Genomic DNA, 1,153,433 nt, shown 5'->3' on the forward strand with positions numbered 1-1,153,433 from the left:
TCTAGGACGCGTTTCGACTATGGTAGCCTTTTTCAACAGGCCAATTGGTCCTGGTCCCGTGCGGCGTGCATCCAAGCGAGTGCTGACCTGTTTATCTTCATAAGCTTTAACAGTAACATCCACAGTGCCCTCCTCTTTAACAGTGACCTTCACAGTGCCCTCCTCTTTAACAGTGACCTTCACAGTGCCTGCCCCTTTAATGGTATGGCTGCACGACGACATGTGTCGCGCAACATTTTGTCTCAACAACTCTTATAATTATAGGCTATGGCATCGCACTGCGACATGCTGGGAATGCGACACGACAGTCGCAAGAAATCCATCCAAGATGGATGCATGTAGCAGCGTAGTTGTGCCCTATGTATCGTGCGACTTATTGTCGTCCTGTAACCCTAGCCTAAATCTGACCTACAGCAGTGAAGAAAAATGGCTGGGTTGTTATGGAAACCTGGTGTAAAACTGTGTGTATGGCAGTTGGGATTTGAAGAGAAAGACTTGCATGCTTGTATTGGCTAATGCAGGTAATTTTTGGGGAATATCTCAGGAACGGTACGTCCTAGAGAGCTAAGACCCCGTCTAAAATCTCCCCGGACACCTGATGTACCTGTGTGCCAAATTTGGTGAAGATCGGTTCAGTCGTTTTGTTGAGCATAAAGAACAGTCAGACATAAAATATTTTTTTTTTTTATATACTAGCAGAAGGACCCAACTTTGCATGGGTATATTTAATCTATTTCATTTTATGTTTCAAAAAAGATATCAACAGTTTCCCCCATAACAGTGACCTCTACAATACCTGCCGCTTTAACAATGACCTCCACAGTGCCTGCCCCTTTAACAGTGATCTCCACAGTGCCTGCCCCTTTAACAGTAACCTCCACAGTGTCCGCCCCTTTAACAGTGACCGCATCTTGAACAGTGACCTGCACAGTGCCGACCCCTTTAACAGTGACCTCCACAGTGCCCGCCCCTTTAACAGTGACCTCCACAGTGCCCGCCCATTTAACAGTGACCTTCACAGTATGTGCCCCGTTAACAGTGACCTACACAGTGCCTGCCCCTTTAACATTGATCACCATTTTAACAGCGACCTTGATAGTGGCCGCCCCTTTAACTGTCACCTCCACAGTATCCGCCCTTTTAACAGTGACTTTCATAGTGCCCACCTCTTTAGAAGTGACCTACACAGTGCCCGCCCTGTTTAATAGTGAACTCCACAGCGCCTGTCAGTTTAATAGTGGCCCCTGCCCCGATGCATGTAGCAGTGTAGTTGTGCCGTCACACATCATATGACTGAATATTTAAGGACCTGCGAACTGCTAAAACCTGTGATCAGTTGTTATGGCAACCTGGAGTAGGACTTGCAAGCTTCTATTGGCTAATAAGGGACATGTGACCGTGTAAATGGCAGTTCGGATTTAAGTGAAAGGCTTGCAGGCTTCTATAGGCTAATGCAGCTCATTTTTTGGCAATATCTCAGGAACGGTACGCCCTAGAGAGCTGAGACCCGGTCTAAAACCTTCCCGGACAACTGATGTACCTGTGTGCCAAATTTGGTGAAGCTCAGTCCAGTCATTTGGTCGCGCATAAAGAACGTCCAGACAGACAGACAGACGTCTAGATAGACAGACAGAAACTAATTTTTATATATGTTGGTAAGGCTGATTAGTCAGCCTGCATTTGTGGGAGGGGCGGAGGCTCTTCATATACGAGCCACACCCTCACTTCCAGGCGTGTGTTCTCAGGTGCACAGCTGCCGCTGGGTGTCATTAGCAGACTAGCTTCTCTGGTGGTCGGAGTCTTTCTTTGCAGCATGGAGCTTGTTATTTTGCTCTCTGCTACCATGGTATGCACGCGCCATACTATGTAAGTAGGTTGGGCCGAGGCCGTCTCTCCTGGCCGGTCGGAACCGTCTTTGCCTCAGAATCTGCTACCTCAGGTTTGCTCGTTGGGCCTAAATACTTCTATTTCTTTTCAACTTTGTTTGTTGGTAATAGGAGTTAGTTCCTTTAAATCTTACAAGTTTCACTTTGCTTCGTTCGTCTCGTATGTAAAGTTACTTCAGCCGGTTTGCTGTAAAAATAGTTACCCGGGCTGCACGTGATGTCACGTTTGGAGATCGGACGCAGCTGTTATTGTTTAGGCCTCTTGCTGTAGCTGTTTCTTGCCATGTGTCTCCCCCCCCCTCCCCCGCTACCACCATCTTTAGACTTCATGTATTTCACTGCTCCATGTACTTAAAAACCCTGCCGCACTTTCATGCTCTGCTGTTATCCTGAGCGGCATTTACACTTTCGGCTTTTATTTCATGTCTTATGCTGCATCCGCACGTCCTTACTGTCCAGCACTTTCCTACTCTTGGTTCGTATTCACTCAGATTGGTCTCCCATTCAAGCTGCATTCACCTGTTGGCTGTTACATCTCATTCCGTCCCCAGCCGACAGCCGGATCCGTATTACACGCCTGTTATTACATGTTGTATACTCGGCTTACAGCCATAGCTGCTACTGTTACTCCGTTTTCATGCTCTGGACGCACCACCCTGGTGTTCCCACCTTGCTCCACTCACAACCAGAGCTGCGTTTATACCAAATTTCATGCTCTGCTTATACCCAAAGTTGTGTTCACACTTCTACTGCTACACCAGGTCGTATACCCCACCAAAGCCGCTTTCCATGTCTGCTGTCACATCAAGTTAATTTTCTGTTCACATCCAAGCTGCGTCCGCATGTCTGCTTTCACATCTTGTCCTATACTCCTTTCACTACTAGAGCTGCGTCCACGTGTCTGCTTTCGCATCACGTCAATACTCTGCTCACTTTCAGGTTGCATTTATATGTCTGCTTTATACTATGCTTTTCATGCGCTACCCATACTCAGAGCTGCACCCATACAATGTTTTTTAGGTACCACTCACATCCAAAGTTGCATTTACCCATTTGTTGTTACATCATGTGTTGTACTCTGCTCACACTCAAAGCTGCATTCTCCTGTTCATTGCTACGTCATTGTTTTGCTCAAATCTCATTGGGGCAGTCTGCACCCACCGCTCTGGTACCTCTCTCCCGACAAACATAACTGCGTTCTTTTCAGGCTTACGTTCCCTTCCTCGGTGGTCTGTTACATCCCATAGGCCTACTTTCTGTTTTAATCCTGGTTCATATTCACTCAGACTGGTCTCCTTTTACTTCTGGTTCGTATTCACTCAGCTTGGTCTCCTGTCCCAGTTCACCAAACAGCTCCTCAGCGGAGGTCAGTCGGCCAATAGGAGTAAGTTTCCTGCTATGTTTTCACAAGCTGTTCATTTGTTTGTCACGATAAGAGACTTCTCTTAGTGAACTTGCAATGCCTCAGGCTCTTGTTTTTTCTCCCATCACTGCTTCAATTTCATGTTTACCTTTATGGTTTGCGGTGGTTAGTGTTTTATGTATGCACGTGCTTCGGATTACTAATGTCTATATTTTTAACGCCTGTTGGCAGTCATCTTCCTTAGGCCACCTTCTAGCCAATCCAATCATTCAAGTCGCTTCATATGCCATCAGGTCCGGCTTACGTTTTAATTACTTATCGTCACTGCAACGTCATCCCTCTGTCTTCAGGGGCCCTTTGACTGATCCGGCCTCATGGCTCCGGGGGCCCCATGACCGTTTTTTTTATGTTTTGTTTGTTAGGGGTACGACATGGTTGTAGGCTGATTAGTGTTCCAGGTTTGCTGTTGGAGGGGGTCATGGTTATGCGAGTCCCCAGGCATTCTGGTGCTGCATAAGTGGTTTATTAAAAAAAAAAAAAAAATAAATTCAAAAGAGGCTCGCACGAGTGGCTCTTCGCTTATAGGACCTCACGACTGGCATCGTCATTCGTAGTTCGCATGGTCATCTGATACTTGTTCCGCCATAAGAGGCTCTCACGCATGGCTCCCGCCATAGGGGGACTCACTCTCACGCATGGCTCCCGCCATAGGGGGACTCACTCTCACGCATGGCTCCCGCCATAGGGGGACTCACTCTCACGCATGGCTCCCGCCATAGGGGGACTCACTCTCACGCATGGCTCCCGCCATAGTGGGACTCTCACGCATGGCTCCCGCCATAGGGGGACTCTCACGCATGGCTCCCGCCATAGGGGGACTTTCACGCATGGCTCTTGGCTTAGAGGATTTCACAATTGTCATCGACATTGGTAGGTCATACGGCCATCTGATACTATTTTCCATGGCACACCTTTCAGAAGTTTTCTTTTGTTCATTTATATTTTACTGATTGGTACTTGCGGTTCATTTCAGCCTCATTTCATTAAGAAGCTTTACCCCATGTCTTTGTCTTTCTAGGTTATCGAGTCCCGGTTAATTACTTAAGCCCCAATCTTTTCCCCAGCCGTCCTTAATTCTAAGGTTCGCATCCTGGCCCCATGGGCCCCTGGTGGTTGTTTCGGCCCCATGGCTTCAGGGGTCCGACCAACGGTTGTCAGTCCACCTGTGCAGCTATGCTTTTGAATGACATATCTTTACCTGCTTGCCAGCTTATGTTATTCAGGTTTAATTTTAGTTAATGTCCGTTATTATCTCCATTTTCTGTCACGTTTCCCTTCGTCTTTTCAGGTCATGCAGTTGAACTCATATTGGGGTCACCTTTCACGTCAGTCGGGTCTCGTTCCTAACTATATTTCGCCTTGCATGTTATTCATCGGGGGCCCGATGACAGCTTCGGCCCCATGGCTTCGGGGGCCCAATGACAGCTTCGGCCCCATGGCTTCGGGGGCCCAATGACAGCTTCGGCCCCATGGCTTCGGGGGCCCGATGACAGCTTTGGCCCCATGGCTTCGGGGGCCCGATGACAGCTTTGGCCCCATGGCTTCGGGGGCCCGATGACAGCTTTGGCCCCATGGCTTCGGGGGCCCGATGACAGCTTCGGCCCCATGGCTTCGGGGGCCCGATGACAGCTTCGGCCCCATGGCTTCGGGGGCCCGATGACAGCTTCGGCCCCATGGCTTCGGGGGCCCGATGACAGCTTCGGCCCCATGGCTTCGGGGGCCCCATGACAGCTTCGGGCCCCATGGCTTCGGGGGCCCCATGACAGCTTCGGGCCCCATGGCTTCGGGGGCCCCATGACAGCTTCGGCCCCATGGCTTCGGGGGCCCCATGACAGCTTCGGCCCCATGGCTTCGGGGGCCCCATGACAGCTTCGGCCCCATGGCTTCGGGGGCCCCATGACAGCTTCGGCCCCATGGCTTCGGGGGCCCCATGACAGCTTCGGCCCCATGGCTTCGGGGGCCCGATGACTGTTTTTAGTCCTGCTGGGCTGATTGCCTGGTTGGTTGTCCATATGTGCATCTGGGCTGATTTGGCCCCTATGTATCGCATACATACCTGCTTCCCTAATTTCCTAATAATCCATGTTGATTGCTAACTTTATGTTTTGACCGCAAACTGGTCCGGTTCGCCCTACAGCATAATTGTCATGTCTTAAGCAGATATTTCGTCTTTCTTTAATTGTTCATGCTTTCGTTCAGGTCCTGCCAGAGGAAGAACAAGTAGGGCAATTCCCTCTAACATTTCAGTCTCTGATCGTAGTCGATCATATCTTGTCAACCAGGTCCCCGCGCAAAGTCTTTGCCTTTTTACCACGACCAGGAATTCATTTTCAGATAGTAGGTCGGTCTTCACGTCTCAAGCGTAAAAACAATTCTCAGGGGCACACAGTAGAACAACGCGCGGACCACGGCTAGCAGTTAGCTGTTGTCTGGGGAACTATTCAAGGATTCTCTTCCTATCTACATGGTTCTTTTGGCCCTCATTCCTGCATAGTCTAGGCAGTTAGGTTTCGGTCCCATGATCTCCTGGGGCTAGGACATTGCCAGTACTCGCACTAGAACTAAACTTTACAAGTTTCAGTTGGTTTTTATGATCCATTTCACAACGTATTCCCGGTCCTCCATTCCGCTTTGGGACAGTATCCGCAATATTGAGCATCATGTCTCTGGCCTTGTCATCCACAAGATGGGTTGTAGGTCTCCTACTGGTCTTGCCTCATATACTCCGAATTTTCGCTCTAGATCCCTGACGCCTTGCAGTTGGCTTGGGGATTAGTTTGCACATGCCATTCAAATTCCTTGTCTACCCTACTTGGCTTGGTTTTTGCCCACTTATAGGCCTACCCACGATCATGGCTTAGGGCATACAACAAGCCATTTAGTCAGGTCAGCTAAGACACGCCTAGCTGGGTTAGGTTGTTCCCGTTGTTTCTCTCCCTAGGGTTCTTCGGATACCTCTTGGCCGTAGCCATGACCACAAATATATATATATATAAAGAGATATAAGTTAGTAAGGCTGATTAGTCAGCCTGCATTTGTGGGAGGGGCGGAGGCTCTTCATATACGAGCCACAGCCTCACTCACAGGCGTGGGTTCTCAGGTGCACAGCTGCCGCTGGGTGTCTTTAGCAAACTAGCTTCTCTGGTGGTAGGAGTCTTTCTTTGCAGCATGGAGCCAGAATAGAGCTTGTTATTTTGCTCTCTGCTACCGTAGCACGCACGCGCCATACTACGTAAGTAGGTTGGGCCGGGGCCGTCTCTCCTGGCTGGTTGGAACCGACTTTGCTAGCGAACGGCAGGCTTCGCCTCAGAATCTGCTACCTCAGGTTTGCTCGTTGGGGCTAAATACTTCTATTTCTTTTCAACTTTGTTTGTTGGTAATAGGAGTTAGTTCCTATAAATCTTACAAGTTTTACTTCACTTTGTTTGTCTCGTATGAAAAGTTACTTCAGCCGGTTTGCTGTAAAGGAAGAGTTACCCGGGCTGCACATGACGTCATGTTTGGAGATCGGACGCAGCGTTTATTGTTTAGGCCTCTTGCTGTAGCTGTTCCTTGCCACGTGTCTCCCCCTCCCCCCATCCTTAGACTTCACGTATTTCACTGCTCCATGTACTTAAAAACCCTGCCGCACTTTCATGCTCTGCTGTTATCCTGAGCGGCATTTACACTTTCGGCTTTTATTTCATGTCTTATGCTGCATCCGCACGTCTTTACTGTCCAGCACTTTCCTACTCTTGGTTCGTATTCACTCAGATTGGTCTCACATTCAAGCTGCGGTCACCTGTTGGCTGTTACATCTCATTCCGTACCCAGCCGACAGCCGGATCCGTATTACACGCCTGTTATTACATGTTGTATAGTCGGCTTACAGCCATAGCTGCTACTGTTACTCCATTTTATTCTCGGGACGCACCACCCTGGTGTTCACACCTTGCTCCACTCACAACCAGAGCTGCATTCACGCGTTGACTGGTATACCATGTTTGCTCTGCTCACTGTGAGAGCTGTGTTTACACGTCCGCTGTCACAACATGTTCATACTAGGCTTGTTTCAGAGCTGCATTGACTTTCACTGTTACATCATGTTTATGCTCCACTCACATTTAGAGCTTCTGTTCTACCAATTTCATTCTCTGCCACACCCAGAGGTGCATTCACACTAAACTGTCAAATCATTTTTTGCACTCCACCCTCGACCAGAGTTACATTCATTCGTCTATCGATATATTAGATTTACTCTACTCGCACCCAGAGCTGCGTTCACACGTCCTATGCTACTACAGGTTCTTTCCATATCTGCTGTCACATCAAGTTAATATTCCGTTCACATCCAAAGCTGCGTCCGCATGTCTGCTTTTACATCTTGTCCTATACTCCATTCCCATACTCAGAGCTGCGCCCATACCATGTTTTTTAGGTACCACTCACATCCAAAGCCCCATTTGTTGTTACATCATGCTTCCACTCAAAGCTGCATTCTCCTGTTCATTACTATGTCATGGTTTTACTCAATAATCTCACCGGGGAAGTCTGCACCCACCGCTCTGGTACCTCTCTCCCGACAAACATAACTGCGTTCTTTTCAGGCTTACGTTCCTTTCCTTGTGGTCTGTTACATTCCATAGGCCTACTTTTCTGTTCACATCAGGGAGAATTTTTTTTTTGGTCTTCTTTAATCCTGGTTCATATTCACTCAGACTGGTTTCCTTTAAAAAAAATAAAAAAAATAAAAAAAAAAATACTTGCTTTCACTACTGCAGTCCGAGTCGTCCGCCGCTTGTACACCGCCTGTACGTGTCTCCAGGATGGGTAATCTCCTTCCCTCAGTCCATCCCGTCCACAGGGCTCCTCCGATCAGCGCTCATGTGTTTCCCTGCTTCCGTACGCGGGGTCGGCTTGCGTTCCAGCGTGGAACGCATGTTGAGAACCACTGCCGGACTTGTGTGTTTTGGATTACAGGTGGTGTCCTGGTTAGTACTGTGTCATTGCTGCCCAAACTTACCGGTGCTCGCTCCTCCCGGTTCCTCTATGCTTCCTACAGCTGCATTTTGCAGATCAGGTTCACACACACTGACATCGCTCATGATAGGGGCTTGCAGCTAAACCAGCTCCTCTATTCCTTGTTGTGGTTGCTAGGAGCTGGTCATACAGTTCAAAATCCTCACGTTGGAGCGCATGGTGGGCTGTGTTTTACATGAATACGACTCAGCTGGGTTGGAAATACACAGCTTCAGCCTAGACACTATGCACAGTCATTGCACGCTGACCATTTGCCTGCCGTCATCTGTACTGATGTAGTGGTAGCAGGGCCGTTCTGTATGTGTATGTTTATTCATATTCTATGTTTTTTCCTGTTTCCCACTGGATCGCCCAGGCTCGTACCTACCTCTGTCTCCTGGATCGCCCAGGCTCGTACCTACCTCTGTCTCCTGGATCGCCCAGGCTCGTACCTACCTCTGTCTCCTGGATCGCCCAGGCTCATACCTACCCCTGTCTCCTGGATCGCCCAGGCTCATACCTACCTCTGTCTCCTGGATCGTCCAGGCTCATTCCTACCTCTGTCTCCTGGATCGTCCAGGCTCATACCTACCTCTGTCTCCTGGATCGCCCAGGCTCATACCTACCTCTGTCTCCTGGATCGTCCAGGCTCATACCTACCTCTGTCTCCTGGATCGCCCAGGCTCATACCTACCTCTGTCTCCTGGATCGCCCAGGCTCATACCTACCCCTGTCTCCTGGATCGCCCAGGCTCATACCTACCTCTGTCTCCTGGATCGTCCAGGCTCATTCCTACCTCTGTCTCCTGGATCGTCCAGGCTCATTCCTACCTCTGTCTCCTGGATCGCCCAGGCTCATACCTACCTCTGTCTCCTGGATCGTCCAGGCTCATACCTACCTCTGTCTCCTGGATCGCCCAGGCTCATACCTACCTCTGTCTCCTGGATCGCCCAGGCTGTCATCTCCTCAGTTATTCCTCCTTCTGACTCTACTAGATTTTGTTCTCCTGGGAACGGGCACGTTCGGTTTATTTTTTATGTATCATTACCCCAGGTCCGTCCAGGCCCTGTTCTTCCTTCTCTGCCTGGTACGTTCAGGTCTGGTCTCCCTGCATGTCTACTATTCCGGGTTTTTCCAGGGTCTCCCGCTGTCAGCGGATCCGTGCAGGCTTAGCCTCCTATCCATTACGATACTTCCCCATGATCCGCACAGGCCCACCTACTCTTTCACACTCGTCTCACCCATGCCTGTCCCTTCCTGGTTTACTTTTTCCTGGCACTGCCAGGGCGGTCCTTCACCGGGCTACGTGGTGCGGTATTTCTGAGTCACCCCCTTTTTTTTTCCACGTGATGCCAGAAGCAGAAAGCAGATCCGCGGGGTCCCCTCTCCCAGCCTTCAATTCCTGGGTGATGGATTAGAGTCCCTCCTTTCTCTCACGCCAGGAACCTGGTACAACATTCCCTCTCCTCCAACACGGCCAGGAATTATCAAGCCGGCTATAAAATATATGAAGAATTCTCGGCCCCATGGCTTTGGGGGCCCGATGACGGCTTCGGCTCCATGGCTTTGGGGGCCCGATCACTGTTTTCAGTCCTGCTGGGCTGATTGCCTGGTTGGTTGTCTATCTGTGCATCTGGGCTGATTTGGCCTGTATGTATCACATACATACCTGCTTCCCTAATTTCCTAATAATCCATGTTGATCGCTCACTTTATGTTTTGACCGCAAACTGGTCCTGTTCGCCCTACAGCATCATTGTCATGTCTTACGCAGATATTTCGTCTTGGTTTAATTGTTCATGCTTTCGTTCAGGTCCTGCCAGAGGAGGAACAAGTAGGGTAATTCCTTCTAGCATTTGAGTTTCTGATCGTAGTCGATCATATCTTGTCAACCAGGTCCCCGCGCAAAGTCTTTGCCTTTTTACCACGACCAGGAATTCATTTTCGCTGGTAGCTTCATTGCAATTGCATTCCCTCACTCATGGGAGGGCATAGACAGAATCTTGTATATTATGGCTTCGTAGCTTCTTTCCGCACTAACCTCAGACTCTCTAAAACCACGTTAAATCGTGTTTTGGACAAGGTTCAGCATTTCCACACAGTAGAAGATTCAGATAGTAGGTCGGTCTTCACGTCTCAAGCGTTAAAACAATTCTCAGGGGCACACAGTAGAACAACGCGCGGACCATGGCTAGCAGATAGCTGTTGTCTGGGGAACTATTCAAGGATTCTCTTCCTATCTACATAGTTCTTTTTGGCCCTCATTCCTGCATAGTCTAGGCAATTAGGGTTCAGTCCCATGATCTCCTGAGGCTAGGGCATTGCCAGTACTCCGTAGAACCAAAACTTTACAAGGTTCATTTGGTTTTATGATCCATTTCACAACGTATTCCCGGTCCTCCATTCCGCTTTGGGGCAGTATCCGCAATATTGAGCATCATGTCTCTGGCCTTGTCATCCACAAGATGGGTTGTAGGTCTCCTTCTGGCCTTGCCTCATACACCCCAAATTTTTCGCTCTAGATCCCTGACGCCTTGCAGTTGGCTTGGGGATTAGTTTGCACATGCCATTCGAGTTGCTTTTCTACCCTACTTGGCTTCATTTTTGCCCACTTATAGGCCTACCCACGATCATGGCTTAGGGCACACATCAAGCCATTTAGTCAGGTTAGCTAGGACACGCCTAGCTGGGTTAGGTTGTTCCCGTTGTTTCTCTCCCCAGGGTTCTTCGGATATCTCTTGGCCGTAGCCATGACCACAAGTTAGTAAGGCTGATTAGTCAGCCTGCATTTGTGGGAGGGGCGGAGGCTCTTCATATACGAGCCACAGCCTCACTCACAGGCGTGGGTTCTCAGGTGCCCCACCCTCCCTCCCTTATCTTCTCATTTCCACAGGGTATGCCCACTTATAGGCCTACCCACGATCATGGCTTAGGGCACACATCAAGCCATTTAGTCAGGTTAGCTAGGACACGCCTAGCTGGGTTAGGTTGTTCCCGTTGTTTCTCTCCCCAGGGTTCTTCGGATATCTCTTGGCCGTAGCCATGACCACAAGAGATATATGTAAGATTCTAAATCTTAAGAGGGTCGCAAATATTGTGGTTCACATTACCTATATGGGGCCTCAAGAACCACAGGGATATTGTCAGCATTGATGCTCCCTGTTTCTATGTTATCTATCACATTTTACTCATTCTAAAGGTATCTAACAATCTGACATTATCCAATCAGTGCTGCCAGTATCAGACTGTGCAGGATCACACCCCCAACTGATAACACTCAGCCGAACCTTTATTGCAAACTGCTAGAAATTCATTCATAACTTCCAGTAGTAATAATAAAGGTATAACACAAAAGTAAGTATTAAGAAAAGATGTTCCTAAATTGTTATTACAAGGGAGATGCAAGTAGTTACTAGAACAGACATGCCAAGAGAGGTGATAGGTCCTCTTCAAGGTATAGTAAGGACCAGCACTCGCTTCAGTAATAATTTCAAATAGATTTAATGGTCACATACAAATGATAAGTGACGCGTGCGTTTCGGCTACTGTGAGCCTTTGTCAAAACATAGTGTGTACAAGTTACAGACAATTTAAATAGACCGCGATAGAGCAGGAAATGACATCAGGTTACCATGGCAACATTGTAAACAAAGGACACAACAATGCAGAGATAGTGATAGAACAGGTGGATGAGCAGCTGACATTAATTGCTTGATAGGGCACCAGGCTAGGCACTGCTGTAAGCTGTGAATCATATAATGCTGAGGATATAATATAACATGCTGGATGCTAGTTATTATAACAAACTAATTCAGAGAAAAAAAGAGAAAAAAGAGCATAATTAATTCACAGTACACCATGCTTTACACTGCCACATTTTGCTAAACCTTGTTATATGATGCAAAATACTGAATGCAGCGGTGCTGCTATTATGCGTGGTAAACTTACGCTCTGATCAAGCACTGAATGATATATTTCCAAAGATATAATATAACATGCTGGATGCTAGTTACTATAGCAAACTAATTCAAAAGAAAAAAGAGGAAAAAGAACATAATTAATGCGCAGTACACCATGCTTTACACTGCCACATTTTGCTAAACCTTGTGATATAATGCAAAATACTGAATGCAGCGGTGCTGCTATTATGCGTGGTACACTTACGCCCTGATCAAGCACTAAATGATATAGATTGGAGTCAAGTTCTCTGTGGAAGAAAGAAAGAGGGAACATGTTGAGAGAGTCACTGCACAATAAAGTTTATAAAAAACTGTTTAAGTCATAATCACGATTTAATCCCTTTGGTTCTAGGGTTTGGAGGCGATGGATCCAGAAGGCTTCTCTTTTTTTGAGCATTTTACACCTGTCTCCTCCTCTCCTGGGCAGTGATACGTGCTCTATAATCTGGAAGCGTAGCTGGGAAATGGCATGTCGGTGTTCCTCAAAATGATGTGGGATGGGGAGTAGTAAATTTTTCTTTCTAATAGTAGATTTGTGTTTACAGAAACGGTCTTTCATCATCATGGAGGTCTCACCGACATACACAAGACCACAGGGACACTTCAGGAGATAGACAACGAAATTACTATTACAAGTAAAGAAACCATTTATTTTAAATTTTTCCCCTGTGTATGGGTGGGTGAAGTGTTCCCCTTTAATGACACTAGAGCAGTGTATACATTGAAGGCATGGGTATGTCCCATTCTTGGGTGTTGAGAGGGTGGCCTGGCGCTGGGTATGTCTGTCACTACCTACATCAGCCCTGACTAGGATGTCTCGGATGTTTTTGCACCTTTTGTAGCATATCATAGGGGGAGATTGAAATTCCGTGACATTGGGGTAGGCTCTGCTGAGAATACTCCAATGTTTGTTGAGGATAGTCCTGCATTTGTTGACCCAGGGGTGGTATTTCACCACAAAAGGGACCCGTGGCGGTTTAACACTAGTAGTGGTACTGTCTTTAGGCGGTTTCGCCTGTTGTGTATTTAACAGATCTCGCGGATAGCCTCTGTCACGGAATTTGTCTAACATTTCCTCCTGACGCGCCGTTCTCATGTCGGTGTCAGACACTATCCTATTCACTCTCTGTAGTTGTGAATAGGGAAGTGATTTTTTGACTGCAGGTGGATGGTTGCTGGTGAAGTGCAGCAGACTGTTGCGGTCAGTATCCTTGGTGTACAGGTCTGTATGTATCTGTCCCTTCTCATCTTTTATGACCCAAGTGTCAAGGAAATTAATTTTAGACATATCTGAATGCATGGTGAACTGCAGTTCCTTCCACACAGAGTTGATGTAATGCATGAATTGTTCGAGGGTTCGAATGTCGCCCCGCCACACGCAAAATATGTCATCGATAAATCGTCTCCAGAAAATGCAGTGGTCCTTATATAAAGTGTCATCATATATATATTCTTTTTCGAACCATGACATATAACAGTTTGCATAAGGCGGTGCGGCATTCGAACCCATCGCGGTCCCCCGCTGCTGGCGAAAAAAAGTGTCCTGAAATAGGAAGTAATTTTCATGCAGTATGGTGGTGAGCAAACTTAGGAAAAAGTTTTTTTCATTGTCATTATAGGTGGATAATGCCAACAACCATTCAACTGCCCTAATGCCTTTCACATGTTCAATGGATGTATAGAGGCTACACACATCGAATGTAGCCAATATATCACTTTCCAAGAGTTGGAGATCACGTATTTGTCTCAGGAAATCATTGGTGTCAAGTAGATATGATGGTGCTTTTTTGGTAAGTGGAGTAAGTGCTTTTTCTAGAATAATAGCTGGGGCTGACAAGATGGAATCTGTGAGTGCTACAATAGGGCGTCCTGGGGGGCTGGTGAGGGATTTGTGCACCTTTGGTAATGTGTAGAATACAGGTGTGGTGGGGTGTTGATGTATAATGTATTCCCCCATTTTCACATCAATGGTATTGTTTTTAATGTAGTCATTAGTGATTGCCTGTAGCTTAGCTTTAATAGTATATACAGGGTCAGAGGTCAATGACTGATATGTATCAACATCAGATAACTGTTGCAAAATCTCCCCCACATAGTACTCTCTATCCAGCACGACCAGGGCTCCCCCTTTGTCTGCAGGTTTCACTATTATAGATTTATCCTCCAACAATTGTACAAGAGCATCTCTTTCTAGAGGTGATAAATTTTGTGACATATGATAATCCCCTGTCCGGAGACCATGCATATTCTTGGAGATGTCACGTTGTACCAGAGATATAAACGTTTCAATGGGATGGTACGTTTTTGGTGGTTGAAATCTACTTTTGGTCCTTAAACCAAATTGTTGCAAGGATAGTTTTGAAACGTCCATTGTCTCATTGGTACACTGTGATCCTGTCTCAGTAGCAAAGTGCGCTTTGAGCCGCAGGTTACGAAAAAACCTTTGGCAGTCCATTTCCAGTTCAAATGTGTCTAAATGTCCAGTGGGGCTGAAGGATAAACCCTTCTGCAGCACTTGCATTTGAAGTGGACTTAAAATATTAGACGAAATGTTCAGGACTAAAGATGTGTCTGTACCTGTGAGCGCGTGGTCCTCGGTGCGTCGATTCCTCCTATGATGGCGTCCTGCCCTTCTGGTGTTCTTTTTGCTGCTTGGGTTTTCTTTCTCCCTAAAAAAGGAGCGCGGCGGGCACCAGGAGTATAGTCGCTGCCAGATCCAGAAGACTGGGAGTCCCATCGGCGTGTTGTATTCCTTGTAAGTGGTGTTGCGGTTCCAGATAAGTCCTGCCATCTGTAGACCCTTTTGGACTGATAATCTTCAAAGTCCCTGATGAACTTATTGCGTTTGGTCACCTCAATGTCGGGACGCGCGCACCGCACCGCTGAAAGCAGAAGTGCCGCTTGTATCTTCTCTTGGATCTATCGCTACTTTACTGAGCGAGCACCTGCAATACTAACCCGATGAATACCTCCAACTTCGCATACACCGAAGAACGGGCACGAGAAATAGTGTCCGGGATTACCGCGAATGCCGACTTTCTGAAGGTACCATCAGCTGAGTACAAGGGACGCGAGTGGGAGAAGGAAGCAAGGAAACAGACAGCTTGGGAGCTGCACACTACTACGCTGGCTGAATACTGCAGACTTCAACGCATCCCACGAGGCCTCAGAGTAAACCTCAGACCAACATTTTTTTGTGACAATATAAACTATTGCACCCAATTTGCGAACATTCTGAATAAATGTTCTGCGGACCTTATGGTCCTGACTATTGAATATCTGACCCAGGCTTTAGCGGAAAGCAGAGAGAAGATCTCCTCCATCGAATCCCAATTAAAGGACACCTTGTCCAATGATGAACTCACAGCCATCAAGTCCAAAGTGGATAAGGTCTGTGGCGACCTCAGGAAAGACATTGAGGTGACCAAACGCAATAAGTTCATCAGGGACTTTGAAGATTATCAGTCCAAAAGGGTCTACAGATGGCAGGACTTATCTGGAACCGCAACACCACTTACAAGGAATACAACACGCCGATGGGACTCCCAGTCTTCTGGATCTGGCAGCGACTATACTCCTGGTGCCCGCCGCGCTCCTTTTTTAGGGAGAAAGAAAACCCAAGCAGCAAAAAGAACACCAGAAGGGCAGGACGCCATCATAGGAGGAATCGACGCACCGAGGACCACGCGCTCACAGGTACAGACACATCTTTAGTCCTGAACATTTCGTCTAATATTTTAAGTCCACTTCAAATGCAAGTGCTGCAGAAGGGTTTATCCTTCAGCCCCACTGGACATTTAGACACATTTGAACTGGAAATGGACTGCCAAAGGTTTTTTCGTAACCTGCGGCTCAAAGCGCACTTTGCTACTGAGACAGGATCACAGTGTACCAATGAGACAATGGACGTTTCAAAACTATCCTTGCAACAATTTGGTTTAAGGACCAAAAGTAGATTTCAACCACCAAAAACGTACCATCCCATTGAAACGTTTATATCTCTGGTACAACGTGACATCTCCAAGAATATGCATGGTCTCCGGACAGGGGATTATCATATGTCACAAAATTTATCACCTCTAGAAAGAGATGCTCTTGTACAATTGTTGGAGGATAAATCTATAATAGTGAAACCTGCAGACAAAGGGGGAGCCCTGGTCGTGCTGGATAGAGAGTACTATGTGGGGGAGATTTTGCAACAGTTATCTGATGTTGATACATATCAGTCATTGACCTCTGACCCTGTATATACTATTAAAGCTAAGCTACAGGCAATCACTAATGACTACATTAAAAACAATACCATTGATGTGAAAATGGGGGAATACATTATACATCAACACCCCACCACACCTGTATTCTACACATTACCAAAGGTGCACAAATCCCTCACCAGCCCCCCAGGACGCCCTATTGTAGCACTCACAGATTCCATCTTGTCAGCCCCAGCTATTATTCTAGAAAAAGCACTTACTCCACTTACCAAAAAAGCACCATCATATCTACTTGACACCAATGATTTCCTGAGACAAATACGTGATCTCCAACTCTTGGAAAGTGATATATTGGCTACATTTGATGTATGTAGCCTCTATACATCCATTGAACATGTGAAAGGCATTAGGGCAGTTGAATGGTTGTTGGCATTATCCACCTATAATGACAATGAAAAAAACTTTTTCCTAAGTTTGCTCACCACCATACTGCATGAAAATTACTTCCTATTTCAGGACACTTTTTTTCGCCAGCAGCGGGGGACCGCGATGGGTTCGAATGCCGCACCGCCTTATGCAAACTGTTATATGTCATGGTTCGAAAAAGAATATATATATGATGACACTTTATATAAGGACCACTGCATTTTCTGGAGACGATTTATCGATGACATATTTTGCGTGTGGCGGGGCGACATTCGAACCCTCGAACAATTCATGCATTACATCAACTCTGTGTGGAAGGAACTGCAGTTCACCATGCATTCAGATATGTCTAAAATTAATTTCCTTGACACTTGGGTCATAAAAGATGAGAAGGGACAGATACATACAGACCTGTACACCAAGGATACTGACCGCAACAGTCTGCTGCACTTCACCAGCAACCATCCACCTGCAGTCAAAAAATCACTTCCCTATTCACAACTACAGAGAGTGAATAGGATAGTGTCTGACACCGACATGAGAACGGCGCGTCAGGAGGAAATGTTAGACAAATTCCGTGACAGAGGCTATCCGCGAGATCTGTTAAATACACAACAGGCGAAACCGCCTAAAGACAGTACCACTACTAGTGTTAAACCGCCACGGGTCCCTTTTGTGGTGAAATACCACCCCTGGGTCAACAAATGCAGGACTATCCTCAACAAACATTGGAGTATTCTCAGCAGAGCCTACCCCAATGTCACGGAATTTCAATCTCCCCCTATGATATGCTACAAAAGGTGCAAAAACATCCGAGACATCCTAGTCAGGGCTGATGTAGGTAGTGACAGACATACCCAGCGCCAGGCCACCCTCTCAACACCCAAGAATGGGACATACCCATGCCTTCAATGTATACACTGCTCTAGTGTCATTAAAGGGGAACACTTCACCCACCCATACACAGGGGAAAAATTTAAAATAAATGGTTTCTTTACTTGTAATAGTAATTTCGTTGTCTATCTCCTGAAGTGTCCCTGTGGTCTTGTGTATGTCGGTGAGACCTCCATGATGATGAAAGACCGTTTCTGTAAACACAAATCTACTATTAGAAAGAAAAATTTACTACTCCCCATCCCACATCATTTTGAGGAACACCGACATGCCATTTCCCAGCTACGCTTCCAGATTATAGAGCACGTATCACTGCCCAGGAGAGGAGGAGACAGGTGTAAAATGCTCAAAAAAAGAGAAGCCTTCTGGATCCATCGCCTCCAAACCCTAGAACCAAAGGGATTAAATCGTGATTATGACTTAAACAGTTTTTTATAAACTTTATTGTGCAGTGACTCTCTCAACATGTTCCCTCTTTCTTTCTTCCACAGAGAACTTGACTCCAATCTATATCATTTAGTGCTTGATCAGGGCGTAAGTGTACCACGCATAATAGCAGCACCGCTGCATTCAGTATTTTGCATTATATCACAAGGTTTAGCAAAATGTGGCAGTGTAAAGCATGGTGTACTGCGCATTAATTATGTTCTTTTTCCTCTTTTTTCTTTTGAATTAGTTTGCTATAGTAACTAGCATCCAGCATGTTATATTATATCTTTGGAAATATATCATTCAGTGCTTGATCAGGGCGTAAGTGTACCACGCATAATAGCAGCACCGCTGCATTCAGTATTTTGCATCATATAACAAGGTTTAGCAAAATGTGGCAGTGTAAAGCATGGTGTACTGTGAATTAATTATGCTCTTTTTTCTCTTTTTTTCTCTGAATTAGTTTGTTATAATAACTAGCATCCAGCATGTTATATTACATCCCCAGCATTATATGATTCACAGCTTACAGCAGTGCCTAGCCTGGTGCCCTATCAAGCAATTAATGTCAGCTGCTCATCCACCTGTTCTATCACTATCTCTGCATTGTTGTGTCCTTTGTTTACAATGTTGCCATGGTAACCTGATGTCATTTCCTGCTCTATCGCGGTCTATTTAAATTGTCTGTAACTTGTACACACTGTTTTGACAAAGGCTCACAGTAGCCGAAACGCACGCGTCACTTATCATTTGTATGTGACCATTAAATCTATTTGAAATTATTACTGAAGCGAGTGCTGGTCCTTACTATACCATTATCTGTGGATCTTCCTCCCGGGACGCGCGCACCGCATCGCTGAAAGCAGAAGTGCCGCTTGTATCTTCTCTTAGGTCCTCTTCAAGGACAGGACCATTTTTTCTTTTTTTTTTTTCTCCCGAGCTATAACTTTTTTACTTTTCCATTCACATGGAGGTATAAAAGCTAGTTTTTTGTTGAACAAGTTGTACTTTCTAAATGCACCATTTAATATTCCATACAATGTACACTGCCTGTCCCAAAAAAATAAGTCGCCACCTGGATTTAACTAAGCAAATAGTTATGAGCCTTCTATTGGATAATTACTGCATGAACGATTATCTTTCAGCTGTCAATAAGTTATTTAACCACCTCCGGACCGCTACACGCACAGACGCGTCCTGGAGGTGGTTGATTCATTCCGCCTGGACGCATATACGCGTCATCTCGAGAGACGCGAGATTTCCTGTGAACGCGCGCACACAGGCGCGCGCGCTCACAGGAACGGAAGGTAAGAGAGTTGATCTCCAGCCTGCCAGCGGCGATCGTTCGCTGGCAGGCTGGAGATGTGTTTTTTTTAACCCCTAACAGGTATATTAGACGCTGTTTTGATAACAGCGTCTAATATACCTGCTACCTGGTCCTCTGGTGGTCCCCTTTGTTTGGATCGACCACCAGAGGACACAGGTAGCTCAGTAAAGTCCCACCAAGCACCACTACACTACACTACACCCCCCCCCCCCCGTCACTTATTAACCCCTTATTAGCCCCTGATCACCCCTGATCACCCCATATAGACTCCCTGATCACCCCCCTGTCATTGATTTCCCCCCTGTCATTGATCACCCCCCTGTCATTGATCACCCCCCTGTAAAGCTCCATTCAGACGTCCGCATGATTTTTACGGATCCACTGATAGATGGATCGGATCCGCAAAACGCATCCGGACGTCTGAATGAAGCCTTACAGGGGCGTGATCAATGACTGTGGTGATCACCCCATATAGACTCCCTGATCACCCCCCTGTCATTGATCACCCCCCTGTCATTGATTACCCCCCTGTAAAGCTCCATTCAGACGTCCGCATGATTTTTACGGATCCACTGATAGATGGATCGGATCCGCAAAACGCATACGGACGTCTGAATGAAGCCTTACACGGGCGTGATCAATGACTGTGGTTATCACCCCATATAGACTCCCTGATCACCCCCCTGTCATAGATCACACCCCTGTCATTGATCACCCCCCCTGTCATTGATCACCCCCTGTCATTGATCACCCCCCTGTCATTGATCACCCCCCCTGTCATTGATCACCCCCCCTGTCATTGATCACCCCCTGTCATTGATCACCCCCCTGTCATTGATCACCCCCTGTCATTGATCAACCCCCCTGTCATTGATCACCCCCCCTGTCATTGATCACCCCCCTGTAAGGCTCCATTCAGACATTTTTTTGGCCCAAGTTAGCGGAATTATTATTTTTTTTTTCTTACAAAGTCTCATATTCCACTAACTTGTGTCAAAAAATAAAATCTCACATGAACTCACCATACCCCTCACGGAATCCAAATGCGTAAAATTTTTTAGACATTTATATTCCAGACTTCTTCTCACGCTTTAGGGCCCCTAGAATGCCAGGGCAGTATAAATACCCCACATGTGACCCCATTTCGGAAAGAAGACACCCCCAGGTATTCCGTGAGGGGCATATTGAGTCCATGAAAGTTTGAAATTTTTGTCCCAAGTTAGCGGAACGGGAGACTTTGTGAGAAAAAAATTAAAAATATCAATTTCCGCTAACTTGTGCCAAAAAAAAAAAAATTCTATGAACTCGCCATGCCCCTCATTGAATACCTTGGGGTGTCTTCTTTCCAAAATGGGGTCACATGTGGGGTATTTATACTGCCCTGGCATTCTAGGGGCCCCAAAGCGTGAGAAGAAGTCTGGGATCCAAATGTCTAAAAATGCCCTCCTAAAAGGAATTTGGGCACCTTTGCGCATCTAGGCTGCAAAAAAGTGTCACACATCTGGTATCGCCGTACTCAGGAGAAGTTGGGGAATGTGTTTTGGGGTGTCATTTTACATATACCCATGCTGGGTGAGAGAAATATCTTGGCAAAAGACAACTTTTCCCATTTTTTTATACAAAGTTGGCATTTGACCAAGATATTTATCTCACCCAGCATGGGTATATGTAAAAAGACACCCCAAAACACATTCCTCAACTTCTCCTGAATACAGAGATACCAGATGTGTGACACTTTTTTGCAGCCTAGGTGGGCAAAGGGGCCCACATTCCAAAGAGCACCTTTCGGATTTCACAGGTCATTTTTTACAGAATTTGATTTCAAACTCCTTACCACACATTTGGGCCCCTAGAATGCCAGGGCAGTATAACTACCCCACAAGTGACCCCATTTTGGAAAGAAGAGACCCCAAGGTATTCGCTGATGGGCATAGTGAGTTCATGGAAGTTTTTATTTTTTGTCACAAGTTAGTGGAATATGAGACTTTGTAAGAAAAAAAAAAAAATCATCATTTTCCGCTAACTTGTGACAAAAAATAAAAAGTTCTATGAACTCACTATGCCCATCAGCGAATACCTTAGGGTGTGTACTTTCCGAAATGGGGTCATTTGTGGGGTGTTTGTACTGTCTGGGCATTGTAGAACCTCAGGAAACATGACAGGTGCTCAGAAAGTCAGAGCTGCTTCAAAAAGCGGAAATTCACATTTTTGTACCATAGTTTGTAAACGCTATAACTTTTACCCAAACCATTTTTTTTTTACCCAAACATTTTTTTTTTATCAAAGACATGTAGAACAATAAATTTAGAGCAAAATTTATATATGGATGTCGTATTTTTTGCAAAATTTTACAACTGAAAGTGAAAAATGTCATTTTTTTGCAAAAAAATCGTTAAATTTCGATTAATAACAAAAAAAGTAAAAATGTCAGCAGCAATGAAATACCACCAAATGAAAGCTCTATTAGTGAGAAGAAAAGGAGGTAAAATTCATTTGGGTGGTAAGTTGCATGACCGAGCAATAAACGGTGAAAGTAGTGTAGGTCAGAAGTGTAAAAAGTGGCCTGGTCTTTCAGGGTGTTTAAGCACTGGGGGCTGAGGTGGTTAACCCCAACTGGTGCAATGAGTTGCTTCTCATTTCTTAAACAACCATGTCGAAAGACACATCTCGTGGTCGTGGAAAAGATGTTAGTCTGTTTGAGAAGGGTCAAATCATTGGCATGCATCAAGCAGAGAAAACATCTAAGAAGTTTGCAGAAACTACTAAAATTGGGTTAAGATAGAACTGTCCAACGCATTATTAAAAACTGGAAGGATAGTTGGGACCCATCGTATTTGAGGAAGAAATGTGGCGGAAAAAAAATCTTGAATGATCGTGATCGGCGATCACTTAAACATTTGGTGAAATCAAATCGAAAAAAGACAACAGTAGAACTCAGGGCTATGTTTAATAGTGAAAGTAAGAGCATTTCCACACACACAATGCGAAGGGAACTCAAGGGATTGGGACTGAACAGCTGTGTAGCCATGATAAAACCACTAATCAGTGAGGCAAACCAGAAAAAAAGGCTTCAATTTGCTAGGGAGCATAAAGATTGGACTCTGAAACAATGGAAGAAGGTCACGTGGTCTGATGAGTCAAGATTTACCCTGTTCCAGAGTGATGCTCGCATCAGGGTAAGAAGAGAGGCAGATGAAGTGATGCACCCATCATGCCTAGTGCCTACTGTACAAGCCGGTGGGGGCAGTGCTATGATCTGGGGTTGCTGCAGTTGGTCAGGTCTAGGTTCAGCAGCAGTATGTGCTCCAAGAATGAGGTCATCTGACTACCTGAACATACTAAATGACCAGCTTATTCCATCAATGGATTTTTTCTTCCCTGATGGCACGGGCATATTCCAAGATGACAATGCCAGGATTAATCGGACTCAAATTGTGAAAGAGTGGTTCAGGAAGTATGAGACATCAACTTCACACCTGGATTGGCCACCACAGTGTGCAGACCTTAACCCCATTGAGAATCTTTGGGATGTGCTGGAGAAGGCTTTGCGCAGCAGTCATACTCTACCATCATCAATGAAAGATCTTGGTGAAAAAGTCATGCAACACTGGATGGAAATAAATCTTGTGACATTGCAGAAGCTTATCGAAACAATGCCACAGCAATGCCACAGTAGTTTGGTCGGAGCTTGAGACCGAGACATTAATCTCTTAAACCAAGTGAGCGATGTAGCCTGTTGTCTAATAGAGATGTCCCGAACTATTCGCCGGCGAATAGTTCCCGGCGAACATCGCTTGTTCGCGCTCACAGCGGCGGGCGAACATATGCAATGTTCGGTCCGCCCCCTATACGTCATCATTGAGCAAACTTTGACCCTGTACCTCACAGTCAGCAGACACATTCCAGCCAAAAAGCATACCCTCCCTCCCAGACCCTCCCACCTTCTCTAAAAATGCAAGGACGGCAGCCCTCTTAGATTCATTCTGAAGCTGCAGTGTTAGTTAGAGCAGGGAGAGTGCTGCTGCTGCTGAATTAATAGGAAAATCGTTAGCTAGGCCAGTGTTCTGTGTCCACTCCAGTCCTCGAAGACTCATCTGCTGTAAGGACAGCGTCCTGACAGCAACCCCAAAAAGCCCTTTTTAGGGCTGGTACATCAGTCTGCTTTTATTTATTTATTTATTAATTTATATATATATATATATATATATATATATTGCAGTTGCCTGACCGTGTGTGAGAGGCCACAGGCCCACAGACTGTACTGTGTGCACACCACTCATATCGGGTGGCACAGTACCTTGCAGATAAAAAAGTCATTTAAAGGGAACCTGTCACCGGGATTTTATGTATAGAGCTGAGGACATGGGTTGCTAGATGGCCGCTAGCACATCCACAATACCCAGTCCCCATAGCTCTGTGTGCTTTTATTGTGTGAAAAAAACGATTTGATACATATGCAAATTAACCTGAGATGAGTCCTGTACGTGAGATGAGTCAGGGACAGGACTCATCTCAGGTTAATTTGCATATGTATCAAATCGTTTTTTTTCACACAATGAAAGCACACAGAGCTATGGAGACTGGGTATTGTGGATGTGCTACCGGCTATCTAGCAACCCATGTCCTCAGCTCTATACACAAAATCCTGGAGACAGGTTCCCTTTAATTTTTCCTCTGTAATATAATTGCAGTTGCCTGCCAGTGAGTGTCAGGCCCACAGACTGTACTGTGCCCACTGCCCACCACTCATATAGGGTGGCACAGTACCTTGCAGATAAAAAAGTCATTTAATAACCTTCAATGAGATCAGTGAGGACGAGGAACGGGACATGACGAGTAGCTCGGCATCCAACCTTGTGCAAATGGGGTCTTTCATGCTGTCATGTCTGTTGAGGGACCCTCGTATAAAAAGGCTGAAGGAGAACGACCTGTACTGGGTGGCCACGCTACTAGACCCCCGGTACAAGCAGAAAGTGGTTGAAATGTTACCGAATTACCGGAAGTCGGAAAGGATGCAGCAGTTCGAAAACAAGTTAAAAAGTATGATTTACACAGCGTATAAGGGTGATGTCACAGCACAACGGGAATCTAACAGGGGAAGAGGTGAAAGTAATCCTCCTCCTACCACGACCACGCCGGCAAGGACAGGGCGCTTTACAGACGTGTTGTTGATGGAGGACATGCAGAGCTTTTTAAGTCCTACGCATCGCCACAGCCCTTCGGGGTCCACCCTCAGAGAACGACTCGACCGACAGGTAGCAGACTACCTCGCCTTAACTGCAGATATCGACACTCTGAGGAGCGATGAACCCCTTGACTACTGAGTGTGCAGGCTTGACCTGTGGCCTGAGCTATCCCAATTTGCGATAGAACTTCTGGCCTGCCCCGCTTCAAGTGTCTTGTCAGAAAGGACCTTCAGCGCAGCAGGAGGTATTGTCACTGAGAAGAAAAGTCGCCTAGGTCAAAAATGTCTAGATTACCTCACCTTTATTAAGATGAATGAGGCATGGATCCCGAAGGGACTGACAGTGGGGGATGCATTTGACTACAAAAAAGGCCTGATGAGATGCCTTGGGCTAAAAATCGTCCCCACGCTGCTGTATTTAATCTCTGCATGCCGGATGACTTGCGTGACTTCTCCGCCACCAACTAGGGTTCAAGTCGCAATGTTTTAGTACACTTTCTGCCTGGAAAACATCAATTTTTGCGGCCGCTGCTACAGCAGCGGCTGCAACAATACCTAGTTTTTCAGGCATGTGTACATGCCTAATTTTTCTGGCCTCTGGTGCTGCACTGTGGCTGCAAAAACAAAACAAAAAAAAAAGGCACATACATGTGTCAATTACCCTTCGTAATCGTTACCTTGTTGTGGTGAAGGGGCTTGCGTATCACAATGAAGCGATCACCTCTATGAGTGTGTTGGCAATGTTGGCACACCCCAGATGATAAGGTTGTTGCTTCATTGTGAACAGACCAAAAGCGATCGGCTGGATAATTTTGCATAGAAAAAACATTAATTTTCTTTGTGATCATCTAAGGTGATCATTAAAGCCTACTAGGCCAACAATGGGCCCACACTGCAGAATCATTGTTTTCTGGGTCACTTAACTGTCACTGAACTACCTCAGCACGACCATAGGCTTTGGAAAACCCCCATCGCCTGCAATCTCCCGAACGTGCGCACGAGCACAGTCATCACTACACCAAGATTGACGCATAGAGGAATAAAATTTATGTCATGAGTGTGTCAACTATTGACAACTCTTTGCGGTTGTTTGCGGTGCGTTAAACGGGGAGCTTGGTCTGTCAGAGTTTGGTCTGTCACTGTGAAGCGGGCGTAACCCTTACACTACCTGATCGATACAACATCATACCTGATCGTATACACACAATGGTTTTAAAGCACGTTATTCCAAACAATTTAGGAATGTTAGGTGATTTATGCCCTTTATGGATTAAAACCGGACTCTGCGTCAACTACGTAATTTTCCATGGGAGTTTTGCCATGGATCCCCCTCCGGCATGCCACAGTCCAGGTGTTAGTCCCCTTAAAGCAACTTTTCCATCACTATTGTGGCCAGAAAGAGTCCCTGTGGGTTTTAAAATTCGCCTGCCTATTAAAGTCTATGGCGGTTCGCCCGGTTCGCCCATTCTCGAACATTTGCGTAAATTCGCTTTCGCCGTTCACGAATGGAAAATTTTATGTTTGCGACATCTCTATTGTCTAAGTGCTAGGACTTTCTTGATGGAGGAACGTATATAATCAAATTGTAATATGTTAAGGCTCGTAAGTTGGAACCTGGACAGTATGCCAGCCGAGTCCAAAAAGACTCCATCTTGGTCTAGCATTTCTTCAATCTGTGCTTTACTGTTTCTTAGCTGGGATGGTAACGATAGATATCCTCCAACAGGAGTACAAGCAGTCCATCACTGACAGTAGGAGTGAGGGGAACTTAGAACAAAGATCCCTAATATCTGTATTTTTCCAGACCGTTACGGTGGCCGATAACAAAGTGTTATCACTTGAGATCTAGGGCGTTTCTCGGGGATTGGAGAAAGCAATATAATGGATGTTTGGCTAAACATTCTTCTAAGATTAACCAATGTTTGTGAGATGGTTTCCTATTCCAGTCTACCACTCTTCCAAGGTGGACCGCTCTATAAAATCTTTTAATGGAAGGAAAACCTATACCTCCTCGAGTAAATCGGAGTTGAAGGATTTTATTGGAGATTCTAGGTTTCATATTTCCCCATTTGTAAAAAGAGCGTATCTTGCGGAGTAAGTTAAAAAATTTGTTGGGGAGTCGTATCAGTAAAACTTGTAGAAAATAAGTGATCTTAGGGATCACTAAAGAGTTAAACATATTACGTGTTTATCCTTGCCTTCCTGGCCAGGTATAAAACCTGTCTGGTCAGGTTGTACCAGGTCGCTCAGCAATGGTCTTATCCTTGATGGCAGTATTCTAGCAAATATTTTAATGTCTAGGTTCAACAGTGAGATGGGTCGATAACTTAAGCATAAGGTAGGGTCTTTCTGAGGTTTGTGTATCAATGTAATATGGGTATTCAGGGTTTGAGGTAAAAAGGGAGATCCCATCATACTGTAGATGCATTAAATGCCTGTAAGGTATGAGGTGTAAGAATATCTTTAAAGGTATTGTAATATAATAAAGGGAGACCATCAGGTCTGGGGGATTTCCCTTTGGCCATTGATTTCAGAGTTTCAGAGAGTTCTCGTGTACTGACGGGTTCACATAGACGAGCTACTTGTTCTGATGAGATAGACGGGAGATGAATTATTTCTAAAAAGGGCTTTGTAAGCTTTGTCTTCCTTAATCTAATAACTTCAGAGTCTGTATCGTTTATATTATATAAATTGGAGTAGAATCAATGGAAAGCCTCCTCTGCTATTTTAGTGTCATCTCTCAGTAATGAGTTATCATCATGTAAAATGGCCTAGATTCTAGATTTCTGTTTGCGTTGTGTTTTGGACAGCAGGCTTAGAGAATCATTACAGATCATATGTGCCTCAGTCTTGGAATTACTGAAGTGTTTAGTGGGGTTATAGCACCATCTAGCGGTGTTAAGTTGTAGCACACTTTATTTTTCCTGTTACAATACTAATGCATTGTGGGTGGAGCAATGCATTGTGGGAATGCAAAGCATTCTGGGAAAGAGAAGTCTCCAGTCTCCAGGACACAGTTCAGAGCTATCCTATGCATGTCTCCTTCTCAAACTCCACCATCCTTGTAAAATCATATCTTGTGAGAGATCTACCTTTGTTTCAGGAATATTGTGTGATGCAGAGCTGTTCAGTCAGTTGTAATTGTTATTCAGGGAATTATAACTGTTAGACATGTAATCCTTTGTATAGACAGCAATTTTATCATGTGCTTTCACTGTCAATGCAAATGTTATAGTACATGCTATGCTATGCTTTATACTTATACATGTTATTTGTATTCTTGTAGTTTTACAACACAATCCTGTTTTTCCAAGCAATCAATCGTATATAATCAATCAATCACATATGTACGACCTGTTGACCAATAAACAAGTTAGACTACAAAGAACAGTCCTATTATTTGAAAGACAGGAATGGTTTATGCTGAATGTCAGACTGCACACTGTGTGAACGTGTATGAAGACAGAACAGTGAAACAGATGCTAGTCACCAGCTATAGTGGATCTGACTATACAGAGCCGCCATCACACACGCGGTCCTGCGTACAAGATTGCAGCGGCTGCCAAACAGTCACAAGAAGTAAGAGTTCAACCCCCAGCAAGTGCAGTATGATCCAGACCACGCTGAAGTCCATTCCTACCTAGACTGAGTGTCACGGAGAGCCAAAGGCGCACTCGGTCTCCCATCAGCCGCAGACCTGCTGCTTAGCTTCGGGAGCGAGGATCTGTGTTTGGCCTCGTTCCCAGGGCGGCTTTGCTAGCTGGGAGGCTCCCTGCTCCTAGGTCTGCCTTGAGTACCAAGCTGATCACTCGGTGCTCGACTTGTCTGTCTGTCGGTCATGTGACGCTGGCCACGTCACATGACCCTCAGACCCCACTATAAATACAGGCAGCCTGCTGGCCACAGGTTGCCTGTTAATTCTACGTTCCTGGCTATTTGTTGGACTACTGATTACTCATCTGATCCTGTTCCCTGACGATCCTTTGCCTGCTCCTCCGGTACTGCGCTCCCCTCCTGACTCCGGTATTGTGACCTTGGCTCCCACCTGACTACTCTTTGCGGACTCCTCTGGTACTTCTCTACTCTCCTGGTATTTGACCCTGGCTTCTCCTGACAATTCTTTGCTTAACCCTTTGTACGGCGTAGCTCTGTTGGTTCTGACCCGGTCCATTCACATTCCGTTATTTGTCTTGTCTGTCTTCCCAGCACGTATCCTAAGTTAGGGAATGCCGTCTAGTTGTCCCCTGTCATTGTCCCCTGCACAAGAGATGCAGCTGAAGTTAAAGCAAGCAGATTAAGCGTCACTGCAAGTGTCACTAGGAAAAGAGAGAGCGTGCCTGCAAGCATCACTGGAAAAAGAGAGAGCATGCCTGCAAGCGTCACTGGAAAAACTCACTGCAGAGAAAGAAGCAGCAGCTGCAGTAGCCAAAGCAGAGTTCTTAGAAGCCATGGAGTTCCCTGAATCCGAGAAACACAGCAAGGTACTTGGTCCAAACCTATACCAACAAGATCCAGCCCAGCGCATTTCAGAATATGTCCATCAGCATCCCAGGACAGACAACAACTATTATCCAGTATATCAGCCAGACAACAAGAGAGCTGAGGGTCCGCGTGCGGGAACATGTAAAGGGACATTTTGAATGCACAGGAAATAAAGGAGGTTGAGGTCCTCAAACCAATTGCGAGGCACTTTAACCACTTCAGCCCCCATAGCTTAAACACCCTTAATGACCAGGCCACTTTTTACACTTCTGACCTATACTACTTTCAACGTTTATTGCTCGGTCATGCAACTTACCACCAAAATAAATTTTACCTCCTTTTCTTCTCACTAATAGAGCTTTCATTTGGTGGTATTTCTTTGCTGCTGACATTTTAACTTTTTTTGTTATTAATCGAAATTTAACGATTTTTTTGCAAAAAAATGACATTTTTCACTTTCAGTTGTAAAATTTTGCAAAAAAAACGACATCCATATATAAATTTTTCTCTAAATTTATTGTTCTACATGTCTTTGATCAAAAAAAAAATGTTTGGGTAACAAAAAAATGTTTTGGGTAAAGTTATAGTGTTTACAAACTATGGTACAAAAATGTGAATTTCCGCTTATTAAGCAGCTCTGACTTTCTGAGCACCTGTCATGTTTCCTGAGGTTCTACAATGCCCAGACAGTACAAACACCCCACAAATGACCCCATTTTGGAAAGTAGACACCCTAAGGTATTCGCTAATGGGCATAGTGAGTTCATAGAACTTTTTATTTTTTGTCACAAGTTAGCGGAAAATTATGATTTTTTTTTTCTTACAAAGTCTCATATTCCACTAACTTGTGACAAAAAATAAAAAGTTCTATGAACTCACTATGCCCATCAGCGAATACCTTGGGGTGTCTTCTTTCCAAAATGGGGTCACTTGTGGGGTAGTTATACTGCCCTGGCATTCTAGGGGCCCAAATGTGTGGTAAGGAGTTTGAAATCAAAATCTGTAAAAAATGGCCGGTGAAATCCGAAAGGTGCTCTTTGGAATGTGGGCCCCTTTGCCCACCTAGTCTGCAAAAAAGTGTCACACATGTGGTATCTCCGTACTCAGGAGAAGTTGGGCAATGTGTTTTGGGGTGTCATTTTACATATACCCATGCTGGGTGAGAGAAATATCTTGGCAAAAGACAACTTTTCCTATTTTTTTTATACAAAGTTGGCATTTGACCAAGATATTTATCTCACCCAGCATGGGTATATGTAAAATGACACCCCAAAACACATTCCCCAACTTCTCCTGAGTACGGCGATACCACACGTGTGACACTTTTTTGCAGCCTAGATGCGCAAAGGGGCCCACATTCCTTTTAGGAGGGCATTTTTAGACATTTGGATCCCAGACTTCTTCTCACGCTTTAGGGCCCCTAAAAAGCCAGGGCAGTATAAATACCCCACATGTGACCCAATTTTGGAAAGAAGACACCCCAAGCTATTCAATGAGGGGCATGGCGAGTTCATAGAATTTTTTTTTTTGCCACAAGTTAGCGGAAAAGGATTTTTTTTGTTTTTTTCTCACAAAGTCTCCCTTTCCGCTAACTTGGGACAAAGATTTCAATCTTTCATGGACTCAATATGCCCCTCAGTGAATACCTTGGGGTGTCTTCTTTCCAAAATGGGGTCATTTGTGGGGTGTTTGTACTGCCCTGGCATTTGAGGGTCTCCGCAATCATTACATGTATGCCCAGCATTAGGAGTTTCTGCTATTCTCCTTATATTGAGCATACGGGTAATGAGATTTTATTTTTTTTGTTCAGCCTCTGGGCTGAAAGAAAAAATGAACGGCACAGATTTCTTCATTCGCATCGATCAATGTGGATGAAAAAATCTCTGCCAAAAAAAAAAAAAAAAAGGGGAAAGGCATCTACCAGGACATAGGAGCTCCGCCCAACATCCATACCCACTTAGCTCGTATGCCCTGGCAAACCAGATTTCTCCATTCACATCAATCGATGTGAATGAATAAATCATTGCCGGGATTTTTTATTTTTATATATACAAAGTGTTTGCCAAAGTATATGAACACCGCCACCTCCTCAGCTCATATGCCTCGGCAAACGTATCTTTTACTGCAGAGGAGAAATCTCGTCTTGCAGCGCCGCATACACCGACTTTTGTGTAATCTGACAGCAGCGCAATGCTTCTGTCAGAATGCACATCAGTGCTGCAGCTAGTCGATCGGTTGGTCCACCTGGAAGGTAAAAAAAACAAAACAAAAAAGAAAAAACCAGGCCGCAACGCAATAAATTTATTAACTTTATAATAACTTTTAAACAGAACATATAAACTTTTTTTAACTTTTTTAACTAAACGTTAACTTTTTTACTTAACGGTAATTTTTTTTTTGTTTAGTTTTTTTTACCTTTATAGAACAAACCTCTCCTTCCCCATGGGGCAATGTGCAAAGCGCAAATCGCCCAAAGATGTGGCGAAGTACGTTATGCACTTTATCCCAGGTGAAAGGAGAGGTTTGCAGCAGCTGTGAGTAAAAGGGCCCTAATAGCCCTGTGTGCCTGTCCTGTGAGATGCAATCCCTATGCTAAGTGTACCTGGGTGTGGTACTTCCGGAAACACTCTCCAAAGCATAGGGCAGGGTGGTCAGGACAGTCAGGACAGAAATAGCGGGTGTCACGCCTTATTCCACTCCTGCTACAGACACAACATCTTTTTCGGGGTGACGGTTGGGTTGAGGTACCAGGAACGACACTGGGGAAATGTCGCTCGTGTAGATGGCTAACTACATTGGTGGATGGGGCCACGGAACCTCCTGGATACAGGAGGTTCTCGATGATCTCTTCCTGAAATTAGAGGAAGGATCCTGTTCTCCCAGCCTTACTGTAGAGAACAAAACTATTATAGGCAGCCAATTGAATCAAATATACAGACACCTTCTTATACCAGCGTCTGGTGCGTCGGGAAACCAAATAGGGAGCCAACATCTGGTCATTGAAGTCCACCCCTCCCATAAGCGCATTATAGTCGTGGACTGAGAGGGGCTTTTCAATGACACGGGTTGCCCTTTCAATTTGTATGGTCGTGTCAGCGTGAATGGAGGAGAGCATTTAAACGTCACGCTTGTCTCTCCATTTCACCGCGAGCAGTTCTTCGTTACACAAGGCAGCCCTCTCCCCCCTTGCAAGACGGGTGGTAACGAGCCGTTGGGGGAAGCCCACGCGACTAGTTCGCGCGGTGCCACAGGCGCAAATCTGTTCTAGAAACAAATGCCTAAAGAGGGCCACACTTGTGTAAAAATTGTCCACATAAAGATGGTACCACTTGCCAAATAAGGGTGACACCAAGTCCCAGACTATCTTCCTACTGCTCCCCAGGTAGTCAGGGCAACCGACCGGCTCCAGGGTCTGATCTTTTCCCTCATAGATCCGAAATTTGTGGGTATAGCCTGTGGCCCTTTCACAGAGCTTATACAATTTGACCCCATACCGGGCACGCTTGCTTGGGATGTATTGTTTGAAGCCAAGGCGCCCGGTAAAATTTATTAGGGACTCGTCTACGCAGATGTTTTGCTCGGGGGTATACAAATCTGCAAATTTCTGGTCGAAGTGGTCTATGAGGGGCCGAATTTTGTGGAGCCCGGTCAAAAGCTGGGTGGCATCTGGGACGAGAGGTGCTGTTGTCGCTAAAGTGCAGGAAACGCAGGATGGTCTCAAAATGTGCCCTGGACATAGCAGCAGAGAACATGGGCATGTGATGAATCGGGTTCATGGACCAATATGACCGCAATTCATGCTTTTTAGTTAGACCCATGTTTAGGAGAAGGCCCAGAAAAATTTTAAGTTCGGAAACTTGGACTGGTTTCCACCGGAAAGGCTGGGCATAATAGCTTCCCGGGTTGGCGGATATAAATTTCATGATTTTCCTATTACTTGACGTAAAGTCATGATTTTATTAAAGACACGGAGGCGAGTATTGCATAAACTTCCTTTACTGTTACCATAGCAGCAAAGAAATGAACATGTCAATCACAAAAGAAAACCATAGAAACAGACTCCTCCCCCTTATCCCAGTATATATGGACTCCACGCTCTGGGATCATCCTCTTTCTTTGAACAGCCACTTTAACCGCTGACTCCTTGGAAACTGGATCTTCCTGAACGAAAAACAACAGTCCTGAACCTTAGGACCAACTTGTCAACCGACTAGACAGCCGAACCCGAGCAGCATCGAAAAACGCCATCGAGTGTGTTTAGGCCAAAAACCCTGAGGAGGAGGAACTTCATCCTGCGAATGAGAAAACAAGAAACGAGGTAGCACCACAAGAATATTCCATGAAGGATAAGTAAAAATGTACAAACAAATTCAGACAACAAATAATTCATAAATAAATAATGTATAAATACATAAAATGAGCTGCAATAGACTCTTCATAAAACCCCAACAGGGTGGGTAAGGGAGGGCAATACTCGCCTCCGTGTCTTTAATAAAATCATGACTTTACGTCAAGTAATAGGAAAATCATGAAATTTTATCACAAGACACGGAGGCTTCGTATTGCAAGTTTAAAGCTGGGATATAACCGAGTCAAAAGCATGAGATTCCGGGCGAAAGTAAAACTCTCGGAAAGTGGAAACTCTAGACCAATCCGCTAGACGCATAACATCCTCCAGACGGGCCCCGGCGACCGACATAGAGGTAGCGGAAGCACTGCGGACGGAATGAGCCGTAAAGATATTAGTGTCAACACCAGCCTGACTCATAATTTCCTTAACCCAGCGAGACAATGTTACACTGGCGACTGGAGCATAAGGCCTCCGAAAAGATATAAACAGATTGGGGAACGTAGAGATACGTAAAGGTGCAGTACGAGATTCGTACTCTTGGAGGCACGCCACCGGGCACAGCTGAGGGGACTGGGGAAAAGCGGGGTAAGCCACTGAGCGAATGTTTGTCTTAGTGCGTCTCGAAATGTTAAACAAAACCCCTTGCGGTGTAAAGGACCGAGCATCGTGATCCAATGCCCGCACATCAGACACCCGCTTACACGAAATTAGGCAAAATAGTGTAACTAACTTAGCTGACAACTGGCGTAGTGACAATTGATCGTTGGAAGACCATGAAACCAGAAAACTTAAAACCAACCCCACATCCCAAGTTGCCGAGAAACGAGGTCTGGGAGGTCGAGACAAACGAGAGCCCTTCAGCAGACGACACACCAAAGGATGTTGACCCGCCGGAGAACCCTCGAAACCTGCGTGTCGGGAAGAAATGGCCGATCTGTAAAGATTAATAGTGCGATAGGCCTTACCTGAGTCATATAAAGAAGATAAGAAGGACAAAACCGACATTATAGGAGCCCGAAGGGGATCCAGGTCCCTTTCTCCGCACCAGCGAGCCCAAGCGTCCCAGGCGGAGCGATAAGCCCGTCTAGTTCCTGGGGCCCAAGCGTTTTCCAATAAGAAAAGAGTTGTGTGCGAAACTCCAGACAGCGAGCTGGGACACCCGAGATCCTGCAAGCGAGAAGACGAAGCCCGCCTGACTGAATGAGAGGATGCTGATCTCCTGAAGGATCCCGTAAGAGCCCGGGAAGGTCCGGGAGAAGGATTGGACGATCCACCAATAAGTCGAGAAGCAGTGGGAACCACGGTTGAGACTGCCACAGCGGGACGATCAGGATCAGATCCGCTAATTGGCGCTGTGCTTGGAGGAGAACACGGGGAATTAAAGCGAACGGCGGAAACGCATACATCAGCGCTCCCCCCCACTGTTGCAGAAAAGCATCCACTGCTTCCGCCAGCGGATCCGGACGCCAGCTGAAGAACCTGGAAGTCTGGGCGTTCAGACGGTTCGCGAATAGGTCTATCAACGGATGACCCCAGAGAGACGATAAAGTTAAGAACACCCCTTCGTCTAACTTCCAATCGCTGGAATCCGAAATATATCGAGAATTCCAGTCCGCTACCACATTGCGGAGGCCCGGAAGGTGTTCCGCTATAACTACAATACCTTTGGTAAGGCAGAACTCCCAAAAATCCTGAGCTAGGTAAGTCAGGACCGAAGACCGAGTACCGCCCATCCCGTTTACGTATCGGACCGCGGAGACATTGTCCATCCGCAATCTGATACAGGTCGTGACCGTGCCGTTGGCGAAACTGCGAATCGCCAACGACCCTGCCAGTAATTCCAAGCCGTTTATGTGGAGACGGGACTCCTCTGGGGACCAAGGACCTCCGGTGGATACCCCATTGCAATGTGCTCCCCAGCCGTGTAAGCTGGCGTCGGATTCTATAATTAGATCCGGTAAAGGACCGAACAGGGCCTTGCCATTCCAGACTGATAGATTGTGGATCCACCATAGAAGCTCGTCCCTCGTTTCTGAATCGAGTGTGACCATGTCGGAGTATGTGGCCCCTGTCCGGAGATGTGCAATTTTGAGTCTCTGAAGAGCTCGGTAGTGTAAGGGAGCCGGGAAAATGGCCTGGATGGACGCTGCTAGGAGACCTATAAGGCGTGCTAAGTGACGCAGAGATAGTTGGGGTCGAAGCAGCGCATGTCGCAGTTCTTTGCGAATAGCCCGGACCTTGGACAGAGGAAGGTGAAGGGTCAGAGAAGAGGAATCTATCCTGAATCCCAGGAACTCTATGGAAGTCGATGGAATGAGGCATGACTTCTCCTGGTTTATGATGAAACCTAACCTGGAAAGGAGGTTGGTGGTCATGGAAAGATGCAAGTGAAGAAGGGACGGATTCCGTGCCATGATAAGAATATCGTCCAGATAAATTATCATGCGCACTCCTCTGCTGCGGAGCCAAGACACTACGGGCTTCATTACCTTGGTGAAGCACCACGGGGCGGATGAGAGACCGAAAGGCAGGCAAGTGAACCGCCAAAGTTGGTCTCCCCAAGGAAAGCAAAGTAGGTTCCTGGAGGACGGAGCTACCGGGACCGTGAGATAGGCATCCTTGAGGTCCAGTTTGACCATCCAATCGCCCGGAAGGAGCATGTCTCTCAGAAGATGGATGCCCTCCATCTTGAAGTGGCGATATTGGACTATAGAGTTGAGGGATTTTAAGTTGATAACCGGACGCGACTGGCCGCCCTTCTTCTGCACCAGAAACATACTGCTGATTACCGCAGCTGAATGAGGTGAAGTGCGTTCTATCGCCTGCTTGAGGACGAGATCCTTGAGTTCTCTGTGCAGTTGTCGTTGCACCGACCCGGTAAATAGAATATGTCTGGGGATTGGTAGTAGGCCTGGACTAGCTACCAGGTCTATAGTGAAACCCATGATGGTGTCTAAAACCCACCGGTCTGAGGTGATCTCGGACCAGGCATTGGAAAAGTGACGGAGTCTGCCCCCGACACAAACTGTTGAAGAAAACAGCGGTAGGACGGGGAGAGCACTTACCGACTGGTCGACGATAGGATGGGGCTCCACGGTAGCTTCTGGACCTCCCTGGAAAACCCCTGGATGGGAAGAAGGAGGGTTGATGTCTGGCATCCTGGAGGGAGGACCTATAGTTGAAGGAGCCTCTTCCCGTTCCACGGGAATGGAAATCTGACCGGCCGGACAGACGGCCCCTAGAGCTGCCGGCCCTGTTGGAAAAACGGGTGTTAAAAACCCTCTTCATTGATGTCTGGGCTTTGTCTAAAGCCGTAAAGGCCCCGACATATCTGCCCAGCTCTTTAATAAATGAGTCTCCGAATAATAGACCCTGAGCATTCTTGCCTGCTTCGGACAGTGCAAGGTTGGAGAGCTTAGGCTCCACCTTCATCAAGATGGCTTTACGCCGTTCTATGGCTAAGGATGTGTTTACATTGCCTGCAATGCAAATGGCCCGCTGAGCCCATCCTCCTAACTCGACAGGGTCTACCTGTCTACCTTCCGCCTTGGCGGACTCGGCCATATCGAATATTTTTGCAAGAGGACCCGTGATGTCCAGCAGTTTATCCTGCACAGCCCGTAAGGCAGAGTCAAGCCCTTTTTTCGGGTTAAACTTTGTTTTTGAGAGGAATTGAACCATTTTAGGGTCCACAGTCGGTGTTTCACACACCTTATTGGGGATCAAAGGGCGGGGGCATTCCGCTCGCAACTTACTGCGGGACTCCTTGCTTAAGGGAGTACGGATTTTCTCCTCAAAATAATGTGCTACATGAGTGGCAGGAAGCCATTCCGCAGATCTGGGATGATGTAACTCATCCGGATTAAATAGGGGGGTGCCAAGCGGGTCCACCAAGAGACCGTCAGGTATAGGGAGGTCTTCCAGTAAGTCGACCGTAGGCGTAGGTGGGACAGGAGCTGATAACACATCTAGAGGATCGGTATCTACGTCCTCTAGTTCCTCCCCTGAGTCATAATGGGACTCGTTCTGAACCTCCTCAATAGATTCTCTGTCAGAATCAGACAAATGCTCAGGCATAGTCCTGGCTGATTTCCAAGCACGAGAGTGTTCTGCCTGCCGTGCACAGGCTCTTTTTCGCGGGACAACCGCGTGGTCGTGTGATGGATTACCATCGGTTCTCAGAGTTCTGGAGGCAGATGGCCCTTCAGTGCCCAATCTTGGACCCTGTGTGGCCCTAGGGGGCTGGGTACATAAGGCCTGAGATATGGACTGTGATAGTACTGAGGACATGGAGCCCATAGCCACCATGATCGCCTCAGAAATAGATTGCTGCAGTGCAGCATTCTGTCTTTCCAGAGTGGAGTCATTGATAAGGCTGACAGCATTAGGGGGGCTAAGAGGGGGGGCGGCAGGGTCCTGTCTAGTGGAAGAGGCACTACTGCGGCGAGACATTATGGGAAAAGAAAGGTGGAAGGAGTTAGTCACCCCAAGCCACCAAGGACAAAGACCTGGAAGAAAAAGAGAGAGAAAAGCAATGAGGGCCGGGGACACCCAAAATATAAAAGAGGGCGCATAGACAAGCACTCACCTAAGAGAATTCGTCACCGGGTATGGAGGTAGCTGCTGGAGCACAAGTGAAGGCAAAACGAGAGGAGGTAAAACGGCGCGAAACAATCTGAGGGCCAAGCCGAGATCTCGCGAGATCTCAGGAGGCCGCAATCCAGGCAGGAGCGCCGAATGCCGGAAGAGAAGAGAACGAAGTCTCGCGATCGCTAGACTTCGGCCGTCACCGCCAGAGACAGGAGAAATCAGGAAGCCGGAGGAAAATCTCGTGCAACGCGAGATTACGGCCGTGGAGGGCGCGAGGAGGCCTGAGGCTAACCGAGAAATACCGGTAAGGAAAGCAATAGATATGGAGGGGCCGAACCGGAAGGCAACAAAAAGAGGGCACACTGGGGAGAAAACAACCCAAAGGAGAAAAAAGGGAAAGAAAGGGGAAATAACTACCAAAACTAGGTAGAAGCGTAGCAGCAAGGTGGACAGGGGGGAGCCCCCCCACAGAAAAAACCTGTAACGATGTAGAAAATACAGCTAAACGCTATATAAGCAAAAGAAATGGCAAATAAGGATTCTATTAACACAGAGGATACTTATCTGCTATGGCAGCAGCAAAGAAAGAGGATGATCCCAGAGCGTGGAGTCCATATATACTGGGATAAGGGGGAGGAGTCTGTTTCTATGGTTTTCTTTTGTGATTGACATGTTCATTTCTTTGCTGCTATGGTAACAGTAAAGGAAGTTTATGCAATACGAAGCCTCCGTGTCTTGTGATAAAATTGTGTGGCATACCGGTTTGTCTCTGCCACGACTAAGTCCAAGAGCTCCGCAGTCAAGAACAGCTCAAAAAATCCCAGGGCCGAACCGATCTGAGCTGTCTCAACCCGAACTCCAGACTGGGCGGTGAAAGGGGGAACTACAGGTGCGGCTGAAGTTGGTGACTGCCAATCAGGGTTTGCCAGCACCTCAGGGACTCTAGGGGCTCTACGGGCCTGTCTTTGCGGTGGCTGCGACGGGGTAACTAGTGCACGTGCCACGGTACCAGCTTCAACTGCCCTTCTGGTGCTCGCCACTTCACCATGTTGTACGGCAGTGCTGGTACTAGGTCCAGGGAGGGCTGCGCTGCTGGTGTATGCCTCACCACGTGATCCGACAGCGCCAGCCCCACTCTGCTGCCCTTAAAACGAATCCTGCACAACCTGTGGTCTAGCGACACGGGGCCTGGTACGCCTGGTGCTATCAGGGACCTCAACCTCCTCGTCCGAACTTTGGGTCAGACTGCCACTGCTCTCTACAGGTTCATATTCTGACCCGCTAGATTCATCAGATGAGGGTTCCCACTCCTCATCCGACTGGGTCAGAATCCTGTAGGCCTCTTCAGAAGAATACCCCCTGTTTGACATTTGGACTACTAAATTTAGGGGTATTCCCTGAGACTACCCAAGAAAAAAAGCAAGCCTGTCTTACAAAGGTGAGGCTAGCGAAGTACCGGAGGCCGCTGCGGTTGATAAAAAATATCAAAACTGATTTTTTTATCGCCGCAGTGCGTGTGAAGTGATTGTGCAGTGATCAAAAAATATAATATTTTTTGTCACTGCGGTGGGGCGGGCATGGGTGAACGCACGTGTGGGCGACCGATCAGGCCTGATCGGGCAAACACTGCGTTTTGGGTGGAGGGCGAGCTAAGGTGACACTAATACAATTATAGATCTGACCGTGATCAGTTTTGATCACTTACAGATACTATAAAAGTACAAATGCTGATTAGCGATACGCTAATCAGCGAATCAGTGACTGCGGTGCGGTGGGCTGGGCACTAACCGATCGCTAACTACCTAACCAAGGGGCATAAACTATCCAAAAACCTAACAGCCAATACTAGTTTACACTGATCACTTTTTGTCTTTCACTAAGTGATTGACAGGAGCGATCAAAGGGGTGATCAAAGGGTTAATTGGGGTGCAGGGGGTGATCTGGGGCTAAAGTGTAGTGTTGGTGCTACTCACTGTGATCTCTGCTCCTGTGCTGGATCCAACCGACGAAAAGGACCAGCAGAGGAGCAGACAAGCCATATAACAGATCATATTTACTAATATAATCTGTTATATGGCTTGTGATTAGTTTTTTTGAAAATCGCCAGCCTGCCAGCCAATGATCGTTGCTGGCAGGCTGGTGACGAACTTGTCCTCTAACTTTTGCCGGCCCGCGATGCGCATGCGCGGGCCGGCTTTGAGCGAAATCTCGCGTCTCGCGAGATGACGCGCATATGCGTGACTCTGCGCAGCGCTGCCGCCTCCGGAACGCGATCCTGCGTTAGGCGGTCCGGAGGTGGTTAAGGGTGGGTTCACACGAGCGGATGCCGTGTGTGTCATCCGCTCCGTGAAAGAGTGCCAAGACCCGATGCAGACTGCAGAGGCACGGAGCATTAACATGACTGATAATGCTCCGTGCCTCTCTGTGATCTCTTTGTCACTGTGATTTCGTAGTAAAGAGATCACAGAGAGGCACGGAGCATTATCAGTCATGTTAATGCTCCGTGCCTCTGCAGTCTGCATCGGGTCTCGGCACTCTTGCACGGAGCGGATGCCACGCACGGCATCCGCTCCTGTGAACCCAGCCTAAGGAATTTCACTCGTGTAACTCGAGACTTCTCAAGGTTAGAGGGATTGACTGTGTCCAGGTTGACCTACATGCAGGCAATGTATCCAAGAGGCTAGCCCAAAAGGAGAGCTGTTGGATCTGGACCCTTGGGACCTTATGCCCCAGGGGCCTTAACGATAATCTGGGTTTCTCTTCTTTCTTGAAGCCGCTGGGCCCACGACTGTGGGTCCCACTATTTTTCTTTTAACTGTTTTTTGTTATTAATAAATTTTTATAAATTTTTTAATATATTTTGTCTTTCTCTCCAGCACCCCTTCTTTGCAGGACGCCACATTTCCTTGCCTCCCATTCACATATGGGAGGAACATCGTTAAGTTGGTGCCCTGGTTCTCCTCCTCTTGTGTGATGTGTGCGCGCGTCATCCAGCGCCGCCTCCGGCGCCTCGCGCCCGAGCGTCCTTGCGCCGCAGCCGTCCGGTCATGTGACTTTGTCACGTGATGGGGGCGTGTCGGCGGGATGCCGGCCGCGAGGCAGCCGGATGCGTATGTGCTGGATTCTTGCGCGCCAACCAACATACACACCTGGGGACGAGTGAGTATTTATCTCTTATTGGCTGAGAGAGGCCATAAATACGTAGCGCCATCCTGGGTTGTTTAGCACACGGTCCTTTTTAGGTGAGTCCTGGTCTTTGCTATCACTCCCACGGTAATTTGAGCTTGATGTCCCACCACACCGGGTCTCCATTTTTTGGTTTGTTGTGTATTGTTTATTTCTGCATTTGCTAAGCATACCATGCTCTATTGCCGTGTGGGGTCCCTTGCTGACCATTGACTAACCTATGCATTCCAACTTGTACCTGGTTCATAGGCTGGTCATTGTACTGAGTATTTTTCTATGATCCCCATGTAATGTTGCATTATTTGACCTGTGTGTTTACCCCAGGGTGGCGCTTTTTCTCTTCTTTCCTCTGCCCCTATTTGCTTTGTTTATGGCATCACATTTACTGGTTTCTATAATCATGTATTTTTAATCATGTCCCAATAAAATCTACTTTTTTATTCTTTGGTACTATGAGCTCTATTTCTTTGTTTTTCTGCTATTGTACTCGGGAGCTTGTGCCGAGTTACCCATCACGGGTTCCCCCTGTGGTTGTATTGGGTGGGCACTGTCCTCTCCCCTCCATTGGGACACCCTGGGTCGTCTTTTGTTTTCTATTATCCAGTATATCAGCCAGCCTATACAGAGTGCCAAAGATCCTACCTTGAACCGCAGTACCTCGAGCAGGACAGTATACAACAAAGCGATGCCAGCCACAACTACCGCCCTACAGAACGAAAGCTACAACCTTCGCTTCGACATAAAGGGACAACCTTCACGTCAGAACAGTATTATACAGACTTCCCTAAGCCAGAAACCCCTAAAAGGTATGGTGATTAGTGATGGACGAACATCTGCCGGGATGGTTCGCTAACGCCATCGCAAGAACACAATCAAATGTTTGCGAACTGCAAGCTCGCGGCGGGTCCCATTCATTTTAATGGCAGGCGAACCTGAAAAACCTTCAGCTCATAATTGCAGCCAAGAAAGAATTACTAGAAGTGCACAAATAGTCCCACAACATGGACAGTGACATACCAGATGTATTATTCGAATTTGTCATCTCCATTCATTTTATTTTCAATGCAAAATATCGGCAATTCGATTTTCGCGTACGCGCTTGCGCAAATGCACTATAAAGAAAGTATATTATTGGTATATAACACCCGCTTCAATTAGTTTTTTTGGGGGACGACTGGTATATCGCACCAGTAGAAATTATTTGTTTCAATAACGCTCGTCCCTCTATATACCTGCAGAACCGCACACAACTGCTGCACAATACAAATGCACTATAATATACTGTCTAACATAGAAAGTATAATATAACATTGTACAAGAAAGGCAATCCATTAGAATATACATGAAGATAAAACGTAACCTTTAATAATTTTACTATGAGGGTCCATTCACACGTCCGTAAGTGTTTTGCGGATCTGCAAGACACAGACACCGGCAATATGCATTCCGCAATTTGTGGACCGCACAACACCGGCACTATAATGGAAAATGCCTAATTTTGTCTGCAATTGCGGACAAGAATAGGACATGCTCTATTTTTTTGCGGAAACGGAAGCACAGATGCGGAAGTGCGGATCCGCAAATGCAGATGTGGATCCGCAAATGCGGACAGCACATTCCGGCCCTATTGAAAATTAATGAGTCTGCACCCATTCCGCAAAATTGCGGAACAGATGCGGACCCATTTTGCGGATGTGTGAATGGAAAAGATATCCCTCAAAATGAAAATATACAAAATTATTAAAGTTAACCAAAAAGCATAGATGTGGTCGGCAATAACAAGTTCTCGGGAGCACTAAATCAGAAACCATATGTCCTACCACAATCCGGGGGGTTCCAGTGCACATACATGAATCCCGGAGGGAAAGCAAAAAAACATCCATCCCTGGGCTAGATGATGTGGTATTGAAAGACAGGTTGGGCAAAGAACTGTCCCTGATATTGCCCTACAGGGGGGGCTATTCTGGCTGTGATAGCCTAACCACAGACCACCCGCCCTGATAAGAGCGACCCCGTCCGGAACCTTACCCTATATAAAAATGGCCCTAGTAAGCCCCTAACCCCTAGGCCCCTGGTTTCCAGGTGATCACTATATAGATCTATGTGTTTTTGACTCATTATAAAAGTATATTATAAGTATATCACACCCCTCTGTGTATCACACCTATCGATAGCACACCTATACTAGTGCTTAAAATGACTTTTGTGGCCCTATTAGCTAGCGTTTGGTGTCCCTAACAGCCTGTCCCTGCTCCACACAGCAACCTCTCCCTACACTGGCAAAACACTGAATGTAAAATGGCGGCCAGATAAGGTTTTTTATAAGGTAGGGGTATGTTCATGTGCTGAAATGTCTCAATTGGCTGTCCTGTACCACCTGATGGATGTGTCATGGGTCAAAGTTCTTCACAATGTAAAAGAATATGGCGGGCGCGAATATCTCCATATGTTCGCATGTTCGGCGAATTGCAAACATGCAAAGTTTGCCGCGAAACGAACGCCGGGCGAACTGCAAGGCCATCTCTAATGGTGATATACCACACATGTGACATAACAACAGCACACCGGGTAGTATTGGCTCTAACCAGGCCACCATGGACTTCGCTAAGTTCCAAAGGACTTATAAAGTTTACTGATCACCCCGAGAACTACAGGGCATGGCGAGCCTCCTTCCAGAACGCCATAGGGGACTTAGATCTTTCCTGTAGTGAGGAGTTAGATCTCTTAGTAAAGTGGATTGGAAGCGAGTCTGCTGAACACGGCAGAAGAATCAGAGACTTTAATCCGCCCCCTATACATCATCATTGAGTAAACTTTGACCCTGTACCTCACAGTCAGCAGACACATTTCAGCCAATCAGCAGCAGACCCTCCCTCCCAGGCCCTCCCACCTCCTGGACAGCATCCATTTTAGATTCATTCGGAAGCTGCAGTCTTAGTGAGAGGAGGGACAGTGCTGCTGCTGCTGATCTAATAGGGAAAGCGTTAGTTAGGGCAGTGTTCTGTGTCCACAGACTCATCTGCTGTAAGGACAGCGTCCTGACAGCACCCCAAAAAGCCCTTTTTAGAGCTGGTACATCAGTCTGCTTTTATTTTATTTTTTATATTTATATATATTGCAGTTGCCTGCCCGTGTGTGAGAGGCTGTAGGCTCAGTCACAGACAGTACTGTGTGCACACCATTCATACAGGGTGTGACAGAAAATACCTCGCAGATAAAAAAAAATCAATTTATTATTTCTCTGTGATATAATAGCAGTTGCAAGCCAGTGAGTGACTGTCTGGCCTACAGACAGTACTGTGTGCACACCATTCCTACAGGGTGTCACTCACACATACCTTTTAGATAAATAAAATTCTATTTAATATTTTTCTGTGATATAATCCCAGTTGCAAGCCAGTGTGTGTCTGGCCCACAGACTGTACTGTGGCCACTGGCTAGCCCACCACTCATACCGTTACAGGGTGTCACTCACTCACAAATACCTTGCAGATAAAAGAAATTAAATTTAATATTTTTCTGTGATATAATCCCAGTTGCAAGCCAGTGTGTGTCTGGCCCACACAGACTGTACTGTGCCCACTGCCAACCACTTATATAGGGTGGCACAGTACCTTGCACGCATAGTACCACTTATCTAAAAAAAAATGACAGGCAGAGGCAGGCCCGCAGGGGCCGTCGTGGTCGTGGTGCTGTGATTTCCACTAGCCCTGGAATAATGCCCAGTGTTCAGAGGCCACGTACCCTGAATCCAAAAAATTCAGAGAAAATAGTTGACTGGCTTACACAGGACACCCAATCTTCAACAGCTTCCGCTAAGAACCTTGTCGCACCATCCTCCTCCAGCTCAGCTTTGGTCACCTGCTCTCAAGTTACCACTCTCCCGGCCGTCGCCACCACCACAACCACTACCACCACAGCCACTACAGCCGCTTCAATGGATCGCTCAGAGGAGTTATTTACACATCAGTTGGATGAAATTAGTGATGCGCAACCATTATTGCCATAGGATGTAGATAACAGGGATATGTCTCAGTCAGGCAGCATTACACACATGGACGTACAGTGTGATGATGATGATGATGTTGTACCCGCTGCTGCTTCCTTTGCTGAGGTGTCAGATACAAGTGAAGTGGTTGATGATGACGATGTGTCCGTGGATGCCACGTGGGTGCCTGCTCGAAGAGAAGAAGAAGAGGGGGAAAGTTCAGAAGGGGAGACAGAGAGAAGGAGGAGACGAGTTGGAAGCAGGGGGAGGTCGTCGCAAGGAGCTAGTGGCACAGTCAGACAGCATGTATCGGCACCCGGGGTCAGCCAGACAGCACGCCAATCAACGCATGCTGTTGCCACCACCAGAATGCCGTCATTGCAAAGCTCAGCAGTGTGGCATTTTTTTTTGTGTGTCTGCCTCTGATAACAGCAATGCCATTTGCAACCTGTGCCAAAAGAAACTGAGTCGTGGGAAGTCCAACACCCACCTCGGTACAACTGCTTTGCGAAGGCACATGATCACACATCACAAACGCCTATGGGATCAACACATGAGTACAAGCAGCACACAACCTCCAAGCCACCATCCTCCTCCTGGTCCAGCATCTTCAGCCACGTCAACCACTGCTGTCCTCCTTGCCCCCTCTCAACCACCCGCCACTCCGCCTCTCACCTTCAGCAGTTCCATCTCATCTGCCCACAGTCAGGTGTCTGTCAAGGAAATGTTTGAGCGTAAGAAGCCAATGTCACAGAGTCACCCCCTTGCCCGGCGTCTGACAACTGGCTTGACGGAACTCTTAGCCCGCCAGCTTTTACCATACCAGCTGTTGGAGTCTGAGGCCTTCAAAAAATTTGTCGCTATTGGGACACCACAGTGGAAGGTACCCGGACAAATTTTTTTTTCACAAAAGGCAATCCCTGATATGGGACGTAACAGGGATTAAACTGATGAGAAGAGAGAACTACAGAAAATACCACTTATATCGGGTGTGACAGTAAATTGCACGGCGCAGACGCAGTGACCGTGGCGTGGATTCAAACAAAGGGGAGGGAGCCAGCGTTTTTTTAGCTATCTCCCCGTTCGAAAAATCTATTTAATAAATGGACCCCAGATTGGGGACGTAACAGGGATTAAACTGATGAGAAGAGAGAACTACAGAAAATACCACTCATATCGGGTGTGAGAGTAAATTGCAAGGCGCAGACGCAGTGACCGTGGCGTGGATTCAAACAAAGGGGAGGGAGCCAGCGTTTTTTTAGCCATCTCCCCGTTCGAAAAATCTATTTAATAATGGACCCCAGATTGGGGATGTAACAGGGATTAAACTGATGAGAAGAGAGAACTACAGAAAATACCACTCATATCGGGTGTGAGAGTAAATTGCACGGCGCAGACGCAGTGACCATGGCATGGATTCAAACAAAGGGGAGGGAGCCAGCGTTTTTTTAACCATCTCCCCATTCGAAAAATCAATTTAATAAATGGACCCCAGATTGGGGACGTAACAGGGATTGAACTGATGAGAAGAGAGAACTACAGAAAATACCACTCATATCGGGTGTGAGAGTAAATTGCACGGCGCAGACGCAGTGACCATGGCATGGATTCAAACAAAGGGGAGGGAGCCAGTGTTTTTTTAACCATCTCCCCATTCGAAAAATCAATTTAATAAATGGACCCCAGATTGGGGACGTAACAGGGATTAAACTGATGAGAAGAGAGAACTACAGAAAATACCACTCATATCGGGTGTGAGAGTAAATTGCAAGGCGCAGACGCAGTGACCGTGGATTCAAACAAAGGGGAGGGAGCCAGCGTTTTTTTTAACCATCTTCCCGTTCGAAAAATCAATTCAATTCACCTTTCGGGGACCCTTGGTGTTGTACGTGGCTGGGTGGAGGAAGAAACCTTCAATGACATCAACGGGACATGGCTAGCTTTGTATCCAACCTTGTGTAAATGGGGAGTTTGCGGTTGGGCAAATGGACTGTTTGCGGTTGTTCGCGGTGCATTAAAAGGGGAGTTTGGTCTGTCAATGTCTGTGAAGCGGGCGTAACTCTTACACTACCTGATCGATACAACATCATACCTGATCGTATACACACACTGGATGTTTTAAACCACGTTGTTCAAAAAAATTTAGGATTGTTAGGTGATTTATGCCCTTTATGGATTAAAACCCAACTCTGCGTCAACCATGTAATTTTCCATGGGAGTTTTGCCATGGATCCCCCTCCGGCATGCCACAGTCCAGGTGTTAGTCCCCTTGAAACAACTTTTCCATCACTACTGTGGCTAGAAAGAGTCCCTGTGGGTTTTAAAATTCGCCTGCCTATTGAAGTCTATGGCGGTTCGCCCGTTCGCGAACATTTGCAGAAATTCGCGTTCGCCATTCGCGAACGGAACATTTTATGTTCGCGACATCTCTAGTGACATGCACAGAATGCGGTAGCACAGAACACAACATTTTCTTTACACCCTGGACCACCCTCTTAGGTATCACCCCAAGCAGAGGAGCATGACGGAAAGCAGATAGACACTGACATAGACACCCCGGTAGTCACTTCTCAGTGTACAGAGATCTGTAAAGAACTCGCAGGAGGGAAGTGCTGTACAAAAATCTGCCTTGTCAGAGTTTATTTGGTCGGCCACCGAGATAAAGCAATCAAGGTATATGGTATGCAATCTTAGATGATCAAAGCAACAGGTCTTTAGCTGAATCCACCTTCTTTGACACCTTCAACATCATAGGGCCCAGTTCTCCCTACTCCTTAAGGACATGTGCTGGTACTGTTGAGATGGTGGGGAGGAAGACAACTGGATTCAATGTAGAGTGCATAGATGGTCAGATCTGCTTGTCCCTGCCAACCATACTGGAGTGCAATCACATTCCTGACAACCGGTCTGAGATACCTACACCAGAGGTACTGGCATACCACCCCCACCTGAGGCGTATAGCTTACCTGATACCGGAACTGGACCCAAAAGCCCCAATAGTCTTTCTCCTTGGAAGAGACATACTATGAGTTCACAAGGCTAGAGGACAGATTGATGGTCCCCAAAATGCTCCAAATGCCCTGAGACTTGACCATAGGAGACGTCTGTCTAGGAGGAGCACACAAGCCGACCTCAGTCAACAGTATGCTCACCAGCACACTTTAAAATGGACGTCCTTCCTTATTTCAGCCATGTCAGAGCAGTTTTCTTTTTTATTTATTTAACATCTTTATTACTATAAAAAGCAAATACACAACGTACAGTTAAAGCTTGTTAAAAATTTTCTCAACATTTTTCCCGCTTAACCCCATTATCCCCCCCCACCCTGCGATGCGTCCACCCCCCCCCCCCCCCCCCCCCCCGACCCCCCTCAAAAGGAAATAGGGAGAAGGGAAGAGGGAAGAGCGGGAAAAATAAATAAATAAATAGATAAATAAATAAATATATTCCAGATACTGTCCTATCAGAACTGCCAGCCGTTCCATATCTTAACCCATTTCTCTAAACCACCTCTCTGCTTATAAAGAATCCGTTCATAGTTTTTCACCTTATTAACCAGGTTTATCCAATTGTTTATCCAATTGTTTATCCAATTGTTTATCCAATTGTTTATCCAATTGTTTATCCAATTGTTTATCCAATTGTTTATCCAATTGTTTACCTCTGGGGCATGGCGTGCAAACCAGTTCCGACTAATCAGGAGCTTGGCCAATAGTAATGTTCTGCCTAGTAGAATATTTTGGGGTTTATGGCTACTTAATGTGGAAAGATCGTTCAGTAAAAACAATTGTGGCTCAAGAGGGATCTGTATTTTTAATTTGTGGGTGAGAAGATTGTTAATACCACTCCAGTATGCCCCGAGTTCTGGGCATGCCCAGATCATATATAGATAATCCGCACCATCAGTGTCACATCGAGGACACTTCGAGGTATCTCTTATTCCACACTTGTTTAACCAAACAGGAGTAACATATAATCTGTGATAAATGTTAAACTGTACTAGAACATGATTAAAGTTATAATAAAGTGCATCTGGATTAGTGAAAATGCTCCCCCACCCTACCTGTCACGGATGATATTACATATAGCTGGAAGTTATAGATAAACATCCGACTGGCTTGATCCCAAACTAAGGAGCATAAAGGTGACCCCTGGAAAACCCTAAGAGCTAACCCTGACTGCTAAGCTAATACAAAGGTCTCAGAGGTAGACGATTGCATGCCCTCGTACCTAGACTGTGTGACACCTGAAAACCCTATAATAGTGAGGGTCCCTGCACTAAATACAGAGGGAGTCAGGGTCATCTAGAATCAAGCCAGCAAGTAAACACAATACAAGAAAGGACTTATCAGAACAAGCAGTAACAGACATGTCCAGCAGTGAACACTTCAATCCAGGAAGTAGTATAAACCGCAAAGTGAGGCAGTATGGGAGGGAAAATAAAGGGAGGCAATTAGTGTGAAATAGGTGACAGCTGGGAGAAGGAGAGGAGATGACAAAGTGAAACCAAAACAAAGAAAATCATGCAAGAGGTACAGAAGAACGTCTGCCAGACCCTCTCAGAGAGCTGGCGGTGACAGTACCCCTCCCTCTACGAGTGGACTCCGGACACTCAGAGCCCACCTTCTCAGGATGGGACCTATGGAAAGCCCTGATGAGACAAGTGGCCTTAATGTCCATTACTGGGACCCACATCCTCTCCTCAGGACCATAACCCTCACAATGAGCGAGGTACTGGAGAGAACCACGGATAATGCGAGAATCCACAATCCTAGAGACCTGAAATTCAAGATTACCATTAACAACAATCGGAGGAGGAGGCAAAGAGGAGGGTACAGTGGGTTGGACATAAGGTTTTATTAGGGACCTGTGAAAAACATTATGGATCTTCCAAGTCTGAGGAAGATCAAGACGGAAGGCAACGGGATTGATGACGGACAAGATCTTGTAAGGCCCAATAAACTTAGGACCCAACTTCCAGGAGGGAACCTTCAGTTTGATATTCTTTGTAGACAACCACACCAGATCACCCATATTCAGGTCCGGACCAGGCACGCGTCTCTTATCCGCCACACGCTTATATCTCTCACTCATCCTCTTCAGATTACCCTGAATCTTTTGCCAAATAAATGACAAAGACGAGGAAAATCTCTCCTCATCAGGTAAACCAGAAGACCCCTCTCCAGAGAATGTCCCAAACTGCGGATGAAACCCATATGCACCAAAAAATGGTGACTTATCAGAGGACTCCTGGCGACGGTTATTTAAAGCAAACTCAGCAAGGGACAAAAAAGAACACCAATCCTCCTGATTCTCTGCCACAAAACAGCAAAGATATGTCTCCAGATTCTGATTGACGCGTTCGGTCTGACCATTCGACTGCGAGTGAAAAGCAGAAGAGAACGACAACCGAACCCCCAAGCGAGAACAGAAGGCCTTTCAGAATCTGGAAACAAATTGCGTGCCCCTATCAGAAACGATGTCTGAAGGAATGCTATGCAATTTGACAATGTGATCAACAAATGCTTGCGCCAGCGTCTTAGCATTGGGTAACCCAGGAAAGGGAATGAAATGCGCCATTTTGCTAAAACGGTCCACTACTACCAGAATCACAGTCTTCCCCGAGGAATGAGGCAGGTCCGTGATAAAGTCCATGGACAGATTCGTCCAAGGACGGGAAGGAATGGGTAACAGGCGGAGAGAACCCGATGGCTGTGAATGAGGGACCTTGGCACGAGCGCAGGTCTCGCAGGCTGCCACAAAACCCTCAACCGTCTTATGAAGAGCCGGCCACCAGAATCTCCGAACAATGAGATCCACTGTGGCTCTACTCCCCGGGTGCCCAGCAAGGACAGTATCGTGGTGCTCCTTAAAAACCTTGTGTTGTAAAGAGAGGCAGAAACAACCTCCCAGGAGGACAAAGATCAAGAGCCTCTGCCTGGGCTGCCTGAACCTCTGCCTCCAAATCAGGATAAAGAGCAGAGACGACCACCCCTTCAGCCAAAATGGGACCCGGGTCTTCAAAGTTCCCCCCTCCCGGAAAACAACATGACAGGGCATCAGCCTTCACATTTTTAACCCCAGGGCGGAACGTGACAACAAAATTAAATCTAGAAAAGAATAAAGACCATCTGGCCTGTCTCGGGTTCAGACGCTTGGCTGATTCCAAGTAGGCCAGATTCTTATGGTCGGTAAACACGGTAATAGGGTGTCTGGCTCCCTCTAGCCAATGGCGCCATTCCTCAAAAGCTAATTTGATGGCCAACAACTCCCTATCTCCCACATCGTAATTTCTCTCTGCGGAGGAGAGTTTCCTTGAGAAAATGGCACACGGTCGCCATTTGGCAGGAGAGGGACCCTGAGATAAGACCGCACCCACACCCATATCAGAAGCATCCACCTTAACAATAAAAGGTAGAGAGACATCAGGTTGTACCAAAATGGGAGCGGAAGCAAAACTCTCCTTGATACTAGAAAAGGCCTTAAGCGCATCTACCGAACAGGAGGAAAAATCTACCCCCTTTTTAGTCATATCAGTGAGTGGCTTAACAATAGAGGAATAATTCAAAATGAACTTTCTGTGATAATTGGCAAAACCCAAAAACCGCATCAGCGCCTTCTGATTCTCAGGGAGCTCCCAATCAAGCACAGCGCGGACCTTCTCAGGGTCCATGGGAAAACCAGAAGCGGAGAGAACAAAACCAATAAATTGAATCTCCGGAACTGCAAACACACATTTTTCCAGTTTAGCGTACAATTTATTCTCCCGCAGAATGAGCAAGACCTGACGTAGGTGGTCCCTATGAGTTTTGAAATCAGGAGAAAAAATCAAAATGTCATCTAGATACACCAGTACAAATTTCCCCATTACATGATAAAAAATGCTGTTCACAAAATGTTGGAAGACGGCCGGAGGATTCATCAAACCAAAGGGCATAACCAAATTCTCGAAATGACCCTCAGGGGTATTGAAGGCCGTCTTCCATTCGTCTCCTTCCCTGACCCTGACTAGATTGTATGCCCCTCTTAAATCCAACTTAGAAAAAACTTTAGCCCCAACAATCTGGTTAAACAGGTCTGGGATCAGAGGGAGAGGATATGGGTCACGAATTGTGTTACAGTTCAGCTCCCTGAAATCCAGACAAGGTCTTAAAGAACCATCTTTTTTCTTAACAAAAAAAAAAACAGCGGCAACAGGTGACTTCGAGGGTCGGATGTGTCCCTTTCTCAGGCTCTCAAAGATATAAGTACGCATAGCAAATCTTTCAGGTTGGGAGAGATTGTATAAACGAGATTTTGGCAGCTTGGCTCCTGGGATAAGATTAATAGGGCAATCGTACTCCCAGTGAGGGGGCAGCTCCTGGACACCACTCTCGGAAAAAACATCCAAAAATTCAGAGAGAAAAGATGGTACAGTCTTGGTAGAAACCTCTGAAAGAGACGCCGTGAGGCAATTCTCTCTGCAAAAGTCACTCCAACCATTTATTTGCCTTGCTTGCCAATCAATGGTGGGGTTATGTTTAGTGAGCCAGGGTAGCCCCAACACTAGAGGAGTAGGAAATCCGCTTAGGACAAAACATGACATATCCTCAACATGAGCATCACCCACAGTCAAACGGATATTGTGATCTATGCCTTTTAACGATTTTTGAGAAAGTAGAGCGGAATCGATAGCAAAAACAGGTATATCCTTTTCCAAAGTGCATACCTGGAAACCATGTGTTATAGCAAATTGATTATCAATGAGATTGACAGCTGCTCCACTATCTACAAAAATCTCACAAACAATGTTCTTGCTATCTAGCGCCACCCTGGCAGGTAGGACAAAACGGGTACAACAAGCAAACAGCAAAACTTAAATTTCCGTATCAACCTTGTCAATAGTAGAAAATGAAAAGTTTTTATAGCGTTTTTTTCTTTTTGTTTCTTTATTACCCTCAGAGAACTCCCTGAATCTCCTAGAGGGGCAAACATTAGCCAAATTATTTATTTTCCCCTACAAGAGAAACAAACCCTCCTCTGAGAGCTGAATCCTCTACTATCAGAGGCAAGCGAACTAGCTGCATGGCCTCCTGCTCAGAGGGGATTGAGAGAGACTGAGGCCCCTGCGCACTGAATGAGACCGCCCCACTGTCCTTGGACTGAATATGACAGGAAGGAGTGGTCTCTCCTCTCTCTCTAAGACGCCTGTCAATACAGACAGCTAGAGACATGGCAGAGTCCAACAAGGCAGGTCTCTCATGAAACGCAAATGCATCTTTCAATCTCTCCGAAAGACCATGGCAAAATTGACTTCGGAGTGCAGCATCATTCCAACGAGTATCAGCTGCCCATCTCCGAAATTCAGAACAATATATCTCTGCGGACTGTTTACCCTGGCATAAAAGACGCAGTTTAGATTCAGCCAGAGCAATACGATCCGGGTCATCATATATCTGCCCCAGGGCTACAAAAAATTCATCCACCGATCGGAGAGGCCGTGCCCCCACCGGCAGTGAAAAGGCCCAAGACTGAGCGTTATCCCTGAGCAGCGAGATGATGATCCCCACCCTCTGCTCCTCATCACCAGAGGAATGGGGAAGTAGGCGAAAATGGAGTTTACAAGCCTCTCTAAAGCGAACAAAATTCTCAATACCCCCGGAGAACGTATCCGGAAGCGAGATCTTAGGCTCTGAACAAACTCCATGATTGCAAGCATAACCGGTCACCTGAAACTGAGACACAGTTTTACGGAGATCTGCTACCTCCAGTGAAAGACCCTGCATGCAGTCAATCAAGGCTGAAATCGGATTCATGCTTAAGATGGTAAGGGCGGTTTATAATGTCATGGATGATATTGCAGATAGCTGGAAGTTATGGATAAACATCCGACTGATATTATTATGTACAGAGCTTCTTACTAGGCTGCTTAAGGAAGTACTATTTGGCCATTCATTACACATCCATAGCTGAGCAGCAATAAAATAGCCTTTAAAGCATGGGAGATTTAAACCCCCTGCTCCAGCGGCTTATATAAATATTCTAATTTGAGTCTCACTCGTTTTCTTCCCCAAATCAAATCATTGATTATTCTTTCCATTAGTTTGAAGTATTTATCCTCTACCCAAATAGGTATGTTCCTAAGGACATAGAGGAATTGGGGTAGAATTACCATTTTAACCAGTGAAACTCGGTCAGCTCTGAATAAGGGAAGCTTCAACCAAATCTCTATTTTTGTCAGATTAATATGTACAGAATTTTCAACCTTGGGGGATATCATCATACCCAAGTATTGAAAAGTATCAATACTTGTTTTTTTTTCTACCACTGGTCCTTGGATATATACTATGAGAAGTAAAAAATATGATTTATACTAAACTTTTATGTTGGAATGTGAGAGGCCTTGGGGAGAAATTTCATATTATTGGGAGATATCTTCCAGCGCTTGTTTGTCTGGTAGAGACTCATATGGTTAGAGACAGACTAAACTTGTTTAAAAGAAAATGGATAGCTCACCAATTCCACTTTGTGTTCAATGGGTATAGCAGGGGGGTTAGCATTATTATTCATAAGGATATTATGTGCTCTATAATCTCGACGAACATTGATGTGGAGGGACGGTATATATTTTTATACGGATACTTTGAAAATGTAAAATGTGTACTGGCTGGGGTATACATTCCCCCACCTTATAGACACGAGGTGCTCTTAAAACTATATGAGTTTCTGCTAGATAAAGGTGACTCTTTATTAATATTAATGGATGATTTCAACTGCACAATGAATAACGACTTAGATAGAGTAACAAAAAGTCAAAACCCCCCCAAAAGAACGGTAGTTACCCCGCTGAAAAAACTAATGCAAGAATTTGGGTGGGGGGACATATGGAGGATTCAGAATCCAGAAGCAAAACAGTACTCATGTTATAGTAAGAGCTATGATTCTTTGTCAAGAATAGACTTGATATTTGGTAATCAGTTAACATTACAAAAAAATATAAAGGTCTTGTAGGAACCGAGATGTATCTCAGATCACTCTCCAGTATTGGTAAAGGTGGGTTTGAAAGTTGAGAATCTGAAAGGGAAGCGTAAAAGCTACATGATAAATCCCATATGGCTCAATTTAATAGGCAAAGAAAATCAAATATTAAAGGACTTGACTTTCTTTTTCCAAATTAATAAGGATACAGCTGGAGTGAATGTGGTTTGGGACACTGCTAAGGCCTACATGAGAGGATTGATAAATAAAAAGATCATTGAGCTTAAAAAAGGATATAACAAAAAAGAGGAAGACCTAAGAACTAAGGTGATAAATAAGGAGGCACAGATGACAAGGAAAAAAACACAGGAAACCAAAGACGAGTGGATAAAAGCGGTTAATAATTATGATAACTACATCAAGGAAAGGGTGCAGAATAAAGAATTATTTGTCAAAACTAGAAATTACTGGGAGGGAGGTAAACCGGGTAAAGTCCTAGCCAAAATAATTAAGAACATGGAGGCGGTTGAGAATATCGCCGCAATTAGAGGAAAAGATGGCCTACTATATAATGATCAGGAAAAAATACGGGATATATTCAAGACCTTTTATAAAGAACTGTACTCAGTAAAAACCCAGTTACATGGAGAAGAGACGATAAAATATGTGCGAGAAATAAGAACCCCAAAACTCAATGATGATCAACAGACAGCATTAGACCGCCCTATATCCATAAACGAGATATTAGTAGCAATAAATAAAGCACCACTTGGTAAAACATCAGGCCCGGACAGTATTCCAAATGAATTATATAAAAGAGATAAAGAATTCTGGGCAAATAGACTTATGGAAGTATTTGAATACTCAAAAGGTACAGGATCCCTCCCAGAGTCTATGGGAGACGCAACGATTATTTTAATCCCAAAAAAAGATAAGGACTGATTGGATCCCATATCGTATCGCCCAATTTCACTTATGAATAATGACTGTCAAATTCTGGCTAGGATTTTGGCGAAAAGGTTGAGGAAGGTCATAGTACAGCTAATCCATGTGGACCAAAACGGATTCATTCCGGATAGGTCTACAACAATGGGCTTGCTTAGGGTCTTTGCAAATATCCAGTTTACAGAGAATAATAAAGAATTGTGCTCTATTCTATCATTAGATGCGCATAAAGCATTTGACTCTGTGAACTGGGACTTTGTATGGGAAGCTATGACAAAATTTGGTATTGGCCCAGGACTTTTAGACTGGATGAAGATTATATATAAAGACTCCAAAGCCAGAATATCAGTTAATGGTATATTATCTGATAGCTTCCGTATAAAACGAGGGGTGAGACAGGGTTGTCCTCTCTCCCCCTTGGTTTTTGCCCTGACAATAGAAATCCTGGCTATAAAGGTCAGGCAGGACGTGGATCTGCGGGGCTTTGGACTAAGGGGGAGTGAGGACAAAATCTCTCTATATGCAGATGATCTGCTCTTCTTCCTGGATGATACAAATAAGGATCTGCAACGTGTCATGTCGCTGGTGGAGGAGTTTGGTAGACAATCGGGCATTCTAATTAACTGGGATAAATCGATTCTGCTTCCTCTGAATGACAAGAATGTGATCTCAGAGGCAAAATTAAAGATTCTTAGCCCCCAAGACAGCTTCAAATACTTAGGCCTGGAAATATCTAAGGACCCTAATAAATTTATAGCACTGAACATTAAACCATTACTTGATAAGATGAAGGAGAGGATTAAAGTCTGGAATAAACTACCAATAAACAAAGCAGACCGAATTAGACTAATTAAAATGATACTGTTACCCCAGTTGCTCTACGTCATTAGAAACAGTCCCATTTACCTTGGGGAATCGGTTTTTCATGACATAGAGAAATTATTCAATGTATTAATCTGGTCAAACAAAAGGAAAAGATGTATTGGCTTACAAGATCTTACGAACAAGGAGGACTAGAGGTCCCAGATATCAGATTGTACTATATGGTAGCTAATATTGCAACAATGATGAATTGGACACCGGTGGACTTTCTGAGCTATTTGGTATATAAGAGTGAGGGTGGCTTACAAGATATATTTACATTACTCGAATCAGGACAACTGCAAAGTACGCACCTATATAAAATCCTATTGGTAAAATCATTGGTGAAGGTATGGAGTAAAGTCAAAAAATCACTGAATTTAGAGGGGCAGATTAAAGTCACACCATTATGGTATAATAGGAGGTTAGGTAATGCTACCTTTTTGAAAGAGGCCAAATACTGGACTGATAAGGGTTTATGGTATATTTCGCAATATTTTCAAAATGAAACACTGAAGGATAGGGACACATTATTATTGAATGTAAGGGAAGATAGACAAAGTTATTTTAGATATATTCAGATGGTGGATATTGTTAAAACGGTTATAAAAAAGGAAGATATAGTGATAAACTCACATGAGGTGATGAATTATATATTAGGCTGGAAAGGTAAGCACAAATTGGTGTCAAGCTTGTATAAAAAGATACGAAAAACTAGAAGTGAGGGATTTATTTGTAATAGTAAATTAAAATGGGAGAATGATATAGGGATAATAACAGACGATCAGTGGGGGAAATTTTGGTGTTTTAAACCATATCTGAGGAACCCCTCTCATAGGGTAACTCAGTTTATGATATTACACAGTTTATATATAACACCAAAATGGCTCAAGAAAGTTTCAGCTAAAACGCCCGGATTATGTCCTAGATGTATGAATGATAAAGCGGATATTATCCATATGTGGTGGAGGTGACCAAAGATTCAACCATTCTGGTGCAGTTTGATTGAATTAATCGGGGATATTTTTAGTTTCAAAATCCAATGGACGGCTTCTGTATGTATTTTGGGTGAAACTTCCCATGAGCTATCAAAGGAGAATGAAATTATGTTATACAAATCATGTTTTATAGCTCGCTTACTGATAGCAAGAAAATGGATGCGCCCTGAGGTACCAACAATAAAAGAATAGGAAAATTTATTGAACTCCAATTGTATAATAGAAAGAGTAGGATATATTAAGAGCAACATAGGTTATAGACATGAGAAAATTTGGACTCAGTGGTCAAAACATATAAACAAATAGATATGGATATATATATATATATATATATATATATATATATACACTGCTCAAAAAAATTAAGGGAACACAAAAATAACACATCCTAGATCTGAGTTAATTAAATATTCTTCTGAAATACTTTGTTCTTTACATAGTTGAATGTGCTGACAACAAAATCACACACAAAAAAAAAATGGAAATTAAATTTTTCAACCCATGGAGGTCTGGATTTGGAGTCACACTCAAAATTTAAGTGGAAAAACACACTACAGGCTGATCCAACTTTGATGTAATGTCCTTAAAACAAGTCCAAATGAGGCTCAGTAGTGTGTGTGGCCTCCACGTGCCTGTATGACCTCCCTACAACGCCTGTGCATGCTCCTGATGAGGTGGCGGACGGTCTCCTGAGGGATCTCCTCCCAGACCTGGACTAAAGCATCTGCCAACTCCTGGACAGTCTGTGGTGCAACGTGACGTTGGTGGATAGAGCGAGACATGATGTCCCAGAAGTGCTCAATTGGATTCAGGTCTGGGGAACGGGCGGGCCAGTCCATAGCATCAATGCCTTCGTCTTGCAGGAACTGCTGACACACTCCAGCCACATGAGGTCTAGCATTGTCTTGCATTAGGAGGAACCCAGGGCCAACCGCACCAGCATATGGTCTCATAAGGGGTCTGAGGATCTCATCTCGGTACCTAATGGCAGTCAGGCTACCTCTGGCGAGCACATGGAGGGCTGTGTGGCCCTCCAAAGAAATTCCACCCCACACCATTACTGACCCAATGCCAAACCGGTCATGCTGGAGGATGTTGCAGGCAGCAGAACGTTCTCCAAGGCGTCTCCAGACTCTGTCACGTCTGTCACATGTGCTCAGTGTGAACCTGATTTCATCTGTGAAGAGCACAGGACGCCAGTGGCTAATTTGCCAATCTTGGTGTTCTCTGGCAAATGCCAAACGTCTTGTAAGCACAACCCCCATCTGTGGATGTCGGGCCCTCATATCACTCTCATGGAGTCTGTTTCTGACCGCTTGAGCAGACACATGCACATTTGTGGCCTGCTGGAGGTCATTTTGCAGGGTTCTGGCAGTGCTCCTCCTGTTCCTCCTTGCACAAAGGCGGAGGTAGCGGTCCTGCTGCTGGGTTGTTGCCCTCCTACGGCCTCCTCCACGTCTCCTGATGTACTGGCCTGTCTCCTGGTAGCGCCTCCATGCTCTGGACACTACGCTGACAGACAAAGCAAACCTTCTTGCCACAGCTCCATCCTGGATAAGCTGCACTACCTGAGCCACTTGTGTGGGTTGTAGACTCCATCTCATGCTACCACTAGACTGAAAGCACTGCCAGCATTCAAAAGTGACCAAAACATCAGCCAGGAAGCATAGGAATTGAGAAGCGGTCTGTGGTCACCACCTGCAGAACCACTCCTTTATTGGGGGTGTCTGGCTAATTGCCTATAATTTCCACCTGTTGTCTATCCCATTTGCACAACAGCATGTGAAATTGATTGTCACTCAGTGTTGCTTCCTAAGTGGACAGTTTGATTTCACAGAAGTGTGATTGACTTGGAGTTACATTGTGTTGTTTAAGTGTTCCCTTTATTTTTTTGAGCAGTGTATATATATATTTATTTTTATTTTTTTACTTATTTGTTTTTTGTCCTCCCCTCCCCCCCCAATTCTCCCGGTGGATATAGGGTGGGGGATATGGGTTTGGGAGGGGTCCGAAGGGGGAAATAAGGTTTAAAGGTAATATAAGTGGTGTGCATTTACTGTAATGTATTGGATAGGTTAAGTATCTCCATGTAGGGGATGTTTTAGTGGTAGGGGAACAAATACCTTACTACATTTTATCGGTGCAATTGTATTAAGCACGCTTACTTCCTCTTGGTTGATACCTGATGTTTTTTTGTTTTGTTTTTTATTATGTAACTTTTAAATGTACTATTATTGTTCTTTTTGTACTTTATTGGATTAAATAAATAAAATAAAATAAAAATAAGAAAAGTATCAACAACATCTAACTGGGTTACCAAGGACTCCTCTTGAGACACCGAATCTATTGTCATCAGGATAGTCTTTGACCAGTTTATATCCAGGCCTGATACCTCACCAAATAGTTTAACCATCCGAATAATTCTTGGGACAGTTATCTCTGTATTATCTGCAAAAAAAAGGACATCATCCGCGTATAGAGAAATACGATCTTCCTCTCCCAGTGTTCCAAATCCTTTAATTTGGACATCCTGCCTAATAGCCAAGGCCAGGGGCTCAATATAAATATCTATTAGGAGTGGGGATAATGGGCAACCCTGACGAGTACCTCTATTTAGATCAATACTGTCAGTAAGACTCCCATTGATACTCAGCTTGGCCGTAGGGGATCTGTACAGTGTTTTGATCATGTTTATAAATCTCTCCCCAAAGCCCATCCTCGCCAAAACCCTCCATAGGAACCGCCATTCCACCCTGTCAAAGGCCTTAGAGGCATCTAAGGACAGGATGGAGCGAGCAGACCCCCCAGGAGCCTGTATATTGGCAAAAAGCCGGTGAAGATTATGTTGTGTGCCTTTGTTTGGAATGAAACCGTTCTGGTCCGGGTGGACAATGGAGGAAATAACCCCAGAAAGTCTTGTGGCCAGGATCCTCGCCAGGAGTTTTACATCCACGTTCAACAGCGAGATCGGTCTATAGGATCCCATATCCATGGGGTCCTTACCTTTTTTTGGAATTAATATTATTACGGCCTCCGTCATTGAACCCGACAGGTTCCCCTCCTCCACCGATTCTGCAAGGACCTCCAACAATCTAGGAAAAACATCCTCTTTATATCTACCATAGAATTCAAATGGGAGTCCGTCTGAACCGGGGGTGGAGTTACCCGAACATAGCTTGATTGCACCTTCCAGCTCCTGAATAGAGAGATCGGCCTCGAGTACCTTCCTTTGAGCCGGAGTTATAGTAGGAAAGACTATACCATCAAGAGTCCATTAATTCATCCGTAATCTTACAATCGGCTCTGTAGAGATCTGAAAAGTAATCAAGGAAGACCTTCTCTATGGAGTCTTGTCCCCTAACCATCCTCCCATTGGCCAATCGTATGTTATCTATATTCTTTTTGGATTCCTGACTCGAGATCACCCTAGATAGAAGTTTCCCCGGTCGCCCCGATTCAGTAAAATATTTTTGCCCTTTAAAGAATAGACTCTGTTGTGCCTTCTCCAACAAGAAGTCAGAGTATGCTTGTGCAGTCTTCTGCATATTTTCCCTATTTTCCTCTCTCCTATTTATATAGAAAGATTGTGTGGCTGAGGAGGCTTGTTCTTTTAAATTTTTCTCATTTTTCCCATACTCCTTTCTCAGATGTGCAATATGACTGACCATTATACCCCTCATATAGGCCTTGAAGGTATCCCATACCATTTGGATTTTAGTTGACCCATAATTAGTTACCCAAAATTGGTTTATTTCCTTTTGTATTATTTCATGATTCTTTATTAGTGATAGCCAGTAGGGATTTAATCTAAAAGGGGACCTCCCTATTTGTATGTCCTGGGATGGGCAGAACTCAATGAGTATCGGTAGATGGTCCGAAAGTGACCTAGTTTCGTACTTCATTTGTGTTACATATCGTACATATTTTTTATTAATCAATGCATGATCTATTCTGGACATGGATCTACCTAATTTACTAATACATGAGAAGACCCTTATCCCCTGACCCAGACCTCCCCAGACATCCTCGACCCGGCCTCGGAGCAGAAACGTGCCAGGGGGGACCCGTGAGCAGGGGCGTCTCCCTCCACCCCCATAGCAACCCTATCTACTGTTGGATTAATAACACAATTGAAATCCCCAATAATCAATGTGGGACATTCCGGCCATTTTTCAATGAATGTTAGCAAGGAATTAAGCACTGAGAAAGAAAATGGAGGTGGAATATAAACAAATGCCAGAATGCACATCTTCCCGGCCAACTTACAGTATAAGAAAACTAATCTACCCTGGTGGTCAACGGAGGACGCCTCGCAAAAAAATTCAATCGTTCTGTGAATGAAAACTGTCACTCCCCTAGAATGACTGGAGAAGGTCGAGTGATATGTGTGCGCAGCCCATCCCCTGGTGACCACCCCGTAAGTCTCCCCAGTAAGATGTGTTTCTATCAGGCATACAATTGCTGGAAGATGTATACGCGTCATATCAAAAAACGCTTGTCTCTTTCTTCTATCCCCCAAACCCCTGACATTCCAGGTAAGAGTTCTAATAGACATCATAAGCAATAGTTCGACGAAGGAGAAGAGAAAGAGAAAAAAAAAAAAAAAGAAGAAAAAGGAAACACGCATCGCAGGCCCAAACCCAACCCCCCCTACAAGTAATCCACCACATATTGCAGCAGATCTCTAAACTATTACCATCCCTCCCATACTCCCCCCCCCCCTGCTTGGCACCTCCCCGCTAAGAAAACGGAGAAAGCTGAAAAAAAAAACACCTTAAAGCATTATTATTCCCAACCAACCTGGCAACAATTAGATCACATATTGTTTCTTTCAAGCCAATCAGCGGCTTTATCCGGAGTGTCAAAAAACAAAGTTGTGCCTTTGAAAATGATCCAAAGTTTTGCTGGGAAAATAAGTGAGTATTTAATATCCCTTTCTCTTAGCCTCATTTTAACAGTCATAAACTAGCCTCTCTTTTCCTGGATATCCTTTGAGAAGTCAGGAAAAAAGGCCAATCTGTTCCCATTGTATAAAACGGGGAGCATTCCCTCGCTCTTCTTAGTACCATATCCCTGTCCCTTTAACCAGCATCTTAGCAAGGAGTGTCCGTGGTTCTTTCCCGGGGGCTAGCCTCCCACCTGGGACCCGATGGGCCCTTTCTACCATAAACATAGGTGAAAAAAGATCCCTCCCAAAATTCTCCAGGATTAGCGTCTGTGTAAATTGGGTAGGGTCCTTATCTTCCACACCCTCTGGAACCCCCAAAATTCTCACATTATATCTTCGTGATCTGTCTTCGAGGTCCGCCACCTTTCTTTTGAGTGAGTTAATATCTATCTTCAGGGTGGACACCATGGTATTTATTTTTTGGGATTCATTTTGCATTATAGCCATAGAGCTCTCCACATTGTTAACTCTATCTCGGATCTTTGACAAATCGTCTCTAATCAGTCCCACATCAGCTTGTATTGACCCGAGTTGGGTTGTAATGCCTTGTATTAAATCCCCATTCCGTTTTATTGCCAATAGTATTTCTTTTAGTGAGGTGGAGTCAACGTTAAACATATCTTCTCCCTCTGTTCCCCCCTCCCCCAAGGGGTACCCAGAAACTTTTTGTGCCTCCGCTTCCGTCCCCTCCGTATTGTCAATTTTTTTAGAACTAATGTCCTTTTGACCACCTCTGGTGTTAACCCTTGGAGACTTTAAAAATTGGTCTATTTTGGTTGCTTCAAAGGATTTTGTAGCCGGTTTCTGAGCAGAGAGATCTGCTGAGCGCCTACTAGCTTTTGGGGCCATTTCGTATTCTCTTTTTTTTTTTTTTTTCTCTCTCCTTTCTCCTTTTCCCCTTTTTCCTCCATTTTCCTTTTCCTTTCTTCTTCTCTTTCTTTTGATTTTGCTCTCTGCCCCCTCCTTTTGGAACCGTCTCACCACTTTCAGCATGAGGACCTGACAATCGTGGAACAGCTAGGCATCTGGAGGAGCAGCCGGATAACAGGAGGGAAGCCAGGAGGCACAGCGACACAGCCGAGAAGAATCACCAGTGGAAGCAGCCGACCAGACTCCAAAAACACCACCACAGGCAGCCTGGAAAGGAGCAGGAGACACCGGACACAGCCTGGAGAAGACCCTCAGGAGGAGCAGCAGACGGCCACCACACGCAGCCCAGGACACAGGCACGAGGAGGATCCAGCAGGAGGAGAGGAGCACCACAACCAGCGGGCACAAGGAAAACCAGAAGTCACCGGAGAGAGCACGGATCGAGCCGCACCGAGCACCCCGACCAAGAAAGCAAACAGGAACGGGCACAAGCACAGCAGAGGCGGACACACAGTCCGGGCGAAGCAAGGTAAGGAGACAATCGGGTAGGGAGGGAGAGGAGAGGACACGATCAGAGGCAGGGACAAAGCTAGAGCCGGAACCGGGAATACATCACTAGTCTCCGGATCTAGGGAGAGGAGGAGAGGCCACAGAGACGCTCAAGGAGAGCAAGGGAGCCGAGCCACGGGAGGGGGGGGGGCGACGTCCTACGTCGTCACGTCATCACTCCTGATCTGTCAGAGCAGTTTTCTGATAAAAGAATTGCCACACAGCGGTCCTGTGATGGTGAGCAAGATCACTTAGGGTGCACAGTTTTCCACAGGACAAGAGAAGACAACAGGGTCACAATGTCCATAGAAGACAGGCTGTTCTTGGAGATCAAGGAATAGCAAAAGACAAGTCAAAAGCTGGGTCACACCTTTACCGTTTAAACCCCAGAGACAACACTTACCTAACAACAAAGAACTTGTCTATAGCCTATTTATCTCCCTCAAACACAAACTTTAGAGGACACCAGAGACTAAAAAGCTTTTTTTTCTTCTTCATGGAAAGATCATTCCAGAACAACCATGCAGAAAAGGCAACCGTACTCCACGACTCTGAGGAGTGTTGGTACTTACCCATATTCGGCATTTACCATCCTAAAAAACCAGGGCAGATAACAGAAGTAGTCGACTGGAGCACCAGGTGTGAAGGCGTATCGCTAAACAATGTCTTACTGTCTGGTCCAGACCTCAACAACAGACTTCTGGAGGTGCTTCTCCGCTTCCGCAGAGATTCCGTAGCATTTATGGCCGACATACAACAGATGTTCCACTGCTTTCTTGTCAAGGAAGAATATAGAAAATACTTGAGGTTCTCCTGGTACAGCAACAACGACCCCAATGAAGACATTGTAGAGTACCAAATGAGAGTGCATATCTTCGGAAACAGTCCATCCCCTGCAGTCGCTATCTACGGTCTCAGACATTCAGCCCAAGAGGGTGAAGCAAAGTATGGGTCGGATGTCAGATTCTTTGTAGAAAAGGATTTCTATGTGGATGACTGCTTGAAATCCACACCCACGAACGAGAGCGAAATCAGTCTCTTGAAAAGGGCCCAAGAAATGCTCGCTCTAATTTGAGGTTGCACAAAATTGCACAATTCACAGTAATGATTTGAGATACAAATGTTGTAGGAACAATTAACTGTATCACTGATCGGTGATCATAATAAGTGGTCAAACTACATTCTCATCCACACCCAGTGTGTTGTATTGTTGATATATATGCGTAGTCAGACCTTTTTTCATATGCAGTCATCTATTACTACAAATTTGGGACATATTTTTTATAAATTATCTGATAAAAGTTAAGTTTTAGTTGCACAAAATTGCCTCCAACAGACGTGAGTTAATGGAGGCCTTCTCACCCCAAGACCATTTAAGTGATCTAAAGAACTTGGATCTTAGCACCAACTCCCTTCCCATGCAGCAGAGCCTTGGTTTGCTGTGGGACTTAAAGGCAGATACATTCACCTTCCAAATCAGCAGGAAGAAAAGCCCTTCACACACATAGGAGTCCTGTCCACCATAAACAGCTTATATGATACTCTGGGATTCGTAGCACCTGTTACCATCCAAGGTAAAATTATGTTAAGAGACTTCATCACAGAGATGTCTGATTGGGATGATCCGCTTCCCATGGAGAAAAAGGACCTGTGGACCAGTTGGAAGAAGTCTCTCAAAGCTTTGACCAGCCTTCACGTGGCACGACCCTATGCTTCCGTGCCATCAACTGAAGTCAAGATGTAAAGACTGTATATCTTCTGCAATGCTTCAGTCAAGGAAATTGCAGCTGTAGCATACCTAAAGACTATAGACATTAAAGAACAATGCCATATAGGATTATTATGGGTTATGAGCTGGACCAAACTGGCACCACTCAGCGAACACACGATGCCCAGACTGGAACTCTGTGCTGCTGTTCTTGCAGTAGAGTTGGCTGACCTTATAACGCCAGGAATGAACCTGGAAATCAAAGAAGTCGAGTTTTACCGAACAGCAAGGTAGTCCAAGGATATATTTGCAATGAAACCAGACGCTTTTACGTCTATGTCAGCAATCGGGTGCTAAGGATCAAGAGATCCACCTGTCCTAAATAATGGCACTACGTGCCTACACAGCATAATCCTGTGGACCACGCAACTAGATGCATCACACTAATCCACCTTAAGGACACAACATTGTTTACAGGGCCTGCATTCCTGTACTGTTCAAATTCTTGCAGCATCGGATTCGACACATTTAAATTGGTAGACCCAGATGCCCATGAAGAAATATGACCTGAAGTATTTGTTCTACGCAGAGTGACTTTGAACCACCAACTCAAAGCCCATCGTTTCAACAGGTTCTCCAACTGGATGTTACTCGTTTGTGCTATAGCCTTTGTAGTTCATATAGCTCAGTCTTACAAGTCGACATTACCTATGAGCCAGAATTCTTGCAAAGGTTGGCATCACTGCAAACACGCCTTTACCGCTCCTAATCTGGAAAGGTCCAAGAACATAATAATTTGCACGATGCAACGTAAATGTTATGCTAAATAAATAGACTACCTCAGCAAACGCCAAACAGTTTCCAAGGATGGCGCTTTGAAAAAGCTTGATCCCACCATTGACTAAAATAGGTAGCTAAGAATGAAGGATCTAGTAGTGGCGTCTGTTGACGCCAGACGTGGAGTGTTCTGCCCAGCAGGGTTAGAGAATTATTACCTGCCTCAGTCTTGCTATTCCTGAAGTGTTTAGTGTGGTTATGGCACCATCTAGCGGTGTTAAGTTATATTACACTTAGCTATTCCTGTTAGAATACTACTGCATTTAGGGTGGAGCAATGCATTGTAGAAGTGCAAAGCATTCTGGAAAAAAAAGTCTCCAGTCTCCAGGACACAGTTCAGAGCTAGCCTATGCATGTCTCATTCTCAAACTCCACCATCCTTGTAAAAACATATCTGGTGAGAGATCTACCTTTGTTTCAGGGATATTGTGTGATACAGTACCGTTCAGTTAGTTGTAATTGTTATTCAGGGAGTTATATCTGTTGGATGTTAGAGATCAAATCCTATGTATATGCAGCCATTTTATCATATGCTTTCACTGTCAATGCAAATGTTATAGTACATGCTATCCATGCTTAATACTTATACATGTTATTTGAATTCTTGCAGTTTTACCAAACAATCAATTGTATATAATCAATAAATCACATATGTACGACCTGTTGACCAATAAACAAGTTAGACTACAAAGAGCAGTCCTCTTATTTGGAAGACAGGAATGGTTTATGCTGTATGTCAGACTGCACACTGTGGGAAGCATAAACTTAGTTGGTTTATTGCCATGCGCAAAGAACTTTTATTTCAGAGATAGATAAAGTTTTGCTGACTTGATATTTAGAATCTCTCTAAGTTCTTCCCTGGTCCTTTGACAATTCCGATAAACGTTGATCGTTTAAAGTACGTTTATGAACAAACTCTAATTTAGAGATCCTATAATAAAGTATTTTTTCACATCTTTATTTACGTAGGAAGCTATAGATATGAACTCTCCTCAAAATACGGATTTGTGAGCCTCCCAAACCATATGTGGGGAGATAATTGTGGTAAAGGATGTGGCTGGAGGGGGAAAATGCAGCTGGAGGGGGGAGTGACAGTCTGTGAACTAGACCGGGGTGAACTCAATGAGCAACAAGTCAAAAATGCCCAGAGGCTGCACGTTATCTGAAATGCTCAATGGGGATTGCCCTCTGAAATACTCCTGCATTGTTGCAGGCCTAAACCGGGCAAGGCTGTGTGGTGCCGTCTAAGATGTCGGCGAGTGGACACACTAGGCCTTCCAGACAAGTGAGTGTGCTGGTAAAACTTGCTGACCTGTATTATGCAAAGCCGTCCGGGCGTCTTCTCTGTATGCCACTTCACCAGGAGGAGGTCTGGTGCTTTAAAAAGGAGACGCACCACTCCCGGATCAATGTCCGCCTCAGTACTTGAGGCCGGGGATCTGTTTGCTCGGCTAGGCCACAATAATAACTCTGGTCCTGACGGGCCGAGAACCACCAGACGCAGCTCAAACTGTAGTGGGTGATGTCGTAAACTAAATTGATACTAAATCAAGCCAGTTGTGTCAAATTAATAGGGCAGATGTCGTGGGCTCTTTCTCTTTTGCCGAGAGCTGCAGAGATGGCCGTCCGCACTGCTCGGCTGCAATCCACGCCTCCCCATGAATGACACTTTCTAATAATGAAACTATATTAAAAATCTGTCATTTTTAAAACTGTTTGACCCAAGCTAATTCTTCAATGGGTTGTCAACCTTTGATATATTGATGACCTATCCATTGGCGGGGGTCGGACAGTCTGAACCTCTCATGATCTGCTGTTTGCTGCAGCCACCATCACATTATAACAGGGGCATTCCATAATAAACAATGTATTTGAGGTAATAAGATCAATTTGTGACGCCAAGCTCTTGTTCCAAGCATGATTAAGATGTGTTGCCATATTGAAAGTTTTCCCTAGTCATTTATAGCAAAGGGAGCACATTCAGAGCAACATACTGTCTAACATCTCTGAATATTATTATGCCTAGTTATTTAATCTGTTTGAGCTCATCTATTCTCCATGTCTGCTCCTTAGACAGTGAGCAAACCAGGAGGACATGAGGCAAATTTACCAAACTTGTCTACTCACTATTATCCTGTAGCAAGACTCAGAGTCATCTCCTAATGATTCAAGCATATGACCTGCATAGAGTAAAACATTCTCCTCCCTGCAGCCATACGTAAATTCCACAATGTCCATTCTAGAACAAACAGATTGTACCCTGCCGCGGGTACCTTAATAACAGTAAGGAACAATGGAGAGGTCGACATCAATGCCTATTTCCTCTTTAAAAGAGAAAAAGGAGGAGTTGCCTCCCCGATTATACTTGCCTTAGCCCTGTTATAGAGTATCTAAACCCAATTCTAAAAGCCAGGGGGTGGTCCACGTGATCATGACTGCCTACACAAAACTTAATTCAGTGTGATCAAATGCTTTGCATAGAGAGATAATATTGCAGTCTCACATATATTTTCAGGGTGACTCTCTATATTCCTGAATAACCTACATATATGTTAGATGTTGATTCCACTGTGAATCAATTTGATCAAGATGGACTAAGTGAGAACCTACTGCTTCAAACCACACTGCAAAAACTTTTGCTAACAATTTAAATGTAATAAATGATATGTACCGATAAAAACAAAAATATAAAGGATCCTTATCCTTCTTTAATATCAATACGATAAGGGTTTCCTACATTGATATAGGAAATTCACCTTCATATGAATATTTCAGGACCTCCAAGAAAGTCAACAGCAATGTGTTGCGCTGGCCCACCAACAGCTCAGTGGGTATTCCATCTGTTCTTAGAGATTTCTCGTCTGATCCTGGAGATTTTCAGTTGCAGGTAGTCCCAGATCTTCAGCCTGTACAGATGACAATTTAGGCAAATCAATTTTCTTCAAGCATACCTGAGTTTCCCCTAAAAAGTTTGCATAATGGCTGTGCTTCGTTGTAGAATCAGAACTATTAAGGAACAGGTCTTTTTTTTTTCTTTTTTTAATGTCTTCCTCTGCCATATTATTTACTGTTTCAACTGCACAGCTAGATGCTTTTCTCTCAGAAGCAGGGGGGGTCTTCATTCTATGGAATCTGCCAGTACTCTATGCAGTGACCTCTCTTCCCTCACTTCCCACTATATTTGGTTTCTTCTAAGGCGATCAGAAAGCTGATAAGGAGGTAGAGATCCTACCTACAGACACACAGGAGCTTCTCTGCTCTTCAGAAGCTGATAAGGAGGGAGAGATCCTACCTACAGACACACAGGAGGTTCTCTGCTCTTCAAAAGCAGTTCTTCTATCAGACTCAGGATCTCAGATAGTTCTGATACGCCCCCGTTTCCTGCAAACCTTCTTCTCTGTTACTAGGGATGGATCTCATCTAACAACAGGCAGTGGACTGCAAGTTAGGTGGTGGTGAGACCGCTAATGGCCAGGACTTTAAAGCTTTTTGCAGGTGGATGCAGGCAGATCCTTTAAATGAAGTGATTTGGAAATTCGCTAACTACACCATTCTCTAACAAATTAAACTGTGTGAAAGTACTCAAAACCCCAAACCTCAGACACAACAATCTCAAAGGCTTATTGCTGACATTCTTAGTGATCTGTGGGGGCACTTGTCAGGAAGTGTTTAATTTTTTTTCTGGAAAGGACTAATTATCCCAAGTGAGAGATGCTTTTTGTAACTGCTCTCTATTCTGAGGATCCTGAACAGAGAAGATTAAAGGACTTTTCTGGGACTTAGATATTGATGAGCTACCCTTAGGTTAGGTCTTTATTATGAAATTGGTGGGAGTCTAACATCTAGCATCCAACTCATCAGCTGTTTGGAGTAGCTGCCAGCATCAGGAACTATACAGTGTATGGAGTCAGGAGAAGAAGACTCTGTCCACTGTGTACTGGAAATGCCAGGTAGCCCCCATTCAAGTGAATAAGGAGCTAGGTTTCTGTACGCTGGCAACTGAAACTACACAGTGGATGCTTCTGCGTCATCTTCCATACACTGTATAGTTCCCCAAACAGCTGATCAGTGGTGGTGCCAGGTGTTGGACCCCCACCAATCTGATATTGATGAGTTATCCTTTTCCTACTCCAAGAAAACCAATTTCAAATGGGTTTCCTAAACTGGAAAATCCTCTTTAAATTCTGTTCATTTCCCTTGTAACAGCAAAATCCCAATTTTTACCAGACGTCAAGTTCACATTCTCTGTTCTGATGAACGGTAATAACATTAGCCATTTCCCCAGCACATTTTGTATCAAACAGTGAACATAAATATATTTGATGCTATTATTTGGCCACAAAACTATTCTTTTCATTTTTACTCCTAGCGGTTACCTCTTATCACAGCGAGACCAGAAATGATGCTCAGAGGTAGAATATTTACTGAAAACAGAAGCATCGGGGGATTGGGGACATTTGAAAGGCAAAAAAGTTGAGCGTTAATGTTCCTGATGCTAATGCTTTGTGGGAGCCGCATCCGTAGTTTCCTCTATCTAGGGCCATTAAAATCAAGTTTGGCGATGAAATAAGAAGCCAAGCACTCGATACATAGTGGACCCCTCTTGATAGAGTAGCACTTCTTGTTTAATAAGATTGAGCTAACTTACTCATTCCTTTCTGCATCCTCAAAAATAAAGCAGCTGTAAAGTCATCGTCCTAGTCTCCTTCCTAAAAGCTTTTCTGAATGAATATATCAATATATTATAGTCCTTGAAGCTTCTAATCATTGTGGCGTCTTTCGAACCAAGTTAACATATGGTCCATTCATTTTATTGAAAGAGACAGTTTCTGGCTGAGAAGTGAAAAAGAGCGAGGAAGGAAGCCCAATTTTCTAAATCTAATCTGATGGGTTAGTAAATGTTTATATGAGAAAAGTATCTGGATCAGGAAAACGGAGGGGAGAGAGGGAAAAACTTTCTTTGGAAGTAATACTGAAGTTTTGTCATTTAAAGGAACAGTCCAGGCAAAACTGAGCACAAACGCAACAGGGAAGGTACAACGAAGGTGTTGCTGAAACACGCGTTGGGGTTAGCATCGTCGACAATATATGGCTAAACCCTGACACTGATATTAAAATGAGACTTTTGCCAATATATTCTTATATCAAGAACATACCGGAGCCCGCACACCTCGTCAAGGTCTCTCAAGTGGCACGGGACCTAACGCTAACCTACCTATGCCATTTGGGCAATTATATATAGGCGCATAGAGTCCGACACACAGCAAACTAACCCCCAGTTACTGCCCCTATCAATAATTGCCCAAATACATTGGTAGGTTAGCGTTAAGTCACGTGCCACTTGAGAGACTTTAACGGGGTGCTCGGGCTCCGGTATGTTCTTGATATAAGAATATATTGGCAAAAGTCTCATTTTAATATCAGTATGAAGGTTTAGCCATATATTGTCAATTGCATTCACTATTTTCTTGTCCACTCTTTTTTTTTGATTTAAGTAAATTACATCCGCACGTTAGGCTATCCTGTTCAGGATGTCCTTGTGGTAAATGTGGTCTGCTGCGGACATCCCCCATTGTATAAAGAAAAAAATGCTGTGGATTGCTGTTAGCAACGGACCACATGTGCAGGATTTGCTTCCCCGGTTAAGAATGTGCAACAGCATTTGGGGTCTCAGCATTTTTCTGGCTTTCTAGACCACTTTTCTGTGTAGGATGTTTTTGTGGCACATGTGATCCCTTGCGGGCATCCTCCAAATGGGGATTGCCGTTAGCAACGGATCACCTGTGCAGGATGTGCTCTCCCGGATAGAAGTGCGCTACAGCATAGGGGGTTTGGAGCATCTCCTGCCTTGTAAGACCACTTTATCCTGTGAATTGGTTAGCGTCGTCCCCAGAGTAATCAACACTCTGAGGATGGGTATGTGTTTTTGATCTATGGATGTGTATTTTCCTGTTGGTTTAATACTTTGTGGGCTCTTATAGTAAACTGTCGATGTTGTTACAATATATTTATGTGTTATAACCACAAATGTGCCTTTAACTAATGGTTGAGCAATTCTATATTTGTTTGTTACTCTTCTACTTATTTGTTACTTATATTTTATAGGCTAGTTTTAGTGCTAACATTTTTGTCACAACAGTAGAAGACACTAAACCACCGGAGGGACCTTTTACAGGCAATATTTCCATATGCTGGTTTATTGAACCTTAATTTGTAATAACCCCTAGAGAATACATTTCTGCTTCCCAGCTTTACAGTCGATAGAGTTATTTATATCCTCAATATATTGCATTTGTGTGGGTTCCTGGGCCGCCACTTTGCTTCTGGTGGGACTCAATTTTATGATTTTATATATTTTTTATATTTATGTGTCTTAATAAAGTAATTATTAAATCATTTGGAATTTTGGCTGGAATTATTTCATGTTTTCTTTTTGATATCCATGTCTTTATTCAGTCAGGCCATATACTAGAGTAATACTGGATGGCAGTATATTGCTTGTATATTTTGCTTAGACCTCCTTTTTTCTGTATACAATATAACATTCTAAACACATTGTATTTTTATTTATTTTTTTCTAGACTGTCCCTTTAAGGCTACTTTCACACCTGCGTTAGGTGCGGATCCGTCTGGTATCTGCACAGACGGATCCGCACCTATAATGCAAACGCTTAGATCCGTTCAGAACGGATCCGTTTGCATTACCATGAAAAAAAAAAAAAATGTTTTTTTTGTTTTTTTTGTTCATGATAATGCAAACGGATCCGTTTTGACTTTACATTGAAAGTCAATGGGGGACGGATCCGTTTGAAAATTGAGCCATACTGTGTCAAATTCAAACGGATCCGTCCCCATTGACTTACATTGTAAGTCTGGACGGATCCGTTTGCCTCCGCACGGCCAGGCGGACACCCGAACGCTGCAAGCTGCGTTCAGATGTCCGCCTGCTGAGCGGAGCGGAGGCCAAGCGGAGCCAGACTGATGCATTCTGAGCGGATCCGCATCCACTCAGAATGCATTAGGGCTGGACGGATCCGTTCGGGGCCGCTTGTGAGAGCCTTCAAACGGAACTCACAAGCGGAGCCCCGAACGCTAGTGTGAAAGTAGCCTAACTCTCTTAAAGGGTAAATGTTATCAGAAAATGACCTATGGTTTAAATTATGTTTTATGTTAAAGGGGTTTTCCCAAGACTTTAATACTCATCAGTATCTTCTCAGTTTAAGAAGGCAGCAACACTCGCAATAGTGTTGTGACCTTTTCTCAGCTTTCCTTAGACCATGTAACATTACGTGGCCTAGTCACAGATCAGTCCCATAGAAACGAATGGGGCAGAGTGCAATGCCAAGCACAGCCGCTATAAAATGTACAACTTTGTGCTTGGTGGGCAGGGAGAAGGCTGGAGTGCTCACAGAAACACAGTGCCTTCTCAAACAGCTGATTGCCAGGGGTAGTTGTTGTGGGCCCCCACCAATCATATACTGATCTCCTACTCTGAGGACAGCCTGGGGCCTGCTAATGATTCCCATGCCTGTCATGGTAAACTACCTACAAAACCATGCGCTAGGCATGGCTCAGCAGGCAGAGAGACAGAATCCTATATACCATAATAATTCTCTAATATGGCGTATGTGACAAGAGATCAGCTTATCCCAGCTTCTAGCTCCCCTAGGGGGCTAAAATTTACTATGAAAAACAATAAAAACATTAAAAATTTTAATCACCCCCCTTTTTCAATTTTACGGTTAATAATAAATAAATAGTAAAAAATTCAAAGTAACAGGTATCGCTGTGTCCGAAAATGTCAGAACTATTAAAATAGTTTCTCCCACTTCAAGACCTCAGCCTTAGCTTCTTCGGCCTTTGTTTCTTTGGCGCCTCCATTCACATTATTAGCCTTTTTATCCTTCACGGACATGGCATCATATCCTTGCCTTCTCAACTCCTCCTCCTCTTTCTCATCAAGGTTGGAGGCACTGGGGACATCGGGATCTTCACTAGACTCGTCGCCTTCCGGCAATCCCTCTAGAGGTTTACCCAGGATATTGTTCCTCAATCGTTTAGGCTCTAGGAGAGCCAACTAACAGTAGTAGACAGGCTCCACATACTGGTCGCCCATCTCCTCGTATTCCTTCCCCAGCAGGCTGCTGCCCACTTGGATGACTTTGCAGGCGGAGGGGACGTCTTTCGGGACCAGGTCCTGGCTACCCCCTGCCATATGTCTCTTGGCCTCTGCATTCACATCAGCCCCATCAACGGGCTCAGCAGAAAGATCTTCCGTCTTCTCTTCCTCGGTTGGCACCACAGCGCCACCCTCTCCAGATCCCTTCTTAACAGACCCTGGCCTAGGCTTCTCCAACTCATAGACATTACTTCCAACGTCATCCTTTGAGCTCATAAGATCCTCCATCTCTGCTCTGAGTTGCCTGTTCAGCCCCTCAAACTCATCTCTCTCCTCTTGCGCTTCTCCAAGGGATCTAGCCAAGGAGAGGGCCATGGTCTCTCTTTCCCGAGCATCCTCCTTTGCTTGGTCATGTTCTTCGGTATATCGGGCCAAGATGTATTTCTTTTCAGCCCGGGGCCGGTCAAACTTTTCAGTTTTTTCTTATTTTTTCGCACCGTTTGTTGGAAGAGCCCCGCTCTTGGGCCTCCTGGTCAAACTGCTCCTCGTTGGGTTCTGCGGCAGCAGATATAGGAGTATTACGATTCTTTTCCAGAGACCCTGTGGGAGTTCCACCCCGAGTTCCTCCTGGCTGTACAGAGCACCGTTCACACACAGTCTCAAGTCCAGTACTTATACGGGGGAGTGTGGCCCAGTAGTCCTCCCGACTCCGGCCTCGTGATCCTTGTGCCCAGGCGTCACGGCGTCCCCCAATGTTCTGGCTAGCACCTAGCCCCATGGCCCCTCAGCCAGCCCAGCTGAGACTACCCGTACATAGCCTCCAGCAGGACTCTGTTTCACAAAGACTCTGTCTCCTTCCCATAGACTGGAAACCACACCCAAGTCCAGCAACAGGATTAAATAGCATCCCTGGACATAGGCATATTCCAAAATCTCGGACTGGAGCATGGGGAACAGGCGCACACCCAACACATTGCCTGTTCCCAGTAAAAGCCCCTCCTGGACTAGCTGAAACAATATTGGTTTCCACCAACTAACTTGGTGGCCACCTATATCTAGGGCCTTTACTCCACCAAGACCGGGCACCTTGGTGACACGCTTCTGGTGCAAATAACAGCCCTTTTTCCTGCTTCCCCGCGACTTTACTGCACCCATCACTATTCACATTGCCACACTCCCTAGTGCTTTTTTTTCAACCAACACATGCACTAAAATAGTGCTAAATGCCATTTTGTGAAAAGAACACTGAAGGATTCGGGTTTGTCTGCTATCTAAAAAATAGCAAAGTTCTGGTTCACTCATCCTTACTCCAAGCTTTTGAAAATCACAAAGAGGGACAATAGCGGTGGAATGCTGGAAATGCATATCTGTGCATGCCCAATCCCGCTCAGCCCTCTTAGTGCCCCCATGCAAAATTTATATCTATATTGTGCCCCCTCACAGTATTTATGCCCGACATAGTGCCCAATTACAGTAGTTATGCCTACATTGTGCCCACACAGTAGATATGTCCACATTGTGTCCCCACAGTAGTTATACCCACATTGTTCCCCCACAGTAGTATGCCCACATTGTGTCCTCACATTAGATACGCCGACATTGTGCCCCCACTGTAAATATGCCCACATTGTGCTCCATTGTAGATATGTCCTCATTGTGCCCTCACTGTGAATTTGCCCACACTGTTCCCCCACAGTAGTTAAGTGCGCATTAAATCCCCACTATAGATATGCCCACATTGTGCTTTCACAGTAGTTATGCCCACATTGTTCCACCACAATAGAATGCCTGCATTGTGCCCACACAGTAGATATGCCCACATTGTGCCCACACTGTTTCTATGCTTCCCTTTTAGTAGCGGGACCTTCCATTAAAAAAAAAAAAAAAAACACTAAATACCCACCTAGGTCATTCTACCGATGATCACAGCACATCCTGTACTCTCTAGCAGGCATGATGCGACCACACATCATGCTTGCTGGGCTGTGTAGGAGAAGGAGAACACATGGTGATTCCCGGGCCTGCACACTTCTACACAGCCCGGCAGTGTGATCTTTTGTAGTGTCCCCAATAGCTAAGCGTGGGCACTACACGAGGGTCAATTGGGGTGTGCGTTACTTCTCCTCACTAGGGACAGGGATGTTATCTCTTATTGTGCATTTTATGTAAATTGTAAAGTATTGTTTTTTATATGTAATGTTTTTCCCTGTATTATGAAGTATCAGGCCTAGTCTCTGTCGTTAGTCATCCTAGACACTAGAGGGAGCTAGAGTAGCCCTGGTATAAGTATTCAGGCCCAGACAGGAGTTGGTGGTTCAGAGTCAGGAGTCTGCAGAGACAAGTGGTAAGGCACCAGCTAGTGATAAGCTGTGGGCCTTCTCCTGACTGTCACGGAACCATGAACCAGACGTACAACAAGAGATAAGTGAAAATAAGAAGGCTTTATTGAAAATAAAGCTGTAAAGCAAAAGTCCAAACGGATGGTGAAACCGAGCAGAGTCTTTGCGAAGCCAGAGGTCAGGAACCAGAAGGGTAGTCAGACGAAGCCAGGATCAGGAACCAGCAGGGTAGTCAGACAAAGCCAGGATCAGGAACCAGCAGGGTAGTCAGACGAAGCCAGGATCAGGAACCAGCAGGGTAGTCAGACGAAGCCAGGATCAGGAACCAGAAGCAGCAGCAGTCTTAGAAGCATGTGAACACAAGAGGACCAAGCAAGGAACTGAAGCCACAGACCTCCTATATATATGAGCTAGGCATCCAGCTCCTCCCAGGGGAAGGAGGAGCCGCAGGGTGGAAGGCTACAAGAAACCCAGGACCCAAGATGGCCGCCAGCACATGTCAAACGAAGGAGAGCAGCAAGCAGGTAAGACCATGACAGTACCTCCCCCTCAAGGGCCCCTCCTCCGCGGAGCACAAAACGGTTTCTGAGGGAAGCGTGCGTGGAAGGCTCGGAGCAAGGCAGGAGCATGGACATCTGCGGAGGGAACCCAGGAACGCTCCTCTGGACCATAACCACGCCAATGGACCAAAAACTGCAACCGACCGCGGACCAGGCGTGAGTCCAGGATATTGCTCACCTCATATTCCTCACGATTGCCCACTTGGACCGGACGAGGCCGAGGAACCGAGGAAGTGAAACGATTACACACCAGTGGCTTCAACAGGGAGACATGAAACACGTTGGAGATCCGCATGCCAGGAGGAAGCGCAAGGGCATAGGCTACCGGGTTTACCCTGCGAAGCACTCGGAAGGGACCAACAAAGCGAGGCGCCAGCTTGGGAGTGGGCACTCGAAGGTTGAGGTTGCGGGTGGACAACCATACACGGTCTCCGACCTGGTAGGAAGGAGCAGGCGCTCGTCTGCGATCAGCCTGGAATCTCTGGCGCTGCGCAGAGACCTCAAGGGACTTCTGGATCTGTACCCAAGAAGCACGTAGGACGGAAAGGTGATCCTCCACAGCCGGAATATCCTGGGGAGAGAATACCTCCGGTAACACGGCAGGTTGGAACCCATAATTGGCCATGAAGGGAGACGTCCCAGAGGAAGAGTTCACCGCCGTGTTCCTGGCAAACTCAGCCCAAGGCAGGAGGTCAACCCAATTGTCTTGGTGATCGGAGACATAGCAACGAAGGAATTGCTCCAAGGCCTGATTGGATCGTTCTGCGGCCCCATTGGACTGAGGGTGGTAGGCCGAGGAGAAGGAGAGATGAATCCCCAACTGGGAGCAAAAGGCGCGCCAGAACCTGGACACAAACTGACTCCCCCGATCCGACACAATCTCCTTAGGCAAACCGTGCAACCGGAAGACCTCCCTGGCAAAAATCGTGGCCAACTCTTGTGCAGAGGGTAACTTCTTGAGAGGAACACAGTGGCACATTTTGGAAAACCGATCCACAATCATGAGAATGACCGTATGGCCTCGGGATGCAGGGAGGTCCACAATGAAATCCATCCCCAGGTGTGACCATGGGCGCTCCCCGGTGGCTATGGGTTGCAGAAGGCCCAACGGAAGGTGCCGAGGGGACTTACTCTGGGCACAAACGGAGCATGCCGCTACATATGCGGCGATGTCGGAACGTAGGGAAGGCCACCAGAACAGACGTGAAACAGCCCAGGACAGCTGATTCTTTCCAGGATGCCCCGCGGTCTTGGAGTTATGGTAGGTTCGCAACAACCGAGTGCGCAACTCCTCAGGCACAAAACATCTGCTGTTGGGTCTCCCAGAGGGAGCACCAGATTGAGCCGCCAAAATCTGCTCACCCAGGGGAGAGGTCAGGCTGGTGCGAATGGCGGCCAGGATCTGATTCGGAGGTATGACCGAAGTCGGAATCGACTCCTCCCTGGACAGCTCGGAGTACTGCCGTGATAAGGCATCCGCCCTGATGTTCTTGGAACCGGGTAGGTAGGAGACCACGTAATTAAAACGTGACAAGAACAGAGCCCATCTGGCCTGACGTGGTGTCAATCTCTTGGCCTCAGAAAGGTAGGTCAGATTCTTGTGGTCCGTCAGGATGAGAACCGGAACCACCGAACCCTCGAGCAAGTGCCTCCATTCTTTAAGGGCCTGCACGATGGCCAATAACTCCCTGTCACCAATCTGATAGTTGCACTCCGCGGAAGACAGTTTCCGGGAGTAAAACCCACAAGGAAGCAGAGGACCCTCTGGTGTTCTATGCTGAGACAGAAGGGCGCCTACTCCCGTCTCAGACGCGTCCACCTCGAGGACAAAGGGCAACCCAGGGTTGGGATGCGACAGAATCGGAGCCGACACAAAGGCGGACTTTAGGGCCTCAAAAGCTCGGATGGCCTCGAGCGGCCAGACCTGGGAATTACTGCCCTTCCTGGTCAGATCCGTGAGAGGCTTGGCCAGCATGGAAAAGTCCCTGATGAACTTCCGATAATAATTGGCGAAGCCCAAAAAGCGCTGCAGGGAACGAAGACCACTGGGCTGGGGCCACTGTAAGACAGCCGAAACCTTCTCAGGATCCATGGAGAACCCCTCAGCGGAAATGATGTAACCTAAGAAGGTTACCTGGGATCGGTGAAATTCGCATTTCTCAAGCTTACCGAACAGCTTGTTCTCTCGTAACCGTTGCAACACTCGTCTGACATCCAGAATGTGGGCCTCCATGGATTCAGAATATACCAAGATGTCATCCAAATAGACTACCACACACTGCTGCAACAGGTCACGGAAAACATCGTTGATGAATTCCTGAAAGACTGCGGGCGCATTGCACAACCCAAAGGGCATAACCAAGGATTCGTAATGACCGGTCCTGGTGTTAAACGCGGTCTTCCACTCATCGCCCGCCTTGATCCTTACCAGGTTATATGCCGCCCTCAGGTCGAGTTTGGTAAAGACCGTGGCCCCTTTAAGGCGATCGAACAGCTCGGAAATCAAGGGTATCGGGTAAGCGTTCTTGATCGTGATGCGATTGAGACCCCTGTAATCGATGCAAGGCCTCAACTCACCGCCCTTCTTTTTCACAAAGAAAAATCCAGCCCCTGCCGGGGACGAAGATTTGCGAATGTGTCCGCGTGAAAGCGCCTCCCTCACGTACTCCTCCATGGCCTCATTCTCCGCTACCGACAGTGGATAGACTTTGCCACGAGGAGGAACGGCACCAGATTGTAACTCTATGGCACAATCGTATGGGCGGTGCGGAGGTAGGGCAACCGCGCGCACCTTATCGAATACATCCCGGTACTCCTCGTATTCAGGAGGCAACAGAGAGTCCGAGGAAGTACACAGCAACTTGACAGACCCATGGATGCAACTAGCCCCACACTGCGGTGACCACGAGAGGATCTCGACCGATCTCCAATCGAAAGTCGGATTATGCTTCTGGAGCCAGGGGTACCCCAAGACCACCGAGTAGTGTGGAGACGAAATAACCTGGAGGCAGACCGACTCTCTGTGAACGGCACCAATGGCTATCCCCACTGGAAGGGTCTCATGAGTCACGTGTGGCGGCAGAAGGGGTCTGCCGTCTATCGCCTCAAGAGCCAGTGGGGAACCTCGAGCCTGCAGAGGAATGGAATTGGCGGCAGCGAACACACTATCAATGAACAAACCACCAGCACCAGAGTCCACCAACGCCTGGGTCGTCACCGAGCCCCCGACCCAGGAGAGGACAACAGTGATCAGCGGTTTGTCAACACGGGAAACCGGGGACGAGGAGACTCCACCCAAGATCTGCCCCCGACAGGATCTCAGGGTACGAGCGTTTCCCGGACGGTTCGGACATGCCAACCGAAAATGCCCACCGAGACCACAGTACATGCATCGGCCCTCGCGTCTCCGGAGTGCCCTCTCCCCCTCGGACAGGCGAGCAAACCCCAGCTGCATGGGTTCACCCCCAGACAAGTCATCCCCAGGAGGCGTGGGAGGAGAGGGAGGCACGGGTGGGACAGCAAACGTAGGCACCAATCTGTTAGAAGACCTCCGCAGGTTCTCCTTAAAGGAAGGTCTCTCCCTGAGTCTGGTGTCAATCAAAATCAGGAAAGAAATAAGAGACTCGAGCTCAACTGGTAGGTCCTTAGCTGCAACCTCATCCTTCAAGGCATCCGAGAGACCATGAGAGAAAGCAGCGACCAGAGCCTCATTATTCCAGCCCACCTCTGCTGCCAGGGTACGAAACTCAATGGCGTATTCAGCTACGGATCGTGAACCCTGTCTGATGGACATAAGGAGCTTCGCAGCAGAGGCAGCACGAGCCGGCACATCGAATACCTTCCGAAGAGAAGCAACAAAACCGGAAAACTCGGCAACCACCGGATTGTTGTTCTCCCATAAAGGGCTGGCCCAGGCCAAGGCCTTGTCCGAGAGCAGCGAGATCAAGAAGCCCACCTTTGATCTCTCAGTAGGAAAGGCATGTGGCAGCAACTCGAAATAAATGCCCACCTGGTTAAGGAAACCTCGGCACTGAGTTGGCTCTCCCCCAAAGCGCTGTGGAAGAGGGGCAGAACCGGTCATACCCCGAAACACCGCAGGCGCAACAACAGGTGTCGGGGTAGACTCTGGCGCAACAACCGGAGCGGCAGTAGGAGCGAGCCCAGGAGCGACAACCGACCCATCGGCAACGGGAGCGAAATGAGCCGTGCGTTCAAGCAGGGTTTGCAACGCCACAGCGAACCGACCCAACAGGTGATCCTGCTGATCAAGTCTGGCAACCAGCGTGGGTAGCGAGGATGGCCCTGTACCGTCAGAATTCATGGCTTGGTCCTAATGTCACGGAACCATGAACCAGACGTACAACAAGAGATAAGTGAAAATAAGAAGGCTTTATTGAAAATAAAGCTGTAAACCAAAAGTCCAAACGGATGGTGAAACCGAGCAGAGTCTTTGCGAAGCCAGAGGTCAGGAACCAGAAGGGGAGTCAGACGAAGCCAGGATCAGGAACCAGCAGGGTAGTCAGACAAAGCCAGGATCAGGAACCAGCAGGGTAGTCAGACGAAGCCAGGATCAGGAACCAGCAGGGTAGTCAGACGAAGCCAGGATCAGGAACCAGAAGCAGCAGCAGTCTTAGAAGCATGTGAACACAAGAGGACCAAGCAAGGAACTGAAGCCACAGACCTCCTATATATATGAGCTAGGCATCCAGCTCCTCCCAGGGGAAGGAGGAGCCGCAGGGTGGAAGGCTACAAGAAACCCAGGACCCAAGATGGCCGCCAGCACATGTCAAACGAAGGAGAGCAGCAAGCAGGTAAGACCATGACACTGACATGCAGCTAGACAGCCCAGGCTGTTAGTTGTTACCAGGGGGCTAGCAGAGGGATCCTAGCCTACCTGTGGATCAAGAGAGCCTTAGTTAGCTCTGAAGACGCCCCAGTAGCAGGATAGCACCTCCTGGGAGAAAACCAGCAGTTACCCTCCAGTCAAGTCAGGACAATACCAGGTCAGATAAGTACCATGATGGACAGAGGTTATATAGAATACAGCAAGTGCCGATATTGGAGAAAGAACCGATATACCAAGGATAAAAGCCAGCATTTAGGCATCCGGGCCTTGGCATCCAGCCAGCTAGAATAGCTGAAGGGGATAGAGCAGGGTTGCACTGTAAAGCAATCATCATTGTGTTCCTCCAAGTATCTTGCCTGTTTATTTCCTGCCGCCATCTGGAGTCTACCTGTTTGTGAAGTATTGTCTGAGGAACTGCATTACAATCATTTATCAACTGAACTGTATGTACAAAGTTTGAACCGTGTTCTTCAAGTAAAAAGACGTTTGGTTTATCTACTGATTCCTCAATTATTCCACCTGTCACTACACGGTGTGCCACCGTCCAATTGGCACTGGCGTCACGTACCTCAAAGGGACCTTGCCCCAGGCACATAAAACACCTGCAACATCCAGGGCACCTCATCCACCACCAGGCCTGGTCCCTAAATACAGAGTGTGCCCCAGAGGACTCCTGTGCCAGCCTCTCCTTCACTGCTGTATGCCTGCCCAGGGTTTCCCTACAGAACTGTGAGTAACCCTCGCTTGCCATTAACCGTGACCTCACAATCGCAATACCCTGCAGGTCTGGCGTACCGCACTTTGACCACATTGTGCCTGCAGGGGAGCACAAGCAGTTGAATGGTGAAGCAAGGAACAGACAGCTACCTGGTTCACCATTGCAATCAACTGTCTTGGCATCCTAAAGAGGCTGAGAGATTTGAGAAAGGGACATACCTTTGCCATCCCAGGACAGTGGGACAGCCAACAAAATCAGGGACTGTCCCAGCAAATCCAAACTCAACCAAACACACTGGACAGGGTGAGGCAAATTTAAGGCTAGTTTCACACTAGCGGCAGGGGACTCCGGCAGGCTGTTCCGGCGGGTGAACAGCCTGTCGGATCTGTCCTGCCGTTAGTTTGCGTGTGCCCCCGGACTTCCGCTTCATCCCCATTGACTATAATGGGGGCAGAGTTCCAGCGGCAGCATGGCAGCGCACGCCAAGAGGCAGCCGCCCCCACCCCTATTATAGTCAATAGGGGCAGAGTGGCAGTCCGGGGGCACATGAGAACTACGGGCAGGACGGATCCGACAGGTTGTTCACGCGCCGGAACAGCCTGCTGGAGTCCCCTGCCGCTAGTGTGAAAGTACCCTAAACTAGTTTATCTCTGCTTTCCTAAAAGAAGCATTCACAGAGGCTGAAAATTAAAGGTCAGGCATCTGCTCCAGTCACAGAAATAAATGTCCAAAACAAATTTAAAAGCTAATTTAACAGCTTTACTCAAAAAAAGAAATGCAAACAGAGCAAAGAAAAGTTCAAACAATGGAGCCTTGGCTGATAAATTTTATAAAAAGTATACTCCTGTGAATCTAGAAATATGTTGACATATAAAACAGTATAAAATATTAACCATTTATCCACTAGTAGTGTCCAAGTGAGAGACTGCAAATAGCTTTTCCCAGGATGGGTTGCTTGCAAGACTCCTACACTGCTGGATCTCCACAAGGAGACCAAGTAAAGATGAGATAATTGATTCTACTGATTCAGAATTAGTCTTGGATTTCTTATTTGTTTTGTGCGAATCACACACAGAGAGAAATATCTACACATAATAATTCTCTGAGTGAGACATGGAAGCCAGTTCTCCTTCCTAAAGGACAAGAATATTGAGTGTCTCAAGAGAAAATGGACTTGGTTAGCTGAGTGGCCTTGGGGTGCTCTTGGGGTGCTCTTACTCAGAAGGGAGACCACCATCATTAGGCATCAGATAGGCTTAGTGTTCTTTTCTTTTTGGAAGCCTAGAAATTCAAAGCTAGGAAAATTTGCTTTTCTTCTAAAAGTAAAAGATTAATCCTATCTGATGCCAGCAGATGTAAAATATGCTAACCTGCATATGTGTTTCCCAGATGACATTTTTTCTGCACCATTTTTTTGCACATTAAGCTCAAAAATAGTGTTGAGCGAACCAGAATTGTAAAGTTTGAGTCCGTACCGAACTTTGCGAGTTTGGGTACCCGGAACCGAACACGAACTTTGCAGCAAAAGTTCGGGTTCGAGTTCTGTGTTCGGGCATTAAATAAAGCTTCTTGAAAGGCTGCAGGGCAGCCAATAAACAAGCTTTTAAGCTGTGGGCACTTAGAAGTCATCACAGCCATGCTTAGTAATGGCATGGCTGTGATTGGCTGGTGCATCATGTGACCCAGCCTCTATACAAGTTGGATCACGTGTAGCACCGCCCATCAGCTCTGAGTAGTGCAGGGACAGGAAGCAGGCAGCTGAAGTGAGGGAAAGTGTTAGGAATCTCATCTGACTATTTATTCTGTAGGTGACCTATAATGATTTTTGTGGGTGCAATACACCAGTTTTGCACCCCTGACACAAAAATATAATAATTAATCTGGCTGTTAATTCTGTGGGTGACCTATAGTAATTTTTTGGGGGTGCAATGCACCATTTTTGTACCCCTGACATAAAACTATAATAGTTAATCCGTCTGTTAGTTCGATGGGTGACATATACCCATCTTTGGTGTGAGATACATGTGCACTTTATATGTGACAGGGAAATTAATATAGTTAATCTGACTGTTAGTTCGGCCGGTGACATATACCCATTTTTGGTGTCAGACAAACATGCACTACATACGTGACAGGGAAATTATGATTGTTAATCTGACTGTTAGTTCGGGGGGTGACATATTCCTATTTTTGGTGTGAGATACACGTGCACTTTATATGTGACAGGGAAATTAATATAGTCAATAGTGATGAGCGGCAGGGGCAATATTCAAATTCGCGATATTTCGCGAATATTTGGGCGAATATTCGAGAATTTGCGAATTCATTATCTCCAGGCATTATTTTCTATTGCACACTCAGCTTTTCTATATCTCTATATATCTATCTACTGTAGAGCAATACTTAGAGATATATAGATGTAGCAGAGCTGGGTGTGCTGGGGCAGCTGTCATATATAGAGATATAGCAGAGCTGAGTGTGCTGGTGCAGCTGTCATGTGTATTAGATGTAGCAGAGCTGGATGTGCTGGGGCAGCTATCATATATAGAGATATAGCAGAGCTGAGTGTGCTGGGACAGCTGTCATATAGAGATATAGCAGTGCTGGGTGTGTTGGGGCAGCTGTCATGTGTATAGATGTACACTTAGCCAGCTATAACAGTAGAAGTCTCATATTTTTTCAGTCATTGGCAAGGCTGCTCTTATGGTTGTGTGGTTAAGTGCTTTGCCTCTGATACAGAAGGTCGTGGGTTCGAATCCCAGCAGAAACTTTTCTGAAATACAAGCACTGACTCCAGATATGGACATAAAGGCAGGAAGAGGCTGCATCGCATCGCTGATATGGAGGTAAGTAGAAGTGTTTATTTATTTTTTTAATACCCGACTGTTACTGCCATGGGGGGAGGGGGGTTGGCACCTGATACTGGCACATGGGGGGGAGGCACCTGATACTGGCACATGGGGGGGAGAGGGGTTGGCACCTGATACTGGCACATGGGGGGGAGAGAGGCACTTGATACTGGCACTTTTTTTTGGGGGGGGGGGTTGCACTATGATACTGGGACATGGGGGGGAGGAGAGAGGCACTTGATACTGGCACGTGGGGGGGGTTGTCACTTGATACTGGCACATGGGTGGGTTTGGCACTATGATACTGGCACATGGGGGGGAGAGGCACTTGATACTGCCACTTTTTTTGGGGGGGGAGATGGCACTATGATACTGGGACATGGGGGGGAAGATAGAGGCACTTGATACTGGCACATGGGGGGGTTTGGCACTATGACACTGGCACATGGGGGGTGGGAAGGAGAGAGGCACATTGGGGGGGAGATGGCACTTTGATACTGGGACATGTGGGGGGGAGGAGAGAGGCACTTGATACTGGCACATGATGGGGGGCATCTATGGGGACACTTACTGGCACATTATTGGGGGGCATTATGGGGGACACTAGGCCGGCAGCCTATCAGAGGCCGGACACTGAGGGGCATCTACTGGGGCACTATATATGGGGCATTTTATACTGGTACATTATGGGGGGCACTAGCAGGAAGGGGGGAGGAGAGCACTATGGGGGAATTTACTGGGGGCACTATATAGGGGTATTTTATACTGGCACATTATGGGGACATTAGCTCAACTGGAGGCATTACAAGGGAGTATTTTTTGCATTGTCACATTATAAGGAGAATTATTTCTACTGGGGGGGCATTATGGTGGGCTTTTTTACTCCCCCGTGGTATGACCCCCTAGTAGTAGCACCAGCCTCTCCCTGCTCTGCTATCCCTCTGCCCTTTCTCCAAATCCTTATTATGAAATCTTTCTCATTAGGATAAAGCATAACATCAGCTCCGCCGAGCCCCCCGGCCAAAGTGTTGAAGTGGTGTCCGAGATCCCCAAGGGCCAAGCCAAGTAACTGTAAGTTTTCATATGAAATATGTTTGTTATACACATATAGCCTACACTGTGCCCCACAATATACAGTATACTGCTACACTGTGCCCCACAATATACAGTATACTGCTACACTGTGCCCCACAATATACAGTATACCGCTACACTGTGCCAAAGGAGGAGGGATGTGCCAAGCGCGCTGGGGGGGCCCTTACAAATATTTTCTGTGGGGCCCAGTCACTTCTAGTTACGCCCCTGATGCCAGCTAACTGTTCTCTCACTGCTTAGGAGTAGTGATGGACGAATATTGACTGGGATGATTCCGGAACGTGCGTTCGCGAACAAATATTTGCGAACCACGCATTTGCGGCAGACCCCATTGACTTTAATGGCAGGCAAACCTGAAAAACCTTGAGGTCATATTTGCAGCCACCAAATACTTGCTAGAAGTTCACAAATAGTCCCACAACATGGACAGTGACATACCAGAGGGGGATCATTGGCAAAAATTCCCATAAAAAATATGTATTTTATTCAGGGTCCATTTTTATGCGTCTTAAAAGGAAACTCTCAAAAATGTGCCCTGCTGGAGCCTAGGAGAAATTTTATTTTAGGCCACGGGAATAAAGGCCCCAAAAATTAGGCATTCACCTGACAGAAAAGAACAAGTGAATATGTGGCTAGAGGAACATAAGGCGGTCACTGAATAACAATTTTACTTTAGGCCAGTGGAGTACAGGCCCCAAAAATTAGGCATTCACCGGACAGAAAAGAACAAGTGATTATGTGGCTGCAGGTAGATTGGGCGGTCACTGGATAACAATTTTACTGTAGGCCAATACAGGCCCCAAATATTAGGTATTCACCTGACAGAAAAGAACAAGTGATTATGTGGCTGGAGGTACATTAGGCGGTCACTGAATAACAATTCTACTGTAGGCCAGTGGAGTACAGGCCCCAAAAATTAGGCATTTACCTGACAGAAAAGGCCTTTTATGCCACTGTATATACATAAGACAAGGACCATACTTTGTTCTTTGTGGTGGCGAATATGTGTGGCCTGGCATGAGGAAATTCAATTTCACGTGATGGTCACAGGTGTTGAATTCCTCCGAGATCAATGCCTCATTCATTTTTAGAAATGTGAGGTAGTCCAGATTGTCGTGAGCTAGGCGAGTGCGCTTATCGGTCACGATCCCCCCCTGCTGCGCCGAACTTCCTTTCGGACAGAACGCTCGACGAGGGGCAAGCCAAGAGTTCCATGGCAAATTTTGCCAGCTCTGGCCACAGGTCAAGCCTGCACACCCAGTAGTCCATGGGTTCCTCGCTTCTCAGAGCATCCACATCGGCTGTTAACCCGATGTAGTCGGACACCTGTCGGTCTAGGCGTTCCCTAAGGCTGGATCTGGTGGGTGGCTGTCGATGGGTTGGATGCAAGAATGATCTCATATCCGAAGTGACAAACACATCTTCAAACCGCCCTCTTGTTGCAGGCGCGGTAGGTTTGGTACCTGTACCGATTTCGCTGTGGGTGGAAATTCCTCTGCCAGCGCCCACAACAGCAGAATGCAGCATCTCTCTCAGCAAGGTCTGGAAATGCTGCGTTCTGCCAGACCTCTGTGATGCTGGTAACATGTCTGCCATTTTGTGTTTGTACCGGGGGTCTAAGTATGTTGTCACCCAGTGCTGGTCCTTGCCCTTTATGCTTTTTATACGGGGGTCCCTCTTTAAACATTGGAGTATGAAGGCTCCCATTTGCACTAAATTGGAAGCATTGGAGCGCCATGGCTCCTGCTCATCGCCCAGAAGAATCTGGTCCCAGGTCTCCTCCCCCCAGCCACGGACAACACCAAGGATCCCCGAAAAGTTTAAGCCCCCTCAAAGCCTGCTATTCTTGCTCCTCCTCCCCCCAGCCACCATCCTCCTCTGACTCCTCTTCAGACTCCTGCTGACTTGTCTCAGATGAGTAGACCCCCCCTGGGAAATCATTCAGCATTGCGACATCCTCATCTTCCAGCTCCTGCTCCTCGACGGCTTGATCAATGACACGATGCAATGCATGCTCCAGAAAGAAGGAGTAAGGTATGATGTCACTGATAGTGCCCTGGCGGTGACTGACCAGTTTGGTGATCTCATCAAATGTCCGCAGAAGTCTGCATGCGTCGCGCATGATCAGCCACTGGCGCGGTGAAAAGAAACCAAGCTCCCCAAAACCTGTCGTTCTGCACAGTTCATACAGGTAGTCGCTAACGGCATGTTGCTGCGGAAGCAACCTATCAAGCATATACAAGGTGGAGTTCCAACGCATCGGGCTGTCACAAATCAGATGTCTGACGGGCAGGTGGTGTTGCCGCTGAACGTCAGCAAGGTGAGTCATGGCCGTGTAAGATCTTCTAAAATGGCCAGAGATTTTCCAGGCCTGCCGCAAGACATCCTGGAACCCGGGGTATTTGGCAATGAATCGCTGCACGACTAAGTTCAGAACGTGTGTCATGCATGGCATGTGTGTCATTTTGCCCTGTTTCAGCGCGCTCAGCAGATTGGAACCGTTGTAGCACTCCCACACCAACTGTCAAATTGATCGGGTTTAGCCACTGATCGATTTGTGACCGCAGAGCTGAAAGCAGTGCAGGACCGGTGTGGCTTTTGGCTTCCAGGAACAACAGCAGCAGCACAGCATGGCAACATCTCACCACCTGGCACATCGAATAGGTTCTGGTGAGCTTAGGGGGGGCAGTGGAAGAGGCAGTAGCAATGGAAAAGGAGGAGTCAGCCGAGGATGAGACGGAGGATGGAGTAGGAGGAGGAAAAGAAGAAGCAGGCCTGCATGCAATCTGTGGTGGTAACACCAAATCCACACGGGTGCCACTGGTTACATGCTTGACGCCCGTCAGAAGGTTGACGCAGTGGGCATTAAAAGTAAAGTACCTTTCCTGCCCGTGTTTGCTAGACCATGTGTCTGTGGTCAGATGTATCTTGGCACCGACACTGTGTGCCAGAGATATATTTAATTGCCGCTAAACATGGCCATATAGCTCAGGGATGCCCTTCTGGGAGAAATATTTCCTTCCGGGGACCTTCCATTGTGGTGTGCCAATGGCCACAAATAAAGGCATTTGGGCCACGGAAGCCTGCCTTCTGCCAGATAAACCCGACGACGGCACGGTGGAAGGTGGAGTGAAGGACAAATGGGAGGAGAGAGAAGAAGGAGAAGAGGCAGGACGTGGAGTGCTGGGAGTGTGGCTTTGTGGGTTCTGATGGCGTTGCTCCCTAGGTGAGTGTTGGGCTTACTGCGACTTATGCATTGACAGAACAGGCTGCAGATGGAAACACTATTGTCAGCAGCTGACACGTTAAAAAAAGCCCACACTGCGGAGCCATATGCCGGCGTCCTGGGAGCGCAAGATGTGACTGTGCATGGTGAATTGTTCGCTCCAGATACATTTGCAGTCTGCTTTTTGCCTCTTGTTCACTGTGAGTTCTGCCTGCTTCTCCTCCTTCTCCTCCCTATCTGTTGCACCATCTCTCCCTCTGAACTCCCCTCTCTTCCTTTCTTGTGGGCACCCACGTGACATCCATCGGCACGTCATCATTGTCACCTTTACCACCACTGACATTAGAGATCTCGGAGTAGGCAGCAACAGCGTGGTCCACCCTTCTTGGGCTGATCTGGGTACTGTCGTCAGACCACTGGGTGGCAGCCATTGCTACCTCCTCTTCCTGATCCGATGCCAAGAATGGCTGTACATCGATAAGGTCTGGGAATGGATGGGAAAATAATTCCTCTGACTCGAGTGGAGGGGTGGTGGTTTTATCTTTGAGGGTGCACACAGCAGAGAGTGAGGAGGGTGCGATACAGAGAATAAGGAGGGTGCAGAAGTGGAAGGCTGAATGAGCCACTCAACCAATTCTGGTGAGTCCTGTGATGTAATCGCACACACTTTTTCCAACTTCCCACTTAGGCTCCGGCCTGGTGCACCTGCCTAACCCCTATCACCCCTGCAGAATGGCCTGCCTCTTCCTCTGCCTGTCATTTTCCAAATGACCCTGTGCCAAAGTCCCTAGAGAAGAGCAGTATTTGGGGAAGCAGGTGTATCGCAGGCCTCAATGGGAGTTGAGCGGACACCTGGAAGTTCGGGTTCGATGGGTTTGGCCGAACTCCACAAAAAAGTTTGAGTTCGGGACTCGAACTTGACCCCGAACCCGAACCCCATTGAAGTCAATGGGGACCTGAACTTTTGAGCACTAAAATGGCTGTAAAAAAGTAATGGAAAGGGCTAGACGGCTGCAAATGGCATTAAAATGTGATTAAGAGCATGGCAAGTGCTCTGCAAACAAATGTGGATAGGAAAATGACTTTAAATAACATAAAATAAGTAAAAATAAAAATTAATAATCTTGATCTAGGAGGACGAGGTCCATATGGAGTAGGAGGTTGAGGAGGTAGTTGATGTGGCGGTGTAGGTGGAAGCGGCGGTGGAGGAGGAGGAGGTAGCCTACACAGTTTTTTTGTTTAAATTTTTATTTTTATTTTTTATTAGGGTACACCCCAAAACAATGGGAAATATAACCTGTAATAACCCCCTCCAGCCGTGCTAAACAAACGTTCAGACAATACACTGGCTGCAGGGCAGGCCAGCACCTCCAAGGCGTAAAGGGCAAGCTCAGGTCATGTGCCCAATTTGGAGAACCATCAGTCAGTGCGTGTGCACACATACTGTCCCACCATGTCGCACGTCCCTGTAATGTTCACGATCCAATTGGATATCTTCTCTATAAACGTTCAATGTTCTTTACTGCGCCTACCATGTTGATCACGGTTAGCAGCGAATCAGGGTTCCACGCCAGAGAGGGAGCGTGGGAAAGGGATACCACATCCAAGGGAGGTCAATGGATGAAATTAAATGTGATCGAGCAGAAATGTGGGAGAAGTTAATAAATTGGAAGAATCAAAGGAAAGGAGAGGGCGCGCGGCAATTACTCACTCCCGACTCGGGAGGTAGTGATGATAAATAACAATACAGGACTCTTAAAATGCCCTGTTGTTGGAATAATTACTAAAAAATTATAGGGAATGTCACTGGGGTATTTTGGATTTTGAAACGTTAGACAGGAGAGGCCCTGCTGCCGCTTTGTTGACTCTAGATAACTACTGCCTGATTGCACGTCCCCGTGATGTTAACAATCCATTTGGATATCAGCTCTATCAACTTTCGATGTTCTTTTCTGAGCCGACCATGTTGATCACGGTTATCGGCGAATCAGGGTTCCACGCCGGAGAGGAAGCATGAGAAAGAGATACTACATCCAAGGGAGGTCAATGGATGAAATTAAATGTTGATCGAGCGGAAAAGTCGGACAAATTATTGAAGCCGAAGCTTACAAGTAAAGGAGGTGGCGCGCGTCAATAAAAGAAGAATTTTTGAAATTTTATTGCCTGTCACCTATGCAGAGCAGGGGTTTGTATACGGCAAAATTGGTAAAATGTCACCTGACAATGTAACAGACAATTTTTTAAAATTTATGTCCCTGTCACCTATGCAGAGCAGGGGTTTAATCACGGCAAAAATTGTCAAATATCACCCAAGAATGTAACAGACAAATTAGTGAAATGTTTTTACCTGTCTACTAGGTATAGCAGTGGTATATCACAGCCAAAAATTGGTGAATTTCACTCGAGAATGTAACAGACAAATTTGTGAAATGTTTTTATCTGTCGACTAGGTATAGCAGGGGTATATCACAGGCAAAAATTGTGAATTTCACCCGAGAATGTAACAGACAAATTAGTGAAATGTTTTTGTTTATCTACTAGGTAGAGCAGGGGTATATCACACCCAAAAATTTTGTGAATTTCACCCGAATATGTAACAGACAAATTAGTAAATTTTTTACCTGTCTACTAGGTATTGTAGTGGTATATCACAGCCAAAAATTTATGAATTTCACCCAAAAATGTAACAGACAAATTAGTGAAATTTCTTAACCTGTCTACTAGGCATAGCAGTGGTATATCACAGCCAAAAATTGATGAATGTTACTCGAATATGTAACAGACAAATTAGTGAAATGTTTTTACCTGTCTACTAGGTATAGCAAGGGTATATCACAGCCAAAAATTGGTGAATTTCACCCGAATATGTAACAGACAAATTAGTGATTTTTTTTTTACCTGTCTACTAGGTATGGCAGTGGTATATCACAGCCAAAAATTTGAGAATTTTTGAGGAAGCAGAGTAGGGGGTGGAAGCAACAGGAGGCAAACTGAAGCGCCCTGCAATCCTCGGTGGTGGAAGGACATGCGCCAAACTGCTATCCGCCTCAGGCCCAGCCACCACTGCATTTATCCAGTGTGCTGTTATGGAGATATAATGACCCTGACTGTGCTTACTGGTCCACGTATCCGTAGTCAGGTGCACCTTGCCCCAGATGGCGTTGCTCAGTGCACACCTGATTTTGTCCCCTACTTGGTTGTGCAGGGAAGGGATGGCTCACCTTGAAAAGTAGTGGCGGCTGGGCACGACGTACTGTGGGACAGCCACCGCCATAAGGCCTTTAAAACTATCCGTCTCCACCAGACGGAATGACAGCATTTCAAAGGCCAGTAATTTAGAAATGCTGGCATTCAGGGCTAGGGATCACGGGTGCGTAGGGGAAAACTTCCTCTTCCTCTCCAGCGTTTGGGAGATGGAGAGCTGAACGCTTCCGTGGGATATTGTGTAGAAGCTTGGTGACCCAGGTGCAGGTGCCACTGTCACTCCAGTGGTGGAGGAAGAGGCCGAGACTGCAGCAGAAGAGGAAGCAGGAAGAACCAGAGACCTTTCTTGGTTTTTGAGGTGTCTACTCGACTGCAGCTCGTGCTTTTCACTTAGATACCTGGTCATGCAAGTTGTGCTCAGGTTGAGAACGTTTATGCCTCGCTTCAGGCTCTGATTGCACAGCATGCAAACCACTCGTGTCTTGTCATCAGCACATTGTCTGAAGAACTGCCATGCCAGGGTACTTCTTGGAGCTGGCTTTGGTGTGCTCGGTCCCTTGCTGCAGTGGGCAGTAGCAGGCGTACTGTCTAGAGGACGGGGGCTCCGCTTTTGCACCCTGCTCCCTCTTCTGCTGTGCTGGTGGCTCTGTGCGACCACCGCCTCTTTCTCCGAACTACAAAGGTCACTCTCATGACCTTGATTCCATGTGGGGTCGAGAACCTCATCGTCCTCCACATCATCTTCCACCCAGTCTTCACCCCTGCCCTCCTTGTCGGTCTGCACACTTTCGAAAGCCACAGCAGTTGGCACCTGTGTTTCGTCATCATCCGAGACGTGCTGCTGTTGTTCTCCCATGTACTCATCTTTAGACTTGAGCGAACACCTGGATGTTCGGGTTCGAGAAGTTCGGCCGAACTTCCCGGAAATGTTCGGGTTCGGGATCCGAACCCGACCCGAACTTCGTCCCGAACCCGAACCCCATTGAAGTCAATGGGGACCCGAACTTTTGGGCACTAAAAAGGCTGTAAAACAGCCCAGGAAAGAGCTAGAGGGCTGCAAAAGGCAGCAACATGTAGGTAAATCCCCTGCAAACAAATGTGGATAGGGAAATGAATTAAAATAAAAATAAAATAAATAAAAATGACCCAATATCAATTGGACAGAGGTCCCATAGCAGAGAATCTGGCTTCAGGTCAGCAGAGAATCAGTCTCTTCATGCCATAGCAAAGAATCTGGCTTCATGTCAGCAGAGAATCAGTCTCTTCATGCCATAGCAGAGAATCTGGCTTCATGTCAGCGCAGAATCAGTCTTCATGTCATAGCAGAGAATCAGGCTTCACGTCACCCACCACTGGAACAGGCCACTGTCACATATTTAGGCCCCGGCACCCAGACAGAGGAGAGAGGTCCCGTAACAGAGAATCTGGCCTTATGTCAGCACAGAATCTGTCTTCATGTCATAGCAGAGAATCAGGCTTCACGTCACCCACCACTGGAACAGGCCACTGTCACATATTTAGGCCCCGGCACCCAGACAGAGGAGAGAGGTCCCGTAACAGAGAATCTGGCCTTATGTCAGCACAGAATCAGTCTTCATGTCATAGCAGAGAATCAGGCTTCACGTCACCCACCACTGGAACAGGCCACTGTCACATATTTAGGCCCCGGCACCCAGACAGAGGAGAGAGGCCCCGTAACAGAGAATCTGGCCTTATGTCAGCACAGAATCTGTCTTCATGTCATAGCAGAGAATCAGGCTTCACGTCACCCACCACTGGAACAGGCCACTGTCACATATTTAGGCCCCGGCACCCAGACAGAGGAGAGAGGTCCCGTAACAGAGAATCTGGCCTTATGTCAGCACAGAATCTGTCTTCATGTCATAGCAGAGAATCAGGCTTCACGTCACCCACCACTGGAACAGGCCACTGTCACATATTTAGGCCCCGGCACCCAGACAGAGGAGAGAGGTCCCGTAACAGAGAATCTGGCCTTATGTCAGCACAGAATCTGTCTTCATGTCATAGCAGAGAATCAGGCTTCACGTCACCCACCACTGGAACAGGCCACTGTCACATATTTAGGCCCCGGCACCCAGACAGAGGAGAGAGGTCCCGTAACAGAGAATCTGGCCTTATGTCAGCACAGAATCAGTCTTCATGTCATTGCAGAGAATCAGGCTTCACGTCACCCACCACTGGAACAGGCCACTGTCACATATTTAGGCCCCGGCACCCAGACAAAGGAGAGAGGTCCCGTAACAGAGAATCTGGCCTTATGTCAGCACAGAATCTGTCTTCATGTCATAGCAGAGAATCAGGCTTCACGTCACCCACCACTGGAACAGGCCACTGTCACATATTTAGGCCCCGGCACCAAGACAGAGGAGAGAGGTCCCGTAACAGAGAATCTGGCCTTATGTCAGCACAGAATCAGTCTTCATGTCATAGCAGAGAATCAGGCTTCACGTCACCCACCACTGGAACAGGCCACTGTCACACATTTAGGCCCAGGCACCCAGGCAGAGGAGAGAGGTCCCGTAACAGAGAATCTGGCCTTATGTCAGCACAGAATCTGTCTTCATGTCATAGCAGAGAATCAGGCTTCACGTCACCCACCACTGGAACAGGCCACTGTCACACATTTAGGCCCCGGCACCCAGACAGAGGTTCATTCAACTTTGGGTTGCCCCGCAATATAATGGTAAAATGAAAATAAAAATAGTATTGAATGAGGAAGTGCCCTGGAGTAGAATAATATATTGTTAAGGGGAGGTAGTTAATATCTAATCTGCACAAGGGATGGACAGGTCCTGTGGGATCCATGCCTGGTTCATTTTTATGAACATCAGCTTGTCCACATTGGCTGTAGACAGGCGGCTGCGTTTGTCTGTAATGACGCCCCCTGCCCTTCTGAATACACGTTCAGACAAAACGCTGGCCGCCGGGCAGGCCAGCACCTCCAAGGCATAAAAGGCTAGCTCTGGCCACGTGGACAATTTGGAGACCCAGAAGTTGAATGGGGCCGAACCATCAGTCAGTACGTGGAGGGGTGTGCACAGGTACTGTTCCACCATGTTAGTGAAATGTTGCCTCCTGCTAACACGTTCCGTATCAGGTGGTGGTGCAGTTAGCTGTGGCGTGGTGACAAAACTTTTCCACATCTCTGCCATACTATCCCTGCCCTCAGAGGAGCTGGCCGTGACACAGCTGCGTTGGCGACCTCTTGCTCCTCCTCTTCCTTCGCCTTGGGCTTCCACTGGTTCCCCTGTGACATTTGGGAATGCTCTCAGTAGCGCGTCTACCAACGTGCGCTTGTACTCGCGCATCTTCCTATCACGCTCCAGTGTAGGAAGTAAGGTGGGCACATTGTCTTTGTACCGGGGATCCAGCAGGGTGGCAACCCAGTAGTCCGCACACGTTAAAATGTGGTCAACTCTGCTGTCGTTGCGCAGGCACTGCAGCATGTAGTCGCTCATGTGTGCCAGGCTGCCCAGAGGTAAGGACAAGCTGTCCTCTGTGGGAGGCGTATCGTAATCGTCCTGTGTTTCCCCCCAGCCACGCACCAGTGATGGGCCGGAGCTGCTTTGGGTGCCACCCCGCTGTGAACATGCTTCATCCTCATCCTCCTCCACCTCCTCCTCATCCTCGTCCTCCTCGTCCTCCAGTAGTGGGCCCTGTCTGGCCACATTTGTACCTGGCCTCTGGTGTTGCAAAAAACCTCCCTCTGAGTCACTTCGAAGAGACTGGCCTGAAAGTGCTAAAAATGACCCCTCTTCCTCCTCTTCCTCCTGGGCCACCTCCTCTTCCATCATCGCCCTAAGTGTTTTCTCAAGGAGACATAGAAGTGGTATTGTAACGCTGATAACGGCGTCATCGCCACTGGCCATGTTGGTGGAGTACTCGAAACAGCGCAACAGGGCACACAGGTCTCGCATGGAGGCCCAGTCATTGGTGGTGAAGTGGGGCTGATCAGCAGTGCGACTGACCCGTTCGTGGTGCAACTGAAACTCCACTATGGCCTGCTGCTGCTCGCACAGTCTGTCCAGCATGTGCAAGGTGGAGTTCCACCTGGTGGGCACATCGCATATGAGGCGGTGAGCGGGAAGGCCGAAGTTACGCTGTAGCGCAGACAGGCGTGCAGCAGCAGGGTGTGAACGCCGGAAGCACGAACAGACGGCCCGCACTTTATGCAGCAGCTCTGACATATCGGGGTAGTTGCGAATGAACTTCTGCACCACCAAATTCAGCACATGCGCCAGGCAAGGGATGTGCGTCAAACCGGCTAGTCCCAGAGCTGCAACGAGATTTCGCCCATTATTGCACACCACCATGCCGGGCTTGAGGCTCACCGGCAGCAACCACGCGTCGGTCTGTTGTTCTATACCCCGCCACAACTCCTGTGCGGTGTGGGGCCTGTCCCCCAAACATATGAGTTTCAGAACGGCCTGCTGACGTTTACCCCGGGCTGTGCTGAAGTTGGTGGTGAAGGTGTGTGGCTGACTGGATGAGCAGGTGGAAGAAGAGGAGGAGGAAGCTGAGTAGGAGGAGGAGGAGACAGGAGGCAAAGAATGTTGCCCTGCGATCCTTGGCGGCGGAAGGACGTGCCCCAAACAGCTCTCCGCCTGGGGCCCAGCCGCCACTACATTTACCCAGTGTGCAGTTAGGGAGATATAGCGTCCCTGGCCGTGCTTACTGGTCCACGTATCTGTGGTTAGGTGGACCTTGCCACAGATGGCGTTGCGCAGTGCACACTTGATTTTATCGGACACTTGGAGAAGTAGTGGCGGCTGGGAACAACATACTGTGGGACAGCAAGTGACATGAGCTGTTTGAAGCTGTGTGTGTCCACCAGCCTAAATGACAGCATTTCATAGGCCAGTAGTTTAGAAATGCTGGCATTCAGGGCCAGGGATCGAGGGTGGCTAGGTGGGAATTTACGCTTTCTCTCAAATGTTTGTGAGATGGAGAGCTGAACGCTGCCGTGTGACATGGTTGAGATGCTTGGTGACGCAGGTGGTGGTGTTGGTGGTACATCCCATGTTTGCTGGGCGGCAGGTGCCAACGTTCCTCCAGAGGCGGAGGAAGAGGCCGAGGCTGCAGCAGCAGAAGAGGCCGAGGCGCCAGCAGCAGAAGAGGTAGCAGGGGGAGCCTGAGTGACTTCCTTGTTTTTAAGGTGTTTACTCCACTGCAGTTCATGCTTTGCATGCAGGTGCCTGGTCATGCAGGTTGTGCTAAGGTTCAGAACGTTAATGCCTCGCTTCAGGCTCTGATGGCACAGCGTGCAAACCACTCGGGTCTTGTCGTCAGCACATTGTTTGAAGAAGTGCCATGCCAGGGAACTCCTTGAAGCTGCCTTTGGGGTGCTCGGTCCCAGATGGCGGCGGTCAGTAGCAGGCGGAGTTTCTTGGCGGCGGGTGTTCTGATTTTGCCCACTGCTCCCTCTTTTGCTACGCTGTTGGCTCGGTCTCACCACTGCCTCTTCCTCCGAACTGTGAAAGTCAGTGGCACGACCTTCATTCCATGTGGGGTCTAGGACCTCATCGTCCCCTGCATCGTCTTCCACCCAGTCTTGATCCCTGACCTCCTGTTCAGTCTGCACACTGCAGAAAGACGCAGCAGTTGGCACCTGTGTTTCGTCATCATCAGAGACGTGCTGAGGTGGTATTTCCATGTCCTCATCATCAGGAAACATAAGTGGTTGTGCGTTAGTGCATTCTATCTCTTCCACCCCTAGGGAAGGGCTAGGTGGATGCCCTTGGGAAACCCTGGCAGCAGAGTCTTTAAACAGCATAAGAGACTGCTGCATAACTTGAGGCTCAGACAGTTTCCCTGATATGCATGGGGCTGATGTGACAGACCGATGGGCTTGGTTTTCATGCGCCATCTGTGCGCTTTCTGCAGAAGACTGGGTGGGAGATAATGTGAACGTGCTGGATCCACTGTCGGCCACCCAATTGATAAATGCCTGTACCTGCTCAGGCCTTACCATTCTTAGAACGGCATTGGGCCCCACCAAATATCGCTGTAAATTCTGCTGGCTACTGGGACCTGAGGTAGTTGGTTCACTAGGACGTGTGGCTGTGGCAGAACGGCCACGTCCTCTCCCAGCACCAGAGGGTCCACTAACACCACCACGACCATGTCCACGTCCGCGTCCCTTATTAGATGTTTTCCTCATTGTTCCCGTTCACCACGATTTTGAGAATGGCAAATTTGGCAATAGTTTTTCAACCCAGAACAAAAACTGTGCTTTTACGGTCACTACAAATAACTTGACCAGCTAAAACAGTACAGATTTGGTTGAATAGAAATGTGAGGCCTGTTTTTTTTTGCGCTGTGTGACAGGTATAGGTTTAATCACAGAATTAGACTTGTATCTGCACGGTAGCGTGTGTGTTAAGTTTTTCTGAATGACACTATCAGCACCTTGAATCTAAGATATCCTTTTGGGGATAGATTTCAAGTAGGCCTGATATAGCAGAAACTACTTATTTTGAGAATGGCAAATTTGGGAATAGTTTTTCAACCCAGAACAAAAACTGTGCTTTTACGGTCACTACAAATAACTTGACCAGCTAAAACAGTACAGATTTGGTTGAATAGAAATGTCAGGTCTATTTTTTAGGCGCTGGGTGACAGGCTCAACTTGCCCCTGATGTAGTATATGGCCAAAGAATAACCACACTATTGATGGTTAAATGCACTTGGGTGACACAGGCTCAGCCTGCACCAGATGTAGTATATGGCCAAAAAATAACCAGACTGTTGATGGTTAAATGCACTTCGGTGACACAGGCTCAGCCTGCAGCTGATGTAGGATATAGCAAAAAATAGCCACACTATTGATGGTTAAATACACTTGGTGATAGCTTGTGCTGGCGCACCACAAGCCACAAAATGGCCGCCGATCACCCCAGAAAAAAGTGATATAAAAACGCTCTGGGCAGCCTAAAAAAAGTGAGCAAGTCGATATTAGCACTTCAATGATCCACAGCTGGAGATCGATCACAGAATGAAGTCTTTTGGAGGAGTTAATCTGCCTAATCTCGCCCTAACGTCGCAGCAGCAACCTCTCCCTATGCTTGAATCAGCAGAGTGACGTGCAGCGCTACGTGACCCAAGCTTATAGAGAGGCTGGGTCACATGCTGCACTGGCCAATCACAGCCATGCCAATAGTAGGCAAGGCTGTGATGGCCTCTTGGGGCAAGTAGTATGATGCTTGTTGATTGGCTGCTTTGCAGCCTTTCAAAAAGCGCCAGGAAAGCGCCGAACACCGAACCCGGACTTTTACGAAAATGTTCGGGTTCGGGTCCGTGTCACGGACACCCCAAAATTCGGTACGAACCCGAACTATACAGTTCGGGTTCGCTCATCCCTACTCATCTTGAAACATAAGTGGTTGGGCATCGGTGCACTCAATCTCTTCCACTTCTGGGGCAGGGCTAGGTGGATGGCCCTGGGAAACCCTGCTAGCAGACTCATCAAAAAGCAGAAGAGACTGCTGCATAACTTGGGGCTCAGACTGCTTGGCTGATTTGCAAGGGGGTGATGTGAAAGACTGATGGACATCGGCTGCAGGTGCAACCTGTGATCTTTCAGCAGGAGACTGGGTGGGAGACAATGTGAAGGAACTGGAGGCACTGTCAGCAGCCCAATCTACTTTTGCCTGTACTTGTTCTGGCCTCACCATTCGTAGAGCCGCATTACGCACGACCAAATAACGCTGAAGATTCTGTCGCCTACTCGCACCTGAGGAAGGTGTTTCACTTGTGCGTGTAGCTGGCACAGATCGATCACGTCCTCTCCCTGCAACAGGAGCTCCACCAGTAGCACCACGACCGTGGCCACGTCCCTTATTTGACGCTCTCCTCATATTTCTCAAATTTAGGATCTTGCCCAAAATGGGTGTTTTAATAATAACAGAATATAACACCAGTATCTAACGCGAGTATCTTACACTGACAGATGCAGCAAAGCCTGCAAATTTAGTTTTTTGCCCAAAATTGGTGTTTTTTTAAGCCATGAATATTATTGCAGTATTTCGAGCTTGTATCTCACACTGACAGATGCAGCCAAGGCCGAAAATTTACTATTTTGCCCAAAATGGGTGTTTTTTAATAACAGAATAGAACATCAGTATCTAACACGTGTATCTCACACTGACAGATGCAGCAAAGCCTGAAAATTTACTATTTTGCCCAAAATGGGTATTTTTTTAATAACAGAATAGAACAACAGTATCTATCGTGTGTATCTCACACTGACAGATACAGCAAAGGCTGCAAATTTAGTTTTTTTGCCCAAAATGGGTGTTTTTTTAAATACAGAATATTATTGCAGTATTTCTAGCTTGTATCTCGCACTGACAGATGCAGCAAAGGCTGAAAATTACGTATTTTGCCCAAAATGGGTGTTTTTTTAAAAACAGAATAGAGCAGCAGTATCTAACGCGTGTATCTCACAATGACAGATGCAGTAAATGCAGCAAATTTAGTTTTTTGCTCAAAATGGGTGTTTTTTTTAAACCCAGAATATTTTGCAGTATTTCTAGCTTGTATCTCACACTAACAAATGCCGCATAGGCCCCAGATGTAGGGTATTACCAAAAATTGATGTTTTTTTTAAACCCTGAATATTTTTGCAGTATTTCAAGCTTGTATCTCACACTGACAGATGCAGCCAAGGCCGCAAATTTACTATTTTCCCCAAAATGAGTGTTTTTTTTAATAACAGAATAGAACACCAGTATCTAACACGTGTATCTCACATTGACAGATGCAGCAAAGCCTGCAAATTTATTTTTTGGTCTAAAATGGGTGTTTTTTTTAATAACAGAATAGAACACCAGTATCTAACGCGTGTATCTCACACTGACAGATGCAGCAAAGGCTGCAAATTTATTTTTTTTACCAAAATGGGTGTTTTTTTTTAATAACAGAATATAAAACCAGTATCTAACTTGTGTATTTCACACTGACAGATGCAGCAAAGGCTGAAAATTAAGTATTTTTCCCAAAATGTGTGTTTTTTTAATAACAGAATAGAACACCAGTATCTAACGCGTGTATCTCACACTGACAGATGCAGCAAAGGCTGCAAATTTATTTTTTTGACCAAAATGGGTGTTTTTTTTAATAACAGAATATAACACCAGTATCTAACGCGTGTATTTCACACTGACAGATGCAGCAAAGGCTGCAAATTTAGTTTTTTGCCCAAAATGGGAGTTTTTTTTAAAACACAGAATATTATTGCAGTATTTCTAGCTTGTATCTCACACTAACAAATGCAGCATAGGCCCCATATGTAGGGTATTGCCAAAAATGAGTGTTTTTTTAAACCAAGAAAATTATAGAAGTATTGCAAGCTTGTATTTCACACTGACAAATGCTGCAAATGCACCAGATGTAGGATATTGCCAAAAATGGGTGTTTTTTTAAACCCAGATTTGTATTGCAATATTTCAAACTTGTTTTTCACACAATAAAAAGCAGCATAGGCCCCAGATGTAGGGTATTGCACAAAATAGGTGTTTTTTTAAACCCAGATTATTATTGCAGTATTTCTAGCTTGTATCTCACACTAATAAATGCAGCACAGGCCCCATATGTAGAGTATTTCAAAAATGGGTGATTTTTTAAACCCAGAAAATTATTGAAGCATTGCAAGCTTGTATTTCACACTGACAAATGCTGCAAAGGCACCAGATGTAGGATATTGGCAAAAATTTGTGTTTTTTTAAACCCAGATTATTTTTGCAGTATTTCAAGCTTGGATTTGAATGTCACAAATGCACATATGCTGTGCTGGTGCACTGAGCTTGCATAAAATGGCTGCCGCTGCCCACCTAACTAACAGACGGATAAAACTTCTTTTTCTGTATCACTGGGCTCAGGGCAGGCTAAAAAGATTGTGCCCTGCACCCACAAAACTAAATCTAGGTAGATTGCTGAGTTAATCCCTACACTAGTAACAGCAGAGTGACGTGCAGCGCTACGTGACTCCAGCTTATATAGAGGCTGGGTCACATGCTGCAGTGACCAATCACAGCCATGCCAATAGTAGGCATTGCTGTGATGGCTTCTAAGGGCACAGAGTTAAACGCTTGTTGGTTGGCTGCTCTGCAGCCTTTCAAAAAGCGCCATTAAGTCGCCGAACACTGAACCCGAACCCAAACTTTTACTGAATAGTTCGGGTTCGGGTCCGGGGTCCAAAAATCCAAAAGTTCGGTATGAACCCGAACTTTACAGTTCGGGTTCGCTCAACCCTAGCCTCAATCAATATTTTGTGGAAGCAGGTATATCACACCCCTCAATCAGTATTATGCGGAAGCAGGTCTATTGCAGGCCTCAATCAGTAACATAGTAACATAGTAACATAGTACATAAGGCCGAAAAAAGACATTTGTCCATCCAGTTCGGCCTGTTATCCTGCAAGTTGATCCAGAGGAAGGCAAAAAACCCTGTGAGGTAGAAGCCAATTTTCTCCACTTTAGGGGAATAAAAAATTTCTTCCCGACTCCAATCAGAATAACTCCCTGGATCAACGACCCTTCTCTAGTAGCTATAGCCTGTAATATTATTACGCTCTAGAAACACATCCAGGCCCCTCTTAAATTCCTTTATTGTACTCACTATCACCACCTCCTCAGGCAGAGAGTTCCATAGTCTCACTGCTCTTACCGTAAAGAATCCTCTTCTATGTTTGTGTACAAACCTTCTTTCCTCCAGACGCAGAGGATGTCCCCTCGTCACAGTCACAGTCCTGGGGATAAATAGCTGATGGGATAGATCTCTGTACTGACCCCTGATATATTTATACATATTAATTAGATCTCCCCTCAGTCGTCTTTTTTCTAAAGTGAATAACCCTAATTTTAATAATCTTTCAGGGTACTGTAGTTGCCCCATTCCAGTTATTACTTTAGTTGCCCTCCTCTGGACCCTCTCTAGCTCTGCTATGTCTGCCTTGTTTACAGGAGCCCAGAACTGTACACAGTACTCCATGTGTGGTCTGACTAGCGATTTGTAAAGTGGTAGGACTATGTTCATATCACGGGAATCTATGCCCTTTTTGATGCAACCCATTATCTTGTTGGCCTTGGCAGCAGCTGCCTGACACTGGTTTTTGCTGTTTAGTTTGCTGTTTATTAAAATTCCTAGATCCTTTTCCATGTCAGTGTTACCCAGTGTTTTACCATTTAGTATGTACGGGTGACTTGCATTTTTCCTTCCCATGTGCATAACCTTACATTTATCAGTGTTAAACCTCATCTGCCACTTATCTGCCCAAGCCTCCAATCTATCCAGATCCCTCTGTAGTAGTATACTGTCCTCTGTAGTATATACACAGTATACTGTCCTCTGTAGTATATATACAGTATACTGTCCTCTGTAGTATATATACAGTATACTGTCCTCTGTAGTATATATATACAGTATACTGTCCTCTGTAGTATATATACAGTATACTGTCCTCTGTAGTATATACACAGTATACTGTCCTCTTCAGTGTAAATTACTTTACACAGTTTAGTGTCATCTGCGAAAATTGATACTTTACTATGCAAGCCTTCTACAAGATCATTAATAAATATATTGAAGAGAATAGGGCCCAATACTGACCCCTGAGGTACCCCACTAGTGACAGTGACCCAATCTGAGTATGTACCGTTAATAACCACCCTCTGTTTTCTATCACTCAGCCAGTTACTTCCCCACATACAGACGTTTTCTCCCAGTCCGAGCATTCTCATTTTATATACTAACCTTTTATGCGGTACAGTGTCAAATGCTTTGGAGAAGTCCAGATATACGACATCCATTGATTCGCCGCTGTCAAGTCTAGAACTTACCTCCTCATAGAAACTGATTAAATTAGTTTGACATGACCGATCCCTCACGAAGCCATGCTGATATGGCGTTATTTGCTTATTTCCGTTGAGATGCTCTAATATAGCATCTCTCAGAAAACCTTCAAACAGTTTACCCACAACAGATGTTAAACTTACCGGCCTATAGTTTCCAGGCTCTGTTTTTGGCCCCTTTTTGAATATTGCACCACATATGCCACGCGCCAATCCTGTGGGACATTCCCTGTCAGTATAGAGTCTGCAAATATCAGAAATAAGGGTCTGGCTATGACATTACTTAATTCCTTTAGGATACGGGGGTGTATGCCATCCGGTCCTGGCGATTTGTCTATTTTAATCTTTTTAAGCCGCTGATGTACTTCTTCCTGGGTCAGACAGGACACTTTTAATGGGGAATTTATTTTTGCATTCTGCATGTCATCTGACAGTTTATTTTCCTCAGTGAATACATTGGAGAAAAAAATATTTAACAGCTTTGCTTTCTCCTCGTCGCTCTCTGCGACTCCCCCCTCATTACTCTTTAAAGGGCCAACACCTTCAGCTTTATACTTTTTAACATTTATATAATTGAAGAACATTTTAGGGTTGGTTTTACTCTCTTTGGCAATTAATCTCTCGGTCTCTAGTTTGGCCGCTTTTATTTGTTTTTTACATGTTCTATTTTTTTCCTTATAGTTTTTCAGTGCTTCCATGCTACCCTCCTGTTTTAGTGTTTTATATGCTTTCTTTTTGTCATTTATTGCTTTCTTTACAGTTCTATATTTTTTTTTCATAAAAAAATAAATATACAATATGCCCGAGCGCTCAATGCAGCCACACTTGACCCGCTACACTACCTAGCTTATGATTCCAAGATTAAAACAAATGGCCAGCAATTAATACAATAATTCAATACAATTTATTATGCACATGTGCAATACCCACAAAAACATAAAAACAGGCAAATAACGTCACCATATATATTTGTATTTAGTCACAGTCCCCCTCTTCTTACATGTGCGGAGCTCACGCACTATTAGTAAGAGAATAGTCCCGTAGCTGCTTGATGTCAAGAATCACTCCCCCGAATGGGGTTTACACAGGTTTATATAAAATCAATTGAAGAGTCTCTCAAGCTGATTTGTATTAGTTTGATCCGGTTACTGCAATTGGGATATTATACTAACTTGCAGCCATGCAATTCTCATATAAATGTCACTGGATCCTCAAGAGCTTGGATAGTGAATCCACAGTAAGTATTAAGTTGCTGCTTACCAGTCTGGTGTCTCAGGTTTGGTGTGTGTGAAGATCTACTTACACACACTTTACATACGTGCTGAAATTTTACAGCTGATGAGATCTGTGCTCGTGTTCAGACCTCCCGCCAGTGTCGGCACTACAGTATCCTGCGCATGCGGACGAATGCTCACCAGATGCCAAGTGTGTTCCGTGGATATATGGCAAAAATAGTCGCCAGCCGCCCAATCTACTCCGTGATAATATGGGATAAATACCCAAGGTAGCTCTTCTTATTTCACTCTTGTGTCACTTTATATCAGTATACCACACCTATCGATAGCACACCTATACCAGTCCTTAAAAGGACTTTTTTGGCCCTATTAGCTAGCGTTTGGTGTCGCTAACAGTCTTTCCCTGCTCCACACAGCAACCTCCCCCTACACTGGCAAAACAGAGAATGTAAAATGGCTGCCAGATCGGGTTCTGTTATAGGGTGGGGGTGTGTCTATGTGCTGAAATGTCTCAATTGGCTGTCCTGTCCCACCTGAAGTGTGTGTCATGGGTCAAAGTTCGGCACAATGAAAAATAATATGGCGCTGGCAGACATCGCCATATGTTTGAATGTTCAGCGAATCGCGAACGCGCAAAGTTCGCAGCGAAACGACCCCGGGCAAACTGCAAGGCCATCTCTACTTAGGATGGCTGCAAAAAAAATTACAGTTTTCTAATTGTCTTAATATTATATTCAATAACCTTTCTATACTGCTTTGTCATGTAAACTCATTTGCATAAACTTAAACATGAGAAAGGCACGCAAATAGTGTTTCAGCTGAAAAACAAGGTAGAGTCTTCTAATTTAAAATGTATTTAGAGAAGGCTCATCTCCTAGACAAAAAATGGAGTGGGTGCACCTACAGAGAAGATTACACCCAGTCTTTAGAAGGAATGTGTAAATAAATAAAAAGAGTAGGTCACACCTACATTCAGATACACATAGGAGAGTTTTCTAGACAGTAAATTTAATTTATTTATACCAGAAAAATATATATAGTAATATATAAAATATTATTAAAAATATATTTGCATGCTATATAGACTTATAATCGTTTTAAAATTATAAAAATTGCACACATCCATAAAAAGCAACACTAAAATATAAAATCTTGTTGACAATCCTGGGGAATAAGTGTCCTAATAGAGTCTCAAATTTTTGCTCCTTTCTATAGCTCTGAGTGTCCCGTATTATATTATTTGTCCAGTGGACACAGTCCGTAGTAATCAGGTTTTTAGACAGTTCACAGGTTAATTTCAATTTATCCGAGTTATGGGAAAAAAAAATAAAACCTAACAAAATTAATCAGGATATACATATACATTAGTCAAGCTTGATTTTTTGAAAAAAGAACGATCCTTACACCTTTTCCAGGTTCTGTTATTGCTGTGTTTACATGCAGCAGTAACAACAATGACTCATCTCTCCCTCATGAATATTTGTGGGAGGGGTTGATCTGTGGATGGCACTGTTTAGGGGGGAGATCTGTGGATGGCACTGTTTAGGGGGGAGATCTGTGGATGGCACTGTTTAGGGGGGGGGGGATCTGTGGATGGCACTGTAGGGGGATCTGTGGATGGCACTACCTGCCATCCACAGACCACAGATCCCCCTACAGTGCCATCCACAGATACCCCTCCCCGACGCTCACAGCAGCAGTATATTAATAAACTAATCAGTAAATACTTTAATCATTGCTCATTGCTGAGCTCTTTACTTATTATTTGGATATCTCTGAGTCTCTGACTCTTACTTTGTCTTAGCTCCGGTAACAACAGCAGGCAGTGCAGGCGGCGTTCACTCACTGACGTCACGCACCTGCGCCGCCTAGTGGGAGGAGCAGGCGCGTGACGTCAGTGACAGTGAGTGAGCGCCGCCCCCCGCACTGCCTGCTCTGCTATTACCGGAGTCCGGAGCTAAGACAAAGTAAGAGATATGCAAATAATGCAAGTAAAGAGCTCACTCAGCAATGCCAATGAGCAATGCGGCGCCCTGTATATTCTTACCTCCAGGCAAGCGTCCCTGTCACCATGGGAACGCTTGGGGGTTAGAATATACCATCGGATCTGAGTTTTTCGAGCTCAGTGAGATCGTAAAAAACTCAGATCCGATGGTATATTCTAACCAGGCAAGCGTCCCCGTCACCATGGGAACGCCTGGGGGTTAGAATATTTTATACCATTGGATCTTCTGACTGTTACTCTGCTTGGCCAGCTCGGGGCCCCAACCAGTTCGGGGCCCCAAGCAATTGATTGTTTTGCCTGGCCTGAGGATCGCGCATATGCGATCAGCTATTAGCCGCAGGGAGGAACTTGGAGGTAGCCGCGGCACAAGTGAGGATCGCGCATGCGCGATCAACTCACAGCCGCACGGACTGTAATGCAGAGAGGTGGGGGCGTGGCCAAGGCTGATGACGTTCCGTTTACATGGCTTAGTCACTCCGACAAGCAGAGAGCTCCATGTCAACGGAACGTCACAGCTGATGACGTGGGCGGTCACATGACTGTTTAGTGTAGCAGAGAAACGGCACAAGATAGGTACAGTAAGTGATTTAGGAAAACTAATGTATAGGAGAAATAAAGCCATAGAGATAAGGTTAAGTTAACTCGGATAACCCCTTTAACCTCCTCAGGACCGCCGTACGCAGGATTGCGTCTTTGCGGCGGTCGTGTTACTCTGGGTGGACGCATATACGCGTCCTCTCGCAATAGCCGAGATTTCCTGTGAACGCGCGCACACAGGCGCGCGCGTTCACAGGAACGGAAGGTAAGCGAGTGGATCTCCAGCATGCCAGCGCTGGCAGGCTGGAGATGTGATTTTTTTAACCCCTAACAGGTATATTAGACGCTGTTTTGATAACAGCGTCTAATATACCTGCTACCTGGTCCTCTGGTGGTCCCTTTTGCTTGGATCGACCACCAGAGGACACAGGCAGCTCAGTAAAGTAGCACCAAACACCACTACACCCCCCCCGTCACTTATTAACCCCCTATGAACCACTGATCACCCCTGATCACCCCATATAGACTCCCTGATCACCCCGTCATTGATCACCCCCCTGTAAGGCTCCATTCAAACGTCCGTATGATTTTTACGGATCCACGGATACATGGATCGGATCCGCAAAACACATACGGACATCTGAATGGAGCCTTACAGGGGGGTGATCAATGACAGGGGGGTGATCACCTCATATACACTCCCTGATCACCCCGTCATTGATCACCCCCCTGTAAGGCTCCAGACGTCCGTATGATTTTTACGGATCCACGGATACATGGATCGGATCCGTAAAACACATACGGACGTCTGAATGGAGCCTTACAGGGGGGTGATCACCCATATAGACTCCCTGATCACCCCCCTGTCATTGATCACCCCCCTGTAAGGCTGCATTCAGATGTCCGTATGATTTTTACGGATCCACCGATACATGGATCGGATCCGCAAAACACATACGGACATCTGAATGGAGCCTTATAGGGGGGTGATCAATGACAGGGGGGTGATCACCCCATATAGACTCCCTGATCACACCCCTGTCATTGATCACCCCCCTGTCATTGATCACCCCCCTGTAAGGCTGCATTCAGACATTTTTTTGGCCCAAGTTAGCGGAAATTATAATTTTTTTTTCTTACAAAGTCTCATATTCCACTAACTTGTGTCAAAAATAAAATCTCACATGAACTCACCATACCCCTCACGGAATCCAAATGCGTAAAAATTTTTAGAACATTTATATTCCAGACTTCCTTCTCACGCTTTAGGGCCCCCTAGAATGCCAGGGCAGTATAAATACCCCACATGTGACCTCATTTCGGAAAGAAGACACCCCAAGGTATTCCGTGAGGGGCATATTGAGTCCATGAAAGATGAATTTTTTGTCCCAAGTTAGCGGAAAGGGAGACTTTGTGAGAAAAAAATAAAAAATATCAATTTCCGCTAACTTGTGCCAAAAAAAAAAAATTTCATGGACTCAATATGCCCCTCACGGAATACCTGGGGGTGTCTTCCTTCCGAAATGGGGTCACATGTGGGGTATTTATACTGCCCTGGCATTCTAGGGGCCCTAAAGCGTGAGAAGAAGTCTGGGATCCAAATGTCTAAAAATGCCCTCATAAAGGAATGTGGGCCCCTTTGCGCATCTAGGCTGCAAAAAAATGTCACACATCTGGTATCTCCATACTCAGGAGAAGTTGGGGAATGTGTTTTGGGGTGTCATTTTACATATACCCATGCTGGGTGAGATAAATATCTTGGTCAAATGCCAACTTTGTATAAAAAAATGGGAAAAGTTGTCTTTTGCCGAGATATTTCTCTCACCCAGCATGAGTATATGTACAAAGACACCCCAAAACACATTGCCCAACTTCTCCTGAATACGGCGATACCACATGTGTGACACTTTTTTTGCAGCCTAGGTGGGCAAAGGGGCCCACATTCCAAAGAGCACCTTCGGATTTCACAGGGTCATTTACCTACTTACCACACATTAGGGCCCCTAGAATGCCAGGGCAGTATAACTACCCCACAAGTGACCCCATTTTGGAAAGAAGACACCCCAAGGTATTCCGTGAGGGGCATGGCGAGTTCCTAGAATTTTTTTATTTTTTGTCACAAGTTAGCGGAAAATGATGATTTATTTTTATTTATTTTTTTTCTTCCTTACAAAGTCTCATATTCCACTAACTTGTGACAAAAAATAAAAACTTCCATGAACTCACTATGCCCATCACGAAATACCTTGGGGTGTCTTCTTTCCAAAATGGGGTCACTTGTGGGGTAGTTATACTGCCCTGGCATTTTAGGGGCCGAATGCGTGAGAAGTGGTTTGAAATCAAAATCTGTAAAAAAAAAATGGCCGGTGAAATCCGAAAGGTGCTCTTTGGAATGTGGGCCCCTTTGCCCACCTAGGCTGCAAAAAAGTGTCACACATCTGGTATCCCCGTACTCAGGAGAAGTTGGGCAATGTGTTTTGGGTGTCTTTTTACATATACCATGCTGGGTGAGAGAATATCTTGGCAAAAGACAACTTTTCCCATTTTTTTATACAAAGTTGGCATTTGACCGAGATATTTATCTCACCCAGCATGGGTATATGTAAAAGACACCCCAAAACACATTGCCCAACTTCTCCTGAGTACGGGGATCCAGATGTGTGACACTTTTTTGCAGCCTAGGTGGGCAAAGGGGCCTACATTCCAAAGAGCACCTTTTGGATTTTCACCGGCCATTTTTTACAGATTTTGATTTCAAACTACTTACCACCCATTAGGGCCCCTAGAATCCCAGGGCAGTCATAACCTACCCCCACAAGTGACCCCATTTTGGAAAGAAGACACCCCAGGTATTCGCTGATGGGCATAGTGAGTTCATAGAAGTTTTTAATTTTTGTCACAAGTTAGTGGAATATGAGACTTTGTAAGAAAAAAAAAAAAAAAGAAAAAAAAATCATCATTTTCCGCTAACTTGTGACAAAAAATAAAAATTCTATGAACTCACTATGCCCATCAGCTAATACCTTAGGGTGTCTACCTTTCCGAAATGGGGTCATTTGTGGGGTGTTTGTACTGTCTGGCCATTGTAGAACCTCAGGAAACATGACAGGTGCTCAGAAAGTCAGAGCTGCCTTCAAAAAGCGGAAATTCACATTTTTGTACCATAGTTTGTAAACCGCTATAACTTTTACCCAAACCATTTTTTTTTTACCCAAACATTTTTTTTTTTATCAAAGACATGTAGAACAATAAATTTAGAGAAAAATTTATATATGGATGTCGTTTTTTTTGCAAAATTTTACAACTGAAAGTGAAAAATGTCATTTTTTTTGCAAAAAAAATCGTTAAATTTCGATTAATAACAAAAAAAGTAAAAATGTCAGCAGCAATGAAATACCACCAAATGAAAGCTCTATTAGTGAGAAGAAAAGGGAGGTAAAATTCATTTGGGTGGTAAGTTGCATGACGAGCAATAAACGGTGAAAGTAGGGTAGGTTCAGAAGTGTAAAAGTGGCCTGGTCATTAAGGGTGTTTAAGCTATGGGGGCTGAAGTGGTTAAGTCACTCACATTTCTTTTGCTACAAGTTAGCAATGTATCCGATCACTTTGCCTGTATGTACATTCATTCGGCATTAGTTTTACTTACAGTTCTGTAGGTTTGTTCCGGCTGTACTGCAGTTAACGTGGCGTCCCACGTATAGTCGCTTACAGGCTGCGATGTAGGTTCAGGGATCTGCGGTAATCAATTGTAGAGTGGCGTCTCAGTGGTTTTGTATAGTTTGGTTCCTGCACAGGTGCTCAATCAAGCAAGCAGGTCAGATGTCACTGCGGCTGTTGATTTCAGGTTTTTTTCCACCAAATTTTTAGATACCGATCCCACTACTTCTGGTCGATTTGAAGCGCTTCAATGTATATTTAGTCTCATGGGGTTATCCTACATTGAAGCGCTTCAAATCGACCAGAAGTAGTGGGATCGGTATCTAAAAATTTGGTGGAAAAAAAACCTGAAATCAACAGCCGCAGTGACATCTGACCTGCTTGCTTGATTGAACACCTGTGCAGGAACCAAACTATACAAAACCACTGAGACGGCACTCCTACAATTGATTACCGCAGATCCCTGGAACCTACATCGCAGCCTGTAAGCGTTACTATACGTGGGACGCCCGTTAACTGCAGTACAGCCGGAACAAACCTACAGAACTGTAAGTAAAACTAATGCCGAATGAATGTACATACAGGCAAAGTGATCGGATACATTGCTAACTTGTAGCAAAAGAAATGTGAGTGACTTAACTACATGTCCTCACTTCGGCTACATTGAAATTAACCTGTGAAACTGTCTAAAAACCTGATTACTACGGACTGTGTCCACTGGACAAATAATATAATACGGACACTCAGAGCTATAGAAAGGAGCAAAAATTTGAGACTCTATTAGGACACTTCTTCCCCAGGATTGTCAACAAGATTTTATATTTTAGTGTTGCTTTTTATGGATGTGTGCAATTTTTATAATTTTAAAGCGATTATAAGTCTACATAGCATGAAAATATATGTTTAATAATATTTTATATATTACTATATATATTTTTCTGGTATAAATAAATTAAATTTACTGTCTAGAAAACTCTCTATGTGTATCTGAATGTAGGTGTGCCCTACTCTTTTTATTTATTTACAGAGTCCTTCTAATTTGCATGTTTTTCCCATATTCAAGTTTATGCAAATGAGTTTACATGACAAAACAGTATAGAAAGGTTATTGAATATAATATTAGGACAATGAAAAAACTGAAAATTGTTAGGCAGCCTTCCTAAGCAGTGAGAGAAGAGTTACCTGGCATCCAAAAGAAAAAAATTCAATTTTTGTCACCCTAATGATAATGATCTAGGTCCCCCCCCCGTCCCCCCCCAAGCATCCAACTTAAATCAAGCAACTTGAAGCTTACTGGCTCTCAGTCAGATGAGAGCTGGATTTGAATGTTCATAGTGCACAAGGCTGCCTTTGTAAGGTATGCTGACTGTATCTGTCTTATGGATAGGTTATTGGTCAGCACATACCTGGCTTTTATCATACAGCCTTTATATAATTGTCTGTTTATTATATGTTATAAGTAATGAAATTGCGCGTGCAGAATGCGCATAATACATTACTGATTTTCACAATATCAAGTTTGGTAAATATGTGGCCAAAAATATCATGAACTATTGCGAATTATGCAGCTCATCACTATTGAGCATCAATGGAGCGTTGCTGGGGGGATACAGAGGACAAGCCTGGCACACATGAGCGACTACATGCTGCAGTGCCTGCGCAGTGACCGCTGAGTTGCCCACATTCTAACCAGTGCTGATTTACTGGGTGGCCACCCTGCTGGATCCCCGCTACAAGGACAATGTGCTGTCATTTAATTCCATCACTGAAGTGTGATCAGAAGATGCGCGCTGCTGATTGCATTCACACTGACAGCGGGGCACAGTGGAAGCACAAGGTGAAGGCAGAGGAGGAGGAATGAAGTCGCCAACACAGCTGGGGCACTTCCAGCACCTCAGAAGGGAGGGGTTAGCATGGCCGAAATGTGGAAAACGCTTTGTAACCTCGCCGCAACAACCAGCACACCAGCTGATACGGAACGTTTTAGCAGGAGGCAGCATTTTCAGCATCATGGGTGGAGCAGTATGTGTGAACACGTCTACACGTACTGAATGACGGGTCTGCCCCCTTCCACTTCTGGGTCTCCAAATTGGGCACATGGCCTGAGCTTGGCCTTTATCACTTGGAGGTGCTGGCCTGCCTTTCAGCAAGTGTATTGTCCGAACGTGTGTTTAGCACGGCTGGTGGGGTAATCATAGACAAGTGTAGCCGCCTGTCCACAGCCAACGTGAACAAGCTCAGGCATGGATTCCACAGGACTTGACCGTACCTTGTGCTGAGTATACCAGCCGCACCCAGCCATTGTTATACTCCAGCGCACTTTCTCTTTGCTATTTCCCAATGTTTTGGGATCTTCCCAAATTATTAAATAAATAAATAAAGGGAAAAAAAAACCTGTGTTGCCTTCCTCCTCCACCGCCACGTCCACCTACACCGCCACATCCACCTACACCACCACATCCACCGCCTCCTCAACCTCGTACTCCACCTTGACCTCCGAATCCTAGTTCAAGATTATTATTATTCTTTTTTTTTATTCTATGTTATTCTATGTTATTTTAAGTCATTTCCCTATCCACATTTGTTTGCAGGGCAACTGTCCTGCTCTTACCCCCATTTTGCAACACACTCATTTTATTGCAAGTGAGCCAGGATCCAGGAGTCCAGTCGTACCAAGGTAGGAGACACCGTTGACACTATTGCCATTACCACACAGAGACATTACACCAGGTAGGCTCCTGCGAAGCGGGTGGTCTACCCGAGGCACGTTTGGCTCCCGAACTCCAACTGCTGCCACCCTACTGACTCCCGGCCACGCTAGTGACTTGCTGGCTCTGCCATTGCCTCACGGGCAAGCTGCCACCCTCTTCTCCCGATGATGATGAAGCCCCTAATTCACCTAGCTCCCAAGTGCGATCTGCTACATCATCATCATCGAGTACTGTCTACACGTCACTGATGTCCTCCTTAATAGTCTCTGGGTCAGGAGCCTGACTGCTCGCAACACCAGCCCCCACGCCACTCTCCTCATTACTACTTGCCCGCCTACTGGAGGATGTGGCGGATGTCTCCTTCACATCTTGGCTGGTCAGTAGCTGCTAACTGTCCTCTAGTAGCTCGTCCTCGCTGTATAGTGGACCTGAGCCAATAGCATATAATACTTCTCTGGCTAAAGGAACAGAAAAAGACAGAGGCAGGTTGAGGACAGGTGAGGGCACAGGGCCTGCTCCCAGGCCACGCCAACTAAGGTTTGTGTCTGACAAACCCATCGACTCTTAGCTGGGGGTGTCTGATGTCACTTGGGACGAAGTGGATGACCGAGTCAACCATTCAAGAATTGCTGGGTTGCTGGTCAAGACACGACCGCTAGATGACACCGGGAGCTCAGGCCTCTCGCTGTGACTCCCTGCTGTCACGACCTCTTACTCTGCTGCGACCTGTGGCTACGTCAGAAACATTTTAGGCGTCTGCCACTGCCCTGTGCATGGCCTGTTACTTCTCTGTCTGACTACTGTTAGATCAAATAAGTAAATAAAAAGGAAATGAAAACACCCCAAAAGTCTGTTTATTTTCTCACTTTAGCACACAACGGCTAATAAGTCCTTTTTTTTTTCACACTAATACATGCATAAAAGGGCTTTTTAACCTATAACTGCACCTCTGAACGGCAAATATATATTTTTTTTGCCACTAATAGAAGTCCAAAAAGGGCTGTAATTTTCTCACTTCACCACACAACGGCAATTACATTTTTTGTGCCACTAATACACGGCAAAAATGGCTTTAGAACATATAACTGCATCGAAGAACGGTAAATATATATATTTTTTGCCACTAATACACGCCAAATAGGGTTTTAGTACATTATACTGTACCGCACAAGGGCAAATAAGACGTAGAAATATTTCCTTGTAATAAACCTTTTAATGGCTGTAACACCCCAACAAGAACCATTTGGTGGAATTGCAGAGCTGTAAAATGGCATTTTGGATCCGCAGTAGTGTTGATCGCGAATATTCTAATCACAATTTTTTTCGCGAATATCGCCAACGAAGAATTCGCGAAGATGTAGAATATAGTGCTATATCTTCATACTCGCAAATATTCTAGATTTTTTTTCATCAGCACCCTCACTGCTTCTTGCTTTTGGGCCAATGAGAAGGCTGCAATATCGTTGTCTGAGCATAGCAACCAATAGTAAAGTTGCCTACCCCTTACTATATAAAAAAAACTCCCCAGCAGCCATTTTCTGCTGTTTTTTGCTGCCATTGCTGTGCTCTGTGCTTTGCTGAGTCATCTGGATCCTTATTCAATTACATTAGATAGTGATATAGTGTAACTGATAGGTTCCAGTGCAGGGTGTTAGGTAGTGTGATAGGAATTACTGTGCTGTGCATTTTCTCAGTCTTAGGAAACTTCTAGCAGCTTGAAAAATGTAGCAAAAGTGAGCCATTGCCTGTATTGCGGCTGCAATATGCACATATTACATTGGCCGATTTTCGCAATCAAGAAAATAATGACTGGAGATCGCAAATTCCAGAATTTTGGGGAAAATTGTAGTGGGTTTTTGCAAATTTATGGCGATATTTGGCCAAAAATTTGTGAAATATCACGAAAACTAATATTGCCTATGCTGCTCATCACTAATCCGCAGTAGAGTGCAGCAAGGTGTAATAGGATTGTTCCTATTACCCAGGCTGCAACCTCCCCTACTGAACCCTGTTCTGCTTCAATACTGTAGAATGATTCCTCCCTATCCTTTCCCTGAACTTCTATTCAGCATAATAAAAGTTTTAAAGTCTTGCCTAGCACTTTCCCTAGCGCCTGCTGATCCTCTCCCCGCACTAATCACACTGGAAAATGGCTGAATCCAAGGTGGCTGAGCTAATTTATAGGGCTGTGACTTCACAGGACTGGCTGGCTGCTGATTGGCTGCATGCATGGCATTGTGGGTGATCCATCGTTCCCAGAGTTCCTTGTTCCATGTCTTAAACTCGTGCAGCAGCCATTTTCGGAGAAAAAATTTGATTCTTTACCACGAAGCGTGAGGAATATTCAGATTCGGTGCGAATCAATTTTTTCCTGAAATTCGGATCCGAATTCCACTTCGTCAACTTTGACTCACTCATCTCTAGGTCTAACCCCTATATCATTAATACAGTTTCAGGTGCCTCCAATGTGACGATTTTGTTGCAGAAATTTCTGCAACTGAAAATCAGTTCCGCACATACCTTGGTGGAAAAGCACATGGATTTCTACAAGTCCCATTCAGGTGAGTGGAGATGATTTCAGTTGCAGAAAATTTAAGCAACAGAAAATGCTGCATGTGAAGGCATCCTAATGGGCTTTCCCAGTCACAAATACAGACCCTAGTCCCTAGTGGCAAAGTGATTGGCTCCAAGGGTCAGACAATGTCTTTTTAACTCCAGGATTTTTGGGAGCCATTATGGAATTCGAGCTTGGACCCACTAGAGGAACCTCTGGTATCCAGGTGGGCCCGTAAGACATTGTTGATATATGAAGCCTACAGGATTGAAATTCTAATGCCCAACTGCAGTCTCTTACTTCACAATGTTTTTCATGGTTATATTTATCACTACAGCAAAATTCAGCTCTTCTAGCTATAAAAAACATTAGACTTCCTTTGCTGACACAGAGGAGCTGGAACCATCTGGCTAAGAAGAATTTCTTAATTGAATGATCCCAATAACTGTATTTAATTGCATCAATTAGTTGTAATGATAGCAAGCATAGGAATTCAGGATTGTGTGAATCTACAGAAACGTTTTCAGAAAATAAAAATTTGAAAATTCCGGTAGCGTAGAATTTTACCAGTCTATGGCCAAGGGACGATCGAGCTCAGTTAATATTTGACTGTGAAGTAATTAGATTTTGACCCAAACATTAATTTCATAATTTCCTTTAATTCAAACGGACAAATGTTAGATGACGTCCAAAGCCATTTAAGCAAACTCTCAATGTATTTTAGGGAAGACACTATGGGGGTCATTTACTATCAGAAATACGTCTACAGTATATTAGGCGTATTTTTGATGCAGATGAGGCTCAAACGATTATTTGTGCTGCAATCTGCGACTTTTCCAGCTCCCACGCTAGGTCTAATAAAAATGGACGTAGCATCAGTGGGGGAAGGCGGCGGGCCATCAGGCCCTTTCAGTCCTCATTTCTATGCCTGTCTTTAGGCCTTAGAAAATGGTCTAAATATTACCCAGAAAGGAAGCTGTCTTACATTTAGGACCGGCGGTGGATATGCCAAAGTTATCTATAGGCCGGCTCTCTTACGTAACTTCGGCGGATCCACCGCCAGCTAAAGGGTTTATTAAGAGGGACGTCTAAAATACCAGTCTTAATAAATGACCCCCTATGTTTTAGCTTGTAATATCATAATATGTTAGAACTAATAAATGGGTTGAATAGTGCCCTTAGGCTAGGGCTCAATTGCATAATTTCCATAGAGGAAGCTGCACAGCTACTATAGACGCTCAATGAGCAGGAAATGTTGGAGGTTTATGCTATGAAGCCAAGTGTGAATGTAGCTCAGGAAAATAATACAGAATTGTAATACAGAAAATAGCACAGAATAAGTATTGTAATGTACACAGTGACTCCATCAGCAGAATAGTGATGTGCAGCTCTGGAGTATAATACAGGATGTAACTGAGGATCAGTACATGGATAAGTAATGTATATGTATGTGCACAGTGACTACACCAGCAGATTAGTGAGTGCAGCTCTGGAGTATAATACAGGATGTAACTCAGGATCAGTACAGGATAAGTAATGTAATGTATGTACACTGTGACTCCACCAGCAGAATAGTGAGTGCAGCTCTGAGTATAATACAGGATGGAACTCAGGATCAGTACAGGATAAGTAATGTAATGTATGTACACAGAGACTGCACCAGCAGAATAGTGAGTGCAGCTCTGGAGTATAATACAGGATGTAACTCAGGATCAGTACAGTGCAGATAGTCTAATTTGCAACCAGGCCCTCAAATACCAGGGACACACAGCACAGTCCTACCCCCACCACCCACTGACTCTCTGCTTATTAATCTGGCATCCTTGAATTGCTGTCTGATCCGTACAGAGAAATTATTTGGCTGTACAGAAACAGATGCCCACCTCCCTCTCTTCAGCTTGAACTATTTTAACAACATGTTGTCCAGAAAACTGGTGTACATTAACTAGAGACCTACTGTTATTGGGCTTTTACCTCTCTGATCCTTCCATTTCATATTATGTGTTATTTCTTGATAGTGCAGTGATAAAAAACAGGACTTCTTGGATGTGGGTCAGCACTGAAGGCAGCTCCGCAGCTTGACAAGTCTGAAAAACCTTCATTAGCCTAAATCACACATGTAGACCCAGTAGGCTCACCGTAGATGGTGCCTACTGGAGTCCAGTATGTGTTCACATTTTGCAGGTAGTCTCCTACTGTACATATCCACCTGGTTTCAAACTTCTCAAAATGCACCATCTTCTCCTTGATGGTCCAGGGGATGTTACAGTTCTTTCAGTAAACAATTATGAAGAATGGGACTTCTTCAATGTGGGTCAGCACAGGTGGGTGGCTCAGCATCTTGACATGCCCAAGGAGTACCTTCATTTGCATCCATCACACGCACTGAACCACCAGAGATTAGACAGCCATGGTTCATGATAACCTACACGATGCCCAAGAGGTCACACCTTTTGAGGGAGTCTCTTATGCCTGTCTGATTCTTTGTTCCCTATAACCTTTTAAGGTGTTTCTTCCTGTCCTCCATGTGTGTCAGATACAATAATTTTTTTAGTAGTTTAATTGTTTTTAAGATGGAAGATCCAAAATCTTACAAAAATATCAAATGAAAATCACTGAATATGCAAGTCATCCTTTTCTATAAAGGTAAAATAGGTTTCTAAATTATTCTATCACCCAATTGTCGGGTCTATTCTTCTCCAATTTTCTTGGATCAGCAGGAAATAAACAAAGCCGTCAAGGCTTTTGTGATGTATTGAGGAGAGATGCAAAGAAAACAATTCACACTATATAAGGTTAAGCACAGAGAGTGATGGAAAATTAAGCCAGATGATGACATTTGGCAATTATTTTAATGTAATCTCCCAAGGATCCGTCTACTAGAGATATCATCAAACAATGACTTGAAGGTTTCTTTGTTTTACAAAAACTAGATGTATTGACATTTTCCTGTTTGACAAAGAGTGCAATTCCGGTGATAGAGCAGGGCTGACCGAATGTGAAAAGGTAGAATGCTGATCCGGCACCTGCTATTATCATTGCTGATTTGCAGCAAACTTTAAGTGTGTCGTTAACAGAGACTTGACAGAAGGTGACCCGGGCCTTTCGCGTAAGGATGTCTGCTTGACAAGGATGCATTTCTTTAGAGAGCACAAAAGGCACGTTGAAGGCATCAGTATTCTCTAGGTGAAAGTATCCTGAAGATAAACATATTTAATTTAAAGGAGCCTTATATTATGTAGATTTTAGGGAAATGTTATGGCATAGATCATACAAAAGAAACATCTGAACATAGATCAGCAATTATGTAGAACAGGGTTCAGTAGGGGAGGTTACAGCCTGGGTAAAGAACAATCCTATTACACCTTGCTGCACTGACTGCGGATCCATATTGCCATTATCAGCTCTGTAATTCCAGCAAACCGTTCTTGGTATTGGGGAGCAAGTGCTGTTTGATACAGCCATTAACAGGGTTTATTACAAGGAAATATTTCTACGTCTTATTTGCCTTGTGCTGTGCAGTATATGTTCTAAAGCCTTTTTTGGCTTGTATTAGTGGGGAAAAAAAGGGCTTATTTGCCGTTGTGTGGTGAAGTGCGAAAATGACAGCCCTTTTTGATGTGTAATTGTGGTAAAGAAAATTATATATGCCGTTCAGCCGTCGTGCAGTTATATGTTCTAAAGCCCCTTTTTTGCGTTTTTTAGTGGCATCAAAAAAATGTATTAGCCGTTGTGTGGTGAAGTGAGAAAATTACAGACTTTTGTGGGGTGTTTTAATTTCCTTTTATTTATTTATCTGATCTAACAGTATGTCAGACAGAGAAGTGCTGGGCCCTGCACAGGGGAGGGGCAGAGGCCTAAATGTTTCTGGCACAAGCAGAGGTCGCAGCAGAGAAAGGGGTCGAGGCAGCAGGAGTCGCAGCGAGAGGCCTGAGCTTCCGGTGTCATCTAGCGGTCATGTCTTGACCAACAACCCAGCGGTTCTTGAATGGTTGACTCGGTCATCTCTGTTTTGGATCCACTCCTGTTTTTTTTGGAATTTGCAATACTGATAGATTACTGAGTGAAGACGGATGCTCAACAGACAGGATCCGTTTTTTTGGGGGTTATTGTTCTGATGGATCAAAGGAAGGGCAAAATAATCAGTGACGTCAACACAAACTTACTGCTGACACCCTCTCCGCTCTGTCGGGGGGGACTCTACTTGTATAAGCGTTTAATAGAACAGGTTCTGTAGACCACTATCTGGAATTAGCCGATGACGGTGTAAAAGGAGTGCGCTTCTTCTTGGCCCTAACATCGAGCTGTAAAGGCTGAGTTCACACATAGAGTTATGTTGGTCAGTTTTGGCCCCGTGACTGCCCAAATAAGTGAAGTGTGCAGTGATTCTAAGAGCGACGCCTGTCATCTGCATGTCATACGGACTCACAGTATTATTTCACTACCACAGCAGACTCCCTATGTGTGTTACTGCAAGACCCAATGTTCTACACCGCTATAAAGGCTCTCTGCAGCAAGGAAATAGCAATTTTTTTACCCGATTCTCCGCTAATAAATTCGTATTGAACCAATTTTTTAAAAAAAAAAAAAACGGCAAACCGTCCGAATCAAATTTTTTAAAATTCGCTCATCTCTACTAGCCAGTGCTTGGCAATTTTAGGCAGTCCCATAGAAATGAATTAAGGGCAACCACACATGCTGAGCTGCTCTCCTCTTCACTTCCATTATGGAGTTAGGTGTGGGTCCCATAGGTGGTACCCGCCACAGCACCTAACTGACTTGGTGGCATATTCTACTGATAGTGCCACAAAGGTCTCAGATAAGACAACCCCTTTAATCATAAGGTGCCCAGAAACATACTTCTGATTGATAGTCTGTCCCTTGTTAAGCAAGGAGCAAAATGTGGCACTAACACATTTTAAAAAATGTGGTGCATGGCTTCTTCTTTCTTATTGTAAGAACTCACACATTGGAAAAACTTCGCGATTCACGGCGTGCATTTACAAGAACATAAGTGAGAACAGTATTTGTCATGTTACGAGTGCGCTATGTTATAGCACTGCAGCCGAAAACCACATTAGTCATTGCAATGCATAAGTCATTATCTGGTGTAACTTTCTAAGTCCCATTAGTGCATTGCGTTAGTGACCTATAAACAGAGAATAAATAATACATTGGCTCTTTCGTATGATAGTATCAGCCATCATTACTTAGCACTTGCGAAACATTGCCAACAGCACTTGGACAAGGCGACCTTGTTTTTAATATTTGGGATTCTATGCAATGAATTGCAAACAACGCATTCTCTACACATCTCTAATGCAACAGATGAAATTCATATACTAAATACAAAAGGCTTATGCTTAATCCATGATGGAATACAGTCCTTATACACACAAGCGCCGACTGCCAAACTTTTCCCTCTTTTTATTTTTTTCTCTTGTTTTTTGAGTTTTGTGTTTTTGTTGATTTATTTTGTTTTTCCACCTTTATCATATGTAATAAAAAGGCATGACCCGAGATCCCGTGAAACAATAGCTTCTAATTGTAGCCGACAGATGGGCCGGGGAATGTACTAAAATCATAAACTGTGGTCTCGATGAAATATGAATTGTGATATGCTTCGAACAATACATAATGCATTACTTCTTTATCGAGTGGTTACCATTGTAAGCAGTCATTTAATATCTAGACATACCGAGCAATAATTATTATGTACATAAGAGTTCCGTCTCAGAGCGCTCCATTGAATTGTTTTGACAGTTGCATCGTGATTTTGTTCTTTCACCTAGTCGCACTGAATATTAACTGTAATATACTTTGGATTATTCGACAGTTCATCCTTATAGCGGAAAGTAGGCCACGTCTGTTTACATTAATATAGAAATCCACCACGTTGAGAGTTTCATTTTATTTTTGTATCTCGTTTGCATAGATCTGGTCATACACTCGCTCAATAGATGACATCCCCTCATTAGAGAACATTAAACATAAGAGAAGGAGCGGTCTCCGAAGTTGACAGTGCTTTAAGATGAATATGATTGAGTTTTAACTGCAATCTTGAGTAAAGGGGTATTCCCATCTCAGACAACGCTAGCGATATGCCCGAATTGTCTGATAGGTGCGGGTCCACCTATAACGAGAACGGAGCGGGGAGAGCTGTGGCTGGAGGACCCCGGATTTCCTGGGGTCCATCCACCACCAAGCGCTGAACTCATAGAAGTAAATGAGAGCACACCGCTCATGCGCGGCCCAAGCGCGGCCCAAGCTCCCATTCATTTCTATGGGGCTAACGGAAATAGCCGAGACAGACCTCGGCTATTTTTGGCGGCCCCATAGAAATGAATGGAGGACGGCTGCTCATGCGCAGTGCGCCCTCTTTCACTTGCGGGGCCCAGTTCTCGATATAGGTGCGGATCTCAGCGGTGGGACCCGCACCTATCAGGCAATGGGGGCATATCCTAGCGATATGCCCCCATTGTCTGAGATGGGACAACCCCTCTAATTCACAAAAAAATGCTTGAACAGTTATGTTGTAGGCGATGGTTGAGAAACCAGGGATCTGGACTTTGCTGCAGGGAAGGAAGCCACCAGGCCTCTACTGCTTGGAATATTCCCCAGTGTTGGCTGGCTGCTGATAAGAGACACCAGTGCATGGCACCGAGAAAACAGGCCAAAACACATTATCAGAAAGAGACAGAGGCCAGGGCTGGTGAGTTTTTTCAAATTGTGAAACACTCCAAAGGTCAGGCAGGCAGCACAGGTACAGGATCCAGGAGACAGGCAGAAGTCGGTCCAAAGGAACACAAACAGAATGTAGTACTTTTATAGGCTCCATCTAAGTCAGGTCACAGGAATAGCTATAAAGGTAAGTTGATTAGCTCATTAGTCAAGCAGCTGAAAACAGAATCAAAAAGGGCATTAACTCCGGCAGTGCTGCAAGGAAAAGTCTGCACACACAGCAAGAGACCTTGCAGCCAGGCTTCGGCCTGCAGCATGGGACCCAGGGGTTGTACAGCAGGCAGAAGCTAGGTGACTTAGATGGCGAGACGACGGTGGGCACAGAGTGCCATCATAACAGGTAAAGACAACTAAATCATCAGGAATAATGGTTAAGTGATTCATTTTGACTATGACAACTCCTCCTTCTATGGATATAGTTGTGATCATAGTTACTTGACTGCTCAGTTCCGTCCCCAAAAAAAAGAATTACTTTAGTGAATGTATCCTTAAAGGGGTTTGTTACCTTTTTTCTTATTAATGATCTAGCCTTTTGGTAGGTCATCAGCATCTGATCAGTGGCGGTCCGACACCAGGGAACGCCATCAATATCCCAGGCCAATGACGTCATGAACATGTCATATGACCTCAGCTCCGTTCACTTCAATGCCAATTATATTGATATGGCCATTTTGAATACTGACTTCATAGAGGAGCTCTTCCATTCAATGCTACTTCTATGAGACCGCATAGTGAATGGTTCCTGCTCAATATAGCCATCTGCCACACAGTTGCCCATCCATTTGAAAAGGGTGACATTTAAATACTGTCACACCAGCAGTCCGTGTACACCACCTTTTAGCTGTCCCAGGCAGGTGCAAGTGTTGTTCCTCTCTCCCTGTGTCTATTAGGACTAGTGCTCAGAGAATTTTCATTTCCTCTTGCTCCCTGTCCAGCGACTGATTAAGGTGCTGATCAACCTCCCTGTTTAGCTGGGCTGTTCCACCTCCTCACCTGAGCTTTGATATTTTCTATGGTCAGTAACCAGGTGAAGGTGTTACCTGATCTCTAACTACCCATATACTGTACCTTGCATGTCTACCAATTATGCTCCTTTCTGCTTGTTGTCACCTTGGAACTGCTACCTGGACTACGCATGTACTAAGGTTGTGTAAACTGTCAGGGATTGCTCTCTGAAGCAGGGCGGCGGTGACAGATTCTGGTGCAGACAACAGGATAAAGTTCAAATCAGGTTCCAATTTATTGTTGCACAAACAGCAGAAATAAAGAGCCTTTACACTTTCGGCAAGAAAAACGTAAAACAAATCCTGCTCGTCTGAGCACTAACTAATTCAGATAGTATCTGGTTCACCTATAAAACACAGGTCACACAGGGCATCAGGTTTTTCTTTAGTCAGGACAGCAGCCAGCCTCCTGGACTTATCTCCAGACATCACTTCCCCCAGACTGACAGCCTGGGGCAGGTTTTTATTTCCCCTTAATGATTGCAGATGGCTACACCTGGAGATCCCTGGGCCATAAACTACTAAAGAAAATAGCTTCAGCCACTATATTTGCTGAAGCCAGCACCATTCTGGATCTTACTTACCTCACCCAGTTGAGGAACCTGGGTGAGATATACACCACTTCCAGGCCTTTACCATATACTTTCCTGTTCACATTACCACATATTCCCCCCCATTCTCCAGACTGGAGGTCTGTGTATTTTCAGCCAACAAACAGTGTCTCCTGGACAACACATTCCCTGCAATTTCCCCGGCCTATGCTCAACCTTGAAATTCAAATTTTGCAGGGAGAGAAACCACCTGGTCACTCATTTTTCTCCCTGTTTTGTTTCATCCAGGCTAACGGAGCGTGATCTGTCACCAACACAAATTTCCTACCCAGCAGATAATATTTAAGTGACTTCAGTGCCCATTTAATGGCCAGACACTCTCGTTCCACTATGGCATAATTTTTTTCTGCTAGGGTCAGTTTTCTGCTTAGGTACATCAATGGGTGCTCCTCCCCATTTACTACTTGTGACAGGACCGCTCCGAAGACTGTGTCAGTCACATCCGTCTGGACCAGAAACTCTTTTTCAAAATACGGGGAAATGAGCACTGGTTGTTGACAGAGGGCAGACTTTCGGCTCTGAAAGGCCTATTCTGCCTCTGGGGTCCATTTTACCATTACTGACTCAGGGCCTTTAGTTAAGTCAGTCAACTAAGGTGACCAGTCCGGTTTTTAGACTCCTAGTCCTCCATCCGGCACAAGGCCAGGACGTATGGCCAGAAGTCACAGGATCACTAGTCAGAAGTGCAGAGCGCTCAGCGCACTGACGTCACACGTGACGTCCGGCAGCGCTGCCTGCAGATTCGCGCCTGTCAATTCTGGTTCAGGCGTGGGTGCAGCAGGAAGTGGAAGGAAGACAAACTCTGAGGAGCACAGCTGTGCTGAGGTAATCGTAGTTTACTGATCTGAAAGACTGTGCTCTTGCTGTGGCCGGGCCGGGGATTGCTGAAACTAAAAGGGTGTGAAGTCTGTGAATGGGGGACTGTAATAACTGCTGTGAAAGGGGGGAAAATAAGTTATACAAAAGTCTTTGAATGGCTAATGGGATGGCGCTGCTGATTTTAAAAGGGGTTAATAACTACTGTGGGAGCTGAAAGAAGGGAATAAATAAATACTGTGAAGAGGGGACCGAAAAGGGTTAATAAATACTGTGAATGGGGGACTGCTAAAAGGGGTTAATAATTACTGTGAAGGGGGGACTGGCTGTCCAACCGGCCTCTCCACAAGTTCTTCCCTCTCCTCCTCTCGCTTTTTTCCTCCAGCCGGCGATGGGGGCATGGCTTCACATAGATGGGCGTGGTTTATCGGGTTGTGGGAGTGGCCAGTGAGGTCCGGCTTTCTGGGGTGAAGCCAGTGGCCACCCTACAGTCAACGGTGCTGCAATTGAGGCAAAATTCGGTACGAATCGGCAGTAGTACCCAGTTATGCCAAGGAAGGCCCTGACTTGTTTTTTTGTTAAGGGCTTAGGCCAGTTCTGTATTGCCTCTACTTTATTGACCTGGGGTTTAAGTAACCCTTTACCAATAATGTAGACAAGGTATTTTGCTTCCTCTAGACCTACCGCACACTTCTCAGGGTTTATGGTTAAGCCAGGATCACTAATAAAGTCTATCACAGCCTGTACTTTCCAGAGGTGACTTTTCCAATCAGGTGAACAAATGACCACATCATCAAGGTAGGCAGTGGCATAGTCATGATGTGACCTCAAGAGTAGGTCCATCAACCTCTGAAATCTAGCAGGGGCTCCATGTAACCTGAACGGCATCACTGTGTACTGGAACAGCCCCTTTGGAGTGGAGAATGCCGTCTATTCTTTAGCCTCATCTGAAAATGGTATCTGCCAATAACCCTTTGTAAGGTCAAGGGTCGTGATGTACCTTGCTTTCCCAAGCCTGTCAATCAATTCATCTACTCTGGGCATGGGGTACGCGTCCAATTTTGACACCTCATTTAACTTCCGGAAATTATTGCAGAACCTTCAAGTCCCATTGGGCTTTGGGATAATAGAATAGGGCTCGACCACTTACTGGTAGATTCCTCAATGACCCCTAACTCAAGCATGCACCTGACCTAAGAGGATACCATTTTTCTGGGCGCTTCTGGTATCCTATAGGGCTTTTGATTTACCTTACTGTGGGGCTCAGTTCTCACGTAATGTTTTATCAGGTGGGTACAGCCTGGTAGGTCAGAAAACCTTCTTCTATTTTTCTGCAGAAACTCTTTAACTTCTTGTTTTTGATGTACTGACAGGGCCTCACTAATTTTTACCAGGGGAATTGGTTGCGACCCATCCTTAACTACGGTCTTTGTGGCCACCAATGACTCCCGATCTTTCCATGACTTGATCAGATTTACGTGGTAAATCTGGAAGGGATTTCTCCTTCCTGGTTGGTGCACCTTATAGTTCACCTCGCCTACTTTTTCCACAATCTTGTAGGGACCCTGCCACTTTGCCAGAAACTTACTCTCCACTAGTGTTGATTGCGAATATTCTAATCGCATATTGTTATCGCGAATATTGGCACTTCGAGAATTCGCAAATATGTAGAATATAGTGCTATATCTTCATAACCGCGAATATTGTAGACTTTTTTTCATCAGTACCCATGATCCCTCACTGCTTGTGGGCCAATGAGAAGGCTACAATATTTATCTTTGACTTTAGGAGCAGTGTTGATCGCAAATTTTCGTCTCGTGAATTTGTATCACAAATTTTCCGATTGCCGATTTTCGCAATCAAGAAAATAATGACTGGAGATAACAAATTCTCGAATTCGCAAATATATGACAAATATTCACCCAAATATTTGTGAAATATTGCGATTTCGAATATTTCCCCTGCCGCTCATCACTGCTCTCCAGGGTGGGAACTAAAATCAGGACCCTGTCCCATGGATTAAACCCCCTTACCCTTGCCGATCTGTTAAACCTTGCTTTGAGCCTCCTGAGCTCTTTGAAGATGTTCTTTAACGATGGGCATCACGGTCGCTATCCGCTCTTGCATTTGAGCGACATGTTCGATGACGCTTTTATAGGGCGTAGCCTCGGTCTCCCAGGTTTCCTTGGCCACATCTAATAAGCCCCTTGGGTGACGGCCATATACCAACTCAAAGGGTGAAAACCCGGTAGAAGCCTGGGGTACCTCACTGATCGAAAACATAAGGTAGGGTAGGAGGCAGTCCCAGTCACGTCCATCTTTTTCTACCACTTTCCTTAACATCTGCTTCAGGGTTTTGTTGAATCTCTCAACTAAACCGTCCATTTGGGGGTGGTATACTGATGTACGTATTTGGGTGATTTTAAACAATTTGTATAACTCTTTCATGACCTTCGACATAAAGGGTGTACCCTGGTTAGGGTGTTTCATTTTGTAATGGAAAGAAAAATAAAATGAAAATTTTTTGCAGACTTTGCTTACGTCGTGAGTCTCAGTGATGTAAAAGATATATATATACCAAATTTCAAGAAGATTGTATAATATTTAGAGGTTGCACGCTGATCAGTTTTTGTAAAAGTAGGCAAAAAATATGATTTTTCAATGTTAATTACTTTTATTGGGAAAACTAGAAATCACAAACTTAAAATATTAAAACTAGATACTAAGATTAATAGGTAGTATGATAGGCAAAACATGTGTTTTTATTAATCTACTATGAACGATGCAATCCCTTCTTTTGTTAGCTTGGTGCCGACTTTTCTGTGATGCTCGACTTCCCTCAACAAGAATTGTTTTTGTTGTTCGTCCCTGACCGATTAGATTTTTTATCAGAGCAATTCCGCTTTCTGCGCTATCATTGACCACCTTAAGAGCGTTCACATGGCTTCTTAGAGAATCGCAGTAGTATTCTGTCACGTCGTGGATCCCAAACAATTCAAAGAACGTCTTTGTTTTATTAGTGACGAAAATGGCTCAGGTTTTTTTCTTCAAAAACTAGGTTTTTACCCTCTAATCGTTTCATTTCCTTTTTCTTTGCAGGTTTGGTTTCAACATTTTTAGTCATATTTTCCTTAACAGCCTGAGTAATACGTTCGTCCAAAAAAGCCAATCCTACGTTTGTTTCTGACAGATACCAAAGGTGTCTCTTAGCAACTGTGAGAGCACTTTTTTTATGTCTGCATCTGGTTAAGTGCTCAGAAGCTGTAGCATATCCAAATCATTATTTGCAGCCCATCGACTTACAATTGCCTCGTGCAAAAAGCGAACATATATGAGGCTGACAAAATGTCCAACCCATTTCATTCCTTTCAATTCTCGTTGAGAAGTAATAAACTGTTTAGTGAAGAGGACAATTTTAAGTGCATATATTGCCTTTGCCATCCACCTTGCTTGATGCAGAGCCCCTGGGATCCTAAAACTGAAGTAGTTTTTAGACCAACCTCCTAGGTACAGGAGTGAGAGTAGTAATAAAAGTGATCAATGTGTGCAACCCCTAAATATTATCTAATCTTCTTGAAATTTGGCATACATATCTTTTATATCACTGAGACTCGGGGTGTAAGCTAAGTCATATGAAAATCAAATCTTTGGAAAAATGAAACACCCTAATACTGGTCTGTGAGAATTTCCTTAGGGATCCCTGTGCGGGAGAACATGTAAAATAACTCCCGGGCAATATTTTTGGCCACCATGTTTCCCAGGGGGCACCGCTTCCGGGTACCGAGTGACATAGTCCAACACAACCAAAATATACTGGTGTCCCCTAGCTGACTTAACAATGGGACCCACCAAATCCATGGCAATTCTTTCAAAAGGTACCTCAAGGATGGCAAGAGGCACCAAGGCACTCCGGAAGTGGGATGCTGGGGCACTTATCTGACAGGTGGGGCACGAACCGCAGTACCATTTTACTTCCTCATATCCTCCAGGCCAGTAAAACCTTTGTAGTACCCTCTCCTGTGTTTTGCTAGTCCCTAAGTGACCTCAAGTACATGGCTATGTGCTAGGTCTAATACCATATGTCTATAGGGTTTTGGTACCAGGAGCTGCTCCACAATTTTGTTGTTGCATCTGATAACACAATACACTAAGTTTTTATTCATGGCAAAATGAGGAAATTTCTGGTCAGCTTCTGGTTCCTGTGGTACACCATCTATGACGGTATCATTCACTCGAGCATTCACGAGATTGGGGTCTCTCAATTTCTCTGTACCAAAGTTACCTCGGGACACGTCTAAGTCCAATACATTTTGCTCAGATGGGGAAGTTTCCTCTTCCCCCGCTAACACCTGCAAGGGAAAGGGCGTGTCGCCACCATCATCATCATATGGCGCCACATTTTCATTAGACATTTCAACATGATTTGTTAATTTTTCAACTTATCGACACCTTTGTTTTAATGGTCACTTCCTTTAAACCATTGTGTTCAATGGGCAACTCACAGCAAAGTGAGGCCGGACAAGAGCGTAGCTAAAGGGAGGCCAGCATGACGCTGGTTTGGTTGGCGAGGAGTCGGGCAGTGGAAGGGTTAATAGGCTGGCAGCCGGGAGGTGGAGGGTGTTGCCGGGGTAACTAAAGGGGTGTGGTGGGGGGTTATATAAAGTGGAGGTGAAGAGGGGTTGGGGTGCCATTTTGTTTGGGCGGTTAGCCAACTCCCCCCCCCCCGCCCTTATATTGCAGGGGATGGGGGGGACGGTATTTAGTTAAAAAAAAAAAAAAAAAAAAAAAAAAAAAACAAGGGGGATAGTGGACAAGGGATCACAGAGATGAATGTGGGCATGGAGATGGGTGGAATTGTCGCGGCAGTCGTGGCGGTGGGAGGTCCTAGAAGTTGGTGGATATGGTGTTAGTGGAGAATGGGAGGGCCCCCACGGGTGGGGCTGGACTCTCATCGGTTATCAGGAATCAAGGATTAGGCGCCCATCACCTGGTGCCTCCGAGCTGGCGTTAATCGGCTGGGGGCAAGATGGAGTTGCCAGTTGGTTTGGTAGTTTATCTTATGTGGGCTTCTAGGACTTCCCTCGTCATTTACTTGGTATATTGGGAGTTAATGTTAAATTATTCATGTGCTGTTAGGTTATGTAATAAAACGGCTGCTGTGGCCGAATTTAATCCGATTCTTGAGTCTGGCTCTTATTTGTAAACTGGGGGGTTAAGAGGGGTAAGGATAGGAAGACCCGAGCAGTCTAACCAATACCCTAGTCATGACTATTTAAAGGGGAAGACACAGCTTCTGACAGAATTTCTTCACTGGATGCAGAAGAGTTTTTCTTCCGCCACAACTTCCAAAATAATGGGAAGTCCCAGCCCAGTATTACGTCATGCATTAGTATTTTGACAACCCCGACTTCATAGAGTACAGTCCCAGCCGGAGTCTCCAGCTTAACCCGAGCCACCAGGTATGATTTTGCATCCCCATGGATGCACAGCACATTTATGCTTTTGTCCGGCACATAATTCCCAGCCACGAAACTGGCATGCACCAAGGTGACCAGACTACCGGAGTCCAACAGAGCCTTGACGGAGCAGTCATTTACAGTCAGGTCCATAAATATTGGGACATCGACACAATTCTAACATTTTTGGCTCTATACACCACCACAATGGATTTGAAATGAAACAAACAAGATGTGCTTTAACTGCAGACTGTCAGCTTTAATTTGAGGGTAAGTACATCCAAATCAGGTGAACGGTGCAGGAATTACAACAGTTTACATATGTGCCTCCCACTTGTTACGGGACCAAAAGTAACGGGACAGAATAATAATCATAATTTAAACTTTCACTTTTTAATACTTGGTTGCAAATCATTTGCAGTCAATTACAGACTGAAGTCTGGAATGCATAGACATCACCAGACGCTGGATTTCATCCCTGGTGATGCTCTGCCAGGCCTCTACTGTAACTGTCTTTAGTTCCTGCTTGTTCTTGGAGCATTTTACCTTCAGTTTGGTCTTCAGCAAGTTAAACACATGCTCAATCGTATTCAGGTCAGGTGATTGACTTGGTCATTGCATAGCATTCCACTTCTTTCCCTTAAAAAACTCTTTGGTTGCTTTTGCAGTATGCTTTGGGTCATTGTCCATTTGCACTGTGAAGCGCCGTCCAATGCATTCTGAAGCATTTGGCTGAATATGAGCAGATAGTATTACCCGAAACACTTCAGAATTCATCCTGCTGCTTTTGTCAGCAGTCACATCATCAATAAATACAAGAGAACCAGTTCCATTGGCAGCCATACATGCCCACGTCATGACACTACCACCACCATGTTTCACTGATGAGCTAGGATCATGAGCAGTTCCTTTCCTTCTCCATACTCTTCTCTTCCCATCACTCTGGTACAAGTTCATCTTGGTCTCATCTGTCCATAGGATGTTGTTCCAGAACTGTGAAGGTTTTTTTTAGATGTTGTTTGGCAAACTCTAATCTGGCCTTCCTGTTTTTGAGGCTCACCTATGGTTTACATCTTGTGGTGAACCCTCTGTATTCACTCTGGTGAAGTCTTCTCTTGATTGTTGACTTTGACACACATACACCTACCTCCTGGAGAGTGTTCTTGATCTGACCATCTGTTGTGAAGGGTGTTTTCTTCACCAGGGAAAGAATTCTTTGGTCATCCACCACAGTTGTTTTCCGTGGTCTTCCGGGTCTTTTGGTGTTGCTGAGCTCACCGGTGCATTCCTTCTTTTTAAGAATGTTCCAAACTGTTATTTTGGCCATGCCTAATGTATTTGCTATCTCTATGATGGGTTTGTTTAGTTTTTTTTTCAGCCTAACGATGGCTTCCTTCACTGATAGTGACAGCTCATATTGAGAGTTGAGTTGACAGCAACAGATTCCAAATGCAAATAGTACACTTGAAATGAACTCGGGACCTTTTATCTGCTCATTGTAATTGGGATAATGAGGGAATAACACACACCTGGACATGGAACATCTGAGAAGCCAATTGTCCCATTACTTTTGGTCCCTTAATAAGTGGGAGGCACATATGCAAACTGTTGTATTTCCTACATCGTTCACCTAATTTGGATGTAAATACCCTCAAATTAAAGCTTACAGTCTGCAGTTAAAGCACATCTTGTTCATTTCATTTCAAATCCATTGTGGTGGTGTAAGAGGCCAAAAATTTTAGACTTGTGTCAATGTCCCAATATTTATGGACCTGACTATATCACCAGGGTACATATCTGCTCCTCAGTCTCTAGTCCTGGTGAGGCCGCACACACTGGCACCGCATACAGCGACTGTCTCCGGGTACATGCACACTCCATGGGCTCTAAGGTAAGAGGGCAATGGGCAGCAATGTGTCCCCACTCACAGCACCTCCAGCACTGGAGCATCCCAAGTCTCCTCGGTGGAGAGACCTCTCCGGGACCTTACTGCCCGTGGGACTCAGTCCATGCCCAACCTCTAGAGCCTTGTTCCCTCTTGCACCCTTCCACACCCCCCCAACAGCCGGAACTCTCTTACCCACAGATGACACAGGTCTGGTACTCCGGGGAGGCGTTGGTGCGGCAGGGACATCACAGAGATAGTCCTCAGTCGCCAGGAACCTTTCCACCAGATTGACAAGATCATCCGCAGTTTTGGGGTCTCCATGTCCGACCCAACGTTGTAGCTCCGCAGGGAGGGCTCTGAAGTAGTGGTCCACCACTACTTTCTCCACAATCTGGGCTGGCATAGAAGCCTCAGGTTCCAGCCACTTCCGCACGAGATGGAGGAGGTCAAACATCTGAGAGCTGGCAGGCTTGTCCATGATGTAGCTCCACGTGTGTACCCTCCAGGCACGAACAGCCGGCGTAACGCCTAGGCGAGCAAGGACCTCAATTTTTTATTTAGCATTTATTTAGCATAGTCCCGGACATCCTGTTCCCTGAGGTCATAGTAGGCCTTTTGTGGTTCGGCGGACAAAAAGGGCGCCAGAACCTCTGCCCACTTGGCTACTGGCTGTCTCTCTCTCTCTCTGCCACCGGCTCAAACACGGTCAGGTAGGCCTCAATGTCGTCATCGGGCATCAGTTTTTGCAAGGCCCACTGCACAGCCCTCCTCACATTAAAAGTCTTTGGGGAAGGGGGGGGCTTACCCCAACTTGTGGGGCTGGAGTTACAGCAGTCTCCCTTATTGCAGCAATATGCAAACGATTTGTTTCCTGTCGCTGGGCCTCTGCCTGAGCCTGCTAATGGGCATATAAGGCCTATTCATGCCTCTTCTGTTGCTTTGCCGTGGCCTGTTCATGCCTTATGTTAGCCTGCACCAGCTGCTTTATCACTTCCTCCATTGTATTCGAGGGACTTAGCACAGCTGCAGAAGCTTTCACCCAGGACATAAAGCACCAAACTGCCACGCCGTTGCCCTTAGCAACTTGTCATCCTCCACTAATTGTCATGGATTGCTCTCTGAAGCAGGGCGGCGGTGACAGATTCTGGTGCAGACAACAGCATAACGTTCAAATCAGGTTCCAATTTATTGTGGCACAAATAGCAGAAATAAAGAGCCTTTACACTTTCGGCAACAAAAACGTAAAACAAATCCTGCTCATCTGAGCTCTAACTAATACAGATAGTATCTGCCTCACCTATAAAACAGAGGTCACACGGGGCATCAGGTTTTTCTTTAGTCAGGACAGCAGCCAGCCTCCTGGACTTATCTCCAGACATCACTTCCCCCAGACTGACAGCCTGGGGCAGGTTTTTTATTTCCCCTTAAAGGGGTTCTCCGGCCTCTACTTGAAAATTGGCCATCTTCATAACCTGTGAAGGGAAGGTTATTACACCAATACTTACCCTCCACAGCGCAGCCCTTCCTATGATTCTCTTCACGTTCACGTGACCTGATCGCTATGCTGTGGAGGTCTGCAGTACACGGGTAGGTTACCCGACACTGCTAGTTTGTACTGTGTATTTCCCTTTAAGCCAGTTAGGCCTGGTGCAGGCAATCTTTATTCCAGCCAGCAGAGGGAGCCCCCAGTTCAATATAAATAGGCTAGGGCCTAGCCTAGGAAGTGGAGAAGTTTCCAGAGTCAGTGCTGGGAGAGACAGAGGCAAGTCCAGAAAAGCAAGAGGTATTAAAGACAACAGAGGAGGTACTTGATAATTATAAAACCAAGGATATAAGCCAGAGCTAGGGCATCAGGCCTTGGAGAAGAGTTTCTATGTTCCAGGATCAGTCAGGAATAGAGTGCAAGCCGCCTGTACTGCAAGTCCTGTGTTTAACACTCTGAAGTCACCTTGCTATATATATTGCCTGCATCAAATGTACTGCAACCAACTGTCTGCAAAGGAACTGCGCTTCCATCTCTGTCCATGCATGATGACTACTAAAGTTTGAATTCTGTTTTAACATCACGTGGTTCCTCAGTTATTCCTGCTATCAGCAAACGGCGTGCCACCGTTTAATTGGCACTGGCGTCACGAACATTACCTATCATTACCTGCCCTTGCAGAGAGTCAGCTGTCTCAGGTTAGTGGTCACAATTGCACTACAACACCCAGGAACACTATTAACCCTAACTTGAGTACGCTGCACCTCTCTTTTGGTGTCACGAACAGGATACGCACGCTTTCTAGTGCAAGGAGCGTGAACTTTGTGCCTTATACAGTTGCCCTGTGACCAAAGTGACAAATTGCCTGTTTTATTAAAGTGGACTTTGTGGACTGAAAAACATACCAAAAGTGTCCCTAAAACCTCCAAAAAGCGCTGTGCAGTGTTGCGCTATCAAGAGGAAGGAAATCGCCACATCGGAGTGTGGTTTTATGGACTTTTTACAACCCTGCTTGCTGTCAGGGAATGGTGACCAAGATGGCCACCGGCCGCCTGGAGTAAAGTTTCCCGCGCTGCTGAGGACCTTCGTGGGCGGATCCCTTCAAAGACACAGAAAATCCCGCCCCTCGTCATCATCGCACCGCCGCGGCCCGGTTTCTTCTACGTCACCGCGTACTCAGGACGTCCGGAATCTCTCGAGACTTGGCCTGCGCAAGCCCGGCGATACCGGTAAGAACTTGTAACCGGAGGGAAGGGGATTGTTCCGGCCCCTTTAGTCACCAGCGGCCACATCGCAATAAGCTAACATGTCAGAACCGGGAGTTCCCGAGCAGCCGGCCCCGGGAGATCTTGCGGCTCCTAATCATTCTATAGCCCCCAGCATGATGCCCTTTACCATGCCTTACTATTTCGGGGCCCCATGGTTTCCCCGCTATAAAGGAGAGACCCATACCCTAAGAGACTTTAAAGAAAAGTTGCTGGCATGATTCAAACTGTACCCCATAAATGCCGATCAGCAAATGGAAATCCTGCTAGCGCAACTGGAGGGAGCTGCCCGCAGGGAGGTATTATCCTGGCCTGCTACTGAGCGGAGTACTCTAGAACAGATATTCACCCGCCTCAGGGCCACTTTTGAAACCAGGACTGCCTCAGAGATAAAGATGCACTTCTTTGGCAAGAAACAGAATCCCGGTGAGTCCCTCCGTGACTATGCCCTATCACTTCAGGAGGCTTTAGGGGCTGTAATTCAGATAGATCCCAAAGAGGCTGATAATCAGGACCAGACCTTGAGGGAACAATTTATCAACGGGGTGTCTAGTGAGCAAATAAGGACCCAACTAAAGATGCTGTCCGCCCAGCACCCTAACAGTACCTTTCTGGACTTTAAAGAACTGGCTATAAAAATTCTGGGGTCAGCAGTATCTCCGGAGTTGAGCATCCTACCTGAATCACCAGCCTGCAGGCCAAAACCGCTTATCACTAACCAAGCTCAGGCCGGTCAAGCTGTTCAAGCTTCAGCTACCGATACTATCGCCATGCTGACAGAGCAAGTAAATCACCTCACTAAAAGTCTAGAGAGAGTGTGCAGAAAAATAGAGGAATGGGAAAAACCCATAATGTCAGAAGAAGAGTTCCTGTCACCTCCTAGGCCGTTCCCACCTCCATACCAAGAGACTCACCCCAGGGATCCTGGGAGGCGTAATAGAGGTCGCAAGAGGCCCGTGTGTACATACTGCAAAAAGCTGGGACACACAGAATCCACGTGCTGGCAGTTAAACGGGCAACCCCTGAGGCTGAGGACCACCCCTCGGGAGGTAGAACACTAGGTCCAAAGGATCCAAATTGGATGCCACGGTATGTAGGATCCCATCCTAAAATCAACATAGAGATCAACGGGGTCTCCTTTGAAGCACTATTAGACACTGGGTCTCAGGTCACTACTATTCAGCTGCCCGCCTTTGAAAGATTCTGGGACACCAACCAATTGACCCAGCCGCCTGAATCCTGGGTGGAGATTATCGCCAGCAATGGCAAACCAGTAAAGATTCATGGATACTGGGAACCCACCCTGCAGGTGGGAGAAGTAACCTTACCGCAACAGGGGGTGATAGTAGTACAGGCCGGCGACAGAGGAGGACATCCTGTCATTCTAGGCACCAATGTCTTCAAAAACTGTTATTCAGAAATACTTGCCGTATTACACCAGACTTTGCCCACTGCTTCCTCTGCATCCAAGAGGGTGATTCAAAAGACTATTACTGTGTTAAGTGCCCAGCAGAGGTTTGCTAATGGGAAAGGAGAAATTTGTACTGCCAGATTATGTTATAAGCCTGTGAACTTTGCCTCCTAATTCTCAAACTCTTTTATGTGTCGTGCTGTCCTGGGAGTCCAAGGCCGAGATTATCCAGTCCCTGGTGGAACCAATCCAGATTGGAGGATTACCCTTATGTGAGACTGCCAAGTGCCTGGTGAACGTCTCCCAAGGTAAAGTACCTGTCCGTCTGATTAACCTGAGTGATCATCCTGTTCGCTTACTAAGCATTGCCGTGTTGCCAGCTGTCCCAGGTGTCCCTTCCAAGACATCATTCATCTTCCAGTACAGATAAGCCGCCCAGCTGCAGTCACGGATGTTCGCTGGTGACCCAGCCACAAGTGCCCTGGTGGGGAAGAGCTCCATGTAGGGGACGAGACTACCCCCAACATCAACAAGAAGGGATTCTACAGCTTGTCAAGGAGCACCACCAGCCTTCAGTAGCATGCTACTGACTATGGAGAGGTTAGTGCCATACAACACACCATACCTACTGCTCTCACCCTCCTATCAAGGAGAGATACAGACCCTTACCGCCTACTTCATATCAGACTGTAAAAGAAATATCCAAGATGAAAGACTCTAATGTAATCCGGGACAGCCTAGTCCGTGGGCTGCACCCCTGGTCCTTGTAAAGAAAAAGGATGGTGGTATCCGTTTCTGTGTGGATTATAGAAAAATTAACCAAATAAACCCACAAGGATGCATACCCACTGCCCCGCATTGAGAGTCACTAACTGCTCTGGGCTCCTCTGCCTATTTCTCTCCACCTTGACTTGACCAGTGCTACTGGCAAGTACCCATGGCACCCGACAGATAGGGAATAGACTGCTTTCACCACTCCCATGGGCCTGTATGAATTCAATTGTATGCCGTTCGGGCTATGTAATGCCCCAGGAACTTCCAGAGACTAGATGGAGCGGTGTTTGGGTCACAAAAAACTTCGAAACAGTGCTGCTGTATCTAGATGACGTCATTGTGTACTCAAAAACATATGAAGACCATCTGAAACATTTGGCAGAAGTATTTGAAATCCTTATCAATATGGCTTGAAGGTAAAGCCATCCAAGTGTCACCTGCTCAAACCTGCAGTAAGATACCTGGGGCATGTGGTAAGCGGAGAGGGCGTGCAACCTGACCCTGATAAGTTAGCGGCTGTCCGTAATTGGGCCGGTCCCCACTACCGTCAAAGAGGTGAGGGGTTTCCTTGGTTTTGCCGGCTACTATAGATGTTTTTTCCCCCATTTTGCTCAAATAGCTGATCCTATCCAGGAGCTCTTGAGGGGCAACCCAAGAAAAGTCTAGAACTCCTGTGCCCATTGAGTGGAATGAGGAAAGAGAGATAGCGTTCCAATTGTTAAAAAAGAAACTGACCGAGCCTCCTGTGTTAGGTTATCCAGACTACAGCAAGCCTTTCCATCTGTATACTGATGCTAGCAAGCGAGGCCTGGGAGCTTGTTAGCCCAGATCCAAGAGGGAAAAGAAAGAGAGATAGCTTATGCAAGCCGCCTCCTGAAAGGAGCTGAGAAAAATGACCAGAATTATAGTTCCTTCAAACTAGAGTTCCTGGCCTTAGTGTGGGCAGTGACGGAAAAATTCAAAGATTATCTAGCCGCCACCCCGTTCATTGCATTCACTGACAATAACCCTCTGGCACATCTAAATACAGCTAAATTAGGGGCCTTGGAGCAGAGATGGGCCTCTCGCCTCGCCAACTATGATTTCTCTGTAAAATATCGTGCTGGACGTACTAATGAATAATGCTGATGCTTTATCCAGGCTTCCCACAGAGACAGCTCCTGATGATGTGCGAGATGCTTGGGAAGATGTAGAGATGCCGCTTTCTATAACAAATTTGCTCAACAGATCAGGCTCGAGCTACCAATGACAGAGCTGCAGTTCCTTCACCTCCAGTAGGCCTGATCCTAAAGAAGAAAGGTGGTGAAACTACAGTCTGAAAGTAGAGTGCTGGAGTAGTTGTTGGACTTCATTACTAGTGGCAGAGCCCCTGAGAGGATTCGGCGTAAGAGTGCAAATCTAAGCTCATCAAACTGTGGAGCAGCGCCATCAACTCTTCATACAAAAGGGCCTATTGCTACGGAGAAGCCTAGACCCAGTGTCCAACGAGAGAGTGCACCAGATTCTCATACCCCGACGAGATGCAGGTATGGTGTTTGAGAGTACCACAATCAATCCGGTCACTTTGGGGTCCAAAAGACTGAGGCTACTATCCGCCAGCGGTTTTACTGGGTGGGCATGAGAGAAGACATGGAGAAGTGGTGTCGGGAGTGTGTAGCCTGTGCCTTAAAACGAAGTGAGCACCATGATCAGAGGGCACCACTGAGACCCATTGTAAGTACCCCGTCCTCTTGAACTTGTCGCCATCGACCATGTGAAGCTGGAGCCTAGTCGCTCAGGGTATGCATATGCCATGACTATTATTGACCATTCACTATGTTTGTTGTAGCGGTGCCTGTGAGAGACCAGACAGCCAAGACTACAGCCGAACTGTTCTGGAAACACTTCCTCCTGCCCTACGGATGTCCAGAAAAGATTCTCACCGATCAAGGACCTGCCTTTGAGTCCCCTCTGTTCCATGAACTGTGCCGCTTTACACAACTGTAAGAAGATCCGGACAACGGCCTACCATCCTCAAGGTAATGGATTATGTGAAAAAATGAATCAGACCTTGATAGAGATGCTGAGGGCCGTGCCTCCTGAAAACCAGAGGAGATTGGCCTAATCTGTTGCCACAGCTCATGTTCACGTACAATCATACCATACATTGTTCCACCGGGTATACCCCCTTTTATTTGATGTTTGGGCGCCAAGGGACATTGCCTGCTGATCATTCATTGGACATACACTACCTGATTGCATTAACCCATTACCTAACACCGACTGGGTTGCTGAACATCAAAGGCGATTGAATACAGCCAAAGCCATTGTTCAGGAACGTATGGACTATGCTAGGGACCGACAGCAGAGAGACTATGATCAAGCAGCCCATGCAGAACCCTTGACAATAGGGGCTGTGGTATGGTTAAAAAATAACCGCCGTACCAGTAAACTGACAGTAAATGGGAGCGAAGTCCCTATGTTGTCACTGCAATCCCAAATGTTGGAACTCACACTTATGAGATCACCCGGGAAGGCAAGGGATCCCAAATTGTACACCGAAACCGGTTAAAAGTTCTGCCTGACACCAGAACCTAGTGCCGAGAGTCTGGATCTGATCCCCTGTGTCAGAGTCATCAATACCGCCCGAGGATCCTATGCAGGCTGTCAGTAATCTGAGGTATGACGCTGATCCCATGCATTGGCTTCTGACACCATGGTTGAACTTGCTGGTGCCCTGCTCTGGCACCTACTGTATCTTCACCTCCAGAAGAGCCGGTTCAAGATGCCCCGGATCCAGTCCCCCTTCTAAGGGATATTGTTGTTCTTGTTGTTCCTGTTGTTCCTGTTGTTCCTGTTGTTCCTGACCAAGGTCTCACTGATGGAGACCCTCCTGTTGCTCCTCTCTCTTCTACCTCGTTGCTAAGGGAAGAGGAGACCCCTGTGTTGAGAAGGTCCACCCGATGACCAGGGGACGTCCGCCTGTCCGTTTAGGGGACTTTGACTATACTGGTGGTGTCTCCTCCCGAGCAGTTGCTACTGGTAATACTTTACCTTGACATTTGTGCGCAAGAATGGACTCCTCCACGTGAGCCCTTGCCTGTGATACACCCACAGGATACTCCTGGGTAGTTCCGTTATTATACTGCCACCAAAGAAAGATGGACTAACCTGGTTTCACCCTAAGTCCGCTGTGCCAGGTCCAGCGGGCCGTGCCTAAGAAGCAAGAAGACGCCCCTTTCCCTTGCGTCATTTATTCATGAAGTTACCATTGTTATGTTTTCTGTGTGAAACCATTATTTATTATATTTATAATGAATGCTTATGTTATGTACCATGTTTATGCCGGTTCAGGAAGGTGTGTGTGAGTACGAGGCCTTACTCACGTTAAAGTCTGGGGGGTGTGCAGCATACGGGTAGGTTACACACACTGCTAGTTGTACTGTGTATTTCCCTTTAAGCCAGTTAGGCCTGGTGCAGGCAATCTTTATTCCAGCCAGCAGAGGGAGCCCCCAGTTCAATATAAATAGGCTAGGGGCCTAGCCTAGGAAGTGGAGAAGTTTCTAGAGTCAGTGCTGGGGGAGACAGAGGCAAGTCCATAAAAGCAAGAGGTACTAAAGACAACAGAGGAGATACTTGATAATTATAAAACCAAGGATATAAGCCAGAGCTAGGGCATTGGGCCTTGGAGAAGAGTTTCTATGTTCCAGGATCAGTCAGGAATAGATTGCAAGCCGCCTGTACTGCAAGTCCTGTGTTAACACTCTGAGTCACCTTGCTATATATATTGCCTGCATCAACTGTACTGCAACCAACTGTCTGCAAAGGAACTGCGCTTCCATCTCTGTCCATGCATGATGACTACTAAAGTTTGAATTCTGTTTTAACATCACGTGGTTCCTCAGTTATTCCTGCTATCAGCAAACGGCGTGCCACCGTTTAATTGGCACTGGCGTCACGAACATTACCTATCATTACCTGCCCTTGCAGAGAGTCAGCTGTCTCAGGTTAGTGTCACGATTGCACTACAACACCCAGGAACACTATTAACCCTAACTTGAGTACGCTGCAGGTCATTGGGGGAGCTGTGCATGGCACATGGGGGACACTTTGGATGGCACATGGGGGCACTGTGGCTTGCACTGTGGGGGCACATTGGGGCACTGTAGATAACATCTAGAGTGACCCCATAACAGTGATATCCACAGTGCTCACATAACAGTGACATTGTTATGGGGGCGCTGTTGATGTCACTGTTATGGGGGCGCTGTGGATGTCACTGTTATGGGGGCGCTGTGGATGTCACTTTTATAGTGGTGCTCTAGATGTCACTATAATAGGGGCACTGTGGATATTACTGTTATGGGGGCACTGTGGATGTCTCTGTTATGGGGCACTGTCGATGTCTCTGTTATGGGGACACTGAGGATGTCACTGTTATGGGGGCACTGTGGATGTCACTGTTATAGGGACACTGTGGATGTCACTGTTATGAGGCACTGTGGATGTCACTGTTATGGAGGCGCTGTGGATGTCAGTTATGGGGGTGCTGTGGATGTCACTGTTATGGGGGCCCTGTGGATGTCACTGTTATGGGTGCACTGTGGATGTCACTGTTATGGGGGAACTGTGGATGTCACTGTTATGGGGGCACTGTGGATGTTACTGTTATGGGGGCACTGTGGATGTCACTGTTATAGGGTCACTGTGGATGTCACTGTTATGGGGGCACTGTGGATGTTAATGTTATGGGGCACTGTGGATGGCACTGTTATGGGGGTACTGTGGATGGCACTGTTATGGGGCACTGTGGATGCCAGTTATGGGGGCGCTGTGGATGTCACTGTTATGGGGGTACTGTGGATGTCAATGTTATGGGGACACTGTCGATGTCACTGCTATGGGTGCACTGTGGATGTCTCTGTTTTGGGGACACTGAGGATATCACTGTTATGGAGGCGCTGTGGATGTCTCTGTTTTGGGGGCACTGTGGATGTCACTGTTATAGGGTCACTGTGGAAGTCACTGTTATGGGGGCCTGAGGATGTCACTGTTATGGGGGCACTGTGGATGTCACTGTTATGGGGGTACTGTGGATGTCACTGTTATGGGGCACTGTGGATGCCAGTTATGGGGGCACTGTGGATGTCACTGTTATGGGGGTACTGTGGATGTTAATGTTATGGGGACACTGTGGATGTCAGTGCTATGGGTGCACGGTGGATGTCACTGTTATAGGGACACTGTGGATGTCACTGTTATGGAGGCACTGTGGATGTCTCTGTTTTGGGGACACTGAGGATGTCACTGTTATGGAGGCGCTGTGGATGTCTCTGTTTTGGGGACACTGAGGATGTCACTGTTATGGGGGCACTGTGGATGTCACTGTTATAGGGACACTGTGGATGTCACTGTTATGGAGGCACTGTTTGACGTCTTCCGGTCCAGCGCCGTCCTCTTCTTTTCCTACCTGAGGCAGGAGACGGAACGTCATCACTGACGTCACCGACTCCTGCCAGCCTTCTTCGGTCACGTCGCTTGCACACTACTGTGCATGCGCCGGGACCGCTGGCCATCTTCTGAGTGTACAGGATTCTATGAGAAGCCTGAACTAACTCATGTACAGCACGATGTCAGCGCTGTACATGAGTTACAGAATAGCGATCAGCCACAGAGACTGATCGCTATGCTGTTGAGGTCATTGGGGGAGCTGTGCATGGCACATGGGGGACACTTTGGATGGCACATGGGGGCACTGTGGCTTGCACTGTGGGGGCACATTGGGGCACTGTAGATAACATCTAGAGTGACCCCATAACAGTGATATCCACAGTGCTCACATAACAGTGACATTGTTATGGGGGCGCTGTCGATGTCACTGTTATGGGGGCGCTGTGGATGTCACTTTTATAGTGGGTGCCTCTAGATGTCACTATAATAGGGGCACTGTGGATATTACTGTTATGGGGGCACTGTGGATGTCTCTGTTATGGGGGCACTGTGGATGTCTCTGTTATGGGGACACTGAGGATGTCATTGTTATGGGGGCACTGTGGATGTCACTGTTATAGGGACACTGTGGATGTCACTGGTTATGGAGGCACTGTGGGATGTCAGTTATGGAGGTGCTGTGGGTGTCACTGTTATGGGGGCCCTGTGGATGTCACTGTTATGGGTGCACTGTGGATGTCACTGTTATGGGGACACTGTGGATGTCACTGTTATGGGGGAACTGTGGAATGTCACTGTTATGGGGGGCACTGTGGATGTCACTGTTATGGGGGCACTGTGGATGTCACTGTTATAGGGTCACTGTGGATGTCACTGTTATGGGGGCACTGTGGATGTCACTCTTATGGGGGCACTGTGGATGTCACTGTTATGGGGCACTGTGGATGTCACTGTTATGGGGCACTGTGGATGGCACTGTTATGGGGGTACTGTGGATGTCACTGTTATGGGGCACTGTGGATGCCAGTTATGGGGGCGCTGTGGATGTCACTGTTATGGGGGCACTGTGGATGTCACTGTTATGGGGGTACTGTGGATGTCACTGGTATGGGGCACTGTGGATGCCAGTTATGGGGGCACTGTGGATGTCACTGTTATGGGGGTACTGTGGATGTCAATGTTATGGGGACACTGTGGATGTCAGTGCTATGGGTGCACGGTGGATGTCACTGTTATAGGGACACTGTGGATGTCACTGTTATGGAGGCACTGTGGATGTCTCTGTTTGGGGACACTGAGGATGTCACTGTTATGGAGGCGCTGTGGATGTCTCTGTTTTGGGACACTGAGGATGTCACTGTTATGGGGGCACTGTGGATGTCACTGTTATAGGACACTGTGGATGTCACTGTTATGGAGGCACTGTTTGACGTCTTCCGGTCCAGCGCCGTCCTCTTCTTTTCCTACCTGAGGCAGGAGACGGAACGTCATCACTGACGTCACCGACTCCTGCCAGCCTTCTCGGTCCCGTCGCTTGCACACTACTGCGCATGCGCCGGGACCGCTGGCCATCTTCTGAGTGTACAGATTCTATGAGAAGCCTGAACTAACTCATGTACAGCACGATGTAAGCGCTGTACATGAGTTACAGAATAGCGATCAGCCACAGAGACTGATCGCTATGCTGTTGAGGTCATTGGGGGAGCTGTGCATGGCACATGGGGGACACTTTGGATGGCACATGGGGGGCACTGTGGCTTGCACTGTGGGGGCACATTGGGCACTGTAGATAACATCTAGAGTGACCCCATAACAGTGATATCCACAGTGCTCACATAACAGTGACATTGTTATGGGGGCGCTGTCGATGTCACTGTTATGGGGGCGCTGTCGATGTCACTGTTATGGGGGTGCTGTCGATGTCACTGTTATGGGGGCGCTGTCGATGTCACTGTTATGGGGGTGCTGTCGATGTCACTGTTATGGGGGGCGCTGTCGATGTCACTTTTATAGTGGTGCTCTAGATGTCACTATAATGGGGGCACTGTGGATATTACTGTTATGGGGGCACTGTAGATGTCTCTGTTATGGGGGCACTGTGGATGTCTCTGTTTTGGGGACACTGAGGATGTCACTGTTATGGGGGCACTGTGGATGTCACTGTTATAGGGTCACTGTGGATGTCACTGTTATGGGGGCCTGTTGATGTCACTGTTATGGGGGCACTGTGGATGTCACTGTTATGGGGGTACTGTGGATGTCACTGTTATGGGCAGTGTGGATGCCAGTTATGGGGGCACTGTGGATGTCACTGTTATGGGGGTACTGTGGATGTCAATGTTATGGGGACACTGTGGATGTCAGTGCTATGGGTGCACTGTGGATGTCACTGTTATGGGGGGCACTGTGGATGTCACTGTTATAGGGACACTGTGGATGTCACTGTTATGGGGGCACTGTGGATGTCTCTGTTTGGGGATACTGAGGATGTCCACTGTTATGCAGGCGCTGTGGATGTCTCTGTTTTGGGGACACTGAGGATGTCACTGTTATGGAGGCGCTGTGGATGTCTCTGTTTTGGGACACTGAGGATGTCACTGTTATGGAGCGCTGTGGATGTCTTTTTTTTTGGGGACACTGAGGATGTCACTGTTATGGGGGCACTGTGGATGTCACTGTTATAGGGACACTGTGGATGTCACTGTTATGGGGGCACTGTGGATGTCACTGTCATGGGTGCACTGTGGATGTCACTGTTCTGGGGGCACTGTGGATGTCACTGTTATGGTGACACAGTATGAGTGATAGGGATCATGCAAACTACTGTGATCGACCCAGAAATTCATGTCTCAGTCCATGTGTCAGCCACAATTTCCAGGCCAACCTCGCTCCCCCGACCAGATAAGAGACTGGCTGTATCATACATTACTGTCATATCATCAGTTCGGTCAGGAGAGTGCGGTCGGCCTAAGAGATTTGGCGACACGCGGACCGTGTTTCCCAGGCTGATCATGGTCTTAGCTCATGTGTATCACATATGATGGCTCAAGATAAACCCTTCAGCAGTCAGGACCAAAAAAGATAAAATTAGGCCTCATGCACAGGACCGTATCCATTCTGCTCTCTCCAAGTAGCAGATCTTCTAAATAATTATACTGCCTGTGTGAGATGTGCATTTTTTTCCAGAGCCATTGAGTTCCATGGGTTTTAGATCGGCATTATGAGGACCAGAATAAGACATGTTCTATCTTTTGCTGTACTGATATACGGATGTGGAAAGCACAGTGTCAGTTCTGCAAAAAAAAAGAACATGTCCTATTTTGGTCCTCATAATGCAGAGTGACCCCATAACAGTGATATCCACAGTGCTCACATAACAGTCCCATAGGGGGAAACATGCCCTGGAATGGGGTGGACTGGGGAGGTCCCTCTACCAAGCCTACCTTCCCCAGTCCAATAAAATCCAACTGATAAACTACTAAAGAAAATAGCTTCAGCAACTATATTTGCTGAAGCCAGCACCATTCTGGATCTTACTTACCTCACCCAGTTGAGGAACCTGGGTAAGATATATACCTCTTCCAGGACTTTACCATATACTTTACTGTTCACATTACCACAAAACCTTGAATTCACTGTTTGAAATATGCATGCATTCAGCATGCCCTGTCCTTAGACTGTGTTCAGACTATGCCTTTTGCCTGATCTCTTGGTGCTTTGCACCGGTGTCTCTAACCACTGTGGGTCAGCTATCATCTACACCAGGACTACTCCAGGAGGTATCTGCCAGGTTGGTTCCCTGCAGCAAAGTCTACTCCTTGTACTGGGACTAAATGGTGACTACCAGGGAATCACAATGACAATGTCCTTAGGTTTAGCTCAAAGTCAAACTGGTTAGAACAATGGGTTCACACCCACTGTCAGTGGCGAATACTATATTTCCATTGCATTAAATGTTTGGCCACCCAGGTAACAGCTGATATCTGAAGTTTAGAGAAGCCATTATCACAGCTAAATTCTAAAATGTAATTACCTTCAAAAATTCTTTACAAAAACAGTGATAGAATGGGCAAAGCTGACGGGGCTTGCAGGAGGTAGGCTGTAGGGAAGAAGGGTTTACATTGCTAATTTGATAGAGGTTTGGACAGTTGGACGAAAGAAAGGGTTCTGTTGATCTGGATATGGGGTTCCCTAGAAGATCACCTTGTTCAGTGATAATTTTAAAGGTTAATAAGGGGGTCAAATCTAAAGTTTGATGGCTTCTTTTTGAGGACACCAGATTCTAAGTACTCTTTGACAGATTTGTCACCCTGAGTCGGCACAGCATAATCGAGAATTGTGCCTCAAAGCACTGCTGGAATAATGACCTACAGAAACCTCCTTCATGGTTATCAAATAATGTTTTTCGAATAATGTCTTTGGAAAGATTTTCCAAAACCGGCTAATGTTCTTTGCAATGCATTATAAGAGCTGTTAATTCACACTTAATAATGAGACAACTGTGGCCATTGTTGTTTATCATCACTTAGCGTGCCTGTCTTTTTAGTTGGTAAAGAGTGACTAAACACCTTAAAGGAACAGAAAACATAGACTATGCAAAAACATCTCAACACTTCCTCTCTTAATATTCTTGTTAATTTGATCCGACTTTCATTTTATGTTACAATTAAAACTGAGAAATATGTAAAGAAATGTGTCCAAGAAGATCAGTCATGCTCCCCTCTCCCTCCTTCTTACTGTCCTATGTCTCTAAGACAACTGGCTGCAGCCGGAGCCTACCCCCTCCATTTGCTCAGTCTTCAACTGAGCAAAAATATACTGTAGTTAAGCCTCCAGCACTACATAGCCAAAACTGAAATAGAGTAACTCCTAGGTTCTCGGAAGGATTTCTACAAGACTGTTTGTTTCAGAAACATGCAGATAATCCTACAGACCGACAAGGATAGGCCATACTTGAAATAGGCCATCAGTATTTGATTGGCTGTTTTGAGGTAGGTCCCGCTCCGGAAATGCCCAACCAACTCCATCCATTGTGTAGCTAAAAGAACTGGTTACAGCTCATTTCAATGGGAGCAGTGCTGCAGTAACCAGCTCTTTCTACTTCAAAGTGGACTGAGTTGTGTACAGTAGTTCTAGCACCAGAGCTACCCAGAAACAGTTGATCAGTGGGTTGAAGGATCTTGTACCCTGGCCAAACAACAACTTTAAGTGGGTTTTCAAAAATTTGATTAATATGGCATCAAGGAATAAAGAAAAGTGAGACTAAGTGTTGACAAACCTCATTGTCCCAGCTCTGTCCTTCAATTGATTGCCTGAGTGCCACAGTTTGGCTGCTAGAGATTAGCAAATCTGTTAAAATGAGAGTTGTCTGCATTGCAATGATGGGGAATTTGGTATTATAGTATAGAGTTGCATGTTTTACATAGAATAGAACAGAGGCCGCCATACTGGACTACTAGAGATGAACAAAATGATCAAAATTGAGTTTGGGTTAGATTCGGCCAAATCATTTGACCGATTTAATTCAATAAATTCTACCAAAATTGAAGGTGCTACAATTGGCCTGAAAATGTGTGTCACTCTCTGATGTCTCCTAGGAAATTTTCTCCCTAGTCTCTAATTTTTTAAATATTTTATTACTTTTTTTCTCTCCTTTTCTCATTCTTTTCAAAATTCACACAAATTGAATCATCTAAAATTTTAATTTGGATGCAACCTAGTTTACAATTGAGTTGCTCACCTCTATGGAATGCAGACTAGTATTTTATCCTCCACTGTATTTTATGAAAGATAAAATGGCTCTGTAGCAAATTTTTGCAGATTCACTTGTTTCTATTTGGAATTCATTATAAATTCCTGTACTCTCAGAAACGTCTTTTTTAGATGAGTTGAGAGTGTACTGATTCAATAAATGCGTATTTCCTATTTAAGGCAAATCAGAACTCAGAGACCAACTGTAAGTGCCAAAATGGTACAGCCTTTCTTAGCCCAACAATCCTTTTACAGCTACACCATCTCTATGCATAACGCGGGGGGGGGGGGGGGGGGGGGGATTTATTTCACATCAGTCTTTGATATCCCTTGTGCTGCCAGAAGATGCACCTCATCATATATTATGTGTATCCTCTGAAAATCTGTGCGCTGGACTGAAATCTATGACAGCTTGGTGCCACCATAGATTTCTGTCTTGATTTACACCAGAAAACTGGCGTAAATGAAGATAAATGTGATGGGTCTGTTAGCCCCGCTACCGCCTTATCCTCTCATTTTTGGGAAATGGCAAGGGTGGTGTAGAAACGCCACTTGCAACAATATTTTGTAGCAATGGCATTTTAAAAAGTTGCAAACATGTTGTTTTAGGAAGAAGGAGATATCATTAACAGTGGGTTTACTGAGACAAAAATGGAGTACAAAGTTATTAAAAATTATTTCTAAATTTCCTCCTTTTTTTATCACATCCTGTCTGCTCTCCTGGTGATAAACCCTGGCTCCGTATCTGACCACGCCACAGCTCTGACAACTCTACGAATACCTATTAGTGACTATTCGGGGGCATGGGAATCCGATTGCAGCAAAGTACACACTTCCATGTGGGGGTTAAGGCATTAAACTTTAGATTTGACCCCCTTATTAACCTTTAAAATTATCAGTTGGCTACTGAACAAGGTGATCTTCTAGGGATCCCCATATCCAGATCAACGGAACCCTTTCTTTCGTCCACCTGTCCAAACCTCTATCAAATTAGCAATGTAAACCCTTCTTCCCTACAGCCTACCTCCTGCAAGCCCAATCATGCACTAGTAACCCATTTTTGTAAAGAATTTTTGAAGGTAATCCTTACTCGGGGATAGTTAATTCTCTTGAGCTTTTCACATCTCTTGAGCCTTTGTCAAAGAGATGGTGATGTAACGGGGAGCCGGCAACGCACTTCCCCTCTGCAGCACCACCGGCATCCCGCTAGTGAAGAGGAGCGAGGACGCAGCCGGTGTCCTCATCTCCATAGCACCTAGAGGGCGGAGAGGACCTGGCCACACACTCTTCCTCGGCATGGCCGGAGTCCTCCATCCCCAAGGAAATGAGCACGTGGGGAACTGAGCACCGATATTGATGAGTCGGCGCTCAGCTGTTCTGAGTTGCGGGGGATGGGTCATGTGACGCAGGCTACGTCACATGACCCATCAGGAGGACCTATTTAAACACATAACCTGCTGGACACAGGTTGCCTGTGATTAGTCTTGCTACCCTCACCAGCAGTTTTCTATTGTGCATTTCTGTGTTCTTGGACATCGGTTTGTTTTTGACCTCGAACCTCAGTGGCGTTGCGAGGGGGGTGCGGTGGGTGTGGGCCACACCGGGTGACACCAGTCTGATGGGGTGTCACCCGCTGGCTGCCGGAGTTCTCCTTACTTACTCATAAGCACTTTGGCCCGGCCGTCACGTGGTGAAGGGGGTGTGACTGCCTGGTGAGTGGCGCCGCGGCAGCTGCACTGCAGGAGCAGCCCGCAGGCCCAGGACTCGAGTCTGGAGCTAATGGATTGGGTGGTGAGTCACGTGACAGCAATGACTCACTCACACAGCCAGCCAGACCTGCCACTGCCGCGCCTGAGGGAGGAGGAGGTGTGGTAAGTAGCGCTGAGAGCGCATATTGACTTTATATTTAGATGATTTCATTTAATACCCCATTATAGTATTTATTATATTTAGGGGGGGTTGGGGCCTCCAGGTCCAGCCAGGTTAAAGCTTGAACAGAAGGTGGAAATGCACTTTAATGCTCCATGACTCATGGAGCATTAAAGTGCATTTCCTGGTAATGCCGCAAACTACATAATGGAGGGCAGTGTGGGGGCAAATTACTTAGTGGGGGGCAGTGTGGGGGGGGCATATTACTTAAAGGGGTTCTGCACTTTGTTTTAACTGATGATCTATCCTCTGGATAGATCATCAGCATCTGATCGGCGGGGGTCCGACACCCGGGACCCCCACCGATCAGCTGTTTGAGAAGGCTTCGGCGCTATAGCAGCGCCGCGGCCTTCTCACTGTTTACCGCTGGCCCAGTGACATCACAACAAGTATCAACTGGCCTGGGTGCATCTAAGCTCCATTCAAGTGAACAGAGCTTAGCCCCGCCCAGGCCAGTTGATACTAGTCATGATGTCACTGGGCCAGCGGAAAACAGTGAGAAGGCCGCGGCATTGCTATAGCGCCGCTGCCTTCTCAAACAGCTGAACGACGGGGGTCCCGCGTGTCGGACCCCCGCTGATCAGATGCTGATGATCTATCCAGATGATAGATCATCAGTTAAAACAAAGTGCAGAACCCCTTTAATGTGGGGCAGTGTGGGGGTGCATATTACTTAATGTGGGGCAGTGTAGGGGGGCATATTATTTAATGTGAGGCAGTGTAGGGGGCAGTATTACTAATTATGGAACTTTAGAAGGGAATTACTATTGGTGGGACTATGAGGAGCACTATTACTATGGGGGCACTATTATTTCTTCAGGATAGTATTTGGGGGTATTGGGGAGCACAGCGGCTCGCAGGATAACACTGTGAGGACTCTAGGTTGGGGGATGATGATAGAAAAGTGAGGACACTAAGATGTCCGTGTGTCACACTCTGCAAAGACGAGACACGGTTGAAAGAAGTGTCTGGACCAAATGGATTGACCACTGAGGAAGGAGTCATCCTAATAACCCTGAAACGCGTATGGTCTATACCTTGCACCGGCATGCTGGGACAGTAGTATTCCTGGATTCTGAAGTTGAAACGGCTGTGTTAAAGGCCAGCGATTACTAGAGGAAGCTCCGATTTATACGAAGCTCCAACAAGCTACGTGAGCACATATCCAGCTGACATCTGGTTCACTGTGAACATTCCAAGCCCCCACAAGGACAAGAGGACACCGGCTGGATTTAGGTAAAATCGACACAGTTGCGTGAATAGGTGGGACGCCACCTCGGTATGATACCGCACTGTGTCCATTGTCCTTTTTGTCTTTCCGAGGGCTTGTGACACCTATTTATGCTCTGCTGAAAGCCAGTAGTAGCGGTATACAGAACTGATCACCCATTAGAGGCGTATGCGATTATTTAAGAGTGTTATCCACTAAAAACATACGAATTGCGGTTTCCCATATTTTGTATCTTGATGATTATCAATTGACTGTGGTCTTATACACTGCTGCTATCAATCAAACATATGAATTGCAGACATCCACATTTTCACACCTTGATGAGTATCAACTGACTGTGGTCTTATACCTATTGTTGCTATTAAAGTTGATTTATATGTGATTTATATGCTTCTGTTGTGTAATTATTGATTTTATCTATTTATCACTGCCATTTTAGGGAGATAAATCTCCATTAAATATTTCTCATTTTGATTGCATATCTGAGTGCCTGGTCTTATTGTTTTTTCATTGATTTCTGTTTTGTGACTGGGTGGGTCACACAGACCAAGAGCACCTTATCCCAATTACCCAGCTGTAGTGATCCACAGACACTTTGCTTGCTTCAAATGGAGAACATGATGACAGAGAAGATCTACATCGGAGGAGATGTCACCTGGGAGGCCCTATATGTGACATGTATGTGCTGCTGTATAGTATAGTGTATTTATGTACGTGTACCATGCATATGGTGTATTTATGTGTACAGTCGTGGCCAAAAGTTTTGAGAATTAGATAAATATTGGAAATTGGAAAAGTTGCTGCTTAAGTTTTTATAATAGCAATTTGCATATACTCCAGAATGTTATGAAGAGTGATCAGATGAATTGCATAGTCCTTCTTTGCCATGAAAATTAACTTAATCCCAAAAAAAACTTTCCACTGCATTTCATTGCTGTCATTAAAGGACCTGCTGAGATCATTTCAGTAATCGTCTTATTAACTCAGGTGAGAATGTTGACGAGCACAAGGCTGGAGATCATTATGTCAGGCTGATTGGGTTAAAATGGCAGACTTGACATGTTAAAAGGAGGGTGATGCTTGAAATCATTGTTCTTCCATTGTTAACCATGGTGACCTGCAAAGAAATGCGTGCAGCCATCATTGCGTTGCATAAAAATGGCTTCACAGGCAAGGATATTGTGGCTACTAAGATTGCACCTCAATCAACAATTTATAGGATCATCAAGAACTTCAAGGAAAGAGGTTAAATTCTTGTTAAGAAGGCTTCAGGGCATCCAAGAAAGTCCAGCAAGTGCCAGGATCATCTCCTAAAGAGGATTCAGCTGCGTGATCGGAGGCAAACTTTTATGTGAATGGTGAAGTTAACAAACAAAACCACCGCTATTGGTCTGACACTAACCCACATTGGATAGATCCCTCCAAGACTGTTAGAACCAAAAAATTGATGGTATGGTGTGGAATATGGGGTACAAAGATAGTGGGTCCATTCTTCATCAATGGAAACCTCAAGGCCACTGGATATGCAAAATTGCTACATGATGATGTGTTTCCCTCTTTATGCACTGTAGCTGGCACGTTCCCTGAGTTTTTCCAGGGATCATCTGAAGGCAATTGTCTATGCTGTGAAGATACGAGGTGTGCAGCACCTGAAACTACGGATACTGGAAGCCTGTGCTAGCATTTCTCCTGCAGTGTTGCTATCTGTGTGAAGAGTGGGAGAAGAGGGTTGCATTGACAATCCAACACAATGGGCAGCACATTGAACACATTTTATAAGTGGTCAGAAACTTGTAAATAACTCATGAAAGAATAAAGTTACGTTAAAACCAAGCTGTGAAATTCCCAATAAGTATGATGTGTCACATGACCCTCTTCCTATTGAAAAAACAAAAGTTGGATTCAAAATGCTGACTTCAAAATGGCCGCCATGGTCACCACCCATCTTGAAAAGTTTCCCCCCTCACATATACTAATGTGCCACAAACAGGAAGTTAATATCACCAACCATTCCCATTTTATTACGGTGTATCCATATAAATGGCCCACCCTGTACTTGCCCCAAGAGGCCATCACAGCCATGCCTACTAATGGCATGGCTGTGATTGGCCAGAGCAGCATGTGACCCAGGCTCTATATAAGCTTGAGTCACGTAGGGCTGCACGTCACTCTGCTGTTACTAGTGTAGGGAGAGGATGCTGCTGGACTTGTGATTTCAAGGAGAGAATAGGAGAGAATCTAACTCAGCGATCTACAGAGAAATAGTTGTGTGGGTGCAGGACACAATCGTTTTACCCTGCCCTGAGGCCATTGACCATTTTATGCATGCTCAATGCGCCAGCACTGCATCTGAACTTTTGGGACATTGCAAATCACAATTTTTTGGGGGCAAACTACAACATCTGGATTAGTCAGTATGCAATTTAAGGTAGAAATACACCCATCATTTTCTGGGGTTTTAAAAACACACATTTTTTAAAAAAAAAACTGTATTTTCCAGATCTGCAAGTGTTAAATTCAAGTTTAATATATACAGATTTCATATTCTGTTAGCAAAAAAAGACTTTTTTGGCAATCTACAACATCTGTATTAGGCCTCATGCACACAACAGTGTTTTTTCACTGTCAGTGATTTGGGCTTCAGTGGTCCATGTCCGATTTAGTTTCAGTTGTGTTTCCTTGTGTCTTCCTTTTTTTTTGGCTGACAAGGGGGGAAAAGGAAGGTTAATGAAAAGTGTAATTTTATTGCACCAAGGTCTTGTAGAAAAAAAGGGATTTGAAATACAGCCATTTTGTGCAAAGATATATTTACTTCAGGCCTACAGTGGTTCGGACCGTGTGAGATACCCCCCTACATACTGTCGTTCTATTCTACTATTAATTTAACACCCATTTAGGGCAAGATCCTAAATTTGAAAAATATGAGGAGAGCGTCAAATAAGGGACGTGGCCCAGGTCGTGGTGCTGCTGGTGGAGCTCCTGTTGCAGGGAGAGGACAAGGTCGATCTGTACCAGGTCCACGCACAAGTGAAAGTCCTTCCTCAGGTGCGAGTAGGCGACAAAACCTGCAGCAGTATTTGGTTGGGCCTAATGCTGCTCTACGAATGGTGAGGCCTGAACAAGTACAGGCGATAGTAGATTGAGTTGCTGACAGTGGATCCAGTTCCTTCACATTGTCTCCCACCCAGTCTCCTGCTGAAAGACCACAGTTGGCACCTGCAGCCGATGGCCATCAGTCTTTCACCTCACCCCCTTGCAAATCAGCCAAGCAGTCTGAGCCCCAAGTTATGCAGCAGTCTCTTCTGCTTTTTGATGACTCTGTTAGCAGGGTTTCCCAGAGCCAACCCCCTAGCACTGCCCCAGAAGTGGAAGAGATTGAGTGCACTGATGCCCAACCACTTATCTTTGAAGATGAGTACTTGGGAGGACCATCGCAGCACGTCTCGGATGATGACGAAACACAGGTGCCAACTGCTGTGGCTTTCGAAAGTGTGCAGACGGACAAGGAAGTCAGGGGTGAAGACTGGGTGGAAGATGATGTGGAGGATGATGAGGTCCTCGACCTCACATGGAATCAAGGTCATGCGAGTGACCGATGTAGTTCGGAGGAAGAGGCGGTGGTCACACAGAGCCACCAGCACAGCAGAAGAGGGAGCATGGTGCAAAAGCGGAGCGGCTGTCCTCTAGACAGTATGCCTCCTACTGCCCACCGCAGCAAGGGACCAAGCACACCAAAGCCAGCTCCAAGGAGTTCCCTGGCGTGGCAGTTCTTCAGACAATGTGCTGACGACAAGACATGAGTGGTTTGCACGCTGTGCAATCAGAGCCTGAAGCGAGGCATAAATGTTCTCAACCTGAGCACAACCTGCATGACCAGGCATTTAAGTGCAAAGCACGAGCTGCAGTGGAGTAGACACCTCAAAAACCAAGAAAGGTCTCTGGCTCCTCCTGCTTCCTCTTCTGCTGCAGTCGCGGCCTCTTCATCCACTTCTGGAGTGACAGTGCCACCTGGCATCCCACAAACAGAGGATCTGCCAGCAACACCAACACCTGGGTCACCAAGCATCTCCACAATGTCCCACGGAAACGTTCAGCTCTCCATATCCCAAATGCTGGAGAGGAAGAGGAAGTACCCCCCTACCCACCCACGACCCCTAACCCTGAATGCCAGCATTTCTAAATTACTTGCCTTTGAAATTCTGTCATTCCGTCTGGTGGAGATGAATAGTTTTAAAGGCCTTATGGCGGTGGCTGTCCCACAGTACGTCGTGCCCAGCCGCCACTACTTTTCAAGGCGAGCTATCGCTTCCCTTCACAACCAAGTAGGGGACAAAATCAGGTGTGCACTGCGCAACACCATCTGTGGCAAGGTGCACCTGACTACGGATACGTGGACCAGTAAGGACGGTCAGGGCCGTTATATCTCCATAACAGGACACTGGATAAATGCAGTGGCGGCTGGGCCTGAGGCGGATAGAAGTTTGGCGCATGTCCGTCCACCACCGAGGATTGCAGCTTCCTCATCCTCTACCAGCTCCTCATCCGGTCAGCGTAACACCTTCACCACCAACCTATCTGTTTGGGGGACAAACCCCACACCGTGCAGGAGCTGTGGACGGGCATGGAACAACAGACCGATGAGTGGTTTGTGCCAGTCAGCCTCAAGCCCGGCCTGGTGGTGTGCAATAATGGGCAAAATCTCGTAGCAGCTCCGGGACTAACCGGTTTGACGCACATCCCTTGCCTGGCGCATGTGCTGAATTTGGTGGTGCAGAGATTCCTTAAAAATTACCCTGGCATGTCCGAGCTGCTGCATAAAGTGCGGACCGTCTGTGCGCGCTTTTGGCGTTCTCACCCTGCTTCTGCTCGCCTGTCAGCGCTGAAGCGTAACTTCGGACTTCCCGCTCACCGCCTCATATGCGACGTACCCACAAGGTGGAACTCCACCTTGCACATGCTGGCCAGACTGTGCAAGCAGCAGCAGGCAATAGTGGAGTTTCAGCTGCAGCACGCACGGGTGAGTCGCTCGGCGGAACAGCACCACTTCACCACCAATGACTGGGCCTCCATGCGAGACCTGTGTTCCTTGTTGCACTGTTTTGAGTACTCCACCAACATGGCCAGTGCCGATAACGCCGTTCTCAGCGTTACTATCCCACTTCTATGCCTCCTTGAAAAAACGCTCCTGGCAATGATGGAAGAGGCACAGGAGAAGGAGGAGGAAGAGGGATCATTTCGTAGGGTTTCCGGCCAGTCATTCCCAAGTGTCTCCGAGGGTGGGTTCCTGCACCCACAAACCCAAGGTACACAATTGTCCAGCCAGGGCACAGTTCTGGAGGATGAGGCGGTGGAGGATGAGGAGGAGGAGATGGAGGAAGAGGAACTACGTTCACAGCAGGGTGTCACCCAGACCAGCTCATGGCCATCACTGGTGCGTGGATGGGGGGATACAGAGGACGCAGACGATACACCTCCCACAGAGGACAGCTTTTCGTTGCCTCTGGGCAGCCTGGCACACATAAGCGATTACATGCTGCAGTGTCTGCGCAACGACCGCCGAGTTGCCCACATTCTAAATTGTGCTGATAACTGGGTGGCCACGCTGCTGGATCCCTGTTACAAGGACAACGTATCATCCTTAATTCCATCACTGGAGTGTGATCGTAAGATGCGCGAGTACAAGCGCACGCTGGTAGACGCGCTGCTGGTGGCATTCCCACCTGACAGCGGGGGCACAGTGGAAGCACAAGGCAAAGGCAGAGGACGAGGAAGAGGTCGCCAACACAGCTGGGGCACCGCCAGCACCTCAGAAGGCAGGGTTAGCATGGCCGAAATGTGGAAAAACTTTGTCAGCACACCACAACAACCAGCACCACCAGCTGATATGGAGCGTCTTAGCAGGAGGCAGCATTTCACCAACATGGTGGAGCAGTATGTGTGCACACGCCTACACGTACTGAATGACGGGTCTGCCCCCTTCAACTTCTTGGTCTCCAAATTGGGCACATGGCCTGAGCTTGCCCTTTACGCCTTGGAGGTGTTGGCCTGCCCTGCAGCCAGTGTATTATCTGAACGTGTGTTTAGCACGGCAGGGGGCGTCATCACAGACAAGCGCAGCCGCCTGTCCACAGCCAATGTGGACAAGCTCACGTTCATTAAAATGAACCAGGCATGGATCCCTCAGGACTTGTCCATACCTTGTCCAGAATAGACATGTATACCGGCACTAAGCAGCCATTGTTATACTGCAGCGCAATTGCTCATGTTTGTATTTTGGATGTTTCACACTCTTTTGGAGTGTACCTTAATTTTACAAAATTAAATTAAAACCAAAAACCTGTGTTGGCTATCTCGTCCTCCTCCACCGCCGCTTCCACCAAAAGGTCACCAAAGACTGCAATGAGAGTCCACACACTATCTCTCTCCTGGTGCCAGATGGCTTTAGTGAGTGAGGGGGAGCAGGCCAAGCTATATACTAACACTAATTAAAATCAGCCAATGGGGCAGGCGAGCTGGTCAGGAGTGCACGACTATGGAGGCAGCCACACCTCCAGCACAAGCTGCAAAGAAAAAGGGGGTCAGTCAGCACATCCCAAAGCGCAGGGGTGGTGTGGAGTGGGCCCGGCATGCATGCTGGTAACTGCTTTCCGTGGATATAATGGAGGCCATTTTGGCACCAAAAATTACAGAAATTCAGGCGGATCCAGCATGCATGTGGAACCTGCACTTTCTGAATTATATGGTAGCCGTCATGGCACATGACAGGTAAAATTTAGTGTTAGGAACCCGTCTAACTAGAGATCGCCTTGACGTGTACAAAACGATTTGCCAAGCATCTCTAACTTATTAGTATAGCATTTGCAATTATGATGCAATTTTGTACTTTATTTGGTTTGCAGTGAGCTGTTGCATTGCACGTTTTGTTTAACAGTCTTGTTCTCAGCCATAGCAACGTGCCCCTGCGCTTTGGGATGTGCTGACTGACCCCCCTTTTCCTACTCCATATGGACCTGGTCCTCCTAGATCAAGATTATTATTTTTCATTTTTACGTATTTTATGTTATTTAAAGTCATTTCCCTATCCACATTTCATGCTCTTAACCACATTTTGACGCCATTTTCAGCCCTCTAGCCCTTTCCATGACATTTTCACAGCCATTTTAGTGCTCAAAAGTTGGGGTCCCCATTGACTTCAATGGGGTTCGGGTTCGGGGTCAAGTTCGTTTCCCGAATTCAAACTTTTTTTTGGAAGTTTGGCCGAACCCGTCGAACCCGAACATCCAGGTGTCCGCTCAACTCTAGTGTCCAGTAAGCAGTTCCTGAGAACCGGGGAGGGGAAAGGGGGTTATGTTTGGTCATAGAAGTTCTGAGGCTGTGCCCCAACGTGGGCTCAGAAGGGAAGCCTCATTCCTCATTCCTCCACCCTCACTCAAATGTAAAGGGCTATATTCTCTTATCCATAAAGTCTACCCAGGGAGTCCACATGTGGAGGTACTTTTTTTTTTTTTTTTTTTTTTTTTTTTAATTTTAAAATTTTTATTTAGCACATAAGAAAGTTTACAGTGTAACATTACACCAAACAGTGGTGTGAATCGGTACCATACACAAAATCATACATGAGCATTGTTATATTTCATGGAAGATTAAGGAAAAGGAACCTTGCAGAGAGATACAGGAGATATTCAGTATATATGGGTTATAGACAATAGACAATAGACTAGGGCCGTAGAGGGGAAAACCCCTGTAGTCTAGCCTGTCTCAGTGACAGGATATACACTCTCAGACCCTGTATTGTGTACATAGTTCGCTTAGGGATTGGGGATGAAGGTGGGGGTTGAAAATACCCAAGCTCTATTTCTCAATCTCGATCCCATCCCTCCAACCCTGCTCCCATTCCGTCGGCATAGCTCATAAAGCTTAGATATAATAATCCATAAGGTGGTCAGAGGGTTGATTAGGGATAGTTAATGCTGTTGAAATCTGTATTTAGTCCAGGGGGCCCATTTTTTTAGGTGGGTTAAATGGGACCGTGACTCCCAAGAGGCCATTTCCTCAAAACGGTGGATTTGGTCCACTTTGAGTCTCCATTGCTCTAGTGTGGGAAGGCTAGTTTGTAGCCAATGCTTAGGAACCAGAAGACGGGCTGCTATCAAGAGCTGCTTAAAAAGGTAGGAGGGGGGCAATGATGTTTTGTTGTTGAAGAAGGTAAGCAGTGCTCCATATGGGGAGATGGCTATATTGGAGGAGCATATTTGATTGCAAATCCGAAAGATTTCTGTCCACCATTTGTTGATAGCTGGACATGCCCACCAAATGTGTAAAAAGGTGCCTAACTCACTTTGACATCTCCAACATAACTTGGAAGTGGGTCTAGTAAAGTGTGAGGACTTGATTGGGGTAATGTACCACTGCGAAAGGATCTTATATCCGTTCTCCTGAATTCTAACACATCTAGATGACTTGTGTGGAATTTCAAATAACGTAGGTAACATTTGGAGAGGGAGATCCACGCCAGTTTCTAGTTCCCAGGAGCGGATAAATGCTGGTTTTATAGTTAATGGAGGGGTTCTGAGTTTGTTATATATTAGGGAGATAGGTTTTTTAGGGGGAATGGGGTTAATTATTAAAGCTTCAAGCCATGTGAGGGGGCGAAGGAGTTCACCATTCATGTTACTTTTATGAACAAATGATTTGACAAGTGGGATGAGGTTGAAATCACATGGTTGTGGATTTAGGATACTTCTGATGGTGTCATTCGTTGGCACTAATCCCTGTGGTTCCAGGAGATGGGAGATTGGTGTGGAAGAGGAGCTAATTGAGCTAGAGGAGGAATATCTAGGACCGCTGGAGGATGAGCCAAGGATATCACTAACTGTGACCAGAGGAGAAGGGAAGGGAATAGAGCAATGATTAAGATTCCACCACTTCCAGGCTTCAACTGTGGCTTTAATAATTGGGTAAGGTTGTAGGTTTGTTGGGGGGGGAGAGGGATGGCCCAGGCATAAAGCTCGAGTTGGCATTCCAATAATACTTTGTTCCATGGCCACCCAAGATTTGCTGTCTGTGCTTCTCAGCCAGTCAATAACACGTGACATAAGTATAGCTTTTCCGTATAGTTCCGGATCTGGGAGCCCTATTCCGCCCGATGAACGTGACCGGGATAGGAGAGAGTAGGCAAGTCTCGCTTTTTTACCATTCCATATGAAGGTTCTAAATCTTTGCTTTAAGGCAGAGTAGTATGATCTAGGGATGGGGATTGGGAGAACCTGTTGGAGGTATGTGAGGCGTGGAATAATAAGAGCAGATAAGATGTTTTTTCTTCCAAACCATGAAAGGGTTGGAGCTGATTTGGCGAGTTTGTCTAGGGCTGTAAATAATGCGGTCTTTAAGGGAATGTAGTTTAGTGTATACAAGTCTGAGATAGAAGGACTAAGTTTCACCCCTAGGTAAGTAATGGTAGGTGAAGACCAATTGAAAGGGGAGTTTTTCATTAAGGAAAGTCTACGCTGCGGTGTAATTCCTATACTAATGATAGTGGACTTGCTCTCATTGATCTTAAAATCTGACACTATGCTATAATTCTTTAGGTGTTCCTGAATAATGGGGAGGGAGGTATTGGGGTTGGAAGTCATTATCATAACATCATCTGCAAATGCCGCAATTTTGTGGGATCTACCCCCTAGGAATATACCTTTAATCTCGGGATCTATTCTAAGTCTAGATAGAAGCGGCTCCATTGCTAAAATGAATAAGAGGGGGGAAAGGGGACAACCTTGACGGGTTCCATTTTGGATTCGGAAGGGGGAGGAGAGGTCGCCATTGACCATTACTCTGGCGGTGGCCTGGTTATACATAGCAAATACAGCCTTGACATATGGATCAGGCAGGCCGAAGAATGCTAAGACATGTCGCAAGTAATTCCAATTTATGCGATCAAACGCTTTTTCAGCGTCAGTGCTGAGAAGAACAAGAGGAGTAGAGGTATGTCTGGCAAAACATAAAGCATTAATAACTCTAGTAGTATTGTCTCTACCTTCCCTATTACGCACAAAGCCTACCTGATCCATATGTACCAGCTGAGGGAGAAGGACAGCTAGGCGATTGGCCAGCAATTTCGCTAAGATTTTAAGGTCAGTATTTAGGAGGGATATTGGCCTGTAGTTTGCGCATATCTTAGGGTCTTTCCCCTCTTTTGGAATCAGGGCTATGTGGGCAGACACCATATCTCTTGATAATGGGATACCTTGCATAGATTGGTTGCATACCTTCAATAGGTGGGGTAGAAGATGTTTTTTGAAAGTTTTATAATAGAACGCAGGGAGTCCATCTGGACCTGGGCTTTTTCCTTGCGGCATTTGGGCCAAGGCTATGTTTATTTCATCCATGGTGAATGGAGCTTCCAGCGATTCTTTTTGTTTGACAGATAAAGTCGGACAGGACGTTGAGTTGAGAAATGTATCGACTAGTGAGGGGTGAGATGCTAAGGGGATGGAGGTTGGGAGGTTATATAGGTTTTCATAAAAGTCCCTGAATTGTTTAGCTATCTTAGATGAAGCAAATACCGGATCGCCCGTAGGGGAGGACAATTGGTGAATGTAATTGTCAGCTCTTCTAGCTTTTATTCTATTTATGAGGAATTTGGTGGCTTTGTCCCCATGTGCGAAGAACTTGTATTGAGAGTTAAGGTAATACTTAGCCGAATTGGTTTGCATTAGGGCTTTTAATTCAGCTCTTGTTTTAGAAAGCTCTTGTAATTGGAATTCCGAGTGGGTATTCTTGTGGGTAGATTCCAGCTTGTTTATTTTAGATAGGAGGTTATTAATGTTACTTTCTCTAGTTTTTTTAAGATGCGACCCTAGGCTAATAAACTCGCCCCTTATGAAGGGTTTGTGGGCGTCCCATATGGTTTGTGGTGAAAGTTCCGGCAGAGAATTCAAGGCAAAGTATTCTTCCAAAAGTAACCCAATTTTCTTTATGGAATCTGAGTTCCCGAGGATAAACTCATTGAGTCGCCAGTTAAAGTTTCTAGGTTTGTGGGTAGGAGAGAACACCTTTATAAAGATTGGAGCATGATCCGACAGATGTATCGAACCGATCTTGGCCGACTGGCATAGTTGGAGATGCTCTTTTGAGATAAAAAGGTAATCTATGCGGTGGTAGCTGTTGTGTAGGTGGGAGTAGAATGTAAAGTCTAGGGTGTTGGGATTATGGGTACGCCAAACATCTATCAAATGGAGATCCCATAGGGTATTTCTGATAAATTTTAGGGAGCGCTTGGAGTGGGAGGTTTTGTGTGTTGATGAATCCAATTGGGGGTCAAGGGCTATATTTAGGTCCCCACCCAAAACCACAATACCTTCCTTAAATGACATTATTAATGGGGATATGGAAGAAAGCCATGCGGCTTGCTTAGTGTTTGGTACATATAAGTTTATGAAGGTATACTTTTGAATCCCTATATTCCCTTTGACCATAATGAATCTACCCTCTGGGTCCAGCAATTGGTCGATATATTTGAAGGGAATTTTCCTTTTAAATCCTATACTTACTCCCCCGGATGAGGCAGAGCACCCCCCACAGTGGAACCAGAGTGGGTAGTGGGAGAATTCCATATTGGGATAATGGTTGAACCTGAAATGCGTCTCCTGGAGAAGCAGCACATCCGAGCCCTCTTTGCGTAATATAGAGAAGATCTGGCTTCTTTTAGAGGGTGAATTGAAACCCTTTACATTATATGAAGCTATGTGTATATCAGCCATGGATGTGGGTTATTGTGGCTAGAGTGATGCTAGGTGTGCTGGTCCCCCAGGAGAGGACACTCACGGTTTCAGGCGTCTCCACCCCATCCAGGAGAGAAGCCGGATCTCTCAAGTCCCGTCCGTCTCCCACCATGTTCAAGTATATGTGTATCAGGTACCTAGAACTAAACAAAGGGGAAAGGGAAAAAGTGAGAACATAACATAAAACCAAAAGAACAACCAGTCTGCGGGGTGACCCACTGGTATAAAGCATGGGGGAAAGGTTGGTCAGTGACCGGTTAACATACCGTTTTGCACTTAAATTGCAATCAGGTGAAAAACTAATGTTAATTTAAACTATCATCGGGAATTCAGTGAAGGGGAGAAGCTATTAAAGCCCTCCTCAAGAAGTAATAAGAAGAATGGACAATAGAATAGGGGGGAGTGGGGGAAGAGGTTAGACAGGTGAAGCATATAATATAATATTAGGCATAAAAGTAGTATCCTAACAAGCTGGTCTCATTCCTGGTTTCACTAGCAGTAAATAAAGCTATATGGGTAGACTTTATCGAAAGTCCCCATATTAAGATAAAGCAGATTATCTGGATGAATCCAGGTGAGACCAGAGCTGTAATAGCAATGAAAGGATAAAGAAAAGGAACAAGGAGAGGAAAAAGAAAAAGAAAAAGAAAAGAAAAATACTGTCTCTGTGATGGAGACTTGTATCAGAATGGATCCCGGGTTAATCTTGAGACAGTCTCTTTGGAGTAAGTTGTCGACCTCTCTTCCCCGTCTTGTGGATCTTTGGGGTATGCTGTAAGGTGAAAGCTTCCACGGAAGGGACTTCAGGGAGAGCACCGAGGTCTTGGAATAAGTCCCAATTTTCTATCTGCATTGGTGGAATTTGCAGGTGGTCGTACACAGCATCCAGGTCAGCAAAAGCAGTAATATTAATGCGACGGCCTCCTTGAAGAAAGGAAAGTCCAAATGGAAAGTTCCATTTATATAGGATCCTGTTTGCTCTTAGCCAATCTGTCAGAGGCTTGAGGAATTTTCGTTTTCTTAAAGTGGAAGGGGCTAAATCTTGGTATATTGCGATCTGGGCCCCTTCAAATAACAGATCTTGTTTATTTCTAGCGGCTTCTTGTACAGCGGATTTTACTTGAAAGTTTAAAAACTTGCAAATGATATCTCTTGGGGGTTCCTCCGCCTTGGGTTTTGGGCGCAGTGCCCTATGTGCCCTTTCCAACACGATCTCTGAAGTGAAATCTGGGCCTAGGAGCGATTTGCACAAAGAGATTACTGCAGCCGGGATGTCACCAGGAAGTAACGCTTCAGGGATCCCTCTTATGCGCAGGTTGTTTCTTCGGCCTCTATTTTCTTGATCTTCTAAGGCGTTTTGTAACTGGTTCAGGTAGGTCCCACATTTCTGGAGCGAGTTGGAGGTGGCCCTCTGGTGATCTGTGATCTGTACTTGCTGATTCTCAAGGGCTTCCACTCTATCCCCTATATGGCGCATGTCTTGGCGCATGGCTGCAACTTCGCTCAACAGGGGTTCAAGGGCTTTACCCAGGGTGTTTTTTAAGTAATTTCTGGTAATAGGGAGGGACCCCTTACCTTGCGGTTCTTCACCATCACTCTCTTCTTCCGATCTAGCCCTTTGAGACTGAGCGGGCGCCATTTTGGAGTCGCGAGCCACATATGAAACGGCCGCTTTCTTCAGGAACTTTTCCATATCACCCCCTGCGATCTGATTTTTATTGGTATTGGGGTGCTCCCCGGCTTTGGGGTTCCCGATTTTTACCATTTTGTAGATTTTTCGCTAAAGATAGCTAGTGCATAGGACGGTCTGTAGAGCAGAGCTCCGGATCAAGCTGCCATCTCAGTCCGGCGCTAGCTCCGCCCCCATGTGGAGGTACTTTGATCTAGTATGAGAATCCCAGCCTGCCAACTCCTCCAATCTGCAAATCTGGCGCACTTTGTTGATCCATTGATCTAGGGTCGGGGGCGAGGTTGATCGCCAGTGCAAGGGGATGAGTGAGGCAGTGATGAGTGAGGTTCGAGGTCATGTTTGGAGGGCTGAAACAGGCCCTTTGTAAGCCAAAGGAGAACCAACTCCTTGTCCAAGGTGACCTGGGCACTGAGGCAGATCTGATGTAATGCTCCCCCCAGGTCCTCCCAATATTATTTGAGCAATTTACACTGTGTGAAAGTGTGCCCACCTCTTCACCACATCTCCATCACATATTATCTGGGAAAACCCCCAATTCTGAAAAGATAATCCGGTGTTCTGTACCAATGGGTAAAGGTTTTAAATGTATTCTCCTGTATTTTTACGCATCTAGAAAACCTATGAAAGCGTGGGAGTATACTGGATATCTCCTTCTGTGTAAATGTATGGTTGAGCTCCCTCTCCCATAGTGCGATGAAGGCAGGTTTGGGAATAGTGCGGTCCCTAAGGAGGGATGAGTAGGTCTTGGAGAGGAGTTTAGGAGGAGGGGAGTCAAGAAGAGTATACAGTTGTGGCCAAAAGTTTTGAGAATGACACAAATATTAGTTTTCACAAAGTTTGATGCTAAACTGCTTTTAGATCTTTGTTTCAGTTGTTTCTCTGATGTAGTGAAATATAATTACACGCACTTCATACGTTTCAAAGGCTTTTATCGACAATTACATGACATTTATGCAAAGAGTCAGTATTTGCAGTGTTGGCCCTTCTTTTTCAGGACCTCTGCAATTCGACTGGGCATGCTCTCAATCAACTTCTGGGCAAATTCCTGACTGATAGCAACCCATTCTTTCATAATCACTTCTTGACCTCAAGTTCTCAATGGGATTAAGATCTGGAAAGTTTCCAGGCCATGGACCCAAATGTCAACGTTTTGGTCCCCGAGCCACTTAGTTATCACATTTGCCTTATGGCACGGTGCTCCATCGTGCTGGAAAATGCATTGTCCTTCACCAAACTGTTGTTGGATTGTTGGAAGAAGTTGCTGTTGGAGGGTGTTTTGGTACCATTCTTTATTCATGGCTGTGTTTTTGGGCAAAATTGTGAGTTAGCCCACTCCCTAGGATGAGAAGCAACCCCACACATGAATGGTCTCAGGATGCTTTACTGTTGGCATGACACAGGACTGATGGTAGCGCTCACCTTTTCTTCTCCGGACAAGCCTTTTTCCAGATGCCCCAAACAATCGGAAAGAGGCTTCATCGGAGAATATGACTTTGCCCCAGTCCTCAGCAGTCCATTCACCATACTTTCTGCAGAAGATCAATCTGTCCCTGATGTTTTTTTTGGAGAGAAGTGGCTTCTTTGCTGGCCTTCTTGACACCAGGCCATCTTCCAAAAGTCTTCGCCTCACTGTGCGTGCAGATGCGCTCACACCTGCCTGCTGCCATTCCTGAGCAAGCTCTGCACTGGTGGCACTCCGATCCCGCAGCTGAATCCTCTTTAGGAGACGATCCTGGCGCTTGCTGGACTTTCTTGGACGCCCTGAAGCCTTCTTAACAAGAATTGAACCTCTTTCCTTGAAGTTCTTGATGATCCTATAAATTGTAGATTGAGGTGCAATCTTAGTAGCCACAATATCCTTGCCTGTGAAGCCATTTTTATGCAACGCAATGATGGCTGCACGCATTTCTTTGCAGGTCACCATGGTTAACAATGGAAGAACAATGATTTCAAGCATCACCCTCCTTTTAACATGTCAAGTCTGCCATTTTAACCCAATCAGCCTGACATAATGATCTCCAGCCTTGTGCTCGTCAACATTCTCACCTGAGTTAACAAGACGATTACTGAAATGATCTCAGCAGGTCCTTTAATGACAGCAATGAAATGCAGTGGAAAGTTTTTTTTGGGATTAAGTTAATTTTCATGGCAAAGAAGGACTATGCAATTCTTCTGATCACTCTTCATAACATTCTGGAGTATATGCAAATTGCTATTATAAAAACTTAAGCAGCAACTTTTCCAATTTCCAATATTTATCTAATTCTCAAAACTTTTGGCCACGACTGTAGTTCTCTAACCAGGTTGGATCAAGTTTATGATCACTGCTTTTAAGCTTAAATTTGCGAAGAGATGAGAAGAGAGCAAATGAGTGTAAGCTAGTGAGTGAGGGAATGAATATTGGTTAATCAGGGACATCAAAGACACCTTTGTGGATTCTCTGACGGCTTCTGAAATTCGTATGTCTGGTAATGTGTCCCACCATGCGGTGTATCTTTATTTGCAATAGCTAAAGATATAGTATTCAAGGGTGCTAGGGAAGCGAGCATACCCTTAGACAATAATAGAGTGGGGTAGGCCCTGCAGACCTTCAACATGTGCCGTGTCATATCACTGGACACGAGGGTAGGGCTCAGGGGTAGATCCCTAAGCCACAACCAGACTCGGTATCTAGTTGATAAGACCTCTCTCTCGATCTCTAGGTATGGATATTTTAATTGGGGGTTAGCTAGTAGAGTCCAGTATGCCAATTGAGTAGCTTGGAAGTATAGCGATAAGTTAGGTAGGGAGATGCCACCATTGGATGGTTTTTGAGTGAGATGAAGATAGTGTAGCCCAGATCTTTTGTTGTTTCACAAAAATCTTCTAAATAGTATTTGGACTCTTGAGAAAAAGGAAGCTTATATATCTATAGGCAACACTTGTATCATATACAATTGCTGGGGAAGAACAAACGTGGAAAGAATGTTCTTCCTTCCAAACCAGGGAACATATAGGACTTTCCAGTCTTAGAGGGTTTTGCTTATTTTCTGGAGTAACGGAGGATAGTTAAAACGAAACAAGGAGGTCAGGTCGGCTGGGATATGGACACCCTGGTATTTGATAGCATCTGAAGGCCATCAGAACGGGGAGATTTCCTTGACTAGGGCCAGCTGGGAACTCGAAAGGGAGACATTCAGGGCTTCAGACTTGTCCAAATTAATTTTGAAGTTGAACACTCTGCCGAAGTCAGCAAATATCTGTAATATAATTGGGAAGGCTTCCAAAGGGTTTGTGATGAGTAGTAAAAGAGTTTTTTCTAAGACTACTGGAAATTGTATTGAGAGAAAATTATTTCTTATTTCAGGATACACTTTACCAACAAAGGTGGGGAACAGCGATGGGTTCAAATGCCGCACCGCCATATGCAAATTGTTATATGTCTTGGTTTGAACATACACATATATACAATAATGAACTTTACAAAGAACATTGTGTTTTATGGTGACAATTTATCAATTACATTTTTTGCTTATGGCGGAGCGGCATCCGATCCCTGTCGGATTTCTCCGCCTTCCTCAATTCTGTGTGGGAGGAGTTACAATTTACTGTACATTGGTACGATATAAGAATCAATTATCTTGATACCTAGGTTATTAAAGGTGATGAAGGTCATTTACAGACTGATCTATATGTTAAGGAGACTGACCGCAATAGTCTTCTACATTTTATCAGTAATCATCCACTTGCGACAAAAAAATACTTACGTTATTCACAATATCAGCATGTAAATAGTATAGTCTCTGAGCCCACAAATAAGGAAACAAGAATTAGAGACATGACACAGAAATTTCGGGCGAGAGGGTATCCAGAATCCCTTTTGCGAAAAGAATGTGACAAATTGCAATATGTGAGCTCCACAACAATTCAATCTGAATCCCCCCAAAAAACGCTTATTCAATTCGCAGTAAAATTCCATCCATGGGTTAATAAATTTAGGAATATAATCAATAAATAGAGTTGAGCGAACACCTGGATGTTCGGGTTCGAGAAGTTTGGCCGAACTTCCCGGAAATGTTCGGGTTCGGGATCCGAACCCGACCCGAACTTCGTCCCGAAACCGAACCCCATTGAAGTCAATGGGGACCCGAACTTTTCGGCACTAAAAAGGCTGTAAAACAGCCCAGGAAAGATCTAGAGGGCTGCAAAAGGCAGCAAAATGTAGGTAAATCCCCTGCAAACAAATGTTTATAGGGAAATGAATTAAAATAAAAATAAAATAAATAAAAATTAACCAATATCAATTGGAGAGAGGTCCCATAGCAGAGAATCAGGCTTCATGTCATAGCAGAGAATCATGCTTAACGTCAAACAAAACTGGAACAGTCCATTGTCATATATTTAGGCCCCGGCACCCAGACAGAGGAGAGAGGTCCCATAACAGAGATTCCGGCTTCATGTCAGCAGAGAATCAGTCTTCATGTCATAGCAGAGAATCAGGCTTCACGTCACCCACCACTGGAACAGTCCATTGTCAGATATTTAGGCCCCGGCACCCAGAAAGAGGAGAGAGAACCCATAGCAGAGATTCAGGCTTCATGTCATAGCAGAGAATCATGCTTAACGTCAAACAAAACTGGAACAGTCCATTGTCAGATATTTAGGCCCTGGCAACCAGACAGAGGAGAGGGGTCCCATAGCAGAGACTCAGGCTTCATGTCATAGCAGAGAATCATGCTTCACGTCACCCAAAACTGGAACAGTCCATTGTCAGATATGTAGGCCCCGGCACACAGACAGAGGAGAGAGGTCCCATAGCGGAGATTCAGGCTTCATGTCATAGCAGAGAATCATGCTTCACGTCACCCAACACTGGAACAGGCCACTGTCAGATATTTTTAGGCCCCGGCACCCAGACAGAGGAGAGGTTCATTCAACTTTGGGTTGCCCTGCAATATAATGGTAAAATGAAAATAAAAATAGGATTGAATGAGGAAGTGCCCTGGAGTACAATAATATATGGTTAAGGGGAGGTAGTTAATGTCTAATCTGCACAAGGGATGGACAGGTCCTGTGGGATCCATGCCTGGTTCATTTTTATGAACGTCAGCTTGTCCACATTGGCTGTAGACAGGCGGCTGCGTTTGTCTGTAATGACGCCCCCTGCCGTGCTGAATACACGTTCAGACAAAACGCTGGCCGCCGGGCAGGCCAGCACCTCCAAGGCATAAAAGGCTAGCTCTGGCCACGTGGACAATTTGGAGACCCAGAGTTGAATGGGGCCGAACCATCAGTCAGTACGTGGAGGGGTGTGCACACGTACTGTTCCACCATGTTAGTGAAATGTTGCCTCCTGCTAACACGTTCCGTATCAGGTGGTGGTGCAGTTAGCTGTGGCGTGTTCACAAAACTTTTCGACATCTCTGCCATGCTAACCCTGCCCTCAGAGGAGCTGGCCGTGACACAGCTGCGTTGGCGACCTCTTGCTCCTCCTCTGCCTTCGCCTTGGGCTTCCACTTGTTCCCCTGTGACATTTGGGAATGCTCTCAGTAGCGCGTCTACCAATGTGCGCTTGTACTCGCGCATCTTCCTATCACGCTCCAGTGCAGGAAGTAAGGTGGGCACATTGTCTTTGTACCGGGGATCCAGAAGGGTAGCAACCCAGTAGTCCGCACACGTTAAAATGTGGGCAACTCTGCTGTCGCAACGTAGCATGTAGTCGCTCATGTGTGCCAGGCTGCCCAGAGGTAAGGACAAGTTGTCCTCTGTGGGAGGCGTATCGTCATCGTCCTGCGTTTCCCCCCAGCCACGCACCAGTGATGGGCCCGAGCTGCGTTGGGTGCCACCCCGCTGTGAACATGCTTCATCCTCATCCTCCTCCACCTCCTCCTCATCTTCGTCCTCCTCGTCCTCCAGTAGTGGGCCCTGTCTGGCCACATTTGTACCTGGCCTCTGCTGTTGCAAAAAACCTCCCTCTGAGTCACTTCGAAGAGACCGGCCTGAAAGTGCTAAAAATGACCCCTCTTCCTCCTCCTCCCTCTGGGCCACCTCCTCTTCCATCATCGCCCTAAGTGTTTTCTCAAGGAGACATAGAAGTGGTATTGTAACGCTGATAACGGCGTCATCGCCACTGGCCATGTTGGTGGAGTACTCGAAACAGCGCAACAGGGCACACAGGTCTCGCATGGAGGCCCAGTCATTGGTCGTGAAGTGGTGCTGTTCCGCAGTGCGACTGACCCGTGCGTGCTGCAGCTGAAACTCCACTATGGCCTGCTGCTGCTTGCACAGTCTGTCCAGCATGTGCAAGGTGAAGTTTCACCTGGTGGGCACGTCGCATATGAGGCGGTGAGCGGGAAGGCCGAAGTTACGCTGTAGCGCAGACAGCCGAGCAGCGGCAGGATGTGAACGCCGGAAGCGCGCACAGACGGCCCGCACTTTATGCAGCAGCTCTGACATGTCAGGGTAGTTGTGAATGAACTTCTGCACCACCAAATTCAGCACATGCGCCAGGCAAGGGATGTGCGTCAAACCGGCTAGTCCCAGAGCTGCAACGAGATTTCGCCCATTATCGCACACCACCAGGCCAGGCTTGAGGCTCACCGGCAGCAACCACTCGTCGGTCTGTTGTTCTATACCCCGCCACAACTCCTGTGCGGTGTGGGGCCTGTCCCCCAAACATATAAGTTTCAGAATGGCCTGCTGACGTTTACCCCGGGCTGTGCTGAAGTTGGTGGTGAAGGTGTGTGGCTGACTGGATGAGCAGGTGGAAGAAGAGGAGGAGGAAGCAGAGTCGGAAGAGGAGGCAACAGGAGGCAAAGAATGTTGCCCTGCGATCCTTGGCGGCGGAAGGACGTGTGCCAAACAGCTCTTCGCCTGGGGCCCAGCCGCCACTACATCTACCCAGTGTGCAGTTAGGGAGATATAGCGTCCCTGGCCGTTCTTACTGGTCCACGTATTTGTGGTTAGGTGGACCTTGCCACAGATGGCGTTGCGCAGTGCACACTTGATTTTATCGGATACTTGGTTGTGCAGGGAAGGCACGGCTCTCTTGGAGAAGTAGTGGCGGATGGGAACAACATACTGTGGGACAGCAAGCGACATGAGCTGTTTGAAGCTGTCTGTGTCCACCAGCCTGAATGACAGCATTTCATAGGCCAGTAGTTTAGAAATGCTGGCATTCAGGGCCAGGGATCGAGGGTGGCTAGGTTGGAATTTACGCTTTCTCTCAAATGTTTGTGAGATGGAGAGCTGAACGCTGCCGTGTGACATGGTTGAGATGCTTGGTGACGGAGGTGGTGGTGGTGTTGGTGGTACATCCTCTGTTTGCTGGGCGGCAGGTGCCAACGTTCCTCCAGAGGCGGAGGAAGAGGCCGAGGCGGCGGCAGCAGCAGAAGAGGTAGCAGGGGGAGCCTGAGTGAGTTCCTTGTTTTTAAGGTGTTTACTCCACTGCAGTTCATGTTTTGCATGCAGGTGCCTATTCATGCAGGTTGTGCTAAGGTTCAGAACGTTAATGCCTCGCTTCAGGCTCTGATGGCACAGCGTGCAAACCACTCTGGTCTTGTCGTCAGCACATTGTTTGAAGAACTGCCACGCCAGGGAACTCCTTGAAGCTGCCTTTGGGGTGCTGGGTCACAGATGGCGTTGGCCAATAGCAGACGGACTCTCTTGGCGGCGGGTGTTCTGCTTTTGCCCATTGCTCCCTCTTTTGCTACGCTGTTGGCTCGGTCTCACCACTGCCTCTTCCTCCGAATTCTGAAAGTCAGTGGCACGACCTTCATTCCATGTGGGGTCTAGGACCTCATCGTCCCCTGCATCGTCTTCCACCCACTCTTCTCTTCCTCCCTGACCTTCTGTTCAGTCTGCACACTGCAGAAGGACGCAGCAGTTGGCACCTGTGTTTTGTCATCATCAGAGACGTGCTGAGGTGGTATTCCCATGTCCTCATAATCAGGAAACATAAGTGGTTGTGCGTTAGTGCATTATATCTCTTCCACGCCTGGGGAAGGGCAAGGTGGATGCCCTTGGGAAACCCTGGCAGCAGAGTCTTCAAACAGCATAAGAGACTGCTGCATAACTTGAGGCTCAGACAGTTTCCCTGATATGCATGGGGGTGATGTGACAGACTGATGGGCTTGGTTTTCATGCGCCATCTGTGCGCTTTCTGCAGAAGACTGGGTGGGAGATAATGTGAACGTGCTGGATCCACTGTCGGCCACCCAATTGACTAATGCCTGTACCTGCTCAGGTCTTACCATCCTTAGAACGGCATTGGGCCCCACCAAATATCGCTGTAAATTCTGGCTGCTACTGGGACCTGAGGTAGTTGGTTCACTAGGACGTGTGGCTGTGGCAGAACGGCCATGTCCTCTCCCAGCACCAGAGGGTCCACTAACACCACCACGACCATGTCCGCGTCCCTTACTAGATGTTTTCCTCATTGTTACCGTTCACCACAATAAGAAAAAAATTATTTGGCCCAATGTATTGAATTCAAATTCAGGCCTTTTTTTACAGGCACCTAACACTATCTGGCTATCTATTTAGGTACCGTATTACACTAATACAGGCACAGCAGTAACGACAGATTTAGCTGAATATAAATTGTAGGCCTAGTATTTAGGCGCTGGATGACAGGTATCCCTTTTACGGACAGAATTAGACTTGGAAATGCACTGTAGCGTGTGAAGTTATTGAGGATGACCCTATCTGCACCTTCAATCTAATATACCCTTTTATGGATAAATTTAAAGTTGGCCTGATACAGCAGAAACCACTGATTTAGGGAATTGCTAAGTTGGGAATTGTATTTCAACAAAGAACAAAAACTGTGCTTTGGCGGACACTAAATGAATTGACCAGCCTCAGCAATAAACACAGATTTAGCTGAATATAAATTTTAGGCCTATTATTTAGGCGCTGGGTGACAGGTATGCGTTTAAGGACAGAATTATTTAAACTTGGAAATGCACGGTAGCGTGTGAAGTTATTAAGGATGACACTATCCGCACCTTAAATCAAATATACCCTTTTATGGATCAATTTAAACTTGGCCTGATACAGCAGAAAAAATATATTTAGGGGATTGCTAAGTTGGGAATTGTATTCAACCCAGAACAAAAACTGTGCTTCGGCGGACAGCAGACAGTATTACAATTGGCTAGCCACAGCTGAAACACCATATTTAGGGTACTGCTATTTTGGCCAATTGTATTTTACCCCTCAATAAAATAGCAAGCACAGCCAAGCCCCTGATGTAGGATATAGCAAAAAAATAACCACACTATTGATGGTTAAATGGACTTGGTGGCAGCTTGTGCTGGCGCACCACAAGACGCAAAATGGCCGCCGATCACCCAAGAGAAAAGTGACATAAAAACGCTCTGGGCAGACTAAAAACAGTGAGCAATTAAATAGCAGCAGTTTAATGATCCACAGCTGTAGATCGATCACTGAATTAAGTGTTTTTGCTGAGTTAATCACTGTCTAATCTCGCCCTAACAGCAGCTGCATCCTCTCCCTACACTGATCAGAGCAGAGTGACGTGCGGCGCTACGTGACTCCAGCTTAAATAGAGGCTGAGTCACATGCTGCACTGGCCAATCACAGCTATGCCAATAGTAGGCATGGCTGTGATGTCCTCTTGGGGCAAGTATTATGATGCTTGTTGATTGGCTGCTTTGCAGCCTTTCAAAAAGCGCCAAGAAAGCGCCGAACACCGAACCCGAACCCGGACTTTTACGAAAATGTTCGGGTTCGGGTCCGTGTCACGGACACCCCAAAATTCGGTACGAACCAGAACTATACAGTTCGGGTTCGCTCATCCCTATCAATAAACACTGGGATATCATCAGAGAAGCCTACCCATCAATCGTAGAGCTCCAAAATTTGCCAATGGTGTGTTACAAGAGGTCCAAAAACATTAATTAGGGCGGACATAGCTAGTGAAAAGACCGCGTTGAGACAAAAGACATTGTCCACACCTAAAAAGGGCACATTTCCCTGTTTACAATGTATTCATTGCTCTAGCGTTATTAGAGGTGAATATCTCACTTATCCATACACCGGTGAAAAATTTCCTATAAAAGTTTTTTTTTTACCTGTGGATTGTTGTACGTTAGGGAGACATCGACCAGGATGAAAGACAGGTTTTGTAAACACAAATCGACAATACGGAAAAAAAACAAAATGACTATTACCTGTACCCTTTCACTTTGATCGATGCCGCCACAACGTGTCTCAATTGTGATTCCAGATTATAGATCAAGTATTACCACTACGCAGGGGTGATGACATAATTCAGGTTTTAAAAAAACGTGAGGCCTTTTGAATCCATAGGTTGCGGACCCTGGAGCCAAAGGGCATGAATCATGAATATGAACTCATTTTATATCTATAAAGTTATACTGTTTTGGAATATGAATCATTAGTATTAGTTTTGTAACCCATTTATTACATTTAGTTTCTTTCTAGAAAACATGAGGATTGATGAGATTACTTCTCCAGGTCTTTATTATCACTACTTGTGTAATGTCACTTCCCTACTAATTCTTTGTATACATTGTCATTAATTTCTAGTGTTTCATTACACTAACATACGTTAGATTATCCTAAGTGTGTATATAATTGTTATATGTGTGCGTTGCCACCTAGCCACCCTCGATCCCTGGCCCTGAATGCCAGCATTTCTAAACTACTGGCCTTTGAAATGCTGTCATTCAGGCTGGTGGAGACGGACAGCTGAATTCAAACAGCTCATGTCGCTTGCTGTCCCACAGTACGTCGTTCCCAGCCGCCACTACTTCTCCAAGAGAGCCGTGCCTTCCCTGCACAAACAAGTGTCCGATAAAATCAAGCGTGCACTGCGCAACGCCATCTGTGGCAAGGTCCACCTAACCACAGATACGTGGACCAATAAGCACGGCCAGGGACGCTATATCTCCCTAACTGGACACTGGGTAAATGTAGTGGCGGCTGGGCCCCAGGCGGAGAGCTCTTTGGCGCATGTCCTTCCGCCGCCAAGGATTGCAGGGCATCATTCTATGCATCCTGTTGCCTCCTCTTCCTACTCGGCTTCCTCCTCCTCTTCTACCACCTCCTCATCCGGTCAGCGACAGACCTTCACCACCAACTTCAGCACAGCCAGAGGTAAACGTCAGCAGGCCGTTCTGAAACTGATGTGTTTGGGGGACAGGCCCCACAACGCGCAGGAGTTGTGGCAGGGTATAGAACAACAGACCGACGAGTGGTTGCTTCCCGTGAGCCTCAAGCCCGGCCTGGTGGTGTGCGATAATGGGCGAAATCTCGTTGCAGCTCTGCGACTAGCCGGTTTGACGCACATCCCTTGCCTGGCGCATGTGCTGAATTTGGTGGTGCAGAAATTCATTCACAACTACCCCGATATGTCAGAGCTGCTGCGTAAAGTGCGGGCCGTCTGTGCGCGCTTCCGGCGTTCTCATCCTGCCGCCGCTCGGCTGTCTGCTCTACAGCGTAACTTTGGCCTTCCTGCCCACCGCCTCATATGCGACGTGCCCACCAGGTGGAACTCCACCTTGCACATGCTGGACAGACTGTGCGAGCAGCAGCAGGCCATAGTGGAGTTTCAGCTGCAGCACGCACGGGTCAGTCGCACTGCGGAACAGCACCACTTCACCACCAATGACTGGGTTTCCATGCGAGACCTGTGTGCCCTGTTGCACTGTTTCGAGTACTCTACCAACATGGCCAGTGGCGATGACGCCGTTATCAGCATTACAATACCACTTCTATGTCTCCTTGAGAAAACACTTAGGGCGATGATGGAAGAGGATGTGGACCAGGACGAGGAGGAGGAAAAGGGGTCATCGCTAACACTTTCAGCCCAGTCTTTTAGAAGTGGCTCAGAAAGAGGATTTTTGCAACAGCAGAGGCCAGGTACAAATGTGGCCAGACAGGGCCCACTACTGGAGGATGCGGAGGAGGAGGATGAGGAGGAGGAGGATGGGGATGAAGCATGTTCACAGCGGGGTGGCATCTAACGCAGCTCGGGCCTATCACTGGTGCGTGGCTGGGGGGATACGGAGGACGCAGACGATACGCCTCCCACAGAGGACAGCTTGTCCTTACTTCTGGGCAGCCTGGCACACATGAGCGACTACATGCTGCAGTGCCTGCGCAACGACAGCACAGTTGCCCACATTTTAACGTGTGCTGACTACTGGGTGGCCACCCTGCTGGATCCCCGTTACAAAGACAATGTGCCGTCCTTAATTCCCTCACTGGAGAGTGATCGGAAGATGCGCGACTACAGGCACACACTGGTAGACGCGCTCCTGAAAGAATTCCCGACTGATGCCGGGGGACAAGTGGAAGCACAAGGTGAAGGCAGGGGAGGAGGAAGAGGTCGCCAACGCAGCTGTGTCAGCTCCAGCACCTCAGAAGGCAGGGTTAGCATGGCCGACATGTGGAAAAGCTTTGTCACCTCGCATCAACAACCGGCCCCAACTGCTGATATGGAGTGTGTTAGCAGGAGGCAGAATTTGAACAACATGGTGGAACAGTACCTGTGCACACGCCTACACGTACTGACTGATGGTTCTGCCCCATTCAACTTCTGGGTCTCCAAATTGTCCACATGGCCAGAGCTTGCCCTTTATGCCTTGGAGGTGCTGGCCTGCCCTGCATCCAGTGTACTCTCTAAACGTGTATTTAGCACGGCAGGAGGCGTCTTTACAGACAGACGCAGCCGCCTGTCCACAGCCAACGCGGACAAGCTCACGCTGATTAAAATGAACCAGGCTTGGATCCCACAAGACTTGTCTGTACCTTGTGCAGAATAGACATTTATACCACCATCAAACATACATTCTTGTACTCAAGTCAAGTGCAATGATTCTTTGTTTTCTTTTTTTTTATTTGTCCCAATATTTTGGGGGCTACCTACCCCAATAAAAAATAAAAAAAACATTGTTGCCTTCCTCCTCCTCCTCCATTGCTGCCTCCACCTACAACACCACATTCACTGCCTCCTCAACCTCCGACTCCATATCCACCTCCTTCTCTGAGTTGCAGGTTAATAATTTGTAATTTTTTGTTATTTTATTTTAAGTTATTTCCCTATCCACATTTGTTTGCAGAGCAGTTGCCATGCTCTTAAGCACATTTTACTGCCTTTTATATCCCTCTAGCCTTTTCAAGGACTTTTTTAGAGCCATTTTAATGCAAAAAAGTGCAAATATTAGTGCCCTAAATTGAAAAAAATCTTATTTTCAATTGTCGGGTGACATTTTACCATTTTTGGCGTATACAAACCCCTGCTGTGCCTGGGTGACAGGGGCCTAAATCTCTCAAAATCGTCTGTTCTACTGCTGGGTGACATGAACCCCCTTTTGCCGTGAATGAACCCCTGCTGTGCCTGGGTGACAGGGGCCTAAATCTCTCAAAATCGTCTGTTCTATTGCTGGGTGACATGAACCCCCTTTTGCCGTGAATGAACCCCTGCTCTGCATTGCTGACAGGGGCCTAAATCTCTCAAAATCCTCTGTTGTATTGCTGGGTGACATGAACCCCCTTTTGCCGTGAATGAACCCCTACTGTGCCTGGGTGACAGGGGCCTAAATCTCTCAAAATCCTCTGTTCTATTGCCGGGTGAAATGAACACCCTTTTGCCGTGAATGAACACCTGCTGTGCCTGGGTGACAGGGGCCTAAGTCTCTCAAAATCCTCTGTTCTATTGCTGGGTGACATGAACCCCCTTTTGCCGTGAATGAATCCCTGCTGTGCCTGGGTGAAAGGGGCCTCGTTCTCTCAAAATCCTCTGTTCTATTGTTGGGTGACATGAACCCCCTTTTGCCGTGAATGAACCCCTGCTCTGCATTGCTGACAGGGAACAAAATTTAGTGAAAACATCTGTTACTGATCGGAAGATGCGCGACTACAAGCGCATGCTGATGGCATTCCCACCTGACAGCGGGGGCACAGTGGAAGCACAAGGCGAAGGCAGAGGAGGAGGAAGAGGTCGCCAACGCAGGGGCACCGCCAGCACCTGAGAAGGCAGGGTTATCATGGCCCAAATGTGGAAAAGCTTTGTCAGCCTTGGAGGTGCTGACCTGCCCTGCAGCCAGTGTATAGTGTGAACGTGTGTTTAGCACGGCAGAGAGCATTATAACAGGCCGCAGCCAATGTGGACAAGCTTACGTTTATTATAATGAACCAGGCATGGATCCCACAGGACTTGTCCGTACCTTGTGCAGAATAGACATTTATACCAGCCTCAACTATCCATTCTTGTACTCAAGTGCACTTATTCTTTGTTTTATTTTGTTATATGTCCCAATATTTTGGGGGATACCCTAATTTAAAAATAAAAAAACAACACAAATCAGTGTTGGCTACCTATACCTCCTTCACCGCCGCTTCCACCTACACCGCTACGTTAACCTACACCGCCACATCCACCCATCCATCGCCTCCTCAACCTCCTACTCATAGATCCAGATTTTTTTTTTTTTTTTTTTTTTGTATTTTATGTTATTTTAAGTCATTTTGCTATCCACATTTGTTTGCAGAACAATTGCCATGCTCTTAAGCACATTTTGCCTTTTGCAGCCCTCTAGCCCTTTCCAGGACTATTTTAGAGCCATTTTAGTGGCCAAAAGTTCGGGTCCCCTTTGACTTCAATGGGGTTCAGGTTCTGGGTCATGTTCGGGTCAAGTTCGAGTCCCGAACCCGAACTTTTTTTTCAAATTCGGCTGAACCTGCCGAACCCGAACATCCAGGTGTCCGCTCAACTCTATAAAGAAGCCATCTGGTCCCGGGCTTTTCCCAAGTAGGATGGTGCCAAGGACCTTCTCGGCCTCCTCCTCTGATATGGAGCGACCTGGTGGCTCTGGTCTTCGTTCAACAATATGGGGGTATCTATGTTGTGTAGGAAGGAAGCTATCATGTTGTCTATGGCAGACGGTCAGAGGCATCAGAGGTGTCTCTAGTGAGTGGATTTAGGTTATAAAGTTCTGTGTAGAAATATTGGAACTGTTGGGCTGTCAGGGAGGTGTAAGTAACTCTTGAGGTGTAAGAACCAGGAGATAAAGGTTCTGGTTCTCTGTTTCTTCAACAAAGAGGACATTACGCTAGTTCCCTTGTCCCTATGAGTATAATACTTATAACGTAGAGATTGGAGGGTCTTTGCGGATTGGCATCTGAGAGAAACAAATTTCTCAAGGTGCAGGGCTGAGTCAGAGATTTTGTGAGTGTTCTCCAGATTGGTAATTTGGCTTAGTAGGATGTAAGCTCTTTTTTCCTCAGTTTTATGAGCCGACTACCCAGTGCAACAAATTCTCCCCTGATAAAGGCCTTTTGGGCTTTCCACAGAATAGGGTTTGAAATAGCTGGGTCTTTATTAGTTCGAAAGTAAGATTCTAGCTTTTGAGTTAGGGATTGTATGTGGGTTGGGGTATCTAGGATTGTAGTATTAAGTTTCCACGCGCAGGCTCTAGGAGGTAGGCCGGGAAGATGAGGTTTTACAGAGACGTGGGCATGATAAGAGATAGTTATCTGAGCTATTTGGGCAGAGACAATGTGAGGTAGACAATTTACTGGAACAGATATGTAGTCTAGATGGTGATACCTGTAGGTGCCATGTGTATTAGAATAGAATGCAAAGTCTTTGTCATCTATATGTATTGTGCGCCATGCGTCTACCAGAGCCATATCTGAGAGCAACATTTTTTGTCGGATAAGGAGTTTCCTAGATAGCGATTGAGAAGTGGAGGTTGAGTCCATATAGGGATCCAAATCTATGTTGAAGTACCCTCCAAGTAATAATGTGCCTACTGTATGAGTTTTAATAAAGCCAAGGGTCTTCAAGAGCCATGAAATCTGGCGGGTGTTAGGGGCGTAAACATTGGCTATAGTTACTGTTTGGCCACCTAAAGTTCCTATCACAATTTGGTTTCTGCCCTCAGGGTCTGTGATGAGGGTTGTCATTTGAAAAGGTGTGGAGCAATGGACAGCAATCAATACACCTCTAGATGCTGAGGAATGTGTCCTGTTGTACCATTGGGAGTACAATCTGGCAGGCAATGTGGGAATGTGTCTATGGCGAAAATATGTCTCTTGCAGCAGTAGGAAATCTGCCCTCTCCCCTCAGAGGAGTCTAAACATCTGGTTTCACTTTTTGAGCGTGTTTAAGCCCCTAGCGTTAAAGGACACAATATTCAGAGCTGCCATAATAAATGGAGTAAGGGGGGATGTTGGCATAGCCCTCTCACTAGACACCTGGAGCATTTAACAAAAGTACAAAACAAAGTAACCCAAAAGAACATAAAGGATCTCAGTGAATGAGTATGAGGAAGAGGAGCGTCTCCGAAACCCGCAGGCCACCAGTAGCGGCCCAGGGAGCCCCATGGGGGAACCCTTGTGGAATGGGAGGTGGGTGCCTAATGAGGTGACTGTCATGCACCTCCTCCTCTACATGTGCAATAACAGGTACTTATCAGAAAGAGTCCACAAAGTAAGTTGTCCAAATGTGCAGGTCATCGACAGTCATTCCCGAGACTTAGGCTCCAAATGGAAAAGGGGGTAAGCAGCATATTCCAGACTGCCTACAATATAAATGAGGAAAGGAAGAGAGAAAAAGAGAAAAAAGGCAAACAGCCAACCAGGCTCTCAGGTTGGAGTGTAGGCTGCAGCTGTAGATGTTCTTCTGGGCAGCTTGTTCTTTCCGACCACTGACCAGAACTGTGACTGAGGTATCTTCAGGAAATCAGTTGGAGAGGATATGGGGAGCCAGGATGGAATGTTCATAGGAGGAATTTCTAGCTTTTCCCAAGCCTTTTCGAGGTCCTCATGAGAACGGATGATGATCTGACTGCCTCCCTTCATAACAGCAAGTCCAAATGGATAGAGCCAGCGTATTGTGAGGCGTTGTGCTCTGAGGGCTTCTGTGAGGGGCTTCAGGTGTCAGGGCCTCTGTTGTGTTCGCCGTGACACGGTTTCCGTGCATGCTCTTGCCAGCAGCGATGTGTGTTTGTTGCAGCATGTAGGTGCCTGCCCCTTTTATCCTGCTTCCCTTCCCTGTTTGGTGCTGGAGGGGTTAACTATCTGGCTGGTTGGGCTCTAGGTGAGTCCTGGGTGTGGCCTCTTGGCTCTTTATATCTTGTCCTTATATCTATGTCTAGCTGGGAGGCCCTTCCACTGGACAGATGGTATATCAATATAAGGAGCAACACTCCAGCTCACACAAAGGCTGGATGGCAACTAACCTCATATTCACAACACCAAGATATGAGCCAAGAGGCCACTCCAAGGACACACCTATATCCCTACCAGCCAGCTAGTTAACCTCTCCAGCACCAAACAGGGAAGGGAAGCAGGATAAAAGGGGCAGCCATCTACATGCTGCAACAAACACACATTGCTGCTGGCAACAGCATGCACGGAAACTGTGTCACGGCGAACACAACAGTGCGTCTTTTCTCCAGAGTGCTGGTTGCTAGATCTTGGAATAATAAAATGCGTACCCCCTCATAGGAGATTTCTTTTGCTTCTCGGGTAGTCCGCAGTATAGCAGCTGTATCCAAATAGCTGAGAAGTCCACATATAATGTCCCTAGTGGGGTTGTCAGATACCGGCTGGGGCCTAAGGGTTCTATGTACATGCTCAATGACAACCTGTTGGGCCCTCTCTTTCCCTATTAGCTTAGCGAGTATTGAGGAGAGGGACACTGCTTGTGGAATGTCCTCTGTGTCAAATGTCTCATATAGGCCTCGGAGCCTAATGTTCTTCCGTCTACTACGGTTCTCCTGGTCCTCAATCTGCAGGAGAGCATGGTTTATATGATCTCGATAGGAGAGGGTGACCGTCTCCAGCATCTCGCTGTGTTGTATAAGCTCCGACTGGGAGTTATCCAGTGAGGACACTCTGTGTCCCAGGTGTTTCATGTCGGCCTTTATGTCCACTAGGTCTCTCATCACTAGGACAATAGCCTATTTGAGGGTCTTGGTTAGGAATGACTTAGAGATATGTGAAGGGTCCGACTGAGCTTTCCTCATGTGAGTCTCCCCTCGTGGAAGGTGGAGGAGCGCCTTTCGGCACCATCTTAGGTCTCCCGGCTTGGGAAGCATGATTCTTTTGAAGGTATCTATTTCAGACTGCGTTTTTTCCGGCTTAGGGTAGAGGGTACGATCCCTTGCTTCTCCTTTCTGATTTTGACCATCTTGTGGTTTATGTGGGCTCAAATTGCATGAGGTGGAGGTGATTCAGCCAGGAGCGCTGCAGTTAAGCGGCCATTACACAGCACGGCAAGCTCCGCCGGCTCCCTTTAATTTTGTACAGGTTAGTATTCCACATTTCCTTCCTTTGAAATCTAGAATAGCTCATCAGTGCAATTGATTGCCGGTTTATAGGTGTTTTCCTATTTAATTATTGCTGCCGAAAAAGCCAGGTTGGTATTAATCACGTGGAAAACAGTGATTTGTGAGGATGAGCTGCAAATGTTTGTACTCTTCCTCTCGCTGTTATGAAATGCAGAGAGCGCTGGCTTCAAGATCTCGGATGATAATGACTACTTAATCATCAATTTGTATTCAAAACACTTTTCGTAAATGTCTGTATATAATTCACCTCCAGCGTTAGGTTTCATAAAAATTCTCAGCTTGAACTCGACAGTTTGTTCTTGATGGTTTTAAAGAGACACCATAGGCAAACAACCATGATGGAAAAAAGGTCAAACCAGAGAAGGACTATTTATAACGAGGTCATGATGCTCTACATATGCTCTGACGTAGACCAGCCACATCTTCCAGGATTGAATAATGATGGCCTATCCTTTAGACAAGTCAATATTACATGATAGGCAGGGTCCTACTCTCAAAATCCCACCTGTCAGCAGAGTGAAGAGTTTTTGTCTGCATCTCTGGTGGCTGCACAGCTCAGCCTCGTTCACATGAATGGACACTGCCATAGTGTGCATGTATGGCGATATGTTGGGCACTGCAATAAAAAGAAGTGGAGATCCATGGCCTCTTTATTCTGCTGATTCACGTGGGACCTGAATTTGGACTACCACCTCATTGATGGTCTCTGCAGGAAATAAATCATGTGTGCTTCTTAGGTCTAGAGGACAGGTGGAATGTGGTTTTCAATTCACTTGGTTTGGTTTTGTCTTAAACACATGAACCAGTCAATCTTTCTTTGCAGAAGAGTTGGGTCAACTGACATATTTTTTTAATTCATTGTCCATCAACTCATGCTTAAAACGGTTAACATTTGTTAAAAGGTTCAGAAATATGGAAAATAAAATGAGTGATGCTCAACTCACCAATTTACTGCCATTCCGATACTTCTGGGTGCCCCCTGGTGTCTACTTGCTTGTCCCTCTCAACACACAGGAAATAACCATTCGGCCAGTGATTGGCTGAGCAGTCATTTCCTGTGTGGATCAAGAAGGACCACGATTTGAAAACCGGGGAGAAAGTTGCAAGAGATGCACCCTTCAAATAAGAAATAGACTCCAGTGGCAATTGATGGGCTCCAAAGTCACCTACAATGTCTCCTGGACATTACATTTTTTCTTTGAGGCATTCTTAAATACAGCAAGGAACCATATATTGACACATGTGCTATATGTGCCTTAGCATCCATAGAGATGGTGGTTCCATGTCCATAAATACTTTTAACGTCCTAACTTTGTAATCCTAATCCAACTTTAGACTGAATGCTTATACTTGGTGAGTTATCCTGCCATGTAATGGACTATAATAGCATGCTTTTATTTAAACCTTCATATTCCCTCTGGTTCACTATTCTGTCTGATAATGATCGTCAGGATTTATGCCATTGAAATGCAGAACAGAAAATGCATTTCTCAAGGTGGTTCACACTTACAACAAACTGTGTCCAAAGTACAGTATCCCCCCCCCCCCCCCCCCCCCCCTCCATGTCATTAGAACAAATGAAGTCATTATATGTACGGGGAAAAAAAAGAAGTGGAGATTATGATAAGTTGAATAATGTGTTTTTTGTACTGCCCACCAGGATATCTCTTACACACAGTCAGTGTTCTTAATTGAAATGTAAATGAATGCTAAATAATGGCAAAAAGCATTGGGGAAGGGAAAACATGAAACGGCAAAGTGGAATATTTTATTAACTACGAGGGGAAAAAAAGGGACATTGATAAAATGAAAAAAACATAATACATAAGAAGTTAATGACGGCTGCGCAAAATGCTAGGAGAGTGCCATTTAAATATAGGCTGACGCAGCATCATCGTTATTTGTAGATAAAGTGTAGTAGAGGTAGAAGGAGTCAGCACAATGGAAGTTCTCATGTAAGCCTTTTATGTAACTTCACATGACGATTTCTGCAAAGTCAACTGTTCTCTGCTTCTATCTCGGTGTATTGTATATAAGGATATACTTTGTTGAGAGAACGTAAAGCCTGATAATGAGTAGAAAGCACACATCTTCTGTAACGTGACCCGTCTATGGAAATAGCTGGCTACAGAGATGAGAAAATCAATTCTATATGAATCAAATTGGCTATGAATGTCCCAAAATCTTTGGCTCCCATCAAATCAAAGGTTTTGGAACCCATCCAACATGAATCCCCAAAAATGGTGTTCACAATTTTAGATATCAGACCAGAGAAAAGATGAGGAGGGACACATGACCACATTCGTACAGGTTTGCCCATAATGCCTTGAAGTCAGCCTCAGTCAATCATAAGGAACATCACACTGTGGACATCACACAGGCAATATATAAGATCCCAGCCTAGATCAGCCATATTTTCCTGGGCTTGGGGTGATAGCACATCTGTTAGAAAGAGGAAAGAGATCTTAAAGCACAGAATAGAGCTAGTTTAGGGTCAGAAAAGTTCTTTCACAGTGAGGAGAAGACAATAGTTAGTTATATCTGTAATTGTTTCACAGAGAGAGAGGTTTGAGAGGCAGGAGACAGTGTGTCATATTGTGTATATTCATGGATAGCATCTAGGGGTGCACCGCCAATGAGGCCAGGTGTGGTGGCTGCCTCAGGTGGTGAGACTTATATAGTCACCTGTATCACAGTATGCCTTTAACAGTAGAGCTGGAGGATGGGCGCGGTTTCAATTTTTGCCTCAGGCAGCAGAAAGGCTAGGTGCACTCCTGATCTACCACCCACTATCATCCATTTAAAGATATTCATATAGGTCACTGTCACTCTGACATCCTGTCACAGTCTTCACATTAAAGAGTATGAAAGCCTCAAAAAATAAATCTGATGATCGAATCAATCGAATTGGAACTACAACGAAATTCAGGAAATTCGCTTATCTCTAGCCAGCAACACAGTTTAAAGCAAAATGTATAATACATACAGTACAGACCAAAAGTTTGGACACACCTTCTCATTCAAAGAGTTTTCTTTATTTTCATGACTATGAAAATTGTAGATTCACACTAAAGGCATCAAAACTATGAATTAACACATATGGAATTATATACATAACAAACAAGTGTGAAACTGAAAATATGTCTAGGTTCTTCAAAGTAGCCACCTTTTGCTTTGATTACTGCTTTGCACACTCTTGGCATTCTCTTGATGAGCTTCAGAAGGTAGTCCCCTGAAATGGTTTTCACTTCATAGGTGTGCCCTGTTAGGTTTAATAAGTGGGATTTCTTCCCTTATAAATGGGGTTGGGACCATCAGTGGCGTTGAGGAGAAGTCAGGTGGATACACAGCTGATAGTCCTACTGAATAGACTGTTAGAATTTGTATTATGGCAAGAAAAAAGCAGCTAAGTAAAGGAAAACGAGTGGCCATCATTACTTTAAGAAATGAAGGTCAGTGAGTCAGCCGAAAAATTGGGAAAACTTTGAAAGTAAGGGCTATTTGACCATGAAGGAGAGTGATGGGGTGCTGCGCCAGATGACCTGGCCTCCACAGTCACCGGACCTGAACCCAATCGAGATGGTTTGGGGTGAGCTGGACCGCAGAGTGAAGGCAAAAGGGCCAACAAGTGCTAAGCATCTCTGGGAACTCCTTCAAGACTGTTAGAAGACCATTTCAGGGGACTACCTCTTGAAGCTCATCAAGAGAATGCCAAGAGTGTGCAAAGCAGTAATCAAAGCAAAAGGTGGCTACTTTGAAGAACCTAGAATATGACATATTTTCAGTTGTTTCACACTTGTTTGTTATGTATATAATTCCACATGTGTTGATTCATAGTTTTGATGCCTTCATAGTCATGAAAATAAAGAAAACTCTTTGAATGAGAAGGTGTGTCCAAACTTTTGGTCTGTACTGTACTTAACCATATTTTAAGCATTAAAGGGGTTATCCCATGACTAATGTAAAAAATGAAAATCAGACATCATGAAAATCTCTTTCTAACCAAGCTAGAACAAGCCCTGTACCTCACATGGTTCCAGAGATCTCCCCATTCATTGCTCTAATTGTTCTGTTTATATTAATATCAAGCTGACAGCTCAAGGGGGGGGGGGTCTTTTCTGCTGCCGCTAAAGGAGTGTGTCCATGCTCTCTCTATCACAACTCAGGAGGCAATTGAAGGATGAAACTGAGCATGTCCGACCAGTGGCATAGCATGGGTCGCCAGCACCTGGGCACACCTGGGCAAGCCATGTATTGTGCCCCCCCAACCTGTGGACACACCCCTTTTTAAAGATAATGTAGTAGATGTCACCTGCAGTCCTATGTAGCACCACAGAAAACTGCCACGCTGGATGGGATACAAGATACAATAGACAAACAGAAAACCACAAAACAAGTTTCTAGGCCAGAAGCTGGGGATAAAAGTCACCTCCTGACTAATCCCTACCAGCTCTCCCTAGACTTCTGTGCCCACATTCAGACGCTAAAGGTGGGAATAAATGTGCCCCCGTGCCTAAGGCTGAAGATTCCCTAAAATCCCTAAGATGGTGAAAGGGGGAAAGAGACAGCCTGCTTCCTCATGACCTGGAGGGGGCAGGCGTCTCTAAAACTGCCTAGACAGAAAACAAAAGAAAACAAAACCAACTGATCTTGTTACTGAGCAGAAACAGCAAATCCTTCCTTCCTTCCTCTGATCAAGATAGAAGCTATAACCCGCACAGGACACTGGGAAGGGGCGCAATTTAAACTCATACAAACGACCCCACCCAGTGCACCTTGAGGGAGGCGGATACAGCTCAACTCCAAGCCTAAAACAAAAAACCACTACACGTGCTGCTAACCTGGCAAACCTCCGCACATAACTTGAACAGGGCATGACAATACCCCCTCTTCTACTGGTGACCTCTGGACACCCCTGCCCAACTTTATCCGGGTGGGCCCTGTGAAAAGTCCTCACCAGTCGGCTGGCACTAACATCCAGAGCCGAAACCCACATCCTCTCCTCGGGGCCGTATCCCCTCCAGTTTACCAGGTACTGAAGGGAAACCCGAAGAACACGTGAGTCGAGAACCCTAGAGATCTCAAACTCTAAATTTCCATCAACCAGAACAGGGGGAGGAGGCAATGGCGATGGTTCCACCGGTCTCACATATTTCTTCAGTAAAGACCTGTGGAACACATCATGGATCCTCCAGATCTGCGGAAGATCCAGACAAAACGCTACAGGATTGACCAGCGCAGATATTTTGTAAGGTCCAATAAATCTTGGACACAGTTTCCAAGATGGTACTCTCAGTTTAATATTTTTAGTAGATAACCACACCAGATCACCCACACACAGGTCCAGACCAGTCATACGTCTCTTGTCAGCCATTCGCTTATACCTCTCACCCATCCTCTCCAAATTCACTTGAATCTTCCGCCAGATAGAAGACAAGGCCGAAGAAAATCTCTCCTCCTCTGGCATCCCAGAGGAACTAGTCCCAGGAAAGGTACCAAACTGAGGATGAAAATCGTATGCGCCAAAAAATGCAGACTTACCCGTGGACTCCTGCCTACGGTTATTTAAAGCAAATTCTGCTAGGGATAAGAATGAGGACCAGTCCTCCTGGTTTTCAGCCACAAAGCCCCTCAAGTAGGTCTCCAGGTTTTGATTAGTATGCTCTGTCTGTCCATTCGACTGCGAATGAAAAGCCGAAGCGAACGAAAGTTAGATACCAAGATGAGAGCAGAACACCCTCCAAAACATGGAAACAAACTGCGTGCCCCTATCATAAACCACATCCGAGGGAATGCCATGTAATTTCATGATGTTATCCACAAAAACCTGAGCAAGAGTCTTAGCATCCGGCAGACTAGCTACTGATACACAGTGAGCCATTTTACTGAAACGGTCATCAACCACCAAAACCACAGTGTTCCCGGAGCAACTCAACAGATCAGTAATAAAGTCCATAGACAAGTGCGTCCAAGGACGAGATGGAATAGACAAAGGAAGAAGTGAACCAGAAGGTTGAGTGTGAGCAACCTTTGACCGTGCACAGGACTCACAAGCTGCTACGTAATCCTCAACACTCTTACGTAACCCTGGCCACCAGAACCTCTAGGAAATCAGATCAAAGATGGACTTGCCACCAGGATGTCCCGCAAGGACAGTATCGTGATGTTCCTTGAATTCCTTGTATCGCAATCCAGAACAAACAACCTACCTGGGGGGCAAGAATCAAGAGCCTCCTCCTGGGCTCCCAACACCTCCAACTCCAACTCGGAGCAGGATCCTCTGAATCACCTCTCCCAGGAAAACTGCGAGACAATGCATCCGCCTTGACGTTTTTAACCCCCGGGCAAAAAGTAACCACAAAGTTGAACCTAGTAAAGAACAGTGACCATCTAGCCTGTCTAGGATTCAGACGCTTGGCAGATTGCAGGTAAGCCAAGTTCTTATGATCAGTATAAACCTTAACGGAGGAGACGTCCCCTCTAACCAGTGACGCCATTCATCAAAAGCCAATTTCCTACATCATAATTCCTCTCAGCGACTGAGAGCCTCTTGGAAAAAAAAAACACACGGACGCCACTTACCAGGAGATGAACCCTGCGACAATACTGCTCCAACCCCCACCTCTGATGCATCCACCTCCACCACGAATGGCTGAGACACATCGGGCTGTATCAGAATGGGAGCAGACGCAAAACATTCCTTAATAGCCAAAAAGGCCTGCAATGCCTCATCCGACCAGACAGAGAAGTCGACGCCTTTCTTAGTCATATTGGTCAGGGGTTTTACAATGGTAGAGTAGTTAAAGATAAATTTTCTATAATAATTGGTAAATCCCAAAAACCGCATCAAAGCTTTCTGATTCTCCGGTCGGTCCCATTCCAAAACCGCCCGGACATTTTTGGGGTCTATACGAAAACCAGAGTCAGTAAGCAGATAACCCAGAAACGGAAGCTTCTGAACAGAAAACACACATTTCTCCAATTTAGCATATAATTTATTCTCCCGAAATATCAACAAAACCTGTCTCACGTGATCCTGATGGGTCTTCAGATCAGGAGAGTAAATTAGAATTTAATCCAAGTAAATTACAACGAACATTCCCACAAAATGATGGAAAATGTCATTGACAAATCGCTGAAACATTGCTGCCGCGTTATTAACCCAAAAGGCATAACCAGATTCTCAAAATGACCCTCGTGCGTGTTGAAGGCCGTTTTCCACTCATCCCCCTCCTTGATTCTGATCAGATTGTAGGCCCCTCTTAAAGAACACAATTTGATCAAAAAGGTCATAGATCAAAGTAAGGGGATATGGATCACGGACCGTAATGCGGTTCAATTCCTGGAAATCCAAACAGGGTCTAAGCGATCCATCCTTTTTCTTAACCACTTCCCATCTGGGCCCTTTGCCCCCTTCCTGACCAGGCCAAATTTTGCAAAACGGACATATCTCACTTTATGTGGTAACAACTTTGGAACGCCTTTATTTATCCAAGTCATTCAGAGATTGTTTTCTCGTGACACATTGTACTTCATGATAGTCATAAATTTGAGTAAAAATATTTCACCTTTATTTATGAAAAAATCCCAAATTTACCCAAAAATTTAAAAAAATCGCAATTTTCTAAATTTCAATTTCTCTGCTTTTAAAACAGAAAGTGATACCTCATAAAATATTTATTATTTAACATTCCCCATATGTCTACTTTATGTTGGCATCATTTTGGAAATGTCATTTTATTTTTTTAGGACGTTAGAAGGCTTAGAAGTTTAGAAGCAATTCTTCAAATTTTTAAGAAAATTGCCAAAACCCACTTTATAAGGACCAGTTCAGGTCTGAAGTCACTTTGTGGGGCCTACATAGTGGATACCCCCATAAATGACCCTATTGTAGAAACTACACCCCTCAAGGTATTCAAAACCGATTTTACAAACTTTGTTAACCCTTTAGGCGTTCCACAAGAATTAAAGGAAAATGGAGATCAAATTTTTAAATTTCACTTTTTTGGCAGATTTTCCATTTTAATCAATTTTTTTCTCTAACACATCGATGGTTAACAGCCAAACAAAACTCAATATTTATTACCCAGATTCTGCGGTTTACAGAAACACCCCACATGTGGTAGTAAACTGCTGTATGGGCACACGGCAGGGCGCAGAAGGAAAGGAACTCCACATGGTTTTTAGATGCCATGTCCCATTTGAAGCCCCCTGATGCACCCTTACAGTAGAAACTCCCAAGAAGTGACCCCATTTTGGAAACTAGGGGATAAGGTGCCAGTTTTATTAGTACTACTTTTGGGTACATATGATTTTTTGATCATTCAATATAACACTTTATGGGGCAAGGTGACCAAAAAATTGGTTGTTTTAGCACAGTTTCTATTTATTTATTTTTACAGCGTTCACCTGAGGGGTTCAGTCAAGTGACATTTTTATAGAGCAGATTGTTACGGACGTGGCGATACCTAATATGTATACTTTTTCTCATTTATTAAAGTTTTACACAATAATAGCATTTTTGAAACCAAAAAATTATGTTTTAATGTGTCCATGTTCTGAGAGCTATAGTTTTTTTATTTTTTGAGAGATTTTCTTATGTAGGGGCTCATTTTTTGCGGGATGAGGTGACGGTTTTATTGGTACCATTTTGTGGGACATACGCGTTTTTGATCACTTGGTGTTGCACCTTTTGTGATGCAAGGTGACAAAAATTGCTTGTTTTGACACAGTTTTTTTTTTTTTTTTTTTTACGGTGTTCACCCGAGGGGTTAGGTCATGTGATATTTTTATAGAGCTGGTTTTTACGGACGCGGCAATACCTAATATGTATACTTTTTTTTATTTGTTTCACTTTAACACAATAATAGCATTTTTGAAACCAAAAAAATTATGTTTTAGTGTCTCCATGTTCTAAGAGCTATAGTTTTTTTATTTTTTGAGAGATTTTCTTATGTAGGGGCTCATTTTTTGCGGGATGAGGTGACGGTTTTATTGGTACCATTTTGTGGGACATACGCGTTTTTGATCACTTGGTGTTGCACCTTTTGTGATGCAAGGTGACAAAAATTGCTTGTTTTGACACAGTTTTTTTTATTTATTTTTTACGGTGTTCATCCGAGGGGTTAGGTCATGTGATATTTTTATAGAGCTGGTTTTTACGGACGCGGCAATACTAAATATGTCTATTTTACTTTATTTTTTCTATTTTAATTTTTTTTTTTTTATTCCTAACTTGGGAACTTTTTTTTTTTTACATGTGAAACTTTATTTTATTTTATTTTTTCAACCCTTTATTATTATTTTTTTTTTTTTACACTTTTCGTCCCCCATAAGGTCATACAAGACCTCTGGGGGACATTTGCTTCACTTTTTCATTTTTTTTTCACAGTTGATTTCTCCTGTAACTGGCGCTGAGATAGTAGCCCCAGTTACAGGACAAATGCACCCCTATAGAGGCTGTACAGCAGCAATCCTGCGCTGTACAGCCTCACAGCAGGGCTGATCGAGGTCTCTGAGAGACCTCACACAGCTCCTGCACACTCCGGTCACGGCGGTCACATGACCGCCGGGCCGGAACAGGAAGCGCACAGCGCTTCCTGCTCTGCAGACACAGCGCTCGGTGAGCGCTGTGTCTGCAGCGATCGTGAAGGCAGGGACACCTGGGCACTGTCCCTGCCTTGTCTTAGGGTTGCCCTGCTGTCACTGACAGCGGGCAACCCGATCAGCAGCTGCACGATTAGCGTGCAGCTGCTATTTCTGACAGGACGTTTTAAAACGTGCTGTCAGAAATAGACGTCCACCCATAGGACGTTTATATCCTATGGGCGGACGTGAGGCGGTTAACAAAGAATAAACCAACTGCGACTGGAGATTTAGATGGCCTAATATGACCCTTTGCCAAACTCTCGGCAATATACACTGCTCAAAAAAATAAAGGGAACACAAAAATAACACATCTTAGATCTGAATTAATTAAATATTCTTCTGAAATACTTTGTTCTTTACATAGTTGAATGTGCTGACAACAAAATCCCACAAAAATAAAAAAATGGAAATCAAAATTTTCAACCCATGGAGGTCTGGATTTAGAGTCACACTCAAAATTAAAGTGGAAAAACACACTACAGGCTGATCCAACTTTGATGTAATGTCCTTAAAACAAGTCAAAATGAGGTTCAGTAGTGTGTGTGGCCTCCACGTGCCTGTATGACCTCCCTACAACGCCTGTGCATGCTCCTGATGAGGTGGCGGATGGTCTCCTGAGGGATCTCCTCCCAGACCTGGACTAAAGCATCTGCCAACTCCTGGACAGTCTGTGGTGCAACGTGACGTTGGTGGATAGAGCGAGACATGATGTCCCAGATGTGCTCAATTGGATTCAGGTGTGGGGAACGGGCGGGCCAGTCCATAGCATCAATGCCTTCATCTTGCAGGAACTGCTGACACACTCCAGCCACATGAGGTCTAGCATTGTCTTGCATTAGGAGGAACCCAGGGCCAACCGCACCAGCATATGGTCTCACAAGGGGTCTGAGGATCTCATCTCGGCACCTAATGGCAGTCAGGCTACCTCTGGCGAGCACATGGAGGGCTGTGCGGCCCTCCAAAGAAATGCCACCCCACACCATTACTGACCCAATGCCAAACCGGTCATGCTGGAGGATGTTGCAGGCAGCAAAACGTTCTCCACGGCGTCTCAAGACTTTGTCACGTCTGTCACATGTGCTCAGTGTGAACCTGCTTTCATCTGTGAAGAGCACAGGGCGCCAGTGGTGAATTTGCCAATCTTGGTGTTCTCTGGCAAATGCCAAACGTCCTGCACGGTGTAGGGCTGTAAGCACAACCCCCACCTGTGGATGTCGGGCCCTCATATCACCCTCATGGAGTCTGTTTCTGACCGTTTGAGCAGACACATGCACATTTGTGGCCTGCTGGAGGTCATTTTGCAGGGCTCTGGCAGTGCTCCTCCTGTTCCTCCTTGCACAAAGGCGGAGGTAGCGGTCCTGCTGCTGGGTTGTTGCCCTCCTACAGCCTCCTCCACATCTCCTGATATACTGGCCTGTCTCCTGGTAGCGCCTCCATGCTCTGGACACTACGCTGACAGACACAGCAAACCTTCTTGTCATAGCTCGCATTGATTTGCCATCCTGGATAAGCTGCACTACCTGAGCCACTTGTGTGGGTTGTAGACTCCATCTCATGCTACCACTAGAGTGAAAGCACCGCCAGCATTCAAAAGTGACCAAAACATCAGCCAGGAAGCATAGGAACTGAGAAGTGGTCTGTGGTCACCACCTGCAGAACCACTCCTTTATTGGGGGTGTCTTGCTAATTGCCTATCATTTCCACCTGTTTTCTATCCCATTTGCACAACAGCATGTGAAATTGATTGTCACTCAGTGTTGCTTCCTAAGTGGACAGTTTGATTTCACAGAAGTGTGATTGACTTGGAGTTACATTGTGTTGTTTAAGTGTTCCCTTTATTTTTTTGAGCAGTGTACTTCCGCATGACCTCTCTTTCGGGTTGAGAAAAATTGTATAGCCAAGACTTTGGCACCTTAGCCCCTGGGATGAGATTAACCGGACAATCATATTCACGATGAAGAGCCAATTCCTTTGCCCCACCCTCCGAAAATACATCCGCAAAATCTGAGAGATAATAGGTTATGTTTTGTCAACCATGGTAAACCTAAGACCATAGGAGCGGGCAAGTCCTTCATGACAAAACAAGAAATGATCTGAACATGTGAATCACCCACCCAGAATACCATGAGCAATATGAGTGAGACTCCTTTGAGAAAGAGGGGAAGAATCGATTGCGAACACTGGAATCTCTCTTTCAAGTACTTAGGCCCAGATTTTGAAGAAAAAGATAATGAATAAGGTTTACCCCAGCACCATAGTCAATGAATACTTCAAAATTAAATTTTCTTGAGTCTAGCGCCACCATAGCTGGAAGTAAACGAGTATTGCAGAGAGATAAGACCACCATGAAACCTTATTTCAGCCACGTTTCTACAGAGTTACACAGAAAACATTTTTAGATTCCTCACTTTACTATCATCCTCTTCTCCTGGTGCCTGAACAGTGTCATCCTGCTGCCCCCCAATACTGTGGTAGAGCCAGACAGATAGGAGGACCAGAGTTGAAGCATACTAATATATACTAATAATACTGAGGGGCCATTATATATTATAATAATACAGAGTGGCCATTATATATAATAATAATAATAATAATAATAATAATAATAATACAGAGGGGGCTATTATATATACTAATAATACAGAGGCGGACATTATATATTATGCTAAAACAGAGGGGCCATTATATACACTAATAATACAGAGGGGGATATTATATATACTAATAATACAGAGGGGGCTATTATATATACTAATAATACAAGGGGGGGGGGGGGCGTGGCTAGCCGCTGACTGAGGAAGACGTCTCTCTCCCCAGCTCTGCTGAGAGTGACACAATCCTAGCTCATCCACAGACTTACAAGCTTAAAAAGATCCCATTTCAAACATTCTGGGATTGCAGACACTGCTATCTTCAATTTAAGATCTTTCTCGGGCCGCGATTCAGCTCCGGGCCTGAACTACGGCTGCGGCCTAGTTGTGAAGAGCATCCACGGCCTAGATTTGCGCTGGACGCGGCCGATTGCTGAGCTCTACCTGCTAATACAAATCGGAGCAATACCTGCACAGTCGCCGGCTGAGCGAAGTCTTACAGCCCGGAATCTGAAGCAGCTCTGGCAGGTTGTTAAGGTCGGTGTGATACCGCTCCGGAAAACATCAAGCGGGCGCCATTTTGTGGATCCGAACACCGGACCAACCGGCATCAGATAAGCTTTTACCTGACACCGGAACCCAAGAATCAAGGTACTCCACTAGCCTTCTACATTCCGGTTTACCGAGGGGCTACAAGAACTTACCTCATAGGCCCCCGTTGCACCGCGCAGGGCCTTAGCTGCAACATCAGCGCTGTGTTCCAGTGCATCGGTACTGGATTTGGCCCTGGTACTTCTCAGAGTGCCAGACAGTAGTGGCATACTTCCCCATAACTCCTCTGTTTGTTTTTTGCCGAATTCTGAACACAAGGATTCCACCCATGTAAATCGGCAGATTTAAAGGGACAGTAACCCATTGTGACAAAGTGCTAATTTATACAGCAGCAGTATCTCACATTCATAAAATGATCTAAAAGCCTGAACCTGGGCTTAGACTTTCCTTCCTTATATGATGTGAAGTTTACTTAACTTGTGATGAAGAAGTGAGCATATTTCGCTACAGGGGCAAGTTCAAACGCACCTATGGTAAAAGTCGGCAGATATAGGGGGGTGGAACAGGACTCTCAGAAACAGGCAAAGATCCCATCTCTGTCTCAATCCGATTTAGACAGATTTATGATGAAGAAGAACACTATAACCCAAGGGGTCCCTTCCTCTACACCCAAAGGCAATCCACAAAATAAGCTAACTTCTCAGCATGACAGGGAAAGTGAGGAAGAGGAATCTTTGGAAGCAGTCTCAGATCTACCCATTTCCACAACTTTCATCTCACAAGCTTTATCTAAAGCATTAAATCTTGTCTTAGAGGATTTTCTGAAATAAAACGAAAAATGAGACAAGTGGGTCACAGAGTGCAAGCTTTAGAGTCCACCCAATCAGCTGTTGCAGAATACACAAATAAAAATTCTACTGCTCTCTCTGTCTACCCAAACCACATAAATTACCTTTATGACTACATTGAAGATCAGGACAATAGATGCAGGAGGAATAATATACGTATCAGAGGAGTCCCAGAGTCTGTCGCGAATGAGGCTATCCCTAATGCTGTTAAAGAAATTTGCAAAGCGCTACTGGGTGAAGCACATCCTGACCCAATCATAATTGAAAGAGCCCACTGCGCCCTTCGCCCTAGGCCCAAACAGGGTGACCCCCCTAGAGACATCATCCTCAAACTGCTAAATTTTGTGCAGAAGGATCTTGTTATGAAAAAAGCCAGAGAAAGTGATAATATTATCTACAAAGGCGCTCAAATACTCCTTTTTCAAGATCTTGCCCCTGCTACTCTTAATAAGAGATGTGCCCTGAAACCCCTCACAGACGCATCACCTTTAGATGGCTTTTCCCATTCGGAATGCTTATATCCTGGAAGGAGAAGAAACTCATCCTGAGATCACCAAAAGACCTCCCAGATATTCTAGAAACACTGGAGATACAAGATGTGGACATCCCAGATTGGTCTACTACAAACGACATTCTTATTCCACAAGATATCTTGCCTCCTACCTCATAGGAATTAGTAGGAGGTGGCAAATCTTCAAAGTCCAAGAAAAAGCATGGGAAACTAACTCCTAGACGCATCATTCCTGAAGAGGACTGAATTTGCTGGGAATCTGTCACCTCTCATAACACAAATTCAGATTTTAAACCAGTCATGCTCCACAGCTTACCTTGAATCGGCTGTGCTGTTCTATATTGTAATCCGTCCAGTAGTTTTGCAGAAAAACAACTTTTATAATTATGCAAATTAACCCTGAAGGTGCCCAGAGGGGCGTTATGCTCCCCTTTGTGTGCCCAGTAACGCCCCTCTTACAGTGCCCAAAACGCCTTCTCCAGAATCCCTAACCGCCCACAGCGTCTCATCCCTCTCCTCCCCCTCCCTGACGGCCGAGCGAAGTCTCGCGCAGACGCAGTACCCACTGAGGGCTGCGCCAGTGCGATTTGCTGGAGACTGAGGGCAGGAGCTTTATCGTCGTCACTGGGCATGCACCGAGCCCAGTGACGTCCGATGCTCGGTCTTCCCTCAGTCTCCAGAAAATCGCACTGGCGCAGCCCTCAGTGGGTACTGCGTCTGCGCGAGACTTCGCTCGGCCGTCAGGGAGGGGGAGGAGAGGGATGAGACGCTGTGGGCGGTTAGGGATTCTGGAGAAGGCATTTTGGGCACTGTAAGAAGCGCGTTACTGGGCACACAAAGGGGAACATAGCGCCCCTCTGGGCACCTTCAGGGTTAATTAGCATAATTATACAAGTCGGATTACAATATAGAACAGCACAGCCGATTCAAGGTAAGCTGTGGAACATGACTGGTTTAAAATCTGAATTTGTGTTATGAGAGGTGACAGAATCCCTTTAACGTTTAGAGATGTTCTGATCATAAATTTCCATACACTGTGGACTGGGGTGGCGACTGGATTGCTGACTGTGTAGACCCCTTTTCCTTTGACCTCTAAACCCCTATATTCGTAATTAGTATACCTGACTCACATACAGGTGATGGTCTGGGGTCTGGGCGGTCAGCGATTTATGCTCGTTACACCTTTGTTATAATGCGCAGATTTGATGCTCTCTATTGTTTTCATGCATTGTTCAGGGTAATCGGTTATCTCCCTATATTATTTCTATAGATAACTCTCACTTCTTTATCTCACTCATGAGTTAAATGTTAATGCCTCTCATGCTGGCCCTGTACTGTTTCCAGGGCTTAGTACTTCTGTCCTTTGCTAGAGGTACGGACCTAAAGAGGTCCCACTTTGGGATAAAGAAATCCCTAGTTTCCTTATTCAGCAGAGGATTGTTAATACAATGTTTATTATATGTGTTGACGTTCTTTCTCTTATATTCTAGTCCTTCCCCACCCCCTCAAAATTGCAAACTACCAACTACCTCTTCACCAGATAGCAGCATCGGAGATGACTCGGGCATCCAGTGGTATGTAAGTACTGCTCCCTCACTTCTCAGACACCAACATGGCTGACATTCACATAACCACTTACAATGTCAAAGGTTTTAAAAACCCTGCCAAGAGAAGTCAGATTTTACATTATTTACACAAAGAAAAAACTAAGGTAATCCTATTACAAGAAACACACAACAATCGGGTCCCTAATCTAACATAGTAACATAGTAACATAGTACATAAGGCCGAAAAAAGACATTTGTCCATCCAGTTCGGCCTGTTATCCTGCAAGTTGATCCAGAGGAAGGCAAAAAACCCTGTGAGGTAGAAGCCAATTTTCTCCACTTTAGGGGAATAAAAAATTTCTTCCCGACTCCAATCAGAATAACTCCCTGGATCAACGACCCCTCTCTAGTAGCTATAGCCTGTAATATTATTACGCTCTAGAAACACATCCAGGCCCCTCTTGAATTCCTTTATTGTACTCACCATCACCACCTCCTCAGGCAGAGAGCTCCATAGTCTCACTGCTCTTACCGTAAAGAATCCTCTTCTATGTTTGTGTACAAACCTTCTTTCCTCCAGACGCAGAGGATGTCCCCTCGTCACAGTCACAGTCCTGGGGATAAATAGATGATGGGATAGATCTCTGTACTGACCCCTGATATATTTATACATAGTAATTAGATCTCCCCTCAGTCGTCTTTTTTCTAAAGTGAATAACCCTAATTTTGATAATCTTTCAGGGTACTGTAGTTGCCCCATTCCAGTTATTACTTTAGTTGCCCTCCTCTGGACCCTCTCCAGCTCTGCTATGTCTGCCTTGTTTACAGGAGCCCAGAACTGTACACAGTACTCCATGTGTGGTCTGACTAGCGATTTGTAAAGTGGTAGGACTATGTTCTTATCACGGGCATCTATGCCCCTTTTGATGCAACCCATTATCTTATTGGCCTTGGCAGCAGCTGCCTGACACTGGTTTTTGCTGTTTAGTTTGCTGTTTATTAAAATTCCTAGATCCTTTTCCATGTCAGTGTTACCGAGTGTTTTACCATTTAGTATGTACGGGTGACTTGCATTATTCCTTCCCATGTGCATAACCTTACATTTGTCAGTGATAAACCTCATCTGCCACTTATCTGCCCAAGCCTCCAATCTATCCAGATCCCTCTGTAGTAGTATACTGTCCTCTTCAGTGTAAATTACTTTACACAGTTTAGTGTCATCTGCGAAAATTGATACTTTACTATGCAAGCCTTCTACAAGATCATTAATAAATATATTGAAGAGAATAGGGCCCAATACTGACCCCTGAGGTACCCCACTAGTGACAGTGACCCAATCTGAGTGTGTACCGTTAATAACCACCCTCTGTTTTCTATCACTCAGCCAGTTACTTACCCACATACAGACGTTTTCTCCGAGTCCGAGCATTCTCATTTTATATACTAACCTTTTATGTGGTACAGTGTCAAATGCTTTGGAGAAGTCCAGATATACGACATCCATTGATTCGCCGCTGTCAAGTCTAGAACTTACCTCCTCATAGAAACTGATTAAATTAGTTTGACATGACCGATCCCTCACGAAGCCATGCTGATATGGCGTTATTTGCTTATTTCCGTTGAGATGCTCTAATATAGCATCTCTCAGAAAACCTTCAAACAGTTTACCCACAACAGATGTTAAACTTACCGGCCTATAGTTTCCAGGCTCTGTTTTTGGCCCCTTTTTGAATATTGGCATCACATTTGCCATGCGCCAATCCTGTGGGACATTCCCTGTCAGTATAGAGTCTGCAAATATCAGAAATAAGGGTCTGGCTATGACATTACTTAATTCCTTTAGGATACGGGGGTGTATGCCATCCGGTCCTGGCGATTTGTCTATTTTAATCTTTTTAAGCCGCTGATGTACTTCTTCCTGGGTCAGACAGGACACTTTTAATGGGGAATTTATTTTTGCATTCTGCATGTCATCTGACAATTTATTTTCCTCAGTGAATACATTGGAGAAAAAAATATTTAACAGCTTTGCTTTCTCCTCGTCGCTCTCTGCGACTCCCCCCTCATTACTCTTTAAAGGGCCAACACCTTCAGCTTTATACTTTTTAACATTTATATAATTGAAGAACATTTTAGGGTTGGTTTTACTCTCTTTGGCAATTAATCTCTCGGTCTCTAGTTTGGCCGCTTTTATTTGTTTTTTACATGTTCTATTTTTTTCCTTATAGTTTTTCAGTGCTTCCGTGCAACCCTCCTGTTTTAGTGTTTTATATGCTTTCTTTTTGTCATTTATTGCTTTCTTTACAGTTCTATTTATCCACATTGGTTTCTTTTTGTTCCTTAACCTTTTATTACCATACGGTATGTACCTCTGACAATGAGTTTTTAGGATGTTTTTAAAGATATCCCATTTTGTGTCTGTATTTGTGAGGACTTTGTCCCAGTTAGTTTGGCCTATGGCCTCTCTTAGTTGGCTAAATTTAGCTTTTTTGAAGTTTGGTATTTTTGTTCCTCCCTGTAGAAACGCTCTTTTGAATGATAATTGGAAGGTTATTACTTTATGGTCACTATTTCCCAGGTGTCCCCCGACCTGCACGTCTGTTGTTCAGTCAGGTCTATTGGTTAATACTAAGTCCAGTATGGCCGTCCCTCTAGTCGGGTCCTGAACCAGTTGGGAGAGGTAATTGTCTTTGGTTATAGCCACGAACCTGTTTCCCTTATGAGATATACAAGTTTCAGTTTCCCAGTCTATATCTGGGTAGTTGAAGTCCCCCATAATAACCACCTCATTATGATTTGCCGCCTCGTCTATCTCGTTTAGTAGTAGATTTTCTGTGGACTCTGGTATATTAGGTGGTTTATAGTAAACTCCTATTAGTAATTTATTGTTGTTTTTAGCTCCATGTATCTCTACCCATAGTGACTCCACATGTTCATGTCCCTCACTTATATCTTCTCGGACTGTGGGCTTTAGACAGGACTTTATATAAAGGCAGACCACTCCCCCTCTCCGGTTTTGACGATCCTTTCTAAACAGACTGTAACCTTGTACATTAACTGCCCAGTCATAGCTATCATCCAGCCATGTCTCAGTTATTCCCACTATGTCATAGTCCTCCTCACACATCACTAATTCCAGTTCACCAGTTTTATTAGTCAGGCTTCTGGCATTAGTATACATACATTTGAGAGGTTTATGTATATTTTTTACCCTACACCTTTCCTTCTGAATTGTTCTAGTCCCTCCTTCCATTCCTCCCCCATTCTTATTACCTTGCCCCCGGTCTCTATCTGCACTATCTTCCCCTCCTATAACGTAATTACCCTCCCCCCCAGTCCCTAGTTTAAACACTCCTCCAACCTTCTAGCCATCTTTCTCCCCAGCACAGCTGCCCCTTCCCCATTGAGGTGCAGCCCGTCCCTACGATAGAGCCTGTTGTCGATAGAAAAATCGGCCCAGTTCTCCAGGAACCCAAACCCCTCCATCCTACACCAGTTCTTGAGCCACTTGTTAATCTCCCTAATCTCCCATTGCCTTTCTTGTGTGGCTCGTGGTACAGGCAGTATTTCGGAAAATACTACCTTAGAGGTCCTTGCCCTCAGCTTTTGACCTAAATCCCTGAAATCATTTTTAAGGACTCTCCACCTACCTCTAACTTTGTCATTGGTTCCGATATGGACCATGACCGCTGGATCGTCTCCAGCCCCTCCCAGTAATCTGTCAACCCGATCCGCGATGTGTCGAACTCTAGCGCCAGGAAGACAGCACACTGTTCGGCGATCACGGTCTTTGTGACAGATTTCCCTATCTGTTCCCCTAATAATGGAGTCTCCCACTACCAGCACCTGTCTGGCCTGCCCTGCTCTCCTGGTTCCCTGCTTACTGGAGCTGACATTCCCCTGACTGGCAGAGGAAGTGTCTGGCTGCAGCAGTGCCGTCCCCGGACTGACATCCCCCTCATCTGCCAAACGTGCAAACTTGTTGGGGTGTGTCAGATCAGGGCTAGCCTCCCTGGCACTCTTTCCTCTACCCCGCTTTCTAACTTTTACCCAGCTAGCTACCTCACTTTCCTCAGCCTCCTCTCTGTCACCCTCCCCCTTATCTACCCCAAAGAGTGCTTGCTCGGTGAGAAGCAAACTCTTTTGCAAATTATCAATGCCTCTCAGTGTTGCAACTTGCCCATTTAGAGACTCTATCTGCGATTCCAAACGGGTAATTTGCTTACATCTAGAACAAAGATATACACCCTCGAACGGCTGTTCCAGGACTGCATACTTCATGCAAGATGTGCACTGGACTGCGTTGTAAATTGTGCAACACATACTAAATGGGGATTACAACAGTAAAAAAGTAAAACAGTATAAATGATTTAGATTTAGACCCTGTCTGCTGTAGTTGAAGGACCACGTAAAATTAAGCCAACAACACACAAGGAAATTATATCCAACCTTAGTTTCCAAACTCCTTTTCTTAAACTCCTTATTTTTTAACTCCACTTAATAAGAAGCCACTTAGTAGAGCAAGCCTCAGAAAGAGCAGGCTCTGAAGAGTATAAGTGGCTTAATTTATAGCACCTGGTTGCCCCAGGCACTCGCCTTAATTAAGCAGAGAAAAGAAAAAAAAAAAAAAAAAAGATTTTAAATGCAAGTACAAAAATACAAACACTTAACTTTCAATGATCTCTGCTGCAATCCACACTCAGCCACCTGCAATCACTCCCACAAAACCACACACAGCTCTAGAACTCCTTATTTTTTAACTCCACTTAATAAGAAGCCACTTAGTAGAGCAAGCCTCAGAAAGAGCAGGCTCTGAAGAGTATAAGTGGCTCAATTTATAGCACCTGGTTGCCCCAGGCACTCGCCTTAATTAAGCAGAGAAAAAAAAAAAAAAAAAACGACTTTAAATGCAAGTACAAAAATACAAACACTTAACTTTCAATGATCTCTCCTACTATAACCAGTGGTTTCACAGTTCTTCCACACACTCAAATAGACTCGGCACTAGTATTGGTTTCCATAAGCATCTCGACTTTAATATGACTGACACTTTAACAGACCCCAATGGATGTTTTGTTTTGGTGAAAGGGACTATAAACTCCCAAATATACACATTCGCTAATTTTTATGCCCCTAATGTAGCTCAAAAAAATTGGTTTGAAAACACGTGGCGAACGTTTGAGGATTTTAGAGAAGGCACAGTGATACTAGCAGGTGATTTCAACGTCGCCCTTAACCCACAACTTGACACTCCATCAGGGAAGTCCTCAGTCTCTTTCAAAACCCTTAACTGCATAAAGAAACTTATACACAACAGCAACCTTATAGATGTATGGAGAGCGAATAATCCAGGGGAAAAGGATTTTTCCTTCTTTTCCGCTCCTCACAATTCCTACCATAGATTAGATTACATACTGGTTCCCATACCTCAATTACATCTATGCACTGAAACATTTATCGGCAATATGGTCGACTCTGATCATGCTCCAATTTTTATCACATGGAAATTAACAAATTCCCACCCCAAATCTTTCATCTGAAGACTAAATGAGACACTGTTGGACAATATACAGGTCAAAGATAAAATAGAAAAGAAACTGAAAGAATATTTTGCCCTGAATGAATCAGTTACGATATCTCCACATATAATATGGGAAGCCCACAAATCTGTCATCAGGGGTGACTTTACAGGGAGTGCAGAATTATTAGGAAAGTTGTATTTTTGAGGATTAATTTTATTATTGAACAACAACCATGTTCTCAATGAACCCAAAAAACTCATTAATATCAAAGCTGAATATTTTTGGAAGTAGTTTTTAGTTTGTTTTTAGTTTTAGCTATTTTAGGGGGATATCTGTGTGTGCAGGTGACTATTACTGTGCATAATTATTACGCAACTTAACAAAAAACATATATATACCCATTTCAATTATTTATTTTTACCAGTGAAACCAATATAACATCTCAACATTCACAAATATACATTTCTGACATTCAAAAACAAAACAAAAACAAATCAGTGACCAATATAGCCACCTTTCTTTGCAAGGACACTCAAAAGCCTGCCATCCATGGATTCTGTCAGTGTTTTGATCTGTTCACCATCAACGTTGCGTGCAGCAGCAACCACAGCCTCCCAGACACTGTTCAGAGAGGTGTACTGTTTTCCCTCCTTGTAAATCTCACATTTGATGATGGACCACAGGTTCTCAATGGGGTTCAGATCAGGTGAACAAGGAGGCCATGTCATTAGATTTTCTTCTTTTATACCCTTTCTTGCCAGCCACGCTGTGGAGTACTTGGACGCGTGTGATGGAGCATTGTCCTGCATGAAAATCATGTTTTTCTTGAAGCATGCAGACTTCTTCCTGTACCACTGCTTGAAGAAGGTGTCTTCCAGAAACTGGCAGTAGGACTGGGAGTTGAGCTTGACTCCATCCTCAACCCGAAAAGGCCCCACAAGGTCATCTTTGATGATACCAGCCCAAACCAGTACTCCACCTCCACCTTGCTGGCGTCTGAGTCGGACTGGAGCTCTCTGCCCTTTACCAATCCAGCCATGGGCCCATCAAGACTCACTTTCATTTCATCAGTCCATAAAACCTTAGAAAAATCAGTCTTGAGATATTTCTTGGCCCAGTCTTGACGTTTCAGCTTGTGTGTCTTGTTCAGTGGTGGTCATCTTTCAGCCTTTCTTACCTTGGCCATGTCTCTGAGTATTGCACACCTTGTGCTTTTGGGCACTCCAGTGATGTTGCAGCTCTGAAATATGGCCAAACTGGTGGCAAGTGGCATCTTGGCAGCTGCACGCTTGACTTTTCTCAGTTCATGGGCAGTTATTTTGCACCTTGGTTTTTCCACACGCTTCTTGCGACCCTGTTGACTATTTCGAATGAAACGCTTGATTGTTCGATGATCACGCTTCAGAAGCTTTGCAATTTTAAGAGTGCTGCATCCCTCTGCAAGATATCTCACTATTTTTGACTTTTCTGAGCCTGTCAAGTCCTTCTTTTGACCCATTTTGCCAAAGGAAAGGAAGTTGCCTAATAATTATGTACACCTGATATAGGGTGTTGATGTCATTAGACCACACCCCTTCTCATTACAGAGATGCACATAACCTAATATGCTTAATTGGTAGTAGGCTTTCGAGCCTATACAGCTTGGAGTAAGACAACATGCATAAAGAGGATGATGTGGTCAAAATACTCATTTGCCTAATAATTCTGTACAGGGTGTATATCTATAGGCTCTCATATAAACAAGCTAAGACATGCCAGAAAAGCCAAGCTCTACGACAAAATATCTATGTTAGAGACTGCTCATAAACACTCACAAACAAATCATCATCTGGTAGAACTTTCTTCAACCAGAGATGAGCTTAAGGGACTTCTAAATAAACAATCAGCAAAGCTATATCTCGCCCTTAAACAGAAGTTTTTTGCTCATGGCAACAAACCTACCAAATTTATGCTGGCCCTAATAAGACACCGTAAACGGAAGTCTAGGATCTCTGCTATTCTGAACGTCAAGAAAGAATTGGTAAAAGATGATGTAGAGATTGCGGACGCCTTCCAAGGCTTCTACTCTGCTCTTTATACTATAGACAAATCTGACCCTGAAAGCACTTGCGCAGAAAAAGCAGCACGGACCAAAGCATTTTTAAGTAATCTTCTACTTCCTTCGCTGACTCCCGAACAAGCCTTAGGTCTTGGCACACCAATTAAGTCCTCTGAACTCTCTGACACTATAAAACAAATGGCAAAAGGTAAATCCCCAGGACCGGATGGTCTCCCTTTGTTATATTATCTCTCATTCAAAGAGACGCTGATGCCCCACTTACTCAACTCCTTTAATGCTGCACTTTCAGGCAAGGCGTTTTCACCACAAACTGATAATGCCCACATCACTCTGATCCCCAAGCCACAAAAGGACCCTAGCTATGCTCTAGCTACAGACCTATTTCTTTACTAAACCTTGATGTAAAGATTTACGCAAGGATTTTGGCTAATAGAATAAAACCTTTACTGAAAGATCTGGTGCACCCTGATCAAACTGGTTTTATCCCCAACCGCAAAGGCAAAGATAATACCTATAAAATCATCAATACTATCGCCTTAGCAAAAAAGATTGGGTCCCCTTTGGTGGTTTTGGGAACAGACGCTGAGAAAGCCTTCGATCGTGTGGCCTGGGCCTTTATCAAAAGCACCTTGTCTAAGTTTAGTTTTCCCGAATCCTTCATACAGGCCATCTTCTCTATGTATGGCTCCCCTAGTGCAAATATAAAAGTAAATGACATCCTCTCTCACCCGGTCCAGATTAACAATGGGACGAGACAAGGCTGCCGACTCTCACCAATACTCTTTATCCTTACAATAGAACCCCTATTACAGTTTATTAGACAGTCCAAAGAGATTAAGGGGTTGGACTGTGGAGGCTTGGAGATCAAACAAGCAGCATATGCTGATGACCTACTATTAATGGTCTCCAACCCTCTTCAGGCCTTCCCTGAGATTATTAAGGTGTTTACCGAATTCGGATTTTATCGCAAACTTCAAAATCAATCTGCCAAAGTCTGTGGCAATGAACATTAGTCTCCCACCCAGTCTTTAAAAATAAGCTCAAGGAAAACTCCCCATTTGAATGAACGCAGTCATCTATAAAATTCCTAAGTATAAATATCGCATCTGACCTAGCTAAACTTTATCCCCCCTCTGTTAAAATCCATACCAGCAATTTTAAGCTCGTGGTCTCCCTCCTTCATCTCATGGTTAGGTAGGTGCAATATTTTGAATTCCCTTATAGTCCCTAAGATTACCTGCCTATAAAATTGCCTAGTAGCTTTTTTAACTCTTTCAGGAAGATCTGCTCTTCTTATGTTTGGGGGAATAAAAAAAACTAGAATCTCTAACAAGATCCTTCTTCTCCCCTTTATAAAAGGAGGAATTGGTTTTCCCTCAATTATAAGATATCACAGAGCGGTACACATCAATAGAATCATAGACCTGTTGAAGCAACTTAAACACAAACTCTGGATCCCTCTAGAAGAGAGACTGATCGGATGCCCGGTCAGACCTCTGTTACTATCTGAGGCAGGGAAAGCCCCTTCCCCGATTAAAGATGACCCACTTGTGTCAACCACTTTGTCAATATGAAATAACCCAGACGTAAGGAACATTTGTATGTCTTTTCCTTCCCCCCTCATGAATATCAAAGATTGCCTTTGCCTTAACTTAGAGAGCTTTAACATTCTACCCTCACAATTACGGAACTCCACTCTTCCATTAGACGAACTCCTGGATAGTGATGGAACCCTTCTTAGTTCCACGAATGTAATAAAGAAATTCCATTTAAACAATCTGAACCAGGTGCAATACTCCTGTCTGAAAAATGCTGTAAACCCCATTTGTAAGAAACTTAGAGATAACACATCACTATCCTGGTTTGAAAAATTAGTTTCACAAACCCTATACCCCACGAGGATTATCTCCATAGTCTCTAAGAACCTATTGCATTCGGAACTCCCATCCTCCCTGTATTTCATAAAGGAATGGGAAAGAGATCTAAACGTAAAATTTACAGAAAAAAAAACGCAAACCATATTGAGCGCGCCAATATTGTCCTCTAGATGTGTGTCAATACAAGAGAACGCATACAAAGTTCTCACCAGGTGGTATTTAACCCCAGTGAGACTGAGCTTGATGTACGGCAGCACTTCTGACAGATGTTGGAGATGCCTCATAGGGAAAGGTTCCTTCCTACACATTTGGCGGTCATGCCCTCAAATCAAATTGTACTGGGAGAGGGTTTTTAATCTAATGAGAGACATCCTGGTAATAAAAGAGGATTTACTCCCTACATGCCCAAAGACAGCCCTCCTGTCCTTATTATCGCATCCTTTAGCTAACCGTAAAAGATCTCTACTGCATATTCTACTGGCAGCAGCTAGACTGTTAATTTCATTGAATTGGAAGTCTACTTCACCCCCCGTCAATCTCCCAATGGAGAGGGAAGGTCGAAGCTTTAGCTAGATTAGAGGAATTATCACACTTGGATGACAAGAAAGGATAACATCACCACACACCAGATCAAAGAACTGGACTTCCCCTCTTCTAGCTCTTAACTCACTGATTGCTATGATATAACTTTCCCCCTGCCTATAACTTTAACTTTTCAGAGTAGACTGTTACCAAATTCTAGCGCAGCAATACGGCTGAATGCCTGGTCACTTCGGATCGCTCTCAGAAAGCGACCTAATATTTCCTAGTCCTGAAGATCGTGTTCTCCCTTATTACTGGTAGATATTGCGTGTCAGCTTCACCTTCACCCCTTCATCCCCACCCTCAAACCTCCCCTTTTTCCCTCCATCCCTCCTCCCCCTCCCCTCACTTCCACCCCCCCTTTTTCCTCCCCCCACCTACTGTTTTTATGTTATGTTAAGTTTATCTCTACTTACCTTCCAACTTGGAAGTCATTAGATCCGAATTTATGGTGCTAACTCTTAGACTCTTCCTTCAGCCTAATAGAAGGTACTTATATCATTGGACCGATAATAGATTAGATGGAGTCTTCACATTTATACTGGCCACCCACAATAGTTAGCGTTCCGTGTATGCACGGGCCTTGGGGCGACCCGTTTCTTCAGGTTTTTCCCTTAATAGCTAATAGTACCAGTTTGCAGGTCTCAAGGTCTGTGTTCTTACCGATTTTGTACTACATAGAATGTGTCGGCAGATAAGAACCATTTGGCCCATCTAGTCTGCCCAATATACTGAATACTATGGATAGCCCCCGGCCCTATCTTATATGAAGGATGGCCTTATGCCTATCCCATGCATGCTTAAACTCCTCCACTGTATTTGCAGCTACCACTTCTGCAGGACGGCTATTCCATGCATCCACTACTCTCTCAGTAAAGTAATACTTCCTGATATTACTTTTAAACCTTTGCCCCTCTAATTTAAAACTATGTTCTCTTGTAGCAGTTTTTCTTCTTTTAAATATTCTCTCCTCTTTTACCTTGTTGATTTCCTTTATGTATTTAAAAGTTTCTATCATATCCCCTCTGTCTCTTCTTTCTTCCAAGCTATACATGTTAAGGTCCTTTAATCTTTCCTGGTAAGTTTTATCCTGCAATCCATGTACCAGTTTAGTAGCTCTTCTCTGAACTCTCTCCAAAGTATCAATATCCTTCTGGAGATATGGTCTCCAGTACTGAGCACAATACTCCAAATGAGGTCTCACTAGTGCTCTGTAGAGCGGCATGAGCACCTCCATCTGTCTACTGGTAATTCCTCCCTCTTTCTACTGGTAATGCCTCTCCCTATACACCCAAGCATTCTGCTAGCATTTCCTGCTGCTCTATGACATGGTCTGCCTACCTTTAAAGGGAACCTGTCACCTGGATTTTGTGTATAGAGCTGAGGACAGGGGTTGCTAGATGCCCACTAGTACGTCCGCAATACCCAGTCCCCATAGCTCTGTGTGCTTTTATTGTGTAAAAAAAACGATTTGATACATATGCAAATTAACATAAAAGAGTCATATCTTACTTGTGTGATCAGAGAAGAGTCAAATTTTCAAGCTCTGACTCATCTCAGGTTAATTTGCATATGTATCAAATCGTTTTTTTTTTTACACAATAAAAGCACACAGAGCTATGGGGACTGGATATTGAGGATGTGCTAGTGGCCACCTAGCAACCCATGTCCTCAGCTCTGTACACAAAATCCCGGTGACAGGTTCCCTTTAAGTCTTCTGAAATAATGACCCCTAAGGCCTCTTTCACACGGGCGCTGCGGAAAAATGTGCGTTGCGGGAACACCCGCGATTTTTCCGCGCGAGTGCAAAACATTGTAATGCGTTTTGCACTTGCGTGAGAAAAATCGCGCGTGTTTGGTACCCAAACCCGAACTTCTTCACAGAAGTTCGGGCTTGGGATCGGTGTTCTGTAAATAGTATTATTTTCCCTTATAACATGGTTATAAGGGAAAATAATAGCATTCTGAATACAGAATGCATAGTACAATAGCGCTGGAGGGGTTAAAAAAAAATAAAAAATCATTTAACTCACCTTAATCCACTTGCTCGCGATGCCCGGCATCTCCGTCTGACTCTTTTACTGTATAGGACCTGTGGAGAGCATTAACTATAGTTTAAGGACCTGGGATGACGTCACTCTGGTCATCACATGGTACGTCACATGATCTTTTACTATGGTGAATCACCATGGTAAAAGATCATGTGACGTACCATGTGATGACCGGAGTGACGTCATCCCAGGTCCTTAAACTATAGTTAATGCTCTCCACAGGTCCTAGACAGTAAAAGAGTCAGACGGAGATGCCGGGCATCGCGAGCAAGTGGATTAAGGTGAGTTAAATTACTTTTTATTTTTTTTTAACCCCTCCAGCCCTGTTTTACTACGCATTCTGTATTCAGAATGCTATTATTTTCCCTTATAACCATGTTATAAGGGAAAATAATAAGGTTCGGGTCTCCATCCCGATCGTCTCCTAGCAACCGTGCGTGAAAATCGCACCGCATCCGCACTTGCTTGCGGATGCTTGCGATTTTCACGCAACCCCATTCATTTCTATGGGGCCTGCGTTACGTGAAAAACGCACAAAGAGGAGCATGCTGCGATTTTCACGCAACGCAAAAGTGATGCGTGAAAATCACCGCTCGTGTGCACAGCCCCATAGAAATGAATGGGTCAGTATTCAGTGCGGGTGCAATGCGTTCACCTCCCGCATCGCATCCGCGCGGAATACTCGCTCGTGTGAAAGGGGCCTAAACCCCTTTCCTCAGATACTGAGGTTAGGACTGTATCACTGATTTTATATTCTGCTCTTGGGTTTTTACGTCCCAGGTGCATTATCTTGCACTTATCAACATTAAATTTTAGTTGTGATAAATGAACTGGTCACTCTCAGGATATAGGGATCAAACAGATATTTATTGATGTATAAGGCAATAAAAACGACAATAAAAGAGAGAATATGGCCCTCCTGTAGGAAAGCTATGTATAAAACAGCACTTGCTCACTGTAGCTGGCACTCTGAATCTAGATGGGTACTATAACCTACAGTACATATGGCATATTCCTGCAATAAAACGACAATAAAAAGGTACATCACAAATTATTCACACAATAAAAAATCGCACAGTAAAAACGCATACATATCGCAGATGCTGAATGTTCACTGGGAAAACTACAAATGCGAGTTGTTCCCCAACTCACTGACAAAGAGTTGGGGAACAACTCGCATTTGTAGTTTTCCCAGTGAACATTCAGCATCTGCGATATGTATGCGTTTTTACTGTGCGATTTTTTATTGTGTGAATAATTTGTGATGTACCTTTTTATTGTCGTTTTATTGCAGGAATATGCCATGTGTAGGTTATAATACCCATCTAGATTCAGAGTGCCAGCTACAGTGAGCAAGTGCTGTTTTATACATAGCTTTCCTACAGGAGGGCCATATTCTCTCTTTTATTGTCGTTTTTATTGCCTTATACATCAATAAATATCTGTTTGATCCCTATATCCTGAGAGTGCCCAGTTCATTTATCACAAGTTTCACGTTATTTTAGTGGACTGGGTGAGTCCACTTTACTGAGTGCACCTCTGCTTGGTCCTTGCGTGTTCCTGTGCGCCTCATTTACCTTTTTTATTAAATTTTAGTTGCCAGATTTTTGACCATTCCTCTAGTTTTCCTAAGTCCTTTTCCATTTGGTGTATCCCTCCAGGAACATCAACCCTGTTACAAATCTTTGTGTCATCAGCAAAAAGACACACCTTACCATCGAGGCCTTCTGCAATTTCGCTGATAAAGATATTAAACAATATGGGTCCCAGAACAGATCCCGGAGGTACCCCACTGGTAACAAGACCTTGGTCTGAATATACTCCATTGACTACAACCCTCTGTTGCCTGTCCCTCAGCCACTGCCTAATCCATTCAACAATATGGGAGTCCAAGCCCAAAGACTGCACTTTATTGATAAGCCTTCTATGTGGAACAGTATCAAAAGCCTTACTAAAGTCTAGATAAGCGATGTCTACTGCACCTCCTCCATCTATTATTTTAGTCACCCAATCAAAAAAATCTATAAGATTAGTTTGACATGATCTCCCTGAAGTAAACCCATGCTGTTTTTCATCTTTCAATCCATGGGATTTTAGATGTTCCACAATCCTCTCCTTAAGTATGGTTTCCATTAATTTCCCCACTATTGATGTCAGGCTTACTGGCCTGTAGTTGCACGATTCCTCCCTACTACCTTTCTTGTGAATGGGCACAACATTTGCTCATTTCCAATCTTCTGGGACGACTCCTGTTGCCAGTGATTGGTTAAATAAATCTGTTAATGGTTTTGCTAGTTCACAGCTGAGCTCTTTTAATAGCTTTGGGTGTATCCCATCAGGCCCCTGTGACTTATTTGTATTCATTTTAGACAGCTGACTTCGAACCTCTTCCTCTGTAAAGACACATGCATCAAAAGATTTATTAGTCTTCTTTCCTAACTGAGGTCCTTCTCCTTAATTTTCCTTTGTAAAAACTGAACAGAAGTATTTATTGAGGCAGTCAGCTAGTTCTTTATCTTCTTCCATATACCTTCCTTCTTTTGTTTTTAATTTGGTAATTCCTTGTTTTAGTTTCCTTTTTTCATTTATGTATCTGAAGAATGCCTTCTTGCCTTTTTTCCCTGACTGAGCTAATTTCTCTTCTGCCTGTGCTTTAGAAGCTCTTATAACTTGTTTGGCCTCTCTCTGCCTAATCTTATAAATTTGTCTGTCATCCTCGTTTTGTTTTTTTTTATAATTCCTAAATGCTATCTTTTTGTTTTTAATGATTTTGGCCACTTCTGCTGAGTACCACAGTGGTCTCTCAAATTAGATTTTATGCTATCTTTCACATAAAGGGCCACCCCTCCCCCCTTCTTGCCTTCTCTGTCTTTCCTGTATAGAGAGAACCCTGGTATTGATATATCCCAGTCATTACTAAACTGAATTATCATACAAATTCTGACTTGTTTTACCCTGTAACAAGCTAGCATTGTACTCACAACTTGTAATTGCTCTACATCATATTGTACAAAGTCGCTTGTATAACACTGTACATTCTTGCTTTACTGCACGAATGTCTGTATACTTTCATTTTTGTTACAAAATCAATAAAAAGATAAAAAAAAAAAAAGAATAATACAAAGGGGGCCATTATATATTATAATAATACAGAGGGGACTATTATATATACTAATAATAAAGAGGCGGCCATTATATATCCTAATCCGTGTAGAGAGGGCACAGAGGAGGCAAAACCACTGTATGGAGGGGGCACAGAGGAGGCAAAACCCACAGTGTTGAGGGGGCACAGAGGAGGCAAAACCACTGTGTGGAGGGGTCACAGAGGAGACAAAACCCATCATCTGAAGGGGGTACTAAGAAAACAAAACCCACAGTGTGGAGGGCGCACAGAGGAGGCAAAAACCACCGTGTGGAGGGGGCACAGAGGAGGCAAAACCACTGTGTGGAGTGGGCACAGAGGAGACAAAACCCATTGTCTGGAGGGGGGTACTAAGGAGACAAAACCCACAGTGTGGAGGGCGCACAGAGGAGGCAAAACCACTGTGTGGAGGGGGCACAGAGGAGGCAGATCCACCTCATGGGATGTACTGTATGGTGAGCAATGTAACTGTGGGTGACTTTATAAAAGCTTCTAGCAGCTCTCACACCCCTAAAATACTCCACTACAAACTACATAAAAATACAGCTCCCAGACCCCTCACTAGAAATCACTGACCAAAGCATAAGTGCCTGCACTTTCCCTGCTGTGGACGCTGCTCTGCTTCTCCCTTTTCCTGCATCTGGCACAGTCTGTAAGAGGCGGGAGGAAGCAGTCACATAATCTCATGACTTCATGCCCTCAAAGAAGCCAATACATTCTAGGCTTGCCCTCCTTGAAATGTTTGCTGCCTGGTGCCCCCTGCAATTTGGCGCCCGGGGAAACGGCCCCCCACGCTATGCCACTGTGTGCAACCATCTCAGTGAGCAGGACAAAGAAATAACAAAAAAACAAACAGCAGGTGGCGCTATACAGATACATTTTATTGAATAAGTCAGTGACTATGCTAAATTTTTAATGCATTGAAATGATAAAAGTATTCAGATCCAAGTGCTGGTTTGAAAACTGTAGAATATTTTTTGTGGGACAACCCCTTTGAGATACACCCCATTTATCAGATAAATACTAGTGTTGAGCTAATCGAACTCCACAAAGTGAAATTCGCTCCGAATTTCAGGGAAAATTAGATTTGCCGCAAAGGCGAATTTCCTTGTGCTTCGTCGTAACGAATCGATTTTCCCTGAATGTCGGTAAAAATGAAAAAATGAAACATACTTACCTCATCCGTTTGAGCATGAGGAGCCAGCTGCTGCCATCTTGATTGAAGATACCACGCAAAATCCCATTTGCGGTGACGTATGACGTACGCGCTGGATCAACAATCAAGATGGCAGCAGCCGGCTCTTTGTGATCAAATGGATGAGGGTAAGTATGATTTTATAATTTTTATTTTATTTTACACTGTAATATTGCTGTCAGCTATGAATGTGGCATCTGTGGGGTACAATGACTAGGGGGGAAGAGCAAGCATCGCTCTCTGTCATTGCACCCACTGGTTAAAAAGAAATGTGCTTCATAATGAAGTAATTCATCACGAATCCAATTTTTTTTTGTAAAATTCTGCAAAGCAGCTGAATCGATTTTTTTCAATACTTTACTCATCTCTAGTAAATACAACCAAAAATACCAATTAAATTATAAAATCGCCCCCTTTGCCGTCTCGGTTGTTGGACTGTCCTGTGAAAATCGGTACTGGTAAGGAAGGACACATCTGTATATATATATATATACAGTACAGACCAATTTTTTTTTATTTTCATGACTATGAAAATTGTAGATTCACACTGAAGGCATCAAAACTATGAATTAACACATGTGGAATTATATACATAACAAACAAGTGTGAAACAACAGAAAATATGTCATATTCTAGGTCAGGCATGCTCAACCTGCGGCCCTCCAGCTGTTGTAAAACTACAACTCCCACAATTCCCTGCTGTAGACTGTTCGGGCACGCTGGGAGTTGTAGTTTTGCAACAGCTGGAGGGCCGCAGGTTGAGCATGCCTGTTCTAGGTTCTTCAAAGTAGCCACCTTTTGCTTTGATTACTGCTTTGCACACTCTTGGCATTCTCTTGATGAGCTTCAAGAGGTAGTCCCCTGAAATGGTTTTCACTTCACAGTTGTGCCCCGTCAGGTTTAATAAGTGGGATTTCTTGCCTTATAAATGGGGTTGGGACCATCAGTTGCGTTGAGGAGAAGTCAGGTGGATACACAGCTGATAGTCCTACTGAATAGACTGTTAGAATTTGTATTATGGCAAGAAAAAAGCAGCTAAGTAAAGAAAAACGAGTGGCCATCATTACTTTAAGAAATGAAGGATAGTCAGTCAGCCGAAAAATTGTGAAAACTTTGAAAATAAGGGCTATTTGACCATGAAGGAGAGTGATGGGGTGCTGCGCCAGATGACCTGGCCTCCACAGTCACCGGACCTGAACCCAATCGAGATGGTTTGGGGTGAGCTGGACCACAGAGTGAAGGCAAAAGGGCCAACAAGTGCTAAGCATCTCTGGGAACTCCTTCAAGACTGTTGGAAGACCATTTCAGGGGACTACCTCTTGAAGCTCATCAAGAGAATGCCAAGAGTGTGCAAAGCAGTAATCAAAGCAAAAGGTGGCTACTTTGAAGAACCTAGAATATGACATATTTTCAGTTGTTTCACACTTGTTTGTTATGTATATAATTCCACATGTGTTAATTCATAGTTTTGATGCCTTCATAGTCATGAAAATAAAGAAAACTCTTTGAATGAGAAGGTGTGTCCAAACTTTTGGTCTGTACTGTATATATATAGTGAAACGTAATATATATATACATGTGTGCACATAGTACTGATAAATGGGTGTCTAAGCAATCTCTCTGCAAAATTTAGTATATGTGCAGTGCAATGAAGTATATGGGCAGTGCTATTGAGGTATTCTGACTGATGGAGGCCAGCACAATGTAGTGGCACTCCATCCACTTCTTATACCCCGCACACATGGAACTGCGTGAGGCTTTATGGTCATTGGCTTTTAATTATCATGTTAGATGTAATATATTTGAAATTAGTGTTGAATGAATAAATTAGTGTTGAATGAAGAATACGGCTTTTAATTATCATGTTTGAAGTCGGTTTTTGCTGGAGGTGATCCCGGGATTCTTTATTCTTAGGCTCATAGTAATACATCTGACGGCTGGGAGGAAGCAATATGCATTAATTGTGTTATGAATGTGCAAGGTGCCAAAGGCAAAGGACGGCAGGAGTTAAAAGTGGTCTATTAGTGTAGCAACAGTTATTATTGCTTTATCCATACCGAGCTAAGCACTCTCTGGCACTGCCATACACATGTATAGAGATACACTAGAAGTAATGCCGCCTTATACTACCTACATACCTTGTCCAATTGAATGTGAATCCCTATGCTGGGATTGTTAATAGTATTGCACTATTTTATAATGTTAACACTTTAAAGGGCAAATGTCAGCAGGATTTATTTAAAATTTTGCCTGGTGTGGTTTATCCTGCTGATAAAAATGATACCTGTCTTGTGAAAATCGGCTGCAGTGTTCCCAAGAAAAAATACTTCTATTCTTTATGCAGATGTGTTCCTCAGGGGTGTGGCCTAGCCCATCGATGCTTCTTAGCTCTTCAGCTGGCCACACCCCTTGGTACACTGAAGCCTTCATTAATTTTCAGAAAAAATAAAAGTATTTTTTTTTGGGAACACTGCAGCCGATTTTCACAAGAAAGGCATCATTTTAATTAGCCGGATCAACCTTGCCAGGCAGTACGCCTGGTTTTATAGGGTAAATCCTGCTGATATATGCCCTTCAAACCATTCCCAACTGATCCTGCTGTGCTTGAGAGCGGCGCCATATGTAAATATCCGACATTTGCCGTAACTTCATTTTTCCATCTCATTTTACTCTGCTTGTTTCCATGGATTATGACCACCCTGCAATCCAGCAGCAGTGGCCATGCTTGCACACTATAAAAAAAAGTGTGATATTCTGTCACAGGATGTCTATCCTATAGGTGTTAAATTGTAAATTGCAGCCTGAGTCTTGCTAGCATGTTCATGTTTCATGAGGTCACCTGTATGAGGTTACCTCTGGCGTCAGAAGGGCACAGCTCCGTCCACTGTGTACTTTAGCGCTGCTTCATTTCAATGGGATCAGCTCTGCTGTAACCAGCTCTGTCCACTATACAATGGACGAAGGTATTTAGTTCCGGTGCAGGAGCTATCTCGAAGCAGCTGATCTGTGCGGTTGTGGGGTGACAAACCCTTGCTGATCAGATATTGACAGTGGATTACAGATGTATCCTTCCTTTCATTTCGTCTTGGCTCGAGATATTGTCTGTGGCACGACATGACCAGTTATGTTGAGCTAAGAGAACTTAGAATCATAGATCCAAAGTCACTTCGGTCAAAACTTAATTTGAATGCTTTACGGAGATCCGTCTCCAAATGTGTGGGCTCCGCGGAGGTAAAATTCGTTATCTACAAAGTTTTGCGAGACTTCATTGAATAACTTCTGCATTCGATTCTTCCACTTGAAAACCATTTGAAAACTGGGATCCGAAGTCGGCTTCGGTACCCAAGTACCAGTAGATACCAAAGCCGAATTCGGATCCCAGTTTTAAAATTGTTTTGAAGTTGAAAAATCGAAGTCCGAAGTTATTAACCGAAGTCTCGCAAGACTTCGTAGATAACGAATTTCACCTTGGCAGAGTCTCTACATTTGAATGCTGTACGGAGACGGATCTATGACCCGGAGTGCACTGCGCTGAACTCTAACGACCAGTTTTGAAACACCACGATTTTGTGATACTCTGTCACGAGATGTAAATGTGTCTATTTGTGGCCACCCAGTGGTTGTAATATGAATTTCAACCTTGAAATTGTTTTGTAAGATCAATCCATGGTAAGGGTTGGCAACGTCTGTATGAAAAAAAAATTCTGCAAAATGGTTTGCTATGTGCATAGTATTTATTTTGGATAGAGACCTATATGGGTTGGGGGGGGGGAAGGTGTTAAAGGAGCTGATTGCCACTGGGTACCAATTAGTCGCTTTGCTCAAGGTAGGGCGGCCAATAGAACCATTTTGAAGAAGAGCCTGATCTATAGCTCTGCTCGGGAAGATCTGTACTTAGGGAGCAGAATATATTCTCTATCACTCAACTTCCCACATAAACATTCATAGAGCGGAGGCGATTCAGTCCCTCCAGCGGCAGGCCGTGTACTCATACACTATAACTCTTCTTTACGTGAAGCATCCTTCCTCCATTGTACGCCATTTGTTCACTTCCTAAGCATCTGTCACTGCCGGGGTGATAGCGTCATAAAACAATGCTCATTTACATTAGACGCTATTGAAATGAATAAAGAAGTAAAAACTAATTGCAAACACGATAGAAATGGATCGGTGGCCGTAGATAAGTGCTGGATTAAATGGCAGTGGCTGGCATCTAATATGCGCGGCACATGTAATGTCATTGCTCTTGTAGCTGATGACATCTGTGATAGACTCGGCAATAAAGCAGAATCAGGCTGCCGGAGAGTTACCGGGGAAGAGGCAGCTACTTGGCAATTATAGTCTGTTCAAGTAATACTTAAAACTGATAAAAAATAATGAATGTGTGATGAGCACTGCGCCGTGCTAAAAATCTGTGAAAAGATTTGGAATTCTATTTAAAAGACCCGCTCACAAAGTATCTTTACGGCAGATTGCTTATGATCCAGACTTAATGATACAAGGTAATTTAACATTATTGGTGTTATTGATTATGTCATTTATTGGGGGGCAGAATAAAAGCAAAAAAAAAAAAAAAACATGTAAAACAGATAAAAAGCACCACCCCTAAAAAAAAAACAAAAAAAAAAAACATGTAAAACAGATAAAAAGCACCACCCCTAACTTCAGGGGATACATAGTATTGCACCTCCGATCTATTCACTTAAATGGAGCGGAGATGCAATACAAGACACAACCCATGGAGTGGTGAGGCGCTGTTCATTTAAGAAAACCAGGGGCGTAGCTATAGGGGATGCGACTCAGAAGGGGCCCACCCCGGACGAGGACTAAAAGATTTTGTTGTCAGGGCCCCCTCAACAGTATTATAAAATGATATTATATACAGAGACACTGTATGAAACAGATGGAGCAGCTTCCTGGTCTGGTCTGAGAACGCGATCTTGACTAGCCACAAGAGTAGGGGTTGCGCGGGAGGAGGGGCTTTGTGAAGAAGTTGCTGGGGGGGAGGAAGGGGGCTGCTCAAAAATTTGCTCTGGGACCCAGTGACGCCACTGAAGAAAGCATATTAAAGGAACGAGACACTCACCAGCTGTCACGAGGGTGTCAAGAGCCACGCCTGACTCCGTTGTACCCGGGGTCAGGAGGTCGCAGTGGGTGGCTGCGCGCTCTATGTCTAAAGACAGTGCTGTTTATTAATGGTAGCTTTCTGGGTTTGCCTTGCAATCCTTTTTGGCTCACTCAGGGATCCGTAGCTTCTCCTCCTCAGCTGTTTCTTGTCCAGCACTCCCAACCTCCTTATATTCTCCCTCCCACTTCTCTGGTTGCCAGATATAGAGCTTCCTGCCTGGACTTCTATACTGACCCTCTGGAGCTGTGTTGCTGCGTTCTCTGGTTGTTGTTCCAGAACATTACCCTCCGGATCCCTGTTGGGCCTTGGTGGTCTGCTGTTGTCGCCCACCTGGGATTATATGTTTGTCTGTATTGTCTGTCCTCTCCTTGGTGTTTTCCTCTTAGTGTCAGTGGTGCGGACTAGTGATCCCACCGCCCCGTTCACTACATAGGGCTCATCTTAGGGAAAGCCAGGGTTTAGGCACGTGATCGGCGTACGGGTGAGGAACCCGTCTAGGGACGTCAGGGCAGTCAGGTGCCAGCCGCAAGGTGAGTCAGGGGTCACCACCTTTCCCTCTCCCTTGGACAGGGCCTTCCCATTTCCCTCCCTTTGCGTGACGCCGGTCATTACACCAGCATTCCCCAGGCTAACCGGTGTGGTGTGCCATTGAAGGAATTGCCCCATCTCAGAAATTGCTGGCATATTGCTAGGACCCACACCAATCTCTAGAATTGAAACCGCAAATAGAAGGAGAGTGCACTGCGCATGCATGTTGTGCTATCCATTCACTTCTATGGGAGTTCCAAAAAGAGCAGAGCAAGCACCATAGATGCTCAAGCGCAGCCACGCCTCCATTCACCTCTATCGGAGCCCCAGAAATAGCCACGCTGGCATTCTGCTATTTTCAGCACTCCCATAGAAGTGAATGCAAGGTGGCCTCACTTGAGTGTTGCGCCCTTTCTAGAGATAATCTCTGGGACCCACAACTATCTGACATTGGTGGCATTTCCTAGAAATATGCGACCATTGTGTCAGATGGAACAAGCTTTTTAATGTACCACACCTAGGCAATTAATGCCGTTAGTTGCTCATTGCATTTTGCAAGTAGGTTAGAGTGCCAGGGTGTGCTACACTCATAGTGTAGCATGCCAGCTGTTAACTTGGAAATTGCTATATCTGCACATGCCAACTTCTGATTAGAGATGAGCAAATTTCAAAAAAATTTGGTTTGCCGAAATTCCAGAAAATATTTGATTCGATCCGAATTTATTTGCTGTAAATCACGTTAAAAAACTGCTATTTTCTGGCTGCAGAGAGCCTGTATAGTGGTGTAGAACACTGTGCCTTGCAGTAACACACATAGGGAGTCTGCTGTGATAGTGAAACAATACTGTCAGTCAGTATGACATGCAGATGACGGGCGTCGCTCTTAGAATCACTGCACACTTCATTTACTTAGGCACTTACGGGGCCAAAACTGACCAAATAACTCAAGTGTGAACTCAGCCTTAGGCCTCTTTCACACGAGCAAGTATTCCACGCGGGTGCAATGCGTGACGTGAACTGAATCCGGACCCATTCATTTCTATGGGGCTGTGCACACGAGTAGTGATTTTCACGCATCACTTGTGCGTTGCGTGAAAATCGCAGCATGTTCTACATTCTGTTTTTTACGCAATGCAGGCCCCATAGAAGTGAATGGGGCTGTGTGAAAATCGCAAGCATCCTCAAGCAAGTGCGGATGTGGTGCGATTTTCACGCACGGTTGCTAGGAGATGATCGGGATGGGGACCCGATCTTTATTATTTTTCCTTATAACATGGTTATAAGGGAAAATAATAGCATTCTGAATACAGAATGCATAGTACAATAGGGCTGGAGGGGTTAAAAATAAATAAAAAAATAATTTAACTCACCTTAATCCACTTGTTCGCGCAGCCGGCATCTCTTCTGTCTTCTTCTTTGAAGAATAGGACCTTTGATGACGTTACTACGCTCATCACATGGTCCGTCACATGATCATGTGATGGACCATGTGATGAGCGTAGTGACGTCATCAAAGGTCCTATTCCTCAAAGAAGAAGACAGAAGAGATGCCCGCTGCACAAACAAGTGGATTAAGGTGAGTTAAAAAAATATATATATTATTTTTAACCCCTCCAGCCCTATTGTACTATGCATTCTGTATTCAGAATGCTATCATTTTCCCTTATAACCATGTTACCATGTTATAAGTGAAAATAATACAATCTACACAACACCTAACCCAAACCCGAACTTCTGTGAAGAAGTCCGGGTTCGGGTCTGGGTACCAAACATGCCGATTTTTTTCACGCGCGTGCAAAATGCTTTACAATGTTTTGCACCCGCGCGGAAAAAACGCAAACATGGAACGCATTCACAGTGAAAACTGACTTGTTTTAGTGTTAAAATCGCACCATTTTCCCTGAACGCATCTGGCCCCAATCCGCAACGCCCGTGTGAAAGAAGCCTTACAGGTCGATGTTAGCGACAAGTATAAAGAACCGTGCAGAGGCCCAAGATCCTACTGTATCATAAAAGAGCACACTCCTTTTACACCGTCGTCAGCTGATTCCACATAGATGTCTACAGAACCTGTTCTATTAAACGCTTAAACAAGTAGAGCCCCCCTGACAGAGTGGAGAGGGTGTCAGCAGTAAGTTTGTGTTGACGTCACTGATTATTTTGTCTTTCCTCTGATCCGTCAGAACAATAACCCCCCCTAAAAAATGGAGCCTGTCAGTGGAGCATCCGCTTTCACTCAGTCTGCATTTGGTCAATAATCCATCAGTATTGCTAAAGCCAAAAAAAAACAGGAGTGGATCCAAAACACAGATGACACGTGAATGGAATCTTTGCATGTCTTCTGTGTTTTGTACCCACTCCAGCTTTTGTCTACCAAATCATAATCCAATTCGGATGGGAACATACAGGCCTTACAGCTGCTACACAGACAGGATCCGTTGTGTGTCTAATTTTTCCTTCCTTATGACAGATCAGAAGAAGGGTCAAATAAACGATTATGTCAACCGGGCCAAAAAGGCAAAATAGTGGCCCAGTTATGGAGTGGGGCGGGTGGGAGAACAGCTTGCGAAGTCCACAGAGTGGCCCGATGACATAGTATTGAGGTAGCAGCTGCATGAGGAGACCACAGAAAGGAACAGTGACATAGTGGGGAGGTGGCAGCAGCAGCAGCATGAGGTGACCACAGAGTGGCCCATTTACATTGTGTTGAGGTGGCAGCAGCATGAGGAGGCCACAGACTGACAAGGTCACATAGTGTGGTGGTGACAGCAGCATGAGGAGGCCACAGAGTGGCCCAGTGACATAGTGTTGAGTTAGCAGCAGCATGAGGAGGCCACAGAGTGACCCAGTGACATAGTGTTGAGTTAGCAGCAGCATGAGGAGACCACAGAGTGGCCAGGTGACATAGTGTGGAAGTGGCAGCAGCAGCATGAGGAGGCCACAGAGTGGCCCAGTGACATAGTGTTGAGTTAGCAGCAGCATAAGGAGACCACAGAGTGGAACAAAGACAGAGTGTGGAGGTGGCAGCAGCAGTATGAGGAGGCCACAGAGTGGCCCAGTGACATAGTGTTGAGTTAGCAGCAGCATGAGGAGGACACAGACTGGCAAGGTGACATAGAGTGGAGGTGGCAGCAGCAGCATGAGGAGGCCACAGAGTGGCACAATGACAGAGTGTGGAGGTGGCAGCAGCATGAGGAGGCCACAGAGTGGCCCAGTGACATAATGTTGAGTTATCAGCATCATTAGGAGACCACAGACTGGCAAGGTGACATAGTGTGGCGGTGGGAGCAGCAGCATTAGCATGAGGAAGCCACAGAGTGGCCCAGTGATATAGTGTTGAGTTAGCAGCAGCATGAGGAGGCCAACAACAGACAAGGTGACATAGTGTTGATTTGGCAGCAGCAGCAACATCAGGAGGCCACAAAGTGGCCCAGTTACAGAGTGGGGAGGTGGGTGGCAATAACAGTACACTCTGACGATGGTGGGTGTAAGAAGGAGCACTTGGCATCAGATGTGTGGTATCAGGTGGTTGGCAGCATCAAAATAGTAGCTGACGCAGGTGGCCAGAAGAAAACTGTCTTTTTTGTCAAGGTTTGGGTGAAGCAGCATGGATGATCTAATCTGATACATTAGGCATTGGTGGGTCTAAATCCTGGCTGATCCACGCCTGATTCATCTTGACAAAGGTCAGTCTCTCCACATTTTGGGTGGACAGGTGAGTTCTCCTTGGGGTAACTATGGCGCCCGCTGCACTAAGCACCTGCTCTGATGTCACACCACTGGCTGGGCAGTATAGCTTTTCCAGGGAAAACTCGGCCAGTTGCGGCCACAAATCCAGTTTGGCTGCCTAGTAGTCCAGTGGATCTTCAAGGCATACTTGGCAGGGTGCTGTCCAAGTATGCCACCACCTGCTGGTTCAGGTTATGCTCCAGGTCTAGCTGCTGCTGCTGGTGAGTAGTTTATTCACTAGGTGGGTTAAGAAATCTGCTCATCATCGACTCTAGACTCAAGCTGCTGATGATGGAGCTGGTACTGCTCCTCCCCCTACCCCACCACAGCAGCCATGGTAGTGGAACGAGAGTGCAGAGGGCTCAGACCTTCGAGAGGATGGCGGAGATAGGCAGCGGCCAACTGACGACATAGGATGTCTCTATATTAGTTTGGTTTGCCCTTCGTCTCAGAAGGTGTAAAAAAGGCCCCAATTTTTGAGCGGTAGCGAGGGTCCAACAAGGTGGAGATCCAGAAGTCATCCCTCTGCCGAATGGTGACAATTCGGCTGTCACTACGCAAGCAAGTGAGCATGCATCGGGCCATTTGTGCAAGTGACTCGGAGGGACTCCCTGCCTCCATCTCCACTGCATACTGCCACGGTGTGTCTGGGTCATCTGCCTCATCTTTCTCATCTCCTTCTTGCTCCTCCGGCTGCTCCTGCTCCTCCTCTTCTGTCACCTGTGTAGAAAAACCACCCATTTCTCTACACATTGCTTGTGCTCCAATGTCCTTTTCCTCCTCCTCCTCCTCCTCCTCCAGTTCAGCCCCCACAGGGCTCATGTGGCCATAAGATCTACTGTAGGTGCCACGTCTCCAGTCCCCTGACCAGCAAGATTTACTAGCATCTGTTCCAGGATATGAATCATTTGGAATGATATTGTTTATCCCGTAGTCCTGGGGACTGACAAATAAAGTGGCATCCTCAAAGGCTCTGAGCAAACGACAGGTGTCACGCATGAGCTGCCACTGGCTGACATCGAAGTTACACAGGAGAGTACTCCTGTCTGCTGGGATCATCAAGAAATCGTCTATGAACTTTCTCTGTTCGTATAGTTGGTCCAACATATGGAGGGTGGAATTCCAACGGGTGGAAACGTCACATATCAGCCTATTTTGGGGGATGCCGTTCTGCCGCTGCAGCTCAAGGATAGTGTGCTTGGTGGTGAATGATTGACTGAAGTGCATGCAAAGTTTCCTGGCCATTTTTAGGATGTCTTGCAGATGGGTGAAAGACTTCAGGAACTGGTTCACAACAAGATTGAAAACGTGTGCCATGCAGGGCGCATGGCTCAGCCCTCCTTGATGCAGCGCCGACACCATGTTCTTCCCGTTGTCGGTCACCATGGTTCCAATTTTGAATTGTCGCAGAGAAAGCCAGGATTCGATTTCTGGATGAAGGACACGGAGAAGTTCCTCCCCTATTCCCCCAGGCAAACGAGGTGTAGAACAGCATGACATCACCGTACACTGCACATGTGGTATGCTGGAGGAGCACTGTGAATTGTCCCTGCAGTGGAGGCTGAGGACACGGCAGTGGATGAGAAGGTATAGGCGGACATTGTTGCTGGACCAACGGCGTGAGAACGTGGAGGCAGAAGCGGCGTCACCTGGCCAAGCTGCCTGTTTAGCTGGGCAGGAACCACATTCATCCAGTGGGTCGTAAAGGACATATATTGTCCTTGACCGTAGTTACAGCTCCACACGTCGGCGCTGCTGTGCACTTTGGCAGACATCAAAAGGCTCTAGGACTGGCCCACCCTCTGTTCTACATATTTGTGCAGGGCTGGTACTGCCTTTTTTGCAAAGAAATTACAGCTTGGGACTCTCCACCTCTGCTCGGCACAAGCCATCAGTTCTTTCAAATGTGCAGAGTCTGCCACTTGGAAAGGGAGGGACTGCAGCACCAGCATCTTAGCCAGGAGCACGTTCAACTTCTGCGCCGTTGGATGAGTGCAAGCATGCTGTTGTCTCTTGGCAATCACTTCAGTGATCAATTGCTGACAGAATCACTCACAAGGAGTAGGAGGGCAAGGAGCAGGAGCATTAGGACCAGTAGATGATGGGAAGGACAGACCGCTCCCTTCAGCTGAGGTGGTGGAGCCTTGACTGCCTGAAATCGGGTGCATGCCACTGGGTAATGCACCGGTTGCTGCGGCAGGCTGGACAACCACATTGGAGCCACGGTTCTCCCAGGCCACTTTATGGTGACTCTGCATATGTTGAATCAGGGCCGTGGTGCCAACATTGGCATCCTGGCCACGCTTCACCTTCTGCCCACATATTCGGCAAATGGCGATGTTCACCGTCTGTGGCGGCTTAACAATAAACTGCTACACTGCCGAGTAGCTGATTTTACCCCCAACACTCCACACTGACTAACTGCTACCGCTGCTGCCCCTGTGAACCCCTGCACCACTTCTTTCAGGGCAGGTAGGCTCCTGCGAAGCTGGTGGTCTAACCTTGGCAAGTTTGGCTCCCGACCTCCCACTGCTGCCACCCTGCTGACTCCCGGCCACGCTACCTCATGCACAAGCTGCCACCCTCTTCTCCCGATGATGATAAAGCCCCTTCGTCACCTGGCTCCCAAATGCGATCGGCTATATCATCATCGAGTACTGTCTGCACGTCACTGATTTCCTTCTCAGCAGTCTCTGAGCCAGGAGTTGGACCGCTCACAACACCAGCTCCCACTCCACTCTCCTCATTACTACTTGCCCACCTACCGGAGGAAGCGGCGGATGTCTCCTCTAGATCTTGGCTGGGCAGTAGCTGCTGACTGTCTTCTAGTAGCTCGTCCTCACTGTATAGTGGAGCTGAGCCCACAGCATATAATACTTCTCTGGCTGAGGGAACAGAAAAGGACAGAGGTAGGTTGATGACAGGTGAGGGCACAGGGCCTGCTCCCAGACCATGCCAACTAAGGGTTGTGTCTGACGAACCCACCGACTCTTGGCTGGGGGTGTCTGATGTCACTTAGGACAAAGTGAATGACTGAGTCAACCATTCAAGAACAGCTGGGTTGGTGGTCAAGACACGACCGCTGGATGACACCGGGAGCTAAGGCCTCTCGAAGTGACCCCTGCTACCATGCCCCCTTACTCTGCTGCGACCTGTGCATGCGCCAGAAACATTTAGGCCTCTGCCCCTGCCCTGTACTGGTAGATCAAATAAATAAATAAAAAGGAAATTAATACACCCCAAAAAAGGTGTCATTTTCTCACTTCACCACACAAAGGCTTATAAGCCCTTTTTTTCTACTAATACACCCCAAAAAAGGCTTTAGAACATATAACTGCACCGCTGAACGGCAAATAATACTTATTCTTATCCACTAATACACACCAAAAAAAGGCTGTAATTTTCTCACTTCACCAAACATCTGCTAATATGCCATTTTTTACCACTAATACATGCCAAAAAAAGCTTTAGAACATATAACTGCACAACTGAACGGTAAATAAGCCCTTATTTTTTTAAATAATACTTTTCGTTTTCCACTAATACATGCCAAAAAAGGCTGTAATTTTCTCACTTCACCACACAACGGCTAATAAGCCCTTTTTTTTGCACTAATACACCCCAAAATAGGCTTTACAACATAACTGCACCGCTGGACGGCAAATAAGCCCTTATTTTTTTCCACCACCCCAAAAAAGGCTTTTGAACATATAACTGCACCGCACAAGGGCTAATAAGACGTCAAAATATTTCCTAGTAATACGCCCTGTTAATGGCTGTATCACACATGAACGGTTTGCTGGAATTACAGAGGTATCATCTATTGCAAACCTGAAAGCAGCAGCATAATGGCAATTTGGATCTGCAGTCAGTGCAGCAAGGTGTAATAGGATTGTTTCGATTACCCAGTCTGTACACTCCCCTATTGGACCCTGTTCTGCTTTAATACTGTGGAATATTTCCTCGCTATCCTTTCCCTACACTTCTAATGATCTTTCCCTGAACTTCTATTCAGCAAAATAAAAGTTCTTCAAGTCTTTCCTAGCACTTTCCCTAGCGTCTACTAACATCTCCCCCTGCAATAAGTACACTGGAAAATGGCTGAATCCAAGATGGCTGAGGCCATTGACATCTCAGGGCTGGCTGGTGATTGGCTGCATGCATGGCATTGTGGGTAATCCCTCAATCCCAGAGTTCTTTGCGCCATATCCTAACATGTGCAACAGCCATTTCAGGTAAAAATGCAATTTGTTACCACGAAGCATCAAGAAATTCGGATTCGGTTAAAATCAAATTTTTCCTGAAATTCGGATTGAATGCCACTTCGTCAACTTCAATTAGCTCATCTCTATTTCTGATCATAGCACGAGGGACAAACGGGGGCAACGATAAGAGAAACGGTGGTTGAACCTGTGCATAAGGGGACTTTCTGATCCAAGATTATGAAGTAAAAAGCGATTGGGCTTGTTAATTTGGCTGCAGCTTTCCCCCCTCTCCAATTCAAATAAACATGCATGCTTGGCAGACAGTTATTTCATTGGTATGGCCAGCCCACTAAACCTAGAAATAAGTAATAAGAGTAATTGGGAGATAAACGCGCCTGTACTGTTTTTTAGTTTGAAGGATTTTGTGCTAAAAAAAACAGCCTATTAGAAATCATACAGAGAACACAGAAGTTCATCTCCTTCTGAGCTCTACAATTTTTGCCTAGTAAAGTACGAGGAGGTAGGGCTTAAAAGGGCTCTCTGGTCCCATAATGATTTTTCTTTTTTATTAGCCCAGACTACCCCATACACTGCATATTTTACATACAGACTACTCCATACACTTCATATATTTTGTACTTGGTTTTCATGTCAGCACTTTCCTTCCTTGTTCTCTGCATCACTGCACCCTGGCAGGATGTGCACATACAGAACTTCCCGTTCTCATCAGCTTCCTGCTGGGTTTTCTAACCAATCTCAGCATGTTTTGCTCTGTAAAGTTTACGAGAACTTGTTATGCTTGCCACACTGTTCCCTCTGCATTAGTGATCCCACTACACCTCCCCTCTCTATGTTAGCAAAGTGGAGCAAGCCCTGAGAAACATTACAGAGCAAAGCATGTTGGGTTTTGTTAGCAAACCCAATGGAAAGCTGATGAAAATAGAAAGTTTAACATGTAAACATCCAGCCAGGATGCAGTGATGCCCCGAGAACAGGGGAATGAAAGAGCATGAAAACATGAAAACCATGTGTATGGGACTAAAATATGCAGTGTATGGGAAAGTCTGGGCAGAGAAAAAAAGTTCCTTATGGGACTGGAGAACCCTTTTAAGGCCCACCTCCTTGGACTTTACCAGGCAAAAACGGTAGAGATCAGAAGGAGATGAATGTCTGTGTTATCTGCATGTAAAAAAAGGTATATGGGTCAAAAATATGCAATGTTTGGGGTACTCTGTGCAGACACAAAAAAATCATTATAGGACCAGGAAACCCTTTAACTGTCTTTTTCTCCTGTTGCAAACAGAGAAGGGGAAGGTTCCTGCTGCAGTCAGTTGTATTATTGCCAGATACAGGATAGTGAAGAATAGAAGAGGGGAAGGGCTGATTTCAGAGACCAATAGAGAAGATGTCTTTATAAATTTAGCATTTCTATTTGCAACATGCCATCACCCAGGGTTGATCGTGTCCCAGGTTTTAGGAATGCCAAGTTGTGATGCGGCCATTTTAGTTTTGTGTGTGTCACCGTGCTCCTACCTGGATACCATCGTTCCTCGGGGTAAGCTCCGTAGCAATAAAGGGGAGAGTGATAGTTGGTGGAGTAAAACTCCAGACTTGGTAAAAGTTCAACAGCTTTACTTGAATAAACTTGTATCCAGACAATCTTTGGTCTTTCTCTTGGTTCCAGCAGCTTTTGGGGTAAACTGGCAGGCAAAATTATATACCTTGCTCTATATTTCTCTGCTGTGCTAGAAAGATACTTTCTCTGCTGTGCTAGAAAGATACCAGAACATGCCTAACTTCCAGCTACCAGACGAAAGTCGGAGTGGCTGGAATTTAGGCATGTTCTGGTACCTTTTCAATGGGGTGCCTTTGGCTGTTGACCCCCTATTGATACTCTGTCTGTATCTGTAAGGAGTCATGGTGCTGTATGAGCTGCTTCCCTTTAGGGACTCCTGCTTCAAAAGGGACGGCCATTCTTGTCACTGCACCATCTTGAACTGTCTGCTTCCAACTCTAGACTCTACTCTCACTAAAACTGCAACTCAATTGGCTATCACTTCATGCATGCAACCCTTCCCTTGGTAGGAAACTGGAATAGCCCGCTTCTGCCCAAAAGGGGGAGAATAGAATGGTAGGAAGTCTTGGGAAATTATTTGTGAATTTTCTACATTTAATGTCCCTTAACTTTTTTTTTTATATATCTGGTTATGTGATACATGAATTTCCCTTGCCTATGGCATCAAGTATGGTTTTCAATGTGTTACTGAGAAGATGCACCTACAATATCTATGATGCAGGTAACACTTTTTTAGAGAGTTCAAATTATTTTCAATATTGCCTCTTCAAAATCAAATTTTGTGGCATTTTAAAATAATTGCACATTACAGTTCTATTCCACTCCAGGCAGTAAAATAACTTCACCTGCTTTTAATTAAATGTGCATATTTCTAATTCCACATGTAACCATCTTGTTTAGAGATATAGAGTAAATAAATTGACTCACGAATCAGGAAATTCAAGTTGTTAGCGGAACCTTGTAGCCTGCCAATAACGCAGCGGAAAATAAATGGATGTTCTACCTTGTATCGAACATCGTTAAAAAGATTTCTTCGAGCGTCTCTGTACTCTACAGCTTAATCCAATTAGTTCCAATTAAAGAGCTGTACTTTTCTTAAAACAGAGTTGGAACTATTTGGCACAGCATGTTCCAGTCTTGTTCCCTCGGGAGAGTCCTTCAAATCAAAGTTAAGCCTATCTGATACATATTATGATATTTTTTTCTTCCTTGACATCAAAGAGTTTTATTTAATATAAGCCAATTTTCTATTAAGATTTCACGATTTCAATCAGGACTGGAGGAAATAGTGGCTTTATGTTATATGTTTTTTTTCCAGGTATATTTTCATTAAAAAAAGCATGCTATTTGGAAGTCAAGTGAACTTGAGACATGAGACAATAAGGGAGAAGTCAAGGTACTAGAAACTTTTTTTGTTACAAGGTTTCATTGAAAATTTAGTTTGCACATTTTTTACAGCTTTTTGGAATATTTTAGATACCAAATTAAATGGAATCTGTCACAGTAGACAGACTTTATTTGATCGGAAATTCTGTCTGCTTTTCATGCCAAAAATTTTGTTACATTTTCCACTGTCGATGCCAGTTTGGGGATAAAGTCAAACTTTCTACTTTTCCTTTTAAAAAAAAAAATCTGAATTTATTTATTTGATTTATTTTAATTTAACTTATTTGACCACCTAGATCAGCTCTGTCTTAAATGTACTTTCCCATTAAAAGTGTTGTCTGGGTTATTTTTTATTTTTTTAAACACAGAGAAGGAAATAGCATAATAAAGTAAGTTATACTCTCCATCCCAAACATATTACAGCACCACTCTAATCCTCCCTACAGCTGCAGCCATGATGTTATGTGTTGGTTGCCTGACCACACATGACAGCTGCAGCCAATCAATGGCCTCAGTAATATAGGGCATGAGACAGCTGAGGCCAGTGATTGGCTATAGCGGTCACATCTGTCATAAAGTGTACCTCACCTTTCGGCAAACTCTTCATTACTCAATAGTACAGTGTATCTACATGAGCAATAGCATTATTTCTGGACAATAAATCACTTGTATCTGGCATTTTATTCTCTCCATGTGCTGAAAATAAAGTTTGCAAATCTTTCAGACATGGTGGGTGGAAACTAGAAGCAATCCACTGCACAAAGTAGAGGAGAATCTCCTTCCTAACCACACTCACAGTCACTCAGAAATAAGCCCCAGGATCATGACGGACATTATAGAGGGGTACTGACCTGTATTGGTTGTTAGATTAGCACTTATACTGAGATATAAATCTCCTATGTAGCTGTACAGTCTCTCTAGTATCTTTGAGTCCTGTCCTACTTATTTGTATTGACATGTGGTCTTTCTGTTGGTCTTTCCAAATGTAACATCTTTCAAGTGCAACTCTTTAAGTGCACATACCGAATTATACAAGAATGTAATATTATGGATATGGGATCCACTTTGTCATTACTGCCTACTGACCATCACCCAATTCTCTCCTCTCCAGGTATGTCAACATTGAAGCTAACTGCTGCACCCAGATTTTCCACGATCTGATATTGTCCACACCTCTCATCTTTCCTTCTCGTCCCTGGTATATCTACATTGAACTTTAATGTCTCTTTCCCTGCTAGATTTATTGAGCACTTTTCCAAAACCTCCTGAAATATTCCCCACATCTATTCACCCAGCAAAGAACTATTCATCTCTCCCTCAATCGTACCTTCTCATCTGACCGCTTGCACAAACCTGTTTGGCAACATAAAAGACTTCTTTCCCAAACACAGACAGAAACCTCCTGCCCTCTCCTATTCTCATCTATTAACACTTTCTCTGCTTCTCCTTACTGCTGGTGATATCTCTCCAAATCCTAATAACTAGAGTTGAGCGGACACCTGGATGTTCGGGTTCGACGAGTTCGGCCGAACTTGAAAAAAAAGTTCGGGTTCGGGACCCGAATTCAACCCGAACTTGACCCCGAACCCGAACCCCATTGAAGTCAATGGGGACCTGAACTTATGGGCACTAAAATGGCTCTAAAATAGTCCTGGATAGGGCTAGAGGGCTGCAAAAGGAATCAAAATGTGCTTAAGAGCATGGCAACTGTTCTGCAAACAAATGTGGATAGGGAAATTACTTAAAATACAGAAAAATTTAAAATAACAATCTGGATCTAGGAGTAGGAGGTTAAGGAGGTGGTGGATGGGTGGATGTGGCGGTGTAGGTTGACGTGGCAGTGTAGGTGGAAGCGGCGGTGAAGGAGGAATAGGTAGCCAACACCGATTTGTGTTATTTTTTATTTTTAAATTGGGGTATCCCCCAAAATATTGGGACATATAACAAAATGAAACAAAGAATAAGTGCACTTGAGTACAAGAATGGATAGTTGAGGCTGGTATGAATGTCTATTCTGCACAAGGTACGGACAAGTCCTGTGGGATCCATGCCTGGTTCATTTTAATAAACGTAAGCTTGTCCACATTGGCTGCGGCCTGTGATAATGCTCTCTGCCGTGCTAAACACACGTTCACACTATACACTGGCTGCAGGGCAGGTCAGCACCTCCAAGGCTGACAATGCGTTTCCACAATTTGGCCATGCTAACCTTGCCTTCTCATGTGCTGGCGGTGCCCCAGCTGCGTTGGCGACCTCTTCCTCCTCCTCTGCCTTCGCCTTGTGCTTCCACTGTGCCCCCGCTGTCAGGTGGGAATGCCACCAGCAGCGTGCGCTTGTAGTCGCGCATCTTCCGATCAGTAACAGATGTTTTCACTAAATTTAGTTCCCTGTCAGCAATGCACAGCAGGGGTTCATTCACGGCAAAAGGGGGTTCATGTCACCCAGCAATACAACAGAGGATTTTGAGAGATTTAGGCCCCTGTCACCCAGGCACAGCAGGGGTTCATTCACGGCAAAAGGGGGATCATGTCACCCAGCAATAGAACAGAGTATTTTGAGAGATCTAGGTCCCTGTCACCCAGGCACAGCAGGGGTTCATTTACGGCAAAAGGGGGTTCATGTAACTCAGCAATAGAATAGAAGATTTTGAGAGATTTAGGCCCATGTCACCCAGGCACAGCAGGGGTTCATTCACGGCAAAAGGTGGTTCATGTCACCCAGCAATACAACAGAGGATTTTGAGAGATTTAGGCCCCTGTCACCCAGGCACAGCAGGGGTTTGTATACGCCAAAAATGGTAAAATGTCACCCGACAATTGAAAATAAGATTTTTTTCAATTTAGGGCACTAAAATTTGCATTTTTGCATTAAAATGGCTCTAAAATAGTCATTGAAAAGGCTAGAGGGATGTAAAAGGCAGTAAAATGTGCTTAAGAGCATGGCAACTGCTGTGCAAACAAATGTGGATAGGGAAATAACTTAAAATAAAATAAAATAACTAAAAATTATAAATTATTAACCTGCAACTCAGAGAAGGAGGTGGATATGGAGTCGGAGGTTGAGGAGGCGGTGAATGTGGTGTTGTAGGTGAAGGCAGCAATAGAGGAGGAGGAGGTAGCCAACAATGTTTTTATTTATTTTTTTATTAGGTAGATAGCCCCCAAAATATTGTGACAAATAAAAAAACAAAAAACAAAGAATCATTGCACTTGACTTGAGAACAAGAATGTATGTTTGATGGTGGTATAAATGTCTATTCTGCACAAGGTACAGACAAGTCCTGAGGGATCCAAGCCTGGTTCATTTTAATGAACATGAGCTTGTCCACGTTGGCTGTGGACAGACGGCTGCGCCTGTCTGTAATGACGCCCCCTGCCGTGCTAAACACACGTTCAGATAATACACTGGCTGCAGGGCAGGCCACTACCTCCAAGGCGTAAAGGGCAAACTCAGGCCATGTGCCCAATTTGGAGACCCAGGCGTTGAAGGGGGCAGACCCGTGATTCAGTACGTGTAGGCGTGTGCACACATGCTGCCTCCTGCTAAGACGTTCCATATCAGCTGGTGGTGCTGGTTGTTGTGGTGTGCTGACAAAGCTTTTCCACATTTCGGCCATGCTAACCCTGCCTTCTGACGGTGCCCCAGCTGTGTTGGCAACCTCTTCCTCGTCCTCTGCCTTCGCCTTGTGCTTCCACTGTGCCCCCGCTGTCAGGTGGGAATGCCACCAGCAGCGCGTCTACCAGCGTGCGCTTGTACTCGCATATCTTACGATCACGCTCCAGTGACGGAATTAAGGACGGTACGTTGTCCTTGTAACGGGGATCCAGCAGCGTGGCCATCCAGTAATCAGCACAAGTTAGAATGTGGGCAACTCGGCGGTCGTTGCGGAGACACTGCAGCATGTAATCACTCATGTGTGCCAGGCTGCCCAGAGGCAACAAAAAGGCTGTCCTCTGTGGGAGGTGTATCGTCTGTGTCCTCTGTATCCCCCCATACACGCACCAGTGATGGCCATGAGCTGGTCTGGGTGCCACCCTGCTGTGAACATCGTTCCTCCTCCTGCATCTCCTCCTCCTCATCCTCCACCTCGTCATCCTCCTGAACTGTGCCCTGGCCGGACAATTGTGTACCTTGGGTTTGTGGGTGCAGGAACCCACCCTCAGAGCCACTTGGGAATGACTGGCTGGAAACCCTACGAAATGATCCCTCTTCCTCCTCCTCCTGTGCCATCATCGTCAGGAGCGTTTTTTCAAGGAGGCATAGAAGTGGGATAGTAACGCTGAGAACGGCGTTATCGGCACTGGCCGTGTTGGTGGAGTACTCGAAACAGCGCAACAAGGAACACAGGTCTCGCATGGAGGCCCAGTCATTGGTGGTGAAGTGGTTCTGTTCCGCAGAGCGACTCACCCGTGCGTGCTGCAGCTGACACTCCACTATCGCCTGCTGCTGCTCGCACAGTCTGGCCAGAATGTGCAAGGTGGAGTTCCACCTTGTGGGCACATCGCATATGAGGTGGTGAGCGGGAAGGCCGAAGTTCTGCTGCAGCGCTGACAGGCTTGCAGCAGCAGGGTGAGAATGCCGAAAGCGCGCAGAGACGGCCCGCACTTTATGCAGGAGCTTTGACATGGGTTAATTTTTAAGGAATCTCTGCACCACCAAATTCAGCACATGCGCCAGGCAAGGGATGTGCGTCAAACCGGCTAGTTCAAACCCCTGTATGTAGAGGGGGTATCTCACAGGGCCTAAACCAGTGTAGGCCTGAATTTAACATTGGTGCACCAAATGGCGGTATTTAAAGTCTCTGAATGTAACCCAAATGTATTAAGGGTGTATCTCACAATGACATCTGCATCAAAGGCTGCCAACAAAATTTTTTGTGCCCAAATGAGTGTTTGTTTAAAAACGGAATTTGACAGCAGTATATAAGCCTGTAATTTCACACGTGCTGATGCTGCAAGGCCTGAAAATAGTGTTTTTTGTCAAGAGTCTGTTTTTCAAACCCCAGAAAATGATGAGTGTATTTCTACCTTAAATTGCACACTAATACATACCGTATTTTTCGCCCCATAAGACGCACTTTTTCCCCCCCAAAAGTGGGGGGAAAATGCCCCTGCGTCTTATGGGGCGAATGCTTCCATTTTACATCGCAGTCTGCGACGCTGCAGCATCGCGGACTGTGATGTATGAGCGGAGAGAGAGGAGGGGCTGTAGTCCGGAACTAGGGGCGGGGCCCGGTGCAGTCACTGTACTCTTACACCGGCCCCGCCGCTCACCACAGTATTTATAAACATGAATCCTCATCCTGTAACTAACGCTGCGCTCTCCCATGTTCCCATGTCCCCTGTATCTCCACAGCACTTACGAACAAGCTCCCATAGCAGGCAGAGCGGCTGGCAGCGTTACGTCACTCACTGACTTTAAGCGTCTGCTCCGCCCACTTTATGAATGAAGCAGGCGGAGCAGGCGCGCGACGTCAGTGAGTGACGTAACGCTGCCAGCCGCTCTGCCTGCTATGGGAGCTTGTTCGTAAGTGCTGTGGGGATACAGGGGACATGGGAACATGGGAGAGCGCAGCGTTAGTTACAGGATGAGGATTCATGTTTATAAATACTGCGGTGAGCGGAGGGCCGGTGTATTTTGGGGTACACTGTTAGGAGGGGGATCTGAGGATGACATATAGCAGTGTCATCCACAGATCCCCCCATAACAGTTCCATCCACAGATCCCCCACCCCATTCAATGCCATCCACAGATCCCCCACCCCATAACAATGCCATCCACAGATCCCCCACCCCATTCAATGCCATCCACAGATCCCCCACCCCATAACAATGCCATCCACAGATCCCCCACTCCATAACAATGCCATCCACAGATCCCCCACCCCATAACAATGCCATCCACAGATCCCCCGCTCCATAACAATGCCATCCACAGATCTCCCACCCCATAGCAGTACCATCCACAGATCCCCCATAACAGCGCCATCCACAGATCCCCATAACAGTGCCATCCAGAGATCCCCCATAACAGTGCCATCCACAGGTCCCCCATAACAGTGCCATCCACAGATCCCCCACATGACAGTACGTCATCCACAGATCCCCCATAATAGTGTCATGCACAGACCACCATTAATTCAAAACCCACCAAAAGCACACCTTTTGGTTAAAAATATATTTTTTCTTATTTTTGTCCTCAAAAACCTAGGTGCGTCTTATAGGCCGGTGCGTCTTATAGGGCGAAAAATACGGTATGTTGTAGATTGCCAAAAAAGTCTTTTTTTGCTAAAAGAATATGAAAGCTGTATATATTAAACTTAAATTTAACACTTGCAGATCTGGAAAATACTGCTTTTTGAAAAAAAAAAAAGTGTGCTTTTCAAACCCCAGAAAATGATGGGTGTATTTCTACCTTAAATTGCACACTGACTGATACAGATGTTGTAGATTGCCAAAAAGTATTTTTTGCTAACAGAATATGAAAGCTGTAGATGTTAAACTTGAATGTAACACTTGCAGATCTGTGTTTTTCAAAGCTTTTTAATTCACCTCTCCCCCTATCCGACCACAACCTACTCACCTTCTCTTCATTGGTCTCTTCGCAGGAACCTTAAAAATCTCGACTTTCGCTTGCTTTCTGACTCTCTTCTGCCATTCTCTAGCATCTGTTCCCTCCATGACCCAGATGCTGCCACCACCCTATATAACACCACAATAAGTTCAGCTCTGGACACTGTTGCTCCCTCACACACAATAAAACGCCAAAAAATCAACAGACAACCCTGGCACACCAACCTGACCAAAAAACTCAGACAAGCTTCCAGGGCGATGGAAGAAATCCCATTCTAAAGATTAATTCACTGCATACAAGCAATCCCTCCTTATATTCAAATCCTCACTCGCTGATGCAAAACAGGCCTACTTCTCATCTCTCATATCTTCCCTGGCCAACAGCCCTAAACAACTTTTTAACACTTTTAACTCCCTTCTCCATCCCCCAGCGCCCCCCACCCCCTCCTCTCATCTCAGGTGAGGACTTTGCCACATACTTCAAACAAAAGATAGTCAACATCAGAGAAAGCTTCAGTGCACAGTCCCCACAGATCCTCTACACAACTGCTCAGTCCTCTTCTCCCACAACCCGCTTCTCCACCATTACAGAAGAAAAACTTTCCACTCTACTCTCCAGATCAAATCTTACCACCTGTGCACTTGACCCAATCCCATCCCACCTCATCCCTAACCTCACCACAGTGTTTATCCCAGCCCTAACTCATCTCTTCAACCTATCACTAACCTCTGGTGTCTTCCCCTCTGCTTTTAAACATGCTACCATTACACCCATCCTCAAAAAGCCTTCACTTGACCCATCTTCTTTGTCCAGTTATCGCCCCATATCACTTCTTCCGTATGCCTCAAAGCAAATTGAACAACATGTACATTCTGAACTGTCCTTTCACCTCTCCTCCCGCTCCCTCTTTGACCGGCTACAATCTGGCTTCTGACCCCACCACTCGACTTAGACTGCCCTTACTAAAGTCACCAATGACCTACTAACAGCCAAAACCAAAAAACATTACTCTGTCCTCCTTCTCCTTGACCTGTCCTCTGCCTTTGACACTGTCGACCACTCTCTTCTGTTGTAAACTCTCTTATCTCTTGGCATCATTGACCTGGCCCTCTCCTGGATCACATCATTAATACCTCACAGACCGGACATTTAGCGTCTCCCACTCTCACACCACACCCTCGTCTCATTCCCTCTCTGTTGGTGTCCTGCAAGGCTCTATCCTAGGATCCCTGCTCTTCTCTATTTACACTTTTGACCTGGGGCATCTCATAGAGTCCCATGGATTTCAGTATCACTCTTATGCTGACGACACACAAATCTACCTCTCTGGCCAAGACATCGCAATCTTACTATCCAGAATCCCACAATGTCTATCTGCTATATCATCCTTCTTTTTCTCTCGCTTTCTAAAACTTAACATGGATAAAACAGAATTCATCATCTTTCCCCCATCTTGCTCAACCTCCCCAACAGACCTATCTATCACGATCAATGGCTGTACACTCTCCAAGGTCAACCAAGTCCGCTGCCTTGGAGTGACCTTGGATTCTGCCCTCTTCTTCCGACCGCACATCCAAGCCCTTTTCACTACCTGCCGCCTCCTACTCAAAAACATCTCCCGCATCAGCGTGTTCCTTAACTTTGAATCTTCGAAAATGCTTGTACATGCCCTCATCATCTCCCGCCTAGACTACTGCAACACTCTTCTCTGTGGCCTTCCATCTAGGACTCTCGCACCCCTCCAATCTATCCTCATCTCTGCTGCCCGACTAATACACCTCTCACCCTGTTACTCCTCTGCCTCTCCCCTCTGTCAATCCCTTCACTGGCTCCCCATTGTCCAGGGAATTCAGTTCAAAATACTAACAAATACATACAAGGCCGTCCACAACCTTTATCCTCCCTACATCTCTGAGCAACTTTCCCGATACATCCCCACACGCAATCTCTGATCCTCACAAGATCTCCTCTCCTCTCTTCTTATCATTTCTTCCCACAATCGCCTCCAAGATTTCTCCCGTGCATCCCCCACACTCTGTAATTAGCTAACCCAACATATCAGACTCTCACCTACAGTGGAATCCTTCAAAAGAAACCTGAAAACCCACCTCTTCAGACAAGCCTACAACCAGTGACCCTGCGGCCTCTATACCGCCATGACCAGCTTCACTCTCACCTTCTGTGACCCTCTCCCATACTATGTAGATTGTAAGCCCTCACGGGCAGGGCCCTGTCTTCTTTTGTACCAGTTTGTAACTGTATTGTTTATGCTTAGTGCAATTGTCTGTATTATGTATGTGCACCGCTTATCATATGTACAGCGCTATGGAATGAATGGCGCTTTAATAATAAATAATAATAATAATGTGTAATATGATCCTCTTGTAAAGCTGCTACATCTTGAGATGGAATCCAAAGCATTTTTCAAATTGAAAAGCAATTAGGAGAAGGGGAGAGAGGCAAGCAGCTGATAACATGACAACTAGACATTTGTCACTTGTGAAACATATTGCAAAGTTTCTTATGGTCTCTTGTAAGATTGATTTACATAACGTTGTATGAAAGTACAGTGACTTTTAGGAGCACATCAGGTGGTCAGTAAAACAAAGCCCAATGGAGGGCATAAAGCAGATGTGCTGGAAGGGAGGGTGTTCAGGATGGTAAATTTAACTTTTTTTTATTATTCTAATAATGTCTCAGACAACCCCTTTACGAACACTGATCACTTTTCCACAGGATACATGGTAAATATATGATCACAAGGGGCCCAATTTCTTGGACTCTCAGCAATCTCGAGATCCCTGTGTACAGGTGAAACTCGAAAAATTTGAATATTGTGCAAAAGTCCATTTATTTCAGTAATGCAAATTAAAAGGAATTGCATTAATGCAGCTTAAAATTAGAATTTTGTGAAAAGGTTCAATAGTCTACTCTCAAAGTGTCGCACTCTAGTCAGCTAATTAATCCATTCCCCCTGAGCAAAGGGTACCTCAAAATTGTGACTTTGGGGTTTCCTAAAAGGTAAGCCGTAATCATCCAAATTATAACAAATAAAGGTTTGAAATATCTCGCTTTGCATGTAATGAGTCTCATGTGTTAGTTTCCCCTTTTAAGTTGCATTACTGAAATAAATGAACTTTGCCCGATATTCAAATTTTTCGAGTTTCACCTGTATATTGAGTGGTAGTGCACATTTGTCTACACTGCTCCATTCAATGATGCAGCTGGCCAAGTGTTGTCATCACACATGCACACAGCTGTATTTCATCTTTGTGAAATTTGAGATTTGTACTCTTCAATGCAGGTTAGATCAGCTGGAAAACAGCACAGAGCAAGCCTGGGGAATTCGTATTTGTCAGGCATTTGGGACCCACTGCTGCTGTGTGGTCATTTCAAAGATTTTTTTACTGGTGCTGTATCATTTTACAATTCATAAACCTGCTGGGCATAGATTGTTGCGATACCATTACCTCAACAGCACACCCAGAGGTCTGGAGTGGTACTGTTTTTAATTTAATTTTTTTTATTTTTTATTATGGAATCTTTTTACCTATGCACCTCTTTTTACACATAAGGTACATTATAAAAATATCACAAATATTTCTGGATTTGTGAAGCTGCTGCATTGTGTATGGGTGGCATGACGGGTATTTTGTTGCTCATGCACACGACACAGAGACATCTTTGCTTTATTTCTATTACAAACAAAAAGCCTGTTTAGATCTGCTTCTCCAGTAATGCATTTAAAAACCCTAATTTACTTTTTTCCATTTTAACTAAAACTTCATAGAAAAGAGCAGCCGTGGTAAAAATGCAAATCAGGAGGCATCAGAAATCACAGACCCTCCTCCTCTCAGAATCCACTAGTCATGAATACATTTACAAAGGTACATGTAATTGCATTCTTTCAATTTAGCAAACCAGTGCTGCAGAAAATTAGACACAGGCTTTTTATGAAAATCGCTCTGCAAGCAAATGATGAAATCCTGTCTCTAAATACAACACCTCTTTACAATAATATTTCCAAATGAAGTCTAAGCAATGCTTAAAAACAGACATTCATCTCCCCGGTGTGTACTATGTCACAATGTAATCCAGTTATTTCCATGCTTCTACTTCTCTAATACATTAGTGGGGATTATAATAACCACAGAAAAGTGTTTACCACAAAGGCAACTTCTGTTTTCAGTTAACTATGATTAAATTATTTTTATGAAATATAATGGGATAGATTAGAAAGATAGCTGCATGAAAAATAGATAGATAGATACAAAATACAGATAGATTGATGAATTTAGATGGATAGATGAATAGATATATAGATGTGTTCTGCCCAGCAGAGTTTCAGAATCATTACAGATCACGTCTGTGGAATCCGCTGCGTGAAAGAGAACCAAGCCCCGTTCTGGACAGCAGAGACACGGAGCAGTAACATGATTGATAATGTTCTTTGCCTCTCTGTGATCTTTTTACTACAAAATCACAGTGAGATAAAGTTGTCACCGTGATTTTGTAGTAAAAAGATCACAGAGAGGCACAGAGCATTATCAATCATGTTAATGCTCCGTGTCTCTGCTGTCCGGAACGGGACTTGGCTCTCTTTCACGCAGCGGATTCCACGCACAGGATCCGCTCGTGTGAAAGAGCCCTAAGAGATTTAGTATTTCCATGGTAATTAATGTGTTAATAGCACAATCTAGCAGTGTTTAATTGTATTGAACCTTGTTTTTATTGTTTCAAAGACTGCTGTATTGTGGGGGGTGCAAAGCATTGTGAGAGGGCAAAGCATGCTGGGAAAGAGAAGTCTCCAGGAAACAGTACAGAGCTGTCCTCCTGCATATTTCCTTCTTAAACTCCACCATCCTGGTAAAAGCCTATTTGGTGAGAGATCTATCTTTGTTTCAGGGACATTATGTTATTCAGAGCTGTTCAGCTAGTTTCTGATCCAAATACTTTTGTTTTGCCAATAAACAAGTTAGACTACGAAGAACAGTCCTCTTATTTGGAACACAGGAATGGTTTATGCTGAATGTCAGACTGCACACTGTGTGAACGTGTATGAAGACAGAACAAGATAGATAGATAGATAGATAGATAGACAGGCCCTGAATGACCGCTTGCCTTACTGAGCACATGCCCGGTCATCTATGGCATTTTGCAATTACAGTTGCAATGAAAAGTATGTGAATCCTTTGGAATGATATGGATTTCTGCACAAATTGGTGATAAAATGTGATCTGACCTTCATCTAAGTCACAACAATAGACAATCACAGTCGGCTTAAACTAATAACACACAAAGAATTAAATGTTACCATGTTTTTATTGAACACACCATGTAAACATGGTGGAAAAAGTATGTGAACCCCTAGACTAATGACATCTCCAAGAGCTAATTGGAGTGAGGTGTCAGCCAACTGGAGTCCAATCAATGAGATGAGATTGGAGGTGTTGGTTACAGCTGCCCTGCCCTATAAAACACACACCAGTACTGGGTTTGCTTTTCACAAGAAGCATTGCCTGATGTGAATGATACCTCGCACAAAAGAGCTCTCAGAAGACCAGGGCACTGGGAGGAGGAGCACAGCCCTGAGTGCCTGGGCCCCAGCAGAAAGTGGAGGGGTGAGGGCTGCTTTAAATGCTGCTATCTCCTGAATGGTAGCAGCTAGAAACATGCAACTTGTTTGAAAGCTGACATTCCAAGACCAGAATGAAAGCTACAGTCCAAGCAACCGAGGAAAAAATCACTGTTAGAAATTGAGTCGGGAATAATCACGGGTAAAATCTGCTTTTACTTTTACTTTCAGCTGCATTCACTGTATCCCCTATCAGTGATACCTTCCCCTGTAATGAACAGATTGCTGTCATTCTGGTATTGTCTGAAAGCTTGGAATGTCAGCTTTCAAACAATGCAAAGCTGGTACCAAACCAGAGATGTGAGCAGATAATGCACCCCCCCCCCCTGTCAGTGTGGAGGAGAAAGAAGGAGCAGCTGCAGAGCCGACAGGTGGAAAGATAGTAAATATATATAGAAATGTAGAAATGTGACATTATCTTCAGCGTAGTGACCCACATAATAAAATAACGTTATTTTTACCACACAGTAAATGTCATAACAAAATTCCACAAAATAATGTAAAAATTGCTGTTTTTTATATTTCCCCTAAAAATAAATTACTTAACCCGTAGAGGACCTGCGCTGTACATGTAGGTCACAGATGTCTGTGACTTAAGGACCAGCGCCGTACATGTACGGTGCTGTGATTGGGCGGGTGCAGGAGAAGCGCCCGCCCGATCCGCGGCATGGGCTCAGCAGTTAATGATAATCGGACCCCTGCTGCATGTGCCGGCATCGGTGAAATCACTGATGCCAACGCTATAACCCTTAATGTGCCGCGGTCAGCGCTGACCGCGGCACGTGCGATGTACTTGCAGGGATCGGAGCTTCCATCGGGTCCCCGCACAGCTGTGACGGGGACCCGATGGAAGAGAAGGCAGCCCGATGCCTTCCTTAGGCATCGTGGATGCCTTCCGGGAGAGTCTGTGAGATCCAGCCCCCTGGATCTCACAGGCAGGAAGGCTGTAAGTGTATTACAGTGTGTAATACACTTACAGCCAATGAATCACAATACAGAAGTATTGTGCTACATTTTAAAGGGGATCAGATCCAGAGTGGGACAAAAAAAAGTAAAAAAATAAGTTAAAAAAAATAAAGTTTTACAAAAAATGCTTTAGTTTTAAGTAAAAAAAAGTGTCCTTTTCCCAAAATAAAGTAAATTTTTTTTTTTTTTTAAATAGGGAAAAAAAAGTAGACGTATTAGGTATCGCCACGTCAGTATTGACTGGCTCTATAAAACTATCATATGACCTAACCCCTAAAATGAACACCGTCAAAAAAATAAAATAAAAACTGTGCTAAAAAAAACATTTTATTTGTCACCTTACATCACAAAAAAAAGGCAAATGCCCACCAAAGAAGTACCAATTTAACCATCACCTCATCCCACAAAAAATAATACCCTAGCTAAGACAAATCGCCCAAAAAATAAAGAAACTATGGCTCTCAGACTATGGAGACACTAAAACATGATTTTTTGGGTTTAAAAAATGCTGTTATTGTGTAAAACTTAAGTATATAAAAAAGTATATATATTAATTATCGCTGCATCTGTAACAACCTGCTCTATAAAAATGGCACATGACCTAACCCCTCAAGTGAACACCATAAAAAAAAAAAATATATTTAAACTGTGTAAAAAAATCCATTTACTGTCACCTTACATCACAAACAGTGTAATAGGCAAGCAATCAAAAAGTCATATGCCCCCCAAAATAGTGCCAATCAAACTATCATCTCATCCCAGAAAAATGATACCCTAACTAAGACGATCTCCCAAAAACTGAAAAAACTATGGCTCTCAGAATATGGAGACACTAAAACATTATATATTTTTTTGTTTCAAAAATGATATTATTGTGTAAAACTTACATAAATAAGAAAAAGTAGTCATATTAGATATTTCCGCGTCCGTAAGAACCTGCTGTATAAAAATATCACATTGCCTAACCCCTCAGGTGAACACCCTAAAAAATAAAATAAAAAAAGGTGTCAAAAAAGCCATTTTTTATCACCTTACATCACAAAAAGTGTAATAGCAAGCGATCAAAAAGTCATATACACCCTAAAATAGTACCAATCAAACCGTCATATCATCCCGAAAAAAATGAGCTCCTACACAAAAAAAAAACTACGGCTTTCAGAAATGCTTTATGTAAAACTGAAACAAACAACCAAAAAAGTTGTCATATTTGGTATTGTTAGATCCGTAACAACCTGCTCTATAAAAATACCACATGAATGATCTAACCTGTCAGATGAACGTTGTACATAACAAAAAATGAAAACGGTGCAATTTTATGTTACTTTGCCTCACAAAAAGTGTAATTTAGAGCAAAAATCATATGTACCCTAAAATAGTACCAACAAAACTGCCACCTTATCCTGTAGTTTCCAAAATGGAGTCACTTTTTTGGAGTTTCTACTCTAGGGTCTTCAAATGGGACGTGGTGTCAAAAAACGAGTCCAGCAAAATCTGCCTTCCAAAAACCACATGGCATTTCTTTCCTTCTGCGCAATGCCATGTGCCCGTACAGCAGTTTACGACCACATATGGGGTGTTTCAGAAAACTACAGAATCAGGGCCATAAATATTGAGGTTTTTTTGGCTGTTAACCCTTGCTTTGCAACTGGAAAAAATGGATTCAAATGGAAAATCTGTCAAAAAAGTGAAATTCTGAAATGTCATCTCAATTTTCCATTAATTCTTGTGGAACACATAAAGGGTTAACAAAGTTTATAAAATCAGTTTTGTATACCTTGAGGGGTGTAGTTTCTAAAATTGGGTCACTATTTTGGAGTTTCTACTTTAGGGGTGCATCAGGGGGTCTTTAAATGTGACATGGCAGCTTAAAATTATCCCAGTGAATTCTGCTTTTCAAAAACCATATGGCGTTCCATTCCTTCTGCTCCCTGCCGTGTGCCCGTACAGCAGTTTATGACCACATATGGGGTGTTTCTAAAAACTACAGAATCAGGACCATAAATATTGAGTTTTGTTTGGCTGTTAACCCTTGCTTTGTAACTTGAAAAAATTGATAAAAATGGGAAATCTGCCAAAAAAGTGAAATTCTGAAATTTCATCTCTATTTTTCATAAATTTTTGTGGAATATCGAAAGGGTTAACAAAGTTTGTAAAATCTGTTTTGTATACCTTAAAGTGAAATTTAGAAATTTCCAAAAAAAGTAAAATTCCCAATTTTCCATTAATTCTTGTGCAACACCTAAAGGGCAAACAAAGTTTGTAAAATCACCTTGAGGGGTGTAGTAGGTGGGTTGTTTCTATTATGTAAGCCTCACAAAGTGACTTCAGACCTAAACTGCATAAAAATAGAAGATGACAGCAGCATATCCAAAGGAGGATCCTTTATTCACCGAACATCCATGAAACAATGCACAAAAAGTGCAACGTTTCGGCTATATAGTAGCCTTTATCAAGCATAATATCAAGCATTGGTTCCAAACATATATATAGTGCAAATGATACTACCCCTAATCAATACCATAGTCCTGTACAACCCACTAATTTGTTATTATCTAATAGGACACATCACCCACCAATGATTAACCATCAAAATTAGTGACATATGTATTACCTCGTGGTGATAGGTGGTTGCCAGGACATTCACTACATGCACCTGATTTCATGTCGGCATTAGTTCCACGTCCATGCGCATAACAGCGCGTCATTACTCTTCCACCAATTGCGGATAACGGACGTCACATTTCCATGTGACTATCTCCACCCCACATGACCTATCACATGACTATATCAAACCCTCCCACATGAGAAAAGCGTCCCCATATCCATGGAGACCTGCTCCGTCATGCGGTATAATACAGTGTGGCAGATCATTCTATTCATCTCACTCATCCAGGGCACCTTCAGCTAATCGGTTAATATAATATATTAATTCATATACTGTCCATATTTATAATTGCTCTATTTAGACTATGCATCAATTACGCCGAGTTTAGTAGCCGACTCTTCACCAGGATGCATGATCTGAATCCCGAATCCACCATACATCACCTAAAAAATAAAAACAAATAAGTTAAAAAACTAAATATTTAATATTAAAACCAATCAATACTACCGAGAAGACATACGTCTAGACATATGAGGCTATTCAATACCACTTACATTAAATTCTATATTCAATCTATAGAGTTGTAATGATATCAAGGTAAATATCCATCTCAGTTCTTTCTTTCTCAACATTGCTTCCTTGTCACCTCCCCTCCTCAATACACCAACAGAATCATTTATTCGGAATCTCAACTGATTGATTGAATGGCCACAATCTACAAAATGTTTCGCAACTGGTTTATCCATCATCTTTTTTCTGATAGTACTTTTATCTTTATTAATTCTCTTTCTAATTCCCATAGTAGTCTCCCCAATGTAAATTAAATGGGCACTGAATCATGTATATCACATCTCGCGATCTGCACGTATAATAACCTTTAATGTTGTAAACCTGTCCAGTGTATGGGTGTGCAAATGTATCACCTTTTATCATATTACCACAGTTGCAACATCCCAAACATGGAAAATTTCCCATCTTACGTGTGGCCAAATAACAGTGTTTATCAGTATATGTATTGCTCACATCTGCTTTCACCAATTTATCTTGCAGGTTGGTATTTCTCCTATAGGCCATAAGTGGAGGTGTTTCAAATTCCTGTAAAATGTGCCATTCTTTCCTTAAAATATCAGCAATTTTGGCACTATGTGCACCAAAAGTAGACACAAATGGAATCCGTATCCTTTTTTCGCCTGAGTTTTTTGTAAGCTATCCTGTCTGTCAGTTGTCAGTATCTTATTACAAAATCTCTTTAACAATTTGTGTGGATAACCTCTCTTTAAAAATTTCTCACACATTTCATCCAACCTGTCACCAAATTTGCTATCATCTGATACCACTCTTCTCACTCTAAGTAGTTGACTCCATGGGAGTGATTCAATTATTCGTGAGGGATGATTGCTGTCGTATCTCAACAGGTTAATTTTGTCATTTGGTTTTTGGAAAAGATTTGTTTTAATATTTTCCTGTTCTACGTAGATCATCTAGAAATTGTATTTCACTATCGGACACAGTTCTCGTAAACTGTAGTCCAGAGATCCCCCTGTTAGGATGTTGGTGGAAATTATTCAATTCATCCAATGACCCCTTCCAAATAAAATAAAAATGTCAACGATATAGCGCCACCAGCACAGGATTCTCTCCATAAATGCAGATTGATACACCAGCCTGTCCTCCACCTCCGCCATGTAGATGTTACCGTACGTCGGGGCCACATTGGACCCCAACGCAGTTCCATGCTTCTGTTGGTGAAAGGTGTCCCCAAAAAGGAAATAATTCCTCCTGAGGACAACCCCTAGGAGCTGGAGGACAAACTGGGCAGCATCCGGAGAGATGGCCCTTAGTCCCTCATCATGTTCAATGGAAGTATAAAGTGAAACAACGTCAAAACTAGCCAAATAAAATTGTTCCGGTAACTCAATGTCACACAATTTATTGAGAAAATGACCCGTATCCATAATATAAGAGGGGACACTAGTAGCATATGTATGAAGTAGCTTATCAAAAAATATTGCTGTGGTGCAAAATACAGACCCTCTCCCCGGTACTATTGGCCTACCAGGGGATCATTCAAGCCCTTTTAGGTGGTGTATGGTGGATGCGGGATTCAGATCATGCATGCTAGTGAAGAGTCGGCTACTAAACTCGGCGTAATTGATACATAGTCTAAATAGAACTTTTATAAATATGGACAGTATATAAATTAATATATTATATTAACCGATTAGCTGAAGGTGCCCTGGATGAGTGAGATGAATAGAATGATCTGCCACACTGTATTATAACGCATGACGGAGCGGGTCGGGGACGCTTTTCTCATGTGGGAGGGTTTGATATAGTCATGCGATAGGTCATGTGGGGTAGAGATGGTAATGTGACGTCCGTTATCCGCAATTGGTGGAAGAGTGATGACGTGCTGTTATGCGCATGGACGAGGAACTAATGCCGACATGAAATCAGGTGCATGTTGTGAATGTCAACCACCTATCACCACGAGGTAATACACATGTCACTAATTTTGATTGTTAATCATTGATGGGTGATGTGTCCTATTGGATAATAACAAATTAATGGGCGGTATAGGAACATGGTATTGAATGTTATTGGTCCCCCCTGATAGGGGTGGTATCATTTGCACTACATATGTTTGGAACCAATGCTTAATATTATGCTTGATAAAGGCTACTATATAGCTGAAAAGTTGCACTTTTCGTACATTGTTTCATGGATGTTCAGTGAATAAAGGACCCTTGTTTGGATATGCTGTTTTCATATTCTAATTTTACCCTGATCTGCTGACCATTGAGGATTGGTGGTTTGGACAAGCTGTTGCATTCGGAGGGAGTCACACAAGGTTCATTGGTGCTGCTTTGAACTATTTATTACTTCAGACCTGAACTGGTCCTTAAAAAGTGGGTTTTGGAAATTTTCTGAAACATTTCAAGATTTGCTTCTAAACTTCTAAGCCTTCTAAAGTCCCCAAAAAATAAAATGGCATTCACAAAATGATCCAAACATATAGTAGACATATGGGGAATGTAAAGTAATAATTATTTTTGGAGGTAATACTATCTATTATAAAAGTAGAGAAATTGAAATTTGGAAATTTGATAATTTTTTATTTTTTTTGTAAATTTGGTAATTTTTTTATAAATACATTTTTTTAAACTCAATTTTACCACTCTTATGAAGTACAATATGGGACGAGAAAACAATCTCAGAATGGCCTGGATAAGTAAAAGCGTTTTAAAGTTATCACCACATAAAATGACACGTCAGATTTGCAAAAAATGGCCTGGTCCTTAAGGTGAAATATGGCACGGTCCTTAAGGGGTTAATACACAATATATACAACAAAATTGTTCCTAAATAACATGTAATGTGACTATTAAAAAGCTAAAACAAATGCTTACTGATTTCATGTAATTGCAGGGCTTGTCTCTGGTTAGCTGTATATGAGAGGATACACACTGCTCTGGGGTAGTGGGGGAGGTTATATGTGTTCTGATTGCTCTTGTCTGTCTTTGGTTAGTTGTATATGAGAGTATACACATTGCTCTGAGATAGTAGGGGAGGTTATCTGTGTTGTGATTGCTCTTGTTTGTCTCTGGTTAGCTGTATGTGAGATGATACACACTGCTCAGGGATAGTGGGGGAAGTTATCTGCATTCTGATTGGTCTTGCTAGTTCATGTGAGGAGAGCAAGGGCTTATGGGAAGTGAGGGGGAATACAGGATGGCCTTAAATTACATGGCAAAGATCACCACAGGAAGTGTAGCAGAGGCCATTTTAGGAAGATGCTGAAAAAGAGGCACAGAGAAATAGGGTTGCTAAGGACTGAATACAGACATCAGAAAGGTAAAATTAACTGAAAAATAAAGCTTTTTGAATACCTTCCATTCAGCATCACATATGTTAGGAATTTCATTTTTGGTAGTGAAATGGCAGTTACACTTTAACAATATAAAACAGTATAAGTGCAAACAACAGCATAAATCACAGTGTAAGTTAACTCTTCAAAGTGCACTAAAGTAGTGAACTGATGGCTTTGTATATCAGCAATAGGGTCAAATGTCCACAAACATCCAGACTCCAAAGTATCCTTGCTTCACGGTACTACACTTTTCCCTAGTTTAACTGTAGCATCTCCGAGAGAGAATAGTGGGGCAACAGACACAAACCTCTCTCAAGGGTGCAGGCTCAAATATGTTATGGACAGGATTAAGCATGGGCTTAGTAGCCAACAAGGCCCTATCTCACAGGCTGTTGGAAGCTCTTAAGATGAGGTGTAGTAAGACAGTTCTGTAGATAGTAGCAACACAAAGTCAAATCACATTGGCTTCCTTCGGCCTCTAGACTCCACTGGGAACTGGGGCCCAGATCAAGGAATGACTTTTTCCTCCTCTTCTGATTGGCTTGCTGTTGATGCTATAGTTTGCTTGGCAACTGATGATGCATCTTGGGAGCTGGTTCTGGATGATGATTGGCTGTCATTGCGTTGTTTTGTTGGACATGCTGGATGCATGTGGACAGTATACAAGCAGCTAGTCAAGAATATGAACATCAGAATGCTAGCTAGCAGATATCAGGTTGGATGTCAGGATTTTTATTGCTGACCCCTACTGCGGTTATTAAGCTGGAAGTTGACTGCTTTGATAAGGTGATCAAAATGGTCATGGCTGATCACTGCTAAGGCAGAACAGGATATAGTAGGTACTGTGGTCAGGTTGCAGATCTCAGATAGTTTGCAGTACAGTCCTTAGTACCTGTAGCATTCTGGTTTCACATTGTAACTGGATCCAATCCATTCTGGATGCTTTTGGGTGGACAGGATTTTGTTGACTGTCTTCTCAGCTAGTGATGGAGTTGGCATACCTGTAGGAACTGGTTGCAGACACTCTTATCTGACTGGTTCAACTCATATATTGACTGGGGCATTCTGCTAGTCGCCACTAGCTGCCTTGATCCACTGAGGCTCGATTCGTAATGACTTGCGCTGCATTTGCTGGATCGTATTTTGTCCAAGATACCAAATTGCAGTGGTTCGGTTTGAGGGGGCCTCAACATTATGCTGGGTGTAGACAACGTCAGGGTGTCACCACATGTTGCTGCTCAACAAAGGAGATGGTAAGTCTTGGTGTACCCCCTGGAAAAAAGTCCAATGGGTCTAGGTATGAAATAAAACACTGTACTTCTTTACTAAAGGAACTCAAGTGCAAAACAATACAGACAAGGCACTGAGCTGGCTTCTCCAGTCTCCTCCATGGCAGAAGAAGGTTCTATGTTGAGGAAAGACCTAAGCTAGCTGTAACTCTCTCTTTCTCTCAGAAGGTTTCATTCAGTGACATCATTCAGCTAGCAATCGTTTATTGAAAATGTATTGTCAGTGTCTTCGGCATCATCTTCATATCAGCATCGTCCCATTAAACAAACCTCATCATAGAGCTTAAACAGAAGAGTGTTATTTGTTGCAGCACGGCTAGCTTGTAATGGCAGTGACGATACTCACAGTCCTTAAAGTGTGGTGAGATATTTGGAGTGTTGTGCAGGTGCAGTATACGTATTAGAACATCAGAATATCTCATTATAAGACCACCCCATCTCCCCTCACTATTTCTCCCACCATCTCATCATCATCATGTCATCTTGCTGCTACTGTAAAGTATGTTATAATGTTGAATCACTTCATTGTGGAATCTAACAAAATGTTAGAGGAGAATAGAGAGAGGTGAAAAAGTATGTGCCCCCTTTTATATGTCCTTTATCATGGTAAATCATACAGTGGCACCTATTTATTAGACAAAATGTATGGCCCACAAGAGGATCCTCCAATGATTCCAGGCTCTGATACTATGGTGGAGAAAAGAAAAAAACAGGCATGGGAATGGAGTTGGGCGAGTCTTCGGCCGTCTTTGCTGAACAGCCAAAAACTATCGGCTGTAAATCAGAGGCGAAGGGGCAGGGAAAGGGGCCATGGTTATCCTGACTTAAAGCAAGGAGGCCGCTGTCTCCTTGACTCTGCTGTTACATAGAGCATGCAGGGAATTAAATTATGTTTTTCAAAAAAAATTCTCATCTGACTTGAGGAAGAAAAGTATCATACTGCTTGCTTCTTTAAAGTAATGCTGGCAACTTGGGAGGCATTTTTTAGGTAACAGGTTCCCTTTAAAGAGAAATCTTACATCCCTGGCCCGGATGCTTAGGCAAGTTTCAACTAGAGAAGTGGGATGTGAGAATAATTGTTTTTAGGATACATTTTGGCCTATTAATCACCCGTGCAGCCATATAACCTGTAACATCTGTGGAAAGTGCATTTTATGTACCAACTACAGTCCATCCATACAAGCTAAGTATTACACCTCATGCCTGGATGCTTAGGCAAGTTTCAGCTAGAGAAGTGCAGTGTGAAGATTAGATATGAGCGAAGTATTGCAAAATTAGATTTGGCTGCATCGGCGAATTTCTTTTTTTTTTTTTGCTTTGTGACAAACTACTTTGTTACGAAGCACATTTCTTTGTAAGTAGCGGGTGCAATGACAGGGAGAGGCAATTGCGCTGCTCTCCGTCATTGTACCCCTCAGATGCCGCGTTTATCGCTGAATGCGGCATCTGACATTAATATTAAAGGGGTTATCCCACCTTCTGCTTTCCATGCCGTTGCTGCTCTGTCCTCTTCAAGAAACTGCTCAGTCAGCGAGCGTTGTCCTTTCTATTGATTGACAGCGGGATCAGCGCGCTGCTTATCTACTGACTCTGCCTCCTTTCTTTACGTGCGCGCTCCCATGTGAGCCAGAATTCATTCCAGCAGACGCCTCCGTGCTCCTACTTCCCTATCCCTTCCTGCAACTAGATACCCATGGTAAGTGGACTGAGAAGCGCAGGAGAAATAACTAGCGCGCAGGCGCAGAGATTTCTATGAAAAAAAAAAGTACGGAGGAAAGTTATTGATCGCGCATGCGCGAAAATGCACAAGCCCGTGAGTCAGGTCGAGCTGTGTAGAATAAAAAAACAGGAGGATAGCGCGCAAGCGCGGCCATCGCGCCAGTATCACTGGGGTGGTCGTAACTACTAACTACCAGATATAAATTATGCTGCAAAAGAAGGTTATTTATCGAGGAAAGGAGGAGGAATTGCTAATAACATGTATTGGGTAAATTGCTGGTGGTGGCATAAACAATAGATTTAAGCATACTTGAAAACATGGAATAACCCCTTTAAATAAGTCTAAAATAAAAAATAAAGAAAATAAAATCATACTTACCTCATCCATTTGATTGGGAAGAGCCGGCCGCTGCTATCTTGATTGAAGATCCAGCGCAAAATGTCACTCAGGCCATGAAGACGTCATCACGACGGTTTGCGTGGTGACATCATTTGTCACCGTGCACAGGATTTCATGCAAGATCTTCTACCAAGATGACAGCGGTCGGCTCTTCGCGCTCAAACAGATGAGGTATGTATGTTTTTTTTGTTATTTTTTTGCCGCCATTTCAAGGAAAATCTATTCGTTACCACGAAGCACAAGCAAATTTGGCTTCACGGTGAATCAAATTTTCCCTGAAATTCGGATCGCTCATCACATCAAGATAGTTGCTCTGAGGATACACCTTGGCCTATTAGTCATCTGTAGAGCCATGAAGCCTGTAACATCTGTGGAAAGCACATTTTGTGTGCCAACTGCCAGTCTGTGGATGCTAAGAACTGTCCTGATCAGGGTGATCCAAGCTATCTATTACTCCCGCCACATTAAAACTCCTTTGGTCCTCCTTGGCACTGATGCCGAAAAGGCCTTTGATAGATTTGACTGGCTATACATGACATTGGTAAAAGATATACTGGGCACACTCACTTATGTAGAATCATATATTTATTTATGGACATATAAGGTAAAATACAGTCAATAATTCTAAAAACACATATAAAATATAGTCAGGCAATATAAGAACACATTAGTACAATAAATAATAAAACACATAGATATAGAATAAATAGTTGGATTGAATGATACCAGCCGTGGGTAGACTGGGGATGATAAGGATCAGTCCATATAATGAAAAAAATGAGGAAGAATAAATATGGATAAATAATAACCCAACTGATGGCTTGAGCTAGTAAGGTGACTAGCTTCACAAAGTCCTGTAAGGTTCACAGTCCTGATTCGCTAGAAGAGGATAATATAACTGAGATCAAAAGCACTTCACCTGAGTGAATACTCACTGTGCTGTGCAGTTCTTTGTGCTGATACACTTGGAGACAAATGTCGTTTTCGGCTACTCCTGTAGCAACTAAAGGATACTGTGTCTTCTCTCCGTGCCCTTGCGATCCTCTGGCTACCGCTCCGTAGTGGCAGGAAGCCGGTCAGCGCTGGGACTCACAAGTACTTTTCCCCTCGTCGGTTTGATATGCGACACACTCCTCGTGTGTTTGCGCTTGTAAATCCCGGCGTATCAGGGGTTGGTAAGAACGGAGTTCTCAAAGGCTTTTCATTACTGCACGGCTCTGGATAATTCAAGCACGTACTTCTTAGGGTTGCTCCGGGGGGCTCCTCACCAAACGCGTTTCGGGGTACTTGCCCCTTCTTCAGTGGCGTTTCGGGGCAAGTACCCCGAAACGCGTTTGGTGAGGAGCCCCCCGGAGCAACCCTAAGAAGTACGTGCTTGAATTATCCAGAGCCGTGCAGTAATGAAAAGCCTTTGAGAACTCCGTTCTTACCAACCCCTGATACGCCGGGATTTACAAGCGCAAACACACGAGGAGTGTGTCGCATATCAAACCGACGAGGGGAAAAGTACTTGTGAGTCCCAGCGCTGACCGGCTTCCTGCCACTACGGAGCGGTAGCCAGAGGATCGCAAGGGCACGGAGAGAAGACACAGTATCCTTTAGTTGCTACAGGAGTAGCCGAAAACGACATTTGTCTCCAAGTGTATCAGCACAAAGAACTGCACAGCACAGTGAGTATTCAGCGGGACGCCGCAAGTGTACTCACTCAGGTGAAGTGCTTTTGATCTCAGTTATATTATCCTCTTCTAGCGAATCAGGACTGTGAACCTTACAGGACTTTGTGAAGCTAGTCACCTTACTAGCTCAAGCCATCAGTTGGGTTATTATTTATCCATATTTATTCTTCCTCATTTTTTTCATTATATGGACTGATCCTTATCATCCCCAGTCTACCCACGGCTGGTATCATTCAATCCAACTATTTATTCTATATCTATGTGTTTTATTATTTATTGTACTAATGTGTTCTTATATTGCCTGACTATATTTTATATGTGTTTTTAGAATTATTGACTGTATTTTACCTTATATGTCCATAAATAAATATATGATTCTACATAAGTGAGTGTGCCCAGTATATCTTTTACCATTATTTATTCACTTTAGAGGAAGGGCGGATCCTCTTTTACTGGCAGCACCTCGTCCTATTTTTTCTCCAGTCCTGTGCGTCTCTTTAACCTGTGTTGTATACATGACATTGGCTTTCTCTAAGTTTTGCTATCCCCTCACATTTTCTGGCTCCTTTTTGTCCTATAAGCCACCCCAACAGATAAAATTAAAGTCAATGCCTGCTTGTCGGCTACTTTTGTCATCAGATATCGGCACCAGACAGGGGTAACACCTCTCACCCACTTTATTCATTTTAGCCCTTGGACCCTTTACACAAGCAATACACCAGGGCCCCCAAATTAAAGGCCTGTCCATTCTGTATGTGAAGTAGACCACCATGTTGCTGCCTTCACAGACGATATGCTTTTATTTATACCTAACCCCTCTCAGGATTTCCCAGTAGTTATCTCAATATATGCAAATTACAGACCTCTTACCCTTTTGCATGGTCTTCTCAATATATTACCTAGTTAGAAATTAAGCTTTCAGCCAACCTCCTTACTTACCAATCTTCTTACTTGACAATGTCTCCTCCTCACAACTACATTCTTTATATATCCCTATGATTTCCTGGATTAGAAGGAATCTATTGCAAACCTTCATTCTCCTGAAACTTCTTTATGTTATTGATGTATCTACATCCTTTTTTTCTGAAAACTAAAGGGATTTTCTCCCGTTTTATGTGGAAAGCGTCCAGGCCAGGGTTCAGCAATCTTCGGCACTCCAGCTGCTGTGAAACTACAACTCCCAGCATGCACAGTTTCTTGGCCGTTCTTGTAACTCCCATCGAAGTAAAAGGAGAATTCTGGTAGTAATAGTTGGAGTGCTGGAGTAACAGCTGGAGTGCCGGAGGTTGCAGATCCCTGATCTAGGCCCAATGTTGCCTATAATGTCCTTGTCTATGCTAAAGCATTAGGTGGCTTCAGCCTTCCAGATATCTCTCTACATCTTGGGGCTGCACAGTTATGCATATTTATAGAGTTACTATCTCCCCAACATATCAGACTGGGCATTCATATTGCAAATTCTTATCTTTGTTTACCTGAATTTGCGAACCTCTAGTTTGGCAATAGAGCTAACTTGTGGCAATACACTACCCACCCAGTTTATCGCTCTATAGGGAGTTCACTTACACAGATTTGGAACTCAGGCCTGCTGTGGGAGTCTCCATCCCTTTTCATGCCAGCTAATCTCTTATCTTATGTTTTAGATCCACTTTATTATGATGCAGATCCACTTTATCCTCAACCCTTACAGGTGACCTTTTAAGTAATCAGACCCTGCCTTCCCTGTCCCAACCTTTAAACTACGCTTGGTCTGCGTTCTTGGTCTCCCTTCTCATTACTCCCATTTTTCCAATATTTGCAAGTCTTTTTTGAAAATCTATGGGAAGCAAGATTGATCCTGGCTGGAGTACATGGTGGGTCTTCTGGTAGTTTCTAGACATCTGTTATCTACACTATATAATAAACTAGTGACTGTTATTTCTCCAATTAAATCTGCATACCTAAAAGCTTGAGAAAAGGTTTTATGTTTCTCTCTTTCAGACTCATAGGTTAAATCAATCCTCAGTAAATCACATAACTTCTCTAGGTGTGTTTGCACACAAAATAACTAATATAAGATTATTACCAGGTAGTACAGATCTCCAGAAATAGTCACCAATATTTACCCTACTTCACCTAACATATGTTGGAGGTGTGGACACAACCCAGACTCGCTGCTACACATTTGGTGAGAGTGCCCCCCGCATTATGTCTTTCTGGAAAAGAGTGAAAAAACTTGTTCAATTCCATTTGCTTGACAAAAGTCTCCTTAACAAGTCAGTTGGTCCTTTAAAATTTACCTATCTCCGAGTGTCATCTATCCAAAAAATCTGTACCCACTCACTTCATGGAGGTCAAATTATTTATACCACTTCACTGGCAATGCCCTGATCCCCCGACACTTCATATGTGGTTGGACAAGATTCAGAAGATTTGTAAGTTGGGAGAACTGGACCCATAACTAGAGTTGAGAGAACACCTGGATGTTCGGGTTCGAGAAGTTCGGCCGAACTTCCCGGAAATGTTCGGGTTCGGGATCCGAACCCGACCCGAACTTCGTCCCGAACCCGAACCCCATTGAAGTCAATGGGGACCCGAACTTTTCGGCACTAAAAAGGCTGTAAAACAGCCCAGGAAAGGGCTAGAGGGTTGCAAAAGGCAGCAAAATGTAGTTAAATCCCCTGCAAACAAATGTGGATAGGGAAATGAATTAAAATAAAAATCAAATAAATAAAAATTAACCAATATCAATTGGACAGAGGTCCCATAGCAGAGAATCAGGCTTCATGTCATAGCAGAGAATCAGGCTTCACGTCAGCCAAAACTGGAACAGTCCATTGTCATATATTTAGGCCCCGGCACCCAGACAGAGGAGAGAGGTCCCATAGCAGAGATTCAGGCTTCATGTCATAGCAGAGAATCAGTCTTCATGTCATAGCAGAGAATCAGGCATCACGTCACCCACCACTGGAACAGGCCACTGTCAGATATTTTTAGGCCCCGGCACCCAGACAGAGGAGAGGTTCATTCAACTTTGGGTTGCCCCGCAATATAATGGTAAAATGAAAATAAAAATAGTATTGAATGAGGAAGTGCCCTGGAGTACAATAATATATTGTTAAGGGGAGGTAGTTAATGTCTAATCTGCACAAGGGATGGACAGGTCCTGTGGGATCCATGCCTGGTTCATTTTTATGAACGTCAGCTTGTCCACATTGGCTGTAGACAGGCGGCTGCGTTTGTCTGTAATGACGCCCCCTGCCGTGCTGAATACACGTTCAGACAAAATGCCGGCCGCCAGGCAGGCCAGCACCTCCAAGGCATAAAAGGCTAGCTCTGGCCACGTGGACAATTTGGAGACCCAGAAGTTGAATGGGGCCGAACCATCAGTCAGTACGTGGAGGGGTGTGCACAGGTACTGTTCCACCATGTTAGTGAAATGTTGCCTCCTGCTAACACTATCTGGCTATCTATTTAGGTACCGTATTACACTAATACAGGCACAGCAGTAACAACAGATTTAGCTGAATATAAATTGTAGGCCTATTATTTAGGCGCTGGATGACAGGTATACGTTTACGGACAGAATTAAACTTGGAAATGCACGGTAGCGTGTGAAGTTATTGAGGATGACACTATCCGCACCTTCAATCTAATATACCCTTTTATGGATCAATTTAAACTTGGCCTGATACAGCAGAAAAAAAATATTTAGGGAATTACTAAGTTGGGAATTGTATTCAACCCAGAACAAAAACTGTGCTTTGGCGGACAGCAGACAGTATTACAATTGGCTAGCCACAGCTGAAACACCAGATTTAGGGTACTGCTATTTTGGCCAATTGTATTTTAACCCTCAATAAAATAGCAAGCACAGCCAAGACCCTGATGTAGGATATAGCAAAAAAATAACCACACTATTGATGGTTAAATGGACTTGGTGGCAGCTTGTGCTGGCGCACCACAAGACACAAAATGGTCGCCGATCACCCAAGAAAAATGTGACATAAAAACGTTCTGGGCAGCCTATAAACAGTGAGCAATTAAATAGCAGCAGTTCAATGATCCACAGCTGTAGATCGATCACTGAATGAAGTCTTTTGGAGGAGTTAATCACTGCCTAATCTCGCCCTAACGTCGCAGCTGCAACCTCTCCCTACACTTGTATCAGCAGAGTGACATGCAGCGCTACGTGACCCAAGCTTATATAGAGGCTGGGTCACATGCTGCACTGGCCAATCACAGCCATGCCAATAGTAGGCATGGCTGTGATGTCCTCTTGGGGCAAGTAGTATGACGCTTGTTGATTGGCTGCTTTGCAGCCTTTCAAAAAGCGCCAAGAAAGCGCCGAACACCGAACCCGAACCCGGACTTTTACGAAAATGTTCGGGTTCGGGTCCGTGTCACGGACACCCCAAAATTCGGTACGAACCCGAACTATAATTAGTGGTTTCTGCTGTATCAGGCCTACTTTAACCACCTCCGGACTGCCTAACGCAGGATCGCGTTCCGGAGGTGGCAGCCCTGCGCAGAGTCACGCATATATGCGTCATCTCGCGAGACGCGAGATTTCCTGTGAACGCGCGCACACAGGATCGGAAGGTAAGCGAGTGGATCTCCAGCCTGCCAGCGGCGATCGTTCACTGGCAGGCTGGAGATGTGATTTTTTTAACCCCTAACAGGTATATTAGACGCTGTTTTGATAACAGCGTCTAATATACCTGCTACCTGGTCCTCTGGTGGTCCCTTTTGTTTGGATCGACCACCAGAGGACACAGGTAGCTCAGCAATATGTAGCACCAAGCACCACACTACACTACACCCCCCCTGTCACTTATTAACCCCTTATTAGCCTCTGATCACCCCTGATCACCCCATATAGACTCCCTGATCACCCCCCTGTCATTGATCACCTCCCTGTCATTGATCACCCCCCTGTAAAGCTCCATTCAGACGTCCGTATGATTTTTACGGATCCACTGATACATGGATCGGATCCGCAAAACACATACGGACGTCTGAATGGAGCCTTACAGGGGGGTGATCAATGACGGGGGTGATCACCCCATATAGACTTCCTGATCACCCCCCCGTCATTGATCACCCCCCTGTCATTGATCACCCCCCTGTAAGGCTGCATTCAGATGTCCGTATGTTTTTTACGGATCCACGGATACATGGATCGGATCCGCAAAACACATACAGACGTCTGAATGGAGCCTTACAGGGGGGTGATCACCCCATATAGACTCCCTGATCACCCCCCTGTCATTGATCACCCCCTTGTAAGGCTCCATTCAGACGTCCGTATGATTTTTATGGATCCACTGATACATGGATCGGATCCACAAAACACATACGGACGTCTGAATGGAGCCTTACAGGGGGTGATCACCCCATATAGACTCCCTGATCACCCCCCTGTCATTGATCATTCCCTTGTAAGGCTCCATTCAGACGTCCGTATGATTTTTACGGATCCACTGATACATGGATCGGATCCGCAAAACACATACGGACGTCTGAATGGAGCCTTACAGGGGGGTGATCAATGACGGGGGGGTGATCACCCAATATAGACTCCATGATCACCCCCCTGTCATTGATCACCCCCCTGTCATTGATCACCCCCCTGTAAGGCTGCATTCAGATGTCCGTATGTTTTTTACGGATCCACGGATACATGGATCGGATCCGCAAAACACATACGGACATCTGAATGGAGCCTGACAGGGGGGTGATCAATGACAGGGGGGTGATCACCCCATATAGACTCCCTGATCTCCCCCCTGTCATTGATCACCCCCCTGTCATTGATCACCCCCCTGTCATTGATCACCCCCCTGTCATTGATCACCCCCCTGTAAGGCTGCATTCAGTTGTCCGTATGTTTTTTACGGATCCACGGATACATGGATCGGATCCGCAAAACACATACGGACATCTGAATGGAGCCTTATAGGGGGGTGATCATTGACAGGGGGGTGATCAATGACAGGGGGGTGATCACCCCATATAGACTCCCTGATCACCCCCCTGTCATTGATCACCCCCCGTCATTGATCACCCCCCTGTAAGGCTCCATTCAGACATTTTTTTGGCCCAAGTTAGCGGAATATTTTTTTTTTTCTTACAAAGTCTCATATTCCACTAACTTGTGTCAAAAAATAAAATCTCACATGAACTCACCATACCCCTCACAAAATCCAAATGCGTAAAATTTTTTAGACATTTATATTCCAGACTTCTCACGCTTTAGGGCCCCTAGAATGCCAGGGTAGTATAAATACCCCACATGTGACCCCATTTCGGAAAAGAAGACACCCCAAGGTATTCGCTGAGGGGCATATTGAGTCCATAAAAGATTTAAATTTTTGTCCCAAGTTAGCGGAAAGGGAGACTTTGTGAGAGAAAAAAATAAAAATCAATTTCCGCTAACTTGTGCCAAAAAATTCTATGAACTCGCCATGCCGCTCATTAAATACCTTGGGGTGTCTTATTTCCAAAATAGGGTCACATGTGGGTTATTTATACTGCCCTGGCATTTTAGGGGCCCTAAAGCGTGAGAAGAAGTCTGGGATCCAAATGTCTAAAAATGCCCTCATAAAAGGAATGTGGGCCCCTTTGCGCATCTAGGCTGCAAAAAAGTGTCACACATCTGGTATCGCCGTACTCAGGAGAAGTTGGGCAATGTGTTTTGGGGTGTCATTTTACATATACCCATGCTGGGTGAGATAAATATCTTGGTCAAATGCCAACTTTGTATAAAAAATAGGAAAAGTTGTCTTTTGCCAAGATATTTATCTCACCCAGCATGAGTAGATGTAAAAAGACACCCCAAAATACATTGCCCAACTTCTCCTGAATACGGGGATACCACATGTGTGACACTTTTTTGCAGCCTAGGTGGGCAAAGGGGCCCATATTCCAAAGAGCACCTTTCGGATTTCACCGGCCATTTTTTACAGATTTTGTTTCAAACTACTTCGCACGCATTTGGGCATTTTCCGCTAACTTGTGACAAAAAAATAAAAAGTTCTATGAACTCACTATGCCCATCAGCGAATACCTTAGGGTGTCTACTTTCCGAAATGGGGTCATTTGTGGGGTGTTTGTACTGTCTAGCCATTGTAGAACCTCAGGAAACATGACAGGTGCTCAGAAAGTCAGAGCTGCTTCAAAAAGCGGAAATTCACATTTTTGTACCATAGTTTGTAAACGCTATAACTTTTACCCAAACCATTTTTTTTTTACCCAAACATTTTTTTTTTATCAAAGACATGTAGAACAATAAATTTAGAGAAAAATTTATATATGGATGTTGTTTTTTTCGCAAAATTTTACAACTGAAAGTGAAAAATGTCATTTTTTTGCAAAAAAATCGTTAAATTTCGATTAATAACAAAAAAAGTTAAAATGTCGGCAGCAATGAAATACTACCAAATGAAAGCTCTATTAGTGAGAAGAAAAGGAGGTAAAATTCATTTGGGTGGTAAGTTGCATGACCGAGCAATAAACGGTGAAAGTAGGGTAGGTCAGAAGTGTAAAAAGTGGCCTGGTCATTAAGGGTGTTTAAGCTAGGGGGCTGAAGTGGTTAAATCTATCCCTAAAAGGGTATATTAGATTCAAGGTGCTGATAGGGTAATTCTCAAGAACTTCACACACACGCTACAGTGCAGATCAAAGTCTAATTCTGTGATTAAACGTATACCTGTCACCCAGCGCCTAAAAAATAGGCCTCACATTTATATTCATCCAAATCTGTCATTACTGTTTTAGCTGGTCAAGTTATTTAGTGTCCGTCAAAGCACAGTTTTTGTTCTGGGTTGAAAAACAATTCCCAATTTTGCAATTCTCAAAATTAGTGGTTTCTGCTGTATCATGACTACTTTAAATCTATCCCTAAAAGGGTATATTAGATTCAAGGTGCTGATAGGGTCATTCTCAAGAACTTCACACACACGCTACAGTGCAGATCCAAGTCTAATTCTGTCCGTAAACGTATACCTGTCACCCAGCGCCTAAATAATAGGCCTCAAATTTATATTTAGCTAAATCTGTCATTACTTGTGTGCCTGTATTAGTGTAATACGGTACCTAAATAGATAGCCAGATAGTGTTAGGTGTCTGTAAAAAAAAGGCCTGAATTTGAATTCAATACATTGGCCCGAATAATATTTTTCTTATTGTGGTGAACGGTAACAATGAGGAAAACATCTAGTAAGGGACGCGGATGCGGACGCGGACATGGTCGTGGTGGTGTTAGTGGACCCTCTGGTGCTGGTAGAGGACGTGGCCGTTCTGCCACAGCCACACGTCCTAGTGAACCAACTACATCAGGTCCCAGTAGCCGCCAGAATTTACAGCCATATTTGGTGGGGCCCAATGCCGTTCTAAGGATGGTAAGGCCTAAGCAGGTACAGATATTAGTCAATTGGGTGGCCGACAGTGCATCCAGCACGTTCACATTATCTCCCACCCAGTCTTCTGCAGAAAGCGCACAGATGGCGCATGAAAACCAAGCCCATCAGTCTGTCACATCACCCCCATGCATATCAGGGAAACTGTCTGAGCCTCAAGTTATGCAGCAGTCTCTTATGCTGTTTGAAGACTCTGCTGACAGGGTTTCCCAAGGGCATCCACCTAGCCCTTCCCCAGCGGTGGAAGACATAGAATGCACTAACGCACAACCACTTATGTTTCCTGATGATGAGGACATGGGAATACCACCTCAGCATGTCTCTGATGATGACGAAACACAGGTGCCAACTGCTGCGTCTTTCTGCAGTGTGCAGACTGAACAGGAGGTCAGGGATCAAGACTGGGTGGAAGACGATTCAGGGGACGATGAGGTCCTAGACCCCACATGGAATGAAGGTCGTGCCACGACTTTCACAGTTCAGAGGAAGAGGCAGTGGTGAGACCGAGCCAACAGCGTAGCAAAAGACAAAGAGGGAGCAGTGGGCAAAAGCAGAACACCCGCCGCCAAGAGACTCCGCCTGCTACTGACCGCCGCCATCTGGGACCGAGCACCCCAAAGGCAGCTTCAAGGAGTTCCCTGGCATGGCACTTCTTCAAACAATGTGCTGACGACAAGACCCGAGTGGTTTGCACGCTGTGCCATCAGAGCCTGAAGCGAGGCATTAACGTTCTGAACCTTAGCACAACCTGCACGACCAGGCACCTGCATGCAAAGCATGAACTGCAGTGGAGTAAACACCTTAAAAACAAGGAAGTCACTCAGGCTCCCCCTGCTACCTCTTCTGCTGCTGCCGCCTCGGCCTCTTCTGCTGCTGCCGCCGACTCGGCCTCTTCCTCCGCCTCAGGAGGAACGTTGGCACCTGCCGCCCAGCAAACATGGGATGTACCACCAACACCACCACCTGCGTCACCAAGCATCTCAACCATGTCACACGGCAGCGTTCAGCTCTCCATCTCACAAACATTTGAGAGAAAGCGTAAATTCCCACCTAGCCACCCTCGATCCCTGGCCCTGAATGCCAGCATTTCTAAACTACTGGCCTATGAAATGCTGTCATTTAGGCTGGTGAACACAGATAGCTTCAAACAGCTCATGTCGCTTGCTGTCCCACAGTATGTTGTTCCCTGCCGGCACTACTTCTCCAAGAGAGCCGTGCCTTCCCTGCACAACCAAGTATCCGATAAAATCAAGTGTGCACTGCGCAACGCCATCTGTGGCAAGGTCCACCTAACCACAGATACGTGGACCAGTAAGCACGGCCAGGGACGCTATATCTCCCTAACTGCACACTGGGTAAATGTAGTGGCGGCTGGGCCCCAGGCGGAGAGCTGTTTGGCGCACGTCCTTCCGCCGCCAAGGATCGCAGGGCAACATTCTTTGCCTCCTGTCTCCTCCTCCTCCTACTCAGCTTCCTCCTCCTCTTCTTCCACCTCCTCATCCAGTCAGCCACGCACCTTCACCACCAACTTCAGCACAGCCCGGGGTAAACGTCAGCAGGCCATTCTGAAACTCATATGTTTGGGGGACAGGCCCCACACCGCACAGGAGTTGTGGCGGGGTATAGAACAACAGACCGACGAGTGGTTGCTGCCGGTGAGCCTCAAGCCCGGCCTGGTGGTGTGCGATAATGGGCGAAATCTCGTTGCAGCTCTGGGACTAGCCGGTTTGATGCACATCCCTTGCCTGGCGCATGTGCTGAATTTGGTGGTGCAGAAGTTCATTCGCAACTACCACGACATGTCAGAGCTGCTGCATAAAGTGCGGGCCATCTGTTCGCGCTTCCGGCGTTCACATCCTGTCACTGTTCGCCTGTCTGTGCTACAGCGTAACTTCGGCCTTCCCGCTCACCGCCTCATATGCGACGTGCCCACCAGGTGGAACTCCACCTTGCACATGCTGGACAGACTGTGCGAGCAGCAGCAGGCCATAGTGGAGTTTCAGCTGCAGCACGCACGGGTCAGTCGCACTGCGAAACAGCACCACTTCACCACCAATGACTGGGCCTCAATGCGAGAACTGTGTGCCCTGTTGCGCTGTTTCGAGTACTCCACCAACATGGCCAGTGGCGATGACGCCATTATCAGCGTTACAATACCACTTCTATGTCTCCTTGAGAAAACACTTAGGGCGATGATGGAAGAGGAGGTGGCCCAGGAGGAGGAGGAAGAGGGGTCATTTTTAGCACTTTCAGGCCAGTCTCTTTGAAGTGACTCAGAGGGAGGTTTTTTGCAACAGCAGAGGCCAGGTACAAATGTGGCCAGACAGGGCCCACTACTGGAGGACGAGGAGGACGAGGATGAGGAGGAGGTGGAGGAGGAGGAGGATGAAGCATGTTCACAGCGGGGTGGCACCCAACGCAGCTCGGGCCCATCACTGGTGCGTGGCTGGGGGAAAACGCAGGACGATGACGATACGCCTCCCACAGAGGACAGCTTGTCCTTACCTCTGGGCAGCCTGGCACACATGAGCGACTACATGCTGCAGTGCCTGCGCAACGACAGCAGAGTTGCCCACATTTTAACGTGTGCGGACTACTGGGTTGCCACCCTGCTGGATCCACGGTACAAAGACAATGTGCCCACCTTATTTCCTACACTGGAGCGTGATAGGAAGATGCGCGAGTACAAGCGCACGTTGGTAGACGCGCTACGGAGAGCATTCCCAAATGTCACAGGGGAAGAAGTGGAAGCCCAAGGCGAAGGCAGAGGAGGAGCAAGAGGTCGCCAACGCAGCTGTGTCACGGCCAGCTCCTCTGAGGGCAGGGTTAGCATGGCAGAGATGTGGAAAAGTTTTGTCACCATGCCACAGCTAACTGCACCACCACCTGATACGGAACGTGTTAGCAGGAGGCAACATTTCACTATCATGGTGGAACAGTACCTGTGCACACCCCTCCACGTACTGACTGATGGTTCGGCCCCATTCAACTTCTGGGTCTCCAAATTGTCCACGTGGCCAGAGCTAGCCTTTTATGCCTTGGAGGTGCTGGCCTGCCCGGCGGCCAGCGTTTTGTCTGAACGAGTATTCAGCACGGCAGGCGGCGTCATTACAGACAAACGCAGCCGCCTGTCTACAGCCAATGTGGACAAGCTGACGTTCATAAAAATGAACCAGGCATGGATCCCACAGGACCTGTCCATCCCTTGTGCAGATTAAACATTAACTACCTCCCCTTAACAATATATTATTGTACTCCAGGGCACTTCCTCATTCTATCCTATTTTTATTTTCATTTTACCATTATATTGAGGGGCAACCCAAAGTTGAATGAACCTCTCCTCTGTCTGGGTGCCGGGGCCTAAAAATATCTGACAGTGGCCTGTTCCAGTGGTGGGTGACATGAAGCCTGATTCTCTGCTATGACATGAAGACTGATTCTCTGCTGACATGAAGCCTGAATCTCTGCTATGGGACCTCTCTCCTCTGCCTGGGTGCCGGGGCCTAAAAATATCTGACAGTGGCCTGTTCCAGTGGTGGGTGACGTGAATCCTGATTCTCTGCTATGACATGAAGACTGATTCTCTGCTGACATGAAGCCTGAATCTCTGTTATGGGACCTCTCTCCTCTGTCTGGGTGCCGGGGCCTAAAAATATCTGACAGTGGCCTGTTCCAGTGGTGGGTGACATGAAGCCTGATTCTCTGATATGACATGAAGACTGATTCTCTGCTGACATGAAGCCTGAATCTCTGTTATGGGACCTTTCTCCTCTGTCTGGGTGCCGGGGCCTAAATATATGACAATGGACTGTTCCAGTGGTGGGTGACATGAAGCCTGATTCTATGCTATGACATGAAGACTGATTCTCTGCTGACATGAAGCCAGATTCTCTGCTATGGGACCTCTCTCCTCTGCCTGGGTGCCTGGGCCTAAATATGTGACAAAGGACTGTTCCAGTGGTGGGTGACGTGAAGCCTGATTCTCTGCTATGACATGAAGACTGATTCTCTGCTGACATGAAGCCTGAATCTCTGTTATGGGACCTCTCTCCTCTGTCTGGGAGCCGGGGCCTAAAAATATCTGACAGTGGCCTGTTCCAGTGGTGGGTGACATGAAGCCTGATTCTATGCTATGACATGAAGACTGATTCTCTGCTGACATGAAGCCAGATTCTCTGCTATGGGACCTCTCTCCTCTGCCTGGGTGCCTGGGCCTAAATATGTGACAATGGACTGTTCCAGTGGTGGGTGACGTGAAGCCTGATTCTCTGCTATGACATGAAGACTGATTCTCTGCTGACATGAAGCCAGATTCTCTGTTACGGGACCTCTCTCCTCTGTCTGGGTGCCGGGGCCTAAATATATGACAATGGACTGTTCCAGTTTTGGGTGACGTGAAGCCTGATTCTCTGCTATGGGACCTCTCTCCAATTGATATTGGTTAATTTTTATTTATTTTATTTTTATTTTAATTCATTTCCCTATCCACATTTGTTTGCAGGGGATTTAACTACATTTTGCTGCCTTTTGCAGCCCTCTAGCCCTTTCCTGGGCTGTTTTACAGCCTTTTTAGTGCCGAAAAGTTCGGGTCCCCATTGACTTCAATGGGGTTCAGGTTCGGGACGAAGTTCGGGTCGGGTTCGGATCCCAAACCCGAACATTTCCGGGAAGTTCGGCAGAACTTCTCGAACCCGAACATCCAGGTGTTCGCTCAACTCTACTGTAGACACACCCAAATAACTGTCCCACGGCTAATGACATATTGCTTCCTGACTGCACTGACATCCACAGTTGCACCGGGAGACCCTACCTTGCACCTCAAAGATTTATCTGTGACTACAAAATTTGAATAGGACATCAAAATCAGATCAGTGGGAGTCTGACATCCTTTCCAATCCACACATATCCATAACTAATATAATAATATTGTTTCCCTTTTTTTGATTGTCACATTCAGAAAACCATAACTTGTTTCTTTTCCTGTCTGATTGATGACTTGCTTTTTAGATGGACAAGTTTTTTTTTTAACTAGCAGTATTTTTGAGCCTATAATATAATATCTTTGTGTGGCTATCATGGCCCATAAACAGGTAGGAACTAGTGTTAGGGACCACTCATAGAGGCGACCTTGACGTGGTGAGTGGCTTATTAAACTTTGGCCAAAATGTACACCAATGCCTCATTCAACATCCAGCATAGAGGCAGGGCAGAGTGCTGGTTGCAGAGTGCTATTGCATTTGTTTTTGCGTTTGTATATGTATTTCGCCATAGCGATGTGCACCTGCATACAGGGTTGTGCTGACTGAATCCCCCACATTTTTTCTTTGTAGTATATATTGGAGGCGTGGCGATCTCCATGCAGTCATGCACACCTGACCAGTTAGTCTGCCCTGGAGGCTGGTTTTAAAGTCAGTATAAAACTGAGTCTACTTCTATAGCGCCTACCAGTAGCCATTTGGCTCCAGGAGAAGTATATAGTGGGCTCAGCATGCATGTTGGTACTTGCATCCCTGGATACGATGAAAGCTGTCACGGCACCGGACAGGGTTAAAAGCAGAGTGTGCCTTGCATGCATGCTGTACCTGCGCTCCCTGGACTTTGTGTGGCTATCATGGCCCCTAAAGAGGTAGGAACTAGTGTTAGGGACCAATCATAGAGGCGACCTAGACGTGGTGAGTGGCTTGTTACGCTTTGGCCAAAATGTACAGTCGTGGCCAAAAGTTTTGAGAATGACAAAAATATTAGTTTTCACAATGTTTGCTGCTAAACTGCTTTTAGATCTTTGTTTCAGTTGTTTCTGTGATGTAGTGAAATATAATTACACGCACTTCATACTTTTCAAAGGCTTTTATCGACAATTACATGACATTTATGCAAAGAGTCAGTATTTGCAGTGTTGGCCCTTCTTTTTCAGGACCTCTGCAATTCGACTGGGCATGCTCTCAATCAACTTCTGGGCCAATTCCTGACTGATAGCAACCCATTCTTTCATAATCACTTCTTGGAGTTTGTCAGAATTAGTGGGTTTTTGTTTGTCCATCCGCCTCTTGAGGATTGACAACAAGTTCTCAATGGGATTAAGATCTGGCGAGTTTCCAGGCCATGGACCCAAAATGTCAACGTTTTGGTCCCCGAGCCACTTAGTTATCACTTTTGCCTTATGGCACGGTGCTCCATCGTGCTGGAAAATGCATTGTTCTTCACCAAACTGTTGTTGGATTGTTGGAAGAAGTTGCTGTTGGAGGGTGTTTTGGTACCATTCTTTATTCATTGCTGTGTTTATGGGCAAAATTGTGAGTGAGCCCACTCCCTTGCATGAGAAGCAACCCCACACATGAATGGTCTCAGGATGCTTTACTGTTGGCATGACACAGGACTGATGGTGGCGCTCACCTTTACTTCTCCGGACAAGCCTTTTTCCAGATGCCCCAAACAATCGGAAAGAGGCTTCATCGGAGAATATGACTTTGCCCCAGTCCTCAGCAGTCCATTCACCATACTTTCTGCAGAAGATCAATCTGTCCCTGATGGGTTTTTTTTGGAGAGAAGTGGCTACTTTGCTGCCCTTCTTGACACTAGGCCATCTTCCAAAAGTCTTTGCCTCACTGTGCGTGCAGATGCGCTCACACCTGCCTGCTGCCATTCCTGAGCAAGCTCTGCACTGGTGGCACTCCGATCCCGCAGCTGAATCCTCTTTAGGAGACGATCCTGGCGCTTGCTGGACTTTCTTGGACGCCCTGAAGCCTTCTTAACAAGAATTGAACCTCTTTCCTTGAAGTTCTTGATGATCCTATAAATTGTTGATTGAGGTGCAATCTTAGTAGCCACAATATCCTTGCCTGTGAAGCCATTTTTATGCAACGCAATGATGGCTGCATGCGTTTCTTTGCAGGTCACCATGTTTAACAATGGAAGAACAATGATTTCAAGCATCACCCTCCTTTTAACATGTCAAGTCTGCCATTTTAACCCAATCAGCCTGACATAATGATCTCCAGCCTTGTGCTCGTCAACATTCTCACCTGATTTAACAAGACGATTACTGAAATGATCTCAGCAGGTCCTTTAATGACAGCAATGAAACGCAGTGGAAAGTTTTTTGGGGGATTAAGTTAATTCTCATGGCAAAGAAGGACTATGCAATTCATCTAATCACTCTTCATAACATTCTGGAGTATATGCAAATTGCTATTATAAAAACTTAAGCAGCAACTTTTCCAATTTCCAATATTTATGTAATTCTCAAAACTTTTGGCCACGACTGTACACCAATGCCTCATTCAACATCCAGCATGGAGGCAGGGCAGAGTGCTGGTTGCAGAGTGCTATAGCATTTGTTTTTGCGTTTGTATAATATAATATCGATTAAATTTATTTGGGATATAAATAAAGATAACATCTCTGCCATTGTTTTACCAGCAGTTTTATGTTATTGCTGTATAGTGTAAATCATTATAGATGAGCGAACTTTTAAAAAATTTGATTCGCCTGTGCAACAATTTTTTTTTTTAAACTTTAGTTCGATCTGAATATATTTGCGGCGAATTACACTAAAAAACTGCTATTTCCTGCCTTGCAGTAACACGTATAGGGAGTCTGCTGTGGTAGTAAAATAATACTGTGAGTCAGTATGACATGCAGATGACAGGCGTCACTCTTAGAATCACTGCACACTTCACTTATTTGGGTGGTCATGGGGCCAAAACTGACCAATTACCTCAAATTTGAACTCAGCCTTACAGGTCGATGTTAGCGCCAAGAAGAAGCGCACTCCTTTTACACCTTTGTTAGTGTTGATCGAGCACCAAAGTCGAGTAGAACCCTTTGGGATTCTCGGGTGCTCTGCAGAGCACTCGAGTACAATGGAAGTCAATAGGAGAACCCAAGCATTAAACCAGGCACCCCCTGCTCTGAAGAGGGGATGGTGTCTTGCTCACAGGAAAAGGTCAGAAATTGCTGGAAACACCACCGAAATGGTTCGGGAACAGCATGGGGAGGATGTCTGGATGCATCTTGGACTCCCAGGTCGCTGCTGGGAACGATGTTGTCCGAGTAGTACGCCACTTTTACAGACTGACAATAATATGCACAAAACCGAAGATAAAATCGATTTTAGAGAAAAAATTGTTAGGAAACATTCTTTCCTAACGATTTACTTGTATATAAAGTGAAAGGGCTGCCAAAAATTACAAGGAACCCGCACTCCAATACAACCTTTATTACACATATAGGAGGGCATCATAAACACCCTTGAAAAATGATGATTGATGGCCTGCTGGTGACCCTGAAAAACATTAGAAGCAAGGGCCTGCTGGTGACCCTCTAAACCATTAGAGGCGAGGGCCTGCTGCTGACCTGACCCTCTAAAACATTAGGGGTGAGGGTCTGCTGCTGACCTGACCCTCTAAAACATTAGGGGCGAGGGCCTGCTGCTGATCTGACCATCTAAAATATTATGGGCGAGGCCTGCTTGTGACCCTCTAAAACATTAGGGGTGAGGGTCTGCTGCTGAGCTGACCCTCTAAAACATTAGGAACGAGGGCAGACTAATAAGCAAGTTGATATGATAAAGGAGGAGGACGAAAAAAGGAAGATTGAACCATATACCCTTTTTTGTTGTGGAAGGGGTGCATGGGAATACAGTGCATTCAAAACACCATAAAAGCCACATTTAAAGTGCCTTTATGTTCAGCCGCTTTCCTCTAGTGGAGTAGAGAAGTCAGGGGCAATCCAGGCCTTGTTAATTTTGATAAGAGTCTACCTGTCAGCATTTTCAGTTGACAGGCGGATGCACTTATCAGTTATTATGCCCCCAGCAGCACTAAATACCCGCTCTGACAAAATGCTGGTGGCAGGGCATGCCAGCACCTCCAAGGCATAGAGCGCCAGTTCATGCCACGTGTCCAACTTAGATACCCAATAGTTGTAAGGCACTGACGGATCACTGAGGATGTTGACACGGTCTGCTATGTATTCCTTCACCATCTTCCAAAACTTCTTGCAAAAATTGTAAAATGTCACTTGAGAATGTAACAAACGATTTTTAGAAATTTAGTTCCCTGTCAACTATGCAGAGCAGGGGTTTATTCACGGCAAAACTGGGTTCATGTCACCCAAGAATGTAACAGACGCTTTTGCACCCTGCTCCCTCTTTTGCTGTGCTGGTACCTCTGTGTGACCACCGCCTCTTCCTCCAAACTGCGCACGTCACTTGCATGACCTTGATTCCATGTGGGGTCTAGTACCTCATCATCCTCCACATCATCTTCCACCCAATCTTTACCCCTGTCCTCCTTGTCGGTCTAAAGACTGAAGAAAGCCACAGCAGTTGGCACCTATGTTTCGACATCATCCGAGACGTGCTGCAGTGGTCTTCCCATGTCCTCATCCTCAAACATAAGTGGTTGGGCATCGGTGCACTCAATCTCTTCCACTTCTAGGGCAGGGCTATGTGGATGGCCCACGGAAACCCTGCCAGCACAGTCATCAAAAAGCATAAGAGACTGCTGCATGACTTGGGGCTCAGACTGCTTGCCTTATTTGCAAGGAGGTGAGTTGAAAGACAGATGGCCATGGGCTGTAGGTGCCAACTCTGATCTTTCAGCAGGGGACTGGGTGGGAGGCAATGTGAAGGAACTGGAGGCACTATCAGCAACCCAATCTACTATCTCCTGCACTTGTCCTAAATGCAGTGTAGGCCGCAAATGTACTTTCTAGCGAAAAAGATGAGAATTTGTCACCCAACAATGTAACAGACGCATTTGTGAAATTTATTTCCCTGTCCTCTATGTAGAGCAGGGATATATCACAGCCAAAAATTGGTCAATGTCACCCAACAATGTAACAGATAAAGGGGCCTTAGATGAAATAACCAAATATTAGATCAAATATATTAGTATTTTGCCACTAATACACGGCAAACAGGCCCTAATTATTTTCTACTTTTACACGACACAAAAGGCTTTTCAACAAATAAGTGCAACGCTAAAAGGGGAATATACAGAGGCATGGACTATAGCATCTAAGGATTTAATCAGTCAAGTCTCCATTTTAGGTCATTCCAGCAGGATGTGTACTGTGTATTAGAGCTGACGGCAGTTTTCTGATGGTGCGTGCATAGTTCCAGTGCCTTTATGGTACAGTGTGGGAGGCGCATCACGATACAGAAAGGGGATAAAGGAGTTTTTGTGCTTTTTAAGAAAATCCTTGAGTCTTTTCACCTGTGGACTAGAATATTTGCGATTACGAGGATATCCCTAGAATTCAGAACACGCACAGTGTGACCTGAAGTCTGGGTCCAGGATGCTGCAGAGTGGGCCAAATTCTCAATCCACCTTCCAACCCTACCATGAAACAGATATGTGCTTGGACATTACATACATCACTACAAAATATACAGTAGAATACAGCACCACATACCTTATCCATCCAGTGACATCTCCTGTGATGTAGACATTCCTCAAAGTATTCATTCGGAGATGAGACCACCATGATACCTTCTTTCAGCAGCGTCTAGTCTCTGCAGAGTTTTATTATTAGTTATTATTATTACAAACCGGATTCCAAAAAAGTTAAGACACTAAACAAATTGTGAATAAAAACTGAATGCAATGATGTGGAGATGGCAAATGTCAATATTTTATTTGTAATAGAACGTAGATGACAGATCAAACGTTTAATCCGAGTAAATGTATCATTTTAAAGGAAAAATATGTTGATTCAAAATTTCACGGTGTCAACAAATCCCCAAAGAATTGGGACAAGTAGCAATAAGAGGCTGGAAAAAGTAAGTTTGATCATAACGAAGAGCTGGAAGACCAATTAACACTAATTAGGTCAATTGGCAACATGATTGGGTATAAAAAGAGCTTCTCAGAGTGGCAGTGTCTCTCAGAAGCCAAGATGGGTAGAGGATCGCCCATTCCCACAATGTTGCGCAGAAAGATAGTGGAGCAATATCAGAAAGGTGTTACCCAGCGAAAAATTGCAAAGACTTTGCATCTATCATCATCAACTGTGCATAACATCATCCGAAGATTCAGAGAATCTGGAACAATCTCTGTGCGTAAGGGTCAAGGCCATAAAACCATACTAGATGTCCGTGATCTCCGGGCCCTTAAACGACACTGCACCACAAACAGGAATGCTACTGTAAAGGAAATCACAGAATGGGCTCAGGAATACTTCCAGAAACCATTGTCAGTGAACACAATCCACCGTGCCATCGGCCGTTGCCAACTGAAACTCTACAGTGCAAAGAAGAAGCCATTTCTAAGCAAGATCCACAAGCTCAGGCGTCTTCACTGGGCCAGGGATCTTTTAAAATGGAGTGTGGCAAAATGGAAGACTGTTCTGTGGTCAGACGAGTCACGATTCAAAGTTCTTTTTGGAAAAAAGGGGCGCCATGTCATCCGGACCAAAGAGGACAAGGACAACCCAAGTTGTTATCAACGCTCAGTTCAGAAGCCTGCATCTCTGATGGTATGGGGTTGCATGAGTGTGTGTGGCATGGGCAGCTTGCATGTCTGGAAAGGCACCATCAATGCAGAAAAATATATTCAGGTTCTAGAACAACATATGCTCCCATCCAGACGTCATCTCTTTCAGGGAAGACCCTGCATTTTTTAACAAGATAATGCCAGACCACATTCTGCATCAATCACAACATCATGGCTGCGTAGGAGAAGGATCCGGGTACTGAAATGGCCAGTCTGCAGTCCAGATTTTTCACCTACAGGGAGTGCAGAATTATTAGGCAAGTTGTATTTTTGAGGATTAATTTTATTATTGAACAACAACCATGTTCTCAATGAACCCAAAAAACTCATTAATATCAAAGCTGAATATTTTTGGAAGTAGTTTTTAGTTTGTTTTTAGTTTTAGCTATTTTAGGGGGATATCTGTGTGTGCAGGTGACTATTACTGTGCATAATTATTAGGCAACTTAACAAAAAACAAATATATACCCATTTCAATTATTTATTTTTACCAGTGAAACCAATATAACATCTCAACATTCACAAATATACATTTCTGACATTCAAAAACAAAACAAAAACAAATCAGTGACCAATATAGCCACCTTTCTTTGCAAGGACACTCAAAAGCCTGCCATCCATGGATTCTGTCAGTGTTTTGATCTGTTCACCATCAACATTGCGTGCAGCAGCAACCACAGCCTCCCAGACACTGTTCAGAGAGGTGTACTGTTTTCCCTCCTTGTAAATCTCACATTTGATGATGGACCACAGGTTCTCAATGGGGTTCAGATCAGGTGAACAAGGAGGCCATGTCATTAGATTTTCTTCTTTTATACCCTTTCTTGCCAGCAACGCTGTGGAGTACTTGGACGCGTGTGATGGAGCATTGTCCTGCATGAAAATCATGTTTTTCTTGAAGGATGCAGACTTCTTCCTGTACCACTGCTTGAAGAAGGTGTCTTCCAGAAACTGGCAGTAGGACTGGGAGTTGAGCTTGACTCCATCCTCAACCCGAAAAGGCCCCACAAGCTCATCTTTGATGATACCAGCCCAAACCAGTACTCCACCTCCACCTTGCTGGCGTCTGAGTCGGACTGGAGCTCTCTGCCCTTTACCAATCCAGCCACGGGCCCATCCATCTGGCCCATCAAGACTCACTCTCATTTCATCAGTCCATAAAACCTTAGAAAAATCAGTCTTGAGATAATTCTTGGCCCAGTCTTGACGTTTCAGCTTGTGTGTCTTGTTCAGTGGTGGTCGTCTTTCAGCCTTTCTTACCTTGGCCATGTCTCTGAGTATTGCACACCTTGTGCTTTTGGGCACTCCAGTGATGTTGCAGCTCTGAAATATGGCCAAACTGGTGGCAAGTGGCATCTTGGCAGCTGCACGCTTGACTTTTCTCAGTTCATGGGCAGTTATTTTGCACCTTGGTTTTTCCACACGCTTCTTGCGACCCTGTTGACTATTTTGAATGAAACGCTTGATTGTTCGATGATCACGCTTGAGAAGCTTTGCAATTTTAAGAGTGCTGCATCCCTCTGCAAGATATCTCACTATTTTTGACTTTTCTGAGCCTGTCAAGTCCTTCTTTTGACCCATTTTGCCAAAGGAAAGGAAGTTGCCTAATAATTATGCACACCTAATATAGGGTGTTGATGTCATTAGACCACACCCCTTCTCATTACAGAGATGCACATCACCTAATATGCTTAATTGGTAGTAGGCTTTCGAGCCTATACAGCTTGGAGTAAGACAACATGCATAAAGAGGATGATGTGGTCAAAATACTCATTTGCCTAATAATTCTGCACGCAGTGTATAGAGAACATTTGGCGCATCATAAAGAGGAAGGTACAAAAAAGAAGGCCCAAGACGATTGAACAGTTAGAGGCCTGTATTAGACAAGAATGGGAGAGCATTCCTATTTCTAAACTTGAGAAACTGGTCTCCTCGGTCCCCAGATGTCTGTTGAGTGTTGTAAGAAGAAGGGGAGATGCCACACAGTGGTGAAAATGGCCTTGTCCCAACTTTTTGGGGATTTGTTGACACCATGATATTCTGATTCAACATATTTTTCCCTTAAAATGGTACATTTTCTCAGTTTAAACTTTTGTTCCGTGATTTATGTTCTATTCTGAATAAAATATTAGAAGTTGGCACCTCCATATCATTGCATTCAGTTTTTATTCACGATTTGTATAGTGTCCCAACTTTTTTGGAATCCGGTTTGTATATATAATGGCCCCTCGGTATAATATATAATGGCCCCTCTGTAATATTAGGATATATAATGGGCCATTATGTATCCTAATAATACAGAGGGGGCCATTATATATTATAATACTACAGGGGGTCATTATATATAGTAATTTTACAGAGGGGCCATTATATATAATAATTACAGTCAGGTCCATAAATATTGGGACATCGACACAATTCTAACATTTTTGGCTCTATACACCACCACAATGGATTTGTAATGAAACAAACTAGATGTGCTTTACCTGCATACTGTCAGCTTTAATTTCAGGGTATTTACATCCAAAGCAGGTGAACGGTGTAGGAATTACAACAGTTTGCATATGTGCCTCCCACTTGTTAAGGGACCAAAAGTAATGGGACAATTGGCTTCTCAGCTGTTCCATGGCCAGGTGTGTGTTATTCCCTCATTATCCCAATTACAGTGAGCAGATAAAAGGTCCAGAGGTCATTTCAAGTGTGCTATTTGCATTTGGAATCTGTTGCTGTCAACTCTCAAGATGAGATCCAAAGAGCTGTCACTATCAGTGAAGCAAGCCATCATTAGGCTGAAAAAACAAAACAAACCCATCAGAAAGATAGCAAAAACATTAGGCGTGGCCAAAACAACAGTTTGGAACATTCTTAAAAAGAAGGAACGCACCAGTGAGCTCAGCAACACCAAAAGACCCGGAAGACCACGGAAAACAGCTGTGGTGGATGACCGAAGAATTCTTTCCCTGGTGAAGAAAACACCAGGGAGTGTTTGCCAAATGACATCTAAAAAAGCCTTCACAGTTCTGGAACAACATCCTATGGACAGATGAGACCAAGATCAACTTGTACCAGAGTGATGGGAAGAGAAGAGTATTGAGAAGGAAAGGAACTGCTCATTACTTTTGGTCCCTAAAGAAGTGGGAGGCACATATTAAAACTGTTGTAATTCCTACACCATTCACCTGATTTGGATGTAAATACCATTAAATTAAAGCTGACAGTCTGCAGTTAAAGCACATCTTGTTCATTTCATTTCAAATCTAGTGTGGTGGTGTATAGAGCCAAAAATCTTAGAATTGTGCCAATGTCCCAATATTTATGGACCTGACTGTATACAGAGGAGTCATTATATATAATAAAAATGCAAAGGGGCCATTATATACAGTACAGACCAAAAGTTTGGACACACCTTCTCATTCAAAGAGTTTTCTTTATTTTCATGACTATGAAGGCATCAAAACTATGAATTAACACATGTGGAATTATATACATAACAAACAAGTGTGAAACAACTGAAAATATGTCATATTCTAGGTTCTTCAAAGTAGCCACCTTTTGCTTTGATTACTGCTTTGCACACTCTTGGCGTTCTCTTGATGAGCTTCAAGAGGTAGTCCCCTGAAATGGTCTTCTAACAGTCTTGAAGGAGTTCCCAGAGATGCTTAGCACTTGTTGGCCATTTTGCCTTCACTCTGCGGTCCAGCTCACCCCAAACCATCTCGATTGGGTTCAGGTCCGGTGACTGTGGAGGCCAGGTCATCTGGCGCAGCACCCCATCACTCTCCTTCATGGTCAAATAGCCCTTACTTTCAAAGTTTTCCCAATTTTTCGGCTGACTGACTGACCTTCATTTCTTAAAGTAATGATGGCCACTCGTTTTTCTTTACTTTGCAGCTTTTTTCTTGCCATAATACAAATTCTAACAGTCTATTCAGTAGGACTATCAGCTGTGTATCCACCTGACTTCTCCTCAATGCCACTGATGGTCCCAACCCCATTTATAAGGCAAGAAATCCCACTTATTAAACCTGACAGGGCACACCTGTGAAGTGAAAACCATTTCAGGGGACTACCTCTTGAAGCTCATCAAGAGAATGCCAAGAGTGTGCAAAGCAGTAATCAAAGCAAAAGGTGGCTACTTTGAAGAACCTAGAATATGACATATTTTCAGTTGTTTCACACTTGTTTGTTATGTATATAATTCCACATGTGTTAATTCATAGTTTTGATGCCTTCATAGTCATGAAAATACAGAAAACTCTTTGAATGAGAAGGTGTGTCCAAACTTTTGGTCTGTACTGTATATGTAATAATAATACAGAGGGGGCCATTATATATCCTAATATTACAGAGGAGTTTATTTTTCATTTTTGCATATACAGTATATGCAGCTGAACAGGAAGACTCGTTACTAGTGTTGATCGTGAATTTTTGTCACGAATATCGGCACTTTAAGAATTCACAAAGATCTAGGATATAGTGTTCAGTGGCGTAGCCACCAAGGAATAAAATTTAGGCATTGAATTTAGAAAAAAAACGCAATATAGTAATAAAACCAGCGGATAAAGGGGGTGGGCTGGTGATAATGGATATACAAAAATATGAGGCGGAATTATTTAGATTACTAGCGGATAGGGAAACCTATCTCCCCCTAAAAAAAGATCCAGTGATAGAATATAAATTAGATCTAGATAAGTTGCTACAAAAAGGCTTTAAAGAGGGAGTAATTAATTAAAAAGAATACCAATACTTGACCATAAAATCCCCAGTGACACCTGTGATTTATCACTTACCGAAGATTCATAAAAGCCTGACGGATCCCCCAGGGAGACCTATAGTCTCTGGGATCAATTCCCTTACCAGCAGGTTAATAGAATACATTGATTTCTTTCTACAGCGATATGTGGTAAAAAAAAACATCATCCTATTTAAAAGACACGGAAAGTGTAATTCAACTAGTCAACAGCTTGGGACCATGGGGTGATAATATGTGGCTGGCAACAGTGGATGTCACCTCTTTGTACACTGTTATCCCTAAGGAGTTGGGTTTAGATGCCATCCGGGAGGTGTTAAACAATGATCCGAATATGTTAAAATCGCAGGGAGACTTTATAATTGATTGCATAGAATATTGCCTGACCCATAATTATTTCTGGTTCAATAACAACTTCTACCTGCAGATAATCGTGAAGGCGATGGGGGCGAAATTCGCCCCCAGTTTTGCAAATATATTCATGTCTGCATGGGAGAAGGAGAAAATTAACCCTATCCTCTCTAAATATACACAGTTGGGGACTTTAAAAACATGGCGAAGGTACATCGATGATTACCTGCTGGTTTGGGAAGGGGAGAAAAAGGGGTTGGATGCATTCATCGAAGATTTGAATAAAAATAGTTGGAACCTAAAGTTCACTAGTAGTACCAGTAATGTGGCGGCAAAGTTTCTGGATCTGACCATTTATGTAGAGGAAGGAAGATTAAAAACAAAAACATATTTTAAAGATACAGACGTGAATAGATACATAGATATGAAAATTTGCCATTATAAATATTGGCTAACAAATATCCCAAAGGGTCAGATAAAAAGAATTTACCGCAACAGTACGGATATTGCTGTATTTCGAGATCAGAGTCAAGCCATACAGGATAAGTTTGTTGAAAATGGATATAAGAAGGAAGATCTGTTGGCCTGTAGTCAAGAAATAGAATTAAAAGGGAATAAAGAGAAAGAAGAGGTAGGTAGGAAAGAGAAAGATTTTTGGTTTTCCTTTTTAACACTAAACATGAAATAAAAAATTGGGGGGTCCTCGTGTTGGGTAAGATAATACCGGACCGACCTGACATAATTTTAAAAAAAAGCCTCCAACCTTCTTAATTGTCTGGTACGTCGCGCTATCCCCACAGAAAGCAAGAAGAAGGAACCAAGTAAATTCTCATGGTGTGGGTTCTGCCTTTCCTGTAAGAATAGGAGTAGGGATAACAAAGAGAGACAGGAATCTGTACATTCCAAAAGAAGAGATAAGGATTTTAAAGTTATGGGGGAAATAACATGCAAAACTACAGGAGTAGTCTACATGCTGGAGTGCCCATGTGGCCTCCAGTATGTAGGCAGAACAACAAGGAAGTTGAAAATTTGCGTGCAGGAACACATAAGAAACATAAAGAAAGGTTTAGAAACACATAGGGTGTCCCTGCACTTTAAAATTGCCCATCAGAAAAATCCAAAAGGATTAAAGTTCATGGGAATAGAAGCAGTGAAGGGGTGTAAGCCGTGTACCGGGGTGGGCTCCCCAGAATACAGCGAAGTCACAGACAAGGAAAGCGACACTGACACTAGCTTAATATGCAAGAACAGAAAACTTTACTTAGACAACAAGTAATAACATAAGCATCACCAAAGCAATACAAACATGCATAGAAACGCTATATCCCGGACCCACAGTCAATGTCCCTGCCCAGGGCCGGTGCAAGGATTTTTGCATACACAAGTGAAGCTACATTTTGGCGCCCCCCCACAACTCGGTGGGGGTGATGTAAAAAGGAGGGCGTGATGTGACATGGAGGGGGTTGAAATGTGACATGGAGGGGGGAGAAATGTGACATGGAGGGGGGAGAAATGTGACATGGAGGGGGGAGAAATGTGACATAGGGGGGTGATGTGACATGGAGGGGGAGAAATGTGACATAGGGGGTGATGTAACATGGAGGGGGAGAAATGTGACATTTCTCCCCCTCCATGTCACATCACCCCCTGCTTTTTACATCACCCCCTTTGTGTCACATTTCTCCCCTCCATGTCACATTTTTCCCCCCCATCCTCCATGGCACATTTCTCCCCTCTATTAATGTTGTGTAAAAAAAAAAAAATATGCTCCTCATCTGGGCCTGGGCCCGTCTGCAGCAGCTCCCCTTCTCTTCTGTGTCCTGGTATCTTCTCTCTGTGCTCCTGACAAGACTTTGAGGACCTTTCCCACTCAGCCAATCAGTGGCTGCAGCTGTGTCATGTGTCAGAACAGTGATTGGCTCAGCAGGAAATCACTGCCCTGACACGTGACACAGCTGCGGCCACTGATTGGCAGAGTGGGAAAGGTCCTCAAACAACTTGTCAGCACTCGGGAGCCCAGAGAGAAGATATGAGGACCACCACACAGAGGAGAACAGCCGCAGGAGGCCGGCGGCATGCAAGTGATTAATGGGAAAAAAAAAAGAGTTTCATTTTTCCGCCCCCCCCTTCTCAGCGCCCTAAGGCGGCCGCTTGGTCTGCCTTATTATAGCACCGGGCCTGTCCCTGCCTACTAAACAGGCCTAGCTGATGGTGGACACAGCAGAGCCTGCAAGTCGTGCTGTGCCGCTGCAGAGAACACCCCTAGCCGGTGGCAAACGCAGCAGAGCCTGCAAGTCAATAACTGCGCTGCAGTCCAGTACAGTACAGCCTAGCAAAACGATATAACCCTAACTAGCTAACTAATGTGAGGCCTAGGCTAGTCTCTGCAACTTCAGGCGCCACACAATATATTACAATCAGTAACCAGGTGTACTGACCTGCGTCCGTTCTAGGCCCAAAGATGCAGCCTACCAGAGATGGCAACCAACTTCTCAGCAACCGTGCGGACTTGCTTGATGATGAGGCCTTCTGTCCACACACTGAACTGGTCTTCCTGGTGCAACCTCTCTTTCAAAAGAGCTGGATACAGAAAGGATATAACAGTGTCCATTAACTGACGGACATCTGCAAACCAGGATGGAATCGGATTCAGTCCCTCACAGCACAATCCTTCCACCATGCCAGATCAACACTTCCTGGTTCACTCACAGGCTGCAGCATGAGTCATCATCTGTGGCCTCTAGTGCCCGGAATGCCAAATGACAGTTTAGGTACATACATTATGCAGAAATAGCTGTTTCACAATCTCACAGGGTAATTGGCGGGGAGGGGATATGGTGGCAAAGAGACCGTCAGGAAGTAAGGTGGATTTATGAGCTGGACACGATCAATCCGAAAGGTCTAAATGTGGAATTTGACCTAACACCGTGTTTGGTAGAATAAATCTGCATGCGGTGATGCCTCCTACAAGAAAATAAACCATAGTATGGATCCACCTACCAGTGGAGGAAGGAACAAGAAGGATCTGATGCCCTGTGCAGTAAAGTCTGTGGTGTGTGGTTTTTATGAATGATTATGAAGAGAGTAAAAGAAGGTGTGGGTGTGTATATATGCAGGATAGGCTAAGGAGAAACATGTGACCATGAAGGTGTGTAAGTCAGAACTTTGGTGGAGGGAGAATCAGAAAAAAGCGGGGACTATGAATAAATGTATGGTGGTGGGTGGGAATTCCACCTGAAATAAGAAATATGGTCCAGTTATGTTATATGGAAAGCTTTTAGAGACGAGATGTTATATAGAAGGTTTTTAGAGACGAGAGGGGAGTGGGTGGGGTAAGCATGAGGATATTTAAGACTTAAGTGAAAATTGAAGGTTACGCCCCTGATGAAGCTTGGAGCGAAACCCAGGTCGGGCAGGAGCACATTGCTGTGAATTGTTTTATGGTTTTATATCAACTTATCCTTGTGAGTATATTAAAAGAATTTCCAAAAAAGTAAACAGCGGTTCTTTACTATTTGAGTGTTATGCTACAGAGAATAACCACTGAAGAAAAATACTTGGAAGAATCTTAAATGAACAAACTGGTTTTGATGTGCTGACTCCCACCTGCGCTTGTGAGTATACCAGCTATAAGCGCGTGTGAGAAGCATTTACAGTGCTTCACTATTAGTGCATTTGTTTTCGCCGGAGCTGTTGTGGGAGGAGGATTATTGGAAAATCTGATGCTCTATTTGTATTTATATGAGTGAATGGTTAGTCTCAGAAGAAACTGAATTAGTCGCGCGGTCCTATAAAAATGCATATTGACTTTGTGAACTGAGCCCACTTTTCTGGGACCTGCAGCAGTAAAATCACAGATAGGGGCTACCCCACTAGTCTACTAGAAGAAGAACTGACCCTAGCTCAACAGACTTCAACACGCCCTACCAGACCTACAGCTTCTGCACGCATTCCCTTCGTAACCACCTATCATCCCTTTGTATCAATATAATGAAAAAACATTGGTCCATACTAGAACGATCATACCCTAAAGTATCTGAATTCAGAAACCCGATCCGTATGTGCTACAAACGTCCCACCAATCTCAAAGATCAATTAGTACACGCTGATATTGGTTCAGCCACACCGCAAATAAGACAAACCACCTTGGCCCCTCGCAAGACAGGCACCTACCCATGCCTGCACTGTGCCCAGTGCACTAACGTCATTAAGGGAAACAGGATTACACATCCCCATTCGGGCAAAATCTATCAAGCAAGAGATTTCTATACGTGTAACTCGTCCTTCGTGGTTTACCTTATCAAATGCCCATGTGGCCTGGCTTACGTAGGTGAAACAACTCAATGCGTCCGCGACCGTATATCAAAACACAAGTCCGACATCCGATGCAATAGAACAGAACTTCTGGTCCCACATCACTTCTTATCCAATAAACATCAAATCAACCAGCTCCAATTCCAGGTGTTAGAACATGTGCCGCAAACACGACGAGGAGGCAATCGGATTGCTCGCCTCAAAGAACGGGAGGCCTTCTGGATCTTTGAGTTAAGGACTCTTTCCCCCAATGGAATGAACAGAGACTTCGATTTTCGAATTTAATGACTTTCACTCTAAAGGAATAAATAGGAACCACACTTCGTACATTTTGATCAATATATGTTACTTCCTATCACCTCTAACCAGTATTCGTATTGTTATGCTGTATGTAGAGATATGAATGTGTGTGTGTGTATGTATATGTATACATATACATGTATGTGTGTGTATATATATATATATATATATATATATGTGAATGGGTTTACATATGTATATATGTGTTTATCTATATGTCTAGATTTTATATAGGTTTGCATACCATTATCTTTTCGAACTTCCTTTTTCTCCTATTTTCACAGACAAAATGACCCCCATAGTCTCATCAATACAGGTAGTATACCACCACATAATTATAGAGTCATATAGAGTCATTAAGATTAGTTGTCTATGTAGATCTCCATATATAATTTATATCATAGAGACGGTAGCAGTACATTGTTTATTTATATAACACATGGAACAGTATTTATGCCTCTAATAATCTTCACAATGCAGCGATTGTCAAAATACTAGCTGTTTTAGCCCAGAGCGCCTGCGCATTGGGCCGTGAGCTCCTTACTCCCTAAGTCCGATGCAGTACACCAGTGCGCATGCGCGGGTGACGTCACCGCTCTCGCGATACCTCGGCAACGGCCGAGAGATGCCAACACAAGTACAGACCTGCCCCAGCTCTCTATATAAAGCCGCAAACACCGCGGACACAGCGAGTCCTCCCGGCGCCTCCGATCTCCTGCATCCAGGTCTGTAATCATCACGCTCATTATGTACACCATCCACAGCTCTCTTGTCGCACAAGCCTGCCAGAAATCCCTGCCTCTCATCTGTGCACTACCTACAGCTTTGTTTGCCGCATATGCATGCTACTAGAAACTCCTGTCTCTTACCTGCGCACTACTTACAGCTTTGTTGGCCGCATATGCCTGCCAATAGAAACTCCTGTTTTTTACCTGTGCACTGTCTACAGCTTTTTTTTTGCCTGCTACCTGAAACTCTTGTCTTTTACCTATATATTTCATTTACAACTTCGACTCCTCCTTTTATTATCTACAACTTTGACTCTATTCATGGTCTATTATCTGGATTTACTACTTATTAACTGAGACCGCGATAACAATGCAATTATGGCTTGGCTCACCTTCTGCCCCAATATAATATACACATTCTCTATTCTATAGACACGATTGCTTCATGTGTAAAATGACCCTCTACTTAGATAGTGCTTGCATAGTGTTAATATATGGGACCAAGCTAGGGGATCACTACAACTCCATTGTCACTATTACTTTTTTAACTATGTCCCACTGTCCTTACCATACACTATCTCATAGGTTAGCTAACAGCCATATTCTGTGACTATGCTACAGCCAAAAGATGGTAACCTGTACTCATAACATATCTTATTATAATATATCCTATGATAATTCTCCTATATACAGGTTTTCATACCGACCTTACTAGAATATACGAAGATAATGATCACGAAATTACCTAACATCCATATTATGCCAAGTGTTATCCAACTTGCCTTCATAAGATGCACCACCAATCTATCCACATGTGATAGACATCGATTGAAATTATAATATTTTGCTTTATTTATTGACAATTTTCTCAATTCATTATTGTCCTGTGATACTGTACCTTTGATGTACTAAAATATGATGTACCTATTTTCAGGCCGTGATCAAGGTCCTAGTTGACCGAAACGTTGGCCACTTGCAACTAAAAAAGATCCTAATTGGGATGGACAATAAATAAATGAATTAACATTGAAAAATGATATGTCGAGTGCCGTGGTTTCTATATATATTCTGACTGACTTTCTCTACTGAGCACCGACAACTACACACCAGGAGTGCCATCCACTACAACCAGTAAAATCATTGTAGACACGTGTTGGAGTTTGATTTTTGTTTTACATCATACCGTGACCTCCTGTGCCGGGTCTCTCGAGATGACGTGATGACGCGGCACAGGAGGGCACGGTGATGTGTTCCTGACTGCCTGCGCCGGGACACCCGAGCATAGGCTACAAGAGGCGATGAAGAGAGGTGAGTATTTTTTTTTTTTTATGTAAGTACTGGGGGCACTATGGAGGGGGAAGGTGACAGAAGAGATACAAAGGAGGCTGGTATAGGCGCGGCAGACGCCGCATTTGTGTGAGGGGAGGCTCCAGCTGCGGCTATATAAGGTGGGGGCCGCGATCTCCCAAGCAATGCGATCTCACGGAACGACATATCCGGTTGTTCTTCTGCGCATGCGTCGGCGTGGAGCGCGATTTTCAAAACTCAGTAGTCTGACCCCACAGGGAACGCATGTACGTTTCACGCACGCACGCAAGTCCGTCACGTCTTCGGATACGAATCAAGTCCTGTCACGACTTCAGGCAAACCGTAAGTCCGTTACGCAGTCAGGACACGATTTAAGCCCTGTCACGACTTCAGGCAAACGTTAGTCCTACACGTTTTGGACACGATTTAAGTCCTGTCACGTCTACAGGCAAACACGGTCCTTCACGATTTAAGGACTCGATTTAAGTCCTGCCATGACTACAGGCGTACGAAATCCCTTGGAAATGCGGACCGATTCACATCCGGTCACATATAAAAAAAAAAAATAAATATTCAGCTCACCAAAGTTACATCCAAACCTTCAGTTCATGCACCAATTCATTATCATATCGCACACATTTCGTTCCGACAGCAAGGGTCACTCCACTCACTTTGTTCTGGGGGACAGGCGCACATACTGTATTTCATGTCATCACCAGGCACGGGCGCACGGGTAATGTACAACTTCACAGGTGATTTAGTCCAGGGCACATTAGTGCATGCGCATTCAGGGGCACATTCGGGAAACAGGGCCTTCATGTCTCATCCTATTTTTAGATGGAACTATCACAGGATCAAGGGAGCCAGGGCACGGTCGATTCCCAAAGAATCCGATTGGGATCACACCCATTCCATGAGATCCTGGACCATTCCCAAATTGGCAGCAGAACTCCTGCGGAGAGGCATCCCTTTTCCCGCATCTGCCAGGAAGGCCGAACTGTATCGTCTTCTTCAGGCGGATTCGGGCCCCAGCCAAGACATTGTCTCCATGAATACAATACAAACTTCCATCACTCAGCTGCATGCAGCTATTAACAACAAGTCCTCTTCCATGTCCAACTTTCAGGCCAGACTCGAGGTCATTAAAAGCAGGGCATCCACTTCCACTGGCGACAGTCAGGGTCCGGTGGTTCCATCCACATCCGCCGGCACAGGCATCAATGGCCCGCCCAATTTTCCAAACATATCCCCGTCTCACTTTATTCCTGCAAATCTGAGGAAAGATATCTTAGAGGGTAAGGATATTAACTTAGCCTCATTATTGATAGCCACCCACGAGGTGCCGGACAACAAAACGATTGCATGTGGCGAAGTGTCAGTCATATTAAAATCCAGGGACACCAGACTGAACAGAAAGCTCAGTGTCACCCAATTTGTACTAGCTTTCAGCTTATACACAGACGTGATCTGCTCAGTGTCCCCGATGCTCAGAGAAGAATTAGACCTTTACCTTTACAAGGTGGTAGACCTAGGCCACAAGTATGGGGGTACGGCATTTTACGAATATTACCGCTCGTTCTCCGCCAAAACCGCAGCATTATAAGCCCAATTCCAGCATACCGTTGATTGGGCGGTAATGGATACTGAGCTGTTCTGTCGACACTTCGCCGGGATCAAAACACCGGCATGTGTCAATTGCGGGTCCTATTCCCATTCAGAAGAATGGTGTACAAACGTGTAATAATTTCAACGCAGGGAGATGCTTTTATAATCAGTGCCGCTTATTGCATCTTTGCGCCAATTGTTTCAGGGCACCCCCCCGCATCGCTTGCCCACAAAAAGGGCATAATCCCACATGACTAAGCGTGGTAAATATCGATACTCTTGCGGTTTACATGTTGGGTCATCCTGACACAGCATGGGTCGATTTTGTTGTTTCAGGATGTTCATCAGGTTTCCACACAGGACAGGTTGCCATACCCCAGGCTTCCTTTGAATGTAGGAATTTACAATTTGCCTCAAGCAACCCTGAAGTAGTATCTCAGTTGATCCAGGCCGAGTTAGGGACGGGATACCTCATTGGACCATTTGTCAAACCCCCGTTTGAATCCTTCAGGATCAACCCCATAGGGGTGGTCTCCGGGAAATTCTCAAATAAAAAAAGACTGATTTATAACTTGTCAGCTCCCCATTCTTTATCCATACCCAGTCTCAACTCGCTCATTCCAGCCGAGGAATTCTCAATGAAATATTTCTCTATAGACAAAGCCATCCAGGTCATTCTGTCCTTAGGTAAACAGGCATGGCTATCCAAAGCTGACATCACGGATGCCTTCAAACTCCTCCCCATCTTACCTCAGTTATGGCAGTGGCACGGAATCAAATGGGAGGGTAGTTATTATTTCACCAACAAGTTAATGTTTGGGTCCAGATCTAGTCCATGGCTATTTGATCAATTCGCCAAGTGCCTGCACTGGATCTTGGAGCACAAATTCAACGCATGCCACGTCATACATTACCTAGACGATTTTCTGTTAATGAAACCCCCTTCCCGGTCGCCAGGTGACCTCAATACACTGATGCAGGTTTTCAGGGATCTCCACGTACCCGTTGCAGACAATAAAACAGATGGGCCCGGCACCAGGATAACCTTTTTAGGCATCCAGTTAGACACTGCTACTTTTCAGGCCAGTCTACCTGAAGATAAGTTGTTGAGAATCAGAGATTCGGTATGCAGCTTGGTTCAGGGGGGGTCACGTCTAGAGTTGATCCACAGAGCGTCTTAGGGATGCTCAATTTTGCTATGAGAATTATCCCCCAGGGTAGATCGTTCATCTCTAGGCTCCTTCGTTTGTTGCCTGAGGCGGCAGATCAAGATTCTCTCATCTATCTTGATCACCAGGCCAGGGCAGATCTGTTGATGTGGGACCAGTTTCTGACGCACTGGAACGGAGTCTCGTTATTTATACCCATGGTCTCCAACAACTCCCCCGTCATACACACAGACGCCTCGTCATCAGTAGGGTTTGCTGCGATTTATGGTGAACACTGGATGGCTAGTGCTTGGCCGGCAGAGGTATCCAGCATCCCGGGGTTTTCCAGATCGTCACCGCTTTTTGAGATTTACCCCATAGTCGCAGCAGCGCAGGCTTGGGATAGTTGTTGGGCTAACAAGACGGTGCTTTCCATTTCAGACAATATGGTCGTGGTGGATCTGGTCAACAAAAGGAGATCAGCATCCGGGCAGATCATGGCGTTTTTAAGGTGCTTCGTGTGGTTAGCGTTACAGCATCACTTTAATTATGAAGTTGCGCACATTGCTGGCGAGGCAAATTTGGCCGCAGATGCCTTGTCCAGACTTAACATGCAGTCTTTTTTCCAGGTTTCTCCAGACGCAGATCCATTCCCGACTCCAACACCAGCTCACAACCTCCTCTACATGGATTGAGGCAGCACTTGGAAGTGGCTAGGTCCCTTATTAATCAGTCACTCTCCAAAAACACACAGAGGAATTACAATACAGCCTGGGGACACTTCACCACGTTCCAACGCTTATTTCCGCAATCTGACTTAGACCATATTTCTTACATCTTAGCATTCATAGCATACTGCCACAAGACTCTGAAACTATCCCATAGCACGATCAAATTATATTTAACCGGCATCCAGCATTTCTGGTATAGTATATACCCCGATAGACCATCGTTATTTTTGGCACACCCCATCAAAGCCATCTTGAAGGGGATACTATGTACAACAGTGAGACCTAAGACATCACGGGAACGAGTCACAGGGGAGATGTTCAAATCCCTGTCTCACATGTTAGACAACGAGCCTTTCGGGCACCATACCAGTCTACTCATCAAGACGGCGATATATCTCAGCTTCTACGGTTTCCTACGCCCAGGTGAATTCACATGCGCAGGTTCCTTCCCCGAGTACCTTCAGAAGGGACATCTTGTGCAGGTTGGTTCCCTGTTCTCACTCTCATTGCAGCATTCAAAAACGGCGCGGCCGGGGGAAACCGTACAAGTGAGATATTTTCCCACAGGGAATGCCTGGTGCCCGGTAGCGGTCCTGGTGGATTGGTCAGACGCCATCATACAGGCCCCAGCACAATCTCCCCTATTAGCACATGGCTCCGTTTCCCTCAGCATTCAAGTTTTCTTGAAACACGTACGGATCCTCCTCTCCAACCTAAAGGTAAATCCACGGTCAATCACTGGACATTCATTCAGGATAGGCGCTGCCTCAGTGGCATCGAAAAATGGTACTCCGACGCACATCATCAAGAAACTAGGTCGATGGCAGTCCTCCTGTTATACCAGGTACATTCCCAATCCTCGCTCAGAAATGTCCAATGCTTTCCAGAAACTATTGCTGTAATTCTCTAACATGAGTCATTCGAACCATCCGTGTCTAGTGTTTCCTTTTTGGCCCCTTTAGGCTATCCTTACGTAAGCAGTTCCGCCACACCTCCACTGCTAGTGTTAGGGGTCGCTATCTGCTAGCCGATCCGATCACAAGTATAGGCGCGGCAGACGCCGCATTTGTGTGAGGGGAGGCTCCAGCTGTGGCTATATAAGGTGGGGGCCGCGATCTCCCAAGCAATGAGATCTCACGGATCGACATACCCTCCCACCCATAGCCCTCAGCTCTCATCTCCTCCATCCTAAGGTGGCCCCCTTTAGGCTATCCTTATGTAAGCAGTTCCACCACACCTCCACTGCTAGTGTTAGGGGTCACTATCTGCTAGCCGATCCGATCACAATTATAATTAGAAAGAATGGGCACTGTTTTATATTATACAGAGGGGTCATTATATATTATAGTTATACAGAGGGGCCATAATATATAATAATTATACAGGGGGGCCATTATATATTATACAGAGGGGCCATTATATATATCATACAGAGGGCCCATTATTAATGGCCTCTCTGTATAATTATAAGATATAATGGCCCCTCCGTATAATATGTAATGGCCCCCTGTATAATTATTATATATTATGGTCCCCCTGTATAACTATAATATATAATGGCCCCCCTGTATAATATATAATGGCCCCTCTGTATAATTTATAATGGCCCCCCTGTATAATTTTTATATATTATGGCCCCTCTGTATAATATATAATGGCCCCCCTGTATAATTATTATATATTATGGCCCCTCTGTATTACTATAATATATAATGGCCCCCTGTATAATATATAATGGCCCCTCTGTATAATATAAAAATGGTGCCCATTCTTTCTAAATATAACAGCCTCCTTTGTATCTCTTTTGCCCCCCCTCCATAGTGCCCCCAGTACTTACATAAAAAAAAAAAATACTCACCTCTCTTCATCGCCTCTTGTATCCTTTGCTCGGGTGTCCCGACGCAGGAGGTCAGGAACACATCACCATACCCTCCTGTGCTGCGTCATCACGTCATCTCGCGAGACCCGGCGCAGGAGGTCACGGTGTGATGCAATCGGAATCTCCTGCGCTATTCTACTGCTTCATAGGCTTCAGGCCTGGCCTGAAGCTTATGAGGCAGAATGGAGGGGATGGGAGCCATAGGCTTCCATCACCCTCATTATACTGCCTGCTGCCTGGCGCCCCCTACAATTTGGTGCCCGGGGCAACGGCCCCCCTGTCCCCCCCCCCCCCACACACGCACGCTACACTGAGTACTATATCCTAGATCTTTGTGAATTCATATTCGTGACAAAAATTCACGATCAACACTATTAACGAGTCTTCCTGTTCAGCTGCATATGCTTTATATGCAAAAGTAAAAAATAAATAAAATTTGAAGGTGTGGTCTGCTATGGGTAATCCCATCTTGTGCTGGCTACCGAAATATACAATGATCAAAGCGTCTCCCTTTAGCATGCAGAGGAACCCAGCAACAAGTGTTAAATTTTCCTTTAGCACCACCACATGAGAAATAGAGAAGTACATAGTGGCCAACAAAATCAATAGACTATCAATGTAATGCATGGACAAGCTGGGCCTTCCAGAAAAAGAGGTATACTCTTTATATCATTGGGCAGGTCCTAAAAATGCTGAAACACCCAGATCTCAATGGGACTGTCCCACTATCCTAAGTGTACAGTATTAGGATGTCTCCACTTACCCACAGCAGCACATGTAGGGGGAAAATAGTACTGGGCATGTTGGACTTTGTTTATGGTGAGAGTAGTCTGGCATTGGCTCCTTCCCTAAAAACATATGTGAACATAGCCAACCTGAGCATGCATGTTTACCGTTGACCTGGGAGGTGTTCCTGTTAAACTGACAGATATCTAAGGTGTATTACCATGAAATAGGCTCACAAACAAGCCATATCTTGCTAAGCCCCATCTGCCATGGCAAACCATTGCTCATTAACAACCTGCAATCATGCCATGGTGGCTTCACATCACAGTTGACACCTGCTGCTTATGGCATAGACACATTGCTGTGGCATGCCAAAGTCATACATTTACATGGCGGTACAGGAAATAAAAGGCTAAGAAAAAAGGAGAAACTTCTTGTGCGGTCTTTTTCTATGCAATGTAGAGGTGGAATTGAAAGACATTCCTAAAACTTCATAATATTTCGATAAGTAGTAAAAACACAAAGGTTAGTGTCGATGAATAAAAATTCTGTCATATTTGTCACGGTTATGTAGAAGACAAGGATAATAATGATGATAATGAGAAGGAGGAGGAGGATGACGATGATGATGATGAGGAGGATAACGATCATTGTTTAATAAAATGTTAATGCAGTGCGTTTCAAGCATAATTTGTTTAATCTCAGAAAAGAAGTTATATGCATAAAGCATGGCAGATGCCATCAAGATCATCGCCACCACAACTTCATGTTTGCTCAGCTGCTTCAGAGGATAATGCTTCTTTTTTTATTGCAATTTGTGAAATTATTATGGGAACGTTTCTCTCTGCAAATTCAGTAAAAAAAAAAACTCAGTACTTAACATAAAGGCCTCTTGATCTTACGGAATTTTGCAAATACTACCACAGCATAAAAAGTATAGGTTGACCTCGATGTTATTGTTTAATGTGAAATTTTTGCAACTAACTCACTAACTACATATGTAGCAGAGCTTGATATGTCATTAAATGCTTCATTAGTGAATTGCCATAATTCAGCAAAGATAATGTCATAGATTTACCTGCAGTCAAGGGTAAATACAAGTTACTTTCAGATTACCATTACAGTTGAGCGGACACCTTGATGTTCGGGTTCGATGGGTTCGGCCGAACTTCACAAAAAAGTTAGAGTTCGGGACCCGAACTTGACCCCGAACCCCATTGAAGTCAATGCGGACCCGAACTTGGGAGCCCTAAAATGGCTCTAAAAAAGTATGGAAAAAAATCATTTTGCCAAGTATCTCTCACTTATAGTGTAGCACTTGTAATTATTATGCAATTTTGCACTCTATATTGCAGTTAGTTGTCGCATTGCATGTTTTTGTCTTTTAATGTTGTTCCCTGCCATAGCAATGTGCTCCTGCGGGTTGGTATGTGCTGACTGACCCCCTTTTTTGGCTCTCTTTGCAGTTTGTACTGGAGGTGTGGCTGCCTCCTCAGTCATGCACTCCTGACCACCCTGTCTGCCTTATAGGCTGATTTTAATTAGTGTGAGTATATAGTCAGGCCTGCTCCCCCTCACTCATTGAAGCCATTGGGCACCAGGAGTGAGATAGTTTGTGGACCCTCACTGCAGTCTTTGGTGGCCATTTGGCGCCAGGGGTGTTGTGGAGTGGGCCTGCATGCATGTGGGTACCTGCACTCATTGGATACAGTGGAGGCCATTTTGGCACCTAAAATCACAGTTATTGAAGTAGACCCAGCATGCATGTGGAACCTACACTCCCTGAAGTGTATGTTAGCCGTCATGGCACCTAACAGGTAGAATTTAGAGTAGGAACCCGTCTAACAGAGATCGCCTTGACGTGCGGCAGACGGGCTCAAATAATTTTGTACAAAACGATTTGCCAAGTATCTCTTACTTATAGTGTAGCACTTGTAATTATTATGCAATTTTGTACTCTATATTGCAGTGAGTTGTCGCATTGCATGTTTTTGTCTTTTAATGTTGTTCCCTGCCATAGCAATGTGCTCCTGCGGTTTGGTATGTGCTGACTGACCCCCTTTTTTGTCCCCCATACGGCAAAATTGGTAAAATGGCACCTGACAATGTAACAGAGGATTTTTTGCAATTTAGGTCCCTGTCACCTATGCAGAGCAGGGGTTTATTCACTGCAAAAATGGTAAATTGTCATCCAAGAATGTAAAATACGAATTAATGAAATGTATTTCCTTGTCCACTAGGTAGAGCAGGGGTATATCACATCCAAAAATTGGTGAATATCACCCGACAATGTAAAAAAAAAATTGGTGAATGTCACCTAAATATGTAACAGAAAAATTAGAGAAATTTATTAACCTGTCTACTAGGTAGAGCAGGGGTATATCGCAGCCAAAAATTAATGAATGTCACCCGACAATGTAACAGACAAATTAGTAAAATTTATTAACCTGTCCACTAGGTAGAGCAGCGGTATATCACAGCCAAAAATTGGTGAATTTCACCCGACAAGGTAACAGACAAATAAGTGAAATTTATTAACCTGTCCACTAGGTAGAGCAGGGGTATATCACAGCCAAAAATTGGTGAATTTCACCCGACAAGGTAACAGACAAATTAGTGAAATTTATTAACCTGTCCACTAGGTAGAGCAGCGGTATATCACAGCCAAAAATTGGTGAATTTCACCCGACAAGGTAACAGACAAATTAGTGAAATTTATTAACCTGTCCACTAGGTAGAGCAAGGGTATATCACAACCAAGAACTGGTGAATGTCACCCAACTATGTAACAGAAAAAGTAGTGAAATTTATTAACCTGTCTACTAGGTAGAGCAGGGGTATATTACAGCCAAAAATTTGTGAATTTCACCCGACAATTAATAGACAAATTAGTGAAATTTATTAACCTGTCCACTAGGTAGAGCAGGGGTATATCACAGCCGAAAATTGGTGAATTTCACCCGACAATTAACAGACAAATTAACGACATTTATTAATAGCCAAAAATTGGTGAATGTCACCCGACATTGTAATAGAAAAATTACTGAAACTTATTAACCTGTCCACTAGGTAGAGCAAGGGTATATCACAGCCAAAAACTGGTGAATGTCACCCAACTATGTAACAGAAAAATTTGTGAAATTTATTAACCTGTCTACTAGGTAGAGCAGGGGTATATTACAGCCAAAAATTGGTGAATTTCACCCGACAATTAATAGACAAATTAGTGAAATTTATTAACCTGTCCACTAGGTAGAGCAGGGGTATATCACAGCCGAAAATTGGTGAATTTCACCCGACAATTAACAGACAAATTAACGACATTTATTAACCTGTCCACTAGGTAGAGCAGGGGTATATCACAGCCAAAAATTTGGGATGTGTAACCCAACAATGTATCAGAAAAATGAGTGAAATGACTGAAAATTTAATAAATACGTAAAAATTTACAAAAAATAATCTTTATGTATGAGGTGGAGGTCCATATGGAGTAGGAGGTTGAGGAGGCGGTGGACGTAGCGGTGTAAGTGGAAGCGGCGGTGGAGGAGGATGAGGTAACCAACACTGTTCTTTGGTTTCAATTTTTATTTTATTTTTTAAATTAGGGTACACCCCAAAAGAGTGGGAAATATCAAAAATATAACAATGAGCAATTGCGCTGTAGTATAACAATGGCTGGGTAAGTCCGGTATACATGTCTATTCTGCGCAAGGTACGGACAAGTCCTGTGGTATCCATGCCTAGTTCATTTTAATGAACGTCAGCTTGTCCACATTGGCTGTCAACCAGACAGAATGACAACATTTCAAAGGACAGTAATTTTGAAATGCTGGCATTCAGGGCCAGGGATCGCGGGTAGGTAGGGGCGTACTTCCTCTTTTGCTCCAGTGTTTGGGAGATAGAGAGTTGAAGGCTTCCAAGGGACATTGTGGAGATGCTTGGTGACCCAGGTTGTGGCGTTGCTTGCACATCCTCTGTTTGTGGGGTGGCAGGTGCCACTGTCACTCCAGAGGGGGATGAAGAGGCCGAGACTGCAGCAGAAGAGGAACCAGGAGGAGCCAGAGAACTTTCTTTGTTTTTGAGGTGTCTACTCCACTGCAGCTCATGCTTTGCACTCAGATGCCTGGTTTATGCCTCGCTTCAGGCTTTGATTGCACAGTGTGCAAACCACTTGTGTCTTGTCGTCAGCACATTGTCTGAAGAACTGCCATGCCAGGGAACTCCTTGGAGCTGGCTCTTGTTGCTGGCTTTAGTGTGCTCCGTCCCTTGCTGCGGTGAGCAGTAGCAGGCGTACTGTCTAGGGGACGGCCGCTCCACTTTTGCACCCTGCCCCCTGTTCTGCTGTGCTGGTTGCTCTGTTGCACCACCGCCTCTTCCTCCGAACTACACAGGTCACTCGCATGACCTTGATTCCATGTTGGGTCGAGGACCTCATCGTCCTGCTCATCATCTTCCACCCAGTCTTCACCCCTGCCCTCCTTGTCGGTCTGCACACTGCAGAAAGCCACAGCAGTTGGCACCTGTGTTTCGTCATCATCCGAGACGTGCTGCGGTGGTCCTCCCATGTACTCATCCTGAAACATAAGTGGTTGGGTATCGGTGCACTCAATCTCTTTCACTTCTGGGGCAGGGCTATAGGGATGGCCCTGGGAAACCCTGCTAGCAGAGTCATCAAAAAGCAGAAGAGACGGCTCCATGACTTGGGGCTCAGACTGCTTGGCTGATTTGCAAGGGGGTTTAGGTGAAGGACTGATGGACATAAGCTGCAGGTGCCAACTCTGATCTTTCAGCCGGAGAAAGGGTGGAGGCACTGTCAGCCACCCAATCTATTATCGCCTGTACTTGTTCTGGCCTCACCATTCATAGAGACGCATTCGGCTCTACCAAATAACGCTGAAGGTTCTGTCGCCTACTCACACCTGAGGAAGGTGTTTCACGTGTTTGTGTAGCTGGCACAGATCGACCACGTCCTCTCTCTGCAACAGGAGCTCCACCAGCAGCACCACGACCGGGTCCACGTCCCTTATTTGACGCTTTCCTCATTCTTTGCATTCTCCAACCAAACTAACAGATGGTTTTTGTCAGGCGACAATGTAGCCGCCAATAGTCAACAATTAAGTTCACTGAGAGTAAGGTAGTGCCAGTGTCATAAAGATGAAAAATTTCTTGAGGTCGCACAACAGTGTGACAGGCGAATTTTATACAATTACTTCACGGTCCCAAAAAAATGTAATTTGTCAACCAACAATGTAACTGCATTATTGACTGGTTGTATTTGACTGTGACAAATGCAGCAAAGGCACCAGATGTACAGTATGGTATTGCAAAAAATGGGTGTTTTTTTTACAATCAGAATATAAATAAAGTATTTCAAGCTTGTATTTCACTGTGACAAATGCAACAAAGGCTGCAAATTTATTAACTTGCCCAAAATGCATGTTTTTTATAACAAAATATAACAGCAGTATCTAACGCTTGTATTTCACTGTGACAAATGCAGCAAAGGCCACAGATGTAGGGTATTGCCAAAAATGGGTGTTATTTTTAAACCCAGAATATTATTGCAGTATTTTAATTTTGTATTTCACTGTGACAAATGCAGCAAAGAACCCAGATGTAGGGTATTGTCAAAAATGGGTGTTTTCTTTAAACCAAGAATATTATTGCTGCATTTCAAGCTTGTATTTCACTGTGACAAATGCAGCAAAGGCTGCAAATTTATTAACTTGCCCAAAATGGGTGTTTTTTTTATAACAGAATATAACAGCAGTATCTAACGCTTGTATTTCACTGTGACAAATGCAGCAAAGTCCCCAGATGTAGGGTATTGTCAAAAATTGGTGTTTTTTTAAACCCTGAATATTATTGCAGTATTTGAAGCATGGATTTCACTGTGACAAATGCAGCAAAGTCCTCAGATGTAGGGTATTGTCAAAAATTGGTGTTTTTTTAAACCCTGAATATTATTGCAGTATTTGAAGCTTGAATTTCACTGTGACAAATGCAGCAAAGGACCCAGATGTAGGGTCTTGCAAAAACCCAGAATATTAGCAGGGTAGCCAATCAACAAGCCTTTAACTAGTGTGCCCTTAGAAGCCATCACTGCCATGTCTACTAATGGCATGGCTGTGATTGTCCAGTGCAGCATGTGACCCAGCCTCTATTTAAGCTGGAGTCATGTAGCACCGCATGTCACTCTGCTCTTACTAGTTGTAGGGATAGGATGCTGCTGCTGTGAGGGAGAGATAAGGAAAGACTCTGATATCTGTACTTGGTGTGAAGTCAGCGATCTACAGCGTTTTTTGTTTTGGGGGTGCAATGCAACATTTTTGTACCCTGCCCTGGGCCCAGTGAGACTGAAAAAAAGTTTTAATCCGTCTGTTAGTTAGGTGGGCGTCGGCGGGCATTTTGTGCAACAGCACTGCACATGTGCCAGGGACAATCATTTAATCCTGTTCCTGTAGTTCAGTGGCCGACATATACCCATTTTTAAAGTGCACCTGCACTGCATATGTGCCAGGGTAAGGGAAAATAATACCGTCTGTGAGTTCAGGGACCCAGGGGGTGACATATCTCCATTTTTTTCTGTAAAGTGCCCCAGTGCTGCATTTCTGAGAGTGAAATGTAATCAGTTAAATCCATCTGTTCCATTGTGGGGTGACATATTTAAATTTTTTGTTGTAAAGTACCTCTGAGGCCTGCACTACATATGTGACAGGCAGGCACATAAATTCAGCAAATCCATCTGTTCCATTGTAGGGGTGACATATCCACCATTTTTTATGTTAAAAGCACCTGTGCTTCATTGTGAGAGTGAAATATAATCACAGTTAAATCCATCTGTTTCATTTAGGGTTAAAAAAATTTGTATTTATTTTTTGGAGCAATAAAGTACCATTTTGCCTTGTGCTGCATTTCTGACAGTCCAATAAAACCGCCAAATACTGCAGTTAAATTTTTTGGTGAAAAATTTCATTTTTTGTTGCTATAAAGTACATTTGCGACCTACGTTCCTGTCAGTCAAATAAAACCATTAAATACCGCTGTTACATTTTTGGACTTCAAATTCCTATTTTTGGGTGTAAAGTACCTCTGAGACCTGCACATGTGACAGGCAGTCACATAAATTCAGCAAATCTATCTGTTCCATTGTAGGGGTGACATATCCACCATTTTTTATGTTAAAAACCCCTGTGCTTCATTTGTAAGAGTGAAATATAATCTCAGTTAAATCCATCTGTTTCATTTAGGGTTAAAAGAAAACTTATTTGGTGGCAATAAAGTACCTTTTTGCCCTGTGTTGCATTTCTGGTAGTTAAAGAAATGCAGTTAAATCCATCTGTTTCATTGTGTGTGAGAATTTTTTAATTTTTTTGCAATAAAGTACCTTTGCTGCCTGCACTGCATAGCAGACCGGGCAAAAAGTTTTAAAAATTTGGCTGTTCCATTGTTGGGAGACATTAACCCATTTTGGCCGTCAAAACACCCCTGCTCTGCATTGTTCACAAGGAACTTAATTTAGTAAAAATGTGAGTTACTTTGGTGGATAACCGCAAAAAATGAGGAGAGCGTCAAACGAGGGATGTGGCCCTGGTCGTGGTGCTGCTGGTGTTGGTGGAGCTCCTGATGCAGGGAGAGGACGTGGTCGATTTTTGCCAGCTACACGACCAATTGAAACACCTTCCTCAGGAGCAAGTAGGTGACAGAACCTTCAGTGTTATTTGGTAGGGCCGAATGCGGCTCTACGAATGGTGAGGGCAGAACAAGTACAGGCGATTGTAGATTGGGTTGCTGACAGTGCCTCCAGTTCCTTCACATTGTCTCACACCCAGTCCCTTGCTGAAAGATCAGAGTTGGCACCTACAGCCCATGGCCATCTGTCTTTCACCTCACCCCCTTGCAAGTCAGCCAAGCAGTCTGAGCCCCAAGTCAAGCAGCAGTCTTTTCTGCTTTTCGATGACTCTGCTAGCAGGGTTTCCCAGGGCCATCCACATAGCCCTGCCCCAGAAGTGGAAGAGATTGAGTGCACCGATGCCCAACCACTTATGTTTCAGGATGAGTACATGGGAGGACAACCGCAGCACGTCTTGGATGATGACGAAACACAGTTGCCAACTGGGGCTTTTCTGCAGTGTGCAGACCGACAAGGAGGGCAGGGGTGAAGACTGGGTGGAAGATGATGAGCAGGACGATGAGGTCCTCGACCCCACATGGTATCAAGGTCATGAAAGGGACCTGTGTAGTTCAAAGGAAAGCGGTGGTCGCACAGAGCCACCAGCAAAGCAAAAGAGGGAGCAGGGTGCAAAAGCAGAGCGGCCGTCCCCTAAACAGTACGCCTGCTACTGCCCACCGCAGCAAGGAACCGAGCACACCAAAGCCAGCTCCAAGGAGTTTTGTGGCGTAGCAGTTCTTTAGACAATGTGCTGACGACAAGACACGAGTGGTTTGCACGCTGTGCAATTAGAGCCTGAAGCGAGGCATAAACATTCTAAACCTGAGCACAACCTGCATGACCAGGCATCTAAGTGCAAAGCACGAGCTGCAGTGGAGTAGACACCTCAAAAACCAAAAAGGGTCACTGGCTCCTCCTGCTTCCTCTTCTGCTGCAGTCTCGACCTCTTCATCCCCCTCTGGAGTGACAGTGGCACCTGCCACCCCGCAAACAGAGGATGTGCCAGCAACGGCACCACCTCGGTCACCAAGCCTCTCCACAATGTCCCATGGAAGCTATCAGCTGTCTATCTTCCAAACACTGGAGCGAAAGAGGAAGTACCCCGCTACCCACCCGCGATCCCTGGCCTGAATGCCAGCATTTCAAAATTCCTGGCCTTTGAAATGCTGTCATTCCACCTGGTGGACACGGACAGTTTTAGGAATCTGATGGCAGTGGCTGTCCCACAGTACGTTGTGCCCAGCCGCCACTACTTTTCGAAGCGAGTCATCCCTTCCCTGCATAACAAAGTGGGGGACAAAATCAGGTGTGCACTGCGCAACGTCCATCTGTGGACCAGTAAGCATGGTCTGGGACGTTATATCTCCCTAACAGAACACTGGGTAAATGCAGTGGCGGTTGGGCCTTAGGTGGATAGCAGTTTGGCGCATGTCCTTCCACACCGAGGATTGAAGGGCATTTCTCTTTGCCTCCTGTTGCTTCATCCTCCTACTCCGCTTCCTCATTCTCTACTGCCTCCTCATTTGTTCAGCGTAACACCTTCTCCACCAACTTCAGCACAGCCATAGGTAATCGACAGCAGGCAGTTTTAAAACTTATCTGTTTGGGGGACAAACCTCATACTGCGCAGGAGCTGTGGACAGGCATGGAACAACAGACCTATCAGTGGTTGGTGCCAGTGAGCCTCAAGCCCGGGCTGGTGCTGTGCAAAAATGGGCGAAATCCTGTAGCAGCTATAGGCCTAGCCGGTTTGACGCACATCCCTTGCCTGACGCATGTGCTGAATTTGGTGGTGCAGAAATTCTTGAAAAATTTCCCCAATATGACAGAGCTGCTGCAGAAAGTGCAGGCCGTCTGTGCGCGCTTTCGGCGCTCTCACGCTGCTGCTGCTTGCCTGTCAGCGCTGCAGCGTAACTTCGGCCTTCCCGCTCACCGCCTCATATGCGACGTGCCCACAAAGTGGAACTCAAACTTGCACATGCTGGCCAGACTGTGCGAGCAGAAGAAGGCGATAGTGGAGTTTCAGATGCAGCACGCATGGGTGAGTCCCTCTGCGGAACAGCACCACTTCACCACCATTGATTCGGCCTCCATGCCAGACCTGTGTGCCTTGTTGTGCTGTTTCAAATACTCTACCAACATGGCTAGTGCCGATGACGCCATTCTCAGCGTTACTATCCCACTTCTATGCCTCCTTGAAAAAATGCTTCGGGCGATGATGGAAGAGGATGTGGCATAGGAGGAGAAAGAAGAGGGATCATTTACAAGGGTTTCAGGCCAGTCATTCACAAGTTGCTCCGAGGGTGTGTTCCTGCCTCAACATATGCCAGGTACACAATTGTCCAGCCAGTGCACAGTTCTGGAGTATGACGAGGTGGAGGATGAGATGGAGGAGGAGGACCATGTTCACAGCAAGGTGGCACCCAAATCAGCTCATGGGTATTACTGGTGCGTGGCTGGGGGGATCCAGAGGACACAGACGATACACTTCCCTTAGAGAACAGCTTGTCGTTGCCTCTGGGCATCCTGGCACACATGAGCGAATACATGCTGCAGTGTCTCTGCAACGACCGCCGAGTTGCTCACATTCTAACTTGTGCTGATTACTGGGTGGCCACGCTGCTGGATCTCTGTTACATGGACAACGTACCGTCCTTAATTCCGTCACTGGAGCGTGATCGGAAGATGCGCGAATGCAAGCGCACGCTGGTAGACGCGCTGCTGATGGCATTCCAACCTGACAGCGGGGGCACAGTGGAAGCCCAAGGCGAAGGCAGAGGAGGTAGAAGAGTTCGCCAACGCAGCTGGGGTACCGCCAGCACCTCAGAAGGCAGGGTTAGCATGGCCGAAATGTGGAAAAGCTTTGTCAGCACGCCACAACAACCAGCACCACCAGCTGATATGCAACGTCTTAGCAGGAGGCAGCATTTCAGCAACATGGTGGAGCAGTATGTGTGCACATACGTACACTTACTGACTGATGGGTCTGCCCCCTTCAACTTCTGGGTCTCCAAATCGGGCACATGGCCTGAGCTTGCCCTTTACGCCTTGGAGGTGCTGGCCTGCCCTGCAACCAGTGTATTGTCTGAACGTTTGTTTAGCACGGCAGGAGGGGGTTATCACAGACAAGCACAGCCGCCTGTCCACAGCCAATGTGGACAAGCTCACGTTCATTAAAATGAACCAGGCATGGACCCCTCAGGACTTGTTCGTACCTTGTGCTGAATAGACATGTATACCGGCCTCACCCAGCCATTGTTGTACTCCAGCGCACATTCTCTTTGTTTTATTTTTTATATTTCCCAATGTTTTGGGGTCTTCCCAAATTTTAACAAAAATTTATAAATAATAAAATAAAATAAAAAACATAGCAAAAAACTGTGTTGGCTACCTCCTCCTCCTACACCCACCTACACCGCAACATCCACAGCCTCCTCAACCTCCTACTCCATATGGACCTCCTCCTCCTAGATCAAGATTATTATTTTTACGTATTTTATGTTATTTAAAGTAATTTCCCTATCCACATTTGTTTGCAGGGCACTTGCCATGCTCTTAACCACATTTTGCTGCCTTTTGCAGCCCTCTAGCCCTTTCCATGACTTTTTTAGAGCCATTTTAGTGCTCCAAAGTTCGGGTCCCCATTGAGTTTTATGGTGTTCGGTTTCAGATTCAAGTTTAGGTCAAGTTCGTGTCCCGAAGGCGAACTTTTTTGCAAAGTTCGGCCGAACCCGTCGAACTCGAACTTCCAGTTGTCCGCTCAACTCTAAAAGTGATGTGTTTGTGCATCATTTAGGCAGGTGAAACACCACATCCACATGATGTCAGGACCCAAGGTTTACCAGAAGAGACATTGACCAGAGCACCAGACTGTCTCCCTTGGCTTGTCTTCTTCCCCTAGTGCATCTTTGTGCCATTTCTTGCAGATGTACCATCCACATGATGATGTGGTTCATCAGACCAGAATGCCTTTTTGTATTGTTTCACAGCCCAGATGTCCCAGACTTTTTGAGTCATCTATGCTACAGTAGCTCTTTTGTGACACTGGACCAGAAGGGCTTTGACTTCTCATGCACATGAATGCATGGCCCTATCGTCCTTTAACTGATTGCTCATCTATGATTCCGTTTTTATAGGTTCATCCCACAGGACCTGCTACTTCAGAGACTTTTCCAATCATCTAGCCATCACAATTTGGTCCTTGTCAATCAATATTGTATACTTGTAGATTTTTCTTGCTTTCAGAATATCAACTTCAAGACTTAATGGTTCACTTTCTTCCTTAGACATCTTGTAGATAGCCTTGACAGTTGCCACTTTAATCAATGTAATCAATGAATCAATATTATTCACTTCTGTGGTTTTGCTGCTGTGATATACTTGGTGCTCTTTCTAACGGTCTCACTTTTGTTTCTTATATAATCATTCATCACAGGAGCATAGCTATATGGGGTGATTGGGTAGTAGTCTCACCTAGGCCGAGATGTCTGAAGGACCCACTGTTGTCTAAGAAAACACCAGTATCCTAAATGACCAGTAACAGAGAAGAAGAGAGCTCAAAACTGGAAAAGGTGATTTCTTTTTTTTTTCATACCTGCACCTTGCCTATCGATATTAAAAAGGGCTCCTGGTCTTAGAGAAATCCTTTCAACTGTTACGACAGTAGATGTGAAACCACTGTGTTAACCAACAGATTTGGCTTTGGGCTAATCCTAAGAGCATTTTCCTGGTATTCCTGTATTAACTTCGGGAAGCTTCATAAATATAGCATTTATTTTGACCACTATATTTCTCAATGTGTTTTACACCAGAAAACTGCCATAAATACATTGATAAATCTCTTGCTTCCCTTCAATTACAAATCTGGTTACCTGCAGCCATCACTAGGGGGAGCTCAGTGCAAAATAATGTATTTGTTTACTATTCAGCTTGCCATTTACTGAAAGTTGAAATAATCTCTTTTCATTGAGCACCCCCTAGTGGCGGCTACATGGCAATGCAGAGTTTACTTGTAAGAAGAAGACCAAGGAGTTCAGTGCTGGGATACCACCACCACCCCACCAGCATACCAGCATCTAGTGAAGGTATGTCACTATAGACATCATTGCAAGGAAGTAAACATAGAATGGTGGAGATCAATGGAGACCAACGAAGACCAGCAAAGACCATAGGAGTAGTGTTGAGTGCGAATATTCGAATTAAGAATATTTATCGTGAATATCGCAACTTCGAGAATTTGCGAATATTTAAAATATAGTGCTATATATTTATTTTTTGAATATTCGTAATTAATTTTTTTTACTCGAAAAATCGGCAAGGTAATGATCGCGTAATATGCGAATATTACGCGATCAATACAGGCGTGGGTCAAAAACGAATATATAGCAATATATTCGATATAGTGCTATATATACGTTTTTTAGAATATTCGTTATTTTTTTCCATCTGAAGTCATGATTCCTCCCTGCTTAAGTTGCTTGACAAGCAACTTAAGCAGGGAGGAATCATAACTTCAGATGGAAAAAAATGACGAATATTCTTAAAAACGAACATATAGCACTATATCGAATATATTGCTATATATTCGTTTTTGACCCACGCCTGTATTGATCGCTTAATATTCGCATATTCCGCGATCATTACCTTGCCGATTTCCGAGTAATTTTTTTTTAGAATATAACAAATATTCGAATTCGCGAATATTCAACGAATATTCTACAAAATATTTGCGAAATATCGTGAATTCGTATATGACCCTTGCATCGCTACACAGGAGCAGCCACTCTTGAGTGCAAGGGGACTTAAAATTTAACTTATAGTCATTTTTTAATCACTTTTGATGCTATTAGGGAACTTTTTCAAATCTCAGACATGGCCTTTAACTTGACATCAGTTATAGACCTATCATATTGTTCTGGCCATATTTTCAGAAAACTTTTCCCATCTCTATAAAAACATGTCACCAACGCTATAAGTCTATATTACTGCTCCAGTATAACATCAGAAGCAATTTTCAATACCTTTAAAGGTAGGTAAAGCTTTCAATGCCTTGAAGGTTTGATGTGAGTTAAGAAAATAAATATATCTGGTAAGATAGAAAAAAAAAGGAAAAGTAAAGAAAAAAATAAAGTAATAGAAAGGTAGAAAGTTTTGATTTATTTCTGTTGCAGATGACTGCCACTCTCCATGACTGCTTAGGGATACAGAAATGTAAACCATTAAAGCCGTTAACGCTCTATTTTTTGGACTGTAATTTACCAAAAATTTGAAAATATTTATTAGCACATTTTGAGTTTTGACTATTGAATATTTCGATTTTTTTACATAACAAAATGTAACATAAAAAAAATTAGAGGGCAAATATATCAATTTACAGATAGCTCACAGGCAGTAATAAGGTTCCCTGCTGTTTCGAGCCGCCAGTTTGTGAGATTTCAGCATTTTAACAGCATTTTTGTGGCCGTTTCAGAATAGTGTTTTTGTGATGAAAGAATTTCCGGTATTAGCTTTATTTAGACAGTAATAGCTTTCATTCTAGGTAGACAGCCATTCCGCACATAACAGCCTAGATTGCCGAATCCGTCCCTGTTCTAAAGCAGATTAAGTTAAATAGTTTATTAACAGATGGGAATGTTCCGAGTGAAATGGAGGCAATCACGTTGTTGCTACATTACTGCTCAACTACGTGCTGAACGGTAAAATGGGGGGGGGGGGAGATTCAGACCTGCAAGCAGTGACATAATCTTTTGATTGAGCCCTTCATTTCAAGATTATGATTTTATTTTTTTTCCCATTCACTTTGTACTTGTGTTTTATTCTTTTTTTATGTTATTTTGTGCCTCAGGAAGGATTTTTTATTTTTTTTTATTCCAAACTAATCCTTTTTTCATGAAGAGTATTTTGTCTAGAGATAAGAGAAAGCATGTACTGTACAGTCTGTTCTGCGCGCACTTCAGCAGAATTTGATTTTCCCAGGTAGAAAGAAACATTTTTTAACATCCCATGTGAATAGCAGCGTGAAGATGAAAAAGCATCTTAACACAAGGTCTTGTGTGTAATACTGAAGGGTGTTTTTATTGTGTGTGGCTCGTAGAGAGAGAATTGGGTATAAATAGAAATTGTGTGCAATCTAGAGAAAAATTATATTTTAGGCTAAGTATGGATAATAATTCAAGTCAAATGAAACATTGAAATTCCACGCTGGTGATGTGAAAGCTATTGTCTGCTTCTATGAAGTAAAATATAAACCGGGAAACAAAAATGATGTACTGTATTTTAAATTTATTGCATTTTTCCTTGTTGGTTTATGCAGAAGATTGTGGGCCTAATTTTACTGTTATGAAATGTGAATTGGGAGTCTAGAAATGTCTAGCTATTCTCAGTGGAAGAGGGGCAATAGGGTTACCAATGAGAACCTCATTACATAGCAACTAATTAAAAAGGAACTAGCCAAACCAGACTATAAACCTACAAAAAATGCACTAATAGCCCCTATTAATAAAAAGAATAACATAACATGTAAAAATATAATTGTTTATAGGAATAATTAAACAAATTACATATAAGATATAAGTGAAACAGGAGGGGTAAGATGGACAACTAGGAAGCATTACTGAGTGAAAAGCAAGGACTGAAAAGATATAAATCAGACGCCTATCGATACTCAATTCACACAAGAATGTCTCACTAAATGTCAAAACATGTAAAAAAAAAACAAACAAAAAAAACCACACACATATATATATATATATAATAGATTAGTAATCTTAACACCAATTGCACAAAGGAGTACTTTGGAAAATAAATGAAAGAACGGGTCAAAATACCATGTCCCCATATAAGGAAATATCCCCACAATACTCAAGGACTGGATTAAAATAACAAGATAAGGCCAAGTTCACACTTCAGATATTTGATCAGTTATTTAAATCATTTATTGTTAGTGTTGAGCGCAAATATTCGAATCGCAAATTTTAATCGTGAATATCACCACTTCGAGAATTCGCAAATATTTAGAATATAGTGCTATATATTTGTATTCGCGAATAGTGTTGATCGCGAATATTCTAATCGCGAATTTATTGCGAATTTATTGCGAATACCGGCACTTAGCAACATCCATAGCAACCAATAGGAAAGTTGCCTACCCCTTAGTGTTGATCGCGAATATTCTAATCGCAAATTTTTATCGCAAATATATTACATTGCCGATTTTCGCAATCAAGAAAATAATGACGAGATCACAAATTCTCTAATTTGCAAGTTTATGGCGAATATTTGGCCAAAAATTTGCAAAATATCGCAAATTCGAATATTGCCTATGCTGCTCCTCACTAGTTATTACGAGCCAAAACCAGTAGTGAAACCTACTCAGAAATAAGGTACAACTGACCGATTTTCTCCTGTTCTCTGTTTTTGATCCACACCTGGTTTTGGCTCATAATAACTGATGGAAATAACTGACCAAATAACTGAAGTTAATTTGGCAAAAGAAGTGGGGAAAAAGGCGCTTATAGGGTAATAAGTTTTAGGTACCAGTTCTTGAGAGTACGCTGTGTCAATTGTTATGCTCACCTTCTGGTGTTGTGCATACGTAGGCACAACACTCGTAAGAGTGAGGGGTCAGTGCTGCCGGTATCTTCTCTGTCCTTGGAGTTGCCAGTTCTCCAAAGGAGTGATATGAAGTGCAATAGGAAGCTGTGTACTGATGTAGTACACAATGTGTTACCTCTTCGCGCAAAACCACAACCGCGAATGAAGTCTTATAAAACGTTTTTTATTTTTGATCCGGTGACAACGCGTTTCGGAGTGAGAGTACTCCTTTTTCAAGTCTTTGGAACTGGGCACATGCAGATAGCGCGACCAGTCAAGAAGCTTTGGTTCGGGATGCTGTGTGTGGCATGGCTTCACACAGCAGCCCGAACCAAAGCTTCTTGACTGGTCGCGCTATCTGCATGTGCCCGGTTCCAAAGACTTGAAAAAGGAGTACTCTCACTCCAAAATGCGTTGTCACCTAATCCAAAAAAAAATCCTTCATTCAAAAAAAAAAAACCTTCATTCGCGGTTGTGGTTTTGCGCAAGAGGTATTACATTTTGTACAACCTCAGTACACAGCTTCCTATTGCACTTCAAATAACTGAAGTGTGAACTTGGCCTAATACCGCCTCGCTTTGTGTGGTAACAGGTGCAATAATAACGCCGGAAAAATAAAGTAATACAGAATAGATGCAAATATACAAATGTACTAGCACCACACAAAACACGGCCCACTTAAAACAGAGATCAAATAACCAATGTGCAAAAAAGTATGGATAGGACAGACAATGAGACAGACAATGTATGCCCATGATGAAGATGGTCCGGTCCACTTAGTAGAAGGAAAAAACCCTTGATGAGCATTTCGCCACCGAGCAGGCCTTGTCAGGAGGCAGCAAGTGAATTATGTAGGTAGCTTAATACATCCCACCTGGGGCAGATAATGGGCGCTCACCTGGCATGATGTGGTTCATTCCATCACCGCGGTGCTCCCACCCGCACCAGGCTGACATTTTGTGAAATGTGCCTCAAGTGACAACGTAACTACATCATCACGCCGGCACGTGTATCCTGACGATGCTTAGGCAAGCGAACACAGACGTCGAGTTGTTCTCTGGCCATCTTGGACACACATCCCCCTGATCATGTCTTTAGGTGGGTTATTTGGTTGGAAGTCCTGATATTATTACATATATATAGCCTGGTTATTCTGACAGTATTTTTAAGTAAATTTTTTGGACGTCCCCTTCTTATATTATAGAACTGTGACCTATTGTAGGCTACTATTAAGGGCTTATCAATATCTTTTCCTACCCTTTTGATATTTGGCAGGCTTTACATTCTTTTTGGGGGATTCTGTGATCTGAAGGCCAGTGATTCGGTACAGCATTTGTGGTCATAATTACCATTATTTGTTGTTTTTTGCCCCTTTTGTGTTTCTAATTATGTGCTTTTTGTTTTGTTTTTTTGTGAATAAACTTTACATTGTTATGATATATTGTGTTTGGGCATTGCTTTTTTGTTCCCTTTGGGAGCATTTCATGGGTTAATAGTATAGGTAATGTGCACAATACCTCTTATCAAGTGCAATACCACTGGTCAAATTGCATATCGCCATTATCCCATGGTTCTTCAAATGAGGCACTGCTCATTTGAAGAACCAGCTGTACACCAACAGATCTCCCTGTTAGATATATGGCCCCATCTCTTTAGGCCTGTCTCAACCCTGATACCTAATGGAACCCTTATCATGGGTTTACCATTTATAAGTGTCCCCATTGTGTCACACTTGAATATCCTTAGTGTGAACATTTGAATCATTTGGACCAACATCTCCTGTGATTTATGCCCTGCTCGACTGCACAACAGTTCCCCTGATGATTTGTACATTAAACATGCATGTAGGGATTAGCTGCACTAGGGCACAACAGGGCCAAGTAGCGTTAGGGTAAGGTTCCGGACGGGGTCGTTCTTTTCAGGAAGGGTGCTCCGTGGTTAGGATGCCAGGGACAAGGTAGTATCCCTATCCTAGGATGTAATAGGGACTTAGAGCCCACCATCATCTACGTCTGGTTCCTACCATAAGAATTATTTCTTTCAGCAAGACCAACATCTTCTGAATATCTGCAAAGACCGGAAGACACCTGGGTTACGGTAGGACAACCAGTTAAACTCTGAGGTGCCGCCGCGTACCAATAATTCAATGTGTAATTGTGCACTAGTTTTTGTTTGTTTAAATTTAGGGACTTTTTTCTATTTTTGCATCAATTAAAAGTTACGTTTTAATAAGATCACCACTTCAACCTTCCTTTGTATTGATTAATATTGGTGACCTACAAACTCCGGATTATCTAGAAGCCTTCTTCCAGCTTAATAGAACAAAAATTTAGGCGGCAGGGCTTGGATGCAGCTGCAAGCTCATCGATCGCCTATAGCTATACCTATGTTCTATATTTTTCAGTTCACTTTTGAAGTTTTATTCAACAAACATTGGAGCATTTTTCTTACAGTGTCAGCTTGCAGCCAGATCTGCCTCCGGCTATCTACCTGCAGGCTGGCCTGGCCTCCAGGTCAACTTCTTCCCCCATGCAGGCTGTGACCTGCTTGCTGCCAATGCCTCTTCTCCTCTGCCCATAGGGCATGTGCCCACTCCCTCCAGCTCTTAAAGGGCCAGCAGATGTACCCTAGTGTTCTCCAGTTAATGGCAGGCAACCTTGGTTTACTCAAGCACCTTCCCCAGTAGGAGTGTGCCCAGAGCAAAAGTTTCCTAAACTTGCTAATTTCCCTGCAAGGGTGTGCTGATCTGTTGTCTGTCTGTATATCATACTCTGCCTCTGCTCTTCTCTAACCATTCTCTGCCCGACCTGACATATGCCTGTTACCTGAATTGCCTCTATGCTCCTGGCCCTGACTTCTGACTCATTCCTGTATTGCACATAGTTCTCCAGCCCTGACCTCATCCTGTCCCTGATTGCCACTTTTCCCAACCCCTTGGTGTCCTGCAAGGGTTTGTGGCCCCAGTGGGTTAACTGTCAACCACACAGAGGTTGTCAACTCCAGGAGGTTGCAGCCTGGTGGCTTCCCTGGAGTGAAGTCCAAATCTCTGTTATAGGGGTTAAAAAGTGAATACCTGGAACTGCCAGGATAATGCCCTTAGGATTAGCCATAAACCAAATCTATTGGTTAACACAGTGGTTCCACACCCATTGCCATAACAGCATTTCCTTCATAACCAAACTTGCTGTGCCTCATTTTTCAATTTGGCCATTCGGATATATTTTTGAAAATGGTTGAAAATTTTTAAAAAGGAAAGATTATTTCCATTTTGCTCATTTCCTTTTGCCTAATCCTGCACACACAGACACAATTGAGGGCATCTACTCTACCATGGTGAGATTGGGAACCTAACAACATTCTGGTTGATAAATCCAGATGACTTGCTATGAATTAAAAATGTAACCTGACTTGCTATGAATTAAAAATGTAAAATGTAATAAAGGTTGGCCGAATTGAAGCTTGTTTACTGTGGTTTAACCATTTGGGATCCAGATCACTTTGAAAGAGAACCTGCTTGTGGGCAGAACAAATTTCTTGCCTGCTGCAGATGTTTGAGTAGCTCTTCAAGAATAACTGATAACTCTGTCTCCCTAGCACCGCTATTAATTTTCCAGTATCCTTTGTGTTTTTTCAGCAATGACATTCATGCTTCAAGAAAGAATTATTATCAAATTCCAATCATATACCTGAATGATCATAACGCTTTAGATGGTGGAGAATGATAGGATTTTGTGATACAATATTGAGTGACAGAATACTCAAAGCCTCAGTAACTCCCTAATCTACATTATTAGGCAGGTCAATGCATTCTGGCTATGCTCCTAATGATTAGTTTTTCTGAAACTAATTTGAAGTGACAACATTTCGTGCTAGGAGAGGAACAAGCGGAAAAAGCTACCGGAGATTAGATGTTACTTAAAATGTAATTTTAAATGAGATTATTTATTAAGATTGGATGTGCAGATATTATTACTGGATGAGAATCATGCTGCTATATTTATATTGTTGTTTATGTCCATAAATTGGCAAGTTTAATAGAGGTCATTCATCATTTCCTTTGAAGAATTTTTAAGGTTTTATTCATAGGTGTGGCACATACAGCAAGTCCATCTAGTTAAACTTTTTTTACTGCCATGTTGATCCAGATTAAGACAAAATTCCTACAAGGCAGCAATACAATTTCTTCCTCCTTTCCGACTCCACATGGCAATCGAGATATATTCCTAGATCAAGAAATCTTTTAACCATTACTGTCAATATTGTTACTCTGAAGAAAGATATCCAAGTCTCCATTAAACATTTTCAATAATGTAATCATCAAAACTTCTGTAGAAAAAAGTTCCATAGTTTCACCATCTTACAATAAGAACACAATAGGATACAGTTACTAAAATAAAGACATCATGAAAACAGAATATAAGTAAGGACAACATTACTACATAAAAAAATGCCTAGGAGTTAAAGGGTTGGCCACTTTCTGGGTACTGTTGACCAGTGTTTATGTAAGATGACTATATGGCACTTACATATACAGCCTTTGTTGATATACTCTGCCATTCTCTATATTTCATAAGCCATGCCCTTGTTAGGCAGATCTTCTATGCTATTGTAATAAGGTAACAAATTTGTCAATGGTTATAGGGATGATAATAATGGGCAACCCGGGAATCAATATAAGCAAGATAATGGTAGATAATACTTAACTTTTGATACATACATTAAAATAAAAGCCCATTAGATAATTAGTGAAAGCGCGCTTGTTCAATGGTGAACAGTTCTGAAATTGGAACAGTCTTACCACTTCGTAGGTCCGTGGTTTCCGGGGGGGTTCCCCGATGTCAGGGTGCTGGGTCTCTGCCCCCTTTTGCCCCTACTTGGCCTGAGCTAATCTTTATGCCCAGGTGGCAGAGCACTGGACAAGGGCAACCCCTCTGAGTGGTCTCTCACAGCTTACTGGGATTCCCTGCTTTGCCCTGTTAGTCTTGTGACTGCCCAGCTTAGTCAGGTCAGATCTTTCATGCTATCCACATATGGGATCCTGTCTACAATATGGCTGCTGATGGTGCACGCCAAGCACACTCTGCTTTTAACCCCGTCCGGTGCCATTACAGCTTTTATCGGATCCAGGGATGCAAGTACCAACATGCACGCTGAGCCCACCATATACTTCTCCTGGAGCCAAATGGCTACTGGTAGGTTCCGATGAAAGCTGTAATGGCACCGGACGGGGTTAAAAGCAGAGTTTGCTTGGCGTGCACGCTGACCTACATTCCCTGGACTTTGTGTGGCTGTCATGGCCCATAAACAGGTAGGAACTAGTGTTAGGGACCACTCAAATAGAGGCGACCTTGACGTGGTGAGTGGCTTATTACGCTTTGGTCAAAATGTACACCAATGCCTCATCCAGCATGGAGGCAGGGCAGAATGCTGGATATAGAGTGCTATCACATTTGTATTCTCCGTTTGTATATGTATTTCGCCATAGTGATGTGCACCTATATACAGGTTGTGCTGACTCAATTCCCCAAATTTTTTCTTTGTAGTATGTATTGGAGGCGTGGCGATCTCCTTTTAGTCATGCACACCTGACCAGTCAATCTGTCCTGGAGGCTGGTTTTAAAGTCAGTATAAAACTGAGTCTGCTTATATAGAACCTACCAGTAGCCATTTGGCTCCAGGAGAAGTATATGGTGGGCTCAGCGTGCATGTTGGTACTTGCATCCCTGTATCCGATGAAAGCTGTAATGGCACCGGACAGGGTTAAAAGCAGAGTGTGCTTGGCCTGCACGCTGACCTGCATTCCCTGGACTTTGTGTGGCTGTCATGGCCCATAAACAGGTAGGAACTAGTGTTAGGGACCACTCCATAGAGGCGACCTTGACGTGGTTAGTGGCTTATTACGCTTTGGCCAAAATGTACACCAATGCCTCATCCAGCATGGAGGCAGGGCAGAATGCTGGATATAGAGTGCTATCACATTTGTATTCTTCATTTAAGAAGGAGTTCACCTCATCGTTATTTTTCTGTTTTCTGATCCATCAGAAGAAAAATAAAGAAAAAAAAAAACTAATCCTATAAAAAAAAACAGATCCTGTGCATTAATTAGGCACATTTGGCATCCGTTTGAGCCATTTCCATCAGAGATCAGTTGTTGCAGATGGAAAAAAAGTCCTTCATACACAACTTTTTTAAAAATCTGAAATAACAGATATCTGACTGAAATGGCTCAAATGGATGCCAAATATGCATAACTGATGCACAGGATTAGTTTTTTTTTTTATCGGATCCTTTTTTTTTTTACATAATCTGTTGTTCTCTTTTATTTTTCAGTAGAATGGAAAAATAATGGTGACGTGATCTTCCCCTATTTCAAACACTACTGTGACATCACTATGCGACAAATCCTAAGAAAAAGGACAAACACCATTATGACATATGCAATGTCCTACTGCTACAGCATGCTCCACTGCAAAAAGGGTTAACAATGTGCTATTGTATACATATGTATGTAACTTGCACGAGAAGTTAACAGGCCTTAGTAACTATAACTAGGTGGGGCTGTTTTCACCCTTCCCATAGTGAGTGATAAGAACTTATTTTAGATAGGCGTCTAACCTGAGAAGATGAAGAGAGCAGATGCCATCTGAGAACAGCTCTGGATGCAGAACAGCCAGACAGAAGCAAAGATATAGAGAAAGAGAAAAAAAAGACAAAACATATCTGCTGGAGGAGCATACCAGTGTTAAAAGATGGTGCATGTAGAAGCTCTGTGTAGGTAATCTGTCTTATGGACTTTTAGACTCGCTAACTTGTCCAGGATATGAAAGGTTTTGGGGGTCTAGACATACTTTACAGGCAAAATGCAGATCTGCTAAGGTCCATATCCCACTGAAGACACTGTGAATCTGTTTATTGGGGGTAAAGGTACAGAACTTAGTCTGTCATAGAGAGGGGGCCGCCCATGGTTGAATTGCATAGAGAAAGTGAGACATGTCCCACCCCTATTTCTGGATGCTTAGGTTTATTATAGAGAAGTGCAGAGTGAGGAAACTTGCCAAAAAAAGGATCCTGGCATCTTACCTACATTTGAGAACTGTAAGATCTAAGAAACTGCAAAACTGTGGAAGATCTCCCTGTCCATACAAAGTCTGAATTGTGAATTCTGCATTGAAACTGTTCTACTGTTAAATCTGCCTCATTATTGTCTCCATGCTTCAGGGAACCCTGTACCTTGCACCTCAAAATCTATTACCATCAAGGGCACCCAAAAAACATCAGGCAGGAGAAACCCCAGAACCAGGGTGTTCCCTAGAGGTGCATGCTTTCTATCTCTGCATTGCCAAGGAGTGTCAGAGTGAGTAACTACTACCTCTATTATTGCTAAGGGTACTTTCACACTTGCGGCAGGACGGATCCGACAGGCTGTTCACCCTGTCGGATCCGTCCTTCCGCTATTTCACCGTGCTGCCGGACCGCCGCGCCGTCCCCATTGACTATAATCAGGACGGGGCGGAGCTCCGGCGCAGTACGGCAAGTCGGACATGCAGGACTTTTAGTCCGGCGGCCTTTCGCGTGCACTGCGGTGCTGCGCCGGAGATCCGCCCCATCCCCATTATAGTCAAAGGGGACGGAGCAGTATTCTGGCGTTCTGGCGGCACGGCGAAATAGTGGAAGGACGGATCCGACAGGGTGAACAGCCTGTCGGATCCGTCCTGCCGCAAGTGTGAAAGTAGCCTTATACCGCTCATATCCTTTTCTCTCCTATGGGCTCACTGCAATACCAAAACTGTGTTACAATCATCACAATAGAACTCACCCTAAAAATTAAGTGAAACACTTGCAAAATCATCAATGTAGAACATAGCCATCCACTGACATACAGTATCACTAATCTATTTTGTCCACTGAACACAGGACATACCAGCTTCAGAGATGAAGGGGGTGTTGCTGTAAATTGACTTAACCTCTTTGGCAATACTTCTAATTAAGAAAACCCTATGTTTAGAATGCTATGTCAGTGAATTCCAGAACTGGAGATTTCTGGGCATGGAATAAGAGGTTTGATAGATTTATAATTGTATAAAATGTTTGAGGTCTCAGTTCACAGATCATTTTAGGGTGGATTTAATAGGTCTAAAGCATTAGGGGAAAGGTTCAAATTCATGGACTCAACAATTGTGATTTCTCAGACATTACTTTTGGCGCAAGTTTTTTCTACAGAACACATTTTAGTTAATAAGTATCTGTAAAAGAAACACAGCCTCACAGCAGTTGATGCCTTCAAGAAGATTTCTTGAAACCAAATAACATTAATATGTACAGTATGTACTGTAGAATAAACGAAATCCGCAGCACATCCAAGTAGTAAAGAAGTAAAAAGAAGCTTTAATCACCAGGCATGCGACGTTTCAATCCTCTCAATGGGATTTTTCTCAAGCAGTGACATAGTGGGCAGTGCATTGTACATATTTAAACACATTGACATAGTTAAACAATCAATGGGTAAATTACATTCATTACAGATAATACATTTAAAAATCGTAATACCAACAGTGCTATCGATATGCTGATATAATCATCTCATGTCTCAGAACTACGTGCAGTGTTACAGTGCAAATAATACCCATAACCGATCCGACATACAATGTACAAAGAAAAATACTTTAATGACAATCATAATTAATTCAGGTGTCTATCATCCAAATAACCAAAGTATGCAGGTGTACCTCAGTAGAATGATGAACTGGATCACAGGAGTGTGCGATGGAGTCAATGCACATGGGTCCCGGCGTCTCAGACATACCAATGCGCATGTCAAAGGACCTTCTTGGGGATTCCGGTCACATGATCACCCATTTCGGCCGTTCATTGAGATGCGCATGTCCAAGGACCTTCGAGCATGTGATCACAGCTTGTGATCACTCCTCCGGTCATGTGCTCAAGTGTATCACATGATCGGAATAGACAGCGTAAAGATCCAGGTGCTCAGTAATGTTCCAAACACATAGAAGAACATGATTCTATGTTTAAATTCCAAATGTAATTATATGGGACATGTATTTGATACCTAGGATAAGTAGTAAGTATCAAAAATGTATAAAAATATAAAGTCTTCAAAGAGTAAGATTGTGAATGCAGGCATGAGAGTAACAGAATACACATGTTAGCAGTGGCACTTGGTAGAGGCTCATCGTACCCCATAATGCATCGAACCACACGGAAGGCAACATAAGTGAGTCAACGATCGGTCAGGGAGAAGAGAATGACTGTATATAACTGGAAGTACCATTGTTATATAAAGAGAAACAATATGTAATAAGCGGAAGTACCGCCGCTTCTCTTATGCTATGTTAGGCTTAGTATATTGATAATTTGATGGCCCCCTAGTCTAAGCGAGGAGTTCAGTACATGTGACTTATGTTGTCATCATAAAGTCCCAACCTGAATTATCCCCCCTGTCCGTTGGGTACCATTCCTGGAAATCCAACATGGCAGACCCGGGATCATCCTCTAGATTCCGGGGGCCCCCCTATGTGTATCCATAAAAGATGTCACCTCTCTCCCCGAGAGCGATGGCTCAAACGGCCTATCCATATGTGAATCCGAACACGTGGGTATAGCAACCAGACACCCCCAGTGTCTCATAGCTATATCATGTGTAACCATATGCATGCATACAAATCAACAAACAAAAAATATCAATAAAATCTATTATTTGTGCATCTGCAAGAAAATCTTGCTATGCACAAATCCTGATCATATATCATGCTATGCATAAGACATGATCATATGTCTTGCTATGCACAAAACATGATCACATCAATATTCGTAAGGAAAATTTTAGTTCTAAAAAAGAAGTAGAAAAAATATATGTATATACATCCCATAATAATCCAGTGGATAGACCTTCCATCGCTCACCCCTACTGTGAGTACGCACAATGTTCACCATAATCCTGAGGATAATAAAAACAAAACAAAATATAAGATCACCCTGTTATATAAACAAGGGGCACAACCACATATAACTCCACATAAGAGCAGACGAGCAGAATCGTGAGCGCAATAACCAGGGCCTATAGTCCACATTTAATCCCTGTGGTCGTAGAGTATTCAGTTTAGCAATCCATCGCATCTCACATTTTTTAAGAAGGGCGTGTCTGTTACCACCCCTCCGTGGTGTGGGAATATGATCAACCAGCATGCATTTTAGGTCCCTCTCCTTGTGGTCCATGTCAGTAAAATGTTTTGGGACTGGAAGGTCCATCCGTTTTTTACGGATAGTATATCGGTGCTGATTGATTCTACTTTTGAAATCCAATGAAGTCTCACCAATATATAATAACTGACATGGGCACCAAAGGATGTATATAACAAATGAGGATTCACATGTCAAAAAGTGTTTAATGTAGTATTTTTTCTGCGTCTGTGGATGCAGAAAAAAACTCCCTTTTTGCATGTATCGACAGTTAATGCAATTTAAGCATGGAAAACTTCCCAGTTTGGGACTGCGTAGGAAGGTTTGGCCCGACTCTTTTTGTGTACCTATGTCAGTGAGAATTAGTCTGTCTTTGAGGTTCTTAGCTCTTTTGTAAGACATGAGGGGAGGAAGATGAAACTCTTCAATTCCCCCATGTCCACTTTTCAAGACCGGCCAGTGTTTCAAAATAATTCGCCGAATGTGTGTACTGTCTTCTGTGTATACAGTCACTAGAGGAATTCTCTTATTTTGTTTGCTATTATTTTTGTCTCTCTTGGTAAGGAGATCAGTACGTGATTTATCCTGTATAGAAGTGAGATGTTGTTTGAGTAAGGTTACGGGATAATCCCTATCTATAAAGGACTGTGTCATGCATTTAAGGGTACCAGATAATTCATCATTATTGCTTACTATGCGCTTTGCGCGGTAGAATTGACTCAAAGGAAGGGATTTGACCATGGCCCTAGGGTGTGCACTGTTGTACCTTAATAATGTGTTACGATCGGTGGGCTTAGAATACAAGCCTGTCGATAGCACACGATCATGTAAGGTCACAACAGTGTCCAAGAAATGTAATTGTTCACGCGAGTGTTCCAACGTAAATTTAATGTCAGAATCAATGGTGTTCAGAAATTGGAAGAACTCCATACAGTATGTACTGTATATTTATTAAATTCTAGTCAGAATCTAGGCTGCTCATCACTTGGGATCAGGAATAAATGTTTCTCTCTGATGGCAAATTGTCTCATGTCTTATAGGAAGGGGGAATTCTAGATTTATGTCTCTTCTTTTCCTTTCAACCCTTTCCAAATTCCAGGATGAACTTGATAGAAATACTGTATACGTGTATCTTTTTTTTAATGATACTAGTTATGCAAATATGATTTTTTTCACTTCATGAGGAAAATATGGCCTATACTAGATGTTCCAATGAGCAACTTGTAAAAAATTTACCTGAAGTTAGCAACTACAGCAAAAATGTCTTATTCCAAGAATACCGGTAGTTTTGAAACCTAAGAAAGCAGTCACTGACTAGTAGTTTTTGACCAGACACTCGTTTGGACAACAGCTATCTATTCTAACTTCCCCATACACATTCAGTTTGGTTGATTATATATGCATTTTCAGTGGGGAAAGAGGGGAAAGCTGCTACTAGAAACCTCTGGCAATTCTTGAACGGACTGGCCCTCAACAAGCCCAATCCATGTCTCCCTCATTAGGAAATTTGGTAGCTCCCCATATCCATTGGATTGCTGGCAGGTCCTGTGGGCTCAATTGCCATTTTTTTTTTAATGGGTATGAGGCCTTAATGCTTTATCTCTTCTGTTTTTATCTTTCTCCTATGGTTGTTGTGAGAGATGAGCAAATTTCTTGAAAATTCGATTTGGCTAATTTGCCGAATTTCCCCCAAAAATTTGCTTTGTGACGAATAACTTTGACACGAAGCGCATTTTTTTGTAAGTAGCGGGTGCAATGACAGGGAGCTGCGATAGCGCTGCTCCATCATTATACCCCTCAGATGCCGCGTTCATACATGATCGCGGCATCTGAGTGTACAAACAGTGTGAAATTAACATTAAAAAAAACATTACATCAAACTTACTGTGTCCATTTGCGCGCAACGGGCCGACTGCCGCCATCTTGCTTGAGGATCTCGGCCGAAATCACGAGCGGCGTGATATTACGTCATCACGCCTGCCAGCGTGATGATGTAATCTCGTGCCGCACTGGATTTTGGCCGAGCTCTTCAAGCAAGATGGAGGCTGGCGGCCCTTCGCGCGCAAATTAGGGATTAATCGATTGGCTGACATGAAGCACGAGGAAATTCGGCTTCTAGGCGAATAGAATAATTCCTAAAATTCGGATCGAATTCCACTTCGTGGGATTCGATTCGCTCATCTCTAGTTGTCGTACATCGAACTCTAATTGACATGACAAATGAATCTTGAGAAAACGGCTGATGAACCATTTTCATTAAAGTGGTTGTCCGAGTTATTTTATCGTTCTTTCTATGTTCCTAACTAGGCAAATATAACAACTTTACAATTAACTCACTTTATCTGCAGTGCCTGGTTTATCAGATTTGACTGAGGGTCACATGACCTGTGATGTCAGCTTCTCTCCCTGCTCTGATAGAGTTTGTCTACAACCCTGTAAATAAGACATCACTGTGCTGGCCACGCCCCCCTTCACTGCCGTCTGCTCTCTCCTAGGGTTCTTAACACCTTCAGCTGCACAGACTAAGTAGCTGCAGCAGTGAGGAGACAATGCTGGGCACTGGAGCTGACAGACTAGAGAGAGCATTGCAAAAGATGGTAGGGGGGATATCCTGTGTGTATTAGCAGTGTCATTATACAGCTGGGACTTGTAGTTCTACACTTACAAGTTGCTGCTGATTCTCCCAGCACTCAGGGCAGCTCTTGTATCCACTCCCTTAGCAGTGTCATTTTACAGCTGGGACTTGTAGTCTTACACATACAAGATGCTGCTGATTCTCCCAGCACTCAGGGCAGCTCTTGTATCCACTTCCTTAGCAGTGTCATTATACAGCTGGGACTTGTAGTTCTACACATACAAGATGCTGCTGATTCTCCCAGCACTCAGGGCAGCTCTTGTATCCACTTCCTTAGCAAAGCAGGGGGAGGGGCAGAGATTGTTTTTATTGCATGTAAACAAAGGGCCAGAAAAGAATCAGGGAAATGAGGAAATATATATATTTTCTTGCATAAAACTCGCTTAGCTTAGTTATATATTGCTGACCATCAGAATTTCAGTGCTATATATTTTTGTTTCATAACTCGGACAACCCCTTTAAATCTTTAAAGACATGAATAAAAGGAACGATCCATTTCTGTATCTCTACCACACAACACATATGCCTTGGTAAATATGTTGGCATCAGATTTATGAACCTTGTTATGGCTTGTAAGAGCTCCTAAATAAAATATAATAGTAATAATAGCAAACAGCAGTAAAAAAGTCAAGATGACTGTTCCATCATCTCAGGGACGTCAGTGGTGATCGCCCAAGCAAGAGGTTTGTCAACAATAATTTGATTAAGTTGTGTTAACTTAGAGACTTCATCTGTCACTTTGTTGTCACTTTATTTCCTGGTGTCCCCTGACTATGTCATGTTTTACATATTGTACAAGATGTTTTAGCTTTTTTTAATGTTTAAATGGTGATGCTCAAAGGATCCTCAACAGTCCTCAATAATAAAGAAGCATGCCCAAAAAATAGATTCTTTCATCCATTACTAAGTTACATAAAGTAATTAGAAGGATTAGCAGTCTTCTTAGGCTACTCTCACACTAGCGTCTTTGCTGGATCCTGCAGGGTTCAGCAAAAATGCTTCCGTTGCTGATAATACAACCGTCCGCATCCGTTAAGAACGGATCCGGTTGTATTATCTTTAACATAGCTTAGACGAATCGGTCATGAACTCCATTGAAAGTCAATGGAGGACGAATCAGTTTTCTATTGTGTCAGATAGTGTCAGAGTTAAACAGATCCATCCCCATTGAGACTGCGGTTTGTGGATCCATCCCCATGCTGCGGTTTCCTCTCCGGTATAAGACCGCAACCAAAGGGAATGCATTTTGGAGCATTCAGTGCCATTTTTTCCCCATTGACAATGAGTGGGGACAAAACAGAAGCATTTTTCCCGGTATTGAGCCCCTATGACAGAAAATAGAAACACTAGTGTGAAAGTAGCATTACCGGTGACTTTATTCAGGAGATAGGAGCACTGTTCCAGTCCTCCACTGAACCATGTGACCGGCACTCTGACTCACCAAATCATGCAGCTTTTTTTGTATTGACCAGAGAGTCAATTTCTCTATTTATTCCTATATAAATGAGATTAATGGGGATTTCCAATACTTTGGGATGAGTTTTCCTCAGGATTGGTCATCAGTATCAGATGAGTAGGGGGTCTAATACCACACACCTTCACCGATCAGCTGTTTTGGACAGCTGTCAATGCCAGAAACTATGCAGTGGATGGAGCCTAAAGCACAATGTTTCATCCACTGTGTAATGGCCATGTCAAAGTACTGCAGCTCAGCTCCCATTCAAGTGAATGGAAACTGATCTGTATATGCAGGTGCTGAAAACTACACAGTGGATGGGCCCTACTCTCAGCTGACCGGTGAAGGTGCTGTCTGCCGGACCCCCACCAATCTAATATTGATTATATTAAGAAAAGGTCATGAGAGGGGGGCGTGGCTAACAGCCGAACAGGGAGGAAGCGCCTAGCCTCAGCTCCTGCGATCTAAAGTTTATCTCAAGACATCCTGACTCCTGAAAAGGTTACAGGACTCTATAACTCGCCCAGTCGGACCAACATCGTCACCTGGATCATCTTGAGCCTTTTATTAGACCTTTCCGGCCCTAGCAGCCGTTATTTCATCTGCGGCCTAGACCGTGCTGATCCTTGGACTCAATTGCAGACAGTGTCTGCTCGGCATTTTGCGCCAAATCCTCTTCCGAGACCAGCTGCAGCGAGGAATACTCCGATACGAGGGAGAACGTTGTGCCGGTAAGAAGAGCTTGCCCTCCCCTGCTCCATTAGCCCAGACACCGCGCTACCCTTTGGGTCACCCCGGACACAAGGGATAATATCCCACGCTAGCAGCTTGTTACGGCTATCCAAAATCACAGGGCAGGACCGGACTCCCTTGGCCTCCTCCTTAACTAAAGACTGGGTGACACCCGATAGCACAGATTCTTACCTGGCCTGACCAGACTGGCGAGACGAGCAGGCTCGGACTGGCCCACAGGGGTACAGGGGAATCCCCCGGTGGGCCCCAGAGCAAGGTGGGCCCCTAGTCTCCCACCCACTGCACAAGTGGCATATAATACAGTAGACTTACTGTACTACATACATATATTCAATGTACAGCACCTCAACGAGCCTATGTTCATATAAGAAACGTGTTAGATTATTTATTATATTTGAATGTATCTGTACGGTGGGCCCCCAAAATAAATTTTACTGGTGGGCCCTAGGTACCCCAGTCCGACACTGGAGACGAGCATTGTACCATCAGTGAGATCGCATCACAGCCGTGTATACTGATAGACGCGACACGGCAGTGGTCGGAGTAAGCACGCTTCCATATACACTCCCTTAGTGCTTCACTGCAAAGGCTACCTGAGAGACTCTGTCCAAACTTTGATTTAACCGGTATATCTGACCTTGTCAGGACATTATATCCTCAGAACTATCCCCGATTAAACCGGCCCTTTTACATCAATTGGACTTTACAAGACCAGATCTCCACTCTCCTTTGCCACCCCCCTCACCTTAACCTTACAACTTTGCAGCTTTCAAAGTAGGTCACCTACAATTTTTCAGACCTTCATAAGAGGGGCCTGTAACGGATCTCCTGGCACCCCGACTTCGTTGATAAATGCTCCCAGTGCCTCCCGAAGGACTCCAAGCACTCCGCTCGACACCGATACCACCACAGGAACCAGGAACAGGAACAGCTCTTACAAGATGTAGGAGTAATAGCCAGGGGAGTATACACGTATAGCAATCCCCACACACATGAGACGAGTCTCTATGTTGAGTGTAAAACAGGAACTCTTTATTGAGGGCTACCCGCCCGTATTTATGCAGGTCCCCACCTGGTGGACACTCCCCTAGGGGACCAGATGGAAGACTGTGACACAGGACAGATATGCAGCAATTCAGGATACACAGACACAATACATCATGGTTTCCTCCTCTCTGCCCTGGAGACACCCGAGGAGTAATTCAATTATCTCTCAGGACAAAGGGAAATCGCCAATACACATGTGGGGACAACAGGACAGAAATCACCATTTAAACATACAATGTCACAACCCTTACAGTAAACACAGACATTTAACATATCCCCAGATAGCTCAAGTCTGAGTGCATATTATTAGGTGAATGGCACTCAGACTACACAAATACAATAAAATTAGCTATCTGGGTACCCTCACATAACACACAATACAATTCCAAAGACAGATGGTTCTGTCACACAACTCAAAACCCCACATATCCCCATAATGTATACATCCATGGATAGCTCTGATCTGGGTGAACAACATATCCAAAAATCACCCAGATCCGAGCAGGGGTTCCCAAATTCCATGGAAGTCACATTTGGCCGACCGCAAGCATGGCTTTCCTGCCCAAAACAGTTCCACAGATTTAAGCTGTGCGGCCGGTCTGTCTTCTCCTTTAAGGTTAGTATGGGCCATAATCCTGAGGCAGGAGGCTGGTAAACAGGCCCCTCCAAAACCCAGTGGCGAGGTTATTTTCGCCACAGGGCCAGTGACCCAATTTTTACATGTAGACAGCAATGCTATAATACAACCTGAAAGGTTTAAGCGATTATCTACAAAGCTCTCCATAATTTTTTTTTTTTTTTTACCTTCACTGGCCACCAATTTAGAAGTCACATCCCAGTCACCCACCAACTTTTAAATCTTCCAGCCAGCGAAGGCTCCGATATGCAATAATCCGTAATCTACCTGCATGCTATAGACACAGGTGACACATCACTACATAGTGGTTTCAGATCCAAAGCACCTATGGTAAAAGTAGGAAGATACAGAGGCACCTGCCAAAAATATCAAAGCCATTCAAAACTCTCCCATCTGTCTCAATCAGGTCTAGATAAATTCATAATGAAGAAATCCCATGCCTCTACACGTGCACAAGTCTCTACTCCTAAAGGAGCAGTACCAAAAGCAACAGCACGATCACAAGAAGGAGATAGTGACAATGAAGACGCCACAGAACTAATGGCTGAACTCCCACTATCCAGATCCTTCATTTCTAGAGCTCTGTCAGATGCATTAAACCCAGTATTAGAGGAACTGTCTGAGATTAAAAGAGAAATGAGACAGATTGGCAGCAGAGTTGAATCTCTTGAAACCACCCAAAACAGCTTTTACTAAGTATACTAGACAAGCATCTGATGCCTTCTCAAAATACCAACAGCACATTAACCATCTTCATGACTACATAGAAGACCAAGATAACAGAGGCAGAAGGAATAATATCTGCTTCAGAGGAATCCCTGAGACCGTCGCTAATGAAGCAGTACCAAAAGCAGTAGAGGATATATGCAAATCTCTGTTAGATTATAATACGTCAGGCTCCATAACTATAGAAAGAGCACTACGCCCCAAACCGAAACCTGGTGAACCCCCATGAGATGTAATCTGTAAATTTCTGAACTTTGCACAAAAAGAGGCAATAATGAAAAAAGCAAGAGAAATGGAACGTATTGAATATGAAGACTCGATAATCCTACTCTTTCAAGATTTAGCGGCAGCAACCCTAAATAAAAGGCGCATGCTAAAACCTCTAACAGATTACCTAAGACATAAGAGAATTGCCTTCCGCTGGCTTTTCCCCTTCGGTATGCTGATAACCTGGAGGGAAAAAAGATATATCATTAGAACACCAAAAGATTTGCCAGATGTTCTTGCTGTCTTAGAAATAGAGGGCATAGATATCCCAGACTGGTCCATTGCTACTGATGTCCTCATCCCTTCAGAGATCCCACCTCCTACCACCTGGGAAACTGTGCTCTCAAGCAAAGCTCAGAAGATCAAGAAAAAGCAAGGGAAGATGACACCAAGACGTCTGATCGCTGATGATGACTGAAGGCGTTTAGACTGGTGGTCCTGGGTCTTTTCCTCCTCTTAAAGGGGATCTCTAGGAGAACCAGATTTCTCCACCTCCTTCTCACTGTGAAGGCGGAATTTGGGTACTCTGTCTCGGTTCTGCAGCATGGGCCCCCATCCCTCCCCCTCTCCCTCCCTCTCCCCTCCTTCCTTTCCCTTCCCTCCCCTCCCTCTTTCCCCCCCCCTTTTCTCCCTCCTACCCTAGCTCCAATCCAACGTATTAACTTAGTCAACTTTATCTGAAGATTTGGGTTGGACACTTATGCTGCACGCTTAGACTAGCCCTCATTGGGAACCCACTGATGGCTCATTATTCTTGTAATTATCACTACGTTTTAGATTACAAGCTTAGTATAGAAATATTTTAACATCACCGGTGTCGTACATTTCATGTACGAACTAAATTTGAAATATAGTATGTTATACTGTTGCATGTTCAGGTCTCTCTTGCAGACCTTTATAATGTCCTATGTTCTTATTCATTCCCACACTAAGGTCACGAAATTTGAGGAACTGTTGTCAGTTACACTGATTTTTGATAATCTTTGTTTTGTCTTTTACTTATTTAGATTGATCTTATCTCACCCCCCTCCTTTATCTCCTCCTTCACCAAAAGTACCACTACATGAAGTCAGACGCCTCAACACAATCTCTGTGATATACTGGAACATCCCTCCAGTGAGTAAGTTAGCAGGACAGGTCCATACACATAACCCTCCTCATGGCAGAACTTAAAATAGCTACTTACAACGTTAGAGAGTTCAAATCCCCTGTAAAGAGAAGCCAAATCATTAACCAACTTAACAGAGACAACGTCTATATAATACTTTTGCAAGAAACCCATTTCAAGCATGATAAAACCCCAGAGCTATCTAAAACCAAATACAACCTTTGGTTTCACAGCAGGTCGGCCTCCTCTAATAAATCTGGTACTAGTATAGGGATCCATAGAAATACAGACTTCCTACATATAAATACCATGTCAGACAAAGAAGGGAGATTTGTTATGGTGAAAGGCAGAATTAATTCCCAATTATATACTCTAGTCAATATTTATGCCCCCAATACAGCACAAAAAAAAGATTTGACAAATTTTGGCTGGAGTTCGAATCTTTCAGAGAGGGGATAGTCATAGTAGCAGGTGACTTTAACCTTACCCTTAATCCCTGAGCAGACTCTTCAACAGGAAAATCGGCGGTCCCAAATAAAGCTTTAAATTCCATAAAAAGATCCTTACATAAAAGTTCTCTGGTTGATGTGTGGAGAGCACTTAACCCGAAAGAAAGAGATTTCACCCATTTTTCAGCCCCACATAATTCATACCAAAGACTGGACTATATATTTTTCCCCACCACTAATTTACACCTATGTTCAGAAGTAAAAATAGGCTACCTTATACATTCAGACCATGCACCAGTGTTTCTCACGTTCAAACCCCCTAACACATCTCCCAAATGTTTCAGTTGGCATTTAAATGAGACACTTCTTAGCTCCACGAATGTCCAAATGGCCAAAAATAAAAAAAATTAAGGAATTTTTCATATGTAATAACCAAGGAGGCACCGCCTCACAATTCGTGTGGGAAGTTCATAAAGCAGTAATTTGGGGTGAATTTATTTCGCTCGCTTCCAATTTAAACAAAGAAAGGCAAAAAAGAACAGATGAAATACTCGCCAAGATCTCTAAGCTAGAGTGTTCACATAAACGCCTAAAAAAAAGAGATATCCTAGATAAACATAATGCAGCCAGAGAAGAATTGAAAACTCATCTTAATGCACAGTCGGAAAAACTATATCTGGCAATAAAGCAAAAGTTTTTTGCTCATGGCAATAGGCCTACTAAATTCATGCTGGCACTATTGCGCATACGCAATCCCAAATTTAGAATCTCGACCATTAGGTCAGGTGGAAAATAACTCTATAGAGATGACACTTCGATAGCTCAGGCTTTCCATGACTTCTACTCGGATCTCTACAACATTAATGCAGTAGAACCTGAAGAGGTAAAACGCAAAAAAACTGATCTCACCTCTGAGTTTCTACGGAAGCTAAATCTACCATCTATTAATGCAGAACAGGCACACCGATTATGTTCACCAATATCTGAGAATGAGGTCATGGATACCCTGAAATCAATTGCCAAAGGGAAGTCACCAGGTCCTGACAGCCTCCCAGCCATATACTACACAACCTTCAAGGATGTACTTGCTCCTCACATGGCCCAAGTCGATAATACTGCATTAGAAGGAACTCCTTTCACTCCGCAAACACTGAGTGCTCATATTACACTGATCCCCAAAAAGACCCAACTCTCTGCTCAAGCTATAGGCCCATCTCTTTATTAAATCTGGATCTTAAAATCTATGCCAGAATCCTGTCAGCTAGGATAAAACCCCTGCTTCAAGATTTGAACCACCCAGACCAATCAGGATTCGTTCCAGGTAGGGAAGGGAAAGATGGTATGTACAAAATTATTAACACTATCGCTCTAGCCAAATGTCGTAAGACCCCCATTGTACTGCTCGGGACAGATGCAGAAAAAGCATTTGACAGAGTGGCCTGGCCCTTTATCATTAACACTTTACAAAAATTCGGTTTTCCAGATCCCTTTATTAAGGCAACCTTTTCAATGTACGCTTCTCCTTGCGCCTACATAAAAGCTAATGATACTCTGTCACGAGCAGTACATATTAGCAACGGAACTAGACAGGGCTGCCCGTTATCCCCGATTTTATTTATTTTGTCGATAGAACCTCTGCTACAATCTATTAGGCAGAACCCTGAGATTAATGGTCTAAGATGCTGTGACTTGGAGATAAAACAAGCTGCATATGCAGATGACCTTCTGCTGGTCGTCTCAAATCCTAAACAGGCATTTTGCCATGTCATCGAAACTTTTGAGAGATTTGGTGAGATATCCCATCTTAAAATCAATGTCTCCAAGTCACAAGCAATGGGCATACATTACTCTCCCAGGGCCCTTAAGTATCTAGAAAATAGTTCTTCTTTTCAATGGACCAGAAGCTCCTTGAAATTCCTGGGTGTTAATATCCCACCTGATCTCAATAAGTTATATAGCCTAAACTTCACACCACTTCTAAATTCTCTACCAGATTTATTGAGTTCCTGGTCGCCCACCTTTATCTCATGGCTGGGACGCAAAAATATGTTTCATTCTTTAATTCTCCCTAAACTCACTTACCTTATACAGGTGCTCCCAATTAAACTTCCAAAACATTTCCTAAAGACCTTTAGGAAATTATGCTCCAAATATGTTTGGGGTAAAATAAAACCAAGGATCTCCCATAAAATCCTTCAATTAGCTCTTACAAAAGGAGAGATAGGCCTCCCATGACTAACCAGATACATTACAGCTGTTCACCTTAGCCGGATTATTGATTGGGTGAGACGCCCAAAACATAAACTTTAGATTCATTTAGAAGAAAAAATAACCAGATACCCGCTAAGAAGTCTAGTCTTCACAGATCCACAAACAGACCCCACCATAAATAAAGATAACATGTTAGTTCATGCGACGCTGTCTTTATGTAGTTTAAAGTCCCTGAGAGACACTTGTTCAAAATATCCCTCCTACCTTCTAAATTTTGGTGATTGTCTTCTCACAGCAGGCGAAGGCTTTAAAACCTTGCCAATACAAGTAGAAATGACAATTCCTCCCCTGCAGACTTATTAGACTCAGATGGGAGCATTCCAGATCTACAAACTATGAAAGAGAGGTTTGGGACCTCACAATTCAATAGTCTTCACCACAACATTATATCAAAAGCTTTAAAAAAAGTTATGTCCCCAGATTACCAGACACGGGAACCCTCATGGTTTGAGAAATTTATCTCACAGACACAGACCCCCAAAAAGCTTATACACAACATATGCCAAAATCTACTCCAAAATGAGACCCCTAGCTCGCTATACTTTCTGAGAGAATGGGAGAGAGATTTAAACGTCAAATTCACAAAAGAAGACATTAAAGTGATACTAATGTCACCGAAACTGTCCTCAAGGTGCTCCAACATTCAGGAAAATACATTTAAAGTGATCTCCAGATGGTATCTTACACCGGTCATATAGTACCACATCAGACATATGCTGGAGATGCCTCAAAGAACGAGGGACTTTCCTACACATTTGGTGGACATGTCCATTAATACAAACGTTCTGGTCCCAGATTTTTAACAAAATCACCAGGCCGGGCTTGAGGCTGACTGGCACAAACCACTCATCGGTCTGTTGTTACATGCCCGTCCACAGCCCCTGCGCTGTGTGGGGTTTGTCCCCCAAACAGATAAGTTTTAAAACTCCCTGCTGTCGTTTACCCCTAGCTGTGCTGAAGTTGTTGGTGAAGGTGTTACGCTGAACGTATGAGGAGCTGGTAGAGGATGAGGAACAGAGTAGGAGGAGGAAGCAACAGGAGGCAAACTGAAGCGCCCTGAAATCCTCGGTGGTGGAAGGACATGCGCCAAACTGCTATCCGCCTCAGGCCCAGCCGCCACTGCATTTACCCAGTGTGCTGTTATGGAGATATAACGGCCCTGACCGTGCTTACTGGTCCACGTATCCCTAGTGAGGTGCACCTTGCCACAGATGGCGTTGCGCAGTGCAAACCTGATTTTGTCCCCTACTTGGTTGTGCAGGGAAGTGATGGCTCGCCTTGAAAAGTAGTGGCGACTGGGCACGACGTACTGTGGGACAGCCACCACCATAAGGCCTTTGAAACTATCCGTCTCCGCCAGACAGTATGACAGCATTTCAAAGACCAGTAATTTAGAAATGCTGGCATTCAGGGCTAGGGATCGTGGGTGGGTAGGGGGGTACTCCCTCTTCCTCTTCAGCGTTTGGGAGATGGAGAGCTGAACGCTTCCGTGGTACATTGTGGAGATGCTTGGTAACCCAGGTGTTGGTGTTGCTGGCAGATCCTCTGTTTGCGGGGTGCCAGGTGGCACTGTCACTCCAGAGGTGGATAAAGAGGCCGAGACTGCAGCAGAAGAGGAAGCAGGAGAAGCTAGAGATCTTTCTTGGTTTTTTAGGTGTCTACTCCACTGCAGCTCGTGCTTTGCACTTAAATGCCTGGTCATGCAGGTTGTGCTCAGGTTGAGACTGTTTATGCCTTGCTTCAGGCTCTGATTGCACAGCGTGCAAACCACTCGTGTCTTGTCGTCAGCACATTGTCTGAAGAACTGCCACGCCAGGGAACTCCTTGGAGCTGGCTTTGGTGTGCTTGGTCCCTTGCTGCGGTGGGCAGTAGCAGGCGTACTGTCTAGAGGACGGCCGCTCTGCTTTTGCACCCTGCTCCCTCTTCTGCTGTGCTGGTGGCTCTGTGCGACCACAGGTCACTCGCATGACCTTGATTCCATGTGGGGTCGAGGACCTCATCGTCCTCCACATCATATTCCGCCCAGTCTTCACCCCTGCCTTCCTTGTCGGTATGCACACTTTCGAAAGCCCCAGCAGTTGGCACCTGTGTTTCGTCATCATCCGAGACGTGCTGCGATGGTCCTCCCATGTACTTATCTTGAAAGGTAAGTGGTTGGACATCGGTGCACTCAATCTCTTCCACTTCTGGGGCAGGGCTAGGTGGATGGCCCTGGGAAACCCTGCTAACAGAGTCATCAAAAAGCAGAAGAGACTGCTGCATGACTTGGGGCTCAGACTGCTTGGCTGATTTGCAAGGGGGTGAGGTGAAAGACTGATGGACATCGGCTGCAGGAGCCAACTGTGGTCTTTCAGCATGAGACTGGCTGGGAGACAATGTGAAGGAACTGAATCCACTGTCAGCAACCCAATCTACTATCGCCTGTACTTGTTTAGGCCTCACCATTCGTAGAGCCGCATTAGGCCCGACCAAATACCGCTGCAGGTTCTGTTGCCTACTCGCACCTGAGGAAGGGGTTTCACTTGTGAGTGTAGCTGGCACAGATCGACCATGTCCTCTCCCTGCAACAGGAGCTCCACCAGCAACACCATGACCTGGGCCACGTCCCTTATTTGACGCTCTCCTCATATTTCTCGAAATTAGGATCTTGCCCTAAATGGGTGTTTAATTAATAGTAGAATAGAATGACAGTATGTAAACGGTGTATCTCACACGGCCTGAACCAGACTAGGCTTCAATTTAAAATTTGTTTGGCCAAAATGGCTGTATTTCAAATACCTGAATCAAACCCCTCTATGTAAAGGGTGTATCTCACATGGCCTGAACCAGATTAGGCCTCAATTAAAGATTTGTTTGGCCAAAATGGCTGTATTTCAAATACCTGAATCAAACCCCTGTATGTAGAGGGTGTATCTCACACGGCCTGAATCAGTGTAGACCTGAATTAAAGATTTCTTTGCCCAAACTGGCTGTATTTCAAATGGCTGTATTTCAAATGCTTGAATCAAACCCCTGTATGTAGAGGGTGTATCTCACACGGCCTGAACCAGCGTAGGCCTGAATTAAAGATTTCTTTGCCCAAAATGGCTGTATTTCAAATGCCTGAATCAAACCCCTGTATGTAGAGGGTGTATCTCACAGGGCCTGAACCAGTGTAGGCCTGAATTCAATATTGGTGCACCAAATGGCGGTATTTAAAATCTCTAAGTGTAACCCAAATGTATTAAGGGTGTATCTCACAATGACATCTGCATTAAAGGCTGCCAACTAAATTTTTTTTTGCCCAAAAACAACTGAATTTGACAGCAGTATATAAGCCTGTAATTTCACACGTGCTGATGCTGCAAGGCCTGAAAATAGTGTTTTTTGGCAAAAAAGTGTGTTTTTAAAACCCCTGAAAATGATGGGTGTATTTCTAGCTTAAATTGCACACTGACTAATCCAGATGTTTTTAGATTGCCAAGAAAGTGTTTTTTTTTAAAAAGCCTCATGCACACGACAGTGTTTTTTCACTGTCAGTGATTTGGCTTCAGTTGTGTTTCCTTGTGTCTTCCTTTTGTTTTGTCTGACAGGGGGAAAAAAAGGAAGGTTAATGAAAAGTGTAATTTTATTGCACCACGGTCTTGTAGAAAAAAACGGACAAGGACCCGGACGCGGATGACATGCCAGTTGTGCATCCGTTTTTTTTTACGGACCCATTGACTTGAATGGGTCCGTCCTCTGTTTTCCACTGACAAGAATAGGACAGGTTATATTTTTTTGACGGACTGGAATCACGGATCACGGACGCGGGGAAAAAACGGAGGACTATCAGTTTTTTTTCACAGCTCCATAGAAATGAATGGGACCTCCGCTAAACTGTGAAAAATGACGGAGCGGATGCACACAACGGTCGTGTGCATGAGGCCTAATCCAGATGTAGATTGCCAAAAAAGTGTTTTTTTGGTAACAGAATATGAAAGCTGTATATATTAAACTTGAATTTAACACTTGCAGATCAGGAAAATACTGTTTTTTGGCAAAAAAAGTGTGTTTTTAAAACCCCAGAAAATGATGGGTGATTTTCTAGCTTAAATTGCACACTGACTAATACAGATGTTGTATTTTGCCAAAAAATGGTGATTTACAATGTCCCAAAAGCTCAGATGCAGTGCTAGTGCACTAAGCCTGCATAAAATGGCCGCCGCTGCCGCCCACCTAGCAGACGGATAAAAGTTACTATTTTTTTGGTCAATGGCCTCAGGGCAGGGTAAAACGATGGTGCCCTGCACCCACACAACTATTTCTCTGTAGATCGTTGAGTTAGATTCTCTCCTATTCTCTCCATTAAATCACAAGTCCAGCAGCATCCTGCTGTGCAGCCTTTCAAAAAGCGCAAAGAAAGCGCCGAACACCGAACCTGAACCCAAACTTTTACTGAAATCTTCGGGTTCGAGTCCGGGGTCCAAAAATCCTAAAGTTCGGTATGAACCCGAACTTTACAGTTCGGGTTCGCTCAACCCTATTTAGGACCTTTCTGGGGTGGTCATGTTGGAAATATCCAGCTGTATAAAAAAAAAAAAGAGCTGATATTTTCTGTGATATGAAGCTTTGAGTCAGATCACCTTGGGTATAATATGTTGCCCTTCAGAAATGTCTCGAGACACCAATGTTGCAGTGGGTATATTTGAAATGGCTTTCACTGATACAAAGTAGTGTTGAATTAATTTGATTTTGTTTGCTCAGATTTTGCCGTATGTCTAGTAAAACATATACATGTCTATAATCTGTTTGACAATATCGGGGAATTGAATGTTTGCAATGTATTTTCTTGAGTTTGCCCTTCAGCCTTGTCACAGATTTCTCTCCAATTCTACTGTCATTGTTCTTTTTGCCAGTCGACACGGCAAATACATTTTTCACGAAAAAAGATATTTTCTTTCAGTCTTTCGAAATGTAATTACAGGGATGGTAAATAGTGGAGGAAGACGAACACTGCTACTGCTACATGACGTTGTAAGTGACAACACTTAGACTCCAGTCTAACTGCTTTAGGGCTTTCTTATTAATAACTTTGATATTATATCCTAGAAATGTGACTTATAAAACTGATTTAGTGAGCATTACAGATTGTATTTTCTATCGGTCTGTTGAATGATATCTTGGCCAAATGGAAGATCATTTCTGTGCTTTTTGGCGCAATACATAGAATCATGTTTTATTTTACTTTTTTATATGTAGAATAATCTCCAAAAATACTTTATTCGCACTTGCTTCCGACCAGTACCTAAAGCCATAATAATGAGGTGCATACTGATGTAGTAGAGCGAATCAGGTTCTGGGTTATCATTGGATTTTCATAGAACTTCTCAGATACCATGATGAAACTCAATGGGTAATGGTTCATCATCAGCTGTTCTCTATTGTGTTCTTACAATGTAGAAGAATGTGTCTCCAACCTGACCAATATACATTCTGGTGAGGTGGCTTCATACATGGCATTAAAGAATGAGTGGAACGATGGCTGCCCATATGAAAAAACATTAGGCAGGTAGGAAAAATTCCTGAAAAGTAAGAATGCTTTCAAAAATATAAATTTATGTTTAGCAATTAACAAAATGCAAAGTGAATGAAGAAAATAGAAATGTAAGTCAAATCAATGTTCGTTGTGGACACCCTTTGCCTTCAGAAGAGCAATATTCTTCTAGGTTCAGTAAGAATAGAGACATTGACCGGCACTGCAACACTGTAACGCAAGAATCTGCACAGCAACCAATTTTCATTGGCAGGTATTGGCTCTGTTACAGATCCTCTGTCAAAATATGAATGTTATGATGATTATAAACTGGCCCCAATAGATGTAGAAAGCCTCTACACCCGTATTCCACAGGATTTAGGGGTGCACTCTATTTGTAGGGTATTATAAACTACAGAGAACAGCGGGCGGGGGGGAATCATAGAACTTATTAAGCACTGACCTTTGTTTTGACCCATAATGCATTTACCTTTGACAAAAAGTGGTACCATCAAAATGGGCATGCCCGCCGTATGTACTTTTGCCATCATATTTCTCACCGTGTTTGACGACACCTTCATCTTTTCAGTTCAGAATGCATGTGTCCAGCACATCAAGTTATTCCTTCATTATGTGGATGATATATTTATCATCTGGTCAGGTGATGATATTGTGTTTCACAAATTTGTGAGCAGTGATGAGCGGCAGGGGCAATATTCGAATTTGCGATATTTGGCGAATATTTGGGCGAATATTCGCCATATATTCGAGAATTCGTGAATTCATGACCTCTAAGCATTATTTTCTTGATTGCGAAAGAATTCGCATAAAAATTAGCATGAACTGGAATTGAAAAAAAAAATCGAATATTCGCGACTACGAATATATTTTGCGATATTCTAAATATTCGCGAATTCTCAAAGTGCCGATATTCGCGATTAAAATTCGCAATTCGAATATTCGTGATCAACACTATTTGTGAGCCACCTTAATCATTCTAACAACATGAATATGAGATTTACCTCACATTTTAGTAACGTTTGGAATTTCTTTATGTGCAGGCGAGGAGGATACATAATTAAAATATTGTAACTGAAGGATACAGGAAAACGACTGCCACCAGCTCTGCTACATTTTGATAGTTTCCACTAGCGTAAAAAAAAGCCATACCATTCCTCTGTAATGAAAAGCAGGCACATGAATTGTCTGCTCGAGTATTAGAATGAGGGTATACCTATGCATTGTTAGATGAGGCACTCAATCAGGTATCACAAATATAAAGAGGTACAAAAAGAACTATATTCTCTCTTAAACACAGCACAATGGTATCAGCAACACGTTCTGCTATACATACAGGTGAAACGTGAAAAATTTGAATATCGTGCAAAGTTCATTTATTTCAGTAATGCAACTTAAAAGGTGAAACTAACAGATGAGACTCATTTCAGGCAAAGTGAGATATTTAAAGCCTTTATTTGTTATAATTTGGATGATTATGGCTTATAGCTTATGAAACCCCAAAAACACAATTTTGAGGTCCCCTTTGCTCAGGGGGTATGGATTAATTATCTGACTAGAGTGTGACACTTTGAGCCGAGAATATTCAACCTTTTCACAATATTCTAATTTCAAGCTGCATTAATGCAATTCCTTTTAATTTGCATTACTGAAATAAATGGACTTGTGCACGATATTCGAATTTTTTGAGTTTCACCTGTAATAATTGTTACTTAGGAGATGCGGGGTTGGGTGAATCTGTAGAAAGACAACCGATCATCTCTTTCAGGAAAAATAAAATCATTAAAGATGTACTAGCTAGGAGCAGATATACCAGACCACGTAATACCTGGTCGGATAGAATGGTTCCTCGAGGCAGCTTCAAATGGAGGCATTGTTCATACTGTCACTTTAATTGTGGCTTGAGGCAGATGGATATAGGAGGTGTTGATTGAGGGGTAAATGACTTCATAAACTGCAGAACAAAGTATTTGGTATATGCTATTTTTTGCCCAAGCAGTTATTTAGACAATTTGCGTTCTTCACAAAAGATTTAGGCTCAGTTCAGACCTGAGCGTTTTACAGCGCGTTCCTACGCGCTGTAAAACGCTCAACAAGGAGAAACCAATGCTTCTCTATGGGAATGGTTCTCACCTGGGCGTTTTACAGCGCGTACGATCGCGCTGTAAAACGCCCGACGCTCAAACAAGTACAGGAGCGTTTTTCTGGGCGCTTGTCACGCGTTCCCGTACATAGACTTTCGGGAACACGCGACACTGTGTGTACGCTTGTCTCTGTATGCGCGCTTGTAAACGCCCGTACAATTGCGCATACAGAGCGCTCCTTTCAGAACGCTCAGGTCTGAACTGAGCCTTAGAGAACATCTGAGATCAATCTGTGTGTGACCAGGCGGACCTCGCCTTATTGAACATGTAAAAAAGAGCCTAATGGAGATGCACACATACTGCGGTTTGTAGGCCTGCAGATCTTACATCCTTTGGGCGCATGGGATAGTGGACACAAATAATTTCTTAGGAAGGAAGCAATGTTAATTATGGAAATGAATGTGATGGGCCCTTTACATCTTAATGATAGAAATTACGTCTGAATTCCTGTAAATGTCTCTCCTTTGAACAAATTGCATTGCTGTTTTTAGTGTAATGGTAATGAAACAGTTAACAGCATGACGTGGGCGCAGTCCAGGTATAAATCATCTGATGGTATCCATCCCCAGCATGCAAGGCCCAGAGGAAGCGCAAGTTCGCGAAACGGCCATCAGCTTTCCATGTATCCTGCATCCTATACTGCAATGGTGCTTTTAATCATTATATTAGAATAAAGAAGTTTCTTTGTGGTGAGTGCCGCAATCTTTTTGCTGTATCTATTGCCATTCATCTAGGTTTACTTGCTCAAAGTAATGAATTTTGTAGGATTATAGTCAAGTGTATGAGTAATTAATTATACCAAATGGGATAAATTGGTTGAGGAACAGCCAAATTCTGCTACAAATGTGAGGTTGTAGAAGACAGATTCATGTCACAGGTGATACACAGTACCATAGCAAGAGTGAGCAACAAGGCACAAGGTAATTATACTGTTTCAGTAAGATCTCTCCCCGGCAAAGATTTCAAAGCAGACATGAGTTTCAAGATGTGCTATTCAATCTCTTTTGTGGGAGCATGAAGAAATGGGCAATGTTGAAGACTAGTGATGAGCAAAGCATTCGAAACAGAATTCAGTCCAAAGTTTAAAAAAAACTTTGATTTGCAATGAACCCGAATTTCCTTGTGCTTCGTGGTAACGAATCAGTTTTTCCTAAAATGGCAGCTGTGCTTGTTACACAGTGAAAGTAAGAAACCAGGGAACGTGAGATCACCCATAATGCCATGCAGCCAGGCAATCCACAGATAGCTATCCCCTGTGATGTCAAAGCACTATAAAACCCTCATCCCACATGGTCTCTGCCATTTCATTGTGAGCTGAGCATAGGCAGAGATCTGGCAAGCGCTCATGCACTAGAGACAGTGTTGATGAAAATTGATTAATAGAAGAATATTGGGGAGGAAGAGAGCAGGAGGCTGCAGGGACAGTGCAGGGAGATAGCAGGGAGAGTGCAAGAAGGCTGCAGAGACAGTGCAAGGAGATAGCAGGGAGAGTGCAGGAAGGCTGCAGGGACAGTGCAGGGAGAGTGTAAAGCCATGTGCAACATGTTTTAGTGCATCAACATTCAGAGTTAATCTGTTATTTTAGTGATAGTTAGTGTACCTCAGTATTAAAGGCAGGTATAATATATTGCCGTGTGCTTCATGTTCTAGAGCACCAACATTCAGAGTTAATATTATTTTAGTGATACTGTTACTGTACACTATGGCCAACAGACAGTTGCCTGGGCAGTGGCAAAAATGATGCTTTAGCCAGCATAAGTAGCAGCAGAAGAAGGGTTGGTGGTACAATAAACAGCTACAGTAACAGGCCAGAGCAGTCACTTTCATCCAGTGATCATGTTTTGACCAACCATCCAGCTGTACTGGAATGGTTGACTCACTCTTCAACATCATCTCAAGTGACAACAGATACACACAGCCAATAATCGGTGGGTTCCTCTGACACCACACATAGTTGGCATGGCCCAGGAACTGCCTCTAAGCCCTCGCCTGTCCTGAACCTGCCTCTTACTTTTGCTGCTCCTTCTGCTAGCCAAATAATGTATGCCGCCAACTCAGCTCCGCTTTTCAGCGAGGATGAGTTTTGTGAGAACAGTCAGCAGTTATAGGCCAGCCTAGATTTGGAGGAGAGGTCTGCTGCTTCCTCCTTAAGGCATGCCACTACAGATGATGACAGTCGGTTGGGAGCACATGTTGCGAGAGGTCAGGGACGTCCACAGTAGACAGGTGAGGGCGACACAAATGACCAGAAAATATATGTAGATGATGATGTAGTTGATTAGACGTGGAAGATGGGTAAAGCGGGGTTATCATCATCATCATCAGGGGGTGAGGTGGCAACGTGCCCATGAGACAGCAGGGTAGAAGCAGTCAGAGATCTTGTACCAAACATGGGAAGGGTACACTGTCTGCTACTCGGGAGACTACCTATGAGGAACACACTAACAGTGCATGGGTTCATAAAAGCAGCGGAAAGCATGCATCACGCAGTGGTGGAGGGAAGATGCCATACTCGGCAGTGTGGGAATTTTTCACCAAGTCATTGGGGGATGTAATTATGTTGGTATGCAGGATGTGTGGGCAGAAGGTGCGGCACAGCCAGGGTGCTAATGTTAGCATGACAGCCCTGCGTCAACACATGGAGCATCACATCGCCTGATATGTGACATTTCCACCTGTTGGACATAAACTCCCAGGAATTTTATACACAACTGGGTGGTTTATTTGCCTAAGTGACAGGAGAGGAGGAGGAGCTGAAGGGTGACGACAAAGATGGCACAGATGACCCCAATAGACTGTGGTAGTATACAGTGGAGATAGAGGCAGGGAGACCCTCTGAGTCCCTTGCACAAATGGCCAGATGCATGCTTTCTTGTTTGTGTAGTGACAGCCGCATTCTCAGGATTCGGCAGAGGGATGACTATTGGCTATCCATACTGTTAGACCCTCACTACCAGGCAAAAATGGAGGCATTTTTTAGACCTTCTGAGAGGGATGCAAAATGGACTACTATAGAGACATGCTGTGTAGTCGTTTGGTCGCTGCCTACGAACGCCATTGCCAGTCCTCAGGAAGGTCTGAACGGGGTGACCCTATGTTCCACTGCCATGACTGTTGGGGGGGGGGGGGGGGGCAGAATCAACACCAGCTCCATATGCAGCAACTTAAGTCTGGAATCTCTGATGAGAAGTTTTCTTCAGGCACCTTCTGAAGAAACACCCATCAGCAGCAGCAGTGTTACTTGCAGGAGAACCTCAACCAGCAGGTGGTGGCATACTTGAACTGCACCCTGTCACCCATGATCCAAGATCCCCTGGACTACTGGCCATGCAAACTTCAAGTGTGGCCGCAACTGGCCAAGTTTGCCATAGGCATGTATTCCTGCCTGGCCAGTAGTGTAGCATCAGTGTAGGTGTTCAGTGCTGTGGGGGGCATAGCTACCCCTAAGAGAACTCTCCTTTCCTCCCAAAATGTTGAGAAACTATCCATCATAAAGATTAATCAAGCGTGGATCAAACTGTATTTCCAGACACCGGTGCCTGATACAACAGAATAGATCATTCTGCCACTAATGATCATACTGTAGTGTGCTGGCACACTGGAATATTGTGCAAAATGGGCCATTTCTTCTGGCCACTTGCTGCTGCCACCTGCCTGATGCCACCCACCTCCTGCCTCTACTGACATTGCTACAAAGAGGCTCTTGGCCTGCTGATATGTACATGTTACATTTTTACAAGGATATGCATACCACTGGCTTTTGCTATGACACTTCTTTTGTTGGGTTCTGTTACTACTGTGAACTGCCGCCATATTGTGCTGTATGCCAATACTGCTGCCACCCTCCCCACTCTGTCATGTGGCCACTATTGCACTGCGAAGTTATGTACATGGCGATAAATTATAGCAGAGTCTGTAGATCAGAGGTCTCCTACGCTCTCCCTGCAGTTTATCTTCCAAGCCTTCACACTGGGATTGGGCCACCAAGTAGTAACGATATGATTAGTCAGATTAGGCTGGGCATATAAGATTTATAGTGATGAATTAATTCAGGACGAATCAAAATCCCTAGCGAACTTCAGCAAAGCTGCTGAATCAAATTCTCAAAACGTCGTTCATCTCTATTGAAGACCGTAGACACAGTTGTTGGCCAAAATGAAAGACACATTACTTCCTTCAAAATTGGAACTTGTTCAGCAGCATCCTCAACTAAAAACTGGTAGTAACCAGTGGTGTCCAGGTATACCCATCTACTGTTCTGGCTAGAAGTAGTCTTCATAGAATAATTGCTGCCAAAAACCCATTCCATTGACATGGAAACAAGGCCAAGTGACTCACCTATTTACAAAAACATAGAATGACAGCAGGTACTCTGGACTGATAAGTCAAAATGTGAAATATTTGGCTGTAACAGAAGGAAGTTTGTTCCCCAAAGGCCTGGAGAGTGGTCTAATAATGAGCGTATGCATGCAACAGTGAACCATGGTAGAGGTTCCCTTGTTTTTAATTTCTTTCTTTCTCCCGCCTCCTTTTATTCATTCTTCCAGTTCCATATCCTTCTTTTCTTAAGCTATTCCTTCTTTTTTCTTCTCTTCCTTTTTTCATCCATAAAATGCTTTATATGAGTTTCAAATGCTTAGTTTACAAAAATATATGTAAAACGTGTGGCTTTGTGTAATCAGATAGTTGTTCTATATTCACCAGAGATGTCTGTTGACTGGATATGTTGTTCAGATAAGCTGCTATTTTCAATTTGAGAATAAACTTTTGATTCATATGGAAAGAAGCAGATACTGTAGGTCAATAATGGAAATGAAAGGGCGGGTGTAACGATGTATCAGAAAGTGGAACAGAGTACATTAAAAGATAAGGGAAATGGGATGAAGCGGGGATGGTGAAGGCTGATTTCAAGTGACAGCTAATTGGAAGAGAAGGGTCTTATAATTCAAAAAGGAACATTTCACATAAGGAAATGACAGGATCTTCCTTTAGATGTACCTCCACCCCCTCCTTCCTATTCCCCTTCCATTCTCACATGTCTATTGCCTTTTTTGAATGACTGTTGACGCTTTATATAAAATGTTCGAGTGGTGATGTGTATAATTTATATTGAAGGGGCTATTTCCAGGATTTTATGTTCTTCTTGTGTGCTGCAATGTAGGTAAGTGATATTTTTTGTGCTGCTGTCCAACCTGTTCTTTGTCACTCTATTATTGTATGTATGTTTATGGCCACAATTGGTTAATAAAACTATTAGCACTCAGTGAGAAAATCAGTATGGACAACTCACTGGATTAGCAGGGTACACTCGAACAAGCATTTCTTCTTTTACTCTTTTGACCGTTTGCTTCTATTATACCGAAGGCTTTCTAGTGGTGGCTGAGCCCAGAGCATCACAGCGGATGAGCAGAGCAGCGGGGGTCATGGGTCACTGCTGTAACACTTTGGACTTTATTTTGTAGGGCTTGTGTGACAGAATTATTTGAATTTCAATAAAACGAAAAAGAGGTATGCAAATAAATTAATGTCAATCAAACCAAAGACCAATAGGAAGAGAGAGAGACATTGGTGGATATCTGTTTCAGGGTTCTTGTACTCAGGGGCAGACTAGTCATAGTCCCTACAGGGAAATTTCCCAGTGGGCTAATGCCCACCTGAGCTTTGTACATAATTATTTTATGCGCTTACAATTAATAGTAGGATAATCAGATACCTATGCCCCTGGTCGACACCCATAGGTGCCCTCCAAAATTTTACTGTATCACCTTCCTCAGGACAGTGATACAGTTAAATACTATGATGCAGACAGCAGTATTTTATGCACTGTGGTATTTAGTTCTGCTGGGGTGGTATTTTTGCCACACAAGGAACTGCTGGCCCACACCTATTTCTGTTGTCCCTACCTACTTGTGTTGCTCCACCTTCTGTAAATCTGGATCCTATATTATTATTATTTTTTTTATGGCCACTTTAAGTTCCCAATCTGCCCCTGCCTCTCCCCCATCAGGGTACTGATAGACCAAAGGGGATGCCTTAGAAAATGTACCATAAAGTCATTAGGTTATAGTCACTAAATGATCAGAAGATCATCATGATGCCTAGGCCTTAATGGCATTCATAAGCATTGTACCCTACAAATGCTTGGCCAGAGATAGTTATAAGACTACATGAAAGACTGCATAAGAAGAAAATTATATCACTTCTCTACAAGGGCAAACAGGAGATTTGGCATCTCTGATGGATTGGTCTCAAAGGAGAGGTCAAAATAAAGAACACAAATGGATGAACGGGCTTAATACTTGGAATTCACATTATTAAGTACTCAGTTGGCAGCTGAGCCAAGATCAGAGATGTCATGCCAACCACTCATGTGCTTATGTGGTTTATGAAATTACAGTCAATTGACTTCTTGTTAAGACAGCTTTCTTTTCTTAAATATAGGTCACTTTTTACCAAGACGTGTGCCTTCCCTTCTCAGCGTGTTGAAAGCTTCCTCCATCTCAACATGCTGATAATAAAATAACCACGTCAATCAGTAATTTTCTTCATTTTTCTCTAATTCTTGAAAAGGCTGATATTATTTTCAGACCCTGGTGTTAAAGAGACATTGAAGTCAAGATGAAAGTCAGGAATATAAGTTTTCCATTAAAGGGGTATTCTGTCTTTTTATGTGTTTATATAATAGGAAATTATACTATTTTCAAGCATACATGTATTTACATTTTTGTTTACATAGCTTTTTATATCGGTTGCTGACCCTTAGGGCCCATGCACATGATCGTTGACTGTTTTACGGTCAGCTAATTGTGGAACCGCAAAACACGGATACCAGCCGTGTGCATTTCGCATTTCGTGGAACAGAAGGGTCGGTCCCTAATAGAACAGTCCTATTCTTGTCCATAATGCAGAGGAATGAGAAGTTCTCTTTGTAGCGGGGGTCGAGAAGGGTGAACAACTAGTAATCCATCTTGTCTAAAATGCGTATAACGCGCGGGTCGCGGTAAAGGCAGCCTAACATGAAGTCAGCCATGTGTGCCAGAGTACCAACAGGCAAGACTTCGCTGTCGTCATCAGAAGGTGAGCTGACCCTGTAAAAGATTGTAGGTGAGGGCCTGCAGGTGAGCTGACCCTGTAAAACAATATATGCGAGCAGTGATGGATGAACATCAGCCGGGACGGTTAGCAAACGCAATCGCAATCAAATGTTCGCGAACCGCAAGTTCGCGGCGGGCCCTATTCACTTTAATGGCAGGCAAACTTGAAAAACCTTCAGCTAATATTTGCAGCCACCAAAGGGGACATTTTAATGCTTCTTAAAGGGAAATTCTCTGAAATGTGCCCTGTTGGAGCCTAGAAATTTTTTATTTTAGGCCACAGGAGTATGGGCCTTAAAAATTAGGAATTCACCTGACATAACAGAAATTTTGATTATGTGGCTCGAGGAGGTACATTATGCGGTCATTGAATACAAATTTTACTGTAGGCCACTGGAGTACAGGCCCCAAACATTAGGCATTCACATGACAGAAAAGATCAAGTGATTATGTGGCCGGAGGTATATTACACGGTTAATTGATATCAATTTTACTGCAGGCCAGTACAAATACAGGTCACATACATATTTAAAAAAAAATATATATATATAAAATTGGATTAGAAACATGGCTAACAAAATCCCCCCTCTTGATAAAAACACTAATGATAATAGTTGAAATTTGATAACACGTGGTCGTCACTGGTGTTAAATTCCTCCGAGGCCGCAACAATTATTTATTCAGCGTACATAAAAGAACAAGTAAGTATGTGGCTGAAGGTAGATTATACGGTCATTGAATATCAATTTTCCAGCAGGCCAGTGTACTACAGGCTCCAAAAGTTATGCATTCAGAGTACATAAAAGAACAAGTAAGTGGCTGAAGGTAGATTACATGGTCATTGGATATCTATTTTCCAGCAGGCCAGTGTACTACAGGCCCCAAAAATTATGCATTCAGCGTAAATAAAGAACAAGTAAGTAAGTGGCTGAAGGTAGATTACATGGTCATTGGATATCAATTTTACAGCAGGCCAGTGTACTACAGGCCCCAAAAATTATGCATTCAGTGTACATAAAAGAACAAGTAAGTATGTGGCTGGAGGTCTATTAGATGGTCAAAGGATATCAATTTTACTGAAGGCCAGTACAAGTACAGGTCAAATACATACGTTTAAAAGAACTAAAAGTATAAAATTGGATTAAAAACATGGCTAACAAAATCCCCCCTCTTGAAAAAAAAACTAATGATTATAGTTGAAACACGTGGTCGTCACAGGTGTTAAATTACTCAGAGGCCCTAAATATTAGGCATTCAACGGACAGAAGAGGCCTTTTATGCCACTGTATTAACCTAAGAGAGGGACGATGATTTGTTCTGGGTGGTGGCGGATATTTGTGGGCTGGCATGAGGAAATTCAATTAAACGTGGTTGTCACAGGTGTTGAATTCCTCCAAGATCCATGCCTCATTCATTTTTAGAAATGTGAGGTAGTCCACACTGTCATGAGCTAGGCAAGTACTCTTATCGGTCACGATCCCCCTGCTGCGCTGAACGTCCTTTCGGACAGGACACTGGACGAGGGTCAAGCCAACAGTTCCATGCCAAATTGTGCCAGCTCTGGCCACAGGTCAAGCCTGCACACCCAGTAGTCCAGGGGTTCCTCGCTTCTCAGAGCATCCACATCGGCCGTTAACCCGATGTAGTAGGACACCTGTCGGTCTAGGCGTTCCCTGAGGCTGGATACTGAGGGCGGCTGTCGATGGGTTGGATGCAAGAATGATCTCATATCCGAAGTCACCAACACATCTTCAAACCGCCCTCTTCTTGCATGCGCTGTTAGATTGGTACCTGCAACTGTTTCTCTGTGAGTGGAAATTCCTCTGCCAGCGCCCACAAATGCAGCATTTTTCAAAGCAAGGCCTGGGGAAATGTTACCACCATCACAGAGGGCTATCAGAATGAGATCATTCTTGCAGCCAACCCATCGACAGCCGTCCTCAGGATCCAGCCTCAGGGAACGCCTAGACCGACAGGTGTCCTACTACATCGGGCCTGGAAGTGCTGCATTCTGATAGCCCTCTGTGATGGTGGTAACATTTCCCCATTTTGTGTTTTTACCGGGATGGGAAAATAACACACTGTTATAGGGGCATCTGTGGAGGACACACTGTTATAGGGGCATCTGTGGAGGACACTGTTATGGGGATCTGTGGATGACACTGTCATGGGCATCAGTGGATGACACTGTAATGTGCATCAGTGGAAGACACTGTTATGGGCTTCAATGGAATACACTGTTATGGGCATCAGTGGATGACACTCTTATGGAGGATCTATGATTTACACACTGTTATAGGGGATTTGTCGATGACACACTGTTATGGGGCATTAGTGGATGACACTGTTATGGGGATCTGTGGATGACACACCGTTATGGGGCATCTGTGGATGACACTGTTATGGTGGATCTGTGGATGACACTGTTATGGGGCCATATGTGGATGACACACTTTTATGGGGGCATATGTAGATGACACTGTTATGGGCATCAGTGGATGACACTGTTATGGGCATCTGTGGATGACACTGTTATGGGTGATCTGTGGATGACACACTGTTATGGGGGCATCAGTGGATGACACTGTTATAGGCATCAGTGAATGACACTCAACCACAACCACGCTCAAACCCAACTGGTCAAACTTGTTAAATGGCTCCCAAACACAATATGCACAATAACTTCCCCCCTCCAACACTTAATTAACCCCTTCATGGACTAAAAAAAAGTTCAAAGAATAACACACAGCAATGGAGCTGGGTGGGCTGGCAAGGGAGGGATTTAATAATTGATGGATAGCCCTGTGTTTACTAGGCAAGCACCTGTTGTGACAGGTGCAAAGTGATCTCCTAACTGTATCCCCCCCAGTCCTGCAAGACACAATGCAATTAATTGCACCCCCTCCCCTTCACAATGATAATGCACTCTTCTCAGCAGCAGGCCACCAGGAATCCTGCAAGCTGCAATCAGGGCTGTCATATCTCCTCTACTTTTTCTCTGGAGGCCTGGGTTCAGTAGCCAAGAGCAACCTTGATTACCTCAGCGCAGATGCCGTGCTGTGCTCCTGTGTACTCTGTTCCTCCTAGTCCTGGCTTCCACTTCCCGTCGCCGTGTCTGCAAACCAGAATTGACTGGCGGCACGCAAATTTGCAGGCAGCGTGCGCTCTGCTCAGTGACTGGCAATGTGATGATTCGGATCGGCGGCGGCCTGGCCACGGGGCGTTATGTTATAAAGGGAAAGGAAGGTGAATCAGCGGAGGGGCAAGGAATAACCTAGGGGGGGGCAATTGCCCCCCTTTCCCCCCTATAGCGACGCCTATGTTTGGCGGAAACAGGTATATGGCACCCCTCAATCAGTATTTAGTGGAAAAAGTATATGGCCCCCCTCAGTCAGTATTTGGTGGAAACAGGTATATAGCACCCTTCAATCAGTATTTGGCGGAAATGGGTATATGGCACCCCTCAATCAGTATTTTGTGGAAGCAGGTGTATCGCAGCCCTCAATCAGTATTTGGTGGAAGAAGGCATATAGCAATACCACCCCTCAATCAATATTTTGTGGAAGAAGGTATATAGCACCCCTCAATCAGTATTTGACGGAAACAGGTATATATAGCACCCCTCAATCAGTATTTGGCGGAAACAGGTATATAGAACTCCTCAATCAGTATTTTCTGGAAGAAGGTATATAGAACCCCTCAATCAGAATTTTGTGGACGAAGGTATATCGCAGCCCTCAATCAGTATTTTGTGGAAACAGGTACAGAGGATATAAAAAGTCTACACACCCCTGTTAAAATGTTTGGTTTCTGTGCTGTAAAAAAAATTAGACAAAGATAAATGATTTCAGAACTTTTTCCACCTTTAATGTGACCTATAAACTGTACAACTCAATTAAAAAAACAAACTGAAATCTTTTAGGTGGAGGGAAGAAAAAATATAAAAATAAAATAATATGGTTGCATAAGTGTGCACACCCTTAAACTAATACTTTGTTGAAGCACCTTTTGCTTTTATTACAGCACTCAGTCTTTTTGGGTATGAGTCTATCAGCATGGCACATTTTGACTTGGCAAGATTTGCCCACTGTTCTTTGCAAAAACACTCCAAATCTGTCAGATTGCGAGGGCATCTCCTGGGCACAGCTCTCTTCAGATCACCCCACAGATTTTCGATCGGATTCAGGTCTGGGCTCTGGCTGGGCCATTCCAAAACTTTAATCTTCTTCTGGTGAAGCCATTCCTTTGTTGATTTGGATGCAGTGGCATTACGAGGGGGGTGCGGTCGGTGCGGGCCACACCGGGTTAAACCAGTCTAATGGGGTGTCACCCGCCAAGTTCTCCTTATTCACTAGCAAGCACGTCGGTCCGGCCATCACGTGGAGAAGGGGGTGTGACTACCTGGTGGATGTATGCTTTGGGTCGTTGTCATGATGAAAGATGAAGTTCCTCTTCATGTTCAACTTTCTAGCAGAAGCCTGAAGGTTTTGTGCCAATATTGACTGGTATTTGGAGCTGTTCATAATTCCCTCTAGCTTAACTAAGGCCCCAGTTCCAGCTGAAGAAAAACAGCCCCTTGGCATGATGCTGCCACCACCATGCTTCACTGTGGGTATGGTGTTCTTTTGGTGATGCGCAGTGTTATTTTTGCGCCAAACTTGGAATTATGGTCAAAAAGTTCAACCTTGGTTTCATCAGACCATAACACCTTTTCCCACATGCTTTTGGGAGACTTCAGATGTGTTTTTGAAAAATGTAGCCTGGCTTGGATGTTTTTCTTCGTAAGAAAAGGCTTTCATCTTGCCACTCTACCCCATAGTCCAGACATATGAAGAATATGGGAGATTGTTGTCACATGTATCACACAGCCAGTACAGTACTTGCCAGATATTCCTCCAGCTCCATTAATGTTGCAGTTTTCTTCTCGTCTTTTCATCAATTTTGGAGGAACGTCCAGTTCTTGGTAATGTCACTGTTGTGCCACATTTTCTCCACTTGATGATGACTATCTTCACTTTGTTCCATGGTATATCTAATGCCTTGGAAATTATTTTGTACCCTTCTTCTGGCTGATACCTTCTAACAATGAGATCTGATGCTTTGGAAGCTCTCTGTGGACCATGGCTTTTGCTGTGGGATGCGACTACTAAAATGTTAGGAAAGACAAACTAGAGCAGCTGAACTTTATTTGGGGTTAATCAGAGGTACTTTAAATAATGGCAGGTGTATGCTGACTCCTATTTAACATGATTTTGAATGTGATTGCTTAATTCTGAACACAGCTACATTCCCAGTTATTATTTTGTTTTCTTCCCTCCAGCTAAAATATTTCAGTTTGTTTTTCAATTGAGTTGTACAGTTTATAGGTCACATTAAAGGTGGAAAAAGTTCTGAAATGATTTTTCTTTGTCTCATTTTTTTACAGCACAGAAACCTGACATTTTAACAAGGTTTTTGTAGACTTTTTATATCCACTGTATATAAAAAGGATGTATGTATGTATGTTCCATGAAAACTCAAAAACGCAACCATCTATTTCAATGAAACTTGGTCTCAGTGGGGGTCTCAGCTATCTAGGACGTACCGTTCCCGAGATATTCTTAAAAAATTTACCTGCATTATCCAATACAAGCCTGCCAGCCTTTCATTTAAATCCTAACTGCCATACACACGGTCACATGTCCCTTATCAGCCAATAGAATCTCGCAGAGCCTACTCCAGGTTGCCATAACAACTGATCACAGGTTTTAGCAGTTCGCAGGTCCTGAAATATTCAGTCACATGACATATGATGGCACAACTATACCGCTACATGTATGGGGGGCGGGGGCCACTGTTAAAGGGGAAGTCACTGTTAAAGGGGCGATCACCGTTAAAGGGGCGGTCATTGTGAAAGTCACTGTTAAAGGGGCGGTCACCGTGGAGGTCACTGTTTAAGGGGCAGTCACTGTAAAAGTCACTGTTAAAGAGGCGGTCACTGTTAAAGGGCATCCACTGTGAAAGTCACTGTTAAAGGAGCAGTCACTGTTAATGGGGAGGTCACTGTGAAAGTCATTGTTAAAGGGGCGGTCACCGTGGAGGTCATTGTTAAAGGGGTGGTCACTGTTAAAGGGGCGGTCACTATGAAAGTCACTGTTAAAGGGTTGGTCACTGTGAAAGTCACTGTTAAAGGGGCGGTAACTGTGAAAGTCACTGTTAAAGGTGCAATCACTGTGAAAGTCACTGTTAAAGGGGCAATCACTGTGAAAGTCACTGTTAAAGGGGCGTCACCGTTAAAGGGGCGGCCATTTTGAAAGTCACTGTTATTTAATATAAAATTGCAATAAATAAATACCCGAGCAACGCCGGGTCATCAGCTAGTTAACTATATAAGTATCTAACCTGGAAAGAAAAATATATATACAGAATGGATCATGAACATTGATTAATAATATCTTGATTAAGTTGTTTTTTACTATTTTTTCACATTTTTTATGCTTACAATCATGATTATTGATTTCTGAATAAATTTGAATTACGGTAGCTACAACATCATTAATATTTTGAAAAGTATATAATGGTCCATCATGAACATTGATTCATAAATCAAACCATATATAATACCTGGAACAAGCAACTATTCATTATGCATAATCATGAACACCGATTAGAGAATGAAATTGAATCATGAAGAAATGACATTATTTTTCAATTAATGAACATTGAGTCTCTGTTGGATACAAAGAGGACGTTGCAATCAAATAGCATGATTATTGTATGAATTAGGTATATCAGGATCATATTCAGTTGATTTCATGTATCAAATAGTGTTTTTGGTTGGATTTGATTATATTATGTATATCATGTACTGTATATCGATTCAGGATGTGTCCCTGCTGTGCTTGAGTCACATATATAGTGCCAGTCTATAGATAATTACAAATCACAGCAGGTTACCATCAATTAGAAGTGCTTTTATTGCTGAGTACATTAATGTTTAACGTTTTCGGCACACAGGCCTTCATCAGACACTATAATTACAATAAAACTAAATTGATCAAAAAATTGAAAAATAACTAATGACTATTACAAGGACTGACGTAACATAGAAATGGCTGTATGCATCGGAGAAATGTTGTTCCGGGGTAGTCACAATGTAATAACAAGTTGTTTGTCCTCAACTATATTACTTAAGTAGTTCTGATAATCTCCCATATTCAATCATAGATCAATGTAGATGTGTACAACAAGCTGAATACAGAGCAGGAGAAGATTGTTGCAAGTCCAAGTGCTGAGTACATAAATAGGGTTGAGCGAACCCGAACTGTGAAGTTCGGGTTCGTACCGAACTTTAGGATTTTTGGCCCCCGGACACGAACCCGAACTTTTCAGTAAACGTTCGGGTTCGGGTTCAGGGTTCGGCGAGTTAATGACGCTTTTTGAAAGGCTGCAGAGCAGCAAATCAACAAGCGTTTAACTCTGTGCCCTTAGAAGCCATCACAGCCATGCCTACTAATGGCATGGCTGTGATTGGCCAGAGCAGCATGTGACCCAGCCTCTATATAAGCTGGAGTCACGTAGCGCTGCACGTCACTCTGCTGAGCTTAGTGTAGGGAGAGGATGCTGCTGCTGTGAGGGAGAGAATAGGACAGAATCTTTAATCTGAAGTGCTTGTTAACTCAGCGATCTACCTAGATTTTGTTTTGTGGGTGCAGTGCACAATCATTTTACCCTGCCCTGAGCCCAGGCAGACGCACAAGTCTGCATTATAAACCCTAGAGCAGCCTATACAATTTTTTTTATCCTTCACACCCCACTCTTACCATCCTCTGGCGTCTCAAGTTTTTCAGATCTTCTGGTTCTTTTCCACTAGATCCGATTAACCCTCAAACCCTTTCTTCTCTTTGCAGCATTTGTCAGTGTGAAACACAATCTTGAAATACTATATATTTTTCTGGGTTTAAAAAAGCACCCATTTTTGGCAATATCCTACATTCGGGGCCTATGCTGCATTTGTTAGTGTGAAATACAAGCTTGAAATACTGCAATCATTTTCTGGGTTTTGAAAAACACCCTTTGTGGGCAAAATATTAAATTTGCGGCCTTTACTGCATCTGTTAGTGTGAAATACACGAGTTAGATACTGCTGTTATATTCTGCTATTTAAAAAAAAACACCCATTTTAGGCAAAATTCTAAATTTGCGGCGTTTGCTGAATCTGTCAGTGTAAAATACAAGCTTGAAATACTTCAATAATTTTCTAGATTTTAAAAAAGCACCCATTTTTAGCAATACCGTACATCTGGGGCCTATGCTGCAATTGTCAGTGTGAAATATAAGTTTGAAATACTGCAATAATTTTCTGGATTAAAAAAAAAATAACTTTTTGGGCAAAATACTAAATTTGCAGCCTTTACTGCATCTCTCAGTGTGAAATACAAGCGTTATATACTACTGTTATAGTCTGCTATTAAAAAAACACCCATTTTGGGCAAAATAATACATTTGCAGTGTTTGCTGCATCTGTCAGTGTTAAATACAAGCTTGAACTACTGCAATAATTTTCTGGGTTTTAAAAAACACCCTTTTTGGGCAAAATACTAAATTTAAAGCCTTTGCTGCATCTGTCAGTGTAAAATACATGCGTTAGATACTGTTGTTATATTCTGTTATTAAAAAAATACCCATTTTGGGCAATTTGCGGATAATGAGGAGAGCGTCGAATAAGGGACGTGGCCCCGGTCGTTGTGCTGCTGGTGGAGCTCCTGTTACAGGGAAAGGACATGGTCGATCTGTGACAGCTACACGCACAAGTGAAACACATTTCTCAGGTGCGAGTAGGCGCCAGAACAAGTACAGGCTATAATAGATTGGGTTGCTCCAGTTCCTTCACATTGTCTCCCACCCAGTCTCCTGCTGAAAGATCAGAGTTAGCACCTGTAGCCAATGTTCATCAGTCTTTCACTTCACCCTCTTGCAAATCAGCCAAGCAGTCTGAGCCCCAAGTTATGCAGCAGTCTCTTCTGCTTTTCGATGACTCTGCTAGCAGGTTTTCCCAGGGCCATCCACATAGCCCTGCCCCAGAAGTGGAAGAGATTGAGTGCACCGATGCCCAACCACTTATGTTTCAAGATGAGTACATGGGAGGACCACCTCAGCATGTCTCGGATGATGACGAAACACAGGTGCCAACTGCTGTGGCTTTCTGCGGTGTGCAGACCGACAAGGAGAGCAGGGGTGAAGACTGGGTGGAAGATGATGTGGAGGACGATGAGATCCTCGACACAACATGGAATCAAGTTGATGCGAGTGACCTGTGTAGTTCGGAGGAACAGGCGGTGGTCGCACAGAGCCACCAGCACAACAGAAGAGGGAGCAGGGTCCAAAAGCGGAGTGGCCGTCCCCTAGACAGTACGCCTGCTACTGCCCAAAGCAGCAAGGGACCGAGCACACCAAAGCCAGCTCCAAGGAGTTCCCTGGCGTAGCAGTTCTTCAAACAATGTGCTGACAACAAGACACGAGTGGTTTGCACGCTGTGCAATCAGAGCCTGAAGCGAGGCATAAACGTTCTCAACCTGAGCACAAACTGCATGACCAGACATCTAAGTGCAAAGCACGAGCTGCAGTGGAGTAGACACCTCAAAAACAAAGAATGGTCTCTGGCTACGCCTGCTTCCTCTTCTGCTGCAATCTCGGCCTCTTCATCCACCTCTGGAGTGACAGTGCCACCTGCCACCCCGCAAACAGAGGATTTGCCAGCAACACCAACACCTGGGTCACCAAGCATCTCCACAATGTCCCACGGAAGTGTTCAGCTCTCCATCTCCCAAACACTGGAGCAGAAGAGGAAGTACACCCCTACCCACCCGCGATCCCTGGCCCTGAATGCCAGCATTTCAATATTACTGACCTTTGAAATGCTGTCATTCCGTCTGGTGGAGACAGAGAATTCATGGCGGTGGCTGTCCCACAGTACGTTGTGCAAAGCCGCCACTACTTTTCCAGGCGAGCCATCCCTTCCCTGCACAACTAAGTGGGGGGCAAAATCAGGTGTGCACTGCGCAATACCATCTGTGGCAAGGTCCACCTAACCACGGATACGTGGACCAGTAAGCATCGTCAGGGATGTTATATCTCAGGGATGTTTACCCAGCACACTGGGTAAATGCAGTGGCAGCTGGGCCTGAGGCGGATAGCAGTTTGGCGCATGTCCTTCCACCACCGAGGATTTCAGGGCGCTTCAGTTTGCCTCCTGTTGCTTCCTCCTCCTACTCCGCTTCCTCATCCTCTACCGCCTGCTCATCCGGTCAGCGTAACACCTTCACCACCAACTTCAGCACAGCCAGGGGTAAACGACAGCAGGCAGTATTAAAACATATCTGTTTGGGGGACAAACCCCACACCACACAGGAGCTGTGGACGGACATGGAACAACAGACCAATGAGTGGTTGGTGCCAGTGAGCGTCAAGCCTGGCCTGGTGGTGTGCGATAATGTGCGAAATCTCGTAGCAGCTCGGGAACTAGCCAGTTTGACGCACATCCCTTGCCTGGCGCAGAGGTTCTTTAAAAATTACTCCGATATGTCAGAACTGCTGCAGAAAGTGCGGGCCGTCTGTGCGCGCTTTCGACTTTTTCATGCTGCTGCTGCTCGCCTGTCAACGCTGCAGCGTAACTTCGGCCTTCCCGCTCACCGCATCATATGCGACGTGCCCACAAGGTGGAATTCCAGCTTGCACATGCTGGTCAGACTGTGCGAGCAGCAGTAAGCGACAGTGGAGTTTCAGCTGCAGCATGCACGGGTGAGTCGCTCTGCGGAACAGCACCACTTCACTACCAATGACTGGGCCTCCATGCAAGACCTGTGTTCCTTGTTGCGCTGTTTCGAGTACTCCACCAACATGGCCAGTGCCGCTAATGTCGTTCTCAACGTTACTATCCCACTTCTATGCCTCCTTGAAAATACGCTTCTGGCAATGATGGAAGAGGATGTGGCATAGGAGGAGGAGGAAGAGGGATCATTTGATAGGGTTTCCAGCCAGTCATTCACAAGTGGCTCCGAGGGTGGGTTCCTTCACCCACAAACGCCAGGTACACAATTGTCCAGCCAGGGCACAGTTCTGGAGGATGACGAGGTGGAGGATGAGGAGGAGGACATGGAAGAGGAGGAACCGTGTTCACAGCAGGGTGGCACCCAAACAAGCTCATGGCCATCACTGGTGTGTGGCTGGGGGGATACAGAGGACACAGACGATACACCTCCCACCGAGGACAGCTTGTCTTTGCCTCTGGGCAGCCTGGCACACATGAGACATTACATGCTGCAGTGTCCCGCAACGACCGCCGAGTGGCCCACATTCTAACTTGTGCTGATTACTGGGTGGCCACGCTGCTGAATCCCCATTACAAGGACAATGTACCGTCCTTAATTCCGTCACTGGAGCGTGATCGTAAGATGCGCGAGTACAAGCGCACGCTGGTAGATGCGCTGCTGGTGGCATTCCCAAAGTAAGAGGTTGCAAACGCAGCTGGGGCACCGCCAGCACCTCAGAAGGCAGGGTTAGCATGGCCAAAATGTGGAAAAGCTTTGTCAGCACGCCACAACAGCCAGCATTACCAGCTAATATGAAACGTCTTAGCAGGAGGCAGCATTTCACTAACATGGTGGAGCAGTATGTGTGCACACGCCTACACGTACTAAATGACGGGTCTGCCCCTTCAACTTCTGGGTCTCTAAATTGGGCACATGGCCTGAGCTTGCCCTTTACGCCTTGGAGGTGCTGGCTTGCCCTGCAGCCAGTGTATTATCTGTATTGTCATTATCACAGACAAGCGCAGCTGCCTGTCCACAGCCAATTTGGACAAACTTACGTTCATTAAAATGAACCAGGCATGGATCCCACAGGACTTGTCCATAACTTGTGCAGAATAAACATGTATACCGGCCTTACCCAGCCATTGTTATACTACAGCACAATTGCTCATTGTTGTATTTTTGATATTTCCCACTCTTTTGGAGTTTACCCTAATAATAAAAAAATGAAAAATAAATTAAACAAAAAAAACTGTGTTTGCTACCTTGCTCTCCTCCACCGCCGCTTCCACCTACACCACTATGTCCACCGCCTCCTCAACCTCCTACTCCATATAGACCTCCACCTCATACATCGAGATTTTTTTTTTTAATTTGTACGTATTTATTTTATTTTATTTCAGTAATTTGTCTGTTACATTTTCGGGTGGAATTCACCAATTTTTGGCTGTGATATACCCCTGCTCTACCTAGTAGACAGGTAAACAAATGTAACTAATTTTTCGGTTACATTGTCGGGTGACATTCACCAATTGTTGGCTGTGATATACCCCTGCTCTACCTAGTGGACAGGTTAATAAATTTCACTAATTTGTCCTTTACATTGTCGGGTGAAATTCACCAGTTTTTGGCTGTGATATTCCCCTGCTCTACCTAGTAGACAGGTAAACAAAAAATTTAACTAATTTGTCTGCTACATTTTCGGCTGAAATTCGGCAATTTTTGGCTGTGATATACCTCTGCTCTAACTAGTGGACAAGGAAATACTTTTCACTAATTTATCTGTTACATTCTTGGGTGACATTTTACCATTTTTGCCGTGAATGAACCCCTGCTCTCCATAGGTGACAGGGCCCAAATTTTTTTTAAATCATCTGTTCCATTGGTGGGTGACATTAACCCATTTCTGGCGATGAAAAACCTCTGCTCTGCATAGTTGACAGGGAATTAAGTTTCTAAAATTGTTTTTAATTTACGCGAACCTCATCCTTTCAGTCGATGCTTCAACTTTAACAACTTGTCCCACATTTCCGCTCAATTACATTGGAGCCATTGACTTCCCTTGGATGTGGTCTCTCTTTCTCACGCTCCCTCTCTGGCGTGGAACCCTGATTCGCCGTTAACCGTGATCAACATGGTAGGCGCAGAAAAGAACATCGAAAGTTGATAGAGAAGATATCCAAATGGATCGTGGACGTCACGGGGACATGCTAGCGGCAACATGGCCTCTTCTTTCTAACGTTTCCAAATCCAAAATACCCCAGTGACATTCTCTATAATTTTTTATTAATCATTCCAATAACAGGGCATCTTAAGAGTCCTGTATTGTTATTTATCGTCACTACCTCCCCGAGTCCGGAGTGGGTAATTGCCGCGCGCCCCCTCCTTTACTTGGAAGCTTCGGCTTCAATATTTTGTCCGACATTTCAGCTTGATCACATTGCAGCCATTGACCTCCCTTTGATGTGGTCTCCTTTTCTCACGCTCCCTCTCCGGCATGGAACCCTGATTCGCCGCTAACCGTGATCAACATGGTAGGCGCAGAAAAGAACATCAAAAGTTGATAGAGCAGATATCAATTTGGATCGTGGACATCACGGGACGTGCGACATGGTGGAGCAGTATGTGTGCACATGCCTACACATACTGACTGATGGGTCTGCCCCCTTTAGCTTCTGGGTCTCCAAATTGGGCATATGGCCTGAGCTCGCCCGTTTACGCCTTGGAGATGCTGGCCTGCCCTGCAGCCAGTGTACAGTCGTGGCCAAAATTTTTGAGAATTACATAAATATTGGAAATTGGAAAAGTTGCTGCTTAAGTTTTTATAATAGCAATTTGCATATACTCCAGAATGTTATAAAGAGTGATCCGATGAATTGCATAGTCCTTCTTTGCCATGAAAATTAACTTAATCCCAAAAAAACTTTCCACTGCATTTCATTGCTGTCATTAAAGGACCTGCTGAGATCATTTCAGTAATCGTCTTGTTAACTCAGGTGAGAATGTTGACGAGCACAAGGCTGGAGATCATTATGTCAGGCTGATTGGGTTAAAATGGCAGACTTGACATGTTAAAAGGACGGTGATGCTTGAAATCATTGTTCTTCCATTGTTAACCATGGTGACCTGCAAAGAAACGCGTGCAGCCATCATTGCGTTGCATAAAAATGGCTTCACAGGCAAGGATATTATGGCTACTAAGATTGCACCTCAATCAACAATTTATAGGATCATCAAGAACTTCAAGGAAAGAGTCTTCAATTCTTGTTAAGAAGGCTTCAGGGCATCCAAGAAAGTCCAGCAAGCGCCAGGATCGTCTCCTAAAGAGGATTCAGCTGCGGGATCGGAGTGCCACCAGTGCAGAGCTTGCTCAGGAATGGCAGCAGGCAGGTGTGAGCGCATCTGCACGCACAGTGAGGCGAAGACTTTTGGAAGATGGCCTGGTGTCAAGAAGGCCATCAAAGAAGCCACTTCTCTCCAAAAAAAACATCAGGGACAGATTGATCTTCTGCAGAAAGTTTGGTGAATGGACTGCTGAGGACTGGGGCAAAGTCATATTCTCTGATGAAGCTTCTTTCCGATTGTTTGGGGCATCTGGAAAAAGGCTTGTCCATAGAAGAAAAGGTGAGCGCTACCATCCAGTCCTGTGTCACGCCAACAGTAAAGCATCCTGAGACCATTCATGTGTGGGGTTGCTTCTCATCCAAGGGAGTGGACTCACTCACAATTTTGCCCAAACACACAGCCATGAATAAAGAATGGAACCAAAACACCCTCCAACAGCAACTTCTTCCAACAATCCAACAACAGTTTGGTGAAGAACAATGCATTTTCCAGCACAATGGAGCACCGTGCCATAAGGCAAAAGTGATAACTAAGTGGCTCGGGGACCAAAACGTTGACATTTTGGGTCCATGGCCTGGAAACTCCCCAGATCTTAATCCCATTGAGAACTTGTGGTCAATCCTCAAGAGGCGGGTGGACAAACAAAAACCCACTAATTCTGATAAACTCCAAGAATTGATTATGAAAAAATTGGGTTGCTATCAGTCAGGAATTGGCCCAGAAGTTGATTGAGAGCATGCCCAGTCGGATTGCAGAGGTCCTGAAAAAGAAGGGCCAACACAGCAAATACTGACTCTTTGCATAAATGTCATGTAATTGTCGATAAAAGCCTTTGAAACGTATGAATTATATTTCACTACATCACAGAAACAACTGAAACAAAAATCTAAAAGCAGTTTAGCAGCAAACTTTGTGAAAACTAATATTTGTGTCATTCTCAAAACTTTTGGCCACGACTGTATTGTCTGAACTTTTGTTAAGCACCGTTGGAGGGGTTTATCAAAGGTATATTTCCCAATGTTTTGGGGTGTAAGCTAATTTAAACAAAAAAAATTAAATAAATGAAACCAAAAAGCAGTATAGGCTACCTCCTCCTCCTCCTTCCACCTACACCGCCACATCCACCGCCTCCTTAACCTCCTACTCCATATGGGCCTCGTCCTCCAAGATCAAGATTATAATTTTTTATTTTTTATGTTATTTTAAGTCATTTTCCTATCCACATTTGTTTGCAGAGCACTTGCCATGCTCTTAACCACATTTTGCTGCCATTTGCAGCCCTCTAGCCCTTTCCATTACTTTTTAGAGCCATTTTAGTGCTCAAAATTTTGGGTCCCCATTGACTTTAATGGGGTTCGGGGTCAAGTTCGGGTCAAGTTCGGGTCCCTGAACATCCAGGTGTCCGCTAAACTCTATACATAATAAAAGGCAAAGTCAGAATACTGAGTACATAATACAAGGCGGAATCAGGGTACTGAGTACATACTATGAGGCTAAGACAGGGTGCTGAATACATAATTTGAGGTGCCGTAATGGTGCTGGATACATCATGGTATTCCCATGTTAATATTGGGTACAAAGTTCATGATGTCTGCTAGGGATCCGTGGTGAGGGCATGGTGGAGGCAGCTTGACCAGCGCGTAGCCGAAATCAATTAAGGAAGAGGACCATGCCTTAATAGTATACTGTAATGTATATGGGCCAGCTCAGTATTTGTATACGGATCAACAGGGACAGAACTTAGATGGCAGTGATACCTCTGCATAAAGTCTTGCGAGGTAGTATGCAAATAGGACGATCTGCGTCCTGCTGTGTCCGTATGCAAAAGGTGTCTGACGCAGGAAGACATACAAAAACTTTGCGTATAGGCCATGTTCTCCATGGATGGGACTTACCTGTGCCGCAGTAGGTAGCAAGAATTGAAAGAGTATTCACACCAAGCGGAACAGTAAGATGTAAGGTAGGAAGGTGTGTGTAGCACTCGCCTGGTGCCTGCTTTATATACTGAAGATAAGTGCATGTCGCTCCGGGGGCAGTGTCCACCTGAGCGCATGCAGGACACAGTGTGTTCCACCTACTGGAAGTGAGTTGGGCAGTGGAACGCATCCGGACCGGAAGTTGTGTTCCACTGGTCGGAAGAGGACCGTCTGTGGAGCGCAAACGGAAGCTATGCGGCAGGCTGGGCTGGAAGGGAGAGAAAAGTGGGAGGGGAACAGTTATAGAATACGGTTCCAGGGCGTGTAGATTAAAATAAGTATGAATGGTAGATGTGAGAATATAACCAGACGTAAGAACGGGCGGAGCCCAAGGGGAGGAAACGAAGATACATATAGAAGGATGATAGTAAACCTAGAGTATGGAAAAAGATAATCAACTTTGAGTATAATATGAGGGAAATGGCAGAGACATAAAACAATGTGATAGGGGGATATGAGAATCCAGAAAGAAGGGAGGGTGCATAAAGGAAAGTGGAACCAAATAGTACGCACAAAGGATACTGATATGCAGCACGTGGTCCCGAAGGAGATCAGGGGGCCTGTAAACAAGGAGAAACATGTGTCAATATAATACCAATAACTCAATACACATCACCTGGTCACGTAGTTGTATCTCTGTACAGCCCTCTATACTGGGTCGATCCATTGCGACCTTATGTCATCATATAATATTTGAAGAAAACTCTGTACATCATATTCCCCATTCATGCCTTTAGGAGTCAAGGTGTGAAGCGTGTGTATCCAATAGGCTTCCCTAAGTTTGAGTGTTTCGATCCTATTTCCTCCCCTTCTGGGTGGTGGAACTTGCTCCATCACCTGGAATCTCAACTGGGCTATGGTGTGGCTAGCCTCATAAAAATAGCCTATGTTTTAATCAATTTTGTTTTATTGTAATTATAGTGTCTGACGAAGGCCTGTGTGCCGAAAACTTTAACACACGAACTGCCACAAGTTTTCTAATGTACTCAGCAATAAAAGCACTTCTAATTGATGGTAACCTGCTGTGATTCGTAATTATCTGTAACTGGGATGGGAACCCTATACACAGCGATACCCGTACAGAGAGCGACAAAGCTTATTGCCAGTCTATATTCAGTCCATCTCTGGCAGTCAGCTTGTATCTGGCATAGTAGAACACTACTGATAATTTATGATGTGTGCTCGTTTTTAGATTTCTTATTTTTATTTCATTTTTATATATTTTTAATACTTGCATTGACTTATCTATATTTGGTACAATAAAATATTGGCTTTCGGTACAGTTCCCGATGATTGAGTGCCTGTTGACATTTTAAAATATAGTTATGTAATTTACCATTTTGGCAGCTTATCGGCGCCCCCACCACACCCCGACCTTACCTTCTGCACTCTTGTGTAGTAGTTGTATTTTCCCTTCCCTTCCCAGCAGAATAGTATTGCCTGAATCAGTCAGTCCTGTGTAATGCATCCATGGCCTTTCTGAAAAATGAAATCAGGCATGTCAAACCCTATTGACAATTAGTAAGCAGCAGTTACATGACTTGTACTATAAAACAGCAGTAAGGCATAGAATCAACAGTGACACTCTAAAACAAGTCCAAGTAAGTCCCTGGGAACCAGACCACCAAACAAGCAGCTTAATAAAATCTTGGACTTGAACCGATAGTCCTTATTACTTCTTACACATCCAAATTATAGTATTGTTATATTGTTTCTAGTTATATAAAGTCACCAGATCTTCAATCGGTGTTCCAGTGTGTTTCCAGAAACCCGTACGCAGTCCACATAGCCGGCTATACAGGACAGGTTAAATACTTTTCTTCCTCTAGACCCGTTCACTCGCAGACGCTCTATAATACCCATTATGGGATATTAGGGATTCTATATACTGAACCTCAAGTTTTTATCTTGTAGGTAGAATTTTAGTGTGTTTTTAAAAGTGCCATCAGATCCTACCCAGCAGTGGCGTAACTACCGGGGAAGCAGGGCCCGGGCTGACAAGGGGCCCGTCCGTCTGGGAGCAGTGTCTCAGTGTCAGACAACCTGAGGATCATCTCAGGCCGGGCCCTTCACTTACAGTGCGGTCACATCACCATCAGTCCCTGACCGCCGACAGCCAATCCCCCCCGCTGATTTCCCTTACTGCCTGTCTCTGCCAGCATAGTGCGCGGAGCCGTCCACTAGCGCGCTATGCTAATTAAGCCCGCCTACTAAGTTCTTGTCCTGACTGGAGAGTGTGGCAGGAGAGAGAGGAAGCGCAGCAGGCAAGAGGAGTAGCACGGCAGCGGCAGAGCAGCAAGCGCACATCACTCACTTCTCGGCTTTTAAGGTATGTGCGTGCTGCCTGTGCCCCCCTGGCCCTTTCAGTGCAGCCCCTGACCCTTATCTGCGCCCCCTGGCCTGTGCTCCCCCTGGCCCTTGTCTGTGCCCACCCTGGCCCTGTCTGCACCTCCCCGGACCTGGTCTGTTTAACCCTGGCTCCTGTCTGCACCCCCATGGCCCCTGTCTGTGCCCCCTTGGCCCTTATCTGCACCCCCTGGCCCCTGTCTGTGTCCCCCTCCCCCAGCCCCTGTCTGCATCTTCCTGGTTCTTGTCTGTGCCCTCTCTGGCCCTTATCAGAACCTCCCTGGCCCTGGCCTGTGCCCCCCTGGCCCCTGTCTGCACACCCTGGCCCCTGTCTGTGCCCCCTTGGCCCTTATCTGCACTCCCCTGGCCCCTATCTGTGCCCCCTTGACCCTTATATGCACCCTCCTGGCCCCAGTCTGCATCTCCCTGGCCCTTGTTTGTTCCCCCCCTGGCCCTATCTGCACCTCCCTGGCTGTGGTCTGTGTCCCCTGGCTCCTGTCTGCACCCCCATGGCCCCTGTCTGTGCCCCTTGGCCCTTATCTGCACCCCCCTGGCCCCTGTCTGTGCCCCATCCCCCAGCCCCTGACTGCATCTCCCTAGTTCTTGTCTGTGCCCCCTTTGGCCCTTATCTGCACCACCCTTGCCCTGGCCTGTGCCCACCTGGCCCCTGTCAGTGCCCCCCTGACACTGGCCAGTCCCCCCCTGGCCCCTGTCTGCACCTCCACCGCCCTTGTTTGTGCCCCCCTGGCCCTTATCTGCACCACCCTGGCCCTGGCCTGTGCCCCTCCTGGCCCTGGCCTGTGCCTCCCGATCCCTGTCTGCACCTCCCTGGCCCTTGTCTGTGTCCCCCTGGCCCTTGTCTGTGCCCATCTCTGGTCCCTTGTCTATGCCCCGCCCCTGGTCCCTTGTCTATGCCCCCCTGGTCCCTTTTCTGTGCCCCCCTTGGCCCTTGTCTGTGCCCCCTGGCCCTTGTATGCGCCCCTTTCCCTTTTCTGCCCCCTGGCCCTTGTTTGTGCACCTGGCTCTTATCTGCACCCCCCTGGTCCTGGCCTGTGCCCCCCTGGCCTGTGCCCCACTGGCCCTAATATGTGCCCTCCCTGGCCCTTGTATGTGCCCCACCTTGCCCTTGTTTGTGCCCCTAGCCCATGTCTGCACCCCCCGGCCTTTGCCTGCGCCCCCCGGCCCCTGTCTGCACCCCCCTGAGCCTGGCCCCTGTCTTGCATCTTGACTAGCCAAAGGAGTGGGGTTTGCATGTAAGGATGGATTTGCGAAGTGCGGCTTGGGTTGGGGGGCCCGTACAAAAATTTGCTGTGGGGCCCAGTCACTTCTAGCTATGCTCCTGCTCCCCAGGGTGCGCGTTTTTCTGTTTCCAGTTTCTATACAGAGAACTCCAGTGTCCGATGAAGCAACCTGACACCTGCAGCGGTATACATGTGCAGTGTCTGCGAGTGAACGGATCTAGAGGAAGAAAACAAAATGGATTTAATGGCTATGTACACCTTTGGAGGCAATTTTTGTTTATAATTGCATTTTACTCATTTTTGAGTAAAAAACATATTTTCAATTGACCTTTATTAAAAATATTGAGTCATTCTGTCACAAAGGGTTAACTGTTTTTCTAACTGTGTGACTGGTACTTTCACTTTTTGCTGGTCATCTCAAAACTCTTATCTCTAAACTACTAAGATGTCATAAACTCTTATTTAAGGCACACTCTTATCAGTAAGATGAGAACTGAGCTAAAGTGAGTGTTTATAATGTCAGAGAGCAGAGATAAGGAGCCAGTCTGCTCCTGTTCTGATGGAAAAGAGAGAAGATCCACAGACTGCTAGAAGAGCATTTCAGCTCTGTACAAAAAAAAGGATTCCATATTTTTAATAAAGACCAATTGAAAATATTATTTTTATGTGGACTGCGTATGGCTTACTGAAAACACACTGCAACACCCAATAGAAGGATCTGTTGAGAGCTGGACAATTATTTTGCTCAACTAGAAACAATATAACAATACTATAATTTTAATTTGTAAGAAGTAATAAGGACTATTGTTCCAAGTCCATGACATATACTGTATGGACTATGCCAAATAAAAAATGGAGGTCATTGCTCGCTTGGGTGTTTCACCAGCTGTTCGTGCCCAGAGGGTCTACACGTGGAGCTACACCTTGAACAAGCCTGCCCGATCTCTGATGTATGACCTCGTCCATCTCGTACAGAGGTGGCTGGAACCTGAGTCCGCTATACCGGCTCAGATCGTAGAGAAAGTGGAGTATCAGACCCATGCCATCTATGGGTAAGAGAGTTCCGGCTGTTGGGGGTGTGTGGAAGAGTGCAAGAGGGAGCAAGGCTCTAGAGGTTGGGAGTAAGCAAAAATCTGGTTATGAGTCCCAGGGGCAGTCGGGTCCCAGAGAGGACTTTCCACCGAGCAGACCCGGGATGCTCCAGTGCTGGAGGTGCCGTGAGTGGCGACACATTGCTGCCCATTGGCGTTTTACCTCAGAGCCCATGGAGTGTGAGACTAGCTGGAGACCATTGCTGTATGCAGTGCCTGTTTGTGTGGCCTCCCCAGGACTAAAGACTGAGCCGCAGATATGTACCATGGTGGTAAATGACTGCTCCGTCAGGGCTCTTTTGGACTCGACTAGTCTGGTCACCTTGGTGCATTGCAGCTTCGTGGCTGGGGACTATGTTAAATGCATAAATGTGCTGTGCATCCACGGGGATGCCAAGTCTTACCCAGTGGCTCGCATTAAGTTGGTGATGTGACGGACCCCCAGTACTCAGGAAGAGTATGTCCACTTCTGTATTCTTCCTTACTCAGTAGATATTGCAAACTGCTGATCTGTGGCTCCCAGTTTCACCAGTCACTGGTCGAGACTCAGTGTAGGTGAAATAAAGTCTGCTTTATTGAGCAACTGCACAAACTTATAAACAGAAAGTGATAAGATGAAACTGTAATCTCATCACATCCCCCTTCCCCTCCCCAGACATTCTGTCCGCACCACACCACAGGGGTCCACCTGCTAAAATAGCTCCAGACAGCCCTAGCAGGAGCCTGGCCAAAATGTCATTGTCCTGAGCTCTTTCAGAGTACAATGGAAGATAATGAAGTGGGGGTGCTGACAGTCTTTTGATAACACACAGTATAACATAATTACACATATCCAACACCAATACATATTTAACTCAAACTGATGACCATGTCGTCACATAGCTCCCCCAAGTTAAAGGATGGCAGACTCGGGAAGACCCTCTATGGGTCCACTTGGGGATGTCCATGTTAGTCACCCTTCCAGTTCTGTTTGGCGAGATAGTCCACCAGCATTCGCATTGTGTTTCCCAGGCCGGTATTAGATTGTGAAAGTGAACGGCTGTAGGGATAAGCTCCACTGCAACAGCCGTCCATGTGCCCCTGACACCCGAATCAACCAAACAAGGGGGATCTCCAAAATCCTAGGTCCGTAGTCGCTCGGAAGGAGGCTGGCCCTCAGGCTTTTCCAGCATTCCCAGTGACGGTTCAGTGCGTCACATTTCTCCCATCCAAACTGTAGACTAACCAGGTACCAGACCCCCAACTGGTCTGGACCTGTGTTAGTCGGACAAGATAAATCCAAAACCTCTTCCAACTGGTCCGCTTGACTCTGCTGCAGGAGAGTGATGTCACCCACATCATCTCCTGAGTAGACACACTGCCGCTGGGGAGAGAGGTCAGCTACCTCTTCTCCCTGGGTCTCCATCTGCCGCTGGGGGGAGAGGTCGGCTACCTCTTCTCCCTGGAACGCCTTCTGCCGCTGGGGAGAGAGGTCAGCTAACTCTTCTTCCTTGGTCTCCATCTGCCACTAGGGAGAGAGGTTGGCATACCGCCGTCATCCGGGTGGGTGTATTCTGAATGTACAACTGCGCGCCCGATATCTGCGCCTGGACTTACGTTATCCAAGCGCCAGTGTGTTAGACTGCGACTGCGCAAGAACTTTGGGGTACCACCGGAGCCTCTGATCACAGTGCGCCTGCGTCAACACTTAGTCTGAAAGCGCACTGCTCCGCCTTAGTGCGGCTGTGCACAGACTTAGTCTCGCAAAAAAATAACGGGTACAACCACACCACAATAATGGGTTGCGGCTGCGTGAGGACTTAGAAATTTAAATGAGCTTTGTTACAAATTAGCTCAACTAATTGCTGCTGTAATTTCGCATCAGCACTGTGTCCTTGATTGACAGATCATCCTTTGGACATCAAACCTTAATAAATATGGCATTGGGGATACATTTCCTGTAGTACCCCTACCACAAGGGGAAATATCCATCAGCCGTCCATGTGCCCCAGACACCCGGTTCAACCAAACAAGGAAGATCTCCAAAATCCTAGGTCCGTAGTTGCTAGAAAGGAGGTTGCCCCTCAGGCTTCTCCAGCAGCCCCAGTGACGGTTCAGTGCGTCACAGGTGATTCCGGCTGGAATTGTGACATATGAAGTCGGGGTGGTCAAAAGACTTATGCATGATGTGATATTGGGACAGGACTTCCCATTGTTTTGGAAGCTTTGGGAGAAGAAAAACTCTTCTGCAACTGATGAAGAAACTCCTGCAGAATCTGTGCCTTCTCCTTTAAATGGTCATTTCAGTGAACTGTCCATTGAAATCAATGGTTCCAATGAAATGCAAAGTGAAAATGTAGGTTTATGTGAAATGCATGATGGTGATGACACTTTTCTGTTGCAGGTGTTAGTTGGGGAAGAAGAAGCTGGGCAAAATGTGTTATACTTAGAAGTGTCTCGAGGTAACTTTGGTACTGAGCAATTGAGAGACCCCACTCTTGTGAATGCTCAAGGAAACGTTACCGTGTTAGATGGTGTACCACAGGAACCAGAAGCTGACCAGAAATCTCTGCATTTTGCCATGAATGGAAACCTAGTGTACTGAGTTACCAAATGCATCAACTAAATTGTGGAGCAGCTTCTGGTACCAAAACCCTACCAACGTATGGTACTAGACCTAGCACATAACCACGTACCTATACTTGGGGGTCATTTGGGGATTAGAAAAACACAGGGGAGGGTACTACAAAGGTTTTACTGGCCTGGAGTGTGAGGAAGTAAAATAATACTGCGAGTCATGCCCCACTTGTCAGATAAGAGCACCAGCATCACATTTCTATATTCCCTTGGTACCTCTTCCCATCATTGAGGTACCATTCAAAAGAATTGCTATGGATCTGGTGGGTCCCATTGTCAAGCCGACTAGGAGACACCAATACATTTTGGTCGCATTGGACTATGTCACTCGGTACCCGGAAATGGTGCCCCTATGAAATATGGGGTCCAAAAATATTGCCCGGGAATAATTTCACATGTTTACCTGTACAGGGATACCTAAGGAGATTCTTACTGACCAGGGTACACCCTTTATGTTTAAGGTGATGAAGGAACTATGTAAATTGTTCAAAATCGCCCACATTTGTACATCTGTGTATCACCCCCAGACAGAGGGGTTGGTCGAGAGATTCAACAAGACCCTGAAGCAGATGTTGAAAAAAGTGGTAGAAAAGGATGGTTGGGACTGGGACTGCCTCCTACCCTACCTTATGTTTTCAATCAGAGAGGTTCCCCAGGCTTCTACAGGGTTTTCATTATTTGAGTTAGTATACGGCTGTCACCCAAGGGGTTTACTAAATGTGGCCAAAGAAACCTGGGAGACCAAGGCTACTCCCTATAAAAGCATCATCGAGCATGTGGCTCAAATACAAGACCGGATAGCGACCGTGATGCCCACAGTTAAAGAGCATCTGCAAAGAGCTCATGAGGCTCAAAGCAGAGTTAATAACAGATCTGCCAGGGTAAGGGACTTAAATCCCGCGGGACAGGATCTGGATTTTAGTTCCCACTGTAGAAAGTACGTTTCAGGCAAAGTGGAAGGGTCCCTACGAGATTGTGGGAAAAGTGGGGGTGAATTATAAGGTGCACCAACCAGGTAGGGGAAAACCATTCCATTTACTACGTAAATCTGATCAAGCAGTGGAAAGATCGGGAATAGGGATGAGCGAACCCGAACTGTATAGTTCGGGTTCGTACCGAATTTTGGGGTGTCCATGACACGGACCCGAACATTTTCGTAAAAGTCCGGGTTCGGGTTCGGTGTTCGGCGCTTTCTTGGCGCTTTTTGAAAGGCTGCAAAGCAGCCAATCAACAAGCGTCATACTACTTTCCCCAAGAGGCCATCACAGCCATGCCTACTATTGGCATGGCTGTGATTGGCCAGTGCAGCATGTGACCCAGCCTCTATTTAAGCTGGAGTCACGTAGCGCCGCACGTCACTCTGCTATGATCAGTATAGGGAGAGGTTGCAGCTGCGACGTTAGGGCGAGATTAGGCAGATTAACTCCTCCAAAAGACTTCATTCTGTGATCGATCTGCAGCGGTGGATCATTGAAGTGCTATTATTGACTTGCTCACTTTTTTGAGGCTGCCCAGAGCGTTTTTAGATCACTTTTTTTCTGGGGTGATCGGCGGCCATTTTGTGACTTGTGGTGCGCCAGCACAAGCTATCACCAAGTGTATTTAACCATCGATAGTGTGGTTATTTTGTGCTATATCCTACATCAGCTGCAGGCTGAGCCTGTGTCACCGAAGTGCATTTAACCATCAACAGTCTGGTTATTTTTTGGCCATATACTACATCAGCTGCAGGCTGAGCCTGTGTCACCGAAGTGCATTTAACCATCGACAGTCTGATTATTTTTTGGCCATATACTACATCTGGTGCAGGCTGAGCCTGTGTCACCCAAGTGCATTTAACCATCAACAGTGTGGTTATTTTTTGGCCATATATTACATCAGGGGCAAGTTGAGCCTGTCACCCAGCGCCTAAAAAATAGACCTGACATTTCTATTCAACCAAATCTGTACTGTTTTAGCTGGTCAAGTTATTTGTAGTGACCGTAAAAGCACACTTTTTTTTCTGGGTTGAAAAACCATTCCCAAATTTGCCATTCTCAAAATAACTAGTTTCTGGTATTTGAGGCCTACTTGAAATCTATCCCAAAAGGAATATCTTACATTGAAGGTACTGATAGTGTCATTCAGAAAAACCTAAGACACACGCTAGCGTGCTGATAGAAATCTGATTCTGTGATTAAACCTATACCTGTCACACAGCGCAAAAAAAAAACAGGCCTCACATCTCTATTTAACCAAATCTGTACTGTTTTAGCTGGTCAAGTTATTTGTAGTGACCGTAAAAGCACACTTTTTTTTCTGGGTTGAAAAACCATTCCCAAATTTGCCATTCTCAAAATAACTAGTTTCTGGTATTTGAGGCCTACTTGAAATCTATCCCAAAAGGAATATCTTACATTGAAGGTACTGATAGTGTCATTCAGAAAAACCTAAGACACACGCTAGCGTGCTGATAGAAGTCTGATTCTGTGATTAAACCTATACCTGTCACACAGCGCAAAAAAAAACAGGCCTCACATCTCTATTTAACCAAATCTGTACTGTTTTAGCTGGTCAAGTTATTTGTAGTGACCGTAAAAGCACACTTTTTTTTCTGGGTTGAAAAACCATTCCCAAATTTGCCATTCTCAAAATAACTAGTTTCTGGTATTTGAGGCCTACTTGAAATCTATCCCAAAAGGAATATCTTACATTGAAGGTACTGATAGTGTCATTCAGAAAAACCTAAGACACACGCTAGCGTGCTGATAGAAATCTGATTCTGTGATTAAACCTATAACTGTCACACAGCGCAAAAAAAAACAGGCCTCACATCTCTATTTAACCAAATCTGTACTGTTTTAGCTGGTCAAGTTATTTGTAGTGACCGTAAAAGCACACTTTTTTTTCTGGGTTGAAAAACTATTCCCAAATTTGCCATTCTCAAAATTGTGGTGAACGGGAACAATGAGGAAAACATCTAATAAGGGACGCGGACGTGGACATGGTCGTGGTGGTGTTACTGGACCCTCTGGTGCTGGGAGAGGACGTGGCCGTTCTGCCACAGCCACACGTCCTAGTGAACCAACTACCTCAGGTCCCAGTAGCCTGCAGAATTTACAGCGATATTTGGTGGGGCCCAATGCCGTTCTAAGGATGGTAAGGCCTGAGCAGGTGCAGGCATTAGTCAATTGGGTGGCCGACAGTGGATCCAGCACGTTCACATTATCTCCCACCCAGTCTTCTGCAGAAAGCGCACAGATGGCGCATGAAAACCAAGCCCATCGGTCTGTCACATCACCCCCATGCATATCAGGGAAACTGTCTGAGCCTCAAGTTATGCAGCAGTCTCTTATGCTGTTTGAAGACTCTGCTGCCAGGGTTTCCCAAGGGCATCCACCTAGCCCTTCCCCAGGGGTGGAAGAGATAGAATGCACTAACGCACAACCACTTATTTTTCCTGATGATGAGGACATGGGAATACCACCTCAGCACGTCTCTGATGATGACGAAACACAGGTGCCAACTGCTGCGTCTTTCTGCAGTGTGCAGACTGAACAGGAGGTCAGGGATCAAGACTGGGTGGAAGACGATGCAGGGGACGATGAGGTCCTAGACCCCACATGGAATGAAGGTCGTGCCACTGACTTTCACAGTTCAGAGGAAGAGGCAGTGGTGAGACAGAGCCAACAGTGTAGCAAAAGAGGGAGCAGTGGGCAAAATCAGAACACCCGCCGCCAAGAGACTCCGCCTGCTACTGACCGCCGCCATCTGGGACCGAGCACCCCAAAGGCAGCTTCAAGGAGTTCCCTGGCATGGCACTTCTTCAAACAATGTGCTGACGACAAGACCCGAGTGGTTTGCACGCTGTGCCATCAGAGCCTGAAGCGAGGCATTAACGTTCTGAACCTTAGCACAACCTGCATGACCAGGCACCTGCATGCAAAGCATGAACTGCAGTGGAGTAAACACCTTAAAAACAAAGAAGTCACTCAGGCTCCCCCTGCTACCTCTTCTGCTGCTGCTGCCTCGGCCTCTTCTGCTGCTGCCGCCGCCTCGGCCTCTTCCTCCGCCTCTGGAGGAACGTTGGCACCTGCCGCCCAGCAAACATGGGATGTACCACCAACACCACCACCTGCGTCACCAAGCATCTCAACCATGTCACACGGCAGCGTTCAGCTCTCCATCTCACAAACATTTGAGAGAAAGCGTAAATTCCCACCTAGCCACCCTCGATCCCTGGCCCTGAATGCCAGCATTTCTAAATTACTGGCCTATGAAATGCTTTCATTTAGGCTGGTGGACACACACAGCTTAAAACAGCTCATGTCTCTTGCTGTCCCACAGTATGTTGTTCCCAGCCGCCACTACTTCTCCAAGAGAACCGTGCCTTCCCTGCACAAACAAGTGTCCGATAAAATCAAGTGTGCACTGCGCAACGCCATCTGTGGCAAGGTCCACCTAACCACAGATACGTGGACCAGTAAGCACGGCCAGGGACGCTATATCTCCCTAACTGCACACTGGGTAAATGTAGTGGCGGCTGGGCCCCAGGCGGAGAGCTGTTTGGCGCACGTCCTTCCGCCGCCAAGGATCGCAGGGCAACATTCTTTGCCTCCTGTCTCCTCCTCCTCCTACTCAGCTTCCTTCTCTTCTTCTTCCACCTGCTCATCCAGTCAGCCACACACCTTCACCACCAACTTCAGCACAGCACGGGGTAAACGTCAGCAGGCCATTCTGAAACTCATATGTTTGGGGGACAGGCCCCACACCGCACAGGAGTTGTGGCGGGGTATAGAACAACAGACCGATGAGTGGTTGCTGCCGGTGAGCCTCAAGCCCGGCCTGGTGGTGTGCAATAATGGGCGAAATCTCGTTGCAGCTCTGGGACTAGCCGGTTTGACGCACATCCCTTGCCTGGCGCATGTGCTGAATTTGGTGGTGCAGAAGTTCATTCGCAACTACCCCGACATGTCAGAGCTGCTGCATAAAGTGCGGGCCGTCTGTTCGCGCTTCCGGCGTTCACACCCTGCCGCTGCTCGCCTGTCTGCGCTACAGCGTAACTTCGGCATTCCCGCTCACCGCCTCATATGCGACGTACCCACCAGGTGGAACTCCACCTTGCATATGCTGGACAGACTGTGCGAGCAGCAGCAGGCCATAGTGGAGTTTCAGCTGCAGCACGCACGGGTCAGTCGCACTGCGGATCAGACACACTTCACCACCAATGACTGGGCCTCCATGCGAGACCTGTGTGCCCTGTTGCGCTGTTTCGAGTACTCCACCAACATGGCCAGTGGCGATGACGCCGTTATCAGCGTTACAATACCACTTCTATGTCTCCTTGAGAAAACACTTAGGGCGATGATGGAAGAGGAGGTGGTCCAGGAGGAAGAGGAGGAAGAGGGGTCATTTTTAGCACTTTCAGGCCAGTCTCTTCAAAGTGACTCAGAGGGAGGTTTTTTGCAACACCAGAGGCCAGGTACAAATGTAGCCAGACAGGGCCCACTACTGGAGGACGAGGAGGATGAGGATGAGGAGGAGGTGGAAGAGGATGAGGATGAAGCATGTTCACAGCGGGGTGGCACCCAAAGCAGCTCGGGCCCATCACTGGTGCGTGGCTGGGGGGAAACACAGGACGATGACGATACGCCTCCCACAGAGGACAGCTTGTACTTACCTCTGGGCAGCCTGGCACACATGAGCGACTACATGCTGCAGTGCCTGTGCAACGACAGCAGAGTTGCCCACATTTTAACGTGTGCGGAATACTGGGTTGCCACCCTGCTGGATCCCCGGTACAAAGACAATGTGCCCACCTTACTTCTTACACTGGAGCGTGATAGGAAGATGCGCGAGTACAAGCGCACGTTGGTAGACGCGCTACTGAGAGCATTCCCAAATGTCACAGGGGAACCAGTGGAAGCCCAAGGCGAAGGCAGAGGAGGAGCAAGAGGTCGCCAACGCAGCTGTGTCACGGCCAGCTCCTCTGAGGGCAGGGTTAGCATGGCAGAGATGTGGAAAAGTTTTGTCACCACGCCACAGCTAACTGCACCACCACCTGATACGGAACGTGTTAGCAGGAGGCAACATTTCACTAACATGGTGGAACAGTACCTGTGCACACCCCTCCACGTACTGACTGATGGTTCGGCCCCATTCAACTTCTGGGTCTAAAAATTGGCCACGTGGCCAGAGCTAGCCTTTTATGCCTTGGAGGTGCTGGCCTGCCCGGCGGCCAGCGTTTTGTCTGAAGGTGTATTCAGCACAGCAGGGGGCGTCATTACAGACAAACGCAGCCGCCTGTCTACAGCCAATGTGACAAGCTGACGTTCATAAAAATGAACCAGGCATGGATCCCACAGGACCTGTCCATCCCTTGTGCAGATTAGATATTAACTACCTCCCCTTAACAATATATTATTCTACTCCAGGGCACTTCCTTATTCAATCCTATTTTTAATTTCATTTTACCATTATATTGCGGGGCAACCCAAAGTTGAATGAACCTCTCCTCTGTCTGGGTGCCGGGGCCTAAATGTGTGACAGTGGCCTGTTCTAGTGGTGGGTGACGTGAAGCCTGATTCTCTGCTATGACATGAATACAGATTCTGCGCTGACATAAGGCCAGATTCTCTGTTACGGGACCTCTCTCCTCTGCCTGGGTGCCTGGGCCTAAATGTGTGACAGTGGCCTGTTCCAGTGGTGGGTGACGTGAAGCCTGATTCTCTGCTATGACATGAATACAGATTCTGCGCTGACATAAGGCCAGATTCTCTGTTACGGGACCTCTCTCCTCTGCCTGGGTGCCTGGGCCTAAATGTGTGACAGTGGCCTGTTCCAGTGGTGGGTGACGTGAAGCCTGATTCTCTGCTATGACATGAAGACAGATTCTGTGCTGACATAAGGCCAGATTCTCTGTTACGGGACCGCTCTCCTCTGTCTGGGTGCCGGGGCCTAAATGTGTGACAGTGGCCTGTTCCAGTGGTGGGTGACGTGAAGCCTGATTCTCTGCTATGACATGAAGACAGATTCTGCGCTGACATAAGGCCAGATTCTCTGTTACGGGACCGCTCTCCTCTGTCTGGGTGCCGGGGCCTAAATGTGTGACAGTGGCCTGTTCCAGTGGTGGGTGACGTGAAGCCTGATTCTCTGCTATGACATGAAGACAGATTCTGCGCTGACATGAAGCCAGATTCTCTGCTATGGCATGAAGAGACTGATTCTCTGCTGACATGAAGCCAGATTCTTTGCTATGGCATGAAGAGACTGATTCTCTGCTGACGTGAAGCCAGATTCTCTGCTATGGGACCTCTGTCCAATTGATATTGGTTCATTTTTATTTTTTTTATTTTTATTTTAATTCATTTCCCTATCTACATTTGTTTGCAGGGGATTTACCTACATGTTGCTGCCTTTTGCAGCCCTCTAGCTCTTTCCTGGGCTGTTTTACAGCCTTTTTAGTGCCCAAAAGTTCGGGTCCCCATTGACTTCCATGGGGTTCGGGTTCGGGACGAAGTTCGGATCGGGTTCGGATCCCGAACATTTCCGGGAAGTTCGGCCAAACTTCTCGAACCCGAACATCCAGGTGTTCGCTCAACTCTAATCGGGAATCCTCAGTGGCTGCACAAACCATGATTAAGGAGGTGTTGCAACCAATTCACCCGCTAAAAGTTTGTGAGTGCACCAGAAACAAGAAGTAAAGGTGTTTCTACAGAAAAATAGAAGGAGGTTTTCTAATCTATCAGGCCGAACCCACATGATAAAACATCTTGTGAGACCTGAGCCATACAGGATACCAGAAGCACGCAGAAATGCCGTATCCTCTGAGGTCAGGCGCATGCTCGAATTAGGGGTCATTGAGGAATCTACCAGTGAGTTGTCAAGCCCCATTGTACTAATCCCGAAGCCCAATGGGACTTGAAGATTCTGTAATGATTTTCGGAAGCTAAATGAGGTGTCAAAATTTGACGCGTACCCCATGCCCAGAGTAGATGAACTGACTGACCGGCTTGGGAAAGCAAGATATATCACAACCCTTGACCTTACAAAGGACTATTGGCAGATACCGTTGTCAGATGAGGCTAAAGAAAAAACGGCATTTTCCACTCCAGAGGGGCTGTTCCAGTACACAATGATGCCGTTCGGGTTACATGAACCCCCTGCTACATTTCAGAGGTTGATTGACTTAATCTTGAGGCCACATTGTGACTACTTACCTTGATGATTTGGTCATTTTTTCACCTGATTTGAAAATCCACCCCTAGAAGGTACAGGCCGTGATAGACTCCATTAGTGATGCGGGCCTAAGCATAAACCCTGAGAAGTGTGCGGTGGATCTAGAGGAAACAAAATACCTTGGCTACATTATTGGTAAAAGGCTGGTTAAACCCCAGGTCAATAAAGTAGAGGCAATACAGAACTGGCCTAAGCCCTTAATGAAAAAACAATCCAGGGCCTTCCGTGGCATAACTGGGAACTACCATTTGTTCGTACCGAATTTTGCCTCGATTACAGCACCATTGACTGACTAAATGAAAGGCACTAAGTCAGTAATGGTCAAGTGGACCCCAGAGGCAGAAAAGGCTTTTCGGAGCCTGAAGTCTGCCCCCTGTCAACAACCAGTTCTCATTTCCCCAGATTTCGGAAAATAGTTTCTAGTCCAGACTGATGTGTCTGATACAAGCTTGGGAGCGGTCCTGTCACAAGTGGTAAATGGGGAGGAGCACCCAGTGATATAAGTAAGCAGAAAATTGACCCCAGCAGAAAAATATTACACCATAGTGGAACGAGAATATCTGTGGAACGAGAATATTAAATGGGCACTGGAGTCACTTGAATATTACCTGCTGGGTAGAAAACTTGTGTTGGTGACAGACCATGTTCCTTTAGCCTGGATAAAGCAAAACAAGGAGAAAAATGCAAGAGTGACCAGGTGGTGTCAAGGTAGAACTCAGGCTGGGGAAATTGCAGGGAAACGCGGATGCTTTGTCCAGGATATATTGTATGTTTGCTGAAAGTGCCCAGACCTCCGGTCTGGAGAAGAGGGGGGGGGGATATGTGGTAAAGAGTACGGTAAAGTCCTGGAAGGGGTCTATGTCCCACCCAGGTTCCTCAACTGGGTGTGGTAAGTCAAATCTAGAAAGATGGTGCTGGGTCCAGCTGGGATCGTTAATGGGAAATAAAACACATTCCAGTCTGTCAGTCTGGGAGTTATGCCTGGAAAGCCTAGGAAGCTGGCTGACTTACTGGCTATTGAAGCCTGGCTCCCTGTATGTGATCTGCGCTCAATAGGTGAGCTAGAGACAACTTTGTTAGTTAGAGCCCAGATTGGCAGGAGTTTATTTTGCTGTGCTGTGACAATATAACTGGGTGATCATCTGTGTTACTTAAGTGCCAAAATAAAGCACCAATTGGACTTGAATCTGAAATTGCAGCTTTGCTTGAGAGAGAGATCCCTTACACCCTACACAGTAGTTATACCCCTACCAGTAGTCATGCCTCCTTTGTGCCCCCCCCCACACCTTTAAAGTAGTTCTACCCCCATACAGTATTTATGCCCCATTACAGTAGTGATGCCTCCACACAATAATGTTGCCTGCAGTGTTATTAACAAAAAAAATAATAATTATACTAGTAAGAAAATCTGTTACATCCAGAAACATTACATCATATGTGACTGATATCAGCCGCTCCTCTCATAACGCTCCAGCACTGATATAACCTCCAAAGACATTACATCACGTTTATTTTGGAGAAAGGAACATGCGCTTCAAGGTATTGTGCTGTCCCTTTCACCAAAGTAAAACTAGATGGGTGCCTGTGCTGCGGTCTTGCACCTGATAGCAGTGGGTGGTGGCAGCTGTGAGCCGGCCCTTGCTTCCTTGCAGCCAGGCCCCTATCAGCTGTAGTGCTGCCCTGCTGGTGGCCCTGGCTGCGCTGACACTTTATGCTTTATGATAATGAGCCTATGGGCTTGCAGCGTGAGAAGTTTGTGACATTGCAAGCTGCCTGCCCTGCTGCACTTTCTTTTTGTCTACTATTATAGTGAGAGAGCAGCAGGGCCGGCATTTTGCGATGTTGCATCTGGCACACATGATCTGCTCATTATTATACAGAACAAAGTGTCAGGCAACACAGCGGGGCAGAGGCCCAGTGATGTGTATTAGCGTCGGGCTGCCGAACACAATGTGTGAACAGTGAGGCTGGGTGCCTCCAGCCCACTGCAAAGTAAAAGTCAAGTGGCCCACTGGAAATTTCCCAATCCATCCCCGGCGTCAGCGCACAGGACACTTCCATGTATTAACTACATAGGCATAATGGTGGGAACCATTATGGGTATTGCAGCAACTACTTCACTGTGTATGTTTATATGACTGCTTGTTTCTAGGTGATTTGTAAAAATGACCGCTTGTCTCTAGTTGATGTCATCATGCTGTTAATAAAGTTATTTGTAAAAAAGATTCCAAACACAACTCATACAGGGAAGACTGAGAGCAATGTCATATGTGCCTCTACACAGACACAAGCAGACATGATGAGAAGCTGCTGCAGGCAGTAATGCTGTATGTACTGTATTCATATGTTCTTCATCTCAATAAACTGTTATCAATCTGTTAGATATTTGAACAGTTGAGTGAATGCCAAAGGTCACATGACAGGCTTGAAGGTAACATGACTGAAACCATCTTTAGTTCTATTCAGATCTCCTATGGATGCATTTTACAGGACTAAAATGTACAATTTGTTTTCTTTAAAGAGGACCTTTCACTTGTATAAACTATGTGAACTGAGTTTGCTGCCATATAGAGCGGCGCCCGGGGATCTCACTGCACTTACTATTATCCCCGGGCGCCGCTCCGTTCTCCCGTTATAGGCTCCGGTACCTTTGCTCCTTAAGTTATAGTAGGCGGGTCTTCCCTTGTCCTGTGTGGCGTCTTCTTCTCCTAGGCTGCAGCGCTGGCCAATCGCAGCGCACAGCTCACAGCCTGGGAGAAAAAAACCTCGACAAGCAAAATGTTTAATACAAGTATCTTAGAACATAGTATAACTGCCTACTCTGTGAACAAATACATGTAATCATGAAAACTGGAATACCTCTTTAAGCATCATGTGCTTTTTTGCAGTAGCATACCTTCCATTGAGGAAGACCATGTACCTGTCATGGGGCAAAGGGAAAGGTAGACCTAAGGCTGAACATCTTCTGAATCTGACATGAAAACACAGCATTTTCATGCAGCTGTCACTCTAGTGCATAGAGAATTTTACAGCATCCATTTCATTCAATGGTAACTGTCTAAATTCCTTTGCACTGATCTCCCACTAAGCAAAGCAAGGTTTGTAATTGGTTCTTCCTTTTAACGTCATGTAACTACATAAACATTTCTGCAATATAAGGTAACTGTATGAGTACTAACCTTTAGGTGTGGCTAGGAAGGGCCAGGAGAGTAGAAAGCACTTAGCTCCATTGAAGACAGAGAGCTTAGCTCCATTGAAGACATCATCAGGGTAAGGCTAGGGCTACACGACATGTGTCACGTGACAATATGTCACGCGACACATAGGGCACAACTACACTGCAACATGTGTCGCGTGACATTAAAGTCACACCAATGTTGCGCAACAATTTTGATAACAATAGTCTATGGTGTTGCACTGTAACATGCGACATGCTGCAACTGCGACGCGACAGTCACAGAAAAATCCATCTTGGATGGATTTTGTGCTACTGTCATGTCGCAGTCGCAGCATGTCGTATGTTGCAGTGCTACACCATAGACTATCATTCTAAAAATTTTCGCATGACATTGGTGCAACATCAATGTTGCGCAACAAATGTCGTTGTGTAGCCCTAGCCTAAGATGTGTCTTGCTACCATTATCTCTCTTTGTATCATCTGGGCGCTGGCCAAGTGCCATTTTGGGCACAGGTCGATGGAGCTGACCCATTTGTCGATGACTCTTAGTGACTGTTACTTTACTTAATCTTTCTCTTTGTATATCATTATATATATTTTATCATAGTTTAGTAAACTGTTTATGCACCTATCGTAAGTCATGTTAAGTCTATTTTTTCCTGAACTTTTGATCACACGATAATACACCATAGTAGTGGCTGCCGGCCTATGTACACTATGAAGGGAATCAGAGGATTTTGTATGGGGGGATTTTTATCAATTGTATATATATGCCAGTTGTCTGTTGTAAATAGATTGAGAAGTATGGTGTTCAGAATGTGTGCCATATTTATTAAAGACCTGTACCACTTTTACCAATGTATTAATTAAGTAAAATTGGCTAAGTTGGACGTTACTTTGGACAATGGGCGTGGGCCCACTGTGCCAACTAACTTGTTTGACTTTTTTCCTGAGAGTGTTGTCCTGGCAGTTGCCCTGGTTTTCATCCTTTTATCCCTACACAAGGATCTGGTCTTTATTGCAATGCAGTCACCAGGCCACTATTTTTTTGAGTGGTCTTTGTGTGACAGCTGACCAATGTGATTTAGAGACAATGGTGGAGAACACCAAGGTATCACGCAATATGCATAGTCAGGAAACAGGCTGAGGTCAGGGAAGGCAGAGTACGTGCAAATTAGAATAAAGTCTAGATGTCAGGGCTGATGGTGGAGAACACCAAGGTATCACGCAATATGCATAGTCAGGAAGCAGGCTGAGGTCAGGGAAGGCAGAGTACGTGCAAATTAGAATAAAGTCTAGATGTCAGGGCTGATGGTTCAGGGTCAGCACGGGGAACAGAGAAAGGTCAGGTCAGGCAGCAGAGAATCAGATATAAATGGATATAGCTTTTTTACAGGGTTAAGCAAACCTGATCTGTAGAGACCTATTGCGCAGGCAACCACTGAAGGACATAGCCAGGTATATAGTGTATAGGAGAAGCAGATTTCAAATTGGACACAGTCATGGAGCTCCTCACAGTGCAGGAAAAGATTATCCCTGCTGCAAGTAATGAAACTGGGACACACACACAGGGTTACTGGAGCCGTACTTGTGCTTGCCTGGGAGATCAGGACAGCAGCAGACATGGACAGGAGTCATATTAAGTTTTCATATGGGGCACTATGATATCTGTTTACACCCTTGGCTGTCTGGCATAGTTTGTATAGCAATATATGTGTTCTGAGTGGCATATGGGATATAAAAGAACACTGCCACCATACAGACCAGAGCTGAGTTTGAGTTGAGTTTGATATTTGGTAGAACTTATGGTAATATCACAATGTGCTGCAAACCGTGAAACTGCGTGCAACGTGAATCACCTTTTGCCTTAATACTCACAGTTACGCAGACCGCAGCCTCTCCTGTGCCTTAGATCTGCATCTCTCCAGCATTTGGCACTGATTTATAAACTATAGCTTCTGATAGATGTGATCTAGCAAGGACCAGAAGAAAAGTTAGGCAGAGTTGATGACCTCCTATTGCACAGTTAGGGGAGCAATGATCACAAAGTAAGAAGACTGGGGACTGGTGAGAAACAAAGGAGAGGAGACAAATAAATTGTAGTTGATCTGTCAGCTATCATGGTACACTTTAGAGACTGAGGTTGGTGGGACACACCCTGAAGCACCAAAACAACTTGTCATATGATGGCATCTATTGTAGCCATACATCCTGATTTGATACTTGAAGAAGACATCAAAGGACATGCACAGTGCGTATTGGAGCGACTGCCTGCTGATGGAGTTTAGCGGCCATATGTTTTTTCTATATAAAGCAAGTTAGAGGTGGCATGTGAAATATAGAAGAACTGTAACGGTCGCGTACACACACACACAGGGGGGAGGGAAGTGACCACTGCGCTCCACCCTTACCCCTGGCCCTGCCTACTTGCCTCGCGAGTCCTAATGACAGGGGACAACTGGACGGCAATCCCTAACTTGGAATAAGTGCAGGGATGACAGACAGACAAACAACAGGACATGAACGGACCGAGTCAATACCAGGAAAGCTACAAAGTACAAATGGAGCAAGCAGAGAATTGTCAGGAGAAGTCGGGGTCATAAATACCAGGAGAGACGTGAAGTACCAAAGGAGTCAGCAGAGGAACGTCAGGAGGAGGCCGGGGTCAGAATACCAGGATAGCAGCAAAGTACACAAGGAGCAGGCAGAGGATCGTCAGGAATTCAGCAGGAGGTAAGTACGCCAGGAAAGACTAAATCACAGGTGGAACCTAAATTAACAGGCAACCTGTGGCCAGCAGGCTGACTGTATTTATAGTGGGGAGTGAGGGTCATGTGACGTGGCCAGCGTCACATGACCGACAGACCAACCAGTCGAGCGCCGAGTGATCAGCTCGGCGCTCAAGGCAGACTAGGAGCAGGGAGCCACCCAGCTAGTAAAGCCACCCTGGGAATGAGGTCAAACACAGATCCTCATTCCCAAAGCTAAGCAACAGGTCTGCGGGTAATGGGGGACCGAGTGCACCTTCGGAACCCCGTTACAAGAACACTGTTATAATATGGTCCAAATGCAATTTTATTTTTAACTTTATTTCAATGAAAAATATGGAAAGAACCCATAGAGTCAGGCAGATGTTAATTTCAGTGCAGAGCTCAGAAAACCAAAGAAACATTCCAGCGACTGAGGGAGGCGAACATTTTTTTAGTCTGTGTACTTTCCATTTTCAACTAATTGAGCAAATACCTGCCAAGTGGAGCAGAACTGTTCATTTGCCTGAAATGGTAAAATATTGTAAGAAGTCAGCCGTCGGAGAACAGAATAATGCGCTGGGTTCTACATGAACAGCCAATGTAAATGGAAAGCTATTTCCCTAGTAAATATTTTCTGTTCCCAGTGTACGGTGCAGGTGATTGCTTTTATTTCATGTACAGGATAGCCGATTAGTTGCATTGATGGAAAAGTTAATCAGAACGTTATGGAACCTAGATCCATGGATCAGATCACAAGAATCTAACAAGCTCATGAAAACAAAAATCATTTCATTAAGCACCCAAACATGCATTGGGATGTCAGACAATGGCCCCAGCAACACTAAAAAGTTCTGCAACTTCTCGCAGTACATCACTAGTCACACAATCAAGAGATTTACCACCTTCTATCTCATTATATGAATGTCTCTGGTCATACCACTCCACCATTGTAGTTTTGGTTAATTTGAAATTGAAGGGTACATTTACAGCAGGCACTAAGACCCAAGAAAACAAGGATAGGGAATAATCTGTTGACTTCTTATAGAATATATAGTGAACACGGTGAGGGTAGAAGAGTTGACAGTGGATGAGGGCAGAGGTGAGGGTAGAGTAGTTGACAGTGGATATCCATCATCTAATGATCCATGGTAATCTTCCTCCAGTTTCATGGTGCCCATACACTTTGTATGTTGACTAGTAGCTATTCTTTATGACTCCCTCCATGAACATTAACTTGGTCAAGCATATACGTGTTGTCAGTGGGGAGAGGGTTGTAAGCTGCCTTCAACTTCTTGGGGTGAGTTCACACTTTGGTCAGTTATTCCCATCAGTTTTTGTCAGCCAAAACCAGTAGTGAAGCCTACACAGAGAAAAGGTGAAATAGAAAGATTTGCACATGTTCTGTGTTTTGACCCAGATCTGGTTTGGGCTCACAATAATTGATGGAAATACAGTAACTGACCAAATAACTGAAGTGTGAACTTACCCTTAGCCAATCAGGACAACCCATACGGTATGTCATATATGGTCTTCTGACTAGTGTTGAGCAAGTCCTTACTGAACTTTACGATTTTTGGTACCCAAACCCGAACTTTGCCGGAAAAGTTCGGGTTCGAGTTCGGTGTTTGGGCATTTAATAGAGCTTGTTGAAAGGCTGCAGGGCAGCCAATCAACAAGCTTTTAAGCTGTGTACACATAGAAGCCATCACAGCCATGCCTACTAATGGCATGGCTGTGATTGGCCAGTGCAGCATGTGACCGAGCCTCTATATAAGCTGGAGTCACGTGTAGCATCGCCCATCAACTCTGAGTAGTGCAGGGACAGGAAGCAGGCAGCTGAAGTGCGGGAAAGTGTTAGGGATCTCATCTGGCTGTTAATTCTGTGGGTGACCTACAGTGATTTTTTGGTGGGTACAATGCAACATCTTTGTACCCCAGACACAGAAATATAATAGTTAATCTGTCTGTAAGTTCGGTGGGTTACATATACTCATTTTTGGTGTGAGGTACACCTGCACTGCATCCGTGACAGAAATTAATATAGTTAATCAGTCTGTTAGTTAGGTGGGCGACATATACCCATTTTTGGTGTGAGGTACACCTGCACTGCATACATGACAGGGAAATTAATATAGTTAATCCATCTGTTAGTTCAGTGTGTGACATATTCCCATTTTTGGTGTGAGGTACACCTGCACTGCATACAAGACAGGGAAATTAATATAGTTAATCTGTCTGTTTGTTCAGTCGGTAACCTCGAAGAATGAGGAGAGCATCAAATAAGGGACGTGGCCCTTGTCGTGGTGCTGCTGGTGTTGGTGGAGCTCCTGTTGCAGGAAAAGGACGTGGTCGATCTGTGCCACCTACACGCCCAAATAAAACACCTTCCTCAGGTGCACATAGGCGACTGAACATTCAGCATTATTTTGTAGGCCCGAATACCGGTGTACGAATGGTGAGGCCAGAACAAGTAGAGGCGGTAGTATATTGGGTGGCTGATAGTGCCTCCAGGTTCTTCACATTGTCTCCCACCCAGTCCCTTGCTGAAAGTGCAGAGTTGGCACCTTCAGCCCATGGGCTTCAGTCTTTCACCTCACCCCCTTACAAATCAGCCAAGCAGTCTGAGCCCCAAGTCATGCAGCAGTCTCTAATGATTTTTGATGATTCTGCTGGCGGGGTTTCCACATAGCCCTGCACCAGAACTGGAAGAGATTGAGTACACCGATGCCCAACCACCTATGCTTCAGGATGTGGACATGGGAGGACCACCTCAGCACTTCTCTGATCATGACGAAACACAGGTGCCAACCACTACAGCTTTCTGCCATGCAGACCGGCAAGGAGGGCAGGGGTGAAAAGGGTGGAAGATGATGTGGAGGATGATGAGGTCCCAGATCCCACATGGAATCAAGGTCATGCGAGTGACGTGTGCAGTTCGGAGGAAGAGGTGGTGGTCATACAGTAGCAGCCGCACAGCAAAAGAGGGAGCAGTGTGCAAAAACAGAGTGGCCGTCCCCTAGTCAGTATGTATGCTACTGCCCACCGCACCCAGGGACTCAGCACACCAAAGCCAGCTCCAAGGAGTTCCCTGACGTGGCAGTTCTTCAGACAATGTGCTGACTACAAGACGCGAGTGGTTTGAACGCTGTGCGATCAAAACCTGAAGCGAGGCATAAATGTTCTAAACCTGACTACCACCTATATGACCAGGCATCTACATGCAAAGCACTAGCTGCAGTGGAGTAAACACCTCAAAAACCACAAAAGATCTCAGGCTCCTCCTGCTCCCTCTTCTGCTGCAGTCTCGGCCTCTTCCTCCCCCTCTGGAGTGATAGTGGCACCTTCCACCCAGCAAACAGAGGATGTGGCACAGCATCAAAACCACCACCTCCACCACCGTCACCAAGCATGTCCACACTGTCCCATGGAAGCGTTCAGATGTCCATCTCCCAAACACTGGATAGAAAGAGGAAGTACCCCCCTACCCACACACAATCCCTGGCCCTGAATGCCAACATTTCAAAATTCCTTGACTTTGAAATGCTGTCATTCTGTCTGGTGGAGACAGAAACTTTTAAAAACCTTATGGCGGTGGCTGTCCCACAGTACATGGTTCCCAGCCACCACTACTTTTCCAGGCGAGCCATCCCTGCCCTGCACAACCAAGTGGCAGACAAAATTAGGTGTTCACTCCGCAACGCCATCTGTGGCAAGGTCCACATAACCACCAATACGTGGACCAGTAAGCACAGGCAGGGACGTTATATCTCCCTAACTGCACACTGGGTAAATGCAGTGGCGGCTGGGCCTAAGACGGATAGCAGTTTGGCGCATGTCTATCCACCACCGAGGATTGCAGGACGTTTCTCGTTGCCTCCTGCTGCCGCCTCCTCATACTCCGCTTCCTCCTCTACCGACCTACTCATCCGGTCAGCGTAACACCTTCACCACCAACTTCAGCACAGCCAGGGGGAAACCACAGCAGGCTGTTTTGAAACGTATCTGTTTGGGGGACAAACCCCACACCGCACAGGAGCTGTGGACGGGCATCGAACAACAGACTGATGAGCGGTTGGTGCCAGTGAGCCTCAAGCCCGGCCTGGTGGTGTGCGATAATGGGCGAAATCTTGTAGCAGCTCTGGGCCTAGCCGGTTTGACGCACATCCCTTGCCTGGCGCATGTGCTGAATTTGGTGGCGCAGAGGTTTCTGGAAAATTACCCCGATAAGTCAGAGCTGCTGCATAAAGTGCGGGCCGTCTGTGTGCACTTTTGGTGTTCTCACCCTGCTGCTGCTCGCTTGTCTGCGCTGCAGCGTAACTTGGGCCTTCCCGCTTACCGCCTCATATGCGACGTGCCCACAAGGTGGAACTCCACCTTGCACATGCTGGAGAGACTGTGCGAGCAGCAGCAGGCGATAGTGGAGTTTCAGCTGCAGCACGCATAAGTGAGTCGCTCTGCGGAACAGCACCACTTCACTACCAATGACTGGGCCTCCATGCGGGACGTGTGTGCCTTGTTGCGCAGTTTCAAGTACTCCACCAACATGGCCAGTGCCGCTGATGCTGTCCTCAGCGTTATTATCCCACTGCTATGTCTCCTTGAAAAAAAGCTTTGGGCGATAATGGAAGAGGATGTGGCACAGGATGAAGAGGAGGAGGAAGATGGATCATTTCCACTGTTATCAGGCCATTCATTTACAAGTGGCTTGGAGGATGGGTTCCTGCACCAACAGGTACACAACTGTCCAGCCAGGACACAGTTCTGGAGGAGGAGGAGGAGGATGATGATGAGGAACTGTGTTCACAGCAGGGTGGCACCCAAAGCAGTTCATGGGCATCACTGTTGCGTGGCTGGGGGGATACAGAGGACACAGACGATACACCTCCCAGAGGATAGCTTGTGATTGCCTCTGGGCAGCCTTGCACACATGAGTGACTACATCCAGTAGTGCCTGCACAACGACTGCTGAGTTGCCCACATTCTAACCAGTGCTGATTATTGGGTGGCCACCCTGCTGGATCCCCGCTACAAGGACAACGTACTGTCCTTAATTCCGTCACTGGAGCATTATCGGAAGATGTGCGAGTATAAGCGCACGCTGGTAGACACACTGCTGATGGCATTCCCACCTGACAGCGGGGGCTCAGTGGAAGAACAAGGCGAAGGCAGAGGAGGAGGAAGAAGTCACCAACGCAGCTGAGGCACCGCCAGCACCTCAGAAGGGAGGGTTAGCATGGCCAAAATGTGGAAAAGCTTTGTCAGCACACCACAACAACCAGCGCCACCAGCTGATATGAAACATCTTAGTATGAGGCAGCATTTCAGCAACATGGTGGAGCAGTATGTGTGCACACGCCTACACGTACTGACTGATGGGTTTGCTCCATTCCACTTCTGGGTCTCCAAATTGGGCGCATGGCCTGAGCTTGCCCTTTACAGCTTGGAGGTGCTGGTCTGCCCTGTGGCCAGTGAAATGTCCAAACGTGTGTTTAGCACAGCAGGGGGGGGTAATCACAGACAGAGCTAATGTGGACAAGCTCACGTTCATTAAAATGAACCAGGCATGGATCCCACAGGACTTGTCTGTACCTTGTTCAAAATAGACAAGTATACCGGCCGCACTCAGTCATTGTTTTACTCCAGCGCACTTTCTCTTTGTATTCTCTTTTCTATTTCCAAATGTTTTGAGGTCTTCCCAAATTTATAATAAATAAAATATAAAAATAAAAAAAAATACAAAAACAGTGGTGGCCTCCTCTTCCTCCACCTACACCGCCACATCCACCGCCTCCTTAACCTCCTACTCCACTTTAACCTCTGCCTCCTAGTTCAAGATCATTATTTTTAACTTTTTTTATATTCTATGTTATTTTAAGTCATTTCCCTATCCACATTTGTTTGCAGGGCAATGTTCCTGTTCTTACCCCCATTTTGCTTCCTTTTTCAGCCCTCTAGCCCTTTCTATGACTTTTTTAGAGCCATTTAGAGCCATTGGGTCCCCATTGACTTCAATAGGGTTCGGGGTCAAGTTCGGGTCCCGAACCCGAACTTTGCGGCGAAGTTCGGCCGAACCCGGCGAACCCGAACTTCCAGGTGTTCGCTCAACCCTACCTCTGACCTAGTTGAAATCAGAGAGTTCCAGGATTACAGTACCAGGCATGTGGATGAGAGTTTAACTACTCACTAGAGATTAACACATTTCTTGAAATCTGTTTCTGGTCTGATTCATGAATTTTATTTCATTTTTAAAGTTTGATTCAGGTATGAATCGATTCTACCCAAATCAAATATGCTCCAATTGCCCTGAAAGTTGCTATACAACATTCTCTCTCTGTCGCATTCACCCAAAATGAATCTCAAATATTTAGGTTCATTAGAACCAGAACTTTTTGGAAAATTCAAGACAAATTCCGAACCTGTAGAACTGATTTGCTCATCCTTACTACACAATGCACAATTCTTCTACACAGATATTGATTTGCGGATTTAGATCCACTTCGTGAGCCAATGATATGTAGAGGTGGGGTCCCAGCTCACCTACACTGTCCCATGAACCCTGTATATTGATTCATGCCTCCTGCTTTCATCATAGTGCAATCTCCTCTCCTCTCATTGTGTCCTGTTATAGATAAGGATTTACAGCTTCTCGCAGCTTTAGAAACATTTTCTATACAGTTAGTGTCTCAAGTTACTATACTTTCAACTATGAATCATTGACAAGATGACCTACTTAAAATAAATACATTATTTTGTGATACTCTGTCTCAAGATGCTTATCCTATATGGGTATAGAAAAAAGAAGAGGAAGAAGAACCCTTTATTGTCTCTCAGTGGGGAAATTTTGGCATAACAGCAGCAATCACATTCACAACAGGAGTAAAATAAGAGTAATTAGAAATTAAAGAGTAAAATACAAGAAAAACATAACACAGAATTTACTTAAAAAATTCACTACTGGGTTTCTGGGAACAGTGGTGGTTATAAATCCTAACCGCTGCTTGGAGGAAGGACCTCCGATAACGTTCCTTCGTGCACCTAGGATGCGGCAGTCTGTCACTGAAGGAGCTCTCCAGCTCCACAACAGCTTCGTGCATGGGGTGGGAGACATTGTCTAACAATCCTGTTAATTTTGCTAGAGTTCTTCTGTCACCCACCTCCTGCACTGGATCAAGGGGACAACCTAGGACAGAGCTGGCCTTCTTAATGAGCTTATCTAATCTCTGTCTCTCAGCGACAGATAAGCTGCTCCCCAAACAAACCAAACCACACCATAGAATATGGCTGATGCCACCACTGAGTCCAAGAAGGTCTTTAGGAGCGTCTCCTGCACTCCAAAGGACCTCAGTCTCCTCAACAGATAGAGATGACCCTTTTTGAAAAGAGCATAAGTGTTATGGCTCCTGTCCAGTTTGTTGTTCAGGTGAACAACCAGGTACTTATAAGAGTCCACCACCTCAATGTCCATTCCCTGTATGTTCATCGGAACCAAAGCAGAGGGTCTGTGCCTGCAGAAATCCACCACCAGCTCCTTGGTTTTTCCCACGTTGATCTGGAGCTGGTTCCACTAACACCAGTCCACAAAATCCTGTGTCCCCTGACTGTACTCACCTGTGATAAGGCCGACTATGGCAGAGTCATCAGAGAACTTCTGTAGGTGGCAGCCCGGGGAGTTGATGGAGAAGTCTGCAGTATAGAGGTTAAAGAGGAACAGTGCCAGCACAGTTCCCTGTGGTGCCCCCGTAGTGCAGATCAGCTTGTCAGAGACACAACCCTGACATTTAACAAATTGTGAGAGAGATCACCAGAATTGCATCCACAGCTTTTCAAGGAATTTAAAGCATTTTCAATTCACATAGAATAACTTTAGGTCTAAATTGAACTGGACACCAAATTCAGTTGAATCAGACTGAAATCGAATTTCTGGAAATCTGCTCATCACTACTCTAGAGCCACAGAATTGGGTGCTACATGTGAAAGGGAGTTTGCAGTTTGATGTTTTTAATTTACTAGGAACCAAGAAGAAAGACACAATGTAGATGGCGGAGTTTATTGAACTGAGCGTAGAGACTTCACAGTACAGTATTCAACCCTGTGGGAGAAGATGTGTCCTACTGAGATCGACATTCTTCTGCCATCTGCTTATCAAAATAATTTAAAAAAAATCTTGAGTTACTGTATTTGTGATATTTAACCATTGTGCCAACATCTGAATAAAACAAGTGATCCACATCAATAATAATGCAGAGTGATTTCTCCAGCGACTGTAAGATTTAACATGTTATAACTATCTGTCCAAGAACAAAAAAGGACAAACATATCTGACATTTATCACCAACGCTGTGTTAAAAATTACAATAACCTTTTCCAGGCAGTAGGAAACTGATCTTCTTTAACAATTGTTTCTTTAGAACAATACCGTATCTGGAAAATGCAAGTAAATTAAAAATAAAGGGTAAATCTGCATAAATTATATACTGCCTTAATATTTGTATTTTTCTAAGCCTTTTTTGCTCTTTTGAAATTCTGTTATTCTGTCACTCATTAAATTGTATATTTTAAGATTATAATAAATAGAGATGAGGAATTTTGGAATTTTCCGAAACGATTCGGTCCGAATGTATTTGCGTCAAATCGCGTTAAAAAACAGCTATTTCCTGGCTGCAGAGAGCCTGTATAGTGCTGTAGAACAGTGTGCCTTGCAGTAACACGCATAGGGAGTCTGCTGTGGGAGTGAAATAATACTGTGAGTCAGTATGACATGCATATGACAGGCGTTGCTCTTAGAATCACTGCTCACTTCACTTATTTGGGCAGTCACGGGGCCAAAACCGACCAAATAACTCAAGTATCAACTCAGCCTTACAGGTCGATGTTAGCGTCAAGAAGAAGCGCACTCCTTTTACACCGTCCTCAGCTGATTTCACATAGATGTCTACAGAACCTGTTCTATTAAAAGCTTACACAAGTAGAGCCCCCCGACAGAGTGGAGAGGGTGTCAACAGTAAGTTTGTGTTGACGTCACTGATTATTTTGCCCTTCCTCTGATCCGTCAGAACAATAACCCCCAAAAATCGGATCCTGTCTGTTGAGCATCCCCATTCACTCGGTAAGCATTTGGTCAGTAATCCATCAGTATTGCTAATGCCAAAAAAAAGGAGTGGATCCAAAACAGAGATGACACGTGAATGAAATATTTGCATGTCTTCTGTGTTTTGTACCTACTCCTGCTTTTGGCTACCAAATCATAAGCTAATTTTGATGGAACCATACAGCTGCTACACAGACAGGATCCGTTGTGTGTCTCATTTTTCCTTCCTTTTGACAGATCAGAAGAAAAGTCAAATAAATGGTGATGTTATCCAGGCCAAGAAAGCTAAATAGTGGCCCAGTTATAGAGTTGGTAGGGTGGGAGAACAGCTTGAGAAGTCCACAGAGTGGCCAATTGACATAGTGGTGAGGCGGCAGCAGCAGCATGAGGAGGCCACAGAGTGGTACAATGACATAGTGTGGAGGTGGCAGCAGAAGCATGAGGAGGCCAGGTGGCAAGGTGACATAGTGTGGAGGTGGCAGCAGCATGAGGAAACCACAAAGTGGCCTAGTGATATAGTGGTGAGGTGGCAGCAGCAGCATGAGGAGGCCACAGAGTGGCACAATGACAGAGTGTGGAGGTGGCAGCAGAAGCATGAGGAGGCCAGGTGGCAAGGTGACATAGTGTGGAGGTGGCAGCAGCATGAGGAAACCACAGAGTGGCAAGGTGACATAGTGTGGAGGTGGCAGCAGCAGCAGCAGCATGAGGAGACCACAGAGTGACCAGGTGACAGAGTGGGGAGGTGGGTGGCAATAACAGTACTCGCTGATTATGGTGGGTGTAAGAAGGAGCACTTGGCATCAGATGTGTGGCATCAGGCGGGTGGCAGCAGCAGAATAGTAGCTGAGGCAGGTAGCATGAAGAAACCGGTGTCTTTTGTCAAGGCTTGGGTGAGGCAGCATGGATGATCTAATCTGATGCATCAGGAATTGGTGGGTGGAAACCTGGCTGATCAATGCCTGATTCATCTTGACAAAAGGTCAGTCTCTCCACATTTTGGGTGGACAGGCGAGTTCTTTTTGGGGTAACTATGGCCCCCGCCGCACTAAACACCCGCTCTGATGCCACATTACTGGCCGGGAAGGACAGCTTTTCTAGGGAAAACTCTGCCAGTTTCGGCCACACATCCAGCTTGGCTGCCCGGTAGTCCAACGGATCTTTGATGACGGGTGGCAGGGTGCTGTCCAAGTATGCCACCACCTGCTGGTTCAGGTTCTGCTCTATGTCTGAAAAAAGTCCAAATCGATCCAGTGAGCAAAATCAATGATTATTTATTTCTTCATTTAATAAAATGTATAAACAAGTAATCCTCCTGCATAAAATCAACGCGTTTATGCTCTATCTCAAGCTGCTGGTGAGTAGTTTCTTTACTATTCGGGTGAAGAAAGCTTCTCATCAGCGACTCTAGACTCAGGCTCCTGCTGATAGAGCTGGTACTGCTCCTGCCACCCGCCCCCCCAGCAGCCATGGCAGTGGAACATGAGTGCAGAGGGCCCCCCCCCCCAGGTCAGACTTGCGAGAGGATGGACGATGGCGCAGATAGGCAGCGGCCAACTGACTACATAGGATGTCTCTATAGTAGTTCAGCTTGTCTTCCCTCTCAATGGGAGTAAAAAAAGCCATTTTGGAGCAGCAGTGAGGGTTTAACATGGTGGAGAGCCAGTAGTCATGCATGTGGCAAATGGTGACAATTCGGCTGTCACTACGCAAGCAAGTTAGCATGCATTGGGCCATTTGCGCAAGTGACACGGAGGGACTCCCTGCCTTCATCTCCACTGCATACTGCCACAGTGTGCCTGGGTCATCTGCCTCGTCTTCCTCATCTCTCCCTTTCTCCTGCGGCTGCTCGTGCTCCTCCTCTCCTGTCACCTGTGTAGAAAAATTACCCATTTCTCTACACATTGCTTGTACTCCAATGTTCTTCTCCTCCTCCTCCTCCTTCAGTTCAGCCCTCACAGGGCTCTTGTAGCCGTGAGATGTAGACGCCACATCTTTAGTCCCCTGACCAGCCAGATTTACCAGCATATTTTCCAGAATATGAATCAGTGGAATGAGGTTGGTCATCCCATAGTCCTGGCAACTGAAAAATAAAGTGGCCTCCTCATAGGGCATGAACAAGCGGCAGGTGTCACGCATGAGCTGCCACTGGCTGACATCAAAGTTACACAGGGGAGTTCCTCTGTCCGCTTGGATTATCAAGAAATTGTTTATGGCCTGTTCGTATAGTCGGTCCAACATATGGAGGGTGGAATTCCAATGGGTGTACACTTCACATATTAGCCTATGTTGGGGGATGCCGTTCTGCTGCTGCAGCTCAAGGAGGATGTGCTTGGTGGTGTACAAATGGCTGAAGTGCATGCAAAGTTTTCTGGCCATTTTTAGAATGTCTTGCAGAGGGGGGGGGAAGACTTCAGGAACCACTTTACAACCAGATTGAACACGTGCGCCATGCAGGGCACATGGCTCAGCCCTCATTGATGCAGCACCGACACCATATTCTTCCCGTTTTCGTTCACCATGGTTCCGATTTTGAGTTGGGGTTCAGTACAGCGTGACACCGCCATGCCCTGCACATGTGCTATGCTGGAGGAGCACTGTGAATTGTCCCTGAAGTGGAGGCTGAGGACACGGTGGAGGATGAGGAGGCAGAGGCGGACAGTGTCGCAGGACCAATGGCATGAGAACATAGAGGCAGAAGCGGCATCACCTGGCCAAGTTCCTGGTGTGGCTGTGCAGGAACCACATTCACCCAATGGGTCGTAAATGACATGTATTGTCCCTGACCTTAGTTACATCTCCACACGTTGGCGCTATCGTGCACTTTTGCAAACAGCGATAGGCTCAAGGACTGGCCCACCTTCTGTTCTACATATGTGTGCAGGGCTGTTACTGCCTTTTTGGCAAAGAAATGACGAGCTTGGGACTCTCCACCTCTGCTCAGCACAAGCCATCAGTTCTCTGAAAGGTGCAGAGTCCACCACTTGGAAAGGGAAGGACTTCAGTACCAGCAACTTGGCCAGGAGCACGTTCAGCTTCTGCGCCGTTGGATGAGTGCACGCATACTGTTGTATCTTGACAATTGCTTTGGTGGTCGATTGCTGATGGAATGACTGACTGAAATATGGTGCTTGCCACTGGGTGAAGCAGCTGTTGTGGCAGGCTGGACTACCACATCGGAGCCACGGTTCTCCCAGGCCAGTTTATGGTGACACTGCATATGTTCACGCAGGGCAGTGGTACAAACATTGGCACCATGGCCATGCTTCACTTTTTGCCCACAGATTCTACAAATGTCCATGTTCCCCTCCTCCTCCTCCGGAGGCTTAACAAAAAACTGCCAGACAGCCGAGTAGGTGATTTTACCCCCAACACTTCGCACTGACAGACTGCTACCACTGCTGCTTCCGTGAACTACTGCACCACTACTTTCCAGGCAGATAGGCTCCTGTGAAGTGGGTGGTCTACCCCGGGCATGTTTTTCCCAACTTTCCACTGCTGCCAACCTGCTGACTTCCGGCCACGCTAGCAACTTGCTCACGGGCAAGCTGCCACCCTCTTCTCCCAATGAAGATGAAGCCCCTAATTCACCCGGCTCCCAAGTGTGATCAGCTACATCATCATCATCGAGTTATGTCTGCACGTCACTGATGTCCTCCTTAACGGTCTCTGGGTCAAGAGCCTGACCGCTCGCAACACCAGCTCACACACCACTCTCTTCATCACTACTTGCCCGCCTACCAGGCTTTAAGGACCTTTGGATTCAAGGTGAATAGGGTTGAGCGAACACAAACTGTAAAGTTTGGGTTCGTATCGAACTTTAGGATTTTTGGACCCCAGAGCCGAACCTGTGTTTGTGTCTTGTTTTATATGTAGTGTATGTGCCTTTACCTGGCATTCAAACACTCTCTTTTGCACCTGGTAACCTCCATCACATGGTCTGATATGGGTGTGGCTTCCAGTCTTGCTTTGTTCACATTGCATTTGTTGTCCTGCTATGCGGTTGTGTGGAAACTTGGCTGTGAGCTGGATTACATCACCTTCAGACCTTGTTCACACCATAGGTAGCTTAGTGGTAGGACCCCTTGCCATGCTGAGTGACCGTGACGTGGTGCATGATGGGCTCTGATATTTTCCTGACAGGAATATATTGGCAAAAGTCTCAGCTTTTAATATCTGCATTTATGACTAGCCAGTATAGTCAGTGGCATATCCGTTTGGTGCATTTTTTCTGTGATTTATATGATTAGATTTTCATCCGCACAATGCTCCGTTTTGTGTAGGATGCCTTTGTGGTGCATGTGGACCGCGCCGACATCTTCCACTGTATGCATTTTTTTGCTGGGGATAGTTGTTTGCTGTGGTCCACATGCGGTGGGGCTGCTCCCCCAATGAGAAACACGCTACAGTGTTAGGAGTTGAGCAGCTCCCCCAGATTTGCCACTATATTTCTGTGTTTGTGACCCCAGAGCCGAACCTGACCCAAACTTTTCAGTAAAAGTTTGGGTTCGAGTTTGGTGTTTGGCGATTTAATGTCACTTTTTGAAAGGCTGCAGGGCTGCCAATCAACAATCGTTTAACTAGTGTGCCCTTAGAATCCATCACAGCCTTGCCTACTAATGGCTTGGCTGTGATTGGCCAGTGCAGCCTGTGACCCAGCCTCTATATAAGCTGGAGTCACGTAGTGCCGCACGTCACTCTGATCTTACTAGTGTAGGGGGAGTATCCTGCTGTGAGTGAGAGAATAGGAAATAAATAATCTATCTTACTTTTTTCCACATACACTTCACAAAAGGCTTTGGAACATATAACTGCACCTCTGAATGGCAAATAATATATATTTTTTTTGCCACTAATACACGCCAAAAAGGGCTTTAGAACATATAACAGCACCGCTGAATGGCAAATATATATTTTTTTGCCACTAATAAACGCAAAAAATGGCTGTTATTTTCTCACTTCACCACACAACGTCAAATACTTTTTTTTGTGCCACTTATACACACCAAAAAAGGCTTTAAAACATATAACTGCCCCGCTGAACGGCAAATAATATATATTTTTTGCTACTAATACATGCCAAAAAGGGCTTTAGAACATATAACTGCACCGCTTAACTGCAAATAAGCCTTTTTTTTCTACTTATACACTCCATAAAAGGCTTTAGAACATATAACTGCACCGCTGAACGGAAAATATATCGTTTTTGACCACTAATACACGCCAAAAAGGGCTTTAGAACATGTAAGTGCACTGCTGAACCACAAATAATATATATTTTTTTGCCACTACTACACTCCAAAAAGGGCTGTAATTTTAGCACTTCACCACACAACGGCTAATAAGCCCTTCTATTCCCACTAATACACGCCAAAAATGGTTTAGAACATATAACTGCACAGCACAAGGGCAAATAAGACTTAGAAATATTTCCTTGTAATAAACCCTGTTAATGACTGTATCAAACAGCACTTGCACCCCAATAGCAAGAATGGTTTGCTGGAATTACAGATCTGTATAATGGCAATTTGGATCCCCAGTCAGTGCAGCAAATATATTTGCCGTTCAGCGGTGCAGTTATATTTTCTAAAGCCTTTTTTGTCTTGTATTAGTGGCAAAAGTAAAAATATATTTGCCATTCAGCTGTGCAGTTATATGTTTTAAAGCCTTTTGTGCAGTATATACTGTAAGTGGAAAAAAGAAAAATATATTTGCCGTTTAGCGGTGCAGTTATATGTTCTAAAGCCTTTTATGGAGTAAATAAGTGAAAAAAGAAAAATATATTTGCAGTCCAGCAGTGCAGTTAGATGTTCTAAAGCCCTTTTTGTTGTGTATTAGTGGCAAAAGAAAAATATATTTGCCGTTCAGCAAAGCAGTTAAATGTTCTGAAACCTTTTGTGGAGTGTATAAGTGAAAAATATTAAAATGTATTTGTCGTTCAGTGGTGCAGTTATATGTTCTAAACGCTTTTGTGGAATATATAAGTGAAAAAAATAAAAATATATTTGCCGTTTAGCAATGCAGCTATATGTTCTAAAGCCCTTTTTGTCGTGTATTAGTGGCAAAAGAAAAATATATTTGCCGTTCAGCAAAGCAGTTATATGTTCTGAAACCTTTTGTGGAGTGTATAAGTGAAAAATATTAAAATGTATTTGTCGTTCAGTGGTGCAGTTATATGTTCTAAACGCTTTTGTGGAATATATAAGTGAAAAAAATAAAAATATATTTGCCGTTTAGCAATGCAGCTATATGTTCTAAAGCCCTTTTTGTCGTGTATTAGTGGCAAAAGAAAAATATATTTGCCGTTCAGCAAAGCAGTTATATGTTCTGAAACCTTTTGTGGAGTGTATAAGTGAAAAATATTAAAATGTATTTGTCGTTCAGTGGTGCAGTTATATGTTCTAAACGCTTTTGTGGAATATATAAGTGAAAAAAATAAAAATATATTTGCCGTTTAGCAATGCAGCTATATGTTCTAAAGCCCTTTTTGTCGTGTATTAGTGGCAAAAGAAAAATATATTTGCCGTTCAGCAAAGCAGTTATATGTTCTGAAACCTTTTGTGGAGTGTATAAGTGAAAAATATTAAAATGTATTTGTCGTTCAGTGGTGCAGTTATATGTTCTAAACGCTTTTGTGGAATATATAAGTGAAAAAAATAAAAATATATTTGCCGTTTAGCAATGCAGCTATATGTTCTAAAGCCCTTTTTGTCGTGTATTAGTGGCAAAAGAAAAATATATTTGCCGTTCAGCAAAGCAGTTATATGTTCTGAAACCTTTTGTGGAGTGTATAAGTGAAAAATATTAAAATGTATTTGTCGTTCAGTGGTGCAGTTATATGATCTAAAGTCTTTAGTGGAGTGTATTAGTGGAAAAAATAATATATTTGCCGTTCAGCGGTGCAGTTATTTGTTCTAAAGCCCTTTTTGTCTTGTATTAGTGGCAAAAGAAAAATATTTTTGCCATTCAGCTGTGCAGTTATATGTTTTAAAGCCTTTTGTGGAGTATATACTGTAAGTCAAAAAAAGAAAAATATATTTGCCGTTCAGCGGTGCAGTTATATGTTCAAAATCATTATGTGGAGTATATAAGTGGAAAAAAGAAAAATATGTTTGCCGTTCAGTGGTGCAGGTATACACTCCTCAAAAAGCTTTAGAACATATAAGTGGAAAAACGAAAAATATATTTGCCGTTCAGCGGTGCAGTTATGCACTCCACAAAAAGCTTTAGAACATATAAGTGGAAAAAATAAAAATATATTTGCCATTTAGCGGTGCAGTTATACACTCCACAAAAAGCTTTAGAACATATAAGTGGAAAAAAATATATATATTTGCCGTTCAGCGGTGCAGTTATATGTTCTAAAGCCTTTTTTTTAGAATGTATAAGTAGAAAAAGAAAAATTTATTTGCCGTTCAGCGGTGCAGTTATATGTTCTAAAGCCTTTTGTGGAGTGTATAAGTGGAAAAAAATAAGGGCCTATTTGCCGTTCGGTTATACGTTCTAAAGCCCTTTTTGTCGTGTATTAGTGGCAAAAGAAAAATATATTTGCAGTTCAGCGATGTATTTAAATGTTCTAAAGCCCTTTTTTGCATGTATTAAAGTAGTGGCACAAAAAAGTATTTTGCTGTTGTGTGGTGAAGTGAGAAAATTACAGCCCTTTTTAGGGGGTATTAGTGGGGGGAAAAGGGCTTATTAGCCATTGTGTAGTGAAGTAAGAAAATTACAGACTTTTTTGTGGTGTTTTAATTATAATTTTTATTTATTTATCTGATCTAACAGTATGTCAGACAGAAAAGTGCCAGGCCCTGCACAGGGGAGTGGCAGAGGCCTAAATGTTTCTGGCGCAGAAATAGGTCGCAGCAGAGTAGCGGGGCGTGGCAGCAGGAGTCACAACGAGAGGCCTGAGCTTCCGGTGTCATCTATCGGTCGTGTCTTGACCAGCAACTCAGCGGTTCTTGAATGGTTGACTCGGTCATCTCTGTTTTGGATCCACTCCTGTTTTTTTGGGCATTAGCAATACTGATGGATTACTGACCAAATGCTGACCAAGTGAAGGTGGATGCTCAATGGACAGGATCCATTTTTTGTGGGTTATTGTTCTGATGGATCAGAAGAAGGGCAAAATAATCAGTGACGTCAACACAAACTTACTGCTGACACCTTCTCCACTCTGTCAGGGGGTTCTACTTGTATAAGCATTTAATAGAACAGGTTCTGTAGACATCTATGTGGAATCAGCTCATGACGGTGTAAAAGGAGTGCACTTCTTCTTGACACTAACATCAACCTCTGATGCTGAGTTCATAGTTTTTTGGTCAGTTTTGGCCTCATGATTGTCCAAATAAGTGAAGTGTACAGTGATTCTAAGAGCGACGCCTGTCATCTGCATGTCATACGGACTCACAGTATTGTTCCACTACCATAGCAGACTCCCTATGTGGGTTACTGCAAGGCACAGTGTTCTACACCACTATAAAGGCTCTATACAGCCAGGAATATACTTTTTTTACGCGATTCGACTCAAATAAATTCGGATTGAACCACATTTTTTCGAAAAATTTAGCGAACGCACTTGTGGCTTTTTTCTATAACTGCCTACAAGTGAAGCCTAGATGTTCCTTATTCTTGTGCCGTATTCTCTATCTTGTATACCCACTAATATCCACTGTATATGCTACTAATAAAAGATCTCTATCATATATAGCATCCGGCACCTAATACATCGATACTGTCTTCATATCCCAATCTATATTCATGCCTGCAGGTTGTAAAGTTTTTATTTTATATATCTAAACCTCTTCTTTTTTGTTAATGTATTTAACCAGGTCCCCACCCCGCCATCTGTTACGTACAGTGTCGGACTGGGATGCCTAGGGCCCACCAGTAAAAGGTATTTTGGGGGCCCACCGTACGGATACATTCAAATATGACCTGCTCACACAGCAGCAAGATGCTAGCAGATGATTGAATATGGGGCCCCTGCAGCATCTTTGAGGAGGTAGGTCCTGGGGAGAAGAGGACACCAGCGGCTATCCTCTGTACCTGGAGGTCGTCTCTGCTCTGACCGTGTGTATAATAATACTCTAGGAGTTTCTTTAATAATCGATAACTTTTTTTAGATGAACATCGGCTGGTGGAGGAAGTGTACTGTGCTCTGTGCCACTTGTGCAAGGGGTGGGAGACTAGGGGCCCACCGGGGGATTCACCTGTAACCCTGTGGGCCAGTCCGAGCCTGGTTACGTACTAATTCCACGCCCATAAGCTTAAGTCCCGTCGTATTGTGCTGATGACAGTTTTTAAAATGGGCTGATACACTATGGGTTTCTAACCTTTTCTTTATGTTTCTAATATGTTCTCCAATCCTTAATTTTTTGAAAGTAACATATTGAAGGTGACAGGGACATTTTAGGACATACAGGTTCTTCTCAGAAAATTTGCATATTGTGATAAAGTTCATTATTTTCTGTAATGTACTGATAAACATTAGACTTTCATATATTTTAGATTCATTACACACAACTGAAGTAGTTCAAGCCTTTTCTTGTTTTAATATTGATGATTTTGGCATACAGCTCATGAAAACCCAAAATTCCTATCTAAAAAAATTAGCATATCATGAAAAGGTTCTCTAAACGAGCTATTAACCTAATCATCTGAATCAACTAATTAACTCTAAACACCTGCAAAAGATTCCTGAGGCTTTTAAAAACTCCCAGCCTGGTTCATTACTCAAAACCGCAATCATGGGTAAGACTGTCGACCTGACTGCTATCCAGAAGGCCATCATTGACACCCTCAAGCAAGAGGGTAAGACACAGAAAGAAATTTCTGAACGAATAGGCTGTTCCCAGAGTGCTGTATCAAGGCACCTCAGTGGGAAGTCTGTGGGAAGGAAAAAGTGTGGCAGAAAACGCTGCACAACGAGAAGAGGTGACCGGACCCTGAGGAAGATTGTGGAGAAGGACCGATTCCAGACCTTGGGGGACCTGCGGAAGCAGTGGACTGAGTCTGGAGTAGAAACATCCAGAGCCACCGTGTACAGGCGTGTGCAGGAAATGGGCTACAGGTGCCGCATTCCCCAGGTCAAGCCACTTTTGAACCAGAAACAGCGGCAGAAGCGCCTGACCTGGGCTACAGAGAAGAAGCACTGGACTGTTGCTCAGTGGTCCAAAGTACTTTTTTCGGATGAAAGCAAATTTTGCATGTCATTCGGAAATCAAGGTGCCAGAGTCTGGAGGAAGATTGGGGAGAGGGAAATGCCAAAATGCCTGAAGTCCAGTGTCAAGTACCCACAGTCAGTGATGGTCTGGGGTGCCATGTCAGCTGCTGGTGTTGGTCCACTGTGTTTTATCAAGGGCAGGGTCAATGCAGCTAGCTATCAGGAGATTTTGGAGCACTTCATGCTTCCATCTGCTGAAAAGCTTTATGGAGATGAAGATTTCATTTTTCAGCACGACCTGGCACCTGCTCACAGTGCCAAAACCACTGGTAAATGGTTTACTGACCATGGTATTACTGTGCTCAATTGGCCTGCCAACTCTCCTGACCTGAACCCCATAGAGAATCTGTGGGATATTGGGAAGAGAAAGTTGAGAGACGCAAGACCCAACACTCTGGATGAGCTTAAGGCCGCTATCGAAGCATCCTGGGCCTCCATAACACCTCAGCAGTGCCACAGGCTGATTGCCTCCATACCACGCCGCATTAAAGCAGTCATTTCTGCAAAAGGATTCCCGACCAAGTATTGAGAGCATAACTGAACTTAATTATTTGAAGGTTGACTTTTTTTGTATTAAAAACACTTTTCTTTTATTGGTCGGATGAAATATGCAAATTTTTTGAGATAGGAATTTTGGGTTTTCATGAGCTGTATGCCAAAATCATCAATATTAAAACAAGAAAAGGCTTGAACTACTTCAGTTGTGTGTAATGAATCTAAAATATATGAAAGTCTAATGTTTATCAGTACATTACAGAAAATAATGAACTTTATCACAATATGCTAATTTTCTGAGAAGAAGCTGTATATTACTCCTGAATGTTCGCATGTTATTTATCCCTTTATTTTATAATCCTTCTCTTCGACATTGCTCCTTATTGTTTCTCTCTTGTAGCCTTTCTTTTATTCCTTGGACCTATTTTTGCATGCTGTACAAAAACCGCACCATGTGAACGCTCCATAAGGTACATAAAGGTCTTTTCGTAATCAACTATGCACCGTTTTATCTTTAATAGTGGGCGCTTTTTTGAAGATGTAAATTGGGTTAGCGGAAAAGCGGGTAGTGTCCTGCTCAAAATTGGGTCATTATGTAGTATATTCAAATTTTTTCAAATCACCTGTTTGAAAAGAGAGCAAAACGTTATTACTGGTATTACTTTTTAAGGGGTTCGATAAACCTGTTTACACCAAATACTGATTAAGGGATTCGATATACCTATTTCCAGCAAATATTGATTGAGACCTGCGATATACCTTCTTCCACAAAATACGGATTAAGGGGTTCGATATACCTGCTTCCACAAAATACTGATTGAGGGCTACAATATACCTGCTTCCACAAAATACTGAATAAGGCGTTCGATATACCTGTTTACACCAAAGATTTATTGAGGGGTGCGACATACCTTTTTCCACAAAAAACTGATTAAGGGGTTTGATATACCTGATTAACCAAAAAAATTGATTGAGGGGTGCGATATACCTGCATCCACAAAATAATAATTAAGGGGTTTGATATACCAGCTTCCACCAAGTATTGATTGAGGCCTGCAATATACCTGCTTCCAGAAAATATTAATTAACCACCTCCGGACCGCCTAACGCAGGATCGCGTTCCGGAGGTGGCAGCGCTGCGCACAGTCACGCATATACGCGTCATCTCGCGAGACGCGAGATTTCCTGTGAACGCGCGCACACAGGCGCGCGCGCTCACAGGAACGGAAGGTAAGAGAGTTGATCTCCAGCCTGCCAGCGGCGATCGTTCGCTGGCAGGCTGGAGATGTGTTTTTTTTAACCCCTAACAGGTATATTAGACGCTGTTTTGATAACAGCGTCTAATATACCTGCTACCTGGTCCTCTGGTGGTCCCCTTTGTTTGGATCGACCACCAGAGGACACAGGTAGCTCAGTAAAGTAGCACCAAGCACCACTACACTACACTACACCCCCCCCCCATCACTTATTAACCCCTTATTAGCCCCTGATCACCCCTAATCACCCCTGATCACCCCATATAGACTCCCTGATCACCCCCCTGTCATTGATTACCCCCCTGTCATTGATCAACCCCCTGTAAAGCTCCATTCAGACGTCCGCATGATTTTTACGGATCCACTGATAGATGGATCGGATCCGCAAAACGCATCCGGACGTCTGAATGAAGCCTTACAGGGGCATGATCAATGACTGTGGTGATCACCCCATATAGACTCCCTGATCGCCCCCCTGTCATTGATTACCCCCCTGTCATTGATTACCCCCCTGTAAAGCTCCATTCAGATGTCCGCATGATTTTTACGGATGCACTGATACATGGATCGGATCCGCAAAACGCATCCGGTCGTCTGAATGAAGCCTTACAGGGGCATGATCAATGACTGTGGTGATCACCCCCCTGTCATTGATTACCCCCCTGTAAAGCTCCATTCAGATGTCCGCATGATTTTTACGGATGCACTGATAGATGGATCGGATCCGCAAAACGCATCCGGACGTCTGAATGAAGCCTTACAGGGGCATGATCAATGACTGTGGTGATCACCCCATATAGACTCCCTGATCACCCCCCTGTCATTGATTACCCCCCTGTCATTGATTACCCCCCTGTAAAGCTCCATTCAGATGTCCGCATGATTTTTACGGATGCACTGATAGATGGATCGGATCCGCAAAACGCATCCGGACGTCTGAATGAAGCCTTACAGGGGCATGATCAATGACTGTGGTTATCACCCCATATAGACTCCCTGATCACCCCCCTGTAAAGCTCCATTCAGATGTCCGCATGATTTTTACGGATGCACTGATACATGGATCGGATCCGCAAAACGCATCCGGTCGTCTGAATGAAGCCTTACAGGGGCATGATCAATGACTGTGGTGATCACCCCCCTGTCATTGATTACCCCCCTGTAAAGCTCCATTCAGATGTCCGCATGATTTTTACGGATGCACTGATAGATGGATCCGATCCGCAAAACGCATCCGGACGTCTGAATGAAGCCTTACAAGGGCATGATCAATGACTGTGGTGATCACCCCATATAGACTCCCTGATCACCCCCCTGTCATTGATCACCCCCCTGTCATTGATTACCCCCCTGTAAAGCTCCATTCAGATGTCCGCATGATTTTTACGGATGCACTGATAGATGGATCCGATCCGCAAAACGCATCCGGACGTCTGAATGAAGCCTTACAGGGGCATGATCAATGACTGTGGTGATCACCCCATATAGACTCCCTGATCACCCCCCTGTCATTGATTACCCCCCTGTAAAGCTCCATTCAGATGTCCGCATGATTTTTACGGATGCACTGATAGATGGATCGGATCCGCAAAACGCATCCGGACGTCTGAATGAAGCCTTACACGGGCGTGATCAATGACTGTGGTTATCACCCCATATAGACTCCCTGATCACCCCCCTGTCATTGATCACCCCCCTGTCATTGATCACCCCCCTGTCATTGATCACCCCCCTGTCATTGATCACCCCCCTGTCATTTATCACCCCCCTGTCATTGATCACCCCCCCTGTCATTGATCACCCCTCTGTAAGGCTCCATTCAGATATTTTTTTGGCCCAAGTTAGCAGAATTTTTATTTTTTTTTCTTACAAAGTCTCATATTCCACTAACTTGTGTCAAAAAATTAAATCTCACATGAACTCACCATACCCCTCACGGAATCCAAATGCGTAAAATTTTTTAGACATTTATATTCCAGACTTCTTCTCACGCTTTAGGGCCCCTAGAATGCCAGGGCAGTATAAATACCCCACATGTGACCCCATTTCGGAAAGAAGACACCCCCAGGTATTCCGTGAGGGGCATATTGAGTCCATGAAAGATTGAAATTTTTGTCCCAAGTTAGCGGAACGGGAGACTTTGTGAGAAAAAAATTAAAAATATCAATTTCTGCTAACTTGTGCCAAAAAAAAAAAATTTCTATGAACTCGCCATGCCCCTCATTGAATACCTTGGGGTGTCTTCTTTCCAAAATGGGGTCACATGTGGGGTATTTATACTGCCCTGGCATTCTAGGGGCCCCAAAGCGTGAGAAGAAGTCTGGTATCCAAATGTCTAAAAATGCCCTCCTAAAAGGAATTTGGGCACCTTTGCGCATCTAGGCTGCAAAAAAGTGTCACACATCTGGTATCGCCGTACTCAGGAGAAGTTGGGGAATGTGTTTTGGGGTGTCATTTTACATATACCCATGCTGGGTGAGAGAAATATCTTGGTCAAATGCCAACTTTGTATAAAAAAATGGGAAAAGTTGTCTTTTGCCAAGATATTTCTCTCACCCAGCATGGGTATATGTAAAATGACACCCCAAAACACATTCCCCAACTTCTCCTGAATACGGCGATACCACATGTGTGACACTTTTTTGCAGCCTAGGTGGGCAAAGGGGCCCATATTCCAAAGAGCACCTTTAGGATTTCACAGGTCATTTACCTACTTACCACACATTAGGGCCCCTGGAAAATGCCAGGGCAGTATAACTACCCCACAAGTGACCCCATTTTGGAAAGAAGACACCCCAAGGTATTCTGTGAGGGGCATGGCGAGTTCCTAGAATTTTTTATTTTTTGTCACAAGTTAGTGGAAAATGCTTATTTTTTTTTTTTTTTTTTTTTTCATACAAAGTCTCATATTCCACTAACTTGTGACAAAAAATAAAAACTTCCATGAACTCACTTTGCCCATCAGCGAATACCTTGGGGTCTCTTCTTTCCAAAATGGGGTCACTTGTGGGGTAGTTATACTGCCCTGGCATTCTAGGGGCCCAAATGTGTGGTAAGGAGTTTGAAATCAAATTCTGTAAAAAATGACCTGTGAAATCCGAAAGGTGCTCTTTTGAATATGGGCCCCTTTGCCCACCTCGGCTGCAAAAAAGTGTCACACATCTGGTATCTCCGTAATCGGGAGAAGTTGGGGAATGTGTTTTGGGGTGTCATTTTACATATACCCATGCTGGGTGAGAGAAATATCTTGGCAAAAGACAACTTTTCCCATTTTTTTATACAAAGTTGGCATTTGACCAAGATATTTATCTCACCCAGCATGGGTATATGTAAAAAGACACCCCAAAACACATTCCTCAACTTCTCCTGAATACGGGGATACCAGATGTGTGACACTTTTTTGCAGCCTAGGTGGGCAAAGGGGCCCACATTCCAAAGAGCACCTTTCGGATTTCACAGGTCATTTACCTACTTACCACACATTTGGGCCCCTAGAATGCCAGGGCAGTATAACTACCACACAAGTGACCCCATTTTGGAAAGAAGAGACCCCAAGGTATTCGCTGATGGGCATAGTGAGTTCATGGAAGTTTTTATTTTTTGTCACAAGTTTGTGGAATATGAGACTTTGTATGAAAAAAAAAAAAAAAAATCATCATTTTCCACTAACTTGTGACAAAAAATAAAAAATTCTAGGAACTCGCCATGCCCCTCACGGAATACCTTGGGGTGTCTTCTTTCCAAAATGGGGTCACTTGTGGGGTAGTTATACTGCCCTGGTATTCTAGGGGCCCAAATGTGTGGTAAGGAGTTTGAAATCAAATTCAGGAAAAAATGAGGAGTGAAATCCGAAAGGTGCTCTTTGGAATATGGGCCCCTTTGCCCACCTAGGCTGCAAAAAAGTGTCACACATCTGGTATCCCCGTACTCAGGAGAAGTTGAGGAATGTGTTTTGGGGTGTCTTTTTACATATACCCATGCTGGGTGAGATAAATATCTTGGTCAAATGACAACTTTGTATAAAAAAATGGGAAAAGTTGTCTTTTGCCAAGATATTTCTCTCACCTAGCATGGGTATATATAAAATGACACCCCAAAACACATTCCCCACCTTCTCCTGAGTACGGAGATACCAGATGTGTGACACTTTTTTGCAGCCTAGGTGGGCAAAGGGGCCCATATTCCAAAGAGCACCTTTCGGATTTCACAGGTCATTTTTTACAGAATTTGATTTCAAACTCCTTACCACACATTTGGGCCCCTAGAATGCCAGGGCAGTATAACTACCCCACAAGTGACCCCATTTTGGAAAGAAGAGACCCCAAGGTATTCGCTGATGGGCATAGTGAGTTCATAGAAGTTTTTATTTTTTGTCACAAGTTAGTGGAATATGAGACTTTGTAAGGAAAAAAAAAAAAAAAAAAAAAAATCATCATTTTCCGCTAACTTGTGACAAAAAATAAAAAGTTCTATGAACTCACTATGCCCATCAGCGAATACCTTAGGGTGTGTACTTTCAGAAATGGGGTCATTTGTGGGGTGTTTGTACTGTCTGGGCATTGTAGAACCTCAGGAAACATGACAGGTGCTCAGAAAGTCAGAGCTGCTTCAAAAAGCGGAAATTCACATTTTTGTACCATAGTTTGTAAACGCTATAACTTTTACCCAAACCATTTTTTTTTTACCCAAACATTTTTTTTTTATCAAAGACATGTAGAACTATAAATTTAGAGCAAAATTTCTATATGGATGTCGTTTTTTTTGCAAAATTTTACAACTGAAAGTGAAAAATGTCATTTTTTTGCAAAAAAATCGTTAAATTTCGATTAATAACAAAAAAAGTAAAAATGTCAGCAGCAATGAAATACCACCAAATGAAAGCTCTATTAGTGAGAAGAAAAGGAGGTAAAATTCATTTGGGTGGTAAGTTGCATGACCGAGCAATAAACGGTGAAAGTAGTGTAGGTCAGAAGTGTAAAAAGTGGCCTGGTCTTTCAGGGTGTTTAAGCACTGGGGGCTGAGGTGGTTAAGGGGTTTGATATACCTGCTTCCACCAAATATTGATTGAGGCATGCGATATACCTTCTTCCACAAAATACTGATTAAATGGTTCGTTATACCTGGTTCCAACAAATATTGATTGAGGCCTGCGATATACCTGCTTTCACAAAATACCTATTAAGAGGTTCGATATACCTGTTTCCAGCAAATATTGATTGAGGTCTGCGATATACCTGTTTCCACAAAATACTGATTAAGCAGTTTAATATACCTGCTTCCACCAAATATTGATTGAGGACTGCAATATACCTGCTTCCACAAAATACTGATTAAGGGGTTCGATATACTTGTTTACACCAATAATTGATTGAGGGGTGCGACATACATTCTTTCACAAAATACAGATTAAGGGGTTCAATATACCTGTTTCCAACAAATATTGATTGAGGACTGCGATATACCTGCTTCCACAAAATACTGATTAAGGTGTTCAATATACCTGTTTCTAGCAAATATTGATTGAGGTCTGTGATATACCTGTTTCCACTAAATATTGATTGAGGCCTGCAATATACCTGCTTCCACAAAATACAGATTATTGGGTTCAAGATACCTGTTTCCACCAAAAATTGATTGAGGCATGCGATATACCTGCTTCCACAAAATACTGATTAATGTGTTTGATATACCTGCTTTCAGAAAATACTGATTGAGGGCTGCGATATACCTGCTTCCACAAAATACTGATTAAGGGGATCGATATACCTGTTTCTACCAAATATTGATTGAGGCCTGCGATATACCTGCTTTCACAAAATACAGATTGAGGGGTTTGATATACTAGTTTCCAGCAAATATTGATTGAGGTCTGCGATATACCTGTTTCCACAAAATACTGATTAAGGGGTTCGATATACCTGTTTCCAACAAATATTGATTGAGGACTGCGATATATATACCTGCTTCCACAAAATTCCGATTAAGGGGTTCAATATACCTGTTTCTAGCAAATATTGATTGAGGCCTGCGATATACCTGCTTCCACAAAATACAGATTGTTGGGTTTAAGATACCTGTTTTCACCAAATATTGATTGAGGCATGCGATATACCTTCTTCCACAAAATACTGATTAAGGTGTTTGATATACCTGCTTTCAGAAAATACCGATTGAGGGCTGCGATATACCTGCTTCCACAAAATAGTGATTAAGGGGTTCGATATACCTGTTTACACCAAAAATTGATTATGGGGTGCAACATACCTTCTTCCACAAAATACTGATTAAGGGGTTTGAAATAACTGCTTCCACAATATACTGATTGAGGGCTGCGATATACCTGCTTCCACAAAATAATGATTAAGGGGTTCAATATACCTGTTTCTACCAAATATTGATTGAGGCCTATGATATACTAGCTTCCAAAAAATACTGATTAAGGGGTTTAATATACCTGCTTCCACAAAATACCGATTAAGAGGTTCCATATACCTGTTTCCAGCAAATATTGATTGAGGCCTGCAATATACCTGTTTCCACCAAATATTGATTAAGGCCTGCGATATACCTGCTTCCACAAAATACTGGAAGTTCAGATTGGAAAAAAATTTTAACTATTGAAAAAAAAGATTCTAGCACTATATTAGCTAATTTGCTCTATATTCGTTTGTTTTTTTTCGAATATTCGCTATATTTCTATATAATTCTTGTTTTAGAATATTCTGAATATTCGAAAAAACAAATATATTCGATATAGTGCTATAAGTCATTGGCCCATACCTTTTTGCTTGTGGGCCAATGACTCATAGCACTATATCGAATATATTCTTGTTTTAGAATATTACGAATATTCAAAAAAACTAATATATAGAAATATAGCGAATATTCGAGAAAAAACGAATTTAGAGCAATTTAGCTAATTTAGTGCTATAATCTTTTTTTCAATAGTTGAATTTTTTTTCCAATCTGAACTTCAGATGATTAGACAAAGAAGATTATAGCACTATATTAGCTAAATTGCTCTACATTAGTTTTTTTCAAATATTCACTATATTGCTATATATTCTTGTTTTAGAATATTACGAATATTCGAAAAAACAAATATATTCGATATGGTGCTATATATTTGTTTTTTAGAATATTCATCATTTTTCCCCATTTAAAGTCATGATTCCTCCCTGCTTTTCGCTTGTGGGCCAATGAGTCATTGGCCCACAAGCAAGAAGCAGGGAGGAATCATGTTTTTACTTGGCAGTTGGAAAATTTGCGATAAAAATTAGCATTCCGAAAATTCGCAATTAAAAAAATCTAAATATTTGCGAATTTTCAAAGTACCTATATTCGCGATAAAAATTTGCAATTCGAATATTTGTGATCAACACTAATAATAACTGATAAGCGCATCCGCCTATCAACTGAAATTGCTGACCGGTTGACTCTTATAAAAATGAACAAGGCCTGGATTGCCCCGGACTTCTCTACTCCACCAGAGGAAAGTGGCTGAACATAAAGGCACTTTAAATGTGGCTTTTATAGTGTATTGAATACACTGTATTCCAATGCACTCTTCCACCACAAAAAAGGGTACATGGTTCAATCTTCCTTTTCTCGTCCTCCTCCTCCTCCATCATATCAACATGCTTATGAGGCTGCCCTCGCTCCTAATGTTTTAGCTGAGCAGCAGGGCCTCAACAATAATTTTTTCCATGGTCAGATCAGCTGTAGGCACTCGCCCCTAATGTTTTAGAGAGTCAGCTCACCAGCAGACCCTCAACCATAATTTTTTCGATGGTCAGCTCTGCATCAGGCCCTCAGCCATAATTTTTTCGATGGTCAGCTCAGCAGCAGGCACTTGCCCCTAATGTTTTAGAGAGTCAGCTCATCAGCATACCCTCACCCCTAATGTTTTAGATGGTCAGTTCAGCATCAGGCCCTCGGCCATAATTTTTTCCATAGTCATATCAGCAGCAGGCACTCGCCCCTAATGTTTCAGAGAGTCAGGTCAGCAGCAGACCCTCACCCCTAATGATCTCCATGGTCAGATCAGCAGCAGGCCCTCACCCCTAATGTTTTAGATGGTCAGCTCAGCAGCAGGCCCTCACCCATAATGTTTTAGATGGTCAGCTCAGCAGCAGACCCTCACTCCTAATGTTTTAGAAGGTCAGATAAGCCGCAGACCCTTACCCCTAATGTTTTAGGTAAGATCAGCAGAAGACCCTCATCCCTAATTTTTTAGATGGTCAGCTCAGCAGCAGACCCTCACCCCTAATTTTTTAGATGTCAGCTCAGCAGCAGACCCTCACCCCTAATGTTTTAGAAGGTCAGATTAGCAGCAGACCCTCACCCCTAATTTTGTAGATGGTCAGCTCAGCAGCAGACACTCACCCCTAATGTTTTAGAAGGTCAGATCAGCAGCATACCCACACTCCTATTGTTTTAGAAGGTCAGATCAGCAGCAGACCCTCACCCCTAATTTTTTAGATGGTTAGCTCAGCAGCAGACCCTCACCCCTAATGTTTTAGAAGGTCAGATCAGCAGCAGACCCTCACCCTGAATGTTTTAGATGGTCATATCAGCAAAGAACCCTCACCCCTAATGTTTTAGAAGGTCAGATCAGCATCAGACCCTCACCACTAATTTTTTAGATGGTCAGCTTAGCAGCAGCCCCTCACCCCTAATTTTTCAGATGGTCAGATCAGCAGCAGGCCCTCGCTCCAAATGTTTTAGATGTCACCAGCAGGCCCTTGCTCCTAATGTTTTTGAGGGTCACCAGCAGGCCATCAATAATAATTTTTCAAGGGTGTGTATGATGCCCTCCTTTATGTGTAATAAAGGGTGTATTGGAGTGGCGGTTCCTTGTAATTTTTGGCAGCCCTTTCACTTAGTGCATAGGCTTTATAAGTGTAGGAGCCCCACTACCTGAACAATTGTACCACAATGTGAAAGAGACCCTCCTTTATGTGATATACAGGTTGTATCGGAGTGCCTCTTCCTTGTAATTTTTGGCAGCACTTGCAGTTTATATAAAAGTAAATATACAGTAAAGAATGTTTCCTAACAATTTTTCCTCTAAAATCAATTTTATCTTCGGTTTGGTGCATATTATTGTCAGTCTGTAAAAGTGGCGTACTACTCGGACAACATCATTCCCAACAGCGACCTGGGTGTTCAAGATGCATCTAGACATCCTTTCCATGCTTTTCCCAAACCATTTTGGTGGTGTTTCCATCAACTTCTGACCTTTTCATGTGAACCAGACACCCTCCCCTCTTCAGAGCAGGGGGTGCCTTGTTTAATGCTAGGGTTCTCCCATTGACTTCCATTGTGCTCGAGTGCTCGGTAGAGCACCCGAGCATCCTGATGTGTTCTACTCGAGCACCTGAGCACTTTGGTGCTCGATCAACACTAAACAGTATTATATTGATCCCTTATAAAACCAGAAAGAGATGAAGAGGAACTTATGGATGTGGCGAAGATATATTGATAACTGCCTGTACATCTGGAAGGGAGAAGAAGAGACATTGGAAATTTCATCCAAAATATAAATCCAATAATCCAAAAGGTTTTCTGGGAGAATTTAAAAAGCTCCAATTCTACATGTAGAAAAAAGATCCTTGTCTAATTATTCCTTCCCCCCCAAGGTCATTGATAAATTAATTTCTGATACAGTAATGTGACATACCTAGTTTTCTTTTCTGAACTTCTGCTTGTGTCTCGTTCGAGAATCAGAAAGGTCTCTTCCAGTCCTGGCCATGTACAGGCGTCATAACTGAAATGGGGTTGGTAGGAAATAAGTGCTAGAAACAACCAAACCAGGAAGTACAGACTGTAAACATCAAGCTGGTTTGCAGTAGTTTCTGGAAGTCCGCACCGGAACTGCACAACTACACATTCATCATGCCTGGTGCCTACCAGACCTGGTAATTTCAGTGGGAGCAGTGCTGCAGTTACCACAGCTCCTTCACTGCACTTCTGGCCCAAGAAATACAAAGTAACAGCTGATCGGCGGGGCCTCCAATCTGATATTGATGGCTTATCCTGGGGAATATCAAAATCTTGAAAACCCTTTTAAGGGCACACCGTTGCAGTAAGGTGAATATCAACATTTTGAAGGATACATTTTGTATGAGGGGGAAGGATCCTTGCTCATCGGAGCACCCCCTTACATGTTACATACCTAAGTAACCCAGGTATCGTCTGTCCAACCTCACTCGCTACAATAACAACAACAAAGTAACAATTCAATAAGGCAGAAATAATTCATCCAGTACAACATGGGATTTATTTGATTTCTTTGAAGCTGCAGAAATCATTCCATGTCATTTCCCGGAGGCGCAATTTGTATTTGAAGCAAACTATATTCTTGATGTGAGCTTGTTTGATATGTGCAAGAGGCAAATATGGTGAATTACAATTTAGATTATCATCTCAATTAATATTCATGTAGATACGGTAAGCAAGGACACAAAGAAGACACATGGAAAACAACTTCCTTATTTTCACAAATAAAAATAAAACCCGAAGCGGTGATGCCATCTGACCTTCTGGAAATTTACTAACTTTGTCTGCAGTGTCGGAGCTCAGATATGGAGACAAAAGTGGAAGCTCTGCATTTAAAATCCTCATTTGAATCGTATGGCTGTAGGCCTTGTATATTCACTTTATCATCTCTCCAGAATGTCAAGCTCTTTCTCATTCTTCTTGACCTTTATTTTCCAAAATGTGTGTTCTTCTGAAAGATTTGTTAGAGAATAGCAGAATGAAGTAGCTACAGGGGTTGCAAAAGGTAGCTGGTGCCACCAGGACTTAGTGGTGCCCTGTAGTGCCATCTGCAACAGGAGCAAACATCAGTCCTATAAAGTGACCTTGCAAAAACCTATTACATAGGTGGTATAACTGCATGCAACCTACTCTCCCTGCTTTACAATCATTATATGAGCCTATCAGAAAAATGTTTATTACTGTATTTTTGCTAAGCTATGCTTTAGTAACCTCACAGATTCTGTGCCTCTGTAAAGGGACCAATGAGGCAAATCATCCAGCAAGATTGCCATACCCTGCCAGAATAGTTGGCATCAGGAATGAGGTTTTCTGGTTGCAACTTTGCAGGAGGGGTAGATGTTAGTTGGGGGTGACTGTTGTGCTAAAAGTCCTGCACTGATGAGACGGTGAGCATTGTGACGTTCCTCACTACAATGTGGTTGAGGAGCATCTACAAGAGAGTGTTTGGCTCCAGAGCTGTTTTTGTGCTTTGAGAATGGGCCATGCAGAGGGAAGCGAGAGTATAACCACAAAGGGGGAAATAGGTGGACTAAGTAATAACTGTGAAAGACAGATATTCTGAGAGAAGCTGTGAGGAGTTGAGACCCAGAATATCAGCTGCGGGAAGGCCTAATGTATGCCAGCATTGGGAACAGTGAATCTACGGAGCTTGCGCACAGCACCATGACACTTAGGAGAGAATATGGAGGGAGATCAGGATACAGAAAATGCACCAAAACCAAGAGCAGTTTGAACAGTCACTAAGGCTTAAATGCAGGTTACTACATTCGGACTGCACACTGGTAGTGTACATGAATAAACACACATGACAAACCAGAAGGCTTGGTGGTATTGAGGACAACGGCGGGCAGACAGGCTGAGTACTTGATAAAAACATGAACAGGGCAGACAGGGTTAACTTAACCACAAAAAGAACTGAAATTTAAACTGGAAGTGCAGGAGAACATAGGCAGGGCAGGTACAGGCCTAGATCCCAAACAGGATCGACCAGGCAAAATGCAGGAGAATGACAGAAACACTAGATGTCAACACCTTTGCTGGTCACCAGGAGTCTTAAATTGAGATGGTGCCTTAAATACCCAGGGACCCCAAGCCATTGACTGGGGAAGGATTTGGAAGCATGTACACTATACTGGCCCTTTAAGAGGCGGGAAGTGAGTTCATGCGCGCACTAAGGGGACAAAGGCTGGAATTCTTAAGCAGAAGCATGGAGGCAGCAGAATGGTGAGTATCGTGGCATCCGTGCCTTCAGGGGAAAGCAGGGCAGCTGTGCCCATTTGATAGAATGCTCTCCTATTGGAAATTAGAAAGTCCAACTATGAAGACGAGATCATGTGCATTAGGTTTGTGGAAACATATGTAATTTGTAAGCTAAGTTCAAGTTAAATGGAGGAAATGTATTGCAAAGCGCAAAATGTTGGGTAGTCTGAAGGTGATTTCATGTAGAATCATTGCCTATTAGTCACAAGGATCCACAGTGCTTAATGCAGTGCTGTGAGTAATGCCTAAGTGGAGTAGGATGTGGCAGAGAGTAACCTCCAAGACACCTATAAAGGCATGAAAGACTTAGGTGAAAGCTGTCAGCTTTAGTGGATAAAAGGAGTTCTCGGGGCTTTTAATATATCATGAATAATTTTCTCAGGATAGGTCATCAATATCAGATTTATCGGGGTCCGACACCCGGCACCTGCGCTGTTCAGCTGTATGAAGGGAAGGCGCGCTCAGTGTGCACATGCCATCTCTCTTCCTGCTCAATGCTGCTTTGCCATAGACATAGGCATTGTGGGGTGGTGTTATGTGTGCTTTGTTTAGTTCTGAATGCAAGCCCAAATATTGAATGGGGGATTTGCATTTTCTCAGGAGTCAGGATTTTTAAGGCTTAATGTAGGGAGAAAATAAGGTGTCAGTACTAAGTGTGGTGAGCTTAGAAGGTGATGGGCAGCCCCTGATTTAATAGTATGGATGTGACAAACAGGGATTCTTTACTGTAAGAGCAGTGAGACTATGAAGTTCTCTGCCACAAGATGGTTAATTCATTGAACAAGCTCAATAAGGTCCTTGGATGCCGTTCTTGAAAGTAAAATATCACAAGTTATATGTATTGGATGGATTGGTAATACATGGATTTATTCTCATTGCCAGATTTGAAGTTGGAGTGGGTACCGTTCGATTACATCTTTTGACTTTACTGCACGTAGTGAGGGTTAATTGCTTCTGGTGCCCTAGAAAAGATCTAGGACTTCATGCTCCAGTTGGGAAACATACTCCTTTGGTCATTAGGTAGGATTGCATGTAACTATAGAAAAAGACTCAGGGATGACCATCACCATAGCTATCCCTATACACAGCCTTTAGATATAATTTGTTATCAAGGTACTCCCACGCTCTTATCAAGGTTTCTAGTGGTGCTGCAGTAATGCAGCAATACCACAACTACTGCACACAAAGTTACTATTAATTGTTACAGGCTATAGCTACTAGAGAGAGGTCATTGATCCAGTGAGTTATTCTGATTGCCTGATTGGAGTCGGGAAGGAATTTTTTCCCCTTTAAATGGGGAAAATTAGCTTCATCTATTCCCTGTTACTTCTATATCTCACCCGGTAAATAGCGCAATATTTGGGTATCCACAGTACAAATGGGTCAACAATTCAGCTGCTCTTACCTATCTCTCTGCAGCTGTCTTCTTGCGTGCATATCTGGCTGGGCGCTCTTATCTGGTACTTGCTTTCCAGGGGCTCTTTAACTTACTCTGGAGTCCTCGGTATAATGTCAGAGTTGTGCCCTGGCCGGTTGCACTTTTCCTAGTATAATGCTGTTCGCGCTCTCCAAACGCACAGTGACATCACTGTTGCAGGTAACGGATACTGACTGAGGCCAAAATTACAATCCAACGCGTTTTGGAAAGAAGTGCTTTCCTTCATCAGGAAACCGTCTCCTAACTTTATTTTACTGTAACCAAGCTGGCCTTGTCATTGGGTCCCACATCAGTTCAAGACCTGCCCCTCACTTCCTTACCGATTCACCCAACATCATGGGCACCCCAGCCACCACCAGGCAGAAAACCTCAAAGTCCAGTGTATGCCCCAAGGATAAGAAGTGTTGTACCCCTCAAAGAACTGCATGCTTGACCTGGAGGAGCGCTGGAACAGGGATTAGTCATGGTGAGGACTGCAACCATCATCTTTGCCACCACCACCACTCCCATGCTTTCCACCTCCCCCCAGGTGCTCATCCTTCCTGCAGGACAGTGTGTTGAATTATTAGATAGGATAATGGAATCATATACTACCTTTTGGCTAGATTAATAATCAAATAAGTGCATAGTGCATGCTTCTCTGTCCATCTGGTATATGTGAAATGACTAAATGGAGTCTTGACAGGGAGGGGAATCACATAAATGTCACTGTTAATGTCCTGTCCCTTTCCAATTGCCATTAGTCTAGTCTGTGATTAACGGCTAGGTGCATAATGTTTTTTTTTTCTCTCTCTTTTAATAGATGCATTTCGAACTTTTGCAAACATTGATCTTCATTATGCAAATACGCTCTATGGGCTTTGTGTTTGTTTATATTTGAGCTAAATGAAGGAAAATTTTGGCAGGAACGGCATGTCTTCTAGAAATCTTATGCTGTTGATTAATCACACATAATGGGCAGGCAGCATGTGGGGTAAAGTAATTTCATACCAATCACAACCCATTATTTAAGATTGCTTTGACAGCCCGTCTTGTCTTTCTCGTCATCATTACGGATTCTAAAAGGCAGATGGAAAAATGAAAAGTGAGCTGGAGAGATGGATTCATGCTGATCTCGAAGACAGAAATACTGTGTTACCTTTTTCAGCACGTGACATAACCAGAAGAAATCAGCTTTTTTTTTCGAATGTCCAATCTAGTAGATTGGAAAAAGAAACGCCAATTGCATGTTTACGTAGGGGGCCGTAAGATCATGCCTAGGACATTTCCATAAAAAAAAAAATATGGAATATTCTATTCAGCCATTTCTGATTCATCTTGATATCTAACATAAGTTGGGTGACGACCACAATGCCAGCAGATAAGGTCCTATAATGGTTATCATTCTGTTACTCACCTTATGAGTTCAGGTGAGAGTCCTCAGCTCTTCCTCCAATCCAATTTTCTGTTCAGTTGTGACCCTGCTGGATCCCGACAGGCTCTCTTCCTCTTCACAGCTTCCCAGGAGTAAAATATTCATGATCTATCCTCAGGATAGGTCATCAATATTAGATTCTGGGGGTACGAGCCCTGGCACCCACCAAACAGCTGTTGGAAGAGGTCGCATTGCTCTTGTGAGCACTTTGGTCTCCTCACAGCATACTAAGCACAGCTCCGTACATTGTGTAGTGGTTGTGTTTGGTAATACAGCTCAGGCCCATTTTCTTGAATGTGACTAATCTGCACATAGGCCATGTGACCATTGGAAACAGCTGGGGGATATTGATGAACTAGGTCCGCTAGGTCCTAAGGATAGATCATTAATACAGTACTCCCCAAATACTCATTTAAGGTATTTATGGTAACTTTGTTTGGCTCCTGCTCCTGTGCATTTTGACTCTGTTCCTGACTCCTGATCTGATTGACCCTGACCCTGGCTTTTTTCTCCCAGGATGTCCCTGATTCCTTGCTGTTTGGATTATTCACCTGGCACCTGTTGTTCTGCACCTGAACTTTAACTCTGGTCTTAACCTTCTGTTTCATATTTTGATCTGTCAAACTGTACCACTCTCCTGGAAACAATTAATGGCTCCATTAAGGAAGAGGAACAAGGAGATTCTTTAAAGGGGAAGTGTCCCCAAAATGACCGGAGCGGCCGGTCGCACATGCGCGCAGCTGCTCCATTCATTCCTATGGGAGTTCTGGAGAAAGCCAAGTGCTGTACTCAGCTATCTCCAGAACTCCCATAGAAATTAATGGAGTGGCTGTGCACATGTGCCACCAGCGCTCCAGTTATTTCAGGGGAGCTGCAGCGGGTATAGGGCCCTCATTCTCGTGATCGGTGGGGTCTCAGCTGTAGGACCCCCACCGATCTTAAACGTATCCCCCTATTTTATGGAATACCCCTAAGTTTAGATGAGAATAAATAAGCAATATGGTGCAATACATAAGAAGAGCAGGAACAGTCCTCAATTCCCAATATTAGAATAATAAAAAAAGATCCGAAGCTTCATACATGAGTTATTGGCTGACCAAAACTATCGCAGTCACCACAGGTCTATGGTGTATGCAAGTCATAACTCCTCTATGTATCCACAGTGTCCAGCAACTCAAAGGTTGAGCTTCGACCTTGGATCACCGCAGAACTTTATGGTGTTATGACTTTCATTGAATAGTGGAGGGGGGGGTCCAACAATCTGAAGGCTTTAGTTCTAGCTCACTTTCCAAATATGACAATTTTTCTACCATTTACTTAGAGCAAGTGAGGCCAACACTAACGGTAAAGCAGATCCGGCAGGCTGTTCCGGCCGGGAACAGTCTGTCGCATCCATCCTTGCCGGGCGCAGCCATGCACTGCCGGCAATCTGTCGGGCCCCATTGACTATAATGGGGTCCAGCGGAGATCCAGCCACAACCTTCCAAATATGCCAAGGAGAGGCCGGAAAAAACTGCTGCGTGCAGTGGTAGTTGTCCAGCCGCTCCTCTACATATTTGCTGGGTTGCGGCTCGATCTCCGCCGAACCCCATTATAGTCAGTGGGGCCGGACGAATTGCAGGCAGTGCAAAGCTACGCCCGGCAAGGACAGATCCAACAGGCTGTTCCCAGCCGGAACAGCCTGCTAGATCCGTTTTACCGTTAGTATTAAACAGCCCTAAGGGGGTTTAGGTCGGAGATCACATAAAAGGAGCACAAATTATTCTCAGTTTCAGAATCAGTATATAACAATGCACTTTTCACTGCGCGGTCACCTCTCCATTAATGGCAGGCCCTGTTCTTGAGAAGGGAATGGGTTCCAGAGGTGAGACTTGCATCTGGCATGTCCTATTTACACTCATTGACAAAAAAAATATATTAAAAAAATAACACATTCCAAAAAAATGACACAATCCATTGCTGCAAAGCTTGCCATGCAGATATGTCTCAGGCAAATAGAAAAGTGTTTCCCTCTCTGCTCTATAAAAAGGCTCTCAGAGGTTATTTTGGGATAGTGTACCTCTTGGTGACAGTTTGTTAGCTAGACATGCCTCTATGACACATTTGAAGTTATTTTTCCCAGTTTCCAGACTTTGAGATGGGGCGCATCATTAGACTGGTCATTACGACAAATTTCCGCCCTCTACGCTTTTCTGACCTTTGTAGGTGTCAGGAGGAGTTGGGAACAGTGGTTACATGACGACACACACACATGGCATACAAACTGCAGACCACCAGTAGAGAGGATTGTTTTATCTGATGACAAGCATGCGCAGTTCCCAAAGTTTTGTTGTCCACCATGCAGATACAGGTGTCACCTTCATTACACACCCTGGACTCTGCAAAGACCATTTCCAGGTGCTAAACAGAAGGAAATTTGGTGTCCTGCCATTTACAGTAAGTCCAGAAAATTGCACTGCTATGGACTACCGTATTTTTCGCCCTATAAGACGCACTGGCCCATAAGACGCACCTAGGTTTTTAAGGAAGAAAAAATATTTTGAACCAAAAGGTGTGCTTTTGGTGGGTTTTGAACTAATGGTGGTCTGTGGATGACACTATTATGGGGGATCTGTGGATGATGCACTGTTATGGGGGTCTGTGGATGGCGCACTGTTATGGGGGATCTGTGGGTGACACTGTTATGGGGGATCTGTGGGTGAGACTGTTATGGGGGATCTGTGGGTGACACTGTTATGGGGGATCTGTGGGTGACACTGTTATGGGGGATCTGTGGGTGACACTGTTATGAGGGATCTGTGGGTGACACTGTTATGGGGGATCTCTGGGTGACACTGTTATGGGGGATCTCTGAATGGCTCTTATTGGGGTCTCTGGATGGCACTGTTATGGGGGGGATCTGTGGATGACACATTTATAGCATCTTATGCTATGTGTCATCCACAGATCCCCTCCATAACAGTGTCCCTGTAGTGTCAATGACCCCCAATACAGGGGGTGGAGGTCACATCTGCTTTTATGACAGCGGGGCCCGTGCAGTGACTGTATTCTACTACACGGGCCCCGCTCACTGTATTTAATCGTATCTGTAATTGTTAATTGTTATGTATATAATCGGGTAATCAGCTCCTGTATACTTACAACTACAAGCGCTCGGTAGCAGAGAGGAGGGAGGAGGCAGGCCGGGAGGACGGGCGCTGGCAGCGTGAGTCATTACGTCATGCGCCCGCGCTGCCTGCTTCATTCATAAAGTGGGCGACGCAGGCGCGTTACGTAGTGACTCATGCTGCCAGCGCCCGTCCTCCCGGCCTGCCTCCTCCCTCCTCTCTGCTACCGAGCGCTTGTAAGTATACAGGCGCTGATTACCCGATTATATACATAACAATTAACAATTACAGACACGATTATATACAGTGAGCGGGGCCCGTGTAGTAGAATACAGTCACTGCACAGGCCCCGCTGTCATTATAAAACCATTTGCCGGCCCCCAGCCCCTCCTCCCTCTCAGCTGATACACCCGCAGCGCGGCATCGCGGCCCGGCGTATCATTGAAAATTCTGCAAAATGCAGCATTCGCCCCATAAGACGCACTGCTTTTTTCCCCCCACTTTTTTTGGGGGGGGGGAAAGTGCGTCTTATAGGGCGAAAAATACGGTAGAACTGTACCATTTTTAGCAACAAATTCTGGTTCTGTTTGGGATTCGCATATGGAGGCCTCATAGTGAGAGCTACAATCCTGCCTTTGCTGTGGAGCAACATACTGCCCCAACTGCTGGTGGTATGATCTGGGAGCCATCATATACGACAGTCGGTCAACCACAGTAGTGATACGAGGGGCACTAATAGCTCAGCGATATGTGCAGGACTTCCTGCCGCCACATGTGTTCATCTCACGGCAGGGCTTCCAACTGGCATTTTTTAGCAGGATTATGGTCGCCCTCACACAGCAAGGGTTTCTCAGAAATGTTTCTGCCATTTTATAACACTTCCTTCATTGTCTGGTCCCAAGATTTATTGTCAATCCAGCATTTATGGGACCAGCTGGGACACCAGCTTCAGCAACCTACGAGCGTGTAGAATTTACAGGCCCAGCTGTGACATCTGTGGGCAAATGTGCCGCAGGATACCAGGAACCTGTATGTCTGACTGTATCTCCCCTTGTATGTAGGCTAGAGGAGGCCCAAAAGTGGCCTAGCGCCTCCTTTAAATTGTAGTTTCCTTAATTAACTTCTCTTTTGGCTCTAATATTGTGGTCACTTACATATCTCATCATTACATTGACACATAGAAGTTTTCATTTTTTGGCTGGAAAAAACGCCTTAATGCTTTTGTGTTATTTTTGGACCATTGTTTGGCCATGAATACATTTTTAAGAGTTACAGCAAAGGCTATAACTACCCAGACAAAATAAATTGGGCAATAATAATGGTAAAGGACAAGAAAAAGCAAACCAACATATAAAACAACCTAAAAAAGAAATGCTTTATATAAAAAGTGCTTCTGCAAAACTGTAATGAATCATTGAATAGAGTTTTTGCCCTCAAATGTGATTTAAACTAAAAGTCAACCAAGAACAAAACTTAGTACATACATAGTTAATTTTATCCAATGCTGAAAAGTGGCAATGGATTTATATGAAGGGAGGGGATAATAATTAGCAACACAAATCCACCGGTGATGAAAACTAAGTCATAAAATGCTATAGTTACCTTCGGGGCCCTGAGAAGAAAATTGCACAATTAAAGGAAAATTACAGAGTATAAAAATGGCTGCACAGTGGTACATTGTATCTGAGGAAGCTGAGGAGTAGCATTGTAACTATGGAGATATTTCTGGGAAAAAGAGGGGATAAAATGAGTTTCTTGACAGCTAATAATGCCGGTTTTATGCAACTAGATTAAACACATAATGTGAGGGATGCTGAGAGCCATTCCAGTGATCCTAGTGGAGAATGGACTACTAAAATAACCCACACAATTATTGACTTGGTCATCGGTGCAGCTGGTATAAAAGAGAAAAGTCATTTACTGGAAATGTAAAAATGAAACACACCGCTAAAAGCAAGTATTATATAGTTAATACATCCCACAGGCAGTAAGTCACCCTCAAGGCGCCTGCATCAATGTGTCTCCTAATACACCACATTTTCGCCTATTCGGGACAGAATTTTCTATTTGCATTATGCAGAGCAGAAATAGTTCCACTAGGTGGAGCTCTAAAACATTGAACGATGTAAAGATCTTCTGTATTAGGCGTATTTCTGGCGCAGATTGGCGACTTTTCTCCACTCGTGCCACATCTAAAAAAGTGGGCATTGCACGGGTGGGGAAGGGGACGGGGTCAGCAGGTCCGTCTCATTCATCATTTTCTAAGCCATTTTTAGGCGTAAAAGTGGTCTAAATGTAAGACAGTCTTACATTTAGACCGGCGCTGGATACGCTGAAGAGGCGCCGTCCTATACATAACTTCAGAGGATCCACCGCTAGCTAAAGGGCTTATTAAGACCGGCGCTTAAAATACTGGTCTTAATAAATGACCCCCTTGGTGTTCTTTCTTGCTCATGGAGATGTTTCTCTTTCACAGCACACCATGTGGTGATTCCCGGTACTACAAGTAAAGTTCATTAGTAAATAGGGATAGGCGAATCGACTTTGAATGAAACATCGGAAATCGATTTGCATGTTTGAATACTGTACGGAGCGAGTGAGATACCACTTGGAACTGAAGCTGAGTTTGGGAAATATTTTTTTACAGTAGAAATTAATTTATAAAAGTTATTATGTGAAGTCTCGTGAGACTTCGCGAAGTAATACCCTCGGCTCATCCGAGCCAATACATTCTAATACTGTACTTAGCGCTTGCTCCGTATAGTATTCAAACAAAGTATTTTGCGAAACGACTTTGGATATTTCATCCGAAGTCGATTTGCTCCTACCTATTAGTAAATACCTCCACCCCCTTCCATATAGTCTCCATATTTAGACTCTTATGTATGTTTTACTTACCTGCAATTGAGGACTGCTTCTAATCATATAGAAGATTCAGCTTTAGATTTCACTTTTTCTTTCCAAATATGGAAACCACACCCACTCCATGAAAACCACACCCACTCCATGAAAACCACACCCACTTCATGAAAACACAACCCATTTTTTAAATTTGTTGAGTGCTGAAAAAAAGGCACAAACTTTTGCCTGTTTGATCATAAAACAATAGAAATAATACATTTGTTTAACATGTTCTGTTGATTTTATCTCCTGTATATTAAAGACAATTGTTGTTCACAAATGGAGTTTCCCTTAAAATCCCCTTTCAGTAGGAAAAACGTGCTTCTTTGAAAGGGGTTATCACAAGATTGTTGAAAATAATGAAAATCCAACATCATATAGTACAACACAATCTCGTTATTTGCAAAGATCCAGAAATCTCCCCAGTTATTGCTCCAACTGCTGTTAGATTCCCTTCTGGCCAGCAGGGGGCGTGCATTTTCTGCTGCAGCTCGGAGGACATGTCTTTCCCTCTCTGCTGCAGTCCTATCCCAGCTCAGGGGGTGTGCACTTTCTGTTGCAGCTCTCTCCCTGTAAATGCGGCAGCTTCTAACAGTAGACAAGGCTGGTGGCAGTTGAAGGATAGAACTGAGCGTGTGCGACCACCTCATTAGGTGGACATCAGTGGTGTAGCCAGAAATGACTGGGTCCCACAGCAAATATTTGAATGAGGCCGCCTCTCAGCAACTTCTTCACAACTCCCTCCTCCCATTCAACCCCCAATCCTGTGGCTAGTCAAGATCGCTCTCTCGGACCAAGACCATCAGCAGCTCTGTCAGTTTCTTACACTTATATACTGTATGTCATGTCACTGCATATACTGTCACTGTATAATACTGTTGAATGTGCCCAGACAATAAAATATTTAGTCCTCCTCCTGGGTGGGCCCCTTCTGAGTTTGGGCCCCGAAGCAGCCACTTATTCTGCTTCCTTCATAAATATGCCCCTGGTGGACATTCAGATTACTAAAGATCATATCATGAGATAATATCTTACAACTGAAACATTTTTGTAACAGAAATAATTTACGAAAATAAATATTTTAAAAACGTAAAAAAACCAAAGTAATTTACAAAAGTATTTTTTTTTTCACGTTAAATTAAATTTAAAAAAAAAATAATAAATATTGGTTTCACAACTATTTAAGTTATCTAGCGTCTATGCGGAGAAATCAAAGCTATTGTGAGAAGAGCTTCCGTGTCCCTATCTCAACCCTTCCTATCTGTATGTGGTGGCATCTCACAGTAGTACTGAGCTACCAGGATGTAGTAGTACTGAGGAGTAGTACTGAGGTACCAGGATGTAGTAGTACTGAGGAGTAGTACTGAGCTACCAGAATGTAGTAGTACTGAGGAGTAGTACTGAGCTACCAGGATGTAGTAGTACTGAGGAGTAATACTGGGATACCAGGATGTAGTAGTACTGAGGAGTAGTACTGAGCTACCAGGATGTAGCAGTACTGAGGAGTAGTACTGAGCTACCAGAATGTAGTAGTACTGATCTACCAGAATGTAGTAGTACTGATCTACCAGGATGTAGTAGTACTAAGCTACCAAGATGTAGTAGTACTTGGCTACCAGGATGTAGTAGTACTGAGCTACCAGGATGTAGTAGTACTGAGCTACCAGGATGTAGTAGTACTGAGCTACCAGAATCTAGAAGAACTTGGCTATCAGGATGTAGTAGTACTGAGCTGCCAGGATGTAGTAGTACTGAGCTACCAGGATGTAGTAGTACTGAGCTACCAGGATGTAGTAGTAATGAGCTACCAGGATGTAGTAGTACTGAGCTACCAGGATGTAGTAGTACTGAGCTACCAGGATGTAGTAGTACTAAGCTACCAGGATGTAGTAGTACTGAGCTACCAGGATGTAGTAGTAATGAGCTACCAGGATGTAGTGGTACTGAGCTACCAGGATGTAGTGGTACTGATCTACCCGGATGTAGTAGCACTGATCTACCAGGATGTAGTAGTACTGAGCTACCAGGATGTAGTAGTACTGATCTACCAGGATGTAGTAGTACTGATCTACCAGGATGTAGTAGTACTGATCTACCAGGATGTAGTAGTACTGAGCTACCAGGATGTAGTAGTACTGAGCTACCAGGATGTAGTAGTACTGAGCTACCAGGATGTAGTAGTACTGAGCTACCAGGATGTAGTAGTACTGAGCTACCAGGATGTAGTAGTACTGATCTACCAGGATGTAGTAGTACTGATCTACCAGGCTGTAGTAGTACTGAGCTACCAGGATGTAGTAGTACTGATCTACCAGGATGTAGTAGTACTTGGCTACCAGGATGTAGTAGTACTGATCTACCAGGATGTAGTAGTACTGATCTACCAGGATGTAGTAGTACTGATCTACCAGGATGTAGTAGTACTGATCTACCAGGATGTAGTAGTACTGATCTACCAGGATGTAGTAGTACTGATCTACCAGGATGTAGTAGTACTGATCTACCAGGATGTAGTAGTACTGATCTACCAGGATGTAGTAGTACTGATCTACCAGGATGTAGTAGTACTGATCTACCAGGATGTAGTAGTACTGAGCTACCAGGATGTAGTAGTACTGATCTACCAGGATGTAGTAGTACTGATCTACCAGGATGTAGTAGTACTGATCTACCAGGATGTAGTAGTACTGATCTACCAGGATGTAGTAGTACTGATCTACCAGGATGTAGTAGTACTTGGCTACCAGGATGTAGTAGTACTGATCTACCAGGATGTAGTAGTACTGATCTACCAGGATGTAGTAGTACTGATCTACCAGGATGTAGTAGTACTTGGCTACCAGGATGTAGTAGTACTGATCTACCAGGATGTAGTAGTACTGATCTACCAGGATGTAGTAGTACTGATCTACCAGGATGTAGTAGTACTGATCTACCAGGATGTAGTAGTACTGATCTACCAGGATGTAGTAGTACTTGGCTACCAGGATGTAGTAGTACTGATTTACCAGGATGTAGTAGTACTGATCTACCAGGATGTAGTAGTACTGATCTACCAGGATGTAGTAGTACTTGGCTACCAGGATGTAGTAGTACTGATCTACCAGGATGTAGTAGTACTTGGCTACCAGGATGTAGTAGTACTGATCTACCAGGATGTAGTAGTACTTGGCTACCAGGATGTAGTAGTACTGATCTACCAGGATGTAGTAGTACTTGGCTACCAGGATGTAGTAGTACTGATCTACCAGGATGTAGTGTGGTATGAAAGCAAAGTTTTTAAACTGAACTTCAATATAAATAAACAAAAAGATCCTGAACATCTGAATAGTATATTTAATAGATACATCTAAAGCTGAGTGCCTTTTATCTGCATTCAAGTGTGACCTTATCTGCACGGCCTTGTTTTTTTTTGTTTTTTTTGTTCCATCTATTATTTTATGCGCAAATAAGCGTTAAGTGAACTTTTAAGCCGGCATTGAAAGAACATCCAGACATTAATGTTTCTGGCTCTCCTCAGCCACAAAGAGAAAGTAAATGAGAAAGAAAAAGACAGTTTATGTAGAAGTATTCTTTTATGATTTGCCATTAAATATATATATATATAGAGTTAAAGAAGCAAATTGTAACTTTGTTGGTAGAAATGATAATTATTCTTTAGCAGTAATATTTTTGCAATGAATACAGTAAAATTAATTTCATTTCAAATGAACAGAAATCAGTTTTAGTCTGGGAAGGATGGTATTTTGGAGGTCCACCCTCCACACAAGCCACGTACGTGTCCACTCTGAATTATGTCATAAACTTTTCACTTATTAAGAATATTCTTTTAATGGGATTTAATAGGTTATTTGTGATTATTAAAAAAAAAAAAATTTGACATTTGGGACAAGAGAGCAGCTGAAAGGTCATCTCTAGTGTTGATCGAACAAGCTCGGCAGAACACCAGTTCGGCTCTAGCATCTCGGTGCTCGGCACATGGCGGTATTCGGCCAAATACCGCATGTACTCGAGCGCAATGCTCGAGTCTCCTCCCCGCATGTTTCTAGGCTGTTACACAGCCAATAAACGTGCAGGTAAGTACTGCCCTCACTGTGATGCCGTAGCCATGTTGGCTGCCGGGTCGCGTCATTGGGTGCTATATAGCGTGTTTGGCTCAGTGTTAGTCAGGGAGAGCTGTGCTGAGGAAGGGACAGACAGTGTAGGGAGTGATTTTAGAATATTTTTACCACCAAAACTTTTCAGAGACCAAAAGTCCTTTTAAGGACTGTTGTGTGTAGCAGCAATATCTATTTTTAGCGCATCCTGCGCTAAATAACATACAATACTTAGGCCGCTGCAGACAGTGACATTAGCTGTGCCACATCTCCAGTGTAAAGTGTGCGCATCCAAAAAAATATCTGTGACATCCAGTGTACTTTTTCCGTAGACGGTGTCCGCTGCGGACAGTGACATAACCAGTGCCACATCTTCAGTGCAACGTGTGCGCTGATAAAATTTATCTGTGACATACAGTGTATTTTTTCCGTAGATGGTGTCCACTGCGGACAGTGACATTATCCGTGCCACATCTCCAGTGCAAAGTGTGCGCATCCCTAAAATATCTGTGACATCCAGTACACTTTTTCAATAGACGGTGTCCGCTACGGACAGTGACATTACCAGGGGAACATCTCATGTGTAAAGTGTACGCATCCAAAAACTATCAGTGACATCCAGTGTACCTTTTCCGTAGACGGCGTCCGCTGCGGACAGGGACATTAGCTGCGCCACATCTCCTGTGCAAAGTGTTCGCATCCCAAAAATATCTGTGACATCCATTGTACTTTGTCAATAGACGGTGTCCGCTTCTGGCAGTGACATTACCAGTGCCACATCTGCAGTGTAACGTGTGCACTTCAAAAATGTTATCTGTGACATACAGTGTACTTTTTTGCGTAGACGCTGCGGACAGTGACATTACCAGTGGTACCTCTCCTGTATAACGTTTCCTGATCCCAAATACCTGTGACAATCCCTGTAATTTTTCATTAGCCACTGGTGACAGCATTGACAATATCTGTGGTCTATCTCCTGTGTGACGTTTCCACATCCCAAATACCTTTTTAAATTTCTCTGCGCATACACTTCCAAATCCTACACTACTGTACGTGTGACAGACTTTCAAGCATATATCACATTTAATATGAAGAAGGCGAGCAGTAAGGGACGTGGCAGTGGCCGTGATGCTGATGGTGCACGCAGAGGCCGTGGAATTCCCCTGTTACGTGCGCAACATTCCCAACCTCCTGATGGGAATTATCTATGATGTTTTACCTGACATCTGAACCCTTAGATGGATCGTACCAACAAATGTTTCTGCAGTGAATATATAACTACCTATTATGAGCCGCCAATAGGTTCCCCCATCCGTGTGGTTGCTATTAACAGCAACACTTCTCAGCACCGCTACACTATACCTTCTTTGGGTGCCGCACAGCGGGAGGAATTGTGTAATTGCCTATTCTCTGGGACCGTGTCTGCTGGGGGAGAAGTTATAGCGCCGATACACTGCTATCCTGCACACCACTCTGTGCGGGAATCTGATCACACTACATGCACTTATCTACTTCCTGTACCTGCTCCTAATAAAGTGTGGGTTTACCACCGCACAGAAATGTGTAGAGCGGGGGTAGTGAGACATAGGGCTGCATTCAGGGAGAGTGTTACAACGAGAGGTGTCCAGATTAATCAGTTGTGTCCACATGCTGATCTGTTTAGACACACTCCAGTGCTATCCCTGTAGTGAGCTCCCCTATGTCAGTGATAGGATACTAGACAGTATACATACCTTGTGATTTTAACATTACAATCAGGCAGTAATTTTCTAGTGTATAATTTTAGGTACGTCTACACAGCAACAACCATCTATGATTATAGTAACGCAGTGAAACTGTGCCTGCTGCCAGAACACAAGAAAGACAATCATCCATGATACCTAGCTTCATGTCCCAGTTTGTAGGGCAGCGCAGGACACCACTCTTGAAATCAAACCAGTGCAACCAAGTGGTCGGTTGGATTGCAGCAGATAATGCTTCCAGTCAGTTAAGCACCACCCTGTCTTCCACCAAGTCCAGTCTCAGTAGCCAGTAGTAGTCTGCCCAACCCAATCCTCACTCTGATCCTCCTTCTTTCCACCATGGAGAGTCTGGGCAAACAAGTGATCCCACACTCGGATATTCCGAGGAGCTCTTTTCAGCGCCATTCCTTTATTTGGCCCTCTCGCCAAGCACGCTTGAAGAGGGACAGATCGTGTGCCCTGATTTCCAAACTCTTGAGCATCCACAATCACAAGAAGATGATGGTGGGAAACAGCAATTACTGTTTAATAAGGTGGATGATGATGAGACACAGTTGCAAATAACTCAACGGCAATTACTGTCTCAAGAGGTTGATGAAGAGGATGAGACACAGTTGTCAATCACTGAGGTAGTGGTTAGGTCAATAAGTCAGGAGTATGAGCAGAGTGAGGAAGTGGAAGAGGAGGTGGTGGACGATGAAGTTACTGACCCAACCTGGGAAGGTGGAAAGCCAAGCGAGGACAGCAGTACAAAGGGGGAGGGATCTGCTGCACCGCAACAGGCTGGAAGAGGCAGTGTGGTGGCAAAAAGGAGAAGGCAGGCCACACCAAACAGGCCCGCAACTGTTCCACAGAGCACCCCATTGTAGAAATCTCCCTTGCCAAGGGGTAGGTGTTCCGCAGTCTGGCGCTTTTTTGAGGAAAGTGCGGACAACAAAAGAATAGTAGTTTGCACCTGTGCCGTACAAAAAAGAGCTGGGGCATGAACACTAGCAACCTCACCACCAACAGCATGATCCGCTACATGGCATCCAAGCACCGTAATAAGTGGGACAAATGCCTGGGTCCACAATCTGTGTCTGTGGGTCATACCACTGCCTCCTCTTCCCCTGTGTTATGTGCTGGCCAATCCCCTGTCAAACGCGCAGGCCCGGATGCCTCCCACCCTTCACCTGGATCTTCGCAAGCAACATCAGCGACCAGATCCACTTCCGTCTCCCAGTGCAGCGTCCAAATATCCTTACCCCAGGCATTTGAACGCAAGTGCAAATACCCAGCCACCCACCCACAGGTCATAGCACTAAATGCACAGCTTTCCAAATGATTGGTCCTGGAAATGTTGCCATTTAGGCTTGTGGACACTGAGGCCTTCCGCAGCCTAATGTCGGCGGCCGTCTCGCGTTACGCAGTCCCCAGCCGCCACTATTTTTCAAGGTGTGCCGTGCCTGCCTTACACCAACATGTGTCCCGTAGCATCACACGTGCCTTGACCAACGCAGTTACTGGGAAGGCCCACTTAACCACACACACATGGACAAGTGCATTTCCCTGACGGCACACTGGGTGAATGTTGTGGAAGCCGGGAGCGAGTCGTATCCTGGCATAGCACAGGTGCTACCGACGCCAAGGATTGCAGGCCCCACGTCGATCAAGGTTTCTGCCAGCAACTACGTTAGTGGCTCCAACCCCCACTTCTTCTCCTCTGACCGCGTACAGCACCAGTCAGTCATCAGTCGGTAGCTGGAAGCAGTGTAGCACTGCAGTAGGGAAGCGGCAACAGACTGTGCTAAAGCTGATATGCTTAGGGGACCAACAGCACACAGCCGCAGATCTGTGGCAGGGGATAAGAGACCAGACTGAGCTGTGGATCTCGCCACTCAACCTAGAACCAGACATGGTTGTGTCTGGTAATGACCTAAACTTGGTGGCTGCTTTGGTGCTCGGCAAGCTCAGACACATCCCATGCCTAGCCCACGTCTTAAACTTAGTGGTTCAGCGGTTTCTCAACACCTACCCCAATTTGCCTGAGCTACTGGTGAAGGTGCACCGAATGTGTGCACATTTCCGCAAGTCATAGACAGCTTTAGCCTGTCTGTCAATGCTGCAGCAGCGCTTGAAATTGCCAGCTCACCAGCTGTTGTGCGACGTGAGTACGCGCTGGAACTCCACGTTCCACATGTTGGCCAGGCTTTGTGAGCAGCAGAGGGCAGTAGTGGAATGCCAGCTGCAACATGGTCGTCGCCTTTCCAGTCAGCTTCCGCTATTCACAAGCGAGGAGTGGGCATGGATGTCTGACCTCTGTGAGGTTTTAAGAAGCTTTGAGGACTCAACACAGATGGTGAGAGGCGATAACGCTATTATCAGCGTAACCATCCCACTTCTGTGTCTACTCAAAAGCTCGCTGCTCACAATTAAGGACGACACTTTGCATGTAGAAGAGGTGGAAATGGGGGAAGACATTACACAGGGTGATAGCCAGACCACCCTCAGTTCGTCTTCTCAGCGCAAATTAGACGATGAAGAGGAGGAGGAGCAGGAGACGGTTGCCTGCGCTACAGAGGATAGTACCCTTGGAAGTTTAATTCCACCTGTTCTGCTTGAATGGGCAGAAGAAGAGGATGAGGAGATTGAGAGTGATCCTCCCTATGACGACAGCAAAATCATGCCTGTTGGTACTCTGGCACACATGGCTGACTTCATGTTAGGCTGTCTTTCCCGCGCCCCGCGCGTTATACTCATTTTAGACAACATGGATTACTGGTTGTTCACCCTTCTCGACCCCCGCTATAAAAAGAACTTCTCATCTCTCATTCCTCTGGTGGAGAGGGCAAGCAAAATGGTGCAATACCAGAAGACCCTTGTTGAAAAATTGCTCCAAAAATTTCCATCTGACAATGCTGGCGGCAAAGTCCGTACTTCCTTGGCCAACTGAGAAGGGGCGACAAGGGGAACACATAGCAGTTCCAACAGAGACAGGGCAACACTCTCCAAAGCCTGGGACAGTTTCATGACACCCCGCCATCACCCTCACCCTGATGCGAGGCCTAGTGTCACAAGGAAGGAAACATTTTGGAAGATGGTGAAGGAGTACATAGCAAACCGTGTCATCGTCCTCCATGATCCCTCAGTGCTTACAACTACTGGGTGTCCAAGCTGGACACGTGGCACGAACTGGCGCTCTATGCCTTGGATGTGCTGGCCTACCCCGCCGCCAGCGTTTTGTCTGAGTGTGTATTTAATGCTGCTGGTGGCATTATAACGGATAAGCGTATCCGCCTGTCAACTAAAAATGCTGACAGGTTGACTCTTATAAAAATGAACAAGGCCTGGATTGACCATGACTTCTCGACTCCACCAGAGGAAAGATGATGAACATAAAGGCACTTTGTGTTGTTTATAATGTACTGAATAAACTGTATTTCCATGCACCCCTTCCACTACATAAAGGGTATATGGTTAAATCTTCCTTTTCTCATCCTCCTTTATTCTCTTCCATCATATCAGCATGCTTATTCGTCGCATATAAGGCCTTCGCATATAATGTTTTACAGGGTCAGCTCAGCTGCAGGCCCTTGTATATAATTTTTTACAGGGTCAGCTCACCAGCAGACCCTCGTATATAATGTTTTACAGGGTCAGCTCACCAGCAGACCCTCACATACAAGGTTTTACATGGACAGCTCACTAGCAGGCCCTCGCATATATTTTTTTACAGGGTCAGCTCACCAGCAGTCTTTCACCCAGCTCACCCAGCAGGCACTTTGTGTTGTTTATAATGTACTGAATACACTGTATTCCCATGCACCCCTTCCACCACATAAAGGGTATATGGTTGAATCTTCCTTTTCTCATCCTCCTTTCTCCTCTTCCATGATATCAACATTCTTATTCGTCGCATATAATGCCCTTGCATATACGCCCTTCGCATAAAATTTCTAGAGGGTCAGCTCACCAGCAGGCCCTCGTATATAATTTTTTAGAGGGTCAGCTCACCTGCAGGCCCTCACCTACAATCTTTTACAGGGTCAGCTCACCAGCAGGCCTGCACCTAAAATCTTTTACAGGGTCAGCTGACCAGCAGGCCTGCACCTCAAATCTTTTACAGACCCTCGCATATAATGTTTTACAGGGTCAGCTCACCAGCAGGCCTTCACCTACAATCTTTTACAGGGTCATATCATCTGCAGGCCCTCGCATATAATGTTTTAGAGGGTCAGCTCACCTGCAGGCCCTCACCTACAACCTTTTAGAGAGTCAGCTCACCAGCAGGCCCGCACCTACAATCTTTTACAGGGTCAGCTCACCAGCAGGCCTGCACCTTATTTTTTTTACAAGGTCAGCTCACCTGCAGGCCCTCACCTAATTATACCTAATAGGTAATTTGCACACATGCTGCCTTGTTTGGATGTGGTAGCTGTAGCCGTTTCTCAGGCTCCCTCCCTGGAATCAAACACTGATTCACCATTACCCGTGGTCACCATGAAAATAACATCGAAAGTTGATAGGGCAGACATCCGAATGGATCGTCGCCGCCACGGGGACGTGCGATCGGCCCCAGGTTGTCTAGAGTCACCAAAGCGGCAGCAGGCCCTCACCCATAATGTTTTAGATGGTCAGATCAACAGGCCCTTGCTCCAAATGTTTTTGAGGGTCACCAGCAGGCCATCAATCACAATTTTTCAAGGCTGTGTATGATGCTCTCCTTTATGTGTAATAAAGGGTGTATTAAAGTGACAGTTCCTTGTAATTTGTGACAGCCCTTTCCCTTAGTGCATAGGCTTTATGAGTGTAGGAGTCTCACTACATAAACAATTGTACCACAATGTGAATGAGGCCCTCCTTTATGTCACATACAGGTTGTATCAGAGTGCCTCTTCTTTGTAATTTTTGGCAGCACTTGCAGTTTATATACAAGTAAATATACAGGAAAGAATGTCTCCTAACAATTTTTCCTCTAAAATCGATTTTATCTTTGGTTTTGTGCATATTATTGTCAGTCTGCAAAAGTGGCGTACTACTCGGACAACATCGTTCCCAGCAGCAACCTGGGAGTCCAAGATGAACCATTTTGGTGGTGTTTCCATAAATCTATGACGTTTTCCTATGAACCAGGCACCCTCCCCTCTCTAGAGAAGGGGGTGCCTGGTTCAATGGTCGTGTTCTCCTATTGACTTCCATTATACTCGGGTGCTCAGTAGAGCATCTGAGCATCCTGATGTGTTAGGCCAGAACACCCGAGCACCCGAGCACTTTTGTGCTCGATCAACACTAGTCATCTCCTAATAGGGCAATCCAGTGGTGTTGGGAATTACTGTATCACAGCTGAAGCCCACCCGATTATCCCTTGGTAAGGCTACTCTGTGCTTTCCCTTTCCGCTATTGAGATCCGTCATAGGATCTCAGTAGCGGGGGAAAACGCTTCTGTTTTGTCCCCATTCATTGTCAATGGGGACAAAACTGAACTGAATGAAACAGAATTGCCAAGAATGCATTCTCTTCTGTTTGATTGCGTCCCCATCGCACACAGAATAACACAGCAGGCAGCGTTTTTCTGTCCGCGATGTGGTGCGGAGCAAGACGGATCGGTCCTGACACACAATGTAAGTCAATGGGGATGGATAAATTTTTCCCAGACACAAAAGAAAACTGATCTGTCCCCATTGACTTACAATGGTTCTAGAGACGGATCCGTCCTGTTTTTTTTAGAGATAATACAACCAGATCTGTTCGGAATGGATGTAGACGGTTATATTATCGTGACGGAAGCGTTTTTGCTGATCCATGACAGAGCCAGCAAAAATACTGGTGTTAAAGTAGCCTAAACTGGCCTGCGCTCCATTCCTGATGAGACCTGTTACCTACCAGTATTTCAAATAATTGGCATCCATTAGTGGTCACTCAAAACGGTTAAAACATTGGGGGACATCTGCTAAAGATTTTACAGTGGAGTTTAAAAGTCACAAATTATGACACACATCATATTTGCATCAATAATTTGTGACTTCTACAGCTTCTTGACACCCACCAGATTTACTATAACTTGTCTAGACTTCAGTTTCTAGTTCACAGAGTGCCAGAGATGTGACTAATTTATTAAGACTCATCTGCCTCTTAATAAATTAGGCACATCTTACTCCAGCGCAAGGGAGATCAAAACTGAAGTACTAGAATACCAGTCTTGATAAATGTCCCCGCCGCCATTATGTTCACAGAATCTTGTGTATGAATGATAAGTATAGATTCTGAGAGAAAATTTGTGGTCAATGTTGAACCAGGATGCCTTGCGTCCACCGGAGATGATCCACCCTGATCTGTACAGCGTCTTCTGCTGGTCACTCATGCAAACTGGTAGAGTCTCCTCTTATAAGCACTGTTCCCTAACTGCAGAACACTAGGGGCTCTGGCTGTTCTCCTTATATACAATTCTGGCTGAAGTAGAACCTTGTAGTAGGAGGGATAGAGAAACTCAGCACCAACAGATACATTGTTACACTTTCCGACTCTCATAGATATTGCATAAACATTGCATTACAGCTTAAATGATACTCTATGGCAACGACATAGCAGTATTTCCAGACACAAACAAGTTTCCTGGTTTTGGTGATAAACCACACTTTTTCCCTCCAAAACATGACTTTTTTCGGCCAAAACATGCTCTTCTTTAAACCCTATGACAGCTTCTTATTCAAAGTCCCAAAAGTCTCTCAGTATTCATTAACTCTTTCCACAGAGCCTCACAAATACAGTGATAATGAACAGGATATATATCACAACATATAAAATGTAGTTGCACAGTATTAAACAGTACAAGTAAACCCTTTCAAGTGAAGTGAAGTAAGAAATAGGAAATAGGCAAATGTTCACAAATTTCCAGACTTCAAAGTATGCTCCAGGGCGCTACACAGTTTGATAGATTACTTGTGAATAATTCCATAGGCAAGTGGTTGGTTCCAGATGGGGTTTCTTTCTACAGCGCAATTAAAACATTACTTTTAGATGTGCAGTGACTCATAGATGAGGTGGAGAGGATGAGGGTAATAGTAGTGGTATAGATATGGGTTATAGTTTTAAAGGTGGTAGTTCTCTAGTGTTGATCGTGAATATTCTAATTGCGAATTTTTATCGCGAATATTGGCACTTTGAGAATTCGCAAATATCTAGAATATAGTGCTATATCTTCTTAATCGTGAATATTCTATATTTTTTTCATCAGTACCCATGATCCCTCACTGCTTCTTGCTTGTGGGCCAATATCTTTGACTTTAGGAGTAGTGTTGATCGCGAATTTTCGTATCGCTAATTTTTATTGCAAATTTTCCGATTGCTGATTTTTGCAATCAAGAAAATAATGCCTAGAGATCACAAATTCGCAAATATATGATGAATATTCGCCCAAATATTAGCAAAATTTCGTGAATTTGAATATTGCCCCTGCTGTTCATCACTGTTGTTCTCCCCAGAGCTTCCTAAGGAAATGCTGTGAAACCATGATCTAAACTGTAGTGCAGAGCAGTAAAAGGATGAAACTGGGTTTTGGTGCAACTAATCCACTGTACTTTACTGAAGCAGGTCAATAAGTGATTCACACAAGCACTGTATACATGAAATGCATTCTTTACATTTGCTATTTTCAAGAATGTACATGGGAGGCTGCTCTTTCTCTTTTGGATTTATCAGGAAACCTTAGAACCATGAGTACGACTACTACTAAACCCATCTGGCCACTCACTGAAAGACATACCCCTGCAGCCTGGTTACAATGCAATACAAAAAATACAATCTATTAAAAACTTTAAAAATGATGACACAGATGCTGAAGATTGGGTTAGTATTGGGTGTGCTGGTGCAGGGGGTTGTGTGCTGGTGCAGGGGTGTGTTCTGGTGCATGGGGGGGTGCTGGTGCAGGAGGGGGGTGCTGGTGCAGGGGGGTTTGCTGGTGCAGGGGGTGTGCTGGTGCAGGGTCATGTAATTAGAATCACCATTATGCCCCTGGCAGAAGTTATGAAGTTGCTTTTGACAGATAAAAGTTTAATTTCACAGTTTTTGTGGTCGGTTTTAATTGTAGTAGAAATCTTAGATATTTATTTCATCGTTGAAGACATCTCTACAGCCTTAGATTCAAATTTACAAGAAAGAAAGAAATGAAATTGGTCACTGCACTACAGGAAAACCTGACAGTAAGAGGTTATCACTGAAGTCAATTTATGGCTTACATTTACTGTAAAATTCTCCGAAAAGATGACTTTGGAGATGTGCGATGTCACCGCGGTGAGACAAGCGCTCGGCTTAGACGGGATCTGGAGAGTAGTCTCTCGGCTTCATTAATACTTATTGCTCGAGTTGCTTACAGTGAAAGATAATGAACTACTTTATGAATAAATAAATTGAGGTTTCATATTTATTTACAGATTTCTGGTCTTAATAAGGTGTCCGGCTCTGAACACCATCCGGTTATTTCACATTAACTGAGATGAAAGTTTTTTTGTTTGTTTGTTTTTTAATCTATCAAATATAAATTGCCAACTGGAGCTAATGCATAATCTTGTTAGTGTAGAAGTAGATTGGTTTTGTCTTAAATTGTAATATTGTAAATTGTATTTTCTTAACCCCTTCGCTACCAGTAATGTACATGTACGGCGCTGGTGGGGTCTTTAAATATGGCGCCCTATCACGCGGCCCGCGGCAAATGTCCAAAACCAGCAATAATGCGATATGCGCCATTTTTTTTATCGCTTCTCTTATAATTTTTTGTGGGATGATTAAAAAAAAAACACACACACTCCAAAATAGTATCAATAAAAACTACAGATCATCCCACAAAAAATTAGCCCCCACAAAGCTCAGAAGACATTACTATAAAAAAAAAACAGGGGGTCTGAATATGATGATGGTTTTCATTTAGTTTTTCAATATTTAAGCATAAAAAAAATCGATACATATGTGGTATCGTTGTAATCGTACAACTGACCCAAAGAATGAAGGGCACAGGTTAGTTTTGCCCCATAGGGAATGCCGTAAAGACAAAACCACCTTATTTGGAATTTTTCCCCCGCTTCCCAGTAGATTCTATGCCATATTAAATGGTGGTATTTTAAAGTACAACTTGTTCTGCAAAAAACAAGCCCTAATATATGGATATGTGAATGGAAAAATAAGAAAGTTATGGCCCCCAGGAAGATAAGGAAGAAATGTAAAAAAGCAAAAGCAAAAAAAAAACGACTTGTATCGTAAGGGTTAATAGCTGAAACTATTTTTAAAGGGCTTGTTTAGTTTGGGCAATCCCATTTTGTTAGATGATAAGATGGCTACAGGTTGCCCTGTCTCAAAATTCAGCTGTAATTGTGGGAAATCGGCAGAAAAGTGCTCAGTTTCCCTTTAGCACCACCACAGGAGAAACTAAGAATTACACAGTCCCAATCAAAGGATAAGTGATGTGATGTATGGACACGATGGGTCCTTCAGTGAGAGACACTTTTTGTAGCCGCTCTCTGGAGATGGATAATGGGTGAAGATACTGTCACAGGCTTATCAGAGATAGTGTGGTTCCAATGGCTTACTACTGATTTGGTGTCAGGCTAAGGCCTCATGCACAATAACGTATTTTGTTTCCGTGTTAGTTCCGTTCCGGAACGTATAAGGAACCATTCATTTCAATGCGTCAGCAGAAAAAACGAAAGTCAATCCATCTGCGTTCTGTTTTCGTATTTCCGTATATCCGTTCCGCAAAAAAATTGAACGTGTCCTATTATTGCCTGCAAATAACGTTCAGCGGCTCCATTCAAGTCAATGGGTACGCAAAAATTATGGAACACATCCGTATCTCATCCGTATTTTGCAGGTCCATGCTGTAGAAATGCTTTGCCCATGTGTTTGGTGCTTACAAACATAAGCTGAGCACATGTGAAGGTGCGGAAACAGGCCCAGGCGTGTCTACCTTGGCTGAGAAGACAGGCAGAGACAGAATGGATGTTGAGAGACAGATTTTACACATTGAAAAGCGTCCCCAGCTGTGGGACACCCGCAGCAATGCCTATTATGAGCGGCCGGCATGGGAGGAGGTCACTCGAGAGATGCTGGCCAGAGAGTAGAGTGGGAGACGGGGAATTTTTCCAAGCAGCGGAAATTAGGTAAGCCAACTCATGTGGATGTTTTTTTGCTCTGAAAATGTTTATTGTTTATGTCTACCTTTGAAGCACTGGCGTATATATAGGGGAAGCAGGGAAATTAGGTTATTTTTTTGGGAAGGGGCACCCTGAGGATGTTCCAAAATAGTTATATTCCTTTTCAACTTCAACAGCACTATACAGTTGCAAGAAAAAGTATGTGAACCCTTTGGAATGATATGGATTTCTGCACAAATTGGTCTTAAAATGTGATCTGATCTTCATCTAAGTCACAACAATAGACAATCACAGTCTGCTTAAACTAATAACACACAAACAATTAAATGTTACCACGTTTTTATTGAACATGCCATGTAAACATTCACAGTGCAGGAGGAAAAAGTATGTGAACCCCTAGACTAATGACCTCTCCAAGAGCTAATTGGAGTGAGGTGTTAGCCAACTGGAGTCCAATCAATGAGATGAGATTGGAGGTGTTGGTTACAGCTGCCCTGCCATATAAAAAACACACACCAGTTCTGGGTTTGCTTTTCACAAGAAGCATTGCTTGCTGTGAATGATGCCTCGTACAAAAGAGCTCTCAGAAGACCTACGATTAAGAATTGTTGACTTGCATAAACCTGGAAAGGGTTATAAAAGTATCTCCAAAAGCCTTGCTGTTCATCAGTCCACGGTAAGACAAATTATCTATAAATGGAGAAAGTTCAGCACTGCTGCTACTCTCCCTAGGAGTGGCCGTCCTGTAAAGATGACTGCAAGAGCACAGCGCAGACTGCTCAATGAGGTGAAGAAGAATCCGAGAGTGTCAGCTAAAGACTTACAAAAGTCTCTGGCATATGCTAACATCCCTGTTAGCGAATCTACGATATGTAAAACACTAAACAAGAATGGATTTAATGAGAGGATACCACAGAGGAAGCCACTGCTGTCCAAAAAAAAAAACACATTGCTGCACGTTTACAGTTTTCACAAGAGCACCTGGATGTTCCACAGCAGTACTGGCAAAATATTCTGTGGACAGATGAAACTAAAGTTGAGTTGTTTGGAAGAAACACACAACACTATGTGTGGGGAAGAAGAGGCACAGCACACAAACATCAAAACCTCATCCCAACTGTGAAGTATGGTGGTGCGGACATCATGGTTTGGGGCTGCTTTGCTGTGTCAGGGCCTGGACGGATTGCTATCATTGAAGGAAAAATAAATTCCCAAGTTTAGCAAGACATTTTGCAGGAGAACTTAAGGCCATCTGTCCACCAGCTGAAGCTCAACAGAAGATGGGTGTTGCAACAGGACAACGAACCAAAGCATAGAAGTTAATTAACAACCGGAATGGCTTAAACAGAAGAAAATACGCCTTCTGGAGTCAACCCGATTGAGATGCTGTGGCATGACCTCAAGAAAGCGATTCACACCAGACATCCCAAGAATATTGCTGAACTGAAACAGTTCTGTAAAGAGGAATGGTCAAGAATTACTCCTGACCGTTGTGCACGTCTGATCTGCAACTACAGGAAACGTTTGGTTGAAGTTATTGCTGCCAAAGGAGGTTCAACAAGTTATTAAATCCAAGGGTTCACATACTTTTTGTACCTGCACTGTGAATGTTTACATGGTGTGTTCAATAAAAACATAGTAACATTTAATTCCTTGTGTGTTATTAGTTTAAGCAGACTGTGATTGTCTACTGTTGTGACTTACAGTCGTGGCCAAAAGTTTTGAGAATGACACAAATATTAGTTTTCACAAAGTTTGCTGCTAAACTGCTTTTAGATCCTTGTTTCAGTTTTTTCTGTGATGTAGTGAAATATAATTACAAGCACTTCATACGTTTCAAAGGCTTTTATCGACAATTACATGACATTTATGCTTTTTCAGGACCTCTGCAATTCGACTGGGCATGCTCTCAATCAACTTCTGGGCCAATTCCTGACTGATAGAAACCCATTCTTTCATAATCACTTCTTGGATTTTGTCAGAATTAGTGGGTTTTTTTTTGTCCACCCGCCTCTTGAGGATTGACCACAAGTTCTCAATGGGATTAAGATCTGGGGAGTTTCCAGGCCATGGACCCAAAATGTCAACGTTTTGGTCCCCGAGCCACTTAGTTATCACTTTTGCCTTATGGCATGGTGCTCCATCGTGCTGGAAAATGCATTGTTCTTCACCAAACTGTTGTTGGATTGTTGGAAGAAGTTGCGGTTGGAGGGTGTTTTGGTACCATTCTTTATTCATGGCTGTGTTTTTGGGCAAAATTGTAAGTGAGCCCACTCCCTTGGATAAGAAGCAACCCCACACATGAATGGTCTCAGGATGCTTTACTGTTGGCATGACACAGGACTGATGGTAGCGCTCACCTTTTCTTCTCCGGACAAGCCTTTTTCCAGATGCCCCAAACAATCGGAAAGAGGCTTCATCGGAGAATATGACTTTGTCCCAGTCCTCAGCAGTCCATTCACCATACTTTCTGCAGAAGATCAATCTGTCCCTGATGTTTTTTTTGGAGAGAAGTCGCTTCTTTGCTAGCCTTCTTGACACCAGGCCATCTTCCAAAAGTCTTCGCCTCACTGTGCGTGCAGATGCGCTCACACCTGCCTGCTGCCATTCCTGAGCAAGCTCTGCACTGGTGGCACTCCGATCCCACAGCTGAATCCTCTTTAGGAGACGATCCTAGCGCTTGCTGGACTTTCTTGGATGCCCTGAAGCCTTCTTAACAAGAATTGAACCTCTTTCCTTGAAGTTCTTGATGATCCTATAAATTGTTGATTGAGGTGCAATCTTAGTAGCCACAATATCCTTGCCTGTGAAGCCATTTTTATGCAACGCAATGATGGCTGCACGCGTTTCTTTGCAGGTCACCATGGTTAACAATGGAAGAACAATGATTTCAAGCATCACCCTCCTTTGTCAAGTCTGCCATTTTAACCCAATCAGCCTGACATAATGATCTCCAGCCTTGTGCTCGTCAACATTCTCACCTGAGTTAACAAGACGATTACTGAAATGATCTCAGCAGGTCCTTTAATGACAGCAATGAAATGCAGTGGAAAGGTTTTTTTGGGATTAAGTTCATTTTCATGGCAAAGAAGGACTATGCAATTCATCTGATCACTCTTCATAACATTCTGGAGTATATGCAAATTGCTATTATAAAAACTTAAGCAGCAACTTTTCCAATTTCCAATATTTATGTAATTCTCAAAACTATTGGCCACGACTGTAGATGAAGATCATCTCACATGTTATGACCAATTTGTGCAGAAATCCATATCATTCCAAAGGGTTCACATACTTTTTCTTGCAACTGTGTACATTGATATATTACATCAGGGGTGGCCATCTGTGGCTCTCCATCTGTAGTAAAACTATAATTCCCACCATGCCCTGCTGTAGGCTAATTGCTTTATTAAGTCTGGACATGTTGGGAGTTGTAGTTTTGAAACAGCTGTAGAGCTGCATATTGTCCATCCCTGTATTTTAACTATATAATGTTTTGCAACTGTTTGAGCACTGGCACTTTTCCCTCGTTACAACAACCCTACTATCCAGCAGCGGTGGCCATGCTTACACAGTATATGAAAATGTGCAACCCTCTCTGGTGGCTGGGACCATTGGAGCTGGGATAGTCCTGCTCTTTTCCCTGTACTGTGCAAGCGCGGTCACTGCAGCTGGATTTCATAATGTTCATAGCCATGGAAACGAGAAGTGTAGAAAATGATTTTAAAATGAAGCCAGCCAGCGTAGGAAGTAATGGGGGTAACAAAAATATATTATAAAATGGCTTGTATTCATGTTTTCAACATTATAAATGCTATCTGTTGAGGTGACCCAACCCATTTAGAATCAAATAGACTGAAATGTGTGTTTAGAGGGCCATTGAATGTATATGCCCCAACTAATTTGTAAAAAAAAACTAACACAATTTTAGTGCAATACACGTTACTGTATATGGTATCAAAATAGAAAATGTTTCTTTCATATATACATTTTGTTTAACCATTTGTACACACATGCATTTATACGTGTGTGTGTGTACATTTACATTTAGAATGGTTGTTATGTTATATTTCTACAGCGCAACAAGTGAAGACCCGCTGGAAATCATCCTGAGACCAGTTTCGGCGGGAACTAGTCATGTCACAGGGACACAGTGGTGATGGGGGGCTTAGAAAGAAGCCCTATCTCTATATTAAACATCTACAGTTTTTGCGACCTGTGCTGGATCTCAGGCCGTGAGTACCAATTGTATTTAGTGGTTGTTATAATTTTATACATGCAAATAAAAGCTTGATTTTGGCTTTTATTTTGTATGAATGATAACAGCATCAAAGTAATTTTTCACTCAATGCTCTCCATTGGCCTGAATTGCACATGCCTGGTACAATTGGCCGGTAATATACTGCGCTTGTCCAAACCATGCTAGAAAAAGACTTTCATCTAGCATTGTTTCTCCTGACTAGGGTTGAGTGAACCTGAACTGTAAAGTTCAGGTTCGTACCGAACTTTAGGATTTTTGGACACCGGACCCGAACCCGAACATTTCAGTAAAAGTTTGGTTTCGGTTTCGGTGTTCGGCAATTTATTGGCGCTTTTTGAATGATCAAAAATCAACAAGCGTTTAACTCTGTGCCATTAGAAGCCATCACAGCCATGCCTACTAATGGCATGGCTGTGATTGGCCAGTGCAGCATGTGACCCAGCCTCTATATAAGCTGGAGTCACATAGCGCTGCACGTCACTCTGCTGTTACTAGTGTAGGGAGAGGATGCTGCTGGTGTGAGGGAGAGAATAGGACGGAATCCGTCTGTTAGTTAGGTGGGTGGCAGCGGCGACCATTTTATGCAAGTTCTGTACAACAGCACAGCATATGTGCATTTATGACAGTCAAATAGAAGCTTGAACTACTGCAATTATATTCAGGGTTTAAAACAATCACCCATTTTTGGTAAGACCCTACATCTGGGGCAAAATAAATACTGCTGTCATATTCTGTTATTGAAAAAACACCCTTTTTGGGCAAAAAACGTAATTTGTGGCCTTTGCTGCATCTGTGATTGTTAAAAACAAGCTTGAAAAACATTAGTCAATGTACAATTTAAGCTAGAAATACAGCTATAATTTTCTTGGTTTTAAAAAAACACAAATTTTGGGCAAAATACAAAATTTTACAGCCCTTCCTGCATCTATCAGTGTGAGATACATGCTTTAGATACCGCTGTCATATCCTGTTATTGAAAAAACACCCTTTTTGGGCAAAAAACTTAATTTTGCAGCCTTTGCAGCATCTGTCATTGTGAGATACACCCTTTAGATATTGTTGTTATATTCTGTTATTAAAAAAACACCCATTTTGAGCAAGATCCTAAATTTGAGAAATATGAGGAGAGCTTCAAATAAGGGACGTGGCCCCAGTCGTGGTGCTGCTGGTGGAGCTCCTGTTGCAGGGAGAGGACGTGGCCGATCTGTGCCAGCTACACGCACAAGTGAAACCCCTTCCTCAGGTGCGAGTAGGCCACAGAACTTTCAGCGGTATTTGGTCGGGCCTAACGCGGCTCTACGAATGGTGAGGCCTGAGCAAATACAGGCGATAGTAGATTGGGTTGCTGACAGTGGATCCAGTTCCTTCACATTGTCTCCCACCCAATCTCATGCTGAAAGACCACAGTTGGCACGTGCAGCCGATGTCCCTCAGTCTTTCACCTCACCCCCTTGCAAATCAGCCAAGCAGTCTGAGTCCCAAGTTATGCAGCAGTCTCTTCTGTATTTTGATGACTCTGTTAGCAGGGTTTCCCAGGGCCATCCACCTAGCCCTGCCCCAGAAGTGGAAGAGATTGAGTGCACCGATGCCCAACCACTTATGTTTCAAGATGAGTACATGGGAGGACCACCGCAGCACATCTCGGATGATGACAAAACATAGGTGCCAAATGCTGTGGCTTTTGAGAGGGCAGGAGTGAAAACTGGTTGGAAAATGATGTAGAGGACGATGAGGTCCTCGACCCCACATGGAATCATGGTTATGCGAGGGACCTATGTAGTTCAGAGGAAGAGGTGGTGGTCGCACAGAGCCACCAGCAGAGCAGAAGAGGGAGCAGGGTGCAAAAGCGGAGCAGCCGTCCCCTAGACAGTACGCCTGCTACTTCCCACCGCAGCAAGGGACCGAGCACACCAAAGCCAGCTCCAAGGAGTTCCCTGGCGTGTCAGTTCTTCAGACAGCGTGCTGACGATATGTGCACACTTGATGGTTAGGCACTCTCTCTCCACTATTATCTGTTGGGGAGAAAGTTCAGTCTGGTGACCGACCACTCCCCTCTCAAGTGGATGAGCCGCGCCAAAGAGAGGAATGATTGGGTCACCAGATGGATCTTGTCCTTGCAAAACTTTAAGTTTACAGTACAACACAGGGCAGGCCGGTTACAGGGAAACACGGATGCCCTGTCCCGGGTACACTGTATGGCATGTGTTTACCCCCTCAGGGTTGAACAAAGGGGGGAGGTATGTAGGAGGGCGCAAGGGTCCGTCTTTGACGGAAGGTACGTGTCGCCAAGATTTCTGGTCTCGGCGAGATAAGAACTGGTAATTTCGTGTGTCAGCAGCAGCTAGTGCTGGCTGACACTGTTGTTTTACTTAGTATGGCTGTAAAGCTGATCCGGGCCGGTTCATATTGGGAGCAGCCAAAGAGCAGGGTGGGTGGCTGTTCCCCACGATCCAGGCCAGGTTTTGGCTCAGTCCAAAAGACCACGGGGATGTCTGCCATAAAGCAATTCGAAGGGCGAGAACCCAGTAGAAGCCTAGGGCACCTCTCACACAGCAAACATAAGATAGTGCAGAAGAAGGTCCCAATCCTTCCCATCTTTATACACCACCCTATTTAACATGGTTTTTATTTAGAGTTTTATTAAACCTTTCAACCAGGCCGTCCGTTTGCGGATGGTATACGGACGTCCGTAACTGTCTGATATGCAGTAGCTTACAGAGTTCCCTCATCACCTTGGACATTAAAGGGGTCCCCTGGTCAGTCAGAACCTCTTTAGGTAGCCCCACTCGGGAGAACATCTCCATTAGCTCCTTAGCTATAAGTTTTGCTGATGTATGTCGCAGTGGCACCGCCTCTGGGTACCGAGTGGCGTAATCAAGAACAAACAAGATGTGTTGGTGTCCCCTAGCGGACTTCGGTACTGGCTCTACTCAGGCGATAGTTAAAGATACGTCTGCTGTCATCCAGGTTGCGTCTGGGGAAGGGGCGCATGACATGTGGTGCCGAAGCAAACCCTTCATCAGCCACTATTACAAATGGAGCTGGTGGTCCTGCAGAACCTGGCAGTCTTCTGGGTTCTGGGAGGGCTAGTTGATTGGCTTGAAGTCTCTCACACATTCTAGAAGAACTGAAAATGTGCGCATCTGCAGTGCTCCCATAGGCCCCAATATCCACAACTATAAACTTGTAGGTCCTGTCAGCCAAGGCCAAAAGCACTAAAGAAAAATATTGTTTATAATCGTAGTACTGGGACCCTGATTGAGGTGGCTTCTGAACACATATGTGTTTGCCATCCAGTGCTCCAATGCAGTTTGGAAACTGCGCATCGACATAAAAACCCTCAGCAATTCGGATCCAATCCTCCTCCTTGGGCCCTGGCATCACCGTTTCCCGGAGTCGCTGCCAAATCAAATCATAGGTTTGACGAACTATCCAAGAAATAGTTGAGACTCCCAGCAGGAACTCAAAATGCAGAGATGCAAATGAATTCCCAGTTGCCAAATATCTTTAAAAAAAACAAAAAAAAACAATTACAGTTTCACAGAAATACTCTCACACCAAAAATACATACGAAATATACATATGCACATTATCACATTGTAGCTACACTATCACACTTATTACAAATAGCAAAAATAGTAAGATTTTATAGTTTGCACATTCACCAAAAATAATTAAAAAAAATACATACCTCAACGTCACAATGAGCCGTTCCTCAGGAGAAATGCAGCACCTCATATTTGTGTCCTGGCGTGTGAGACCAGGGCGCAGACCACAGATCCATCTACAGCTAGTGGAAGTGACCCTTCCTGCACCGCTGAGAGAAAATTGGGTGAACCCAATGCCTCCTCCTCCTTGGTTCCTTGTTCAGCATAGTTGGCTGCTGTTCCTGTTGCCTGAAAGCAGCCAGCACAAGAGAACCAGTTCCTCGGAATCGTCAGCCATGATACAACAGATAGCATTAGCCAGAAACCAATGTCTGCCAAACACAGGATTCCAACCAAGCTCTCAAGGCTGCATAAAATGGAGTAACAACAATGACCAAGTTATATAGGGGGAGTGAAAAAGGCAATGTGTCCAAAAATGATTACCAAGTTCCTGTTTCCGTTTGCGATCCGCAAAAAACGGATAGCATACGGAAACCATACAGAGATTTTTTGAGGAAATACGGAAACAATACGGAAACACTATGGATACAAAAAATGGAACAACGGATCCTTGAAATACGAACCGCAAAAACACATACGGTCATGTGCATGAGGCCTAAATCACATAGCAGAGGATAAACAAAGTAGGTGGGGCGCCTTGTCTATATACTCCTGATGAAGGGGACCTTTATGTAATCCCCGAAACGCGTTGAGCTCTTATTTAACAATAATAAAATAAAGCATCCTTTTATGTGAAAGTCCTCAAGCTCATCTGTTCAAGAAGGACGGGGTGTATATCCATCTTACAGACGATATCAGTGGGGGAGGTTAGAGGGACAGGTGTCTTGAGTTTATCGTGTCCGCCCTCCTCCCCAGTGAAGTAAGTCCTTGGACTCACCTGGCTTTCTTTTATTTCATTCATATAATTTATCATGTAATGTTTTTTAATATATTTATATTTACTATTATATGTGATTTCTTCTTAGTTTCGCTTCATATTCCATACGGCTTGCCCATTATCTAGGGTGTAATTCTCCTCACTAGGCTCTTACCTTATTTACCACCTTAGCCTCTCACACCAAACTCTTGTTAGATCCTCTTCCATCACCTTATTCCTTCCTTTCCTTCACAATCTGGTATCAGTTTTGGCGCCCCACCTACTTTGTTTTTCGCCTACTTGCGGTACACTTGTTAAGTGTCCCTGTTTTCTGTCTTTTTGAGTGGGTAGCTGCCTACTGCTGAAACTGGTTTCTCACCACCTGGTTGTTCTCCCTGGATCATCTAGTTCTCCTCTGGTGCTCATTTTCCTTCCTTGCCTCTCCCCTCTCCCTTCCCACAATACTTGTCCTACCTATTTACTCCATTTTTTTTCTCCTTATATAGCAGAGGATAAGGGATTGGAAGTTCTTCCTCTTAAAGGGAACCTGTCATCAACTTTATGCTGACCTCACTGAGGGAAACATAAAATAGTGACAGAAATGCTGATTTGAGCGGTGTGTCACTTATGAGCTAAAAGTAAGTGGTTGCTGAGAACCAGCATCATAATTATTGCAGCCCAGCTCTTGAAAAGAGTCAAATCTACTGGAGAAGAGTCATGGTTATTCATAATCTCCTGCTCTCCCCGCCCATCTGCTGATGATTGGCCGTTCTCTTCTAGAAAGAAAGAGAGAAAACTAGGTAGAAGACTGTCAGGGAGAGCAGGAATTTATGAATAACCAGGACTCTTCTCAGGTGGACGTGACTCTTTTCCACACCTAGTCTGCAATGATTGTGATATTGATTGTTGGCAACCACTTACTTTTAACTTTTAAATGGCAGACCGCTAAAAACAACTCACCTGTCTCTACTTTATGCTGCCGTTAGTATGGGCAGCATAAAGGTGATAACAGGTTCCCTTTAAAACTCTAAGAGGAGGTACAGTATGTATTTTCCCCACAGGGAATATTTCTCTTCATGGAGTAGACTCTATTAGCAATGGCTAACATGTATTAGGACTGAAGACACAAATTCATGGAACCAAGGTACTTTCAAAACAGAGCACAGAAAAAATGTCAGCAACAAGTTAGGTCAATATCAGAGTATCTTGATAAAAACACACCTTTAAGCCCATCCACCAGCAGATCTGTCCTTATGACACTGGCTGACCTGTTACATGAGAAAAATGTTTAAATATATGCAAATGAGGCTCTAGGAGCAACGGGGGCGTTACCATTACACCTAGAGGCTCTGCTCTCTCTGCGGCGTCCTCTGCTCTTTGACAGGACCAGGTGTTATGATTTTTTCCCTGCCTGGTCCTGTCAATAAAAGAATTAAAATGCAATGAGCGTGGCAGTTATAGAGAGAGAACAGACTCTAGGTTTAATGACAGCGCCCCCATCACTCCTAGAGGGTCATTTGCATATATTAAAACATCTTTTATTGATGTAAAAATGAAAATCAGACATAATATAGTACATGACAACATCTTTCTAACAGAGCTAAAACCAGCCCTGTACCTCAAATGGGTCCAGAGATCTCCCCATTTATTGCTCCGATTGCTCTTCTAGACTATATTCAGCCTGGCAGCTCAGTGGGCGTGTCCTTTCTGCCGCAGCTCTCCCCCTGTAACTTCCACAGCTGCAGCAGAAAGGGCATGCCCCATGAGCTGCACAGAACACATGGCTGGTGCCAGCCGAAGATTTAAAGTGAGCATGTTCGACAAGGTCAGTGAGATGGACAAAAAAAAGATAAGGAAAAGAACAAACAGCAGGTGATGCTAGATCGCTGGCTATAATTATTTTTTTAACAAAATACATATGGTGGAGGGCACTCACTTATCCGGTGTTATATAGAAGTACAAGATTGTTGGTTCAAAAACAGTTATTTATTATTAACAAACAGAAGACACAGTATATGGTATGAATGTGACTGCATCCAAATTGTCCATATCGCTGTGAATTACTATTAAACCTATAGATCAACACGCATTACATTCTAAATCACACAAGGTAAAATAAATGATATATAAAATAAAAAAAGTAAAAAAAAACTAAATAAATCGGAATGGGTTCTGATGAAATATCTAGGGCATTTGATTGTTGTGGTACTACAGTTGGACCGATAATATATCAGCCGTTGCCCCTGTCAGGGACAGGACTCATCTCAGGTTAATTTGCGTATGTATCAAATCAGGTTTTTTACACAATACAAGCACACAGAGCTATGGGGACTGGGTATTGCGGATGTGCTAGCGGCCATCTAGCAACCCATGTCCTCAGCTCCATACACAAAATCCCGGTGACAGGTTCCCTTTAAACGGGCATCATGTTCACCATAAAAAAACATAGTAATAAATCTATTTGATTATAACTTTCATATATACAGTGGATATAAAAAGTCTACACATCTCTGTTAAAATGTCAGGTTTCTGTGCTGTAAAAAAATGAGACAAAGATAAATCATTTCAGAACTTTTTCCACCTTTAATGTGACCTATAAACTGTACAACTCAATTGAAAAACAAACTGAAATATTTTAGGTGGAGGGAAGAAAACAAAAAAATAAATAAAATAATGTGGTTGCATAAGTGTGCACACCCTCTTATAACTGGGGATGTAGCTGTGTTCAGAATTAAGCAATTACATTAACAAAATCCTGTAAATTGGAGTCAGCATACACCGGCCATCACCTCCCGACCGCCTAACGCACGGATGCGTCCTGAAGGCAGTTGATTCAGAGCCGGCCCGCGCATGCGCATCGCGGGCCGGCAAAAGTTCAAGGAGTATTTCGTCAGCAACCTGCCAGCCAATGATCGTCGCTGGCAGGTTGCTGATTTTTAAAAAATTGAATCACAAGCCATCTAACACCTTATATTTATAAATATAAGGTGTTAAATGGCTTCTCTGCTCCTCTGCTGGTCCTTTTCGTCGGTTGGTTCCAGCAGAGGAGCACACATCACAGTGAGTACACCCAACACCACACTTAGCCCCAGATCACCCCCATCACCCCAATTAACCCCTAAATCGCCCCCTGTCAATCACTAGTGAAAGGGAAAAAAGTGATCAGTGTAAACTGTCACTTTTTTTTTCCACTGGTATTGACTGATAGTTTTAGGATAGTTTATGCCCCTTTGTTAGGTAGTTAGCGTCGGTTAGCGCCCAGCCCACCGCACCACAGTCACTGATTCGCTGATTAGCGTATCGCTAATCAGCATTTGTACTTTTATAGTATCTGTAAGTGATCAAAACTGATCACGGTCAGATCTATAATTGTATTAGTGTCACCTTAGCTCGCCCTCCACCCAAAACGCAGTGTTTGCCCGATCAGGCCTGATCGGTCGCCCACACGTGCGTTCACCCACGCCCGCCCCGCCGCAGTGACAAAAAAAATATATATTTTTTTGATCACTGCACAATCACTTTACAAGCGCTGCGGCAATAAAAAAATCAGTTTTGATATTTTTTATCATTTGCAGCGGCCTCCGGTACTTCGCTAGCCTCCCCTTTGTAAGACAGGTTTGCTTTTTTTCTTGGGTGGTCTCAGGGAATACCCCTAAATTTAGTAGTCCAAATGTCAAACAGGGGGTATTCTTCTGAAGAGGCCTACAGGATTCTGACCCAGTCGGATGAGGAATGGGAATCCTCATCTGACGAATCTAGCGGGTCAGAATATGAACCTGTAGAGAGCAGTGGCTCTCTGACCCAAAGTTCGGACGAGGAGGTTGAGGTCCCTGATAGCACCAGGCGCGCCCGGCCCCGTGTCGCTAGACCACAGGTTGTGCAGGATCCGTTTCAAGGGCAGCAGAGTGGGGCTGGCGCTGTCGGATTACATGGTGAGGCATACACCAGCAGCGCAGCCCATCCTGGACCTAGTACCAGCACTGCCGTACAACATGGTGACGTGGCGAGCACCAGAAGGGCAGTTGAAGCTGGTACGGTGGCACGTGCAATAGTTACCCCGTCGCAGCCACCGCACAGACAGGCCCGTAGAGCCCCTAGAGTCCCTGAGGTGCTGGCAAACCCTGATTGGCAGTCCCCAACTTCAGCCGCACCAGTAGTTCCCCCTTTCACCGCCCAGTCTGGAGTTCGGGTTGAGACAGCTCAGATCGGTTCGGCCCTGGGATTTTTTGAGCTGTTCTTGACTGCGGAGCTCTTGGACTTAGTTGTGGCAGAAACAAATCGGTATGCCACTCAATTTATAGCCGCCAACCCGGGAAGCTTTTATGTCCAGCCTTTCCGGTGGAAACCAGTCCAAGTTTCTGAAATTAAAAATTTTCTGGGCCTTCTCCTCAACATGGGTCTAACCAAAAAGCATGAATTGCGGTCATATTGGTCCACGAACCCGATTCATCACATGCCCATGTTCTCTGCTGCTATGTCCAGGACACGTTTTGAGACCATCCTGCGTTTCCTGCACTTTAGCGACAACACCACCTCCCGTCCCAGAGGCCACCCAGCTTTTGACCGGCTCCACAAAATTCGGCCCCTCATAGACCACTTCAACCAGAAATTTGCAGATTTGTATACCCCTGAGCAAAACATCTGCATAGACGAGTCCCTTATACATTTTACCGGGCGCCTTGGCTTCAAACAATACATCCCAAGCAAGCGCGCCCGGTATGGGGTCAAATTGTATAAGCTCTGTGAAAGGGCCACAGGCTATACCCACAAATTTCGGATCTATGAGGGAAAAGATCAGACCCTGGAGCCGGTCGGTTGCCCTGACTACCTGGGGAGCAGTGGGAAGACAGTCTGGGACTTGGTGTCACCCTTATTTGGCAAGGGGTACCATTTTTATGTGGACAATTTTTACACAAGTGTGCCCCTCTTCAGGCATTTGTTCCTAGAACAGATTGTGGCACTGTGCGACCTAGTCGCCGGGGCTTCCCCCAATGGCTCGTTACCACCCGTCTTGCAAGGGGGGAGAGGGCTGCCTTGTGTAACCAAGAACTGCTCGCGGTGAAATGGAGAGACAAGCGTGACGTTTACATGCTCTCCTCCATTCACGCAGACACGACAATACAAATAGAACGGGCAACCCGTGTCATTGAAAAGCCCCTCTCAGTCCACGACTATAATGCGATCATGGGAGGGGTGGACTTCAATGACCAGATGTTGGCTCCCTATTTAGTTTCCCGACGCACCAGACGCTGGTATAAGAAGGTGTCTGTATATTTGATTCAATTGGCTGCCTATAATAGTTTTGTTCTCTATAGTAAGGCTGGGAGAACAGGATCCTTCCTCAAATTTCAGGAAGAGATCATCGAGAACCTCCTGTATCCAGAAGGTTCCGTGGCCCCATCCACCAGTGTAGTGAGCCATCTACACGAGCGACATTTCCCCAATGTCGTTGCTGGTACCTCAACCCAACCGTCACCCCGAAAAAGATGTCGTGTCTGTAGCAGGAGTGGAATAAGGCGTGACACCCGCTATTTCTGTCCTGACTGTGTTTCCGGAAGTACCATACACAGGTACAATTAGCATAGGGATTGCATCTCACAGGACAGGCACACAGGGCTATTAGGGCCCTTACACTCACAGCTACTGCAAACCTCTCCTTTCACCTGGGATAAAGTGCATAATGTACTTCGCCACATCTTTGGGCGATTTGCGCTTTGCACATTGTCCCATGGGGAAGGAGAGGTTTGTCCTATAAAGGTAAAAAAACAAACAAAAAAAATAATCACCGGTAAGCAAAAAAGTTAACGTTCAGTTGAAAAAGTTAAATAAAGTTTATATGTTCCGTTCAAATTTTATTATAAAGTTAATAAATTTATTGCGTTGCGGCCTGGTTTTTTCTTTTTTCTTTTGTTTTTTTTACCTTCCAGGTGGACCAACCGATCGACCAGCTGCAGCACTGATGTGCATTCTGACAGAAGCATTGCGCTGCTGTCAGATTACACGCAAGTCGGTGTATGCGGCGCTGCAAGACGAGATTTCTCCTCTGCAGTAAAAGATATGTTTGCCGAGGCATATGAGCTGAGGAGGCGGCGGTGTTCATATACTTTGGCAAACACTTTGTATATAAAAAAATATATAAAAAATCCCGGCAATGATTTATTCATTCACATCAATTGATGTGAATGGAGAAATCTGGTTTGCCAGGGCATACGGGCTAAGTGGGTATGGATGTTGGGCGGAGCTCCTATGTCCTGGCAGACGCCTTTCCCCTCCTTTTTTTTTTGGGCAGAGATTTTTTCATCTACATTGATCGATGCGAATGAAGAAATCTGTGCCGTTCATTTTTTCTTTCAGCCCGGAGGCTGAACGGAAAAAAAAAATCTCATTACCCGTATGCTCAATATAAGGAGAATAGCAGAAACTCCTAATGCTGGGCATACATGTAATGACTGCGGAGACCCTCAAATGCCAGGGCAGTACAAACACCCCACAAATGACCCCATTTTGGAAAGAAGACACCCCAAGGTATTCACTGAGGGGCATATTCAGTCCATGAAAAATTGAAATTTTTGTCCCAAGTTAGCGGAAAGGGAGACTTTGTGAGAAAAAAATATATATATATCAATTTCCGCTAACTTATGCCAAAAATAAATAAATCTATGAACTCGCCATGCCCCTCATTGAATACCTTGGGGTGTCTTCTTTCCAAAATGGGGTCACATAAGGGGTATTTATACTGCCCTGGCATTTTAGGGGCCCAAATGCGTGAGAAGAAGTCTGGGATCCAAATGTCTAAAAATGCCCTCCTAAAAGGAATGTGGGCCCCTTTGCGCATCTAGGCTGCAAAAAAGTGTCACACATGTGGTATTGCCGTACTCAGGAGAAGTTGGGCAATGTGTTTTGGGGTGTATTTTTACATATACCCATGCTGGGTGAGATAAATATCTCGGTCCAATGCCAACTTTGTATAAAAAAATGGGAAAAGTTGTGATGGCGAGTGTCACGAACTATGGATCCGATCGCTCCGGATCCCACAGCTCTGACGTAGTGGTCTGTGACGGAGTCTGCGCACACACAGAGACCTCACGTGACCGGGGTATTACCATTCGGCTAACACCCCCACACTACACTTCGGTAACTGCCACCACGTGGGTTCCCGGTCCACGAGCCGACTATCCGGGTCATTCACTATCACACAGATCAGTGGATGAACCGGATATCACTTACTGACCAACCGCAGTCAATCACCCCCAGCTACAATTCCTAAATGCAATTTAACTAACTACCTGGTAACGTCTCTTCAAAGGCAAGGTACGTTGTTCAGCAGCTTAGAATATGGAAGACTTGGCCACTTAGATTTTATAATCTTTAATAAGAGGTAAAAAGCAGTGCATACAAATCTAATGAAAATGACTATAAATCTACAGAATAATAATAACAATATAAATAATCACGACAGTTCAAATGAAAGGGAAAAAAGGTGAAAGAATACTTAGTTTCTCTGGAGGGTTTCAGATGGTCGTTCATATGTCCTTTTTGAATCGTTGTAAACCCAGTTCAGTATGTATCAGGGGAGACCCTCAAAGTTCTTCTGATACAGGGATATGCCATCAATGTCCAATTAAGTGTCTGGTGATGTTCCATGGGTCTCTCTCCTCTGTCCTTGTGCACAGGTTTTTATGAACTCTCCCATGGGCAGGAGACTTACTCCTGTCAGCCAATGGCAGCAGAGTGACTGTGAAGCCTAAGGATTGTTTTATGACCCCATCAAAGTTCAGTTCCTACAATGAGGATTATACTTAAGCCCGTATCTCCCCGATACATCGGCATATTTTTATACAGAATACATATTTGCGATCCTTATTTATTTAAATACAGAATGAGACCACACACGGTAATGCTGGGACCTGTAGTTCTTCTACCACCCATAGGTGAGCTACAGAATCACATCCTCTGGTCATATTTGATACCCAATTAACCACAATACTCTGTAGGGCCTGGATCTGGTGTCAGAAAGGGCATAAGTTGATTCATAACTGAAATATGAAAGTGGACTGGTTTTATGCCCAGAGCTAATTAAGGGCTATTAGCTCTCCTCAAACCAGACCTGGAAATTAATGACGTCACGCTCCAGCCAGGCTTGACAGCGAGCTGATCTTTATCTTATAGGACAGAATGAGCTGGGCCTGGTATAGCCTTTATGACCTTTTATAGCCGGCCTCACAGAGTAGTGGTAATAAAAGTGTCCATCTATATCATACTTGACCCAGGCTTCAGGAAGATGAGAGTTCACTGTTCTTTTACATAGGCCAGAAGCATACAAAATGGCTACCCAGAGGAATTATGTATGTATGCCGGCACACCTCCCTCTTTTAAAAGGTTGCCTGGGGAAATGGCCACAAGCCTATTCTACAGCAACCCAGCCGTCTCCGGCCGATTCTCCCTGCCGCGACAACCCGTCGGCATTTCCATGTAAACTACCTTTTCTGTGCTGCACGGTGAAGTTGTACTGCTGCAAAATCAGGCTCCATCTCAGCAGTTTCGCATTGTCTCCTGCGAGACGTGCCAACCAGCTGAGGGGATTGTGATCGGTGATCACTGTGAAATTGCGTCCATACAGGTAGTGTTGTAGCTTTTGCAGGGACCACACAATAGCTAAACACTCCTTCTCTATTGTGGAGTAGCTGGTCTCCCTGGCCAGTAACTTACGGCTCAGGTATAGTACAGGATGCTCCTCCCCGGCCTGGTTCACCTGACTCAGGACTGCACCCAGACCAAAGGCGGAAGCATCCGTGTGGACCACAAACTTCCGAGTGAAATCTGGGGCCTGAAGCACAGGAGAACTGGCTAGTGCATCCTTCAGGGCCTGGAAGCCTTGCTCGCATTCCGGCGTCCATGACACCATCCTGGGCAGCTTCTTCTTGGTCAAGTCTGTCAGAGGCTTGGCCAGGGTGCTATAGTTCGGGATGAACTTCCTATAGTACCCGGCCGTTCCCAAGAAAGACATGACCTGTTTCTTGGTGAGGGGTGTTGGCCATCTCGTAATGGCTTCCACCTTCTCTATTTCAGGCCTCAGTGTGCCTCCTCCTACTCTGTGGCCTAAGTAAGTGACCTCATTCATGCCCAGCTGGCACTTGCTAGGCTTAACAGTTAGTCCAGCCGCAGCAAGTTTGTCCAGTACTTGCGACAGGTGCACCAGGTGCTCCTTCCACGTGGGGCTATACACGGCAATGTCGTCTAAATAGGCGACAGCACATTCTTCTAGTCCTTCCAGCAAGTCATTCACAAGCCTTTGAAAGGTGGCTGGCGCATTCTTCATCCCAAACGGCATTACAGTAAATTCGTGTAAGCCGAAAGGGGTGATGAAGGCCGACTTCTCCTGAGCCTCCGAGGTCAGGGGAATCTGCCAATACCCCCTGCTCAGGTCCATGATTGTCAGGTAGCTGGCTCCTGCCAACTTATCTAACAGTTCATCAATCCTGGGCATGGGGTAAGCATCCGAGGTTGTGATGGCATTCAGTTTCCGATAATCCACACAGAACCTGGTTGTCTGATCTTTCTTCGGGACCAGAACCACCGGTGAGGCCCAAGCACTGTGGGATTTCTGAATGACCCCGAGCTGCTTCATCTCCTCGATCTCCCTCCTGAGGTCTGCCTGGACCTCCATTGAGACTCGGTAGGCAGACTGCTTTGTGGGAGCATGTGTACCTGTGTCTACATGATGGACTGCAAGGTGTGTTCTCCCGGGTTTCCCTGTAAAAGTGTCACGGTGAGCCGTCAACACTTCTAAGAGCTGAGATCTCTGCTGGGACGAGAGTTGAGGGTTGAGGGTTAAGTCCACCTCCAACTCTCGAGTGTCAGCTAGCAGATCTAGTAGGGGGTCGGCCTCCTCCCTTTCGGGCAGGCTGCAAACCGGCATAACATGTGGCGTTCTCTCGTGATGCTCCTTGAGCATGTTGACGTGAAACGTCTTCTGTCTCCTACCTCCCTCTCCAAGGCCCACCACATAATTTACCTTACTCAGACTTTTGACAATGGGGTACGGCCCTTCCCATGCAGCTTGAAGTTTGTTTTGCCGCATCGGCAGCAGGACATAGACCTTATGCCCCTCCTGGTAGATTCTCTCTCGGGCAGTGCGGTTATACCACTGCTTCTGTTTGCTTTGGGCCTGCACCATATTCTCCTGTACCAGACCTACAAGCGACTCCATTTTGTCTCGGAACCTGAGGACATAGTCTACTACAGAGACTTCTGTTCCGGCAACCTTGCCTTCCCAAGACTCTCTGATTAGGTCCAGGGGACCTCTTACTCGTCGACCATACAGGAGTTCGAAGGGCGAAAACCCGGTTGACTCCTGGGGAACCTCTCTGTAGGCAAATAGCAGGTGAGGTAGATATCGTTCCCAGTCCGTCCCTTGTGCCTCCACGAACGTCTTCAGCATCTGCTTCAACGTCCCGTTGAAGCGCTCACAGAGGCCGTTTGTTTGTGGGTGGTAAGGGCTGGCTACGATATGGTTCACCTGTATTTTCCTACAGAGTCCCTGCATTAGTTCAGACATGAACTGAGGTCCTTGGTCACTGAGAAGCTCAGCTGGGAACCCCACTCTCGTGAAGATCCCCAGCAGGGCGTCCGCAACCTTGTCCGCCCTAATGGAGGATAACGCCACTGCTTCTGGGTAGCGCGTCGCGTAATCCACCAGGGTTAATATGAACCGTTTACCCGAACTGCTGGGGATGGCCAGTCGACCAATGATGTCCACGGCCACCCTCCTGAAGGGTTCATCAATTATCGGTAAGGGATTCAATGGAGCTCGGTGACGGTCTCCTGCTTTGCCAACTCGCTGACAGGTGTCGCAGGACCTGCAGTACTTGGCGACATCTGCCCCGAGGCCAGGCCAGAAAAAATTCTGCATCACCCGGGACTTTGTTTTGGTTACTCCCAGGTGACCAGCTAAGGGGATCCCATGAGCCACTTGCAGTAATTGTTCCCTGAACTGCACAGGTACAATAAGCTGCCTCTTGAGTGGCCCCACCCTACTGTCACTGTGGGAGATGTCCTCCTTATACAGTTTCCCATTGTCCCAACACACTCGGTATTTGTCTCCCTCAGTGTGAGGGCTAGCAGCTAACCCTCTTAGCTGCTCCAAGGTAGGGTCATCTCGCAGGGCCTGCTCAAAGGCGGCACTACAAGTCCCAGCCAGCTGTCCTGTGGCGAACAGGGACAGTGGCTGAGGCTCTGACGCGGTTAAGTCCACGGGGTCCGAACCAGTGGAAGGGGACACTTCCACTTGCTCTTCCCCAATGGAGCGTTCCGCTGCGGCTTTTGCAGCCCTGCGAGTGACGGGCAACACAGGCACAATAATGTCATCACATTTAACATTTGCACAACTTGAATCAGTTAAACACATGTCAGCTACCTGTGTACATACACCCGCCATCCCCTCTACATCTCCTGACGTAGGAGAACTGCTCCCACACACCCCACCTCCCACCTCCCGCGGTCCATCCCCAAGGTTTTCTGATGTTACGCAAACATCCTTGCACAGTACCTCGGTATGTCCAGGGACCTTCATAGGGACGGGTGAGTCCTGTGTGCTTCCAGGGGGCACGTAGCACGAGACCAATCGTCCTAGGTCAGTGCCTAATAAAACATTTGTGGGGATCTCCGCAGAGACTCCCACCTCCCTTACTCCACTCCCAGCCCCCCAATCAAGGAAAACACGAGCTAGGGGAACATTAGGGCTCACCCCCCCAACTCCCGTGATGGTGAGGCTTTTGCCGGGAATAAGGTCGGCGTCATCCACTAGTTCAGGCCGAACTAGTGTGACTTCGGCTCCTGTATCGCGGAAGCCTGTGGTGCACCGGTTGCCCACCGTAACCGACTGTAGGTTGTCTGCGGTGTGTCTTGCAGCTCCATTCACCAACAGCACAGATGATGGGTTGCGGGCAAGCTTGCCAGGGGGTGCTGCCTTCTTCTCCGGGCACGAGTGGCTGAGGTGTCCTGGCTTGCCGCACGCATAGCACTTGCGCACGTCTGTCGGTGCTGGCTTGACTCCTTCGGGTCTTTGTGCAGGCCTGTGAAAGGGTCGCTGGACCGGAACCGACAAAGCTGGCCGGGAGGAAGAAGCAGATGAAGAGGTTACTCCCAGGCGGGACAGAGTGTCTTTGAATGCCCGAGTGCTGGGCATGGCGACGTATTCATCGGCTAGCTCGGCCGCCTCTCGCGCACTCTTCGGCTTGTGCTCACATACATATTTTTGCACATCCGTGGGGCAATTGGAGACAAACTGTTCTCGGACCATCAGATCCGCCAGGGACTGCTTGGTGTCCTCTGTGAGGGGATCAGACCACTGTTGGAAGGTGGACTGCAACTTGCCCAGATGGTCCATAAAAGTATCTCCGGGCCCTCTCTGCAGGGACCGGAACCGTAAACGGTAAGTCTCTGGAGTCAGCTGGTACTTGACCAGAATAGCCTTTTTGATGACCGCGTAACTGGTACGCTCTGCTAATGGTAGTCCGACCAGGGCCTCCATAGCTTTGCCCTTCAGTGCGGACATTAGATGTCCCGCCCACTGCGGCTCTGGTACCTGGTACTGCTGGCATGAGGTTTCAAAAGCATGCAGGAAAAGATCAATGTCACAGTTCTCAGACTCCATCACAGGCAGTTTTGGCTTGACCATCAGGGATGGGCCTGTGGATGTAGCATGATGGTCGGACCCCTGAAGCTGTACTCGGGCCAGGTCCAGTTCATGCCTGCGGACAGCTTCCCGTTCTGCAGCCTCGCGCTCAGCCTTGCGCTCTGCAGCCTCGAGCTCAGCCTTGCGCTCTGCCCGACGTGCCTCCAGCAGCCGAAAATATAAGTCCGGGTTACTGAGCATTAGTTGGTCCAGACCATTTTGGGATGGCATAGAGACAGAGTTATGTCCAGCTAGAGGACTGCAAGCCCCAGCAGGCTGTCCTCCTCCCAGTTCATCATCCTCATTCTGGAAGGGGTCACCTGGCTCAGGGGCCCCTGAGTGTCCTCCATTCTCTGAATCCTGCAGGGATGACTCTTGACTCCTCCGTGCACATAACTCCTGGATAAGGACAGTCTTATTTTTCCCATATACTTGGATGCCTTTGTGCTCACACAGAGCTGTGATATCAGACACGCTCATGGCGTCATAATTCACGGATTCGGACATTATTGCCAAATAAAAGATAGGACAGAAAACAAGAGAGAGGGGAGGGTACTGTCGTGAATTATTATTCTATCAAAACTAATGCACTGTGCTTCGTCTTCCAGAATTTTTCAATCCTTTAGTACAGAGTTATGGACATAACTTCATGCACTAATATTCTAAGCATACAGAATCCCGTAAGCTGCCACCAGAAAATGTCACGAACTATGGATCCGATCGCTCCGGATCCCACAGCTCTGACGTAGTGGTCTGTGACGGAGTCTGCGCACACACAGAGACCTCACGTGACCGGGGTATTACCATTCGGCTAACACCCCCACACTACACTTCGGTAACTGCCACCACGTGGGTTCCCGTTCCACGAGCCGACTATCCGGGTCATTCACTATCACACAGATCAGTGGATGAACCGGATATCACTTACTGACCAACCGCAGTCAATCACCCCCAGCTACAATTCCTAAATGCAATTTAACTAACTACCTGGTAACGTCTCTTCAAAGGCAAGGTACGTTGTTCAGCAGCTTAGAATATGGAAGACTTGGCCACTTAGATTTTATAATCTTTAATAAGAGGTAAAAAGCAGTGCATACAAATCTAATGAAAATGACTATAAATCTACAGAATAATAATAACAATATAAATAATCACGACAGTTCAAATGAAAGGGAAAAAAGATGAAAGAATACTTAGTTTCTCTGGAGGGTTTCAGATGGTCGTTCATATGTCCTTTTTGAATCCTTGCAAACCCAGTTCAGTATGTATCAGGGGAGACCCTCAAAGTTCTTCTGATACAGGGATATGCCATCAATGTCCAATTAAGTGTCTGGTGATGTTCCATGGGTCTCTCTCCTCTGTCCTTGTGCACAGGTTTTTATGAACTCTCCCATGGGCAGGAGACTTACTCCTGTCAGCCAATGGCAGCAGAGTGACTGTGAAGCCTAAGGATTGTTTTATGACCCCATCAAAGTTCAGTTCCTACAATGAGGATTATACTTAAGCCCGTATCTCCCCGATACATCGGCATATTTTTATACAGAATACATATTTGCGATCCTTATTTATTTAAATACAGAATGAGACCACACACGGTAATGCTGGGACCTGTAGTTCTTCTACCACCCATAGGTGAGCTACAGAATCACATCCTCGGGTCATATTTGATACCCAATTAATCACAATACTCTGTAGAGCCTGGATCTGGTGTCAGAAAGGGCATAAGTTGATTCATAACTGAAATATGAAAGTGGACTGGTTTTATGCCCAGAGCTAATTAAGGGCTATTAGCTCTCCTCAAACCAGACCTGGAAATTAATGACGTCACACTCCAGCCAGGCTTGACAGCGAGCTGATCTTTATCTTATAGGACAAGATGAGCTGGGCCTGGTATAGCCTTTATGACCTTTTATAGCCGGCCTCACAGAGTAGTGGTAATAAAAGTGTCCATCTATATCATACTTGACCCAGGCTTCAGGAAGATGAGAGTTCACTGTTCTTTTACATAGGCCAGAAGCATACAAAATGGCTACCCAGAGGAATTATGTATGTATGCCGGCACAGCGAGTTCCTAGAATTTTCTATTTTTTGTCACAAGTTAGCGGAAAATGATGATTTTTTAATATATTTTTTTTTTCTTACAAAGTCTCATATTCCACTAACTTGTGACAAAAAATAAAAACTTCCATGAACTCACTATGCCCATCACGAAATACCTTGGGGTGTCTTCTTTCCAAAATGGGGTCACTTGTGGGGTAGTTATACTGCCCTGGCATTTTAGGGGCCCAAATGCGTGAGAAGTGGTTTGAAATCAAAATCTGTAAAAAATGGCCGGTGAAATCCGAAAGGTGCTCTTTGGAATGTGGGCCGCTTTGCCCACCTAGGCTGCAAAAAATTGTCACACATGTGGTATTGCCGTACTCAGGAGAAGTTGGGCAATGTGTTTTGGGGTGTCTTTTTACATATACCCATGCTGGGTGAGAGAAATATCTTGGCAAACAACAACTTTTCCAATTTTTCTATACAAAGTTGGCATTTGACCGAGATATTTATCTCACCCAGCATGGGTATATGTAAAAAGACACCCCACATTCCCCAACTTCTCCTGAGTACGGCAATACCACATGTGTGACACTTTTTTGCAGCCTAGGTGGGCAAAGGGGCCCACATTCCAAAGAGCACCTTTCGCATTTCACCGGCCATTTTTTACAGATTTTGATTCCAGACTTCTCACGCATTTGGGCCCCTAAAATGCCAGGGCAGTCTAACTACCCCACAAGTGACCCCATTTTGGAAAGAAGACACCCCAAGGTATTTCGTGAGGGGCATGGCGAGTTCCTAGAATTTTCTATTTTTTGTCACAAGTTAGCGGAAAATGATGATTTTTTTATATTTTTTTTCTTCTTGCAAAGTCTCATATTCCACTAACTTGTGACAAAAAATAAAAACTTCCATGAACTCACTATGCCCATCACGAAATACCTTGGGGTGTCTTCTTTCCAAAATGGGGTCACTTATGGGGTAGTTATACTGCCCTGGCATTTTAGGGGCCCAAATGCGTGAGAAGTGGTTTGAAAAGAAGACACCCCAAGGTATTTTGTGAGGGGCATGGCGAGTTCCTAGAATTTTTTTTTTTTTGTCACAAGTTTGTGGAATATGAGACTTTGTAAAAAAAAAAAAATCATCATTTTCCGCTAACTTGTGACAAAAAATTTAAAAGTTCTATGAACTCACTATGCCCATCAGCGAATACCTTAGGGTGTCTACTTTCCGAAATGGGGTCATTTGTGGGGTTTTTCTACTGTCTGGTCATTGTAGAACCTCAGGAAACATGACAGGTGCTCAGAAAGTCAGAGCTGCTTCAAAAAGCGGAAATTCACATTTTTGTACCATAGTTTGTAAACGCTATAACTTTTACCCAAACCATTTTTTTTTTACCCAAACATTTTTTTTAATCAAAGACATGTAGAACAATAAATTTAGAGAAAAATGTATATATGGATGTCGTTTTTTTTGCAAAATTTTACAACTGAAAGTGAAAAATATCATTTTTTTGCAAAAAAAACGTTAAATTTCGATTAATAACAAAAAAAGTAAAAATGTCAGCAGCAATGAAATACCACCAAATGAAAGCTCTATTAGTGAGAAGAAAAGGAGGTAAAATTCATTTGGGTGGTAAGTTGCATGACCGAGCAATAAACGGTGAAAGTAGAGTAGTGCAGAAGTGTAAAAAGTGGCCTGGTCATTAAGGGTGTTTAAGGTAGGGGGGCTGAGGTGGTTAAAGTGCCTCTGATTAACCCCAAATAAAGTTCAGCTGCTCTAGTTGGTCTTTCCTGAAATTTTCTTAGTCGCATCCCACAGCAAAAGCCATGGTCCACAGAGAGGTTCCAAAGCATCAGAGGGATCTCATTGTTAGAAGGTATCAGTCAGGAGAAGGGTACAAAAGAATTTCTAAGGCATTAGATATACCATGGAACACAGTGAAGACAGTCATCATCAAGTGGAGAAAATATGGCCCAACAGTGACATTACCAAGAACTGGACGTCCCTCCAACATTGATGAAAAGACAAGAAGAAAACTGGTCTGGGAGGCTACCAAGAGGCCTACAGCAACATTAAAGGAGCTGCAGGATTATCTGGCAAGTACTGGCTGTGTGGTACATGTGACAACAATCTCCCGTATTCTTCATATGTCTGGGCTATGGGGTAGAGTGGCAAGACTAAAGCCTTTTCTTACGAAGAAAAACATCCAAGCCATGCTACATTTTGCAAAAACACATCTGAAGTCTCCCAAAAGCATGTGGGAAAAGGTGTTATGGTCTGATGAAACCAAGGTTGAACTTTTTGGCCATAATTCCAAAAGATTTGTTTGGCCCAAAAACAACACTGAACATCACCAAAAGAACACCATCCCCACAGTGAAGCCTGGTGGTGGCAGCATCATGCCAAGGGGCTGTTTTTCTTCAGCTGGAACTGGGGCCTTAGTTAAGCTAGAGGGAATTCTGAACAGTTCCAAATACCAGTCAATAATGGCACAAAACCTTCAGGCTTCTGCTAAAAAGCTGAACATGAAGAGGAACTTCATCTTTCAGCATGACAACGACCCAAAGCATACATCCAAATCAACAAAGGAATGGCTTAACCAGAAGAAGATTCAAGTTTTGAAATGACCCAGCCAGAGCCCAGACCTGAATCCGATTAAATATCTGTGAGGTGATCTGAAGAGGGCTGTGCACAGGAGATGCCCTCACAATCTGACAGATTTGGAGTGTTTTTGCAAAGAAGAGTGGGCAAATCTTGCCAAGTCAAAATGTGCCATGCTGATAGACTCATACTCAAAAAGACTGAGTGCTGTAATAAAATCAAAAGATGCTTCAACAAAGTATTAGTTTAAGAGTGTGCACACTTATGCAACCATATTATTGTATTTTTATATTTTTTCTTCCCTCTACCTAAAAGATTTCTGTTTGTTTTTCAATTGAGTTGTACAGTTTATAGGTCACAATAAAGGTGGAAAAAGTTCTGAAATGATTTATCTTTGTCTAATTTTTTTACATCACAGAAACCTGACATTTTAACAGGGGTGTGTAGACATTTTATATCCACTGTAGTTGATGCGTGGACCGGCTCGTTTGTCCAGAGAAATGTATATAATGTACAAAGTCTCTCTTAGAATAACATTGGCCAAACTGTTCAGTATTAAATATATCCTCTTGGTATACAAGGACTAGAGTATATGGATTATAATCCAGCTCCTGCTGTATCTCATCTGTAGTTACGTTTTAATGCCGATATTAATAAGGCATATGCAGAGTATTCATATATGATAATAAAAATATTGGTTACTTAACACTCTTGGAACAGCAGAGATCTCATTGTATCATATTTTAGCGGAGTGGCAGCGGCTGCTTGGTTTAGCTAGCTTGTTATCGCAGCGTTCCACGTGGCGTCCCACGTGATCGAGGAACAGCTGCTTTGATCTAGCCGCATTGTGCTGAGATATATCGAGCGCTTGGATCGCACAGTGCAGGTATACGGCTGGAAGCTGATGACCGAATTGTTGTGAATTAATTCGCTGAAGACTCAATATAAATGGGTATAGCGCTACTGTATGTGTGACATACTTGCAAGCATGTATACAATTTAATATGCGCAAGGCGAGCAGTAAGGGACGGGGAAGTGGCCTTGATGCTGATGGTGCACGCAGAGGCCATGGCCCTGGGCGCAGTGAAACTGTGCCTGCTGCCAGAGCACAAGAAACACACTCATCCATGATACCTAGCTTCATGTCCCAGTTTGCAAATTGCAGGGCGGTACAAGACACCACTCTCGAAGTGAGATCAGTGCGACCAGGTAGTCGGTTGGATTGCTGCAGATATTGCTTCCAGTCGGATAAGCACCACCCTGTCTTCCACCAATTCCAGTCTCAGTAGCCAAGAGTCTGCTCAACAGAATCCTCACCCTGATACTCCTTCCACCCACCATGGAGAGTCTTGGCAAACAAGTGATCCAACACTCGGATATTCCGAGGAGCTGTTTTCATCGCCATTCCTTAATTTGGACCTCTCGCCAAGCACGCTTGAAGAGGGACATGAGGAGAACTTATGCCCTGATTCCAAAATTCTGGAGCATCCACATTCAGAAGAAGATGACGAAGGTGAACGGCAATTAGTGTTTCACGAATTGGATGATGATGATGAGACACAGTTGCCAATAAGTCAACCGCAATTAGTGTCTCAAAAGGTTCATGATGAGGATGAGACAGCAACAGCAACTGCACAGCAACAGGCTGGAAGAGGCAGTGGGGTGGCAAAAGGGAGAAGGCAGGCCACACCGAACTGTTCCCCGGAGCACCCCCTTGCGGAAATCTCCCTTGCCAAGGGCTGGGTGTTCCGCAGTCTGGCACTTTTTTGAGGAAAGTGCGGACGATAAAAGAATTGTCACTTGTAACTTGTGCCGGTCCAAAATGAGCAGGGGGGCTAACACTAGCAACCTCACCACCACCATTATGATCCGCCACATGGCATCAAAGCACCCTAATAGGTGGGCCGAACGCCTAGGTCCACAACCAGTGTCTGCGGGTCACACCACTGCCTCCTCTACTCCTGTGTTACATGCTGGCCAATCCCCTGTCCAAGACGCAGCAGGCCCTCGCCCACAAAAATTTTTAGATGGTCAGATCGGCAGCAGGCCCTCGCCTACAAACTTTTTAAGATGGACAGCTCAGCAGCAGGCCCTCACCCCTAATGTTTTAGAGGGTCACCAGCAGACCATCAATCATAATTTTTCAAGGGTGTGTATGATGCCCTCCTTTAAGTATAATAAAGGGTGTATTGGAGTGCCGTGTTCCTGGTAATTTTTGGCAGCCCTTTCACTTAGTGCATAGGCTTTATGAGTGTAGGAGTCCTACTACATGAACAATCGTACCACAATGTGAATGAGGCCTTCATTATGTGATATACAGGTTGTATCGGAGTGCCTCTTCCTTGCAATTTTTGGCAGCACTTGCACTTTATATACAAGTAAATATACAGGAAAGAATGTTTCCTAACAATTTTTCCTCTAAAATCGATTTTATCTTCGGTTTGGTGCGTATTATTGTCAGTCTGTAAAAGTGGCGTCCTACTCAGACAACTTTGTTCCCAGCAGCGACCTGGGAGTCCAAGATGCATCCAGGCATCCTCCTCATGCTGTTCCAGAACCATTTTGGTGGTGTTTCCATAAATTTCTGACCTTTTCATGTGAACCAGACACCCTCCCCTCTTCAGAGCAGGGGGTGCCTGGTATAATGCTCGGGTTCTCCCATTGACTTCCATTGTGCTCGGGTGCATCCCAAGGTGTTTTACTCGAGTGCCCGAGCACCCGAGCACTTTGGTGCTCGACCAACATTAGTGTTCACATAATGACCCTTGGTGACCACACATAGAGACATGTAGCATAGACATCTTGTGACACAATATCATGTAATTAGGAATTTTTTTTTTTTTTTTTTTTAAAGAGGACCTTTCACCGGTCCTGACATTACAATATAAGTAACTGGTATTGAACTCATTATCATTAGATGCCATCGCTGTAAAAAAATAAATAAATTACTGGCTGCTCTGTTGCCCCACTGTACCCCCTGTTCTGGTTTCGGGCAATGTATGCTTATAGCATAGGTAGGAGATGCCAGCTTTTCTCAGGAGTCGTCTCCTTCTCCCTGGCTGCGCCGCAGTCCAACGTCACAGCCATGGAGAAGGTGACCTTTTTTTCTACCTGGCTTTCACACGCTCCACTGCGATTGTGCAGCTCACAGCCAGGATAATATAGCTTAAGTAAGTGTTTATGAACTCTTAGTAAATTAAAGATAAGGGTTATTAGATGACAAGCACAAAGTGAAAGTGAAAGTACCAGTCACACAGCTAGACAAAGAATTAACCTTTTGTGACAATATTTTTAATGAAGACTTATTGAATTAAATATTTTTATCTCAAAATGAGTAAAATGCAATCATAAAATAATGTGTTTGCGAAGGTGTAGATAGCATTTAAGTCCTTTCTATGGGAGTTATGAAATCAGCTTGCTGAGTTGTTTGAAACTCCCATAGACCTGAAAGAAGAGAATGTGAGCAACATGGGTTCCCACTTGCCCATTCATTCAATCTGAGTGAGACACTCGTCGTGCCTAACTCCTGACAGTTGAGAGTTCCAGCAGTGGGACTCCAATTTCTTAGACATTTATACCACATCCTGTGGATATGCCATAAATGAATGATTTAGGAAAACCTCTTTGTATTTCCAAACTACCCATCTTGGCTTTCCCAAATAAAATATAATTCTATGCTATACTAGGGATATCTTTTACCATGAAGATGAGTAGAGTGTTACAGTATATTCATGGGCTTAAGGGTTTGCCACATTTGCAACAAAGTTGCAGTAGTGACGCCAAAATTGAGAGTAGCATAACTTGATGAAATTGTGGGCTATGCCCACAACTGCAAGAACATGACAAGCTGCTGCCCTATTGAAATATTTTGGTTTCCTTTCAGTGACCAGTTCTCCATATAATCCTAGACTTAAATGAATTTTGGACATAAAATTGCAAAAAGAATTTCCAATCCATATAAAATCAAAGGTTATATGTTTATATTTACATATGGTCAGGATAGTGTCACGGCTGAGGATGGGGGAAATCCTCAGCCGTGTGCAGCCAGGTGATGGTATGGCTGCTTGACCAGGACAAACAGGATTAGGGAGCAGGTCACCTCCTAAACGCATCCCTAACCTGACCCTGGCTCCTAGCTACATGAGCCAACCTTGATGGTAGGAGGGCTCATGCTCTGGAACCTAGAAGTCCCTGCTAGCCCTCAAGATGGCCCTAAGCTAGGAGCTGAGTAAGACGACCCACTCCTCCTAGGCACGGAGGAGCAGGAGTCTCAACGGCCAAGCTGTTGGGAAAAAGGGGAAACATAAACAGACTAATGGAAATGGCAGGTGAACTCAGTAGCTCAACCAACCTGCCACAGCCCTGCTGACTGGATCCCTGACACAGAGAAACCAGAACCATTAGCTGCACAAAGCAACATAGGAAAATCCCAACTGACCATCACCCAGACATGACACATACAGCTAAGCATAAACTTAATAAGACATAAAACCTGAACTTAAACCTATGACCACAGTGGTGGCTCTCACAGAGGAATGGAAAACACAGGAGGCTGCCTCAGCTAGCAAGACTGAAGCAACCTACTGAGCCCTGCTAGAGACAGGGTATATATAGGCCAAAGTGGCCACACCCAAAGGTTGGACACACCCAGTGACATCACACACACACTGGGAAGGAAGTTAACCCTTCCAATGCCACAGAAGGGAAAACACACATACATAAAGGGAAAGTGCACACAATAACATACCACACGGTGCACACAACACACACACCTAACAAAAAGGTTGCTAGGTGTGACCGCATGCCAGGGCAGCAAGCTGCCTAAGAACCCTCAGGCTGCTCTGCTGCAAAATGCAACACTGGTTGCCCGCGGCAACCACAAGTGAGGCCACAGACAAGCGGCCCTCACCCGTGGTTGAACGCCCATACAAAACCGCAGGCAACCGCATGCGGTAAAGGAGTCACGGTCATGGGCATGGCCGTGACAGATAGGTTAATAAAAAAAAAGCATTACAGTTCACATGTTTAGCGGGTCCCCGGGTCTACATTTAGAGCTCAGTCAATCACCAGCTGAGGCAGATCACCACTGAGCCGATGATAGCATTTCCTGAATTTCCAGTGTATCGAGTACAGACCAGGAAGTAGAGAATGGAATGGCAGTGACAGGGGGATTCACTGAGGTGAGTAATGCTTCTTTTTTTTTAATCGATTCAAAATGTAATCCCTCCGGGCAACCACTTTAATTATTTGAACCTAAAAAATATATAGCTACTGTATATTTAAGTCATCCTAAATATTGAGATCACGCTGACACTTCCAATTCAATTCATGTCAAACATCCATTTTCTATACCCTCTAATTATATAAAATGGACATATTGTAGGAGCTGTAGGTGCTAACATGGAGAAAATCAGTCATCTTCATTTATTCGAGCCCTTGTTTCATTTCCACTTACAGAAAACTCATCCGAGCGGCCGGATCATTTTTTTCCTCTCCAACACTCAGAAGGCACTTACAAATATCCTTCATGCACATGGTCCATTTCTCTGCAACACCATGATCGTGTAACTGAAGCGCAGAGCTGGAAAAAAAGAAATCAGAGGCTAAATATGATATCTGAAATGCATTACCTTTACAGCTCATTACCACTTTATATTACAACTCCCACATACATAGAGTAATAGACAATCCATAAAATTCTTGTAAATTTTGATTGGCTGAGCGCAAGATTAATGTTTTCTTTTAACCTTCATTACATCTATCCTGCTCTTTAAAAGGACACTTCCTTCTTGCTAAAGTCATTACTGGTAATGTATAAAAGGAGACATATTGAGGTATAGCTGATTGCCTGGGTCTTAACTTAAATATTCTTTCCAATGTTACCTTAATAGTGGGGCATACAATGCAAGAGACACACTGCTGGTGTAACTAGCATAGAGTTGTTTCAGTGCATGTTATGGTCATGCTATGGAGTAGAGCTATAAGTTAGCACAAGCAGTTACTATAACACAAAGGGAGATATGTACCTGTTGTACCTTTGCCTAAACCATCACAGTGCTTCACCCTAGGAATAGTTATTAACCGTGTACAATTCCAGCGTCAGGGGCTTTGATTGCCACTGTAAATGTATCCTCTTCCACAGTACATTGTGCTGTGACTTCCTTCCAAGAGAGGGAAGTGAGAGCTGATATACTTATAGTCTTGACACATAGCATAAACATTCTGAAGATAGTACACAATGTAAATGGCCATAAAACTTTTATGTTAGCTCCGCCGATAATTATGCCAAGGGTGGTACTTAAAACTACTTCGAGAACATGTAAAACTTATATAGGTTGCACATATACCATTAAAAATTCAAAACATATCTAAATATATACAGAAGATAACCAGGTTATACCAGCATGCTCCATATTACTATATACAAGAAGATGTATAACTTATACCAGCTGTACATATATAATTATATACAGGAGATACACGGGTTATACCAGCATGGTCCATATCAGTAGAGATGGCATTGCGGTTCGCCCCGCGGTTGTAATGCTGTGAAGGTTGCGCCTTCGCGATTCGCCAAACATGCGAACATATGACGATATTCGCATGCGCCATTTTTTTTTATTGCGCCGAACTTTGACCCATGACACATCCATCAGGTGGGAGAGGACAGCCAATTGAGATGTTTCAGCACATGGACACAGCCTTACCTTATAACAGAACCCGATCTGGCAGCCATTTTACATTCTGTGTTTTGCCAGTGTGGGGGAGGTTGCTTTGTGGAGCAGGGACAGACTGTTAGGGACACCAAACACTAGCTAATAGGGCCACTACAGTCCTCTTATGGACTGGTATATGTGTGCTATCGATAGGTGTGATATACTGAGGGGTGTTATATAGTTATACTTTCTAACATAGAAAGTATATTATAGTGCATTTGTATTGTGCAGCAGTTGTGTGCGGTTTGCTGCGATACAGCAGGTATATAGAGGGACAAACGCTATTGGAACAACCATTTTTAACGGGTGTGATATACCTGTTGCCCCAAAAAATCTGATTGAGGGAAGCAATATACCTGCTTTCACAAAATACTGATTGAGGGGTGCAATATACCTGCTTCCACCAAATATTGATTAAGGGGTTCTAAATACCTGCTTCCACAAAATACTGATTAAGTGGATTGATATACAGTACCTGCTTCCACAAAATATTTGATGAGGCCTGCAATACACCTGCTTCCACAAAATACTGATTAAGGGGATTGATATTCCTGCTTCCACCAAATATTTATTGAGGCCTGCGATACACCTGCTTCCACAAAATACTAATTAAGGGGTGTGATATACCTGCTTCCACAAAATACTAATTAAGGGGTTTGATATACCTGCTTCCACCAAATACTGATTGAGGCCTGCGATACACCTGCTTCCACAAAATACTGAATGAGGGGTGCAATATACCTGCTTCCACCAAATATTGATTGAGGCCTGCGATACACCTGCTTCCACAAAATACTAATTAAGGGGATTTATATACCTGCTTCCACCAAATATTGATTGAGGCCTACGATACACCTTCTTCCACAAATTACTGATTAAGGTGTTTAATATACCAGCTTCCACCAAATACTAATTGAGGCCTGCGATATACCTGCTTCCACAAATACTGCTCTTCTCTAGGGACTTTGGCACAGGGTCATTTTGAAAATGACAGGCAGAGAAAGAGACAGGCCATTCCGCAGGGGTGGTAGGGGTCGGGCAGGTTTACCAGGCCAGGGATTAAATGGGAAGTTGGAGAAGGTGCGTGCAATTACATCAAAGGATGCACAGAGTTGGTTGAGTGGCTCACTCAGCCTTCCGCTTCTGCACCCTCCTCATCCACTGTATCTGCACACTCCTCACTCTCTGCTGTGTGCACCCCCAAAGACACCACCACAACCATCACCATAGCCCATCCACTTGAGTCAGAGGAATTATTTTCCCATCTATTCCCAGACCTTACTGATGCGCAGCCATTCTTGGCATCGGATGAGGAAGAGGAGGTAGCAACGGCTGCCACCCATCAGTCTGACGACAGTATCAGCCCGAGGAGTGTTGTCCCCGCTGTTGCTGCCTACTCTGAGATCTCTAATGTCAGTGGTGTTGAAGGTGACGATGATGACGTGTCGATAGACGTCACGTGGGTGCCCACAAGAGAGGAAGAGGAGGGGAGTTCATAGGGAGAGACGGAGCAGCAGAGAAGGAGGAGAAGCAGGCAGAGCTCGCATTGCACAGGAGGCAAAAAGCAGACTGCAAATGTATCTGGAGCGAGACATCCACCATGCACGGTCACATCTTGCGTTCCCAGGAAGCTAGCACATGGCTCTACAGTGTGGGCTTTTTTTTTTAACATTTAAGCTGCTGACAATACTGTTGCCATCTGCAGCCTGAGCTGTCAACGCATAAGTCGCGGTAAGTCCAACACTCACCTAGGGATGACCGCCATAAGAAGGCACCTGGCCTCCCATCACCGAGCCCAGTGGGATCAACGCAGTCAGAACCCCCAAAGCCACACTCCTGGCGCTCCATGTCCTGCCTCTTCTCCTTCTCCTCTCTCCTCCTATTTGTCCTCCACTCGACCTTTCACCGTGCCGTCGTCACGTTCATCTGGCACAAGGCTGGCTTCCATGGCCCAAATGTTCGAGCGTAAAAAATTGATGACGCTGGATAACCCTCTTGCCCAACGGCTGACCGCTGGCTTGTCGGAACTGCTAGCCTGCCAACTACTGCCAAATAAACTGGTGGACATTGGCACACCGCAATGGAAGGTCCCCGGAAGGAAATATTTCTCCCAGAAGGGCATCCCAGAGCTATATAGGCCAATTTCATCGGTAAGTTAATATATCTCTGGCACACAGTTTCGGTGCCAAGATACATCTGACCACAGACACGTGGTCTAGCAAACACGGGCAGGGAAGGTACATAAATTTTACTGTCCACTGGGTGAAGCTTCTGAAGGTCGTCAAGCATGTAAACCGTGACACCTGTGCGGATTTGGTGTTAACACCAGGGTCTGCATGCAGGCCTGCCTCTTCTTCTCCTCCTACTCCATCTTCCGTCTCATTGTCGGCTGACTCCTAATTTTCCAATGCTACCTCCTCTTCTGCTGCACCCCAAGCTCCTCAGAACCAATTCGACGTGCCAGGTGAGACGTTGCCATGCTGTGCTGCGATGTTGATCCTGGAAGCCAAGAGCCACACCGGTCCTGCACTGCTTTCAGCTCTGCGGTCACAGGCCGATCAGTGGCTAACCCCGCTCAATTTGACAGTTGGTAAAGTGGTGTGTGACAACGGTGCCAATCTGCTGAGCGCACTAAAACAGGGCAAAATGACACATATGCCATGCATGGCACACATCCTGAACTTAGTCATGCAGCGATTCGTTGCCAAATACCCTGGGGTCCAGGAAAATCTCTAGCCATTTTAGGAGATCTTACACGGCCATGGCTCGCCTTGCTGACTTTCAGCGGCGACACCGCCTGCCCGTCAGACGTCTGATTTGTAACAGCCCAAAGTGCTGGAACTCCACCTTGTATATGCTTGATAGGCTGCTCCAGCAGCAACGCGCCGTTAACGACTACCTGTACGAACTCTGTAGCATGACAGGTTCTGGGGAACTTGGTTTCTTTTCACCGTGCCAGTGGCTGCTCATGCGCAACTCATGCATACTTCTGTGGCCATTTGATGAGATTACCAAACTGGTCAGTCGCAGCCGGGGCACCATCAGTGATATCGTACCTTACACCTTCGTTCTGAAGCGTGCATTGCGTCGTGTCATTGATCAATTTATCGAGGAGCAGGAGCTGGAAGATGAGGAAGTGGCAATGTTGAATGAATTCCCAGTGGGGGATACTCCATCTGAGACAAGTCAGCAGGAGTCTGAAGAGGAGTCAGAGGAGGATGGTGGCTGGGGGGAGGAGGAGGAGTGAGAAGAGTAGGCTTTGAGGGGTACTTTTCGGGGATCCCTGGTGTTGTCCGTGGCTGGGGGGAGAAGACCGAGGATGACATTCTCCTGGCGATGAGCAGGATTAAGGACGCTCCACCGCTTCCAGTTTAGTGCAAATGGGAGCCTTCATGCTCCAGTGTTTGAAGAGGGACCCCCGTATAAAAAGCATAAATTGCAAGGACCAGTACTGGGTGGCAGCATTTCCAGGCCTTGCTGCGAGAGATGCTGCATTCTGCTGTTGCGGGCGCTGGCAGAGGAATTTCCAGCCACAGCGAAACAAGTGCGGGTACCAATACTACCGCGTCTGCAAGAAGAGGGCGGTTTGAAGATGTGTTGGTCACTTCAGATATGAGATCATTCTTGCAGCCAACCCATGGAGAGCCTCCCTTCGGATCCAGCCTCAGGGAACTCCTAGACCGACAATGTAGACACTCTGCGAAGCAAGGAACCCCTTGACTACTGGGAGTGCAGGCTTGACCTGTGGCCAGAGCTGGCACAATTTGCCATGGAACTCTTGGCTTGCCCCTCATCGAGTGTCCTGTCCGAAAGGACGTTCAGTGCAGCAGGGTGGAACGTGACCGATAAGCGTACTCGCCTAGCTCACGACAGCGTGGACTACCTCAAATTTCTGAAAAATTTAACACCTCTGACAACCACGTGTAACTAAATTTCCTCATGCCAGCCCACATATATTCACCAACACTCAGAATAAAGAGTGGTCTTTGTCTTATGTATATACAGCGGCATAAAAGGCCTTTTCTGTCAGGTGAATGCCTAATTCATGGGTCCTCTACTCCAGTGGCCTACAGTGCAATTTTTATCCAGTGACCGCCTAATGTACCTCCAACCACATAATTACTTGTTCTTTTGTGTCAGGTGAATGACTAATTTTTGGGGCCTGTACTGGCCTACAGTAAAATTGTTATCCAGTGACCGTCTAATATGCCTCCAGCCACATAATCACTTGTTCTTTTCTGTTCGGTGAATGCCTAATGATTGGGGCCTGTACTCCCCTGGCCTACAGTAAAATTGTTATTCAGTGACCGATTAATGTACCTCCAGCCACATAATCACTTGTTTTTTTCTGTCAGGTGAATGCCTAATTTTCGGGGCCTGTACTCTCGTGGCCTAAAATAAAAAAAATTCTAGGTTCCAGCAGGGCACATTTTTGAGAGTTTCCCTTTAAGACACATAAAAATGGCCCCTGATTAAAATACATATTTTTTGTGGGAATTTATGCCAATGATCCCCCTCTGGTATATCACTGTCCATGTTGTGGAACTACTTGTGCACTTCTAGTAAGTATTTGGTGGCTGCAAATATTACCTTAAGGATTTTTAGGTTCGCCTGCCAGTAAAGTCAATGGGGTCCGCTGCGAACCCATCACTACATATCACTATATGCAAGAAGATGTATAACTTATACCAGCTGGACATATATAATTATATACAGGAGATCCCAAGGTTATACCTGCATGGTCCATATCACTATATACAAGAAGATGTATAACTTATACCTGCTGGACATATATATTTATATACAGGAGATACCCAGGTTATACATCCATGGTCCATATCACTATATACAAGAAGAGATATAACTTATACTAGCTGGACATATATAATTATATACAGGAGATACCCAGGTTATACATCCATGGTCCAGATCACTATATACAAGAAGATGTATAACTTATACCAGCTGTACATATATAATTATATACAGGAGATCCCCAGGTTATGCCAGCTGTACATATATAATTATATACAGGAGATGCCCAGGTTATACCAGCATGCTCCATATCACTATATACAAGAAGATGTATAACTTATACCAGCTGTACATATATAATTCTATACAGGAAATGCCTAGGTTATACCAGCATGGTCCATATCACTATATACAAGAAGATGTATAACTTATACCAGCTGGACATATATAATTATATACAGGAGATGCCCAAGTTATACCTGCATGGTCCCTTGTGGCTCAGATTGCAAATAGAGATGAGTGAAGATCTTTGAGAATTCACCGCCCTTGTATTATGACAACAGGTCCATTTTCTGAGCCATAGTTGTTTCATATAAGACAGATCCACATTTCTCCATCTCACACTGCAGTCTTGCATACTTGAAAAGTCATCTGTTGCACAAAATGCAATTGAGCAGTTTTACGCGGCTTACAAAATGTCAGAGCTGTGCTCTCTCACAGCATGAGTCTCACACTCCCGCTGATGAGGGTTGACTCGTCGCACAACCTCCTTCCTCCCTCTCCACTTCACTTTGTCTTCAATTACTGAAGAAGAGTGTTTGCTGACTGAGAAAGTTTACGAGGTGGACACAGGCAAGGAAACAGGAATTACAGACTGTCACAAGTTGAGGAAGATGCCACTAAACCTAACACTCTGTCTTTGTTTAGTAAAGGGGTATTTCAGTTTTGCAGTTTTCAGCATCAATTAACAGGAAACAACAAATAGTATCACTTACTAATAGTGATTGAGCATCTATAATGTCCCATTTCCTGCAATTCATACTGGTCATGTGTCATATTTTACTGTGTTGGTTCCATAAAACAATGACATCATGTATACATCTTAGGCATGGAAGACTTTGCCCCATAAACACAACGTTGTCATTGATCTTGCCTCTCAGGGGGGGGGGGGTGGTGTTCTGCTCATTCTCCTGGACCCTTTCCTGTAGACGTGATGTCTGGAATGATGCCGTGTCTTGGGGTGGGGGTTTTCCAGTAGGGATTCAAGCAGGCTTTAATCCAGGGCTGCCATCAGAAATTTCAATTTTAGTTATGCTGTTTACCATTAGTGTTGATCACGAATATTCGAATTTCAAATTTTTATCGCGAATATAGGTACTTCGAAAATTCCCGAAAATTTTGAATATAGTTATATATATTCGAAATTTCAAATATTCAAATTTTTTCCTTTTTTTTTTTTTCGATATATATATATATATTTTTTTTTCAGTACACATGATCCCTCACTGCTTCTAGCTTGTGGGCCAATAAGAAGGCTGCAATATACTTGACTTTAGGAGTAGTAGTGTTTGCGAATTTTGCTCTATATTTGTTTTTTTTGAAAATTCGCTATATTGCTATATATTCTTGTTTTAGAATATTACGAATATTCGAAAAAACTTGTAAGTTATAGCAATATAGAAAATATTCGAAAAAAATCGAATAGAGCAATTTAGCTAATATAGTGATATAATCTTCTTTGTCTAATAGTTGTAAGTTGAAAAATTCGCAAGAAAAAATTTGAATCCGAAAATTCGAATTCCGAAAATTCGCATATTACACAATCATTACCTTTCCGATTTTTTGAGTAAAAAAAAAAAAATCGCGAATTTTCGAATTTGCGAATTTTCGACGAATATTCTACAAAATGTCGCGAATTCGAATATGACCCCTGCCGCTCATCACTATTTACCATTCACCATAAATGGTATGTTCACTACATTGGACAGGTTATTATGGTTATGTGGATACCAACTACTGTTTTGTGATAATAAAAAAAACTAATACTAAAAAAATGCAATAATAAAAAATCCCATCTTTACAGAAGAGCTTTTCCATAGACCAGTGGGTAAGGCAGCTCTTTACTGTATGGGTGGTCTGGGATTGAAATCTCCTTAAGACCTGTAACATTACCTTTATATTAAAAATTATGGCAGAAAAACTGTTTTTTTTTCTGTCCAGCTATGGTAAAAAATACTTTTTTTTTGTTGCAGTTATTGTTACTAAAAAAATAACAAAGTAAAAACCATTTAAGTTTTTGTAACATATTTAGTATAAAATATTACAATAGAGTATTTGGTATCCCCGTAATCATAATAAGACATAAAATACAGTGAAGACATTTTTACCCCCCCCCCCCCCCGCTTCATTTCAGTAATATACTATTTATTTAGTGTTGTGCCTGTGAAGAAAATAGATTTTTAACAAAATTTAGCCCTTCTAACAGGTCTGTAATCTAATGGTAAATCTTCTGCCTGCTATACAGAAGGTCTGACGTTCAAATCCTGATGAAGATCTGTTGAATAGTTTATTTTCTAAAATTGTATGTGCTGGAAGAGGAAACCACCCTCCAACCCATATCCACTGAAGTGAATAAAAATGTCTTCCAGGCCCTGCTTGCATCTGTGATGTTCCAGTTGGAATGGAAAGGAAAGGCAGAGACCTGATGCTACAAACATTCCCCGTGAATCTTGCACTGGGATGTAAACACAAGGTGTGAGTCACAGATTTCAATTATGCTGGATGAGTCAAAATGCATTCAGAACTTCATCATCTGAATTATACAGGTGCATCTTAATAAATTACAATATCATTGAAAAGTTTATTTAATTCAAAAAGTCTACCTTATATATTCTATACATTATTTACACGCAGAATGATATTTTTCAAGTGTTTATTTATTTTAATGTTGATGATTATGGCTTAAAGTTAATGAAAACCCCAAAAACTGTATCGCTGAAAATTAAAATATTATGTAAGACCAATCAAAAAATGATTTTAATACAGAAAGAAGATTAGGCCTACTGAAAAGTCTGTCAGCCTCTCTTTGGACTTACCTAAGCCTACAATATTCTGTCCAAGAGAGGCGGTATATTAGTGTTAGGGAGCCGACTGAGCATGGTGGAAGACGTGTGCGTCTGAGCTCCTCGCCATAAACCCGGTCTTTTAGCCTATTTCAAAGCTACTCGACGAGATTATGGGGAAAATTGGCAGAGAAAGAAGAGGGGAGGTGGAAAGCACCTCGAAACTGAAAAGTTCGCAAAGCGACATGAATAAATACCTCAGTAAGAGGGTTTCTTCTCAGCCGGAGCGGGAAAGACGGCGCGAAACACGCCAACAGTGGAGACAAGGGAAGATGACTCTGATAGTGATTCCTCAGAAGCCGGCTCTGAGCTTCAAGGTGAGAGAGACGCCCTGCCGATCACTAGAGCCTTCCTGCAGCAGTCATTAGCCCAATCACTAGATAAAGCTCTATCGCCAGTCCTGAAGGAGCTGTCGGACATTAAAACAGAGGTCCTACATATGGGCCACAGAGTAGAGGCCCTGGAGGATTCACACTCCCTCATGTCGCAGCATAGTGCCGGGATACAAAGCCAACTTGCCTCGGTCTGTAAACAGGTAAACAATGCATTCCTGTATTTAGAAGACCAGGAGAACAGGGGCCGACGAAAGAATATCCGCCTGAGAGGCATACCAGAGTCAGTCCCCACTGAAGAGCTAACACCCACAGTGCGACATTTGTTCGAAATGCTCATAGGCAAAGAGCGTGCAGACGCCACTGTTATTGAACGGGCGCATAGGGCCCTGAGACCAAAGCCGCCAGCCACAGAACCACCGAGAGATGTGGTGTGTGCTTTATTGAATTATTTGGACACTGCAGCTTTGCTCAAGGCTGCAAGAGAAGCGGGTGACCTTTTATTAGATGAGCATAAAATCCTGCTGTTCCAGGACTTGTCGGCTAGTACACTAGCTAAAAGGAGAGCCTTCCACCCACTTACTAACGCTTTAACCCCTTAAGGACCGGGCTAATTTTCACCTTAAGGACCAGGCCATTTTTTGCAAATCTGACCAGTGTCACTTTAAGTGCTCATAACTTTAAAACGCTTTGACTTATCCAGGCCGTTCTGAGATTGTTTTTTCGACACATATTGTACTTCATGACACTGGTAAAATGAAGTCAAAAAAATTATTTTTTTTGCACAAAAAAAATACCTAATTTACCAAAAATTTGGAAAAATTTGCAAATTTCAAAGTTTCAGTTTCTCTACTTCTGTAATACATAGTAATACCCCAAAAAATTGTGATGACTTTACATTCCCCATATGTCTACTTCATGTTTGAATTGTTTTGGGAATGATATTTTATTTTTTGGGGATGTTACAAGGCTTAGAAGTTTAGAAGCAAATCTTGAAATTTTTCAGAAATTTACAAAAACTCAATTTTTAGGGACCACTACAGCTCTGAAGTCACTTTGCGAGGCTTACATAATAGAAACCACCCAAAAATGACCCCATCTAAGAAACTACACCCCTCAAGGTATTCAAAACTGATTTTACATACATTGTTAACCCTTTAGGTGTTGCGCAAGAGTTATTGGCAAATGGGGAGGAAATTTGAGAATTTCATTTTTTTGTCTAATTTTTCATTTTAACCCATTTTTTCCACTAACAAAGCAAGGGTTAACAGCCAAACAAGACTGTATCTTTATTGCCCTGACTCTGCCGTTTACAGAAACACCCAATATGTGGCCGTAAACTACTGTACGGCCACACAGCAGGGCGTAGAGTGAAAGGTGCGCCGTATGGTTTTTGGAAGGCTGATTTTTATGGACTGGTTTTTTGACACCATGTTCCATTTGAAGCCCCCTGATGCACCCCTAGAGGAGAAACTCCCTAAAAGTGACCACATCTAAGAAACTGCACCCCTCAAGGTATTCAAAACATATTTTACATACGTCGTTAACCCTTTAGGTGTTGCACAAGAGTTATTGGCAAATGGGGATGAAATTTGAGAATTTCATTTTTTTGCCTAATTTTCAATTTTAAACCATTTTTTACACTAACAAAGCAAGGGTTAACAGCCAAACAAGACTGTATCTTTATTGCCCTGACTCTGCTGTTTACATAAACACCCCATATGTGGCCGTAAACTACTGTACGGCCACACAGTAGGGCGTAGAGTGAAAGGTGCGCGGTTTGGTTTTTGGAAGGCAGGTTTTGCGGACTGGTTTTTTGACACCATGTCCCATTTGAAGCCCCCTGATGCACCCCTAGAGTAGAAATTCCATAAAAGTGACCCCATCTAAGAAACTACACCCCTCAAGCTATTCAAAACTGATTTTACAAACGTTGTTAACCCTTTAGGTATTGCACAAGATTTAATGGAAAATAGAGACACAATTTCAAAATTTCACATTTTTGGCAGATTTTCCATTTTAATATTTATTTCCAGTTACAAAGCAAGGGTTAACAGCCAAACAAAACTCATTATTTATGGCCCTTATTCTTTAGTTTACAGAAACACCCCATATGTGGTCGTAAACCGCTGTACGGGCACACGGCAGGGCGCAGAAGGAAAGGAATGCCATACGGTTTTTGGAAGGCAGATTTTGCTGGACTGGTTTTTTGACACCATGTCCCATTTGAAGCCCCCTGATGCACCCCTAGAGTAGAAACTCCAAAAAAGTGACTCCATTTTAGAAACTATGGGATAGGGTGGCAGTTTTGCTGGTACTAGTTTAGGGTACATATGATTTTTGGTTGCTCTATATTACACTTTTTGTGCAGCAAGGTAACAAGAAATAGCTTTTTTGGCATTTTTTTTTTCTGTTATTTACAACATTCATCTGACAGGTTTTATCATGTGGTAATTTTATAGAGCAGGTTGTCACGGACGTGGCGATACCTAATATGTATACTATTTTTTTTATTTATGTAAGTTTTATACAATAACTTCATTTTTAAAACCAAAAAATGTTTTAGTGTCTCCATAGTCTAAGAGCCATAGTTTTTTCAGTTTTTGAGCGATTATCTTGAGTAGGGTCTCATTTTTTGCGGGATGAGATGACGGTTTGATTGGTACTATTTTGGCGTACATGCAACTTTTTTGATCACTTTTATTACCTTTTTTGGGAAGTAAGGTGGGCAAAATTTCAATTTTCTCATAGTTTTTATTTTTTTATTTTTATGGCGTTCACCGTGCGGGGAAAGTAACATGACCGTTTTATAGATCAGGTCGTTACGGACGCGGCGATACCTAATATGTGTAGTGTATTTTTTAATTTTTTTTTTATTCAGTGATAAATGTTTTTTTTTTTTATCTTAACTTTTTTCACTTTTTTTTACATTTTTGTGACCCAGACCCACTTGGCTCTTGAAGATCCAGTGGGTCTGATGTCTGTATAATACAGTACAGTACAATATATATTGTTCTGTACTGTATTTTACTTACACTGAACAGATCTATGCTTTTAGCACAGATCTGTTCAGCACCATGGACAGCAGGACGCATGAGCAGGCGTCCTGTTGCCATGGGAACCTTCCCCGTCTGCTCAGAACTTCGCAGACGGGTAGGGTGAGCACAGGGCTGAGGGGGGCTCTCTGGGGGCTCTCTCCCTCTCCATCGGGGGGCTGCAAAGGCACAGCAGCCCCCCGATGGAGAGGGAGGGAGTTCCCTGACCGATGACAGTTAACTTTTTCCATACAGCGGTCCGTACGGACCGCGGTATGGAAAGGGTTAAACGGCTGACATCTACACATATGTCAGCCGTTTATACCAGGGTGCCAGTGTGCTGGCACCCTGGTATAACCACTAGAAGCCAACGATCATTCATGGGGAGGCCGCCTCCCGCAACGCCCCCACCGCATGCGACAAATAATGATTTTAGGCACTCAAAAGTTTCTGATCCCCGCGGTCAGGGCCCGCGGGGATCAGAAACTGCAAAAAGCGCAGCAAACCGCAGGTCTGAATTGACCTGCGGTTTGCTGCGATCGCCGATACGGGGGGGGGGGTCAAATGACCCCCCCCTGCATTGTTACGGGATGCCGGCTGAATGATTTCAGCCGAAATCCCGTTCCGATTAACCCCTGGGGCGCCGGAATACAGATTTTAAGTCAGGACGTACCGGTACGTCCTGGGTCCTTAAGGACTCGGGAAATAGGGCGTACCGGTACGTCCTGGGTCCTTAAGGGGTTAAGGGAGAGGAAGCTCCCGATGGAATGGCTCTTTCCCTTTGGCTTAACAACCACTATTGAGGGCCGACAATTTACTGTGCGAACACCAGAAGATTTGCCTAAGATGTGGGACGCACTGCAGATGGAGCCACTGGAAATCCCATCATGGCTGCCGACATCGTTCCCGCCAGATCTACCTCAGCTACCCCAGAATCTGCACTGGCAAACAGCTGGTAAAAGCCGTTCGCCGAGGAAGAGGATCGCCTGAGGAGTGAGACTTTGATTCCACAAGAGAAGTTTATTCTGCTAATGCTCTCACTTTTGGTATATTCATAGTGTGTCACTTTCACATGGATATGTTTTCTTCATTGAGGTAGTAGAGTTACCTCCCCCTGTTGGGGAATTGTCACTAACCCATATGTTTTTTCCCTTGTACTTATGTGCAGTTTAATAACTGGGTCTCACTTTCTAGCCTGATAGACCGGGTGGTTGGAGATGAGTCCTGGTGGCTTCTCCACACATGTTTCCCCCCACTGGCCTTGTTTATATGATCAGTGTGTGCGTTATAGCGTCTAGAGACGCAGTTGGGCCCTGCAGCCCATTTGTTTTGTTCATAGTTATTTTTGATTGTCTCTATCTGTGCCCTGTCTTGCCTGACATCTACAATACTGCTGGTCACCTAAGGGATTATATGTTTGACTATGGCTGAAGTGAAGGTTTACTCCCTCAATGTTAATGGCGCTAATATCCCTCAAAAGAGGAGCCAGTTGTACCACACTTTAAGGAAGGAACAGGCTGATATAGCTTTTATACAAGAGACTCATTTCAGACATATGCATATTCCTAATGTGGTCAGCAAGCACTTCCCCTTATGGTTTCATGCGTCCCACTCATCTGCCTCAAGGGGCGTATCGATTGGCATTGGGAAAAATATCCCGTTTAAAGTGTTAGCGAAAATTGCAGACCCAGAGGGCAGGTACCTCTTGGTTAAAGGTAAAATTCTTAATTTAACCGTTACTATGGCGAACCTGTACGCTCCCAATAATAATCAAATTAGGTGGATCTTGAGGACGCTTGAGACCCTGAGACCCTTTGCTGAGGGCTTGCTGATCATAGGGGGGGATTTGAACATGATATTTGATCCTACGAAAGACACAACGCCTAGGTCCAGGAGCTCGTCAGTTAAACAACTCTGCAAACTTCACCTTGCATTATCAGATCTAGGAGTATCGGATGTCTGGAGGTTGTTACATCCAGAAGATAAAGATTATACGTTCCATTCCAGGGTACATGATTCGTACCAGAGATTGGATTATATATTCTTATCTAATCATGCGCTCCCAGTAGTTACAGAAGCCAGAATAGGTAACGTGGTTATTTCTGACCATGCTCCCATTTGTGTGAAGGTGAAGTTTGCGGACCTCCCACGTAGATCCTGGACTTGGTGATTGAACACCACACAAATAGACGACGTACAGCATGCACAGTCAATCTCGCAGAAGCTGAAAGATTATTTTATGAATAATGACTCCGGTCAGGTTTCAAGCTCAATCCTGTGGGAGGCCCACAAAGAGGTAATTAGGGGTGAGCTCATTAGTTTAGGTACCAGGTTAAAGAGACAGAAACTAAAAGAGCTGAACTCTTTATTGCTGCAAATATCAGGGCTTGAGAGCCTTCACAAAAAATCGCAGTCTGATGAGGTGTATATTACCCTTACCTCCCTACGTAAGCAGGTGAAAGATCTTCTTAATGTTAGAACAGCCAAAATATTACAGGCCCTACGTTTTAAACACTACCTCCATGGTAATTAAAGCACCAAATTGATGTCTGCTCTTTTAAAACACCAGAGAGATAAGTCCTTTATTCAAGCGATAAAATCTTCGGAAGGAAACAGACTCACAAATACGGCTGCCATTGCCAGGGAGTTCCGTAAGTTCTATGAATCCCTATACAACCTAGGGGATAAAAACACTGGTCCTGATGTGGCCTTGCAGATTAAGGAATTCCTTAAATCCATCAAGATCCCTTCCATCTCAGAGGCGAACAGCTTAGATTTGCTTAAACCCTTTACAGCAGAGGAGGTGATGCAAGTTCTGGATACCATACCACTGGGGAAGAGCCCTGGCCCAGATGGGTTTCCCATCGCTTATTACAAAAAGTTCAGAGATATACTCGTCGCTTATTTTGTCTGTTTATGTAACTCTCTACTCCAAGGTGAGACTCTTCCCCCCCAAGCTCAGGCAGCGCATATTACAGTAATTCATAAGGAGGGGAAAGATCAGGAAGCTTGTGGAAGTTACAGGCCAATTTCCCTGCTCAACACCGATTTAAAGTGGTGGGCTAAGTTGCTTAGCGCAAGGATCTCTAAGCTGTTGCCTGGGCTTGTGGGGGAAGAACAAGTGGGATTCGTCCCGGGAAGGGAGGGGAGGCATAATGTTAGTAGAGTAGTCCATGCTGTCTGCTACGCTAAACAGAATCGGACCCCGTTGGTACTGCTGGGTACTGACGCGGAGAAGGCGTTCGACAGAGTCAGCTGGCTATATATGCGCAACGCATTGGAAGCATTCGGGTTTCCTGACCAGTTTATTAGCGCCATATTCTCACTTTACTCCTCTCCATCAGCGCGAATTATGGTAAACGGGACTCTGTCGGACGCCTTCTCGATATGCAATGGCACGCGCCAGGGTTGCCCATTATCCCCCACACTTTTTATTCTCACCCTGGAGACCTTGCTTCTAAAATTTAGACAAAATCCTGCTATCCAGGGATTGCAATTAGGTGCATATACTCACAAAATGGCAGCGTTCGCTGATGATTTGCTTCTCATACTAACCGATCCACTAGTTGCTATGCCTGAGGTTTTGAGTACCTTCCAACAGTTTGGGACATTGTCCAATTTTAAGATTAACCTAGACAAATCCGAAGCATTAGGGATCTCTCTCTCATACACACAACAAGCTAGGCTTAAAGGTATGACACCCTTTAAGTGGCCCCCGATTTCCATTAGTATTTGGGTGTTAATATATTGAGTGACCCGGGTCTGCTGTTCAGGCTAAACTTCCCTCCTCTGCTGAAAAGGATTGAAACCTTCTTATTCAAAAGTTCTCTGCCATTCTTATCCTGGCTAGGGAGGAAGAACGTAGTTACGGCCTATGTATTACCCCAGCTGTTATATACTCTTAGATCTCTGCCTCTACATTTACCAGCTAATTTCATAGCCAAGAATAGATTGGTGATTGGGAGATATATTTGGGCAAACAGAAAGGCTAGACTTCCCTTTGAGTTACTTACTAGAAGAAGGAAGCAAGGAGGTATATCACTCCCTGAGATAGAGCAATATATTCAGGCTATTCACCTGGAGAGGTGGATTGCCTTGACGAGACCTACACCCTCATCCATGCATATAGAAATGGAACTTGCCCTAATGGGTCATTCAGCGGATTATATGCTGTGGTTCCCATTTAAAAAGCCAGATAAAAATGCACTACTTAGTGTCATCACACAAGGTACTGTCATGGCATGTAACAAGGCAAGAGCACTTAATATGGGAAAAGGGAAACTGTGACCCCTGACACCACTCAGAATGTTGCCCCAGATTCTGAACATATCTCATGTGTAGACAAGCCCCATTTGGAAGTCTTTACCGGGGGTAGTAGTAGGGGACCTGGTGAAAACTACTGACCAGCAAGGGTATTATGCCTCCTTCAGTGGAGAAAATAGTACAAAGTGGGATTTCCTTCAAATACGGGATTTTGAGACCACGTGTGCCAAGTTCAAAAAGTCCAAGTTTATCCCACTTGAGGAACCTACCTGGCTAGAAACATAAACATTGCTCCCCAAAATCCCCCCAAAATACATCTCGCTTATTTATACACAACTGTTGAGGGATAGGGGTGACAGCTTTCCTTCTTATGTTGAAGCTTGGGAGAAAGAGTTGAATTGTGTGCTGGACGATACGGACAGGAGATATGTTTTGACTCACTCACATGGTTTCTCCAAGTGTATCTTGACCCAAGAAAATTCCCTGAAAATACTCACTAGATGGTACAGAACACCTGAATGGTTATTCCGAGTGGGGTTAGTGCCGGATGATCTTTGTTGGAGATGTGGGGAAGATAAAAGATCTCTGTCACATATCTGGTGGTTCTGCCCGAGTCTGAGGAAATTCTGGGATGACAAAAGCGATCAACCAGATTTGTTCAGTGAATCTGAAGCTCACACCAAAACTAGTCCTACTATGGCTACCCTCGAGTGACTTCAGACCGGGCAGAACGAATTTACCCACGCACATGATAGCGGCAGCTAAGTTATTGGTCCCTGTAAAATGGAGGGATAAAGAGCCACCGTCCCTAAAGATGTGGCATGAAAAAATGGCAGACATATGCAGAATGGAGGAATTAGTGGGCTGGACGTATCATACTAGAGATAGATATTTGCAAGTATGGGAACCATGGATAAAATATATAAAAGAGAAGGAAAGGGACAAATCTAGATAAAGCTAGGAGTACCGAGCGAGCCAGCTCATCTTGGAGACCCGATCCAAGGTGCTGGAGACTATGAGGGACCAGTAAGTCTGAACTTGACAAGATATGTCATTTTAGTTCAACCTATCGACTAGTCCTTTATCCGAATAGGTGACAAACAGTAGTGAATTTTGGTAAAGAGTCACAGAAGACAGGATTCTTATGCTTTTGAGTTGTTCTCTTCTGTTCTTATTTTTCCTTTTCTTTTCTTTTCTTTCGTTTTCTCCAAATCACTTAAGTATGCATTTAGTGAATAGCAGATATGTTTTGCATGATTGCACTTGTTCACCTACCTGTATTGTTGGGTTGATACCCTGGAAGCCAAGATTGGCCTAGAATATGTTAATGTGAATATCTGTAATCTGTCATCTGATTTAGGCTGCGTTCACACGGGCGAGATTTCCGCGCGGGTGCAATGCGGTAGGTGAACGCATTGCACCCGCACTGAATCTGGACCCATTCATTTCTATGGGGCTGTTCAGATGAGCGATGATTTTCACGCATCACTTATGCGTTGTGTGAAAATCGCAGCATGCTCTATATTCTGCGTTTTTCACGCAACGCAGGCCCCATAGAAGTGAATGGGGTTGCGTGAAAATCGCAAGCATCCGCAAGCAAGTGCGGATGCAGTGCGATTTTCACGCATGGTTGCTAGGTGACAGTCTATAAACTGTATTACTTTCCCTTATAACATGGTTATAAGGGAAAATATTAGCATTCTGAATACAGAATGCATAGTACAATAGGGCTGGAGGGGTTTAAAAAAATAAACTCATTAACTCACCTTCTCCTCTTGATCTCGAAGTTCCCGGTCTCTTCTTTACTTGAGTTGTGGGCTAAAGGACCTTTGAGTTGAGTTTACTGATGAGTTGTGGGCTAAAGGACCTTTGGTGACGTCAGATCTCATGCTCCAATCACATGGTACATCACCACGGTGATGGACCATGTGATTGGAGCATGAGATCTGACGTCACCAAAGGTCCTTTAGCCCACAACTCAAGTAAAGAAGAGACCGGGAACTTCGAGATCAAGAGGAGAAGGTGAGTTAATGAATTTATTTTTTTAAACCCCTCCAGCCCTATTGTACTATGCATTCTGTATTCAGAATGCTATTATTTTCCCTTATAACCATGTTATAAGGGAAAGTAATACAATCTACACTACAACTAACCCAAACCTGAACTTCTGTGAAGAAGTTCGGGTCTGGGTACCAGTGTCGGTTTTTTATCACGCGCGTGCAAAAAACATTGCACCCGCGCGATAAAAACTGAACATCGGAACGCAATTGCAGTCAAAACTGACTGCAATTGCATTCCTACTCGCGCGGTTTTGCCGCAACACACCAGGACGCATCCGGACCTAATCCGGACACGCTCGTGTGAACCCAGCCTTAATGTTATTGTACATGATCTGCATTTACTTTGTGTAAGCTGAATATATTACCTTTCAATAAAAACAGATTTGACTATTAGTGTCAGGGACCCATCTGCGGAAGCCACTTTGACGCCTGGTAGATGGGCGCGACACACGTTTGATCAAATATGTGCGCTAAGAGCTTCAATTGACTCATTTATAGTATTGTTTATTTAGAACAATCCCCATTTCTTAGCTCTATTGTTTGTATGTATAATGGTGTGCAGCCATTTTCTCTTTTATAATCATGTTTGCTTCATGGATATGCACCTGTGATTCTGAAGGTTCTAGTCTAAATTTTCTTGTAGTATTAATTGAGGGTAGAGCCTCTTTTAGACTGAACACACCCATCTACCAGGGACTTCTGAGCAGAGTACTTATGTAGCTAGTTCCTACACTGCCCTGAATATTGTAGGCTTAGGTAAGTCCAAAGAGAGGCGGTATATTAGTGTTAGGGACCTATCTGCGGAAGCCACCTTGACGCCTGGTAGATGGGCCTGACACAGGTTTGATCAAATATGTGTGCTAAGAGCTATCATTAACTCATTTATAGTAGGTATGATACCACTTTTATTTAGAATGATCCCCATTTCTTGGCTCTATTGTTTGTATGTATAATGGTGTGCAGCCATTTTATTTTTTATAATCATGTTTGCTTCATGGATATGCACCTGTGATTTTTTAGGTTCTAGTCTAAATTTTCTTGTAGCATTAAAGCCTTTTGTGCAGTGTATTAGTGACAAAAAAAAATATATTATTTGCCGTTCAGCCGTGCAGTTATATGTTCTAAAGCTCTTTTTGGCGTGTCTTAGTGGCGCAAAAAAAAGTATTTGCCGCTGTGTGCTGAAGTGAGAAAATTACAGCCCTTTTTGGCATGTATTAGTGGCAAAAACAAATCAAAAAATTTGCCGTTCAGCAGTGCAGTTATATGTTCTAAAGCCTCTTTTGGCGTTTATAAGTGGCAAAAAAAATAATTATTATTTGCCGTTTAGCGGTGCAGTTATATGTTCTAAAGCTTTTTGTAGCGTGTATTAGAGGGAAAAAAGGACTTATTAGCCGTTGTGTGGTGAAGAGAAAAAATTACAGACTTTTTTGGGGTGTTTTAATTTCCTTTTTTATTTATTTATTTTCTCTAACAGTATGTCAGATAGAGAAGTGTCAGGCCCTGCACAGGGGATTGGCAGAGGCCTAAATGTTTCTGGCGCAAGCACAGAGTAAGGGGGCGTGGCAGCAGAAGTCGCAGCAAGAGGCCTGAGCTCCCAGTGTCATCTAGCGGCCGTGTCCTGACCAGTTGACTCGGTCTTCCACTTCGTATAAAGTGACATCAGACACCCCCAGCCAAGAGTCGGTGGGTTTGTCAGACACAACCCTTAGTTGGCAGGCCCTGTTCCCTCACCTGTGCACAACCTGCCTCTGTCCTTTTCTGTTCCCTCAGCCAGACAAGTATTATATGATGTGGGTTCAGCTCCACTATACAGTGAGGATGAGCTACTAGAGCACAGTTAGCAGCTACTGGCCAGCCAAGATGTGGAGGAGACATCCGCCGCTTCCTCCATTAGGCAGGCAAGTAGTGATGAGGAGAGTGGTGTTGGAGCTGGTGTTGCGAGCGATCAGGCTCCTGACCCAGAGACCGTTGAGGAGGACATCAATGACGTGTAGACAGTACTCGATGATGATGTAGCTGATCGCTCTTGGTAGCTGGGTAAATTAGGGGCTTCATCATCATTAGGAGAAGAGGGTGGCCGCTTGCCCGTGAGGCAGTTGCAGAGCCAGCAAGCCGCTAGTGTGGCAGGGAGTCAGCAGGCTGGCAGCAGTGGGAGGTCGAGAGCCAAAGGTGCCTGGGGTAGACCACTCTATTCACAGGAGCCTACCTGCCTGGAAAGTAGTGGTGCCGGGGTACACGGAGGCAGCGGTGGTAGCAGTCAGTCAGAGCGGAGTGTTGGGGGTAAAATCACCTACTCGGCAGTGTGTCAGTTTTTTGTTAAGCCGCCGGAGGAGGTGAACATGGCCATTTGTAGAATCTGTTGGCAGAAAGTGAAGCATGGCCTGGCCAGGGTGCCAATGTTTGCACCACGGCCCTGCATCAACATATGCAGCGTCACCATGAAGTGGCCTGGGAGAACTGTGGCTCCGATGTGGCGGTCCAGCCTACCGCAGAAACCTCTGCATCACCCAGTGACATGCACCCTACTTCAGGAAGTCAAGGCTTCACCACCTCAAATGAAGGGAGCTGTCTGTCCTTCCCATCATCTGCTGGTCCTGATGCTCCTGCTCCTCCTCTTACACTTCGTCAGTCATTCCGTCAGCAATCGATCACCGAAGCGATTGCCAAGAAACAACAGTATGCGCGTATTCATCCAATGGCGCAGAAGCTGAATGTGCTCTTGGCTAAGTTGCTGGTGCTGCAGTCCCTCCCTTTCCAAGTGGTGGACTCTGCACCTGTCACAGTGTAGGGGGATGGGAGGTACATAGAATGACAACATAAGGAAAATGACCAGAAACTAGGCCTCACGACTAGTGAAAGGGAAAAGGTCACTCCGTAGGGAAACCTAAACCTAGCCCTGACTCCTGTCAGTATGAATAGACCCTGAAGGTGGGAATATTCATACACTGGAAACCTAGGCCCTAGTAACCCTGAATATCCCTAGGTGTAGTGACAGGGTCTGAAACCACTGGTCCCTTCCCAGATGAACAAACCAGTGTCTCCCTGAGGCCTAGTAAACAACAAGCAAATGGGAACAACAAAATACAAAGGGAAGTACACTTATCTTCAATAGAATATGGATGAGCAAGAACTCAGATGAGGACCACACACCAGCTCTTCCAAACCCAGGCAGATAATATCAACCGCATGGTATGAAGTGTGAGTCCAGACTAAATAGAGGAGCAGTCATGACGACAAGCTACACCTAAGTCAAGAGGTGTGGTCATTACCAACAACAACACTACAAGTTAAAACAGATAGGCTGTCAGATAACCTAACGTGCAGCCAGTCTCTCAGATTTTCTAACCTCTGTCACAGGAGGGACCGTGACAGTACCCCCCCCTTCTACATGTGACCTCCGGACACCCAGGATCGACCTTATCTGGATGAGCCCTGTGAAAGGCTTTCACAAGGCGACTGGCATTAACATCGGTCACTGGAATCCACATTCTCTCCTTTGGACCGTAACCCTTCCAGTGAACAAGATACTGGAGGGATCTACGGAGAATTCGTAAGTCCACTATCCTGCCGATCTGAAATTCAAGATTACTGTCCACCATGACAGGAGCGGGAGGCAGGGAGGATGGTTCAGCAGGTTCGACATATCTCATCAGCAATGTTTTGTGGAAAACATAAATTTTTAAAGCCTGCGGAAGTTCAAGACAGGTTAATAATGGCAGAGATCTTATATAGACAAATAAACCTTGGACCCAACTTCCAAGAAGGTACCTTCAACTTAATGTTTCTTGTGGACAGCCACACAGAATTACCCACTCTCAGGTCCGGACCACTCATCGTCTCTTGTCAGCCATCAGTTTATACTTGTTGCCCCTTTTTTTTTTTTTATTATTTAGAATTTTCCGCCAAATAGATGATAAAGAAGAGAAAAATCTTTCCTCTTCAGGTATACCAGAAGTCTCAGTACCAGAAAATGTGCCAAACTGCGGATGGAACCCATATACAGTACCATAAAAAACGCAGATTTATCAGTGGACTCCTGCCTACGGTTATTTATGGCAAACTCGGCCAGATAATTGTAGAAGTTTTGCATGATAAGTTGTTTGATAATTGTATAAGTTTTGCATGACAAGTTGTTTTGTCTAACACAGTTATATAAGGGGAAGTGACAGGCTGGGTCGTAAGTGTACAGCTGTCGTCCCAAGACTAACATTCTGTTTTGTTTTTTGCTATTACTGTTTTGAATTCTTTTTGTAAGAAAATAAGTTTTAATAATGGGTAGTCAAAAATCTAAGACAGAATACCCTAAACCAGAACCAGGAGAAACATGTAAACAATATGTTGCCTGAGTCAGTCCTACAAAGTATTACCTTGTTAACCCATGGGTAGATGATTTGGCAGGGTGGACAGAGGCAATGGAAGCAATAGACCCCTTTCCCAGGGAAGGAGACAATAGCATATATCACATGGACATGGTCAAGGGTCTATGCTTAGGCGACACTGCCGCCTGACCGTATTTTGAACCTGACCCTTCATGGGATATGGATTATATGCAGAAAGGAGATAGAAGAACACATGATAGAGGTATTTAAACAAAAGTCTTCACTCCCAGTAGCCGTAGCATGTAAGCAAAAACCCTCAGAAAGCGTTAATGATTTCTGGAGGAGATTTATGGATTGCTGGAAATTGGAGGCAGGGCTACCGGTTCTCCCGAATGACAGTCTAATTATTTCCACATTTATTAACAATCTATCTGATAGGCTAATGCTTACAGTAAAACAGAACATCTCCACGTGGACTTCAGACAGCATAGATCAATTTGAAAAACACCTTTATGAAAAGGAAGCCGCAGGGTGTTTCGACATTAGCAAATCCACTGCCCCCACACATGCGTATGCAGGAAACAGAATGTTATAGAGAAAGTGTGGCCCCGGACAGCAGGTTACCCGGCTGGCAACAGGGATAAAAATCTGTAAGAATCTGTGAAGTTAGAGCTTACAGACTGTGTACATCAGAACCCCTGTGATGGTGAAGGGGGGGCTCTGGTGAGTGAGAAAACAGAGCAGTGTCAGGAAGTTAATTGATGGCAAGAAAGAAAGTGCCCCAGTGTCTGCAATTAGAAAGGGCTTGTGTTAAATGTTCAGAAATGAACTGGTTAAGGTTTGTTACCCTAATGATATGTGTGTGTTTAAATAAGGAAATAGGGAAGACCCATAGCCTGGTCAGTTAATGGATAAGTATTGTACCTAGTGCAAGAAAACACAGTATTGTCTGGTGCAGTATCTGTAAGAGTTGAGGAACATTCCTGAGATAAGAGAAACGCAGTGACACAGGGAAGAGGGGGCAGGGAATTATATAGAGTAAGTGACGATGTGTGCAACACTAAACTAAGACCACATGGTATATAAGATGATATGGGTTTCACAAAATTACTGTATGATTATAACATGTATATTGTCTTCTTATAAGAGTTGATTAATCACAGAGTGAAGACCAGAAGATATTGGAAAAAGCAGCACAAACAGTGACAGACCATTAGCAATTCTGGGTGTGGTGTGGATATCTGTTTCCAGGAAAGCTGTGATTGTCTGTGCTACAAGTTTTGGAATGTAACAAAGAAATTGTTTGACTGGGTTGGAAGATACATGATTCAGTGGAATGTGAATGGGTGTGGCTCTGAGTTGTAGTGGAGTTGAAAATGTAAGAAGACTGAGAGATGTTTTTAGCAGAGCTGTGTGTGCAATTCAGTTTTTATGTATGAGGGCGAGGTTATGAGCTGTTTGTGAAAATGAGTACATGAAAATGTGAATGCGTATGGAATACGGTATTTGTTTTCATATAATATGCGCATTGAAAATTTTATTTTATTTTTATTGGAAGTTTTTGGCATTGATCAAGCTGTACATTTTTTTATTGAAGTCAATGAAAAGTTTTTATGGGCCCTTTGTGTGTTCATGTCTGTATTGTCAGATCTGTTTGTTTCAATGTTTGCAGTTACGTGTTACATGTTAAGTGTTGTGCTTAACATCTGAGCTCTGTTCCTATGGGCAGCTGGGAAACTAATGACAGACAGAAGGAGGACCACAGCGTCCGACTAAAAGGGGTGGACTTAGATGACTAAGAGTGGGAGGAAGGAAGTGTGAGCTTTCTATGTGAATTAATGGGGTTTTGACAAAACCTTTCAAAGATGACTCACTACCACTCGAGACCATGGACAGGGAATACATCACAGATCATGTATTTAGCATTATACTAGATTGCCCCCAGTGCTTAAACACCCTGAAAGACCAGGCCACTTTTTACACTTCTGACCTACACTACTTTCACCATTTATTGCTCGGTCATGCAAATTACCACCCAAATGAATTTTACCTCCTTTTCTTCTCACTAATAGAGCTTTCATTTGGTGGTATTTCATTGCTGCTGACATTTTTACTTTTTTTGTTATTAATCAAAATTTAACAATTTTTTTGCAAAAAAATGACATTTTTCACTTTCAGTTGTAAAATTTTGCAAAAAAAACTACATCCATATATAAATTTTGCTCTAAATTTATTGTTCTACATGTCTTTGATAAAAAAAAAATGTTTGGGTAAAAAAAAAAATGGTTTGGGTAAAAATTATAGCGTTTACAAACTATGGTACAAAAATGTGAATTTCCGCTTTTTGAAGCAGCTCTGACTTTCTGAGCACCTGTCATGTTTCCTGAGGTTCTACAATGCCCAGACAGTACAAACACCCCACAAATGACCCCATTTCGGAAAGTACACACCCTAAGGTATTCGCTGATGGGCATAGTGAGTTCATAGAACTTTTTATTTTTTGTCACAAGTTAGCGGAAAATGATGATTTTTATTTATTTTTTTTCTTACAAAGTCTCATATTCCACTAACTTGTGACAAAAAATAAAAAGTTCTATGAACTCACTATGCCCATCAGCGAATACCTTGGGGTTATACTGCCCTGGCATTCTAGGGGCCCAAATGTGTGGTAAGGAGTTTGAAATCAAATTCTGTAAAAAATGACGAGTGAAATCCGAAAGGTGCTCTTTGGAATATGGGCCCCTTTGCCCACCTAGGCTGCAAAAAAGTGTCACACATCTGGTATCTCCGTATTCAGTAGAAGTTGAGGAATGTGTTTTGGGGTGTCTTTTTACATATATCCATGCTGGGTGAGATAAATATCTTGGTCAAATGCCAACTTTGTATAAAAAAATGGGAAAAGTTGTCTTTTGCCAAGATATTTATCTCACCCAGCATGGGTATATGTAAAAAGACACCCCAAAACACATTCCCCAACTTCTACTGAATACGGAGATACCAGATGTGTGACACTTTTTTGCAGCCTAGGTGGGCAAAGGGGCCCATATTCCAAAGAGCACCTTTCGGATTTCACTCGTCATTTTTTACAGAATTTGATTTCAAACACTTACCACACATTTGGGCCCCTAGAATGCCAGGGCAGTATAACTACCCCACAAGCGACCCCATTTTGGAAAGAAGACACCCCAAGGTATTCCGTGAGGGGCATGGCGAGTTCCTAGAATTTTTTATTTTTTGTCACAAGTTAGTAGAAAATGATGATTTTTTTTTCATACAAAGTCTCATATTCCACTAACTTGTGACAAAAAATAAAAACTTCCATGAACTCGCCATGCCCATCAGCGAATACCTTGGGGTCTCTTCTTTCCAAAATGGGGTCACTTGTGGGGTAGTTATACTGCCCTGGCATTCTAGGGGCCCAAATGTGTGGTAAGGGGTTTGAAATCAAATTCTGTAAAAAATGACGAGTGAAATCCGAAAGGTGCTCTTTGGAATATGGGCCCCTTTGCCCACCTAGGCTGCAAAAAAGTGTCACACATCTGGTATCTCCGTATTCAGTAGAAGTTGGGGAATGTGTTTTGGGGTGTCTTTTTACATATACCCATGCTGGGTGAGATAAATATCTTGGTCAAATGCCAACTTTGTATAAAAAAATGGGAAAAGTTGTCTTTTGCCAAGATATTTATCTCACCCAGCATGGGTATATGTAAAAAGACACCCCAAAACACATTCCCCAACTTCTCCTGAATACGGAGATACCAGATGTGTGACACTTTTTTGCAGCCTAGGTGGGCAAAGGGGCCCATATTCCAAAGAGCACCTTTCGGATTTCACTCGTCATTTTTTACAGAATTTGATTTCAAACTCCATACCACACATTTGGGCCCCTAGAATGCCAGGGCAGTATAACTACCCCACAAGTGACCCCATTTTGGAAAGAAGAGACCCCAAGGTATTCGCTGATGGGCATGGCAAGTTCATGGAAGTTTTTATTTTTTGTCACAAGTTAGTGGAATATGAGACTTTGTATGAAAAAAAAAAATCATCATTTTCCACTAACTTGTGACAAAAAAAAAAAATTCTAGGAACTCGCCATGCCCCTCACGGAATACCTTGGGGTGTCTTCTTTCCAAAATAGGGTCACTTGTGGGGTAGTTATACTGCCCTGGCATTTTCCAGGGGCCCTAATGTGTGGCAAGTAGGTAAATGACCTGTGAAATCCGAAAGGTGCTCTTTGGAATGTGGGCCCCTTTGCCCACCTAGGCTGCAAAAAAGTGTCACACATCTGGTATCGCCGTACTCGGGAGAAGTTGGGGAATGTGTTTTGTGGTGTCATTTTACATATACCCATGCTGGGTGAGAGAAATATCTTGGCAAAAGACAACTTTTCCCATTTTTTTATACAAAGTTGGCATTTGACCAAGATATTTATCTCACCCAGCATGGGTATATGTAAAATGACACCCCAAAACACATTCACCAACTTCTACTGAATACGGAGATACCACATGTGTGACACTTTTTTGCAGCCTAGGTGGGCAAAGGGGCCCAAATTTCTTTTAGGTGGGCATTTTTAGACATTTGGATACCAGACTTCTTCTCACGCTTTGGGGCCCCTAAAATTCCAGGGCAGTATAAATACCCCACATGTGACCCCATTTTGGAAAGAAGACACCCCAAGGTATTCAATGAGGGGCATGGCGAGTTCATAGAAAAAAAAAAATTTTGGCACAAGTTAGCGGAAATTGATTTTTTTATTTTTTTTCTCACAAAGTCTCCCTTTCTGCTAACTTGGGACAAAAATTTCAATCTTTCATGGACTCAATATGCCCCTCAGCGAATACCTTGGGGTGTCTTCTTTCCAAAATGGTGTTATTTGTGGGGTGTTTGTACTGCCCTGGCATTTGAGGGTCTCCGCAATCATTACATGTATGCCCAGCATTAGGAGTTTCTGCTATTCTCCTTATATTGAGCATACAGGTAATGAGATTTTTTTTTTTCGTTCAGCCGCTGGGCTGAAAGAAAAAAATGAACGGCACAGATTTCTTCATTCGCATCGATCAATGTGGATGAAAAAATCTCTGCCAAAAAAAGAAAAAGGAGGGGAAAGGCGTCTGCCAGGACATAGGAGCTCCGCCCAACATCCATGCCCACTTAGCTCGTATGCCCTGGCAAACCAGATTTCTCCATTCACATCAATCGATGTGGATGAATAAATCATTGCCGGGATTTTTTTTTTTTATATATACAAAGTGTTTGCCAAAGTATATGAACACCGCCACCTCCTCAGCTCATATGCCTCAGCAAACGTATCTTTTACTGCAGAGGAGAAATCTCGTCTTGCAGCGCCGCATACACCGACTTGCGTGTAATCTGACAGCAGCGCAATGCTTCTGTCCGAATGCACATCAGTGCTGCAGCTAGTCGATCGGTTGGTCCACCTGAAAGGTAAAAAAAACAAAACAAAAAAGAAAAAAACAGGCCGCAACGCAATAAATTTATTAACTGTTGAACAGAACATAGAAACTTTTTTTAAACTTTTTTAACTGAACGTTTAACTTTTTTACTTACCGGTATTTTTTTTTTTGTTTAGTTTTTTTTACCTTTATAGAACAAACCTCTCCTTCCCCATGGGACAATGTGCAAAGCGCAAATCGCCCAAAGATGTGGCGAAGTACGTTATGCACTTTATCCCAGGTGAAAGGAGAGGTTTGCAGCAGCTGTGAGTGAATGGGCCCTAATAGCCCTGTGTGCCTGTCCTGGTGAGATGTGATCCCTATGCTAGGTGAACCTGTGTGTGGTACTTCCGGAAACACTCTCCATAGCATAGGGCAGGGTGGTCAGCACAGTCAGGACAGAAATAGCGGGTGTCACGCCTTATTCCACTCCTGCTACAGACACGACATCTTTTTCGGGGTGACGGTTGGGTTGAGGTACCAGGAACGACACTGGGGAAATGTCACTCGTGTAGACGGCTAACTACACTGGTGGATGGGGCCACGGAACCTCCTGGGTAAAGGAGGTTCTCGATGATCTCTTCCTGGAATTTGAGGAAGGATCCTGTTCTCCCAGCCTTACTGTAGAGAACAAAACTATTGTACAGCACCAATTGAATCAAATATACAGACACCTTCTTATACCAGCGTCTGGTTCTGCGGGAAACTAAATATGGAGACAACATCTGGTCATTGAAGTTCACCCCTCCCATGAGCGCATTATAGTCGTGGACACAGAGGGGCTTTTCAATGACACGGGTTGCTCGCTCAATTTGGATTGTCGTGTCTGCGTGAATGGAGGAGAGCATGTAAACGTCACGCTTGTCTCTCCATTTCACCGCGAGCAGTTCTTTGTTACACAAGGCAGCCCTCTGCCCCCTTGCAAGACGGGTGGTTACAAGCCGTTGGGGGAAGCCCACGCGACTAGTTCGCGCGGTGCCACAGGCGCAAATCCGTTCTAGAAACAAATGCCTAAAGAGGGCCACACTTGTGTAGAAATTGTCCACATAAAGATGGTACCCCTTGCTGAATAAGGGTGACACCAAGTCCCAGACTGTCTTCCCACTGCTCCCCAGGTAGTCAGGGCAACCGACCGGCTCCAGGGTCTGATCTTTTCCCTCATAGATCCGAAATTTGTGGGTATAGCCTGTGGCCCTTTCACAGAGCTTATACAATTTGACCCCATACCGGGCACGCTTGCTTGGGATGTATTGTTTGAAGCCAAGGCGCCCGGTAAAATGTATTAGGGACTCGTCTACGCAGATGTTTTGCTCAGGGGTATACAAATCTGCAAATTTCAGGTTGAAATGGTCTATGAGGGGCCGAATTTTGTGGAGCCGGTCAAAAGCAGGGTGGCCTCTGGGACGGGAGGTGGTGTTGTCGCTAAAATGCAGAAAACGCAGGATGGTCTCAAATCGTGTCCTGGACATAGCAGCAGAGAACATGGGCATGTGATGAATTGGGTGCGTTGACCAATATGACCGCAATTCATGCTTTTTTGTCAGGCCCATGTTGAGGAGAAGGCCCAGAAAAATTTTAAGTTCGGAAACTTGGACTGGTTTCCACCGGAAAGGCTGGGCATAATAGCTTCCCGGGTTTGCGGTTATAAATTGTGTGGCATACTGGTTGGTCTCTGCCACGACTAAGTCCAAGAGCTCCGCAGTCAAGAACAGCTCAAAAAATCCCAGGGCCGAACCGATTTGAGCCGTCTCAACCCGAACTCCAGACTGGGCGGTGAAAGGGGGAACTACTGGTGCGGCTGAAGTTGGTGACTGCCAATCAGGATTTGCCAGCACCTCAGGGACTCTAGGGGCTCTACGGGCCTGTCTGTGCGGTGGCTGCGACGGGGTAACTATTGCACGTGCCACCGTACCAGCTTCAACTGCCCTTCTGGTGCTCGCTACTTCACCAGGTTGTACGGCAGTGCTGGTACTAGGTCCAGGAAGGGCTGCGCTGCTGGTGTATGCCTCACCACGTGATCCGGCAGCGCCAGCCCCACTCTGCTGCTCTTGAAGCGGATCCTGCGTAACCTGTGGTCTAGCGACATGGGGCCGGGTGCGCCTGGTGCTGCCAGGGACCCCAACCTCCTCGTCCGAACTTTGGGTCAGAGAGCCACTGCTTTCTACAGGTTCATATTCTGACCTGCTAGATTCGTCAGATGAGGGTTCCCACTCCTCATCCGACTGGGTCAGAATCCTGTAGGCCTCTTCAGAAGAATACCCCCTGTTTGACATTTTGGACTTCTAAATTTAGGGGTATTCCCTGAGACTACCCAAGAAAAAAAGCAAGCCTGTCTTACAAAGGGGAGGCTAGCGAAGTACCGGAGGCTGCTGCGGTTGATAAAAAATATCAAAACTGATTTTTTTATCGCCGCAGTGCGTGTAAAATGAATGTGCAGTGATCAAAAAATATATATTTTTTGTCACTGCGGTGGGGCGGGCGTGGGTGAACGCACGTGTGGGCGACCGATCAGGCCTGATCGGGCAAACACTGCGTTTTGGGTGGAGGGCGAGCTAAGGTGACACTAATACTATTATAGATCTGACCGTGATCAGTTTTGATCACTTACAGATACTATAAAAGTACAAATGCTGATTAGCGATACGCTAAACAGCGAATAAAAGTGACTGCGGTGCGGTGGGGTGGGCGCTAACTGACGCTAACTACCTAACCAAGGGGCCTAAACTATCCCTAAAACCTAACAGCCAATACCAGTGAAAAAAAAAAAGTGACAGTTTACACTGATCACTTTTTTTCCTTTCACTAGTGATTGACAGGGGCGATCAAAGGGGTGATCAAAGGGTTAATTGGGGTGCAGGTGGGTGATCTGGGGCTAAGGTGTAGTGTTTGGTGTACTCACAGTTCAGTCTGCTCCTGTGCTGGATCCAACCGACGAAAAGGACCAGCACAGGAGCAGACAAGCCATATAACAGATCATATTTACTAATATGATCTGTTATATGACTTTTGATTGGATTTTTTGAAAATCGCCAGCCTGCCAGCCAATGATCGTGGCTGGCAGGCTGGTGACGAAATACTTCTTTTAATTTTGCCGGCCCGCGATGCGCATGCGCGGGCCGGCTTTGAGCGAAATCTCGCGTCTCGCGAGATGACGCGTATATGCGTGACTCTGCGCAGCGCTGCCACCTCCGGAACGCGATCCTGCGTTAGGCGGTCCGGAGGTGGTTAAGCTTGACTTGCAAGTATCAGCAAAGAATCAGGGCATAAGAGTACACTCAGATTTCATTCCAATCTCTACACTGATTCTTGCAAACATACAGGACCACCCAGAACTTAATAACATTAACCCTGCATTATGGTCTTCAAATGAATATGACACAGGATTCATAGATTGCACACCTTACAAAGCTACTGCGAAACCAGGTGTCATCTCAGTGTTCCAGAAACAATACCCGCTGTCAAAAGAGAAACTTGATGGACTTAGACGAATGATAGAAGAATTCCTACAAAAGGGAATCCTGGAAGAGGTGATTTCACCCGACAGCACGCCCGTGAATCCAGTGACAAAGGCAGATGGTGCTACCCACTTTGTACAGGATTTAAGGGCCATCAAAAACATCATTGTGCCTATAGCCCCTGTTGTACCTGATGTCACTTAATTATTATCTGCCATTCCAGCAGACGCTGTTTGGTTCAGTGTGATAGATCTGAAAAATGCATTCTTTTCTATCCCAGTTGATAAGATAACCAGACTACTTTTTGCTTTTTCCTTTGACGGACGTCAACTGACCTGGTACAGACCCCAGGGATATGCTGATTCACCTGTAGTGTACAGCATAGTCCTCCAAGCCACGTTAAAACCATGGTACCCCCCCCCCCCAAGGTTCCGTGCTGCTGCAATATGTTGATGATCTGTTACTGTGTAGCATGTCAGCGGAGGCCAGCATTCAGGATGGTTTACAATGGTTGTCGGGATGTGGTCACAAAGTGACACTTAAGAAAATGCAATGGTGTACAAACCGGATTCCAAAAAAGTTGGACACTAAACAAAATGTGAATAAAACTGAATGCAGTGATGTGGAGATGGCAAATGTCAATATTTTATTTGTAATAGAACGTAGATGACAGATCAAACGTTTAATCCGAGTAAATGTATAATTTTAAAGGAAAAATACGTTGATTCCAATTTTCACGGTGTCAACAAATCCCAAAAAAGTTAGGACAAGTAGCAATAAGAGGCTGGAAAAAGTAAATTTGAGCATAACGAAGAGCTGGAAGACCAATTAACACTAATTAGGTCAATTGGCAACATGATTGGGTATAAAAAGAGCTTCTCAGAATGGCAGTGTCTCTCAGAAGCCAAGATGGGTAGAGGATCACCAATTTCCACAATGTTGCTCAGAAAGATAGTGGAGCAATATCAGAAAGGTGGTACCCAGCGAAAAATTGCAAAGACTTTGCATCTATCATCATCAACTGTGCATAACATCATCTGAAGATTCAGAGAATCTGGAACAATCTCTGTGCGTAAGGGTCAAGGCCGTAAAACCATACTGGATGCCCGTGATCTCCGGGCCCTTAAACGACACTGCACCACAAACAGGAATGCTACTGTAAAGGAAATCACAGAATGGGCTCAGAAATACTTCCAGAAACCATTGTCAGTGAACACAATCCACCGTGCCATCCGCAGTTGCCAGCTGAAACTCTACAGTGCAAAGAAGAAGCCATTTCTAAGCAAGATCCAGAAGCTCAGGCGTTTTCACTGGGCCAGGGATCATTTAAAATGGAGTGTGGCAAAATGGAAGAATGTTCTGTGGTCAGACGAGTCACGATTCGAAGTTCTTTTTGGAAATCTGGGACGCCATGTCATCCGGACCAAAGAGGACAAGGACAACCCAAGTTGTTATCAACGCTCAGTTCAGAAGCCTGCATCTCTGATGATATGGGGTTGCATGAGTGCGTGTGGCATGGGCAGCTTGCATGTCTGGAAAGGCACCATCAATGCAGAAAAATATATTCCGGTTCTAGAACAACATATGCTCCCATCCAGACATCATCTCTTTCAGGGAAGACCCTGCATTTTTCAACAAGATAATGCCAGACCACATTCTGCATCAATCACAACATCATGGCTGCGTAGGAGAAGGATCCAGGTACTGAAATGGCCAGTCTGCAGTCCAGATCTTTCACCTATAGAGAACATTTGGCTCATCATAGAGAGGAAGGTGCAACAAAGAAGGCCCAAGACGATTGAACAGTTAGAGGCCTGTATTAGACAAGAATGGGAGAGCATTCCTATTTCTAAACTTGAGAAACTGGTCTCCTCGGTCCCCAGACGTCTGTTGAGTGTTGTAAGAAGAAGGGGAGATGCCACACAGTGGTGAAAATGGCCTTGTCCCAACTTTTTGGGGATTTGTTGACACCATGAAATTATGATTCAACATATTTTTCCCTTAAAATGGTACATTTTCTCAGTTTAAACTTTTGTTCCGTGATTTATGTTCTATTCTGAATAAAATATTAGAAGTTGGCACCTCCACATCATTGCATTCAGTTTTTATTCACGATTTATATAGTGTCCCAACTTTTTTGGAATCCGGTTTGTAAAATGTAGGTTGAATACTTGGGCTTTGTCCTCACAAAAGGTGAAAGGAGAATCAGCATAGAAAGAGTCCAGTCTATTGCGGGTCTGGTCACCCCGCACACCAAGAAAGAAATGTTATCTTTCCTTGGTATGATAAACTACTGTAGACAATGGATTCCTGATTGCTCCTATTATGACAATGTTTTGAGGCAAGCCACTCTGGACGGAAATCCAGATTTGATTAAATGGTCTTCTGAAATGTACAATGCATTTGATTATCTGAAATGTTTACTCATGTCGAGGGCTGGGCCTCCCTGACTATAATATGCCCTTCCATATGTTTGCACGCCAAAATTGTAAAACCATGGCGGGTGTACTGACACAAGAAAACGGAGGCAAGTTGCGTCCTTGTGTATTTTTCTCAAAGGTAATGCCTACCCCTGTTCAAGGGATGCCAGCATGTCTGTGTTCTCTTGCAGCCTGTGCTATGATGGTAGAGTTGGCAACTCCTTTCACAATGTGACATTACACCATTTTGCACACTACTCATGATGTTGTAGGCCTACCCAAGGGCATCCACACTCAGCACAGCAGGCAGCTGAGCTCATTGCACTCACTAGAGCATGCATTCTACATGCTGACAGACCTGTCACCATCTATACTGAGAGTAGGTACGCACATGGGGTAGTGTGGGACCATGGTATGATTTGGCAGAGGAGAGTATTCACGGCAGCAGATGGTAAGGATCATGTCTCACAGGGCAATGGCAGATAGGGTGGCAAAATGAGTGGCCAAATGCAACCCCACAGGTTTGTGTAACCATTGGGAGATGCCATGTCTGGCACCTCCAACCCCTGAGATGTTGCAAATGTTTAATGATCTTCATAGGTATGCCACTGAACAGGAACAGTAAGACTGGTGTTATCCAGTATTGCAGAAAAATCCTAAGACAGGATTAGTCTGCGAAGAGGGGAAGCTATACATTCCCCAACACAGTGCTTCCATCTTAATAGCACATTTCCCCAACACAGTGCTTCCATCTTATTAGCACATTTCCACGGAGTAGGACATAACAGCATTGAGATACTCATGGGGAGGCCTTTCCCCACCCCTTGGGCCCAATGATAGTGCAGGGAGGAGACCTTGATTTAATAAGTGAAGACTATGTCACCAAATTGATACAGGTACTTAACAAAACTGAGGAAAAAAGTTGCTTGTAAGTCTCCCTCTCTTCCACAGGAACCCACCCACCCATATAGGGTGGGGGATGAGGTGGTGGTCGAAACACTGAAGAAAGGAAGAGCTCAAGGTGATTTCGTATATGGCCCACCTACTACCGTGGTTGCAGTAACCAGAACAGCTGTACTGACTGAACAATCTCCAATTTGGATCCACGCCACCCGAGTGAAGCTTGTGAGAAAAAGAGAGGAGGCAGGAACGGAGGCAGACAGCCTTGGCCTTGAAGAAGGACAGGAGGTACTAACGGGGGCAGACAGCCCTGACCTCCAACGAGGCCCGGAGGTACTAACAGAGGCAGACAGCCTTGACCTCGAAGAAGATACAGAAGGGGTACTAACGAAGGCAGACAGCCTTGACCCCCAACGAGATGTCGCAGTCAGGAAATTCCTCGAGATGGCTGAGATGCAGTGCCTTAATAATTGCAAATTTGTGTCTCCTACTTACTGTCCCATGGCTGTGGAACAGACAGACATACCTGAAAACGGAATGCAGGGGGGAACACAATCTGTGGAAGACAAAGGAGAACTTATGGCTGTACCTGGCCAAAACTCTGAACTTAACTGATTTCTGTCTCCGAACCACTTTATCTGCATCTAACATTTTGGAGACATGTCTGGTAGCAGTCCCCACCCCAGTAGATGTATGGACGGGGCTCCTACGTTCCCAATCGAATGACACAGATTTGCAGGATCATGATGTTAAATATGGATATGTAAATCCTTATCATGCTTGTTATAACTGTCCTACATATGAGACTCTGCAAAGTAATATGATAGAAATCTAGAAAGTTATAAAAAGATAGTATCAGGAAAGAATATGCAATGTAATATTACAAAAACAGTACCATCCCTAGACAAACATGTACCTCTACCAACAGGATGGGTATTGGCCTGTGGAAATACTAGTTACACGTACATACCAGCCAATATTACAGAGGGACCCTGTACAATAGCTAGGTTGACATTAGCAATGATACCACTATTCCCAGCAATGCAGACTTGACACACGAGAGACACTTCCCTACAGCTACCAGAAAATTGTGACTATAATGTGAATCTCCTCTCTATTTTTATTTTTTAAAATTGACAATTTTTATTGTTTTTTATATTCATTGGATCAAGCATTGTCAGATACATAATATATAGGCTTTTTTTTTTTTTTACAGTAAATGCCTGAGAATGACTGACATAAGCACAAAAAACAATTGAAAGTGCAAAAGAAGGCCTACAAGGCCTCAGATAGACAATTGTCCATAAACAGTGAACATAAATACTCGATTGAGTAAACAGTAGTATGACAGGTACACTGAAATGAGGATGTTATGGCATGGGATGAAACGCCAATAGAGCAGGAAAATCTTAAGTTCTAGGAGCCAATGAGCGGAAATTGAAGTTGAGGAAAGGGGGTTAGGTAAAGTTTCTAAAGGATTTCAAGTGGGACAAAATTTGAAGAAAAGTAGATCTGGAGCGCAACACCCAATGCGAGATCTCCTCCATTTGTAAATCTGGTCAACTCTGTTGATCCAATGCTCAGTACTAGGGACCACAGGGGATAACCAATGGGTCGGGAGAAGCAGTCTGGCTGCTGCTAGTAGGAGAGAGAAGAGCGTGGATTTAAAGGGTGATACTCCACTCATGTCTAGTGATAGTAAAATTAGATCGGGGAGCAAGGGAAGGAAGTTTGGCAAATCTGGTTACTCATGTCAATTATGGTGTGCCACCAGGGGTTAATTAATTCACAAGACCACCAGATATGCAAGAAGGAGCCTTTAGCCTTATTACATCTCCAGCAGATATCACGTATATTAGGATAATATAGACATGTCTTGTCTGGGGTCCTGTACCATCTCATGAGGACCTTATAGCTATTTTCTTGAATACGTATACATCTAGAGGTCTTGTGCGGAGAGATCAACGTTTTAGCTATCTCACGGGGTGTCAGGGTTCGTTGGAGATCTTTTTCCCATATAGCAATTATTGCAGGTTTGACATTTGAAGGAGGGGCTATCAGGTGTTTGTATATTATGGAGATGGTTTTATGGGGATATTTCCTGCTGTTTAGCAGTTCTTCAAACCAGTTAGATACATTAGCAGGGGGAGTTTTCTTTATGAGACGGAGGGATTCTGTCTTTATGAATCGCAAGAGTATAGGATTAAGAGTCTGAATACCAAGCGTTTTGCAGATTTCAATGTCTGAGAATAAACAACCGTCTTTGTCTAGAATCTGTGAAATGGCGGTCTCAGAGGACCTCAAGGCGATAGGGCAACTATCTCTCAGGTCTCTGGGGGCCAAATTGATCACATCTTTTATCCGCAATAAAGGGGAGGGTAGGGCCAGAGCCCCGGAGCTGGACGAGAACCACCTCCAGACCTTTAAAGTGTTTCGAATGAGAGGATTAGGGATAGAGCTTGGTACAGTAGGTGGTCTGTCAGCCAGCAGGAGGGCCCTAGTGGAAGAGGGAAGAAAGGCATTCTCAACTATTAGCCAGGTTTTGTGAGATGGATTCCTGATCCAATCAACAATTCTAGTGAGTTGTATGGCCTTCAAATATGTCTCTGGGTCAGGGAGCCCAATTCCCCCTTTAGCTTTAGGTCTAGTCAGAGTGCTAAATGAAATGCAAGCATGTTTGCCTTGCCAGATAAACTTGCGTATTAGTTTATTCAGGGAAATTAAATAGGCTTTGGGGATAATTTAGGACATAAGTAAGTTTTTTCTCCCAAACCAGGACAGGAATGGGAAATCCAATGAGTCTAGTTGAGTCTGTATAGATGCTAGGAGGGGTTTATAGTTTAGTCTAAATAGGTCTGGTAAGTGAGGGGAGATTTTAATTCCTAGGTATGTTAGTTGTTGGGTATGCCAATTAAATGGGGAGTTTGTTTGGAGAGAAGTGAGACTTGTGGGAGAGAGACCAACATGTAGGATTTGGGACTTTGAAGTTGGATAGAGAGCCAAATAGATTAAGTTTTGAAACTATTTTGGGCATAGATTTAAGGGGGTTAGTAGTCAGGATCAGAAGATCATCAGCAAAGGCTGCCAGTTTAAGCTCATGACCTTCGATCATCAATCCACCAATTTCTTTGTCTTGTCTAAGAGACTGCAGTAGGGACTCCATCACTAAGACAAATATGAGGGGTGACAGCGGGCAACCTTGTCTCGTACCATTTCTTATTGGGAAGTGGGAGGACATAAGGCCATTGACTGACATGGATGCTGAAGAATGTGTATACATAGAGAACATAGCATTAATGAACTGTTCAGGAAGCTGGAATTTGGAGAGAACCTGCCTAATGTATGACCAGTCCACTCTATCAAATGCTTTTTCAGCATCCGTGGCAATCATAACTAGGGGGGTGGCTCTATGTGACGCATAATATAGAGCATCTAATATCTTGGTAGTATTGTCTTTCCCTTCACGTCCCCTGACAAAACCCACTTGATCAGGGTGGATCAAGTCGGGAAGTAAATTCTGCAATCTTGTGGCCAACATTTTTGCTAAAAGTTTAAGGTCCACGTTAAGCAAGGATATGGGTTGATAGTTGGAACAGGATGAGAGGTCCTTTCCTTCTTTAGGGATAATTGTGATTGTAGCTTTTGTCATGTCTGAGGAGAGCGGATGGCCAGATAAAGCACGATTACAAATAGGGAGCATATATGGTAATAGTAGTTCTCCAAAGGCTGAATAATAAGTTATAGGAAGGCCGTCAGGACCAGGGCTTTTCCCTTTAGGGGTTGATTTAATGGCCGTATCCAATTCTAGTGGGGTAAACGGTTTGGACAAAGATTCCTGTTTTGATGGGGTTAGGGACGGAAGGTTGAGGGTGTCTAAGAAGGATTTGATGTTGGCCTCTCTTCCCAGGAGAGGGTTTGGAAGAGCAGAAGGTGGAAGGTTATATAAGGACTCATAGAACTGTCTAAATTGTTCCGCAATCTCCTCCGATTTAAAAAGATGAGTGCCCTGAGAGGATTTGATGCTCTGTACATATCGGGAGTCTCTTCTCTGTTTTATCCTACGCATCATGTATTTTGAAGCTTTATTTCCATGAGCGAAGGTTTTTTGTTGAGCAGATAGAAAAAACTTAGCTGAACGCTCATTCAATAAGTTTTTCAATTGAGTTCTAAGAGAAGAGAGTTCCAATAATTGGTGGGCGAGCAAGGACTGTTTATGGGCCTTTTCTGCAACATTTTTTTCAGATTCTTTCTTTAGGAAAGAACAAAGACCTATCAGACGGCCCCTAATGTATGGTTTATGTGCATCCCAGAGAGTCTGGGGGGATATCTCTGGGGTATTATTAATTAAAAAATACTCCTCTAGAAAGGAGGCTATTTGTGCTTTATGCTTGGCATTGCCCAGCAGGGATTCATTAAACCTCCAAACTGAGTGTCTGTTGGATTTGTGTTCTGGGCGTATAGTACAATATATGGGAGAGTGATCGGATAGGGTGATGTCCCCTATATGTGAGGACGAACAGAATTGTATCTTATCTTTTGGAAGTAGAATATAGTCTATCCTACTATAAGAGGTATTAGCCGCAGAAAAGAAGGAGTAGTCCAATGTCTCAGGATTAAGGCATCGCCATATGTCTACCAAACCCAAGTTGAAGAGCTTGATATGAAGCAATTTAAGTGCTCTCATTGATATAAGAGATTTCCTAGATGAAGTGTCAATGAGTGGGTTGAAAGCCAAGTTTAAGTCCCCTGCAGATATCATGAAACCTTCCCTATGGGTTTCAACTAGGGAGAGGACGTTAGTAAGCCAGTTAACTTGGTCTAAGTTAGGGGCATATATATTTACAAATGTGTATAGGGATTGTCCCACATGGCCTTTGAGAATGAGATATCTACCCTCTGGGTCCTGAGTATGAGAAATATATTTGAAGGGAAGATTTCTGTGGAAGCCTATACTAACTCCTCTCGAGGCAGCACCCCCAGCCCCACAGTGATACCAAGTGGGAAATTTAGAGTAGGAGAGATTGGGATATTTATCATGCTTAAAATGGGTTTCTTGGAGGAAAACCACTGAGCATTTTTCTTTATTTAACATAGAAAAAATATGACATCTTTTGGAGGGGGATCTCATACCCTTCACGTTGTAGGATACCAATTTGAGATCAGACATATTGGGTTATGTGGGAGGGTGTATCGGGGTTTCTAAATACCGTATTAAAAGAGGGCTGACCAGCCGGCATAGGGAGGAGAAGGAGGGTGCCACCTCGAGGTGAGTATTCCACAGACCATTTCCCCAGATCGTCCCAGAACCTCTGGAAAAATACCCGAAAAGATTGTGAGTACCTGTCAAAACAATAAAAATAAGACAAAAAGAACAAAACATAATACAATAATAATGAACGGATATTTAGTCGCCATATATGGCGGGGCCTAGTAATTATATTGCCCTGAGTAAGTGGCATAAGAGGGGGGGGAAAGGTAAAAGTACCTAGGAGTAGCAACTCCCTCTAAGGAGTAAATATTACTGGAGGAAATTAGTAATAATAGTGTACCCTGGGAATTGTAATAGGTCAGCAAACCTTTGCTTATTTTTAACTGTATTAGTGGAGACTGGAGGGGGAGGGAAGAAACATGGGGGGGGGTGGCGGAGAAGAGGGGATCAGAATATGAGCGATATCGTTGGTATCATATAGACTACTATTGAGATATAGAATTAACTCATTCTGCATACAGATGGGAATAAAATCCCTACTGTCTCGTCCTCCAATACTGAGTGGAGCAGAGGCACAAAAAAGTATGGAGAAAATGTGGGAAGTCTATATCACCATTCAGTATAGAAAGCAGATAGTCATATAATAAATCAAGATAACATAGTAGTAACTGCAAAAAATAACAGTAGAATCAGCCTTGTAAGTCCCCATTCACATGAAGGAAGGCAGAAAGTGGATTACTTATCCACTAGAGCCAAACGCTTAGGAGTAGTAGAAAAGTTCCCCCTTCTGAACCTTTGGGATTTTGGGTTATGAGGAGGTTCCCAGGGGATCACTGAAGGTAGATCAGGTAAGTTGGTCATGCTCTGGATCACGTCCCAGTTTTCAATGGGTAACGGCAAAATCCGGAGTAGGTCATATGCTTTATCCGGGTCGCAGAAAGTAGTAATATGAAGACGGCGACCATCATGAAGAAAGGAGAGACCGAACGGAAATGTCCATCTATAGATGATCTTGTGCTGGCGCAGGAAATCTGTAAGAGGTTTCATAGCTTTTCTTTTCCTGAGGGTTGATTGGGCTAAGTCCTGATAGATGGATATGCAATTTCCCTCCCATTCCACAGAATTAGAGTTCCTGGAGCTAGCCAATATGGCTTCCTTCACCGGGAAATGTAAGAATTTGCAGATAACGTCTCTAGGTGGCTCATTGGGCTGCGGCTTAGGATAAAGTGCTCTATGAGCCCTTTCTATTAAAACCTCATGCACCGAGTCCGGGCCTAGTAATTTGAGACAGATCTGAATGACTGTTTCTGGAATATCCACTGCCATTATCGTTTCAGGGATGCCTCTGAAGCGGAGGTTATTCCGTCTGCTCCTATTCTCTTGATCCTCCATAGCGGTGTATAAAGAGTTAATATGGCACTGGGCTACAGAAAGGCTGGTAGACACCTCGTTTTGATGTTGTAGCATTGCGGCCTGTGTATCTTCCAGTGCCTCCACTCTCCGGCCTATGTGGCGTACATCCTCTTTTATTGAGGAGAGATCTAGGCTAAGGGGACCCATGGCGTCTGCCAGAGCTTCTTTGAGGAAAGCCCTGGAGATAGGTTGGCAATCTGTATCGCTGGGTTCATCCCCTACCTTATCAGAGCCTGCAGCTGCAGCTTGCTTGTGGCTGGAGCGAGGTGTGCCGGGCGCCATCTTGGATTCTCTGCTAACAGCCGTCACCGCCGCTTTCCTCATAAATTTCTCTATTTCACCGGCTTGGCTTAAAGATCTGTTGTGACCTGTCTGATCAGCAGGCTTTTGGCCACCGATTTTGACCATTTTGTATTCCAGTGAGCTAATGATAAGGAGCTGTGAGGGATAAGCTAGCAGGAGAGCTGTGCCTCACACAACCATCCGGCTCAGGCGCAAGCTCCGTGAATCTCCTCTCTAGATCAGAATACATGAGTTTAGGGATGTCTTTGATAGGGGTACCAGGGTTGGCCATATATAACCACAGGACAATATCAAAACTTGCCTGTTTTATAGTAAAACAAATAAATGTCACTAGTGCAATTCTGCAAGATATGCTGCTGGATATACAATCATATAAAAAGGCTATCTTGCAGAATAGGGCAACTATTGACTATTTATTGCTTCAACATGGTATAGGATGCTCAGCGTTCGCAGGGATGTGTTGTTTCAATTTATCAGACCAGTCCCGTGGAATTAAAGATAAAATAGGCCAACTAGAAGAGATAATTAAACATATAAAACAAGATGTTGACCAAGATTGGTGGGACTGGCTTTTTGGCTGGATACCTGACTTTGGTCAAATAAGGTATGTTTTAGGAGTGGCACTCTCCGTGGTCGCTGCAATAGTGTGTCTCTGCTGTTGTCTACAGTGTGTGCCCTCCCTTCTTACCATATGTAAAAATGTGGCCGAAAGAGGGGTACACTCAACATTCCTCTATACTCCGGTAGAGGTAGAAGAGGCAAACACAACCTCAACAAAGCCTGAGGATTATACTCCTGAAGGGTATATGGAATATCTAAAGGCTTACAAGCAAACCAAGGAAGAGCAGAGAAAGGAACAAAATGAAAAAAACACACATTCTATAGAAATATGTAAATGGTTTTTAAGAGGGCATTGAAGGGTTATATTACAGTCCAAAGTCTATTTCTTATATAAGCTTATATTTCATCACTATCTATACATTAATACATCATCACGTAACACATAGGGGATAAAGAGTTCTTGGAAAACTATTTCATAAGAGCTAAGTGTTTTTGCTCACATATAGCCTTGGACTCTGATAAAAGATAAGATAACTGAAATGTGTAGTTGGCTAAGACGTGTGTTACTTTGTAATTGGTTAACTTAAACATCATGTCATTAGATTAGGACTATACAGTCATGGCCAAATGTTTTGAGAATGACACAAATATTAGTTTTCACAAAGTTTGCTGCTAAACTGCTTTTAGATCTTTGTTTCAGTTGTTTCTGTGATGTAGTGAAATATAATTACATGCACTTCAAACGTTTCAAAGGCTTTTATCGACAATTACATGACATTTATGCAAAGAGTCAGTATTTGCAGTGTTGGCCCTTCTTTTTCAGGACCTCTGCAATTCGACTGGGCATGCTCTCAATTAACTTCTGGGCCAATTCCTGACTGATAGCAACCCATTCTTTCATAATCATTTCTTGGAGTTTGTCATTAGTGGGTTTTTGTTTGTCCACCCGCCTCTTGAGGATTGACCACAAGTTCTCAATGGGATTAATATCTGGGGAGTTTTCAGGCCATGGACCCAAAATGTCAACGTTTTGGTCCCCGAGCCACTTGGTTATCACTTTTGCCTTATGGCACGGTGCTCCATCGTGCTGGAAAATGCATTGTTCTTCACCAAGCTGTTGTTGGATTGTTGGAAGAAGTTGCTGTTGGAGGGTGTTTTGGTACCATTCTTTATTCATGGCTGTGTTTTTGGGCAAAATTGTGAGTGAGCCCACTCCCTTGGATGAGAAGCAACCCCACACATGAATGGTCTCGGGATGCTTTACTGTTGGCATGACACAGGACTGATGGTAGTGCTCACCTTTTCTTCTCTGGACAAGCCTTTTTCCAGATGCCCCAAACAATCGAAAAGATGCTTCATCGGAGAATATGACTTTGCCCCAGTCCTCAGCAGTCTATTCACCAAACTTTCTGCAGAAGATCCATCTGTCCCTGAGGTTTATTTTGGAGAGAAGTGGCTTCTTTGCTGCCCTTCTTGACACCAGGCAATCTTCCAAAAGTCTTCGCCTCACTGTGCGTGCAGATGCGCTCACACCTGCCTGCTGCCATTCCTGAGCAAGCTCTGCACTGGTGGCACTCTAATCCCGCAGCTGAATCCTCTTTAGGAGACAATCCTGGCGCTTGCTGGACTTTCTTGGATGCCCTGAAGCCTTCTTAACAAGAATGGAACCTCTTTCCTTGAAGTTCTTGATGATCCTATAAATTGTTGATTGAGGTGCAATCTTAGTAGCCACAATATCCTTGCCTGTGAAGCCATTTTTATGCAACGCAATGATGGCTGCACGCATTTCTTTGCAGGTCACCATGGTTAACAATGGAAGAACAATGATTTAAAGCATCACCCTCCTTTTAACATGTCAAGTCTGCCATTTTAACCCACTCAGCCTGACATAATGATCTCCAGCCTTGTGCTCATCAACATTCTCACCTCAGTTAACAAGAAGATTACTCAAATGATCTCAGCAGGTCCTTTAATGACAGCAATGAAATGCAGTGGAAAAGTTTTTTGGGGATTAAGTTAATTTTTATGGCAAAGAAGGACTATGCAAGTCATCTGATCACTCTTCATAACATTCTGGAGTATATGCAAATTGCTATTACAAAAACTTAAGCAGCAACTTTTTCAATTTCCAATAATTATGTAATTCTCAAAACTTTTGGCCACGACTGTATATGTTTCACAAGATCAATAAAAACTTAGAGTGACTTTGAACAACACTAGAAGTGTGTCTTGTGTCAACGTTGCTCTCTCTGGCGCCAGATAAGAATCAAATCAAGCTAAATACTGAAGTCTTGTACCAGGGGTACAAATAAGAGGGAAAGAAAAGAATATTCCTTACACCCACCACTGGAACAGGCCACTGTGAGATATTTAGGCCCCGTCACCCAGACAGAGGAGAGAGGTCCCATAGCAGAGATTCAGGCTTCATGTCATAGCAGAGATTAAGGCTTCATGTCACCCACCACTGGAACAGGCCACTGTCAGATATTTTTAGGCCCCGGCACCCAGACAGAGGAGAGAGGTTCGATTGCAGAGATTCAGGCTTTATGTCAAAACAGAGAATCAGGCTTCACGTCACCCACCATTGGAACAGGCCATTGTCAGATATTTTTAGGCCACGGCACCCAGACAGAGGAGAGAGGTCCCATAGCAGATATTCAGGCTTCATGTCATAGCAGAGAATCAGGCTTCATGTCACCCACCACTGAAACAGGCCATTGTTAGATATTTTTAGGCCCCGGCACCCAGACAGAGGAGAGAGGTCCCATAGCAGAGATTCAAGCTTCATGTCATAGCAGAGAATCAGGCTTCACGTCACCCACCACTGGAACAGGCCATTGTCGGATATTTTTAGGCCCCGGCACCCAGACAGAGGAGAGAGGTCCCATAGCAGAGATTCAGGCTTCATGTCATAGCAGAGAATCAGGCTTCATGTCACCCACCACTGAAACAGGCCATTGTCAGATATTTTTAGGCCCCGGCACCCAGACAGAGGAGAGAGGTCCCATAGCAGAGATTCAAGCTTCATGTCATAGCAGAGAATCAGGCTTCACGTCACCCACCACTGGAACAGGCCATTGTCAGATATTTTTAGGCCCCGGCACTCAGACAGAGGAGAGGTTCATTCAACTTTGGGTTGCCCCGCAATATAATGGTAAAATTAAAAAAAGAGGATTGAATGAGGATGTGCCCTGGAGTACAATAATATATGGTTAAGGGGAGGTAGTTATAAATGTCTAATCTGCACAAGGGATGGACAGGTCCTGTGGGATCCATGCCTGGTTAATTTTTATGAACGTCAGCTTGTCCACATTGGCTGTAGACAGGCGTCTGCATTTGTCTGTAATGACGCCCCCTGCCGTGCTGAATACAGTTCAGACAAAACGCTGGCCGCCGGGCAGGCCAGCACCTCCAAGGCATAAAAGGCTAGCTCTGGCCACGTGGACAATTTGGAGACCCAGAAGTTGAATGGGGCCGAACCATCAGTCAGTACGTGGAGGGGTGTGCACACGTACTGTTCCACCATGTTAGTGAAATGTTGCCTCTGCTAACACGTTTCGTATCAGGTGGTGGTGCAGTTAGCTGTGGCGTGGTGACAAAACTTTTCCACATCTCTGCCATGCTAATCCTGCCCTCAGAGGAGCTGGCCGTGACACAGCTGCGTTGGCGACCTCTTGCTCCTTCTCTGCCTTCGCCTTGGGCTTCCACTTGTTCCCCTGTGAAATTTGGGAATGCTCTCAGTAGCGCGTCTACCAACGTGCGCTTGTACTCACGCATCTTCCTATCATGCTCCAGTACAGGAAGTAAGGTGGGCACATTGTCTTTGTACCGGGGATCCAGCAGGGTGGCAACCCAGTAGTCCCCACACGTTAAAATGTGGGCAACTCTGCTTTCGTTGCGCAGGCACTGCAGCATGTAGTCGCTCATGAGTGCCAGGCTGCCCAGAGGTAAGGACAAGCTGTCCTCTGTGGAAGGCGTATCGTCATCGTCCTGCGTTTCCCCCCAGCCAGGCACCAGTGATGGGCCCCAGCTGCGTTGGGTGCCACCCCGCTGTGAAAATGCTTCATCCTCCCCCTCCTCCACCTCCTCCTCATCCTCGTCCTCCTCGTCCTCCAGTAGTGGGCCCTGTCTGGCCACATTTGTACCTGGCCTCTGCTGTTGCAAAAAACCTCCCTCTGAGTCACTTCTAAGAGACTGGCCTTAAAGTGGTAGAAATTACCCCTCTTCCTCCTTCTCCTCCTTCTCCTCCTCCTCCTCCTGGTCCACCTCCTCTTCCATCATCGCCATAAGTGTTTTCTCAAGGAGACATAGAAGTGGTATTGTAACGCTGATAACGGCGTCATTGCCACTGGCCATGTTGGTGGAGTACTCGAAACAGCGCAACAGGGCACACAGGTCTCGCATGGAGGTTCGGTCATTGGTGGTGAAGTGGTGCTGTTCCGCAGTGCGACTGACCCGTGTGTGCTGCAGCTGAAACTCCACTATGGCCTGCTGCTGCTCGCACAGTCTGTCCAGCATGTGCAAGGTGGAGTTCCACCTGGTGGGCACGTCGCATATAAGGCAGTGAGCAGGAAGGTCAAAGTTACGCTGTAGCGCAGACAGGCGAGCAGCGGCAGGATGTGAACGCTGGAAGCGCGCACAGACGGCACGCACTTTATGCAGCAGCTCTGACATGTCGGGGTAGTTGTGAATTAACTTCTGCACCACCAAATTCAACACATGCGCCAGGCAAGGGATGTGCGTCAAACCGGCTAGTCCGAGAGCTGCGACGAGATTTCGCCCATTATCATACACCACCAGGCCGGGCTTGAGGCTCACCGGCGGCAACCACTCGTCGGTCTGTTTTTCTATACCCCGCCACAACTCCTGTGCGGTGTGGGGCCTGTCCCCCAAACATATGAGTTTCAGAATGGCCTGCTGACGTTTACCCCGTGCTGTGCTGCAGTTGGTGGTGAAGGTGTGTGGCTGACTGGATGAGCAGGTGGAAGAAGAGGAGGAGGAAGCCGAGTAGGAGGAGGAGGCTACAGGAGGCAAAGAATGTTGCCCTGCGATCCTTGGCGGCAGAAGGACGTGCGCCAAAGAGCTCTCCGTCTGGGGTCCAGCCGCCACTACATTTGCCCAGTGTGCAGTTAGGGAGATATAGCGTCTCTGGCCGTGCTTACTGGTCCACGTATCTGTGGTTAGGTGGACCTTGCCACAGATGGCGTTGCGCGGTGCACACTTGATTTTATCGGATACTTGGTTGTGCAGGGAAGGCACGGCTCTCTTGGAGAAGTAGTGGCGGCTGGGAACAACATACTGTGGGACAGCAAGCGACATGAGCTGTTTGAAGCTGTCTGTGTCGACCAGCCTGAATGACAGCATTTCATAGGCCAGTAGTTTAGAAATGCTGGCATTCAGGGCCAGGGATCAAGGGTGGCTAGGTGGGAATTTACGCTTTCTCTCAAATGTTTGTGAGATGGAGAGCTGAACGCTGCCGTGTGACATGGTGGAGATGCTTGGTCACGGAGGTGGTGGTGTTGGTGGTACATCCTCTGTTTGCTGGGCGGCAGGTGCCAAACGTTCCTCCAGAGGCGGAGGAAGAGGCCGAGGCGGCAGCAACAGAAGAGGTAGCAGGGGGAGCCTGAGTGAGTTCCTTGTTTTTAAGGTGTTTACTCCACTGCAGTTCATGCTTTGCATGCAGATGCCTGGTCATGCAGGTTGTGCTAAGGTTCAGAACGTTAATGCCTCGCTTCAGGCTCTGATGGCACAGCGTGCAAACCACTCGGGTCTTGTCGTCAGCACATTGTTTGAAGAACTGCCACGCCAGTGAACTCCTTGAAGCTGCCTTTGGGGTGCTCGGTCCCAGGTGGCGGTGGCCAGTAGCAGGCGAACTCTCTTGGCGGCGGGTGTTCTGCTTTTGCCCACTGCTCCCTCTTTCGCTACTCTGTTGGCTCGGTCTCACCACTGCCTCTTCCTCCGAACTCTGAAAGTCAGTGGCACGACCTTCATTCCATGTGGGGTCTAGGACCTCATCGTCCCCTGCATCGTCTTCCACCCAGTGTTCCTCCCTAACCTCCTGTTCGGTCTGCACACTGCACAAGACGCAGCATTTGGCACCTGTGTTTCATCATCATCAGAGACGTTCTGAGGTGGTATTCCCATGTCCTCATCATCAGGAAACATAAGTGGTTGTGCGTCAGTGCATTCTATGTCTTCCACCGCTGGGGAAGGGCTAGGTGGATGCCTTTGGGAAACCCTGCCAGCAGAGTCTTCAAACAGCATAAGAGACTGCTGCATAAGTTGAGGCTCAGACAGTTTCCCTGATATGCATGGGGGTGATGTGACAGACTGATGGGCTTGGTTTTTTCTGCGCCATCTGTGCGCTTTCTGCTAATGTGAACGTGCTGGATCCACTGTCGGCCACCCAATTGACTAATGCCTGTACCTGCTCAGGCCTTACTATCCTTAGAACGGCATTGGGCCCCACCAAATATCGCTGTAAATTCTGGCGGCTACTGGGACCTGAGTTAGTTGGTTCACTAGGACGTGTGGCTGTGGCAGAACGGCCACGTCCTCTCCCAGCACCAGAGGGTCCACTAACACCATTACGACCATGTCCGCGCCCCTTACTAGATGTTTTCCATTATTTGGCGGTTGTGTAGCTCCTGGAACTGAACTTTGTAGCTCCGGGTTGAAGGCTCCAATGCAGGCCGCGCTCCGTTTCAAATCTAGGCCGTGGATTTTCTCTTCTGCTAGGCCTCAGTTGTGGATTGGGACAGGAGCAGTCTTATGGCCTTTAGATGGTCTTGATCTGGAGCAGATGGTGTTAGTTGTCCCAATAAATCTAATTTGAGAACTTTTACCAACGTAATTAGGGCGGATGGCGTAGGATTGTGTCGACTATGACAGAGCAGAGGAGAGAGACGTCTTCCTCAGTCAGCGCCCCGGAAATAGCTGTGTTTTAACGCGATTCTCCACAAATAAATTTGGATCGAACCAAATTTTTTCTGAAAATTTTTGAGAAATTTGCTCATCTCAAGTGTCAATGTATCATGTTGACAAATCATTGTAGGAGCAGGATGAGCAGATACCGGAAGAGACCAAGGACGTATCAGCACAGGAGCAACAGTCGATTACCAAGATTATACAACTGTATTCTGTGGGGGGGGTTTTATTTAATGTTATGGTGTTGGACGTTCCCTTTGCTGCAAACCTCATTTGTGTAAGGCCCTAATTTCACCCCAATTTTGTACTAACTACAGTTGTGCAGGAATAGTACTGCAGATAATGAGTCCACATCACTATTTTTTATATTCCTACTGCCCCTGGTGCCCTCGTTGTCATCCCTCAAAGCTGCAATGAAATACATGGTCCAGACAGCTGTGCTGTTCTAACATAGGTGAGATGACTTATGTGTTCATGAGGCAATTAAGAATATCACTGGGCACATGAGGAGCAGAATGGTCATGTTTTCCTGTTAATTTAGGGACAATATCTAGCTGATTTTCCAGTTTCCTGATATTGATGGCCTACTATATCCTCAGGATAGGTCATCAATATGAGATTAGTGGGGATCCACCATGTAACAGCACACCTTCAGATTAGCTGATTTTGGTGGAACTGGGAGCAAAAAAAGTGGACAATTCTGAAAGAAGAAGGTGTAGTGACTGTGCTGGTGTACTGCATCTCAGTTCCCACAAGTAGAATTACAGGTGAATGGGGGCGGAGCTGAGGAATACTGCAACGGCCACTGCTCAGTTAATGCAGCCAAAAACAGCTGATTGGTTGGGGTTCCTAGCAGGGTTGCCAATGAGATTTCTTTCTTTTTTCTTGACAACATATCCCAAAATCATGAACAGACAAATGAATAATAATCATAATGAATGATAAAGATTCTAAGTGGAGATGGGCGAAGTTATGAAATATTTGATTTGGCTGCTTTGCCAAATTTTACAAAGAAATTAAATTCATGACAAATTACTTCATCCCAAAGTGCATTCCTTTGTATGTAGCTAGCACAATGACGGGGAATGGCGATCGAACTTCCCCCCATCATTGAACCCCTCAGATGCCGCGTTCATTGCTGATCACAGCATCTGATGATAAAATTAAGGCCTTTCAGGGGTTAATCAGGTTAAAAAAAAACTAAAAAAATAATCACCTTATCCATTTGCTCACGGAGAGGCTGTCTTCGCCATCCTGATTGAATACTTTGCGCAAAATCTCACTAGTCATGAAGTCATCATGCCGGCTGGGAGTTGTGACGTCACCATGCCTGGACAGCACGCTGGCTTGGTGACGTCACTTGTCACTCCGCGCAAGATTTCATGCAATATCTTCAATCAAGATGGCCTCGACAGCCTGTCCGAGAGCAAGTAGATGAGGTGACTATGTATTTTTTTACCAGCATTTCAGGAAAAATGTATTTGTTACCACTAAGCGTGAACAAATTTGGTTTTGCGGCAAATTAAATTTTTCCTGAAAGCTGGATCGAAGTCAATTCGTTTGGCTTTGATTCGCCCAACACTAATTATAAGTAATACATGTTTTTAGTTCAAATGTAAGATAACATTACTAGCAATTACTGAGAGCTGTACAATTATGCTAATTGCCACCAAAATAATCTAGTCAAGTACCACCAGCAGAAAGAAAAATCATGGGCAACTCTATTGTTTTCATAGACACAGGAAATAAGTTGCCTATTTTTATGGACTGTCCAGAAATGTATAGACGGATGGTAACCCTGGTGCCTAGTGTCAGTCCCCCATCGATACGATATGGATGACCTGTCCTGAGGATTGGTCCTCAGAAGCTTTAAACCAGTGAACAGCAACCTGTTGCTCTAGCTTCTGCAGAAAATGCTGCCAATCATAGGGTCATGAGGGTATACTGAGCTTGACCTGGACCTCACCACCAACTCTTGGTCGTATTCCAATATAAAAGAATGTCAATATAAGCCATCAATAAACACGGTGATCCTATAGAGTCTTGATATTTTAGAGGTGATGAAATGAAAAGTCCCAATAATAGCAGTAAATCTTACGAAGGACAATATAGATATACATTCAGCAAGTTCTGATTCCAGGGGTCTAGATTGACAATTTGTCAGCACTGCTTTCCAAGCCATTGTTTCCTAACAGTGATACCGAAAAAAATCTATAAATAATTATCTGATAAGATGGGATTGCAGGTCTATAGTGGTAATAAGCAGCTATTGATTGGAACAAGGCCGAATGCATAAAGTCTGGCATTAGAAGGATTACGCCATCGTTTCTGAGGGTGCAGGCGATGGAGGGGATATAGGTTAATAGAAATTACAATTATTGTCGTCTCTGTTGTCATTGTGGAGAAAGCTTGTGAGCAGTTCCTATGCTTGGGTCGCAGGAAAGGGAGGAGGTTAAAGCCAGCGTCTTTCTTATACAGGACCAGCAGCACTATATATAGAAAAAAAACTTTTTTCTTCTACTCCCCTTTCATCATAATCTGTCTTATCAAACTGGTGAAAATGCAATAAAAATGTTTCTCCCTATGACCCAAAAGATGTCTCACAAAAGTCTGGCTGTATGGCAACTGGCTGTAGCAGGAGCCCTCCTCCACTGGCCTGCTTGTGCAGCACAAAAGACCATCGTGCTGTGTAAACACGATCTACTGCCGAGAATCAACAAGACAGCATGGGGAAGAGCGATAGCATTAGTGATCACTCCACCCACTATATTTTGTATAAAAAAAAATATACAAAAAATGCGTGGGGTGAAATTGTTTTACAGTGTTCACTGTGCACTAGCAAAGACATGATGAATAACTTATTATGCAGGTCCTTATGGTTATGACTTAAAAAATAAAAAACTTTGTAAGAAAAAGTTCTTTGCATTGCCATTTTCTGTCACCTATAACTTTTATATATTTCCATCAACAGAGCTGAATTAGGGTTTTCCATAGGGCAAGCTGTTGCCTTTAAAATGACTATTTTGGGGTACATACAGCTTTTTTTTCCATCACTTTTTATTATTTTTTTGGCGGGTGACTATAAATGGTGAATCAGGTATTTTATCTCCATTACGGTGTTCACTAAGCAGGATACATTTTTTTTGTTATTTTGACAGATTATGCATTTTCAAATGTGGGTGACACCATTTTAAATTTATTATTGAATGCATTTTTAAAAAAAAATTTTTACAACTTTAAATTTTTGCCCTCTTACGGTAGGTGACTTGAACTTGCGATTGTCTGATCACATACTATAGATTGCAATAGTTTTCTACTGCAGTCTATGGGATTTCTGCTGGCTGCTTCAGCAACAAAAAGCACGCTAGTTTTAAAAAGCAACAAAACTCTAAAAGTAATTTTTTTTGAGAATATCTAGATTCATGTAATCAGCCAGATCTCCTCTCCTGACATGTCTCTTTTAGTAAATGATTCTACTGTATTCCACATTACATGACCATTGTGGAGCAGCCATTTTTCTATAGTGTGTTGTTCCTCTGGTATCTCTATTGAAGTTTACAGGTGAAATGCCATCCGGGTTTTACTAGTTGAGGGCGTGCCCCTGCACAGTTTGACCTTGTCCAATCAGTGCTGCCAGTGGGAGAGAGAGCGGGGATAAACCCTCAACATCCTTTTGGTTATTCATCCATAAATTTCTAACAGGAATAACAGAGGAACGGCACAATACAGATTTACATAAAAACACGCTTCAGAATTGTTATTTTTTATGTGGAATGCAAGTAGTTACCAAAACAGACATGTGAGGAGAGGTGACAGGTCATGGTCATGTATATAATATACAGTCACCTAAAGAATTATTAGGAACACTTGTTCTATTTCTCATTAATGCAATTATCTAGTCAACCAATCACATGAGAGTTGCTTCAATGCATTTAGGGGTGTGGTCCTGGTCAAGACAATCTCCTGAACTCCAAACTGAATGTCAGAATGGGAAAGAAAGGTGATTGAAGCAATTTTGAGCGTGGCATGGTTGTTGGTGCCAGACGGGCCGGTCTGAGTATTTCACAATCTGCTCAGTTACTGGGATTTTCACGCACAACCATTTCTAGGGTTTACAAAGAATGGTGTGAAAAGGGAAAAACATCCAGTATGCGGCAGTCCTGTGGGCAAAAATGCCTTGTGGATGCTAGAGGTCAGAGGAGAATGGGCCGACTGATTCAAGCTGATAGAAGAGCAACGTTGACTGAAATAACCACTCGTTACAACCGAGGTATGCAGCAAAGCATTTGTGAAGCCACAACACGCACAACCTTGAGGCGGATGGGCTACAACAGCAGAAGACCCCACCGGGTACCACTCATCTCCACTACAAATAGGAAAAAGAGGCTACAATTTGCACGAGCTCACCAAAATTGGACTGTTGAAGACTGGAAAAATGTTGCCTGGTCTGATGAGTCTCGATTTCTGCTGAGACATTCAAATGGTAGAGTCCGAATTTGGCGTAAACAGAATGAGAACATGTATCCATCCTCTGATGGCTACTTCCAGCAGGATAATGCACCATGTCACAAAGCTCGAATCATTTCAAATTGGTTTCTTGAACATGACAATGAGTTCACTGTACTAAAATGGCCCCCACAGTCACCAGATCTCAACCCAATAGAGCATCCTTGGGATGTGGTGGAACGGGAGCTTCGTGCCCTGGATGTGCATCCCTCAAATCTCCATCAACTGCAAGAGGCTATCCTATCAATATGGGTCAACATTTCTAAAGAATGCTATCAGCACCTTGTGGAATCAATGCCACGTAGAATTAAGGCAGTTCTGAAGGCAAAAGGGGGGTCCAACACCGTATTAGTATGGTGGCACTAATAATTCGTTAGGTGAGTGTATATATATATATATATATATATATATATAGGCTTTATGTTTATTTCTATCAGAATTTTTATGTTTGTGTATCTACATTTCTGATAGTTTGGAATCTCGTTGCAGCAGGATAACCGGATTAATTTTCATTAGATGAAAATTTTTGCCCTGGCTCTGATCTGTCTTGATCTGTATATAAAATGGCGATTCTTTTTTTTTAGCCTGCATAAAAATATCTAAATTCTGTGAGTTCTATAAATGAGGTCTATTCTGACTCCATAAAAATGAATATGTTCCATTTTGGATCCAATCATACTACACTTTGCATGCATCATTACCCGTCCACACTTAACTACAGAATGTAATCACGCCACGGAACAAAAAAAAAAAAAAAAAAGTCCCGAATTGCCTGAACATCATACGGCATACCGCTAAATCTTTCTCGATGACTCTCGCCCTGGAAGAGCTTCTTCCAGATTTATATAGTATCGGAGTGCCCACACAGGAGATCCATCAGCCGAACTTTACTTCAGCTTAATATCTAGTTACCGAGATTAATGACAACGTGTTGAGCAGCGATTGGTCTACAACTTCTATAAATTGAAGAAAATGCGTTTTACATTATAGACTCTAAATTTCCCTTTCAAACTTGATTTACAGGATGTAGAGATTAAATGTAACAGAAAATGCTGAAATATATTCTGCGGCTTGACAAGCCTTCTTATCTGTGATATTAGCCGGATAGATCCCTCGCATTCATTCCGCTGTTTTATGACTAGTAAATGCCGAACTGTGCGGGACGTGTTGTCACATTCCCACCATGGAAGTTAGGTTATTATGGGAAAAAGCGAGATTGTAAAAAACACAATATCAGAGTGGAGCTCGCTGCTTTATTATCCTCTCGACCAGCCTGGTTTCTTGTATTGAAATATTTATAGTTCTGGATAGTTTATTACAAGTGTTATGTTAGGCTTAAAGGGCTCCTACAAAAATAAAGAAACATACGGCATGAACCCCTTGAGGACCAGGAAGACAATCCCCATCCATATGACCTTTTAGTTCCTTCACTGGGCAACAGTGTCAGGAGTTTACTGAGCCAAGATACTGTGCATGGCTGTGCTGAGAGGGTTGCCATGCTGGTTGGTTCACCTATCAATGAGGCTGGATGCCAGGCCACTCAGGTTCCTCACTCAGTACTGCGACTCACTGATTGCCGCTGACTGTAATTTTGTTGTATCCTGCCTTCTGCTCTGTGTGCTACTCACAAGCAGTGATAAGTGGCAGGGGCAATATTCAAATTCGCGATATTTCGTGAATATTTGGGCGAATATAGAAACATAGAAACATAGAATGTGTCGGCAGATAAGAACCATTTGGCCCATCTAGTCTGCCCAATATACTGAATACTATGAATAGCCCCTGGCCCTATCTTATATTCGTCATATATTCGAGAATTCGTGATTTCCAGTCATTATTTTCTTGATTGCGAAAATCGGCAATCGGACAATTCACAATAAAAATTTGCAATCCGAAAATTTGCGATCAACACTACTCCTAAAGTCAAAGATATTGCAGCTTTCTCATTAGCCCACAAGCAAGAAGCAGTGAGGGATCATGGGTACTGATGAAAAAAAAACTAGAATTTACGCGATTATGAAGATATAGCACTATAGTCTAGATATTCGTGAATTCTCGAAGTTCCAATATTCGCGATAAAAATTTGCGATTAGAATATTCGCGATCAACACTACTCACTAGTACTACAATTAAACTTCTGGCAATCTGACTGTGGCTTGTTTTCCGGATTATACTCTCTTCTGCTGATTTGGATTCTACTGAATTTCGTGGTTTCTGATTGTGCACCCTTGTCTGTTGATTTGAGTTCTATGGAATTTCCTGGTATTCTGAATGTGGTTTGTTTTCTAGATTACACCCTTGTCTGCTGATTTCACTCCATTGGATTTCTTGGTATTCTGACTGTTGCTTGTTCCTGGACCTCCCCACCCAACCACTTGCTGTTTTGGCACTATCTCTCCTGGTTTTGCTTGACAACAAGTATCAGTTTAAGAATAATTTTTTTTTATACTCTTGTCATTCTGTATGAGGTGTTGTTTTTAAAGCAATAGGTTTACTAGCATGCTAGCATCCTGCAAAGGTGTCTGTTCTGTTGTATGCTTATGCACCTACTTTCTGCCTGTTTTCTGGATTCTTACCCTTTGCTGCCTGACATGTGCCTTACCTCTGCATAGACTCTTTGCTGCCTGTTCTGACTTCAGTCCATTTACTATATAACACATACCCTATCAGTCCTGACCTTGGCTTGTCCCTGACCATGGCTGTGGTTTGCACCAGTGTTCCGTCCCCCATGGGTCACCTGTCAAACACAGAGCCTACTCCAGGAGGTAGCAGCCTGGTCGTTCCCCTGCAGCAAAGTCCAGTTCCCTGTACAGGGGTAAAGGGTGAATATCAGGGGACTGCCAGGATAACTCCCTTATTAGTACAAAGTAAAATCTGTTGGTTGACACAGTAGTTCCACACCCACTGCCATAGCAGCACCACTATTGATTAGCGGTTTAGAGCAGCCACCAGCACAGGAAACTATACTACAGATGGAAGGCTCAATCCACAGAGTAGTTTCCAGCACTAGCGATCTGCAGTTCAGGTCCCATTCACTACACATTGGATGGAGGCTTCTGCTTCTGGCTCAGTTCATTATATAAATTCCAGAACCGGTAGATTACCAAAACAGCTGATCTGGGAGTGTTCTGGTTGTTAGAAACCCTGATTTTGATGACCTGTTTTGAGGATAGCTTACTAATATCTAAGTCTCAGAAAACACCTTTATAGGGAAACAGACATGGGAACTTTAATCATATGTTCGCAAACACAAGATAATGTAGTACAAAATACAGCTATAACTCTACAATAGCCATAAGATACATACATATATACTCAGTTCAATATCAACGTGTACGTCAGTTTCTCCAGCATCCAACTCTTATATCTCCTTTTTGTAATCTATTCTTGAGGTTGTTGTACTGTATATGTAAAACATTATTTTCTGAGCAAGATCTTTTGGTTCTGATGTATTCCCCTCAGTAGTCTGTTGTTTTCCACTTGATCACTAGAGGCTGCTGTTTTACACTTTGAAGAATGGCGCTGCACTTCCACTCCTTACCACTGAAGGGTGCTTGTTTGCTCTTTTACTTGCCCTTAAAGGATAACTGTCGTCTTTTTTTTTTTGAGTATTGGATTGTGGTTATTAATATCACCTTGGTGGCCCTATTTCAACTTTTCACTGTGTATTAAATTTCCCCTTAATTCCACATTTTTGTTCCCTGTACTAACTACTTTTACCTGTGCTTAAAATAGGGTTGCTAGGCATGGTCCGTCTATCTGTTGAAGGACGGAGCAGCAGCGTGCAAGGTCACATTACTGACAGCCAGGGACTGTAAGTAAATGATTAAAGCCAGGTCCTCCCCAGCAGCTGATAACAGTGCCTGCGCTGTGTGCACTTCTCCCTGTCCCTGCACTTGGCAGACGCTCCCTCACTCAGCAGAGCAGGAGAATGCAGAGTTGGAGCAGCGCACAACAGGGAAGGGAGATCTGCCGTCTGCTCAGTGTATAAATGAAAGCAACATGTGGTAAGAGGACCTCTTTGTGCTGCAGGAGATTAACCCTTTAGGGGGGAGGGCTCTGGTTACTGACACTTTTGGGGGGCTATTGTTACTGGCTAGTGAGGGCATGCGGGATTAGCCTCAGGGTGAGGGCAGTGGCGGCCATCTTAACTGAATAGTGAGATTGTAGTTTTATGCAGACTGGTTGCTAAGGGCTGAATCTTATTAAATATGGGGTAAGTCAGTCTAATAGTAACTGATTCTGGAATATCATGTTATTAGTAACTACATATATGAAAATTGAAATTAGGGTCTAAATGTGACAGTTATCCTTTAATCAAGCTGCTTAATGTTGCTAATGGGAATCATCTTATTTCCTGTTTAGGTCTAATTCAGTCCATGTGGGTTATCCAAACATTGCTTGAGTATTGTTACTTGTTTCAGTCTCCTATCTTGGCCAGATGGTCCTTACTCATTGTATCTCATCTTCTCTTCAAGGAGTTCTGCTGAGGATATCTACCATCAGTTCTCTACTGTGCTCTGTTCATTCCTTTTGCCCTAGATTCCAGCAGTGAACCTGTACCATAACATCCCTTTGCCAAAATCAAATTTTGGGAGGGAGTATGGATGACAGTATTATATCCCCAGCTTGGTGCTTGGTCACCATGACTCAATGGCTTGCATATAATACTTAATTTTCCCTGTAGTGGCCACTGTAGGAGAATTTGGTTCCCATGAGTAGAATGACTTGCATACAATACCTTGTTTTTCTTGTTATCGGAGAGTTGTACAGCTGATCACAGATTTCTTCTCTATCTGAACTTTCTCCGATGATCTGATGATCAGGCTGATGTTAATTTAAAAAGAGGGAGTTAAAGAGAAGCAACCTCTTTAAGAAGTTTTAATTCATGTGAAGTTCCTTTCCATCTTGTGTGTATTGTTGGGTTTTCTATTAGAGCTTTGATATCAGTTCTCAGGGTTCATTTCAGAGGATGCCGTTTCGGGAAGACTTGGTCAACAATAGTTTTGTATTCCTTTTAGTTAGAGCAGAATAAATATTTTGTTTCATTATCCATCTCCTTCATTGGAGATGTATCCGGCACAGCTGTCTTTTTTGTTTTTCTGCTCGTCAATAATTCTGTTGTGGTGAAGATGAAAGTATGACAGCTGTGCACAACCTTTACTAGAAATTCTCTCTATTGATCCAGGGGAAGATAATATAACAAATTCTAATGAGGACAAGAATATGAGCTGAGAAAAACAAATATTTTGGACAATCCCTAGAGAGATTTATATAGCAGATGTGTCCAGAATGTCATTGTTCTGCCAATTTTCAGCAAATTTTAGGAAAAGTTCTGCAACTTGTCTAATTGCTGTCGGCGAATGGAAACATGTTTGCTTGCACCTTTAAACTGAAAACTTGCTCAGACTTAATACATCTTAAAGGGGTTATCCAGGGCCTAGAATAGGCCATCCTCAGAATAGATCATCAACATCAGCTGTTTCAGGCAGCCACTGGGGCCAGAAAATATACAATGGGCATACATGGAAGCAGAAGGTTCCATCTATGGGAGTTGCTGTGCTGGGGTCCAGAAGTTTAGTCTCAATTCAAGTGAATGGTAGTTAAGATGTAGTCCACTGGCACTGGAACTTATACAGTGGACAAAGACTTGCATCAATTGTATAGTTTACAGAACTGATGTCTGACCAAAAGCTGATCAGCAGGGGTGCAGGGTGTCAAAACCGCACTGAATTGATATTGATGACCTATCCTGAGGATAGGCCAGCAATATCTAAGTAGTGGAAAACCAAGTGTATCCAGTCTACATACCCCTTTCCCCCCTTTGGGCCTGGTTCCCTATAGGGAGCTCAAAATATATTGACTCATTCAACACTTGTCACATCCCACTGTCAAATCAGTGACTGATGGGGTTAGCCTGATCTCTACATGTTATATACCCTATACCTTCTTCTGCTTTAGCTTGGGTGGGGAAGTTTGGAAAAGGGACTTTGCTTGCCAAAACGGACATCAAAGCTGCTTCATGTTTTACTTTAGTATACCATATCCATTTTCACTGGTTAGAGTTTTGCTGGCAGGGGCAAGAAACTTTTTAAATTATTGTCTCCCAATGGTCTGCTCAGTTTCTTGCACCTATTTTGTGACTTTTAGTAGTGTACCTTTTTGTAATGGGTAGTGCAGCGCAGGGGAAGCAAGTTGCAACCATAGTGCAATGCCAGGACAATTTTTTTGTTTTTTTGCCATCTGGAGACATAAAATGCATGGCATATAGTTTCTGGGGACAGAACTTGACATGGAGTTGATGGAATGCTGGTTCCCAGAGTACCAGTAAGCTGAATTAAAGGGGTTGGTGTAAGTGCAACTAGGACCAAAATCAGGGGCGTAGCTAAAGGATTATGGGCCCTGGTGCAAGATTTCAGCTTGGGCCCCCCTTCCTTCAGTGCTTTGTGACAAAGGGCAGGGGTGCACCTAACCTTTCTGCTTTGGCAAAAATGGAAATTGCACCCCCATGCCAAATTCTCAAACGTAACCCTTCCTTCCAGCCCTACTGGTAAAGACATACTTGGAAAACATTATGTACAGTGCTGCAAAACTTACAGGGTTATACAGCACCACATACCTCTTGCATCCAGTGACATCTCCTCTGATGTAGACATTCTCTTTCCTCATCTTCTCCTTCCAGACCAGACTTTCATGATGATTTCTTTAAGCCACATCTTGTTTCTGCGGACTTTGACAAGCAGACATCTTAGTAATAGGAAAATGAGCGAGCACTCATACACTTGGCAACCAAATTGACATGTGCAGAAAATATTTATTATATCCCCATAAAATACAAGTAATAAAATTTATAAGAACAATGTAGCAATAATATACAACATTCCAGTCACATATATTGTGGTAGATATGATCGACACTATATTCATATGACTCAATAGTGTCGATAAATTCAATAATATATATCACACCAAGAAACTTCAAGTATATGCTGTTATTTGGGAAGAGGGGGTATTATCTTCTAGAGCTCTATCCCAATTTGGGAAACTGAATGTCACTGAAAATGTTGTAGGTGTATTCACTGGGAGCGCAATATGTTCATAAAGTGTCCACAGGAATCCTGATAATGTGAAAAGTCTCTTATAGCATATCCTTTTAAGCTCGATATGAGCTTTGGATTGGAGAAAACTTTAAATCGATGTTTGGCTTACCGTCTAGCGTCTGCTGTCTCCCTATTGCTTCAATGGAGCTTTAAATATTTGCCGGCTTATTCAGTCGCTCCATACAGCAAGCTGGTTTAAATTTCGCGGGAGTTCCAAAGATCGCGGGAGTTGCCACTCTGTTCCGCAATTTCCTTTGGTGCAGCTTTCGACGATAAGAATAGTTAATCCTTTACTGTAGAGATTTTCTTCTGTATGGCCATACAGTATTATCGGAGGCTTTTCAATGCAGGTACATCACTTGTTTCACCATACGCGTTACGGGTAGATTCACTCTCCCTTCCTCAGTGGTCAAGTGTCTGCCTGCTCTGCCTCCATTTTTATCCATTCCTTTGATTGCTTCCCAAATCTCGGACACCTGTTGTTCATGCTACTCCCAGTTTGCAAGGGAATCCTCCCACATAATCAAGGGATAATTCTATACAGCCTTGATTTAAAAAAAAAAAAAAAAAAAAAAATTTTTTTTTTTTTTTTTTTTTCCCTCTTGCAGTTTCCATGCGTTTTTATGCGTTTTTTGGGGACACATGCGTTTTTTGGCCCAGATGTCCCAATTGGTGTGATATATCATTATGTGAAATATAAACTTGATATCTGATTGCCAACACTTATAAAATGACTTTTTATAATAAAATATTATTAAACAAATTTTCAAGATTAAAATATCAATATAAAAATATAAAACAATAAATAATAAATGTGAGGAATCTTGAAAGTTTCATAGGAATCCTAGAGTTTGATACAATTATTCGGATTTGATAGAGAAAGAAGGGTGGGTATCTCAGAGCCAAGGACACGTCGCAGCGCCGATAGACGGCCTAGCATGCGACGTGCCGTCGGCCTCGAGACATCCAACCTACATAAATCCAAATATTTCCAACTCCGAATTAAGGCCTTTCGGTTGTAGAGATCCAAATTCATAAATGCGTCTGGATTCTATCCTAGACATTTGTCTGATAAAATCACCGCCTCTCCAGTGTTTCTCCACCTTCTCCAGTGCCGTAAACACCAGACTTGATGGATCCTGATTATGCATCTCTTTATAATGTTTAGATAGGGAATGTTTATCGTACCCCTTCCTGATGTTGGCAATATGTTCGGCCACTCTTTTTTTGAATGGCCTCTTGGTACGTCCTATATATTGTCTGTTACAGGGGCACTGGAGAAGGTAGATAACTCCACTGGAGTCACATGTAAGACAATCTTCTATCTCCCAATTATAGTTGTTCTGAGTCGAGGGGACATTAGTCGTCAGGCGGGGTTTTTTATTCATTCTACAACCCATACACCTTCCACATTTATAAAAACCCTTCAAACTCAGCCAAGTTCCTGAAAAACTCAACTTATTCTGTTTCCACGGTTTTACGGTAGGGGCCACCTTGATACCTAGATTGGGTGCCCTAGTGAAGGTAATCGTCGGAACAGTCGGGAGTAAGTGTCCCACAATTTTGTCATTCAACACATGGTGCCAATGGGTTTTAATAATTTTCTGAATCTTCCTATAATTCTCATTAAATGGAAGAACAACTCTCATGGCTTCTTTATTTAGTGTTTTATCTTCCTCATTATCCATCTCATTTTTATCTTTATTGTCCTCCTTATTAAAGAACTCTCTTCTATCTAATTTCCTAATTTGGTTGAGTGACTCCTCCACTAAGTTTTCAGGATATTCCTTCTCAATAAATTGTCTTTTCATCTCAATGGCTTCCATCTCAAAAGTATGTCCCTCTGTGCAGTTCCGCTTAATCCTACGGAACTGACCAGAGGGAACATTTGTCAGCCATTTCGGCAGGTGACAGCTAGAAAAATCGATATAACTATTTCTAGCTGTGGATTTACAAAATGTCTCACATATATATTTATTATCAGATTGTGTGATTAATAAATCCAAGAATTCGGTACTCTCCTGTATGTTTGAGGTAAAGACCAGATTTAAATTATTAATATTGATTGTTTCTAGGAATTTTTCCAATTCTTCTTTACTCTTTTTCCAGATGAAGATCACATCATCTATATAACGGCGCCACAGGGCCAGATCCGTCCCCAGCCTTGGCTTGATGTGGTTATATTCCCACTCGGCCAAGAATAAATTAGCATAGCTGGGGGCGAATCTGGTCCCCATGGCGGTACCCCGCTTCTGCAGGAAGAATTCCCCCTCAAAAAAGAAGTAGTTGTGGCTCAGGATATACTCTATTCCTTTCGTTATAAACTCTTTTTTTATTGCTCCATACGAGCCATCTCTTATTAATTGCATTTTTACAGCATCAATTCCTTGCTGATGTTCAATCACAGTATAAAGTGACTGAACATCAAGTGTACCCATAATCCATCCAGTCTGGACATCTAAGTTTTCCAGAATCTGTATGATTTGGGTCGTATCTTTAATATAGGAATTGGTTTTCTTGACTATTGGCTGTAACTGTACGTCTATATATTTGGACAGGTTGGATGTGATAGATCCAATCCCTGAGACGATAGGGCGTCCTGGGGGATCATTCGGATTTTTGTGCACTTTGGGCAGACAGTAGAAGCATGGTAGCCTCCTCTGTGTGCCCAAAATGAAATCCAGTTCCTGCTGTGATATCGTACCATTATCCAATCCGTCCATACTGTATCTCCTGAGCTCCAACTCAAATCTCTCAAGGGGGTCTCCCCCCAATTTTTGATAGGTCTCCCCATCTGAGAGTTGTCGGAGACATTCCCTATTATAATTAATTGTGTCCATCACCACTACCGCACCTCCCTTATCCGCGGGGCGTATAGTGATGGAGTGTTTTTTTTGTAGTAGTTTCAATGCCTCACCCACCCTTCTTTCTCTATCAAATCCGAATAATTGTATCAAACTCTAGGATTCCTATGAAACTTTCAAGATTCCTCACATTTATTATTTATTGTTTTATATTTTTATATTGATATTTTAATCTTGAAAATTTGTTTAATAATATTTTATTATAAAAAGTCATTTTATAAGTGTTGGCAATCAGATATCAAGTTTATATTTCACATAATGATATATCACACCAATTGGGACATCTGGGCCAAAAAACGCATGTGTCCCCAAAAAACGCATAAAAAACGCATGGAAACTGCAAGAGGGAAAAAAAAAAAAAAATTTTTTTTTTTTTTTTAAATCAAGGCTGTATCCCTTGATTATGTGGGAGGATTCCCTTGCAAACTGGGAGTAGCATGAACAACAGGTGTCCGAGATTTGGGAAGCAATCAAAGGAATGGATAAAAATGGAGGCAGAGCAGGCAGACACTTGACCACTGAGGAAGGGAGAGTGAATCTACCCGTAACGCGTATGGTGAAACAAGTGATGTACCTGCATTGAAAAGCCTCCGATAATATTGTATGGCCATACAGAAGAAAATCTCTACAGTAAAGGATTAACTATTCTTATCGTCGAAAGCTGCACCAAAGGAAATTGCGGAACAGAGTGGCAACTCCTGCGATCTTTGGAACTCCTGCGAAATTTAAACCAGCTTGCTGTATGGAGCGACTGAATAAGCCGGCAAATATTTAAAGCTCCATTGAAGCAATAGGGAGACAGCAGACGCTAGACGGTAAGCCAAACATCGATTTAAAGTTTTCTCCAATCCAAAGCTCATATCGAGCTTAAAAGGATATGCTATAAGAGACTTTTCACATTATCAGGATTCCTGTGGACACTTTATGAACATATTGCGCTCCCAGTGAATACACCTACAACATTTTCAGTGACATTCAGTTTCCCAAATTGGGATAGAGCTCTAGAAGATAATACCCCCTCTTTCCCAAATAACAGCATATACTTGAAGTTTCTTGGTGTGATATATATTATTGAATTTATCGACACTATTGAGTCATATGAATATAGTGTCGATCATATCTACCACAATATATGTGACTGTAATGTTGTATATTATTGCTACATTGTTCTTATAAATTTTATTACTTGTATTTTATGGGGATATAATAAATATTTTCTGCACATGTCAATTTGGTTGCCAAGTGTATGAGTGCTCGCTCATTTTCCTATTACTACATTTGCCTTTAAGAGAGGGTGGGGTGATTCCCTCTATATGAGCTTGCAGCACCATACCTTAACTACTTGCTAGTGAGCCACCACAACCTACCACTATTTTTTGTAAGCAGACATCTTAGTTTCCTACTTTTCCATCATCCTGCCCAACTTCTCCACACCCCACCCTGCCACCCCCAATACTGTGGCCACTGTGCTCCCCAATGCTTTACTGCAGAAACAGTCCCACTGAAAATACCAGTACCACAAAGATAGTGTCACCTTCAATGATTATTGGCACACAGTGCTCTAAAAGATAAGAATACCCTTCTAATGTGCACCAGTACAAAAATACCCTTGCACAATGTGAGCCAGTACAAAATTTACCCCCTTACAATGTGTGCTAATACAAAAAATACCTCCTTCTAATGTGCACCATTGCAAAAATACCCCCTTTACAATGTTCTTTACCAGTACAAAAAATACTCCCTTACAATGCACACCAGTACAAAAAATAATATCTTATAACATGTGCCAGAACACAAATACCCCCTTATAATGTGTACCAGTACAGAAAATACCCTATTACCTTTCAGATCAGACCCCCATATCACATCTCAGATCAGACCCCCATATCAGACCTCAAATAAGACCCCATATCATATCCTTAGACCCCATATCAGATCCCCAGACATTGTTATCAGATCCTCAGACCTCCATATCAGATCCTCAGACACCTTATCAGATCAACAAACCCCTATATCAGACCTCAGATCAGACCCTCATATCAGATCCTCAGACCCCCATATCAGACCTCCATATCAGGTCCTCAGATCCCCATATCAGATCCTTAAATCAGACCTCCACATCAGATCCTCAGATCCCCATAGCAGATCCTTAGACCTTCATATCAGATCCTCAGACCCTCATATCAGTCCCTTAACTCCCATATCAGACCTCAGATCAGAGTCAGACCCCCATATCAGACCTCATATCAGAGTCAGACCCCCATATCAACCCTCAGATCAGAGTTAAACCCATATATCAGATCCTCAGATCCCCATATCAGACCTCAAATCAGACCTTCAAATCAGATCCTCAGACCCCCATATTAGACTTCAGAGTTGAGTCAGACTTCCATCTCAGACCTCAAATTAGAGTTAGACCCCCATATCAGACCTCAGATCTGTTCACCAGATCCTTTGACCCTCAAATCAGAGCTTCAGACCCCATATCAGACCTCAGCTCAGGTGCCCATATCAGATCCTCAGACACCCAGATCATACCTCAGATCCCAAAATAAATTTATTTATCCCTCCTGCTCCGCCACTGGTTTCCACATCTGGTATCCTCTCCTGCAGTGCCTGCTCACTGGTCTTCTCTTGGCCTGAGCTGCACTGTCACCTGACTGCATGCAGTGTCAGGTCATAGCTTCTGATACTGTCCCTCGTAGACATTTAGCAGGTAAATTAAGGTCTATAGGATTGGAAAGTATAGTTTATAATTGAATTGAAAACTGTCCAGAGAGTTCCAGATCAACAAACCCCTATATCAGACCTCAGATCAGACCCTCATATCAGATCCTCAGACCCCCATATCAGACCTTAGATCAGACCTCCATATCAGGTCCTCAGATCCTCAAATCAGACCTCCATATCAGATCCTCAGACCCTCATATCAGACCCTCAGACTCCCATATCAGACCTCAGATCAGAGTCAGAGCCCCATTTAAGACCTCAGATCAGAGTCAGACCCTCATATCAGATTCTCAGACCCCTAAATCAGACCTCAGATCAGACCCCATATCAGATCCTCACACCCCCATATTAGATCTCATATCAGAGTCAGACACCCATATCAGACCACAGATCAGAGTCATAATCAGATCCTCAGACCCTCATAATAGATCCCCAGACTCCCATATCAGAACTCAGATCAGAGTCAGACCCCCATATCAGATTTCAAATCAGTCAGACCCCATATAAGACCTCAGATCAGTGTCAGACCCCCATATCAGACCACAGATCAGATTCAGACCCCCATATCAGATCCTCAGACCCCCATATCAGACCTCAGATCAGACCCCCATATCAGATCCTCAGTCCCCAATATCAGACCCCAGATCAAAGTCAGACCCCCATATCAACCCTCAGAAGAGAATCAGATCCTCATATCAGATCCTCAGACCCCCACATCAGACCTCATATCAGAGTCAGACCCCCATATCATACAACCATATCAGAGTCAGACCCCGTATCAGACCTCAGAACAGAGTTAGATCCCCATATCAGACCACAGATCAGAGTCAGACCCACATATCATTTCCTCAGTCCCCCATATCAGACCTCAGATCAGAGTCAGACCCCCATATCAACTTTTAAATGAAAGTTAGACCCCCATATCAGATCCATAGACCCCCATATTAGACCTCGGATCAAAGTCACACCCACATATCAGACCTCATTTCAGAGTCAGACCCCCATATCAACCATCAGATCAGAGTTAGACCCATATATCAGATCCCAGGATTCCCATATCAGACCTCAAATCAGACCTCCATATCAGATCCTCAGACCCCCATATTAGACTTCAAATACAAGTCAGACTCCCATCTCAGACCTCAAATCAGAGTTAGACCCCCATATCAGACCTCAGATCAGAGCCAGACTCCCTCACCAGATCCTCTGACCCCATATTAGATCCTCAGACCCCATATCAGACCTCAGCTCAGATGCCCATAGCAGATCCTCAGACCCCCAGATCAGACCTCAGATCAGACCCAAAATAAATAAATTTATCTCTCCTGCTCCACCACTGCTTTCCGCATCTGGTATCCTCTCTTGCAGTCCCTGCTCACTGGTCTTCTCTGGGCCCAAGCTGCACTGTCACCTGACTGCATGCAGCGTCAGGTCATAGCTTTTGATACTGTCCCTCATAGACATTTCTGGTCAATGATTCCTATTCAGAATGGTTCCGGGTTATAAGTGGTGTTCAGTGCTGGGTTCTCTATTATTTAATTTGTTTATTAATGATATCGATTAGAGATGAGCGAATCGAAGTTGATGAAGTGCAATTCGATCAGAATTTCAGGAAAAATTTGATTTGAACCAAATCCTAATTTCCTCACGCTTCGTGGTAAAGAATCAAATTTTTTCCTAAAATAGCTGCTGCACGTGTGAGGACATGGAGCAAGGAACTCTGGGAACGAGGAATCACCCACAATGCCATGCATGTAGCCAATCAGCAGCAAGCCAGCCCTGTGATGTCACAGCCCTATAAATAGCCTCAGCCATCTTGGATTCTGCCATTTCTGCCAGACGTCAGCAGGCGCTAGGGACAGTGCTAGAAAATACTTAATTGTGCTAAAAAAACGATTTACAAGTGTAGGGAAAAATTATTCAAGGTAGAGGGAAAGGGTAGGGGAGGTGCAGTAAGGGAGGTTACAGCCTGGGTAATAGGAACCATCCTATTAGGCCTCATGCACACGACCGTTGTGTGCATCCGTGGCCGTTGTGCCGTTTTCCGTTTTTTTTCGCGGACCCATTGACTTTCAATGGGTCCGTGGAAAAATCGGAAAATGCACCGTTTTGCAGCCGCATCCGTGATCCGTGTTTCCTGGCCGTGAAAAAAATATGACCTGTCCTATTTTTTTCACGGCCAACGGTTCACGGACCCATTCAAGTCAATGGGTCCGTGAAAGAACACGGATGCACACAAGATTGGCATCCGTGTCCGTGATCCGTGGCCGTAGGTTACTTTCATACAGACGGATCCGTCTGCATAAAAGCATTTTCAGAGCTGAGTTTTCACTTCGTGAAAACTCAGATCCGACAGTATATTCTAACACAGAGGCGTTCCCATGGTGATGGAGACGCTTCAGGTTAGAATATACTAAAAGAACTGTGTACATGACTGCCCCCTGCTGCCTGGCAGGTGCTGCCAGGCAGCAGGGGGCAGGCCCCCCCCTGTAGTTAACACATTGGTGGCCAGTGGGCCCCCCTCCCTCCCCTGTAGTTAACTCTTTGTTGTCCAGTGCGGCCGGCTCCCCCTCCCTCCCCTGTAGTTAACTCGTTGGTGGCCAGTGGGCCCCCCCTCCCTCCCCTGTAGTTAACTCTTTGTTGTCCAGTGCGGCCGGCCCCCCTCCCTCCCCTGTAGTTAACTCTTTGTTGTCCAGTGCGGCTGGCCCCCACTCCCTCCCCTGTAGTTAACTCATTGGTGGCCAGTGGGCCCTCCCCCCCCCCTCCCTCCCTCTCCTAATTAAAATATCCCCCCCCCTATCATTGGTGGCAGCGGAGAGTGCCGATCGGAGTCCCAGTTTAATCGCTGGGGCTCCGATCGGTAACCATGGCAACCAGGACGCTACTGCAATTTGTGGAAGCATTATACTTACCTGTGAGCTGCGATGTCTGCGTCCGGCCGGGAGCTCCTCCTACTGGTAAGTGACAGGTCTGTGCGGCGCATTGCTTAATGACCTGTCACTTACCAGTAGGAGGAGCTAAGTAACCATGGCATCCGGGACTGCAGTAGCGTCCTGGTTGCCATGGTTACCGATCGGAGCCCCAGCGATTAAACTGGGACTCCGATCGGTACTCTCCGCTGCCACCAATGATAGGGGGGAGATTTTAATTAGGAGGGGGAGGGAGGGGGGAAGGGCCACTGGCCACCAACGAGTTAACTACAGGGGAGGGGGGGGGGGGGCGGCCGCACTGGACAACAAAGAGTTAACTACAGGGGAGGGAGGGAGGGAGGGGGGCCAACTGGCCACCAATGAGTTAACTACAGGGAAAGGAGGGGGGCCAACTGGCCACCAATAAGTTAACTACAGGGGAGGGAGGGGGGCCAACTGGCCACCAATGAGTTAACTACAGGGGAGGGAGGGGGGAGGTCCCAATGGCCACCAACGAGTTAACTACAGGGGAGGGAGGGGGGGGGCGGCCGCACTGGACAACAAAGAGTTAACTACAGGGGAGGGAGGGGGGGCCAACTGGTCACCAATGAGTTAACTACAGGGGAGGGAGGGGGACCAACTGGCCACCAATGAGTTAACTACAGGGGAAGGAGGGGGGAGGTCCCACTGGCCACCAACGAGTTAACTACAGGGGAGGGAGGGGGGGCCGGCCGCACTGGACAACAAAGAGTTAACTACAGGGGAGGGAGGGGGGGCCAACTGGCCACCAATGAGTTAACTACAGGGGAGGGGGGCCGGCCGCACTTGACAACAAAGAGTTAACTACAGGGGGCAGGGGGGGCGGCCGCACTGGCCACCAATGAGTTAAAAACAGGGGGGGTGGTCTGCCCCCTGCTGCCTGGCAGCACCTGCCAGGCAGCAGGGGGCAGTCATGTACACAGTTCTTTTAGTATATTCTAACCTGAAGCGTCCCCATCACCATGGGAACGCCTCTGTGTTAGAATATACTGTCGGATTTGAGTTTCACAATGTAACTCAAATCCGATGGTATATTCTAACATAGAGGCGTTCCCATGGTGATGGGGACGCTTCAAGTTAAAATATACCATCGGATTGGAGAAAACTCCGATCCGATGGTATAAAAGGGACTCCTGACTTTACATTGAAAGTCAATGGGGGACGGATCCGTTTGCAATTGCACCATATTGTGTCAACGTCAAACGGATCCGTCCCCATTGAGTTGCATTGTAATTCAGGACGGATCCGTTTGGCTCTGCACGGCCAGGCAGACACCAAAACGACTTTTTTTTCATGTCCGTGGATCCTCCAAAAATCAAGGAAGACCCACGGACAAAAAAACGGTCACGGATCATGGACCTACGGACCCCGGTTTTGCGCTGTCGTGTGCAGGAGGCCTTACACCGTGCTGCACTGACTGGGGACCTACATTTCCATTATACAGCTCTGTAATTCCAGCAAACCGATCTTTTTATTGGGGTGTTACAGCCATTCACAGGGTTTATTACAAGGAATTATTTCTATGTCTTATTTGCCCTTGTGCGGTGCAGTTATATGTTCTAAAGCATTTATTGGCTTGTATTAGTGAGAAAAAAGGGTTTATTAGCCAATGCGTGGTGAAGTCCTAAAATTACAGCACTTTTGTGGCGTGTATTAGTGGCAAAAGTAAAATACACTGTTCAAAAAAATAAAGGGAACACTTAAACATCACAATGTAACTCCAAGTCAATCACACTTCTGTGAAATCAAACTGTTCACTTAGGAAGCAACACTGAGTGACAATCAATTTCACATGCTGTTGTGCAAATGGGATAGACAACAGGTGCAAATTATAGGCAATTAGCAAGACACCCCCAATAAAGGAGTGGTTCTGCAGGTGGTGACCACAGACCACTTCTCAGTTCCTATGCTTCCTGGCTGATGTTTTGGTCACTTTTGAATGCTGGCGGTGCTTTCACTCTAGTGGTAGCATGAGACGGAGTCTACAACCCACACAAGTGGCTCAGGTAGTGCAGCTTATCCAGGATGGCACATCAATGCGAGCTGTGGCAAGAAGGTTTGCTGTGTCTGTCAGCGTAGTGTCCAGAGCATGGAGGCGCAACCAGGAGACAGGCCAGTACATCAGGAGAAGTGGAGGAGGCCGTAGGAGGGCAACAACCCAGCAGCAGGACCGCTACCTCCGCCTTTGTACAAGAAGGAACAGGAGGAGCACTGCCAGAGCCCTGCAAAATGACCTCCAGCAGGCCACAAATGTGCATGTGTCTGCTCAAACGGTCAGAAACAGACTCCATGAGGGTGATATGAGGGCCCGACGTCCACAGGTGGGGGTTGTGCTTACAGCCCAACACCGTGCAGGACGTTTGGCATTTGCCAGATAACACCAAGATTGGCAAATTAGCCACTGGCGCCCTGTGCTCTTCACAGATCAAAGCAGGTTCACACTGAGCACATGTGACAGACGTGACAGAGACTAGAGACGCCATGGAGAACGTTCTGCTGCCTGCAACATCCTCCAGCATGACCGGTTTGGCATTGGGTCAGTAATGGTGTGGGGTGGCATTTCTTTGGAGGGCCGCACAGCCCTCCATGTGCTCGCCAGAGGTAGCCTGACTGCCATTAGGTACCGAGATGAGATCCTCAGACCCCTTGTGAGACCATATGCTGGTGCGGTTGGCCCTGGGTTCCTCCTAATGCAAGAAAATGCTAGACCTCATGTGGCTGGAGTGTGTCAGCAGTTCCTGCAAGACGAAGGCATTGATGCTATGGACTGGCCCGCCCGTTCCCCAGACCTGAATCCAATTGAGCAGATCTGGGACATCATGTCTCGCTCTATCCACCAACAGACTGTCCAGGAGTTGGCAGATGCTTTAGTCCAGGTCTGGGAGGAGATCCCTCAGGAGACTGTCCGCCACCTCATCAGGAGCATGCACAGGCATTGTAGGGAGGTCATACAGGCACGTGGAGGCCACACACACTACTGAGCCTCATTTTGACTTGTTTTAAGGACATTACATCAAAGTTGGATCAGCCTGTAGTGTGTTTTTCCACTTTAATTTTGAGTGTGACTCCAAATCCAGACCTCCATCGGTTGAAAAATTTGATTTAATTTTTGTGTGATTTTGTTGTCAGCACTAGTGATGAGCGGCAGGGGTCATATTCGAATTTGCAATATTTCGCGAATATTTTTTCGAATATTCGCAAATTCGAATATTCGTCATATTCTACGATTTTTTTTTACTCGAAAAATCGGCAAGGTAATGATCGTGTAATATGCGAATTTTCGTAATGCGAAATTCAATTTTTCAACTTACAACTATTAGACAAAGAAGATTATAGCACTATATTAGCTAAATTGCTCTATATTATTATTAATTTTTTTGAATATTCACTATATTGCTATAACTATTCGTAATATTCTAAAACAAGAATATATAGCAATATAGCGAATATTCGGAAAAAAAAACAAAATAGAGCAATTTAGCTAATATAGTGCTATAATCTTTTTTTTTATAGTTGTAATTTTTTTCCAATCTGAACTTCAGATGAGAAAAAAATTTCAACTATTAGACAAAGAATATTATAGCACTATATTAGCTAAATTGCGAAGTTATAGCAATATAGCGAATATTCGGGGGAAAAAAACGAATATAGAGCAATTTAGCTAATATAGTGCTTTACGAAAATTCGCATTATGAAAAAGTCTAATATACTGCAGCCTTCTCATTGGCCCGCAAGCTAGAAGCAGGGAGGGATCATGTGTACTGATTTTAAAAAAAATTGAATATTCAAAATTTCGAATATATATCACTATATTCGAAATATTTGCAAATTTTCGAAGTACCTATATTCGCAATAAAAATTCGAAATTCGAATATTCGTGATCAACACTAGTCAGCACATTCAACTATATAAAGAACAAAGTATTTCAGAAGAATATTTTATTAATTCAGATCTAGGATGTGTTATTTTTGTGTTCCCTTTATTTTTCTGAGCAGTGTATATTTGCCGTTCAGCGGTGCAGTTAAATGTTCTAAAGCCTTTTGTAGCATGTATTAGTGGCAAAAGTAAAAAAATATTTGCCGTTCAGCGGTGCAGTTATATGTTCTAAAGCCTTTTGTGGCGTGTATTAGCGGCAAAAGAAATATATATTTGCCGTTCAGCGGTGCAGTTATACTGTATGTTATAAAGCCCTATTTGTTGTGTAATCGTGGCAAAATAAAAATATATTTGCCGTTCAGCGGTGCAGTTATATGTTCTAAAGTCTTTTGTGGCGTGTATTAGTGGCAAAAGTAAAATAAATTTGCTATTCAGCGGCACAGTTATATGTTCTAAAGCCTTTTGTGGCGTGTATTAGTGTCAAAAGAAATATATATTTGCCATTCAGCGGTGCAGTTATATGTTATAAAGCCCTTTTTGTTTGTATTAGTGTGAAAAAAGGGCTTATTAGCCATTGTGTGGTGAAGTGATAAAATTACAGACTTTTTTGGGGGTGTTTTAATTTCCTTTTTATTTATTTATTTGATCTAACAGTATGTCAGACAGAGAAGTGCCAGGCCCTGCGCAGGGAAGTGGAAGAGGCCTAAATGTTTCTGGCACAGGCAGAGGTTACAGCAGAGTAAGGGGCAATGGCATCAGGGTTCACTTCCAGAGGCCTGAGCTCCTAGTGTCAGCTAGCAGTTGTGACTTGACCAGCAACCCAGCTGTTCTTGAATGGTTGACTCGATGCTGCTGACACCTCCACACTATGTCACCTTGCCACTCTGTCGCATCCTGATGCTGCTGCCACATCCACACTATGTCACCTTGCCACTCTGTGGTCTTTTCATGCTGCTGTCACCTCCACACTATGTCACCTTGCCACTCTGTGGCCGCCTCATGCTGCTGCCACCTTCACACTATGTCACCTTGTCACTCTGTGGCCTACTGATGCTGCCGCTACCTACACACTGTCATTGTGCCACTCTGTGGCCTCCTCCTCCTGATGCTGCCGCCACCTCCAAACTCTGTCATTGGCCACTCTGTGGTCTCCTCATGCTGCTTCCACCTCACCACTATGTCATAGGGCCACTCTGTGGACTTCTTATGCTGTTCCCACCCTCCCCTCTTCCTTCATGACTGGGCCACTATTCTGCCTTTCGGCCTGGATGACATCATCATTTATTTGACCCTTCTTCTAATCTGTCAGAAGGAATTAAAAATGAGACACACAACGGATCCTGTTTGTGTAGCAGCCGTAAGGCCTGTATAGTTCCATCAGAATTGGCTTGCGATTTGGTAGCTAAAAGCAGGAGTGGGTATATAACACAGAAGACATGCAAATATTCCATTCACGTGTCATCTCTGTTTTGGATCCACTCCTGTTTTTTTTTTGGCATTAGCAAAACTGATGGATTACTGACCAAATGCTGACCGAGTGAAGGCGTATGCTCCAGGGACAGGATCCGTTTTTTGTGGGTTTTTGTTCTGACAGATCAGAGGAAGGGCAAAATAATGAGTGACGTCAACACAAACTTACTGCTGACACCCTCTACAGTCTGTCGGGGGGCTCTGCTTGTATAAGCGTTTAATAGAACAGATTCTGTAGACATCTATGTGGAATCAGCTGCCGATGGTGTAAAAGGAGTGCGCTTCTTCTTGGCGCTAACATCGACCTGTAAGGCCGAGTTCATACTTAAGTTAATTAGTCAGTTTTTGGCACCGTGACTGCGCAAAAAAGTGAAGTGTGCAGTGTTTCTAAGAGCGACACCTGTCATCTGCATGTCTCACTGACTCACAGTATTATTTCACTACCACAGCAGACTCCCTATGCGTGTTACTGCAAGGCACAGTGTTCTATACCACTATACAGGCTCTCTGCAGCCAGGAAATAGCCGTTTTTTTTATTGTAATTCGCCGCAAATAAATTTAGATCGAACCGAAAATTTTAAAAAAATTCGGCAAACCAGCCGAAAAAAATTTGGGAAAAATTCACTCATCTCTAATATCGAGGATGGAATTAATAGCACCATTTCTATATTTGCAGAGAACACTAAGCTATGAAGTACTGTGCAGTCTATCGAAGATGTCCATAAAATATCAGCTGCTTCTAAGGCCACCAGGATATTGTCATGCGTTAAATGAGGCATGGACTTGCGGGACAGGGATGTAATACTCCCACTTTACAAAGTGTTGGTGCGGCCTCATCTGGAAATTCCAGTTCAGTTCTGAGCAGCAGTCCATAGAAAGGTCGCACTGCGGCTGGAGAGAGTACAAATGAAAGCATCTAAACTGATAAGGGGCATGGAGGGTCTTAGGTATGAAGAAAGATTAAAACATTTATTAAGTCTTCAGAAGAGATGTCTAAGGGGGGACATTATTAACCTATACAAATATATAAATGGCCCTTACAAAAAAATAGGGGGAAAAATTGTTCCATATAAAATGCCCTCAAAAGGCGAGGGGCACTTCCTTTGACTGGAGAAGAAAAAGTTCTCCAGAAGTGTCGCAGTTTGTTTACTATAAGAACAGTGAATCTGTGGAACAGACTTCCTCAGGACGTGGTCACAGTAGGAACAGTGGACAGTCCTAAAAAGAGTTTAGATGAATTCTTAAAAGTAAATGACATTAATGCTTATGAAAATGTGTAGAAATCTGAGTCTCACTACCTTTTGGGATTCACATCCCCACCTATCCCTTGGTTGAACTTAATGGACTTGTCTTTTTTCAACCATATTAACTATGTAACTATAGTGCGCGTTGTACGTCCTGATGGTGTTCGCAGTCAGGACACAACAGTGCGGCCCGGAGAAGACCAGGGAGGAGTGGTGAGCACAATGCTTACAGTGTTTCACTCCCCACTCCTATTGCATGGTTGTGAGCGCTTCTATAATAGAAGAACTCTCTACTATTCGCTTTTAAGACACTGTGTCTTATAAAGTGAAAGATACCGCAACTGGAAGTGTGTTTCTGGCAAGGGGCTCGGTTGCAATTGCAACTGATTAAACCCCTATAGCTACACCACTGGCCAAAAGTATCAGGCCAGGAATGTTGCAAACCATGTCAGATCATGCCCATGGGGCATATTTTTTTCAGACCCCTAGCTATGGTTATCCACATGATTTTGTATGGTTGTCAGGAGAGATACATGAAGATTTATTATGGCAGCAATTTTTGCAAATTTACAATGGGACATAAGTAGTCATGGGAGGAGCAGTCAAGGGCTGAGTTTGAGCTTTTCATGATGACCCAGGGGATCCTGGTTTTGGGGCGTATCTATGTACATGGTCAGCGGTGAAGGTGGTGAAGACCCAGAAGATAAGTGGAGACAAGCTTCATGACAAATAGGTGTGTTTTCAGTAACAGAACAGGATGAAAGTTGTAATTGCTGATCAAATTATTGAGTTCAATAAGCATCTGCCAGTCAAAATGGCAAAAGATAGGACATGTCCTATTTTTTTGACACCCACTATTCACTAGGTTATAAAAAAATTGGCAATGTGGTTCTAAAAATGGTCGTCTGACGGCTGTTACAAAAAAGGTCATCACATGGCCATTTTTCACTGTCATGTGCATGTAGCATAAGTGTGCAACGTTGATTAAAGGCATCGGTAGTAACTGTTGGTATATTGAGCAGGTCTGCAATACCAAGATTGCAGGAAAACACCTCTGTACTCCATTTGAATAGAGTCCTCCAAAACTTCCACTCCCCCGGAGATCATCAATATCTTTCGAAGCAAGCCTCAATCTAGTCACAAAGTGAACAGACCAATAGTGCATAGTAACGGCTTCACTAAATCATAACCAAAGGTGGTTTTACTGGTGGTTTCACATTTTGAAACAAGAAATAATCCTCAAAAAAAAACAAGCATTTGAAAACATGTTGCTTTGTCCACCACTTTCAGAAAGTGGAATAGCTCCTCAAGACTTAAATGGTTTTTCCAAGATTTTATTACTGATGATCTATTCTCTGGATAGGTCATTAGTATCTGATCAGTGGGGGTTCGACACCCGGGACCCCTGACGATCAGCTGTTTAAGAGGGAACCACACTCCTGGCCTTCTCCGTGCTTACTAAGCACAGCGCTGTACATGGTATAGCGGCTGTGCTTGGTATTGAAGCTCAGCCCCATTCAATGGAGTTGAGCTGCGCCTAGGTCACATGACCGATAAACGTGTGGTCACTGGCTTAGGAAAAGCTGTGAGAAGGCCGCGACGCTCACTGGCGCACCGGTGCCTTCTCAAACAGCTGATCAGTGGGAGTCCCTATCCTGAGGATAGGTTATTAGTATATAAGCCTTGGAAAATTCCTTTTAAGATGCACCAAATGTATCAAATATCAAACTGACTTAAAATTCCCCTCTTTATAATTCCCCTCCTTAGTCTTTATCTACAGTATATCCCTGCCGATGAATTAAGTTGAAGATTCACTTTAAGGTAAGATGAAACAAGGAGAATTCTAAGGTAGCTTTGTGTGTAAATGGAGAAGAAAAAATGTGTCATAATCAGAAAAATAAAAAATAAAGCGGAAATGTATCAACAAAATGTTGCAGTAAAAAGGATTGTTTAATATAGTATCTGGAAGCATATAATACTGTCTACAAGGGCATAAGAACGAGTTGCTGAGGGCGACCTTGCCTGGATATTGAATAACTGGTGGAGAAATTGTTGAGCAATTTTTCGACATGAAACCAGGATGGAGCCATTTTCTTCCCACTGTTCAACAGAAGTCTTACACATTACAGCTTAATCTCCCTGTGTACACTTGAGAGGCCTTTTGCAGCTGTGTAATGACTTTCCAACTGGGAGGCTATAGATGTTTATTTTTGAGAAGGTGCGAGAGATAAGACGGAACTCAGTGGTGGCACCAGGAGCAGGAGCTTTGCCAAATGGTTTGTTTAAGTGGAAACAGTTTTACTGACAGTACATCCAAAAATGAGAAGTAAATCTTCAACAATCAGTGACGATCAGTTTCTGTTCTGCAAAATAGAAAGAAAATTGCTCAGGCACATGTTTCCCTGTCAAAAATGGCTTTATATACATGTAATTAAAATAAAAAAAAGTGAAGTCGCTATGTACATGCATTACTTATCCTGTACTAATCTTGCGAGATAGCCTTATTATACTAACTATTCTGCTGGTTGAGTCACTGTGTGCAAATATTACATTACTTATCTTGTTTCCTGTACTGATCCTGAGATTTATCCTGTATTATACTCCAGAGCTGCACTCACTATTCTGCTGGTGCAGTCACTGTGTACATACATTACATTACTTATCCTGTACTGATCCTGAGTTACATCCTGCATTATACTCCAGAGCTGCACTCACTATTCTGCTGGTGCAGTCACTGTGTACATACATTACTTATCCTGTACTGATCCTGAGTTACATCCTGTATTATACTCCAGAGCTGCACTCACTATTCCGCTGGTGGAGTCACTGTGTACATACATTACTTATCCTGTACTGATCCTGAGTTACATCCTGTATTATACTCCAAAGCTGCACTCACTATTCTGCTGGTGCAGTCACTGTGTACATACATTACATTACTTATCCTGTACTGATCCTGAGTTACATCCTGTATTATACTCCAGAGCTGCACTCACTATTCTGCCGGTGCAGTCACTGTGTACATACATTACTTATCCTGTACTGATCCTGAGTTACATCCTGTATTATACTCCAGAGCTGCACTCACTATTCTGCTGGTGCAGTCACTGTGTACATACATTACATTACTTATCCTGTACTGATCCTGAGTTACATCCTGTATTATACTCCAGAGCTGCACTCACTATTCTGCTGGTGCGGTCACTGTGTACATACTATACATTACTTATCCTTTATTGATCCTGAGTTACATCCTGTATTACACTCCAGAGCTGCACTCACTATTCTGCTGGTAGAGTCACTTTGTGCAAATATTACATCATTTATATTATACTGATCATGAGTTACATCCTGTATTATACTCCAGAGCTGCATTCACTATTCTGCTGATGGAATCAATGTCTACATACATTACATTACTTATCCTGTAATAATCCTGAGTTACATCCTGTATTATACTCCAGAGCTGCACTTGCTATTCTGCTGGCACTATTTTCAGCTATTTTTATTCTTAATTTGACTTCTCCTGAAGAAGGGGGGATTTTGAAAATCCCCGAAACGCGTTGAGCTCACCTGTGATTCTAATAAAAGGAAACCATTTCGGATACTGCCGTGATTTTTCCTGTCAAACTACGAGCGATCCTGGCGGGGGAGGTTGCCTCTATTGGATGTCTTGAGCTAATCCCATAGACCTCCTCTTCAGTGAAGTGAGTCATTTTTTTTTTTTTTTTTTTATTTACCTTATTTTATTTGATCTCACCAAGAGCTTTGTTTTAGCCTTTACAAATGGTTCTCCACTACTGTTCTTTCGATTCTTTTGGACTAAATAGCCTCTACATAGTGAACAACAGAGGATTTGGCGCCGTTCAGGTGGCTGTTTTTACTTTCTTTGTCTCCTCATTTTTTTGTAGTAGTAGTTTATCTTCTTATCCAGCCACCATAGGCAGCCGTTCCTCAAATTCTCTTCTCCGTACAAATTAATCCCTTTCTTCTTCTCCCTGTGGAGCCCTACTTGTGGTCTTAAGACCTTTTTGGGGACACCCCAAGAAGGTTTTATCGACCGACACTCTCTTTTTTTCGCTGGAAACTTTTGTTTTTCTCATTTGTCTTTTCCGTAGTGGGGTACCTCAGGGGTCAGTATTGGGCCCTATTCTCTTCCATATATTTATTAAAGATCTTGTAGAAGGCTTGCATAGTAAAGTATCAATTTTCGCAGATGACACTAAACTGTGTAAAGAAATTTAAACGGAAGAGGACAGTATACTGTATATATACTACAGAGGACAGTATACTGTATATATACTACAGAGGACAGTATACTGTATATATACTACAGAGGACAGTATACTGTATATATACTACAGAGGACAGTATACTACTACAGAGGGATCTGGATAGACTGGAGGCTTGGACAGAGAAGTGGCAGATGAGGTTTAACACTGACAAATGTAAGGTTATGCACATGGGAAGGAATAATGCAAGTCACCCGTACATACTAAATGGTAAAACACTCGGTAACACTGACATGGAAAAGGACCTAGAAATTTTACTGAACAGCAGCTGTAAAAAACAGTGTCAGGCAGCTGCTGTCAAGGCCATAGATGCCCGTAACATAGTAACATAGTAACACAGTACATAAGGCCGAAAAAAGACATTTGTCCATCCAGTTCGGCCTGTTATCCTGCAAGTTGATCCAGAGGAAGGAAAAAAAAAACTGTGAGGTAGAAGTCAATTTTCCCCACTTTAGGGAAATAAAAAATTCCTTCCTGACTCCAATCAGGCAATCAGAATAACTCCCTGGATCAACGACCCCTCTCTAGTAGCTATAGCCTGTAATATTATTACACTCCAGAAACACATCCAGGCCCCTCTTGAATTCCTTTATTGTACTCACCATCACCACCTCCTCAGGCAGAGAGCTCCATAGTCTCACTGCTCTTACCGTAAAGAATCCTCTTCTATGTTTGTGTACAAACCTTCTTTCCTCCAGACGCAGAGGATGTCCCCTCGTCACAGTCACAGTCCTGGGGACAAATAAATGATGGGAGAGATCTCTGTACTGCCCCCTGATATATTTATACATATTAATTAGATCTCCCCTCAGTCTTTTTTCTAAAGTGAATAACTCTAATTTTGATAATCTTTCAGGGTACTGTAGTCACCCCATTCCAGTTATTACTTTAGTTGCCCTCCTCTGAACCCTCTCCAGTATTGCTATGTCTGCCTTGTTCACAGGAGCCCAGAACTGTACACAGTACTCCATGTGTGGTCTTTCACACCCTGATCCTCCTTCCTCCCACCATGGAGTCTTGGCAAACAAGTGATCCCACACTGGAATATTCCGAGGAGCTCTTTTCAGCGCCATTCCTTCATTTGGGCCTCTCGACAAGCCCGCTTGAAGAGGGACATAAAATATTGTGCCCTGATTCCCAAACTCTTGAGCATCCACAGTCACAAGAATGTCAATCTGGTGGGACCGCGCTGCTCCTCATTCACATAGAGCTTTTTTCCTCGAATGCAGGTATTCGCTTAATCCGGCTCAAGACAGACACCTCTAGATTAAATCGCAGTATACTTCCACGCAGGTTGGAAAGCTCAGCATGTCATCTCTGTATGGTTCAGAACCTCCCACACCTCTATGCTGAGCCGTCGTGGGCTATCTGCAAGATGTCATAAACCGCACAATAGTGAGAGTACCACCAGCACAGTTAAAATCCTCCGTTTTATTATACTCACAGAAAGAAAGTAATTTTTCAGCATGTCATTACAACAATGGTCTTTCGCACAGCCCGACCCGGGTTTCGCATGTAGCTTCATCAGAGATTCTCGCCCCTGACGAAGCTACATGCGAAACCCGGGTCGGGCTGTGCGAAAGACCATTCTTGTAATGACATGCTGAAAAATTACTTTCTTTCTGTAAGTATAATAAAACTGAGGATTTTAACTGTGCTGGTGGTACTCTCACTATTGTGCGGTTTATGACATCTTGCAGATAGCCCACGACGGCTCAGCATAGAGGTGTGGGTGGTTCTGAACCATACAGAGATGACATGCTGAGCTTTCCAACCTGCGTGGAAGTATACTGCAATTTAATCTAGAGGTGTCTGTCTTGAGCCGGATTAAGTGAATACCTGCATTCGAGGAAAAAAGCTCTGTGTGAATGAGGAGCAGCGCGGTCCCACCAGATTGCAGATTGACATTTTATAATTGTGAAGAACCCACTTCATTCAAGGAGACCAGCAGAGCAAGTACCATTGAAACCTAGCGACTTATTTTACTATTTTTTTAAATTATACAATGTACAACCCTGTGCTTTGTGAGCTGAGATGGAGATACAGAGGATAGATAGATCATTAGTATCAAAGGGAAAAAACCTTCAACTCGCCTTGCATCATTGTCACCAAACACACTTGTCAACCTTAGGTTGTTGCCACACTTGGGGCTGTGCTGCATTTTTGGTATGGAAAAAAAAAAACACACCAAAAAATGCATGCAGACTCAAATTACATTAATGTAACCTAATTAGTAATAACTATAGTTCAGTTTTGTCTCAGTGTTTCCCTTTGCTGGAAGAAAACTCACCATAAATGCAGGTATGTAGTTGCAAAAACTGCATATTGCATACATTATTTTTCGTGTGTTTTTTTTTCTGCCACACCAAAAAAGCAGCAAAGCTGTGCTGTGTGGACGCACCCTTATAACACCACACTCACAAATTTAGGAGGAAGAGATCAAGGATATAGTATACCTGAACACCTGAAGAAGTGTATGGCAGATATGCAGAACTCATGAGAAAGGTGGAATTCTGAAACTGGTTGGGATATGCTGGAATTGATGTGACTTTCATTTTTTGAATGCTTGAAACATCCACTGTTAGTAGAATAAACCTCATTTTAGCCACTTTAATCAAAGGTGTACTATAAGGATGAGTGAATCGATTCTGACGATTCAGAATTTGTTCATAATTTCCCAAAAAGTATTTTTTATTCATTTCAAGTGAGAGACCAGTATGATATTCTGTGTTTCCAGATAATATACATGCGTTGTCTGAGGGGTACTCTTTCTCATTATGGAGAGCGCCTAGTATGCAGAGTACATGTGTGCAGTATTTTAGGAAATGCAATGCCTATCTGGGTTTCTGGGAAAGATATTCAAATTAGCCATCCTAAACCAATCTGATCCGAGCAGATGTTAGACATGATAATTTGCATACCTTTTCCCCAGAAATAAAGTGGAGTGTTGTCTAGCCTACAATTAGTCATCACTTATATTAACTGGTCTGCATGAAAGAAATAGTACCCACCTAGAGGTCCCCCCAAGACCTTGCAGCTAGAAATTTCCATTAGCTGTTTCTATTAGCTTTGCTCTGATAAAGGGCTTTTGTCCTGGCTTAAGTATTTTCCCATTTTTGCTAAACAAGTGCGCTTAAAAGACTGGAATTTATCCCTGCCAGTCAACTATATTAATATATTGCAGCACTAATATGATTGCTGGGTTCTCCTCACTGTTTACCTGCTTGTAATAAAGCAGCGAATAGGTGTAATAGTAACTCCACTGTCTCAACTCACTTCAATGGGAAAGCTTCTTCCTATTAATCTGAGAATAAGTCACCAGTATAGCAAAAGTAGACAACCCATTTAAGAATGAAAAATTCTATTTTACCATTTTGGGATTAATCTCAGATGAACCGGACAGAGGTCCCTGAAGTAACATTCAACTGAAAGTGAGACAAGAGAACTAGAACATACCACCAATCTTACACTTCTCTCACTGAAACTATACAAGCTAGTTCTCTTTCTAGAAGAACAAGAGAACCAGAACATCTCAAGAGATATGTTCCTTGCTTGGTTGATGGGCCTTGTGGGGTACTCTTCTTGGTGCTCTTTATCATTAGGGAGACACAAATATATGCATGAGTATTGTAAGCCAGTGTGCGCTACTCTTGGTTTTTAGGAAGAGTATATGCAAATTCTTGAAAGGTTCATTCATCCCTAATGTATTAGATTTTATGTGCTGCCGTGTAATTCAGCAGATGTGGTATGGTTGGCAATGGTTGACAGGAACAGGGCTAACCACCCTGTTCCTCCCATCTTGGTAGCAATGGGCTGGTACTACTTCCCACTAGGAGGAGAAGTTTGAGTCTATACCTTCACTCTAGGAAGAGTATCAGAATCGAGAACACTGCTTCAAAGAAAACAAAGCTTTATTGTGCCTAGACAATAGCGTGATTTACAAAACCACAGCTTTGCAGACCCTGCTGCAGGTGAGGGGCTATGGCTCAGACACCCATCACCCAGACCTCTTCGAGGCCAGACAAGCACCAAGCCTGTATCACATCGTGAACACCCATATCCAAAAATGCCTGCTAGGGCCATTTAATTGCCACCGAACCATTCCTCAAACCTGCACTTTGTACCTTCTATTACTGAATGTCCCAAAAGTTATATTTTGCCATTAAAGATAGACTTTTATTCTTAAAATCATCTTTACACTGCACCGATCCCCAGGGAACAACGGCCTGAGGGAGTACATCATTACACAATATCTCATTTGGGCCACTACCACTCACATCCTCTGCATTGACTCCTCAGGGGCTCGTTGCACAGTTTTCAGTATTTATCCTCCTGTAGATAGGGAATCTGTATACAGAGCAAGTATACAGAAGGTTGGTGGACAGAGGTACCACTGATTCCACATAAAGAAACACTATCATCCTAATTGTTCCAGGGGGAGGGCAGTGTACAACAGAAAAACATACACTACAGAGATAGGACTGCTGTTTTCTCGTGACCAGCAATAAGGGGAAAGTCTTTAGAGCAATGTCCTTCTATCTGTATGCGTAGAACAGTGTGGAAATGAGTTTTTGTCAATTTGCTTTCATTTATTCACCTCTGCAATTAGTTTTCTTATATTGCTTATTATAATATTAATACTGCAGTTGCAACAGATGCTGATTATTATTTTTGTAATTATGATACAGAATAAATATTATATGAACATGCTCTTCTGAGCATCTAATCTTATGTTTGAATTAGCATTCTATCCAGGCCTTAATTTAATATTAATATTTATTATTAATACAGTAAGTCTGTTTTTAAAAAATGCCTTAAAAATCATGTTTTCTTTACTCTTTAAGTAACTTGTTTAAATATGTATTTAATTTTGATTGTTTATATCTACTGATCTATTTATTCAGATTTTATTCTTGGCATATTTGTGTCTGGAGATTGAGCTTTGACAGCCCACGGAATTTGCTGTTGAGACTCTACTAACCGCTGCTGGTGTGGACAAGAATTATAACAGTCCTGAAGAATTTGTACTTAACAGATTAGTTATACATACTGCTTTCTCTTATGAATCACTGAATAATTTAAATGGGAGATAATGATATATGCTCCAATAAAAATGCATTTGGTATAATTACAATTTTATTTACAGGCCACTTAACTCATGCTCAGCGAAGCTTCCTATTCTAAATTGCTAGTGACTTCTCCAGCTATAAAATGCTTAATTATTTTGTCTTCCATTATGCTGAACCAGATTTTTATTTAATATAAAAAAATAAAATACCTTTGTATTCCCTTCTGTTTATTGGATTCTGCTTGAAAGCCTAACTAATAACTAATATTTTCTTGAAGGTAAAATTACATTTACTGCTTTATAACCAATAACAAGCATGCTGGTGATGAGCAGATGATAAGAAACTTTAACATAAATCCCTGTTCTAATAAATTATACCATTTGTCATCTCCCTATGTTTAATTATTTGTATGCGTCAATCAACGCTGATCACTATTTCATGCCTCACTCAACACTAATCACAGCATACAGGCAGAAACTGTGAAGGACCCCTGTTGTTTGCTATTGGAGCCCATACCTTGTGATAGTAGACCACCTATGGTCTGTTGAAGGACATTGGTGTAATAAATGTTTGACACTCACACAATGATCCTAACTCCTAAGACAAAACAAAATGGGGCATTCAAAAAGGGTAAAACGGCCAAGAAGTAGAGCAACTCCAAGTCCTAAAAACATATTACTGAACTCACCAAGGATAAACCCTTATGGCAGAATCTGTTGGGCATTGATAAACATCCACATCGCCACATCATGTCACCTGGTGAGCCACCTTTGCAGTGAGCCTGACAGTTTATGTACAGAGTGTGTGGCCAATCAGTAAAAAATTATAAGTAAAGCACAGACTGCTTGACTTCCCTTACAAAATTTTGACTTGGCAAACTATACTCATGTTTAAAATAGTACAACATACCTGTTGCCGGCTTCCAGACCTCCTAGCCACAATAGTCACTCCATCTTTTCGTACCAACCTTCCCAGTACATTGCGAGAAATGCTTACGCATATTGTTGCCCAGACCACCTAGAGATATGCAAGACCTCGGGCCAGTTGAATATCTTGACCTTAATCTCTCTCTCTTCCCCTCTCTAAAAAACTCTGCCTAAATGAATCTGAATAAATTCTTACACTGAATCAGAATAAAAAATAAAAAAAATGTTGAATTTCAATACTAACCAAATGATTCACTCATCTCTACAGGCAATGATGAAACTAGGGGTACAAAGTGTAATAAACCTACCCCTCATGGAAGTATAAACTTTCTTGGTTGGACCCCCAGGTTGTGACCCCACAACATGCAGATGAATGTGCTGTAGAAGACATTAGACAGAAAAGTTGTGTTGAGTGGATACAAAGGTCGCTCTAGTAAAATACTGAGAAGGCAGTTGTCATGCCACGCTCTGACAATGTGCGGAGGTCGGCCAGGATAGCAGCACGAGTTTAGTATTTGTTTTAGAGCCGTGCTGGATCCGCCTCTCATCAGGTGCACTGAGTGGGGTCATTAGTTTAAATAGCATACCAGCCCAGTGCTCTGAGCGGATTATAGGAATCATTGTGGTCTTGGAAGCTAGGAAGGAAGGTTGTCTGTTCCAGCTCAGAAAGATAAGTGTGATTTCTAGTTTGGTTGTTTTGTGTCATCTCTCCCATCCAGGTTCTGTGCGAGCAGGCTGCTCCTATTTCCCCTCTTCACCATCTCAGGGAATTTAGGGTGAATTCAGCTCAGGCACAGGGACACATCATACCTACCATTAAGGTCTGCATGTGGGCTGAGCAGTGCAGGGAAAGAGGTCAGGGATTACAGTAGCTAGGAGGTGACCCTTCCCCTGTCTCTCGCCCAGAGCCTGGTTGGTGGGTTATCTGTGAGTCTGAGTGCACGCCCGCCGTGACATTATAATCCGCCATACTGTGACTGCCATTACTCAGCGGTTTTTGATGGCGTCAATTGAAGCACTGGTTGACCGCTTGCAAGGGCTATCCCTGGAGGTTGTGGAGCTACGTGGTTCGGTCACACGGTGTCAGAATGCTCTGGCAGCTGGTGCAGGTCAAATTTGTGTGGAGCCTAAAGTGGCTCTTCCTGATCGATTTTCAGGAGGTATGGACGACTTTATCCGTTTTAGAGAATCCTGAAAATTGTACTTTCGGCTGCATCCATCGTCGTCAGGTGATGAGAGTCAGAGGATAGGTATAGTTATTTCTCTGCTTAAAGGGGACGCGCAATCCTGGGCCTTTTCTCTGCCACCTGGTTCTCGGGCCCTCCGGTCGGTGGAGGAATTTTTTAAGGCTCTGGGATTAATCTACGATGACCCAGATCGGGTCTCGATGGCAGAGTCAAGATTACGTAATTTGTTTCAGGGGGAACATACTGCAGAGGCTTACTGTGTTGAGTTTAGGAGGTGGGCTACTGAATCAGAGTGGAATGATCCCGCGTTACGTAGTCAGTTTTGTCAGGGGTTATCTGAAAGATTGAAGGATGCCATTGCTTTTCACAAATACCCAGACTCTTTGGAGAACGCCATGTCTTTAGCAGTACGGCTAGATAGACGTATCAGAGAGAGGTATAGGGCTCCCTCCGTGCAAGGTACCCCTTCTGTGAGTGGTTTCGTCTCTACTGCCATCCCGAGTGATGTTACAGGTAACTCTGGGGTAGCGGAGGAGCCCATGCAGTTGGGTCAGGTTTCTTGCCATTCTGATAGTAGAGACTTTAGGAAAGTGCACAAACTAAGTTACTATTGTGGAAAGAGGGATCATTTTATTTTTGCTTGTCCTTATGTTAAACCACAGGTGGAAGAGAAAAAGAAAAAAAGAAAAAAAACTTCCCTGACACTTGGTAGTATGAATGGTGTGGTGGAGCAGGCAGGTATGCAAGTTCCCTGCAGTTCCCGTTTTCTCCTTCCAGCCATGGTGACGCGAGAGTCAAAAAATGTTTTTGTTGATGTATTCCTTGATTGTGGTGCTGGGGTAAACCTAATTGACTTTCTTTTCTTTCAAAACCTAGGACTAAGTACTTGCACTTTAGAGAACGAGATTCGTGTTTTTGCAATTGATTTTTCCCCTCTTTCTCAAAGGAGCCTTACTCACATTGTTCATGGTATTCACTTAAGGGTGGGTGATTCACATGTGGAAATTATTTCTTGTTTTGTCATGAAGGATTTGCCAGCTCCTATAGTTTTGGGGTTGCCATGGTTGACTAGACATAACCCAATTATAGACTGGCAAGCGAGACAAATCATTGGTTGGAGTGAGTTTTGTTCGGATAATTGTCTTGGCACATCTATCTCTGGTGTGTCCATTACGGCTTTACCTCAGTATCTCTCGGATTTTGCGGATGTCTTTTCGGAGGGTGGGGCTCAGGAATTGCCCCTTCATCGAGACTATGATTGTCCAGTTAATCTCATTCCGGGGGCTAAGTTGCCAAAGTCTCGGCTTTACAACCTCTCTCAACCCGAAAGAAAGGTCATGCGAAAGTATGTCGCCGAGAGTTTGGCAAAGGGCCATATTAGACCATCTAAGTCTCCAGTGGCAGTAGGTTTGTTCTTTGTGAAGAAAAAGGATGGATCACTGAGACCGTGTTTGGATTTCCAGGAATTGAACCGTATTACAGTCCGGGATCCATATCCCCTGCCTTTGATCTCTGATCTTTTTGATCAGATTGTTGGAGCCAAGGTGTTCTCCAAGTTGGATTTGAGAGGGGCCTACAATCTGATCAGAATCAAGGAGGGGGATGAGTGGAAAACGGCCTTCAAAACGCACGAGGATCATTTTGAGTACCTGGTTATGCCTTTTGGGTTGACGAACGTGCCAGCAGTATTTCAGCGATTCGTCAATGACATTTTTCATCACTTGGTGGGGAGGTTCGTAGTAGTTTACCTGGATGACATTTTAATTTATTCTCCTGATCTGAAGACCCATCAGGATCATGTGAGACAGGTTTTGACGATCCTTCGGGAGAATAAATTATATGCCAATTGGAGAAATGTTTGTTTGCGGTGCAAGAGCTTCCGTTCTTGGGATACATGCTTTCTGATTCTGTTTTTCATATGGACCCCGAAAAGGTCCGGGCAGTTCTGGAGTGGGACCGACCAGAGAATCAGAAAGCTTTGATGCGGTTCTTGGGGTTTACAAATTATTATAGAAAATTTATTTCGAACTATTCTACCATAGTAAAACCTCTCACTGATATGACCAAGAAGGGCGCCGACGTTTCTGTCTGGTCGGATGAGGCATTGCAGGCCTTTTCGGCTATTAAGGAGCGTTTTGCGTCTGCTCCCATTCTGGTGCAGCCGGATGTGTCTCAGCCATTCGTAGTGGAGGTTGATGCATCAGAGGTGGGGGTTGGAGCAGTGCTGTCACAGGGTTCATCCCCTGGCAAGTGGGTCCCGTGTGCCTTTTTCTCCAAGAAGCTCTCGGTCGCCGAGAGGAATTATGATGTTGGAGATAGAGAGTTGTTGGCTATCAAGTTGACTTTTGAGGAATGGCGTCACTGGTTAGAGGGGGCGTCTCACCCCGTTACGGTGTATACAAACCATAAGAATTTGGCTTACCTGCAATCTGCCAAGCGTCTGAACCCTAGACAGGCCAGATGGTCACTGTTTTTTACCAGGTTCAATTTTGTGGTTACCTTTCACCCAGGGGTCAAGAACGTCAAGGTAGATGCCTTGTCTCGCAGCTTTCCTGGGGGAGGTGATTCAGAGGATCCTGCGCCGATTTTGGCGGATGGGGTGGTGGTCTCCGCTCTGTACCCTGAATTGGAGATGGAGGTGTTGGGAGCCCAGGAGGGGGCTCCTGGTTCTTGTCCCCCAGGGAGGTTGTTTGTTCCTGAGGGCCTGCAATACAAGGTGTTCAAGGAACATCACAATACTGTCCTCGCTGGACATCCTGGTGGTAAGTCCACCTGTGATCTAGTTTCCCGGAGGTTCTGGTGGCCAGGTTTACGTAAGAGCATTGAGAATTACGTGACAGCTTTTGAAACCTGCGCTCGGTCGAAGGTTGCTCATACTCGACCGGCTGGTTCACTTCTTCCATTGTCTATTCCGTCTCGTCCTTGGACGCATTTGTCGATGGACTTTATTAAGGATCTGCCGGGTTCCTCCGGGAGAACAGTGATTTTGGTGGTAGTTGACCGCTTCAGTAAAATGGCTCACTTTATACCACTAACTAGTCTGCCTAACGCTAAGACTCTTGCGCAGATTTTTGTGGATAATATTGTGAAATTGCATGGTATTCCTTCGGATGTGGTCTCTGATAGGGGCACGCAGTTTGTCTCCAGGTTTTGGAGGGCGTTCTGCTCTCGGCTTGGTATTCAACTTTCATTCTCTTCGGCTTTTCATCCGCAGTCGAATGGTCAGACGGAGCGTACTAATCAAAACCTGGAGACCTACTTGAGGTGCTTTGTGGCTGAGAATCAGGAGGACTGGTCCTCATTCTTGTCCTTAGCAGAATTTGCGTTGAATAACCGTAGGCAGGAGTCCACAGGTAAGTCGCCATTTTTTGGCGCATACGGTTTCCATCCTCAGTTTGGTACCTTTTCTGGGACTGGTTCCTCTGGGATGCCAGAGGAGGAGAGATTCTCTTCTGCCTTATCCTCTATCTGGCGGAGGATTCAAGGGAATTTGAAGAAGATGGGTGAGAGGTATAAACGAATGGCTGACAAGAGACGTGTGACTGGTCCGGACCTGTGTGTGGGTGATCTGGTGTGGTTGTCCACTAAGAATATCAAGTTGAGAGTGCCATCTTGGAAACTGGGTCCAAGATTTATTGGTCCGTATAAAATTTCTGCAGGGATCAATCCTGTGGCGTTTCGGCTGGATCTTCCGCAGACTTGGAGGATCCATGATGTGTTCCACAGGTCTTTACTAAAAAAATACGTGAGACCGGCGGAACCATCGCCATTGCCTCCTCCTCCTGTTCTAGTCGAGGGAAACTTGGAGTTTGAGATCTCCAGGATTCTCGACTCTAGAGTTCTTCGAGGTTCCCTTCAGTACCTGGTGCACTGGAGGGGATACGGCCCTGAGGAGAGGATGTGGGTTCCGGCGTTGGATGTCAACGCCAGCCGACTGGTGAGGGCTTTTCATAGGTCCCATCTGGATAAGGTTAGTCCGGGGTGTCCGGAGGTCACCCGTAGAAGGGGAGGTACTGTCATGCCACGCTCTGACGATAAGCGGAGGTCGGCCAGGATAGCAGCACGAGTTTAGTATTTGTTTTAGAGCCGTGCTGGATCCGCCTCTCATCAGGTGCACTGGGTGGGGTCATTAGTTTAAATAGCATACCAGCCCAGTGCTCTGAGCGGATTATAGGAATCATTGTGGTCTTGGAAGCTAGGAAGGAAGGTTGTCTGTTCCAGCTCAGAAAGATAAGTGTGATTTTTAGTTTGGTTGTTTTGTGTCATCTCTCCCATCCAGGTTCTGTGCGAGCAGGCTGCTCCTATTTCCCCTCTTCACCATCTCAGGGAATTTAGGGTGAATTCAGCCCAGGCACGGGGACACATCATACCTACCAATAAGGTCTGCATGTGGGCTGAGCAGTGCAGGGAAAGAGGTCAGGGATTAGCTAGGAGGTGACCCTTCCCCTGTCTCTCGCCCAGAGCCTGGTTGGTGGGTTATCTGTGAGTCTGAGTGCACGCCCGCCGTGACAGCAGTCCAAGTCAGACAGAAATATCAAGGATGAGCAAGTTGTAATTGTGCAGACCAGCCCAGAAGAGGGGAGAATGGGAGTGGTAGTGACACTGGCTGTAATAGTCAATCACAGTGCCAATCCTCAGATCTATGCTCCCAAGGGCCAGGGCAGTGAAAGGAGGGCACACCCTTATTTAGCTCGGAACAGACTCTGATGTTTTGACTCCTACCTGATAGCAGTTGGGGTGCCATTGATTTTTTAGGTTTTGCGTGGTTGCCAGGCAGGAGGTGTATAGTGCGATAGTAGGTGCCATGTAGGGGACACAGAAAACATGTGGAAGAAGGTGTTTATGAGACCAAAGTTGAACTATTTGGCCTAATTGCATAACGCTCTGTGTGGCAGAAAACTAACACTGCACATCACTCCGAACACACTGTCCCTACTATGAAAAATGGTGGTGGCAGCATCATGCTGTGGGGATGCTTTTCTTCAGCAGAAACAGGGAAGCTGGTCAGAGTTGATGGGCAATCTTGGAGAAGGTGGTGGCTACAAAAGACTTGAGACAATGGCGGAGGTTCACCTTCCAGCAGGATGACGACACTAAACCTAGGTTAAAGAGACTGACCTGCTGACTGTTGTTATGGCTTAGGAGGATCTTATTGAGCAGATGTAGGAGTTCAACTGGAAAGAGAATCACAAAAAGCTCATGGAGGAGTTACACAGACAAAAGAAAGACTGGACCTAAAGCCAAGGAGTTTCCCTTGGTGATCGTTGCATCAATGAATCAGGCCATGATCTCATGATCAGGAGACATGGGCTGGAGGTTCCCAGGATCCAGATAAAGGATGAATACCACCACAGAGATATCCCTACAGTACTCTCATCTCCCAGGGATGCCAGTCCCATGACTCCACTAGCTAAGAAAGGCCCCGGTATGGACTTGTCAAGGAGACTAGGGTGTTCCAATGCTGGAGATGCCACGAGTGGGGACATATTGCTGCTCAGTTCCCGTGTACCTCTGAAGCTGTGGACTGTGGTTTGAGCTAGTGACAATCGCTATATGCCGGGAAAGTTGGTGTTGAGTCACCTTGACTAGATACTGAGCCACAAATGTGTGACATCATGGTAAATGACAGTCCGGTCACGACATTGTTGAACTTTGGAGTCGTGTAAGCCTGGCATATGCAAGCTGGGTAGCTGAGGACTATGTAATGAACAAACATCTGAGTGTGATGTGCATACATGAATATAGCAGGGTCTATGCTATGGCTCTCACTACTTGTGAAACTGTGGTTGGAACTGTGACTTATGAGGTCGGTGTGGTAAATAGGCTCATGTATTATGCACTATTGGGCTGTGATTTTCGATTATTCTGGGCACTATTGGGAAGTGGAAACTCCTCTTCAGCAAGTGAAGAAATTCCTGCAGAACCCATACCCTCCCCTTTAAATAATGGTTTAAGTGAAATACACAATGAAAATAATGGTTTAAATGAAATGCATAATGAAAATGTGGAGTTACTTGAAATGTATAATAAAAATGTAGGGTTAGGTCAAAGATGTAATCATGATGGGGAAGATCATGGTAAGGATGATAACGATGACCCCATCTTTCCTTTGCAGTCAATAACTGGGGAAGAAGCACCCCACCCCCATTGGTAAAAATGTGCATGATTTAAAAATGTCTACATTTTCCTGTGTATATAATTATCAAAAGTGACAGTGGAATTGTGGAGCAGATTCTGGTACCAAAGCCATACCATAAATACATACATGTTGTATGGTGCTTGACATGGCACATCATTATGTACTTGGGGAAAATTTGGGAACTAGCAAGACACAAGAGAGAGTTCTTAAAAGGTTTTTCTGGCCTGGGGTGTGTCAGGATGTAAAGACCTATTGTGAGTCGTGTCTCACATGCCAGATAAGTGCCCCAACATACATGCATTCATAGCCCTACAGGCAGGGGAGGGCTGGCAGCCTTAGTCCTGGGGGGCAAATCCAGTCAAATGGCCCATTTTAGCCCCGCCCATTATTAAAAGCCCCTCCTACATATAATAGGCCACTCCCAACACACACTGTACAGCTGACATTCTATAGTTGAGGCCTGTCTACACATCATACGGAGAGGGGAGGTCTGTCCTGGCTGCACTGCCTGCTTATACAACAAGCTACAGCCAGGAAGCTCCTCCGCTCTCCTCCCTCCCCTGATCCTGCTCAAGGCTTGTGGTTCCCCCACCATCTGCCACCCGCCCGTGGCCTGCTGCCCCCTTTCGTCGTCCTCACCCAGCTCTGAATCCTCCTTTTGCAAATGGCAGGAGGAGGACCCGGAGCATCTCCTCTCCTACATAGCACCACATACCTCTTACATCCAGTGATGTCACTTTTGATGTAGACGTTCTCTTTCCTCATCTTCTCCATTCAGACCAGAACGCCATGATGATTTTTCAGCCATCTCCCATCTCTGCAGAGATTGAGAAACAGACATTAGTTTCCCACATTTCCATCATCTTTACATCTTCTGAACACCCTTTCCTGCTGCCCCCAATACTATACTGCAGAAACAGTCCCCCTGGAAATACTACTACCACACAGATAGTGCCCCCAATACTGTACCCGCTATGTCCCCAATACTATACTGCAGAAACAGTACCCCTGGGAATACTACTACCACACAGATAGTGCCCCCTTAAACAATTATTGGCACACAGTGCTCTAAAAAATAACTGCGCCCAGACACTAATAGTATAAAGATAATGTCCCCCAAAAATAATTGTGCTGATACTATGCCAGGGTGCCCCCAAAGTAACAGTGCTCCCCAAAATCCCACCAATAGAAATAATTCTCTGCCAGAGCACACTTATTAGTAATAATGCCCCTATAGTGCCCTAGTAATCATGTTCCTCATAACCCCCCAGTAGTAGTAAAGCTCCCCATAATACCCCCTAGTAGTACTAATTTTCCCTATAATATGACAGTACATGAAATACCCCCGCTTAGTGCCCGCAGTTGAGCTAATGTCCCCATAATGTATGGCAGTATAAAATACCCCTATATAGTGCCCCAGTAAATGCCCTCATACTGCTCCTCTCCCCCTCCCCATAGTGTCCCCCATAATATGCCAGTAAAAAAATGACCCTTAGTGCCCCCAGCAGATTCCCCTATAGTGCTCCTCTCCCCCACAATGTGCCAGTAAAAAAATGCCTCTTCTTAGTGCCACCATATGCCCCAATAGTGCTCCACTCCCCCATAGTGCCGCTCTCCCCTATAGTGCCTCCCATAATGTGCCAGTAAAAAATGCCCCCTTAGTGCCACCAAATGCCATAGTGCCCCCATAATGTTCCAATACAAAAGGCCCCTTTAGAGCACCCACCTCCCCATAGTGCCCCCAAATAATGCCCCTATAGTAACACCAGATGCCCCATAGTGCTGCTCTCCCCTATAGTGCCCCCAGAATGTGCCAATAATTAAAAAAAAAGCCCCTTTAGAGCCCCCAGATACCCCCATAGTGCTCCTCTCCCCCATGGTGCCCCCACATAATGTGCCAGTAAGAAATTCCCCCATAGTGCCAGCTCCTCCTATAGTGCCAGCTCACCTCATAGTGCCAGCTCCCCCCCATAGTGCCAGCCCGCCCATAGTGCCAGCTCCCCATAGTGCCAGCCCCCCCATAGTGCCAGCCCCCCATAGTGCCAGCCCCCTTATAGTGCCAGCTCCCCCATAGTGCCAGCCCCCCCATAGTGCTAGCTCCCCCATAGTGCCAGCCCCCCCTATAGTGCCAGCTCCCCCTATAGTGCCAGTTCCCCCATAGTGCCAGCCCCCTTATAGTGCCAGCTCCCCCATAGTGCCAGCCCCCCCATAGTGCTAGCTCCCCCATAGTGCCAGCCCCCCTATAGTGCCAGCTCCCCCATAGTGCCAGCCCCCCATAGTGCCAGCCCCCCCATAGTGTCAGCGCCCTATAGTGCCAGCTCCCCCCTAGTGCCAGCTCCCCGATAGTGCCAGCCCCCCCTATAGAGCCAGTTCCCCCTATAGTGCCAGCTCCCCCTATAGTGCTCCCCCATAGTGCTAGCTCCCCCATAGTGCCAGATCCCCCCCATAGTGCCAGCTCCCCCTATAGTGCCAGATCCCCCCCCCATAGTGCCAAATCCCCCCCCCATAGTGCCAGCCCCCCCTATAGTGCCAGCTCCCCCTATAGTGCCAGCTCCCCCATAGTGCCAGCCCCCCATAGTGCCAGCCCCCTTATAGTGCCAGCTCCCCCATAGTGCCAGCCCCCCCATAGTGCTAGCTCCCCCATAGTGCCAGCCCCCCTATAGTGCCAGCTCCCCCATAGTGCCAGCCCCCCATAGTGCCAGCCCCCCCATAGTGCCAGCGCCCTATAGTGCCAGCTCCCCCATAGTGCCAGCTCCCCGATAGTGCCAGCCCCCCCTATAGAGCCAGTTCCCCCTATAGTGCCAGCTCCCCCTATAGTGCTCCCCCATAGTGCTAGCTCCCCCATAGTGCCAGATCCCCCCCATAGTGCCAGCTCCCCCTATAGTGCCAGATCCCCCCCCCCCCATAGTGCCAGATCCCCCCCCCATAGTGCCAGCCCCCCGCAAAGAAGAAAAAAAAATAAAAACACTAATACTTACCTCCATCAGCCTCTTCCGGCCTGTGTCCCTGCTGTCCCGGCCTGTGTCCCGTGTGCTGCCCGACTCAGGCGTCGCGATGATAATGACGTCATCGCGCTGCCTGAGCCGGCCTCTGATAGGCTGCAGGCATTAGTGCCTGCGGCCTATCAGAAGAACAGGGGAGGGACACGCCTCTCCCTCCCCTGCCCGGCCACAGCACACAGCACGGCCACAATTACATCCAGGGCCGCGCCGCCTGTGGTGATCGGCGGTGCGGCCCTGAAGTATAAAAAATATATATATATATTTTTTTTTAAAGACGACGGCCCAGCGGCTGTTTATTTAGGGCGGCCTGGGGGGAAATTGCCTCCCGGCCCGGCCCGCCCCTGCCTACAGGTCCACTTTCAATCCTGGAAGTACCATTTAAGAGACTTGCAATAGACTTCATGGGTCGCAAAGTCAGCCAGGGGACATCAGTACTGTATGTTGTGGTGGTAGTAGTTTGTGCTACCTGTTACCCAGAGGCAGTGCAATTTAGAAGCTTGGTGTTGAGAAATGTTGCACAAGTTGTTTTACATGTAGCTGCGGTCATCCCTATTGTAAAGAAGCATCAGCAGGATATACAGAAGGTCCAAGGCATGATGTAAAATCAGCCTGTAAAAGTAAGGAGCTTTAGTCCAGATTGCGACGCAAAAGGTATTTGTGTTGCAAATAATTTGATGGACAACATTAAAAAAGGGGAGAGTGGCGGGGAAGGGCTGACAGGCCAGTCTCATTTATCATTTTCTATGCATTTTTGGTTTAGAAAATGGTCTACGCCAGCAAGGGAGCTGTCAGAAATTTAGACAGGCGGTGGATAGGCCGAAGTTATGTAGAGGCTGATGCCTCTACATAAATTTGGCACATCCACTGCCAACTAACGGGGTGTTAAGACTGACGTTTAATAAATGACCCCCAATGTCCTTATGTTAGTACCCACGGTGGAAAGGGAATTTTTGGCAAACTCCCCATAATATTGTGGGAAAGGTGGGAGTCGTAAGGTACAAAGTGCCCCAACCAAATAAAAGAGAGCCTGGGCAGGTTTATCATGTGAACCTGATCAAGTCCCGGAAGGACCGGAAATCATATAATGTGATTAAGTACGTGTTGCAACCAATTCCCCCATGTGAAAATCAGAGAAGCACTGTCAGTGCACAAAAAATAAGAAGTGAAGGAATTCCTTCAGAAGATTAAGGGTAATTTTTCTGATCATCCAGACTGTACCAACCTAATAAAACAGGATAAAGAGACTAAGCCAGGTTGTAAAGTGAACTGTAAACCTTGCAGAAGCACACAGAGAGGTAGTGTCCTCTGAGGTCAAGTGCAAGGCTTAATTAGAACTTAGCAATTTTGTAACCAGGATCAAAACACAAAATACATAAAATGTAGTTCTAGGCTCAAGGCAAATGTTAGGCTCAAGGATTGGTATGGAGGGCAAGAACTCAACTTCATCAAGCAATGCAAGTAGGCTTGGTGGCAATGTCAGACAGGGGTGCCTAGGGCCCACCAGTAAAATTAATTCTAGAGGCCCACTGTATAGCTACAAAACATGCAAATACTACCTTCTCACATAGTGGCAGGCAGCCATAAGACACTGAGGATGAACTCAGGATGATTGATTAAAAGGGTTATCCCACTTCGCATTTTCATACTTACCTGCTGCCAGCGCGCTGTTCACTTCCTGGATTCTGGCTGGGGCGGGCTTCATCTCGATTGAAGTCTTCTCCCGGCCGGGCCACGCACTGGACTGAATGCGCATGCCGCCGCTCATGCGCCATGGTGACTTATTCCTGGCCAGTATAGTACAGAGCCGGTGTGCGCTTTCGCAGCTCTGTACTATTCTGGCCAGAAAAAAAGTCACCATCGCACATGCGCGGTGGCGTGCGCGTTCAAGACAGCGAGCGGCTCGGCCGGGAGAAAAGGAGTCTTCTGCGCAAGCGCGGCCACCGGGATTCCGGAGAAGAGCAGTGGCCGTAACCAGGGGAGACCGAATGACAACAATGAGGTAGGTGGGGATGAATTTTCTCCTAAACGGTGGTAATTGGCTAATCGAATATATTTACAAAAATGATCACTGTTAAATCATTAACAGATTTAACAGTGATCATTATGATGGGATAACCCCTTTAAGGGGGTCCATGCAGCCACTTTAAGAAAGTGTCTCAGTGGGGGAAGAAAATACTAGCTGGTCTGCTTTTGTGCCTAGAAGTGATCTTAGCCATCTGATGCATCTATAATAATAAACTGGGAAGTCTGCTTAACAATCTACCTATTTTTTATGGATAGAGGCCGGTTAAGATGCTGTTCTGGGGGGCTGGGGGCTCACTTCTGTCAGGGGCCCTCCGGGGGATTCACCTCTTCCCCTGTGGGTCAGTCCAAACCTGCTTGGAGTTACTTCTAATAGAGGACACCAGACTGGTGCAGGAACATAGAAGAGGGAGGAACTCACCGATTCATGTGATCCAAAGGGCTTTTCAGGTACACTAAATTATCTCTGCAAATTTTCTAACATAAATTTTTTTTTTTATAAAAACATCTGCAATCTATAAATTAATCGTACTTGTCAGGTTTGCTCCTCTGTTCCTCCGAGACTCTTCTCCTAGATACAGTACATATCTGAAAATTTTGACCTTTGGGTTTCTTGGCAAATAGTTTGCAATATGATAGTCAATCAATCATTCTGTTTGGTCTATGTTTGGAAAAGTAGCAGAAGTGATTCTCGTTGAGCTTGCAAAATGTTACTTCAATTTGTTGAATATTATTCCATGTAGGATTTAGGTCAAGAGGGGTAATGCTAGCTCCAAAGCACACAGAATGTGTCTGCAATAAAACTCCCATCTTGAATTATTCATACATAACAGCATAGGTGACTCTTCAAGCTTTTTGAATTAAATAGAATTGATTTCTCACTTTTTTTTAATGCTCGGCCTTACAAGCTTTTTTCTACTTTTACTTCTCCCAAACAAATAAAATATTGATTGGGTCTCATTGAACATATGTTTTATTTAAACTTTGACCTTATGTCTCCACGTGAAAATGCTACCATATTTTTGACTCTGGTTAAATTGTCTTCTTCTATTAAAGGTGAGATTAAATTGAACGTTCAATATATTTTAACTGCCTGGAATGGAAAAATAAAAAATCTACAGTTCAGAGTTTAAAGGGAACATTGTGTTGATTCCTCAAAGTTTCTTAAAACCTCACAGAGGTCAGACATCCATGCCCACTCCTCGCTTGTGAATAGTGGAAGCTGACTGGAAAGGCAACGACCATGTTGCAGCTGGTATTCCACTACTGCCCTCTGCTGCTCACAAAGCCTGGCCAACATGTGGAACGTGGAGTTCCAGGGCGTGCTCAAGTCGCACAACAGCCGCTGAGCTGGCAATTTCAAGCGCTGCTGCAGCGTTGACAGACCGGCTGAAGCTGTTGATGACTTGCAGAAATGTGCACACATGCGGTGCACCTTCACCATTAGCTCAGGCAAATTGAGGTAGGTTTTGAAAAAGACGCTGAACCACTAAGTTGAAGACGTGGGCTAGGCATGGGATGTTTGTGAGCTTGCCGAGCTCCAAAGCCGCCACCAAGTTACGGCCATTATCAGACACAACCATGCCTGGTTCTAGGTTGAGTGGCGAGAGCCACAGCTCAGTCTGGTCTCTAATCCCCTGCCACAGGTCTGCGGCGGTGTGCTGTTTGTCCCCTAAGCATATCATCTTCAGCACTGCCTGTTGCCGCTTCCCCACTGCAGTGCTACACTGCTTCCAGCTACCGACTGATGGCTGACTGGTGCTGCAAGAGGATAATTCTGAGGTGGAAGTGGAGGAGAAGGCGGAGGAGGAGAAGTTGGGGTTGGAGCAACTAACGTAGGTGGTGGCGGAAACCCTGATGGAAATAGGGCCCGTAATCCTTGGTGTGGGTAGCACCTGTGCCATCCCAGTGTACGACTCGCTCATGGTGGTGAGGTTGCTAGTGTTCACGCCCCTGCTCCTTTTTGTATGGCACAGGATGCAAATTACTAATCTTCTTCTTGGCAAGGGAGAGTGCTCCGGGGAACAGTTGCGGGCCTGTTTGGTGTGGCCCGCCTTCTCCCTTTTGGCACCCCACTGCCTCCTCCAGATTGTTGCGGTGCAGCAGAGCCCTCCCCCTCTATACTGCTGTCCTCGCTCGGCTCTTCACCTTCCCAGATTGGGTCAGTGACTTCATAGTCCACCACCTCCTCTTTCACTTCCTCACTCTGTTCATCCTCCTGACTTGTTGACCTAACCACTACCTCAGTGATTGACAACTGTGTCTCATCCACTTCCTCAACCTCTTGAGACAGTAATTGCTGTTGAGTTATTGGCATTTGGCAACTGTGTCTCATCATCATCCACCTCATTAAACAGTAATTGCTGTTCCCCACAGTCATCTACTTGTGACTCTGGATGCTCAAGAGTTTGGGAATCAGGGCACAAGATCTGTCCCTCTTTAAGCGTGCTTGGCGGGAGGGCCAAATCAAGGAATGGCACTGAAAAGAGGTCCTTGGAATATCCGAGTGTGGGATAACTTTTTTTGCCCAGACTCTCCATGGTGGGTGGAAGGAGAATCAGGGTGAGGATTGTGTTGAGCAGACTCTTGGCTACTGAGACTGGACTTGGTGGAAGACAGGGTGGTGCTTAACCGACTGGAAGCATTGACTTCAAGAGTAGTGTCCTGCGCCGCCCTGTAAACTGGGACATGAAGCTAGGTATCGTGGATGACTGTTTTTCTTGTGCTCTGGCATCAGGCACAGTTTCACCGTGCCCAGGGCTACGGCCTCTGCGTTCACTATCAGCATCACGGACACTGCCCCATCCTTTACTGCTCACTTTCTTCATGTTAAATGTTATATATGATTGAAAGTCTGTCACACGTACAGTAGTGTAGGATTTGGAAGTGTATGCGCAAGCAAATTTAAAAAGGTATTTGGGATGCAGAAACGACACACAGGAGATAGACCACAGAAAATGTCAATGCTGTCTACGGAAAAAGTACACTGGATGTCAGATATTTTTGGGATTCACACACTTTACACTGGAGATGTGGCGCAGCTAATGTCACTGTCCGCAGCGGACACTGTCTACGGAAAAAGTACACTGTATGTGAGATATTTTTTGGATGCACACACATTACACAGGAGATGTGATGCAGCTAATGTCACTGTCTGCAGAAGACACCATCTACGTAAAAAGTACACTGTATGTCACAATATTTTTTGGATGCACACACTTTATAATGGAGATGTGGCGCAGCTAATGTTACTGTCTGCAGCGGACACCGTCTACGGCAAAGTACACTTGATGTTAGATATTTTTGGGATTCACACACTTTACTCTGGAGAAGTGGGGCAGCTAATGTCACCGTCTAAGGAAAAAGTACACTGTATGTCACAGACATTTTTTGGATGCGCACACTTTACACTGGAGATTAGTGATGAGCGGGAGGTGCCATATTCGATTTTGCGATATTTCGCGAATATTCAAATGAATATTCGTATTATTTTAGTCGAAATCGAATATTCGTAATTATTTTATTTTTTGCGAATAATATGCGATTAAATTAATCGTACGATTTTATTTTATTTTTTTCCCTGTATAAGGCAACGTTCCTATGACTATTGCTAGGCTAATATGTGTATTTTACGAAATTTCTTAATATTGCTCTAACTTCGTCTTTTAGAATATTCGTAATATTCTAAAAGACGGAGTTAGAGCAATATTACGAATATTCTAAAAGACGAAGTTAGAGCAATATTAAGAAAATTCGTAAAATACACATATAGATTGTAATTCAGCTAATATAGTGCTATAATTTATTTTTTTTTGCCTAATTTTTTTTTGCCTCTTCTGCACTTTAGTTTTGGGAAATATGTACACTATTAAAAAAAATGAATATAGCACTATATTAGCTAAATTGCAGTCTATATGTGTATTTTACGAATATTCTTAATATTGCTCTAACTTAGTCTTTTAGAATATTCGTAATATTCTAAAAGACAGAGTTAGAGCAATATTACGAATATTCTAATAGACGAAGTTAGAGAAATATTATGAAATTTCGTGAAATACACATATAGATTGTAATTTAGCTAATATACTGCTAAAGTAATTTTTTTAATAGTGTACATATTTTCCAAAACTGAAGTTCAGAAGAGGCAAAAAAAATTTGACAAAAAAAAAAGGATTATAGCACTATATTAGCTAAATTACAATCTATGTGTATTAAACGAAATTTCTTAATATTGCTCTAACTTCGTCTTTTAGAATATTCGTAATATTGCTCTAACTCCGTCTTTTAGAATATTACGAATATTCTAAAGGACGAAGTTAGAGCAATATTAAGAATATTCTAAAATACGAAGTTAGAGCAATAATATTCCACTTTGGCATACTGCTCCCCGACAAGCTTCCCCGCCACCATGGGAACGCCTGTGGGTTAGAATATACCATCGGATCTGAGGTTTTACGATTTCAGGGAAAACTCAAATCCGATGGTATTTTCTAACCCACAGGCGTTCCCATGGTGACGGGGACGCTTGTCGGGGTGTTTGTTGTATGCTGAAGTTGATTAAATAACGATTTTGTCATGCGCTCGGGCACACATATTAACCATTACGATTTTTCTGTTGTAATATTCGTGAACTCGAATATTATAACCGAGATTATTGGTTTCGATTAGAATAGGACGGATATTCTAAAATTGAATATACAGCAATATATTCTTTATTTCGAATATTCCAGTCCATCTGAAAACGTGATTCCTTCCAGCTTCAATTCAGTTGCTTGTGGGCCAATGGCTCATTGACCCACAAGCAAGAAGCAGAGAGGAATCATATAATTTCAGATGAAAAAAAAAATATATATATATACGAATATTCTATTTCGCGAATATATGGAACTATATTCTAAATATTCGCGAAATCTCTAAATTGCGATATTCGAGAAAAAAATTCGAAATTCGAATATTCACGCTCAACACTACTGGAGATGTGGCGCAGCTAATGTCACTGTCCACAGCGGACACCATCTATGGAAAAAGTACACTGGATGTCAGATATTTTTGGGATTCACACACTTTACACTGGAGATGTGGCGCAGCTAATGTCACTGTCTGCAGTGGACACCGTCTACGAAAAAAGTACACTGGATGTCACAGATTTTTTGGGATGCGCACACTTTACACTGGAGATGTAGCGCAGCCAATGTTGCTATCTGCAGCAGACACCGTCTATGGAAAAAGTACACTGGATGTCACAGATTTTTTTGGGATGCTCACACTTTACACTGGAGATGTAGCGCAGCTAATGTCGCTATCTGCAGCGGCCTAGCAATTGTACGCTATTTAGCGCAGGATGTGCTAAAATTAGATATTACTGCCAAACACAATAGTCCTTAGAAGGAGTTTTGGGTCTCTGAAAAGTTTTGGTGGTAATAATATTCTTAAATCACTCCGTACACTGTCTTTCCCTTCCTCAGCACAGCTCTCCCTGACTAAGAATGAGCCAAACATGCGTCATCGGGTGCTATATAACACCCGATGACACATTCCGGCCAGCCAATCACTGTAATGCCATCAGCCAACATGGCTACGGCATTACAGTGAGGGCAGTACTTATCTGCACATCTATTGGCTGCGTAACAGCCAAGAAACGTGCGGGGCGGAGACTCGAGCATTGCGCTCCAGCACATGCAGTATTCGGCCGAATACCACCAAAAACAAATATATAGCATTATATTCTATAGTGCTGTATATTCGTTTTTGACCCACGCCTGTATTGAGCGTGCAATATTCGCATATTACGCGATCATTACATTGATGTAAGAATGTAGAATATAACGAATACACGAATTCGCGAATATATGACGAATATTCTACAAATATTCGCAAAATATCACAAATTCGAATATGACCCCTGCCACTCATCACTACTCCTGAGCTGTGATAGAGAGTGCAGTGGCTGGATCTGGGGTGGTCCCAACAATACGCTGTGGCCCCTGGACACCATTGCGTTGTCACCACGTGTTGCAACCAAATGGAAATTAAGTTCAGAGAGTCAGGGTCTGTAGTAAACCAGGGTGCATTTTACTGGAGGAATTCAGGTGCAAAACAATACAGGTGAGGCAAAGGGCTGGCTTCTCTAGTCTCCTCCCTGGCAGAAGAAGGGTTTGATACTGAGGAAAGGCCTGAGCTAGCTGTCCCTCTTTTTCTCAGAAGGCTGGTGCCCTGGTCAAAGGCTGGTGGCTCAGGGTCTGTGGCAGAGTATCCCCGTCTCAGTGTCTTCTTTTAGTCACAAATAGTCTTGCAGAGTCTCCTCTTCTAAGCACTGATCCATAACTGCAGAACACTAGGAGCTCTGACTACTCTCCTTATATACAGTTTCTGACTAAGCTAGAACCTTCTAGTGGGAGGGGAGGAGTGGAGAAACTCAGCACAAACAATTACAAAGTTACAACTTTCATCTCTCATAGACTTGCATTATAGCTTCAATGATACTCAATGGCAATGACCCAGCATTTTTTCCCAGACAAAAAACAGGTATTTCAGACATAATAACATAGTTAAAGGAGACAATCAAATGGTCTATCTGTCTGCTTTTGGTGGTAAACAGGCATGGTGTTTTCCCTCCAAAACATTATCTTCTTTAAACCTTATGGTAGCTTTGGAAAATTACCAGCTTCTCATTATTAGCTAGAAAGTCCAAAAAGTCTCTCAGTATTCATTAACCCTTCCCACAGTACTGTGCAAACCCAGTGCAAATGAACAGGATATACAGTATATTATAGCAAATATATAAAATGCAGTTACACAGTATTAAACAGTACAAGCTAACCCTTTAAAGTGAAATAAAGTGAGGATTTGATTACTTTACAAAGGGAAAACAGGCAAATATTCACAACTATCTAGACTTCAAAGTACCCTTGCTCCAGGGAACTAGAAGAGCTGCAGCAGAAAGAACATGCCCCCTGAGATGTCATAGGAAGAGAGATGCAGCAGAAAGGACATGCCTCCTGACAGCTATATCATAAAGGGCACATCCCCTCAGCTGCCAGCCTGAAATAAATCTAGCAGGGTAATTGGGGCAATGGATTGGAAGGTACAGGTCTGGATCTAGCTTTGTTAAAAAGTGACTGTCATGTACTATATGATGTCATAATCAGGGGACAACCCTTTTAACAGAAACCACAAGGGGAACGGTTAGAGGAGATTGGACACTATGCATAACATGTTATTATATGAAATACATTAAGAGAATCATAAATAGGACACTTCAATCCACTAATAGGAAACCAAATTAAGAAATGAGGATAATTGAGTATATTCTATGCAATAAGGTTTCAGTCACACTCACGGCGTGCTCCGTTTCGTAGAGGAAGAATAGCATAGTCTACGACAGTATTCTTGCCATCAACAAAACTGGAATTGGATACAAAGCAAAGCCAAAGGAATAAATAAAAATAAATAATATTTCCACGTTTCAGTTCCCGTAGCTGAAATGTTATCAGCATGAAGATAATCCTGTCTAGAACGCTCTAGAAAAACTGATCCAAGCAGGAACAATAACCACCCTAAACAGTTGTCATCTTCTTCTACGACGGCTATAAAACTATATTGACATTAAGTAGATGCAGTGAATCCCGGTTATTATCACCACTGCCTGGATGGTGGCTGTCCTGGAATAATATGTATCACATTCTGTCTATTCAGATTATTTGTAAGGAAATATGACAGCTAAATACAGCCAGGCTTATGTTTCTCTTCAATCCTTGTTTATAGCAATATAATGGTAATGCATTAGATATGATAATACAGCTTATGTAGTAGTAGAGCAGGGTCCGCGTCTGCAGTGATGGTATACGTGTGCTACTAAAGCAAGGTATCGTCATTTTTGTTATTTTTGGTTTGCATGGTATCTTTTTAGCATTTTTGGTATACCGTCGTTGTATGTGAGTCTTTATCAGGATACACTATGGAGATGAAGACAATATGACAAACCTCCTCTAGCGGAATGTTGCAAATTGGTAATTAGTCAATTTTGAAACCTGCAATTCCCCCTCCCATCTTTAGTCCTAATATTTTTTCATAATAGGGATTCATGCCCCATGGTAAGTATTAAAGGCAAAGAAAACCATGACTTGATGCATACAGTGTGGATATATTTTGAAAATCCACTCTTTGGCAAATTGGCACTGGGCCTATGGTAGCCTATGGACACATTCGACATATACATTGGGTTTTCCTCATGTATGGAGGGAGATTTTTCTGGCATGTCCATCTATAACCACTACCATAGTCTCACCAAACTAAACACAAACAAGTTTAAAAAAGAACTAAACTTCAAACTAACGGAGTCATTTATTAAGACCGGCGTTTAAAACGTCAGTTTTAATAACCTCTATATCTGGCGGCAGATCCGCCTAAGTTATGAAGAGGCACCAGCCTCTATATAACTTTGACGCATCCAGCTTCAGTTTAAATGTAAGCCAGATTCCTTGCTGTCATTTATATTTAGACCATTTACTACGCCAAAAACAGGTGTAGAAAATGATGAAAGAGATGGGCCTGCTGGGCCACCCCCTTCTCTGCCCAGTTCATGCCTACTTTTTTAGACCTGGCGTGAGCGTGGAAAAGTTGCAGATTGTGGCACAAATAACCTTTGCACTGCAATCTAATATAGATGTATTTCTAGATAATAAATAACTAGGTTATAACTGCCAAATAGGTTAAATGCTGACTTCCTACAGATGCCACTAAAGGGAGACTGTATACTACTGTAATAACACATTAAATGTACCCCTTCATGCACATTGACATACATGTACATAGCAGGTATTTGGAGGTGAGCAGTTGTGCCTGCTTCATATGTAGCAGATGTAGGCTGTGTTACAGAGATGACACCCACCTACAGGGGCCAGGATCAGAAATGATTCGGCTATTTGGTCTTGCCCATGGTAGTAGTTGGCGTCTGACTGACTGTGGGGTGAACAGGTGTCTTTAAAAAGCTCAGACAGGTGCTACTAAGTTAGATTAATGAGTGGAGTAGAGGCAAACTTTTTAAAGGCACAGTAACAGATCTTTGAGGGCCAGAATTCTTGCTGTTTCTCAGGTGTTCAAATACTTATGTTCAGCAGTGCAAGACAAATAAATTCTTTAAAATTCATACAATGTGATTTCCTGAATCTTTTCTTTAATTCTGTCTCTCAGAGTGGGAATGCACCTACATTGTGAATTTCAGACCCCTCCATGATTTCTAAGTGGGAGAACTTGCAAAATCGCAGGGTGTTCAAATACTTCCATTCCTCACTGTAACTCCCTCTTTCCCGTGATTGGCCATTTTCTTAGGGTGTAATAAGATGTCGGGAAAACGGCAATACACTGCAATACAGAAGTTGTGCAGTATATTGTGAAAGCATGTAAGATGAGGGGTGTGGCATCAAAAACTGCCCATCTTCAAGACACAAGTTTCTGCTGTAAAATGCGATTTTTATGTTGCAAATTTTTATCGCGAATATCGGCACTTCAAGAATTTCAAATGGTGCTGTATTTCCGTAATCGCGAATATTCAAGATTTTTTTTTTCATTAGTAACCTCCCTTCTTGCTTGTGGGCCAATGAGAAATGCAATATCTTTGTCAGAGCTTAGCAACATCCCTAGCAACCAATAGGGAAGTTGCCCACCCCCTTACTATATAAGAACCTCCCCAGCAGCCATTTTCTGCAGTTTTTTTGCAGTTCTGAGCAGTGACATTGCTGTGCTCTGTGCTTTCATCTGGATCCTATTCCTTATTCAATTACATTAGATAGTTAGTTAGCTTATATATATAATACAGATAGTTATTGGGAGATAGTCAGTGTAGGTTAGATAGTGATATAGTGTAGCTGATAGGTTCCAGTGCAGGGTGTTAGGTAGTGTGATAGGAATTACTGTTTCTCTGCTGTCCATACATACATGCTACAGACATAGTGCTGTGATGTCACAACAATACTTAGTGCACCAATCAGTAATATCTACTAAGACCTAGTAAAATGTGAAGTTGCATGTATTGCGCAAAAAATGTGCGCATCATTAGTGCCGATTTGCGCAATCGCGAAAATAATGACTGGAGATCACGAATTCTAGAATTCGCAAATTTATTGTGAATATTATGCGAAAATGCAGCGAAATATCTCGAAAACGAGTTTTACTAGTATTTAAACAACACATCCTGAATTAGCATTTACCAAGCACATGAGTAGGGCTGAGATTAGCTTCTTTGATACATTAATCCATGTAAACACAGATAATATCGATCAACTTGATCAACTGATAGGAATAGTCTGTTGCATTACATCATTTGCTATCCATCTGAATTCATTAACCAGATCTCAATACCCCGAAGTTAGATCTACAGACCCAAAGACACTAGAACAGAGACAATCCAAAGTGATGCAAAGATTTGAACAACACGGTCATTCTACCACTTTACTTGAACAGAAGAAATGCAGGACCCCTGAGGGATATAGTAAGAATAGACCTGAACAACAACGTTTGGCCTGTGTTATAACGCATCATCCTATATTACCTAAGATAACACAATCCATATGGAAACACTGGTACATATGAGGCCATGTTTATCTTTCGGCCATATAGGGACCAATTGGTAAAGGCAGACATTGGTAGTTTAACACCCAAACAACAGTTTTGTCACATACGCTAACAGGGTATATACCCCTGTCTACACTGTGCCCAGTGCTCAAACGTCATGTACGTCCACACTCGGGCAGAAACATACAGATGAGTAATTATTACAACTGTGATTCCTCCCACGCAGTATATTTGGTTAAATGTCGTTGTGGTCTGGTCTTTGTTGGACAGGCCACTCAGTAAGTTAGAGAAAGGGTTTCCAAGCACAAATTTGACAATAGTTTGAGAAAACTTTATTGCCAGCACCATATTATAACAGGTCCCATAGTGTATCTCAATTAAGATTTCAAGTAATAGATCACGTGTCCCCCATCCTATCTTAAAGCGGTATGTTTAAACAAAAAGAATCAACATTGTTCCACAAGTTATGAAATTTTGATGAAGCATTGATGTTAGGAATGTATTGTATCTGATTTTATTGTCATTATTTTTGTGATAATGTTTTCTCTTTTTTTTCCTAGACTCTTTTAACTTCCTTTCTTTGGGCTTGGATATCTCCTGGAGGGCAGGGGAAGGGTGAGAAAAATTTGTATTTATACTTCAAGCTTCTCTCTCTATTCCAAAATGAGACTTTCTGACCTCAATTCTAAGTGTCCTTTCTAAAGGAAATCAGGTGCTGCTCATCACCTATCCATTATCATCCCTACAGTGAAGAATGGTGGAAGCACCATGCTGTGGGGGTGTTTTTCAGTGGCTCGGACAGCAAGATTGGTCAAGGTTTAGGGAAAGCTGAAGCAGATCAAAGTGCAGAGATATTCCTAATGAAAACCTTATCCGGAGCACTCTGGACCTCAGACTGGACCAAATGGTCACCCTCCAACAAGACAATGACACTAAACACACAGTTAGGAAAACACAGTAGTGGCTTAAGGGCAACTCTGTAAAGGTCCTTGAGTGTCCAGACAGAGCCCTAATCAAACATCTCTGGAGATACCTGAAAACTACTATCCACCAACAGTCCCGTCCAACCTGACAGGGCTTGTGAGGATCTGCAAAGAAGAATGGCAGAAAATCTCCAAATCCAGGTGTGCAAACCTTGTAGTATCATACCCAGGAAGACTGGAGGCTGTAATAGCTGCAAAAGGGGCTTCGAGTCCCGAGTAAAGCATCTGATTAGTTGCCAAAAATTTCTAACATTCTGTTTTCACTTTTCCATTTTGAAGTGTTATTTATCCTTGATTATTGGGTACTGGAATATGCTACTGTGTATTTACGTATGTCACTTTTAGCCTTTCACAGCTTACAGACATATCATATAGATGTTGTCTAGGTGTATCAATTTTTCTTAGGGTGACATCACTTCTATTTTGTTTTACAATTATATTATTCCTTTAGTAGGCCAATCTCTGTGGAAGACCTAAGAGACCAAAACGTCCAACATGCTGGCCCTACACATGTAATATTTATTTATTTCTACTGAGTCTGGATAAATAAAGCTCAAATAATTTTTCACTTAATAATTTTTCAATCTTCAGCGAGTGATTTAAACCTACTTTGGCACATTCTCTTCTGGCACCCTTACCTGCTTTCACGGTGTGCAGGGTTCAAATTCCTCCTGCTGATTGTAGCACATTTACATGGGGCAATTATAGGGAACGAGCATTCATACCCATTACCAAAAATTCTCCCGATCCTGTAAAAGAGCTTTATGGTAACTCTGCATGTTTCTTTGGTAGAAAAGTGTCATTGGATTGAATATACAAAGGTTACATTTCACTTTGTCACCAATAGTTTTAGAGACTTTATTCAAAATGCAAATGAGAGTAAAATGATTAGCTGAAATAATTTTGAATACATTAACTAATAATAGCGGATCGTTAATGGCATGTTATGACTCTCATTTGGAAGGCACCAGAAAAGTTTCAGGGTAAAATCATTTATACATTTTGTGCTTCTTAAAACAGATGACAATTTGACCTTTTGCAAAACTTGCCCAAAAAAAAAGACAAATTAATTTACTGCAACAGGAACACTTCTAAACCAATGGGGGAAGGGGAGATTTATCATGAGGGGAAATGATACAGTCAGTTTTGCAGGTCAGAGTCAGAGCAACTGGACTCTTAAAGACGGTTTAGTAGTCATCTGACTAGCTTTCTCAGTTAGAATGGCTTGTACATGGATTCTCCCACAATAAATATGGCTGACTTCATTTGCATGACTGAAGCTATTAGGTGTGGCTAAACTGCTTTGGGAGAGGTATTAATCGAGCATTGTAAGTGGAAGACAATAGATGCTGCAACCCTCCACCTCTATTCAATCTTGGCTTCTCCAAGCTAACATAAATAGCTTCTTTCATACCTCTTTTGAACCATTTCTCCTTTGGGTCTAAGATGTCAACCTCATCATCAAGCAAGTGTCCTTTGTCCTTAAATGTAGGTATACAGCTGAGTCCTGCCCACAGGTGTTGGCTTTTCTGTTCTAGACCATACATTGGTGTAGCTGTTTTTTTGTTTCCACAATGTACAATTTCTGGCACTCCTCACTGCACTGAACTGCATACACAATATTTCTCTTTTTTTTGTTTTGGCGTACGGTCTTTTGGATAAACCAGTTGCTGCCTCAGTGTGTTGTCAGGTATAAAGCAGATAGGGACGTGATGTTTAAAAATGCTAATGAAACGTCTTCAAGAAAATATACAAGTACAGCTGCTCTAACTTATTACTACTGATATACCATGACTTGGATGAATCAGAACTTTTACAGACATTTGCTCCCAATTTATCAAGTGTTGCACGATGCTGGTTATCGTTGGTGTAGCTTTAAATCTAACACTTTGTATTGAGCTGTTACTCCACTAGCTATAATTTTTGTAACTTCACAGTCACAATTAATAAATCTGGCATAAATGAGCCTAAAGAACTAACCAAGCCCACTTTCCAACCCGGTTTTAAAAAATGGAGTGAGAGGTGTAAAATGTTGCAAATAAGCACAAAAAAATAAAAAAGCGTTATTTTGCTACTTTTTAAGCTAGAATTCTAGAGTGCAGGACATGATAAATACCCCCTCCCCATAGCACTGTCTTAGTAAATATCCTCATTGGGGCTCACTATCCAATGTTCCTTAAGTTACCTATACACATTCCATATATCTGTCAAACCCATTCATGTTGGTGAGACCAACTGGTCATTGGGTCCACCTGACTTTCACCTAACAGAAAATGTCTGGGTAGACAATTATTGAACAGTTTGATCTCAACTGACCAAGGTTTTCTTCTTTGTGGAAGTTAATATTCTCCAGAGGTGTTACTCCCCATTTCCTACTAATGTCAATGTCCCTCCAGTTATTCTTTTAGTTTGTCTCACAAGAACACATATAGACATTGGTTTTAGTCACATTCTAACCCAGAACCCCAGTGCTATTCTTAACATCTTGAAGGCCAAGCCAATTTTGGCTTTGAGGACATTTACTTTTTTGTTATTATTTTGTCCCCTTGTATTCTTACAATAATACTGTAACTTTTTCTTGATAAATGTAACTGTACGTGGCCTTGGTTTACATTATGTATGTGCCATTTGTAGTACATATAGATTAGCTTTTTAATCTACAAATGTTACATCTCTGACTATAAAGTGGGTCCACTAAGCTACAATTGTTTTGGTGCTGTCAGCTTCCTTGACTGACTTTTACTAATAGATTGGACATCCATTTTAAGGATTTTCAAGCCACTGTCTTTTGAACAAATACTAAAACTGAAATGATGTCAGTGGAATACTCTATTTGGGCTAAAAAATGTCCAAAAAGTGGAATAGTGCAGAATGTTCTCAGGAGTGGCTTAGTGGGCAGATAGTCAGTGGGCAGAGGTGTGTGAGGGGCTGGAACAACAGGGACACAAGATGTGCAGGGGAAGCAGTTTCAGAACTCTAACTTCCCTCCCAGAACTTTATACTGGAGGCACAGTGATACAGGAGGCCTTCTATGCACTCCGGGCCCGCCCCCCTCCTACGGGCCCCATAGCAGCTGCGTGGTCTGCTTATATTGGTGGTACGCCACTAATAGACATATAGCATAAACATCTCCATCAGTGCTTTAAAGCTGGACATCTTGCATCAGGTATCTCTGGTTAGGTCAAATTAAGGGGGAGTAAGACTTTGTTCACATTTCCGTGTCCGTGGCAAATCTGTCCATTTTTCATCTTCAAAGATGTCTGTAAAGAATGTGTGTTGGGTCCCCTTTTCATTTTTTATCTCCCTCCATGTGTTATCCATATTCCACGGACACTGCTCAGCTGAAACTTTCTAGAGCATCTCCTCACAATGGTCCATGTAAAACCACTGACAGAAAATGGCTAAAATCCTTGTAGTGTCAGTGTTTTTTCACGAACAGATAGACTTCAGTGGGTATTTGGGCCACATGAAAGACCAAAACTAGTGCAAGTCTCCATGATTTTTCCACTGACCCACAATCAGTAGAAAACCATTAGTGTGAACAAACACATTAAACTCAACGACTATGTGTGCTGTCCGTGGAAAATGTGGATAGCACATGTCGGTGTTAAACGGAAATGTGAACGAGGCCTAAGGAAGGACATATCTATAAATAAAAGGAACAAAAAATATGAAGTCATTTTTTTTCTTGCTTATACCCCCGCAAATTACATGTACACATAGCCCAAATAGGTAAAACCAGAAAGTACAACACATCCTGTAGAAAAAAAATGGCATATCATATATAGGTGGCATATCAATATAAAATGTGTTTTGACAACCAAGATGAAAAAAAAAAAGCTAAAAAAAGGGTCTGGTCTTAAAGGAGTCAACATCACAGTAATATTTATTTATTTTGATGTTTTATATTTTTTATAGTCAGTTGGCAAAACTGAAATTAATTTTAGTTTTTTATTCAGAACACCGGAAAAAAATTAGAAAAAGGAAATTGTCTTCCAGTCAAGCAGCAGACTATCCGAAGCTTGTGGGGAATAGTAGGAGACCCGAGGAATATATTCTTAGAAGACAATGAGTTTCTTTCTGCCAGTATCCTCTGCCTGAGAAGTGCCTTCTTGCAACTCATAAAAGTTCAATCTTGTGCAATGTAATAGGCTATATACTACAGACTGTAAACAAATAAAAGCACTAACTGGCAACCGGTACCAGTCCCTCGGTGACACACACAGAAATGTCAGGTTACTTCTAGGGGAAAGCAGATTGTTAGTAAGAAATGAAATCAAAATAGAGAGCTTCCTCTAAAGGATACATGGACCATAATCTCAAATGTAAGTTACTGTTGAGGTTGGCCAATATCAATAATTAAAAAATATATATACTTTTCCGCATTTTTCACATTACACTAACAAACTTAAATGTATTTTATTGGGATTTTATGTGATATACCAACACAAAGTATGTGTGAAGAGAAAAGAAAATGATACATGGTTTTAAAAATTTTAATAAATACAAATCTGGAAAGTGTGGTGTGCATTTGTATTACGCCCCTTGAGTCAATATTTTGTAGGAGCACCTTTTGCTGAAAATCCAGCTGCAAGTCTTTTGGGGTATGTCTCTACCAGCTTTGCACATTTAGAGGTTGAAATTTTTGTCCATTTTTTTTTCTAAATAGCCCAAGCTCAGTCAGATTGGGTGGAGAGCGTCTTGCCATAGATTCTCAAGAGGATTTAGGTCAGGACTGTGACTGAGCCATTCTAACACATGAATATGGTTTGATCTAAACCTTTCCATTGTAGCTCTGGCTGGATGTTTAGAGATGTTGTCCTGCTGGAAGGTGCACCTCCGCTCCAGTCTCAAGTCTTTTGCAGTCTCTACCTAGTTTCCCCCAGGATTGCCCTGTATTTAGCTCCATCCATCTTCCCATCAACTCTGACCAGCTTCCCAGACCCTACTGAAGAAAAGCATCCCCACAGCATGATGCTACCACCGCCACCATGTTTCACAGTGGGGGTGGTGTGTTCATGGTGATGTGCAGTGTTAGTTTTAAGCCACACATAACGTTCCACTTTGGTCTTATCTGACCGGAGTACCTTCTTCTACATGTTTACTGTGGCCCCTACATGGCTTCTGGCGAACTGCAAATGGAACTTCTTATAGTTTTCTTTCAAAAATGGCTTTCTTCTTGCAGATTTGTGGAGTACATGACTAATAGAGATGAGCAAATCGAAGTTTGATTTACACCAAAGCTGAATTTCCTCGCGCTTCATGGCAAAGATTAAATTTTTTTCCTAAAATGGCTGTTGCATGTGTGAGGACATGGAGTAAGGAACTCTGGGAACGAGGGATCACCCATAATGCCATGCATGCAGCCAATCAGCAGCCAGCCAGTCCTGTGATGTCACAGCCCTATAAATAGCCTCAGCCATCTTAGATGCTGCCATTTTTCAGTGTGCTTAGTGCAGGGAGAGACATCAGCAGGCGCTAGGGAAAGTGCTAAGAAAGACTTCATTGTGCAAAAAACAAAAACATTTTCAAGTGCAGAGAAAGATTATTCAAGGTGTAGGGAAAGGATAGGGGAGGAATCATTCCACAGCATTTATGTTGAAAAGGGTTCAGTAGGGGAGGTTATAGCCTGGGTAATAGGATTAATCCTATTACACCTTACAACACTGCTGTGTGAGTAAAAACAACCGTGTGTTTTGTTGATGGAGCTGGGCACAAGGCTCAGTTTCATGTAGTTAGGGACTACTGCCTATTTAGACGTATTTCATTTGTTTTGAACAGTTTTTTTTCTGCAAAAGCAAATAAAACTGGCTGAGGCCAGTTGCACCATACTTGCTTGGACTGCACTGTCTTTCATGTGCCTATAGCGCCCGTCTATTCCAGGAGACGGCGGTCCCATGAGTTAATCCCGTTACATATGGTGGAGGCTGCGCTGGCACAAAAATCCAGCAAGTTTTATGTCCTGGGTTAAGTCTGCTGTTCTGAAAAAAAAAACCAGTACAGATATGGAGGAAGTGCTGAAACAGCTGATCCAGGCTGACATACAGCTCCAAAAGGCGAATGCTAACCAGCAGGAAACCAATCGGTTGTTCATGGAGACTATGCAAGCTGGTTTCAGAGAACAGCAATCACTTAATAAAACTCTGGTGGAGCAGATAGCGGTGCTGGCTGAAAGGCCCCATGTCTGGGAGGAATCCATCTCTGCAGGGAGGAGAGTGCAAGCTTCCCTTCAAAAAATGGTCGCAGGGGATGATGTGGAGACCTACCTCACCATTTTTTAAAGAGCCGCTGAAAGAGAGAAACTCCCAGCAGAACAGTGGGCAGACACCCTTGCTCCATTTCTGAGTGGGGAGCCACAGAAAGCCTAGTAAGATTTCAGTGAGCAGGATGCCAGACAGTACCCAAAACTGAAAGCATAAATTCTCGCTCGCTTAGGTGTAACATCTGCGGTCACAAATGTATGATCTTTTTCACCTGGCTAAAAAATTGCTACAGCCAGAGGTATCTACAGTCACTCAGGTGGTGGAAAGAGCAGTCCTGGACCGGTTTGTTCGTGCTCTACCAGTTCGGATACAACGCTGTGTGGGACAAGCGGACCCCAGGGATGTGGGTCAGCTCGTCGCTCTAGTGGAGCGGTATCTGAACACTGAGGAGTATCTCCAAGACCTCTCTCCTAATTGGCTGGCCCCAAGGAGCCAGAAGTCTACTGATCGTGGTAAGACTGTTCCTAATCTAAAGGGGGCGAGGGAGGGCCGTAAAGTAGGAACTGAGACTGATCTATTAGCCAGACCTCTTAAGCCAGTTAGCCCTAGACAGCCTTGGGCGGTCAAAAACATTGTTTGCTGGTGATGTCAAGGACTGGGCCACGTGGCTTCCAACTGTCCTTTGGCTGATGAGCCTATGGAGTGTGACAGTGGGCGGAGGAGGTCAATGTTTGCGGGACCTTCCTACTCTGCCTTGCCGACCCCAGATATGAAGCGACAAACTTGCAGCTTGGTGATTGAAGGACACTAAGTTCAAGCTCTGTTGGACTCTGGTAGTCTAGTGACTCTTGTGCATGGCAGCCTGGTGGACACTAGGAAGCTGCAAAAGAGACAGATGGGGGTCATCCTCATACATAGGGATACAAAAGAGTACCCCATTGCTATAGTCTCTTTTGAAACCCTGTGCGGGAAAGTAACCCACCCATTAAGTGGGGTGTGATTTTCCTCTATTTTGGCAAATGTGGAATATGCTTGATAAGTTTAAGTGGGTCTGCTGTAGATCCTATTCCCCTGGCTAAACATGAAAATGTGCAAACAGTAGGGGTGACCCAGAGTGAAACCGAGAATTGCCTTAGCAGTGCTTGCAGGTGATACTGATGATGTCCCGGAAATTGGTCTCCCTGATGTAACGGTCACGTCCACACACACACAGGGGGAAGGATAGTGACCACTGCGCTCCACCCTCACCCCTGGCCCTGCCTACTTTCCTCACGAGTCCTGATGACAGGGGACAACTGGACGACAGTCCCTAACTTAGGATACGTGCAGGGAAGACAGACAAGACAAAATACGGAACATGAACGGACCAGGTCAGAACCAAGAGAGCTACGCAGTACAAAGGGTTAAGCAAAGAATAGTCAGGAGAAGCCGGGGTAAAATACCAGGAGAGTAGAGAAGTACAAGAGGAGACCTAAGAGAGTAGTCAGATGGGACCCGAGGTCACAATACCAGGACGGATGCGCAGTACAGGAGGAGCAGGCAAAGGATCGTGAGGGAACGGAATCAGGTGAGTATTCAGTAGTCCAACAAATAGCCAGGAACCTAGAAATTAACAGGCAACCTGTGGCTAGCAGGCTACCTGTATTTATAGTGGGGAGTGAGGGTCATGTGACTTGGCCAGCGTCACATGACCGACAGACCAACCAGTTGAGCACCGAGTGATCATCTCGGCGCTCAAGGCAGACTTAGGAGCAGGGAGCCACCCAGCAGTAAAGTCGCCCTGGGAATGAGGTCGAACACAGATCCTCATTCCCAAAGCTAAGCAACAGTTCTGCGGGCAATGGGGGACCGAGTGCACCTTCGGAACCCCGTTACACCTGACTTGCCAGTCTCCAATGATAACTTTAGGACAGCTCAACTCAGGGACCCTACATTAACCCATGCACGGCAAAGTGTGAAAGTAGTCAATGGGGTGCCTCAAGAAACTGGGGTAGAGAAAATATTTCCCCATTTTTCTATAGAGAATGAACTCTTAAATAGAGTTGATGAGCAAAATGGACAAGTTGTGGAGAAACTTGTGGTCCCAAAATCGCATCGCCAAAAGGTGATGGATGTAGCCCATTCACATGTGCTAGGAGGGCACTTGGCTTATGAAAAAACAAAAGACCGGATTTTGCTGAGGTTTTATTGGCCCGGGGTACATAAAGAGATAAAAGAATACTGTGATTCATGCCCAGAGTGCCAATTACACAACCCGGTAGCGACTTTTAGGAGTCCGTTAGTGCCACTCCCGATTATTGAAACTCACTTTGAGAGGATTGCAATGGATTTGGTGGGACCTCTTGTTAAGTCTGCCAGAGGTCACCAATACATTTTGGTTGTCCTCGATTATGCTACCCGCTATCCTGAAGCAATACCTCTAAGGAAAACCTCTGCAAAGGTAGCCAAGGAGTTTACTAGAGTGGGCATACCTAAAGAAGTACTCACTGACCAGGGGACACCCTTTATGTCAAAGGTTACAAAAGAGTTGTGTAAACTGTTGAAAATAACTCACTTGTAAACTCACAGTCAATAAACTGGCTGAGGCCAGTTGCACCATACTTGCTTGGACTGGACTGTGTTTTATGTGCCTATAGCGCCCGTCTATCCCAGGAGATGACGGTCCCATGAGCTAATCCCGTTACAACATCTATGTGGAATTAGCTGATGACGGTGTAAAAGGAGTGTTCTTCTTCTTGGCGCTAACATGGACCTGTAAGGCTGAGTTCATACTTGAGTTATTTGGTCAGTTTTGGCCCCGTAAATAAGTGAAGTGAGCAGTGATTCTAAGAGCGACCCCTGTCATCTGCATGTCATACTGACTCACAGTATAATTTCACTACCACAGCAGACTCCCTATGCATGTTACTGCAAGGCACAGTGTTCTACACCACTATACAGGCTCTCTGCAGCCGGGAAATAGCTGTTTTTAATGCAATTTGACACAAATAAATTCGGATCAAACAAATAAAAATCAAAAATTAGACGAACCGGCCAAATTGAATTTTTGAAAAATTCGCTCATCTCTAATGACTAATAGTTTACCTGTGTAAAAATTCTCCCACCTGAGCTGTGGATCTCTGCAGCTCTTCCAGGGTGACCATATGTCTCTTGACTGCCTCTCTAATTAGTGCTCTCCTTGCCTGGGCTGACAGTTTAGGTGGACAGCCATGTCTTGGTAGGTTTGCAGTTGTGCCATAGTCCTTCCATTTTAGGATGATGGATTGAACAGTGCTCCGTGAAGTGTTCAGAACATTTTTTTTTATAAATAAACCCTGCTTTACACTTCTCCACAACTTTATCCCTGACCTATCTTGTGTGTTCCTTGGTGTTCATGATGCTGTTTGATCACTAATGTTCTTTGACAAACATCTGAGGCCTTCACAGAACAGTTGTAGTTATACTGAGAATAAATAACACACGGATCAACACAATATACTAATTAGGTGACTTCTGAAAACAATTGGTCACACTGGATTTTATTTAGGGGTATTAGAGTATAGGGGTTGAATACAAATGCACACCACACTTTAAATGCATGCCGCAGATATTTATTCAAAGTGGCGAATCAATGGATGTCGTATATCTGGACTTCTCCAAAGCATTTGACACTGTACAGCATAAAAGGTTAGTATATAAAATGAGAATGCTCGGACTGGGAGAAAATGTCTGAATGTGGGTAAGTAACTGGCTCAATGATAGAAAACAGAGGGTGGTTATTAACGGTACACACTCAGATTGGGTCACTGTCAATAGTGGGGTACCTCAGGGGTCAGTATTGGGCCCTATTGTCTTCAATATATTTATTAATGATCTTTTAGAAGGTTTGCACAGTAAAATATCAATTTTTGCAGATGACACTAAAGTAATTAACACTGAAGAGGACAGTATACTACTACAGAGGGATCTGGATAGATTGGAGGCTTGGGCAGATAAGTGTCAGATGAAATTTAACACTGACAAATATAAGGTCCTGCACATGGGAAGGAATAATGCAAGTCACCCGTACATACTAAATGGTAAAACACTCGGTAACACTGACATGGAAAAGGATCTAGGAATTTTAATAAACAGCAAACTAAGCTGCAAAAACCAATGTCAGGCAGCTGCTGCCAAGGTCAATAAGATAATGGGTTGCATCAAAAGGGGCATAGATTTACTTTCTAAATAAAAAAAATTAAAAAAGGGGGCATAGATGCCGTGATAAGAACATGGTCCTACCACATTACAAATCACTAGTCAGACCACACATGGAGTACTGTGTACAGTTCTGGGCTCCTGTGAACAAGGCAGACATAGCAGAGCTGGAGAGGGTTCAGAGGAGGGCAACTAAAGTAATAACTGGAATGGGGCAACTACAGTACCCTGAAAGATTATCAAAATTAGGGTTATTCACTTTAGAAAAAAGATGACTGAGGGGAGATCTAATTACTATGTATAAATATATCAGGGGTCAGTACAGAGATCTCTCCCATCATCTATTTATCCCTAGGACTGTGACTATGACGAGGGGACATCCTCTGCATCTGGAGGAAAGAAGGTTTGTACACAAACATAGAAGAGGATTCTTTACGGTAAGAGCAGTGAGACTATGGAACTCTCTGCCTGAGGAGGTGGTGATGGTGAGTACAATAAAGGAATTCAGGAGGGGCCTGGACGTATTTCTGGAGTGTAATAATATTACAGGCTATAGCTACTAGAGAGGGGTCGTTGATCCAGGGAGTTATTCTGATTGCCTGATTGGAGTCGGGAAGGAATTTTTTATTCCCCTAAAGTGAGGAAAAAAGGCTTCTACCTCACAGTTTTTTTTTGCCTTCCTCTGGATCAACTTGCAGGATAACAGGCCGAACTGGATGGACAAATGTCTTTTTTCGGCCTTATGTACTATGTTACTATGTTACTATGTTACAAAAGATATTTATCCAGACAAAGCTGTAGCTCATAATCAGTTTTTTTTTACCTGGGTCAAAGGTGCAGTTTGTTGCTCTAGTTCTACTGTATGTCTAAATTCCCTTGAAAAGCCTAAGTGCCTTTTTGGTACCCAATATCCAGAGAACATGTCTTGGTAGTCTACCATCTTGGATAAGTGGCACAGTAAAAGTTGCACTTAAACTACTGGGACCTCCAGCAATCCCTAGAATGGGGTTTCTGATTCACCTATTCCTCCTAACTCCCATGACTGTGTTGGAGGAGTTGAAAAGATGCGATAGTCAAGCAAGCATGTGCGTGTCAAACTCTATGAGAGCAACAGCCAAATTGGGAACTCAGAGTCTCAATCTTGTAATCAGTTGGGGTCCCATTGGTTGAGCCTCCAGTGGTGAGCTTCTCCTGCGGAAGGATGTCACACACATGTATTCAACAGGTCCAGCAGGGGAAGTATGTGGTGGAGAGAAGTATAGGATGAGTGGTAGCAGTAACAAATGATAAAGGCAATGGCGGCGGCCCTGGTCTAGCACTCCACTGGAAAATGTGCATTAAAGAGGGGGCAGACATATATACCCCAGGAGAACACCCTGGTGGAGGTCTCCTATCCTATGGAAGGTGGGGTGTTTTTGGTTTTAAAGTTGTAAGGTGCAGGGAACCAAGTACAATGATAAGAATGGGAAGGCCTGTGTCATTTAACATGTAATCAGCTTTTACTGATGACCCAGCAGTTCTCCACATTCATTCACATTTACGCACTCAATAATATTCCTTTCTGAATAAGGATACATTTACACATATGTTTTAAAGGGTTTCTATCACCAGAATTAACCCTATTAAACTGTCTGACATTAGCGATGTGCTAATGTCAGCAGACCCTAACTCTCCTAATCTCATGCTTATGGATGCCCCCGTTACTGCACAATTTCAACTTTGATGATATGCTAATTAGCCTCAAGGAGCAGGAAGGGGGGGGCGTTGCTCCTGCTCCTAGAGGCTCCGTTCGCCCACCTCTAATCACGCCCTGCTGCCCATGATTGACAGGGCCATGCATCGTTCGTCTTCTCCTGCCGGCCCTGTGTACTTGGACTGCGCAGGCGCGAGATTTATCCAGCACACAGGGCCGGCAAGAGAAGACGAACGCTGGCCCTGTCAATCAAGGACGGAAGGTCGTGACTTGAGTTGGGCAAACGGATTCTCTAGGAGCAGGAGCAACGCCCCCCCCCCCTCCCTGCTCCTAGAGGCTAATTAGCATATCATCAAAGTTAAAATTGTGCAGTAATGGGGGCATCCATAAGCATAAGATTAGGAAATTTAGGGTCGACTGACATCGCTAATGTCAGCCAGTGTAATAGGGTTAATTCTGGAGACAGAAACCCTTTGAATTCAAACCCCTGAAAGACTTTTTTCTTACCTAGGGCACCAGTTTTTTTAACAGCTGTTAGATTGGTGCACTTCTGTCTAAATTGCTGTTAAAAACGGTCCCATTGATGGGGGTCCATCTACATAGAAACATAGAAACATAGAATGTGTCGGCAGATAAGAACCATTTGGCCCATCTAGTCTGCACAATATATCGGAATCCTATTAATAGTCCCTGGCCCTATCTTATATGAAGGATAGCCTTATGCCTATCCCATGCATGCTTAAACCCCTTCACTGTATTTGCAGCTACCACTTCTGCAGGAAGACTATTCCATGCATCCACTACTCTCTCAGTAAAGTAATACTTCCTTATATTACTTTTAAACCTATGCCCCTCTAATTTAAAACTGTGTCCTCTTGTGGTAATTTTTATTCTTTTAAATATGCTCTCCTCCTTTACCGAGTTGATTGCCTTTATGTATTTAAAAGTTTCTATCATATCCCCTCTGTCTCTTCTTTCTTTCAAGCTATACATATTAAGGTCCTTTAACCTTTCCTGGTAAGTTTTATACTGCAATCCATGTACTAGTTTAGTAGCTCTTCCCTGAACTCTCTCTAGAGTATCTATATCCTTCTGGAGATATGGCCTCCAGTACTGCGCACAATACTCCAAGTGAGGTCTCACCAGTGTTCTGTACAGCGGCATAAGCACTTCACTCTTTCTACTGCTTATACCTCTCCCTATACATCCAAGCATTCTGCTGGCATTTCGTGCTGCCCTATTACATTGTCTTCCCACCTTTAAGTCTTCTGAAATAATTACTCCTAAATCCCTTTCCTCAGATACTGAGGTCAGGACTGTGTCAAATATTCTATATTCTGTCCTTGGGTTTTTACGCCCCAGGTGCATTATCTTGCACTTATCCACATTAAATTTCAGTTGCCAGAGTTCTGACCATTCTTCTAGTTTTCCTAAATCCTTTTCCATTTGGCGTTTCCCTCCAGGAACATCAACCCTGTTACATATCTTTGTGTCATCAGCAAAAAGACAAACCTTACCATCGAGGCCTTTTGCAATATCACTTATGAAGATATTAAACAAAATTGGTCCCAGTACAGATCCCTGTGGAACCCCACTGGTAACATGACCTTGTTTTGAATGTTCTCCATTGACTACAACCCTCTGCTGTCTGTCACTCAGCCACTGCCTAATCCACCCAACAATATGGGAGTCCATGCTCAATGACTGCAGTTTATTGATAAGTCTTCTATGTGGCACAGTGTCAAAAGCCTTACTAAAATCTAGATATGCGATGTCTACTGCACCTCCACCGTCCATTATTTTAGTCACCCAGTCAAAAAAATCTATAAGATTTGTTTGACATGATCTCCCTGAAGTAAACCCATGTTGTTTTTCATCTTGCAATCCATGGGATTTTAGATGTTCCACAATCCTATCCTTTAATAGGGTTTCCATTAATTTGCCTGCTATTGATGTCAGACTCACTGGTCTATAGTTGCTCAATTCCTCCCTACTACCTTTCTTGTGAATGGGCACGACATTTGCCAATTTCCAATCTTCCGGGACGACTCCTGTTACTAATGATTGGTTAAATAAATCTGTTAACGGTTTTGCCAGCTCACCACTAAGCTCTTTTAATAATTTTGGGTGTATCTCATCAGGCCCCTGTGACTTATTTGTCATCACTTTAGACAGCAAACTTAGAACATCTTCCTCTGTAAAGACACATGCATCAAACGATTTATTAGTCATCCTTTCTAGTGGAGGTCCTTCTTCTTTTTCTTTTGTAAAAACTGAACAGAAGTATTCATTAAGGCAGTCGGCTAGCCCTTTACTCTCTTCTACATACCTTCCGTCCTTTGTTTTTAATTTAGTTATTCCTTGTTTTAATTTCCTTTTTTCATTTATATATCTGAAGAATGTCTTATCCCCTTTTTTCATAGACTGAGCTAGTTTTTCTTCTGCCTGCGCTTTAGAAGTTCTTATAACTTGCTTGGCCTCTTTCTGCCTAATCTTGTAGATTTCCTTATCTTCATTGCTCTGGGTTTTTTTATAATTACAAAATGCTAGCTTTTTATTTTTAATGATTTGGGCCACTTCTGCTGAGTACCACAGTGGTCTCTTCCTTTTTTTGCTTTTACTGACAAGTCTAATGCAATTTTCTGTTGCCTTCAATAATGCACCTTTTAAGTAGTCCCATTTCTCCTGGACTCCATGTAATCCGTTCCAGTCTGATAAGGACTCATTTATGACTAATTTCATTTTTGAAAAGTCTGTTTTTCTAAAATCTAAAACTTTTGTTTTTGTGTGGTGGGACTCTTTCACAGTTCTTATATTAAACCACACTGACTGGTGATCACTAGATCCCAAGGTTTCGCCTACAATGACATCATATACCGAATCCCCATTTGTGAATACCAAATCCAAAATGGCCTCCCTCCGGGTTGGCTCCTCATCCACTTGTTGTAGAGATAACCCCAGTAGGGAATTTAGAATATCTGTACTCCTGGTAGAACTTGCTATTTTGGTTTTCCAGTTTATATCTGGAAGATTGAAATCTCCCATAATGATAACTTCTCCTTTCATTGTCATTTTAGCTATTTCTTCAACTAGTAGATCATCTAGTTCTTTAACTTGACCAGGTGGTCTATATATCACACCTACACGAGTTACTGCATGGTTAGCAAACTGCAACGTAACCCAAACTGACTCTATGTTGGCCTCACCAACTTGTATTAGGTTAGATTTAATGCTATCTTTCACATACAGGGCCACTCCTCCTCCTTTCTTGCCTTCTCTGTCTCTTCTGTATAAAGAGTACCCTGGTATGGTTATGTCCCAGTCATTTCTTTCATTAAACCATGTCTCCGTAACAGTCACTAAATCTACATTCTCAGATGCCATTATTGACCCAAGTTCATTGATTTTTTTACCTAAACTGCGAGCATTTGTAGACAGGACTCTGAGCTTATCATTTCTTAACCTCTGTGCTTCTGACCTGTACTGGCATTCTTTCGGGGGGCAATTGGACTCTTTTATTTTCACTCTTTTGCCCCCCCTTCCTAGTTTAAATACTCTTCCGCAAATTCTTGGAGTTGTTCACTAAGTACATTTGTTCCTTTGAGAGAAGGATGCAAACCATCTTTTTTGTACAGTTCCTTTCTATTCCAAGTAGAGCTATCATGAGAAACAAAGCCAAATCCTTGCTCTTGACACCATTTACCAAGCCATATGTTGAACTCCTTTATGCGCCTCTGCCTATCATTCTGAACATTATGCACAGGCAGAACTTCAGAAAATGAAATGGTGGATGCAAAATCCTGTACGTCATTACCAAGTGTGATAAAAGATTTTTTCACCTCTGACACTTCATTGCAAGCCAGGTCATTTGTCCCTAGATGGACAAGAACATCCACGTCCCCTTCCTGCTTTGCTTGCTTAACAATATTTATAATACGTCTTCTATCTCTTCTAGCAGTAGCCCCAGGGAGACATCTCACAAAACCATTTTCTTTAAGCTCCACACTTCTTATGATTGAATCACCCAGCAACAGCTGCTTCCTTTGAGACTTCACTTTATCTTTTTTGTCCTTGGCTGCAGTCTTGCATACATTAGACATAGGAGTCGATGGTTTCTCACCCTCTGTGCTTGAGTCCATATCCATGTTGTCCTTACATTCTGAGAGTGCTGCAAATGAATTATGGAGAACCACCGACTGTGGGACATGTCTTCTATCCACCACTCTAAGTCTTTTAGAATCTACAGTACCCCATCTGCCATTTCTGGGGGTCCTCTGTGGCAGTGGCATTGCAGCAGTCCTAGCTGGAGTTTGTTTAACAGATAATTTAAATATCTCAGATTTCAAAAATGCAATTTCCTGCTGCAGTAAGGAGAACTGTCTACAGATCTGACAGCATCCGAATCTCCAAAGAGTGTAACATGAAATAAATGCACAACAATTCCTGCACTGAACCAAGTCTGCCATTTTAAAGAGGAGAAAAAAAAAAATAAATTAAAATTTATCTAGCCATGAAAATGGGCAAAAACAGGACATGTCCTATTTTTTGATAGCTGCTATTTACTGGACGTTTATAAAGGCCATGTGAATAGCCCATTGACTTCAATTGATTCTAAAAATGTCAGTGTGTCAGCCGATACTTAAATGGTCATCACATGGCTATTTTTCCCATTTGTGTGAATGTAGCCTAAAGAGAAAGAGCTCCGTACAAGAATACCTCATCTAGATGCACCTTTTTATACACCGCTATGCTTCACTCTAGTCCAGCCCAGGCATGTAGTATTCTCCACAATATGTCTCTACAATGCGCACTGTGAGGTGTAAACCTTAAAGGGGTATTCCAGTAAATGAACTTAATTTTTGAAAAACTGTATTAAGGCTGCAAGCTGTGACCCAACCAGAACCCATACCTATACATACTGTATAACTAGAACTTCAGTTTACCTTGCAATCTATTTGTCTGTGTCCTGTGTGAGCCTGCAACACACGCGGAGGGTATCATGGCATCTGATCTTCCCTCACAAAACTGCAATCCCCACAATCCCTAGCTTTCCTGCTGTGAGTGTTGATGTTTACTCATTGGCTGATTGATATAAAGTCCAGTCACGCCCCCTCTACTCAAAGATCACCAGCACACTAGCACGCCCCTTTGTTTCACAAGACACACTGAGCATGCTCGACCTGACAAAGGCTCAGAACTACAGGTTGACGCCATGGTAATTTATGAGGATACACAGTGGGAAGCAGAGGAAGAAAACTACTTTTATAACTACTGAATGGTAAATATGTGAAATTTACATTATATTAGGTAATTATTGATGAAGAATTAGTCTAAAACAAAAGTTATATTTATGGTAATCGGAATACCCCTTTAAACAAACCTGAGGCCTTTAAACCCAGCCCAGGAGCTGTGGAGTTCGTTAGCCAAAACGCAAGTTTCCTCGCACCCTCCAATTTGGCTGCTTCACCTTCCATAAGTTATTCCTTTGCTGCACTTTGGTAGGTTTTCTCTACTATTAGGAGTGGCGTCTGGATCACTGCATATTTTTCTGGGAAACCCAAGTACAGTACGTGTCTGTTTTATAATGATGGGTCTCAACTCTCAGTCCCAACAGAAGACCCTCCTAACAAAGCACAATATTTGTTCAGACTGTTGATAAACCGGTGTGTAGAGCTTCTCGGCTGAAAATGGTATCAGAATCACACTGCAGCATTTTTTTTTTGTGATCCAGCATCAGGAAAAAACTCCTGATTGGCTGATATCTTCATGGTGTGATGTCAGACCTGTGCTGTGTGTTCTGAGCCAATCAGATGTCCAGCCTATGCTGCTCCTCCTCTTCCCTTCTCCTTATTTGCTATTTCGCTGAAACTGCAGCTACATCACCCTCCTCTCCCTCCTCTGTGTCCTACAGTTGATGGATTGTTGAGACCAAATTCTTAGGTCATGAGCTGTTTTCTCTGGTACATTGCAACCTATCAGTAATGATGAGTGATGGGAATAATGAACACAGGTTCCTACATATACTTAAAGGGGTTGTCCAAGTTATATTTATTGATGACCTATCCTCAGAATAAGTCATCAATATCAGATTGGCTGGGGTCCAACACCCGGCACCCCTGCCGATCAGCTGTTTGAAGAGAAGGCGCGCGCCGTACCAGCGCTGCCTCCTCTTCACTGTTTACCTTCTAGCCGTTACATCTGCAGTGGTGAGCAGGTGTAACTACACCCAAGCCGTTTCATGTATGGGAGCTGTAAGGACACCGGGTATATATCCAACATACCGATACCGCCCACAATTATAACGATCCAATCAACCATGTTGTTCAATGTTACACCTACCTAGATAGTATTCACCATGCTGTTGTATAACATTAATTAGCTGTTTCAAACATATATCAACTGTATTCACACATTCACCTGTGTGGGATGATGGCGTGCAGGCATCCTCATAGCGGCTGGCGTCTCAAGGTAGGAAGTGCGCATGCCCGTGAGCATCATCAAAAGATGACACAAACCGAGCAGCGCCGCAACCACTTATGACGAAGGCATCAACGTGGTGGCTAGCATCCCAATATTCACACTGCGCATGTCCGCAAATGTCATCAGAGGGCGGCCGGCTTGCGTCACAATGCCGCACCTACTAGTGACGCGGCAGGCAGAGTGACCGGGGAGGCAACATAACTACCAATGAGAAGTATCCGCATCGCTAAAATGAAAAGCAGCGTGCAAGAACAACTACTAGATACACTGGCACATAGTAAGAATACGATGTGCAGCGTACCTCATTTAAAGAAAAAGTCGCCATGTAAATGAATAGATGCGACCCCCACACAAGTGTTCACATACAATAGTACACAAAAATACAAAAACATAAACGTATGAAACTGAGATATAGCATTGTAATGATAAAGATCATCATAACTGGTGACCTATCAATTGAGACTGGTGATCAAATGGTTGTCAATCAATAATCATGGGGCTATTCATTGTGGTATATTCAAATGGTTTTCAAATACATAAAACATAACATAAAGAGATACATATAACAGAGGAGAGTCTAGCTGATTCCTGCCACATTGAACTCAAGATTGAGTCCAAATGGCTGTAAGGACCTCAGCGTGTAGATCCATTTGAGTTCCTTTTTTCTCAATATCGCATCCTTATCACCACCTCTCCGTAGAAAACGCACACTGTCCCATACATGAAACGGCTTGGGTGTAATTACACCTGCTCACCGCTGCAGATGTAACGGCTAGAAGGTAAACAGTGAAGAGGAGGCGGCGCTGGCACGGCGCGCGCCTCCTCTTTAAACAGCTGATCGGCGGAGGTGCCGGGTGACGGACCCCAGCCAATCTGATATTGATGACCTATCCTGAGGATAGGTCATCAATAAATATAACTTGGACAACCCCTTTAAATAAAAAGCTACAAAGCCCAGTTATGGTTACATAAAGGTACTTTTGGACAGGGCTCCTGAGTAAAGCTGCAGGGACTATGCATTTCATTCCCAGCCATTCAGCAGTTCGATTGAGTTGAATCAAAGAGTGGTGAGCATGCGTGACCATTAGTGTTGAGCGCGAATATTCAAATATCAATATTTTTTTGAGAATATCGGCACTTCGCTAATTCGCAAATATTTCGAATATAGTGCTATAAATTTGATATTTTGAATATTTTTTTTTATTTTTTTATTGTTATATTTTTTTCTTTCCCACTTCCCAAAAGTAATTCTTACCTGTCCTTAGGATTCCTGGCTTCCTGGCTGCTCCAGTCAGTGCCCGTTGCCGCTTCTGATGACTTCCGTGCTCATGGAGCGTCCCCATCACCATGGGAACGTCTCCATACTAGAATGTACTGTCGGATTTGAGAATTACGTTGAAATCGCAATTCGATTAATTCAAGTTATAATAATCACTGCTATATTCCATATTCGGTAATTCTAGCCTAATATGGAATATAGCAGTGCTAAGTTGAAATCGCAATTCGATTATTATAACTTGAATTAATCGCATTGCTATTTCAACTTGGACCTGGTTTACTATGGTTGGCTTGGTAGAATTAGCGAATATGACAAATGTATTCGTCATATTCCTCAAAACGGAGATAACAAAATATTCTCCATCTTCGTTTTAGCTCCATATTCGTCAACTTCGCTAATTCTAACAATCAAATAGGAAAGTTGACTATAGAGACAGCTGTGTTTAATTCGCTATGCGATTATATTACTTTGCTTTTTATAAATAGAATCATTATAATAATCAAGTATTTAACTATTCAATTTTTTAAAAAAAAGCAAAGTAATATAATCGCATAGCGAATTAAACACAGCTGTCTCTATAGTCAACTTTCCTATTTGATTGCTAGAATTAGCGAAGTTGACGAATAGGTAGCTAAAACGAAGATGGAGAATATTTCGTTATCTTCGTTTTGAGGAATATGACGAATACATTCGTCATATTCATCATCTTCGCTAATTCTAGATATCAAACCAATAGGAAAGTAGCCTTAACGTAAAATCGCAATACGCGATTATTTAAATCGCATATTCATCGCGATAACTAGAATAATGACGAATATTCGATTTCGACGAATATGAAACGAATATTCTATCGAATATTCGCGAATTTCGGCAAAATCGAATATGGCACCTCCCGCTCATCAGTTTCAGCAGACAGACCTCTACCAATCAGATCCTTAGCAGGTAGGTTTCCTAAATAATGGTAAAGGGCGGTTAGTCACTGAAGATAAGGAAAAGGCAGTTACTAAATGTTTTTTTTTTTTAACTCTGTTTATAGTGTTGGGCGTGAATATTCGAATTGAGAATTTTAATTGCGAATATCGCCACTTTGAGAATTTGCGAAGATTTAGAATATAGTGCTATATATTCATATTCTCAAATATTCTAGATTCTTTTTTCCCTCAGTAACCTCCCTTCTTGCTTGTGGGCCAATGAGAAGGCTGCAATATCTTTGTCAAAGCTTAGCAACATCCCTAGCAACCAATAGGAAAGTTGCCTACCCCTTACTATATAAGGACCTCCCCAGCAGCCATTTTCTGTAGTTTTATTGAGTTCTGAGAGAGAGAGCAGTGTCATTGCTGTGCTCTGTGCTTTACTGTTTAATTACATTAGATAGTTAGCTTATACTGTATATATAACTAGCTGAAGGACCCGGCTTTGCTCGGGTATATTTAATCTATTTCATTTAATGATTGTGTGTGTCTTTAAAAGATATCAACACTATCCACTATAACAGTAACCTCTATAGCACCCCGCCCCCAAAACAGTGACCTCCACAGCCCCCCACCCCTTAACACTGACCCTCCCCCACAGTGCCCCGTCCCTTAAAATTGGACCTTAACTTTGACCTTTACAGCAGCCTTACCCTTTAACAGTGACTTTCACAGCATCCCACCCCCTTGACAGTGACCTCCACAGGGGCCCGCCCCCTTAACAGTGTCCTTTACTGGATCGGGGGCGTGTCCTTTTGAACAGCTCACTCTAAGACACCAGCATTTTACTGTCTGAGTGTGAGCTGCAGGGAGAAAGTCACCCTCCCTCCCACCCCTGCAGCTGACTGAAGTTGATTTTTACCTTCATTTTTTCAATCCCCCTCGGCTCAGGAGTGGGTAGGGGCATGGCCTAACCTGCTCAGTGGCGTGGTTTAGTGAGACCTGGAAGCGGGGTTTTAAGTTTTTTGAGGGTGGACACATTGTGACAGGGGGCGTGTCTGGGCTCCTTCCTGCAAGAGTGACGCCCCTCTGGACACCTTACTGGCTAATTTGCATATCAAATAAACTGGAATTTTAGAGGATAAAAACATCTATTGCGAGAACAAGGGGACAACTTGAAATAAGGTACTAGGTGCTATTAAGCTATAAATTTAATTCAATAGCGATTATTCTTGTGACAGATTTCCTTTAAAGCTCTCCTACAGCAGTGAAGATAAATGGCTGGGTTGTTATGGAAACCTGGAGTAAAACTGTGTATATGGAGGCTGGAGGACCTGCAAGCTTCTATTGGCTGATAAGGGTCATGTGACCAAGCTTCGATGGGCAAATGAATTTTTGGGGAATATCTCAGGAACGGTTACGTCCTAGAGAGCTGAGACCTGGTCTAAAACCTTCCCGGACACCTGATGTACCTGTGTGCCGAATTTTGTTAGTTGTAAATGCGATGGTGCGGATTCCTTTAGCGGACATACACACACACACACACATACACTCAGCTTTATATATATATATAATACAGATAGTTAGTGGGAGATAGTCAGTGTAGGTTATCCTGATATAGTGTAGCTGATAGGTTCCAGTGCAGGGTGTTAGGTAGTGTGATAGGTTCTGCTGTCCATACATACATGCTACAGACATAGTGCTGTGATGTTACAGCAATACAATCAGTAATATGTAGTCAGACCTGTTAAAATGTGATGCATTGCGCAAAAATAGGCGCATCGGTAATTGCCGATTTGCGCAGTCGCGAATATATTGGAGCACTCTAACTGCATATAAATATGTTGTAATTTTCTGCCTTGCTAACCATTTTCTTCAGTCTCAGGAAACTTCAGTTAGTTTAACTTTTGTTGTGGGAAAAATGTTTGAAGGACTCTTAAGGGACTATATACAGAAGTATGTGACTGTAAATAATATCATAAGTGATAACCAGCATGGGTTTACCAAGGACAGAAGTTGTCAGACGAATCTGATTTGTTTTTATGAGGAGGTGAGTAGTAGCCTGGACAGAGGGGCGTCTGTGGATGTAAAGTTTCTGGATTTTGCAAAGGCTTTTTATACTGTCCCTCATAGACATTTAATAGGTAAAGTAAGGTCTATATAGGCTTGGAAAGTATAGTTTGTAATTGGATTGTAAACTGGCTGAAGGACCGTGTCCAGAAACATAGAAACATAGAATGTGTCGGCAGATAAGAACCATTTGGCCCATCTAGTCTGCCCAATATACTGAATACTATGGATAGCCCCCGGCCCTATCTTATATGAAGGATGGCCTTATGCCTATCCCATGCATGCTAAAACCCCTTCACTGTATTTGCAGCTACCACTTCTGCAGGAAGGCTATTCCATGCATCCACTACTCTCTCAGTAAAGTAATACTTCCTTATATTACTTTTAAACCTTTGCCCCTCTAATTTAAAACTGTGTCCTCTTGTGGTAGTTTTTCTTCTTTTAAATATGCTCTCTTCCTTGATTCCCTTTATGTATTTAAAAGTTTCTATCATATCCCCTCTGTCTCTTCTTTCTTCCAAGCTATACATATTAAGGTCCTTTAACCTTTCCTGGTAAGTTTTATCCTGCAATCCATGTACTAGTTTAGTAGCTCTTCTCTGAACTCTCTCTAGAGTATCTATATCCTTCTGGAGATATGGCCTCCAGTACTGCGCACAATACTCCAAGTGAGGTCTCACCAGTGTTCTGTACAGCGGCATAAGCACTTCACTCTTTCTACTGCTTATACCTCTCCCTATACATCCAAGCATTCTGCTGGCATTTCGTGCTGCTCTATTACATTGTCTTCCCACCTTTAAGTCTTCTGAAATAATTACTCCTAAATCCCTTTCCTCAGATACTGAGGTCAGGACTGTGTCAAATATTCTATATTCTGCCCTTGGGTTTTTACGCCCCAGGTGCATTATCTTGCACTTATCCACATTAAATTTCAGTTGCCAGAGTTCTGACCATTCTTCTAGTTTTCCTAAATCCTTTTCCATTTGGCGTTTCCCTCCAGGAACATCAACCCTGTTACCTATCTTTGTGTCATCAGCAAAAAGACAAACCTTACCAGCGAGGCCTTTTGCAATATCACTTATGAAGATATTAAACAAAATTGGTCCCAGTACAGATCCCTGTGGAACCCCACTGGTAACATGACCTTGTTTTGAATGTTCTCCATTGACTACCACCCTCTGTTGTCTGTCACTCAGCCACCGCCTAATCCACTCAGCAATATGGGAGTCCATGCTCAATGACTGCAGTTTATTGATAAGTCTTCTATGTGGGACAGTGTCAAAAGCCTTACTAAAATCTAGATATGCGATGTCTACTGCACCTCCACCGTCTATTATTTTATTCACCCAGTCGAAAAAATCTATAAGATTTGTTTGACATGATCTCCCTGAAGTAAACCCATGTTGTTTTTTATCTTGCAATCCATGGGATTTTAGATGTTCCACAATCCTATCCTTTAATAGGGTTTCCATTAATTTGCCTACTATTGATGTCAGACTCACTGGTCTATAGTTGCTCGATTCCTCCCTACTACCTTTCTTGTGAATGGGCACGACATTAGCCAATTTCCAATCTTCCGGGACGACTCCTGTTACTAATGATTGGTTAAATAAATCTGTTAACGGTTTTGCCAGCTCACCACTAAGCTCTTTTAATAATTTTGGGTGTATCTCATCAGGCCCCTGTGACTTATTTGTCTTCACCTTAGACAGCAAACTTAGAACATCTTCCTCTGTAAAGATACATGCATCAAACGATTTATTAGTCATTCTTTCAAGTGGAGGTCCTTCTCCTTTTTCTTTTGTAAAAACTGAACAGAAGTATTCATTAAGACAGTCGGCTAGCCCTTTATTCTCTTCTACATACCTTCCGTCCTTTGTTTTTAATTTAGTTATTCCTTGTTTTAATTTCCTTTTTTCATTTATATATCTGAAGAATGTCTTATCCCCTTTTTTCATAGACTGAGCTAGTTTTTCTTCTGCCTGCGCTTTAGAAGTTCTTATAACTTGCTTGGCCTCTCTCTTGTGGTCAATGATTCCTATTCAGAATGGTCCCGGGTTATAAGTGGTAACCCCAAGGTTCAGTGCTGGGCCCTCCATTATTTAATTTATTTATTAATGATATCGAGGACGGGATTAATAGCACCATTTCTATTTTTGCAGATGACACTAAGCTGTGGATAACTGTGCAGTCCATGGAAGATGTCCATAAAATAGAAGTTGACTTGAACACTCTGAGTGATTGGCAAATGAGCTTCAATGTGGAGAAATGTAAGGCTACGTCTACATGACGACATTTGTCACGCAAAATTTTGTTGCACCAATGTCGCGCAACAATTTTTATAATGGCAGTCTATGGTGTCGCACTGCAACATGCAACATGCTGCGACTGCGACGCAACAGTCGCAGAAAATCCATTCGAGATGGATTAAACTGCGACTGTTGCATCGCAGTCTCAGCATGTTGCATGTTGCAGTGCGACACCATAGACTGCCATTATAAAAATTGTTGCGCGACATTGGTGCATCAAAATGTTGCGCTACAAATGTTGCAGTGTAGTTGTGCCCTATCTGTCGCTCGACAAATGTCGTCATGTAGACGTAGCCTAAAGTTCTGCATCTTGGTAGTAATAATCTCTGTGCTTCATATGTCCTAGGTCAGTGGTCCCCAACCTTTTTTGCACCAAGGACCAGTTTCATGTAAGACAATTTTTCCAGGGACTGGGTGGGGTGGGGGTGGGGGGGTGGGTCTGGGGTGGGGCTTAGGGGGTGGGCCGGGTTTATGGTGGTGCTGGTCGGCGCTGACTGATTCACACGCACGACAAAACACAAGGTGCATATTAAAATATATAACACTATATACTCACCTAAATAATTATTAGGAACACCATACTAATACGGTGTTGGACCCCCTTTTGCATTCAGAACTGCCTTAATTCTACGTGGCATTGATTCAACAAGGTGCTGATAGCATTATTTAGAAATGTTGGCCCATATTGATAGGATAGCATCTTGCAGTTGATGGAGATTTGAGGGATGCACATCCAGGGCACGAAGCTCCCGTTTCACCACATCCCAAAGATGCTCTATTGGGTTGAGATCTGGTGACTGTGGGGGCCATTTTAGCACAGTGAACTCATTGTCATGTTCAAGAAACCAAATTGAAATGATTCGAGCTTTGTGACATGGTGCATTATCCTGCTGGAAGTAGCCATCAGAGGATGGATACATGTTCTCATTCTTTTTACGCCAAATTCGGACGCCAAATTGAATGTCTCAACAGAAATCGAGACTCATCAGACCAGGCAACATTTTTCCAGTCTTCAACAGTCCAATTTTGGTGGGCTCGTGCAAATTGTAGCCTCTTTTTCCTATTTGTAGTGGAGATGAGTGGTACCCGGTGGGGTCTTCTGCTGTTGTAGCCTATCCGCCTCAAGGTTGTGCGTGTTGTGGCTTCACAAATGCTTTGCTGCATACCTCGGTTGTAACGAGTGGTTATTTCAGTCAACGTTGCTCTTCTATCAGCTTGAATCAGTCGGCACATTCTCCTCTGACCTCTAGCATCCACAAGGCATCTTTGCCCACAGGACTGCCGCATACTGGATGTTTTTCCCTTTTCACACCATTCTTTGTAAACCCTAGAAATGGTTGTGCGTGAAAATCCCAGTAACTGAGCAGATTGTGAAATACTCAGACCGGCCCGTCTGGCACCAACAACCATGCCACGCTCAAAATTGCTTAAATCACCTTTCTTTCCCATTCTGACATTCAGTTTGGAGTTCTGGAGATTGTTTTGACCAGGACCATCCCCCTAAATGCATTGAAGCAACTGCCATGTGATTGGTTGACTAGATAATTGCATTAATGAAAAATAGAACAGGTGTTCCTAATAATTCTTTAGGTGAGTGTATAACGATTACATTTATTATTTAAATGTGACTCCAAAAAAAAAGTATTGCAACACCAATTCGATACCATGAAAAAAAAAATACTCACACGTTAACCACATGTTGCATGCGGTTAACATGTGAGTATTTTTTAATTTTTACTTTTTGCAAAGTATCAATTGCCCATTATGTGAGGAGGTACTTGATGGGGTCACTTACTATTAATGTGAAGCAAATAGAGGTCTAAATTGATAAAGCCATGTGCCTCATATTAATAGTAACACCAGCAAGTACTTCCTAACATAATGGACATTGAGCAGCATGGGGTTAATGTGTAGGCTGGTGTTGGGTGCTACAGTATGATAAGGTTACTGGCTATTAATGTGAGGCACATGGAGTCTAAATTGATGAAACCATATGCAACATCTTAATAGCAACCTCGTCAAGTACCCCGCTTAACATAATGGACAACATGGGGTTAATGCCATCAGATAAATGCTGTTAATATGAGGCACATTGTTTTATCAATTTGGACCAGCATGTGCCTCACATTAATAGTAAGAAACCCCATTATGTGTACCTCATATTAATGGTTAACCCAATGTTGCCCATTATTTGATGATGTGCTTGGGGGCCACATACTTTTAATCTGAGGTACATGGGGGTACTAATGTAATAGCACCATGTACATCAGATTAATAATAGGTGACCCCATCTGTGGGACAGTGTGTGGGTACCTGCGCTTTCCAGATCACTACTGGCTGGGGACTGGTCTGAGAACAGTCAGGAGGAGGAGGAGGCCGCCACTGCTGCCGTTCGCCGAGCACAAGCTGAGACGGTGCAGTGGTAAACCCTCCCGCATCACTCCTCCTACTTATTAGACACATTCATTGGTGGCAGTGGTGCGGCGCCTTAGAGCCCGCTCATTGTATTGGGCTCTGCAGCGGCCGCGTCATGGGAGGGAGGGATTCCCTCCCCTCCCCTCCCTCCGTCTCCACTAATGTTGGCAAGATGAATGCGTCGGGCGCGCATGCGCCTGGCGTCTACGCTCCTCTCTCCTCTGCGGCCCGGCAAACTATCTCCCAGGGCCCGGTCCTGGGCCGCGGCCCGGCGGTTGGGGACCGCTGTCCTAGGTGATGTATCATTGGGAGAGTCCCTTATAGAGAAGGATTTTTGTGTCCTTGTAGATGGTAGATTAAATAACAGCATACAATGTCAATCAGCTGCTTCTAAGGCCACCAGGATATTGTCATGCATTAAACGAGGCGTGGACTCGCTGGGCAGGGATTTAATATCGCCACTTTACAAAGCGCTGGTGCGGCCTCATCTGGAATATACAGTTTAGTTCTGGGCACCAGTCCATAGAAAGCATGCACTGCAGCTGGAGAGAGTACAGAGGAGAGCGACTAAACTGATGAGGGGCATGGAGGGTCTTAGTTATGAAGAAAGATTAAAAGAATTGAATTGATTACAGGGACAGTCGCACTCTTGTTGAGGCTGTCTCTACTATGGCAGTTCATCCCCATTAAAATGAAAGGAGCTGAGCTGTAAGGCTAGGGCTACATGATGACATGTGTCGCGTGACAATTAGGACGGGTTCACATCGACGTTATGAAGTCCGTTATTTCTTTCCATTATAACCCTGTTATAATAATAGAAATCGTAAGATGGAATTTAAAACGGAAACATGTAGAGGCATTCCATTTTGATCCGTCATAACAGAGGTCTATGGACAAGCATAACGGATCCGTCTGGTTTCCATAATGCAGGACGGAAAAGAAAGTCCTGTCGACAAGATCATGTTATAACGGAAAGCAATAACAGAATTCATAACATTGATGTGAACCCGCCCTAAGTTGCGTGACAAAAAGGTTAAAAGTACATGGCGACATTCATGTCGCGCCATCGCACAATTTTTTTTTATAATGATTGATCAATGGTGTCACACTGCGACATGCTGAGACTGTGGCACGACAGTCGCACAGAAATTCAACTTGACAGTTGCAGTTGAAGCATGTCGCAGTGCGACACCATTGATCAATCATTATAACAAATGTTGTGCGACTTTGGTCGCCGTGAAGCACTAGCCTAATATCGGACACACTACATGGACAAGAATGGTGCTGTTTCCTAAAGCGAGGCAGAGCTTTTATTTGATTTATTACTTGTTTTAGCATGAATTTTGCATTTCTCTTCTTTTTGTAATTTTTTTTTAAAAACTCCACCTTCAGATTCCTTCACAAGAACCCAAGCTGACACTGTAATCACCGGCTTTGTACCGCATCCTGTTGTCCTAGACGTTGAAGACATCTGTAGAGTTCAGGAAACAACAAATAAACACCAGCGGTGGAAGTAGCTGACCACTTTCTTCTGTGGAGTGATTATCCTCAGCCGACAGCTCGAACTGCTCAGCGAGATTCACATTTCTCACTCATCAACATTGAGGGCTGGAACATTGCAAGAAACCATCAAGAAGGAATTGTTAGCTGCTGAAACTTCTCAAATCTCAATGCCAAGAAATTTGCAAGATTTTCTCCTGCTTCTGATGTGTTTTGTTTTGTAGGTTGTCAACAGCATGGCACAGGTGTTACATAATGGCTGCAAATTGCCACTGTGGAAATCAAGCCGCTGACAGCCGTACATTATCACCTGGGGAAAAATATCAAAATTTAAAATGAAAGGGCCTCAGAAATGGTGAGCTCTTTATAGCAGCATGGAAACAGAAGCCAGAAAGATAGATGACCTCTGAAACCAGTCATTCTGTCTATTTATCTATCTATCTATCTATCTATCTATGAAAAAGAATTCCATGTGTTTATTTCACCAGACGCAACATTTCGGTTCTCCCTTTGGAACCTTTTTCAAGCAGTCACTGCTTGAAAAAGTTTCCAAAGGGAGAACCGAAGCGTTGCATCTGGTGAAATAAACACGTATCTATTTTTGAGAAGTACCATGGAATTTCCTTTTTCATTCATGGTTTGACGGGTGGATCACCGCCACCCCTTTTTTTCTACTTTGTTCAACTATTGTTTGCATTGCTGCCCAGCCGCTTTTATCTATCTATCTATCTATCTATCTATCTGCAGTGTCCCAATGTACAGTCGTGGCCAAAAGTTTTGAGAATTACATAAATATTGGAAATTGGAAAAGTTGCTGCTTAAGTTTTTATAATAGCAATTTGCATATACTCCAGAATGTTATAAAGAGTGATCAGATGAATTGCATAGTCCTTCTTTGCCATGAAAATTAACTTAATCCCCAAAAAAACTTTCCACTGCATTTCATTGCTGTCATTAAAGGACCTGCTGAGATCATTTCAGTAATCGTCTTGTTAACTCAGGTGAGAATGTTGACGAGCACAAGGCTGGAGATCATTATGTCAGGCTGATTGGGTTAAAATGGCAGACTTGACATGTTAAAAGGAGGGTGATGCTTGAAATCATTGTTCTTCCATTGTTAACCATGGTGACTGAAAGGAATCCACGTTCTTTGTTATGTCAAAATCAATTCTGCTTTTTGCTGAAGTTTCATTTCTATGTTAGGTACTAACTCTGATTGCTGTGAAACTAATATACTGTAAGGTTTCTATTCTCTGTAACCCTGAATCTTATCTCTTTGGCACTACTCCCGGACAATATTCCTTATATGGAAGTTCCGTTTTTGTTTCTCTTTCTGTAAACGTAGAATGAAACGTGTTAATATGATAGGTTAAATACATAACATACGATGATGCTAATAAAGAGGGTAAAGCCCCCTCTATATAACCTGTGTGCATTAAAAATAAACCTTAGAGTGTTCATTCAGTACATCACTGTTGTGTCTTTTATTACCTACTGAGTGAAGCGCTCTCCTGACGTCAGAAAAGGACTCAAACCAAGCCGATACTAGAAGTTTGGTGCCAGGGGTACCAAGTGGGACTCAGAGATTCCTATCAGTTTGGGGGCTCTCGTCCGGGGATCGGGAAGGTTTTCCTCGTGTTCGGTAAGAAAGACATCTGTTATTGTCCTCTGGCCGATCCGAGAACCACGTCTCGATCTAGTAAGTAGAACCTACAACTTCTAGTATAATTACTGTATCAGGGATACAGGGTACAGACTCCGGGAGTCTGGGGGAGTGACCCGGGGACTCCGGGAGTCCGCCGTGAGGATCACTCAGAGAAAATATAGTGCGCACTACATAATATTGTCTCAGGGAAACAAGGATGGAGCTTGGTTTGACTCTTTTAACGTTGTTTTAAAGTATAAGATTATTAGAGTTGAGATAAGGATACTGATGTCCGGGTGGTAAGTGTACGGACTGAAGTTCACTATTTGCATAGAGTTTTAAGGACATTGCATTGTTGTTTTACTGTGTTGCGGAGGTCTGCAATACGCCCCACCCCCGGCTGGGAGCAATCCATTAACCCGCAGATAGGTGAACACAAGCGGCAGACCAATGCAACAAATTATATGTTTGATGAGACACTCTGATATTTTCTGATCAGACCTGAGTCCTTTGCCTAGTTGACAGCATTAATTTGTCGAATCCTTAACGCTTCAGTGCAGCCAGTCCTAGGAAAGTAGCATCATTAAAATATCAGACGGAATGGGGTCACAAGGGTCTAAAACAAATCATCCCAAACCTGAGACGGGAGAAACATGCAAAGTTTATGTTGCACGGTGTAGTCCCACAAATTACTTCCTATTTAACCCATGGGTGGATAACTTAGCTGGATGGACTGAGTTCATGCAAGCTGCTAGCCCCTTTTTCCCAGGGACGGCGATAATAGCCCGTACCACATGGACATGATAAAGGGTCTTTGTCTGGGAGACAAAGAAGCATGGCCACATTTTGACCATGACCCGTCCTAGGATATGGATTACATGATACAAAGGAGTAGGGAATCCTGCAGAGTAAGTGATGTTATATGTGTAATATTATTATAGAAGACAAAAATTGTTCAATAATTTTCTTTCCCCAGCAGTGTAATGTGAGAATCCAGTTTTTAACAAGAATTATTATATATGTACAACATTAACTAAGAACACCTGACATATAAAATGATTTGGGTTTAACAAAATGACTTTATGATTATAACATGTATATTGTCTTACAGCGACAGACCATCAGCAATTCTGGGTGTGGTGTGGAAAGCTGTGTTTGTCTGTGCTGCAAGTTTTGGGATGAAACAAAGACAATTGTGTGATTAGGTTGGAAGACAAATGATTCAGTGGAATGTGAATGGGTGTGGCTCTGAGTTGTAGTGGAGTTGAAAGTGTGAAAGAGCCCTAATGGATGCTTTAGCAGAGCTGTGTGTGCAATTCAGTTTTTATTTCTAAGGGCGTGGTTATGAGCTGTTTTGTGAAGATGAGTACATGAAATGTATATGAATGTGTATGGAGTACGATATTTGTTTTCATATAATATGCGCATTGAGAATTTTATTTTATTTTTCTTGGAAGTTTTTGGTTTTTATTGGTGCCAACAGCATTGATCAAGCTGTAATTTTTTTTATTATTGAAGTCAATGAAAAGTTTTTATGGGCCTTTTGTGCGTTTATGTCTGTATTGTCAGATCTGTTTGTTTCAATGTTTGAAGTTATGTGTTACATGTTAAGTGTTGTGCTTCACATCAGAGCTCTGTTCTCACGGACAGAAGATGGACCACAGCGTCCGACTAAAAGGGGTGGACTTAGATGACTCAGAGTAGGATTCATGGTAGATAGCAGTGCAACCTCAAGTGTGTTAAGTAAAGATTTGTTCATTAAGCTTGACTTTACAAGTGTCAGCCAAAAATCAGGGCATAAGAGTACACTCAGATCTCATTCCAGTCTCTACACCAGTGCCACTGATTCTTGCAAACATATAGAACCACCCCAGAACTTAACAACATTAACCCTGCATTATGGTCTTCAAATGAATATGACACAGGATTCATAGATTGCACACCTTACAAAGCTACTGTAAAACCAGGTGTCATTTCAGTGTTCCAGAAACAATACCTACTGCCAAAAGAGAAACTTGATGGACTTAGGCCAATGATAAAAGAATTCCTACAAAAGGGAATCCTGGAAGAGGTGATTTCACCCTACAGCACGCCCGTGAATCCAGTGACAAAGGCAGATGGTACTACCCGCTTTGTACAGGATTTAAGGGCCATCAACAACATCATTGTGCCTATAGCCCCTGTTGTACCTGACATCACTCAATTACTATCTGCCATTCCAGCAGACGCTGTTTGGTTCAGTGTGATAGATCTGAAAAATGCATTCTTTTCTATCCCAGCTGACAAGAAGACCAGACTAATTTTTGCTTTTTCCTTTGACAGATGTCAACTGACCTGGGGCAGAAATGCCCTAGGGATGTGCTGATTCACCTGTAGTGTACAGCATAGTCCTCCAAGCCACGTTAAAACCATGGCACCCCCCCAAGGTTCCGTGTTGTTGCAATACGTGGATGATTTACTGTTGTGCAGTATGTCAGTGGAGGCCAACATTGAGGATGGTATATCACTGTTACAGTGGTTGTTTGAATGTGGACACAAAGTGTCATTAGGGAAAATGCAATGGTGTAAACAGCAAGTCGAAAACTTGGGGTTTGTCCTGACAAAGGGGGAAAGGAGGATCAGTCCAGGGAGAGTTCAGTCTGTAGCGGGATTGGTCACCCCGCACTCCAAGAAGGAAATGCTATCCTTCCTTGGAATGATAAACTACTGCAGACAATGGATCCCAGACTGTTCCTACTATGATAATATCTTGAGACAGGCAACACTGCAGGACAAACCTGATTTAATAAGATGGTCTTCAGAAATGTACAATGCATTTGATTATCTGAAATGTTCATTAATGTCAAGTCCAGGATTGGGCCTCCCTGACTACAAACTTCCACATGTTTGCACGACAAAATTGTAAAACCATGGCGGGTGTACTGACACAAGAACACGGAGGCAAGTTGCGTCCTTGTGTATTTTTCTCAAAGGTAATGCCCACCCCTGTTCAAGGGATGCCGGCATGTCTGTGTTCTCTTGCAGCCTGTGCTATGATGGTAGAGTTGGCAACTCCTTTCACAATGTGACGTTACACCATTTTTGCACACTACACATGATGTTATAGGCCTACTCAAGGACATCCACACTCAACACAGCAGGCAGCTGAGCTCATTGCACTCACTAGAGCATGTATTCTACATACTGATAGATCTGTCACCATTTATACTGATAGTAGGTACGCACATGGGGTAGTGTGGGACCATGGTATGATTTGACAGAGGAGAGGATTCACGGCAGCAGATGGTAAGGATCATGTCTCACAGGGCAATGCGCTGGCAGATAAGGTGGCGAAATGAGTGGCCAAATGCAACCCCACAGGTCCATGTAACCATTGGGAGATGCCATGTTTGGCACCTCCAACCCCTGAGATGTCACAAATGCTTAATAATCTTCAAAGGTATGCCACTGAACAGGAACAGTAAGACTGGTGTTATCCAATATTGCAGAAAAATCCTAAGACAGGATTAGTCTGCAAAGAGGGGGTAGGATATAACAGCATTGAGAATCCTTACAGATACTCATGGGAAGGCCTTTCCCCACCCCCTGGGCAAGACGCCCAATGATAGTGCAGGAAGGTGATCTTGATTTAATAAGGGAAGAATATGTCACCAAATTGATACAGGTTCTTAATAAAACTGAGGAAAAAGTTGCTTGTAAGTCTCCCTCTCTTCCACAGGAACCCACCCACCCATACAGGGTGGGGGATGAGGTAGTGATCAAAACACTGAAGAAAGGAAAATCCCAAGGTGACTTCGCATATGGCCAACCCACTACCGTGGTCGCAGTAACCAGAACAGCCGTGCTGACTGAACAGTCTCCAACTTGGATCCACGCCACCCGAGTGAAGCTTGTGAGAACAAGAGAGGAGGCAGGAACGGAGGCAGACAGCCTTGGCCTTGAAGAAGGACAAGAGGTACTAACGGGGGCAGACAGCCCTGACCTCCAACAAGGCCCAGAGGTACTAACGGGGGCAGACAGCCCTGACCTCCAACATGATGAGCTCCTCACTCTTTTCTGGGAAATGGTTGAATGTACTGACTAAGATTGTTTCAATAATCTTTTTGATTTTACCAATTCGTAGTAAGGGAGAAGTAGCCGCAACTAGCAAGGGCGGCGTCATCACTTTTTGGTATAATTCATCTAACACTCACGTAGCTACCTACACCTTTTGCCTTTGTGATATATTGAAAACATGTTCATATTATAACTATTGTTCCAACGACTATGTAGAAGGACAGGCATATATATGTGTAACAGACTCATACTGGGGAAAAGGTTGTGGATACTGGGGATCAGTGGGATGGAATACAGGGACAGAATGGGGATATAAACCAGAAAGTGCCCTCAAAAGGAGGGATAAAAATTCTAAGTCCCTTTTGACTAGAATGACACTCCTTGAGAGAGGGACGTGTTATGTGGACACCTCCTCATTGAATTATTGCAAAAAAAGGTCAGCGGAAATGAAGATTGTATTGACAATAGACAACCCTGGTAAATATGATGAAGGAGATTATGTATTGGGATGGTACTTCCATAAAATGTGGGGAGCTGCGACTTCCCGGGTAACATAAATGTTCAGACTTAGAGATATGTAGAAGTCTAAGGAATACCAGCCCATCACAGGTGTCCCAAAAAACCCACTAGCCCCACATATAGTTTCTCTAAAAAACCTAAGGGCCATATCTAATCCCACATATGAGGATACTTTGGCCATGGGGACGGGTTTTTCTGATGTTAATTTATGGCTGGAGTGGATGAAGTATAGTGCAGCCTCTGTGAATAAAAGTAACTGTTACATATGCGGTGCTGCCAAGCCACACCTAGGTACCGTACCCCTAGTGTTACCAGAAAGTGTTGAAGAATGTTTTTTGACTCTTTTTGTTAATATGTCTTATAACCACAGTGCATGTACAGAATGGAAATCAAAATACCCTTTTTTGTTAAAAAATCCTCGCCCAGGGACAGGTATCCAGGTATATCCAGGTAACTACACATGTTACAAAGGGAGTACACATGGGAGGAATGTACAGAATTTCACCAAAGGTTATTGCCACAAATACAGCAATCTGAATATATCCCTCACTCAGAACCAAGTGTACTCCATAGGAGATGTGTACTGGATCTGTGGAGATGGAAAGATAAGATCCAGATTGGAAGGTGCCTGGAAAGGTGAATGTGCGCTTGCCAAAGCTATAATGAACATGCACATTTTTACTGAATCAGATATTATAGACAAAGGGGTGCTAAAGATAAACAAAAGAAGCAGCCCCCTTTCAAGTTTTGACCCCCATGTGTATATAGATGCAATAGGTGTTCCAAGAGGGGTCCCAGATGAGTTCAAAGCTAGAGATCAAGTAGCCGCCGGATTTGAATCAATATTTCCCATTATTACTGTGAATAAAAATGTTGATTGGATAAATTACATATACTTCAATCAGCAAAGGTTTGTAAACTATACCAGAGATGCATTTCTAGGGGTAGCAGAAGAACTACAAGCAGACTCAATCATGACATTCCAGAATCGAATGGTGTTGGATATGATTCTTGCAGAGAAGGGCGGAGTGTGCCGAGTATTGACTGATCCAACCTCCTGTTGCACATACATACCAAATAATACTGGCCCCACTGGTAAGGTCACAATAGCTATAAAAAAGCTTGAAGATCTGTCAGTAGAACTGAAAAAGAACTCAGGTATAAATGATACATGGGATCAATACTTTGGGTGGTTCACAAGTTGGAAACAAGGTCTCATGCAACTAGGGATTGTCATACTAATAGTAATTGTAGTAATAGGTGTAGTAGCATTATGTGTTATTCCCTGTGTGAGACGAATGCTAGAAAAAGGGCTCTCTAATATATCATTATATCAGACTACTGTACCCCAGGAGGATCGAAGCCCAGATAGGTATAAGAATTACCTAATATCATATAGAGAGAAAAAGGACAAGAAAGGAAAGAACCATGTAGTGTGATCCACTAAAGGTTCTTAAGAGGGGATTTGAAAGGAATCCACGTTCTTTGTTATGTCAAAATCAATTCTGCTTTTTGCTGAAGTTTCATTTCTATGTTAGGTACTAACTCTGATTGCTGTGAAACTAATATACTGTAAGGTTTCTATTCTCTGTAACCCTGAATCTTATCTCTTTGGCACTACTCCCGGACAATATTCCTTATATGGAAGTTCCGTTTTTGTTTCTCTTTCTGTAAACGTAGAATGAAACGTGTTAATATGATAGGTTAAATACATAACATACGATGATGCTAATAAAGAGGGTAAAGCCCCCTCTATATAACCTGTGTGCATTAAAAATAAACCTTAGAGTGTTCATTCAGTACATCACTGTTGTGTCTTTTATTACCTACTGAGTGAAGCGCTCTCCTGACGTCAGAAAAGGACTCAAACCAAGCCGATACTAGAAGTTTGGTGCCAGGGGTACCAAGTGGGACTCAGAGATTCCTATCAGTGACCTGCAAAGAAACGCATACAGCCATCATTGCGTTGCATAAAAATGGCTTCACAGGCAAGGATATTGTGGCTACTAAAATTGCACCTCAATCAACAATTTATAGGATCATCAAGAACTTCAAGGAAAGAGGTTCAATTCTTGTTAAGAAGGCTTCAGGGCGTCCAAGAAAGTCCAGCAAGCGCCAGGATCGTCTCCTAAAGAGGATTCAGCTGCGGGATCGGAGTGCCACCAGTGCAGAGCTTGCTCAGGAATGGCAGCAGACAGGTGTGAGCGCATCTGCACGCACAGTGAGGCGAAGACTTTTGGAAGATGGCCTGGTGTCAAGAAGGGCAGCAAAGAAGCCACTTCTCTCCAAAAAACCATCAAGGACAGATTGATCTTCTGCAGAAAGTATGGTGAATGGACTGCTGAGGACTGGGGCAAAGTCATATTCTCCGATGAAGCCTCTTTCCGATTGTTTGGGGCATCTGGAAAAAGGCTTGTCCGGAGAAGAAAAGGTGAGCGCTACCATCAGTCCTGTATCATGCCAACAGTAAAGCATCCTGAGACCATTCATGTGTGGGGTTGCTTCTCATCCAAGGGAGTGGGCTCACTCACAATTTTGCCCAAAAACACAGCCATGAATAAAAAATTGGTACCAAAACACCCTCCAACAGCAACTTCTTCCAACAATCCAACAACAGTTTGGTGAAGAACAATGCATTTTCCAGCACGATGGAGCACCGTGCCATAAGGCAAAAGTGATAACTAAGTGGCTCGGGGACCAAATCGTTGACATTTTGGGTCCATGGCCTGGAAACTCCCCAAATCTTAATCCCATTGAGAACTTGTGGTCAATCCTCAAGAGGCGGGTGGACAAATAAAATAAAAACCTACTAATTCTGACAAACTCCAAGAAGTGATTATGAAAGAATGGGTTGCTATCAGTCAGGAATTGACCCAGAAGTTGATTGAGAGCATGCCCAGTCGAATTGCAGAGGTCCTGAAAAAGAAGGGCCAACACTGCAAATACTGACTCTTTCCATAAATGTCATGTAATTGCCGATAAAAGCCTTTGAAACGTATGAAGCGCGTGTAATTATATTTCACTACATCACAGAAACAACTGAAACAAAGATCTAAAAGCAGTTTAGCAGCAAACTTTGTGAAAACTAATATTTGTGTCATTCTCAAAACTTTTGGCCACGACTGTACAATTGCTGGTAAACCACCACTTCACTAGGTGGTGCGAGCACTATATATATATATATATATATATATATATATACAGTACAGACCAAAATTTTGGACACACCTTCTCATTCAAAGAGTTTTCTTTATTTTCATGACTATGAAAATTGTAGATTCACACTGAAGGCATCAAAACTATGAATTAACACATGTGGAATTATATACATAACAAACAAGTGTGAAACAACTGAAAATATGTCATATTCTAGGTTCTTCAAAGTGGCCACCTTTTGCTTTGATTACTGCTTTGCACACTCTTGGCATTCTCTTGATGAGCTTCAAGAGGTAGTCCCCTGAAATGGTTTTCACTTCATATGTGTGCCCTGTCAGGTTTAATAAGTGGGATTTCTTGCCTTATAAATGTGGTTGGGACCATCAGTTGCGTTGAGGAGAAGTCAGGTGGATACACAGCTGATAGTCCTACTGAATAGACTGTTAGAATTTGTATTATGGCAAGAAAAAAGCAGCTAAGTAAAGAAAAACGAGTAGCCATCATTACTTTAAGAAATGAAGGTCAGTCAGTCAGCCGAAAAATTGGGAAAACTTTGAAAGTAAGGGCTATTTGACCATGAAGGAGAGTGATGGGGTGCTGCGCCAGATGACATGTGGCGCAATCGAGATGGTTTGGGGTGAGCTGGACCGCAGAGTGAAGGTAAAAGGGCCAACAAGTGCTAAGCATCTCTGGGAACTCCTTCAAGACTGTTGGAAGACCATTTCAGGGGACTACCTCTTGAAGCTCATCAAGAGAATGCCAAGAGTGTGCAAAGCAGTAATCAAAGCAAAAGGTGGCTACTTTGAAGAACCTAGAATATGACATATTTTCAGTTGTTTCACACTTGTTTGTTATTTATATAATTCCACGTGTGTGAATTCATAGTTTTGATGCCTTCATAGTCATGGAACTAAAGAAAACTCTTTGAATGAGAAGGTGTGTCCAAACTTTTGGTCTGTACTGTATATAGAACAGGATATAGTAAATGCAATGCAGGGGCAACGTCCCAGGGTCCCTTTTGTAATTGGTGGTGGTACACAGGTGTAGGAATGGCCGAGTGGTATAGGGTGGCCTAAATTTCCCTTTATGTTGTATGAGTGTCACGGTGCTCCTACCTGGATACAGTTGGACCACAGGCGTTGGCTCCGAAGCAGACGAATAGGGGTGAATTATTAAGGAATCGAATAAATAATTGAGTCGGGACCTTGTGATACAGTTGAATAGCAGCTTTACTTTGGTAAACGTTCATCCAAGACAATCTTCAAACTTTATCTTGGTCCCAGCAGGCTTTAGCATTAAAACTCTGGCAGGCAAACTCAACTCTGCTACATCTGTTGCACTCTGGCTCTGCTGAGCTGACAGGCTTGCTGTATAACTTAGCTTCTTCTTTATGCTGCAACTTCTCTCTTTGTAGTCTGTCTCTTAATTATACCAGGGAACTCTCCTCCTGGCTCCTGAGGCTCTAAGCAGTGGCCTCCAGATCCAGCAGAGCTGAAGGTTCTCTGGCTGGCTTGGCTTGGCTTGGGTTGGGCACGTCCAGCAGAGACATGCCCAGCACACTCTCCTTCCCCTAACAGGAGATAAGCTAGACTAACTAGAAACTGGCACCCATCCTTCCTGCAAGAAGTGGTACTCACCCACTCCTCCACAGAAGGGGGTTAGAATTGAGTGTTGTATTCAATTTCACAATATTTCGCAAATATATGGTAGAATATTCGCCATATATTCATGAATTCGCGAATTTGCTATCTTCGTTCACATTTTTTTTTCAATACTAAAATTGCAATGTACGATTCGCTTAATGCGCAAAAAGGGGCGTGGCCTAGCAACTGTTTTCAAACTGCCCGAAGTTCGAGGCTATTGGAAAAGTTGGTTGGCAGCAATTTTCGAGACAGTGAGGAAGAACTCCTGATCACTGTAAGTAATTTCATATTACACCAGTGTATTTGATTACATTTCACATGCATGTCAGACCAATCGCTTTATATGTAGATTGTCATAAAATATTCGTGATTGCGAAAATCGACACTTATGATCCGAATTATTTTTTGCAATACATACAACTTCACTTTTTATCAGGTCTAAGTAGATATTACTGATTGGCGCACTAAGTATTGTTGTGACATCACAGCACTATGGGCCAGATTTATCATTACTCTGACAGCTCACTCCACTTTCACATATGGCTAAAGTCAGTTTTAGCCAAGTCAGATTTATGATCGGCCCTTTAATACTGTAATAAATGTGGTTTGACGGTAGCAGTTTATCCGTCAGTAAGCAGCTTTACAAAAGTCGCACATCTTTACGAAAAAGTCGCATGTTCTATTAAAAAGTCTAATAAGATAAGCATGGTCCTCACTGGAGTGAAATTGCGAAAAAAAAATTAAACTTTTTTTACGACTTTTTAAATAGTCGCAATAGTAAATCTGTCTAGAGATTCATTTACATAAGAAAACACGCCCACTTTCAGAAAACTGGCGAGCATATTTCAGAGCTGAAAAAAGTCGCAAATTTGTGCGCAGTTTTAGTGATTGTGCAAAAATTTGCGACTTTTTCACTCCATTATTCTGACTTGAGCTAATGATAAATCTGGCCCTATGTCTGTAGCATGTATGTATGTATGGACAGCAGATAAATATCTCTCATGCACATTGTATATTTCCTGCCGAACACTATATACCCCCCCCCCCCGCCCACACACACAATTCTAGCATTTTTGGCTCTATACACCACCACAATGGATTTAAAATGAAACAAACAAGATGTGCTTTACCTGCAGACTGTCAGCTTTACTTTGTGGGTATTTACATCCAAATCAGGTGAACGGTGCAGGAATTACAACAGTTTGCATATGTGCCTCCCACTTGTTAAGGGACCAAAAGTAATGGGACAGAATAATAATCATAAATCAAACTTTCACTTTTTAATACTTGGTTGCAAATCCTTTGCAGTCAATTACAGCCTGAAGTCTGGAACGGATAGACATCACCAGACGCTGGGTTTCATCCCTGGTGATGCTCTGCCAGGCCTCTACTGCAACTGTCTTCAGTTCCTGCTTGTTCTTGGGGAATTTTCCCTTCAGTTTTGTCTTCAGCAAGTGAAATGCATGCTCAATCGGATTCAGGTCAGGTGATTGACTTGGTCATTGCATAACATTCCACTTCTTACCCTTAAAAAACTCTTTGGTTGCTTTTGCAGTATGCTTTGGGTCATTGTCCATCTGCACTGTGAAGCGCCGTCCAATGAGTTCTGAAGCATTTGGCTGAATATGAGCAGATAATATTGCCCGAAACACTTCAGAATTCATCCTGCTGCTTTTGTCAGCAGTCACATCATCAATAAATACAAGAGAACCAGTTCCATTGGCAGCCATACATGCCCACGCCATGACACTACCACCACCATGCTTCACTGATGAGGTGGTATGCTTAGGATCATGAGCAGTTCCTTTCCTTCTCCATACTCTTCTCTTCTCATCCCTCTGCTACAAGTTGATCTTGGTCTCATCTGTCCATAGGATGTTGTTCCAGAACTGTGAAGGCTTTTTTAGATGTCGTTTGGCAAACTCTAATCTGGCCTTCCTGTTTTTGAGGCTCACCAATGGTTTACATCTTGTGGTGAACCCTCTGTATTCACTCTGGTAAAGTAATCTGAATAGTGCATGTGTAATAGTGCAAGGTTGCCTCTATGAGTGGGTCCTAACCTAACATTTGGCGCGGCGCTGCACGGGGGCCACTGTGCTGTTTTTCTGGCAGGTTTGTGGGGCCCAGTGCTAGGTACGGCATGGTCAGGCAGTAGGGGTGCTGTTTGGCCGCTGGGCCCTGCCGCCGACCGGAATAACGCCGCAGCGTCGGTGGTCGCCGGGCAGCACCGCGCCAAATGTTAGGTTAGGACCCACTCATAGAGGCAACTTTGGCGTCGTGAGTGGGCTTATGCCTTTTGATCAAAATGTACACTAATGCCTCATTTAGCATGTAGCACAGGAGGTAGTACACATGCACTATTTAGTGCTGTCTCCTGCAGAAATGCAGGGATGAGATCATAGCATTTGCAGTGGATGTGTGATTCATTTCTTCTTTTCTCCCATTGATTATTGTATAGAGATTCTGTCCCTGGATCAGCATTGCTTCCATTCGGCCAGGTGATTTTAATTAGCCTAGTATCCCGCAGCAGGGGTTAAATTAGCCTAGCATGCTCTCAGTTGGAGTTCCTGTGAGCTTCAGAGGAGGCAGGGGCGGACTGAGAAGCCTCAGGGCCCCCGGGCAAAATAAATCAAGGGCCCCCTTACAGGCCCCACCCATGTTCTTCTGCAAACCCCACCCACGTGTACAGGACCAGGCCCCTCCTGAGTCCTATCCTATACAGGTAAGTATTACGATTCGCGACTAGGGAGGCCACTTGCTTCACCCCAAAAAGGAGGACATTCTAGGCCACACCCTCAACCTGATAAACCACGCCCCTCTCCCAGTAAGTGCCCGGCAAAAGAAAAAAAATACGTCACTATAGCGCTTTTGCTTTACTGGACTCTGCGGGATGGAAAAGCGCTGTATTATTAACTTAGTTCAGCAGTCCTGAGTCCCCCATTTACAGTAGTTATTAACCCCTTTCACTAGTCCCCTCTTCAGTGAAGAGGGGACTGCTGAAGGGGTTAATAAATACTGTGAACAGGGGACATTTGAAAGGGGTTAATAATTACTGTGAAGGGCCTTGAATATTTATTAACCCCTTTTAGCAGTCCCCCATTCACAGTATTTATTAACCACTTCAGCAGTCCCCCATTCACAGTATTTATTAACCCCTTCAGCAGTCCCCCCTTCACTGAAGAGGGGACTAGTGAAAGGGGTTAATAAATACTGTGAATGGGGGACTGCTGAAATGGGTTAATAACTACTGTGATGGGCCTTCAGTAGTTATTAACCCCTTTCAACAGTCCTTCATTCACACTGGTATTTATCAGACTTTTTTATAACTTATTTTTCTCCCCTTTTCACCCCGGCCCTGCCACAGCCCACAGCAACAGCAGCGCCGCCAGCCCAGCACAGTCTTTCAATTTCTTTCAGACCAGACACAGCTGAGACGTAAAGCTGCCTAGGCTACCACTTAACCCAAAACCACTACCTCAGCGAACTCTGTGCCCACGCTCCTCAGAGTTCCCTTCCTTCTCCTACGAATCCTGCAGCGCCAATGAGTGCGCGAACAGCGCTGCGGTGCGACGTCAGTGCGGTGCAGAATGAACACAGTGACGACTGACATTATGTACACTGCTGCGGCGGGCCCCCATCCCGGCCGGGCCCTCGGACCACGTCCAAAGTGCCCGACCGCTCAGTCCGCCCCTGAGAGGAGGTGAGCTTTGACAACTGTTCACATGGTGTGGTGCTGCACGGGGGCCACTGTGCTGTTTTTCTGGCAGGTTGGTGGGGCTCAGTGCTAGGTACGGCATGGTCAGGCAGCAGGGGTGCTGTTTGGCCGCTGGGCCCCGCCGCCCGCCGGGATGACGCCGCAGCGTCGGTGGTCGCTGGGCAGCGCCGCGCCAAATGTTAGGTTAGGACCCACTTATAGAGGCAACCTTGGCGTGGTGAGTGGGCTTATGCCTTTTGATCAAAATGTACACTAATGCCTCATTTAGCATGTAGCACAGGAGGTAGTGTCTCCTGCAGAAATGCAGGGATGAGATCATAGCATTTGCAGTGGATGTGCGATTCATTTCTTCTTTTCTCCCATTGATTATTTCACTCTGGTGAAGTCTTCTCTTGATTGTTGACTTTGACACACATGCACCTACCTCCTGGAGAGTGTTCTTGATCTGGCCAACTGTTGTGAAGGGTGTTTTCTTTACCAGGTAAGAATTCTTCGGTCATTCACCACAGTTGTTTTCCGTGGTCTTCCGGGTCTTTTGGTGTTGCTGAGCTCACCGGTGCGTTGCTTCTTTTTAGGAATGTTCCAAACAGTTGTTTTGGCCGCGCCTAATGTTTTTTCTATCTCTCTGATGGGTTTGTTTTGTTTTTTCAGCCTAATGATGGCTTGCTTCACTGATAGTGACAGCTCTTTGGATCTCATCTTGAGAGTTGACAGCAACAGATTCCAAATGCAAATAGCAGACGTGAAATGACCTCTGGACCTTTTATCTGCTCATTGTAATTGGGATAACACACACCTGGCTATGGAACAGCTGAGAAGCCAATTGTCCCATTACTTTTGGTCCCTTAACAAGTGGGAGGCACATATGCAAACTGTTGTAATTCCTACATCGTTCACCTGATTTGGATGTAAATACCCTCAAATTACAGCTGACAGTCTGCAGGTAAAGCACATCCTGTTCGTTTCATTTCAAATTCATTGTGGTGAAGTATAGAACTAAAAATGTTAGAATTGTGTAGATGTCCCAATATTTATGGACCTGACTGTATATATACAGTTATGAAAATAAGTATTTCATCCTTTTACAAATGATTACGTATTAACTGGTGTGACATATCTCTACCTCGCCATCAGTATATATATTTATACACACAGCGAGGTACAGATGTATGATGTAACCAGCTGATTTAGTGCATTTTACACACACAGAAATATACAGTATATATGTGTGTTTGTGTGTATATGCATAAACTGCAATCATCATTCTGTATTCCAGTAAAAGGCCCCGTACATCATTACATTAGATACATCACACACTTAACTCCTTAACGCCCGATGACATACATGTACGTCAGATCTGGACGTGACTTAAATCCCAGTGACGTAAATGTACTGCATGGTGATCGAGCGGGTGCAGGAGTCCGGCAGTCACTGATATCCGGACCACTGCTGTATGCGCTGGCATCGGTGAAATCACAGATGCCAGCACATTAACCCCTGCACGGCCGCGGTCAGCGCTGACTGCAGCACGTGCAAGCTTCAAACATGTGTGTAGTGTCCATCGGGTCCCCAAGCTGCTGTGACGGGTACCCGATGGCAGGGAAGGTAGCCTGATGCCATCCTTAGGCATCGTGGCTGCCTTCCGGGAGGGCCTGTGATATCCAGCCCCCTGTATTACACTGGTAATACACGTACAGCCAATGCATTACAATACAGAATTATTTGAATGCATTGTAAAGGGGATCAGACCCCCAAAAGTCCCAGAGGGGGAAAAAAAAATAAACTGAAAAAAAATATAGGTTTCAAAACAAAAAAATATATATTTTCCAAAATAAAGTTAAATAAATAAAAATAGAAAAAAATAGTGAAAAAAAGAAAAGTAGACATATTATGTATCGCCGCGTCCGTATCGACCGGCTCTATAAAAATATCACATGACCTAACCCCTTAGGTGAACACCGTGAAAAAAATAAAATAAAAACTGTGCTAAATATATCTATTTTTTTGTCACATTACATCACAAAAAGTGGAACATGAAGCAATCAAAACGGCGTATGACCCCCAAAATAGTACAAATGTAATGTCACCTCATCCCGCAAAAAAATGAGCCCCTACCTAAGTCAATCGCCCAAAAAATAAAACAAATATGGCTCTCAGAATATGGAGACATTAAAACATGATTTATTTTGGTTCCAAAATGCTATTATTGTGTAATAATAAAATACAAAAAATATATATATACATATTAGGTATCACCATGTCCGTAATAACCAGCAGTATAAAAAATATCACATGACCTAACCCCTCAGATGAACACCATAAAAAAAGAAAATAGAAATCAGATCCTGTAGGTTTCAGAAAAAGTTACAGTAATCCGTTCCTCTACAATGCAGATGTCTGGAGGGGGAGAACATTTAAGGGCTTCCAGGGAGAGATGGGGTAGATACATAGATTATAGCATGATGGACAACATGTATATATCTATCTACCCCATCTCTACCTGGAAGCCCTGCATTCTTCTTCCCCTCCAGACATCTGAGTTTTATAGGACCGGATTAGTGTATGTTTTTCTTAAACCTACAGATTCAGATTTTCTATGTCAAGTCCGCAAAGATGAAGCAAAGCTGCATTTGTTTTGTGGGGTAAGTTTACCGGCTGTGCAGTGTAGGTGCTCCCCTGTGCCTGTCAGCCCCTTCCTGGTGAAGTCTGCCCCGGGGTGTGTAGCCAATGCTCACAGCTAAAGACTTATACAGCAGCATGACCTGCGATCGATGATCCGGGCTGCGCACTAGAGGCAGCCGCTGAGGACCCCGACAGCAGCCGGGGACCGTGACAAAGTCAGCACCGAGGGGAAGGAAACCGATCCCGGTGGCAGAGCCAGGGACACTTCCACTCCCGGGCCGCTGGTTCCTCACTGGATTCTGTGCTCTGAGGGGCAGAGGATGGCTGGGTGCTGTCGATGGCTGGAGCACGGCATGTGTGTGGCACTGATCATATATAGGTTGTAAGACCATCGGTAACCATGACTCTTCACAGACAAAAGGAGGAATAGAGAGCCGCTGCTAAACCACGCCAGTCCTGCTGCTCTCTGCCTTGGAGGAATCTGCACACGGCGCGGCAGGCTGCGTTACCCCAGTGTTCTTCTCTAGACTCAATGAGCCCGATTGGGAAACTGAGAGCAGACCGGTGTGGGCAGCATGTGGAGCGCTGTGTGACAATTGGTATCTGAGAGGTCTATTTTCCAGTATGGTTTATGTATGGAGGGCAGTGTCAAGAGATCACACAGAGGACTAAGGGTTACAGTGTGCTAGGGCTGAAACAATTAATCAATTGAATCAAGTTATTTGACACAAAAAGCCAATGTGGTAAAGTTCCCTTGACATTTAAGATATAATGTTCCTATTAATGTTTATGCAGTACTGTTCTAGTGCCCGTTATTCAAACGGGCTAAATGATGTGTAATATATATATATATATATATATATATATATATATATACAGTACAGACCAAAAGTTTGGACACACTTTCTCATTGAAAGAGTTTTCTTTATTTTCATGACTATGAAAATTGTAGATTCACACTGAAGGCATCAAAACTATGAATTAACACATGTGGAATTATATACATATCAAACAAGTGTGAAACAACTGAAAATATGTCATATTCTAGGTTCTTCAAAGTAGTCACCTTTTGCTTTGATTACTGCTTTGCACACTCTTCGCATTCTCTTGATGAGCTTCAAGAGGTAGTCCCCTGAAATGGTTTTCACTTCACAGGTGTGCCCTGTCAGGTTTAATAAGTGGGATTTCTTGCCTTATAAATGGGGTTGGGACCATCAGTGGCGTTGAGGAGAAGTCAGGTGGATACACAGCTGATAGTCCTACTGAATAGACTGTTAGAAAATTGTATTATGGCAAGAAAAAAGCAGCTAAGTAAAGAAAAACTAGTGGCCATCATTACTTTAAGAAATGAAGGTCAGTCAGTCAGCCTAAAAATTGGGAAAACTTTGAAAGTAAGTGCTATTTGATCATGAAGGAGAGTGATGGGGTGCTGCGCCAGATGACCTGGCCTCCACAGTCACCGAACCTGAACCCAATCGAGATGGTTTGGGGTGAGCTGGACCGCAGAGTGAAGGCAAAAGGGCCAACAAGTGCTAAGCATCTCTGGGAACTCCTTCAAGACTGTTGGAAGACCATTTCAGGGGACTACCTCTTGAAGCTCATCAAGAGAATGCCAAGAGTGTGCAAAGCAGTAATCAAAGCAAAAGGTGGCTACTTTGAAGAACCTAGAATATGACATATTTTCAGTTGTTTCACACTTGTTTGTTATGTATATAATTCCACATGTGTTAATTCATAGTTTTGATGCCTTCATAGTCATGAAAATATAGAAAACTCTTTGAATGAGAAGGTGTGTCCAAAATTTTGGTCTGTACTGTATATATATATATATGTTTCAACAATTAATTAAATGAACGAATAAATAAATAAATAAGAGGTTAAATTAATTATGAAAAAAAAATAAACTGAAAGATAAAAAAAAAAAAATTGGTCAGCAAAAAAATATGTAAAGAAATTGAACAATAGAGAAATATATAAATAAAGTAATCAATAAATAAATACATTTATCAATAAATACATAAAAATGCGTCAATATAGAACTATATAAATAAAGTTATCAATAATTAAATATATATATATAAAAAAATGCATCCATAATTAAATAATTACATAAATAAAATAATCAATAAATACATAAATAAATACATCAATACAGAAATATATAAATAAAGTTATAAATAAATAAATATATTAAAAATTTCATCCATAAATAATTAAAATCATCAAGAAATATATACAGAAGTTAAAAAAACTGCGAAGTTTGGGAGGGAGAGCCAAGGAGAGAGATTGACAAGGGGCCCTTCGGTACCCGGAACCGACGTCGGGGCCAAGAAATCGCTGCCGATCCAGGACTCATTCATTTTGATAAATGTTAATCTGTCCACGGAGTCAGTGGACAGACGGGTCCGCTTGTCGGTGACCACCCCACCTGCCGCGCTAAATGTCCGCTCAGACAGTACGCTGGAGGGGGGGGCAAGACAGTGCTTCCAGCGCATACTGAGCGAGCTCACGGCAGGTGTCAAGCCTGGCAACCCAGTACTCCATGGGGTCGTTGGTGCTCATGCTGTCGGAAGCACCGACGGACCTCATGTAGTCTGCCACCATGCAGGCCAGCCGCTGGTGGTAACTGCTGCTGCTACTGGATCGCGCAGACTGGTAGAACAACCTCATCTCACCCATAAGATCACCTACACGGCTGGAACTGCTTGGGCTAGCATCCTTCTGGGTGAGATGGGCGGGGAGAACTGGAGCGTGAGGCTGAGGGTTTGCTCCAGGCGGAGGATCAGACAGGCCCGCAGGTTATTCATACGGCCATCCCTCCGATTGGCTGGGATGAACTGCTCCAGTTTCGCCTTGCAGCAAAGATATAAAAGGGTGGCCAACCAAAAATCATGCCTCTCCTTAATTTCCGCTGCTGCTACCTGTGGAAACCGCCCCACACCCGGATTAACAGTGCCCCCCGCACCGGCTCTCCCTCCTGACCAGACCTAGACTCCTGGACGTCTGAAAACTCCTCAACAAATTCTTCCTCCTTCAGCAGGTATTCATTCACCGCCCGTCACTGCTCCCACAACCTTTCCAGCATGTGGAGGGTGGAGTTCCACTGTGTCACACTGTCCACAATCAGCCTGTGAGGTGGCAGACTGTTGTCCTTCTGCAGTTTGGACAGAGACGCAGTGGCGGTTGGGGAGCGTCGAAAGTGGCTGAAAATCCTACGTACCCTTGGCACGATGTCACTCAACCTTGGGTATGTGCGTAGGAACTTCTGTACCACAAGGTTGAGGACATGTGCCATGCAGGGCACGTGTGTGAGACTGTCAGCATGGAGGGCGGCGAGGAGGTTGCTGCCATTGTCACAGACAACCATACCTGCCTGGAGCCATCGGGGTATCAGCCACTTGTGGACCTGAGCCTGGAGGGTGGCCAGAACATCAGGTCCAGTGTGTCTCCATTCCCCTAAGCTCACAGGCTTGAGCACGGCCTGGAAGCAGACGTGCCCCACACTTGCATAGCTACGGGGAAGTTTTCTGGGGGCTCAGCAGCGGTGAACACAGCGGCTTGAGGGAGAGCAGCAGTTCTCCCCTTGACACCCCAGGGCGGCACCACAAACTGAGATGCCGCCACATTTGTTGATCCCTCCCCGGTGCCTTGGAGGGAAACCCAATCGGCAATAAAGCTTATGTATCGTTCCTGCCCATGTCTGCTGGTCCAGGCATCCATTTTCAGATGTACCCTATCACTGACAGCGTGATCCAGCGACAGGGATACATTCTGCAGAATGTGCTGGTGTAGGGCAGGGACGCCGATCCCGGCAAAGAAATGTTGGCTGGGGACACGCCATCTGGGTTGGGCCTGCTCCAACATCTGCTGGAATGGCTTGCAGTCCACAATATTGAAGGGCAGCAGATGAGTGAACGCACACGTTGGTGCCCTGGGGCGTAGGGCGCGGTGCGTTCAAATACGTTGGCTACTGATGGCTGGCGCGTTTGGCAGTGGAGGCGATAGAGGAGGGTTCAGAGGAGGCAGAGGTCTGGCTGCCGGTTCCAGTACCTCTAGGAGAGGGAATAGGCGAGTGGGAATGCATTGTTGGAAGGTGGTGGGGTGGCTGCAGGAGAGTGGCAGGAGCTGCTGTCCCCTGTGCACTGCTGCTGGTGCTGCTATGACCACCCTGCATCTGTTGCCACTCCCGCCAATGGTTGACTCTCAGGTGCTGAGTAAGGGCATTGGTACGCAGCCGAGCAACATACCTCCCTCTCCAAACAGGCAACTAAGGCACCGACCTCCTGTCAGATGAGGCGGTGCTGGCTAGCGCTTAGGTGGAGCCGGCACCTGCTGCTGCTGCTGCCGCTTCCCTCTGCCATTACTAGTGGAGCCCCTGCCACTGGGCTCCCTGGTGACCTGGCTCACCGTTTGCCTCGGGTGCCTACCTTCATCATCAGTGCTGCTATCACCTGACAAGGGAGGTGGCACTCATTCAAAATCACACTCCTCTTCATCGCCTGTAATGTCAGACCCAAGGTCGACCAGTGGTTGACTGAGGGGAACAGCAGACATGGAGCCCCTGACCTGGCTCCATTGTCCCCTCGCTGATGCCTGGGTCTGACTAGGTGCGGGGGTTCTGTCGCTGAAACCACCCACACCAGTTAGAAGGGATGTCACTGACGGGCAGTACCCCCTCCTCCTCCTCCTCCATCCTTTCCAAAAGGTCATGAGTAGAGATGGCCTTGCGGTTCGCCCAGCGGTCGTTTCGCGGCAAACTTCGCGGCAAGTCTTAATGACTGTTATAGGTGTGCTATCGATATGTGTGATACACAGAGGGGTGTGATATACTTATAATATACTTTTATAATGATTTAAAAACACATAGATCTATATAGTAATCACCTGGAAGTCAGGGGCCTAGGGGCTAGGGGCTTACTAGGGCCATTTTTATATAGGGTAAGGTTCCGGACGGAGTAGCTCTTATCAGGGCGGGTGGTCTGTGGTTAGACTATCAGGGCCAGAATAGCACCCCTTTGTAGGGCAATATCAGGGACAGTTCTTTGCCCAACCTGTCCTTCAATACCACATCATCATCTAGCCCAGGGATGGATGTTTTTTTGCTTTCCCTCCTGAATTCATCGATGTGCACTGGAACTCCCCGGATTTTGGTAGGACATATGGTTTCTGATTTAGTGCCGCCGAGCACCTGATTTAGTGCCGCCGAGCACTTGTTATTGCCTATTACATCTATTCTTTTTGCTTATTGCAGACAAGATTGGGCATTTTCTATTATAGTGCCGGCGTTGTGCGGTCCGCAAATTGCGGAATGCACATTGCCGGTGTCCATGTTTTGCGGATCCGCAAGACACTTACGGACGTGTGAATGGACCCTCATAGTAACATTATTAAAGGTTATGTTTTATCTTCATGTATCTTCTAATGGATTGCCTTTCTTGTACAATGTTATAATATACTTTCTATGTTAGACAGTATATTATAGTGCATTTGTATTGTGCGGCAGTTGTGTGCGGTTCTGCTGCGATACTGCAGGTATATAGAGGGACGAGCGTTATTGGAACAAATCATTTCTACTGGTGCGATATACCAGTCGTCCCCACAAAAAACTGATTGAAGCGGGGTATTATATACCAATAATATACTTTCTTTATAGTGCATTTGGGTATTAAAATGAATGGCACCCGCAGCGAACTTGCGGTTCGCAAACATTTGATCGTGTTTGCAAACCGTCCCGGCAGATGTTCGTCCATCACTAGTCCTGAGCATCCGGACCAAGCTCTAGCTCACTCTCCTGCATTACCGCCCCCAAGATGTCCCTCTCACTGTCGCTGTCAAACAGCATCAGGGTGAATTCTTGGAGGCTGGGGGCTGGTCCTGCAGGAAGTGGAGAGCTGCTGCTTCTCAAAGCCTGGGCAGAGGACTCCATGCCACTGGCTTGGGTCACGAATGACACCACTGCCTCGGCATTCTGAGATGAAATTGGGAGGCTGCCACGCCCAAATAAATCATGGATCAGGCGGACGCCCCTGCCCCTCCGTGGGTAGAGGAGCGGCCCCGTGGTGGCAGCGGTCCAGCACTGGAACTAACTCCCCTTCCATGACCACGGCTGCCGGCACGCCCACGTGCACTCATGATTTTGACTAATAATTTACAATAAACCAAAAAGGTTTTAAACAACACAAAAGAAATAGAGAAAGAAAATAATAAGGGAGTTTGGGCAAACTTTATTGGGTTGGGGACAATGGTGCAAAAGCTAAATAAAATACTGTAGACACAAAACCCTAAATCACAGGCAAAATTTCATTTTTTTGTTTTTTTTAATATTTTTTTTTCAATGCCAAAACACGCAGACAATAATCCCTCCCTAGTACAAGAAACCCTAAACAGTAACACTAAAACACAATGCCTTTTTTTTCACAGACAAAAGATGCAGACAATAATCCCTCCCTAACAAACAAAACACTAAAACTGTTCCACTAAAACACAGGCAAAGACTTTTTTTTGTTTGATTTTTTCACAGACAAAAGACGCAGACATCAAAATTCGATTAGAATTTTTAAAAAATTTGATTCGCACCGAATCCGAATTTCTGCACTCTTCATGTTGACAAATCATATTTTTTCCTAAAATGGCTGCTGCACATGTTAGGACATGGAGCAAAGAACTCTGGGAAAGAGGGATCACCCACGATGCCATGCATGCAGCCAATCAGCAGCCAGCCCTGTGATGTCACAGTCCTATAAATAGCCTCAGACGTTTTTGATTCTGCCATTTTCCAGTGTACTTAGTGCAGGAAGAGATAGAAACATAGAAACATAGAAACATGGAATGTGTCGGCAGATAAGAACCATTTGGTCCATCTAGTCTGCCCAATATACTGAATACTATGGATAGCCCCCGGCCCTATCTTATATGAAGGATGGCCTTATGCCTATCCCATGCATGCTTAAACCCCTTCACTGTATTTGCAGCTACCACTTCTGCAGGAAGGCTATTCCATGCATCCACTACTCTCTCAGTAAAGTAATACTTCCTGATATTACTTTTAAACCTTTGCCCCTCTAATTTAAAACTATGTCCTCTTGTAGCAGTTTTTCTTCTTTTAAATATTCTCTCCTCTTTTACCTTGTTGATTCCCTTTATGTATTTAAAAGTTTCTATCATATCCCCTCTGTCTCGTCTTTCTTCCAAGCTATACATATTAAGGTCCTTTAACCTTTCCCTAGGAGGCGCTAGGGACAGTGATAGAAAATACTTTTTTTGGCTGAATAGAAGTTCAGGGAAAGAGCATTAGAAGTGTAGGGAAAGGATAGGGAGGAATTATTCCACACTATAAAAGCAGAACAGGGTTCAGTAGGGGAGGTTACAGCCTGGGTAATAGGAACAATCCTATTACACCTTGCTGCACTGACTGCGGATACAAATTGCCATTATACTGCTGCTTTTAGGTTTGCAATAGATGATTTCTCTGTAACTCCAGCAAACCTTTCTTGTTATTGGGGTGCAAGTTCTGTGTGATACAGTCATATTTTTACGCCTTACAGAAATATTTCTACATCTTATTAGCCCTTGTGCGGTGCAGTTACATGTTCTAAAGCATTTTTGCGGGTGTATAAGTGGAAAAAAAGGGCTTATTGTTGGGGTGTATTAAGCCTCATTCCCACGTCCGTTTTCGTGCTCAAATCCATGAGCAGGTGGTCAGTGATGAATCCATGAAGCTGTCCGTGAAGGATCCATGTTGGGTCCGTGTGTCCGTTTTTTGATGTCCGTGTTGCATCCGTGTTTCACTGACACTAAACAGCTGAAAAATAAATTTCAAAACTTCTCTTCTTAATGATCCGTGAAACATGGATGCAACATGGATGGTATCCGTGTTGCATCTGTGGTTTTCACGGACCCATAAACTACAGGGTGGGCCATTTATATGGATATACCTTAATAAAATGGGAATGGTTGGTGATATTAACTTCCTGTTTGTGGCACATTAGTATATGTGAGGGGGGAAACTTTTCAAGATGGGTGGTGACCATGGCGGCCATATTGAAGTCGGCCATTTTGAATCCAACTTTTGTTTTTTCAATAGGAAGAGGGTCATGTGAAACATCAAACTTATTGGGAATTTCACAAGAAAAGCAATGGTGTGCTTGGTTTTAACGTAACTTTATTCATTCCCATTTAATTAAGGTGTATCCATATAAATGGCCCACCTTGTATAATAGACCTGATGGACGGACATATTAGAGCATGCATCCGTGCTAAAAACACTGACCCACGGACCGTACTAAAACACTGATGTCTGAATACACACATTAAAATGAACGGGGTCGTGTGCTGTCCATGGAGAACAGAAAATGGTGTCGGTGTCTGCCAAAGTGCACAGCAGCGCCAACGTGTCGAGCTGTAACTACGGTCAGGGACAATACATGTCCTTTGCGGCCCACTGGGTGAATGTGGTTCCTGCCCAGCCACACCAGCAACTTGGCCAGATGACGCCGCTTCCGCCTCCACGTTCTCATGCAGGGCCGGACTGGGGAAAAAAAACACCCCTTGAAAAAGTTGCATACCAGCCCCACAGCATTGCGTCATTATTTACTTGTTTATAATAGGGGAAAGCATTCATTTTAAAACACGAGTGCAAACACAAATATGAACTTTGCCCCACGATAGCTCTTTTGTAGAACCCCCATTGTTCATATTATCACAGTGTTTTCCCAACCAGGATGCCTCCAACTGTTGCAAAACTACAACTCTCAGCATGCTCAGACAGTGTTTTACCATGCCCTTTGACCCGCCCCTTTTTTGTTAGCCACCTATTTAATGATTGTTGCATGCAACATCTTACTTGACCAGCTATTTTAGATATTCTACGGCAGTCCTGTTACAATCCCTCCTCCCCCCAATGAGTCTTTCGACCAAAGAATAAAAATATTTATAAAATCTCACCCGTATGCTGCAAAAAAAATAAAAATCTGCAATGTAAAATCGATAATAAAGATCAACTACAAACATAAACATATTTCACATGAAAACTTACAATTACTTGGCTTGGCCCTTGGGGATCTCGGACACCACTTCAACACTTGGCCGGGGGCTCGGCGGAGCTGATGTGTTTTATCCTAATGATTAAAATGATTAACACAAACCTCGTCGCAAACCTTTCAGGAGGTTATCTTTTATCCTAATGAGAAAGATTTCATAATAAGTATTTGGAGAAGGGGCAGAGGGATAGCAGAGCAGGGAGAGGCTGGTGCTGCTACTAGGGGGTCATACCATGGGGGAGTAATAAAGCCCACCATAATGCCCCCCCCCAAGTAGAAATAATTCTCCTTATAATGTGCAAAACATACCCCTTTGTAATGCCCCCAGTTGAGCTAATGTTCCCATAATGTGCCAATATAAAATACCCCTTCTTAGTGCCCCCGTAGATGACCCCATAGTGCTCCCCCCTTCCCCCACCATAATATGGCCCAGTATAAAATGCCCCTATACAGAGCCCCCCATATAAAATACCCCTTCTTTTTAGCCTCAGTAGATGCCCCTATAGTGCCCCCAATCATGTGCCAGTAAGATGTGCCCCAATAGATGCCCCCAAATCATGTGCCAGTAAGATGTGCCCCCATACATCCCCCGAATCATGTGCCAGTAAGATGTGCCAGTAAGATGCCCCCCAATCATGTGCCAGTAATAAGAGCCCCCCCCCACCATCATGCGCCGGCAGCCAGAGCCCCCTCATATCATGTGCCAGTAACCCCCCCTTATGTGCCAGTAGCCGCCCCTTATCATGTGCCAGTAGCCCCCAAATCATGTGCCAATTGCACCCATATCATGTGCCAATAGCCCCCATATCATGTGCCATTAGCCCCCATATCATGTGCCAATAGCCCTATATCATGTGCCAATAGCCCCCATATCATGTGCCAATAGCCCCCTTATGTGCCAGTAGCTGCCTTATGTGCCAGTAGCCGCCCCTTATCATGTGCCAGTAGCCCCCCTTATGTGCCAGTAGCCCCCATATTATGTGCCAGTAGCCCCCATATCATGTGCCAGTAGCCCCCATATCATGTGCCAGTAGCCCCCATATCATGTGCCAGTAGGCCCCCCTTTTCATGATCCAGTATTGTACCTATATATAAAAAAATAATAATAATAAACACTTATACTTACCTCCAGCGATGCGATGCAGACCTCTTCCAGCCTGTGTCCCTCGCTATACGGCTCAGGCGGCGCGATGACGTCATCGCGCCGCCTGCACCGGCCTCTGTTAGGCTGCCGGCCTAGTGCTGGCAGCTTATCAGAAGAACAGGAGGGGACACACCTCTCCCCTGCCGCAGCATAGACATAGATGACTATGGAGATGAGCACTTCCACAATGGAAGCGCTCATCTCCTGCTGCTGTGCCCTGCCGCCCCCACTTGCTACCAGGGCCGCGGCCTTGTGGCACTCAGGAAATTACCAGGTGTCCCGGCAGGCCGGTCCGGCCCTGTTCTCATGCCGTTGGTCCTGCGACAATGTCCGCCTCTGCCTCCTCATCCTCCACCGTGTCCTCAGCCTCCACTGCAGGGACAATTCACTGTGCTCCTCTAGCATACCACATGTGCAGGGCACGGCGGTGTCACACTGTTCTACATCTCGTTTGGCTGGGCGAACTGACTCACACAGGGGAGGAACTGCTCCGTGTCCTTCATCAAGAAATCAAATCCTGGCTTTCTCCGCGGCAACTCAAAATCGGAACCATGGTGTCGGTGCTGCGTAAAGGAGGGCTGAGCCATGTGCCCTGCATGGTACACGTGTTCAATCTGGTTGTCAAGGGGTTCCTGATGTCTTCCACCCATCTGCAAGACATCCTAAAAATGGTAGGAACCTTTGCATGCACTTCAGCCACTCGTACACACCACCAAGCACACCCTCCTTGAGCTGCAGTGGCCGAACAACATCCCCCAACATAGGCTGATATGCAAAGTTTCCACACGTTGAAATTCCACTCTACATATGTTGGACCGACTATATACTAACAGACAAAGGCCATAAACGATTTCTTAATGATCCAAGCGGACAGGAGTTCTCCTCTGTGTAACTTCGATGTCAGCCAGTGGCAGCTCATGCGTGACACCTGCCGTTTGCTCAGGCCCTTTGAGGATTCCACATTATTTGTCAGTTGCCAGGACAATGTCATTCCACTGGGTCATATCCTGGAACAGATGCTGGTAAATCTGAATGGTCAGGGGCCTGGAGACGTGGTGCCCAGATCTCATGGCCACATGAGCCCTGTGGGGGCTGAACTGGAGCAGGAGGAGGACATTGGAGCACAAGCAATGTGTAGCGAAATGGGTGGTTTTTCTACACAGGTGACAGGAGGGGAGGAGCAGGAGAAGCCGGAGGAGCAAGAGGGAGATGAGGAAGACAAGGTAGATGACCCAGGCACACCGTGGCAGTATGCAGTGGAGGTGGAGGCAGGGAGTCACTTGCGCAAATAGCCCGCTGCATGCTAACTTGCTGGGTAGTGACAACCAAATTTTCACCATTCGGCAGAGGGATGACTTGTTGGATCATCGCTACCGGTCCAAAATGGGGGCCTTTTTTACACCCGCTGAGAGGGAGGACAAACTGAACTACTATAGAGACATCCTATGTAGTCAGTTGGCCGCTGCCTATCTGCACCATTGTCCATCCTCTTGTAGTTCTGATCTCTGCGCTCTCATACCACTGCCATGGCTTCAATGGCAGGGTGGGGGGGTGGGGTAGGAGCAGTACCAGCTCCATCAGCAGCAGCTTGAGTCTGGAATTGCTTATGAGCAGCTTTCTTCACCCACCTAGTGAAGAAACTACTCACCAGCAGCAGCAGCTAGACCTGGAGCAGAACTTGATCCAGCAGGTGGGTGGCATACTTGGACAGCACCCTGTCACCCCAAATTGAAGCTCTGCTGGACTACTGGGCAGCAAACTGGATTTGTGATGGCAACTGGCAGAGTTTGCCCTGGAAAAGCTGTCCTGCCCGGCCAGTAGTGTGGCATTAGAGAGTTTTTTTAGTGCGGCGGGGGCCATAGTTACCCCAATGAGAACTCGCCTGTCTACCCAAAATGTGGAGAGACTGACCTTTGTCAAGAAGAATCAGGTGTGGATCAGCCAGGTTTTCCACCCACCAATGCCTGATGCATCAGATTAGATCATCCATGCTGCCTCACCCAAACCTTGACAAAAGAGACCGGTTTCTTCTGTCTAACTGTCTCATATACTTTTGTGATGCTGCCACTTCCTGATGCCACACATCTGATGCCAAGTGTTCCTTCTTACACCCACCATCGTCAGCGGGTAATGTTATTGCCACCCACCACCCCACTCTGTCACTCGGACAGTCTGTGGTCTCCTGATGCTGCTGCCACCTCACCACTCAGGTCTCATCATGCTGCAGTTGCCACCTCCACACTATGTCACCTTGCCTCTCTGTGGTCCCCTCATGCTGTTGCTGCTGCCACCTCCACACTATGTCACCTTGAGAGTCTGTGGCCTCCTCATGCTGCTGCCAACTCACAACTCTGTCTCTGGACCACTCTGTGGTCTTCTCATGCTGCTGCTGCCTACACACTATATCACCTTACCACTCTGTGGTCTCCTCATGCTGCTGCCGACTCACCACTGTGCCCCTGGGCCACTCTGTGGTCTCCTCATGCTGCTGCTGCCACCTCCAAACTATTTCACCTTGCCAATCTGTGGTCTCCTCATGCTGCTGCTAACTCACAACTGTGTCTCTGGGCCACTCTGTGGCCTCCTCATGCTGCTGCCACCTCCTCACTTTGTCAACTTGCCAGTTTGTGGCCTCCTCAGGCTGCTGCTGCCACCTGCACACTCAGTCATTGTGTCACTCTGTTGTCTCCTCATGCTGTTGCCACATCACCACTCTGTGGTCTCCTCATGCTGTTGCCACATCACCTCTCTGTGGTCTCCTCATGCTGCTGCTACCTCACCACTATGTCACTGGGCCACTCTGTGGTCTCCTCATGCTGCTGCCACCTGATCACTATGTCACTGGACCACTCTGTGGTCTTCTCATGCTTCTTGCACCTCATTACTATGTCATTGGGCCACAATGTGGACTTCTCATGCTCTTCCCACCCTCGATGACAAGGCCACTATTTTGCCTTTTTGGCCTGGTTAAGATCGTCATTTATTTGACCCTTCTTCTGATCTGTCAAAAGGAAAGAAAAATTAGATGCACAATGAATCCTGTCTATGTATCAGCTGTAAGGCCTGTATGGTTCCATCAGAATTGGCATATGATCTTGTAGCCAAAAGCAGGAGTGGGTACAAAACACAGAAGACATGCAAATATTCCATTCACGTGTCATCTCTGTTTTAGATCCACTCCTGTTTTTTTTTTGGCTTTAACAATACTGATGGATTACTGACCGAGTGAAGGCAGATGCTTAGCAGACAGGATCCGTTTTTTAGAATTTAGTGTTAGATTCCCTTCTTACAGAGATCGCCTTGACGTGTGGCAGACGGGCCTAAATAATTTTGTGCAAAATGTATTTGCCAAGCATCTCTAATTTACATAATAAGCATAGCACTGGAATACTTTTTTGTACTTTATTTGGTTTGCAAAGAGCTGTTGCATTGCATTTTTTACTTTGTGTTTTCAGCCACAGCAACGTGCATCTTTTCTTTGGGATATGCTGACTGACCCGCTTTTTTTTCTTTGCAGTTTGTGCCCCGAAGGAATCAGGTGCTGTGCTCCCTGTCACTGCACGCTGGCCCAGGGAGCTTCAGAAACGTACCTACCTTATCTACCCATCAAAATAAACCTTTTCAGTACCATTCATTGAATCCCATTTAAGGCCTCATTCACATGACTGTATTTGTGGTCCATATCCGATCCGCATTTTCTGCGCATCGGATGTGGACCTATTCACTTCAATGGGGCCGCAATAAAAATGCAAACAGCACAACATGTACTTTCCTATTCCTTACATCCTTTCCCATCCCCGCAAAAAAGATAGAACATGTCTTATTCTTGTCCGTTTTGCCGACAAGAATAGGTATTGTTACAATGGGGCATGAGAAAAGTGCAGGATGCGCAAGTACCACGCATGTATTTTGCAGATCTGCAATTTGCAGACCACAAAATGGGTATGGTCCTGTGAATGGGGTCTGCAGTTTGTTTAAACTGATGATCTATCCTCTGGATAGATCATCAGTAGAGTTGAGCGAACCCGAACTGTAAAGTTCGGAATCGTACCGAACTTTAGGTTTTTCAGCACCCGAACCTGAACATTTACGTAAAAGTTCGGGTTCAGGTTCAGTGTTCGGCGATTTTTATGGCGCTTTTTGAAAGGCTGCAAAGCAGCCAATCAACAAGCGTCATACTACTTGCCCCAAAAGGCCATCACAGCCATGCCTACTATTGGCATGGCTGTGATTGGCCAACTGCAGCATGTGACCCAGCCGCTATTTAAGCTGGAGTCACGTAGCCCATCACTCTGCTCGGATTAGTGTAGGGATAGGCTGCAGCTGCTGTGAGGGAGAGATCAGGGAGAAATCTTATGAAGAACTGCTTCTTTACTCAGCGGTCTACAGCAAATGTGTTTTGTTGGGGCAGTGCACAATTGTTTTAAACCTGCCCTGAGCCAACAACTGCTGAAAATGAACTTTTCCTTCAGTTAGTCAATATCAATACATAATCGGCAGCCATTTTATGCAACGATAGTGCACCAGCACAGGATATCTGCATGTCTGCAAGTCCAGAAATACTGCTTTGAGAGACTGGGGTTAAAAAAAACACCTTTTTTTCATATAGTGCACATCTAGGATTTTCGTTGCATAAGTGACTGTGAAATTTAGGCCAGAAATACGGCTTTCTCAAACTGGGGCATACTGGGGTGAAAAAAAAAACATCTGTTTCATATAGTGCACATCTAGGATTATAGGTGCATAAGTGACTGTCACATTTAGGCCAGAAATACGGCTTTTTGCTTACTGGGGTTAAAAAACTCTGATATACTGCACATCTGGGATTAGACGTGCATAAGTTACTGTGAAATTTAGGCCACAAATACAGCTTTTTGCTTACTGGGGTTAAAAAACCCTCTGATATACTGCACATCTGGGATTAGACGTGCATAAGTGACTGTGAAATTTAGGCCACAAATACGGCTTTTTGGTTACTGGGGCATACTGGGGTGAAAAAAAAACCTTCTGTTTCATATAGTGCAGTGAGTGTCACATTTTGGCCAGAAATACAGCTTTTTGCTTACTGGGGTTAAAAAACCCTCTGATATACTGCACATTTGGGATTAGACGTCCATAAGTGTATTTGTGGCCTAAAAAGCTGTTACATCACCCCCGTGCATATCGGGGAACCTGTCTGAGCCTCAAGTCATGCAGCAGTCTCTTATGCTGTTTGAAGACTCTGCTGGCAGGGTTTCCCAAGGGAATCCACCTAGCCCTTCCCCAGGGTTGGAAGACATAGAATGCACTGACGCACAACCACTTATGTTTCCTGATGAGGACATGGGAATACCACCTCAGCACGTCTCTGATGATGACGAAACACAGATGCCAACTGCGTCGTCTTTCTGCAGTGTGCAGACCGAAAAGGAGGTCAGGGAGGAAGACTGGGTGGAAGACGATGCAGGGGACGATGAGGTCCTAGACCCCACAAAACTTAAATAAATAAAAATAAGTATACATATTAGGTATTGCCGCGTCCGTATCAACCTTCTCTATAAAAATATCACATTATTTAACCCCTCAGGTGAACACCGTAAAAAAATAAAAATAAAAACAGTGTAAAAAAGCCATTTTGTCAACTTACATCACAAAAAGTATAATAGCAAGCGATCAAAAAGTCATATGCACCCCAAAATTGTACCAATCAAACCGTCATCTCATACTGAAAAAAATGAGCCCCTACATAAGACATTCGCCCAAAAAATAATAAAAATATGAAGACACTTAAAAATCCTTTTTTTTAAAAATGCTTTATTATGTAAAACTGAAACAAACAACACAAAAAAGTAGTCATATTTGGTATTGTCGCGTCCATAACAACATGCTCTATAAAAATAGCTCATGATCTAACCTGTCAGATGAACGTTGTAAATAACAAAACATCTAAACAGTGGCAAAACAGCAATTTTTTTGTTACCTTGCCTCACAAAAAGTGTAATATAGAGCAACCAAAAATCATCTGTACCCTAAAATAGTACTAACAAAACAGCCAGCTTATCCCGCAGTTTCCAAAATGGGGTCACTTTTTTGTAGTTTTTACTCTAGGGGTGCATCAGGGGGTCTTCAAATGTGACATATCAAGTTAAAATTATCCCAGTTAAATCTGCCCTCCAAAACTTTATGGCGTTCCTTTCCTTCTGCGCCCTGCCGTGTGGCCATACAGCAGTTTTTGACCACATATGGGAAGTTTCTGTAAACTACAGAATCAGGTAAATAAATATTGAGTTTTGTTTTGCTGTTAACCTTTGCTTTGTTAGCGGAAAAAAATTATTAAAATGGAAAATCTGCCAAAAAAGTGAAATTCTGAAATTTCATCTCCATTTTTCATTAATTCTTGTGGAACACCTAAAAGGTTAACAAAGTTTGTAAATTCTGTTTTGAATACCTTGAGGGTGTAGTTTCTAAAATGGGGTAATTTTTGCGTGGTTTCTATTATGTAAGCCGCACAAAGTGACTTAAGACCTGAACTGGTCCTTAAAAAGTGGGTTTTGGAAATTTTCTGAAAAACTTCAAGATTTGCTTCTAAACTTATAAGCTTTCTAACTTCCCCAAAAAATAAAATGGCATTCCCAAAATGATCCAAATATGAAGTAGACATATGGGGAATGTAAAGTAATAACTATTTTAGAAGGTATCACTATATGTTATAAAAGCAGAGAAATTGAAATTTGGAAAGTTGCGAATTTTTCCAAATTTTTGGGTAAATTTGGTATTTTTGAAGAAATAAAAATAAAATATTTTGGTTCAAATTTACCACTGTCATGAAGTACAATATGTGATGTGAGAAAACAATCTCAGAATGGCTTGCATAAGTTAAAGCGTTTTAAAGTTATCACCACATAAAGTGAAATATGTCAGATTTGCAAAAATCTGTCTGGTCCTTAAGGTGAAAAATAGCCTGGTCCTTAAGGGGTTAAAGGGAACTTGTCATCAACTTTATGCTGACCCCACTGTGGGCAGCATAAAATAGTGTCAGAAATGCTGATTTCAGTGGTGTGTTATTTATGAGCTAAAAGTCAGTGATTGCCGAGAACCAGCATCATAATCATTTCAGCCCAGGCCTTGAAAAGAGTCAAATCTACTGGAGAAATAGTTATTCATAATCTCCTGCTCTCCCGCCCATCTGCTGACGATTGGCAGTTCGCTTCTAGAGAGAAAGGGAGAAAACTAGGTAGAAGACTGTCAGCCATCAGCAGGTGCACAGAGAGACCAAGAATTCAAGAATTCATGACTCTTCTCAGGTGGCCGGGACTCTTTTCCAGCCTCAGTCTGCAATGATTGTGATGTTGGTTCTCGGCAACCACTTACTTTTAACTTATAAATGACAGACCTCTGAAATCAACTCATCTGTCACTACTTTATGCTGATGTTAGTATGGGCAGCATAAAGTTGATGACAGGTTCCCTTTAAGTCCCTATCAAGCACTCTCCACTAACATGGCGCACCCCAGCCAACCCATTAATTTTACGACTTCTTAGTCCTTCGTTGTGCTTCTACTTAATACATAAAAGCCTAGCTCGATTATTTGTCTTTTATGGTAAATTGCTGCGCTCCATCTTGTGCTCGTTCAGCGGCAGTGCATTACGTAAATGCATATATTAGAGCGAGTAGTTTCTCACACAATTTGCTTAATTGTGGCCATAAATCTGATTTGTGATGCTTCCTTTCCAATTACAATTCTCATTTTGTCATTTTTGCTTTTTTTGTAAATGTTCCCTCTGCTAATAAACATGCCTTCAGACCCGAGCGCCATCATAAAAAGCAGCCTGCAAAATCAAATGCGAGCAGAAGAGCTGGTTCAGCAAGGTAAAGGTTGCTGCAATGTTTGGTCTAGTCAGACTGTCAGGAATAGCCTGCGGGGCATTTCATCTGGAGATCATTGATATCAGGTTCTCCTAGGTGGCACAGTATGAGTTGACTTGATTTGCGCACGACTTTCAATTGACCTTTAAATAAATGAAAAGTTAAAGCTCCATTTAAATATTCTTTTTTATTCTCCGGCACTTTCAAAGCCTTAATAATAAATTAGGTCCTTGGCAATAAGCGATTTGCTTTTTAATCTCCGCAAAAACATTGGGCCGTTGGCTTTGACCCTAATTGCCAAATCAAAATACCCTGTGAAGCTCTTCTGAGGTTCCACGCCATTAGAAAAAATATGACATTGTTCTTTATTTCTAGCAAGAAGGCTCCTCTAGCAGGAGAATGGCGCAGGGGAGGGCAATTATATCATATATCTTTCCATTAAGAGGAACGTTCATGCTGCCAAAATGAAAACATTGAAATGAGAGGGAATAAAACGCCCCATTCATTTCATTGCCCGATTCCTCACCGGATTATTTGTAAGAATTTGTCATATCAAATTCCAGGGGAGATCTATTGGCGTCCCAGGAGGAAAATATATGAGAACCATCAGCGTGATGGGAGTTAAAAACTCTAATTGCTACCATGACTGAGTGACCTGATAACTGACAACGAACAAAAGACTGCCGACAACATTTTGTACATTTGAAACATTTCTACATAGAGTATTTTTGTATTTTGTTTATTTTAAAGGAGGTCACTCATAATTAGGGTTGAGCGAATCAAAGTATCTGAAGTGGACTTCGATCCGTATTTCAGGGAAAATTTGATTTGCCGTGAAACCGAGTTTCCTTGTGTTTCGTGGTAATGAAATGATGTTAAATAAAAAAAAAAAAATACTCACCGTATTTTTCGCCCTATAAGACGCACTCCCCCCCCCCAAAAGTGGGGGAAAAATAGCAGTGCGTCTTATGGTGCGAATGCTGCTGATTTTGCCAAATTTTCAATGATACACTCGCCGCGATGCCGTATCAGCTGTGAGGGAGGAGGGGCTGGGGGCCGGCATATGTTTTTATAATGACAGCGGGGCCCGTGCAGTGACTGTATTCTACTACACGGGCCCCGCTCACTGTATAATCGTATCTGTAATAGTTAATTGTTATGTATATAATCACATAATCAGCGCCTGTATACTTACAACTACAAGCGCTCGGTAGCAGAGAGGAGGGAGGAGGCAGCCCGGGAGGACGGGCGCTGGCAGCGTGAGTCACTACGTCACGCACCTGCGCCGCCCACTTTATGAATGAAGCAGGCGGCGTGGGCACATGACGTAACGACTCACGCTGCCAGCGCCCGTCCTCCCGGCCTGCCTCCTCCCTCCTCTCTGCTACCGAGCGCTTGTAGTTGTAAGTATACAGTCGCTGATTACCCGATTATATACATAACAATTAACTATTACAGATACGATAATATACAGTGAGCGGGGCCCGTGTAGTAGAATACAGTCACTGCACGGGCCCCGCTGTCATTATAAAAGCAGATGTGACCCCCACCCCCTGTATTGAGGGTCATTCACTACAGGGACACTGTTATGTAGGGGATCTGTGGATGACACATAGCATAAGATGCTATATACACTCACCTAAAGAATTATTAGGAACACCTGTTCTATTTCTCATTAATGCAATTATCTAGTCAACCAATCACATGACAGTTGCTTCAATGCATTTAGGGGGGTGGTCCTGGTCAAGACAATCTCCTGAACTCCAAACTGAATGTCAGAATGTGAAAGAAAGGTGATTTAGGCAATTTTGAGCGTGGCATGGTTGTTGGTGCCAGACGGGCCGGTCTGAGTATTTCACAATCTGCTCAGTTACTGGGATTTTCACGCACAACCATTTCTAGGGTTTACAAACAATGGTGTGAAAAGGGAAAAACATCCAGTATGCGGCAGTCCTGTGGGCAAAAATGCCTTGTGGATGCTAGAGGTCAGAGGAGAATGGGCCGACTGATTCAAGCTGATAGAAGAGCAACGTTGACTAAAATAACCACTCGTTACAACCGAAGTATGCAGCAAAGAATTAGTGAAGCCACAACATGCACAACCTTGAGGCGGATGGGCTACAACAGCAGAAGACCCCACCGGGTACCACTCATCTCCACTACAAATAAGAAAAAGAGGCTACAATTTGCACGAGCTCACCAAAATTGGACTGTTGAAGACTGGAAAAATATTGCCTGGTCTGATGAGTCTCGATTTCTGTTGAGACATTCAAATGGTAGAGTCCGAATTTGGCGTCAACAGAATGAGAACATGTATCCATCCTCTGATGGCTACTTCCAGCAGGATAATGCACCATGTCACAAAGCTCGAATCATTTCAAATTGGTTTCTTGAACATGACAATGAGTTCACTGTACTAAAATGGCCCCACAGTCACCAGATCTCAACCCAATAAAGCATCTTTGGGATGTGGTGGAACGGGAGCTTCGTGCCCTGGATGTGCATCCCTCAAATCTCTATCAACTGCAAGATGCTATCCTATCAATATGGGCCAACATTTCTAAAGAATGCTATCAGCACCTTGTTGAATCAATGCCACGTAGAATTAAGGCAGTTCTGAAGGCAAAAGAGGGTCCAACACCATATTAGTATGGTGTTCCTAATAATTCTTTAGGTGAGTGTATGTGTCATCCACAGGTCCCCCCCATAACTGTCATACACAGATCCCCATAACAATGCCATCCAGAGACCCCAATAAGAGCCACCCACAGATCCCCAATGAGTGTCACCCACAGATCCCCCATAAGTGTCACCCACAGATCCCCCATAAGTGTCAACCACAGATCCCCCATAACAGTGCATCACCCACAGATCCCCCATAACAGTGCGTCACCCACAGATCCCCCATAACAGTGCGCCATCCACAGATCCCCCATAACAGTGCGCCATCCACAGACCACAATTAGTTCAAAACCCACCAAAAGCACACCTTTTGGTTCAAAATATTTGTTTTCTTATTTTCCTTCTCAAAAACCTAGGTGCGTCTTATGGGCTGGTGCGTCTTATAGGGCGAAAAATACGGTACCTTATCCATTTAAGCGCGAAGAGGCCGCCGCGGCTATCTTGATTGAAGATCCTGCACAAAATCTTGTGTGCGGTGATGTATGACGTCACCACACCAGCCAGCGTGATTACATCATGTCCTACCACATGGTATCTTTAATCAAGATAGCAGCAGCGGCCTCTTCGTGCTCAAATGGATTAGGTAAGTATTATTATTTTTTTTTTACTGACTAACTCCTGAAAGTCTTCATTTTTCATCTCAAATGTCGATATGAGAGACTAAAGAGGTTATCCAACCCCTATAATGCCCCTCAAAATGCCCAGGCACCTCATACAGGTTATACTTACCCCACTCCCCGGCACCAGCATCGCCCCTGATGCCCGCGCGCTCACTGCTGCATCCCCGGGATGGTGAATGGAAGAGAATTAGATCGGGGGATGTAATAGTCTAATTTAAAAAGATGTAGGAGCGCCTAAAACTGTGGATGTTGGGTATTAACATAATTGCTTGGGGTAGTGCGTTTTAGAGTACTGGTGCAGCTCAGTAGAAGTATTGGAGATGGAAATGAGAGGTTCCGAGATTTCAGTCGCAAGTCATTAGTCATCCAGCAAGGGGGGAAGCCAGTAGCAGGGCACGATGGGGAAGAGCGAGCCTCCCTAGCGTCACCCACAATTCTAGCGAGGTTCATCCCTATTGCAGCTTGCTACTGATCTGCGCAATGGAGAGATGCAGCAGCAGCCGTGCGTGGAGCAGGGTAAGTATAACCTGTATGAGGTGCTCGGGCATTTATAGGTGTTGTATAACCCCATTAATGTGCCACCTGAGGGGTTCAATGATGGGGGGCAGCACAATTGCCATTCCCCATCAATCCGCCCTTTACTCTCAAAGAAATGAACTTCATGACAAAGTAATTAATCACGAAGTAAATTTCTTTGTGTAGTTCGGCGAAGCAACCAAATCAAATTTTTGAAAACTTCTCTCATCTCTACTGATAATATTCTGAATAATAATAATGATCTTTATTTATATGGCGCCAACATATTCCACAGTGCTTTACAATCAGGGGGCTCAAACAGAGTCATAACTAACATAGCAAATAACAATTCAACAATTAAAACAAGAGGAGTGAGGGCACTGCTCGTAAGAGCTTACAATCTATGAAGAGATAGGGGTGAGACAAAAGGTAAAAGTGCTCGTTTTGTATGATGGTCCACCATCTTAACTCAATAGGGTAGTAGATATAAAGCTGCATGAGCCGTCACTAGCCGATATCCCTAGCGCTTGGGGTGTGGTGGATATCTGACAATGGATCAGGTTCACCAGAATGATTCTGAAGAGGGTCGTGGGACGTTGAATGAAGGAGAGTTAGATCGAGGGATGTGATAGGCTAACTTAAAAAGATGTGTTTTTAGGGAGCACCTCAAATTGTTGATGTTGGGTATTAACATAATTGCTTGGGGTAGTGTGTTTTTAGAGAACTGGGCAGCTTAGGAGAAGTCTTTGAGATGGAAATGAGAGGTTCAGGGATTTCAGTCGTAAGTCATTAGCTGAATGGAGAGGACGGGGAGGATGGTAGACAGAAATGAAGGAAGAGATATAGGAGGTGCAGCACTGTGGAGAGCTTTGTGGGTGAGAATGAGGACTTCAAATTGAATCCTGTACTGTAGGGGTAACCTGTGCAATGACTGGCACAGGGAGGAGGCATCGGAGTACTGGTTAGACAGACAGATGAGCCTGGATGCTGCATTCAGGATAGATTAGAGAGTCTGGTGAGGGAGAGGCCAATTAGTAATTAGTTACAGTAATCAAGGCGGGAATGGATCAGGGCAACAATGAGAGTTTTTGTTGTTTCCACAGTAAGAAAGAGGCGGATTCTAGAGTATGTTTTTGAGGTGCAGATGGCATGAGTGGGCAAGAGATTGAATGTAAGGGTAGTGAAAAGATCAATGTCAAACATAACACTGAGATAAAAGGCATGCTGCTCTGGAGTTATGATAGTGCCACGCCCTGAAAGGGAGCTATCAGGGTTAGGTAGTTATTTTTAAGGAGAAAACACAAGTAGTTCAGAATTTGAAAAATTCAGGTTCAGATAAAGAGAGGACAAGATGTTAGAGACAGTGGATAGACAGTCACTGGTGTGACTGCAGAACAACCGGGTTGATAACCGGGAAGCAAGAGAATTGTGGCCCCAGAATGGACTTCATATAGACACCTTACTGTGCGATAACACTCACCCTAGAATTAAAGTCAATTGAACAGAAAATCTGGTGGAAATACGGAATTTTTAAATTGGGCCAGGTATGGAAAGGGGGGAATATAATTCCATATCAAGACCTCAAAAATTAGTTCAGAATGGGTAATAAAGATCTGAGGCTCTTTTATCTACAACTGAAACAAGCTCTGCGAGCGACCTTAGGAAAAGGAACACAAATTGCCACCCTTCCGCGACCATTAGCTAATATTTCCAAACTAACAGTAGGGGGAAAACTGGTTTTCAAAATATATGAATGTTTGTTACATCAAAAAGCTAAAAAAAAAAGAGCAGTTAATAGCTTAATGCATAAATGGCAAGATGTTTTAAATCCCCAACGGGAAGGCTTTTGGGAACTGGCTATACAGGCAAAAAATAGGGTTTCAAATAACTTCTCCCATAGAATTACTCATTTTAATATATATATTATACTTATATATATTTATACTACTCCCCTAAGATTTTAATAAAATGTTACAAATCCAAAGAATTTAGTTGTCAAAAATTGTGGGGAGGTAGGTGTCACAGATGTAGTAGGGGAGAACACCAAAAGACAACAAGACGGAAGGGAAAATACACTAGGCCTCACCGCTAGGGAAGGAAAATGGTCACCACCTATAAAACCCTGCTCCTGGCCGTAACTCCTATCCGTATGGGCACCTCTCGATGGTAGAGATACCCATACACAGGAACCTAGAAAACCCTGGTGGCCCTCGGATGCCCTAGACTTAATGACAGGGCAGAGACAACCCGCTCCTTCCCTGGTGAAGGAACCAGCGTCTCACTGAGGCCTAGTAAACAACAGAGGGGGGGGGGGGGAATACAAAACACAACAAGCGGAACACTTAACTTCTAAGGATGATGGATGATCAGGAATTCAACTAGAACCACACTCCAGCTCTTCCAACACCAAATAAAGCTATCCAGAGCAAGGAGTGATGGGTGAAGTCAAACTAAATAGGAGGGGGTAAAGGTCACATGATCCACACCTGAACAGGAGGTGTGGACATACAAGCAACACAGACAAAGTGAAACCAAAAGAGGCTGTCAGAACACTAATGAGCAGATAATCTTTCAAACCTTCTCAAACCTGTCACCGGTGTGACAGTAGGTGTGGCCGATGTTCATATATTTTGGACATGCATAAATATTCAAGAGTTTTGGGAAAAGGTAAATGAAAGAATAGAGAAATACCATTTGTTCAAAGTCCCTAGGTATTTTAAAACATGTATTTTGGGGGCGATGGATAAAATAGATACTTTCCAGGGGGTGAGCAGGCAGCGGGTAAAGGGTGGGCGGGAAGTAATATGCAAGTTGTATATATACTGTCTATAGTGTAAAACAAAATCAAATGATTGTTGAAGAGTACCGTATTTTTCGCCCCATAAGACGCACTTTCCCCCCCCCACAAAATAATGGGGGGAAATGCCCCTGCGTCTTATGGGGCGAATACTGACATTTTTACATCGCAGGCTACGATGTATGAGCGAGCGGGGAGGGACTGGGAGGAGGAGCTAGGAGCCGGCAATTGAGGCGGGGCCGGTGCAGTCACTGTACTCCGGCCCTGCCGCTCCAGTGCTGCATTATACAAATATAAAATGTCTCATTCAATTAAAAGTGATTAAACATGCCCCCCCACTTTTAATATTACCGTACACCCTAACAGCTTCTGTAGAATGCAGGCAGGCAGGCCGGGCAGCAGCGTAACTCCCTGATGTCACATGCCTGCGCCGCCTACTTTATGAATGAAGCAGGTGGCGCAGGCACGTGACGTCAGTGAGTGACGCGCCGCCCGGCTGCACGGCCGCCCGGCCTGCCTGCCTGCGTTGTACAGAAGCTGTTAGGGTGTACGGTAATATTAGGAGAGAGGGGGCATGTTTAATCACTTTTAATTGAATAAGACATTTTATATTTGTATACTGCAGCACTGGAGCGGTGGGGGGGGAAATCTGTGGATGACAGTTTTATGGGGGACATCATTGGATGGCACTGTTAAAGGGAGGGGGGTCTGTGGATGGCACTGTTATGGGCTAAGGGGGTCTGTGGATAGCACTGTTATGGGGTGGGGGGTCTGTGGATGGCACATATATAACAGTGCCATCCACAGATCCCCCATAATAGTGCCATCCACAGAGCCCCCCCTGTAACAGTATCCTTCACAGATCCCCCCCATAACAGTGTCCGTCACAGATCCCCCATAACAGTGTGTCATCCACAGATCCCCCCATAACAGTGGGTCATCCACAGATCCCCCATAACAGTGGGTCATCCACAGATCCCCCCATAACAGTGGGTCATCCACAGATCCCCCCATAACAGTGGGTCATCCACAGATCCCCCCATAACAGTGGGTCATCCACAGATCCCCCCATAACAGTGTCCTTCACAGATCCCCCCATAACAGTGTCCTTCACAGATCCCCCCATAACAGTGCCATACACAGACCACCATTAGTTCCAAACCCACCAAAAGCACACCTTTTGGTTAAAACATTTTTTTTTCCTATTTTCCTCCCCAAAAACCTAGGTGCGTCTTATGGGCCGGTGCGTCTTATAGGGCGAAAAATACGCTATGTAAGAATTTTGTAAAAATAATAGAAAATATAATTAAAAAAATATGTTCTGTTTTAGATAGTAAGGGGTAGGGATTAATAGCTACTGTCCCTAAAACCTACTGTCAAGGTACATAGTGTAAAGGGGAGTGACCTTAATTAGCATTTAATACACAAGGGGGGTATTATAATCGTTAAGTTATAACCATGTACTGTATATAGGAGATACTATTATAGTAGTTATATTCCTGTACATAGGAAAAAGTATTATATCAGTTATATTCTTGCATATAGGAGCAGTATTATAGTAGTTATATTCTTGTACATAGGAGCAGTATTATAGTAGTTATATTCTTAACCATATTTCTTTTTATTGAAAGAGAAAGAATCAGGGCCATGACCCACACAAGACAGTACATTGACAACAATATAATACAAAATAGTTATCCAGCATACATGTCAAGTGTAAGCAATACAAAACAGTCATTATCATTGATCTCAGAGTGATATCCAAGAAAAGAAAAGAAGGGGTAGGGGGGGGGATCAGGAAGGGAAGGAGGGGAGGGAAACAAGGAAGTGATAAACTTCTGCTCTATTATGTAAAGTTTCTATAGACTTTCCATGGAGACCACAATTTTAAGAAGCGAGGGCGTGAGTTATTTTCCCAGTGCGCTAGCTCCTCAAAACGGTAGATCTGGTCTACTTTATCAGTCCACATAAGGAGAGTAGGTGGGGAGTCATTCTTCCACAAAAAGGGGATAAGTAATTTAGCTGCTGTGAGCAGCATCGTTGGAAGGTCATGTTTGGTGGGTGTGAGGGATTTGTTCGGACACCATAGCAAGATAAGCTTTGCATCCAGTGATATTTTAGTATTACATATTTGATTAACTAAAGTCTCAATTAAGGTCCAGAAAGGTTGAATCTTTTGGCAGAGCCACCAAATATGTGACAAGGAGCCAGTGTCCAGGCCACATCTCCAACATTTTTCGGAAATTTCTGGGTTCAGTTTATGCAAGAACTCAGGTGTTTTGTACCATCTACACAGGAGTTTAAAGGAATTCTCCTGAATCCTCACACAACGATTAAAGCCGTGTGAGTGAGCTAGTATGAACGCTTTCTCTGGCTCTGTAAGGGATATGGAGAGCTCCCGTTCCCATGAGACCACAAAACGAAGCTCCGGGGGCAGGGAGGAAAGCATTTCTTTATACATCTGAGATAATGGTCTAAGGGGGGGGTTGGTAGCCAAGACCTTCTTTTCAAGCCAGGAGGGCGAGCTACTATCAGAAAATGGCCCGGTACACAATTTGGTATCTCTCTGGAAATTTGCAAGGTGAAAAAAGGGTGCTGTTTTGACCTCAGGGAGGTCCATTACTGAATCCCATTTTAAACAGCCAACCGGGAGAAGGACATCCCGCAGAGGAATATCAGCGAGCTTAGACCAAATCCCGGAGGGGTTTAACACAGTTGGATGGATGTGGCTTTGTAGTAGTCTAAGCGGCATACGAGTGTTAGGGAAGTTAAAGATACGGGACTGAACCATTTTGGACCATTCCACCAACATGCCTTTCCAAATCGGGGACGTATAACAATGATTAGCAGAGATAGGCCTAATACCCCATAAAGTAAGCAATTCTTGGTTGGACAATAGTGCATATTCAAGACGAGAGCATAGAGAGCTAGATTGACCAGACATAATAGTTACACATCTGCCTAGTTGTACAGCAGTATAATAAAGCTTCACATCTGGCATCCCAAAGCCTCCGAACCTTCTATCCCTTGTGAGGACAGAGTAAGCAATACGTGGTGACTTGCCATTCCAAAGAAAGCGTGTGAATACCCTACGTATTTCAGTAAAATATGAATTTGGAAGCCAAATAGGGAGGGATTGTAGCAAATACAGAAATTTGGGAAGGATAAAGGTCTTAATGTAATTTTTCCGTCCCACCCAGGAGACAAATGGGAGTTTCAGGTTTTGAAGATGTGTCCGTACCGTTTGAAGGAGCGGCATGTAGTTAAGGGAAGCCAGATCCTGGACATTAGCCGAAACATGAGTCCCCAAATACACAATGTCTCTGGAGGCCCAAGTGAATGGAGTAGCACGCTTAAGATCATTAATCACTGCTTGTGGACAAGAGATATTGAGAGCCATGGATTTCCCATAGTTAATTTTAAAATTTGATATAAACCCAAAATCTTCAAATATGAACAGCAATCTGGGCAAGGCTTCTCTAGGGTTTGAGGTCATGATTAAAAGGTCATCCGCGAATGCTGCAGCAACGTGTGTACAAGATCCTATTTGTAAGCCCTTTATCTCTGGGTCCATTCTTATTTTACATAAAAGAGTCTCCATCACTAAGATGAATAGTGCAGGAGATAAAGGGCATCCCTGCCTTGTCCCGTTAGTGATGCGAAATGGTGGTGACAGTGTTCCATTAACTTTGACCATGGCAGAGGGGGTCGAGTATAACGTATAAATGGCAGTAATGAATTGGTCAGGTAGGCCAAACCTCGACAGGGCCCGCGACATATAGTGCCAACTGACCCTGTCGAAGGCCTTTTCCGCGTCAGTACTTACTAGCACCAAGGGCTTAGATGATCTTTTAGCCCAATTTACAAGATGAAGAAGCCTTATTGTATTTTCTGACCCCTGTCTGCCATGGACAAAACCCACCTGTTCCTCATGGACGATGTCAGGCAGCACATCCTGAAGCCTAGTGGCCAAGATCTTCGCCCACCACTTCACATCACAGTTTAGCAGAGAGATCGGCCTATAGTTGCTGCAGCATGTCGGATCCTTATTCTCCTTATGTAGGACAGTAATGTGTGCCAATAAGGAATGAGGGGCAAGGGAGCCACCAGTGAGAAGATAATTGCACAGATCCCTGAAACGGGGAATTAGAACATCTTTGAAGGATTTATAATAAGTGATGGGGAACCCATCTGGTCCTGGACTTTTGCCCGAGGGAATGGACATGAGTACTTTGTGAATCTCTAGATCAGTGACAGGTCTAGTCAGATGAGATGCCTTGGCGGGGTTATAGAGGGAAGATCTAGATTCTGTAGGAATTTATCAGTAGCTTCTGAGAGATCACTAACAGATGCACCATCTGGGGGGGGGTAGATTGTATAGGGTCTCATAAAAAGCACAGAATGCCTTAGCTATATCTGGGGTAGATTTATGTATTTTGCCTTTGGGGTCTTTAATAGAGGAAACAAAGGAGTCAGAGAACTGCTTCTTGGCAATCGCCGACATCAGTCTGTTTCCTCTATCCCCATGTGCATAGGCTTTAAATCGTGAGCGTAGGATCAGCTTTGCAGAGGTTATATTTAATAAGTTTTTTAAGTGCACTCTAGCTTCAGTAAGTTCGGTCAGGGTGCGTTTAGCCTGTGATTCCTTGTGAGAGGATTCAAGGCAAGCAATCTTCACTAGCAAAGCGTCTAATGCCTGCGTTCTTTGCTTTTTTACATAGGCCCCTAGTGCAATTAGTTCCCCCCTTATAACTACCTTATGGGATTCCCATAGTATGGAAGGAGAAGGCTGGGAATCTGGTGTATCGTTTAGCGCAAAAAATTCGGAAAGCGAGGCCTTGATTTTGCACGCGTGGGTGGGGTCCAAAATCAAGGTGTCGTTCAAACGCCATAGGCGTTCTTTTCTCTGTGGTCCGGACAGGGAGAAGTTAATGATAACAGGGGCATGATCGGATAACGTAATACTACCAATCCGGGCTCCAGAGACATTGCGAATATGTGAGTCAGACAAGAACAAATAATCTAATCTGTGGAATGACATCTTGGCATGTGAATAAAATGTGTAGTCTCGGCCATTGGGGTTTATAGTACGCCAAACATCAAGGACCTTTAATTTTCTCAGGGAAGTTTTAAGCCTTTTCAAAAGCTTATAGGACACAGATGGTCTACCCACTGACGTGTCCACTGCCGGTTCCAGAGCAACATTGAAGTCGCCTCCCAAAACTAACAGTCCATCAGAAAAAGATGACAATAGAGCGAGGGTCTGAACGAGCCATGGTACTTGGCCTCTATTAGGCGCATATAGATTGGCGAATGTAACTGGAGAGTCACCAACTACCCCCTTTACAAAAATATACCTGCCCTCAAGATCCGCTGAAGTAGCGATATGCTTAAAGGGAAGGTTTTTGTGTATAGCTACACTGACACCTCTACTGGCGGAATCATGAGTACTATGAAACCACTGAGCAAACTTCCTAGGAGGAAGATTAGGAATTTTATTTGTCCTGAAATGTGTCTCTTGCAGGAAGGCTACCGAGACTTTATCCCTCAGAAGGAGAGAGATGGTTTGAGACCTTTTGCATGGCTCGTTCAGCCCATGTGCGTTCAGAGAGGCGACTACAATCGAGGACATGACAGTATACGTACTAGAGAGAAATGGCACAAATTACCCATGAAAATATCTAAGAGAGCATAGCATATATGAGCAGGATGAGGGAAGGAGGGAAAAAGGGAACATGTAAAATAAAATAAATTAAGGAACATAACCATCAACATGTTGGACTGGTAAAAAACCAGCTCAAAAGAAATATTCATCTAGAAAAAAGGTAGGTGTTTACTTATCACCAACCAAGACAGGATTGGATTGGCGAGGGGGCAAGTAAAACACCTTACGGTCTACCACAAAAAAGGAGACCAATAACATAAAATGCTTCCAGCACCGGAATCTATCCGGACATTCCCCTGCAATTGGGGAGAGAAAAAATTGCCTATTTGGAGGCAGAGTTCCAAAACATCAGAAAAGTGTCCCGGTTAAAGCGTGACTTCTTGTAAAAACTCTGAACCATATATGTAAAGTATGCCACAAAACAGGACGATCAGAGAAAAGGCCACTACCTTCTATGTAAACAATAAACTCTGAACCTAAGAGACAGTCATCTCTAATGTAGAAAAATAAGGTAGGCGATATTATTAGCAGCTCATGCTAACAGGAGAGAACAACCAAAGTCACCTTGGTTTGGGCTCAAGTGAGGGCCCTGTCCATCTTGCTGCGACCCAGGCGATCTGGCTTACTTGCGGATGCCGTCTGCCAAGAAGACATACGTGGCGGGATAGGTAGGGGGCCATCTTGATCGGCTGGTAGCCACGAGGGGATCTCCACAGGAGGGACATCCAAGGACCTCCAGACAGACTCCAGGTCTCCCGGTGAGCGCACTGTTAGCAGCTTTCCATTCCTGGAGATCGCCAGCCCAAAAGGGTATAACCATCTAAACGGGGTCGACGTCTTCCTGAGGACTTCCAGGAGAGGCTTAAATAAGCGCCGCTTAGCCAGAGTAGAAGGCGCTAGGTCCTGGAACATCTGGATCGGCGTATTTTCATATTCTAGCACCTCCATTTCTCGCTGCCTTTTCAGTAGTGCCGCGGTGTCTACATAACTTAGTAGGCCGCAAATCACGTCTCGTGGTGGTTCTTGAGGTTTAGGCCTAGGGCGCAGCGCCCTGTGTATGCGCTCCACCACTATTCCCTCTGCTCTACCCGGTTCAAGCATTTTGGAAAATAACTCACGCGCCACTGTCGGCAAGGCCTCTGCCGCAATAGATTCAGGTAGGCCGCGTATGCGGATGTTGCGCCGGCGACTCCGGTTTTCTTGGTCTTCTAGCTTCAGGAAGGCGTCATTTAGTAAGGCTTTGTGTGACGCTAGCACCTCTGAGGCTTTGCCTTCATAGGCCATGATGTCTTCCTGCTTGCTTTCTAGCGTAATCACTCTCTGGCCTAGTTGCTTCATATCGTCCTTTATGTCTGCTAGATCCTGTTTGAGAGGCGTAAGGGCAGATTCAAGAACCCGTCGAAGGGTCCGTTCAGAGAGAGGCGGGTCCCTGGGCCTTCCATCCGAAACATCGGAGCCGCTGCCTGCATCTGAAAGTTCTCCTGTGTCGGAGTCATTAGCAATAGACGCCGCCATATTGGCGCCTTTCTGCACGGCAGCTTTTGATGTTCTCCGGAGAAACTTCTCCATCTCTGGTTGTTTAGAATGCCTCGGGGTCGGTTCTGTGCTTCTTCTGGTCTTGTCTTTGCCAGGTTTCCCCATAATAAGGCAATTTATAAGCTTAAATAGGGTAAATGAGCCGGAATGCTGGAGGAGCTCAAGCTCGTGCGGCCATTCAGCAGCGTCTATAGTAGTTATATTCTTATACATAGGAGCAGTATTATAGTAGTTATATTCTTGTACATAGGAGCAGTATTATAGTAGTTATATTCTTGTACATAGGAGCAGTATTATAGTAGTTATATTCTTGTACATAGGAGCAGTATTATAGTGTTTATAGTCTTGTGTATAGGAGGCAGTATTATAGCAGTTATATTCTTGTACATAGGAGCAGTATTATAGTAGTTATATTCATGTCCATAGGAGGCAGTATTATAGTAGTTATAGTCTTGTACATAGGAGCAGTATTATAGTAGTTATATTCTTTGAAAATTCTCTTTTTATTGAAAAGTATATTGAAAATACATACTACAACATTATGCAGTGACATATACAAAGTGGTTGATATCGTACATTGCTTTGAGTATACATAACAGCTTGAAGGACTGTAGATATGGACCTAAACAGAATTCCGTATATAAATAACAGGACAATACTAATTTCCCATTTTTCACATATAGACAGAATAATCCTATCCCATTATACAAGTATTATGCAAAGGTTACAGATGCATCTTACCAGTATATAAAGGTCTTGTAGTATGACTGGTGAACATAATGACGCAGAAATAGAGGAAAAAGGGGAGGGGAAGGATATGGGGATAGGGACAAGGAATAGGGGGGAGGGAAGGATAAAGAGGAATAACCAAAAACAACAATCCATCCATGACACTCGTTCGTATGCAGCATATTAGATATCTAAAGTGCATATTGAATGTATTCATATTCACAGGTATTATTTTGTCAGTGACTCAGACATGGTCTAGAACGCGTACCATTAATGCGCATATATACCCTCTACCCGTGAGCTCATAATGTACCACTACTAGCAGACCCGTGTGCCGTCTGACTATTCGGAGGGTCATCCCTAAACATGAGCCAGGGTGTCCAAAGCTTCACATATTTATTGTGATTCCTGTCCTCCCAACTCGCCAGTTCCTCCATACGACAGATATGGTCCACCTTGTTCAGCCATGCCTCCACAGTGGGGGGTTCTGTACTCAACCAGTGCTGCGGGATGAGCAGCCTTGCCGCCTGGAGTAATTGGGTGGTTAAGCATCTTTTTGAGGGAGAGAAAGAGGGAGTCGGGAGCCACAGGAGCACAAGAGTAGGGGGCACTTCCACAACTACATGTGTTATTTTCTGAATAGTGGATAAGACACCTTCCCAGAATGGACGGATCCTAGGACAAGACCAGAAGATGTGAGACAGAGTACCTGTATCGTCCATACACCTCCAGCATTTATCGTCCTGTCTCATACCCCTGATAAACATCTGCTTTGGAGTCATATACCACTGGGTGAGGACTTTGTATGTGTGTTCCTGTATCCTGGTACACCTTGAGAAACCGTGGGAGTGCGCATGTATCCTCATAATGTCAGTCTCATTCAGATCCATCTCAAGTTCAGCAGCCCAATGCCTCAGGTATTGCGGTGTTCCAGGGGAGCGGGGAGTAACCAAAGCCAAGTAACACAAAGAGATCAGTTTACGTGGGATGGACTCAAATGTTAAAAGTTTCTCAAACCAAGACTGTGTAGGTTTATGTCTATTACTCTCTATTAGTGGTCTGGATACTGAGTTAAGTTCAATCAGTTCTAGAAAATTACACTTTTTTATAAGGTTGTGTAGTGGGTGTTGATCAGATAAGTCCCCCGAGGTCGCCCCCAGGAATTCCTCTGTTGTAAACTTATGTAGTTTATGCCAGGTCGTTGCTATTTGTTTGGTATTCGGTCGTATAGTGAAAGGAAGAAGATCCGCTGGCATAGATGGAGAGGGGTTATTTAGGAGGTTAAGTTTGCCATTTAACTGTTGAATTACTGAGGCGGTTCCCCTAAGCAGAACTTGCGACCTAAGATTAGAAGTAGTAAGACCCCAGAGGCCCGCCCTCTGGACAGATGAAAGTTGGGCAAGTTCTAAGTCGCATCCCCAAGTCTGGTATTTAGTAGCGTGTAGCTGAATCCATCTTTTTAAATGAATCGCCTGATAGTATAGGTGTGCGTCTGGTAACCCAAACCCCCCCGTGCTCCTCCCCTGTATCAGCCTGCTATGGGCCAATCTAGCGGATTTCCCACCCCAAAGGAACGTTCTAAATAACCTCCTGACCTGGCAAAAGAAGGACATAGGGATAAAAACGGGCAACATTTGCATCACATACAGGAGCCTGGGCATGATGAAGGCCTTCAGAAGGTTCTTTCTACCCATCCAAGAGACATATGGGATTTTAAGCGAGTGAAGCTGCTTCTGTATATCATTTAAGAGGGGTTTAAAGTTCAAACTGAAAGTTTGGTCCAAATCTGCTGGTAATTTAATTCCTAAGTAGGAAAGATGAGAACCCTGCCAGATAAACGGGGTTGTGCCTTTTAAAGAGGAAATCATTTTGCTTGGCGCTGAGACGTTCATCGCCTCTGACTTTGTATAATTAACTTTAAAGTTAGAGATCCTCCCATATAATTCGAAAAGGGATAGAAGATGCGGAAAGGCCTCGACAGGGTTTGTGAGCATAACCAGTAGGTCATCCGCATAAGCGGCATTTATAAATTCAACAGAACTATCCCTAATTTTGAGACCCTTTATACCGGGGTGTTCTCTTATAGCTTGCAGTAATGTCTCCATTACCATGACGTACAGTGTAGGTGACAGAGGACAGCCCTGACGAGTCCCGTTTGTAATCGGGAACGATTGGGATAATGTACCATTTACCCTTATACGTGCACTAGGTTCATGGTAGAGGGACATGATGGCAGTTTGGAATTGCTCTGGAATGCCAAGTTTATGTAGGGTTTTCCTCATGTAGCTCCAGCTCACTCTGTCAAAGGCCTTTTCCGCATCCACACCCAAAAGGACCAGTGAGGCCTTCTCTTTCTTAGCTAATTGCATTGCTGAGAGAACCCTACAGGAGTTTTGATTTCCCTCTCGTCCAGGCACAAACCCGGCTTGGTCCGGGTGAATTAGTTTCGGCAGAAGGGGAGCAAGGCGGGAAGCCAGCAACTTTGCCCATACTTTAACGTCTACGTTGAGAAGCGATATCGGCCTATAACTGCCGCATTGGTTAGGATCTTTACCTGCTTTTGGGAGAATTGTGACCGTCGCTTCCAGGGATTGCCTATGGAGAACAGAACCATTTAATAGGGAATTACACCAAGTGGCCATACGAGGGGTTAGGACAGATGATAATTTTTTATAATACCCCACAGAAAACCCATCAGGTCCAGGGCATTTCCCCATTGGCATGGAGCTCAGAATATTTGATATTTCCTCTATTGTGACTGGGGCAAGGAGTTTTTCCCTATCTTTGGTCTCCAGTTTGGGCAGATTGAGGTTCCCCAAGAACTTGTCAGCAGCCTCTTCTATATTAGCTTCTGTGTCGTCATCTGGGCATTTGAGCCCATAAAGCTGACTATAGAACTTATGGAATTCTTTCGCAATATCTGAAGTTTTATGTAATAGCCTGCCATCTTTATCTTTAATTCCAGCTATATAGGAAGCATCTTTTTTCTGCTTAAGGAGCGAAGCCATAAGCCTCGTCCCTTTGTCTCCATGAGCATAGAAACGGAACTGGGCATATTGGTAGGATTTGGCCTGGTGATAGTTAAGGTGATCTTTTAATTTTTTCCTAGTTAGTGTTAGTTCTTGTTGGGCCTCTGTGGTTCTGGATTTTTTGTGCAGAGATTCTAAAGCTGAGATCTTCTCTAGTAATTTATGAAATATTTTTTGTCTTTCCTTTTTTTTCCGACTACCCAGGGCAATCAGCTCCCCTCTGATGACCGCCTTATGCGTCTCCCAGACAGTAGTGACAGAGACGTCATCCGTGGTGTTCTCCCTAAAGAAGTGTTGTAATTTAGCTTCTATGTCTCTCATTCCCTCCACATCATCCAGCAGAGTCTCATTTAACCTCCATTGTCGAGATTGCTGAGGTAATTCAGAGAACACCACGGATGTCGTGACAGGAGCATGATCTGATACTGTCATAGGATCAATGGTGGAGCTACTCACCAGTTCAGCGTGAGCGTCAGAGATGAAAATATAGTCTAGCCTGGAATAGACCTTGTGCGCAGCTGAGAAGAATGTGTAATCCAAGTCAGTGGGATGAGTCAGGCGCCAAGTGTCCAGTAAATGGGCCCCTGCTAGATGCTTATTAATCCTGCCAATAGCCGCTTGAGTCAACTGTGAGGAATGATCTGAAGCGTCTACTAGTGGGTTTAAGGCCACATTAAGATCCCCCCCTATTAAACAAATGCCCTCTGCAAAGGAAGTAAATTTAGTCAATGTAGTCTTCAACCATAGGCCCTGACCCCGGTTAGGACTGTATAGACTTGCCAGTGTCACCAACACGGTCCCAATTTTACCTTTTACGAACATAAAGCGTCCCTCTGGGTCAGTCAAGGATGAGATAAGGGAGAAGGGAACCCTCCTGGATATGGCAATCCCCGCGCCCCTGGAAGCCTTGGCATGAGAGCTGATGAACCACTGATTAAAGTAGGACTGGGAGAGTTTAGGAACATGGCCGAGCTTAAGGTGCAGCTCTTGGAAAAAACAGACATCTGTGCGTCTCTTCTTTAGAAGTCTGATCACCTGTGAGCGCTTTTGGGGGGTATTAAATCCCCGTACATTGAATGTAGTGCAGTTAACTGCAGCCATCAGTGTAATGGTATACACATGTGCTTGCATATAATAACATACGTGAGCATGGACGGGGAAACAGGGGGAACAAACAGGGGAACGCCTTGTCCTGGACAAGGTCCTTTGATCCCTTTAGCCAGAATTCTGTTAATAAAAGCAAAATATGTAATCCTGCAAGCAAAAGGGGGTCAAAGGAAATAAGAGAACTCCGTGCGGGAGCACAGGAACCACCGGTGACAAGGTGGGAGCAGGCCGACATACTCAGTGTCAGACAGTACTGCTCCTGGCCACAAATCAGGGTTCCCCACCCCCACAAAGTGTGCTGACATTAGTATACATATGTGAACATAGCCACTCCTATAACCGCCTGAGAGAATCTGGCTATACATATCAGGGAATCCCAGTATACTGTGTGCACCTACTAACTGACAACCTGAGAGAATGCATTACTTATATAACCTCTATGGTAGTCGCCCATAACAACATGAAGTGAATGCAGCTTCCACCCTCCACATAGGGAGCAATGACGTCCTCCATCTTAAATGTGCTCCTATAACATATTGAACATTAACTGAGGAGCTTGCAATCTAACAGCCCACATACAACCTGTGGAGAATGTTCAGGTGATTCTTTGCTTGGCTCCTTTTCTTGATGGCACCTTCGACCATCTGGAACTATCAGGGAGTTCTGGGAGCGGGACGCCAGTGTCCGCCGAGGGCAGCCATGATGGGATATCTTGTGGCGTGGTGTTGAGCAGCTCCCATGCCGCCGGCAGATCACTGGGGGTCCGGATCGTGCACCTCTTTCCTTCCCTGGAAAATGTGAGGCCAAATGGAAAAAGCCACTTAAAGGGGATCTTTCTCTGGCGCAGAATCTCGGTGACAGGGCGCAGGATTCTTCTTTTATTCAGGGTTGAAGGTGCGAGATCCTGGAATAGCAGAATCTTGGCTCCATCATGCTTTAGATCTCCCTTCTCCCTGGCCGCTTTAAAAATCGCAGCGGTATCTACGTACCGCAAGAGTCCGCAGACCACATCACGAGGGGGTTCTCCCTCCCTGGGTTTAGGCCGCAGAGAGCGATGGATGCGCTCAATTGTGACTGCAGATGCACCTTCAGGGCCCAGCAGGGATGTGAAAATGGCTGCCGCTGCTGCAGGAAGCTCCTCATGTGACACTGCTTCTGGCAAGCCTCTGAAGCGCACGTTTTTGCGCCTGCTTCTATTTTCCTGATCTTCAATCAGGGCATATGCATGATCCAGAGAAGACAGGTAAGCAGAGCTGTTATCTCCAATCGCACGGGTGTAATTCAGGATGGCCCCCTGTGTATCTTCAAGCCTCTCCACCCTATGGCCGATGTGCTTAATGTCCTCCTTTATCTCAGTGAGCTCCTGCATCACCGGCTGTATCACTGACAGGAGGGCCTGCTGCAAGAACCGCTTTGAGATAGGTTCAGCAGCTTCAGCCTGCGATCCCTGGGAGCTCTCAGTAGCCGGGCTGTCTGCTCTCTCAGCCTCCTCCATGCTGTCATCAGGGTCAGGAGGGGCCATCTTAGGTCTCTCTGTTACTGGAGCTGCAGACCGCTTGTTAAGGTATTTCTCCATCTCAGAGGGACCCCGATCTTGCTTGAGGGGTTCAGGTCTTTCTTTGGGCAGGTATTTGCCGATTTTCCCCATATTTGTGCAGTTAAGAAGCGAAATAAACCACTTTGTGAGGCAAAGAAGAGGAGAGCTCTCCTCACATGCAGCCGGTCAGGAAGCTGGTCAAGCTCCGCCCCCTATAGTAGTTATATTCTTGTACATAGGAGCAGTATTATAGTAGTTATATTATTGTACATAGGAGCAGTATTATAGTAGTTATATTCTTGTACATAGGAGCAGTATTATAGTAGTTATATTCTTGAACATAGGAGGCAGTATTACAGTAGTTATATTCTTGTACATAGGAGCAGTATTATAGCAGTTATATTCTTGTACATAGGATCAGTATTATAGTAGTTATATTCTTAACCATATTTCTTTTTATTGGAAGAAAAATCAGGGCCATGACCCACACAAGACAGTACATTGATGACAATATGGTACAAAATAGTTATCCAGCATACATGTCAAGTGTAAGCAATACAAAACAGTCATTATCATTGATCCTAGAGTGATATCCAAGAAAAGAAGGGGGAGGGGGAGATCAGGAAGGGAAGGAGGGGAGGGAAACAAGGAAGTGATAAACTTCTGCTCTATTATGTAAAGTTTCTATAGACTTTCCATGGAGACCACAATTTTAAGAAGCGAGGGCGTGAGTTATTTTCCCAGTGCGCTAGCTCCTCAAAACGGTAGATCTGGTCTACTTTATCAGTCCACATAAGGAGAGTAGGTGGGGAGTCATTCTTCCACAAAAAGGGGATAAGTAATTTAGCTGCTGTGAGCAGCATCGTTGGAAGGTCATGTTTGGTGGGTGTGAGGGATTTGTTCGGACACCATAGCAAGATAAGCTTTGCATCCAGTGATATCTTAGTATTACATATTTGATTAACTAAAGCCTCAATTAAGGTCCAGAACGGTTGAATCTTTTGGCAGAGCCACCAAATATGTGACAAGGATTAAAGATACGGGACTGAACCATTTTGGACCATTCCACCAACATGCCTTTCCAAACCGGGGACGTATAACAATGATTAGCAGAGATAGGCCTAATACCCCATAAAGTAAGCAATTCTTGGTTAGACAATAGTGCATTTTCAAGACGAGAGCATAGAGAGCTAGATTGGCGAGACATAATAGTTACACATCTGCCTAGTTGTACAGCAGTATAATAAAGCTTCACATCTGGCATCCCAAAGCCTCCGAACCTTCTATCCCTTGTGAGGACAGAGTAAGCAATACGTGGTGACTTGCCATTCCAAAGAAAGCGTGTGAATACCCTACGTATTTCAGTAAAATATGAATTTGGAAGCCAAATAGGGAGGGATTGTAGCAAATACAGAAATTTGGGAAGGATAAAGGTCTTAATGTAATTTTTCCGTCCCACCCAGGAGACAAATGGGAGTTTCAGGTTTTGAAGATGTGTCCGGACCGTTTGAAGGAGCGGCATGTAGTTAAGGGAAGCCAGATTCTGGACATTAGCCGAAACATGAGTACCTAAATACACAATGTCTCTGGAGGCCCAAGTGAATGGAGTAGCACGCTTAAGATCATTAATCACTGCTTGTGGACAAGAGATATTGAGAGCCATGGATTTCCCATAGTTAATTTTAAAATTTGATATAAACCCAAAATCTTCAAATATGAACAGCAATCTGGGCAAGGCTTCTCTGGGGTTTGAGGTCATGATTAAAAGGTCATCCGCGAATGCTGCAGCAACGTGTGTACAGGAACCTATTTGTAAGCCCTTTATCTCTGGGTCCAATCTTATTCTACATAAAAGAGTCTCCATCACTAAGATGAATAGTGCAGGAGATAAAGGGCATCCCTGCCTTGTCCCGTTAGTGATGCGAAATGGTGGTGACAGTGTTCCATTAACTTTGACCATGGCAGAGGGGGTCGAGTATAACGTATAAATGGCAGTAATGAATTGGTCAGGTAGGCCAAACCTCGACAGGGCCCGCGACATATAATGCCAACTGACCCTGTCGAAGGCCTTTTCCGCGTCAGTACTTACTAGCACCAAGGGCTTAGATGATCTTTTAGCCCAATTTACAAGATGGAGAAGCCTTATTGTATTTTCTGACCCCTGTCTGCCATGGACAAAACCCACCTGTTCCTCATGGACGATGTCAGGCACCACATCCTGAAGCCTAGTGGCCAAGATCTTCGCCCACCACTTCACATCACAGTTTAGCAGAGAGATCGGCCTATAGTTGCTGCAGCATGTCGGATCCTTATTCTCCTTATGTAGGACAGTAATGTGTGCCAATAAGGAATGAGGGGCAAGGGAGCCACCAGTGAGAAGATAATTGCACAGGTTCCTGAAGCGGGGAATTAGAACATCTTTAAAGGATTTATAATAAGTGATGGGGAACCCATCTGGTCCTGGACTTTTGCCCGAGGGAATGGACATGAGTACTTTGTGAATCTCTAGATCAGTGACAGGTCTAGTCAGATGAGATGCCTTGGCAGGGGTTATAGAGGGAAGATCTAAATTCTGTAGGAATTTATCAGTAGCTTCTGAGAGATCACTAACAGATGCACCATCTGGGGGGGGGGGGGGGGTAGATTGTATAGGGTCTCATAAAAAGCACAGAATGCCTTAGCTATATCTGGGGTAGATTTATGTATTTTGCCTTTGGGGTCCTTAATAGAGGAAACAAAGGAGTCAGAGAACTGCTTCTTGGCAATCGCCGACATCAGTCTGTTTCCTCTATCCCCATGTGCATAGGCTTTAAATCGTGAGCGTAGGATCAGCTTTGCAGAGGTAATATTTAATAGGTTTTTTAAGTGCACTCTAGCTTCAGTAAGTTCGGTCAGGGTGCGCTTAGCCTGTGATTCCTTGTGAGAGGATTCAAGGCGAGCAATCTTCGCTAGCAAAGCGTCTAATGCCTGCATTCTCTGCTTTTTTACATAGGCCCCTAGTGCAATTAGTTCCCCCCTTATAACTACCTTATGGGATTCCCATAGTATGGAAGGAGAAGGCGGGGAATCTGGTGTATCGTTTAGCGCAAAAAATTCGGAAAGCGAGGCCCTGATTTTGCACGCGTGGGTGGGGTCCAAAATCAAGGTATCGTTCAAACGCCATAGGCGTTCTTTTCTCTGTGGTCCGGACAGGGAGAAGTTAATGATAACAGGGGCATGATCGGATAACGTAATACTACCAATCCGGGCTCCAGAGACATTGCGAATATGTGAGTCAGACAAGAACAAATAATCTAATCTGTGGAATGACATCTTGGCATGTGAATAAAATGTATAGTCTCGGCCATTGGGGTTTATAGTACGCCAAACATCAAGAACCTTTAATTTTCTCAGGGAAGTTTTAAGCCTTTTCAAAAGCTTATAGGACACAGATGGTCTACCTACTGACGTGTCTACTGCCGGTTCCAGAGCAACATTGAAGTCGCCTCCCAAAACTAACTGTCCATCAGAAAAAGATGACAATAAAGCAAGGGTCTGAACGAGCCATGGTACTTGGCCTCTATTAGGCGCATATAGATTGGCGAATGTAACTGGAGAGTCACCAACTACCCCCTTTACAAAAATATACCTGCCCTCAAGATCCGCTGAAGTAGCGGTATGCTTAAAGGGAAGGTTTTTGTGTATAGCTACACTGACACCTCTACTGGCGGAATCATGAGTACTATGAAACCACTGAGCAAACTTCCTAGGAGGAAGATTAGGAATTTTATTTGTCCTGAAATGTGTCTCTTGCCGGAAGGCTACCGAGACTTTATCCCTCAGAAGGAGAGAGATGGTTTGAGACCTTTTGCATGGCTCGTTCAGCCCGTGTGCGTTCAGAGAGGCGACTACAATCGAGGACATGACAGTATACGTACTAGAGAGAAATGGCACAAATTACCCATGAAAATATCTAAGAGAGCATAGCATATATGAGCAGGATGAGGGAAGGAGGGAAAAAGGGAACGTGTAAAATAAAATAAATTAAGGAACATAACCATCAACATGTTGGACTGGTAAAAGACCAGCTCAAAAGAAATATTCATCTAGAAAAAAGTAGGTGTTTACTTATCACCAACCAAGACAGGATTGGATTGGCGAGGGGGCAAGTAAAACACCTTTCGGTCTACCACAAAAAAGGAGACCAATAACATAAAATGCTTCCAGCACCGGAATCTATCCGGACATTCCCCTGCAATTGGGGAGAGAAAGAATTGCCTACTTGGAGGCAGAGTTCCAAAACATCAGAAAAGTGTCCCGGTTAAAGCGTGACTTCTTGTAAAATCTCTGAGCCATATATGTAATGTATGCCACAAAACAGGACGATCAGAGAAAAGGCCACTACCTTCTATGTAAACAATAAACTCTGAACCTAAGAGACAGTCATCTCTAATGTAGAAAAATAAGGTAGGCCATATTATTAGCAGCTCATGCTAACAGGAGAAAACAACCAAAGTCACCTTGGTTTGGGCTCAAGTGAGGGCCCTGTCCATCTTGCTGCGACCCAGGCGATCTGGCTTACTTGCGGATGTCGTCTGCCAAGAAGACACACTCGGCGGGGTAGGTAGGGGGCCATCTTGGTCGGCTGGTAGCCACGAGGGGATCTCCACAGGGGGGACATCCAGGGACCTCCAGACGGACTCCATGTCTGCCGCAAATCACGTCTCGTGGTGGTTCTTGAGGTTTAGGCCTAGGGCGCAGCGCCCTGTGTATGCGCTCCACCACTATTCCCTCTGCTCTTCCCGGTTCAAGCATTTTGGAAAATAACTCACGCGCCACTGTCGGCAAGGCCTCTGCCGCAATAGATTCAGGTAGGCCACGTATGCGGATGTTGCGCCGGCGACTCCGGTTTTCTTGGTCTTCTAGCTTCAGGAAGGCGTCATTTAGTAAGGCTTTGTGTGACGCTAGCACCTCTGAGGCTTTGCCTTCATAGGCCTTGATGTCTTCCTACTTGCTTTCTAGCGTAATCACTCTCTGGCCTAGTTGCTTCATGTCATCCTTTATGTCTGCTAGATCCTGTTTGAGAGGCGTAAGGGCAGATTCAAGAACCCGTCGAAGGGTCCGTTCAGAGAGAGGCGGGTCTCTGGGCCTTCCATCCGAAACATCGGAGCCGCTGCCTGCATCTGAAAGTTCTCCTGCGTCGGAGTCATTAGCAATAGACGCCGCCATATTGGCGCCTTTCTGCACGGCAGCTTTTGATGTTCTCCGGAGAAACTTCTCCATCTCTGGTTGTTTAGAATGCCTCGGGGTCGATTCTGTGCTTCTTCTGGTCTTGTCTTTGCCAGGTTTCCCCATAATAAGGCAATTTATAAGCTTAAATAGGGTAAATGAGCCGGAATGCTGGAGGAGCTCAAGCTCGTGCGGCCATTCAGCAGCGTGGCTCGGCTCCGCCCCCCTATAGTAGTTATATTCTTGTACATAGGAGCAGTATTATAGTAGTTATATTCTTGTACATATGAGCAGTATTATAGTAGTTATATTCTTGTGCATAGGAGCAGTATTATAGTAGTTATATTCTTGTACATAGTAGGCAGTATTATAGTAGTTATATTCTTGTACATATGAGCAGTATTATAGTAGTAATATTCTTGTACATAGGAGGCAGTATTATAGTAGTTATATTCTTGTATATAGGAGGTAGTATTCTAGTAATTATATTATTGTACATAGGAGAAGAATTATAGTAGTTATATTTTTGTACATAGGAGGCAGTATTATAGTAGTTATATTTTTGTACATAGGAGCAGTATTATAGTAGTTATATTCTTGTACATAGGAGCAGTATTATAGTAGTTATATTCTTGTACATAGGAGCAGTATTATAGTAGTTATATTCTTGTACATAGGAGCAATATTATAGTATTTATATTCTTGTATATAGGAGCAGTATTATAGTATTTATATTCTTGTACATAGGAGCAGTATTATAGTAGTTATATTCTTCTACATAGGAGGAGTATTATAGTAGTTATATTATTGAGGTATTTATTATGTAGTTCAAACACAATCACTGCAAAAACTGAAATTGCAATTGCATTATTACCATTATAAATCCTCAGTACCAGTGTGCAGTGTGTTTTTGAAAGGGGAGGGCTTTCGGAACGGTAATTGTATCTCTGTGTCACGGTGGGGAGTGGGGAAAACTCCCCACTGTATAATGGGAACTGTTACTAGGCCAGACAACAATGAAGGGAGCAGGCCACAACCTACAGCCTCCCTAATCCTGACCCTAATCTCCTGACTGCATGAGCAAACCCTGAAGGTGGGAGGGCTCATGCACTGGAACCTGGATCCTGCTGACCCTGACGGTCCCTGGCATAGGGATCAGGAATAGGAGACAACTGGTTCCTCAGGGACTCAGACGAACCGGAGTCTCCAGCTGCCTAGTAACAGGTGGAAAGGAAATGACCATATGCAGCATCTGGATCTGCAGGTAAGAACACCGGAAAACTCACTTACCTGCCACTACCACTACGACTGGAACCCGTGCAAAAGTACAGGTGCCCACACACCAAAAGGACACCATACAAACAACACCACACACAGGAATACAGCATACCTGATACTGCCTGGGCCCAATACAGCAAGGTGCACGACAGCCCGAGGCAGCACTGCATCCAGACATATGGTTAACCCCTCCGGGAAACCAGCCCCCTTTTGGAGGTATCAACATACAGGGTAACGTATAGCATACATGCAGGGACCAACACCAACAACAGCCCAGACATGTAACAACCAACAAAATGCTACACACACCCAGAACATAAACCCACACCACACATACACAAGTGAGGATAAAGGTACAAGGAGGGTACATAAGGGAGGACAATTTATGTTCCATAAGGTGGCCCTCAAGGACTGGGCTGGAACACCCAGGCAAGGAGCAAAGCTCCAACACCAAGCAAGGCTGTAGTACAACTGCACCCAGCCAGCAAGCCACAGGTTTATATCGAGCTTGCGGCCATACCCAGGAAACACCTTAATCCCCACTAGCCAGAAGTCTTAATCCCCACATATCCCAGTCTGATTAAAATCATGGGGAGGGTGAGGACAATGATGAAGATTATTTGTTGGATAAGCCATAGGAGCCAGATCGGTGTGTTGAGAAGGAGGTGGCATCTGAGAAGATGGGTGTTGGCCGCAGCAGCAATAAAGAGACAATGTAGGCCAAAACCTCACACAAATCTAGCAGGGCCAGATCTACTTCTATTGTGGTCAGGTTTGGAACTGGTGATCCTGCTGATACTGTGGGCGAAAGCTCAAAAGTGCCAAGGCTAAGCTCGGCCGCCTCTAGCTCTGTGCGAGCAACTCCAGTATAATGTTTTTTCTTCACAAGGCAGGCACACAAAACCACAGCCATGTGCAAGATCTGCATGATAGGTACCATGGCTCTGAGGCAGCACATGAGGAAACATCCCCACATCTTGTGGGGAAAAAAAAAATGGGCAGTATTCTCAATCAGAACAAGTCTGTCCTCCTTCTCCTGGTCTTCTTTGTGGAATCCCCAAGCAATACAGTGTCCTCACCATCATCATCTTCTTCTCCTGCTCATACTCCTTCTCCTTGTCCTCCGCTCCATCGTGAGACATTCATAAGGGAACGTGGGGCCATGAAAAAACTCTTCTCAACCCGCAATTAGCTTATGTGCAATCTAATCCCCCACCTGGCCAAGTTGCTGGCGGTTCAGTTGCTGCCGTACTACTTAGTTGTGGGAATTTTGCACCCAAATTTAATGTCAATTATATTCTTGCACTGTACATAGGGTACACCAAATCTTGGTAAAGTGACTATCCTGGCACACCTGGAGTCAAGATATCACTTGCGGCAACTGTATAGAAGGCAATATTATATCTGCTATATAGCTGTATATAAGTACAGTGTTACAGTAGTCTTGTTCTTGTCTACAGCATGCAGCACTGTAGATCTTAGCTTGTAAATTGGAATAATTCTTGCTCCCCTAATAAAATCCTTAATGACTGAACCTTCTATCTCCTTTATAACCCCCTATGTAATATCGCCCCCATCGACTTTCCCTGATAACAGTGCAACTAACGTCTTGTGTATTTTATTTTGAACTTCTACAAACTACCGTACATGGCCATTACTAAATCGCATCTCATCACTTTCCACATGGTTAACACAATCTTGATCTTCGAAAAAGCCACAGGGAAACACATCTTTAGATTAAATATTTCATTTTCGCACATTAATGACTGGCGACATATGCTTATCCACTGTGAATTTTGAAGGGTATTGTACATTGGATTCTGCCCCCAAACTACAATTACAGCTTTTTGCAAATGAAGATCATTCTGGGCAGTGGACGTATATATTTTGTACATCGAATTGTAAATGTGGCAGAAGTTGGATCTCTGGAGATATTTGGTATTTTAAGATTTAATTGCTACATTAATTATTAAATCTCTCAGTGCTGCGGGCTCACAGTCTGTTTATTAAAATGTCTCATCAGAAATTAGTGGGAAACCATCTGCAATTCTGTATTTGAAGTTTTTCTGCATCTGTTTTTTTTTTTACTCTTTTTCATTAAACAAAGGGAAGAAAACTGTAAATTGGAGTAAAAAATATCAACTAACAGCTTTTCATGTTGGATCTCTCTGTAGATCATTTACAGTATATTAAAAGCTGAGTATGCAAATCTTGATGATATATATATCTTTTTTTTTTTAATTGAGCATATTCGGATCAATGCTTACATTAATAAAGCTGGTTAGTTCCTTTTAGGCACATTTGGAATTGCATTGATCTGATATTTTCAATATGTTTGTTGTAATATGTCTCTTCTTACAATAATATAAATAATATACAGTATTTTTCGCCCTATAAGACGCACCGGCCCATAAGACGCACCTAGGTTTTTGGGGAGGAAAATAAGAAAAAAAAATTTTTTAACCAAAAGGTGTGCTTTTGGTGGGTTTGGAACTAATGGTGGTCTGTGGATGGTACTATTACTGGGGATCTGTGGATGACGGACACTGTTACAGGGGGGATCTGTGGATGATGGACACTGTTACAGGGGGGATCTGTGGATGACAGACACTGTTACAGGGGGGATCTGTGGACGACGGACAGTGTTATGGGGGGATCTGTGGATGACAGACACTGTTACAAAGGGGATCTGTGGCTGGCACTGTTACAGGGGAGATCTGTGGATGACGGACACTGTTACAGGGGGGATCTGTGGCTGGCACTGTTACAGGGGGGATCTGTGGCTGGCACTGTTACAGGGGGGATCTGTGGCTGGCACTGTTACAGGGGGATCTGTGGCTGGCACTGTTACAGGGGGATCTGTGGCTAGCACTGTTACAGGGGGGATCTGTGGATGGCACTGCTACAGGGGGGATCTGTGGATGGCACTGTTACAGGGGGGATCTGTGGATGGCACTGTTACAGGGGGGATCTGTGGATAGCACTGTTACAGGGGTGATCTGTGGATGGCACTGTTACAGGGGGAATCTGTGGCTGGCACTGTTACAGGGGTGATCTTTGGATGGCACTGTTACAGGGGAATCTGTGAATGGCACTGTTATATATGTGCCATCCACAGACCCCCCACCCCATAACAGTGCCATCCACAGACCCTCCAGCCCATAACAGTGCCATCCACAGACCCCCCCACCCCTTAACTGTGCCATCCACGGATGTTATCCAAAGATCAGCCCCCCCGCCGCTGCCCCCCCCAGTATACAAATATAAAATGTCTTATTCAATTAAAAATGATTACACATGCCCCCTCACTCCTAATAGTACCTTACATCCTATTCCTAATAGCTTCTGTACAATGCCGGCAGGCAGGCCGGGCGGCCGGCGCGTCACTCACTGACGTCACTTGCCTGCGCTGCCTGCTTCATTCATAAAGAAGGCGGCGCAGGCACGTGACATCAGGGAGTTACGCTGCCGCCCGCCCGGCCTGCCTACCGGCATTGTACAGAAGCTATTAGGAATAGGATGTAAGGTACTATTAGGAGTGAGGGGGCATGTGTAATCATTTTTAATTGAATAAGACATTTTATATTAGTATACCGGAGCGGCGGGCGGGGCTATAGTACACTGACTGCACCGCCCCACCGCTATTGCCGGCCCCCAGCTCCCCCTCCCAGTCCCTCCCCCAGCCCCTGCTCGTACATCGCATCCAGCGATGTTAAACTGTCAGCATACGCCCCATAAGACGCAGGGGCATTTCCCCCCCCCCCCCCATTTTTTTGGGGGGGAAGTGCGTCTTATGTGGCGAAAAATACGGTAAACTAGATGCAATGATGAAAAGTAACATAGTTTATAAGGCTGACAAAAGACATTTGTCCATCCAGTTCGGCCTGTTATCCTGCAAGTTTATCCAGAAGAAGGCAAAAAGACCCCTGTGAGGTAGAAGCCAATTTTCCCCCACTTAAGGGGGAAAAAAAATCAGGCAATCCGAATAACTCCCTGGATCAACGACCCCTCTCTAGTAGCTATAGCCTGTAATATTATTACACTCCAGAAATACATCCAGGCCCCTCCTGAATTCCTTTATTGTACTCACCATCACCACCTCCTCAGGCAGAGAGTTCCATAGTCTCACTGCTCTTACCGTAAAGAATCCTCTTCTATGTTTGTGTACAAACCTTCTTCCCTCCAGACGCAGAGGATGTCCCCTCGTCACAGTCCTGGGGATAAATAGATGATGGGAGAGATCTCTGTACTGACCCCTGATATATTTATACATAGTAATTCGATCTCCCCTCAGTCGTCTTTTTTCTAAAGTGAATAACCCAAATTTTGATAATCTTTCAGGGTACTGTAGTCCCCCCATTCCAGTTATTACTTTAGTTGCCCTCCTCTGGACCCTCTCCAGTAGTGTTGGGCGCAAATATTCGAATAGCGAATATCAATCGTGAATATTGGCACTTCGAGAATTCGAGAATATTTAGAATATACTGATCGTAATCACGAATATTCTAGATTTTTTATTTTCATCAATAACCTCCCTTCTTGCTTGTGAGCCAATGAGAAGGCTGCAATATCTTTGTCTGAGCTTAGCAACATCCCTAGCAACCAATAGGGAAGTTGCCCACCCCTTAGTATATAAGGACCTCCCCAGCATCACATTTTCTACAGTTTTTTTATGTTATGAGAGAGAGCAGTGACATTGCTGTGCTCTGTGCTTTCCTGTGCAATCACTATACAGATAGTCAGTGAGAGATAGTCAGTGTAGGGTATTAGATAGTGATATAGTGTAGCTGATAGGTTCTGCAGTCCGTACATATATACAGACATAGTGCTGTGATGTCACAAGTTCACAACAATACTTAGTGCACCAATCAGTAATAAGTAGTCAGACCTGTTAAAATGTGAAGTTGCACGTATTGCGGCAAAATATCCACATCATTAGTGCCGATTTCGCAATCGAGAATATATTTGCATATAAAGCTATTGTAACGTTCTGCCGTGCCAACCATTTTCTCCAGTCTCAGGAAACCTCTAGCAGCTTGAAAAATGTAGCAACAGTGATCCGCGCCTGTATTTCGCGTGCATTAAGTGAATATTACATTGCCGATTTTTCGCGATTAAGAAAATAATCTCGAATTTGCGAATACATGACGAATATTCTACCAAATATTTGCAAAATATCGCAAATTAGAATATTGCCCCTGCCGCTCATCACTACTCTCCAGCTCTGCTATGTCTGCCTTGTTCACAGGAGCCCAGAACTGTACACAGTACTCCATGCGTGGTCTGACTAGTGATTTGTAAAGTGGCAGGACTATGTTCTCATCATCTATGCCCTAATCTTATTGGCCTTGGCAGCAGCTGCCTGACACTGTTTTCTACAGTTAAAGGATAACTGTCATATTTTGACTCAAAATTCTATTTTCATATATGTTGTTGCTGCTGTGGTTATAATCCATAATCATTAATTACTGTGTTCTCATACCACTTGTTTAATAAGATTCCGTCCATGGCAACCGCTCCTCACAAAACTTCTCTCTGACTATCTTCTCAAGATGGCCGCCGATGCCCTTGCTAAGACCTCCCTTTCTAACTACCCAGAATTAATTCGGCTCATCTCGGGAACGCGCAGCCTCACCCCAACCAATCGGATTTCTCCAGACTTAAACACGCCCTCTTTCTCCTGAGTAGTTGATTGCGAAAATTTTAGCGCGAATATCGGCACTATCCCCGTCCAATGGGAGTGCGCACGCAGCGTTCAGGACTGCCCACTACTACGTCCTTCTTCTCCTGTATATAGAAGATAGGAGACGGATGACACCTAGCAACGATGTTTTAGCCGCACCTGGGGGAGGAAAGAACATGCTGCAATTACTCAACAGCTATACAAAAGTATTAACTCGGGAACTAAGGTAAACTTAGTCAGACCAATCCAATTACATAATAAAACTAATATGACAGTTACCCTTTAAGTGCTTCAGCTGACGATCTATATCCATACTTAAAACACACTGTTATGGACCTAAAATAATGCAGTTGTCTACACATTTCCCTTATGTTTCTTTATATGAACCCTCATGGTACTGTAACCAAGAAATTATACAATGGTATACTGTAATCGGCATTAGTTGTGAGAGACTCAATGAGAATCCTTTTCTTTATGTGAGTCCTCACTATTTTGTACAGTATAAGTGGATCTACAGTATAGATGTAAATCCCTATATAATCAAAGCCCTGTGTGCGTGCACTGTTTTCGTGCGTGTGTGCCGATTTTTAAACTGGGCATGTGCGGCGGGGCGACCAATCAGGACATAGCGCTCCACGCGCGGCCGGACCACCCACACTACTCACAAAACCCGTCTGCCATGGCACTCACAGTCCAGCAACTTCCATTCCCTGCGGGCTCTGTGAGGAGATGAGTGGCAGCTGGGGGAGGCTCCGTGGTCCTGCACTGGGGCGGCTGCATGGCACTCACTGTCACACACGATGGGCTCCTGTCTTCCTCTCCGCTCTCCGGAGATGCAGGTGCTCCGCTGCAGCAGCTCTGCTAGCCGGCGACATGGGAAGGAAAGCCGGTGTCTTCCAGATCCATCATCCCTTCCATATGACACCCCGCTCCTCCCATATCGCTCCAACAATGGGGTGCACAGAAAATCACCCCTATTACCAGCCCACCAGCAGCACCTCCCTGGCACCCAGGCACCACCCTCTGAGATTTGATAGACAGCTGACGCAGCCAATTACGCCTCCATAGAGACTAGACACTGCCTCAAACACCTACAGAGGCGTGGCTACAGGGTTTCAATGACATAGACCTGGACCAATCGCTGGAGAGGTGTGTAGGGAGTGCCGGTGATCCAATCAGAGGCCAGGAGAGGAGGGATGAAATTTAAGGGATGATGTCATCCCGAGTGTGGTGAGGTTGCTTAAAGGGAAGGTGTATCAGTGGGTGGGGGGTGATGCCGGGCAGACAGGGGGGATTATTCAGAGAAAAATGAATGATATCCTCTATTCAAGTCATCTTAGCCTCCAGAGGGAGCTGTGTCATTGATAAAGCTCTATACACAGACATCAATGAAACAGCACCCTCTGGAAGCTAAGATGACATGAAAATAGGATATCATAAATTTTTCTCTGAATCTATGATATTGACCATGTTCCATTTCATTTTAGAGGAAAGGATAGCTGAGACCTCACCGTGTGATTGGTCGGTGCGCTGGTGTGGGCGGTGGTGATTGTGAAGCTCGCTGGTGTGGGCCGCGGTGATTGGGCAGAGCACTGGTGTGGGCGGTGCGGGCGGCGTGTGGAGTATCATGTTCTGATTAGTCGGCGCGCAGACACGGAGCATGCACACAGGGCTTTTATTATTATAGATTGTGTTTGAGGGAATCAATGGTGCAATCTGTCTTTTATAATAAATGCTGTGTGCGTGCTCAGGGCTGCATGTCTGTGCTGATAATCATCGCCAATCATCACATGGCGCTCCACACGCCACCCTCACCTCCCACACCACCCACACCTGTGAGCAGCCCAATCACCACCACTGCTCGCAGGTTATGGTGTGCTCTCCACGTCAATGCCACGAGCCACAACCACCAGTCACAGTGCCAGCAGTTTCAGACACCAGTCAGTGCCACCATCCACAGCCACCAGTCACAGTGCCAGTAGTCTCATCCACCAGTCATTGCCACCAGCCACAGCCACCAGTCACAGTGCAAGCCATTTCAGCCACCAGTCAGTGCCACCAGTCACAGTGCCAGCAGTCTCAGCCATCAGTCAGTGCCACCAGTCACAGTGCCAGCAGTCTCAGCCAGCAGTCAGTGCCAACCATCTCAGTCAGCAGTCAGTGCCACTAGCTACAGCCACCAGTCAAAGTGACAGCAGTCTCAGCCACTAGTAAGTGCCACCAGCCACAGCCACCAGTCACAGTGCCAGCAGTCTCAACCACCAGTCAGTGCCACCAGCCACAGCTACCAGTCACAGTGCCAACAGTCTCAGCCACCAGTCGCTGCGAGCAGTCTCTGCACCACCAGTCAGTGCCACCAGTCAGTGCAAGCCATCCCCTTGCCATTTAATATAGACTGTCCCTATTAATGTTTAAGCACTACTATTCCAGTGCCCGTTATTGTAACGTGCTTAATGTCTAGTTTATAAAAAAGGCACTGATCCTGAGTTACATCCTGTATTATACTCCAGAGCTGCACTCACTATTCTGCTGGTGGAATCACTGTGTACATACATTACATTACTTATCCTGTACTGATCCTGAGTTATATCCTGTATTATACTCCAAAGCTGCACTCACTATTCTGCTGGTGGAGTCACTGTGTACATACATTACATTACTTATCCTGTACTGATCCTGAGTTACATCCTGTATTATACTTCAGAGCTGCACTCACTATTCTGCTGGTGGACTCACTGTGTACATACATTACATTACTTATCCTGTACTGATTCTGAGTTACATCCTGCATTATACTCCAGAGCTGCACTCACTATTCTGCTGGTGGAGTCACTGTGTACATACATTACATTACTTATCCTGTATTGATCCTGAGTTATATCCTGTATTATACTCCAAAGCTGCACTCACTATTCTGCTGGTGGAGTCACTGTGTACATACATTACATTACTTACCTTGTACTGATCCTGAGTTACATCCTGTATTATACTTCAGAGCTGCACTCACTATTCTGCTGGTGGACTCACTGTGTACATACATTGCATTACTTATCCTGCACTAATCCTGAGTTACATCCTGTATTTCTTTTATTAAAATTTTAAAAACATAAATACAGAAATTACACTGAAACATAACACAAAACTAGTATTGGTCGAGCACCAAAGTGCTCGAGTGCTCGTGTGCTCAAGTAGAACACTTTCTGATGCTCGGGTGCTCTACAGAGCACAATGGAAGTCGATGGGAGAACCAAAGCATTAAACCAGGCACCCCCTGCTCTGAAGAGGGGAGGGTGTTTGGACTCTAGTTCGGCTTAGGAGTCCCTGCTCTGACTCTATATATAAAGTCAGTGCTTGGGGACACCCAGTGTATTTAAATCTAATTTAGCCTCTATTTCTGAAAAGTTTCTGGCGGGATTTGAATTCACAATCTTCTACATTACAGCCAAGACTTTTAACCACTACACTATACAGCTATATGGGCCGAAACCATCCTCAACAGGAGACTACCCACGGAGGAGCCCTCTCTTTCCAGAGGCTTGCGAGATTAATCTTAATAAAGGTGTTCACCAGGAACACCCCAGGGTTGACCATACCCAACCCTCCTAGTCTCCTCGTACGGTAAGAAACCTCCCTCCTGACAATGTTCCATCTATTTCTCCATAACATCTGGAAGAACAGACTGTAGACCCAAGTCCAGAAAGGTTCTGGCAAGACGCACACACTGCCCAGGTATAACATCAAAGAGATCAGGTAGGTTTTGATAATGTTCACCCTTTCCCTGAGGGTCAAAGATCAACCCATCCACTGGTCCACCCTGAGCGGCAATATTAAGTCTGCTGTTTAAATTTTGATGGGGGTAATCCCCCTGGCCAAATTCAATGCTGAGGTATTTTATAGACTCCTGAGGCTCTGGAAGGGTGTCCGGAAGATCAAAACCAGAGTCTCACACTTTTCCCGGTTGACCTTGGACCCAGATGACTCTGAGTAGCGTTCTACCTCCGACAGCACCCACTCTGCCTCCCCTCTCGAAGACACAAAGATACAGACAGGTTCATAAATATTGGGACATTGAGACAATTCTAGCATTTTTGGCTCTATACACTACAAGAATGGATTTGAAATGAAACAAACAAGATGTGCTTTAACTGCAGACTGTCAGCTTTAATTTGAGGGTATTTACATCCAAATCAGGTGAACGGTGTAGGAATTACAACAGTTTGCATATGTGCCTCCCAATTGTTAAGGGACCAAAAGTAATGGGACATAATAATAATAATCATAAATCAAACTTTCACTTTTTAATACTTGGTTGCAAATCCTTTGCAGTCAATTACAGCCTGAAGTCTGGAACGCATAGACATCACCAGACGCTGGGTTTCATCCCTGGTGATGCTCTGCCAGGCCTCTACTGCAACTGTCTTCAGTTCCTGCTTGTTCTTGGGGCATTTTCCATTCAGTTTTGTCTTCAGCAAGTGAAATGCATGCTCAATCGGATTCAGGTCCGGTGATTAACTTGGCCATTGCATAACATTCCACTTCTTTCCCTTAAAAAATTCTTTGGTTGCTTTTGCAGTATGCTTTAGGTCATTGTCCATCTGCACTGTGAAGCGCCGTCCAATGAGTTCTGAAGCATTTGGCTGAATATGAGCAGATAATATTGCCGGAAACACTTCAGAATTCATCCTGCTGCTTTTGTCAGCAGTCACATCATCAATAAATACAAGAGAACCAGTTCCATTGCCCACGCCATGACACTTGCACCACCATGCTTCACTGATGAGGTGGTATGCTTAGGATCATGAGCAGTTCCTTTCCTTCTCCATACTCTTCTCTTCCCATCACTCTGGTACAAGTTGATCTTGGTCTCATCTGTCCATAGGATGTTGTTCCAGAACTGTGAAGGCTTCTCTATATGTAGTTTGGCAAACTCTAATCTGGCCTTCCTGTTTTTGAGGCTCACCAATGGTTTACATCTTGTGGTGAACCTTCTGTATTCACTCTGGTGAAGTCTTCTCTTGATTGTTGACTTTGACACACATACACCTACCTCCTGGAGAGTGTTCTTCATCTGGCCAACTTTTATGAAGGGTGTTTTCTTCACCAGGGAAATAATTCTTTGGTCATCCACCACATTTGTTTTCTGTGGTCTTCCGGGTCTTTTGGGGAGGCTGAGCTCACCGTTGCGTTCCTTCTTTTTAAGAATGTTCCAACCAGTTGTTTTGGCCACGCCTAATGTTTTTACTATCTCTCTGATGGGTTTGTTTTGTTTTTTCAGCCTAATGATGACTTGCTTCACTGATAGTAACAGCTCTTTGGATCTCATCTTGAGAGTTGACAGCAACAGATGCCAAATGCAAATAACACACTTGAAATGAACTCTGGACCTTTTATCTGCTCATTGTAATTGGGATAATGAGGGAATAACACACACCTGGCCATGGAACAGCTGAGAAGCCAATTATCCCATTACTTTTGGTCCCTTAACAAGTGGGAGGCACATATGCAAACTGTTGTAATTCCTACACCGTTCACCTGATTTGGATGTAAATACCCTCAAATTAAAGCTGACAGTCTGCAGGTAAAGCACATCTTGTTCATTTCATTTCAAATCCATTGTGGTGGTGTATAGAGCGAAAAATGTTAGAATTGTGTTGATGTCCCAATATTTATGGACCTGACTGTAGTTTTGTCGTCAGCATACGCCACCACCAGTGTGGTCTCCGGAGCTGCCTGGTCCATCCCGACACCCGCCAACGACCCACGATCAACCCCTCTAAGGAATGGATCAATCGCGAACAATAGCAGGCTCAATGGACAACCAGATCCCACCTCAAAAGGGCAGCAATCCAACCGTTCACAAGTGGGAAACTCTGTCCTCCTGCATACAAGGTCTTAAGCCAATCAACAACCCCCCCCCCCCCCCCCCCGTCAGGCCATATATCAGAGGTACTCGTGGTCAACGCGATCAAACACTTTTGCCTGATCCAAGGACAGCATGTACCCATTCCAGTGACCTGCCCTGCCCTGCCCTGTGTTCACGTTCAAATATTTGCGAACAGCATGTTTGTGGCGGGGCTTATTGACTTTAATGGCAGGCGAACCTGAATAACCTTCAGGTCATATTTGCATCCACCAAATACTTACTAGAAGTGCACAAATAGTCAAACAACATGGACAGTGACACATCAGAGGGGGATCATTGGCAAAAATTCCCACAAAAAATATATATTTTAATCAGGGGCCATTTTTATGCGTCTTAATGTGCCCTGCTGGAGTCTAGAAATTTTTTATTTTAGGCCACGGGAGTACAGGCCCCAAAAATTAGGCATTCACCTGACAGAAAAGAACTTCTGATGATGTGACTGGAGGTACATTAGGCGGTCACTGGATAACAATTTTACTGTATGGGCCACTGGAGTACAGGCCCCAAAAATGAGGCATTCATCTGACAAAAAAGAACATGTGATTAAGTGTCTGGAGGTACATTAGGCGGTCACTGGCAAAAAATTTTACTGTAGGACAGTACAGGCCCCAAAAATTAGGCATTCATCTGACAAAAAAGAACTCGTAATTAAGTGGCTGGAGGTACATTAGGGGTCTATGGATAAAAATGTTACTGTAGGCCAGTACAGGCCCCAAAATTAGGCATTCATCTGACAAAAAAGAACTTGTGATTAAGTGGCTGGAGGTACATAAGGCCGTCACTGGCTAAAAATTTTACTGTATGCCAGTACATGCCCCAAAAATTTGGCATTCACCTGACAGAAAAAAACATGTGATGATGTGGCTGGAGGTACATTAGGCGGTCACTGGATACAAATTTTACTGTAGGCCACTGGAGTACAGGCCCCAAAAATTAGGCATTCACTTAATATAAAAGGCATTTTATGCCGCTGTATATACATAAGACAAGGACCATTCTTTGTCCTTTGTGGTAGCGGATATGTGTGGGCTGGCATGAGGAAATTAAATTACACGTGATCATCACAGGTGTTAAATTCCTCATTCATTTTTTGAAATGTGAGGTAGTCCACACTGTTGTGAGCTAGGTGAGTGCGCTTATCAGTCATGACCCCCCCTGATGCGCTGAACGTCCTTTCGGACAGGACACTCGACAAGGGGCAAGCCAAGAGTTCCATGGCAAATTGTGCCAGCTCTGGCCACAGGTAAAGCCGGCACACCCAGTAGTCCAGGGGTTCCTCGCTTCTCAGAGCGTCCACATCGGCCGTTGACCAGATGTAGTCCGTCACCTGCCGGTCTAGGCGTTCCCTGAGGCTGGATCTGGAATGCGGCTGTTGATGGGTTGGTTGCAAGAATAATCTCATATCCGAAGTGACCAACACATCTTCAAACCGCCCTCTTCTTTCAGGCACGGTAGGATTGGTACCCGCACCTGTTTCACTGTGGGTGGAAATTCCTTTGCCAGCGCCCAAAACAGCAAAATGCAGCATCTCTTGCAGCAAGGCCTGGAAATGCTGTATTCTGACAGCCCTCTGTGATGCTGGTAACATGTCAGCCATTTTGTGTTTGTACCGGGGGTCTAAGTACATTACCACCCAGTACAGGTCCTTGACCTTTATGCTTTTTATACAGGGGTGATTCTTCAAACACTGGATCATGAAGGCCCCCAATTGCACTAAATTGGAAGTGGTGGAGTGCCCTGGATCCTGCTTATCGCCCACGAGAATGTCGCCCTCAGTCTCCTCCCCCCAGCCATGAACAACACCATGGATCCCTGAAAAGTTTGAAGTCCTCCTCAAAGCCTGCTCTTCTCCTCCTCCCCCCCCGAGCAACCATCCTCATCTGACTCCTCTTCAGACTCCTGCTGACTTGTCACAGATGGAGTAGCCCCCCTGGGAATTTATTCAGCATTGCGACTGCCTCATGGGGACCTTCCATTGCGGTGTGCCAATGGCCACAAAATTTTTAAAGGCCTCTGAGTCCACCAGTTTAAATGGCAGTAGTTGACTGGCTAGCAGTTCCGACAAGCCATCAGTCAGCCGTTGGGCAAGAGGGTTATCCGGCATCATCAACTTTTTACGTTCGAACATTTGGGCCACAGAAGCTTGCCTTTTGCCAGATGAACGCGACGACGGCACGGTGGAAGGTGGAGTGGAGGACAAATGGGAGGAGAGAGGAGAAGAGGCAGGACGTGGAGTGCCAGGAGTGTGGCTTTGTGGGTTCTGATGGTGTTGCTCCCACTGGACTCGGTGATGGGAGGCCAGGTGCCTTCTTAAGGCCGTCGTCCCTAGGTGAGTGTTGGGCTTACCGCGATTTATGCGTTGACAGCACAGGCTGCAGGTGGCAACACTATTATCAGCAGCTGACACGTTAAAAAAAGCCCACACTGCGGAGCCATGTGCCGGCGTCCTGGGAGTGCAAGATGTGACTCTGCATGGTGGATGGCTCGCTCCAGATACATTTGCAGTCTGCTTTTTGCCTCCTGTGCACTGCAAGCTCTGCCTGCTTCTCCTCCTTCTCCTATCAATCTGCAGCTCCATCTCTCCCTCTGAACTCCACTCCTCTTCCTCTCTTGTGGGCACCCACGTGACGTCCATCGACACATCATCATCATCACCTTCACTACCACTGACATTAGAGATCTCGGAGTATGCAGCAACAGCGGGGACCATCCTCCTTGGCCTGATCTGGGTACTATCGTCAGACTGCTGGGTGGCGGCAGTTGCTACCTCCTCTTCCTCATTTAATGCCAAGAATGGCTGCGCATCGGTAAGGTCTGTGAATAGATGGGGAAATAATTCCTCTGACTCGAGTGGAGGGGCTATGGTGGTGGTGGTGTCTTTGGGGGTGCACACAGCAGAGAGTGAGGAGGGTGCTGATACAGAGGATGATGAGGGTGCAGAAGCGGAAGACTGAGTGAGCCACTCAACCACTCAACGTAATCGCACTCACCTTCTCCAACTTCCCACTTAGTTTCCGGCCTGGTGCACCTGCCCGACCCCTACCACCCCTGCGGAATGGCCTGCCTCTTACTCTGCCTGTCATTTTCAAAATGACCCTATAGAAGAACAGTATGTGTGGAAGCAGATATATAGAACCCCTTAATGATTATTTGCTGGAAGTAGGTATATCAATCTCCTTAATCCGTTTTTTTTGGGGCAACAGGTATATCACACCAGTTTCAATTAGTTGTTCCAATAGTGTTTGTCCCTCTGTGTAGCTGCAGTATCACAGCAGAACCGCACACAACTGCTGCACAATACAAATGCACTATATAGAAAGTATATGATAGGTATATCACACCCCTGCCTCAATAAAATTTTTTTTAGGGCAACTGGTATATCAAACCAGTTGCAATTAGTGGTTCCAATTGCGTTTATCCCTCTGTATAGCTGCGGTATCGCAGCAGAAGCGCACACAACTGCTGCACGATACAAATGCACTATATAGAACGTATATTATAGGTATATCACACCCCTGCCTCAATCTGTTTTTTTTGGTGGCAACTGGTATATCACACCAGTTGCAATTAGTTGTTCCAATAGCGTTTGTCCCTCTGTATAGCTGCGGTATCACAGCAGAACCGCACACAACTGCTGAACAATAGAAATGCACTATATAGAAAGTATATTAAAGGTATATCACACCCCTGCCTCAATATTATTATTTTTTTAGGGCAACTGGTATATCACACCAGTTGCAATTAGTTGTTCCAATAGTGTTTGTCCCTCTGTATAGCTGCGGTATCTCAGCAGAAGCGCACACAACTGCTGCACAATGCAAATTAACTATATAGAAAGTATAGTATAGGTATATTACACCCCTGCATCAATCAGTTTTTTTGGGGGGGCAACTGGTATTGCACACCAGTTGCAATTAGTTATTCCAATAGTGCTTGTCCCTCTATATAGCTGCAGTATCGCAGCAGAACTACACAACTGCTGAACAATACAAATGCACTATATACTTTCTATGTTAGAAAGTATATTATAGGTATATCACACCCCTCAATCAGTTTTTTGGGGGGCAACAGGTATATCACACCCATTGTAATTAGTTGTTCCAATAGCGTTTGTCCCTCTGTATAGCTGCGGTATCGCAGCAGAACCGCACACAACTGCTGCACAATACAAATGCACTATAATATACTTTCTATGTTAGAAAGTATATAATAAGAATATCACACCGCTCAGTATATCACACCTATTGATAGCACACCTATACCAGTCCTTTAAAAGCACTTTTGTTGCCCTATTAGCTAGCGTTTGGTGTCCCTAACAACCTGTCCCTTCTCCACAAAGCAACCTCTCCATACACTAGCAAAAGACTGAATGTAAAATGGCTGCCAGATCGGGTTCTGCTATAGGGTGGGGGTGTGTCCATGTGCTGAAACGTCTCAATTGGCTCTCCTGTCAAACCTGATGGATGTGTCATGGGTCAAAGTTAGGCGCAATGCAAAATAATATGGCACCGTCGGACATCGCCATATGTTCGCATGTTTGGCGAATCGCGAACATGCAAAGTTCGTCGCGAAACGATCGCCGGGCGAGCCGCAAGACCATTTGATTTAAACTTCTTGTCACAAGGGCGTACTTGGTGTGAGATGTTTGAGAAACACTGCTCTAGACGTCCTGATTGCCTAATAATATTACCCCATCACATCTTCGTGTCAATATGGTGGAGTATTTGCTGGAGGCAATATTTGATGACTTGGATTTACAGATGTCTAAAGTTCCAGCAGAGGCAACAGCACAGAGACTTTAATTGTCAATAATATTCACAACCGAATGTGACTGACTATGTTGTGTTTTGATTGATATAATGGGGTTTAATCCTGGTGCACTATAGTCCTTAAGTCAAGGTTGGAGATTGTTAAATTATTGGTGTGTTTGAATGCTGTGGACATACTTATGTGTCCTTACCTTTTGTTTTTGCTCAATATATTTTGAGATGTACGGGAGATGACCAGCTTTTATAAAAAATAAAATAATAATAATAATAATAATATATAATATAATAATAATATTGTTATACTGTGATTTGCATTCTGTCAAGATTGTTGAATAGTGATGTCGCGAACATAAAATTTTCAGTTCGCGAACAGCGAACGCGAGCTTCCGCAAATGTTCGCGAACTGGCGAACCGGGCGAACCGCCATAGACTTCAATAGACAGGCGAATTTTAAAACCCACAGGGACTCTTTCTGGCCACAATAGTGATGAGAAAGTTGTTTCAAGGGGTCTAACACCTGGACTGTGGCATGCCGGAGGGGGATCTATGGCAAAACTCCCATGGAAAATTACGTAGTGGACGCAGAGTCGGGTTTTAATCCATAAAGGGCATAAATCAACTAACATTCCTAAATTGTTTGGAATAACGTGCTTTAAAACATCCAGTGTGTGTATACGATCAGGTATGATGTTGGCACTGGCAGTGGGCACACTACAGTCAGTGGAAGAGGGCCTGACACACTGACTGGCAGCAGGCAAGCAACTGAATTTAGACTACTGTCTAAAAATTAAATGCCTTATTTATCGGCAAGCTACTGTGCCACCCGGTATCAGTGGTTGGCACTGGCAGTGGGCACACTACAGTCAGTGGAAGCGGGCCTGACACACACTGGCAGCAGGCAAGCAACTGAAATTACACTAAAGTGTAAAAATTAAATGCCTTATTTATCGGCAAGCTACTGTGCCACCCGGTATGAGTGGTTGGCACTGGCAGTGGGCACACTACAGTCAGTGGAAGAGGGCCTGACACACACTGGCAGCAGGCAAGCAACTGAATTTAGACTACTGTCTAAAAATTAAATGCCTTATTTATCGGCAAGCTACTGTGCCACCCGGTATCAGTGGTTGGCACTGGCAGTGGGCACACTACAGTCAGTGGAAGCGGGCCTGACACACACTGGCAGCAGGCAAGCAACTGAATTTAGACTACTGTCTAAAAATTAAATGCCTTATTTATCGGCAAGCTACTGTGCCACCCGGTATCAGTGGTTGGCACTGGCAGTGGGCACACTACAGTCAGTTGAAGTCGGCCTGACACACACTAGCAGCAGGCAAGCAGCTGAAATTACACTAAAGTGTAAAAATTAAATGCCTTTTTTATGCAAAGTCCTGTGCCAGCCGGTATGAGTGGTGGGCACTGGCAGTGGGCACACTACAGTCAGTGGAAGTCAGCCTGACACACACTGGCAGGCAACTAACCTTAGATTAAAGTGTAAAAATTAAGTGCCTATTTTTTAAGCAAAGTCCTGTGCCACTCGGTATGACAGGGGTGGGCACTGGCAGTGGGCACACTACAGTCAGTTGAAGTCGGCCTGACACACACTAGCAGCAGGCAAGCAGCTGAAATTACATTAAAGTGTAAAAATTAAATGCCTTTTTTAAGCAAAGTCCTGTGCCAGCCGGTATGAGTGGTGGGCACTGGCAGTGGGCACACTACAGTCAGTGGAAGTCAGCCTGACACACACTGGCAGGCAACTAACCTTAGATTAAAGTGTAAAAATTAAGTGCCTATTTTTTAAGCAAAGTCCTGTGCCACTCGGTATGACAGGGGTGGGCACTGGCAGTGGGCACACTACAGTCAGTTGAAGTCGGCCTGACACACACTAGCAGCAGGCAAGCAGCTGAAATTACATTAAAGTGTAAAAATTAAATGCCTTTTTTAAGCAAAGTCCTGTGCCAGCCGGTATGAGTGGTGGGCACTGGCAGTGGGCACACTACAGTCAGTGGAAGTCAGCCTGACACACACTGGCAGGCAACTAACCTTAGATTAAAGTGTAAAAATTAAGTGCCTATTTTTTAAGCAAAGTCCTGTGCCACTCGGGATGACAGGGGTGGGCACTGGCAGTGGGCACACTACAGTCAGTTGAAGTCGGCCTGACACACACTGGCAGGCAACTAACCTTAGATTAAAGTGTAAAAATGAAGTGCCTTTTTTTTAAGCAAAGTCCTGTGCCACACGGGATGACAGGGGTGGGCACTGGCAGTGGGCACACTACAGTCAGTTGAAGTCGGCCTGACACACACTAGCAGCAGGCAAGCAGCTGAAATTACACTAAAGTGTAAAAATTAAATGCCTTTTTTATGCAAAGTCCTGTGCCAGCCGGTATGAGTGGTGGGCACTGGCAGTGGGCACACTACAGTCAGTGGAAGTCAGCCTGACACACACTGGCAGGCAACTAACCTTAGATTAAAGTGTAAAAATTAAGTGCCTTTTTTTAAGCAAAGTCCTGTGCCACACGGAATGACAGGGGTGAGCACTGGCAGTGGGCACACTACAGTCTGTGGGCCTGCAGCTCCTCACACACAGGCAGGCCAGGCAACTGCAATATGTATATAAAGGAAAAAAAAAAAGCAGACTAATGTTGCAGCCCTAAAAAGGGCTTTTTGGGGTGCTGTCAGGACGCTGTCCTTACAGCAGAGATCAGATGAGTCTTTCAGGACTGGAGTGGACACTGAATTCACTAGCCTAGCTATCGATTTCCCAATTAAATCAGCAGCAGTTACAGTCTCCCTCCTCTCACTAAGACTGCAGCTTCAGAATGAATCTAAAATGGATGCTGTGCAGGAGGTGGGAGGGTCTGGGAGGGAGGGTATGCTGCTGATTGGCTGGAATGTGTCTGCTGACTGTGAGGTACAGGGTCAAAGTTTGCTCAATGATGATGTATAGGGGGCGGACCGAACATCGCATGTGTTCGCCCGGCAGAGGCGAACGCGAACAAGCTATGTTCGCCGGGAACTGTTCGCCGTCGGATAGTTCGGGCCATCTCTATTGTTGAAATAATGTATTGATTTGTGTAAAGAGAAATTTGACCAAAAGTAAGGATGGACACTTCCTTGCCAAGCAAAGTTTGGACAAATTTTATGGTCTGCAAAACTAAGTTTAGCATATTGCCCATTAACATCTTGCCTTCTCAATCCCTCCATCCCATTAGAATTTATATTTTTTACAGTAAAAAAAGTGGCCCTATTGGTCGCAAAAAAAAAAAAGAAAATTAAATGAAAAATTGTCTTGATCATTATAGGGTTAAATTCCAATTCCTTCTTGCTTATACATTGCTAATTGACTTGTTCCACACACAGCTCTGTTGACTGTCTCAATATTATAATATATTATCAATATGCACACAGCTTCATACACTAATGAGCTAACAAGCTCATAAACAGTTTGCATATTAATGTACATCACGTGTCGAACAAGATTCTTTTCTGTAAAATGACTCGGGTATTGCTGTGTTGTTCATTAGTTAAAGATGATTTAACTTTGGGAGCACAATAAAAAAAAAAAGAAAAAGAAAAAATATAGAATCATTAGTTTTTGATTCATTTGCTGAACAGATTTGCTGATCATTAATAGGATTTCTGTCATGTATTATGTGGCTGGTTGGTATTTCATAAAACTAGGAAAATTAGGAATTATTGCATTGATCCTCATAGTTGTGAGGAGGAGAAGAAGATGATGTAAAAGAAGACAAAGAAAAAGAAGAAGAAGAAGAAGAAGAAGAAGAAGAAGAAGAAAGATAAAGAGGGAGACAAAGAAGGAGAAGAAGATGTTGTAAAAGAAGAAAAGAGAAGGAGAAAGGGAAGGAGAAGAAGACGAAGAAGACAAAGAAGGAGGAGAAGGAAGGAGATGGAAGAAGAAAAAAGAAAGATGTCAATATCTTGCCAATATAACATCATCTCGGATGGAGGTGCAGACCCTCTTATTCTTGTCCACAAGACAAGAGTAGGACATGCTCTATATTTTTTGCGGGGCCACGGAGCGGAACAACGGAGCAGAGCAACGGATGGGTCTGCAGGCGTTCCGCAAGACTGCGGAATGGATGCGGATCAATTTATACTGTCGTGTGAATGCACCCTAAAGGACAGATAAAATTCTCCTCTTTTTTTTTTATTCAGTCCCGGTTTTGGCTTCCAAAATTGCATGCAGAAACCTGTAAGCCCGTACCCTCATAGGTTGCTGGCCAGATTTAGTGCTAAGGTTCTGGTGACATATGCCCCTAAAATTAGCTCTTTTAGTCTCAATGGGAAGTCGTGTGCAATATCTGCTTCACAATTTAAAAATTTATTTTCCTCTCTACACCAATGGAGTTCCAGTATACTGCACTAGCTTCTGCCTTTGAGGTTGACATATTAAAGAAAACATTTTTGAAAATGCAGTCCAAATAATCTGCTATTGTACATGAACGCTCTCAGTGCAATGGAATGGCTGATAGGGTTATTTTGCATTTTATGTGTCAATGCATCCAGTAACATCCAGTAACATCCAGTAACTCCTTCACATTATTTAGATTTAGATATACATTCAGTCAGGGAAGTCATATTGCTCGTTTTTGTTTGTTTTTTAAATAAAAGTTTCACCCAAGCATAACATATAATTTAGTTACATCGCTTGGCGGTAAGCAGATTACAGTAAGAACATGTTAGAAAATAAATGTAAGACAAATTGTATAAACATAGTAATTGTATTTTATCGCTGTTTTAGATTGTTGTTGGCAAAATAACTTTTTTTCTAAAGATGCCGCTTATTATTGCTATGTCAATACATGCATTGACTTTAATAATACAGCACATTAGCAGCAAAAAAAATATAGAATTCTTTTTCTTGAACATACACTTAAAACATCCCTGAGTTTTCAAAAAAAAGTTTGCATAATGGCTGTGCTTCTTTGTACAATCATAACTGTGAAGGAACAATTGTGTTTGGGCTTTCCAATTGTCACAAACCCACTGTGCCACGTGAGCATTCTTTACATTTTCCCCGATGGTGGGGATAGACTTTCCCGAGGGGAACACCAGGTCGCTACCTCTTGAGGAGGATTGGCACACGAGGCAGCTGGTCCAGGGGTACTAGGGGTACCAGAGCAAGGTGCAAGACGTAGAGTCATAGTCAGCAGGCCAAGTTGTAACCAGGAGCGACAGTGCAGGACCGAAGGATGAGGTAGAGGCGAAGTCAAACAAGCAATGGGTTAGTGCAGGTGGCACAGGTAAAGGTCAGGCGATCCTGGAGTGTTGAGGCAAAGCAGGCTCAATGGCTCAAGCAAGATAGGGAAGAAAAATGTAAGCAAAAACCAAAAAATCTCCGGTATCCTAAGGGTTAAAGAGTTTTAAATTACAAGAGTTACTTCAATTGTGAAGTTCCCGGCTGCCTTCATCTCCACAAGGTGGAGCTCAGGAGCTTCCCGGAGATTAACCCCTTAATGACTAGTCCTGGGGAAACAAAGCCTTAATGACCAGTAACATTGTTTTGTTTTTGCCTCTCTACTTTTTAGCAGCCATAACTTTTTTATTTTTTTTACTGACATGACTGTGAGGCTTTGTTTTATGTTATTATTTTTATATTGTTTGGGGAGTAAATATAAATTACAGTGTAAATGATTTTTTTCACCGAAATATAGAAAAGAAGCATTTTTTGGGCATAATTTTTTTTAATTTTTTAATTTTTTAGGCCATTCAATTTTTCACACTAAATAACTGAAATCAAAATGTTTCCATAAATCCTATTATTCTTGGTCTCGCCTGGCTGCGTCAGCACACTCCAATCCTGGACTGGCCTGGTCAGATCCTCCTGTCAGTCCACCTGCTTATCAGAGGTCCGACCTGTTTCCTTGCCTCCACAGCGGCGTCTGTAGCAGAGTCTGTAGTTCAGCAGTCTCCTATGCTCTCCCTCCACTCTCCCTGCACTCTCCCTATCCATTAATGTCCTACACTCTCTGTTAACAGTTTGCAGTGACACTATCCCTTGCACATCTCTCCCTATACTCAGCTCATAGAAAAATGGCGATGACAGTGCGGGATGAGGGTTTTATAAGGCTCTGCCTAGCTGTGACATCATAGAGGATGACTACCTTCAGATTGGCTGGCTGCACAGCATATGGGGTGATGTTACGTTCCCAGGATTGTCTCTTCTACGCTTACTTTCACTTTCTAACACATGCATCTGCTATTTTAGTAAAACTGATTTGTTACCATGAAGCGTGAGGAAATTTGGATTTATTTAGAATCAAAGTTTTCCTGAACTTCAGACCCAATTCAACTTTGGATGCTCTGCTGCACTCAACACTAATCGACAGACATACAGTGGATATAACAAGTCTACACGCCCCTGTTAAAATGTCAGGTTTCTGTGATGTTAATAAATGAGACAAAGAGAAATCATTTCAGAACTTTTTCCACCTTTTATGTGACCTATAAACTGTACAAATCAATTGAAAAACAAACTAAAATCTTTTAGATGGAGGGAAGAAAACAAAAACAACTAAAATAATGTGGTTGCATAAGTGTGCACACCCTCTTATAACTGGGGATGTAGCTGTGTTCAGAATTAAGCAATCACATTAACAAAATCCTGTAAATAGGAGTCAGCATACACCGGCCATCATTTAAAGTGCCTCTGATTAACCCCAAATAAAGTTCAGCTGCTCTAGTTGGTCTTTCCTGAAATTTTCTTAGTCGCATCCCACAGCAAAAGTCATGGTCCACAGAGAGCTTCAAAGAATCAGAGAGATCTCATTGTTAGACGGTATCAGTCAGGAGAAGGGTACAAAAGAATTTCCATGGCATTAGATATACCATGAGCAAAAGAAAAGATTGTTTCCAGCTTCAGCGTATAAAAGTTTTCTTTATTTCAGCTTGTGGTATAAAATCCGACACAGAATCACATGGAGATACACGGACAGATTGTGACGCGTTTCAGGCTGTGGTATTGAGCCCTTCTTCAAGACAATACATCAGTGTACTAAAAACAAAAGCTTTATATACCACACAAATGGATATGCTCCTCCTCCTTCAATTACTGAATTGATTGGAGACTGCGTCCCAGACCCAGGTGCTACTGGATTAGGAGAACCTCCCAGCAGCACATGGGTGGGGACACAGTCTCCAATCAATTCAGTAATTGAAGGAGGAGGAGCATATCCATTTGTGTGGTATATAAAGCTTTTGTTTTTAGTACACTGATGTATTGTCTTGAAGAAGGGCTCAATACCACAGCCCGAAACGCGTCACAATCTGTCCGTGTATCTCCATGTGATTCTGTGTCGGATTTTATACCACAAGCTGAAATAAAGAAAACTTTTATACGCTGAAGCTGGAAACAATCTTTTCTTTTGCTCTTGGACTCATCAAGTGTGGCTAGGTTCAAGCCACTCCTTTTCCGTGCTTCACACAGGTGACTAAAGGTGAGAGCTGCTAAAACCCCTTTTCTTATCATTAGATATACCATGGAACACAGTGAAGACAGTCATCATTAAGTGGAGAAAATATGGCACAACAGTGACATTACCAAGAACTGGACGTCCCTCCAAAATTGATGAAAAGACGAGAAGAAAACTGGTCTGGGAGGCTACCAAGAGGCCTACAGCAACATTAAAGGAGCTGCAGGAATATCTGGCAAGTACTGGCTGTGTGGTACATGTGACAACAATCTCCCGTATTCTTCATATGTCTGGGCTATGGGGTAGAGTGGCAAGACGAAAGCCTTTTCTTGCGAAGAAAAACATCCAAGCCAGGCTACATTTTGAAAAAACACATCTGAAGTCTCCCAAAAGCATGTGGGAAAAGGTGTTATGGTCTGATGAAACCAAGAGTGAACTTTTTGGCCATAATTCCAAAAGATATGTTTGGCGCAAAAACAACACTGCACATCAACAAAAGAACACCATACCCACAGTGAAGCATGGTGGCGGCAACATCATGCCAAGGGGCTGTTTTTCTTCAGCTGGAACTGGGGCCTTAGTTAAGCTAGAGGGAATTCTGAACAGTTCCAAATACCAGTCAATATTGGCGCAAAACTTTCAGGCTTCTGCTAGAAAGCTGAACATGAAGAGGAACTACCCAAAGCATACATCCAAATCAACAAAGGAATGGTTTCACCAGAAGATTAAAGTTTTGGAATGGCCCAGCCAGAGCCCAGACCTGAATCCGATTAAAAATCTGTAGGGTGATCTGAAGAGGGCTGTGCACAGGAGATGCCCTCGCAATCTGACAGATTTGGAGTGTTTTTGCAAGGAAGAGTGGGCAAATCTTGCCAAGTCAAAATGTGCCATGCTGATAGACTCATACCCAAAAAGAGTGAGTGCTGTAATAAAATCAAAAGGTGCTTCAACAAAGTATTAGTTTAAGGGTGTGCACACTTATGCAACCATATTATTGTATTTTAATATTTTTTCTTCCCTCTACCTAAAAGATTTCAGCTTGTTTTTCAATTGAGTTGTACAGTTTATAGGTCACATTAAAGGTGGAAAAAGTTCTGAAATGATTTATCTTTGTCTCATTTTTTTGACATCACAGAAACCTGACATTTTAACAGGGGTGTGTTTATATCCACTGTATGTGTATATATATATATATATATATCCCTTTTGTATGTATATACATTCCTATATACCCATATACAGGCTATAGGTGTTGAGTCGTTGGTGTCAGTCTATTTTGAATATATAATGGGTATTTTCAGATTAGTTCTTAGCGGGTATGGCTGCTAGTGTGTGGGGTTGACATGATGTATGTATATCTATTTTGCTCAAGTGAACTAGTGATCTATTTATGTGCATTGATTTGTCATATGCTTTCTTATTATAAGGAAGTACGGTATAGGGATAACGCGCAGTGTGGAAATGAATACGTCCTCTTCATGTGTTGATTTAAAGTATAGGGGGCTTGAGAGGATAGGGCCCATATGGTTTGCATAATCGGTAGTTGTATACAAAATCGGTAGTGGATAATAGACATATTTCGCATAATATGATAAAAAGTATACATATAAAAAAGAAAATTGCATATATAGGCAATCTTTATATTCATAATAAAACATAAAATAAAATAGAATGAAATGGGCCGTCAGAACCAAACGGTAATCGCTAGTGTGCGTGTGGTCATGTGACCATATGTATGGCAGTTGGAATATGAGTGAAAAACCTGCAGGCTTCAATTGGCTAATGCAGGTCATATTTGCATTTTTTGGGAATATCTCAGGAACAGTATGTCCTAGAGAGAGATTAGGCCTGGCCTAAAACCTTCCCAGGCACCTGATGTACCTGTATGCCAAATTTCGTGATTGTAAAAATAAAAGGTGCAGATTCTTTTGGCGGACATATATATATATATACACTCACCTAAAGAATTATTAGGAACACCATACTAATACGGTGTTGGACCCCCTTTTGCATTCAGAACTGCCTTAATTCTACGTGGCATTGATTCAACAAGGTGCTGATAGCATTCTTTAGAAATGTTGGCCCATATTGATAGGTTAGCATCTTGCAGTTGATGGAGATTTGAGGGATGCACATCCAGGGCACGAAGCTCCCGTTCCACCACATCCCAAAGATGCTCTATTGGGTTGAGATCTGGTGACTGTGGGGGCCATTTTAGTACAGTGAACTCATTGTCATGTTCAAGAAACCAATTTGAAATGATTTGAGCTTTGTGACATGGTGCATTATCCTGCTGGAAGTAGCCATCAGAGGATGGATACATGTTCTCATTCTGTTTACGCCAAATTCGGACTCTACCATTTGAATGTCTCAACAGAAATCGAGACTCATCAGACCAGGCAACATTTTTCCAGTCTTCAACAGTCCAATTTTGGTGAGCTTGTGTAAATTGTAGCCTCTTTTTCCTATTTGTAGTGGACATGAGTGGTACCCGGTGGGGTCTTCTGCTGTTGTAGCCCATCCGCCTCAAGGTTGTGCGTGTTGTGGCTTCACAAATGCTTTGCTGCATACCTCGGTTGTAACGAGTGGTTATTTCAGTCAACGTTGCTCTTCTATCAGCTTGAATCAGTCGGCCCATTCTCCTCTGACCTCCAGTATCCACAAGGCATTTTTGCCCACAGGACTGCCGCATACTGGATGTTTTTCCCTTTTCACACCATTCTTTGTAAACCCTAGAAATGGTTGTGCGTGAAAATCCCAGTAACTGAGCAGATTGTGAAATACTCAGACCGGCCCGTCTGGCACCAACAACCATGCCACGCTCAAAATTGCTTAAATCACCTTTCTTTCCCATTCTGACATTCAGTTTGGAGTTCAGGAGATTGTCTTGACCAGGACCACCCCCCTAAATGCATTGAAGCAACTGCCATGTGATTGGTTGACTAGATAATTGCATTAATGAGAAATAGAACAGGTATTCCTAATAATTCTTTAGGTGAGTGTATATATATATACATATATATATACATATATACACTCAGCTTTATATAATATATATATATATATATATTTTGTAAGGGATCACTCTCTCTCAGGGGGTTGCAATCACAGACTTCTCCTCTGACACCGGGGTTCAAGTCCAAAAGGTGCTTTATTTTGGCACTTCAGCACCATCACACACATAAACATCGAAAATAAACACCTGCCCATCTGGGCTCTACCTAATACACACGTTGTCTCTACCTCATCTATAGAGCAGGGTTTACACATGGGATTACATCCGGCTTCCTCAGCCATATACGGTCCAGCAGCCTCCAGGCTGTGACTACACCAGCGCCCTTAGGGTAGATGGTCCAGAAGTCCTGTGACCCTCTTTCAGTAGGCGTCGCTGGGCCCCCCAAACTTCAGGCTTTACAAAGCCTCATGGACCCTCAACCCTCCTGGCTGAGACCACACAGAGCCTCTCAGGCTCCCCTCTCTCTCAGGCTTCCTCCGCCTTTCTCCCTCTAAGGCTTCTTTCACACGGCCATTGTGGGTCCGTTCCGTGCATTGGGGACTGCAATTTGCGGTCCCCAATGCACAGGCAACGTCCGTGCGGCGGCCAGGACGGATCGAGCCCCATTCAACTTGAACACATTCCATAGTGCTTCCGTGGGGTTCCGATCCGTGCTTCCATTCCACACCTCCGTGATTGTGGACCCATTTAAATGAAATGGTCCGGATCCGTGATGCGGAGTGCAAATGGGCCAGTGCAATACGGCCACAGGCACACAACGGCCGTGTGCAGGAGGCCTTAGTCATACACAGAGGGTTGTTTTATCCATCCCTGATTACAGCAGCAGGCCTCACCTGCAATCACCTCCGGTAAAAGACAATACATGTAGTGGAAGGGTGTGGACTGGCAGATCCCACTACCAAACCTATCCCCCAGTCCACATAAAATCCAGCCCAGAACAACATCTAGACAAAACTGTCTCAGCAAACTACACTTTGCTGAAACCACTGCAGCTTTCTGTATTTCAGTTACCTCACCCAGCTGAGGTATCTGGGTGGGATATACACGCCTCCCAGCACTTATACTGTACACATCACCACAATATATATACACCACGGATTAACCCCGTGAGAACCTGAATGTAAGTCTCAGATGCCGCAATCAGCTTTGAATGCGTCATCTGAGGGATTGAATGACGCCTGCTCAATGCGCCTGCTCCATAAAATGGAAAGCAGTTTGTGACAAAGTAATTTGTAACAAATTGAATTTCTTGACGAAGCGAAGCTGCCGAATTGAATTTCTCTACACTTCTGCTCATCACTAATAGCCACAAACACTCTGTATCACAACTTAGGTATGAAATAATAGAACAAACACAGTCAGAACCTTGAGTCCTCAGCAGTAGAGTTGAGCGAACACCTGGATGTTCGGGTTCGAGAAGTTCGGCCGAACTTCCCGGAAATGTTTGGGTTCGGGATCCGAACCCGATCCGAACTTCGTCCCGAACCCGAACCCCATTGAAGTCAATGGGGACCCGAACTTTTGGGCACTAAAAAGGCTGTAAAACAGCCCAGGAAAGAGCTAGAGGGCTGCAAAAGGCAGCAACATGTAGGTAAATCCCCTGCAAACAAATGTGGATAGGGAAATGAATTAAAATTAAAATTAAAAAAATAAAAATGAACCAATATCAATTGGACAGAGGTCCCATAGCAGAGAATCTGGCTTCACGTCAACAGAGTATCAGTCTCTTCATGCCATAGCAAAGAATCTGGCTTCATGTCAGCAGAGAATCAGTCTCTTCATGCCATAGCAGAGAATCTGGCTTCATGTCAGCAGAGAATCAGTCTCTTCATCCCATAGCAAAGAATCTGGCTTCATGTCAGCAGAGAATCAGTCTCTTCATGCCATAGCAGAGAATCTAGCTTCATGTCAGCGCAGAATCAGTCTTTATGTCATAGCAGAGAATCAGGCTTCACGTCACCCACCACTGGAACAGGCCACTGTCACACATTTAGGCCCCGGCACCCAGACAGAGGAGAGAGGTCCCGTAACAGAGAATCTGGCCTTATGTCAGCACAGAATCTGTCTTCATGTCATAGCAGAGAATCAGGCATCACGTCACCCACCACTGGAACAGGCCACTGTCACACATTTAGGCCCAGGCACCCAGGCAGAGGAGAGAGGTCCCGTAACAGAGAATCTGGCCTTATGTCAGCGCAGAATCTGTCTTCATGTCATAGCAGAGAATCAGGCTTCACGTCACCCACCACTGGAACAGGCCACTGTCACACATTTAGGCCCAGGCACCCAGGCAGAGGAGAGAGGTCCCGTAACAGAGAATCTGGCCTTATGTCAGCGCAGAATCTGTCTTCATGTCATAGCAGAGAATCAGGCTTCACGTCACCCACCACTGGAACAGGCCACTGTCACACATTTAGGCCCAGGCACCCAGGCAGAGGAGAGAGGTCCCGTAACAGAGAATCTGGCCTTATGTCAGCGCAGAATCTGTCTTCATGTCATAGCAGAGAATCAGGCTTCACGTCACCCACCACTGAAACAGGCCACTGTCACACATTTAGGCCCAGGCACCCAGGCAGAGGAGAGAGGTCCCGTAACAGAGAATCTGGCCTTATGTCAGCGCAGAATCTGTCTTCATGTCATAGCAGAGAATCAGGCTTCACGTCACCCACCACTGGAACAGGCCACTGTCACACATTTAGGCCCAGGCACCCAGGCAGAGGAGAGAGGTCCCGTAACAGAGAATCTGGCCTTATGTCAGCGCAGAATCTGTCTTCATGTCATAGAAGAGAATCAGGCTTCACGTCACCCACCACTGGAACAGGCCACTGTCACACATTTAGGCCCCGGCACCCAGACAGAGGAGAGGTTCATTCAACTTTGGGTTGCCCCGCAATATAATAATAAAATGAAATTAAAAATAGTATTGAATGAGGAAGTGCCCTGGAGTAGAATAATATATTGTTAAGGGGAGGTAGTTAATATCTAATCTGCACAAGGGATGGACAGGTCCTGTGGGATCCATGCCTGGTTCATTTTTATGAACGTCAGCTTGTCCACATTGGCTGTAGACAGGCGGTTGCGTTTGTCTGTAATGACGCCCCCTGCCGTGCTGAATACACGTTCAGACAAAACGCTGGCCGCCGGGCAGGCCAGCACCTCCAAGGCATAAAAGGCTAGCTCTGGCCACGTGGACAATTTGGAGACCCAGAAGTTGAATGGGGCCGAACCATCAGTCAGTACGTGGAGGGGTGTGCACAGGTACTGTTCCACCATGTTAGTGAATTGTTGCCTCCTGCTAACACGTTCCGTATCAGGTGGTGGTGCAGCTAGCTGTGGCGTGGTGACAAAACCTTTCCACATCTCTGCCATGCTAACCCTGCCCTCAGAGGAGCTGGCCGTGACACAGCTGCGTTGGCGACCTCTTGCTCTTCCTCTGCCTTCACCTTGGGCTTCCACTGGTTCCCCTGTGACATTTGGGAATGCTCTCAGTAGCGCGTCTACCAACGTGCGCTTGTACTCGCGCATCTTCCTATCACGCTCCAGTGTAGGAAGTAAGGTGGGCACATTGTCTTTGTACCGGGGATCCAGCAGGGTGGCAACCCAGTATTCCGCACACGTTAAAATGTGGGCAACTCTGCTGTCGTTGCGCAGGCACTGCAGCATGTAGTCGCTCATGTGTGCCAGGCTGCCCAGAGGTAAGGACAAGCTGTCCTCTGTGGGAGGCGTATCGTCATCGTCCTGTGTTTCCCCCCAGCCACGCACCAGTGATGGGCCCGAGCTGCTTTGGGTGCCACCCCGCTGTGAACATGCTTCATCCTCATCCTCCTCCACCTCCTCCTCATCCTCGTCCTCCTCGTCCTCCAGTAGTTGGCCCTGTCTGGCCACATTTGTACCTGGCCTCTGGTGTTGCAAAAAACCTCCCTCTGAGTCACTTTGAAGAGACTGGCCTGAAAGTGCTAAAAATGACCCCTCTTCCTCCTCTTCCTCCTGGGCCACCTCCTCTTCCATCATCGCCCTAAGTGTTTTCTCAAGGAGACATAGAAGTGGTATTGTAACGCTGATAACGGCGTCATCGCCACTGGCCATGTTGGTGGAGTACTCGAAACAGCGCAACAGGGCACACAGGTCTCGCATGGAGGCCCAGTCATTGGTGTTGAAGTGTGTCTGATCCGCAGTGCGACTGACCCGTGCGTGCTGCAGCTGAAACTCCACTATGGCCTGCTGCTGCTCGCACAGTCTGTCCAGCATATGCAAGGTGGAGTTCCACCTGGTGGGTACGTCGCATATGAGGCGGTGAGCGGGAAGGCCGAAGTTACGCTGTAGCGCAGACAGGCGAGCAGCGGCAGGGTGTGAACGCCGGAAGCGCGAACAGACGGCCCGCACTTTATGCAGCAGCTCTGACATGTCGGGGTAGTTGCGAATGAACTTCTGCACCACCAAATTCAGCACATGCGCCAGGCAAGGGATGTGCGTCAAACCGGCTAGTCCCAGAGCTGCAACGAGATTTCGCCCATTATCGCACACCACCAGGCCGGGCTTGAGGCTCACCGGCAGCAACCACTCGTCGGTCTGTTGTTCTATACCCCGCCACAACTCCTGTGCGGTGTGGGGCCTGTCCCCCAAACATATGAGTTTTAGAATGGCCTGCTGACGTTTACCCCGGGCTGTGCTGAAGTTGGTGGTGAAGGTGTGTGGCTGACTGGATGAGCAGGTGGAAGAAGAGGAGGAGGAAGCTGAGTAGGAGGAGGAGGAGACAGGAGGCAAAGAATGTTGCCCTGCGATCCTTGGCGGCGGAAGGACGTGCGCCAAACAGCTCTCCGCCTGGGGCCCAGCCGCCACTACATTTACCCAGTGTGCAGTTAGGGAGATATAGCGTCCCTGGCCGTGCTTACTGGTCCACGTATCTGTGGTTAGGTGGACCTTGCCACAGATGGCGTTGCGCAGTGCACACTTGATTTTATCGGACACTTGTTTGTGCAGGGAAGGCACGGCTCTCTTGGAGAAGTAGTGGCGGCTGGGAACAACATACTGTGGGACAGCAAGTGACATGAGCTGTTTGAAGCTGTCTGTGTCCACCAGCCTAAATGACAGCATTTCATAGGCCAGTAGTTTAGAAATGCTGGCATTCAGGGCCAGGGATCGAGGGTGGCTAGGTGGGAATTTCACTCTTTCTCTCAAATGTTTGCTTGATGGAGAGCTGAACGCTGCCGTGTGACATGGTTGAGATGCTTGGTGACGCAGGTGGTGGTGTTGGTGGTACATCCCATGTTTGCTGGGCGGCAGGTGCCAACGTTCCTCCAGAGGCGGAGGAAGAGGCCGAGGCGGCGGCAGCAGCAGAAGAGGCCGAGGCGGCAGCAGCAGAAGACGTAGCAGGGGGAGCCTGAGTGACTTCTTTGTTTTTAAGGTGTTTACTCCACTGCAGTTCATGCTTTGCATGCAGGTGCCTGGTCATGCAGGTTGTGCTAAGGTTCAGAACGTTAATGCCTCGCTTCAGGCTCTGATGGCACAGCGTGCAAACCACTCGGGTCTTGTCGTCAGCACATTGTTTGAAGAAGTACCATGCCAGGGAACTCCTTGAAGCTGCCTTTGGGGTGCTCGGTCCCAGATGGCGGCGGTCAGTAGCAGGCGGAGTCTCTTGGCGGCGGGTGTTCTAATTTTGCCCACTGCTCCCTCTTTTGCTACGCTGTTGGCTCGGTCTCACCACTGCCTCTTCCTCCGAACTCTGAAAGTCAGTGGCACGACCTTCATTCCATGTGGGGTCTAGGACCTCATCGTCCCCTGCATCGTCTTCCACCCAGTCTTGACCCCTGACCTCCTGTTCAGTCTGCACACTGCAGAAAGACGCAGCAGTTGGCACATGTGTTTCGTCATCATCAGAGACGTGCTGAGGTGGTATTCCCGTGTCCTCATCATCAGGAAAAATAAGTGGTTGTGCGTTAGTGCATTCTATCTCTTCCACCCCTGGGGAAGGGCTAGGTGGATGCCCTTGGGAAACCCTGGCAGCAGAGTCTTCAAACAGCATAAGAGACTGCTGCATAACTTGAGGCTCAGACAGTTTCCCTGATATGCATGGGGGTGATGTGACAGACCGATGGGCTTGGTTTTTATGCGCCATCTGTGCGCTTTCTGCAGAAGACTGGGTGGGAGATAATGTGAACGTGCTGGATCCACTGTCGGCCACCCAATTGACTAATGCCTGCACCTGCTCAGGCCTTACCATCCTTAGAACGGCATTGGGCCCCAACAAATATCGCTGTAAATTCTGCTGGCTACTGGGACCTGAGGTAGTTGGTTCACTAGGACGTGTGGCTGTGGCAGAACGGCCACGTCCTCTCCCAGCACCAGAGGGTCCACTAACACCACCACGACCATGTCCACGTCCGCGTCCCTTATTAGATGTTTTCCTCATTGTTCCCGTTCACCACAATTTTGAGAATGGCAAATTTGGGAATGGTTTTTCAACCCAGAAAAAAAAGTGTGCTTTTACGGTCACTACAATAACTTGACCAGCTAAAACAGTACAGATTTGGTTAAATAGAGATGTGAGGCCTGTTTTTTTTTGCGCTGTGTGACAGGTATAGGTTTAATCACAGAATCACACTTCTATCAGCACGCTAGCGTGTGTCTTAGGTTTTTCTGAATGACACTATCAATACCTTCAATCTAAGATTTTATTTTTGGGATAGATTTCAAGTAGGCCTCAAATACCAGAAACTAGTTATTTTGAGAATGGCAAATTTGGGAATGGTTTTTCAACCCAGAAAAAAACGTGTGCTTTTACGGTCACTACAAATAACTTGACCAGCTAAAACAGTGCAGATTTGGTTGAATAGAGATGTGAGACCTGTTTTTTTTGGCGCTGTGTGACAGGTATAGGTTTAATCACAGAATCACAGTTCTATCAGCACGCTAGCGTGTGTCTTAGGTTTTTCTGAATGACACTATCAATACCTTCAATGTAAGATTTTCTTTTTGGGATAGATTTCAAGTAGGCCTCAAATACCAGAAACTAGTTATTTTGAGAATGGCAAATTTGGGAATGGTTTTTCAACCCAGAAAAAAAAGTGTGCTTTTACGGTCACTACAAATAACTTGACCAGCTAAAACAGTGCAGATTTGGTTGAATAGAGATGTGAGACCTGTTTTTTTTGCGCTGTGTGACAGGTATAGGTTTAATCACAGAATCACACTTCTATCAGCACGCTAGCGTGTGTCTTAGGTTTTTCTGAATGATACTATCAATACCTTCAATGTAAGATTTTCTTTTTGGGATAGATTTCAAGTAGGCCTCAAATACCAGAAACTAGTTATTTTGAGAATGGCAAATTTGGGAATGGTTTTTCAACCCAGAAAAAAAAGTGTGCTTTTACGGTCACTACAAATAACTTGACCAGCTAAAACAGTGCAGATTTGGTTGAATAGAGATGTGAGACCTGTTTTTTTTGGCTCTGTGTGACAGGTATAGGTTTAATCACAGAATCACAGTTCTATCAGCACGCTAGCGTGTGTCTTAGGTTTTTCTGAATGACACTATCAATACCTTCAATGTAAGATTTTCTTTTTGGGATAGATTTCAAGTAGGCCTCAAATACCAGAAACTAGTTATTTTGAGAATGGCAAATTTGGGAATGCTTTTTCAACCCAGAACAAAAAGTGTGCTTTTACGGTCACTACAAATAACTTGACCAGCTAAAACAGTGCAGATTTGGTTGAATAGAGATGTGAGACCTGTTTTTTTTTGCGCTGTGTGACAGGTATAGGTTTAATCACAGAATCACACTTCTATCAGCACGCTAGCGTGTGTCTTAGGTTTTTCTGAATGACACTATCAATACCTTCAATGTAAGATTTTCTTTTTGGGATAGATTTCAAGTAGGCCTCAAATACCAGAAACTAGTTATTTTGAGAATGGCAAATTTGGGAATGCTTTTTCAACCCAGAAAAAAAGTGTGCTTTTACGGTCAATACAAATAACTTGACCAGCTAAAACAGTACAGATTTGGTTGAATAGAAATGTCAGGTCTATTTTTTAGGCGCTGGGTGACAGGCTCAACTTGCCCCTGATGTAATATATGGCCAAAAAATAACCACACTGTTGATGGTTAAATGCACTTGGGTGACACAGGCTCAGCCTGCAGCTGATGTAGTATATGGCCAAAAAATAATCAGACTGTTGATGGTTAAATGCACTTGGGTGACACAGGCTCAGCCTGCAGCTGATGTAGTATATGGCCAAAAAATAACCAGACTGTTGATGGTTAGATGCACTTGGGTGACACAGGCTCAGCCTGCAGCTGATGTAGGATATAGCACAAAATAACCACACTATCGATGGTAAATACACTTGGTGATAGCTCGTGCTGGCGCACCACAAGTCACAAAATGGCCACCGATCACCCCAGAAAAAAAGTGATCTAAAAACGCTCTGGACAGCCTCAAAAAAGTGAGCAAGTCAATAATAGCACTTCAATGATCCACAGCTGCAGATCGATCACAGGATGAAGTCTTTTGGAGGAGTTAATCTGCCTAATCTCGCCCTAACGTCACAGCTGCAACCTCTCCCTATACTGATCATAGCAGAGTGACGTGCGGCGCTACGTGACTCCAGCTTAAATAGAGGCTGGGTCACATGGTGCACTGGCCAATCACAGCCATGCCAATAGTAGGCATGGCTGTGATGGCCTCTTGGGCCAAGTAGTATGACGCTTGTTGATTGGCTGCTTTGCAGCCTTTCAAAAAGCGCCAAGAAAGCGCCGAACACCGAACCCGAACCCGGACTTGTACGAAAATTTTCGGGTTCGGGTCCGTGTCACGGACACCCCAAAATTCGGTATGAACCCGAACTATACCGAACTATACAGTTCGGGTTCGCTCATCCCTACTCAGCAGGAAATCATTTGGGGTGCAGTAGGTTAGAGGATGAGACAGAGGCATAGACAGGAATGGAGACAGAAATGGTAACAAACAAACCCCCGGGTTAGGGTCCATAAGAGTTTGTAGTCCTTAAATTGCGGATTCGCAAAACACAGATACCTACCGTGTGCGTCTCGCATTTTGAGGACCGCACATGGCCTCTCCGATGAGAGAAATGTCTATTCTTGTCCGCGATTGTGGACAGGACAAGAATAGGACTTGCTTTATATTCCGTAGGAATGGAACTACGGATGCAGACATCACACGGTGTACTATCCGCATCTTTTGCTGCCCCATCGAAATGAATGGGTCTGCACCGGTTACGCTAAATTGTAGAATCGATGCGGACCAAGAAATACTGACGTATGAATGGACCCTAAGTCAGAGGCAATATCCAGAATAAGATCGAGATCAGGACCAGGGTTTATCAAGAGTCAGAACCAGGAACATTAGTAAAAAGAAGGAGAAGCAGGGCAGGGTATGGACCTCAATCAGCAGGCAAGGCATGACAGACAGGGAAAATCATCTTTGGGCACCAGTTTCCTTAGGGTCAGGACCAAAATCCAAGATCTTCAAAAACAGAGTCAACTCATTCAGAATCAGAGCCTTAATTCAAACAATATTTAGATGTTTTTGTGAGCCAGACCACAAAAGCTTGGAAGTTTCTTGCAAAAAAAAACTGATGTTAGAGGCACAGAGGGTAGATTCCAGACTACCTTAGACTCCAATAGACAATGCAGATGAGATGCAGTCACTAACCATAGTTGTGTTCTCATAGGGGATGAGCAGATCAGATGTTAGAGGCTCTGCTGAGGAAGTAGGTAGATTCCAGGCTACCTCAGACTCTGACAGACAATACAGTAAACTGGAGTCACTGAATATAACTGGTGTTGAGCAAATCGAGCTTCTGATCCAACATCCGATGCCGATTCACTCAATACTTTGTTTGAACGCTGTACGGATGGACTCCGACAAGGGATATTTGTTATCACCTAAGTCTCTTGGGAATTTGGTGAATAACTTCGGATTTTAGAACTTGGTAACACTTTCAAGTTCAGAAATGGTACCAAAGCCAACTACGGACTCCTGTGTTAAAATGGTTTTCAAGTTTAAAAACCGATTGCCGAAGTTATTCACCAAAGTTTCACGAGATAACGAATTTCACCTCTCCGGTGTCTTTTGGAGGCTGAAGGACCCGCGATCATGTGACATGATGACAAGGTCCTTTAGCCTACCATAACTATTTCTCAAAGGTCCTTCATACTCTGGTATTTTCACCTATGACAGGCATGGGCCCCCAATGTGACTGTATCTGGAGGGGGCCCGGCCTTGTACTAGAAAAGACACTGCTCCTGGACCTCTTCTTAACTCGGGCCATGCAGCAGCCACTTCCCCTGTAGTTACCCACTCTATCTATCTATAGAGTTAAAAGTCACACTTGATGAGTTATCACATCTAGTTAACACACTATGACATCTGTATCTACTTCCTTCCTTCTTTTTTTTTTTTATCGATTCCTTAACCTTAACCCAAGCAGTAAACGTTCATGTATCCGCATTGTCCTTATGCATTTTGCTGTAAAACCCGTTATTTAACTTGGATCTGCCTCACGTCTCAGAAACACACAGAGTGTCCCTAACAAATGGGATTTATGATCCTTTACTTTCTTCCTTCTGTTTCTGATTAAATGAGGTCTTCCCCTCAATTAGCCTTACACACTCCCGTGTCTCATTCAATTGCCTATGATTATATTGCCTCTCTGCAAATATCCGAAGCATTTCCTCTGATCTAATGTACTCAGCGCCAGCAAGTTTTCTAAGCATAATAATTTGGATTTATGAGACCCCTCATATTACGCCCTGTCAAATAACAAAAAGCTAACAAAAGTTAATTCCAGTCATCTCTTAGGATAGGTCACGGCTGTTATGCTTTTGCTATTTGCATACAATTAAGCGAAAGATAGATTCATGCTCCTAGGTCTGGAACCACCACACGACTATTATAGCTTTAATAAAATGGGTTATGACTGCCCTTCACTCTAAAACCCTTCAATGAAAATGGAAATCTAAACTAAAATCCTAAGCTCAACACAAATGGCATCCGTAGAAATGCAGAGAAGGCGGCCCAGATTTCTCTGTGATCTTAGTGTGATATTAGTTATACGTATTCAATGCTAACAATCAGCGAGGCTTTATCGCTGCAGGGAAAATCAGATTTTGTGCCTCATTCAAGAGGAAAATTGTTGAGGATCAGATGTGGAAGAAAAGGAAAACAGGTGGTTAGTGAAGTGCATTGTGTGTAGGGTAAGACCCACGTGAGACGGATTATATAGACGGTGCATATCGATTTAGAAAATAACAAAATGAAAAAAAAAGTTCCTAACCATAACCCAAATTTTTCGTAAGTTTAAAAAAGTTCCCCAATTGGTTTACTTTCATTTTAATTTTTAAAGGGCTCCTCCGGTAAAACCTGGAAATATGGGTTTAAAGGGATATTCCAATAGGTAGCACCATACAGACATGGAAAATGTGAAAGGGGTCCTGCAAAACAGACAACTCTATTTTAAATGTGTGGGAAAGGTGCAAAACAGGTTAAAGGGGTTGGCTGATCTAAGAAATTGATGGCATAACGCGAGGATATGCCATCAATGTCAGATGGCTGAGGGTCTCACTTCTGGGACCCGCTCATATCTCTAGACCAGGACCCCTGAAGTGAAGCAGAACACAATGCACATGTAGGGCATGCTCTCTATTCATTTCTATGGGAGTTCCTGAGCGAGTGCACTCACCTATATTTGGAATCCGATAGCAGTGAATAGAGAGAGCACAGTGCAAGTGTGACCACTGTTCCCTTTACTTCTATAGGACTGCTGAGCCCATAGTGGTGAACAGAGGGTGGTCATGAACACGTGGCTGCTCTCCATTGAATTTGTGGTACCTGTGCTGAAGATAAGTGCAGGTCCCAGAGGTGGGACCCATACCTATCTGAGATTTATACAAGGGAGAGAGAAAACAGGAGGCAGCGCCTCTTGCGTGTTGCTGTTTAATATAAGGTGGCAATATATAGTCGGTTGCGCTTACCCTTTACTGTTGTTAGAAGTCACAACCGCTGTGCTTCACTCTGCTGGTATTTGCCCGTCCAGCATGCGGGATGCCTGCGCTGCTGCCAAGGTTCTTGCCCGTATCACAGAAGCGGTCATCGGGATGAGAAGATCCGCAGAGAAATCAAAGAGAAATCAGAACCTCTATATCGGCGCTGTCAGCAGGAACGTGGTAGCAGGTAGGTATAGGTGAACAATATTCTTTATTTTTACAGGTCAACGCGTTTCAAGGGTGGAACGCCCCCTTCGTCAGGACAGTGTTACAGATAACATTCACAAACAGTGATTTTCAGAACATTTTGGGTGCGTGGGCCAGAGGGTAGGAGGGGAGAGGAGCCAATTATGGGCATGTATCTGCATAATGACTATGTTAATGGTCTAATGAAGGATGTCAATCTATAGCAGTAGGTGTTTGCATACATACATTCTGTTGATCTTTTATTTATTTTATTTTATTCTATTTTATCCTATTTTATTCCTATGTCTCTTGACTAGTGTTGAGCACGAATATTCGAATAGCGAATTTTTATTGCGAATATCACCACTTCGAGAATTCGAGAATATTTAGAATATAGTGCTAACACTCAAACTCTTAACTCAAATTTCTTAAATCATCAGGGAGGAATCATGACTTCAGATCGAAAAAAATTAAGAATATTCTAAAAAACGAATATATAGCACTATATTCTATAGTGCTATATATTCCTTTTAGACCCACGCCTGTATTACGTGATCACTACGTTGCCGATTTTTTGGGTAAAAAAAGGTAGAATATAACGAATATTCGAATTTGAGAATATTCTACTAAATATTCGCAAAATATCGCAAATTCGAATATGACCCTCTAGACATTTCTTGTAGCCATCTATAAGTTTCTTGCACTTCTCATCTGGTATTTTCTCCCACTTTTCCTTTGCAGTTTGTTCCAGCTCTTGAATGTTTGCAGGGTTCTTTTTCCCAATAGCAGATTACAGCTCACCCCAAAGATTTCCAATGGGATTGAGGTCAGGACTCCAGTCATTGACGGATATTCTAAAAAACAAATATATAGCACTATATTCGATATAGTGCTATATATTCGTTTTTTTAAATATTCGTAATTTTTTTCCATCTGAAGTCAGTATTCCTCCCTGCTTAAAATGCTTGACAAGCAACTTAAGCAGGGGGAAAACATAACTTCTGCTGGATAAAAAAATTACGAATATTCAAAAAAACTAATATTTAGCATTATATTCTATAGTGCTATATATTCCTTTTGACCCACGCTTGTATTGATCGCGTAATATTCGCATATTACGCGATGATTCCATTGCCAATGTTTTGAGTAAAAAAAATGACGAATATTCGAAAAACCAAGATTTAGCACTATATTCAAAATATTCGCGAATTCTCGAAGTTGCGATATTAGCAATAAATATTCGAATATTCGCGCTCAACACTAGTCATCAATGCCAAAGGGTGTGCACCCAAGTATTAATTAGGGGTACCTTTATTGTTGCACATGCTGTTTATTCTGTTTCTTCTTTGAAATTACAACATGTAAGTTGAAAAACAATATTTTATTGTTGTATTACTTTGGACCACTGATTAAAAAATCATGAGGATATAACTTTGGAACATTTCGATTTATTTCTGAAGATATTGTACAGTCTATAAAAAAATAAAGGGGTGAGTAGTACTGTACATGCCCTCATCATCTTGCGCCTAGACTACTGCAACATCCTTCTCTGTGGCCTTCCATCTAGCACTCTCGGACCCCTCCAATCTATCCTCAACTCTGCTGATGACTAATCCACCTCTACCCCGGTTACTCCTCTGCCAATCCCATCACTGGCTCCCCATTGTCCATCAAATTCAGTTCAACATTCTAACAAATCAGACTCTCACCTACAGTGGAATCCTTCAAAAGAAACCTGAAAACCCACCTCTACAGACAAGCCTACAACCAGTGACCCTGCTGCCTCTATACCACCATGACCAGCTTCACCCGCACTTACTGTGTCCTCCCATACCATGTAGATTGTAAGCTCTCACGGGCAGGGCCCTCTCTCCTTCTGTACCAGTTTGTAACTTGTCTTGTTCATGCTTTTGTGCAATTGTCTGTATTATGTACAGTATGTGCACCGCTTATCAAATGTACAGCACCATGGAATGAATGGCGCTTTAATAATAATAATAATAATAATAATAAAATAGCAGTTATATTCTTGTACATAGGGGCAGTATTATTGCAGTTATTCTTGTATATAAGGGGAATTCTTATACCAGTTATATACTTGTACATAGGAGCAGTATTATAGTAGTTATATTCTTGGACATAGGATTCGTTTTATAGTATATATAGTCTTGTATATAGCAGCAGTATTATTGTAAAAGTGTTTTGGTACATAGGAGCAGTATTATAGTATTTATATTCTTGTACAGATGTAGTAGAGTTAACACACATGCTTTATGAGACGTGTTATCTACAGGGCCGTCTTTGCCGCAGGGCAAAAGGGGCAGCTGCCCCGGGCCCAGTTGCTCCTGGGGGCCCAAGGGAGCTCCGTTTCCCGATTCACTATGCAGAACAACTTACACAGGCAAGCACGTCGTCGGCGCCGTCACGTGGTTGGTAAAGGGGGTGTGTGGTGAGTGGCGCCGCGGCGGAGCAGCCAGCAGCAGGGACTAAGTCTCCTCCTCCGGAGCTAAAGGGATTGGGTGGTGAGTCACGGACTCACGTGACCACCAGTGACTCACTCACCTTACACAGGCAGACCTGCCACTGCCGCGCCAGGAGGTAGGTAGAGGCTAGAGCTGCACGCATATTCACTTTATTTATATTAGAAATTTAGACCGGTCAGGTCACCGAATTATTAATTAACCCTTACCCCATTCATAAATTATTGGGGGATTATTATAGAGACGGCCCCAGCCCTAGGAGACATAAGGGGTTGGGTTCTCTCTGTCTGCTGCTGAACTGTGGCCTGGGGCCACCCGGCCACATTTACTAATCTTTGCTCAGGGCAGGGGGGCCCTCATGGTGTGGTGTGGAGTGGTCATTTTTACTAAGGAATATAGTTTAACCATTTATGTGCAAAAGAGAAAATCAGAAGTCAGCTCCAATCAGATATCTGCACATAGACCAAGAGTCTTGGTCTATGAAAAGGAAGGGGAAAGCGTACCATTTATTTTGAGTTTGGCAGACGGGGCCGAGTACAGAGTAAAGATCGCAGATATGAACGAGTCTGGGAAACCAAACCTCGACAGGGCCCGCGACATATAATGCCATCCGACCCTGTCGAAGGCCTTCTCTGCGTCCGTGCTCAACAAGGCCAAAGGCGTGGATGAGCTTCTAGCCCACTCCATAAGATGAAGCAGGCGTATCGTGTTCTCACAGCCCTGTCTGCCACGCACAAATCCCACTTGCTCACTGTCCACAAGATCCGGCAGGATCAGCTGAATACGCTGCGCTAATATTTTGGCCCACCACTTGACATCCGCATTTAGCAGAGAGATAGGGCAGTAGCTGCCACATTGGAGGGGGTCTTTGTATTCTTTGTGGATTATGGTTATGTGAGCTTCTAATGTCTGGGGGGATAGAGATCCTCCAGACAAGAGAAAGTTACAGAGTGTCTGAAAATGAGGGGTCAAAATGTCCCTGAAGGTCTTATAATATGATATGGGAAGTCCATCTGGACCTGGACTCTTACCTGATGGTATGGAGGATAGGACCTTGTCAATCTCTTCTCTTGACACAGGGGCGACTAGCTGGGAGGCTTGGAGGGGGCTAATGGAGGGGAGCTGTAGAGTTGATAGGAACTCATCTGTGGCCTGCTAAACCGAAGTGGAATCAGGACGGTCTGGGGTGGGAAGGTTATAAAGATCAGCATAAAATGCGCTGAAAGCTTTTGCTATGTCATGGGTCGATTTATGCTTATTGCCTTTTGCGTCCAGAATTGTGGGGATAAATGAATCCGCGTGGCGTGGCTTAGCCATGGCAGACATCAGTTTATTCCCCTTGTTCCCATGGGCATAAGCTTTAAACTTGGAGCGGAATATAATCTTCGCAGATTTGGCATTAAACAGGTTTTTTTTCAGTTTCGTCCTGGCCTCCACCAATTCAGCAGTCACAGCCTGAGCCTGGGTTTGCTTATGAGTCAATTCTAGACTTGCTATGCGGGACAACAGGTCGTCCACAGCCTTGGAGCGCAGTCTTTTAACATGCGAGCCCAGGGCTATTAGTTCTCCTCTAACTACTGCTTTATGGGTTTCCCACAGAATGGAGGGAGAGGGAGGGGGGTCGCCCAGCGTATTAAGAGAGAAGAACTCAGACATAATCTGGGAGATTTTAGTAGCGTTATCAGGGTCAGAGATTAAGGTGTCATTAAGACGCCATATTCTTTCCCTTTTAGGAAGAGTGGTCATAGACATCCGGAGAAATACTGGAGCGTGGTCAGACAGCGTGATTTTCCCAATCCTCGTATCTACCACCTGAGAAATATGGGGGGAGGATAGAAATATATAATCCAGCCTATGGAAAGACTTTTTTGCATTGGAATAGAACGTGTAATCCCGACTAGAGGGATGCATAGTGCGCCAAACATCTATAACCCGCAGTTTCTTCAGCGCAGTCTTCAGACGGCGTAGAAGTTTGTGGGATAACTCGGATCTCTGGGAGGACGAGTCAAGGTCAGGCTCCATGGTCACATTAAAGTCACCTCCTAATATAAGCATACCCTCACTAAAAGCTGATAATTGAGCAAGAGTCAGAACGAGCCAGGGGATCTGACCCCTATTAGGGGCATAAATGTTAGCCAGGGTGACAGGTGTGTCAGCGATGTGCCCTTTCACGAACAAGAAGCGACCGTCTGTATCTGCAAGTATTGCGGAGTGTTTAAAGGGCAGACGCTTGTGGATGGCCACGCTGACACCCCTGCAAGCCGAGGCATATGAGCTGTGAAACCATTGTGAGAATACTTTTGGGGACAGTTTCGGGAGTTTTCCCGTCTTAAAATGAGTTTCTTGAAGAAATGCAATCGAAACATCATCTTTCTGTAACAATGAGAGCACCTGAGACCGCTTACATGGCTCGTTCAGACCCTTGGCATTCAATGAGGCAACTACAATAGAGGCCATAGTAAAGACAGAGGAGGCCAGTCGGCCCAGAGCAGAAGGACATCTAGTCTGGAAAGCAACGGACGGAGTAAGGAGGAGGAGGAGGGGAAGGAGATTAAAGGGAAAGTCAAAGGAAAAAAAAAAGACATAACAAATAAGACATAGACACTATACATATAACAAGGCATGTCTCCCCATGGACGGGGAGCTCGTGGTCCCACCCAGCATCTGATATGATGGAGATCCTTTTTCATAGCGGCAAACAGCCGGGATCTATCAGAGGGCTCCTGTGGGGCCACTAGGGGGTTTAAGGAGGGGTGTGGGGGAGAGGAATTAATCAGTAACATTACCGACATAAAGGCAAACATATAACCCCAGCAAAGTTATCAGTGCTAACATTGTATCAAATCACAACCTGTATCTTGTGCAGGAAAGGTAGCGATAAAAAGGGGCAAATCCCAAAGCCCATGGAAATGGGGCAGTGGGCTAAGACCCTGATCAAGGCCACAAATAGGTAACAAACAGGCAATAAACAGCTCGAGCAGAGCAAACAGAGATATTTCAGCCTGAAACTCAGAAATGTCCCAGGACAATGGACTCAATAGTGAGTAAACATAAGAGACTTCAGCTTCTCACAGAGCAGAGTCACGTGACAGCAACTCGAGAACGGCCTTTTCCTTGCTTCTCTGGTCTGGATGGCGAGACTTGCTGCAACGAATCCACACCCGGGGGGAGAGGCAGGGGGTCCCCTTGATCGGCCGGCATCCAAGAGGGAACTGCGATGGGTGCAATCCCAAGAGGGCCCCATATAGCTTTAAGGTCTCCAGGGGTCCACACCGTGTACTGCCTTCCATTTTTCAAGATGGCCAAACCGAAGGGGTAGAGCCATCGGAATGGCGTGGCTGTGGCTTTAAGGGCCTCCAGGAGTGGCCTTATGATGCGCCTCTTCGCTAACGTGGAGGGGGCCAGATCTTGAAAGAATAGGATGGGGGTCTCACCATACATGATGAGATCCACCTCTCTTCCCGCCCTAAGCAGTGCTGCAGTATCCACGTAGCTGAGGATGCCACATACTACATCTCGCGGCGGTTCAACAGGTTTTGGCTTGGGCCTCAAAGCCCTGTGAATGCGCTCAATTACAATCTGAGCTGTTCTTTCAGCACCTAGCAGGGAGGAGAAAATTTTACATGCTGCCGAATTAAGCGCATCAATCGCAATATTTTCGGGTAGACCGCGGATGCGAATATTTCGCCGCCGGCTCCGATTTTCTTGGTCTTCAATGCGCAATAGCGCATCATTTAGCAAGTCTCTGTGTGTTTGCAGGGCCGCGCTCGTCTTACCCTCATGCACCAGGATGGCTTCCTGTGCGAGCTCCAGGGACTCCACTCGATTACCAATGTGTCGCAGGTCACCTTTTATCTCCTCCAAATCCTTCTTCAGAGGTGCAAGTGCAGACTCCAGGATATCCCTGAGGACTGCTTTGGAAAGTGAGGAGCTTTTTCGCATAGATATGCGATCTGATACATCAGAGGCACTTCCTGCCTCTGAACCTTCTTCTGCATCAGAGAGCTGCCGCGCCATCTTGGACACTTCAGCAGCAGGGGTCCTGGATTGTTTCTTGAGATATTTATCCATCTCAGGCTGTCTGGAGCGAGCCCCTGTCGGCTCTGGTGTCTCAGGGTGACGATCTTTACCTGGTTTCCCCATTTGCACAATGTAAGTAGCCAGTAAAAGGGGTTATAATAGCTGCCAGGGAGAGGAGCTCAGGAACAAGCAGCCATTCAGCTCCAAGGTCAGGCTCCGCCCCCTATAGTAGTTATATTCTTGCACATAGGAGCAGTATTATAGTAGTTATATTCTTGTACATAGGAGCAGTATTAGAGTAGTTATATTCTTGTACATAGGAGGCAGTATTATAGTAGTTATATTCTTGTACATAGGAGCAGTATTATAGTAGTTATATTATTGTACATAGGAGGCAGTATTATAGTAGTTATATTATTGTACATAGGAGGCAGTATTATAGTAGTTATATTCTTGTACATAGGAGGCAGTATTATAGTAGTTATATTCTTGTACATAGGAGCGGTATTATAGTAGTTATATTCTTGTACATAGGAGCAGTATTATAGTAGTTATATTATTGTACATAGGAGGCAGTATTGTAGTAGTTATATTATTGTACATAGGAGGCAGTATTATAGTATTTATATTCTTGTACATAGGAGCGGTATTATAGTAGTTATATTCTTGGACATAGGAGCAGTATTATAGTAGTTATATTCTTGGACATAGGAGCAGTATTATAGTAGTTATATTCTTGTACATAGGAGCAGTATTATAGTAGTTATATTCTTGTACATAGGAGCAGTATTATAGTAGTTATATTCTAGTACATAGGAGCAGTATTATAGTAGTTATATTCTTGTACATAGGAGCGGTATTATAGTAATTATATTATTGTACATAGGAGGAAGTATTATAGCAGTCATATTCTCGCACATAGGAGACAGTGTTATACTAGTTATATTCTTGTATATAGAAAGCGGTATTATAGTATTTATATTCTTATACATAGTAGGCAGTATTATAGTAGTTATATTCTTGAACATAGGAGCAGTTTTATAGTAGTTATATTCTTGTACATAGGAGGAAGTATTATAGTAGTAATATACTTGTACATAGGAGCAGTATTATAGTAGTTATATACTTGGACATAGGAGCAGTTTTATATTAGTTATATTCTTGTACATAGGAGAAGTATTATTGTAGTTATATCCTTGTACATAGGAGACAGTATTATAGTAGTTATATTCTTGTACATAGGAGGAAGTATTATAGTAGTTATATTCTTGTATATAGGAGTAGTATTATAGTAGTTATATTCTTGTACATAGGAGCAGTATTATAGTAGTTATATTCTTGTACATAGGAGCAGTATTATAGTAGTTATATTCTTGCACATAGGAAACAGTATTATACTAGTTATATTCTTGTACATAGGAAGTGGTATCATAGTATTTATATTCCTATACATAGTAGGCGGTATAAAAGTAGTTATATACTTGTGCATAGGAGCAGTATTATAGAAGTTATATTCTTGGACATAGGAGCAGTTTTATAGTATATATATTTTTCTATATAGTAGCAGTATTATTGTAGAAGTGTTCTGGTACATAGGAGCAGTATTTATGTAGTTATATTGTTGTACATAGGGGCAGCATTATAGCAATTATTAATAGTTATATGTAAGAATACATTATTATTTATGTTTAGGGATGAGCGAACCCGAACTGTATAGTTCGGGTTCGTACCGAATTTTGTGGTGTCCGTGACACGGACCCGAACCCGAACATTTTGGTAAAAGTCCGGGTTCGGGTTCGGTGTTCGGCGCTTTCTTGGCGCTTTTTGAAAGGCTGCAAAGCAGCCAATCAACAAGCGTCATACTACTTGCCCCAAGAGGCCATCACAGCCTTGCCTACTATTGGCATGGCTGTGATTGGCCAGTGCAGCATGTGACCCAGCCTCTATATAAGCTTGGGTCACGTAGCGCTGCACGTCACTCTGCTGATACAAGCGTAGGGAGAGGTTGCAGCTGCGACGTTAGGGCGAGATTAGGCAGTGATTAACTCCTCCAAAAGACTTAATTCAGTGATCGATCTCCAGCTGTGGTTCATTGAAGTGCTAATATTGAATTGTTCACTTTTTTTAGGCTGCCCAGAGCGTTTTTATATCACTTTTTTCTGGGGTGATCGGCGGCCATTTTGTGGCTTGTGGTGCGCCAGCACAAGCTACCACCAAGTGCATTTTACCATCAATAGTGTGGTTATTTTTTGCTATATCCTATATCAGCTGCAGGCTGAGCCTGTGTCACCGAAGTGCATTTAACCATCAACAGTGTGGTTATTTTTTGGCCATATACTACATCAGCTGCAGGCTGAGCCTGTGTCACCGAAGTGCATTTAACCATCAACCGTGTGGTTATTTTTTGGCCATATACTACATCTGGTGCAGGCTGAGCCTGTGTCACCGAAGTGCATTTAACCATCAATAGCGTGGTTATTTTTTGGCCATATACTACATCAGGGGCAAGTTGAGCCTGTCACCCAGCGCCTAAAAAATAGACCTGACATTTATATTCCTCCAAATCAGTACTGTTTTAGCTGGTCAAGTTATATTTAGTGACCGTAAAAGCACAGTTTTTGTTCTGGGTTGAAAAACTATTCCCAAATTTGCCATTCTCAAAATTAGTAGTTTAGGCCTACTTTAAATCTATCCCAAAAAGGATATCTTAGATTCAAGGTGCTGATAGTGTCATTCTGAAAAACTTAACACACACGCTACCGTGCAGATACAAGTCTAATTCTGTGATTAAAGGTATATCTGTCACACAGCGTGTAAAAAATAGGCCTGACATTTCTATTGCTCCAAATCAGTACTTTTTTCGCTGTTCGAATTATTTGTAGTGACCGAAAAAGCACAGTTTTTGTTCTGGGTTGAAAAAGTATTCCCAAATTTGCCATTTTCAAAATTGTGGTGAACGGGAACAATGAGGAAAACATCTAATAAGGGACGCGGACGTGGACATGGTCGTGGTGGTGTAAGTGGACCCTCTGGTGCTGGGAGAGGACGTGGCCGTTCTGCCACAGCCACACGTCCTAGTGTACCAACTACCTCAGGTCCCAGTAGCCGCCAGAATTTACAGGGATATTTGGTGGGGCCCAATGCCGTTCTAAGGATGGTAAGGCCTGAGCAGGTACAGGCATTAGTCAATTGGGTGGCCGACAGTGCATCCAGCACATTCACATTATCTCCCACCCAGTCTTCTGCAAAAAGCGCACAGATGGCACCTGAAAACCAAGCCCATCAGTCTGTCACATCACCCCCTTGCATATCAGGGAAACTGTCTGAGCCTCAAGTTATGCAGCAGTCTCTTATGCTGTTTGAAGACTCTGCTGCCAGGGTTTCCCAAGGGCATCCACCTAGCCCTTCCCCAGGGGTGGAAGAGATAGAATGCACTAACGCACAACCACTTATGTTTCCTGATGATGAGGACATGGGAATACCACCTCAGCACGTCTCTGATGATGACGAAACACAGGTGCCAACTGCTGCGTCTTTCTGCAGTGTGCAGACTGAACAGGAGGTCAGGGAGGAAGACTGGGTGGAAGACGATGCAGGGGACGATGAGGTCCTAGATCCCACATGGAATGAAGGTCGTGCCACTGACTTTCAGAATTCGGAGGAAGAGGCAGTGGTGAGACCGAGCCAACAGCGTAGCAAAAGACAAAGAGGGAGCAGTGGGCAAAATCAGAACACCCGCCGCCAAGAGACTCCGCCTGCTACTGACTGCCGCCATCTGGGACCGAGCACCCCAAAGGCAGCTTCAAGGAGTTCCCTGGCATGGCACTTCTTTAAACAATGTGCTGACGACAAGACCCAAGTGGTTTGCACGCTGTGCCATCAGAGCCTGAAGCGAGGCATTAACGTTCTGAACCTTAGCACAACCTGCATGACCAGGCACCTGCATGCAAAGCATGAACTGCAGAGGAGTAAACACCTTAAAAACAAAGAAGTCACTCAGGCTCCCCCTGCTACCTCTTCTGCTGCTGCCGCCTCGGCCTCTTCTGCTGCTGCCGCCGCCTCGGCCTCTTCCTCCGCCTCTGGAGGAACGTTGGCACCTGCCGCCCAGCAAACATGGGATGTACCACCAACACCACCACCTGCGTCACCAAGCATCTCAACCATGTCACACGGCAGCGTTCAGCTCTCCAGCTCACAAACATTTGAGAGAAAGCGTAAATTCCCACCTAGCCACCCTCGATCCCTGGCCCTGAATGCCAGCATTTCTAAACTACTGTCCTATGAAATGCTGTCATTTAGGCTGGTGGACACAGACAGCTTCAAACAGCTCATGTCGCTTGCTGTCCCACAGTATGTTGTTCCCAGCCGCCACTACTTCTCCAAGAGAGCCGTGCCTTCCCTGCACAACCAAGTGTCTGATAAAATCAAGTGTGCACTGCGCAACGCCATCTGTGGCAAGGTCCACCTAACCACAGATACGTGGACCAGTAAGCACGGCCAAGGACGCTATATCTCCCTAACTGCACACTGGGTAAATGTAGTGGCGGCTGGGTCCCAGGCGGAGAGCTGTTTGGCGCACGTCCTTCCGCCGCCAAGGATTGCAGGGCAACATTCTTTGCCTCCTGTCTCCTCCTCCTCCTACTCAGCTTCCTCCTCCTCTTCTTCCACCTGCTCATCCAGTCAGCCACACACCATCACCACCAACTTCAGCACAGCCCGGGGTAAACGTCAGCAGGCCGTTCTGAAACTCATATGTTTGGGGGACAGGCCCCACACCGCACAGGAGTTGTGGTGAGGTATAGAACAACAGACCGACGAGTGGTTGCTGCCGGTGAGCCTCAAGCCCGGCCTAGTGGTGTTCGATAATGGGCGAAATCTCGTTGCAGCTCTGGGACTAGCCGGTTTGACGCACATCCCTTGCCTGGCTCATGTGCTGAATTTAGTAGTGCAGAAGTTCATTCGCAACTACCCCGACATGTCAGAGCTGCTGCATAAAGTGCGGGCCGTCTGTTCGCGCTTCCGGCGTTCACACCCTGCTGCTGCACGCCTGTCTGCGCTACAGCGTAACTTCGGCCTTCCCGCTCACCGCCTCATATGCGATGTGCCCACCAGGTGGAACTCCACCTTGCACATGCTGGACAGACTGTGCGAGCAGCAGCAGACCATAGTGGAGTTTCAGCTGCAGCACGCACGGGTCAGTCGCACTGCGGAACAGCACCACTTCACCACCAATGACTGGGCCTCCATGCGAGACCTGTGTGCCCTGTTGCGCTGTTTCGAGTACTCCACCAACATGGCCAGTGGCGATAACGCCGTTATCAGCGTTACAATACCACTTCTATGTCTCCTTGAGAAAACACTTAGGGCAATGAAGGAAGAGGAGGTGGCCCAGGAGGAAGAGGAGGAAGAGGGGTCATTTTTAGCACTTTTAGGCCAGTCTCTTCGAAGTGACTCAGAGGGAGTTTTTTTGCAACAGCAGAGGGCAGGTACAAATGTGGCCAGACAGGGCCCACTACTGGAGGACGAGGAGGACGAGGATGAGGAGGAGGTGGAGGAGGATGAGGATGAAGCATGTTCACAGCGGGGTGGCACCCAAAGCAGCTCGGGCCCATCACTGGTGCGTGGCTGGGGGGAAACACAGGACGATGATGATACGCCTCCCACAGAGGACAGCTTGTCCTTAGCTCTGGGCAGCCTGGCACACATGAGCGACTACATGCTGCAGTGACTGCGCAACGACAGCAGAGTTGCCCACATTTTAACGTGTGCGGACTACTGGGTTGCCACCCTGCTGGATCCCCGGTACAAAGACAACCTTACTTCCTACACTGGAGCGTGATAGGAAGATGCGCGAGTACAAGCGCACGTTGGTAGACGCGCTACTGAGAGCATTCCCAAATGTCACAGGGGAACCAGTGGAAGCCCAAGGCGAAGGCAGAGGAGGAGCAAGAGGTCGCCAACGCAGCTGTGTCACGGCCAGCTCCTCTGAGGGCAGGGTTAGCATGGCAGAGATGTGGAAAAGTTTTGTCACCACGCCACAGCTAACTGCACCACCACCTGATACGGAACGGGTTAGCAGGAGGCAACATTTCACTAACATGGTGGAACAGTACCTGTGCACACCCCTCCACGTACTGACTGATGGTTCGGCCCCATTCAACTTCTGGGTCTCCAAATTGTCTACGAGCCAGAGCTAGCCTTTTATGCCTTGGAGGTGCTGGCCTGCCCGGCGGCCAGCGTTTTGTCTGAACGTGTATTCAGCACGGCAGGGGGCATCATTACGGACAAAGGCAGCCGCCTGTCTACATCCAATGTGGACAAGCTGACGTTCATAAAAATGAACCAGGCATGGATCCCACAGGACCTGTCCATCCCTTGTGCAGATTAGACATTAACTACCTCCCCTTAACAATATATTATTCTACTCCAGGGCACTTCCTCATTCAATCCTATTTTTATTTTCATTTTACCATTATATTGCGGGGCAACCCAAAGTTAAATGAACCTCTCCTCTGTCTGGGTGCCGGGGCCTTAATGTGTGACAGTGGCCTGTTCCAGTGGTGGGTGACGTGAAGCCTGAATCTCTGCTATGACATGAAGACTGATTCTGTGCTGACATGAAGCCAGATTCTCTGTTACGCGACCTCTCTCCTCTGCCTGGGTGCCTGGGCCTAAATATGTGACAGTGGCCTGTTCCACTGGTGGGTGACGTGAAGCCTGATTCTCTGCTATGACATGAAGACTGATTCTGTGCTGACATGAAGCCAGATTCTCTGTTACGGGACCTCTCTCCTCTGTCTGGGTGCCGGGGCCTAAATATGTGACAGTGGCCTGTTCCAGTGGTGGGTGACGTGAAGCCTGATTCTCTGCTATGACATGAAGACTGATTCTGTGCTGACATGAAGCCAGATTCTCTGTTACGGGACCTCTCTCCTCTGTCTGGGTGCCGGGGCCTAAATATGTGACAGTGGCCTGTTCCAGTGGTGGGTGACGTGAAGCCTGATTCTCTGCTATGACATGAAGACTGATTCTCTGCTGACATGAAGCCTGAATCTCTGTTACGGGACCTCTCTCCTCTGCCTGGGTGCCTGGGCCTAAATATGTGACAGTGGCCTGTTGCAGTGGTGGGTGACGTGAAGCCTGATTCTCTGCGATTACATGAAGACTGAATCTCTGCTGACATGAAGCCTGAATCTCTGTTATGGGACCTCTCTCCTCTGCCTGGGTGCCTGGGCCTAAATATGTGACAGTGGCCTGTTCCAGTGGTGGGTGACGTGAAGCCTGATTCTCTGCTATGACATGAAGACTGATTCTCATAGCATAGACATTAACTACCTCCCCTTAACAATATATTATTGTACTCCAGGGCACTTCCTCATTCAATCCTATTTTTATTTTCATTTTACCATTATATTGCGGGGCAACCCAAAGTTGAATGAACCTCTCCTCTGTCTGGGTGCCGGGGCCTAAATGTGTGACAGTGGCCTGTTCCAGTGGTGGGTGACGTGAAGCCTGATTCTCTGCTATGACATGAAGACTGATTCTCTGCTGACATGAAGCCTGAATCTCTGTTATGGGACCTCTCTCCTCTGCCTGGGTGCCTGGGCCTAAATATGTGACAGTGGCCTGTTCCAGTGGTGGGTAACGTGAAGCCTGATTCTCTGCTATGACATGAAGACTGATTCTCTGCTGACGTGAAGCCAGATTCTCTGCTATGGCATGAAGAGACTGATTCTCTGCTGACGTGACGCCCGATTCTCTGCTATGGGACCTCTGTCCAATTGATATTGGTTAATTTTTATTTTTTTTATTTTTATTTTAATTCATTTCCCTATCCACATTTGTTTGCAGGGGATTTACCTACATGTTGCTGCCTTTTGCAGCCCTCTAGCTCTTTCCTTGGCTGTTTTACAGCCTTTTTAGTGCCGAAAAGTTCGGGTCCCCATTGACTTCAATGGGGTTCGGGTTCGGGACGAAGTTCGGGTCGTGTTCGGATCCCGAACCCGAACATTTCCGGGAAGTTCGGCCGAACTTCTCGAACCCGAACATCCAGGTGTTCGCTCAACTCTATTTATGTTGTGATAAAATTAAGGAGGTTTATTTGGTAAGGGAGATATGTTTTTTACCAGGTACTAAGAGATTAATCTGGCTACTGCTTCACCCACAGGTGCAGACAAATCGAAGTTCCCCTAGGAGCTGCTCAGGTGGGGTATGTTGGATGCTGTAAGTGCATGGAGACTGTGCTACTGATTCAGAGGACTGTGAACCAGGAGAAACCATATACCTCTTCCGTGGTGAGAACAAAAACTTCACAAGGTGTGAACTGTGCCTTATTACCAAAAGTGAAAAACGAATGTGTTTTATTTTGGACTTTGTGCTGCTATAAAGCATATTTCTGTTTATCATTTATTCCACAGTAAAGAAAGCTACGATTGTGTTTGATGGACTCTGGACTACTAGAGTCTCTTTGCCGAAGCTAAGTCCCCAAACTGTTATAATGTATATCTTGTTGAAATTATAAACTTTCCTCGCAGAATGCATTATTCAACAGCAGGTGAGAATGAGCACAAGGAAACCCTTTCACATTAAAAGGAGCATAAAATCGGTGATTTATCCTGTTAGTATTGAGGTTTGCAATGATAAATATAAGAAGCTGTTTTCATAGATGTCTGTATCTTATAATTTACAGCCGTATAAGGTATCCTTCAGGTTATTTCTCCCGTAACTGCTGATGCCCTTTAATACGCCAGGATTTATGAATATCTTACGTCGGTAGAAAATAGTGAAAAATCAGGTTAAAAGTCGTTCATAATTTCTACTTGCTTCAAGTTCTGAGCTTTAGACGAGGATCGTGATCACTGACGTATTCGAGTCGCTGGTAAAATCTGAGTTAATGAAGGTAATAGCTCATTATTTTTCTGGGCATGTTGCTGTTTTTTCTGCCTTCTCCAACATTACAAATGACTTCACTAGATTTGTTTAATCATGACCGGGGGTTATGTCGGATGAACATCCGCTGTGACCTTTCGTTAAATGATTTACTAAACACATTGTTAAAGACTTGTTTGCTTCTGAGGATGGAAAATACGACTCGGTTCCCGAGAACGGTCTATTACCAATATTAATATTCTGTCAGGTTCACACTTTATTTACATCAAAGATAACAGTCCAGGCAATGCGGCCGCCTATGACGAGCAATCAGTCTTCTATAAAGCTTGTAAAACATCTTGCATAATCCCCACATTCATCATTAGCTCACGAAAAGGTGATTTGCATCTGTCTAGGGCAAAGATGTTTAGCTAATCAGGAGGCAGAGTGAAGACATCAAAATGAACTGAGCTGCTTGCAGCTAAACCTTAATTATGATAATACAAGCCAGGTCCAGACTTAGACACTAGAGGACCCGAGTACAAGCACATACTCCGCTTATGTCATTGCCAGGAAATTCTCTATTATACCGGGCACGATTATTATTATTTTTTAATTATTATTATTATTATTATTATTATTGTTATTATTATTATTAGGATATGCATTAAAATGAGATAATTGTAACATAGTAACATAATTTATAAGGCTGAAAAAAGACATCTGTCCATCTAGTCCCTGCAAGTTGATCCAGAAGAAGGCAAAAAGACCCCTGTGAGGTAGGAGCCAATTTTCCTCACTTTAGGGGAAAAAAATTCCTTCCCGGCTCCAATCAGGCAATCAGAATTACTCCCTGGATCAAGAATTGATTTGTAAATTCTAATTATGCAAAATATTAATCTTCTGACTAGGGACTAGTTCATATGCTCAACAGACTTCCCTTCCCCCTTGACATCTCATCTGGCCCCGTCAATTTCATTCCAGTACCTTTGCTCCGAGTGGTGGCACAAGCTCAGAGGCTCTGCTGCTGCTACTACATGTAAATGTGCCACCAAACTTCGGGGTGGACCCAGACATGAGTGGCGCATGCACAGTCGGCATCTGCACTGCTCAGGTAGCAGAAGCAGAATGTAATGGAAAATTCCAGCTCACCTGCTATTTCTTGGTTGTTATCCCCTTGTGCATGGAAACCTTAGGTAAGACCTCGAAATTTGAAACAAATAAAGATGAATCCAGCAGCGGAGCATCTTTGAGTTGTTTGTTTCTTTATTGTCGGTGATAAAATATTAGCAGCATCAATAACATCCTCTTGTTTCAGCCAAAATCTACGCGTTTCAAACTTGGTAGTTCTTACTCATGACTTAACAAGGAATGCCCAGACTACTGAATTTATAGGGAATAGTTAGTATTAGGGATGAGCGAACCCGAACTGTATAGTTCGGGTTCGTACCGAATTTTGGGGTGTCCGTGACACGGACCCGAACCCGAACATTTTCGTAAAAGTCTGTGTTCGGGTTCAGTGTTCGGCGCTTTCTTGTCGCTTTTTGAAAGGCTGCAAAGCAGCCAATCAACAAGCGTCATACTACTTGCCCCAAGAGGCCATCACAGCCTTGCCTACTATTGGCATGGCTGTGATTGGCCAGTGCAGCATGTGACCCAGCCTCTATATAAGCTTGGGTCACGTAGCGCTGCACGTCACTCTGCTGATTCAAGCATAGGGAGAGGTTGCAGCTGCGACGTTAGGGCGAGATTAGGCAGTGATTAACTCCTCCAAAAGACTTCATTCTGTGATCGATCTGCAGCTGTGGATCATTGAAGTGCTAATATTGACTTGCTCACTTTTTTGAGGCTGCCCAGAGCGTTTTTAGATCACTTTTTTTCTGGGGTGATCGGCGGCCATTTTGTGACTTGTGGTGCGCCAGCACAAGCTATCACCAAGTGTATTTAACCATCAATAGTGTGGTTATTTTGTGCTATATCCTACATCAGCTGCAGGCTGAGCCTGTGTCACCGAAGTGCATTTAACCATCAACAGTCTGATTATTTTTTGGCCATATACTACATCTGGTGCAGGCTGAGCCTGTGTCACCCAAGTGCATTTAACCATCAACAGTGTGGTTATTTTTTGGCCTTATACTACATCAGGGGCAAGTTGAGCCTGTCACCCAGCGCCTAAAAAATAGACCTGACATTTCTATTCAACCAAATCTGTACTGTTTTAGCTGGTCAAGTTATTTGTAGTGACCGTAAAAGCACACTTTTTGTTCTGGGTTGAAAAACTATTCCCAAATTTGCCATTCTCAAAATAACTAGTTTCTGGTATTTGAGGCCTACTTGAAATCTATCCCAAAAAGGATATCTTACATTGAAGGTACTGATAGTGTCATTCAGAAAAACCTAAGACACACGCTACCGTGCAGATAGAAGTCTGATTCTGAGATTAAACCTTAACCTGTCACACAGTGCAAAAAAAAAACAGGTCTCACATTTCTATTCAAGCAAATCTGTACTGTTTTAGCTGGTCAAGTTATTTGTAGCGACCGTAAAAGCCCTATTTTTTTTCTGGGTTGAAAAACTATTCCCAAATTTGCCATTCTCAAAATTGTGGTGAACGGGAACAATGAGGAAAACATCTAATAAGGGACGCGGACGTGGACATGGTCGTGGTGGTGTTAGTGGACCCTCTGGTGCTGGGAGAGGACGTGGCCATTCTGCCACAGCCACACGTCCTAGTGTACCAACTACCTCAGGTCCCAGTAGCCGCCAGAATTTACAGGGATATTTGGTGGGGCCCAATGCCGTTCTAAGGATGGTAAGGCCTGAGCAGGTACAGGCATTAGTCAATTGGGTGGCCGACAGTGCATCCAGCACGTTCACATTATCTCCCACCCAGTCTTCTGCAGAAAGCGCACAGATGGCGCATGAAAACCAAGCCCATCAGTCTGTCACATCACCCCCATGCATATCAGGGAAACTGTCTGAGCCTCAAGTTATGCAGCAGTCTCTTATGCTGTTTGAAGACTCTGCTGCCAGGGTTTCCTGTCATGGTCTTACCTTCTTGCTGTTCTCCTTCGTTTGACATGTGCTGGCGGCCATCTTGGTTTCTGGGTTTCTTGTAGCCTTCCACCCTGCGGCTCCTCCTTCCCACTGGGAGGAGCTGGATGCCTAGCTCATATATATAGGAGGTCTGTGGCTTCATTTCCTTGCTTGGTCCTCCTGTGTTCACATGCTTCTAAGACTGCTGCTGCTTCTGGTTCCTGATCCTGGTTTCGTCTGACTACCCTGCTGGTTCCTGATCCTGGCTTCGTCTGACTACCCTGCTGGTTCCTGATCCTGGTTTCGTCTGACTACCCTGCTGGTTCCTGATCCTGGCTTCGTCTGACTACCCTGCTGGTTCCTGATCCTGGCTTCGTCTGACTACCCTTCTGGTTCCTGATCTCTGGCCTCTCAAAGACTCTGCTTCGGTTTCACCATTCGTTTGGACTTTTGCTCCCAGTTGGGGATTCATCTCTCCTTCTCCTCGGCCTACCACCCTCAGTCCAATGGGGCCGCAGAACGATCCAATCAGGCCTTGGAGCAATTCCTTCGTTGCTATGTCTCCGATCACCAAGACAATTGGGTTGACCTCCTGCCTTGGGCTGAGTTTGCCAGGAACACGGCGGTGAACTCTTCCTCTGGGACGTCTCCCTTCATGGCCAATTATGGGTTCCAACCTGCCGTGTTACCGGAGGTATTCTCTCCCCAGGATATTCCGGCGGTGGAGGATCACCTTTCCGTCCTACGTGCTTCTTGGGTACAGATCCAGAAGTCCCTTGAAGCCTCTGCGCAGCGCCAGAGACTCCAGGCTGATCGCAGACGAGCGCCTGCTCCTTCCTACCAGGTCGGAGACCGTGTATGGTTGTCCACCCGCAACCTCAACCTTCGAGTGCCCACTCCCAAGCTGGCGCCTCGCTTTGTTGGTCCCTTCCGAGTGCTTCGCAGGGTAAACCCGGTAGCCTATGCCCTTGCACTTCCTCCTGGCATGCGGATCTCTAACGTGTTTCATGTCTCCCTGTTGAAGCCACTGGTGTGTAATCGTTTCACTTCCTCGGTTCCTCGGCCTCGTCCGGTCCGAGTGGGCAATCATGAGGAGTATGAGGTGAGCAATATCCTGGACTCACGCCTGGTCCGCGGTCGGGTGCAGTTTTTGGTCCATTGGCGTGGTTATGGTCCAGAGGAGCGTTCCTGGGTTCCCTCCGCAGATGTCCATGCTCCTGCCTTGCTCCGAGCCTTCCACGCACGCTTCCCTCAGAAACCGTTTTTTGCTCCGCGGAGGAGGGGCCCTTGAGGGGGAGGTACTGTCATGGTCTTACCTTCTTGCTGTTCTCCTTCGTTTGACATGTGCTGGCGGCCATCTTGGTTTCTGGGTTTCTTGTAGCCTTCCACCCTGCGGCTCCTCCTTCCCACTGGGAGGAGCTGGATGCCTAGCTCATATATATAGGAGGTCTGTGGCTTCAGTTCCTTGCTTGGTCCTCCTGTGTTCACATGCTTCTAAGACTGCTGCTGCTTCTGGTTCCTGATCCTGGTTTCGTCTGACTACCCTGCTGGTTCCTGATCCTGGCTTCGTCTGACTACCCTGCTGGTTCCTGATCCTGGTTTCGTCTGACTACCCTGCTGGTTCCTGATCCTGGCTTCGTCTGACTACCCTGCTGGTTCCTGATCCTGGCTTCGTCTGACTACCCTTCTGGTTCCTGATCTCTGGCCTCTCAAAGACTCTGCTTCGGTTTCACCATTCGTTTGGACTTTTGCTTTACAGCTTTATTTTCAATAAAGCCTTCTTATTTTCACTTATATCTTGTTGTACTTCTGGTTCATGGTTCCGTGACATTTCCCAAGGGCATCCACCTAGCTCTTCACCAGGGGTGGAAGAGATAGAATGCACTAACGCACAACCACTGTTTCTTGATGATGAGGACATGGGAATACCACCTCAGCACGTCTCTGATGATGACGAAACACAGGTGCCAACTGCTGCGTCTTTCTGCAGTGTGCAGACTGAACAGGAGGTTCAGGGGTCAAGACTGGGTGGAAGACGATGTAGGGGACGATGAGGTCCTAGATCCCACATGGAATGAAGGTCGTGCCACTGACTTTCAGAGTTCGGAGGAAGAGGCAGTGGTGAGACCGAGCCAACAGCGTAGCAAAAGTGGGAGCAGTGGGCAAAATCAGAACACCCGCTGCCAAGAGACTCCGCCAGCTACTGGCCGCCGCCATCTGGGACCGAGCACCCCAAAGGCAGCTTCAAGGAGTTCCCTGGCATGGCACTTCTTCAAACAATGTGCTGACGACAAGACCCGAGTTGTTTGCACGCTGTGCCATCAGAGCCTGAAGCGAGGCATTAACGTTCTGAACCTTAGCACAACCTGCATGACCAGGCACCTGCATGCAAAGCATGAACTGCAGTGGAGTAAACACCTTAAAAACAAAGAAGTCACTCAGGCTCCCCCTGCTGCCTCTTCTGCTGCTGCCGCCTCGGCCTCTTCTGCTGCTGCTGCCGTCGCCTCGGCCTCTTCCTCTGCCTCTGGAGGAACGTTGGCACCTGCCGCCCAGCAAACATGGGATGTACCACCAACACCACCACCTGCGTCACCAAGCATCTCAACCATGTCACACGGCAGCATTCAGCTCTCCATCTCACAAACATTTGAGAGAAAGCGTAAATTCCCACCTAGCCACCCTCGATCCCTGGCCCTCAATGCCAGCATTTCTAAACTACTGGCCTATTAAATGCTGTCATTTAGGCTGGTGGACACACACATGTCACTTGCTGTCCCACAGTATGTTGTTCCCAGCCGCCACTACTTCTCCAAGAGAGCCGTGCCTTCCCTGCACAAACAAGTGTCCGATAAAATGTGTGCACTGCGCAACGCCATCTGTGGCAAGGTCCACCTAACCACAGATACGTGGACCAGTAAGCACTGCCAGGGACACTATATCTCCCTAACTGCACACTGGGTAAATGTAGTGGCGGCTGGGCCCCAGGCGGAGAGCTGTTTGGTGCACGTCCTTCCGCCGCCAAGGATCGCAGGGCAACATTCTTTGCCTCCTGTCTCCTCCTCCTCCTACTCAGCTTCCTCCTCCTCTTCTTCCACCTGCTCATCCAGTCAGCCACACACCTTCACCACCAACTTCAGCACAGCATGGGGTAAACGTCAGCAGGCCATTCTGAAACTCATATGTTTGGGGGACAGGCCCCACACAGCACAGGAGTTGTGGCGGGGTATAGAACAACAGACCGACGAGTGGTTGCTGCCGGTGAGCCTCAAGCCCGGCCTGGTGGTGTGCGATAATGGGCGAAATCTCGTTGCAGCTCTGGGACTAGCCGGTTTGACGCACATCCCTTGCCTGGCGCATGTGCTGAATTTGGTGGTGCAGAAGTTCATTCGCAACGACCCCGACATGTCAGAGCTGCTGCATAAAGTGCGGGCCGTCTGTTCGCGCTTCCGGCGTTCACACCCTGCCGCTGCTCGCCTGTCTGCGCTACAGCATAACTTCCGCCTTCCCGCTCACCGCCTCATATGCGACGTACCCACCAGGTGGAACTCCACCTTGCATATGCTGGACAGACTGTGCGAGCAGCAGCAGGCCATAGTGGAGTTTCAGCTGCAGCACGCACGGGTCAGTCGCACTGTGGATCAGACACACTTCACCACCAATGACTGGGCCTCCATGCGAGACCTGTGTGCCCTGTTGCGCTGTTTCGAGTACTCCACCAACATGGCCAGTGGCGATGACACCGTTATCAGCGTTACAATACCACTTCTATGTCTCCTTGAGAAAACACTTAGGGCGATGATGGAAGAAGAGGTGGCCCAGGAGGAAGAGGAGGAAGAGGGTCATTTTTAGCACTTTCAGGCCAGTCTCTTCGAAGTGACTCAGAGTGGTTTTTTGCAACACCAGAGGCCAGGTACAAATGTGGCCAGACAGGGCCCACTACTGGAGGACGAGGAGGACGAGGATGAGGAGGAGGTGGAGGAGGATGAGGATGAAGCATGTTCACAGCGGGGTGGCACCCAAAGCAGCTCGGGCCCATCACTGGTGCGTGGCTGGGGGGAAACACAGGACGATGACGATACGCCTCCCACAGAGGACAGCTTGTCCTTAGCTCTGGGCAGCCTGGCACACATGAGCGACTACATGCTGCAGTGCCTGCGCAACGACAGCAGAGTTGCCCACATTTTAACGTGTGCGGACTACTGGTTTGCCACCCTGCTGGATCCCCGGTACAAAGACAATGTGCCCACCTTACTTCCTACACTGGAGCGTGATAGGAAGATGCGCGAGTACAAGCGCACGTTGGTAGACGCGCTACTGAGAGCATTCCCAAATGTCACAGGGGAACCAGTGGAAGCCCAAGGCGAAGGCAGAGGAGTAGCAAGAGGTCGCCAACGCAGCTGTGTCACGCCCAGCTCCTCTGAGGGCAGGGTTAGCATGGCAGAGATGTGGAAAAGTTTTGTCAACACGCCACAGCTAAGTGTTAGCAGGAGGCAACATTTCACTAACATGGTGGAACAGTACCTGTGCACACCCCTCCACGTACTGACTGATGGTTCGGCCCCATTCAACTTCTGGGTCTCCAAATTGTCCACGTGGCCAGAGCTAGCCTTTTATGCCTTGGAGGTGCTGGCCTGCCCGGCGGCCAGCGTTTTGTCTGAACGTGTATTCAGCACGGCAGGGGGCGTCATTACAGACAAACGCAGCCGCCTGTCTACAGCCAATGTGGACAAGCTGACGTTCATAAAAATGAACCAGGCATGGATCCCACAGGACCTGTCCATCCCTTGTGCAGATTAGATATTAACTACCTCCCCTTAACAATATATTATTCTACTCCAGGGCACTTCCTCATTCAATACTATTTTTAATTTCATTTTACCATTATATTGCGGGGCAACCCAAAGTTGAATGAACCTCTTCTCTGCCTGGGTGCCTGGGCCTAAATGTGTGACAGTGGGCTGTGCCAGTGGTGGGTGACGTGAAGCCTGATTCTCTGCTATGACATGAAGACTGATTCTGCGCTGACATAAGGCCAGATTCTCTGTTACGGGACCTCTCTCCTCTGCCTGGGTGCCTGGGACTAAATGTGTGACAGTGGCCTGTTCCAGTGGTGGGTGACGTGATGCCTGATTCTCTGCTATGACATGAAGACTTATTCTGTGCTGACATGAAGCCAGATTCTCTGTTACGCGACCTCTCTCCTCTGCCTGGGTGCCTGGGCCTAAATATGTGACAGTGGCCTGTTCCAGTGGTGGGTGACGTGAAGCCTGATTCTCTGCTATGACATGAAGACTGATTCTGCGCTGACATAAGGCCAGATTCTCTGTTACGGCACCTCTCTCCTCTGCCTGGGTGCCTGGGCCTAAATGTGTGACAGTGGCTTGTTCCAGTGGTGGGTGATGTGAAGCCTGATTCTCTGCTATGACATGAAGACAGATTCTGCGCTGACATAAGGCCAGATTCTCTGTTACGGGACCTCTCTCCTCTGCCTGGGTGCCTGGGCCTAAATGTGTGACAGTGGCCTGTTCCAGTGGTGGGTGACGTGAAGCCTGATTCTCTGCTATGACATGAAGACTGATTCTGCGCTGACATAAGGCAGATTCTCTGTTACGGGACCTCTCTCCTCTGCCTGGGTGCCTGGGACTAAATGTGTGACAGTGGCCTGTTCCAGTGGTGGGTGACGTGATGCCTGATTCTCTGCTATGACATGAAGACTTATTCTGTGCTGACTTGAAGCCAGATTCTCTGTTACGCGACCTCTCTCCTCTGCCTGGGTGCCTGGGCCTAAATATGTGACAGTGGCCTGTTCCAGTGGTGGGTGACGTGAAGCCTGATTCTCTGCTATGACATGAAGACTGATTCTGCGCTGACATAAGGCCAGATTCTCTGTTACGGCACCTCTCTCCTCTGCCTGGGTGCCTGGGCCTAAATGTGTGACAGTGGCTTGTTCCAGTGGTGGGTGATGTGAAGCCTGATTCTCTGCTATGACATGAAGACAGATTCTGCGCTGACATAAGGCCAGATTCTCTGTTACGGGACCTCTCTCCTCTGCCTGGGTGCCTGGGCCTAAATGTGTGACAGTGGCCTGTTCCAGTGGTGGGTGACGTGAAGCCTGATTCTCTGCTATGACATGAAGACTGATTCTGCGCTGACATAAGGCAGATTCTCTGTTACGGGACCTCTCTCCTCTGCCTGGGTGCCTGGGACTAAATGTGTGACAGTGGCCTGTTCCAGTGGTGGGTGACGTGATGCCTGATTCTCTGCTATGACATGAAGACTTATTCTGTGCTGACTTGAAGCCAGATTCTCTGTTACGCGACCTCTCTCCTCTGCCTGGGTGCCTGGGCCTAAATATGTGACAGTGGCCTGTTCCAGTGGTGGGTGACGTGAAGCCTGATTCTCTGCTATGACATGAAGACTGATTCTGCGCTGACATAAGGCCATATTCTCTGTTACGGGACCTCTCTCCTCTGCCTGGGTGCCTGGGCCTAAATGTGTGACAGTGGCTTGTTCCAGTGGTGGGTGATGTGAAGCCTGATTCTCTGCTATGACATGAAGACAGATTCTGTGCTGACATGAAGCCAGATTCTCTGCTTTGGTATGAAGAGACTGATTCTGTGCTGACAAGAAGCCAGATTCTTTGCTATGGCATGAAGAGACTGATTCTCTGCTGACGTGAAGCCAGATTCTCTGCTATGGGACCTCTGTCCAATTGATATTGGTTAATTTTTATTTTTTTAATTTTCATTTTAATTCATTTCCCTATCCACATTTGTTTGCAGGGGATTTACCTACATGTTGCTGCCTTTTGCAGCCCTCTAGCTCTTTCCTGGGCTGTTTTACAGACTTTTTAGTGCCCAAAAGTTCGGGTCCCCATTGACTTCAATGGGGTTCGGGTTCGGGTTGAAGTTCGGGTCGGGTTCGGATTCCGAACCCGAACATTTCCGGGAAGTTCGGCCGAACTTCTCGAACCCGAACATCCAGGTGTTCGCTCAACTCTAGTTAGTATCTCCCATTCAAATGAGAGGAGGAAAGAAAAAATCAGGTGTAAAGCCTTAATTAAGCTGCTCTGGGCGTTGCTTGCATGGCTAGCCTACAAAAGTCCAAAGACAGAAATGAGACAAAAAACAAGCCTCTGACCTTGCATCTCCAAGGGGTTCTTAATAGTAGGTCTCTGGTTTCGTCAAAAGCCTCACATAGGGTTTCCCAATTTTTTGGGATTCATAAATTACATCGTACCCCTGTCATTATGAAAAAAATGGGACTAAGAGCGACAGATGAATGTCGTCCGAGATGCAGAGAAGAACAAGCAGGGCTGTTCCATTTGGTTTGGAGATTTCCAAAATTATTTAGATATTGGACGGACATCGCAAACGTTATTAAGAAAGTTATGGGACTGCGGATATATGGAGATTTCGTGGCCTGTATTTTGAGGGGTGTTAGTCATTTGAGACTAAGGAAAGTGGACAAGCAGGCATTGTGCCTATTATTATTTCAAGCTAGGTTGCTTATTTAAAAAAAATGGAATCAAAAAGATCCACCGCTTGTAAGTGAATGGAAGAGAGTGATGAATCAAATCATAAAAATGGAAAGGACTATCAAGGATAATAGGGGGGAAAAGATGGTTGTAGAGAAATATGGAATTATTGGTTTATTACTGTTTAAATTTTTATTTTTATTTATTTATTTATTTTATTTTTTATTTTATTTTCTCCTCTCTCAGTCTGGGTTGGGGTGGGGGTTGGGGTGAGGGTTGGCAGGGGGGGGGGTCCAGTGATAAAATAATGTTTTTGATTACTGATTTTTTTTCAATATTGTTCTGTATTTAAAAAATGTTAAATAAAATATTTTTAAACATAAAAAAGAGGAGGGGGGAGTATCTTCAGCAGCAGGGCCATCCCCTCACTGCTCAAGAAGACCAAGTTTTTAATTAATTTAATTTGTACAAATTGATTTACTCATCACGAGTATACACATACAGGTAAAATAATCCTGAATTTATTAACAGACAGGTATAGAGGGGGTAAAGACTGAAGACTGTGCCCCTGAGGCATTATAATCTAAAAAAGGAAAAGGGAAAGAGTCCATGGGTAAGAGTAGAAGCTGGCCATCCAGCCATGTGGTAAAACACAAGGTTATTGTAGGCCATAGGTTTTTCTGAAGAGTTAAGTTTTCAGGTTGCTTTTGAAAGTTTGGATGATGGGGGAGAGTCTGGTGTACTGGGGATTCCCAAAGTATTGGGGAAGACTGCGAGAAATCCTGTAGATAATTGTGTGAGGAGCAGACAACAGAAGAACACAGAAGGAGGCCTTGAGAAGATTCGAGATTACGTTTGTGGAAGGGTCGAGAGATTAGATCTGAGATGAAGGATGGGACAGGTTGTGGGTGGCCTTCTACAGTATGTCATTGTTATTACTTGAAGTTGGGAACTGCTTGTTTGTATGTAATGAAGTTTTGGGGTCATTGTTCTGCAGCTCTGGAGGCTTGTCTCAGTTTTTTATTTTGGCTTGTGTGCCAAAGTTGTCCATAGATTTCACAAGTTGTGCTATTATGTGGGAGAGGGACGATTGAGTTAAGAGCTGATGTACAGCTGAAGCAACCCTCAACTTCAGATAGGTTAACTAATGCCAATGAACTTTTAACTGGCTTTTTCAATGGCTTGTATGATGTGTTATCGATCTGCCCAGTGATATAACACTCAAGTTTTAAACTATTATATCTAAATTGCTCATTCCTATTTACTAGAACAGGACAGAGATGAAACACAAGATACAACCCTCAAGTGTTGTGATTTCTTTTCTTTTTTTTAACAAATCGAAGACGACCCCTTTAACAGCTGAGTGAATAACATTTAACCCCTTAAACCCTTAACCCCTTCCCACCCCATATTGTATATTTCCATATTGAACAAGAAAGAATTTGTGCTAAATGCCAGATATTAAAGTGGTTTTCCAACTTTTTTACGCTGATGACCTATCCTTTAGATAGGTATCAGTATCAGAAACGTGGGAGTCCAACATCTGAGCCCCTTGCAATCAGCTGTTTAAGTAGGCAGCGGCACTCTTAGCTTTCTTGCAGCTTACCCTAGGCCAATGCTGTCACATTCACTGGTCATGTGGTCTAGGCACAGGAGCAGATTAGCCATAGACCTTACAGGGAAATTTTCTGGTGGACCGATGCCAAGGGGGCCGCCCGAGCCCTCCCCACGGCCAGTCAGTGGAAGTTTTTGGGGATGTATTTTGTGCTGTTGGCAGTATTTTTGATGGATTGTGGTCTTTGGCTCTGTTGGCATGGTAGAATGTGTCACAATATGGTATTGTGGGCCTTGCCTTCCATTAATTTGGACCCAACTACAAAACGGGACACTTTTAGTATTTTTTCCAGGGCCACTTTAAGTTCCCAGTCCACCCCTGCCTAGGCACAAGTGAATTCGGCTAAGCTGAGATGCCAAGCCCAGCTGCTATACAGTGGACAGCGCTGTTCTTGTAAGCTGCAAGGAGGCTACAGCACTAGAAGGAGCTCTGGTGAGTGCTGCGGCTTCCTCATGGGGACCCCCACAGATCAGATACTGAAGACCTATCCTGAGGATCGTTCCTCAGTATAAAAAAGTCATAAAACCACTTTACTGATGTAGTAATGGCATGGGTTCCTGCTATAATGACTGGAATTAGAGTTACTATAGCTCTAGCCTCTAAGGAACTTAACAGAGAGAGGTGGCTCCCTCCTTCATCCAAATGCTCCCTCCCATTATAGAGGAGCTTCAGATTGCTGTGGAAGCAATGGTTTCTAGGTCTGCTGTGTATGGCAGCATAATAAGCCCTGTTATGTCCTGTACTATAAAATGAAAACTCCAAAAAGAAGGAACAAGAATGGCAGAGTTGCTACATTTAATCTGTCTCAATTAACGGAATTTAAAAAGTTCAAAAAGTTATACCCAAATTTTTTAACCCCTTCTCCACATCTGCCATATATATAACTCCAAACATCTGGTCAGACATGATAGTCTATGTTTGATGGCTGCTCATGTTTTTATTTGTCATAGTGAAGAGGAGTGGCATGTAGTGCGGAAGCAGGGAAAAGTAAAAAATAAAGGTTCGCTGTTCTACCGACAGATAGAAGTCCTCGAGGTGGAGCCATCACCTATTAAGCCTTCATGGCATATACTTTCGATACATCATTAATGTCTCAGATGGTAATACCCTTTCAGTTTTATTGCGTCCCTTGAGAATGGTTTAATGGAGCGGCGTGGCCTTTTCGAACAGCTGATCGGTGGGGGTAATAGGAGTCAGACTCCAGTCAATCTGATATTGATGACCTATCCTAAGGATAGGCCATCAGTATCAAATTCAGAGAGAACTCCTTTAATATTTAAAAAAATAAAATAAAATATGTCCATCCATCTGGTTTTCTAGGTTTTATATTTTGCAACTAACTAGCTAGTATCTGTTTCATGTTTTGATATAAAAAGAAATGCTTCATTAGTATTATTATCCATCTGTACTGCATCTTATATTTTTTAGACATAAAAAGTAATATTGCCATTTTCATATATCTAATGTGACTTCATAGCATTTTGTTTTAGAAATCTTTGTGTTTTAAAAGTTGATATAACCTATTGCATTTCCCCGCGGTTGTAAATGTCAAACATTTTTAGGTTATATGGCTAATTTTATTACCTTGGAGACCAATGAAACACAGCCAGGGATTACAGTTTTAAACCTACTGCCAGGTAGCGTTTTAAAGCAATTTAACGACCACTAATTTCTGTTTATTGTGTATTTTTTGTGTTTTAAGGTGTTGCCATTTAGCAGTAAAGCTATTAGGAGAAAACATTAACATTCCCACACTGATAAATCATATCTTGTACAAAATAGTTCTACATACCTGTGTATAAGAAATTGTCTGGTGATGCAAATGTATACAGCACTATTATATCTACCGTACATATACGTACAGAGATGCCTATAAATATGAAACAAATGTTAAAGAAGTGAGCACTAGTGTTGGTCGAGCACCAAAGTGCTCGGGTGCTCGAATAGAACACCTCGGGATCCTCTGGTGCTCTACAGAGCACCCGAGCACAATGGAAGTCAGTGGGAAAACCAGAGCATTAAACCAGGCACCCCCTGCTCTGAAGAAGGGAGAGTGTCTGGTTCACAGAAAAAGGTCAGAAATTGATGGAAAAACACCACTGAAATGGTTTGGGAACAGCATGGGGAAGATGTCTGGATGCATCTTGGACTCCCAGGTCACTGCTGGGAACTATGTTGCCCGAGTAGTACGCCACTTTTACAGATTGACAATAATACGCACCAAACCGAAGACAAAATCGATTTTAGAGGAAAAATTGTTAGGAAACATTCTTTCCTGTATATTTACTTGTATATAAAGTGCAAGTGCTGCCAAAAATTACAAGGAAGAGGCACTCCAATACAACCTGTATATCACATAAAGGAGGGCCTCATTCACATTGTGGTACAATTGTTCAGGTAGTGGGACGCCTACACTCATAAAGCCCATGCACTATGTGAAAGGGCTGCCAAAAATTACAAGGAACCGGCACTACAATACACCCTTTATTACACATAAAGGAGGGCATCCTACACACCCTTGAAAAATATCATTGATGGCCTGCTGCTGACCCTCAAAATCTATTGGGGCAAGGGCCTGCTGATCTGACTATCTAAAACATTAGGGGCGAGGGCCTGCTGCTGATTTGACCATCTAAAACATTAGGGGTGAGGGTCTGCTGCTGAGCTGACCCTCAAAAACATTAGGGGCGAGTGCCTGCTGCTGAGCTGACCCTCTAAAACATTAGGGGCGAGGGCCTGCTGGTGACCCTTTAAAACATTATGGGCGAGGGCTTGCTGGTAACCCTCAAAAACATTATGGGTGAGGGCCTGCTGGTGACTCTCTAAAACATTATGGGTGAGGGCCCGCTACTGAGCTGACCCTCTAAAACATTAGGAGCGAGGGCAGCCTAATAAGCATGTTTATATGATGGAAGAGGAGGAGGACGAGAAAAGGGAGATTGAACCATATACCCTTTTTAGTGGTGGAAGGGGTGCATGGGAATACAGTGTATTCAATACACCATAAAAGCCACATTTAGAGTGCCTTTATGTTCAGCCGCTTTGCTCTGGTGGAGTAGAGAAGTCAGGGGCAATCCAGGCCTTGTTCATTTTTATAAGAGTCAACTGGTCAGCATTTTCAGTTGACAGGGGGATGCGCTTATCAGTTATTATGCCCCCAACAGCACTAAATACACGCTCTGACAAAATGCTGGTGGCAGGGCAGGCCAGCAGCTCGAAGGCATAGAGTTTGTGCCATGTGTCCAGCTTGGACACCCAGCAGTTGTAAGGACACCCAATAGTCGTAAGGCACAGAGGAATCACTGAGAACGCTGGCACGGTCTGCTACGTACTCCTTCACCATCTTCCAAAATTTTTCCCTCCTTGTGACACTAGGCCGCGCATCAGGTTGAGGGTGCTGGCGGGGTGTCATAAAACTGTCCCAGGCCTTGGAGAGTGTTACCCTGCCTCTGTTGGAACTGCTGTGTGTTTCACTCGTATTCCCTCCTCGGTTGGCCAAGGAACTACGTACTCTGCAGCCAGCGTTGTCAGCTGGAAGTTTTTGGAGCAATTTTTCCACAAGGAACTGCTGGTATTGTACCATTTTGCTCGTCCTCTCCACCAAAGGAATGAGAGATGAGAAGTTATCTTTGTAGCGTGGTTCGATAAGGGTGAACAACCAGTAATCGGTGGCAGCCTAACATAAAGTCAGCCATGTGTGCCAGGGTCCCAACAGACAAGACTTCGCTGTCCTCAGCAGGAGGATGACTCTCAATCTCCTCATCCTCTTCTTCCTATTCTACCTATCCACACTGAACATATGGAATAAAACTTCCATGGGTACTACCCTCTGTAGCGGAAGCAACCATCTTCTGCTCCTCCTCCTCTTCCTCATTATCAAATTCGTGCTGAGAAGACGAACTGAGGGTTGTCTGGCTATCACCCTGTGTAATGTCTTCCCCCATTTCCACCTCTTCCACATGCAAAGCGTCTGCCTTACTTGAGAGCAGCGAGCGCTTGAGAAGACACAGAAATTGGATGGTTACGCTGATAATAGCGTTATCGCCGCTCACCATCTGTGTTGATTCCGCAAAGTTGCGTAAAACCTCGCAGAGGTCAGACATCAATGCCCACTCGTCGCTTGTGAAGAGCGGAAGCTGACTGTAAAAGCAACAACCATGTTGCAGCTGGTATTCCATTACTGCCCTCTGTTGCTCACAAAGCCTGGCCAACATGTGGAACATTGAGTTCCAGCACGTGCTCACATCCCATAACAGTCGGTGAGCTGGCAATTTCAAGTGCTGCTGATGTGTTGACAGACCGTCGGAAGCTGTCGATGACTTGCGGAAAAATGGGCACACACGTGGCGCACCTACACCAATAGCTCAGGCAAATTGGGGTAGGTTTTGAGAAACGCTGAACCACTAGGTTGAACACGTGGGCTAGGCATGGTAAGTGTGGAAGCTTGCCGAGCTCAAAAGCCGCCACCAAGTTACGGTTATTATTAGACACAAACATGCCTGGTTGTAGGTTGAGTGGCAAGAGCCACAACTCAGTCTGGTCCCTTATCCCCTGCCACAGCTCTGTGGCGGTGTGCTGTTTGTAACCTAAGCAGATCAGTTTAAGCACTAGTGATAAGCGGCAGGGGCAATATTCGAATTTGCGATATTTCACAAATATTTTGTAGAATATTAATTTAATATTCGCAAATTCAAATATTCGTTATATTCTACACTATTTTTTTTTTACTCGAAAATCGAATATAGAATAGAATAGAATATAGTGCTATATATTCATTTTTAGAATATTTGTAATTTTTTCCATCTGAACACATGATTGGCCCAAAAGCAATTTAAGCAGGGATGAATTATGACCAGATGGAAAAAAATGACGAATATTAAAAAAATCAAATATATAGCACTATATTTAATATAGTGCTATATATTCTTTTTTTAGAATATTCGTCATTTTTTTCCGTCTGAAGTCATGATTCCTCCCTGCTTAAGTTGCTTGTGGGCCAATGATTCATTGGATCACAAGCAAGAAACAGGGAGGAATTATGACTTCAGAGGGAAAAAAATTACGAATATTTGAAAAACGAATATATAGCACTATATTCGAAATATTCGCTAATTCTCGAAGTTGCAATATTCGAGATTAAAATTTGCTTTTCAAATATTAGCGCTCAACACTATTAAGCACGGCCTGTTGCCGCTTCCCAACTGCAGTGCTACACTGCTTCCAGCTACTGACTGATGTCTGACTGGTGCTGCAAGATGATAATTCAGAGGTGGAAGTGGAGGAGCAGGCAGAGAAGTAGAAAGTGGGGTTGAAGGCACTAACGTAGGTGGTGGCCAAAACCCTGATGGAAGTAGGGCCCGCAATCCTTGGCATCGGTAGCACCTGTGCGATCACATGGTACGACTCCCTCCCGGCCTCCACAACGTTCAGCCAGTGTGCCGTCAGGGAAATGTAGCGTCCCTGGCCAAAATAACTTATCCATGTGTCAGTCGTTAAGTGGACCTTTCCAATAACTGAGTTGGTCAGGGCATGGGTGATGTTACGGGACACCTGCTTGTGTAAGGCTGGGACTGCACACCATGAAAAATATTGGCATCTAGGGACAGAGTAACGTGGACCGGCCACCACCATCAGGCTGCGGTAAGCCTCAGTGTCCACAAGCCTAAATTACATTTCCAGGGCAAGCAATTTGGAAACATAGTAACATAGTATATAAGGCCGAAAAAAGACATTTGTTCATCCAGTTCGGCCAGTTATCCTGCAATTTGATCCAGAAGAAGGCAAAAAAAAAAAACTGTGAGGTAGAAGCCAATTTTTCCCATTTAAGGGGAAAAAAATTCCTTCCTGACTCCAATCAGACAATCAGAATAACTCCCTGGATAAACGACCCCTCTCTAGTAGCTATAGCCTGTAATATTATTACACTCCAGAAATACATCCAGGCCCCTCTTGAAATCTTTTTTAGTGAACTCACCATCACCACCTCCTCAGGCAGAGAGTTCCATAGTCTCACTGCTCTTACCGTAAAGAATCCTCTTCTATGTTTTTGTACAAACCTTCTTTCCTCCAGACATAGAGGATGTCCCCTCATCACAGTCACAGTCCTGGGAATAAATAGATGATGGGATAGATCTCTGTACTGACCCCTGATATATTTATACATAGTAATTAGATCTCCCCTCAGTCATCTTTTTTATAAAGTAAATAATCTTTCAGGGTACTGTAGTCCCCCCATTCCAGTTTTTACTTTAGTTGCCCTCCTCTGTACCCTCTCCAGCTCTGCCATGTCTGCTTTGTTCACAGGAGCGCAGAACTGTCCACAGTACTCCATGTGTGGTCTGACTAGTGATTTGTAAAGTGGTAGGACTATGTTCTCATCACGGGCATCTATGCCCCTTTTGATGCAACCCATTATCTTATTGGCTATGGCAGCAGCTGCCTGACACTGTTTTTTACAGCTTAGTTTGTGTTCACTAAAATTCCTAGATCCTTTTCCATGTCAGTGTTACCCAGTTTTTTACCTTTTAGTATGTACGGGTGACTTGCATTATTCCTTCCCATGTGCATAACCTTACATTTGTCAGTGTTAAACCTCCGCTGCCACTTATCTGCCCAAGCCTCCAATCTATCCAGATTCCTCTATAGCAGTATACTGTCCTCTTCCGTGTAAATTACTTTAGACAGTTTAGTGTCATCTGCAAAAATGTATATTTTACTGTGTAAGCCATCTACAAGATCATTAATAAATATATTGAAGAGAATAGGGCCCAATACTGACCCCTGAGGTACTCCACTAGTGACAGTGTCCCAATCTGAGTCTGTACCATTAATAACCACCCTCTATTTTCTATCATTGAGACAGTTACTTACCCACATACAGACATTTTCCCCCAATCCAAGCATTCTCATTTTATATACTAACCTTTTATGCGGTACAGAGTCAAATGCTTTGGAGAAGTCCAGATATCGACATCCATTGATTCGCCACTGTCAAGTCTAGAACTTACCTCCTCATTGAAACTGATTAAATTCGTTTGACATGACCGATTCCTCATAAAGCAATGCTGATATGGCGTTATTTGCTTATTTTTATTTATTGAGGTACTCCAAGATAGCATTTCTTAGAAAACCATCAAACAGTTTACCCATGACAGATGTTAAACTTACCGACCTATAGTTTCCGGGCTCTGTTTTTGGACCCTTTTTGAATATTGCCACTACATTTGTTATGCGCCAATCCTGTGGAACACTCCCTGTCAGTATAGAGTCCTTAAATATCAGAAATAAAGGTCTGGCTATGACATTACTTAAATCTCTTAGGATACGCAGGTGTATGCCATCTGGTCTTGGCGATTTGTCTATTTTAATCGTTGCTTTCTCCTCAACGCTCTCAGCAACTCCTCCCTCATTATTTTTTACATATTCTATTTTTTTCCTTATAGTTTTTAGGTGCTTCCCCGCTTCCCTCCAGTTTTAGTGATTTATATGCTTTCTTTTTGGCATTTATTGCTTTCTTTACAGTTCTATTTATCCACATTGTTTTTTTTCGTGTTCCTTAACCTTCTATTCCCATAAGGTATATACCTCTCACAATTAGATTTTAGGATGCTTTTAAAAATATCCCATTTTGTGGCTGTATTTTTATTTTTGAGGACTTTGTCCCAGTTAGTTAGGCCTATGGCCTCTCTAAATTTAGCTTTTTGAAGTTTGGTATTTTTGTTCCTCCCTGTAGAAACGCTCTTTTGAATGATAATTGGAAGGTTATTACTTTATGGTCACTATTTCCCAGGTGTCCCCCGACCTGCACATCTGTTGTTCTGTCAGGTATATTTGTTAATACTAAGTCCAGTATGGCTGTCCCTCTAGTCGGTTCCTGAACCAGTTGGGAAAGGTAATTGTCTTTGGTTATTGCCAAGAACCTGTTTCCTTTATTAGATGTACAGCTTTCAGTTTCCCAGTCTATATCTGTGTAGTTGAAGTCCCCCTTAATAACCACCTCATTATGATTTGCCGTCTCGTCTATTACGTTTAGTAGCAGATTTTCTGTGGAATCTGGTTAGGTGGTTTATAATAAACTCTTATTAGTAATTTATTATTGTTTTTGCCTCCGTGTATTTCTACCCACAGTGACTCCACATGTTCATGTCCCTCACTTATATCTTCCCGGAGTGTGGCCTTTAGACAGGACTTTACATAAAGGCAGACCCCTCCCCCTCTCCCATCTTCCCATCCTATATTTTGGAAAGGTGCGCATTTAGTGCTATGGCCTGTGGGTGGGTGGATAGGTATTTGCACTTTCATTTAAAGGCCTAGGGTATAGACATCTGTACAATGCTCTGGGACACAGAAGTGTATGTGCTAGCTGATGGTGCTTGCAAAGGTCCAGGTGCATGGCAGGAGGCATCCGGGCCTGCGTATTGGACAGGGGATTGGCCAGCACGTAACATCAGGGGAAGAGGAGGTAGTAGTGTGACGCGCAGACACTGATTGTGGACCCAGGCATTTGGCCCACCTATTAGTGTGCTTTGATGCCATGTGGCGGATCATGCTGGTGGTGGTGAGGTTGCTAGTGTTCATGCCCCTGCTCATTTTGGTACAGAACAGGTTGCAAATGACAATTCTTTTATCGTCCGCACTTTCCTCAAAAAAGCGCCAGACTGTGGAACACCAACTTCTTGGCAAGGAAGATTGCTGCAAGGGGATGTGTCGGGCCCGCCTTCTACCTTTTGCCACCCCACTGTCTCTTTCAGCCTGTTGTGGTGCTGCGGATCCCTCCCCCTCTGTACTGCTGTCCTCGCTCAGCTTGCCACCTTCCCAGGTTGGGTTAGTGACTTCCACGTCCACCACCTCCTCTTTCACTTCCTCACTCTGGTTATCCTCCTCACTTGTTAACCTAACAACAGCCTCAGTTATTGACAACTGTGTTTCATCCTCATCATGAACCTCTTGAGACACTAATTGCGGTTGACTTATTGGCAACTGTGTCTTATCATCATCATCCACCTCGTGAAACACTAATTGCCGTTCCCCACCATCATCTTCTTGTGACTGTGGATGCTCAAGAGTTTAGGAATCAGGGCACAATATCTCTTCATGTCCCTCTTCAACCGGGCTTGGCGAGAGGCCCCAATCAAGGAATGGTGATAAAAAGAGCTTCTCTGAATTTCAGAGTGTGGGATCACTTGTCTTGGCTACTGAGACTGGACTTTGTGGAAGACAGGGCGGTGCTTATCTGACTGTAAGCATTATCTGCTGCAATCCAACCGACCATCTGGTCTGACTTCGAGAGTGGTGTCCTGCGCCGTCCTGCAAACTGGGACATGAAGCTAGGTATCGTGGATGAGTGTGTTTCTTGTGCTCTGGCAGCAGGCACAGTTTCACCACACCAAGGGCCACAGCTTCTGCGTGCACCATCAGCAGCATGGCCACTTCCCCATCCCTTACTGCTCGCTTTGGGCATATTAACCGCCTCCGGACCGCCTAACGCAGGATCGCGTTCCGGAGGCGGCAGCCCTGCGCACAGTCACGCATATACGCGTCATCTCGCGAGACGCGAGATTTCCTGTGAACGCGCGCACACAGGCGCGCGCGTTCACAGGATCGGAAGGTAAGCGAGTGGATCTCCAGCCTGCCAGCGGCGATCGTTCGCTGGCAGGCTGGAGATGTGATTTTTTAAATTCCTAACAGGTATATTAGACGCTGTTTTGATAACAGCGTCTAATATACCTGCTACCTGGTCCTCTGGTGGTCCCTTTTGTTTGGATCGACCAGCAGAGGACACAGGTAGCTCAGCAATATGTAGCACCAAACACCACTACACTACACCCCCCCTGTCACTTATTAACCCCTTATTCACCCCTGATCACCCCATATAGACTCCCTGATCACCCCCCTGTCATTGATCACCCCCATGTCATTGATCACCCCCTTGTAAAGCTCCATTCAGACGTCCGTATGATTTTTACGGATCCACTGATAGATGGATCGGATCCGCAAAACACATACGAACGTCTGAATGGTGCCTTACAGGGGGGTGATCAATGACGGGGGTGATCACCCCATATAGACTCCCTGATCACCCCCCTGTCATTGATCACCCCCCTGTAAGGCTCAATTCAGACGTCCGTATGATTTTTACGGATCCACTGATACATGGATCGGATCCGCAAAACACATACAGACGTCTGAATGGAGCCTTACAGGGGGGTGATCACCCCATATAGACTCCCTGATCACCCCCCTGTCATTGATCACCCCCCTGTAAGGCTCTATTCAGATGTCCGTATGTTTTTTACGGATCCACGGATACATGGATCGGATCCGCAAAACACATACAGACGTCTGAATGGAGCCTTACAGGGGGGTGATCACCCCATATAGACTCCCTGATCACCCCCCTGTCATTTATCACCCCCCTGTAAGGCTGCATTCAGATGTCCGTATGTTTTTTACGGATCCATGGATACATGGATCGGATCCGCAAAACACATACAGACGTCTGAATGGAGCCTTACAGGGGGGTGATCACCCCATATAGACTCCCTGATAACCCCCTGTCATTGATCACCCCCCCGTAAGGCTCCATTCAGATGTCCGTATGTTTTTTACGGATCCACGGATACATGGATAGGATCCGCAAAACATATACGGACATCTGAATGGAGCCTTACAGGGGGGTGATCAATGACAAGGGGGGTGATCACCCCATATAGACTCCCTGATCACCCCCCCTGTCATTTATCACCCCCCTGTCATTTATTACCTCCCTGTAAGGCTGCATTCAGATGTCCGTATGTTTTTTTACGGATCCACGGATACATGGATCGGATCTGCAAAACACATATGGACATCTGAATGGAGCCTTATAGGGGGGTGATCAATGACAGGGGGGTGATCACCCCATATAGACTCCCTGATCACCTTCCTGTCATTGATCACCCCCCTGTAAGGCTCCATTCAGATGTCCGTATGTTTTTTACGGATCCACAGATACATGGATCGGATCCGCAAAACACATACAGACATCTGAATGGAGCCTTACAGGGGGGTGATCAATGACAGGGGGGTGATCACCCCATATAGACTCCCTGATCACCCCCCTGTCATTGATCACCCCCCTGTAAGGCTGCATTCAGATGTCCGTATGTTTTTCACGGATCCACGGATACATGGATCGGATCCGCAAAACACATACGGACATCTGAATGGAGCCTTACAGAGGGGTGATCAATGACAAGGGGGGTGATCACCCCATATAGACTCCCTGATCACCCCCCTGTCATTGATCACCCCCCTGTCATTGATCACCCCCCTGTAAGGCTCCATTCAGACTTTTTTTGGCCCAAGTTAGCGGAATTTTTTTTTATTTTTCTTACAAAGTCTCATATTCCACTAACTTGTGTAAAAAAATAAAATCTCACATGAACTCACCATACCCCTCAAGGAATCCAATTGCGTAAAATTTTTTAGACATTTATATTCCAGACTTCTTCTCACGCTTTAGGGCCCCTAGAATGCCAGGGCAGTATAAATACCCCACATGTGACCCCATTTCGGAAAGAAGACACCCCAAGGTATTCCGTGAGGGGCATATTGAGTCCATGAAAGATTGAAATTTTTGTCCCAAGTTAGCGCAAAGGGAGATTTTAAGAGAAAAAAAATAAAAAATCAATTTCCGCTAACTTGTGCCAAAAAAAAAAAAATTCGATGAACTCGCCATGCCCCTCATTGAATACCTTGGGGTGTCTTCTTTCCAAAATGGGGTCACATGTGGGGTATTTATACTGCCCTGGCATTTTAGGGGCCCTAAAGCGTGAGAAGAAGTCTCTGATCCAAATGTCTAAAAATGCCCTCATAAAAGGAATGTGGGCCCCTTTGCGCATCTAGGCTGCAAAAAAGTGTCACACATCTGGTATCGCCGTACTCAGGAGAAGTTGGGCAATGTGTTTTGGGGTGTCATTTTAATACACATAAATATCTTGGTCAAATGCCAACTTTGTATAAAAAATGGGAAAAGTTGTCTTTTGCCGAGATATTTCTCTCACCCAGCATGAGTATATGTAAAAAGACACCCCAAAACACATTGCCCAACTTCTCCTGAATACGGCGATACCACATGTGTGACACTTTTTTGCAGCCTACGTGGGCAAACGGGCCCACATTCCAAAGAGCACCTTTAGGATTTCACAGGTCATTTACCTACTTACCACACATTAGGGCCCCTAGAATGCCAGGGCAGTATAACTACCCCTATACCCATGCTGGGTGAGAGAAATATCTTGGCAAAAGACAACTTTTCACATTTTTTTATACAAAGTTGGCATTTGACCGAGATATTTATCTCACCCAGCATGGGTATATGTAAAATGACACCCCAAAACACATTGCCCAACTTCTCCTGAGTACGGCAATACCAGATGTGTGACACTTTTTTGCAGCCTAGGTGGGCAAAGGGGCCCACATTCCAAAGAGCACCTTTCGGATTTCACCGGCCATTTTTTACAGATTTTGATTTCAAACTACTTCTCACGCATTCGGGCCCCTAAAATGCCAGGGCAGTATAACTACCCCACAAGTGACCCCATTTTGGAAAGAAGACACCCCCAGGTATTTCGTGATGGGCATAGTGAGTTCATGGAAGTTTTTATTTTTTGTCACAAGTTAGTGGATTATGAGACTTTGTAAGAAAAAAAAAAAGAAAAAAAAATCCTCATTTTCCGCTAACTTGTGACAAAAAATAAAAAGTTCTATGAACTCACTATGCCCATCAGCGAATACCTTAGGGTGTCTACTTTCCGAAATGGGGTCATTTGTGGGGTGTTTGTACTGTCTGGCCATTGTAGAACCTCAGGAAACATGACAGGTGCTCAGAAAGTCAGAGCTGCTTCAAAAAGCGGAAATTCACATTTTTGTACCATAGTTTGTAAACGCTATAACTTTTACCCAAACCATTTTTTTCTACCCAAACATTTTTTTTTTATCAAAGACATGTAGAAAAATAAATTTAGAGAAAAATTTATATATGGATGTTGTTTTTTTTGCTAAATTTTACAACTGAAAGTGAAAAATTTCATTTTTTTGCAAAAAAATCGTTAAATTTCGATTAATAACAAAAAAAGTAAAAATGTCAGCAGCAATGAAATATGACCAAATGAAATCTCCATTAGTGAGAAGAAAAGGAGGTAAAATTCATTTGGGTGGTAAGTTGCATTACCGAGCAATAAACGGTTAAAGTAGTGTAGGTCAGAAGTGTAAAAAGTGGCCTGGTCATTAAGGGTGTTTAAGCTAAGGGGGCTCAGGTGGTTAAATGGTATACATGCTTGCAAGTATGTCACATGTACAGTAGCGCAGGTTTTGTAAGTGTATGTGCAAATAAAGTACATAGAATGTCACAGATATTTTTAGGATGCGCACACGTTAAACAGGAGATGTAGTACAGATAATGTCGCTGTCCGCAGCGTCTATGAAAATAGTAAACTGAATGTCACAGATAATTTTTGAATGCGCAAACGTTATACAGAAGGTATAGCGCAAGTAATGATGCTGTCACCAGCGGCTAATAAAATGTTACACTGAATGAATGTCACTGATATTTAGGATGCGCAAAAGTTATACAGGAGGTATAGCGCAAGTAGGCCACTGTCACCAGTAGTGATGAGCGGCAGGGGTCATATTCGAATTTGCGATATTTCGCGAATATTTTGTAGAATATTTGTCAAAAATTCGCAAATTCGAAAATTCGCGATTTTTCGAATTTGCAAATTTTCGACGAATTTTCGGATTCGAATTTTTTATTGCGAATTTTTCAACTTACAACTATTAGACAAAGAAGATTATAGCTCTATATTAGCTAAATTGCTCTATATTCGATTTTTTACGAATATTCTCTATATTGCTATAACTTAGCTTTTTTGAATATTCGTAATATTCTAAAGCAAGAATATATAGCAATATAGCGAATATTCGAAAAAAACGAATATAGAGCAATTTAGCTAATATAGTGCTATAATCTTTTTTTTTATATAGTTGTAATTTTTTTCCAATCTGAACTTCAGATGAGAAAAAAATTACAACTATTAGACAAAGAAGATTATAGCACTATATTAGCTAAATTGCTCTATATTCGTTTTTTTTTCGAATATTCGCTATATTGCTATAACTTTGTTTTTTTGAATATTCGTAATATTCTAAAACAAGAATATATAGTAATATAGCGAATATTCGAAAAAAATGAATATAGAGCAAAATTCGCAATCACTACTACTCCTAAAGTCAAGTATATTGCAGCCTTCTTATTGGCCCACAAGCTAGAAGCAGTGAGGAATCATGTGTACTGGTAAAAAAAATAAAAATAAAAAAAATAGATACAACTATATTCGAAATATTCGCGAATTTTCGAAGTGCCTATATTCGCGATAAAAATTCGAAATTCGAATAATGAAAAATTACACTGAATTAATGTCGCTGATATTTGGGATGCGCAAATATTATTACAGGAGATGTAGCGCTGGTAATGTCGCTGTCACCAGCAGCCAAACAATTGCGATTTATTCACAGATATTTAGGCTGCGCAAATGTGAAATAAAAGATGTAGCAGAGGTTGTGTCACTATCAGAAGCGGCACTAACAATTGCATGCAATTTAGCGCAGGTTGCACTAATAATTATATTGCTGCCTGACAGTGGCGACTCTAGGAACAATATATAGGGGGGGCACGAAGATACCACAGTCAAAAATGGGGGGGGCAAAAACGTAATAAGTATATATAAATAAGATTACAAAATACAAGAGAATTGAAGATTATGCTAGCTTTAGTGTACTAATAATCTTAATTTTAATAAAGACAGGAGGCGAGTATTTTGCATTAACTCTCTTTACTAACTCCACAGCAGTAAAGAAAAAAAAAATGTAAAGAGTAACAAGTAGATCACTCCGCCGCATAGTATATAAGGGTCATGCTGCTTGTACACTTCCTCTTTCTAAGGCTACTTTCACACTTGCGGTAGAGAGATCCGGCAAGCAGTTCCGTCGCCGGAACTGCCTGCCGGATCAGGCAAAATGTATGCTAACTGATGGCATTAGTAAGACTGATCAGGATCCTGATCAGTCTTAAAAATGCCTGATCAGTCGAAAAAATACATTGAAATGCCGGATCCGTCTTTCCGGTGTCATCCGGCAAAAACGGATCCGGCATTTATTTTTTCACCTTTTTTTCAGTCTGCGCATGCGCATACCGGAACGACGGATCCGGCATTCCGGTATTCTGAATGCCGGATCCGGCACTAATACATTCCTATGGGAAAAAATGCCTGATCCGGCATTCAGGCAAGTCTTCAGTTTTTTTAGCCGGAGATAAAACCGTAGCATGCTACGGTTTTCTCTTTTGCCTGATCAGTCAAAACGACTGAACTGAAGACATCCTGATGCAAACTGAACGGATTACTCTCCATTCAGAATGCATGGGGACATACCTGATCAGTTATTTTCCGGTATAGAGCCCCTGTGACGGAACTCTATGCCGGAAAAGAACAACGCAAGTGTGAAAGTAGCCTAAAAGCGACATCAAAGTCCAGGTTGAGCTCGAACATCCAGAAATTCAACGAAAACTGTAACAGCGGTTTCTGGCGAGCAGAACTTGAGGAGACTTCTGGTAAACGAGGTTGGAGGTAAGACCAAAAGAAGCTCTCATCTCATCCTATGGGGTCGTAAGATTAACAAACCAGCGACCAGTGGAGGACCTGAAGAGGGTTACGCTGAAAGGAGAGTATAAAATAGGTTAGGTATAGAATCGTAACTATTCACGCTTATGGGCTTTAACGGAATAGTGCAAAATTAAATCATTACAAATAGCGTGCAAATTATCTAGTGGCTAAATGTATGGTAGGTGTAAGTATGTAATACAACTAAGAACTGCCCGTCAGGGAGGCAATACTTAGGGTGAGAAATTCTGAATATGTCCCAAAACAGAGAGATTATTAAAATCGAGCCCCATATCCGACACCTTGAGATTCACTCCCCCAAAGAGTCAGGGTAGGGAATAGAAGGGAGGGAAAATACTCGCCTCCTGTCTTTATTAAAATTAAGATTATTGGTCTCAATACGGACACGTGGTTGGACGAGGCAAAGGAGGTCTTCTGTGACAAATCATATGTGCAAAAGAAATTTGTTCCCTCCTTCAAAACTGCATTCAAGGAATTGAATAAGCTATATAAAGAACATCTATCGAGCTGGTGGGAGGTGCAGAGCCTCGATAATTATATTAAGCATGGTATTGTTCCCAGGGGCCTGAGGATTTCAATCACTCCTGTCAGTCGACAGAGAAGCCCTGGCTTTGGTAACCGCTGGGAACAATTAGCCACCGCTAGCTCTCTTCAGTTCATGGGCTTATTATTGGAGGAGGAGAAATTGAATCTTGAGAGTCTGGGAGAGCGATTAAAGGCTCAGATTGAAGTCACCGAAACCTTCACCCAGGACCCTGATTTCATTAATAAAGAGAAATTGTTGCAATCGTCTATAGAGAAATATCAATTTTATCTTAGAGAGCGGAAACACCGGCAATTCACTAAGGATCTTGCCGAATTTAAAGAAAATAAAGCGTATTCCGTTCTCAAAGATAAAGTCACGGTCAGGGAGGTGGCCTCCGATTTATCCACTACGGAGACTGACCACTCTGATAGTGAACGTGAGCAAACTAGCTCAGTATCTAGAAGGAAGACTCAATCTAGGAGGGGCGGGGGACGTGGAGGCAGGGAAAGGGGTTTACCCCAGGGTTTTTTAGATCAGGCTATCCCCTAGCCATTGAGAAACAGGTCTCGGACACGGGACCAGCAGGCCCCCAGGTAATCAATTTGTCTCAGAGAACCTTAAATAACATTGAGATGGATGTCCTTAGCAAGGGCCTATCTTTTGTCCCCACCCGCCGGTTTGACGCCTTTACCTGGACAAAGGATTTAAATTTATTCATAAGGAAACTCAGGTGGCGTAAGTTTTTCAGACATAAGGATGAACGGCAGTGTCTGGAACTGGGTATTCCCTTGGATATACTATCTGATGTCAGATTGCTGTACAGTTTGGAGGAAACAGTTGGAGGTTCATCTGGTCTGGGCCCTTTTACGACCCTTAAGAATAAAAGTACCAGAATGCCTCCTTCAAGCGATATATCATGCCTGGATATCTTTCTCCAACTGGTGACAGCAGATCTGAAACAAATCACATCTCTCCCCTCCTGCAATAATTGCACTAGGGAAGAATGGGAAGCCATCTCCTCACTTAAAAATGATTCCACGATCACCGTCAAGCCCTCAGACAAAGGGGGCAACACGGTGATCCTGGACACGGCTGACTATAAGGGTATGTGTGAACAGATCCTCCGGGACAAAAAAAGTTATGAGGTTTTGTCATATAATCCAACAGACTCGTATTTAGCTGAACTTTTGGATATCTTACAGGATGCCAAAACCAAGAAACTAATCTCCACAGAGGAATTGGACTTTTTATATCCCAAACACCCGGTGATCGCCACCTTCTATAGCCTACCGAAGGTGCATAAGGGGACAACTCCCCTCAAAGGTAGGCCATTTGTCTCGGGTGTTGGCTGTATCAGCCAGAATTTGGGTATTTACATCGACAAAGTCCTTATGCCCTTCGTGGTGTCCCTGCCATCTTATGTCAGGGACACCATGGACCTGCTTAAGAGACTGGATGGGGTAAGCATCGAACCACAGGCCATTCTGGGTAGTATCGATGTCGAGGCCTTGTACTCTTCTATCCCTCACACAGTTGGTCTCAAGGCAGTGGGACACTATCTTAGTATGAGGGGCTGCCAATTCTCTCAGCATAACATCTTTGTCCTGAGGCTTCTTGAGTATCTGTTGACGCACAATTTCTTCTTTTTTGGCCCGAGACTCTACCACCAGCCAATGACCTAAGGACCAGGTTTCTTAATAGGGGGTACCCCGATGATGTACTTAGACAGGCCTACCACAGGGCGACCGGTACGGCCCGTTCGGACCTCCTGGTGCCTAGGGTGAGACCGCCCCAGGACCAGAAGATCCGACTTCTGGGTACTTTTGATGGCTGTGCTGACAAGATAAGAGGGATCCTCGGTAAGCATTGGCCCATCTTGATGATGGACCCCGATATTAAAGAAGCTGTACATGACTACCCTCAAATTACATTTAGAAAGGGGCAGCAACTTGAAGGATCTCCTTGTTCACAGCCATTTTACACCTGTTCCTAGGCAAGGCACATGGCTTGACCGTAGGCCAATAGGCTGCTTCAGGTGTAGTGGCTGTGTAGCCTGTGGGCTCATTCAACCAGGCAAAACCTTTTACAGCTCCAATTTGTTAAAAACATTCCCCATCAGAGATTTTATCAATTGCAAGACACAGGGCGTCATTTATAAGATCACCTGCGCCTGCGGTTTGGAATACGTGGGAAAAACAAAACGTGAGCTGCGTAGACGCCTTGGTGAGCATCTTGGCGATATTGCCAATAACAGGGACACAGCAGTGTCGAGGCATGTACACGATCACCACCAGGGGAATCCAAATTGCCTCAAGGCAATAGGAATTGAGCAAGTTGTTCGTCCGGCCCGTGGTGGAGACTGGGACCGCACGCTACTCCAGAAGGAATCCCGCTGGATCTTTACGCTGGGCACAGTCTCACCCACAGGGCTTAATGAACAGCTCAATTTCGGCTGCTTCATATAGCCCAATGATTGATCACCCACTGAATATCTCTGGGGTGCCCTCCATTGCCCCCATACATATTCATAGTTACATTTTTGTATTTAAGTATATACCATTTCCCTCCCCCTCCCCCCTTCCTCGTCTACCTGTCCCTTCCTCCTATTTTACCATCTCCCCTTATGCCCCTCTTACATGTGTCCATATACTGCCAACATAGTCTTGATTCATATATTACTTTATCCTTTTGCCATCTAATACCATGTTCATACTGAGCGCAGCAACATATCCGGAGCTGTGCGGCCCGACGATGCCTGGGAATAGCGTCCCGTTGGCTTGGCAACCGTCGCGTCATCTCGCGTGTATTTGCGAGATGGGACGTGATGACGTCATCTCTGTCATACGTCCACCTTCCTGCCTTCCTCTCTCTGTGCGCTGTACCGCTCCGCGCATGCGCGGGCGTCCACCACTCGCTCGGACTGAGGTGGGCGTGCTCTAGCCAAGCCTCATTCTGAGGCTGGCTTTCACTTCAAAAGGTAGCGCTTCTCAATTGCTACCCAGGCTACATCAGCCCATGCGTCTCAGTGAGCTGTTAGGAGAGGGGCTCCATATCCTGATTCCCCTTTCCCTTCATAGCTAAATCGCCCACTTAGATCCATATCTGGATTGTGGTGTTTCTTGTCTCTGTGCAGAGCGCACCTTTGACATTATTGTCAGTGCACCCAGAACAGGTTCAGCCCAAGCTCCCATGTTTCCCCTGATGAGCTTGTTACTCATCCCTCCCCAGCGAAACATGCATGTAGGGACTAGGTAAGCAAGGGCTTTTCTAGGGCGCATAAATTCCAGGGTGAGGTTCCTGTAGGTGACTGGTGGCGGGTAACCGTCATCCGGTCACATAGGCGAGTGTAGGGCTCTAGGGCCATTCTAGGGCCAGCCAGTTCTACAAACCACCCTGCGTTACGTAATTGCCGTCAACAACGGTGTGAAAATCTATCAACACCGGCCGGTCAATTGCTGATCCTGGAGTACCCCATCTGAGCGGTAGGACCAACCGGTTATTATCCTGGTGCCGCCGAGCATCTTACATTATTGTATATTTGGTTCTGGCACTATCTACATCTGTTTGGTAAACCGCCGTGGTGCTCCGCTTGTGTATATTTATATAAATTGTTTATATCTCTTATCTTGGGACCTATTTTTCTACATATCTTAATTAAACGTTAAGTTTTATTCTGACCACTTACCATACAATTCTTCTGTTTGACTCAGGTGGTCACCCTCATTATCTAAATTGTCAGTTTGTAGTTAAGATTATTAGTACACTAAAGCTAGCATAATCTTCAATTTTAAAACATGACAGGAGGCTTCGTATTTTGCAATTTTAACGCTGAAGAAGAGATGTCCCAGCAGAAGGGGGAGTGCGAAAATAAAAGGTACGGAAAGTAGATTCCCTAGACCAGTCCGCCGTTCGGAGAATATCCGAAAGGGACACCCCTGCCATTAGGGCTGCTGAAGCCGCCGCTCCGCGAACGGAGTGGGCGCCGAAAGCGGGGTCTATACCTGTGAGGGAAAGGATCCAGCGGATCCAACGGGCCAGCGTGGCGACAGAGACTGGGGCGTAAGGGCGCACGTAGGAAACTAGGAGTTGACCCGAGGTAACCGAAACATAACTGCGAAGGGTGGACACAACACAGAGCTGCGGGTCGTCTGGAAAAAAGGGATAAGAGACCGACGTCGAACCTGATTTAGTGCGACGAGAGATATGGAAAGTGACTCCTTCAGGGGTCACCTCAAAGGCATCGACATCGAAGGCCCGAACGTCCGACACACGTCGGAAAGACACAAGACAGAGGAGAAAAGCGCGCTTAGCGGATAGTTGGCGAAGGGAGAGGCGGTCATTCGGAGGCCAATCCCTGAAAAAAACGGAGAACCAGTCCCACGTCCCATAGGTGATGGTATTTGGGGGCTGGGGGGCGGCGGAGCAGCATGCCGCGGAGTAGGCGACAGACCAGAGGATCTTTGCCGACCGGGAGGTCCCCGACGGGAGTATGGGCTGCCGAAATCACGGAGCGAACGACGTTGATAGAGCGATAAGAGCGGCCAGAAGAAAACAAGGAGGAAAAAAAATTGAGAATCATGGGAACAGGTGCCGTAAATGGATCGGAGTCCCGTTCCATGCACCAAGTAGACCATGAGGCCCAAGCTGAAAGGTAGCAGCGTCTAGTTCCCGGGGCCCATGAGTCCCATAAGAGGTCCCTAGCAGTCTGCGATAGTCCGCTGACTCGCCAGGAACCCCGGAAAGAGACCAAGCCACCAGGGGTAGTCGATCTTCCAGGATGAGCGGGTGGAGACATCCTTTGGGATCCGTGAGCAGGTCCTGGAAGGATGGAAGGAGGAGAGGATCCATGTAGGAGGAGGCCAGGAGGTCCGGGAACCATGGTTGACTCTGCCACAAGGGCGTTATGAGAACCAGTTTGATTTGCTGTGTCCGCATCTGGTGTAGTGTTCTCGCAATCATGGAGAATGGGGGAAAAGCGTAGGCTCCTGTCGCCGGCCATTGTTGGAGAAAAGCGTCTGTCGCCTTGCTCTCCGGGTCCGGAAGCCAGCTGAAGAACTCCGGGGTCTGGTGATTGTTGCGAGAGGCGAACAGATCAAGGTGAAAGGGACCCCTCCGGGCTGCCAGGGCCCTGAAGATTCTCGTGTTCAGCTTCCAGTCGCTGACGTCTCTCCAGTGGCGAGAGAACCAGTCGGCTGTGAGGTTGATTTCTCCCGGCAAGTATTCCGCTTGTAACGTGATGTTGCGAGGGAGGCAGTAGTCGAAGATGTTCCTCGTGATATCCGACAGTAGGAGTGAGCGAGCGCCTCCAAGGCGGTTGATGTACTGGACTGCGGTTCCGTTGGTAGCACCCCATCCCCACAAGCTGGCATCTGATTCTAAAACGAAATCTGGAGTGTCTCCGAATATGGCCTTGCCGTTCCAGGCTTGCATGCTGTCCAGCCACCATGACAGCTCTTCGCGAACTTCTGTCGTCACCGGGACGGGTTGATCGTAGGTAGGTCTGTGGCGAAGGTATTTTGCCTTGAGTCGTTGCATGGCTCTGTAGTGGAGAGGACCCGGAAATATGGCTTGAATGGAAGCTGAGAGGAGTCCCACAATCCTGGCCAGGTTGCGTAGAGGGATGGAATCGAGTCGGAGAACTCTGCGAATCTCCTTGCGAATGGTTGCGATCTTTAAGGTTGGTAGCCTCAGAGTGCACGTCGTCGAGTCGATCTCGAAGCCGAGGAATTGTATCGTCTCGGTAGGGGTCAGCTCCGATTTCTGTTGGTTTACCACGAAGCCCAGAGATTCCAGTAGGGATACTGCCAGGTGAATGTGTTGGCGTAGTCTGCGTTCGTCAGAGCAGAACAGGAGGAGGTCGTCCAAGTAGATGATGCATCGAATGCCCCTGGACCTCAGGTGGGCCACCACCGGTTTTAGGAGTTTGGTGAAACACCATGGGGCTGAGCTGAGCCCGAAATGGAGGCAAGTGAATTGCCAAGGGCGACCATGCCAGAGGAAACGTAGGAGTGCTCGACAGTCTGGGTGCACCGGGACTGACAGGTATGCATCTTTTAGATCGAGCCTGGCGAACCAGTCGTTGCTGCGAAGAAGGTCCCGCAGGAGGTGGATGCCCTCCATCTTGAAGTGGCGATAGACCACGTACGCGGTGAGGGCGCGAAGATTGATAACTGGGCGGTATTCTCCCGACTTATTCCGCACGAGGAAGATGTTGCTGAAGTAACCTCCCTGTTCGTGGACTGGTTGAATAGCCCCTTTGTCCCGAAGCTCGCGTAGCTCCGCGTTGACGAGGTTGTGGTCGAAAGACGACATGTGGATGGGGTGAGGGGGCTGAACCTGAAAGGGGATTCCCACTAGGTCTATGATATATCCCTGCACTGTTTGTAGAATCCAAGCGTCTGAGCAAAGGGCGGCCCAATTGTGGAAAGAAAGGGAAATACGGCCCGCAGTGCGGGTACATGGTAACAACGGAGGAATATGGGTCCTTACCTGCAGTAAAGCGGGAACGTCCGCGTCCGCGGATTCCACGGCCTCTATCCGAGCCTCTGGAAAAGGGTCGTTGCTGATAATCCCTTGTCGGATAAAATGGTGTTGGTTGAGTACGGGGGCCTGAAGGCCAAAATCGGCTGGCGGCACGGCCCCGTTGCCGGCCAGCCCTTCCAAAAACCCCTCTGGTAGGGTTGCTCCTGAAGACACTGCGCATTGAGGATTGCGCCTTCCTAAGGGAGGTGAACACGTTGACATGTTTGTTTAATTCCTTGAGGAATGGTTCACCGAAAAGTTTCCCTTGTGCCTGGGGCCCAATCTCTTTTGTGCCAAGGTCTGCCAATTTACCGTTAATACGGAATAACGCTGCTTTTCGTCTCTCCGAAGAGAGCGTAACATTGGCGTTTCCGATGAAACAAAAACAACGTTGTGCCCACTCACGAATGTCATGTGCCCATTCCCTGAAGTCCTCGGTGGATAAGGAATCGGCTTTGGCGTAGGCATCATCTGCCAGATACATAATGCGAGCCAGGGGGCCTACGGAATCCAGTAGGTTATCTTGGGCGCCCCATAGGCCTTTCTCTACCCCCCGTCGAGGGTCTCTGCCACTGCGCATCATAAAGGTCGTCATAACTTTGTCAAATTCTGGGGTCTGAGCGACCTTATCCGGCAGGGAAGAGCGTGGGCATTCAGACCTGAGTCGGTTGCGGACCTCTTTCTCCAGAGGTTTGCGGAGCCACAGGTGCATGAACCTGGAAAGGTGTTCCGGAGGCGACCATTCACCCGATCTGGGGTGTCGTATGTTGCGAGGATCGAACATCGCCTGACCTGAGGGGTCCATAATGGTGTCTGAGTCAAGAGGATGTTCTGCGTCAGCAGTGTCTTCGATACCTCTTGCCTGGGCCGCACCCAGGAGGGTCTCCTGCATGAAAGCGGAAACAGACTTCTCGTCCGAGCCCCATGCGTCGTAATCCGACTCTGAAGCGTCAGCTTGCCACTCATCTAGCACTGACATGGAGTGGGTAGGGTCCTGTTCTTCTTCTGAAGAGAACTCCTGACGCGGGGCCGGAGTGTGAAGTTTGGCAGTTTTACGTTTGGCAGGTGCCTTACCCTTGGGTGGTTTGGGTGTATAGTCCTCGCCTTTGTCATGGCGTTTCGTAGGGCGGGATTCATCCCCTGTCTGATAGTCGGACAGGTCGGAGTCCGACTCGTGTCGTGGACGTCTGCGAGTTTTAGGTACGTCAGGAGCCGAAGCTCGGGCCTTGGAGAGTGCCTTCTCCACAGAGGCAGCGACAGCTGCGTTAATCATAGCCTGGAAGTCTACAGGGACATTCTGGGAATTCTCCATGATAAGGGTCGGCTGGTATGTCACTGAAAGGCACAGTAATAAACGGGCACCCAGGTCTTGAGAACAGGCGTATGGTCAGTTTTAATAGTATGGGAACAAAGCCCAGTATAAACCCCAGCAGGGTAAAGTAGTGACCTTATAAACTGGGGCTCACCTAGCAACAGCTAGTCTCCCAATAAGCAGCGTATTAATAGTGGCGGCTCACCTCGGTCGCACAGGGTTGAAACCCTTAAGTGCAGGTCACAATAATAAACAGGCAGCAGCACTGACCTGACTGACCCAGCCACATGAGGCACAGAGAGAACTGAATAGTAGTCTGAGATAGGCACAGGGGTGAAAAACAGTAATGAGGGAGTAACAGCTAATTAGTACAGTCACACTGAATCCCCAATGAGATGTTATGAGGTAAAATTAAGATGGCTGCGAAATCCCGCGATGTCCGCAATCCAAAATGGCGGCCACGAGTGTAGGCCGTAAGCCAGGGACAAAATTTTTGGGGGCCAGTCGTGATTTGGAAGCGGGCCGGCACGAAAACGGCGGGAAAACGGCCGTGAAAATGGCGGGAAAACGGCCGCGAAAATTGCGCAAAAACGGCGCGAAAAGGAGGGAGCCAGGAGGCACTCCAGGCTAGAGGGGGACCTGAGGAACCCGAGGTAAATGATAATAATACGATATAGTAAGAAATAAATGCACAAGAAGTAATATAGCTCCAGGGGAGTAAAAAGTCTGACCTGTCTGCTGATGGAGCAGTAAAGAAAGAGGAAGTGTACAGGCAGCATGACCCTTATATACTATGCGGCGGAGTGATCTACTTGTTACTCTTTACATTTTTTTTTTCTTTACTGCTGTGGAGTTAGTAAAGAGAGTTAATGCAAAATAGGAAGCCTCCTGTCATGTTTTAAAATTGCGGTCTGCAGGGATACATTTATAATAAAACAATTTACTTACAAAAGAAGCTATTCAGTCGTCTGCTGTGCCGTCCTCTGCTTGCTTCCGTGGATTCTTTCCCCTTGTTTCTGTCTCTCGTCAGTGCGCAGGCCGCAGTGTTATGGTGGATCTGTGGAAGACACACTGTTATGGGGGCATCTGTGGATGACACATTATGCCTCTCATTAGCCCTCATTATGCCTCTCATCACTCCCATATTAGCCCCCATGCCTCTCATTAGCCCCCATATCAGCCCTTATGCCTTATTAGCCCCCATTATAAGCCCTTATGCCTCATTAGCCCCCATTATTCCTCTTATTAGCCCCCATTATGCCTCTTATCACCCCCATATCAGCCCCCATGCCTCTCATTAGCCCCCATATCAGCCCTTATGCCTCATTAGCCCCCATTTTAAGCAATTATGCCTCATTAGCCCACATTATGCCTCTTATTAACCCCCATTATAAGCCATTATGCCTCATTAGCCCACACTATGCCTCTTATTAGCCCCCATATGCCTAATTAGCCCCCATTATGTCTCAAATTAGCCCCCATTATGTCTCTAATTAGCCCCAATTATGCCTCATTAGCCCCCATATGCCTCATTAGCCCCCATATGCCTCATTAGCCCCATATGCCTCTAATAGTCTAATTAGCCCCCATTGTGTCTCTAATTAGCCCCATGATGCCTCTCATTAGCCCCCATTATGCATCATTAGCCCCCATATGACTCATTAGCCCCCATATGCCTCCAATTAGCCCCCATATGCCTCCAATTAGCCCCATAGCCCCCATATGCCTCCAATTAGCCCCCATATGCCTACAATTATCCCCCATAGCCCCATATGCCTCCAATTAGCCCCCATATGCCTCCAATTAGCCCCCATAGCCTCCATATGCCTCCAATTAGCCCCAATATGCTTCCAATTAGCCTCCATAGCCCCCATATGCTTCCAATTAGCCCCCATAGCCCCCATATGCCTCCAATTATCCCCCATATGCCTCCAATTAGCCCCCATATGCCTCCAATTAGCCCCATATGCCTCCAATTAGCCCCCATAGCCCCCATATGCCTCCAATTAGCCCCCATATGCCTCCAATTAGCCCCCATTATGCCCCCAGCAGCCACATTTTTTATAAAATAAAAAAAACACTTACCTCTCCTGCTCTTGGACGGACGCCGCCTGCAATTTTCTTTCTCCTCAGACGACTGTGCTCTGAACTGGCGCGCACAGCGTGAGGTCACAGAGCACCCTCACGCTATGCGCAGCCCTGCACAGCCGAAAGCTGAGGACCAGGAAGTGGTAAGTACAGAGCGTTCACCACTTCCTGGTCCTTCGGTACCAATGAGCGCTTCCATAATGGAAGCGCTCATTAGTATTCACCTGAGAGAATCAGCGAGGGGGCACCTGGGGGGGCAAAGAACAACATAGGGGGGGAGATTTGCCCACCTCGCCCCCCTCTAGCGACGCCACTACTGCCAGATACAACAATAGTCCTTAAAAGGATTTTTGGGTCTCTAACAAGTTTTTTCACAAAAATATTACTATTTCACTCCTTACACTATCTGTCCCTTCTTCATCACAGCTCTCCCTGACTAAGACTGAGCCGAAAACTTGTCACCCGATGATGCGTTCCGGCCAGCCAATCACTGTAATGCCAGGAGCCAACATGGCTACGGCATTACGGTGAGTGCCAGTACCTCCCCGCACATTTATTGGCTGCATAGCAGCCAACAAATGTGCAGGGAGGAGACTCGAGCATCACGATGCTCGAGTGAAATTAGTGTTCGGCAGAGCATGCTCGCCCAACACTAGTGAGCACCTATAGTACAACAAACTTTTCTAACAAAACTTCCATTAGCTGTAGATATAGATGTATATTAGATTTGATGCAGTCATAAATGTTTTTTGTAAACCTTCAGATGAGTGAATCGATTCATTCGTATTGATTCAACTAAATTAATTTTACACATGTGCAGCAGCATCCCACAGCTGTAGAACCTCCCGCGGCTGTGAGAAAACAGGGCCAGACATCTGACGCAAGTGCAGAGGCTCTGCCTACGAATCTGCAGCAACTATTTTTAAACAAACTTTAGCGGCATGTGCACAATTGCTGCTTTGTAATCAATGATAGAGGTTCTGCGCCTGCACCGCTACTCGCTGTAACAGACCGGGCGCGAGATTATCAGGGCCGCACAAGATGTTCGGCCCTGTCAACCAGCAAGGTGGAGAATAGTCAGTAGAAGGATAGTCCCTCACAGATGTAAAATTCCTTCAGATTAAAAAATAGATTTGTACAAATCAATTCGCTCATACCTTCTTCAGGTTTTAGGTTTCGTAAACAGGCTGAGGGAGAGTTATTAAAGCTACATCCCCCCTCCTCCCACCAACCCCCCCCCCCCCCCTTCTATCTTCTGTTCTGCACTAAGTGGGCAGCCTCTTCTTGGAGTGATATCAGAGCTGTGGTATGAGCCACTCAAGTGTCTACCCTTCCCCAAGGTGACAAACTACATTTACACCTCCATCTTGCCCTCACTCTCTGTACTACTTACTTTTCGGGGAATAGTACACTCTTCTTTGTGGAATATCGGACCTGAATCAGATGTCTATGCTTCCACTTCATCTGTTCTTAGGATGAAGCTGCATCACCCTAACACAACCACTGATTGGCTGCACATAGGCACATATATACGGATGTAGCAGGGTTAACACACATTCTTTATGAGACATGTTATCTAAACTAAATGCAACTAAATGCATTAAGCAATTGCTTTTCAATGGCTTTTGTTTCAAGATAACGCGATGAGTTAAGAAATTTGAGTTAAGAGTGTGTGTGTTACCCCTGCTACATCTGTAGGATATACACCTGATGACTGTTACAAGCTACAGGAGTGTTCTAGTTGTTTCATGCTCACCTACTTTTTTTTAACTTTGTTTGGCCAGTTGCTATGCAACTGCCTTGCATCTGAGCCTGGGCTTGGTTCTTGCCTATCTTTGACTGGTTGATTAGGGCGGAGTTGCTAATTGTCGGGCCTTTATACTGTATATCCATACTTCATACTGGTTGCTGAATATAGTGTTTTCAAAGTGTATTCGCTGCTAGATATTTTGTACTTTGTTCTATGTTCTGGGACCTGGAGTTTCCCAAGTTTCCCAGTCTTGTTTTGGTCTTCTGTATTTTCTGTGTATTCTGGAATTTGTAGTTTCATGGGCTTTCTTGCTGTGTTTGGGATTTGCTGTGCTTTTGTATTGTCTAGGTTAATTTGCTGACTTGATTTCACATAGGGATAGTTCAGTATTGTACCTTTTCTGTTCAGTGTCATTCATCTATTACCTACCTGTATTCTATACTTCTACCATACACTCCATTGCTAGACCATCTTCTCCTTCCTTGACCAGCAGAATTCAGCTCATGTTATCCACCGGTGAATTTGGTTTAGTGTCTTGTTTTCTGCCAGTATTGACACATGCTTCAGATATATTGTTCTTGTGACTTTATAGTTGTTGTGCTGTTCATTTCTACTGTAAAATGTTTCTGAAGTGAACACCATGAGCCATTGTTAGGATTTGGAAGACAAGACTGCAATAGATGAAGTCCAGATCTTATGCGCAACTAATTTAGTATCATTACAATGATAGATTATTTTGTAATTATGTTGTTTAGAAAAGCTGATTATTATTATTATTATTACTATTATTACGTCATTCATTCCATATGAAAAGGGGTATACATATACAGTGGGATGCGAAAGTTTGGGCAACCTTGTTAATCATCATGATTTTCCTGTATAAATCGTTGGTTGTTACGATAAAAAATGTCAATTAAATGTATCATATAGGAGACACACACAGTGATATTTGAGAAGTGAAATAAAGTTTATTGGATTTACAGAAAGTGTGCTATAATTGTTTAAACAGAATTAGGCAGGTGCATAAATTTGGGCACCACAAAAAAGAAATGAAATCAATATTTAGTAGATCCTCCTTTTGCAGAAATTACAGCCTCTAAACGCTTCCTGTAGGTTCCAATGAGAGTCTGGATTCTGGTTGAAGGTATTTTGGACCATTCCTCTTTACAAAACATCTTTAGTTCATTCAGGTTTGATGGCTTCCGAGCATGGACAGCTCTCTTTAAGTCACACCACAGATTTTCAATTATGTTCAGGTCTGGGGACTGAGATGGCCATTCCAGAACGTTGTACTTGTTCCTCTGCATAAATGCCTTAGTGGATTTTGAGCAGTGTTTAGGGTCGTTGTCTTGTTGAAAGATCCAGTCCCGGCGCAGCTTCAGCTTTGTCACTGAATCCTGGACATTAGTCTCCAGAATCTGCTGATACTGAGTGGAATCCATGCGTCCCTCAACTTTGACAAGATTTCCAGTCCCTGCACTGGCCACACAGCCCCACAGCATGATGGAACCACCACCATATTGTACTGTAGGTAGCAGGTGTTTTTCTTGGAATGCTGTGTTCTTTTTCCTCCATGCATAACGCCCCTTGTTATGGCCAAATAACTCAATTTTAGTTTCATCAGTCCACAGCACCTTATTCCAAAATGAAGCTGGCTTGTCCCAATGTGCTTTAGCCCACCTCAAGCGGCACTTTTTGTGCTGTGGGAGGAGAAAAGGCTTCCTCTGCATCCCTCTCGCATACAGCATCTCCTTGTGTAAAGTGCGCCGAATGGTTGAACGATGCACAGTGACTCCATCTGCAGCCAGATGATGATGTAGGTCTTTGGTGCTGGTCTGTGGGTTGACTCTGACTGTTCTCACCATTCGTCGCTTCTGTCTATCCGAGATTTTTTTTGGTCTGCCACTTCGAGCCTTAACTTGATTTGAGCCTGTGGTCTTCCATTTCCTCAATATGTTCCTAACTGTGGAAACAGACGTCTGAAATCTCTGAGACAGCTTTCTGTATCCTTCCCCTAAACCATGATGGTGAACAATCTTTGTCTTCAGGTTATTTGAGAGTTGTTTTGAGACCCCCATGTTGCTACTCTTCAGAGAAAATTAAAAGAGGAGGGAAACTTACAATTGACCCCCTTAAATACTCTTTCTCCTAATTGGATTCACCTGTGTATGTAGTTCAGGGGTCACTGAGCTTACCAAGCCAATCTGAGTTCCAATAATTAGTTCTAAAGGTTTTGGAATCAATAAAAAGACAACAGTGCCCAAATTTAGGCACCTGCCTAATTCTGTTTAAACAATTATAGCGCACTTTCTGTAAATCCAATAAACTTCATTTCACTTCTCAAATATCACTGTGTGTGTCTCCTATATGATATGTTTAACTGACATTTTTTATCGTAACAACCAATGATCTATACAGGAAAATCATGACGATTAACAAGGTTGCCCAAACTTTCGCATCCCACTGTATAATACAAACAATTGCAATAAGCATGAACAAGACGAGTTACAAACTAGTAGAGAAGGAGAGAGGACCCTGCCTGCGAGGGATTATAATGTATGGGGGAGGGATACAGTAGGTGAGGGTAAAGATGGTCATAGGGTACAGCAGCAGCAGGGTCACTGTAGGTTGTAGGTTTGTCTGAAGAGGTGGGTTTTCAGAGAAATGTATGGAGGGGACAGATTGTGGACGGCCTTATATGTATTTGTTAGTATTTTAAACTGAATTATCTTGGCGATGGGGAACCAGTGAAGGAATTTGCAGAGGGGAGAGGCAGAGGAGTAACAGGGTGAGAGGTGGATTAGTTGGGCAGAAGAGTTCAGTATAGATTGGAGGGGTGTGAGGGTACTAGATGAAAGAATGCATAGGAGTATGTTACAGTAGTTTAGGTGGGAAATTATGAGGCCATGTACAAGCATTTTTGCAGACTCGTGGTTGAGGAATGGGCGGATGCAAGAGATATTCTTGAGTTGGAGGCGGCAGGTGGTGGAAATGGCTAGGATGTGTGGTTTGAAGGACAAAGCAGAATCCAAGGTTACTCCAAGGCAGCGGACTTGGTTGACCAGGGAGAGTGTGCATTCAATGATGGTGATAGATAGGTCTGTTAGGGGGGTTGATCAAGATGGGGGAAAGATTATAAATTCTGTTTTATCCATGTTAAGTTTTAGAAAGTGAGAAGAGAAAAAGGAGGATATAGAAGATAGACATTGTGGGATTCTGGATAGTAAGGTGGTGATATATGGACCGGAGAGGAAAATTTGTGTATCGTCAGCATAAAGGTGATACTGAAATCCATGGGACTCTATGAGCTGTCCCAGGCCAAAGGGGTAGATTGAGAAGAGCAGGGGTCTTAAGACAGAGCCTTGAAGGACACCAACAGACAGGGGAAGAGACAAGGAGGTGGTGTTAGAAAGGGAGACACGAAATGTCCGCTCTGATTATCTCATGGCACACGTATCAGGACATGTCCACTGAAGAAGAAATGCAAGGAACAGAGAAGATCAGATTTCTCAAAAGTCAAATCAGGTCGGATTGAACCGAATTAGCCAGCCAATTTTATTTGGTTCTGAATAAATTCGACAAAAATCGAATGAGCTCAGATTGTAAAAGTCTCTCTCTGTCTTTGATTTTCCTGAAATGAACCACTCAAAATTTGGATATGTGTAACATGGGATTACCTCTTTAACTTACCCAAAGTTAATTTGCCATAATTACAGTAAATAAATATTACGTAATATGGTGTTCAAAAACCATAAATGTAATGAATGACTAGAAATGATCCCATCACCAGAGAACATAGCTCATCTATTATGCACTAAAATATGGCTTAATTACATAATGTTTTTCAGCATGGGTGAGGATCATATATCCAGTAATTAATGACATAATTCACAGCTAATGCTTGATTGTTTATTGGGAGCATGGACTATTATATTGTTGCTGTTCAATAGGAATACAAAAAATTTAATCCTGGTAGACAACACAGGAACGCAAAGATTTTTTTAAGGGAGACACAAAAAAATATTTTGTGGGTGTGCTAAAAATTTTTTTGAAATGTCAGTTTTTTATTCCAAGCATATTTTTGTCATTTTTTAAATACTGCACTGATATCGAGAGGGAAGGCTCTATAATAATTTGTGTTCAGTGAATCAAAGCATCTAAAGTGGAATTTGATCCGAAGTTTAGGAAAAATTTGATTCGCCCAGAAGCCGAATTTCCTCGCTCTTCATTGTAAAGATCAATTTGTTTCTAACATTGTGGCTAAATATAAAAGAATTATACTCACCTTATCCACTTGATCGCAGAGACGCTCCCGTCTTGATTGAAGAAAACCCCACAAAAGACCTGCGGCGAGCATACTGATGTCACCACGTGGTCATGCTGGCTGCGCGTGGTAGCGTCATCACTAATGACGTCACCATGTGCCACCAGTGTGATCACGTGGTGATGTCTCAATATTCGCCGCAGATCCTTTGTGGGGTTTTCTTCAATCAAGACGGGAGATTAACCCCCTGAGCACCTGAATGTGAGTCTCAGATGCCGCAATCACCGTTGATTGCAGCATCTAAGGGGTTAAATGATTGGGGGGGAGGCACAATCGCCTTCTCCATCATTGCGCCCGCTCCATCAATGGAAAGCGATTCTTGACAAAGTAATTCATAACTAATTCAATTTCTTGACGAAGTTTGGTGAAGCTTCCGAATCAAATTTTTCAAATCTTCGCTCATCAATTATCATTTATCTAATAATTTATTCCCATTCTTTGTAGCCTCCATAAAGCACACACACTCTGCTGACCAGTCTGCTTAGGTAAGGAAGGAAGTGTCTCTTTAATATGGCAGCCCCAGGAAAGTTATTTTTTTTTCATAAATAGTTACAAACTGAAAAGTGATGTAAAATATAGCTCTAAAGTGATTACAAGCTTTATACAGGGTGGGCCATTTATATGGATACACCTTAATAAAATGGGAATGGTTGGTGATATTAACTTCCAGTTTGTGGCACATTAGTATATGTGAGGGGGGAAACTTTTCAAGATGGGTGGTGACCATGGCGGCCATTTTAAAGTCGGCCATTTTGAATCCAACTTTTGTTTTTTCAATAGGAAGAGGGTCATGTGACACATCAAACTTATTGGGAATTTCACACGGAAAACAATGGTGTGCTTGGTTTTAACGTAACTTTATTCTTTCATGAGTTATTTACAAGTTTCTCTTTGTTTACAGCCATTGACATGTCGCCGAGGTTAACACGTGAGGAGCGGATAGAAATTGTGTTGATGTCTGGTGAAGGCAGTAACCGGGTCATTGCAGCAGATTTCAATGCAAGACACCCTACGAGACCACCCATCTCCCATGCTACAGTTAGCAAACTGCTTGCTAAGTTTCGTGAAACTGGTTCAGTGTTGGATTTGCCAAAATGTGGACGCATGAAATCTGTCTCTAATCTAGAAACATCAGTGGCTGTCCTAGCTTCATTCAGCAAGAGCCCACAGCGTAGCACTCGCCGCATGTCACTGGAGAGTGGCATTAGTCGAACATCCCTTCGGCGGATATTAGCTACTCACAAATGGCACCCTTACAAACTCCAGCTACTGCAGCATCTCAACGAGGATGACCCAGATCGGCGAACTGAATTTGCAGAATGGGCAAAACAAAAATTGGAACAGGACCCTCAGTTTAAGTAGAAGATTTTGTTCAGTGATGAGGCAAACTTTTATGTGAATGGTGAAGTTAACAAACAAAACCACCGCTATTGGTCTGACACTAACCCACATTGGATAGATCCCTCCAAGACTGTTGGAACAAAAAAATTGATGGTATGGTGTGGTATATGGGGTACAAAGATAGTGGGGCCATTTTTCATCAATGAAAACCTCAAGGCCACTGGATATGCAAAATTGCTGCATGATGATGTGTTTCCCTCTTTATGCACTGAAGCTGGCACGTTCCCTGAGTTTTTACAGCAAGATGGTGCACCACCACATTATGGGTGTCAGGCCCGAGCATTCCTAGATGAACAGTTTCCTGGAAAGTGGATTGGTCGTCGTGGGCCAGTTGAATGGCCCCCAAGGTCTCCCGATCTGACCCCCTTAGACTTTTATCTTTGGGGTCATCTGAAGGCAATTGTTTATGCTGTAAAGATACAAGATGTGCAGCACCTGAAACTACGGATACTGGAAGCCTGTGCTAGCATTTCTCCTGCGGTGTTGCTATCAGTGTGTGAAGAGTGGGAGAAGAGGGTTGCATTGACAATCCAACACAATGGGCAGCACATTTTATAAGTGGTCAGAAACTTGTAAATAACTCATGAAAGAATAAAGTTACGTTAAAACCAAGCACACCATTGTTTTTCTTGTGAAATTCCCAATAAGTTTGAAGTGTCACATGACCCTCTTCCTATTGAAAAAGTTGGATTCAAAATTGCCAACTTCAAAATGGCCGCCATGGTCACCACCCATCTTGAAAAGTTTCCCCCCTCACATATACTAATGTGCCACAAACAGGAAGTTAATATCACCAACCATTCCCATTTTATTAAGGTGTATCGATATAAATGGCCCACCCTGTAGATTTCTATTGAAAGCAAAGGATGAGTAGAACTAGCTACTTCTCTCACAATCCTCATTTTTCAATGTGTGAAGGAAAAATAAATAAATGGAAACCTCACAGGCTATATAAGGGTTACGGTTGTAGTATGTCTAACACATTCATGATGAAAAAATAAGATCACGTTTCATCTTCTACAGCCAGAGGTTCAAGCATATCCAATAGTGTAGGGACCACAATGGTCGCACTTAGAACCAGTTTCCATAGTCCATGGTGCACATAGGCTCCCATGGGACCTGCCTTGATTAATCTATACATAAATTAAGTTAAAATGGTTGTGCCACCATAAAATTGTCAGGAGTTTACTCACCCAGACTTCTGTTCAAGAATGTGTTGGGAGGGTTGCCATGATGACCAGTCAACCCCCGGCTGGTTGACATATCAGTGAGGTGGGAAGCAAACCAATCAGGCTACTGGTTCAGCATCCAATCCTAGAGCTAGGTGGAGTATTTAAGTTTGCTTTTCAGCCATGGCAGCTTCTGGTAATTGTGTATATGTGTCCTTGCTCTGTTTATATCTCTATACTATGTAGTTTCTGGTTTAACCCCTCATCCACTGTTATATCTCTATCCGTCTCTCCTGGTACTGACCCTGCTTGGCTACCACTCTTTGCACTCTAGTCATTCTGGTAGGTCTGCTTCTGGCGAATTTGCACCAGTTTCTGCTACCTTACTCTGCAGGTGTAACCACCCCTTTAGAAAGGACACACACCCCTGATCTGCCAACCTGATGACAATCTAGCAAAGCTATTGGAGGAATGCATGAGGAGATCTATGGATCCATGTGAGGTACAGGGCTGGCTCTAGTTTTGCTTGGGATTGTCATGTGCTATATGATGTCTGATTTTAATTTTTACATCAATCATGGCATAACTCCTTTAATCAAAAAAGGACTCTCCCTCTGTTATTGACCAGAACTACATAGTTGTCCTGCAAGAGTTACTCCAGAAGCAGAACACTGACATTGGCTGGAACATGTTATAAATGCTATAGGTTAGTCACCTGGTTATCCAGATTTTATTTCTCTTCGTCTTATATCTACTGTATATTGCGACAAAGTCAAAATGACGCTCATCTATAACACTGTTGATATAGCCGTGTATTTAAGGCACAGATTTCATGGATTTTCTATCTGGGAAAGCATCTGCTGCAGCAATTCTCGGCTGATGATCACACCGTCTACTGCTGAGCTAATTCAGAAACTGTTTATTTAATGGAAGAAAACAGAAGGGTTTTCTGATTCTCCAAAGTAAGCAAAGTGTTTCAGGAGGATATGTCATTATTCAACCTTCATGGAAGGCCAGTGTAATTGTCATGTTTATAGGAGCTTGTCTTTTTAAAAGCTGCGTCTTCATCTTTTCATTATTTACTTGATTTTCTTGATTTTAACTTTCTAGGAATACTCATAATTGATCCTTTCTGGAGTGGAGATTAGTGTTGAGCACGAATATTCAAAAAGCAAATTTTTATTGTGAATATCGGCGCTTCAAAAATATTTAGAATATAGTGCTATATATTCGTAATGACGAATATTATTATTATTATTTTTTTTTTTTACACAGTACACATCAGGTGATCATCCATCCCTTTTTCGAGTTTGTGGGCCAATGAGAAGGCTTTGTCACAGCTTAGCAACATCCCTAGCAACCAATAGAAAAGTTGCCTACCCCACGCCGGTATTTTGCACACATTACGTGAATAATACATTGCCGATTTTCGCAATCAAGAATGCAATCTCGAATCTTCACAATTTCACGAATATATGACGAATATTCTACAAAATATTCACAAAATATCGCAAATTCTAATATTGCCCTACTGCTCATCACTAGTGGAGATTAGGCTTGTATGAATAAATACCTTAATTATGTCAGATGGAAGCATTCAATGCACAAAAACGCATGGGCTTGAAGTAAACGTAATTGTAGGCTTTCTTAACTTGGGATAAATAATCAATTTGGCAGATTCTAGAAGGTCAGCCAGAGAATGACGGCGTGTCACTTTTTCTGAACTCTAGGCTTGATAGGAGTTAAACAGATTCACTCAGATTCTAGTGTGGACTCTAGTTATGCTCCCTGACAATGTTATAGATGCAAATTCATGGCTAGATATATAAATTAATTTGTAATTATTCGGCCCAGTCGTTCGACTGCCTTGCTCTGGCTATGCTGCTGCAGATGAAAATAGCAGCCCTTCCATCTTACACCCAACATGTGGGGCATGTGTTATACCCCCTGCTTTACCTTAAAGGGTTTTTGTCATCAGAAAAATCGTTATGTAGCTGGCTGACATTAACGATGGGCTTATATCTCCCTGCCTGCCGCCGTTCGCGCTAAATAATTACTTTTATAATATGCAAATGAGCCTCTAGGTGCTAGTGGGGCGTTGCCGCAGCACCTAGAGGCTCCATCCTCTCAACGTTTGGCACGTCCTTGTAAAGGTGATTGACATCCTCGGTCTCCTCCGTGCCCCGCAAATCCCACACCTGCGCCGTCCATTTTAGTTTTTGGCACAGGCACAGTAAGTAAAGGACGGCAGCAGGCGAGCGTCCTTCACTCACTGCGCCTGTGCCTAATACTAAAATGGATGCTGCAGGCGCAGGATTTGCAGGGCATGGAGGAGACCGAGGATGTCAATCACCTTTACAAGGACGTGCCAAGCGGTGAGAGGACGGAGACTCTAGGTGCTGCAGCAACGCCCCACTAGCACCTAGAGGCTAATTTGCATATTATAAAAGTTGTTATTTAACGCAAACAGCGGCAGGCAGGGAGATATAAGCCCATCGCTAATGTCAGCCAGCTACATAATGATTTTTCTGATGACAAAACCCTTTAAAGGGGTTGGCCACTTTCAGGTTATTGTTGACCAACATGTCTGTAAGATGACTATATGGCACTTACTAATACAGTCTTTGTTGAAATTCTGCACCACTTGTTATGTTTCATAAGGTATACCCCCGTGTTTACAAAGTCTTTTATGCTGTCCACACAGAGGTCCTGTCCTTAAAATGGGGGGGGGGTCATGTGACCAAGCAAATCACCTCCATGTGATGTCTCCTCCATTCAAACACATAGCACCTGCACTAAACTCCCAACAGAACAAGTGCAGATGGCAGGTACAGTGTATTTGAACGGAGTAGACCTCACATGGAGGGTATTTGCATGGTCACATGACCCTCCATCAGCAGCCATTTTATGGACAGGACCTCTGTGTGGACAGCACAAAGGCTTTGTAAACAAGGCGACATACCTTATGAAATAAATAAAATGGTGCAGAATTTCAACAAGTACCATATAGTCATCTTACAAACACATTGGTCAACAAAAAACAGAAAGTGGCCAACCACCATTGCACCATTCCCGTCAGCCTCGACCAGAAGTGCTTTGTTCTGCTTTAAACCAGAAGTCGATTGATCTGGTGAGCACTGCTGTTAATTACTGACCTCAGCGGTCACATGTTCTAGAACAGCACATCAATAGCATTCATTAACTGTGATGTGCTCTTCTAGAACATGTGACTTCTGATAACACAGGTGATTGACCACAGTGGTCACTGGACCAAGCCACCTCCATTCCAGTAGGGACTAAGCCACTTCTGATTTGCCAGCCAGTGATCCAGCAGGTATTAGAAATGAGCTGTTGAACTGTTATGTGATGGATCATTGAGAAACACAACAGTATGCACCTAAATTAGATTATTACTATGATATGCTTCCTCATTATATCTCCATGTACTGAAAGGCTATGTACACTTTTGGTGGGACTTTTTGTTTTATTATTGCATTGTACTCATTTTGAGCTAAAAATAATTTGTTTTCAATTTTTTCATTATTAAAAATGATGAGCTGCTTTCCCTGCACAACTTTGAGTTTGTCTACTAACAGGATCTGTATTTTCTCTTCGCTCCATCAGGCAGGGAGCTGACGGGCTCCTTATCTCTGATCTCTGACCTTATAAACACTAATTCAGTTTAAAGCTTAGGCTTATTAGATGACCGGTACAACGTGAAAGTGAAAGTACTATTCACACAGCTAAAAAAGTTAAACCTTTGTAACAGAACAGCTCAATATTTTTAATAAAGACCAATTGAAAAAAAGATTTTTAGTCCAAAATGAGTAAAATGTTATCATAAAAATAAATTGTCCCCGATGGTGAACGTATGCATGATATGCCTTGATATGATATGCCTTTAAGTTTTTGCGAGATGTGAGACACAAAAACCACACTGTTTATTATGTGAGATGCACTGTATTTAATGCAATGACTGCTCTTTGAACTGTTGCAACGAAAGGGTTAACTTTCAGAGATGATGCAATATCGGGATAAGTCAGAGCTCATTGGAAACGTTACACCTGGAGCCCCTACATGCCGAAGAACATTTTTTGTACCAAACAGGACCTCATAATCAGTTTATGGTCAGTAGCATTCAAGCAGTAAAGAGAATGTTTGATGGAAGGTGCTGCAGTTGGCAAGATAGAGAGCAGCATAGCCTGGAAAGCAGTATACCATCATCACTGCTGTCAATCAGGAGACTCCAGGCCAGAGTGTTGGGCAAGTTGGGTTCAACATCTGCTGAAAAAAGGTATACATTATTACATTCAATTTTTTTAAAATGAAAGTCTATGATTATGGATGCCAGTGTATGGCATCTGTCAGATGCATCAGTTTAATGTATACATTTTTTGTATACATTAAATGTAAGACAAAAACATATTGTGAACCATGTCTTAGTCTGCTAGAAGGTGCTGTGGTGGATAAGACAGGGAGCCAGCCAACTCTGGCCTGATAGCTAGCTAACAAGTGGAGGTGGGTGATGTTCAAAAATTGGCACACCACCTTAAGACCTAAAGAGTATAATAGTGGGAGGGTAGCTTGGAAATTGGTAGCTAACTTGCAATGCCTAGATACCTCACCCCTATATTAGCAGAGAAGCAAGGTCAGAAGAAAGTGTCTGTTCAAGTAGCGGCATGTGGACTGTACGCATTATTGTGCTGTGTGGAGAAGAAGACTAGTGATGAGCGGCAGGGGTCATATTCGAATTTGTGATATTTTGCAAATATTTTATAGAATATTCCTCGAATTATCGCGAACTCGAATATTCGTTATATTCTACATTCTTTTTTTTTTACTCAAAAATTGGCAAGGTATTACGTGATCAATACAGGCAAGTGTTAAAAACGAATATATAGCACTATAAAATATAGTGCTATATATTCGTTTTTAGAATATTCGTCATTTTTTCCATCTGAACGCATGATTCCTCCCTGCTTCTTGCTTGTGGGCCAATTAGTCATTGGCCCACAAGCAACTTAAGCAGGGAGGAATCATGACTTCTGATGGAAAAAAATAACGAATATTCTAAAAAACAAATATATAGCACTATATTCAATATAGTGCTATATATTCGTATTTTAGAATAGTCGTAATTTTTTTTCCATCTGAAGTGAACACTGTTCATGTCAAATGGAAAAATATGACGAATATTCGATATAACAAATATATAGCACTATATTTGAAATATTAGCGAATTATCAAAGTGGCGATATTCGCTTTTCGAATATTCGTGCTCAACACTAAAGAAGACCAGGACAGAGTGTCATCTCCTAGGGAAATTGGGTGCCACATGTTTTGAGTAAGTGAGCCCGTCACTAGTGTCGGGCGAGCATGCTCGGCCGAACACTAGTTCGGCTCGTGCATCGCGATGCTTGGTACATCGCAGTGTTCGGCCAAATACCGCTAGTGTTGAATGAGCATGCTCAGCCGAACAGCAGTTTGGCTCGAGCATCGCTATGCTCGGCACATCGCAGTGTTCAGCCGAATACTGCGTATGCTCGAGCACAATTGAATAGTGTTGATCACGAATATTCGAATTGCGAATTTTAATCGCGAATATCGGCACTTTGAGAATTCGCGAATATTTAGAATATCCCAAAATATATTCGTAATCGCGAATATTTGATTTTTTTTTAAATACCAGTTCATTCAATTTTTATGCGAAAATGTTTATGCAAATTTTATGCAAATTTTTGTAATCAAGAAAATAATGCCTGGAGATCACGCATTCGGGAATTCTCGAATATATGGTGAATATTCGCCCAAATATTTGCGAAATATCGCAAATTCGAATATTGCCCCTGCCGCTCATCACTACAATTGAACACAATGAAAATCAATGGGAGACCCAGGCATTAAACCAGGCACCCCCTGCTCTGAAGAAGAGAGGGTGTCTGGTTCACAGGAAAAGATTAGAAATTGATAGAAACAACACTGAAATTTTATTATATTTGGTAATTGCACAATAAACTCGTTTTCTACTATTCGTAGCGGTGTAGTGTATTTTTAGGGGTTATCTGCTTTGTAGCTACCTCACAGCCATTACTTTAGGGCCAGTGTTCTTATATTGGTGTTGTATCTCCAGTATAACGTTAGCGCATCTGAAATCTCAATGACATTCAGTGTATTTTTTTTTTGCCGCTGGTGACAGTGACATTATCTGCGCTACATTTTCTGTATAACTTGTGTGCAGCCTAAAAATATCTGTGACATCCAGTATACTTTTTCTGTAGACGGTGTCCACTGCGGACAGTTACATTACCTGTGCTACATCTCCTGTATAATGTTTGCGTATCCGAAATATCAGTGACATTCAGTCAATTTTTTTTGCTGCTGGTGACAGCGACATTACCCCCTGTATATTGTTTTCCCATCCTAAATATCAGTGACATTCATTCAGTGAAATTTTTTATTAGGCGGTGGTGACAGCGACATTACTTGCGTTATACCTCCTGTATAATGTTTTCCCATCCTAAATATCAGTGACATTCATTCAGTGTCATTTTTTTTAGGCGGTGTCAACAGCGACATTACGCGCGCTATAGCCAGGGCCGTCTTTTCGAATGGGCACGCTGGGCAGTTGCCCGGGGGCCCCACTTGCCTGGGGACCCGCCTGCCCAGTGAACCCACCAGCCAACTTCCCAACCGTCATTTAGCAGCGTTGCCGCCAGGGCCGTCTTTACCAAGGGGCAAAAGGGGCAGCTGCCCTGGGCCCAGTTGCTCCTGGGGGGGCCCAAGGCAGCTGCCTCTTGAGCCCTGCTAGCTACTGCCCCGGGTGTCAGGCTGTCGGCTACACAGGCATCATGATCGTACTGTGTTAATGATCTTAATTCTAGGACCTTAATGAGTTTTGATCTAGGACCTTAATGACATCATTACCATGTGACCAGTAACCTAGCAATTACTGGTCACATGGCTATGAAGTCATCACAGGTCCTATCAGGAGTGTTGCAGAAGTTAACTGTGGAGCTTTTCTGTGTAAAGATTACATCAGAAAAAGGTGACATGGGGTTGTTATTTTAATATACTGTAAACTACTGTATAGTGGGGTGCTGTGTACTGTGTGGGGGGCTGTATACTGTGTGGGGGCCTGTATACTGTGTGGGGGCCTGTATATTGTGTGGTGGGCTATATATTGTGTAATGGGCTGTATATTGTGTGGTGGGCTGTATACTGTGTGTGGGGAGGGGGTGGCCTGTATACTGTGTGGTGGGCTGTATAGTGTGGGGGGCCTGTATAGTGTGGGGGGCCTGTATAGTGTGGGGGGGGGGCTGTATAGTGGGGGGAGTGCTATACTGCTGTACTGTATAGTGTGGGGGGCTGTATACTGTGGGTGCGGTATAGTGTAGAGTGCTGTACTGTATAGTGTGGGGGGCTGTATCGTGTATAGTTTGGGGTGCTGTATACAGTGAGGTGCTGTATAGTGTGGGGGTCTATACTGCTCTACTATATACTGTGGGGTACTGTATAGTGTGGGGTGCTAAACTGCATACTGTGTGGTGCTGTATACTATAGGGTGCTATACTGCATACTGTGTGGTGCTGTATACTATAGGGTGCTATACTGCATACTGTGTGGTGCTGTATACTATAGGGTGCTATACTGCATACTGTGTGGTGCTGTATACTATAGGGTGCTATACTGCATACTTGGGGGTTTACATCCACTTTAATCATACAACTAAAAAAACGAAATAAATATAGATATATATATAAATGTACACACACTCTGGTGCTGGTGGGTAATGCTGGTGTGGGTACTGCTGGTGCTGGTGGGTATTAATGTTGGAGTGGCGTGTGTACTGCCTGGGTACTCTACATTGTGACATCACAAAAAAAAAAAATGTTTGGGTTTACATCCACTTTAAGTTATTAGTGCCCCTCAAGTTTTGACTGTAATATCTTATGTGTCCCCCTTATATAGCAATCTTAGAGTTGCCACTCGTTCGAGGAAGTGTAAAAAAGGTGAGGAAAAATAAAGTTTATTACGTGTTGGTGAAAATAACCTTTAGTGCAGAAATGAAACGTAATGTTTTGAGTGGAGCACAGAAGAGGAAAAAGGCTGCAGAGGAGAAAGAGAAAATGTGCAAACTTCCAAAACTAACATCTTGGCTCAATCCAGGTGCAACGTCAGCCAGTAGTTCTGCTCCTCCAGATGTAGCATCCACATCTACATGCACTCCAATTCCAGCAGAAATACCAATGGTATCATTACCTGATCCTACTGCTGGGGAAAATCCACAAGAGGAAATGCCCAATAAATATCGCCTTATTGATAATTTGCATTTTTATTCTAGTGCGTGATTGTGTAGACAGGGCCCCAGTGCACTGTATTGCCCGGGGGCCTATAATGCTCTTAAGATGGCACTGGCTATAGCTCCTGTTTAAAGTGTGCGCATCCTAAAAATATCTGTGACATTCTGTGTACTTTATTTGCGCATACACTTACAAAACTCCGCTACTGTACATGTAACATACTTGCAAGCATGTATACCATTTATTATGCCTAAGGCGAGCGGTAAGGGACGGGGAAGTGGCCGTGCTGCTGATGGTGCACGCAGAGGCCGTGGCCCTGGGTGCGGTGAAACTGTGCCTGCTGCCAGAGCACAAGAAACATACTCATCCACAATACCTAGCTTCATGTCCCAGTTTGCAGGGCGGCGCAGGACACCACTCTCGAAGTCAGACCAGTGCGACCAGGTGGTCGGTTGGATTGCAGCAGATAATGCTTCCAGTCGGTTAAGCACCACCCTGTCTTCCACAGTCCAGTGTCAGTAGCCAAGAGTCTGGTCAACAGAATCCTCACCCTGATACTCCTCCCACCCACCATGGAGAGTCTTGGCAAATAAGTGATCCCACACTCGGATATTCTTTTCATTGCCATTCCTTGATTTGAGCCTCTCGCCAAGCCCGCTTGAAGAGGGACATGAGTAGATCTTGTGCCCTGATTTCCAAACTCTGGAGTATCCACAGTCAGAAGACGATGATGGTGGGGAATGACAATTAGTGTTTCACGAGGTGAATGAAGATGATAAGACACAGTTGCCAATTAGTCAACTGCAATTAATGTCTCAAGAGGTTCATGATGAAGATGAGATACAGTTGGGGGGGCGGAGCCAGCGCCGGACTGAGATTGTCGTCTAGCTCTCTGCTCCGTCAAGCTGACCGTTCTTAGCACCAGCTATTACTAGCTCCAGCGAGAAAAAATTGTGAAAATCGGGAACCCCAGAGCCGGTGATCACCCTGCTACACCCAAAGGCCAGATCTCAGGCAGCGGCATGGATAAATTCATGAAAAAAGCTGCCGCAACTGTCGCAGCATGAGAGCCCAAGATGGCGCCGGCTTTACAACCAAAGACCCTGAAGCGCGTCCCCGCACAATCTGAGGGAGACAGTGATAATGAAGAGCACCTACCTGGCTCTGACCTGCCGCTCACCAGAAGATACCTGGACCGGGCACTCAGCAAAGTCATGGAGCCCATCCTCACCGAATTTGCTGCCTTCAGGCAAGAGGTGAGACACATAGGGGACCGGGTGGAAACACAGGAAAATTACCAGGCCGCATCCCTTAACCACCAGGCAGCAGTCTCCTCCTCGCTCCTCCGGTGCACAGCGCACCTCAATGAATTACATAACGCCCTGGAAGACCAGGAGAATAGAGGACGCCACAACAATTTAAGATTCAGGGGGATTCCTGAGTCGATGCAGCCGGGACAAATCACAACCACCACCATCTCCATCTGTAACTCCCTCCTAGGCCCTGATTATCCGCAAGAAATAACCATCGAACGCGCATAGGGCGCTTCGCCCCAAACCGTCTGACCCACTGCGCGACATTATATGCAAATTCCTGAACTTTCTAGTCAAGACGGCCATCCTGGAAGCAGCACGCAACCACGCTGACCTTTCTTGTAAAGACGCCAGGTTGGAAATATATCAGGACCTTGCCCCCTCTACTCTCAAGAAACGGAGAGCCCTGAAACCCCTGACCGACTGGCTTCGGTCCAAAAAAATCCTATATCGCTGGTCCTACCCATTTGGACTTTCATTTTCCACCGCAGGAAAGCGATTTATCATTTCCTCCTTTGCCGACATAGCGACGATTCTTGAGGAATTGAATCCTTGATACAAATTGAAAATTGGGAAATATATCGCGACCTTGGAGATCTACCAGACCTTCCCAAAGTATCACCGTTTGAGGTCCAGCGAACCCCAAAATCGTCCAGAACCAAAAGAAGAGGCCACCAGCTTACACCCAGGAGCCTTTCCCAGGAATCCTGAAACATCCCAATCTCCACTTCATCCGCCTGCCCACCATCTTTTTGATGAACCGCTCTACAGCCAACCACTGTCACCTCTGGACTCTAAATGTTTTAAGTATTGCTCTTGTTCTTCTATCCTCCCACTATATATATAGCGAGTGATAGCCCCCTTTTCTCCCGCTACCCTATGGCTCTAACCAAAGTGCTATACGGTCACCTATATGGTCTCCTGACCTACTACTCCCCCATGACCAAAGTATACCAATGTATGCTAGCCCTATATTGTTATGTTACTTTGACCTGTTTTATACTTGTTACCTTTTTTTCCCTACCCCCAAGGTACTTCTCAGCTCTGCCACCATGCTATGAGACCCTAACAACTTCTCTTCTACATCCTAATCCAGATGACACCTCACCGCCTCTCTACTGCACTCTCCTGGAGGACACACCATTGGCAATAAGGTATCCCACCACACACAGTCTTCAATGGCTGACATCCATGTAGCCTCTTACAATGTAAAAGGCTTTCAATCCCCCTCAAAGCGAAGTCAAATTTTCACTATCCTTAGGAAAGCCAGAGCTGATGTTGTGTTTCTCCAGGAGACGCATTTCCGCTTCAACCACTACCCAAATATGCACTTTTCCCACTACTCCCAATGGTTTCACTGTGGGGGAAATACCTCAGCCTCCAGTGGAGTCAGCATAGGGTTTCAGAGGAAAATCCCCTTTTCCTATATCACCCATACACAAGATCCTGACGGGAGATATATACTAGTAAAGGGCTCAATAGGTCCGCAAACATATACCTTGATAAACCTCTATGCCCCCAACTCCAATCAATACCGGTGGTTTGCAAATATCTGCCCACTCATTGAATCTTTCAAGGAAGGGATAGTAATTCTAGGAGGTGACTTGGCCCTGCACCCACAGATAGACACGTCCTCCAAAAAATCACACCACTCCCTTAAATCCCTCAAAAACTTTTGAGATAAACTCTGGTATCTCCAACTGATTGATGTGTGGCGATCCCACCACCCTAACACATTAGACTACACATTTTACTCCCCAATGCATGACACCTACTATCGCTTAGACTACCTCCTGATTTCAAAGGAACATTTACACCTATTTAAGGAGGCCTCAATTGGGTCCATGCACCTTTCTGACCACTCCCCGATTTTCCTCTCCATTTTGGCACCTTATAGCAACCCCACATGCTTTAATTGGAGGCTAAATGAATCCCCACTAGGACACCAATCCACAATTGACTCAATCTCTAATCACATCAAAGAATATTTTGCCTTAAACAAGAGCCCTGACCTTTCAACCAACACCCTTTGGGATGCACATAAACCTTATATTAGGGGCCAATTCATTAGTATTGGTTCCTACCAGAAAAAATTGAGGGAAAAAGCAATCGATGAGACCCTCAAAAACATACAAAAATTGGAATCCCTCCACAAAAAGAGTCTCACTGACCTCCACCTCCAGGAACTATCAAATGCCAGAGCTGAACTTAAAATTCTCCTTCAAGCAAAAACGGCCAAGTTTTACATGAATTCCCAACATAAATACTTTGCCCATGGCGATAAGGCCACCAAATTCCTAATGAGCAGGATAAAAACTAGAAGAACTGCAAATCACATCCACCAGCTCACCTCACCCACGGGTGTACCAATTTTTTCGGCCCCTCAGATAGCTGCTCAATTTAGATCCTTCTACGAAAACCTCTATAACCTCCCATCTAGTGTAACCTCAGAAAATAGGATATCCATCATATCATCCTTCTTAGACTCGTCCCACATACCTGCTATATCTCTAGACCAGAAACTACAACTAGAATCCACTTTTACTATATCTGAACTCTACAAAGCTTTGAGTCAAATGCCTAAAGGGAAGAGTCCAGGCCCAGATGGTCTCCCTGTCTCTTATTACAAAACCTTCCGCAAAATACTCCTCCCCCATCTTCTTGAAGTCTGCGACCTTTCTCTTAAGGGAGTTCCATTATCCAGGGACATGACGGTAGCCCACATCGCCCTCATCCCCAAGGAAGGGAAAGACTCCAAGCTATGCTCCAACTATAGGCCCATCTCCCTCCTAAATATAGACCTCAAACTTCTGGCCAAGATGCTAGCCAACAGACTGGCTGCCCTTCTTCCCCACCTTGTGCATGGGGATAAGGTCGGCTTCATCTGCAACAGAGAGGGCAAAGATAATACATCTAGAGTTATTAATGCACTCTGTCATGCTAACCACACTTCCTCTCCCCTGCTTCTTCTCAGCACTGATGCTGAAAAAGCATTTGATAGAGTTAATTGGACTTACCTAAAACAAGCTATGCTCAGATTTGGCCTCCCTGATCCCTTTGTTCAAGCTACCTTTGCCATGTACGCTCAAGCAACGGCACTAGTTATGGTAAATGGAAATCTCTCCCCCCCCATTCGCTATAAAAAACGGGACGCGCCAGGGCTGCCCTTTGTCCCCATTACTATTCATCTTGGCTCTTGAGCCTCTCTTGTCTATCATAAGGGCAGACATGAAAATTGAGGGTCTATATTTGGGAGGTAGAGAGCAGAAAATTGCTGCTTTTGCCGATGATGTTCTATTGATGACAATAAACCCAGTGGTCTCCCTACCCTGCATTCATTCCCACCTTAACCTTACAGCGAGGTTTCAGACTTCAAGTTAAACACTAACAAATCCCTAATCCTATGCTCAGGTATCCCCCATACTACCAGACAACGCTTAATGGAGAACTCACCTTTTAATTGGTCCTCCCCCACCATTACTTACCTAGGCGTTAAAATTAGTCCTAAAATAAAAGATCTATTCGCCCTCAACTATGTCCCGTTACAGACATCAATCTTAAACGCTATAGACAATCTCAACCAATCTACTCCCACACTGTCCTGGTTTGGCCGTAAAAACTTACTCTCCTCCTTAATCCTCCCCCGCCTCACTTATATGACACAGGTTCTCCCGATCCCTGTACCCAAACATTATTATAACATGATGCAAAAGAAATTCAGATCCTTCATCTGGAATGGGAGGAAAGCTAGATTGGCATTTTCCACCCTTACCAAACCTAAACAAGCTGGGGGTATAGGCCTCCCAAACCCTGAACTCTACGGCAAAGCCATATTACTCTCCCGAGCAGTAGCTTGGTTACGTCCCACTATGAAACCATTCATAGCAGAAATAGAACTGGAAATATTAAATACACCAATCAGAGCCCTCCTGCTAGGACGTCAAAATATTCTATCTACGTCTCTATCCCATTATCCAATAGTCAAAGCTACCCTCGAGGCTTGGAAATGGCTATCCACATCCCATTGCTCCATTCCCTTTCCTTCTCTGCTTCTAACAGTAAAAGACGCAATAGACACAGATCCCTTAGCCTTGAGAATGGTTACCCCTCAAGGGCTAACATCTATACCACTACCGCTATCTTCACTGATGAATCAGACTGGTAAACTTATAGATGTAGAAGCTATGAAAGCTCTACTCGATCCCAGCCCAGGTGCTCTCTTCTCAATCCTATACCTCAGAGCCTACATGAGTCAACACATTCAGATGGGCGACCTCTTCCGTCCCTTAGGATGGTTTGAATCAATAATCTCTCTTCCCTCTAATCCTAAAAAAACGATCTCACAAATCTATAATAGATTACGCTCCCCACCTATGCTGTCTAAACCAGCTTTCGTAAAACAATGGGAACTAGACCTGAATATCACCATCCCCTTTGTATCTCTCCACAAACTACTTGAATCCCCACATAGGGCCTCCCGCTGTGTCCGAATCCAGGAGAATGGATACAAAATCCTCACTAGGTGGTACAATACACCAGATAAGACCGCCCTCTTCTCTCAATCTGCTTCAGACACGTGCTGGAGGTGCCTACCGGAAAAAGGAACCTTTCTCCACATTTGGTGGTCATGCCCTCTTATAAACAATTGGTGGGCCAACATTTTCTCATTAGCTAACAGCATCTGCCACGCCTTATTTCAACCCTCGCCTCAACTGGCTTTATTGTCCCTCAGTCATGATAAAGATCACCCACAACCCCCCTTCATCTTCTCTCAGTTACTGACAGCCGCCCGCCTCCTACTCCCCACTTTCTGGTTGCAAACCCAAATATCCTCCCTGGAACAATGGTTACAGAAGGTCGATCAATTGCATAGGTTCGAGGAAATGTCCTCTTGGGAATCCCGCTCACATACTGTATTCCTCAAAAAATGGCACCCATGGTCGTCTTATAGAGCTCCCAAATATAACTAGCTCTTCGACTCTCAGACCAAATGTGATAATCTAAAACAACAATGTACCCTCCATATTGCAATTCCATCTTCCTATCTATTGGTTCTGCATTGGCTATCACTCATACATAGTCCAGTGATACCTACTAATCTGTCCGTCTGAGATAGCATTATAATCCACTTCACAAACGATCCAGCCATAATATATACACCTACTCTCACGCTATTTCTCTTATCTTCAACCATTATCCCTGATTGCATCACCCATATAATCATCTATTTGCCTCACCATTCTCATTGTGCGTAACTGATAATCTCATGCATGTATTGTTATCTGCAATAATTTTATCACTTTCTGATATGGCCTTGATGCCAGTACCTTGTAACCTTGTTACTCTCTGTTCTTTATTGAAAACCCAATAAAAATATAAAAATAAAAAAAAGATGAGATACAGTTGTCAATAACTGAGGTTGTTGTTACTTGTTAGGTCAACAAGTCAGGAAGATTACCAGAGTGAGGAAGTGGAAGAGGAGAGGGTGAACGATGATGTCACTGACCCAACCTGGGAAGGTGGCAAGCCGAGCAAGGACAGCAGTACAGAGGGGGAGGGATCCGCGGCACCACAACAGGCTGGAAGAGGCAGTAGGGTGGCAAAAGGTAGAAGGCAGGCCACACCAAACAGGCCCACAACTGTTCCCCGGAGCACCCCCTCGCAGAAATCTCCCTTGCCAAGGGGTTGGTGTTCCGCAGTCTGGCGTGTTTTTGAGGAAAGTGCAGACGATAAAAGAATTGTCATTTGCAACCTGTGCCATACCAAAATGAGCAAGGGCGTGAACAACAGCAACCTCACCACCACCAGCATTATCTGCCACATGCATCAAAGCACCCTAATAGGTGGGCCAAACGCCTGGGTCCACAAGCAGTGTCTGCAGGTCACACCACTGCCTTCTCTTCCCCTGTGTTATGTGCTGGCCAATCCCCTGTCTAAGATGCAGGCCCGGATGCCTTGGGCCATGCACCTGGACCTTCGCAAGCACCATCAGCTAGCACATCAACTTCTGTGTCCCAGTGCAGCGTACAGATGTCTATACCCCATGCCATTGAATGAAAGTGCAAATACCCAGCCACCCACCCACAGACCATAGAACTAAATGCGCACCTTTCCAAATTGCCGGCCCTGGAAATGTTGCCATTTAGGCTTGTGGACACTGAGGCTTTCCGCAGCCTGATGTCGCAGGCTGTCCCGCTGTACTCTGCCCCCAGCCACCAATATTTTTCACTGTGTGCAGTCCCAGCCTTACTCCAGCACGTGTCCCGTAACATCACCCATGCCGTGACCAACCCAGTTATTAGGAAGGTCCACTTAATGACTGACACATGGACGAGTGGTTTTGACCAGGGACGCTACATTTCCCTGACGGCACGCTGGGTGAACGTTGTAGAGGCGAGTCGTACCCTAGGATGGCAGAGGTGCTACCGACGCCAAAGATTGCAGGTCCTACTTCCATCAGGGTTTCCGCCACCATCTACGTTAGTGGCTGCAACCCCCCCCTTCTCCTCCTCCACTTCCACCTCTGAATCATCATCTTGCAGCACCAGTCAGCCATCAGTCAGTAGCTGGAAGCAGTGTAGCACTGCAGTAGGGAAGCGGCAACAGTCCTAGCTGAAACTGATCTGCTTAGATGACAAACAGCACACCGCCGCAGAGCTGTAGCAGGGGATAAGGGACCAGACTGAGCTGTGGCTCTCGCCACTCAACCTGCAACTAGGCATGGTTGTGTCTGATAATGGCAGTAACTTGGTGGCGGCTTTGGAGCTCGGCAAAGTCACACACGTACCATGCCTAGCCCACGTGTTCAACCTCGTGGTTCAGCGGTTTGTCAAAACCTACCCCAATTTGCCTGAGCTACTGGTGAATGTGCACCGCGTGTGTCCCCATTTCCGCAAGTCATCGACAGTTGCCGCCGGTCTGGCAACGCTACAGCAGCGCTTGCAATTGCCAGCTCACCGACTGTTGTGTGACGTGAGCACGTGATGGAACTCAACGATCCACATGTTAGCCAGGCTTTGTGAGCAGCAGAGGACATTAGTGGAATACCAGCTTCAAACAGCCTTTCCAGTCAGCTTCCGCTCTTCACAAGTGACGAGTGGGCATTGATGTCTGACCTCTGTGAGGTTTTACGCAACTTTGAGGAATCGACACAGATGGTGAGCGTCGGAAATGCTATTATCAGCGTAACCGTCCCACATCTGTGTCTACTCAAACGCTCGCTGCTCACAATTAAGGAAGATGCTTTGCATGTGGAAGAGGTGGAAATAGGGAAAGAAAGTACACAGGGTGATAGCCAGACACGCTCAGTTTGTCTTCTCAGCGCAAATTGGATGATGAGGAGGAGGAGCAGGAGACGGTTGCCTCCGCTACAAGGGTAGTACCCATGGAAGTGTTATTTAATCTGTTTAGCGTGGATGGGTAGAAGATGAGGAAGAGGATGAGGAGATTGAGAGTCATCCTCTTGATGAGGACAGCGAAGTCTAGTCTGTTGGGACTCTGGCACAAATGGCTGACTTTATGCTAGGCTGCCTTACCCGTGACCCTCACGTTATACGCATTTTGGCCAACACCGATTGCTAGTTGTTCACCCTTCTTGACTCCCCGTTACAAAGAGAACTTCTCATCTCTCATTCCTGTGGTGGAGAGGATGAGCAAAATGGTGCAATACCAGAAGGTCCTTGTGGAAAATTTGCTCCCAAAAATTTCAGCACCCTCAACCTGATGCGCGGCCTAGTGTCACAAGGAGGGAAAAGTTTTGGAAGATGGTGATTGAGTACGTAGCAGACCGTGTCAGGGTGTTCAGTGATCCCTCTGTGCCTGACAACTATTGGGTATCCAAGCTGGACACGTGGCACGAACTGGCCGCTCTGCGACTTGGAGGTGCTGGCCTGCCCCGCCGCCAGCATTTTCTCAGAGCGTGTATTTAGTGCTGCTGGGGGCAAAATAACTGACAAGCGCATCTGCCTGTCAACTGAAAATGCTGACCAGTTGACTCTTATAAAAATGAACAAGGCCTGGAATGCCCCTGACTTCTCTACTCCACCAGAGGGAAGCGGCTAAACATAAAGGCACTTTAAATGTGGCTTTTATGGTGAATTGAATACACTGTATTCCCATATAAAAAGGGTATATGGTTCAATCTCCCTTTTCTCGTCCTCCTCCTCCATCATATAAACAGGCTTAGGCTACTTTCACACTGCCGTTCAGAGCGGGTCCGTCTGATGTCTGCTCAGACGGATCCGCTCCTATAATGCAGACGTTTGTATCCGTTCAGAATGGATCCGTCTGCATTATAACTTAGAAAAAATTCTAAGTGTGAAAGTAGCCTGAACGGATCCGTCCAGACTTTACATTGAAAGTCAATGGGGGACGGATCCGTTTGAAGATTGAGCCATATTGTGTCATCTTCAAACGGATCCGACCCCATTGACTTACATTGTAAGTCTGGACGGATCCGCTTGCCTCCGCACGGCCAGGCTGACACCCGAACGCTGCAAGCAGCGTTCAGGGGTCCGCTTGCTGAGCGGAGTGGAGGCTGAACGCCGCCAGACTGATGCATTCTGAGCGGATCCGCGTCCACTCAGAATGCATTAGGGCTGGACGGATGCGTTCGGGGCCGCTTGTGAGCCCCTTCAAACGGAGCTCACGAGCGGACACCCGAACGCAGGTGTGAAAGTAGCCTTATTAGGCTGCCCTCGCTCCTAAGGTTTTAGTGGGTCATCTCAGCAGCGGGCCCTCACCCATAATGTTTTAGAGGGTCACCAGTAGGCCCTCAACCATAATGTTTTAGAGGGTCAGCTCAGCAGCAGGCCCTAGCCCACAATTTTTTTTAGTTGTCAGCTCGGCAGCAGGCCCTCGCCCACAAAATTTTTTAGTTTGTCAGCTCGGCAGCAGGCCCTCACCCACAATTTTTTTTTGATGGTCAGCTAGGCAGCAAGTCCTTGCATACAACATTTTTTAGATGGTCAGCTCGGCAGCAGGCCCTCACCCACAACATTTTTTAGATGGTCAGCTCGGCAGCAGGCCATCGCCCACAACATTTTCTAGATGGTCACTTTGGTGCTCAACCAACACTACCTTTCACCTCTTAAAGAGACAGCATATTTGCCTACCCTCTTGCCATTGAATGAGCCTGTTCCCTCAAGGAGAGAATGTAATACATTTGTTGCCCCACATAAAACATGCCTCTTTTAAAACATTTGTAATCACCAATTATGGTGCTTTAAGTATGAATGTAAATGCCTGTTGCTCCTGTTTCATTTGTGTCCATCTATTTACTTCCACCATCCTTGACTAGAGAACTATGTTTACTACTTGTAGTGTAAATAAGGGGTACTAAAGTACAACACATTAGTGTTGAGCGAGCATGCTCGGTCGAACACCGCGTGTGCTCGAGCGTGATGCTCAAGTTAGTGTATTTAAATCTAATTTAGTCTCAATTTCTATGCAGAAGATCGCTGTACAGTGAGGGAATCCCTCAGTGTGAGTCCGCGGCTTAGGAGTCCCTGCTCTGACTCCATATATAGCTATGTCTATATATAAAGTCAGTGCTTGGGGACAACCCAGTGTATTTAAATCTAATTTAGCCGATATTTCAGAAAAGATTCTGCCAGGATTCAAACTCATGACTTTTTTGCAGGCCAGGCACTACAACTTAACTATAATGGCTGAATAGTCAGTTACTTTAAAAAAATAAATAAATATGAGACTTCTACTGTACTGTACTTCTACTGAGACCTATAAAGTAGAAGTCTCATATTTTTATTTTTTATTTTTTTGTGACTGGCTGAGCAGTTATATAGTGTAGTAGTTAACGTTCTGGGCTATAATGCAGAAGCTTTTTCAGAAATAAAGGTTAAATTAGATTTATATATTTTATATATTTTTTTGTAATTATAAAAAATGTATCACAAGAGAATTTAGACTAGAACCTTCAGAATCACAGGTGCATATATATGAAGCAAACATAATTATAAAAAACAAAATGGCTGCACACCGTTATACATACAAACAATAGAGCTAAGAAAAGGGGGTTATTCTAAATAAAAGTGGTACAATACCTAACACTAAATATACTGCCTCTCTTTGGACTTACCTAAGCCTACAATATTCAGGGCAAATTACTTTTGAAATTCAATGTTTTTTTTTTGGTGAGAGGAATTTTTTTTAGATATGGGTCAAATAAAAGCAGCATAACTGACCAATCACTGCCGCCCTGACACATAGTGGGTCCCTGCTAATCTCTGCTTCCTTGTCCCAGCTTGACATATAGAAATGACTGAAGTTGCCTGCTCCGCCAATCATTAGCAGAGGTGGATGACCTCCTTGTGACATTTTTGTCTTCATGCCATCATTTTCAGGCTACTCTGTGTATGCGGAGCAGATTCAGGTGAAGTTATACCCATTATTATGGAGCATACAGGCCTAACCAAGCCCATAACATTGAGTTAGTGTGTCAGACACAACCCTAAAACGGTTATCCAGTACTTAAAAATATATTTGCTACAAGCCCCCCCCCCCCTCCCTCCCCTCCACGTACAACCTTTTAGCATACCCCCCTAATTGGTTCATGCTTTGGTTTTGGTGAATGGAGTTCAATGAAGGTCTATATCCATGGAGAATTACATCATCTAAAAAGAGCCTTCAAGTAGATAATAAAAAAAGAACATCTAGCAATGTCTGCTCTTTTTATAATGGGATTGTACACAAATTACCAACGGCCTAAACTGTTGCTGGATCGCTTCATTACACAGCTCATTGCAGTGCCTCTAGCTTCTGCTTGCCCAAGCGAAAATCCCAAACTAACAAGAGGGAAATGTAAAAGATATGTTAATTTTGTAGTTACTTAATGTGCCTTCGAGCCTCATTGTAAAAAAAAAAAAAATATGAAACTTTCCAAAAAGTCGTCAAAATTAGGCTCCCATCTCGTCAGACCTTGACACCTACAACCTTGCGGTTCTGATTTTTTTGAGAATGTCTTAGACTTCTGACAACCGCCGTTGTATTATTATTGTCTGTTCTAGTGCGTTCCAGTAAGCGCGTCAATTTTATCTTCCCGAGAATAGAAAAGAGGGACTAAAATTGGTTATTCATGTATTACTCACTTGAGACGATCTAATAAACCACACTTCAATTTATGAGCCTTCAATTGGAAGAGACGAAAATCATTTTGAAACATTTTCATTAGTTTTGATTTCATTCAGGGTCACTAGCTCGCCGGTGAGAGCAGTTTGGTATCATTCCGTAAAATGGAATATTGGAAATCATCTGCTAGAACATTTAATACTTATGCTAATGTATTCTAAGATAACAGCAATAAATAACTATGATGGCTAAAAACCACTGACAGTTATTGGGCCTTATCCATCTTACCATACTTGAGGATGGTTCTCATCTGCTCCCGTCCAGTCGGTCGACGGATACACTCGCGGTTAAATTACTGCACTGGAGAACACGATGATGACTGTCATCAGTATCTGGAATAAGAATATACTGGGAGCATCTGTATAAACAGGGAAAGAACAGAAATGAATAAATAAGGCGCAAAGACATTTAGAGATGATTATGGTATGTTTATTCCACAGTTCCAAACATTACCTGCGTCTAAGCATCATTTCTGTCCTCAGGAAGATGGGACTTTATTTCGGAAGCCAAGTGCTTTCTTTATACCTGATTACACATCACTTTAGCTTGTTTCCAGAGGTGAGTTTAAAAATGACCAAGGGGAAAAAGTGCATCATTATGCTAACTACAAATCACTTAATCTTTTCTAAGGAATAAAACTAGTAAAATGCACAGAGACAGATGAAAGACATCAATAGGTGTAGCCTTGACAAGGGTGAGGGTGGGGAAAAATATTCATGCCAATTTTACCCTACATGGATGTTAATTTGAATAGTTAATATGTTAGTATTTAATGCCAGTCTGCTGCATCGAAAGCTAACATTGTCTTGTAAATGGAAAGAAAGTATTATTATGCCCCTTTATAAATCATATTTGAACCTGTCTAGTGTCACATCAAACTGCAAAAGCAGGCTCAATAATATACAGGGTGGGCCATTTATATGGATACACCCTAATAAAATGGGAAATTCCCAATAAGTTTGATGTGTCACATGACCCTCTTCCTATTGAAAAAACAAAAGTTGGATTCAAAATGGCCGACTTCAAAATGGCCGCCATGGTCACCACCCATCTTGAAAAGTTTCCCCCCTCACATATACTAATGTGCCACAAACAGGAAGTTAATATCACCAACCATTCCCATTTTATTAAGGTGTATCCATATAAATGGCCCACCCTGTAGTTCTGTGTAATGTATACTTACTGTATGCTGTATGTTCTATATTCACATGGTAACAACAGGCCATATGCTTAGCCAACTCTAGATGTGGCAGATTTTTCCTTGTATATAAATAGAGGAGTTAGAACATTCAAGTTCAAGAGTCTGGACAGCAAAAAGAACATGAAAAGATGTAGAGCTGAGACTTAAGCTCATCCTGGACCCAGTACCACTTAGGACAGGGACGGAACACCTACAGAAAGCAGACCAGATGAAAGAAGAGGTGTAGAGGAAGTCCAGCAAAGAACTGTCTAGAAAGCACTTATAGGATCTATGGCACCTGTGTCCAGGAGAAGCCTCCAGTGCCTGGATACACATTTAAGCAGCTTGATCACCTGTGACAATCTCCACATTCCAAGGTGGGTATTGTGGACGTGTACTATGAGTACAACAATCTGTTCAAAAAAGGTGCAGAAGAGTTTGCCTGCTGTTGAGGATATTTATTTACCAAATGTCACACAGGCAACATTTCAACTACTCAATGGCTTAAAAATGACTGCATTGAGCAGTTGTCCGCCTGACATTTGGTGAATAAATCTCCTTTATGCACTGGAGTGCTGCTTCCCTCTATTGACTTGTGGAGAGTTTGGGTTTGATCTCTCTGGAGGCTTGTACCCATCATCTGTATCATACAGTGCTGCTTAATTTTTTTCTCATCATACTTTGCTTTGTGAAAGTGCATTATTTGTACCATCTTGCCAGTCAATCCCTGATAAGAAGCATTCTGTTTGCCTTTGAATTCTTCAGTAAAGAACTCTTCTGTTGTACTAATTTCTCATCATTGCTTCCTGCATTTGTATTGCACTGAAAAGTGCTGTCATCACGACAACCAGGACCCTGCCTTGCACCTCAAAACCTTCATCATCAAGGGCACCTCAACTGTCATCAGGCATAATAACCTGAGAACTGGAGTTTGTTCTGAAGGGAAGAGCAGGTGCGCCCTGCCCATCACTGCATGCTGGCTCAGAGACTATTAGAACCGTGAGTACAACTAATGCTACACCCACCCAACCACCTTCACTTACCATGCCACTGCAGCTTGGTTGCTACATATGCAGTCCAATGTCTATCTATCTATTTATTTCATATCTGTCTTTCTATCTACAAAATTGCAATAAAGAGAAAGAAAATATAGGAAGTTACTTCAAACCTAGAGGGATCAATGAATCCCACCACAGTATGAAATAAAGCTGGGCGCCAACAGGGGTAAGGACTAGATGTAGAAGAAGTAGAGGACTGTAAGGTACTGGAAGGCAGCTCTATATACAGTGTTCTGAGAGACCCAGAACACTCTCAAATGGCAATGTCAAAAGTGCAGAAGCAAGGGGTGATGTCAATGGGGATTTTCACCATGAACCGTCACCCATCACGTAAAAAACATATAAAAAACATAGAGTGTAGGGAAAGAAATGAAAAAAAGGTGAGCACCACTCCGTTAATAAATACAATATAGTAAATACAATATAGTAAATAAGTATTCGTGAATAGGATACTATAAAAGATACTATAAATATTCTTATTAAAAACACCATTTGATGAACCTAAAATAAATTAAATAAAAAAATTAAAAAAAATTGGTAATTGTTATATTAAAGGGGTATTCTCATGACGCAGTTTCATACTTACCTGCTCCTGGCGCGCTGTCCACTTCCTGGTTTCGGCAGGGGGTGGGCTTCATCTTGATTGAAGTCTTCTCCCGGCCGGGCCGCGCGGTGGACTGAACACGCACGCCACCCTGGTGACTTCTTCCTGGCAATTATACTATACTGGCCAGGAAGAAATCACCATAGCTCATGTGCGGCCTCTGCGTGCGCTTTCGGGACTGCGAGCGTCCGGCCGGGAAAAGAGAAGAAGTCGTCTGCACAAGCGCGGCCACCGCGATTCCTGAGAAGAGCGGTGGCCGTAACCAGGGAAGACGGAAGACAACAGTCAGGTAAGTATATTTTCATTTTCTTCTAAGGGGTGGGAATTAGTTAATTAAATATATTTAGAAAAATGATCACTGTTAAATCATTAACAGATTTAACAGTGATCATTAAGATGGGAATACCCTTTAAGGTAATGAACCGGTAATATAAAAGTAAATCATTCACTCACTTCACTGGGGGGGTGGTCGTCAGGATAAACACATGACACCTGAGACCTAAAAAAAAAACTCGGCCAGGATCGTAGGTAGAATGGTAGTGACAGACGGCAGCACCACAGGAAGGCTTCAGGTCAAACACTTTATTCGGTATAATATATGGCTCAACGCGTTTCGGGGACATAAGTTCCCCTTCCTCAGGAGCAAATGTAGAGATTACCGGTTCATTACCTTAATATAACAATTACCAATTTTTTATTTATTTTTAATTTAATTTATTTTAGGTTCATCAAATGGTGTTTTTAAAATCAATATTTATAGTATCCTTTATAGTATCCTATTCACGAATACTTATTTACTATATTGTATTTATTAACGGAGTGGCGCTCACCTCTTTTCATTTCTTTCCCTACACTCTATGTTTTTTATATGTTTTTTACGTGATGGGTGACGGTTCATGGTGAAAATCCCCATTGACATCACCCCTTGCTTCTGCACTTTTGACATTTCTATCTACAATGCATTCGGAAAGTCTTCAGACGCTTTTTTCACATTTCGTTATGTTGTAGCCTTGTGCTACCGCCCTTGTGGAACCAGAATGTTCCAAATTTTTACAAATTTATTGAAAAGGAAAAACTAAAATCTTGCATTGACAAAAGTATTCAGACCTTTTAATCAGGACTTAGTTGAAGCCCCTTTGGCAGTGATTACAGCCTTCAGTCTTCTTAGGGATGATGCCACAAGATTTGCACACCTGGATTTTAGGGTTTTCTGCCATTCCTTTCTGCAGATCCTTTCCGGTCTTTCCATAGAATTCAATTAGGTTCAAGTCAAGGCTTTGTCTGGGTCACTAACGGACATTCACAGAGTTGTAATTAATGGAAAAGCAAGGCATAGTATCGATCTATAAACGTTCAGTATATGATCTATAATAAAGATGAGCAAACCAGTCAAGATTTGTGTCTAGTCCTGTTCACTGAATTTTTGAAAAAGTTTAGTTTGGGCCAAACCGAAGTTACTCCAATTGCCCTGAATGTTGGTATATAACCCCTCTAGTCTCCCAGGACTCATACTTTTTAAGAAAACGTGTTATCTCATTTTGTTCATATTTTTTTCCCCTCCATCCTGCCCAAGCTCTGGAACGCAATGTCTGAGGGACACTGACATATATAGCTTTGGGTAAATGCATGTTTGATGGCGTTATCATACAGTGTGTTTAACCACCTCAGCCCCCTTAGCTTAAACACCCTTAATGACCAGGCCACTTTTTACACTTCTGACCTACACTACTTTCACCATTTATTGCTCGGTCATGCAACTTACCACCCAAATCAATTTTACCTCCTTTTCTTCTCACTAATAGAGCTTTCATTTGGTGGTATTTCATTGCTGCTGACATTTTTACATTTTTTGTTATTAATCGAAATTTAACGATTTTTTTGCAAAAAAATGACATTTTTCACTTTCAGTTGTAAAATTTTGCTAAAAAAACGACATCCATATATAAATTTTTCTCTAAATTTATTGTTCTACATGTCTTTGATAAAAAAAAAATGTTTGGGTAAAAAAAAAATGGTTTGGGTAAAAGTTATAGCGTTTAAAACTATGGTACAAAAATGTGAATTTCGGCTTTTTGAAGCAGCGCTGACTTTCTGAGCACCTGTCATGTTTCCTGAGGTTCTACAATGCCCAGACAGTACAAACACCCCACAAATGACCCCATTTTGGAAAGTAGACACCCTAAGGTATTCGCTGATGGGCATAGTGAGTTCATAGAACTTTTTATTTTTTGTCACAAGTTAGCGGAAAATGATGATTTCTTTTTCTTACAAAGTCTCATATTCCACTAACTTGTGACAAAAAATAAAAAGTTCTATGAACTCACTATGCCCATCAGCGAATACCTTGGGGTGTCTTCTTTCCAAAATAGGGTCACTTGTGGGGTAGTTATACTGCCCTGGCATTCTATGGGCCCAAATGTGTGGTAAGGAGTTTGAATTCAAAATCTGTAAAAAATGGCCGGTGAAATCCGAAAGGTGCTCTTTGGAATGTGGGCCCCTTTGCCAGGGCAGTATAACTCATCATTTTCCGCTAACTTGTGACAAAAAATATAAAATTCTAGGAACTCGCCATGCCCCTCACGGAATACCTTGGGGTGTCTTCTTTCCAAAATGGGGTCACTTGTGGGGTAGTTATACTGCCCTGGCATTTTCCAGGGGCCCTAATGTGTAGTAAGTAGGTAAATGACCTGTGAAATCCTAAAGGTGCTCTTTGGAATGTGGGCCCCTTTGCCCACCTAGGCTGCAAAAAAGTGTCACACATGTGGTATCTCCGTAATCAGGAAAAGTTGGGCAATGTGTTTTGGGGTGTCATTTTACATATACCCATGCTGGGTGAGATAAATATCTTGGCCAAATGCCAACTTTGTATAAAAAAAATGGGAAAAGTTGTCTTTTGCCAAGATATTTCTCTCACCCAGCATGGGCATATGTAAAATGACACCCCAAAACACATTGCCCAACTTCTCCTGAGTACAGCGATACCACATGTGTGACACTTTTTTGCAGCCTAGGTGGGCAAAGGGGCCCACATTCCAAAGAGCACCTTTCGGATTTCACCGGCCATTTTTTACAGATTTTGATTTCAAACCACTTCTCACGCATTCGGCCCCTAAAATGCCAGGGCAGTATAACTACCCCACAAGTGACCCCATTTTGGAAAGAAGACACCCCAAGGTATTTCGTGATGGGCATAGTGAGTTCATGGAAGTTTTTATTTTTTGTCACAAGTTAGTGGAATATGAGACTTTGTAAGGGAAAAAAAAAAAATAATGAATCATCATTTTCCGCTAAATTGTGACAAAAAATATAAAATTCTAGGAACTCGCCATGCCCCTCACGGAATACCTTGGGGTGTCTTCTTTCCAAAATGGGGTCACTTGTGGGGTAGTTATACTGCCCTGGCATTTTCCAGTGGCCCTAATGTGTGGTAAGTAGGTAAATGACCTGTGAAATCCTAAAGGTGCTCTTTGGAATGTGGGCCCCTTTGCCCACCTAGGCTGCAAAAAAGTGTCACACATGTGGTATCGCCGTGTTCAGGAGAAGTTGGGTAATGTGTTTTGGGGTGTCTTTTTTTACATATACCCATGCTGGGTCAGAGAAATATCTCGGCAAAAGACAACTTTTCCCATTTTTTATACAAAGTTGGCATTTGACCAAGATATTTATCTCACCCAGCATGGGTATATGTAAAATGACACCCCAAAACACATTGCCCAACTTCTCCTGAGTATGGCGATACCACATGTGTGACACTTTTTTGCAGCCTAGATGCGCAAAGGGGCCCACATTCATTTTATGAGGGCATTTTTAGACATTTGGATCCCAGACTTCTTCTCACGCTTTAGGGCCCCTAGAATGCCAGGGCAGTATAAATACCCCACATGTGACCCCATTTTGGAAAGAAGACACCCCAAGGTATTCAATAAAGGGGCATGGCGAGTTCATAGAAATTATTTTTTTTGGCACAAGTTAGTGGAAATTGATATATTTTTTTTTTCTCACAAAGTCTCCCTTTCCGCTAACTTGGGACAAAAATTTCGATCTTTCATGGACTCAATATGCCCCTCATGGAATACCTTGGGGTGTCTTCTTTCCGAAATGGGGTCACATGTGGGGTATTTATACTGCCCTGGCATTCTAGGGGCCCTAAAGCGTGAGAAGAAGTCTGGAATCTAAATGTCTAAAAATTTTTACGCATTTGGATTCCGTGAGGGGTATGGTGAGTTCATGTGAGATTTTATTTTTTGACACAAATTAGTGGAATATGAGACTTTGTAAGAAAAAAAAATTAATAATTTCCGCTAACTTGGGCCAAAAAAAATGTCTGAATGGAGCCTTACAGGGGGGTGATCAATGACAGGGGGGTGATCAATGTCAGGGGGGTGATCAATGACAGGGGGGTGATCAGGGAGTCTATATGGGGTGATCACCCCCCTGTAAGGCTCCATTCAGATGTCCGTATGTGTTTTGCGGATCCGATCCATGTATCAGTGGATCCGTAAAAATCATACGGACATCTGAATGCAGCCTTACAGGGGGGTGATCAATGACAGGGGGGTGATCAGGGAGTCTATATGGGGTGATCACCCCCCTGTAAGGCTCCATTCAGATGTCCGTATGTGTTTTGCGGATCCGATCCATGTATCAGTGGATCCGTAAAAATCATACGGACATCTGAATGCAGCCTTACAGGGGGGTGATCAATGACAGGGGGGTGATCAGGGAGTCTATATGGGGTGATCACCTCCGTCATTGATCACTCCCCTGTAAGGCTCCATTCAGACATCCGTATGTGTTTTGCGGTTCCGATCCATCTATCAGTGGATCCGTAAAATTCATACGGACGACTGAATGGAGCCTTACAGGGGGGTGATCAATGACAGGGGGGTGATCAGGGAGTCTATATGGGGTGATCACCTCCGTCATTGATCACTCCCCTGTAAGGCTCCATTCAGACGTCCGTATGTGTTTTGCGGATCCGATCCATCTATCAGTGGATCCGTAAAATTCATACGGACCTCTGAATGGAGCCTTACAGGGGGGTGATCAATGACAGGGGGGTGATCAATGACAAGGGGGTGATCAGGGAGTCTATATGGGGTGATCAGGGGTGATCAGTGGTTCATAAGGGGTTAATAAGTGACAGGGGAGGGTGTAGTGTAGTGTAGTGGTGTTTGGTGCTACTTTACTGAGCTACCTGTGTCCTCTGGTGGTCGATCCAAACAAAAGGGACCACCAGAGGACCAGGTAGCAGGTATATTAGACGCTGTTATCATAACAGCGTCTAATATACCTGTTAGGGGTTAAAAAAATCACATCACCAGCCTGCCAGTGAACGATCGCCGCTGGCAGGCTGGAGATCCACTTGCTTACCTTCCGATCCTGTGAACGCGCGCGCCTGTGTGCGCGCGTTCACAGGAAATCTCGCGTCTCGCTTTTTTTTATATTCCAAAGCTTCCAAAAATTATCTCTTAGCGGAAAAACCATCGGTCCAAGGGTCCAAAAAATATGTGTTGACCGTCAGAAGAAAAAGTGTCTCGGTGTGAACAAGCCTAAAAAAAGGCTGTGTGGATGTGGAAAGGGTACGGTACAGATATAGTGGCATGTGGCTGCAATAGGGGCATAAGCAGGAGCAATATAGCATGGAACATACAAGGCTGTCTATGGATAGTAGTGGCAATAGTAGTAGTAGTGATAGTAGTAGAGATAATGGTGGTAGATACTTTGCGTTAGTGGTGGTGGTAGTAGGTGATTAACAGGAGCAGTAACAGCTGAGGCCATGCCTCCCAAGTGTCCCTCTTTTGGAGGGACAGTCCCTCTTTTTGACCCATGTCCCTCTTTGATCCTTAGATGTCCCTCTTTTTGACCTGGGGAATTAATGCATAAATGTGCATCAATAAATTTACTAAATTTCTCCTTACTAAACTATCTATATTGTTTCTACCTGTATATTAGACCATAACTTCATTATTTTGTACAAATCAATCTGATGATTTATGTGATAATATTTAAATAGATATTGAAAAGCAAGAAATAAAATTGTCCCAGAGGCTCCACATGCTGTAAAAATAATGAAGGAACTCATACCCGTATTTTTTGCCCTATAAGACGCACTTTCCCCCCCAAAAGTGGGGGCAAAATGGCAGTGCGTCTTATGGGGCGAATGCTGCGGGGCCCGATGCAGTCACTGTATTCTATTATACCGGGCCCCGCTCACTGTAGTAATCATATCTAACCTGTAGACAATGTTAAACTATAAAAATCATGTGCAATACAGCCTGTAGTACTTACTACAATCTTCCGTAGCAGGCAGGAGGCCGGGCGGGCGGAAGCGTAACTCACTACGTCACGCGCCTGCTCCTCCCACTTTGTGAATGAAGCAGGCTGCCGCCGCCCGCCCTGCCCGGCCTACTGCCTGCTACGGAAGATTGTAGTAAGTACTACAGGCTGTATTGCACATGATTTTTATAGTTTAACATTGCCTACAGGTTAGATATGATTACTACAGTGAGCGGGGCCCGGTATAATAGAATACAGTTACAGTGACATTACAAAACCATATGCCTACCCCTACCCCCTCTATTGGGGGGCATTCACTACACAGGGACACTGTTATGGGGGGGATCTGTGGATGACACATAGCATAAGATGCTATATATGTGTCATCCACAGATTCCCCCATAGCAATGTCATGTCATCCACAGATGCCCCCATAACAGTGCCATCCACAGATGCCCCCATAACAGTGCCATCCACAGATGCCACCATAACAGTGCCATCCATATATCCCCATAACAGTGTCATCGACAAACCCCCATAACAGTGCATCATCCACAGATGCCCACATAACAGTGCCACCCATATATCCCCCATAACAGTGCCATCCACAGATCCCCCATAACAGTGCCATCCACAGATCCCCCATAACAGTGCCATCCACAGATCCCCTATAACAGTGTCATCCACAGATCCCCCATAACAGTGCGTCATCCACAGATCCCCCATAGTAGTGCGTCATCCACAGATGCCCACATAACAGTGCCATCCACAGATCCCCCATAACAGTGCCATCCACAGATCCCCATAATAGTGTCATCCACAGATTCCCCATAACAGTGTCAGCCACAGACCCCCATAACAGTGCGTCATCCACAGATCCCCCATAGTAGTGTCATCCACAGACCACCATTAGTTCAAAACCCACCAAAAGCGCACCTTTTAGTTCAGAATATTTTTTCTTCTTATTTTCCTCCTCAAAAACCTAGGTGCGTCTTATGGGCCGGTGTGTCTTAGAGGGCGTAAAATACGGTACTCACCTAACCGATCCCCAGCTTCTGCAGTTCTGACGGAGTCAGTAATTATGCTTTGGGTGGAGCTAGAGGCGTGGCCTAGTATGAAAAAAATTGCAGCGATGCGCGGCGCACATATTGTCCCTCATTGCGATTTTCAAATGTTGGGAGGTATGGCTGAGGCAGCGGCGGCTGCAGCAGCAGCCATATGGTACATGGCAGAAAGGCACCAGCAGGATGGAGGCAGCAGAAGCCTTACGGAAGATGATGGTTGGAAAATAGCATAAGTGGCATGATGCAGGTTATTGCAGCAACCGTACACAACGTGATGGTAGTTAGACAAGACAGACAGACAGCAACAGAGGCAAGATAGGTCACTGCCAACAAGGCAAGGTCTACTCATCTGAATGCGCCTGAGCTGTGAGAAAATGTCGGTATTAATGCAGTAATCACGTACATATGCTGCCTCCCCAAAAATTATTTACAGTACATTTCAACCGTGTGGAAACTGAATACACGTAAATGGATGATTGAGGCAGTATTGGCATGATGCAGGCCGCAGCAGCAGCCGTACAGAACGTGATGGTAGTTAGTAGAGATGAGAGAAGTCCTCAAAAATTTGATTCGGCTGCTTCCCCAAATTTCATAAAGAAATTTGCTTTGAGATGAATTACTTAATCAAAAAGCTTATTTATTTGTAAGTAGCACGCCCCCATCGTTAAACCCCTCAGATGCCGCGTTCTTCACTGATCACAGCTAGTGTTGGGCGAGCATGCTCGGCCGAACACCATTTTGACACTGTGTGTGCTCGAGCGCGATGCTCTAATCTCCTCCTCGCACATTTGTTGGCTGCTACGCAGCCAATAAACCTGCGAGGGAGTGCTAACAGTCACTGTAATGCCGTAGCCATGTTGGTTACTGACATTACAGTGATTGGCTGGCCGGAACGCGTCAACGGGTGCTATATAGCACCCGATGACACGTGGTTCGACTCAGTCTTAGTCAGGGAGAGATGCAGAAGAAGGGACAGACAGTGTAGGTTTTTTTTTCAGTCACCTGTTGAAAGGCGTTAGAGACCCAAAAGTCCTTTTAAGTACTATTGTTTTTTCTGGCTGCAATATATATTATTAGCGCAACCTATGCTAAATTGCGTGCAATTGTTTGGTGGCTGCTGACAGTGACACAACCTCTGCTACATCTGTTGTGTTACATTTGCCCATCCTAAATATCTGTGACATTCAGCACAATTGTTTGACCGCTGCTGACAGCTACATTACCTGCGCTACATCTCCTGTATAACGTTTGCATATCCTAAATATCAGTGAGATTCAGTGTCATTTTTTCTTAGCCGCTGGTGACAGCGACATTACCTGCGCTACATCTCCTGTATAGTGTTTGCATATCCTAAATATCTGTGACATTCAGTGTCATTTTTTCTTAGCCGCTGGTGACAGCGACATTACCTGCGCTACATGTACATCTCTTGTATAATGTTTGCACATCCTAAATATCTGTGACATTCAGGGTAATTTATTTGAGCATATACTAACAAAACCTGCGCTACTGTATGTGTGACATGCTTTCAAGCATATATAACATTTAATATGCTCAAGGTGCGCATTAAGGGACAGGGACGTGGCTGCTGATGGTGCACACAGAGGCCGTGGCCTTGTGCGCGTTGAAACTGTGCCTGCTGCCAGAGCACAAGAAACACACTCATCCACGATACCTAGCTTCATGTCCCAGTTTGCAGGGCGGCGCAGGACACCACTCTCGAAGTCACACCAGTGCAACCAGGTGGTTTGATGGATTGCAACAGATAATGCTTCCAGTCAGTTAAGCACCACCCTATCTTCCACAAATTCCAGTCTCAGTAGCCAAGAGTCCGGTCAACAGAATCCTTATCCTGATCCTCCTTCCTCCCACCATGGAGAGTCTTGCCAAACAAGTGATCCCACACTCGGATATTCCGAGGAGCTCTTTTCAGCACCATTCAGCGCAAGTCAGGAGGATGACCAGAGTGAGGAACTGGAAGAGGAGGTGGTGGATGATGAAGTCACAAACCAAAGCTAGGAAGGTGGCAAGCCGAGCGAGGACAGCAGCAACGTAACAGGCTGGAAGAGGAAGTGGGGTGGTAAAAGGGAGAAGGCAGGCCATGCCAAACAGGCCTGCAACTGTTCCCCGGAGGACCCCTTGCGGCAATATCCCGTTCTGCAGTCTGGCGCTTTATTGAGGAAAGTGCAGACGATAAAAGAATTGTCATTTGCAACCTGTGCTGTGCCAAAATGAGCAGGGGCGTGAAAACTCACAACCACACCACCACCAGCATGATGAGCCACATGGCATCAAAGAACCCTAATAGGTCGTCCGAACTCCTGGGTCCACAATCAGTGTCTGCATGTCACACCACTACCTCCTCTTTCCCTGTGTTACGTGCTGGCCAATCCATTGTCCAAGACACAGGCCCGGATGCCTCCTGCCCTCTTCCTGGACCTTCGCAAGCACCATCAGCTAGCACATCCACTTCTGTGTGCCAGCGCAGTATACAGATGTCCATACCCCAGGCCTTTGAACGAAAGCGCAAATACCCAGCCACCCATCCACAGGCCATAGCACTAAATGCGCACCTTTCCAAATTGCTGGCCGTGGAAATGTTGCCATTTAGGCTTGTGGACACTGAGGCTTTCCGCAGCCTGATGGTGGCGACCGTCCCTTGCTACTCAGTCCCCAGTAGCCACTATTTTTCCCAGTGTGCCGTCCCCGCCTTACACCAGCATGTGTCCCGTAACATCACCTGTGCCTTGACCAATGCAGTTATTGGAAAGGTCCACTTAACGAATGACACATGGAGAAGTGCTTTTGGCCAGGGATGCTACATTTCCCTGACGGCACACTGGGTGAATGTTGTGGAGACCAGGAGAGAGTCGTATCCTGGGATGGCACAGGTGCTACCGACGCCAAGGATTGCGGGCCCTACTTCCATCAGGATTTCCACCACCACCTACATTAGTGGCTGCAACTACCCCTTCTCCTCCTCCTCCACCTCCACCTCCTCCTCCATTTTCACCTCTGAATTATCATCTTGCAGCACCAGTCAGCCATCAGTCAGTAGCTGGAAGCAGTGTAGCACTGCAGTGGGGAAGCAGCAACAGGCTGTGCTGAAACTAATGTGCTTAGGTGACAAACAGCACACCGCTGCAGAGCCATGGCATGGTATAAGGGACCAGACTGAGCTGTGGCTCTCGCCACTCAACCTATAACCAGGCATGGTTGTGTCTGATAATGGCTGTAACTTGGTGGCAGCTTTGGAGCTCGGCAACCTGACACACTTCCCATGCCTAGCCCACGTGTTCAACTTAGTGGTTCAGCGGTTTGTCAAAACCTACCCCAATTTGCCTGAGCTACTGGTGTAGGTGTGCCTCGTGTGTGCACATTTCTGCAAATCATCGACACCTTCAGCCGGTCTGTCAATGCTGGAAATTGCCATCTCACTGGCTGTTGTGCGACATGAGCACGCGCTCAAAATCAACGTTCCACATGTTGGCCAGGCTTTGTGAGCAGCAGAGAGCAGTAGTGGAATATTAGCTGCAACATGGTTGTTGCCTTTCCAGTCAGCTTCCGCTCTTCACAACCGAGGAGTGGACATGGATGTCTGAACTCTGTGAGGTTTTAAGAAACTTTGAGGAATCAACACAGATGGTGAGCGGTGATAACGCTATTATCAGCGTCACCATCCCACTTCTGTGTCTACTCAAACGCTCGCTGCTCACAATAAAGGCCAACGCTTTGCATATGGAAGAGGTGGAAATGGGGGAAGACATTACACAGGGTGATAGCCAAACCACCTTAAGATCGTCTTCTCAGTGCAAATTGGATGATGATGAGGAGGAGCAGGAGACGGTTGCCTCCGCTACAGAGGCTAGTACCCATGGAAGTTTCATTCCATCTGTTCAAAGTGGATGGGCAGAAGAGGAGGAAGAGGATGAGGAGATTGAGAGTCATCCTCCTGATGAGGGCAGCGAAGTCCTGTCTGTTGGGACTCTGGCACGCATGGCTGACTTTATGTTATGCTGCCTTTCCCGTGACCCTGGCGTTATACGCATTTTGGCCAACACCAATTACTGGTTGTTCACCCTTCTCAACCCCCGCTACAAAGATAACTTCTCATGTCTCATTCCTTTGGTGGAGAGGACTAGCAAAATGGTGCAATACCAGAAGGTCCTTGTGGAAAAATTGCTCCAAAAATGTCACGCTGGCTGCAGAGTACGTAGTTCCTTGGGCAACTGAGGAGGGGACATGAGGGGAACACACAGCAGTTCCAAAGAGGCAGGGCAACACTCTCCAAGCCCTTGGACAGTTTCATGACACCCCGCCAGCACACTCACCCTGATGAGCGGCCTAGGAGGGAAAAGTCTTGGAAAATGGTGAAGGAGTACGTAGCAGACCGTGTCAGCGTCCTCAGTGATCCCTCAGTGCCTTACAACTATTGGGTGTCCAAGCTGGACATGTGGCACGAACTGGCTCTCTACGCCTTGGAGGTGCTGGCCTGCCTTGCCGCCAGCGTTTTGCCAGTGCGGGTATTTAGTGCTGCTGGGGGCATAATAACTGACAAGTGTATCTGCCTGTCAACTGAACATGCTGACAGGTTGACTCTTATAAAAATGAACAAGGCCTGGATTGCCCCTGACTTCTCTACTCCACCAGAGGAAAGCGGCTGAACATAAAGGCACTTTAAATGTGGCTTTTTTTGGTGTATTGAATACACTGTATTCCCATGCACCCCTTCCACCACAAAAAAAGGGTATATGGTTTATTCTTTCTTTTCTCGTCCTCCTCCTCCATCATATCAACATGCTTATTAGGCTGCCCTCACTCCTAATGTTTTAGAGGGTCATCTCAGCAGCAGACCCTCACCCCTAATGTTTTAGATTGTCATATCAGCCTCAGGTCCTCACCCCTAATGTTTTAGATGGTCAGATCAGCAGCAAGCACTCGTCCCTAATGTTTTAGAGGGTCCGCTCAGCAGCAGACCCTCATTCCTAATGTTTTAGATGGTCAGATCAGCAGCAGGCCCTCGCCCCTAATGTTTTAGAGGGTCACCATCAGGCCCTTGCTCCAAATGTTTTTGAGGGTCACCAGCAGGCCATCAATCATAATTTTTCAAGGGTGTATATGATGCCCTCGTGTATTAAAGGGAGTATTGGAGTACCGGTTATTTGTAATTTTTGGCAGCCCTTTCACTTAGTGCATAGGCTTAATGAGTGTAGTAGTCCCACTACCTGAACAATTGTACCACAATGTGAAGGAGGCCCTCCATTATGTGATATACAGTTTGTATCGGAGTGCCTCTTCCTTGTAATTTTTGGGTGCACTTGCACTTTATATAAAAGAAAATATACAGGAAAGAATGTTTCCTAACAATTATTGTCAGTCTGTAAAAGTGGCGTACTACTCGGACAACATCGTTCCTAGCAGCGACCTGGGAGTCCAAGATGCATCCAGACATCCTCCCCATGCTGTTCCCGAACCATTTCAGTGGTGTTTCTATCAATTTCTGACCTTTTCCTGTGAACCAGACACCCTCCTCTCTTCAGAGCAGGGGGTGCCTGGTTTAATGCTTGGGCTCTCCCATTGACTTCCATTGTGCTCTGGTGGTCTGTAAAGCACCCGAGCATCCCAAAGTGTTCTACTCAAGCACCAGCGCACCCAAGCACTTTTGTGTTCGATCAACACTAATCACAGAATCTGAGATGACCACTGAGGGCTGTGAAGGGCTAATCTGTAAATAAAAAAATACTTACCTTACCCATTTGATCGCAAAGAGTTTACCTAACTCTGTACCTATCACTATGCCGTTCCATTAACATCTAAATTCAAGCAGAGCAAAATATACATACACACTGTGATAGAACTGTGTTAGAAGTGAGGCCGAGAAGTTCAATCTTGGTTTCATCATACCAGATAATCTTGTTTCTCACAGTCTGAGAATCCTTTATTTTTTTGGCAAACACCTGGTGGCTTTTATGTGTCTTTTACTGAGGAGAGGCTTGTTTTTGGCTACTCTGCCATAAAACCCAGATTAGTGGAGTGCTCAGTGATGGTTGACCTTCTGGGAGTGTCTACCATCTGCATACAGGTCTTTGAAGCTAAACCAGAGTAACCAGAGAGAATTATGGAGGTCACTGGGGTGTCTGAGGTGTCTAGGGAGGGGTAGTACCTCTGGTGGAGGGCATGTCATGCTCTTTTCAGGGCAGCTTGTACACCTTTGGTCCCCACCTGACACTCAGCCCTGACCTGTGGCTCCGAGCAGCTGTAAAATATGCAGCAGCCACATCCCGGGCAACAGCTTAGACAGCCTGGCTAAAGCAAGTTGAGAGTAGCCGTCGGGTCATTGACCTTCAGTAACAGAGGGATTTGTCTTTCCCGAGCATGTGAAGACTTAGTCTGGCAGAGTGAGCGGATGAGCGCTACTAAATAGGACCAACGGTCATGAAGGCAGTATCTGCAAACGATGTGGTATGCTAAGAGCACGGCAAGACACGAAAGATGCCCTGGTCAACCACTGCGCTTAGCCCGTCTCCAACCATCTCGACTTCTGTCCTACCATTGGAGCAAGATGTAATCTGGGAAGAGAGAGTGAGGCTTACTCTGCGCACCTTTCCCTCACTTGAATCCAATTCTTGACATCTCGACCAGTTCAAAGTTCTGTGGCGATAAGTGAGAGAAGAAGCAGCAGGTGTGGAATTACTGGGAGCTGTGAAAGTGGACCTGCACACCGGCAGCTCAGGTCTAATGGTCATCTTCATGCTGGCGAAGCAACAGCTGGATTCGGCATCTACCTGAGTGACTGAGCAGCCCTCTTTAGGAGAACACTGCTCACCTCCATAGTATGAGGAAGGGTCTAGAAAAGGTGCTATAAACATTGTTGCTTCTCTCAAAATCCTGTCCGGCTTACAGCGGCTGGAGGGAATCCCATTTCATGCGGTCAAAATACAAAACCCAAGATGAGACAAAAGGTATTACCACTTACTATTGGTACATGGAATGTACGTACGTTTCAAGACGACCCATTAGCAGATCGCCCAGAAAGATGAACAGCTCTGGGAGTGGCCCTGTGTGAAATTCGCTTAGCAAATGAATCTCAACTCACAGAAACAGGAGGCGGCTATACATTCTTTTGGTGTGGATGTGGCAGTGACCAACGTTGTGAGTCTGGAGTTGGCTTTGAAGTTAAAAATCATCTTGTTTGCCAACTTGCAAATCTTCCTAAGGGTGTAATCGGCTCATGTCACTGCTACTTTCATTACTACGTGGAAAACAAGCTACTCTGATTAGTGCCTATGCACCCACAATGACAAATCCAGATGAAGTAAAGGACAAGTTTTATAATGATCTCGATGCCTTACTTTCATCTGTGAAGCGCACTGAGATAATGATTTTACTTGGTGATTTTAATGCGAGAGTGGGATCCGACCACTCCACCTGGGATGATGTAATTGGCAAAAATTGAATCAGCACATGTAACAGCAATGGTCTGATACTATTGAAGACATGTGCTGCTCATGACTTGGTCATTACCAACACCATCTTCCGCCTACCTACTCGCATAAAGACGTCCTGGATGGACCCACGCTCCAAGCACTGGCATCTAATTGATTATGTCATAGTGCGGAGGAAAGACATACAGGATGTAAGCGTAACTAAGGCCATGCCGAGTGCTGACTGCTGGACTGACCATAGACTCATCATTTCTAAACTAAATATCCACATCAAACCTTAGAAGCTGCCACAGGGAAACAGCGTTATGCTAAAGAAGATCAATGTCAATACATTGGTAAATCCCAATATTGCAGCCTCATTGGTAAAAGATCTTGAAAATCAACTCACAAACCTGCAAATGCAGGAAAGTGCTGAGAAGGACTGGGAATGCTTCCGGAACATCTTGCATTCGTCTGCACTTAAGGCCCTCGAACCCGCATGCAGGAAACAGCGGGACTTGTTTGATAAAAGCGATGAAGAGATTAAGGCCTTTCTAGCCGAAAAACATCGCCTTCACCGTGTTCATCAAAATACCCATCGTCAACTGCAAAAAAAAAATCTTTTATCAACACTCGCAGGACTATACAGAGTAAACTTCGTAAGATGCAGGACTCCTGGCTGAGTGCCAAAGCAGATGAAATTTAGAAGTTTGCTGAAAGAAACGATAGCAAACGTTTCTATGAAGCCATCAGATCCCTGTATGGACCTCATTCTTCAGGAAGCTCTCCTCTACTGGATTCGAATGGTACAACTCTCATCACTGAGAAAACTCTGATTCTACAGCGTTGGGCCGAACATTTCCACTTTGTGCTGAACCGCCCATCTACCATCAATAATGAGGCAATTGACAGAATACTCCAGGTGGACATCAACTATAGCCTGGATGTCCCATCATCAGAGGCTGAAACCTTACAGGACATCAGTCAATTGTCCAGTGGTAAGACGCCAGGAATTCTGGTGGAAGTCTATAAGGCTGGTGGTGCAGTGCTTGTTAAAAAACTCACCCAATTGTTCCAGTCTTTCTGGAATCAAGGTTCCATACCTCAGGAACTGAAAGACGCGTCTATCGTACACCTTTATAGGAGGAGAGGAAATAGGCAAATCTGCGATAATTTTAGAGGAATATCACTTTTTATCAATTGCAGGCAAGATCTTGGCATGAATGTTGCTAAATCATCTGATTGATCATCTGGAACGGGTCTACTACCTGAGACACAGTGTGGTTTTCGCAAAGAGCGTGGCACGATGGACATGATATTTTCAGCTAGACAGCTTCAGGAGAAATGTCAGGAGCAAAATCATGCACTGGCCACCAATGATTTTAATACTGAGGAGGGAGGGGGGGCGCACTGGCCACCAATGATTTTAATGCTTGGGAGGGAGGGGGCTCTGGCCCCTGCTCCCTGGCAGCACCCGATCTCTTACAGGGGAATGTGATCCACACAATTAACCCCTCAGGTGCCGCACCTGAGGGGTTAATTGTGCTGATCTCGGCCCCCTGTAAGAGATCGGGTGCTGCCAGGCAGCAGGGGCCAGAGCCCCCTCATTGGTGGCCAGTGCGGCCCCCCCCTATTAAAATCATTGGTGTCCAGTGTGGCCCCCCCTATTAAAATCATTGGTGTCCAGTGCGGCCCCCCCCCCATCATTGGTGTTAGCGGAGCGCAGTTCCGATCGGAGTCCCAGTTTAATCGCTGGGGCTCCGATCAGTTACCATGGCGGCCAGGATGCTACTGCAGTCCTGGCTGCCATGGTTACTTAGCACTTTTAGCAGCATTATACTTACATGTGCTGTCTGTGGCCGGCCGGACGCTCCTCCTACTGGTAAGTGACAGGTCTGTGCTATAAGCAATGCGCCGCACAGACCTTTCACTTACCAATAGGAGGAGCGCCGGCCGGCCACAGACAAGTAACTGCAGTAGCGTCCCGGCTGCCATGGTAACCGATCGGAGCCCCAGCGATTAAACTGGGACTCCGATCGGCACTGCCGCTCTGCTGCCACCAATGATGGAGGGGAGGGGGTTGTTAACCTGTGGCCACTGCCACCAATGATTTTAATTAGGGGTGGGGGTGGGGGGGCCGCACTGGCCACCAATGATTTTAATACTGGCGAGGGAGGGGGGGCCGCACTGGCCACCAATGATTTTAATACTGCGGCACCTGAGGGGTTAATTGTGCGGATCACAGCCCCCTGTAAGAGATCTGGTCCTGCCAGGCAGCAAGGGGCCGGTATGTCCACAGTTCTCAGTATATTCTAACTTCAAGCGTCCCCATCACTATGGGAACGCCTCTGTGTTAGAATATATTGTCGGATCTGAGTTTTCACGATCTAACTCAAATCCGATGGTATATTCTAACATAGAGTCGTTCCCATGGTGATGGGGATGCTTCAAGTTAAAATATGCCATCGGATTGGAGAAAACTCCGATCCGATGGTATATTAATATTACCCGAACACCGAACCGAAACCCGAACTTTTACTGAAATGTTCAGGTTCGGGTGCCGAACACCGTAAAGTTCGGTACGAACCCGAACTTTACAGTTCGCGTTCGCTCAACCCTATTCACTGGGAATAAATCTGAGGCGTAGAACTGATGGGAAATTGTTCAACTTACGAAGACTCCAGGCTGTCACCAAGGTAAAAGAGACTGTGCTTCGTGAGTTTCTTTTTTATGACGATTGTGCCATTAATGCAAAATCAGAGCAGGAAATGCAAGCCAGTATGGTCAAATTCGCAGCATCATATGACAACTTTGGTCTCATCATTAACGCGAAGAAAACCGAAGTGATGTACCAGCAACCCCCGAAAGCCTAATATCAAGATCCTACCATTACAGTGAAAGGACAGATGCTGCATGCAGTGGACCAATATACGAATCTTGGCAGTACCCTCTCCCGTGCAATGACAATTGACATCGAGGTCAACTGCAGAATTGCAAAGGCAACCATGGGACCGCCGTGGAATAAGCCTTGCTACAAAGCTTAAAGGGTTTCTATCACTTTGTATGCCATAATTAGCTCTCAGACACTAGCGATCCGCTAGTGTCTGCTCTGGCCAACCATCCTAATATAAGAGCTTTTAGGGCAGCCGTTTTGCTAAAAAAATAACTTTTATAAATATGCTAATGAGCCTCTAGGTGCTATGTGGGCGTCATTAGCACCTAGAGGCTCCGTCTACCTTCATACACAGCCACCGCCCAGCGCGTCCCTCCAGCCCGCCCATCTCCTGATGAATGCGATCCTCCGTGTGACGCAACGGACGAATTCTAGGCGCATGCGCCGTGCGCGGCTGTATTCGGCGCATGCGCAGAGAATGTCTGACCGCTTCCCTGCTCAGACATCTCCACTGCGCCTGTTCCTTGGAGCACTATGACGTCATCGGCGCAGGCGCAGTGGAGATGTCTGAGCAGGGAAGCGGTCAGACATTCTCTGCGCATGCGCCGAATACAGCCGCGCACGGCGCATGCGCGAGAATTCGTCCGTTGCGTCACACGGAGGATCGCATTCATCAGGAGATGGGCGGGCTGGAGGTACGCGCTGGGCGGTGGCTGTGTATGAAGGTAGACGGAGCCTCTAGGTGCTAATGACGCCCACATAGCACCTAGAGGCTCATTAGCATATTTATAAAAGTTATTTTTTTAGCAAAACGGCTGCCCTAAAAGCTCTTATATTAGGATGGTTGGCCAGAGCAGACACTAGCGGATCGCTAGTGTCTGAGAGCTAATTATGTCATACGAAGTGATAGAAACCCTTTAAAGTCTACCAGGCTGTAGTGTTAACCATCCTGATCTATGCTAGTGAGACTTGGACAGTATACAGAAGACATGCTAAACAGCTGAACTACTTTCACATGCCTTGCCTCTGTAGAATCATGAGGATTCATTGGCAGGATAAGTTGCCAGATACAGAAGTCCTCTCGAGAGCAGGCTTACCATCAGTTTATACCTTATTGATGAAAGCCCAGATGCGCTGGGCAGGCCACGTTGTAAGGATGCCAGACCATCGCATCCCTAGACAGATCTTCTATGGTGAGCTGTCCAAGGGTAAGCCATCGCATGGGGGGGGCAAAAGAAGCTATACAACGATACACTGAAAGCCTCTCTCAAGTCCCTGGATATCAACATCACCTCGTGTGAATCTCTGGTGCAGGATCGTTATACATAGCGTTCCTTGATCAATCAGGGTTGCCAGACATACAAATCCAGAAGGACAATCCTGGCACAGGAGAAGCATATACTTCGTAAACATAAAGCTGCAAATGCAAATGCTGAAACAAAAACATCCATATTTGTCTGTTCAGTATGTAACAAAACATTTAATGCTAACATAGACCTTATTAGCCATCTAAGGATACATCGCTAATGGCCGAAGATCTATCTATCAGATGTCAAGGTCAAACAACAACATGGAGGCCACTGTGCTCTTGGAAGCTTTTAATGCAGCAGAATTGTTAGTCCCCTTCTCCAGATCTGTGCCTACACACAATACTGTCTCTGAGCTCTACAAGCAGTTATTTCCTCCTCATGGGTTAGTTCTTGCTCCGATATGCATTGTCAGCTGTGAGACCCTACATACATGATTTTGTCTTTCAAAATCATGTCCAGTCAACTGAATTTACCACTGGTGGACACCATGAAACATCTCAAAGAGCCACAGAAATGGAAGGCGCCAGAGCTAAATGTCAAGTGTCATAGCAAAGACTATTTTATCTATCTATCTAGCTGTATATTTTTTCATTATGACATGTTCCTTTTATGCATGCACTAATATAGTGTCACATTATTAGCCTGGCTGTGAATGCCATGAAAATCAATTTTTGCATAAATAAATATGAATTCAGTTCAGTGTATGGATTTTCATGAGTTATGTACATTTGTGGAATTATGCAGAGATTTGTTCCTGCACTCCGGGTAGCCAACAGCATATAAAGACCTGATTATTCGCAGAAGAACCTTTACAATACATGTCAGCGCTGATTATTTTTTAATAAGATTCCAGGGAAAAGAATCATACAGAAGTTGACATCCATAAAACATAGGTGAGAAAAAACACGGACTTGCATAATGAATGTTGTCACAGTCAGGTAGTATATCTGCAAATAGCATCATTCATTGTAACAAAAAAAAAAAAACTTCAAATGATAAAAAGAAAATGTACTATACTTTTTAGAAATGTTTTCATGATGGGACATTAACAAATATTGTCAGAATATTGCAAAGTTAAACATACTATTCTGATCCAACAGTTCAGATCAAAATCACAAGTTAAAGCTTCTTTCACACGGCCGTTGTGGTTTGGTTCTGTGCATTGGGGACCGCAATTTGGGGACGTCAACTTGAATAGGTTCGTGATCCGTCCGTTCCGCAAAAAGATAGAACAAGTTCTATTTTTTTGCAGAACGGAAACACCAATCGGAACCCCACGGAAGCACTCCGTAGTGCTTTCGTGAGGTTCCATTCCATACTTCCGCATCTCCAGATTTGCGGACCCATTCAAGTGAATGGGTCCGTATCCGTGATGCGGAATGCACACGGCTGGTGCCCCGTGTATTGCGGAACCGCAATACGGCCATGGGAGCACAACGGCCGTGTGAAAGAGGCCTAAGGGATTGATGGAACATAATCCTTTCCGAAGGAAGCCAGTTTAGCATTATTGTGTCCAAATCTAATATTATATTCTCTAATAATTATAAAGGGCAAACATATTCTGCCACACACTGCAGGGATCCCAACAGATACAGCTATTTCCTTCCTTAACTTTTCTCTTTGCTCAACATGCTTATTCCACTGGCACAAGATGAACAGCTGTGTAAAAAAGTATGACTTTGCGATGCTCTGTCACAAGATGTTTATCCGATAGTTGTCATTGTGTGGCCACCTAGTGGTGGTGTTGTGATTTACAGCCTGTCAAGGGTTTTGCAAACATGTGAAAATATTGTATTGAATTTCTTTAATTAAAGGCTATGTACACCTTTGGGGGCATTTTCTTTTTATTATTATTGTAATTTTTAAATTTGTCTTTATTAAAAGTATATAACTTTTTTTTGTGTACAGAGCTGACTTTTCCATCATCTGGGGAGCTGACTGGCTCCTTATCTCTGCTCTCATATGACATTATAAACACTCATCAAAGCTCAATCCTTATCTTACTGATATGAATGTGGCTTAAATAAGTGTTTATGACCTCTTTGCAGTTTAGAAATAAGGGTTATTAGATGACCGGCACAAAAAAAACAGTCACACGGTTAGAAAACCAGTTAACCCTTTGTGACACAGTGGCTAAATTTTTTTAATAAAGGTTAATTGAAAATAGGATTTTTTGCCAATTATGAATCAAATGCAATCATAAAGAAAAAAAATTCTCCAAAGGTGTACATAGCCTTTAACAATTGGATTCCTTAACCCCTCCATGCACTGTGCCAGGCTCCAGCTGTATTATAAAACTAACTGGCATTTGGCTCTTACTGCCGAGATCGGAGATAATCTTGATCCTGACAGCTTAAAGGTTTCACTTCAGAAAATGGCATATATCATGTAGATAAAGTTAATACAAGACACTTACTAATGTGTTATGATTGTCCATATTGCCTCCTTTGCTGACATTATACATGGCTGATTTCCATGGTTATGGCCACCCTGTAATCCAGCAGTGGTGGCCATGCTTGCACAATACAGGAAAAAGCGCCGGCCTCTCTGGTGGCTGGGACTGTGGAAGTACTCATAGTCTAGCACTTTTTTCTATAGTGTGCAAGCACAACCACCTCTGCAGGATAAATGGTCGTTGTAACCATGGAAATAAGCATTGTATAATGTGATGGAAAAATGTATCTAGCTAGCAAAATTTGTTTACTAAAACTTTAGTTAAAAAAAGTTACATAATACATTAGAGGTATCCCAAAATGGTGGCATAAAAAAATACAATTGGTCCTACTCGGCTATGTCAACAAAAAAATTAAAGTTATAGCTCTTGAAATGCGGAGATCAAAACAAAAAAAATTGTTGGAGCCTTAAGTACATATACTGCTATATATTAGTTTTTTTGAATATTTGTAATTTTTTTCCATCTGAAGTCATGATTCCTCCCTACTTAAGTTGCTTGACAAGCAACTTAAGCAGGGAGTAATCATCATTTCAGATGGAAAAAAATTACGAATATTCTAAAAAATGAATATATAGCACTATATTCTATAGTGCTATATATTCATTTTTGACCCACACCTGTATTGATCACGTAGTATTTGCATATTACGTGATCAATACCTTGCCGATTTCCAAGTAAAAAAAAAAAAGTTGAATATAACAAATATACAGTACAGACCAAAAGTTTGGACACACCTTCTCATTCAAAGAGTTTTCTTTATTTTCATGACTATGAAGGCATCAAAACTAGAGTTGAGCGAACACCTGGATGTTCGGGTTCGACGAGTTCGGCCGAACTTTCGAAAAATGTTCGGGTTCGGGATCCGAACTCGACCCGAACTTCATCCCGAACCCGAACCCGAACCCCATAGAAGTCAATGGGGACCCGAACTTTTGGGCACTAAAAAGGCTGTAAAACACACCCGGAAAGGGCTAGAGGGCTGCAAAAGGCAGCAAAATGTAGTTAAATCCCCTGCAAACAAATGTAGATAGGGAAATGATGAGTTAACATAAAATAAATAAAAATTAAACAATATTAATTGGAGTGAGGTCCCATAGCACAGAATCAGGCTTCAAGTCACCCACCAATGGAGAAGGTCACTTACTATTATTTTGACCACAGCACCCAGACAAAGGAGAGAGGTCCCACAGCAGAGAACCAGGCATCATATCACCCACCACAGGAGTAGGCCACCATTTAGTTACTTTGACCCCTACACCCAGACGGAGGAGAGAGGTTACACAGCAGAGAATCAGGCATTTAGATCACCCACCACAGGAGTAGGCCACCATTGAATCAGACCCCGGCAACCATGTCAGATGGCACAAGCATAAGCTTTATATCAATCAGCACAGGAGAAGGCGACTTTGACAGACTTTGACCCCTACACCCGGACGGAGGAGAGAGGTTTCAAAGCAGAGAATCAGGCATTTAGATCACCCACCACAGGAGTAGGCCCCAATTTAATGGGACCCCGGCAACCATGTCAGATGGCACAACCATCAGCTTCATATCAATCAGCACAGGAGAAGGCGACTTTGAAAGACTTTGACCCCTACACCCAGACGGAGGAGAGAGGTTTCACAGCAGAGAATCAGGCATTTAGATCACCCACCACAGGAGTAGGCCCCCATTGAATCAGACCCTGGCAACCATGTCAGATGGCACAACCATCAGCTTTATATCAATCAGCACAGGAGAAGGCGACTTTGAAAGACTTTAACCCCTACACCCAGATGGAGGAGAGAGGTTTCACAGCAGAGAATCAGGCATCATATCAACCACCACAGGAGAAGCCACCATTTAGTTACTTTGACCCCTGCACCCAGGAAGAGGAGAGAAGCACCACAGCACATATTCTGGCATCATATCAGCCACCACAGGAGAAGCCACCATTGAGTTACTTTGACCCCCGCACCCAGGAAGAGGAGAGAGGCACCACAGCACATATTCTGGCATCATATCAGCCACCACAGGAGAAGCCACCATTGAGTTACTTTGACCCCCGCACCCAGGAAGAGGAGAGAGGCACCACAGCACATATTCTGGCATCATATCAGCCACCACAGGAGAAGCCACCATTGAGTTACTTTGACCCCTGAACCCAGGAAGAGGAGAGAGGCCCCACAGCACATATTCTGGCATCATATCAGCCACCACAGGAGAAGCCACCATTTAGTTACTTTGACCCCTTCACCCAAACAGAGGAGAGAGGTTCCACATCAGAGAATCAGCATCATATCAACCACCACAGGAGTAGGCCACAATTTAATGGGACCCCGGCAACCATGTCAGATGCACAACCATCAGCTTCATATCAATCAGCACAGGAGAAGGCGACTTTGAAAGACTTTGACCCCTACACCCAGACGGAGGAGAGAGGTTTCACAGCAGAGAATCAGGCATTTAGATCACCCACCACAGGAGTAGGCCCCCATTGAATCAGACCCTGGCAACCATGTCAGATGGCACAACCATCAGCTTTATATCAATCAGCACAGGAGAAGCCACCATTGAGTTACTTTGACCCCTGCACCCAGGAAGAGGAGAGAGGCCCCACAGCACATATTCTGGCATCATATCAGCCACCACAGGAGAAGCCACCATTGAGTTACTTTGACCCCCGCACCCAGGAAGAGGAGAGAGGCACCACAGCACATATTCTGGCATCATATCAGCCACCACAGGAGAAGCCACCATTGAGTTACTTTGACCCCTGCACCCAGGAAGAGGAGAGAGGCCCCACAGCACATATTCTGGCATCATACTAACCACCACAGGAGAAGCCACCATTGAGTTACTTTGACCCCTGCACCCAGGAAGAGGAGAGAGGCCCCACAGCACATATTCTGGCATCATATCAGCCACCACAGGAGAAGCCACCATTGAGTTACTTTGACCCCCGCACCCAGGAAGAGGAGAGAGGCACCACAGCACATATTCTGGCATCATATCAGCCACCACAGGAGAAGCCACCATTGAGTTACTTTGACCCCTGCACCCAGGAAGAGGAGAGAGGCCCCACAGCACATATTCTGGCATCAAACTAACCACCACAGGAGAAGCCACCATTGAGTTACTTTGACCCCTGCACCCAGGAAGAGGAGAGAGGCCCCACAGCACATATTCTGGCATCATATCAGCCACCACAGGAGAAGCCACCATTGAGTTACTTTGACCCCCGCACCCAGGAAGAGGAGAGAGGCACCACAGCACATATTCTGGCATCATATCAGCCACCACAGGAGAAGCCACCATTGAGTTACTCTGACCCCCGCACCCAGGAAGAGGAGAGAGGCACCACAGCACATATTCAGGCATCATATCACACACCACAGGAGAAGGCCTCTTTCAGTGATTTAGGCCTTTGGACCCAGACAGAGGAGAGAGGCACCACAGCACATATTCTGGCATCATATCAGCCACCACAGGAGAAGCCACCATTGAGTTACTTTGACCCCTGCACCCAGGAAGAGGAGAGAGGCCCCACAGCACATATTCTGGCATCATATCAGCCACCACAGGAGAAGCCACCATTGAGTTACTTTGACCCCTGCACCCAGGAAGAGGAGAGAGGCCCCACAGCACATATTCTGGCATCATACTAACCACCACAGGAGAAGCCACCATTGAGTTACTTTGACCCCTGCACCCAGGAAGAGGAGAGAGGCCCCACAGCACATATTCTGGCATCATATCAGCCACCACAGGAGAAGCCACCATTGAGTTACTTTGACCCCCGCACCCAGGAAGAGGAGAGAGGCACCACAGCACATATTCTGGCATCATATCAGCCACCACAGGAGAAGCCACCATTTAGTTACTTTGACCCCTTCACCCAAACAGAGGAGAGAGGTTCCACATCAGAGAATCAGGCATCATATCAACCACCACAGGAGTAGGCCACAATTTAGTTTATTTGACCCCTGCACCCAGGAAGAGGAGAGAGGCCCCACAGCACATATTCTGGCATCATATCACACACCACAGGAGAAGGCCTCTTTCAGTGATTTAGGCCTTTGGACCCAGACAGAGGAGAGAGGTCAGAGATTAGCTTCATATCCCCCAGCACAGCAGAAGACCGCTTTATTTGACTTAGGCCTCAGCACCCAGACAGAAGACAGAGGTAGCATGGCAGAGGTTATGGCTTCATGTCACCCGTTAGTTTAACCGGCCACTTTCATCTGGTTAGGCCCCGGCGCCCAGACAGAGAAGAGTTTCATTCAACTGTGGGTTTCATAAAATTTGTATCAAATAAAGAAGTGGCCCGTAGCACAACAAGACATGTTTTAGGCAGTTAATAAGGACTACTCTGCACAAGGGAGGGACAGGTCCTGTGGGATCCATGCCTGGTTCATCTTTATGAAGGTCAGCTTGTCCACGTTGGCTGTGGACAGGCGGCTGCGCTTGTCAGTAATGACGCCCCCTGCCGTGCTGAATACGCGTTCAGATAAAACGCTGGCCGCCGGGCAGGAAAGCACCTCCAAGGCATAACATGCTAACTCTGGCCACGTGGACAATTTCGAAACCCAGTAGTTGAATGGGGCCGAACCATCCGTCAGGATGTGGAGGGGTGTGCAGACATACTGTTCAACCATGTTAGTGAAATGCTGCCTCCTGCTAACACGTTCCGTATCAGGTGTCGGTGCAGATAGCTGTGGCGTGGAGACAAAACTTTTCCACATTTCTGCCATGCTAACCCTGCCCTCAGATGAGCTGGCCGTGACACAGCTGCGTTGGCGACCTCTTGCCACTCCTCTGCCTTCACCTTCCACCTGTTCCCCTGTGACATGTGGGAATGCTCTCAAGAGCGCCTCTATCAGCGTGCGCTTGTACTCGCGCATCTTACGGTCGCGCTCCAGTTCAGGAATTAAAGTGGGCACATTGTCTTTATACCGGGGATCCAGCAGGGTGGCCACCCAGTAGTCTGCACACGTTAAAACGTGGGCAACTCTGCTGTCGTTGCGCAGGCATTGGAGCATATATTCGCTCATGTGGGCCAGGCTACCCATGGGTAAGGACAAGCTGTCCTCTGTGGGAGGCGTATCGTCATCGTCCACCGTATCCCCCCAGCCACGCACCAGTGATGGGCCTGGGCTGCCACCCCGCTGTGAACTTGCGTCATCCTCGTCCCCCTCCACCTCCTCCTCCTCCTCGTCCTCCAGTACAGTGCCTTGGCTGGCGACTTGTGAACCTGTCCTTTGCTGCTTAAACAAACCTCCCTCTGAGCCACTTCGAACAGACTGGCCCGAAAGTGTTAGAAACGAGCCCTCATCCTCCTCCTCCTCCTCCACCTGGGCCACCTCCTCTAACATCATTGCCCTAAGTGTTTTCTCAAGGAGACATAGAAGTGGTATTGTAACGCTGATAACAGTGTCATCGCCACTGGCCATGTTGGTGGAGTACTCGAAACAGCGCAGCAGGGCACACAGGTCTCGCATGGAGGCCCAATCATTGGTGGTGAAGTGGTGCTGTTCGGCAGTACGACTGACGCGAGCGTGCTGCAGCTGAAACTCCACTATGGCCTGCTGCTGCTCGCACAGTCTCTCCAGCATGTGCAAGGTGGAGTTCCACCGGGTGGGCACGTCGCATATGAGGCGGTGAGCGGGAAGGCCGAAGTTCCGCTGTAGCGCAGACAGGCGAGCAGCGGCAGGATGTGAACGGCGGAAGCGCGCACAGACGGCCCACACTTTATGCAGCAGCTCTGACATGTTGGGGTAGTGGTGAATGAACCTCTGCACCACCAAGTTCAGCACATGCGCCAGGCAAGGGATGTGCGTCAAACCGGCTAGTCCCAGAGCTGCCACGAGATTTCGCCCATTATCGCATACCACCAGGCCTGGCTTGAGGCCCACCGGCAGAAACCACTCGTCGGTCTGTTGTTCAATACCCCGCCACAACTCCTGTGCGGTGTGGGGCCTGTCCCCCAAACATATGAGTTTCAGAATGGCCTGCTGACGTTTACCCCGGGCTGTGCTGAAGTTGGTGGTGAAGGTGTGTGGCTGACCGGATGAGCTGGTGGAAGCAGTGGAGGAGGAAGCCGAGTAGGAGGAGGAGGCTACAGGAGGCAGAGAATGATGCCCTGCGATCCTAGGGGGCGGAAGGACGTGCGCCAAGGAACTGTCCGCCGGGGGCCCAGCCGCCACTACATTCATCCAGTGTGCAGTTAGTGAGATATAGCGTCCCTGGCCGTGCTTACTGGTCCACGTATCTGTGGTTAGGTGGACCTTGCCACAAATGGCGTTGCGCAGTGCACACTTGATTTTATCGGACACTTGCATGTGCAGGGAAGGCACGGCTGTCTTGGAGAAGTAGTGGCGGCTGGGAACCACATACTGCGGGACAGCCATGGCCATCAGCTGTTTGAAGCTGTCTGTGTCCACCAGCCGGAATGACAGCATTTCAAAGGCCAGCAGTTTAGAAATGCTGGCGTTCAGGCCAAGGGCTCGAGGGTGACTCGGGGGGAATTTGCGCTTCCTCTCTAAGGTTTGAGATATTGAGAGCTGAACGCTGCTGTGTGATATAGTGGAGACGCTAGTTGACGGTGGCGGTGGTGGTGGTGTCGGTGGCACATCCTCTGTTTGCTGCTCGGCAGGTGGCAACATTCCTCTCGAGGCGGAAGCCGAGGCAGCAGCGGTAGAGGGAGCAGGGGGAGCCTCAGCGAGTGCCTGGTTTTTAAGGTGTGTACCCCACTGCAGTTCATGCTTTGCATGTAGATGCCTGGTCATGCAGGTTGTGCTGAGGTTCAGAACGTTAATGCCTCGCCTCAGGCTCTGATGGCAGAGCGTGCAAGTCACTCGGGTCTTGTCGGTAGGACATTGTTTAAAGAAGTGCCATGCCAGGGAACTCTTTGAAGCTGCCTTTGTGGGGCTGGGTCCCTGTTGGCGATGTCCAGTAGCAGGCGAACTCTGGGGGCGGCGGCTCGTCTGCATTGGCCCCCTGCTCCCTCTTTGGCTTCGCTGTTGTCTCGGTCTCACCACTACCTCTTCCTCTGAACTGTGAAAGTCATCGCCACGACCTTCAGTCCATGTGGGGTCTAAGACCTCATCGTCCTCTGCATCGTCTTCCACCCAGTCTCCCTCCCTGACCTCCTCCTGTTCAGTCTGCACACTGCAAAAAGACGCGGCAGTGGGCACCTGTGTTTCGTCATCATCAGAGAGTCGGTGACTCTGCTGTGGTGGTATTCCCATGTCCTCTTCATCTGGAGACATAAGTGGTTGTGCGTCAGTGCATGGTATGTCTTCCTCCACTGGGGAAGGGCTAGGTGGACGCCCCTGGGAAACCCTGGAAGCAGAGTCTTCAAACAGAAGAAGAGACTGCTGCATAACTTGTGGCTCAGACCGTTTCCCTGATATGCTTGGGGGTGATGTGACAGACTGATGGGCTTGGTTTTCAGGTGCCACCTGTGCGCTTTCCGCAGAAGACTGGGTGGAAGACCATGTGGTGAACGTGCTGGAAGCACTGTCGGCCACCCAATCGATTAATGCCTGTACCTGCTCAGGCCTTACCATCCTAAGAGCGTCATTGGGCCCCACGAGATATTGCGGTACATTCTGCCGGCTAGTTGAGGGAGTTCGTTCCCTACTGTGTGCGCCTGGGGCCGAACGGCCACGTCCTCTACCAGCAACAGAGGCTCCACGGACACCACCACGACCGCGTCCTCGTCCCTTAATAGTATTTTTCTTCATTGTTGCGATTCAACTCGCACCACAATGAAATATATTATTTTTTATAAGCAAAATCCCCTCACTGGAATACTTTCAGTCTTTTGACTTTATGGATTACAGATGGAATGACTGTTATATGTGAGTACCGCTTTCTTTGACAGATTCTAGTATGGGTACATATATGTTTTCCCAACCCCAGCACATTAGTTTGCTAATTCCAGATGTATGAAACGCAGGCCTAACTGTATCTAGTATATTGAACGCCAGATAAACTAACTTGGCCTTTTTTAAATAAAAAAAAAATTCCCTCACTGGAATACTTTATGGCTTTTCACTGTATGGATTACAGGTGGATTGGTATTAGTAGGGGTGACACAAGCACACCCAAGTCCCTGATGTAGGATTTCTATGGCACAGACCACTATTACAAGTGATTAATGGACGTTGGGAGAGATTGTGCTGCAGCACTAGTCCCAAGATGGCCGCCGCCTATCAGCCCAGTAACATGTGCCACAAAATGGTCTGCACAACCTTTAAAAAAAATAGCCTTGGACTGTGCTGCTAAATCGCTATTGGTCTGAATCCCAGGTGTAGATGCCTGACTTGTTTGGAGCTTTGGAATGCACACTGTGGCAGCTTCTGCTGCAGCACTACAAGTCGCAAAATGGCGGCCGGCGGTCAGCCCAGGTACATGTGGATGGAAAAATCACTCTGGCCACTCTAAAAATAGCCAATCCCTATCAAAAAAGCAGCTCAGCTGCAGTTGTTCAGATGAATCACAGGTGGAGGAGAGAAATTTGCTTCCAGTTATTCAATTATCCCTGCCTATTCTCGCCCTAGCATCAGCTGCGTCTATCCCTGTTCTATTCACATCGGGAGTGAGCACGTCCCGACGTGCGCACAAGCTTATAAAGAGGCTGAGTCACATGCTGCACTTGGCCAATCACAGCCTTGCCAATAGTAGGCATGGCTGCGATGGCATCTTAGGGCAAGTAGTATGATGCATGTTGATTGGCTGCTTTGCAGCCTTTCAAAATGCGCCAAAATACATGCCGAACGACGAACCCGAACCCGAACTTTTACGAAAAAGTTCGGGTTCGGGTCCGTGTCACGAACACCCCAAAATTCGGTACGGACCCGAACTATGCTCGAACTGTTCGCTCAACACTAATCAAAACTATGAATTAACACATGTGGAATTATATACATAACAAACAAGTGTGAAACAACTGAAAATATGTCATATTCTAGGTTCTTCAAAGTAGCCACCTTTTGCTTTGATTACTGCTTTGCACACTCTTGGCATTCTCTTGATAAGTTTCAAGAGGTAGTCCCCTGAAATGGTCTTCCAACAGTCTTGAAGGAGTTCCCAGAGATGCTTAGCACTTGTTGGCCCTTTTGCCTTCACTCTGCGGTCCAGCTCACCCCAAACCATCTCGATTGGGTTCAGGTCCGGTGACTGTGGAGGTCAGGTCATCTGGCGCAGCACCCCATCACTCTCCTTCATGGTCAAATAGCCCTTACTTTCAAAGTTTTCCCAATTTTTTGGCTGACTGACTGACCTTCATTTCTTAAAGTAATGATGGCCACTCGTTTTTCTTTACTTAGCTGCTTTTTTCTTGCCATAATACAAATTCTAACAGTCTATTCAGTAGGACTATCAGCTGTGTATCCACCTGACTTCTCCTCAACGCCACTGATGGTCCCAACCCCATTTATAAGGCAAGAAATCCCACTTATTAAACCTGACAGGGCACACCTGTGAAGTGAAGACCATTTCAGGGGACTACCTCTTGAAGCTCATCAAGAGAATGCCAAAAGTGTGCAAAGCAGTAATCAAAGCAAAAGGTGGCTACTTTGAAGAACCTAGAATATGACATATTTTCAGTTGTTTCACACTTGTTTGTTATGTATATAATTCCACATGTGTTAATTCATAGTTTTGATGCCTTCAGTGTGAATCTACAATTTTCATAGTCATGAAAATAAAGAAAACTCTTTGAATGAGAAGGTGTGTCCAAACTTTTGGTCTGTACTGTATATATATATGGTTTGGTATGAGGTGTCATATATATATATATATATATATATATATATTTGTCACTGACAGGATGGAGTTGCTATAGATTTAATTTATTGAGGATGATGTGTGTGGATCTTGTTGATATCGATGTAGAATCGTGGGTCAAAGAGCACACAACTCAAGAATAATACTGTTTAATCATGCATTTCCTTCATGTATATATTTTTATAAATAACTTCAATGAGATGCTTTTTCGAATCATGGAGTGAGAAATTGAGAGTTGATTATGAATCATCAATTAGAATCAGTATAATTAATCATGCAATTTGTAAATTTTAATGTTTGGTTTCATATATTGTTTGTTCGTAGCATCATTGTGTATTCAGGCGCTGGTGTCACTTGTATTATAAGCTTTGCATTTTTTACATCAGGAGTTCACGCTTTACAAGAATCATGCACAGATATAATTTATTAACATTTTAAGATTCTGTCACATTTTTCTAATTGGAGATTGAAATCATTGATTTTGGTGTTTCGTCTATATTATTCATTTTCTTAAACTCTATTCAGGGCGGCCGCTCCTGTGTTCCTCCGTTCCTCCTTACCTTTCTTCTGTATTCTGTGTCTCTATATCAGTGCTTCTCAATTATTTTCTGTCATGCCCCCCCTAGGAAGAAGAAAACATTTTGCGCCCCCCGCGCGACTGTAAATAGTATCATTTGTCTATAAAATTGTAATAAGTACACCTCTGCATAACACTGTATCCTTATTAACGTATAAGAGAATAAAAAAAGAAGTTTGTAAAATACAAAGATTAAAAGCATAAAAATGAGCCACACTTACATCAGTTGTGGAGCAATGGCAATAAGGCATAGATGGATGATTGCCCCCTACAGGTCGCGTTGACACGTTTCAAAGCATAATAAAAGCCTTTTCATCAGAACACTGACCTTTTTTGGCTGAATCGGCGGTGTCCCCTTTTATGTGTGTTCAACTCCTTTCTTTCAGGCGTTTTTCTGTACAGAGGACCGATTTCCGGGTCTAAAAGTCACACGGGCGGGTTTGGCCAATCAGGATAGAGCATCATCCAGGGTACTGCCTTCTAGTTCGTATACTTTTTCCTCCTCCATCCCCTGGTTACTATTTCTTTTCCCCTTTTCAGTTTTATTATCAGATTTTGTGTTTGTCCTACCTCCTCTCCTTGACCCCTGCTCTTTATGTTCTTTCTGTGCTTCAGCTCTTGTGTTCCCACCTGGTGATGCTGCGGATGTATCTTTGCGACTCTGCCTTGATGACATGCTGGCGTCCTGCTCTTTCTCCTCTGTGAGTGGCACTAGGAACCGGCGTATTGATTCCTGTATGTCTCCACGGGTCCTCTGCATGTGTCACGTGCGTTGGCGGTCACGTGGTCCTCCGCGTCGGGCTGCTACTGGGGCTGCGCTGGGACAATCTCCAGTGATCGCGCCGCGCTGCTCCCTCTCTCCAGCCGTAGAGTTGCTAGGCAACCGACGCCGTGTGGGACGCCGCTTGCGAGTGAGTCGGATAATCTGATCTGGACATCCAATATGACAGTGTTTGCCGAGGTCAAACGAGCCCCCCTTTACGGAGCCTCGCGCCCCACTATTTGAGAAGCACTGCTCTATATGCATATCATCCAGATCATCGAGTGTTCCATGACGTCATTTTCGACATGCGCATTGTTCCTATGAGGGTGGAGACACGGACTCGCAAAACTTGTGACGCAATTACGTGTTAACATCTTCATCACGTGATCGCAGCACGAACACGTGATACAACACAGATCACATGCTCTCCCTAGGCGCCGGGCTGCAACATTCTATGTCACTTCCTGAGACGCGGAGATGACGTAGAAGTAAGACCATTAACATGTATGAGGTGATTGGCTGACTGATGTGTATAACCCATGTCCCCCAGTGATGACGCTACCCTCAGACGAAGGTACGCCGAAATGCGCGTTGGGGTTGGCGCCATCCTGGAGGAGACGCAGTATGGGTAATTGTCCGATGTCCTCTTGATTATAGATGATGATTTTTTTGCATTAGCACTTTACTCTTCCATCTATTGCATTAATGGACTGATATATGGACACTATCCGCTGTATGTTTCCTCCAGTGATGTTGTCTTTTATCTCCTGGACCATATTTCTTTTTAATCATGTTTGTGAAATATATGTGATTTTGTAATAAAGCATTAATCACATTATAAACGGTCTGGCATTTTTTTGTAGGTTTTGTATATTCTATAGTGCTATATATTACTTTTTGACCCACACCTGTATTGATCACGTAATTGTCACGGGGTTCCGAAGGTGCACTCGGTCCCCCATTGCCCGCGGAACTGTTGCTTAGCTTTTGGAATGTGGTTCTGTGTTTGACCTCATTCCCAGGGCGGCTTTACTAGCTGGGTGGCTCCTTGCTCCTAAGTCTTCCTTGAGCGCCGAGCTGATCACTCGGTGCTCGACTGGTTGGTCTGTCGGTCATGTGACGCTGGCCACGTCACATGACCCTTACTCCCCACTATAAATACAGGCAGCCTGCTGGCTACAGGTTGCCTGTTAATTTCTAGGTTCCTGGTATTTGTTGGACTGCTGAATACTGACCTGATCCTGTTCCTTGACCATCCTTTTGCCTGATCCTCCTGTACTGCGCATCCGTCCTGGAATTGTGACCTCGGCTCCCACCTGACTACTCTCTTAGGACTCCTCTTGTACTTCTCTGCTCTCCTGGTATTTATGACCCCGGCTTCTCCTGACAATTCTCTGCTTGCTCCATTTGTACTTTGCAGCTTTCCTGGTATTGACTCGGTCCGTTCACGTCCTGTTGTTTGTCTGTCTGTCATCCCTGCACTTACTCCAAGTTAGGGATTGCCGTCCAGTTGTCCCCTGTCATTAGGACTCGCGAGGCAAGTAGGCAGGGCCAGGGGTAAGGGTGGAGCGCAGTGGTCACTTCCCTCCCCCCTGTGTGTGTGTGTACGCGACCGTTACAGTAATATTTGCATATTACGTGATCATTACCTTGCCGATTTCCGAGTAAAAAAAACCCATTTTGAATATAACAAATATTCGAATTTGCGAATATTAGACGAATATTCTACAAAATATTCACAAAATATTGCAAATTCGAATATGACCCCTGCCGCTCATCACTAATAGATATGAGTTAATTTTTCAAAAATGTGATTTGCCGGTTCGCCAATTTTTTTTGGGGTCAGGAACGTTACTGTTCACAACACCAGCTCCCACGCCACTCTCCTCATCACTACTGGCGGATGTCTCCTCCACATCTTGGCTGACTAGTAGCTGCTGACTGTCCTCTAGTAGCTCGTCCTCACTGTATAGTGGAGCTGAGCCCACAGCATACAATACTTCTCTGGCTCTGGGAACAGAAAAGGACAGAGACAGGTTGAGGACAGGTGAGGGCACAGGGCCTGCTCCCGGGCCATGCCAACTAAGGGTTGTGTCTGACGAACCCACTGACTCTTGGCGGGGGGTGTCTGAAGTCACTTGCGATGAAGTAGAAAATCGAGTCAACCCCTCAAGAACCGCACTGTTAGCTGACACTAGGAGCTCAGGCCTCTCGAAGTGACCCCTGCTGCCATGGCTCCTTACTCTGCTGCGACCTCTGCCTGCGCCAGAAACATTTACGCCTCTGCCACTCCCCTGTGCAGGGCCTGGCACTTCTCTGTCTGACATACTGGTAGATCAAATAAAAAAAATGAAAATGAAATTAAAGCACACCAAATAAGTTTGTATGTTTCTGACTTCACCACACGACGGCTAATAAGCCCTTTTTTCCCACTAATACATGCCACAAAAGGCTTTAGAACAGATAACTGCACCGCTGAGCAGCAAATATATATATATATTCCACTAATACACGCCCCAAAAGGCATTAAAACAGATACCGTTAATGCACAGCAGACCTGCAAGTATATTTTTTGTTTTTCCACCCATACACGCCACAAAAGGCTTTAATACAGATAACTGCACCGCTGAGCTGCAAGTATATTTTTTCTTTTTTCACTAATACACACCACACAAGGCTTTAGAACAGATAACTGCACAGCTGAGCGGCAAATATATTTTTTTATTTTTTCACTAATACACACCACAAAAGGCTTTAGTACAGATATCTACACCGCTGAGTGGCAAGTATATTTTTTCTTTTTTCACTAATACACGCCACACAAGGCTTTAGAACAGATAACTGCACCGCTGAGCGGCAAATAATTTTTTTCTTTTTCCGCTAATACACGCCACAAAAGGCTTTACTAAAGATAACTGCACCGCTGAGCGGCAAGTATATTTTTTCTTTTTTCACTAATACACGCCACACAAGGCATTAGAACAGATAACTGCACCGCTGAGCAGCAACATTTTTTTTTGCTTTTTTCACTAATACATGCCACAAAAGGCTTTAGAACAGATAACTGCACAGCTGAGCGGCAAATATATATATATTTTTTTTTCCACTAATACACGCCCCAAAAGGCTTTACAACAGATAAATGCACTGCTGACCTGCAAATATATATTTTGTTTTTCCACCAATACACGCCACAAAATGCTTTAGTACAGATAACTGCACCGCTGAGCGGCAAGTATATTTTTTTCTTTTTTCACTAATACACGCCACACAAGGCTTTAGAACAGATAACTGCACCGCTGAGTGGCAAATATATTTTTTTTTTCTTCACTAATACATGCCACAAAAGGCTTTACAACAGATAACTGCACTGCTGAGCTGCAAATATATATTTCTTTTTCCACAAATACACGCCACAAAAGGCTTTAGAACAGATAACTGCTCCACTGAGCGGCAAATATATTTTTTCTTTTTCCACTAAGGAGGGCAACTAAAGTAATAACTGGAATGGGTGGACTACAGTACCCTGAAAGATTATCAAAATTAGGGTTATTCACTTTAGAAAAAAGACGACTGAGGGGAGATTAAAAACTATTTATATATATATATTTTAGAGGTCAGTACAGAGATCACTCCCATCATCTATTTATCCCCAGGACTGTGACTGTGACGAGGGGACATCCTCTGCGTCTGGAGGAAAGAAGGTTTGCACACAAACATAGAAGAGGATTCTTCACGGTAAGAGCAGTGAGACTATGGAGCTCTCTGCCTGAGGAGGTAGTGATGGTGAGTACAATAAAGGAATTCAAGAGGGGCCTGGATGTATTTCTGGAGCGTAATAATATTACAGGCTATAGCTACTAGAGAGGGGTCGTTGATCCAGGGAGTTATTCTGATTGCCTGATTGGAATTGGGAAGGAATTTTTTCTCCTAAAGTGAGGAAAATTGGTTTCTACCTCATAGTTTTTTTTTTTTTGCCTTCCTCTGGATCAACTTGCAGGATAACAGACCAAACTTGATGGACAAATGTCTTTTTTCAGCCTTATGAACTATGTTACTATGAAACTAAGACCTCGGTTGTACATGGCAACAGCGCTAAATACATAGCTGGCCTTAGGGCTGTTTATATCTGCATCATGATGCAATGGCAGATCAGTCATATAATGGGAACCAACGGTTTCCAACAAAACTCTGTCTGGTTCCTTGGCATCCTTTGTTTTGATGGAAAGAATAGTGCAGCTTGCCAAGCTTTTCTTCTCATCAAACATGGTGCAATCTGTGATGAAGGCTCCAGGTCCAGATGTGAACATAGACTTATGGGGGGGGGGGGGGGGGGGGGGAATATATGCTTTTCCTGAAGGAAATAATGAAATTTATGAACCTAGCTTTTTGTGTAACCGGGGTATAAAACTCGATGTAATAATGCAGCTCAAGTTTAGTATGACAAAACTAAAGCAAATCATTGATATAATGAGATTTAAAAGGGACAATTATGTTTGAGGGTGAACCAGCGCTATAATTATGAGGTCATTCTGTATTACGGTAGGGGTGAACATCTCCCCTTCTCTCCTTCGCCTTGATTTCAATCCATCAAGCTTTTCTTTTTATTTAAACTGCATCTTCAGATCAATTACAGTGTATAAATTTCAAAGCAAAAGTAGCAATTTGCATATAAAACAGTGAACGGGAGCGCTATATTAAGATGAATTTACCTTTGTGGATCAGCCGTTCTTTGAAATCTTCGGCATCGCAGATAATTACGATGCCTCCTCGAGAAACAACAGCCCTGTTCTTAATTGACTAATCATGAAGTTTATTGTCATAACAATATTACCCATTGTTGATATTACAGAATCACAGCTTGTCGTCTTCCGATCTACGGCGGGCGGAAGGAGCCCCACCTTCCCACCATCTGTGATTATACAAGTGGTTTTTTTTCTGCCTTAAGGTGGAAAGACAACAGACTATTGACAACCTCTTTATTCTGAGTTTACATCCCTCCCTTCCTATTATCCAATCTGTCCCTGCTTTCTTCTCTATCCAGTACTTTATATATTTAATGTAGGCATGAATACCATTTACATTCTTTTCTTCATTGCTTTAGGCCTCTTTCACAGTACGTTTTTTTTTTCCGTTTTGCGGGCCGTTTTTTGCGTTCTGTATACGGTCCGTATACGGAACCATTCATTTCAATGGGACCGCAAAAAAAACTGAATGTACTTCGTATGCATTCCGTTTCCGTGTTTCCGTATCTCCGTTCCGTGCAAAGATAGAACATGTCATATATTTGGCCGCAAATCACGTTCCGTGGCTCCATTAGGCTGCATTCACACGTCCGTGGTGTGTTGCGGACCCGCAAATTGCGGGTCCGCAACACACCAGCCCGGCACCCCCATAGAAATGCCTATTCTTGTCCGCAAGCTCCGGACAAGAATAGGACATGCTCTATCTTTTTGCGGAGCTGCGGACCCAAAATTGTGCTGTCCGCATCCATTCCGTCCCCATAGAGAATGAATGGGTCCGCACCCATTCTGCAAAATTCCGGAAATGCATCCGTATGTCTTCAGTATCCATTCCGTTTTTTGCGAAACCATCTAATGAAAATGTTATGCCCAGCCCAATTTGTTCTGTGTAATTACTGTATACTGTATATGCCATACGGAAAAACGGAATGGAAAAACGGAAACGAAACGGAAACAAAAAACAGAACAACGGATTCGTGAACAACGGACCGCAAAACACTGAAATAGCCATGCGGTAGTGTGAAAGAGGCCTTAAAGGGACTCTGTCAGCAGTTCTGATCATGGCAAACTGCTGACAGCACTATATAGGGGCTGGGGAGATCAGTCTAAACATGCATTTTAAGGAACTTTTCTTATCAGGAATAGTGTGAATATGACGTTTTAGTTTGCCAGATTCTGCTCCTGCCAGAGTACAGTAGACAGAGCTTTGTTGTAAAGTGCTCTTTGCATTGAGCTTCTCTACAGCCCCTTCCCTCTGCTCAGGGTGACAGCAGTAGTGGTCTCTGAGTTGGATGCTACAGCTGTCACTCAAAGCAGAGGGGAGGGATTATGAAGCAGTTCAATGCAGAGGGCAAAAAGCAGTTTACAAAGAAGCCCCATCTGCTGGACACTTGCAAGGACAAAAATTCGTAGAATAATTCTTCAAATTCACAATGCTCCTGATGACAAAAGGTCCACAATATGCATGTTTGAACTGCTCTTCCAAGCCCCTACTTAGTGTTGTGAGCAGTTTAGCATGGTCAAAACGGCTGACAGACTCACTTTATGGGGTTGTATAATGTAGAAAAGCAATTTTCATATACTCCATTAGAGTATTTTGGGCTTATAGAAGGAACTTCCTATTCAGGACCCTATATTAGAGTTGCAAGTAGTTACAAAGAAAGTCTCTCTCTCTGGAAGACACTACATAGTCGTATGTTACATGAACATCTCATTAATTTCAATGGAAATTGTGTAATGCATCTGTAAGGAATTCCTGGAGTCCCCATCCACTGCCAGTGAACTCCAAAACTGGAACCAGTCTTACAAAACCACTTCAGTTAGTATAAAACTAAGGCTACCCCAGGGTATTCATCAGAGCCTGCTACAAGGCAAAAGGGGAACCAGTATGCGTCTGCAGAGCTGATAACAGAATAATGGAGTGGGCAATTAGGAGTAAGCTAGCAGGGTGAAAAACCAGTAGAGACCGATATGATAAATGCAGTATACAAGAGGTTACTCCCAAGACAAGCCAGGGTATGTTAGCTGCAAAGTACCGTAGGTATAACCAGGAAAACCAGTCGCAAGGATAATACAAGAAAAAGCCAGAAGTCCATTTACCAGAAAAGTCCAAAGTAAATCACACATAACCAGAATGCAAACACAATAACCAGCAAGTTACACAGGAATCAACCCTCTTAAATCCCCTGCCTAGCTCTGTAATTATACTCACAGTCGCAAGCCTGATTGGCTTGGCTACTAGTCACACTGACAGGTTGACCTGCCAAGACAGATTGGCATGGCAACCCCAACACAGCCCTGCATGGAAATTTTGTTGGGAGAGTTCCTGGCAACTTAATTTCCCACGAGAAGGAACTGCATGGCAATTCATTCTTGCTGCCTGCCTTCCTTCCCATATCATGGACTCTAAACATTTTAGAGAACTGATGGCTTGTGCCCACTCAAAAAAAAAGCTGCTGTACCAGCCTTGCACACGTTTGTTGAGCAGAGGGTGGCCCAGTCCTTCAGCCTGTTGATGTCAGGTACAGTTCATGCCAGTGGTGAGTCGTGACGTGTGGAGCTGTAAAACTATGGTCAAGGACAATATAGGTCCTTTACAGCCTACTAGGTAAATGTGGTTCTGGCCCAGGCACACTAGCAACTTGGCCAGGTGATGGCAATGCCACCAAAGCATTGTAATTTTTGGATTTCTGTCTTGATGTCCTCCTCTGCTTCCACTGTATGCATAGTTCAGAGCGGTCCTCCTGCATACCACTAATGAATGCAAACCACAAAATTGTCACATGATTCTGCACCTGGTCAGCCTTGACGAACAGAGTCACACTGGGGAGGAACTGTTCCACCACATCAACCAAGAAATCAAATCCTGGCTGTCTCCTCGTCAACTGGAGATAGGAACCATGGTCACCAATAACAGGAAGAACATTTTGTCTTCGCTGCATTAGGGAGGGCTGACCCATGCATGGCGCATGTCTTCAATCTGCTTGTCACATGGTTTCTCAAGTCTTCCACTGAACTGCAAAAGTTGTTAAAAATGTCTGGGAAACTGCATGCACTTCAACGACCCTTACCGTGCAAAACAAGCCCTCCTTGAGCCTAAAAAGGCAGAATGGTATTCAACTACATTGTCTCATATGAAATGTTTCCACATTTTGGAACTCCACCCTCCACATGTTAGATTGACTATATGAGCAGAGGAAACCTGTGACCGATTTCTTGATGATGCAAACAGACAGGACTACTCCTCAGTGTAACTTTGATGTTAGACAGTGACAGCTCATGCGTGACACCTGCCATTTTCTCAAGCTCTTTGAGGAGGCCACTTTATTTTTTCAGTCGCCAGGACTACGTGATGAATAATGTCATTCCACTCCTTCACGTCCTGGAGGGATGCTGATAACTCTGACTGGTTAGGGGACAGAAGTGGAGATGGAGGCAGGGAGTCCCTTGCACAAATGGCCAGATGCAGGGCATGGAGAAGAACCTAAACCATCATGTGGTGACATACTTGGATTGCACCCAGTCACCCCAAATCAAAGATCCTGTGGACTACTGGGCAGCCACACTTGAAGTGTGGCCACAACTGGTAGAGTTTGCCCTGGGTAAGCTTTCCTTCCCGGCCAGTAGTGTAGCATCAGAGCGGGTGTTCAGTGCAGCGGGGGGCATAGTTAGCTCAAAGAGAACTCACTTTTCAACACAAAATGTTGAAAGACTATCCTTTATAAAGATTAATCAGGCCTGGATTAACCAGGATTTTTAGACATCGGTGCCTGATACAACAGTCTAGATCATTCTGGCAGTAATGATCTGACTGTAGTATGCTTCCACACCTGAACATTAGGACAAATGGCCCATTACATCTGCTCACATGCAGCTGTCACTATTCTGATCCTGCCACCTGCCTGATGCCTCTACCACCATCTGCCCCTTGTGCTGGTACTGCTACTGCTGTTACCCTCCTCCTCCCCACATTGTTCTGGGGATACTTTTGTGACTTTTCATGCAGTTGCCACACTCCCCACTCTGTTGCGGGGCCACTATACTATTGTGACTCTTCATGCTGTTGCCACCCTCACCAGTCTGTTACGGGGCCACTATTGTCCCTTTTTGACCTTGTTGACATCTCTGTTTATTTTTCCATTTTTCTGATCCATCAGAAGAACATAAAGATAACAAAAACAGGGTTATGTCATTTTAGCGTCCATAATGCCACACGGTCAGAATTTTGGATCAGGATTTGATCTGCATTTGGGAAAAGCAGAAGTGGGTCTAAAACACAGAAGACATGCAAACATTTCCATCACATGTTATCTCTGTTTTGGACCCACTCCTGTTTTTACCTTACCAAAACTGATGAAATACTGATGCAAAATACTGACCAAATACTGACGTGTGATAGAGGACATTAAAGTCCTGCATGCCGGACTTCTTTTCCCTCTGAATAAAGCCGATTTCAGAGGCAAATGTCCAAAACTGATGCAAATTGAGCATGAGGCCTCTATTACATTGTCAGAATTTTGCATTGGGATTCAATCATGTTTTGGAAGCCAAAAGCATGAATGGGTCCAAAACACAAAAAACATGCAAATATTTCCATCACATTATCGCTGTTTTGGACCCACTCCTGTTTTTGCCTTACTAATACTAATCAAATGCTGAGCTAATACTGATGGTGTGAAGGTGGATGCTCAAACTATAGGATCCTCTTTTTTTGGGCTTTTCTTCTAATGGATCAGAGGAAGGGAAAAATAAACAGTGATGTAAACAGAGCCTTACTGCTGACACCCTCCCCACTGTCATGGGGCCAATACTTGAATTTTGGGCCACTGCACGGTGAAGTCCATACTGATAAATTAGAGCTGATGCTACCATTGACCTGTAGGGCTGAGGTCAAACTTCTGTTATTTGGTCAGTTATTTCCATCACTTAGTGTGAGGACAATTCTGGAGCCAAGCCTACTCTCGGATTAGCTATCATAGATCGCACTTTTTCTGTGGGATTCACCCGAGCCTGCTTTGGGCTGACAATTACTGACCTAATAAGTGAAGTGTGAACAAAGCCTAATAGTGACGCCCAGTCATTCTACATCTAACATAACTACTACATTGGCACTGCCTCCATGTCCTTATTTTGTTCCACTAAAGAGTCATTGGGACACACACAGGGGCACGCTTTTTTTTTTTTTTTTGCTTTACTGAAGGTAGCTTTATGTTTGTTTTTTGTTTAGTAGTTGATACTCGCATTTCTGCAGCACCCTGGGCCGGTGTGTAGTGATGGGAAGAAAGGCACCGGATTCCTTCGGGGTACACTCTGATGTTGAGGAATCTCCTGCCAGATGTTGGTTGTGGTGCCCTTGGTGGTATAAGGTTTTAGGTGCAGGGAAGACATGGTCCCTTAGGTTCGTGATGCCAGCACCTGTTTTAGGCGCAAATCAGGTGGTGAAATAAAGAGGACTCAATTTTAATAAATAACTGGAACCTTTACTGAGAATCACTTACCTTGAGGTAGATGTGCAGATTATTGCAAAGCACAGTGGTAGTTGTAATCCATTCAAATGAAATCAAAAGTTAGTTGCATCTGTAATCCTAATAAAAGGCTCTTAGTGAGGCATTGACTCTGGTCACACTCTGGCTATTGTAACTTCTGGCCTACTATGTATCTTCCAGGTGTGGAGTATACATCAGTAAACCTCTCTGTTTCACATGACCGATCTACATATATCTTGCTTTCCTGGCTTAATAACAATTTCCAATAATATGTCTGCACTGACCATAGAGGAATGTGGCACCAAATACAGTTTTGAACTTAACTGCAGAACATGAACAGGCACCACATGGGTGCTAATGGAATCTATTAGCTGAGATTACATTGTCACCTCTACTAGTTTCTTTTTATACTTTTTCAACACTCTGGGTTTCTTGTATTCTTCTCTTGAGGCCTGCCCACAACTCAGAGGGGTAGCTACTTGTCAGCTTACTTGTCTCCTGGGTTCAGCAGGTCCAGTCCTAGCTTTGCTTGGCAGGCTCTTTATTTATGACTGTACAGTCTGGCTGAGACGTCTGACTTTTGTATCTGACTCTGAAGGTAGCTTTCCTTGGCTTAGACTAAATATGTACTGACCTCACTGCACTGCACTCAAATGCTGCACTTCACTTCATAACTTCATCTGCACTCATCTGCACACAGGATAGCAAATGTGTGGATGTGATAAACAGTATATATAATATAACAAAAACAAAGACAGGTGCACTCTGTGGTCTTACTAAGCCCTCAAACTGGTGTTAAAATTGAGAGATTAGACAAGATGTCCTACGTGAGGACAAGTCTGAGCCCGAGCACCGCGCCAAGGTTTCTCAAGTAGCTCGGGACCTAACGCTAAACCTACCTGGGCCATGTGGGCAATACCAGGAGCCAGTGGGCGAATTACAGGAGCGCAAGGTCCGACTCAAAGCAATCTCCCAGTAACCTCCAGCATGTGACCATGCATACAATGGGAGGAGGCAGAGAGCTCTGAGCCCCACCCAAGACTGGCTGATATAGCCCGGGCCTCACATGTGCACCAGAATGCTGCCTGTAGATGGAAATAAAGGCACATTCAGACTAGGAGTTTCTACACCTCCAAAAAATTCTAACTACAAATTAGTGTGGTATTATAAAGCAGGAAGTGCTCAACCCCATATGCAGTGGTGCATCTATACCGGGGGGGGGGGGGGGGGGGGTCGGGCAGATCCTGTACTTGTGGTCCGCTGCTAATGGCAATCCCCAGCAAAAATGCATACAATGGAGGATGCCTGCAGCGGACCATAAGTACCACAATGGACACCCTACACAGGATAGCAAATGTGTGGATGTGATAAACAGTATATATAATATAACAAAAACAAAGACAGATGCACTCTGCGGTCTTACTAAGCCCTCAAACTGGTGTTAAAATTTAGAGATTAGACAACATGTCCTATGTGAGGACATGTCTGAGCCCGAGCACCCTGCCAAGGTCTCGAGCTACTTGAGAAACCTTGGCGCGGTGCTCCTGTCTTTGTTTTTGTTATATTATATATACTGTTTATCACATCCACACATTTGCTATCCTTTGTAGGATGTCCATTGTGGTACTTGTGGTCTGCTAATTTGTAGTTTGTATTTAGAATTTTTTGGAGGTGTAGAAACTCCTAGTCTGAATGTGCCTTTATTTCCATCCACAGGCAGCATTCTGGTGCACATGTGAGGCCCGGGCTATATCAGCCAGTCTTGGGTGGGGCTCAGAGCTCTCTGCCTCCTCCCATTGTATGCATGGTCTCATGCTGGAGATTACTGGGAGATTGCTTTGAGTCGGACCTTGCGCACCTATAATTCGCCCACTGGCTCCTGGTATTGCCCACACGGCCCAGGTAGGTTTAGCGTTAGGTCCCGAGCTACTTGAGAAACCTTGGCGCGGTGCTCAGGCTCAGACATATCCTCACGTAGGACATGTTGTCTAATCTCTAAATTTTAACACCAGTTTGAGGGCTTAGTAAGACCACAGAGTGCACCTGTCTTTGTTTTTGTTATATTATATATACTGTTTATCACATCCACACATTTGCTATCCTGTGTAGGATGTCCATTGTGGTACTTGTGGTCCGCTGCAGGCATCCCCCATTGTATGCATAGTGTGCAAAGCAGTAATCAAAGCAAAAGGTGGCTACTTTGAAAACCCTAGAATATGACATATTTTCAGTTGTTTCACACTTGTTTGTTATGTATATAATTCCACATGTGTTAATTCATAGATTTGATGCCTTCATAGTCATGAAAATAAAGAAAACTCTTTGAATGAGAAGGTGTGTCCAAACCTTTGGTCTGTACTGTATATCTCTAGCACCAGCACCACCTAGTGGTGACTGATGTACAGTGGTGGTTTACCAGCCTGTTAAAGGAATTACAGCAATTGTACATACCGTATTATTTGCCCTATAAGACGCACCGACCCATAAGACACACCTAGGTTTTAGAGTAGGTTAATAAGAAAAAAATATTTTCCATTACACCTCAGGTCAGACCAGCAATCAGACCCCCAATGTTAATCAGACCTCATCTCACAGCCCCAATCAGACCCCCAATGTTAATCAGACCTCAGATCAGACCCCCAATGCCTCAGACCAGCCCCCCATGTCAGCCATCATGCCCCCCATGTCAGCCATCATGCCCCCATGTCAGCCATCATGCCCCCATGTCATCCATCAGCCCCCCATGTCAGCCATTAGCCCCCATCCATCAGCCCCTATGCCAGCCATCATGCCCCCCATGCCAGCCATCATGCCCCCCCCCCCATGTCAGCCATCAGTGCAAAAAAAAAAAAATAATAATACCTTACCTTTCCTGCTCCTGGACGCCGCCGCTCCTCACCACCAGCGCTCTCTCTCTTCTTCCTGGTTCTCGGCTGTCAGCTGTGAAGGCTGCGCACAGTGAGGTCGCATGGTGCGCAGCCCTGCACAGCAGACAGCCGAGCGGAGGACCAGGGAGCGGTGAGTACAGATCCTTCACCGCTTCCCGGTTCTCCAGTACTTATGGGCCGAAAAATACGGTACATATCGTGAAATTACATCATGGAAATACCACAATGTATACAGGGCCCCACTACTGATACGAAGCGGGACACTGCACATAGAAGTGACCTGCCTGTCACTGTTTCGCTACGAGAAAGGACAAGCTATGCATGTTGCTGCACTGCACAGTGATGTACACAGAGATATATTCTCCCTAAAGTTTAACTGCAAGGCAGGATAGACCTGATTTAACCCACTTTGAGATGAAATAATTCTGATTAAAGCAAAATTTCTTGAAAAATTTTGCGAAGCATCCAAATCCAATTTTTTAAAACTTTGCTCATCTCTAATTATAATGGTGAGAGTTTTCTCTTTGAATTAAACATTCATTTCTTCCCATTACACAGCTATACACATGAGTGTGACATTCTGTCTGCAGTCACCACAAGGGACAGATTTGGAGTTGATGGCATACTAATAATTTTGTATTTAGCGGGATATGTATGTACCTGTTTGCAGTAATTTCAGCCCTCTGCAGCGACAAGCAGTTTTCTTCAGAACTGACCAAGTAAATACTTACTCCTTAATTTGTCTCAAATAAATCAATGAAACAAATTCAAGCGAACCCAAGTGTCTTCCTTCTCATTAGGTGCTCAGGTGCCAATACCAGTGATCATTATTTTTGAAGGATTATGAACGCATCACTTGGCTCATCGCCCTCATTGTGTACTCATTCCCTCACAATGGGAAGGTTTTAAAATAAATGGAGTAGCCAGAGTGAAGTATTGTTTACTGCAAAAAATTGAGAATTTTACGAAGAGAAGTCCAAGAGAGATTGGTAATTAGCCTAGTAAAATGAAACATGTTCTTCAGTTTATTGTAACGTCATCCACAGCAATAAGCATTACTGTTTTTATAGCACTTTGAGCAATGCTTTTCTTCTGTGGGCGACCAATAGTAGAGGAGGATGGGGGTGAAAAGGGTTCTACAGAATTTAAAGAAATGTATACTTTCTTCCAAAACAGCACTACCACACCTGTCCCACATGTTGTGGATGTAATTGCAGCTTATTCCAATGCATTTTAATGGAGCAGAGCTGCTGTGCCAGACACAAACCATTGACTGGTATGGAAGCTGGTCAGGAGTAGAGTTGAGCGAACACCTGGATGTTCGGGTTCGACGAGTTCGGCCGAACTTTCGAAAAATGTTCGGGTTCGGGATCCGAACTCGACCCGAACTTCATCCCGAACCCGAACCCCATAGAAGTCAATGGGGACCCGAACTTTTGGGCACTAAAAAGGCTGTAAAACACACCCGGAAAGGGCTAGAGGGCTGCAAAAGGCAGCAAAATGTAGTTAAATCCCCTGCAAACAAATGTAGATAGGGAAATGATGAGTTAACATAAAATAAATAAAAATTAAACAATATTAATTGGAGTGAGGTCCCATAGCACAGAATCAGGCTTCAAGTCACCCACCAATGGAGAAGGTCACTTACTATTATTTTGACCACAGCACCCAGACAAAGGAGAGAGGTCCCACAGCAGAGAACCAGGCATCATATCACCCACCACAGGAGTAGGCCACCATTTAGTTACTTTGACCCCTACACCCAGACGGAGGAGAGAGGTTACACAGCAGAGAATCAGGCATTTAGATCACCCACCACAGAAGTAGGCCACCATTGAATCAGACCCCGGCAACCATGTCAGATGGCACAAGCATAAGCTTTATATCAATCAGCACAGGAGAAGGCGACTTTGACAGACTTTGACTCCTACACCCGGACGGAGGAGAGAGGTTTCAAAGCAGAGAATCAGGCATTTAGATCACCCACCACAGGAGTAGGCCCCAATTTAATGGGACCCCGGCAACCATGTCAGATGGCACAACCATCAGCTTCATATCAATCAGCACAGGAAAAGGCGACTTTGAAAGACTTTGACCCCTACACCCAGACGGAGGAGAGAGGTTTCACAGCAGAGAATCAGGCATTTAGATCACCCACCACAGGAGTAGGCCCCCATTGAATCAGACCCTGGCAACCATGTCAGATGGCACAACCATCAGCTTTATATCAATCAGCACAGGAGAAGGCGACTTTGAAAGACTTTGACCCCTACACCCAGATGGAGGAGAGAGGTTTCACAGCAGAGAATCAGGCATCATATCAACCACCACAGGAGAAGCCACCATTTAGTACTTTGACCCCTGCACCCAGGAAGAGGAGAGAGGCACCACAGCACATATTCTGGCATCATATCAGCCACCACAGGAGAAGCCACCATTGAGTTACTTTGACCCCCGCACCCAGGAAGAGGAGAGAGGCACCACAGCACATATTCTGGCATCATATCAGCCACCACAGGAGAAGCCACCATTGAGTTACTTTGACCCCCGCACCCAGGAAGAGGAGAGAGGCACCACAGCACATATTCTGGCATCATATCAGCCACCACAGGAGAAGCCACCATTGAGTTACTTTGACCCCTGCACCCAGGAAGAGGAGAGAGGCCCCACAGCACATATTCTGGCATCATATCAGCCACCACAGGAGAAGCCACCATTTAGTTACTTTGACCCCTGCACCCAGGAAGAGGAGAGAGGCCCCACAGCACATATTCTGGCATCATATCAGCCACCACAGGAGAAGCCACCATTGAGTTACTTTGACCCCCGCACCCTGGAAGAGGAGAGAGGCACCACAGCACATATTCTGGCATCATATCAGCCACCACAGGAGAAGCCACCATTGAGTTACTTTGACCCCTGCACCCAGGAAGAGGAGAGAGGCCCCACAGCACATATTCTGGCATCATACTAACCACCACAGGAGAAGCCACCATTGAGTTACTTTGACCCCTGCACCCAGGAAGAGGAGAGAGGCCCCACAGCACATATTCTGGCATCATATCAGCCACCACAGGAGAAGCCACCATTGAGTTACTTTGACCCCCGCACCCAGGAAGAGGAGAGAGGCACCACACACAGCACATTTTCAGGCATCATATCACACACCACAGGAGAAGGCCTCTTTCAGTGATTTAGGCCTTTGGACCCAGACAGAGGAGAGAGGCACCACAGCACATATTCTGGCATCATATCAGCCACCACAGGAGAAGCCACCATTGAGTTACTTTGACCCCTGCACCCAGGAAGAGGAGAGAGGCCCCACAGCACATATTCTGGCATCATATCAGCCACCACAGGAGAAGCCACCATTTAGTTACTTTGACCCCTGCACCAGGAAGAGGAGAGAGGCACCACAGCACATATTCTGGCATCATATCAGCCACCACAGGAGAAGCCACCATTGAGTTACTTTGACCCCTGCACCCAGGAAGAGGAGAGAGGCCCCACAGCACATATTCTGGCATCATACTAGCCACCACAGGAGAAGCCACCATTGAGTTACTTTGACCCCTGCACCCAGGAAGAGGAGAGAGGCCCCACAGCACATATTCTGGCATCATATCAGCCACCACAGGAGAAGCCACCATTTAGTTACTTTGACCCCTGCACCCAGGAAGAGGAGAGAGGCACCACAGCACATATTCTGGCATCATATCAGCCACCACAGGAGAAGCCACCATTGAGTTACTTTGACCCCTGCACCCAGGAAGAGGAGAGAGGCCCCACAGCACATATTCTGGCATCATACTAACCACCACAGGAGAAGCCACCATTGAGTTACTTTGACCCCTGCACCCAGGAAGAGGAGAGAGGCCCCACAGCACATATTCTGGCATCATATCAGCCACCACAGGAGAAGCCACCATTGAGTTACTTTGACCCCCGCACCCAGGAAGAGGAGAGAGGCACCACAGCACATATTCTGGCATCATATCAGCCACCACAGGAGAAGCCACCATTGAGTTACTTTGACCCCCGCACCCAGGAAGAGGAGAGAGGCACCACAGCACATATTCAGGCATCATATCACACACCACAGGAGAAGGCCTCTTTCAGTGATTTAGGCCTTTGGACCCAGACAGAGGAGAGAGGCACCACAGCACATATTCTGGCATCATATCAGCCACCACAGGAGAAGCCACCATTGAGTTACTTTGACCCCTGCACCCAGGAAGAGGAGAGAGGCCCCACAGCACATATTCTGGCATCATATCAGCCACCACAGGAGAAGCCACCATTTAGTTACTTTGACCCCTGCACCCAGGAAGAGGAGAGAGGCACCACAGCACATATTCTGGCATCATATCAGCCACCACAGGAGAAGCCACCATTTAGTTACTTTGACCCCTTCACCCAAACAGAGGAGAGAGGTTCCACATCAGAGAATCAGGCATCATATCAACCACCACAGGAGTAGGCCACAATTTAATGGGACCCCGGCAACCATGTCAGATGGCACAACCATCAGCTTCATATCAATCAGCACAGGAGAAGGCGACTTTGAAAGACTTTGACCCCTACACCCAGACGGAGGAGAGAGGTTTCACAGCAGAGAATCAGGCATTTAGATCACCCACCACAGGAGTAGGCCCCCATTGAATCAGACCCTGGCAACCATGTCAGATGTTACAACCATCAGCTTTATATCAATCAGCACAGGAGAAGCCACCATTGAGTTACTTTGACCCCTGCACCCAGGAAGAGGAGAGAGGCCCCACAGCACATTTTCTGGCATCATATCAGCCACCACAGGAGAAGCCACCATTGAGTTACTTTGACCCCTGCACCCAGGAAGAGGAGAGAGGCACCACAGCACATATTCTGGCATCATATCAGCCACCACAGGAGAAGCCACCATTGAGTTACTTTGACCCCCGCACCCAGGAAGAGGAGAGAGGCACCACAGCACATATTCAGGCATCATATCACACACCACAGGAGAAGGCCTCTTTCAGTGATTTAGGCCTTGGACCCAGACAGAGGAGAGAGGCACCACAGCACATATTCTGGCATCATATCAGCCACCACAGGAGAAGCCACCATTGAGTTACTTTGACCCCTGCACCCAGGAAGAGGAGAGAGGCCCCACAGCACATATTCTGGCATCATATCAGCCACCACAGGAGAAGCCACCATTGAGTTACTTTGACCCCCGCACCCAGGAAGAGGAGAGAGGCACCACAGCACATATTCTGGCATCATATCAGCCACCAGAGGAGAAGCCACCATTTAGTTACTTTGACCCCTTCACCCAAACAGAGGAGAGAGGTTCCACATCAGAGAATCAGGCATCATATCAGCCACCACAGGAGTAGGCCACAATTTAGTTTATTTGACCCCTGCACCCAGGAAGAGGAGAGAGGCCCCACAGCACATATTCTGGCATCATATCACACACCACAGGAGAAGGCCTCTTTCAGTAATTTAGGCCTTTGGACCCAGACAGAGGAGAGAGGTCAGAGATTAGCTTCATATCCCCCAGCACAGCAGAAGACCGCTTTATTTGACTTAGGCCTCAGCACCCAGACAGAAGACAGAGGTAGCATGGCAGAGGTTATGGCTTCATGTCACCCGTTAGTTTAACCGGCCACTTTCATCTGGTTAGGCCCCGGCGCCCAGACAGAGAAGAGTTTCATTCAACTGTGGGTTTCATAAAATTTGTATCAAATAAAGAAGTGGCCCGTAGCACAACAAGACATGTTTTAGGCAGTTAATAAGGACTACTCTGCACAAGGGAGGGACAGGTCCTGTGGGATCCATGCCTGGTTCATCTTTATGAAGGTCAGCTTGTCCACGTTGGCTGTGGACAGGCGGCTGCGCTTGTCAGTAATGACGCCCCCTGCCGTGCTGAATACGCGTTCAGATAAAACGCTGGCCGCCGGGCAGGAAAGCACCTCCAAGGCATAACATGCTAACTCTGGCCACGTGGACAATTTCGAAACCCAGTAGTTGAATGGGGCCGAACCATCCGTCAGGATGTGGAGGGGTGTGCAGACATACTGTTCAACCATGTTAGTGAAATGCTGCCTCCTGCTAACACGTTCCGTATCAGGTGTCGGTGCAGATAGCTGTGGCGTGGAGACAAAACTTTTCCACATTTCTGCCATGCTAACCCTGCCCTCAGATGAGCTGGCCGTGACACAGCTGCGTTGGCGACCTCTTGCCACTCCTCTGCCTTCACCTTCCACCTGTTCCCCTGTGACATGTGGGAATGCTCTCAAGAGCGCCTCTATCAGCGTGCGCTTGTACTCGCGCATCTTACGGTCGCGCTCCAGTTCAGGAATTAAAGTGGGCACATTGTCTTTATACCGGGGATCCAGCAGGGTGGCCACCCAGTAGTCTGCACACGTTAAAACGTGGGCAACTCTGCTGTCGTTGCGCAGGCATTGGAGCATATATTCGCTCATGTGGGCCAGGCTACCCATGGGTAAGGACAAGCTGTCCTCTGTGGGAGGCGTATCGTCATCGTCCACCGTATCCCCCCAGCCACGCACCAGTGATGGGCCTGGGCTGCCACCCCGCTGTGAACTTGCGTCATCCTCGTCCCCCTCCACCTCCTCCTCCTCATCCTCCTCGTCCTCCAGTACAGTGCCTTGGCTGGCGACTTGTGAACCTGTCCTCTGCTGCTTAAACAAACCTCCCTCTGAGCCACTTCGAACAGACTGGCCCGAAAGTGTTAGAAACGAGCCCTCATCCTCCTCCTCCTCCTCCTCCTCCACCTGGGCCACCTCCTCTAACATCATTGCCCTAAGTGTTTTCTCAAGGAGACATAGAAGTGGTATTGTAACGCTGATAACGGCGTCATCGCCACTGGCCATGTTGGTGGAGTACTCGAAACAGCGCAGCAGGGCACACAGGTCTCGCATGGAGGCCCAATCATTGGTGGTGAAGTGGTGCTGTTCGGCAGTACGACTGACGCGAGCGTGCTGCAGCTGAAACTCCACTATGGCCTGCTGCTGCTCGCACAGTCTCTCCAGCATGTGCAAGGTGGAGTTCCACCTGGTGGGCACGTCGCATATGAGGCGGTGAGCGGGAAGGCCGAAGTTCCGCTGTAGCGCAGACAGGCGAGCAGCGGCAGGATGTGAACGGCGGAAGCGCGCACAGACGGCCCGCACTTTATGCAGCAGCTCTGACATGTTGGGGTAGTGGTGAATGAACCTCTGCACCACCAAGTTCAGCACATGCGCCAGGCAATGGATGTGCGTCAAACCGGCTAGTCCCAGAGCTGCCACGAGATTTCGCCCATTATCGCATACCACCAGGCCTGGCTTGAGGCCCACCGGCAGAAACCACTCGTCGGTCTGTTGTTCAATACCCCGCCACAACTCCTTTGCGCTGTGGGGCCTGTCCCCCAAACATATGAGTTTCAGAATGGCCTGCTGACGTTTACCCCGGGCTGTGCTGAAGTTGGTGGTGAAGGTGTGTGGCTGACCGGATGAGCTGGTGGAAGCAGTGGAGGAGGAAGCCGAGTAGGAGGAGGAGGCTACAGGAGGCAGAGAATGATGCCCTGCGATCCTAGGGGGCGGAAGGACGTGCGCCAAGGAACTGTCCGCCGGGGGCCCAGCCGCCACTACATTCATCCAGTGTGCAGTTAGTGAGATATAGCGTCCCTGGCCGTGCTTACTGGTCCACGTATCTGTGGTTAGGTGGACCTTGCCACAAATGGCGTTGCGCAGTGCACACTTGATTTTATCGGACACTTGCATGTGCAGGGAAGGCACGGCTGTCTTGGAGAAGTAGTGGCGGCTGGGAACCACATACTGCGGGACAGCCATGGCCATCAGCTGTTTGAAGCTGTCTGTGTCCACCAGCCGGAATGACAGCATTTCAAAGGCCAGCAGTTTAGAAATGCTGGCGTTCAGGCCAAGGGCTCGAGGGTGACTCGGGGGGAATTTGCGCTTCCTCTCTAAGGTTTGAGATATTGAGAGCTGAACGCTGCTGTGTGATATAGTGGAGACGCTAGTTGACGGTGGCGGTGGTGGTGGTGTCGGTGGCACATCCTCTGTTTGCTGCTCGGCAGGTGGCAACATTCCTCTCGAGGCGGAAGCCGAGGCAGCAGCGGTAGAGGGAGCAGGGGGAGCCTCAGCGAGTGCCTGGTTTTTAAGGTGTGTACCCCACTGCAGTTCATGCTTTGCATGTAGATGCCTGGTCATGCAGGTTGTGCTGAGGTTCAGAACGTTAATGCCTCGCCTCAGGCTCTGATGGCAGAGCGTGCAAGTCACTCGGGTCTTGTCGGTAGGACATTGTTTAAAGAAGTGCCATGCCAGGGAACTCTTTGAAGCTGCCTTTGTGGGGCTGGGTCCCTGTTGGCGATGTCCAGTAGCAGGCGAACTCTGGGGGCGGCGGCTCGTCTGCTTTGGCCCCCTGCTCCCTCTTTGGCTTCGCTGTTGTCTCGGTCTCACCACTACCTCTTCCTCTGAACTGTGAAAGTCATCGCCACGACCTTCAGTCCATGTGGGGTCTAAGACCTCATCGTCCTCTGCATCGTCTTCCACCCAGTCTCCCTCCCTGACCTCCTCCTGTTCAGTCTGCACACTGCAAAAAGACGCGGCAGTGGGCACCTGTGTTTCGTCATCATCAGAGAGTCGGTGACTCTGCTGTGGTGGTATTCCCATGTCCTCTTCATCTGGAGACATAAGTAGTTGTGCGTCAGTGCATGGTATGTCTTCCTCCACTGGGGAAGGGCTAGGTGGACGCCCCTGGGAAACCCTGGAAGCAGAGTCTTCAAACAGAAGAAGAGACTGCTGCATAACTTGTGGCTCAGACCGTTTCCCTGATATGCTTGGGGGTGATGTGACAGACTGATGGGCTTGGTTTTCAGGTGCCACCTGTGCGCTTTCCGCAGAAGACTGGGTGGAAGACCATGTGGTGAACGTGCTGGAAGCACTGTCGGCCACCCAATCGATTAATGCCTGTACCTGCTCAGGCCTTACCATCCTAAGAGCGGCATTGGGCCCCACGAGATATTGCGGTACATTCTGCCGGCTAGTTGAGGGAGTTCGTTCCCTACTGTGTGCGCCTGGGGCCGAACGGCCACGTCCTCTACCAGCAACAGAGGCTCCACGGACACCACCACGACCGCGTCCTCGTCCCTTAATAGTATTTTTCTTCATTGTTGCGATTCAACTCGCACCACAATGAAATATATTATTTTTTATAAGCAAAATCCCCTCACTGGAATACTTTCAGTCTTTTGACTGTATGGATTACAGATGGAATGACTGTTATATGTGAGTACCGCTTTCTTTGACAGATTCTAGTATGGGTACATATATGTTTTCCCAACCCCAGCACATTAGTTTGCTAATTCCAGATGTATGAAACGCAGGCCTAACTGTATCTAGTATATTGAACGCCAGATAAACTAACTTGGCCTTTTTTAAATAAAAAAAATCCCCTCACTGGAATACTTTCAGTCTTTTGACTGTATGGATTACAGATGGAATGACTGTTATATGTGAGTACCGCTTTCTTTGACAGATTCTAGTATGGGTACATATATGTTTTCCCAACCCCAGCACATTAGTTTGCTAATTCCAGATGTATGAAACGCAGGCCTAACTGTATCTAGTATATTGAACGCCAGATAAACTAACTTGGCCTTTTTTAAATAAAAAAAATTCCCTCACTGGAATACTTTCAGTCTTTTGACTGTATGGATTACAGATGGAATGACTGTTATATGTGAGTACCGCTTTCTTTGACAGATTCTAGTATGGGTACATATATGTTTTCCCAACCCCAGCACATTAGTTTGCTAATTCCAGATGTATGAAACGCAGGCCTAACTGTATCTAGTATATTGAACGCCAGATAAACTAACTTGGCCTTTTTTAAATAAAAAAAATTCCCTCACTGGAATACTTTCAGTCTTTTGACTGTATGGATTACAGATGGAATGACTGTTATATGTGAGTACCCGCTTTCTTTGACAGATTCTAGTATGGGTACATATATGTTTTCCCAACCCCAGCACATTAGTTTGCTAATTCCAGATGTATGAAACGCAGGCCTAACTGTATCTAGTATATTGAACGCCAGATAAACTAACTTGGCCTTTTTTAAATAAAAAAAATTCCCTCACTGGAATACTTTATGGCTTTTCACTGTATGGATTACAGGTGGACTGGTATTAGTAGGGGGTGACACAAGCACACCCAAGTCCCTGATGTAGGATTTCTATGGCACAGACTACTATTACAAGTGATTAATGGACGTTGGGAGAGATTGTGCTGCAGCACTAGTCCCAAGATGGCCGCCGCCTATCAGCCCAGTAACATGTGCCACAAAATGGTCTGCACAACCTTTAAAAAAAATAGCCTTGGACTGTGCTGCTAAATCGCTATTGGTCTGAATCCCAGGTGTAGATGTCTGACTTGTTTGGAGCTTTGGAATGCACACTGTGGCAGCTTCTGCTGCAGCACTACAAGTCGCAAAATGGCGGCCGGCGGTCAGCCCAGGTACATGTGGATGGAAAAATCACTCTGGCCACTCTAAAAATAGCCAATCCCTATCAAAAAAGCAGCTCAGCTGCAGTTGTTCAGATGAATCACAGGTGGAGGAGAGAAATTTGCTTCCAGTTATTCAATTATCCCTGCCTATTCTCGCCCTAGCATCAGCTGCGTCTATCCCTGTTCTATTCACATCGGGAGTGAGCACGTCCCGACGTGCGCACAAGCTTATAAAGAGGCTGAGTCACATGCTGCACTTGGCCAATCACAGCCTTGCCAATAGTAGGCATGGCTGCGATGGCATCTTAGGGCAAGTAGTATGATGCATGTTGATTGGCTGCTTTGCAGCCTTTCAAAATGCGCCAAAATACATGCCGAACGACGAACCCGAACCCGAACTTTTACGAAAAAGTTCGGGTTCGGGTCCGTGTCACGAACACCCCAAAATTCGGTACGGACCCGAACTATGCTCGAACTGTTCGCTCAACACTAGTCAGGAGCAAAGATGAGCAAACTTTTTTAAATTCATTTTGTGTCCGATTCAACTGAATCAGTTGGCAGATTCGATTTGAGACTAAATAATTTCAACCTGATTTGAAAGTGCCCCAACTGCCTGGAACCAGGCTAAGGCCCCTTTCACACGGGCGAGTATTCCGCGCGGATGCGATGCGTGAGGTGAACGCATTGCACCCGCACTGAATACCGACCCATTCATTTCTATGGGGCTGTTCACTTGTGCGTTGCGTGAAAATTGCAGCATGCTCTATATTCAGCGTTTTTCACGCAACGCCGGCCCCATAGAAGTGAATGGGGTTGCGTGAAAATCGCAAGCATCCGCAAGCAAGTGCAGATGCGGTGCGATTTTCACGCATGGTTGCTAGGTGACAGTCTATTCACTGTGTCATTTTCCCACACTTAGTAGGAGATCAATTGAGGGTTAAAAAAATACAGAAGGACAAGCTATGCATGTTGCTGCACTGCACAGTGATGTACACAGAGATATATTCTCCCTAAAGTTTAACTGCAAGGCCGGATAGACCTGATTTAACCCACTTTGAGATGAAATAATTCTGATTAAAGCAAAATTTCTTGTGAAGAAGTTCGGGTTTGGGTACCAAACATGCGTGATTTTTCTCACGCGAGTGCAAAACGCATTACAATGTTTTGCACTCGAGCGGAAAAATCGCACCCGGACATTTTCCCGCAACGCCCGTGTGAAAGAGGCCTAAAGCTAAGGGAGTTGTCCTTCCGATACCCTGGTATTCACCCTTTAACCCCTATACAGGGATTTGGTTTTCTCTGCAGTGGAGCCACCAGACCGCTACCTCTTGGAATAGTCCCATGGTACCGTAGTTGGCAACTGACCCACCGAGGTCAGAGGCACTGGTGCGAAGCACAGTTGGTCTGGCAATACCATAGTAAGGAAACAGGCTAGGATCAGGGCAGGGAGCCTTCATGCGTATCCTTTACACAAATTTGAGGTCTGGGTAGGCAGAGTTTGTACACGGCAGAAAAATAGAAAAAGCACATCTTCACTAGGAAACACTAGAGCTCAGGCAAAGGGACGAACAAAGTGTCTAGAATAAATAGAAGGGTTGATCTGCACCATAGTCGGCAGCTGAAGAGAAATCAAGTGGGAAGATTAACCTTTGCAGTACCACTGAGAAGTTTCACTGAATAATAACCCCAATACACACAGGGTGAATGGAGAGACACCCACGCCCACCTGGTATATAAGGGCAGTAGCGGACACGGGGAAGCGCTGGACAGTGGTAGACATGGGGCAGTGGTAGACATGGGTCATCATCGGACACAGGTCACCAGTGCAACACTGTCTCTAACCATCTGAGTTTATGTGATTCTCCATCTGCTGTCTTCTAATCTGTAAAATAGGGGCACCATTTTGTGTGATTCATCTGAATTGCAAACGTTTCGGAATTGCTGGGAATCAAATTTTTAAAAATTCAAGACAATTTGGAATAATTAAATTCATTAATCTCTAGTCTTGTGTATACAGGGAGTGCAGAATTATTAGGCAAGTTGTATTTTTGAGGATTAATTTTATTATTGAACAACAACCATGTTCCCAATGAACCCAAAAAACTCATTAATATCAAAGCTGAATATTTTTGGAAGTAGTTTTTAGTTTGTTTTTAGTTTTAGCTATTTTAGGGGGATATCTGTGTGTGCAGGTGACTATTACTGTACATAATTATTAGGCAACTTAACAAAAAACAAATAAATACCCATTTCAATTATTTATTTTTACCAGTGAAACCAATATAACATCTCAACATTCACAAATATACATTTCTGACATTCAAAAACACAACAAAAACAAATCAGTGACCAATATAGCCACCTTTCTTTGCAAGGACATTTAAAAGCCTGCCATCCATGGATTCTGTCAGTGTTTTGATCTGTTCACCATCAACATTGCGTGCAGCAGCAACCACAGCCTCCCAGACACTGTTCAGAGAGGTGTACTGTTTTCCCTCCTTGTAAATCTCACATTTGATGATGGACCACAGGTTCTCAATGGGGTTCAGATCAGGTGAACAAGGAGGCCATGTCATTAGATTTTCTTCTTTTATACCCTTTCTTGCCAGCCACGCTGTGGAGTACTTGGACGCGTGTGATGGAGCATTGTCCTGCATGAAAATCATGTTTTTCTTGAAGGATGCAGACTTCTTCCTGTACCACTGCTTGGTAGGTGTCTTCCAGAAACTGGCAGTAGGACTGGGAGTTGAGCTTGACTCCATCCTTAACCCGAAAAGGGCCCACAAGCTCATCTTTGATGATACCAGCCCAAACCAGTACTCCACCTCCACCTTGCTGGCGTCTGAGTCGGACTGGAGCTCTCTGCCCTTTACCAATCCAGCCACGGGCCCATCCATCTGGCCCATCAAGACTCACTCTCATTTCATCAGTCCATAAAACCTTAGAAAAATCAGTCTTGAGATATTTCTTGGCCCAGTCTTGACGTTTCAGCTTGTGTGTCAGCCTTTCTTACCTTGGCCATGTCTCTGAGTATTGCACACCTTGTGCTTTTGGGCACTCCAGTGATGTTGCAGCTCTGAAATATGGCCAAACTGGTGGCAAGTGGCATCTTGGCAGCTGCACGCTTGACTTTTCTCAGTTCATGGGCAGTTATTTTGCGCCTTGGTTTTTCCACACGCTTCTTGCGACCCTGTTGACTATTTTGAATGAAACGCTTGATTGTTCGATGATCACGCTTCAGAAACTTTGCAATTTTAAGAGTGCTGCATCCCTCTGCAAGATATCTCACTATTTTTGACTTTTCTGAGCCTGTCAAGTCCTTCTTTTGACCCATTTTGCCAAAGGAAAGGAAGTTGCCTAATAATTATGCACACCTGATATAGGGTGTTGATGTCATTAGACCACACCCCTTCTCATTACAGAGATGCACATCACCTAATATGCTTAATTGGTAGTAGGCTTTCGAGCCTATACAGCTTGGAGTAAGACAACATGCATAAAGAGGATGATGTGGTCAAAATACTCATTTGCCTAATAATTCGGCACGCAGTGTACAGCTCGTACGATTGCCTATATGTCAGCATGGTCACAGACTACAAACAAACCCTGAGTATAGTCTGATTCCATAGTCACTATACTGTATTTTTCATAATGGTGATTACAATAGTTTATTTCCTAAAATATTTTTTTCATTGCAACCATCTTTCTCCGCTCTTTGTTAAGGAAAGCCACCCCATGGTGACACTGCCTAAACATTAGATAAAAAGTAGGGATTTTGCCTAATCAGATTCAAATTTTCACCTGGCCAAGATGGGGCAGAGAAGTGTAGGCAAACATGTGAGATTCCGGCCCGACTGCTTGTCCAATATACATCTTAGGCCCCATTCACACAACCGTATAAATTTTGTGGTCTGCAAAACATATATGCAATCCATGTGCTGTCCGCATTTTATTTGTGGACCCATTGTCTTCAAAGTGTGTGTGGTCCACATTTTGTGGACATAATCCATCTTTCTGCGGAAAGCACACGGATGACACAGTACATGTGGTTTCCTTGATAATCAGTTGATAAACAAATGAAAAAGGGTTGTTAAATGTAAACATTCATTTTAAAAGATGAAATTCTGGCTTCCTGTAGACACTACTAGGGGGCACGTAAGAGCTTGAAATCTTTATTGATTGAGCTCCTCCGAGTGGTCTAATTTTAAGGCATCACATTACTTTGAAAGGAAATTCTGCAGACGAGCCTAGTGACTAGGGTTAAGCGAAACAAAGTATCCGAAATGGACTTCGATCTGAAATTCTGGGAAAATTTGATTTGCCGTAAAGATGAATTTCCTTGTGCTTTGTGGTAATGAATCAATTTTCACTGAAATGGCGTTAAAAAAAAAAAAAAACATACCTCATCCATTTGAGTGTGACCGCTTGCCGCGGCAATCTTGATTGAAGATCCCGCGCAAAATCTTGTGCGTAGTGACGTATGATGTCACCATGCCGCCCAGCGTCATGACGCCATCTTGCAAGATTTTGCGTGGAATCTTCAGTTAAGATGGCCACAGTGGCCTGTTCACGCTCAAATGGATAAGGTAAGTTTTTTTTTACTGATTAACCCCTGAAAGCCCTCATTTTTAATCTCAGATGCTGCGATCAGCGATGAACATGGCATCTGAGGGGTTTAATAACAGGGGGCGGCGTAATTGCCAATGCCGCCATTGCGCTGGCAACTTACAAAGAAATGCGCTTCCTGACGAAGTAATTCTTCACAAATCGAATTTTAGTAAACTTTGCTAAACACTACCAGTGAACATCAATTTGATATTTGTAAACTAAGTAGATCAACACTTGTCAAAATACAGTTGCAAGAAAAAGTATGTCAACCCTTTGGAATGATATGGATTTCTGCACAAATTAGTCACAAAATGTGATCTGATCTTAATCTAAGTCACAACAATAGACAATCATAGTCTGCTTAAACTAATAACATACAAAGAATTAAATGTTACCATGTTTTTATTGAACACACCATGTAAACATTCACAGTGCAGGTGGAAAAAGTATGTGAACTCCTAGACTAATGACATCTCCAAGAGCTAATTGGAGTGAGGTGTCAGCCAACTGGAGTCCAATCAATGAGATGAGATTGGAGGTGTTGGTTACAGCTGCCCTGCCCTATAACAAACACACACCAGTTCTGGGTTTGCTTTTCACAAGAAGCATTTCCTGATGTGAATGATGCCTCGCACAAAAGAGCTCTCAGAAGACCTATGATTAAGAATTGTTGACTTGCATAAAGCTGGAAAGGGTTATAAAAGTATCTTCAAAAGCCTTGCTGTTCATCAGTCCACGGTAAGACAAATTGTCTATAAATGGAGAAAGTTCAGCACTGCTGCTACTCTCCCTAGGAGTGGCCGTCCTGTAAAGATGACTGCAAGAGCACAGCGCAGACTGCTCAATGAGGTGAAGAATAATCCTAGAGTGTCAGCTAAAGACTTACAAAAGCCTCTGGCATATGCTAACATCCCTGTTAGCGAATCTACGATACGTAAAACACTAAACAAAAATGGATTTCATGGGAGGATACCACAGAGGAAGCCACTGCTGTCCAAAAAAACCCCATTGCTGCACGTTTACAGTTTGCACAAGAGCACCTGGATGTTCCACAGCAGTACTGGCAAAATATTCTGTGGACAGATGAAACCAAAGTTGAGTTGTTTGGAAGAAACACACAACACTATGTGTGGAGAAAAAGAGGCACATCACACCAACATCAAAACCTCATCCCAACTATGAAGTATGGTGGTGGGGTCATCATGGTTTGGGGCTGCTTTGCTGTGTCAGGGCCTGGACGGATTGCTATCATCAAAGGAAAAATGAATTCCCAAGTTTATAAAGACATTTTGCAGGAGAACTTAAGACCATCTGTCCACTAGCTAAAGCTCAACAGAAGATGGGTGTTGCAACAGGACAACGACCCAAAGCATAGAAGTAAATCAACAACACAATGGCTTAAACAGAAGAAAATACGCCTTCTGGAGTGGCCCAGTCAGAGTCCTGACCTCAACCCGATTGAGATGCTGTGGCATGACCTCAAGAAAGCAATTCAAACCAGACATCCCAAGAATATTGCTGAACTGAAACAGTTCTGTAAAGAGGAATGATCAAGAATTACTCCTGACCGTTGTGCACGTCTGATCTGCAACTATAGGAAACATTTGGTTGAAGTTATTGCTGCCAAAGGAGGTTCAACCAGTTATTAAATTCAAGGGTTCACATACTTTTTCCACCTGCACTGTGAATGTTTACATGGTGTGTTCAATAAAAACATGGTAACATTTAATTGTTTGTGTGTTATTAGTTTAAGCAGACTGTGATTGTCTATTGTTGTGACTTAGATGAAGATCAGATCACATTTTATGACCAATTTGTGCAGAAATCCATATCATTCCAAAGGGTTCACATACTTTTTCTTGCAACTGTATGTCAATATTTGTGATTCATTTCATACTATATCTCTAAAGTGGGCATTGACAGGGCAAGCTTTTTTGTTTTTTGGTGTGCAAGACATAATTTATGTCTTTGGAGTGTGGGAGGAAACTAGAGAACCCGGAGGAAACCCACGCAAACACAGGGAGGACCTACAAACCTACAAACTCCAGATGTTGCTCATGCAGATGTTGCCCATGTTTAGTTTTGAACCTAGAAACTCAGCGCTAAAATGCATCAGCACAAACCATAGGTTAAGCCTCTTATTTAGTAAGGGGATGTTAATAAAGTTCTTTTTACCTGCTGCTACCACTAGGGGGAGCTCACTGCAATTAACAATGTACCCTACATCTCATATTGAAGTTAGCAATAAGCTGGTATGCCGGATGTTCCCTCTAGTGGTGATGGCAGCAGTCAGAATGTTAATTATTACTCCATGCAGAGGATTTGGAGCTCCCTTTATTGCAATTCCAACTCCTTTAAAGGTATATTAAGAAATTAATCATCAGAAAATATTGAAAATGTCTGGAAAGCTCTAAACAATACTGGAAGTTCTCTTGGTCTGAGATTAAACACGTCTGTGCAATTTCTAGACTGTGACTTGTCTTAGAGAATAAAATAAAAGCTGTTTTTCACGTGGCACCAAAGCAGAATAGCAGAATAGAAAAAAAATAAAAAATTAATAAAATAAAAGAGCATCTTCCATTTCTATGTGCTTGTAGTAGGTACATTGTCATCATGTCTGGCTGTGCCGTGAAAGTCGGAATATCAAACTGTGCACTCTATTTTTGCTTTCTGAATGCTGAATGTCACTTTCCCATATTCAACGTGATTCGCTCACCTGCTGGGATTTTTATATTAATGTCGATATAGATATTTCTCTTGCTTTTTTTTTTTTATACCTTCGGCACTTAATATCCTGTGCACCAAATAGGATTTGTTAGCATTTTGAATTTGAGTACGTTTCTCGATCTTACAATAATATCAGGGTAAAATTTGGAGGTCAAAATATAGCAAAAATATTACAATCTTGGCAAGATTGTATCTGTTTCCTTGCCATGTGGATACATTACAGAATGCTGACAGGCTCAACAGAACTCTGCTTAGTAACCTGCCCCGCCATTCGCCATTTTCTGTGTGACGCAATGATTTCATCATGGTCCCTACATTGTTCCACAGAGGGACAGCCACAGTAAGTGTTCAGCCTTCCCATTCTCCTGCTCCGTTATAAATGAGCTGAACGGAGCCTACTGCATAAAAATTTGATTAGGCTATTAAGCCAAATTTTTTTTTAAAATTTGCTTTGTGACAAATTACTTCGTCATGAAGCACATTGCTTTGTAAGTAGTGGGTGCAATGACAGGGAATGGCGCCCCATCATTGTACCCCTCAGATGCCATGTTCATCACTGATTGCAGCATCTGACATTAATATTAAGGTCTACAATAAAAAAATATATCATACTTCATCTATTTTATCGTGAAGAGCCCGCCACCGCCATCTTGATTGAAGATCCAGTGCATAATCCTACCAGGGATGGACTGGGACAATAAAGTGGCCCTGGACTTCAGCCAGACCGGCCCACTTTATTTTTCCCAAACACACTCAAAAAAAAACATGTGAATGGCGCTGTTATGGAGGGGATCTGTGAATGGCACTGTTATGGAGGGGATCTGTGAATGGCACTGTTATGGAGGGGATCTGTGAATGGCACTGTTATGGAGGGGATCTGTGAATGGCACTTTTATGGAGGGGATCTGTGGATGGCACTGTTATGGAGGGGATCTGTGGATGGCACTGTTATGGAGGGGATCTGTGGATGGCACTGTTATGGAGGGGATCTGTGGATGGCACTGTTATGGAGGGGATCTGTGGATGGCACTGTTATGGAGAGGATCTGTGGATGGCACTGTTATGGAGGGGATCTGTGGATGGCACTGTTATGGGGGGATCTGTGGATGGCACTGTTATAGAGGGGGATCTGTGGATGACACATACCGTATAAAGCATCTTATGCTATGTGTCATCCACAGATCCCCCTCCATAAGTGTCATCCACAGATCCCCCTCCATAACAGTGTCATCCACAGATCCCCCTCCATAACAGTGCCATCCACAGATCCCCCCCATAAGTGTCATCCACAGACCCCCCCCCCATAAGTGTCATCCACATGACAGACCCCCCCCCATAACAGTGCCATCCACGGATCCCCCTCCCTATAACAGTGCCGTCATCCATAGATCCCCCTCCCCGCCACTCACATCTCACAGTAGTATACATTAATAAATCGGTATCCGATCCGGCTGCAGTGCAGGCTGCAGACAGTAACTTTAATTTTAACACAGGCAGCGCTCATCTCATCTCTTTAGTCTTTACTACAGTACCTTACAGGCTTACATTCATTCAGCTCCCGCCTCCAGCCTGAGCCTCCAGTAACAAGTGCGGGCGGCAGCGCTCACTCACTGACGTCACGCGCCTGCGCCGCCTAGTGGGAGGAGCAGGCGTGTGACGTCAGTGAGTGAGCGCCGCGCCGCCGCCCCCACACTGCCCTGCTGTTACTGGAGCTTTACCCCCCTGCCCCTGATGGCGGCCCTGGCCGGCCCATAATTCGATCGGCCCACCGGGATTCTCCCGGTACTCCCGATGGCCAGTCCATCGCTGAATCCTACGCAGCACGTGATGATGTTATCACATTGTCTGGCATGGTGGCGTTATGTCACTGTGCATGAGATTTCACATGGGATTCTCCTCCTACGTTATAACTGAGCTGAATGAAGCCTACTGCATGCAAGACTTTTGTCTCCACTTCAAAAATCTTCCTGAGCGGAAATCTAACGGGCCCATTATAGTCTATGGGGCCAGTAGGCTTAGTTTGGCTCAGTTATGTTATATAATATATACATTAATTTCTGGGCACTTCCCTCTACAGTTCTGTTTTGTCAAATCAAAAAACTACTGAAAGATTTTTTTAGACATATGATTTCCTGTCACGATCGAGAATGAGGGAAAACTCCCCATGTATAGCATAGGAAAATGGGGAAGCATCTAGATATGGACACCGAGGACAGGGAGCAGGTCACCTTCTAATGATTCCATAATCCTCGGCCTTACTCCTCACCATATGAGCGGACCTGGATGGTAGGACGTCTCATACCCAGGAACCTTGGACCCTGAGTCGCCATGATAATCCCTCATAATAGGAAAGGGGCTGAGATGACCTGTTCATCCCAGACACGGATAAACAGGAGTATCCCCAGGCCTAGTTGCATGTAAAAGTGGAGACCATAAACAGCAACTGATTCGGCAGGTAAGAACACAGAACAACACACTTACCTGCCGCTGCCACCATGACTGGGACCCGAGCATAAATACTGGAGCCCACACACCAAACAGGACACTGTACCAACAACACACACAGGTATCCAGCACACCAGTTACTGCCTGGACCCCCATGCAGCAAGATGTGTGGCGGCCCCCAGGCAGCGCTGCATACAGGCTTGTGGTTTACCCCTCCGGGAAACCATGGAGCCCACTTCCGCAGGAACAGACAAACAGGGGAAATGTCAAACAACCATGCTGGACTACAAACACCAAAAAGACTAGACATGGAACACCAGATGACATACAACAAACACCCTTTACATAAACCCACACCAAACATCATAAACAGGTGAGGAAGGGTAAGGGAACACGATGAAACATTGTGATGACATTGCCAAAGACCTTGATGTTCCACAAGGAGGCCCTCACGGACAGGTGACACATCCAGAGAGGAGCAAAGCCAGACATACAACTAACCTCAAGCTCACAACTCCAGTATAAGAAGAGCCATGAGGCCACACCCAGCTCCACCTTGCACACTCATTTAACCATAAAAAAACAAAATGGGAAGGAACACCAGCCTTAAAGGGGAAGTGTAATATCATGCTAACAACACGTTGCCACCAGCAACAAGCATGCACAGCAAAAGTGTCACAGTCCACTACCACCAGACCATGACAGCTGTGACATTTCCATATTCCATAATTCCAAGTCTAAAATCTGAAATGATAAAAATATATGGGATTAGCGGTCATACATTTCCTAACCTCAACCTTAAATGACACATGACAGCTTAATAAATGGATAAAATTGGCAACAGCCTTTATTAACCACCTCCCGACCGCCTAACGCACGGATGCGTCCGGAAGGTGGTTGATTCATTCCTCCTGGACGCATCCGTGCGTCATCTCGCGAGACGCGAGATTTCCTGTGAACGCGCGCACACAGGCGCGCGCGTTCACAGGATCGGAAGGTAAGCGAGTGGATCTCCAGCCTGCCAGCGGCGATCGTTCGCTGGCAGGCTGGAGATGCGATTTTTTTAACCCCTAACAGGTATATTAGACGCTGTTTTGATAACAGCGTCTAATATACCTGCTACCTGGTCCTCTGGTGGTCCCTTTTGTTTGGATCGACCACCAGAGGACACAGGTAGCTCAGTAAAGTAGCACCAAACACCACTACACTACACTACACCCCCCCCTGTCACTTATTAACCCCTTATGAACCACTGATCACCCCATATAGACTCCCTGATCACCCCCCTGTCATTGATCACCCCCCCTGTCATTGATCACCCCCCTGTAAGGCTCCATTCAGACGTCCGTATGATTTTTACGGATCCACTGATACATGGATCAGATCTGCAAAACGCATACGGACATCTGAATGAAGCCTTACAGGGGGGTGATCACTGACGGGGGTGATCACCCCATATAGACTCCCTGATCACCCCCCTGTCATTGATCACCCCCCTGTCATTTATCACCCCCCTGTAAGGCTGCATTCAGATGTCCGTATGTTTTTTACAGATCCACGGATACATGGATCGGATCCGCAAAACACATACATGCGTCTGAATGGAGCCTTACAGGGGATGATAACCCCATATAGACTCCCTGATCACCCCCCTGTCATTGATCACCCCCTTGTAAGGCTCCATTCAGACATCCGTATGATTTTTACGGATCCACTGATACATGGATCGGATCCGCAAAACACATACGGACGTCTGAATGGAGCCTTACAGGGGGTGATCAATGACAGGGGGTGATCACCCCATATAGACTCCCTGATCACCCCCCTGTCATTGATCACCCCCCTGTAAGGCTGCATTCAGATGTCCGTATGATTTTTACGGATCCACTGATACATGGATCGGATCCGCAAAACACATACAGACATCTGAATGGAGCCTTATAGGGGGGTGATCAATGACAGGGGGGTGATAATCCCATATAGACTCCCTGATCACCCCCCTGTCATTGATCACCCCCCTGTCATTGATCACCCCCCTGTAAGGCTGCATTGAGATGTCCGTATGATTTTTACGGATCCACTGATACATGGATCGGATCCGCAAAACACATACGGACATCTGAATGGAGCCTTATAGGGGGGGTGATCAATGACAGGGGGGTGATCACCCCATATAAACTCCCTGATCACCACCCATCATTGATCACCCCCCTGTCATTGATCACCCCCCTGTAAGGCTGCATTCAGATGTCCGTATGATTTTTACGGATCCACTGATACATGGATCGGATCCGCAAAACACATACGGACATCTGAATGGAGCCTTATAGGGGGGTGATCAATGACAGGGGGGTGATCACCCCATATAGACTCCCTGATCACCCCCCTGTCATTGATCACCCCCCTGTCATTGATCACCCCTGTCATTGATCACCCCCCTGTAAGGCTGCATTCAGATGTCCGTATGATTTTTACGGATCCACTGATACATGGATCGGATCCGCAAAACACATACGGACATCTGAATGGAGCCTTATAGGGGGGTGATCAATGACAAAGGGGTGATCACCCCATATAGACTCCCTGATCACCCCCCTGTCATTGATCACCCCCCTGTCATTGATCACCCCTCTGTAAGGCTCCATTCAGACATTTTTTTGGCCCAAGTTAGCGGAAATTATTTTTTTTTTTCTTACAAAGTCTCATATTCCACTAACTTGTGTCAAAAAATAAAATCTCACATGAACTCACCATACCCCTCACGGAATCCAAATGCGTAAAAATTTTTAGACATTTATATTCCAGACTTCTTCTCACGCTTTAGGGCCCCTAGAATGCCAGGGCAGTATAAATACCCCACATGTGACCCCATTTCGGAAAGAAGACACCCCAAGGTATTCCGTGAGGGGCATATTGAGTCCATGAAAGATTGAAATTTTTGTCCCAAGTTAGCGGAAAGGGAGACTTTGTGAGAAAAAAAATATATATATCAATTTCCGCTAACTTGTGCCAAAAAAAAATAATTTCTATGAACTCGCCATGCCCCTAATTGAATACCTTGGGGTGTCTTCTTTCCAAAATGGGGTCACATGTGGGGTATTTATCTCACCCAGCATGTGTATATGTAAAATGACACCCCAAAACACATTGCCCAACTTCTCCTGAGTACGGAGATACCACATGTGTGACACTTTTTTGCAGCCTAGGTGGGCAAAGGGGCCCACATTCCAAAGAGCACCTTTCGGATTTCACCGGCCATTTTTTACAGATTTTGATTTCAAACTACTTACCACACATTTGGGCCCCTAGAATGCCAGGGCAGTATAACTACCCCACAAGTGACCCCATTTTGGAAAGAAGACACCCCAAGGTATTCGCTGATGGGCATAGTGAGTTCATAGAAGTTTTTATTTTTTGTCACAAGTTAGTGGAATATGAGACTTTGTAAGAAAAAAATAAATATAAAAAATCATCATTTTCCGCTAACTTGTGACAAAAAATAAAAAGTTCTATGAACTCACTATGCCTATCAGAGAATACCTTAGGGTGTCTACTTTCCGAAATGGGGTCATTTGTGGGGTGTTTGTACTGTCTGGCCATTGTAGAACCTCAGGAAACATGACAGGTGCTCAGAAAGTCAGAGCTGCTTCAAAAAGCGGTAATTCACATTTTTGTACCATAGTTTGTAAACGCTATAACTGTTACCCAAACCATTTTTTTTTTACCGAAACATTTTTTTTTTTATCAAAGACATGTAGAACAATAAATTTAGAGAAAAATTTATATATGGATGTCGTTTTTTTTGCAAAATTTTACAACTTTTAAATTTCGATTAATAACAAAAAAAGTAAAAATGTCAGCAGCAATGAAATACCACCAAATGAAAGCTCTATTAGTGAGAAGAAAAGGAGGTAAAATTCATTTGGGTGGTAAGTTGCATGACCGAGCAATAAACGGTTAAAATAGTGTAGGTCAGAAGTGTAAAAAGTGGCCTGGTCATTAAGGGTGTTTAAGCTATGGGGGCTGAGGTGGTTAAATTAACCTTGTACATATTAGCTTAAAACTTCATGAATATTGAAACCAATGACTCAAGACTTAATAACCATTTTGCCCCGGCACCTCCATAATGAAACTTTCAGAAGGGTGTCCCCGCCTCCCCAGGATAGGAAACAACATAGAATCTCACGTTTAAAAGGCCCCCTCCCTTTACCTGATCCAGTTGTTGTTTCCTATCCTCGGGATCATGTGTAAGCCGCTCCTGCAGGGTCATGAGTTTCGTTTTGATGCGTACAGCCTGTCGGTGTTGCCCCATATGGGAGGGCCTGTGCAGAGAACGGGAACTGAGGAGGTCTTGGGGCCTCTGTTCTGTTTCCTTCAGGGAAGGCATCCCCAGGCATCGATTCCCCAGTGACAGTATACGGCGGGGAGCGAGGGATCGCTTACATGCGCAGACAGGCCGGGAATCTCTGGGCCGAGAATTCCATTTGCCAGGCCTCTGCTCATCACTTCCACAGCACATGATGTCATAGGCCTGGCGGAAATCAAGGGGGAGTGTCGGGATGCAAGGAGCACAGCAAGTCAGCGTCTCCTGACATGTATGTCAGCTCCTTTCAAATCCTCTGACTTGCCCCTCAAGCCTGTAGATCCTTCTGCCGCCCAAAGCCCGGTAAGCCTACTTCCAATCTTGTGCCTGATGCTGTTACCTCTTCTATTAAGAGGGGGGGCACGATTTTTATGTATAGTATTCCCCCACTGGTGTTGGTGCTAGACCCTATTTTTAGCCTTTTGCTATATTAGCCCTGATTTATATTATTACCTTATAGGGCAGAGAGGCCAGCACCATAAAATCCTGTGGTGGAGAATCCGGGGCGGAAAAAGTAGGCAGTTTGTAAGAAAACTGTGCCGTCTTAGACTAAAAAGGTGCTTTGTCCCAGATGCACGAATAAAATAATGCCTGAAAAATCCCCTTCCTTCCTAGAATCCATAAAAAATCTGATTAAGGAAGAAGTAAAAGCGGTAATAGACTCAAGATTACCGCCGTGTTCCCCCATCAACCTAACAAAAATCACAGATATCAGATTTTCAAGGTGAACCAGACTCTGATGATGATAAAATATTTTTAGATGGAAATTCTGAATCTTCTGAAGTTGGTTCAGGGAAAAATATGGAAAAATGATTAAATACCATAAGAGCCTGTCAAGGTGCGGTGTGGGGGAAAGACTCCACACCAAAGGAAAACGGGAACAGAAACTAAGCCAGGACACTGGGGAAAGGGAGCAGGGAACCTCCTAATGCATCCCTAAACCTTGCCCTGACTCCTAACCGTATGAGCAGACCCAGATGGTAGGAGGGCTCATACACAGGAACCTCGGACTCTACTAACCCTAAAGATGCCTGGAATAGAGTCAGGACTAGGGACGACTGGTTCCTCCACAAGAAGGATGAACCAGAAGTCTCCCACTGGCCTAGCTGCAAGGAAAGGGGAAGACAGTGAAAAGCAACTTGATCGGCAGTTAAGAACCCAGAACAACTAGCACTTACTGCCGCAGCAACACACCAGTAACTGCCTGGACCCCCATGCGAACCAGATACATGACAGCACCAGGCAGAGCTGCTCACTGACTTGTAGTGCCCCCTCCGAAGAACCCAGGAGCCCTCTCACCGAAGGCACAGACAGACAGGGAAACGTCTAGCATCCATGCAGGACAATACACACCAACGACAGTCCAGACATAGAACAACAACCTGAACATAACCCACACAAAACATATACTAGGGAAGGGAAGGTAGAATACATAGAAACATAGGGAAGACATTGATGTCAAACTAGGTGGCCCTCACACTGGACAGATGGAATATCCAGGAAAGGAGCAAGGCTCCAGCACCAACCAAGGCTGGAATACAACTGACCTCCTGCTCACAGCAACAGGATAAGTAGAGCTATGAGACCACACCAAGATCCACAACTTAACCCCATAACCACCAGACTGGGGAGAGGCCAGGAAACAGGAGCCGTGCACACACATGCATAAACAACAAGTTGCCCCAGGCAACTGCAAGCACGGCAGACGTGTCACGGAAAACTACACCGGTACCGAGACACAGCCGTGACAGAGCCACTATGAAGATTGAGGACGTAAAAGAATCTCAATCGATTCAAGATCAAATGTTTCAGGGATTGGGAGAAAAAAAAAGAAGAGTTTTTTCCCGTCCATAATAACATAAAAATGCTGATTGCTAAGGATAAGGAATGGAAAGATCCTGAAAAGCGAAATACAATTCCAAATGCCTTTAAGAGGAAATATCGCTTTTTCAGAATCGGATTCAGCTTTGTGGGATAAAACTCCCAAAACTGATGCCCCAGTTGCCCGCATATCAAAAAAGACTTCTCTGCCCTTTGAAGATATGGGTCTCTTAAAAGACCCGATGGACAAAAAATGTGAAGGTCTTCTCAAACAGGCATGGGAGACGAACACGGCTATGCTAAGACCCAGTATAGTGGCTACCTGTACTTCCAGATAATTATCTGTCTGGTTAACCCAATTGGAGCAACACTTGGTGACAGGTATCCCCAGAGAGGAAATCCTAGCCTTTATCCCTATTCTGAAGCAGGCCTCAAATTTTTTGTCTGATGCCTCTGCAGATCTAGTAAAACTCTCCGCTAGATCCTCAGCTCTCTCAAATGCAACAGGTAGAGCAATATGGCTCAGGTTTGGTCTGGAGATGCCAGCTCAAAAAGTCGACTATGCTCCATATCGTGTGAGGGGGATAAGTTGTTCGGTTCAGTTTTAGATTAAATTCTGGACAAGGCATCAGACACGAAAAAAGGCTTTCCTTCAGACTCAAAGTTTTATCAACAGAGACGGTCCTTTTGAAATCAGAAAAGAACCAGATGTCACGAGGGTGTCAAGAGCCACGCCTGACTCCGTTATACCCGGGGTCAGGAAGTCGCAGCGGGTGGCTGCGCGCTCTATGTAGAAACATAGTGCTGTTTCTTTATGGTAGCTTTCTGGGTTTGCCTTGCAACCCTTTTTGGCTCACTCAGGGATTGTCATGGTCTTACCTGCTTGCTGCTCTCCTTCGTTTGACATGTGCTGGCGGCCATCTTGGGTCCTGGGTTTCTTGTAGCCTTCCACCCTGCGGCTCCTCCTTCCCCTGGGAGGAGCTGGATGCCTAGCTCATATATATAGGAGGTCTGTGGCTTCAGTTCCTTGCTTGGTCCTCTTGTGTTCACATGCTTCTAAGACTGCTGCTGCTTCTGGTTCCTGATCCTGGCTTCGTCTGACTACCCTGCTGGTTCCTGATCCTGGCTTCGTCTGACTACCCTGCTGGTTCCTGATCCTGGCTTCGTCTGACTACCCTGCTGGTTCCTGATCCTGGCTTCGTCTGACTACCCTTCTGGTTCCTGACCTCTGGCTTCGCAAAGACTCTGCTCGGTTTCACCATCCGTTTGGACTTTTGGTTTACAGCTTTATTTTCAATAAAGCCTTCTTATTTTCACTTATCTCTTGTTGTACGTCTGGTTCATGGTTCCGTGACATTAGGACCAAGCCATGAATTCTGACGGTACAGGGCCATCCTCGCTACCCACGCTGGTTGCCAGACTTGATCAGCAGGATCACCTGTTGGGTCGGTTCGCTGTGGCGTTGCAAACCCTGCTTGAACGCACGGCTCATTTCGCTCCCGTTGCCGATGGGTCGGTTGTCGCTCCTGGGCTCGCTCCTACTGCCGCTCCGGTTGTTGCGCCAGAGTCTACCCCGACACCTGTTGTTGCGCCTGCGGTGTTTCGGGGTATGACCGGTTCTGCCCCTCTTCCACAGCGCTTTGGGGGAGAGCCAACTCAGTGCCGAGGTTTCCTTAACCAGGTGGGCATTTATTTCGAGTTGCTGCCACATGCCTTTCCTACTGAGAGATCAAAGGTGGGCTTCTTGATCTCGCTGCTCTCGGACAAGGCCTTGGCCTGGGCCAGCCCTTTATGGGAGAACAACAATCCGGTGGTTGCCGAGTTTTCCGGTTTTGTTGCTTCTCTTCGGAAGGTATTCGATGTGCCGGCTCGTGCTGCCTCTGCTGCGAAGCTCCTTATGTCCATCAGACAGGGTTCACGATCCGTAGCTGAATACGCCATTGAGTTTCGTACCCTGGCAGCAGAGGTGGGCTGGAATAATGAGGCTCTGGTCGCTGCTTTCTCTCATGGTCTCTCGGATGCCTTGGAGGATGAGGTTGCAGCTAAGGACCTACCAGTTGAGCTCGAGTCTCTTATTTCTTTCCTGATTTTGATTGACACCAGACTCAGGGAGAGACCTTCCTTTAAGGAGAACCTGCGGAGGTCTTCTAACAGATTGGTGCCTACGTTTGCTGTCCCACCCGTGCCTCCCTCTCCTCCCACGCCTCCTGGGGATGACTTGTCTGGGGGTGAACCCATGCAGCTGGGGTTTGCTCGCCTGTCCGAGGGGGAGAGGGCACTCCGGAGACGCGAGGGCCGATGCATGTACTGTGGTCTCGGTGGGCATTTTCGGTTGGCATGTCCGAACCGTCCGGGAAACGCTCGTACCCTGAGATCCTGTCGGGGGCAGATCTTGGGTGGAGTCTCCTCGTCCCCGGTTTCCCGTGTTGACAAACCACTGATCACTGTTGTCCTCTCCTGGGTCGGGGGCTCGGTAACGACCCAGGCGTTGGTGGACTCTGGTGCTGGTGGTTTGTTCATTGATAGTGTGTTCGCTGCCGCCAATTCCATTCCTCTGCAGGCTCGAGGTTCCCCACTGGCTCTTGAGGCGATAGACGGCAGACCCCTTCTGCCGCCACACGTGACTCATGAGACCCTTCCAGTGGGGATAGCCATTGGTGCCGTTCACAGAGAGTCGGTCTGCCTCCAGGTTATTTCGTCTCCACACTACTCGGTGGTCTTGGGGTACCCCTGGCTCCAGAAGCATAATCCGACTTTCGATTGGAGATCGGTCGAGATCCTCTCGTGGTCACCGCAGTGTGGGGCTAGTTGCATCCATGGGTCTGTCAAGTTGCTGTGTACTTCCTCGGACTCTCTGTTGCCTCCTGAATACGAGGAGTACCGGGATGTATTCGATAAGGTGCGCGCGGTTGCCCTACCTCCGCACCGCCCATACGATTGTGCCATAGAGTTACAATCTGGTGCCGTTCCTCCTCGTGGCAAAGTCTATCCACTGTCGGTAGCGGAGAATGAGGCCATGGAGGAGTACGTGAGGGAGGCGCTTTCACGCGGACACATTCGCAAATCTTCGTCCCCGGCAGGGGCTGGATTTTTCTTTGTGAAAAAGAAGGGCGGTGAGTTGAGGCCTTGCATCGATTACAGGGGTCTCAATCGCATCACGATCAAGAACGCTTACCCGATACCCTTGATTTCCGAGCTGTTCGATCGCCTTAAAGGGGCCACGGTCTTTACCAAACTCGACCTGAGGGCGGCATATAACCTGGTAAGGATCAAGGCGGGCGATGAGTGGAAGACCGCGTTTAACACCAGGACCGGTCATTACGAATCCTTGGTTATGCCCTTTGGGTTGTGCAATGCGCCCGCAGTCTTTCAGGAATTCATCAACGATGTTTTCCGTGACCTGTTGCAGCAGTGTGTGGTAGTCTATTTGGATGACATCTTGGTATATTCTGAATCCATGGAGGCCCACATTCTGGATGTCAGACGAGTGTTGCAACGGTTACGAGAGAACAAGCTGTTCGGTAAGCTTGAGAAATGCGAATTTCACCGATCCCAGGTAACCTTCTTAGGTTACATCATTTCCGCTGAGGGGTTCTCCATGGATCCTGAGAAGGTTTCGGCTGTCTTACAGTGGCCCCAGCCCAGTGGTCTTCGTTCCCTGCAGCGCTTTTTGGGCTTCGCCAATTATTATCGGAAGTTCATCAGGGACTTTTCCATGCTGGCCAAGCCTCTCACGGATCTGACCAGGAAGGGCAGTAATTCCCAGGTCTGGCCGCTCGAGGCCATCCGAGCTTTTGAGGCCCTAAAGTCCGCCTTTGTGTCGGCTCCGATTCTGTCGCATCCCAACCCTGGGTTGCCCTTTGTCCTCGAGGTGGACGCGTCTGAGACGGGAGTAGGCGCCCTTCTGTCTCAGCGTAGAACACCAGAGGGTCCTCTGCTTCCTTGTGGGTTTTACTCCCGGAAACTGTCTTCCGCGGAGTGCAACTATCAGATTGGTGACAGGGAGTTATTGGCCATCGTGCAGGCCCTTAAAGAATGGAGGCACTTGCTCGAGGGTTCGGTGGTTCCGGTTCTCATCCTGACGGACCACAAGAATCTGACCTACCTTTCTGAGGCCAAGAGATTGACACCACGTCAGGCCAGATGGGCTCTGTTCTTGTCACGTTTTAATTACGTGGTCTCCTACCTACCCGGTTCCAAGAACATCAGGGCGGATGCCTTATCACGGCAGTACTCCGAGCTGTCCAGGGAGGAGTCGATTCCGACTTCGGTCATACCTCCGAATCAGATCCTGGCCGCCATTCGCACCAGCCTGACCTCTCCCCTGGGTGAGCAGATTTTGGCGGCTCAATCTGGTGCTCCCTCTGGGAGACCCAACGGCAGATGTTTTGTGCCTGAGGAGTTGCGCACTCGGTTGTTGCGAACCTACCATAACTCCAAGACTGCGGGGCATCCTGGAAAGAATCAGCTGTCCTGGGCTGTTTCACGTCTGTTCTGGTGGCCTTCCCTACGTTCCGACATCGCCGCATATGTAGCGGCATGCTCCGTTTGTGCCCAGAGTAAGTCCCCTCGGCACCTTCCGTTGGGCCTTCTGCAACCCATAGCCACCGGGGAGCGCCCATGGTCACACCTGGGGATGGATTTCATTGTGGACCTCCCTGCATCCCGAGGCCATACGGTCATTCTCATGATTGTGGATCGGTTTTCCAAAATGTGCCACTGTGTTCCTCTCAAGAAGTTACCCTCTGCACAAGAGTTGGCCACGATTTTTGCCAGGGAGGTCTTCCGGTTGCACGGTTTGCCTAAGGAGATTGTGTCGGATCGGGGGAGTCAGTTTGTGTCCAGGTTCTGGCGCGCCTTTTGCTCCCAGTTGGGGATTCATCTCTCCTTCTCCTCGGCCTACCACCCTCAGTCCAATGGGGCCGCAGAACGATCCAATCAGGCCTTGGAGCAATTCCTTCGTTGCTATGTCTCCGATCACCAAGACAATTGGGTTGACCTCCTGCCTTGGGCTGAGTTTGCCAGGAACACGGCGGTGAACTCTTCCTCTGGGACGTCTCCCTTCATGGCCAATTATGGGTTCCAACCTGCCGTGTTACCGGAGGTATTCTCTCCCCAGGATATTCCGGCTGTGGAGGATCACCTTTCCGTCCTACGTGCTTCTTGGGTACAGATCCAGAAGTCCCTTGAGGTCTCTGCGCAGCGCCAGAGATTCCAGGCTGATCGCAGACGAGCGCCTGCTCCTTCCTACCAGGTCAGAGACCGTGTATGGTTGTCCACCCGCAACCTCAACCTTCGAGTGCCCACTCCCAAGCTGGCGCCTCGCTTTGTTGGTCCCTTCCGAGTGCTTCGCAGGGTAAACCCGGTAGCCTATGCCCTTGCGCTTCCTCCTGGCATGCGGATCTCCAACGTGTTTCATGTCTCCCTGTTGAAGCCACTGGTGTGTAATCGTTTCACTTCCTCGGTTCCTCGGCCTCGTCCGGTCCAAGTGGGCAATCGTGAGGAATATGAGGTGAGCAATATCCTGGACTCACGCCTGGTCCGCGGTCGGTTGCAGTTTTTGGTCCATTGGCGTGGTTATGGTCCAGAGGAGCGTTCCTGGGTTCCCTCCGCAGATGTCCATGCTCCTGCCTTGCTCCGAGCCTTCCACGCACGCTTCCCTCAGAAACCGTTTTGTGCTCCGCGGAGGAGGGGCCCTTGAGGGGGAGGTACTGTCATGGTCTTACCTGCTTGCTGCTCTCCTTCGTTTGACATGTGCTGGCGGCCATCTTGGGTCCTGGGTTTCTTGTAGCCTTCCACCCTGCGGCTCCTCCTTCCCCTGGGAGGAGCTGGATGCCTAGCTCATATATATAGGAGGTCTGTGGCTTCAGTTCCTTGCTTGGTCCTCTTGTGTTCACATGCTTCTAAGACTGCTGCTGCTTCTGGTTCCTGATCCTGGCTTCGTCTGACTACCCTGCTGGTTCCTGATCCTGGCTTCGTCTGACTACCCTGCTGGTTCCTGATCCTGGCTTCGTCTGACTACCCTGCTGGTTCCTGATCCTGGCTTCGTCTGACTACCCTTCTGGTTCCTGACCTCTGGCTTCGCAAAGACTCTGCTCGGTTTCACCATCCGTTTGGACTTTTGGTTTACAGCTTTATTTTCAATAAAGCCTTCTTATTTTCACTTATCTCTTGTTGTACGTCTGGTTCATGGTTCTGTGACAGGGATCCTTAGCTCCTTCTCCTCAGCTGTTTCTTGTCCAGCACTCCCAACCTCCTTATATTCCCCTCTCACACTTCTCTGGTTGCCAGATATAGAGCTTCCTGCCTGGACTTCTATACTGACCCACTGGAGCTGTGTAACTGTATTCCCTGGTTGTTGTTCCAGAGTGTTACCCTCCGGATCCCTGTGGGCCTTGGTGGTCTGCTGTTGTCGCCCACCTGGGATTTTATGTTTTGTCTGTATTGTCTGTCCTCTCCTTGGTGTTTTCCTTGAGTGTCAGTGGTGCGGACTAGTGATCCCACCGCCCCATTCACTACACAGGGCTCATCTTAGGGAAAGCCAGGGTTTAGGCACGTGATCGGCGTACGGGTGAGGAACCCGTCTAGGGACGTCAGGGCAGTCAGGTGCCAGCCGCAAAGTGAGTCAGGGGTCACCACCTTTCCCTCTCCCTTGGACAGGGCCTTCCCATTTCCCTCCCTTTGCGTGACGCCGGTCATTACACCAGATCGGACCAAAGGAGAAAAGAGGGCTGGGGGAAATGGCAACACTCTAGAGGAAAGGGGAGAGGTTTTCTGTTCACTCCAGAAACTGCTGCAAAATCCTCACAATGACGCCAAATTTCAGGTAGGAGGCAGACTAAAAATGTTTTCCTCGGCCTGGGGGAATATTTCAACTTCTCCTTGGATAATAAGCACCATAAGCAAATATTACAAACTCAAATTCATTGCTTCTCCTCTAGATTTATACACTTACAACAGGCCTTTACTTCAAATAGAAAAACAGCGAGCTCTAGAATCAGAGATACTGTCTCTTCTGCAAAAGCGAGTTATAATCCCGGTTACAAAAGATCAGGAGGGAACAGGGTTTTATTCACCCATCTTTTTAATTAGATTAATAATAAATCTGAAGAGGTAAACAAAAACATATCCTACAAAAGATTCAAGATGGAGACAATCAAGTCGAAGGTAAATCTTTTGACTCACGATTGCTACATGGTAACCCTGGATCTCTCCGATGCATACTACCATGTGCCCATACACAGAGACTATCAGAAATTTCTCAGGATTGCAATATTTCTGCGGGGGCAAAAACGTCACTTCCATTTCCAAGCCCTACCCTTTGAGTTGTCCTCAGCCCCCAGAATTTTTTAAAAAATTATGGCCGAAGTGACTAGTTTTTTAGATCTTCAAGGAATATTAATCGTTTCATATCTGGACGATTTTTTGGTGGCAGCCCTGTCCCTACAAGATCTCCAGGTTAATTTACAAATTGTACAAAGGAAGTTATTGGAATTGGGCTAGTTGATAAAGAAAAATCAGACCTAGTTCCCAGCCAGGAAAAAATATTTTTGTGTGTCATGTTAGACTCCTACAATCTTATGTCTTTTCTTCCTCAAGAAAAACAGACTTTCCTCTCTCAAAAGGTCTTCGCTATTTTGCAAATCCAGAATAGTGTCCATCAGGGACATCATGACCCTGTTAGGCCATTAAACTTCCTCTATTCCAGCAGTCAGGTGGGCCCAGCATCACACAAGGACACTACAGACGTTTTTCCCAAAATCCTGGGATGGAAATCAAAACACTGTAGACAAAAGAATAAAGGTTCCTCTAAAAGTAAAACAGTCTCTCCTTTGGTGGAAAATCAGAAAAAATCTTCGAAGAGGAGTGTTCTGGCGACATACAAATCAAGTTGTTATTACAACCGATACCAGCAGTCGAGGATGGGGGGGGGCACACGAAAGATCAAGCAGTACAAGGTATTTGGGGTCAAAAGATGGCAGTAGCATCCTCCAATTTAAAGAAACTGATGGCAGTCTTCAAAATACTTCTCTCTCTACAGTCGACCATAAGATCTCAACACGCAAAGATTCTGTCCAACAACTCCACCACTGGCAAGGAGGGACAAAAAGCAAAGCGCTGCGAGATCTGTCATGATTTTTATTTTTTTTGGGCAGAAAGGAACCTGAATTCTTTGACTGCTGACCATTTAAAAGGCAAGGAAAATATAGTGGCAGACTTTCTCAGCAGGGAAAGTTTAAAAGAAGGAGAATGGTCAATAGACTCCAACATTTTCAAACAAATATAAAAAATATGGGGTACCCCAATCATGGACCTTTTTGTAGATTGGAAAAACAGACAAGTAGAAATGTTCTGTTCCCTTTCCATTTGGGATAAACCTCTGATAGTAGACTCTCCATCTGCCCCATGGCCAGGAGGTCTGCTTTATGCCTTTCCGTCCTTCAGCTTAATTCCGAGGGTATTGATGAAGGCGATAGAGGAAAGAGTGAAATTGATACTGATAGCTCCCTTCTGGCCGAAAAGATCTTGGTTTCCTCTCCTATTCGATCTCGCGGCGGGGGAATTCTGGTCTCTCCCATCGTATCCAAGTCTACTGCATCAGGGCCCAGTATCCCATCTAAGCATATCCCAATTACATCTAACAGCTTGGAAACTGAGCAAGTTATGTTAAAACAAAAAGGCCTGTCAGAGCCATTAATTTCCATTCTTTTATTGAGTAAAAAGGACACAAATTTTAAAAGATGGTATCACAGTTGAGATCCTGATGTTCCCCTTATATTGGATTTCCTTCAATCCGGTCTGGATAAGGGGCTCAGACCAAGCACCCTTAAAGCACAACGATCAGCATTAAAAGGGAACCTGTCATCACCTTTATGCTGACCTCACTGAGGGCAGCATAAATTAGTGACAGAAATGATGATTTCAGCGGTGTGTAACTCATGAGTTAAAAGTAAGTGATTGCCGATAACCAGCATCATAATAATTGCAGCACAGGCCTTGAAAAGAGTCAAATCTACCTGAGAAGAGTCACGGTTATTCATAATCTCCTGCTCTCCCCGCCTATCTGCTGGTGATTAGCAGTTCTCTCCTAGAGAGAAAGGGAGAAAACTAGGTAGAAACCTGTCAATCATCAGCAGGTGGGCAGGAGAGCAGGAATTTATGAATAACCAGGACTCTTCTCAGGTGGCGGTGACTCTTTTCCAGGCCCAGTCTGCAATGATTGTGATGTTGGTTCTCAGCAACCACTTACTTTTAACTTATAAATGACAGACCGCTGAAATCATCTCACCTATCTCTACTTTATTCTTCCGTTAGTATGGGCAGCAGAAAGGTGATGACAGTTTAAGTAACTTTCTAGAAATGAAATTGGCAGACCTGCCCCTAATAAAATGATTCTTAAAAGGTGCGACAAGGCGGTTTCCGTTTGTTCATTCCACTATACCTCCTTGGGATTTAAACCTGGTGCTTGAAGTTATGATGGATGTGCCCTTTGAACCCTTACAGGATATTCCGCCAAAACATTTAACGTATAAAACCACCTTTTTATTGGCAATCACATCAGCCAGAAGGGTGTGGGAGATCCAGGCCTTTTCCTGTAGATTGCCTTACCTCACAGTTTTGGAGGACAGTATTATACTTAGACATGCCCCTATGTTTCTGCCTAAGGTCGTTTCCAGGTTTCATCGCCAGCAGGAGGCATCCTTACCGTCTTTCTGCCCGAATCCATCATCAGAAACAGATAAAAGATATCTTAATCTTGACGTAAGACGATGTATACTAACTTAACTGGAGGTCTCCCAAGAATTCAGAAACTCAGACCATCTTCTTCTTCAATATCAAGGCCCTCATAAAGGTTCGGCAGCAAGCAAGAGTGCAATTGCAAGATGGATAAGAAATGCCATTGAATTTTGTTATCTTCAGAAGAACTTGACTCCCCCTAGGGGGATAAAAGCTCACTCTACCTGGGCGGTATCTGCCTCAAGGGCAGAGAATGCTTTTGCATCTGTGGAACAGATATGCAGGACAGCCACATGGGCAAACCCAAATACTTTTTTCAAACATTACAAGTTGGATGTGCTCCATAACTATGATTTATAATTTGGCAGAAAAGTATTATCTGCGGTAGTCCCACCCAAAATTTATTTTTGTTTTCTCTGTTACTCCTCCTGAGAGTGCCATTGTGGAGGCACTGGGGAAAAGGGTTATTTACTCTTACCGGCATTTGGATTTTCCAATAGCCCCCACAACGGCACTGGAGCTTTCCCAACCCCTCTTTGTGTTCCTTTATGACATGATTTATGTTATATTATATTCGTTGGATATTTCAATACACTTCTTTGCATTACTAACGAGTCCTATGTCATTAACTGAATCAGGTAAAGGTAGGGGGCCTTTTAAACTTGAGCTTCTACATTATTTCCTGTCCTGGGGAGGCAGGGACACCCTCCTGAGAGTGCCATTGTGGAGGCTATTGGAGAAGTTCTAGAAAATTCAATTTGGCTGCTAAGCCCAAAAATTAGCTTCGTGATGAATTACTTCGTCATTAAGCGCATTTTGTTGCATGTAGTGGGTCCAATTACAGGGAATGGCGATTGCACCCCCCCCCCCTGACATTGAACCCCTCAGATGCTGCGATAATCACTGATCACAGCATCTGACATTAATAATATTAAGGTCTATAATTTAAAAAAAAACATACTTACCTTATCCATTTGATTGAGAAGAGCCTGCCCCTGCCATCTTGATTGAAGATCCAGTGCAAAATCTTGAGATTATGTGCAGGATTTTCAATCAAGATGGTGGCGGTGGGTTCTTTGCACTCAAATGGATGAAGTAGGTATGATTTTGTATCCCCATTTCAGGTAAAGTCTATTTGTTACCATGAAGCCCGGGAAATTCGGATTCGCTGCAGATCAAATTTTTCATGAAATTCATATCGAAGTCCAAAACTATAAATAATAAATGAAAGATTAAAATAAAAGGGCCGTGACCAATATATGATAAAGCAAGAAATGAAATAAAACGAATAAACTAAAAGATAAACAAAAAGAAGGGGGGGCATTGAGGCCATCCAGATGACTGCATAGCTGACCTACATTATAACCCCAAAACTTCACCCGAGCACCAAAACCCTTAATCAATGACCGATCTGTTACTGGGGCAAGAAAACATTGACCACAAACCCAAGCCAAAGATTGTCCATTCGTCAAACCAATGAACTAGACCAGGGATGCTCAACCTGGGGCCCTCCAGCTGTTGTAAAACTATGGTACAACTCCCATCATGCCCTACTGTTGGCTGATAGCTATAGGTTGTCCAGGCATGCTGGGAGTTGTAGTTTTGCAACAGCTGGAGGGCCACTGGTTGGGTATCCCTGAACTAGACGTTGCCATCCTGGACAGAATCAGCCCAAAGGATAGCAACCAAAGATAAACAATCCCAAAGCTGTGATCATGCAAAGACCATCTGCCCAGAGATGATACACATCATTTAGGCGGTTAAACCTTTCTTACAGCAATAAAATGGAGGGATTCACAACTAGTGTTAAGCGCGAATATTCGAATCGAGAATTTTAATCGCGAATTTCGCCACTTTGAGAATTTGCAAATATTTAGAATATAGTGCTATATATTCGTATTCATGAATATGCTTATTGCTAATTTATCGCTAATTTTTAGCGAATTTATTGCGAATATCGGCAATTAGCAACATCCCTAACAACCAATAGGAAAGTTGCCTACCCCTTAGTGTTGATCGCGAATATTCTAATCGCAAATTTTTATCGCAAATATATTGCCGATTTTCGCAATCAAGTAAATAATGAATGGAGATCACAAATTCTCGAATTTGCTAATTTATGGCGTATATTCAGCCAAAAATGTGCAAAATATCGCAAATTCGAATATTGCCTATGCCGCTCATCACTATTCACAACGAGACTGACCATCATCCCATGTGAATACCTCCATATGGTCCGTGATCCCGCCATACTATGGACCTCATGGTATTTGGCTTTTAAAATGTATTAGGGTTAAAACCAGATGAAATGAATAGAGATGAGCGAATCGAAGATGACGAAGTGGAATTCGTTCCAAACCCTCCAAGTCCCACCAATATTACTTCCCTTCTAGAATGCCCTCATTAGTAATAGTGCCCCTACAGTGCCCCCAGCAGTGATAATGCTCCCCAAGAATGCCCACATTAGTAGAAGAGCCCTCCAGTATTAATAATGCCCTCACACAGCCCTCAGTAGAAATAAGGCCCCCCTATTGTTCCCCCAGTGGTAATAAAGCTCTCTACAGCCCCGATGTATAAACACTCCTATAGAGCCCCCTGCAGCAATCAGGACCCCAATAATGTCCTCTGAATTTATAATGCCCCCTGCGGTTATCGGAACAGAGTGCTTGCTGCCCCCCCCCCCCGTATCGGCGATCGCCGCAAACCGGCGTTTCCGAGTGGTTCGGGGGGCGAGTGCAGTGGCCATTGGGTCCCCGTGCTGCTGTAATGGGGACCCAATTGCCCAAAAAATAAAAAAAACTATGGCTCAGAATATGGAGACACTAAAACATCATTTTTTTTGTTTTAAAAAAGCTGTTATTGTGTAAAACTTACATTAGGTATAGACGCGTCCGTAATAACCCGCTCTATAAAAATATCACATGACCTAACCCTCAGGTGAGTACCGTAAAAAAATAAAAATAAAAACGGTGTAAAAAAAGCTATTTTTTGTCACCTTACATCACAAAAAGTGTAATATCAAGCGATGAGAAAGTCATACGCACTCCAAAATAGTTCCAATCAAACCATCATCTCATCCCGCAAAAATCATATCCTACCCAAGATAATCGCCCCAAAAACTGAAAAGACTATGGGTCTCAGACAGAATTCCATAAAATAAAAAAAAACGGTGTAAAAAAAGCAATTTTTTGTCACCTTACAACACAAAAATTGTAATAGCAAGCAATCAAAAGATCATACGCACCCTAAAATAGTGCCAATCAAACCCTCATCTCATCTCGAAAGAAAATGAGCCCCTACACAAGACAGTTGCCCAAAAAATAAAGAAAAAAAACTATGGCTTTCAGAATGTGGAGACACTAAAGAATCATTTTTTTTGCTTTGTTATGTAAAACTGAAACAAATAACCAAAAAAAAAGTAGTCATATTTGGTATTGTCGCGTCCGTGACACCCTGCTCTATAAAAATACCACATGATCTAACCTGTCAGATGAATGTTGTAAATAACTAAAAATAAAAATGGTGCCAAAACAGCTATTTCTTGTTACCTTGCCTCACAACAAGTGTAATATAGAGCAACCAAAAATCATATGTACCCTAAAATAGTACCAACAAAACTTCCACCCTATCCCGTAGTTTCCAAAATGGGGTCACTTTTTTGGAGTTTCTACTCTAGGGGTTCATCAGGGGGGCTTCAAATGGGACATGGTGTCAAAAACCAGTCCAGCAAAACTTGCCTTCCAAAAACCGTCTGGCATTCCTTTCCTTCTGCGCCCTGCCATGTGCCCCGTACAGCAGTTTACGACCACATATCTGTAATCTACAGAATCAGGGCCATAAATATTGAGTTTTGTTTGGCTGTTAACCCTTGCTATGTAACAGGAAAAAAATTAAAAATGGAAAATGTGCCCAAAAAGTGAAATTCTGAAATTTCATCTCTATTTTCCATTAATTCTTGTGAAACACCTAAAGGGTTAACAAAGTTTGAAAAATAAGTTTTGAATACCTTGAGGGGTGTAGTTTCTAAAATGGGGTCACTTTTTTGGTGTTTCTACTGTAGGGGTGCATCAAGGGGTCTTCAAATGGGACATGGTCTCAAAAAACAAGTCCAGCAAAATCTGCCTTTCAAAAACCGTAAGGCATTCCTTTCCTTCTGGGCCCTGCCTTGTGCCCGTACAGCAGTTTACGACCACATGTGGGGTGTTTCTGTAAACTACAGAATCATGGCCATAAATATTGAGTTTTGTTTGGCTGTTAACTCTTGCTTTGTAACTGGAAAAAATGTATTCAAATGGAAAATCTGCCAAAAAAGTGAAATTTTGAAATGTTATCTCTATTTTCCATTAATTCTTGTGGAACACCTAAAGGGTTAACAAAGTTTGTAAAATCAGTATTTAATACCTTGAGGGGTGTAGTTTGTAAAATGGGGTCATTTTTGGGTGGTTTCTATTATGTAAGCCTCACAAAGTGACTTCAGACCTGAACTGGTCCTGAAAAAGAGGGTTTTAGAAATTTATAGAATTATTTCAAGATTTGCTTCTAAACTTCTAAGCCTTGGAACGTCCCAAAAAAATAAAATGGCATTCACAAAATGATCCAAACATGAAGTAGACATATGGGGAATGTAAAATAATAACTATTTTTGGAGGTATTACTATCTATTATAAAAGTAGAGAAATAGAAATTTGCGAATTTGCAAATCTTTCCAAATTTTTGGTAAATTTTATATTTTTTTATAAATAAAAATGAATTTTCTTGACTCCATTTTACCAGTGTCATGAAGTACAATATATGACAAAAGAATAATCTCAGAATGGCCTAAATAAGTACAAGTGTTTTAAAGTTATTCACACATAAAGTGACACTGGTCAGATTTGCAAAAAATGGCCTGGTCCTTAAGGTGAAATATGGCCGTGTCCTTAAGGGGTTAAGGCCTACGATACAACGGCTTCCACCAAATATTGATTAAGGGGTTTTATATACCAGCTTCTATCAAATGCTTATTAAGGGTTTCTATATACCTGTTTCCACAAATGACTGATAGAGAGGATTGATATACCGGCTTCCACCAACTATTGATTGAGGCCTGTGATTCACTGACTTCGACCAAATATTAATTAAGGGGTTTGATATACCAGCTATCATCAAATACTCATTTAGGGGTTCTATATACCTGTTTCCACAAAATACTGATAGAGGGGATGATATACCGGCTTCCACCAAATATTGATTGAGGCCTGCAATATACCTGCTTCCACAAATACTGCTCTTCTATAGGGACTTTGTCACAGGGTCATTTTGAAAATGGCAGGCAGAGGAAAAGGCAGGCCATTTTGCAGGGGTGGTAGGGGTCAGGCAGGTGCACTAGGCCGGAGCCTAAGAGGGAAGTTGGAGAAGGTGCGTGCGATTACGTCAAAGGACGCACCAGAGTTAGTTGAGTGGCTCATTCAGCCTTCTGCTTTTGCACCCTCCTCATCTTCTGTATCTGCACCCTCCTCACTCTTCTGTGTGCACCCCCAAATACACCACCACCACCAACATAGCCACTCAACTCAACTCAGAGGAATTATTTCCCCATCCATTCCCAGACCTTACTGATGCACAGCCATTCTTGGCATCGGATCAGGAAGACGATGTAGCAACGGCCGCCACCCAGCGGTCTGACGACAGTACCCGGAGCAGTCCAAAGACGGAGGTCCCTGCTGTTGCTGCCTACTCCGAGATCTCTAATGTCAGTGGTGGTAAAGGTCACGATGATGACGTGTCGATGGATGTCACGTTGGTGCCCACAAGAGAGGAAGAGGAGGGGAGTTCAGAGGGAGAGACAGAGCAGCAGATAAGGGGTAGAAGGAGGAGAAGCAGGCAGAGCTCGCAGTGCACAGGAGGCAAAAAGCAGACTGCAAATGTATCTGGAGCGAGCCATCCACCATGCACAGTCACATCTGGCTGCTCTCCCAGGACGCCGACATGTCAGCTGCTGACAATAGAGTTGCCATCTGCAGCCTGTGCTGTCAACGCATAAGTCACGCTAAGCCCAACACTCACCTAGAGACGACCACCTTAAGAAGGCACCTGGCCTCGCATCACCGAGCCCAGTGGGAGCAACGCCGTCAGAACCCACAAAACCACACTGCTGGCGCTCCACATCCTGCCTGTTCTCCTTATCCTCTCTCCTCCCATTTGTCCTCCACCTTCTACCGCGCCGTTGTCGCGTTCATCTGGCAAAAGGCAGGCTTTCGTGGCCCAAATGTTCGAATGTAAAAACATGATGACGCCGGATAACCCTCTTTCCCAAAGGCTGACCGCTGAGGCCTTTTGTAAATTTGTGTTCATTGGTACACCCTAATGGAAGGTCCCAGATATTTCTTCCAGAATGGCATCCCAGAACTATATGGCCATGTACAGCGGCAAGTGAATGTATCTCTGGCTCACAGTGTCGGTGCCAAGATACCTTTGACCACAGACATGTGGTCTAGCAAACACAGGCAGGAAAGGCATATAACTTTAACTACCCACTGGGTGAACCTTATGACGGCTGTCAAGCATGCAACCCCTTGGCACCCGTGTGGATTTGGTGTTACTGCCACGGATTGCATGCAGGCCTGCCCCTTCTCCTCCTCCTCCTACTCCATCCTCCGTCTCCTCCTTGGCTGACTCCTCCTTTTCCACTGCTACTGTGTAGTGTACGGGGACAGTAATACCCGTCACTACCAAAGTGTCATTTGGTGTGCTGTCGTCCCTCCTTAATTATGGGGAAGTTGGTATATGTCAGTTTTATAAAATGTCATGTAATGTAATGCATGTATTTCCCTGTTGCTATGAAACTTGCAAGTACAGGCCGGCTAGGGGTGTCATTCCAGCTCTTAGGCATTAGAGGGAGCTAGGGAGCCCTAGTTTATATAAGGGCCAGACAAGGAAGGGAAAGTCAGTGTAACCTGATCTAGTGTGGAGTGCAGAAGTCAGTCTAGACCACAGCTCAGAAGTTTCTAGAGCCTGAGGAAGTTTCCAGAAGCTGAGAGAGACAGAGGCAAAGATCAGGAAAGCAAGAGGTACTCAGAAAGACAGAGGAGGTACTGATTAAAGCTATAGCCAAGGATATAAAGCCAGAACTAGGTTAATGGGCCTTGGTGAAGATATGCTATATTCCAGGATCAGACAGAATTAGAGTGCTAGCTCCTGTGCTGCAAGTCCTGTGTTCAACACTCTGTAATTACCTTGCTGTAACTGAATTGCCTGCATCGACCGAATTGCAAAATCGACTGTATGCTAAGGAACTGCATTTCCATTATTGTCTCTGCTTGGAAAACTACTAAAGTTGGAGTTCTGTTTTAATACTACGTTTCCTCAATTTATTCCTGCATCCGCAAACGGCGTGCCACCGTTTACTTGGCACTGGCGTCACGAACTATTCCTTACCTATACCTGCCCTTGCAGAGAGTCAGCTGTACCAGGTTAGTGTATATTGCACTACATCACCCAGAAACACCTATTGCACACAACTTGAGTACACTGCACCTCTCTTTTGGCGTCACGAACAGGATACGCACGCTTTCTAGTGCAAGAAGCGTGAACTTTGTGCCTTATACAGTTGCCCTGTGACCAAAGTGACAATTTGCCTGTTTTATTCAAGTGGACTTTGTGGACTGAAAATCATACCCAAAGTGTACCAAAAACCTCTAAAAAGCGCTGTGCAGTGTTGCGCTACCCAGAGGAAGAAAATCGCCGCATTGGAGTGTGGTTTTGTGGACTTTTTACAATCCTGCTTGCTGTCAGTGAATGGACAGCGTTTTGCTAAAGATGGCCACCGGCTGCCTGGAGTAAAGTTTCCCGCGCCGCTGAGGACATTCGTGGGCGGATCCCTGCAAAGACACGGAGAGTCCCGCCCCTCTTCATCATCGCACCGCCGCGGCCCTGCTTCTCCTGCGTCACCGCGGTCTCAGGACGTCCGGAACCTCGCGAGACTTGGCCTGCGCAAGACCAGCGATAACGGTAAGCACTGGAAACCGGAGGGAAGGGGAGTGTACCGGCCCCTTTAGTCGCCAGCGGCCACCTCTCAATAGACTACCATGTCAGAGCCAGGAGTGCCTGAGCAGCCGGCCCCGGGAGAGCTTGCAGCTCCTAATCATCCTACAGCCCCCAGCATGATGCCCTTTACCATGCCTTACTATTTCGGGGCCCCATGGTTCCCCCGCTACAGGGGAGAGACCCATACCCTAAGGGACTTTAAAGAAAAGTTGCTGGCACTATTCCGATTGTACCCTATAAATGCCGACCAGCAAATGGAAATCATGCTGGCGCAACTGGAGGGAGCTGCCCGCAGGGAAGTGTTATCATGGCCTGCTACTGAGCGGAGTACTCTAGAACAGATCTTCACCCGCCTCAGAGCCACTTTTGAAACTAGGACTGCCTCAGAGATAAAGATGCACTTCTTTGGCAAGAAACAGAAGTCCGGTGAGTCCCTCCGTGACTATGCCCTATCACTTCAGGAGGCTTTAGGGGCTGTAATCCAGATAGATCCCAAAGAGGCTGATAACCGGGACCAGACCCTGAGGGAACAATTTATCAACGGGGTGTCTAGTGAACATATAAGGACCCAGTTAAAGATGCTGTCCGCCCAGCACCCTAACAGTGCCTTTCTGGACTTTAAAGAACTGGCTATAAAAATTCTGGGGTCCACAGTATCTCCTGAGTTGAGCGCCCTATCTGAGTCATCAGCCTGCAAGCCAAAACCGCTTGTCACTAACCGAGCTGAGGCCGGTCAAGCAGTTCAAGTGTCAGCTACCGATACTATTGCCATGCTGACAGAGCAAGTAAATCACCTCACTAAAAGTTTAGAGAAAGTGTGCAGAAAAATAGAGGAATGGGAAAAACCCATAATGCTAGATGAAGAATTCCTGTCACCTCCTAGGCCGTTCCCACCTCCTTACCAAGAGACTCACCCCAGGGATCCTGGGAGGCGTAATAGAGGTCGCAAGAAGCCCGTGTGTACATACTGCAAAAAGCTGGGACACACAGAATCCACGTGCTGGCAGTTAAACGGGCAACCCCTGAGGCTGAGGACCACCCCTCGGGAGGTAGAACACTAGGTCCAGAGGATCCAAATTGGATGCCACGTTATGTAGGATCCCATCCTAAAATCAATATAGAGATCAACGGGGTCCCCTTTGAAGCCCTATTAGATACTGGGTCTCAGGTCACTACTATTCAGCTGCCTGCATTTGAAAAGTTCTGGGATACCAACCAGTTGACCCAACCGCCTGAATCCTGGGTGGAAATTATCGCCAGCAATGGCAAACCAGTAAAGGTTCATGGATACTGGGAACCCACCCTGCAGGTGGGAGAAGTAACCCTGCCTCAACAGGGAGTGATCGTAGTACAGGCCGGTGACAGAGGAGGACATCCTGTCATTCTAGGCACCAATGTCTTCAAAAACTGTTATTCAGAAATACTTGCTGTATTACATCAGACTTTGCCCACTGCTTCCTCTGCATCCAGGAGGGTGATTCAAAAGACTATCACTGTGTTAAGTGCCCAGCAGAGGTTTGCTAATGGGAAAGGAGAAATTTGTACTGCCAGGATCCGTGATATTAAGCCTGTGACTTTGCCTCCTAATTCTCAAACTCTTTTGTGGTGTCGTGCGGTCCTGGGAGTCGAAGGCCGAGATTATCCAGCCCTGGTGGAACCACTCCAGATGGAGGATTATCCTTATGTGAGAGCTGCCAAGTGCCTTGTGACCATCTCCCAAGGTAAAGTACCTGTCCGTCTGATTAACCTGAGTGATCATCCTGTTGCGCTTACTAAGCATTGCCCTGTTGCCCAGCTGTCCCAGGTGTCCTTCCAAGACATCATTCGTCTTCCAGTGACAGAAAAGCCGCCAGCTGCAGACAGCAGATGTTCGCCGGTGACCCAGCCACAAGTGCCCTGGTGGGAAGAGCTCCATGTAGGGGACGAGACTACCCCCCAACATCAACAAGAAGGGATTCTACAGCTTGTCAAGGAGCACCACCAGGCCTTCAGTAAGCATGCTACTGACTATGGAGAGGTTAGTGTCATACAACACACCATACCTACTGGCTCTCATCCTCCTATCAAGGAGAGATACAGACCCTTACCACCTACTTCATATCAGACTGTAAAGGAAATGATCCAAGAAATGAAAGACTCTAATGTGATCCGGGACAGCCGTAGTCCGTGGGCTGCACCCCTGGTTCTTGTAAAGAAGAAGGACGGTAGTATCCGTTTCTGTGTGGATTATAGGAAAATTAATCAAATAACCCACAAAGATGCATACCCACTGCCCCGCATTGAGGAGTCACTAACTGCTCTGGGCTCTTCTGCCTATTTCTCCACATTGGACTTGACCAGCGGCTACTGGCAAGTACCCATGGCCCCCGAGGATAGGGAAAAGACTGCTTTCACTACTCCCATGGCCCTGTTTGAATTCAATTGTATGCCGTTCGGGCTATGTAATGCCCCAGGAACTTTCCAGAGACTAATGGAGCGGTGTTTGGGTCACAAAAACTTCGAAACAGTGCTGCTGTATCTAGATGACGTCATTGTGTACTCAAAAACATATGAGGACCATCTGAAACATTTGGCAGAAGTATTTGAAATCCTTATCAAATATGGCTTGAAGGTAAAGCCATCCAAGTGTCACCTGCTCAAACCTGCAGTAAGATACCTGGGGCATATAGTAAGCGGAGAGGGAGTGCAACCTGACCCTGATAAATTGGCAGCTGTCTGTAATTGGCCGGTTCCTACTACTGTCAAAGAGGTGAGGAGTTTCCTGGGTTTTGCCGGCTACTATAGACGTTTTATCCCCCATTTTGCTCAAATAGCTGATCCTATCCAGGAGCTCTTGAGGGGGCAACCCAAAAAGAGTCCTAGAACTCCTGTGCCCATTGAGTGGAATGAGAAAAGAGAGATAGCGTTCCAATTGCTAAAAAAGAAACTGACCGAGCCTCCAGTGTTAGGTTATCCAGATTATAGCAAGCCCTTCCATCTCTATACTGATGCTAGCAAGCGAGGCCTGGGAGCTGTGTTAGCCCAGATCCAAGAGGGAAAAGAGAGAGTGATAGCATATGCAAGCCGCTCCCTGAAAGGAGCTGAGAAAAATGACCAGAATTATAGTTCCTTCAAACTAGAGTTCCTGGCATTAGTGTGGGCGGTGACAGAAAAATTCAAGGATTATCTAGCCGCCACCCAGTTCATTGCATTCACTGACAATAACCCTCTGGCACATCTCAATACAGCTAGATTGGGGGCCTTGGAGCAGAGATGGGCCTCTCGCCTTGCCAACTATAATTTCTCTGTAAAGTATCGTGCTGGACGTACTAATGATAACGCTGATGCTTTATCCAGGCTTCCCACAGAGACGGCTCCTGATGATGTGCGAGATGCTTGGGAAGATGTAGAGATGCCGGCTTTCTATAACAAATTTGCTCAACAGGATCAGGCTCGAGCTACCAATAACAGAGCTGCAGTTCCTTCACCCTCCAGTAGGCCTGAACCTAAAGAAGAAAGGTGGGTGAAACTACAGTCTGAAAGTAGAGTGCTGGGTGAGTTGTTGGACTTCATTACTAGTGGCAGAGCCCCTGAGAGGATCCGGCGTAAGAGTGCAGATCCTGAGCTCATCAAACTGTGGAGACAGCGCCATCAACTCTTCATACAAAAGGGCCTATTGCTACGGAGAAGCCTAGACCCAGTGTCCAACGAAAGAGTACACCAGATTCTCATACCCCGACGAGATGCAGGTATGGTGTTGGAGATGTACCACAATCAATCCGGTCACTTCGGGGTCCAAAAGACTGAAGCTACTATCCGCCAGCGGTTTTACTGGGTAGGCATGAGAGAAGACATGGAGAAGTGGTGTCGAGAGTGTGTAGCCTGTGCCTTGAAACGAAGTGAGCACCATGATCAGAGGGCACCACTGAGACCCATTGTAAGTACCCGTCCTCTTGAACTTGTCGCCATCGACCATGTAAAACTGGAGCCTAGTCGCTCAGGGTATGCTTATGCCATGACTATTATTGACCATTTCACAAAGTTTGTTGTAGCAGTGCCTGTGAGAGACCAGACAGCCAAGACTACAGCCGAAATGTTCTGGAAGCACTTCCTCCTGCCCTATGGATGTCCAGAAAAGATCCTCACCGATCAAGGACCTGCTTTTGAGTCCCATCTGTTCCATGAACTGTGCCGCTTACACAACTGTAAGAAGATCCGGACGACGGCCTACCATCCTCAAGGTAACGGATTATGTGAAAAAATGAATCCGACCTTGATAGAGATGCTGAGGGCCGTGCCTCCTGAGAACAGAGGAGATTGGCCCAGTCTGTTGCCACAGCTCATGTTCACATACAATCATACCATACATTGTTCCACCGGGTATACCCCTTTTTACTTGATGTTTGGGCGCCAAGGGACATTGCCTGCTGATCATTCATTGGACATACATGTGCCTGATTGCATTAACCCATTGCCTAACACCGACTGGGTTGCTGAGCACCAAAGGCGATTGGATGCAGCCAAAGCCATTGTTCAGGGACGTATGGACCTTGCTAGAGACCGACAGCAGAGAGACTATGATCAGGCAGCCCATGCAGAACCCTTGACCATAGGGGCCGTGGTATGGTTAAAGAATAACCGTCGTACCAGCAAATTGGACAGTAAGTGGGAGCGAAGTCCTTATGTTGTCACTGCAATCCCAAATTTTGGAACTCACACTTATGAGATCACCCGGGAAGACAAGGGATCCCAAATTGTACACCGAAACCGGTTGAAACTCTGCCTGACGCCAGAACCTAGTGCCGAGAGTTCTGGATCAGAATATCCGGTGTCAGAGTCAGCCATACAGCCCGAGGATCCTATGCAGGCTGTTAGTAATCTGAGGTATGACGCTGATCCCATGCATTGGCTTCTGACGCCTTGGTTGAATTTGCTGGTGCCTGCTCCGGCCCCTGCTGTTTCTTCACCTCCAGAAGAGCCGGTTCAAGATGCCCCGGATCCAGTTTCCCCTCCTGTGGATATTGTTGTTCCAGTTGTTCCTGTTGTTCCAGTTGTTCCAGTTGTTCCTGACCAGGGTCTCGCTGATGGAGACCCTCCTGTTGCTCCTGTCCCTTCTACTTCGTTGCTAAGGGAAGAGGAGACCCCTGTACTGAGAAGGTCTACCCGGATGACCAGGGGACGCCCGCCAGTCCGTTTAGGAGACTTTGACTATTCTGGTGGCGTCTCCTCCCAAACCGTTGTTACTGGGAATACCTTGTTGGACATTTGTGCGCAAGAATGGACTCCCCCACGTGAGCCCTTGCCTGTGCTACACCCACAGGAAACCCCTGGGTAGTTCCGTTATTATGCTGTCATTTTATTGTGCAATTTCATACTAAGGAAATGTGCCCAGAGATGGACTCCACCGCATGAGAGCCTCTGTGATTTAATAAGAAATAACCTGGGTACGGACTCATGTTTGTTATTTGAGCCTCCAAGAACTTTTATACCGTTTTCTACTGTTTTATCATGGACTTATTCATTGTCATGGACTATCCTGGTTCTAATGTTACGCTGTGCCAGGTCAGCGCCCCCGTTCCATTCACTATCCTGAGAGAAGAGAACGACGCCCCTTGTCACTACCCTGCACCTTTGCCAATTGGACCTGATGCAAATGTAAATGCAGATGAATTACATGTATGTATGCCTGCATGTCTCTATTTTCTATTTCAGGTAGAGATTCCAGTTGGGCGACCCATGATGGAGTACGAGGTCGTACTCAGCTTAAAGCAGTGGGGTATGTAGTGTACGGGGACTGTAATACCCGTCACTACCAAAGTGTCATTTGGTGTGCTGTCGTCCCTCCTTAATTATGGGGAAGTTGGTATATGTCAGTTTTATAAAATGTCATGTAATGTAATGCATGTATTTCCCTGTTGCTATGAAACTTGCAAGTACAGGCCGGCTAGGGGTGTCATTCCAGCTCTTAGGCATTAGAGGGAGCTAGGGAGCCCTAGTTTATATAAGGGCCAGACAAGGAAGGGAAAGTCAGTATAACCTGATCTAGTGTGGAGTGCAGAAGTCAGTCTAGACCACAGCTCAGAAGTTTCTAGAGCCTGAGGAAGTTTCCAGAAGCTGAGAGAGACAGAGGCAAAGATCAGGAAAGCAAGAGGTACTCAGAAAGACAGAGGAGGTACTGATTAAAGCTATAGCCAAGGATATAAAGCCAGAACTAGGTTAATGGGCCTTGGTGAAGATATGCTATATTCCAGGATCAGACAGAATTAGAGTGCTAGCTCCTGTGCTGCAAGTCCTGTGTTCAACACTCTGTAATTACCTTGCTGTAACTGAATTGCCTGCATCGACCGAATTGCAAAATCGACTGTATGCTAAGGAACTGCATTTCCATTATTGTCTCTGCTTGGAAAACTACTAAAGTTGGAGTTCTGTTTTAATACTACGTTTCCTCAATTTATTCCTGCATCCGCAAACGGCGTGCCACCGTTTACTTGGCACTGGCGTCACAAACTATTCCTTACCTATACCTGCCCTTGCAGAGAGTCAGCTGTACCAGGTTAGTGTATATTGCACTACATCACCCAGAAACACCTATTGCACACAACTTGAGTACACTGCAACTGCCTCTTCCGGTGCACCCCCCAACTCCCCAAAACCTATTCGATGTGTCAGGTGAGACATTGCCATGCTGTGCTGTGGCTGTTGTGCCTGGAAGCCAAGAACCACACCGGCCCTGCACTGCTTTCAGCTAACCCCGCTTAATTTGACAGTTGCTAAAGTGTTGTGTGACAATGGTGCCAATCTGCTGAGCGCGCTAAAACAGGGTAAAATGACACGCGTGCCGTGCATGGCACCCGTCCTGAACTTAGTCGTGCAGCGACTCGTTGCCAAATACCCCGGGGTCCAGGACATCTTGCGGCAGGTCAGAAAAATCTCTGCCCATTTTAGAAGATCTTACAAGGTCATGGCTTGCCTTGCTGACACCAACTGCCTGTCAGACGTCTGATTTGTGACAGCCCGATGCGCTGAAACTCCACCTTGTATGTGCTTGATAGGCTGCTCCAGCAGCAACGTTCCGTTAACGACCTGTACGAACTCTGTAGCAGGAAAGGTTCTGGGGAGCTTGGTTTCTTTTCACCGCACCAGTGGCTGCTCATGTGCGATGCATGCAGACTTCTGCGGCCATTTGATGAGATCACCAAACTGGTCAGTCGCAGCCAGGGCGCCATCAGTGACATCGTACTTTACGTTACGCCTTCTTTCTGCAGCGTGCATTAATCAAGCCGTTGAGAAGCAGGAGCTGGAAGATGAGGAAGTCGCAATGCTGAATGAATTCCCAGGGGGGCTACTACATCTGAGACAAGTCAACAACAGTAGTCTGAGCAAGAAGAGCAGGCTTTAAACTTTTCGGGGATATCTGGTGTTGTCCGTGAGAAGGGGGAGGAGACCGAGGACAACATTCTTCTGGGCGTTGAGCAGGAGCCAGGGTGCTCCACCACCTCCAATTTAGTGCAAATGTGGGCCTTCATGCTCCAGTGTTTGAATAGTGATGAGCAGCAGGGGTCATATTCGAATTTGCGATATTTCGATAATATTTCGTCGAATATTTGTAGAATATTCGCAAATTCGAATGTTCGTTATATTCTACATTTTTTTTCTCAAAAAATCGGCAAGGTAATGATCACGTAATATGCGAATACTACACGATCAATACAGGCGTGGGTAAAAAACTAATGAATAGCACTATAGAATTTAGTGCTATATATTAGTTTTTTAGAATATTCGTCATTTTTTTTCTATCTGAAGTCATGATTCCTCCCTGCTTAAATTGTTTAAGCAGGGAGGAAGCATGACTTCAGATGGAAAAAAAAAAGACGAATATTCTAAAAAACAATTATATAGAGCAATATAACTAATATAGTGCTATATTCGTTTTTTTAGAATATTCATAATATTCTAAAACAATAATATATAGCAATATAGCGAATATTTAAAAAAAAACTAATATAGAGCAATTTAGCTAATATAGTGCTATAATCTTTTTTTTTAATAGTTGGAATTTTTTTTCCAATCTGGACTTCAGATGAGAAAAAAATTACAACTATTAGGCAAAGAAGATTATAGCACTATATTAGCTAAATTTCTCTGTATTAGTTTTTTTTTATGTTCGCTATATTGCTATATACCGTATTCTTGTTTTAGAATATTCAGAATATTCTAAAAACCGAATATATAGCACTATATTGAATATATTTGTTTTTTAGAATATTCTTCTTTTTTTTTTAAATCTGTACAGTTTTTCCACTTCGGCATACTGTTCCCCAACAAGCGTCACTGTCACCATGGGAACGCCTGGGGGATAGAATATACCATCGGATCTGAGTATTCACAATCTCACTGAGATCGTGAAAACTGAGATCCGATGGTATATTCTAACCCGCAGGCAAGCGTCCCCATCACCATGGGAACGCCTGGGGGTTAGAATATACCATCGGATCTGAGTTTTCATGATCTCACTGAGATCGTGGAAACTCAGATCCGATTGTATATTCTAACCCTCAGGCGTTCCCATGGTGACAGGGACGCTTGTCGGGGAGGAGTATGCCGAAATGGAACAACTGTACAGATTGAAAAAAAAAAGACGAATATTCTAAAAAACTAATATATTCGATATAGTGCTATATATTAGTTGTTTTGAATATTCGTCATTTTTCCCATCTAAAGTCATGATTCCTCCCTGCTTTAGTTGCTTGAGGGCCAATGACTGGTATATACTGACCACAAAAATTTGGCTTACCTGCAGTCTGCTAAGCGCCTGAATCCTAGACAGGCTAGATGGTCACTGTTTTTTACTAGGTTCAATTTTAGTAACATAGTAACATAGTACATAAGGCCGAAAAAAAGACATTTGTCCATCCAGTTCGGCCTGTTATTCTACAAGTTGATCCAGAGGAAGGCGAAAAAAACCAATTTTCCCCACTTTAGGGGAATAAAAAATTCCTTCCCGACTCCAATCAGGCAATCAGACTAACTCCCTAGATCAACGACCCCTCTCTAGTAGCTATAGCCTGTAATATTATTACGCTCCAGAAATACATCCAGGCCCCTCTTGAATTCCTTTATTGTACTCACCATCACCACCTCCTCAGGCAGAGAGTTCCATAGTCTCACTGCTCTTACCGTAAAGAATCCTTTTCTATGTTTGTGTACAAACCTTTTTTTCTCCAAACGCAGAGGATGTCACCTTTCGCCCTGGGGTTAAAAACATCAAGGCAGATGCGTTGTCACGTAGTTTTCCTGGGGGGAGTGATTCGGTGGATCCCGCTCCGATTTTGGCTGATGGGGTCGTGGTCTCCGCTCTGTACCCCGAGTTGGAGATGGAGGTGTTGGGGGCCCATGAAGAGGCTCCTGATTCTTGTCCTCCAGACAAGTTGTTTTTTCCTGCTGAACTGCGATACAAGGTGTTCAAGAAACATCATGATACTGTCCTTGCGGGACATCCTGAAAGCAAATCCACCAAAGATCTTATGTCCCGGAGATTCTGGTGGCCAGGGTTGCGCAAGGGTGTGGAGGGTTATGTTACAGCTTGTGAGACCTGTGCACACGCGAAGGTGGCTCACACTCGGCCTTCAGGATCCCTTCTTCCTTTATCTATCCCGTCTCGTCCTCGGACACATTTGTCCATGGACTTTATTACCAATTTACCGATTTCCTCTGGGAAAACTGTGATTTTGGTGGTAGTGGACCGCTTCAGTAAGAAGGCCCACTTTGTACCATTGCCTAGCTTGCCCAATGCCAAAACTCTCACTCAGGTTTTTAACGATAACATTGTGAAACTACATAGCATTCCCTCTGATGTGGTGTCTGATAGGGGGACGCAATTTGTTTCCAGGTTTTGGAGGGCGTTCTGCTCTCGTCTGGGAATTCAACTGTCTTTTTCTTCGGCTTTTCATCCCCAGTTGAATGGTCAGACAGCGCGCACTAACCAAAACCTGGAGACCTATTTGAGGTGTTTTTTGCCGAGAACCAGGATGACTGGTCCTCGTTCTTGTCTCTAGCCGAATTAACCTTGAATAACCGTAGACAGGAGCCCACTGATAAGTGACCATTTTTTAGCCCATATGGTTTTCACCCACAGTTTGGTACTTCTTCTGGGACTGGATCTTGTGGGATGCCAGAAGAGGAGAGATTCTCCTCTGCCTTGTCATCTATCTAGCGGAAGATCCAAGTTAATTTGGAAAAGATGGGTGAAAGATATAAACGGATGGCTGACAGGAGACGTATGACTGGTCTGGACCTGTGTGTGGGTGATTCAGTGTGGTTGTCCACTAGAAACATTAAGCTGAAGGTACCATCTTGAAAATTGTGTCCAAGATTTATTGGCCCTTACAAAATCTCTGCGATTGTCAACCCGGTGGCGTTTCGTCTGGATCTTCCGCAGACCTGGAAGATCCATAATGTGTTTCACAGGTCTTTATTAAATAAATATTTGGAACCTGTGGAACCATCTACATTGCCACCTCCCCCTGTCCTGGTGGATGGCAATTTGGAGTTTGAAATCTCTAAGGTTCTCGACTGGAAGGGACACAGTCCCAAGGAAAGAATGTGGGTTCCGGCTGCTGATGTCAGTGCTAGCTGCCTGGTGAGGGCCTTTCACAGGGCACACCTGGATAAAGTTGGTCCGGGGTGTCCAGAGGTCACCAGTAGAAGGGGGGGTACTGTCACGCCTTGCCCTGTGAATGTGCGGAGGTCTGTCAGGATGCACATGTCTGACTTCTCTGTTTGTTTTGATTTGGGTTTGAGCTGAATCCACCTTCCCTCAGGTGTACTGGGTTTCATTGTTAGTGAGGCTATTTATCCCTCCTTCCCCCAGTGGCCTGTGCGGGTTATATTTCTTTCCTGGGAGTTCTTGATTTGTGGTGGATCGTCTGCTCCAGCTATGCTCAAGATAAGTCCTCTCCTTTATTTCCCTTTGTGTGTTTTATCTAGGCCTCTAGGGAGACGCTTGATTCCTCCTGGTTTGAAGAAGCAGGTTGCCTCTTCCCTTTTCCCTGCTGCTTAGGGTTTGCCCAGGGTGTTTAGATTTAGGCACGAGGGCATGTGCATATCCACCATTAGGGTATGAACATGGACATAGCAGTTTAGGGAAAGCTTTTTAGGGATCACTAGGAGGTGACCCTTTTCTCCCTAGCTTTTGGGCCTAGTCGTTTGTTCTGTTTGTTTTCCAGTGTTTGGTTATTTCCCCGCTTACCTACCTATCGTGACAGGAACCCCTGGATTACTGGGTGTGCAGGCTTGACCTGTGGCCAGAGCTGGAACAATTTGCCATGGAACTCTTGGCTTGCCCCTCGTCGAGTGTCCTGTACGAAAGGACGTTCAGCGCAGCAGGCATGATAGTGACCGATAAGCACACTTGCCTAGCTCACGATAGTGTGCACTACCTCACATTTCTAAAAATGAATGAGGCATAGATCTCGGAGGAATTCAACACCTGTGACGACCACGTTTAATTGAATCTCCTCATGCCAGCCCACACATATAACCACCACCCAGAACAAAGAATGGTCCTTGTCTTATGTAAATACAGCGGCATAAAAGGCCTTTTCTGTCCTGTGAATGCCTAATGTTGGGGCCCTGTACTCCACTGGCCTACAGTAGAATTGAAAACCAATGACCGTCTAATATACCTCCAGCCACATAATCACTTGATCTTTTCTGTATGGAGAATACATAATTTTTGGGGCCTGTAATGTAACTGGCCAACAATAAAATTGTTATACGGTGACCGCCTAATGTACCTCCATAATCACTTGCTCTTTTCTGTACGGTGAATGCCTAATGTTTGGGGCCTGAACTCCACTGGCCTGCAGTAATTTATCCCCCTCTAGTATGTCACTGTCCATATTGTGGGACTATTTGTTCACTTCTTGGAAGTATTTGGTGGCTGCAAATATGACCTGAAGGTTTTTTAGGTTCGCCTGCCATTAAAATGAATGGGGCCCGCCGCGAACTTGTGGTTCGCGAACATTTGATCGCGTTCAAGCAATTGCATCTGCGAATCGTCCCGGCCGATGTTTGCCCAACACTATTGCTAAGTTCTTGCAAAGGTGTGCTGTATTATGGTTATCTATCTGTATACCAACTTGTTTAATGTATTCTGATCCTCCTGTGCCCGCCCTGAACTATGCTGCCTGTCCTGATTTTGGATCAGTTCCTGTTTTTTTTTTTACCTTCTTTACCTGATCTCAGCCAGTCTCTGACTATGGTCTTGTTTGCTTTACCCCCCTGGTGACCTGCACCAGTGTCTCTAACCCTCGTGGGTCAGCTATCAGTTACACAGAGACTATTACAGAAGGTAGCAACCTGATGTTTCCCCTGCACTGAATTCCAAATCTCTGTATAGGGGTTAAAACGTGAATACCCCAGGAACTGCCAGGATAATGTCCTTAGGATTAACCCTAAGCCAAATCTGTTAGTTGACGCAGTGGTTCCACATCTGATGCTGGGGCAGCAATCCCAGAAAAACATTGAGAGTTACAATGTGGGAGTAGCACTCCATCTTAGCATGGTGCATGTGGAATGGTTCAGTCGTTCGAATCCAATAAAACATAAATCTCTTGCTCTTACTTGCCGTTGCAAAGTAGAAGCTGTGTAATGTCTGTAAACTGATGAGGGCAGGTACATTCTTTTTAAATTGACCCTTAATGGCTGAGAATTTGAGCTTTATTGGCTGTGAACAAGACCTGGACTCTCACAGTAATGACACGTGCATAACTTCTTGTCCGCAAGATTACAAGAACATACCATTACCTTCTATAGCAGTATGGACACCACAATTAGAAATCAATAATAGATTCTTTTGAAGGATAGAGTTTAGAGATGAGCAATTTTCTCAAAAATTTGATTCACCGGTTGGCCGAATTTTTTGGGAAAAATTTGGTTTGATCCGAATTTATTTGTGGCGAATTACGTAAAAAAATGGCTATTTCCTGGCTGTAGAGATCCTTTATAGTGGTGTAGAACACTGTGCCTTGCAGTAACATGTATAGGGAGTCTGTTTTGGTAGTGAAATAATACTGTGAGTCCGTATGACATGCAGATGACAGGTGTCGCTCTTAGAATCACTACACACTTCACTTATTTGGGCAGCCACGGGGCCAAAACTGACCAAATACCTCAAGTATGAACTAAGCCTTACAGGTCGATGTTAGCGCCAAGAAGAAGCACACTCATTTTACATCGTCAGCTGATTCCACATAGATGTCTACAGAACCTGTTCTATTAAAAGCTTTTACAAGTAGAGACCCCCCGACAGAGTGGAGAGGGTGTCAGCAGTAAGTTTGTGTTGAGATCACTTATTAATTTGCCCTTCCTCTGACCTGTCAGAACAATAACTCACAAAAAACGGATCCTGTCTGTGGAGCATACGCCTTCACTCGGTCAGCATTTGCTCAATAATCCATCAGTATTGCTAATGCCCAAAAAAAAACGTAGTGGATCTAAAACAGAGATGACACATGAATAGAATATTTGCATGTCTTCTGTGTTTTGTACCCACTCCTGCTTTTGGCTACCAAACCATAATCAAATTCAGATGAGACCATACAGGCCTTACAGCTGCTACACAGACAGGATTTATTGTGCGTCTCATTTTTCTTTCCTTCTGACAGATAAGAAGAAAGGTCAAATAAATGATAATGTCAGCCAGGCCGAAAGCCAAAATAGTGGACCAGTCGTGAAGTGGGGAGGGTAGGAAAAGCATGACAGGTCCACAGAGTGGACTTACGACATAGTGGTGAGGTGGGAGCAGCATAAGGATACCACAGAGTGGCCCAATGACAGATTATGGAGGTGGCAGCAGCATCAGGAGGCCACAGAGTGGCACGATGACGAGAGATTGTGGACGTGGCAGCAGCATGAAGAGGCCACAGAGTACCACAATGATGAGAGATTGTGGAGGTGGCAGCAGCATGAGGAGGCCACAGAGTGGCATGACAACGAGAGATTCTGGAGGTGGCAGCAGCATGAGGAGGCCACAGAGTAGCACGACGGCGAGAGATTGTGGAGGTGGCAGCAGCATAAGGAGGCCACAGAGTTACATGACAACGAGAAATTGTGGAGGTGGCAATAGAATGAGAAGGCCACAGAATGGCACGACGTCGAGAGATTGTGGAGGTGGCAGCAGCATGAGGAGGCCACAAAGTAGCACAATGACGAGAGATTGTGGAGGTGGCAGCAGCATGAGGAGGCCACAGAGTGGCACGACGACGAGAGATTATAGAGGTGTCAGCAGCATGAGGAGGCCACAGAGTAGCATGATGCCTTCTGACGTCTCTCCCTGCACTAAGATGCTGTGAAATGATTCCTCCCTATCCTTTCCCTGCACATATAAATCGTTTTTCAGTTTTTTTTGTCACAATCAGGTTTTTCCTATTGCTGTCCCTAGAGCCTTCTCACGTCTGTCCCTGCACTGCAAACACTGGCAAATGTCTGAATCCAAGATGGCCACCGTATTTATAGGGCTGTGACATCACAGGGCTGGCTGGCTGCTGATTGGCTGCATGCATGGCATTATGGGTCATCCCGCCTTCCCAGAGTTCCTTGCCCCATGTCCTCACACGTGTAGCCGCCATTTTAAGAAAAATTGTGATTCGTTACTACGAAGCGCAAGGAAATTCACATTCGTTGCGAATCAAATTTTTCCTGAAATGCGGATCAAATTCCATTTCGTCAGCTTCGATTCGCTCATCTCTAAAAGGGTTCAAAGGGTTTTCTGACCTTTTCAAAATAAATTGCTACATTCATGTCCACTTTTCATATCACATGGTCCTTTTGTCACCCACAAGTGTTTTTTGATTTGGTTGAAGCAATAGTAATTTCCAACAAAGAGCAATGGCAGCTTTACTAACATCACCACTGTTACCAGTGATTGGCTTCTACAGTCAGGTATCCAATATGCTAGGGTCAAGTGAGGACCTGTATAGGATTTACCAGGTCACTGTATGATTATTTGTCATTCTTGTAATGAGTGGAATGTGGATAGGTCACCCTGGGTAGTAGAGATGAATTTTACCCTGTAATGGTTCTAAATTTAAAAGATTGGAAAAACATGGTTGCGTTCGTTTAGAAAAAGCACTATTCTGGAGCTTCTGTCTATTATTGCAGCTCTGCCTCATAGAACTGAGAGAGTCTGCCTCATAGAACTGATGCGTAACAAATATGATCCCTAACAGGGAAAGTTCTTATTATGGTGCCTTAAAGGGAACCTGTCAGCGGGATTTTGTGTATAGAGCTGAGGACATGGGTTTCTAGATGGCCGCTAGCACATCCGCAATACCCAGTCCCCATAGCTCTGTGTGCTTTTATTGTGAAAAAAACCCGATTTGATACATATGCAAATTAACCTGAGATAAGTCCTGTCCCTGACTCATCTCACATACAGGACTCATCTCAGGTTAATTTGCATATGTATCAAATCGTTTCTTTTAAACAATGAAAGCACACAGAGCTATGGGGACTGGGTATTGCGGATGTGCTAGCGGCCATCTAGCATCCCATGTCGTCAGCTCTATACACAAAATCCTGGTGACAGATTCCCTTTAAGAGGGTTTTCCACAAATCGGTCCCTTTTATATGAAGCCCCCCATTGTGTGTGGTAAGTTGGTAACTAATAAAAGAATCATGATTCTATTTCCAGATGGACGGGTCATATACAACGTTAAGGCTACTTTCACACTCGCGTTTGGTGCGGATCCATCATGGATCTGCACAGACGGATCCGTTCAGATAATACAGCCGTCTGCATCCGTCCAGAACGGATCCGTATGTATTATCTTTAACATAGCCAAAATGGATCCGTCTTTAACACCATTGAAAGTCAATGGTGGGGCGGATCAGTTTTCTATTGTGCCAGATTGTGTCAGTGAAAACAGATCCGTCCCCATTGACTTACATTGTGTGTCAGGACGGATCCGTTTGGCTCAGTTTCGTCAGACGGACACCAAAACGCTGCAAACAGCGTTTTGGTGTCCGCCTCTAAAGCGGAATGGAGGCGGAACGGAGGCAAACTGATGCATTCTGAGCGGATCCTTATCCATTCAGAATACATTAAGGGACTGCTTGTGAGAGCCCTGAATGGATCTCAGAAACGGAAACCAAAACGCCAGTGTGAAAGTAGCCTTACTTGCCACTGACTGGCCATAGCAGTGCCGCTTCCTCAAGTGAAGAGAGACTCAACAGTGATGTACCATTTGGGGGCATGTTAATAGGGTTGAGCGAACCCGAACTGTAAAGTAGGATTTTTGGACCCCGGACCCGAACCAGAACATTTCAGTTAAAGATCGGGTTCGGTGTTCGGCGCTTTCTTGGCGCTTTTTGAAAGGCTGCACAGCAGCCAATCAACAAGCGTCATACTACTTGCCCCAAAAGGCCATCACAGCCATGCCTACTATTGGCATGGCTGTGATTGGCCAGTGCAGCATGTGACCCAGCCTCTATATAAGCTTGGGTCACGTAGCGCTGCACGTCACTCTGCTGTTACAAGTGTAGGGAGAGAATAGGAGAGAATCTAACTCAGCGATCTACAGACAAATAGTTGTGTGGGTGCAGGATACTATCGTTTTACCCTGCCCTGAGCTCATTGACCAAAAAAAATAATAACTTTTATAGTTCTGTTAGTTAGGTGGGTGGTGGCGGCGGCCATTTTATGCAAGCTCAGTGCACCAGCACTGCATCTGAGCTTTTGGGACATTGCAAATCACAATTTTTTTGGGCAAACTACAACATCTGGATTAGTCAATGTGCAATTTAAGGTAGAAATACACCCATCATTTTCTGGGGTTTTAAAAACACACAATTTTTTTTTCAAAAACTGTATTTTCCAGATCTGCAAGTGTTAAATTCAAGTTTAATATATACAGCTTTCATATTCTGTTACCAAAAAAAGACTTTTATGGCAATCTACAACATCTGGATTAGTCAGTGTGCAATTTAAGGTAGAAATACACCCATCATTTTCTGTGGTTTGAAAAACACACATTTTTTTCAAAAAACAGTATTTTCCAGATCTGCAAGTGTTAAATTCAAGTTTGATATATACAGCTTTCATATTTCTGTTACCAAAAAAAACACAATTTTGGCACTCTACAACATCTTGATTAGTCAATGTGCAATTTAAGCTAGAAATACACCCATAATTTTCTGGGGTTTGAAAAACACACTTTGACAAAAAACACTATTTTCAGGCCTTGCAGCATCAGCACGTGTGAAATTACAGGCTTATATACTGCTGTCAAATTCAGTTGTTAAACAAACACTCGTTTTGGCACAAAAAATTTAGTTGGCAGCCTTTGATGCAGTTGTCAATGTGAGATACACCCTTAATACATTTGGGTTACATTCAGAGATTTTAAATACTGCCATTTGGTGCACCAATATTGAATTGGTTCAGGCCGTGTAAGATACTAACTCTACATACAGGGGTTTGAATCAGGCATTAGAAATACAGCCATTTGAAATACAGCCATTTTGGGCAAAGAAATATTTAATTCAGGCCTACACTGGTTCAGACCGTGTGAGATACTCAATCTACATAAAGGGGTTTGATTCAGGCATTTAAAATACTGCCATTTTAAATACAGCCATTTTGTGCAAAGAAACATTTACTTCAGGCCTACACTGGTTCAGGCCGTGTGAGATATCCCCTCTACATACAGGGGTTTGAATCAGGAATTTAAAATACAGCCATTTGAAATACAGCCATTATGGGCAAAGATATATTTACTTCAGGCCTACACTGGTTCAGACCGTGTGAGATACCCCCTCTACATACAGGGGTTTGAATCAGGGATTTGAAATACAGCCATTTTAAATACAGCCATTTTGGGCAAAGAAATATTTACTTCAGGCCAACACTGGTCCAGGCCCTGTGAGATACCCCCTCTACATACAGGGGTTTAAATCAGGAATTTAAAATACAGCCATTTGAAATACAGCCATTTTGGGCAAAGATATATTTACTTCAGGCCTACACTGGTTCAGACTGTGTGAGATACCCCTTCTACATACAGGGGTTTGATTCAGGGATTTTGAATATAGCCATTTGAAATACAGCCATTTTGTGCAAAGATATATTTACTTCAGGCCTACACTGGTTCAGGCCCTGTGAGATACTTCCTCTACATACAGGGGTTTGATTCAGGGATTTGAAATACAGCCATTTTAAATACAGCCATTTTGGGCAAAGAAATATTTACTTCAGGCCTACACTGGTTCAGGCCGTGTGAGATACCCACTCTACATACAGGGGTTTGAATCAGGGATTTGAAATACAGCCATTTTGTGCAAATATATATTTACTTCAGGCCTACACTGGTTCAGGCCCTGTGAGATACTTCCTCTACATACAGGGGTTTGAATCAGGCATTTGAAATACAGCCATTTGAAATACAGCCATTTTGTGCAAAGAAATATTTACTTCAGGCCTACACTGGTTCAGGCCCTGTGAGATAACCCCTCTACATACAGGGGTTTGAATCAGGGATTTGAAATACAGCCATTTTGTGCAAAGATATATTTACTTCAGGCCTACACTGGTTCAGTCCCTGTGAGATACCCCCTCTAAATACAGGGGTTTGATTCAGGGATTTGAAATACAGCCATTTGAAATACAGCCATTTTGTGCAAAGATATATTTACTTCAGGCCTACACTGGTTCAGGCCCTGTGAGATACTCCCTCTACATTTAGGGGTTTGATTCAGGAATTTAAAATACAGCCATTTGAAATACAGCCATTTTGGGCAAAGATAACCCATCATTTTCTGGGGTTTGAAAAACACACTTTGACAAAAAACACTATTTTCAGGCCTTGCAGCATCAGCACGTGTGAAATTACAGGCTTATATACTGCTGTCAAATTCAGTTGTTAAACAAACACTCGTTTTGGTACAAAAAATTTAGTTGGCAGCCTTTGATGCAGTTGTCATTGTGAGATACACCCTTAATACATTTGGGTTACATTCAGAGATTTTAAATACCGCCATTTGGTGCACCAATATTGAATTCAGGCCTACATTGGTTCAGGCCGTGTGAGATACTACCTCTACATACAGGGGTTTGAATCAGGCATTAGAAATACAGCCATTTGAAATACAGCCATTTTGGGCAAAGAAATATTTAATTCAGGCCTACACTGGTTCAGACCGTGTGAGATACTCCCTCTACATACAGGGGTTTGATTCGGGCATTTAAAATACTGCCATTTTAAATACAGCCATTTTGTGCAAAGAAATATTTACTTCAGGCCTACACTGGTTCAGGCCCTGTGAGATACCCCCTCTACATACAGGGGTTTGAATCAGGAATTTAAAATACAGCCATTTGAAATACGGCCATTTTGGGCAAAGATATATTTACTTCAGGCCTACACTGGTTCAGACCATGTGAGATACCCCCTCTACATACAGGGGTTTCAATCAGGCATTTGAAATACAGCCATTCTGTGCAAAGATATACATTTCTTCAGGCCTACACTGGTTCAGACCGTGTGAAATACCCCCTCTACATACAGGGGCTTTAATCAGCCATTTGAAATACAGCCATTTTGGGCTAAGAAATATTTACTTCAGGCCTAAACTGGTTCAGGCCCTGTGAGATACCCCCTCTACATACAGGGGTTTGAATCATGGATTTGAAATACAGCCATTTGAAATACTGAAATTATGTGCAAAGATATATTTACTTCAGACCCACACTGGTTCAGGCCGTGTGAGATACCCCCTCGACATACAGGAGTTTGAATCAGGCATTTGAAATACAGCCATTTTAAATAAAGCCATTTTGGGCTAAGAAATATTTACTTCAGGCCTACACTGGTTTAGGCCCTGTGAGATACCCCCTCTACATACAGGGGTTTGAATCAGGCATTTGAAATACAGCCATTTGAAATACAGCTATTTAGGGCAAATAAATATTTACTTCAGGCCTACACTGGTTCAGGCCCACACTGGTTCAGGCCCTGTGAGATACTCCCTCTACATACAGGGGTTTGAATCAGGGATTTGAAATACAGCCATTTAAAATACAGCCATTTAGGGCAAAGAAATATTTACTTCAGGCATACACTGGTTCAGGCCCTGTGAGATACTCCCTCTACATTCAGGGGTTTGATTCAGGGATTTGAAATACAGCCATTTTGGGCAAAGAAATATTTACTTCAGGCCTTTACTGGTTCAGGCCCTGTGAGATACCTTCTCTAAATACAGGGGGTTTGAATCAGGCATTTGAAATACAGCCATTTTGTGCAAAGAATTATTTAATTTAGGCCTACACTGGTTCAGACCGTGTGAGATACACACTTTACATACTGTCGTTCTATTCTACTATTAATTAAACACCCATTTAGGGCAAGATCCTAAATTCAAAAAATTGGAGGAGAGAGTCAAATAATGTACGTGGCCCAGGTCGTGATGCTGCTGTTGGAGCTCCTGTTGCAGGGAGAGGACGAGGTCGATCTGTGCCAGCTACACTCTCAAGTGAAACCCCTTCCTCAGGTGCGAGTAGGCAACAAAACCTGCAGCGGTATTTGGTCAGGCCTATGGTGAGGCCTGAACAAGTACAGGAGAAAGTAGATTGGGTTGCTGACAGTGGATCCTTCACATTGTCTCCCACCCAGTCTCCTGCTGAAAGACCACAGTTGGCACCTGCAGCCGATGTCCATCAGTCTTTCACCTCACCCCCTTGCAAATCAGCCAAGCAGTCTGAGCCCCAAGTCATGCAGCAGTCTCTTATGCTTTTTGATGACTCTGTTAGCAGGGTTTCCCAGGGCCATCCACCTAGCCCTGCCCCAGAAGTGGAAGAGATTGAGTGCACCGATGCCCAACCACTTATCTTTCAAGATGAGTACATGGGAGGACCATCGCAGCATGTCTCGGATGATGACTAAACACAGGTGCCAACTGCTGGGGCTTTCGAAAGTGTGCAAACCGACAAGGAAGGCAGGGGTGAAGACTGGGTGGAAGATAATGTGATGGACGATGAGGTCCTCGACCCCACATGGAATCAAGGTCATGCGAGTGACCGATGTAGTTCGGAGGAAAAGGCGGTGGTCGCACAGAGCCACCAGCACAGCAGAAGAGGGAGCAGGGTGCAAAAGCGGATCGGCCGTCCTCTAGACAGTATGCCTGCTACTGCCCACCGCAGCAAGGGACCGAGCACACCAAAGCCAGCTCCAAGGAGTTCCCTGGCATGGCAGTTCTTCAGACAATGTGCTGACGACAAGACATGAGTGGTTTGCACGCTGTGCAATCAGAGCCTGAAGCGAGGCATAAACGTTCTCAACCTGAGCACAACCTGCATGACCAGGCATTTAAGTGCAAAGCACGAGCTGCAGTGGAGTAGACACCTCAAAAACCAAGAAAGGTCTCTGGCTCCTCCTGCTTCTGCTGCAGTCGCGGCCTCTTCATCCACCTCTGGAGTGACAGTGCCAACTGGCACCTCGCAAACAGAGGATCTGCCAGCAACACCAACACCTGGGTCACCAAGCATCTCCACAATGTCCCACGGAAGCATTCAGCTCTCCATCTCCCAAACGCTGGAGAGGAAGAGGTACCCCCCTACCCACCTGCGATCCCTAGCCCTAAATGCCAGCATTTCTAAATTACTGGCCTTTGAAATGCTGTCATTCCGTCTGGTGGAGACGGATAGTTTTAAAGGCCTTATGGTGGTGGCTCTCCCACAGTATGTCATGCCCAGCCGCCACTACTTTTCAAGGCGAACCATCCCTTCCCTGCACAACCAAGTAGGGGACAAAATCAGGTGTGCACTGCGCAAAGCCATCTGTGGCAAGGTGCACCTGACTACGGATACGTGGACCAGTAAGCACGGTCAGGGCCGTCATATCTCCATAACAGCACACTGGGCAAATGCAGTGGCGGCTGGGTCTGAGGCGGATAGCAGTTTGGCACATGTCCTTCCACCACCGAGGATTGCAAGGCACTTGAGTTTGCCTCCTGTTGCTTCCTCCTCCTACTCTGCTTCCTCATCCTCTACCAGCTCCTCATCCGGCCAGCGTAACACCTTCACCACCAACTTCAGCTGTTTGGGGCACAAACCCCACACCGCGCAGGAGCTGTGGACGGGCCTTGAACAACAGACCGATGAGTGGTTTGTGCCAGTCAGCCTCAAGCCCGGCCTGGTGGTGTGCGATAATGGGCAAAATCTCATAGCAGCTCTGGGACTAGTCGGTTTGACGCACATCCCTTGCCTGGCGCATGTGCTGAATTTGGTGGTGCAGAGATTCCTTAAAAATTACCCAGACATGTCAGAGCTGCTGCATAAAGTGCGGGCCGTCTGTGCGCGCTTTCGTCATTCTCACACTGCTGCTGCTCACCTGTCAGCACTGCATGGTAACTTCGGCCTTCCCGCTCACCGCCTCACGCGACGAGCCCACAAGGTGGAACTCCACCTTGCACATGCTGGCCAGACTATGTGAGCAGCAGCAGGCGATAGTGGAGTTTCAGCTGCAGCACGCACGGATGAGTCGCTCGGCGGAACAGCACCACTTCACCACCAATGACTGAGCCTCCATGCGAGACCTGTGTTCCTTGTTGAGCTGTTTCGAGTACTCCACCAACATGGCCAGTGCCAATAACACTATTTTAAGTGTTACTATCCCACTTCTATGCCTCCTTGAAAAAACTTTGCTGGCGATGATGGAAGAGGATGTGGCACAGGAGGAGGAGGAGGAAGAGGGATCATTTCGTAGGGTTTCCGGCCAGTCATTCCCAAGTGGCTCCGAGGGTGGGTTCCTGCACCCACAAACCCAAGGTACACAATTGTCCAGCCAGGGCACAGTTCAGGAGGATGACGAGTTGGAGGATGAGGAGGAGGAGATGGAGGAGGAGGAACTTTGTTCACAGCAGGGTGGCACCCACCCCAGCTCATGGCCATCACTGGTGCATGGATGGGGGGATACAGAGGACACAGACGATACACCTCCCACAGAGGACAGCTTTTCGTTGCCTCTGGGCAGCCTGGCACACATGAGCGATTACATGCTGCAGTGTCTCCGCAACGACCGCCGAGTTGCCCACATTCTAACTTTTGCTGATTACTGGGTGGCCACGCTGCTGGTTCCCCGTTACAAGGACAATGTACCGTCCTTAATTCCGCCACTGGAGCGTGATCGTAAGATGCGCGAGTACAAGCGCACGCTGGTAGACACGCTGCTGGTGGCATTCCCACCTGACACCGGGGGCACAGTGGAAGCTCAAGGCGAAGGCAGAGGAAGAGGTCGCCAATGCAGCTGGGGCACCGCCAGCACCTCAGCAGGCAGGGTTAGCATGGCTGAAATGTGGAAAAGCTTTGTCAGCACACCACAACAACCAGCACCACCAGCTGATATGGAACGTCTTAGCAGGAGGCAGCATTTCACCAACATGGTGGAGCAGTATGTGTGCACACGCCTACACGTACTGAATGACGGGTCTGCCCCCTTCAACTTCTGGGTCTCCAAATTGGGCACATGGCCTGAGCTTGCCCTTTACGCCTTGGAGGGGCTGGCCTGCCCTGCAGCCAGTGTATTATCTGAACGTGTGTTTAGCACGGCAGGGGGCGTCATCACAGACAAGCGCAGCCGCCTGTCCACAGCCAATGTGGACAAGCTCACGTTCTTTAAAATGAACCAGGTACGGATCCCTCAGGACTTGTCCGTACCATGTGCAGAATAGACATGTATACCGGCACTAACCAGCCATTGTTATACTGCAGCGCAATTGCTCATGTTTGTATTTTGGATATTTCACACTCTTTTGGAGTGTACCTTAATTTTACAAAATTAAATTAAAACCAAAAACCTGTGTTGGCTATCTCGTCCTCCTCCACCGCCGCTTCCACCTACTCAGCTACGTCCACTGCCTCCTCAAACTCCTACTCCATATGGAACTCCACCTTATTAATCCATTTTTTTCTTTGTCCGTGTTTTATTTTATATCATTTCACTACTTTGTCATTTACATTTTCGGGTGAAATTCACCAATTTTTGGGTGTATAATAACAATGCTATACCTAGTAGACCGGTAAAAAAATAAAATAAAATTGTCAGTTACATTTTCGGGTGAAATTAACAAATTTTTGGGTGTATAGTACTACTGCTATACCTAGTAGACAGGTTAAACAAAAAAATTAATAAATTGTCATTTACTTTTTCAGGTTAAATTAACGAATTTATGAGTGTATAGTACCACTGCTATACATAGTAGAAAGGTTAAACACAAAAAAAAATGGTCATTTACATTTTAGGGTGAAATTCACCAATTTTGGTGTTTATAGTACCACCGCTATACCTAGTGGACCGGTTAAAAAAAAAAAATTGTCAGTTACATTTTATGGTGAAATTACCAAATTTGTGGGTGTATAGTACCACTGCTATACCTAGTAGGTCGGTTAAAAAAAAATAATTGTCATTTACATTTTAGGGTGAAATTCACCAATTTTGGTGTGTATAGTACCACTGCTATACCTAGTGGACCTGTAAAAAAAAATAAAAAATTACAGTTACATTTTATGGTGAAATTAACAAAATTTTGGGTGTATAGTACCACTGCTCTACCTAGTTGACAGCTTAATAAATTTCAATAATTTTTCTGTTACATTCTTGGGTTGACATTATACAATTTTAGACGTGAATAAACACCTGCTCTGCACAGGTGACAGGGAATAAAATTTAATAAATTATTCAGTAATTAATGCGCGCCACATCCTTTTATTCAATGCTTAAACTTTGAAAAGTTGTCACACTTTTACGCTTTATAAATTTCTCCCATATTTCAACTCTATAATTTTAAATTTGAAAAAATGAATCCTCCCTTGGATGTGGTCTCTCTTTCTCACGCTCCCTCTCTGGCCTGGAGCCCTGATTCCCCGTGATCACCATGGTTGGCGCATGAAAGAACATTGAAAGTTGATAGAGCAGATATCAAATTGGATCGTGAACACCACGGGGACGTGCGACATGGTGGGGCAGTAAGTGTGCACACGCCTACACGAACTGACTGACAGGGGTCAGCCCCTGCAACTTCTGGGTCTCCAAATTGGGCACATGGCCTGAGCTTTCCCTTTACCCCTTGGAGGTGCTGGCCTGCCCTGCAGCCAGTGTATTGTCTGAACGTGTGTTTAGCATGACTGGAGGGGGTTATCACAGCTTATATTTCCCAATGTTTTGGGGTAAACCCTAATTTAAAAAATAAAATTTAAAACCAAAAAGCAGTGTAAGCTACCTCCTCCTCCACTGCCGCTTCCACCTACACCGCCACGTCCACCGCCTCCTCAACCTCCTACTCCATATGGACCTGGTCCTCCTAGATGAAGATTATTAGTTTTTATTTTTATGTATTTTATGTTATTTAAAGTTATTTCCCTATCCACATTTGTTTGCAGAGCACTTGTCATGCTCTTAACCACATTTTGACGCCATTTGCAGCCCTCTAGCCCTTTCTTTCCATTACATTTTTAAAGCCATTTTAGTGCTCAAAAGTTCGGGTCCCCATTGACTTCAATGGGGTTCGGGGTCAAGTTCGGGTCCCGAACTCGAACTTTTTTCCGAAATTCGGACGAACCCATCGAACCCGAACATCCAGGTGTCCGCTCAACTCTACATGTTATTACTGAGGCACATGTGACCCCTTTGTACTCCAACCAGAATTAAAAAAGCCATTAACCAGTAGATTACTGAATAAAGCCAGGAGGCAGGACCCCTGTGGTGGAGAGCAGGTGAGTATGATTCTTTCTTTAGGTACTACAATCTAGAGAACTTACTTCCAATCCTTGTAAATCTCTTTGGGTTCAATGAGGGATCGATATTCAAAGTTGTATGTCTACCTTTTTAATAGACACTTAATATTGTTCTACACAAAAGGTTATTACCTAAAAAGAGAATGTTGGGTCTGGGGGGAAAACTATTGCAATTAGATAAAGAAAACCTTAAGCTTTAGGACAGAAAACAAAGGTCGAATATTAATTGGACAATTTGATTTGATTACATGACTAATAGGAACCATAGAGATCAATATTAAGCCGTGTTAATTTCAATGTAACTATTGATCGTCTTGTAAATGAGGCCGATGAGATCCGGAGAGTGATTAACACAGGATATTCTATACTCTCACTTTACTGGATGATTTAAAGTAAGAATGAGTGAATCTCTTAAAATTCATTTCATTCAGATTAGTCCAAATCAGTAAACAAATTTGATTTGGGTTTGAATAGATTTTTACCTGAAAGACAGAGAGATGGACATACGGTAAGAAAGAGACCCCAATGCATGATACACATGCAAATTAGCTTTCCTTCCAAAAGGAAAAAAGCTAAGCCCCTCATAGGTAACACTCTGTGTTTCTGGGGGAAAATATGCAAATTAGCATTGCCTAGCATACAATACTGGACATGCTGATGCCTACTAGGCACTCTGAAAAAAAGAGCTTTTTTCTTTTTAAAAGAAAAGCTAATTTGCATATCATTTTCCCCTGTACCCCAGAGGAGCATTGGCTGGCCTACATTACTCATCTTACTCACACCTAGTAGGCGCTCTCTATAAGGAGATATAGTACCCTGAAACCTCATCTAAAGCCCCTTACCTAGCTAACCCTGTCTGCAGTTGAGTATTGACTTAGAGCATAGCTACTTAGATGCTTAGAATTTTTTTTTTTCCTTTTGGAAGGGAAGCTAATTTGCTTGTCTTTCATGTGTTGGGAAGTACAGTATCTCTTTCTATCTGATTTTCCCAAATCAAATTTCTTAAATTCGGAGCAAATTCGGACTAGTGACTTTGTATAAATCACTTGTCTATTTCTTATGGGACAGTAATAACCTCCTTAGTCATGATAGTTTCTGTGTGTACAATTGCAGTGGCCAGGTACGGGTTGTTTAATATTCTGTATTTGTCGTGACGCCAATTGCAGCGTGTGCAGGGTACTACCCCAAGGCCAATCTAAGGTGTTATAACGCACGTCCCAGCTTAGGAATGCCAGAGTGGTGTGATTGCCTATAAAGTCTTAGTATGGTGATGATAATGGTGTCAACGGTGTCTCCTACCAGGGTACGGCTGGACTCCTGGCTCACTTGCAATTAATTGAATGTAGTGATAGTAGGAGTAATAGATGAATTTTGCAGCAGAAATGATGTCCAGACCTTTAGATGAAGTTTAAACTTTTCTTTACTGAAGATAACTTGTATCCAAACAGTATGCAGCTTTGGTCCTTGGTTCCAGCAGGTTTTGGCAATCATTGGCAGGAATAGAGGCTTCTGCTTTGAACTGTACCTTCTGTTTTGTGGGTCAGACTAGCTGAGGAGTAATGGCTTCTCCTAGGTCTCCGGACTTGACTCACAGATATCTTCTCAGGGGAAGCTTTCTTCCTGGAATTCTGGAGGTTGTTTGCAACTTTCTGCTTTTTGTCATCCAGCTGAGCTGCAGAGCTCAGACTGGGAATTTGATCAAGTCTCAGAACGAGACTTGGTCCTTGCTGTCTTCCCTATGCAGGGGAAAACTGGAACTGGTCCTAACTGTTTTTTTCCTCCCTTGCTGCAGGAAGCTAGAAACCTCCACTTCTCCTCAGCAGGGGAACAGAATAGAACAGGATTGTTCCTCTCTGAATGGCCATAACATTAAGACTATCTCTACCAATGATGCTGCCACCTGCTGGTGAACATGGAAAATTGCAAGGAAATTTACATTTAACATAGTTTTAAATGCACAGTTGTGAAGACATGAGCAAAATCATATCAGATAGCAATATAAAAGCTCTTAGAAGACATCAGCAGAGTAGAGGAGTGTAGTAACACAACTCTGGGATGTTACACAATGAAGACAACAAATATTACAATATAATTGGAAGTTGACGTGCCGTATAGACGTAGGGTCCTCCAAGTCACCTACTCTTGTGGGCCAAGGAACCCCAGTCCAAAGCTGTTTTCATTCATATGTGTTTTATATCTACTGTATGCAATATATAGGGGTATTCCAGTTGTGAAAAGTTATTCTCTTATCCTGTGGATACTCCTCAGAGCCCTACTGAATGAACAGAGTGGCAAGTTGAACATGCCCACTGCTGCTCCATTCTTCTCTACAGTGCTATTGCTAGAACTCCTATAGGGAAGAATGAAGTGACATTTTGCATGCTCGATCTGCTTCTCTGTTAATTTCTAGGGGCTCCGAAGGGTAAGTGGGGGTTCCACCAATCTAATACTTGTTCTAACAATCAGAATACCCCTTAAAATAAAGTAAAACATTATAGCTAAAACTCAGATTTCTAAGTGATAAGTTTTCGTTCACACTTTCACATGCAGGTTGGGGGACACCTGGGAAATAGTGACCATAAAGTAATAACCTTCCAATTATCATTCAAAAGAGTGTTTCTACAGGGAGGAACAAAAATACCAAACTTCAAAAAAGCTTAATTTAGCCAACTAAGAGAGGCCATAGGCCTAACTAAATGGGACAAAGTCCTCAAAAATAAAAATACAGCCACAAAATGGGATATCTTTAAAAACATCCTAAAATCTCATTATGAGAGGTACATACCGTATGGGAATAAAAGGTTAAGGAACAAAAAGAAACCAATGTGGATAAACAGAGCTGTAAAGAAAGCAATAAATGACAAAAAGAAAGCATATAAAACACTAAAACAGGAGGGTAGCACGGAAGCATTGAAAAACTATAAGGAAAAAAAACAGAACATGTAAAAAACAAATAAAAGCGGCCAAACTAGAGACCGAGAGATTAATTGCCAAAGAGAGTAAAACTAACCCTAAAATGTTCTTCAATTATATAAATGTTAAAAAGTATAAATCTGAAGGTGTCGGCCCTTTAAAGAGTAATGAGGGGGGAGTCGCAGAGAGCGACGAGGAGAAAGCAAAGCTGTTAAATATTTTTTTCTCCAGTGTATTCACTGAGGAAAATAAACTGTCAGATGACATGCAGAATGTTGAAATAAATTTGCCATTAAAAGTGTCCTGTCTGACCCAGGAAGAAGTTCAACAGCGACTTAAAAAGATTAAAATAGACAAATCGCCAGGACCGGATGGCATACACCCCCGTATCCTAAGGAAATTAAGTAATGTAATAGCCAGACCCCTATTTCTGATATTTGCGGACTCTATACTGACAGCGAGTGTCCCACAGGATTGGCGCATGGCAAATGTGTTGCCAATATTCAAAAAGGGTCCAAAAACAGAGCCCGGAAACTATAGGCCGGTAAGTTTAACATCTGTTGTGGGTAAACTGTTTGAAGGTTTTCTGAGAGATGCTATCTTAGAGCATCTTAACGGAAATAAGCAAATAACGCCATATCAGCATGGCTTCATGAGGGATCGGTCATGTCAAACTAATTTAATCATTTTCTATGAGGTGATAAGTTCTAGACTTGACAGCGGCGAATCAATGGATGTCGTATATCTGGACTTCTACAAAGCATTTGACACTGTACCACATAAAAGGTTAGTATATAAAATGAGAATGCTCGGACTGGGAGAAAACGTCTGTATGTGGGTAAGTAACTGGCTCAATGATAGAAAACAGAGGGTGGTTATTATTGGTACACACTCAGATTGGGTCACTGTCACTAGTGGAGTACCTCAAGGGTCAGTATTGGGCCCTATTCTCTTCAATATATTTATTAATGATCTTGTAGAAGGCTTGCATAGTAAAATATCAATTTTCGTAGATGACACTAAACTGTGTAAAGTAATTAACACTGAAGAGGACAGTATACTGTATATATATATACTACAGAGGACAGTATACTGTATATATACTACAGAGGGCAGTATACTGTATATATATACTACAGAGGACAGTATACTGTATATATACTACAGAGGACAGTATACTGCTACAGAGGGATCTGGATAGATTGGAGGCTTGGGCAGATAAGTGGCAGATGAGGTTTAACACTGACAAATGTAAGGTTATGCACATGGGAAGGAATAATGCAAGTCACCCGTACATACTAAATGGTAAAACACTTGGTAACACTGACATGGAAAAGGATCTAGGAATTTTAATAAACAGCAAACTAAGCTGCAAAAAAACAGTGTCAGCCAGCTGCTGCCAAGGCCAATAAGATAATGGGTTGCATCAAAAGGGGCATAGATGCCCGTGATGAGAACATAGTCCTACTACTTTACAAATCATTAGACAGACCACACATGGAGTACTGTGTACAGTTCTGGGCTCCTGTGAACAAGGCAGACATAGCAGAGCTGGAGAGGGTCCAGAGGAGGGCAACTAAAGTAATAACTGGAATGGGGCAACTACAGTACCCTGAAAGATTATCAAAATTAGGGTTATTCACGTTAGAAAAAAGACGACTGAGGGGAGATCTAATTACTATGTATAAATATATCAGGGGTCAGTACAGAGATCTCTCCCATCATCTATTTATCCCCAGGACTGTGACTGTGACGAGAGGACATCCTCTGCGTCTGGAGGAAAGAAGGTTTGTACACAAACATAAAAGAGGATTCTTTACGGTAAGAGCAGTGAGACTATGGAGCTCTCTGCCTGAGGAGGTGGTGATGGTGAGTACAATAAAGGAATTCAAGAGGGGCCTGGACGTATTTCTGGAGTGTAATAATATTACAGGCTATGGCTACTAGAGAGGGGTCGTTGATCCAGGGAGTTATTCTGATTGCCTGATTGGAGTCGGGAAGGAATTTTTTAATCCCCTAAAGTGAGGAAAATTGGCTTCTACCTCACAGTTTTTTTTTGCTTTCCTCTGGATCAACTTGCTGGATAACAGGCCGAACTGGATGGAAAAATGTCTTTTTTCGGCCTTATTTACTATGTTACTATGTTACTATGTTACATATCGTTACTCTAAACATGTGGCTTTCCATCTGGTGACAAAAAGGCAAGTTCTGCTGTAAAGCTGTTTCTGGAAATGTACTGCAGTAGACAGTTTGTTAAAATCTGCTTTATACAGGAGGAGTATAAAAGCTGAAACAATACAAAATGGTCATTATAGTATTTAATGGGAATCTTAATGCAGAGAACAACTCATAATTTGTTGACTGACAACCAAATAACTTCTGTTATATCCATTGGTTTTATATCTTCAGAATGGAAGAAGTTCAGCATTTTTATTGAGTTTCAGGTCCACTGTATCTCAATGGAAGTGGACCCGATGTGCCTACTGAATGATTTGGCTGGGGGATACTCTTCAAGATGTCATGGTGGATCCCTGTTTTTTACACTAACATACCCCTACAGGAATATGGACTGCTCTGCAGGGGCCACCAGGCTCCTACCTCTTAGAGTAGTCTCTGCTCTAAGGCTGCTGATCCAAATGGGTCAAGAGACATTGGTGTATGGAACCAAGAAGATGGACAAGAGCGTGTCCAGTGTACAAAACAAGGTCAGGACAGGCAGAGTTCATGCAGAATGGTATTCAGGCAATAGGTCAAGGTAGTAAGCAAGCAGAGGTCAGGCACAGGAGGCCAGAACCATACAAAATAGCACCTTTGCAAGACTAGACAAGCTAGAAACCTATAGACATTTTTCAGTAGGTGAAGGTAGGCTATATACTAGAGATGAGATAATTTCTCAAAAATTCGATTCGGATGGTTCGCCAAATTTTCCAAATAGATTTGATTCGATCCAAATTTATTTGTGACAAATCACGTTAAAAAAACAGCTATTTCCTGGCTGCTGAGAGCCTGTAAATTGTTGTAGAACAGTGTGCCTTGCAGTAACACGCATAGGGAGTCTGCTGTGGTAGTGAAACAATACTGTGAGTCAGCATGACTCGCAGATAACAAGCGCCACTCACACTCAGGGGCGGGCTGACAACTCATGGGGCCCCCGGGCAATAGGAGATTATGGGGCCCCTGTGTCCCCACCCACCCACAAGCCACACCCACACACATCCCCACCCACATATTGCGCCGCCCACATCACCTACACTTAGTACAGAATTTCTCTTCACTATGTTCAAAATAAAAGTTAATTATAGTTAATGGGGCCGGCGGGCATTCTGTCTGCATCCAGCAGTGCCAGATGCAGTAAATTCCGGCAGGCTGTTCTCAGCTGGAACAGCCTGCCAGAATCACTAACGCATATGTGAAGGCAGCCTAATACAGCGCCACATACCTCTTACATCCAGTGACGTCTCCTTTGATGTAGATGTTCTCTTTCTTCATCTTCTCCATTCAGACCAGATTGCCATGATGATTTCTTTCATCCATCTCTCATCTCTGCAGAATTTGACAGACAGATATCTTAGTTTCCTACTTTTCCTTCCACCTTCTCAACATCCCATATATATAGAGAGAGATGAAAAACGGACAGCACTCCAAGTAAAAGATAGTGGTGTTTATTCACCCATGTGGATGGCAACTTTTCAGCTCATACAAGAGCCTTTTTCAAGCAATGAACACAGTGCAAAAGTGGGGTATATATAGTCCAAACCCTATTACATCACAGTATAATCAATTATCAAATATATACAATAAAGTGCAAATAGTGCATATATAAAAAATCTAACTGTATATATAACAGTGTCACATACGTCAGCGTCAAAATACATCACTGATGTGTACAAAATACATTGTAAAGTGAATCCAATATGACATAGAAGTGTATTAATCAATTAATAAAAACCAGGTGCACAGATAGTGGGAGGGGCGAGAAGAAATGATGCTGCCAAAGGGAGGGGGGAGCGACGACATACCCGGTGCCATTATCCATGCCGCACATGTCATATACCGCCACATCCGGCGTTCAGATTGAGACAATGCGCAGGCGCCAAGTCGCATAAAGATCATGATGTGGCTTCCTCAAATGACGTAGCCGGAGTATGCGCGCAAGTGTGGAGGAGCTTCGTCGGCCATCTTGAAAGAGGTACAGATACTTTCATATGGAAAAAAGCGCAGACACTAAACCGCATCGGCGATGCGATATAGTGTATTATCCTCACATATGATAGCGAGAGTATGCGCAAAACGAAAGAAAGGGAAAAAACACTTAGTCAGCCATCATAAAAAAGGAAAAGAATGCAGTGCTCTTTCTCCCCCTTCTCCATAGTGCCCTCCATATTGTGCCAGTATATAGGGGACCCCAATAGATGCCCCCATAGTGCCCCCCATAATGTGCCAGTATATAGGGGCCCCCAATAGATGCCCCCATAGTGCCCCCCCATAATGTGCCAGTATATAGGGCCCCCTAATAGATGCCCCCATAGTGCCCCCCATAATATGCCAGTATATAGGGGCCCTCAATAGATCTCCTTATAGTGCTCCTCCCCCCTTCTCCATAGTGCCCCCCTATAATGTGACAGTATATAGGGGTCCCCATAGTACTCCCCCCCCCCTTCTCCATAGGGCCCCCACCCCCTTCTTGCTATACTATACAAAAAAATAAAAAATCAATAAACACTTATACTTATCTCCATGACACTCTTAGTGATGCGATGCAGGCCTCTTCCGGCCTGTATCCCACTATGTATGGCTCAGGCGGCGCAATGATGTCATTGCACCGCCTGCACCGGCCTCTGATAGGCTGCAGGCGTAGTGCCTGTAGCCTATCAGAGGAACGGGCAAGGGAGACGCCTCTCCCCTGCCCCCCACCGTTCATCTATATCATGAGCGCTTCCACAATGGAAGCGCTCATCTCTAGTGATGGACGAACATCTGCCGGGACGGTTCGCAAACTCAAACGCGTGAACGCGAATCGCAAGTTTGCAGCGGGTCCCATTCATTTTAATGGCAGGCGAACCTGAAAAACCTTCAGCTCATATTTGCAGCCAAGAAATAATTACTAGAAGTGCACAAATAGTCCCACAACATGGACAGTGACATACCAGATGTATTATTCGAATTTGCGATCTCCATTCATTATTTTTTTTTTTTATGCGAAATGTGGCAATATAATTTTTGCGTACGCGCATGCGCAAATGCACTATACAGTACCCAAATGCACTATAAAGAAAGTATATTGGTATATAACACCCCCCTTCAATCAGTTTTTTTGGGGACGACTGGTATATCACACCAGTAGAATTTATTTGTTCCAATAACGCTTGTCCCTTTATATACCTGCAGTATCGCAGCAGAACCGCACACAACTGCCGCACAATACAAATGCACTATAATATACTGTCTAACATAGAAAGTATAATATAACATTGTACAAGGAAGGCAATCCATTAGAATATACATGAAGATAAAACGCAACCTTTAATAATGTAACTATGAGGGTCCATTCACACGTCCGTAAGTGTTTTGCGGATCCGCAAAACATGGACACCGGCAATGTGCATTCCGCAATTTGCGGACCGTACATCGCCTCACTATAATAGAAAATGCCTAATATTGTCTGCAATTGTGGACAAGAATAGGACATGTTCTATTTTTTTGCAGAAACTGAAGCACGGATGCGGAAGTGCGGATCCGCAATTGCGGATGCGGACAGCACATTCCGGCCCCATTGAAAATGAATGGGTTTGCACCCGTTCCGCAAAATTGTGGAACGGATGCGGACCCATTTTGCAGACGTTTGATGCGGACATTTGAATGGAAAAGATATCCCTCAAAATGAAAATAAATTACATTATTAAAGTTCAGCAAAAAGCATAGATTTTTTTAGGCAATAACAAGTGCTCGGCGGCACCAAATCAGAAACCATATGTCCTACCACAATCCGGGGGGTTCCAGTGCACATCCATGAATCCAGGAGGGAATGCAAAAAACATCTATCCCTGGGCTAGATGATGATGTGGTATTGAAGGAGAGGGTGGGCAAAGAACTGTCCCTGATATTGCCCTACAGGGGGGGCTATTCTGGCTGTGATAGCCTAACCACAGACCACCCGCCCTGATAAGAGTGACCCCGTATAGAACCTTACCCTATATAAAAATGGCCCTAGTAAGCCCCTAGCCCCTAGGCCCCTGACTTCCAGGTGATCACTATATAAATCTATGTGTTTTTTACTTATTATAAAAGTATATTATAAGTATATCGCACCCCTCTGTGTATCACACCTATCGATAGCACACCTATACTAGTGCTTAAAAGGACTTTTGTGGCCCTATAAGCTAGCGTTTGGTGTCCCTAACAGCCTGTCCCTGCTCCACACAACAACCTCTCCCTACACTGGCAAAACACTGAATGTAAAATGGCAGCCAGATCAGGTTTATTTATAAGGTAGGGGTACGTCCATGTGCTGAAACATCTCAATTGGCTGTCCTGTACCACCTGATGGATGTGTCATGGGTCAAAGTTCTTCACAATGTAAAATAATATGGCGGGCGCGAATATCTCCATATGTTTGCATGTTCGGCGAATCACGAACTAGCAAAGTTCACCGCAAAACGACCGCCGGGGGAACCGCAAGGCCAACTCTACTCATCTCTCCCTGCCGTTGCCACCGCCGCCGGGCCCCCTAGTGGCCGCGGGCCCTCGGTCCATTACCGAGTGCCCAAATGGTCAGTCCCCCCTGCTCACACTTCAATTATTTGGTCAGTAACAGGGCAAAAACGGACCAAATAACTCAAGTGTGAACTCAGCCTTACAGGTCAATGTTACCGTCAAGAAGAAGCGCACTACTTTTACACTGTCATCAGCTGATTCCACATAGATTTCTACAGAACCTGTTATGTTGCACGCTAAAACAAGTAGTGTCCCCATAACCGAGTGGTTAGGTGGCAACAGCATGAAGAGTCAATACAGTAGCCCAGTCACAGAGTGGTGAGGGTGGGAATCGCATGAGGAATCGCATGATTTGTCAACACAGTGGCCCAGTCACAGAGTGGGCAATGCTGATCGTCTTGCGGCGGCTTGATGAAAAATTCCCACACCGCCTAGTATGGAATTTTCCACCACCACTCAGTGCTGACTGCCTGCAACCGCTGCTTCCATGAACCTATGCACCGCTACTTCTGTCCGGACAGGTAGGTTCCTGCATAGCAGATGGTCTACCCCGGGCACGTTTGGCTACAGATCTCACACTGCTGCCACCCTTCTGACTCACGGCCACGCTACCACCGTGCCTCATGTGCAAGCTGCCACCCTCTTCTCCTGATGATGATGAAGCCCCTTGTCACCCGGCTCCCACGTGCGATCGGCCACTTCATCGTCTGCCACTGTCTGCACATCACTCACCAGTCTCGTGCCTGACGGCTCGCAACACCAGCTCCCACGCGACTATCATTGTCGCTACTTGCCCGCCTACTGGACGAAGCAGCGGATATCTCCTCCTCACCTGTCTGTCGGACATACTGTACTGTAACATTAACTGCAAGGGTAAAAAAGCAATAATATCAGGTTGCGATTTCACACCAACTCCGCAACTACTGATTGAAGCATCAAATTAAGTGTAAAAGAATTTGAACACCCTAAAATGTGTAATATCGAACAAGAACAGGTGCAGATCTTTCCATTATACCTTATCTCTGAGTAGGCATCACTACTGGTTTTGGCTCACAAAAAATTATAGTAATAACTGATCAAATAACTGAAGTGTGAACTCACCCTAAAGGGTGTAGTATCAGGCCACTATTACACACCAACTCTGCAACTACTGATTAAGGCATTGAATTAAGTGTAAAATAATTTGACCACCCGAAAAGTGTGTAGAGGAGTGTTCTACTTCTGGGCGGCCTCGGCGGCTAACCCTTTTTGGGTTATCTGTTCTCATCTTTTATGGTGTAATTACTTCTGGTATCTTTTTTTTTCCCTAACCCCGAGGAGCGTGCTTTCTTAACCCATGCAGCATGCCAGACCGCAAGTACTTATATATAAACTAAATACACCCCAAAACTGTTTGTATTAGGCAGCAAATTCACCCCAAAAGCAAGAATGAATGGACATACTTTTATATATCAAATAAACACACCTCAAAACTGGTTGTATCAGACTGCAAATTCACCCCAAAAGCAAGGTTCCTTAGTTCTTATTGAGTGTAGAAGGTGTGATTCTTGTTCACTATATTAGGATTTACCCAGCCTATTATCTGACATTGATTTCTGATTGCTACAGTACCTGCCCTGATCAGTGAATTTGTTCTGGTGTTGTTTGATCTCTGCCTGTACTGACCTTGAATTTACTGCCTTAAAAAACTGTTTTAAAGACTGACTGCTTAGGGGACATGACCTTTAATTTGATACTCCCTTGAGGAACCTTTTTAAAGTGGAAAACCAATACAGTATTATTAGTGATGAGAGAAACTTCTTGAAATTCGATTTGAGTTTGATTTGTCCAAACTGGGGAGTTAATTCTACCTAGGTCAGGGGGGAACAAGTGAACCATAAATTCCATCCACACCTCAGACCTGCTTACTTGTATGACCACCCTTAGTGGCAGACCACAACTGGTTGACGATCCCTGCTTATTTACATGCTAGTGCTTTCCAGGGAAAAGCAGAGGGAAAAACAATAAACAAAGCAACAGGCAGGCACACCAATACTGAGAAAAACCCAGAACCAAAGTGCCAGAATCAAAACCAAGAGAAAACAACGAGGCCATATCGAAAAACAAATTGCTAAATGATACCAAGCCAAGGTCACACACTAGCGGTCAAGTCCAAGTCCAAATGCATCAGAGAGAAAAGAGTCCAAGAACAAAGCCAGGGTCAAACCATACGATGCAGAAAAGCCAAATCAGAATCCAAGAATCAGGGTCAAATGGAGTTGCCAATCAGAAGTAAGGATGTCACAACAATCCACAATCCAAGGCACTGGTGAGGTATATGGAACCATTCACAGGCAATTTGTGACCAGCAGATTGCCTGTTTAAATACCATGTACTTCCTGGTCACGTGATGCACTGCCTGGTCACATGATACCCCAGGCATCATGTGACCTATAATGTCAGAATAACTGACGTGGGAGATCAGGCTGTCTCCCTGTCAAACGGACGCTGGCAGGTACAGGGAGAATCGTGTTTGCCAGTGCTGGGAGTGACAACCTGACTCAAAAATGCTCTGTTTTTCTCTGTCTGTCTCTCTCTCTATAAAAAAAAATGATCCCTAATCAAATTCCATTAATTCTGATTCTACAGAATACAAATTTTTGGAAAAATTTGGCTAGAATTTTGATTCTATAGAATCGATTCGTTCATCTCTAGCTATTAGGCTCCACTGCCCAGTTTAGCTACAAGCCAAATCTGATATCAATATTGAACAAACAAAAAAAAAATGGTTGTATGGTCATTTAGCCTTTTTTTTTTCTTTACAGGATTAAGAAATATACAGTAACCCAATTACAATATGTCTTGTTTATTACCACTTCTTGTTCCAGTTTTTCTGTAGAAAATCAATATTTTTTTTTTTTTTGCAGTTTTGTACTTGTTATTCATTAATATCAGCTTCCAACACAAGTCATTCCAAACATAATTCCAAACATAATATTATAGCACTTTGTATGCGATGGTGATTCTCTGCTCCGATGGATGATAGATAATTGATAATAAAGATGTAATTATTTCAAACCAACTATGTGAATACATTTGAACTGAAAATGAAATACACCAAACAATGGACCGAATCAATAAATAACAATTTCATCAATTTTCTCCGCCTGGGCTCTCAGTAAATATGTCACTCAGGCCTCAATCCATATTAGTAGTGCATCATTTGCTTGTCATTTTGCCCAGAATAACTATGTTCTTTTATTTACCTGGTGCTTACATGAAAAAAATAAAATAAAATAAAAATAAATGATTAAATATTGATTTTGTCAGACTTTTTGAAATTGGTCAGTCATTATTAATCGATCTTGCTAATCCCTGGAAAATGACACAGTACATTAAGCTTTTTTGACAGGATCCTCCAAGGTGCATAGGCTGTATGGACCTCTGCTTGGCAAAGATTATTTACAAAAGTATTAAAGAAAAAAAAAAATCTGAAAAAAAGAAAAACACTCTATAAGGATAAGCTGCCAAGATATAATTTAACATTTTGCTGAATTTTTGTTAGTGTCAATTTTTGGCAGGTAACTTAATTCTCCAAAGACTCTTGTTATTACAGTTTCAATCACAGAGCTGGGTTTGAGCAAGTTGAAGACTCGACTTCATGCTTGGAATTGAAAAAAACATGCACCAGAAGCAGATAGGTCACTCTCTTCAACTGATGACAGAGTAATTGCCTTTCAAAGGGAGCCTAAAATTTGTTGGCAGACCTTGCAGGAACCCTGTAGGTTCTGCTTATCGTTTTGATTATTCTTAGATTCAAAAGGGCTTTGTTAGGTAACCTAGAGAACCTTTATCCTCTCATTGTGCTCCGAGTTAAAAAATGGCAATTAAATTAAAGAAAACTGTTTTACTTTTCCCCTTTTTTGTTTAACATAGAAATGTCGATTCTTCCGCACTGGCAAAGTCCTTTGTAAAAAAGGCTTAAAAAGAATAATGTACTGAGGGTTCAATGGCGGGCGACAAAAAAGATTCGATAATTCCTGTATTTAATTTTATAATGTTTCATTGTGGATTTTTAAAGGAATATATCAAGTAAGTTATAAAATATTTTCACTATTTTATTTTATTAGTATTTTAGTATTCTGTCAATATAGGTATTTAAGAACTATTTTTCCAATTTAAATTTAACTTTTTTAAATCTCAATTTCTGCTTTTATTTTCCACATTTTTAACTGTAGTTCATGAGAGATAAGAAAATATTAAAATTTTTCAGTTGAAGAGACCTGACACAAAATCCGATAAACAGATGAGGGAATCGGATTTGACTAAAATTTTGTAAATTTTTTTATTGTATCCGAATTACAATTTTTGGTGACTTGATTCAGACGTTTGGAGAGAGGAAAGAAAAAATATATATATATTATTTTTTAAGAAGGTGGGAAACAAAAAATTAAAAATATCTTAGAGACCTCAAAGTGTCATTCACCAGGCCAAGCGCATTTGATAAGGATAGAAGATTCAGACCAAATCAAATTAGTTGACCAATTCAGCCATATCGATTTCTTTCTCTAATTTCTAATCATATATGATATTCAATGCCTTGAACAAACATTTTGGGGGTCATTTACAAACAGATATATGCCACTTTTTGGCGGTTATTTGCGCCACAATCTGCAACTTTTCCCCTCTCGCGCCAGGTCTGAAAAAGGGGGGCGTGGCGTGGGTGTAAAAGGGGGCAGTCCCCTCTCATTTAACATTTTCTACGCTTGTTTTAGGCATCAAAAATGGTCTAAATCTACAGCAAGGAAGTTGGCGTAGATTTATACAGGCAATAGCTACAGCAAAGTTATGTAGAGGCCGGCGCCTCTACATAAATTCTGTGAATCCACCACCAGCTAATGGGGTATTAAGACCAGTGTCTAAAATGCCAGTCTTAATAAAGGACCCCTTTTGTTTTTAAAAAGAAAAACTCACTTACTTGTTCCAAGTCAAGAAATCAAATTCTCAATGTTCCATAATTAACAATGACTATTGTATTGTATGTGTAATAACTGTCGAGGGGGATATAATTGGGGAAAATTTCATGGTGCCCAAACAAGAGGACATCCACTAGGTTTAGAGGAAGGAAAGTTTGCTGTTACCATAGTTTTTTATTTATCACAGTCACAGTATGAAATTTTCTTCCACAGGAAGCCATGATGGAGGATTTGCTGATAGCAGTGGTACCTGAATATCTTTATTATAATTTTTATTTAAAGGAAGCTTGAGATGTGTAATGGAGTCACATTGTATTTACAGTCAGGAAATACTTTTTTTTTTTTACCCCTTACATGAGGACAATTGTTTTTTTCTTGACTTAGCCAAAAGTATTGTTTGTGACAACATAAGATATGCATGTTTTTTTAACTATTATTATTTTACACAATTATAAGATTTTTTATTCCTATAGCTTTTTAAATTTTTCTGCTAGTGTTGCTTCATGAGCATTTTTTTTCCAGGATAAGAAACATTTTTCTCCTATACAGATAGGGAGCATTAATAAATCTTATGTCAGTGGGTGTGGAACCACTGTGTCAACCCACCGGATTCACTTTTGGCTAAACCTAAGGACATTATTTGGGCATCCCCCTGGTATTCACCCTTTCATTCCTGTACAGGGAACTAGACTTTGCTGTAGGGATCCACCAGGTCTCTAACTCCTTGAGTAGTCCCGTTGCGGTTTACAACTGATCCATGGAGGTCAGCACAACAGTCTTATAGACTGAATCAGAAGCAGCCGTGAAACTGCACACAACAAAAATAGGATGGCAGCAAAAAGAGGAGTAGTAGTGTTTACTGAGTAATGTTCCTAGAAGAAGAAGAAGCAGAGCTGACAAAGACCCGGACTGCTGAGTTAAAAGAAAAATGTGAATATGTCAGTGTATTTTTTTATATCACTCACTGTGTGGTATAAATAACATTTTAACTTCATTATATTGGGACATGTTTGGAGTTTTGTTTGCTTTCAACCTTTTATACTTTAAAAGACACAAATTTTACAAGTCACTATGGAATTTGACTCTGCAATCCCCTAACTTCTTATATAACACACTGCAATACCAATGATATTGTCTGTCAGCATTATACCTAATAGACATTTACATATGGTAAACCTGCAGGTCCTTATCAGATCCTAGGTGCCATGAAGATTGTGATTGGAATTGAGGGATGAGAATCCATTTTGTATAAGTATTTCCTCCATCTTGTGCATATGTGGAAAATTACTCAGCCAGCTGTGAGAACATGATAGTTTCTGTGTATAGTCCAAATGTTCTAGCTACAAGGCCAAGGTAGTCGCTCCCTTATTAGCATTTGGCGTGCAAGAAAGTTGTCTGTTCTTTCTGTGTTTCATGATTAGTGATGAGCGGGAGGTGCCATATTTGATTTTGCGATATTTCGAGAATTATTCGTCTTATATTCGTCTAAATCAAATATTCGTCATTATGCTATTTATCGCGAATAATATGCGATTTAATTAATCGCGTATAGCGATTTTGTGTATTTTACGAATATTCGCCATATTGCTATATATTCTTCAAAGTTTGGCGGCTCACTCACTGATAATACGATGGAATAGGTGCACTGCCACACAGCACTCCCTGTTGCTGTTAAAAGTGCAAATTGGAATAAAAAGGATTTGGCGTCACTCAGTATCCGGCATCAATATAGGCAAAGCAAAAGACGGTGTTCAAAAAGTATTATTTAATAACTCACAACATGTTGTATAAAATAACAAATAAAATAACAGATAAAATGCTTGAAATAAGACACACTAAAAATTGCACATATAGCCTATTAGGACCACTATATTGAGTTCTGTATTCAGTCTCTGATGTCCATATTATTACAAAGTTCACAATAGGTCATATGGTGACCACCAGGTAGAGCCAATAACAGTTCGTGTTGGTTTTAAAACACTTTGGATTAATTGTAAGTGTACTTTACCACTCCTGTTGGCCGTGCGGCTCCTTGGCTATGGGCTGCGAGAATCACTCGTGTTGGCCGTACGGCTGCTTAGCTGTGAGCTGCAAGGACCTTTGGAGGCGAACTCGCCTATCGACAATTTCCCCGTGTTGCTCGATATTACAATCTGCTCTGACCTTCCAGGACCTGGCCGTGGCGTCCCACGTGGTTTAGCTGGGTAGGTCAGGTGACTTCCTGTTCCAGGCAGGGTTTTCAAATAAGTACAGCGTTCACTTGTAATTATAAGTGTCTTCCTTATATCGTCCCACACTGTCTGCCGACCATACGCGTTTCAGGATGAAGTCCCTTCCTCAGTGGTAATCGGCAATCCTCTGCTCTTCCTCACCAGGCTGACTGAGGGAAGAGCGAGCATCTGACGTCACTGGGCTCGGCGCATGCCCAGTGAAAAAGATGAAGCTCCTGCCCTCAGTCTCCTGCAGATCGCACTGGCGCAGCCCTCAGTGGGTACTGCGCCTGCGCGAGAGTACGTTCGGCCGTGAGGGAGGGGGAGGAGAGGGAGGAGAGGGATGAGAGGCTGTGGGCAGTCAGAAGGAAGGCGTTTTGTGCACCGTAAGAGGGGCGGTACTGGGCACACTAAAGCTAACATAACGCCCCTCTGGGCACATTCAAGGCTAATTTACATAAACATAAAAGTCGATTTTATCAAAAACTACTGGACAGATTAGAAGATAAAAGAGCACAGCCTATTCAAGGTGCTACATGAATGCTTTAAAATCTGATTTTCGGTTAGGGAAGGTGACAGAACCCCTTTAAATATTTATTTTCTTTTTTAAGAAAAAAAAAAAAACACTGTGAAATACAGTACATTATTGTAAATAAGACATTCAGCACAGGATAGCCATTGTCAACAACAATCAACTACCCTATAAAGAAAGTCAGGCACTGCCTAACTTATAAATAACAATATAAATTCAAAATTAATATACAACGAATATTCTAAAAAAATAAAATAAAATATGACGAATATTCAAAAAAATAAAGTTATAGCAATATAGCGAATATTCGTAAAAAACACATATAGACAGAAATTTCACTAATGTAGTGCTATCATCTATTTTTTTTTCAGTCTAATTTTTTTTGTCTCTTTCTGAATCAGAAAGATACAAAAAAAATTAGACAAAAAAAAAAAAGATTATAGCACTACATTAGTGAAATTTCTGTCTATATGTGTATTTTACGAATATTCGCTGTTGCTAAATATTCTTGTCTTACAATATGACGAATATTCTAAAAAACTAATATATAGCACTATATCACATATATTCGTTTTTTTGAATATTCTTTTTTTTCCCCCAATTAGTACAGTTATTGCCCTTCGGCATACTCCTCCCCAACAAGCGTCCCCGTCACAATGGGAACGCCTGGTGGTTAGAATATACCATCGGATCTGAGTTAGATCGTGAAAACTCAGATCCGATGGTATATTCTAACCACCAGGCGATCCCATGGTGATGGGGACGCTTGAAGTTAGAATATACCGCCAGGGCGCTGTGATCCGCGCAATTAACCCCTCAGGTGCTGGTTAATTGCGCGGATCACAGCGCCCTGTGCGCCCTCCCCCCCACCTCCCCAGTATTAAAATAATTGGTGGCCAGTGTGCCTGCCCTCCCCAGTATTAAAATAATTGGTGGCCAGTGCATCCTAACCCCCCTCCCCCCAGTATTAAAATAATTGGTGGCAGTGGCCACAGGGTCCCCGTTCTCCCTCCGCGTCATTGGTGGCAGCAGGCAGTTCCGATCGAGTCCCAGTGTAATGGCCGGGCTTCGATCGGTTACTATGGCAGCCAGGACGCTACTGAAGTCCTGGCTGCCATGGTTAGTTAATCACTCAGCAGCATTTACTTACCCGCGGGGCTCTCCTCCTTCTGAGAACTCACAGGTCTATGCGGTGCATTGCTGAAGGCATATGCGGCGCATAGACCTGTGAGTTCTCAGAAGGAGGAGAGCCCCGCAGGTAAGTAAATGCTGCTGAGTGAAACTGCCTGCTGCCACCAATGACGGGGGGGGGAGGAAGGGAGGAAGGGGGACCCTGTGGCCACTGCCACCAATTATTTTAATACTGGGGGGGAGGGGGGGTTAGGGCGCACTGGCCATCAATTATTTTAATAAGCAGGAAGGAATCATGTGCTCAGATGGAGAAAATGACGAATATTCGATATAACAAATATATAGCACTATATTCGCAATATTCGCGAATTATCGAAGTTGCGATATTCGCGATTAATATTCGCTATGCGAATATTCGCGCTCAACACTATTCATGATGTGCCGCTAAAGAATGCTAACCTTGAGATAAGATGCTGCAGACGTTTTTAACCATTAAAAATTCTGTTAGTATGGTGCGGAAGTATTGCCTTATATGAATAACTAATCAAATCACTAGTTTTGATTCCCCCTCCCTTGGCGGTGCACCTCCTTTGTCTATGTTAGTTTGTAGTGTTATAAAGATGTATGCTTGTGTGTAATAAATCAGAACCTGATTCAGCTGCTATTTGTGTCTGTGTCAGTTCTCCGAGCGCTCGTACATCCACATCAATTGGGACCCCAACAATCATAGAAGTAGGGGGGCTTTCCCCAACAAAACTTGGCGCCCAACGTTGAGCTCGACTAAAAGACACTTTATCGATCCCCCGAAAACTTGGATAGTCAACTTGATTTGTATAATAAATCTCAGAAACAGAGTACACTAGGTGAATATATTTAGGAAACTCAGGAAACTGAGAAAATAGACGTCTGAATTTTGTTATTTTCTATAGTTGTTCTGGTACAGTTGAAGAGCAAGAAGGTTATAAAACAGCCAAAACATTGGTGGAGGAAAGAGGAGATAAAGAGGGTCTGAAGAATGTGGACAGAGTGTTGGAGAAGGCAGGGGTGAAGTATGGGAATCTTAACCTAGAAGTCTGGGAAAGATTCAGAAGGACTCATTGTGGTTGGATAAAGGATCATGGATGTGAAGAAGTGGTTGATACATGGATAAAGGTAGCTTGTGAAGTTGAAACTGAGGGATGGAGAGGAGAAGTTGTACGAGGAAGATTGTTGTATACTCAAACAGAAATGTGAAAAAAACTGGAGATACGCCACCTCCATACCACCTGGCCAGTGCCCCTACTAGGAGTGTCCAGGAGTGGACCAGAGGCTTGGATCTGTAACGTCTGTGGAAATCAGAACCTAGACTGGACCAATGGGTGAGAAATTGTTGACATCAGCATTTATGGAAGGCTTGAGACCTGCTCTGCAAGCCAAGTTAAAAGCTTGTAAACCTAAATGGTGGGTTACTCCGCTATTGCAATTAATTACTGCTGCAAAAGGTTTAGAACTGGACATGAAAAATAATTCTGGGACTACAGTCAAATATGTCAATCAGGGCCACGGACAGCAACAAAGACCCCATAGAGATTTTAGATGTTATAACTGTGGAAAATCTGGTCACATAAAACAAGATTGCCGCGCTCTGCGTTGGCAACTGGAAATGCCCGATGATACTGACAGTGGAGATCAACAGACCTACACTGCCATTTTTCCCCCCTGCTAGGAAATTGGCAACCCCATGCAGGTACTGCTTGCAAAAACTGAAGAAAAGGGCCCTCAACTTCATATACCTGCATCCATAGGTAAAAGAAAGGCAGTACCATTCCTGGTTGACACGGGGGCAGCTAAAACAGTAGTAGACCAGAATTTCTTGCGGCCATATCAGTTAACCCCGTGGCATGTACCTGCTGCGGGATTTAAAGGGGAAACAGTTTTTGTCCGTAAATCTGAGCCAGTTAAACTAAAGATAAAAGACAGTACGGTTGTTACCCAATTGTTAGTTAAAGAAAACCTACCAGAATCTCTTTTAGGGACTGATGTTTTTGCAAGTACTGGGAGCCCACATACACTTTGACCCCGATCGCACTACCTGTGTAGATTTTGGGGCCCCAGAAGAAGTACTATGTCCCTTAATAGCGACACTGGCCCTGCCTGAGACTGAACCATCAGAATTAACTCTTGTAGAACAGGCTGCTCTTGAGGTACCGAAGGATTTGTGGGCAACATCTAAAACAGACATTGGAAGACTCCCTGTGTCTCCGGCTATGGTGTATCTCAGGCCAGGATGTCAGCCCCCTCAAGTCAAGCAATACCCCCTTAGTCATACACAAGAGATAGCAGTGGCCAGTCAAATTGATGCTTTTCTCCAAGCCGGTGTATTGATAAAAACAGTATCTCCCGCTAATACACCACTGTTCCCAATAACGAAGAAACCAGTTAAGGGACAACCTCTCAGTTAACAAGGTGACCGTATTACAAACTCCAATAGTGCCAAATCCTCATACCTTGTTGTCACAAGTTCCATCCACTGATACGTGTTTTATAGTAATAGATTTGGCAAATGCCTTCGTTAGTGTCCCGCTGCACCAAGACTGTCAGTATCTGTTTGCCTTTACACTTAAGGGTAACCAGTATACCTTGACCGTCTTACCTCAAGGTGCACAAAACTTCCCAACCATGTACAGGTACCGTATACACAGGCTCTGCAATCTGTCCTTACAATCTGGGTCCGGCTGGCTCAGTGGTCCTGTTACAACATGTGGATGATTTGCTCCTGTGTTCTGAAGACAATGAGACTTGTTCTAAGGCAACTATATCCCTCCTGGTGTTTTTGCATCAGAATGGATGTAAAGCCTCAAAGCAAAAGCTGCAGTTTTGTAAAAACAGAGTTGTATTTCTGGGACATTGCCTCTCCCACAGAGATCGCCATCTTTCCACAGAAATAAAGGAGGCTATTGAAATGTTACAAGTGCCCAAATGAGCACAAAGCCTAAGGGTGTTTTTGTGGTGGTTTCATACTGTTGCTGCTGGATCAGGTATGCCTCCATGTTAATGTAGCCTCTGTATGATTGTCTATCATCTGACCCATTTCACCTCACAGAAGAAGCAGTGAATAACTTTCACACATTAAAACTATGTATAACCTTGGCCCCGGCCTTGGACATTCCAAAATATGATGAGAAATTTCACCTGTTCTGTTCAGAAATGCAAGGTCACAGCACAGCTGTACTGACTCAAAAACATGGGGACCAGTGGTGTACTTGTGTCAGGGCAGTTGCGGCAGTGCAAGCAATGATAGAAAAAGCCTCTTAAATTGTGTTAGACTACCCGGTGATTGTACAAACATACAGGACATATTAAGTTAAAGGGGTTGTCCGGGTTCAGAGCTGAACCTGGACAAACCTCTATTTTCACCCAGGCAGCCCCCCTGATGCTAAATCGCGCAGGAAAAGGCTCTTTTGTTTACAATAATACACTGCTTGGTGGAGGTTTCCACCCGGCAGTGTGTTTGGTGATGTCACCGGCTCTGATGGACGGGCTTTAGCGCTGCCCTAGCCATTTTACGGGCTAGAGCAGCGCTGAAGCCCACCCATCAATGTCGGTGACATCACTAGGCTCCCTGAGCAGCCAGAAGAAGAGGCTTCAGCACTCCTGCAAGGGACCCGATACGTCACCGAGTCTAAGAAAACTTCACTTTCAGCGAAGAATTTCCTATAAGAAAACAGGGCTTCAGAAACATGTGGAAAAGGTAGTACATGGATGTATGTTATATGTATGTATGTCTTGTACTAATGAAACAAAGTCCTCAATCCCGGACAACCTCTTTAACACAGGTTCAACCTAAGGATATTTCTATGGCCAGGCAACTCAGACTCCAGTGTGCATTCCTCATGCCGCTAACATTTCTTTCAAAAGACGTACTACTCTGAATCCTGCTACTTTGTTGCTAATCCCAGATTCAAAAATGGGGGAAGGGGGCATAGAAGGTACAGGCAGCCTCCTAAATGACATGATGGAATATGATCCCCATGACTGTGTACAATTAATCTAACAAGAAACGTCAGTATTTATCGTATTTTTTGCTTTATAAGACGCACTTGTTTATAAGACGCACCTAGGTTTTTGAGGAGGAAAATGAGAAAATAAATATTTTTTAACCAAAAGGTGTGCTTTTGGTGGGTTTTGAACTAATGGTGGTCTGTGGATGACACTATTATGGGTGATCTGTGGATGACACTGCGATGGAGGGGATCTGTGGATGACGCACTGTTATGAGGGATCTATGAATGACACTTATGTGATTATACCCCCATCATCCTAGAGAATACACTGATGTACTGTAGGTACTGTACATTGGTGTATTCTCAAGGATGAGGGAAGTTATAGTTAGATTAAATAGAAACACTATCCAGGGCATGTGTTTATATTAAATATGACTATAACCCCCCTCCTCCATAGAAATCCACTCATATACTGCAGTATCTGGGTGGATACCTATGGATGAGGGGGGAGGGGGGAAGGGGGGGTGGTTTTAGTCATAGATGACACATTTGCAGTAATTTTTATATTGCCCGGAGCTCCACTCACCCGGGGACTGGGTACACAAAACCGCTGTACATAGCAGGAGCAGAGCTGGTACAGCGGGAAATTGGAAGGAAGCTGATGGAGGTGAGGGCAGCACCACTGCGCTCACCACTAATCAGCAGGACTAAAGAAGTGAAGAAGTGCGGGCTGACGGCAGCAGAGCACATTCATTGAAGCTGCCAGCCCGCCCAACGGTTTACTGTAATATCTCTTCAACTTCATTCACCTTCTCCTGGTACGGAGATTTCAGAGACTTCCACTTCTGTTTTACCTCTTGAATCAGTAACTCTGGGCTTGTCTCCTCCATTTTGACAATGTCCGCTTCTTGTATGAATTCAGGAAGGAAGCTCAGGACTTGCAGCTGGCCGCACAGCATCTAATGCTTTCTGCGTCGCTCCATGGAATAATCCACCAGGATTTTGGCTGGGATCTCGCCATCACCTTCTTCTTTACACCGCACGTCCAGACATGTAGTTCGGGAGCAGGAAGCAGTGACAGGATGGCGGAGGGCTTTTGGATTCCCTCTCTAACCGCCCTTGTCTGGACGTGCGGCGTAAAGAAGAAGGTGATGGCGAGATCCCAGCCAAAGTCCTGGTGGATGATTCCATGGAGCGACGCAGAAAGCATTAGATGCTGTGCAGCCAGCTGCAAGTCCTGAGCTTCCTTCCTGAATTCATACAAGAAGCGGACATTGTCAAAAGGAAGGAGACAAGCCTAGAGTTACTGATTCAAGAGGTAAAACAGAAGTGGAAGTCTCTGAAATCTCCGTACCAGGAGAAAATTCAGTTCAGTTTACTATAATAGTGGTCGACAATCCCTGGTGCAGTCTTGTTAAGGAAGCGCGGGCTAGCGGCAGAAGCCTTTAGTGAAGCCGCCAGCCCGCCCAACAGTTTAATGGCAGGCTCAGGAGTTGTTAGTGAGAGCTCCTGAGCCACCTAATTTTAGTTCTATTTGTTTTATAAGACGCAGTGACTTTTCCCCTCCACTTTGGAGGGGAAAAAAGTGCGTCTTATAAAACGAAAAATACGGTAATCATGTACATGAAAACCCCCTTAATAGCCCTGATTATGAGAATTTTGTAGATGGAAGCAGGTTCATGGGAGAGGATGGCCGGTTCTACACTGGATATGCAGTGGTCACACAACATGAGGTAGGGATAGCTGAACCACTTCCACTTCAAATGTCAGCAAAAGAGGAGAAGCTGAAGGCACTCACTGAGGCATGTAAATTGGCCAAGGAGAAGGTGAACATCTAAACTGACTCAAGGTATGCTTTTGGTATTGCACATGACTATGGACCCATATGGCAGGCTAGAGATTTTCTAACATCATCAGGCCAGCCAATTAAAAATAAAGACCAGAGGAGGTTTATATTATTAAGGTAAAGGCTAATACAAGATGTACCGCGGTGGAAGCAAAAGGCAATGATCGAGCAGACAAGGCAGACAAACGAGCGGCACTCCAGCCACTAAATGCTGACGCCACCCCGGTTTGGGACCCGAAATTGACCCCGAACCCGGAGCCCATTAAAGTCAATGGGGACCCGAACTTCACTTTATTATTTTCCGTTATAACATGGTTATAACAGAAAATAATAGCATTCTTAAGACAGAATGCTAAATAAAATGGCCATAGAAGGGTTAAAAAAAAAACAACTCACCTCATCCACTTGATCGCGCAGCCTTGATCGTGTAGGTCTTCTTTCTTCAGGACCTGCAAAAGGACCTGCGATGACGTCACTGCGCTCACCATGTGGCAAGCACGGTGACATCACCTCAGGTCCTGCTGAATGAAGATAGAAGCAGGTGGTGGCATGCTTAAACTGCACCCTGCATCTCCACATTAAAAATCCCCTGGACTATTGGGCAGCCAAACTTGATTTGTGGCGGCAACTGGCCGATTTTTACCAGGACAAGCTTTCCTGTCTGGCCAGCAGTGTGGAATCAGAGCGGTTTAGTGAGGTGGGGGTATAGTTACCCCAAAGAGAACTCGCCTTTCAACACAAAATGGTGAGAGACTAAACTTTGTAAAGATGAATCAGACATGGATCAGCCAGGATTTCCAGATGTCATTGCCTGATGTATCAGACTAGATCATTCTGGGTGCGACACCAGAACATTGTGAAAAATGGCCCGTTACTTCTGGCCACGTGCTTCAGCCACTATATTGATGCTGCCACCTGCCTGATGCCTCAGACCTGCTGCCATTGCTGCCATTTTCTACTACTGCCACTATCTTGTGCTGTTACTGCCACTGCTGTTGCCCCTCACCTCCCCACTCTGTGACCGGGCCACTATGTTGACTCCTCAGGGAAAAAATATACAGTGACATCAACACAAACTCTCCACCATCTCCACTCCTTTATGTGCCCGCTACTTGTATCAGCGTGTAACAGAACAGGTTCTCTAGCAATCTATGTGGAATAAGCAGACAGTGTATCAGGAGATTGTTTATTTTTCACTCTATAGTAGAATCTTGGGCCACTGCACAAGTCCTTTATACCTGACACTAACTTTGACCTATAAGCAGGGGCGTTGCTAGGGTCTCAAAAGATCCGTGGCCCAAGCCTTAAAGAATATGGCCCAATTCTCTAAATCGATCCTTTCTCCCCGCACACCGAATTTTGCAGTACTTGCTATATAGCAGCACATACCTGTCACATCCAGTGCCTCCAGGTGATGTCTCCTCTTATGAACTGTAGATCTTCTCTGTCATCGTCTTCTCCATTTAGTCCAGACAACTTCTCTCAGCCGCCTCATCTCTGCAGAGTGTGACACACAGACATCTTAGCTTCCTCACATTTCTATCATCATCCCCCAACCTGGAGTCCCCACAGTGTTATCCTGATGCTCTCTGTTCCCCTAGTACCCCCAAATACTATCCTGAAGATAAAGAAGTGCCCCCCATAGTAATAGTGCTCCTCATAGTCCCGCCAATAGTAATTCCCTTTTAGAATGCCCTCATTAGTAATACTGCCCCCTACAGTGCCCCCAACCGTATTAAGGCACCCCAAGAGTGCCTACATTAGTAGAAGAGCCCTCCAGTATTAATAATACCCTCACAGAGCCCCCAGTAGAAATAAAAAACCCTATTGTCCCCCCAGTAGTAATAAAGCTATCTACAGACTCCTCAGTAGTAATAAGGCCCCCAAAGTGCTCTTAGTAGAAATAAGGCAGATCTATAAGTCACTGCTATAGAGCCCCCAGTAGTAATAAGAATACCTAATGCCCCCTGTATTTATAATACCCCTACAGTGCCCCCAGTATTTATAATGCTCTCTGCAGTGCCCCCTGTAGTTATATTCCTCCCTCCACCATACAGTCCCATGTAAATAACATCACACCATCTCTCCAGCCTCCTCTAATATACAGTCCCATGTAAATAACATCTCTCTCTATCTACAGCCCTCTCCAAAATACAGTCCCATGTCACCTCCTCCCCAGCCGCCTTCAACATACAGTCCCATGTAAATAACATCACTCTCTCCCACAGTCGCCATCAACATACAGTCCCATGTAAATAACATTACTCTCTCCCACAGCCACCTCCAACATACAGTCCTATGTAAATAACATAATCCTCTCCCACAGCCGCCTTCAACATACAGTCCTATGTAAATAACATCACCCTGCCCCTCCAACATACAGTCCCATGTAAATAATATTATCCCCTCCCACAGCCGCCTTCACATACAGTCCTATGTAAATAACATCACTCTCTCCCCAGCCACCTACAACACATAGCTCCATGTTAATAACATCCCTCCATTCAGTCCTAACATACAGTCCCAATTAAATAACCACAACTCCCAGTATTCCTCTGCCTCTCCCTTCACTTACCTCTCCTCATGTAGCAGACATCACCACAGCTTCTTCTCCTCTTCACTGCCGTCCTCTCCTGCACTGGTCACATGACTATGACATCATGACAGGTCCTTCTCAACCACTGTATGTTTTACTTGGTCACATGACCTGTGATGTCATCACAGGTCCTTCAGCTCTCCCAATGCATTAGATTCAATTGTATTGCCGTCCCGAGGACTTACAGTTGTATCTAGCTGGCAGGCAGGACATTTGGGGCCTGGGACAAAACATCAGGGGCCCAGGCCCCGAATCTTTTAACTAGCAACGCCCCTGCCTATAAGGCTGAGTTCACATTTCAGTTAGTTGGTCAGTTTTAGATCTGTAATTGACCAAATAAGTGAAGTGTGAACTGATTCTAAGAGTAATGCCTGTCACCTGCCTGTCATACTGATGCACAGTAACTGAGAGGAACGAGAGTGCTGGATGAGAGGCCACACAGGATGAACAAGGCTTGGCTCTAGCAGACATCAGTATTTAAGGAAAAAGGAAATAAAATAAAAAAATCAATTTATTGAATCATGTTAAAAATATATATATATAAAGAGCACATCCAAAAAATCACACAAATCAGTGGATCATTCAAATGCTGCATGACACGATGTTCATGCTGTCCTTATATGAATAAGACCTCATTCATACAACTGCATTTTTAATACTCGTTCGATCTGCATTTTTTGCAGATCATATGTGACCCATTAATTTCTATGTTTCTGCAAAAAAATGCAGACAGCACACCGCTGTCATCCGTGAGCTATCTACATCCATGATGCAGAACAACTTAAGGAGGACCTTTCACCTGGAAAAACATTGTGAACTAAGTATCCTGACATATACAGCGGCGCCCAGGGATCTCATTGCACTTGCTATTATCCCTGGGCGCCGCTCCGTTCTCCCGCTATGTCCTCCGGTATCTTAGCTCAGTAAGTTATAGTAGGCGGAGACTTAGGACTTTTGGTTATAGTAGGAGGAGTCTGCCATTGTTCTGCTGGGCGTCTCCTCCTCCTAGGCTGTAGCGCTGGCCAATCGCAGCGCAGAGCTCACAGCCTGGGAGTTTTTTTTCTCCCAGGCTGTGAGCTGTGCGCTGCGATTGGCCAGCGCTACAGCCTAGGAGGAGGAGACGCCCACAGAAAAAGGGCAGTCTCCGCCTATTATAACTTACTGAGAGAAGATACCTTAGGGCATAACAGGAGAACGGAGCGGCACCCAGGGATAATAGTAAGTGCAGTGAGATCCCTGGGCGCCGCTGTATATGTCAGGATACTTAGTTCACAATGTTTTTCCAGGTGAAAGGTCCTCTTTAAGGAGAATGTTGCAGTAGTGCAGACGGGAGATGACGAGAGAATGCACTAGTATTTTAGTTCATTCAGGAGTGAGGAAGGCACAAATGAGAGAGATGTCCTGAAGTTATTCTGTATCACGGATGCAGACAGCACACAGATTACATCAATATGCTGTCAGCTTTTTTTTGCAGAAATATAGAAATTAATGGGTCGTGTGTGATCTACAAAAAATACAGAGTGAACACGGACCAAAAATGCAGTTGTATGAATGAGGCCTTATTCATATAAGGACAGCATGAACATTGTGTCATGCCTTATTTCACTAATCCACTGATTTGTGTGGCTTTAGGATGTGCTCATCATGGTTTTCTTTTTTAACATGATTTAATAATTGTATTTTTTATTTTATTTCCCTTTTTCCTTCGATACTACTGACGTTTGCTGGAGCAAAACCTTGGTCATCATAAATGACCCTCAGAATTATCTCTGACACCGGCCCTGTGCCTGTACCATAACTGTGACGTAATAGAATGAGAACTCGCAGGAACTACACTCTCACTATTGTTGAGTGTGAATATTCGAATAGCGAATATTATTTGCGAATATCGCAACTTCAAGAATTCGGCTTTACCAACAGACACCTGTTATATCAAAAAATCTTACCTCAACTGTTTCACTGGGCATGCGCCGAGACCAGTGACATTTTTGGTGCATGCCCAGTGAAACAGTTGAGGCTGATGCCCTCAGTTAAACTGGAAGAGCGCAGGCGCCGGCAGTGTTCAGTCCTGTGCCTGTTGTTGAAGCTAAAGGGAAAGGGTAGGCGGGATTATCGGCTACTAGCGACGTAACCGGGATGGGGCGGGGGCATGACAGCAATGGCAAGGCTGGGGGCGTAGTGTATGAGAGGGGAGAGAGGCGTGCTTGGGCTCTGTAGGGTGGGTGGACCTGGGCACTCAAGGGCGTTCCTGGGCACCTTTCAATGAAAATAACGCCGCACTAGGAACCTTGCTGCCTCATTATATTCCATCGGAATGGTAGAATATACCATCGAATCTGAGTTTTCACGATCTCACTGAGATCGTGAAAACTCAGATCCGATGGTATATTCTAACCACCAGCCGTCCCCATGGTGACGGGGACACTTGTCGAGGAGGAGTATGCAGAAGTGGAACAACTGTACAGGTAGGAAAAAAAAGGCGAATATTCAAAAAAACTAATATATAGCACTATATTAAATATAGTGCTATATATTAGTTTTTTTAGAATATTTGCGAATATAACGAATATTCTACAAAAAAATTGCTAAATATCGCGAATACGAATATGGCCCCTGCCGCTCATCACTACCTCTCACCGCATTGTACTATGACTTCATGGAGCAGGGACAGAGTTTAGGATTTATTAATTTATTCTGTATAAAATAAATGAGTTTCATTGTTAAAAAACTAAATTACTGGTAATTATTTGTACACATTAATGATTACATAATGTATCTGTTACATCAATATATGAGAAGAAATTTTATGCTCTGGGCCATGTGGAATTTAGAAAATATCCGCTGTTGGGTTTAATTACTTTTTTATTATTTAATGTGCATAAACTGCATCGAAAATAAAATGAAATACCAGCACGGGGCGATGCGCGAGCTTCGCTGTTTCCACGTCATGTGCTGTATGCTCAGTAGGACTGAAATAGCAGACAATGCAAATGATCCTATCACCGTTAAGCAAAAAGTGTATTTTAATTTTCCGCTCTCAGTGATGTGCTTAGTAAGTTCTCGTCTCTTCGTTCATTTGCGTTGGACAATTTGCTGGGATAACGGGAGCTGGTAGCAATGTTTCAGAAATGTTCTTCCGAAACTATTGATTAGCGCTTAGAGCTATTTGTGTAGTGAAGCGTTCTCTCTAACGTGGTCCTCTGCCTAATTTTATGTTAGGCATCGAATAATTATACTCAATCACTGAGCTCTATGTAATAAATTACACAATCACGTGAACAAGATAACGACAAGTTAATGATACAATCAGTTATGAACAAGAGAAAACTTTTTGTACTACTTTGTTCTACAGAAGTAAACCTGGAGAGGCCAGCATTTCCTGCTTTAACACGTAAAGGGGTTATCCCATGATTTAAGTAAAAAATGGAAATCAGACACCATATAGAACATGATAACCTCTTCCAAACAAAGCTAGAACTGGCCCTATACCTCAGATGGATCCAGAGATCTCACATTTATTGCTCTACTTGTTCTACTAGATTTATCTCAGGCTGGTAGCTCAGGGGGCTTTCCTTTTTGCTGCAGCTCTCTCCCTATAACAGCTCAGGGTGCGTGTCCTATTTGCTGCTGCTCTCTCACTATCACAGCTCAGAGGCATGTTCTTTCTTCTGCAGTTTTTTTCCCAATCACAGCTCAAGGGCAGTGTCCCTTCTGCTGAAGCTCTCACCCTATCACAGCTCAGGGGACATGTCTTTTCCGCTGCAGTTTTCTCCCTATCACAGCTCAGGGGCCGTGTCCATTCAGTTGCAGCTCTCTCCCTATCACAGCTCAGGAGGACTGTCCTTTCTGCTGCAGCTCTTTCCCTGTAACTGCCTCACCTTCTAACAGTAGTTAAATTGGTGGAAGTTGAAGAGCAGAAGTGAGCATGTGTGACCACTTCAGTGAGGTGGACAAGAAATAAGGAAAATAATAAACAGTAAATGACACTATACAGATATATATATATATATATATATATATATATATATATACACTTACCTAAAGAATTATTAGGAACACCTGTTCTATTTCTCATTAATGCAATTATCTAGTCAACCAATCACATGGCAGTTGCTTCAATGCATTTAGGGGGGTGGTCCTGGTCAAGACAATCTCCTGAACTCCAAACTGAATGTCAGAATGGGAAAGAAAGGTGATTTAAGCAATTTTGAGCGTGGCATGGTTGTTGGTGCCAGACGGGCCGGTCTGAGTATTTCACAATCTGCTCAGTTACTGGGATTTTCACGCACAACCATTTCTAGGGTTTACAAAGAATAGTGTGAAAAGGGAAAAACATCCAGTATGCGGCAGTCCTGTGGGCAAAAATGCCTTGTGGATGCTAGAGGTCAGAGGAGAATGGGCCGACTGATTCAAGCTGATAGAAGAGCAACGTTGACTGAAATAACCACTCGTTACAACCGAGGTATGCAGCAAAGCATTTGTGAAGCCACAACACGCACAACCTTGAGGCGGATGGGCTACAACAGTAGAAGACCCCACCGGGTACCACTCATCTCCACTACAAATAGGAAAAAGAGGCTACAATTTGCACGAGCTCACCAAAATTGGACTGTTGAAGACTGGAAAAATGTTGCCTGGTCTGATGAGTCTCGATTTCTGTTGAGACATTCAAATGGTAGAGTCCAAATTTGGCGTAAACAGAATGAAAACATGTATCCATCATGCCTTGTTACCACTGTGCAGAGTGGTGGTGGTGGTGTAATGGTGTGGGGGATGTTTTCTGGGCACACTTTAGGCCCCTTAGTGCCAATTGGGCATCGTTTAAATGCCACGGGCTACCTGAGCATTGTTTCTCACCATGTCCATCCCTTCATCACCACCATGTACCCATCCTCTGATGGCTACTTCCAGCAGGATAATGCACCATGTCACAAAGCTCGAATCATTTCAAATTGGTTTCTTGAACATGACAATGAATTCACTGTACTAAACTGGCCCCCACAGTCACCAGATCTCAACCCAATAGAGCATCTTTGGGATGTGGTGGAAAGGGAGCTTCGTGCCCTGGATGTGCATCCCTCAAATCTCCATCAACTGCAAGATGCCATCCTATCAGTATGGGCCAACATTTCTAAAGAATGCTATCAGCACCTTGTGGAATCAATGCCACGTAGAATTAAGGCAGTTCTGAAGGCAAAAGGGGGTCCAACACCGTATTAGTATGGTGTTCCTAATAATTCTTTAGGTGAGTGTATATATATATATATATCTTATTGAATAGCTCACTGGCTATGCTAAATTTGTAATTCCATGCAATTACAAAAGTATCCAAATCCAAGTTCTGGTTTGAAAAATTTACAATTTGTATTTATTTATTTATTTTTGTGGCAGAACCCCTTACAGGGTAATTGAACTATAAAAAAATGAGTGACATATGAAAGGTTTTGATTGGTGGAGGTCTGAGTGCTGAGAACGAGGAGAGAGAAGCATTTGAATAACATGCTCTCTCTCCTCGCTTCAGGAGACGGTCTCAATAGAAAATACATGGCCAGTCTCGATTCTGCCTCCTGCAGCGATGAAAGAGAGCGCATTATGTGAACACTTGTCTCTACGGTTGAGCGAACCCAAACTATTAAAGTTCGGTTTCGTACCGAACTTTAGGATTTTTGAACCCCGGACCCGAACATTTTAGTAAAAGTTTGGGTTTGGGTTCGGTGCTCGGCGATTTCTTAGCGCTTTTTGAAAGGCTGACCTTAGAAGCCATCACAGCCATGCCTACTAATGGCATGGCTTGTGATTGGCCAGTGCAGCATGGGACCCAGCCTCTATATAAGCTGGAGTCACGTAGCGCTGCACGTCACTCTGCTGTTACTAGTGTAGGGAGAGGATGCTGCTGGTGATTTCAGGGAGAGAATAGGACAGAATCTGTGATCAGAACTCGAATATAACTCAGCGATCTACATACATTTAGTTGTGTGGGTGTAGGGCACAATCTTTTTACCCTGCCCTGAGCCTAGTGACAGAAAAAAAAAAACTTTTATCCGTCTGTTAGTTAGGTGGGTGGTGGCGGCCATTTTATGCAAGCTCAGTGCACCAGCACAGCATCTGAGCTTTTGTGACATTCAAAACCAAGCTTGAAATACAGCACTAATAATCTGGTTTTAAAAAATCACCCTTTTTTGGCAATATACAACATCTGGTGCATTTGCAGGATTAGTCAGTGTGCAGTTAAAGCTAGAAATACAGCCATAATTTTCTGGGTTTTTAAAAACACACTTTTTTGCCAAAATTTTACAGCCCTTTCAGCATCAGTACGTGTGAAAGTCAAGGGTTATATACTGCTGTCATATTCAGTTATTAAACAAGCACTCAGTTTGGGCAAAAAACTTAAATTGCGGCCTAGTCTGGATCAGTACGTGTGAGATACACCCTTTAGATACTGTGGTTCTATTCAGTTATTTGAAATACAGCCATTTTGGGCAAACAAATTTAATTGCGGCCTAGTCTGGATAAGTTGGTGTGAGATACACCATTTAAATACTGCGGTTATATTCTTCTATTAATAAAACATCCTTTGTGGGAAAAATACACAATTTTTCTGCTCTTGCAGCATCAGCACGTGTGAAATTCAAGGGTTATATACTGCTGTCATATTCTGTTATTAAACAAACACCCAGTTTAGGCCAAAAACTTAAATTGCGGCCTAGTCTGGATCTGTGCATGTGAGATACACCCTTTACATACTGTGGTTCTATTCAGTTATTTGAAATACAGCCATTTTGGGCAAAAAACATTAATTGCGGCCTAGTCTGTATCAGCTGATATGGAGCGTCTTAGCAGGAGGCAGCATTTCACCAACATGGTGGATCAGTATGTGTGCACACGCCTACACGTACTGAATGACGGGTCTGCCCCCTTCAACTTCTTGGTCTCCAAATTGGGCACATGGCCTGAGCTTGCCCTTTACACCTTGGAGGTGCTGGCCTGCCCTGCAGCCAGTGTATTGTCAGAACGTGTGTTTAGCATGACTGGAGGGGGCGTTATCACAGGTTATATTTCCCAATGTTTTGGGGTGTACCCTAATTGAAAAAAATAAAAATACATTTAAAACCAAAAAACTGTGTAGGCTACCTCCTCCTCCACCGCCGCTTCCACCTACACCGCCACATCCACCGCCTCCTCAACCTCCTACTCCATATGGACCTGGTCCTCCTAGATCTAAATTATTATTATTTATTTTTACGTATTTTATGTTATTTAAAGTCATTTCCCTATCCACATTTGTTTGCAGAGCACTTGCCATGCTCTTAACCACATTTTGATGCCATTTGCAGCCCTCTAGCCCTTTTCATGACATTTTTACAGCCATTTTAGTGTTCAAAAGTTCGGGTCCCCATTGACTTCAATGGGGTTCGGGGTCAAGTTCGGGTCAAGTTCAGGTCCCAAACTCAAACATTTTTGTGAAGTTCGGCCGAACCCGTCGAACCCGAACATCCAGGTGTCCGCTCAAATGTACTTGTCTCTCCTGGTTCTAGCGATTTGCAGGAGTCTAGACACTCAGACCTGCACCAACTAAAATCTTTGCTATGTTGCTATGACTAGGGTTGATCGCAAAATATTATGCGCGATGATGTAGGACATGACCACGCCAGCAAGTGTGATGACGTCATCAATCACCACACAAGATTTTGCGCGGGATCTTCAAATGGATAAGGTGGTTATTATTTTTTTTGAAACCTCTGAAAGCCCTCATTTTTAATCGGCATTTGAGGGATTTAATGACGGAGGGGGGGGCAGAGGGGGGCAGTGCAATCGTCGTTCCCCTTCATATCCTCACCCACTACTTACAAAGAAATGCACTTTCGTGATGAAGTAATTTGTCATGAAGCAAATTTCTTTGTGACAGTCGTCGAACCAGCCAGATCAAAATTTTGTAAACTTTGCTCAACACTAGCTATGACATATCTAAAGTTTTTTAAAAGTTCAGTTTGCATTTAAAGAAGTTTTCCTGGACTTTGGTATTGATAACCTATCCTTAGGTCAGGAATAGCAGATTAGCGGAGTTCCAACTCTTGACTCGCCCACTGACTAGAGATGTCCCGAACTATTCGCCGGCGAATAGTAACCGGCGAACATCGCTTACGAACATATGCGTTTTTCGGTCCGCCCCATATTCGTCATCATTGTGTAAACTTTGACCCTGTACCTCAAGGTCAGCAGACACATTCCAGCCAATCAGCATCATACCCTCCCTCCCAGACCCTCCCACCTCCTGGACAGCATCCATTTTAGATTCATTCGGAAGCTGCAGTGTCACAAATTTGACTAAGTTGTAATCGCAATGCGATTAATACAGGCTATATTAATCGCATTGAGAACACAACTTAGAGCTGGGTCCCTAATGGTTGGCGTTGCTATGGCTGGTGTCACCCGGTGCGGTAAAAAATGGTGTCACCCCTGCCCCCCCCCCCCCCCCGAAGCCATAATAAAGAGATAAAGAGAAAAAAAAAAAAGTCACTAAGTCAGCTCCAATCAGATATCTGCATAGACCCAGAGTCTTGGTCTATGTGCAGATATCTGATTGGAGCTGACTTCTTATTTTCTTTTTTGCACATAAATGTTTAAACTATATTCCTTAGCAAAAATGACCAGTCCACACCATGTGGGTCTATATTTATGAGGGTCCCCCTAAATAAAGATTAGTAAATGTGGCCGGGTGGCCCCAGCCCACAGTTCAACCCAACCCCTTATGTCTCCTGGCCTGGGGCCATCTCTATAATAATCCACCAGTAATTTATGAATGGGGTTAGGTTATTAATAGAGTTGAGCGAACAGCTGGATGTTCGGGTTCGAGAAGTTCGGCCGAACTTCCCGGAAATGTTCGGGTTCGGGATCCGAACTCGACCCGAACTTCGCCCCCAACCCGAACCTCATTGAAGTCAATGGGACCCGAACTTTTTGGCACTAAAAAGGCTGTAAAACAGCCCTCGAAAGGGCTAGAGGGCTGCAAAAGGCAGCAAAATGTAGGCAAATCCTCTGCAAACAAATGTGGATAGGGAAATGAATAAAAAAAAAAAAAAAAAAAAAAAAAATTAACCAATATCAATTGGAGAGAGGTCCCATAGCAGAGAATCAGGCTTCACGTTACCCAACACTGGAACAGGCCACTGTCAGATATTTTTAGGCCCCGGGCACCCAGACAGAGGAAAGAGGTCGCATAGCAGAGAATCAGGCTTCATGTCATAGCAGAGAATAAGGCTTCATGTCACCCACCACTGGAACAGGCCATTGTCAGATATTTTTAGGCCCCGGCACCCAGACAGAGGAGAGAAGTCCCATAGCAGAGAATCTGGCTTCATGTCATAGCAGAGAATCAGGCTTCATGTCACCCACCACTGGAACAGGCCATTGTCAGATATTTTTAGGCCCCCGCACCCAGACAGAGGAGAGAGGTCCCATAGCAGAGAATCAGCCTTCATGTCATAGCAGAGAATCATGCTTCATGTCACCCAAACACTGGAACAGGCCACAGTCAGATATTTTTAGGCCCCGGCACCCAAACAGAGGAGAGAGGTCCCATAGCAGAGAATCAGGCTTCATGTCAAAGCAGAGAATCAGGCTTCATGTCACCCACCAGTGGAACAGGCCATTGTCAGATATTTTTAGGCCCCGGCAGCCAGACAGAGGAGAGAGGTCCCATAGCAGAGATTCAGGCTTCATGTCATAGCAAAGAATCATGCTTCACGACACCCAACACTGGAACAGGCCACTGTCAGATATTTTTAGGCCCCGGCACCCAGACAGAGGAGAGAGGTCCCATAGCAGAGATTCAGGCTTCATGTCATAGCAGAGATTCAGGCTTCATGTCACCCACCACTAGAGCAGGCCATTGTCAGATATTTTTAGGCCCCGGCACCCAGACAGAGGAGAGAGGTCCCATAGCAGAGATTCAGGCTTCATGTCATAGCAGAGAATCAGGCTTCATGTCACCCACCACTGGAACAGGCCATTGTCAGATATTTTTAGGCCCCGGCACCCAGACTGAGGAGAGAGGTCCCATAGCAGAGAATCTGGCTTCATGTCATAGCAGAGAATTAGGCTTCATGTCACCCACCACTGGAACAGGCCATTGTCAGATATTTTTAGGCCCCGGCACCCAGACAGAGGAGAGAGGTCCCATAGCAGAGAATCAGGCTTCATGTCATAGCAGAGAATCAGGCTTCATGTCACCCACCACTGGAACAGGCCATTGTCAGATATTTTTAGGCCCCGGCACCCAGACAGAAGAGAGAGGTCCCATAGCAGAGATTCAGGCTTCATGTCATAGCAGAGAATCATGCTTTACGTCACCCACCACTGAAACAGGCCATTGTCAGATATTTTTAGGCCCCGGCACCCAGACAGAGGAGAGAGGTCCCATAGCAGAAAATCAGGCTTCATGTCATAGCAGAGAATCAGGCTTCATGTCACTCACCACTGGAACAGGCCATTGTCAGATATTTTTAGGCCCCGGCACCCAGACAAAGGAGAGAGGTCCCATAGCAGAGATTCAGGCTTCATGTCATAGCAGAGAATCAGGCTTCATGTCACCCACCACTGGAACAGGCCATTGTCAGATATTTTTAGGCCCCGGCACCCAGACAGAGGAGAGAGGTCCCATAGCAGAGAATCTGGCTTCATGTCATAGCAGAGAATTAGGCTTCATGTCACCCACCACTGGAACAGGCCATTGTCAGATATTTTTAGGCCCCGGCACCCAGACAGAGGAGAGAGGTCCCATAGCAGAGAATCAGGCTTCCTGTCATAGCAGAGAATCAGGCTTTATGTCACCCACCACTGGAACAGGCCATTGTCAGATATTTTAAGGCCCCGGCACCCAGACAGAAGAGAAAGGTCCCATAGCAGAGATTCAGGCTTCATGTCATAGCAGAGAATTAGGCTTCATGTCACCCACCACTGGAACAGGCCATTGTCAGATATTTTTAGGCCCCGGCACCCAGACAGAGGAGAGAGGTCCCATAGCAGAGAATCAGGCTTCCTGTCATAGCAGAGAATCAGGCTTTATGTCACCCACCACTGGAACAGGCCATTGTCAGATATTTTAAGGCCCCGGCACCCAGACAGAAGAGAGAGGTCCCATAGCAGAGATTCAGGCTTCATGTCATAGCAGAGATTCAGGCTTCACGTCACCCAACACTGGAACAGGCCACTGTCAGATATTTTTAGGCCCCGGCACCCAGACAGAGGAGAGAGGTCCCATAGCAGAGAATCAGGCTTTATGTCATAGCAGAGAATCATGCTTCACGTCACCCAACACTGGAACAGGCCACTGTCAGATATTTTTAGGCCCCGGCACCCAGACAGAGGAGAGAGGTCCCATAGCAGAGAATCAGGCTTCATGTCATAGCAGAGAATCAGGCTTCATGTCACCCAAACACTGGAACAGGCCACAGTCAGATATTTTTAGGCCCCGGCACCCAGACAGAGGAGAGAGGTCCCATAGCAGAAAATCAGGCTTCATGGAGGCCAGCACCTCCAAGGCATAAAAGGCTAGCTCGGCCACGTGGACAATTTGGAAACCCAAAAGTTGAATGAAGCCGAACCATCAGTCAGTACGTGGAGGGGTGTGCACACGTACTGTTCCACCATGTTAGTGAAATATTGCCTCCTGCTAACACGTTCCGTATCAGGTGGTGGTGCAGTTAGCTGTGGCGTGTTGACAAAACTTTTCCACATCTCTTCCATACTAACCCTGCCCTCAGAGGAGCTGGCCGTGACACAGCTGCGTTGGTGACCTCTTGCTCCTCCTCTGCCTTCGCCTTGGGCTTCCACTTGTTCCCCTGTGACATTTGGGAATGCACTCAGTAGCGCGTCTACCAACGTGCGCTTGTACTCGCGCATCTTCCTATCATGCTCCAGTGCAGGAAGTAAGGTGGGCACATTGTCTTTGTACCGGGGATCCAGCAGGGTGGCAATCCAGTAGTTCGCACACGTTAAAATGTGGGCAACTTTGCTGTCATTGCGCAGGCACTGCAGCATGTAGTCGCTCATGTGTGCCAGGCTGCCCAGAGGTAAGGACAAGCTGTCCTCTGTGGGAGGCGTATCGAAATCATCCTGTGTTTCCCCCCAGCCAGGCACCAGTGATGAGCCCGAGCTGCGTTGGGTGCCACCCCGCTGTGAACATGCTTCATCCTCATCCTCCTCCACCTCTTCCTCATCCTCGTCCTCCAGTAGTGGGCCCTGTCTGGCCACATTTGTACCTGGCCTCTGCTGTTGCAAAAAACCTCCCTCTGAGTCACTTCGAAGAGACTGGCCTGAAAGTGCTAAAAATGACCCCTCTTCCTCCTCCTCCTCCTGGGCCACCTGCTCTTCCATCATCGCCCTAAGTGTTTTCTCAAGGAGACATAGAAGTGGTATTGTAACGCTGATAACGGCGTCATCGCCACTGGCCATGTTGGTGGAGTACTCGAAACAGCGCAACAGGGCACACAGGTCTCGCATGGAGGCCCAGTCATTCGTGGTGAAGTTGTGCTGTTCCGCAGTGCGACTGACCCGTGCGTGCTGCAGCTGAAACTCCACTATGGCCTGCTGCTGCTCGCACAGTCTGTCCAGCATGTGCAAGGTGGAGTTCCACCTGGTGGGCACGTCGCATATGAGGCGGTGAGCGGGAAGGCCGAAGTTACGCTGTAGCGCAGACAGGCGAGCAGCGGCAGAATGTGAATGCCGGAAGCGCGCACAGATGGACCACACTTTATGCAGCAGCTCTGACATGTCGGGGTAGTTGTGAATGAACTTCCGCACTACCAAATTCAGCACATGCGCCAGGCAAGGGATGTGCGTCAAACCGGCTAGTCCCAGAGCTGCGAAGAGATTTCGCCCATTATCGCACACCACCAGGCCGGGCTTGAGGCTCACCGGCAGCAACCACTCGTCGGTCTGTTGTTCAATACCCCGCCACAACTCCCGCATGGTGTGGGGCCTGTCCCCCAAACATATGAGTTTCAGATTGGCCTGCTGATGTTTACCCCGGGCTGTGCTGAAGTTGGTGGAGAATGTGTGTGGCTGACTGGATGAGCAGGTGGAAGAAGAGGAGGAGGAAACCGAGTAGGAGGAGGAGGCTACAGGAGGCAAAGAATGTTGCCCTGCGATCCTTGGCGGCAGAACGACGTGCGCCAAACAGCTCTCCGCCTGGGGCCCAGCCGCCACTACATTTACCCAGTGTGCAGTTAGGGAGATATAGCGTCCCTGGCCGTGCTTACTGGTCCACGTATCTGTGGTTAGGTGGACCTTGCCACAGATGGTGTTCCGCAGTGCACACTAGATTTTATTGGATTCTTGGTTGTGCAGGGAAGGCACGGCTCTCTTGGAGAAGTAGTGGCGGCTGGGAACAACATACTGTGGGACAGCAAGCGACATGAGCTGTTTGAAGCTGTGTGTGTCCACCAGCCTGAATGACAGCATTTCATAGGCCAGTAGTTTAGAAATGCTGGCATTCAGGGCCAGGGATCGAGGGTGGCTAGGTGGGAATTTACGCCTTCTCTCAAATGTTTGTGAGATGGAGAGCTGAACGCTGCTGTGTGACATGGTGGAGATGCTTGGTGACGGAGGTGGTGGTGTTGGTTGTACATCCTCTGTTTGCTGGGCGGCAGGTGCCAATGTTCCTCCAGAGGCGGAGGAAGAGGCAGCAGGGGGAGCCTGAGTGAGTTCCTTGTTTTTAAGGTGTTTACTCCACTGCAGTTCATGCTTTGCATGCAGGTGACTGGTCATGCAGGTTGTGCTAAGGTTCAGAACGTTAATGCCTCGCTTCAGGCTCTGATGGCACAGCGTGCAAACCACTCGGGTCTTGTCGTCAGCACATTGTTTGAAGAACTGCCACGCCAGGGAACTCCTTGAAGCTGCCTTTGGGGTGCTCGGTCCCAGATGCCGGTGGCCAAAAGCAGACGGACTCTCTTGGCGGCAGGTGTTCTGCTTTTGCCCACTGCTCCCTCTTTTGCTACGCTTTTGGCTTGGTCTCACCACTGCCTCTTCCTCCGAACTCTGAAAGTCAGTGGCACGACCTTCATTCCATGCGGGGTCTAGGACCTCATCGTCCCCAGCATCATCTTCCACCCAGTCTTCCTCCCTGACCTCCTGTTCAGTCTGCACACTGCAGAAAGACGCAGCAGTTGGCACCTGTGTTTCATCATCAGAGACGTGCTGAGGTGGTATTCCCATGTCCTCATCATCAGGAAACATAAGTGGTTGTGCGTCAGTGCATTCTATGTCTTCCACCGCTGGGGAAGGGCTAGGTGGATGCCCTTGGGAAACCCTGCCAGCAGAGTCTTCAAACAGCATAAGAGACTGCTGCATAAGTTGAGGCTCAGACAGTTTCCCTGATATGCATGGGGGTGATGTGACAGACTGATGGGCTTGGTTTTCAGGCGCCATCTGTGCGATTTCTGCAGAAGACTGCTGGGTGGAAGATAATGTAAACGTGTTGGATCCACTGTCGGCCACCCAATTGACTAATGCCTGTACCTGCTCAGGCCTTACCATCCTTAGAACGGCATTGGGCCCCACCAAATATCGCTGTAAATTCTGGCGGCTACTGGGACCTGAGGTAGTTGGTACACTAGGACGTGTGTCTGTGGCAGAACGGCCACGTCCTCTCCCAGCACCAGAGGGTCCACTAACACCACCACGACCATGTCCGCGTCCGCGTCCCTTACTAGATGTTTTCCTCATTGTTACCGTTCACCACAATAAGAAATAATTTTTTGGGCCCAATGTATTGAATTCAAATTCCGGCCTTTTTTTTACAGGCACCTAACACTATCTAGCTATCTACTTAGGTACCGTATTACACTAATACAGGCACAGCAGTAACCACAGATTTAGCTGAATATAAATTGTAGGCCTATTATTTAGGAGGTGGATGACAGGTATACGTTTACGGACAGAATTAGACTTGGTGATGTATGGTAGCGTTTGAAGTTATTATTGAGAATGACCCTATCCGCACCTTCAATCTAATATACCCTTTTATGGATAGATTTAAACTTGGCCTGATACAGCAGAAAATAATTATTTATGGAATCGCTAAGTTGGGAATTGTATTCAACCCGGAATACTTCCCAAAGTTTTATATATTTTACAGGCTTTGCCTATTGACATCCCTAAATATTTCTACAATACTCTTAGGAAGACAATTTAAAAATTTATATGGAGATCAAACAGCAATAGGATACAATATAGTACCGTTTCTATGCCTAAGGCGAGCGGTGGTCTGGGGGTACCTGATTTCCTAAAATACCACCAGTCTATACACATAGCTAAATTAATGGAGTGGTTTATTAAGCCTTCCAGAAAGAGATGGATAGATATAGAAAGAGAATCGCTGCTCCCTGAACACCTCTTGCTACTGTGAAAAACAGTAGAAAACCTTTACCCTCACAAAACTAAAAAAACAGGAGACCCTCTGACTAGTTTTTCCTTAAAAATCTGGCATAAAACTAATAAAAAAAAACACAATTTCTGACTTCTAATATGGCAGTGACCCCGGTGGGAACATTGATCCCTCCCCATCTCAAAGATCTAAAAAATAAGATAATGAAGGTGGAAGAATTATTTCTCGCACCAATAAGGAATTTATTACATGATAATGTCTTCATCTCATATATAGATCTTAACAGATACTTTCCAGAATTGGATCTTTCCTTCGGGGAATATTCGCTGCTTAAAGACCATATAATGAAGTCAGAAATGTATCACTCTTCTGCCAACCCCTTAACGTCTATACAAAAATGCATCAGAACAAATATCCTTGTTAAAAAAGGTATCTCCTCTATTTACAACATTATCAACAATCCCACCTCCCCCCCCTCATACCTTGAAAAATGGACAGCAGAACTAGGTAGGGAGTTCAATAGCTCTGAGATAAAGGACATCATAGCAAATACGAGATCTAAATCAATTAGCCCCAAAATACAAGAAACTCACTTCAAAATAGTCTCACGTTGGTACCCCTATTATACTTAATCGCATGCTCCAAGACATATCCCCGTTGTGTTGGAGATGTGAAGCGGAAAAGGGTACTACACTAACCTAAAGAATTATTAGGAACACCATACTAATACGGTGTTGGACCCCCTTTTGCCTTCAGAACTGCCTTAATTCTACGTGGCATTGATTCAACAAGGTGCTGATAGCATTGTTTAGAAATGTTGGCCCATATTGATAGGATAGCATCTTGCAGTTTATGGAGATTTGAGGGATGCACATCCAGGGCACGAAGCTCCCGTTCCACCACATCCCAAAGATGCTCTATTGGGTTGAGATCTGGTGACTGTGGGGGCCATTTTAGTACAGTGAACTCATTGTCATGTTCAAGAAACCAATTTGAAATTATTCGAGCTTTGTGACATGGTGCATTATCCTGCTGGAAGTAGCCATCAGAGGATGGATACATGTTCTCATTCTGTTTATGCCAAATTCGGACTCTACCATTTGAATGTCTCAACAGAAATCGAGACTCATCAGACCAGGCAACAATTTTCCAGTCTTCAACAGTCCAATTTTGGTGAGCTCGTGCAAATTGTAGCCTCTTTTTCCTATTTGTAGTGGAGATGAGTGGTACCCGGTGGGGTCTTCTGCTGTTGTAGCCCATCCGCCTCAAGGTTGTGCATGTTGTGGCTTCACAAATGCTTTGCTGCATACCTCGGTTGTAACGAGTGGTTATTTCAGTCAACGTTGCTCTTCTATCAGCTTGAATCAGTCGGCCCATTCTCCTCTGACCTCTAGCATCCACAAGGCATTTTCGCCCACAGGACTGCCGCATACTGGATGTTTTTCTCTTTTCACACCATTCTTTGTAAACCCTAGAAATGGTTGTGCGTGAAAATCCCAGTAACTGAGCAGATTGTGAAATACTCCATGCCACGCTCAAAATTGCTTAAATCACCTTTCTTTCCCATTCTGACATTCAGTTTGGAGTTGAGGAGATTGTCTTGACCAGGACCACACCCCTAAATGCATTGAAGCAACTGCCATGTGATTGGTTGACTAGATAATTGCATTAAGGAGAAATAGAACAGGTGTTCCTAATAATTCTTTAGGTGAGTGTATATATATACACTGCCTGTCTGAAAAAAAAATTGCCTGGATTTAACTAAGCAAATAGTTATGAGCCTCCTATTGGATAATTACTGCATGGGCGATTATTTTTCAGCTGGCAATAAGTTATTTAACCCCAACTGGTGCAATGAGTTGCTTCTCATTTCTCAAACAACCATGTCAAAAGACACATCTCGTGGTCGAGGAGAAGATGTTAGTCTGTTTGAGGAGGGTCAAATCATTGGCATGCATCAAGCAGAGAAAACATCTAAGGAGATTGCAGAAGCTTCTAAAATTGGGTTAAAAACTGTCCAAGGCATTATTAAAAACTGGAAGGATATTGGGGACCCATCGTATTCGAGGAAGAAATGTGGCAGGAAAATAATGCTGAATGATCATGATCGGCGATCACTTAAACATTTGATGAAATCAAATCGAAGAAAAACAACAGTAGAACTCAGGGCTATGTTTAATAGTGAAAGTAAGAGCATTTCCACACACACAATGCAAAGGGAACTCAAGGGATTAGGACTGAACAGCTGTGTAGCTGTAAGAAAACCACTGATCAGTGAGGCAAACCAGAAAACAAGGCTTCAATTTGTTAGGGAGCATAAAGATTGGAGTCTGGAGCAATGGAAGAAGGTCATGTGGTCTGATGAGTCCAGATTTACCCTGTTCCAGAGTGATGGGCACATCAGGGTAAGAAGAGAGGCAGATGAAGTAATGCATCCATCATGCCTAGTGCCTACTGTACAAGCCTGTGGGGGCAGTGCTATGATCTGGGGTTGCTGCAGTTGGTCAGGTCTAGGTTCAGCAACAGTATGTGCTCCAAGAATGAGGTCATCTGACTACCTGAACATACTGAATGACCAGGTTATTCCATCAATGGATTTTTTCTTCCCTGATGGCACGGGCATATTCCAAGATGACAATGCCAGGATTCATCGGGCTCAAATTGTGAAAGAGTGGTTCAGGGAGCATGAGACATAATTTTCACACATGGATTGGCCACCACAGAGTCCAGACCTTAACCCCATTGAGAATCTTTGGGATGTGCTGGAGAAGGCTTTGCGCAGCGGTCAGACTCTACCATCATCAATGCAAGATCTTGGTGAAAAATTAATGCAACACTGGATGGAAATAAATCTTGTGATATTGCAGAAGCTTATCAAAACAATGCCACAGCGAATGTGTCGCGTAATCAAAGCTAAAGGCTTTTTTTTGGTGGCGACTTTTTTTTGGACAGGCAGTGTATATATATATAAATATACAGTACAGAGATCTCTCCCATCATCTATTAATCCCCAGGACTGTGACGAGGGGACATCATCTGCGTCTGGAGAAAAGAAGGTTCATACACAAACATAGAAGAGGATTCTTTATGGTAAGAGCACTGAGACTATGGAGCTCTCTGCCTGAGGAGGTGGTGATGGTGAGTTCACAAAAAGAGTTCAGGAGGGGCCTGGATGTATTTCTGGAGGGTAATGATATTACAGGTTATAGTTACTAGAGAGTTGATCCAGGGAGTTATTCTGATTGCCTGATAGGAGTCAGGAAGGAATTTTTTTCCCCTAAAGTGCGGAAAATTGGCTTCTACCTCACAGTTTTGTTTTGTTTTGCCTTCCTCTGGATCAACTTGCAGGATAACAGGCCGAAATGGATGGACAGATGTCTTTTTTCAGCCCTATAAAGTACGTTACTATGTTAATATGTATAGCTGTGTTTAGGGGTCATCTGTACATATTTGGTTGAGACTTAGGCTACTTTCACACTAGCGTCTTTGCTGGATCCGGCAGGGCTCAGCAAAAACGTTTCCGTTACTGATAATACAACCGTCTGCATCCGTTATGAACGGATCCGGTTGTATTATCTTTAACATAGCCAAGACGGATCCGTCATGTACTCCATTGAAAGTCATTGGGGGACAGATCCGTTTTCTATTGTGTCAGATTGTGTCAGAGAAAACAGATCCATCCCTATTGACTTGCATTGTGGGTCATGCCTGATCCGTTTTGCTCTGCATCCCAGGATGGAAAGCAAACCACAGCATGCTTCGGTTAGCTCTCCGGTATGAGAATGGAATGGAATGCATTTTGGAGCACTCCGTTCTGTTCAGTTAGGTTTGGCCCCTATTGACAATGAATGGGGATGAAACTGAAGCGTTTTTTTCTGGTATTGAGACCGGAAAATATTAACGCTAGTGTGAAAGTAGCCTAAGACATTTAGGATTTAGTTTACAGTAGATATCTAAAGTAAGTTTGGCTTACATGTAATGAAATATACCAGCCAGTTCAAAACTAGTATACAGATATAGTTTTATCATAGTTAACACCCATAGATCTTCTTCATAAAACTTTAGAGGAACTGGAGGCCCCAACAATTAAACATTCCTCACCAATTATTTGAATAATTAGATGATGTGGGCAAAATCCTTAGACATAAAGGGGTATTCATCTCTATGTATGTATTATTCATAAGATATATTACAAATGTCACATCCATGAGTTCCACATAAATCTGCAGAATGTTCCCTGACTCCTATCCCCCCATGGCTAGGTGGCTGTAGGTAACTGTACTAAGGAAACAGATGAGCGTAGAGGTGACCACGCATGTTCGGTGGTCTCACCATTGACTATAATTGGTGTTATCTAAGCTTGTTTGTTTCCAAAACTGACCACTGGCCATTGGATGCAATGACCAGTGGTCACCTCAAAAAAGAGGAGTAGCAACTTTGCAGATAGGCACAGGTCCAAGAGGCATGACCTGCACCTATCAGGTGGAACCAGAGTTAGGCGCAGGTCCAAGAGGTAGGACCCGCATTTATCAGGTGCAACTAGAGATTGGCGCGGTCCAAGAGGTAGGGCCTGCATCTATCAGTTGGAACCAGAGAAAATAGTGGGTCTAAGAGGTAGGACCGATATCTATCAGATTGAACCAGAGATAGGAGGGGGTCCAAGAGGTAGGATGTGCATCTACAGGTGGAACCAGCGATAGGTGCGGGTCCAAGAGGTAGGGCCTGCATCTACCAACTGAATCCAGGTATAGGCACGGGACCAAGAGGTAGGAGTTGCATCTGCAGGTGGGATCAGGAATAGGTGTGGGTCTTGGATGTAGGACTGGCATCTATCAGATGAAACCAGAGAGAGGAGCGTTTCCAAGTGGTAGGACCTGCATCTATCAGGTGGGAATAGAGATAGGCATGGGTTCAAGAGATAGATGGACCCAGCATCTATCCAGCAGCCATAAGAAAATTGCAAAAAAAAAAGAATACCATAATTATATGGTTGACTAGATGGATGGTTTTCCATCACTAGTCTAAGCTTCTATTTGTTGAATAAAACAGTCACATAGGCAAATAAAAACTGAATAAAAACCTAGACAGAAATATAGGACTATGCTGCAGTTACATCACACTTAAAACATAATGTGATATTTAGTTTGTCTACCTTATATATAAAAATTTCAGCTGTATATATATATATTGGGTTTATTAATTTTTAATGAACCGGTTACATAAACTCTTGGCTCTTAAAACTTCCATTTTAAAAAAAATATAAAATTGCTAAAACCGAGTCCTAATAATTTATGCCCCAAGGACTTTTCTCAGTCGAGACGGAAAATGATATCACTAAAAATGCTGGTAACGTCAGTGTGCAATTCACCTTAACTGTGCTGGATGTTCCTAAATATCGGGCTATCATGTAATCAGCTGCTCACTTCTTCCTTTAACTCGTTCATTTTTATCCTTAATAAACTCCACAGGGAGCCTTAAGTCACGCAGTCTACCATCCAAGGGACTAGCGCTCCGGCTTCCCATCCCATCTCAGTTCATAATTCTTATCAGTACTCCACTTGCCAAGAGATTTACGGATACTGAAAACAGACTCAATTAGATGAAATATCTGTTACGGGAGACGGTCAGCCATTTTCTTATTAAGAAAATATGTTAATATGATAATTAATGAGCAAGCTATGTGATAGAGTATCAGTCATAGTCCTTATTTACATGACGGCTCGTTCACTATGTTGTAGTTACACGTGTGTGCTCATTAAAATCCAAGTCATTTATCAAAATTTCAAATAATGATTAAACAATGTAGTTACGTGAATATTACGTGCATGCTCCTCCAAGCAGAAGATGAAAAGGCAGGACTTGCCTGCAGGCTCATATTGCAGTCCCAAAGTCTTAATTGGTTTCCGCCAATTGAAGAATAAAGCCTCATTCACACGTCCGTGTCTGTGCTTAAATCCGTGAGCAGGTGGTCAGTGATGCATCCGTGAAGCTGTCTATGAGGGATCCGTGTTGGGTCTGTGTGTCCGTTTTTTGCTGTCCGTGTTGCATCCATGTTTCACTGACACTGAACAGCTGAAAAATAATTTTCAAAGCATCTCTTCTTAATAATCCGTGTTTTTTACGGACGCATAGACGTGATAGATCCGTGATCACGGACAAAATAGAGCATGCTTCCGTGCTAAAAACGGAATTTGAATTGATTCTTCCCTAGTACTTTTTTAGCCTATAAAAAGTTGCTTCAAAAATAAAACTGATATAAATTAAACTAAAATTCATACATGCATTAAAAAAAGAACAAAATAAGTAACTAAATAAATAAATAAATAAACTAAATAAATATTAAACAATAACATTAAAAATACATACAATAGAACAATAGACAAAAGAACAAGTAATTATTAAAATAAAAAATAAAAATTTGAATCAATCCCCTAATGACTACTCACGTGTTCCTCTTTAAACTAATCTCTGCTCACTGTAGAAGATAAAGAAATCTTGATTAAGATTATTTCAGACAATTAGTGTTGCAGTTTATTAGCCTTATGACCCGGCCAGGAGGATTCATCCTTATCAACTCAGATGAAAAATTATGGCTTAATAACTTCATTTTGTGTTCCAATCAAGCTTTGGGCAAAAAGGAAGGCGTTAATACAGGAAATGGAGCAGAACTATCTCCTTTTAAGGGCTAATTATTTCAATTATTTTAGCATCTTACAATTGATTGAAATTCTACAATGCAGACATATTATTGTCATTTGAACAGCCGGGAAAGTCTGCCAGTACTTATAGGCTTGACTTTGTGTGAACAGAAGAACATGATTAGGGCAAGTCAAGGGCAGGCTGCGGGTCAGGGACAGGGGGGGAATCACTCATGTTGAACTGAACACAGAAGAGAGAACAGAGTTTAAGCATTTGTCTTTGTATGGGAAGATTAATGCAAATGCAGGCAGCATTTATCATGAGTTCAATGTGTGATGTGAGGGAAAACGCAAAGTTAAATTGAATGCTGGCAAGTCATATATAATACTAGCAGAAGGACCCGGCTTCGCTCGGGTATATTTCATCTATTTCATTTAATGTTTGTGTGTGTCGTTAAAAGATATCGACAGTATCCCACATAACAGTGACCTCTACAGCACCCTGCCCCTTTAACAGTTATCTCCACAGTTTCACACCCCTTAACACTGACCCCCCAACAGTGCCGCACCACTTTAAAATGGGACCTCCACAGCAGCCCATCCCCTTAACTTTGACCTTCACAGCAGCTCGTCCCTATAACAGTGAGTTTCACAGCACCCCACTCCCTTGACAGTGACCTCCACAGTATCCCGCTGCCTTAACAGTGACCTCACAGTTCCCTTCTGCCTTAACAGTGACCTCTACAGCAGTTGCCCCTTTAATAGTGGCCCTTGCCTCCTTAACAGTGACCTCCACAGTTTCCGCCCCTTTAACAGTGACCTCCACAGCGGCCTGCCTCCTTAACAGTAACATCCACAGTGAACACCTCTTTGACATGACCTCCACAGTTCCCTGCCCCTTTAATGCTAGGGCTACACGGCGACATGTGTCGCGCAACATTTTGTCTCAACAATTTTTATAATGATAGGCTATGGTGCCGCACTGCAACATGTGACATGCTGCGACTGTAACGCGACAGTTGCAAAAAGTCCTTCGAAGATGGATTTTTCTGTGACTGTCGCAGTGCAACACCATAGACTATCATTATAAAAATTGTCACGCGACATTGGTGCAACATCAAAGTTGCGCTACCCATGTAGCAGTGCAGTTGTGCCCTATGTGTTGTGCGACTTATTGTCACGCCACATATGCCGTCGAGTAGCCCTAGCGTAAAGCTGACCTACAGCAGTGAAGAAAAATGGTTGGGTTGTTATGGAAACCTGGAGTAAAACTGTGTGTATGTGGAGACTAAGGGCCTGCAAGCTTCTATTGGCTGATAAGGGACATGTGACCATGTGTATGGCAGTTGGGATATGAAGAGAAAGACTTGCAGGCTTATATTGGGTAATGCAGGTCATTTTTGGGGAATATCTCAGAAACAGTAAGTCCTAGAGAGCTGAGACCCCCACAAGATTTCTTTCCAGGTAGTAAGGGATGTGTATATCAAGTTTTGTTGAAATTTATGGTTGCATTTTTGAGTGATCGCGGAACATACATACATACGCACGTCCTTCTTTATATATATAGAAGAAGAAGAAGACAGCTCTTTTGAAAATCCAGTTCTACTTTACACCAGTTTGATAAATGACCCCAATTATGTCTATTGGGGTCACTATTTTTTCAGCAGTATAGTATCTGGGGCATTGGGGAGCACAATGGGCACAGTATTGGGAGTGGCAGCAGGATGACACTGTGGGCACACTAGGACGGGGAGATTGCTGGAAAAATGTATAAATCTAACGTGTCTGTGTTACAAACTCTGTAGAGACGAGATGCGGCTAAAATAATTTGTCATGGCGGTCTGGGTCAAATGGAGGAGAAGAGGAAAAAGAAGGTCTACATCAAGCATGCTCAACCTTCAGTTGTTGTAAAACTACAACTCCCACAATGCCCTGCTGTATGCTGATAGCTGTAGGCTGTTTGGGCAGGCTGGGAGTTGTAGTTTTTCAACAGCTGGAGGGCCGCAGGTTGAGCATGCCTGGTCTACATGACAGGAGATGTCCCTGGATGTGAGAGGTATGTGGTCACTATGACTATGTAGAAAGTGTGTTTAAAGGAGAGTTACACTTTAAAGGCTATATTTGTTTGTCTTTCCAACCTGCTTCTTGTTTTTTTATAGTTAAAAGGTTTACCTGGAAATTTTATATGGATGGTCTATCCTCAGGATAGGCCATCAGTATCAGATCAGTGGGGATCCGACTTCTGACACCCCTGCTGATCAGCTGTTTGAAGAGGTCACGGCGCTCACCAGAGCTCTGTAGTCTCTTTATAGTTTACCAAGCCCAGCGCCGTACATTAGACAGCAGCGATGCTTGGTATTGCAGCTCATCTCCTTTCACTTGAATGGGACTGAACTGCAACTAGGCCATGTGACTGGTATACAGTGACATCACTGGCCTCCCAACAGTTGATCGGCAGGCGTCCCGGGAGAAGGACGCCAGCCGATCTGATATTGATGACCTATCCTAAAGATAATGTTATATACCTTGCTGGTAATGTATTACACTGCAGTTTCAGCGCAGGCAGGCTATGTGTGAATGTGTTGTCTGTGCAATATTTCTTTTAAGGCCCCACCAAATTTTGCCCAGGCCCACACTTTGTCTAAAACTGGACCTGGTGACACATGTGACCCATCCGTACCCAAGCCAGAAGTAAATAAGACCAGGACCAGTAGATCACCAAAAGGAGCTAGTGGTATTCTTTAAATAGGTATCATATATCATTATATGATCGGTCGGGGTCCAACACCTGAGACCCCCGCCGATCAGTTTAAGAAGGCTCTGGCTCTCCTGTGAGCTACATGGCCTTCTCACAGCTTACAAAACACAATGCAGTATATTGTACAGTGGCTCTGCTTGGTATCTTAGCTCAGCCCCATTCACTTGAAAAGTACTGAGCTGCGCCCAGGCCAAGTGACCATTGAATGTGACGTCATTGGCAGGTACCTTCTCAAACAGCTGATTGTTGGAGGTGCTTTGTGTGAGACCCCCACCAATCAGATACTGATGACCTATCCAGAGCATAGATATTCAAGAGGTTTACAGCAGCATTTTCGTCCAAAGGTTCTTTATTAATAGTTAATCCATGAAAACATGTACAAAAGGTGCACAAACAGCAGCAACGTTTCGACTAACACCGTAGTCTTTGTCAAGCCTAGTATGAAGTGTTAGCCCAAAATATGTATAGGGCCTCTAATGCCACCCACTATCACATTACACCAATCACATCAAGTTATTATCAATAACCCAGCCCAGGCTTGAAAATCCACCAATATAACATCACCAAATTACATTGCTTGTAGTGATTTACATAAAATCAATTATAATATACACAGCGTTCAGCTGTGGACTCCTCACCTCATGCACTTTCATCTTGCTTGGTGTCTCATGATGTTTATTGCCCATGCGCAAATGCGCTCATTACATCCACATGGTGTTTCCTCAAATCACGTGATCAACCTCTGGTCACATGACCAGTAAACACTACCTCCATTGGTTGATCTAATTCAATACTTCTAACCTGTCCATGACTCCTCCCCTTTTCATGATGTCATACATCATGTAATCAGCTCCCGATCACATGATCGCAACCCGCAGTTCCTGCTGAAATCCTCAGCTACCAATTCAGGTGACCTCACGTTGTCATGGGGATTATCAACAATAATGACTCTAATCATATAGGTCACGGACTCTGCACTATGCAGCGCTCTAAGTTCTCAAACAAATATAGAGGAATATAATTATGAAGATAACTGTAGCCTATATAATATGCTGATTTTGTAGATCGCCAACAATATATCTTCATGTATGATAAGGATCCAGCGCTGAACACTCTCCACCTATATGAACAAAACACATGGGAAATTATTAAAATCAATTTAAAAACAGTTTTCATACTAATCACTAGTGTTGATCGAGCACCATAGTGCTCGGGTGCTCGGAGGTTCGAGCTGAACACATCGGGATGCTCGGGGGCTCTACCGAGCACCCAAGTATAATGGGAGTCAAAGGGAGAACCCAAACATTAAACCAGGCACCCCCTGCTCTGAATTGGGGAGGGTGTCTGGTTCATAGGAAAAGGTAGGAAATTGATTGAAACACCATCGAAATGGTTCGGGAACAGCATGGGGAGGATGTCTGGATGCATCTTGGATTCCCAGGTCGCTGCTGGCAACGATGTTGTCCGAGTAGTAGGCCACTTTTACAGACTGACAATAATACGCACAAAACTGAAGATAAAATCGATTTTAGAGGTAACATTGTTAGGAGACATTCTTTCCTGTAATATTTACTTCTATATAAAGTGCAAGTGCTGCTAAAAATTACAATGAAGAGGCACTCCGATACAACCTGTATATCACATAATGGAGGGCCTCATTCACATTGTGGTACAATTGTTCAGGTAGTGGGACTCCTACACTCATAAAGCCTATGCACTAAGTGAAAGGGCTGCCAAAAATTACAAGGAACCGGCACTCCAATACACCCTTTATTACACATAAAGGAGGGCATCATACACACCCTTGAAAAATTATGATTGATGGCCTGCTGGTGACCCTTAAAAACATTTGAAGCAAGGGCCTGCTGATCTGACCATCTAAAACATTATGGGCGAGGGCCTGCTGCCGCTTTGGTGACTCTAGATAACCTGGGGCTCATCGCACGTCCCCGTGATGGCGACAATCCATTCGGATGTCTGCCCTATCAACTTTTGATGTTATTTTTAGCGCAAACCATGGTGACCACGGGTAATGGGGGAATCATGGTTTGATTCCGGAGAGCGAGCCTGAGAAACAGCTACCACATCCAAGCAAGGCAGCATGTGCCCAAATTACCTATTATGCATAATTAGGTGAGGGCCTGCAGCTGAGCTGACCCTCTAAAACATTATGGTTGAGGGCCTGCTGCTTAGCTGACCATTGAAAAAAAATTGTGTTCAAAGCAGGCCAGGTCGCCTGAATACTTCAGCTAGGAATAATGGAATAGGACTCTGGTTCTATTTTGTTGGTTTTCGGAACTGGGGCCATGATTAAGAGGGACGGCCAGGAGAATCCGTATTGCGCCCCTAGAGGTGAAATTTTTAGACCGGCGCAAGACGAACCAAAGCAAAAGCATTTGCCAAGAATGTTTTCATTAATCAAAAACGAAAGTTGGAGATTCGAAGACGATCAGAGACCGTCGTAGTTCAGACCATAAATGATGATGACCAGCGATCCGGCGGCGTTATTCCCATGACTCACCGAGCTGCTTACGGGAAACCAAAGTCTTTGGGCTCCAGGGGGAGTATGGTTTGAAAGCAGACAAAGTACACTGTATGTCACAGATACATTTTTGAAGCGCACACGTTACACCGCAGATGTGACTCTGGTAAGGTCACTGTCAGAAGAGAACAATGTCTATGGAAAACGTACACTGGATGTCACAGAAATTTTAGGGATGCACACACTTTGCACAGGAGATGTGGCACGGATAATTTAACTGTCCGCAGCAGACACCGTCTATGGAAAAAGTACACTGGATGTCACTGATATTTTAGGGATGCACACAGTGCTTCCCCTCTTCTCCATAGTGCCCGCCATATTGTGCCAGTATATAGGGCCCCGAGTAGATGCGTCCCCTCTTCTCCATAGTGCCCCCCCATATTGTGCCAGTATATAGGGCCCCCATAGTGCTTCCCCTCTTCTCTATAGTCCCCCCCATATTGTGCCAGTATATAGGGCCCCCAGTAGATGTGTCCCCTCTTCTCCATAGTGCCCCCCCATATTGTGCTAGTATATAGGGCCCCCAGAGTGCTTTTCCTCTTCTCCATAGTACCCCTTCCATATTGTGTCAGTATATAGGGCCCCCACCACCCTTCTTGCCATACTGTACTATAAATAATAAAAACAATAAATACATATACTTACCTTATGCTGCTTAGTGATGTGATGCAGGCCTCTTCCGGCCTGTGTCCTGCTCTGTACTGCTCAGGCGGCGCGATGACATCATTATGCCGCAGGCACCGGCCTCTGACAGGCTACAGGCACTAAGCCTGTAGCCTATCAGTGGAAGGGCCAAGGGAGAAGCCTCTCCCCTTCACATACTTTTTCTTGCAGTTGTATTTTAATGTATGTTTCAATCACATGATTATTCTGGGGAGGGGTGAATCTGGTCTTATTCTTCAGCTCTAAATTTTTTAAGGACGGAAGGCTCTCATTTTTAACAGTAGTGACCTCAGTGTTTCCTCAATTTTTGTAGCAAAATATCCCTTCAACCGCAGTCTCCTAAAAAACCTATAGGTGGAGAGTGTTCGGCGCTGGACTTTTATCACACATGAAAATATATTGTTGGCAATCTGCAAAATCAGCATATTATATAGGCTACAGTTATCTTCATGATTATATTCCTCTATATTTGTTAGAGAACTTAGAGCGCTGCATAGTGCAGAGTCCGTGACCTATATGATTAGAGTCATTATTGTTGATAATCCCCTTGACAACGTGAGGTCACCTGAGTTGGTAGCAAAGGATTTCAGCAGGAACTGCGGGTTGCGATCATGTGATCGGGAGCTGATAACATGATGTATGGCATCATGAAAAGGGGAGGAGTCATGGACAGGCTACAAGTATTGTTTTAGATTAACCAATGGAGGTAGTGTTTACTGGTCATGTGACCGGAGGTTAATCACGTGATGTAATGAGCGCATTTGTGCATAGGCAATGAACATCATGAGACGCCAAGCAAGATGAAAGTGCATGAGGAGTCCACAGCTGAACGCTCTGTATATTATAAATGATTTTATGTAAATCACTACAAGCAATGTAATTCTGGTGATGTTATATTGGTGGATTTTCAGGCCTGGGCTGGGTTATTGATAATCACTTGATGCGATTGGTGTAATGTGATTCTGGGTGGCATTAGAGGCCCTATAAATATTTTGGGATAACACTTCATACTAGGCTTGACAAAGACTACGGTGTTAGTCGAAACGTTGCTGCTGTTCCTGCGCCATTTCTACATGTTTTCATGGATTAACTAATAATAAAGAACCTTTGGACAAAAAATCTGCCGTCAACTACTACTTGAATATCAATCTATGGATAGCCGTGGATCGGAAGTCATGGATGGCTGTTGCATGTCTAGAGGAGTCTGGAAGGTACAGGAGAGCTGCTCTACACGATATTTGTTTGACTATACAGAGGATAGATTACTAGTTAAATTGTGCTTGAAATCTCCTTTAAAGGGGTATTCCCATCACAGAAAATGGGGGCATATCGCCCTTGGTTCAAATTCAACTAGACAGCATCTGCAGAGAGTTTGCATTTGTGTGCTAGGCATATCAGATATCTACATTATAAGCTCCACTGGGGACAGCAAGAGATGATGTCTATAAGGGCTCATTCAAACAGCCGTAGTGTTTTGCAAAACACAGATACCGGCCGCGTGTCTTCCGCACTATGATAGAAATGGTTATTCTTGTCCATGATTGCAGACAAGAATAAGACAAGCCCTATATTTCTTGTGGGGCGGCGGAACGGAACTGCAGATGCGGACAGCACCCGGTGTACTGTCCTCATCTTTTGCGACCCCATAAAAATCAATGGGTTTGCACCTGTTCCACAAAATTGTGGAACGGATGCGTGCCCATTCATACCAATATGCAGAATATGTGGGCGCTATATAAGTAAACAAAATGAATAAACGGTCTATTGAGCCCCTACCAGGCATTGTGATTACTGACACAGGCAATATCTTAATAAGAGTTTCCCTTTAACCTATTGGGATCAATATCGATATTGAGCTGTGGACGTCTGATGTAGCTAGAGCAGTAGGTTCCTGTAGGACACCTCAGCCAGAGCTGATATCATCCATGTATCCATCGATGTGATACTGAGCTGATTCTTGTGATTCCCTCCACACTGTGCACATCACCTCCGCCTGACTCTTTTCAAGTGTAGCGTAATTTATTCCATCTCCCTCGGATCTTCAGATAAGTATTCTAAAATAAACATTGCTTTCTGTTGTTTTGCGCTGGAAATAATTGGAAGGAGATAGGAGAAATGACATTTTGCCGTTCTTTCATGGAGTGTTTAAATAAATAATAATTTCAATTAATCCCCCCCCCATGCAGTGACAAAATACCAAAAAAAATAAACTAACATCATCTTATTAGAAAAATTGCTTCTGCAGGAGTGTAGGATACAGCATGTATCCAGGCGTAGAAATTGCGCATTTTACTCATCACTTTTCTTGAAAAATTTCACAAAGAAACTGAAAGGGAGAGAACTCTACGAAGTCCTGACTAATACTCGGAATAAAGCCTAATTGTTTTCCTGTCTGAGTTATGGCTGCGCTTCGGCATGGAGTCCTAATTAAATGACTTGCAATTGTAATTAGAAATCACGGGGAAGCCATAAGATTCAACATGACTGATCCTCGCTTATAGGCAAACAGAAAAGTTTCAATGAATTCTCATTTTCGCGCCGGCATAAAATCTATTCATGCAGTTCATAAGTTGCTTTTTAAAAGCCATATTATATTGCATTCACTTCAACTGCGCTGAGCCTTTAATAAATCACCTGAGGTTGGAATAAACTGGGAAAGAACGGCGCTTGGCTCTTTTTCGTGTTCCCATAATGCAGTTTGCAGATTTTTTTTGAGCCAGGACCCGATCATGAGGGGCAAATTTGCACGGTTTCATAATATAATGTACATCTCCATACTTCAGGCGGTGTCTAGGATTAGAAAAACATGGCTGATTTCTTCCAACAACAGCGCCACTCCTGTACATGGGTTGTGTCTGGTGCTGCAGTGAATAAGACTGTGCTGCAATACCAACAGAGATGAGCAAAGTTTACAAAACTTTGATTCAAAAGTATTAACTGGCACTCTACCATCTGGGACTACATCAAGATTCAACACTTTAATAGCATACCCACCATATCAATATGTACATACAATACTAAAACCAATGACAATCATAAATGATCCCTTATACGTAAAAAAATAATTAAAAAAATTATAAAAAATATAATAAGTAAAAAGATGAATAATTATCAATAAATTATGTGTATATATATATATATATATATATATATATATATATATATATATATATATATAGTACAGACCAAAAGTTTGGACACACCTTCTCATTCAAAGAGTTTTCTTTATTTTCATGACTATGAAGGCATCAAAACTATGAATTAACACATGTGGAATTATATACATAACAAACAAGTGTGAAACAACTGAAAATATGTCATATTCTAGGTTCTTCAAAGTAGCCACCTTTTGCTTTGATTACTGCTTTGCACACTCTTGGCATTCTCTTGATGAGCTTCAAGAGGTAGTCCCCTGAAATGGTCTTCCAACAGTCTTGAAGGAGTTCCCAGAGATGCTTAGCACTTGTTGGCCCTTTTGCCTTCACTCTGCGGTCCAGCTTACCCCAAACCATCTCGATTGGGATCAGGTCCGGTGAATGTGGAGGCCAGGTCATCTGGCGCAGCACCCCATCACTCTCCTTCATGGTCAAATAGCCCTACTTTCAAAGTTTTCCCAATTTTTCGACTGACTGACTGACCTTAATTTCTTAAAGTAATAATGGCCACTCGTTTTTCTTTACTTAGCTGCTTTTTTCTTGCCATAATACAAATTCTAACAGTCTATTCAGTAGGACTATCAGCTGTGTATCCACCTGACTTCTCCTCAACGCCACTGATGGTCCCAACCCCATTTATAAGGCAAGAAATCCCACTTATTAAACCTGACAGGGCACACCTGTGAAGTGAAAACCATTTCAGGGGACTACTTTTTGAAGCTCATCAAGAGAATGCCAAGAGTGTGCAAAGCAGTAATCAAAGCAAAAGGTGGCTACTTTGAAGAACCTAGAATATGACATATTTTCAGTTGTTTCACACTTGTTTGTTATGTATATAATTCCACATGTGTTAATTCATAGTTTTGATGCCTTCAGTGTGAATCTACAATTTTCATAGTCATGAAAATAAAGAAAACTCTTTGAATGAGAAGGTGTGTCCAAACTTTTGGTCTGTACTGTATGTCCTCCTTATTGAAAATCACAATTCAAGATTAAGAATTTTAGTTCACAATTAGGAAAGATAGTTCATGATTGAGAAGATATAGAACATGATTCTTAGTATCCAAGAAACTGAATTGATGATGTTAGTTGTTTTTGTTATTAGTTCTAATGATTAGTTTTTGTTATCATTCGTAATTAGAGACAAGCGAATTTCTCAAAAATTCGATTTGGTCGGTTCGCTGCATTTTCCGAAAAGATTTTATCCAAATTTATTTGTGGTGAATTGTGCTAAAAAAACAGCTATTTCCAGGCTGCAGAGAGCCTTTATAGTGATGTAGAATAGAGTTGAGCGAACTTGTGTCTTAAGTTCGGCGTCTAAAGTTCGGGTTCAGGTTATTGAAGAATCCCATTATGAATTCCGCTACCACGGACCATAACGGAATTTAGACTCCATAACGGTATTCTTCGATAACCCGAACCTGAACTTTAGACGCCGAACTTAAAACACAAGTTCGCTCAACACTAGTGTACTGTATAACACTGTGCCTTGCAGTAACACGCATAGGGAGTCTGCTGTGGTAGTGAAATAATACTGTGAGTCAGTATGACATGTAGATGACAGGTGTCGCTCTTATAATCACTGCACACTTCACTTATTTGGGCAGTCACAGGGCCAAAACTGACCAAGTAACTCAAGTGAGAACTCAGCCTTACAGGTGAATGTTAGCGCCAGGTATAAAGAACCGTGCAGAGGCTCAAGATCTTACTGTAGCGTGAAAGAGCGCACTTCTTTTACACCGTCGTCAGCTGATTCCACATTAAACACATACAGTACTCTCATACGTACAGGTGTAGCTTAGTAGTCATTACTTCTACCATATTTAGTATTACCCCACCCTTCTGATTGTGCGGTAAGATAGCTTCATTTGGTTTTGGAAGAGCTGGTGTGTGGTCCTCTCTGGAGTTCCTGGTCTTCCATCTCACTACAGAAGTTAAGTGTTGCGTCTGTTTGTGTTTTGTTTTCCCTTCCTTGTTGGTTGTTACTAGGCCTCAGGGAGACACTTCTTTCTTCATCTAGAAAGGAACGGGTTTGTCTCAGCCCTGCCAATATCCATAGGTCCCAGGTTCCATGGTATAGGCATTCCTACCTTCAAGGGGTGCCCATACGGTTAGTAGTCAGGGCCAGGAGCAGGGTTTTCCAGTAGGTGACTTTTTCCTTTCCCTAGAGTTGAGGCATTCTGGCTTTCCCTTTCCCTCCTGGTTGTCAGTGTGGTGTTTTCTCCTATACCTCATCCATGACAACAGGGGTGTAGTGAGTGAGTGAGAGTGGTAGTGTGCCAAATGGGTGCAGTAGTTGATCTAACTTTTCTGTAGCTCCCTGGGCCAGCGTGCAGTGGAAGGGAAGACAGCACTAATTCCTCCGGGGGACTCTCTATTGCAGGGAGGACCAGCCAGGTGGAAGTTGAGGTTCCCTTGATGGTAGTGGGTATGCTTAGGGTGCTTTGGTGGCTGGGCCCCTGTGTTTGTGATGCCAGCACAGTAAGGTACAATTCGGAGATACAGTAGAATAATGAGAGAGGCAGTCATTGAACCAAACAGGACCTTTTTTTGTGAATTGTAGTCTTGCAATAAATATAGTAGCACTTTGTCATACATACAGGTGGTGGTGAAATGGTAAAGCTGCAAATCCCAATTAGCAGGCTATTTGAGGTGATATTTGTAGGTCCCAGCTCAACTTTGATAGGAGTAATGATGGTACTTTATTTGATTTCTGATTTTGCTCTGGCTATTTAGTCTTGCAATTAATATGGATCCTCTGGAACTAATACTATACAACCCAAAGGCAGGCGGTGTCCATCATGGCAGGCAAACTCTCTGCTCCATTCTTTGAAAAGGTTGTCTGAACTAGAGTCCAAGTAGTGCCTGGCCTTGACTCTACAATGTAGGATTACTAAATCCTGCTTCTGGATTCCAAAAGTTCAAGTAGCTCACCTCCTGGGCAAGCCCCAGGAGAACAGAGCAAACTGTGTCTACTCTCCTACCTCCTAACTAGAGTTGTCGCAAACATAAAATTTTCAGTTCGCGAACGGCGAACGCGAATTTCCGCAAATGTTCGCGAACGGGCGAACCGGGCGAACCGCCATAGACTTCAATAGACAGGCAAATTTTAAAACCCACAGGGACTCTTTTTGGCCACAATAGTGATGGAAAAGTTGTTTCAAGGGGACACCTTGGACTGTGGCATGCCGGAGGGGGATCCATGGCAAAACTCCCATGGAAAATTACGTAGTTGACGCAGAGTGTGGTAAGTTATATTCGCAATGCGATTACTATAACCTGTATTAATCGTATTGCGATTACAACTTAGATCTGAGTTCCTAATGGTTGTATTGCTAGAATATAACGAAGATTGAGAATATAGTGCTATTTTCGTTATATTAGTCAATTCTAGCAATACAACCATTAGGAACTCAGATCTAAGTTGTAATCGCAATGCGATTAATATAACCTGTATTAATCGCATTGCGATTACAACTTAGATCCAGTGGCGTTGCGAGGGGTGTGCGGTGGGTACGGGCCGCACCGGGTGACACCAGTCTGATGGGGTGTCACCCGCGGCCCGCCGGCGCAGGAGTTCTCACTCACAAGTTCAACTTCTAAACTTCGCAAGCAAGCACGTCGCGCCGTCACGTGGTAAAGGGGGACGGGGGTGTGACTCACTGCAGCCTGGTGAGTGGTGGGGCGCCACGGCAGCTGCCCTGCAGGAGTCTCCGGTGCCGGGAGGAGGAGGTAGGTAGAGCGGCTCTGACTTTTTTAGACCAAATTATTTTAATAATACCCCAATAATAATAAGTTAATAACCTAACCCCATTCATAAATTACTGATGGATTATTATAGAGACGGCCCCAGGCCAGGAGACATAAGGGGTTAGGTTGAACTGTGGGCTGGGGCCACCTGGCCACATTTACTAATCTTTGCTCAGGGGGACCCTCATAAATATGGACCCACATGGTGTGGACTGATCATTTTTACTAAGGAATATAGTTTAAACGTTTATGTGCAAAAGAGAAAATAAGAAGTCAGCTCCAATCAGATATCTGCACATAGACCAAGACTCTGGGTCAATGCAGATATCTGATTGGAGCTGACTTAGTGACTTCTTTTTTTTTCTCTTTATCTCTTTATTATGGCTTTGAGGGGGGGGGCAGGGGGGCAGGGGTGACACCATTTTCTACCGCACCGGGTGACACCAGCCATAGCAATACAACCATTAGGAACCCAGCTCTAAGTTGAATTCGCAATGCGATTAATATAACCTGTATTAATCGCATTGCGATTACAACTTAGTCAAATTTGTGACACTGCAGCTTCCGAATGAATCTAAGATGGATGCTGTCCAGGAGGTGGGAGGGTCTGGGAGGGAGGGTATGATGCTGATTGGCTGGAATGTGTCTGCTGACTGTGAGGTACAGGGTCAAAGTTTACACAATGATGACGAATAGGGGGCGGACCGAACATCGCATATGTTCGCCCGCCGCGGCGAACGCGAACAAGCGATGTTCGCCGGGAACTATTCGCCGGCAAATAGTTCGGGACATCTCTACTCCTAACTCCTCACTCCTAATCTAATCTCCCTAACTTCCTGTGGCTGACCTATATAAATCGTGTTATAGTGACCTCTAGTGTTGGTAGTGTGTAATGCATTGCACCAGCCTGTAATTGGAATTTAGCAGCCTTGACAAAGGAAATGACAATGATTAGTGCAAGATGACATGAAAGGTCATATAGCAATTTGGAGATAAACACATTTCGAAAGGTATATCTGTATAACCACTCAATATTATATTCATCAGAAATACCCCAAAGGAATCATTTGGACACTCTGTGGGGGTCACTGAAAAATGCAGCGCTATAGTAATATATCCACATACGTATATTAAATAAGTAGATACTTAAATGCAAAGGGGAGAGTCAACATTAAGGCTAGGGCTACACGACGACATTTGTCCCACATTTTGTAGCAACCAATGTTGTGCGACAATTTTTATAATGATAGTCTATGGTGTCGCACTGCGACATGCTGCGACACAACAGTAGCAAAAAAATCCATCCAAGATGAATTTTTCTCTGACTGTCACGTCGCAATCACAGCATGTCGCATGTCGCAGTGCAACACCATAGACAAGGGATGCCCAACCAGCGGCCCTCCAGATGTTGCAAAAGTCCCAGCATGCCCTAATAGCTGTAGGCTGTCCAGGCATGCTGGGAGTTGTAGTTTTGCAACAGCTGGAGGGCCGCAAGTTGAGCATTCCTGCCATATCATTATAAAAATTGTCACACGACATCAATGTCGCGCGACAGATGTTGCAGTGTAGTTGTGCCCTGTGTGACTTATTGTCGCTAGACGCATGTCATTGTGTAGCCCTAGCCTAATACTATTGCGCTGCATTGACAAGAGGCCCCCACAGAAATAAAAGCATGGACAAAAATCGCAATACAGAATATACCATAAGTATCAATTCAATAAATCATATAGATACCCATATTGGCGGTGGTCACAATTATGCCCAGTGTGGCAGAAAGTTTGTAATTAGTCAGTGACTTTCTAATGTATGTTTCATCACATGCTTATTGTCACTTTAATCTATTGGTGTCACGGATGGTGTAACAGAAAACTAGAAGACACAAATGAAGATCCGACTGACTTGATCCAAAACTAAGGAACAAACGGGTAAGCCCTGTAACAACGCTAGCTCTCTCCCTTAGCTGCTCAGCCTATGCAAAAATCTCAATGGTAGAAATTTGCATACCCTCGTTCCTTGACTGTATGAAACCTGAACACCCTATAATAGTGAGGGGACACAACCACCGGCTCCCTACACTTAATACGGAGGGAGTCAGGGTCACCTCGGATCAAGCAAACAGGAAAACAAAGATAAATGAACAGACTTATCTGTAGCAGCATCAGTTGAAGCATCCAGCATGCACACCCTCCAGGAAGTTGTATTAACCGCAAAGTGATGTAGTATGGGAGGGGATTTAAAGGGATGCAATCAGTGCAACTAGATAACAGCTGAGAGAGGGAAACGAGATGACAAAACGAAAGCAAAACAAAAGAACCTCAAGCAGAAGGTTTTAAAGAACGTCTGTCAGAGCTCACAGATGTCTGGCGGTGACAATTGGTGATGGCTCAATTATTCTAATAGAGTTTAACTTTGCCCTTATAGATCTTCTAATATGTCATTTCTACTAGCTCTATACCCGGTAATATGTTTCCACCTGGAATTGAGTGCAACCTGTTGATGCGTCCACGTCACACGTGTGTTTGGGGAGGTGCCTTTGAGCGCCATGGTGTTGCTTTTCTCTACATCATCACAGGTGTGCGCTCTTTATTTCCAGGTGTGAACTGTTTTGAGACCAATTTATTATCCCACTTTTTTAGTTCTATTACCTACTGACGAAGCTGTATAGCGAAGCGCGCGTCGAGGTTTTCTGCCACACGGAGCATAATTGGGAGGGACCACCACCAATATGGGTATCTATATGATTTATTGAATTGATACTTATGGTATATTCTTTATTGTGATTTTTGTCCACGCATTTATTTCTGTGGGGGCCTCTTGTCAATGCAGCGCAATATTATTAATGGTGACTCACCCCTTTACATTTAAGTATCTACTTATTTAATATATGTGGATATATTACTATAGCGCTGCATTTTTCAGTGACCCCCACAGAGTGTCCATATGATATATTTGGGGTATTTCTGATTAATATAATATTGAGTGGTTATACAGATATACCTTTTGAAATTTGTTTATCTTTATTGGCTCCCCTATTTGACTTAGCCTCTCCATAGAGCACAGACTCATGGGCATGGACATCTTCATGGACTCATGGTACCACCAGCACCAGGCTAAAACTTTACTTTATTTCAATGCCTTTAAAAGTCCATACACCATGAACAATGTCATGTTAAGGGCATTCAGTGAAAACCGATCCACGGCGACGCATTTCTGATAACTTGAACCTTTTTTCCTAACCGTGTCCGTGTGAGTGGTAGCAATATAGGGCGACCGCTCAACACACTCAGGTGGAGCTATTACATACACATGATTTTAAAACATAGAAAATGTATATAAAACCAAGATTGAACTGAATATAATAGAAGAGAGAGGAACTTGACTGCTATTAATGGAGTATGAGGTAGCTTCTATTATTTAGGCCGTATGAGGTGAAGGTATTAAGCAGAAAGATCCAATGTGTCTCACATTGCCGCATTGAAAGAGTTAATATCCGGGACCAGGGAGGAGATCTTCGGCGTCTGCTATTGAATCTTGAGACACACTGATTACTTCTAGTGGGCCACCTTGTCTTCTTGTAAGAGACAACACCCTGGGTGTTGTGGAAAATATTCCAGAGTCAATGTTTGGACTGCCCTGAGGAAGGATTTCAGAAGGAGAAGAATGACATGATGACTGAAATGTATAGCTATGTTGGTTGTGGTAGCAATGGCAAATATTAAGGTGGTAATAATGCAGGGAGCAAGGAACCCATGACATATTACAGCCTGAGAAAAGTGGTGGGGTTGATGATAATTGTGTGCTAGACAGAGCCTGCAAAGAGGTCCCCAAGGAAATAAAACCATCTTGCTAGCTCCACCTTAAGGAAATGTCTTCCTATGAGTCAAAATCTGACCTTTTTAACCAGCCTTGGGACATGACAAGGGAAAATAGCCAGGACAGATATCCATCAGTAGACAGCTGTTTTGAAGTATATGCCCCTCGTCAGTATGGAATAGGATTCTGGTTGGCTGAGTGTGATGTCTTGGACGCAGCTTAGTCACTTTCACAAGGTGACACTAGCGAGGTGGTACTCTTTCCTTGGGAGATACCTCTTTGCATATTATTTTCTCATGGAGCATTGCTTATAAGTGTCCATACCAAGGAGTACTTCTACTAAGTCTCCAAACAAAGATGATCTCTTTAAAGAGACCTAGCACATTGCCTAAGCTTCATCCAAGGCATCACGCTCAGCCAGCCAGAAACCTACTCCATACTAAGGGCAATCCCCCGAAACACCTATCTACAGATGGCTATTTGGCTTTGCTGTTTTCCCTTGTCATGTACCAAGTCCAAAAGTTGGATTTTGACTCATAAGGAGCCACTTCCACAAAGTGGTGCTAGCGAGATGGTTCTCTTTACTAGTGATGAGCGGCAGGGGCTATATTCGAATTTTCATTATTTCATGAATATTTGGGCGAATATTCGTCATATGTTCGTGAATTCGAGATTAATCGGCAATGCAATATTTGCATAATGCGCGCAAAATACAGGCGTGGGTCACTTTTGCTACATTTTCCAAGCTGCTAGAGGTTTCCTGAGACTGGAGAAAATGGTTGGCATGGCAGAACATTAAAACTGGCTTTATATGCAGAGTTCTCCAATATATCAGCAATTGCGCTAATCGGCATTAATGATGCAAATATTTTAGCGCAATACGTGTGTATGCATGTGTGTATGGACAGCAGAACCTATCACACTACCTAACACACTGCACTGCAACAGCTACACTATATCAGGATATAACCTACACTGACTATCTCCGACTATCTATCTAATGTGGAAAGCACAGAGCACAGCAATGACACTGCTCTCTCTCTCAGAACTTAAAAAAAACTGTAGAAAATGGCTGCTGGGGAGGTTCTTATATAGTAAGAGGTAGGCAACTTTCCTATTGGTTGCTAGGGATGTTGCTAAGCTCAGACAGAGACATTCCAGCCTTGTCATTGGCCCACAAGCAATAAGAGAGGTTACTGATTAAAAAAAATCTAGAATATTCAAAATTACGAATATATATCACTATATTCTAAATATTTGCAAATTCTCGAAGTGCCGATATTCGCGATTAATATTCGCATTTTGAATATTCGCGCCCAACACTACTCTTTACTTGGTAGAGAGTGGAGACTTCTTTGCATATTGTTTTTCCATGAAGCATTGCCAATAAGTTTCCATACATAAGTGGCCTGTTTAAGGAGACCTAGCACACTGACTAAACCAAAAACATTGCCAAAATTTTAAGATGGAAGAAATGCGATTTTGAAAGCAAATAGTTAATTCTTTATCTGAATATAAAACATTCGCAACAGTTTTTCTTCCTTTGTACTGCGGTCTGATCCTACTGACAATTAGCAATGCAAGCAGGTGAATAAAACAGATAAGGATGTTGTATAATTGAATGCATGTTATCATCCCTTTCCAAACAAAATTTCTACATTGGACCAGAAAAATCCTGCAGAATCTTCTTATTTCTTAAGGATTTGCTCATTGAGGAGCAACTAGAGACAAAACCCACCAGGTTTAAATATAATATAACAGATGATTTAGGCCCCTTTCATATGTCAGTAAGTCATGGACATAGAGAACGCGGACAGAACATGTATCCATCTTTATTAATTTGTTTATTCAAACATCCACTGACCAAGTCCAAGCCTCTCTGTGCACCCTCGCTCCTTCTGCTTCCTCTGCCAGCTCTTCCCTCTCTTTCTTGATTGACAGGTCCAGGTGAGATGACTATGTAGAAACCTAACCCTGTCAATCAAAAAGGAGAAAGAGTAGCTAGCAGAAGAAGCAGGAGGACCAAGAGTGCACAGAGTCACCGGGGCCCACCCTCAGTGCACTTAGTAGCTGATTTGCATATGGATTCAAAATACTTTTTCTCCAGAATGGATCGCTAAGTGAAAGGTATCATTATATTCAGCTGAGCTAGACCTAGAAGGAACTGGGCCGGGTCTATCGGTGAATTTCCTGTGTGGCCACACTTATCTGCACTTGAATTTTCTTAAAGTATTTCAATGCAAGTCGATTCGTTCCAAAACTTTGTTTTATTGCTGTACAGAGACCTGTCTCTGTGCATCATTAAAATGTATGTGCTTTTGCGAGGCAAAATTCTTTAAGTCTGAAGTCACGCAAAAGTTTGTGCTTCAATTTTCCGACTTTAAAAACATTTTAAAAAAGGAATTTGAAGTTGGCTTCGGTACAAAGGTAGAATCGAAGCCCAATGTTATTCACCAAAGTCTCACACGACTTCGGACTTAACAGATTTTGCCTCATCAAAGCATATGCATTTTAATGCTGTAGGGAGACAGGTCTTCATACGGCATTAAAACAAAGTTTTGGAACGAACCGACTTTGGTTCTTGTATTCAAAGCTTGATTTGCTCACCCCTAGTCATAACAGTAAAAAAAATACTAACATCAAACTGCCCTTCACAACACAACCACAACACAAGCCACACGTATAGAATAGATGCATTATTTCACGGCATAGTATCGTCAAATAATCTTATTTTATTTTATTTTTTTAACAAAACTGGTGATCTCACATTAATCATCTCAGGATCTCTTGAACAGAGATAAAAGGTAATAAATAACACATTGTGACCAAAAAGAAGACCATGTACAGAACAGTAGATTCGACGGGGCCTTGAAGTTGGAGCTCAGGCGTGGTTGGTCCCATCATCTTTTGTAGGTTCATTGGGACATTCAAGTTGGAGCCCAGCTTTAGTTCCTACTCTAGAGGAACTGTAGTATTAAAATACAAGGAGTCTGGGATTTTATTTTCCGTTTACTTTCCGTTTTTTGCGTTCCATATACGGACCATATATGGAACCATTCATTTCAAGGGATCCGCAAAAAAACGAAAGGTACCCCGTATGCCTTCGGTTTCCGTATTTCTGTTTTTAATTTTTTTTCAAAGATAGAACATGCCCTATTAGGCCTCTTGCACACGACCGTATGGCTATTTCAGCATTTTGCGGTCCGCAAAAAATACAGATGACGTCCAAGTGCATTCCGTTTTTTGCACAACGCAACAGCTGGCCCCTGATAGAACAGTACTATCCTTGTCCGTTATGCGGAGTTTTTAGACCTCCAAACAATTCTATATATAAACTACAAATTGGTGTGGTAATGAAAAGCAGGAAGTGCTCAACCCAATATGCAGTGGCGCATCTATACCTGTGGGGAAGATCCTGCACGGACCATAAGTACCACAATAGACATCCTACACAGGATAGCAAATGTGTGGATGTGATAAACCATCAAACAAATAACAATAACTTATACAGACAGGTGCACTCTGCGATCTTACTAAACCCTCATACTGATGTAAAATTGAGAGATTAGCCAACATATCCTACTGTGGAGGACATGTCTGAGCCCGAGCACCACGCCAAGGTTTCTCAAGTAGGCCTTATTGTCCGCATAACGGACAAGGATTGTACTGTTCTATCAGGGGCCAGCTGTTCCGTTCCTCAAAAAAAAGAATGCACACAGATGTCATCTGTATTTTTTGCGGATCTGTTTTTTGCGGACCGCAAAATACTGAAAAAGACAAGTTGGTGGAGGGATATATAAAGTCTAGGATATCTACAGTATCCTTGCAGGAAAAAGCAGGTTATGACATGAGAGCACTGCAGTATGTACCTTAATTGCTGGAGCCAAGTAGGCGATATAAAGTGGTGAGTAAAGCTATTTTTAATTTTTGGGAGGCATATTAAATAATAAAAATATTTACAAAGGCCAAGACATGCTAAAATATACAAATTAAGGAAGAAAAACACAACACCTATGCTAACACAAGCTGGTGCCATGGCTTCCCCACTCACCAGAGACTAGACATATTATATATTTTTTAAAACTAGCAAATAAAATAAGGAATCCATTGTAATGCGTTATCAAATTTTGGATATAGAAAAATGCAAAACTTTAAATGTATTATATTTTTTTTTACAATATTTTTTTAATTTTTTTATTATTTTTGCCACACATGCAAATATCAAAAAATATTGCTCTAAAAAAAATTGTAAAAAGCAGCCTTACATGTCTTACAATTGCTACATTTTCTTTCATAGCTGATTAAATCAAACAGCCTAAAGGCGTTGTCCAGGATTTTACAAGTCCTTAGGATAGGCCATCACTAAAGATGAGGGAATCAAATTCCCACGAAGGATCCGAAATTCAGGATAAATTTGATTCGCCTCAAAGCCGAATTTCCCCGTGCTTCATGTTATCGAATCGATTTAACCTGACAAAGTGTAAAAAACTAAATAAATAATAACTCCTACATTTGCTCGCGACGAGCCGCCAGCCGCCATCTTGATTGAAGATCTTGGCCAAAATCCTGTACACATTGACGCATTGACGCTGCTTACTACACTGTGGATTGAGCTGTGGCATTCTGGCACCAGAGATACTGCAGAACAATTGATCAAGAGTCAGACTCTGCAGATCAGATATGATGGCCTATCCTGAGGAAAGGCCATCAGTTGTAAAATCTTGGACAATCCCTTTAAACCACAATATCACACAAAATTGCTGAAACGTATTTGGTCATTCAGGATCTTTATGGGGTTGGAAATTCTTTCCTTATAATTGTCAGTGTGATTTATCATAAGTTTCAACCGAGCAACTTAAGTGTGTCGTAACTAATGTTGCATTAGCAGCCATTGTCCACCATGGTCCTGCTTTCCGCCTCCCTATTTAGCTGGGCTGTTGTTCCATCGTCTTGCTTGAGCTTTGTGTTTTCTAGTGTCTAGTAACCAGTGAAGGTGTGATCTCTTGTCTAACTATCTGGGTTTTGTACCTAGCCTGACTACCGATTCTGTTCCTTGCTGCCTGCCACGAGCTAGTAATTGCTCTCTGGAATACGCACATACTCAGCCTGCCCTGACCTTGGACCGTGTTCAGACTATGCCTTTTGCCTGATTCCTTTGGTGCTTTGCACCAGTGTCTTTAACCCCCGTGAGTCAGCAGCCAACTACTTCAGGACTAGTCCAAGAGGTAGTGACTAGGGTTGAGTGAACCCGAACTGTAAAGTTCGGGTTCGTACCGAACTTTAGGATTTTTGGACCCCGGAGCCAAGCCTGAACATTTCAGTAAAAGTTTGGGTTCGGGTTCGGTGTTGGGCGCTTTCTTGGCGCTTTTTGAAAGGCTGCAGAGCAGCCAATCAACAAGCGGTTAACTGTCTGACCTTAGAAGCCATCACAGCCATGCCTACTATTGGCATGGCTGTGATTGGCCAGTGCAGCATGTGACCCAGCCTCTATATAAGCTGGTCACGTAGTGCTGCACGTCACTCTGCTGTGCTTAGTGTAGGGAGAGGTTGCTGCTGGTGATTTCAGGGAGAGAATAGGAGAGACTCTTTGCTCAAAATCAGAATCTAACTCAGCGATCTACAAACATTGTGTTTTGTGGGTGCAGGGCACAATTTTTTTATCCTGCCCTGAGCCCAGTGACCGAAAAAAATAACTTTAATAAGTCAATTAAGTGGGCGGCGGCGGCGGCCATTTTATGCAAGCTCAGTGCACCAGCACTGCATCTGAGCTTTTGGGACATTGAAAATCCCAATTTTTTGGGCAATTTACAACATCTGGTGCATTTGCAGGCTTAGTCAGTGTGCAATTTAAGCTATACATACAGCTATCATTTTCTGGGTTTTTAAAAACACACTTTTTGTGGCAAAAAACACTATTTTCCAGATCTGCAAGTGTTAAATTCAAGTTTAATCTATACAGCTTCTGTTACCAAAAAAACTATTTTTTTTGTCAATATACAACATCTGGATTAGTCAGTGTGCAATTTAAGCTAGAAATACACCCATCATTTTCTGGGGTTTTAAAAACACACTTTTTTTTTGCCAAAAAACACTATTTTCCTGATTTGCAAGTGTTAAATTCAAGTTTAATATATACAGCTTTCATATTCTGTTACAAAAAAAAAACACTTTTATGACAATATACAACATCTGGATTAGTCAGTGTGCAATTTAAGCTAGAAATACAGCCATCATTTTCTGGGGTTTTAAAAACACACTTTTTTCAGCATCAGCACGTGTGAAATTACAGGCTTATATACTGCTGTCAAATTCAGTTGTTAAACAAACACCCGTTTGGGCAAAGAAAATTTGGTTGGCAGCCTTTGCTGCAGATGTCATTGTGAGATACACCCTTTATACATTTGGGTTATATTCAGATATTTGAAATACCGTCATTTGGTGCACAAATCTTTAATTCAGGCCTACTGTGGGTCAGGCGGTGTGAGCTACACCCTGTATATACAGGGGTTTGATTCAGGTATTTGAAACACAGCCATTTTGGGCAAACAAATCTTTAATTGAGGCCTACTTTGGGTTAGACCGTGTGAGATACACCCTTTAAATACAGGGGTTTAATTCAGGTATTTGAAATACAGACATTTTGGGCAAATAAATCTTTAATTGAGGCCTACTGTGGGTCAGGCCGTGTGAGATACACGCTTTAAATATAGGGGTTTGATTCAGGTATTTGAAATACAGCCATTTTGGGCAATTAAATATTAATTGAGGCCAACTGTGGGTCAGGCCGTGTGAGATACACCCTTTAAATGCAGGGGTTTGATTCAGGTATTTGAAATACAGCCATTTTGGGCAAACAAATCTTTAATTAAGGCCTCTTGTGGGCCAGGCCGTGTGAGATACACCCTGTATATACAGGGCTTATATTCTTTCATTAATAAAACACCCTTTTTGGGGCAAAATACACAATATTTCAGGCCTTGCAGCATCTTGATGTTTGAAATTCCTGGGTTATATACTGCTGCCATATTGAGTTATTAAACAAACACCCGTTTGGGCAAAAAAAGTTTATTTGGCAGCCTTTGCTGCATATGTCATTGTGAGATCGACCCTTTATACACTTGGGTTATATTCAGAAATTTGAAATACCGCCATTTGGTGCACAAATCTTTAATTCAGGCCTACTGTGGGTCAGGCTGTGTGAGATACACACTTTAAATACAGGGGTTTCATCCAGGTATTTGAAATACAGCTATTTTGGGCAAACAAATGTTTAATTGAGGCCTACTGTGGGTCAGGCCGTGTGAGATACACCCTTTACATACAGGGGTTTGATTCAGGTATTTGAAATACAGCCATTTTGGGCAAACAAATCTTTAATTGAGCCCTATTGTGTGTCAGGCCATGTGAGATACAACCTTTAAATACAGGAGTTTGATTCAGATATTTGAAATACAGCCATTTTGGGCAAACAAATCTTTAATTGAGGCCTACTGTGGGTCAGGCCGTGTGAGATACACCCTGTATATTTTTATATTATTTCATTAATAAAACACCCTTTTTGGGGCAAAATACACAATATTTCAGGCCTTGCAGCATCTTGACGTTTGATATTCCTGGGTTATGTACTGCTGCTATATTGAGTTATTAAACAAACACCAGTTTGGGTAAAAAAAGTTAATTTGGCAGCCTTTGCTACATTTGTCATTGTGAGATACACCCTTTATACATTTGGGTTATATTCAGATATTTGAGATACCGTCATCTGGTGCACAAATCTTTAATTCAGGCCTACTGTGGGTCAGGCCGTGTGAGATACACCCTTTACATAATGTCGTTATATTCTACTATTAATTAAACACCCATTTAGGGCAAGATCCTAAACTTGAGAAATATGAGGAGAGAGTCAAATAAGGGACGTGGCCCAGGTCGTGGTGCAGCTGGTGGAGCTCCTGTTGCAGGGAGAGGATGTGGTCGATCTGTACCAGCTAAACGCACAAGTGAAAACCCTTCCTCAGGTGCGAGTAGGCGACAGAACTTGCAGTGGTATTTGGTCGGGCCTAATGCGGCTCTACGAATGGTGAGGCCTGAATAAGTACAGGCGATGGTAGATTGGGTTGCTGACAGTGGTTCCAGTTCCTTCACATTGTCTCCCACCCAGTCTCCTGCTGAAAGACCACAGTTGGCACCTGCAGCCAATGTCCATCATTCTTTCACCTCACCCCCTTGCAAATCAGCCAAGCAGTCTGAGCCCCAAGTCAGGCAGCAGTCTCTTCTGCTTTTTGATGACTCTGTTAGCAGGGTTTCCCAGGGCCATCCACCTAGCCTTGCCCCAGAAGTGGAAGAGATTGAGTGCACAGATGCCCAACCACTTATCTTTCAAGATGAGTACATGGAAGGACCATCATAGCACGTCTCGCATGATGACGAAAAGCAGGTGCCAACTGCTGGGGCTTTCAAAAGTGTGCAGACCGACAAGGAAGGCAGGGGTGAAGACTGGGTGGAAGATGATGTCGAGGACGATGAGGTCCTCGACCCCACATAGAATCAAGGTCATGCGAGTGACCTATGTAGTTCGGAGGAAGAGGCGGTGGTCGCACAGAGCCATCAGCACAGCAGAAGAGGGAGCAGGGTGCAAAAGCGGAGCAGTCGTCCTCTAGACAGTATGACTGCTACTGCCCACCGCAGCAAGGGACCGAGCACACCAAAGCCAGCTCCAAGGAGTTCCCTGGCGTGGCAGTTCTTCAGACAGTGTGCTGACGACAAGACACAAGTGGTTTGCACGCTGTGCAATCAGAGCCTAAAGTGAGGCATAAACATTCTCAACCTGAGCACAACCTGCATGACTAGGCATTTAAGTGCAAACCACGAGCTGCAGTGGAGTAGACACCTCAAAAACCAAGAAAGGTCTCTGGCTCCTCCTGCTTCCACTTCTGCTGCAGTCTCGGCCTCTTCATCCACCTCTGGAGTGACAGTGCCACCTGCCACCCCGCAATCAGAGGATCTGCCAGCAACACCAACACCTGGGTCACCAAGCATCTCAACAATGTCCCACGGAAGCGTTCAGCTCTCCATCTCCCAAACGCTGGAGAGGAAGAGGAAGTACCCCCCTACCAACCCGTGATCCCTAGCCCTGAATGCCAGCCTTTGAAATGCTGTCATTCCGTCTAGTGGAGACGGATAGTTTTAAAGGCCTTATGGCGGTGGCTGTCCCACAGTACCTCGTGCCCAGCCGCCACAACTTTCCTGCACAACCAAGTAGGGGACAAAATCAGGTGTGCACTGCGCAACGCCATCTGTGGCAAGGTGCACCTGACTACGGATACTTGGACCAGTAAGCAACGTCAGGGACGTTATATCTCCATAACAGCACACTGGGTAAATGCAATGGTGGCTGGGCCTGAGGCGGATAGCAGTTTGGCGAATGTCCTTCCACCACCGAGGATTGCAAGGCGCTTCAGTTTGCCTCCTGTTGCTTCCTCCTCCTACTCTGATTCCTCATCCTCTACCAGCTCTTTATCCGGTCAGCGTAACACCTTCACCACCAACTTCAGCACAGCCAGGGGTAACGACAGCAGGCAGTTTTAAAACTTATCTGTTTGGGGGACAAACCCTACACCGCGCAGGAGCTGTGGACGGGCCTTGAACAATAGACCGATGAGTGGTTCGTGCCAGTCAGCCTCAAGCCCGGCCTATTGGTATGCGATAATGGGCGAAATCTCGTAGCAGCTCTGGGACTAGCCGGTTTGACGCACATCCCTTGCCTGGCGCATGTGCTGAATTTGGTGGTGCAGAGATTCCTTAAAAATTTCCACGATATGTCAGAGCTGCTGCATAAAGTGCGGGCCGTCTGTGCGCGCTTTCGGTGTTCTCATCCTGCTGCTGCTGGCCTGTCAGCACTGCACCTCAACTTCGGCCTTCCCGCTCACCACCTCATATGCGACGTGCCCACAAGGTGGAACTCCACCTTGCACATGGTGGCCAGACTGTGCGAGCAGCAGACGATAGTGGAGTTTCAGCTGCAGAACGTACGGGTAAGTCGCTCGGCGGAACAGCCCCACTTCATCACCAATGACTGGGCCTCCATGCGAGACCTGTGTTCCTTGTTGCGCTGTTTCGAGTACTCCACCAACATGGCCAGTGCCGATAACGCCGTTCTTAGCGTTACTATCCCACTTCTATGCCTCCTTGAAAAAACTCTGCTGGCGATGATGGAAGAGGATGTGGCACAGGAGGAGGAGGAAGAGGGATCATTTCGTATGGTTTCCGGCCAGTCATTCACAAGTGGCTCCGAGGGTGAGTTCCTACACACACAAACGCCAGGTACACAATTGTCCAGCCAGGGCACAGTTCTGGAGGATAACGAGGTGGAGGATGAGGAGGAGGAGATGGAGGAGGAGGAACCATGTTCACAGCAGGGTGGCACCCAGACCAGCACATGGCCATCACTGGTGTGTGGCTGGGGGGTATACAGAGGACACAGACGATACACCTCCCACAGAGGACAGCTTTTCATTGCCTCTGGGCAGCCTGGCTCATATGAGCAATTACATGCTGCAGTGTCTCCGCAACGACCGCCGAGTTGCTCACATTCTAACTTGTGCTGATTACTGGGTGGCCACGCTGCTGGATCCCCGTTACAAGGACAACGTACCGTCCTTAATTCCGTCACTGGAGCATGATCGTAAGATGCGCGAGTACAAGCGCACGCTGGTAGACTCGCTGCTGGTGGCATGTTATCATGGTGGAAATGTGGAAAAGCTTTGTCAGCACGCCACAACAACCAGCTGATATGGAACGTCTTAGAAGGCAGCATTTCACCAGCATGGTGGAGCAATATGTGTGCACACGCCTACACGAACTGAATAACGGGTCTGCCCCCTTCAACTTCTGGGTCTCCAAATTGGGCACATGGCCTGAGCTTGCCCTTTACGCCTTGGAGGTGCTGGCCTGCCCTGCAGCCAGTGTATTATCTGAACGTGTGTTTAGCACGGCAGGGGGCGTCATAACAGACAAGCGCAGCCGCCTGTCCACAGCCAATGTGGACAAGCTCACAATTATTAAAATGAACCAGTTATGGATCCTTTAGGACTTGTCTATACTTTTTGCAGAATAGACTTGTATACTGGCACTAACCAGCCATTGTTATACTGCAGCGCAATTGCTCATTCTTGTATTTTGGATATTTCACACTCTTTTAGAGTGTACCCTAATTTAAAAAAAATTCAATTAAAACCAAAAACCTGTGTTGGCTACCTCGTCCTCCTCCACCGCTGCTTCCACCTACACCGCTACGTCCACTGCCTCCTCAAACTCCTACTCCATATGGAACTCCACCTCATAAGTCCTCATGCACACGACCTTTGTGTGCATCCGCGTCCGTTCCATCATTTTTCACAGTTTAGCGGAGGTCCCATTCATTTCTATGGAGCTGTGAAAATTAACTGATAGTCCTCCGTTTTTTCTCCGCGTCCATGATCCGTGATTCCAGTCCGTCAAAAAAATATAACTTGTCCTATTCTTGTCATTGGAAAATGGAGGACGGACCCATTCAAGTCAATGGATCCGTCAAAAAAAAAAACGGATGCACAACTGGTATGTCATCCGCGTCCGCGTACAAGACCTTGGTGCAATAAAATTACACTTTTCATTAAGCTTTCTTTTTTTTCCCCTGTCAGACAAAACAAACAGAAGACACAAGGAAACACAACTGAAGCAAAATTGGACACGGACCACTGAAGCCAAATCACTGACAGTGAAAAAACACTGTCGTGTGCATGAGGCCTTAATCAAATATTTTGTTTTATTTGTACGTATTTTATTTTATATCATTTCATTACTTTGTCATTTACATTTTCAGGTAAAATTCACCAATTTTTGTTTGTATAGTACCACTGCTATACCTAGCTGACCGTTAAATAAAAAATTGTCAGTTACATTTTCTTGTGAAATTCACCAATTTTTGGGTGTATAGTACCACTGCTATACCTAGTAGACAGGTAAAAAAAAATCTATAATTTGTCTGTTACATTTTCGGGTGAAATTCACCAATTTTTGGGTGTGATATACCACCGCTATACCTAGTAGACAGGTAAAAAAAATTCAATAATTTGTCTGTTACATTTTCGGGTGAAATTCACCAATGTTTGGGTGTGATGTACCACTGCTATACCTTGTGGGCCGGTTAAAAAAAAAAAAAAAAAACATTTGTCAGTTACATTTTAGGGTCAAATTCACCAATTTTTGGGTGTAATATACCCCTCCTCTACCTAGTTGACATCTTAATAAATTTCAATAATTTTTATTTGACATTTTCGGGTGACAATAAACAACTAGATCCCTTCTCTAAAAAGTAAAGTAAAGTATTTTTTTGCATTCTTGGGTTGACATTATTCAATTTTAGACGTGAATAAACCCCTGCTCTGCATAGGTGACAGGGAATAAAATTTATGAAATGCTTCTTTAATTGATGCGCGCCACCTCCTTTGATTCAATGCTTAAACTTAAACAAGTTGTACCACATTTGCACTTCAATAATTTGTCCCACATTTCCGCTATACTCTTTTGGCCAACATTTTTGCCTCAATAGCTTTTCCTACATTTCCGCTTGACTCTTTTGGCCCACATTTGGGCTTCTGTAATTTGTCCCACATTTGTGCCTCAATAGCTTTTCCCACATTTCTGCTCGATCCCAAATTTTTTAAATAAATTTATCTCCCTTAAATTTGGGCTCTTTTTCTCATGCTCCCTCTCGGGCCTGGAACCCTGATTCCGCCCTTTACCCTTTGGAGGTGCTGGCCTGCCCTGCAGCTAGTGTATTGTCTGAACGTGTGTTTAGCACGACTGGAGGGTTGCATTTTCCAATGTTTTGGGGTGTACCCTAATTTAAAAAATAAATAGAAAAATTTAACCAAAAAACAGTGTAGGCTACTCCTCCACCGCCACTTCCACCTACACCGCCACATCCGCCGCCTCCTCAACCTCCTACTCCATTTGGACCTCGTCCTCCTAGATCAAGATTAATATTTTTTATTTTTACGTATTTTATGTTATTTAAAGTCATTTCCCTATCCACATTTGTTTGCAGAGCACTTGCCATGCTCTTAACCACATTTTGATGACATTTGCAGCCCTCTAGCCCTTTCCATGACAATTTTACAGCCATTTTAGTGCTCAAAAGTTCGGGTCCCCATTGACTTCAATGGGGTTTGGGTTCGGGGTTAAGTTCGGGTCTCGAACTCGAACTTTTTTCTGAAGTTCGGCCGAATCCGTCGAAACCCAACATCCAGTTGTCCGCTCAACTCTAGTAGTGACTTGTTGGTTACCTGCAGCAAAGTCCAGATCCCTGTACAGGTGTTAAAGGGTGAATACCAGGGGACTGCCAGGACAACGCCCTTAGGTTTAGCTCAAAGGCAAACTGGTTATTTGGCAGAGTGGGTCCACACCCACTATCCATTGCATCTACCAAAATGTTATGACCCAATTATTGAGACTATACAATGTATCAATCTCCATTCAACAAATTCCATACACCTGGCAATAACGATTTCCAGGATCATGCCGCTTCTGCAAAAATGTTGTTTTCTATTGAATTTTGCTTTGCTTCCACTTGCGGATTTTTAATAAAACGCCTTGGCTCTTATTAATCTCAGATAATGACCAGCCGGGTGCGACAGCTTTGTGACTGTTAATGAATTATGCTGCGAAATAGCTTTCCTTGGTAATTTTCTTGCCATTTCTGAAAAGTATGATTTATTGCCTAAAACTTTTCATTGGAGATGTTTTTAAATATTACATGAATTAGATGAGAATTCTTAATTGCTACATCATTAACACTGCGCGAGTCAATGATTTAGTGCATCCGATGAAAGCAGTGTGTCCTAGAAAATATTTATTACCCAGTGGGAGGTGGCAGCATCAGGTATTTCCTTTGCAACATGAACTACAAGCTCATAACCTGCTTGCGTGTGAATATTTTGCCTCTTAAAGGGATTCTCTATCTACAGTAAATTTATTTTTATAAACCTTGAATGGCTTTTAAGTAAGAGCAAATAGGTTTTCCTAATAGTCTTGTCCAATTTTGAAACCCCATTTTCAAATACCCTTTTAGCATTTGCAAGCGCTACAGTGGATCAGTTGGCCAGCTGTTATTCAGCTATCCCAGATCCCAGATCCAGTGTTACCTCACTCCCCATTTCCAGCTGGTCTTCTGCGTATTAGGCTACCACGGCAAGCCAGTGCACACCTATAATGTGATTGCACCGGATTTTTAAAGCCTAGCTCAAGCTGTGTCCTCCAGGGTAGTAGCCTATATCACATTACAATTGCTCCACAATTCAGTACTCTGCTACATCAACTCTGACACATCAGCTCTGCTGTACAGCACTCTGCTACATGACTCTTGACATTGATCTCCAGTATGCTGCTACAACACTGCTACATCAATCTTCTACGCCAGCCTCAAGTACACAGTTACCACCCAGCTACATAGCTCTGCTATATTGGTCTCAAGTAGTGTTGAGCAAATCGAAGTTCACAAAGTAGACTTCGATCCGAATTTCAGGGAAAATTAGATTTGCCGCAAAGCCGAATTTCCTTGTGCTTCATGGTAATTAATCAATTTCAATTTTCACAGACCAGCGTGACGATGCCTTCACTTACTGCGCAAGAGTTAGAAGATTCATGTTGATTCTTCAAACATGGCCGAGGCAGACTTTTCGCAATCAAATGGATAAAGGGAGTATTTTTAATTTAAATTAAAAAAAAATTAACAGATTAACCCTTACAGCCCTAAATGGTCATCTCAGATGTCACGATCAGCCATGAATGTGGCATCTGAGGGGTTAAATATCAGGGTGGTGCAATTGCCGTTTTCCATCATAGCGCCAGCTACTTACAAAGAAATGCGCATTGTGATGAAGTAATTCATCACAAAGCAAATTTCTTTTGAAATTCTGTGAAGCAACCGAATCGAAGTTTTGAGAACTTTGCTCATCTCTAGTCTCAAGTATGCAGCTGCAACTCTACTACATCCCTTCTTTTATACTAGTCTTCAATATGATCCTACAACTCTTCTACATCACACTACATTGATCTGTATTACAGCTCTACCACACTTGTCTCTGAGATAACACTACTACAGGACATCTCTTCTACATCAACTCTGCTCCACTAAACTTCTTTTGAACTTCAATGTATAGGATCTCCTGCTACTGCTCTGCTGCACCAGTGCCACCTATACATATGGTTCAAGATCTGCTCTTCTGGATTAGCAGAACGTAACATCAGCGTGCAGTACTCATAAAGATTTAAAAGTAAATCTAAGTAGATGTGAACAAGTGCTGTATTAAAGGAGGATAGATCCTTAGAATTGTTCAAGAAAAATAAGTCCAAAATTGGAATAAACCTGCTTGCTGGTGGTTTTCAGATAGCAACATATTTGACTCTTCACTTTGCATTATAAAAAAAATGATATATATATATATATATATATATATAAACTTTTCCAGATTTCCCATTTGCTGATTACGATTACAGAGCCAATGTTATTTACTGGTTTCCAGAAATGAGTACTGCGCTTACTGTATCCTCCATTCATTTTCTACATCAGATTGAAATACATTACTGAAGGCTGAAATTTAGGAAGAGAAAAGTGATGACAAATGAATTGAGCAGATATATAATCACATTTAGTCACTGACCATTGGCTAGGTGGTGAAATGTTTACGATATAATTTGTCCATATTATTGTAGCTCTTCCATGCGTTCCGATTTTGTACTGTATCCTCCTTATTTTATTACTTTTGTTTGGTGCTACATGTGATTAGAATTATTAAAATTATTTTTGGATTTATAGTCTTAGCCACACAAGTTGACTCAGTTCAAGTACATGTATTATGGCTACAAATCTTGCATTTTGTGACTTTAAAGTTCCATTACAATAACTGAATAAAACAATTTTAACAAGCCTAAGAGAGAAAGAGAGAGGGGGAGAGAGAGAACACCAGAATGTTGAATTTCTGCAAATTTACTCTTCAAAGTATTGAATGTTTCCTGTTCCTGTTTCTCATGGGTAGACGAATCTAGCATCACTGAGTCTGTGAATACAGTAAATTATATGAGGCATCAAATGCATTCTTTTATGGGAATGTGTCATCAAAAGATTGTAAGCAAAAGATTGTATGATATATATCTCATATATATAAAAATTAGTTTCTGTCTGTATGTCTGTCTAGACATCTGTCTGGACGTTCTTTATGCGCGACCAAACGACTGGACCGATCTTCACCAATATTGGCACACAGTTACATCAGGTGCCCGGGAACGTTTTAGACCGGGTCTCAGCTCTCTAGGATGTACCGTTTCTGAGATATTCCCAAAAAATGAACACATTAGCCAATACAAGCCTGCAAGTCTTTCTCTTCAAATCCCAACTGCCATAAACACAGTTTTACTCCAGGTTTCCATAACAACCCAGCCATTTTTCTTTACTGCTTAAAGGGGCGGGCACTGTGGAGGTCACTGTTATTAAAGGGGCTTGCACTGTGGAGGCCACTGGTATTAAATGGGCAGGCACTGTGGAGGTCACTGTGATTAAAGGGGTAGGCACTGTGAAAGTCACTGTTAAAGGGGCGTCACTGGGAATGTCACTGTTAAAGAGGCAGTCACTGTTAAAGGGGCGGTCATTGTGAAAGCCACTGTTAAAGGGGCGGTTACTGTGAAAGTCACTGTTAAAAGGGAGGTCACTGTGAAAGTCACTGTTAAAGGGGCGGTAACTGTGAAAGTAACTGTTAAAGGAGTGGTCACTGTGAAAGTCATTGTTAAAGGGGCGGTTACTTTGAAAGTCACTGTTAAAGGGGCGGTCACTGTGAAAGTCTCTGTTAAAGGGGCAGTCACTGTGAAAGTCACTGTTAAAGGGGCGGTCACTGTGAAAGTCACTGTTAAAGGGGCGGTCACTGTGAAAGTCACTGTTAAAGGGGCGGTCACTGTGAAAGTCACTGTTAAAGGGGCGGTCACTGTGAAAGTCACTGTTAAAGGGTCAGTCACTGTGAACATCACTGTTAAAGGGGCGGTCACTGTTAAAGGGGCAGTCACTGTAAAAGTCACTGTTAAAGGGGTGGTCACTAAAAGTCACTGTTAAAGGGCGGTCACTGTGAAAGTCACTTTTAAAGGGGCGTCACTGTGGAGGTCTCTGTTAAAGGGGGCGGGCATTGTGAAGTTCACTGTTAAAGGAGCGGCCACTATGACGATCACTGTTAAAGGGGTGGTCGATGCTAAAGGGGCAGATACTGTTAAAGGGGCAGTCACTGTGGAGGTCAATGTTAAAGGGGCAGTCACTGTGAAAGTCACTGTTAAAGGGGCAGTCACTGTGAACGTCACTGTTAAAGGGTGGTCACTGTTAAAGGGGCGGTCAATGTAAAAGTCACTGTTAAAGGGGCGGTCACTCTAAACGTCACTGTTAAAGGGCGGTCACTGTTAAAGGGGCGGTCACTGTAAAAGTCACTGTTAAAGGGGCGGTCACTGAAAGTCACTGTTAAAGGGGAGGTTACTGTGAAAGTCATTTTTAAAGGGGAGGGCACTGTGTAGGTCTCTGTTAAAGTGGGGGGCACTGTGGAAGTCACTGTTAAAGGGGCGGGCATTGTGAAGGTCACTGTTAAAGGGGCAGCCACTATGAAGGTCACTGTTAAAGGGGTGGTCAATGCTAAAGGGGCGGTCACTGTTAAAGGGGCGGCCACTGTGAAGGTCAATGTTAAAGGGACAGGCACTGTGGAGGTCATTGTTAAAGTGGCTGGTACTGTAGAGGTCACTGTTATGGGGGAAACTGTCGATATCTTTTTACAACACACGAAAACCTAAAATTAAATAGATGAAATATACCCGTATGAAGCCGGGTCCTTGTGCTAGTATATATATATACAAGACAAAAACACAGAAATGAAGTGGCAATTCTGGAGGAGCTGCTCAGCCCCTGACACTGTGGCGTGTCTATTTATTGGGGGAGCAGCCCCACCGCATGTGGACCGCAATAATCGACTAACCCCAGCAAAATATGCATACAATGGAGGACGTCGATGCGGTCCACATGCACCACAAGAGCAAACTACACAGAATGTAGCAAATAAACATATGAAACACAGAGAGGAAATGCACCAAACAGAAATGCTACTGACTATACTGGGAAGTCATACATGCAGGTATTAAAAGCTGAGACTTTCGCCAATATGTTCCAGTCAGGAAGATATCGGAGCCCATCAATGCACCACGTCACGGTCACTCAGCATGGCAAAGGGTCCTAGCCGCTACTCTAACTATGGTGTGAACATGGTCTGGGGGTGATATAATTCAGCACACAGCCAAGCCTCCACACAAAGGCCCAGCATGAATACTGTGGTAGTACAATGTGAATGAGGCCAGGCCGTGAGCCACACCTATGCCAGACCATGTGATGGAAGTTACCAGGTGCAACAGAGTGTCCAAACACACTCAAATCTAACAAGACAAAAACACAGAAATGAAGTGGCAATTCTGGAGGAGCTGCTCAGCCCCTGACACTGTGGCGTGTCTATTTATTGGGGGAGCAGCCCCACCGCATGTGGACCGCAATAATCGACTAACCCCAGCAAAATATGCATACAATGGAGGACGTCGACGCGGTCCACATGCACCACAAGAGCAAACTACACAGAATGTAGCAAATAAACATATGAAACACAGAGAGGAAATGCACCAAACAGAAATGCTACTGACTATACTGGGAAGTCATACATGCAGGTATTAAAAGCTGAGACTTTCGCCAATATGTTCCAGTCAGGAAGATATCGGAGCCCATCAATGCACCACGGTATATATATATACAGTACAGACCAAAAGTTTGGACACACCTTCTCATTCTAAGAGTTTTCTTTATTTTCATGACTATGAAGGCATCAAAACTATGAATTAACACATGTGGAATTATATACATAACAAACAAGTGTGAAACAACTGAAAATATGTCATATTCTAGGTTCTTCAAAGTAGCCACCTTTTGCTTTGATTACTGCTTTGCACACTTTTGGCATTCTCTTGATGAGCTTCAAGAGGTAGTCCCCTGAAATGGTCTTCCAACAGTCTTGAAGGAGTTCCCAGAGATGCTTAGCACTTGTTGGCCCTTTTGCCTTCACTCTGCGGTCCAGCTCACCCCAAACCATCTCGATTGGGTTCAGGTCCGGTGACTGTGGAGGCCAGGTCATCTGGCGCAGCACCCCATCACTCTCCTTCATGGTCAAATAGCCCTTACTTTCAAAGTTTTCCCAATTTTTCGGCTGATTGACTGACCTTCATTTCTTAAAGCAATGATGGCCACTCATTTTTCTTTACTTAGCTGCTTTTTTCTTGCCATATTACAAATTCTAACAGTCTAGTCAGTAGGACTATCAGCTGTGTATCCACCTGACTTCTCCTCAACGCCACTGATGGTCCCAACCCCATTTATAAGGCAAGAAATCCCACTTATTAAACCTGACAGGGCACACCTGTGAAGTGAAAACCATTTCAGGGGACTACCTCTTGAAGCTCATCAAGAGAATGCCAAGAGTGTGCAAAGCAGTAATCAAAGCAAAAGGTGGCTACTTTGAAGAACCTAGAATATGACATATTTTCAGTTGTTTCACACTTGTTTGTTATGTATATAATTCCACATGTGTTAATTCATAGTTTTGATGCCTTCAGTGTGAATCTACAATTTTCATAGTCATGAAAATAAAGAAAACTCTTTGAATGAGAAGGTGTGTCTAAACTTTTGGTCTGTACTGTGTGTATATATATATATATATATATATATATATATATAAAAGATTTTTTATGTTACGACAATGCTTATGGACCCACTCTGCCAACCAACTAATTTGGCTTTGGGCTAAATCTAAGGGCACTATCCTGGTGGCTCCCTGGTTTTCACCCTTTGTCCCCTATAAAGGGATCTGGTCTTTGCTGCAGGAAATTCACCAGGTTGCTACATCTTGGAGTAGTCTACGTGTGGTTGGCTGCTGACCCACGGGGCTCAAGAAACACCAATGCATGCAATCAAGGGATAGACAAACTCATAGTTGGTAATAGGCCAAATTCAGGGCAGCCAGAATACTGTATGTGCAAATCCGAGAAAAAGTTCAAAGGTCAGGGCAGGCAGCAAAGGGTAAATATGGGAAACAGGTACAGGTCAGGTCAGACAGCAGAGGCTCAGAATTCAGGAATCAGGCACAATTTGATACATGGGGAGATATTCAGATATAGCACACCTTAGCAGGAACTAGCAGGCTAGTGAACCTATTACTCAGACAGAAAATGAGACAAACGGTACACCATATAAAGCAGAAGCTGATTACACATTAGAAAAAGCCTAGCAGCTGCACATAGAACAAAAAGAGGTTTTAACCCTGGTAGTAATGCAGAAGGTAGGGTTCAATGAAGAACATCAAAGTGCAGACAGTGGGTCAGGAGTGTCAGACTTGCAACAGAAACAGGGTAAGTGGAACTGCCCCTGTGCCTACCCCAGTTAGTGTGGCAGAGATAGGCATGGAGTGCCAAAGTATCATTTTACAGATTTGTTTTATATAAAGAAATCCAAAAATCCTGCAGTTTTAACACTGGTCACTAAGCCTTCCTGTTATATTGAGATCACTTTTCAGTAGCCTTCTCATTATTATCCTAAGCAAAACAATGACATGTTACACAGAATCCTGTATTCACAATAGGTAGTGGTCACAACTCACCTCCTCCTCCTCCCTGCATAATGACCTTTGCAGAAGTCACAGAGCATGTCTGCAGCACTATCCCGTACAAGTCCAGAAAATCTCCTGTCTAATTTGCAGTTTAGTAATGTGACTGCTGTAAAGCATATTTCTAAATTCTGCTAACAGCAGCGCTATATCTTCTATGTACTATGTGGTGTCAGCTCCAACGTGCATTTTGGCCTGCATCCTTCGTCAGGCAGTAATGCACAGTAGTAAATCCCCACTATCACCAATATGAAATTGATTTGGAGGTTAAACTCAGGCACTTTTCATTAATAGGTAGAGGAGAAAATACTTTTTACATAATAGCACCATACTCCATGTGTATGCATGCTTTGGAATCCAGCCAAGGGCATCTGATAACATCAAGCTCCATTGCATGCCCCATCATACCTTCATTATCATGGCGATTCAATGTGAAGGAACTTCCCCCTGGGCACTTGTGGTTGTGGGGCCAGATGTTCAATGCAGGTTCCCTGCCTTCTCTAGAGCATTTGCTTCTTCTGCAAACCAGGTTTCCATGGCAACCTGAAACCCAACAGTATCACTATAACAACAATCTTTTTGAACCTGCCTCTGACAACAGGGTACCTCCTAATTATTCTGTTGGTTTAACCTCCCTGCTGTTTTCCTTTTGCTCATGTGGACTTGCTACTGTTGTTACTCTGTTACTTTGGATTTTCTACTGTTACATCTCTTTGGATTTGCTATTGTTATGTCTCTGTTGCTTTGGCTTGGAGCTACACCAAGTGTTTAAGTGCTGCTTCATTGAAACAATTCGCAGTTCAATATTGCACAGCACTACTACAGCTCTACTACTCCAAATGTGTTTGGAAGTTTTCTACTGGATGCATATGAAATGAAAGAGAAACATTATTGTTTTGTTTACAGTGGCGATAAAAAATATAGGTTCAAAAGTGTCCAGGACCAGCGGCAGCAAACTCTAAATCTGCTTTATCACTGCTATTAGTAGATCTAAGCCTACCTCTAGGTATTTACCAGAGACCACTGTGTTTACAGTTGGAATTAGCTGCTAGGAACCCGGGTTATGACTGGCAAATACGGTGGAAGAAAACAGCTGTGAGCTCACAGATAGCAGACCTATCAGATGCCAGGAAAATAAAAGTCTAAACCAGGAGATCAGTGATTGTAACGGTCGCGTACACACACACACAGGGGGAAGGGAAGTGACCACTGCGCTCCACCCTTACCCCTGGCCCTGCCTACTTGCCTCGCGAGTCCTAATGACAGGGGACAACTGGACGGCAATCCCTAACTTGGAGTAAGTGCAGGGATGACAGACAGACAAACAACAGGACGTGAACGGACCGAGTCAATACCAGGAAAGCTGCAAAGTACAAATGGAGCAAGCAGAGAATTGTCAGGAGAAGCCGGGGTCATAAATACCAGGAGAGCAGAGAAGTACAAGAGGAGTCCTAAGAGAGTAGTCAGGTGGGAGCCGAGGTCACAATACCAGGACGGATGCGCAGTACAGGAGGAGCAGGCAAAAGGATGGTCAGGGAACAGGATCAGGTAAGTATTCAGCAGTCCAACAAATACCAGGAACCTAGAAATTAACAGGCAACCTGTAGCCAGCAGGCTGCCTGTATTTATAGTGGGGAGTGAGGGTCATGTGACGTGGCCAGCGTCACATGACCGAGAGACCAATTAGTCGAGCACCGAGTGATCAGCTCGGCGCTCAAGGCAGACTTAGGAGCAAGGAGCCACCCAGCTAGTAAAGCCGCCCTGGGAATGAGGTAAAACACAGAACCTCATTCCAAAAGCTAAGCAACAGTTCTGCGGGCAATGGGGGACCGAGTGCACCTTCGGAACCCCGTGACAGTGATGGTCAGTTTGCAGTGTTTGCCAGCGAACACATGTGGGTTGCCATCTTTAGTAAGGTAGACTCACCCGTCCGGCGATGCACAGGTTAGCCCTTACTTGTGCCTGTGACGGGAGCCAGTCCAAAATCAAATAAGTCACCGGGAGCCGGCAGTTCCGAGAACCGCCACCGGGGGCCTTCATCGGGCTGTTCTCGGAACTGCCTGCTCCCGGTGACTGCATTTGATTTCAGACCGGCTCCCGGCACAGGCACAGGTAAGGGCTTACCTGTGCATCGCCGGATGGGTGAGTCTACCTTTCTAAAGATGGCAGGCCGCATGTGTTCGCTGGCGAACACTGCTAACTGTCCATCACTGCAAGAGATTCAGTAGGAGTCAAATCATACGAGAAGGGGTTTATTCAGAAAAAAGCTCAGGAGTCAAAGCCAAGAGAATCAGTAGAAGCCTAATGAGGAGACAGAGGGCAATTCAGAAACAAGCTAGGGAGTCAAAGCAAGGGTAATGTGTAGAAACCTAATAAAAACAAGGGGTGAATCCTGAAACAAGCCAAGGCCAGTGCACAAAAAGGTCCAGCAGAAATGCAGCACTACTTTGAGCATACAGAACAAACATGAGCCAGGAAAACAAAAATCAAAGGCAGTTATTAACAGTAAGTGCCTGCCTTTAACACTAGATTATCTCTAGGATTAGACATCCAGACTCACTGATAGGTCAGTCAGCGGAACAGAACAGTCATGCAAAGAACTGTGGCTGGGTAAGTTTCTGACATTGATAGATACCATAGTACAGAGGAAGAAGAGACTATGTTGGCACCATAAGAGACAGAAGGGTGCCTTCATAATACAGAACCCTAGGGACTCTACTGTGTGTATGAATCAAAGATGGTATAAATTTGTCTTAAAATCACTTTTCTGTGTAGAGAAGATACCATTGTTTGAGTTTTTCTCAACACTCCATTAATTTGTTTGAAGCTTTTCTTCACTTTTCTTCGGAAATCATTGTGACTTAATTTGCATCTTGACCATAATATTTCTATGGAACACACATGATCAGCATTATAATAGTCCTATAAGACAAAAGATGGAGAAACGCAATACCAAAGGCAATGGCTACAACAATGACTGTGCTGTTTCTTCCTGTTGTATTTTTAGTGTAACTAATTTTATTTTATTGTGGCAATGTATGGACAGATGGGAGCTATCGCCCACCCAAATGGTTTGTTAGTAATTGCTCCAGAGAGGCTTTAAAAATCCAATTACCATGTACATGTTTATGTGCGAGATACACAGACTGTCTTTTGGCAAAAAAGTCATAAAGAAAGTTTTATAGCTTTCTGAAAGTAATAACCAACATTAATTTCCTTGAAGTTTCTTGCTAATTAAGAGAAAGGGAGGAGGGACAACAAAACCATCATGAAGGCTTCTGTTCCAGGCCTCTAGTTTAATCCCAGAGGTTTTATAACTTACTAGCTGAAGGACCCTTAATCTATTTCATTTAATGTTTGTGTGTGTCGTTAAAAGATAAACACTATTCACTATAACAGTGACATCTGCAGCACCCCGCCCCCAAAACAGTGACCTCCACAGACCCACACCCCTTAACATTGACCCCCCACAGTGCCCTGTCCCTTTAAATTGAACCTCCACAGCAGCCAACCCCCTTAACTTTGACCTTTACAGCAGCCTTCTCCTTTAACAGTCAATTTCACAGCATACCACCCCCTTGGCAGTGACCTCTACAGGGGTCCGCCCCCTTAACAGTGTCCATCACTGGATCAGGGGCGTGTCCTTTTGAACAGCTCACTCTAAGACAGCAGCACTGTACTGTCTGAGTGTGAGCTGCAGGGAGAAAGTCACCCTCCCTCCCACCCCTGCAGCTGACAGAAGTTGATTTTTACCTTCATTTTTCCAGCCCCCATTGGCTCAGGAGTGGGAGGGGGCGTGATCTAACCTGATCAGGGGTGTGGTTTAGCGGGGCCTGGGGGCAGAGTTTTAAGTCTTTTGAGGGTGGACACATTGTGGCAGGGGGTGAGTCTGGGCTCCTTTCTGCAAGAGTGATACCCCTCTAGGCAGCTTACTGGCTAATTTGCATACCAAATAAACTAGATTTTCAGAGGATAAAAACATATATTGCTGGAACAAAAGCACATCTGGAAATAAGGTACTTGGTTCAGACTTGGTTGAATCTCCCCACCAATTCTATTTGGATCTGAATAAAATTTACTCAAGTTGAAAGTGCCTCAAGTGTGTGGAAAAACCTCTCTCTCTCTTTCTCTCTCTCAGGTCAAATCTCTGAAGAAATGTATTTATTCATCTCTAGTTGTCATTTGTTGAAGACTCCCAACAAAGAAATGAATATCTACAGGAAACATAGGAGAGCTTGACAGTCATGGAAAATAGCCAGGGTAATCACAGAGAAGAAAACAAGAATAATTGTAATACTATATCCCGAAATGGTCCATTTTGGAACTGGGTTTAGTCAAAAACCAAAAACTACAAAAACCACAAACATTTAGTAAATTAAAATGTCTGTTGACCTGTAAAGTAATTGCATATCACTAAGATATGCCATTACATTATGGTCATGGTTGGGGGCAACCTCTGGGACTTCGACCATTCCTGAGAATGATTCAGCACTGCATTGCCTTCTAAGATTCCCCTGTATATCAGCTCCCTGGCCATGAGGAGCTTCAATCAGTCCCATTTTGTAGAGCTGTGCTGGATTTAGCTATGCTGACGGAACAACCTGACAGAGATGTCTAGCACTAGTGTGAAACTAGCCTTACAACAAATTCATGACCAATACCCAGCCGCTGCTGTACAGCAGCTGCTCCAGTCCCCACTGTGACGTTCAACAATGACTGTAAACCAGGACAGACTCCATGAAAATAAGATAAAAAAGGTACATATTGATACATTACCCCCCTGGGCAGACTGTCTATACCTGCATCAGATTTAGTACAGAGGCTTAGGCTGAGTGGTAAATCTGGTGACAACTTTCTCTAACTTTATACCAACAATTGATTGGCTTAATTTGAGGCAGAATTTTATGCCAGAATTGTGGCACAATGTTGGCACAAATGTCACATTTTAGGCCAAGCTTTCCTTACCAGTTCCTTTTTTTTTGACTAAGCACCTAAGCTTTCTCTAAACCTAGATTTGCCAAAATCTATGTGTATTCACAAGGTGTGTTTTCACCTTTGATTGGAAGTAGGATTTATGGAAACACATATGTTTATAGAATTTTATTTTTGAATAGATAGCGGTTTTAAATATTTTTTATAGTTCATTGACCAAGTAGTGATAGCCACAGGGGTTGACTTTGCCAGGAATTCGATATACCCAATGTTGAGTTCTTACCTTGCCATGCTCTAATGATGCTCTTTCCTGCTATCCACCGAATTTTGATCTATGTATCATGCATCACATCCACAATGCGGACAGGTAGCACTGGTGCCACAGGGCAGAAGCATGGATGCAGCACGGTTGAAGATGTATCAGATCTAGAAAGGCAATTGATCTGGAGAAGTTGCAGATCTGGAGCTGTAACTAGAGTTGCTGAGCTGTTGTAGTGCTGTAAAATTCCTTGGCTATAAACATGCAGTCATGAGGCAGAGATAAAACACACTTGAAATAGCTGAACTTTAGTGGTGCTGTACAATGCTGAGCTGTGGGTAGAGACAGAAACTGAAAAGAGGTCCTGTTACTTCATTACACCAAAGAAATGATTATTTCACTGTTTACAATTCAAACATGGAATAGACTGTCTGCTTTAAAGGGCTCTCCACCTCATAGAGCCCATACACTTTTCATATTGCTGTCTACAGAGCGTGAGGGCCAAAGGTGATGAAAAATTGTGAATCCTGTATATTATTTTTTTTTCTTTCTTACAGACTAAGCATGAGTGATCCAGTTCATAACGAACTGTGTTTATTACGAACTTTGCAAAATTTCAGCCGGCAGACAAACACTAATCTTCTCAGGTTCATTTCAGATAAATCCAGTAAAATGATGCACATTTTGGAGTTGAAAAGTGCAAAATGCTGCCCCCCTGGGCTTATCGTGTCCCAGGTTTCTAGGTATGCCGAGTGATGTGGTGCGGCCTCAATAGTTTTCTGCGTGTGTGTGTCACTGTGCTTCTACCTGATATTGCTGCTCCCCAGGGTTAGGCTTCGAAGAAATAAAGTGGACAGTAATGGTGGAAGTGGAGAAATAGTCCAGACTTTTATAAAGTTCAACAGCTTTACGTGAATCAACTTGCATACATAGAAGAAGTAGTGTTTCTCTTGGTTCCAGCAGGTTTTGTCATAAACTGGCAGGCAAACTTTAATATTCTGCTTTATCTCTCTGCTGTGGTAAACTCAGCTTTAGTCTGTCTGGTAGCTGGACTTCAGGGCTGTTCTGGTACCTCTGGAGTGGGGTGCTTTTGGCAGTTGACCCACCCAAAATACTCTGTAAATCTGTAAGGAGTCAAGGTGATTCTCCTCTCCTTCCAACTCTAGACTAGACTGCACTCAGATTGAGTGAAAACTTCATGCAGCCCTTCCCTTGGTAGGAAGCAGGACAAGCCCAAAAGGGGGAGAATGAAATGGTAAGTTCCATTCTAAGGATCTCTCTGTCATATCCGCTGCCACCTGCTGGTGAACCAAGCATTATTTGTAATACAAGAAATAACAGTTACATGGTCAGGAATGCACAATTTCACTGGAATCAATACACAGATGACATTATTGTTAGTCCATTAGAAATAGTAGCAGGGTGTAGAAATAGTAAAACCACTCTGGGGTATTACAAAAGCACTAGGGAGGAAGAAGAAGGATGCTAACATGATCCTGAAAGTGAGTGGTGGGCTTGCCCTGATTGGCCGACAGACTGCTCAGTTAGGCTACTTTCACACTACCGTTCAGAGCGGGTCCGTCTGATGCCTGCTCAGACGGATCCGCTCCTATAATGCAGACGTTTGTATCCGTTCAGAACGGATCCGTCTGCATTATAACTTAGAAAAAATTCTAAGTGCGAAAGATTTTTCATTGAAAGTCAATAGGGGACGGATCCGTTTGAAGATTGAGCCATATAGTGTCAAATTCAAACGGATCCGTCCCCATTGACTTACATTGTAAGTCTGGATGGATCCGCTTGCCTCAGCACGGCCAGGCGCTGCCAGCAGCGTTCAGGTGTCCGCTTGCTGAGCGGAGCGGAGGCTGAACGCTGCCAGACTGATGCATTCTGAGCGGATCCGCGTCCACTCGGAATGCATTAGGGCAGTACGGATGCGTTCGGGGCCGCTTGTGAGAGCCTTCAAACGGAGCTCACGAGCGGACACCCGAACGCAGGTGTGAAAGTAGCCTTAGCGCTCAGTTTTGTGTGGTAATATAATCCAATAGTCCTAAGACTAACAATTCCTGTTTCAGGTCTATATTAAAACATAACTTTTATTTCACATTACCATACACAAAGGACAAAACAAAAAGACTCCATTGAGAGTTTTTAAAAAGTTCATATGGAGGGATATTTGACAGGAGATAGGAGTGTGTGACACTCTGTCACCATCTACTATCAGAGTGGGGGATATAGCAATATCCTCCTATGAGTGTTATATAGTAGTCCTAAATGGTCGCTGACTGATTCATGGAGCTTGCCGTCTGGCGTTAGATTATAAACTCGGGGGGAGCTACGTCTCATAGCATTTTAAAACATTATGTCAGGGATAGTTTGAGCTGTAGCACTGTGATCTGCAGACGCAGTGCGCACCAGCTCATATGACAGGGGCAGTAAAGATTCAGTAAGCAGGCATCGATACAAACTTTGAGTAGAATCAATCACTTCAAATAGTGATCAGTATAATAGTATATAGATCGACCTGCTCATAGAGTGAGTGATAGCCTAAATGGTCTCAACTGATTGGTGCCAGATAACACCAGCAGACAACGAGTTTATAATCTAACCCCAGACGGCAAGCTCCATGAATCAGACAGCGACCATTTAGGACTACTACTGTATATAACACTCATAGGAGGATATTGCTATATCCCCCCCTCTGATAGTAGATGGTGACAGAGTGTCACACACTCCTATCTCCTGTCAAATATCCCTCCATATGAACTTTTTAAAAACTCTCAATAGAGTCTTTTTGTTTTGTCCTTTGTGTATGGTAATGTGAAATAAAAGTTACGTTTTAATATAGACCTGAAACAGGAATTGTTAGTCTTAGGACTATTGGATTATATTATTTGACCTCCTGGGTCCAGTGGGTCATTCTGAAATAATTATCAGTTTTGTGTGGAACACAGGCAAAACATTACAACACATTTTTTACAATCCAGACGACAGATGTAGCATTTGAAATCTAAGGGAAAACACCTTAAATACTAGTCCGAACTGCATGTCAGTGCATCTCCTCATAGTTAATTTAAGTTTTTAAAACCAGCACATGTCTTACAATACGCAGAGTAAAGTAGGATAACATCTGTGAGTGATAACGTGAAATATTAGGCATAAATCCGTGTTAGCGTATCCAAGTTCAGCTTTGGATTTTGACACAAATTTATGCTAATGAATGAAGTCTCACGTAACAGATGAAGCACCTCTCAAGATATTTGGCGCAAATTTGCAAAGACCTCTGCAGAGCCAATACATTTTACAGTACGACAGAGGCTATATTCTTAAAGAAGACCTTTCACCAGAATAAAGTATCTAAACTGACTATACAGACGTGTAGAGTGGCGCCCAGGAATCCCCCTGCACTTACTTTTATCCCCAGGCGTCGCTCCGTTCTCCGGTTATAGCCTCCGGTATGTTCATAGTTAGGCTCCACCCAGGGGAACCTGCCGCGGTCTCCTTCTCCTATGCTGTAGCGCTGGCCAATCGCAGCGCTCAGCTCATAGTCCTCTTTAATAAAGTTAAAAAACCAATCGAGTTTGAATACACTAATTAGGTCTGAAGCCATGTTGTATCATCTCCACACAAATTTCATATTTTTTTTTTGGTTGAAGTTTTTAAAACCAATATATACAGTCAGCTCCATAAATATTGGGACATCGACACGATTGTAACATTTTTGGCTCTATACACCACCACAATGGATTTCAAATGAAACAAACTTTAACTGCAGACTGTCAGCTTCAATTTCATGGTATTTACATCCAAATCAGGTGAACGGTGTAAACCATTGGTGAGCCTCAAAAACAGGAAGGCCAGATTAGAGTTTGCCAAACGACATCTAAAAAAGCCTTCACAGTTCTGGAACAACATCCTATGGACAGATGAGACCAAGATCAACTTGTACAAGAGTGATGGGAAGAGAAGAGTATGGAGAAAGAAATGAACTGCTCCTGATCCTAAGCATACCACCTCATCAGTGAAGCATGGTGGTGGTAGTGTCATGGCGTGGGCATGTATGGCTGCCAATGGAACTGGTTCTCTTGTATTTATTGATGATGTGACTGCTGACAAAAGCAGCAGGATGAATTCTGAAGTGTTTCCGGCAATATTATCTGCTCATATTCAGCCAAATGCTTCAGAACTCATTGGACAGCGCTTCACAGTGCAGATGGACAATGACCCAAAGCAGTATGTCCATCAGTCTGGAACGCATAGACATCACCAGACGCTGGGTTTCATCCCTGGTGATGCTCTGCCAGGCCTCTACTGCAAGTGTCTTCAGTTCCTGCTTGTTCTTGGGGCATTTTCCCTTCAGTTTTATCTTCAGCAAGTGAAATGCATGCTCAATCGGATTCAGGTCCGGTGATTGACTTGGCCACTGCATAACATTCCACTTCTTTCCCTTAAAAAACTCTTTGGTTGCTTTTTGCAGTATGCAAAAAGCAACCAAAGAGTTTTTTAAGGGAAAGAAGTGGAATGTTATGCAGTGGCCAAGTCAATCACCGGACCTGAATCCGATTGAGCATGCATTTCACTTGCTGAAGATAAAACTGAAGGGAAAATGCCCCAAGAACAAGCAGGAACTGAAGACACTTGCAGTAGAGGCCTGGCAGAGCATCACCAGGGATGAAACCCAGCGTCTGGTGATGTCTATGCGTTCCAGACTTCAGGCTGTAATTTACTGCAAAAGATTTGCAACCAAGTATTAAAAAGTGAAAGTTTGATTTATGATTATTATTTTGTCCCATTACTTTTGGTCCCTTAACAAGTGGGAGGCACATATGCAAACTGTTGTAATTCCTACACCGCTGACCTGATTTGGATGTAAATACCCTAAAATTAAAGCTGACAGTCTGCAGGTAAAGCACATCTTGTTCGTTTCATTTCAAATCCATTGTGGTGGTGTATAGAGCCAAAAATGTTAGAATTGTGTCGATGTCCCAATATTTATGGACCTGGCTGTATGTGTCTTACAATACGGAGGGTAGCAAAAGATAACATCTGTGAGTGATAACGTGAAATATTAGACAAAACGTGTTGTTTCATCTCCACACAGTTGAAATTAAACTTTTTGAGTCATATACATATCTTACAATATGCAGGGTAACGGACAAAAATATCTGCGAGTGATAAAGTGACATACTAAGCTGTAATCTGTGTTGTTTCACACAGTTTAAATTAAATATTTTTGAATGAAGTTCTGAAAACCAGCATATATGTGTGTTACAATACGCAGGGTAGTGGACAAAAAAAATCTGTGAGTGATAACGTGACACACTAGGCTAAAATCTGTGTTGTTTCATCTCCACATAGTTCAAATAAAACATTTTTGGGTTAAAATTTGTAAAAGCAGCATATACATGTCTTAAAATACAGAGGGTACTGGACGGTTAACATCAGTGAGTGGTAACATGACAAACTAGCCAGAAATCCATGTTGGTGTATCACCTGGCACTTCAAGCGTTGGTGTGGTGGGGGTTTGCGTGGACATATTTGCATAGCAGTTTTTCAACTTGCGTTTTACACTAGAGAAATTTTTTTCTGAATTTGCATACTTTAGCGAGCAAAAGAAGCTGTTAGTGGCACCGACACTGTCTACTGTCAGAAGCAGTGTTTACAGTTTGTTTTTGTAAAGCAAAGGACATCGTACTGTCTTTAACCCCTTCCCGACTGCAATCCGTTTATATACGTGCTATTTGCACATGCCCCGTGCAGCTAGCACGTGTATAAACGTCAAGCCAGCTCTTTAATCCAAGCGCTGCAAAACGCTTGGATTAAAGCTTCTGCCCCTGCACTGCTGCTGTCATGGACAGCATACAGTGCAGTAATGCCGGCAAATGTCCAATCAGAGTGGTCCCTTGCCGACAATCGATCCAATTGGTTAGTCTGTGCAGACTAACCAATCGGATCGCGGCAGTGAAAAAATGCCTGTTCCAGGCTCTGATCTGCGCTCTGCAGATCAGAGCCTGAAATCAGGTAATGTGTCCTTGTGCCCCCCTATCTGTGCCCCCTTCCTGTGCGCCTCCAGTCCCTGCCTCTGATGCAGTTCCCCTCGCCCCCATCCATATTCATGAAGCCTTCCCCTGATGCGGTCCGCCCCCTCCCCGCCCCATACATTCATCCTGCGCCCATTTGCTCCTGCTCCTCAATGCTGGCCGTACCTTCCCCCTCCCCCTTTCCAGCGCTGCCCCCTGCCATTTTTCCCTGATGCGGTGCGGTCCCCCTGCTGTGTGTGATGGCGGTGGCTCTGTTCCTGAGCCGCCGCCATCAGCAGCGAGTGTCAGCTCTATGCTGACACTCTGCTGCAACCCCTTAGATGCCGCGGTAGCGGCATCCATGAGGTTAATAGAGGAAGGGGGCTCCCTCTCAACCATCGGGGCTGCCGCGCTGTGATGGCAGCGCCCGATGGTTGCCATGGCAAACGGACGCTTTGCAAAGTGTCCGGTGTTGCCACCTACAGGACATCTGATAGTATTATATTTTGCAATGCAAGAGCATTGCAAAGTATAGTACAGCCATCAGCCCCACTAAATCTTCAAGATCCAAGAGGGACATGATAAAAAAAAAAAGTGAAAATAATAAAAGTAAAAAAAAATTAAAAATGTAAATGTAAATTAAAAAATAAAATTGCCTTTTCCTATAAAAATAAAAAAATAAAATAAAATACACATATTAGGTATCACCGCGTCCGTAACGACTGTCTCTATAAATGTATCACATGATAAACCCCGTCCGATAAACACCATAAAAAAATATAATAAAAACTGGGTAAAAAAAGCAATTTTTGTCACATTACATCACAAAAAGTGCAACACCAAGCAGTCAAAAAGGTATATATCAAACAAAATGGTACCAATAAAACCATCACCTCATCCCGCAAAAAATGAGACCCCACATAAGAAAATCGCTCAAAAATTTAAAAAAAACTATAGATCTTAGAACATTGAGACACTAAAACATAATTTTTTTATTTCAAATATGCTATTATTGTGTTAAAGTGAAATAAATAAAAAAATAAATAAAAAGTGTACATATTAGGTACATCGTAAAAAAAATAAAAAAAAACTGTGCCAAAAAAGCCATCTTTGTCACCTTACATCACAAAAAGTGCAACAGCAAGCGATCAAAAAGGCTTATGACCCCCAAAGTAGTACCAATCAAACCATCACCTCATCCCGCAAAAAATTATACCCTATTTAAGACAATCACCCAAAAATAAAAAAGCTATGGCTCTCAGACTATGGAGACACTAAAACATAATTTTTTTTGTTTCATAAATGCTATTATTGTGTAAAACTTAAATAAATAAGAAAAAGTATACATGTTAGGTATTGCCACGTCCGTAACTGCTCTATAAAACTGTCACATGACCTAACCCCTCAGATGAACGCTGTAAAAATAAATAAATAAAAACTGTTCCAAAACAGCCAATTTTTTGGTCACCTTGCCCCATAAAGTGTAATAATGAATGATCAAAAAATCCTATGTACCCAAAAATGGTACCAATAAAAACTCTTTCTGCAAAAAATGAGCCTCTGCACAAGACGATCGGCAGAAAAATAAAAAACATATGGCGTTCAGAAAATGGACACACAAAAACATTATTTCTTTTTCAAAAATGCTTTATTATGTAAAACTGAAACAAACAAACAAAGAAAGTAAACATATTTGTTATCACTGCGTCCGTAACAACCTGCTCTATAAAAATAGCACATGATCTACCCTGTCAGATGAATCTTGTGGAAAAAAAAAAGAAAAGAAAACGGTGACAAAACAGCCATTTTCGGTTACCTTGCCTAACAAAAAACGTAATATAGAGCAATTAAAAATCATATGTACCCCAAAATAGTACCTATAAAACTGGCACCTTATCCCCTAGTTTCCAAAATAGGGTCACTTTTTGGGAGTTTCTACTGTATGGGTGCATCAGGGGGGCTTTTAATGGGACATGGCATCTTAAACCAATATCTGCCTTCCAAAAACCATACGGCGCTCCTTTTCTTCTGCGCCCTGCCATGCGCCCTTACATCAGTTTACGACCACATGTGGGGTGTTTCTGCAAACCGCGGAATCAGGGTAATAAATATTGAGTTTTGTTTGGCTGTTAACCCTCAATGTGTTAAACTGGTCCTTAACCACTTCCCATCTGGGCCATTTGCCCCCTTCCTGACCAGGCCTAATTTTGCAAAACTGACATATCTCACTTTATGTGGTAATAACTTTGGAACGCCTTTATTTATCCAAGTCATTCAGAGATTGTTTTCTCGTGACACATTGTACTTCATGATAGTCATAAATTTGAGTCAAAATATTTCACCTTTATTTATGAAAAAATCCCAAATTTACCCAAAAATTTGAAAAATTTGCAATTTTCTAAATTTCAATTTCTCTGCTTTTAAAGCAGAAAGTGATACCTCATAAAATATTTATTACTTAACATTCCCCATATGTCTACTTTATGTTGGCATCATTTTGGAAATGTCATTTTATTTTTTTTAGGACGTTAGAAGGCTTAGAAGTTTAGAAGCAATTCTTCAAATTTTTAAGAAAATTGCCAAAACCCACTTTATAAGGACCAGTTCAGGTCTGAAGTCACTTTGTGGGGCCTACATAGTGGATACCCCCATAAATGACCCCATTGTAGAAACTACACCCCTCAAGGTATTCAAAACCGATTTTACAAACTTTGTTAACCCTTTAAGCGTTCCACAAGAATTAAAGGAAAATGGAGATCAAATTTTAAAATTTCACTTTTTTGGCAGATTTTCCATTTTAATCCAATTTTTTCTTTAACACATCGATGGTTAACAGCCAAACAAAACTCAATATTTATTACCCAGATTCTGCGGTTTACAGAAACTCCCAACATGTGGTCATAAACTGCTGTATGGGCACACGGCAGGGCGCAGAAGAAAAGGAACTCCACATGGTTTTTAGATGCCTTGTCCCATTTGAAGCCCCTTGATGCACCCTTACAGTAGAAACTCCCAAGAAGTGACCCCATTTTAGAAACTAGGGGATAAGGTGCCAGTTTTATTAGTACTATTTTTGGGTACATATGATTTTTTGATCATTCATTATAACACTTTATGGGGCAAGGTGACCAAAAAATTGGTTGTTTTAGCACAGTTTCTATTTATTTATTTTTACAGCATTCACCTGAGGAGTTCAGTCAAGTGACATTTTTATAGAGCAGATTGTTACAGACGTGGCAATACCTAATATAATATGTATACTTTTTCTCATTTATTAAAGTTTTACACAATAATAGCATTTTTGAAACAAAAAATTATGTTTTAATGTGTCCATGTTCTGAGAGCTATAGTTTTTTTATTTTTTGAGAGATTTTCTTATGTAGGGGCTAATTTTTTGCGGGATGAGGTGACGGTTTTATTGGTACCATTTTGTGGGACATATGCGTTTTTGATCATTTGGTGTCGCACCTTTTGTGATGCAAGGTGACAAAAATTGCTTGTTTTGACACAGTTTTATTTTTTTTTACGGTGTTAATCTGAGGGGTTAGCTCATGTGATATTTTTATAGAGCTGGTTTTTACGGACGCGGCAATACCTAACATGTATATTTTTTTTATTTGTTTCACTTTAACACAATAATAGCATTTTTGAAACCAAAAAAATCATGTTTTAGTGTCTCCATGTTCTAAGAGCTATAGTTTTTTTATTTTTTGAGAGATTTTATTATGTAGGGGCTCATTTTTTGCGGGATGAGGTGACAGTTTTATTGGTACCATTTTGTGGGACATACGCGTTTTTGATCACTTGGTGTTGCACCTTTTGTGATGCAAGGTGCCAAAAATTGCTTGTTTTGACACAGTTTTTTTTTTTTTTTTTTTTACGGTGTTCATCTGAGGGGTTAGCTCATGTGATATTTTATAGAGCTGGTTTTTACGGACGCGGCAATACCTAATATGTATACTTTTTTTTATTTGTTTCACTTTAACACAATAATAGCATTTTTGAAACCAAAAAAATGATGTTTTAGTGTCTCCATGTTCTAAGAGCTATAGTTTTTTTATTTTTTGAGAGATTTTCTTATGTAGGGGCTCATTTTTTGCAGGATGAGGTGACGGTTTAATTGGTACCATTTTTTGGGACATACGCGTTTTTGATCACTTGGTGTTGCACCTTTTGTGATGCAAGGTGACAAAAATTGCTTGTTTTGACACCGTTTTTTTTTTTTTTTTTTTTTTTTTACGGTGTTCATCTGAGGGGTTAGCTCATGTGATATTTTTATAGACCTGGTTTTAACGGACGCGGCAATACCAAATATGTATACTTTTTTTATTTGTTTCACTTTAACACAATAATAGCATTTTTGAAACCAAAAAAATGATGTTTTAGTGTCTCCATGTTCTAAGAGCTATAGTTTTTTTATTTTTTGAGAGATTTTCTTATGTAGGGGCTCATTTTTTGCAGGATGAGGTGACGATTTTATTGGTACCATTTTTTGGGACATACGCGTTTTTGATCACTTGGTGTTGCACCTTTTGTGATGCAAGGTGACAAAAATTGCTTGTTTTGACACCGTTTTTTTTTTTTTTTACGGTGTTCACCCGAGGGGTTAAGTCATGTGATATTTTTATAGAGCTGGTTTTTACGGACGCGGCAATACCAAATATGTCTATTTTATTTTATTTTTTCTATTTAAAAAAAATAATAATTATTCCTTACTTGGGAACTTTTTTTTTTTTACATGTGAAACTTTTTTTTATTTTATTTTTTCAACCCTTAATTTATTTATTTTTTATTTTACACTTTTCGTCCCCCATAAGGTCATACAAGACCTCTGGGGGACATTTGCTTCACTTTTTCTTTTTTTTTCACTGTTGATTTCTCCTGTAACTGGGGCTGACAGATAAGTTGTTTGTTCCCATACAATTTTGTCTCCAGCTGTTGGGTGAGTGTCACGATTCTGCCTTTTGTGGACATCCGGGTGTTGAGGGCACTAAGGATCTGGTTTCTAGATCTTATTGGTGGCCCACTCTAACTAGGGATGTCAAGTCCTATGTGTCAGCCTGTGAGGTTTGTGCCAGGTCCAAGACACCTAGGACTCGCCCTGCTGGTAACCTATGACCCCTACCCATTCCCAGTAGACCCTGGTCCCATATCTCGATGGACTTTATAACTGACCTACCACCGGTGGAGGGTAAGACTGTGGTTTGGGTAGTGGTCGATAGGTTTAGCAAGATGGTCCATTTCATTCCCCTGTCTAAACTCCCGAATGCCAAAACCCTGGCATCTATTTTTGTGAAAGAAATTGTTCGATTGCATGGTATCCCGGAAAATATTGTTTCTGACAGGGGTGTGCAGTTTGTGTCCAAATTCTGGAGGGCCTTCTGTCAAAAATGTCAAATTTCATTGTCTTTTTCCTCTGCCTACCACCCTGAAAGTAATGGGCAGACTGAACGCCTTAATCAGTCTGTGGAACAATTCTTGAGGATGTATGTTGCTGATGACCAGCAATTATGGGTTAAATTTTTTCCATTGGCTGAATTTGCTTTGAATAACCGTGTCAATTCTTCTGCTGGGGTTTCACCTTTCTTTTGTAACCATGGTTTCCATCCCCGTTTTCATTCTGGGTCATCCGTCTCCTCCTCTAACCCTGAGGCGGATAGGCTCTCCTCAGAACTGTGCACAGTTTGGGCCCGGGTTCAATCGAACTTAGAAAAGGCTCAAAGTTCTCAGAAACTCAAGGCCGATAGGAGACGTTCAAGGGGGGTGAATTTTCAGGTTGGGGATAAGGTATGATTGTCCTCCAAGAATCTCTCTCTTAAGGTAGATTAAAAAGTTTGCTCCTCGTTTTATTGGCCCATATAAGATCACGGAGGTGATTAACCCGGTATCATTTAGGTTGGAGCTGCCCGAGTCATTCCACATTCATAATGTGTTCCATAAATCTCTACTTAAAAAATATTTTGAACTGGTAGTACCATCGAAAGCCTCGCCTCTGCCGGTTCTTGTTAATGATGCTGTCGAGTATGTGGTGTCTAAAATAGTGGATGTCAGGAAGGTGTGTAATTCCTTGCAGTACCTGATTCACTGCAAGGGGTATGAACCTGAAGAGAGATCTTGGGTATCTGCCAGGGAGGTTCATGCTCCTAGACTTGTTCGAAAATTTCATTTAGAACACCCTGAAAGGCCATCGCCTGAAGTCTTGGGTCCAGTGGCCCCTCGTAAAAGGGGGGGTACTGTAACGGGGTGCCGAAGGCGCACTCGGTCTCCCATCAGCCGCAGACCTGCTGCTTAGCTTCGGGAGTGAGAATCTGTGTTTGACCTCGTTCCCAGGGCGGCTTTGCTAGCTGGGAGGCTCCCTGCTCCTAGGTCTGCCTTGAGCGCCGAGCTGATCACTCGGTGCTCGACTGGTTGGTCTGTCGGTCATGTGACGCTGGCCACGTCACATGACCCTCTCTCCCCACTATAAATACAGGCAGCCTGCTGGCCACAGGTTGCCTGTTAATTTAGGCTCCTGGCGTTTGTTGGATACCTGTATACTTACCTGATCCTGTTCCCTGACGATCCTTTGCCTGATCCTCCTGTACTTCGCATCCCTCCTGGTATTTTGACCTTGGCTTCCACCTGACTATTCTTTGTGGACTCCTTTGGTACTTCTCGACTCTTCTGGTATTTATGACCCCGGCTTCTCCTGACCATTCTTTGCTTATCCCTCTGTACTGCGTTGTCCACTTGGTTTTGACCCGGTCCATTCACTATCCGTTATTTGTCTTGTCTGTCCTTCCCGCACGTATCCTAAGTTAGGGACTGCCGTCCAGTTGTCCCCTGTCATCAGGACTCGTGAGGCAAGTAGGCAGGGCCAGGGGTGAGGGTGGAGCGCAGTGGTCACTAACCTCCCCGCTGTGTGTGTGTGTACGTGAGTGAACGTTACACCAACTCACTGGAATTCAACATTGCACATGCTAGAGCATCTGTATGAGCAACGGAAAGCTGTGAACAATTTTGTTATGCACCAGACTGCCTCAGCAGGGAGCATGTGTTGTTTCAAGGTCGGGCAGCTCATGCCGATCATGCTGCAGTTGTCCCTCATCCCCCTGATATGTATCTTTGAAGAAACGCTGATGCTGATGCAAGAGGTAGAGACGGAGGAGGAAGAAGAACAGATAACGCATTTTTCTGTCCGCTCTGTAGCTGTTGGGGACCCACAAGGAGAAACTCCTATGGGGGCAGAGGAGGAGGATGAAGGAAGAGGAGTCAGACAGGACACCCAATCATCTCTGTGAGGGGCTGAGTTATAATGAACTGGCTCCTTGGGTGACATCAATCAGTCTGATGATTACTGTATAGCTATGATTTTAGACCTTCACTATCAAACCAAAATGGGGGAATGTTTTCCTCCTTCTGAAAGGGAGGACAAATTACATTATAATCAGGAAACACTGTGTACACAGCTTGCTGCAGCTTTTGCCGAGCAAAGGTCTACCTCCATGTCTGAATGGAAGGCCCCTTTCTGCCCCCACAGAGTCACCCCCTTCAGTCTCCTCAACATGATGGAGCAGTTTTTCCAAGTGTCACACCAGGCTAAGGCTAGTCAGCAAGCCAACCACTCCCGCTTCAATGCCCAGGTTCTGGCCTACTTACAATCTGGTAAGGGACCTGACCCCATAGATATCATTGGGTACGCAGACTTGAACATGGCCTAAATTGGCACAGCACATTCTCTATCTTCTTTCTTTCCCACCCCCCAGTGTCATCCCATAGAGGGTTTTTATTTCAGAGCTGCAGAGAGCGTGGTGACACCCAAACGGGACCAAGTAACCCTCCGCCAGTGTCTAAAACATCACTTTTGTCCAAATGAACCAAGCCTGGATTTGGGTTGGATTTTCAAACTTCTCTGTCTGAGGCCGATGAATAGATGTTGCCTTGTTGATGATGCCCCATCTTGCCACTGTTGCTGTTTGCCTGCCATTCTGCCTCCATCATGCCACTTCTGCCACCATGGCGCTGCTGCGGCCTGCCTGCCTACCATTATGTTCTGTACGGCTGATGTTGCCTCCTTCATGCTATTGCTGTGGCCTGACAACCATCATATTCTGTACGACTGATGCAGCCTTCATGTCCCTTCTGCCACTTGCCTACCATCATCTTCCTTAAGTCTGCTGATGCCTCCAGAAAATAAATAATTAATGAAAAAAAAAAAAAAAAGAAAACAGATGAGTCCTAGGAGATTAGAGGGTGTTATATACAAATTTTCAAGGCGATTGGAGCCACTTCGGTTTGTGCCAAATCGACTCGGGTCTGAAAAGAACTTTTTGAAAAGTTAGGAGAACCTGAACTGAACGGAATCTCGACATATTCGCTCATCTCTATTACAGTAAGCATAAATCACGCAGGAAAAAAAATGTTTTAAAATTTTAATAGTTCAGACATTTTAGGATGCAGCAATACCTGTTACATTTATGTTTTATTGTTTATTTACTTTTATACGTAAAATTTGGAAAGGGGTGTGCCTTAAATTAGTATTATTTGTATATATTTTATATTTTTTAGTACACTTAGGGGACTTGAACATGAAATCTTCTGATCGGTTGTCCCTTAGACTGCAATAGAATACTGTTGAAGGCTATTCACCCAAACAGAGACAGCAGAGATAAAGGGCCCACTTCATATTCGAAATTGGTAATACTTTATTATTATGAATGATTATTATTTACTTTATTATATTATGACATGGAAAAAAACTATTAAAAACATGTAAAACAAAGAAGATTTTCTCAAGAGACAATAAATATAAACATGTCTATGTACACTGAGTGCAGAATTATTAGGCAAATGAGTATTTTGACCACATCATCCTCTTTATGCATGTTGTCTTACTCCAAGCTGTATAGGCTCGAAAGCCTACTACCAATTAAGCATATTAGGTGATGTTCATCTCTGTAATGAGAAGGGGTGTGGTCTAATGACATCAACACCCTATATTAGGTGTGCATAATTATTAGGCAACTTCCTTTCCTTTGGCAAAATGGGTCAAAAGAAGGACTTGACAGGCTCAGAAAAGTCAAAAATAGTGAGATATCTTGCAGAGGGATGCAGCACTCTTAAAATTGCAAAGCTTCTGAAGCGTGATCATCGAACAATCAAGCGTTTCATTCAAAATAGTCAACAGGGTCGCAAGAAGCGTGTGGAAAAACCAAGGCGCAAAATAACTGCCCATGAACTGAGAAAAGTCAAGCGTGCAGCTGCCAAGATGCCACTTGCCACCAGTTTGGCCATATTTCAGAGCTGCAACATCACTGGAGTGCCCAAAAGCACAAGGTGTGCAATACTCAGAGACATGGCCAAGGTAAGAAAGGCTGAAAGACGACCACCACTGAACAAGACACACAAGCTGAAACGTCAAGACTGGGCCAAGAAATATCTCAAGACTGATTTTTCTAAGGTTTTATTGACTGATGAAATGAGAGTGAGTCTTGATGGGCCAGATGGATGGGCCCGTGGCTGGATTGGTAAAGGGCAGAGAGCTCCAGTCCGACTCAGACGCCAGCAAGGTGGAGGTGGAGTACTGGTTTGGGCTGGTATCATCAAAGATGAGCTTGTGGGGCCTTTTCGGGTTGAGGATGGAGTCAAGCTCAACTCCCAGTCCTACTGCCAGTTTCTGGAAGACACCTTCTTCAAGCAGTGGTACAGGAAGAAGTCTGCATCCTTCAAGAAAAACATGATTTTCATGCAGGACAATGCTCCATCACACGCGTCCAAGTACTCCACAGCGTGGCTGGCAAGAAAGGGTATAGAAGAAGAAAATCTAATGACATGGCCTCCTTGTTCACCTGATCTGAACCCCATTGAGAACCTGTGGTCCATCATCAAATGTGAGATTTACAAGGAGGGAAAACAGTACACCTCTCTGAACAGTGTCTGGGAGGCTGTGGTTGCTGCTGCACGCAATGTTGATGATGAACAGATCAAAACACTGACAGAATCCATGGATGGCAGGCTTTTGAGTGTCCTTGCAAAGAAAGGTGGCTATATTGGTCACTGATTTGTTTTTGTTTCGTTTTTAAATGTCAGAAATGTATATTTGGGAATGTTGAGATGTTATATTGGTTTCACTGGTAAAAATAAATAATTGAAATGGGTATATATTTGTTTTTTGTTAAGTTGCCTAATAATTATGCACAGTAATAGTCACCTGCACACACAGATATCCCCCTAAAATAGCTAAAACTGAAAACAAACTAAAAACTACTTCCAAAAATATTCAGCTTTGATATTAATGAGTTTTTTGGGTTCATTGAGAACATGGTTGTTGTTCAATAATAAAATTAATCCTCAAAAATACAACTTGCCTAATAATTCTGCACTCCCTGTATATGGTGTCATCCCTAATAAGGTAAAAGAAAGTTCCTCAACACTTGATTCCAATATACCAATTATTCAAGACATGATCAAATAAAGTCAAAAGTATTTAAATACCCACAAAAATGGAACATAATCATGTGCCATGATCCTAGAGTCGGGGACCCCCGGTAATGACACCTCCAATGGATATGACTAAATATATATATATATAAATATATATATATATAATGGCCTAAGAAAAAGGAAGACCTAGAGAAGAACAAATAGTTTACGTAAAACTAACTAAAATGTAATAAAATACACAAATATGTAAATAAATATGATAATTACAACTGATATTACTTAGGGTTTTCTCCTTAATAAATGTGCTTCTTTCTATCGTCGCTTTCACCACGGGTAAGACTTTGTACTGTAATCACGTTGGCTAATTTAAGACGCTGTAAAAATTTTCAAATCGTTAATTGCACTCCCGGGACTAAACTGGAGGAAACAGCTTCTTGTTACCTAATTAACCATTTGTTGTTGAGATACTCTGACTAATTATGTTAAATCAATTGCTTAACTGGTAAAATCAATGCTTTCTATGATCAGGCATCGTGAGAACGTAACAAAAGTACACAGTTACGTTCAGTTTTATTGGATATTTTTCTCAGTGGAATTTGTATTCACTTCTCATAACTAGATGTGAATTTACAATTTTTTTTAAAAGAAAAATAAAAAAGCTAGCAAAGTGTCCCCTCATGTTCGCCTGATATGTCATCATTTGAGATGAGCAAATTGCTTAATATTTGATTGGGACTCGATTTTGGCCAAATTAGTCAACTCATTTGATTTGGGTGCAATTCTACCTGAATTTAAAGGTTTTTTTTTTGCACAGAAAATCTGTGTAACACACTCATATCTCCTGGGAAATTTGTGTTCTCTTGTATCTCACTTTGCAAAAATCTTTTATAAAATTTTCTTTCTTTCTTTCTCCCTTCGCCTTCAGAAATCGCCCAAATCAAAATGCCAATAACTCAGATTTGGCTCTACCTACAATTTTTACAAAAATTTGGGTGAAATCTGAATTTTAGAGTTGATTCACTATGGATGTCACATAATTGGGCAAGAAAAGCAGACTTTTGGAGGGATGCATGCACAGGAAACGGGGGCAGAGTAGATCTAGTAATTATATTGAGAAAAAAAGGATAATTATTTTAATGTTGCATCGCTAAATGAAATGTTTTTTTTTTTTCTTTTTTTTTTTTCTTCTGTGATTGTGTACCTAACGGCATTATATGGATAAGTCAGGATTCACACCTTGACTCAGCCCTTTTAAGTTGCTAGGTGGTGGACATGAGTCCACCTCCCGGTTAGTCAGTTGAGAGTCTGAGCTTAGCTGAGGAGGAGAGAGGACCTATATGTGCTTGCTCCTCAGAGCTATGCCTAAGATATAAAAAATATTACTAAAATAGGGAATCTCATCTTCTACTTCAGTTTACTCTTTTTTTCATTTAATTAAGTTCCTCTCTATCTAATTTGGCTACTTCATCGATAGTTCTCTGTGACATCTCTAACAAATAATATTTTTTTCTCCATGAATCTAGCTTTGAATATATTTGCTTGGACCATATAGTCTTGCAGTGTACAATTCTTCTTTAACCATAAGAACTGATTTCTTATGAGAGTACCCTGATGAAGCTGCTTTTGCAACGATACACGTTGGACTTAGCCACAGCACCTCTATTGTGTTGCTCCTATGCAATATTTATCTTTTATTTTGAGTGTCACACTACACTTCATTATATCTTTTATATATATATATATATATATATATATATATATATATATATATATATATTCTCCACTTTTGGATTTTCAGGTTTTTAACTTTGCTAATTTACCTCAGACTTGATGTCACATTATTGTCATACTTGGGTGTGGTATAACCTTACATTTCCATGTGCCTTATTAGGGGCTTTGTGCTTTGGTTATTAGGAGATATTTATTGACACTCCTCATATATTTTTTAATTACTTTTAAATATTTGTCTTTTGTATCATTTGTGTGTTATAAAAAAAAAACATATGATTGTAGGATGTCTTTTTTTTGTGAGCTCATGCTATACATTTACATTTTGGGTTGTGCCTTGGTTTTTCACATGGGGAGCACCCTTTTGTATGTATTGAGATTTTGGTGGTGCCCCCTTTTTCCATTATCTATAAAATCATACATCATATAGTACATGACAGTCTCTTTTTAACAAAGCTACAATCAGCTCTGTACCTCACAAGAATCCAGAGATCATCCCATTTATTGTTCCAACTGCTCTGCTAGATTTATTTCAAGCTGGTAGCTTAAGAGGGGTATCCTTCTTCGTGGTGGTGTATCCTTTCTCAAGGGGTGTCTTCTTTCTCTCCCTATTACATCTCAAAGGCTGTGTCCTTTCTGCTGCAGCTCTCTCTATATCACTTCTCAGGGAGTGTTTTTTATGTTGCAACTCTCTATCATAGCTCCCAAGTGGCTGCACCAGCCAACTGAGATAATCAGTGGTTGAATTGAGAAACAGTGATTTGTAGTAAAGTGTATTAGGAAAAGTCCTCAAGTAATCTATACTGCAAATTGCTTAGAAAGGAATCTAGCAGTCGGTTCCCTTTAAGTTTAGTCTGGCTTTAAGCGGTTGTATTTAACTATAAAGTGAATTGAATCAGAGGCAAAATTCCGCCTGTAAATTGTATACGGTATATTATCAGATAAGGACACTAACGGCACTTGACAGTTGTATAATTAGGAATTCAGCCGGATTTTGAAACATTATAAGAAAAAAATATTAGAAAACATAAGAAAATTGAAAAAAAATCAACTCTGCTTTGCAGAAAACTTCTTCTGTTCAAAGGTTCTTTTACATCTGCTGCTAATTCTTCTAAATGGTGGCATTTCTGCCCAGATAGAAATAGAAACCTATACGTCTGAGCAGTTATTTCTCAACACTTGTCCAATTTAAGCTTCAACGTGTATCCTTTAATGTTGCATTGTAAATCCCTCGGTGGACATTTTTTAAAAGCAATGCTTCTGGCATTATGCATTGACATGGCAATATGCAAATGTCACAGAGTAAATTATTTTACTGTGGTTTCCACCTCTTACATTGTCATGCATAATGGTTTCAAGGTTGTTAATGACACAGATACAAGCGCTAACAATTGTGGCAAAAAATATCTAAATCAATTGTTGTTCTTTAGGGCTTTCTTTCTGTAGAACGTTTTGAAGAAAATTTGTCATTTAAAATTCAACTTGAATAAATAAATTATATGGAATTTATTTAATGTGGCCCAGTGATAAGAGAGCGTATCATGGTGTAGATGGAGTCCCATCTGCAGAGGCATGTTGTAGAGCAGGAGGAGCTGAACAGATTGGTATAAATATAGTTTTGTGGGAAAATATTAATTGTAACATACCATATTGGATTTCTTTAGATTCCTGCTTTTTCTATGCTTAGGAGTCCAGTAGGCAGTCCTATCACTGAATGACTCTATATGCACAATCATAAAGGGAAGTGTGACCATGACTGATAGGACCACCCACTGGACTCCATAGCTTAGAAAGATCAGAATTAATTGAATCAAATACAAGTTACAGATGCAGTCAAGCTAAAATTGACTCTGATAACACTTGTCACAGTGTTATCTCATGACAAAAATTATTAAAATCCATTGAAAAGCCAGTTAACATTTTCTTGCCATTCATGAATCATTACTTAAAGGCTATGTACACCTTTGGGGCAAATTTTTTTTTTATAATGGCATTGTGCTCGTTTTGAGCTACAAATAATGCTTTAAATTAATTTTTATTAAAAATATGGCAATATGGTGCTACTATAGCTGAGGTGCTCTAGTAGCACCCTTTGGATTTTCTGTCTTTTCCATCAGACCAGGAGATGATAGGCTCCTTAGCTTTGCTCTCTGACATTGTAAACACTCATTATAGCTCAGTTCTTATCTTACTGATAAGAATGTGGCTTAAATGTTTATGACCTGACAGTAGTTAAGAGATAAGGTTTATTAGAGGCACAAAGCAAACGTTGAATGTACCAGTCACACAGCTAGAAAAACAGTTAACCCTTTGTGAAAGAACAGCTTAAAGGGCTTCTGTCACTCCACTAAACTCATTTTTTTTTTTTGTCTCCTTAAAAATCCTTATGCTGCGATTTCTCAATATATAGGGCTATTACTCAGTTTGGTTCAGTAGTTATATAAAAAAACTGACTTTTATAATATGCAAATTACCTCTCTAGCAGCAGGTAGGGCGGCTACCTGCTGCTAGCAGCCGCATCCTCCATTCATAATGACGCCCCCTCCTCATGTTGATTGACAGGGCCATCAAATGCGCTCCTCCTCTGACTGGCCCTGTCTGCGTTTTAAATCTCGTGCCAGTCTTCAATTGGCGCAGGCGCACTCAGTGGAGGACGCTCTCTCGGCCGCTCCATCCTCAGTGCGCCTGCGACGGGTGTACATGTGACGTCATCGACGCAGGCGCACTGAGGATGGAGCGGCCAAGCAAGCGTCCTCCACTCAGTGCGCCTGCACCAACTGAAGACCGGCGCGAGATTTAAAACGCAGACAGGGCCAGTCAGAGGAGGAGCGCATTCGCTGGCCCTGTCAATCAACATGAGGAGGGGGCGTCATTATGAATGGAGGATGCGGCTGCTAGCGGCAGGTAGCCGCCCTACCTGCTGCTAGAGAGGTAATTTGCATATTATAAAAGTCCGTTTTTTTATATAACTACTGAACCAAACTGACTAATAGCCCTATATATTGAGAAATCGCAGCATAAGGATTTTAAGGAGACAAAAAAAAAATATGAGTTTAGTGGAGTGACAGAAGCCCTTTAATATTTTTAATAAAGGCCAAATGAAAACATTATTTTCAGCCAAAAATTTGTAACATGCAATCATAAATAAATGTCTCAAGTTTAGCTCAGCTGCACCTGTGTAATGAAACCTTTGATGCAAAAATATATAATTCTATATCAATCTGCTCTGCTCCTTCTGACTAATACTATACCATGATGTCTACAGCTCAGAAATGTTCAGCAAGACAGGTTCCCTTTTAGAAAGACATCCAGGCATCTTTTAAATTCCATAGAATCGCTGCTCTTACAGTAAAGAATCCTCTTCTATCTTGATGTAGGAACCTTCCTGTCATGGACGTACCAAGACATACGGACGTCCTGACGACAGTGAGTGGCAGGAGATCTGTGAGACTGGCAACAGGTGGTTTGATCTGACAGGTTTTCCTTGTGGATCAATAGGCGTCTGTGTTGTTTCTGGTAATGGCAATGCCTTTTGCCTCCAGGTGTTGCTAATGTGGTCATTTAACCTTCCTTATTTATAGTTGCTTCTCCAACAATGCTGTGCGGTTAATAGCTTCTGTTTGACCTGTGGATAGTTGGTGGTTGGATAACGGCTGAGCTCCTGGTGCTTCCATAGCCCCTTTAAAGTTAAGTCTTTCCTTCCATTTTTGTATTTTGTTTGGGTTCTGGGTAGGGTTGAGCTCATACCGAACTTTAGGATTTTTGGACCCCGGACCCGAACCCAAACATTTCAGTAAAAGTTCAGGTTCGGGTTCGGTGTTCGGCGATTTCTTACCGCTTTTTGAAAGGCTGCAGAGCAGCCAATCAACAAGCGTTTAACTGTGTGACCTTAGAAGCCATCACAGCCATGCCTACTAATGAGCCAGAGAAAAACAACTTTTATCCGTCCGTTAGTTAGGTGGGCGGCGGCGGCCATGTTATGCAAGCTCAATGCACCAGCACAGCATCTGTGCTTTTGTGACATTCAAATCCAAGCTTGAAATACTGCAATAATAATCTGGCTTTAAAAAAACACCCATTTTTGGCAATATCCAACATCTGGTGCCTTTTCAGGATTAGTCAGTGTGCAATTTAAGCTAGAAAAACTGCTATAATTTTCTGGGTTTTTAAAAACATCCTTTTTGGGCAAAATAAACTATTTTACAGCCCTTGCTGCATCTGCACATGTGAAATGCAAGCGTTATATACAGCTTTCATATTCTGTTATTAAAAAAAACAAAAAATTTTGCAAAATACTTAATATTGCAGCTTGCTGCATCTGTGATTGTGAGATATACACTTTAGATACTGTGGTTCTATTCAGTTATTTGAAAAACAACAATTTTGGGCAAAAAAAACGTTAATTGCGGCCTAGTCTGGATCTGTACGTGTGAGATACACCCTTTACATACTGTGGTTATATTCTTCTATTAATAAAACACCCTTTTTGGGAAAAATACACAATTTTACAGCCCTTGCTGTATCAGCACATGTGAAATTCAAGGGTTATATACTGCTGTCATATTCTGTTATTAAACAAACACCCATTTTGGGTAAAAAAAAAACTTAATTTTGAAGCCTTTGCTGCATATGTCATTGTGATATACACACTTTAGATACTGTGGTTCTGTTCAGTTATTTGAAAAACAACCATTTTGGGTAAAAAACTTTAATTGTGGCCTAGTCTGGATCAGTACGTGTGAGATACACCCTTTACATACTGTGGTTCTATTAAGTTATTTGAAAAACAACCATTTTGGGCAAAAAACTTTAATTGTGGCCTAGTCTGGATCAGTACGTGTGAGATACACCCTTTACATACTGTGGTTCTATTAAGTTATTTGAAAAACAACCATTTTGGGCAAAAAACTTTAATTGCGGCCTAGTCTGGATCTGTACGTGTGAGATACACACTTTAGATACTCTGGTTTATTCTTCTATTAATAAAACACACATTTTGGGCAAAAAACTTTAATTGCAGCCTAGTCTGCATCTGTACGTTGAATACACACTTTACATACTGTCGTTCTATTCTGCTATTAATAAAACACCCATTTAGGGCAAGATCTTAAATTTAAGAAATATGAGGAGAGCGACAAATAAGGGACGTGGCCCAGGTCGTGGTGCAGCTGGTGGAGCTCCTGTTGCAGGGAGAGGACGTGGTCGATCTGTGCCAGCTACACGCACAAGTAAAGCCCCTTCCTCAGGTGCGAGTAGGCGACAGAACCTGCAGCGGTATTTGGTCGGGCCTAATGCGGCTCTACGAATGGTGAGGCCTGAACAAGTACAGGCGATCGTAGATTGGGTTGATGACAGTGCCTCCAGTTCCTTCACATTGTCTCCCACCCAGTCTCCTGCTGAAAGATCAGAGGTGGTACCTGCAGCCGATGTCCATCAGTCTTTCACCTCACCCCCTTGCAAATCAGCCAAGCAGTCTGAGCTCCAAGTCATGCAGCAGTCTCTTCAGATTTTTTATGACTCTGTTATCAGGGTTTCCCAGGGCCATCCACCTATCCCTGCCCCAGAAGTGGAAGAGATTGAGTGCACCAATGCCCAGCCAATTATGTTTCAAGATGAGTACATGGGAGGACCATCGCAGCACGTATCGGATGATGATGAAACACAGGTGCCAACTGCTGGGGCTTTAGAAAGTGTGCAGACTGACAAGGAGGAAACGGGGGAAGACTGGGTGGAAGATGATGTGGAGGATAATGAGGTACTCGACCCCACATGGAATCAAGGTTATGCGAGTGACCTATGTAGTTCGGAGGAAGAGGCGGTGGTCGCACAGAGCCACCAGCACAGCAAAAGAGGGAGCAGGGTGCAAAAGCGGAGCGGCCGTCCCCTAGACAGTATGTCTGCTACTGCCCACCGCAGCAAGGGACTGAGCACACCAAAACCAGCTCCAAGGAGTTCCCTGGCGTCGCAGTTCTTCAGACAATGTGCTGACGACAAGACACGAGTGGTTTGCAAGCAGTGCAATCAGAGCCTGAAGCAAGGCATAAACGTTCTCAACCTGAGCACAACCTGCATGACCAGGCATTTAAGTGCAAAGCACGAGCTGCTGTGGAGTAGACACCTCAAAAACCAAGAAAGGTCTCTGGGTCCTCCTGCTTCCTCTTCTGCTGAAGCCTTGGCCTCTTCATCCACCTCTGGAGTGACAGTGCCACCTGCCACCCTGCAAACAGAGGATCTGCCAGCAACACCACCACCTGGGTCACCAAGCATCTCCACAATGTCCCACGGAAGCGTTCAGCTCTCCATCTCCCAAACACTAGAGCGGAAGGCGAAGTAACCCCCTACTGACCCGCGATCCCTGGCCCTGAATGCCAGCATTTCTAAATTACTGGCTTTTGAAATGCTGTCATTCCGTCTGGTGGAGATGGAGAGTTTTAAAGGCCTTATGGCTGTGGCTGTCCCACAGTACATCATGCCCAGTCGCCACTACTTTTCCAGGCGAGCCATCCCTTCCCTGCACAACCAAGTGGGGGACAAAATCAGGTGTGCACTGCGCAACGTCATCTGTGGCAAGGTGCACCTCACTAGGGATACGTGGACCAGTAAGCACGGTAAGGGACGTTATATCTACATAACAGCACACTGGGTAAATGCAGTGGCGGCTGGGCCTGAGGCGGATAGCAGTTTGGCGTATGTCCCTCCACCACCGAGGATTGCAGGGCGCTTCAGTTTGCTTCCTGTTGCCTCCTCCTCCTACTCCGCATACTCATCGTCTACCGGCTCCTCATCCAGTCTGCGTAACACCTTCACCACTAACTTCAGCACAGCCAGGGGTAAATGACAGCAGGCAGTTTTAAAACTTATCTGTTTGGGGGACAAACCCCACACCGCGCAGGAGCTGTGGACGGACCTTGAACAACAGACCGATGAGTGATTGGTGCCAGTGAGCCTCAAGCCCAGCCCAGTGGTGTGCGATAATGGGCGAAATCTCGTAGCAGCTCTGGGACTAGCCGGTTTGACGCACATCCCTTGCATGGCGCTTGTGCTGAATTTGGTGGTGCAGAGATTCCTTAAAAATTACCCCGACATGTCACAGCTGCTGCATAAAGTGTGGGCCGTCTGTGCACGCTTTCGGCGTTCTCACCCTGCTGCTGCTCGCCTGTCAGCGCTGCAGCGTAACTTCGGCCTTCCCGCTCACCGCCTCATATGCGACGTGCCCACCAGGTGGAACTCCCACTTCCACATGCTGCCCAGACTGTGCGAGCAGCAGCAGGCGATAGTGGAGTATCAGCTGCAGCACTCACGGGTGAGTCGCTCGGCGGAACAGCACCACTTCACCACCAATGACTGGGCCTCCATGCGAGACCTGTGTTCCCTGTTGCGCTGTTTCGAGTACTCCACCAATATGGCCAGTGCCGATAACGCCGTTCTCTGCGTTACTATGGATATAAGCAAATAACGCCATATCAGCATGGCTTCGTGAGGTATCGGTCATGCCAAACTAATTTAATCAGTTTCTATGAGGAGGTAAGTTCTAGACTTGACAGCGGCGAATCAATTGATGTCGTGTATCTGGACTTCTCCAAAGCATTTCACACATAAAAGGTTAGTATATAAAATGAGAATGCTCGGACTGGGAGAAAACGTCTGTATGTGGGTAAGTAACTGGCTCAATGATAGAAAACAGAGGGTGGTTATTAACGGTACACACTCAGATTGGGTCACTGTCACTAGTGGGGTACCTCAGGGGTCAGTATTGGGCCCTATTCTCTTCAATATATTTATTAATGATCTTGTAGAAGGCTTGCATAGTAAAGTATAAATTTTCGTAGATGACACTAAACTGTGTAAAGTAATTTACACTGAAGAGGACAGTATACTGTATATATACTACAGAGGACAGTATACTGTATATATACTACAGAGGACAGTATACTGTATATATACTACAGAGGACAGTATACTGTGTATATACTACAGAGGACAGTATGCTGCTATAGACGGATCTGGATAGATTGGAGGGTTGGGCAGATAAGTGACAGATGAGGTTTAACACTGACAAATGTAAAGTTATGCACATGGGAAGGAATAATGCAAGTCACCCGTACATACTAAATGATAAAACACTCGGTAACACTGACATGGAAAAGGATCTAGGAATTTTAATAAACAGCAAACTAAGCTGCAAAAACCAGTGTCAGGCAGCTGCTGCCAAGGCCAATAAGATAATGGGTTGCATCAGAAGGGGCATAGATGCCCGTGATAAAAACATAGTCCTACCACTTTACAAATCGCTAGTCAGACCACACATGGAGTACTGTGTACAGTTCTTGGCTCCTGTAAACAAGGCAGACGTAGCAGAGCTGGAGAAGATTCAGAGGAGGACAACTAAAGTAATAACTGGAATGGGGCAACTACAGTACCCTGAAAGATTATCAAAAATAGGGTTATTCACTTTAGAAAAAAGACGACTGAGGGGAGATCTAATTACTATGTATAAATATATCAGGGGTCAGTACAGAGATCTCTCCCATCATCTATTTATCCCCGTGACTGTGACTGTGACGAGGGGACATCCTCTGCGTCTGGAGAAAAGAAGGTTTGTACACAAACATAGAAGAGGATTCTTTACGGTAAGAGCAGTGAGACTATGGAGCTCTCTGCCTGAGGAGGTGGTGATGGTGAGTACAATAAAGGAATTCAAGAGGGGCCTGGATGTATTTCTGGAGCGTAATAATATTACAGGCTATAGCTACTAGAGAGGGGTCGTTGATCCAGGGAGTTATTCTGATTGCCTGATTGAAGTCGGGAAGGAATTTTTTATTCCCCTAAAATGGGGAAAATTGGTTTCTACCTCACAGGGTTTTTTAGTTGTTTTTTGCCTTCCTCTGGATCAACTTGCAGGATAACAGGCCGAACTGGATGGACAGATGTCTTTTTTCAGTGTTATGTACTATGTTACTATCCCACTTCTATGCCTCCTTGAAAAAACGCTGCTGGCGATGATGGAAGAGGATGTAACACAGAAGGAGGAGGAGGAAGAGGGATCATTTCGTAGGGTTTCTGGCCAGTCATTCACAAGTGGCTCAGAGGGTGGGTTCCTGCACCCACAAAAGCCAGGTACACAATTGTCCGGCCAGGGCACAGTTCTGGAGAATGACGAGGTGGAGGATGAGGAGATGGAGGAGGAGGAACCATGTTCACAGCAGGGTGGCACCCCGGCCAGCTCATGGCCATCACTGGTGCATGGCTGGGGGGATACAGAGGACACAGACGATACACCTCCAACAGAGGACAGCTTTTTGTTGCCTCTGGGCAGCCTGGCACACATGAGCGATTACATGCTGCAGTGTCTCCGCAACGACAGCCGAGTTGCCCACATTCAAATTTGTGCTGATTACTGGGTGGCTACGCTGCTGGATCCCCGTTACAAGGACAACGTACCGTCCTTAATTCCCTCACTGGACCGTGATCATAAGATGTGCGAGTACAAGCGGACGCTGGTAGACGCGCTGCTGGTGGCATTCCCACCTGACAGCGGGGGCACAGTTGAAGCACAAGGCGAAGGCAGAGGAAGAGGTCGCCAACGCAGCTGGGGCACAGCCAGCACCTCAGAAGGCAGGGTTAGCATGGCCAAAATGTGGAAAAGCTTTGTCAGCACGCCACAACAACCAGCACCACCAGCTGATATGGAACGTCTTAGCAGGAGGCAGCATTTCAGCAACATAGTGGAGCAGCATGTGTGCACACGCCTACACGTACTGAATGACGGGTCTGCCTCCTTCAACTTCTGCGTCTCCGAATTGGAACATGGCCTGAGCTTGCCCTTTACGTCTTGGAGGTGCTGTCCTGTCCTGCAGCCAGTGTATTATCTGAACGTGTGTTTAGCACGGCAGGGGGCGTTATCACAGACAAGCGCAGTCGCCTGTCTACAGCCAATGTGGACAAGCTCACATTCATTAAAATGAACCAGGCATGGATCCCACAGGACTTGTCCGTACCTTGTGCAGAATAGACATGTATACCGGCCTTAACCAGCCATTGATATACTACAGCGCAATTTCTCATTATTGTATTTTGGATATTTCACACTCTTTTGGAATGTACCCTAATAAAAAAATTTATAAAAATAATTGAAAACCAAAAACCAGTGTTGGCTACCTCATCCTCCTCTACCGCTGCTTCCACCTACTCCGCTACGTTCACCGCCTCCTCAAACTCCTACTCCATATGGACCTCCACCTCATAAATCAATTTTTATTTTTTTTATTTGTACCTATTTTATTTTATTTTATGTCAATTCACTAATTTGTCTGTTAAATTTTCGGGTGAAATTCAATAATTTTTTGGTGTGATATACCACTGCATTACCTAGTGGACAGCTTAATAAAAATCACTAATTTTGCATGTTACATTTTCGGGTGAAATTCACTAATTTTTGGGTGTGATATACCACTGCTATACCTAGTAGACAGGTAAAACAAATTCACTAATTTGTCTGTTACATTTTCGGGTGAAATTCACAAATTTTTAGGTGTGATATACCACTGCTCTACCTAGTAGACATGTAAAGAAATTCACTAATTCTTCTGTTACATTTTCGGGTGAAATTCACAAATTTTTGGGTTTGATATACCCCTGCTCTACCTAGTTGACAGCTTAATAAATTTCACAAATTTTTCTGTTACATTTTCGGGTGACATTCAACAATTTTTGGCTGTGATAGACCCCTTCTCTACCTCGTAGACAGGTTAATAAATTTCACAAATTTTTCTGTTACATTCCTGGGTTGACATTTTACAATTTTTGCCGTGAATAAACCCCTGCTCTGCATAGGTGACAGGGACCGAAATTTTTAAAAATAATCTGTTCCATTAGTGGGTGACATTAACCCATTTCTGGCGATGAAAAATCCCTGCTCTGCATAGGTGACAGGGACTTAAATTTCTAAAATTTGTCTTTAATTGGCCCTTTCATTCGATCCGTCTGCTTTAATAACTTGTCCCACTTTTCCGCTTCATCCCATTGCAGGCATTGACCTCCCTTCGATGAGGTCTTCCTTTCTCATGCTCCCTCTCCGGCATGGAACCCTGATTCACCGATAACCATGACCAATATGGTAGGCTCAGAAAAGAACATTGAAAGTTGATAGAGAAGATATCTAAATGGATAGTGGACGTCACAGGGACGTGCGATCAGGCAGAAGTTATCTAGAGTCAACAAAGCGGCAGCAGGGCCTCTCCTGGCTAACGTTTCCAAATCAAAATACCCCAGTGACATTCCCTATCATTTTTTATTAATCATTCCAATAACAGAGCATCTTAAGAGTCCTGTATTGTTATTTATTGTCACTACCTCCTGAGTCGGTAGTGGGTAATTGCTGCGCGCCCCCTCCTTAACTTGGAAGCTTATGCTTCAATACTTTGTCCCACATTTCTGCTCGATTACATTTCATTTCATCCATTGACCTCCCTTGGATGTGGTATCCCTTTCTCAGGCTCCCTCTCCGGCCTGGAACCCTGATTCCCCACTACCCGTGATCACCATGGTAGGTGCATAAAAGAACATTGAAAGATAATAGAGAAGATATCCAATTGGATCGTGGACATCACGGGGACATGCGACATGGTGGAGCAGTATGTGTGCACACGCCTACACGTACTGAATAATGGGTATGCACCCTTCAACTTCTTGGTCTCCAAATTGGGCACATGGCCTGAGGTTGCCCTTTACGCCTTGGAAGTGCTGGCCTGCCCTGCAGCCAGTGTATTGTCTGAACGTGTGTTTAGCACGACTGGAGGGGGTTATCACAGGTTATATTTCCCAATGTTTTGGGGTGTACTCTAATTTTAAAAAATTAAAATAAATTCAAAACCAAAAAGCAGTGTAAGCTACCTCCTCTTTCTCCACCGCCGCTTCCACCTACACCGCCACATCCAACGCCTCCTCAACCTCTTACTCCATATGGACCTCTTCCTCCTAGATCAAGATTATTATTTTTTATTTTTGCGTATTTTATGTTATTTCCCTATCCACATTTTCATGCTCTTAACCACATTTTGATGCCATTTGCAGCCCTCTAGCCCTTTCCATGACATTTTTAGAGCCATTTTAGTGCTCAAAAGTTCGGGTCTCCATTGACTTCAATGGGGTTCGGGTTCGGGGTCAAGTTCGGGTCCCGAACTCGAACTATTTTGTGAAGTTCGGCCGAACCCATCGAACCCGAACATCCAGGTGTCCGCTAAACTCTACACACTAGCAGGCCTTCACCTACAATCTTTTACTGGGTCAGCTCACCTGAAGGTTCTCGCATATGATTTTTTAGAGCGTCAGCTCACCAGCAGGCCCTCACATATCATGTTTTACAGGGTCAGATCACCAGTAGGCCCCCGCATATTATATTTTTTTTGGAGGATCAGCTCACCAGCAGGCGTTTACCTACAATCTTTTACAGGGTCATCTCACCAGCAGGCCCTCACCTACAATCTTTTACAGGGTCAGCTCACTTGTAGGCCCTTGAATATTATTTTTTAGAGGGTCAGCTCAACAGCAGGCACTAACCTTCAAGTCCAGTCTCACTATCCAAGAGTCTAGTCAACACAATCCTCACCGCCGGGGGTCGCGTAACTAGTTATCACGGAGGAGTCTCGTTAGTTATCGGAATTAATCAGACAATTCGCTCCACCAACTAAGATCGTCCATGCACCACCACCCACAAAATTGAGAAAAAGCTATCAGTTTCCCGTGTTGAGTCAAATTAAGCCGCAGGCTCCACTCCTGGTGTGCCCTTCCATCAATTCCTTTAAGTTTTAGCTTTTCAACCATTCTCCCCCGGGAACCCAAAGACTTTGGTTTCCAGAAATCTGCTCGGCGGGTCATGGGAATAACGCCGCTGGATCGCCGGTCGTCATCGTTTATGGTCGGAACTACAACGGTATCTGATCGTCTTCGAACCTCCGACTTTCATTTCTGATTAATGAAAACATTCTTGGCAAATGCTTTTGTTTTGGTTCGTCTTGCACAGGTCCAAGATTTTCACCTCTAGCGGCGCAATATGGATGCCACCAGCCGTCCCTCTTAATCATGGCCCCAGTTCTGAAAACCAACAAAATAGAACCGGAGTCCTATTCCATTATTCCTAGCTGAAGTATTCAGGCGACCGGGCCTGCTTTGAACACTGTAAAAATTTTCAATGGTCAACTAAGCAGCAGGCACTCTCCCATAATTTTTTAAATGGTCAGCTCAGCAGCAGGCCCTCAACCATAATGTTTTAGAGGGTCAGCTCATCAGCAGGCCCTCGCAAATAATTTTTTAGAGGGTCAGATCCCTGCAGGCCCTCGCATATAATGTTTTAGAGGGTCAGCTCACCTGCAGACCCTCACCTACAATCTTTTAGAGGGTCAGCTCACCAGCAGGCCCTCACCTGCAATCTTTTACAGGGTCAGCTCACCTGCAGGCCCTCACCTAATTATGCCTAATAGGTAATTTGCGCCCAGGCTGCCTTTCTTGGAAGTGGTAGCTGTAGCTGTTTCTCAGGCTCCCTCTCCGAAATCAAGCTCTGATTCCCTGTTACTCATGGTCACCGTGGTTCGTGCTGAAAATAACATCGAAAGTTGATAGGGCAGAGTGTATTGTAGTGCCAGAGTGTATTGTAGTGCCAGTTCCTTGTAATTTTTGGCAGCCCTTTCACTTAGTGCATAGGCTTTATGAGTGTAGGAGTCCCACTACCTGGACAATTGTACAACAATGTTAATGAGGCCCTCCTTTATGTGATATACAGGTTTTATCGGAGTTCCTCTTCCTTGTAATTTTTGGCAGCATTTGCACTTTATATACAAGTAAATATACAGGAAATAATGTTTCCTAACAATTTTTCCTCTAAAATCGATTTTATCTTTGGTTTGGTGTGTATTATTGTCAGTCTGTAAATGTGGCGTACTACTCGGACAACATCGTTCCCAGCAGCGACCTGGGAGTCCAAGATGCATCCAGACATCCTCCCCATGCTGTTCCCGAACCATTTCGGTGGTGTTTCCATCAATTTCTGACCTTTTCCTATGAACCAGGCACCCTCCCCTCTTCAGAGCAGGGGGTGCCTGGTTTAATGCTCGGGTTCTCTTATTGACTTCCATTGTGCTCGGGTGCTCGGTAGAGCACCTGAGCATCTCGATGTGTTCGGCCCGAGCCCCCAAGCACTATGGTGGTCCATCAACACTAATGATGATTATTCCAAAATGCTAACTTATTGTATTGATACACTTGTGCCATGTATGATATGCCATACAATGTGCCCTTTGTGAAATGTCAACAAAGAAATTGAGAAATGTAATTACTTTACTGAGGATGAAACACCCTGTATGTATCGATGGCATATGCATAGTTGTATACTGTATTGGTAAGGTCAAAGGAAGCCTACAACAGCAGAGTGATGCCCTGGGAATCAGGTTAAACTCAGGAATGTAACTTATATAGTGTTGGTCTCCACTCTAGCTGCAGATAGAAAAAAATAGTCAACTGTTTCTTGCTAGTTAGCTAGCAAATAGAGGTGGATAACCCTTTTTACATTTTCAAACTGCCTCAGGGCCTAGAGACGGTCTAAATGATGAGCACCACAGTGGAGTGGGTAACCTTAAGAAGACATAGTCATCTTTCCCTTCCTAGGGTATGCTCCCTCGAGAAGAAGAGAACCTGTAGAGAAGCCAAGTCAGAAATAAAGACCAGCCAGATTGTCTTATATTAAACCCCTATAATAAATTGACATAGGAACTATGGGGCACAATTATTAAGACCGGCATTTTAGACGCTTGTCTTAATAAAGGCCCTGTGCTTGCGGTGGATCTGCCAATGTTATGAAGAGGTGCAGGCCTCTCTATTAGAGAAGAGCGAATAATTGAGAAGTTCGATTTGGCTGATTCGCCGAATTTTACAAAACAATTTGCTTTGTCACGAAGCGCATTTTTTGTCAGTAGTGGGTGCAATTACAGGGAGCTGTTCTAGTGCCGCCCCCATCATTGTACCCCTCAGATGCCGCATTCATACATGATCGTGGCATCTGAGTGTAAAAATTGTGTAAAATGAACAATTAAAAAAAATGAAATCAAACTTACTACCTTCATTTGCTTGCAACAGCCATCTTGCTTGAAGATCTGGAGCGAAATCTCATGCTTCGCGAGATTATGTCATCATGCCGGCCGGCGTGGTGACATCATACGTCAACACGCATGGGATTTCGGCTGAGAACTTTGATCAAAATGGAGGCTGGCGGTCCATCGCGAGAAAATAAAGGAGGTAAGTTTGATATTTTTAGTTTTTTACACTATTTCAGGTTAAATTGATTTACTGACACGAAGCACGAGGAAATTCGGCTTTGAGGCAAATCGAATTTATTCTGAATATGTGGCATTTGACTCGCTCATCTCTACTCTCCATAACTTTGGCGCATCCAGTGCCAGTTCTAAATGTAAGACAGTTTCCAAGCTGTCTTACATTTAGACAATTTACTTCGCCTAAACCAAGCATAGCAAATGGTAAATGAGACGGGCCTACAGGCCCTTCCCTGTCCATGACACACCCACTATTTTAGACCTGAGTCTTCTTTGGCAGTATTCAAATGAACAGTATTAAGCTGCTATACCAGACACAGGACAGAAGTGACGCTGTTTTTGAAAAAATTAAATAAAAATCAGAACCTTATTCTAATCTCAGACAACACAGATAAATTCACATTCCTATAATTGTAATAGGAAAGTTGCAGAATATTTCTTCACACCATTTCATCCCTGCCACCCCATAGCTGCTGCCATAGAGTAAATCCTTCCATAACGGATTTCTGCATCTGCTTGATAAGGGCACTTGAAATGTTGAAAGCTATAATCTTTTTAAAAAGGGTCAAAGGAAGCAATCGCAGTAACATTTCAATGGCCGGCTTCTTGCTACTGAAGAGAGCACTAAATGACACTCTACAGCTAAATTTCCCCACTTGATCAGGAGCTGCAGATAACTGGTCTGACTTTTCTTGTTAGGCACTGTGCTAGATGGCTGCACCATTTAATTGAATAGTCAGTGATACAAAGGCCTTACTTTAGTTTTTTTAGTTTTTTTTCATTTTTCTTAAACCATGCATTAGGATAAAAATGCAACATTTATTCCTTCCAAATTACAGTTATTATAGCTAAGCTCTACTGAAAAACAGAATTTTTTGACTGCAGTTATGTCACAAAGAGATGAGCGAAGTTTTCAAAAATTCGATTTGTCCGGTCCACCAAATTTTTGGAAAAAACGTGGTTCGATCCAAATTTATTTGCGGCAAATCACGTTAAAAAACTGCTTTTTCCTGGCTTTTGAGAGCCTTTATAGTGGTGTATAACACTGTGCCTTGCAGTGGGCACGCATAGAGAGTCTGCTCTGATAGTGAAAAAATACTGTGAGTCAGTTTGACATTCAGATGACAGGCGCCTCGCTCTTAGGCCTCTTTCACACGGGCGTCATGTTTTTGGCCCGGATAAGATGCGGGAGCGTCGCAGGAAAATGCACGATTTTTCTGCACGAGTGCAAAACATTGTAATGTGTTTTGCACGCGCGTGAGAAAAATCGGCATGTTTGGTACCCAAACCTGAACTTCTTCACAGAAGTTCGGGTTTGGGTTAGGTGTTGTGTAGATTGTATTATTTTCCCTTATAACATGGTTATAAGGGAAAATAATAGCATTCTTAATACAGAATGCATAGTACAATAGGGCTGGAGGGGTTAAAAAAATAAAATAAAAATGTAACTCACCTTAATCCACTTGTTCGCGCAGCCCGGCTTTTCTTCTGTCTTCTTCTTTGAGGAATAGGACCTTTGATGACGTCACTGCGCTCACCACATGGTCCATCACATGATCTTTTTTACCATGGTGATGAATCATGTGACGGACCATGTGATGACCGCAGTGATGTCACCACAGGTCCTTTTCCTGTGCACAGCAAAGATGAAGACAGAAGAGAAGCCGGCTGCGCGAACAAGTGGATTAAGGTGAGTTAAATTATTATTATTATTTTTTTTTTTAACCCCTCCAGCTGTACTATGCATTCTGTATTAAGAATGCTATTATTTTCCTGTATAACCATGTTATAAGGGAAAATAATAATGATCGGGTCTCTATCCCGATCGTCTCCTAGCAACCGTGCGCATTCACTTCTATGGGGCCTGCGTTGCGTGGAAAACGCACAAAGAGGAGCATGCTGCGATTTTCACGCAACGCACAAGTGATGCGTGAAAATCACCGCTCATCTGCACAGCCCCATAGAAATGAATGGGTCCGGATTCAGTGCGGGTGAAATGCGTTCACCTCACGCATTGCACCCGCGCGTAAATATTGCCCGTGTGAAAGGGGCCTTAGAATCACTGCACACTTCACTTATTTGGGCAGTCACGGGGCCAAAACTGACCAAATAACTCATGTATGAACTCAGCCTTACAGGTCGATGTTAGCCCCAAGAAGAAGCGCACTCCTTTTATACCATTGGCAGCTGATTCCACATACAGTGTCTTGCAAAAGTATTCACCCCCCCCCAACCTGGATTTAACATGAATTGTTTGAGGATTTGCATCATTTAAATTACAGAACATGCCCACAACTTTGAAGATGTTTTTTTTAATTTTTTTTTATTGTGAAGCAAACAACAAATAGGACAAAATAACAGAAAAAGTCAATGTGCATAACTATTCACCCCCCTAAAGTCAATACTTTGTAGAGCCACCTTTTGCGGCAATCACAGCTCCAAGTCGCTATGGATAAGTCTCTATGAGCTTGCCATATCTTACCACTGGGATTTTTGCCCCTTCTTCCTTGCAAAACTGCTCCAGTTCAATTTTAGTCTGATCAGACCAGAGCACCTTCCTTCATGCATTTTGGGAGTCTCCCACATGCCTTTTTGCAAACTCACAAAGTGCCTTTTTGTTTTTAGCTGAAAGTAATGGCTTTCTTCTGGCCACTCTGCCATAAAGCCCAACTCTATGGAGAGTACGGCTTATTGTTGTCCTATGTACAGATACTCCAGTCTCTGCTGTGGAACTCTGCAGCTCCTCCAGGGTCACCTTAGGTCTCTGTGCTGCCTCTCTGATTAATGCCCTCCTTGCCCGGTCCGTGAGTTTTGATGGGCAGCCGTATCTTGGCAGGTTTGCTGTTTTGCCATGTTCTTTCCATTTGGTTATGATAGATTTGATGGTGCTCCTGGGCAGTGATGGCCAGTTTGCCGTGTTCGCCCGCGAACACATGCGGGCTGCCATCTTAACTCACAAGTCTAGCGATGCACAGGTAAGTCCTTACCTGTGCCTGTGCGCGAGCCGTTCTGAAATCAAATGCGGTCACTGGGAGTAGGCAGTTCCGAGAACAGCCGCCGGGGACCTTCATCGGCCTGTTCTCTGAACTGCCTGCTCCCAGTGACCGCATTTGTATCAGACCGGCTCCCGGCACATGCACAGGTAAGGACTTACCTGTGCATCGCCGGACTTGTGAGTTAAGATGGCAGCCCGCATGTGTTCGCGGGCGAACACGGCAAACTGGCCATCACTGCTCCTGGTATCATCAAAGATTTGAATATATTTTTATAACCTAACCCTGACTTGTACTTCTTAATAGAGATGTCTCGAACTATTCGCCGGCGAACAGTTCCCGGCGAACATAGCTTGTTCGCGTTCGCCGCGGCGGGCGAACATATGCGATGTTCGGTCCGCCCCCTATACATCATCATTGAGCAAAATTTGACCCTGTACCTCACAGTCAGCAGACACATTCCAGCCAATCAGCAGCAGACCCTCCCTCCCAGACCCTCCCACCTCCTATCAAAAAGCAAGGACAGCATCCATCTTAGATTCATTCTGAAGCTGCAGTGTCACAAATTTGACTAAGTTGTAATCGCAATGCGATTAATACAGGTTATATTAATCGCATTGCGAATTCAACTTAGAGCTGGGTTCCTAATGGTTGTATTGCTAGAATATAATGAGGATTAAGAATATAGTGCTGGGGCGGAGCCTGCACCGGAGCTAGATGGCAGCCTGAAGTACAGCTCTGCAGTATAAGAAGCCCTTACAGCCTTATTAATCCAGCAAATTGGACCCAGAATGGTCAAAATCGGAGGTCCCAGACCCGTGGACACACAGGGACACTTTAAAGAGGCGATTCCAAACGAATCCATGGACATATTTATAAAGAAAGCCACACAAGCACATGTGGCCAAGGAATCCAAGATGGCACCCGGAACGCCGAGAGCTGCAGGGAGCAATGTGAAAGCAGCAGCCGCCTCTGAGAAGGTAAGGGAGGTCTCCCCTGGGGCCGGTACCCTGCCTATATCCAGATAATTTCTGAAAGATGCCCTGAGTGAAGCGCTAGAACCCCTCAGGTCAGATCTAGCTTCCATCAAGGAGGACATGCGCCATATTGGGAGGAGGGTGGAGGTTTTAGAGGACACACATTCTGCGATTATATCGCACCAGAAAGATACTTCCTCCACCTTGTCCCAGCACCAGAAGCATCTGAACTCCCTGTACACACTCCTGGAGGACCAGGAGAACAGGGGGTGACGCAATAATCTACGGTTCAGGGGCATACCAGAAACCGTGGGCACAGATGGCATACATGAAGCTGTAACGAATATCTGCATGCAGCTGTTGGGCCCAGATTCCTCCCATGAAATTATTATTGAAAGAGCACACAGAGCATTGCGTCCCAAACCCCAACCTACAGAACCACCAAGGGATGTGATCTGTAAATTTCTCTACTTTCCAGTCAAGGACGCTATTCTAAACAGGGCTAGGAGTGCCCCACAAGTGAGCGTGGATGACTGCCCTATCTCCATATTTCAGGACTTAGCACAAACCACCTTAAAGAAACGGAGGGCTCTAAAACCACTAACTGAATGGCTGCGAAATAATAAAGTGATGTATAGGTGGCTTTTTCCCTTTGGACTGTCCTTCCTCTTTAATGGTCAGAGGTTCTCCATATCCACATTTCAAGACCTGACCAAAGCATTTGACATCTTGCAAATTAACCACCTCCAAATTGAAAATTGGGACGTTATTCAGGGAAATTTATCACAAACCAACCTCCCTTCAGTTGTTCCATGGGAAACACCTTGCCATGCCAAGTCTCAGAGGTCAAGAAGAGGTCGCAACTCCTTCACGCCAAGACGCCTTCCTTCCTATCACTGAAGATTAAAAGGACTCTTTGGCTAAGTGTCAGAAATCCGCTACAACATACGTATAGGGCTCTCAGAGCACATATCCATTAAGTGTCTCAATTTGGGACTTTATGTCTCAAGCTTATTGTATGTCCACTGTTTTGCCAGGATATTGTTTTTTCCCCCCATCTAGCCTAGTTGGTAACAGACAGGGATCCAATCTATAGCTTCATATGAGGGTGATACACTGTGTCACACAATGTTGTGTACTATTCCCTCCCTTCCCTTCCATTGGAGCATAACTGCTCTAATTTTCAAAGTTTATGCAACCTTTCGTTGTTATGTTTCTCATTTTTGTTCCATTTTTTTGTTATGATGACAGGTATTCTCAATTATCTAGGATACATTTCTGTAGAGGAGGGGGACATCTCGGGAACCCGGATGCTCCGCCATGGGAAGCTAAGTACCCTCACCTCACACTCGCACAGGTCATTTCAAAGCATACCTCGGTTAGACATCCCATTGTCTGATGGCCGATGAGTGTCCTCCTGTGGTAGCGCTTCTGCATGTGCAGCCTGCGGACCGCCATACCCCCTAAAAGGGATCTCCAACAAGAGTGACCCCCATTAAGCCTACGATGACAAGGATACAGACTTGATAAAGGGGTCTGCGTACCCCGAAACGCGTCGTCTTTGCTAAACAAAAAATAAAAAATACTTGGGATCCTCAACTGGGTTGTGAATTGCGTCTTGTGTCCATCCACCGCACGAACCAAGTGCAGACGAGCTCCCCCTCATATATCACAATACGCACCAAAGCGGCGGCTTGGCTCCTGCCCATGGTCGACTTGGAATGATATTCGGCTGCACCAACCCAGATCAGCCCTACGATTTTAATTCTACCAGAATTGCACTACACAAAGTGCAACCAAACCAAGGTGAGTAGTAATCACTCACCCTGGCTAGGAGCAGATAACAACATATCTTGTCCACCACCACCTATGAGCGCCTTCTCCCCATTTTCTTTGGCCATTTAATCCTTCCTCTATGGACTTGCTTCTCTTTCCTCTGACTACATTCTGCTCTACTCTGCATTACTCTGCTCTAAGCTAGACAAACCCCCACTATTTATACTATGTGGTGCCAGCACCACCTAGGGGCGAATGGATGTAAATGACATTGCCAGCCAGATAATAAAGAATACCATAGACTGCAATTCAATACATATATATTCAGGTGTTTGAAGTGTCCCATTTACACACATATGTGGGACGCTGCACAAGCGCAGCCGCCTGTCCATAGCCAATGTGGACAAGCTCACGTTCATTAAAATGAACCAGTCATGGATCCCACAGGACTTGTCCCTATCTTGTGCTGAGTAGACAAGTATACCGGCCACACCCAGTCATTGTATACTCCAGCGCACTTTCTGTTTGCATTCTCTTTTCTATTTCCCAGTGTTTTGGGGTCTTCCCAAATTTATAAAAATAATAATATAAAGAACAACAAAAACAGTGTTGGCTACCTCCTACTCCACTTTGATCTCCGCCTCCTAGTTCAAGATTATTAATATTTATTTTTTCTATTCTATGTTAAGTTTAAGTCATTTCCCTATCCACATTTGTTTGTAGGGCACTGTCCGGCTCTTACCCCCATTTTTGCTTCCTTTTGCAGCCCTCTAGCCGTTACTACGACTATTTTAGTCGTTAGTGCACCAAAGTTCAGGTCCCCATTGAATTAAATGGGGTTCTGGTTCGGGTCAAGTTCAGGTCCCAAACCCCGAAATTTGACCCGAAGGTCAGCCGAACACGGCAAACCCGAATATTCACGGGTCCACTTATCCCTACTCTCTGTCTCTCGATTTGGTAGGTTGTTGTCCTCCTGGTTCTGACCCATTTCATTACAACTCTGTCTCTGTGTCTTGTTTTTGTCCCTTGGTTTGTTTGTCTTGCATCTTAGCAGAGTAGGGAACGTTGACCATTTGCGGACTTGCTTCTTAGAGCTTGCTCTGAAAGTAGGCAGAGAAAGCAGACAGGGTTCTAGTTAGTGCTGACTGTCCATGTCCGTCCCTACCTATTGACATTACATGTTAACCCCGTCATTCCGATTTCCGCTGCATCACAATACACTTTACATTAGATGGTGCCCTGTGTGGTAAACTGGTGGCAGCCCATTCATTTAGTGTACAAACAACCATATAATATGGATCCTAAATAATACCACCATATATTGGCCAAATAACACTGACATAGTTACCTACATGGCAATGTAGTACAGAGCTGCCACCTTCATACACTGCAAAAATTAGATAATTTACAGTGTCTAAATTCAGTGCTAAACTGTCAGGAATCATCCTGCTATGTCTGTTTAGTTCAGATTGTCTTGCCCTCAAGTTCTCCCTCAGTTAAGATGGTGAATTGTGTCTCAGCTGGGTGCCATCTTACTTCCTGTTTCACATTTAAACCTCTCATGCTTGTTACTAATTGCTTGAGTATTGTGTTTTAGCTTCTGCTTGTGCAGTCCTCTTGCTTGGAACTAGCTCACTGGTTTGTTCCTCCTCCTTGTGGTTTACCCTACTACTCTGTGACATCCTGCTACCTCCTGTTGCCGACCCAGATTGCCTGACTACGTTCCTGTGCCGCCTGCCCTGATCCATTGTTCGTCTGACCTCGGCTCTACTGCATCCTTCGGTCCTGCACCGTTGCTACTAGTAACGGCCCTGCCTGTCTGACTCTGCTGCATCCTTCAGTTCTGCACCGTTGCTACCGGTAACGGCTCGGCCTGCCTGGCTCTGCTTCATCCCTTAGTCCTGCAACCTCCTGTTCAAGACTCCGGTGCTTCCTGTGTACAGGCCTTGTCCCTGCCATTGGATTCCAGCAGTATTCCACTAGTATCGTGATATACACATTACACAAACAGCTTCTTATAGCTTAGCATTTTGGACATTTTGTTAGTTTTACATGAAGGAAGTGGGATACTAGGATTAATAGAAGCATCAACTAAATTTTTAAAACAATAGTTACGCAGATGTACAGTATCGTTTACCTTTTCTTTTGGCTCAATATAGCCAATGATCTGTTGTTCACAATGGCCAGCTTTGAAAAACATGTACTCTGCCTAGAGATGTTTATGCTGTATGTGGTTATATGTGACCACCAAGTGGTTATGATGTGCATTGCAGCCTGTTAATGCTCTTGCTAGCAGGTCACAATAGTGTATAGAATTCGAATTGTGAGAAATAGGCGTTCTAAACAAAATTTGTGGAAAATTAAGAGTTAGGAAGTATTAAGATCACTGTCCAGACCACAGCCCTTTCAGTGAACCCAAAACTGATACCAGTTTTCTGTAATTACTCCAGGTGGTAGGAAGATAAGGTTGCCCCCAGGTTCTTCTTTAGATTGTGCTGCCAAGCCGGATGTACAGGTTAAATCTGCAGAGTTGGTAGCAGAAAAGTGGTGCGGGTACACTATTGGCAGGCCTTTCAGAATGACCAGGGAAGTACAAAGAGAAGTCAGAAAGCTGGGTCAAAAGCAAGACATACAGTCACAATCAATGCAGCAAACAAAGGGTGATCAAAAGACAGGCCAAGGTCAGTTAACAGGAGATTCAATATAATCATGAACAGCAGCCACAGGGTTAATCAAGAAACAAGCCAGAAGTCAGTTTAGAGTGCTTATATAGAGATGAGCAGACTTCTTCAAATGTGCTTTGCATCAGATTTTGTATGTCGAATGTTTCCAAAAATGTGATTCACATATGAATTGATTTTTACATGAATCCAGTTAGCCTAAAAAATTGTATATGGTAGGTACTCTGAGGTTTCCTTGGACTATGTTAATTTTTTCTGAAAATTAGATTCATGTCTGAATTGATTTTACATGAATCAAATATGCTCCAGTTAGCGTAAAAATGACGATATGATAATCTGAGGTTTCCTAGGCCTAGGATAATTTTTTTTAAATATCTTTTCATTATCTCTTTTACATGTATCAACTCCTTAAGCTCTTTAATACACTGGGAGCAATAGAAAATAATTTAATAAATGCATGGCAGTGTTAGCAAACAGTGCGTTTAAAAACACACCACGCAATTGTATGTGTTATGCTTTTTCAGATTAGAAACATTGTAAAAAATGTCACTTATTGGGGACAGATGGTGTTTAAACAACATGGTCTTGTTTGAAAAAAAAAAGTGGCTTGTGGAGAACAGGCGACAAAATTGGAACAACTACACTGTGATATGTGTTACGCAACATTCATGTCGAACCAATGTCACTCAACATTTTTTTAATGATAGTCAATGGTGTCACACTGCGACATGCTGCGACTGCAACAGTCGTATAAAAATTAAACTTGGATGGAATTTTTGCAGCTGTCGTGTCGCCGCTGCACAATGTAGCAGTGCAACACCATTGAATATCGTTATAAAAAATGTTGCACGACTTTTCAGCGACAATAAGTCACGCGACACATGTAGCGGTCTAGCCCTGGACTAAGGGGGCAGATGCCTGCTCCTGTATAACACACAAAAGTGTAATTAAGTAGTGATGATCAAGCATGCTCGGCCAAACACCGCAGCCAATAAACGTGCAGGTAAGTACTGCCCTCACTGTAATGCCGTAGCCATGTTGGCTGCTGGCATTACAGTGATTGGCTGGCCAGAACATGTTATCGGGTGCTATATGTATAACATTTCCTCATCCCAAATACCTGTGACATTCCCTGTAATTTTTTATTAGCCGCTGGTGACAGCATTGATAATCTTTCTGGGATATCTCCTGTTTGACGTTTCCACATCTCAAATACCTTTTTACATTTTTTTGTGCATATACTTCCAGATCCTATGCTACTTTACGTGTGACATACTTTCAAGCATATATAACATTTACTATGAAGAAGGCGAGCAGTAAGGGACGTGGAAGTGTCCGTGATGCTGATGGTGCACGCAGAGGCCGTGGCCCTGGGCGAGTTAACTGTGCCTGCTTCCAGAGCACAAGAAAAACAATCATCCACGATACCTAGCTTCATGTCCTAGTTTGCAGGGCAGCACAGGACACCACTCTTAAAGTCAGACCAGTGCGACCAGGTGGTCAGTTGGATTGCAGCAGATAATGCTTCCAGTCACTTAAGCACCACCCTGTCTTCCACTAAGTCCAGTCTCGGTAGCCAAGAGTCTTCTCAACACAATCCTCACCCTGATCCTCCTTCCTCCCACCATGGAGAGTCTTGCCAAACAAGTGATTCCACACTCGGATATTCCGAGGAGTTATTTTCTGCGCCATTCCTTGATTTGGCCCTCTCGCCAAGCAAACTTGAAGAGGACCAGATCTTGTTTCCTGATTCCCAAACTCTTGAGCATGCCCAGTCACAAGAAGATGGTGGTGGGGAATGGCAATTACCGTTTAATGAGGTGAATGATGATGAGACACAGTTGCCAATAAGTCAACAGCAATTACTGTCTCAAAAGGTTGATGAAGAGGATGAGACAAAGTTGTCAATCACTGAGGTTGTGGTTAGGTCAACAAGTCAGGAGGGTGAGCAGAGTGAGGAATAGGAAGAGGAGGTGGTGGACGATGAAGTCACTGACCCAACCTGGGAAGGTGGAAAGCCGAGCAAGGACAGCAGAACAGAGGGGGAGAGATCTGCTGCACATCAACAGGTTGGAAGAGGCAGTGGGGTGGCAAAAAGAAGGCGGGCCACACCAAACAGGCCTGCAACTGTTTCACGGAGCACCCCCTTGTGGAAAACTCCCTTGCCAAGGGGTAGGTGTTCTGCAGTATGGCGCTTTTTTGAGGAAACTGTGGACGACTAAAGAATAGTAGTTTGCAACCTGTGGAGTACCAAAATGAGCCGGAGTGTGAACACTAGCAACCTCACCACCACCAGCATGATCCGCCACATGGCATCCAAGCAACGTAATAAGTGGGCCGAATGCCTGGGTCCACAGTCTGTGTCTGCGGGTCACACCACTGCCTCCTCTTCCCATGTGTTACGTGCTAGCCAATCCCCTGTTGAAGGCACAGGCCCAGATGCCTCCCGCCCTGCACATGGACCTTTGAAAGCACCATCAGTGACCACATCCACTTCGTGTCCCAGCGCAGTGTACAAATGTCCTTAACCCAGGCATCTGAAGGCAAGCGCTAATACCTAGTCACCCACCCACTGGCCCTGGAAATGTTGCCATTTAGGCTTGTGGACACTGAGGTCTTCTGCAGGCTAATATCGGCAACCGTCCCTCATTACACAGTCCCCATCCGCCACTATTTTTCAAGGTGTTCCGTGCTAGCCTTACACCATGTGTCCCATAACATCACACGCGCCCTGACCAATGCAGTTACTGGGAAGGTCCACTTAACCACGGACACATGGACAATTGCATTCGGCCAGGGATGCTACATTTCCCTGACGGCAGACTGGGTTAACGTTATGGAGACCGGGAGTGAGTCGTACCCTGGGATGGCACAGGTGCTACTGACGCCAAGGATTGCGGGCCCTAATTCCATAAGGTTTTTCGTCACCACCTACGTTAGTGTCTCCAACCCTTACATCTCTTCCTTCGCATCCTCCTCCACTTCCACCTCAGAATTATCCTCTTGCAGCACCAGTCAGCCATCAGTCGGTAGCTGGAAGCAGTGTAGCACTGCAGTGGGGAAGAGTCAACAGGCCCTGCTGAAGATGATCTGCTTAAGTGACAAAAAGCACACCGCCGCAGAATTGTGGCAGGGGATAAGAGACCAGACTGAGCTGTGGCTCTCGCCACTCAACCTACAACAAGTCATGGTTCTGTCTAATAATGGCCATAACTTGGTGGCGGCTTTTTTAGCCCGGCAAGCTCACACACATCCCATGCTTAGCCCTGGTCTTAAACTTAGTAGTTCAGCGGTTTCTCAAAACCTACCCAATTTGCCTGAGCTACTGGTGAAGGTGCGCCATGTGTGTGCACATTTCCGCAAGTCATCGACAGCTTCAGCCGGTCTGTCAACGCTGCAACTCCACATTCCACATGTTGGGCAGGCTTTTATGAGCAGCAGAGGGGAGTAGTGGAATACCAGCTGCAACATGCTCGTCGCCTTTCCAGTCAGCTTCCGCTATTCACAAGCAAGGAGAAGGCATGGATATCTGACCTCTGTGAGGTTTTTAGAAACTTTGAGGAATCAACACAGATGGTGAGCGGCGATAATGCTATTATCAGCGTAACCTTTCCACTTCTGTGTCTACTCAACGCTTGCTGTTCACAATTAAGGCCAACGCTTTGCATGTGGAAGAGGTGGAAATGGGGAAAGACATTACACAGGGTGATAGCCAGACGACCTTCTGTTCGTTTTCTCAGCGCAAATTGGATGATGATGATGATGATGATGAGGAGGAACAGGAGAAGGTTGCCTCCGCTACAGAGGATAGTACCCATGAAAGTTTAATTCCATCTGTTCTGCATGGGTGGGAAGAAGAGAAGGAAGAGGATGAGGATATTGAGAGTCATCCTCCTGATGACAACAGCAAAGTCTTGCGTGTTGGTACCCTGGGTCACATGGCTGACTTCATGTTAGGCTGCCTTTCTAGCGACCCTCGCATTATACGCATTTTAGACAACACGGATTACTGGTTGTTCACCCTTCTCAACCCCCGCTATAAAGAAAACTTCTCATCTCTCATTCCTGTGGTGGAGAGGATGAGCAAAACAGCGCAATACCAGAAGATCCTTGTTGAAAAATTGCTCCAAAAATTTCCATTTGACAACGCTGGCAGCAAAGTCCGTAGTTCCTTGGGCAACCGAGGAGGGGAGACAAGGGGAACACATAGCAGTTCTAACAGAGGCAGGGCAATACTCTCCAAAGCCCGGGACAGTTTCATGACACCCCGCCAGCACCCTCACCCTGATGCCTGGCCTACTGTGACAAGGAGGGAAACATTTTGGAAGATGGTGAAGGAGTACATAGCAGACCGTGTCAGTATCCTCAATGATCCCTCAGTGCTGTAAGGACTACTGGGTGTCCAAGCTGGACACGTGGCACTAACTGGCGCTCTACGCCTTGGAGGTGCTGGCCTGCCCTGCCACCAGCGTTTTGTCTGAGGTACAGTCAGGTCCATAAATATTGGGACATTGACACAATTCTAACATTTTTAGCTCTATATACGACCATAATGGATTTAAAATGAAACGAACAAGATGTGCTTTAACTGCAGACTTCCAGCTTTAATTTGAGGGTATTTACATCCAAATCAGGTAAATGGTGTAGGAATTACAACAGTTTTCATATGTGCCTCCCACTTGATACGGGACCAAAAGTAATGGGACAATTGGCTTCTCAGCTATTCCATGGCCAGGTGTGCGTTATTCCCTCATTATCCCAATTACAATAAGCAGATAAAAGGTCCAGAGTTCATTACAAGTGTGCTATTTGCATTTGGAATCTGTTGCTGTCAACTCTCAAGATGAGATCCAAAGAGCTTCATCAGTGAAGCAAGCCATCATTAGGCTGAAAAAACAAAACAAACCCATCAGAGAGATAGCAAAACATTCTTAAAAAGAAGGAACGCACCAGTGAGATCAGCAATACTAAAAGACACGGAAAATGCTGACAGGTTGACTCTTATAAAAATGCACAAGGCCTGGATTGACCATGACTTCTCGACTCCACCAGAGGAAAGTGGCTGAACATCAGGGCACTTTAAATGTGTCGTTTATAATGTACTGAATACGCTGTATTCCCATGCACCCCTTTCACCACAAACAAGGTTATATGGTTGAATCTTCATTTTCTCATCCTCCTCCTCCTCTTCCATCATATCAACATGCTTATTTGTCGCATATATGCCCTTCGCATATAATGTTTTACAGGGTCAGCTCACCAGCAGGCCCTCATCTAAAATATTTTACAGGGTCAGCTCACCAGCAGGCCCGCACCTAAAATCTTTTACAGGGTCAGCTCACCAGCAGGCCCACACCTTAAATCTTTTACATTGTTCGGCTCACCAGCAGGCCTGCACCTAAAAATTTTTACAGTGTAAGTTCACCTGCAGGACCTCGCACATAATGTTATATAGGGTCAGCTCACCAGCAGGCCCGCACCTAAAAATTTTTACAGGGTCAGCTCAGCTGCAGGCCCTCACATATAATTTTTTGGAGGGTCAGCTCACGAGCAGGCCTTCACCTACAATCTATTACAGGGTCAGCTCAGCAGCAGGCCCTCACATATAATTGTTTTGAGGGTCAGCTCAGCTGCAGGCCCTCTCATATAATTTTTTAAAGGGTCAGCTCACCAGCAGGCCTTCACCTACAATCTTTTACAAGGTCAGCTCACCTGCAGGCCCTCGCATATAATGATTTAGAGAGGGTCAGCTCACCAGCAGGCCTTCATCTACAATCTTTTACAGGGTCAGCTCACCCACAGGCTCGCACCTAAAATATTTTACAGGGTCAGCTCACCAGCAGGCCATCAATCATTATTTTTCAAGGGTGTATGATGCCCTCCTTTATGTGTAATAAAGGGTGTATTGGAGTGCCGGTTCCTTGTAAATTTTGGCAGCCCTTTCACTTAGTGCATAGGCTTTATGAGAGTAGGAGTCCCACTACCTGAACAATTCTACCACAATGTGAATGAGGCCCTCCATTATGTGATATACAGGCTGTTTCGGAGTGCTTCTTCCTTGTAATTTTTGGCAGCACTTGCACTTTATATACAAGTAAATATATAGGAAAGAACGTTTCCTAACAATTTTTCCTCCGTCTAAAATCAATTTTATCTTCGGTTTGGTGCGTTTTATTATCAGTCTGTAAAAGTGGCGAACTACTCAGACAACATCATTCCCAGCAGCAACCTGGGAGTCCAAGATGCATCCAGACATCCACCCTATGCCGTTCCTGAACCATTTCAGTGGTTTTTCCATTAATTTAGGAACTTTTCTTATCAACCAGACACCCTCCCATCTTCAGAGCAGGGGGTGCCTGGTTTAATGCTTGGGTTCCCCATTGACTTCCATTGTGCTTGGGTGCTCGGAAGAGCACCCGAGCATCCCGAGGTGTTCGGACCGAGCACCCGAGTACTATGGTGCTCGATCTACACTATAATTAAGCAAGCTGAGATGGTGGCGGCAGCAGCATCAATAGAGTAAGGAACATGGTTGTAGGCAGCCAGAAAGCAGCAGTGAGGCATGATGGGGCCGGTATTCAATAGCCATCATCATTAATGGCAGATGTAATCATCATCCTTAGCTGGAGGTATTTAAATATTCCCATTGATCTATGCCTGACTTGACAAAAGTGATGTTTAGTACACTGGTAGAGGACAACTTTGTCTGTTTAAGTGTGATGACACCACCTGCAGTGCTGAAAACCCTCTATCAGATGACAGTTGAGGCTGGACAAGACAGTACAGTAAAATCAAACTGGGTCAGTTGCAGCCACTTTTCCAATCTGTAAAAGAGAATAAGAAGGGTGGCTCACTTGCCCACGACCAGGATGCAGGTGCTCTAATCAATATGATTCACCCAAACATAAAAAGAGAATATTCAATAAATGATTGGCACTCTCTCTGGAATCACACTGGAACGTATACTTTGAAATGATGTACTTTATTGGTCCAGCTAAAAATATATAATAATAAAAATAACAACTAAGATCTCTCCAAAAGGCACATATAATTAATATATTAAAATCCTCAGTTCATCCTTTGATGGCAAATTCCGCTCTAACGGCTATAACAATGTCCGTTCTTATGCCCTTTTGGTGACTTTTTTTTAAATATATATATAGCAATGGAAGTGTCCAATGTGAGATATTCACAATAAAATAAATTTATGTCCAAGATCCTTCTTATATTCATTCATATATTTTTTTCCCTCCACATAGGTTTATGCGCACTGACTCACAGTTAGTTGCTGAGGAATCACAGATTCATTACGGCCGTGGCTTCCCATGTGTCGACCAAACGCGTTTCGGGACCCTCACTGGTCCCTTCCTCAGTGGTCAAACCAGTGAGGAATGGACCAGTGAGGGTCCCGAAACGCGTTTGGTGTAGGAAGATCCCCCAATTGTCTTTGTAGCAAAAGACATGGAATTTACAAATATATCGGAGTATATATGAATGAATGCGGCGTGAATATAAATAAGGATACTTTAGCCTGGAAGTAAACTGAAAGTAAGAAGGATCTTGGACATACAGTAAATTTATTTTATTGTGACTATCTCACATTGGACACTTCCATTGCTATGTATATATATATATAAAGGTCACCAAAAGGGCATAAGAACGGACATTGTTATAGCCATTAGAGCGGAATGTGCCATCAAAGGATGAACTGAGGATTTTAATATATTAATTATATGTGGTATCAGTGTTGCATAAATAGACACAGTGCAAGCTTTATATCATCGGCATTATAATTGTGTATACTCATATACATGTATTGCAATTATCTTTTATAGTCTTTTAGTGCAAGCTCTATACCATCGGCATTATAATTGTGTACATGTATATACATACATTGCTATCTTCTTTTATTGTTTTCTACTGTTATTTGAATTGCGGTCTCCATTTTAATTGAGTGCCTTTTGGAGAGATCTTAGTTGTTATTTTTATTATTATATATTTTTAGCTGTACCAATAAAGTACATCATTTCAAAGTATACTTTTCAGTGTGATTCCAGAGAGAGTGCCAATCATTTATTGAATATTCACTTTTCCAATCTGCCTGCCCGGAAGTCCATGGGGTCAGGGAAAACGGAGAAAGGCCACGGTCATTTAGAAAATGAGATAAATTTAAACAATTGCAACAAATAAATAAATACAAATAGACAGCTGGGAAAATGTTCAAATATCCTACATACAGCAGAACTAAGGCGTGGAACTGAAAGATATTTTGAAAATACAACAATTTTACAGACAGCTGTCCAGAAGTACTACTGCCATAGGGCAGAACTAAATTTGGGTGACAATGCCACGTGACTTGTGAAGTGGTGGAATTGTACAGCTTTTCTAAAATGAAACAATTTTTACAGACAACTGGACGGAAGTACCAATGCCATAGAGCAGAACTAAATTTGGGTGACAATGCTGCCTGCCTCACTGAATACCATCTTTAAGATGACATTGGAGGCTGGACAAGACAGTACACCGAGTGCAAACTGGGCCAGTTCTAGTCACTATATCAATCTACCTCCCTAGAAGTCCATGGGGTCAGAGAACAGGGTATGTGGTGGGAAACAAATGGGAAATGGCAAAAACTGCAGCTAAAAGCATAGAGAAGAATTACATTTTAGAGAATACTTAAATTTTGGAGAAGGTGCAGAACTGTGCTACATGTACCACAACGTCAGTTGGTATGGCAGCAACTGCACCAACAACTTGGCCAAGTGGGAGCTCAGTTTTCACATAAGCTAGTTGCTGGTCAATAATAGTTTTCTTAGGGCCACATAATCCATTATGGATGTCTCACAATGGAGTGGAGGTCAAGGAAGAAGAGTCTGAGCATGAGAAGCAGGAGTTGATGATGATGACAAGGGCAGTGTTCTGCTTGGGCATATGGCCTGGTTGAAACAGAGAAGACTAGAAGAAAGAAGACAGGCAATTCTACTTTCCAACAGGATCCTGTGATGCCACCCCATGTTCTGCAGTATAGCACTGGCAACTATATGCGACTTCCTCCCACTCACGACAGGTCTAAAAAATTATGGGTGTGGCGTGGGTGGTGAAGGGGACGGTCCAGCAAGTCCATCTGATTTACTGTTTTCTATGTTTGTTTTAGGCGTAGAAAACGTTCTAAAACGCTCTAAATGACAGATTGGAAGTTGTCTTACATTTAGATCTGGCGCTGGATGCACAGAAGTTATAGAGAGGCCTGCGCCTCTTTATAACTTAGGCGGAACCTCCTCCAGCTCAGGCCCTTTATTAAGACTAAGTCTTAATAAATGTGCCCCTATGTGTTTGAATTCCCATGGCTTATCTAAATCCTGCAGATGTTGCACATGGTTTTGAGCCTACACCCATAGTATCATCAACATCACTAGTTCCCAAGGGAAGTAGATCTGGCTCTGACAGTTCTTTGGGAAGTTTTGGATGTACATTGCCTCTGCTCTTGCAGTCTTGGGCACTACTCTTCACTTCTGATGTCTCCTCCTCTGCAGCACCCTGATCCCAAGTCTTTTCCAAACACATACTGTAATCACTGTGATCCTCACCCTCCACGCCACTTTTATCAGCCTGGCAAATGTCATTGTAGGTGCTTTTGCCGCACTCCTGATTAGTGATGAGCGGCAGGTGCCATATTCGATTTCGACGAAATTCGCGAATATTCAATAGAATATTTGTTTTATATTCGTCGAAGTCGAATATTCGTCATTATTCTAGTTATCGCGATTAATATGCGATTTAAATAATCGCGTATTGCGATTTTAACTTAAGACTACTTTCCTATTGGTTTGATATCTAGAATTAGCGAAGATGACTAATGTATTCGTCATATTCCTCAAAACGAAGATAACGAAATATTCTCCATCTTCGTTTTAGCTACCTATTCGTCAACTTCGCTAATTCTAGCAATCAAATAGGAAAGTTGACTATAGAGACAGCTAAGTTTAATTCGCTATGCGATTATATTACTTTGCTTTTTTTAAAAAAAATGGAATAGTTAAATACTTGATTATTATAATGATTCTATTTATAAAAAAAAAAAAGCAAAGTAATATAATCGCATAGCGAATTAAACACAGCTGTCTCTATAGTCAACCTTCCTATTTGATTGCTAGAATTAGCGAAGTTGACGAATATGGAACTAAAACAAAGATGGAGAATACTTCGTTATCTTCGTTTTGAGGAATATGACGAATAGAGTTGAGCGAACACCTGGATGTTCGGGTTCGAGAAGTTCGGCCGAACTTCCCGGAAATGTTCGGGTTCGGGATCCGAACCCGACCCGAACTTCGTCCCGAACCCGAACCCCATTGAATTCAATGGGGACCCGAACTTTTCGGCACTAAAAAGGCTGTAAAACAGCAAAGGAAAGGGCTAGAGGGCTGCAAAAGGCAGCAAAATGTAGTTAAATCCCCGGCAATTAATTAAAATAAAAATAAAATAAATAAAAATTAACCAATATCAATTGGAGAGAGGTCCCATAGCAGAGAATCAGTCTTCATGTCATAGCAGAGAATCAGGCTTCACGTCAGCCAAAACTGGAACAGTCCATTGTCATATATTTAGGCCCCGGCACCCAGAAAGAGGAGAGAGGTCCCATAGCAGAGATTCAGTCTTCATGTCATAGCAGAGAATCATACTTCACGTCACCCAACACTGGAACAGGCCACTGTCAGATATTTTTAGGCTCCGGCACCCAGACAGAGGAGAGGTTCAATCAACTTTGGGTTGCCCCGCAATATAATGGTAAAATGAAAATAAAAATAGGATTGAATGAGGAAGTGCCCTGGAGTAGAATAATATATGGTTAAGGGGAGGTAGTTAATGTCTAATCTGCACAAGGGATGGACAGGTCCTGTGGGATCCATGCCTGGTTCATTTTTTTGAATGTCAGCTTGTCCACATTGGCTGTAGACAGGCGGCTGCGTTTGTCTGTAATGACGCCCCCTGCCGTGCTGAATACACGTTCAGACAAAACGCTGGCCGCCGGGCAGGCCAGCACCTCCAAGGCATAAAAGGCTAGCTCTGGCCACGTGGACAATTTGGAGACCCAGAAGTTGAATGGGGCTGAACCATCAGTCAGTACGTGGAGGGGTGTGCACACGTACTGTTCCACCATGTTAGTGAAATGTTGCCTCCTGCTAACACGTTCCGTATCAGGTGGTGGTGCAGTTAGCTGTGGCGTGTTGACAAAACTTTTCCACATCTCTGCCATGCTAACCCTGCCCTCAGAGGAGCTGGCCGTGAAACAGCTGCGTTGGCGACCTCTTGCTCCTCCTCTGCCTTCGCCTTGGGCTTCCACTTGTTCCCCTGTGACATTTGGGAATGCTCTCAGTAGCGCGTCTACCAACGTGCGCTTGTACTTGCATCACGCTCCAGTGCAGGAAGTAAGGTGGGCACATTGTCTTTGTACCGGGAATCAAGCAGGGTGGCAACCCAGTAGTCCGCACACGTTAAAATCTGGGCAACTCTGCTGTCGTTGCGCAGGCACTGCAGCATGTAGTCGCTCATGTGTGCCAGGCTGCCCAGAGGTAAGGACAAGCTGTCCTCTGTGGGAGGCGTATCGTCATCGTCCTGCGTTTCCCCCCAGCCACGCACCAGTGATGAGCCCGAGCTGCGTCGGGTGCCACCCCGCTGTGAACATGCTTCATCCTCATCCTCCTCCACCTCCTTCTCATCCTCGTCCTCCTCGTCCTCCGGTAGTGGGCCCTGTCTGGCCACATTTGTACCTGGCCTCTGCTGTTGCAAAAAACCTCCCTCTGAGTCACTTCTAAGAGACTGCCCTGAAAGTGCAAAAAATGACCCCTCTTCCTCCTCCTCCTCCTCCTCCTGGGCCACCTCCTCTTCCATCATCGCCCTAAGTGTTTTCTCAAGGAGACATAGAAGTGGTATTGTAACGCTGATAACGGCGTCATCGCCACTGGCCATGTTGGTGGAGTACTCGAAACAGCGCAACAGGGCACACAGGTCTCGCATGGAGGCCCAGTCATTGGTGGTGAAGTGGTGCTGTTCCGCAGTGCGACTGACCCGTGCGTGCTGCAGCTGAAACTCCACTATGGCCTGCTGCTGCTCGCACAGTCTGTCCAGCATGTGCAAGGTGGAGTTCCACCTGGTGGACACGTCGCATATGAGGCGGTGAGCGGGAAGGCCGAAGTTACACTGTAGCGCAGACAGGCGAGCAGCGGCAGGATGTGAACGCCGGAAGCGCGCACAGACGGCCCGCACTTTATGCAGCAGCTCTGACATGTCGGGGAAGTTGTGAATGAACTTCTGCACCACCAAATTCAGCACATGCGCCAGGCAAGGGATGTGCGTCAAACCGGCTAGTCCCAGAGCTGCAACGAGATTTCGCCCATTATCGCACACCACCAGGCCGGGCTTGAGGCTCACCGGCAGCAACCACTTGTCAGTCTGTTGTTCTATACCCCGCCACAACTCCTGTGCGGTGTGGGGCCTGTCCCCCAAACATATGAGTTTCAGAATGGTCTGCTGACATTTACCCCGGGCTGTGCTGAAGTTGGTGGTGAAGGTGTGTGGCTGACTGGATGAGCAGGTGGAAGAAGAGGAGGAGGAAGCTGAGTAGGAGGAGGAGGAGCAGGAGACAGGAGGCAAAGAATGTTGCCCTGCGATTCTTGGCGGTGGAAGGACGCGCGCCAAACAGCTCTTCGCCTGGGGCCCAGCCGCCACTACATTTACCCAGTGTGCAGTTAGGGAGATATAGCGTCCCTGGCCGTGCTTACTGGTCCACGTATCTGTGGTTAGGTGGACCTTGCCACAGATGGCATTGCGCAGTGCACACTTGATTTTATCGGATACTTGGTTGTGCAGGGAAGGCACGGCTCTCTTGGAGAAGTAGTGCCGGCTGGGAACAACATACTGTGGGACAGCAAGCGACATGAGCTGTTTGAAGCTGTCTGTGTCCACCAGCCTAAATGACAGCATTTCATAGGCCAGTAGTTTAGAAATGCTGGCATTCAGGGCCAGGGATCAAGGGTGGCTAGGTGGGAATTTACGCTTTCTCTCAAATGTTTGTGAGATGGAGAGCTGAACGCTGCCGTGTGACATGGTTGAAATGCTTGGTGACGCAGGTGGTGTTGGTGGTACATACATGTTTGCTGGGCGGCAGGTGCCAACGTTTCTCCAGAGGAGGAGGAAGAGGCCGAGGCGGCAGCAGCAGAAGAGGCCGAGGCGGCAGCAGCAGAAGAGGTAGCAGGGGGAGCCTGAGTGACTTCCTTGTTTTTAAGGTGTTTACTCCACTGCAGTTCATGCTTTGCATGCAGGTGCCTGGTCATGCAGGTTGTGCTAAGGTTCAGAACGTTAATGCCTCGCTTCAGGCTCTGATGGCACAGCATGCAAACCACTCGGGTCTTGTCGTCAGCACATTGTTTGAAGAAGTGCCATGCCAGGGAACTCCTTGAAGCTGCCTTTGGGGTGCTCGGTCCCAGATGGCGACGGTCAGTAGCAGACGGAGTCTCTTGGCGGCCGGTGTTCTGCTTTTGCCCACTGCTCCCTCTTTTGCTACGCTGTTGGCTCGGTCTCACCACTGCCTCTTCCTCTGAACTGTGAAAGTCAGTTACACGACCTTCATTCCATGTTGGGTCTAGGACCTCATCGTCCCCTGCATCGTCTTCCACCCAGTCTTGATCCCTGACCTCCTGTTCAGTCTGCACACTGCAGAAAGACGCAGCAGTTGGCACCTGTGTTTCGTCATCATCAGAGACGTGCTGAGGTGGTATTCCCATGTCCTCATCATCAGGAAACATAAGTGGTTGTGCGTTAGTGCATTCTATCTCTTCCACCCCTGGGGAAGGGCTAGGTGGATGCCCTTGGGAAACCCTGCCAGCAGAGTCTTCAAACAGCATAAGAGACTGCTGCATAACTTGAGGCTCAGACAGTTTCCCTGATATGCATGGGGGTGATGTGACAGACTGATGGGCTTAGTTTTCATGCGCCATCTGTGCGCTTTCTGCAGAAGACTGGGGGAGAGATAATGTGAACGTGCTGGATCCACTGTCAGCCACCCAATTGACTAATGCCTGTACCTGCTCAGGCCTTACCATCCTTAGAACGGCATTGGGCCCCACCAAATATGGCTATAAATTCTGGCGGCTACTGGGACCTGAGGTAGTTGGTTCACTAGGAAGTGTGGCTGTGGCAGAACGGCCATGTCCTCTCCCAGCACCAGGGGGTCCACTAACATGACCATGTCCGCGCCCGCGTCCCTTACTAGATGTTTTCCTCATTGTTACCGTTCACCACAATAAGAAAAATATTATTTGGCCCAATGTATTGAATTCAAATTCAGGCCTTTTTTTACAGACACCTAACACTATCTGGCTATCTATTTAGGTACCGTATTACACTAATACAGGCACAGCAGTAATGACAGATTTAGCTGAATATAAATTTGAGGCCTATTATTTAGGCGCTGGGTGACAGGTATACGTTTACGGACAGAATTAGATTTGGATATGCACAGTAGCGTGTGTGTGAAGTTATTGAGAATGACCCTATCAGCACCTTGAATCTAATATACCCTTTTAGGGATAGATTTAAAGTAGGCTTGATACAGCAGAAACCACTAATTTAGGAAATTGCTAAGTTGGGAATTGTATTTCAACCCAGAACAAAAACTGTGCTTTGACGGACACAAAATAACTTGACCAGCTACAGCAATAACCACAGATTTAGCTGAATATAAATTTGAGGCCTATTATTTAGGCGCTGGGTGACAGGTATACGTTTACGGACAGAATTAGACTTGGATATGCACAGTAGCGTGTGTGTGAAGTTATTGAGAATGACCCTATCAGCACCTTGAATCTAATATACCCTTTTAATGAATAGATTTAAAGTAGCCCTGATACAGCAGAAACCACTAATTTAGGAAATTGCTAAGTTGGGAATTGTATTTCAACCCAGAACAAAAATATATCCTTTGCCAGACAGCAGACAGTATTATAATTGGCTGGCCACAGCTGAAACACCAGATTTAGGGTACTGCTATTTTGGCAATTGTATTTCACCCATTAATAAAATAGCAAGCACAGCCAAGCCCCTGATGTAGGAAATAGCAAAAAAATAACCACACTATTGATGGTTAAATGGACTTGGTGGCAGCTTGCCCCTGATGTAGGATATAGCCAAAAAATAACCACACTATTGATGGTTAAATGGACTTGGTGGCAGCTTGCCCCTGATGTAGGATATAGCCAAAAAATAACCACACTATTGATGGTTAAATGGACTTGGTGACAGCTTGCCCTTGATGTAGGATATAGCAAAAAAAATAACCACACTATTGATGGTTAAATGGACTTGGTGGCAGCTTGCCCCTGATGTAGGATATAGCAAAAAAATAACCACACTATTGATGGTTAAATGGACTTGGTGGCAGCTTGCTCCTGATGTAGGATATAGCCAAAAAATAACCACACTATTGATGGTTAAATGGACTTGGTGGCAGCTTGCCCCTGATGTAGGATATAGCAAAAAAATAACCACACTATTGATGGTTAAATGGACTTGGTGACAGCTTGCCCCTGATGTAGGATATAGCAAAAAATAACCACACTATTGATGGTTAAATGGACTTGGTGGCAGCTTGCCCCTGATGTAGGATATAGCCAAAAAATAACCACACTATTGATGGTTAAATGGACTTGGTGGCAGCTTGCCCCTGATGTAGGATATAGCAAAAAAAAAACCACACTATTCATGGTTAAATGGACTTGGTGGCAGCTTGTGCTGGCGCACCACAAGACACAAAATGGCCGCCGATCACCACAGAAAAAAGTGACTGAAAAACGCTCTGGGCAGCCTAAAAACAGTGAGCAATTGAATAGCAGCAGTTCAATGATCCACAGCTGTAGATCGATCACTGACTTAAGCTTTTTGGAGGAGTTAATCACTGCCTAATCTCGCCCTAACGTCGCAGCTGCAACCTCTCCCTACACTAAGCACAGCAGAGTGACGTGCGGCGCTACGTGACTCCAGCTTAAATAGAGGCTGGGTCACATGCTGCACTGGCCAATCACAGCCATGCCAATAGTAGGCATGGCTGTGATGGCCTCGTGGGGCAAGTAGTATGACGCTTGTTGATTGGCTGCTTTGCAGCCTTTCAAAAAGCGCCAAGAAAACGACGAACACCGAACCCGAACCCGGACTTTTACTAAAATGTTCGGCTTCGGGTCAGTGTCACGGACAGCCCAAAATTCGGTACGAACCCGAACTATACAGTTCGGGTTCGCTCATCCCTAATTACAAGCCTTTTCTGCTGTGAAGGAATGTTTTGCTTCAGCCCCTATTCTGGTGTCTCAGCCATTCATTGTTGAGGTTGACGCATCCAAGTTAGGGGTGGTAGCAGTTTTGTTGCAAGGTCCTTCTCCTAGTAAATGACACCCTTGTGCTTTTTTCTCTAAAAAACTATCGACTGCTGAAAGAAATGATGACGTGGGTAATAGAGAATTGCTGGCCATTAAGTTGACTTTTGAAGAATGGAGTCATTGGTTTGAAGTAGCAATTCATCCTATTACGGTAATTACTGATCCAAAAATCTGGCTTACCTTGAGTCGGCTAAACTACTGAATCCAAAGCAGGCCAGATGGTCGCTGCTTTTCACTAGATTTAACTTCTTTGTCACCTACCGCCCTGGGGTTAAGAACGTCAAGGCGGATGCTTTGTCGCGCAGCTTTCCTGGGGGGGGGGGGGGGGGTGATTCTAAAGATCCTAGTCCTATTTTGTCTGAAGGGGTAGTCATATCGGCCCTATATCCTGATCTTGAGGCTAAGGTGTTGGAGGCCCAAAAGGATGCTCCGGACTCCTGTCCTCCAGGGAAATTGTTTGTTCCTTCAGACTTACGTCATAAGGTATTTGAGGAACATCACTGTACTGTCTTTACTGGACACCCTGGGAGTAGATCCACTGTCGATCTCATCTCATGGAGATTTTGATGGCCGCGGCTGCGTAAGTGTGTTGAGGACTATGTGTCAGCCTGTTGTACCTGTGCTCTTGCTAAGGTGACACATACGAGGCCTTCTGGATCTCTTCTTCCGTTACCCAACCCGTCCAGACCCTTGCACAGGTGTTTGTCGATAACATTGTGAAACTACATGGCATTCCCTCTGATGTGGAGTCTGATTAGGGGACTCAGTTTGTTTCCAGATTCTGGAAAGCATTCTGTACTCGACTGGGGGTACAATTGTCCTTTTCTTCGGCTTTTCATCCTCAGTCGAACGGACAGACGGAGCGCACCAATCAGAATCTAGAGACTTACTTGAGATATTTTGTTTCAGAGAACCAGGAGGAGTGGTCTTCATTCTTGTCGTTAGCTCAGTTTTCCATTAATAACCGTAGACAGTAGTCCATTGATAAGTCGCCGTTTTTTGGGGCATATGGATTCCATCCACAGTTTGGCACATTTTCTGGTTCTCAAACTTCCGGTATTCCTGAGGAGGAATGATTTTCCTCTTCTTTGTCATCAATTTGGTGAAAAATTCAAATTAACCTGAAAAAGATGGGCAACAGGTATAAGGTGTGGCTGACAGGAGACGTATGAATGGTCCAGACCTGAGAGTGGGTGATTCTGTGTGGCTGTCCACAAGAAACATTAAGCTTAAGGTACCTTCTTGGAAGTTGGACCCAAGATTTATTGGTCCATGTAAGATCACTGCCATTGTTAACCCTGTAGCATTCCGTCTTGAACTTCCTCAGGCTTTGAAAATTCATAATGAATTTCATAAGTCGTTGTTGAAGAATTGTGTTGAACCTGTTGAGCCGTCCTCCTTTCCTCCCGCCCCTGTCATGGTGGGACGGTAATTTAGAATTTCAAATCAGCAGAATTGTGGACTCCTGAGTTCTTCATAGATCCTTCCAGTATCTCGTCCACTGGAAGGGTTACGGACCAGAGAAGAGGATGTGGGTTCCAGTGGCCAATGTTAATGCGAATCGTCTGGTGAAGGCCTTTCACAGAGCCTATCCTGATAAGGTTGGTCACCCATAGAAGGGGGGTACTGTCAAGGTCCCTCAGGTGACTGATGTCAGGAAATCAAGGAGATTGGCTGAGCGTGGAGGAATCTAACAGCCTCCTTGATTTCTCTTGATTCAGTGTTGACCACTTCCCTTTTCTCACCTGTTGCTCAGTGGTCATCACTTCTACCATTTATAGTCTCATCCCACCCTTCTGACTATGCAGTTGATAGCTTCATTGGGTTTGGCTGAGCTGGTGTGAGATCCTCTCTGGTGTTCCTGTTCTTCCATCTCTACAGAAGTTAAGTGTTGCGTTTGTTTGTATTTGTTATATTCCCTGTTGTTGTATCTGGGTCTGAGACAGAGACTTCCATTCGTCCATCTGGGGAGGAATGGGTTATCTCTGGTCCTATACTTATTCCAGGGTCTTATAGGGAAATCAGGGCCTAGGTATACTGCTTATGAATATTCCTACCTTCATGGTCTATTCATATTGGAAGGTAGTCATGGCCCGTATTAGGGTTGTCTAGGAGGTGACCTGTTTCTTCCCTAGTTTCCATGCCTCTTCCCTCCAGTGTTCAGTGGGGATTCCCCCCCCCCCCCCCACCACACTGATCGTGACATTATCAACCGCCACAAAAATTTTGTTCAGGTCAGTGCATCTATGGATCCTATGTATGTACTGGTCGAACAGCTGCAGGGACTGCTTTTGGTCGAACAGCTGACCTCCGTGCGACAGTCTTACGGATTCAGAGACCACAGGCGGCTGGTTTCGATAGTGGGTTTTCCCCCCACACAGATCGTGACAAATAGGTCACTAAACACTTTTGCCACAAATAACTGCAACAGTAAAGTCCATATATATTTTTCTTTCTATACTAAAATAGGCCACTAAACGCTTTTAACTCATATAACTGCAGTAGTGAACTGAGAATATAATGGGTTGCATAAAAAGGGGCATGGTTCCCCGTGATGATAACATAGTCCTACCACTTTACAAATCACTAGTCAGACCACACATGGAGTACTGTGTACAGTTCTGGGCTCCTGTGAACAAGGCAGACATAGCAGACCTGGAGAGGGTTCAGAGAAGGGCAACTAAAGTAATAACTGGAATGGGGCAACTACAGTACCCTGAAAGATTATCAACATTAGGGTTATTCACTTTATAAAAAAGACGACTGAGGGGAGATCTAATTAATATGTATAAATATATCAGGGGTCAGTACAGAGATCTCTCCCATCATCTATTTATCCCCAGGACTGTGACTGTGACGAGGGGACATCCTCTGCGTCTGGAGGAAAGAAGGTTTATACACAAACATAGAAGAGGATTCTTTACGGTAAGAGCAGTGAGACTATGGAGCTCTCTGCCTGAGGAGGTGGTGATGGTGAGTACAATAAAGGAATTCAAGAGGGGCCTGGATGTATTTCTGGAGTGTAATAATATTACAGGCTATAGCTACTAGAGAGGGGTCGTTGATCCAGAGAGTTATTCTGATTGCCTGATTGGAGTCGGGAAGGAATTTTTTCCCCCTTAAGTGGGGAAAATTGGCTTCAACCTCACTTTTTTTTTTTTTGCCTTCCTCTGGATCAACTTGCAGGATAACAGGCCCAACTGGATGGACAAAAGTCTTTTTTTGGCCTTATATACTATGTTTCTGAAATAGGCTACTAAACGCTTTCGCCACAAATAACTGCAACAGTGAAGTGCGTATATATTTTTCTTTCTGTACTAAAATAGGCCACCAAACGCTTTCAACACATATAACTGCAGAAGTGAACTGAGAATATATTTTTATTTTTATACTGAAATAGGCCACTATACACTTTGTCCACAAATAACTGCAACAGTGAAGTGCGTATATATTTTTAGTTCTGTATTGAAATATGCCACCAAACGCTTTCTCCACAAATAACTGCAACAGTGATATGCATATATATTTTTCTTTTTGTACTAAAATAGGCCACCAAAGGCTTTTCAACATAGCACTTGCACCCCAATAACAAGAACAAATAGCTGGAATGACAGAGCTGTATGATGGCTATTTGGATCCCCAAATAATCTTTCTCTGCACTTGTAAATCGCTTTTCTAGCACTGTCCATAGCGCCTTCTGACGTCTATTCCTGCACTAAGATGCTGTGAAATGATTCCTCCCTATCCTTTCACTGCAATTATTAATAGTTTTTTTCATGTTTTTTGTCACAATGAGGTTTTTCCTATTGCTGTCCCTAGTGCCTTATCACATCAGAAAACTGGAAAATGTCTGAATCTAAAATGGCCGCCGTATTTATAGGGCTGTGACATCATAGGGCTGGCTGGTTGCTGATTGGCTGCATCATGCATGTCAGTCTGGGTGATCCCGCCTTCCCATAATTCCTTTCTCCATGTCCTCACTCGTGCAGCAGCCATTTTAGGAAAAATTTGATTCGTTACCACGAAGAGCGAGGAAATTCGCATTCATTGCGAATCAAATTTTTCCTGAAATTCGAATTGAATTCCACTTCATCAGCTTCGATTCGCTCATCTCTAGTGGTTGTTTCCAGGCTGTGAAGGATTTACTGCCGTGTCAGCTCAGGAAGCCGAACACACTTTACATTCAGCTGTATTTCCTTACACTTACGGTATATGATCACTACTTAATCCATTTAAGATGAAAAGATCATATATAGCCTCTGTTCTGGGGTTATTGACATCCAACTGAACTTTAATTTAGGCAATAGACATGACAATAAAGTTTTATGGGACATCTCTGTCAGTTGTCTCCAACAGGTCACTCTTCAGATGCTACAAACCTACAATTCCAAGCATGCCTCAGGCCAATATTTTCCAGTGATCCATGTAGGCAGTGTCATGAAGTAGGACATAAGTTTTCCTTAATTAGAAGTTCTCTTTTTCAGTGTAGAATCCATTCTAGTCCAGTATCCCTGGGAGCTAATCTGCTTCTAAAATAAGTGCAAGTTTTAGGGATGATAACATTCTGCACACTGGTGCAATAACCAATAAACCTGTCATATACTTGTAAATGTCCATATTTTAACATCTCCTAAACTAAGCAAATCTCTCCTCTATGGCCTATAAAGATGGAAGTTTAGCGTAAAACTATTGCAAATATTTTAGCCGGAATATTTTACAATGCAAACTTTAATATCTAATTGCTGTAGTCACTTAATATGTCATTTTTAAATACAGAGTAATCACAGTAGCATTAAGTTTACCTTCACTCTGCAGCGCAATTTCATTATAAATGGCCTGCTGGCATTTCAAAATAAAAAAGATAGTTGAGGACAGGAGATGTTGCAAAACCGATGGGACGCAATCTAAAATAAACTTCCAAAAAAGCAAATCTAAAGCCTTGTATATATATATGAGCGAATCGAAGTTGACAAAGTGGAATGTGTGATACAGCCATTAACAGGGAGTATATTACTAGGAAATATTTGTACGTCTTATTAGCGCTTGTGCGGTGCAGTTATATGTTCTAAAGCCTTTTTTGGCGTGTATGAGTGGAAAAAAAAAGTCGTAAAGTGAGAAAATTACAGCCCTTTTTGGCGTGTATTAGTGGAAAAAAAATTGATTATTTGCAGTTCAGCGGTGCAGTTATATGTTCTAAAGCCTTTTTTGGCTTGTATTAGTAGCAAAAAAAGGCTTATTAGCTGATGTATGGTGAAGTGAGAAAATTACATGCCTTTTTGGCGTATATTAGTGGCAAAAAAATAAAATAGATTTGCCGTTCAGCGGTGCATTTATATGTTATAAAGCCTTTTTTGGCGTGTATAGTAGGAAAAAAAAGGGCTTATTAGCCGTTGTGTGGTAAAGTGAGAAAATTACAGCCATTTTTGTCGTGTATTAGTGGGGCGAAAAAAAGTATTAATTGCCGTTTAGCGTTGCAGTTAAATGTTCTAAAGCCTTTTTTGGCGTGTATTAGTGGCAAAAAAGTGTTATTTGCCGTTCAGCGGTGCAGTTATATGTTCGAAAGCCTTTTTTGGTGTTTATTAGTGTGGAAAGAAAAGGGCTTATTAGCTGTTATGTGGTGAAGTGAGAAAATTACAGCCCTTTTTGGGGTGTATTAGTGGCAAAAAAAAAAGTATTATTTGCCATTCCGCATTGCAGTTATATGTTCTAAGACCTTTTTTGGAGTGTATTAGTGGCAAAAATAAAGGACTTAGTAGAGTTGAACGGACACCTGGATGTCCAGGTTCGACGAGTTCAGCCGAACTTCACAAAAAAGTTCGAGTTCGGGACCCGAACTTGACCCAAACTTGACCCCGAACCTGAACCCCATTGAAGTGAATGGGGGCCCGAACTTTTGAGCACTAAATGGCTGTAAAAATGTCATGGAAAGGGCTAGAGGGCTGCAAATGTCATCAAAATGTGGTTTAGAGCATGGCAAGTGCAAATGTGGATAGGGAAATTACTTTAAATAACATAAAATACGGACCATATGGAGTAGGAGGTTGAGGAGGAGGTAGATGTGGCGGTGTAGGTGGAAGCGGCGGTGGAGGAGGAGGAGGTAGCCTACACTGCTTTTTTGTTTTAAATTTATGAAAAAATAAATAAATTAGGGTACACCCCAAAACATTGGGAAATATAACCTGTGATAACCCCCTCCAGTCTTGCTAAACACACGTTCAGACAATACACTGGCTGCAGGGCAGGCCAGCACCTCCAAGGGGTAAAGGGCAAGCTCATGCCATGTGCCCAATTTGGAGACCCAGAAGATGAAGGGGGCAGACCCATCATTCAGTACGTGTAGGCGTGTGCACACATACTGCTCCACCATGTCGCTTGTCCTCGTGATGTGCACGATCCAATTGGATATCTTCTCTATTAACTTTTAATGTTCTTTTATGCGCCTACCATGTTGATCACAGGTGGTGGGGAATCAGGGTTCCAGGCCGGAGAGGGAGCCTGAGAAAGGGATACCACATCCAAGGTAGGTCAATGGATGAAATTAAATGTAATCGAGCGGAAATGTGGGACAAAGTATTGAAGCATAAGCTTCCAAGTTATGGAGGGGCGAGCAGCAATTACCCGCTCCCGACTCAGGGAGGTAGTGACGATAAATAACAATACCGTAGTGACGATAATAAATAACAATACCCTTAAGATGCCCTGGTATTGGAATGATTAATAAAAACGTATAGTAAATGTCACTGTGGTATTTTGGATTAGGAAACGTTAGACAGGAGAGGCCCTGCTGCCTCTTTGTTGACTCTATATAACTTCTGCCTGATCGCACGTCCCTGTGACGTCCACCATCCATTTGGATATCTTCTCTATCAACTTTCGATGTTCTTTTCTGAGCCTACCATGTTGATCACGGTTATCGGCGAATCAGGGTTCCACGCCGGAGAGGGAGAGTGAGAAAGAGAGACCACATCCAAGGGAGATAAATGGATGAAATAGAATTTTGATTGAGCAGAAATATGGGAAAAGTTATTAAAGCAGAAGGATGGAAGGAAAGGGCCAATTAAAGACGAATTTTAGAAATTTAAGTCCCTGTCACCTATGCAGAGTAGGTTTTTTTCATCGCCAGAAATGGGTTAGGCCTCTTTCACATGGGCGTGTCTGGATTAAGGTCCGGATGCGTCCCGGTGCATTGCAGCAAACCCGCGCGAGTAGGAACGCAATTGCAGTCAGTTTTGACTGCGATTGCGTTCCGATGTTCAGTTTTTATTGCGCGGGTGCAATGTGTTTTGCACGTGCGTGATAAAAAACGGACTGTAGTACCCAGATTCAGTGCGTCTGCGCCGGGTGTAGATTTGACATCATCGGTGCAGGCGCACTGAGGAAGGAGAGGCCGAGCGAGCATCCTCCTCTCAGTGCGCCTGCGCCGACTGAAGACCGGTACGGCGCAGTCGCGAGATTTGGAACGCAGACAGGGCCAGCCGGAGGAGGAGAGCGCTAGCTGGCCCTGTCAATCAACAGGAGGAGGGGGCGTTTTTTGAAAGGAGGATGCGGCGGCTACCAGCAAGTAACCGCCCTACTTGCTGGTAGCGAGGAAATTAACATATTATAAAAGTGCGGTTTTTAAAGAAACTAAGCCACAGATAAAGGTAAGAGCACTATATATTGAATAATCGCACTATAAGGATTTTAATTAGCCCAAAAATGAAAAATGACTTTTGGGGGGTGACAGAAGCCCTTTAATGTCACCCACCAATGGAACAGATTATTTTTTTAAATTTCGGTCCTTGTCACCTATGCAGAGCAGGGGTTTATTCACATAAAAAATTGTAAAATGTCAACCCAAAAATTGTTGAATGTCACCCGAAAATGTAAAAGAAAAATTAGTTAAATTTATTAAGCTGTCAACTAGGTAGACCAGTGGTATATCACACCCAAAAATTGTTGAATTTCACCCGAAAATGTAACAGACAAATTAGTGATATTTTTTAACCTGTCTACTAGGTAGAGGAGTGGTATATCACACCCAAAAATTGGTGAATTTCACCCGAAAATGTAACAGACCAAATAGTGAAATGACATAAAATAAAATACGAACAAATAAAAAAATAAAAAACTTGATTTAGGTGGAGGTCCATATGGAGTAGGAGTTTGAGGAGGTGGCGGGCGTAGGGGTGTAGGTGGAAGTGGCGGTGGAGGAGGATGAGGTAGCCAACACTGGTTTTTGGTTTTAATTATTTTATTTATTTATTAGGGTACACCCCAAAAGAGTGGGAAATATAAAAAAATACAACAATGAGCAATTGCGCTGTAGTATAACAATGGCTGGGTAAGGCCGGTATACATGTCTATTCTGCACAAGGTACGGACAAGACTTGTGAAATCCATGCCTAGTTTATTTTAATGAACGTGAGCATGTCCACATTGGCTGTGGACAGGCGGCTGAGCTTGTCTGTGATAACGCCCCCTGCCATGCTAAACACACGTTCAGATAATACACTGGCTGCAGGGCAGGCCACCACCTCCTAGGTGTAAAGGGCAGGCTCAGGCCATGTGCCCAATTTAGAGACCCAGAAGTTGAAGGGGGCAGACCCGTCATTCAGTACGTGTAGGCGTGTGCACACATACTGCTCCACCATGTTGGTGAAATGCAGCCTCCTGCTAAGATGTTTCATATCAGCTGGTGGCGCTGGTTGTTGTGGCGTGCTGACAAAGCTTTTCCACATTTTGGCCATGCTAACCCTGCCTTCTGAAGTGCTGGCGATGCCCCGGCTGAGTTGGCGACTTTTCCTCCTCCTCTGCCTTCGCATTTTGCTTGTACTAGCGCATCTTGTGATCATGCTCCAGTGATGGAATTAAGGACAGTACGTTGTCCTTGTAACAAGGATCCAGCAGCATGGCCACCCAGTAATTAGCACAAGTTAGAATGTGGGCAACTCGGCGGTCGTTGCGGAGACACTGCAGCATGTAATGTCTCATGTGTGCCAGGCTGCCCAGAGGCAACGTCAAGCTGTCCTCTGTGGGAGGTGTATCGTCTGTGTCCTCTGTATCCCCCCAGCCACGCACCAGTGATGCCCATGAGCTGGTTTGGGTGCCACCCTGCCGTGAACACGATTCCTCCTCCTCCATCTCCTCCTTCTCAGTCTCCACCTTGTCATCCTCCAGAACTGTGCCCTGGCTAGACAATTGTGTACCTGGCATATGTTGGTGCAAGAACCCACTCTCGGAGCTACTTGTGAATGACTGGCCTGAAACTCTTGTAAAATATCCCTCTTCCTCCTCCTCCTCCTGTGCCACATCCTCTTCCATCATCGCCAGCAGCGTTTTTTCAAGGAGGCATAGAAGTGGGATAGTAACGCTGAGAACGGCGTCATCGGCACTGGCCATGTTGGTGGAGCACTTGAAACAGCGCAACAAGGCACTCAGGTCTCGCATGGAGGCCCACTCATTGGTGGTGAAATGGTGCTGTTACACAGAGCGACTCACCCGTGCGTGCTGCAGTTGAAACTCCACTATCGCCTGCTGCTGCTCGCACAGTCTGGCCAGCATGTGCAAGGTGGAGTTCCACCTTGTGGGCACGTCGCATATGAGGCGGTGAGCGGAAAGGCCAAAGTTACGCTGCAGCGCTGACAGGGGAGCCGCAGCAGGGTAAGAATGCCGAAAGTGCGTACAGATGGCCCGCACTTTCTGCAGCAGCTCTGACATATTGGGGTAATTTTTAAGGAACCTCTGCACCACCAAATTGAGCACATGCGCCAGGCAACAGATGTGCGTCAAACCGGCTAGGCCCAGAGCTGCTACGAGATTTCGCCCATTATTGCACACCACCAGGCCGGGCTTGAGGCTCACTGGCACCAACCACTCATAGGTTTGTTGTTCCATGCCTGTCCATAGCTCCTGCTCGATGTGGGGTTTGTCCCCCAAACAGATAAGTTTTAAGACTGGCTGCTGTCGTTTACCCCTGGCTGTGCTGAAGTTGGTGGTGAAGGTGTTATGCTGACCGGATGAGGAGGCGGTAGAGGATGGGAAAGCGGAATAGGAGGAGGAAGCAACAGGAGGCAAAGAGAAACGCCCTGCAATCCTCGGTGGTGGAAGGACATGCGCCAAACTGCTATCCGCCTCAGGCCCAACGCCACAGATGGCGTTGCACAGTGCACACCTGATTTTGTCCCCCACTTGGTTGTGCAGGGAAGGGATGGCTCATCTGGAAAAGTAGTGTCTAGTGTTGATCACGAATATTCGAATTGCGAATTTTAATCGCGAATATCGGCACTTCGAGAATTCGCGAATATTTCGAATATCGCTAAATATTAGAATATTCAATTTTTTTTAAAATACCAGTTCATGCGAATTTTTTATGCGCATATTTTATGCGAATTTTATGCGAATTTTCGCAATCAAGAAAATAATGCCTGGAGATCATGAATTCGCGAATTCTCGAATATATGGCGAATATTCGCCCAAATATTCGCGAAATATCGCGAATTCGAATATTGCCCCTGCCGCTCATCACTAGTAGTGTCAACTGGGAACGACGTACTGTGGGACAGCCACCGTCATAAGGCTTTTAAAACTCTGTCTCCACCAGATGGAATGACATTTTACAAAGGCCAGGAATGCTGGCATTCAGGGCCAGGGATCGCGGGTGGGTAGTAGGGTGCTTCCTCTTTCGCTCCATTGTTTGGGAGATAGAAAGCTGAACGCTTCCATGGGACATTGTGGAGATGCTTGGTGACCCAGGTGGTGGCGTTGTTGGCACATCCTCTGTTTCCAGGGTGGCAGGTGGCACTGTCACTCCAGAGGGGGATGAAGAGGCCGAGACTGCAGCAGAAGAGGAAGCAGGAGGAGCCAGAGACCTTTCTTGATTTTTGAGGTGTCTACTCCACTGCAGCTCGTGCTTTGCACTTAGATGCCTGGTCATGCAGGTTGTGCTCAGGTTGAGAACGTTTATGCCTCGCTGCAGGCTCTGATTGCACAGCATGCAAACCACTCGTGTCTTGTCGTCAACACATTGTCTGAAGAATTGCCACGCCAGGGAACTCCTTGGAGCTGTGGGTGGCGTGGTGGGCAGTAGCAGGCATACTTTCTAGAGGACGGCAACTCCGCTTTTGCACCCTGCTCCCTCTTTTGCTGTGCTGATGGCTCTGTGTGACCACCGCCTCTTCCTCCAAACTAGACAGGTCACTCGCATGACCTTGATTCTATTTGGGTTCAAGGACCTCATCATTCTCCACATCCTCTTCCACCCAGTCTTCACCCCTGCCCTCCTTGTCAGTCTGCAGACTGCAGAAAGCCACAGAAGTTGGCACCTGTGTTTCGTCATCATCCGAGACATGCTGCGATGGTCCTCCCATGTACTCATCCAAAAACATAAGTGGTTGGGCATCGGTGCACTCAATCTCTTTCACTTCTGGGGCAGGGCTACGTGGATGGCCCTGGGAAACCCTGCTAGCATCAAAAAGCAGAAGAGACTGCTGCATGACTTGGGGCTCAGACTGCTTGGCTGATTTGCAAGGGGGTGAGGTGAAAGACAGATGGCCATGGGCTGCAGGTGCCAACTCTGATCTTTCAGCAGGAGACTGGGTGGGAGACAATGTGTAGGAACTGGAGGCACTGTCAGCAGCCCAATCTACTATTGCCTGTACTTGTTCTGGCCTCACCATTCGTAGAGCCGCATTCGGCCCTACCAAATAACGCTGAAGGTTCTGTCGCCTACTCGCACCTGAGGAAGGTGTTTCACTTGTGCGTGTAGCTGGCACAGATCGACCACGTCCTCTCCCTGCAACAGGAGCTCCACCAGCAGCACCACGACCTGGGCCACGTCCCTTATTTGATGCTCCCCTCATTCTTCGCGTTCACCAACAAAACTAACAGTTGGTTTATGTCAGGCGACAATGTAACCGCCAATAGTCAGCAATTAAGTTCACTGACATTAAGGCAGTGCCGGTGTCATAAAGAGGAAAAATTTCTTGAGGTCACACAACAGTGTGACAGGCGAATTTTATACAATTACTTCATGATCACAATTTTTTTTAATTTGTCAACAATGTAACAGCAGTATTGACTTGTTGTATTGGACTGTCACAAATGCAGCAAAGGCCGCAAATGTAGTATCTAGCACAAAATGGGTATTTTTTTCAAACCGCAATATAACAGCAGTATCTAACACTTGTATTGGACTGTCACAAATACAGCGCAGGCCGCAAAGGTACTTTATGGAGAAAAAATTATGATTTTTTTCACCCACAATTAAACAAATAGATTTAACTGATTTTCTTTCACTATCACAAATGCAGTACAGGGCGCAAATGTACTTTTTAGCAAAAAATAATAATAAATTTGTCCCCACAGAATCTAACAGATGGATTTACTCGGATTGTACTTTACAGAATTTTTTTTGAATATGTCACCCCCTGGTTCCCTGAACTCATAGACAGATTACCTATATTATTTTCCCTTCCCCTGGCACATATGCAGTGCAGGTGCACTTAAAAAAATGGGCATATGTCGCCCACTGAACTAAAAGAACAGAATGAAATTATTGTCCCTGGCACATATGCTGTGCTGGTGCACTAAACTTGCACAAAATGGCTGCCAACACCCACCTAACTAACAGATGGATAAAATGTATTTTTCTGTGTTACTGGGCTCAGGGCAGGGTACAAAAATGTTGCACTGCACCAACAATGTTCAGGTTCGGGTCCGGGGACAAAAAATCTGAAACTTCGGTACAAACCCAAACTTTACAGTTCGGGTTTGCTCAACCCTGCTCACAAACAATGACTTGTAAAAGGCATATCACAAATCCAAATCCTCCCATTGCCCGACCCAGGTTTAGCTCACGCACTTACAAGTCATTGTTTGTGAGTACAATAAATAATTTTATTTAAGAAGGAGGAAATGGTGCTTCACTATCAGCGCGACCCCTTGATTTCCTGCAGGTTTTTGTTGGAGGAGTGGAGGTTACCTGAGGAAATTGTGTGTTTTCCATGTCCGGATGGACTGAGGAGAGCCTTGGGTGGAGAAAAGGATTCCTTTCACAGCGTTTCTATATATAAACGCATTCCACACTATGTCACCTTGCCACTCTATGGTATCCTCCTGCTGCTGCTGCTGCCGCTACTGCCATCTCCACACTATGTCACATTGCCACTCTGTGGTCTCCTCATGCTGCTGCCATATCCACACTATGTCACCTTGCCACTCGCTGGCCTCATCATACTGCTTCTACCTCCAGACCCTGTCATTGGGCCACTCTGTGGTCTCCTCATGCTGCTTCCACCTCAGCACTATGTCATAGGTCCACTCTGTGGACTTCTCATGCTGTTCACACCATATCCCTAAAGTCCCTAAGATGGTGGAAAGGGGAAAAGAGGCAGCCTGCTTCCTCAGGACCTGGAGGAGGCAGGTGTCTCTCTAACAGCCTAGACAGAACACAAAAAGGAAACCAAAACCAACTTATCTTGTAGCAGAGCAGAAACAGCAAATCCACCTTTCCTCAGAGCAAGAAAGAAGCTATAAGCCGCACAGGACACTGGGAAGGGGCGTAATTAAAACTCACACAAATGACCCCACCCAGTGCACCTGAAGGGAGGTGGATACATCTCAACTCCAAACCCAAAACAAACAAAAAAAAAACACATGTGCTGCTACCCTGGCAGACCTCCGCACATAACCTGAGCAGGGCATGACAGAAGGAGGCAAGGGAACTATGCGGAATATGATTCAAGGGGGGCGGATGCATGGAGGACGTTGTGATGTGCGGCAGGAGGTGGAATAACAATGAGGGGGCGGAGTCACAGCGGAGATGAGAGTCATCTGAAAGCACGTGATGCCGTGATGCACTAGGACCCACAGTTCAGAGCAGCAGGAAGTTAGACAAAAATAAACAAAGATGTAAACAGTGCGTGGGGGACCGTCAGAGCCGTGTAGAAATGGTGAAAATACCTTAAAACATATTGGGGGACCTAGAATCACCTGTTAACAGTGAGTAGGCTTAAAAAAAAATAATAATAAACTTTTATCCCGGACAACCCCTTTAACCCCTTAAGGACACAGCCTTTTTACACCTTAGGACCAGGCCATTTTTTGAAAATCTGACCAGAGTCCCTTTAAGTGCTGATAACTTTAAAACGCTTTGACTTATCCAGGCCGTTCTGAGATTGTTTTTTCGTCACATATTGTACTTCATGACACTGGTAAAATGGAGTCAAAAAAATATTTTTTTTTGCACCAAAAAATACCTAATTTAACAAAAATTTGGAAAAATTAGCAAATTTCAAAGTTTCAGTTTCTCTACTTCTGTAATACATAGTAATACCCCCAAAAATTGTGATGACTTTACATTCCCCATATGTCTACTTCATGTTTGAATTGTTTTGGGAATGATATTTTATTTTTTGGGGATGTTATAAGGCTTAGAAGTTTAGAAGCAAATCTTGAAATTTTTCTGAAATTTACAAAAACTCAATTTTTAGGGACCAGTTCAGGTCTCAAGTCACTTTGCGAGGCTTACATTATAGAAACCACCCAAAAATGACCACATCTAAGAAACTACACCCCTCAAGGTATTCAAAACTGATTTTGCATACGTTGTTAACCCTTTAGGTGTTGCACAAGAGTTATTGGCAAATGGGGAGGAAATTTGAGAATTTCATTTTTTTGTCTAATTTTTCATTTTAACCCATTTTTTCCACTAACAAACCAAGGGTTAACAGCCAAACAAGACTGTATCTTTATTGCCCTGACTCTGCCGTTTACAGAAACACCCAATATGTGGCCGTAAACTACTGTACGGCCACACAGCGGGGCGTAGAGGGAAAGGTGCGCCGTATGGTTTTTGGAAGGCTGATTTTTATGGACTGGTTTATTTACACCATGTCCCATTTGAAGCCCCCTGATGCACCCCTAGAGGAGAAACTCCCTAAAAGTGACCCCATCTAAGAAACTACACCCCTCAAGGTATTCAAAACTGATTTTACATACGTCGTTAATCCTTTAGGTGTTGCACAAGAGTTATTGGCAAATGGCGATGAAATTTGAGAATTTCATTTTTTTGCCTAATTTTCCATTTTAACCCATTTTTTCCACTAATAAAGCAAGGGTTAACAGCCAAACAAGACTGTATCTTTATTGCCCTGACTCTGCTGTTTACAGAAACACCCAATATGTGGCCGTAAACTACTGTACGGGCACACAGCGGGGCGTAGAGTGAAAGGTGCGCCGTTTGGTTTTTGGAGGGCTGATTTTGCTGGACTGTTTTTTTGGCACCATGTCCCATTTGAAGCCCCCCTGATGCACCCCTAGATTATAAACTCCATAAAAGTGACCCCATCTAAGAAACTACACCCCTCAAGGTATTCAAAACTGATTTTACAAACTTTGTTAACCCTTTAGGTGTTGCACAAGATTTAATGGAAAATAGTGATACAATTTCAAAATTTCACTTTTTTGGCAGATTTTCCATTTTAATATTTTTTTTCCAGTTACAAAGCAAGGGTTAACAGCCAAACAAAACTCATTATTTATGGCCCTAATTCTTTAGTTTACAGAAACACCCCATATGTGGTCGTAAACCGCTGTACGGGCACACGGCAGGGCGCAGAAGGAAAGGAACACCATATGGTTTTTGGAAGGCAGGTTTTGCTGGACTGTTTTTTTTTACACCATGTCCCATTTGAAGCCCCCCTGATGCACCCCTAGAGTAGAAACTCCAAAAAAGTGACCCCATTTTAGAAACTACGGGATAGGGTGGCAGTTTTGTTGGTACTAGTTTAGGGTACATATGATTTTTGGTTGCTCTATATTACACTTTTTGTGCGGCAAGGTAACAAGAAATAGCTTTTTCGGCACCGTTTTTTTTTTTGTTATTTACAACATTCATCTGACAGGTTAGATCATGTGGTAATTTTATAGAGCAGGTTGTCACGGACGCGGCGATACCTAATATGTATACAATTTTTTTTATTTATGTAAGTTTTACACAATGATTTCATTTTTAAAACCAAAAAAATGTTTTAGTGTCTCCATAGTCTAAGAGCCATAGTTTTTTCAGTTTTTGGGCGATTATCTTAAGTAGGGTCTCATTTTTTGCGGGATGAGATGACGGTTTGATTAGCATCTATTTTGGGGTGCATATGACTTTTTGATTGCTTGCTATTACACTTTTTGTGACGTAAGATGACAAAAAATGGCTTTTTTTACACCGTTTTTATTTTTATTTTTTTACGGTGGTCATCTGAGGGGTTAGATCATGTGATATTTTTATAGAGCCGGGCAATACGGACGCGGCGATACCTAATATGTATACTTTTTTTTTATTTATGTAAGTTTTACACAATGATTTCATTTTTGAAACAAAAAAAATGATGTTTTAGTGTCTCCATAGTCTAAGAGCCATAGTATTTTTAGTTTTTGGGCGATTATCTTGGGTAGGGTATGATTTTTGCGGGATGAGATGACGGTTTGATTGTTACAATTTTGGCGTACATGCGACTTTTTTGATCACTTTTATTACCTTTTTTGGGAAGTAAGGTGGGCAAAATTTCAATTTCATCATAGTTTTTTATTTTTTATTTTTATGGTGTTCACCGTTCGGGTAAAGTAACATGACCGTTTTATAGATCAGGTCGTTACGGACGCGGCGATACCAAACATGTGTAGGGAATTTTATTTTTTTCATTTTTTATCAGTGATAAATTTGTTTTTTGATTTTTACTTTTTTTTCACTTTTATTCACTTTTTTTTTGACCCAGACCCACTTGGTTCTTGAAGATCCAGTGGGTCTGATGTCTGTATAATACAGTACAGAACAATATATATTGTACTGCACTGTATTTTACTTACACTGAACAGATCTATGCCTTTCAGCACAGATCTGTTCAGCACCATGGACAGCAGGACGCCTGAGACGGCGTCCTGTTGCCATGGGAACCTTCCCCGTCTGCTCAGAACTTCGCAGACGGGGAAGGGTAAGGAGGGGATCTCTCGGGGGGCTGTCTGGGGGCTCTCTCCCTCTCCATCGGGGGGCTGCAAAGGCACAGCAGCCCCCCGATGGGAGAGGGAGGGAGCTCCCTGCGCTGTTAACCTTTTCCATACATCGGTCCGTACGGACCGCTGTATGGAAAGGGTTAAACGGCTGACATCGCATCGCAGATGTCAGCCGTTTATACCAGGGTGCCAGCAATGTGCTGGCACCCTGGTATACCCACTGAACACCAATGAATTTTCAAGGGGAGGCGGGCGGGGCATCGCGATCCCGCCTGCCGCACCGCCCGCCTCCCGCACCGCCCACACCGCCCGCAACCCTCCCCCTGCACCTCCCGCCACCATAAAAATCATTCGGGGGTGCAGGGGGGGGTGAATAAAACTTTTTTTAGGCATATAAAGTTTCTGATCCCCGCGGTCAGGGACCGCGGGGACCAGAAACTGCAGAAATCGCAGCAATCCGCAGGTCTGAATTGACCTGCGGTTTGCCGCGATCGCCGACATGGGGGGGTCACGGGACCCCCCCGCGCATTTAGCCTAGGTGCCTGCTCAATGATTTGAGCAGGCACCGGGTTCCGATCACTGCCGGCCGGGCGGCAGTGATCGGAACAACACATGACGTACCGGTACGTCATGTGTCCTTAAGTACCAGGACATCATGACGTACCGGTACGTCATGTGTCCTTAAGAGGTTAAGCATTGCCAATAAGTCTCCATATATAGCTGGTGTCTTTAAGAAGAGCCAGCACCATGCCTAAGTTGGATCACTCCCAAGTGAGTTGTTATAATTTGATGGTCCAATTATTGTGCAAGCAACATTTTTTGTCCAGCTGAAACCGCACCAGGTCCTGTTATAGTAATAAGGATCCGGTGGGGAAAGGTAGTATCTGGCTATGCCAGATATGATGAACTCCAGCAGGATGTTCCTCTGTTTGAACAGCCTGCCAGAAGATTTTAGTGCTAGTGTGAAACTAGCTCAAAGTGGCCAGTAGAGAACTAATTTGATTTTCTCTGTGAGATGAGCACTGTGGCCTTCACTGTTCTACTCACTAGTCCTGGGTCTCTGTGTCCCATTGGCTTGGACCTGCTACCTGCTCTCCCTTTTCTGGCGGTCTTCTTGTCTTGCTCTCCCTCCCTCCACACAGGCTGTGATAAGACCTCCTTTTCCTAAGCCTATAGAGCACATGCTCTTTCTAGCTCATAAAGTTCCAGAGTAAGCATCCTAATTTTCTCCAGCCTGATCAATTAGGTTTTTCTAACACGCTTATTCCTGCTAAGGCTTGCTATATCCGTTTGTGTACCTGTGTACTGACTACTGCCCATCTACTGAAATTTGACCCTCTGCTACCTGACCTGATCTTTTCCTGACCTGATCTTTTCCTGACCTTCATATTGACTCTTCATTATATGCCCTGACCTCTGACCGTTTATCATATTGCACATACTCCTCCAGCCTTGACCTTGAACTATCCCTAACTATGCTTCTGTCTGACCCCTCGTTGCTTCTCTTACTCTTTTGGATCAGCTGTCAACACACCAGGAATACTCCAGAAGGTAGTGGCCTGATGGGTCCTCTGCAGCAAAATCCAGATGCCTGTACAGAGCTTAAAAGGTAAATACCAGGGAACTTCCAGGATAACGCCCTTAAGATTAGCCCAAAGTCAAATCTGTTGATTTGTACAGTGGTTCCACACCCCCTGCCGTAACACACTGGTTGCCTTTAAGATCATATTTAAGATCACATTGATCAGACTTATGGTTGATTGATTGGTTTCTATGCATTAATTGCCAAATGCTTTAACAACTCAGCTTTAACAATTCAGGCTGCCCTCAAAATGTGAGCATGATTGGCCCGACCATGTTCCAGTTTATGGGCACTAGCTTTAGAGTTTGATTTGTGGTGTTGACAAAAAACTTTAGGGTCCCAAATGGTAGAAATCGCTTAAAACATAATTTCAAAATGTTTGGCCCCCTGAAGCTAGGACACAATTTTGGAAACTTTTGAGCTCGTGTTACAACAGGTTAAATATTTTGGCTATCTATATAATCATGGGGAAAAAAATCCTAATAAGATAAAAACAGATTACAAAAAGGTGAAATTCCCTTTTGGTCTTCATCAGAAATAATAAAATTCAACAACCTTTTAACACTTCACTCCTCTTCAGTCTGCCGTACATCAGGAATAATAAGATTCGACAACTTCTTATAGTGGCTTCTCTGTGATGGACATTTCCGCCGAGAAGTTCAGTGTAGACATTTAATTTGGAATGAATTAAAGTCATTTATAAGTTCTGGAAGATATGGCAACGCTTATTTTGAAGCTGAACTTGATGCTTAGCAATAGAGACAACTGCTAATTTTCTGTGATGAAGCGATCATCTGTTGTTTTGCAGTTTTAAACAAGGATAAATTTAGCTGATATTGACTGCAGCCAGAAAAATCACACATACAGTACCAGAAACTCAAAGCAGCTGTTATCTGCGGTCATAGGGGGTCATTTTTCAAACCGGTGTAAAGTAGAACTGGCTTAGTTGCCCATAGCAACCAATCATATTCCACCTTTCATTTTAGACAGCTTCTTTGGAAAAATTAAAGGAGGAATCTGATTTCTTTGCTCTGGGCAACTAATCCAGTTTTACTTTACACCTGTTTGATAAATGACCCCCATAGTTTCCTTGCCATAAATAAGAAATATTGTGGTATCGTCTGGCTTAGAAAACACATTGTAAGATAAAAATATATATAAAAAGTTGCTTTAATTGACGGGTATCCCTCATTTGGAAATCACATCAAGCTATTTGATTGAAAATTAGCCAGAAATAATATCTCTGATGGTCTGGAGGGCCAGCTTGTCCTTACCTTACATGGACATTTGTAATACTTTATTTCTCCTCAGGAGGCACTGTAGGGAAAGTGAGCACTTGCTGATTGGTTTCCCCACAGAATTTAACTGGTCACTGACATCTTGTAACCATCCAGGAAGCTTTCTAACAAAAGGAATTGCCAAAAGTGGACAACTCATTTAACTTAATAAATTATGATTAAACTGGCCATACATATTTGATGTCTGTAAACTAAATCCACTGATTTCAGCAGGATTGGATGACCATCTAATGTGTATGGTTAGGGGAGATATGAATCAGGCACCTTGATTTTAACTGCCGGATCCTTTTGTTTTCTGGCAGATTAACTGCTGTTAGACACCAATTTTTCTCCTCTCCCCATTCCGAGTGCACCTATGTTTTTGAGGAACAGGAGAGATAGATAGTTCAGCTAGGGCTTATCTTATGTTTATGGCCAGTCATAGACCAGTTAAAATGTAACTGACATTCTATTTTTATTTTTGTAATGTATATGGGCACCGACAATGACCGTTTTTGTAATATACTTTAATTACTGATATCATACATTTCTATTAGAAAAATAGCTCTAATGTGTCCCATTTTGAGCCTTAGCAACACTCCTCTGTCTTCTAGTTACAGAACACAGTCAATGCTGAGCAAGTCTCCTCTGTTATGTAAACAGAAGACAGGAGCATTGCGAAGGCTCAAAATGGGACACTTTAGAGCTATTTTCTAATAGAAATGTATGATTTCAGTAATTAAAGTATATTACAAAAATGGTCAGTATCACTGCCCCTATACATTACACAAATAAAAATAGAATGGCAGTTACACTCAGGGAATATCCACTTGGATGGTCACTTTGGCTCAAAGGTTGACAAACAGCCAGTGAGCCATACAGCGGGCAGGATATTGGCAAGTCCTTGAGTCACTGGGCTTGCTCAGAAGCCACAGACGCCATTCTGAGCTCTTCTTGCAATGTGAGAGGACGTGCGTTGGATGTGTCTAGCAAAAAGCAATTACAGACACAAACCAGAAAGTCTTACGTATAGTAAAGGGACATATTTAGTTAGGTAAATTAAAACAAGTGCTTGTTTTTTGAGGGACAAGTTGTACTTTTTAATGTCACTATTTAATATTGCATATGATGCAGTGGGAAGCTGGAAAAAATATATAGGAAAAAAAAAAAACATAATTCTGCCACAGTTATATGGGTTTTGTTTTTATGGTGTTCCCTGTGCGGTAAAACTGCCTTAATTCTGCAGGTTAGTATCAGATGCATCAATATCACATTAATATAGTTTTTCTTGTGCTTTTATATACTTAAATAAATAAAATCTCGAAAAATAAATACCATTTTGGAGAGTGCAAGACTTTAAGATTACTATTTATTTAATTTTTAAAAGAGAGGTAAAGCAACAAAAAACTGCTTATCTGCCATTTAGATTATTTTTTTTCTGTACAGCAATCATCCTATAGGAAAATATGGCAAATCGATTCTTAATGAACCAGGTTTGTTATAGATTTCACATAAATTTGTCCACTAAATGAACCTAAAGCTTTTCGGGGTTTGCTTTGGATGACTACAGTAAAATGGACAGGCAAAACCACGAAGAAGGAAGAAATAGGGTGCTCACATGACCTTGGGAGGAAGGGGAGGGGGATTTGCCCTCATTTGTTCACAGGTTAAAAAACAGGCTCATCCACCAACGAGTGGTGCAGCAGGCAGGGAGATGCCTGCTCAGAATGAGCAGAACATCATTCTGTGTTCAGCTGTTAATGAAGGTGGATTGATGTATGCAGTGTATAACAGAAAACTATTTTAGATATTATACAGAGTCACAAGCAAGTGTAATTTCCTGTAGTGGTATTACCATTTCTGCACTCTACTGCTGTCTCCAGTGGTTAACATAAATGTCATCTTTGTATTTATTTCCAGGTCCTTCACATTGTGCATTGATAATATTGTTATGAAACTGTTTTGTACATGTAATATGCCTGGTTCACCAGCAGGTGGCAGCGTATATGGCAGAGAGACAAATCTTTAGCTAGAATGGAACTTACCATTCCATTCTCCCCCTTATGGACAGAAGTGGGCGAATCCCATTTCCTGCCCAAGGGAGGGGCTGCAGGAAGTCTAGGCAGTCTAAACTGTGATGGAGGCAGATGTGTGGAAGATGTAGCAGCAAGGGGAAAGTTCTCCGGCTGCGGAAGGAGTCTTTTTTCAAAGCGAAGCAGCTCATAGAGCACCATGACTCCTTGCTAATTTACTTACTGAGTATTAGGAGGGGGTCAACAGCCAAGGCACCCCAATACAGGGATACCAGAACAGTCCTTAAGTCCAGCTACCAAACCCAAGTCAAGTTTAGCACAGCAGAGAGAGAGAATGCAGAGTTATCAAGTTTGCCTGCCAGTTTATGCCAAAGCGTGCTGGAACCAAGAGAAAGCCTGAATATTGTCTGAATTCAAGTTTACTCAAGTAAAGCTGTTGAACTTTATAACGGTCTGGATTCAACTTATTCTCCATCTCCACCATTACTTATCCTCTTTATTGCTTCGTAGCCACGGTATCCAGGTAGGAGCACTATGACACACACAGAGACTATTAAGGCTGCACCACACCACTCAGCATTCCTATAGACCTGGGACATGATCGGCCCTGGGAGGGGGTGAGAGGGGTCAGCACGTTGCGCAAGCATCTCTTCTAGTGTAACAGGGATAGTGTAGGGAAAGAATAGATAGAAATAATTGTGTGGAATACTAGGGCCTTTTATATAGAAAGCAGTTTAAAGGAGTGAGGGGCAAATGGAAAGGGGCACAGTGCTTAATAATACAGCTTCTGCTGATTCTCATTCTTGCTGTTCTGAGCGACAAGACCAGCCACCTGCAGGAAAAAAAAAAGTTATTTTCTTAGGGAGAGATTTAGGAATTTGTTTTGTGGGTGACCTACAGTATAAAGATTTTTTGTGGGTGCAATACACCAGCTTTGCACCCTTGACACAGAAATATAATAATTAATCTGGCTGTTACTTCAGTGGGTGACATATTCCCATTTGTTGTGCTAGGTACACCTGTATTGACCAGGCATCTAAATGCAAAGCATTAGCTGCAGTGGAGTAAACACCTCAAAAAACACAAAAGTTCTCTGACTCCTCCTGCTTCCTCTTCTGCTGCAGTCTTGGCCTCTTCATCCCACTCTGGAGTGACAGTGGCACCTGCCACCCCGCAAACAGAGGATGTGGCAGCAACGCCACCATGTCCGTCACCATCACCAAGCATATCCACACTGTCCCATGGAAGAGTTTAGTGGTGGTTCATCTCCCAAACACTGGAGAGAAAGAGGAAGTACCCCCCTACCCACCCGCGATCCCTGGCACTGAATGCCTGCATAAAATTCATGACGATTTAAATGCTGTCATTCCGTCTGGTGGAGACAGAGACTTTTAAAAACCTTATGACGGTGGCTGTCCCACAGTACGTCGTGCCCAGCCGCAACTACTTTTCCAGGAGAGCCATCCCTGCCCTGCACAACGAAGTGGCGGACAAAATTAGGTATGCACTGCGCAACGCCATCTGTGGTAAGGTCCACCTAACTACCGATGCCTGGACCAGTAAGCACGGGCAGGGATGTTATATTTCCCTAGCTGCACACTGGGTAAATGCAGTGGCGGCTGGGCCTAAGGCGGATAGCAGTTTGGCGCATGTCCTTCTGCCACCGAGGATTGCAGGACGTTTCTCTTTGCCTCCTGTTGCCTCCTCCTCCTACTCTGCTTCCTTCTCTACCACCTCATCATCCGGTCAGTGTAACACCTTCACCACCAACTTCAGCACAGCCAGGGGGAAACGACAGCAAGCTGTTTTGAAACTCATCTGTTTGGGGGGAAAAAAAACAACAGCGCAGGAGTTGTGTGGACGGGCATGGAACAACAGACCAATGAGTGGTTGGTACCACTGAGCCTCAAGCCCGGCCTGGTGGGGTGCGATAACGGGCAAAATCTCATAGCAGCTCTGGGACTAGCCAGTTTGACGCACATCCCTTGTCTGGCGCATGTGCTGAATTTGGTGGTGCAGAGATTCCTTAAAAATTACCCCGATATGTCAGAGCTGCTGCAGAAAATGCAGACTGTCTCTGTGCGCTTTCGGCATTCTCACCCTGCTGCTGCTCGCCTGTCAGCACTGCAGCGTAACTTCGGCCTTCCATCTCACCGCCTCATATGCAACGTACCCACAAGGTGGAACTTCACCTTGCACATGCTGGAGAGACTGTGCAAGCAGCAGCAGGCGATAGTGGAGTTTCAGCTGCAGCATGAACGGGTGACTCGCTCGGCGGAACAGACACACTTCACCACCGTGACTGGGCCTCCATGCGAGACCTGTGTTCCTTGTTGCGCTGTTTCGAGTACTCCACCAACATGGCCAGTGCTGATAACGCCATTCTCAGCGTTACTATCCCACTTCTATGCCTCCTTAAAAAAATGCTGCTGGCGATGATGGAAGAGGATGTGGCACAGGAGGAGGAGGAGGAAGAGGGATCATTTCATAGGGTTTCTGACCAGTCATTCACAAGTGGCTCCGAGGGTGGGTTCCTGCACCCACAAACGCCAGGTACACAATTGTCCAGCCAGGGCACAGTTCTGGAGGATGACAAGGTGGAGGATGAGGAGGAAGAGATGGAGGAGGAGGAACCATGTTCACAGCAGGGTGGCCCCCAGACCAGCTCATGGCCATCACTGGTGCAAGGATGGGGCGATACAGAGGACACAGACTATGCACCTCCCACAGAGGACAGCTTTACCTTGCCTCTGGGCAGCCTGGCACACATGAGCGATTACATGCTGCAGTGTCTCCGCAACGACCGCCGAGTTGCCCACATTCTAACTTGTGCTGATTACTGGGTGGCCACGCTGCTGGATCCCCGTTACAAGGACAACGTACCGTCCTTAATTCCGTCACTTGAGCGTGATCGTAAGATGCGCGAGTACAAGCGCACGCTAGTAGATGTGCTGCTGATGGCATTCCCACCTGACAGCGGGGGCACAGTGGAAGCACAAGGCGAAGGCAGAGGAGGAGGAAGGGGTTGCCAACGCAGCTGGGGCACCTCCAGCACCTCAGAATGCATTGTTAGAATGGCCGAAATATGGAAATTTTTGGTCAGCACGCCACAACAACCAGCACCACCAGCTGATATGGAACGTCTTAGCAGGAGGCAACATTTCACCAACATGGTGGAGCAGTATGTGTGCACACGCCTACACGTACTGAATGACGGGTCTGCCCCCTTCAACTTCTGGGTCTCCAAATTGTGCACATGGTCTGAGCTTGCCCTTTACGCCTTGGAGGTGCTGGCCTGCCCTGCAGCCAGTGTATTATCTGAACGTGTGTTTAGCACGGCAGGGGGCGCCATCACAGACAAGCGCAGCCGTCTGTCCACAGCCAATGTGGACAAGCTCACGTTCATTAAAATGAACCAAGCATTGATCCCACAGGACTTGTCTGTACTTTGTGCAGAATAGACATGTATACCGGCCTTAACCAGCCATTGTTATACTGCTGTGCAATTGCTCATTCTTGTATTTTGGATTTTTCACACTCTTTTGGAATGTACCCTAATTAAAAAATTTATAAAATTTAAACCAAAAACCAGTGTTGGCTACCTCCTCCTCCTCCACCGCTGCTTCCTTCTACACCGCTATGTCCACCGCCTCCTCAAACTCCTACTCCATATGGACCTCACCTCATAAATCAATTTTTTATTTTTTTTGTACGTATTTTATGTCATTTCACTAATTTGTCTGTTACATTTTCGGGTGAAATTCCACAATTATTGGGTGTGATATACCACTGCTATACCTAGTAGACAGGTTAAAAAATTTCACTAATTTGTCTGTTACATTTTCGGGTGAAATTCACCAATTTTTTTATTATGTTTTAATGTCATGTAATATACCTGCATTTTGTACTTCATCTCCTGTGATATTCTCCCATATCACAATGTGATTCTACATGTAAGCTCCTTTACACAGGCCTAGTCAGGGTGCACTACACTTGTTTCTCCACAAGATGGAGCAGTGTCAGTGTATAAATAGCTTAGCGAAAAAAAGGGGGTCAGTCAGCACATCCCAAAGCGCAGGGGCACGTTGCTATGGCTTAGAACAAGACTGTTAAACAAAACAAGCAATGCAACAGCTCACTGCAAACCAAATAAAGTACAAAATTGCATCATAATTGCAAATGCTGAACTAATAAGTTAGAGATACTTGGCAAATCGTTTTGTACAAAATTATTTGAGCCCGACTGCCGCACGTCAAGGCAATCTCTAGTTAGACGGGTTCCTAACACTAAATATACCTGTTATGTGCCATAGCGGCTATCATATAATTCAGAAAGTGCTGGTTCCACTTACATGCTGGGCCCGCCTGAATTTCTGTCATTTTCGGTGCCAAAATGGCCTCCATTATATTCAGGGAAAGCAGTTACCAGCATGCATGCCGGGCCCACTCCACACCACCCCTGGCGCCACATGGTCACCAAGGACTGCAATGAGAGTCCACACACTATCTCTCTCCTGGTGCCAGATGGCTTCAGTGAGTGAGGGGGAGCGGGCCAAGCTATATACTAACACTAATTAAAATCAATCTGTGGGACAGACGAGCTGGTCAGGAGTGCACACCTCCAGCACGAACTGCAGAGAAAAAAAGGGGGGTCAGTCAGCACATCCCAAAGCGCAGGGGCACGTTGCTATGGCTGAGAACAAGACTGTTAAACAAAACAAGCAATGCAACAGCTTTTCCTGGATATACAGTGGGGGAAATAATTATTTGACCCCTCACTGATTTTGTAAGTTTGTCCAATGACAAAGAAATGAAAAGTCTCAGAACAGTATCATTTCAATGGTAGGTTTATTGTAACAGTGGCAGATAGCACATCAAAAGGAAAATCGAAAAAATAACTTTAAATAAAAGATAGCAACTGATTTGCATTTCATTGAGTGAAATAAGTATTTGAACCCTCTAACAAAAAAAGACTTAATACTTGGTGGAAAAACCCTTGTTTGCAAGCACAGAGGTCAAACGTTTCTTGTAATTGATGACCAAGTTTGCGCACATTTTAGGAGGAATGTTGGTCCACTCCTCTTTGCAGATCATCTCTAAATCCCTAAGGTTTCGAGGCTGTCTCTGTGCAACTCTGAGCTTGAGCTCCCTCCATAGGTTTTCGATTGGATTAAGGTCCGGAGACTGACTAGGCCACTCCATGACCTTAATGTGCTTCTTCTTGAGCCACTCCTTTGTTGCCTTTGCTGTATGTTTTGGGTCATTGTCGTGCTGGAACACCCATCCACGACCCATTTTCAGTTTCCTGGCAGAGGGAAGGAGGTTGTCGCTCAGGATTTCACGATACATGGCTCCGTCCATTTTCCCGTTTATGCGAATAAGTTGTCCTGTGCCCTTAGCAGAAAAACACCCCCAAAGCAAAATGTTTCCACCCCCATGCTTGACGGTGGGGACGGTGTTTTGGGGGTCATAGGCAGCATTTTTCTTCCTCCAAACACAGCGAGTTGAGTTAATGCCAAAGAGCTCTATTTTGGTCTCATCAGACCACAGCACCTTCTCCCAGTCACTCTCTGAATCATTCAGGTGTTCATTGGCAAACTTCAGACGGGCCTGCACATGTGCCTTCCTGAGCAGGGGGACCTTGCGAGCCCTGCAGGATTTTAATCCATTGCGGTGTAATGTGTTTCCAATGGTTTTCTTGGTGACTGTGGTCCCTGCTAATTTGAGGTCATTAACTAACTCCTCCCGTGTAGTTCTAGGATGCTTTTTCACCTTTCTCAGAACCATTGACACCCCACGAGGTGAGATCTTGCGTGGAGCCCCAGAGCGAGGTCGATTGATGGTCATTTTGTGCTCCTTCCATTTTCGAACAATCGCACCAACAGTTGTCACCTTCTCTCCCAGCTTCTTGCTAATGGTTTTGTAGCCCATTCCAGCCTTGTGCAGGTCTACAATTTTGTCTCTGACATCCTTGGACAGCTCTTTGGTCTTTCCCATGTTGGAGAGTTTGGAGTCTGCTTGATTGATTGATTCTGTGGACAGGTGTATTTTATACAGGTGACTAGTTAAGACAGGTGTCCTTAATGAGGGTGACTAATTGAGTAGAAGTGTCTAACCACTCTGTGGGAGCCAGAACTCTTAATGGTTGGTAGGGGTTCAAATACTTATTTCACTCAATGAAATGCAAATCAGTTGCTATCTTTTATTTAAAGTTATTTTTTCGATTTTCCTTTTGATGTGCTATCTGCCACTGTTACAATAAACCTACCATTGAAATGATACTGTTCTGAGACTTTTCATTTCTTTGTCATTGGACAAACTTACAAAATCAGTGAGGGGTCAAATAATTATTTCCCCCACTGTATTGGAGGTCATTTTGGCACCAAAATGACAGAAATTCAGGCGGGCCCAGCATGTAAGTGGAACCTGCACTTTCTGAATTATATGATAGCCGCTATGGCACATAACAGGTATATTTATTGTTAGAAACCCATCTAACTAGAGATTGCCTTGACGTGCGGCAGACTGGCTCAAATAATTTTGTACAAAACTATTTGCCAAGTATCTCTAACTTATTAGTTCAGCATTTGCAATTATGATGCAATTTTGTACTTTATTTGGTTTGCAGTGAGCTGTTGCATTGCTTGTTTTGTTTAACAGTCTTGTTCTCAGCCATAGCAACGCGCCCCTGCGCTTTGGGATGTGCTGACTGACCCCCCTTTTTTTCTCTGCAGTTCGTGCTGGAGGTGTGGCTGCCTCCCCAGTCGTGCACTCCTGACCAGCTCGTCTGTCCCACAGGTTGATTTTAATTAGTGTTAGTATATAGCTTGGCCCGCTCCCCCTCACTCACTGAAGCCATCTGGCACCAGGAGAGAGATAGTGTGTGGACTCTCATTGCAGTCCTTGGTGACCATGTGGCGCCAGGGGTGGTGTGGAGTGGGCCCGGCATGCATGCTGGTAACTGTTTTCCCTGGATATAATGGAGGCCATTTTGGCACCGAAAATGACAGAAATTCAGGCGGGCCCAGCATGTAAGTGGAACCTGCACTTTCTGAATTATATGATAGCCGCTATGGCACATAACAGGTATATTTAGTGTTAGGAACCCGTCTAACTAGAGATTGCCTTGAGGTGCGGCAGACGGGCTCAAATAATTTTGTACAAAATGATTTGCCAAGTATCTCTAACTTATTAGTTCAGCATTTGCAATTATGATGCAATTTTGTACTTTATTTGGTTTGCAGTGAGCTGTTGCATTGCTTGTTTTGTATAAATAGCTTAGCTCAGATCTAAATTAGGCAGTTGAGTTGAGATGAGATGAGATTAGTTGAGCTCAGGTCAATCCAGTTGAGAGTTCAGTGCAGTCCAGTTCTCTCATGAGCTTAGTCAGAAAGCAGCAGCAATGTAGCTGTATATCTGGAGGGAGGCATAGTCACAGCCTCTCTGCTCTGTCCCTGTTGGCTCCACAGTCCAGGGATAAAACCTGCCACTATTCTACCTAGAGGTGAGCAATCCACTCCGATAGATCGCTCTTCCAGGGTGACCAATGTCTAAACTGTATACAGCCGAATATCTAAGAAATTATCATGTTTTATTCAAGACAAAGTTCCTCAATTAACACTATGGTAAATGGTTTTACCACCATATAAAAGGTACTGGCGTCATGACTACAAGGGACCTTGCCATAGGCACATTAATACAGACCATCAAGGGCACCTCGAACTACCATCTGGCCCGTGTCCCTTACACCAGAGTGTGCCCCAGAGAATACTTGTGCCGTTCTCCTCTTCACTTATGCTAGCCTGCCCAGGGACGACGTAACCGTGAGTAACCAGAACTGTATTTACCTCGGCCCACCTAATGCTCGCACCGTGACCTCACATGTAATTCCCCTGTTAGGACTGGCACTATACCTAGTAGACAGGTAAAAAAAAATCACTAATTTGTGTTACATTTTCGAAATTCACCAATTTTTGGCTGTGATATACCCCTGCTCTACCTAGTTGACAGCATAATAAATTTCACTAATTTTTCTTTCACATTTTCAGGTGACATTCAACAATTTTTGTCTGTGATAGACCCCTGCTCTACCTAGTAGACAGGTTAATAAATTTCACTAATTTTTCTGGTACATTCTTGGGTGACATTTTTCAATTTTTGCCGTGAATAAACCCCATGCTTTGCATAGGTGACAGGGACCAAAATTTTAAATAATCCTCTGTTCCATTGGTGGGTGACATTAACCCATTTCTGGCGATGAAAAAACCCTGCTCTGCATAGGTGACAGGGACTTAAATTTCTGAAATTCGTCTTTAATTGGCCATTTCATTCGATCCTTCTGCTTTAATAACTTGTCCCACATTTCCGCTTCATCCCATTGCAGCCATTGATCTCCCTTGGATGTGGTATCCCTTTCTCACGCTCCCTCTCCGGTATGGAACCCTGATTTGCCGATAACCATGATCAACATGGTAGGCTCAGAAAAGAACATCGAAAGTTGATAGAGAAGATATCCAAATGGATGGTGGACGTCACAGGGACGTGCGATCAGGCAGAAGTTATCTAGCGTCAACAAAGCGGCAGCAGGGCCTCTCCTGGCTAAAGTTTCCAAATCCAAAATACCCCAGTGACATTCCCTATAATTTTTTATTAATCATTACAATAACAGGGCATCTTAGGAGTCCTGTATTGTTATTTATTGTCACTACTCCCCGAGTCGGGAATGGGTAATTGCCGCGCGCCCCCTCCTTTTAATAGCTTCTCCCACATTTCCGCTCGATCACAATGAAATTTTATCCATTGATCTCCCTTGGATGTGGTCTCTCTTTCTCACGCTCCCTCTCCGGGGTGGAACCCTGAATCACCGCTAACAGTGATCAACATGGTAGACACAGAAAAGAACATTGAAAGTTGATAGAGCAGATATCCAATTGGATCGTGAACATCACGGGGACGTGCGACATGGTGGGGCAGTATGTTTTCACATGCCTACACAAACTGACTGATGGTTCTGCCCCCTGCAGCTTCTGGGTCTCCAAATTGGGCACATGCCCTGAGCTTGCCCTTTACACCCTGGAGGTGCTGGCCTGCCATGCAGCCAGTGTATTGTCTGAACGTGTGTTTAGCATGATTGGAGGGGGTTATCACAGGTTATATTTCCCAATATTTTGGGGTGTACCCTAATTTAAAAAAATAAAAATACATTTAAAACCAAAAAGCAGTGTAGGCTACCTCCTCCTCCTCCACCACTGCTTCCACCTACACCGCCACATCCACCACCTCCTCAATCTCCTACTCCATATGGACCTTGTCCTCCTAGATCAAGATTATTATTTTTTATTTTTACTTATTTTATGTTATTTAACCTCTTGGGGACATATGACGTACCGGTACGGCATGATGTCCTGGTACTTAAAGACACATGACGTACCGGTACGTCATGTGTAGTTCCGATCACCACCGCGCAGCGGGCGGTGATCGGAACTGGGTGCCTGCTGAGATCAATCAGCAGGCACCTTGGGAAAATGTGCGGGGGGTCCCTGCGGTTTGCGGCGTTTACGGGTCGTTGCGGCAGTGATCGGAGGTGCCATCGGGTCCCCGTGCTGCTGTAATGGGGACCCGATGGCATGAAAGGCAGTGCGATGGCTTCCTTAGGCATCGGCGCTGCCTTCCGGTGAAGAGCCTGTCAGACAGGAAGCTATATGAGTAATACACACTGTATTACTCATACAGCCTATGCATTCCAATACAGAAGTATTGAAATGCATTGTAAAGGGGATTAGACCCCCAAAAGTTGAAGTCCTAAAGTGGGACAAAAAATAAAGTAAAAAAAAAAAAAGTTTAAAAAATAAAGTTTTACCCCCAAAAAATTAAAAGTTTCAAGTAAAAAAAAAAAAAAAATCATTTCTCCTAAATAAAGTAAAAAAACTAGGTAAAAAATAAGAAAAGAAATATTAGGTATCGCCGCGTCCGTATCAACCGTCTCTATAAACATATTACATGACCTAACCCCTCAGATGAACACCGTAAAAAATAAAAAAATAAAAACTGTGCTAAATAAACCATTTTTCACCTTACATCACTAAAAGTACAACAGCAAGCGATCAAAAAGGCGTATGCCCACCAAAATAGTACCAATCTAACCGTCACCTCATCCTGCAAAAAATGAGCCCCTACCTAAGACAATTGCCCAAAAAATTAAAAAACTATGGCTCAGAATATGGAGACACTAAAACATAATTTTTTTTGTTTTAAAAAAGCTGTTATTGTGTAAAACTTAAGTAAATTAAAAAAGTATACATATTAGGTATTGCCATTTGCCGCATCTGTAATAGCCTGCTCTATAAAAATATCACATGACCTAACCCCTCAGGTGAACACCGTGAAATTTTATTTTTTTTAAAAAGCTATTTTTTTCACCTTAAATCACAAAAATGGTAATAGCAAGCGATAAAAAAGTCACACGCAGCCCAAAATAGTGCCAATCAAAGCATTCTCTCATCGCGCAAAAAATGAGACCCTACCCAAGATAATCGCCCAAAAACTGAAAAAACTATGGCTCTCAGAATGTGGAGACACTAAAACATGAGTTTTTTTTTTTGTTTCAAAAATGATATTATTGTGTAAAACTTACATAAATAAAAAAAAGTATACATATTAGGTATCGCCGCGTCCGTAATAACCTGATATATAAAAATATCACATGACCTAACCCCTCAGGTGAATACTGTAAAAAAAAAAGTGTCAAAAAAAACATTTTTTGTCACCTTAAATCACAAAAAGTGCAATAGCAAGTGGTCAAAAATTCATACGCACCCCAAAATAGTGCCAATCAAACCGTCATGTCATCCCGCAAATATTGTACCCTACCCAAGATAATCGCCCAAAAACTGAAAAAACTATGGATCTCAGACTATGGAGACACTAAAACATGATTTCTTTGTTTCAAAGATCAAATCATTGTGTAAAACTTACATAAAAAAGAAAAGTATACATATTAGGTATCGCTGCATCCATAATAACCTGCTGTATAAAAATATCACATGACCTAACCCCTCAGGTAAATACCGTAAAAAAATAAAAACAAAAACGGTGTAAAAAAAGCTATTTTTTGTCACATTACATTACAAAAAGTGTAATAGCAAGCGATCAAAAAGTAATACGCACCCCAAAATAGTGCCAATCAAACCGTCATGTCATCCCGCAAATATCATACCCGACCCAAGATAATCGCCCAAAAACTGAAAAAACTATGGCTCTCAGACTATGGAGACACTAAAACATTAGTTTTTTTGTTTCGAAAAGGAAATCATTGTGTAAAACTAACATAAATAAAACAAAAGTATACATATTAGGTATAGCTGCGTCTGTAATAACCTGCTCTTTAAAAATATCACATGACCTAACCCTTCAGGTGAATACCGTAAAAAAGTATAAATAAAAACGGTGTAAAAAAAGCCATTTTTTGTCACCTTACATCTCAAAAAGTGTAATAGCAAGCGATCAAAAAGTCATATGCACCCCAAAATAGTGCCAATCAAACCATCATCTTATCCATCAGGAATCATACCCTACCAAAGATAATCACCCAAAAAACTGAAAAAAACTATGGCTCTCAGACTATGGAGACACTAAAACATGTATTTTTCAAAAATGAAATCATTGTGTAAAACTTACATAAATAAAAAAAATTGTATACATATTAGGTATTGCGGCGTCCATGACAAACTGCTCTATAAAAATTCTACATGATCTAACCTGTCAGATGAATGTTGTAAATAACAAAAAATAAAAACTGTGCAAAAACAGCTATTTCTTGTTACCTTGCCTCACAAAAAGTGTAATATAGAGCAACCAAAAAAATGTACCCTAAAATAGTACAAACAAAACTGCCACCCTATCCAGTAGTTTCTAAAATGGGGTCACTTTTTTGAAGTTTCTACTCTAGGGGTGCATCAGGGGGCGTCAAATGGGACATGGTGTCAAAAAAAACAGTCCAGCAAAATCTGCCTTCCAAAAACTGTATATGGCGTTCCTTTCCTTCTGTGCCCTGCCGTGTGCCCGTACAGCAGTTTACGACCACATATGGGGTGTTTCTGTAAACTACAGAATCAGGGCCATAAATATTGAGTTTTGTTTGGCTGTTAACCCTTGCTTAGTAACTGGAAAAAAATATTAAAATGGAAAATCTGCCAAAAAAGTGAAATTTTGAAATGTTATCTCTATTTTTCATTAAGTCTTGTGGAACACCTAAAGGGATAACAAAGTTAGTAAAATCATTTTTGAATACCTTGAGGGGTGTAGTTTCTAGAATGGGGTAATTTTTAGGTGGTTTCTATTATGTAAGCCTCACAAAGTGACTTCAGACCTGAACTGGTCCTTAAAAAGTGGGTTTTTGAAAATTTCTGAAATATTTCAAGATTTGCTTCTAAACTTCTAAGCCTTGTAACATCCCCCAAAAATAAAATGTCATTCCCAAAATTATCCAAACATGAAGTAGACATATGGGGAATGTAAAGTAATAACTATTTTTGTAGGTATTACTATGTATTATAGAAGTAGAGAAATTGAAACTTGGAAATTTGCAAATTCTTCCCAATTTTTGGTAAATTTTGTATTTTTTATAAATAAAAATTATTTTTTTTTACTCCATTTTACCAGTGTCATGAATTACAATATGTGACGAACAAACGATCTCAGAATGGCCTGGATAAGTCAAAGCGTTTTAAAGTTATCACCACATAAAGTGACGCTGGTCAGATTTGTAAAAAATGGCCTGGTCCTTAAGGTGAAATATGGCCATGTCCTTAAGGGGTTAAAGTCATTTCCAAATCCACATTTGTTTGCAGAGCACTTGCCATGCTCTTAACCACATTTTTATGTCATTTGGAGCCCTCTAGCCCTTTCAATGACATTTTTACAGCCATTTTAGTGCTCAAAAGTTCGGGTCCCCATTGACTTCAATAGGGTTGGGGTTCGGGGTCAAGTTCTCAAACTTTTTTGTGAAGTTCGGCCGAACCCGTCGAGCCCAAACATCCAGGTGTCCGCTCAACTCTAGTCATGATGATCAAGCATCACAGTGGGTGGATGGAGCCAAAATGGGTTCTTGGGGACAATGGTGAGCATGTCAAGTTGTTTGCTTGCTTGCCTACATACTGACAGATGTATTGTTAGCATCAATAAATCTAATGTTTAGTGGATAGCCATGCTTTTAGACCCTCATTATTAGTGTTTTTCTTTTTTGAAAAGGGCGGTCAAAGCAGATGCCTGTCTCCCATATGTCTGGCCAGGAGGCTCCTTTCCATCCCCAGCTGAGTCATCCCTGCAATTTCTCCTACCAGAAGCAGCAGCAGCAGACAGTTAAGTCTCATGAACACTCAAACAGACAAAGGAAATCCAACACTAATGTACAAAACATCAGCTTTGTCAAAATAAACCAGGCATGGATCCACGCAGATTTTCACACACCTCCGAATGAGACCAATAAAAAGGGTTGGCCAGGTAGGTAACTTGGACAATTTTGTCTGACGGCAGATTGCCACAAAAGTGCTCTGTCACATTGAATCTTTGGTTTTGTTGGCTGAAACTAGACATGTACTGTACAGCATGATCAGCCAAGTACACCCAATAATTTTACTCTTTGTGAAACTGTATTAATTTTGTTTTTAAAATATATGCGCTAAAGGTGTCAGTTTAGTTCTAGCACATTGCTAGTGGGACCGTTTGCATGAGCGATCCGACGCATGATTGTTCATGTGTATGACTAGCTTAAAAGGGAACCTCTCTCCAAGTTTTACGCCTATAAACCATCCCGTCGTAGTCTGACATGTGTCACGGTGTGGTTCACCGTGACGTGGTTTGCCGTGCAGGCTGGCAGCACGCCTTTTTCATACTGGCTGCGGGTGTTTCCGTGTAGGCTGGTTGCTTTTGGTTGTGCGCTGACTGCGGTATCTAGTGTGAACCTACCCGTGTATGTGTGTACCCCCTTTGTCCATATCATCTCCCTGTGGATATGTCAGGTTGGCTGCGCTCTTGCGTACTGGCTGCAGTGTTTTGTGCATGCTGGTTGCTAGGGGAAATGTACTGTATCGCAGCTTGGTATGCTGTGGTTTCTGGTTACCCCTGACCTGATTTGGTACCTCACTGTTTGGTTCTGATGGGGTTAACTTCCCCTGGTCGGTTCCTGGGTGGGTCCTTTCAGGTGCGCTCCTTAGGCCGCTATTTCTGCCTTTGAGCGTGGAGTGTTGAGGTGAGTCTTGGTCAGTCTGTTCTGTCTTGTGGGTGTTTTACCCTTCTGCTCAGTGTAGTCTGTCTGTCTATGTTTTTCTTGCCAGGTTTTGCCCTTTGCTGCTGACCCTACAATCTTCACCAATGTTCCGTATTTGTTCTGTATTTTTGTCTTCTGGCCCTGTGCCTTGGCTTGTATCTGTCCTACATCTGTATAGCCTAGCAGAGCTTATCTGCATCTGATCTCTGTATCTGTATAGCCTAGCAGAGATTATCTGCGTCTGATTTATGTTCCTGTTATTGTCTGTCTAGCAGTCCTTACTGCTTCTGGTGTTCCGTTCATGTCTGTCCACTTTCGCCTTTGGAAGAGGGTTCCTGTGTTCCCCGGAGGGGGAGTGCCCGTATTCGAATGAGACAGAATATTTTCTGTCTCTGTGCACCTCTTCCTGGGGCCGCCTTGCTTTTATTGCTTGGGAAGCAGGTACCTGCTTATGCCTCTTTTCCGTTCTTCCTGCCTATCTGTGGACTTCCTGCCGCCACTGACTCGGTTTACGCTCTGGAGTAGCCCCTGGCAACTACCCTAACAGCTCAAGCCTATCCTCACCATCTGAGGCTCTAGTGAAGACTAGCGTTGATCTCGAATATTCTATTCACAAAATTGTTAACGCGAATATTGTCACTTCGCGAATTTGCGAATATCTAGAATATAGTGCTATATCTTTGTAATCGCGAATATTCTAGATTTTTTTATCAGTACCCATGATCCCTTACTGCTTCTTGCTTGTGGGCCAATGAGAAGGCTGTAATATCTGACTTTAGGAGTAGTGTTGATTGCAAATTTTTGTATAGCAAATTTTTGTCGCAAATATTCTGATTGCCGATTTTCGCAATCAAGAAAATAATGACTGGAGATCACAATTGCGAATATATGACAAATATTTGCCCAAATATTTGCAAAATATTGCAAATTCGAATATTGCCCCTGCCGTTTATCACTGGTGAAGACCAGGTAGCTGCTTAGTTATGCCCTTCCAGAGTATTGCTAGTCAGTGGCTCAGTGGGTTCTCACCCACTGTTCCGTTTCAATACAATGAGGTCTTCTTTTATAGTCATTTTCACGTGTTTTGGTTCCTTTGTAATAAGTTATGTGTTCCATGGTCCTTGGCCTATTTGCCTTGTCCTGCTCGTATGTCATCCTGAAGGTCCCCCTTGGGACCCCCGGCATGTGACAACATGAAAGAAAAAGCTTTCTAAAGCTATTAGTCCCTTGCAATAACTTTGAAAACAAACTTTTAGAAACTCCCACGTCACATAATGAGAGCTCAACTACCACTGCTGAACATTGCCAACCCTATCATGCCAATAACGCTGTCTACCTGCTTACTATCATGTTCTGTAGTGTGTGTCTGTTTTTGCTACTGCTGTTCACATCGCCACAGCTGCTACTCCCACTACCATTACCCCTACACAGCCGTCACTGCTACTATTGCTACCCCTACACAGCTACACACATATGTACTGCCGTGCCTGGCCCATGCTGTGCTGTTACTGCTGCTACTATTACAACTACACATCTTATTGCTGCTGCTCCCAAATAAAATTGAGAATTTCAGACTTCTTCAGAACAAGCTATTGTTTATTCTGACATTACCACATGTGCATGTATGAACAAGGGCAGGCATCTGCCTCCGTTAAGTTATGCATTTCAGCAAAAAACTGCTTCTTCTGACACTGTAATATGCGTCTATAAGCAGGGGCAATCATCTGCATTCTGCCTCCACTAAGACACTTTTTGGAATGATTGTTGAGAAAAAGACACTGTTTAAGTAAGAGACAATTTTAGGAACTTTTTCTAACTTTTTACACTGTTTGACTACCCTTTTATCCAGGTCCCATGCCCAGTTGGGGGCTCCTACTTAGAGTATATCATCCAAGTAGGTAGAGACAGTGATGTGGGTGGAGTTAAGAGCTGTACTGGTTGCTAGCTAATGTGACACAAAGTGTTTTTAAACTGGCTGTTTGTTAAAGGGGTTGTCTGTCCATATATATTGATGATATATCCTCAGGATAGTATTGAAGAAGATGGGTCGGCACTGCGGGTTTGCACATGATGCACACGTCCAGGGAAGGAGTCCCACTAGTATATATTGTGAAGAAGGACCAGCACTCACTTTCTTGACTATATGAAGAGACTTTTATTCAAAGCATAATAGCATCATCAGTTGATGGCTCTTTATATCATTAAGAAAGTGAGTCTCGGTCCTTGGAAGTTGGAGCTCCATTTGAGCACTGCTTCCTCTTTAGCACTTCGTCTAGTAATTACATTACTCCACTGCTCTACAGGAGACGACATGTAGAGTAATGACAAGGAAGTAGCACTCGCAAGAAGCGCTGCCTCCTAGTCAAACAGCTGATTGCCAGGGATGTCAGGTGTCAGACCCCAGTTGATCAAATATTGATAACCTATCCTGAGGATAGGTCATCAATATATATGGCCAGATAACCCCTTTAACACTGTCAACCATGTGTTTACCCATAAGAAACTTGCTCATGGAAAATTGAAAGCTAAATTCTGCCCAGGTAAACGTTCTCCAGTAGATTCTCACTAGAGACTAAAAGCCTCCAATATAATGAGATGAGCAAATAAATGGTAAAGTTTGGAAATTCAATTAGAAAGAAAAAAGGATATTCCAGGCAATAACTTTCCATTGATGTGTAATTTTGGGGGATCCAAACTGAACTGGACAGCCAATTCTGCCGAATCAGTCCCAAATTGGATTTTGAAACATTTTCTCATCTCTATTATGGATGCCACCATGACTTTGGACTGTTGCTTCTTTCTCAGTGGCAGTATGAGGGAAGTAGTAACATGAATTAGATGTAGTTCCGCTGCTTCGCTTGAACAGATTTGGCTTGGGGCTACTGCTAAGAGCATTATCTAAGTGACCTCTTCGGTCTTTACCCCCTGTAGAGAGATCTGGACTCCACTGCAGGGGATCCACCAGGCAGCTACCTCTCGAAGTAGTCTCTGAGTGAAGGTGCCTTAAGTAACCCAAGGTGTCCAGGCATAGGAAAAATTAGGATGTGAGCATGCTGGCCCTTTTTGAGTCAGAGAAAGTATGCGCATGTGCTCTACAGGCAAAGAAGTACACTTCAGCCTGTGTGAAAGAGAGTGACACTGGTGCTATGCCACTTGCCAAGGAGGTTAACACAGACAGGTCTGAGGCACAGGGACACAGGAGCACCGAAGCGTGTAATTCTAGTTTCACACTAGCACCAGAGATCTGACAGGCCGTCACTAAGCTTGAAAGTGGAATAGCAGTTTTCTTCCAGCCAATTCTCAGCATATTTGGCGGGTTGCAGCTGAATCTCTGCTGGTCCCCATTACAGTTAATGGGACAAGACGGAGCTTCCGCTGGAATGCACAGAGATCCGGCAGGCTGTTCCTTGGCAGAACAGCCTGCTGGATCTCTAGCGCTAGTGTGAAACTATGAATATGTAGAGTGAATCTCTAAATCGCACATCCTCATACCTATGCTTCTGATATACAACTGTTATTAATAATCAGCATTTCCTATGATAAAACATGGCTCTACAGCGATGCTATCAATCATTTGCTGTGCACTATAAAGAGACAATTAGTATACAGTTTGATCAAAGCGCATAGGCCCACTTACCGCGACAAGGGTGTCTCTAGTTTAAGTGGGAACCTACTCTAACCATGGCGCAGAGCCGTGCAGCGACCACCACGCCTCCACACCGCTCCAGCAGGCAACGGGATCCGGCAGCCGCACAGCAGCCCCACAGTGCAGTGAGGCCGCATGGGCCCCGGGTCCCATCACTCCACCAGCACGGCACAGAAGCAGAGACGGCCGCCGTCCAGCGCCGCATGTGAACTGGTGCAAATGGCTCACCTGTTCACAGCCTCTCAGGAACTCCAACTGAGATGTGGTAGGAATTTATAAACCCTTTGCAGACTTCTGCTAATTAAAAAGCACCTGATCCACATGGGGAGGAGTGCTGATTCAGGGGAGGGGGGACGGCGGCCGGCGGCCGTCTCTGCTTCTGTGCCGTGCTGGTGGAGTAATGGGACCCGGGGCCCATGCGGCCTCACTGCATTGTGGGGCTGCTGTGCGGCTGCCGGATCCCGTTGCCTGCTGGAGCGGTGTGGAGGCGTGGTGGTCGCCGCACGGCTCTGCGCCATGGTTAGAGTAGGTTCCCACTTAAACTAGAGACACCCTTGTCACGGTAAGTGGGCCTATGCGCTTTGATCAAACTGTATACTAATTGTCTCTTTATAGTGCACAGCAAATGATTGATAGCATCGCTGTAGAGCCATGTTTTATCATAGGAAATGCTGATTATTAATAACAGTTGTATATCAGAAGCATAGGTATGAGGATGTGCGATTTAGAGATTCACTCTACATATTCATACAATTCATGCTATACCATTCTTTTCCCCCCTCCCCTGAATCAGCACTCCTCCCCATGTGGATCAGGTGCTTTTTAATTAGCAGAAGTCTGCAAAGGGTTTATAAATTCCTACCACATCTCAGTTGGAGTTCCTGAGAGGCTGTGAACAGGTGAGCCATTTGCACCAGTTCACATGCGGCGCTGGACGGCGGCCGTCTCTGCTTCTGTGCCGTGCTGGTGGAGTAATGGGACCCGGGGCCCATGCGGCCTCACTGCATTGTGGGGCTGCTGTGCGGCTGCCGGATCCCGTTGCCTGCTGGAGCGGTGTGGAGGCGTGGTGGTCGCCGCACGGCTCTGCGCCATGGTTAGAGTAGGTTCCCACTTAAACTAGAGACACCCTTGTCGCGGTAAGTGGGCCTATGCGCTTTGATCAAACTGTATACTAATTGTCTCTTTATAGTGCACAGCAAATGATTGATAGCATCGCTGTACAGGGAGTGCAGAATTATTAGGCAAGTTGTATTTTTGAAGATTAATTTTATTATTGAACAACAACCATGTTCTCAATGAACCCAAAAAACTCATTAATATCAAAGCTGAATATTTTTGGAAGTAGTTTTTAGTTTGTTTTTAGTTTTAGCTATTTTAGGGGGATATCTGTGTGTGCAGGTGACTATTACTGTGCATAATTATTAGGCAACTTAACAAAAAACAAATATATACCCATTTCAATTATTTATTTTTACCAGTGAAACCAATATAACATCTCAACATTCACAAATATACATTTCTGACATTCAAAAACAGAACAAAAACAAATCAGTGACCAATATAGCCACCTTTCTTTGCAAGGACACTCAAAAGCCTGCCATCCATGGATTCTGTCAGTGTTTTGATCTGTTCACCATCAACATTGCGTGCAGCAGCAACCACAGCCTCCCAGACACTGTTCAGAGAGGTGTACTGTTTTCCCTCCTTGTAAATCTCACATTTGATGATGGACCACAGGTTCTCAATGGGGTTCAGATCAGGTGAACAAGGAGGCCATGTCATTAGATTTTCTTCTTTTATACCCTTTCTTGCCAGCCACGCTGTGGAGTACTTGGACGCGTGTGATGGAGCATTGTCCTGCATGAAAATCATGTTTTTCTTGAAGGATGCAGACTTCTTCCTGTACCACTGCTTGAAGAAGGTGTCTTCCAGAAACTGGCAGTAGGACTGGGAGTTGAGCTTGACTCCATCCTCAACCCGAAAAGGCCCCACAAGCTCATCTTTGATGATACCAGCCCAAACCAGTACTCCACCTCCACCTTGCTGGCGTCTGAGTCGGACTGGAGCTCTCTGCCCTTTACCAATCCAGCCACGGGCCCATCCATCTGGCCCATCAAGACTCACTCTCATTTCATCAGTCCATAAAACCTTAGAAAAATCAGTCTTGACGTTTCAGCTTGTGTGTCTTGTTCAGTGGTGGTCATCTTTCAGCCTTTCTTACCTTGGCCATGTCTCTGAGTATTGCACACCTTGTGCTTTTGGGCTTTCCAGTGATGTTGCAGCTCTGAAATATGGCCAAACTGGTGGCAAGTGGCATCTTGGCAGCTGCACGCTTGACTTTTCTCAGTTCATGGGCAGTTATTTTGCGCCTTGGTTTTTCCACACGCTTCTTGCGACCCTGTTGACTATTTTGAATGAAACGCTTGATTGTTCGATGATCACGCTTCAGAAGCTTTGCAATTTTAAGAGTCCTGCATCCCTCTGCAAGATATCTCACTATTTTTGACTTTTCTGAGCCTGTCAAGTCCTTCTTTTGACCCATTTTGCCAAAGGAAAGGAAGTTGCCTAATAATTATGCACACCTAATATAGGGTGTTGATGTCATTAGACCACACCCCTTCTCATTACAGAGATGCACATCACCTAATATGCTTAATTGGTCGTAGGGTTTCGAGCCTATACAGCTTGGAGTAAGACAACATGCATAAAGAGGATGATGTGGTCAAAATACTCATTTGCCTAATAATTCTGCACGCAGTGTAGAGCCATGTTTTATCATAGGAAATGCTGATTATTAATAACAGTTGTATATCAGAAGCATAGGTATGAGGATGTGCGATTTAGAGATTCACTCTACATATTCATACTAGTGTGAAACTATCCTAAGAAATATGGCAGCCATACTCAACAGGAGGAACGGATTGGCGGTGGGCACGGACTGACCAAATAACAGATCACGATTTGGAAAAGGGTGCTTGAGATCTCAGACAGGTGATATCAATTATCAGTATCTGGCTACTTATGAATTCTGCCAGAAGAGATATAGTTTTTGCATTTTTTCAACATCCACCAAGGTTGTTTAATTATTAAGAAATGCCTAGAATGACCATCAATAGTAGAGAATTGCGGCACACAGCTTCTTCGATTTGCAATTAATCAAGTCTTAATGGTATCATTTTACATCATCATGATCCAGTTACAATCCCCATATCACAATGGTAATCACAATCGGTGAGTACAGTGACCGTACGTTTCGGCCACAATGGCCTTCTTCAGCGGTCAAAATCTGGGAGCGATTGTGGTGGAGAACGTGCTGGATCATGATGATGTAAAATGATACCATTAAAACTTGATTAATTGCAAATCGAAGAAGCTGTGTGCCGCAATTCTCTACTATTGTGTTACGACTACAAAGTCCTTGCGGGCACCAGCCAATACGGAGTGCGGTACTTCATTTAGTGAATATAGAATGACCATCAAGTCAGACAATTTTACTAAAAGTCCAAGAAACATAATTTTAACTTATTTATAATTGACAGGTAAGTAGGTATAATGCACCAGTTGTTTTCTCCATAATGTAATGCATGAAGATAAACATTTTTATGAACTGTCTATAGCACTGCCAAATTCATTGCTAATCCTTCAAATATGCACTACAAAGACAAACAGCACACCTGTTACTGAGTGGAAAATCCACATAATGTTTTCCAGGCATACCAAGTATTGAAGATATTTACCTTTTATATGACTGCCAAAAAGCCATTGAAGGATCAGTGAGAAATGGAGAGAGGTAAATGAATAACGCAATCCATCTCTACTGAGGGAACTGCTGCTATGTTCATGTTAGTATTTCTAATGTGAAGCTTGGAGCTGTTTTTTATCTTAAGGAGCTCTATTATGTAATTTTAGTATAGGACATCATATAATATCTACAGATGAGCAACTTTTTTTTAAAATTCGATCCGCCCAATTTTTTGGGAAAATTTGGTTCCATACGACTATATTTGCGTCAAATTTCGTAAAAAAACTGCTATTTCCTGGCTGCAGAGAGCCTGTATAGCGGTGTAGAACACTGTGCCTTGCAGTAACACGCATAGGGAGTCTGCTGTGGTAGTGAAATAATACTGTGAGTCCGTATGACATGCAGATGACAGGCGTCGCTCTTAGAATCACTGCACACGTCACTTATTTGGCCAGTCACGGGGGCAAAACTGACCAAATTACTCAAGTGTGAATTAAGCCTTACAGGTCGATGTTAGCGCCAAGAAGAAGCGCACTCCTTTTACACCGTCCTCAGCTGATTCCACATAGAGGTCTACAGAACCTGTTCTATTAAAAGCTTACACAAGTAGAGCCCCCGACAGAGTGGAGAAGGTGTCAGCAGTAAGTTTGTGTTGATGTCACTGATTATTTTGCCCTTCCTCTGATCCATCAGAACTGTTGCAGAGTAGGATTGCTGGGTGACTCGGTGTTAATTCAGATCAGACGTTGTGGAGTAACAGGAACTGGGTTTATTGGAACATGCGTGTGCAGCGTCCCACTACGTGTGTGTGGGCACTGCTTAAAAGCATTTTTTGTCTTAACAATTGTAATATGCTGTATTGTGGTACTTTGTATTAATGTATCTGCAAAATCCATGTTACCAGGCAGATTAGGTGTAATTTATACATCCCACCACTAGATGGGGATAAAACTTAGGTTCTATATATACCTAGTTCAGGCCTAGTTAGACAGTAGAGACAGGACAGTTTAGATCAGTGAGTAGTAGACTGATGCTGAGAGTGAGAGAGTGCAGATCTAGCACTTCTGCTCTGATGAAAGTTTAGTCCAGAAAGGGACAAAGAACAGACTTATACATCCAAAGGATAAAAGCCACAAATCAGGCATCCAGGACCTTTGGGATATTCAGGTGAAGGATACCATAGCCTCCGGCAACCTCACCAAATTGCACTGTTACAGAAAATATCTGGCTAAGTCCAAGACAAGCCTAAAAAGCCTAGAAACAGTGGATTTGCAGAATCAACTCTGTTAACATCAAGAGACTGCATTTGTGTACTGCTGCAACCAAAGTCATCAACAGTAAAAGTTGTGAGTTGTATCCTACCACTGTCTACCTCATTATTACCACTATTGGTTGTACCACCATTAATGGTACTGGCGTCACGACAAAAACCATCAAGGGACTCAGCCGCAACAAGCATCCTAAGCACCCCTAACATCAAGGGCACCTCAACCACCATCTTGGCTGATGCTTCCCTACCACAGAGCGTGCCCCGGAGGATTTCGTGCTGTCCACCTCAACACTGTGCTGCCAGCCCAGGGAGGCTATCTGCTAACCGTGAGTAAACTGATGAACTGTGTTTTTCCATTTGGCCCCTCATCGGTCCACGTGCACCTCACGTGTTGCCCCTGCGCTACTGGCTGGCTGCACGTGCAATAACAGAAGGTCACCTTACATGGTGGATGTCACAGACAGGAAAAAGAAAATCAGTGAGTTCACCTCAATGTACAGGAAATACAAAACATCATAGAAATGCAGTTAATTTAGCAATAGACAAAGCTGTAAGATGTTGTATCTCCAACACCCCTTCTCAACAGCAAAGGCTTAGTCTGTTAAAGCCATCTTTTTTGTAAACCTTGAGTGTCTTTCAGCGGTCAGGGGCTTTGTTAGAATATCTGCTGTCATATCCTCAGTCGGGCAATAAAGTAACTCAAGAAGTCCCTGTTCTCGAAGATCCCTAATAAAGTGGAACTACACATCAATGTGCTTGGTTCTCGAGTTAACTCTTTCCATCTGCACAAGTGCAAGGCATCCTTGATTGTCCTCAAATATTTTTGTTGGTTACAACTGTGGTTGACCCAAGTGTGTTAACAGTTGCCATATAACTTCTTGGCTTGCCTGTGCTGCTGCAACGTACTCTGATTCAGTAGAAGATAGTGTAACAGAGAACTGCTTTCTGCTAGTCCAACTGATAGCATCTCCTGACAGAATAAATAAGTAGCCACTGGTAGATTATTTGTCGCTGGTGTCTCCGGCCCAGTCTGCATCCACATATCCTGTGAGGGTGCTTTCATCACTCGCTGATAACTTTAGCTTGTAGTGCAAAGTCCCTTTAAGATAGCGAATGATTCTCTTTACAGCATTCTCGTCCATCTGATTGGCATTGAAAACTTTCTGCATAGGATTCCAATAGTTGCTGCAATGTCGGGCCTTGTAGCAGTGGTAAGGTAGAACAATTTTCCTAATGCTTTCCTGTACTGAGTATTAGTTGGTAACGGGGTATCTTGGCTGTTCATCTCCTTCAGGTAGTTAGTTTCCATGGGAGATTTTACTGGTTTGGCATCTTCCATTCCAAATGTTTCAATTATTTATTGTATTTTGTGTTTTTGGTTCAGAAGAAAGCTGCCATCTTCCTCTCTCTCAATCTGGATGCCGAGGTAATTCTTTATGTTACCAAGATCTTTGGTCTCAAAGTGCTGATTTAGGGTTTTCAGTATTTCTTCTTCATCCCCTTCTTGCTCAAAACAATTTAGGATGTTGTCCACATAAATAAGCATATAGATCCATCTGTTTGCCGATTTCATTGTGTATAAGCAGGGGTCTGCTTTATCCTTTGAAAGTCCTGATGTGTAAGCACTTCCTTTATTTTTATATTCCACGCTCTGGCTGCTTGCTTTAGACCTTATATGCTCCTGTGAAGTTTGCATACTAGATCTGGCCTTTGCTCATCTTTGAACCCTGGTGGTTGTTCCATGTAGATTTCTTCTGTTAACTTGCCGTGTAAAAACGCAGTTTTAAGGCTATTTTCACACTTGCGGCAGTGTGATCCGGCAAGCAGTTCGGTCGTCGGAACTGTCTACCAGATCCGCCAATCTGGATGTGACTGAAAGCATTTGTGAGACGCATCCGGATGCGGATCCGTCTCACATATGCATCGCGAGAACGGATCCGTCTCTCCGCTTGTCATGCGGACAGACGGATCCGTCTTGTATCTTTTAAAAAAAATTTACCGGTATGCGCATGCTCAGACTGGAAGGACGGATCCGGCATTCAGGCAAGTCTTCAGGAACGACAGCGGTGAGAGACACGCACACAACACTGTACAGTCACAGAGCTTATTACACTTACATTCCTTCCCTGATTTGCCTCGAGATTCAGAATGGTACTGCGCCACTGCAGCCGCCCAGGCGTGTACCTTCTTCTTCTTCAACTGTGTGCAAGCTCCGCCTCCAGTCACTGCGCGGGCAGCATCACTCGGCTTCGCGGGCCGGATGTGGCCGGCGGGCCGTAGGTTGGGCATCACTGTTCTATTCCATTCTGTCTTAAGTACTCTTGTATCTTATGTCCTGTGAATTCACCTCCATTATCACTCTGAAGTATGAGAGGCTTCCTCTGAAACTTGTTACTGGTCTTTACTACATAGTCTTGTAATTGGACAAGAACTTCACTCTTGTGTTGCAATAGGTAGGTGACTATGTACAGTACAGACCAAAAGTTTGGACACACCTTCTCATTCAAAGAGTTTTCTTTATTTTCATGACTATGAAAATTGTAGATTCACACTGAAGGCATCAAAACTATGAATTAACACATGTGGAATTATATACATAACAAACAAGTGTGAAACAACTGAAAATATGTCATATTCTAGGTTCTTCAAAGTAGCCACCTTTTGCTTTGATTATTGCTTTGCACACTCTTGGCATTCTCTTGATGAGCTGAAATGGTTTTCACTTCACAGGTGTGCCCTGTCAGGTTTAATAAGTGGGATTTCTTGCCTTATAAATGGGGTTGGGACCATCAGTGGCGTTGAGGAGAAGTCAGGTGGATACACAGCTGATAGTCCTACTGAATAGACTGTTAGAATTTGTATTATGGCAAGAAAAAAGCAGCTAAGTAAAGAAAAACGAGTGGCCATCATTACTTTAAAAAATGAAGGTCAGTCAGTCAGCCGAAAAATTGGGAACACTTTGAAAGTAAGGGCTATTTGACCATGAAGGAGAGTGATGGGGTGCTGCGGCAGATGACCTGGCCTCCACAGTCACCAGACCTGAACCCAATCGAGATGGTTTGGGGTGAGCTGGACCGCAGAGTGAAGGCAAAAGGGCCAACAAGTGCTAAGCATCTCTGGGAACTCCTTCAAGACTGTTGGAAGACCATTTCAGGGGACTACCTCTTGAAGCTCATCAAGAGAATGCCAAGATTGTGCAAAGCAGTAATCAAAGCAAAAGGTGGCTACTTTGAAGAACCTAGAATATGACATATTTTCAGTTGTTTCACACTTGTTTGTTATGTATATAATTCCACATGTGTTAATTCATAGTTTTGATGCCTTCATAGTCATGAAAATAAAGAAAACTCTTTGAATGAGAAGGTGTGTCCAAACTTTTGGTCTGTACTGTATATTGAATAGTCATCTATGAAAGTCACTATATACCTGTTTCCTTCAGGTGTAGGTGGGTTTAGGGGACCACATACATCACTGAAACCTAGGTCAAGTGGTCTTGAAGCTCTCTTCTGACTGACTTTGGAAAGTCTTGCTCTTGTAGTTTTGGATTTGATGCAACATTCACACTTAACAGTAACTGGACAAGGAGATACTGTTAGATCCTTTGTCAGATTCCTCTTTTGTAGTTCCTGTATGCATTCTGTGTGTCTATGACCTAGACGCCTGTGCCACATGTATATACAGTCATTGTGCTTATGTGTACATAGTCTCATCTTTTCCCTCACTGTGTTCAGGTGATGCAGATGATCATCCAGATTGGCACTTTCTATTGTCTGCTTGCCATCCAGGATAGAACACTTGTCACCTTGGAATTTTACAGTGAGTCCTCTGGCTGTAAGACTCTTCACAGATAAGAGTCCTCCTTCTTGATCAGGAACATAAAGCACATCTTTCACTCATATGGCTAAATTGTGTCCCGCATCATCAGGGCATACAAGGGTTCCATGCCCATGTCCTTCTGCATGTATTTTACTTCCATCTGCAAGGTAAATAGTTTGTTTGTTATTCAGATCGAGTTCTGTGAAAAAACTTCTATCACTCATTCATGTGACTGATTGCCCCCGAGTCGATGCACCAGCCTTGACATTTATGGTTGCCTGTCACTTTAAATGTGGCATTCCAGTTTCCTTGCCATTGATCAGAGATTGTGGCTTTGACCTTTTGTTTGATATAAGAGGGACGCTGTCTCATTTGCTCTGCTTTCCATATAGTGCAGTCTTTCTTTATGTGTCCCTGTTTGTGGCATCCAACACACCCTGGTCTCCTTCCTGTGTAACCTTGTGTCTGTAGCTTTAGGAGCAGTTCTGGTGTCGGTTTCTGTGGCGTCATGCACAAATTCATTTCTTCTCTGATGCTCATTAGTGATGGACGAACATCAGCCGGGACGATTCGCGAACAAGCGTTGACTTTAATGGCAGACGAGACTGAAAAACCTTCAGGTCATGTTTGCAGCCACTAAATACTTACTAGAAGTGCACAAATAATCCCACAACATAGACAGTGACATACCAGAGGGGGATTATTGGCAAAACTTCCCACAAAAAATAAAGGGAAACTCTCAAAAATGTGCCCTGCTGGAGCCTAGAAAATTTATATTTTAGGCCACTGGAGTAGAGGCCCCAAAAATTAGGCATTCTCCTGACAGAAAAGGCATTTTATGCCGCTGTATATTGTAGGGAGGCGCAAGGGTCCGTCGTTGACAGAAGGTATATGTCACCGAGGTTCCTGGCCTCGGTGAAGTAAGAGCCGGTATTTTCAAGTGTCAGTGGCTGCTAGTGCTGGTTGACACGTTGCTATTTTAGTATGGCTGTAAGCTGATCCGGGCCGGCTTTTACTGGGGGTAGCCAAAGTGCTGGGTGGGTGGCTTCTCCACACGCTCCAGGCCGGGTCTTTACTGGCTTATATCAAACCCAGCCAGCAGTCTCAGCGGTGTGTAGATTACTCCTCTCTGACAGTGGAGCGCTGTTAGTCCCTGTGTGTTTTGGGATCTACAAACTTGTGCCGTGCAAAAGGGCTGGCAGCCGCATGCTGAAAAACAGGTCCCTAAAGCCTGCTGTGGACCACAGGTGGAGAAACTGCAAACCAGGTGAAGGTTTTTGTTCTGTGGACTTTTCATGGTGTGAACAAACACCTAGACTTCAAAATGTCACTTTTTGTTTTTCCTTATGTGTGAATAAAACACTTAACTTTTTAAGTTAAAGACTTTGTCGTTGTCTCTATACTACGTCAGCGAGCCTGTCTACCAGAGCAAATTCCCACAATTGGTGGAGGATGCGTGCAAACGCAGTGAGGCAGGCCTGAAGGCCGAAAAGTTTTTGTATTTCCCGGGCACGAGTGTATTTCCTATATTAAGCCGGTTCGTAATGAACTTTAGGAATTTTGGACCCGAACCCGAACATTTCAGTAAAAGTTTGGGTTCGGGTTCGGTGTTTGGCGATATATTGGCGCTTTTTGAAAGGCTGCAGAACAGCCAATCGACAACCGCTTAACTCTGTGCCCTTAGAAACCATCACAGCCATGCCTACAAATGGCATGGCTGTGATTGGTCAGTGCAGCATGTGACCCAGCCTCTATATAAGCTGGAGTCACGTAGCGCTGCACAACACTCTGCTGTGCTTAGTGTAGGGAGAGGATGCTGCTGCTGTGAGGGAGAGAATAGGAAAGAAACTTTAATCATAACTGCAATTAAACTCAGCGATCTACCTAGATTTAGTTTTGTGGGTGCAGTGCACAATCTTTTTACCCTGCCCTGAGCCCAGTGCCAGAGAAAAACAACTTTTATCCGTCTGTTAGTTAGGTGGGCGGCGGCGGCCATTTTATGCAAGCTCAGTGCACCAGAACTGCATATGTACTTTCGTGACATTCAAATCCAAGCTTGAAATACTGCAATAATAATCTGGGTTTATAAAAACACCCATTTTTGGCAATATCCAACATCTGGTGCCTTTGCAGCATTAGTCAGTGTGCAATTTAAGCTAGAAATACAGCTATAATTTTATGGGTTTTAAAAAACACCCTTTTTAGGCAAAATACTCAATTTGCTTGCTGCATCTGTACATGTGAAATTCAAGCGTTATATACTGCTGTCATATTCTGTTATTAAAAAAACACCCTTTTTGGGCAAAGTACTTAATATTGCAGCCTTTGCTGTATCTGTTATTGTTAAAACAAGCTTTAAATACTTCTATAATTTTCTGGGGCCTCTGCCGCATTAGTCAGTGTGCAATTTAAGCTAGAAATACAGCTATAATTTTCTGGTTTTAAAAAACACCCTTCTTGGGCAAAATACTCAATTTGACAGCCCTTGCTGCATCTGTACGTGTAAAATTCAAGCGTTATATACAGCTGTCATATTCTGTTAGTAAAAAATCACCCATTTTGGGCAAAGTCCTTAATATTGCAGCCTTTGCTGCATCTGTTATTGTTAAAAACAAGCTTGAAATACTTAATTTATTTTCAGGCTTTTAAAAAACACCCATTTTTGGCAATACCCTTCATCTTGGGCCTCTGCCACATTAGTCAGTGGGCAATTTAAGCTAGAAATACAGCTATAATTTTCTGGGTTTTAAAAAAAAAACATTTAGGGCAAAATAATTAATTGGCGGCCTTGTCTGCACCCTTTTTGGCCAAAGTACTTAATATTGCAGCCTTTGCTGCATCTGTTATTGTTAAAACAAGCTTTAAATACTTCTATCATTTTCTGGGTTTTAAAAAAACACCTATTTAGGGCAAAATACTTAATTTGCGGCATTGTCTGCATCTGTACGTGTGATATAAACGCTTTAGATACTGTTGTTATATTCTGCTATTAAAACCCCCCCCCCCCACCTATTTAGGGCCAAAATCTTAATTTTGCAGCCTTTGCTGCATCTGTCATTGTGAGATACACGCGTTAGATACTGTTGTTTTATTCTATTATTAAAAAACACCTATTTTGGGCAAGATCCTAAATTTGAGAGGAGAGCGGCAAATAAGGGACGTGGCCCCGGTCGTGGTGCTGCTGGTGGAGCTCCTGTTGGAGGGAGAGGACATGGTAGATCTGTGCCAGCTACATGCACAAGTAAAACACCTTCTTAAGGTGAGAGAACCTTCAGCGGTATTTGGCCGGGCCTAATGCGGCTCTACGAATGGTGAGGCCAGAACAAGTACAGGCGTTAGTAGATTGGGTCGCTGACAGTGCCTCCAGTTCCTTTACATTGTCTCCCACCCAGTCTCCTGTTTAAAGATCAGAGTTAGCACCTGCAGCAGATGTCCATCAGTCTTTTACCTCACCCCCTTGCAAGTCAAACAGTCTGAGCCCCAAGTCATGCAGCAGTTTCTTTTGCTTTTTGATGACTCTGTTAGCAGGGTTTCCCAGGGCCATCCACCTAGCCCTGCCCCAGAATTGGAAGAGATTGAGTGCACCGATGCCCAACCACTTATCTTTCAAGATAAGTACATGGGAGGACCATCGCAGCATGTCTTTGATGATGACGAAACACAGGTGCCAACTGCTGTGGCTTTCTGCAGTGTGCAGACCAACAAGGAGGGCAGGGGTGAAGACTGGCTGGAAGATGATGTGGAGGACGATGAGGTCCTCAAACCCACATGGAATCAAGGTAATGCGAGTGACCTGTGTAATTCGGAGGAAGAGGCGGTGGTCACACAGAGCCACCAGCACAGAAGAGGAAGCAGTGTGCAAAAGCGGAGCGGCCGTCCCCTAGACAGTACGCCTCCTACTGCCCACCGGAGCAAGGGACCGAGCACACCAAAGCTAGATCCAAGGAGTTCCCTGGCGTGGCAGTTCTTCAGACAATGTGCTGACGCCAAGACACGAGTGGTTTGCACGCTGTGCAATCAGAGCCTGAAGCGAGGCATAAACGTTCTCAACCTGAGCACAACCTGCATGACCAGGCATCTAAGTGCAAAGCACGAACTGCAGTGGAGAAGATAACTCAAAAACCAAGAAAGGTCTCTGGCTCCTCCTGTTTCCTCTTCTGCTGCAGTCTCGGCCTCTTCATCCACCTCTGGAGTGACAGTGCCACCTGCCACCCCGCAAACAGAGGATCTGCCACCACCATCTGGGTCACCAAGCATCTTCACAATGTCCCACGGAAGCGTTCAGCTCTCCATCTCCCAAACACTGGAGAGGAAGAGGAAGTCCCCCCCTACCCACCCGCGATCCCTGGCCCTGAATGCCAGCATTTCAAAATTACTGGCATTTGAAATGCTGTCATTCCGTCTGTTGGAGACTGAGAGTTTTAAAGTCCTTATGGCGGTAGCTGTCCCATAGTATGTCATGCCCAGCCGCCACTACTTTTCCAGGTGAGCCATCCCTTCCCTGCACAACCAAGTGGGGGACAAAATCAGGTGTGCACTGTGCAACGCCATCTGTGGCAAGGTGTATCTCACTACGGATACGTGGACCAGTAAGCACAGTCAGGGACGTTATATCTCCATAACAGCACACTGGAGAGCGGATAGCAGTTTGCCGCATGTCCTTCCACCACCGAGGATTGCAGGGCGCTTTAGTTTGCCTCCTGTTGCTTCCTCCTCCTACTCCGCTTCCTCATCCTCTTCCACCTCCTCATCCGTTCAGCGTAACACCTTCACCACCAACTTCAGCACAGCCAGGGGTAAACGACAGCAGGCAGTTTTAAAACATATCTGTTTGGAAGACAAACCCCACAGCGCGCAGGGGCTGTGGACGGGCCTTGAACAACAGACCGATGAGTGGTTTGTGCCAGTCAGCCTCAAGCCCGGCCTGGTGATGTGCGATAATGGGCGAAATCTCGTAGCAGCTCTGGGACTAGCCGGTTTGACTCAAATCCCTTGCCTGGCGCATGTGCTGAATTTGGTGGTGCAGAGATTCCTTAAAAATTACCTCGATATGTCAGAGCTGCTGCATAAAGTGCGGGCCGTCTGTTCACGCTTTTTGCGTTCTCACCCTGCTGCTGCTCGCCTGTCAGCGCTGCAGTGTAGCTTCGGCCTCCCCGCTCACCGCCTCATATGCGAGGTGCCCACAAGGTGGAACTCCACCTTGCACATGCTGGACAGACTGTGCGAGCAGCAGCAGGCCATAGTGGAGTTTCAGCTGCAGCACGCACGGGTGAGTTGCTCTGCGGAACAGCACCACTTCACCACCAATGACTGGGCCTCCATGCGAGACCTGTGTTCCTTGTTGGGCTGTTTTGAGTACTCCACCAACATGGCCAGTGCCGATAATGCAGTTTTCAGCGTTACTATCCAACTTCTATGCCTTCTTGAAAAAACGCTGCTGGCGATGATGGAAGAGGATGTGGAGGAGAGGAGGAAGAGGGATCATTTCGTAGGGTTTCCGGACAGTCATTCCCGAGTGTCTTCGAGGGTGGGTACACAATTATCCACCCAGGGCACAGTTCTGGAGGATGACAATGTGGAGGATGAGGAGGAGGAGATGGAGGAGGAGGAAACTTGTTTACAGCAGGGTAGCACCCAGACCAGCTTATGGCCATCACTGGTGCGTGGCTGGGGGGATACAGAGGACACAAATGATACACCTCCCACAGAGGACAGCTTGATGTTGCCTCTGGGCAGCCTGGCACACATGAGCACATGAGCGATTACATGCGGCAGTGTCTCCGCAACGACCGCCGAATTGCCCACATTCTAACTTCTGCTGATTACTGGGTGGCCACGCTGCTGGATCCCCATTACAAGGACAACGTACCGTCCTTAATTCCCTCACTGGAGCGTGATCGCCAGGTGTGCGAGTACAAGCGCACGCTGGTAGACGCGCTGCTGGTTGCATTCCCACCTGACAGCAGGGGCACAGTGGAAGCACAAGGCGAAGGCAGAGGAGGTTGATAAGGCCGCCAACGCAGCTGGGGCACCGCCAGCACCTCAGAAGGCAGGGTTAGCATGGCTGAAATGTGGAAAAGCTTTGTCAGCACGTCACAACAACCAGCACCACCAGCTGATACGGAACGTCTTAGCAGGAGGCAGCATTTCATCAACATGGTGGAGCAGTATGTGTGCACACACCTACACGTACTGAATGACGGGTCTGCCCCCTTCAACTTCTGGGTCTCCAAATTGGGCACATGGCCTGAGCTTGCCCTTTATGCCTTGGAGATGCTGGCCTGCCCTGCAGCCAGTGTATTATCTGAACGTGTGTTTAGCACGCCAGGGGGCGTTATCACAGACAAGCGCAGCCGCCTGTCCACAGCCAATGTGGATAAGCTCACGTTCATTAAAATGAACCAGGCATGGATCCCACAGGACTTGTCCGTACCTTGTGCAAAATAGACATGTATACCGGCCTTAACCAGCCATTCTTATACCACAGCCCAATTGCTCATGGTTGTATTTTTGATATTTCCCACTCTTTTGGGGTGTACCCTAATTTAAAAATAATATATAAAAAATTAAATCCAAAAACCAGTGTTGGCTACCTCGTCCTTCTCCACTGCCGCTTCCACCTACACCGCTACGTCCACAGCCTCCTCAAACTCCGACTCCATATGGACCTCCACCTCATAAATCAATAAAAAAAAAAAAAATTGTACGTATTTTATTTTATGTCATTTCACTAATTTGTCTGTTACATTTTCGGGTGAAATTGACCAATTTTTGGGTGTGATATACCACTGCTCTACCTAGTAGACAGGTTAAACAAATTCACTAATTTGTCTGTTACATTTTAGGGTGAAATTCAGCAATTTTTGGGTGTGAAATACCACTGCTATGCCTAGTAGACAGGTTAAAAAAAATCACTAATTTGTCTGTTACATTTTCGGGTGAAATTCACCAATACTAGACAGGTAAAAAAATTCACTAATTTGTCTGTTACATTTTCGGGTGAAATTCACCAATTTTTGGGTGTGATATACCACTGCTATACCTAGTTGACAGCTTAATAAATTTCACTAATTTTTATTTTACATTTTCGGTGTGACATTAAACAATTTTTGACTGTGATAAACCCCTGCTCTACCTAGTTGACAGCTTAATAAATTTAAATACAGAGATATGTCGCACTAGAGTGAGAGGGAATCTCTTAGAGGTGCTCCCACTGGCAGACGACACCCAGTCTGACAAGATAATAGATAAATAAATAAATAGTATTGGGGCACTCTCTATGGTAATGGGATCTTTATTGAATATAGAGTAAAATTGGTAAATAATGAATACAATTCTGTAGGTGAATGAATAATATAGTATAAAATGGTTTAAGATAAATCGCAACAGTAGCAAAAAGCAAATGTATAGGTTGACCAGCTAGAAATGACCATTAGCTCTAAAAACGCATCTGTATATAAACACAATAAAAACAATAAAATATAGATCCCAATTGACAATATTAATCTCTAAAACCAAAAATCTGTCATGCCTCCGATGCTTTAGAATATTCGCAGTAAAACAATCGACCAGATATAATATTCGACCAGATAAAATATTCAAATGGTAAAACAATCGGCCAGATGGAATATTCGATGATATAAATATTCGATAGTAAAATTGGTAAATAATGAATACAATTCTGTAGGTGAATGAATAATATAGTATAAAATGGTTCAAGATAAATCGCAACAGTAGCAAAAAGCAAATGTATATGTTGACCAGCTAGAAATTACCATTAGCTCTAAAAACACATCTGTATATAAACACAATAAAAACAATAAAATATAGATCCCAATTGACAATATTAATCTCTAAAACCAACAATCTGTCATGCCTCCGATGCTCTAGAATATTCGCAGTAAAACAATCGACCAGATATAATATTCGACCAGATGTAATATTCAAATGGTAAAACAATCGGCCAGATGGAATATTCGATGATATAAATATTCGATAGTGGAGTTTAATAGTAAAGTTCGATAGTGAAAATTCGCAATAAAATAAAACACCAAGTTCTTCCAAGTGTTAAAACGATATGCCAGGTATTTTTCGATTTTAACCAAAAGTGAAAGTTAATAGCATATGGAACGGCGTCCCGCTGTATATCCACAAGATGCGATCGCTTTTGAAAAGGAACTGACACAGCATTACCGGGAGGTCTTGAATGGATTTCGTTGCCCTCGACACGGTATACCTTCTTTAGGGATCAGGGTTCCGATCTCAAGGGCTGTTAGTTTTATTTGAATTCCGCGCCAAACCTTTGAACACACGTGGTCTTGTGATAGGACCAGGTATCGTCCGTGCAGCAAAAGTTTTCTTGGGCAGTTCAATATTTCATGCGATAATGTCCATGCCTCCTCAGTCTGTCAGTATGCCAGACGCGTTTCGGGGTTTTAGGACAGTGACCCCTTCATCAGTGTTTGCATTGAGTGAGTGGGACGCCGCTCCATATGCTATTAACTTTCACTTGTGGTTAAAATCGAAAAATACCTGGCATATCGTTTTAACACTTGGAAGAACTTGGTGTTTTATTTTATTGCAAATTTTCTCTATCGAACTTTACTATTAAACTCCACTATCGAATATTTATATCATCGAATATTCCATCTGGCCGATTGTTTTACCATTTGAATATTTTATCTGGTCGAATATTATATCTGGTCGATTGTTTTACTGTGAATATTCTAAAGCATCGGAGGCATGATAGATTTTTGGTTTTAGAGATTAATATTGTCAATTGGGATCTATATTTTATTGTTTTTATTGTGTTTATATACAGATGTGTTTTTAGAGCTAATGGTCATTTCTAGCTGGTCAACCTATACATTTGCTTTTTGCTACTGTTGCGATTTATCTTAAACCATTTTATACTTTATTATTCATTCACCTACAGAATTGTATTCATTATTTACCAATTTTACTCTATATTCAATAAAGATCCCATTACCATAGAGAGTGCCCCAATACTATTTATTTATTTATCTATTATCTTGTCAGACTGGGTGTCGTCTGCCAGTGGGAGCACCTCTAAGAGATTCCCTCTCACTCTAGTGCGACATATCTCTGTATTTAAATTTATTAAGCTGTCAACTAGGTAGAGCAGGGGTTTATCACAGTCAAAAATTGTTTAATGTCACACCGAAAATGTAAAATAAAAATTAGTGAAATTTATTAAGCTGTCAACTAGGTATAGCAGTGGTATATCACACCCAAAAATTGGTGAATTTCACCCGAAAATGTAACAGACAAATTAGTGAATTTGTTTAACCTGTCTACTAGGTAGAGCAGTGGTATATCACACCCAAAAATTGGTCAATTTCACCCGAAAATGTAACAGACAAATTAGTGAAATGACATAAAATAAAATTCGTACAATTTTTATTTTATTTTATTGATTTATGAGGTGGAGGTCCATATGGAGTCGGAGTTTGAGGAGGCTGTGGACGTAGCGGTGTAGGTGGAAGCGGCAGTGGAGAAGGACGAGGTAGCCAACACTGGTTTTTGGATTTAATTTTTTATATATTATTTTTAAATTAGGGTACACCCCAAAAGAGTGGGAAATATCAAAAATACAACCATGAGCAATTGGGCTGTGGTATAAGAATGGCTGGTTAAGGCCGGTATACATGTCTATTTTGCACAAGGTACGGACAAGTCCTGTGGGATCCATGCCTGGTTCATTTTAATGAACGTGAGCTTATCCACATTGGCTGTGGACAGGCGGCTGCGCTTGTCTGTGATAACGCCCCCTGGCGTGCTAAACACACGTTCAGATAATACACTGGCTGCAGGGCAGGCCAGCATCTCCAAGGCATAAAGGGCAAGCTCAGGCCATGTGCCCAATTTGGAGACCCAGAAGTTGAAGGGGGCAGACCCGTCATTCAGTACGTGTAGGCGTGTGCACACATACTGCTCCACCATGTTGGTGAAATGCTGCCTCCTGCTAAGACGTTCCATATCAGCTGGTGGTGCTGGTTGTTGTGACGTGCTGACAAAGCTTTTCCACATTTCAGCCATGCTAACCCTGCCTTCTGAGGTGCTGGCGGTGCCCCATCTGCGTTGGCGGCCTTATCAACCTCCTCTGCCTTCGCCTTGTGCTTCCACTGTGCCCCTGCTGTCAGGTGGGAATGCAACCAGCAGCGCGTCTACCAGCGTGCGCTTGTACTCGCACACCTGGCGATCACGCTCCAGTGAGGGAATTAAGGACGGTACGTTGTCCTTGTAATGGGGATCCAGCAGCGTGGCCACCCAGTAATCAGCAGAAGTTAGAATGTGGGCAATTCGGCGGTCGTTGCGGAGACACTGCCGCATGTAATCGCTCATGTGTGCCAGGCTGCCCAGAGGCAACATCAAGCTGTCCTCTGTGGGAGGTGTATCATTTGTGTCCTCTGTATCCCCCCAGCCACGCACCAGTGATGGCCATAAGCTGGTCTGGGTGCTACCCTGCTGTAAACAAGTTTCCTCCTCCTCCATCTCCTCCTCCTCATCCTCCACATTGTCATCCTCCAGAACTGTGCCCTGGGTGGATAATTGTGTACCCACCCTCGAAGACACTCGGGAATGACTGTCCGGAAACCCTACGAAATGATCCCTCTTCCTCCTCTCCTCCACATCCTCTTCCATCATCGCCAGCAGCGTTTTTTCAAGAAGGCATAGAAGTTGGATAGTAACGCTGAAAACTGCATTATCGGCACTGGCCATGTTGGTGGAGTACTCAAAACAGCCCAACAAGGAACACAGGTCTCGCATGGAGGCCCAGTCATTGGTGGTGAAGTGGTGCTGTTCCGCAGAGCAACTCACCCGTGCGTGCTGCAGCTGAAACTCCACTATGGCCTGCTGCTGCTAGCACAGTCTGTCCAGCATGTGCAAGGTGGAGTTCCACCTTGTGGGCACCTCGCATATGAGGCGGTGAGCGGGAAGGCCGAAGCTACACTGCAGCGCTGACAGGCGAGCAGCAGCAGGGTGAGAACGCAAAAAGCGTGAACAGACGGCCCGCACTTTATGCAGCAGCTCTGACATATCGAGGTAATTTTTAAGGAATCTCTGCACCACCAAATTCAGCACATGCGCCAGGCAAGGGATTTGAGTCAAACCGGCTAGTCCCAGAGCTGCTACGAGATTTCGCCCATTATCGCACATCACCAGGCCGGGCTTGAGGCTCACTGGCACAAACCACTCATCGGTCTGTTGCTCAAGGCCCGTCCACAGCTCCTGCGTGGTGTGGGGTTTGTCTTCCAAACAGATACGTTTTAAAACTGCCTGCTGTCGTTTACCCCTGGCTGTGCTGAAGTTGGTGGTGAAGGTGTTACGCTGAACGGATGAGGAGGCGGTAGAGGATGAGGAAGCGGAGTAGGAGGAGGAAGCAACAGGAGGCAAACTAAAGCGCCCTGCAATCCTCGGTGGTGGAAGGACATGCGGCAAACTGCTATCCGCTCTCCAGTGTGCTGTTATGGAGATATAACGTCCCTGACTGTGCTTACTGGTCCACGTATCCGTAGTGAGATACACCTTGCAAACCACTCGTGTCTTGGCGTCAGCACATTGTATGAAGAACTGACACGCCAGGGAACTCCTTGGATCTAGCTTTGGTGTGCTCGGTCCCTTGCTTCGGTGGGCAGTAGGAGGCGTACTGTCTAGGGGACGGCCGCTCCGCTTTTGCACACTGCTCCCTCTTCTGTGCTGGTGGCTCTGTGTGACCACCGCCTCTTCCTCCAAATTACACAGGTCACTCGCATAACCTTGATTCCATGTGGGTTCGAGGACCTCATCGTCCTCCACATCATCTTCCACCCAGTCTTCACCCCTGCCCTCCTTGTTGGTCTGCACACTGCAGAAAGCCACAGCAGTTGGCACCTGTGTTTCGTCATCATCAGATACATGCTGCGATGGTCCTCCCATGTACTCATCTTGAAAGATAAGTGGTTGGGCATCGGTGCACTCAATCTCTTCCACTTCTGGGGCAGGGCTAGGTGGATGGCCCTGGGAAACCCTGCTAACAGAGTCATCAAAAAGCAAAAGAAACTGCTGCATGACTTGGAGCTCAGACTGTTTGACTTGCAAGGGGGTGAGGTAAAAGACTGATGGACATCTGCTGCAGGTGCTAACTCTGATCTTTAAACAGGAGACTGGGTGGGAGACAATGTAAAGGAACTGGAGGCACTGTCAGCGACCCAATCTACTATCGCCTGTACTTGTTCTGGCCTCACCATTCGTAGAGCCGCATTAGGCCCGGCCAAATACCGCTGAAGGTTCTCTCACCTTAAGAAGGTGTTTTACTTGTGCATGTAGCTGGCACAGATCTACCATGTCCTCTCCCTCCAACAGGAGCTCCACCAGCAGCACCACGACCGGGGCCACGTCCCTTATTTGCCGCTCTCCTCTCAAATTTAGGATCTTGCCCAAAATAGGTGTTTTTTTAATAATAGAATAGAACAACAGTATCTAACGCGTGTATCTCACAATGACAGATGCAGCAAAGGCTGCAAAATTAAGATTTTCATGAAAAGCATACTGAGAGACTGAGGAGGCATGGACATTATCGCATGAAATATTGAACTGCCCAAGAAAACTTTTGCTGCACGGACGATACCTGGTCCTATCACAAGACCACGTGTGTTCAAAGGTTTGGCGCGGAATTCAAATAAAACTAACAGCCCTTGAGATCGGAACCCTGATCCCTAAAGAAGGTATACCGTGTCGAGGGCAACGAAATCCATTCAAGACCTCCCGGTAATGCTGTGTCAGTTATTTTTCAAAAGCGATCGTATCTTGTGGATATACAGCGGGACGCCGCTCCATATGCTATTAACTTTCACTTTTGGTTAAAATCGAAAAATACCTGGCATATCGTTTTAACACTTGGAAGAACTTGGTGTTTTACTATTAAACTCCACTATAGAATATTTATATCATCGAATATTCCATCTGGCCGATTGTTTTACCATTTGAATATTACATCTGGTCGAATATTATATCTGGTCGATTGTTTTACTGCGAATATTCTAAAGCATCGGAGGCATGACAGATTGTTGGTTTTAGAGATTAATATTGTCAATTGGGATCTATATTTTATTGTTTTTATTGTGTTTATATACAGATGTGTTTTTAGAGCTAATGGTCATTTCTAGCTGGTCAACATATACATTTGCTTTTTGCTACTGTTGCGATTTATCTTGAACCATTTTATACTATATTATTCATTCACCTACAGAATTGTATTCATTATTTACCAATTTTACTCTATATTCAATAAAGATCCCATTACTATAGATAGTGCCCCACTACTATTTATTTATTTAGCTTAATAAATTTCACAAATTTTTATTTTACATTTTCGGTTGACAATAAACAATTTTTGGCTGTGATAGCAGGGCTCTACCTAGTAGACAGGTTATTAAATTTCAAAAAAATTTCTGTTACATTCTTGGGTTGACATTTTACAATTTTTGACGTGAATAAACCCCTGCTCTGCATAGGTTACAGGGACCAAAATTTTTAGAAATAATCTGTTCTATTGGTGGGTGACATTAACCCATTTCTGGCGATGGAAAACCCCTACTCTGCACAGGTGACAGGGACTTAAATTTCTAAAATTCACATTTAATTGGCCCTTTCATTCGATCCTTCTGCTTTAATAACTTTTCCCAAATTTCTGCTAGATTACACTTAATTTCATCCATTGACCTCCCTTGGATGTGGTATCTCTTTCTCAGGCTCCCTCTCCGGCCTGGAACCCTGATTCCCCGCCACCCGTGATCACCATGGTAGGCGCATAAAAGAACATTGAAAGTTGATAGAGAAGATATCTAATTGGATCGTGGACATCACGGGGACGTGCGACATGGTGGAGCAGTATTTGTGCACACGCCTACATGTACTGAAGAATGGGTCTGCCCCCTTCAACGTCTAGGTCTCCAAATTGGGCACATGACCTGAGCTTGCCCTTTACGCCTTGGAGGTGCTGGCCTGCCCTGCAGCCAGTGTATTGTCTGAACGTGTGTTTAGCACGACTGGAGGGGGTTATCACAGGTTATATTTCCCAATGTTTTGTGGTGTACCCTTATAAAAAAAATAAAAAATATGTAAAACCAAAAAGCCTAGAAGCTGAATTTCCTCGTGCTTCGTGTCAGCGAAAATTTTAACTTACCGCCTCCATTTGCTTCAAGATCTCGGCTGAAATCCTATGCGGTGCGAGATTACATCATCACGCCAGCCGGCTTGATGAAGTCATACGTCACCACGCCAGGCGGCGTGATTATGTAATCTCGTGCCGCACAGGATTTCGGCCAAGATCTTAAAGCAAGATAGCGGTGGCTGGCCCATCGCAAGCAAATAGAGGCAGTTAGTTTGATATATATATTTTTTTATTGTTCATTTTACACTCAGATGCTGCGATCATGTATGAACGCAGCATCTGAGGGGTACAATGGCGGGGGTAGCGCTATCGCAGCTCCCTGTCATTGCACCCGCTACTTACAAAAAAATGCACTTTGTGATGAGGTAATTCGTCATGAATCTAAAAACATATTTTAATTCGGCAAATCAGTCGAATCGAACTTTTAAGAAATTTGCTCATCTCTAGCTGTGACATCACAGGGCTGGCTGGCTGCTGATTGGCTGCATGAATGGCATTGTGGGTGATCCCTCGTTCCCATAGTTCCTCACTCCATGTCCTCACATGTGCAGCAGCCATTTTAGGAGAAAATGCGATTTGTTACCATGAAGCATGAAGAAATTCGGATTCAGCGCAAATCTAATTTTTCCTGAATTTCGGATCGAATTCCACTTTGTCAACTTTGATTCGCTTATCTCTAGTCTTGACCTCGAGCCGGTTCACTCAACTTCAGAACTATTAGGACATTGCATCACATCAAAAGGTCAGTTCGCGACAACAACACCTAGACCTGTAAAGATGGCAAGAGGGCATCCTCTACACTTCGAGGAAAAAATGTGCCATCATCATCATCATAGAAGAGGATTCTTTACTGTGAAAGCAATTACATTATGGATCTCTCTGCCAGAGGACTTGATAGTGATAGTTTATCATCAAACCAATTTAAGAAGGCTCCAGATATAAAAATAGTGGAGGTTATTGGTATTAGATTCCTAGAGATGGGATGTTAATCCAAGCATTTACTCTGTTCTGCCATATTTTGAGTCTACAAGGATTTTTTTTCTACATTAATATGGGGCAATTGTCATCTACCTCATGTATGCTATCCTCTGGAGGATAGTTGATTGAATTTTATATTTTTCCAACCTTACTAACTAATGTATGTAAAAATACTTGGCAAGGAGGCCATCAAAGCAGTTAACAATCTTTGGCAGAACATAGAATTATAGAATCCTTACCTCACTAATAACTAAGTAAGTTTAAGGTAGTAATGAGTAAAAGAGTTCATTGGGCTAAAAATCAAAAACTAAGTGATTGCACAAAGATAATAATATAGGGAATCAAAGCCATGAAAATCTTGTCTCACTATTAATTTCCAGTAAGCTAGGCAAAACTGTGTATACATGAATTAGACTATGAGACTAACCATACTATGCACATTATTGGCATACTCCAGAACAGTGGAATCTAACCTTTGTCTCACCAACATTCTCATGGTATAATGGAGGTTGTAGTTTCACTGCAGTTGGAGAGCTAAAGCTTGAGGGTAAGAAAGATATGCTAGATGGCTGTAATCATATCTGCTACCTGAGGTTACATGTTATGAATATATGAAATACCTTAATACAAATTGGCACTATGCGAGTTAAGGTACATGTCGTCAAATGCAAGTTCAGTATATGAAACTGGGTGGTATGTTCAAAAATGGTCTTAATTTGCATTCTATTGTCATTTCTGACTCACAAGTTCCAAAATTTGATACATCACCTCTCTGAAAACTCACTTCTTGTATTGTCAACCTTTAACTAAAGCATCTGCGTCTTTTTCAAGACTAAGGCCTCTTTCAAACTACCGTTTTTTTTTTTCGTTTTGCTGGCCGTTTTTTCCGTTCCGTATACGGTCCGTATACGGAACCATTCATTTCAATGGTTCCGCAAAAAAAAAAGGAATGTACTCCGTATGCATTCCATTTCCTTATTTCCGTTTTTCCGTTCCGTTGAAAGATAGAACATGTCCTATATTTGGCCGCAAATCACGTTCCGTGGCTCCATTAAAGTCAATGGGTCCGCAAAAAAAACGGAACACATACGGAAATGCATCCGTATGTCTTCCGTATCTGTTCCGTTTTTTGCGGAACCATCAATTGAAAATGTTATGCCCAGCCCAATTTTCTCTATGTAATTACTGTATACTGTATATGCCATACAGAAAAACGGAACGGAAAAACGGAACCGAAACGGAAACACAACGGAAACAAAGAAACTGAAAAACGGATCCGTGAAAAACGGAACACAAAACACTGAAATCGACATACTGTAGTGTGAAAGAGGCCTAAATCCCAGTGATCCTCATACGGCTGATCTTGCTGGACACAGTTAAATCTACCAACTGGTGTATATGGTACTCCTATTTTTGCACTGAATGCCTTTGTCATGAACCAGCCGGTGTGAACCCACTGTGCCACTTTTCTTACCTCCTCTAAGGGCGTTGTCTAAGTCAACCCCTGATTCTTCACAGTACTCCTGATGGTGGGGACAGACTTTCCTGAGGGGAACACCAGGTCACTAACCTCTTGAGGAGGATTGGCACGGGAGGCAGCTGGTCCAGAGGGTCAAGGAGGTACCAGAGGTACAATCGTAGACAGCTTGCCGAGTCGTAACCAGGAGCAACAGTGAAGGACCAAAGGATGAGGCAGAGGCAAAGTCAAACAAGCCATAGGTGAGGGCAGGTGGCACAGGTACAGGTCAGGCAATCTGGGTCAGCAACATGAGAGTCAAGGAAACCAGGCAGGGATCAATCAGGTAGCAGAGTCCAGATACACAAGTGCAAGTCAGGTAAACAGGAACACAAGCAGCGATATCAGCAACCTTTGCAGGACACAAAGACCTTGAAGCCCATGGAACCTGGGAAGGGGGCTGAGCCACATATATATGTGCAGGAGGGCTAGGATTGGTCAACAAGGTCACATGAGCTAACCTATAATACACACAAAGTGATGCGCGCCGGCCCTTAAGGAAGTGCTGCAGAGAAAAAGCAGCAAGCAGGGGTGGAAGAAAACCATGGAGCGGATTCCAGAACAAACAATGCCTGCAAGGGCAGAGCCCAGGACTGCAGCAGTGAATGGGAACATTAGCAGCAGATCACCGCTGAACACGAAGCCCGGTAAGCAGGGGACAATCAACAGACAGCAGCCGCTGTTACAGTCCCCATATAGTGATGATATACAAAAAGTAATGACATTGTATTTTATTCCAGAGAAGAGTGTGTGCCCCAAAACAATGGTGTGCCTGGACCCCCCTCTGACCATAGACCAGTGTTTGCTTACCTGGATTTCTTGTGAGTTGAAAGTCTACCACATCTACCTAAGGCTGTATATTATGAAATATTGGAATGCAATAATATAACTGTTCAATGTTAGTTTAGGTAGATGTTATCAGAAGCTGCATTTCTTTTACTATCTAGGTAGATGTTTGCAGAATATGTTTTTCTTTTCAAAATTTTAAACATTTCCTGTGTGTGGATGTTCACGTTACAGATATTATTGTAATAAAAAATTGTCTAAAAAATTATTCTAAAAATAATATATATATATACAGTATATATATAGTTACAATTCTATGTTTTAATCTCCATGACAAAACCATTATAATTTCACGGAGATTACAAAATGATTCACATATGTTATGTTCCTAAGGCAAGACTTAATTATATAATGAACTGCCTTAATGTACTTTTGAGTGTTAATTCCCTCATTGAGAAAAATGCCACAGGCGTGAAATTGCAAAGCTTAAACAGGATAGTGATCTCATAGAAATGAAATAATCAAGCAACTGTATGCAGAATTTTGGGTAATTTTTTTATCATTTTTCTTTTGCAAAGCTTTAAATATTTTTGCTGCTCTTTTAAATATTTAAACCATATTAAATTGATGAAGATATCATTCACACAATGGATGATTCTGTAGCTTAACTTCTGTCTGGTCTACCAGTTTTCCATAGAGACCGCATTATTATATAAGAGGCAAAATTCTAGTAAATTTTCCATATTGTTTTTTTATTTTGTGTATGAATCCGTTTTAGTGTTTCACTTCTGTAAGGGGCTCTGAACATCTTTTGTTACCGTGGTGCTGTACACATGGGGGTTTTGGCCCAGAGCTTAGTGGGCAGGTGCTATGTTGCAATGTCACCAGTGGTAATAGGGTCCTAAATAGAGTTGAGCGAACACCTGGATGTTCGGGTTCGGAAAGTTCGGCCGAACTTCCCGAAAATGTTCGGGTTCGGGATCCGAAGTCGACCTGAACTTCGCCCCGAAACCGAACCCCATTGAAGTCAAGGGGGACCCAAACTTTTCGGCACTAAAAAGGCTGTAAAATAGCCCAGGAAAGGGCTAGAGGGCTTCAAAAGGCAGCAAAATGTAGGTAAATCCCCTGCAAACAAATGAATAGGGAAATGAATAAAAAAATAAATTAAATAACCAATATCAATTGGAGAGAGGTCCCATAGCAGAGAATCAGGCTTCATGTCACCCACCACTGGAACAGGCCTCTGTGAGATATTTAGGCCCTGGCACCCAGACAGAGGAAAGAGGTCCCATAGCAGAGATTCAGGCTTCATGTCATAGCAGAGAATCAGGCTTCATGTCACCCACCACTGGAACAGGCCATTGTCAGATATTTTTAGGCCCCGGCACCCAGACAGAGGAGAGAGGTCCCATAGCAGAGATTCAGGCTTCATGTCATAGCAGAGAATCAGGCTTCATGTCACCCACCACTGGAACAGGCCACTGTGAGATATTTAGGCCCCGGCACCCAGACAGAAGAGAGAGGTCCCATAGCAGAGAATCAGGCTTCATGTCATAGCAGAGAATCAGGCTTCATGTCACCCACCACTGGAACAGGCCACTGTCAGATATTTTTAGGCCCCGGCACCCAGACAGAGGAGAGAGATCCCATAGCAGAGAATCAGGCTTCATGTCATAGCAGAGAATCAGGCTTCATGTCACCCACCACTGGAACAGGCCACTGTTCAGATATTTTTAGGCCCCGGAACCCAGACAGAGGAGAGAGGCCCCATAGCAGAGATTCAGGCTTCATGTCATAGCAGAGAATCAGGCTTCATGTCACCCACCACTGGAACAGGCCATTGTCAGATATTTTTAGGCTCCTGCAGCCAGACAGAGGAGAGAGGTCCCATAGCAGAGATTCAGGCTTCATGTCATAGCAGAGAATCAGGCTTCAAGTCACCCACCACTGGAACAGGCCATTGTCAGATATTTTTAGGCCCTGGCACCCAGACAGAGGAGAGAGGTACCATAGCAGAGATTCAGGCTTCATGTTATAGCAGAGAATCAGGCTTCATGTCACCCACCACTGGAACAAGCCATTGTCAGATATTTTTAGGCCCCGGCACCCAGACAGAGGAGAGAGGTCCCATAGCAGAGAATTAGGCTTCATGTCATAGCAGAGAATCAGGCTTCATGTCACCCACCACTGGAACAGGCCATTATTCAGATATTTTTAGTCCCCAGAACCCAGACAGAGGAGAGAGGTCCCATAGCAGAGATTCAGGCTTCATGTCATAGCAGAGAATCAGGCTTCATGTCACCCACCACTGAAACAGGCCATTGTCAGATATTTTTAGGCCCCGGCACGCAGACAGAGGAGAGAGGTCCCATAGCAGAGAATCAGGCTTCATGTCACCCACCACTGGAACAGGCCACTGTTCAGATATTTTTAGGCCCCGGAACCCAGACAGAGGATAGAGGCCCCATAGCAGAGATTCAGGCTTCATGTCATAGCAGAGAATCAGGCTTCATGTCACCCACCACTGGAACAGGCCATTGTCAGATATTTTTAGGCCCCGGCACCCAGACAGAGGAGAGAGGTCCCATAGCAGAGATTCAGGCTTTATGTCATAGCAGAGAATCAGGCTTCATGTCACCCACCACTGGAACAGGCCAATGTTCAGATATTTTTAGTCCCCGGAACCCAGACAGAGGAGAGAGGCCCCATAGCAGAGAATCAGGCTTCATGTCATAGCAGATAATCAGGCTTCATGTCACCCACCACTGGAACAGGCCACTGTTCAGATATTTTTAGTCCCCGGGACCCAAACAGAGGAGAGAGGCCCCATAGCAGAGATTCAGGCTTTAAGTCATAGCAGAGAATCAGGCTTCATGTCACCCAACACTGTAACAGGCTACTGTCAGATATTTTTAGGCCCCGGCACCCAGACAGAGGAGAGAGGTCCCATAGCAGAGAATCAGGCTTCATGTCATAGCAGAGAATCAGGCTTCATGTCACCCACCACTGGAACAGGCCATTGTCAGATATTTTTAGGCCCCGGCACCCAGACAGAGGAGAGAGGTCCCATAGCAGAGATTCAGGCTTCATGTCATAGCAGAGAATAAGGCTTCATGTCACCCACCACTGGAACAGGCCATTGTCATATATTTTTAGGCCCCGGCACCCAGACAGAGGAGAGAGGTCCCATAGCAGAGAATCAGGCTGTATGTCATAGCAGAGAATCAGGCTTCATGCCACACACCACTGGAACAGGCCACTGTTCAGATATTTTTAGTCCCCGGAACCCAGACAGAGGAGAGAGGCCCCATAGCAGAGATTCAGGCTTAATGTCATAGCAGAGATTCAGGCTTCATGTCACCCACCACTGGAACAGCCACTGTGAGATATTTAGGCCCCGGCACCCAGACAGAGGAGAGAGGTCCCATAGCAGAGAATCAGGCTTAATGTCATAGCAGAGAATAAGGATTCATGTCACCCACCACTGGAACAGGCCACTGTTCAGATATTTCTAGTCCCCGGAACCCAGACAGAGGAGAGAGGCACCATAGCAGAGAATCAGGCTTCATGTCATAGCAGAGAATCAGTCTTCATGCCACACACCACTGGAACAGGCCACTGTTCAGATATTTTTAGTCCCCGGAACCCAGACAGAGGAGAGAGGCCCCATAGCAGAGATTCAGGCTTCATGTCATAGCAGAGATTGAGGCTTCATGTCATAGCAGAGAATCAGGCTTCATGTCACCCACCACTGGAACAGCCACTGTGAGATATTTAGGCCCCGGCAGCCAGACAGAGGAGAGAGGTCCCATAGCAGAGAATCAGGCTTCATGTCATAGCAGAGAATTAGGCTTCATGTCACCCACCACTGGAACAGGCCATTGTCAGATATTTTTAGACCCCGGCACCCACACAGAGTAGAGGTTCATTCAACTTTGGGTTGCCCCGCAATATAATGGTAAAATGCAAAATAGAGGATTAAATGAGGAAGTGCCCTGGAGTACAAGAATATATGGTTAAGGGGAGGTAGTTATAAATGTCTAATCTGCACAAGGGATGGACAGGTCCTGTGGGATCCATGCCTGGTTCATTTTTATGAACGTCAGCTTGTGCACATTGGCTGTAGACAGGCGGCTGCGTTTGTCTGTAATGACGCCCCCTGCCGTGCTGAATACACGTTCAGACAAAACGCTGGCCGCCGGGCAGGCCAGCACCTCCAAGGCATAAAAGGCTAGCTCTAGCCACGTGGACAATTTGTATACCCAGAAGTTGAATGGGGCCGAACCATCAGTCAGTACGTGGAGGCGTGTGCACACGTACTGTTCCACCATGTTAGTGAAATGTTGTCTCCTGCTAACACGTTCCGTATCAGGTGGTGGTGCAGTTAGCTGTGGCGTGGTGACAAAACTTTTCCACATCTCTGCCATGCTAACCCTGCCCTCAGAGGACATGGCCGTGACACAGCTGCGTTGGCGACCTCTTGCTCCTCCTCTGCCTTCGCCTTGGGCTTCCACTTGTTCCCCTGTGATATTTGGGAATGCTCTCAGTAGCGCGTCTACCAACGTGTGCTTGTACTCGCGCATCTTCCTATCACGCTCCAGTGCAGGAAGTAAGGTGGGCACATTGTCTTTGTACCGGGGATCCAGCAGGGTGGCAACCCAGTAGTCCGCACACGTTAAAATGTGGGCAACTCTGCTGTGGTTGTGCAGGCACTGCAGCATGTAGTCGCTCATGTGTGCCAGGCTGCCCAGAGGTAAGGACAAGCTGTCCTCTGTGGGAGGCGTATCGTCATCGTCCTGTGTTTCCCCCCAGCCACGCACCAGTGATGGGCCCGAGCTGTGTTGGGTGCCACCCCGCTGTGAACATATTTCATCCTCCTCCTCCACCTCCTCCTCATCCTCGTCCTCCCGTCCTCCAGTAGTGGGTCCTGTCTTAGCCACATTTGTACCCTGGCCTCTGCTGTTGCAAAAAAACTCCCTCTGAGTCATTCTAAGAGACTGGCCTGAAGTGCTAAAACGACCCCTCTTCCTCCTCCTCCTCCTGGGCCACCTCCTCTTCCATCATCGCCCTAAGTGTTTTCTCAAGGAGACATAGAAGTGGTATTGTAGCACTGATAACGGCGTCATCGCCACTGGCCATGTTGGTGGGGTACTCGAAACAGCGCAACAGGGCACACAGGTCTCGCATGGAGGCCCAGTCATTGGTGGTGAAGTGGTGCTGTTCCGCAGCGCGACTGACCCGTTCGTGCTGCAGCTGAAACTCCACTATGGCCTGCTGCTGCTCGCACAGTCTGTCCAGCATGTGCAAGGTGGAGTTCCACCTGGTGGGCACGTCGCATATGAGGCGGTGAGAGGGAAGGCCGAAGTTACGCTGTAGCCCAGACAGGCGAGCAGCGGCAGGATGTGAACGCCGGAAGCGCGCACAGACGGCCCGCACTTTATGCAGCAGCTCTGACATGTCGGGGTAGTTGTGAATAAACTTCTGCACCACCAAATTCAGCACATGCACCAGGCAAGGGATGTGCGTCAAATAGGCTAGTCCCAGAGCTGCGACGAGATTTCGCCCATTATCGCACACCACCAGGCCGGGCTTGAGGCTCACCGGCAGCAACCACTCGTCGGCCTGTTGTTCAATACCCCGCCACAACTCCTGCGCGGTGTGGGGCCTGTCCCCCAAACATATGAGTTTCAAAATGGCCTGCTGACGTTTACCCCGGGCTGTGCTGAAGTTGGTGGTGAAGGTGTGTGGCTGACTGGATGAGCAGGTGGAAGAAGAGGAGGAGGAAGCCGAGTAGGAGGAGGAGGCTACAGGAGGCAAGGAATGTTGCCCTGCGATCCTTGGCGGCGGAAGGACGTGCGCCAAAGAGCTCTCCGCCTGGGGCCCAGCCGCCACTACATTTACCTAGTGTGCAGTTAGGGAGATATTGCGTCCCTGGCCGTGCTTACTGGTCCACGTATCTGTGGTTAGGTGGACCTTGCCACAGATGGCGTTGCGCAGTGCACACTTGATTTTATCGGATACTTGGTTGTGCAGGTAAGGCACGGCTCTCTTGGAGAAGTAGTGGCGGCTGGGAACAACATACAACATGCAACATACAACATGCCTTTGGGGTGCTCGGTCCCAGGTGGCGGTGGCCAGTAGCAGGCGAACTCTCTTGGCGGCGGGTGTTCTGCTTTTGCCCCCTGCTCCCTCTTTTGCTACGCTGTTGGCTCGGTCTCACCACTGCCTCTTCCTCTGAACTCTGAAAGTCAGTGGCACGACCTTCATTCCATGTGGGGTCTATGACCTCATCGTCCCCTGCATCGTCTTCCACCCAGTCTTCCTCCCTGACCTCCTGTTCAGTCTGCACACTGCAGAAAGACGCAGCAGTTGGCACCTGTGTTTCGTCATCATCAGAGACGTGCATGAGGTGGTATTCCCATGTCCTCATCATCAGGAAACATAAGTGGTTGTGCGTCAGTGCATTCTATATCCTCCACCGCTGGGGAAGGGCTAGGTGGAAGCCCTTGGGAAACCCTGCCAGCAGAGTCTTCAAACAGCATAAGAGACTGCTGCATAACTTGAGGATCAGACAGTTTCCCTGATATGCATGGGGGTGATGTGATAGACTGATGAGCTTGGTTTCAGGCGCCATCTGTGCGCTTTCTGCAGAAGACTGGGTGGGAGATAATGTGAACATGCTGGAACCACTGTCGGCCACCCAATTGACTAATGCCTGTACCTGCTCAGGTCTTACCATCCTTTGAACGGCATTGGGCCCCACCAAATATCGCTGTAAATTCTGTGAGATATCTTGCAGAGGGATGTAGCACTCTTAAAATTGCAAAGCTTCTGAAGCGTGATCATCGAACAATCAAGCGTTTCATTCAAAATAGTCAACAGGGTCGCAAGAAGCGTGTGGAAAAACCAAGGCGCAAAATAACTGCCCATGAGCTGAGAAAAGTCAAGTGTGCAGCTGCCAAGCTGCCACTTGCCACCAGTTTGGCCATATTTCAGAGCTGCAACATCACTGGAGTGCCCAAAATCACAAGGTGTGCAATACTCAGAGACATGGCCAAGGTAAGAAAGGCTGAAAGACGACCAACACTGAACAAGACACACAAGCTGAAACGTCAAGACTGGGCCAAGAAATATCTCAAGACTGATTTTTCTAAGGTTTTATGGACTGATGAAATGAGAGTGAGTCTTGATGGGCCAGATGGATGGGCCCGTGGCTGGATTGGTAAAGGGCAGAGAGCTCCAGTCCGACTCAGACGCCAGCAAGGTGGAGGTGGAGTACTGGTTTGGGCTGGTATCATTAAAGATGAGCTTGTGGGGCCTTTTCGGGTTGAGGATGGAGTCAAGCTCAACTCCCAGTCCTACTGCCAGTTTCTGGAAGACACCTTCTTCAAGCAGTGGTACAGGAAGAAGTCTGCATCCTTCAAGAAAAACATGATTTTCATGCAGGACAATGCTCCATCACACGCGTCCAAGTACTCCACAGCGTGGCTGGCAAGAAAGGGTATAAAAGAAGAAAATCTAATGACATGGCCTCCTTGTTCACCTGATCTGAACCCCATTGAGAACCTGTGGTCCATCATCAAATGTGAGATTTACAAGGAGGGAAAACAGTACACCTCTCTGAACAGTGTCTGGGAGGCTGTGGTTGCTGCTGCACGCAATGTTGATGGTGAACAGATCAAAACACTGACAGAATCCATGGATGGCAGGCTTTTGAGTGTCCTTGCAAAGAAAGGTGGCTATATTGGTCACTGATTTGTTTTTGTTTTGTTTTTGAGTTTTGTTTGTGTCAGAAATGTATATTTGTGAATGTTGAGATGTTATATTGGTTTCACTGGTAAAAATTAATAATTGAAATGGGTATATATTTGTTTTTGTTAAGTTGCCTAATAATTATGCACAGTAATAGTCACCTGCACACACAGATATCCCCCTAAAATAGCTAAAACTAAAAACAAACTAAAAACTACTTCCAAAAATATTCAGCTTTGATATTAATAAGTTTTTTGGATTCATTGAGAACATGGTTGTTGTTAAATAATAAAATTAATCCTCAAAAATACAACTTGCCTAATAATTCTGCACTCCCTGTATTTAGGTACCGTATTACACTAATACAGGCACAGCAGTAACCACAGATTTAGCTGAATATGAATTGTAGGCCTAGTATTTAGGCCCTGGATGGATGACAGGTATCCCTTTTACGGACAGAATTAGACCCTATCCACACCTTCAATGTAATATACCCTTTTATGGATATATTTAAACTTGGCCTGCTACAGCAGAAACCACTAATTTAGGGAATTGCTAATTTGGGAATTGTATTTCAACCAAGAACAAAAACTGTGCTTTGACGGACACTAAATAACTTGACCAGCCACAGCAGTAACCACAGATTTAGCTGACTATAAATTGTAGGCCTAGTATTTAGGCCCTGGATGACAGGTATACGTTTACGGACAGAATTAGACTTGGAAATGCACGGTAGCGTGTGAAGTTATTGAGGATGACCCTATCAGCACCTTCAATGTAATATACCCTTTTATGGATAGATTTAAACTTGACCTGCTACAGCAGAAACCACTGATTTAGGGAATTGCTAATTTGGGAATTGTATTTCAACCCAGAAAAAAATATATCCTTTGCCAGACAGCAGACAGTATTACAATTGGCTAGCCACAGCTGAAACACCAGATTTAGGGTTCTGCTATTTTGGCAATTGTATTTCACCCCTCAATAAAATAACAAGCACAGCCAAGCCCCTGATGTAGGATATAGCAAACAAAAAAAACACACTATTGATGGTTAAATGGACTTGGTGGCCAGCTTGTGCTGGCGCACCACAAGACACAAAATGGCCGCCGATCACCCCAGAAAAAAGTGACAGAAAAACGCTCTGGGCAGCCTAAAAACAATGAGCAATTACCTAGCAGAAGTTGAATGATACACAGCTGTAGATTGATCACTTCAGTAAGTGTTTTTGATGAGTAAATCCCTGCCTAATCTGGCCCTAACAGCAGCAGCTGCATCCTATCTCTACACTGATCAGAGCAGAGTGACGTGCGGCGCTACGTGACTCCAGCTTAAATAGAGGCTGGGTCACATGCTGCACTGGCCAATCACAGCCATGCCAATAGTATGCATGGCTATGATGGCCTCTTGGGGAAAGTAGTATGACGCTTGTTGATTGGCTGCATTGCAGCCTTTCAAAAAGAGCCAAGAAAGCGCTGAACACCGAACCCGAACCCGGACTTTTACGTAAATGTTCGGGTTCAGGTCCGTGTCACGAACACCCCAAAATTCGGGTTCGCTCATCCCTAGTCCTGAACAAAAAAAAAGGATTAACTTTATGGAGATTAAAATCAATAGATTTGGTTGACCAAAATGTGTGCTGAGACCCTCATGTAGAAGCACTACGGGGGGCGTGGCTTCGACATGGCGGCGTGAGGACGTGCACACCGAGAGCTCCGTGGTCACCTGGAGCAGCCTGGCCAGAAGAAGCACATAAACAACTCCACCACGGGCCATGACAAGAGGCAGGCGGTCCAGTCTAGAGTCCCCTCAGGCCAGACACTGAGCCGATTTCTCCGCTCCGGCCCCGATCACCCACCCGCCGCAGAGATCCCCAAGATGGCGGACGCATCGCCGGAGCTGCGGCCTACCGCGCCGTTCTTCTCCCCAGCGCTGGCGCACAGTCATGTGGAGACAATAAGTAAGGAGACATCTGGAGGCCTCATCCTCGCTGATCCTGCCACACAGCAACGAGGAACACAGGCTTCACTGCTGCGATCCGCTTCTGCAGCACGGCCACCCACACAGACGGCTTCTCAACTATGCAGGTACCACCCTCACCTCAGGCAGTGGCTGAGACCCCTTCCCTTAGCCAAGGAATGCCGGCCATATTCTCTCCCACGCCGCAAATATCGGATGATAGACCGGGTGACTCACCTCCACCGCCGTCACTAGACCGCACGCTGGCTGAATTATTGGGGATGGTGAAGGCTCTACCCAATAGAGCTAGAGGCACATGTTGCCAGAATTGAAGCTAATCAAACTCAGGCCTTGCAGGCTGTCCAGGCCACCGTACAAGCCATAGATGAGCGTGTATCGTCTCTAGAACAACAATTTGGGGCATCTTCATCTAAACTGGCCTCTCTCTCGGACGTGTTGTCCACACATACTTCTCGAATGAGACTTTTCACTCCACCTAGACGACGTTGAAAACAGGGGTCGCCGTAACAATCTTAAGGTTTGTAACCTACCTGAATCGGTAACCGGCGACCGCCTCTACGCCGCAGTGGTGTCTATCTTTAATATCGTCCTGGACAGACCGCCACACAGTGAGATTGAATTAGACAGGGTCCACAGGGCCGCAGGTCCCAGACCTCGGGATCCAATACACCACGGGATGTCATATGCCGGGTCCATTTTTATAGAGTAAAGGAGGACATCCTACACAAAGCCTGGGAGAAAAAAATAAATACTCTTTGAGGACGCTTTGGTGCTGATCCTGCCGGATATTTCCCACCTAACCTTGTACATGAGACGCATGGTCCGACCACTCCTGGAGGCTGTCAAACAGGCAGGAACTACATATCGCTGGGGCCACCCGTTCCACATTATCATTAGGAAGTTGAGAGGCCAATCCTTTCCTGTCCGCTCTCCAGAGGATCTTCCGGAAGCCTTTGCATTCCTAGGCATCCCGCCGGTTTCTGTCCCAGACTGGACTGCTCCCCTCATGTTCCAATCTCGGTCCCTCCCAGGGGACCCATCTGGAAGACCTCAGTGCCCTCTTCCACAACGTTCATCGGGTGATCGTCTTCAAAACTCATGGGACCGCCGACGACGTCTATCCCTGCCGAGATCCTCTCTTACTCCACCCCGCTGATGGTCTTGGATTGACGGCTGGCTGATCTTTATTTAGCCAGACACCCACAGGACCTTCGATTGGACTTGGTCCGCAGTTATAGTCAGCCACCTCGGTGACCACTTCTACCCTCTAGCCTTGTTACCTCCATTTAGCCACCTTGGCTTTTCTGCTAGAGACGAGGCTGCCTGCTACGATTTACTCTGCAGAACCGTGTGCTTCCACCCCACATTGTTTTCTTACTCTGAAGATGGGGGACCTACGGTTGCTCTCACTATGTTTATGTATTGAGTTTATCCAATTGTACTTTCGCTGTCAGTTGTTCCATTTCCCCCACTAGGGCACTGTGTACTCTACCACTTCTGGTTGTTTCCCGGAGTGGGCGAATCACAGTTTATTAGCAATATTGCTACCGTCTAGTAGTGTTTTTGCTTTTTGATTACCCCTCACTAATTCCCATATGCCTTTAACCTTTCCTCCCCCCCCTCTCTCCTTCCTTCTCCCTTCCCAACCACCCCGATCTCCCTTCTCTCTTCTTTGCTCTCTTACTCTTGGGTCTTCTAATTACAAATTGCCTACAGTAGCCATGTCTGATATCCTGTTGATTTCTCTTAACGCACAGGGACTGAACATTCCTGAAAAACGATCCTCCCTCCTCAGACTTCTATGGAAGAAGCGTGCGCATGTTGCGTTCATTCAGGAAACACACTTTCGCTCGGATGCTATTCAATCTCTCACCGACTGCCGGTTTCCATATGTGTACCACAGTACCTCTTCTGACTCCAAGACGAAGGGAGTCTCCATTTTAGTCTCTGGTGCCATCCCGTGGGTCCTAACTGAGGTTCCTGCTGGTGGAGCAGGACGCTCCCTCTTCGTGAAAGGTACCTTAGCGTAGAAAGGTCACACTTGCCACACTTTATGCACCCAATTCGGGTCAGATACCCTTCCTAGATGAGACTCTCACTGACCTGGAAGGATTTACAGAAGGGGTCCTGATCTTGGGGGGCGACTTTAACTTTTTACTGGACGCAACTGTGGACTCTTCAAGGGGACACTCTTGCCTTTCCCCCGCTCCTCACAGACTAGGGTTAAAGACTTACTACACACACATCAGCTCTTGGACACGTGGAGGACATTACATCTATTACATCCACGTTCTACTCCCTTCCTCACGATACTTATTCTAGAATCGATTACTTTTTTATCTCTCACTCCAACTTGAAAGTCTTGACAAAGGGCTCATATAGATCCAATATTGTTCTCGGACCACGCCCTTATTTCCATCACTCTCTCTCTGCCTACTCATCAACCTAGGGCCTGGCCATGGAGTCTGAACACAGCCCTTTTACATTACATTCAGGTGCAGATGGAGATTCGTAAGGAACTGACTGATTACTTCTCCATAAATGTGTCCCCGGAAAGTAGCCCGATTACTACACTGCTCAAAAAATTAAAGGCAACACTTAAACAACACAATGTAACTCCAAGTCAATCACACTTCTGTGAAATCAAACTGTCCACTTAGGAAGCAACACTGAGTGACAATCAATTTCACATGCTGTTGTGCAAATGGGATAGACAACAGGTGGAAATTATAGGCAATTAGCAAGACACCCCCAATAACGGAGTGGTTCTGCAGGTGGTGACCACAGATCACTTGGCAGTTCCTATGCTTCCTGGCTGATGTTTTGGTCACTTTTGAATGCTGGCGGTGCTTTCACTCTAGTGGTAGCATGAGACAGAGTCTACAACCCACACAAGTGGCTCAGGTAGTGCAGCTTATCCAGGATGGCACATCAATGCGAGCTGTGGCAAGAAGGTTTGCTGTGTCTGTCAGCGTAGTGTCCAGAGCATGGAGGCGCTACCAGGAGACATGCCAGTACATCAGGAGACGTGGAGGAGGCCGTAGGAGGGCAACAACCCAGCAGCAGGACCGCTACCTCCGCCTTTGTGCAAGGAGGAACAGGAGGAGCACTGCCAGAGCCCTGCAAAATGACCTCCAGCAGGCCACAAATGTGCATGTGTCTGCTCAAACGGTCAGAAACAGACTCCATGAGGGTGATATGAGGGCGTCCACAGATTGGCAAATTCGCCACTGGCGCCCTGTGCTCTTCACAGATGAAAGCAGGTTTACACTGAGCACATGTGACAGACGTGACAGAGTCTGGAGACGGCGTGGAGAACATTCTGCTGCCTGAAAAAATTCTCCTGCATGACCGGTTTGGCATTGGGTCAGTAATGGTGTGGGGTGGCATTTCTTTGGAGGGCCGCACAGCCCTCCATGTGCTCGCCAGAGGTAGCCTGACTGCCATTAGGTACCGAGATGAGATCCTCAGACCCCTTGTGAGACCATATGCTGGTGCGGTTGGCCCTGGGTTCCTCCTAATGCAAGACAATGCTAGACCTCATGTGGCTGGAGTGTGTCAGCAGTACCTTCAAGACGAAGGCATTGATGCTATGGACTGGCCCGCCCGTTCCCCAGACCTGAATCCAATTGAGCACATCTGGGACATCATGTCTCGCTCTATCCACCAACGTCACGCTGCACCACAGACTGTCCAGGGGTTGGCAAATGCTTTAGTCCAGGTCTGGGAGGAGATCCCTCAGGAGACCGTCCACCACCTCATCAGGAGCATGCACAGGCGTTGTAGGGAGGTCATACAGGCACGTGGAGGCCACACACTACTGAGTCTCATTTTGACTTGTTTTAAGGACATTACATCAAAGTTGGTTCAGCCTGAAGTGTGTTTTTCCACTTTAATTTTGAGTGTGACTCCAAATCCAGACCTCCATGGGTTGAAAAATCTGATTTCCATTTTTTAATTTTTGTGTGACTTTGTTGTCAGCACATTCAACTATGTAAAGAACAAAATATTTCAGAAGAATATTTAATTAATTCAGATCTAGGATGTGTTATTTTTGTGTTCCCTTTATTTTTTTGAGCAGTGTATTTGGGAAGCGCACAAATGTTTTATCAGAGGGATTTTCATTAAGCTAGGGGCCCGCCTCAAAAAAGAGAAGACAGCCACCCTGACTGCACTGATCTCTAAACTACATGTCCTTGATAGACAACACAAGGCCACCCAGGTTGATCAAATAGTAACTGAAATACGTCTCTTAAGAGATCAAATCCGCTCGTTATGCCTATCAAAAGCGAGAGCTTCCATGGTCAAATGCCTCAGGCATTATTATGAGCTTGGGAATAAACCAGGCAGGATGCTGGCACGGGCACTCCGCAAATCCAGACTGAGCGCATATGTCCCATTTCTGACTGACAATTCAGGTAACCGAGTCACCTTGCTCTCAAAATTAGCTGATGCTTTCAGACAATATTACCTTTCACTTTACAACATTGACGCTTCCCGTACTGATCCAGACGGCCACACTACGGACATACGAACCTATCTCTCCGCTTCTGGCATGTCTCGTCTCCCTCCTGAACCGATTGACGCACTGGAGTTACCATTAACTGATACAGAACTAGCTCTAGCCATTAAGGAATCCCACACGGGAACAGCCCCTGGCCCGGATGGCCTGCCCTTGTCGTACTACAAGACGTTCAATAACCTACTAGCCCCTCAATTTCTAACTGCTTTTAACAGTTTTAATACTATACAGACCCCCCCCCGCCAGATACCCTCAGAGCGCACATCTCGGTAATCCCTAAAGAAGGCAAAGACTTATCCCAATGCCAGAGCTACCGTCCGATCTCGTTAATTAACGTGGATTTGAAATTATTCTAAAAAATTTTAGCTACCCGTATGATCCCATACTTGCAGCACATCATACATTTAGATCAGACTGGCTTCATGCCCTTGCGAGAGGCCAGGGATAACACCACCAAAGTCATCAATCTAACATATCATGCAGTATCGACTAAACTTCCCATGCTCTTGCTCTCAACAGACGCCAACAAAGCATTTGACAGGGTGAACTGGCGGTTTATGTTCGAAACCCTGAGATACTTAGGCCTAGGGGACACCATGATGGCAAGAATTCATAACCTGTATTCCACCCCCTCTGCCTCTGTCAAAGTGAACGGCCAGTTTTCTGCCAGTTTTCCCATTACTAATGGGACTAGACAGGGATGTCCCCTTTCTCCTCTAATATTCATCCTCTGCCTAGAACCATTATTAGGGCATATCAGATTGAATCCGGATATCTCGGGTGTACAAATAAGGGGAACCCACCACAAAGTTGCCGCTTATGCAGACGATCTGCTTTTCTTCCTCTCTAACTCCAGAATTTCTATCCCGAACCTCTTGCAAGTTCTCAAAACTTACGCCCACTTGTCGAACTATAAAATCAACTTACAGAAGTCGGAAGCGCTTAATATCACACTACCTGCTGCAATGATTAGGGATCTGTCGGTCGGATTTCCCTTTAAATGGGCACGATCATCTCTAAAATGTCTAGGTATCCACCTAACCCCCACATTGGCCGATCTTTACACAGAAAATCCCCCCCCCCCCCTGCTCAGCCAGATACGAACTAATCTTGATAAGTGGCATACAGGTACGTTTTCCTGGTTCGGAATTTCGATCTTTAAGATGAACATCCTCCCTAGGATACTCTATTTCTTTCAAATGCTCCCTATACACATTCCCAGACTTTTCTTTCATACACTGTTAAAAATGCTCACACAGTTCATATGGGCGGGGAAAGCCCCAAGGATTGCCCGCTCCCTCCTGTTCCGCCCTGAACACAGTGGAGGTCTGGGACTACCGAACTTCGTGGCCTATCACAAAGCCTCACACCTAATGCGCATCATTGACTGGTGCCGGCATAGTTTGCATAAATAGTGGGTTCAAACCGAACAATCTTTTATCCCCACTCCGTTGGTGGCGACACCGTGGTTGAGCACACATGACCCCTTACAAGCACGTCTCCATCCAACCATTGGCCCGACTCTTCGCGCCTTCTCCTCCACTGCGGATAGTGCGGACATTTCACCCTCGCCCTCGCCGTTGTACCCAATTTTGGGGAACCCGCAATTTACACCAGGACTTGAACAGGGTCATTTCAGGACTTTACTATCTAACAATGTCTTCCGTGCACATCACTTTATCTTGACGGACTCATGGACGATTCCACACTTGGACTCCAATACACCTGTCTTGACTGACTGACAGGCCCTACAACTACGACATTTCCTCTCTACGCTACCACAAGCGTCTTTATACGGTAGAGGTAAAACGGACTTTGAGAAACTATGCGATCAAAGGGGTACCCTCTGACACACTCTCTCCAGCATGTACGGTTTCCTGAATTCTCCTTCGGGTCTCCAGCCCCCCCGCAAAATATATGATACAATGGGAATAAGACCTGGGAGTGACGTTTACGGCTGAGCTGAAAGACAGGATTTATTCGTGCACACACAAGACCTCTATAGCTAGTAACATACCGGAAGCAGGGTTTAAACTACTCTCTAGATGGTACCGTGTACCCACCAGACTGAATGCCATATTCCCTACAGTGTCTCCACTATGCTGGCGCTGTGGTGAAACAAGAGGGACCTTGTTACATATCTTTTGGGAATGTCAGGCACTAACACAATTTTGGGAAAAGATGTGGCAGGTTACGTCCAAATTCACCACGGTTGACCGCCCGAAATCACCAGCATTCTTCCTGCTCCACCAGTGCAACCTATCCATGGCGACTTTCTTAAGACATCGAAAGGCTGGATGACATTTCAAACTACCCACGACTATAAACTTCTTCTCGCTTCATAGGATATGAGGCTCTTGTGTATCTCTCTTGGCCCTTCCTTCCTTTTTTTTTTTTTCTCTTTCTGAGTTTTTAACTCTTTCGATTTTCTGTCCCCCCTGCCTCCCCTTCCACCCCCTTTCCCTTCCCCCCCCTTCCCTTCCCCTCGCCTCCCTTCCCCACTTGACCTGGTCTCTCCCTCCCACCTGTGAATTACCTGAAGTTAATTGTTTACTAGGCTGCACCTTTACCGAAGGAATACCCTGATATTGCGCGGCATATGTTGGTTTTGTATATTGTGGTGCTTTCTGTTACATATTTTATGTTCACATTTATAGCACTTATGTGTTTTCTATTGTATCACAACATGTCTTATGGAGGTAACTCTCATTGGGCCTGCGTCCCGAGGTGTCCTACTCCCTCGTAATACATACATTTTTAAATGAAAATTAATAAAAAGAGAATAAAAAAAAATTAAAAAAAGAAGCACTACATAAATGTAAACTATTGGATGTGCGGGCTATATTTTTTACTCTTTTTCAGCTTTTTAGTTTAGCCTCTACAGTGGGCCCCAGAGGAGCCAACGCAGAGGGTATGTGGTAGTGGCCCTGATGAGATGCTGTGGTATTGTGTCACAGTGTACTCCTTCATTCTGTCATTCCCTAGAGTTGAGTGCAGTGAAAAAGTGATGTGAAGGAACCAGGCAGATTATAGTGATGACCACATTTCTTTACTTGAGTGCAAGAAACAAATAGCAACACATCCAGCAGCAGTTCATAGAAAGTGTGAGCAATGTCTCTCTCTCCTGATTCCCTTTCTGACGGCTGGACTATGGCTGTAGGTATCGACTGTATGATGTGTGTTTCTAGCTATGCCTATCATGAACTGTGGTGGTGGTGTCTTAATGTGTTTACTCTCACCTTGCAGTGGAGTCTGTATAGCTTGATTCCTTGATCACTCTGTTGACAAAAATATGCCAAAGTTTACTTCTTTAGCCTGGAATCCTTCAGGCTCTCTGGAGCAATGGTCCCTGACCTTGAGGCCCCCATGTCCGAGAGGAGTGGGAACTGGATGGCATGATCCCTCACTTGTCACTCTTTTACACTCTATCTTCAAACTAGCTCTGCTCCTCCCTTGACAGGACATTAGTCCAGCCTATTTCTACCAAGACGGGATGAATGGAATGGCAAGTCCCTTTGTTGTTGCCAACCATACCCCATCTGTACAAAATATATAGCATGAATTGTGACATAATATGAACATTACAAAACATCACATTACAAACCGTTGTAGTTGCTCCTATGTCTAGGGTACTGCAACTCCTCTCCCAATACTTCTGGAGTCATCCTCCCACCTATTTACTTTATTTGCCACTTCTGTCTCGTATCTCTGATGAGGCCATTCTGACCTCTATTTGAACCTTATGGTCCCGTTATTATTGCCTGAGTGACTTTGGTCATTCTTTTACAACATTTTGTATTCTCTGATGATCCATCCAATATGATTGACCCGTGAGGCATTCTGACCCATTTGATAAACATTAAGTAATGTCACAGAGTCCTCAATTGAACCCATGCCTATCTTTTGATTGGTCATGCTACAGTTACAGGTTACTTATAACCTATAATTGTTTTA

Source organism: Bufo bufo, chromosome 5, assembly GCF_905171765.1.
Source record: "Bufo bufo chromosome 5, aBufBuf1.1, whole genome shotgun sequence".
NCBI classification, from domain to species: Eukaryota; Metazoa; Chordata; class Amphibia; order Anura; family Bufonidae; genus Bufo; species Bufo bufo.